Raw genomic sequence first — 943,703 nt, 5'->3', positions numbered from 1 at the left:
CTCCCTCCCTCTCTTTCCCCCCTCCCCTCCCTCTCTTCCCCCCCTCCCCTCCCTCTCTTTCCCCCCCTCCCCTCCCTCTCTTTCCCCCCCTCCCTCCCTCTCTTTCCCCCCTCCCCTCCCTCTCTTTCCCCCCTCCCCTCCCTCTCTTTCCCCCCCTCCCCTCCCTCTCTTTCCCCCCTCCCCTCCCTCTCTTTCCCCCCTCCCCTCCCTCTCTTTCCCCCCCTCCCCTCCCTCTCTTTCCCCCCTCCCCTCCCTCTCTTTCCCCCCCTCCCCTCCCTCTCTTTCCCCCCTCCCCTCCCTCTCTTTCCCCCCTCCCCTCCCTCTCTTTCCCCCCCTCCCCTCCCTCTCTTTTCCCCCCCTCCCCTCCCTCTCTTTTCCCCCCCTCCCCTCCCTCTCTTTTCCCCCCTCCCCTCCCTCTCTTTTCCCCCCCTCCCCTCCCTCTCTTTTCCCCCCTCCCCTCCCTCTCTTTTCCCCCCCTCCCCTCCCTCTCTTTCCCCCCTCCCCTCCCTCTCTTTCCCCCCCTCCCCTCCCTCTCTTTCCCCCCCTCCCCTCCCTCTCTTTCCCCCCTCCCCTCCCTCTCTTTCCCCCCCTCCCCTCCCTCTCTTTCCCCCCCTCCCCTCCTCTCTTTCCCCCCCTCCCCTCCCTCTCTTTCCCCCCCTCCCCTCCCTCGCTTTCCCCCCCTCCCCTCCCTCGCTTTCCCCCCCTCCCCTCCCCTCCCTCTTCTTCCCCCCCCCCCCTCGCTGTCAGAAACACATAGACACTGACACTGACACTGACAGACAGAGAGAGAGATACTGACACTGACCCAGACAGAGAGAGAGAGAGAGGAGAGACACTGACAGACAGAGAGAGAGTGACACACTGGGGGGGCCTCGTCCCAGCACGCTGTTGGAGGGCTCCCGGTCGGTGCTGCAGTCGGTGAGTAGAAACATAATTTTTTATTTATTGATTTTTTTTTAATTTTTTTTTTTGATTGATTTATTGATTTATTTATCATTTATTATTGATGGTTCTTTATTTGTAAAAGTGATGTTTCATGTTTGTAAACTTTCCCCCCTCCCTCCCCCCTCCCCCCCCACCCCCCCAATTCCCTACGTCTGATTTGTAACCTACGCCTGATTTCTAAGTGTAGGCAAGGTTTTTCTGAGCGTACAAAAATCTACACTTACTCCATTCTAAGTTAGTTTGGAGTAAGTTTGCACTGCCTAAACTTTGAAAACAGGCGTAAGTGGCCGGACACGCCCCCTTTTGAAATAAAAATCTGTTCCAAAATGAAACTGTTCTAACTGACGAGAACTGGAGTAAACTAAATGCCGAGAATTGCAATTTCTAAGATACTCCATTCTAAACCAGTTGCTCCAAAAAAATAGGAGCAACTCAGGCCGAAACTTGACCCCTTTGTTTCCAATCTACCTGAGTTAAATTCCTTTTTAACTCATTGAAATTAGCCCTTGAGTATTTTCACCATTGATTGTTCCTAGTCCCTTTCCATAACGCCTCTAAACCCAATGATATATGGATCATTGCTTCACAAATGCTTTGCCACTGAAACATACTCTACTTGCCCCACTTCATTCCCCAGAACTAGATCCAGCACTGCTTCCTTCCTGATTGGACTGCAAACATGCTGATCAAGAAAGTTCTCCTGTACATCTAGAAAAAGAGGAGAGAAGAGGAAGAGATGTTACATTGTTGTCCTTATGAGGACTTTTCAAAAACAGAATCCAATGGAAGGAGTGAAGTGGTAACGTGCTTCAGCACATAGGTTGTCACTTGGGAGTGAATGAGAAAATAGGATGAAAAGAAAGCAGGAGATGGTGGTTCACACAAATCCTGAGCCAGTTCTTCCGATTTCTCTATTTCTATCCCCTCTATGATCTCCACCCCCACTTCCCCCCCTCCAAGATTTTCAGGGCTTCATTCTCATACAGGGATAGTATGCAACGATTCGGGGTCCTCCTCCCACATGAATTCTCTGTCTCTTTTGCTATCAGCTATCTTCTGCAAGCAAAGTAGTAAAAGTGAGTAATTGCAATATTCTTGAAATACAGTAATACGCAAGTGTTAGCATGTAGCTCACAGTGCCAAGTAATGGCATGCATATGTATCATGCAATAAAACAGAAAATGCTGTAATAATGTATTAGAGGGAGATCATTATAAGTATCATAGGCAGCAGCCAAGTTCATGGCACCATGGCTGGCTCTGCTGCACAGGAGAGCAGGAAAGAGAGTGGGAGAGCTATAGTGATAGGGGATTCTATTGTAAGGGAAATAGATAGGCGTTTCTGCAGCCGCAACCGAGACTCCAAAATGGTATGTTGCCTCCCTGGTGCAAGGGTCAAGGATGTCTCGGAGCGGGTGCAGGACATTCTGAAAAGGGAGGGTGAACAGCCAGTTGTCGTGCATATAGGTACCAACGATATAGGTAAAAAACGGGATGAGGTCCTACGAGACAAATTTAGGGAGCTCGGAGCTAAATTAAAAAGTAGGACCTCAAAGGTAGTAATCTCAGGATTGCTACCAGTGCCATGTGCTAGTCAGAGTAGGGATTGTAGGATAGCTCAGATGAATACGTGGCTTGAGGAGGGGTTCAAATTCCTGGGACACTGGAACCGGTTCTGGGGGAGGTGGGACCAGTACAAACCAGACGGTCTGCACCTGGGCAGGACTGGAACCAATGTCCGAGGGGGAGTGTTTGCCTGTGCTGTTGGGGAGGAGTTAAACTAACATGGCAGGGGGATAAGAACCTATGCAGGGAGACACAGGGAAATAAAATGGAGGCAGAAGCAAAAGGTAGAAAGGAGAATAGTAAAAGTGAAGGGCAGAGAAACCCAAGGCAAAAAACAAAAAGGGCCACATTACAGAAAAATTCTAAAGGGGCAAAGTGTGTTAGAAAGACAAGCCTGAAGGCTCTGTGCCTCAATGTGAGGAGTATTAGGAATAAGGTGGACGAATTAACTGCGCAGACAGCAGTTAACGGATATGATGTAATTGACTTCACGGAGACATAGCTCCAAAGTGACCAAGGCTGGCAACTCAACATCCAGGGGTATTCAACATTTAGGAAGGGTAGGCAGAGAGGAAAAGGAGGCGGGGTGACGTTGCTGGTTAAAGAGGAAATTAATGCAATAGTAAGGAGGGACATTAGCCTGGATGATGTGAAATTGGTATGGGTGGAGCTGCGGAATTCCAAAGGGCAGAAAACGTTAGTGCGAGTTGTGTACAGACCACCAAACAGTAGTAGTGAGGTTGGGGACAGCATCAAACAAGAAATAAGGGATGTGTGCAATAAAGTTACAGCAGTTATCATGGGTGACTTTAATCTACATATTGATTGGGCTAACCAAACTAGTAGCAATGCGGTGGAGGAGGGTTTCCTAGAGCGTATTCGGGATGGTTTTCTAGACCAATATGTCGAGGAACCAACTAGAGAGCTGGCCATCCTAGACTGGGTGATGTGTAATGAGAAGGGACTAATTAGCAATCTTGTTGTGCGAGGCCCCTTGGGGAAGATTGACCATAATATGGTAGAATTCTTTATTAAGATGGAGAGTGACACAGTTAATTCAGAAACTAGGATCCTGAACTTAAGGAAAGGTAACTTCGACGATATGAGGCGTGAATTGGCTAGAATAGACTGGCAAATGATACTTAAGGGTTGACGGTGGATAGGAAATGGCAAACATTTAAAGATCACATGGATGAACTTCAACAATTGTACATCCCTGTCTGGAGTAAAAATAAAATGGGGAAGGTGGCTCAACCATGGTTAACAAGAGAAATTAAGGATAGTGTTAAAGCCAAGGAAGAGGCATATAAATTGGCAAGAAAAAGCAACAAACCTGAGGACTGGGAGAAATTTAGAATTCAACAGAGGTGGACTAAGGATTTAATTAAGAGGAGGAAAATAGAGTACGAGAGGAAGCTTGCAGGGAACATAAAAACTGACTGCAAAAGCTTTTATAAATATGTGAAGAGAAAAAGATTAGTGAAGACAAATGTAGATCCCTTGCAGTCGGATTCAGGTGAATTTATAATGGGGAACAAAGAAATGGCAGACCAATTGAACAAGTCCTTCGGTTCTGTCTTCACGTAGGAAGACACAAATAACCTTCCGAATGTACTAGGGGACAGTGGGTCTAGTGAGAAGGAGGAACTGAAGGATATCCTTATTGGGTGGAAAATTGTGTTTGGGAAATTGACGGGATTGAAGGCCGATAAATCCCTGGGGCCTGATAGTCTGCATTCCAGAGTACTTAAGGAAGTGGCACTAGAAATAGTGGATGCATTGGTGAACATTTTCCAACAGTCTATCGACTCTGGCTCAGTTCCTATGGGCTGGAGAGTAGCTAATGTAACACCACTTTTTAAGAAAGGAGGGAGAGAGAAAACAGGTAATTATAGACCGGTTAGCCTAACATCAGTAGTGGGGAAAATGTTGGAATCAATCATTAAGGATGAAATAGCAGCGCGTTTGGAAAGCACTGACAGGATCGGATCAAGTCAGTATGGATTTATGAAGGGGAAATCATGCTTGACAAATCTTCTGGAATTTTTTGAGGATATAACTAGCAGAGTGGCCAAGGGAGAACCAGTGGATGTGGTGTATTTGGACTTTCAAAAGGCTTTTGACAAGGTCCCGCACAAGAGATTGGTGTGCAAAATCAAAGCGTGTGGTATTGGGGGTAATGTACTGACGTGGATACAGAACTGGTTGGCAGACAGGAAGCAGAGAGTCGGGATAAACGGGTCCTTTTCAGAATGGCAGGCAGTGACTAGTAGAGTGCCGCAGGGCTCAGTGCTGGGACCCCAGCTCTTTACAATATACATTAACGATTTAGATGAAGGAATTGAGTGTAATATCTCCAAGTTTGCTGATGACACTAAACTGGGTGGCGGTGTGAGCTGTGAGGAGGATGCTAAGAGGCTGCAGGGTGACTTGGACAGGTTAGGTGAGTGGGCAAATGCATGGCAGATGCAGTATAATGTGGATAAATGTGAGGTTATCCATTTTGGGGGCAAAAACACGAAGGCAGAATATTATCTGAATGGCGGCAGATTAGGAAAAGGGGAGGTGCAACGAGACCTGGGTGTCATGTTTCATCAGTCACTGAAAGTGGGCATGCAGGTACAGCAGGCGGTGAAGAAGGCAAATGGTATGTTGGCCTTCATAGCTAGGGGATTTGAGTATAGGAGCAGGGAGGTCTTACTGCAGTTGTACAGGGCCTTGGTGAGGCCTCACCTGGAATATTGTGTTCAGTTTTGGTCTCCTAATCTGAGGAAGGACATTCTTGCTATTGAGGGAGTGCAGCGAAGGTTCACCAGACTGATTCCAGGGATGGCTGGACTGTCATATGAGGAGAGACTGGATCAACTGGGCCTTTATTCACTGGAGCTTAGAAGGATGAGAGGAGATCTCATAAAAACGTATAAGATTCTGACGGGACTGGACAGGTTCGATGTGGGAAGAATGTTCCTGATGTTGGGGAAGTGCAGAACCAGGGGACATAGTCTTAGGATAAGGGGCAGTCCATTTAGGACTGAGATGAGGAGAAACTTCTTTACTCAGAGAATTGTTAACCTATGGAATTCCCTGCCGCAGAGTTGTTGATGCCAGTTCATTGAATATATTCAAGAGGGAGTTAGATATGGCCCTTACGGCTAAGGGGATCAAGGGGTATGGAGAGAAAGCAGGAAAGGGGTACTGAGGGAATGATCAGCCATGATCTTATTGAATGGCGGTGCAGGCTGAATGGCCTACTCCTGCACCTATTTTCTATATTTCTTCATTCAAATTAATGGAAGGTAACAGTGGGTTCTTTCACCTTGTCTGACCCGATAAGGTAATTAAACTTCTTCCTACATTGCCTCCAGATATGTGGTATGTTGCTCATGGCATCAATGATAGTTACAACCTGCTGCTATCCTTTTTGGGCAGTTTGTTGGATGGGCTCCATCCCAAAGAGAGCTCCATCCCAAAGAGAGCCCTCTTCAGTCCTTCACTTTCTCCCAGAACTTCTATCTTCCTATCACAAAAATTAGGCATTGTGTGCCCTGCTGAACTGCTTTCAGACATGTTTCCAAACACATTGGCTCTGCCTTACAAACCACAACCCATTAAGCTTGCTGTAGACCTTTTAAATCTTGCAGCAGAGTGCAATTTCCTCTCCAACAGTGGGCAAGTTTTAAATCACAGGCATTACCAAAGCTGGGAGCACCTCAAGACTATGCTAATGATGTGACTCCAGACAGACATGTGGGATAAGCTTCGGGTAGGGCTCTTCCAGTGCCTAAGTTCTGGTTGGGCTTACACCCAATGAGAACGTCTAGGCCAGTGTATTTCAATATTGCCAATTCCAGACCTAGAAATCAGAAAATATTTTATGCCCCTAGATGTGTCCAGGCATCATAATTGTTTTCGGTCCTCGCTACAAACTCCATCCCCTAGCCACTGACCCCATTCCTCTCCCCAACTTCTGTCTGAGGCTGAACCAGGCTGTTCACAGCCTTGGTGTCATATTTGAACCTGAAATTAGCTTTCGATCACATCCGCAGCATATCTAAGACCGCCTCTTTCCACCTCTGTAACATCGTCCGTCTCCGCTCTTGCCTCAGCTCATCCATTGCTGAAGTCCTCATCCATGCCTTTGCTACCCCTAGACTTGGTTATTTCAATGCACTTTGGCTGGCCTCCCACATTCTACCCTACGTAAATTAGAGGTGATCCAAAACTCAGCTGCCCGTGTCCTAACTCGCACCCAGTCCCGTTCACCCATTACCCCTGTGCTCGCTGACCGATATTGGCTTCCGGTTAAGCAACACCTCAATTTCAAAACTCTCATCTTTATTTTCAAATCCCTCCATGGCCTCAGTCCTCCTGATCACTGTAATCTCCTTCAGCCCCACAACTCCCCGAGATGTCTGCGCTCCTCTAATTCTGCCCCCTTGTGCATCCCTGATTATAATCGCTCAACCATTGGTGGCCGTGCCTTCTGTTGCCTAGGCCCCAAGTTCTGGAATTTCCTGCCTAAACCTCTTCTCTCTACCTCTCTTTCCTCCTTCAAGACGCTCCTTAAAACCTACCTCTTTGATCAAGCTTTTGGTCACCTGCGCTAATTTCTACTTGTGCAGCTCAGTGTCAAATTTTTTAGCTCATAATACTCCTGTGAAACGCCTTGGAATGTTCACTGCATTAAAGGTGCTCTATAAATACAAGTTGTTGTAGTTGTTGTAAATTGCTGCTTTAGAATTCCTATGATATACTTGATGGATCAGGTGAAGGTATGCACCTCATTGTACCTGTGCTTTGCTGATGTATAGGCATGCCACAGAAAGGTCAAACCAAGGCAGTCGAGCATTTCTGCGGTCTCTTTAGGATCCAACCCTTGACTTTCTGAATACCAGCAAATGCTGGTGGCTGGGTGCATGGTGGACTGCCATAAATTGAATGCATCATGAATGAATGCTGCTGGGGAATCTAGAATTTACCTGCAGTATCCGGTGAAGATGGTTGCACACAAGCTGAATATTGATGGAATAACATTTCTTTCAATTTGCTTATGGTGCACTTCTGTGACATCAATGACACCCGCCATTTGAAAAAGCTTAAGAGATCAGTCCTGTTACTTATTGACGTCCTCTGGGAAAGACATGTATTTGCTTGCTCTGGCAAACAATAAATTGTTCATCTATTTATGCAGCACAGATTGAGTGGTGTTACTAATAACTCAATTGTCCCCCTGGAAAGAGCCTGAGGCAAAATAATTGAAGGCAACGGTTACCTTCACTGTCACTTGCAGCACCATGTCTGGTCTTGTGTTGGGTTGCAGGTTATCCTCCAGCATGTTGCATAACCTTTTTGCTGTCTCACTGGTGAATCAGAGCCTCTGAAGGCATTACTACTCCGACAGGTCCGGATAATCCCGTTAGGGTTGATGTATTTGGTTGGCAGAATAATGAAGGTTAGGATCCCTCTCCCTGCAATTAATTTGCACTTCCCTGGCATTCAAAAGCTCTTCCTTGTCCTCCTCCCACAACTAACACATATACAATGGAGTCCAAATGGTATACCCATTGTCTAAGGACTATGGGATCCAAAAAATGCATGTAACTCACCAACTCTCCTTAAAAGTTCTTGGGCATGTTGCTGGCTAACTGCAACAGAAAACAGCATTTTTGTCTCCTCACTCACCAAAAGTTGATTTGCCACTCCAAATGCAAGTTGCTCCCTGTCCTTTCAAAGTACAGTAGATTTCAGACCCAGCCCAGCAACTGAGAACACAGTTTGTATGTGCCATATTATCACATGAGTTACGACCAGTGTTCGGGAAAGAAACTGATGCGGAGGCCAGATTGAAGTCACTTCCACTTGTTTTAAATACAATTTAAAATCTTAGTGCTTCTTTCCAGTGCAATATTTCTGGCTAAGCCTGACCTACTGGGAATGCTTGTCAAGCGTAAATGGGGCGGAGACCTGATGCGATGGATTTCCACCTCTTTTTCTTATTTCTGGGAAATAAGTGTAAATGGGGCATTGGACAGAGAAAAATTAGCCCCACCGAGATGGGTTATATGTCTGGCAAACCAAAGTATCCTTTTCAGATGTAGCAGATGAATAATAAAACCTCATTAATTTATATCATTTTATTTGTGATTCACAGAAATACATTTTTAATCAATCATTTTCAAATTTGACAGCAAGTTACTATAGGTAACGTACAATCCCTAATGTTTTCCTTTTTGTCATGTTAGAGTCTAAATGGGTGATCCAGAGAAAGGAAAGAAGATCTTCATGCAGAAGTGTACTGTGTGCCACACTATTGAAAAAGGTGGAAAAAACATGGTTGGCCCAAATCTCTCGGGTCTTTTTGGGCGTAAATCCGGGACAGTTCCAGGATATGCCTACACTGATGCAAACAAGAATAAAGGTAGTGCAATTTAAACTGCAATTTTGATGTTTGCATTTCAGTATTATTTGTCCCTGAACTAAAATATGCATTTATATGTAGGTGTCACATGGGGAGAGAGCACTCTAATGGAATATTTGGAGAACCCCAAAAAATATATTCCTGGAACAAAAATGCTGTTTGCTGGTATCAAGAAGAAAAGTGAACGTGCCGATCTCATTGCTTATTTAAAGAAACCATCATAATAATAAAGGCTTTAATTAAATGCTGGATTTAATTTTGAAATGTATTTTTTTTTGTAAATCACTCCAGCATTTCATCTGCTTATCTATGTTCAATGCTAACTTGTTAGTTTTTAACTACTGTAATGGAACTGTATTTATTGTATAACAAACTTTCAACTTTTAAAATAAAATTAAGTACCTTTTCAAACTGCCTTTAATATGAAAATAATTTGTTGCATTACCATAAGTAATCTTGGTTCCAGGCCATATGTTACCTTGAGTTTGCAAGAACTGGACAAGTGATTCTGTCTTCTTGGTGAAGTGTAAGCAGCATGCCTAAGTAACTTTTCCAGGGTCTATTAACTAGCCTTGAATGAGCGTGTCAGCGCAGATTACATCTAATAAGACATACCTGCCTTTGTGCATTCTTGTGGAACTACTCCTCAGCCTCTAATTCCCTGAGGGCAAGAGGGATTCCTAAAATTCTCTTCAATGATAAAAGGTAAAAAAAAATATACAAAACAAAAGCAACCCAAAAGCCAAAATAGTAGTAGTTCACACTCATTTCCAAACCAGTTAAACATACCTTCAAGGAATTCAGATTCAAAGGCCAAGAAATGAGTTTCAAAATGTGTTTAAGTATGGAAGAACTCCACAGGACTGAGTACTGTGAGCTAAAACTGATGTGGCCTTAGTCACTTTAATACAACTCCAGAGTGCCTAAGCAGCATGGCAGACAATCTTTTATACTCCCTTGCATGAGGTGTGCAGGTGATCCTTGGGCCTCCAACAGTTGCACCCTCTGGTGGCAAGTCTTACACAGTTACAATGTGTACATACATAAAATCACCCCCCGCCCCCCCAAAATCTTTGATACAAATTATTTACAAGTTGAGATGACCGGGGCCCTACGCTCCCTGGTTGATCGTCTGAGTTCAAACTCTGGCATGGGTGAGTTGGTCGGACCATTGCTGCACTGCAGCGCAGCTGGTCTGACAGGACTGTTGGGAATGGTGGGTTCATCCTCTGGATTGACAGCGAGGTCGATTGCTGGTTGGGTGTGTGTTGGTGGATCGATGATGGTGATGGCCTCTTCAGGTTGTTGCTGGTTGTCTGTGAACTGCAGTTTGGTTTGATCCAAATGTTTACTGCACGTTTTTCCATTCAATAGTTTGACTATAAACATTCTATTCTCCTTGACCAAGACAGTGCCAGTGACCCATTTCGGACCATGACCATAATTCAGGACAAACACAGGGTCGTTAACATCAATGTCACGTGATACAGCCGCGCGGTTGTGGTACATGTTTTGCTGGTGACACCGGGTTTCCACATGATCATTTAGATCCGGGTGAACTAGGGAGAGCCTGCTTTTGAGTGCTCTCTTCATTAACAATTCTGCAGGGGGAACTCCAGTGAGTGAGTGGAGTCGCGTCTGGTAGCTGAGCAGAATCCGAGATAAGCGAGTCTGCAAGGAGCCTTCCGTCACGCGTTTCAAGCTCTGCTTGATAGTTTAGACTGCCCATTCCACTTGACCGCTGGATGCGGGCTTAAACGGGGCAGACCTGACATGCTTGATGCCATTGCGGGCCATAAACTCGTTGAATTCTGAGCTGGTGAAACATGGTCCATTGTCACTGACAAGGACGTCGGGCAAGCCATGGATGGCGAACATAGCCCGGAGGCTTTCAATGGTGGCAGTGGATGTGCTAGATGAAATGATTACGCATTCAATCCATTTAGAGTAAGCGTCCACTACAACTAAAAACATCTTTCCGAGAAAGGGGCTAGCAAGATCTACGTGGATCCTGGACAACGGTTTGGAGGGCCATGACAACAGACTCAGTGGAGCCTCCCTTGGTGCATTGCTCAATTGTGAGCATATGTTGCACTGGTGCATGCATGATTCTAAGTCCGAGTCAATGCTGGGCCACCAAGCATGTGATCTGGCTATAGTCTTCATCATGACTATGCCTGGGTGGGTATTGTGTAGGTCGTGTATAAACGTTTCCCTGCCTTTTTTTGGCAAAATCACGCGATTACCCCATTAGAGACAATCCAACTGGATGAACATTTCATCAAACTGCTTAATTTCATCTTGCATTTCCCCGGGAACGGCTGACCAGCTCCCATTGAGGACGTAACTTTTTACAAGTGATAGCACAGGATCCTGGCTGGTCCAGGTCCTGATCTGGCGAGCAGGTGCCCCTTCGCTCTCAAAAGCATCCATGACCAGAAGCATATCTGCGGGCTGCGCCATTTCCACCCCGGTAGTGGGCAATGGTAGCCAACTGAGGGCATCAGCACAGTTCTCCGTGCCTGGTCTGTGGCGGATAACATAGTCATAGGCGGACAATGTTAGTGCCCATCTTTGGATGTAAGACGAAGCATTGGTGTTTATACCTTTGCTTTCTGAAAACAGTGAAATGAGTGGTTTGTGGTCGTTTTCGAGCTCAAACCGAAGTCCAAATAGGTATTGGTGCATTTTCTTAGCCCCATATACACATGCTAATGCCCCCTTTCTCGACCATACTGTAGGCTCTTTCAGCCTTAGACAGACTTCTAGACGTGCATGCAAACGGTTGAAGTTTGCCCGATACATTGGTTTGCTGTAACACACAGCCGACCCCGTACGAAGATGCATCACAAGCTAGCACTAATCATTTACACGGGTCATACAGTACAAGTAACTTATAGAACAAAGTAGGTTTCTGGCCTTCTCATAGGCTGTCTGAGATTTACCCCAAACCCAGTCGTCACCCTTACATAGCAACATGTGCAACGGCTCCAGCAATGTGCTTAACCCGGGTAGAAAGTTACCAAAATAGTTGAGTCTCAGGAACGAACGCAGCTCTGTCACATTCTGCGGTCTGGGTGCATTCTTGATGGCCCCTGTCTTTGAGTCCGTGGGTCTGATGCCGTCTGCCGCAATCTTTCTCCCCAAAAATTCGACCTCTGGTGCCAGGAAAACACACTTGGAGCGTTTCAGCCCGAGTCCCACTCTGTCTAGTCAACTTAGAACCTCTTCCAGGTTGTGCAGGTGTTCGGTGGTGTCACGACCGGTGATCAGGATGTCGTCTTGAAACACAACGGTGCGCGGAACCGATTTCAGCAGACTCTCCATGTTCCTCTGGAAGATGGCAGCAGCCGAGCGAATCCCAAAAGGGCACCTGTGGTATACAAACAGTCTTTTGTGCGTGTTGATGCACGTCAATCTTTTCGAAGATTCAGCCAGCTCCTGAGTCATGTAGGCGGAGGTTAGGTCCAACTTGGTGAACGACTTCCCCCTGCTAACGTTGCGAACAGGTCATCTGCCTTGGATAGCGGATACTGGTCCTGTAACGAGACTTTGTTGATCGTTACCTTGTAGTCTCCACAGATTCTGACCGTGCCATCGCTTTTCAACACCGGAACAATCGGACTGGCCCACTCGTTGAACTCGACTGGCGATATGATTCCCTCTCGTTGAAGTCTGTCCAGTTTGATCTTGACTTTCTCCCTCATCATATATGGAACTATATGGAACCGCTCGAGCCTTGTGATGAACGGGCCTTGCATTGGGGACGAGATAGACCTGCACCTTGGCGCCTGTGAAGTTGTCGATGCCTGGTTCAAATAGCGACGGAAACTTGCTCAGCACTTGGGCGCATGAGGCATCATCCACTGAAGATAGTGCTTTGATGTCGTCCCAATTCCATCGAATATTTCCCAGCCAGCTTCTGCCGAATAGCGTTGGGCCATCACCTGGTACAATCCTCAGGATAAATCATAAACAACTCCATCGTACGATACCTTAACTGCCGCATTGCCAATGATTGGTATAAGTTCTTTGGCGTAGGTGCGCAGCTTTGTTTGAATCGGGCTTAGTTTGGGCCTTTGTGCCTTGTTGCCCCACAGTTTCTCAAAAGCCTTCTAGCTCATAATTGACTGACTCGCCCCGTATCCAACTCCATTGATACCGGAATACTGTTCAATTTGACTTTCAGCATGATAGGAGGGCACTTGGTGGTGAAGGTGTGTACCCCATACACTTCTTGCTCGGGTTGAGTTGCCTCTCTTGTTTGTTCTGTGTGATCCGCGCCGGATCAATCATCCTCTGCCGACTGCCACGTGGTGAGTTGTAGCACTCTTGCACATTCGCTGGAGGTGCCCCATTGTTTCGCAGCCTTTGCACTTGTAGTGCTTGAATCAACATTGATGGGCTCGATGATTACCCCCGCAGCGCCAATATGGTGCTAGTGGGTTTGCATTCACGTCCTATGGCGGCCTCTGAGTCATCCTAGATCTTGCAGCTGCAGACGTGTAGGCCCTGCTATATGCAGTTCTGCCTGCTAGCGACGTTATTTTATGCACAGTACTTGCCGGTGAGCTTCGATGCTGGGAAGATATCTGTCTGGTATTATCGCTCATGGATATGAATGCCTGGGCTATCGTGATGGCCTTGCTCACGTCTAGGGATTCGGTGGACAGCAGCTTGCGAAGAACGACTTTGTGGCCGATGCCAAGCACAAAAATGTCCTGCAACATTTCCCCAAAAATCCAGCAAATTAGCAAGTTCCAGCAAGGCTTCTCAGGTAGGCGACATAACTCGCCACGACCTGGCCCTCGGAGCGGTGGTGCGTGTAGAAGCGATACCTGGCCATTAAGACGCTTTCCTTCGGCTTGAGGTGGTTCCGAACCAGCGTACACAATTCTGTATATATCTTCTCCGCTGGTTTCTTCGGTGTTAGCAGGTTCTTGATGAGGCTGTATATTGTGGACCCACACACGGTGAGGAGAATCGCCCTGCGCTTTATCGTCCCCATCCAGTTCGTTGGCCACGAAGTACTGGTCGAGACGCTCAACGAAGGCTTCCCAATCATCACCCTCTACAAACCTCTCTAAAATAGCAAAGGCAGCCATGACTGCGTGAAAGTTCGTAATCTGTTACTCGCCACCAATTGTTAAGTATGGGAGAACTCCACAAGACTGAGTACTGTGAGCTAAAACTGTTGTGACCTTAGTCTCTTTAATACAACTCCAGCGTGCATAAGCAGCATAGCAGACAACCTTTTATACTCCCTTGCACAAGGTGTGCAGGTGACCCTCGGGCCTCCAACAGTTACGCCCTCTGGTGGCAAGTCTTACACAGTTACAATGTTTACATACATAACGTCGTTGATGATGACATTGTGTTTTGGAGGCCAACCATGAAAAATGCAGGGTAGGGACACCTTAGCCTTGGCCTGACAGCACGTCACTGATGTCAGCAGAGTGGTAGGAGTGAAGTGCGGCTGGCCCATGAGAGGGATGATGGCGAACGGGAACGTGGAACGGGACTTCACTCAAAGCGCTCCCACTACTTACACGTCGCTATCCCCCCGCCCCCAGCCAGTACCCGACATGCTGCCTCTTCTCCCGATGGTCATTTCTGCCATTGCACAGATGCAGGTGGAGCAGTCTTTGGCAGGGCCCTCACAGGCTCCAATACTCAGGTCATCAACCAAGAGCATCTCAATAGTCAGAGCAGAGATCTGAGTAGCCTGCCTCAACCTCTGCTGAAGCCACAGGGGTTGCAACACGTAGGAGTGGTAGGAAAAGCTTTGTAGTTCACCAAGGATATGCATTTGAGGAAGTGTTATGTTGTAAAGATTATGTTTAGTACAATCACATAAATGTATTACTTTGCACCACTTTCCTGTGTTGCCCATTCTTGGTTGCCGGCTGCTAACTCGCCTTTTCAGTTGCTTGTCGATGAATGGGAAGACTTGAATTGACAGGGATCAATGGGGTATGTGCAACCAGATGGTTGGTTACAGGACTGCTTTGTGTCATTGGGATTGGGGGTGGGAGGATGGAGGGAGAGTGACTGTTAGATGTGATTGCTATATTGGGCCTGTGGTAGTGACTAACTGAAAATTACAACTATAAGGGAATCCTGGGCAGTGATGTGAGCAGCTGGTGCTGTGTTGGGGTCATAAGAGCATAAAAATTAGAAGCACTAGCTAGTATGCTTTATGGCCCCTTGAGCCTTCTCCGCCATTCAGTAAAATCATGGCCGATCTTCAACCTCAACTCCACTTTCGTTTCCGATTCCCTTAGACTCCAAAAATCTATCTACCTCAGCCTTGAATATACTCAACGATTCAGCATCCACAGCCCTTTGGGGTAATGAATCCCAAAGATTCACAACCCTCTGAGTGAAAAAATTCCTCCTCATCTCAGTCTTAAATTGCCGACCCCTTATTCTGAGACTATGTGCCTTAGTTCTAGACTCTCCAGCCAGGGGAAGCAACCTCTCAGCACCTGCCCTTCAATCCCCCTCAGAATCGTACATATTTCAATGAGATCACCTCTCATTCTTCTATGGCAGGGGGATGGGAACCTATGCAGAGAGACAGAGAGAAATAAAAAGGGGGCAGAAGCAAAAGATAGAAAGGAGAATAGTAAAAGTGGAGGGCAGAGAAACCGAAGGCAAAAATCAAAAAGGGCCATATTACAGCAAAATTCTAAAGAGACAAAGAGTGCTAAAAAGACAAGCCTGATGGCTCTGTGCCTCAATGCGAGGAGTATTCGAAATAAGGTGAATGAATTAACTGCGCAAGCAGCTATTAACGATTATGATATAATTGGGATTACGGAGACAGGGCTCCAGGGTGACCAAGGCTGAGAACTCAACATCCAGGGGTATTCAACATTGAGGAAGGATAGACAGAAAGGAAAAAGAGGTGGGGTAGCGTTGCTGGTTAAAGAGGAAATTAACGCAATAGTAAGGAAGGACATTAGCTTGGATGATGTGGAATCTGTATGGGTAGAGCTGCGGCATACCAAAGAGCAGGAAATGCTAGTGGGAGTTGTGTACGGACCACCAAACAGTAGTAGTGAGGTTGGGGATGGCATCAAACAGGAAATTAAGGATGCGTGCAATAAAGGTACAGCAGTTATCATGGGCGACTTTAATCTACATATAGATTGGGCTAACCAAGCTGGTAGCAATGTGGTGGAGGAGGATTTCCTGGGGTGTATCAGGGATGGCTTTCTAGACCAATATGTCGAGGAACCAACTAGAGAGCTGGCAATCCTAGACTGGGTGTAGTGTAATGAGAGAGGACTAATTAGCAATCTTGTTGTGCGAGGCCCCCTGGGGAAGAGTGACCATAATATGGTAGAATTCTTTATTAAGATGAAGAGTGACAGTGTTAATTCAGAGACTAGGGTCCTGAACTTAAGAAAAGGTAACTTCGATGGTAGACATGAATTGGCTAGAATAGACTGGCAAATGATACTTAAAGGGTTGACAGTAGATAGGCAATGGCGGACATTTATAGATTACATGGATGAACTTCAACATTTGTACATCCCTGTCTGGAGTAAAAATAAAACGGGGAATGTGGCTCAACCATGGCTAACAAGGGAAATTAGGGATAGTGTTCAATCCAAGGAAGAGGCATATAAATTGGCTAGAAAAAGCAGCAAACCTGAGGACTGGGAGAAATTTAGAATTCAGCAGAGGAGGACAAAGGGTTTAATTAGGAGGGGAAATAGAGTATGAGAGGAAGCTTGCGGGAACGTAAAAACTGACTGCAAAAGCTTCTATAGATATCTGAAGAGAAAAAGATTAGTGAAGACAAACATAGGTCCCTTGCAGTCAGAATCAGGTGAATTTATAACGGGGAACAAAGAAATGGCAGACCAATTGAAGAAATACTTTGGATCTGTCTTCACTAAGGAAGACACAAATAACCTTCCGGAAATACTAGGGGTTCGAGGGTCTAGTGAAAAGGAGGAACTGAAGGAAATCTTTGTTAATCAGGAAATTGTGTTGGGGAAATTGATGGGATTGAAGGCTGATAAATCCCCAGGGCCTGATAGGCTGCATCCCAGAGTACTCAAGGAAGTAGCCCTAGAAATAGAGGATGCATTGGTGATCATTTTCCAACATTCTATTGACTTTGGATATATTCCTATGGACTGGAGGGAACTAATGTAACTTTTTAAGAAAGGAGGGAGAGAGAAAACAGGGAATTATAGACCGGTTAGTCTGACATCGATGGTGGGGAAAATGTTGGAATCAGTTATTAAAGATAAAATAGCAGTGCATTTGGAAAACAGTGACAGGATCGGTCCAAGTCAGCATGGATTTATGAAAGAGAAATCATGCTTGACAAATCTCCTAGAATATTTTGAGGATGTAACTAGTAGAGTGGACAAGGGAGAACCAGTGGATGTGGTATATTTGGACTTTCAAAAGGCTTTTGACAAGGTCCCACACAAGAGATTAGTGTGCAAAATGAAAGCACATGGTATTGGGGGTAATGTACTGACGTGGATAGAGAACTGGTTGGCAGACAGGAAGCAGAGAATGGGAATAAACGGGTCCTTTTCAGAATGGCAGGCAGTGACGAGTGGGGTGCTGCAGGGCCCAGTGCTGGAGCCCCAGCTATTTACAATATACATCAATGATTTAGATGAAGCAATTGAATGTAATATCTCCAAGTTTGCAGATGACACTAAGCTGGGTGGCGGTGTGAGCTGTGAGGAGGATGCTAAGAGGCTGCAGGGTGACTTGGACAGGTTAGGTGAGTGGACAAATGCATGGCAGATGCAGTATAATGTGGATAAATGTAAGGTTATCCACTTTGGTGGCAAAAACAGGAAGACAGAATATTATCTGAATGGTGACATTAGGAAAAGGGGAGGTACAACGAGACCTGGGTGTCATGGTACATCAGTCATTGAAGTTTGGCATGCAGATACAGCAGGTGGTGAAGAAGGCAAATGGCATGCTGGCCTTCATAGCTAGAGGATTTGAGTATAGGAGCAGGGAGGTCTTACTACAGTTGTACAGAGCCTTGGTGAGACCACACCTGGAATATTGTATTCAGTTTTGGTCTCCTCATCTGAGGAAGGACGTTCTTGCTATTGAGAGAGTACAGCGAAGGTTCACCAGATTGATACCTGGGATGGCAGGACTGACGTATGAGGAGAGACTGGATCAACTAGGCTTGTATCCATTGGAGTTTAGAAGAATGAGAGGGGATCTCATAGAAACATATAAAATTCTGACGGGATTGGACAGGTTAGAGGCAGGAAGAATGTTCCCGTTGCTGAGGAGTTCCAGAACCAGGGATCACAGTCTTAAGAATAAGGGGTAAGCCATTTAGGACCGAGATGAGGAGAAACTTCTTCACTCAGAGAGTGGTTAACCTGTGGAATTCTCTACCACAGAAAGTTGTTGAGGCCAATTTGTTAGATATATTCAAAAGGGAGTTAGATATGGCCCTTAAGGCCAAAGGTATTAAGGGGTATGGAGAGAAAGCAGGAAAGGGGTACTGAGGTTGAATGATCAGCCATGATCTTATTGAATGGCGATGCAGGCTTGTAGGGCCGAATGGCCTGCTCCTGCACCTAATTTCTATGTTTCTATGTAAACTCCAGAGGGTATAGGCCTAATCTACTCAATTTCTCCTCATATGACTACCTTCTCTTCCCAGGAATCAAACTAGTGAATCTTTGTTGCACCACCTCTAAGGCAAGTATATCCTTCCTCAGATAGGAGACCAAAACTGTGCACAGTACTCCAGGTGTGGTCTCACCAAAGTCTTGTACAATTGTAGCATGACTTCATTACCCTTGTACTCCAACCCTCTTGCAATAAAGGCCAACATGCCACTTGCCTTCCTTATTTCTTGCTGTACCTGCATGCTAACTCTCTGTGTTTCCTGTGTGAGTACACCTAAATCTCTGAACAACATTTCATAATTTCTCACCATTTAAAAAATATTCTGCTTTTCTATTCTTCCTACCAAAGTGAATAACCTCACACTTCCCATATTATACTCCATCTGCCACCTTATTTTCCAATCACTTAACCTGTCTATATCCCTTTGCAGGCTCACAGCTTATTTTCCTACCTAGCTTTGTATCATCAGCAAACTTGGAGTCATTACACTCAGTCCCTTCATCTAAGTCATTAATATAGATTGTTATATAGCTGAGGCCCAAGCACTGATCCTTGTGGCACTCCACAAGTTACAGCCTACTGTAAATGCCCCATTTATCCCCACTCTCTGTTTTCTGTCTGTTAACCAATCCTCTATGATCCCTATGGCACCCTACAAGTTATAGTTTGCCAACCTGAAAATAACCCATTTATCCCGACTCTCTGTTTTCTGTTAATTAGTTAATCCTCTATGCATGCTAATATATTACCTCCAACCCTATGATCCCTTATCTTGCGTAACAACATTTTATGTGGCACTGTATCAAATGCCGTTTGGAAATCCAAATATACTCCATCCACTGGCTCCCCTTTATCCTGCCAATTACATCCTCAAAAAACTCTAATAAATTTGTTTACATTAATTCCCTTTCATAAAACCATGTTGACTCTGCCTAAGCATATTATTTTCTAAGTGCCCTGTTAGCACATCCTTAATAATGGATTCTAACATTTACCTGACAACTGATGTCAGGCTAACTGGCCTGTAATTCCCTGTTTTCTCTCTCCTTTCTTGAATAGCGGGGTTACATTTGCTACCTTCCAATCCGCTGTAGAATCTAAGGAATTTTGGAAGATCACAACCAATGCATCCACTATCTCTGCAGCCACTTCTTTTAGAACCCTGGGATGTAGGCATCAGGCCAAGGGGATTTGTCAGACTTTTAGCCCCATTAGTTTCTCATGTACTTTTTCTCTACAGATATTAATCATTTTAAGTTCCTCACTCTCATTAGCCCCTTGGTTTCCCACTATTTTGGGTAAGCCTTTCTTATATTGTGAAGGTAGGTACAAAATATTTGTTTAAAGTCTCTGCCACTTCCCTATTTCCCATTATAATTTCTCCTGTCTCAGCCTCAAAGGGACCAATGTTTACTTTTGCAACTCTCTTCCTTTTTACATACTTGTAGAAGCTCTTACAATCTATGTTTATATTTCTTGCTTGTACATGTACACTCTCATATTCTATTTTCTCCATTTTTATCAATTTTTGGTCATCCTTTGCTGGTTTCTAAAGTTCTCCCAATCTTCAGGCTTATTACTTTTCTTCACAACTTTATAAGCCTCTTTTAATTTAATGCTATCCTTAACTTCTTTAGTTAGCCATAGATAGATCACTTTTCCCGTGGCGTATTTATTTCTCGATAGAATATATGTTCGTTGAGAATTTTTGAATATTTCTTCAAAAGGTTTTCTACTGTTTATCTACCATCATATTTCCCAATCTACAGTAGTCAACTCACCCCTCATACCTATGGAATTGGCTTTATTTAAGTTTAGGACTCAAGTTTCGGATTTAAGTATTTCACTCTCAAACTCAATGTGAAATTTTATCATATTATGATCACTCTTCCCCAGAGCATCCTTTGCTATGAGATTACTAATTAACTCTGTCTCATTACACAATACAAGATCTAAAATAGTATGTTCTCTAGTTGGTTCCACAATATATTGTTCCAGGAAACTTTTTCAAATGCATTCCATGAATTGGTCCTCCAGACTACCTTTACCAATTTGATTTGTCCAGTCCATATGAAGATTAAAGTCCCCACGATTATTGCATTACCTTTGTTACAAGGTCCTATTATTTCTTGATTAATTCTCTGTCCAATGGTATAGCTACTATTAGGGGGCCTATAAACTACTCCCACCAATGTTTTCTGCTCCTCATTATTTCTTATCCCTATCCATACTGATTTAACTTCTTAATCTTCTGAAACAAGATCCTTTCTCGCTTCTGTCCTTATGTCATCCTTTGTTACAGGGCTACCCGATCCTCCTTTTCCATTCTGCCTGTCTTTTCAAAACGTCACCATATTCCTCCTCTTCATTGGATTTGTGTGCAGATAATGTTCCTCCTGCAGCTCCAAACCTGACTGCTGTGCAATGTTGTGCAGAGTGCAACACACCATGATCATTCTGAAGACCCTGGCTGGCAAGTACTGAAGGGCACCTCAAGATCTGTCCAGGCAGTTAAAGTGCATCTTGAGCCTGCTGATCACTTGCTCAATGACACATCTGGTGGTCAGATGGCTTTCACTGTACCGCTTTTGGGCTTTATTGGTTGGGTTTCTCACGGGTGCCATCAGCCAATTTTGAAGGAGATATCCTTTGTCTCCTAGCAGCCGCCCCTTAAGTGCTTGCAGGTTCAAAGAGGTCGCTTAGCTTGGACTGCTGCAGGATGAAAGCCTTCATGGCAGCTCCCCAGGAATCTGGCGCATACCTGCATAAACCTTTTCTTGTGGTTGCACATCAGCTGTTCATTGATAGAATGGAACCCCTTGCAGTTTATGAATACTGGTTGATCTAGGGGTGCAAAGATTGACATGCGTGTACATTTGATGACACCCTGCACCTGTGGGAAACCAGCCGGAGACTCAGACCCGAATGTCTGCTCATTCTGACTGGTGTTATCACGTGCAAAGTTGACATGATTGCAAGCTCTGGCAAACACTCCACCAGAGTCCTGTCTTATGCAATTGTGTGCAGCTGACTGGGAGATCCTGGTTAAGTCTCTGGTAGTGCCTGGAAGGATCCTGAGACAACAAGTTGAAGGTGGTGGTTATTTTCACAGCCACTAGTAATACGTGGCCACTAAGTTCATCAAGGAGCAATTCTTCCTGTAGGAGGCTGCAGATGTCTGCCATCACCCGATGCTACAACCTTAGCCTCTGGAAATCTGCTTGTACAACCTGTTATGCAGGTAGTGCCCCCTCCAAGCTCGAGCCTCTCTGCTGACTACTTGCAGGTCTCTGCACAGCAAGCCGTTGCTGCTGGTCATCTTGCTCCTCATCCGAGGACCAATCTAAGGCAGCCATGGCGCCACCATCTTGAGTTTCAATACATGCAAGATGCACAAATTATCCTCTCACCACAAGTACTCTGAACAAACCCTTTCCCAGTGGGAGGCAAGAAGCAGCTGTGAGCACTGACGATGTTTTGTTGACATATGCCTGCTTTTTAATGAGCCTCATTAATTGTTCTTTTCTCGCCTTGGTTTCAATGCTGATTTTCAGGAAGCCAGGGAAACCCATGCATGTGCCGTTAAATTTAAATGGCGGTTAAAATATTGTTGCAACAAACTGATTTAAATATTCAAATTGCTAATCTGCCTCTCTCGGGTGGGTTCCGCACGTGTAGCCGAATGTGCCCGGGTTAAACCCAGAATTCGGCGCGTTGAAGCCGACTTCCGGATGCGCTGACGTTTTTGATGAATTTAACTCCCCCCCCCCCCCACCCACACCTAAACCCACACGCTCCGTAAAATTAACATTTCACTCTGTATCTCAACACTCTATTTATCGTTTAAAATAGTTTCCCTTTCTAATGGGATCAATTTTATGGCAGAAAACTCCTCAATTTGCTGTTCAGGAAATGGAATTGCCTTGATTTAACAATGGAGAACTGCCAAAACCAGGACATTAGCCTTTAGTCCATTTAACCTACTTAATGGCCCTGAAATTCCGGCCATGCAGTGGCAAGGCCTCACAAAGCCGTTTTTTGGCGCGCAATGCGCATGCGCCAAAAACCGGCTTTTCCGATCTCATGACAGATCTTCCGCATCCCCGGGAGAAGGACATCTGGAGAGATTGGGCTATTTGCCCACCTCTTGCCCAGCGAATGTCCTTCAAACTCTTACACCTGGTAAAAGCAGAAGAATAGCCTACTTTTACCAGCATAAGAGTTTTAAAACATATAAAAATAACATTTAAATATACATTTTTATAGTAAAAACCCTGTCCACTAAGGTAAGTTTATTTTAAACCCTATTAAAACACTTAAAAAAAAATCCCCCAAATATTTTTTTTTCTTAAACATTTAATTAACTTTAATTTCAATTAATTTTAAATATGTGTGGTGTTTAAAAAAATATATTATGTTGTGTTTGGGTGTTTTAGGGGGTTATTCTCATTAATAGTAATGGGAACTCGTAAAATCGGCGTTCCCATTACTAGCAATGAGAATACTGCACCATGATTGGTTGTCCAGGCCCATGTGACTCCAGCTTCTCCATCCGTATCTAAAAGACGTGTACGCGCTGCGAACCGCGTGGAAAGAAGGCTTCTGATCGGAATCCAAGGCGCCTTCCGGACCACCAGGAACATTCGTAGAGAAATTTTGGGTTGGAGGCGTTCGTCCGAAGGCAGCCTCCGACCGGAATTTTAGGGCCAATATCTCTTCAATACTGATTGCAAAATCCTTTAGGATATTTGTTGCACTACAATAATCAGATAACAAACCAGCCAATACTCTTAGAAAATAATCATTATGTAATTCTATTATTTTCCCTTCTTCAATTACTCCGCCAGTTTTTTTCTTTTAAAGTTCTAACTTCTTTCCTAACTCCCCTTTTGCTGCTATATTGAAAAGTGTTTTATTATTGTGATTGACAATCTTTGCCACGTTTATCTCTGGTGACTTTTTTGTAGCCCATGACATTATTTTTAGCCTGTTTTAATAGTTTCCAATAGTCCAAATGTTTTCCCCTCCCTTTTATTTGTAGGTTTTGTATAGTGTATTTTCATCATATAATCATAGAAATTTACAGCACGGAAGGAGGCCATTTCGGCCCATCGTGTCTGTGTCAGCCAACAAAAGGCTACCCAGCCTAATCCCACTTTCCAGCTCTTGGTCTGTAGCCCTGCAGGTTACAGCACTTTAAGTGCACATCCAAGTACTTTTTAAATGTGGTGAGGGTTTCTGCCTCTGCCACCCTTTCAGGCAGTGAGTTTCAGACCCCTACAACCCTCTGGGTGTGAAGAAATTTCTCTTCAAATCCCCTCTAAACCTTCTACCAATTACTTTCAATTTATGCCCCCTGGTTGTTGACCCCTCTGCCATGGGAAATAGGCCCTTTATATCCACTATATCTAGGCCCCTCATAATTTTATACAATTCATGAGGTCTCCCTTCAGCCTCCTCTGTTCCAAGGAAAACAAACCCTGCCTTTCCAATCTGCCCTCATAGCTAAGATTCTCCACTCCCGGCAACATCCTCGTAAATCTCTGTACCCTCTCCAGTGCAATCAGACCAGAACTGCACACAGTACTCTAGCTGTGGCCTAACTAGTTTTTATACAGTCTATGCCTCAGCTAATAAAGGCAAGCATTCCGTACACCTTCTTAACCACCTTATCTACCTGGCCTGCTACCTTCAGGGATCTATGGACATGCACTCCAAGATCTCTTTGTTCCTCTACACTTCTCAGTGTCCTACCATTTAATGTGTATTGTTAGCCCTCCCCAAATGCATTACTTCACACTTCTCCGGATTGAATTCCATTTACCACTGTTCTGCCCACCTGATCAGTTGATTGATATCTTCCTGCAGTCTACAGCTTTCTTCTTCATTATCAACCACAGAGCCTATTTTAGTATCACCTGCAAATTTCTTAATCATACCCACTATATTCAAGTCTAGATCATTGATATATACCACAAACAGCAAGGGACCTAGTACTGAGCCCTGCGGAACCCATCTCTGTCCTTATTCTCATTGGCATTGGTTGCCAGGTGATTTTGTATTTGATCATATTGTGGTGACCTGTTCTTCAAGGTTCCATAGACTCATAGAATCATCGAATTTAATTATTTTTTTTTTTTTAATGTTTTATTCGTTGCCAATCTTTCCAATTCTTTGTCAGATCAACTTGTCAGATCATAAACGCCAAAGGTCACCCTGCGCACATCAAGGATCACTTTGCGCCAATGATTTTGCTCTTAGCCAAAAGGCCTAGAGCCAAAGCACCGTTCCTGGAAGTACTGCAATACCAGGTTCGTGCCATGGAGGTGGATGGGTCAAGCCCCCCACCCACCTCCATGGAGGTGGATGGGTCAAACCACCCCACCCACCTCATAGAATCATCGAATGGTTACAGCACGGAACAAGTCCATTCAGCTATCAAGCCCGTGTCGACTCTCAGCTAGTCCTACTCCCATTACCCTTTCCCCTGCACTTCTATATTATTACTGCCGTTTGGTAACTTGCAAGAACCAAATCTAGATGCACATTCCTCCTAATGGGAAATATGACACAATGTAATATGTAGCTTTGTACCACATTTACGAGTTTTTATTCTGTCACATACTTCCAGAAGGTCATGCCCAGTGTATATTAGTTTAGTTGAAGTTACCCGTGATTATATTTGTACATACCTTTCTTATTTCCTCATGAGGTGCTGTCATTTTAATGTATCTGCAATGGGAGACTGTAGAAGACCCCCATCCCTACTAATTAACTCTAGCCTAGTTGATAAGGGGTAAGTCATTTCGGACCGAGATGAGGAGAAACTTCTTCACCCAGAGAGTGGTGAACCTGTGGAATTCTCTACCACAGAAAGTTGTTGAGGCCAATTCACTAAATATATTCAAAAAGGAGTTAGATGTAGTCCTTACTACTAGGGAGATCAAGGGGTATGGCGAGAAAGCAGGAATGGGGTACTGAAGTTGCATGTTCAGCCATGAACTCATTGAATGGCGGTGCAGACTCGAAGGGCCGAATGGCCTACTCCTGCACCTATTTTCTATGTTTCTATGTTTCATTTTTGCCTAACCATAAGATACTGGGCCTGATTTTCATCTACTTATGGTAAGGTGCTAATAGCACTCAAATTTCCTGGGTCATTCTGTTTGTATAATTATTCACAGATTGGGATACAGATTTGGAGTGTAAAAGTTGGAAATTTGGTGAGGGTGGAACTCTCTGGTAAGTAATGGCTGAGTAGGTCTCAGACTGAAATTTAGTTTTACATTTAGAATTTAACTTTGAACTTTAAAAATTGTAAAAGAGACTGCAAGTAATCAACAGTAGACAGAAACGGCCTGTCGGTGGCAATTAACAGCGAATCAGCTGTAAGTGATTGCCTGAATAAGGGGTAATTACTGTGAGCAGGAAACTGAGTGTGCACTTGTAACTTGGAGGACTGTGCCTGGGTGCTTCCAGCTGTCCCAGGTGAAGACATCTCCCCCACTAGAAGAACAGTCATTGTTAATACCATCAGAGAGTGCAGCTCTGCAAACACCCTTCTGAAGGCTGGACTAAAAATTAATCCAAAGAAGGCATGATTGTTACAATCAGAAATGATACTTTTAGGCGTTACTGTGGGACTGAAGGGGCTTAGTCTGGACCAGCATAAGATTGTTGTGATTCAGTGTTTACCATTGCCTGCATCCATAACCACACTTCGTTCCTTCTTGGGTCTGGTGGGATACCAGCGCTTGTTTATTCCCAGATTTGCAGAGCTGGCTAAATCCCTATATGAACTATTAAAGGGCGAAGAGGATTCTGTAGTTCGTGATTGGACAGCCGAACATATCATGGCTATGTTCTTCCTTAAAACTGCTGTTATGCAAGCCACATGCCTGACAAGTTCTGACCGAGACAAGCCTTTCCACCTGGAGGTGGGAATCCACAGATCAGAGTCTTGCTGCCGTTCTGTGCCAAGAGGTACGTGATAAACTTACTCCAATTGCGTACGCCTCTCGCATTTTGACTGGCGTGGAGACGAATTACACTGTGTGTGAGTGACATCTGCTAGCACTTTTTGGGCGGTTAAACACTTCACATTCATTATCGGGTTGAACAAAATAATTATCCACTGTCCCCACACTCTTTTGAATCTTCTACTTAAACCAGGAGACTTTGGTCTCCCCCGCTCCACTCAGTCATTGGACTCTTCTATTAACTCAGAGCAATTTGGAAATAATGCCAAAGCAGACAACTCTACTACCTCAGCTCCTATTGTGGGAAGGGGGAAGTCATGAATGCCCACTTCCACCACTGAAATTTGACCATCACCCCATCTCTCTTATACTGTTAAATGACACCCAGGATGTCTACATTGATGGATCATCCTATCACAGGGATGGAAAGCATGGATTTGCAGTCGTTATGCATTCCCCACTCCGCTCAATATGCTGAACTTGCAGTCTGGTGACAGTGATCCAAATTACCCATGACATACCTGTTAATCTTTGGTCAGATAGTACCTATGTGATTAACACTTTGCAATCTTTACCACTGTATGCTTGGAATAATATTTGCACTGTTTATAGTAAGATCCTACTCCATGCAGACCTCTTTGCTTCCCTTTGGGACTCATTAAATTCACCTTCAGCCCCTGTTTATGTTGGTAAGATGAAGTCCCACTCACGTTCTTCTAATGTACACACCCAAGGTAACTCACAGGCAGATCATGCTGCTAATGATGCCGCTGTTAACTGTGACCTCTGGCAAGCCCCTACCCCTCCCTTAAGGTCAGTCTCGAGTATCCCAGGCGGGGACATCGACCTCCCTTCACTCCTGTCCAGTTATTCTCCCTATTGCATGGCATCAAAATGGATGTCTGTTACCTCGGCCCACTCCATGGGCTGCAGACACGCACTTGGCTCCGGATCAGTCTGGGAAAGCTGCCTCCTTGTTAATGTACAACCCCCCGCTTGTGTTGGCTATCGTCCGATCTCCCAGTTGTCTGTATTCCCCCATCCATGGCATCCAAAATGTTTGATCTCCTCCATCACACCCGGTAGGAGGGCACTATTCAGCTGATGTAACCGCGCAGAAGCTACGGAAATTTGCATGGTATCCCGATTGTGTGACGGATGTTACTCATAGGGTGAATCATTGCCTGTTTGCAGCACTTTCCAAGTGCCCACACTAATCAGACACTGTTGCATAGTTCCCCTCCTCTTGATGGGCCGTGGACTTGCCTTCAAATTGATTTAATAGGGCCCTTACCTACAGGACCTTCTGGTTTGCGGTATTATCTGGTTATAGTTGATAAATTTACTAAATGGATGGAGGTCTATCCATGTAAAACAAACACTGCATTGACAGCAGCTCGACTTTTATTGGATGAGGTGATTTGCAGCTGGGGAGTGTCGATTCAAGTTGATGGCAATCAAGGATCACACTTTACCACCCAAATTTTTAAATGAACTATAATGGGTATTTTGCATAAACTTCACATCGCCCATCACCCACAATCATCTGGAGTGGTGGAAAGAGGAAATCAAACTCTGAAAACTATGTTAAAACAAATTTTGTGCAGATCACCCTACCAAATGGTCCAGTATGTTGCCAATGTGTCTAATGGCTATTAGATCCACCCCGCATAGCACAACGGGTATCTCTCCCTACCAGGCTATGTCCGGGTGACTAATGCAAATGCCAGCCTATCTGTTAACCCTTTTAGTCACACCCTTAGTACAGGGAATTGTCAACCAAAAATGGCTTGGAACGGTGGTATAGAACATAAAACAAACTAACATGTTTGTAGCTACACAAAGAGGCAAATCAAAAAGCCAGGCAAAAAAATACTTCGACAAGAAAGTTTGACCATTTGAGTATCAAGAGGGAGGTGTTGTAATGGTGCTAATCTATGGGAAGAGGCAACATTGCTTTGAACCAAAGTGGAATGGCCCCTTTTTGATTATTGACAGGGCCAGTCCTTTGGTTTATCTGGTGCAATTCCCTGGGAAAAAGGGGAGGACCAAGGTGGCTAAATTATACCATATCAATCAGTTAAAAACTGTGAAAGAATAAATATTGCATATTTTACCTTATAGAACCAGTTAAGAATAATAATGAAACATGTAACACACTATCAGTTATCGAACCCTCCTGCTGGGGGTCATCATGTATATAAGACACTCGAACGCCTCTTCAATCTCTACAAACTGGGTGAAATACTACGATCAAACCAACGGCAAGGGTATATCATGTCGAATTTTGAAGGAAATATGTGAAGTAAAATTTATATGCGAAGGATGTGTGGTATTTCCACCGATGGTTACTAATTGGAAGTACCACCTATTGGTTCCTGAAAGTAATGGAGTTCGGGTAAAACTACACTGCAGCACAGAGGGATAAAACCCAGAGGCCCCGGAAGGCAAAGCCCCGGGATGGTACTGGAAGGTATCCACAGCATTGGTTAAAACTGGACTAATGGGAATACCCTATGAATTAAAAGCAAAAAATGGGACATTAAGAAATATGATTTGAATTGGCCGTCTTTTTTGCTAAAACATATGGAAAGCCAAGTGACAAGAAAATAATACGAGAAATAACACTAAATGCTGTGTGGGATGGTGTGTTAGTAGTGGAGGTGTAGTTGTAATAACACAAAGGAGAGCACAGTAAATAAAACCAGTAATAAGAAAGGAAACTGTCCCGAAATAATTGAAGGTCCCAATAATGGTTTAGTAGTAACTCGCACCCATGAGAGCCTATATAATGATGTTAGATATGAGATTGTCCCAGTAATATTTAATCTTTCAGCAGTCCAAATGCAAAGAGCCTGTGCAACCACGCACATGAGCTATTTTACAGTTATCTGGTGAGGCAAATATTTAAGGATTTTGTTCAAAGAAATGCGGGCAAAGAAAGTGATGAATGTTGGCCCCCGATTGATGGACAATGGTACAAGCCAGTGGTAGGGGGAGGAAATGGTACGAGTAAGGCGAGAAATAGGTGAGGGTTGGGAGAATGGATAGGAATAGGAACCACAGCAGGGACTGCAGTGTGGAATAGAATAGACATAGAATCTATATGGGAACATGATGAGGCTATGAGGGGGACAATTGAAGGGTATTTTAACCAAAAGAAGTAAGGTTCAGAGCAAATGAAAGAATTGTAAGAAGGACTAAAAACAACTTTAGACATGGTACACAATTTTCGAGAGATTCGGGATAAGGTTAATGAAATAATTAAAACATCTGAAGGAAGTAAGGATCAGTCTTCTTAGGGTATCACCTGTGCTATGTGTGTGAGTATCCTATTGGATCAGGTACAGAGGGTCTGATGGACATCGAAAATAATCAGATACCTAACATTTAGAGAAATGGTTTAACAAGACTGAAACATGGTGTACTGCTAGGAAACATGGGTTAGCTTACTATACAAAATTACCATGCCCGGGGAGGGGGGGGGGGGGGGGAGGGGAAATAATGATGGTCTAGACTCCAAAAGCATTCACATACCAGTAGTCCTATGGTTGCCTCAATTAAACAAGACAAATAGGTGGGAAGTGTTCAAGGTAGAATCAATAGGATCTATGGAAGGGAAGGTACACAAACAATATGTAGAATAGCCACACTACTTGATTAAGCAAGGCGTGACCTGGAAGGCCCCTAATTTGGATTGTTGTACTAAAAATAAAGAATCATGGATGTGTAGATGTGACAGTCTTGAATCAGGGATACCAGCATGCGGGTTCACTGTAGATGAAGAGTCACCTACTTGCACCATCCAAGTACAAACATGGGGCAATAATCACACTCGGATTAGTTATCTAAACCAGGGACGCTATTGTGTGACCATCTCTGCTACCCAATATACCCATGGGCTAGACACTTGTCAGGTCAGATGGCCAACCTTCTGCTTAAGACCGACTGATTTGATTCCTGTAAGAATTCACGATAATACCCAATACAAGTAAATATTACTATACAGCAGGAGACCCTGAAGGCAGTAATAAAATTCGGACATCCAATTCCACCACTATCTCTCAGTTTAAATTCTATTATTGAAAGAAGTAGTACCTCCCAGAAACACTTGATTAAAATGCAGCAAGACATTGCTCAAATTGAGAAAGCAGTGAGCAAGTTAGGGGACCACAAGTGGTGGGAAGTAGCCTATAATGCTAGTCAGCATCCTTGGGCATGAATGATATCAGCAGCCCAAGTAATTGCTCAATAGTTCTAATTATAATGTTACTTGAGATGCTTGACATGCCGATTGAACCGTTGAAAAAATAATCTAGAGTTGGCAAAGGTTGATAGAGGTTCGTAAATGAGAAGTCGAAATAGAGTGGGGGACTTAGAAAATAAAAATGTATATGGTTCTGCGATTAAAACTGTGATGCGAAAATGCTGTGTTTAAATGATTATATTCGAATTGAAGAAGGAACCTCTCCTTGGAACAGATAGCTGCTTAGAAATGCTAATGTTTTGGTTTCCTACGGAGGGTATAGCTCTACGACCATGCCAACATCCCCAGCGTTGAAGCACTGACCACACTTGTAGCTGGGCAGGCTACATCGTTCATATGCCAGACACGAGACTCCCAAAGCAAGCGCTCTACTCGGAACTCCTTCACGGCAAACGAGCCAAAGGTGGGCAGAGGAAACGTTACAAGGACACTCTCAAAGCCTCCCTGAAAAAGTGCAACATCCCCACTGACATCTGGGAGTCCCTGGCCAAAGACCGCCCTAAGTGGAGGAAGTGCATCCAGGAGGACGCTGAGCACCTCGAGTCTCATCGTCGAGAGCATGCAGAAATCAAGCGCAGGCAGCGGAAAGAGCGTGCGGCAAATCTGTCCCACCCTCCCTTACCCTCAACGATCGTCTGTCCCACCTGTGATAGGGACTGTGGCTCTCGTATTGGACTGTTCAGCCACCTAAGGACTCATTTTAAGAATGGAAGCAAGTCTTCCTCAATTCCGAGGGACTGCCTATGATGATGATAGTACTATGTACTATATATAATCTCCCTGTTGCTAAGCGATTATCTGTTGTTTTTATGTTTGAACCGTGTTTATGTATTTTATGTAAAATGCTAAGGTAAGACTTGAAGTTAGCTTAACAGACTGCTAGCGAAAATAATGGGAGGAAGTTGGTAGGAGTTAGCATAAACACAAGGCAGTTTGCTATGTCATAAAGAAGGTAACGACCAGTTGGAGTCAAAAAGGTCTGGTTTGGCCTCATTAGATCAAAGGCAGGATAGGGACGAAAGAGATAAGATACAAATTTCAAAGGAAGAAATCCTGGGAAAGCATAAAAAATAAGACATGAGGCCAAAATCTTCAGGGCGGGCTTTGTTTCGAGAATCAAAACAAAGAAAAAGTCTCATTGGATATTGATATTTCAGGGAAACTTCCAGAGGTCAAAAGGTCTTTTCAATGTCCCGGTTCAGGCCCACCCCTAAAAATAGAATAAAAGTGACCTCCTGAAAGCTTGTACTCACAGACGGAAGAGAGAGAGCGAGAGAGGAGGCTCACAGAGGGAACAGAGAGAGAGAGAAAGAGAGGAGGCTCACAGATGGAAGAGTGAGAGAGAGAGAGAGAGGAGGCTCACAGAGGGAGCAGAGAGAGAGAGAGGAGGCTCACAGAGGGAACAGTGAGAGAGAGAGAGGAGGCTCACAGAGGGAACAGTGAGAGAGAGAGGAGGCTCACAGAGGGAACAGTGAGAGAGAGAGAGGAGGCTCACAGATGGAACAGTGAGAGAGAGAGAGGAGGCTCACAGAGGGAACAGTGAGAGAGAGAGAGAGGAGGCTCACAGAGGGAACAGAGAGAGAGAGAGAGAGGAGGCTCACAGAGGGAACAGTGAGAGAGAGAGGAGGCTCACAGATGGAACAATGAGAGAGAGAGAGAGAGAGGAGGCTCACAGATGTAACAGTGAGAGAGAGAGAGAGAGGAGGCTCACAGAGGGAACAGAGAGAGAGAGAGAGAGAGGAGGCTCACAGATGGAACAGTGAGAGAGAGAGAGAGAGCGAGAGAGAGGAGGCTCACAGAGGGAACAGAGAGAGAGAGAGAGGAGGCTCACAGATGGAACAGTGAGAGAGAGAGAGAGAGGAGGCTCACAGAGGGAACAATGAGAGAGAGAGGAGGCTCACAGAGGGAACAGAGAGAGAGAGAGAGAGAGAGAGGAGGCTCACAGATGGAACAGTGAGAGAGAGAGAGGAGGCTCACAGATGGAATAGTGAGAGAGAGCGAGATAGAGAGAGAGGAGGCTCACAGAGGGAGAGAGAGAGAGAGAGAGAGGAGGCTCACAGAACCGTGAGAGAGAGAGGAGGCTCACAGATGGAACAGTGAGAGAGAGAGAGGAGGCTCACGGAGGGAACAGTGAGAGAGAGAGAGGAGGCTCACAGAGAGAACAGAGAGAGAGAAAGAGAGAGAGGAGGCTCACAGAGTTAACAGAGAGAGAGAGAGAGAGAGGAGGCTCACATAGAACAGTGAGAGAGAGAGAGAGAGGAGGCTCACAGAGGGAACAGAGAGAGAGAGAGAGAGGAGGCTCACAGATGGAACAGTGAGAGAGAGAGAGAGAGAGAGAGAGGAGGCTCACAGATGGAACAGTGAGAGAGCGAGAGAGAGGAGGCTCACAGAGGGAGCAGAGAGAGAGAGAGGAGGCTCACAGAGGGAACAGTAAGAGAGAGAGAGGAGGCAGATGGAACAGTGAGAGAGAGAGAGAGAGAGGAGGCTCACAGAGGGAACAGAGAGAGAGAGAGGAGGCTCACAGAGGGAACAGTGAGAGAGAGAGAGAGGAGGCTCACAGATGGAAGAGTGAGAGAGAGAGAGAGAGGAGGCTCACAGAGGGAACAGTGAGAGAGAGAGAGGAGGCTCACAGAGGGAACAGTGAGAGAGAGAGAGAGGAGGCTCACAGATGGAACAGTGAGAGAGAGAGAGGAGGCTCACAGATGGAACAGTGAGAGAGAGAGAGGAGGCTCACAGAGGGAACAGTGAGAGAGAGAGAGAGGAGGCTCACAGAGGGAACAGAGAGAGAGAGAGAGAGAGAGGAGGCTCACAGATGGAACCGTAAGAGAGAGAGAGAAGGCTCACAGAGGGAACAGTGAGAGAGAGAGGAGGCTCACAGATGGAACAATGAGAGAGAGAGAGAGAGGAGGCTCACAGAGGGAACAGAGAGAGAGAGAGAGAGAGGAGGCTCACAGATGGAACAGTGAGAGAGAGAGAGAGAGAGAGGAGGCTCACAGAGGGAACAGAGAGAGAGAGAGAGAGAGGAGGCTCACAGATGGAACAGTGAGAGAGAGAGAGAGGAGGCTCACAGAGGGAACAATGAGAGAGAGAGAGAGGAGGCTCACAGAGGGAACAGAGAGAGAGAGAGAGGAGGCTCACAGATGGAACAGTGAGAGAGAGAGAGAGGAGGCTCACAGAGGGAACAATGAGAGAGAGAGAGAGGAGGCTCACAGATGGAACAGTAAGAGAGAGAGAGGAGGCTCACAGATGGAACAGTGAGAGAGAGCGAGATAGAGAGAGAGGAGGCTCATAGAGGGAGAGAGAGAGAGAGAGAGAGGAGGCTCACAGAACCGTGAGAGAGAGAGGAGGCTCACAGATGGAACAGTGAGAGAGAGAGAGGAGGCTCACGGAGGGAACAGTGAGAGAGAGAGAGGAGGCTCACAGAGAGAACAGAGAGAGAGAAAGAGAGAGAGGAGGCTCACAGAGGGAACAGAGAGAGAGAGAGAGAGAGGAGGCTCACATAGAACAGTTAGAGAGAGAGAGAGAGGAGGCTCACAGAGGGAACAGAGAGAGAGAGAGAGAGAGAGGAGGCTCACAGATGGAACAGTGAGAGAGAGAGAGAGAGAGAGAGGAGGCTCACAGATGGAACAGTGAGAGAGCGAGAGAGAGGAGGCTCACAGAGGGAGCAGAGAGAGAGAGAGGAGGCTCACAGAGGGAACAGTAAGAGAGAGAGAGGAGGCTCACAGATGGAACAGTGAGAGAGAGAGAGAGAGAGGAGGCTCACAGAGGGAACAGAGAGAGAGAGAGGAGGCTCACAGAGGGAACAGTGAGAGAGAGAGAGAGAGGAGGCTCACAGAGGGAGCAGAGAGAGAGAGAGAGAGAGGAGGTTCACAGAGGGAACAGTGAGAGAGAGAGAGAGAGGAGGTTCACAGAGGGAACAGTGAGAGAGAGAGAGAGGAGGCTCACAGAGGGAACAGTGAGAGAGAGAGAGGAGGCTCACGGAGGGAACAGTGAGAGAGAGAGGAGGCTCACAGAGGGAACAGTGAGAGAGAGAGAGAGAGGAGGCTCACAGAGGGAGCAGAGAGAGAGAGAGGAGGCTCACAGAGGGAGCAGAGAGAGAGAGAGGAGGCTCACAGAGGGAGCAGAGAGAGAGAGAGAGAGAGGAAGTTCACAGAGGGAACAGTGAGAGAGAGAGAGAGAGAGGAGGTTCACAGAGGGAACAGTGAGAGAGAGAGAGAGGAGGTTCACAGAGGGAACAATGAGAGAGAGAGAGAGGAGGCTCACAGAGGGAACAGTGAGAGAGAGAGAGGAGGCTCACGGAGGGAACAGTGAGAGAGAGAGGAGGCTCACAGAGGGAACAGTGAGAGAGAGAGAGAGAGGAGGCTCACAGAGGGAGCAGAGAGAGAGAGAGAGGAGGCTCACAGAGGGAACAGTGAGAGAGAGAGAGAGGAGGCTCACAGAGGGAACAGTGAGAGAGAGAGAGAGAGAGGAGGCTCACAGAGGGAACAGTGAGAGAGAGAGAGAGAGGAGGCTCGCAGAGAGAGAGATAGGAGGCTCACAGAGGGAGCAGAGAGAGAGAGAGGAGGCTCACAGAGGGAGCAGAGAGAGAGAAAGAGAGAGAGGAGGCTCACAGAGGGAACAGAGAGAGAGAGAGAGAGAGGAGGCTCACATAGAACAGTGAGAGAGAGAGAGAGAGGAGGCTCACAGAGGGAACAGAGAGAGAGAGGAGGCTCACAGATGGAACAGTGAGAGAGAGAGAGAGAGAGAGAGGAGGCTCACAGATGGAACAGTGAGAGAGCGAGAGAGAGGAGGCTCACAGAGGGAGCAGAGAGAGCGAGAGGAGGCTCACAGAGGGAACAGTAAGAGAGAGAGAGGAGGCTCACAGATGGAACAGTGAGAGAGAGAGAGAGAGAGGAGGCTCACAGAGGGAACAGAGAGAGAGAGAGGAGGCTCACAGAGGGAACAGTGAGAGAGAGAGAGAGAGGAGGCTCACAGAGGGAGCAGAGAGAGAGAGAGAGAGAGGAGGTTCACAGAGGGAACAGTGAGAGAGAGAGAGAGAGGAGGTTCACAGAGGGAACAGTGAGAGAGAGAGAGAGGAGGTTCACAGAGGGAACAATGAGAGAGAGAGAGAGGAGGCTCACAGAGGAAACAGTGAGAGAGAGAGAGGAGGCTCACGGAGGGAACAGTGAGAGAGAGAGGAGGCTCACAGAGGGAACAGTGAGAGAGAGAGAGAGAGGAGGCTCACAGAGGGAGCAGAGAGAGAGAGAGGAGGCTCACAGAGGGAGCAGAGAGAGAGAGAGGAGGCTCACAGAGGGAGCAGAGAGAGAGAGAGGAGGCTCACAGAGGGAACAGTGAGAGAGAGAGAGAGGAGGCTCACAGAGGGAACAGTGAGAGAGAGAGAGAGAGAGAGGAGGCTCACAGAGGGAACAGTGAGAGAGAGAGAGAGAGGAGGCTCGCAGAGAGAGAGAGAGGAGGCTCACAGAGGGAGCAGAGAGAGAGAGAGGAGGCTCACAGAGGGAGCAGAGAGAGAGAAAGAGAGAGAGGAGGCTCACAGAGGGAACAGAGAGAGAGAGAGAGAGAGGAGGCTCACATAGAACAGTGAGAGAGAGAGAGAGAGGAGGCTCACAGAGGGAACAGAGAGAGAGAGAGAGAGAGAGGAGGCTCACAGATGGAACAGTGAGAGAGAGAGAGAGAGAGAGAGGAGGCTCACAGATGGAACAGTGAGAGAGCGAGCGAGAGGAGGCTCACAGAGGGAGCAGAGAGAGAGAGAGGAGGCTCACAGAGGGAACAATGAGAGAGAGAGAGAGGAGGCTCACAGAGGGAACAGAGAGAGAGAGAGAGAGAGGAGGCTCACAGATGGAACAGTAAGAGAGAGAGAGGAGGCTCACAGATGGAACAGTGAGAGAGAGCGAGATAGAGAGAGAGGAGGCTCACAGAGGGAGAGAGAGAGAGAGAGAGAGGAGGCTCACAGAACCGTGAGAGAGAGAGGAGGCTCACAGATGGAACAGTGAGAGAGAGAGAGGAGGCTCACGGAGGGAACAGTGAGAGAGAGAGAGGAGGCTCACAGAGAGAACAGAGAGAGAGAAAGAGAGAGAGGAGGCTCACAGAGGGAACAGAGAGAGAGAGAGAGAGAGAGAGGAGGCTCACATAGAACAGTTAGAGAGAGAGAGAGAGGAGGCTCACAGAGGGAACAGAGAGAGAGAGAGAGAGAGAGGAGGCTCGCAGATGGAACAGTGAGAGAGAGAGAGAGAGAGAGAGGAGGCTCACAGATGGAACAGTGAGAGAGCGAGAGAGAGGAGGCTCACAGAGGGAGCAAAGAGAGAGAGAGGAGGCTCACAGAGGGAACAGTAAGAGAGAGAGAGGAGGCTCACAGATGGAACAGTGAGAGAGAGAGAGAGTAGGCTCACAGAGGGAACAGAGAGAGAGAGAGGAGGCTCACAGAGGGAACAGTGAGAGAGAGAGAGAGAGGAGGCTCACAGAGGGAGCAGAGAGAGAGAGAGAGAGAGGAGGTTCACAGAGGGAACAGTGAGAGAGAGAGAGAGAGAGGAGGTTCACAGAGGGAACAGTGAGAGTGAGAGAGAGGAGGTTCACAGAGGGAACAATGAGAGAGAGAGAGAGGAGGCTCACAGAGGGAACAGTGAGAGAGAGAGAGGAGGCTCACGGAGGGAACAGTGAGAGAGAGAGGAGGCTCACAGAGGGAACAGTGAGAGAGAGAGAGAGAGGAGGCTCACAGAGGGAGCAGAGAGAGAGAGAGGAGGCTCACAGAGGGAACAGTGAGAGAGAGAGAGAGGAGGCTCACAGAGGGAACAGTGAAAGAGAGAGAGAGAGAGGAGGCTCACAGAGGGAACAGTGAGAGAGAGAGAGAGAGGAGGCTCGCAGAGAGAGAGAGAGGAGGCTCACAGAGGGAGCAGAGAGAGAGAGAGGAGGCTCACAGAGGGAGCAGAGAGAGAGAAAGAGAGAGAGGAGGCTCACAGAGGGAACAGAGAGAGAGAGAGAGAGAGGAGGCTCACATAGAACAGTGAGAGAGAGAGAGAGAGGAGGCTCACAGAGGGAACAGAGAGAGAGAGGAGGCTCACAGATGGAACAGTGAGAGAGAGAGAGAGAGAGAGAGGAGGCTCACAGATGGAACAGTGAGAGAGCGAGAGAGAGGAGGCTCACAGAGGGAGCAGAGAGAGAGAGAGGAGGCTCACAGAGGGAACAGTAAGAGAGAGAGAGGAGGCTCACAGATGGAACAGTGAGAGAGAGAGAGAGAGAGGAGGCTCACAGAGGGAACAGAGAGAGAGAGAGGAGGCTCACAGAGGGAACAGTGAGAGAGAGAGAGAGAGGAGGCTCACAGAGGGAGCAGAGAGAGAGAGAGAGAGAGGAGGTTCACAGAGGGAACAGTGAGAGAGAGAGAGAGAGGAGGTTCACAGAGGGAACAGTGAGAGAGAGAGAGAGGAGGTTCACAGAGGGAACAATGAGAGAGAGAGAGAGGAGGCTCACAGAGGGAACAGTGAGAGAGAGAGAGGAGGCTCACGGAGGGAACAGTGAGAGAGAGAGGAGGCTCACAGAGGGAACAGTGAGAGAGAGAGAGAGAGGAGGCTCACAGAGGGAGCAGAGAGAGAGAGAGGAGGCTCACAGAGGGAGCAGAGAGAGAGAGAGGAGGCTCACAGAGGGAGCAGAGAGAGAGAGAGAGGAGGCTCACAGAGGGAACAGTGAGAGAGAGAGAGAGGAGGCTCACAGAGGGAACAGTGAGAGAGAGAGAGAGAGAGAGGAGGCTCACAGAGGGAACAGTGAGAGAGAGAGAGAGAGGAGGCTCGCAGAGAGAGAGAGAGGAGGCTCACAGAGGGAGCAGAGAGAGAGAGAGGAGGCTCACAGAGGGAGCAGAGAGAGAGAAAGAGAGAGAGGAGGCTCACAGAGGGAACAGAGAGAGAGAGAGAGAGAGGAGGCTCACATAGAACAGTGAGAGAGAGAGAGAGAGGAGGCTCACAGAGGGAACAGAGAGAGAGAGAGAGAGAGAGGAGGCTCACAGATGGAACAGTGAGAGAGAGAGAGAGAGAGAGAGGAGGCTCACAGATGGAACAGTGAGAGAGCGAGCGAGAGGAGGCTCACAGAGGGAGCAGAGAGAGAGAGAGGAGGCTCACAGAGGGAACAATGAGAGAGAGAGAGAGGAGGCTCACAGAGGGAACAGAGAGAGAGAGAGAGAGAGAGGAGGCTCACAGATGGAACAGTAAGAGAGAGAGAGGAGGCTCACAGATGGAACAGTGAGAGAGAGCGAGATAGAGAGAGAGGAGGCTCACAGAGGGAGAGAGAGAGAGAGAGAGAGGAGGCTCACAGAACCGTGAGAGAGAGAGGAGGCTCACAGATGGAACAGTGAGAGAGAGAGAGGAGGCTCACGGAGGGAACAGTGAGAGAGAGAGAGGAGGCTCACAGAGAGAACAGAGAGAGAGAAAGAGAGAGAGGAGGCTCACAGAGGGAACAGAGAGAGAGAGAGAGAGAGAGGAGGCTCACATAGAACAGTTAGAGAGAGAGAGAGAGGAGGCTCACAGAGGGAACAGAGAGAGAGAGAGAGAGAGAGGAGGCTCGCAGATGGAACAGTGAGAGAGAGAGAGAGAGAGAGAGGAGGCTCACAGATGGAACAGTGAGAGAGCGAGAGAGAGGAGGCTCACAGAGGGAGCAAAGAGAGAGAGAGGAGGCTCACAGAGGGAACAGTAAGAGAGAGAGAGGAGGCTCACAGATGGAACAGTGAGAGAGAGAGAGAGTAGGCTCACAGAGGGAACAGAGAGAGAGAGAGGAGGCTCACAGAGGGAACAGTGAGAGAGAGAGAGAGAGGAGGCTCACAGAGGGAGCAGAGAGAGAGAGAGAGAGAGGAGGTTCACAGAGGGAACAGTGAGAGAGAGAGAGAGGAGGTTCACAGAGGGAACAGTGAGAGAGAGAGAGAGGAGGTTCACAGAGGGAACAATGAGAGAGAGAGAGAGGAGGCTCACAGAGGGAACAGTGAGAGAGAGAGAGGAGGCTCACGGAGGGAACAGTGAGAGAGAGAGGAGGCTCACAGAGGGAACAGTGAGAGAGAGAGAGAGAGGAGGCTCACAGAGGGAGCAGAGAGAGAGAGAGAGAGGAGGCTCACAGAGGGAACAGTGAGAGAGAGAGAGAGGAGGCTCACAGAGGGAACAGTGAGAGAGAGAGAGAGAGAGGAGGCTCACAGAGGGAACAGTGAGAGAGAGAGAGAGAGGAGGCTCGCAGAGAGAGAGAGAGGAGGCTCACAGAGGGAGCAGAGAGAGAGAGAGGAGGCTCACAGAGGGAGCAGAGAGAGAGAAAGAGAGAGAGGAGGCTCACAGAGGGAACAGAGAGAGAGAGAGAGAGAGGAGGCTCACATAGAACAGTGAGAGAGAGAGAGAGAGGAGGCTCACAGAGGGAACAGAGAGAGAGAGGAGGCTCACAGATGGAACAGTGAGAGAGAGAGAGAGAGAGAGAGGAGGCTCACAGATGGAACAGTGAGAGAGCGAGAGAGAGGAGGCTCACAGAGGGAGCAGAGAGAGAGAGAGGAGGCTCACAGAGGGAACAGTAAGAGAGAGAGAGGAGGCTCACAGATGGAACAGTGAGAGAGAGAGAGAGAGAGGAGGCTCACAGAGGGAACAGAGAGAGAGAGAGGAGGCTCACAGAGGGAACAGTGAGAGAGAGAGAGAGAGGAGGCTCACAGAGGGAGCAGAGAGAGAGAGAGAGAGAGGAGGTTCACAGAGGGAACAGTGAGAGAGAGAGAGAGAGGAGGTTCACAGAGGGAACAGTGAGAGAGAGAGAGAGGAGGTTCACAGAGGGAACAGTGAGAGAGAGAGAGGAGGCTCACGGAGGGAACAGTGAGAGAGAGAGGAGGCTCACAGAGGGAACAGTGAGAGAGAGAGAGAGAGGAGGCTCACAGAGGGAGCAGAGAGAGAGAGAGGAGGCTCACAGAGGGAGCAGAGAGAGAGAGAGGAGGCTCACAGAGGGAGCAGAGAGAGAGAGAGAGGAGGCTCACAGAGGGAACAGTGAGAGAGAGAGAGAGGAGGCTCACAGAGGGAACAGTGAGAGAGAGAGAGAGAGAGAGGAGGCTCACAGAGGGAACAGTGAGAGAGAGAGAGAGAGGAGGCTCGCAGAGAGAGAGAGAGGAGGCTCACAGAGGGAGCAGAGAGAGAGAGAGGAGGCTCACAGAGGGAGCAGAGAGAGAGAAAGAGAGAGAGGAGGCTCACAGAGGGAACAGAGAGAGAGAGAGAGAGAGGAGGCTCACATAGAACAGTGAGAGAGAGAGAGAGAGGAGGCTCACAGAGGGAACAGAGAGAGAGAGAGAGAGAGAGGAGGCTCACAGATGGAACAGTGAGAGAGAGAGAGAGAGAGAGAGGAGGCTCACAGATGGAACAGTGAGAGAGCGAGCGAGAGGAGGCTCACAGAGGGAGCAGAGAGAGAGAGAGGAGGCTCACAGAGGGAACAATGAGAGAGAGAGAGAGGAGGCTCACAGAGGGAACAGAGAGAGAGAGAGAGAGAGAGGAGGCTCACAGATGGAACAGTAAGAGAGAGAGAGGAGGCTCACAGATGGAACAGTGAGAGAGAGCGAGATAGAGAGAGAGGAGGCTCACAGAGGGAGAGAGAGAGAGAGAGAGAGGAGGCTCACAGAACCGTGAGAGAGAGAGGAGGCTCACAGATGGAACAGTGAGAGAGAGAGAGGAGGCTCACGGAGGGAACAGTGAGAGAGAGAGAGGAGGCTCACAGAGAGAACAGAGAGAGAGAAAGAGAGAGAGGAGGCTCACAGAGGGAACAGAGAGAGAGAGAGAGAGAGGAGGCTCACATAGAACAGTTAGAGAGAGAGAGAGAGGAGGCTCACAGAGGGAACAGAGAGAGAGAGAGAGAGAGAGGAGGCTCGCAGATGGAACAGTGAGAGAGAGAGAGAGAGAGAGAGGAGGCTCACAGATGGAACAGTGAGAGAGCGAGAGAGAGGAGGCTCACAGAGGGAGCAAAGAGAGAGAGAGGAGGCTCACAGAGGGAACAGTGAGAGAGAGAGAGAGAGGAGGCTCACAGAGGGAGCAGAGAGAGAGAGAGAGAGAGGAGGTTCACAGAGGGAACAGTGAGAGAGAGAGAGAGGAGGTTCACAGAGGGAACAGTGAGAGAGAGAGAGAGGAGGTTCACGGAGGGAACAGTGAGAGAGAGAGGAGGCTCACAGAGGGAACAGTGAGAGAGAGAGAGAGAGGAGGCTCACAGAGGGAACAGAGAGAGAGAGAGAGAGAGAGGAGGCTCGCAGATGGAACAGTGAGAGAGAGAGAGAGAGAGAGAGGAGGCTCACAGATGGAACAGTGAGAGAGCGAGAGAGAGGAGGCTCACAGAGGGAGCAAAGAGAGAGAGAGGAGGCTCACAGAGGGAACAGTGAGAGAGAGAGAGAGAGGAGGCTCACAGAGGGAGCAGAGAGAGAGAGAGAGAGAGGAGGTTCACAGAGGGAACAGTGAGAGAGAGAGAGAGGAGGTTCACAGAGGGAACAGTGAGAGAGAGAGAGAGGAGGTTCACAGAGGGAACAATGAGAGAGAGAGAGAGGAGGCTCACAGAGGGAACAGTGAGAGAGAGAGAGGAGGCTCACGGAGGGAACAGTGAGAGAGAGAGGAGGCTCACAGAGGGAACAGTGAGAGAGAGAGAGAGAGGAGGCTCACAGAGGGAGCAGAGAGAGAGAGAGAGAGGAGGCTCACAGAGGGAACAGTGAGAGAGAGAGAGAGGAGGCTCACAGAGGGAACAGTGAGAGAGAGAGAGAGAGAGGAGGCTCACAGAGGGAACAGTGAGAGAGAGAGAGAGAGGAGGCTCGCAGAGAGAGAGAGAGGAGGCTCACAGAGGGAGCAGAGAGAGAGAGAGGAGGCTCACAGAGGGAGCAGAGAGAGAGAAAGAGAGAGAGGAGGCTCACAGAGGGAACAGAGAGAGAGAGAGAGAGAGGAGGCTCACATAGAACAGTGAGAGAGAGAGAGAGAGGAGGCTCACAGAGGGAACAGAGAGAGAGAGGAGGCTCACAGATGGAACAGTGAGAGAGAGAGAGAGAGAGAGAGGAGGCTCACAGATGGAACAGTGAGAGAGCGAGAGAGAGGAGGCTCACAGAGGGAGCAGAGAGAGAGAGAGGAGGCTCACAGAGGGAACAGTAAGAGAGAGAGAGGAGGCTCACAGATGGAACAGTGAGAGAGAGAGAGAGAGAGGAGGCTCACAGAGGGAACAGAGAGAGAGAGAGGAGGCTCACAGAGGGAACAGTGAGAGAGAGAGAGAGAGGAGGCTCACAGAGGGAGCAGAGAGAGAGAGAGAGAGAGGAGGTTCACAGAGGGAACAGTGAGAGAGAGAGAGAGAGGAGGTTCACAGAGGGAACAGTGAGAGAGAGAGAGAGGAGGTTCACAGAGGGAACAGTGAGAGAGAGAGAGGAGGCTCACGGAGGGAACAGTGAGAGAGAGAGGAGGCTCACAGAGGGAACAGTGAGAGAGAGAGAGAGAGGAGGCTCACAGAGGGAGCAGAGAGAGAGAGAGGAGGCTCACAGAGGGAGCAGAGAGAGAGAGAGGAGGCTCACAGAGGGAGCAGAGAGAGAGAGAGAGGAGGCTCACAGAGGGAACAGTGAGAGAGAGAGAGAGGAGGCTCACAGAGGGAACAGTGAGAGAGAGAGAGAGAGAGAGGAGGCTCACAGAGGGAACAGTGAGAGAGAGAGAGAGAGGAGGCTCGCAGAGAGAGAGAGAGGAGGCTCACAGAGGGAGCAGAGAGAGAGAGAGGAGGCTCACAGAGGGAGCAGAGAGAGAGAAAGAGAGAGAGGAGGCTCACAGAGGGAACAGAGAGAGAGAGAGAGAGAGGAGGCTCACATAGAACAGTGAGAGAGAGAGAGAGAGGAGGCTCACAGAGGGAACAGAGAGAGAGAGAGAGAGAGAGGAGGCTCACAGATGGAACAGTGAGAGAGAGAGAGAGAGAGAGAGGAGGCTCACAGATGGAACAGTGAGAGAGCGAGCGAGAGGAGGCTCACAGAGGGAGCAGAGAGAGAGAGAGGAGGCTCACAGAGGGAACAATGAGAGAGAGAGAGAGGAGGCTCACAGAGGGAACAGAGAGAGAGAGAGAGAGAGAGAGGAGGCTCACAGATGGAACAGTAAGAGAGAGAGAGGAGGCTCACAGATGGAACAGTGAGAGAGAGCGAGATAGAGAGAGAGGAGGCTCACAGAGGGAGAGAGAGAGAGAGAGAGAGGAGGCTCACAGAACCGTGAGAGAGAGAGGAGGCTCACAGATGGAACAGTGAGAGAGAGAGAGGAGGCTCACGGAGGGAACAGTGAGAGAGAGAGAGGAGGCTCACAGAGAGAACAGAGAGAGAGAAAGAGAGAGAGGAGGCTCACAGAGGGAACAGAGAGAGAGAGAGAGAGAGGAGGCTCACATAGAACAGTTAGAGAGAGAGAGAGAGGAGGCTCACAGAGGGAACAGAGAGAGAGAGAGAGAGAGAGGAGGCTCGCAGATGGAACAGTGAGAGAGAGAGAGAGAGAGAGAGGAGGCTCACAGATGGAACAGTGAGAGAGCGAGAGAGAGGAGGCTCACAGAGGGAGCAAAGAGAGAGAGAGGAGGCTCACAGAGGGAACAGTAAGAGAGAGAGAGGAGGCTCACAGATGGAACAGTGAGAGAGAGAGAGAGGAGGCTCACAGAGGGAACAGAGAGAGAGAGAGGAGGCTCACAGAGGGAACAGTGAGAGAGAGAGAGAGAGGAGGCTCACAGAGGGAGCAGAAAGAGAGAGAGAGAGAGGAGGTTCACAGAGGGAACAGTGAGAGAGAGAGAGAGAGGAGGTTCACAGAGGGAACAGTGAGAGAGAGAGAGAGGAGGTTCACAGAGGGAACAATGAGAGAGAGAGAGAGGAGGCTCACAGAGGGAACAGTGAGAGAGAGAGAGGAGGCTCACGGAGGGAACAGTGAGAGAGAGAGGAGGCTCACAGAGGGAACAGTGAGAGAGAGAGAGAGAGGAGGCTCACAGAGGGAGCAGAGAGAGAGAGAGGAGGCTCACAGAGGGAGCAGAGAGAGAGAGAGGAGGCTCACAGAGGGAGCAGAGAGAGAGAGAGAGGAGGCTCACAGAGGGAACAGTGAGAGAGAGAGAGAGGAGGCTCACAGAGGGAACAGTGAGAGAGAGAGAGAGAGAGGAGGCTCACAGAGGGAACAGTGAGAGAGAGAGAGAGAGGAGGCTCGCAGAGAGAGAGAGAGGAGGCTCACAGAGGGAGCAGAGAGAGAGAGAGGAGGCTCACAGAGGGAGCAGAGAGAGAGAAAGAGAGAGAGGAGGCTCACAGAGGGAACAGAGAGAGAGAGAGAGAGAGGAGGCTCACATAGAACAGTGAGAGAGAGAGAGAGAGGAGGCTCACAGAGGGAACAGAGAGAGAGAGAGAGAGAGAGAGGAGGCTCACAGATGGAACAGTGAGAGAGAGAGAGAGAGAGAGAGGAGGCTCACAGATGGAACAGTGAGAGAGCGAGAGAGAGGAGGCTCACAGAGGGAGCAGAGAGAGAGAGAGGAGGCTCACAGAGGGAACAGTAAGAGAGAGAGAGGAGGCTCACAGATGGAACAGTGAGAGAGAGAGAGAGAGAGGAGGCTCACAGAGGGAACAGAGAGAGATAGAGGAGGCTCACAGAGGGAACAGTGAGAGAGAGAGAGAGAGGAGGCTCACAGAGGGAGCAGAGAGAGAGAGAGAGAGAGGAGGTTCACAGAGGGAACAGTGAGAGAGAGAGAGAGGAGGTTCACAGAGGGAACAATGAGAGAGAGAGAGAGGAGGCTCACAGAGGTAACAGTGAGAGAGAGAGAGGAGGCTCACGGAGGGAACAGTGAGAGAGAGAGGAGGCTCACAGAGGGAACAGTGAGAGAGAGAGAGAGAGGAGGCTCACAAAGGGAGCAGAGAGAGAGAGAGGAGGCTCACAGAGGGAGCAGAGAGAGAGAGAGGAGGCTCACAGAGGGAGCAGAGAGAGAAAGAGAGAGGAGGCTCACAGAGGGAACAGTGAGAGAGAGAGAGAGGAGGCTCACAGAGGGAACAGTGAGAGAGAGAGAGAGGAGGCTCACAGAGGGAACAGTGAGAGAGAGAGAGAGAGGAGGCTCGCAGAGAGAGAGAGAGGAGGCTCACAGAGGGAGCAGAGAGAGAGAGAGGAGGCTCACAGAGGGAGCAGAGAGAGAGAGAGGAGGCTCACAGAGGGAACAGTGAGAGAGAGAGAGGAGGCTCACAGAGGGAACAGTGAGAGAGAGATAGGAGGTTCACAGATGGAACAGTGAGAGAGAGAGAGAGAGAGAGAGGAGGCTCACAGAGGGAACAGTGAGAGAGAGAGAGTGAGAGAGAGAGGAGGCTCACAGAGGGAACAGTGAGAGAGAGAGAGTGAGAGAGAGAGGAGGCTCACAGATGGAACAGTGAGAGAGATAGAGGAGGCTCACAGATGGAACAGTGAGAGAGAGAGAGAGAGGAGGTTCACATGGGGAACAGTGAGAGAGAGAGGAGGCTCACAGAACAGTGAGAGAGAGAGGAGGCTCACAGATGGAACAGTGAGAGAGAGAGAGAGAGAGAGAGAGGAGGCTCACAGAGGGAACAGAGAGAGAGAGAGAGAGGCTCACCGAGGGAACAGTGAGAGTGAGAGTGTCATGTATTCACCCAGCATTGTAACTCATGTATCAACTGACCTAAGTTGTACACCGTGAGAACACTGACCACTAGGTGGGAGACATTCCTAACCTGGACCTTCAGGTATAAAAGGGGAAGCTCCACCCACCTTCATCACTTGAGTGCTAAGGAATAAAGGACAGGTCACAGACTGACCTTCTCTCAGGCATGGGCCTCGTGTGCATTTATACTGTGTAGTAAGGACATATCAATGGCGACAAGAAACTGGGATTTAAACCACGCGAGCATGGCCACTAGCAGAACAGACGAGAGGTACTGTGTTAAGGAATGGTTGGGACAGAGATTCAACATTGTTAAAGCAGCACACAGTTCTCCAGGCAGACAAGAGCAGTCAGGCATGCCCCAACATGTAGTCGAACCCAGAGGGGGAGTTTGACAGAGACAATGGCAAGCTGAACAGCGCTTCACGCCATTGCAAGGGACAATGCGGCCAGTAATGGGGCCATCAACACCTGTTAATGGTGCACTCAAGGACAATAACAGGGGCAGTCAGGGACGATCGACTGTCAAGGGACCTTTTGTTTCAAACCGCAACTCATGATGGAGGCATGGAGGCATACATTCAGCCGGAGTTTGCAGAGATGAGCAAAATACCTGCAGAAATTGCAGAAATGGACACTGGGGGAAATCGCTGGAAGCTGAAGTTCAGCGAGTTCACGTCGAGCACATATACAGTTCATACACCAGGACGCCACCGATAATGATGAAAGTGCTCCTCAATGGCATCCCAGTATCAATGGAGTTAGACACGGGGGCTAGCCAGTCCCTGATGGGTATCAAACAGTTTGAAAAGTTGTGGGCATCCAAGGCCAAGAGGCCAAAATTATCGGCGATTGACGCACAGCTACGGACTTACACAAAGCAGATCATTCCGGTGCTAGGCAACGCCACGGTAGTCGTGACCCACAAAGATTCGGAGAACAGGTTGCCACTCTGGATTGTCCCAGGGGACGGTCCCGCACTACTGGGTAGGAGTTGGCTTGCTGTCATGAACTGGAAATGGGGCGATGTCAATGCAATTTCCTCTGTGGAACGAGTATCATGCTCACAGGTCCTGGACAAATTTGACTCATTATTTCAACCCGGCATTGGCACTTTCATGGGGGCCAAGGTAGTGATTCACATAAACCCGGACGCCAGACCAGTACACCACAAGACCAGAGCGGTGCCGTACGTGATGTGGGAAAAGATAGAAGGCGAATTGGACCGCCTGTTGAGGGAAGGCATCATCTCGCCAGTCGAATTCAGTGACTGGGCGAGCCCGATTGTGCCGGTGCTCAAGGCGGATGGGTCGGTCAGGATATGTGGCGATTACAAGGCCACCATCAATTGGGTGTCACTCCAAGACCAGTACCCGCTACCGAGAGCGGAGGACCTTTTTGCGACGCTATCCGGTAGCAAACCTTTTTCAAAATTGGACCTGACCTCAGCTTACATGACCCAGAAGCTGACGAGTGAGTCGAAGAAGCTGACCACCATCACGACACACAAGGGGTTGTTTGAGTACAACAGATGTCCGTTCGGGATTCGCTCGGCCGCCGCGATCTTCCAACGAAATATGGAAAGCCTCCTCAAGTCGATTAGAGGGACGGTGGTTTTTCAGGACGACATCCTCATTACGGGTTACGATACTGAAGAACACCTCCACAACCTGGAGGAGGTGCTACACAGACTGGACCGGGTAGGTCTGCAACTGAAAAAGGCGAAGTGCGTCTTCCTAGCTCCAGAGGTAGAATTCCTGGGGATGAGGATAGCAGCAGATGGGATCAGCTCTACTGCATCCAAGACGGAAGCGATCCAGAGAGCACCCAGACCCCGTAACATGATGGAGCTGCGTTCGTTCCTGGGGCTCCTGAACTATTTTGGTAACTTTCTTCCCAAATTGAGCACGCTGCTAGAGCCGCTACACGTGCTCCTACGCAAAGGTCGCGAATGGGTCTGGGGGGACAGCCAGGAAAGGGCTTTTAATAGAGCACGCAATTTGTTATGTTCCAACATTCTGTTAATGCTATATGACCCATGTAAGAAACTTGTGTTAACGTGCGATGCGTCGTCCTATGGTATCGGGTGTGTGTTGCAGCATGTCAATGCCAAGGGTCAGTTACAGCCGGTAGCTTATGCCTCCAGGAGTCTGTCCCAGGCAGAATGGGGCTACGGGATGGTAGAAAAGGAGGCGCTCGCATGTGTATATGCGGTAAAGAAAATGCACCAGTACCTGTTTGGCAGGAAATTTGAACTGGAGACAGATCACAAACCCCTAACATCCCTCTTGGCCGACAACAAGGCCATAAATGCAAACACATTGGTCCGCATACAGAGGTGGGCACTCACGTTAGCTGCCTATGACTACACAATTCGGCACAGACCGGGCACCGAAAACTGCGCCGATGCACTCAGCAGGCTCCCACTAGCCACCACTGAGGGGGCTACTGAGCATGCTGCTGAGATGGTCATGGCTGTTGAAGCTTTCGGAAGCGAAGGCTCACCCGTGACAGCCCGTCAGATTAAAGTCTGGACAAATAGAGACCCGCTATTGTCTCTAGTCAAGAAATGTGTCCTGAATGGGGACTGGGCAGCCATGTACAGGGCATGCCCTGAGAAATTTAAACCATTTCACAGGCGCAGGGATGAACTCTCGATTCAGGCCGATTGTCTACTGTGGGGAAACCGCGTAGTCATGCCCCAGATGGGCAGAGAGGTGTTCATCAGAGAACTCCACAATGGGCACCCGGGCATTGTCACGATGAAGGCAATTGCCAGATCACACGTTTGGTGGCCAGGGATAGACGCAGATCTGGAACTTTGTGTTCGCAGGTGCAACACGTGTGCCCAGCTGGGCCATGCGCCCAGGGAAGCCCCCCTTAGCCCCTGGCCATGGCCCGCCAAGCCTTGGTCACGCATCCATGTGGACTACGCAGGTCCTTTCATGGGGAAAATGTTTTTGGTTGTAGTAGACGCCTACTCCAAATGGATTGAGTGTGACATTTTAAATTCAAGCACATCCTCTGCCACGGTAGAAAGTCTACGGGCAATGTTCGCCGCCCACGGTCTACCGGACATCTTGGTCAGCGACAATGGCCCGTGCTTCACAAGCACTGAATTCCAGGACTTCATGGCAGGCAATGGAATTAACCATGTTAGAACGGCACCGTTCAAGCCGGCCTCAAACGGCCAGGCAGAACGAGCAGTGCAGATAATCAAACAGAGGATGCTCAGATTCCAAGGGGGTTCCCTACAAACCCGCTTATCACACCTCCTGTTGGCCTATAGATCCCGACCACACTCGCTCACAGGGGTTCCACCCGCAGAGCTACTAATGAAAAGGACGCTCAAAACCCGATTATCCCTTATACACCCCACCATGAAAGAAATTGTCGAGAGCAGGCGCCAGTCACAATATCACTACCATGACAGAAATGCGAGGGTGCGATGTAGTGATGTAAATGATCCTGTTTATGTCCTCAACTACGCTGCAGGGCCCAAATGGCTCGCAGGCACTGTGGTTGCCAAAGAGGGAAATAGGATTCTGGTAGTTAAACTTACCAATGGACAAATCTGCAGCAAACATGTGGATCAAACAAAAAGGAGGTTGCGCAACCCCATAGAAGAAGCAGAGGAAGAACACGATATAGAGTTCACTCCACCACAGGTGACCGAACACCGGAACCAAAGGGAGGAGAGCCCAGTCACTGTGGGCAGTCCGGACAGGCCTGAGGCACTGCAAACAGCAGACACTCAGGCCAGCGCCCAACAACCGGAGCCCCAACTCAGGCGCTCTACAAGGGAGCTTAAACCACCAGAGAGACTCAACCTGTGATCCCAATAAGACTTTGGGGGTGGAGGTGATGTCATGTATTCAACCAGCATTGTAACTCATGTATAAACTGACCTAAGTTGTACACCGTGAGAACACTGACCACTAGGTGGGAGACACTCCTAACCTGGACCTTCAGGTATAAAAGGGGAAGCTCCATCCACCTTCATCACTTGAGTGCTAAGGAATAAAGGACAGGTCACGGACTGACCTTCTCTCAGGCATGGGCCTCGTGTGCATTTATACTGTGTAGTAAGGATGTATCAGAGAGAGAGAGAGAGGAGGCTCACAGAGGGAACAGTGAGAGAGAGAGAGAGGAGGCTCACAGAGGGAACAGTGAGAGAGAGAGAGAGGAGGCTCACAGAGGGAACAGAGAGAGAGACAGAGAGAGAGAGGAGGCTCACAGAGGGAACAGTGAGAGAGAGAGAGAGAGGAGGCTCACAGATGGAACAGTGAGAGAGAGAGAGGAGGCTCACAGATGGAACAGTGAGAGAGAGAGAGGAGGCTCACAGAGGGAACAGTGAGAGAGAGAGAGAGAGAGAGAGAGGAGGCTCACAGAGGGAACAGTGAGAGAGAGAGAGAGAGAGAGGAGGCTCACAGAGGGAACAGTGAGAGAGAGAGAGAGAGAGAGGAGGCTCACAGAGGGAACAGAGAGAGAGAGAGAAGAGGCTCACAGAGGGAACAGTGAGAGAGAGAGAGAGAGGAGGCTCACAGAGGGAACAGAGAGAGAGAGAGAGAGAGAGGAGGCTCACAGAGGGAACAGTGAGAGAGAGAGAGAGAGGAGGCTCACATAGAACAGTGAGAGAGAGAGAGAGAGGAGGCTCACAGATGGAACAGTGAGAGAGAGAGAGAGAGAGGAGGCTCACAGAGGGAACAGAGAGAGGGAGAGAGAGGAGGCTCACAGAGGGAACAGTGAGATAGAGAGCGAGAGAGAGGAGGCTCACAGAGGGATCCTAGTAAAAGATCCTCTCGGAATGAGTGATCACAGTATGGTTGAATTTGTAATACAGATTGAGGGTGAGGAAGTTGTGTCAGAAACGAGCGTACTATGCTTAATCAAAGGGGACTACAGTGGGATGAGGGCAGAGTTGGCGAAAGTAGACTGGAAACACAGACTAAACGGTGGCACAATTGAGGAACAGTGGAGGACTTTTAAGGAGCTCTTTTATAGTGCTCAACAAAAATATATTCCAGTGAAAAAGAAGGGCGGTAAGAGAAGGGATAACCAGACATGGATAACCAAGGAAATAAAGGAGAATATCAAATCAAAGACCAATGCGTATAAGGTGGCCAATGTTAGTGGGAAACTAGAGGATTGGGAAAATTTTAAACAACAGCAAAGAATGACTAAAAAAGTAATAAAGAAAGAAAAGATAGATTTTGAAGGTAAACTTGCACAAAACATAAAAACAGATAGTAAAAGCTTTTACAGATATATAAAACGGAAAAGAGTGACTAAAGTAAATGTTGGTCGCTTAGAAGATGAGAAGGGGGATTTAATAATGGGAAATGTGGAAATGGCTGAGACCTTAAACAATTATTTTGCTTCAGTCTTCACAGTGGAGGACACAAAAACCATGCCAAAAATTGCTGGTCACGGGAATGTGGGAAGGGAGGACCTTGAGACAATCACTATCACTAGGGGGGTAGTGCTGGACAGGCTAATGGGACTCAAGGTAGACAAGTCCCCTTGTCCTGATGAAATGCATCCCAGGTTATTAAAAGTGATGGCGGAAGTTATAACAGATGCATTCGTTATAATCTTCCAAAATTCTCTGGACTCTGGGGAGGTACCAGCGGATTGGAAAGCAGCTAATGTAACGCCGCTGTTTAAAAAAGGGGGCAGACAAAAGGCAGGTAAATATAGGCCGGTTAGTTTAACATCTGTAGTGGGGAAAATGCTTAAAACTATCATTAAGGAAGAAATAGCGGGACATCTAGATAGGAATGGTGCAATCAAGCAGACGCAGCATGGATTCATGAAGGGGAAATCATGTTTAACTAATTTACTAGAATTCTTTGAGGATATAACGAGCATGGTGGATAGAGGTGTACCGATGGATGTGGTGTATTTAGATTTCCAAAAGGCATTCGATAAGGTGCCACACAAAAGGTTACTGCAGAAGATAGAGGTACGCGAAGTCAGAGAAAATGTATTAGCATGGATAGAAAATTGGCTGGCGAACAGAAAGCAGAGAGTCGGGATAAATGGGTCCTTTTTGGGTTGGAAATCGGTGGTTAGTGGTGTGCCACAGGGATCAGTGCTGGGACCACAACTGTTTACAATATACATAGATGACCTGGAAGAGGGGACAGAGTGTAGTGTAACAAAATTTGCAGATGACACAAAGATTAGTGGAAAGCGGGTTGTGTAGAGGACACAGAGAGGCTGCAAAGAGATTTGGTTAGGTTAAGCGAATGGGCGAAGGTTTGACAGATGGAATACAATGTCGGAAAGTGTGAGGTCATCCACCTTGGGAAAAAAAAACAGTAAAAGGGAATATTATTTGAATGAGGAGAAATTACAACATGCTGAGATGCAGAGGGACCTGGGGGTCCTTGTGCATGAATCCCAAAAAGTTAGTTTGCAGGTGCAGCAGGTAATCAGGAAGGCGAATGTAATGTTGGCCTTCATTGCGAGAGGGATGGAGTACAAAAGCAGGGAGGTCCTGCTGCAACTGTATAGGGTATTGGTAAGGCCGCACCTGGAGTACTGTGTGCAGTTTTGGTCACCTTATTTAAGGAAGGATATACTGGCTTTGGAGGGGTTACAGAGACGATTCACTCGGCTGATTCCGGAGATGAGGGGGTTACCTTATGATGATAGATTGAGTAGACTGGGTCTTTACTCGTTGGAGTTCAGAAGGATGAGGGGTGATCTTATAGAAACATTTAAAATCATGAAAGGGATAGACAAGATAGAGGCAGAGAAGTTGTTTCCACTGGTAGGGGAGACTAGAACTAGGGGGCACAGCCTCAAAATACGGGGGAGCCAATTTAAAACCGAGTTGAGAAGGAATTTCTTCTCCCAGAGGGTTGTGAATCTGTGGAATTCTCTGCCCAAGGAAGCAGTTGAGGCTAGCTCATTGAATATATTCAAGTCACAGATAGATAGATTTTTAACTAATAAGGGAATTAAGGGTTACGGGGAGAGGGTGGGTAAGGGGAGCTGAGTCCACGGCCAGATCAGCCATGATCTTATTGAATGGCGGAGCAGGCCCGAGGGGCTAGATGGCCTACTCCTGTTCCTAATTCTTATGTTCTTATGTTCTTATGTAGAGAGAGAGAGAGAGAGGAGGCTCACAGAGGGAACAGTGTGAGAGAGAGAGAGAGAGAGAGGAGGCTCACAGAGGGAACAGTGAGAGAGAGAGGAGGCTCACAGAGGGAACAGTGAGAGAGAGAGGAGGCTCACAGAGGGAACAGTGAGAGAGAGAGAGAGAGAGGAGGCTCACAGAGGGAACAGTGAGAGCGAGAGAGGAGGCTCACAGATGGAAGAGAGAGAGAGAGGAGGCTTACAGATGGAACAGTGAGAGAGAGAGTGAGAGAGGAGGCTCACAGATGAACGAGAGAGAGAGAGAGAAGGAGGCTCCCAGAGGGAACAGTGAGAGAGAGAGAGAATAAGGCTCACTGATGGAACAGAGAGCGAGCGAGAGAGAGAGAGAGAAGGAGGCTCACAGACGGAACAGAGAGAGGAGGCTCACAGATGGAAGAGAGAGAGAGAAAGAAGCTCACAGATGGAACAGTGAGAGTGAGAGAGAGAGAGAAGGAGGCTCTAGACGGAAGGAAGAGAATTGCTCATACGCGCCAGCCGTTTGTCCGATTAGATCAGTATCAACTACTTGTCACGGTCATATATTTTTGCTGTATAACTAATGTGTTATATATTCCGTCTTAAACTCTGATTAAACACAATATACCCACCATATTGATTTACATGTGAATCTGATTATTTAAAGTGACGAGCGATAGTCTTAAAGTGGTTATTTCTAACAGTAGCCATTACTGATATATGGCTGCAAGATGGTCAGGCCTGGGAACTATGCCAGGTTATAAGGTCTCCAGGAAGGATAGGGAAAATAGTAGAGGGGGAGGAGTAGCCTGAGAGGTTAAGGATGAAATCATTTAAAGAGAGGATATAACGAGAGAGAAGCAGGCAGTGGAGACTTTATGGGTAGAATTAAGAAATAGGAAAGGATTTAAGACTGTAGTGGGAGTTGTGTATAGGCCCACTGGTCGCAGCTGTGAAGTGGTAGAATGTATAACTGCAGAGATTAGAGAAGCATGTAGCAAAGACAGAGTGGTTTTAATGTGAGATTTTAACTTTCATGTAGACTGGGGTAAGCAGACTAGTTCATGTCAGAAAGGTAATGAATTTCTTGAGTGTGCTCAGGATAGTTTTCTACAACAATATGTCCTAGAACCAACAAGGGTGCAGGCCATATTATAGAATCATAGAATGGTTACAGCACAGAAGGAGGCCATTCTGCCCATCGAGCCCATGCTGGCTCTCTGCAAGAGCACTTGAGCTAGTCCCACGCCCCCGCCCTATCCCTATAGCCTGCAATTTTTTTTCCTTCGGGTACTTATTCAATTCCCTTTTGAAAGCCACAGTTGAATCTGCCACCACCACCTTCTCAGGTAATGCATTCCAGATCCTAACCACTCGCTGCGTAAAAAATATTTGCCTCGTGTCGTCTTTGGTTCTGCTGTCAATCTGTGGTCTCTGGTTCTCGATCCATCCGCCAATGGGAACAGTTTCTCTCTACTCTGTCTAGACCGCTCATGATTTTTAACACCTCTATCAAATCTCCTTTCAACCTTCCAATGTCTTCTTGAAGTCTATCACTATCCTCCTCACTGTTCACTATATTTCCAAGTTTTGTGTCATCGAAACATTTTGAAATTGTGTCCTGTACACCTAAGTCTAAGTCACGAATATATATCAAGAAAAGCAGTGGTCCTAGTACTGACCCCTGGGGAACCCCACTATATTACTTCCCCCAGTCCGAAAAACAATGTTCACCAATACTCTCTGTTTCCTATCACTTAGCCAATTTCATATCAGATGTCTTTTGGAAGTCCATGTGCACCACATCAACCACATTGCCCTCATCAACCCTCTCTGTTACCTCATCAAAAAACTCGATCACATTCATTAAATATGATTTGTCTTTAGCAAGTCGACGCTGGCTTTGCTTAATTAATCCATACTTGTCCAACTTTTCTAAAAGCATTCCCATTACCGAGGTTAAACTAACTGGCCTGTTATTGCTGGGTTTATCCTTGCATCCTTTTTTTTGAACAAAGGTGTAACATTTGCAATTCTCCAGTCCTCTGGCACCAGCCCCTTATCCAAGAAGGATTGGAAAATTATGGCCAGCACCTCCGCAATTTCCACCCTTACTTCACTCAGCATCCTAGGATGCATCCCATCCGGTTCTGGTGACTTATCTGCTTTAAGTACAGCCAGCCTTTCTAGTACCTTCTCTTTATCAATTTTTAACCCATCCAGTATCTCAATTGCCTCCTCTTTCACTATATTAGATTTAGTAATGAGTAATGAGATAGATTTAGTTAACAGCCTAATGGTGTGTGAACATTTGTCTAATAGCATTCATAATGGCCTGGATTTTGCGGTGGCAATGGCGGCGAAACTGTCAGTGTTCGCCGTCATTACCCCTCTGAAACCGACAGCAACTTCAGGATTTTGTGCATGCACAGATAAACATGGAAATCCAGAAGTTGTGGTCAGTTATTCACTGCTCTGCTACAAGTTGTACTGTGGAACTCCCCAGAGCCAGCAGCGTAGTGGGAACATTGCTCTCAAGGTGAGTGGTCCTGAATTTTTGTGCTACTGGAGCCTTCCAGAGCTAACATCTTCTGTCCATCATTGCATCTGGGAGGTCAGAGAGGCTCTGTTCTCCAGGATAAGGAATTTAATTGTCAGGAGGAGCGCGCATGGGGCTTTGCCAGGATATCGGATTTCCGTAGGATGCAGTGTGCCATCGACTGTAAACATGAGGCTTTGCGGGTGCCAGAAATCAATTCTGAAATATACCACAACCACAAAGGCACTCACTTAATGTGCAGTAGGTGTGCGACCATGCCCGGCAAATCATGATAGTGAATGCCCGATATCCTGGTAGCAGTCATGATGCCTTCATCCTGCGCCAGTCCGGTGTGCCAGCAATCTTCCAGCCACCAAGTCAAACCCGAGGATAGCTGCTCAGAGACAAGGGATGAAGAATCCCCTCTGCAATCCCAGCACGCATGGCCAGCAGTCATCCAATGATACTCATGATGTCACGAGGAACCTCAGTGAACAGACCATTGGGTTCCTGAAGCAACGGTTACACTGCCTTGACCGCTCGGGAGGAGCCCTCCAGTACTCGCCAAAGCGCGTGCCCTGTTTCATGGTGGTCTGCTGCATCCTTCATGACTATCATGAGGTCATAGGGTGAGTGGCCTTTATTGCAAAGGGGATGGAGTATAAAAGCAGGGAAGTCTTGCTACAACTGTACAGGGTATTGGTGAGGCCACACCTGGAATACTGTGTGCAATTTTGGTTTCCATATTTACGAAAGGATATACGTGCTTTGGAGGCAGTTCAGAGAAGATTCACTAGGTTGATTCTGGAGATGAGGGGGTTGACTTATGAGGCAAGGCTGAGTAGGTTGGGCCTCTACTCATTGGAATTCAGAAGAATGAGAGGTGATCTTATCGAAATGTATAAGATTATGAAGGGGCTTGACAAGGTGGATGCAGAGAGGATGGTTCTGCTGATGGGGGAGACTAGAACTAGAGGGCATGATCTTAGAATAAAGGGCCGCCCATTTAAAACTGAGATGAGGAGAAATTTCTTCTCCCAGAGGGTTGTAAATCTGTGGAATTCGCTGCCTCAGAGAGCTGTGGAAGCTGGGACATTGAATAAATTTAAGACAGAAATAGTTTCTTAAATGATAAGGGGATAAGGGGTTATGGGGAGCGGGCGGGGAAGTGAAGCTGAGTCCATGATCAGATCAGCCATGATCTTATTGAATGGCGGAGCAGGCTCAAGGGGCCGTATGGCCTACTCCTGTTCCTATTTCTTATGTTCTTATGTTCTTATAGCCCTTGCCACCACGTGTTCCATGACCACTTCAGGAGGAAGTGGTGGAGGAGGCAAAGAAGGAAGAGGAAAGGAGGAGGGTAGCAGCTAATTCCCATTCTGGATGGGCTGTCTGTGAGCGCCTCAGTAGACTCCGGTTCCCTTGAATGAAACCCCAGATCCCTGTTGCTCAACACTTCCCCACCTTACCATCCCTCTGTCATGGAACATCACAACGTCCCCTTGGGCACAAAGCTGAAATGAAAGCCACCACAAAGCAAACATTCCAAATATAACTTATAAATGCTTCAATCCAATACTAAATAACAAATTCAACTAATCATCCTTGTGCACTCTCTTAATGTCTGTCTTTCGTGTGCCTTTGCCTATTCTAATGCTCCTGCGCAGTGCTACCCCAGAAGCTGTAGTATGGTCGGTGGAAGGCTGCTGACTTTCCATAGGGAACACTGCAGATGGCCTTGCAGGACAACCTCATTGCAGTTCTGGGCCTAGAAGACCTGGCTGTAGACTGCATCACCTCGGAATGGGGGGCAGCAGTCCAGATTGGCTAGCTGACAGGCAGCAGCAAGGGTACTGGTGGAGTGACACTGGTGGGAGTACAAATGCTGTCAACTTGAGAGGACAGCAGGTTCTGACTCCACGGAGCTATTGCCACTCCCCCAGGGCAGCACCTCGGTATTCCTAGTGGTCTGTTGGAGGGCAGATCGTTGGACTGCTGCGAGACCCTGCTAGCCCCTTTCCACACTAGTAAACCCAGCCACGATGGCAGCAGTCTAATCTTGCGTGGCAGCAACTGAAGCCTGCATGAGAGAAGTCTGAGCCTACACTGCAGCACTCAGACATTGGGTCACTTCCATTTGTGCTGCAATGGAAGCTGCGACATCGGCCATCATTCCCAGTATCATGGTTGGGTCCACAAGTGCTCACTTCCATCCTGGAAAGCATGGTCTCTAAGCTCAGCGCAAAAGCCCCTGCAATGTTGCAGCTGAACTCTTCCATGCTCCTTGACACGGACAAGAGGCTATCTGGCCATTGCCAAATATTTCTGTGTGCATGCCCATCACCCTTCTTCTGAAGTCTGCCCCATCGAAACCCTCATCTGAGTCCTATGCAACAGAGTTCATGTATGAACTCGTGCTCTGGAGAGCTGGCACCTGAACTGCTCTTTCCCCTTAACCTAGCTGCAGCCCACTGGTACCTGTTGACTCACCATGTGTAAATCCCCTCTAAAGTACACGCAGTGCCTGAGCTGGTGCCTGGGAGTGTCAATTCGAATGACGGTGCCTCTTTTCTCCTCCTCTAGTTGGTCATAGATTGGCTAGGCTGCTGGCAGTTCTTGGGTATCTGAAAGGAGAAAGGCGCAAGGGTCGTGATGTAGAGGCAAGGGGGAGAAAACAAGATGTGCATGCTTACACCATCAGCAGCTTGTAAGTGAGAAGATATTGTGCGATGAGGAGGAATTAGGATGTGAGAAGAAGGATTAGGTCTGAGCATATCGTCATCAGCAATGCTTTCAGCTGTGCTGCTCACCATGGGCTCAGTGAAGGCCCCTCCAATTACCTCCAGCACAGTCTCCTCCAGCGCAGTAATGTTCTGCAGACATGCTTCATCCCCACCTGTATGCTGCTGCTGACACTGGTTGTGAGCCACCTTGGCTTGCAAGAGAAAGGGAAGTGTGTCAGTGAGTGTGGTGCAATGTGTTTGGGTGATGTGTTGAATAGCTGACATTGTATACAAGGTGTGAGACACAAGTGTAAGGTTTCCACAGTGGTAAGTGTATGAGGGTGGGGTGAAACTATGATTGTGAGGTATGAGTGGTTATTGCTAGAGATTGTTGATAGCTGAGTGATGGGGATGTGGTGCAGTGTGTGAGGCTCGTGATGCAATTGATGGGATGCGGCATTTGAAGATGCATTCATTCACCCTGACCACTCGTGTGAGGTAATTAAACTTCTTGCGACACTGGATCCAAGTCCTGGTGGCACTGATGACTTGGGCTATCTCATAAGAACATATGAAATAGGAGTAGGTGTAGGCCATATGGTCTCTCGAGCCTGCTCAATAAGATCATGGCTGATCATCGACCTCAATTCCACTTTCCCGCCTGATCTCCATATCCCTTGATTCCCCTAGACTCCAAAAATCCATCTAGCTCAACCTACAATATATTCAGAGACTCAGCATCCACAGCCCTCTGGGGCAGAGAATTCCAAAGATTCACAACCGTCCGAGTGAAGAAATTCCTCCTCATCTCTGTCTTAAATGACCTACGCCTTATCCTGAGACTGTGCCCCCTAGTTCTAGACATTCCAGCCAGGGGAAACAACCTCTCAGCATCTACCCTGTCAATCCCCTTCAGAATCTTGTATGTTTCAATGAGATCACCTCTCATTCTTCTAAACTCCAGAGCATATCGGCCCATTCTACATAAATCTCTCATCATAAGACAACCCTCTTATCCCAGGAATCAATCCAGTGAACCTTCATTGCACCGTCTCCAAGATAAGTATATCCTTCCTTAGATAAGGAGACCAAAACTGTTCACGTTGCTCCAGTTGAGGTCTCACCAAGGTCCCGTACAATTGTAGCAAGACTTCCTTACTCTGATACTCTAAACCACTTGCAATAATATGCCATTTGCCTTCCTTATTGTTTGCTATATCTGCATGCTAGCTTTGTGTGTTTCTTGCACAAGGACACCCAAATCTCTCTGAACACCAACATTTAAAAGTTTCTCACCATTTAAAAAATATTCTGTTTTTCTATTCTTCCGACCAAAGTGAATAACCTCACATTTCCTACATTATACTCCATCTGCCACCTTACTGCCCACTCACTTAGTCTATCTATATTCCTTTGCAGGCGCTTTGTGTTCTCCTCACAGCTTACTGTTCCACCTAGCTTTGTATCGTCAGCAAACTTAGATACATTGCACTTGGTCCCTTCATCTAGGTCATGAATATAGATTATAAATAGCTGAGGCCCCAGCACTGATCCTTGCGGCACCCTGTCAACCAGAAAAAGACCCATTTATCCCTACTCTCTGTTTTCTCTCTGTTAACCAATCCTCTATCCACGCTAATACATTACCCCTTATCTTGTGTAATAATCTTTTATGTGGCACCTTATCGAATGCCTTTTGGAAATCCAAATATACTACATCCACTGGTTCCCTTTTATCTACCCTGCTAATTAATCCTCAAAAAACTCTTAATAAATTTGTCAAACATGATTTATCTTTCATAAAACCATGCTGACTCAGCCTAATCATGTTATGATTTTCTAAGTGCCCTGATACCACTTCCTTAACAATGGAGTGCAGCATTTTCCTGATGACTGATGTCAGGCTAACTAGCCTGTAGTTCCCTGTTTTCTCTCTCCCTCCTTTCTTGAATAGCAGGGTTACATTTGCTACCTTCCAATCTGCTGAGACCATTCTAGAATCTAGGGAATTTTGAAAGATCAAATCCAATGCACCCACTATCTCTGCAGCCACCTCTTTTAGAACCCGAGGATGTAGGCCGTCAGGTCCAGGGAGTTTCTCTAGTAACTTTTCTCTACTTGTATTAATGACATTAAGTTCCTCACTCTCATTAGACCCTTGGTTCTCCATCATTTTAGGTAAGCTTTTTGTGTCTTCTGCTGTGAAGACAGATACAAAATATTTGTTTAAAGTTTCTGCCATTTTCTTATTCCCCATAATAATTTCTCCTGAATCAGCCTCTAAGGGACCAATGTTTACTTTTGCTACTCTCTTCCTTTTTACATACATGTAGAAGCTCTTGCAATCTTTTTGTATTTCTTGCTAGTTTTCTCTCAGAGTCTACTTTTTCCCTTTTCATCACTTTTTGGACATCCTTTGCTGGTTTCTGAAACTCTCCCAATCCTCAGGCTTACTACTATTCTTCGCAACATTATAAGCTTCTTCTTTCAATCTAATGCTATCCTTAACTTCTTTAGTTAGCCATGGATAGATCGCTTTTCCTGTGTAATTTTTGTTTGTTTCTCAATGGAATGTAGTTTTGTTGAGAATTATGAAATATTTCTTTAAATGCTAGCCAATGCTTACCTACTGCCATACATTTTAATCTATTTTTCCAATCTACCTTAGCCAACTTGTCCTTCATACCTATGTAATTGGCTTTATTTAAGGTTAAGACTCCCACTGCCTCCCTCTGCGTCTGGCATTCCATCTCGGAGGCCTCCTGCCCCGCTGTGGGTAGAGGACCTGTTTTCTCCTGTATATACCCTGGACCAAAGCCTCCAGTGCTGCATCTGAGAAACAAAGTGGCCTTTCTCTTCCCTGTTGTGACATTGCTCTGCCACAGTGACAATGAAGTGCTTCTGCAACAGAGCATCTCCCCTTTAAAAAGTGCAGAGAGCCCTGGCAAAATTCTAATGGACAGCAGACTGCACCCGAGAGGCTCAAAGCCCTCCCTGTTGCTCTTCCTCCACTTTGGGCGGTCTTGGGCCAGGGATCCCCAGGTGCAGGTGGGGATGTTGCACTTTATCAAGGAGGCTTTGAGGGTGTCCTTGAAATGTTTCTTCTGCCCACCTGGGGCTCGCTTACCATGTAGGAGTTCCAAGTAGAGCGCTTGATTAAAGAGTCTCGTGTTGGGCATGCGGACGATGTGGCCCGCCCAATGGACAACGTGGACCATTTTCAAGGAACATAAAAACCAACTGCAAAAGTTTCTACAAGTATGTAAAAAGAAAAAGATTAGTGAAGACAAATGTAAGTCCTTTACAGTCAGAAACGGGAGAATTTATAATGGGGAACAAAGAAATGGCAGAACAATTTAATAAATACTTCAGTTCTGTCTTCACGGAAGACTGTTATATATGCAAACTTGTATTTACTCTGTACAGCCACCAGAGGGTTCATCCACTGGAGTCCCAAGGGATACCATAATCCCTTGGGAGCACAGATATTGAAGGAGACCTCACAGGTTGGAGAGGCACTCTGGAGACCTGAAATAAAAGACTAAGGTCACACTTTACTTTGAGCTCACAGTGTTCAGTCTGACACTTTCTCCATACATAACAACTGTGACAAGATACAGATAGCGAACCCAAAGATGCAGAGAACAGTGGGCATCCTGGAAAAATTTTCGGAGGGAGATGATTGGGAAACTTTTGTGGAGCGACTCAGCCAATACTTCGTGGCCAACGAGCTAGATGGGGAAGAGAAAGCTGCCAAACGAAATGCGATCCTCCTCACCGTCTGTGGAGCACCAATGTATGGCCTCATGAAGAATCTGCTCACTCCAGCGAAACCCACGGAGAAATCGTATGATTATTTGTGCACACTGGTCTGAGAACATTTGAAACCGAAGGAAAGCGTTCTGATGGCGAGGTACCGGTTCTACACCTACAAAAGGTCTGAAGGCGAGGAAGTGGTGAGTTATGTCGCCGAGCTAAGATGCCTTGCAGGACATTGCGAATTTGAAGGACATTTGGAGCACATGCTCAGAGACTTTTTCGTACTTGGCATTGGCCACGAAACAATACTTCGCAAACTTTTGACTGTAGAGACCCCAACCTTGAGTAAGGCTATAGCGATAGCCCAGGTGTTCATTGCCACCAGTGACAATACTAAGCAAATCTCTCAGCGCACAAGCGCTGCTACAAGTACTGTGAACAAAGTGATGTTGTTTTCGAATCGCAATGTACAGTGCAGGTCACACATACCTGCAGCTACACGTTCGCAGATGTCTCAGAGTCCACCATCAAGGGTGATGAATGCAAGGCCATTAACATCTTGTTGGCGCTGCGGAGGTGATCATCGTTTCCATTCATGCCGATTCAAAGGGTATGTTTGCAAGGGCTATGGAACAATGGGACACCTCCAACGTATGTGCAGGTGAGTTGCTAATCCTGCTAAACCTGCAAACCACCATGTTGCAGAGGAGGACAGATCCACGGAGGATCACGACGATCCAGAGCCTCAGGCCGAGGAGGCAGAGTTGCATGGGCTGCATACATTCACCACGAATTGTCCCCTGATAATGCTGAATGTTGAACTCCCGATGTTGATGGAACTGGACACGGACGCGAGCCAGTCCATCATGGGCAAAAAGACTTCCGAAAGACTGTGGTGCAACAAGGCCTCAAGGCCAGTCTTAACTCCAATTCGTATGAAACTAAGAACTTACACGGAAGAACTGATTCCCGTAATTGGCAGTGCTACTGTAAAGGTCTCTTATGATGGAGCAGTGCACAAGCTACCACTCTGGGTGGTACTGGGCAATGGTTCCACGCTGCTCGGCAGGAGCTGGCTGGGAAAGATACATTGAAATTGGGACGACGTCCGAGCGCTCTCGTCCACTGACGACACTTCGTGTGCCCAGGTCTTAAACAAGTTCCCTTCGCTGTTCGAACCAGGCATTGGGAAATTCCAAGGAGCAAAAGTGAAGATCCACCTAATTCCGGGGGCGCGACCCATCCATCACAAGGCGAGAGCAGTACCGTACCTTTTTCAGCCGCTTTTAGAGTGAGAATAATGTGTAATTAGCCTAAGTTCATGCCATGACAGTGATCTCTGTGCAGATTCCATTGGTGAAGACTGCAACAGCGCAGCTTGTGGAGGAGCAGGGTATCACTGACAGCAACTACCGAATTTCCGTGTTTAACTGCGCATATGCGGATGCCAGAAGTTTCTGTCAGTTTTACCCAGTAAGAACGGCAAGTGCTGACATATTAGTACAGCAAAATCCGGGCCAGAATGTTGACAAGAATGGCAGAATTCGCTCCTGGCTCCAGAGGGAGAGTGAAGACATAGACATCTCAAGAGGATCATTGTCAGATATATCTGGCTTGCAAGCCCAAAATTCTTCCTTCTACAAACAAAAATGACAGTTTTAATTTTTCAATTAAAAAAATTAAGTAGTAATTGAGTTGGGTGATCTGATCAAAGTTTTCAGGATATTAAGGGGAACAGATAGGGTAGATAGCGAGAGACTATTTCCGCTGGGAAGTCTAGGACTAGGGGGCATAGGCTAAAAATTAGAGCCAAACCTTTCAGGAGTGAAGTTAGGAAACACTTCTACACACAAAGAGTGCTAGAAGTTTGGAATTCTCTTCCACAAACGGCAATTGATGCTCGATCAATTGATTATTTTAAATCAAAAATTGATAGCTTTTTGTTGACCAAAGGTATTAAGAAATATGGGCCAAACGGGTATATAGAGTTAGGTCACAGATCAGCCATGATCTAACTGAATGGCAGAACATGCTTGAGGGGCTGAATGGCCTACTCCTGCTCCTATGTTCCTAATTAGTGTCAAATTAAATACAGAAAGAGAAATAGTGAGGGAAAGAAAGATTAGATTAAGAGCGAGAGAAAAAAAAAGGAAAGAAGAAAGAAAAGAAGTATAACGATTTGGTCTGAAGGAGCCAGTACATTAATGTTTTACATAGAACACCCCCTTATATGGCACCATAAAGTTCTGGTCCAGTGGCATTGTGACTGGAGCACTCACAATCCACTGATTCTATTCATGATGTTACGAAGGTAGAACTTGCATGGAATTATATGAGTGAGTATAAGCAAAATGTTTGCTTCCAGACTCTCTTTAATCAACACAAAGTATTAACCGGGGGGTGACTGAAAGATAATGGTAAGAATTAATATAACATTTAATGACTATGAAACAATTTGGTGTATTAGGCTCTTCCTTTCATGTTTTATTAGCATCAGTGCAAACTAGTGCAGTAGATATAATTTGTTCAACTGCCTCAATGCCAGTTATGACATTACAGAGGAAATGACAAGATAGCTCCTTCAGTTACCCAGTGGTAAAGGCAATACCTAGTGTAGCACGAAACAATATAGCCCATTGGGTCCAAGACTTGATTTCTGGTCTACGTTTAGTGAGTTAATTCCATCCAAGGCAAAAAAAAACAAACAAAAACTTGCTCTTCATTGCTGCCTCGTGACTCCTGCTGGAAAATTTTATGTGGACATCAGATGTGGGAGAGTCAGGCTCAGCTGTGATGCCCTCCACACTTACATGACCTTCTGATGTTGGGTTTATATTGGATATTATCATATATCCCAATTGCCCTTGTGTGGAGGTATTATCAGATATTGTCAGCTCATCCGCTGCAGAAACCCTCATCCATGCCTTTGTTACCTCTAGACTCAACTATTTCAATGCACTCCTGGCCGGCCTCCCATCTTTCATGCTCCATAAACTTAAGGTCACCCAAAAATCTGCTGCCCATATGCTAACTTGCACCAAGTCCCACTCACCCATCACCCCTGTGCTCGCTGACCTACAGTTAAACAACGCCTCGATTTTAAAATCTTCATCCTTGTTTTCAAATCCCTCTATTCCTCGCTCCCTCCCTATCTCTGTATCCTCCTCCAGTCCTAAAACCCACCGAGATATCTGCGTTCCTCCAATTCTGGCCTCTTCCTCATCCCCAATTTTAATTGCTCCACCAATGGCAGCCGTGCCATCAGCTGCCAAGGCCATAAGCACTGGAATTTCTTCCCTAAACCTCTCCGCCTCTCTTTCCGCCTTTACGACGCTTCTTAAAACCTAGCTCATCTGCGGCCAATAAATGCTTATGTGACTCAGTGTCAAATTTTGTTTGATAATGTTCCTGTGAAGTGCCTTGGGATGTTTTGCTGCATTAAAGGCGCTATACAAATGCAAGTTGCTGTTATATTCTTTACTTCAATACAGATTTGAGGACTAGGAAACACTAAAATGTCTGGTTAATACTTTTTGTTAAATCAAATCAATGATTTAATGAAACACATACAGTGCATATGAGATCGGTATTAATTATAACTCAAGTGCAAAGGACTCTTCATTCAGAGGTCACAAGTGTGTCATCTTGACTGCTTACATTAACCTCAGCAAGACTAAATTAAAGTTCTCTCCCCCCTCCCCCCAACCCCCAGGAGCTCCAGTGTGTTATATCCTAATAAATTTAATTACGTAGTCAAATGTAGGTACCATAGGCCATCATGTTCTGTGTATATACTGTTGGCATGCAAGCTCATTTAGTGGTAAGAGTAGCTGCTACCATGCATATGATGTCTTAGGTTGTTTATTACACTCCGTAGATTTCACATGAGTGCTCAGTAGTTCTCTGTAGCATTCCAAGTCTCATATAACCATTGCAGAATGAGTATTAATATATGTATATACATTTTAAAAGCTTACTCTATTTAATCTGGTACACCTATACGTACAGCTGACGTTCACACTTGAAGAATTATCACTTTAGGTAAGAAGGTTGATGGTGTCCATGGAATTGCACATCAATAAATGTCAATGCTTTGAGGAAAGGAGGAAAAATTGACAAAATAAATAATGGATCTACTGGTTGTAAACAAGAGACATGATTCTATCTCTCGCCCAAAAAAGGATCTGGTGACAGCAAAAAATGTGAAAAAAATCCATTAATAATACAACCATATTGTTAATAATTTATAGAAGCTGAGTGTTGTCAATATCTACCAAGACAGTAAATAAACTGGGCGCCACTTCTGGCCTAATCACATGGGATAGTAGCTTCATTATGTAATACACAAGTAGGTGTTTCTGTCCATCACTATGGACCTTGATGTCGCTGCCAGCAAAGAGTGAGAAGCAGCAAACAGAAAAATGTAAGACACTGCTATATATCATAACAAGGAACTGACTCTGGAATATATCTAACACACTTCAGATTTTATGTTATCTTATATTGACCATGCCACCTTCCTTTTTACATTTCCTTAGTTTCTGCACAAATCCAATATGCTATATATGCATTGACTGACATCTTTTTGTTAAAACAGATACAGTGCAAATTATTTAGGTTTTGTGCACGATTAGAAATTAGGGTTACCTGAAAATGATACGTGTGTTTGTTGATTGTATGTTTCTGCTAAAGACAAGTAAAGGGTTAATGTATAAGCTGCGTTTTACCCGAGGATGCTTAAGTTTCACTTTCTTGAGACAGTGTTTTTAATGAGTTAGATTAGAGAATGCATAATATTTTGACTTAGGGGCCGAAATTGATGAACTTATCGAGCACTGACGCCGACTGCTGCCCACTGCCACCGACATTCCTCTGCTCGAACCGCCCAGTGCCACTTTTGTCATGGCCTGGAACAGGCAGGAGGGGAGAGCCACCACGAGACGCCCACCAACGTCAGCGGACGGCCTATGCGCGTAAGTAGACTTCCGCCCACTGAGATGCCATATTCATGCGGGCGGGCGTCGGCTGGAGTTGGCGGCAGTACGTCGGTGGACTGCTGAGTGCAGGTACCTCTGTCCTCAACAGTAAGTGTGAAGATGGCGGAAAACAGGTTAGGGACATTTTTTTAATTTATTTTTTTATAGGGACTTACCTGTATAGGGTCCCCTGAAGGTCGTCAGATATTTTTTTAATGCTTTTTATTTTTAGGTGTTCGACCCTCCGTGGGCCCAACCCCATCCTCGGCAGCACTTGGGCGAAAAGCGCATTTGCCGCCGAGAATGAGAGCTCCTGCCCAGATTGGCAGCGTACGTCGCTGCTTTGCCGTACGTCAACCTTCAAGGGACCTTGCTGATGAAAACCCCGCCCAAAGAACCATCAGGGACCTCGCCGGCCATCGGCGGTCCTTTGGGTGGCACTTGAGTGGGCGCAGGCCTTCATCAAATTCGGGCCCTTAGTCTTTAATTTGGCCAAAGAAGGCCCAACCTAATGTTTCTTCCATTATTACTAATAACCAATTATAATGCTCAAGTAGAAGTTGGAGTTTGTTAAACAGAACTGCTGGTTAATTGGTATAAAAGACATAGGGCTTAATTTTCCCCAGTGATTTGTGCCATTTCTATGGAGCGTCGCTTTTTTTGGCCTAAAATTAAAAATCCAAGTTTCCCCAAAGATCGTGCGCCAGCGTAACTCAGTTAGTTACGATTTTTTTAGGTTCCTTTTCTTTTTGCATCCCAGCGGGCGTCATAGTCAGTCATAGGCCGTCCCCCGGAATCGAGAAAGACTTGCTTCCACTCCCAAAGTGAATTCTTTGATGGCTGAACAGACCGATACGAGAGCCACAGAGCCTGTCACAGGTGGGACAGACATTCGTCGGGGGAAGGGGTGAGTGGAACTGGTTTGCCGCGTGCTCCTTCCTCTGCCTGCGCTTGACCTCTACATGCTCTTTGCGCTGAGACTTGAAGAGCTTAATGCCCTCCCGGATGCATTTCTCCACCTAGGGTGGTCTTCGGCCAGGGTCTCCCAGGTGTCAGTGGTGATGTCGCACTTTACCAGGGAGGTTTTGAGGATGTCCTTATAACGTTTCCGCTGCCCACTTTTGGCTCGTTTACCATGAAGGAGCTCCGCATAAAGCATTTGCTTAGGGAGTCTCGTATCTGGCATGCGAACTATGTGGCCTGCCCAGCGAAGCTGACTGAGTGTGGTCAGTGCTTCAATGCTGGGGATGTTAGCCTGGATGAGGACACTGATGTTGGTGTGCCTGTCCTCCCAGGGGATTTGCAGGATCTTGCGGAGACATCGTTGGTGATATATCTCCAACGACTTGAGGTGCCTTCTATACATCGTCCATGCCTCGGATCCATAATGGAGCCCTGTAGACCATGAGCTTGGTGGTAGATTTGAGGGCCTGGTCTTCAAACACTCTTTTCCTCAGACGGCCGAAGGCTGCACTGACGCACTGGAGGTGATGTTGAATCTCCGCATCAATGTCTGCCTTTGTTGATAAGAGGCTCCCGAGAAATGGGAAATGGTCCACGTTGTCGAGGGCCGCGCCATGAATCTTGATGATTGGAGGGCAGTGCTGTGCGGCGGTGACAGGCTGGTGGAGGACCTTTGTCTTACGGATGTTAAGTGTAAGGCCCATGCTTTCATATGCCTCAGTGAATTGACTATATCTTGGAGTTCAGCCTCAGAATGTGCGCAGATGTGGGCGTCGTCCACATACTGCAGCTCAACGACAGAGGTTGGGGTGATCTTGGACCTGGCCTGGAGATGGCGTAGGTTAAAAGCTTCCCACTGGTTCTGTAGTTTAGTTCCACTCCAGCGGGGAGCTTGTTGATTGTGAGGTGGAGCATTGCGGCGAGGAAGATTGAGAAGAGGGTTGGAGCGATGACGCAGCCCTGTTTGACCCTCGTCCAGATGTGAATTGGGTCTGTAATGGATCCATTGGTAAGGATCACGGATAACGGATAATGGATCCATTGGTAAGAATAGCGGGCGTAACCTAATGTCTGCGCCAGTTTTTCACAATTATGCAAGTTTGGCCAACTTACATTTCTCCTAGGACGGCATATGTGACCACTCCCGAAAAAGCTTCTGGGCACTTAAGAAAAACCAGTGCTCATCAAAAAATTGGCGTAGAAAGACGCCATTGTTTTGAGGCAGTTTTGGAGGGAGTTAAGAACACATAAATATGCATCATCAAGCTTAAATTTTTCAAACATAAAACACAGAAAATGGAAGCTTCATGGAAATCTTTCAGTTTTGATTTTTTTTTAAGTGCCACGCCACCACCGAACATCTCCAAAGGTTCACTGGGCTGATTCCAGGGATGAGGGGGTTGACTTATGAGGAAAGTTTGAGTAGGTTGAGCCTCTACTCATTGGAATTCAGAAGAATGAGAGGTGATCTTATTGAAACATATGTGATTATGAGGGGGCTTGACAAGATGGATGCAGAGAGAATGTTTCCACTGATGGGGGAGACTAGAACTAGAGGGCATAATCTTAGAATAAGGGACCGCCCATTTAAAACTGAGATGAGGAGAAATTGCTTCTCTCAGAGGGTTGTGGATCTATGGAATTCGCTACCTCAGAGAGCTGTGGAAGCTGGGACATTGAATAAATTTAAGACAGAAATAGACAGTTTCTTAAACGATAAGGAAATAAGGGGTTATGGAGGGCGGGCAGCGAAGTGGACCTGAGTCCATGATTGGATCAGCCAAGATCGTATTAAATGGCGGAGCAGGCTCGAGGGGCCGTATGGCCTACTCCTATTCTTATTTTTTATGTTCTTATGTTCTTATTCCCTCCCTCAGGTGCACCGACATTGTATCCGCTGCCTGAGACATTTCCTCCCTCATGTTCCGGGAGAGTGTTCCCATTTCTCATGAGGATGTTGTTACTTCTCCCGACAGTCCCGATACCTCATCATTCATCCCACTGATGGTGTCCAGGAGCGGTCAGGTAAGGTCAATGCTCTCCGTACTCATTGCCATCATCTGAACCACATCTGATAGATCCTGCACCTCAGGAGAATGCTGTCGACCTCTCCTTCCCCTCCTCACCTCGGGTCTGCCTCGCTGCATCCCACTGGGACCTACAGCCTCGGATGGTGGGGCCCTGGGTGTTCCTTGTTGCATCCCACTGGGACCCGCAGCCTCGGACGGTGGGGCCCTGGGTGTGCCTCACTGCACCCAACTGGGACCCGCAGCCTCGGACAATGGGGCCCCAGGTGTGCCTCGCTGCACCCCACTGGGACCCGCAGCCTTGGACGGTGGGGCCCTGGGTATGCCTCACTGCACCCCACTGGAATCCCCAGCCTCAGACTGTGGGAAACCATGGAATGTCCCAGCAAGTACAGGTGCAGCGTCCAGAATCCGGAGTTCCGGAATCTGGAATATTCCAGACTCCGGACCCCCGACCGATCGGTGGCAGTGTCGTCCGGAATATGTAAAATGTTACGGAATCCGGACACGACAACCCTGCTGACCTCGGGGCCCCACTGCTGCCCGACCTCGGGCCTCGCCTCGCCGCCGCTCGCCTCACTCCACCGCAGCTGTCCTTACCTCGAGGCCTGTTCGCCAACCCACCCGAACACCTCCTCGGCAGGGCCCTTGCCCGAACACCTCCTCGGCAGGGTCTGCCCAACAATCTCCTCAGTGGGGTCGGCCCGACAATCTCCTCAGCGAGGCCAGTCCGCCCGTGTCAGGGCCGGGCCGATGACGACCTCCTGAGTGGGGCTGGCCCGCCCGACGACCTCCTCGGCGGGGCTGGCTGGCACCTGCCCGACAAATCCTTGGCGAGGCCGGCCCACCCAATGAACTCCTCAGTGGGGACCTGCCCGACAACCTCCTCGGCGGGCCCCAGACGGCCCGAACAGCTCCTCGGCAGGTACCCCCCACCTTCTGACGTTCCGAAATCTGGAAATACCCAAACCTGGGCTCGGGTGTATCCGGATTCGTGATGTCAGAAAGACGTTTCAAAGTCTAGAAAAAGGGTAGAGATTGAGCTACAACAGCTGCAATGAGAGGGCATCATTTCACCGATCGAGTTCAACGAGTGGGTCAGCCCGATCGTTCCTGTCGTCAAAGGAGACGGCACCAGAATCTGTGCCGATTACAAAGTAACTATCAATCGTTTCTCCCTGCAGGACCAATATCCACTACAAAAGGCCGACGACCTCTTTGCAACACTGGCGGGAAGAAAGACGTTCACGAAGCTAGATCTGACTTCAGCCTACATGACGCAGGAACTGGAGGAATCATCGAAAGGCCTCACCTGCATCAACACGCACAGAGATCTTTTTATTTATAACAGATGCCTGTTTGGAATCCGATTAGCGGCGGTGATATTCCAGAGAAATATGGAAAGTTTACTGAAGTCGGTCCCGCACACCGTGGTCTTCCAGGATGACATCTTGGTCACAGGTCGGAACATAGTCGAGCACCTGCAGAACCTGGAGGAGGTTCTTAGTCGACTCAACCGTGTGGGGCTCAGGTTAAAATGCTTGAAGTGCGTTTTCCTGGCGCCTGAAGTGGAGTTCCTGGGAAGGAGGATTGCGGCGGACGGCATCAGGCCCACCAACGCGAAGACGGGGGCAATCGAGAACACATCGAGGCCACAGAACGTGACGGAGCGGCAGCCGTTTCTGGGACTCCTGAACTACTTTGGTAACTTCTTACCGGGTCTCAGCACACTGTTAGAACCACTGCATGTCTTACTACGAAAAGGGGGTGAATGGGTTTGGGGCAAAAGCCAAGAAAATGCCTTTGTAAAAGTGAAAAAATTGTTATGCTCAAACAAATTGCTTGTGTTGTATGATCCATTTAAGCGTTTGGTATTAGCATGTGATGCGTCGTCATATGGCGTCGGGTGTGTATTGCAACAAGCTAATGATTTCGGGAAACTGCAACTGGTTGCTTATGCATCCAGGAGTCTGTCTAAGGCTGAGACAGCCTACAGCATGATTGAAAAAGAAGCGTTAGCATGTATCTATGGGGTAAAGAAAATGCATCAATACCTGTTTGGGCTAAATTTCGAATTAGAAACTGACCATAAGCCACTTATATCCCTTTTTTCCGAGAGTAAAGGGATAAATACCAACGCATTGGCCTGCATCCATAGATGGGCGCTCACATTGTCCGCATACAACTACGCCATCCGCCACAGGCTAGGCACAGAAAACTGCGCCGATGCTCTTAGTAGGCTGCCATTGTCTACCACGAGGGTGGAAAGGTGCAGCCCCACAGATCAAGCCATAGTTATGGAAGCATTTGAGAGTGAGCAATCACCCATCACTGCCCGGCAGATCAAAACCTGGACAAGCCAGGACCCCTTATTATCACTAGTCAAAAGCTGTGTGCTTCACGGGAGCTGGTCCAGTGTCCCAGTGGAAATGCAGGAAGAGATAAAGCCCTTCCAGCGGCGCAAAGATTAAATGTCTATACAGGCAGACTGCCTTCTGTGGAGCAATCGAGTAGTGGTCCCCAAGAGGGGCAGAGACACCTTCATCAATGACCTCCACAGTACCCACTCAGGCATCTTAATGATGAAAGCGATAGTCAGATCCCACGTGTGGTGGCCCAGTATCGATGCGGACTTAGAGTCCTGCGTTCACAGATGTAATACATGCTCGCAGTTAAGCAATGTACCCAGGGAGGCGCCGCTAAGTTTATGGCCTTGGCCCTCCAAACCGTGGTCTAGGGTACACGTCGACTATGCAGGCCCGTTCTTGGGTAAAATGTTCCTTGTGGTTGTAGACGCCTGCTCCAAGTGGATTGAATGTGAGATAATGTCGGCTAGCACGTCTGCTGCCACTACTGAAAGCCTGCGGGTCATGTTTGCCACACACGGCTTACCCGATGTCCTGATGAGCGACAATGGGCCATGTTTTACCAGTGCTGAGTTCAAAGAATTCATGACCCATAACGAGATCAAACATGTCACATCTGCCCCGTTTAAACCAACGTCCAATGGTCAGGCAGAGAGAGCAGTGCAAACCATCAAGCAAGGCTTGAAGAAGGTAACTGAAGGCTCACTGCAGACTCGCCTATCCCGAGTCCTGCTTAGCTACCGGACGAGACCCCACTCACTCACTGGGATCCCACCTGCTGAACTGTTCATGAAAAGAGCACTTAAGACAAGGCTCTCGTTAATTCACCCTGATCTACATGAACAGGTAGACAGCAGGTGGCTTCAACAAAGTGCATACCATGATAGCGCAAATGTGTCACGTGAGATTGAAATCAATGATCCTGTATTTATTTTAAATTATGGACAAGGTCCTAAGTGGCTTCCCGGCACTGTCATGGCCAAAGAGGGAAGCAGGGTGTTTCGGATCAAACTTTCAAATGGACTCATTCACTAGAAACACTTGGACCAAATCCAACTCAGATTCACGGACTATCCTGAGCAACCCACCTTGGACCCTACCTTTTTTGAGCCCCCCAACATACACACCAGTGGCAACCGACACCACGTTGACCATGAAGCAGAACCCATCATCCACAGCAGCCCTGCAGGGCCCAACACTCCAGACAGCCCAGCAAGGCCAGCTGCACAGCAGCCCAGCGAGGGCCCAACAAATGATTCAACAACACCAGCTTTCACACCAAGATGATCAACCAGGGCAAAACGGTCCCCAGATCGACTCACATTGTAAATAGTTACACTATTGACTTTGGGGGGGAGTGTTGTTATATATGTGGACTTGTATTTACTCTGTACAGCCACCAGAGAGTTCATCCCCTGGAGTCCCAAAGGATCCCATAAGGAAGCTTCACAGTTTGGAGAGGCACTCTGGAGACCTGCAATAAAAGACTAAGGTCACACTTTACTTTGAGCTCACAGTATTCAGTCTGACTCTTTCTCCATACACTACATGAGGTATATCTTAGCCACCACATATGATTCTACTGTAAATGGGTCCTGCTATCAGGCCATGTCAACATGACGAGTAAGGTTCACTAATGCAGGAAGGCTTCCATTCAATGAGAGTCAGTTGAACTACTTGCAGGGCGCATTAAGGCTTGCAGTTCACCCCATTGTTTCTGTCGCCAAACATTGCGGAGTGCCACCCCTGAGATGACATGTTCATCAGTGACATTGCAGTCCATTATATGTATTTTTCCATCTTCCATACCTCATGTCATGCTGCTCTCACTATTACATGCAGTGAACTGCCAGAGCTTTACATCTTCTAACTTTCGCTTATTTACTCTGACATAAGCCCATTCCATCTGCGCAGTCACAATCCGTCACTAAATATGTTCCACCTGAAATGGTGTCAAAGCTCTTGTAGGGCATCTCCATTGAGCAGTTATCATCTTTCGCTACTCATTGCCGCTTCCTCTACCACTCATTCCCTTCAACGGAGTAATCTGGATATACATATCACAACTCTTTCTGTGCAGGTTAAGGTCCATCACATTACTATTTCTGTGCCACTGTTAATGCTGCTGCATGTGTACGCTACCCAGGATGTGAAGTGCTGCAGTACTCTGAGCGATTCTCCCTGCCGCCCGAATCACAACCAGCTCGGACCAGCTCTTTGCCAGCGGTCATTCTGGTGGGCGGGAGGGCGATCTTAGTCGATGGTGCCTGAGGAAAATCCCGGATTTCCAGCCTCCGGCATGGGCAGACAGCAGCAAGTAGCATCAGTGGAACCTCCGCGAGGAATCTCCCTACTGGGCGGCAGATGGGTGGTACCGGAGGAATCGCAAAAAAAACCCTATTTCAGGCGCAACCTCGGCGGCTGTGGGTAGAACTTCGACCAAGTTCGGGCCCATAGACATTGAGGTATCAGTGCCTTAGTAACAGAAATGTGCTATCATAACATTGTGAGCTCAGTAGCCATTCGGGCCTCTCCATTGATAACACACAATTTTCCATGGGCAACTCAACTTGTTAGTTTATTTGCAAAATATTTTTCATGAAAATATGTCTGATTTTATACATTTTTGAAGTACAGTATTTAGTATTAAGAATGTACTGAAAATGATTTTTCAAACATTCCACAAGAATATACTTTGCCTATATGTCTTCTACTTGGCAGCAGTGGCATGCAAAAAGGGTGTGGGGGGGGGGGGGGGAAGAGGTCCATGATTGTGAGTCTCTACTTGGTGAGATCCCAATGAGCTTTACAAAAAAACAAATCACTTTTGCATTGCTGAGAGAAATATCAGAGATGAGTCTACACAGATAAACATGTGCACCTCCTCCTGGCTGATAAAGAGAAGGATTTATCATCCACAGTCCTGGAATACCAAATTTACAAACATCAGTATTCATATATATATCTGGTAATGTCATATAAGTAGCCTGACAGAAGGTAATAGATATTTACAAATTCACTTATGGGGTAATTCAATTAGGGGCTTAGAAAACAAACATGAATCACTCAGGCTTCAAGTTTCATGGCATCATCATCTCATTTAATTACATGTATCCCTTCCAATTCACTTACAGGTTTCTAGTATCTTCCAAAAGGCTATCCACATGGCATTGCTAGACATTAATGGAAGCACTAATGTATTTGAAAATGTAGTATTTGAGGATTATCTGTCCTTGCTACTCACTCATATCTGTTGAACATTTTATTGAAATATCTACACACTTTTGAATTCTTTCTAAGTCGTCCAGTATAAGAGACCAGGCGAAACTTGGATTGAATGGTAATTGATGGGGTTTAAAGAAACTCAAATGGAAGTGATCAAAGCAAACTACTGCAGGAAATCTGAAATAAAAACAGAAAATGTTGGAAACAACTCATCAGGTCAGGCAGCGCCTGTGGTGAGACAAACAGAGATAACAGCCCCGATTGTAAGTGGAGAATGGGAACGGAGGCCGTGATTTCGCTTACCGAGGTGAGCTAAGTGTCTCCGAGGTATGTAGCAGACAGAGACCTCTCTCCAGGTTCCATCGTGCTCTGTTGAAGTGATTTTGCACTGATTGGGCTTGATAAGCCCGCCCTGCCAGGTTCCCAGTTAATTAAAAAGGAAGCAGGTCTGGTGACGTCATTTGATGATGCATCAGCAGCCGGTTTCCTTAAAGGGACCATGCCCACATTCATTTTGACAGTTGTGCTGTCAATGTTCTGCAGCATTGAGTTGCTGCAAACACTGACAAGTACTGCAAAAAGGTGCATGGCTGCACCCAGGCTCTCCCATGACTCTCTCCATAACCATATGGAGGGAATCACAGCACACAGGGAGGTACCCTTCCATTCCAATGGGCGGAAGAGACCTCCTTAGGACACCAATGCAGCCTGGTTGCACATTGCACAGGAGGGCACAAGCAGGGATGTCGTCAGGAAGACCTGGCAGCAGTGGCACAAACCTTTTAATGATCTCAGTAGATCACGAAATGTTACTGCAAAGCCACATTCAACCTCATCCTGCTGTGCCACTCATCACATCCCCATCACTCTGCCTTCCCTATCCTATAGAAACATATAAAATTCTGACGGGACTGCACAGGTTAGATGCAGGAAGAATGTTCTCGATGTTGGGAAAGTCCAGAACCAGGGGACACAGTCTAAGGATAAGGGGTAAGCCATTTAGGACCAAGATGAGGAGAAACTTCTTCACTCAGAGAGTTGTTAACCTGTGGAATTCCCTACCGCAGAGAGTTGTTGATGCCAGTTCGTTGCATATATTCAAGAGGGAGTTAGATATGGCCCTTACGGCTAAAGGAATCAAGGGGTATGGAGAGAAAGCAGGAAAGGGGTACTGAGGTGAATGATCAACCATGATCTTATTGAATGGTGGTGCAGGCTCGAAAATCCGAATGGCCTACTCCTGCACCTATTTTCTATGTTTCTATGTTACTCCTGCACATCCTTATTCACACCAACTTACCTTCATCTAGCCCTCTCTCTCTCTCTATCTACATTATCTCATCCCCATCTCTTCCACTCATCCTCATCCTTGTCCAATCATACCAACTAACAACACACAAGGGTAGGCACTTGAGTCTTTTAGCCAATGCTCATGTCAAGTTTCTGTTAAAATGTTGTCAAACATTGAAATCTTTATTTTCAACACTTTGCCTTCTTGGACAGATTTATGTGCTCTTTTGGAAGTTGTTTAGTGAGTTGCAGTGAATGTTCAGACATAATGGTAGCCCCCCCCCGCCCCAATGGTGCTGAGTGTGAAAGGAATGGCTTGGGCATTGTAGGGCTGCTTTATGGTGTTGGAGTGGACTGGTGCCAACGTGGCGCATCGTGTGGCAGTCAGGGTGTACAGCGTCAAGTGAAGTATATGTGGCGATGGTGAGGCCATTCCTGGCGTCCTGGGCAGCAATGTGCTCAGGTGCCGATGCCCTGTGGTCTGTGCAGCATCAGGTGATTGCAGGGAAAGTTGGTGTTGTTGTTGGTGCTGCTGATGTGCCTGGTGATGTTGGTGTTGGGGCTGATCAGAGTGGGATTCTGAGGACTGAGGTGAGATTTTTTTCAAGTGCACCGATGCTGATGGAATCGATGGTAGCTGAAGTTGAGAGGATAAAAGCAATCTGTCAATGGTGAGAGAGGTTGCTCCAAGGAGGTGACACTGGATATACTTCAAAATTCCATAAAGCTGAAAAGTGTATTCCAAATCCTGAAGGCTCCAGCTTTTAAAATTGGAAATTGAAAAGCTGTGAAATGGTAGCTTTTATACCACTTTTGAACCGTCAACTATTCACAGCAATGGAGAGTCACTGAGAACCCGACACATTTACCTGATGTGATCTCCGAGCGCCGGGAACCTCTTGAAAAAGCTGGAAAAATGTTAAGTACCTGGTAAAATGCTTTTTAAATACCTTTAAACAAACTGTTAACGATTCCAATTGGTTTCCCCGCTGCTTGGTGTCGGGTCATTGAAGCAAAGGCACACCCCGCACTTTGGAAACTGACATGGAGGTGGGTTGAAAGCAGACTTCCGCCCCACTGTCAATCACTGCCATTTTGACAACTGACACGCCTCCAAATTTGTACTCGCAGCGCCGGTAAAATTCTGACTGGTGTGTGCAATAATGAAAGCGGGCGTCGAGTCCGCAACATTGGAAGATGTGGAGGCCAGGCTGAGTTTAAGACTATGTAAAACTGAAAGGAAAAAGACCAAAGGTGCAGACATGAGACTGCAGGTAAGGGAGGGAGCAGATTCACACACTTGTTTAAAGGCTGCTGAAATAGAAATGATGTTACATCAACTGTTTGTAAGGAGGGTTGATCTCTGCATCATGCCATAATAGGTCAGCACTGAACATGCCTGGCTGGAGGTGGAACCAAACTTCTGCCCACAGCGATTGTTAGTGGATGTGCCAGTGTTATCTGCAATGGTAGCTGCCGGTGTGCTTGCAGCAGATGGAACAGCTCAGTATCTGTTTCTCTGTTGACCTAATCCCTTAGAAGATACTTCGCCATAGTTATTGCCAGGTAGTTGTGCTCGGGCCTGAAAAAATGTTTGGTGGCATTTGCCAGGTCCAGCCAATTAGGGTACACTGGTTGTTGATCACCCTTCATGCCATCTTTCATGCAGTTGGACTGAAAGTTTGACATACTCGATTAAGGTTCTTCTTAGCAAGCAATTAACATTTCAGCTAGTTGGATCTTCACATATCTTAGTGATATTATCTGGGACTGCTGTACCAACTTCCTTCAGGAACAGGAGCCGCCATGTGCACTAATGTGTTTTTATTTTTTTATTTGTTCACAGGATAAGGGTGTTGCTGGCAAATCCAGCATTTATTGCCCATCCCTAATTGCCCTTGAGAAGATGGTGGTGAGCCGCCTTCTTGAACCGCTGCAGTCTGTGTGGTGAAGTTACACCCACAATGCTGTTAGGGAGAGAGTTCCATGATTTTGATCCAGCGACAATGAATGAACGGCGATATACTTCCAAGTCAGGATGGTATGTGACTTGGAGGGGAACGTGGAGATGGTGGTGTTCCCATGCACCTGCTGCCTTTGTCCTTCTAGGTGGTAGAGATCATGAGTTTGGGAGGTGCTGCTGCAGAAGCCATGGTGAGTTTCTGCAGTGCATCTTGTAGATAGTACACACTGCAATTACAGTATATCAATGATGGAGGGAGTGAATGTTTAAGGTGGTGGGTGGGGTGTCAATCAGCGGGCTGCTTTGTCCTGGATGGTGTCGAGCTTCTTGAGTGCTGTTGGAGCTGCACTCTTGCAGGCAAATGGAGGGTATTCCATCACACTCCTGACTTGTGCCTTGTAGATGGTGGAAAGGCTTTGGGGAGTCAGGAGGTAAGATATTTACCACAGAATACCCAGTCTCTGACCTGCTGTTATTGCCACAGTGTTTATGTGGCTGTTCCAGTTAAGTTTCTGGTCAATGATGACCCTCAGGATGTTGATGGTGGGGGATTTGGCGATGGTAATGGCTTTGAATGTCAAAGGGAAGTGGCTAGACTCTCTCTTGTTGGAGATTGTCATTGTTTGGCATTTGAACGTTACCTGCCACTTATCAGCCCAAGCCTGAAAGTCGTCCAGGTCTTGCTGCATGCGGGCATGGACTGCTTCATTATCTTAGGAGTTGTGAATGGCACTGAACACTGTGCAGTCATCAGCGAACGTCCCTACTTCTGACCTTAGGATGGAGGGAAGATCATTGATGAAGTAGCTGAAGATGGTTGGACCTAGGACACTGCCCTGAGGAACTTCTGCAGTAATGTCATGGGACTGTGATGATTGACCTCCAATTACCACAATCATCTTAATAACATAAATAAGAACATAAGAAATAGGAACAGGAGTATGCCATACGGCCCCTCGAGCCTGCTCCGCCATTCAATAAGATCATGGCTGATCTGATCATGGACTCAGCTCCGCTTCCCCGTCCGCTCCCCATAACCCCTTATCCCCTTATCATTTAAGAAACTGTCTCTTTCTGTCTTAAATTTATTCAATGTCCCAGCTTCCACAGCTCTCTGAGGCAGCAAATTCCACAGATTTACAACCCTCTGAGAGAAGAAATTTCTCCTCATCTCTGTTTTAAATGGGCAGCCTCTTATTCTAAGATCATGTCCTCTCGTCCTGGTCTCCCCCATCAGTGGAAACATCCTCTCTGCATCCACCTTGTCAAGCCCACTCATAATTGTTATGTATGAATAAAGAGTCTGCCTGGAAACTGTGAGCTCAAAGTAAAATGTGACCATACTTTTATTGCAGGTCTCCAGAGTGTCTCTCCAGCATGTGAGGCCTCATTAAGTACCTGTGTCCCCCAGGGGATTGTGGGATCCCTTGGGACTCCAGGGATGAGCCCTCTGGCGGCTACACAAGGTAAATACAGGTTTACATATATAACAACTCTGCCTCCCCAAAGTCAACATTGTAACTATTCACAAGGTGAGTCGATCTGGGGCTTTTCGTTCCCTGGTTGATCGTCTCGGTGCAAATGCGGGTTTTGGTGAATCGTTCGTTGGGCCCTCGCTGGGCATCTGTGCAGCTGGCCTTGCTGGGCTGCCTGGTGCGGTGAGTTCTGCTGGGCTGCTGCGGGTGATGGGTTCTGCTTCGTGGCCAACCGCGGTGTCGGTTCCCACTGGTGTCTGTGTTGGGGGGTCAAAGAAGGTAGGGTCCAAAGTGGGTTGCTCTGGATAATCCGTGAATCTGAGTTTGATTTGGTCCAAGTGTTTCCGGTGAATGAGTCCATTTGAAAGTTTAACCTGAAACACCCTACTCCCCTTTTTGGCTACAACAGTGCCGGGAAGTCACTTGGGACCTTGTCCATAGTTCAACAGAAATACAGGATCACTGATTTCAATTTCGAGTGACACATTTGCGCTATCATGATATGTACTTTGTTGAAGCCGCCTGCTCTCCACCTGTTCATGTAGATCAGGGTGACCTAACGAGAGCCTTGTCTTAAGTTCCCTTTTCAGTAGGTGGAATCCCAGTGAGCGAGTGGGGTCTCGTACGGTAGCTAAGCAGGACTCGGGATGGGCGAGTCTGCAGTGAGCCTTCAGTTACCCTCTTCAAGCCCTGCTTGATGGTTTGCACTGCTCTCTCTGCCTGACCATTGGACGCTGGTTTGAACGGGGCAGATGTAGCATGTTTGATCCCATTACGGGTCATCAACTCTTGGAACTGGGCACTGGTGAAACATGGCCCGTTGTCGCTCACAAGGACATCAGGCAGTCTGTGCGTGGCAAATATGGCCCGCAGCCTTTCAGTGGTGGCAGCGGATGTGCTTGCCGACATTATCTCACATTCAGTCCATTTGGAGTACGCATCTACAACCACAAGGAACATTTTACCCAAGAGCGGGCCTACATAGTCGACATGGACCCTGGACCATGGTTTCGAGGGCCAAGACCATAAACTTAGTGGCGCTTCCCTGGGTGCATTGCTTAACTGCGAGCCTGTGTTACATTTGTGCATGCAGTACTCTAAGTCCGCATTGATACCGGGCCACCACACATGGGGTCTGGCTATCGCTTTCATCATTACAATGCCTGGGTGAGTATTGTGGAGGTCACTGGTGAAAGTGTCCCTGCCCTTCTTGGGGACCACTACCCGATTGCCCCACAGAAGGCAGTCTGCCTGTATAGGCATTTCATCTTTGCACCGCTGGTACAGCTTTATCGCTTCCTGCATTTCCACTAGGACACTGGACCAGCTCCTGTGAAGCACACAATTTTTTATTAGGGAGAGTAAGGGGTCCTGGCTTGTCCAGGTTCTAATCTGTCAGGCTGTGACGGGTGGTTGCTCACTCTCGAATGCTCCCATAACCATGACTAAATTTGTGGGCCGCGCCATTTCCGCCCCAGTGGTGGGCAACGGCAGCCTACTGAGAGCATCGGCACAGTTTTCTGTGCCTGGCCTGTGGCGGATGGCGTAGTTTTATGCGGACAACGTGAGCGCCCATCGCTGGATGTGGGCCGATGCATTTGTATTTATCCCCTTTCGGAAAAAAGGGATATCAGTGGCTTATGGTCAGTTTCCAATTCAAATTTGAGCCCAAACAGATATTGATGCATTTTCTTTACTGCATAAACACACGCTAACGCTTCTTTTTCAATCATGCTGTAGGCTCTCTCAGCCTTAGACAGACTTCTAGATGCATAAGCAACCGGTTGCAATTTCCTGAAATCATAAGCTTGTTGCAATACACACCCGACGCCATATGACGACGCATCACATGCTAGTATCAAACACTTACATGGATCATACAACACAAGCAATTTGTTTGAGAATAACAATTTTCTAGCTTTTACAAAGGCATTTTCTTGGCTTTTGCCACATACTCATTTGTCTCCTTTATGCAGTAAGGCATGCAATGGTTCTATCAGTGTGCTGAGACCCGGTAGGAAGTTACCAAAGTAATTCAGGAGTCCTAGAAACGACCGCAGCTCCATCATGTTCGGTGGCCTTGGTGCGTTCTCAATTGCCTCAGTCTTCGAATCGGTCGGCCTGATGCCATCCGCCGCGATTCTTCTCCCCAGGAACTCCATTTCAGGTGCCAGCAAAACGCACTTCGAGCATTTTAATCTGAGTCCCACGCAGTTGAGTCAACTAAGAACCTCCTCCAGGTTCTGCAGATGCTCGACTGTGTCCCGACCTGTAACCAAGATGTCGTCCTGGAAGACCACCGTGTGCAGGACCGACTTCAGTAAGCTTTCCATGTTTCTCTGGAATATCGCCGTGGCTGATCGAATTCCAAACGGGCATCTGTTGTAAATGAAGAGACCTTTGTGCGTGTTGATGCAGGTGAGGCCCTTCGATGAGTCCTCCAGCCCCTGCGTCATGTAGGCCGAGGTCAAGTCCAACTTTGTGAACGTCTTTCCTCCCGCCAGCGTCGCAAAAAGGTTGTCAGCCTTTGGTAGTGGGTATTGATCCTGCAGGAGAAACGATTGATAGTTGCTTTGTAATCACCACAGATTCTGACGGTGCCATTTCCCTTGAGGATTGGAACAATCGGACTGGCCCACTCATTGAATTCAATCGGCGAAATGATGCCTTCTCATTGCAGCCAGTCTAGCTTGATCTACCCTTTCTCTCATCATGTACAGTACTGCTCTCGCCTTGTGATGGATGGGTCGCGTCCCCGGAATTAGGTGGATCTGCACTTTTGCTCCTTGGAACTTCCCGATGCCTGGTTCAAACAGCGAAGGGAACTTGTTTAAGACCTGGGCACACGAAGTATCATCAGCGGACGAGAGCGCTCGGACGTCATCCAAGTTCCAGCATATCTTTCCCAGCCAGCTCCTGCCGAGCAGCGTGGGAGGTTCACCCAGTACCACCCAAAGTGATAGCTTGTGCACTGCTCCATTGTAGGAGACCTTTACAGTAGCACTGCCGAAAATGGGAATCAGTTCCTTTGTGTAAGTTCTCAGTTTCGTGCGAATGGGAGTCAAGACTGGCCTTGAGACCTTGCTGCACTACAACTTATCGAAAGTCTTTTTGCTCATAATGGACTGGTTCGCACCCGTGTCCAGCTCCATTGACACCGGGAGTCCATTTAATTCAACCCTCAGCATTATCGGGGGACACTTTGTGGTAAATGTATGCACCCCATATACCTCTGCCTCCTCGGTCTGAGGCTCTGGTTCATCGTGATTCACCGTGGATGTGTCCTCCTCTGCAACATGGTGGTTTGCAGGATTAACAGGGTTTGCAGCTCGCCTGCACATACGCTGGAGGTGTCCCATTGTTCCACAGCCCTTGCAAACGTACCCTTTGAAGCGGCATGAATGGAAACAATGATCACCCCGCAGGGCCAACAAGGTGTTAATAGCTTTGCATTCATCATCCTTGATGGTGGACGCTGAGACATCTGCGGGCAGCTGCAGGCATGTGGGGCCTGCCCTGTATGTTGAGATTTGAAAACAACATCACTTTGTTCACAGTACTTGTAGCAGCACTCGCGTGCTGAGAGATTTGCTTAGTATTGTCACTGATGGCAATGAACGCCTGGGCTATCGCTATGGCTTTACTCAAGGTTGGGGTCTCTACAGTCAAATGCTTGCGATGTATCACTTCATGGCCAATGCCAGGTACGAAGAAGTCTCTAAGCATGTGCTCCAAATGTCCTTCAAATTCGCAATGTCCTGCAAGGTGCCTTAGCTCAGCTACATAACTCGCCACTTCTTGGCCTTCAGACCTTTTGTAGGTGTAGAACCGATACCTCGCCATCCGAACGCTTTCCTTCGGATTCAGATGCTCCCAGAGCAGTGTGCACAAATCATCATACAATTTCTCTGTGGGTTTCGCTGGAGCAAGCAGATTGTTCATGAGGCCATATGTTGGTGCCCCACAGATGGTGAGGAGAATCGCCCTTCGTTTGGCAGCGTTCGCTTCGCCTTCCAGCTTGTTGGCCACAAAGTATTGGTCGAGTCGCTCGATGAAGGTTTCCCAATCCTCTCCCTCCGAGAATTTCTCCAGGATTCCCACTGTTCTCTGCATCATTGGGTTCTTCATCTGTGTCTCGTCGCCAGTTGTTATGTATGAATAAAGAGTCTGACCGGGTACTGTGAGCTCAAAGTAAAGTGTGACCGTAGTCTTTTATTGCAGGTCTCCAGAGTGCCTCTCCAGCCTGTGAGGCCTCGTTAAGTACCTGTGCCCCCCAGGGGATTATGGGATCCCTTGGGACTCCAGGGGATGAGCCCTCTAGTGGCTACACAAGGTATACACAGGTTTACAAATGTAACAATAATCTTATACGTTTTGATAAGATCACCTCTCATTCTTCTGAATTCCAATGAGTAGAGGCCCAACCTACTCAACCTTTCCTCATAAGTCAATCCCCTCAACCCCAGAATCAACCTAATGAACCTTCTCTGAACTGCCTCCAAAGCAAGTATATCCTTTCGTAAATATGGAAACCAAAACTGCGCACAGTATCCCAGGTGTGGCCTCACCAATACCTTATATAGCTGTAGCAAGACTTCCCTGCTTTTATACTCCATCCTCTTTGCAATAACGGCCAAGATAACATTGGCCTTCCTGATCACTTGCTGTACCTGCATACTATCCTTTTGCGTTTCATGCACAAGTACCCCCAGGTCCCGCTGTACTGCGGCACTTCTGCCAAATTTTTGCCCACTCACTTAGCCTATCTATGTCCTTTTGCAGATTTTTTGTGTCCTCCTCACACATTGCTTTTTCTTCATCTTTGTATCCTCAGAAAACTTGACTACGCTACAGTCAGTCCCTTCTTCCAAGTCGTTAATATAGATTGTAAATAGTTGGGGTCCCAGCACTGATCCCTACGGCACCCCACTAGTTACTGGTTGCCAACCAGAGAATGAACCATTTATCCCGATTCTCTGTTTTCTGTTAGTTAGCCAATCCTCTATCCATGCTAATATATTACCCCCAATCCCGTGAACTTTTATCTTGTGCAGTAACCTTTTATGTGGCAGCTTGTCAAATGCCTTCTGGAAGTCCAAATACACCACATCCGCTGGTTCCCCTTTATCCATCCTGTTCGTTACATCTTCAAAGAACTCTAGCAAATTTGTCAAACATGACTTCCCTTTCATAAATACATGCTGACTCTGCCTGACCGAATTTTGCTTTTCCAAATGTCCTGCTACTGCTTCTTTAATAATGGATTCCAACATTTTCCCAACCACAGATGTTAGGCTGACTGGTCTATAGTTTTCTGCTCTTTGTTTGCCTCCTTTTTTAAATAGGGGCATTACATTTGCAGTTTTCCAATCTGCTGGGACCTCCCCAGAATCCAGGGAATTTTGGTAAATTACAACCAATGCATCCACAATCCCTGCCGCTACTTCTCTTAAGACCCTAGGATGCAAGCCATCAGGTCCAGGAGATTTATCTGCCTTTAGTCCCATTATCTTACTGAGTACCACCTTCTTAGTGATTGTGATTGTGTTAAGTTGCTCCCCCCTCTATAGCCCCTTGGCTATCCACTGTTGGAATATTGTTAGTGTCCTCTACCGTAAAGACCGATACAAAATATTTGTTCAGAGTTTCTGCCATCTCCATGTTCCCATTACTAATTCCCCGGTCTCATCCTCTAAGGGACCAACATTTACTTTAGCCACTCTTTTCCTTTTTATATACCTATAGAAACTCTTGCTATCTGTTTTTATATTTAGTGCTAGTTTACTTTCATAGTCTATCTTCTATTGTGTTAGGTATGACTTCAGCTAGTGGAGAGTTTTCCCCCTGATTCCCATTGACTTCAGTTTTACTCGGGCTCCATGATGCCACTCTTGGTCAAATGCTGCCTTGATGTCAAGGACAATCACTCTTACCTCACCTCTGGAATTTAGCTCTTTGTCCATTTTTGGACCAAGGCTGTAATGAGGTCTGGAGTCTAGTGGTCCGGGCAGAACCCAAACTGGGTATCGGTGAGCAGGTTGTTGGTGAGTAAGTGCTACTTGAAAGCACTATTAACAACACCTTCCATCTCTTTGCTGATGATTGAGAGTAGACTGATGGGCCGGTAATTGGCTGGATTGGATTTGTCCTGCTTTTTGTGGACAGGACATACCTGGGCAGTTTTGCACATTGTCAGGTAGATGGCAGTGTTGTAGCTGTACTGGAACAGCTTGGCTAGAGGCGCGGCTAGTTCTGGAGCACAAGTCTTCAGCACAACAGTTGGGATGTTGTCGGGGCCCGCAATCCTTGCTGTATCCAGTGCGCTGAGCTGTTTCTTGATATCACGTGGAGTGAATCGAATTGGCTGAAGACTGGCTTCTGTGATGGTGGTGACCTCAGGAGAAGGCTAATATGGATCATCCATTCGGCACATCTGGCTGAAGATAGTTGTAAACGCTTCAGCCTTGTCTTTTGTACTCACGTGCTGGGTTCCACCATCATTGAGAATGGGGCTATTCAGGAAATCTCCTCCTTCTATTAGTTGTTTAATGGTCCACCACAATTCACAACTGAATGTGGAACGATTACAGAGCTTTGATTTGATCTGTTGAATGTCTGCCAAAGAAAGGTACAGGCACTTCTAGCTGCAGATGCAATTGTGCGTGTACCAGTGGCAGAGGCAGAACATTTTTCTATCACATGGACATTATTAACATTTGATGCCCTGACTGCCAGAATACATTCCCAACTTAACATTTAAATGAAGCACTCGTCTGTCTGTGGCAGTGCTTCCTCCAATGCTGACCCCATCCACAGGAAACTGTCAGGAAACAAAGTGGGTAGAATTTCGGAGATGCAAGATTTCTTCCCATTTTCCTTTCCTGGCCACATTATTACTGTCCCAACATTTTGTGGAACACAGTGGAAAATCTAGGCTATGGTGCCTGTCTATCTGTGGCAGCTACACTGATGCTAAAAGTTTTGCTATGATGGTGTTGATATCGATCAAAAAATTGCCTGTTGAGATTCAGGAGTTTAAAATAACTGTCCTGTTCTGGGTAACTTTGATATCTCTTCAAACTAATTGCATTTTCCCTCACATAAATGTGTTGATCAAAGTACCAGCAGAAAATACCAACATATTAGTAAATTATTCGCCCAGTACCTGAAATGATGATAAGTCACTAATACGATATAAAAATGTTACAGATACCTTGACACACATACTGACAGCAGACACGATAAATTGACAATTTCAATTAGATTTTACAGGGTTGAATTTTCACCAGAGTGAATTTGGCAACATTCATGTGGCTTTGATTTTGTGGCTGGCCATTTTATATGATTTCATAATAAGTGTAACAGGAGTAGAGATTTATTTTTTGTGACAAAAAAGGCTGATGAAAAACTTTCAAACATAAGATCATAGAAACATAGAAACATAGAAAATAGGTGCAGGAGTAGGCCATTTGGCCCTTCGAGCCTACACCACCATTCAATAAGATCATGGCTGATCATTCACCTCAATACCCCTTTCCTGCTTTCTCTCCATACCCTTTGATCCCTGTAGCCATAAGGGCCATATCTAACTCCCTCTTGAATATATGCAACGAACTGGCATCAACAGCTCTCTGCGGTGGGGAATTCCACAGGTTAACAACTCTCTGAGTGAAGAAGTTTCTCCTCATCTCAGTCCTAAATGGCTTACCCCTTATCCTTAGACGGTGTCCCCTGGTTTTGGACTTCCCCAACATCGGGAACATTCTTCCTGCATCTAACCTGTCCAGTCCCGTCAGAATTTCATATGTTTCTATGAGATCCCCTCTCATCCTTCTAAACTCCAGTGAATACAGGCCCAGTCGATCCAGTATCTCCTCATATGTCATCCCGGGAATCAGTCCGGTAAACCTTCGCTGCACTCCCTTAATAGCAAGAAAGTCCTTCCTCAGATTCGGAGACCAAAACTGAACACAATATTTCAGGTGAGGCCTCACCAAGGCCCTGTACAACTGCAGTAAGACCTCCCTGCTCCTATATTCAAATCCCCTAGCTATGAAGGCCAACATACCATTTGCCTTCTTCACCGCCTGCTGTACCTGCATGCCAACTTTCAATGACTGATGTACCATGACACCCAGGTCTTGTTGCACTTTCCCTTTTCCTAATCTGCCGCCATTCAAATAATATTCTGCCTGCGTGTTTTTGCCACCAAAATGGATAACCTCACATTTATCCACATTATACTGCATCTGCCATGCATTTGCCCACTCACCTAACCTGTCCAAGTCACCCTCCAGTCCATATGAACTGATCCAGAGTCGATAGACTGTTGGAAAATGATCACCAATGCATCCACTATTTCTAGGGCCACTTCCTTAAGTACTCTGTGATGCAGACTATCAGGCTCCGGGGATTTATCGGCCTTCAATCCCATCAATTTCCCTAACACAATTTCCCGACTAATAAGGATTTCCTTCAGTTCTTCCTTCTCATTAGACCCTCGGTCCCCTTGTATTTCCAGAAGGTTATTTGTGCCTTCCTTCAAGGGGTATGGCAAGAAAGCAGGAAAGGGGTACTGAAGTTGCATGTTCAGCCATGAACTCATTGAATGGCGGTGCAGGCTAGAAGGGCTGAATGGCCTACTCCTGCACCTATTTTCTATGTTTCTATGTTTCTATGTTTCGCGAAGACAGAAGCAAAGTATTTGTTCAACTGATCTGCCATTTCTTTGTTCCCCATTATAAATTCACCTGATTCTGACTGCAAGGGACCTATGTTTGTCTTCACTAATCTTTTTCTCTTCACATATCTATAGAAGCTTTTACAGTCAGTTTTTATGTTCCCAGCAAGCTTCCTCTCATACTCTATATTACCCCTCCTAATTAAACCCTTTGTCCTCCTCTGCTGAATTCTACATTTCTCCCAGTTCTCAGGTTTGCTGCTTTTTCTGGCCAATTTATATGCCCCTTCCTTGGATTTAACACTATCCTTAATTTCCCTTGTTAGCCACGGTTGAGCCACCTTCCCTGTTTTATTTTTACTCCAGACAGGATGTACAATTGTTGAAGTTCATCCATGTGATCTTTAAATGTTTGCCATTGCCTATCCACTGTCAACCCTTTAAGTATCATTCTTCAGTCTACCCTAGCCAATTCACATCTCATACCATCGAAGTTACCTTTCCTTAAGTTCAGGACCCTAGTCTCTGAATTAACTGTGTCACTCTACAGCTTAATAAAAAATTCTACCATATTATGGTCACTCTTCCCCAAGGGGCCTCGCACAACAAGATTGCTAATTAGTCCTTTCTCATTACACATCACCCAGTCTAGGATGGCCAGCCCTCTAGTTGGTTCCTCAACATATTGGTCTAGAAAACCATCCCTTATACACTCCAGGAAATCATCCTCCACTGTATTGCTACCAGTTTGGTTAGCCCAATCTATATGTAGATTAAAGTCGCTCATGATAACTGCTGTACATTTATTGCATGCATTCCTAATTTCTTGTTTGATGCTGTCCCCAACCTCACTACTACTGTTTGGTGGTCTGTACACAACTCCCACTAGCATTCCGCAGCTCCACCCATACAGATTCCACATCCTCCAAGCTAATGTCCTTCCTTACTATTGCGTTAATCTCCATTTTAACCAGCAACGCTACCCCACCTCCTTTTCCTTTCTATCTGTCATTCCTGAATGTTGAATACCCCTGGATGTTGCGTTCCCAGCCTTGGTCACCCTGGAGCCAAGTCTCCGTGATGCCAATTATATCATATTCGTTAATTGCTGCCTGTGCAGCTAATTCGTCCACCTTATTATGAATACTCCTCGCATTGAGACACAGAGCCTTCAGGCTTTTCTTTTTACCACACTTTGCCCCTTTAGAATTTTGCTGTAATGTGGCCCTTTTTGATTTTTGCCATGGGTTTCTCTGCCCTCCACTTTTACTTTTCTTCTTTCTATCTTTTGCTTCCCTCTGTTTACTTCCCTCTGTCTCCCTGCACAGGTTCTCGTCCCCCTGCCATATTAGTTTAACCCCTCCCCAACAGCACTAGCAACCACTCCCCCTAGGACATTGGTTTCAGTCTTGCCCAGGTGCAGACTGTCTGCTTTGTACTGGTCCCACCTCCCCCAGAACCGGTTCCAATGTCCCAGGAATTTAAATCCCTCCCTTCTGCACCACTCCTCAAGCCACGTATTCATTCTAGCTATCTTGCAATTCCTACTCTGACTAGTAACATGGCACTGGTAGCAATCCTGAGATTACTACCTTTGAGGACCAATTATTAATTTAACTCCTAGCTCCCTAAATTCAGCTTGTAAGACCTCATCCTTTTTCACATTTCGTTGGTACCGATATGCACCACGACAACTAGCTGTTCACCCTCCCCCTCCACAATGTCCTGCAGCCGCTCTGAGACATCCTTGACCCTTGCACCAGGGAGGCAACATACCATCCTGGAGTCTCGATTGCGGCCACAGAAACGTCTATCTATTACCCTTACTATAGAATCCCCTACCACTATAGCTCTTCAACTCTTTTTCCTGCCCTCCTGTGCAGCAGAGCCACCCACGGTGCCATGAACTTGGCTGCTGCTGCCCTCCCCTAATGAGTCATCCCCCCCAACAGTACCCAAAATGGTGTATCTGTTTTATAGGGGGATGACCGCAGGGGACCCCTGCACTACCTTCCTTCCACTGCTCTTCCTGCTGGTCACCAATTCCCTATCTGCCTGTGTAACCTTTAGCTGCGGTATGACCAACTCACTAAATGTGCTCTTCACGACATCCTCAGCATCGCGGATGCTCCAGAGTGAATCCATGCACAGCTCCAGTGCCGCAATGCGGTCTGTCAGCTGCTGCAGCAGGTTACACTTCCTGCATATGTCATTGTCAGGGACACTGGAAGCGTACCTGAGTTCCCACATAGTACAGGAGGAACATGTCACATTTCTGAGCTCTCCTGCCATCACTTAACTCTTAGATTATCTTAATTTGGCAACAATGATAAAGGTTACCTGCTGATAAAGGAAAAGAAAAAGAAGAAAAACTACTCACTAATCACCAGCCAATCACTTACCCCCTTGGCTGTGACATCACTATTCGATTTCTTTCTACTTCTTTTTTGATTTGTCTCCTCGACGCTGCCACTCCCCGACTGTCAAAATGACCCAACATGTGACCAGGTGAATTGTATGTAGATTACTAATAATGTCACCTTTCTTCCTTCTCTGAGTAGAATTGTAATATGCACCTGGAAGTTGTACAGTGATTCAATAATGAACATAGAGAAAGAAGAGATAAGGGGAAAAAAAACAACAGTTGATCCTAAAATAAAGGATGAAGACTACTTTTTCATTATATTTACACAGATATTAATCTTCATGTAACATTAATATAAATGTATCACAAAAGTTGTATAAAAAGCAAGGGAAAAAAAGATGAAACATTCCTCTCCATAACAATGATAAACTGAGTGCTGATAGTTTTGAACTAGAGTGTATGTATAGACTAATATTTTGTTCAGCTCTCAGATCTGATCCAGGAATAACAGTGCATTGAAGAACAATGCTTTTAGTATAGAAAAGATAGAGAGGGAAAAAGGGGAGGTGGAGTAGCTGTACTTATTAGGGATATCATACGGGCAGGAGAAAAAAGTGACGCAGTTATCAACAAGACATAAATAGAACCCATATGGATAGAGATAAAAGATAATAAAGGATCAATCACACTATTAGGTGTAGTCTAACAGTGGAAGGGAGGTGGAGGAAGAAATATGCAGACAAATTAGGAAAATGAGTAAAAAACATAGAATAATAATCATGAGGGATTTCAACTACCCCAATAACAATTGGATAGAAGAGGTAGGTAAAGGGGATAAGGGAATGGAGTTCCTACAATGTGTACAGGACTCCTTTCTAACCCAATATGTAAAAAACCTAACAAGGGAGGGTTCGCTATTGGATCTAGTAATGGCGAATAAACCAGAGCAGATAAGAGAAGTAAAAGTAGGGGAACATCGAGGTAATAGTGAACATAATATAACACGCTTTAAGATGATAATTGATGAAAACCATGGTAATAGATTGGAGAAAAACCGATTTTGACGGGCTGAGAATAGAACTTGGGAAAATAAAATGGGCAACGATATTGGCAAAAAACGATGTAGAACAAAAATGGGAAACATTTAAAATGGTGTTCAACAGAGTACAGGAACAATATATTCTGCTAAAAGGAAAGAACAAACTAAACACTAATGAGACTCCATGGATGAATAAAGCCATAAGGGAACAATCGAGGGTAAGGAAAGAGGCATACACTAAGTATATAGACAGCAGGGGAGTGCATGATAATGGAGAATACGAAAAGATTAGAGGCTAGAACCTCCATTTTTTTCCATGCTTAACGCCACTTAATGCCCATTTTACCGCTGAAATGAGGTATAATGCCCAGATATCGGCCATTTAGCCACAAAATGGAAACTAACGGGCATTTTTCGGAAATGTATCAGCAAGCGTTACTTTTCCCATGTGCAAAACGCCGGAAAAAAATACCGCCCACCCACTTTTTTGGGGCGGTATCATCAGAATGGGCAAAATCAATGCCCATAATATCGCCCAGCGTTAATTTCCGCATTGATTTAACGCTGAGATTCAATAATACCGCCTGCACACTTTTTTTTGTCGTAAAGAGCATATTTACCGAAACTAGTGGCCATGAGATCTCCCAGCATCACTTTCACCACTTCACACACATATCGCCTAAAATATTGCTCGCCCAAATAATTGCCCAGAAAAAGTGGAACTAACCGGAACTAATCACAGCGTTATGGACGCCATGTTCTAGATTACATGTCACATCCTTTAAAGGGCTGCTGTGCTTCAACCTCAGGGGAGTTTGGATGTACTCTGGAGGTCATTGGAGTTGATGTGAGCATCTCTACAAACATCTTGACCATACTGTGACCGATTGGAATTGAATAGGTGTCTTCATCCGGACATTCCTTGTTTGTGACCAATCGGTGGAAAACAGGGAGCTACTGCAATGGGGCCTGACCTTTCTTACCCTCTCTTGGTGACCAATTATATGCAGCAGACCCGAGATCACTGAAGGTACGCTCCACAGCATTATGTGCCCAATGTAAGTCATCCCAAACTGATGAGGTGGATCAAACGTTACACCCCCCGCAAGTACAGGGAGAAGCATTCTTACCTCGACTTGCCCGACACCACCTGCCTTCGGAGACTGCGCTTCCACAAAGAGGTTATCACTGAGGTATGCCAGCTGATTAGGGGAGATCTGCAACCTGCCAGCACCATCAGGACTACACTGTCCGTCGAGGTCAAAGTCACCGCGGCACTGTCGTTCTATACCTCGGGTTCTTTTCAGGGCACAGCTGCCGACATTTGCGGACTTTCTCAGCATGCCGCACATTGCTGCATTAGACAGGTCACTGAAGCCCTGTATGCACACAGGAGGGACTTGATCAGCTTCCCTATGACCAGGGAGGCACACAGTGAGAGGGCTCTAAGATTCTCCAGAATTGCAAACTTCCCCAAGGTGCAGGGAGTAATAGACTGTACGCACAATGCGACCCCAGCGAGTGTCGGCGGGCCGAGTGTCGGCATGACCCCAAACTCGGGGTGGAGGTCGGCCGCGTTCTGCGCATGCGCCCCGGCCACCAGAATCATGCCGGACGAGGGGTGGTGCCAGATAAAGGAGTCCCAGATAAGGGAGGTCCAAGTTGTATTATAATTCCTACATCTGCATTTATAAACTTTTTACACAGCAATTACACAACCTGCCCTCTGAGTTGCAATCCCCCTTCCCCCACCAATGCAAGAGCAAAGTTGTACCCTTGGGGACTGATGGAGGGAAGAGAAGTTCATTTCCCCGCCCTCTCTCTCACACACACATAGAAGAAATCAGCCTGTTGACTGTTAGGACAGTGCACTAACTGCAACTCAGATAAAAAATCAGGGCTTTTGCTCTCCCTTGTCCCCATCATCTCCATTACCGCCTCACCTCCATGTGTCCAACTCCTTTTCTCCCTCCCTTTGTCCCTCTTACAATGCCCTCTGTCTGCATTCAATTATCACCACCCTCTTGCCCTACTTGAGCTGAACACTGTACTTAGTCTTGACTTCCATCTGCAGTACACTGTACTACTATATTTGCTGCCATCTCAGTTTTAACAAATAATTATATAATTGTAAAACCAGAGACTTGGGATAGCTATTTAGCTTTGATCAATCTCTAAAAGCAAAAGAAAATTAACAGATCACATTTTTTTTTGAATGAAAAGTGCAAAACACTTATTTTCAGTACTATTTGTACTCACAGCTTCAGATTTACTTTGATGGCAATATGAGTAATTGCATTTTCTAAATGGTGATACAGTAAATATTCCAATCGGTCTTTTTTGGCGGGGGTGGGGTGGAGGGAGGGCAGGGTATAGAGAACATAAAAAGCTTCACTTTATAAAACAATTTTTTTTGAATTTTCACTTCAATGCACAGGTTAATTATTTCAATCATAGAAACATAGAAAATAGGTGCAGGAGTAGGCCATTCGGCCCTTCTAGCCTGCATCACCATTCAATGAGTTCATGGCTGAACATGCAACTTCAGTACCCCATTCCTGCTTTCTCACCATACCCCTTGATCCCCTTAGTAGTAAGGACTACATCTAACTCCTTTTTGAATATATTTAGTGAATTGGCCTCAACAACTTTCTGTGGTAGAGAATTCCACAGGTTCACCACTCTCTGGGTGAAGAAGTTTCTCCTCATCTCGGTCCTAAATGGCTTTCCCCTTATCCTTAGGCTGTGACCCCTGGTTCTGGACTTCCCCAACATTGGGAACATTCTTCCTGCATCTAACCTGTCTAACCCCATCAGAATTTTAAACGTTTCTATGAGGTCCCCTCTCATTCCTCTGAACTCCAGTGAATACAAGCCCAGTTGATCCAGTCTTTCTTGATAGGTCAGTCCCGCCATCCCGGGAATCAGTCTGGTGAACCTTCGCTGCACTCCCTCAATAGCAAGAATGTCCTTCCTCAGGTTAGGAGACCAAAACTGTACATAATACTCCAGGTGTGGCCTCACCAATGCCCTGTACAACTGTAGCAACACCTCCCTGCCCCTGTACTCAAATCCCCTCGCTATGAAGGTCAACATGCCATTTGCTTTCTTAACCGCCTGCTGTACTTGCATGCCAACCTTCAATGATTGATGTACCATGACACCCAGGTCTCGTTGCACCTCCCCTTTTCCTAATCTGTCACCATTCAGATAATAGTCTGTCTCTCTGTTTTTACCACCAAAGTGGATAACCTCACCTTTATCCACATTATACTTCATCTGCCATGCATTTGCCCACTCACCTAACCTATCCAAGTCGCTCTGCAGCCTCATAGCATCCTCCTCGCAGCTCACACTGCCACCTAACTTAGTGTCATCCGCAAATTTGGAGATACCACATTTAATCCCCTCGTCTAAATCATTAATGTATGGTGTAAACATCTGGGGCCCCAGCACAGAACCTTGCGGTACCCCACTAGTCACCGCCTGCCATTCTGAAAAGTACCTATTTACTCCTACTCTTTGCTTCCTGTCTGCCAACCAGTTCTCAATCCATGTCAGCACACTACCCCCAATCCCATGTGCTTTAACTTTGCACATTAATCTCTTGTGTGGGACCTTGTCGAAAGCCTTCTGAAAGTCCAAATATACCACATCAACTGGTTCTCCCTTGTCCATTCTACTGGAAACATCCTCAAAAAATTCTAGAAGATTTGTCAAGCATGATTTCCCTTTCACAAATCCATGCTGACTTGGACCTATCATGTCACCTCTTTCCAAATGCGCTGCTATGACATCCTTAATAATTGATTCCATCATCTTACTCACTACCGATGTCAGGCTGACCGGTCTATAATTCCCTGTTATCTCTCTCCCTCCTTTTTTAAAAAGTGGGGTTACATTGGCTACCCTCCACTCGATAGGAACTGATCCAGAGTCAATGGAATGTTGGAAAATGACTGTCAATGCATCCGCTATTTCCAAGGCCACCTCCTTAAGTACTCTGGGATGCAGTCCATTAGTCCCTGGGGATTTATCGGCCTTCAATCCCATTAATTTCCCCAACACAATTTCCCGACTAATAAGGATTTCCCTCAGTTCCTCCCCCTTACTAGACCCTCTGATCCCCCTTATATCCGGAAGGTTGTTAGTGTCCTCCTTAATGAATACCGAACCAAAGTACTTGTTCAATTGGTCCGCCATTTCTTTGTTCCCCGTTATCACTTCCCCTGATTCTGACTGCAGGGGACCTACATTTGTCTTACTAACCTTTTTCTCTTTACATATCTATGGAAGCTTTTGCAATCCATCTTAATGTTCCCTGCAAGCTTCTTCTCGTACTCCATTTTCCCTGTCCTAATCAAACCCTTTGTCCTCCTCTGCTGAGTTCTAAATTTCTCCCAGTCTCCGGGTTCACTGCTATTTCTGGCCAATTTGTATGCCACTTCCTTGGCTTTAATACTATCCCTGATTTCCCTTGATAGCCACGGTTGAGCCACCTTACCTTTTTTATTTTTACGACAGACAGGAATGTACAATTGTTGTTGTTCATCCATGCGGTCTCTAAATGTCTGCCATTGCCCATCCACAGTCAACCTGTTAAGTATCATTCGCCAATCAATCCTAGCCAATTCACGCCTCATACCTTCAAAGTTACCCTTCTTTAAGTTCTGGACCATAGTCTCTGAATTAACTGTTTCATTCTCCATCCTGATGCAGAATTACACCATATTATGGTCACTCTTCCCCAAGGGGCCTCGCACAACGGGATTGCTAATTAATCCTCTCTCATTACACAACGCCCAGTCTAAGATGGCCTCCCCCCTGGTTGGTTCCTCGACATATTGGTCGAGAAAACCATCCCTTATGCACTCCAAGAAATCCTCCTCCACCGTATTGCTTCCAGTTTGGTTAGCCCAATCTATGTGCATATTAAAGTCACCCATTATAACTGCTGCACCCTTTTTGCATGCACCCCTAATTTCCTGTTTGATGCCCTCCCCAACATCACTACTACTATTTGGAGGTCTGTACACAACTCCAACCAACATTTTTTGCCGTTTTGTGTTCTGCAGCTCTACCATATAGATTCCACATCATCCAAGCTAATGTCCATTCTAACTATTGCATTTATCTCCTCTTTAACCAGCAATGCTACCCCACCTCCTTTTCCTTTTATTCTATCCTTCCTGAATGTTGAATACCCCTGGATGTTGAGTTCCCAGCCCTGATCATCCTGGAGCCACGACTCCGTAATCCCAATCACATCATGTTTGTTAACATCTATTTGCACAGTTAATTCATCCACCTTATTACGGATACTCCTTGTATTAAGACACAAAGCCTTCAGGCTTGTTTTTTTAACACCCTTTGTCCTTTTAGAATTTTGCTGTACAGTGGCCCTTTTTGTTTTTTGTCTTGGGTTTCTCTGTCCTCCACTTTTCCTCATCTCCTTTCTGTCTTTTGCTTTTGTCTCCTTTTTGTTTCCCTCTGTCTCCCTGCATTGGTTCCCATCCCCCTGCTATATTAGTTTAACTCCTCCCCAACAGCACTAGCAAACACTCCCCCTAGGACATTGGTTCCGGTCCTGCCCAGGTGCAGACCATCCGCTTTGTACTGGTCCCACCTCCCCCAGAACCGGTTCCAATGCCCCAGGAATTTGAATCCCTCCCTGCTGCACCACTGCTCAAGCCACGTATTCATCTGCGCTATCCTGCAATTCCTACTCTGACTAGCACGTGGCACTGGTAGCAATCCCGAGATTACTACTTTTGAGGTCCTACTTTTTAAATTTAGCTCCTAGCTCCTTAAATTCGTTTCGTAGGACCTCATCCCTTTTTTTACCTATGTCATTGGTACCAATGTGCACCACGACAACTGGCTGCTTTCCCTCCCTTTTTCGAATGTCTTGCACCCGCTCAGAGACATCCTTGACCCTTGCACCAGGGAGGCAACATACCATCCTGGAGTCTCGGTTGCGGCCGCAGAAACGCCTATCTATTCCCCTTACAATTGAATCCCCTATCACTATCGCTCTCCCACTCTTTTTCCTGCCCTCCTGTGCAACAGAGCCAGCCACGGTGCCATGAACTTGGCTGCTGCTGCCCTCCCCTGATGAGTCATGCCCCTCAACAGTACTCAAAGCAGTGTATCTGTTTTGCAGGGGGATGACCACAGGGTACCCCTGCACTACCTTCCTTGCACTGCTCTTTCTGATGGTCTTCCATTCCCTATCTGGCTGTGGACCCTTCACCTGCGGTAAGACCAACTCGCTACACGTGATACTCACGTCATTCTCAGCATCGTGGATGCTCCAGAGTGAATCCACCCTCAGCTCCAACTCCGCAATGCGGTCCGTCAGAAGCTGGAGGCGGATACACTTCCCGCACACGTAGTCGTCAGGGACTCTGGAGTCTTTCATATGAATGCACACTCTTTATTCAGCATGATCTCCTGGACAGAAAAAATGGCCAAATTATTGGAATATTTTACTAGGTTTTTTCCTCCAATGAAACGCAGGAAACCATTCATTCTCACTCTCATTATGCAGCAGTAAATGAAATGCTGCACATACATTTTTAGAACCCAATTATATGCAGTAATATTTCCAATCTAGTGCCTTATGTTCACTCCCTATAATTGCTGACAACTTTGTATTCGGTTGGAGTGAAAATTCCTCCCACAACAGGAATGTGCAGCACAACCACTTGAATGAATCAAAGTACACACACCGCATGTAGCATCTTGTCCATTTACTCGGCATAACCCAGTCATTCTATAGGGTTTGATGGTTCCAATAGAATGCAATCATGTGACATTCAGTTTCCGTAAAGGTTGGGATGACAACTAGTGCAGTAAGAGCCCGATAGCATTTAGCTGAATTTATGTTTACTTTATTGTGTTGTTGTCATAGTAACAGGAGTAGGCCATTCGGCTTCTCAAGCCTGATCCACCATTCAATTAGATCATGGCTGATCTTTTTCTTAACTCTATCTACCCCCACCTTGGTTCCATAACCCTTACTACCTTTGCCTATCAAATATCTATCAATCAACTCAACAGCTTTCTGGGGGAGAGAGTTCTAGATTTTCACTACCCTTTGTGTGAAGATGTGCTTTCTGACATCACCTTTGAATGGCCTAGCACTAATTTTAAGGTTTATGCCCCCTTGTTCTAGATTCTCCAACCTGAGGAAATAGTTTCTCTTTATCTACCTTGTCAAATCCTTTAAACCCCCTATAATCTTCTATATTCAAGGGAATACAAGCAACCTATCCTCATGGTCCTGCACTCTGTGCTCACATCAGGCTTCAGTTTTACTTTAGTCTTTCCCCAATCTCTCCCACCATCTTGAAGTAGTGCAGCATTTCCCAGCTAAGGTGGAAAAGCTACCTGTCAAGTCTTTAACTGCTAATCTAGCTGCAGTGTGCTAATCTAGCATGCCTGTGTAGCCTATCCTGAATTTTACGTCCTTGTTATCTGCTGTGCACCGTCCCCTGAAGAGAGATGGTACCTTAAAGATGCTTCTGGTGCTGATCCATTTCACAGCACAATGCACTTGACACTGATGCACTATATTGCCTTGCACACGAGACGTTAGCCTACTGCCTGTGAACAGCCTATTATGTGGCTGTCACCTATTCCAGAGCTTGAATGATGCAGTCTCTGCAAGTCTCTGGAGATTCATTTGAGTTCCCATTCCCAAACAGACTCCTGAGGTAAATTTAGCTATTGCTGTACCTACACAACAGATAGGCTGGAGCTGCAGTTGAGCTGCAATTGAGACTTTCTCAGCATGCCGCACATTGCTGGTCACAGGTCACTGAAGCCCTGTATGCACACAGGAGGGACTTGATCAGCTTCCCTATGACCAGGGAGGCACAGAGTGAGAAGGCTCTAAGATTCTCCAGAATTGCAAACTTCCCCAAGGTGCAGGGAGCAATAGACTGTACGCACATCGCGAGGCGGGCAACTTTTCAGGATGCTGAAGTTTTCAGGAACCACAAGGGATTCCACTCCATGAATGTCCAACAAGTTGTCGACCACCAGCAAATTATACTGGCAGTGAATGCTCAATTTTGAGGCAGCATCCTTGAGAGCACTGTATCTGACTTGTTTAACAATCAGCCACAAGGCCAATGCTTGGTGACAAAGGATATAGCCTCGCCACCTGGCTGATGCCCCCCCCTGCGTGACACCCACACCGAAGCCGAGAGGCGATACAAGAGCCACAGAACAATTTGCAATATCGTGGAGAAAACAATTGGAGTGCTGAAGCAGCACTTTAGATGCCTGGACCACTCAGGAGGCGAGCTCCAATACCACCCTGAGCAGGTAGCTCAATTTGTGGTGGTGTGCTCCATGCTGCACAACTTGGCTAGCAGGAGGGGACAAGAATTGCCTGATGAGTCTGACAGTCCGCCTCACCAGAGAGAGAAAGAGGAGGATGAGGACGCGGATGCTGACATCGGCCCAGACAATCAGACTGATGCTGAAGCCATGCCCCCAGCCCCCTGTAGACCACATGAAAGGGCCCGTGGTGGCATGATAGTTGCAAGAGCCTTGCGTCAGGAGCTCATCAATGATCGCTTTGCCTGAAAGAACGTTGGTGTTATTTACAAGGCTGTCACACTGCTGGGTGTGCCATCATCATCGGCAGTCCCTCGGAATCGAGGAAGACTTGCTTCCACTCCTGAAGTGAGTTCTTTGGTGGCTGAACAGTCCAATACGAGAGCCACAACTCTGTCATAGGTGGGACAGATAGTCGTTGAGGGAAGGAAGGTGGGTGGGACTGGTTTGCCACACGCTCTTTCCGCTGCCTGAGCTTGATTTCTGCATGCACTCGGCGATGAGATTCGAGGTGCTCAGTGCCCTCCCGGATGCACTTCCTCCACTTAGGGCGGTCTTTGGCCAGGGGCTCCCAGGTGTCAGTGGGGATGTCGCACTTTATCAGGGAGGCTTTAAGGATGCCCTAGCAATGTTTCTGCTGCCCACCTTTGGCTCGTTTGCCGTGAAGGAGCTCAGAGTAGAGCACATGCTTTGGGAATCTCGTGCCTGGCATAAGGACTATGTGGCCTGCCCAGCGGAGCTGATCAAGTGGTGCAGGTGATACATCAATGGTGGGCATCACTTTGGTGACAGTTAAAGTTTAAGGTGACTGAAGTTAAGTGTCATTATATCCTTTGATGTTAAGGAATCACCAGCGTGTAACGGTGCAGCTATCTGAGCCAATGCGCAACAAAGTTTTGTTAAATAAAAAACATTTAAACCAAATATTTGTCTGAAATCATCAGTATTTCTGTAAAAAACAACCCTTCCCCCTCCCTCCTCCCTCCTCCCTCCGCCCCCCGCTTCTCCTCCCCACCTCTACCCCTTCCCCACCTGACTCCAAGCCGCCTGGCCGAGGAGCTCCTCAGGCAATGCTTCATTGGTGGGGGGTTGGCGATGACGGCCGAACCGCTGCTTGGACGGATACGGGAGAGGAGGTCCCGAGGTGGGAACGTGCTCCGAGCCAGAAGCAAGACCACTGAACCACTGGGAGCCCTCTGCCACCAGTGTTCCTGGCTACCAGCTCCAGGGCCTCCATCATCCCTTCAATGTTATATCTTATTTGTTGGACAAAAACTTGGTGCCAACTATGTTCTTGGTGCTTAGTAGGCTTTTTGCTGCTGGTGAATCTCCCTCGTGCCTCCCACAACAGCCAAACAAGCATACACCACAGCCACACACGCTTCAGTCCCTCTCAGCTCCCTCTCTGTCTCCTCTTCTGCGCTTGTCATGATGACCCTTGACCTCCCGAATTGCTGGAATTGAGGGTTGCCATGCTGTTGCTAAGGATGGCAACACTTTACGGCAGAAGGTCAAAAAAATTTAACGCTACCACCCATTTTATATCGCTCGCGGTAACGCCCATTTTCAAAAATGGAGGCTATGTGCTTTGAGAATGGGCGCGAAGCTGACGATCTGAAAAGCCGTTTTACCGCCCACGCCGGAAATAACACCCATTTTTGGGCGATAAGCCCAAAAGTGGAAAATCTAGCCCTAGGAAAGGAGTCAAAAAACAATTCGGAAGGCAAAGAGGAACTATGAGCTGAGAGGAGCGGACAGTTTAAATAGAACGCAACCCGGAGACGAGTGAACAGTTTAAAAAGAGCACACCAAAAAAAAAATCAAAGTGTGACGTCACAGGAGAGCAGGTAGGTGATTAGTTGGTGAGTATTGCAGCTTTTCTTTGCTATCTAAGTTAGGGAAGGGGTTTAAATTAAGAGCTAATAAACTGTAACTTGTTAACTTGATAACTTAGAACAGATAAAATAATTAAACAATAAAACTAAAATATCGATTGAATAAAAGCTTTAATTAATTAATAAATAAACCAAGGTTAGAGATGACAGGGCATGTGAGTAACTGCAGCATATGAGAGTTGGCGGAGAGCATCATGATCCCGAGCAACCACATCTGCAGTAAGTGTCTGCAACTCAAGGAACTTCGGCTGAGAATTGTTGAGCTGGAGCCCGAGCTGCAGACATTGCGATGCATCAGGGAGGGGCAGAGTTACCTGGACACTTTCACCCAGAAGTCAGTCACACCCCTTAGGTTAGGTAGTGGTACTGGTCTGGTTAGTGGTCAGGGACAGAAGGGTGTGACTGCAATTCAGGCAGCTAAGGGGACCCCTGGTGCAGTGCTGAAGGAGCCTCGGCCTTTGCCCTTATCCAACAGGTATGAGGTTTTTGCTGCCTGCGTGGATGAGGGAAAAGCCTGCGGAATGGATGAGCAGGCCATTCAAGTGTGGGGCATGAAAGGGAATGTAGTTGTGGTAGGGGACAGTATAGTTAGTGGAATAGATACTGTTGTCTGCAGCCTCGACCAGGAGTTCCGAAGGTTGTGTTGCCTGCCCCGTGGCATGGTTAAAGACATCTCCTCGTGGCTGGAGAAGAACTTGGAGTGGGAAGGGGAGGATCCAGTTGTCATGGTCCACGTAGGAACCAACGATATAGATAGAACTAGGAATGAGATTCTGCTGAAAGAGTTTGAGGAGTTGGGTCCAAATTAAAAAGCAGAACCTCAAAGGTAATAATCTCTGGATTGTGACCTGAGCCATGCGCCAATTGGTATAGGGACAAGCAGATTAGAAAGGTAAATGAGTGGCTCAAAGAGTGGTTTTGGGAAGCAGAGGATTTGCTTCATGGGGCACTGGCACCAGTACTGGGGAAAGAGGGAGCTGTTTAATTGGGACGGACTCCACTTGAACTGGGCTGGAATCAGTGTCCTGGCGAATCGAATAACTAGGGCAGTAGACAGGGCTTTAAACTAATGAAGAGCGGGAGGGTGGGAGGATTCAGGAAAGAGTAAATTTAAAAGCAGCAAGAAATGTCAAGGCTCTAGAGCAGAGCTGAGTTTTGAGTAAAAATAAGCAGAATGGGTCAGGAAGGAACAGAGAGAGTAACAAAGATAATAGGGCATCAGTGACAAAGGTGGTATCAGGGAAAAATAGAAAAAAATCAAAGTGAAAGGCACTATATGTGAATGCAGGAAGCATTCGCAACAAAATAGATGAATTAATAGCGCAGATAGAAATGAATAGGTTTGATCTAATAGCCATTATGGAGACATGATTGCAAAGTGACCAATGTTGGGAACATAGGGCCCGAATTTGATGAAGGCCCCCGCGTGCCCAAGTGCCGCCCAAAGGAGCGCCGATGGCTGCCGAGATACCTGACGGTACTTTGGGTGGGGTTTTCATCAACAAGGTCCCACGAAGGTTGGCGGGCGGCAAATGAGGGACTTACGTTGCCAATCTGGGTGGCAGCCGGCAGGAGCTCTCATTCTCGACGGCAAAGGCAGTGCTGCCGAGGATGGAGTTGGGCCCATGGAGGGTCAAAGATCTGCAAAGAAAAAGCATTAAAAAAAACATCTACAGGTAAATCCCTGTAAAGAAAAAAAATGTAAAAACGTTGAATCACCTATTTTATCAGCTCTTCAGACCTACCGTTGGGGACAGACCAGCCTCCTCACAGCAGTACACCCCCGTTCGGATGCCAACTCCCGCCCACATGAATATGGCATCTCGGTGGCAGGTGATTCCTGGTGGTTCTCCCCTCCCGCCCGCTTCAGCCCAAATGTAAAGCGGAACCCGAAGAGGAATGTCAGCGGCAGTGGGCGGCAGTTGGTGGCAGTGGGCGGTGAGTCCATCAATTTCGGGCCGTAAATATTCAGGATACTTAACTTTTAGAACAGATAGACAACATGGAAAAGGAGGCGGGGTAGCCCTGATAATAAAAGATGGGATAAAAACAGTAGAGAGAAAGGATCTTAGCTCCGAAAATCAAGAAGTAGAATCAGTTTGGGTGGAGCTAATAAATAGCAAGGGGAAGAAAACATTGGTGGGAGTTGTTTATAGGCCCCCAAACAGTAGTGGTAATGTAGGGCAGAGTATAAATCAGGAAATTAGAGGCACATGTAACAAGGATAATCATGGGGGACTTTAATCTACATATAGTCTGGGCAAACCAAATATGCAGTGATAGTGTAGAGGTTTTCATGGAATGTATACAAGATGGTTTTCTAGATCAGTATGTTGAGAAACCAACTAGGGAGCAGGCTATTTTAGATCTCGTATTGTGCAATGAGAAAGGGTTAATTAATAACCTTGTAGAAAAGGGGCCTTTAGGGAAAAGTGACCATAATATGATAGAATTTTATATTGTTTAAAAGTGATTTAGTTAAATCTGACACAAGGGTCTTAGATCTAAACAAAGCAAACTCCGTAGGTATGAGCTGTTGGCTAAGCTGGATTGGGAAACTGCATTAAAAGGTATGACGGTAGACAAGCAATGGTTGGCATTTAAAGAATTAATACATAATTTACAACAAATATACATTCCTTTAAGGCGCAAAAACCCCGCAGGAAAGGTGGTCCAACCGCAGCTAACAAGAGAAGTTAAAGATAATATTAGATTAAAGGAAGAGGCTTATGATGTTGCCAAAAAGAGCAGTAAGCCTGAGGATTGGGAGGATTATAGGATTCAGCAAAGTAGGACCAAGAAATTGATACAGACAGGGAAAATAGAATATGAGAATAAACTAGTGAGAGATAGAAAACCAGACTGTAAAAGCATCTATAGGTATGTAAAAAGGAAAAGATTAGCGAACATAAATGTGGGTCCCTTATAGGCTGAAATAGGAGAAATTATAATGAGGAATAAGAAAATGGCAGAGGAATTAAACAAATACTTTGTGTCTGTCTTCACGGAAGATGCAAGAAACCTTCCAGAAATAATGGAGAACCAAGGATCTAGCGAGAATGAGGAACTGAAAGAAATTAGTATTAGTAAAATAGTACTGGAAAAATTAATGGAACTGAAAGGCGATAAATCCCCTGGGCCTGATGGCCTACGTCCAAGGGTTTTGAAAGAGGTGGCTATAGAAATAGTAGATGCATTGGTTGTCATCTTCCAAAGTTCCATAGATTCTAGAACGGTTCCCGCTGATTGGAAGGTAACTAATGTAACACCGCTACTTAAGAAAGGAGGGAGTCAGAAAAAGGGGAATTACAGACCAGTTAGCCTGATATCAGTCACAGGAAAAATGCTAGAATATATTATTAAGGATGTGGTAACAGGGCACTTAGAAAATAATAATAGGATTGGGCAGAGTCAACACAGATTTATGAAAAGGGAATCGTATTCGGCAAATCTGTTAGAGTATCTAGCAGAATAGATAAGGAGGGATGAGTGGATATGGTGTATTTGGATTTTCAGAAGGCATTCAATAAGGTGCCACACAAGATGTTATTAAACAAAATTAGGGCTCATGGGATTGAAGGTAATATACTAGCATGGATTGAAGATTGATTAACGGACAGAAAACAGAGAGTAGGAATAAACGGGTCATTTTTGGTTTGTCAGGCTGGAGCTAATGGGGTACCGCAAGGATCGGTGCTCGGCCCCCAGCTATTCACAATCTATATCAATGATTTGGATGAGGTGACCAAATGTAATATATCCAAGGTTGCTGGTGATACCAAGCTTGGTGGGTGTGTAATCTGTGAGGAGGATGCAAAGAGGCTTCAAGGGGATATAGACAGGCTAAGTGAATGGGCAAGAACATGGCAAGTTGAATATAATGTGGAGAAATGTGAAGTTATCCACTTTGGTAGGAAAAATAGAAAAGCAGAGTATATTTTAAGTGGTTAGAGTTTGGGAAATGTTGGTGTTCAGAGGGACCTGGGTGTCCTTGTACATGAATCACTAAAAGTTAATATGCAGTAAGCAATTAAGAAAGCAAATGGTATGTTGGCCTTTATTACAAGAGGATTTGAGTATAAGAGTAAAGACATCTTATTACAATTATATAGGGCCCTGGTGAGACCTGGAGTATTGTGTACAGTTTTGATCTCATTACCTAGGGAAGTATATACTTGTCAAACCAGACTGATTCCTGGGATAGGGGGATTGTCCTCTGAGGAGAGATTGAGTACACTAGGCCTATATTCTCTAGAGGTTAGAAAAATGAGAGGAGGTCTCATTGAAACATATTAAATTCTTACAGGGCTTGACAGGGTAGTTGCAGGGAGGATGTTTCCTCTTACTGGGGAATCTAGAACCCGGGATAGGCCATTTAGGTCTGAGATGAGGAGAAACTTCTTCACTCAGAGGGTGGTGAATCTTTGGAATTCCCTACTCCAGAAGGCTATGGAGGCTCAGTCTTTGAGTATATTCAAGACAGAGATTGATAGATTTTTGAATATTATGGGAATCAAGGGATATGGGCACAGTGCAGGAAAGTGGAATTCAGATAGAAGATTAGCCATGATCTTTTTGAGTGACGGAGCAGGCTTGAGGGGATGAATGGCCTACTCCTGCTCCTAATTTTTTTGTTCTTATGTTCTTATGAAATAAAATTATCAAGGGACATAAAACAAAATGGTAAAGTATTTTACAGGCACATCAATAAAAACGGAGGGTTTTGATGGGAATAAGGGCATTAAGGGATAGACAGGATAATACCACAGGTAACGATAGAGAGATGGCAGAAATATTAAATAATTATTTTGCTTCAGTATTTACTAGGGAGATAGAACAGGTGAACATGACATTGGATGATGAGATTAGAAATTAGATAGGTGCATTTAAAATAAGAAGGAGGGGATATATTAAATAAACTAATCAAACTCAAAGAAGATAAAACCCCTGATCTGGATGGATTGCATCAACGCATTTTAAAAGATTCTAGGGAAGGGATAGCAGAGGCATTACTACACATAGTTAATAATTTGTTAGAAAAAGGTGTGATGCCAGAGGATTGGCAGATAGCTAACGTAATACCTATATTTAAGAAGGGGGATAGAACATGTCTGGGGAATTACAGTCAGCTTAACATCGGTGGTAGGAAAAATAATGGAATTCCTACTAAAGGAGAAAATAGAAGAACATCGAGATACCAAAAATATAATAATGAATAGTCAGCATGGATTTCAAAAGGGAAAGTCTTGCTTGACCAAGCTCAATTGAATTTTTTGAAGAGGTAATAGAGAGAGTAGACAATGGTAATGCAGTAGATATAATTTATCTAGATTTTCAAAAGGCCTTCGATAAGGTACCCCATAATAGACTGATGAACAAGGTCAGAGAATGCGGAGTCAGGGGGACAAGTAGCAGAATGGATAGTTAGCTGACCTCAAGGCAGAAAGCAGAGAGTAGAGGTAAACGGTAGCACAGTAGCAGAAGTTGGGTAGCGGTGTTCCACAAGGATCAGTGCTGGGACCACTGTTGTTCACAATTTATGTTAACGATTTAGACTTTGGAATCAAAAACACAATTTCTAAATTTGCGGATGACACCAAATGTGGCAGGAGGGAGGGGGGGATAGTCAATATTGAGGAGGACGGCAACAAATTACAGCAGGACATTAATAAACTTGCAGAATGGGCATATAATTGGCAAATGAAGTTCAACACAGATAAATGTGAGGTATTAAATTTTGGTAGGAAGAATAGGGAGGTCACTTATTACTTGGAGGGTGCGAGTCTAGGTGGGGTAGAGGAACAAAAGGATCTCGGAGTACAAATACACAAATCACTAAAAGTTGCGACACAGGTAGCAAGGCCATAAAAAAGCAAACCAAGCACTCGGTTGTATTTCTAGAGCTATAGAATTGAAAAGTAGGGAAGTTATGCTAAACCCGTATGGAAGCTTGGTTAGACCAAACTTAGGGCTGGATTTTCGGCTTTGCAGTTTTCGGGGCGAAACTGGAGGCGGGGCGGGAAATTTACCACCCGATTTACATTTGTGCTTTGTGGGGCAACTTTTGTCATTTGGCCCCTGTACCAGGGGAGCAGTGCAAAGGGAGGCATTGTACTACTTTTGCGGCACAAAAACGGGAATCTCGCCAACTTTAATACGAGGCCGGAACGCTCCGAGAGAGGTCTTGAGAGGGGGAGTAAACCCGCCCAAAAAATTCACAAAAACATTCAAAAAATATTGCCAACACCCTTACCACATAAATCGCTGCAAAAATATAAAAAAAATTAAAACTGGAACTTATCTTTTTTTGCAGTTTATCCAACTGACCACCATCGGCAGGACTGCACTGCTGTGTTTCCCCTGGTGGTCATCGCAGGGTGCGTTTCGGGACGTACGGGTTGGGTGATTGCCGAAACTTCTGCCGGTGTCACAATGCGAGCCGTTGCACACCCAGCGCAGCCCTCTCCGGCGGTGCCGCAAAAACTGACCCGAGAAGCAACACAAAACAGCTCACTGCCCCATTTTTCCGCCACTGAAGGTTAAAACCCGGCGAAAACAAACGCCCCTAAAAAGTACTGTGGTCGCCATATCACAAAAAGTATATAGAATCATTGGAAAGGTGCAGAGAAGATTTACAAAGATGGTACCAGAAATGTTGAGGATATACATATTCGGAAAGGTGAACAGGCTGGGTCTCTTTCCTCTAGAAAAAAGGCGGCTGAGGGGTGACCTTATGGAGGGCCTTTGAAATTATGAAAGGTTTTGATAGAGTGGATACAGAGAGAATGTTTCTGTTTGTAGGGAAGAACATAACTACAGGCCATCAATATAATATAGTCATCAAGAAATCCAATAGGGAATTCAGAAGAAACTTCTTTACCCAAAGAGTGGTGAGAATGTGGAACTTGCTACCACAGAGAGTGGTTGAAGGGAATAGTATAGATGCATTTAAGGGGAGGCTACACAAGCATATGAGGGAGAATGGAAAAGAGGGTTATGCTGACAGATTTAGATGAGGAAAGATGGGAGGAGGCTCGAGTGGAGCATAAATGCCGGCATGGACTGGTTGGGCCAAATGGCCTGTTTCTGTGTCATATATCCTATGTAACATGTAATGCTATGTAATAGTAGAATGGGATGACTTTGGAAATTAGAGATGCGACTTCAATGGTAAGGCAGTGTAGAATGAATCCAGTATCATCAATGATTTACACCGTTCCTGGACCAACAATGCCACTGCTGGAAAATGTAAAAAACACATCTATTCTCAGGCAGTTTGAACAACACTAAACCATAGAGTGTGTTGCCATAATACAGTAGAATGCATTTCTCTATTCCTGATGTGGAATAGATAGAATGGAATCAGATAAAAGGCTGCTCCAAAATTGTTACTATCTCTGAATCTCATGTCAGTGGTCAAATTGAATAATGACACCAGAGGGCAGCAGTTCGATAAAGGAAGCCTGCCTATATTACAAATGCTACAAAGTTGGCACTGAACTCATCTCAAAACTGACCGCACTGTGACCTTTTGAATAGGTGGTCTGACACTAGAAGAGCACTGCGATGTCTCCTAGTCTAACAAATGCCCCAAAATCCAATTTGTGACACCATGTCACAGTGTTAATGCACTAAGTTGTTGTTTCCAATGACGGGAAAAGCTTATAATAGGATATCGAGTTTGGTTATCCACTCGATGACCTCCTCAGATGATAAGTAGAGAAATGATGTTCCTCCCTCATCAGGTTGGCAGGTTGATGTGATGTGTTCCATGGTCTGGGATTCATGGACGCAGTCACACTTCTGTTCATCCCTCGTCTTCCACTTGTGGAGTGGGTGGCCACAATATCCATGTCCTGCGTGGATTCGGTTGAGCACTGTCCACTCTCGTCGAGGGAGGTTGAAGACAGATACCTCTGCTGTTGGGTCAGTGATAAGGTGTTGGTTCTTTATGTTGCATGCGTTCCACAATTCCGTCCATCTGGATAGTGGGTCGATACCAGCTGTATGAATATTGGCTGCTGTTTCCCAGAATGGCTGGCGTGATTTTAAGCGCTTTTGTGGTGGGTTTTTCAAGTCTTCGTGAATAGGAAGATCAAAGCACTAAGTTAAAGTGGCTTATCTACTTAACACCAAGGGGGCTAAATTAGGCTGTGTAGCATCCATGTTTTTAGGCACTATGTGGCCACCTAATGCTCAAAAATGAAGACCGAGATACCCGCACACATGGGAAGTGCGCAGGACGACATCTTGGTAAAGGGGTTTGCGTGCATGTATGCAACGACCACCGGCAACATGCAGAGTAGACAGATCATGATGCGAATCAGTGTTCAATGCTGATTTGACACCAGCACTGACATTTTTGAACTGCTTTCTCCAGCCAATGACCTGTCTTAATCTCACACAGTTGAACACAATGTTAAACAAAATGAAGGATCCCCACCAGCAATGTTCCCTGTAATATTTTTGGGTGGGACTGCACGGTTCATTCAGAGGTTTTTGCATGCGTGAACTTTAACATAGGAAAAGCCGGCAGAGAGGTGCGTGATTGCACAGCTTATGTGGACTGTCTTCCACCAGCACTATTGAAAGGGATCATGAACTACTTGAAGATTATAGAATCATAGGCCCCAAATTTCCGCAGCTGCTTAGAGTGGCGTATCTCGATGTGGTGCGCCGACTTCCTGGAGGAAAAAAAGCGCCAAAAATCTGAATTTGATCGCTCCCTCGTTGTCCGGATCCATCGGCATCGCGCAACAGAGTTGGGGGGTGGGGCGGAGTTTCGGCAGGGGGGGCGGGGCTTGGGCCCAGTGTGTCGTGCAGTGCCGGCAGGGGCATGCATGACCGTTTGAGTATGCGCGCATATGCAATGGGCGGTTCAGTCTGCGTGCATGCGCAGTGTAACAGGAAGCTTGGCAAGCGGCCAATTAAAGAAAGAGCGTCCTCAGAATAAGTGGCTATGGAGCATATATAAAGGTGAGGTCTGAATATTGATTTTTGTGTGGCTGAGGGAGTGGAAAGAAGTGCTGGATAGGTGTACGAGAGGTGTAAGTGTGATCTTTGAACATTACCTGCGTTTGAGTCCAATAGATGAATGGCGCAAGAACATGCAAGAAGAACCAAGAATTTCCTCCATGAGGAAGTGGAGAAATTAGTGACTGTTATTGAGGAGAAATGGCTGGAGCTGGATATCAGTAAGAGTGGTCCGTCAAAGGTCTCCCCAAGGAAATGAGAAAAAGATTTACCCTTGTTGCCGAAGAATTCTCCGCTGGGGTCAACACCGCAAGATCTGGAAGCCAGTGCAAGAAGAAATGGCAGGATGTTGGTCAAGTAATATCTTCATCTTTAAATTGAATTGCAGTGGAAAATGTGAGCACCTGTATGTGTCCCACCCATCAGAAGCACACCATGTCTGACAATTAATATTTTCATCTTTGCAGAAGAAATTGGCCCACAACAAGAGGGAGAGTACTAGAACAGGAGGAGGGCCGCAAAATCTGCACCAACTGACACCCCTGGAATAGAGGGTCGCTGCCTTGCTGACTCGCACCGACAGAAAAAAAATAAGCTCTGCACAAGATGGATCCTCACACGAGGATGAGGATCCATCTTGCCACCCATCCTGCCCCCTCCTGTGTTGCTAACTATTTGACTGTTGTGTTGTCTTTTGCAGAAGAAGATGACACTCCTCAAGATCCTGAGGATCCAGATACATGCGCTCCAGACCAAGGCGGGTGGGGGGAGGAGGGGTCCATGGAAATGTGTGCTCAGGAGAATGCTGACCGCGATATCGATCAGGACATATCACAGGGCATCACACTGCCAGAACCCTCCATTAGCTCCTCGGCAACCTTCCATGGGTTCACACCTTCAGAGGTCGCGAGTCCGAGTGGCGGTCAGGAAATGCATCTTGGACACCCAGTCCCCCACCGTCCCAGCCTGCGCCTCGCACTGGAGGGGTGCCACTAGGTAGACCCACGGCGAGGGGAAGGAGAAGCCGACCAGTCTCTCCTGAGAGGCAGCCTTCAGCAGAAGTTAATCAGGTTTTTTCATTGGGTGAGGAGACCAATGCCCTCACAAGATCACTCGTGGCGGCCATCAGTGAGGTGCATGATGAGGTCGCCAAGCTATCGGGTGAAATCTCTGCACTAAGACAGGAAGTCAGGGCGGGCATTTCAGAGGGTGTGCAGATGATGGCAGATGCCATGAGGGAGCTGGCTTCTGCAATAAGGGCACAAAGACCGGAGACTCAAATGCCACTCCCACTTCAATCCACACACCAGCCACCGCTCAGACTCAAGCCGGGCCCCCAATCCCCCCCCCCCACCACCATCACCGACCCTATGAGGAAGTGCACTTTCCCCGAGATGTGGGTGAGGGATGGGTGCAGACTTTCTTTCCTGTTGTTGCTGTTGTTGTTGTTGTTGGTATTGTTGAAGTGCACTGTAAAATTCACAATAAAAGATATTTTGCATCAAAACTGAATCATCCTCCATTAGGACTACGCAACATTTCGGGACAACTGTAAAAAGTAAAAATTCCTCACCCCTACCGTCATGCGTGCCTGCCACCCCTAGTCCTGGCGGGAGGGCTAGCCGGTGCATTCTGCAGTCGGCAAGGTAGGACTTCTCTATTTTCTGTAGATGATTTATCTTTCCTTTATTTTTGATGATGTTGTGCTGCTGTTGTGCTGAAGATGTTCTGATTTTGTGCTGATATTGTGAAGGTCTTTAGAGCTTTGTAATCCTCTAACTCACCTCCCCCCCCCCTCCCCCATCTCTGGCTGCCTGCGCTGATTTCTTAAATGTAGGTAAGATTTTTCTCTGCCTACAAAAGTGGCCACATACACTGGATTAAGTTAGTTTGGAGTAACTTTCAGCTGGCCAAATTTGCTTCTATGGTCAGAAGAGGTGTAAATGGCTTGTCACGCCCCCTTTTGGAGCGAACAAACTAAACTAAAAAAAAACTAACTAACTGACTTACATTGGAGCAAGTTAAATGAGGAAATTTGCGATTTTTAAGTTACTCCAAAATAAACTACTTACTCCAAAAAAAACGGGGCAACTCTTGGGGAAATTTGGGCCCATAGAATCATAGAAATTTACAGCACGGAAGGAGACCTTTTTGGCATATCGTGTCTGTGCCGGCCGACAAAGAGCTACTCAGCCTAATCCCACTGTCCAGCTCTTGGTCCGTAGCCTTGTAGGTTACGGCACTTCAAGTGCACGTCCAAGTACTTTATAAATGTGGTGAGGGTTTCTGCCTCTACCACCATTTCAGGCAGTGAGTTCCAGGCCCCCACCACCCTCTGGGTGAAAATATTTCCCCTCAAATCCCCTCTAAACCTCCTACCAATTGCTTTAAATCTATGTCCCCTGGTTGTTGACCTCTCTGCTAAGGGCAATAGGTCCTTCCTATCCACTCTATCTAGACCCCTCATAATTTTATACACCTTTATGAGGTCTCCCCTCAGCCTCTTCTGTTCCAAAGAAAACAAACCCAGCCTATCCAATCTTTCCTCATAGCTAAAATTCTCCAGTCCATGCAACATCCTCGTAAATCTCCTCTGTGCCCTCTCTAGAACAATCACACCTTTCCTGTAATGTGGTGACTAGAACTGCACACAGTGCTCTAGCTGTGGCCCAACTAGTGTTTTATACAGTTCAAGCATAACCTCCCTGCTTTTGTATTCTATGCCTCGGCTAATAAAAGCAAGTATTCCGTATGCCTTCTTAACCACCTTATCTACCTGGTCTGCTACCTTCAGGGATCTGTGGATATGCACTCCAAGGTCCCTTTGTTCCTCTACACTTCCCAGTGTCCTACCATTTAATGTATATTCCCTTGCCTTGTTAGCCCTCCCCAAATGCATTACCTCACACTTCTCCGGATTGAATTCCATTTGCCACTGTTCTGCCCACTTGACCAGTTCATTGATATCTTCCTGCAGTCTACAGTTTTCTTCTTCATTATCAACCACACAGCCTATTTTTATATCATCTGAAAACATCTTAATCATACACCCTACATTCAAGTCTAAATCATTGATATATAAAAAGCGGGGTATCTAGTACTGAGCCCTGTGGAACAACTCTGGAAATGCCCATCAACCACTATTCTTTGCTTCTTGCCCCTGAGTCAATTTTGGATCCAACTTGCCACTTTGCCTTGGATCCCATGGGCTTTTACTTTCATGACCAGTCTGTTGCTAAATTAGTTGCTGGATTATTTCTTCTGGCTGCTGGTGCAATTGTATATGTTTTTGGAGCTTTTCTACATTTGGCTAAAGTTTGAATACTCTATAGGAAGTGGTCTGGCTGGTGCTGAAGTACTTTTTTGGTCATTTAAAAGCTTGTGCTGAAACAAATTGCTTCCAAACATGGGTGGCCTGGTAAGGCTTTCTCTGGGAACTGAACATGACTGGGAGACTGAAGAGAAGCCATACAGAGCAGGACAAGCTACTAGATAGAGGAGGAGGAGGGAGAGAGGGAATCTCAGCAAGAGGTCATATCCACTGAGGATCTTCAGCAAGCGATTATCTTACCTTCACTTCAACAAGGACCAGTGCATGAGATGTCTTTGCTTCACAAAGAAGGTCATGCTTGAAATTTGCCAACTGCTGCAGCCACAACTGTAACCTCAAAGCAGGACAAGGATAGCATTACCTGTTGCTGCCATGGTGACTGTGGCTCTTAACCTTTTTGTGTTTGGCTCCTTCTAGGCTGGTGCTGGTGATATAAGCAACATCTTGTAGTTTGTAGTACACTGCTGCATAAGGGAAGTCACTGAGGCTCTCTTGCTAGAGACAAGCAGGCGAAGCGAACACGATTGCATAGATTGCAGGCTTCCTCATGGTGCAAAAACAGCACACACATTACCTTGCGTGCACCTCATGTAAACTCAGCCAAATTCATGAACTGAAAGGGATTTCACTCCCTCAATGTGAAGCTGGTGTGTGACCACAGGCAGCACATTACTCAGGTGAATGCCCGTTATCCTGGCAGCAGTCATAATTCCTTCATTCTGCAGCAGTCCTCTGTGCCACCTGTATTTGAACCACTATGGCAAGTCAAAGGCTAGCTACAGGGTTATCCACTCATGAAATGGCTGATGAATCTGGTCCAGAACCCATGTACATTTGCACAGCACTCCTACAATAAGAGCCATGCTGCCACAAGGAACGTTATAGAGCATGCCATCGGCATCCTCGAGCAATGCTTCTGCTGTCTGGATCACTCTGGAGGAGCCCTGCAATACTCAGCTGAGTGGGTATCAAGATTTGTGGTAGTATGCTGCATGCTGCACAACCTTGCCATTATGAGAGCAGCCCAAAAGTAGGTTATCAGTATTACCTAAACCTAAGGTTTGTTGCATCCTCAAAACACTGCAACTTGTTTATTATATTGATATATTTGGCATTTGTGGAGGAGGCTTAATTCCATTTTCAAGAAGATTTTCCTTTGCCAACATCAGGTGTCTTGGAGGTTTTGGGATGGAAGGAGGGAGCAATAAATAACGAATTGTGTCTTCAGCAAATACACCTGATGTGCCAGTATAACACAAAATATTTTATATCCCAAATCATTTGGAATAAAAGAGGATTGGGGAGGGAACAACAAAGCTACTTGATTCTTCAGTTTTATAAATTTGTCGGTAAAGACTATTACAAATATTAGATATGGGGGTGGGGGGGGCTGTATTGTTCAGCATCAGCACGGTGTGTAATGTGAAATAATGGATCAGAATTTGCTAGCAAAATAATGGCAAGTTTAATGTGCATGCTGTAATTAATGTGTAAATCACCCATCAATTTGTGGCGAGGAAGAGCTACCCCGTGAGTTGCATATCAGCATAAGGTGCTAGACGATTTGTGCCATTCTGCCATTAGCCTCGTGAAAATAGCAGCTCGTTGTCAACCTCCCCATGAATTCCAAGAAATTGCTGCATTTGTGTATTAATTAAACTCATTGCAGAAAGTTAGGGCTGATACTTAACAGCGTGAGGACACTTTTAATGACGAGATTTATGTTCCTGCAATGCCATTCAAACTCTCTAGCCCAGAAAGGGGACAATTAAAACTGTGGAGTCTCATTCCTGCAGGTAACAAATTGTTCTTAGAGATTTTCACATTTTTAAATTTAGTTTCTTTTCTTACCTTTCCTTTTATGTCTCTTTATTATCTCTCTTTTAATCCAACCTTTCTATCTCTCTCTTTATTTCTTTTTCTATATCTGATTTGATTCTAATTCACCCAATTTCCTTTTCTGTCATTACCCCATTTCTTTCTCAATCCTTAAATTTCATTGGTTAAGGAGATAGACTGTTAATCCCGTTGTTCACCAAGATCCCAGATGCCCTGTTGCCCTCGCTGCGCCATTATCAGCTCGCACTTCCAGCAATTTGTGGTGCAAAACCTTTGAGCTGAAGGGCGAGGGTGAATATCTAACTAATGGGGCACACTGCAGGATGCCCTGCTGCAGCAAATTCTGGGCCAAGGTTTCAATAAATTTGCTGTATTACTTTGGGTTTCAGCATGACCACAATATTAAAAGAACACAGGTCCTAGATTACCTCTGCACAACACATTGGGATATTAATTAATAGTTTTTCAAATTTGCAGTTTTCTATTATTTGCATAATTCACCTATATTTTGTGAGAAAATCTGAATGGAAACCTCTTGCAGACCAAAGTGAGTAATAGGTGAAAAATGGGAGACAGTTGAGCTGTAAAGATGTCTTCGTTTCATCGACCCCGATATTTACGGGGAGGTGGAAGGGAGTGGAAGGGGGTCATTGTGGAAGGGAAACCCAGAAGTACGGGTATCCTGGAGGTCCAGCCAAATTTAACGTATTCTTTGACTCCATTTCCGAGCCAGCAGCCAGTCAGATAGAGAGGCTAGCTAGCTTGTGGGCAGGAAGACCTGCAGGACTAGGCCACAGCCAGAGTGCAGAGAGGAGTCGGGGAGAGACCGGGGGGTGGGAACACATCATGTTGGGTTGGAGAAGACATTGGGGGGGCCCTGAGTAGATTGCGAGCATCTGATCATAGGGAGGGCAACAATAAGCTTGGTGGGCTATGGGAAGCATTCCCATTCCAGCTGGCCCACAAGCAGTGCTGTAAAGACACTTACCTGATGGACCCGCCCACCCCGCCTTCCTTCAGCTGCCAGGTTTTCTGAATCTTTGGAAACCCTGCCCGCAGGCATTAAAAGTAAAACTTTGATTAAATTTGAGGCAAGCAGCTTCATTAAAATATTTTAATAATGGAGCCACTTCTGGAGAACAGGTTAGTCGTCCACCTTCCCCCCCCCCCCCCCCCCCCCCAGCCCCCCTCACCCCCGGCCCTCCGTTAAAACCAGAAGTACGCGCGTTGGAGGTGGGTTGGGGTCAGGTTTCAAATGTTTGAATTTTTAATCCCCTTCAGTCCTGAGGGGGTTATAATTATCCCCATAGAATCATACAGTACAGAATGAGGCCATTCGACCCATTGTGCCTGTGTCAGATTTTGAAAGAGCTATCCAATTAGACCCACTCACCTACTCTTTCCCCATAGCCCTGCAATTTTTTTTAGTTTCTGTAATCAGATGCTTTTTTATTGCCTTTTAAATGCTTTTCTATTTATTGTTTTAAATTTACTTTGCATTTTATTCTGCAGTCACTCTCCCCATGTTTGCTGTGATTGGGAATGCTAAATTTCAATAAGATATCATTCCATCATTATTGATGGTAATATGCAACAGTATTTATTAGCAACTACTTTTTCATTTTAAAGTTCCAAACAGAAAACCCATAATACACCAAAAATAGCTACTTACAACACACTATCCATACATTCACCAGATTCAATTAATATCAGGTTTATGTATTTTTCTTGTTTATAATGGTGACATTGCAGGAGTGTGTTAGATCAGATTTATTGCATATCACCTCTGATTTTCAAACAGCCAAGATGCTAATATGCTCCTATTTGCAGTTATCAGCACTGCTTACCCCAACAAAATCCTTCAAAATATACCTTGGTAAAGCAGGCATGGAGGCCATCGCTGTGGAAGGTGATATGTGGTCACATACTCAGAGAAGTTCAGTACACCAGACCGTAGCACCTTCCCCAGTGTGCCACATTGTGGGACCTTCTACTGCAATGCTGACGGACTTCCCACATTTATCCCAGACCCGATTGTGCTGCCACATCCAGTGACTCCTCTCCAAAATGCTGCCCTGGAAACACTTCCCACTATTACCAAAACTCACCAAGTAAACCAAATACCGCATTTCACCCTCATTGTAACCAAATGAAAGGTTCCCTTCCACAGTGCACTGTACCCCAGAACTATTCCCAGTGCAACCAAAGCCCAGCACATGCTTCTCAACTGCTGTTAAATCCCACAACTTCCTACCACTGCTGCTAAACCCCACATATCGATATCTAATCTCTTACATTTTGCCTACCATCTTCAGATGTATCCTGTGCTAAAAGAAGTTGAACATGTAAAAATTAGATACATAGGTCAAGTCAGTCTGTGACCTCTGGGTGACCTTACAAATCATACTTAAAAAGGAAAAGAAAGCTAGGTTTCTAGCAGAGCTATTAAATTCTGACTTCTTCCAATGTTTACTTCATAGCTACTGGTGTTTGTGGCCTAAAAGGAACAAAACTCTACCTTAGCAGAAGAACAATACATTGTACATTATGACCTATGTCTCTGTCCTTATAAAACAACATATCATGCAACTTACCACAATCAATGCCACACTATATCCACTAGCAATGTATTAAAGATGGTATATCAGCATGCACATACGTCATGCTCCACATGTTACGTTTTGTTACAAATGCAAAGCAATCTTAAAATGCTGGTTGCTGCTGATCTAAAATTTGAAACTAACAAGCACACTCCAATCTTCAAAATTCCCTGACCAGTTTAAGTTTTCAGGCTGTATTCACTTATAGGGCCCAAAATTCATTGACAAACCACCTACAACCACCCGCTTACTGCCCATAAATGCAATTTTGGTGAAAAAACACCTACATACTGCCAACATAGCGCTCTGCGGAAGGTACATCATTGACCTACCGCCGAGCAGCATGCACACCGTCCGCTATGCAGAAACCGTCCGCATACTGCCCAAAAAGTCCAATTTTCATGGTATACCGCCAATATACCACCGGAGCTGCATACCGTCCTGGAAAAGGTAGTTTTACGCGATGTTATGTGGGCGGGAATGGCCGGTCGTTCTCGGAGCTGCCATTTTTAAATCGGGAACTGTCAGCTAAAGCAGCACTTCTGTATTTCTGAGGTGAACAGTGACTTTACAGTGCAATTTACAGTGGAAAAGGTATTTTTATTGGTACTGAGTAAATTATTAAGATCAAAGGCATTTTAGTTATAATTTTTTCATTGAAAAATATTCTGGAGATTTAAAAAGCATGGGCCTGTACTATCTCAGCCTGAATTGCTGACTACTTGTCTAATGCAGAATCCAGATGTGAGAAGGTTTATTGAGCAGAGTTATCAGGGTAATGGAGGACTTCGCAGACTGATGAGGAGGAGGAGGCCTTACCCGCAAGGGATTTTCAGGGAGAAGCGCTCATACTTGGACCTGACCGATCGACAGTGCATTCGAAGGATGCACTTCAGAAAAGAGCTGATCAATGAGATTTTCCAGCTTATTAAAGCAGACCTGCAGCCCAGTACCACCAACATTACTGCACTCTCTGTCGAGATGAAGGTGACTGTGGCACTTTCCTTTTATGCATGTGGCTTTTTTCAGGCTTCAGCTGGGGACATATGCTGCATTTCTCAGCACACTGCTCATCGCTGCATTCGACAGGTAACCGAAGCACTGTATGCACGCCGGATGGAATTTATAAACTTCCCAATGACCAGGGAGTGAGAGGGCTTTGGGATTTGCATGCATTGCCGGCTTCCCCAAAGTGCAGGGTGCTGTTGACTGTACCCTGTAAAGTCCTATCCCCTCAGTACAGATTCACATGAGGCATGTAGTGAAGTCAAGGTCACTCTGGATCTGCACCTTTATTTCACAGCTCTGGAATGCCGCACTAGCCTGAGACCTGTCCTTATATACCTGTCTCTTACAAGTGCACCCCTGGTGGTAAGGTATGCTGGTAGTTACAGGTCATATCTTATTACAGTCATGTAAAGCATGTTAGGATACAGTTATATATAATAATGTAAGATACATGACATCACCCTCCCCCAAGGTCTTATTGTCTTTATAGGTTCAGTCTCTCAGGTGGCCTACGCTCTCGCGTGGAGCGTCTGAGTTGTGGTTCAGTTGTTTGCCTTGGTGTCTGTTTTTCTTTGGGTGTGGTTGCTGGTATCTCGCCTGGGCTGTCTGTTTCGATTGGTGTGACTCGCGTTGTTCCCTCTGTCTGTCCACCAGGTGTGGTGCGAGTTCCACATTGTAGTCTGCCTCTGGTTCCGCAGTGTTGTTGGTAAATCTGCTTTTGACTTGGTCTACATGCCTCCGGCAGGTTTTGCCATTGTCCATTTGTACTACCAGTAGCCTGTTTCCTTCCTTGCCCGCTACTGTCCCTGCAAGCCATTTGGGGCCCCTGCCATAGTTTAGTACAAACACTTTGTCCCTATCTCATTCCATCTCCCCCTTGAATTTCTGTCATGGTACTCAGTCAGCTTACGGCGCTTTGCCTCAACGATTTCATGCATGTCTGGGAGGATTAATGAGAGCCTTGTTTTTAAAGTCCTTTTCATCAACAGTTGCGCGGGGGGGATCCCAGTCAGTGAGTGCGGACGAGATCTGTAAGCCAGCAGCAGTCACGACAGGCGACCCTGCAGCGTGGGACCTTGAATTTTAAGCATGCCTTGTTTAATGATTTGCACTGCTCTCTCCACCTGGCCATTGGAGGCCGGCTTGAATGGTGCCGTCTTGACGTGATTTATGCCGTGGTCAATTATAAAGTCTTGGAATCTGCGCTGGAGAAGCACAGACCATTGTCACTGACCAATGTGTCAGGGATTCCGTGCATTGCAAACATGGTTGCGAGGCTCTCCACAGTGGTGGAGGTTGTGCTCGAATTTAAAATGGTGCATTCGATCCACTTTGAAAATGCATCTACAACTACAAGGAACATTTTGCCCATGAATGAGCCCGCATAGTCTATGTGCACCCGCGACCACGGTTTGGTAGGCCAGGGCCAGGGGCTAAGTGGAGTCTCCCTGGGGGCATTGCTGAGTTGGGCACAAATGGTGCACCTTCGGATGCAGAGCTCCAAGTCCGCATCAATACCAGGCCACCAGACGTGGGATCTGGCTATGGCCTTCATGAGAACGATCCCCGGGTGCTCGCGGTGAAGCTCCCGGACAAATGCCTCTCTGCCTCGCAGAGGCATTACTACTCAGCTGCCCCACATCAGGCAGTCTGCTTGTAGTGATAGCTCATGCATGCGACTGTGAAAGTGTTTTAATTCCTCGGGGCAGGCATCGCGAGCCTCTGCCCAGTCACCGGTTAGGACACATCTTTTTACTAAGGATAACGTGGGGTCGCTGGCCGTCCAAGCTCTGATTTGGCGAGCCGTCATGGGTGAACCTGTGGACTCAAAGGCATTGATTGCCATGACTATTTCACAGTCCTGTTCGTCAGACCCTTCCGTGGTCACCAGGGATAGCCTGCTGAGCACGTTGGCACAGTTGTCTATGCCAGGTCTGTGCCTTATTGTGTAGTCGTAGGACGCCAGCATGAGTGCCCACTGTTGAATTCGCGCTGAGGCGTTGCCGTTTATTGCCTTGCTCTCGGATAGGAGGGACATGAGGGGCTTGTGGTCGGTTTTTAATGCGAACTTAGCCCCGAAAAGGTATTGGTGCATCTTTTTGACATCGTACACGCACGCGAGCGCCTCCTTCTCTCCCATTCCGTACCCGCGCTCCGCCCGCGAAAGTGATCTGGAGGCATAAACTATGGGTTGTAATTTGCCCGCACTGTTGACATGTTGCAAAACGCACTCGACCCCATACGTTGACGCATCGCATGTGAGAACTAGCTTTTTACCTGGGTCAAAGAAAGTCAAAACACTGTTGGAACACAGAAGGTTGCGTGCCTTATTGAAGGCGCGTTCCTCGGCATCCCCCCAAAACCAATCGCACCCCTTCCTGAGTAGCACATGGAGAGGCTCCAGCAGCATGCTTAAGTTCTGCATAAAGTTCCCAAAGTAAATGAGTAGCCCGAGAAAGGCGCGCAGTTCTGAGACATTCCGGGGCCTGGATGCCAGGCGAATTGCTTCTGTTTTGGACTCTGTTGGGCGGATTCCATCAGCGGCAATCCTTCTGCCCAAAAATTAAACCTCATGTGCGAGAAACAGGCACTTGGATTTCTTGACTTGTAGGCCTACCCGATCCAACCGCTTTAGTACTTCCTCCAAATTACGGAGATGGGAGTCGGTGTCCCTGCCCGTGATAAGTATGTCGTCTTGAAATACAACCATCCCCGGGATGGACTTGAGCAGACTCTCCATGTTACGCTGGAATATGGCAGCTGCCGACCTGATGCCAGAAGGGCATCGATTGTACATGAAAAGGCCTCGATGTGTATTGATGGTGGTGAGTAGCTTGGATTCCTCGGTCAATTCTTGCGTCATATACGCAGATGTGAGGTCTAATTTTGAGAAAAGTTTACCTCCAGCCAATGTGACAAATAAGTCCTCCGCTCTGGGCAGCGGGTACTGGTCCTGTAGGGAGACTTTGCTTATGGTAGATTTGTAGTCTCCACAGATTCGTACGGATCCATCAGGCTTCATGACTAGGATGGGACTTGCCCAGTCGCTAAATTACACAGGTGATATAATGCCTTCCCGCAGAAGCCTGTCTAGTTCGTGTTCTATCTTTTCCCTCATCACATAGGGTACAGCTCTGGCCTTGTGATGGACCGGTCTAGCATCCTGTGTGATGTAGATTTTGACTTTGGCCCGTTTGAAAGTGCTCACACCTGGCTGAAAGAGATGTTCAAATCACTTTATAACTGTTGAGCAGGAGGTCCATTCCTCTAATGACATGGCATGGACATCATCCCATTTCCAGTTTAGTTTTGCCAGCCAGCTTCTCCCCAGCAGTGCTGGGGGGTCTCCGGGGACAATCCACAGGGAAAGTCGGTTCACTGTCCCTTTGTGTGTGACAGAGAGCATGGCACTGCTGAGGACTGGTGCGATTTTTTTGGTATAGGTCCTTAGAGTTGTGTCGACCCTTGTGAGTTTTGGTCTGTCTCTTTTATGCGGCCACAGTTCAAATTGTTGAGTGCCCATGAGAGATTGACTCGCTCCCGTATCCAGCTCCATGTTGACAGATATCCCGTTCAGTAGGACCCTCATCATTATAGGAGGCGTCCTGTTGTAGGAGCAGCGGCCATTGATCGTGTTGACCCGCTGTACACCGGTGTCCCGGGTACTGTCCCCACCATCTTCTGGTCCGCTTTCCGACCCATCCGATTCGTATACCAGCTGAGCTGCCGTTTTTTTGCACATGCGGGCCAAATGCCCTGTATATTCACAATCTCTGCAAACAGCCTGCTGAAATCGACATCCCCTTGATGAGTGCCCACCCCCACACCTCCAGCACAGACCTGTTCCATTGTTCAAAAAGTTCCCAAAGAATGAGCTGCGTCTGGCTGATCTCTCTTGAGCTTCTCTCATTGTAGTTGATTGCTCGCATAATGGGTTGATGAGGTGTGAACGGTCGCTCCTGTGGCCCTTGATGGCTTCTGCCTGCTATCGAGAGCCTGTTCTCCCGGTTTTGTCTGTGTGTGGGGGTAGCAGCTTGTTTAGTGCTGTGAACTTCTTCTTCCGATATTTCGTTAGTTGTCGTATTTGCATTGTAAATCAACCTCGTTTCTTCTTCCCCTACCAAGAATGTCTGTGCAACCAGTGCTGCTGCCTCTAAGGTCAGGTTCTTGGTCTCTATGAGCTTTCGGAATATGCTTGCATGGCCTATTCCTTCAATGAAAAAGTCTCTCAGCATTTCTCTCCTCAGTTTATCGGAGAACTCACATAAACTAGCCAACCTCCGAAGTTCCGCCACGAAGTCGGGTATGCTCTGGCCCACACAGCGTCTGTAGTTGTAGAACCTGTGTCTAGCCATGTGTAGGCTGCTTGCTGGCTTCAGGTGGTCTCTTACCAGTGTGCTCAATTCTTCAAACGACTTGCTTGCTGGTTTCTCGGGTGCCAACAGATCCTTCATTAAAGCGTATGTTTTCGAGCCACAGTTGGTCAAGAGATGGGCTCTTCTCTTGTCTGCCTTATCGTCGCCTAACCAGTCTTTGGTTACAAAGCTTTGCTGGAGCCTTTCTATAAAGTCCTCCCAATTGTCTCCCGCATTGTACTTTTCATCTGATCCGTTGTTCGCCATTCTGTGGATTCTGTAATCCCATCCTCGTTGCCACTATAAAGTCCTATCCCCTCAGTACAGATTCACACGAGGCATGTAGTGAAGTCAAGGGCACTCTGGACCTGCACCTTTATTTCACAGCTCTGGAATGCCACACTAGCCTGAGACCTGTCCTTATATACCTGTCTCTTGCAAGTGCACCCCTGGTGGTAAGGTATGCTGGTGGTTATATGTCATATCTTATTACAGTCATGTAAAGCATGTTAGGATACAGTTATATATAATAATGTAAGATACATCACATACCCGTATTGCCCTGTGAGCACCATTACAGGAGGCGGAAGGGTACTGAAACCGTAAGGGATTCCACTCCCTCAACATGCAGCTCGTCTGTGACCATAATGATAGTGAATGTCAACTTTCCAAGGAGCATCCATGATGCGCACATCTTGCGTGAGAGCATTGTGTCTGACCGGTTGAAGTCTGAGCCACAAGGTAAATGTTGGATGCTGGGGGACAAAGGGTATGGCCTCGCCACCTGGCTCTTGACTCCCCTGTGGAACCCTCAGACAGAAGCCGAGCAACGATATAATAAGAGCCATATAGCCACACGTAATATTATCGAAAAGACAATTGGAGTTCTAAGCAGCACTTTCAATGCCTGGACCACTCGGGAGGCAGGCTGAAATACCAACCTGAGCAGGTCGCTCAGTTCACAGTGGTGTGCTGCATGTTGCATAATTTAGCCATCATGCGGGGACAGGAATTGCCACAGGGGACTGCGGGACCACCTGAGGAGAGATGGAGGAGACAGAGGAGGAAGAAGAGGACAATAAGGAGCAGGAGGATGACGAGGAGCTTGCAGATGAACCCATGGCACCACCCCCCCTCCAACACCACAGTGGAGGGCACGTGGAGCATATGCCACTGCAAAATTGTTACGTCAGCAGCTGATAAATGAACGCTTTGCTTGAATGTGGAGAGCTGCGTTTTGGGACCATGATGACTGTTACCCGAAACGTTTATGTAAAAATGTCAAAAATGTACAACAATTTTAAAACTTGGCAAAACTTATAACTATAAAACAACTTTAACAACTTTAATAACAACTTTAACAAAACTTTAACAACTTGAATAAACTTTAAAAAATCAAATTTGAATTATTAAATGAACAAGTACAACAAAAGACCCATTCCTGTCCTCAACCATGACCTCGACCGTGTGCTACACCACACTTGGGACTATTCCCCCCTTTCTTACTCCCGCCCTTCCTTTTCCCACTGCCCCTGAGCCCGGACCTCCCCGTGGTGGTACCAAGCCAGCGTGCAGCACCGCACCCAGAGTGCTGTTGCTGTCGATGGGGGTCAGACATTGCAGGCGCAATAAATGGGTGTTCAGGAGAAGCTTGTGATGTGGAAGGCATGGCTTCAGGGCTGGAATCTGCTGGCAGCTCCCCACCCTCAGGTGCTGTTGACCTGACTACTATGGCATGGGGGGATTCCGCTCCATGTCCTGATCCCGTCGATTGCCGCATGGCATCGACCGAGTCGGTAGTTGGCTCCATTACGGTGATCAGACGCGACATATCCTCCGACTGCCGTTCTGATAGAGCCGCGATGTTTGTGGCTATCGTAGCCATGGCCTTGAGCAGCTCTCGAAATGTGTCGACGCTGGCCTGTGACAGACGCACCATGTCCTGGTACATGCCTACCGCAACCGACCTTTTCTGTACAAACCTCCATTGCTGCAGCAAAGGCGCTGCCACACTGGGGGTGTGTTGCTGCACCGCTTGGTCCCACAGAATCAGAGGAGCCATGGGGGAATCTCCTGAATATAGACTCGGTGGTGGAGGATGTTCCAGCTGGCCCACATGGAACTCATATATCCTCCTCCGTCTCCACCACACCTCCACATCCACTGGCTCCAGGATCAGCAGCTCTTCCTCTTCCTCATCATCTTCATCATCTCTGCCAGAAGTGAAGTCGGGAGAGGGCTGGGTGATGCCAGAGGTGGAGGCTGTGGGTCTGTCGTCTGGTCTCTCTGTGTCGGTGTGGTCTGAATCCGCCAAGTCTGGAAGTACAAAACAACATTTAAAAATGCTTGGCACCAGGGGAGGGGTCATGGTTACATGAGTACATAGTACAGTGACTTAGCGCAGTCTTACTTAAATGTCCACCACTGCTGCATTACTGCATTACATATCGCAGACAGACAATACATATTTGCATTGAGTTACATGCCCCCAACATTGCAGTACATCACGAGACTAACAGTGCAATAAACTTACGGGGCTGAAATTCATCAGCCCACTGCCCGCTGCCGCCGACTGCTGCCCATTCCTGCTGACATTCCTCCTGAAGATCTGCCCAGTGCCACTTTCAGGGAGGCCTGGAGCGGGCGGGAGGGGAGAGCCCCCGGGAACCGCCCGCTGACGTCAGCGGACGGCCAAGTGGCGCAACTGAGCTCCCGCCCGCCGAGCTCCCAGATTCCTGTGGGCGGGAGTCGGCGGGACTCGGCGGCAGAACGGGGGTGGACCGCTGGCTGGAGGCTGGTCTGTTCCCGACGGTGAGTATGAAGACCCTGAAAAAAAGGTAAGTGTTCATTTTAAAAAATTTTTTCAACAGCAACTTACCTGCATGGTGTCCCCTGGAGATCTTCCAGTGGTTGTTTTAATTTTTATTGGTGATTTCTTTTTTCAGGTCTTCGACCCTCCGTGGGTCCGACTGCATCCTTGGAGGCATTTGGGTAACAAGCGCCTCTGCCGCCGCGAGTGAGACCTCTTGCCCGCTGCCGCCCAGATTGGCAGCGTACATCATCCATTTGCCGCCCGCCATGAACCTCGGCCATGGAGGGGCGAAGACCTGAAAAAGAAATCACCAATAAAAAATAAAACAACCACTGGAAGATCTCCAGGGGACACCATGCAGGTAAGTTGCTGTTGAAAAAATGTTTTTAAATGAACACTTACCTTTTTTTCAGGGTCTTCATACTCACCGTCGGGGACAGACCAGCCTCCAGCCAGCGGTCCACCCCCGTTCTGCCGCCGAGTCCTGCCGACTCCCGCCCACAGGAATCTGGGAGCTCGGCGGGCGGGAGCTCAGTTGCGCCACTTGGCCGTCCGCTGACGTCAGCGGGCGGTTCCCGGGGGCTCTTCCCTCCCGCCCGCTCCAGGCCTCCCTGAAAGTGGCACTTTGGGCGGCACTTGGGCGGGTGGAGGCCTTGATCAAAATCGGTTTCTACATTACATTACATGAGACCAACATTACAGTTACATTACATAACATGGCAGGACCGCAACACAGACTGGATTGTATTCAACTTACCATCCTGTGTGAGTGGCTCAACTCCAATGCTGGTGGTGGCATGGTTGCTATTCCTGTCCAGGGACAGGGCACGGATCTCTATTTCTGTCAATGGCTCTTGGGTTGTGGGTCCTCCCCCTGTACGCCGCTGACTGGCTGCTATCGCGGATGTCTTCTTCTGCAGAAAGTGAAGTAAATGAAAGTAGAAATCTTCAATCCATTTAACATGTCAGACACACAGGGTCACACACACACACATCAAAACACTGCGTTAATCCTCTTGTCATTGCCTGAAAGTACGACTACATCGCTGTAATGTTAAGATAAATAACATCATCCGTGTGACACTGAACCTACATTTACATGGTACATGGCACATGGGGGGTGCATAAATAAAATCATTACTTACTCTTGCCACCCTCACCAGATCGTTCCACCTCTTATGGCACCTTTCCCCGGTGCGTACCATGGTACTTGTGGAGGACACAGCCTCCCCGATCTCGTTCCATATTCTGTTGTACTCCTTTGGGGTCGGGGGACGCTTTCCACGACCACCCTTTATTAGCTCGGAGTACCTCTCTGTATTCTCCAGAAGGGCAGGTAACTCTGTTTCGTCGAAAGCAGGCACCCTCAACCTCATGTCCTTCTCGATGTTCCTGCGCTTCGACTTTTTTCGCAAAAAAGATCGACCAAAATTGTACATTTCGGTCTTGGCGGATTGAAACGACACACCACCATCATACTGCTGAGAAATGGGTGGACCTTATGCAACCACCAATTTTGGGCCCATATTATTTCGACTTGCTGTACTGGATTTTAGGCTTTTATGTTTTGGGGGCAATAATGGTGGCGGGGCGGGAAAGTTAGCGGCCGGGAACAGTTTGCGCTTTAGTAGTTAAGTTTGAGCATCTGGGCCCTGCGTCAGGGGATGCAGCGCTAAGGGAGGCGTTTCACACCTCTCTTGACACAAGGATGGGAAACTCCCGAGCTAAAGTGGCGGGCCGGGAGCGCTCTGAGAGACGCCTGGGGGAGTGGGGGGAGGGGGGGGGGGGAATAAACAACGCACAAAAACATTCCCAAAACATTGCCCATGCCACCACAACACAAGTCGCTAAATAAGTTAAAGAAAAAGCAATCACACTTACCTTAGGAGTCCATTACCTACCTCTCTGCCGACGGACGGGATGGTTGGACCGCCCTGATTTCCCAGGCGGTCATTGCTGGCGCACTTCCGGGCAGGTTGGGCAGGAGCTCAAACTTGTGTCAGTGTCGAAACCAGGCGCGTTGCACACCGGGCGCAGCTCTTCCGGGTGGTGCTGCTTCGTGTTGCCGCAAAACCGGACCCGAGGATCGCTGCAGGGCGCTGGAGGCTGACCGCCCACCCAGAAGCCCACACCGCCGCCATTTCCACCACTACAGGATGAAACCCGGAGCGCAGAAGACTGGAAAATCCAGCCCCAAGGCTTCTCGAAATAGGCAACCTTAAATACAACCCCATCTTAACAGCAGTGTAATACTTTGTGCATTACATAGTAGAATACTCTTGTAACTAAAAAAGTGTTATCATTCAATTTACTGTGAGCAATGTCATAGGAGATCCACCACTAAAATCAAAATGGTACATTTCGTGCTCATTTCCTGTCCATTACACTTCAAGTGGCACATTGCAAATTTCTTGCACATTTTTACAAAGCGTGACAAAACAAAGACAGTCACTTGCAACATACAAAGTCCACAGCCATTGGAAATTTTCTGAATTGACAGAGAAACCAAGTTAGATTTTCAAAATGCAAACAACTCGACTTGTCTGTCACTGACCCCAGCAAATGTTTGGAAGTCAGCCTCATGGTGGCGCAGGCTCGAAGGGCCGAATGGCCTACTCCTGCACCTATTTTCTATGTTTCTATTAACATGATTATGGCCTCCAGTAGATTACCCATTACCAATGTTGGGCTAACTGGTTTATAGTTACATTGGCAAACTTCTCGATCTCTTTCACAACTTCCATATCTAAGGATGTTTGAAAGATTGTGTTCATATCCTGTTATTTCCTCTTCTATTAGTATAACTTTTTTTTAAATACTACTTCCTTATTTATAGTTACCCTATCTAATTACTCCACTTCAACACGTTCATTCCCATAGTCGCTATTTTTGTGAAAAATGAAGCAAGGACCATGGGGCCGATTTACAGCAAAGTCTCCGCCCGCTCAAGTGCCGCCCAAAGTGCCGCCGATGGCCACCAAGGTACCAGACGGTACTTTATGCGGGATATTCAGGAAGAAGGTCCCTCGAAGGTCGGAGGGCGACAAATGGAAGACGTGCGCTGCCAATCTGGGCGGCAGCGGGTGGGAGATCACATTCTCGGCGGCAGAGGCGCTTGCCGCCCAAGTGCCACCGAGGATGGAGTCGGGCCCTTGGAGGGTCGAAGACCTGAAAAAAAACAACAGTAAAAATTTAAAAAGTATCTGAAGACCTTCAGGGGACCACATACAGGTAAGTCACTGTTGAAAAAAAGTATTGAAATGTTCACTTACTTTCTTTCAGGCTCTTCATACTCACCGTCGGGGACAGACCAGCCTCCAACCAGCAGTCCACCCTTGTTCTGCCGCTGAGTCCCGCCGACTCCCGCCCACAGGAATCTGGGAGCTCGGCGGGTGGGAGCTCAGTTTCCCGGAGGCTCTCCCCTCCCGCCCGCTCCAGGCCTCCCCGAAAGTGGCACTGGGCAGATCTTCAGGACGAATGTCGGCGGCAGCGGGCAATGAGGTGCTGAAAATCGGCCCTCATATTTCATTTTCCTTCAGATTTCCTTTTTCATTTCTGATAAGCTCTATCCTTTCTTTAACTATTCTTTTCAGTTCATGAGTTTATAAAATCCTTTACTATTTCTCTTTATGTTTCTTTTATGTTCTTATACTTTCCAAACTTTTATGCTCCCCTTCTATATTTATTTTCTATACCCTGCTTGATGTTTGTATTATTTGCCTTAGATTTGTCATAATCTATTTTTAAGTAACATTTTAATTTTACTGCATCTGAACATCTAAGGAACTCTAGCTTTTGTTGCACTCCCTTTCCTTCTTATGGGAATGTAACTAATTTATACCCTAATCATCTCTTGCTTGAAAGTTCCCCATTGACTCATCTAACAATATTTCTTCACAATATATCTGAAACACTTCTTTTTTATTCCATTGAGATTTGCTTTCCTCCATTCAAGTATTTTTTACCTGTGATTGCTCCCTTTATTTTAATTTTCATATTGAATCTAATTATGCTTTGGTCACTGTTTCCTCAGTGTTCCCCCACTATTACATTATCTGCTTGTCCCACATTATTTCTTCGAATTGGATCCAGAACTACCTCCTTTCTTGTTGCAGTAAGAACATACTGATCTAGAAAACAGTCCTGGACACAATGTAAAAACTCCTCCATTTCTTTACTACAAACATTATTTTTACTGCAGCATATCTTTGGTCAACTAAAGTCACTCAGTTTTATGGCCCTGATAATTCTGCATTTTGCGACATATCTTTTCTTCTATCTCCTTTCCACTCTTCAGTGTTCTATATTGAATACCCAATAAAGTCATTGTTCCTCCTTTATTCCTTAATTCTAATCAAATAGGTTTTTCACTATCCCCTATATTATCCTTATATTCAAATACTGCAATGTAATTTATATACAGTAAAAGACACAAAAAGCATACCAAAAATAACAGGGATCCAAAGGGCCAATGAGAGCAAGGAACTTAAAGTAATTAATATCAGTAGAGAAAAAGTACTTGGGAAACAAATGGGACGAAAAGCCGACAAATACCCTGGACCCGATGGTCTGCATCCTAGGGTTCTAAAAGTGGTGGCTGCAGAGATAGTGGATGCATTGGCATTTGTCCTTATTCAACAGGTATGAGGTTCTTGCTGCCTGTTTGGATGAGGGAAAAGCCTGCAGGATGGATGAGCAAGCTGACCATGGTGCAGTAGGCAATTCAAGTGGGGGGAGTGAAAGGGAATGTAATTGTAATAGGGGACAGTATAGTTAGAAGGATAGATTCTCTGCAGCTGCGACCGGGAGTCCTGAAGGCTGGAGAAGAACTTGGAGTGGGATGGGGAGGATCCAGTTGTTGTGGTACACGTAGGAAGCAACAACATAGGTAGAATTAGGATTGAGGTTCTGCTGAAAAAATTTGAGGAGTTGGGGTCAAAATTAAAAAGCAGAACCTTAAAGATAATAATCTCTGGATTGTTACCTGAGCCACGTGCCAATTGGTGTAGGGATAAGCAGATTAGAAGTTTAAATGTGTGGCTCAAAGAGTGGTGTGGGAGGCAGGGGTTTTGCTTCATGGGGCACTTGCACCAGTACTGGGGAAAGAGGGAGCTGTTCCACTGGAACCGGGCTGGGACCAGTGTCCTGGCGAACCGAATAACTAGGGCAGTAGACAGGGCTTTAAACTAATGAAGAAGGGGAGGGTGAGAGGATTCAGGAAAGAGTAAATTTAAAAGCAGCAAGAGAAATGTCAAGGCTCTAGAGCACAGCAGAGTTTTGGGTAAAAATAAGCAGAATGGGTCAGGAAGGGACAGAGAGAGTAACAAAGGTAATAGGGCATCAGTGACAAAGGTGACATCAGGGAAAAATAGAAAAAAGTCAATGTTAAAGGCACGATATCTGAATACGCGAAGCATTCGCAACAAAATAGATGAATTAATAGCGCAGATAGAAATTAACAGGTTTGATCTAATAGCCATTACGGAGACGTGGTCGCAAAGTGACCAAGGTTGAGAACTATATATTCCAGGACACTTAACTTTTTGAAGGGATAGGCAAATTGTAAAAGGAGGAGGGTTAGCCCTGATAATAAAGGATGAGATAAAGACAGTAGAGAGAAAAGATCTTCGCTCCGAAAATCAAGAAGTAGAATCAGTTTGGGTGGAGCTAATAAATAGCAAGGGGCAGAAAACATTGGTGGGAGTTGTTTATAGGCCCCCAAACAGTAGTTGTAATGTAGGGCACAGTATAAATCAGGAAATTAGAGGTGCATGTAACAAGGGTAATATGGTAATTATGGGGGACTTTAATCTACATATAGATTGGACAAACCAAATTTGCAGGAATAATGTGGAGGATGAATTCATGGAATGTATACAAGATAGTGTTGTAGATCAGTATGTTGAGGAACCAACTAGGGAGCAGGCTATTTTAGATCTAGTACTGTCCAATGTGAAAAGATTAATTAATAACCTTGGAGTAAAGGTGCCCTTAGCGAAGAGTGACCATAAGATGATAGAATTTTATATTGAGTTTGAAAGTGATTTAGTTAAATCCGAAACTAAGGTCTTAAATCTAAACAAAGCAAACTCCGTAGGTATGAGGGACGAGTTGGCTAAGATAGATTGGATATCTACATTAAAAGGTATGATGCGAGATGAGCATTTAAAGAATGAATACATAATTTACAACAAATATACGTTTCTTTAAGGCACAAAAACCCCACAGGAAAAGTGGTCCAACTGTGGCTAAGAGAAGTTAAAAATAGTATTAGATCAAAGGAGGAGGCTTATAATGTTGCCAAAAAGAGTAGTAAGCCTGAGGATTGGGGTGATTTTAGAATTCAGCAAAGGAGGACCAAGAAAATGACAAATAAAGGGAAGAAAGAATATGAGAGTAAACTAGCGAGAGACATAAAAACAGACTGTAAAAGTTTCTGTAAGTATGTAAAAAGGAAAAGATTAGCAAAAGTAAATGTGGGTCCATTACAGGCTGAAACAGGAGAAATTATAATGGGAATATGGAAATGGCAGAGAAATTGAACAAATACTTTGGAGCCGAAATTCAGGGTCCCTATAAGGCCCGTTTCCGGTGTTTTGCGGCGACCATGTGGCAGAATCGAGTGACCGTCGCGTTGCAGTCCAATGGCCGCCCCAACCCAAATTCAGGTCAGGTATTTTTTGGCCTGTCCCCACTTCTGCCCCGCTGCTGCCAACCACCACAAGCGCACTGTCCCTTTCCTACATCTCCAGAATACTCCGACCGAAAATTAGTTTAAAAAAGGGTTGTCCCGCCATACAGCTTTCTTTGTCAGTGCACCTTCTGCTGACTGTGTGTGGCCTGGCAGCATGGCGGCCCTTCAAGGGGAGGGCGCACTGTGGCAGCCGCCATGTTTTTATTTTTGCCGGCCGACTTCCCAATCGGCCGGCAAAATATTGCCCATGGGTTGGCAGCCTGGCATCCCATCTTGGGTGCCATGCCGCTGGTCTAGCCGAAACCCTTCTTGGTGGCCGATTGGCCAAAGCTAAAAAATGCCCGATTCTCTCCCCTTGTGCTGTGACGTCACCACTGCTCCGCTGCTGTGTGACAGTGGCAGAGACTTGATCTTGCCGCAACTTCTGCCCCTCAGCAGGACTTACCACTGCACTATGACCGACTTCCGTTCCGACGGGAAAAAAATAATACTAAGTGCCTAAAATCGATCCAGAGTCCGTCTTATCGCTCCCGGCGGAAAAACATGTAGGAAATCTTTGGTGCACTAGCTTTCTGGCATGCCTGAATTTCGGCCCCTTTGTATCTGTCTTCATGGAAGACGCAAAAAACCTTCTGGAAATAGTGGCGAACCAAGGGTCTAGTGAGAATGAGGAACTGAAAAAAATTAGTTTTAGTAAAAAAATTATACTGGAGAAACTATTGTGAAAGCCAATAAATCCCCTGCACCTGATGGCCTACATTTGAGGGTTTTGAAAGAGGTAGCAATAGAGATAGTGGATGCATTGGTTGTCATCTTCCAAAATTCCAGAGATTCAAGAAAGGTTCCCGCAGATTGGAAGGTAGCAAGTGTAACCCCACTATTTAAGAAAGGAGGACGAGAAAAAATGGGGAATGATAGACCACTTAGCCTGACATCAGTAGTGGGGAAAATGCTAGAATCTATTATTAAGGACATGGTAACGGCACTTAGAAAATAATAATAGGAGTGGGAAGAGTCAGCACGGATTTATGAAAGGGAAATCATGTTTGACTACTCTGTTAGAGTTTTTTGAGATTGTAACAAGCAGGATAAGGGGGGAACCAGTGAATGTGGTTTATTTGTATTTTCAGAAGGCATTTGATAAGGTGGCACACAAGAGGTTATTAAACAAAATTAGGGCTCATGGGATTGGGGGTTATGGGATACTACACGATCAGTGCTGGGGTATTAGTTATTCACAATCTATATCAATGATTTGGATGAAGGAACCAAATGTAATATATCCAAGTTTGCTGATGATATAAAGCTAGGTGGGAATGTAAGTTGTGAGGATAATGCAAAGAGGCTTCAAGGGGATATTTTCAGGCTAAGTGAGTGGGCAAGAACATGGCAAATTGAATATAAAATGATGAAATGTGAAATGTGTAGGAAAAATAGTAAAGCAGAATATTTTTTAAATGGGAAATGTTGGTGTTCAGAGGGACCTGGATGACCTTGTTCACAAATCACTGAAAGTTAACATGCAGGTACAACAAGCAATTGAGAAAGCAAATGGTATGTTGGCCTTTATTACAAGAGGATTTGAGTAGAAGAGTAAAGATGTCTTACTGCAATTATATAGGACCCTAGTGAGATCACACCTGGAGTATTGTTTACAGTTTTGGTCTCCTTACCTAAAGAAGGATATACTTGCCAAAGAGGGTGTACAACAAAGGGTCAGCAGACTGATTCCTGAAATGGGGGGATTGTCCTATGAGGAGAGATTGAGTAGACTAGGCCTGTATTTTCTAGAGTTTAGAAGAACGAGAGGTGATCTCAGTGAAACATACAAAATTCTTACAGGGCTCGACAGGGTAAATGCTGGGAGGATATCTCCCTGGCTGGAGAGTCTAGAACCAGGGGTGACAGACTCAGAATAAGGGGTTGGCCATTTAAGGCTGAGATGAGGAGAAATTTCTTCACTCAGAGGATGGTGAATCTTTGGAATTCTCTACCGTAGAGGGCTGTGGAAGCTCAGTCGTTTATATTCAAGACAGAGATCGATAGATTTTTGGATATTAAGGGGATCAAGGGATATGTGGATAGTGCAGGAAAGTGGAGTTGAGGTAGAAGATCAGCCATGATCTTATTGAATGGCAGAGCAAGTTCGTGGAACTGAATGGCCTACTGATCTTATTTCTTATGTTCTTATTTGTGATCTTGTAAAATTCCCTAGATTCTGGAACAATCCTAGTGGATTGGAATGTTGCAAAATGTAACCCTGCTATTCAAGAAAGGAGGGAAAATGCTGGAATCCATTATTAAGGAAGTGGTAACTGGGCACTTAGAAAATCATAATATGATTAGGCAGACTCAGCATGGTTTTATGAAAGGGAAATCGTGATTGACAATGTAATAGAGGTTTTTGAGGATGTAACTAGTTGGGTAGATAATGGGGAACCGGCAGTCGGGAGCAGCATCGAGGAGGTGCGTGGAGAGGCCTATAAAAGGCACAGCAGGGAGTCCGGGGCCCAGCGTCGGCGTCAGTCGGGAGCAGCATCGAGGAGGTGCGTGGAGCGGCCTATAAAAGGCGTACTTGTGCAGCTACAGGGAGAAGGCAAAAAAGAAGTAGAAAGAAATCAAAAGGTGACGTCACAGCCAAGAGGGTAAGTGATTGGCTGGTGATTGGTGAGTAGTTTTTCTTTTTTCTTTTTTATATCAGTGAGTAACTTTTAACATTGTTGTTGCCAATTTAAGTGTATATAAGGGATAAGTCATGGCAGGAGAGCTCGGTCGGGTGTTATGCTCCTCCTGTACCATGTGGGAACTCAGGGACACTTCCGGTGTCCCTGACGATTACGTGTGCGGGAAGTGTATCCGCCTCCAGCTCCTGACAGACCGCGTTGCGGAGTTGGAGCTGAGGGTGGATTCACTCTGGAGCATCCACGATGCTGAGAATGACGTGAGTATCACGTGTAGCGAGTTGGTCGTACCACAGGGAAAGGGTCCACAGCCAGATAGGGAATGGAAGATCAACAGGAAGAGCAGTGCAAGGAAGGTAGTGCAGGAGTCCCTTGTGGTCATCCCCCTGCAAAACAGATACACTGCTTTGGGTACTGTTGAGGGGGATGACTCATCAGGGGAGGGCAGCAGCAGCCAAGTTCATGGCACCGTGGCTGGCTCTGCTGCACAGGAGGGCAGGAAAAAGAGTGGGAGAGCAATAGTGATTGGGGATTCAATGATGAGGGGAATAGATAGGCGTTTCTGCGGCCGCAACCGAGACTCCAGGATGGTATGTTGCCTCCCTGGTGCAAGGGTCAAGGATGTCTCGGAGTGGGTGCAGGACATTCTAAAAAGGGAGGGAGAACAGCCAGTTGTCGTGGTGCACATTGGTACCAACGACATAGGTAAAAAGAGGGATGAGGTCCTACGAAACGAATTTAAGGAGCTAAATTAAAAAGTAGGACCTCAAAAGTAGTAATCTCGGGATTGCTACCACTGCCACGTGATAGTCAGAGTAGGAATCGCAGGATAGCGCAGATGAATACGTGGCTTGAGCAGTGGTGCAACAGGGAGCGATTCAAATTCCTGGGGCATTGGAACCGGTTCTGGGGGAGGTGGGACCAGTACAAACCGGACGGTCTGCACCTGGGCAGACCGGAACCAATGTCCTAGGGGGAGTGTTTGCTAGTGCTGTTGGGGAGGATTTAAACTGATATGGCAGGGGGATGGGAACCAATGCAGGGAGACAGAGGAAAACAAAAAGGAGGCAAAAGCAAAAGACAGAAAGGAGATGAGGAAAAGTGGAGGGCAGAGAAACCCAAGGCAAAGAACAAAAAGGGCCATTGTACAGCAAAATTCTAAAAGGACAAAGGGTGTTAAAAGAACAAGCCTGAAGGCTTTGTGTCTTAATGCAAGGAGTATCCGCAATAAAGTGGATGAATTAACTCTGCAAATAGATGTTAACAAATATGATGTGATTGGGATTACGGAGACGTGGCTCCAGGATGATCAGGGCTGGGAACTCAACATCCAGGGGTATTCAACATTCAGGAAAGATAGAATAAAAGGAAAAGGAGGTGGGGTAGCATTGCTGGTTAAGGAGCAAATTAAGGCAATAGTTCGGAAGGACATTAGCTTGGATGATGTGGAATCTATATGGGTAGAGCTGCAGAATACCAAAGGACAAAAAACGTTAGTGGGAGTTGTGTACAGACCTCCAAACAGTAGTAGTGATGTTGGGGAGGGCATCAAACATGAAATTAGGGGTGCGTGCAATAAAGGTGCAGCAGTTATAATGGGTGACTTTAATATGCACATAGATTGGGTTAACCAAACTGGAAGCAATACGGTAGAGGAGGATTTCCTGGAGTGCATAAGGGATGGTTTTTTAGACCAATATGTCGAGGAACCAACTAGGGGGGAGGCCATCTTAGACTGGGTGTTGTGTAATGAGAGAGGATTAATTAGCAATCTCGTTGTGCGAGGCCCCTTGGGGAAGAGTGACCATAATATGGTGGAATTCTGCATTAGGATGGAGAATGAAACAGTTAATTCAGAGACCATGGTCCAGAACTTAAAGAAGGGTAACTTTGAAGGTATGAGGCGTGAATTGGCTAGGATAGATTGGCGAATGATACTGAAGGGGTTGACTGTGGATGGGCAATGGCAGACATTTAGAGACCGCATGGATGAACGACAACAATTGTACATTCCTGTCTGTCGTAAAAATAAAAAAGGGAAGGTGGCTCAACCGTGGCTATCAAGGGAAATCAGGGATAGCATTAAAGCCAAGGAAGTGGCATACAAATTGGCCAGAAATAGCAGAGAACCCGGGGACTGGGAGAAATTTAGAACTCAGCAGAGGAGGACAAAGGGTTTGATTAGGGCAGGGAAAATGGAGTACGAGAAGAAGCTTGCAGGGAACATTAAGACGGATTGCAAAAGTTTCTATAGATATGTAAAGAGAAAAAGGTTAGTAAAGACAAACGTAGGTCCCCTGCAGTCAGAATCAGGGGAAGTCATAACGGGGAACAAAGAAATGGTGGACCAATTGAACAAGTACTTTGGTTCGGTATTCACTGAGGAGGACACAAACAACCTTCCGGATATAAAAGGGGTCGGAGGGTCTAGTAAGGAGGAGGAACTGAGGGAAATCCTTATTAGTCGGGAAATTGTGTTGGGGAAATTGATGGGATTGAAGGCCGATAAATCCCCAGGGCCTGATGGACTGCATCCCAGAGTACTTAAGGAGGTGGCCTTGGAAATAGTGGATGCATTGACAGTCATTTTCCAACATTCCATTGACTCTGGATCAGTTCCTATGGAGTGGAGGGTAGCCAATGTAACCCCACTTTTTAAAAAAGGAGGGAGAGAGAAAACAGGGAATTACAGACCGGTCAGCCTGACATCGGTAGTGGGTAAAATGATGGAATCAATTATTAAGGATGTCATCGCAGTGCATTTGGAAAGAGATAATATGATAGGTCCAAGTCAGCATGGATTTGTGAAAGGGAAATCATGCTTGACAAATCTTCTGGAATTTTTTGAGGATGTTTCCAGTAGAGTGGACAAGGGAGAACCAGTCGATGTGGTATATTTGGACTTTCAGAAGGCTTTCGACAAGGTCCCACACAAGAGATTAATGTGCAAAGTTAAAGCACATGGGATTGGGGGTAGTGTGCTGACATGGATTGAGAACTGGTTGTCAGACAGGAAGCAAAGAGTAGGAGTAAATGGGGACTTTTCAGAATGGCAGGCAGTGACTAGTGGGGTACCGCAAGGTTCTGTGCTGGGGCCCCAGCTGTTTACACTGTACATTAATGATTTAGACGAGGGGATTAAATGTAGTATCTCCAAATTTGCGGATGACACTAAGTTGGGTGGCAGTGTGAGCTGCAAGGAGGATTCTATGAGGCTGCAGAGCGACTTGGATAGGTTAGGTGAGTGGGCAAATGCATGGCAGATGAAGTATAATGTGGATAAATGTGAGGTTATCCACTTTGGTGGTAAAAACAGAGAGACAGACTATTATCTGAATGGTGACAGATTAGGAAAAGGAGAGGTGCAACGAGACCTGGGTGTCATGGTACATCAGTCATTGAAGGTTGGCATGCAGGTACAGCAGGCGGTTAAGAAAGCAAATGGCATGTTGGCCTTCATAGCGAGGGGATTTGAGTACAAGGGCAGGGAGGTGTTGCTACAATTGTACAGGGCCTTGGTGAGGCCACACCTGGAGTATTGTGTACAGTTTTGGTCTCCTAACCTGAGGAAGGACATTCTTGCTATTGAGGGAGTGCAGCGAAGGTTCACCAGACTGATTCCCGGGATGGCAGGACTGACCTATCAAGAAAGACTGGATCAACTGGGCTTGTATTCACTGGAGTTCAGAAGAATGAGAGGGGACCTCATAGAAACGTTTAAAATTCTGACGGGGTTAGACAGGTTAGATGCAGGAAGAATGTTCCCAATGTTGGGGAAGTCCAGAACCAGGGGACACAGTCTAAGGATAAGGGGGAAGCCATTTAGGACTGAGATGAGGAGGAATTTCTTCACCCAGAGAGTGGTGAACCTGTGGAATTCTCTACCACAGAAAGTTGTTGAGGCCAATTCACTAAATATATTCAAAAAGGAGTTAGATGAAGTCCTTACTACTAGGGGAATCAAGGGGTATGGTGAGAAAGCAGGAATGGGGTACTGAAGTTGCATGTTCAGCCATGAACTCATTGAATGGCGGTGCAGGCTAGAAGGGCCGAATGGCCTACTCCTGCACCTATTTTCTATGTTTCTATGTTTCTATGATATAGTATATTTGGATTTCGAAAAGGCATTTGATAAGATATCCCATAAAAGGTTGTTATGCAAGCTAAAGGCTCATGGGGTTGGGGTAATAAGAACATAAGAAATAGGAGCAGGAGCAGGCCATTTGGCCGCTCAAGCCTACTCTGCCATTCAATAAGATCATGGCTGATCTTCTACGAACAAAAAACAAAAGGTAGGGATAAACAGGTCATTTTCACGTTGGCAGGCTGCATCTGGTAGCGTGCCGCAAGGATCAGTGCTTCGGCCTCAGCTATTTACAATCTATATTAATGACTTAGATGAAAGGACCGAGTGTAACATATCCAGGTTTGTCGACGATATAAAACTAGGTGGGAAAGTAAGCTGTGAGGAGGACACTTGGGGCTAAAAATTTGTGGCAGCCATGAGAGTTGTCGGTGTCACCACCACCTCGGGTTAACAGCCACTGAAAATGGACAAAGCAGTATATGAGAAAAATTTGCACTGGGGGCTAAATATTTTTAGTCCAGCTCTAACTTACTATGTAACGCCCTCCTGGTGGCATTAGTGCGGGCATCGGAGGCAAAGTTGTTGTCCAGAAGCCGCGTTCCATCTTCCAACAGCCTCTGGGAGTGAGGCAATGGAGTTTGCTAGGCATTGTGGGAAATTAAAGGGGCAATGCATTAAAAGGGCTATGCCTTCTGAAGTAATAAAAATTAAAATGAAATTTAAAAAATGCACGTTAAAAAGTCCCAAATGGGAGTCTTCGTCTCTTAAAGCTGAATTCCCTTCCGCACGTCAAAAAATGGGAAACGTGCTTCAGCACTAACACAAATGGCTCAGCAAACCAGAGAAGAGACACGCAAGGTCTCGCTTGCAGCACTCCAGCTTTGTGCAGGGGGCCAACACTGTAAGAGGGATCCTCTACCCACAGGGGCCAGAAGGCCCTCCAGAAAGAACGGTGTGGGTCCACATCACCGAGGCCGTCACTTCCGTCATTATCGCCCCATCACCTGGCTCCAGTACCTAAAGAAGCTTCATGACCTCAGACCACTGGTCAAGGTCAGTGAATGCATCTTCAAAATCCATCTCCTACCAACTGCATCACTATCCTCACACACTTCTCAGTGCACGACTCACTCCACCAAATCATTCACCTACCAGCAATCTGTACCAATCATGAAACACACCTCACATTCTTAGTCTCACCTCGCCACCTTGGAGGAGACGATGCATGCCATTCTTGGCAGAGGCATGGCTGAGCCCTTGGCCAGTGGTGGGGCATAAAGGATACAAGATGTTGGTATCCTCATACGTTATCCTCCTTTTTTCACTCACCTCTGAGTCAGAAGGTTGTGGGTTCAAGTCCCACTCCAGGAACTTGAGCACATAAATCTAGGCTGATGCTCCAGTGCAGTGCTGAGTGCTGCACTATCGGAGGTGCTGTCTTTTGATGAGACGTTAAACCAAGACCCCGTTGCCCTCTCTGGTGGATGTAAAAGATCCCATGCCACTATTTTGAAGAAGAGCAGGGGAGTTATTCCCGGTGTCCTGGCCAATAATTATGGACGTGTTTGTTTGTACAAACTGAAATGCAGCCATTTCTCTGATTGGCTCTCCAGACCTATTGCTGATTAGCTCCCTTGGAGGATAAGCCACACCCTGAAGTTCCTCTGGAATGTATAATTGGAACCGCCCAGCCCAAGTTGAGTGACTTTCCAATGTGTAATCGATCCATTTTGACTTCAGAACCCACAGAGGGTAGATCTCCCCAAAAGCCACCAAGTTCCAGCCGAAGTCCCTTATCCCAGCGTAAGTGCATCCCTCCCCCAGCTGAAGACCCTTACCCCAGCATCCTCCACCAGTTAAAGACCCTTACCCAAACGCAAGACCTGACCCCCCCCCCCCCCCATAGATGGGGCATTGTATACGGATTGTTAACAGGTTTATTGGGTATGAAGTGAATAGTGATAGTGTCATGATTTCTAGATTTCACCCACCCAACGATGTCCCTTGTAACACATGCACCGAGCCTGCACGCATCGGGGGTTTGGAGGAACGTGATCCGTCTTCTCTAAGTTCTCTCTCTCCCCTCCGCCACCACCTCCCCCACCCCCCGCCTGTAGGTCCCTCTCTTCCCCACCCCCAGGCGCTCTCTCTCTCTCTCTCCCCCCCAACCCCCACAAGCTTCTCCCTCCCCCAAACCCGCTCTCTCTCCCCGCCCCCCCCCAGCTCTCTCTCTTTGCACACCACCCCGGTCTCTCTCCCCTTCCCCAAGCTCTCTCTCTCTCCCCCAAGCTTTCTCTCTCTGCACCCCCAGTCTCTCTCCCCCACAAAGCTCTCTCCCTCCCACCCCAGCTCTCTCTCCCCGCCCCAGTCTCCCTCTCTCACCCCAGTTCTCTCTCCACCTCGCGCTCTCTCTCTCTTCCCCCCCAAGCTCTCTCTCGCTCTCTGCAACCCCCCCCCCAGTCTCTCTCTCCCTCCTGCCCCCCCAGTCTCTTTCTCCCACCCCCCCAGTCTCTTTCTCCCACCCCCCACCCCCCCAGTCTCTTTCTCCCACTCCAAGCTCTCTCTCTTCCCCCCCAGCTCTATCTCCCCCCCAGTTTCTCCCCTCTAGCTCTCTCCTCTGCCCCACCTCTCTCTCCCCCCCCCACCCCCCAAGCTCTCTCTCTCTCTGCACCCCCCCAAGCCCGCCCCACCAGCCGCTCTCCCCGCCAAGCCTGCTCTTTGGTCCGCTCTCCCGCCAAGACTGCTCTTCGGCCCGTTTTCCCCGCCAAATCCACATTCTCTACCAAGCCTGCTCTCCCCACTGACCACTCTCCCCGCTTCTTGCTCTCCCCGAATTGGTCCTGTCCGCCCACTGCCTGATCGGAGGCTCGAGGGTGCTGATGGATCGGAGGCAACGTGTGGGGCCGGTTCCGGACGGTTTTGGATGGGGGTGGTGGTGTGGGAAGGCAGGCGGAATCGGTGATATTTGTCCTAACTCTCACTCAGAAGGGAGACTTAGTACAAAAAGTTACTCTGAATATTTATCCCTGAATCAACATGCAAAAAAACAGATTATCTGGTCATTATCAACATTGCTGTTTGTGGAAGTTTGCTGTATGCAAATTGGCTGCTGCATTTCCCACATTACAACAGTGACTACACTCCAAAAGTATTTTTTCATTGACTGTAAAGCTCTTTGAGTCGTCCGGTGGTCGTGAAAGGTGTTATATAAATGCAAGTCTTTCTTTTTTCTTTTTTTCTTACAGGTCAGGCAACATCTGTGGCGAGAGAAACAGAGTTCACGTTTCAGGTCTGTAGTTGCCGGGTTTATCCCTCTTCCCTTTTTTGAACAGGAATCTAACATTTGTAATCCTGCAGTCCTCTGGCATTCTCCCATATCTAGGGAGGATTGGAAGATTGTGGTCAGAGCTTCCACAAGTTCCATCCTTACTTTCCTCAGTAACCTAGGATGCATCCCATCTTTTCTAGTTTCAGCTTTGCCAACCTTTTAAGTATCTCCTCTTTACCTATTTTTCTCTACTACCTCCTCCTGTACCGTGACATTGGCAGCATCCTCTTCTCTAGTGAAGACAGATGCAAAGTATTCATTTAGTACCTTCTGCCTCCACAAGCATATCTCCTTTTTGGTCCCTAATGGGCACCACCCTTCCTTTGACTACCTTTCTACTATGTATATGTTTATAGAAGACTAGAGAAGACTTTTGAATTCCCTTTTATGTTACCCACTAATCTAATCTCATACACTCTTTTTGCCCCTCTTTCCTTTTTCAGTTTGCCTCTGTACTTTCTGTATTCTGCTTTGGTCTCTATTGCCTGAAATTCAGGCCTCCCCGTGTCTGTACTGAGTGTGTACGGACCCGGGAAGGCATCGTAAAAGCCAGTTTTCGGCACGCAATGCGCAGTGTGCTGAAAACCAGCTTTTCCAATCTGTCAAGTTCTGGCTTGACAGATTGCACGCATCTCGGCAGCAAGGACATTCACATGGGTAAGATTGCGCTATTTGCACATCTCTTGCCCAGCGAATGTCCTTAAAACTCTTGCGCCTGATAAAAACAGGCACATAGCTTACTTTTACCAGCGTAAGAGTTTTAAAATATATAAAAAACATATAAAAATAAAATTTAAAAACACAATTTTATGTTAAAACCTCTGCCCACTAAGATAAGTTTATTTTAAACCCTAATTAAAAAACTTTAAAAAAATTGGAAAAGTATATTTTTTTCCCCAACACATTTATTGACTTTAATTTCAATTAATTTTAACTATGTGAGGTGTGTTTTTTATTTTTTATGTTGTGTTTAGTGTGTTTGAGATTTTTTTCTCATTAATAACAATGAGGACTTGTAGATATGGAGTTTTCAGTGCTATTAATGAGAATACTGTACCTGATTAGATGTGCAGTCACACGTGACTGCACCCTCTGCGTTCGAACCTCGAGGATGGACGCACGCTTCGAAGCACAGGAAGAGAAGGCCTCCCCACCGCAATCGCACGTGCCTCCGGGACCACCAGGCAATTTCGTAAAAATTCCCAGGTCGGAGGCGTTCGTCCGAAAGAAGCCTCCGACCGGAATTTCAGGCCCACTAGTGAATTATGTATCTAACATTTATCATAAGCCTCCTTTTGCTCTTTCATATTAGTCTTTATGTCTTTCGTCATTCAGGAAGCTCTAGCTTTGGATATCCTTCCTTTCTCCCAAGAATGTGTCTGGTCTGTACCCAAACAATGTCCTTTTTAAACACTAGGGTTCCCACTCTTGATTGCTATTGAGTGGCTCTGGCTGGTACACTTATCAGGTGGGGAAAGTATCAGGCTCAGCTCTGATGCCCCACAAACCAAATAGGCTAATGACACTCACTATCTGGGATATTACATGAAGAATGGCAGCTTGGGCAAAGTATCAGAGGGTACTCAGTACCTATGGATCCACTCCCTAGCATGGACCTTCAGGAGAGAAAGAAGCAAGAGGAGAAAAATGGTGAGGATAGGAGATGAAAAGAGCAAAACACCACACATTCACAGTAACCAGGTCACTCAGGCGGCAATAACAGTCTTTAATACATTAACAAAAAATGAACGTTGGTTCAGCGAGAATTTATGAAAAATTAATCTCCAGAAATTCTCGATTGATGAAAGAGTAAGTTACTTCATCACTGGGAAAATAGAAAGAATTAAGCTTCTACACATGGAAAAAGACTTGTTTTTTTAGCTGACATTGAGTGGCTTCTGATTACCTGTTTACCTAGAGCATACTAATGTACAGTATATGGAATTTGAAAGAACTGGATATACACAGGCAAGCTATTAAGTTGACCTCAAGTAACTACTATTTCAAATAAAATGAAAGTAACCTTTGGTTCACAATGCTGGTGCACTTCCTTATCTTAAAAGCAATCACTTGAATGCAACATGTGACTGCACAACCAATCAGGTACAGTATTCTCATTAATAGCAATGAGAACTCTGTATTTACAATTTCTCATTGCTATTAATGAGAAAAAAAACCCAAACACATTAAAGACACCATAAAAAATATACTCTCATATATTTTGAGTTTTGGCTTTAAACATGACAGCAGTTGTGTTTGAGACTCAGTGATTTGACCTATGGAAGTTCCTTCAATCGTGAAGTCTACAATCGTGACAAGTATAATGTGATTTGTATAATCCTGCTATTTATATCTCTGCAGCTTCCTTTCATGTGCATATATGTCTCATGCTGATATTTATAGTAATATTGTTACCTTACCTTTGCACTTCTCTTTAATTAATACGTTGTTCTGGACATCATGCCTGATCCATTGAGTGCCAGAGGCTGTAGATGGCATATTTGTGAGAGAAATTGATTTATTTTTAGGGTTGGTGTCTGTCCACCGCAACTAGCTCTTGCAAAGCATTCTAGTTTGCTTTCCTGCTGATGTCACCAAAGCATTTTCCACCACTATTTCACAGTTCATAGATTCTCAGCCTTTCAAAAATTTACAAGTTAATTGGTTAATTAATTACTTCAGAAGTGTGAAAAGATTATTGCAAGTGAGTTGCAATTTTTTTATTATGACTTATTTCTTACAGTTGGCTCATAGAAATATGACATGCTAGACTAATTTTGTTACTGGATCTATAAAAAAGCTAATGAACTGAAGGATGCTAAGCCTCAGATTTTCAAGTGAGATAAAAACATACCTGAGATAGGATTTATTTAAACTCCATCATTCTTATTCTTTCAAACACATTCAAATTTGTTTCTTTTACAAGTCTAGTTTTACAAATATTCTGCAAATCGAAAGCCTGTAAACCCTTTATTGTTTGATAAACATAGAAGTTACACACAGTACCACGAGTCCATATTGACATTTATCCTCCATGTGAGAAAATAGTCCTAATCACATTTACTCATCCTGTTCCTGTATTCCTTCAATCTCTTTTCCTTCATCCACCTATCCAATCTAACCTTGAATGTTGAAACAGTTTCTGCCTCAACCACATACCCTGGAAATGAATTTTCCATCCTCGTAACTCACGGTGTAAAGAATTGTCTGTGTTAAAGAGGCAGAGGGGCAGTTACAAAAACAATGGTACATTTTTGAAACTTAAATTTCCTGACAGCAGGAATGCAGGAAATCATTTATTAAATCTCAGTGTTTATATTCCCCTTTTGAAGTAATGCAATATAATGCATGCTGTAAAATATACGGTGTTGCTTGAGCACATGTATTGTAGATATGCACCAATGACAAAAAAATAAAAATGGCTATAATAATACTCTTTCCAGCTTCTAAAACAAACACTGGCCCCGATTTTAACTCCAGATGTTAATTTCCCTGGTCAGGCATGAGTTAAAATTACAGTCAAGTCTCAATTATGTAATCGGGCCAAAGCATGCATATGTTAAGAAGGACCTTGTTGACTCCAGGCGCATGTCCTTGCTGCCTGCTCAGGAAAGCAGGTTAAAATTGCAGATGTTGTGATCATGGCAACTTTCAGGCAGGTAAGAGGCAGGGTGATTTTAACTGCAGACCAGTCAGGTTTCTGATGAGCGAGTAGGGTTAGAAATGTCCTCTTTCTGCAACCACTCACAAGATCAATTTGAATGAAGAAGGCCAGTGAGGCCATTTTAACCAATTCATTTAGAAAAATCTAGTTTCCTTATCACGGCAATTTATGTTTTAAAAATGTGCTTTTGCTTTTGTAGCTGCCTCTCTGCTTCTTCAACACAAGGGTGTCCAAACTGTTAACTATGGACCACATTCAGTAATATTGACCTACAAACCAGTCCCATTTGGACACTGTTAGATCTCTTAATTTCCAATGAAATACGAACTCCGATGGTAGTTTTAACTTCTTTATTTTTGGCAGAGAGCGACAAACTGCTGGCTGATTGCCAGTTCCTTTGTCTTACTGGGACCACATGGTCAAAATGGCTGTATTTATACCGGGTTCAATTTACAGAAAAGAACTCGCCTTCTTTGACCTTATTGGCTCAATTAATAGTCGTTTAACCTTTTAATTGGCTCGCTACCCAAAGTCCTAAAATGTCAAGTTGATTGATGAGTTAATGCAACATGCTAACACTCACGTAGCATCTCTGACTTGTTGTCTGTGAATTTCACAGCCTGTCTAAATGCAGCCTGTTTGAATTCTCTATCAATCCCCCCTTTGATTCTTTCACAAACTGAATCATAAAACATCAGGTATCACTGGTTAAACATTCTACAAAATAATTTCATACATGTTAATAGAGTTTCCTTCTAAAATTTGTTGATGTGTTTCGTCACATGTCCGGACTAGTAGCTTCCACACAAATTTACACCAACCCGAGTTCCATCGTGGCCACAATGGAAGTCTGGTTTTAGCAGGTTAATTAACCTTATTCCAATTTAATCCAAATCAATATCTTAGTTCAACCAGTAAACAACCTTCCCTTAAGCATAACATACTCCTGTGCCACATACAGACGGTCTGCTGGGACCTGCAAGGTGTCTCACCTGCGGGACAGCAGCTACAGCCGCCTGGTCGCAACAACATTTAATCAACATAAACAAACAATATAAAAGTAAAACAATTACAACAAATAGAATCAAACCTTCCACCAATGAAGTTCCTATTGAACCTAGCCATTCAGTGGCTCCACTCCACAAAGTGAATGATGGGGGTTGCTTAAGTTTTTCTACCTCCTTTTGGATATGCTCCGCTAAGTGGATAATTTCTTCGGAGCTATCTGGGATATATGTGCAACACTCAGTTCCGAGTAGGGTGCAAGTACCTCCCTTTTCAGCCAGGATGTAATTAAGGGCCAGTCTATTCTGTAGGGTTACTATGCGGATTGCTACCATTTCTGCATTGATTTTAACTAGGGCCTCTGAGGTATCATTGGCTACCCGTTCCACAACGGATGCCATGTTAATGGATTCCCTTGCCAGTCTGGTGGTCCCATACCTGGGGATCAGAATGGCAAAAAACCTCTCTGTTTCTGTGATAACTCTCTTAGGACGGTGTAAATGTTCCGACAGTGACTTTATATGATACATATAAGGCACAATGTAGGCTAAATAGCAGGATCCCATCCAATTCTGCAGCAGCCAAGGGTAGGCCTTGTGGCCACACACCCAATAGGTGCCATTATAGGCAATGAATGTTAGCTGTTTCTTTGTCAGCAACACTCCAGGGCCTGTCCAGGCTTTTCCATCTGTTTTATTCAGAATCCCCGTTACGTTAAAAATTCCCACATCGGCCCAGTTTGGACGGTTCCGTGGCTTGATTATATTATAATTCCGGGAGCAGTTACTATACCCCATATTTTGGCCTCCTTTGATGTTTCTAATCAGACAGACCGATTCCCCCGGTCTTCCTATTCCCGTTGTATTAGTGATAACAAAAAATGGGGGCCGTTTGGAATTATTGTAGCACGGTTGTATCCCCCTTCAAAGGCAGTCAGATTGTAACCTCTGACTTCCATTTACGTGCCCAGTTTTCCGTATCCCGAAACGCATTGCCTGTTTTGTTTTGATTAATTATCCACTCAGCCATTTCCGAGATATTCAAGGGAACTGGCCTCAAGGGAATCCCTCCCTTTGAGTGAATAGGAATAATACAGTAAATTTATACATTTTCGCAAAAAATAATTGTCCTTATTAGATTTCAGCTTCAGTTACGGGTGCTCGTTTAACGTGTGAAGCATGGATCCAGGCTTTCTTTCCTTGGACTATAACAGCTGCCTGGGCGGTCAATAACACTTGATAAGGACCCTCCCATTTGGCACCCAAAGGTTCTTTATGCAACTTTTTCACATACACCCAGACTCCCGGGATGATGTCGTGTCCTCCTTCGGGTGGATTACCCCAAGCTGCCGATACCTGTCGGGAAACAGAACTAATAGCATTGGTTAAGTTCTGACAGTATGATAACAAAGTGTCACTCATTAAGTGAACATCAGCTTTCCGTAAATCGATAGTTCCTGGCAGCGACATGGGTCTTCCTGTTATTTCAAATGGGCTGAGACCTGTAGTTCTGTTCAAGGTTGCCCTAATGCTACATAGCACTATTGGTAGTGCCTGGGGCCATGGTATTCCTTCTTGGTGATATTTGGCAAGCCGTTGTTTCAGAGTTCGATACATTCACTCTACTTGTCCTGATGATTGTGGATGATAAGGACAGTGTAAATCCCACGTAATGTTCAGTAACCTACAGACTTCTTGGCAGACAGCACCTGTGAAGTGTGTTCCCTGATCTGAGTCAATGCTACTCGGGACTCCCCATCGGGGAATGTAATCCTTACACAAGACCTTTGCAGTGTGATTGGCTGTGGCTCTTTTAGTTGGGACAGCTTCTACCCATCTAGAGAATCTGTCGACCATGACAAGAATGTTAGTGTATCCTTGGCATGAAGGATGAGATATATAATCAACCTGCAGATGCTGGAATGGTCCGACAGGGGCAGGGGGCCTCAGTTAGGGCATTACCGTGATGGGTCCAGAATTATTTTTCTGGCAGATCACACAGCGGTCTGTTACCAGCTGAGCATGCTTTTTAAGTCCCCGACCCCACCAGCTTTTCTGGAACCGTGCCGTCATCTGTTGTGAGGCCAAGTGTCCCCACGAGTGGATCTGTTGGGCTAAAAAAGGCATAAGCGCTTGTGGCGCGACTGGCTTGTCGGTAACTCTTTGTCTCCAGACACCATCTTCGCATAGCTTAATTCCTGCCTCAATCCATGTCCATTTTTCCTCTCGGGAGCACTCACCTTGCATTGTTTGAAGGTCTCGTGTCAGAGTCCTGAGTGCTTTCAATCTGCACATCTGTGTTGGTTCTTCTGGAGCTGCCTGGTCGGCTAGGGCATTTCCCTGTGCTTTTGTGGTATTTTCCTTGGTATGGGCCTTACACTTCAGGATGGACACTTCCTGAGGTAATTGTATGGCCTCCAGTAAGTCTCTGACTTCTTTTCCATTTCGAATAGGTGTACCAGCAGCAGTGAGGAATCCTCTTTTCCGCCATCACTTACCAAAGTCGTGAGCGACTCCAAAAGCATAATGCGAATCTGTGTAGACATTAGCTGTCTGTCCTTCTGCTATTCAACATGCTTCTGACAGGGCCCATAACTCGGCCTGTTGTGCTGACGTTCCTGAGGGTAAACATCCTTTTGCCACTAGCTCATATAAGGTTGTAACTGCCCATCCTGCTTTTCTGGTACCATTGTCAACAAAGGAAGAACCATCTGTAAACAGGATGAGGTCTGGGTTGTGCAGAGGCTCCCCTGCTGCTAAGGCTGCTTCTTCTGTTTCTTTTAAAATCTCCACGCAGTCATGCTCTTCACATTCTCCCCCCTCTCGCTCCCTCGATTCTGACATCGGGAGCATAGTTGCGGGATTAACCGGGCTGGCCCGGACGATATGGAGATTAGGAGCTTCCAAAACTGCTGTCCAGTGGGTCCATCTAGCTGCTGTCACCTGAAACATTCTATTCATAGACAGTAAAGCGTGTACGGTGTGGGGACACTTGACAATCAGCTTTTGGTCGAGGACTCGACATGTAGCTTCCATGGCCCATAGGCAACTTCCCCATCCGAGGGCTACCGCATCCAGTTTTGCCGAATAATAGCCAATAGGTCTTTGCCGATCCCCATGTTCTTGTGTCAGTATAGCTGTCATATATCCTTCTTTCTCATGGACAAACAGGATAAATGGCTTATCACTGTCGGGGATTCCCAGAGCCGGTGCCGAACACAAAGCCTTTTTCAAACTCAGGAAGGCCTCTTGCTGTTCTTTAGTGAGGGTGATGGCTTCTTTAGAGGCACGTTTCCCCTTTAAAATATTATTCAGTGGCTGAGCAAGCTGTGTGAAGGAGTCAATCCAATTTCTGTTAAAGTTACACAATCCCAAAAAAGACCTTAGTTCCTGAATAGTGGTGGGTTTTTTAGCAGCCCGAATGGCTGCAGTTCTATCCTGGGTAAGTTCTCTCTTTCCTTGTGAAATCTTTTGTCCCAGGTATACAACCTCTTCTTGGGTTATTTGTGCTTTGTCGATGCTGGCTTTATGTCCTTTCAGCCGAAGGTGGTCCAGCAAAGCTCGTAAATCTTGTTCATGCTGTTCCTCCATGTTTGAAGCTAGCAGGATATCGTCTACATATTGGATGACTGTGGATGACAGGGGAGGTAATTCTCGCAAATGGCTTTGTAAAGCCATGTGGAATACCGTAGGGCTGTTGTGGAAACCCTGCGGTAACGGGTCCAAGTATATTGTTGTCCTTGGACCGTGAAAGCAAACCACTGTCGAACCTCCGGTGCCAGAGGCACCGACCAAAATCCGTTGGCCATATCTATAACCGAGAAATATTTATGTTCCGGTTTGAGGGCATTAAAAATGGTGGAGGGATCTGCGACCAAAGGAGCTTTTTGATCAATACACTGGTTAGCTTTCCTATAATCGACAGTCAAACGCCAAGTCTCATTAGATTTCTGTACCGGCCACACGGGGCTATTGGAGGAGCTATACGTTTTAATAAGCACCCTTTGTTTCTCCAATTGCTGAATAACCGGTAAGATTCCCGCGATGGCAGTTGGACTGATGGGATACTGTTTAGTACATGGAGGCTTGGTCCCTGTAAATGACGCAGGCTCCATCTGGAGCAGGCCACAATCGTTCTTATCTTTAGCCCATATCAGGTGTTCCTTCAATTCTTCTTTCTTCAAAGTTCTAATTGACCATGTCACCCAACCATCCTCAAAATGCAACAATGAATCTACTTGGATTAGAACGTCCATTCCCAAAAGGGGTTGATCTACTGGGCCTATCCAGACCGGCGTGGTTAGTTCATGTGGACCCAGCCCTATAAGTACCAGTGTTGTCCTTTTAATTTCCATTTTATGGCCCCCAACTCCATAGGCTGTACATGCCCTACCATCCAACGGCAAAAAGTCTCCATATTGTAGGGGTAAGCATGTTAATTCCGCCCCTGTGTCTAAAAGACAGTCCACATCCTTATCGCCCACCCTCACAGTTATATATAGCCCATCTCCCCTTTGTTGTATTAGTGCGAGGAGGGGGGCCAGGGTGGGCTCTAATCATTTTTTGCTATCCCAAGTAACTCCTTCTGTTGTTATATTGTCAGTCGCTTAAATGCTTCTATGAGGTCGTTATCTTGTGACAAGCCTGGTTTGTTGGCTGAATTGTATCCCTGGCTGCGTCCTCTTCCCCAGCCACGACCTTTCTGTTTTGCCCTGCACGTCTTGGCCCAGTGACCTTCTTTCCCACAATAATTACATTTTCCGGGTAATTTTCCTAATAACTGTTTATCGGAATCCTGGGATTTCCATCCCATAGCCTGTACAGCTCGGACTTTAGCTCCCATATCCCGATCTAATTGTTACATCGATCCACCAATGCTGCAAAGGTAGTTCCTCTACCTTCCCAGTCCGGTAACACTACCTTAAGCATTTTGGACAGTTCTGGCTTTAGATCTGCCACGAAAGCTGCTTTCAGGGGTCCAAACACTTGTTCATCCATTTCCTCATCCGTATTATTCATACCCGAATGTTCTAGCCACGTGCATCTAAACCGCTCGTCATACTCCAGGACCTCCTCTGTTCCTTTCTGTTGGCAGGCTGCAATTTTTCCCCAGTCTGTCTTAGCTGGACTGAAGACTTGCAGCCAGTGTTTAATCGCCTCCCATCCTGCATCTAAATCTTGCTCATTCTGCCCCAAAGCTTCATATACCTTGTCGTGCAATTTTCTTCCCTGTGTTTTTGGCACCATTATGGTCAAAATTTGCACTCCGTCCCAGGGATGAAGTTGATATATATTTCTTAAGCGGTCCAATTGGTCCCACGTTTTTACTCCTCCTTTCTTTGGATTGGGCAATTCCTTGGACCATTTATCAATTTTCTCTAGGTCTGCCGGAGCATGAACTAAGTATTCTTCGTACACCCTTTTCTTTGTTTTTTTGGTTCCGCCCTCATCCGCAGTCTCTTCTGATTTGACTACAACTCGTCTTTTTTTAAACGGGGCAAAGCGCACCCCTAATTCGTCATCATCCTCCGATACTGTATCATCAGAGGATTCAGAAACCGTACCTATTCCTCGGTCGTGTCTTCGGGTTTGTGCTTTTAATTTATCCAAACATGGGTACCCTGGGAATTGATCAATACATTTTCCTTTTCCTATTACTGTCTCTTGACCTAATGATTTTTTCCATTCTTTAATTTCACCTTGAAGATCTTTAACTTCCGCCTCCAGCTTTTCAAATTCAAACTTTTTCTGTCGCAGTAGTGCACAAACTGCTTGCAATTGATCCTTTGTACTGGTCAGTTCTCGATCATGTTGGGAACGCATTATAATTTCATTCCGGTTTTGGATCTTTCCCATAACCGCTAGGGACCATCTAGTTCGCTCTTTATTTTTCATACGGGTCGTTTTTCCCCAGACCCTTTTAATCTCATCCAAGGAACATTGTCCTTTGGAGGTTCCGTACTTTTGTTCGATCTTAATACAGGTTTTAGATAAGTTGAATTGTTGCTCGATGTATTCTTTCAACTGTTCGAGAATTAAATCTAGCGAAATTTCAGGTGGTGCTTGCCCACCTTTAACAGTTGTAGGCAATTCTTTGCTCTTATCTCCTGCTGCCATAATTTCTTTACTGGGGTCTCGAGTCGTAGGCTTTCTAGCCGATCAATAGGTCGGTGATTAATTAACTAACACACCGCTGAAGTTTAGACATCTATGGGACCTCGAGCTGACTACCAACCGGAGGGTTCGCAAACCGGAGGCTTTCGGAATCGCGTAGAAGGAGAGGAGAATTTAGACTTTTGACCGAGGACTTTTTAAAAAGAGGTGTCCTTACCTCAATATGTAGGTCCGATGTCCAAAATTCAGTTTCTTTCCTCAGCGATCGTGTTCGTGACGCCAAAATTGTTAGATCTCTTAATTTCCAATGAAATACGAACTCCGATGGTAGTTTTAACTTCTTTATTTTTGGCAGAGAGCAACAAGCTGCTGGCTGATTACCAGTTCCTTTGTCTTACTGGGACCACATGGTCAAAATGGCTGTATTTATACCGGGTTCAATTTTCAGAAAAGAACTTACCTTCTTTGACCTTATTGGCTCAATTAATAGTCTTTTAACCTTTTAATTGGCTCGCTACCCAAGGTCCTAAAATGTCAAGTTGATTGATGAGTTAATGCAACATGCTAACACTCACATAGCATCTCTGACTTGTTGTCTGTGAATTTTCACAGCCTGTCTAAATGCAGCCTTTTTGAATTCTCTATCAGACACAGATTTCGTATTTGCCTTAACTTTTCACGGAATCAGAAGGTCATGGATTCAAGTACCTCACCAGGACATGAACACATCATCTGGCCTGACATTTCAGTGCAATACATAGTTGATGCTTCATTGTCAGATATCAAAGGTGCCATCTTTCAGCTGAGAAACTGAACTGAAGTATCTTTCTATTCCGGTAGATGTAAAAGTTGCTGGTCCGTGCCGTACCTTCCCTGGGTCCCAACCTCATTGCTGGTCCATGCTGCATCTTCTCTGGGTCCCAACCTTGCTGCTGGTTCATGCTGTACCTTCCCTGGGTCCCAACCTCATTGCTGGTTCCTGCTGTATCTTCCCTGGGTCCCATCCTTGCTGCTGGTCCATGCTGTACCTTCCCTGGGTCCCAACCTTGCTGCTGGTCCATGCTGTCCCTTCCCTGGGTCCCAACCTTGCTGCTGGTCCATGCTGTCCCTTCCCTGGGTCCCAACCTTGCTGCTGGTCCATGCTGTCCCTTCCCTGAGTCCCAACCTCGCTGCTGGTCCATGCTGTCCCTTCCCTGGGACACGCTCTTGTTGCTGACCCGTGCTGTCCCTTCCCTGGGTTCCGCCCTCGTTGCTGGAATCACCTTTCTTGAAAATGGTCACGGTTATGGCATCTCTGAAATCCCCTGGAATTCTCTCCTCCTTCCAGATAAGAGAGATGAGATCATGGATTCACGCCAAGAGTGCTTCTCCGCCATGCTTTAATACTTTGGCGGGATTCCAGCTGCTCCCGCGGCCTTGTTTTCCAGTTGTCAGATGGCCTTTTCAAGCTCATGCCTGGGATTGGGATTGTGCCGAGGCGGTAGCAGGTAGCTGTGGGATGGTGTGACATATACTTCAAAATGAATTGCCTGTGAAGTATTTTGCGATGTCCTGATGTCTTGAAAACAATTTATAAATATAAGGCCTTCTTTATTGATATGTCATGTTTGAATTTTGCCAGCCTGGAGTTTGGAAAAGATTGTTTTAGAATGTTGTTTTCATTTGTGGATAAATCTTAAATTTGAATATTTAGATCTGTTGGTATCAGCAATTTGAAATATGTGCAAATTAACGGGGACATCAACTGAAATGTCCTCTTCCACTATTGCTTCCCCCTTCCCCCGCTCCGTGGTAACGCTATGGGACCCACAAAAGCGAGAAGCTTGGCCATCTCTGTATTGAATGCCTCTAACTCGAATTATTTAAAGCGGTTATGTGAAGCATTACGCGAAGAAAATTAAACACAAATCTGTGTTTTTGAAAAAATGTACCCGATTAACAATTAAAAAAAAAGCAGCATAAATAATTAACTGGAGCATTTCATTGCTAAAAAAAACTTCAAAAGAAACGAGTGAGGAAAAACGCCTACGATGAAAGGAAAGTCGTCTCAAGTTCCGGATTACTATTAAAAAAAACATAGCATGGTTTAATTTAAAATCCCCTTCATGTGGCACATAGGATTATATAGAAATAATATTGGGGGCGGCGGTGTATTTGTTTCCTCCAGATCACATGAGTCAGCTTGATAGAACTGAATATTAAATGATAACAGTTGGTGAAAGGTACGACTGAAAGAGTCGCCACTTTTGCTTGCAATTGACGATGCTGTGACGAAGCGTTCTGGGGATTGTGTCACTTCTACTTGAGCTGGAATGACAACCCAGCGGGGAGTGGCTGGCCGCTGGTCTACACACTCGGAAACTGAAAACAAGTGGATCATTTCCTCTAAAACTAGCTCTTTGGCCGTAGAATTATATCTAACTCAGGATTCAAAGGCCTTCGATGGGTTTCAGCACAAGATAAAACCAAATGGTAGCACATACTTGGTGTTTTCAAGTGCCCCAACTGTCCGCCCCCGATTGCTATGTAGATGTGATGATATTCGTTGATGTCAAATATAAATTCAATGTTTTCAAAGTTCGACTATTAACACCACATCATAGTAATACACAAGATATCCTCATGCGGAAGAAGACACAATAACCACGGACTAAAAAATATTTCCAGACTAGACACTTTACTGTTCTCTCTCATTCAATATACGAACAGCATTAGTAATAAGGCAAATATTACAGACATATGTATAAAACTGATTTATGAGACACTCAGGCTGTCGAGCCACCGATGCCGTTTCCTGACAGAACAAAAGCGCCTTCTCACTTGCCATCGCTAACCACGGCCGCTGTTGGTTACTAGTTCACCCCAGAGCAATACCAACAACTGTGGATTCGAGCTCAGAAAATGTCCCAGTGTGCGAGACATACATTGTGCGAGTGACTTCCCAGCCGCGCGATCGCACCGACTGGATCGCCAAACAGATTGCTGGTTTTTGATTTGACGGGAAGGGGCGCGAGGCTGAGAGCGGCTCTCACCGCGCGCATGCGTGTCACTGAACCTGGGCAATAGGCTTCGTCATCAGCCTGATGTAATTGCTTGCCGTCAGTATACATCGATTTAAATCGGTTTGCAATACAAGGGATCCTGCATATTATGAGCTCTGCCGCCTTTTACTCCAGGCTCGACTGCACTGACGTCTGACTACAAAAGACACACATCTCAACAAACAGATTAACAAATGATACTTTGATTGCCTCATGTGGGATCAAGACAACAATTACTAACGTTGTAGTTATTCCGTTCAGTTAACTCTGTGAGAATCAGTTTTAAAAAATGTGCTCGTTGTGTTTAATGCGGATAATGCATTTCTCCATGAACACAAGCACGGAGGAGCCTCCCTCATTCAATCCTGGGCGCCGTCTCAGTAGTGGTGTATAGAAATGAATTGTGAAAACACACACAGCTAATGGTGCTGAACCACTTCATGATATAATTTAAGGAAAAGTGCCAGCTTTAACCCGGGAGGACCTTCACAAGAGGTTCTACAGCACACGGTGTATATCAGTCCTTTAGGTGTAGGACGTGTTTAAGGGCGGGCACAAGAAATCTCAGGCGCCTTGCGTAAATTGCATTGAGCATTCCTCCTTGCTGAAGTCGCTGCCAGTTAGAGGCAATTATAATCCATTGATTTGACGATATTCGCGGAATTGGGCTGTGAACTGTGTCTCACGTATCCCATCTGTTTAAGTCTGTGCTTACTCCTTTAATAGAATATTGATTGGTTGGCGAGAACAATAGAATGAGCGTTGTGCTATTTGCTGGAAACACAATAAAAATAATTGTATTCGTCAGAAGTGTCTGGTTTACATTTGCCTATAGATGATATATTTATTCCCTTATCCACGTGTACTAAAAGATCGGAGAGTTATTAATAGTCCCTCACATAAGTACCTTTTGTGTTCTCTGACGATAGAAATGTACATTAGAGAACCTATTCTTCGGAGTTTCTCCTTCAACTATAAATTCTCCATGAATACCAGTTTGCTATAAAAATACGTTCTAATCTTCTTTAAAGATTTACAAAAAAAGGTACTGATTCTTTAACCTGGCAAGGACAGGCACTGCTCGACGCAGCAAAATAAAAAGCCCGTTTTACTGCACCAGTTAAGCAATTGCTTTTATAATGATCAGAGTAGACTTCGCCACTAGCGAGCTCCTACGTCAGTAGATCAGGAGGATCCACGCTTTCTCTGTCATTGCTGGCCGTGCCTTGTTACGCAGTATCAGCACTTCCAGCATGGGAAGATAGCAGACCGGACTTGACTGTCATCTGCTTCACAGGAAGCCACCAGAAGACATTAAACAGCAGTGTGCTCACATCAATCGTGAGTGATCAATCGTCCCACCCAAAAGTTAGTATGGTTCTATCTACCTTTAAAATATGCAGCATAGCGTTCAAATGGATTATCCATTTCTAACGTGCGTGAATTTTAACCTGTAACCTATGTAGTCTCATGCCGTTATGATACTTTTGTGGGAAATGAGTCGTTACATTGACTAAGATTTCCCTAGTTGTAGCTATGTCGAGTTCAACAAAGCTAGACTTCTCCGAAGTGGAAACTTTTCTGGATGATCACCCGGATCTTTTCGAAGACTACCTGCTCAGGAAGGGCAAGTACAGCTCGGTGGAGAAATGGCTCAAACAGCATCATCTCAGCAAAAACCCCTCCACTTCCAGTTCAGAGAAGAGCCTTCCTGCCAAGGAATGCTGGGCGACCAAAGGAGACGGGCTGCACAGGAGACCCTCGCAGAGAGAGCTCAGGAAAAGTTTTGCCAGATCGAAGGCGACGACCGCCAACAGGACTTATGACGAGCATGTAAACTCCAGAGACAAGGAGCCACTCTCCAGCGTGAGGAGGCGAGCTCTCCTCAGGAAAGCCAGTTCGCTGCCTCCCACCACAGCTCACATCTTGAGCGCCTTACTAGAATCTCGGGTCAACATCCCCCAGTATGCGTCGACGGCGATCGACTATAAATATGAACTCAGGGATACCAACCAGCGAGAATTCTTCCTGGAACTCGTTAAAGACATTTCCAATGACCTGGACCCAACCAGCCTGAGCTACAAGATCCTCATATTTGTCTGTATCCTCGTCGATGCCGACCGCTGCTCCTTGTTCCTGGTGGAAGGAACTTCCAACAAAAAGACTCTAGTATCCAAATTCTTTGATGTGCACGCAGGGACCACGATGCTGCCTTCGTGCAGTACGGAAAACTCCAACGAAGTGCAGGTGCCATGGGGAAAGGGGATCATTGGGTATGTGGCCGAGCATGGCGAGACGGTCAACATCCCCGATGCCTATCAGGTAAGATTTTCTTGCGCAAAAAAAAATCCCATTTGTTTCAGTTTATAATCCGAGGATATAAGGCATCACTAAGAATATATCGTTTCTGTACCGAAGATGTCAAAAGAAGATAAAAATGCTATAACATTACAAAAACAAATGAAAGGAAACTTTCTCTCCCCCTCCCGCCGCCGTTGTTTTGGCGGTCATTAAGAATCAGTTAGTCAAGTATTTCACAGTGTAATCAAATGGTGAACATTTTATTTAAATGGATGCAACTGAAATAAAGTTGTTCCGTTTTACAGTGTGTGTAACAAAATGTTTTCATTGTGTAAAAGGATTTACATACACTTTCTTTGCTATCACAGTATTTAATTCGCCATCCAACTATTCTTCATGTATATGGTGAGGAAATCAGTTGTACAGAGTCCCCTTGCAAAAGCATCAACATTCCCACCGCTTTCATCTTATTTGATCAAACCGTTATAACAGACATGTCTGGATTTCTGAAATCTGAACTCTTTCATACCTATAGATGAAATAATATATTATTAAACCATGTTCGTGCTGAATAAAATAAAATATCAAAATAACCCCTCGGTATTTTAAAGTAAGAAATGCAACACGCAATCTGTGGGTTGATCCTTTGAATGATAATATGATTCATATTGTTTCTGGAAAGTGGTTATCAGAGTGGGAATATGAATAATAAACAGATCCATAACAGGTCTAACAATGATTTGTATAGACATCCAGCAGATGGTCTGTGCACAGCATTGCTACCCGTAATAAATGCAATCGCTTGAAATAAAAGAAAAACATGTGTTGGTAACAGTAGTAATTTATTTGAGGATTATTAATAAAGGGGGCAATTAAAATGCTATTGCGAAGAAGAGAAAGAGGAAATATGTCCAGAAATGTCATTAGCAGATTCAGCTGGAGAAATGAGGCAGAATTTCCCCTTGTTTCATTACTTAGGAAAAAAAAGTTAAAAAGAATACAAATTGCAAATAATTTGCATAACGCACCTTAAACAGGGTCTTTAGCGAAATTGTATGACATAGTTCGTTCGACACAGCAAATCTTTTGTGATGTTTGACATGGTTTCCTATTCCTGATCCAGATTGTAATCCTGGAGCAGCAAAACAAAACATCTAGAACGTTTCCAAACACGTTAATCCATAAAATCACTCGTTTATTTCTCTCAATGATAACAACGACTATATTCAAATCTCCATTAAGCTTGTTTAGATGACCGGCTACACAATATATGTACGGGTCGTAGACCCGAAACGTGAACTCTGTTTTTCTCTCCACAGATACTGCCTGACCCGCTGAGATTTCCAGCATTTTCTGTTTTTATTACAATATATGTAATGTCGTGCACATTAGCAATGCACAACTTGGCACGAGATTTTCTGACAATTATGATATAAAGCAAAATGTAATGTTTTTTTTTGCAAAAGAAAAGATTTAACTAGACCATTACACACAATGTATAATAATCTTGAACAGTAAGCAGTCATGCTAAATAATGCAGAACATTGGTATCCATGCTGTGTGTTGGACGGAATGTTTCGAATTTTGTCAACTCTTGTTCTAGGCTTTGATTCATCATCATGGGATCTATTCCCATCATTATCGAGACACGGAATGGAAAATATAATCATATGATCTAATAACAAAATAATAACGCGAGAGGAACCCAAAAAACGCAGAGTTTGTATCTTATACTATCGCAGAAGTTTACAGAAGCCACTGACACAATGACAACGGAGGAAGCTCACGGTGCCTTTAAATGCATAATTTGGAAATAATTCTAAGAACACAGCAGACTGTAAAATAAAAAGTGTTTACAGCAATTGAGGTGATGTATGGCGCCAAACTGATGATAGATCATCAGCCATGCATCCCAGAGTACTTAAGGAAGTGGCCCCAGAAATAGTGGATGCATTAGTGATCATTTTCCAACAGTCTATCGACTCTGGATCAGTCCCTATGGACTGGAGGGTAGCTAATGTAACACCACTTTTTAAAAAAGAGGGAGAGAAAACAGGTAATTATAGACCGGTTAGCCTGACATTAGTAGTGGGGAAAATGTTGGAATCAATCATTAAGGATGAAATAGCAGCACATTTGGAAAGCACTGTCAGGATCAGACCAAGTCAGCATGGATTTATGAAAGAGAAATCATGCTTGATGAATCTTCTGGAATTTTTTGAGGATGTAACTAGCAGAGTGGACAAGGGAGAACCAGTGGATGTGGTGTATTTGGACTTTCAAAAGGCTTTTGACAAGGTCCCGGACAAGAGATTGGTGTGCAAAATCAAAGCGCATGGTATTGGGGGTAATGTACTGACGTGGATAGAGAACTGGTTGGCAGACAGGAAGCAGAGAGTCGGGATAAACGGGTCCTTTTGAGAATGGCAGGCAGTGACTAGTGGAGTGCCGCAGGGTTCAGTGCTGGGACCCCAGCTCTTTACAATATACATTAACGATTTAGATGAAGGAATTGAGTGTAATATCTTCAAGTTTGCGGATGACACTAAACTGGGTGGCAGTGTCAGCTGTGAGGAGGACACTAAGAGGCTGCAGGGTGACTTGGACAGGCATGGCAGATGCAGTATAATGTGGATAAATGTGAGGTTATCCATTTTGGGGCCAAAAACATGAAGGCAGAATATTATCTGGATGGCGGCAGATTAGGAAAAGGGGAGGTGCAACGAGACCTGGGTGTCATGGTTCATCAGTCACTGAAAGTGGGCATGCATGTACAGCATGTGGTGAAGAAGGCAAATGGTATGTTGGCCTTCATAGCTAGGGGATTTGAGTATAGGAGCAGGGAGGTCTTACTGCAGTTGTACAGGGCCTTGGTGAGGCCCCACCTGGAATATTGTGTTCAGTTTTGGTCTCCTAATTTGAGGAAGGACGTTCTTGCTATTGAGGGAGTGCAGCGAAGGTTCACCAGACTGATTCCAGGGATGGCTGGACTGTCATATAGAAACATAGAAAATAGGTGCAGGAGTAGGCCATTTGGCCCTTCGAGCCTGCACCGCCATTCAATGAGTTCATGGCTGAACATGCAACTTCAGTACCACATTCCTGCTTTCTCGCCATACCCCTTGATCCCCCTAGTAGTAAGGACTACATCTAACTCCTTTTTGAATATATTTAGTGAATTGGCCTCAGCAACTTTCTGTGGTAGAGAATTCCACAGGTTCATCACTCTCTGGGTGAAGAAGTTTCTCCTCTTCTCAGTCCTAAATGGCTTACCCCTTATCCTTAGACTGTGACCCATGGTTCTGGACTTCCCCAACATTGGGAACATTCTTCCTGCATCTAACCTGTCTAAACCCATCAGAATTTTAAATGTTTCTATGAGATCCTCTCTCATTCTTCTGAACTCCAGTGAATACAAGCCCAGTTGATCCAGTCTTTCTTGATATGAGGAGAGACTGGATCAATTGGGCCTCTATTCACTGGAGTTTAGAAGGATGAGAGAGGATCTCATAGAAACGTATAAGATTCTGACGGGACTAGACAGGTTAGATGTGGGAAGAATGTTCCCGATGTTGGGGAAATCCAGAACCAGGGGACACAATCTTAGGATAAGGTGTAGGCCATTTAGGACTGAGATGAGGAGAAACTTCTTCACTCAGAGAGTTGTTAACCTATGGAATTCCCTGCCGCAGAGAGTTGTTGATGCCAGATCATTGGATATATTCAAGAGGGAGTTAGATATGGCCCTTATGGCTAAGGGGATCAAGGGGTATGGAGAGAAATCAGGAAAGGGGTACTGAGGGAATGATCAGCCATGATCTTATTGAATGGCGGTGCAGGCTCAAAGGGCCGAATGGCCCACTCATGCACCTATTTTCTATGTTTCTATGCCATTCCTCCCGATAATCATCTCTCCAAGCGCACATGACAGCAGGGGGTGCTATAAAGTTACATAAGAAATAGGAGCAGGCGTAGGCCATTTGGCTCCTCTCTGCTCTGGAGCCTGCTCTGCTCCTAGGATCATGGCTGATCTGATCATGGACTCAGTTCCACTTCCCTGCCCACTCCCCATAATCCTTTATTCCCTTATCGCTCAGAAATCTGTCCATCTCCGCCTTAAATGTATTCAAAGACCCAGCCTCCCCAGCTCTCTGGGGCAGCAAATTCCACAGATTTACAACCCTCTGAGAGAAGAAATTGCTCCTTATCTCAGTTTTAAATAGGCGGCCCCTTATTCTGAGACGATCCCCCTATTTTTGTTTCCCCCATGAATGGAGATATACTCTCTACATCCATCTTGTCCAGCCATCTCATTATCTTATATGTTTCGATAAGATCACCTCTCATTCTTCTGAACTCCAATGTGTATAGACCCAACCTACTCAACCTCTCTTCATAAGTCAACCCCGTCATCTCCGGAATCAACCTGGTGAACCTTCTCTGAACTGCCTCCAATGCAAGTATATCCTTCCTTAAATACGGAGACCAAAACTGCACGCAGTATTCCAGGTGTGGTCTCACCAATACCCTGTACAGTTGTAGCTGGACTGCTCTGCTTTTATACTCCATCCCCCTTGCAATAAAGGCCAACATTCCATTTGCCTTCCTGATTACTTGCTGTACCTGCATACTAACTTTTTGTGTTTCATGCACAAGGACACCCAGGTCCCTCTGTACTGAAGCACTTTACAATTTTTCTCCATTTAAATTATAGTCTGCTTTTCTTTTTTTTCTGCCAAAGTGGATAACCTCACATTTTCCTACATTATACTCCATCTGCCAAATTTTTGCCCACTCACTTAGCCTGTCTATATCTCTTTGCAGATTTTTTGTGTCCTCCTCACAATTTGCTCTCCCACCCATCTTTGTGTCATCAGTAAACTTGATTACATTACACTCGGTCCCTTCATCCAAGTCATTAATATAGATTGTAAATAGTTGAGGCCCCATCACCAATCCCTGCAGCACCCCACTAGTTACTCTTTGCCAACCAGAAAATGACCCATTTATCCCGACTCTCTGTTTTCTGTTAGTTAGTCAATCCTCAATCCATGCTAATATATTACCCCCAACCTGTGAACTTTGATCTTGCGCAGTAACCTTTTATGTGGCACCTTATCGAATGCCTTCTGGAAATCCAAATACACCACATCCATTGGTTCCCCCTTATCCACCCTGCTCGTTACATCCTCGAAGAACTCCAACAAATTTGTCAAAGATGATTTCCCTTTCATAAAACCATGCTGACTCTGCTTGATTGAATCATGCTTTTTCAAATGTCCTGCTACTGCTTCCTTAATAATGGACTCCAGCATTTTCCCAATGACAGATGTTAAGCTAACCGGTCTATAGTTTCCTGCTTTCTCTCTGCCTCCTTTTATAAACAGGGGTGTTACATTTGCGGTTTTCCAATCCGCTGGGACATCCCCAGAATCCAGGAAATTTTGGTCGATTACAACCAATGCATCCACTATCTCTGCAGCTCTTCCTTAAGGACCCTATGATGCAAGCCATCAGGTCCAGCGAACTTGTCCGCTTTTAATCCCATTGTTTTACTGTGTACTACTTTAGTGATAGTGATTGTATTAAGTTCCTCCCTCCCAAAGCCCCTTGATTATCCACTATTGGGATGTTTTTAGTGTCTTCTGCCGTGAAGATCGATACAAAATATTTGTTCAAAGTCTCTGCCATTTCCCTGTTCCGCATTATCAATTCCCCAGTCTCATCCTCTAGGGGACCAACATTTACTTTAGCCACTCTTTTCCTTTTTATGTCCCTGTAGAAATGCTTACTATCTGTTTTTATATTTTGTGCTAGTTTACTTTCATAATCTATCGTCCCTCTCTTTATTATTTTTTTACTTGTTCTTTGCTGGCTTTTAAAAGTTTCCCAATCCTCTGGCCTCCCACTAGTCTTGGCCACATTGTATGCCCTTGTTTTCAATTTGATACCATCCATTATTGATTAGTTAGCCACGGATGGTTATCCCTTCTCTTTCAGCCTTTCCTTCTCATTGGGATATATTTTTGTTGAGAGTTATGAAATATCTCCTTAAATGTCTGCCACTGCTCATCAACTGTCCCACTCTATAATCTATTTTCCCAGTCCACTTTAGCCAACTCTGCCATCATACCTTACATCTTCCTGTTGCATCAACATCAATTTTACTGCAGAGAAAAGTACATATTTTGAACATGACTTGCCTTAGCGTTTGCTTAAGTCAGTGCTGCACATGGCCATGTGCCATTCATGCTTGTCATTTAAAGGCAGGAATCGTGTGGCTTGCGCTTTAGGTCAACGTGATAAAGTCCTTTACAATCACAATTTCGACACCTCTTAATATGGTCAATTCTAAGATCTATTTCTATTTTATTCATAAATTGGAGATTGGGAACTGCCCCATAAATAGCTTCATGTTGTTTCTCGTTCAGTTAGACCATGGAAGCTAGCACTGCACCTCATGCTCCAATATATTGAATAGCCCAATGAACCACTAAAACTGTTCTAATATTTGCCTAGTTTTATATTTTTGTTTTATAACATCTGTATCCTTTTGCTGAATTTGATCTTTAGACAGGATAACACTTAAAATGAACCTCTTTTGATTACTTTTTGAAGAGTATCTAGTTCTCTCCTTGCATCACTCAATCTCCTATGTGGATGCTGGTGCTCTCAGTCAGCAGGTGTATGTATTTATTCCATAGAAAATAGTTTTTACGTTCCTATAGCAAATGTTATAAATAGGTCCAAGCATTATGTTGAGGAAGCAAAGATCAAGTAAAAAGTACCAGGCTTTGTTGGGTCAGTTCATAAAATTCCACGGGCTAGATTTTTCACTTTTTTTGCATGCTTAGCCTCCACTTAACGTCCATTTTACCGCTGAAATGACGTATAACACCCAGATATCGTCCATTTAGCCACAAAATGGAAACTGACAGGCATTTTTCAGAAACTTATCGCCGAGCGTTACTTTCCCCATGTGCATAATGCCGGGAAAAAATAATACTGACCGCCCACTTTTTTTTGTCGTAAAGATCACATTTGCCGAAACTAACGCCCATGAGATCGCCCACCATCATTTTCACCACCTCACACACACATCGCCCACAATATCGCTCGCCCAAAAAAACGCCCGGAAAAATTGGAACTGTTCTGAACTAAAGCCAGGGGTGTGGTGACCATTTTTAAAATCGCAGGTTGTTTCATTCAAAAGGCTGCTTCAACTTCGGGGGAGTTTGGATTGACTCTGGAGTTCTTCTCAGGTGAAGTGACCATCTCAACAGACATATTTTCAGACTCTGGACTATTGGGGGTTTACTCTAGGTGTATTTTAGTGAGGAAATTATTGCTTCTGATCAATCGCTATTATACTTTCATTGCAATGAAGCCAGCCATTTCTCAGCCTGCATCGATTAATACGCAGATGCTGCAGAGTGCAGAAGGCTCAATGTGTGATGCGCATCATTATGTCCCCAATTTAAGACGTGCAAGAATGAGGAGGAGGGCCAGACCATACACACCCCGCATGTACAGGGAAAAGAGGTCTTACCTCGACGTGTCCGAGCACACCTGCCTTTGGAGACTGTGCTTCCACAAGGTGGTGATCAATAAAATATGTGAGCTCATCAGGCCACATATGCAGCCGGACATCAGTGTCGGTCGAGGTCAAGGTTACTGTGGCACTTTCTACGCATCCGGTTCCTTTCGGGCCTCTGCAGTCGAGATTTCCCCTCTGTCTCACCATGCCACCCATCGCTGCATTAGACAGGTCACGGAGGCCCTGTACATGCGAAGGATGGACTTTATCAGCTTCCCCATGACCATGGAGGCTCAGACTGACAGGGCTGGAGCATTCTACTGCATTGCTAAGTTTCCCAGGGTGCAGGGAGCAATACAGTGTACTCACATCACCATGCGGCCATTTTCTCAGGACCCGGAGCTTTTTCGTAACAGAAAAGGATTTCACTCCCTGATGGTCCAACTAGTTGTCGACCACAACCAGATCAGAATGGCAGTGAATGCCAAATGTCCGGGCACCTTCGATGAGGCTCACATCCTGCGTGAGAGCGCCGTCTATGACATGTTTAAGAGTCAGCCACAAGGACAATGCTGGATGCTTGGTGATAACCGATATGGCCTAGCCACCGGGTTGATGATCCCTCTGCTTGACACCCACACCGAGGCCGAGAAGTGATACAACCAGAGCCACAGAGACACATGCAGTGTGGTCCAGAAAACAATAACTGTGCTTAAGCACCGCTTCAAATGTCTGGACCACTCAGGAGGGGAGCTACAATACAATCCTGAGCAAGTAGGTAAATACATGGTCATGTGCTCCATGCTGCATAATCTGGCTATCAGGAGGGGCCAAGAATTGCCAGAAGGGACTGATGCTTCAACTCAGGAGAGAGAGGAAGAGGACGACGAGGGGCTGGATGCTAACCTAGGGCCAGACAATCAGGCTGGCTATGCAACCATGCTCACGACCCCTTCCAGACCGCAGAAAAGGGCCCGTGGTGGCTATATAATTGCAAGACTCTTAGGTGGGGAGCTGATATCTGAACGATTTGCCTAAAAGAAGGTTGATGTGAGAATGCTGATGCACTGCTGTGTGTGTGCAGCTCAGACATCAACGGTGCCCATCACCTTGGTGCCAGTTAAAGTTTACGTTGATTGACATTAAGGAATCACCATTGTGTAACGGTCCAGCTACCTGAGACAATGCACAACAAGGTTATGTTCAATAAAAAAAATTATACCAACATTTGTCTGAAATCTTAAGTATCACGGGCAAAAACACCCAATCCTCGCCCACACCCCACTTTTTCCACCATTGACATCAATCAAATGTTCAACATGTCCAGCAACACAGAATACAAATGCAAAGCAGGAGAGTGGTCCCCTCCCCCCATACATTACAACAAATTGCATACACCCAGATGGAGATATAACATCGCCATCAACTGCGGACATGCACCTCACTTTCCTTGACTCCTCTCCTCCCCACCTCTACCCCTTCCTCTCCTTGCTCCACGGCGCCTGGCTGAAGAGCTCCTCAATTGGGGAGGATGAAGGTAGAGGTGGTGGTTGCACGGGTACGGGAGCGGAGGGGGGGTGCCGAGGGGGGAACATTCTCTGATGCAGAAGCAGGATCTTGGTCCTGCCTCTTATCTGCCATTCGCAGTGGTGGTGCGGAACCTAGGCGAGGAGTGCCGTGCTCTGGAACCACTGGGAGGCCTGTGCCAGCAGCATTCCTGGCTATCGCCTCCACCATCCGTGGAACGTACTCAGTTATGGTGGCCAGCTGTCGGGATATGCCCCCCAATGCTTCGAGGAGCTGGTCACCAATGTCTACAGTCCTCCTGGACAACTGTACCAACTCTCCGCGCAAATGTGGCGCTCGTGGACCAGACCTGCCGTGTCCATGAAACCTCCATGGGGTCGGCTCCGTCCTGGGGACAAATGGGGTACCCTGTGATAAGGTGTTTGGGGCCGGCACCTCCAGAGTGGAGGCGGGAATGACCAGAGGAGCACTCGATGGCCTTGGGGTGGAATGGCTTCTGGAGTGTGGCAATGCAGGTTCCTCGAAGTTGGCACTCTCATCCGTAGAGAACAGACCGAGCGCATTGACGGGCGAGAATCGTAGCTCCTCAGCACCAGATGTAGGATCGTCCGGAGAGTCTGGCCCCGCGCCCCCACCTTCTGACCTCTCTGGTCTTGCCTGGGGCCACGCTGCTGGCTGAGCTGTAAAACACAAATGAGGTTATTAGAGGAGAAGGGGGTGCTAGGGTCACAAGGTGATTCCAGCGCTACATACAGCATATGCACGACAAAAGCACCACCGCTATCAAAATCATTACAGACATCACATTTCATGACCATCAACACATATGCATTGCAATGATTTTCATTAAGCCAGCATTATTTCTAGGACAATTTTAGAAATCATCTATCATATATGATTGTCCAGATATGAGTGGGTGTGGCATCTATTGACTTTACATCACGCAATGGCGTCAACTTTACTCACGTCGCTTCACTTCAGGGTCCGCAGATGCGTCTGTGGCTGTCTGGGAGTGCTTCCCCATGAGTGCTAGCACTTGCTCCTCCATGTCAGTGATGTCGCTGGTGACTGGTGTCCCCCACCCGTTCGCCTCTGCACGGACCTCATCGTCGATAGCTTCTTCTGTAAAAGGTGACAGGACGACATGGCATGAGATCATTGCATGATATCATTGCTGGATACTGTCACAAAGACTGATAACACATAACCAACAATGTAATCATGATTATTATGATAATTATCAGTCTTTACCTAAAGACGTACACTGTGACCGCAGGCTTTGACGACAACATTCCCGGTAAAAGTGAAAGACCTCACATCTGCTGATGGTCACTCATGACTGTTACAAATCAAATTATATAAGTACATGTAAATAAATGTAATACTTACTGTTGCTGATCCCACAAGGTTGCTCCATCGTTTGCGGCATTAATTGCCCTCACGCACCTCGTTGGTCACCGACGAGACCACCTCTGCTTTCTCAGTCCCATCTTCTGGTAGGCCTTTGGGGTGGGCTTCCCACGCCTTCCTTGTATCAAATCACTCCAGTATAGCTCAACCTCCTGCAGGAGGGAGGCATTTGCCTCATCCGAGAACCTCTTCGCCCTTTTGCGCCCTCCAATGTGCTCCTCTCCCAGCTCACTGCTCTCTCCAGCGTCAGTCTCCACAGCGTGCTGTGTCGCCCCCTCCTCTCCCTCCATTATAGGCCAAATTCGGGCAAATATGTGGTTGGTAACAGCTAATTTTTGTTTCCCTATTTGCTCTAAAGCTCTAAACTCTCCCTCCTTCCTCCAAAAGCAGCCACACCACACCCACACACTCCTTCAGTCCCTCTCAGCTCCTTCTCTCTCTGCCTCCTCATCTGCGCATGTCATGATGACCCTTGACCTCCCAAATCGCGGGAATCGAGCGTTGCCTTGCCGTTGCTAAGGACGGCAACACTTTACGACAGAAGGTCAGAGAGATTTAACGCTACCGCCCATTTCATATCGCTCGCACTAAAGCCCAATTTCAAAAATGGAGGCTAGGTGCTTTGAGAATGGGCGAGAAGCCGGCGATCTGAAAAACCATTTTTACCGCCCACGCCGGAAATAACGCCCATTTTGGGGCGATCTACACAAAAGTGTAAAATCTAGCCCCATATGTTCCTCCATGGTGCTGTTGATGCTGCTGCTTTCTGGACAGATTTCGGTCCTTCCCTCTAATCAACACAGCTAAAAATAAGAATAACATATGCTTGCCAATACTGGAATTTGAACTCAGCTACTCAAGTCTAAGCCTCTAGAGTTGCAGCTACTGGGCCACCAAGATTCACAACCTTTCCTTACCATCACGTCTACCGAAACGTCAACTGTCCATTAAGACTACTTTGCAGGGTTCCAAATTACATAGCATTGAATTTAAGGTAACATTTCCCCATAAACTGTTCACCAGTATACTCCACATTATGGTCACTTCATTTTTTCCTTAGAACCACCCATGAATATTTAGATCAGGACCTAAATAATTGAGTGGAGCTCAAGTAGAGCTGGAGCCCAGGGGGACACTGAAAGAAACAAATGACTCACGCTCTTGCTCTCAGACCTAAGTTGATGCATTTAGGCATAATCATGAATGCTAAATACTTTTAGGACAGTAATACAACTTGTAAACCTTTCCCAGCTGAAGGTATCAACATTGATCAGCCTACACAGAGTTCACAGCTGCTTGGTTCTGCATGTCTTCCACCAGACATACAATCAATCAGTTGAGTACAGTGGCCTGAGGGTGTGCTGCATTAACATGCTGAGGTACAGCACCTTCATCTGTGTTAACTCCAGCCATGTTCCTACTACTGGACATGCCTACTGATCATGCTTACTGATCAGTGTAACTTAATGGCACTGAGTAAGGCTTCTCCAAATGTAATCAAGCATATGGAAAACGGAAGAGGGAGCTTGTTCTATACTAGAGAGCAAGGCCTGTAAAGTAGCAGTCCTCACATTCATGAGACATGCTACAACTGGCATTAGGGCCCCTGCCCATACAGCTCTGCAGCACATGTCCATGGAACTACCTCATGCTTCATGATGGCATGCAGTTCTGCAAATCCATACATCAGCACTGTACAGATACAGGCAGCTGACAAGTCCACACTAGATGGCAGATGCAGCAAGTTTTGCAGCAAAGGCTCCAGTGAGTGGCGTTCAGCTCTTTGTTCTTTTAAAAGTAGGTCCCATCAGGACATACATAAACTGGCTCTTTGGACAGGAGGTTCCTACTCTTTCTCTGCTACCACCTTCTGCTCCTTGCTTCTGTCAAGTTGTGTCCTGTGCATCACCAAATGTAACCTCCTCCAGTTCACTATCTAAATCCGCTGGCATGGTTGTGTCTGTGCTGGTGCGGGTAGGAGAGAGTGACACTGGATGTTTGAAGGTCCTGTACAGGTCTGGACCACTGGTCACTGCACAGATTCCTGGAGAAAGAGAAGTGGAACATAGATCACACTGCTGTTTTTGTGACAATCCTTGAAATGTAACTTACAGCAAAATGAATCACATGGTATTGCACTTCACTATGCTTTGATGCCAGTGAGTAAGAACATAAGAATTAGAAGCAGGAGTAGGCCATATTGCCCTTTGGGCCTGCTCTGCCATTGAATAACATCATGGCTGATCTTCGACCTCAACTCCATTTTCCCGCTCGAACCGCATATACCTTGATTCCCCTGGAGTCCAAAATAAGAACATAAGTCAGAATTGGGTGAATTTATAATGGGGAACAAAGAAATGGCAGAACAATTGAACAAATACTTTGGTTCTGTCTTCACGAAGGACCTTCTGGAAATACTAGGGGACCGAGGGTCTAGCGAGAAGGAGGAACTGAAGGAAATCCTTATTAGTCAGGAAATTGTGTTAGGGAAATTGATGGGATTGAAGGCCAATAAATCCCCAGGACCTGATAGTCTGCATCCCAGAGTACTTAAGGAAGTGGCCCTAGAAATAGTGGATGCATTGGTGATCATTTTCCAACAGTCTATCGACTCTGGATCAGTTCCTATGGACTGGAGGGTAGCTAATGTAACCTCATTTTAAAAAAAGGGAGGGAGAGAGAAAATGGGTAATTATAGACCGGTTAGCCTGACATCAGTAGTGGGGAAAATATTGGAATCAATTATTTATGATGAAATAGCAGTGCATTTGGAAAGCAGTGACAGGATCAGTCCAAGTCAGCATGGATTTATGAAGGGGAAATCATGCTTGTCAAATCTTCAAGAATTTTTTGAGGATGTAACTAGTAGAGTGGACAAGGGAGAACCAGTGGATGTGGTGTATTTGGACTTTCAAAAGGCTTTTGACAAGGTTCCACACAAGAGATTGGTGTGCAAAATTAAAGCACGTGGTATTGGGGGTAATGTATTGACGTGGATAGAGAATGGGTTGGCAGACAGGAAGCAGAGAGTCAGGATAAACGGAGCCTTTTCAGAATGGCAGGCAGTGACTAGTGGAGTGCTGCAGGGCTCAGTGCTGGGACCACAGCTATTTACAATATACATCAATGATTTAGATGAAGGAATTGAGAGTAATAGTTCCAAGTTTGCAGATGACACTAAGCTGGGTGGCGGTGTGAGCTGTGAGGAGGATGCTAAGAGGCTGCAGGGTGACTTGGACAGGTTAGATGAGTGGGCAAATGCATGGCAGATGCAGTATAATGTGGATAAATGTGAGGTTATCCACTTTGGTGGCAAAAACACGAAGGCAGAATATTATCTGAATGGCGGCAGATTAGGAAAAGGAGAGGTGCAACGAGACCTGGGTATCCTGGTACATCAGTCATTGAAGGTTGGCATGCAGGTGCAGCAGGTGGTGAAGAAGGCAAATAGCATGTTGGCCTTCATAGCTAGGGGATTTGCGTATACGAGCAGGGAGGTTTTGCTGCAGCTGTACAGGGCCTTGGTGAGGCCTCCCCTGGAATATTGTGTTCAGTTTTGGTCTCCTAATCTGAGGAAGGATGTTCTTGCTATTGAGGGGGCGCAGCGAAGGTTCACCAGACTGATTCCCGGGATGGCAGGACTGACATATGAGGAGAGACTGGATCGACTGGGCCTGTATTCACTGGAGTTTAGAAGAATGACAGGGGATCTCATAGAAACATATAAGATTCTGATGGGACTGGACAGGTTAGATGCAGGAAGAATGTTCCCGATGTTGGGGGAGTCCAGAACCAGGGGTCACAGTCTAAGGATAAGGGGCAAGCCATTTAGGACCGAGATGAGGAGAAAATTCTTCACTCAGAGAGTTGTTAACCCGTGGAGTTCTCTTCCGCAGAGAGTTGTTGATGACAGTTCGTTAGATATATTCAAGAGGGAGTTAGATATGGCCCTTACAGCTAAAGGGATCAAGGGGTATGGAGACAAAGCAGGAAAGGGGTACTGAGGTGAATGATCAGCCATGATCTTATTGAATGGTGGTGCAAGCTCGAAGGGCCGAATGGCCTACTCCTGCACTTATTTTTCTATGTTTCTATAAGAATAGGAGCAGGAGTAGGCCATACAGCCCTTCAAGCCTGCTCCTGCATTCTATAAGATCATGGCTGATCTTCGACCTCAACTCCACTTTCCTGCCCTATCCCCATATCCATATCATTCCACTGGAGTTCAAAAATCTATCTATCTCAGCCTTGAATATACTCAACGACTGAGCATCTACAGCACTTTGGGGCAGAGAATTCTAAAGATTTACAACCATGTGAGTGAAGAAATTCCTCCTCATCTCAGTATTAAAAGGGTCCTTATCTTGAGACTATGCCCCCGAGTTCTAAACTCTCCAGCAAGGGGAAACAATCACTCAGCATTTACTGAGGCATACGAAAGCATGGGCCTTACGCTAAACATCCATACAACAAAGGTCCTCCACCAGCCTGTCCTCACCGCACAGCACTGCCCCCCCAGTCATCAAGATCTATGGAGTGGCCCTGGATAACGTGGACCATTTCCCATACCTTGGGAGCCTCTTATCAACAAGAGCAGACATCAACAAGATTCAACACCGCCTCCAGTGCGCCAGTACAGCCTACAACTGCCTGAGGAAAAGAGTGTTTGAAGACCAGACCCTCAAAGCTGCCACCAAGCTCATGATCTACAGGGCTGTAGTAATACCCGTGCTCCTGTATGACTCAGAGACATGGACCATGTACAGTAAACACCTCAAGTCGCTGGAGAAATACCACTCACGATGTTTCCGCCAGATCCTACAAATCTCCTGGGAGGACAGACGCATCAACATTAGCGTCCTCGACCAGGCCAACATCCCTAGCATTGAAGCACTAACCACACTTGATCAGCTCCGCTAGGCAGGCCACATTGTTCGCATGCCAGACACAAGATTCCCAAAGCAAACACTCTACTCGGAACTCCTTCACGGCAAGCGAGCCAAAGGTGGGCAGAGGAAACGTTACAAGGACATCCTCAAAGCCTCCCTGATAAAGTGCAACATCCCCACTGACACCTGGGAGTCCCTGGCCAAAGACCGCCCTAAGTGGAGGAAGTGCATCCGGGAGGGCGCTGAGCACCTCGCATCTCATCGCCAAGAGCATGCAGAAATCAAGCGCAGGCATCTGAAAGAACATGCGGCAAGCCTGTCCCACCCACTCTTTCCCTCAACGACTATCTGTCCCACGTGTGACAGAGTCTGTGGTTCTCGTATTGGACTGTTCAGCCACCTAAGGACTCATTTTAAGAGTGGAAGCAGGTCTTCCTCGATTCCAAGAGTCTGCCTATGATTTATCCTGCCAATCCCTCTCATGTGTTTCAATGAGATCACCTCTCATTTTTCTAAACTCCAGAGAGTAGAGGCCAAATCTACGCAATCTCTTCTCATAGCACAATCTTCTCATCCCAGGAATCAATCTAGTGAACCTTTGTTGCATCACTTCTGAGGCAAGTAGATCCTTCATTAAATAAGGAGAACAAAACTGTGCATAGTACTCCAGGTGTGGTCTTACCAGAACCCTGTACAACTGTAGCAACACTTCCTTACTCTTGTACTCCAACCCACTTGCAATAAAGGTCAACATGCCTTTTGCCTTCGTAATTGCTTGTTGTACCTGCATGCTAACTGTTGTGTATGGAGAAAGAGTCAGACTGAACACTGTGAGCTCAAAGTAAAGTGTGACCTTAGTCTTTTATTGTAGGTCTTCAGAGTGCCTCTCCAAACTGTGAAGCCTTCTTAAATACCTGTGATTCAGAGGGATAATGGGATCCCTTGGGACTCCGGGGAATGAGCCCTCTGGTGGCTGTACAGAGTAAATACAAGTCCACATATATAACACTAACTCTGTGTTTCTTGTACTAGGACACCCAAATCTGTCTGAACACCAACAGTTAATAGTTTCTCACCATTTAAGAAATATTGTTTTCCTATTCTTCCTACCAAAGTGAATAACCTCACATTTCCCCACATTATACTCCATCTGCCACCTTATTGTCCATCCACATAACCTGTCTATATCATTTTGCAGGTTCTTTGTGTCTTCATATCTTACTTTTTCATCTGGCTTTTTATTGTCAGCAAACTTGGATACATTGCACTCGGTCCCTTCATCTAAGTCATTAATATAGTTCGTAAATAGCTTAGGCTCAAGCACTGATTCTAGCCAGCCAATCTGAAAATGAACCATTAACCCTACTCTCTGTTTTCTGTCTGTTAACTAATCCTTTATCCATGCTAATACAATACCCCCAACTCCATGTGCCTTTATTTTGTTTAACAACCTTTTATGTGGTATCGAATGCCTTTTGGAAATCCAAATATACAAATATACTACATCCACTGGTTCCCCTTTATCTACACTGATAGTTATATCCTCAAAAAACTCGAATACATTTTTCAAACACGATAGTTACAGCACAGAAGGAGGCTATTTGGCCCGTTGAGCCCATGCTGGCTCTCTGCAAGAGCACTTCAGCTAGTCACACTCCTCCGCTCTTTCCCTGTTGTCCTGCAAATCTTTTTCCTTCAGGTACTTACCCAATTGTATTTTGAAAGCCACGATTGAATCTGCTTCCACCACCCTTTCAGGCAATGCATTCCAGATCCTAACCACTCACAGCATAAAAAGGTTTCCACTCATGTCGTCTTTGGTTCTTTTGCCAATCACCTTAAAATGTGTTCTCTGGTTCTCGAACCTTCTGCCAATGGGAACAGTTTCTCTCTATCTACTCTGTCTAGACTCCTCATGGTTTTGAACACCTCTATCAAATCTCCTCTCAACCTTCTCTGCTCTAAGGAGAACAACCCCAGCTTCTCCAGTCTATCCATGTAACTGAAGTCCCTCATCCCTGGAATCATTCTCGTAAATCTTTTCTGCACCCTCTCTAAGGCCTTCACATCATTCCTAAAGTGCTGTGCCCAGAATTGGACACAATACTCCAGTTGAGGCCAAACCAGTTTTTTTTGAATAAAGGTTCATCATAACTTCCTTGCTTTTGTACTCTATGCCTCTATTTATGAAACCCAGGATCCCATGTGCTTTTTTTAATCGCTTTCTCAACCTGCCTTGCCACCTTCAATGAACTGTGCATATATACCCCTAGGTCTCTCTTTTCCTGCACACCCTTTAGGATTGTACCCTTTAGTTTATATTGCCTCTCCTCGATCTTCCTACCAAAATGTATCACTTCGCACTTTTCTGCGTTAAATTTCATCTGCCATGTGTTCGCCCATTCCAGCAGCCTGCCTATGTCTTCTTGAAGTCTATCACTCTCCTCCTCACTGTTCACTATAGTTCCAAGTGTTGTGCGCTAACTGCAAATTTTGAAATTGTGCCCTGTATGCCCAAATCCAAGTCATTAATATATATCAAGAAAAGCAGTGGTCCTAGTACTGACCCCTGGGGAACACCACTTCCTACAGTCTGAAAAACAACGGTTCACCACTACTCTCTGTTTCCTGTTACTTAGCCAATTTTGTATTCATGCTGCCACTGTCCCTTTTATTCCATGGGCTTCAACTTTGCTGGCAAGCCTATTATGTGGCATTTTATCAAACGCCTTTTGGAAGTCCATGTACACCACATCAACCACATTGCCCTCATCAACCCTCTCTGTTTGTTACCTCTTCAAAAAGCTCAATCAGGTTAGTTAAACATGATTTGCCTTTAACAAATCTGTGCTGGCTTTCCTTAATTAATTCACACTTGTCCAAATGACTGTTAACTTTGTCTCTGATTATCATTTCTAAAAGCTTCCCCACTACTGAGGTTAAAGTGACTGGCCTGTAATTGCTGGGTTTATCCTTACATCCTTTTTTGAACAAGGGTGTAACATTTGCAATTCTTCAGCCTCTGACACCACCCCCATATCTAAGGAGGATTGGAAGATTATGACCAGTACCACCACAATTTCCTCCTTAATTTTCCTCAGCATCCTAGCATGCTTCCCATCTGGTCCTGGTGACTTATCAACTTTAATTACAGACAGCCATTCTAGTACCTCCTCTTGATCAATTTTTATCTCATCCAGTATCACCACTGACACCTCTTTCACTGTGACTTTGGCAGCATCTTCTTCCTTGGTAAAGATAGATGCAAAGTACTCATTTAGTACTCTGCCTCTATGCGTAGGTCTCCTTTTGGTCCCTAATCAGCCCACCCCTCCTCTTACTACCTGTTTATTATTTATATGCCTATAGAAGACTTTTGAATTCCATTTCATATTAGCTGTCAATCTATTCTCATCCTCTCTCTTATTTTCTTTTTCACTTCCTCTCTTAACTTTCTATATTCAGCTTGTTTCTCACTTATATTCTCAACCTGAACTCTGTCATACGTGCTCTTTTTCTGCTTCATCTTACTCTCTATATCTTTCGTTATCCTGGGAGCTCTGGCTTTACTTGCCATACCGTTCCCCCTCTTGGGAATGTTCCTCAACTGTACCCAAGTCACCTCCTCTTTAAAGGCAGCCCATTGTTCTAAAAGCAAAGTGAAGGGGTATAGGCATGCTATGTGAGATAGATTGTGTCCATCTAGCATTTCAAATATTTGTTTGTTCGCACTTAGTTGTAATTATAAAATCTAAAGCACGAGTCATGCAGTTGGATAGCTTTTGTTTATTTACTGTAGTATCTGTGCCTTCTTTCCTCCCATTATGTGGCAATGACTCAATTCAATTTGCTTCAGAATGTTAAGTACAGATATTTTTCATGATATTGTCCCTAAAGCACATATTCATTAAAACTGGGTCATATCACTAATTGATATGTTACAATTAAATTGTGTATTTGCACATTTATCTTTTACTTATTTAGAACTGTTTTGTTCTGAATTTTTGAGGTCTGCAATACTGTTTATGAATCAAAATAAAAATAAATAATAGTTTTAAAGTATCCAAAGAATATAATTAATTGTGTCATTCTGTAGATTTCTATATTTGTACTTAAAAGATTCACCATTATTGGCATGAAAGTTGTTTTGACAGATGTTACATGTTCAGCATCTTGAACAGAAACACTTTGAATAGAAACATAGAAACATAGAAATTTACATCGCAGAAGGAGGCCATTTTGGCCCATCGTGTCCGCGCCGGCCGACAAAGAGCCACACGGTCCTTGGTCAGCAGCCCTAAAGTTTATATATAAACCTATGAACAATGACGGAAAGGCAAAGAACACCCAGCCCAACCAGTTCGCTTCACTACAATTGCGACACCCCTTATACTAAAACATTCTACACTCCACCCCAACTGGAGCCATGTGATCTCCTGGGAGAGGCAAAAACCAGATCAAAACCCAGGCCAATTTAGGGAGAAAAAATCTGGGAAAATTCCTCTCTAACCCATCCATGCGATTGAAGCTAGTCCAGGAGATCACCCTGGCCATATTCTGTTCCCTGCAGTACTTACCATTATATCTGCTCCGTCCAACAAAAGGTCATCCAGTCTAATCCCAATTACCAGCTCTAGGTCCGTAACCCTGCAGATTACTGCACTTTAAGTATCCATCCAACCTTCTCTTAAAAATGGTGAGGGTTTCTGCATCCACCACTCTTCCAGGCAACAAGTTCCAGATCCCCACAACCCTCTGCGTAAAGAAGCCCCCCCTCAAATCCCCTCTAAACCTTCCACCACCCACCTTAAAACTATGCGTCCTCGTAATAGACCCTGCGTAATAGACCAATGGAAATAGCCCCTTACTATGCACTATGTCCAGGCCCCTCAATATTTTGTACACCTCAATGAGGTCTCCTCTCAACCTCCTCTGTTCCAATGAGAACAAACCCAGCCTATCCAATCTGTCCTCATAACTAAGATTCTCCATTCCAGGCCAGCATCCTAGTAAATCTCCTCTGCGCCCTCTCTAGTGCAATCACGTCCTTCCGATAATCCGGCGGCCAGAACTGCACGCAGTACTCCAGCTGTGGCTTAACCAAAGTATTATACAATTTAAGCATAACCTCCCTACTCTTATATTCTTTGCCTTGGAAAATAAAGGCAAGCATTCCATATACCTTCTTAACCACCTTATCCACCTGGCCTGCTCCTTTCAGGGATCTGTGGACAAGCACTCCAAGGTCCCTTTGTTCATCTATACTATTAAGTGGCCTACCGCTTAATGTGTATACCCTTTCCTTATTAGCCCTCCCAAAATGCATCACCTCATACTTCTCTGAATTAAATTCCATTTGCCACTGCGCTGCCCACCTGACCATAGACCGTAGATTGATATGCCCCTGCAGCCCATGACTTTCCTCTTCATTATCAACCACACAGCCAATTTTAGTGTTATCTGCAAACTTCTTAATCATACACCCGATATTCAAATCTAAATCATTGATATATACCACAAAAAGCAAGGGTCCCAGTACTGGGCCCTGCGGAAACCCACTGGAAACAACCTTCCAGTCACAAAAACATCCATCAATCATTACCCTTTGCTTCCTACCTCCAAGCCAATTTTGGATCCAACTTGCCACTTTACCCTGTATCCCATGGGCTTTAACCTTCATAACCAGTCTACCATGTGGGACCTTAGCAAAAGCTTTGCTAAAGTCCATATATACTACATCGTACGCACTAACCTCATCGACCCTCCTGGTTACCGTTTTGTACGTAAACCTGTAAATACCATGTCTAACCACTAGAGGGCTTATCCTCTGGAGAACTAAGAGATCCCACAATCCCTTGGGAGCACCTGTATATAAGGAGGCCTCACAGGCTGGAGAGGCACTCTGAGATCTGTAGTAAAGGACTACGGTCACACCTTACTTTGAGCTTGCAGTATCTAGTCTGACTCTTTATTCAAGACTTAACAACTGGCGACGAGATACAAATGACGAACATCACCGCAACAATGCAGAGAACCGTGGGCATCCTGGAGAAATTTTCGGAGGGAGATGATTGGGAAACCTTCGTGGAGTGACTCAACCAATACTTTGTGGCCAACGAGCTGGAAGGAGAAGCGAACACTGCCAAACGAAAGCCGATCTTCCTCACCGTTTGCGGGACATCAACGTATGGCCTCATGAAAAATCTGCTCGCTCCAGCGAAACCCACAGACAAGTCATACGATGAGTTGTGCACACTGGTCCATGAGCATCTAAACCCAAAGGAAAGTGTTCTGATGGCGAGGTATCGGTTCTACACATACAAGAGGTCTGAAGGCCAGGAAGTGGCGAGCTATGTCGCCGAGCTAAGGTGCCTTGCAGGACATTGCGAATTTGAAGGACACTTAGAGCATATACTCAGGGACTTATTTGTACTTGGCATTGGCCAAGAAGTAATACTTCACAAACTTTTGACTGTAGAGATCCAACCTTGAGTAAAGCCACAGTCATCAGTGACAATATCAAACAACTTTCTCAGCACATGAGTGCTGCTGCAAGTACTGTGAACAAAGTAATGTTGTTTTCGAATTGAAATGTACAGGGCAGGACTTACACGCCTGTAGCTGCACGTCTGCAGATGACTCAGAATCCACCATCAAGGGTAGTAAATGCAAGGCCATTAACACGTTGTTGGCGCTGCGGGGGTGATCATCGTTTCCATTCATGCCGCTTCAAAGGATACGTTTGCAAGGGCTGTGGAACAATGGGACACCACCAACGCATGTGCAGGCGAGCTGCAAACCCTGAAAACCATGCAAACCACCATGTTGCAGAGGAGGGCAGATCCACGGTGGATCACGATGAACCAGAGCCTCAGACCGAGGAGGCAGAGGTATATGGGGTGCACACATTTACCACAAAGTGTCCCCGATAATGCTGAAGGTTGAATTAAATGGACTCTCAATGTCCATGTAGCTGGACACGGGCGCAAGCCAGTCCATAATGAGCAAAAAGTCTTTCGATAAATTGTGGTGCAGCAAGGCCTCAAGACCAGCCCTGACTCCCATTCGTATTAAATTGAGAACATGCACAACGGAACTGATTCCCAAAATCGGCAGTGCTACCGTAAAGGTCTCCTATGATGGAGCGGTGCACAAGTTACCACTCTGGGTGGTACCGGGCGATGGCCCCACGCTGTTCGGCAGGAGCTGGCTGGGAAAGATACGCTGGAACTGGGATGATGTCCGAATGCTTTCGTCCGTCGATGACACCTCATGTGCCCAGGTCCTAAACAAGTTCCCTTCGCTGTTTGAACCGGGCACCAGGAAGTTCCAAGGAGCAAAAGTGCAGATCCATTTGATTCTGGGGACGGGACCCATCCATCACAAGGCGAGAGCGGTACCTTACATGATGAAAGAGAGCGTGGAGATCGAACTGGACAGACTGCAACGAGGGGGCATCATTTCGCTGATTGAATTCAACAAGTGGGCCAGTCTGATTGTTCCAGTCCTCAAGGGAGACGGCACCATCAGAATCTGTGGTGATTACAAATTAACTATCAATCGTTTCTCATTGCAGGATCAATACCCGCTGCCGAAGGCAGATGACCTATTTACGATGCTGGCGGGAGGGAAAACATTCACGAAGCTGGACTTGACCTCGGCCTACATGACGCAGGAGCTGGAGGAATCATCGAAAGGCCTCACCTGCATCAACACGCACAAAGATCTCTTCATTTACAACAGATGCCTGTTTGGGATTCGATCGGCCGCGGCGATATTCCAGAGGAACATGGAAATCTTACTGAAGTCGGTCCCGCGCACCGTGGTCTTCCAGGGCGACATCTTGGTTACAGGTCAGGACACCGTCGAGCACCTGCAGAACCTGGAGGAGTTTCTTAGTCGGCTTAATCGTGTGGGCTCAGGCTAAAACGCTCGAAGTGCATTTTCCTGGCGCATGAAGTGGAGTTCCTGAGTAGAAGAATCTCGGCGGTCGGCATCAGGCCCACTGATTCGAAGACGGAGGCAATCAAGAACGCACTGAATGTGACGGAGCTGCGGTCGTTTCTAGGACTCCTGAACGATTTTGGTAACTACTTACCGGGTCTTAGCACATTGTTAGAACCCCTGCACTCTTTACTGCGTAAAGGAGATGAATGGGTATCGGGTAAAAGCCAAGAAAATGTCTTTGAGAAAACTAGGAAGCTGTTATGTTCAAACAAATTGCTTGTGTTGTACGATCCATGTAAACGTTTGGTACTAGCATGTGATACATCGTCGTACGGGGTCGGGTGTGTATTGCAACAAGCTAATGAATTTGGGAAATTGCAACCGGTTGCTTATGCATCCAGAAGTCTGTTTAAGGCCGAGAGGGCCTACAGCATGATCGAAAAAGAAGCATTAGCGTGTGTTTACGGAGTAAAGAAAATGCATCAATATCTGTTCAGGCTCAAATTTCAATTGGAAACCGACCATAAACCGCTTATATCCCTCTTTTCTGAAAGCAAGGGGATAAATACGAATGCATTGGCCCACATCCAGAGATTGGTGCTCACGTTGTCCACATACAACTATGCCATCCACCGCAGGCCAGGCACACAAAACTGTGCCAATGCTCTCAGTAGGCTGCCATTGCCCACCACATGGGTGGAGATGGCACAGCCTGCAGATTTAGTCATGGTAATGGAAGCATTCAAGAGTGAGCAATCACCTGTTACCGACCGACAGATTAGAACCTGGACAAGCCAGGACCCCTTACTGTCTTTAGTAAAAAAAACAGTGTGCTCCACGGGAGTTGGTCTAGTGTCCGATTAGAGATGCAGGAAGAAATAAAGCCATGCCAGCGGTGCAAAGATGAAATGTGCATACAGGCAGACTGCCTCCTATGGGGTAATCGGGTAATGGTGGCAAAAAAGGGCAGGGACACTTTCATCAGTGATCCTCACAGCACCCACCCAGGCATCGTAATGATGAAAGCGATAGCCAGATCCCACATGTGGTGGCCCAGTATCGATGCAGATTTAGAGTCCTGCGTGCACAAATGTAACGGGTCCTTTTCAGAATGGCAGGCAGTGACTAGTGGGGTGCCGCATGGCTCAGTGCTGGGACCCCAGCTATTTACAATATACATTAATGATTTTTAGATGAAGGAATTGAGTGTAATATCTCCAAGTTTGCAGATGATACTAAACTGGATGGCGGTGTGAGCTGTGAGGTGGACGCTAAGAGGCTGCAGAGTGACTTGGACAGGTTAGGTGAGTGGGCAAATGCATGGCAGATGCAGTATAATGTGGATAAATGTGAGGTTATCCACTTTGGTGGCAAAAACACGAAGGCAGAATATTATCTAAATGGCGGCAGATTAGGAAAAGGGGAAATGCAACGAGACCTGGGTGTCAAGGTTCATCAGTCATTGAAAGTTGGCATGCAGGTACAGCAGGCGGTGAAGGCGGCAAATGGTATGTTAGCCTTCATAGCTAGGGGTTTTGAGTATAGGAGCAGGGAGGTCTTACTGCAGTTGTACAGGGCCTTGGTGAGGCCCCACCTGGAATATTGTGTTCAGTTTTGGTCTCCTAATCTGAGGAAAGACGTTCTTGCTATTGAGGGAGTGCAGCGAAGGTTCATCAGACTGATTCCCGGGATGGCAGGACTGACATATAAGGAGAGACTGGATCGACTGGGCCTTTATTCACTGTAGTTTAGAAGGATGAGAGGGGATCTCATAGAAACATATAAAATTCTGACGGGACTGGACAGGTTAGATGCAGGAAGAATGTTCCCGATGTTGGGGAAGTCCAAAACCAGGGGACACAGTCTAAGGATAAGGGGTAAGCCATTTAAGACTGAGATGAGGAGACACTGCTTCACTCAGAGAGTTGTTAACCTGTGGAATTCTCTACCGCAGAGAGTTGTTGATGCCAGTTCATTGGATATATTCAAGAGGGAGTTAGATATGGCCCTTACGGCTAAAGGGATCAAGGGGTATGGAGAAAAAGCAGGAAAGGGGTACTGAGGTGAATGATCAGCCATGATCTTATTGAATGGTGGTGCAGGCTCGAAGGGTCGAATGGCCTGCTCCTGCACCTATTTACCATGTTTCTATGTTTCTAATACATGTTCACAGTTAAACAATGCACCCAGGGAGGTGCCACTAAGTTTATGGTCCTGGCCCTCCAAACCGTGGTCCAGGGTCCATGTCGACAATGCAGGCCCATTCTTGGGAAAAATGTTCTTAGTGGTTGTAGATGTATACTCCAAATGGATTGAATATGTGATAATGTCGGCAAGTACGTCCGCTGCTACCATTGAAAGCCTATGGGCCATGTTTGCCACGCACGGCCTGCCTGATGTCCTTGTAAGTGACAACGGTCCGTGCTTTACTAGTGCTGAGTTCAAGGAGTTCATGACCCGTAATGGGATCAAACATGTCACATCTGTCCCATTTAAACCAGCGTCCAATGGTCAGGCAAAACGAGCAGTTCAAACAATCAAGCAGAGCTTCAAAAGGGTAACTGAAGGCTCACTGCAGTCTCGCTTATCCTGAGTCCTGTGTAGTTACCGCACAAGACCCCACTCGCTCACTGGGGTCCCCCCTGCTGAACTGCTCATGAAAAAGGCACTTAAGACAAGGCTCTCGTTAGTACACCCTGATCTACATGAACAGGTAGAGCGCAGGCGGCTTCAACAGAATACATATCATGATCGTGCAAATGTGTCATGCGAAATTCAGATAAACGATCCAGTATTCGTGTTGAACTAGGGACAAGTTCCCAAGTGGCTTTCTGGCATTGTTTTGGCCAAAGAGGGGAGTAGGGTGTTTGTGGTCAAACTCTCAAATGGACTCACCTGCAGGAAACACTTGGACCAAACCAAACTCAGATTTACAGATTATCCAGAACAACCCACAATAGACTCCACCTTTTTCGACCCTGCAACACACACAAAATTGGCAACCGAACCAGCAGTTGACCATGAAGCAGAACCCAGCACCCGCAGCATCCCAGCAGGACTCACCACCCCCATCAGCCCAGCAAGGCCAGCTGCACAGCAGCCCAGCGAGGGCCCAACAAACGACTCACCAAAACCAGCATTTGCACCGAGACGATCAACCAGAGAAATTAAGGCCCCAGATCGACTCACATTGTAAAAAGTTACACTATTGACCTTGGGGTTGGGGGTGGGGGTGGGGGGGGGGGGGAAGGGGGAGTGTTGTTATGTATTTAAGCCTGTAAATACCATGTCTAACCACCAGAGAGTGTATACCCTGGAGTTCCAAGGGATCCCACAATCCCTTGGGAGCATCTATATACAAGGAGGCCTCACAGGCTGGAGAGGCACTCTGAGATCTGTAATAAAGGACTACTGTCACACCTTACTTTGAGCTTGCAGTATCTAGTCTGACTCTTCATTCAAGACATAACAGTTACCTCCTCAAAAAATTCAATCAGATTAGTCAGGCACGATCTTCCCTTAACAAATCCGTGCTGACTGTCCCTAATTAATCCTTGCCTTTCCAAATGCAGATTTATCCCGTCTTTCAGGATTTTTTTCCAATAATTTTCCCACCACTGAGGTTAGGCTGACAAGCCTGCAATTACTCGGCCTATCCCTTTCTCCCTTCTTAAACAAGGGTACTACATTAGCAGTCCTCCAAACCTCCGGCACCATGCCCAGATCCAAAGAGGACTGGAAAATGATGGTCAAGGCCTCTGCTATTTCCTCTTTTACTTCGCTGAACAGCCTGGGATGCATTTCATCTGGGCCTGGGGACTTATCTACTTTCAAAGCTGCTAAACCCCTTAATACTTCCTCTCTCAATATATTTATTTCATCCAGAATATCATACTCCTCCTCGATAGCAGTATCTGCATTACTCCTTTCCTTTGTGAAAACAGATGCAAAATATTCATTAAAAACCCTCCCAACATCTTCTGTCTCCACACAAATATTACCCTCAAGGTCCCTAATAGGCCCTACCCTTTCTTTAGTTACCCTCTTACTCTTAATATTTATAGAACATCTTAGGGTTTTCTTTAATTTTACTGGCCAAGAATTTCTCGTGCTCTCTCTTAGCATTCCTAATATCCTTTTTAATTTTCCCTCTTAACTTTCTATATTCCTCTAAAGATTCTATAGTATTTAGCTGTTGATACATGACATAAGCATCCCTTTTTTTCTTAATCCTCCCCTGTAAGTCCCTAGACATTCAGGGGGCTCTAGAATTATTTTTCCCAGACTTTTTCTTTAGGACACATGATTGGCTTGTTCTAAAAGATAGCTGACTGCTTTAAAAATTATTTTAATTTCCTTTTCGGGTACATTTTCATTGAGAAAGTGTTCACTGAGCCACCATTTAATATGTTCACTCCACAAAGCTGTGACTCATACATTCCACACATTTAAAATATTAAATGATTTATTTCAACTTCACCAAATTGCACCTTTTCAATAAATATTTACAATTATTTAAAAAAAATCACATTCATACTCATCCTATCTTGCATATTTGGAATGGTAAGATAGTTCAGCCCATCAGTATCTTCATGGGACATTGGCAATTCATAAGAACATAAGAAGTAGGAGCAGAAGTAGGCCATTTGGCCCCTCATGCCTGCTCCGCCATTCAATGATTATGGCTGATCTGATCATGGACTCAGCTCCACTTCCCTGCCTGCTCCCCATAACCCTTTATTCCCTTATCACTCAAAAATCTGTCTATCTCCACCATAAATATATTCAATGACCCAGCCTCCACAGCTCTCTGGAGCAGAGAATTCCACAGATTTACAACCCTCTGAGAGAAGAAATTCCTCCTCATCTTAGTTTTAAATGGCCGGCCCCTTATTCTGAAACTATGCCCCCTAGTTCTAGATTCCCCCATGAGTGAAAATATCCTCTCTGCATCTACTTTGTCGAGTCCCCTCATTATTTTATATGTTTCAACCCCTTTGCCAAAATACCACATGGTTGTACTTGACAGCATGGGCAAATATCTCCTTGATAACTAGATTTTCAACCTTCCCTCATGATCCAGCTAAGATGGTCAATGTAACTCCCAATGGAAGCCTGAGTGTGGAACATAGGAACAGGAATAGACCATTCAGCCCTTCTAGCCTAGAAAGGAAGAAGAAAATGGTCCGCAATTTGCGGTTGTAATGACAGCTGTGAATCTGATAGCAACTTCTGGAGTATGCACATATGTAGTTAAATGCAGAAATCCAGAAATTACTGGCAGTCATTCCCTACTCTTCCATAGGGTATGCTAAGGTGGAATAATCACTGTTAAAAACCCTTGAAAAAGTCAGGTCCGGTTGAATGAGGTGTAACTGGATTTTTAACGGCATAATGAGTCATAATTACTGCTGAACAACCATTCTGGCCCTGAAAAATTAACTTTACATTTGTAGAATGTCAACTTTAAAAATTTTTTAAATACAATAATTTTTTGAACGTGTGTTTATTGATATTTCAGTTTCTACCTTAATCCCATGTGTGTCCCCCAATCTTTATTTTGCTCTCTGTAACATTATTAAAAAGGGAAGGACAATCAGTGCATTTTACTTCCTGCTTTGCTATCTGTGAGAATTCTTCAATGTGATTGGCTGCTTAGACAGCTTGATCAGATCACTGTTGCTGGACACTGGAGATCCCCGAGACTTGGTATCAGATTCAAATTACCATCAGGAGAGGTGAAGTCGATGCCACAAAAATTGCTAGATCTTTATGGGTGGCTTTCTTCGAGGTGAGCGGCGAGCACCATCTCTTCGCCGCTGACTGCAAATTCTGGGCCAATGTAAAATAATTCAATCGATTAGGCATATACTTGAGGACCACATATACAATAACAATCTAGTAAACAGTTGTCAACATGGATTTAGAAGTGGCAGATCCTGCCTGATCAACCTGCTTGACTTGTTTGAGGAAGTGACAACCCAAATGGACCGTGAAAAACCTATGACTTAGTGTATCTTAACATCCAAAAGACATTCGAAAGAGTTCCACACAAAAAGCTATTAATTAAATTCAATGTTGTGGGAATTCAGGGTAAATCCTCAGAATGGATGAGAAACTGGTTGAAGGATAGGCAAAAGTACTCAATAGAGGAGTTATTGAGTGGGGCAATTTAGGGTTTGGTGTTGGGACCAATGTTCCTGTCTAGCTGCACGGTTTCATGCAAGGGGCCACGCACCCAAAAAAAAGGGTGGGAATATTGGTTGGGATTACTAATTGCCAATTTACATAAATGACCTAGATGCAGAAACTCAATGCAAAGTGGTCAGATTTGCAGTTTATACCAAACTAGGAGGATAAGTGGAATTGGAAGACACAGCTCAGAAATGACAGAATGAGTTGGATAAGATATGAAAGTGAGCAGAATAATGGCAGATGAAATATGATGCAGACAAATGTAAAGTTCATAGGAAGGAAAAATAGATGACATGCATATTCCATGAATGGTGCTGAAATAGTTAAGGATGAAGCTGAAAGAGAACAAGATTTTTAGTAGACTCGAGGCTATATAAGTCCAACTAATGCAGAGCAGCAATCAACAAAGTCAATAGGATGTTGAGTACACAGCCAACAGAGTAGAATATAAAATCAGAGGAGTTGTGATCAAATTTTTATAGTGCTCTGGTTAAACCACACCTTGAGTACTACATTCAGTTCTAGTTGCTAGAGACAGTCAGGTGCTGGAGGCATTGCTGATATCAGGAAGCCAAAATTCAGGGTCTCAAAGAGACCCGTTAGTGCCCGTTTCCTAAAAATCAAATGGCCGCTGCTTTGGGGTCAACAGGCCGATCCGACCTAAATTCAGGTCAGGGATTTTTCAGCCTGGACGCCATATTGCTCAATAAAATCAATAAATCAATAAAATCACTGCCAATAAAATCAATAAAAAAACAATAAAAATACTTACCCAGCAATTTTCATCTCACTCCGTGGATCCCCCGCCGCGCGGTGTCCCCGACAAGTATCTCTGTCGGTGCACCTCTGCAGAGTGACTGTGGGCAGGCAGCGCTGCTGCCCTTAAAGGGGAGGGCCCACTGCTTTGGCCGCGGTGCAAGAACTTTTGTCGGCCGACTTGCCTCTTGGGTGCCGAAACCCTCCGTGGTGGCCCAGCGGCCAAAGTTAAAAAATGATCGCATCTCTCCCCTTTAATGGAGGGGAGAGAGCATGGTGACGCACACATGCTGTGATGTCACCACACTGATTGACAACGGTGGGCGGGCCTTCCGACCCATTTTCAGCCAGTCAGTCTAGCTTTGAGTCTAAGGCCTGCCCCCATTATGACCCATTTCATGTAGGACTTTGAAAAAAATTCTGAAAATGGATCTACTCACCGCACCAGAGTTCCAGGGGTGAGTAACAGCGAAAAACTCATAGATGTGCCAGCTTTCTGATGCACCTGAATTTCAGCCCCCTAGTCTCAGAGGTCTGAGTTTCGAAGAAAGATTAAAAAAACTTAGGGCTGGATTTTCCGCTATTTTACATCTCGTTTTGCGCCTGGTAAAGGTGTTTCTGGCTGTCAAATGGGGTGTTCAGGATTTAGCGCCTGGCCGGAAGTTTCGCCAATGTTTTTGTGGCGGTGCAAAAACTTACCGCCCCTTCGTCCGTTTTAACTGTTATGATGATGTAAATTGTCGTGCAAGGCTGTGCTAGCACCCTGGGTGGAACTTTCAACCCCAATGCCTGATTTAGCGACCGTCCCAGGAACCGACCGAAAAAACCAGGTGGTCCCAGGGTGCAGCAGGTGCAATTGGTGGCATATTTAAAGGGAGGCTGAAGATTCTTATATCGCAGTTGTCAGTGACTGCCACAGTTGTGCGCTGAAGGCTGCATGATTCTACAGTTTAAAGCGGCACTTTTATATGACTTAACCCTTTGTTTTCAAGGTCGGCAAGAGATTTCAATGGGGGCAATGCTAGTTCACCAGCAAATCACGCTGGTTGCTATTGGCAGGCAGCTTCAAGCTGGAAGAAGGGTTCTTGTCCATGGTGGGCAACGGAATTAAAGAGGTCATAGATGTTTGAGGAGGAGGCCTTACCCCCCACGGGTTCACAGGGTACATCGCTCATACCTCCACATTTCTGATGCACAGTGCATTCAAAGGCTGCACTTCAGAAAAGAAGTGCTGACAGAAATATGCCAGCCCCTACAGGCAGACCTACAGCCTACCATCGCCAACAGGACTGCACTGGCTGTCGAGGTGAGGGTTACAGTGGTGATATTAGCATGGTTAGAGGATTGGCTAACTGACAGAGAACAGAGAGTCAGGATAAATGGTTCATTCTCTGGTTGGTAACCAGTAACTAGTGGGGTGCCGCAGAGACCAGTGCTGGGACCCCAACTATTTACAATCTATACTAACGACTTGGAAGAAGGGACTGAGTGTAACATAGCCAAGTTTGCTGATGATACAAAGATGGGAGGAAAAGCAATGTGTGAGGAGGACACAAAAAATCTGCAAAAGGACACAACAGGCTAAGTGAGTGGGCAAAAATTTGGCAGATGGAGTATAATGTTGGAAAGTATGAGGTCATGCACTTTGGCAGAAAAAGTCAAAGAGCACATTATTATTTAAATGGAGAAAGATTGCAAAGTGCCGCAGTACAGCAGGACCTGGGAGCACTTGTACATGAAACACAAAAGGATACAGCAAGTGATCAGAAAGGCCAATGATATCTTGACCTTTATTGCAAAGGGGATGGAGTACAAAAGCAGGGAAGTCTTGCTACAGCTATATAAGGTATTGGTAAAGCCACACCTGGAATACTGCGTGCAGTTTTGGTTTTCATATTTACTTGCTTTGGAGGCAGTTCAGAGAAGGTTAACTAGGTTGATTCCGGGGATGAGAGGATTGACTTATGAGGAAAGGTTGAGTAGGTTGAGCCTCTACTCATTGGAATTCAGAAGAATGAGAGGTGGTCTTATCGAAAAGTATGAGATTATGAGGGGGCTTGACAAGGTGGATGCAGAGAGGATGTTTCCACTGATGGGGGAGACTAGAACTAGAGGGCATGATCTTAGAATAAGGGGCCACCCATTTAAAGCAGAGATGAGGAGAAATTTCTTCTCTCAGAGGGTTGGGTAAATCTGTAGAATTCGCTGCCTCAGAGAGCTGTGGAAGATGGGACATTGAATAAATTTAAGACAGAAATTGACAGTTTCTCAAACGATAAGGGGATAAGGAGTTATGGGGGTTGGGCGGGGAAGTGGAGCTGAATCCATGATCAGATCAGCCATGAACTTATTGAATGGCGGAGCAGGCTTGAGAGGCCGTATGGCCTACTCCTGTTCCTATTTCTTATGTTCTTATGTTCTTATGTCTCCGGCTCCTTCCAGGCAGCAAGGGACATATGCAGCATCTCGCAGTACGCTGCACATTGTTGCATTCGCCAGGTGACAAGAGCACTCTATGCACGCAGAATGGACTTCTTAAAGTTCCCAATGAGCAGGGACTGCCAGAATGAGAGGGCTCGAGGGTTTGAACAATTTGCAGACATCCCCAAGGTTCAAAGTGCCATCACACAATGCAGAGGTCTTCCGAAACCGAAAGGGATACCACTCTCTAAATGTTCAGCTGGTCTGCGACCACACTCAGCACATCCTCACAGTTAATGCCTGCTATCCAGGGAACACACATGATGCTTTCATCGTGTGTGAGAGCAATGTCTTACGAATGCTTCAGCGACAAAGACAAGGACAGAGCTGGCTGACTGGGGACAAAGGATACGGCCTGACCACCATGCTCATGACCCCCCCCTCCGGAACCCTGCCACAGAAGCTGAGCAAGGCAATAATGACAGCCATGCAGCCATCATTGAACAGACAATTGGTTTGCTGAAGCAGTGCTTCCGATGTCTAGACCACTCTGGAAGCAGCCTTCAGTACTCCCCTCAGCAGGTCTCCAAGTTCATTGTTGTGAGCTGCATGCTACACAACTTAACCATCATCAGGGGACAGGCATTGTCAGTATGGATTGCTGGGCCACCTCAGGAGGAGGAGGACGAGGAAGACGAGGAAGAGGAGCCTGCTGAGGAACCCATACCACGCCCACCACAACCACAGGGGAGGAAGCATGGAGATGTGGCCGCAGCAAGAGCCTTACATCGGCAGTTCATCATTGACCGGTTTGCATGAACAGGAAAGGGGAGGTTGGAGCGTTGCCTTGCTACTCTATGCCACCAGGCTGGCTATTCTACACCTGATTCTGCAAATGAGATACAAGACACGAATGTTAAAGATCAAACAATTTTTATCAAAATGCAACAGTTTCTATTCTCTCCCCCCCCAAAAAAAACAAGCTATACAATGATTAACGACTTATGAACACTGAACTGATCCCTGCAGCCAGCAACATGTAAATTAACATAAATCTGCTCCCTGCACTCAACATCATCTAAAGTAACACAAAACTGCTTCATGCAGTGAACAAAATGTGAAAGAACATAAGACTGCTTCATGTGATGAACAAAATGTAAAGTTACACTACACTACTTCATGCAGCAACACCATTGAACAGGAGTGCATTATCACACAACTATGTACAATGTGGACAATGGTAGAGATATTCCTGGCAATTAATTGTTGCCAGCCCTTAATGGGTTTTTGCGAGACTTTTCCCCCCTTCCCTTCAACCCCCTCCTATACATGCTGCTCCTCCTCAATGAGGTCTCAGGGCATACAGCAAGGCTGCTAGAAGGCTGTTGTGTTGGGGGGGCCAGACAATGCAGACTGCGTTTGATAACGCACTGGACCAACTCCTGGCCTGGAAGGCCCAGCTTTCTACTGGGGCGCCTCTTCCTCGGCGTTACCAGTCACAGGTGGCTGGGGTATCAACTGTGCATGGTGCATGGTTGGCGAGTGAGTGATGGGAGTCGGAATGGTGTCAGCCTGAGGAATGAGACCATCTGCCATTTCCCTGGAGCCACAGACTCTCCGACGGGGCCTGGGCCTTAGCAACCAGAACACTATGTCTACACACAACTTGCTGGCCTACTTTGGCACCGTCACTTCCCCGTTGGACAGTGGGGAATGCAGAGAGTATGGAATCAGACATGGACTGCAGCACTTGCCCAAGCTGAAGCAAAGCTTGTGCCTGCGTTGCACTCGAGTTTGCGGCTTGATCAAAGGCATGTGCCACACTCTCTGGAACTCCACTGTCACTGCTCAAGGTCACCAACCTCTGTGTGTGAGCAATGATGGCCTCGCTGGAGTCATGACTCGCAACGACAATCTGCGACGCTGCCTCCACAACAGTAGCAGGGAGCATGTCGATGCTCGCTGGGATTCCTCCCTGTAAAGTCCTTACTCTACAGCATGAAACCACACGGGGCACATTCTGGGGACAAGGTCACTCTGTGACCTCACTTCTTTATTCACAGCACTCCACAAGTGATGACCCTGCGTAGGACCTCCCTTTATATACCTGGGAGATCAAGTAAGGAGTGTCTCCCACAAGTTCACCCCTTGTGGTCAAGGTGTGCACCTAGGTTGTGTGTATACAGCAATACAGTGGTGTTACATTGTGGTTGCATACATGACATTCCCAATGCATCAATTAGATCACGGTTCATCATGTGGTTTCCCTGGACATTCCCACCAGGTCCAGTTCCACGTCTGCCAGTCTTTGAGCAGACCGACTTTGCTGACTCACCCTCTGGAGAGCTGGGCTGCGAGATTCCACCCCGTCATTGTGTTGCTGTACACCACTGGGACCAGGAGCCTCCAAATCCTCAGACCCTGGGAAGTCAGTGTCGTCCCCAGATGAACTGAGTGGCGACGGGACAACTGGTGGGCTATGATGCTCCACAGGAGCAGTCTCCTCCAGTTACTCGTCATCTGCTGCTAGGCCTGAAGTGGAGGCCTCCCTCGAGAGATGCTGCACCTCTAGTTGGTCATCTGGAAGTAGAAAACAACAGACGAGTGGTTAGTAGCAGGGGAGGGGGCAGGGGCAGGATGACATGAGGAAGGAGACATTGCACAGGTTCATTTGAAGGGTCACCGCAACTCCATAATATTTCTCAATGCAGTGTCGCCCCCGGCAACTGTCCGACCTGGGACTCCAATGAGGGCAGAGACCATCTCCTCCACATCCATCAGTGGGATTGTTTGAGGTGGACCCCCCCTGTCCGCAGCTGCTCCCTTCGATTATAGGAGTGCTTGGACTGCAAAGAGAAAAATAGGAAGGGTTCAAAAAGGATTTCTCTGCTGTTGCGCCACATATGCCTATCACAGTGGAATAGCTGACTGCGTGTGAATATTCTAGTGGCCTCCATTCAATATGTTTGGATCTAGCATGTGCTTCGCCAGTATGTATTCGCAAGTTAGAGGCATCTAACATGGGGACCGTAAGAGATCTTTTAGAAAGCAATAGGAACAGTTGGAGTGGTTTGCAAGGGATGATGTTAATGACACAAATTATGCGCTTAGATCATTAAAAGCCAATGTGTGCTGAAGTACGCCTTCATCTTTGTTATGCATTGTGAAAGCCACCCCACAGAGTTTTGAGAGGGACCAGATGCATGACAAACTTCACATAGTGTGTGAGATTAATGGTAGAAGTCATATAGGCATGCATAGATGCTAATGGTACTCACCCTGATGACACTCATAAGGTCATTGAACTTTTTTCTGCACTGTGAGCCAGTCTTGGGTACAGTGTCTTCAGCAGACGCCTCCTGTACAATATCTCTCCAAATGCGTTTAAACACAGGAGGGAGTGGTCTGGCCCACCTCCTCTCCACCGCATTGGTAACATTTCACTAGCTGCTTGGCTGAAGCACTTGGCATGCTGCCTTCCTTCCTGCTTCTCCATCTCAGTAGAAGTGGCTGAATTGGGGCGGTTTAAATGTGCATGTGTGCAGGAAGCTGGCACGCCCTGCATTTGCATTTGTGACCAGAAAAGAAACTAAGAAGAAAAAAATCTAGAATTTTCAATGCACATGCGCAAAATGGCTGCCTCCTTGAACACCTCGGGTTTTGGCTCGGGTGCACAAAGTCAGTTGTGCAACGCCTGACTTAACGTCAACGCTCCTCTAGATCTCTTTTTTGCTGAAAATTCCTGACGAGGGCACAAACTATTTCCTGGTGGCGCTGACCTTTGTGCACCACCACGAATAGTGCCCCGAAATACAAAAAGCTGAAAATCTAGCCCTTAGAAGTTTTCAGCCTGGTAAGGGGACAACTGAGAGATGATCTTTTAGAGGTATACAAGATTGTTAAGGATATAGAAAATGATAACAATAACCTGCATTTATATAGTGCGTCTAACATAGTAAACGTCCCAAAGTCATTCACAGGAGCGTTATAAAACAAAATTTGACACCAAGCCACATACGGAGGTATTCAGGCAGATGACCAAAAGTTTGGTCAAAGAGGTAGGTTTTAATGAGTCTCTTAAAGGAGGATAGAGAGGTAGAGAGGCAGAGAGGTTTAGGGAGGGAGTTCCAGAGCTTAGGACCTTGGCAGCTGAAGACACGGCCACCAATGGTTGAGCGATTAAAATCAGGGATGCTCAAGAGGGCAGAATTAGAGGAGCATAGATATCGCAGAGGGTTGTGGTGCTGGAGAAATTACAGAGATAGGGAGTGGTGAGGCCATGGAAGGATTTGAAAACAAGGATGAGAATTTTAAAATTGTAGCATTGCTTAACTGGGAGCCAATGTAGGTCAATGAGCACAGGGGTGATGGGTTAATGGGAATTTTTGTGAGTTAGGACACATGTAGCAGAGTTTTGGATGACCTCAAGTAGAATTTTAAAGGCTGGCCAGGAGTGCACTGGAATAGTTACGTCCAGAGGTACCAAAGGCATGGATGAGGGTTTCAGCAGCAGATGAACTGAGGTAGGACGAAGTGGTGGGACAGAGTTGAGCATTGTTACGGAGGTGGAAATACACGGTCTTAGTGATAGCGTGGATATGTGTTCGGAAGCTTATCTGTGGGTCAAATATGGCACCAAGATTGCGAACAGTCTGGTTCAGCCTCATACAGTTGTCAGGAAAATGGATGGAAATGGAGGGAAATGGATGGCTAGGGAACGGAGTTTGTGGCAGGGACCAAAGACAATGGCTTCGGTCTTCCCAATATTTAGTTGGAGTAAATTCCTGCTGATCCAGAACTGGATGTCAGACTAGTAGTCTGACTTTAGAGACCGCGGAGGGGTCGAGAGAGGTGGTGGGGAGTTAGAGCTGGGAGTTGTTAGCATACTTGTGGAAACTGACGCTGTTGTTTTCAGATGATATAGATGAGAAACAGGAGGGGGCCAAGTATAGATCCTTGGGGGACATCAGAGGTAACGATGCGGGGGCAGGAGGAGAAGCCATTGCAGGTGATTCTCTGGCTACAATTAGATAGATAAGAATGGAACCAGGAGAGTGCAGTCCCACCCAGCTGGGCGAACGTGGAGAAGCGTTGGAGGAGTATGGTGTGGTCAACTATGCCAAAGGCTGCAGACGGGTTGAGAAAGTCAAGAAACTCAGAATATTGCATGAAATTAAACTGTGGGAATAGAACAAGGGGACACGGTTTCAAACTAATAAAAAACAATTTTAGGACTGGTAACAGGAAGTCTTTTTTCACACTAAGAGTGATCAACATGTGGAATAAACATAATAGAGCAGTTGAGGCAGAAACTCAGAATCATTTAAGAAACAATAGGATGCTACACTGGGAGGATGTTAGGATCTCTCTGGATGGATATGTAAAGAGAAAAAAGTTAGTAATGACAAACGTAGGCCCCCTGCAGTCAGAATCAGGGGAAGTCATAACGGGGAACAAAGAAATGGCAGACCAATTGAACAAGTACTTTGGTTCGGTATTCACTAAGGAGGACACAAACAACCTTCCGGATATAAAAGGGGTCAGAGGGTCTAGTAAGAAGGAGGAACTGAGGGAAATCCTTATTAGTCGGGAAATTGTGTTGGGGAAATTGATGGGACTGAAGGCCGATAAATCCCCAGGGCCTGATGGTAAGCATCCCAGAGTACTTAAGGAGGTGGCCTTGGAAATAGCGGATGCATTGACAGTCATTTTCCAACATTCCATAGACTCTGGATCAGTTCCTATGGAGTGGAGGGTAGCCAATGTAACCCCACTTTTTAAAAAAGGAAAGAGAGAGAAAACAGGGAATTATAGACCTGTCAGCCTGACATCGGTAGTGGGTAAAATGATGGAATCAATTATTAAGGATGTCATAGCAGCGCATTTGGAATGAGGTGACATGATAGGTCCAAGTCAGCATGGATTTGTGAAAGGGAAATCATGCTTGAAAAATCTTCTGGAATTTTTTGAGGATGTTTCCAATAGAGTGGACAAGGGAGAACCAGTTGATGTGGTGTATTTGGACTTTCAGAAGGCTTTCAACAAGGTCCCACACAAGAGATTAATGTGGAAAGTTAAAGCACATGGGATTGGGGGTAGTGTGCTGACGTGGATTGAGAACTGGTTGGCAGACAGGAAGCAAAGAGTAGGAGTAAATGGATACTTTTCAGAATGGCAGGCAGTGACTAGTGGGGTACAGCAAGGTTCTGTGCTGGGGCCCCAGCTGTTTACATTGTACATTAATGATTTAGACGAGGGGATTAAATGTAGTATCTCCAAATTTGTGGATGACACTAAGTTGGGTGGCAGTGTGAGCTGTGAGGAGTATGCTATGAGGCTGCAGAGTGACTTGGATAGGTTAGGTGAGTGGGCAAATGCATGGTAGATGAAGTATAATGTGGATAAATGTGAGGTTATCCACTTTGGTGGTAAAAACAGAGAGACAGACTATTATCTGAATGGTGACAGATTAGGAAAAGGGGAGGTGCAACGAGACCTGGGTATCATGGTACATCAGTCATTGAAGGTTGGCATGCAGGTACAGCAGGCGGTTAAAAAAGCAAATGGCATGTTGGCCTTCATAGTGAGGGGATTTGCGTACAGGGGCAGGGAGGTGTTACGACAGTTGTACAGGGCCTTGGTGAGGCCACACCTGGAGTATTGTGTACAGTTTGGTCTCCTAACTTGAGGAAGGACATTCTTGCTATTGAGGGAGTGCAGCGAAGGTTCACCAGACTGATTCCCGGGATGGCGGGACTGACCTATCAAGAAAGACTGGATCAACTGGGCTTGTATTCACTGGAGTTCAGAAGAATGAGAGGGGATCTCATAGAAACGTTTAAAATTCTGACGGGTTTAGACAGGTTAGATGCAGGAAGAATGTTCCCAATGTTGGGGAAGTCCAGAACCAGGGGTCACAGTCTAAGGATAAGGGGTAAGCCATTTAGGACCGAGATGAGGAGAAACTTCTTCACCCAGAGAGTGGTGAACCTGTGGAATTCTCTACCACAGGAAGTTGTTGAGGCCAGTTCACTAAATATATTCAAAAAGGAGTTAGATGTAGTCCTTACTACTAGGGGGATCAAGGTGTATGGCAAGAAAGCAGGAATGGGGTACTGAAGTTGCATGTTCAGCCATGAACTCATTGAATGGCGGTGCAGGCTTGAAGGGCCGATTGGCCTATTCCTGCACCTATTTTCTATGTTTCAATGTTTCTAGAAATTAAAATGGGCCAAATGGCCTTTCTCGTCTGTAATTATTTTGTGATCATGTGATACCTTAACTATGGAATCATATTTCTCTGTTTTATATCCAGATATCTCTATACATGGTGTAATTGTTTGTATACTGCAGATTTTTATGATTGCTGAGTTTTCAAACAAGGAAATGCTCAAAATATATATTATACACAAATGCACACTCTAAGTTGATTGATTTATAGCAGCTATGAGCCCATCATGAATTTAAAGTTATATAATCCATATATATTAGATTGAGAGAAACAATTGAACAAAATATAAAAATGTGTCTGTTTTGTAACATACTGTACAGCCTCCTATGCCTCCAATAGAGTGGGCCAAAAATTCCGGCCTCGTGGGATCCGTATAAAGTGTGCACCGACCCGGCGAGGCCTCGTAAAAGCCAGTTTTTGGCGCGCAATGCGCATGCGCAAAACAATAGCTTTTCCGATCTGTCAAGATTCTTGACAGATCCGCCACATCCCCGGGAGAAGGACATTTGCACGGGAGAGATTGGGCTATTTGCCCAACTCATGCCCAGCGAATGTCCTTCAAACTTTTACGCCTGGTAAAAGCAGGTGCGTAGCTTACTTTTACCAGAGTAAGAGTTTTAAAACATAGAAAAATTACATTTAAACACAGATTTTTATATTAAAAATCCTGTCCATTAAGGTAAGTTTATTTTTAACACTAATAAAACACATTAAAAAAAATTCCAAAAAATATATATTTTTTTCTAAAACATTTAGTTTCAATTAATTTTAAATAGAAACATAGAAATCTATGGTGCAGTAGGAGGCCACCTCAGCCCTTCGTGTCTGCGCCTGCCGACAAAGAGCCACACGGCCCTCGGTCAGCAGCCCTGCAGATTATATATAAACCTATAAACAATTAACAATGGCGGAAAGGTAAAAAGCACCTGGCCCAAACAGTCCACCCCACACAACTGCGATACCCCACGCATCGCAACATTTTACACTCCACCCCAACTGGAGCCATGCGATCTCCTGGGAGAGGCAAAAAAACAGATAAAAACTCAGGGCAATTGGGGAAGAAAATCTGGGAAAATTCCTCTCTGACATCCAAGTGATCGAAACTAGTCCAGGAGATCGCTCTGTCCGTATTTGATTCCTTAAAGTACTTACCATTATATCTGCGCCAGCCAACAAGAGGTTAGCAAGTCTAATCTCACTTGCCAGCTCTTAAGTCCGCAACCCTGCAGGTTACGGCACTTCAAGTACCCATCCAAGCACCTTTTAAATATGGTGAGGGTTTCTGCCTCTACCACCCTTCCAGGCAATGAGTTCCAGACCCCCACAACCCTCTGCATGAAGAAGCTTCCCCTCAAATCACCTCTAAACTTTCCACCAACCACTTTAAAACAATGCCCCCTCATAATTGACCACTCCACCAAGGGAAATAGACCCTTGCTATCCACTATCTCCAGGTCCCTCAAAATTTTATACACCTCAATGAGGTCTCCTCTCAGCTTCCTCTGTTCCAATGAGAACAAATCCAGTCTATCCAATCTGTCCTCATAGCTAAGATTCTTCATTCCAGGCAGCATCCTCATAAATCTCCTCTGTACCCTCTCCAATGCAATCATGTCCTTCCTATAATACGGCGACCAGAATTGCATGCAGTATTCCAGCTGTGGCCTAACCAGAGTATTATACAATTTAAGCATAACCTCCTTGCTCTTGTATTCCAGACCTTGGCCAATAAAGGCAAGCATTCCGTATGCCTTCTTAACCATCTTATCCACCTGGCCTGCTCCTTTCAGGGATCTGTGGACAAGCACTCCAAGGTCATCTACACTTCTAAGTTGCAAGGGGTTCTGGGGGGTGTTGTGCCTTGGGTGTCTCTCTCTGGGCTTCTGCCCTCACAGCTTATGCCTGGCCTGTGAGGTACCCTGAGTGCTGCAAGAGCACTCCTGGAGAGACTGTGTCCACAGCTTATGAAGGGGGTTTTGAGACTCGTACGTCCCCACAGCTTATGACTAGCCTGTGAGGCACCTGTGAGTGTCAAACACTCCTAACCCCTTTCTTCCCTAGCCTGTGGCACACAGTTGAGCGTTTTTGAGGCGCTCCTGGCTTCCCTTACACTGTTCTGACTCACGATCAGGAGATGTAATACAACAGAACTGAGACGAGGCAATTCCAAGAGGAACTTTACGCTTCCAATTTATTTGACAAGGTGTATCTCAACAAACAGCAATACACCAACAAAACAATCCCCCTAAATCCCGCTAAACGGACACAACAAAAATTTTTACACAAGTTTAACAGTAGTGCAATACTCAACCTCCCACCTTCCTGACCTAACTAAGTTGGGAGTTCTGCGACCAGAGATTATACTCACCACAGCCTTTACAGTCTTTCCAGGTCAAAACGTGGTTTCGGGGTTCTCCTTTTGCTATCTTCAGGATCTTGAAGTTACTTTTTCGGTTGTGATTTTCTTGGAAAATTGGTTGTTATTGCGTCTTGTTGTTGCTGTGGATCTACCTGAGTCCACCTCTCAGGGGACGATCCTTGTGGGAAAAAAAAAGAAAGGGTTCAGTCTCCAGTAGCGAAAGGAAGCTGAACTGATGCCGTCTCGGGGTGGTGGTTTGCTTCTTCTGTCTTCGGTGTCTTCGGACACTGGTCTTCCTTCTGTGTTGAAAGGGCTGACTGCTTGCTGGAACACGAGAATGGAACAACTTGTCGGGGCAGAAACCCCTTATATCCAGTTATCCAGCCAGACTTTCGTGCTGAAATAAATCCTTCCCATTGGTGGGCTTGTGATTTTGGAAAAATGCAGCAGTGTTGGGTTTCGCGGGGTTTTCCACTGGCCATCCCTGATGTTAACCTAATCAAGGGTTGAGTAGGTGTTAATTGGGTTGGCAGGGTGTGGGCCTCCTGTAGCCATTGTGTAGGCCCTCGGTTTGTTTTGGGTTCCCTAGTTTTCTTAAGGTCTGCATAATATCCCTCCATAGTGTAAACGTGGGGGAGACAATAGCCCGGTATCGGTGATGAGTCAGTCTAGAGCTTTCGAGCAAGGGCACTCCCATTGGCTTGGAGTCCCTTGCTTCGGGCTAACTCTGGCCCTCCGGTGTCCTCCCCTGTCCAATCACTGCCCTGCCAATGCCACACCATCTCGGTTTCAATCCACATCTGGTTCTGGGTTCCCTGTTCCTTCCAGGACACTGGCCTGCTACAGCACAGACAGATCCCACAGCTCTTTTCCTTCTGGGTAAAATGAGGGGTTTTCGTCCTCCCCTACAAAGTGGCCTACCGTTTAATCTGTATTCACTTTCCTTATTAGTCCTCCCCAAGTGCACTACCTCACACTTCTCCGAATTAAATTCCATTTGCCACTGTTCAGCCCACCTGACCAGTAGATTAAAATATCCTCCTGCAGTCCATGACTTTCCTCTTCATTATCAACCACACAGCCAATTTTAGTGTCATCTGCAAATTTCTTAATCATACCCCCTATATTCAAATCTAGATGATATATCCCCCAAAAAGCAAGGGACCCAGTACTGTGCCCCACTGGAAACATCCTTTCCGTCATGAAAACATCTATCAACCATTACCCTTTGCTTCCTACCTCTAAGCCAATTTTGGATCCAACTTACCACTTTGCCCTGGATCCCATGGGCTTTTACCTTCATGACCAATGTGCCATGTGGGACCTTATCAAAAGCTTTGCTAAAGTCCATATACACTACATTGTACACACTACCCTTATCGACCCTCCTGGTTACCTCCTCAAAAAATTCAATCAGGTTAGTCAAACACGATCTTCCCTTAACAAATCCGTGATGAATGCCCCTGATTAATCCTTGCCTTTCTAAATGTAGATTTATCCTGTCCCTCAGGATTTTTTTCCAATAATTTTTCCACCACTGAGGTTAGGCTGACAGGCCTGTATTATTCGGCCTATTCCTTTCTCCCTTCTTAAACAAGGATACCACATTAGCAGTCCTCCAGTCCTCTGGCACTATGCCTAAATCCAAAGAGGACTGGAAAATGATGGTCAAGGCCTCTGTTATTTCCTCTTTTGCTTCGTTCAATAGCCTGGGATACATTTGATCTGGGCCTGGGGACTTATCCACATTCAAAGCTGCTAAATCCCTTACTACCTCCTCTCTCACTATGTTTATTTCATCCAGAATTTCACATTCCTCCTTGATAGCAGTATCTGCATTGTCCCTTTCCTTTGTGAAAACAGACGCAAAGTATTTATTAAGAACCATACAAATATGTGAGGTGTTTTATTTATTTATTACGCTTTGTGTTTCGATGTTTTAGGAGTTTTTAGTAATGGGAGTCTATACAAACGGAGTTGCCATTTTTATCAATGCGAATACAGGTTGAACTTCCCTTATCCAGAACTCCCTTATCCGGAACCACCCTTCGTCCAGAACCATTCCCGGCCACCGGGTGGCGCATGCGCAGAACTCCGACATGAACAAATTGAAATTCTTCCTCGCTGCCACCTCCCACAAGCGCTGGCCTAACCCCGCGATCTACCAACTCCCGCCATGATCTCTCTGCCGCACTTCCAGCCCCAAGCTAGCCAGCCCCGATATCCCCTTGCTCAGTACCTGTACTATCCAATTTAACGTGGCCACCCCTCGCCCAGAAAAATCCCTTATTCAGAACAGGCCAGGTCCCGAGGGTTCTGGATAAGGGAGGTTCAACCTGTACTACATTGTGATTTGTAGTTTAGGCACACGTGACTCCAACTTGTACGTACATATATCAAAATCATCTCCCCATGTGCTGCGCAGCGCATCTAGGCCTCCGACCAGGATCTTGCATTCCTTCGGGACCACCTGGCACTTTCATTGATTTTTTTCGGGTCGGAGGCGTTCGTACGAAGGAAGCCTCTGATCGCAAATTTCCCCCCCCCATTAAAAACAATTTGAAAAAAATTTTTTTTTTTCTGAAACATTTAATTACATTCAATTTCAATTAATTTTAAATATGTGAGGTGTTTTTTTATTTATTGTGTTGTGCTTCTTGTTTTTGGGGGTTATTCTCATTGATAGAAATGGGACCTCGTAGAAACGAAGCTCCCATTATTATCAATGAGAATACTACATAGTGATTGGTGGTCCAGGCCCACATGATTCCAGGATACACATACGTACTTGGAAGACTTGTTCCCGTACACTACACAACGAATGGAGGCCACGACCGGAATCCTATGTTCCTCTGGGACCACCAGGTATTTTCTTTAAAAAAATTTGGGTCGGAGGTGTTCATCCGAAGGAAGCCTCCGACCGCAATTTTCCCCCCAATATAAGCACGTCACCCGCCATATTTATAAACGCCAACAAATTGTCACGCTGTGCCCATGCCTGAAACAGGCCCTTTGTATTTGCAAATAGGGCCTAATGCCTATTTGAGGCACCTGCTGCAAGATTGATTTGGCCTGAGGCAGCCGGCACCAGCATGTAGGCCTGTATGCTGGTGCCTGTGTGCCTTAAAAAAGCAAAGAAGTTACGTTAAACCTTCATAAATCACTTGTTAGGCCTCATCTGGAGTAGTGTCCAATTCTAGGCACCTCACTTTAGGAAGGATGTCAAGCCTTGGATAGGGTTCAGAGGAGATTTACCAGAATGATACTAGAGATAAATGATTTCAGTTATGTGGAGAAATTGGGATTATCCTCCTTAGAGAAGAAAAGGTAAGGAGATTTAATAGAGGAGTTCACAATTATGAAGGGATTTGATAGAGTAAATAAGGAGAAACTGTTTCCACTGGCAATAACCAGAGGACACAGATTTGAGGTATTTGGCAAAAGAACCAGAGCGGAGATGAGACTTTTTTTCACATAGCGAATTGTTATGATCTGGAATGTACTGCCTGAAAGGGTGGTAGAAGCAGCCTCAATAGTAAATTTAACACGGGAATTGGATATATACTTGAAAAGGAAACATTTGTTTGCCTGTGGGGAAAGAGCATAGGAGTGGGACTAATTGGATATTCTTTTAAACAGCTGGCACAGACACGATGGTGCAAATGGCCTCCTTCTGTGCTCTATGGGCTAGACTTTCCACTTTCAGGCTATGGACGAAAAAAATGGGCCTTGTTCCAGCGATGCGGGACCTATCACCCGTGCTGATCACCGGCTCAAGGCCCCTTTTTTTTTGCGATTTTCCACTCGGCCTTAGCCCAACAATGTCAAATGGGCGATGTCATTTCTGGGTGATCTCCTGATTACCCAAAGAAAACGGAAGTGAATGAAAAAAAAAGCTTCCCTAGCAACACATTATTGCGCATGTGCAGATTGATTTTTTTTTTCAGGTTGATGCCTCTTCCTGCGTTTTGAGAGGTCAAGGGTCTTCACACATGCTCAGAAGCTCTGGGTGGGTCTGGGAGAGAGAGAGAGAAAGGAGAAAGGAAGCAGGTCAGAAAGTCTTATCCAAATTACAGATAAATTTAAAGAATGGAGAGAGGTGCAGGAAAGAGAAGGGCCAAACCCTTCAGCGAAGAGACAAATGAGGCCCTCGTAAATGCTGTAAGCTCCAGGTGGGAGGATCTGACACAGGGTGGGCAGGGGAAACCTCCACCCCGTGTATATCACAGGAATTGGTCCGAAATAGCCAACGTAGTCACATCGGCCTCCAATGAAACGCACACACCGGACCAGTGCCGCAAACGGTGGAACAGCCTACTGGCAGTTGCGAGAGTAGTTGAAATTTATATTTATGTATTATTTAATGATCTAAATAGTAACTAGAATCTGCAATGTTATTGGGTTACATTTAAACATAACTAAATTTTACGCAACCCAGCATATAGTTAAATGTTCACTTGTTCACTTGTTATCATTACTTAACTGTTCCTTTTCCATTCTTTCTGAAATGGTCACTTGTTGTTATGACTGAAATGGTCACTTGTTATCGTTACTGAAATGGTCATTTGTTGTTATGTCTGAAATGGTCACTTGTTGTTATGACTGAAATGGTCACTTGTTATCAGCACTGAAATGGTCACTTGTTATCGTTACTGAAATGGTCACTTGTTGTTATGACTGAAATAGTCACTTGTTGTTATGACTGAAATGGTCACTTGTTGGCATGACTGAAATGGTCACTTGTTATCATTACTTAAATGGCCACTTGTTCTGTAAAATGTTCATTTCTTCTTCTTGTAACGTTTTGGGGATTTTGAGGGAAGGGTGGGTTGGTGCGGGGGGTGGGGGGTTGGAGGGAGGGTATTGTTCATTAGTTCATTGTTTGTTAATTAAAAAAAAATTTCTACAACTTTTGAACCTTCTCTCATACTTACATAAGTTTTACAATATACAGTTCTTCATGCAGATTTGTTTGTTTATTCTTTTTCCCCACGGAATATCATTAAATAACTTCACTATGTAAAAACTATTTAATAAATAATTCCAATATATGCATAAATAAGGTGATAATACCTATTTATATTCCCTGTCCCAAATTTCTGAGTACAATTTGTATCAATTTTACTCTCTAAATAACTCAGAACAATTCTCCACCCTTCCTCAGAGGCTAAAAATGGCGTCCGTAGTGCCCATTTCCCTCTCTAAGGCCCTGAAAAAGCAACTATTTTTGAGCACTCTTTTGGGCCTTGCATCGGCCCAGCGAAGTGCATGCTAAGTGCAGAAACTTGGGATGGGCCTTGTGTGGGCAATCATTTGCACGATCATCTCAGCGATCAAAGTGGAAACTTGAGGGCCTATTTTTCCGCCGCTATTTTGGGCCTAGTTTCCACTTTTTGCTCAAAATGGGTGATAGAGGTCCATTTTGGGCCATAGCTGGGCCTTAGATGGACGATGTGAAGTGGTAAGTCTAGCCCTATGAATTCTGATACATCTTGCATTTTAAAATCTTACTTTACCTTTCTAAATTTGCATAATCACTAACTTGAATAATAGACAGGGCTTCAGTTCATTTATCTACACTCTCTGTAGGATACTGGCAGAGGAAATATTTATTATTCCTGCTTTTTCTATTCATTGGTTTGCAGTAAACACCCCAGTATTATATACAATATATATCTGGTGAGGCATAACGTTCCTGTACTTATTATTGTTGCCCCAACTCCAAGTTAATGAAACATGATGTAGGCCTGTATATCTCAATTTATTGTTCTAGAACACATTGACAAATCATTGTGCTTCCTTTTAAGATACAAAGGGGTAGAAATTGCCCTCCGCTGGAAATGGGGTGCACCTATCCTTTTTGAAGTGGTGGATGCGGCCCTATCCGGCAAAATTCAGCTCCTCGGGGTTTTTATTGCAGCGGGGCAGAATTGGATCATCATGGGGGCAGAAGTGGCAATGGAGCGCAGTGACCGTCACTAACGGGGCGGAAGCGGGGGCGGGACGGAATGTCCACAGCTGTCAGTCATCAGCACCTCGCTGATGATGTCATCGCGCTGTTGCATCACAACATCGCTCCCCTTCGGTTAAAGGGGAGAGCTGCTGTGAACTGTGCAGCCTCTTTAGTTAGGTCCACTGGCCCACTAGGGAGGTTTCGGCCAGGCCAGTGGCCTGGCACCCAAGAAGGGATGCCAGGCTGCCTGTTGGTGGCCCGGCCGAATCCGGGAGCATAATTGTCGAGCTGACCTGGCAGTCGGTCGATAAAAAATAATAACATGGTGGCCGTGGCAGTGCGTCCTCCCCTTTAAGGGCAGCCATGCCGCCATTGCGCACAGAGAGTGTACCAACTGAAGCTGTAGGAGGCACCGGCTAGCGGTGGGGCTGCTCCGGTGGGGCAAATTCGGGTAAGGGGCAATTTCATAAGGGCAATTTTGCGAGGGGGTCCCCGCCAGATGGTAAGGGGAAGGCGCGTTCATGCCATGGCGGGACAACGGGCAGAGCGGTCCCGGACACTGCTCCACTCCTGAAGAAAGGCAATTTCTAAAATCCCGTGGCCGTTGCTTTCCGGCGGTCAGAGGCCTTATCGAATGGGGCAATTCCAGCCCCAATGTGTCATCAACCGAAGTGCGACCAAATTTATTCCAATTGCTAGGAAATGCTAGACGCAAGAATGCAAGCTTATCCCTAATCTTCAACAGAGTTTATGAATCAGTAGTTGTGACAAGTTCCTTACAGGGATGGTTTTGGTTAATGCTAGGTCTGGCCCATGAGAAGAAAATTGATTCGATTCCTGTGACTGCAGCAAGTTTTGCCTCATGCTTTTTGAACATAGAGTAGCATTACTCGCAAGTCTGGAGGAAGATCACTGCTCACTGGTACTCTTCAAGCTGAAGGGGACTGTATAAATGAAGAAATGAGGAAGGCATGTTAACGAAATTAGAGACTAAAATTCAACATGCTGATGTTAATATACTTTCTCAGAATTGTGATCAGAAGTCTGTTGTCTGCATAATTCCAGAAGGGTTAATTATCTCTGTTAAAGTATCTGAAATTATGTACAAGGTGAGGCTCAGCACAATGGGATAACATCAGTTGAATTGTGGTTACCAGCACTGCTGATCAATAAAATAGAGAAAACTGTTTAAATGCCTCCAGAAGGGATAACCTTTATTAAAACCATTCATCTTTTTAAGAACCGCTGTCAAGAAAGAACCTCTTCTACATTACCCTTTTGCTAGTGGTTTCGTCTATTCTATCAGTCCAGTAAAATTCTTTGGTAAAGCTATTCATGGTTCTAGTACAGGCTCGAAATACAAAACATAACAAAACTCAAAGGATAAACTTGTCTCTTAAAATAAAACATAATGATATGTCAATGTGTTGGATAACAATAATATTTTGTGCTATAGAGAATCATGGTTCATTAATTTCAAGTTGAAGCAGCAATACCATTGTCGTGTATGTATGCGTGGTGTTACTAGCCACCAGGTGGCGCTACTGTCGGAGGTCAATGAGCTGTACGCACGTGTGTACGGCCCAGGTATAAAAGGCAAGCCATCATGTAATGTAATCACTTTTTGGCCCGAAAAAAGCAGAGCCAGGTTTATAACTGTGTTAGTTTACAATATTCAGTCCATCGAGTTATTACATATATAACATTTAGCGACGAGGTAACTTAAGAACCTTCGCATGCAAGAATGAGCACAATTGGAATTCTGGAGAGATTTGTGGAGGGAGAGGACTGGGCAGATTTTGTAGCTCGCCTGGGCCAGTACTTCGTGGCCAACAAAATGAAGGAACCCACTGATGCAGTCCGAAAATCTATGGACTCAGAAAGAATCTTCTCTCGTCTGCAAGTCAAATCGACAAGGACTATGAGGAATTGTGTGCTCTGGTACCTGACCATCTCAAACCAGAAGAAGGCATCATCATCTCACGATATCGATTCTACATGCACATTCGTTCTGAGGGCCAGGATGTGTCGGAATTTGTTGCCGACCTAAGACGTCTAGCTGGACCGTGTAAGTTCGAAAATGTGTTGGGAGACATGCTGTGGGACATCTTTGTAATCGGCATCAACCACGAGGTGATCCTGCGTAAGCTACTGGCGGTGGAGACGCTGGATTTGAGCAAGGCCATCACGATTGCACAGGCATACATGACGACGGACAAAAACTTAAAGCAGATATCATCAAAAATCAGAACTCGGCAAGTACTGTAAACAAGATTGTATCGTCGTTTGGCAGAGCTGCATATGGCAGGGCCTACTCAACTACATATGCGAAACTTGTGGCTGCCCAAAGTCCGCCAATGGGAATGAATCCGATTTCACTGTGTTGGAGTTGTGGGGGCAATCATTGGCCTCATCACCGTCGGTTTAAAGAGTACATTTGTAAAGGCTGTTCGAGACTGGGGCATCTCCAGCGCATGTGTCCGCAACTGAGCAAGCGTGCTGCGACAAACCATGTGGAGGATGATGACCAGTATAGCACGGATCTGGATATGCAAATCGAGATACCAGAGGAGGAAGTGTATGGAATGTATTCGTTCCTAACAAAGAGCCAACCGATAATGATTAATATGAAACTTAACGGTGTGCCGTTACCAATGGAATTGGACACGGGTGCGAGTCGATCAATAATGAGCCAAAGGACATTTGACAAGCTGTGAGATACTAAGACTGTGACGCCTAAGCTGAGTCCAGTCAATGCCAAGTTGCGTACGTGCACTAAAGAACTTATAACGGTGATTGGCAGTGCAGTAGTCAAGGTGTCTTTGATGGTGCGGTTCATGATTTACCATTATGGATTGTTCCAGGCAATGGTCCAACGCTGTTCGGCAGGAATTGGCTAGAAAAAATCAAATGGAATTGGAACGATATCAAAGCGTTGTCATCGGAGGATGATACTCCATGAGCTCAAGTGCTGAGCAAGTTCCCCTCGCTGTTTGAACCAGGCATCGGCAATTTCACGGGAGCCAAGGTACAGATCCACGTCGACTCGGATGCAAGACCCGTCCATCATAAAGCTCAGGTGGTTCCGTACAAAATGAGAGGCACAAGGTCGAAATTGAACTGGACACACTCCAGCGGGAAGGGGTCATATCACCAATCGAATTTAACGAATGGGGCAGCCCCATTGTTCCTGTGTTGAAGAGTGGTGGCACTTTCAGGATATGTGGAGACTACAAGGTTATGATCAACCGAATTTCGAAAGAGGATCAATACCCGTTACCGAAGGCTGATGACCTGTTTGCAACGCTAGCCAGGGGGAAGTCGTTCATGAAACTGGATCTGATGTCGGCCTACATGATACAAGAGCTGGTTGATACATCGAAGAAACTTACGTGCATCAACAATCATGAAGGACTGTTTATCTACAACAGGTGTCCTTTCGGAATTCGCTTGGCTGTAGCCATATTTCAGAGGAACATGGAGAGTCAACTGAAGTTGTCCCTAGAACCGTCGTGTTCCAGGATGACATCCTGGTCATAGGTCGTGACACCGCCGATCATCTGAACAACCTAGAAGAGGTTCTACATCGTCTAGACAAAGTGGGACTCAGGCTGAAATGTTCAAAGTGCGTCTTCATGGCACCGGAAGTCGAATTCCTGGGGAGGAAAATTGCTGCTGACGGCATCAGGCCTACGGACTCGAAAACCAAGGCCATCAAAAATGCACCCAAGCCTCAGAATGTGACAGAGCTGTGTTCGTTCCTTGGTCTACTCAACTACTTCAGTAATTTCCTACCTAGATCGAGCACATCATTAGAGCATTGCACAAGCTGCTAAGAAAAGGTGACAACTGGGTTTGGGGTGCGTTTCAAGATAGAGCTTTTGAGAAAGCTACTAATCTGCTTTGCTCTAACAAACTGCTGGTACATGATGATCCATGTAAGCATCTAGTATTGGCCTGTGATGCTTCGTCATATAGAGTTGGTTGCGTGCTCCAACAAGCTAATGAGTCGGGTAAACTACAACCTGTTGCGTATGCTTCTAAAAGTTTGTCAAAGGTGGAAAGAGCTTACAGCATAGTACAAAAAGAAGCATTAGCCTGTGTGTATGGGGTTAAAAAGATGCATCAGTACCTGTTTGGTCTTCGGTTTGAACTGGAAACAGATCACAAGCCACTCATTTCATTGTTTTCGGAAAACAAACATATCAATACCAATGCATCGTCCCGCATCCAGAGGTGGGCGCTGACATTATCTGCCTATGATTATGTCATTCGTCACAGACCTGGCACCGAGAATTGTGCCAATGCATTGAGCCATCTGTCGTTGCCCACACCGGAGGTGGAGATGCCACAACCTGCAGATCTACTGTTAGTTATGGATGCATTTGAAAGTGAAGGAACCCCTGTCATGGCTCGACAAGTTAAGACCTGGACCAGCCAGGACCCGATATTATCGGTTGTGAAACGTTGTGTCCTTAGTGATGATTGGTCTACCATACCCAAGCAAATGGGTGATGAGACCAATCCTTACAAACGTCGCAAAGACAAATGATCCATTTAGTCAGATTGTTCACTGTGGGGTAATCGTGTTGTTATGCCTAAGAAAGGCAGAGAGAAATTTGTACATGATCTAAATAGCACTCATCCCGGTATTGTCATGATGAAAGCCATTGCCAGGTCTCATGTATGGTGGCCTGGAATTGACTCTGATCTGGAATCATGTGTGCATCAGTGCAACACTTGCATGCAGTCAAATAAAGCACCAGTGGAATCGCTGCTGAGTTTGTGGTTGTGGCCATCTAAACCACGGTCCAGGATCCACATCGACTTTGCAGGTCCCTTCCTGGGAAAGATTATTTTAGCTGTGGTGGATGCATATTCCTAGTGGATAGAGTGTATAATCATGCCATCCAGTACATCCACAGCTACCATTGAGAGCCTTCGTGTCATGTTTGCCACTCATGGTCTGCCCGACATCGTTGTAAACGACAACGGACCTTGCTTCACTGGTCTGGAGTTTCAAGAGTTCATGAAATTCAATGGTATCAAACATGTGAGGTCAGCACCATTCAAACCCGCATCTAATGGTCAAGCTGTCCAAACCATCAAGCAGAGTATGAAACGTGTAACTTGTCATGCATATTGCTTAGTTACAGGACAAGACCCCACATGCTTACCAGAGTCCCCGCTGCTGAACTATTGATGAAGAGAGCTCTCAAGACCAAGGTCTCTCTTGTCCACCATGACTTGAATGATCATGTTGAATACAGATGTCAAAGTCAGCAGTGGTATCATGATCACGCTGCTGTGTCACGCAACATTTCTGTTAACGATCCTGTGTATGTACTAAATTATGGTCAAGGTCCCAAGTGGATCGCCGGTGCTGTTACGGCCACAGAGTGTTTATTGTCAAGCTCAAGAATGGGCAAACATGCAGGAAATAGGTTGATCAGATAAAGCTGCGGCACACGGATGAACTGGAACAGTCTGAGGAAGACACAATCAGTGACCAACCAACCTACCCTCAGTCATCAGAGGACTCCGCTGTCATCAATGAATCTGGACTTTCAATCCCTGACATGGTCAGTGCCACTCCCAGTCATAACAGACTCTGAACGTTTGCCCAAGGCTGGAGTTGAACTGAGACGATCAACTCAGGAGTGGAAAGCCCCCGACCATCTCAATTTGTAAAAGACTGTTACTAATATCTTAAAGGGGGATATTGTCATGTATGTATGCTTGGGGTTACTTGCCATCAGGTGGCGCCACTGTTGGAGGTCATTGGGCTGTACGCATGTGTGTGCGGCCCAGGTATAAAAGGCAAGCCATCATGTAATGTAATCACCTTTGGGCCCTAATAAAGCAGAGCCAGGTTTGTACCTGTGTTAGTTTACAGTATTCAGTTTATCGAGTTATTACATACATAACAACTTTTAGTGCAATTAAATGTAAAAGCAGACTGCAAATATTCACAATAACTGATTTCTTCACTACAGGAACTCACCCCTCATCAGATTGAGACAATATTTAACACTAATAGTACAGTTATTCCAGTAATGTTTCCAAAGCTTAAGTTTAAGGTGGTTAACCAAAGCAACAGCGAACCTTTTACTGAATATGAACAGCAAAATATAATGGTACATTTCAAAAGAAATGATTGATAAAATACCTTTTCCTTACATTAGGAACTATTAAGCTCTACTACTTTGACTTCAGCAAAACATGCCATTGTAAAGTTCTTCAATACAGTTATTGTTAGTAAGATTAGTTATCAAATTTATCGTTGAATAAGACTGTAGCTATGCTGTTGCTTTTGCTTAATTGTAAAGTGGTTTCCACTTCATAGTGATGAGAAAATGACAACATATCTCCAGAATCAGATCCAGATCTGATCCAGATCTGACTCCGGAATGGTGTGGTGTGAGACCATCTTACAGAGTTGGTTTTGATAGAAACATAGAAACATAGAAAATAGGTGCAGGAGCAGGCCATTCAGCCCTTCTAGCCTGCACCGCCATTCAACGAGTTCATGGCTGAACATGAAACTTCAGTACCCACTTCCTGCTTTCACGCCATACCCCTTGATCCCCCGAGTAGTAAGGACTTCATCTAACTCCCTTTTGAATATATTTAATGAATTGGCCTCAACTACTTCCCGTGGTAGAGAATTCCACAGGTTCACCACTCTCTGGGTGAAGAAGTTTCTCCTTATCTCGGTCCTAAATGGCTTACCCCTTATCCTTAGACTGTGACCCCTGGTTCTGGACTTCCCCAACATTGGGAACATTCTTCCTGCATCCAACCTGTCCAAACCCGTCAGAATTTTAAACGTTTCTATGAGGTCCCCTCTCACTCTTCTGAACTCCAGTGAATACAAGCCCAGTTGATTCAGTCTTTCTTGATAGGTCAGTCCCACCATCCCGGGAATCAGTCTGGTGAATCTTCGCTGCACTCCCTCAACAGCAAGTATGTCCTTCCTCAAGTTAGGAGACCAAAACTGTACACAATACTCCAGGTGTGGCCTCACCAAGGCCCTGTACAACTGTAGCAACACCTCCCTGCCCCTGTACTCAAATCCCCTCGCTATGAAGGCCAACATGCCATTTGCTTTCTTAACCGCCTGCTGTACCTGCATGCCAACCTTCAATGACTGATGTACCATGACACCCAGGTCTCGTTGCACCTTCCCTTTTCCTAATCTGTCACCATTCAGATAATAGTCTGTCTCTCTGTTTTTACCACCAAAGTGGATAACCTCACATTTATCCACATTATACTTCATCTGCCACGCATTTGCCCACTCACCTAACCTATCCAAGTCACTCTGTAGCCTCATAGCATCCTCCTCGCAGCTCACACTGCCACCCAACTTAGTGTCATCCGCAAATTTGGAGATACTACATTTAATCCCTTCGTCTAAATCATTAATGTATAATGTAAACAGCTGGGGCCCCAGCACAGAACCCTGCGGTACCCCACTAGTCACTGCCTGCCATTCCGAAAAGTACCCATTTACTCCTACTCTTTGCTTCCTGTCTGACAACCAGTTCTCAATCCACGTCAGCACACTACCCCCAATCCCATGTGCTTTAACTTTGCACATTAATCTCCTGTGTGGGACCTTGTCGAAAGCCTTCTGAAAGTCCAAATATACCACATCAACTGGTACTCCTTTGTCCACTTTATTGGAAACATCCTCAAAAAATTCCAGAAGATTTGTCAAGCATGATCTCCCTTTTACAAATCCATGCTGACTTGGACCTATCATGTCACCATTTTCCAAATGCTCTGCTATGACATCCTTAATAATTGATTCCATCATTTTACCCACTACTGAGGTCAGGCTGACCGGTCTATAATTCCCTGCTTTCTCTCTCCCTCCTTTTTTAAAAAGTGGGGTTACATTGGCTACCCTCCACTCGATAGGAACTGATCCAGAGTCAATGGAATGTTGGAAAATGACTGTCAATGCATCCGCTATTTCCAAGGCCACCTCCTTAAGTACTCTGGGATGCAGTCCATCAGGCCCTGGGGATTTATCGGCCTTCAATCCCATCAATTTCCCCAACACAATTTCCCGACTAATAAAGATTTCCCTCAGTTCCTCCTCCTTAATAGACCCTCTGACCACTTTTATATCCGGAAGGTTGTTTGTGTCCTCCTTAGTGAATACTGAACCAAAGTACTTGTTCAATTGGTCTGCCATTTCTTTGTTCCCCGTTATGACTTCCCCTGATTCTGACTGCAGGGGACCTACGTTTGTCTTTACTAACCTCTTTCTCTTTACATACCTATAGAAACTTTTGCTATCCGCCTTAATGTTCCCTGCAAGCTTCTTCTCGTACTCCATTTTCCCTACCCTAAACAAACCCTTTGTCCTCCTCTGCTGAGTTCTAAATTTCTCCCAGTCCCCAGGTTCGCTGCTATTTCTGGCATTAGTATAATTTCAAAATGGGTTAAAGAGTGCTCATGGGGTCAATTGAAAACATTTCAGCCTAGAAATTGGAGGTGTTACCACTGGCCGTTAAGGCCCGTTTTGGTAAAAATAAGGCGGCCATCTCATTTACGCCGCTGCTGGTGGGTCCCGTGATGGCCGCCATTTTCGGCTGGGTGGCAACACTGCTAATTTCTGTACTTGATGGGGATTATATAGATTTTGCAGATCATGACGTCAGTGAGTGTGCAATGCTCAGCTGACGCCAAATCTGCCATTTTGGAGTGCGCTGCTCCACTTACCGGCCTGTGTTAATTACGACCAGCTGACCAAGTGTTCACAAGTAGGAAGGAGCCTTCAGCAGCAATATTTAAAGGGATCATCAGCATCAACTTGCAGCTGACATATTTTTGCAGTTTGACTGGCTCTGTGGAACCTTCTCAGCTCTAGCAGCTTTATAAACTTCTTTCAAGGTCCTACGATGACAGGGAGCGTTGGTGCAAGTGGAGAATGCCTTCATTCTTATTTAAAGGTTTTTGCTCACAACACTTCCTCACAGTCATGGGGGCTCTATTTGCAGGCCCCCTCGCGCTCGAGTATGTTCGGGAGAGGGAGTGGAGGTATCGAAGAAGAGAAGAAGCACACAGAAAGAGGAAGAGGAGTGCTCTCAACTGGAGGCCTTACCCACCTAGGGTGTTCCGAGAGCACTTCTCTTGCATCCACTTAAGCGAGGAGCAGTGTACACTGAGGCTCTGCTTCACCAAGGAGGTGATCACAGAAATCTGCCACCTCCTACAACCAGACCTTAAGCCTCAGAGCAGGGTGACCACGGCTCACCCAGCAGCCCTCAAGTTCGCCATTGCCCTCAATTTCTTTGTCAGCAAATCCTTCCAGTCTGCAGCAGGGGACATAGCTAACACCTCACAGCAGAAGGAGCACGTATGTGGCTTTGCCAGGATAGCTGACTTCCCCCTGCTGCAGGATGCCATCGACCATACCCACGTGGCTTTGAGGGCAGCATATACCAATCCTGAGATCTTCTGTAACCGCAAAGGCTACCAACAACTTAATGTGCAGTTGTTGTGTGACAACACACAGCGCATCTTGATGGTCAGTGCCCGCTATCCTGGCAGCATCCTGCATCAGTCCGGAATGCCAGCAATCTTTCAACCACCACAGCAAACTCGAGGGTGGCTGCTCGGAGACAAGGGCTATCTGCTCTCCGCCTGGCAACCTCACCACTCCTGCCCAGCACTCATATGAGAGCCATGCTGCCACCAGGAACATCATTGAGCAGACCACTGGGCTGCGGGAGCCCTCCAGTGCTCGCTGGAGCGGGTGTCCCATTTTGTGATGGTCTGCTGCATGCTTCACAACTTGGCCATCATGAGGGCGCAGGCTTGTCAACAGGGATTACGGGACTGCCTCAGGTGGAGGGTGAGGGAGAGGAGGAGGAGGAGAAGGAGGAGGGGGAGAGAAGCAAGAGTAAGAGGAAAAGGAGGAGGACGAGGAGGAAGGGAGGAGGCAGGTAGAAAATCCCTCTTCCAGACAGGCTGTCTGTCAACTCCTCATCAGACTGCGATTCTAATAAATGCAACCCCAGATCCCTGTTGCTCACCACATCCCTATCAATCACATCCCCATCATACCGTCCCTCTCTCACAGAACATCACAGTGTCCTCCTGGGCACAAAACTGAAATGAAAGCCATCACAAAATAAACATTCGAAGCATAATTAATACATTTATTCGTAGTCAGTTAACAGTACAATATCAACTAACCACCCTTGTGCAATTCCTTAATGCCTGTTGTTTGTACGCCCTCTCCTTCTAGTGCTCCTGGAGCGTGCTCCCCCACTGGCTGCAGCACAGCTGGTGGAAGACTGCTGAGTTTATATCGGAGAGACGACAGATGGCTGTAATGTCTGTGAGCTTGTAAAGTTTGTAGCTCCACACTGTGGATGTGGACGTATTGTGTACTGTAACTACAGAGTTAATAATTAAACAGAACCAGGTATGTTCTGGAGGCTTCTGACAGAGCTGCCTGCCATATTAGAAAGCTATGTGTGCTGTACTCTGTGAATATATCACATTTGGCGGCGAGATGGGATTTTTCAGATGATTTAAAGCTGAAATTTTGTTGATGAAGGATTCAGCCACCAACAGAGAGACTTTGGGAGCTTCTCTGTCTTTGGAAAAAGCTACAAAATCCAAGGTAAAATACAGCGCATTGTGTGAACAGCTAGAAATTAAAATGGAACATTTGGGTGAATATAGACATGACCGGGAACATTTTAAAGCCTATGTGGATCGGCTAGAAATGTATTTCATTGCAAATAACATAATCGAAGTTCCAGACAATGCAGTCCAGAATCAGGCAATATTGGAACGTAAGAGAGCAATTTTCCTATCGGAAGCTAGACCGGCATTGTATGAAACACTGATAAATCTGCTTGTGCCTGACGAGTCAAATGACACAATGCTTAAAGAGATTTTAATGAAGCTGGAGCAGCACTACAACCCCAAACCATTAGAAATTGCTGAAAGCTATCGTTTCGGTATACGAAATCAAAAGGCTGATGAAAGTATCAGTGATTACATTGTAGCATTAAAAAAGCTATCTATTCATTTGTAATTTTGGAAACTTTCAAAACCGAGCATTGCGGGATCGTTTTGTTTGTGGGGTGAAAAATGATGCGCTCAGAAGAAAGTTATTGACAATGGATGACTTGACTTTTGAGATTGCTTGTCAGCCAGGGAGGTCGATGGGCATGGCTGAACAATATTCCCGAGAATTAAATAATAATTACGGTCGTCAGTCAACCGAGGTGAATCGCCTGCAGGTTCAAAGTAAAAGGCAGTGGGGGCCCAAAGTGTCAGAAACTGGAAATTCTAATAGAGTGTCGAAGTCGTGCTATAAGTGCCTGGGACAACACATTGCTCAAAGTTGTCCATACGTGAAGGCAGAGTGTTTCTTCTGCAGAAAGACTGGGCATCTTGCGAAGGCATGCCGACTGAAGGGTAAATCAGCTTTCAAAGCTATGAGTCCAGCGTTCAAAGCTATGAGTAGAAATCCCCAGAGACTACATAGCATGGAAGAACAACAACAGGACGTGGAGATGTTAGAGTTGCACGTCATCAGGAGCACGAGGTTAACTAACAGTGATTCGAAAAGTATGAAAATCCACATAGAGTTTGCGGGATTCAAGATACTAATGGAAATCGACACGGGTGCATCCATGAGTGTAGTACCGGAGTCACTAAACCTCGACAAATTGCGTGATTTCCCACTGGAGAAAGCCAAGCTACTCGGGAGAGAAAATTCCTGTGGTAGGTCGTATCACCATACCGGTGAAATACAAGGATCAATTTCAGAACTTGCCTCTAATAGTAGTGAAAGCAGACAAGCCTGCCATACTAGGAAGAAATTGGTTGAGCTCACTGAAGCTGGATTGGAGTGAGATTTTCCGTATGGAAGCGAGATTTGCATCAACGGATGATATCAAGAAGTATCCAAAGGTGTTCTGCGAAAAGGGCAGTCCGACCCAAGGCTTCAAAGCGAGTGTCAGGGTACAGAAAGACGCTAGATCGGTTTACTACAAGCCACGTTCTGTACCATATGCACTCAAGGAGAAAGTTGAATGAGAACTCAAAAGACTAGAGACTGAGAACATTATTTGTAAGATAGATCGATGTAATTGGGCTACACCCATTATTGCTGTACCTAAGTCCGATGGTAAGGTAGGATTGTGTTGTGATTATAAGGTAACCGTAAACCAGGTTGTAGAGGGTAATGTCCCCAATACATTGCCATATATAGAAGGTTTGTTCACAACACTGACAGGTGGTCAGATCTTCTCAAAACTGGATCTTACGCATGTCTACTTACAGCTTGAATGAGGAGTCCAAGTCATGCTTGACTATAAATACTCATCTAGACCTATATAAATTTAATAGTCTACCATTTGGAGTGTCTTCCGCCCCTGCCATATTCCAAGGGGTGATGAATCAGATTTTGCAAGGTATTGAAGGGGTCGTATGTTATTTGGATGACATATTAATTTCAGCACCAAATAGGCAAATAGCATATTGAATGAAGTCCTCAAATGGCTAGAGAAGCACAGAGTACGAGTGTCTATTCGTAAGTGTGAGTTATTTCAAAACTCAGTGGAGTACTTAGGGTACAGAGTAGACAAAGATGGTTTACATCCAACCATGGGAAAGCTGGATGCACTCAGAAATGCACCCACTCCCAGGAATGTCACTGAACTTCGTTCATTCTTGGGTCTTTTGAACTATTATGGGAAGTTCCTACCAAATTTGGCTACAGTATTATATCTACTGAATGAACTATTGAAAAAACAGGTCCATTGGAAGTGGTCAAAAGAATGCGATACAGCATTCAAGGAGTGTAAAAGCAAATTGGTAGGGAGCACCATGTTAGTTCACTATGACATATCTAAAGAGATTAAACTAGCATGTGATGCCTCTCCGTATAGAGTTGGGGCAGTGATCTCTCATGTATCATGTAGTGGGGAGGAGAGACCAATTGCTTTTGCTTCACGCACTCAGTGCCAGTGAGAGTAGTTATGCGCAAATTGAAAGGGAAGCTTTGGCATTAATTTTTGGGGTCAAGAAGTTTCACAAATACTTGTATGGTCATAAATTTACCATCGTTACAGACCATAAGCCCCTAACAGCAATCTTCCATCCAAAGTCCCCAGTTCCAACATTAGCTGCAGCCCGAATGCAGAGATGGGCTTTGATTTTGTCAGCATATACATATGATATTGAATACAGACGATCAGCTGATCACAGTAATGCTGATGCAATGTCTAGATTGCCTGCCCCATCACAAGTTACACCTGATAGGGAAGAAGTGTTTTATTTTTCATACATTGATGAACTGCCAGTTACAGCTGAAGAGATTGATAGAGCAACCAAACATGACCCAGTGATGTCAAAGGTGTATGATTATATTGCAAATGGATGGCCAAATCAACTAACAAAGATATTCATCCATTCTTCATTCGTAGGAATGAATTATCAGTCGATAAAGATTGTATCATGTGGGGTGCAAGAGTGGTTATACCAAATAAATTCAGGTCCAAATTATTAGGAGACCTCCATGACCAGCACCTGGGAATGTGCTTGACCAAGAGTTTTGCACACAGTTATTTATGGTGGCCAGGTCTTGATAAAGATATAGAGTACATCGTGAGTCAGTGTACGACATGTCAATCGGTAAGCAAGCAACCACCATCAGTACTATTACAGCCATGGAAATGGCCTCCCAGGGTGTGGCAAAGGCTACATATTGATTTTGCTGAGTTAGAAGGACAACAATTATTCATTGTGATTGATAGCCATTCGAAGTGGGTCAAGGTGTTTTCAATAAGTAAAACACTGGACATTTTGCAAAGTTTATTTTCTTCATTTGACCTCCCTGAAGAAATTGTTTCGGATAATGGACTACAATTTCATTCAGAGGAATTTGCACAGTTCACGAGCAAAAATGGTGTGAAACATCCCAAGGTTCCACCGTACCATCCTGCCTCGAATGGTGCAGCAGAGCGCACTGTACAAATTGTAAAACGTGCCCTCATAAAACAAACATTAGATCCAAATCCAAAGAAACGACAGTTGTCATTGGATCACAAATGGGCTAATTTTCTGATTACGTATCGTAATACTCCTCATACAACTACTGGTGGAACACCAGCAGAGTTATTTCTCAAACGACAGCCACAAACCAGATTCTCGTTGTTGGAACCAAATTTGGCACAGTCCATAGAAGAGACACAATTAAGACAGAAAGAGAATCATGATAGAGGGAGAGTAAAAGAGAGAAGTGTGAAATTAAACCAGAAGGTGAGAGTGAAGAACCATCACCATAAGTGGGTAAAGTAGTTACTAGGTAGAGTGGTGAAGATATGTGGTCCTCGCACATATTTGGTCAAGATGTTTGATAATAGACAGGTTAGGTTTGTTCATATTGATCATATTTTACCTACAGACATGGAAGGAGTTGAAGGTGAGAATGATTCAATTATTTCTGACTCATCAGATAGTTTTAATACACCAGTAGCATATCCTACATCTAGAGTACTGGAAACAAATCCAAGAGAAAATCAGAATGTAAGTCTGAGTCCGAGTCAGGAAAACAAACAGTCTGAAGTTAGAGTGAGTTCAAATGAAAATCAAGGAAATTCCATGGAGGAAAACATTCCTCAAGATGAGCTCGAAGGAGTTTAGATTCGACACCATGTTTTGAAGGTTCTGTTCGAGAGTGAAGGTATCCTTTTCGAAACAGAAAACAAGTGGTTAAGTTAAATTTGTAAATAGAAAAAAAAATAAGTCTATATCCTGGGTTATGTATAAACATACAAGTTATGTATGATGTTGTTATAACAACTTCTTCATTAAGGAGGGAGAAGTGTAATGTCTGTGAGCTTGTAATGTTTGTTGCTCCACACTGTGGATGTGGATGTATTGTGTACTGCAACTACAGAGTTAATAATTAAACAGAACCTGGCATGTTCTGAAGGCTTCCGACAGAGCTGCTTGCCATGTTAGAAAGCTGTGTGTGCTGTGCTCTGTGAATATATCACAATGGCCTTGAAGATTAACCTCGACCAGCTGCAGATCTTTAAGGTCTGGCTGTAGACTGCATCACCTCAACATGGGCAGCAGCAGTCTCGGCTGGCTTGCTGACAGGCAGCGGAGAGGCGATGGCAGAGTGGCAATGGGAATGCTGTCATCCTGAGAGAGGACAGCAGGTTCCTGTTCCATAGACCCACTGGCACTCACTTGGGGCGGCACCTCGGCATCCCTAACAATCTGTTGGAGGATAGCTTACTGGCCTGCTGCGATACCCTACAAGCCCCTTTCAAGACTCATAAACCCTGCCATGATGGCAAAAGTTTGTGCTTCCACTGCAGCACTGAGATGTTGAATCGCTTCCGCCTGTGCTGCGATGGAAGCCGCGATATCACCCGTAACACGCAGCGTCATGGCTGGATTCACAAGGTCTCTCCTGTCTATCATTTCCAGCCTGGTAATCATGGGCTCCAAGCTTTGCGCAAAGCTCTGTCCAATGCTGGAGTCTATCTGGCATTCTGCACATCACCCTTCTTTTGGTGCCGCCCTATCGAGGTCATCATCAGAGTCATGTGCAGCAGAACTCATGTGTGAACTCTCCCTCCAAGGAGCTGGCCCCCGATCTATCCTATCCCCCTGGCCTTGCAGCAGCCCACTCGTACCCGGTGCCTCACCATGTGCAGATCGCGCATCTGTACTATCCTCTATATTCCGCGCACTGTCAGTTTCTGAGCTGGTGTCTGCGAGTGTCAGATGCAGTGACGGTGTGTCTTCTTCATCGTCACTTGTTTCAATTAATTCAAGGACAGGCTGTGTTAGTGGCACTTCTTGGGTATCTGAAAGCAGAAAGGCACAAGAGTCGGGTTGTGGTTAAGGGAAGGGGAAGGGTGGAAAGCTAGATATCCATACCACATCAGCAGCTTGTAAGTGGGAAGAGATTTTGGGATGAGCGGGATGTGGGATGAGAGAAGAAAGATTAGGTATGACCATACGGTCATTATCTGCAAGGGCTTCGACTTCGCCTGCTGCCATGGCCTCGGTGATTTCCCCTCCAAAGCTGTCGAGCACCGTCTCCTCCAGTTGGCTCAAAGCCTGTAAAGCGGCTGGGGTGCCCCCTGTCTGCTGCTGCGCATGGCATTTCTGAGCATCTTGGCCTGATGCAATGTGTTTGGGTGATGTGCCTGCCATAGTTGAATAACTGTCAGTGTGTGCAAGGTTTGAGATGTGGGTGTGAGTGTTGCAGCAGTGATAAGGTTGTGAGAGTGAAGTGAAGCTATGATTGTGAAGTATGAGTGATAGGTAGAGATTGTTGGTAGGTGATTGATGGGGGTGTGGTGTATTGAGCAGTATTGTGGTGCAGATGGTGGGATATGGCATTTGCTGAAGCCTTCGCTTACCATGACCTGTCATATGAGGCCATTAAATCTCTTGTGGCACTGCATCCATGTCTGCGGTCATCATCATCATCATAGATAGTCCCTCGAAATGAGAATGACTTGCTTCCACACCAAAAAAGGATAAGTTCACAGGTGTTCATAGAGTATGAGAAGAAGCTTGCCGGGAACATAAAAACTGACTGCACAAGCTTCTATAGATATGTGAAGAGAAAAAGATTAGTGAAGACAAATGTAGGTCCCTTGCAGTCAGATTTAGGTGAATTTGTAATGGGGAACAAAGAAATGGCAGACCAGTTGAACAAATACTTTGGTTCTGTCTTCACGAAGGAAGATACAAATAATCTTCCATAAATACTAGGGGACCAAGGGTCTAGTGAGAAGGAAGAACTGAAGGACATCTTATTAGATGGGTAATTGTATTAGGGAAATTGATGGGATTGAAGGCCGATACATCCCCGGAGCCTGATAGTTTGCATCCCAGAGTACTTAAGGATGTGGCCCTAGAAATAGTGGATGCATTGGTGATCATTTTCCAACAGTCTATCGACTTTGGATCAGTTGCTATGGACTGGAGGGTAGCTAATGTAACACCACTTTTTAAAAAAGGAGGGAGAGAGAAAACGTGGAATTATAGACCAGTTAGTGGGGAAAATGTTGGAATCAATTATTAAAGATAAAATAGCAGCGCATTTGGAAAGCAGTGACAGGATCGGTCCAAGTCAACATGGATTTATGAAAGGGAAATCATGCTTGACAAATCTTCTGGAAATTTTTGATGATGTAACTAGTAGAGTGGACAAGGGAGAACCAGTGGATGTGGTGTATTTGGACTTTAAAAAGGCTTTTAACAAGGTCTCACACAAGAGATTGGTGTGCAAAATCAAAGTGCATGGTATTGGGGGTAATATACTGACATGGATAGAGAACTGGTTGGCAGACAGGAAGCAGAGAGTTGGGATAAACAGGTCTTTTTCAGAATGGCAGGCAGTGACTAGTGGAGTGCCGCAGGGCTCAGTGCTGGGACCACAGCTATTTACAATATATCTTAATGATTTAGATGAAGGAATTGTGTATAATAAACCAAGTTTGCAGATGACACTAAGCTGGGTGGCGGTGTGAGCTGTGAGGAGAACGCTAACAGGCTGCAGGGTGACTTGGACAGGTTAGGTGAGTGGGCAAATGCATGGCAGATGTGGTAAAATGCGGATAAATGTGAGGTTATCCACTTTGGGGGCAAAAACACAAAGGCAGAATATTATCTGAATGGCAACAGATTAGGAAAAAGGGAGGTGCAACGAGACCTGGGTGTCATGGAACATCAGTCATTGAAAGTTGGCATGCAAGTACAGCAGGCGGTGAAGAAGAGAAATGGTATGTTGGCCTTCATAGCTAGGGGATTTGAGTATAGGAGCAGGGAGGTCTTACTGCAGTTGTATAGGACCTTGGTGAGGCCTCACCTGGAATATTGTGTTCAGTTTTGGTCTCCTAATCTGAGGAAAGACATTCTTACTATTGAGGGAGTGCAGCGAAGGTTCACCAGACTGATTCCTGGGATGGCAGGACTGACATATGAGGAGAGACTGGATCGACTGGGCCTGTATTCACTGGAGTTTAGAAGGATGAGAGGGGATCTCATAGAAACATATAAAATTCTGACGGGACTGCACAGGTTAAATGCAGGAAGAATGTTCCCGATGTTGGGGAAGTCCAGAACCAGAGGACATAGTCTAAGGATAAGGGATAAGCAATTTAGGACTGAGATGAGGAAAAACTTCTTCACTCAGAGAGTTAATCTGTGGAATTCCCTACCGCAGAGAGTCGTTGATGGCAGTTCATTGGATATATTCAAGAGGGAGTTAGATATGGACCTTACGGCTAAAGAGATCAAGGGGCATGGAGAGAAAGCAGGAAAGAGGTACTGAGGTGAATGATCAGCCATGATCTTATTGAATGGTGTTGCAGGCTCGAAGGGCCAAATGGCCTACTCCTGCACCTATTTTCTATGTTTCTATGTTTCCAATGAAGGACCTAAAATTCCAGGTCCCGAACTACATCCTGAAGGGTGGAAGATACCTGTTCATGGATTTTTTTAAACGATGAACACCAGCCACCACACGGGCTTGACCGAGCTTGATCTTAGTCCGGTGGCAAGGATTAACCAAGACCACTGGAGACCTGCTCTGCTGCACGGACCTAGTGCGCACACATATCACAGTGTGGACTGGCCCGTGCTGCTCCTGGGTCCTTGGCCCAGAACTCGCGCCTCTCCTGAGCCCTGATCACATTCCTCTACAGTCTCTCGCCGCTCCTGCTGTGTCTGCCCACGCTCCAATCACCGACCTGGACCTTGATGACGTCACTCTTCGCTGCCGTCCACGTTACGACACTTGGCACAGCCTTCTTTGATGGCTTCCTGCCAGCCTGCAGGAACAGGACACCCCATCTTCTCTCCACTGCCACTACCAATGCCTCGAGAGCTGCCTCCAGGTACCTTCTGGCTCGTTCTCTGTGTTGCTGCTGTGTCATGTCTTCCAATTCCAATGACTATGAAGTGCTGCGGCATCAAAGCACCTCCCTTTTAAGTAGTGGAGTGAAACTAGGCCAAACATTACTGGCCACTGGAATCAGGAGGAAAACTCTCCACTGGCTGGAGTCATACCTAGCCCAAAGGAAGATGGTTGGAGGTCAATCATCACAGCCCCAATACATCGCTGCAGGAGTTCCTCAGGGCAATGTCCTCAGTCCAACCATCTTCAGCTGACCTTCCCTCCATCATAAGGTCAGAAGCGGGGATGTTTGCTGAAGACTGCACAGTACTCAATGCCATTCGCAACTCCTCAGATAATGGAGCAGTTCATGCCTGCATGCTCAAGACCTGGACGTCATTCAGGCTTGGGCTGATAAGTGGCAAGTAACATTCGTTGCCAGAAAATGACTATCTCCAACAAGTGAGAGTCTAACCACCGCCCCTTGACATTCAACGGCATTATCATCGCCGAATCCCAAGCCATCAACATCTTGGGGGTCACCATTGACCAGATAAATACTGTGGCAACAACAGCAGGTCAGAGGCTGGGTATTCTGGGTAGTCTCACCTCCTGATTCCTCAAAGCCTTTCCACCATCTACAAAGCATAAGTCAGAAGTGTGCTGGAAAATCTCCACTTGCCTGGATGAGCGCAGCTCCAACAACACTCAAGAAGCTGGACACATTCCAGCACAAAGCAGCCTGCTTGATTGGCACCCCATTCACCACCTTAAACATTCACTCCCTCCACCACTGGTATACCGTGGTTGCAGTGTGTACCATCTACAAGATGCACTGTAACTCGCCAAGGCTTCTTCAGCAGCACCTCCCAAAACCCGCGAGCTCTACCACCTAGAAGGACAAAGGCAGCAGGCGCATGTGAACATCATCTCCTCCAAGTTCCCCTCTAAGTCACAGACCATCCTTACTTAGAAGTAGATCACCGTTCCTTCATCGTCGCTGAATCAAAATCATGGAACTCTCTGTCCAACAGCACTGTGGGAGTACCTTCACCACATGGACTGCAGCGGTTTAAGAAGGCGGCTCACCACCTTCTCAAGGGTAATTAGGGATGGGCAATAAATGCTGGCCTTGCTAGTGCCGCCCACATCCCATGAATGAATAAAAAAAAATTAGACTGCACCTGATATTGGCCCAGCTGTTGAGCGGTAAATCATGTAAATGAGTAGGCAGCACAAATTTTGCGTGCTGCCTGCACCACTTTGAACGGGTGCAGCCAAATACCGCTGGCCCTTGAGACCGCCGCTTTTGGGCCATATCCAATTTCTAGGCCATACTGGTTGGGAGCAGAGCTCTGCACAAGTGAGTTAGCATACATGTGCAGAGTTCTCTCATAGTTGTGGGAATGCAATTCGCAGTATGATCTAGATGCAGCAAGCTGCCAACCTATTCTCTGCAACTATTTATCTCAGTAGCACAATACAGTTGCTGCCTAAGTTGTAAAGCAGAATGATTAACTGTCAGTCTGCAAAATGTGACCTCACCAGTCAGGGGTTGTCTTGTAAACAAATATCTACCAAAGCTTTTGTTAATCAGGCTGCATGCACTTTTGCCTACTCAGAAATAAAGAATAATTAATTATTTTTCAACACAACTGAAAAACATAAATGGTCAGCAGTTTTGCTTTAGTTTACAAGCCCAGCCCTGAGAGCTCAACGCAAAGGACAATGGGGCCAAAGTTGGGCTCGGTAGCTCATATGAGACCCCTTGGGTTCCAAAATTATGTCTATGGTGCACATGCGCACACTTCTGGCGCAAAGTACGCCAGACCCCATAGAAAATAGGAGCAGTAGTAGGCCATACAGCCCTTCGAGTCTGCACCGCTAGTCAATATGATCATGGCCGATACTCTATCTCAACACCATATTCCCGCTTTTCCATATTGTAAAGGGAGATCGTGCACATCTCATGTCCGCTGGCAGCATGCAGAGCTGGCAGATCATGATGCCAGTCACCATGCAATGCTGATTTAAATGCTGCCATTTTGGACCTGCATATGCCAGCCTATGCCCTCTCTTAATCTCGCTCAGCTGAACACGACATTCAGCATGAAAGATCCCCCTCCCTCACCAGCACTATTTAAAGGGATCATCAACTACTTACAGGTTAGATGCTGGTTTATTGCTTCCTGCTGTTGCTGCAATTGGGTGCTTTCTATAGTTGTTTAAAGTTTCAATAGTCTACAGGGGGTGGGGTGACAGGTGCTGAAGTACTTTTCTGCTGACTTCAATACTTCTGTAGAAACCAGCTGCTCCCAGACATGAGTTGTCTAGTTAGCCTTCCTCTTAGCATTGAGCATGACTGGGAGGATGAACAATGGCCACATAGAGCAGAACAAGCTGGTAGAGGAGTGAGGAGGGATGAGGAGGAGAAGGGCTCTTGGCAGTAGGCGCTATCTACAGAGGGTGTTTTAGTGGCAAATTCTCCGACCTGAACTTCAGCGACGACCAATGTTTGGTACATCTGCGCTTCACTAAGGATATGTCATCTCTGAAATCTGCCACCTGTTGCAGCCACAATTCCAACCTCAGAGCAGGGATCGCATTGTCTGTGGCTGTCAAGGTGACCATTGTAAAGTCCTGACCCTGCAGTACAGACTTACACGAGGCACATGCTGAAGTCAAGGTCACTCAGGACCTGCACCTTTATTTCACAGCTCTTGAGTGCCACACTTGCCTGAGACATGCCTTTATATACCTGTGTGGAACAGGTATACAGTGTCTCCTGCAAGTGCACCCCTGGTGGTAAAGTATGCTTGTGGTTACAGGTCATATCTAGTTACAGTCATGTATAGCATGGTAAGATACAGTTATGTACAGTAGTGTGAGATACATGACATCACCCTCCCCCAAGGTTTTATTGTCTTTATAGATTCAGTCTCTCAAGTGGTCTACGCTCTCGCGTGGAGCGTCTTAGTTGTGGTTCAGTTGTTTGCCTTGGTGCCTGTTTTTCTTTCGGTGTGATTGCTGGTATCTCGCCTGGGCTGTCTGTTGAGACTGCGCTTTCCTCAGGTTGTTCCCTCTGTCTGTCCACCAGGTGTGGTGTGAGTTCCACATTGTAGTCTGCCTCTGGTTCTGCAGTGTTGTTGGTGAATCTACTCTCTACTTGGTCTACATGCCTCCGGTAGGTTTGGCCATTGTCCATTTGTACAACCAGTAGCCTGTTTCCTTCCTTGCCTGTTACTGTCCCTGCAAGCCATTTGGGACCCCTGCCATAGTTTAGCACAAACACTTTGTCCCCTATCTCATTCCACCTCCCCCTCGAATTTCAGTCATGGTACTCAGTTAACTTCCGGCGTTTTGCCTCAACAATTTCATGCAAGTGTGGGAGGATTAACGAGAGCCTAGTCGTTAAGGTCCGTTTCATCAATAGTTGCGCAGGGGGAATTCCAGTCAATGAATGCGGACGAGATCTATATGCCAGCAGCAGTCGCGACAGGCAGCTCTGCAGCGTGGGACCTTGGATTTTTAGCATGCCTTGTTTAACGATTTGCACTGCTTGCTCCACCTGGCCATTGGAGGCCGGCTTGAACGGTGCCATCTTAAACGTGATTTATGCCGTGGTCAACTATAAAATCTTGAAATTCTACGCTGGTGAAACACGGACCATTATCACTGACCAATATGTCAGGAATTCCGTGCGTTGCAAACATGGTTCTAAGGCTCTCCACAATGGTGGAGATGGTGCTCGAGTTTAAAATGGTGCACTCGATCCACTTTGAAAATGCATCGGCGACTACGAGGAACATTTTGCCCATGAATGGGCCCGCATAGTCTACATGCACCCGCGACCATGGTTTGGTGGGCCAGGGCCAGGGGCTTAGGGGGGCCTCCCTGGGGGATTTACTGATTTGGGCACAAATGGTGCACCACCGGTAATAGAGCTCCAAGTCCGCGTCAATGTCAGGCCACCAGACGTGGGATCTGGCTATGGCCTTCATAAGGACGATCCCCGGGTGCTCGCGGTGGAGCTCCCGGACAAACGCCTCTCTGCCTCGCAAGGGCATAACTACTCGGCTGCCCCACATCAGGCAGTCTGCCTGTAGTGATAGTTCATGCATGCGCCTATGGAAAGGTTTACATAGAAACATAGAAACATAGAAAATAGGTGCAGGAGTAGGCCATTCGGCCCTTCTAGCCTGCACCGCCATTCAATGAGTTCATGGCTGAACATGCAACTTCAGTACCCCATTCCTGCTTTCTCACCATACCCCTTGATTCCCCTAGTAGTAAGGACTTCATCTAACTCCTTTTTGAATATATTTAGTGAATTGGCCTCAACAACTTTCTGTGGGTGAAGAAATTCCTCCTCATCTCGGTCCTAAATGGCTTACCCCTTATCCTTAGACTGTGTCCCCTGGTTCTGGACTTCCCCAACATTGGGAACATTCTTCCTGCATCTAACCTGTCTAACCCCGTCAGAATTTTAAACGTTTCTATGAGGTCCCCTCTCATTCTTCTGAACTCCAGTGAATACAAGCCCAGTTGATCCAGTCTTTCTTGATAGGTCAGTCCCGCCATCCCGGGAATCAGTCTGGTGAACCTTCGCTGCACTCCCTCAATAGCAAGAATGTCCTTCCTCAGGTTAGGAGATCAAAACTGTACACAATACTCCAGGTGTGGCCTCACCAAGGCCCTGTACAATTGTAGCAACACCTCCCTACCCCTGTACTCAAATCCCCTCGCTATGAAGGCCAACATGCCATTTGCTTTCTTAACCGCCTGCTGTACCTGCATGCCAACCTTCAATGACTGATGTACCATGACACCCAGGTCTCTTTGCACCTCCGCTTTTCCTAATCTGTCACCATTCAGATAATAGTCTGTCTCTCTGTTTTTACCACCAAAGTGGATAACCTCACATTTATCCACATTATACTTCATCTGCCATGCATTTGCCCACTCACCTAACCTATCCAAGTCGCTCTGCAGCCTCATAGCATTCTCCTCGCAGCTCACACTACCACCCAACTTAGTGTCATCCGCAAATTTGGACATACTACATTTAATCCCCTCGTCTAAATCATTAATGTACAGTGTAAACAGCTGGGGCCCCAGCACAGAACCTTGCGGTACCCCACTAGTCACTGCCTGCCATTCTGAAAAGTCCCCATTTACTTCCTGTCTGACAACCAGTTCTCAATCCATGTCAGCACACTACCCCCAATCCCATGTGCTTTAACTTTGCACATTAATCTCTTGTGTGGGACCTTGTCGAAAGCCTTCTGAAAGTCCAAATATACCACATCAACTGTTTCTCCCTTGTCCACTCTACTGGAAACATCCTCAAAAAATTCCAGAAGATTTGTCAAGCATGATTTCCCTTTCACAAATCCATGCTGACTTGGACCTATCATATTACCTCTTTCCAAATGCACTGCTATGACATCCTTAATAATTGATTCCATCATTTTACCCACTACTGATGTCAGGCTGACCGGTCTATAATTCCCTGTTTTCTCTCTCCCTCCTTTTTTAAAAAGTGGGGTTACATTGGCTACCCTCCACTCCATAGGAACTGATCCAGAGTCAATGGAATGTTGGAAAATGACTGTCAATGCATCCACTATTTCCAAGGCCACCTCGGGGCAGACATCGCGAGCCTCTGCCCAGTCACCAGTTAAAACACATCTTTTGACGAAGGATAACGTGGGGTCGCTGATCGTCCAGGCTCTGATTTGACGAGCCATCATGGGCAAACCTGTGGATTCAAAGGCATTGATTGCCATGACCATCTCACAGTCTTGTTCGTCGGGCCCTTCCGTGGTCGCCAGGGGTGGCCTGCTAAGCGCGTCGGTACAGTTGTCTGTGCCTGGTCTGTGCCTTATTGTGTAGTCGTAAGACGCCAGCATGAGTGCCCACTGCTGAATGCGCACCGAGGCGTTGGCGTTTATTGCCTTGCACTCGGATAGCAGGGACATGAGGGGTTTATGGTCGGTTTCTAATGCGAACTTGGCCCCGAAAAGGTATTGGTGCATCTTTTTGACACCGTACACGCACGCGAGCGCCTCCTTCTCAACCATACCGTACCCGCGCTCCGCCCGCGAAAGTGACCTGGAGGCATAAGCAATGGGTTGTAATTTACCCGCATCATTGACATGCTGTAAAATGCACCCGACCCCATACGCTGATGCATCACATGTGAGAAGTAGTTTTTTACCTGGGTCAAAAAAGGCTAAAACACTGTTGGAACATAGAAGGTTGCGTGCCTTATTGAAGGCGCGTTCTTGGGCGTCCCCCCAAAACCAATCGTACCCCTTTCTCAATAGCACGTGGAGAGGCTCCAGCAACATGCTTAAGTTCTACATAAAGTTCCCAAAGTAATTGAGTAGCCCGAGAAAGGCGCGCAGTTCCGAGACATTCCGGGGCCTGGGTGCCAGGCGAATTGCTTCGTTTTTGGATTCTGCTGGGCGGATTCCATCAGCGGCAATCCTTCTGCCCAAAAATTCAACCTCGGGCGCGAGAAGCAGACACTTGGATTTCTTAACTCTTAGGCCTACCCTATCCAACCGCTTTAGTACTTCCTCCAAATTGCGGAGATGGGAGTCGGTGTCCCTGCCCATGATGAGTATGTCATCTTGAAACACAACCGTCCCTGGGATGGACTTGAGCAGACTCTCCATGTTGCGCTGGAATATAGCAACTGCCGACCTGATGCCGAATGGGCATCGATTGTACATAAAAAGGCCTCGATGTGTGTTGATGGTGGTGAGTAGCTTAGACTCTTCGGTCAGTTCTTACGTCATATACGCAGATGTGAGATCTAGTTTTGAGAAAAGTTTTCCTCCAGCCAATGTGGCAAATAGGTCCTCCGCTCTGGGCAGCGGGTATTGGTCCTGTAGGGAGACTCTGTTTATGGTAGACTTGTAATCCCCACAGATTCGTATGGATCCATCAGGCTTCATGACGGGGACGATGGGACTTGCCCAGTCGCTAAATTCCACGGGTGAGATAATGCCTTCCCGCAGAAGCCAGTCCAGTTCATGTTCAATCTTTTCCCTCATCACATAAGGCACAGCTCTAGTCTTGTGATGGACCGGTCTGGCATCCTGTGTGATGTAGATTTTAACTTTAGTCCCTTTGAAGCTGCCCACACCTGGCTGAAAGAGATGTTCAAAATGACTTAAAACTGTTGAGCAGGAGGTCCGTTCCTCTGACGATATGGCGTGAACATCATCCCATTTCCAATTTAGTTTTGCCAGCCAGCTTCTCCCCAACAGTGCTGGGAGATCTCCGGGGACAATCCACAGGGGAAGTCGGTTCACCATCCCTTTGTGTGTGACTGAGAGCATGGCGCTGCCAAGGACTGGGACGATTTCTTTGGTATAGGTCCTTAGTTTGGTGTCGAACCTTGTGAGTTTTGGTCTGTTGCTTTTGTGCGGCCACAGCTGTTCAAATTGTTGGACGCTCATGAGAGATTGATTAGCCCCCATGTCCAGCTCTATGTTGACGGGTATCCCGTTGAGTAGGACCCTCATCATTATTGGAGGCATCTTGTTGTAAGAACAGTGGACATTGATCGTGTTGACCCGCTGTACCCCGGCGTCCCGGGACTGTCCCCACCATCTTCTGGTCCGCTTTCCGACCCTTCCAATTCGTACACCAGCCGAGCTGCTGTTTATCTGCACATGCGAGCCAGATGCCCTGTATAGTTGCAGTTTCTGCAAACGGCCTGCTGAAATCAACACCCCCTTGTTGAGTGCCTTCCCCCACATCTCCAGCACAGACCGCTTCCATTGTTTCCGAAGGATGAGCTGTGTCTGGCTGATCTCTCTTGAGCTTCTCTCAGTTTGTAGTTGATTGCTCGCATTGTGGATTGATCAGGTGTGAACGGCCGTTCCTGTGGCTCTTGATGGCTTCTGGCCCCACCGCCTGCTGTTGAAGGCCTGCTCTCCTGCCTTTGTCTGTGTGTGGGGGTAGCGGCTCGTTTCACACTGTAAACCCCTTGTTCCGATGTTTCGTTCGTTGTCGTACTCGCAGTATAGATCAACCTCGTTTCTTCTTCTCCTGCGAAGAATGTGTGTGTGACCAGTGCTGCTGCCTCTAGGGTCAAGTTCTTGGTCTCTATAAGCTTTCGGAATATGCCTGCGTGGCCTATTCCTTCAATAAAAAAGTCTCTCAGTACTTCTCTCCTTAGTTCATGGGAGAACTCACATAAACTAGCCAGCCTCCGAAGTTCCGCCACAAAGTCGGGTATGATCTGGCCCACACAGCATCTATAGTTGTAGAACCTGTGTCTGGCCATGTGTAGGCTGCTCGCTGGCTTCAGGTGGTCTCTCACCAGTGTGCTCAATTCCTCAAACGACTTGCTTGCTGGTTTCTCGGGTGCCAGCAGCTCTTTCATTAAGGCGTATGTTTTCGAGCCACAGCTGGTCAAGAGATGGGCTCTTCTCTTGTCTGCCTTATCGTCGCCAAATCTTTGGTTACAAAGCTTTGCTGGAGCCTTTCTATAAAGTCCTCCCAATTGTCTCCAGCATTGTATTTTTCATCTGAGCCGTTGGTAGCCATTCTGTGGATTCTGTGATCCCGTAACTCGTCGCCACTGTAAAGTCCTGACCCTGCAGTACAGACTTACACGAGGCACATGCTGAAGTCAAGGTCACTCTGGACCTGCACCTTTATTTCACAGCTCTCGAGTGCCACACTTGCCTGAGACCTGCCTTTATATACCTGTGTGGAACAGTTATGCAGTGTCTCCTGCAAGTGCACCCCTGGTGGTAAAGTATGCTTGTGGTTACAGGTCATATCTCGTTACAGTCATGTATAGCATGGTAAGATACAGTTATGTACAGTAGTGTGAGATACATGACAACCATGGCTATCAACTTTTATGTGTCTGGCTCCTTCTGATAGCTGTTGGAACTATCAGCAACATCTTACAATTTGCAGTGCACTGCTGCTTATGGGAGATCACTGAGACTCTCTATGCAAAGAGAGACAGCTTCAACTCCTTCAGTCTTGCCAGAGATAAGCAGGTGGAGTGTGCATGAGGGTTTGCAAGAATTACTGACTTCCCCATGGTACAGGGTGCTATTATCTGCACGCACATTGCTTTGCGTGCACCTCATGTCAATTCTGCCATGTAACGGAACTGAAAGGGATTCCACTCCTTCAACCTGAGACGGTGTGTGACTATAGGCAGCACATGTCCAGTCTCCTGGCAGCATTCATGATGCATTCATTCTGTGACAGTCCTCGGAGCCTGCTGTATTTCAACCACAATGGCAAACCAAAGTGTGGCTACTGGGCAACAAGGACTCGCGACTGTGGTCCGCAATTCATGCGCACGTGCACAGCAGGCATATAATGAGAACTATGCTGCCACAAGAAATCTGATAGAGCAGATCATTGGTGTCCAGAAGCAACAATTCCATTGCCTGGACCGCTCTAGAAGAGGCATGCAGTACTCGGCTGAGCCAGTCTCACAACTTGTCGAGGAATGTTGCAAGCTGCACAACCTCGCCATCATGAGGGAACACCCCTTGCCACCACTTATCAGGCGTGAAGCCGATAGGAATACGAGGAGGAGGATGCGGAGGAGGAGGTGAAAGAGTAAGTGAGGCTTTAACCTAGACAGCTCCTTTCTGCCTGGGCTCGACATGAACAAATAATTCAAGAGCGATACCGGTAACCTCAACCCCAATTCCCCATTCACCAACATTCCCACACTCCTTACTTTCCCTCCATCACTGATTATCACATTGTCCTCTTGGTCACAATGCAAAAGTAAAAGCCAGCACAAAAGACACATTGCAATCCAAATTCATAACTTAAATAATGCCATATTGTAGACAAAAATAAACAAATCACCCTTATGCATTCTCTTAGTGCCTCTTTTGTGTGCCCTTGCCTGTCCTAGCACTCTTATGAGGTGCTACCCCAATAGCTGATGGAAGGCTGCTGACTTTCAATGGAGGAGACTTGGAGGATGACCTCTAGCAGCAGTGAACTGACCGACAATCTCAGGGGAGTATTGCAAGTCGCCTCCAGAATGATCCAGGCATCGGAAACGCTGCTTCAAGATGCCAATGGTCCTCTCTGTTATGCTGCGCGTCGCAATATACGACATGTATTCCTGGTCAGTTTCCGTCCGGGTTACGCATAGGGGTGTCATGAGCCAGCTGGCGAGGCTGTACCTTCTGTCTCCCAGTAGCCAGCTCTGCCCTTCTAGCCACTGCTGAAACATGGCAGATATAGCGCTCTTGCATAGGATTAATGCATCATGGGTGCTCTCAGGGTATCTCGCATCAACTGACAGGATGCGATGCATGTCGTCACACACGAGCTGCACATTAATGGAGTGGAAGCCTTTTCTGTTCCTGTACATCTTGGAATCCTTCAAAGTTGCTCGCAAGGTGATGGTTGGTTGTCAGATTTTACATATCAAAGTGTCATAAGAATTTTAAGAAGAAGCGTAACCCAAGAAAGGTCATGTGGACAAAGGCCTTCCGCAAATCATCTGGCAAAGAATTGAAGGTGAATAACGCATTTGAATTTTCTAAGTAAAAAAGGCTTAAAATTGGATTTCTGCCCATTTTTACCAATAATGCAGACTTGTACCTTTGGGAAGCCAGAAATCCTGGAGAAGCTCACAGCCCTTTCACGCATTGCCTGGGCAGTCATGGGGAACTTTATGTAGTCATTCCTCCGGGCATATAGTGCAGCAGTCACCTGCTGAATGCAGGTATGTGTTGCATGTTGAGAAATGGCGCACACATCCCCAGTTGTGGCCTGGAATGATCCAGATGCATAGAATGAAAGTGCAGCTGTAACCTTCACCAACTGACAAAGCAGTCCTCTTGACGCTTCTAGGTTGCAGGCCTGTTTTTACTAACCCACAGATCTCGGTTACAACTTCTTTGTGGATCGCAGCCTTCTCACACAGTCTGCATCACTCGGGTGCAGGTATGGAAGCCTGTCTCAATATACCCGATGTGGGTAAGGCCTCCTGCCCATCATCCTACATGCTCTGAGGTTCCTCATGCGATGACATCGAATCAATCGTCTCCTCCGCAGCACCATGATGCAGAAGGCTTGCACAAGGTATGGCATTGTCAGTATTGCCCCCATGATTAAATTGTACCTTTTTCAAGGAGCTCCAAACAGCAGAACAAGCTTCTTTGTTCTCTCTCTTCCCAAGGTCGATGTCGTAGTATGGACCACACCCAGATCTGCGCATGCGCAATAGGCTTGCTTAGAACGGGAAACTAGACATTCAAATGAAGACATTTGGGGCAACAAAGTCTATGCAATTCTTTAATTTTAGATTTTTTTCAAAGTACCACCCCACCACCGACAGAACATCTCCTCACCGGGCTCGAGGATCAGCCGGCAGAATCGCTCCCTCGCCCGGACACAGGTGCTCGGCAAACACCCCCCCCGCCACAACCCTCCCCCACCCGGCCTTCTTTTGATGCTGCTGCATAGTGTAAGGGTTCTCATCCCCTCAGTTTGGCTTCCACCCCCCCCGCCACCCCGCAGTCTTCTTTTGAAGCCAAGCACCGAGCCCCTGTGTCTGGGCGAGGGACCAATTGTGCCGGCCGATGCTCCGATCCTTGAGCTCAGTTTGGAGATGTTCGGTGGTGGCGTGGCACTTTGAAAAAAATCCAGAATTAAAGAATTGCATTAGACTTACATTTTCTGCATTTTAAGTTTGAAAAAATTAAGCTTCATGATGCGTATTTAATGTGTTCTTGACTCCCTCCAAAACTTCGCCTAAAAACAATGACCGTCTCTCTGCCAATTTTTTAATGTGCACTGGTTTTTCTTAAGTGCCCAGAAGGTTTTTTGGGAGTGTTCACATACGCCGTCCTAGGAAAAATGTAAGTTGGCCAAACTTGCATAAATGTGAAAAACTGGCGCAGGCATCAGGTTATGCAAAAAAAACTGAAACGAAAATAATCATAACTAACTGAGTTACGCTGGCGCACAATCTTTGGAGAAACTTGGATATTTTAATTTAGGCAAAAAAACCGGCGCAGATAACTGGGGAAAATTGAGCCCAAGGAGAGCAGTTTAAAAAAGCAATTAGGAAGGCAAAGAGGAACTACAAAATTAAATTATCTAGAAATATAAAACAAAATAGTAAAATATCGTACAGGAACATAAATAAAAAATGGAAAGTCGAGATGGTTATAGGGCCACTAAGGGATGGACAAGATAATGCCACGGCCAGTGAGAGAGAGAGATAGCAGAAATATCGAATAATTATTTTGCTTCAGTATTTATCAGGGAAACGGATCAGGTGGACATGACATTGGAAGATAATATTAGAAATGATATAATTGCATTTAAAATAAAAAGAGGAGAAATATTTAATAAACGAATCAAACTCAAAGAGAATAAAACACCTGGACCAGACGGATTACATCCGCACATTTTAAAAGAAGGTAAGGAAGAGATAGCAGAGGCACTATTACACATATTTAATAATTCTTTGGAAAAAGGTGTAGTTCCAGGGGACCGGCAGATAGCTAACATTATACCTATATTTAAAAAGATAAAACATGTCCAGGGAACTATAGACCAGTCAGCTTAACATCGGTAGTCGGAAGTGGAATCCCTACTAAAGGAAAAAAATAGAAAAACATCTAGAAACCAAAAATATAATAATGAATAGTCAACATCAATTTCAAAAGGGAAAGTCTTGCTTGACCAATCTCATTGAATTATTTGAAGAGGTAACAGAGAGCGGAGACAAGGGTAATGTAATAGATGTAATATATCTAGATTTCCAAAAGGCCTTCAATAAGGTATCACATAATAGATTAATAAATAATATTAGAACATACGGAGTCAGGAGACAAGTAGCATAATGGATAGCTAGCTGGCTTCAAGACAGAAAGCAGAGAGTAGGGGTAAAAGGTAGCTATTCACAGTGGCAGAAGTTGGGAAGTGGGGTCTCAAGGATCAGTACTGGGAATTCCATTTATATTAACAATTTCAACTTTGGAATCAACAACACAATTTCTAAATTTGTGGATGACACCAATTTGGGAGGGATAGTCAACACTGAGGAAGACTGCAACAAATTACAAGGAGACATTAACAAACTTGCAGAATAGGCATATCATTGGCAAATACAGATTTTGGTAAGAAAAATAAGGAGGTCACATATTACTTCAAAAATAAGAATCTGAATGGAGTAGAGGAGCAAAGGGATTTGGGAGTACTACTATACAAATCACTAAAAGTTGTGACGCAGGTCGATAAGGCCATAACAAAAATAAACCAAACACGAGGGTTTATTGCTAGAGGGATAGAACTGAAAAGTGGAGAAGTTATGCTAAACCCATATTGAACCTCGACCAAAACCACACTTGGAATACTGTGTACAGTTCTGGTCGCCATATTATAAAAAGGATATAGAAGCACTGGAGAGGGTGCAAAGAATATTTACAAGGATGATACCAGAAATGTGAGAATATACCTATCAGGAAAGGATGAATAGGCTGGGTCTCTTTTGTCTTGAAAAGAGATGGCTGAAGGATGGCCTAATATAGGTCTTTAAAATTATGAAAGGTTTTGATAGAGTAGACCACGGATTTTCCACTTGTAGGGAAGAGCAAACTAGATGCCATCAATATAAGATAGTCACCAAGAAATCAAATAGGGAATTCAGAAGAAACTTCTTTACCCAGAGAGTGGTGAGAATGTGGAACCTGCTACCAAAGGAAGTAGTTAAGGCGAATAGTATAGATGCATTTAAAGAGAAGCTAGATAAGCATATGAGGTAGAAGGGAATAGAGGGTTATGCTGATAGAGTTAGATGAGGAAGGATGAGAAGAGGCTCGAGTGGAGCATGGACTGGTTGGGCCGAATGGCCTGTTTCTGTGTTGTATATTCTGTGTAATGGAAGCTGAGACATCAGCCATCAGAGTCTGCATTATGGTTGGTTCCACAAGTGTGTTGATGGAGTTGGCCACCTGTTCCATACTGGAAAGGATGGACTCCAAGCTCTGCGCAAAGCCCTGTGCCAAGTTGGTGCTGGATTTCTCCATGCTCTATTAAACGCAGGCTTCCCAATGCACCAAGCATTTTGGTGAGTACACCCATCAGCCTTTTTCTGTAGCTTGGCCCATCAAAGTCATCATCTGAGTCCTTTGCAACAGAACTAGTGTGTGACCTCGACCTCCGATGAGCTGGCAACTGCGCTATCCTTTCCACCTGGCCTGGCTGCAGTGCACTTGTGACCAGTGTCTCAGCAATCCCTGCTCTATGCTATCCTTTAAATTACATGCAGCGTCAATATCTGAGCTGGTGGCTGCAACTGTGAAATCAAATGATGTTGTGTCTTCATCTTCACTGTTATCCAGTTCTTCCTCCGCCACCTGGTAGGTTGCAGTTCTTTGGTATCTGAAATGAAAAAGGGACAGGAATTGGATTGTGGTGAGGGGAAAGGAGAAGTTAAGAAGTGCATGCTTGCACCATCTGCAGCTGGTAAGTCAGAACCGATTGAGGGATGTGGAAAAGATTAGGTATGAGGATACCATCATTTTCAAAGGCTTCTGTTATTGTGTGAGGGTGAGGTAAATCATATGAATGGTAGGGATGAGTCCTGACTGATAGAGATTGTTGGTAGGTGAGTGATGGGGGTGCAGTGAATTGAGCAGTGGATGAGGAGAGAGGCGCAGTTGGTAGTATATGGCATTTGAAGATGCATTCACTGACGTTGACCACTTGTGTGAAATCATTAAACTTCTTCTGGCACTGCATCTAGGTCCCCTTGAGGCTATATCTCCTGAGTATATGTCTGGAGGGCCCCCTGACCCTTTGAGGATACAGGTCTTCTCTCCTCATTTCCACCTACTCCACCAAGACCTCTAGTGCAGCGTCTGAAAACCTGGGTGCCCGCTCTTTCCCATGGTAAGACATTCTTCACTCTTTCCCAGGTCAAATTCACTTGTAGAATGATTGCCAGGATCTGCTCCAGCCAGAATGCAGCTTCTCTTTAAGAAGTGCAGGCTATCTTTAAATCATGCAGGCTAGACAGGCAATAGCAATATTGGACTGCTGTTGATGCATGCAGCCAATGAACAGTGTGGGGAATGTGGCTGCATGCAGAAATATTATAATGAGCTAGCAGCACGAAGTTGGTGTGCTGCCTGCATTCCAATCAAAGTGCAGGGGTTAATCATGTATCGCAATCCCTGCACCCGTTTTTGGGGACTAAGAAATTTAACCCCCAATGTATCTGTCTTTATCCAGACAATCCAATCTAGATGGACTTAGCTTGATTTAACATTTAGTTTTTAATATATTTTCTAATAACACATAAGTTTCATAACAGTTCATATTCATTAGCAAAGCTGAAGCTTCATCATCAGAAAACTGAAGAGGACGCACTACAATAGGCAATGATTTGGTCATGTACTTCAGTATAGCTAGAAATGAAATTGTTACGAGTGACGAGTGTATGTGCCAGTGTGTATCTTGGGTCCTATCAAGTAAACACTGTTGGAAAAGGCAATGAAAAACAGCAAATGAACATACCTAAATAATGCACATTGCAGAAGGAATAAAATAAATTAAGATTCGCCCATGAGGAGCATTTAAGTGCAGTTGATTTGTACAGAAGGCTAATTATTTTATTAATTCTTGATAATGCTGGACCTACTTTTGCAAAAGGACATAAAGACATTTTTTATAAAGCAAGGTATTTTAAAAGAAGTCGCAAATTCTATTTTTTTTCTAATATGGTTCAAAATATGCAGAATGTGGTACACAGTATTGTAATTTGCCCCAATTTAAATTTCTAAATGAATATTTCATTTGGATGAATTCCTGTCGACAAATAGAGTAACAGTTTTTTTAGAACCACATATGTACTCTTTACATTCAAAGTATTTGTGAATAGTTTTAACCCTCCTGTGAAATGCTTTGGGACATTTTACTACATTAACGACACTATGGGGGAGAAATTCGGTGGTGCCCCATTTGGGGCGGTAACTTTTGAAAGCTGGAAAAATTAGAGCTAATGATTCTCAATTTTCTCTAAATTTGGTGTTAGCACTCCAGGAAGATAGTGCAGTGCTAAATCAAGCGCGACCACTTCTGTTGGAGCGCTAAAGGACGCAGGCGGGGCGGCAGGTGTGCAACGGTGCACAATGTCCCGTGCAGTGCTGCCGGGCTCCGAGGTTCTCTCCATCCCTTAAAGGGATAGGCCTTCATTACAGGCTCTGCATTGGGATGAGTTAGCTGGTCTCCAACGGCAGCCATGATCCAGCCTGATCAGCCTCATGCACTCCAGCAGAGTGTTGGGCCGACCGATCGCGGGAGAAGAAAAATCGAAAAAATTGACATTATGCATTGGAATAATTTTTCTACTTACCGCACCAACATCCCCGTTAACTTGAAAGTCCAAGACACCTGGCCTCCTGAACATCGCCTCCTGCAGCTGTCGGTGTTGTCGCCTGACAATGCTGCAGGGGGCGGAACCGAAGTTCGGGTCCGGGGCATTACCGGGTGATGTACAGGACGTCACGATCTCTGGGTGCAGGAAATCGTGGCACAAGGTGTTACCGCTGCCGCAAACCTCTCAGCCAATTTAGCGGGAGTCATTTCTTTCGCAGTCAGTAAGCCATTATCACCCCGGAGGAGGCCAATTTCTAAGCTCCTTAGTTTCTGCTCCTGACTTTTCATTTATATGCCTGTTACCATTAGTATTCATTCCACCTCCCCCCTTATAGTAATTACTCAAGGCATTGGAAGTATTGCAGAATCAGCTCTTGTTTACCAACTTGTACACTTCTTTCATCTTCATCTATCAGTGTGGATTCAGAAGGTTAGTCATCCTGTAGGGATGAAGGTCAGAATATAAAGAAACATGTGACTGTTTATATTTATCATTTCTTATGAATCCCCAGACAATTTATCGGGACTAAGAATGTATATCCACTTATCTGGCTCTCCAGACCTTTGTTCTTCTGTGTCCCACCTTCAGTATTTGCTTTTCTTTCTTTTCAATCCTCTGCACTGTATTTGTATGTGTATGTTGCAAGATTCAATGAGTAGATAAGGCTCAGGAGAACCTTCATGCTTTCTTTAACTATCATTCTCAGAATAATTGGGCTGCATCTTGCTGGAACAATAATGCGTGTTAACCACGCACGCTGTTATTAATGCACAAATTGGCCAGCAAGTTGAGGGGATGAAGAGATACGCTGTGAGTTGCAAATCTCCAGAACTTGCTGGTCGATTTACGCTGCTCCGCTGTTTGCTTTGCATCTCACCCTCAACCTCTCTGTTATTTTTAAGAATTTGCTACATTGGCACATTAAGTGTTCGGCCAGGGCTGGAAATCGTTTACCCAGCAGAAAGCTCACTAAAGCACGCAGCAGCATATCTTCGGCCGTTCGGCCAGGGGCTGGGGCGGGAAATCGATCACCCAGCAGCTCACTAAAGGACGCAGCAGCATATTTTCGGCTGTTCGGCCAGGGGCTAGGGGCGGGAAAGCACTCACCCAGCCAATGTTTCCGTGCCATTGCGCATGCGCGCACGCTCCAACGCGAATGCGCAATGCTGTCGGCATTCACAGACATGCTGGGCCCTAGTCCCGCCCCCATGCCGGCTATGTAGACGATAGCTCTGTCCCCCGCAGTTCAAGCTGCACTGCGCTGACTGGAATGGAGACCTGCAGACACTTCAGAATAGCGAGGTACTTTTTAGGTGCACTTTTAACTCTAAATAATAGGCACAAGGCTCGGAGGTGCGCCATTCTAATGACCAGTTCAAACTTGGGCCTAAAATTCTTAATGCAATGTCAATCAATCTCTTTGGCCTAGAAAGGAAACAATTTCCCATTCAATCTCAGTCCAGCGTGAGGTCAATTGTTGTTAGAGATTTTAAAAACTTTAAACTGTTTTTATTACTTTTCCATTCTGTCTCTTTTTTTATCTCTTAATCTAATCTATCTTTCCCTGTCTTTATTTCTCTTTCTATATGTGTTTTGACTCCAATTCATCCTCGTTCTCTGTTGTCCCTCTGTTTCTTTCTCAATTCTTAAATCCCATTGGTTAAGACGATTGGTCGCACCATTCACAAAGATCCCAGATGCTCCATTGCTCTCAATGTGCCACTATCCAGCAAGTTACAGCTCAATGTTTTTCGAGCTGAATGGTGCAGAATAAAGTCTAACTAATGGCATATGTCGTGAGGCCCCACTCCAGCAAGATCGGACATATTATTTTTTGTTTAGTTCCTCTGGTTGCTCAGATTATACAAGCTGCCAAAGCTATGTATCGTTAGGAGTGATTTTAACTGGGGTGGGAATCGTGGGTGTGGGGGCCAAAGCGGCGATCAATCACTCCAGCCCCTGAGAACATGAGCCCTGGGAAATTTTAACTTCCAGTCTTCATTTACATGCCCACCTCTGACTTCTGTCCATAGCTGGCAGGGATTATGTTAAAATTGGTGCTATTCAATTACCAAAGTTTTAATTACTTGGAAATGAAAATGTTATATGTTCGGACCCAGTAAGGCTATTGAAGTTGTGTTATTACCCTTTTATGTCATAAGTGTCTGTGTAAACAGAATGATTGTTCTCATCAATGGATAAACTATATTTTTACAATTTCCATACTAATTGTGATGTTACACATTTTCCCTCACCACCATTTGAAAAATTCCCTTAGAGGGTGAAGAATATAATTTATAGAATGATCTCAGTAAATAAATGTACTGTAGCAATGAGGCATAAATTTAGTTTTCAGAATCAATGTAAAGGCAAACTTTTTCTTCTAGAAGTTAATTTATTGTGTAGAATTAAAGTAACAGTTGCACTGTTTATTATGAGGAGTAGTTGAGACCTGAATTCTATTTTTTTTTACTATTTTTGCCTTTTTAATAAGTCACAAAGCTAAATTCTCAACTTGAGTTGTGATTTTTTCTGCCGAAATGTTAAATTGGAGGAGGGTCGGGAGTGGGGGTGGAGATGGGGGTGGGGAGCGGGCACTGGAATGTGGTTGAGAAATCCAGGAGAACGGGTTTCTGCAATGCCGAATTTAACAGCAAGGACTGATTAACATTTTGCTTCTCTGTTTTCCACCTGCAGCCAGCCAGATGGAAAGGCACCAGGCTGCAGAGGGGAGGAAGAAGGGATCGGGGGAGACGGGTATTAGAAGGCCACAATCGAGGTGGTTGGGGGGGTCGGAAGGCCAGGGATAGTTGGAGGGGTTAGAAGGCTGCAGTTCACTGGAAGGGTCGGAAGGATGGGAGTTGGAGGCGGTCAAAAGGCTGAAGATCGTCGGCGGGGTCACCAATATAGTGGTTGAAGGTGGTCAGAAAACTCAAAGTTGGAGGGGATCCAGGGGCCGGGGATTGGAGGCCAGAAGGGGGAATGGAGACCAGGGGAGAGGAGTGGGGGCAGTCTGGAAGGGGGCGCCAGGGGTCTTGAGGCCACATGGCCGGGGGGTTGGCGGGGGGGGTTTAGAGAGCAGAGGCTTCGTGGGGGGGAGGTCGGTTGGAGATCGAAATTCAAGCTCATGGTCTACAGGGCTGTAGTAATACCTGCCCTCCTGTATGGCTCATAGACATGGACCATGTACAGTAGACACCTCAAGTTGCTGGAGAAATATCACCGCAAGATCCTACAAATCTCCTGGGAGGACAGGCGCACCAACATCAGCATCCTCATTCAGGCTAATATCCCCAGCATTGAAGCACTGACCACATTCGATCAACTCCGCTGGGCAGGCCACATAATCCGCATGCCAGGCACGAGACTCCCAAAGCAAGTGCTCTACTCGGAGCTCTTTCATGGCAAATGAGCCAAAGGTGAGTAGCGGAAATGCTACAAGGACACCCTCAAAGCCCCCCTGATAAAGTGCGACATCCCTACTGATAAATGGGAGTCCCTGGCCCAAGACTGCCCTAAGTGGAGGAAGTGCATCCGAGAGGGTGCTGAGCACCTCGAGTCTCAATGCTGAGAGCATGCAGAAATGAAGCGCAGGCAGCGGAAAGAGCGTGCGGTAAACCAGTCCCACCCACCCTTTCCCTAACGACTATCTGTCCCACCTGTGACAGAGTCTGTGGCTCTCGTATTGGACTGTTCATCCACCAAAGAACTCACTTCAGGAGTGGAAGCATGTCTTCCTCGATCCCGAGGGACTGCCTATGCTGATGATGATTGGTTAAATCAGGATCGCTGGATGCAGCAGGTAAATGGAAAGGCACATACCTCCAAATCCAGCAGTCCTCGCCGTCCTTTAGCTGGCAGGTTCCCCGAGGCCCAGGAAGCACAGCCAGCCAGAGTTACATTTAAAAATAAGCTTCAAAAAAAGGCACGCAGCCTCATTATAATAGTTAAAGTGCTGACTTGCCTTCTGTGAGTGGGTTGGCCATGCTCACTTCCCCCTCACCGTCCCGCCTTGGTTAAAACTGGAATTGGGCGCATTGGAGGCTGGTTGGGGTCGGGCATCTGGTTTTTAACAATTTAACCTCCCACTCGACCCAAACCCTCCTGTTTTTGGAGTTAAAATCCCCCCCCCCCCGCCCCCCACCAGTGTCTTCTATTGTTGCTCAATGTGAATTTCTCCTTTCCTATTAGGGGGATTTTCAAGATGTTGACCATTCAGTACTAAAATGTCCTCTATATTTGCAATATTCCTCATTATAGATAGATGAAAAATTACACTTATGAGGAGGACCTTAATAATGTAAAACAAAAACTATTGGGTCATGGAACTTGTATTCCATTGTTCTCCAATGATCAGCCTTTGAGTCATTCACATTCAAAATTAAATTTGCTCGGTTTAGTTTGCATTTAGAATCAAAGAATTATAAAATGGTTACAGCACAGAGGAGGCCATTCGGCCTGTCGAGCCCAGGCTGGCTCTCTACAAGACTGTTTCAGCTAGTCCCACTTCCCTGCCCTTTCCCTGTTGCCCTGCAATTTTTTTTTCCTTCAAGTACTTATCCTATTCCCTTTTGAAAGCCAGGATTCAGTCTGCCTCCACACCTTTACAGGCAGTGCATTTCAGATCTCAACCACACATTGCTTAAAAAAGTTTTTCCTCATGTCGCCTTTGGTTCTTCTGTCAATTACCTTAAATCTGTGTCTTCTGGTTCTTGACCCTTCCACCAATAGCAATAGTTTCTCTCTATCTACTCTGACTTGAACCCTCATGATTTTGAACACATCTATCAAATCTTCTCTCAACTTTCTCTGCTCCAAGGAGAACAACCCCAGCTTCTCCAGTCTTTCCATGTAACTGAAGTCCCTCATCCCTGGAATCATTAGCATAAATCTTTTCTGCATCCTCTCTAAGGCCTTCACATCCTTCCTAAAGTGCGGTATCCAGAATTGGACCCAATACTCCAGTTGAGGCCGGACCAGTGTTTTCTAAAGGTTCATCATAACTTTTTTGCTTTTGTACTCTATGCCTCTATTTATAAAGCCCAGGATCCTGTATAGTTTTTTAACCACTTTCTCAACCTACCCTGCCACCTTCAACGATTTGTACGCATATACCCCCAGGTCTCTCTGTCCCTGAACCACCTTTAGGATTGTACCCATAGTTTATATTGCCTTTCCTTTTTCTTCCTACCAAAATTCATCAGTTTGCACTTTTCTGCATTAAATTTCATCTACCATGTGTCTGTCTATTCCACCAGCCTGTCCATGTCTTCTTGAAGTCTATCATTATCCTCCTCACTGTTCATTATACTTCCAAGTTTTGTGCAATCTACAAATTTTGAATATATATCAAGAATAGCAGTGGTCCTCGTACCGAGCCCTGGGGAACACCACTGTATACCTTCCTCCAATTCGAAAAACAATCATTCACCACTACTCTCTGTTTCCTGTCACTTAGCCAATTTCGCATCCATGCTGCCATAGTTCCTTTTATTCCAAGGGCTTCAACTTTGCTGGCAAGCGTATTATGTGACACTTTATGAAATGCCTCTTGGAAGTCTATGTACAACACATCAACCACATGGCCCTCATCAACCCTCTCTGTTAGCTCATCAAAAATCACGATCAAGTTAGTTAAACACGATTTGCCTTTAACAAATCCATGCTGGCTTTCCTTAATTAATCCACACTTGTCCAAGTGACTGTTAACTTTGTCCCTGATTATAATTTCTAAAAGCTTCCCCACTACCGAGGTTGACTGGCCTGTAGTTGCTGGGTTTATTCTTATACCCTTTTTTGAACAAGGGTGTAATATTTGCAATTCTGATGATGTCAGCGCGTCACTGATGATGTCAGTGCGACGCGGACGTGCCACGTCGCGCTGACGTGTCACATTGTTTCCCCCCCCCCCTTCAGTTAAAGGGGAGAGTCGCTGCGAACTCTGTAGCCACTTTAGGGGCAAACACTGGGCCACCAATGAGGGTTTCGGTCGGGCCAGTGGGCAGGCAGCCAAGAGGGTGTGCCAGGCTGCCTGTTGCCGGCCCGGCCGAACCTGCGGGTATAATTGTTGGTCCGACCTGGCAGTCGGCCGACAATAAAAAATAAAATGGAGTCGCCAACAGTGTGATCTCCCCTTTAAGGGCAGTTGTACTGCCCAGCCCCAAAAAGGGTACTGACAGAAAAAGCTGTTAGGGGCACTGATCGGCGGCGGTGCTGCTACCGCGGGGCAATTTCCCACGGGGCAATTTCTGAACGGGGGTCATTGCCAGTCGGTAAGGGGTCGGCGCATGCATGACACGGCAGGAAAACAGGGGGCGGTCCCATACATCGCTCTAAAGCTAAAGGAGGGAATATATACAAATGGCCGCCCCTCCATGCCGACCGAGCGGTGATTCCTTACTGACCCGTGGCCATCACGGCCCTTATAGAAAGGGCAATTTCGGCACCAGGGACTCTTATCCTGTCCTCGTATATGCCAATAATAGGTGTCAATGTGTATGAAATCTATTAGTTATTCAACCTTTTATTTCTATTCTGAAATTTTGAAAAGGTGAATAATTTCACATAGGAAATATTATTTTTTCATCTCCAATGCTATAACTTCTATTGGTTTATTCATTGGATTTTAATTCAAATAGCACTATAGAATTGGTTTGTGAAATGGCTTGTTTTAACTTCATGACATATTTATTCAAATTCCAATGCATCAACTACTGCTAATTGTGAACTCTTGATTTAGGAATTGTGCCGTTCGACTGGAAAATTGCTAATGTCACTCCATTATTTAAGAAGGGTGGGCAAGAGGATCCAAGTAACTGCATGCCTGTCAATTTATCGCCAGTTGTAGGGAAGCTACTTGAATCTGTCACTGAGGATAGAGTGACTCAGTACTTGAGAAAATATAAGCTGCTCAGAGAGCCAGCAGGACCTTGTTAAAGATAATTCATGTTTGAATAGCTAATTGAATTTTTTGAAGGTAGACAAGGGAATGTCTGTGGATGTTATTTATATGAACTTTAAGAAGGCAATTGAGGTTACATTATGAGGACAGGTTGCATACATTTGGCTTGTAATCCCTTGAGTATAGAAGATTGAGGGAGTGATCTGATTGAGGTGTTTAAAAGGTTAAAAGCATTCAACAGGGTAGATACAGAGAAAATCTTTCCTCTGATGGGGAATCAAGAATGAGCGGATATAATCCCAAAATTAGAGCTAGGCCATTTTGGAGGGAATTCTGGAAGCATTTTTTCCACACAAAGCATAGTAGATATCTGGAATTCTCTCCCATAAAGGCTATAGATGCTGGAACAATCGGACTTTTCATGACTAAGATTGCTATATTTTTGTTCGGTAAGGGTGTCAAGAGATATGGAGTGAAGGTGGGTAAATGTTGAGGGACAGATTAGCCATGATCTAATTGAATGGTGGAGCAGGTTCGAGGGGCTGAATGGCCTATTTCTGCTCCTATCTTCTTAACTTAAACCTGCTGAAAAACATTATGGAGCCAAAATTCCTCTGGAGCTTCCACTAGTCTCCTGCTGTACTTCCATTTCCAGGAGTTCTCGATTTATTATGTAAGGGCAGAACATCTGCCTTTGCGTTAGGAGACAAGTAGCATTATGAGGAGTGGAGTCAGGGGTACGGATATCCTATGCCAGACTTCCCACTCCAGTTATTCAGGTGTGACTTGGCTTGTCCATAGAAGCCAGTATGCTCAGTAAGGTGAAGTGTACCAGAATCCAGATGCGCAGATAGCAGAAACATTCTAGACTCCCTTCAGAAAAGTATCCCCAGATCAGCCACCTGATACAGAGGGCTGAGGGGAACATGACCCACGTCAAGGGAAGGTGGCTGGGCAACTCCACTGTAAATACTGGCCGGGTCAGTGCTAAAAGATATTAACGGCTGAAACCTTGGTGTAATTGCCAGGATCGCATGCCAAGGAATTTTGGCCCATATACAACTATCTATTTGCATGTACATTTTCAACAATCACATTTTCTTCTTTAATGTAACAAAAATGAAATAGAGCCATTTCATATAAACTAGTTTAGTTAATGACAAACTGTAATCATGTGTTTTCACTTCATTCTTTAATAGAAATGTAAGGCAGCATAATGAAAGTCCAAAATACAATGTTGTTAAAGCACAGTAACAAAACAGATAATATTTCAAACTATATCATATGGCCTGTGCTTAGTTCGGCTGTCTAATTAACTATGTACTTTAAAGTTCAATTCATAACCTTGGAAGAGCAACCATCCTGCACCATGATACAGAGGGCTGTAGGCAGGAAGTTATTAATTGCACACATTCCCTCCAAATGCTGCCACCCCCCAAATCACTGAACATGCATTTCTTGGGGGTGGGGGTGGGGAGGGAAGGTAGTTGTATTTTGGTTAATTTTGAACACATTTTTTTTTCATTTATAGAAAAAAGTAAGTGACTTTTGGGTTAATCCACATTCAACAGACCATCAGATTATCACCTAACAGCAGTGGCATAGCTAGGAATGGAAATTTGGATTGGCCCCAATTTATGCTGAATGGGCAATAACTAAAGGTCTGGTGTCACAGCAAATCATTTAGATTGCAAGTGATTTAAAACAGTTAAAACCCCATATACATTAAATAGCATCCCCGTAGATCCAATTAACAAGTTTGAAGTCGACAAAAATAGATTCTACATGAATCTGCAGTAAATGTATTTAAAGAAGCCAAGCAAGCAGTGTCACCAAACCAGCAAGAACATAGTAATTTAAAATGTTAACAATTAGTAAATTAAATGAAAGTCAGTAAATTACTTGTAGTGCCTTATAGGTGGACAATCTGTCGATAATCCATTACAATCACTTGTTTGATCCATTTAAGCTTTGGTGCAAATCAAGATCAAAGCGCCACAGTGAGATCTCAGTGAATCAATCCAAATGACCAATTGATGGAGCTGGGATGAGACTAATGCATGTAGAGAGTTGCATTGTGATGCTCTCGAGGACGAGGTTGTAAAAGACGGTGCGGAAGAATTCTCGGGTTCATTCTAACTCGGAGAGAGCATATGGAGGTTTCGAATTATGCGTTTCTGAGGACTATCAAAACTCAAAATATGTACGTACAAATTCTCAGAAAGTCTGTGGATCTCTAGTTCAACAAAAGACAGGATTTAATTAACACACTGCAGCACGAGTCCCGAGATGTCCCAGATTGTTACTAATCCCACCACTGGCAAATGTTACTGCAAAGGCATTGGTGTAAAAAGTAAATAATGACTAAATTTGGAGGGAAAACTACACATAGGCACACTTAAACTTGGCATTTAAACAGTCTCATATTTGGGTGGGGCTGAGTGCTAGACCTACCCAGGCTCACTCATGGCTTAGTCTCTGCCTATCACTTCCCATAAAGCTTCCGGTACATAGAGGCACTCTACATCCTCTACCCTCACCTAATTCACAAAGGCATCTTTCAGCCTTCCTCCAGGTCACAGAAGCATTCTCCATTTCCAATTCCACTCTTCCCCCTCCAATTCTAAGTTCACAAAAGCACTCCATCCAGGCAGCTCCCCCTCCGCCTAGTTCATAAGTGTATTCTATCCCCTTGACGATATTCTCATTGCTGGTCCCAGCTGCAGCTCATAATTGTTGTGCTCTGGGATTGCACTCTGTCCTCCAGGTGGGAATTCTTGATCTGTTATGGGACTAGGAATTCCCACTTGCAACCTGCAACAGATTTCCTTCCCAGAGAGAAGCAACAGAGACTGATACGAGCTACAGTAAGAGCTGGTTGTGAGAACATGAAGCAATGGAGTAGTGGTCATTTCTTGGTCAAATCTGGGGGGGCAGGAAATCAGCTGCTATATGATGAACTTGCTGACTTGCCATAACTAGGGAGACAAATTATACAGGTGTGTACATTGCGTGCACCTGGATATACCCCTGCTACCACATTTACAGTGTACACTGAAAATCTAAGGGACCCTAAAGCCAAATTGAGTATCATTTCCAACGTGGTTTTAAATCAGGCGCAAATGTCTGCTGTGGATTAGTGTGTGACTGTTACAGATGTTAACAATCAGAGGTAAAGGTTAGTATCTGAGACCACAGTGTGGAATTTTGACATAGAATAATGTGGTGGAGTTGATATTTATGCAAAAAGCACCAAATAAAATCCTTCCCAATTAGGTCACAGCCAATTAAGAGTAATACTGAACTTTCTGCATCATCATCTATTCATCTTCCACAAAAATTCTTCTCACTAGTATTATTCACTATATATATGGTATTTTAGAGGAGCCATATTTTTAATGGCCCAGAATTTGCAGTGGGTAATAACAGTGAACTAACAGCGTTCGCCGTTATTACCCCTTTGAAACTGATCGCAACTTCAGGATGTAGTTCATGCGCAACTAAATGCCGAAATCCTACTCCAACACTGGCTGTGCTGTGGCACTCTCCATGGGCGCTAACGGGAGATGCAAACGATGTGAATTTCTCCCCCCTTATCTCCATGTTGTTAAAAATATGCCAGGTTAAGGCTATCTCTGTTCACTTTAATAACCAGGATCGACAGTAAACCAATCTGGTGGATATATTATGTTTAATCAGGGTTTAAGACGGAATGTAACACATTAGCTATATAGCAAAAACATGCAACTGTGACAGGTAGTTGATACCGATTCCGATCGGACAAATGGCTGGCGCATGTAAGCAGTTCTCTGGTTTAGTAACTCTCTATCTAGAGCTTCCTTCGGTAAAGCATGGGATCACTCTCAAAGTATTTGATCAACTCGACTTTGATGCCGCCCCTTCACACCATCTATAACTACAATCTTCTGGGAGGTCGCTTTTAACCTATTTTTAGGGGTGGGCCTGAACTTGGATATTGACAAGACCTTTTGATCTATAGAGGTTCCCTATAAACCTTAATATCCAATAAGACTTCTAATTCTTTGTCTCGATCCTTGTTTCAAGAACCTGCCTTAAATATGTCTTACGATTCTGGCCATATGTCATTGTTTATATCTTATCGAAGTCGCTTTTCTGTAGAATTCCTTTGATATCTCTCTGTTTATACTAACCCAGGGTTTCTTCCTGTGGAAATCTCTCATCCCTAACCTCTCTTCGATCTCATGAGGCCAAACCAGAAAACTACTTGTTTTCTCTTTTATGACATAGCAACATGTTTATGTTAACTTACAATTTCCATCAATTCTAAGCCTTTCCGATACAAATTGTCTTCAAGATACATAAACAAACTGAAACTTTAACTTGAAAACTACAGATAATGGTTGCCATAGTGCAATATTCTATAACATCTCAGCAGGGTGCCAAGACATTAGCATTTCTGAGCATCTTCAATCGGCAATTCGTCTCTAGTTCAAAACAATGATATAAACACACCATTCCGATCTGTATTATATATTCGTAATAGTTTTATACATTTTTAGGCATCCCTGATTTCTAACAATGTGAGAGCCCCAATCTTTGCTTTGCTCTCTGTAACATTTTTTAAAAGTCGGGATAAAAGCAGATTCTCATTTCCTGCTTTCTTGTCTGAGAGTTCTGCATTGTAATTGGCTGCTTAAGCAGTTTGTTGATGTCACAGCAGATTGAGTTAGGGATTCCCCACTATATTGCACTGAAATCACTTGTGCGTCAGAAATTGCAAAAGTCTCGACACAGAGATCGCGAGATCTGTGGGCAGCTTTCTTTGGGATCAGTGGCGAGCACCTTTGGTTTGCCGCTGACTGCAAATTCTGGGCCAATGTGTCAACACTGTTGAGATTATTCTATGACTAATACAGCTCAAGTTGCTGTTCACTGAGTCAAAGGTCAATGGCAGGAGTCTCCTGCATAGCATCATGCGCCATCTTAACCTGGACCAGAGTGGGTGATGTAATGGAGCTGTTATGAAGATTTGCAGCATTCTGTATCTGACACTCGGTGACTCACACATCCATGTAGCACAAAAGACAGTAGGAAGTCAAATGATACATATCTAAAGTCCCAGAAAAGATTAGATACTGAAAGGCCAGAAAATGATGAAAGCTGTAGAAAGGGAGGAGAAGGCAAGCCTGAGGTTGTTCACGAAATAGCTTGATCGGTACCCAATCTACCACCTTCAACATTTACTCCCTCTGCCACCTTGGCTGCAGTGTGTACCATCTCCATGACGCACTGCAGCAACTCACCAAGGCTTCTTCAGCAGCAACTCCCAAACCCGCGACCTCTACCACCTAGAAAGACAAGAGCAGCAGGCGCATGGGAACACCACCATCTGCAACTTCACCTCCAAGTCTCATACCATCCTGACTTGGAAATATATCGCCGTTCCTTCATCATTGCTGGGTCAATATCCTGGAACTCCCGAATAGCACTGTGGCAGTACCTTCACCTCACAGACTGCAGTGGTTCAAGAAGGGGGCTCAGCACCTTCTCAAGGGCAATAAGTGTTGACCTTGCCAGTGATGCCCATATCCTATGAATGAATAAAAAAAAGGATGCTGAAAGGATTTGGTCAAAAATGTGCAGAGAAAGTGAAGTAAGTGTTCATAAAGTCTTACAGTACAGAAGGAATCCATTCAGCCCATCATGCCTGTGCCGGCTCTTTGGTAGTGTTGAATTGTTTTCTGGAGCTGAGCATAAAAGTGCGACAGATTCTTTTGTGCTCGCCACGCAACTAAGTTGTGACACACACTATTGGTGATTTTATTCCTACCATACCGGTGGAAACTGGGCAGGTGGGCAAATAAAATTGCCCAGGTTATCCATGTGCTGGATAGCCACCAGGATCTCAATGTTCCAGATTTTAACCAGCTTTACTGAGCAGGCGGCAAGGATACTCGCATGTAACCAGTGGGGTCCTTCTTACTATATGCGTATGCATAGGCATGATCCAGATGACTTCATCGGGACCTGACTGCAATTTTAACTGAGGTCAGAGCGGAGAATGTAATGTAGGACCTGCTGGGAAGAAAAACATGCCAAAAAAGGTAAGGTTTTTTTCTCTTTCCTTCGGGGGTAAGGAGGAGCAGGAATGTTCCTCTGGCTTCCACAAGGAAAGCTTAGTCCTCCCCTGCCCCAGACTCCCCCTGCCTCTTTCCTGAACATGAGACGACCTCAGACGTCGATCACACCACCTCCCTTATGTTGCCGGGCGGCCTTTGGGCTGCAGATTTTCCGCCACTTCCTGCCTGCCTTTCGTTTGGAATGGGCAGGTTTAAACAAGGTAGTTAAAATAACCCGGGCTTAATTTATGGAGCAGCAGTTGAGGTTTGTTATCCACCTGCCCAAAGCCAGCCTCGAGTTAAAATTAGGGCCTATATTACTGGTCAATCTCCTGTGGTGTTGCACATTGGGAGTGGAACCAAGTGTAGTGTTTTGGAGAAGTGGGGTTTGAGGGCAGTGGATTAATGGATAAAGTATAACAGACTTAATAATGTCCTCATTTAAAGTTATACATTGTATCCTTATTTTTATATAATATATTGATTTTATATTATCTATAGTTAAAAAGAAAATCAAAGTTATATTCCAGGAACAGCTAAATTCTGAAGAATAGACCTTCTGGATCATTCTCGCAAAAACACATTTTTAGTGTTCATTCTATTTTACAAGTATAACTTTCTACATAAGTTTTCTGAAGGAAAATGCATTTGTTTCGTTTTGGAAGAAAAATCTGAGTAAATGCCAACTCCAACTTATCCATTTTTCTATCATGATTCTAGCTGCACTGCAGGCAGAACATTTCTATATTTAGATACAAATAAAAAGAATTGTTTAAGTTTTTTCCCTAAGAAATAAGTAATTAAACTAAAAAAAAATAAACAAACTGCACAATTTATACATTAGTGACCAGGCAACAAAATCACACAAAGACACCATCACACCTTCACAATGGAGCAGATTAAGAAACAAGGCCATTCACTTCCTTTTTAACACAACTGGTAGCAATATCTTTAGATTTTCATCTCAGAGACATATCAGCATCAATAAATATTATAAAACACAACATTTAAAATAATGATAATGAGTCTTAATGCACAATATTTTCTCTTTGTTGCTGCTGATTTAAAATGTATGTATGTATGTATTTAAATACTGAATATAAATAAGATCAAGGGAATTGGCTGAAAAATCAAAAGGGTTCCTTCCATCTTGGGTCCCATTTCAGCTTCCAACCAGCAATACTGATGAAAATGTAAACCTTTCCCAGGTCACCAGTCTGTCCACTAAGCTAGGGTCTATTTAAATGGGATGAATATTGATATACATGAAATAAATGTTTGGCTCACCATTTATAGCCAAACAATGTTCCTTATTTGATAGAGCAATAAAAAGAAATGTGCATTTTGGAAGTAATAATAATTAATAATTCATAAAAACCACTCTGTTTAAAATTAATGTGGATAGTTTGGGTGTTATAGGAGTTATTCTGAATCAATGAAGTTGTTTATTGGAGACCACATTCAGATTGTTCTGAATTAAGTCCTCATGATATTAAATCTACTACCAATCTTACCTTAATTATTTTTATTTCCTCTTTTGATAAAGAATTTTAAACACGTTTACCAAATGCCTTTTCTAATTCTTGGTGTGTTAATATCCATAATTTCAATGCTTTTTTACACTAAAGCCCTGATTTGAACCCCCTCCCCCTATGTCCAATGAGACAGGACGTGCGTGGAGTTAAAATAGGTGCAGAGTACTTACTTCCTCATTTACGGCACACTCCCGGCAGGTATCTTAACGTCCAGGTTTTGGGAGGCATGTGAGGCCCTTTGTTGCAGGCAGGCGAGGGCCTCATAAATACTCAAAAGTCACAGTCCGGTGATGTCATTTGGACCTCATTGTGAATTTATACCTTGGCAGTGGTAGTCGGACTCAGTGCCAACAGCACCAGGGGAAACTGGTGTCAGATGGATCCAGGGCCAGAAGAGGTAAATATTTTTTGACGATTTACTGGTTTCCTTGTGGACTAGGAGGAGCACCAGAGATGTGCCCTTCAAGGCCCTACAAAGCAACCTTGGCCCTCTCCTGCCCCGGGCTTCCTCCCTCTCCCAACTGTGATTGCCTCCTGACCCCCGCCCCTTCTCTTACCAACTTACCTTAGTGCCAGGGACATTTCCATCAAATCCCCAACCTCCACCTCCTGCTGCATGAAATCCCACCCCTGCCCACTGGCATTCTCAATATCCACCTGGTTCGGGCAGGGGTCCATTATGTGATCTGATAATGAGGCCTGGGGGTTGAAATAACCCGAGTCTCTCACGAGCACGGCTGTGCGAGCTTGTCATTCCCCCCATCCCATTACCTCCCACCCTCAAAGTCACACTCGTGCCCTGAGTTAAAATCAGGGCTCAACTTTCTTCCATGTTATATCCATCCTTTTCTGTTGGTAGCAATCTTTAACCACTTTAGTGATCGTGTAACATTAGAAAGTAGGCCAATTCCAATTTACTGCTGGTAATGCTATTTGGCTTTCCTCGGGTAGCTTCACTGCTGCACCTGGTGATATTAAGCTGGTGGTTTAATATCATCAGGTCTTAACCTATTTAACATCTGGTGTTATTAAAGCAGCTACAGAGAGCACAATTTCGGTCTAGTGTGTCTCAGCAGCCCACACGAGAAAGCTTGCAGGTCTCTGCCCGAACTTGTAGCTACCATCCTGGAGAGAAGAGAGGTGCTTTTCAGCTCAATGGTTCCTGGCACTACCAAGAACAATATGCCTGGCAGGAAGTTGCCGACAAGGTGAACATGGTGTCCCTGACTCCACAGACCATGGATGAGACAGGAACAAGTTCCAGCAATTAGCACAATATTACGAAGGTAAGCCAACATTAATACATAAACAAAGGATTTGGGGACAGCCATGGATTCTGAGGCCATCTATGGCAAGCTGCTTGTACTGGAAATATATTTTTGCTGTTAGAATATGATGTAAAAATGATGTGACAGTTACAATTAATGTGTTATTGCCTAGAATTAGTGCAGATCCCCAAATATGGGTAAACTTAACCTGGGTGTTACTGTAAATTCATCTTTGTAAGGAAAGCATGAAAATTAACTCTCTGAAAATGGAGAGGAAAGTAAAATAAGGGTGAGATGTATGTACACTAACCATCATTCACCTTCTGTGTTTGAAATAGTATGAATTAATTGATATGCATGAATTGGTAAGGCAAGGCATGAATGGCATATGCTATATTTAGATTCAAATGTCCTATCCTTGACTCATCCACGCAGATAAAATTGCTACATCTGTTCACTATATCAGTGCCATTTGTTAAAGGAACATTTTGCTTCTTCTAGGTCAAGCTGAATTATAATACAAGAACAGTGGAGAGGACAGTTCAAGGAGAATATCCTAATATCCCAGGGTCTTGCCTAGTTGAGATCCTTGGTAAACCCCTTCTAGAAATGAATATCTCAACTAAATGGGCGACCCACAACCCTACAAAGGTATGTGAATGCCTATCTACATAACATGTAGTGAGCTCAGTATATGTGTGTCAACCATCACAGCATTCAGGCAGTAAAGAAAGACAGTCATTTACAATATACTTCCATGATTGCATAGTAATACTAACATGTTCTCTGCTTTCCCGTGTATTCTTTCCACAGGTGAAGGATGCACAAGTCTCGTCATTGGCAATTCTCAAGAGCAAGAGGAACAGCAAGAGGAGGAATGTTCCCCTTCTCTACATTTTAGCAGCATGGAATGACCTAATTCTCAGGCTAGACAGGATTGATTTGGTGAAGGTAACAGAATGTCTGTCAAAAGGGGTGTCTTCATAGAGGATTGAAGGAGTTGAGCGAAGGCCCCAGCCACTCCAAATCCTCTCCAAACAAGTAGGTCTTCAACAGATCCCTTTGAGCAGAAGGTGTTGGACCATGTGCATGGTGCACCCACTTCACTTGACTCTATCTGTGCAGCAAAGTGCTGATGCTCTGAGTGAATCTGAGGTCTATGTGCAGCATGTGCCAGGTACTGTGGCACATGCTGTAACAGCCTTATTAAGTGCAGCTGTGAAAGCCTTGAGTGGGAAAATGCAATTTTAACTAATTAGGGCCAAACCTGCAACCACCCTCTAGGAAGGAATGCAGCAGCTCCAACAGCTGCATTGTTCCAATAGATTCATGCCTTCATGAGGAAATGCATCCTACAGTGTGAGGAGAGGTAGGACTCAGAGTTTGCTGGTTGGCTATCAGGTTGGCGGAAGTCCTGTGTAAACTGAAGGGAGATTGTCAGTGAAACATATCTCTGACCCCTTGGATTGTAAGGCAACAACATCTTCGGAAGCTCAGGGTTGGTGATGGCTAGAGCAGAGGGCCTTCTGCTTTCCCAGACATTTCATAATCATCAACCCTTGGTACATCCTGAGGAACAGAGCAGGTAGTGTTAAGTTAAGAACCAAAGTTTTGAGAAGCCATAGATGCATGACCACACACAAACACAAGCTCATTACATTAATCTCTTCAATTCACTTGTTGCATGTAAATCTTTTCACATAAATATAACTTTTCAGATATCACAGTTCTGTGCAGAGATACTTAGGGCACACATGATGACCTCATAGCAATGCATGTTACTGTGCCACAAATTAAAACAACATACTGGCTATGTTTAGTTTGTAAATTCCAAAGGATATCAGCATGTGCTCATGTTGATGACTGACTGATGAGATGTAGGACAACAGTGGGCAAGTAGATAGGAAGCGATTCATTGCGCTGCCACAAGAAAAATGTACCAGTGCATCAGCTCAGACGAAGAAGTTGTCCACCAGTTGCTGCCAATGTTCTTCTCCTACCAGTACTTTTTCTTCCTGAAGGGACAGATGTTGTTGTTCTGGTGCTTGCTGATCATGGCTGAACTTCATGCTCTATCAATGCCAAAGTTATTCAGCATGCAGCACACTTTCACTATTGTGGCCAGCTTTTCTGGGCCATACATGAAGTAGCTGCCATAATGGTCCAGGCACCTTAAATGCTGTGCCCGAACAGCAATATGGACACAATCAATTATTCCCTGAAGACTTAGGAACTGTGCAGGTAAGTAAATGTCTTGCTGCCTTTGGGTTGCAGATACGTTCTGTAACAATGTTGAAAGACTGGTGGACATGACCAAACAGTGCATTCATTCTCTGCAGAGGAAATAGTGGCTGATGCAAGTGATATACCTTTTTGAGGGACTGGTGCTACCAGTAGCATCGGAACTGAGAGCTGCTGCTCCTGTTCTTCCCTCTGTCTCTTATGGCAATGCAAGACAGCAGCTGCAATATTCACCATCATGTTTACTTAATCCAGAAATACAATAAAGTAGATTCTCAGTTTGGGCCTCCGATCAGGCAATAGTCAAGCAGGGCACATTTCGCACCAGTCTGACCTTTACTGTGTGGATGCCAGCTCATTTTGTGGAGTCAGCTTTATTGAGGTGAGGTGAGAGTGACTGCCCTTGGCATCAAGGCAACATTTGACCGAGTGTGACGTCAAGGTGCCCTAGTAAAATTGAAGTCGATGAGAATCAGCTAAAACTCTCCACTGGCTGGAGTCATACTTAGTAAAAAGGAAGATGACTGTGGTTGTTGGAGGTCAATCATCTCAGCCCCAGGACATCTCTGCAGGAGTTCCTCAGGGCAGTGTCCTAGGCCCAATCATCTTCAGCTGCTTCATCAATGACCTTCCCTCCACCATGAGGTCAGAAATGGGGATGTTCACTGATGATTGCACAGTGTTCAGTTCCATTCGCAACTCCTCAGATAATGAAGCAGTCCATGCCCGCATGCAGCAAGACATGGACAACATTCAGCCTTGGGCTGATAAGTGGCAAGCAACATTCGCACCACACAAGTGTCAGACAATGACTATCTTCAACAAGAGAGTGTCCATCCTTGGTACTTCTTCCATTGACATTCTTGACTGTACTATTTCATCTGATCTCAAATGGAGCTGCCATATCTCCTGGTGTTACTATAGTAGTCTCTAAGAAGATTGGAGATTCTTTTGTGCCTAACATTCCCTTTGCTTTCAACAATTATTATATCTTTATAAAGTTCAATTTCCATTTAAGAGCTGAAAACTACTTGTGTGTCTGGGGAGACTCTTCAAACATCTCTCACACTCATGGGCAGGAAGCAAAGAAAAAGCTAATTGCTGAATCAGCAATCTCTCTCACTTCTAACCTCCAAATTCAGTCTTTCCATCCGAACATTCCTGGTTTCTCTCTATTTTATTAATACAACAAATGTGCGTGATCTTCTGAATGTTCTGTTCTAATTCCTTGTAAGTTGCAAATGTGCCAACCTATACATCCCTCGTTGCATTCTTTCTGTGTTAGTATCAAGAGTTAGTACATAATTTCTTATTCTAACTCATTATTTCACAGAACCTGTAAACTATAGTACTTTGTAGCGTCTGTAGAGATTCCTTTTTAGTTCTTGAAAGCTGTTAACTTTGTAAAGGGAATTGACACTGATGTGGTTTTAATTCCGTTTCCAGTGAATGTGAGGTAAAATAAAGAATGTTTCTAATTTTTATGTTACCTAAATATTGTTCAGTGCAGCATTAATGAAGTAATAGTTGGAAAGATTAAAATAATATATAATAACTTGTATAATAAGGTCCTGAGGGATGTTATTATCTTAAACACTACCATATCAAATCTAAGAATGGTTGACGATGCAGTTAGTTTTTAAAATTACATTCTGAACTCTGGGGCTACAACCTCCACTTTTTTTGCCTGCTTAACGGCCACTTAACGCCCATTTAACCGCTGAAATGACATATAACGCCCAGATAGTGCCCATTTTGGCACAAAATGCAAAGTGATAGGCTTTTTTAGGAGACTTATTGCTGAGCGTTACTTTCCCCATGAGCTTAACGCTGAGAAAAAGTATTATGGCTGTCCACTTTTTTTGGGCGGAATCAGCAGAATGGGTGATTTCAACGCCCATATTATCGCCCAGCATTACTTTCCGCATGGACTTAACGCCGAGATTCAATAATAACCACTGTTTTTTGTCGTAAAGAGCATATTTACCCAAACTAGCAGCCATCGAGATCGGCCATCGTCAATTTCACCACCTCGCGCACATATCACCCAGAATATTGCCCGCTCAAAAAACCGCCCACAAAAAGTGGAACTAACCGGGACGGACACCAGCGGTGTGGCTGGCATTTGTTAAATCCCACTCTTAACGTGAGGAGCTGATATCGGAAAGATTCGCCTGAAAGAGCGCTGATGTGAGTGACAACGCAGACATACTGCTGTGTGTGTGCAGCTCAGACATCAATGTTGCCCATTACCTTGGTGCCAGTTAAAGTTTACGTTGATTGATGTTAAGTTGTATTTAACCCTTTCACGGTAAGGAATCACCAGTGTGTAACTGTCCAGCTATCTGAGACAATGCGCAACAAGGTTATGTTCAATAACAAAAGTTTAATACCAACATTGGTCTGAAATCATAAGCATCACAGCCAATAACACCCAACCCCCGCCCACATCCCACTTTTTTCACCATTGACATAAATCACATGGTCAACATGTCCAGCAACGCAGAATACAAAGGCAAAGCAGGAACATGGTCCCCAGCCCCCATACATTGCAACAAATTGCATACACCCAGATGGAGATATAACACAGCCATCACCTGCTCACATGCACCTCATTTTCCTTCGCCCCTCTCTTTCTTCTCCCCACCTCTAGCCCTTCCCCTCCTCGCTCCACGATGCCTGGACGAGGAGCTCCTCAGGCGGTGCCTCACTGTGGGGGGGGGATAAAGGCAGATGCATTGGTTGCACTGGTACGGGAGCGGGGGCTGCCGAGGGGGCAACATTCTCTGATGCAGAAGCAGGATCTTGGTCCTTGCTCGCATCTGTCATTCGCAGTGGTGGTGTGGAACCTAGGGGTGGAGTGCCGTGCTCTGGGACCACTGGGAGGGCTGTGGCAGCAGTGTTCCTGGCTATTGCATCCAGGGCTTCCGCCATGCATGGAATGTACTCGGACATGGTGGCCAGATAGCGGGATATGCTCCCCAAAACTTCGATGAGCTGGTCACCAATGTCCACAGTCCTCCTGGACAACTGAACGATCTCTCTGCTGTCATGTCGTGCTCGTGGAACAGACCTGCTGCACCTATGAGGCCTCCGCGGGGTCGGCACCATCCTGGAGCCAAATGGGATGCCTTGTGGAGAGGTGCTTGGGGCCAGCACTTCCAGAGTGGAGGCGGGAATGACCGGAGGACCAATAGGTGGCCTTGGGGTGGAATGGGCTCTGGAGCGTGCGATGCAGGTTCTTCGAAGCCTGCGCTCTCATCCGTCGAGAACATACCGAACGGATTGACGGGCGACAATTGGAGCTCCTCAGCACCAGATATATTAGGATCGTCCGCCGACTCCTGTCCCACGTCCCCACCTTCTGGCTTCTGAGGTCTTGCCTGGGCTGCGCTGCTGGCTGAGCTGCAAGACACAAATGAGGTTGTTAGAGGAGAAGGGGGCACTAGGGTGACAAGGTGAGTTCAGCGCTACACACAGCATATGCACGACAAAAGCACTACCGCTCTCAAAATCATCGCAGACATCACATTTCATGACCTTCAACACATTGTGGATTGCAATGATTTTTATTAGGCCTGCATTATTTATGTAAAGTCCTTACACAATACCACAAATCCACACGAGGCACATTCTATGGACAAGGTCACTCTGTGACCTGCACCTTTATTTACAGGACCAAGAAGTGATGACCCTGCGTGGGACCTCCCTTTATATACCTGGATGACCAGGTGAGGAGTGTCTCCCACAAGTTCACCCCCTGTGGTCAAGGTGTGCATTTCTCAAGTATATACAGTATTGCAGTGTTGTTACATGAAGGTTACATACATGACAATTTCTATGACACTTTTAGAAATCACCTATCGTATATGATTGTTCGGATATGAGTTGTGGCATCTATTGTCTTTACATCATGCAATGGTGTAAGCTTTACTCACGTGGCATCACTTCAGGGTCTGCAGATGCATCCATGGCTGTCCGGGGGTGCTTCCCCATGAGTGCTAGCACTTGCTCCTCCATGTAAGTGATGTCGCTGGGGACTGGTGGTCCCCCACCCGTTCGCCTCTGCATGGACCTCATCGTCGATAGCTTCTTCTGTAAAAGGTGACAGGACGACATGTCATGAGATCATTGCGTGATATCATTGCTAGGTACTGTCAAAGACACTGATATAACACATAACCGACAGATGTAATCATGATTATTATCATTTTTTACCTAAAGACGTACACAGTGACCGTAGACTTTGAGTAAAACATTCCCGGTAAAAGTGCAAGACCTCACATCTGCTGATAGTCACTCATGACTATTATAAATCAAATTATATAAATACATAAGTACATGTAAATCAATGTAATAGTTACTCTTGCTGATCGTTCCATCGTTTGCAGCATTGGTTGCTCTCACGCACCTTGTTGGTCGCCGACGAGACCACCTCTGCATATCCTCTGGTAGGCCTTTCAGGTGGGCTTCCCACGCCCTCTCTGTGTTAAATCACCCCAGCGTGACTCGACCTCCTGCAGGAGGGAGGCATTTGCCTCGTCCGAGAACCTCCTGGCTCTTTTGCGGCCTCCAATGTGCTCTTCTCCCTCCTCACTGCTCTCTCCAGCGTCAGTTTCCACAGCGTGCTGTGATGCCTCCTCCTCTCCCTCCATTATAGGGCAAATTCGATCAAATATCTGGCTGTTAACAGCTACTTTTTGTTTGCCTACTTGCTGTGAAGCTCCTACCTCCCAAAGCAGCCAACCACACCCAGCCACACCTTCAGTCTCTCGCGGCTCCCTCTCTGTCTCCTCTTCTGCGCATGTCATGGTGACCCTTGACCTCCTGAATCGTGGGAATCGAGCATTGCCATGCCGTTGCTAAGGATGGCCACAATTTACGGCAGAAGGTCAGAAAAATTTAACGCTACCGCCCATTTGATATTGCTCACGGTAACGCCAATTTTCAAAAATGTAAACTAGGTGTTTTGAGAATGGGCGAGAAGCGCCGATCTGAAAATTTTTTGCCGCCCACGCTGGAAATAACGCTCATTTTTGGGCGATAAGCTCAAAAGTGGAGGCTCTAGCCCAAGGTCTTTAATTGCCTTGAAGCTAAGTGCATAAAAAAGTGGTTCTTTAACTCTTATGTTAAGATTATAACAGAAAATTAAAGGTGTTTTTTTTTATAAACAACTATTGACTGTTCCAAAATGAGTAATTAAGTTTAATATTACATTGTGATTTGACATAGTGAACTGATTTCCACACCTTCCAAACCCATTCCACCATCTCCTGAATTGCTGATATAAATCCAGCACTGCTACATGGGCTGACCTTAACATTGGGCAGGCATTTTACTGTCTTATAATGTAGACAATGTATGCAAAGAGCTTTTTTGGGACTAAGATAAAGTACTCGAGTCTTAACTATGAATATAGGTTTCAATGTTGTAGAATTGGAAATGAAACCAGTTGTGATGCTGGCCAAGCTAGAAACCTAGCTGAATCAAATGAGAGTCAATTTTAGGAGGCCCCATGCCATCCTCGAGGCCTTGTAAAGTCACATGCATGTTTCTGTCCATTGAAATCAATGGGTGGAAAATTGCAGCAGACACACCTGCGATTTTGCAAACCCTGTCACATGTGTGCATGGTCGCTCCAGTGGCACAGGGTTTTGCAAAGCTTATCCTAAGATTGTCTTTCCCAACCTGACTGAGTGAGGCAGGTTCAAAGAAAATGTTACCAACTCCACACACTGCATGGTCCTGATTTATGACATATTTGCCAATAAGCAGATTCATTCTATTGTTTATTATTTCAAATTATTGACTATTGTTACTTTTTTTAAGTTTCTTTCAGCTAACTCTTCGAAGAAGGTCTCCAGAGGGTCTCCAGAGGTTGTATTCAACAAATTATTTATAAATTGAATTCCTACCCTCATGGAAATTCCAGTTGTTTTCACTGAAATGGTTTTTACTGGCCAACAGTTGCAATTGTATTTTAAGACATGGTTAGCTGGCCAACTGGAATATCAGTTGGCAATTGAATAGACACTTAGAGAAGAACTTAAGTTCCTTTCTATTTACTCAATTTGAAGAGACTCAAATGCATGAGGTGTTCACCCAAAAATTCACAACTCAGCCTTTTAGATGATTGTGATTTTCATATCTCATTGTTTAAAGTTCCTTCTTAACGTGGAGAAATATTCTGGGTGCTACAGTGTCTGATGGAAATTAAAGAGTATAAATCTTATATGTAAGAATTTATTCTTATAAATACAATGCTGAAGTAGTAGAAAATTCTATTGAACATTCCAATTGCTGGTGAACCATGGAGCTCCCAGTTTGAAACCAATAAGAAACGTGTACTTCCAGTTTGTGTCCAGCAGATATGATTACTGTATGAATGAGTAAAAACCAAGATTCTGTTGACAAGCCACCCGCTAAGTGATGTTAAGGATTGGTATGTATGAGGAGCAAATTCAGAATTATTAAAACAGACTTTCACCCACCCCCTCAACACTTAGCATTGAAACTGTCTATGAACATTTAGAATGAAATCCTGTATGTAAACAGTTACCTGCAACAGTTTAGTTTCAGGCTCTAACCAGTAGATGGCACTGTAGAAAAAGTTTCTGAAGTCTCCTAACTCTATTACCAACTTGTACATAAAAACATATTCATAACTCATTTTGGGCAACACTATGGTTCATTTACTAGTATTAAAAAAGCAGTTATTTGTTAACTGGTGGCTATTGGAATTTCTACAAGGGTACAGCATGTTTTTCAAATGTTCTAAAATGTTCTGTATAGCATCTGTCTAACTCTGAGTTTGTATATTACTGCATAATGCATGTATTTTAACTTTAAACCACGTACTGTACTGAACATTTTCTATCATATCCTAGTTAAAAAAATTAAAACTAAAATCTTACAAACTCCTTTATATTTTTTTTCAAATAGCTCACCCCCAAAATCTGAACAATTTTATTCAGTGAGTAGCTGAGCAATAATGACCAGAAAGGTCCTAGGTGTAATCTTGGGTCTGTGCTGAATTAACTCGTCTCAGCTGGGCCAATGAAAGGAGTAACACTGGGTTAGAGAAGGAAAAGTGGACAGAGTTCCTGCAACTCATTGCTTTCCAGTAACTCCTGCTGGAAGTGCATGTGCATGGACTTGGGGTGAAGACAGGATCAGGTTTGGCTAAAATGCTCCCATGGTAATAGCCAGATAGCACTCACTGTCAAGGCTTACACATTAATAATATTTGGTCATTGTTATATTTTCAGTAACTCGCAGAAACACACAGCCTTAAGATGGCAGAACTCACCAGTCAGTCAGTCTGTCAGGTGACCTGTTCCCTTTATTATAAATAGCACTGGCTGCAGTGCTACAGGAGTCCACAGGTGGAGCTATATATATTACACTTCTCCCTCCTTAATGAAGAAGTAATTATAACAAAATAATCATCATACATAACTTGCATGGTTATACATAACAAAAGATATCGACTTATTTTGCCATATTTACAAATCAAGCTTAACCACTTGTATTCTGTTTCAAAGAGAATATCTTCGCTCTCAAACAGAACCTTCCAAACAAGGTGTTGAATTTAAACTCATTCGAGGCTGATCCTGAGGAAAGTTTTCCTCCAAGGAATGCCCTTGATTTCCATTTGAACTCTATCTAACTTCAGACTGTTTGTCTGCCTGACTCGGACTCAGACTTAAATTGTGACTTCCTCTTGGATTTGTTTCCAGTACATTGGATGTAGGATATGCTACTAGCACTCCAATTATATCAAACCCATCTGATGAGTCAGAAATAATCCAATCATTCCCATCTTGGACTACTTTCATGTCTGTAGGTAAAATATGATCAATGTGACCAAACTTAACCTGTCCATGATCAAACATCTTGCCCAAATATGTGCAAGGACCACATATCTTCACCACTCTTCCTAGTAACCATTTATGGTGATGGCTCTTAACTCTCACCTTCTGATTTAATTTAACACTTCTCTTTTACTCTACCGTTATCATGATTCTCTTTCTGTCTCAATTGTGTCTCTTCTATGGACTGTGCCAAATTTGGTTTTAACAACGAGAATCTGGTTTGTGGCTGTTGTTTGAGAAACAACTCTGCTGGTGTTCTACCAGTAGTTGTGTGAGGAGTATTATGATACGTAATTAGAAAATTAGCCAATTTGTGGTCCAATGACAACTGTTTCTTTGGATTTGGATCCAACATCTGTTTGATGAGGGTACGTTTTACAATTTGTGCAGTGTGCTCTGCTGCACCATTTGAAGCAGGGCGGTACGGTGCAACCTTGGTATGTTTCACCCCATTTTTGCTCGTGAACTGTGCAAATTCTTCTGAACGAAATTGTGGTCCATTATCAGAAACAATTTCCTCTGGGAGGCCAAATGAAGAAAATAATCTTCGTAAAATGTCTAATGTTTTACTTGTTGTTATTTTCCCCATTGGAAACACCTCGACTCACTTTGAATGGCCATCAGTCACAATGAACAATTGTTGTCCTTCTAACTCAGCAAAATCGATATGTAGTCTTTGCCACAACCTGGGAGGCCATTTTCATGGCTGTAATGGTACTGGTGGTGGTTGCTTGCTTACCGACTGACATGTTGTACACTGACTGATGATGTACTCTATATCTTTATCAAGACCTGGCCACCATAAATAACTGCATGCAAAACTCTTGGTCAAGCACATTCCCAGGTGCTGGTCATGGAGGTCTCCTAATAATTTGGACCTGAATTTATTTGGTATAACCACTCTTGCACTCCACATGATAAAATCTTTATTGACTGATAATTCATTCCTACGAATCATCATCATCATAGGCGGTCCCTCGAACAAGGATGACTTGCTTTCATGAGTTCACAGGTGTTTCGCTGAAGGACCCAATGTTCCAGTCCTGAACTCCAGGGGTGGAAGATACCTGTTTGTGAATCTTTTTAACGTGTGGTGACCATTGCACACCAGCCACCACACGGGCTTGGCCGATCTAGGTCTTGGTCCAGTGGCAAGGATTAACCATATAAGCTAAGGTGACTGAGGCCTGGTTCAAGAGGAATACATGGAGACCTGTCCTGTTGCACGGACCTAGCGTGCACATAATCGCAGTGTGGGTTGGCCCATGCTGCCCCTGGGCCCTTGGCCCCGTACCCTGATCTGTCGTACCTCTGCCACGATCTCTCGCCGCTCCTCCGCCATAAACATCCACCGCATCTCGCCATAAACACTAGCCGCTCATCCGCCCCGACCTTCCCACTGCTCTGAACCTGGGTCCTGCCGATGTTTGTGCCCACATTCCAAAACGGCGACCAGGGTTTTGATGACTTCACCCAGTCGCCCACCTCAAAATCGACGCACACTTGGAGCAGCTCGCACTGGAGGTTGAAGTGGTACGCTGCTCCAACTCTTTTATCTTCCAGCCTGCGGCGCTGTTCTCTCGCAGGTCGGGGGGCCATAATGTTCCAGGGCCCGCCGCTCCAGCTCTTATACTTCCCGACCTGTGGAGCTGTTCTCTCCTCCACTCCACCATTAATGGCAGAGCCTTTAGTAATCACATGCTTGCACTCTGCAATTCTCTCCTTAAAACCGTCTGCCTAACTACCTTTCTCACCACCTGCCATGTATTCCTCTTGAACCAGGCCTCAGTCACCTTAGCTTATATGGTCAGTGTTACTTCCCCCCTCTCCATTTTGAAGCAAAATGCGCTGTTGAACTATGTAGAAAGTGCTATTTATTGTGTCTGTAAGCACTCTAGTAATGAATCCACAAGGCAAAATATTGTACTTAAACTGTGGTGACCTTAGTCCATTTATTGCAGCTCCTGAGTGAGGCTACAGCATAGTGAGCTCCCTTTTATACCTGGTTACCTGTCGTGTACAGGTGACCCCTAGGTCTCCTCCAGTTGCACCCTCTGGTGGTACAAGCATAGTGTATACAGTGTGAAGGTCCATCCAGTCGTCTTATGTACCATGACACCCAGGTCTCTTTGCACCTCCCCTTTTCCTAATCTGCCACCATTCAGATAATATTCTGCCCTCGTGTTTTTGCCCCCTATGTGGATAACCTCACATTTATCCACATTATACTGTATCTGCCATGCATTTGCCCACTTATCTAACCTGTCCAAGTCACCCTGCAGCCTCTTAGTATCCTCCTCGCAGCTCACACCGCCACCCAGTTTAGTGGAGATATAACACTCAATTCCTTCATCTAAATCATTGATGTATATTGTAAATAGCTGGGGTCCCAGCACTGAGCCCTGCGGCACCCCACTAGTCACTGCCTGCCTTTCTGAAAAGAACCCATTTATCCCGACTCTCTGCTTCCTGTCTGCCAACCAGTTCTCTATCCACGTCAATACATTACCCCCAATACCATGTGCTTTAATTTTGCACACCAATCTCTTGTGTGAGACCTTGTCAAAAGCCTTTACAAAGTCCAAATACACCACATCCACTAATTCGCCCCTGTCCACTCTATTAGTTACACCCTCAAAATATTCTAGAAGATTTGTCAAGCATGATTTCCCTTTCATAAATCCATGCTGACTTCGACCGATCCTGTCACTGCTTTCCAAATGCACTGCTATTTCATCTTTAATTATTGATTCCAACATTTTTCCCACTACTGATGTCAGGCTAACCGGTCTATAATTCTGCATTTTCTCTCTCTCTCCTTTTTTAAAAAGTGGTGTTACATTAGCTACCTTCAGTCCATAGGAACTGATCCAGAGTTGATAGACTGTTGGAAAATGATCATCAATGCATCCACTATTTCTAGGGCCACTTCCTATGTACTCTGTGATGCAGACTATCAGCCCTGGGGATTTATCGACCTTCAATCCCATCAATTTCCCTAACATAATTTCCTGACTAATAAGGATTTCCTTCAGTTCTTCCTTCTCACTAGACCCTCTGTCCCCTAGTATTACCGGAAGGTTATTTGTGGCTTCCTTCGTGAAGACAGAAACAAAGTATTTGTTCAATTGGTCTGCCATTTCTTTGTTCCCCATTATAAATTCACCTGATTCTGACTGCAATGGACCAAAATTTGTCTTCACAAATCTTTTTCTCTTCACATATCTATAGAAGCTTTTGCAGTCAGTTTTATGTTCCCAGCAAGCTTCCTCTCATACTCTATTTCCCCCCTCCTAATTAAACCATTTGTCCTCCTCTGCTGAATTCTAAATTTCTCCCAGTCCTCAGGTTTGCTGCTTTTTCTGGCCATTTTTTCTGCTTCTTCTTTGGATTTAACACTATCCTTAATTTTCCTTTTTAGCCACGGTTGAGCCACCTTCCCCATTTTATTTTTACTCCAGATCGGGATGTACAATTGTTGAAGTTCATCCATGTGATCTTTAAATGTTTTCCATTGCCTATCCACCGTCAACCCTTTCAGTATCATTTGCCAGTCTATCCTTGCAAGTTCACGTCTCATACCATCGAAGTTACCTTTCCCTAAGTTCACGACCCTCGTCTCTGAATTAACTGTGTCACTCTCCATCTTAATAAAGAATTCTACCATATTATGGTCACTCTTCCGCAAGGGGCCTCGCACAACAAGATTGCTAATTATTCCTTTCTCATTACACATCACCCAGTCAAGGATGGCCAGCCATCTAGTTGGTTCCTCGACATATTGGTCTAAAAATCCATCCCTAATACACTCCAGGAAATCCTCCTCCACCGTATTGCTACCAGTTTGGTTAGCCCAATCTATAAGTAGATTAAAGTCGCCCATAATAACTGCTGTACCCTTATTGCATGCATCCCTAATTTCTTGTTTGATGCTGTCCCCAACCTCACTACTACTGTTTTGTGGTCTGTACACAACTCCCACTTGCGTTTTCTGCCCTTTGGTATTCCGCAGCTCTACCCATACAGATTCCACATCATCCAAGCTAATGTCCTTCCTTACTATTGCGTTAATTTCCTCTTTAACCAGCAGCGCTACCCCACCTCCTTTTCCTTTCTATCTATCCTTCCTGAATATTGAATACCCCTGGATGTTGAGTTCCCAGCCTTGGGAACCATGTCTCCGTGATGCTCCCTCTGTGTGTGTGTGTGGCCACGCTCCCTGGGGCATCACATTGGTCCCGGAGGCGCAGGCAACATGATCGGGTAACCCGCTGGACTTGGGTGCTTCCGACAGGAGGTTGCCCTTGGTTTTTGTCGGCGTACATGTAGAACCTGGCATCGCACATCATTACTTCATTTAATGTCATAATAGATTGGTTCCGACTTAACATGGTTAGTTATATTTACATACTTGCATTTGTCAATTACATCGTTTATATGTGTATCACCAGCATTGCTGTATAAAGAGTGGAACTGTCCCTTTAATTGCGATGGGTTGACGGTCTCCTTTAAGAGGGCCTTGCAATTTTTACCCCAATCTGGTTCGCTGCTCAGCATCACGTGTTGCTCTCTCAACGCTGCCCCTCGTGGTCTGGATGCCACCCTCTTTACTTCAGTCGCTCCACCTCGTGGTGTGGGCACCATTTTCTTTCTCTCCACGAGGTAGGCTGCGGTAATCCTTTTTTCCCCAGGTTCTGCCATGGAAGCAGGGAAGTTGCCTTCTGCGCCAATTTTCTTCCTCCGGAGTCCTACCACTGGAGCCTGGAAGGTGAGGTCGGGTCATTTGGGCTGGATCATCTCGATGTTGGGTTGAGCGGTCTGTGTTGCTTCCTTGCAGTCGAGTTGGGCGGCTGGTTTCTCAGGTGTTGTGTTGGATCCAAATTCGGGACCACGTAGGACGTCGATCGCCGGAGGCTGGAGGTTTTCCCAGCTCCAGTGGATTTGTTTCATCCATCTTCTTCCTAGCAGCATTGGACTATCACCAGCAACGATCCACAAAGATAACTTGTGCATCGCGCCGCCATGGGACACCTGGACATCCATGCTGCCAATGACTGGTATAGTGTCGTTTTTGTATGTAAGCAGCTTTACTTGGATCGGGATCAATTTTAGGTCGTTCGATTGGATTGTCCCAGAGTTTCTCAAAGGCCGCCTGATTCATCCCCTGTGCCCACCTCCACCTTGACTGGAACATCGTTGATTTTGACTTCCAATTTCAACGGAGAGCTCTTGGTGGTGCAGGTAAACACTCCGTACACATCATCGTGGGGCTGAGATGCCTCATGGACGAAGAATGCCTGAATATATTTGTCTGTTACCGGTTTGGCCAGCCATTTGCAATATACTCATACACCTTTGACATAACTGGGTCACGGTTGGTCGCTCTACCAATCTCTTCAGCTGTTACTGGCAGTTCATCAATGTATGAAAAATAGAACACTTCTTCCCTATCGGGTGTAACTTGTGATGGGGAAGGCAATCTAGACGTAGCAGCAGCATTACTGTGATCAGCTGATTGTCTGTATTCAATATCATATGTTTATGCTGACAAAATCAGGGCTGCAGCTAATGTTGGAACTGGGGACTTTGGATGGAGGATTGCTGTCAGGGGCTAATGGTCCGTAATGATGATAAACTCACAACCATACAAGTAAATGTAGAACTTCTTGATCCCAAAAATTAATGCCAAAGCTTCCCTTTTGATTTGCGCATAATTACTCTTACTGGCACTGAGAGTGCGTGAAGCAAAAGCAATTGGTCTCTCCTCCCCGCTACGTAATACATGAGAGATCACTGCACCAACTCCATACGGCGTTTGATCTCTTTAGATACGTCATGGTGCTCTCCACCAATTTGCTTTTACACTTCTTGAATACTGTATCGCATTCTTCTGACCACTTCCAATGGACCTGTTTTTTCAATAGTTCATTCAGTAGATGTAATACTGTAGCCAAATTTGGTAGGAACTTCCCATAATAGTTCAAAAGACCCAAAAATGATTGAAGTTCAGTGACATTCTTGGGAGTGGGTGCATTTCTGATTGCATCCAGCTTTCCCTTGGTTGGATGTAACCCACCTTTGTCTACTCTGTACTCTAAGTACTCCACTGAGTTTTTAAATAACTCACACTTACGAGCAGACACTCGTACTCTGTGCTTCTCTAGCCGTTTGAGGTCTTCATTCAATATGTTATTATGAATTTGCCTATTTGGTGCTGAAATTAATATGTCATCTAAATAACATACTACCTCTTCAATACCTTGCAAAATCTGGTTCATCACCTCTTGGAATATGGCAGGGGCGGAAGACACTCCAAATGGTAGCCTATTAAATTGATATAGGCCTGGATGAGTATTTATAGTCAAACATGACTTGGACTCCTCATCTAGTTTAAGCTGTAAGTAGGCATTCATAAGATCCAACTTTGAGAAGATCTGACCACCTGTCAGTGTTGTGAACAAATCTTCTACATTTGGCAGTGTATTGGGGACATTACCCTCTATAACCTGGTTTTGCGGTTACTTTATAATCACCACACAATCTTACCATCGGATGTAGGTAAAACAACAATGGGTGTAGCCCAATTACATAGATCTATCTTAGAAATAATGTTCTCAATCTCTAGTCTTTTGAGTTCTTGCTCAACTTTCTCGAGTGCATATGGTACGGAACGTGGCTTGCAGTAAACCAATCTAGCGCCCTTCTGTACCCTGACACTCGCCTTGAAGCCTTGGATCGGACTGCCTGTTTCACAGAACACCTTCGGATAATTCTTGATGACATCATCCATGGATGCAAATCTCGTTTCAACATGAAAAATCTCACTCCAATCCAGCTTCAGTGAGCTCAACCAATTTCTTCCAAGTAAGGCAGGCTTGTCTCCTGCCACTACTAATGGAGGCAAGCTCTGAAATTGATCCTTGTATTTCATCGATACGGTGATACAACCTACCACAGGAATGTTTTGTCCCGAGTAGCCTCGCAGCTCTATCTTGGATTTCTCCAATGGGAAATCATGCAATTTGTCACGGTATAGCGACTCCGCTACTACATTCATGGATGCACCAGTGTCGATTTCCATGGGTGTCTTGGTTCCGACAACATCTATGTGGATTATGATACTTTTCAAATCGCTGTTAGTTAACCTCGTGCTCCTGATGATGTTTAGCTCTAAAATTTCCTTGTCCTGTTGTTTTTCTTCCATGCTATGTAGTCTCTGGGGATTTCTACTCATAGCTTTGAAAGCTGATTTACCTTTCAGTCGGCATGCCTTCGCAAGATGCCCAATTTTCCTGTGGATGAAGCACTCTGCCTTCACATATGGACAACTTTGAGCAATGTGTTGTCCCAGATACCGATAGCAGGAGTTCAATGCTCTGTTATCATTGCCAGTTTCTGAGACTTTGTGGCCCAACTGCCTTTTACTTTTAACCTGCAGGCGATTCACCTCAGTTGTCTGATGACTGGAAATAGTATGAAATTTTCAGGAATATTGGTCGGCCATGTTCATTGACATAGCTGTCTGACACGCTAAATCAAAAGTCAAGTTAGGCGTTGTCAATAACTTTCTTCTGATCGCATCATTTTTCATCCCACAAACAAAGCGGTCTCGCAATACTCGGCCCTGAAAGTTTCCGAAATTACAGTGAATAGATAGCTTTTTTAATGCTACAATGTACTCACTGATATTTTCTTCAGTTAACTGATCTCGTATTCCGAAATGATAACTTTCAGCAATTTCCAGGGACTCAGAGCTGTAGTGCTTAATCTGCTTAAGAGTTGTGTCCTTTGGCTTGACAGGTACAAGCAAATTTTTCAAGGTTTCATACACCTTGGGTGCTGCTTCAGTTAAGAAAATAGCCCTTTGTCGTTCCAACACCACTTGGTTATGGTTTTCATCATTGGGGACTTCGATGATATTATTTGCGGTGACAAACATTTCTAGCCACTCCACATACTCTCTGAAACTTTCATGGTCATGTTGAAACTCCCCCAAATGCCCTATTATTCCTATCGGTGCAGCCATCTGGACGCTGGCAGTTCAAACAAGTGTGCTTGTAATTTATCTTGGATTTGTAGCTGTTAATCAAAACAGAGAAGCTCTCAAAGTCTCTTTGGCAGCTGGCTGAATCATCCACCAACAAAAATTTCAGCTTTTTATTTCCGATAAACCCATCTTCGTCGCCATTGTTATATTTTCAGTAACTCACAGAAACACACACAGCCTTAAGATGGCAGAACATACCGGAACTCACCAGTCAGTCAGGTGACCTGTGATGATGATCCCTTTATTATAAACAGCACTGGCTGCAGTGACACAGGAGTCTACAGCTGGAGCTATATATATATTACAGTCATATTTGGAGGGTGTCCAATGCATCTAGAACTGTAGTCCTGCAAGGAGTCAATAGCTTCAGAAAATGACGGGATAAAACAAATTTTGTAAAGAAAATAAAACACCTTCAATAACAATCCTTCCAAAAAGAAATGTAATGGTACCTTACTCTATGCTTTCAAGATTTTTACAGTTAATTTTGGTTGGGGAAGTACAGTGGTTACCTCAGATCATCAACGTAGCAACTGTGACCAGCCCAACAACTTTTTTACAGAAGCAGTTGAGTAATTCTATTTTGACAGAGGTACTGTTCCTTGCATCCTTTCCGCTTTCCCATATAAACACCTAGTAATTGGCAGATACAGAGAAATAGAGGCTAAAGAGGTTGGTTTTAATACCCAGTAGATTTCGGTTGGGCGGGAGTCGAGACAATTGCTGGCCTACGTTTGAGGCCCGGGGTATTTTAACTGCAGTCAGCTGCCCACCTGAAACTGCGGAATACGGCAGCTGGTCGATAGGCAGGAGAGGAAGTTTGGGCAGCACCAACCAGCACCAAAGAAACACTTGCTGGTAAGCAAGGCTCTTGTGGGAGGGAAAGGAGTCTGGGTCATGGGAGACTGCGACTATCAATTGTGGGGCTTGGAGGTGCAATTCAGCTCCTCCAGAGCCCCAGAAAGGAAAGGTTTTTTTCAACTTAACTTGGAGGGTCTCTCTGTTTGCAGACCTGTTTCAGACCTGACCTGCCTGGGCAGCAGCTTCTCCACTTAGGCCCCAGTTAAATTGCAATTGGGGTCCTTTTGGCATATTAGGATCTTGATTTGCATAAATTCATGAGGTCCCAGGCAGGCGTCTCATCTGCCTACAGAATTTTACAGGTTAAAATTTGCAATGTTGGGAATAGGTCAAGTTACGACGGGAAAGTAACCCTTTAATTTTCAACTGCCAACAATTTCCACTGGGTGGCTAGGGCTACAATCGACCCCTAACCTTTCATAGGAGACATTCAATAGAAGGTCCTGTGCACAAGAGGTTCCAAATTACAGGAAATGCAAACCTTATCTATTGCAATGGTGCCAGAATCACAAATATGACAACAAACTGCTAAATTTAAATATATATATTTTTAAGTAACAATTGCTGTAAGAGATTAAATTACACGTGACATGAAACCAGTGGAAATTGTTGGCAGTTGAAAATGAAAGGGTTATTTACCCGTCGTAATTTGACCTTTTCCCGACATTGCAAATTTTACCTTGCAAAGTTCTGCAGGCAGATGAGACGCCTGCCTGGGGCCTCATGAATTTATGCAAATCAAGGTCATAAGAGCAGAAGAAATAGGAACATGCGTAAGCCATACGGCCCCTCGAGCCTGCTCCGCCATTCAACAAGATCATGGCTGATCTGATCATGGACTCCGCTCCACTTCCCTGCCTGCTCCCCATAACCCCTTATCGTTTAAGAAACTGTCTATTTCTGTCTTAAATTTATTCAATGTCACAATTTCCACAGCTCTCTGAGGCAACGAATTCCACGGATTTACAACCCTCTGAGAGAAGAAATTTCTCCGCAGTTTTAAATGGACGGCCCCTTATTCTAAGATCATGCCCTCTAGTTCTAGTCACCCCCATCAGTGGAAACATCTTCTCTGCATCCATCTTGTCAAGCCCCCTCATAATCTTATACACTTCAATAAGATCACCTCTCATTCTTCTGAATTCCAAACCACTCAACCTTTCCTCATAAGTCAACCCCCTCATCTCTGATATCAACCTAGTGAACCTTCTCTAAACTGCCTCCAAAGCAAGTGTATCCTTTCGTAAATATGGAAACCAAAACTGCACACAGTATTCCAGGTGTGGCCTCACTAATACTCTGTATAGCTGTCGCAAGACTTCTCTGCTTTTATACTCCATTCTCTTTGCAATATAAGCCAAGATTCCATTGGCCTTCCTGATCACTTGCTGTACCTGCATACTATCCTTTTGTGTTTCATGCACAAGTACCCTCAGGTCCCGTTGTACTGCAGCACTTTGCAATCTTTCTCCATTTAAATAACTTGCTTTTTGATTTTTTTCTGCCAAAGTGCATGACCTCGCACTTTCCAACATTATACCCCATCTGCCAAATTTTTGCCCACTCACTTAGCCTGTCTATGTCCTTTTGCAGATTTTTTGTGCTCTCCCCACACATTGCTTTTCCTCCCATCTTTGTATCGTCAGCAAACTTGGCTACGTTACACTCAGTCCCTTCTTCCAAATCGTTAATATAGATTGTAAATAGTTGGGGTCCCAGCACTGATCCCTGCGGCACCCCACTAGTTACTGGTTTCCAACCAGAGAAGGAACCATTTATCCCGACTCTCTGTTTTCTGTTAGATAGCCATTCCTCTAACCATGCTAATATATTACCCCCAACCCCGTGAACTTTTGTCTTGTGCAGTAACCTTTTATGTGGCAGCTTGTCAAATGCCTTCTGGAAGTCCAAATACACCACATCCACTGGTTTCCCCTTTATTCACCCTGTTCGTTACCTCCTCAAAGAATTCCAGCAAATTTGTCAAACATGACTTCCCCATCATAAATCCATACTGACTCTGCCTGACTGAATTTTGCTTTTCTAAATGTCCTGCTACTGCTTCTTTAATAATGGATTCCAAAATTTTCCCAACCACAGATGTTAGGCTAACTGGTCTATAGTTCCCTGCTTTTTGTCTGCCTCCTATTTTAAATAGGGGCGTTACATTTGCAGTTTTCCAATCTGCTGGGATGTCCCCAGAATCCAAAGAATTTTGGTAAATTACATCCAATGCATCCACAATCCCTGCTGCATATTCTCATAAGACACTAGGATGCAAGCCATCAGGTCCAGGGGATTTATCTGCCTTTAGTCCCATTATCTTACTGAGTACCACCTCCTTAGTGATTGTGATTGTGTTAAGTTCCTCCCCCTCATAGCCCCTTGACTATCCACTGTTGGAATATTGTTAGTGTCCTCTACCGTAAAGACTGATACAAAATATTTGTTCAGAGTTTCTGCCATCTCCATGTTCCCCATTATTAATTCCCTGGTCTTGTCCTCTAAGGGACCAACATTTACTTTAGCCACTCTTTTCCTTTTTATATACCTATAGAAACTCTTGCTATCTGTTTTTATATTTTGTGCTAGTTTACTTTCATAGTCTATCTTCCCTTTCTTAATCATTTTTTTATTCATTCTTTGCTGGCTTTTAAAAGCTTCCCAGTCTTCTGTCCTCCCACTAGTTTTGTCCACTTTGTATGCCCTTGTTTTTAATTGGATACCGTCCTTTATTTCTTTAGCTAGCCACGAATGGCTCTCTTTTCTCTTACTCCCTTTCCTCCTCACTGGAATATATTTTTCTTAAGAGTTGTGAAATACCTCCTTAAATGTACACCACTGTACATTAGGGTTATAATTTTATAAATGCACAGTCTAACCAACTGCAACTGTATTTGCCTTATCACCAGTAACTTAGCTCCATTATCACCTAATAATGTAGCAGTGGCAGCCATAATAGCGTATAATAAAACAGAAAATGCGGGAAATCTCAGCAGGTCAGGTAGCATCTGTGGAGAGGAAGCAGCCATAATAGTCTCACTGTTGTATCTGTCATTCCAGCTGACACAGGCAGGGAGGAAGCAGGCAAGGCTGGTAGAATTGAGCCAATAATTCCCTTATCATTTAAGCATAAAACAAAAATACCCTGTAAACATTTTAAACCAGTACCTTCATGTCAGAATGATTAGACAAAGCTATAAATTCCCCAATAAGGTGTATTAGAATGTGGGTGAGATTTAGCTTAAGTTGGATATCACAGCGAGGGGGTCCCACCGCTCCACTCCCTGCTCCACGACCATATTGAAATCAAATGTTGGAGAGATAGTGCTTACATATCAGTTCTGGGTAGCCTTATTGTCAATGGAATGTCAATGTACTCCAAGATGGAATTCTCCCTCTTTAAGTAGAGTTCTGGCAGGATGGGACTTTCACCTATCCCTCCATGTTTGCCCTAACTCCAACCTATCTTGCAGTGTCGGAGCTCATTCTATATCCATGATGGGGTCCTGGCGATATTCCCACCATCAAGAGGCAGCAACTGAGGAAAATCCGGTGGTGCTGCAGTGGGGATACTGCTGCAGCACCAGAAAGAGCAGCAAAAGACCTTAAAGGGGTAGAATTGCTCCAAAGATTGAAACCGAGGCTCACATTGAAGGCCTTAGCTGGGACCGAGGCCTACAGCATGTTGGGCCTGACTTTGAGGGTCAGAAGGCTGCTGCAATGCTTTCTCTTTCCACCAAGAGGGGGAGCTGGAACTTGGGATCTACTGTTGTTTCACTGTCCTGCAGCACCCCTCCTCCCCTCCTTGCACATGGAGATGGGGAAGGAATGACCAGTAGTGATCTTAGTGGGAGCAAGGATACTGAAATCTCAGTCACGGCGGTGATTTGGGGTTTGGCCCAACTGCCTGAAATTTTCCTCATTCTCCATTGTACTCCCACCTACGTTTGGGCAGGATCATGGAGGAGAATTCCCTCCCCGGTTTCTCCAATTCAGTATAGAGAGATCTGATGCAAATTATCTCAAACCAGGTAACAAATTTTCTTCCTGAAGCAGGACCTTTGAGTTTGATATCCTGTGCTATCTTTACTATGTTCACCTCAGAATTTAGGTGTAATTATCTTAATTTCCAAAGTCTATATAGTCCTAATATCTGTCTTTTGGGACCTTGGGGAAAAAATCTGGGAAATTCCTCACCACCCCGCCCCGGCCCCCATGGCAGTCAAAACTAGTCCAGGAGATCACTCTAGCTGTGATAATCCTGTGCAGTGCCTACCTTTTGTACGAGGTGATCTCCGTCCTAGCCAGAAATGGGTCCTGAAACTATGAGTGTGGGTAGAAAAAGGCCAACAGCATTTTGCATTTTATAAATACGGGCATATAATACAAAAATAATGACATTGGGGATGCTCCCAGATAGCCGCCAAAACCACAACAGAAGATCAGCGGAACCCCCATTTATGTGTTTATCTAAGGTTTCCTCCAATCTTCTACCAAATTACAGCGGTCAAACAGCAGAACCCCCGAGGATATTTCAGTGGCAATGTTAACTTTGTACAAAGCATTGGTTAGGCCACAGTTAGAGTACTATGTGCAGTTTTTGGGCAACCCATTATAAAAAGGACAATAAAGTCAGACAAAGCGTACAGTACAGTTTCACCAGGTTGATGCCAGGGATGGGAAACTATAGTTATGAGGAGAGACTTGAGATACATGGGGGCCAAAATTGCCATTTCGCTGATGGAGATTTTTTTGCACTGGTGTGGGATGCGCTAGCCCTGGCGTGGATTTGGGCACTTGGTGCAAAAAAAATGTTGACTGCGCTAACCTGGCATCCCGCCCGCCATTTGCGTGGCGATCGCGGGGCGCGACGCTCAGCACCGGGATGATGACGTTAGCGCAGCGCATTACATCCCTCCCCTTCTCTTAAAGGGGAGGGCCGCTGCAATCTGAGCAGCACATTCAGTGCCGCCCACTGTGCCACGAGGGAGGGTGTCGGCCGGGCCAGTGGCCCGGCACGCAAGAGGGGGTGCCAGCCTGTCTGTTGGCGGCCCGGCCAAACCCACGGCCGCCATTGTCGGGCTGACTGAAAAGTTGACCAACACAAAAAAGATGGCGGCTGCTGCAGCGGCACCGCGCCTTTAAGGGCGGCCGGGGCACCACAACCACCATAGTTTCTCGCACCGAGAAGTTGTTGGTGGCATCGCCCCACGCAGACCTCACTTCCGTGGGGCAATTTCACCCGCGGGACGCAAAGGGGTCGGCGTGCACGGTGATGATGTCATTGCCGTGTATACGCCGCACTGGTGCGCTAATTGCAGGGCACGACACAAACCACTTTGCGCCACGTGGAGAACCGGGGGAAAATCTGCATGGGTCGATGTGGCCGCTGCATCCGCACACTAACGCATTAGCGCTCCGATAGCGCCAGCCGACAGCGCCAACTGGCCCTACGCAAAGTAGCAATTTCAGCCCCTAGGAGTTATTTCAATGAAGCAGGGAAGGCCAAGAGGAGATTTAATAAAGATTTTTAAAGTTATGAGGGTGAGTAGGCAAAAACTATTTTGTCTGATTGAGGAGTCAGTAACAAGAGCTCACTAACTTAAAATGATCACCAAAAGAGTTAGAAATGAGATTAGCAGAAATGTCTTTATGTTGGAACACTTTGCCACAGGGAGTGGTTGTGGCAGAGATCACTGTATTGCATCAGGCAAAAGTTAATATTTGAAGGAGAAGAAGATAAAGGGCTATAGTGAGAGTGGGGCTGCATGGTTTAGTTTTGGATTGCTCTAGCAAAGAGGCAACACAAATACCAAATGGGCTCCTTCTATGTTATAATCGTCTATGGTTCTACACCAATCAGGATTAGGAACTGCTTTTTAGCCCAGGATCACTGAAGGGAATTATAGTACCCCTACTGTACCCCAGCTAAATTAAGCTACCTCAACACAGACCAGGAGTCAAAGCTGCTATCTTCTTAGTCTGGTTCAGTTCTGTACTTTGTCACACAATGCATTTACCTACTGGTCCATCAGGGGCACTCTCTCCCCTTCCACAGAATGTACAAGAATTCAAATCATTTGTTTGCAATATCTGAGCATAAATGACATTTCTGATACTTAAATATTTTAATCAGTTGGATTTGTTTGACTGATAATCCAAAATTATTCTAGAATTTATGATGTTCAATGAATAGAGATTAATCCTTCTTAGACTGGCAAGAAACTTATTATCTGTTCAGTGCCTTTATGTGATTCTTATCTAATCTGTTTAGATGTTTTTCAACTAAATAAATATTGGCAAATCTGTATACCACTAAAACTGGAACTTGGTAACCAATCTATTGTGTTTTCTTGCATAGGATCGTCGCTTCAGAGATGAAATTGATAAGCTGACAGGATACAAGACAAAATCACTGTTGTGTATGCCAATTCGAAACAGTGACGATGAGATTATTGGTGTCGTCCAAGCTATAAACAAAAATCCAGGAGGCGCTCCCTTCACTGAGGATGATGAAAAGGTGATTTTATTTCTTGTTCATTTATGATTATCTTTTAATAGCTATATTTGTAATAAAACTAATCTTATAGCACAAAGCACAGTAGTTGTCCTTAATATTTTTGATGATTTCAATAAAGCACTTTATTAAAGTACATTATATACCAAACCCAGTGTGCTTAGAGGAGAGTCATTGCATAAAATGGATCCCGATGCTATTGAAATAACTTGAGAATGGCAATGTAAATATGCATTCAATGTAGAACAAGCTCTGAAAACTTTCAGATTGCCTGGAACAGTGTGTCATTGCTGAGGTACAATTTGATACTTTGCTTACTATTAAATTAAATATGTGCATTGTATTTTCTTTAGATGTTAACAATTAAAAAATGACATTCAGAATAGAAAAGTGAATTTTTGGTATGGGTAAATATTGCACCAATATTATGTGGTCTACACAAGATTCTATAATGTTTTGCTTTTACAAGACTTAATGGAAAAACACTATTCAGCAGTGTTGTAAATTGCCTGAAGGACAATTTTACATGGTAGTTTCAGCAATCTAAAAGTACAAATTTTATACATTTTAAAACTGTTATTTATAAGCAACACTGAAATGGTTGAGCTCTGCTCCACTTGTGAAATGTCTTGAATAGAATGAACTCTTCATTTGTTTCATTACTTTAATTAGCAGGGCATCTTGAAAATATCATACTTATTAAAAAAAATTACAGCACTGTAATGATATATAAGAATTTGCTCAATCCATCATTAAGGGAACAGATGTTCCTGTAAAACCTTTGTTATTTTCAAACAAGTACACACACAAAAGAGCAACTGTGAGTAATCTCGGGCTAACAGTGAAAGACACAGAGGTAGCAATTTGTCTTCGGTGGTAGCACAGAATGGACAAAAGCAAATTGGCAGCCCATTTTGCACCCTGACAGTTTGTTTCCCACACACTATTGTTTTACAATCAGCTTTATATACTTGATGGGAATAATACCTTTGAAGTAATGTTTTACATACTAGACAGTCTGTGGAAAACAAACTAGCATTAACTAAATTTAAAGTGCTCACCACATCTCGTAGGTATTAAAATAAATTGCCTTTTGATTTGAATTGTGTTGGATCCCCCTATGTGTTCCAGTGGGGTCCCACTGTGTTTATTAGTGTGGTATAAGCTGGATTTCTGCATGCTCTTGGCGTGCGGCAAACCAGGCTCCCTGCCACCCTTTCTCTCAACGACTATCTGTCCCACCTGTGATAGAGACTGTGGTTCTCGTATTGGACTGTGTAGCCACGTAAGAACTCATGCTAAGAGTGGAAGCAAGTCTTCCTCGATTCCGAGGGACTGCCTATGATATGATGATAAGCTGGATAAACAATCCACAAACAGTGGATTGCTGAAAAATAAATCAAGAAACATCCTCAAATGAAGGACTTCAATGTTCAGGGTCACTCAGGGACTTACTTTTCAGAAAGCAAGTATTTGTCTTCATGAATCATCCATGTAAATGTGACACAAAACAAAATGAATATACAACTTCTGTTTAGCCAAATTGCTCTGTAATCACTGTTGCTCATGATGATCCAATGGATATGGAAACTGTTAGGTTGTACCTTTTTACCCAGGAGGAGGAATAACGGAAAGGTTCCAGATATAAAGAAGGACATTTTCTGATTGGTTCCTGGTAAACTGGAGATTATCAGAAAAGCGTGACAGTTTTTCTGTGCTTACATTTTAAATATTTCTATAACGTTATATACACACATTAATATATTAGTGATTTTTAACAATTTCATTGTTTTTCTTTTAAAACGATAATTGGGTCATACTCAAAAAGATTCCATCATGATGTCCTTCAAAGCAAGGAAATCCTTTGTGAACCCATACAACATAACAAAGATTTCATAGATATTTGAGATCTATGAAACTTGAATAAAATAATTTTAGAGCATATCATGACTTGTGTCACAATGCTGATAATGGCAGTAATAAGGATCTATTTAATTTGCGGTTTCATCAACGGTGATTGATTTTTGACTCAGTAAAATGAGCTTTAATGCTGGTAAATAATGTATTAAGTGCTTATATTTTCATTTTCTGATGACACAAGAAGTATGAGTTTCACTACCATTTCGGGGCAAGTCTGTGGGTCAATCGATCAATGTGTTTAAAAAAATGTATTAAAAAGTCGTAAACTGATTTGCATAGTGTTGTAGTTGTACTTTTTCTATTAAATAGAGCAGTTACAGCAGGAAACATCTGATATAATTTCAGCATAATTGATATAGTAGTTTTACCTGCTTTCAGATCAGTGTGGTCATTGGGGAGGGGGGGTGATTGAAATGTGGAGGCATTGACACAAATTATTATTCTTGTGTTGTTGAGAGCACCACAACTATCTTTGGGGTTAGTTGTTGCTGGAATTTGTGGAGTGCTAGCAGAACATAAAGGAAATGCGCATTTTGGAGATACCTGAACAGGCTCTGCTGGGTGAGGTGGCATTTATCCATTAATTGCTTGGAGAATAGGATTGGCTGTTTGCGGGGGGAACTAGCCTCTTTTTGTAGGTTCAAATCCACTTATTTTGGATTGGTTTGGTGGCTACAGGTTCAATACCCATCATGGCTTCATCACAAAGACTGGTTCCAAGCCACAATTCTATTAAACCTGGTCAACCAGCAATACTGTCTCAGATTTGGGAGGTCAATTACACTCGAGCTTAGGGAAATGCAGGCACTTGAAGTGAATTTACGGCCATTTGCCTGCCATGGGGAACTTTGCTATGTGCCTATCAGGATCACGGAAGTGTTGAGCTTGGAGCATAATATTTCACATTTTGAATGGGCAAAGGAGTCGGGGCAGTGTATTCATCTTTATTGTGGATTAGGTGCGATATGGGCAGGCTGTCCCATCTAACTGGGTAAGCGTCCATTTTTCTTGTGAGTGGTGGTGATGGCAGTGGAGGGAGGAGGATGATTCTTTTCATACAAAGTTGAAAATGTAGCGGCTGCTGTTATTCCAAAGGTATCAGATGCCTTTATAAAGGTATCAGATTCCTGTTCCTGTGTAACAGGCTTGAGCGGCTGAATGGTCTCCTCCTGTTCCTGTGTAACAGGCTCGAGGGGCTGAATGGTCTCCTCCTGTTCTTGTGTAATGGGTTCGAGGAGCTGAATGGCCTCCTCCTGTTCCTGTGTAACAGGCTCGAGGGGCTGAATGGCCTCCTCCTGTTCCTGTGTAACAGGCTCGAGGGGCTGAATGGCCTCCTCCTATTTCCATGACAAGACAATAATAGAGATAAATGAAAATGTGTGACAATGGGTTGTGAGAAAACGAGACTCCAATCCGTTGCTGTGTGATTACTGCACCGCAGTTCCCACAGGGAACGGAGAGTGTGAATATTAGCAGTTGGATGGGTGGGACCGACCATGTGTGGAGCCGCGTGCTCCCATCTCTATGTCGGGTGGGCTTCGGGAAATTGCCCCTTTGCGGAATTGCCCCGCAGGACTGGCGCCGTCACTGGTCAGTGCCACTGACAACTTTTGCTGTGGATGCCCTTTCTGTGGCTTGGTGGTGCGGCCACCCTTAAAGGGAAGGTGGCACTGCCGGCGATGCCATGCTATTTTTGTTTGTCGGCTGACTGCCAGATCGGGCCAACAATTATCACGACGGGTTCGGCCGAGCCACCAACAGGCAGCCTGGCACCCTCTCTTGGGTACCAGGCCACAGGCCCGGTCGAAACCCTCCCGGGTGGCCCAGTGTTTGCCACTAAAGTGGCTGCTGAGTTCGCAGCAGCGGCCCTCCCCTTTAACTGATGGGGAGGGACGTTGTGATGTGCCAGCGCGATGACGTCATCAATGCGGTGCTGATGACTTGCAGCGTCGGTAACTCCGATCCGCCCTCACTTCCACCCCGATAATGAGGCCACTTCCGTTCTGCTCCAAAAGAAACCACGAAGTACTGAATTTCTCCGGAGCGGTAGGTACGACTCGTTTCGGGCGATGGGCAATTTCGGGCCCCTAGTCTCTAAAATACAGGAAGAAGGAAGCCACCCTCTAACCTGTCAGATCCCTTCGCTGCATCAAGGGACAGCATTAAGGCAGATGCTTTGGCCCTGTGCAATTAATTAAATGGCTGCCTGGTTGGTGTCCTGGACCTAGCCCATTTAATCTGAGGTAATTTGGCGAGCTACAGTTCCCTGCTAGAATGTTATTTAATGTTTGAAAAATCATCATAAAATGGTATCTATACCAACTTCATCGGTTCAAGAGGTTGGACTCATAGATCTGCTACTTGACCATCATTCTACAATTTTTATAAGAAAATTTATCAAAAAACTAATTTATCTGTGAGATAAAATCTCTCTGTTGTTTAAAAAAATGCTTAGTGAAAGAGAAGTGTTAGAGGACGGGATAAGGAAAAGTTATTGTCAGCGTTAAGTTATTCATTTTTAGGACTGGACAGGAAATGTGACCAGGTATCACATTTTAATATTTGTATGCACATGTTCTGTATTGTGCCAATGCTGTATCGGATATTTTTGCAGCTGTTTGTGAAGTCGCAACATGAACAGTATCGAGATTAAATTTGTCGATAAGGTTATTGTATAACATAACATTATTTTGTTCCAGCTTTGTGTGAGGTCCAAAATATGAATTAACAGAAATTTTCACAAGACATGGATGGATAGTCCTAAATTTGTATTACTTTGTCAGTGAAGTAGTTTCAACTTCCATTTGAGAATCGAAGAGAAGTGGCAAAAAGCTATCCCCTACACTCATTGGTTATGGCCTTCAGTGATTTATTGTTTGCCAACCACTGTGCCAAAGCATAGCTGCAAAAGTAATAGTCAAATTTGCTATTTGTGACTAGATAAGGCCTCTCTGAAAAGACTGTCATGTGGCTTTATACACAGGACACATATAAAGCATTAGACATTTTTACACAAGGCACCTATCAATCATTAGAAGCATTTCTCAATGACTTTTATACTAAACTCAAAGATGGAGATCCAAAAACCATAGGTTAACATTAATCAAGTTAATTAACCAATAATGTATTCTACAATAGGAAGCTATTAATTACTGATATGATTAAGTAATTAATCATTTTTTTCCTTTTTTTAAAAATCATACCATTTGCTCTATAAATCCCAGACAATTATATATTTGCGGATCATACAAATCAATTTCATATTTTAAAAATTCTGATGAGGTAACAGAATTTATTGAGATAAAAACACTGTTTGAGAATAAATCTAGCAGTTGTAGGATGAAATAAAATTTATACAAGTGATTTATTAAATACTTTCATTTCATCTAAAAAAAAATCTGAATAATTATTAGAGAGTGCTGAGCCTGTACAACTGCAGCCTGAGCCTTTGCTCCATATGATTCACTGCATAAGTGCTGGCTGCCAGATGTTAGGGCTTAAATGAGGAGAGAGCCATTTCTAAAATGCTTACTACATTCCCTGGTGTTATCACTGGAGCTGACCACAGCTCGGTGTCTACCAAGATGCACTGCTAGCAAAATCACTAATATATTACAATAAAAAATAACTGCATTCCAATGTATTGCATAATGGAAATTTTTCAGAGGTAGCAATATACAGGACAGTTGAACTTGATGAGAGCTTTGTTTTTGCAGTTTATGATATCCTCAGAACTTGCAATGTTTTGCTGCCTTAACTCAATCCAGACTGTGTTAACATAACACACAAAGCACCCAAAATGTTTTCCAATTTCATATGTTGTAAAATTATGCAAGTACACCATTGCATACAGATTTGTTTTTGCTTGTGTGGGTGTAGTGGCTTCTCGGGCTGTCCTTTAGATTTATCCCACAGTGCCAGGGCAACAGAAACCATGGTTTCTGTTGCCCATAAAGGCAACACATGAAATAAATTGGAGTCATTTCAAACCAGCTTCTTATGGGTGAAGATTTATAACATAAAACAGTCTATAAAATCAAATTGTTGGGAACAAGTTAACACTAAGCTCACAAATGCAATTATAGACCATAAGAATGCTAATGTGGGAAAGACAAGGAATTGGGAAGGCTCTTCTGAGTTTGAAGTTAAAACAGAAAAGAGGAAACTCACTCTGTACCTGACCAGTATTAACTTGACCAGGGAATGTGAGCACTGGGTGATAAAAATGCTGCATCAAACAAAACTCACTTGCCTCAGTTTAAAGAGCACAAAAAGTCACTTTGAAACCAGAGGCACTATATGCCATATTTTATTTATCCTACATTCCTAAAAAAATTATTTTCAGTACCTGAAAGATGAATGCCACTATTGAAAACTTAATTATAAAGATGTGAATTTTGTAATTAAGTATGTGCAGAAGGACTGCTTCCACTTCATATGGTAGTAATACCTGGAGAGGGAGTACTTTCAATAAAAAAATAACTTGCGTTTATATAGCGCCTCTAACATAAGAACACCCCAGTACACAGTATTGACAAGCATCCTTCTATGGGTAATCTGTCTTACATTTTTAAAACTAATAAATTGTCTTAATTCTTTACTGTTCATTGCCCATCATCACTGCTTTCTGGCAACCACTTCTGAAGAATCCTCAATTTCAGGTTGGATGCAAGTGTTACCAAGTCCTTCCCCTTGAGAGCTTCAAACTATGGTTTCTTCACCTCTGGTGGCTTGTTCCCAACAAACTTCGCATTCCATAGGTTTAATCAATATGATCCTTAATGACAACTCAATCTCAGGATCCTATCAGGGACTGCCCCCTTCAGGATGACAAGTTTCTTTTTGATAAGTTTGACCTCTTGGGTGCACCGAATAATACCGTAGTGTTGTTCATTCGGCAAATGTTGACCCCCTCATCTAATGCCCAGTACTCTCTCTGGAAAATTTGGAACACATGCTCATTCCAGATATTTTAAATTCCAGCCACCAATAACTTGGCGCAACACTCTTCACCTACAAATGATAGATTCAGATAAATTTAGGATTTGATTTTTGAAAATATATTAGACAGTAACTTCAAATTTACATAAGCTTTTAACTTTAAGATCATGTAGAACCTCAGTGTCACTCTACCAGAGGTTCCCAATATAGGTTCCATCAAAACCATTCCGCTCCAGACCTCATCACAGTCCTGAGCCTGACATGGACACTGGACATCATGGCAGCATTCAACCAAGTATAGCACCAAAAATCCCGAGCAAAACTGAAGCCAATGGCAGTCACAGCGAAAATGCTCCAGTGGCTGGTGTCATACCTGACACAAAAAAAGATCGTCATGGTTGTTGGAAACCACTCATGGCTACCTCAGGAGTTCCTCACAGCAGTCTCCTCGGCTCAACTATCTTCAGCTACTTCATTAATAACATTTTCTCCATCTGGTGTGGGTGTGTTTGCCGATGATGTCACAGTATTCAGTTCCATTCACAACTCCTCTGATAATGACATAGAAACATAGAAAATAGGTGCAGGAGTAGGCCATTCGGCCCTTCGAGCCTGCACCACCATTCAATAAGATCATGTCTGATCATTCACCCCAGTACCCCTTTCCTGCTTTCTCTCCATACCCCTTGATCCCTTTAGCCGTAAGGGCCACATCTAACTCCCTTTTGAATATATCCAATTAACTGGCATCAACAACTCTCTGCGGTAGGGAATTCCACAGGTTAACAACTCTCTGAGTGAAGAAGTTTCTTCTCATCTCAGTCCTAAATGGCTTACCCCTTATCCTTAGACTGCGTCCCCTGGTTCTGGACTTCCCCAACATCGGGAACATTTTTCCTGTATCTAACCTGTCCAGTCCCGTCAGAATTTTATATGTTTCTATGAGATCCCCTCTCATCCTTCTAAACTCCAGTGAATAAAGGCCCAGTCGATCCAGTCTCTCCTCATATGTCAGTCCAGCCATCCCGGGAATCAGACTGGTGAACCTTCACTGCACTCCCTCAATAGCAAGAATGTCCTTCCTCAGATTAGGAGACCAAAAATTAACACAATATTCCAGGTGAGGCCTCACCAAGGCCCTGTACAACTGCAGTAAGACCTCCCTGCTCCTATACTCAAAACCCCTAGCTATGAAGGCCAACATACCATTTGCCTTCTCCACCGCCTGCTGTACCTGCATGCCAACTTTCAATGACTGATATACCATGACACCCAGGTCTCACTCCACCTCCCCTTTTCTTAATCTGCCGCCATTCAGATAATATTCTGCCTTTGTGTTTTTGCCCAAAGTGGATAACCTCATATTTATCCACATTATACTGCATCTGCCATGCACTTGTCCACTCACCTAACCTGTCTAACCTGCAGCCTCTTAACATCCTCCTCACAGCTCACACCGCCACCCAGTTTAGTGTCATCTGCAAACTTGGAGATATTACATTCAATTCCTTCATCTAAATCATTAATATATATTGTAAATAGCTGGGGTCCCAGCACAGAGCCCTGTGGCACCCCACTAGTCACTGTCTGCCATTCTGAAAAGGACCCGTTTATCCCGACTCTCTGCTTCCTGTCTGCCAACCAGTTCTCTATCCAGGTCAGTATGTTACCCACAATACCATGTGCTTTAATTTTGCACACCAATCTCTTGTGTGGGACCTTGTCAAAAGCCTTTTGAAAGTCCAAATACACCACATCCACTGGTTCTCCCTTGTGCACTCTACTAGTTACATCTTGCTATTAAGGCCAACAGGGATGTACAATGACAATAGCAAAATACTGCGGATGCTGGAATCCAAAACAAAAACAGTAAATGCTGGAAACACTCAGCCAGGCAGCATCCGTGGTGAGAGAAACAGAGTCAACGTTTCAGGTCTGAGATCCTTCGACAGACCTAAAACATTAACTGTGTTTCTCTCACCACGGATGCTGCCTGGCCTGCTGAGTGTGGCTGCAGCATTTTCTGGTTTTAGAAACATAGAAACATAGAAAATAGGTGCAGGAGCAGGCCCTTCGGCCCTTCGAGCCTGCACCACCATTCAATATGATCATGGCTGATCATGCAACATCAGTACCCTACTCCTGCCTTCTCTCCATACCCCTTGATCCCTTTAGCCATAAGGGCCACATCTAATTCCCTTTTGAAGATATCGAATGAACTGGACTCAACAACTTTCTGTGGCAGAGAATTCCACAGGTTCACAACTCTCTGGGTGAAAAAGTTTCTCCTCATCTCGGTCCTATATGACTTACCCTTTATCCTTAGACTGTGATCCCTGGTTCTGGACTTCCACAACATCGGGAACATTCTTCCTGCATCTAACCTGTCCAATCCCATCAGAATTGTATATGTTTCTATGAGATCCCCTCTCGTTCTTCCAAATTCCAGTGAATATCAGCCTAGTCGATCCAGTCTTTCTTCATATGTCAGTCCTGCCATCCCGGGAATCAGTCTGGTGAACCTTCGCTGCACTCCCTCAATAGCAAGAATGTCCTTCCTCAGGTTAGGAGACCAAAATTGCACACAATACTCAAAGTGTGGTCTCACCAAGGCCCTGTACAACTGCAGCAAGACCTCCCTGCTCCTATACTCAAATCCTCTCGCTATTAAGGCAACATGCCATTTGCTTTCTTTACTGCCTGCTGTACCTGCATGCCTACTTTCAATGACTGATGTACCATGACACCCAGCTCTCGTTGCACCTCCCCTTGTCCTCTGATAATGAAGCAGCCCAAACCAGCTTGCAGCAGGATCTTAGCAGCATCAAGGCTTGGGCTGATAAATGGCAGGTAACATCCACACCACATGAGTACCTGGCAATGACTATCTCCAACAAGAAAAATTCCAATTACCTCCGACGAATCTTCAAGTCCAAATACCTTGGCTGAATCTTCAACTACACTACTATTGCCGAGTCCCAAAATCACCATCTTGGAGGTCAACAATGACCAGAAGCTTAATATTATGTTCATATGTTTGTTCTTAATGAGTACAGCCACATCAACACCATGGATATAAGAGCAGGGCAGACGCTGGGTACTCTGAGATGAGTTGTTCTCCTCCTGACCCCTTAAAGTCTCTACCATCTACAAGGCTCAAGTCAGGAGTGGGATGGATTAATTACCACTTGTCTAGATGGATGCATCCACAACAACATCCAGGACACTGCAGTTTGCTTGATCTGCTTCCCTGCCATTGTATTCAATATGCATCCCCTCCACCACCAGCATACTGTGGCTGCAAAATTTACTATCTATGGGATGCACTGCAGCACCTTGCTAAGCCTACTTTGAGAGCAGTTCCTTCTTCACAATCTGAAAAAGATAAAGGGGAACCAGTGAATGGAGTATATTTGATTTTCCAAAAGGCATTCAATAAGGTGAAAGGTTGCTACACAAGATAAGGGCTCATGGGCTTGGGGCTTGGGGCATGGATAGTGGATTGGTTAATGGACAGAAAACAGAGAGTAGGGATAAACTGGTCATTTTGCAGTTGGCAGGCTGTAACTGGTGGGATGCCTCAAGGATCAGTGCTTGGGCCTCAGCTATTTACAATCTATATCAATGACTTGGATGAAGGGACCGAGTGAAATGTATCTAAGTTTGCTGATGATACAAAGCTAGGTGGGAAAGCAAGCTGTGAGGAGGAGCTCAAGCTGTGGTACATCAGTGAGGCTGAGAGCTACGTGGATAGCATGTTTTAAGAGGCAGTCACCCTGCAGCTTAAGAGTGTACAGGCAGAGAGCGAATGGGTGACCACCAGACAGAAAAGGCAAACTAGGCAGGTAGTGCAGGAGTCCCCTGATTTCATCTCACTCTCTAACCGGTTTTCAATGATGAGGGTGATGGTTCCTCTGGGAAGTACAGCCAGAGTCAAGTCCATGGCACCACGGGTGGCTCAGCTGTCAGGGGGGCGGAGGAAGACCGGGAAAGCAATAGTGATAGGGGATTCGATAGTTAGCGGAACACAGGCATTTCTGTGGCCGCAGACGTGACTCCAGGATGGTATGTTGCTTCCCTGGTGCCGGGGTCAAGGATGTCACTGAGCGGCTGCAGGACATTCTGAGGGGGGAGGGTGAACAGCCAGAGGTTGTGGTCCACATCGGTATCAACGAGGTCCTGCAGGCAGATTTCAGAGAGCTAGGAAAGAAATTAAAAATCAGGACCTCAAAAGGATTACCCCTGGTGCTACGAACTAGTGAGTATAGAAATAGGAGGATAGAGCAGATGAATGCACGGCTGGAGAGATGGTGCAGGTGGGAGGGCTTTAGATTCCAGGGACATTGGTACCGGTTCTGGGGGAGATGGGACCGATACAGGCCGGACAGGTTGCACCTCAAAAGAGCCGGGACCAATGTCCTCGTGGCTGGGTTTGCTAGTGCTGTTTGGGAGGGTTTAAACTAATTTGACCGAGGGACAGGCACCAGGATGAAGCATTAGAAAGGAGAAACAAGGTGAACAAAAGATTGGGAGAGACAGAAAGCACTAGAGTAAGAAATAGTACGGTATTAGGTGGGGTCAGACTAAGAGAGAATACAAGAAGGTCTAAGATAGGTTTGCAATGCATGTGTGTAAATGCACGAAGCATGCTAAATATGGTTGGTGAGCTGCAGGGGTAAATAGCCACATGGGAATATGATGAAGTGGCGATAATGGAGACCTGGCTCAAAAAAGGGCAGCTTTGGGTACTAAATATTCCTGGATATAAGGTGTTGAGGAAGGATAAGGAAGGAAAGAAAGGAGGTGGGGTGGCAATGCTGAATAAGGAGAATATTACAGTGCTGGAGAGAGTGAATGTCCTCGAGGAGTCAAGGACAGAATCTATTTGGTTAGAGTTAAGAAACAATCGAGGTTTGATTACACTACTGGATTTATTCTATAGACCATCAAGTAGTGGCAAGGATATAGAGGCAAATTACAGAGAGGTGCAAGAACTATAGAGTAGTGATAATGGGGGACTTCAACTATCCTAATATACACTGAGATAGTAATAGTGTAAGGGGCAGAAAGTGGGAAACATTTCTGAAGTGTGTTCAGGAGAACTTTCTTGATCAATACGTTTCTGACCCAACGAGGAAAGAGGCATTGCTGGATCTGGTTCTGGGGAATGAGGTGGGTCAAGTGGAGCAAGTGTCAGTAGGGGAACATTTAGGGAACATTGTTCACAATATCATAAGGTTTAGATTAGCTGTGGAAAAGGACAGGGAGAAATTTCGACTAAAAATATTAATTGGAGGAAGGCCAATTTCAGTGGGTCGAGAATGGATCTGGCCCAGGTAAATTGGAATCAAAGATTGGCAGGCAAAACTGTAATTGAACAATGGGCTGCTTTTAAAGAGGCGATTGATAGGGTACATTCGAGGTACATTACTTCAAGGGGGAAAGGTAGGGCAAACAAAGTCAAAGCTACTTGGACGACGAAAGAGATAGCGAGTAATATGAAGCAGAAAAAGGGGGCATATGACAGATGTCAGGTCGACAATATAAGTGAGAACCAGGCTGAATATAGAAAGTTCAGAGGAGGAGTGAAAATGAGAATAAGAGGGTTAAAGAGAGAATATGAGAATAGATTGGCAGCTAACATAAAAGGGAATCCAAAAGTCTTCTATAGGCATATAAATAGTAAACAGGTAGTGTTGTGTATCTGTAAAGCATGCACTCCCATGTTCCGCCACCAGGGAGCTCATCCCCTGAAGTCCCAAGGGTTCCCAGCATCCCTTGGGAGCACTGTATATAAGCCAGACCCTAAGGCCTATCCCTCACTCTGGAATGTCTTGTTAAAGACTGAGGTCAATGTTACTTTAACCTCCCTGTGTGCAGCCTCATCTGTGTTAGGAACACAATAACTGGCGACGAGAATACGAATCCAACGCAAAGATGCAGCAAACCGTGGGCATCCTGGTGAAGTTCTCGGAGGGTGAGGACTGGGAAGCCTATGTCGAATGGCTAGACCAGTACTTTGTAGCCAACGAGCTGGACGGAGAAGGAAGCGCTGCAAAAAGGAGAGCGGTCCTCCTCACAGTCTGCGGGGTACCGACCTACAGCCTCATGAAGAATCTTCTGGCTCCAGTGAAACCCACAGATAAGTCGGAAGAGGAGCTGTGTACACTGGTTCGGGAGCATCTTAACCCGAGGGAGACCGTGCTGATGGCGAGGTATTGGTTCTACACGTGCCAGCGAACTGAAGGTCAGGAAGTGGCGAGCTACGTTGCCGAGTTAAGGCGACTTGCAGGACAATGTGAGTTTGATGGCTACCTGGAGCAAATGCTCAGAGACTTTTTTGTACTGGGCATTGGCCACGAGACCATCCGATGAAAACTTTTGACTGTAGAGACACCGACCCTCAGTAAGGCCATTGCGATAGCATAGGTGTTTATGTCCACCAGTGATAACACCAAACAAATCTCTCAGCACACAAGTGCTAGCAATGTTCATAAATTAACTGGAACTGTGTTTGCGAGCAGAAATGTACAGGGTAGAACCCACGAGTCTGCAACTGCCAGAAGGCCTCAGGTGACCCAGATGACTCAGAGTCCCCAACAAAGGATGAATGCAAGGCAAGTCACACCTTGTTGGCATTGTGGAGGCTTCCATTCAGCCTATTCATGCCACTTCAAAGAGTATGTTTGCAAGAACTGTGGAACAATGGGGCACCTCCAACGAGCTTGCAAATGAGCTGCAAGCTCTGCAAAACCCGCTAACCACCACGTGGCAGAAGACAATCAGCCCATGGTGGATCAAAGCAATTTTGAGCCTCAGAGAGAGGCGGCAGATGCTGAAGTACATGGGGTGCACACATTTTCAACGAAATGTCCACCTATAATGCTAAACGTAAAATTGAATGGCTTACTCGTAACCATGGAACTGGACACTGGCGCTAGCCAATCCATCATGAGTAAAAAGATGTTTGAGAGACTGTGGTACAACAAGGCATTCAGACCAGCCCTGAGCCCCATCCACACGAAACTGAGAACGTACACCAAAGAGCTTATCACTGTCCTGGGCAGTGCCAAGGTCAAGGTCACCTACGAGGGCACGGTGCATGAACTGCCACTCTGGATTATACTGGGCGATGGCCCCACACTGCTTGGAAGGAGCTGGCTGGGCAAAATCCGCTGGAACTGGGATGACATCCGAGCGCTATCACATGTCGATGAGGCCTCATGTACCCAGGTTCTTAACAAATTTCCTTCCCTTTTTGAGCCAGGCATTGGAAACATTTCCGGGGCGAAGGTGTGGATCCACTTGGTCCCAGAGGCATGACCCATTCACCACAAGGCGCGAGCGGTACCTCACATGATGAAGGAGAGAGTGGAAATCGAGCTGGACAGGCTGCAATGCGAGGGCATCATCTCCCCAGTGGAATTCGGCGAGTGGGCCAGACCGATTGTTCCAGTACTCAAAAGTGATGGCACGGTCAGGATATGCGGCGATTATAAAGTAACTATTAATCATTTCTCACGACAGGACCAATACCCGCTACCTAAGTCAGACGACCTATTTGCGACACCAGCAGGAGGCAAGACGTTCACCAAGCTCGACCTGACTTCGGCCTACATGACGCAGGAGCTGGAGGAGTCTTCGAAGGGCCTCACCTGCATCAACACGCACAAGGGACCGTTCATCTACAACAGATGCCCGTTTGGAATTCGGTCGGCTGTAGCGATCTTCCAGAGAAACATGGAGAGCCTACTCAAGTCGGTACCACACATGGTGGTTTTTCAGGACGACATTTTGGTCACGGGTCGGGACACCACCGAGCACCTACAAAACCTGGAGGAGGTCCTCCAGCGACTGGATCGTGTAGGGTTGCGGCTGAAGAGGTCAAAATACGTCTTCAAGGCAACAGAAGTGGAGTTTTTGGGGAGAAAGATCACGGCGGACGGCATTCGGCCCACAGACGCCAAAACAGAGGCTATCAGGAACGCGCCCAGGCCACAGAATGTCATGGAGCTGCGGTCGTTCCTGGGACTCCTCAACTATTTTGGTAACTTCCTACCGGGGTTAAGCACCCTCTTAGAGACCCTACATGTGTTATTGCGCAAAGGTGAGAACTGGGTATGGCGAAAAAAAACAAGTTTGAGAAAGCCAGAAACATTTTATGCTCCAACAAGCTGCTTATATTTTATAACCCAAGTAAAAGACTTGTGCTAGCATGTGACGCGTCGTTGTACGGAGTCGGGTGTGTATTACAACAAGCTAACGCTGCGGGGAACTTGCAACCTGTCGCCTATGCTTCCAGAAGCTTGTCTAAGGCCGAGAGGGCCTACAGCATGATTGAGAAAGAGGCATTAGCATGTGTGTTCGGGGTAAAGAAAATGTATCAGTACCTGTTTGGCCTCAAATTTGAGCTGGAAACCGATCACAAGCCCCTCACATCCCTGTTCGCTGAAAACAAGGGGACAAATAATAATGTTTCAGCCCGCATACAAAGGTGGGCACTCGCGCTATCAGCGTATAACAATACCATCCGCCACAGGCTAGGCAACGAGAACTGTGTGGATGCTCTCAGTTAGCTACCATTGCCCACAACAGGGGTGGAAATGGCGCAGCCTGCAAACTTGTTGATGGTGGCGCAGCCCGCAGACTTGTTGATGGTCATGGAAGTGTTTGAAAATGATAAATCACCTGTCACTGCCCGCCAGATTAGGACTTGGGCCAGCCAAGATCCTCTGCTGTCCCTAGTAAAAAACTGTGTACTGCATGGGAGCTGAGCCAGCATCCCCGTTGAAATGCAAGAGCCAATCAAGCCGTTCCAGCGGCGAAAGGACGAGCTGTCCATTCAGGCAGAATGTGGGGTTACCGCGTAGTGCTACCAAAAAAGGGCAGGGAGGCGTTCATCTTGGATCTCCACAGCACACACCCGGGTATAGTAATGATGAAAGCGATAGCCAGATCCCACGTATGGTGACCCGGTATCGACTCTGACTTAGAGTCCTGTGTACGGCAATGCAGCGTATGTGCTCAGTTGAGCAACACACCCAGAGAGGCACCACTAAGTTTGTGGTCCTGGCCCTCCAGACCATGGTCGAGAATCCATGTCGACTATGCGGGCCCGTTTCTCGGTAAAATGTTCCTGGTGGTGGTGGATGCTTTTTCAAAATGGATTGAATGTGAAATAATGTCGGTAAGCACCGCCACCGCCACCATTGAAAGCCTGAGGGCCATGTTTGCCACCCATGGCCTGCCTGACATACTGGTCAGTGACAACGGGCCATGTTTCACCAGTGCCGAATTTAAAGAATTCATGACCCGCAATGGGATCAAACATATCACCTCGGCCCCGTTTAAACCAGCCTCCAATGGGCACGCAGAGCGGGCAGTACAAACCATCAAACAGAGCCTTAAACGAGTCAAAGAAGGCTCACTCCAAACCCGCCTGTCCCGAGTACTGCTCAGCTACTGCACGAGACCCCACTCGTTCCCCGGCTGAGCTACTCATGAAAAGGACACTTAAAACCAGACTCTCGCTGGTTCACCCCAACCTGCATGATCATGTAGATAGCAGGCGGCAGCAACAAAATGTAAATGATGGTCGTACCACTGTGTCACAGGAAATTGATCTGAATGACCCTGTGTATGTGCTAAACTGTGGACATAGTCCCAAGTAGATCTCGGGCACGGGTGATAGCTAAAGAAGGGAGTAGGGTGTTTGTAGTCAAACTAGACAATGGACAAATTTGCAGAAAGTACCTAGACCAAACGAGACTGCGGTTCAGAGACTGCCCTGAACAACCCACAGCAGACATCATCGTTTTCGAGCCCACAACACACACCCAAAGAATCAACGACACCACCCCGGACCAGGAAATCAAACCCATCACACCCAACAGCCCAGCAAGGCCAGGCTCACCTAGCAGCCCTGCAGGGCCAACAACACGCCAGCCTAGCGAGGGCACAGCCAACACACCAGAACAGACATTTGTACCGAGGCGGTCCACCAGGGAAAGAAAGGCTCCCGACCGCCTCACCTTGTAAATAGTTTTCACTTTGACTTTGCGGGGGGAATGATGTGTATCTGTAAAGCATGCACTCCCATGTTCCGCTACCAGGGAGCTCATCCCCTGAAGTCCCAAGGGATCCCAGCATCCCTTGGGAGCACTGTATATAAGCCGGCCCCTAAGGCCTGTTCCTCACTCTGGAGTGTCTTAATAAAGACTGAGATCACTGTTACTTTAACTTCCCTGTGTGCAGCCTCATCTGTGTTAGGAACACAATAGGTAGTAAGAGGAGGGGCGGGCCGATTAGGTACCAAAAAGGAGACCTAAGCATGGAGGCAGAGGGCATGGCTGAGGTACTAAATGAGTACTTTGACTCTATCTTCACCAAGGAAGATGCTGCCAAAGTCATAGTGAAAGAGGAGGTAGTTGAGATATAGAATGGGATAAAAATTGATAAAGAATAAATACTAGAAAGGCTGGCTGTATGTAAAGTAGATAAATCACCAAGACCGGAAGGGATGCATCCTAGGATGCTAAGGGAAGTAAAGATGAAGATTGCGGAGTTACTGGCCATAATCTTCCAATCCTCCTTAAACACGGGGGTGGTGACAGAGGACTGGAGAATTGCAAATGTTACACCCTTGTTCAAAAGAGGGTGTAAGGATAAACCCAACAACTACAGGCCAGTCACTTTAACCTCGGTAGTGGGGAAGGTTTTAATAAGGATAATCTGGGACAAGTTAACAGTCGCTTGGGCAATCGTAGATTAATTAAGGAAAGCCAGCATGGATTTGTTTAAGGCAAATCATGTTTAATTAACTTGATTGCGATTTTTGATGAGGTAACAGAGAGGATTGATGAGGACAATGCAGTTGATGTGATGTACATGGACTTCCAAAAGGCGTTTGATAAAGTGCCACATAATAGGTTTGCCAGCAAAGTTGAAGCACATGGAATAAAAGAGACAGTGGCAGCATGGATACAAAATTGGCTAAGTGACAGGAAACAGACAGTAGTGGTGAATGGTTGTTTTTCGGACTGGAGGAAGGTACACAGTGGTGTTCTCCAGGGAGCAGTACGAGGACCACTGCTGTTCTTGGTGTATATTAATGACTTAGATTTGGATGTGCAAAGCACAATTTCAAAATTTGCAGATGATACAAAACTTGGAAGTATAGTGAACAGTGAGGAGGATAGTGATAGACTTCAAGAGGACATAGTCAGGCTGGTGGAATGGGCAGACACGTGGCAGATGCAATTTAACGCAGAAAAATGTGAAGTGATACATTTTGGTAGAAAGAACGAGGAGAGGCAATATAAACTAATGGTTGCAATTCTAAATGGGGTGCATTAACAGCGAGCGAGATCTGAGGGTATATGTGCACAAATTGTTGAAGGTGGTAGGGCACATTGAGAATGCGGTTAAAAAAGCATATGGGATCCTGGGCTTCATAAATAGAGGCATAGAGTACAAAAACATGGAAGTTATGATGAACCTTTATAAAACACTGGTTCGGCCTCAACTGAAGTATTGTGTCCAATTCTGGGCACTGCAGTTTAGGAAGGATGTGAAAGCCTCAGAGAGGTGCAGAAAAGATTTACAAGAATGGTTTCAGGGCTGAGGGACTTCAGTTACATGGATAGACTGGAGAAGCTGAAGTTGTTCTCCTCAGAGCAGAAAAGGGTGAGAGGAGATTTGATATAAATATTCAAAATTATGAGGGGTCTAGACAGAGTAGATAGAGAGAAACTGTTCCCAGTGGCAGAAGAACCAGGGGACACAGATTTAAGCTGATTGGCAGAAGAACCACAGGAGACATGAAGAAAAACTTTTTTATGCAGCGAGTGGTTAGGATCTGGAATGCATTGCCTGAGAGGATGGTGGTGGCTTTCAAAACGGAGTTGGATAAGTACCTGAAGGAAAAAGATTTACTGGACTACAGCAAAAGGGCGGGTGAGTAGGACTAGCTGAAATGCTCTTGCAGAGATCGGGCATGGGCTCAACGGGCTGAATGGCCTCCATCTGTGCTGTAACCATTCTATGATTCTGTGATTTTATGCAGCTTTATCCACATCCCACGAACAAACAAAAATGAAAACTTTCTTGTAAATCTCCCACAAACCCCAAAGTATATTGTTGCCAATTCTCCTGCAGGATATCAGTGCCATTGGGAAGGTGTTGGGAAACTGTCAAATTCAATGCCCCAAGTAGATTCAGGATATTGGCTATTTGGTGTCCCAGCTGAATAATTATGAAACATCCAAAGTGGATTCCACAGTGATTCTAACTCTTGAATTATTTTTTGCATACCTCCTGTTTGGTGGGGGGGGGGGGGAGGGGTTTGGGTGGTAAACAAAGGAAAATGCTTTCTTAAAGGCTACTGCCTCAAATCTGCCATGAAAAAATGCACCTGAATTCTCTTCCCATAAACCTTTAAGGCATACCACAAGCCAGTTCTGCCACATTTAAATAAGGTCATCATCATCATCATCATCATCATAGGCAGTCCCTCGAAATCGAGGAAGACTAATGAGGTCAAGGGGGTGTGGCTAACCCCTCCGCCCTATTCCCCTCCATTTCAATCCCAAATAATTACCACCACTATTTCAGTTGAAGTAAGAGTATCCCTGAGTGGATACCACACTGAGGAGGCCATTTGGTTTGCTGCTACTAAAGGTGGCTGTTTCTCTGCCTGCAATCTTTTGAGTAATTTGAGGCTTAAGTCAGGTCTTTTACTGTTACTTTTACTTAACTCTAGTCAAAGTACCGTTTTGATCTGTAAACATTGATTTCTCAATCTTTACTATCTTTAATTTGATGTTATGAAGACGAGGAGGATGAATACATGGAAAAGCCTAGGTTAGAGACAGAGAAGTGAACTCAGAAGTCTAAAACGACCGAGCTATCTTCACTTGAAACAACATTCACCAGAAAGTGCCAAGAGAATATATTGCTTCTGGCTCAGAGCATGTTCCCACCTTGGGACCGTTCTCTCCCGTATCCGTCCAAGCAGCGGTTCGGTCGTCATCCCCCTCCCCCCCCCCCCCAATGAAGCATCGCCTGAGGAGCTCCTTGGCCAGGCGGCTTGGAGTCAGGAGGGGAAGGGGTAGAGGTGGGGAAGAGAAGTGGGGGGTAGGGGGAAGGGTTGGTTTTTACAGAAATACTGATGATTTCAGACAAATGTTCGGTTTAAATGTTTTTTATTTAACAAAACCTTGTTGCGCATTGGCTCAGATAGCTGCACCTTAATAATTTGCTGGTGGTCGACAACAAATTGAACATTCAGGGAGTGGAATCCCTTGCGGTTCCTGAAAATCTCTGCATCCTGAAAAGGTGCCCGCATCGTGATGTGCATACAGCCTATTGCTCCCTGCACCTTGGGGAAGTTTGCAATTCTGGAGAATCCTAGAGCCCTCAGTCTGTGCCTCCCTGGTCATAGGGAAACTGATCAAGTCCCTCCTGCGTGCATACAGGGCTTCAGGGTGGTATTGCAGCAATGTGTGGCATGCTGAGACAGACCGTAAATGTCGCCAGCTGAGGCCTGAAAAGAACCCGATGCGTAGAACGACAGTGCCGCGGTGACTTTGACCTCGACGGACAGTGCAGTACTAATGGTGCTGGCAGGCTGCAGATCTCCCTTTATGATCTGGCATACCTCAGTGATAACCTCTTGTGGAAGCGCAGTCTCTGAAGGCAGGTGGTGTCGGGCAAGTCAAGGTAAGACCGCTTGTCTCTGTACTTGCAGGGGGTGTAACGTCTGGTCCTCTTCATCAGTCTGGCACGTCTTACATTAGGCACATAATGCTGTGGAGCATACCTTCAGCCATCTCGAGTCTGCAGCATGTAATTGGTCATCAAGAGAGGGTGAGAAAGGACAGGCCCCATTGCAAAACTCTCTGTTTTCCACCGATTGGTCACAAAGAATGAATGTCCCGATGAAGACACCTAGTCAATTCCAATCGTTCACAGTATGGTAAAGATGTTTGAACAGATGTTTACATCACCTCCAAAGACCTCCCGAATACATCCGAACTCCCCCGCGGTTGAAGCAGAGCAGCCTTTTAAAGGATGCGACATGTGATGTGGAACATGGCGTCCATAACGCTGTGATTAGTTCCGGTTAGTTCCACTTTTTCTGGGCGTTTTTTTGGGCGAGCGATATTGTGGGCAATATGTGTTCGAGGTGGTGATCTCATGGCCATTAGTTTCGGCAAATGTGATCTTGATGACAAAAAAAAGTGGGCGGGCGGTATTCTTGAATCTCGGCGTTAATTCCATGTGGAAAGTAACGCTGGGCGATATTATGGGCGTTGATTTTGCCCATTCTGATGATTCCACCCCCAAAAAATGGCCGGGCGGTATTATTTTTTCCTGGCGTTACGCGCATGGGGTAAGTAACGCTCGGCGATAACTTTCCAAAAAATGCCCATCAGTTTCCATTTTTTGGCTAAATGGGCGATATATGGGTGTTATATGTAATTTCAGTGGTAAAATGGACATTAAGTGGGCGTTAAGCATGCAAAAAAAGTGGAAAATCTAGACCATAGACTGTTTTACTTCAGACTGAATATCTGAAGTGTCAAGTTTTTTTAATTCTCTTATTCATTCACTGATGAAGCCTTCTTCTTCTCGAGGGCAACTAGGGATGGGGTGAGCCTTATTCTTCAACTGCTGCCGTCCATGTGGTGAAGGTTCTCCCATAATGCTATTGGATAGAGAATTCCAGAATTTGGACCCAGCGACAATGATGGATTGTGTGTGTCTTGCAGGGCAACTTCTAGCTGGTGGAAGTCATGGTTTGAGAGAGGCTACTAAAGAAGCCTTGGCTGCAATGCATCGTGTCAATAGTACACATTGCAGTCACGGTATGCCGGAGGTGGAGAGGAGTGGATGTTTAAGCTGGTGGATGGGATGCCGATCAAGCAGACTGCTTTGTCCTGGATTGTGATGAGCTTCTTGAGCTTCACCCATCCAGGCAAGTGGAAAGTATTCCATCACACTCCTGACTTGTCCTTTGTAGGTGGTCAGGAGGTGAACCACTCACCGCAGAGAACCCAACCTCTGACCTGCTCTAGTAGCCATGACATATAGGCGGTTGATCCATTTGAGTTTCTGGTCAATCGTTTAGTGATAGTAATTGTAATTATAAAGTTCCACCAAGTAGACTACTGCTCCACCTAGTGGACTACTGTGGTAATGCAGCCATTAGTTGAAGCCATCTTGTATGTGCAGTGTGCTTATGATGTCGTAAAGAATATACTACAGTAATGCTACTGAATGTCAAGGGAAGGTGGTTAGGTTCTCTCTTGTTTGAAATGGTCATAGCCTAGCACTTGTGTGGTGATAATATTGACAGTCCATGCTAGGATGATGTCCAGGTCTTGCTGCATGCAGGCATGGAATACTGAGGAACTGTGAATGGAACTAAACACTATGCAATCTTCACTGTGCTTATCGTTGAGTTTCTGACCTTATGATGGAGGGATGGTCATTGGTGAAATAGCTGAAGATAGTTGGGCCTAAAACGCTGCCCTGAGGATTTCCTGCAGCGATGCTCTGTGAGTGAGATGACTACAGCTATCTTCATTGTGCCAGGTATGGCTCTAGACAGCGGAGACTTTCCCCACCCTGATTCCCACTGACTTCAGTTTTACTAGGTGCCATACTCAGTTGAATACTGCCTTAATGCCAAGTGCAGTCACTCTCACCTTACTTCTGGAATTCAGCTCCATGTTTGAACCGATTAGTTCTGGAGCCGAGTGGTCCTGGTGGAACCCAAACTGAGCATCGGTGAGCACATTATTGGTGAGTAAATGTCGCTTGATAGCACTGTGACTCCTTCCATCACTGCTGATGATTGAGAGTAGGCTAATTCTGAAGTGTTCTTTAGACTTGGCTCATCTCTTTCTTGTTACTTCAATTTAATTGACTCATTTTACAGTCATTTGAAAAGTTATTGCAGCACCAGAGTGTTGATTAATGTTGTATTTTAATTAAATTTTGTTCCATATATTCTAATTTAAGCTCAGTGTAATAACTTTAGCATTTTACATCCTAGAGAGCATATTACTTCATAATTAATTTGATGGACCAAGATATTCATTCATTTCAATAAGAAAATTGCAATTCACATTAAAAAATTATTATTTTGTCCAGAAGCAAAATAAGCACTGTAAGTTCTTAAACTTTAAAACAACTCATTTTTATTTTATAAATTAGGAAAAAAATCTATAATTCCCTTCCGTGCCATATATAAAGCCCAAAATATTTAAAATTAATATTTACAGTAATAGTTCCCACATTTAAAAAAGGAGACAAATTAGACCTGAGTAACTATAGACCTATTAGTTTGTCATCAGTAATAGGAAAGGCGCTTGCGGGAATCATTAGGGATGCAATATATGATTACTTGGATGGAGAGGGACATATAGGGACACCCAAAATGGCTTTCAAATTTGATTATTTTTTTGAAGAAGTAACCAAGGTGGTGAATGTGGGAAGCCCAGTAGACATTTGACTAGGTACTGCACAAAAGGCTTCTCTACAATCAAAGCCTCTGGTATTACTGGTAATATACTGAGCTGGATTGAGAACTGGCTGGAACGGCATTGGCAGAAAGTAGTTATAGATTGATTTGGATCTGTTTGGAGACCTGTGGTGTCCCACAAGGATGGTGTTAGGACTGTTGCTCTTTACTATTTTTATTAATGATCCAGATGTAGGAGTTGGGGACATAATCTGCAAATTTGCAGATGATACTAAGATCTGTTAGGACTGTAGACGATGCTCGACTGCTCCAGGTGGATCTGATGTGTTGGAGGATTGAGCCTGTGACTGGCAAATTTGATCTAATTTGGAAAATTGCAGAGTTGTGCATATGGACAGGGCGAATGTTCAAGATACATATACCCTTCAAGGAAAAGCATTCAAGCAGGTGGAGAAAGAAAGAGAGCTGGGGTTATTTGAGAATAGGTCATAAAGGTTCATGAGCAATGCTGTGAAGCGATAGCTAGAGCGAATAGGGTATTGGGTGGATATAGAGGACAATTGACTATAAGAAAAACATACTATTGTGTCCTTGTACAAGACCTTGATCAGGTCTCTGTTAGAATATAATGTCCAGTTTTTATCTTCTCACATGGTGGGTGATATTGAGGTTTTGGAAAGGGAGCTGAGGAAGGCTACTAGGCTAATTCCCAGTTTAAAGCATCTTAGTTATCAAGATGGGCTAAAAGAACTGGGACTCTACACTTTAGAGAAGCATCATATTGAGGATTATAAAATGATGAAGAGAACAGAAACAGAAAATGCTGGAAACACTCAGCAGGTCAGGCAGCATCTGTGGAGAGAGAAACATTTCAGGTTGATGACCTTCTATCTCTGATGAAATTCACTTTTTTTATGTGAATTGCATTTGATGAAAGTTCATCGACCTGTAACATTAACTCTGTTTCTCTTTCCAGAGATGCTGCCTGACCTGCTGAGTATTTCCAGCATTTTCTGTTTTATTTCAGATTTCCAGCATCTGCAGTATTTTGCTTTTGATGAAAGGAATAGATTGTGTTTGAGTTGACAGATTGTTCTAATTAAATAGGTTAAGTTGTTTAGGGCCAGATCTAGGTTATATGTCAGGAGGTGGTTCCTTTCCCAGAGATTAGTGGAGCTTTGGAACAAGCTGCTAGTTCGTGTGGTGGACACCGATTCAGTGAATTCCTTCAAGCGAGAACTGGAACTGTTTCTAGCTGGGACAGAAATCACCTCTTACAAAAGGTATAGAATTATCAGGGCCACAGTGATCTCCTGGACTACTTTCAATCACCTAAGGGGTTGGAGAGGAATTCATATAGAATTACAGAAATTTAGAACACACAACGAGGCCATTTGGCCCATTGTGCCGACTGAAAAAGAGCTATCCAGCATAATCCCACTTTCCAGCTCTTGGTCCATTGCCTTGTAGGTACAGCACTTAAAATACATATCCAAGTACTTTTTAAATGTGATGAGGGTTTCTGTGTCTACCATCCTTTCAGCCAGTGAGCTGCAGACCCCCAACACCCACTGGGTGAAAAATGTTCTCCTCAACTCCCCTCTAATCCTTCTACCAATTACTTTAAATCCATGCCCCCCTGGTTATTCACCTCTCTGTTAAGGGAAATAAGTCTTTACTATCCACTCTATCTAGGCCACTCATAATTTGTACATCACAATTCAGTCTCCCCTCAGCCACCTCTGTTCCAAAGAAAACAACCCCAACCGATCCAATCTTTCCTCATAGCTAAAATTCTCCAATTCTGGCAATGTCCTCGTAAATCTCCTCTGTACCCTCTCTAGTGCAATTACATATTTTCTGTAATGTGGTGACCAGAACTGTATGCAGTACTCTAGCTATGGCCCAACTAGTATTTTATACAGTTCAAGCATAACCTCTCTGCTCTTATATTCTATGCCTCAGCTAATAAAGGAATGTATCCCATATGCCTTGTATTTTTCTGTCCTGCTACTTTCAGGGATCTGTGGACATGTACCCCAAGGTCCCTTTCTTCCTCTACACTTCTCCTACATTACAACAGTGATTACACTTGAAAAGTACTTCACTGGCTGTAAAGCGCTTTGGGATAGAAACATAGAAAACAGAGAAAATAGGTGCAGGAGTAGGCCATTTGGCCCTTCGAGCCTGCACCACCATTCAATAAGATCATGGCTGATCATTCCCTCAGTACCCCTTTCCTGCTTTCTCTCCATACCCCTTGATCCCTTTACCCTTAAGGGCCATATCTAACTTCCTCGTGAATATATCCAATGAACTGGCATCAACAACTCTCTGCAGCAGGGAATTCCACAGGTTAACAACTCTCTGAGTGAAGAAGTTTCTCTTCATCTCAGTCCTAAATGGCCTGCCCTTTATTCTAAGACTGTGTCCCCTGGTTCTGGACTTCCCCAACATCGGGAACATTCTTCCCGCATCTAACCTTTCCAGTCCTGTCAGAATCTTATATGTTTCGATGAGATCCCCTCTCATCCTTCTAAACTCCAGTGTATAAAGGCCCAGTTGATCCAGTCTCTCCTCATATGTCAGTCCAGCCATCCATGGAATCAGTCTGGTGAACCTTCGCCTCACTCCCTCAATAGCAAGAACGTCCTTCCTCAGATTAGGAGACCAAAATTGAACACAATACTCCAGGTGGGACCTCACCAAGGCCCTGTACAACTGCAGTAAGACTTCCCTGCTCCTATAATCAAATCCCCTTGCTATGAAGGCCAACATACCATTTGCCTTCTTCACCGCCTGCTGTGCCTGCATTCCAACTTTCAAGGACTGATGAACCATGACACCCAGGTCTCGCTGCACCTCCCCTTTTCCTAATCTGCCACTATTCAGATAATATTCTGTCTTTATGTTTTTGCCCCCAAAGTGGATAACCTCACATTTATCCACATTATACTGCATCTGCCATGTATTTGTCCATTCGCCTAACCTGTCCAAGTCACCCTACAGGCTCTTAGCATCCTCCTCACAGCTCACACCGCCACCCAGTTTAGTGTCATCTGCAAACTTGGAGATATTACACTCAATTCCATCATCTAAGTCATTAATATATATTGTGTAAAGAGCTGGGGTCCCAGTACCGAGCCCTGTGGCACTCCACTAGTCACTGCCTGCTATTCTGAAAAGGACCCGTTTATCCCTACTCTCTGCTTCCTGTCTGCCAACCAGTTCTCTAGCCACGTCAGTACATTACCCCCAATACCATGTGCTTTGATTTTGCACACCAATCTCTTGTGTGGGACCTTTTGAAAGTCCAAATACACCATATCTACCGGTTCTCCCTTGTCCACTCTATTAGTTACATCCTCAAAAAATTCCAGAAGATTTGTCAAGCATGATTTCCCTTTCATAAATCCATGCTGACTTGGACCAATCCTATCACTGCTTTCCAAATGCGCTGCTATTTCATCCTTAATGATTGATTCCAACATTTTCCCCACTACTGATGTCAGGCTAACCGGTCTATAATTACCACGTTTTCTCTCCCTCCTTTTTCAAAAAGTGATGTTACCTTAGCAACCCTCCAGTCCATAGGAACTGATCCAGAGTTGATAGACTGCTGGAAAATTATCACCAATGCATCCACTATTTCTAGGGCCACTTCCTTAAGTACTCTGGGATGTAGACTATCAGGCCCTGGGGATTTATCGGCCTTCAATCCCGTCAATTTCCCTAACACAATTTCCCGCCTAATAAGGATTTCCTTCAGTTCCTCCTTCTCACTAGACCCTCGGTCCCCTAGTACATCCGGAAGGTTATTTGTGTCTTCCTTTGTGAAGACAGAACCAAAGTACTTGTTCAATTGGTCAGCTATTTCTTTGTTCCCCATTATAAATTCACCCGAATCCGACTGCAAGGGACCTACATTTGAGTTCACTAATCTTTTTTTTTCACATATCTACTGAAGCTTTTGCAGTCAATTTTTATGTTTGCGGCAAGCTTCCTCTTATACTCTATTTTCCCCTTCTTAATTAAACCTTTTGTCCTCCTCTGCTGAATTCTAAATTTCTCCCAGTCCTCCGGTTTGTTGCTTTTTCTGGATAATTTGTATGCCTCTTCCTTGGATTTAACACTATCCTTAATTTCCCTTGTTAGCCACGGTTGAGCCACCTTCCCCGTTTTATTTTTACTCCAGACAGGGATGTACAATTGTTGAAGTTTGTCCATATGATCTTTAAAGGTTTGCCATTGCCTATCCACCGTCAACCCTTTAAGTATCATTTGCCAGTCTAATCTAGCCAATTCGCGCCTCATACCATCAAAGTTACCTTTCCTTAAGTTCAGGACCCTAGTTTCTGAATTAACTTTGTCACTCTCCAACTTAATAAAGAATTCTACCATATTATGGTCACTCTTCCCCAAGGAGCCTCGCACAACAAGATTGTTAATTAGTCCTTTCTCATTACACATCACCCAGTCTAGGATGGCCAGCTCTCTGGTTGGTTCCTCAACATATTGGTCGAGAAAACCAACCCTAATACACTCTAGGAAATCCTCCTCCACCGCATTGCTACCAGTTAGGTTAGCCCAATCAATATGTAGGTTGAAGTCGCCCATGATTACTGCTATACCTCTATTGCACACATCCTTTATTTCTTGTTTGAAGCTGTCCCCAACCTCACTACTACGGTTTGGTGTCCTGTACACAACTCCCACTAGCGTTTTCTGCCCTTTAATATTCCATAGCTCCACCCATACCGGTTCCACATCATCCAAGCTAATGTCCTTTCTTACAATTGCATTAATTTCTTCTTTAACCAGCAACGCCACCTCGCCTCCTTTTCCTTTCTGTCTATCCTTCCTAAATGCTGAATACTTTTGGATGTTGAGTTCCCAGCTTTGATCACCCTGGAGCCATGTCTCCGTGATGCCAATCACATCGTATCCATTAACTGCTATCTGTGCAGTTAATTCGTCCACCTTATTCCGAATACTCCTCGCATTGAGGCACAGAGCCTTCAGGCTTGTCTTTTTAACACTCTTTGCCCCTTTAGAATTTTGCTGTAAAGTGGCCCTTTTTGTTTTTTGCCTTGGGTTTCTCTGCCCTCCACTTTTACTTTTCTCCTTTCTATCTTTTGCTTCTGTCTCCATTTTGTTTCCCTCTGTCTCCCTGCATAGGTTCCCATCTCCCTGCCATATTAGTTTAACTCCTCCCCAACAGCACTAGCAAACACACCCCTTAGGACATTGGTTCCGGTCCTGCCCAGATGCAGACCGTCTGGTTTGTACTGGTCCCATCTCCCCCAGAACCGGTTCCAATGCCCCAGGAATTTGAATCCCTCCCTGCTGCACCACTGCTTAAGCCACGTATTCATCTGAGCTATCCTGCGATTCCTGCTCTGACTAGCATGTGGCACTGGTAGAAATCCTGAGATTACTACTTTTGAGATCCTACTTTTTAATTTAACTCCTAGCTCCCTAAATTCGTCTCGTAGGACCTCACCCCGTTTTTTACTTATATCGTTGGTACGTATATGTACCACGGCAACTGGCTGTTCACCCTCCCTTTTTAGAATGTCCTGCACCCGCTCCGAGACATCCTTGACCCTTGTACCAGGGAGGCAACATACCATCCTGGAGTCTTGGTTGTGGCTGCAAAAACGCCTATCTATTCCCCTTACAATTGAATCCCCTATCACTATAGCTCTCCCACTCTTTTTTCCTGCCCTCCTGTGTAGCCACCCATGATGCCATGAACTTGGCTGCTGCTGCTCTCCCCTGATGAGTCATCCCCCTCAACAGTAACCAAAGCGGTGTATCTGTTTTGCAGGGGGATGACCATAGGGGACCCCTGCACTACCTTCCTTGCACTGCTCTTCCTGTTGGTCTTCCATTCCCTATCTGGCTGTGTACCCTTTTCCCGTGGTAAGACCAACTCGCTAAAAGTGCTATTCACGTCATTCTCAGCATCGTGGATGCTCCAGAGTGAATCCACCTGCAGCTCCAGTGCCGCAGTGCGGTCTGTTAGGATCTGCAGGTGGATACACTTCCCGCACACGTAGTCGTCAGGGACACCGGAAGCATCCCTGACTTCCCACACAGTACAGGAGGAGCATAACATGTGTCCGAGCTGTCCTTCCATTGACTTAACCCTCAGATAAATGTAACTTGGTAACAACAGTGCTAAATGTTACTTACTGATAAAGAAAAGAAAAAAAAAAACTACTCACCAATCACCAGCCAATCACTTAGCCCCTTGGCTGTGACGTCACCTTTCGATTTCTTTCTACTTCTTTTTTGCCTCCCTGCTGCAGCTGCACAAGCCACGCCTTTATGGGCCTCTCGACTCTCTGCCGCCAGAACTCCCGCCTCTCCGACTCCCCGAGCTCTTGGTCTCACTGGCCTTTATAGGCCTCTCGACTCTCTGCCGCCGGAACTCCCGCCTCTCCAACTCCCCGAGCTCTTGGTCTCACTGGCCTTTATGGGCCTCTCGACTCTCTGCCGCCGGAACTCCCGCCTCTCCAACTCCCCGAGCTCCTGATCTCACTGGCCTTTATAGGCCTTTCGACTCTCTGCCGCCAGAACTCCCGCCTCTCCGACTCCCCGAGCTCTTGGTCTCACTGGCCTTTATAGGCCTCTCGACTCTCTGCCGCCTGAACTCCTGCCTCTCCGACTCCCCGAGCTCCTGCTCTCACTGGCCTTTATAGGCCTCTCGATTCTCTGCCGCCGGAACTCCCGCCTCTCCGGATGGCCGATGGCGGTGAAAGGCGCTATATAAATGCAAGTCTTTATTTCTTTCTCAGTATCCTACCATTTATTGTGTATTCCCTTGCCTTGTTAGAACTCTCCAAATGCATTACTTCACACTTTTCCAGATTAAATTCCATTTGCCATTTTTCTGTCCACCTGACCAGTTGATTGATATCTTCCTGCAGTCTACAGCTTTCTTCCTCACAATCAACCACACGGCCAATGTTTGTATCATCTGCAAACTTCTTAATAATGCCCCCTACATTGAAGTCTAAATGATTGATAGATACCACAAAAAACAAGAGACTGAGCCCTGTGGAACCCCACTGGAAACGGTCTTCCAGTCACAAACACACCCATTGACCATTACTTTTTGCTTCCTGCCACCGAGCCAATTTTGGATCCAACTTGACACTTTGCCTTTGAATCCCGTGGAGTTTTACTTTTCTGGCCAGCCTGCCATGTGGGACCTTGTCAAAAGCCTTGCTAAAATCAATGTCGACTACATCAAATGCACTACCCTGATCGACCCTCCTTGTTACCTCCTCAAACAATTCAATCATGACCCTTTCTTAACAAATCCATGATGACTGTCCTTGATTAATCTGTGCCTTTCTAAATGATGATTAATACTGCCCCTCAGAATCTTTTTCAATAATTTGGCCCACCACCAAGGTTAGGCTGACTGTCCTGTAATTACGCGGTCTATCCCTTTTTCCCTTTTTAAACAATGGTACAACGTTATCAGCCCTCCAGTCCTCCAGCACCACACCTGTAGCCAGAGAGGATTGGAAAATGATTGGTCAGAGCCTCTGCTACTTCCTACCTTAGTTCTCTTAACAGCCTGGGATACATTTCATCCAGGCGATTTATCTACTTTCAAAGATACTAAACCCCTTAATATTTACTCTCTTACTATGTTTATCTCATCTAATATTTCACACTCCTCCTCCTTAACTATAATAGAAACATAGAAACATAGAAAATAGGTGCAAGAGTAGGCCATTTGGCCCTTTGAGCCTGCACCACCATTCAGTAAGATCATGGCTGATCATTCACCTCAGTACCCCTTTCCTGCTTTCTCTCCATACCCCTTTATCCCTTTAGCCGTAAGGTCCATATCTAACTCCCTCTTGAATATATCCAACGAAATGGCATCAACAACTCTCTGCGGTAGGGAATTCCACAGGTTAACAATTCTCTGAGTGAAGCAGTTTCTCCTCATCTCAGTCCTAAATGGCTTACCCCTTATCCTTAGATTGTGTCCCCTGGTTCTGGACTTCCCCAACATCAGGAACATTCTTCCTGCATCTAACCTGTCCAGTCCTGTCCGAATTTTATATGTTTCTATGAGACCCCCTCTCATCCTACTAAACTCCAGTGGATAAGGGCCCAGTCGATCCAGTCTCTCCTCATATGTCAGTCCAGTCATCCCGGGAATCAGTCTGGTGAACCTTCGCTGCACTTCCTCAATAGCAAGAATGTCCTTCCTCAGATTAGGAGACCAAAACTGAACACAATATTCTAGGTAAAGCCTCACCAAGGCCCTGTACAACTGCAGTAAGACTTCTCTGCTTCTATACACAAAACCCCTAGCTATGAATGCCAACATACCATTTGTCTTCTTTACCGCCTGCTGAACCTGCATGCCAACTTTCAATGACTGATGTACCATGACACCCAGGTGTTGTTGCACCTCCCCTTTTCCTAAGCTGCCGCCATTCAGATAATATTCTGCCTTCGTGTTTTTGCCCCCAGAATGGACAACCTCACATTTATCCACATTATACCGCATCTGCCATGCATTTGTCCACTCACCTAATCTGTCTAAGTCACCCTGCAGCCTCTTAACGTCCTCCTCACAACGCCACCCAGTTTAGTGTCATCTGCAAACTTGAAGATATCACACTCAATTCCTTCATCCAAATCATTAATGTATATTGTAAATAGCTGGAGTCCCAGCACTGAGCCCTGCAGCACCCCACTAGTCACTGCCTGCCATTCGGAAAATAACCCGTTTAGCCCGACTCTCTGCTTCCTGTTTGCCAACCAGTTCTCTATCCACATCAGTACATTACCCCCAATACCATGTGCTTTAATTTTGCACACCAATCTCTTGTGTGGGACCTTGTCAAAAGCTCTTTGAAACTCCAAATACACCACATCCACTGGTTTTCCCTTGTCCACTCTACTAGTTACATCCTCATAAAATTCCAGAAGATTTGTCAAGCATGATTTCCCTTTCATAAATCCATGTTGACTTGGACTGATCCTGTCACTGCTTTCCATCTTTATTTCATCTTTAATAATTGATTCCAACATTTTCCCCACTACTGATGTCAGGCTAACCGGTCTATAATTACCCATTTTCTCTCTCCCTCCTTTTTTAAAAAGTGGTGTTACATTAGCTACCCCCCAATCCAAAGGAACTGATCCAGAGTCGATAGACTGTTGGAAAATGATCACCAATGCATCTACTATTTCTAGGGCCGCTTCCTTAAGTACTCTGGGATGTAGATTGTCAGGCCCCGGGGATTTATCAGCTTTCAATCCCATGAATTTCCCTAACACAATTTCCCGACTAATAAGGATATCCTTCAGTTCCTCCTTCTCACTAGAACCTCGGTGCCCTAGTACTTCCAGAAGGTTATTTGTGTCTAATGATTTCAAAATAAACAAGCTAGAGGTTCTGGAAAAAGGCTGTCAAGCGCATGGCCTGCGGAGCAAATCCAGCAAAACTGTTTCATGCTACCCACAGTCAGGGGCCACAAGCGGGGCTGCGAGGATTCATTCTGAGGCCTGGAGCATTGAGGAAAAAATCAACTAATGGTAAAGCGGTGGTGCTGACATCGTCTGACTAGTTGTCAATCAACAGGGTGAGAGAGAAACCCGCAACAAGCTAGGCTCAAACGGAGCCACTCACGCTGGCCCTCTAGCCCGGACACAGACGCTCAGTAAGGCTGCCACTTCAGAAAGAACCATAGATTCCCTCGGCTCATTTTGGATGCACAGACATGGGCAGCAGAGGAACCCAGGGCCTACACCTTGTGGCAATCGGAGCAGCAACAAATCTCGGATCAATAGCCCTTTCAGGCCAAACACAGGATCTGACCCAAAAACATGGGAAAGTGCAGCCAAGTTGCGAAACACTAACAATTACATATATTAGTACCTCCGGCTATTCATCATCAGCCCACGGAGATCTCAGAAACCGGCCAATGATCTGTCACGACAGACTGGACAGATGTTTCTATTCTTATCTAGTAGGATGTAGGGGCCCGAAACCAAACCTTTGCACGCTGCCTCAGCAAGGCAAACACTGCTCCTGTTTCACTGAAGCTCATGTCATAAAAGTTCAACTACAACTTATATAAGCACTCAAGTATCCAATATATCGGCAGAACTTTTTTTTTCTAGTTTAAGCATAATACTTGATGGAATTGTCTGGCAGCAGAGCAAACTGAAGATTAGATTCCAATACGTGTGAATGTGTGAATAAAACAGAGCAACTAATTGTTTACCAAAGTATCAGAACATAAGCAGATTTACACTTTGCAAGTAGCCGTGTTCATCAACTTAAGCTGTTTGTACTAACCATGGGTATGAATTGAATCTATTATGATGTTGGCCTCAATTCGGAATTATCAGCAGAATAAGCAAATTTAAGTTTCAGAAAGCCATTAAAAAACCTATTGGTGTTATGGAAATGTTTCTAAAAATAAAATCTAAATGTACGTAAGTGGCAATATTGTTTTTTTATCTATTTCTTTTTAAATAACTTTTGCTGAATGTGACACACACCAAGTGCCAGGATATTGGACCAGCCCCACTAAAATGAGTTTGACACCCCCTGTTCTAGAAAGACTAAAAAAGCTTGAAGCAAATAAAACACATAGGGGAATTCTAGAGTACTAAGAGAGGCATAGACTGAGATTCCTGAAGACATTAGGGAGAGTTGGTGAACATTGGTGAGATCCCACTAAATTGGAAGCAGGCTAATGTGGTACCCATTTTTGAAAAAGTGACAAAGCAGACCCAGCAACAACAAACCAGCAATTTTACATTACAGACTAAAATAATGGAATCAATTCTTAGAGCAAACCTGAGGATTACCTGTGGGAATTTTCAAGATAAAACTTGGATGTGGATGTTGGAGTAAGAGGGAGTACTAAGTGGAGTACTCCATTGGTTGGGCTACAAGTTTCCTACTTTACATTGATTTCAAGTTCTTCAGTTGTTCAATTGTTGTTGTTGCATGAAAAACTTGGGCCAGAGTTTAGCAGGGGGTCAGCGGGTGCGATCAATGGCAGGGCAGGTGGAAAAGTGTTTTTTTTTCACAACAGGTCGGGACCCCGCTGTGAACCCGCTGTCACGTACCTTTCCTTAGCAGACCTGACACGCGGGGGACCCAATTTAGGTAAGTAGTGGCTTGTTTAGAGCCATTTAGGAATTATTTTCTGCTTACCTTTTGAATTTGGTAGCTCGTCCACGGAGTCCTCGCTGGTTGTGGACCACATCTGTCAAGCTGAGGCGGGAGTTCAGTGGCCACTATATCAACTGATGAGTTGACAGCTTCAAATGTAAACTAGAAGCTTCATAGAAACATAGAAAATAGGTGCAGGAGTAGGCCATTCGGCCCCTCGGGCCTGCACCACCATTTAATAAGATCATGGCTGATCATTCACCTTTGTACCCATTTCCTGCTTTCTCTCCATACCCCTTGATCCCGTTAGCCGTAAGGGCCATATCTAACTCCCTCTTGAATATATCCAACAAACTGGCATCAACAACTCTCTGCAGTAGAGAATACCACAGGTTAACAATTCTGAGTGAAGAAGCTTCTTCTCATCTCAGTCCTAAATGGCTTACCCCTTATCCTTAGAGTGTATCCCCATGGTTCTGGACGTCCCCAACATTGGGAACATTCTTCCTGTCCAGTCCAGTCAGAATTTGATATGTTTCTATGAGATCCCCTCTCATCTTTCTAAACTCCAGTGAATACAGGCCCAGTCAATCCAGTCTCTCCTCATATGTCAGTCCTGCCATCCCGGGAATAAGTCTGGTGAACCTTCGCTGCACTCCCTCAATAGCAAGAATGTCCTTCCTCAGGTTAGGAGACCAAAACTGAACACAATATTCCAGGTGAGGCCTTACCAAGGCCCTGTACAACTGCAGTAAGTCCTCCCTGCTCCTATACTCAAATCCCCTAGCTATGAAGGCCAACATACCATTTGCCTTCTTTGCTGCCTGCTGTACCTGCATGCCAACTTTCAATGGCTGATGTACCATGACACCCAGGTCTCGTTGCACCTCCTCTTCTCCTAATCTGCAGCCATTCAGATAATATTCTGCCTTCATGCTTTTGCCACCAAAGTGGATAACCTCACATTTATCCACATTATACTGCATCTGCCATGCATTTGCCCACTCACCTAACCTGTCCAAGTCACCCTGCAGCTCGTAGCATCCTCCTCACAGCTCACACCACCACCCAGCTTAGTGTCATCTACAAACTTGGAGATATTACAATCAATTCCTTCATCTAAATCATTGATGTATATTGTAAATAGCTGGGGTCCCAGCACTGAGCCCTGTGGCACCCCACTAGTCACTGCCTGCCATTCTGAAAAGGACCTGTTTATCCCGACTCTCTGCTTCCTGTCTGCCAACCAGTTCTCTATCCATGTTATTACCCCCAATACCATGTGCTTTAATTTTTGCACACCAATCTCTTGTGTGGAACCTTGTCAAAAGTCTTTTGAAAGTCCAAATACACCACATCCACTAGTTCTCCCTTGTCCACTCTACGAGCTACTTCCTCAAAAAATTCTAGAAGATTTGTCAAGCATGATTTCCCTTTCATAAATCCATGCTGACTTGGACCGATCCTGTCACTGCTTTCCAAATGCGCTGCTATTTCATCTTCAATAATTGATTCCAACATTTTCCCCACTACTGATGTCAGGCTAACCGGTCTATAATTCCCCGTTTTCTCTCTCCCTCCTTTTTTAAAAAGTGTTACATTAGCTACCCTCCAATCCATAGGAACGGATCCAGAGTCGATAGACTGTTGGAAAATGATCACCAATGCATCCACTATTTCTAGGGCCACTTCCTTAAGTACTCTGTGATGCAGACTATCAGGCCCTGGGAATTTATCAACCTTCAATCCCATCAATTTCCCAACACAATTTCCCGACTAATAAGGATATCCTTCAGTTTCTCTTTCTCGCTAAACCCTTGGTCCCCTAGTATGTCCGGAAGGTTATTTGTGTCTTCCTTCGTGAAGACAGAACCAAAGTATTTGTTCAACTGGTCTGCCATTTCTTTGTTCCCCATTATAAATTCACCTGATTCTGACTGCAAGGGATCTACGTTTGTCTTCACTAATCTTTATCTCTTCACATATCTATAGAAGCTTTTGCAGTCAGTTTTTATGTTCCCGGCAAGCTTCCTCTCATACTCTATTTTCCCTCTCCTAATTAAACCCTTTGTCCTCCTCTGCTGAATTCTAAATTTCTCCCAGTCCTCAGGTTTGCTGCTTTTTCTGGCCAATTTATATGTCTCTTCTTTGGATTTAACACTATCCTTAATTTCCCTTGTTAACCACGGTTGAGCAATCTTCCCCGTTTTATTTTTACTCCAGACAGGGATGTACAATTGTTGAAGTTCATCCATGTGATCTTTAAATATTTGCCATTGCCTATCCACCGTCAACCCTTTAAGTATCATTCGCCAGTCTATTCCAGCCAATTCATGTCTCATACCATCGAAGTTACCTTTCCTTAAGTTCAGGACCCTAGTCTCTGAATTAACTGTGTCACTCTCCATCTTAATAAAGAATTCTACTATATTATGGTCACTCTTCCCCAAGGGGTCTCGCACAACAAGATTGCTAATTAGTCCTTTCTCATTACACATCACCCAGTCCTCGAGTTGGTTCCTCGACATATTGGTCTAAAAAACCATCCTTAAACACTCCAGGAAATCCTCCTCCACCATATTGCTACCAGTTTGGTTAGCCCAATCTATATGTAGATTAAAGTCGCCCATGATAACTGCTGTACCTTTATTGCACGCATCCCTAATTTCCTGTTTGATGCCATTCCCAACCTCACTACTATTGTTTGGTGGTCTGTACACAACTCCCACTAGCATTTTCTGCTCTTTGGTATTTCGCAGCTCTACCCATACAGATTCCATCCTCCAAGCTAATGTCCTTCCTTACTATTGCGTTAATTTCCTCTTTAACCAGCAAGACTACCCCACCTCCTTTTCCTTTCTGTCTATCCTTCCTGAATGTTGAATACCTCTGGATGTTGAGTTCCCAGCCTTGGTCACCTTGCAGCCATGTCTCCGTGATGCCAATTATATCATATTCGTTAATAGCTGCCTGCGCAATTAATTCGTCCACGTTATTACGAATATTCCTTGCATTGAGGCACAGAGCCTTCAGGCTTGTCTTTTTAACACACTTTGACCCTTTAGAATTTTGCTGTAATGTGGCCCTTTTTGATTTTTGCCTTGGGTTTCTCTGCCTCCATTTTTACTTTTCTTCTTTCTATCTTGTACTTCTGTCCCCATTCTACTTCCCTCTGTCTCCCTGCATAGGCTCCCATTCCCACTGCCGTACTAATTTTACCCCTCCCCAGCAGCACTAGCAAACACTCCATCTAGGACATTGGTTCCGGTTCTGCCCAGGTGCAGGCCATCCGGTTTGTACTGGTCCCACCTCCCCCAGAAACGGTTCCAATGGTCCCAGAAATTTGAAACCCTCCCTTCTGCACCACTCCTTAAGCCACGTATTCATCTCAGCTATCCTGCAATTCCTACTATGACTAGCATATGGCACTGGCAGCAATCCTGAGATTACTACCTTTGAGGTCCTACTTTTTAATTTAACTCCTAGCTCCCTAAATTCAGCTTGTAGTACCTCATCCCGTTTTTTACCTATATCGTTGGTATCTATATGCACATGACAACTGACTGTTCCCCCTCCCCCTCCAAAATGTCCTGCAGCCACTCCAAGACATCCTTGACCCTTGCACCAGGGAGGCAACATACCATCCTGGAGTCTCAATTGCGGCCACAGAAATGTCTATGTATTCCCCTTACAATAGAATCCCCTACCACTACAGCTCTCCCACTCTTTTTCCTGCCCTCCTGTGCAGCAGAGCCACCCACGGTGCCATGAACTTGGCTGCTGCTGCCCTCCCCTAATGAGTCATCCCCCCCAACAGTATCCAAAACAGTGTATCTGTTTTGGAGGGGGATGACTGCAGGGGACCTCTGCACTTCCTTCCTTCCACTGCTCTGCCTGCTGGTCACCTATTCCCTATCTGCCTGTGTAACCTTTAGCTACGGTGTGTCCATCTCACTAAATGTGCTATTCATGACATCGTCAGCATCGGAGATGCTCCAGAGTGAATCTATGCACAGCTCCAATGCCGCAATGCAGTCTGCCAGGTGCTGCAGCAGGATACACTTCCTGCACAGAGATATCTTCCCTCAGCCACAAACTCTTCCTCACTGCATTTCCACAACAGATTCCCAATGCTGTAGTCTTCACATGTCTCCATCCAGTCTAACCTCATTACCTCTCTCACCATTGACCGATCGCTTCTGTCAGCTCTACTTCTCCTGCTATCTATTCCATCAACATGGGTACCCTTTATACTCACTCACCTTGGTCCTCACAATCCCATCACGATCAGCACTAGGCACACCAGCAGCACCAACACCACCAAGCTTCTCTGCAATCAACTGATGCTGCACAGGACAGAGGTGACATCAGCACCCGACCACATTGCTGCCCGGGATGCCAGGGTGGCCTTACCATGGCCAGATTTACTTCACTTGATGCTGTACACCCTGGCTGATGCATGATGTGCCAGGTTGGCACCACCCCACACCAATACCATAAAGCATCCCTAGAATGCCCAAGCCATTCCTTTCACACTCATCATTGTGGGGGGTACCGTTATGTCTCACCATTCACTGCAGCTCACTATGCTACTTCCAAAGGTGCACACAGATCTGTCCAAGAACGCAAAGTGTTGCCAAAAAAGTTTCAATGCTTGACACCACATTAACAGAAACTTTACATGTATATTACATAAAGCACCCAAGTGCCTAGCCTTGTGCGTTGTTACTTGGTCTGATTGGCCTAGGATGAGGGTGAGTGTGAGGGGTGACTAGTGAGATGTGGATGTGATAATATAGATAGGGAGGAATGGGTGGAGGTGCAAGATAAGTTGGTGTGAATAAGGATGTGCAGGAGTAGGGTAGGGAAGGCAGAGTGATGATGATGTGATGAGAAGCATAGCAGGATCAAGTTGAGTGTGGCTGTGTACTAATGTTTCATGATCTACTGATATCATTAAAAGGTTTGCACCACTGCAGCCTGATCCTTCTGACCACATCCCTGTTTGTGCCCTCCTCTGCAATGTGCAACCAGGCTGTATTGATCTCCTAGGGAGGTCACTTCTGCCCATGGGAAGGGAGGAGGACTGCCCTGCGTGCTGTGACTCCTTTCATAAGCATATGGAGGGAGTCATGGGAGAGCCTGGATGCAGCCCTGTGCCTCTGTGCTGTCATTGTCAGTGTTTCCAGCACCACAATGCTGTAGAACACTGATAGCACAAATGTCAAGATAAATTTGGCCATAGAAGCTTTAAAGAAACCGGCTGATGATGCATCAATAAATGAGACCCGCTTCTTCTAATTGGCCGGGAAACACGTTGGGCAGGCTTAACAAGTCCCATCAATGGAAATTCATTTCACAGAGCGGGATGCAGCCAGCAGCGGGATCGGGATTCGCCGCTGACGTCGCTCACCATGGATCCACCAAGGTCAGCAAAATCATGGCCTTGGATTCTGAAATGCAATGCAAATTGGCTAAATTCATAAATGGAGTGGCCAGTTCAATTAGAGAAAGAAGCCAGGGACCTACAAATGTAAAAGGCTAAAATCTGTAAAGGGGCACAATAGTGGCAGATGTCATTTAATATTGACACATGCAAGGTACTGCACATGGAAGGAAAAATGGACACCATGCACAAATTATCAGAAATAATGAAACATGTAGCTAAAAGGAATCTGGGGAGATGGTAGACTCAGCACTTCACATCAAATCTTTCTACAGCAGCAGTAAACAAATGTGGAATAAATGGCAAATTTCATTACTAAGTCAGCACAGTATGAGTCAGCTGGAGGATGTCATGCTAAAATTGTACAATACTCTGGTCGGACCACATCTTGAATATTATATTCAATTTTGGTCACTGAGACATAAAAGGAAACATTCAGACCATGGAGGTGATGTATAAAAGAGCCACAGTGCTGATCGCCACAACATCAACAAATATTTATATAGCACCTTTAACGTAGTGAAATGTCCCAAAGCGCTCCACAGGAGTATTATGAGATTAAAAAATTGACACCAAGCCGCATCAGTAGAAATTAGGGCAGGTGACCGAAAGCTTGATCAAAGATGTGGGTTTTAAGGAGTGTCTTGAAGGAGAAAAGAGAGGTAGAAAGGCAGAGGGGCGGAGTGGTTTAGGCAGGGAGTTCCAGAGCTTGGGGCCTAAGCAACAGAAGGCACGGCCACCAATGGTTGAGCGATTATAATCAGAGATGCTCAATAGGGCAGAATTAGAGGAGCGCAGACATCGCGGGGGTTTGTGGGGACTGGAGGAGATTACAGAGAGAGAGAGGGGCGAGGCCATGGAGGATTTGAAAATAAGAATGAGAGCTTTGAAATCGAGGGATTGCCTAACCGGAAGCCAATGTAGGTCAGCGAGCACAGGGCTGATGGGTGAGCGTGATGAAGTGGGTGCAAAATTCACAAGAACCCCCCCAGTGTTTGGGCTCATTCGAAAGGAAATTTAATTTGGGACTAACTACCGAAAAGTTTGGAACCATAAAGTGCTTATGGAAGAAACTACAAACTTTAATAGAATTGTGAACTTTTACAAGACAAATTCAAGGCTGTGGGCGGGCCTAAATGAATTAACAGGAGACAACCTGATTCATGACACTACCTGAGTGTGAGGACTAAAGTAACCTGTCTGGAGAAAAGGGTATTCGAGAACCTTTTTCCACAAGAGACATTAACATTACAACATGACCCAGAGATAGCTAACCATTAACTTGAAACTGGAAAACCATTTCAGCATATGCATCACAAAGAGGCCCAATCCAGCCTGTATGCGAAAAACTAAGCACAAACGGACATTGCAATTACCAAACTAATATTTCCATCAGGAAACAGTTTTCGAATATCAACCCACCCAAAACATATCAACTTTTACCGAGCCCGCCAAAATATTACAAAGAGTCAAGCCCACCAAATTTAAACAAAGGATTTTAACTGATTTGGCGCCAAGATTAGAACCACTGAAATCGTATAACTGGCCCCTGTTTTCAACAAAGGCTTGGTTGCTAGGTAGCTACAAGGTTGCTACTACCTCAGATGACAGACTAGTATCACACTATGCTGGTGTCATCAAGACAAGGAGAGAAACCAACGCAACAGTTGTAAACTAACTTCTCCAACCTCGAAGTCCTGAAGTCCTGAAGGAAGGAAGAACACCACCATCGCGGCAGCAACCGAGCACAACCAAAGTGGTATCAACGAAAAACCACCGCGATCGACCAAACTCGAAACAAAACTCCAACGGGGAAAAACCGAAGAATCGAAAAGTTTCCATTCTACAATCAACCCTGACCTACCAACGGGTAAAACATTACCTAAAAGACTGTAGAAACCTATTTCTAACAAAAAAAAATGGGTACTTACCCCATAGATCCAAAACGCTCCTTACCGCATCAGCGGACTCAACCCAACTGAAGATTGCACAGCAAGAATTCTTCTCCGATATTCGGGGTGTGGCAAGCAGACCCTACCACATCCAGCGAACCCTGAAACCGTGAACTACTGCTAACTGTCAAAAGGATTGGTAAGCATAGTCCCTGCCTGCCCTGGAGTCCAACCTAGCTAGAATTAGGTATTGGGAGGTGGGAGGTGTAATTCTACTGGAACCCCCTTTGAATGTAATGTGTTGTTCTCTATTAGATGCATTATAAGCTATTGTAACCCCCTCTGAGTGTGGAAGGTATTGTTCTTTAATAAGTTTGAATAAGTTCTGACATTGTACTTTCTTATTAGAGTAATTATAAGTTTGTCATTTCTTGACTGCAATAAAATCAAAGTTCTTTTGCAGCAAACCAATGTCCTTTGCACGTTGTCACATCCCCCAAATAAATCCAGAGTCTAGAACCCAAGGGAGAGGGAGCGTTTCGAACCGCTCAAGTTGGTCAGAAGGGAACCTGACCCCCTCATAGAGACCACCCCCTTACAGTGACTTGGTGCGAGTTAAGACACGGGCAGCCGAGTTTTGGAGCACCTCTCATTTACATAGGGTAGAATGTGGGAAGCCAGCCAGGAGTGCATTGGAATAGTTAAGTCTAGAGGTAACAAAGACATGGATGAGGGCTTCAGCAGCGAATGAGCTGAGGCAAGGGCGGAGATGGGCGATGTTACGGAGGTGGAACTAGGCGGTCTTAGTAATGCTGCAGATATGTGACCGAAAGCTCATTTCAGCGTCAAATATGGAACCAAGGTTGCGAACAGCCTGGTTCGGCCTCAGACAGAAGTTTGGGAGAGGGATGGAGTCCGTGACTAGAGAACAGAGTTTGTGGCAAAAACAATGGCTTCGATCTTCCCAATATTCAATTGGAGAAAATATCTGATCACCCAGAAATGGATGTCAGACTAGCAGTCTGACTTTAGAGACCGCGGAGGGGTCGAGAGAGATGGTGGGGAGGTAGAGCTGGGAGTCGTTAGCGTACTTGTGGAAACTGACGCTGTTGTTTTCAGATGATGTAGATGAGAAACAGGAGGGAGCCAAGTATAGATCCTTGGGGGACATCAGAGGTAACGATGCGGGGGCAGGAGGAGAAGCCATTGCAGGTGATTCTCTGGCTACAATTAGATAGATAAGAATGGAACCAGGAGAGTGCAGTCCCACCGAGCTGGCGAACGTGGAGAAGCGTTGGAGGAGTATGGTATGGTCAACTATGCCAAAGGCTGCAGATGGGTTGGGAAGGTCAAGAAACTCAGAATATTGAATGAAATTAAACTGTGGGAATAGAACAAGGGGACACGGGTTCAAACTAATAAAAAACAATTTTAGGACTGGTAACAGGAAGTCTTTTTTCACACTAAGAGTGATCAACATGTGGAATAAACATAATAGAGCAGTTGAGACAGAAACTCAGAATCATTTAAGAAACAATAGGATGCTACACTGGGAGGATGTTAGGATTTCTCTGGATGGATAAATTAAAATGGGCCAAATGGTCTTTCTCATCTGTAAGTATTTTGTGATCATGTGATACCTTAACTATGGAATCATATTTCAATGTTTTAAAACCAGATATCTCTATACATGGTGTAATTGTTTGTATACTGCAGATTTTCATGATTGCTGAGTTTTCAAACCAGGAAATGTTCAATATATATATTATACACAAATGCACACTCTAAGTTGATTGATTTATAGCAGCTATGAGCCCATCATGGAAGTTATGTAATCCATATATATTAGATTGAAAGAAACAAATGAACAAAATATAAAAATGTGCCTGTTTCGTAAAATACTGTACAGCCTCCTGTGCCTCCAATATAGTGCTCATGAAGCGCAAACTCATTGAGCCGAAAATTGCGGCCTCACTGGTTATGTACGATGTGCGCACGGACCTGGAGAGATCTCGCAAAAGCTGGTTTTCGGGGCGCGATGTGCATGTGCCAAGAACCGGTTTTTGCGATCTAACAAAATTTCTTTTGACAGTCCATGCATCCCCGCGGGAAGGACATCCGCAGGGCAGTGATTGGGCAATTTGCCCAACTCATGCCCAGCGACTGTCCTTCAAATTATAGCCTTCTTTTACCAGCGTTAGAGTTTTGAAACATAGAAAAATTAATTTTAATCACTCATTTTTATATTCAAAACCCTGTCCATTATGGTAAGTTTATTTTTAACCCTCTTAAAACACAATAGCCCTGAAATTCCGGCCTCCCCGGGTCCTTACAAAGTTTCTACGAACACGGGAAGGCATCGTAAAAGCCGGTTTTCAGCGTACAATGCGCATGTGCCAAAAACCGGCTTTTCCGATCTGTCAAGCTGGAGCTTGACAGATCCTCCGCATTTCAGGAACAAGGATATTTGCATGGGCAAGATTGTGGTATTTACCCATACCTTGCCCAGCAAATGTCCTCAGAATTCTTCTGCCTGATAAAAGCACGTGCATAGCATACTTTTACAGGCGTAAGAGTTTAAAAACATACAAAAATATAATTTAATTAAATTTTAAAAATGCACATTATTTTTTAAAACCCTGCCCACTACATTACATTTATTTTTAACCATAATTAAAAAAACTTTAAAAAACTCAAAAAAAAATTTCTCTCAGATATTTATTAACTTTAATTTCAATTAATTTTAATTAGATGAGGTGTGTTTTTTATTTTTTATTACATGTGTTTAGTGTCTTTGTTTTTTTTTCTCATTAATAGCAATGAGAACTCGTAGATACGGAGTTCTCATTGCTATTAATGAGAAAGCTGTGGAATACAGTACCTGATTGACTGAGCAGTCACACATGACTGCACCTTCTGTGTGGGAACCTGGAGGACAGGAGCGCACTTCACAGCACGGGAAGAGAAGGCCTCCCCACCGGAATTGTAGGCTCATCCCGGACCACCAAGTACTTTCGTAGAAATGTTTCAGGTCAGAGGCAATTGTCCGCAGGAAGCCTCCGACCGGAATTTCAGAGATTAAAAACAATTTCAAAAAATATGTTTTTCTTAAAACATTTAATTATATTCAATTTCAATTAATTTTAAATATGTGAGGTGTTTTCTTTATTTATTGTTTTGTGCTTCTTGTTGTTTGTGGGTATTCTCACTGATAGAAATGGGAGCTTGTAGAAACGGAGCTCCTATTATTATCAATGAGAATACTACATAGTGATTGGTGGTCCAGGCCCACATGATTCCAGGATACACATACGTACTTGGAAGACTTGTTCCCGTACACTACACAACGAATGGAGGCCTCCGACCAGAATCCTACATTCCTCCAGGACCACCAGGTATTTTCTTTAAAAAAATTTGGGTCAGAGGTGTTCGTCCAAAGGAAGCCGCAATTTTCCCCCCAATATAAGCTGGAAGCACGTCACCCGCCATATTCATAAACGCCAACAAATTGTCACGCTGTGCCCACGCCTGAAACAGGCCCTTTGTATTTGCAAATAGGGGCCTAATGCCTATTTGAGGCACCTGCTGCAAGATTGGTTTGGCCTGAGGCAGCCAGTGCCAGCATGTAGGCCTGTATGCCGGTGTCTGTGTGCCTTAAAAAAGCAAAGAAATTACGTTAAACCTTCTTAAATCACTTGTTAGGCTTCATCTGGAGTAGTGTCCAATTCTGGGCACCTCACTTTAGGAAGGATGTCAAGGCCTTGGAGAGGGTTCAGAGGAGATTTACCAGAATGATACAAGAGATAAATGATTTCAGTTGTGTGGAGAAACTAGAGAAACTGGGATTATCCTTAGAGAAGAAAAGTTAAAGAGATTTAATAGAGGTGTTCACAATTATGAAGGGATTTGATAGAGTAAATAAGGAGAAACTGTTTCCACTGGCAATAACCAGAGGACACAGATTTGAGGTATTTGGCAAAAGAACCAGAGCGGAGATTAGACTTTTTTTAGTGAATTGTTATGATCTGGAATGTACTGCCTGAAAGGGTGGTAGAAGCAGCCTCAATAGTAAATTTAACACGGAAATTGGATATATACTTGAAAAGGTAACATTTGCATGCCTGTGGGGAAAGAGCAGAGGAATGGGACTAATTGGATAGTTCTTTCAAACAGCTGGCACAGATACGATGGTGCAAATGGCCTCCTTCTGTGCTCTATGATTCTATGAATTCTGATACGTCTTGCATTTTAAAATCTTATTTTACCTTTCTAAATTTGCATAATCACTAACTTGAATAATGAACAGGGCTTCAGTCCATTTATCTACACTCTCTGTAGGATACTGGCAGAGGAAATATTTATTATTCCTGCTTTTTCTATTCATTGGTTTGCAGTAAACACCCCAGTATTATATACAATATCTATCTGGTGAGGCATAAAGACACCAGAGGTAACTATTCTCGGGTGGGAAGAGAAGCCATTGCAGGTCATTCTCTGGCTACAGTTAGATAGGTAAGAATAGAACCAGCCGAGTGCAGTCCCACCAGATGACGGTGGAGAGGCGTTGGAGAAGGATGGATTGGTCAACTGTTTCAAAGGCTGCAGACAAGTTAAGAAGGTCAAGGAGGGATAGTTTGCCTTTGTCACAGGCACAAAGGATGTCATTTGTGAAGCATTATGTTATAAGGAAAGGCTGGATCTTTTCATTTTTGTAAAGTTGCCAACTGAACCGATCCTCATGTTTAAATCCCTCCATGGCCTCACGCCTCCCTATCCCTGTAACCAACTCCAGCCCTACAATCTTTCCCACAAACTCTTTTTGCCCCACCTTTGGCAACTGTTACTTCACCACCTAAGCCGCATGCTCTGAAATGTTCTCCCTAAACCCTTCACTCTCTCCATCTCTCTCTCCCCTTAAGACTCTCCTTAAAACCCAAGGGCCCAAATGTGATGGATTCACCGCCCACTGCCGCCGACTGCCGCCCACTGCTGCCGACATTCCTCTTCAGTTTCCACCCAGTGCCACTTTCCATTTGGCCTGGAGCGGGCGGGAGGGGAGAACCGCTGGGAACCGCCTGCTGACATCAGTGGACAGCCGAGTGGCGTAAATGAACTCTCGCCCGCCAAGATGCCGTATTCATGCGGGCAGGAGTCGGCGCCAGAACGATGGTGGACCGGTGCGAGGAGGCTGGTCTGTCCCCGACAGTAGGTATGAAGATCCTGAAAAAAAGGTTAGTAAACTTTAAAAAAAAAATTTTCACAGAGACTTGCCTCAATGGTGTCCCCTGAAGGTCTTTCGATGAATTTTTTTTTCTGATCCTTTTAATTACAGCTCTTCGACCCTCTGTGGACCCGACTCTATCCTCGGCGGCACTTGAGTGGCAAGCGCCTCTGCCACCGAGAATGAGACCCAGATTGGCGGCATACATCACAGGTTTGCCGCCCGCCAACCTTCGAGGGACCTGGGTGATGAAAACCCCGCCCAAAGAACCGTCAGGGACCTCGGTGGCCATCGACGGGTCTTTGGGCGGCACGTTGGCGGGTGGGGGCCTGCATCAAATTCGGGCCCCATGTCTTTGACCAAGCTTTTGATTCATCCCTCCTACTATTTCCTTCTTTGGCTTGGCATCCATTTTTATTTGGATTATGCCTCTGTGAAGTGACTTGGCTCGATTTTCCACATTAAAGATGCTATATAGATGAAATTGTTGTTGTTGAGAGGGAGCTTTACAGATGTATACAAGATATTAAATGGCACAAATAAGATAAATATGGAGCAATACTTCAATGTAAACCAAGAATTGGGATAAGGCGCATAGGTTAAATGTTGTGAAAGACCAACTCAGGAAGAACATAGTCACACAAAGAATGATTAACACTTGAAATGGTCGACTCTTGTAGGTAGTAGAGGTGAACATTTTTAATTCTTTCAAGGTGCAGGCAGTTAGATGACATAACGGGGGATTGAAAGTTTTCCTTTGTGGGTGGAAGAGCGAAGCTGGTCTGAATGATCATCTTCATTTGTACTTAATTTGTAAATGACCAAGTAAATAAAGAGGGGAAACATCCTTCCTGACTAATTGGCCCCCAAAAATTTTAAGAGCAGTGACATCCCAAAGTCCTACAACGTTGATGCAACTAGATTTCCAAAAAGCTGTTAATAAAGTTCCACTTGAAAGGCTGCTACTTAAGCAATTCAAAGTTAAGCCTGAGAATAGATATAAAATTGGCCGAAGAGCAGGAAAGTGGCAACTTGTGTGTTGAGGGATATCGAAGTTGGTGGGGAGTGCTGAGTGAAATGCTCCAGGGATCAATGTTGGGTCCTGCACAGTTTCTAATTTACATTAGTGACTTAGATTGAGAAACTCACAGACAATACCACCTTTGGGGAGGGAAACACACTTGAATCCGAGGAGACTGCCTGCCAGCTACAAAATTAGTTTGCTAAAATAAATTGGTGGCATGGACAGTAGTAGAAATGCAACATAGATGTACATAATGTATAAAGGATTGCACATGGGGCGAAAACATTTTGATATAGGTACTCTGTGAATAGGAAAGAAAGAGAGAGAAAGAAAAGAGCGAGTGTGAAAAAGAGAGTAAAAGATGGAAACAGAGAACAAGAGATAGAATGAAAGAAAGAAAGAAAGAAAGAACAAGACTTGTAAAAATGTTTAACTACACTCTGCTTAGAGTGCTGGTTTTTGCCTGAAAATGAAAGAAAAAGTGGACATTAAAATTTGAGCATTTAATTTGGTTTGAAGCACTAAACAGTTCTGTCCATCTGTTCAATGACAACAGAGAATCCAGCACAAAATGTGTAAAACTAATTTGTGTTCCGTACAACTGATGGAAAATCCAGAGAGTTACTAAAATGTATTTTCGGTAAGTTTGATTTAACTACTATATTTGTATGATTACTAGAAAGCAATATTCACTAAAATGATTCCACTATATTAATTTATCATACTTTAAGACATAAATACAGCTTTTGATTCTTGCACGTTTGTTATCAGTGGTTTTCAATTACCTAATTATTCACTGTTAAAAAGGGTGATTCAGAGCCAATAAAATACATTCCCTGAACAGTTTGAGCCTGGAAAAGATAGATCTTCAGAGGCAATGGTTAATTGGTTTGTTAAATCCCCCCAAACTGTCTAATCACTGCAGAGCAGCAACCAACAAAGCAAATGGAACACTTAATTATATAGCTTGAACAGTCAGAGGAAGTCAAGCTTAAACTGCATAATCCTCTGGTTAGACTGTACTTTGAATAGCGTGTCCTGTTCTGGTCATGGAGACATAAGGAAAACATTCATGGAGATGATGCAGAGAAGAGTCACAAGACTAATCCCTACATCAGGGAACTGCATTGTGAGGAAAAACTGAGAATATTTTAGATCTTCAGCCTTAATATAAGGTGCTTTACAAAGGAGGTTATATAAGATGACAAATGGTATAGACGAGGTAAATCTGGAACACTACTTCAAATTAAATTGTGACAGCAGATCAATGGAGCACAGGTTCAAAGAAATGAAAAGTAAATCCAGAATTGATATCGGGAAGTTCTACAAACAAAGAGTGATCAAAACATGAAATGGACTTCTGAGTAAGATAGTGAAGGCAAAAACCCAGCAATTGTTTATGAAACATTTAGATGTATTGATGGAGTGACTGTATTGACCTGGATTTTCTGGGTCCACATGCGTACGCCGTCATAAGTGCCCCACAAGTTCCGGGTTTCTGCATGCGATCCTCATCCGCGAAAACCTTGGAACTTGCGATCTGTCAAGTTTCAGCTTGACGCATTGTATGAATCCAAAGGAAATGGACATTCGCTGGTGCAGGGTTAGGCTACTGACCCGCGAATGCCCACGGAACTCTTACGCCCGGTAAAAGCAGGCGTAAGGCCTTCTTTTATCAGCAAAGGGTTTAAATAAATATATATATTTTTAAATCAATTAAACATTCAAAGACCTTTAAAATTAGTTTAGGTTATTTTTGGCTCCTTTAAAAATGTTTAGATTTATTTTTCAAAAAATTACATTTTTGTTTCAAATGTTTAAATTAATTGTTTTTAATTCATTTCTAACATGTGATTTATTTTTATTTAAGTGGGGTGAAACTATTTTTTATGTGATTTCTATTATGCTTATGGGGATTCCGTATGTAAATGGAATTCCCATAAGCATAATGGAACCCCCTTTCTGATTGGTTGGGCTGGCCCATGTGATCCCAGGGACGCTTGTGAACCACATACGCCCCTGGGATATGTGGGTCTTTATGGAGGTGTACGCCTGCAGGCCCAGGACCGCAAGAGTCCGAAGATATGGACACACCAGGTAGGTGCATACTTTTCTTGGGGATTGGAGACATTCGCCCGCGGGAAGCCTCCGACCGCAATTTCCAGTCCAATGTCTTTCTGGATAGATGAGCTAAAGTGGGCAAACTCGCCTTCCTCATCTGCATCTATCTTGAGTCGAAACAGATTCTTTATCAACAATAAAATCGGCTAAGTGAAAACTTGTGCTCATTAATGAAAGGACAATACTTGTAATACAGGCGTTTTACTTCTTAAACCTATGCTTGTCAGCTATCACTGTTCACTTAGATTTCTGTTGTGCTGTTCTGACCTGCTCTATCCTTACAGTCATAGATGTTTCTGTTTCAACTACGTGACTTTTGTATATCAAACATTTAATACATTGTTGTATAAGGAACATATCTAATTCCTTTTTATGATTAGTAAAATCCTTTATGTGAAGAAGAATGCCTGTTACCTTCTCAACAACTACAAGGGATCAGCGATAAATGCTGCATTGCCAATATCTCACAAATTAAAAAAAATTGAACTGTGGTATATCAGTCCGATTTACTGAGGGAATAACAGGGCAGTTAAAAAAAGTCTGCATTGCTTCCTTCCAGTCCCAGTCAACTCCAAGGTCAGATAGTGAGGTTTTACTCTGAAATCCAATCAAAGCAAATAACTTTGTGCTGTATATAATAACCAGTTGCATGCTTCTGCTGCAAATATGCACAAATATGAAATTGTAATACAAGCATAAATGGAAGTACGAAGGACTAAAAGACAAATAAGTTCTAATAAAGCGAATCAGTGAAGAAATAGAAAAATGTGGCCCTGAAGGCATTTCTATTACACTCTAGACGAGCCGATGATGATGACATAATGGGCGCTAATGACAATGAATCAAACTGCAGCCATGTACTTGTGATCACTGAAACTGGAGTAATAGTTCTGGAAATATTCAAAGATTTCTCTTTAAAATTTAATGTCATTAGCATTATCCTTCGCAGGACCCACTTCTTCTGCCAATGGAGCAAATAACAGCTGTCAAAAAGCAAATCCTCTCATTGCCAGCTAATTGTTGGAGAAGATTACAGCACTTGACTTCCCACAATGCCCTACTGCTAAACATTTACAACCCAGATTTGCTGTTTATTCCAGATTTTAGTGGCCATGGACACTTGTTAGAATTATCATCTGAGTTGTGAATTAAGTAATGGTTGGTTTTCTTTAAAACAAACAGAAAGAATAGAGATATCTGGTCTGGCTGTGCAGCAAATGCATATCTGCTCTTGATGTCATGCTGGGCAATCATGGCAGGGCATGAAAATAAGGCAAAAATGATTTAGCATGAATGACTCAGTAAGTGGCAATTCTGTGCTTGACCACTCCAGTGAACATAGGCAAGGACAAGCTATTAATGTTTAATCACATCCCTTTTACAGGAGATGAGCTTACCTTTGGCAAGTTGGAAAAGCATGACAGAACAATGAATCAGGCAAGAGCAGAATGTAGAAAACGAGAAAGATATCAAAATAGCACCGAGAAATGGGTGTATATCAGATAGATATAATTAAACCATCAAGAATAGCAAGGTACACAGGAAACATTTGACTTTGCCTTTGACACAAGTGTCCCCGACTCTATCCCGCAGCATGCTACCCGCCACCATCTCAGCAAAACCCCAGCCCTGCACGAGGTAGAAAAGGCCATCCGTCAGCTCAAGAACAACAAGGTATCAGGAGTGGATGGAATCCCTGCCGAGGCACTAAAGTATGGCAGAAAAGCACTATTGGCATGAATACATGGCCTCATCTCTCTTATCTGGAAGGAGTAGAGCATGCCAGGAGATCTCAGAGATGCCGTAATCGTGACAATCTTCAAAAAAGGGGACGTCCAACTGCGGCAACTACAGAGGAATCTCCCTGCTGTCGGCCGCTGGGAAAGTCATCACTAGAATCCTTCTCAACCGTCTTCTCCCTATGGCTGAAGAGCTCCTCCCAGAGTCACGACGCATATTCTATCCACTAAGGGGTACAACAGACATGACCTTCGCTAAAGTATGGCGGAGAGCACTTGACCGCGCGACAACTACAAGAGAAATACAGGGAACCGCACCAACCCTTGTACATGGCCTTCTTTGAACTTACAAAGACATTTGACACTGTCAACTGCGAGGCTCTATGGAGTGTCCTCCTCCATCTCGGCTGCCCCCAAAAGTTTGTCACCATCCTCCGCCTGTTCCACGACGACATGCCAGCCGTGATCCTGATGAACAGATCCACCACAGACCCAATCCACATCCGGACCAGGGTCAAGCAAGGCTGCATCATCATGCCAACGCTCTTCTCGATCTTCCTCGCTGCAATGCTCCCATCTCACGCTCAACAAGCTCCCCGCTGGAGTGGAACTAAACTATAGAACCAGTGGGAACCTGCTCAACCTTCATCGCCTCCAGGCCAGATCCAAGACCATCCCAACCTCTGTCGTCGAACTACAGTACGTGGATGACGCTTGTGTCTGCGCACAATCAAAGGCTGAACTCCAAGCCATCGTCAACATCTTCACCATGAGCCTTACACTAAACATCCATAAGACAAACGTCCTTCACCAATCTGACCCCGCCACACAGCACTGCCCCCCGGTCATCAAAATACATGGTGCGGCTTTGGACAACGTGGACCATTTTCCATATCTCGGGAGCCTACTATCAGCAAGGGCAGACATCGACGATGAGGTCCAACACCGCCTCCAGTGCGCCAGCGCAGCCTTCGGTTGCCTGAGGAAAAGAGTGTTTGAAGACCAGGATCTCAAATCCGGCATCAAGCTTATGGTCTACAGGGCAGTAATGATACCTGCCCTTCTATATGGCTCAGAGACGTGGGCCATATACAGTAGACACCTCAAAGTGCTGGAGAAATACTACCAGCAATGCCTCGGCAAGATCCTGCAAATCCACTGGGTGTATAGATGCACCAACATCAGTGTTCTTGATCAGGCCAACATCCCCAGCATCGAAGCACTGACCACACTTGACCAGCTCCATTAGGCAGACCACATCGCCTACATGCTCAACACGAGACTCCCAAAGCAAGCGCTCTACTCGGAACTCCTACATGGCAAGCTAACCCCAGGTGGGCAGAGAAAACGTTTCAAGGACACCCTCAAAGCCTCTCTGATAAAGTGCAAAACCCCACCGGCACCTGGGAATCCCTGGGCCAAGACCACCCTAAGTGGAGGAAGAGCATCCAGGAGGGCACTGAGCACCTCGAGTCTCGTCGCCGAGAGTATGTGGAAACCAAGCGCAGACAGCGGAAGGAGCGTGCGGCAAACCAGACTCCTCACCCAGCCTTTCCTTCAACCACTGTCTGTCCCAGCTGTGACAGGCTGTAATTCCCATATTTGACTGTACAGTTATCTGAGAACTCACTTTTAGAGTGGAAGCAAGTCTTCCTCGATTTCGAGGGATTGCCTATAATGATGATGAAGACAGGTACTTATTCTCCAATAAATATTTTCTTACCTTCTATTTCTGCTCCATTATAATATAATACATAGAAATCTTGTCTATACTCAAGGTAGTCCTGATTCAAATCCTATTAAGTTATTCATTTTAAAATAAGCAGTTATAAGTTAGTGTTTATTTTCATTCGTTCATAGGCTGTGAGTGTCGTTGGCACGGTCAGCATTTATTGCCCATCCCTAATTGCCCTTGAGAAGGTGGTGGTGAGCCATCTTCTTGAACGACTGCAGTCCATGTGGTGAAGGTACTCCCACAGTGCTGTTAGGGAGGGATTGCCAATATTTTGACCCAGTGGCTATGAAGGAGCGGATAAATATTTCCAAGTCAGGATGGTGTGTGACTTGCAGGGGAACTTAGAGGTGAGCGTGTTAGAGGTGGCAGGTTTGGGAGGTGCTGTCGAAGTTGTTGCGGTGCATCTTGTAAATGGTACACACTGCAGCCACGGTGGACCGGTGGTGGAGGGAGTGAATGTTTAAGGTGGTGGATGGGGTGCCAATCAAGAGCCTTGTCCTAGATGGTGTCGAGCTTTTTGAGTGTTGTTGGAGCTGCAATCATCCAGGCAAGTGGAGAGTATGGAGCGTATTCCATCACACTCCTGTCTTGTGCCTTGTAGATGGTGGAAAGGCTTTGGGGAGTCAGGAGGTGGGACACTCACCACAGAATAGCCAGCCTGTGACTTGCTCTTGTTGCCACAGTATTTAGGTGGCTGTTTTAGTTAAGTTTCTGGTCAATGGTGACCCCCAGGATGTTGATGGTGGGGGTTTTGGCGATGGTAATGCCGTTGAATGTCAAGGGGTGGTGATTAGACTCTCGCTTGTTGGAGACAGTTATTGCCTGCCACTTGTGTGTCGCGAATGTTACTTGCTACTTATCAGCCCAAGCATGAATTTCATCCACGTCTTGATGCATGTGGGCATGGACGGTGTTATGTTCAGAATACATCCACAGGACTTTCTCGCAAGCTCAAACTGTTGTGACCTTGGTCTCTTTATTTTTATTGAAGCACTGACCATACTTGATCAGCTCCGCTGGGCAGGCCACATAGTCCGCATGCCAGACCCGAGACTCCCAAAGCAAGCGCTCTACTCAGAACTCGTCCACTGCAAATGAGCCAAAGGAGGGCAGAGGAAACGTTACAAGGACACCCTCAAAGCCTCCCTGATAAAGTGCAACAACCCCACTGACACCTGGGAGTCCTTGGCCATAGACCGCCCTAAGTGGAGGAAGTGCATTCGGGAGGGTGCTGAGCTCCTCGAGTATCGTCGCCGAGAGCATGCAGAAATCAAGCGCAGGCAGCGGAAGGAGCGTGCGGCAAACCAGGCTCCCTGCCCACCCTTTCCCTCAATGACTCTCTGTCCGACTTGTGACAGAGACTGTGGTTCTAGTATTGGACTGTACAGCCACCTAAGAACTCATGCTAAGAGTGGAAGCAAGTCTTCCTCGATTCCGAGGGACTGCCTATGATGATGATGTTATTTCAGACTCTAGAGTGAGGAAGCAGCATGGTGAGTCACCTTTTATACCTGCTTGCCCCAGGGTGCACATGTGACCTTTAGGTCTCCCACAGGTGTACCCCCTGGTGGCAAGTCTTACATTTGGGTAAGGTCAACATACATATGTAACAGACTGCTCCATTATCTGAGGAGTTGCGAATGGCACTGAACACTGTGCAGTCATCATCGAACATCCCCACTTCTGACTTTATCCTTTGTGACTGTGACAAAGGCAATATATCCCTCATTCTTCTTGACTAGTCTGCAGCCTAGTTGACTACTCTATCCTTCTCCAACGCCTCTCCACCGTCGTCCAGCTGGGTGGGATTGCACTCGTCTGGTTCCATTCTTATCTATCTAATCGTAGCCAGAGAATCACCTGCAATTAATTCTCTTCCCACCCCCACATCGTTACCTCTGATGTCCCCCAAGGGTCTCTCCTTGGCACACTCCTATTTCTCATGTACATCTTGCTCTTGCTCCTTGCTGATATCATCTGAGAACATGGAGTCAGTTGCCACATGTACGTTGGTGACACCCAGCTCTATCTCATTACCACTTCTCTCGACCCCTCCACGGTCTAAATTGTCAGACTGCTTGTCCGACACCCAGTTCTGAATAAGCAGAAATTTTCTCCAATTAAATATCGGAAAGACCGAAGCCATTGTTTTTGGTCCCCGCTACAAACTCTGATCCCGAGCCACTGACTCAATCCCTCTCCCCAACTTCTGTCTGAGGCTGAACCACACTGTTCGCAACCTTGGTGTCATAGTTGACCCTGAAACTAGCTTTTGACCACATATCCGTAGCATAACTAAGACCGCTTATTTCCACCTTCATAACATCACCCGTCTCCGCCCTTGCCTCAGCTCATCTGCTGCCGAAGCCCTCATCCATGCCTTTTTTACCTCTAGATTTGACTATTCCAACACACTCCTGGCTGGCCTCCCACATTTTACCCTACGTAAACTAGAGGTAATACAAAACTTGGCGGCCGTGTCCTAACTTGCACCAAGTCCTGCTCACCCATCACTCCTTTGCTTGCTGAACTACATTGGCTCCCGGTTAAGGAGTGCTTCGATTTCAAAATTCTCATCTTTGTTTTCAAATCCCTCCATGGCTTCGCCCCTCCCTCTCTGTAATCTCCTCCAGCCTCACAACACCGCCGCCCCCCCCACCCCCCCCCGCCGCCAAGATGTCTGCGCTCCTCTAATTCTGCCCTCTTGAGCATCTCTGATTATAATCGCTCAACCATTGGTGGATGTGCCTTTTGTTGTCTTGGCCCTAAGCTTTGGAATTCCACGCCTGAACCTTTCCCGCCTCTCTACCTCTTTTAACTCCTTCAAGATGCCTCGATCTCTTTGACAAACCTGCCCCAATTTCTCTTTTGCAGCTTGTATCTCATAATACTTCTGTGAAGTGCCTTGGGATGTTTCACTATGTTAAAGACACTATATAAATACAAGTTGTTGTTGTTATGACGGAAGGAAGGTCATTGATAAAGCAGCTGAAGATGGTTGGGCCTAGGACACTGCCCTGAGTAATTCCTGCAGGGATGTTCTGGGGCTGAGATGATTGACCTCCAACCATCACAACCATCTTCTTTTGTGCTAGGTATGACTCCAGCCAGTGGAGAATTTTACCCCTGATTCCCATTTCAGTTTTACTAGGGTTCCTTGATGCCGCTCGGTCAAATACTGCCTTGATTTCAAGGGCAGTTACTCTCGCTTCACCTCTTTGGAGGGGGAGGGTGAACAGCTAGTTGTTGTGGTGCATATAGGTACCAATGACATAGGTAAAAAACGGATGAGGTCCTACAAGCTGAATTTAGGGAGCTAGGAGTTAAATTAAAAAGCAGGACCGCAAAGGTAGTAATCTCAGGATTGCTACCAGTGCCACGTGCTAGTCAGAGTAGGAATTGCAGGATAGCTAAGATGAATACGTGGCTTGAGGAGTGGAGCAGGAGGGAGGGATTCAAATTCCTGGGACATTTGAACCGGTTCTGGGGGAGGTGGGACCAGTACAAACCAGATGTTCTGCACCTGGGCAGGACCGGAACCAATGTCCCAGGAGAGTGTTTGCTAGTGCTGTTGGGAAGAGGTTAAACTTATATGGCAGGGGGATAGGACCCTATTGCAGGGAGACAGAGGGAAGTAAAATGGGGGCAGAAGCAAAAGATAGAAAGAGGAAAAGTAAAAGTGGAGGACAAAGAAACCCAAAGCAACAATCAAAAAGGGCCACATACAGCAAAATTTTAAAGGGACAAAATGTGTTAAAAAGACAAGCCTGAAGGCTCTGTGCCTCAATGCGAGGAGTATTCGTAATAAGCTGGACAACTATTAACGAATATGATATAATTGGCATCACGGAGACATGGCTTCAAGGTGACCAAGGTTGGGAACTCAACATCCAGGGGTATTCAACATTCAGGAAGGATAGACAGAAAGGAAAAGGAGGTGGGGTAGCATTACTGGTTAAAGAGGAAATTAACGCAATAGTAAGGAAGGACATTAGCTTGGAGAATGTGGAATCTGTATGGGTAGAGCTGCGGAATACCAAAGGACAGAAAACGCTAGTGGGAGTTGTGTACAGACCACCAAACAGTAATAGTGAGGTTGGGGACAGCATCAAACAAGAAATGAGGGCTGCGTGCAATAAAACTACAGCAGTTATCATGGGCGACTTTAATCTATATATAGATTGGGCTAACCAAACTGGTAGCAATACGGTGGAGGAGGATTTCCTGCAGTGTATTGGCGATGGTTTTCTTGACCAATATGTCAAGGAACCAACTAGAGGGCTGGCCATCCTAGACTGGGTGATGTGTATTGAGAAAGGACTAATTAACAATCTTGTTGTGCGAGGCCCTTAGGGAAGAGTGACCATAATATGGTAGAATTCTTTATTAAGATGGAGAGTGAAACAGTTAATTCAGAGACTAGGGTCCTGAACTTAAGGAAAGGTAACTTCGATAGTATGAGACGTGAATTGGCAAGAATAGACAGGTGAATGATACTTAAAGGGTTGATGGTAGATAGGCAATGGCAAACATTTAAAGATCACATGGATGAACTTCAACAATTGTACATCCCTGTCTGGAATAAAAATAAAACGGGGAAGGTGGCTCAACCGGGGCTAACAAGGAAAATTAAGGATAGTGTTAAATCCAAGGAAGAGACATATAAATTGGCCAGAAAAAGCAGCAAACCTGAGGATTGGGAGATATTTAGAATTCAACAGAAGAGGGCAAAGGGTTTAATTAGGAGGGGGAAAATAGAGTATGAGAGGACCTTGCTGGGAACATAAAAACTGACTGCAAAAGCTTCTATAGATATGTGAAGAGAAAAAGATTAGTGAAGACTAACATAGGTCCCTTACAGTCAGAATCAGGTGAATTTATAATGGGGAACAAAGAAATGGCAGACCAATTGAACAAATACTTTGGTTCTGTCCTCACGCAGGAAGACACAAATAACCTTCCGGAAATACTAGGGGACCGAGGGTCTAGCGATAAGGAGGAACTGAAGGAAATCCTTATTAGTCAGGAAATTGTGTTAGGGAAATTGATGGGATTGAATGCCAATAAATCCCCGGGGCCTGATAGTCTGCATCCCAGAGTACTTAAGGAAGTGGCCCTAGAAATAGTGGATGCATTGGTGATCATTTTCCAACAGTCTATCAACTCTAGATCAGTTGCTATGGACTGGAGGGTAGCTAATGTAACACCATTTTTAAAAAAGGAGGGAGAGAGAAAACGAGGAATTATAGACCGGTTAGCCTGACATCAGTAGTGGGGAAAATGTTGGAATCAATTATTAAAGATGAAATAGCAGCACATTTGGAAAGCAGTGACAGGATCGCTCCAAGTTGGCATGGATTTATGAAAGGGAAAACATGCTTGACAAATCTTCTAGAATTTTTTGAGGATGTAACTAGTAGAGTGGACAAATGAGAACCAGTGGATGTGGTGTATTTGGACTTTAAAAAGGCTTTTGACAAGGTCCCACACAAGAGATTTGTGTGCAAAATTAAATTATTGGGGGTAATGTATTGATGTGGATAGAAAACTGGTTGACAGACAGGAAGCAGAGAGTCGGGATAAATGGGTCCTTTTCAGAATGGCAGGCAGTGACTAGTGGGGTGCCGCAGGGCTCAGTGCTGGGACCCCAGCTATTTACAATATACATCAAAGATTTAGATGAAGGAATTGAGTGTAATATCGCCAAGTTTGCAGATAACACTAAGCTGGTTGGCGGTGTGAGCTGTGAGGAGGATGCTAAGAGGCTGCAGGGTGACTTGGACAGGTTAGGTGAATGGGCAAATGCATGGCAGATGCAGTATAATGTGGATAAATGTGAGGTTATCCACTTTGGGGGCAAAAATATGAAGGCAGAATATTATCTGAATGGCGGCAGATTAGGAAAAGGGGAGGTGCAATATGACCTGGGTGTCATGGTACATCAGTCATTGAAAGTTGGCATGCAGGTACAGCAGATGGTGAAGAAGGCAAATGACATGTTGGCCTTCATAGCTAGGGGATTTATCTATAGGAGCAGGCAGGTCTTACTGCAGTTGTACAGGACCTTGGTGAGGCTTCACCTGAAATATTGTATTCAGTTTTGGTTTCCTAATCTGAGGAAGGACATGCTTGCTATTGAGAGAGTGCAGCGAAGGTTCACCAGACTGATTCGCGGGATGGCAGGACTGACATCTGAGGAGAGACTGGATCGACAGGGCCTGTATTTACTGGAGTTTAGAAGAATGAGAGGGGATCTCATAGAAACATATAAAATTCTGACGGGATTGGACAGGTTAGATGCAGGAAGAATGTTCTCGATGTTGGGGAAGTCCAGAACCAGGGGTCACAGTCTAAGGATAAGGAGTAAGCCATTTAGGACCGAGATGAGGAGAAACTTCTTCACCCAGAGAGTTGTTAACCTGTGGCATTCTCTACTGCAGAGAGTTGCTGATGCCAGTTCATTGGATATATTCAAGAGAGTTAGATATGGCCCTTGCGGCTAAAGGGATCAAGGGGTATGGTGAGAAAGCAGGAAAGGGATACTGAGGTAAATAATCAACCATGATCTTATTGAATGGTTGTGCAGGCTTGAAGGGCCGAATGTCCTACTCCTGCACCTATTTTCTATGTTTCTGTTCAGCTCTTTTATCCATTTCTGGACCAAGGCTGCAATGAGGTCTGGAGCCGAGTGGTCCTGGCGGAACACAAACTGGGCATCAGTGAGCAGATTATTGGTGAGTAAGTGCCGCTTGGTAGCACTGTTTGACGACTCCTTCCATCACTTTGCTGATGATTGACAGTAGACTGATGGGACGGTAATTGGCCGAATTGGATTCATCCTACTTTTTGTGGACAGGACATATCTGGGTAGTTTTCCACATTGTTGGGGAGATGCCAGTGTTGTAGCTGTACTGGAACAGCTTGGCTAGAGGCACGGCTTTTCCTGGAGTACAAGTGTTCAGCATGACAGCCAGGATGTTGTTTGGGCCCATAACCTTTGCTGTATCCAATGCGCTCAGCTGTTTCTTGATATTACGTGGAGTGAATCAAACTGGCTGAAGACTAGCTTCTGTGATGGTGGGGCCTCAGGAGGAATGAAAGTTTTAGAGGAAAGTCATCCCCTTTGGCTTAATTAGCAGAGGAAAGAAAAGATGGGGAAGAATAAAGAACCTGTAAAGTCCTGTCCCCTCAGTACAGATTCACACGAGGCACATAGTGAAGTCAAGGTCACTCAGGACCTGCACCTTTATTACACAGCTCTCGAATGCCACACTTGACTGAGACCTGTCCTTCTATATCTGTCTGGGACAGGTATCCAGTGTCTCCTACAAGTGCACCCCTGGTGGTAAGGTATGCTGGTGGTTGCAGGTCATATCTTATTACAGTCATTTATAGCATGGTAAGATACACTTGTGTACAGTAGTGTGAGATACATGACAGAACCATTCAGTGAAATTGTTTTATAATCGTTTTTCACATTTAAATGAATATAATTGAAATCATTTAAGTCTCATTTATTAGTTTGATGAATGTAACTCGACCAGTGTTCCCTCTAATTGCGATCTAAGTGCGCGGTCCCTTTAAATGTGCTGCGCAGTATCTTCCAGTGGCAGGAGCTGGTGAGCAACCTGCGCTCCCGATTGGTGCATGACCTTAGGGGGAACATTGATCTCGACTAGCGAGGATAGAGTAATGTTAGTATATTGTCACTTGTGATGGCAAAAACCTGATTTCGGAACTACGGGTAAGCCATTGAGTTTATTTCTAATCTGTTCTTAAATGGGACTCTGAAAACTTCCACAGCTCTAAAAAATGCTCTCCAGCTGCTCATTTCTCCAAATATTTATCCTTAGTTACCCCCATTCGAGAACATAGTAGCAATAAACCTACTGTCTTTTCAGTTATCATCCCTCAACCCTGTACTTCTTGGCATGCGAAGCGCACCCTTCCAGCAGAAATAATTGGATATCAACTAGGAATGAGAACTCTAGCTCATTCCTCCCTTTTTAAAATTCATTCATGAGATGTGGGCGTCGCCGGAAAGGCCAGCATTTATTGCCCATCCCTAATTGCCCTTGAGAAAGTGGTGGTGAGTCGCCTTCTTGATTACAACTGAGTGACTTACTAGGCCATTTCAGAGAGGAGTTAGGAGTCAACACATTGCTGTGGGTCTCCAGTCACACCAGGTAAGGATGGCAGATTTCCTTCCCTGAAGGACATTCGTGAATCAGATGGCTTTTTATGACAATCCGGTAGTTTCATGATCACCATTATTGATGCCAGCTTTTTATTCGAGATTTAATTAATTGTTTGAATTGAACTTCCCAGCTGCTGTAGTGGGATTTAAACTTGTGTCTCTGGGACTTGAACTTATTTTTCTGGATCATTAGTCCAGGCCTCTGAATTACTAGTCCAGTAACATAACCACCATGGTACCTCTCCATCTTGCCCCCTCCCCCACAACTAGCAAACACTGAGGTCAATTATGTGCCTCTACTGCCATTGAGATTGGTTAATTCACCATAAAACAGGTATTAACTTCCTGGTTTGTATTGCTAAGTTCCACATTAGGTAATACATTTATCCACTAAGCCATCAGGAGGGAGGAGGAAGGTAATGTAATTCAGTAATAATCTCTCATTATATAAAGCTTTTATTAGATATCCATTACACTTTTAAAATACATTAATTAAGCTCTACACAGGGTATTTTAGTTACAGGGAAAGAGTAACTGTGTGAGCTATGTATTCTGACCAATGGCCTGAAATTGTGGTGGGCGGCATAGCTACGGAGTATGCCACAGACCTCTGAAAGCAATTTGCATTTACCTGGAGCGAGGCCCCACATGTAAACTTGCTGTCAGACGTGCAGCATAGTGCATGACAGAGCCCAGAACTGCAGCATAAAGCTCTGAGGTACCTGATGCATCCAACATGCTGAGAATAGTAAAGGATTTGACTCCTTCAGAGTTTAAAGGAAACATCTCTGTTTCACTGCACTGTAGGCCTAGAGGCTAGCAGTTCATTTGCATATTTATTCATGCTGAACTGGTAATATTGGCACTGAATTGAATATTTAGATATATTTACAAACTTTTGCAGGAAGAAGGCAATTGCACTTTTTAGGGACATGAAATGACATGACTTTTATAGCCGATCTGCAAGAAAATCGCTAATTATCTAAACTTTTATACTCTGGTATAACATTTTTTATATTGCAATCAGTCCAACAAAGTTCCCCTCTACCTTATCCCTCTACATAAAATGATATTGTTTCATTTCTTTAGAGAAAATAATCAATGATTCAAATTATGTCTTGAAACAAAAATATAATTCCCAAAGTTTTTTTTAAATCAAGAGATTCTATTAATTCCTCAACTTTTCTGCTTTTTGAGGGGGTTTGGTGGGAGGTGGAGACATGAATGGATAGGGAGCAGGTTACTTTCAGAAATGTGGACCCTCCCTAAAGCTGAAAGGACAAAGAGAGTTATAATTAAAGGTGTTACACCGTGCGAACAGGCTGCAGCACCAGTTTGCACCAGCCATAACATTTTCCTGCGTAATTGCTGGGCAGTTGGTGAGCAATTAGTCCAACTCTACACCAGCAATAAGGATAATACAGTCGGAGCAGATGAGCTGTCAAGTCGCAACTTGACAGATCGCAAGTTTGGGATTTAGTGCATGTGCTGTCCATTTCAAAGACGGTATGACAGCGTACTCTGAGAGTACGCCGTCATACCGACCACAAATTCTGCCCCAATATATTTATCTTCAGGGTTTCAAAACCAAAAACGGAGCTGCATCGTGTCTTTGTAAAGAAAAGCATCAGTGTTACTAAAACAAGGACTGTGGCAAAATATTCATGATTGCTTTCGAACCATTCAATTTTCTGCAATTTAGTCCAGTAACAGATTTAAAGTTCTCTCGGTAGATGACGTTAGGTGATCAGTCCAATTCCAGCATCCCACCACTGCTCAGCTGAGATCAGCGAACTCAACACAGACCAGAAGTCAAAGGTCAGAAATTCCTGGGCTCAGTGGGAAGTTATTACACCAGGTAGAGCGGTCATATAACTTCTACAGACTCTTTTCAATATGCAGCTATTTAGAATGAAATGATTTTATCACTTTTACGCAATCATTTTTCATTTAGTACTGATATTTTTCTATATTTCAATGATTAACAACAACTGAGTCAAATATTCTGATGAGTTTACCTAAATTGGTTTAATTTGTAAAGGTATGTTAAATGCACACAAATGTATGCAGCGCTGTGGAAATTGTAGCAGAATTACAAAACTTAGAAAGCAAGAAAGCTCCTGGTACATTTGCCTACTACCTGACTCTGTATCCTGGGCTTTAAAAAGAGGCAAAATCTCATTGGTGTACGTTCTCAGTTTTGTGTGGATGGGGTTTGGGGCTGGTCTGAGTGCCTTGTTGCTCTCAAACATCTTTTTACTCATGATGGATTGGCTGGCGCCAGTGTCCAGTTCCATGGCTACGGGTAAGCCATTCAATTTTACGTTTAGAATTATAGGTGGACATTTCGTCGAAAATGTGTGCACCCCATGTACTTCAGCATCTGCCTCCTCTCTCTGAGGCTCGAAATTGCTTTGATCCATCATGGACCGATCTTCCTCTGCCACGTGGTGGTTAGCAGGTTTTGCAGAGCTTGCAGCTCATTTGCAAGCTCGTTGGAGGTGCCCCATTGTTCCACAGCTCTTGCAAACATACCCTTTTGAAGCGGCATGAATAGGCTGAATGGAAGCCTCCACAATGCCAACAAGGTGTGGATTGCCTTGCATTCATCCTTTGTTGCGGACTCTGAGTCGTCTGAGTCACCTGAGGCCTTCTGGCAGTTGCAGACTCGTGGGTTCTGCCCTGTACACTTCTGCTCGCAAACACAGTTCCAGTTAATTTATGAACATTGCTAGCACTTGTGTGCTGAGAGAGTTGTTTGGTGTTATCACTGGTGGACATAAACGCCTGTGCTATTGCAATGGCCTTACTGAGGGTCGGTGTCTCTACAGTCAAAAGTTTTCGTAGAATGGTCTCGTGGCCAATGCCCAGTACAAAAAAGTCTCTGAGCATTTGCTCCAGGTAGCCATCAAACTCACATTGTCCTGCAAGTCGCCTTAGCTCGGCGATGTAGCTCGTCACTTCCTGACCTTCAGATCGCTGGCACGTAGAGAACCGATATCTCGCCATCAGCACGCTCTCCCTCAGCTTAAGATGCTCCTGAACCAGTGTACACAGCTCCTTTTACGACTTCTGTGGGTTTCACCAAAGCCAGAAGATTCTTCATGAGGTTGTAGGTCAGTGCCCCGCATACTGTGAGGAGGACCGCTCTCCTTTTTGCAGCACTTCCTTCTCCGTCCAGCTCGTTGGCTACAAAGTACTGGTCTAGCCATTCGACATAGGCTTCCCAGTCCTCACCCTCTGAGAACTTCTCCAGGATGCCCACAGTTTGCTGCATCTTTGCGTTGGAATCCCATCCTCGTCGCCAGTTATTGTGTTCCTAACACAGATGAGACTGCACACAGGGAGGTTGAAGTAACAGTGACCTCAGCCTTTAATAAGACACTCCAGAGTGAGGAACAGGCCTTAGGCTTATATACAGTGCTCCCAAGGGATGCTGGGATCCCTTGGGACTTCAGGGGATGAGCTCCCTGGTGGTGGAACATGAGAGTGCATGCTTTACAGATACACAACATTAATCAAGGTCACTGATTTACAATTTGTACAGATAAGTGGACAGAACCTGCTTCCAAGCCTTCCTGCCCATAGATTCCCAAGCTACTTCCCATATCACGGCCTCTGCACCTGCTAGTTCCCTCTCCCTCAAACTCCCATTGCTTAATCTTAACTGGCTTCCGCCACAGATTCCTTCTGCAACGCTGTATTATTGTTTCCGACTCTTGCTCCTTAATCAGGTTTTCAGAGATTATGCAGCAGGAGTCAGAGGCATGGGGCTGGATTTTTGGCTTTGCCGTTTTCGGGGCGAAAATGGAGGTGGGGCAGGAAAATTACTGCCCAGGTAACTTTTGCGCTGTGTGGAGAAAATGTTGCCATCTGGGCCCAGCGCAAAGGGAGGCATTGTACGACTTTTGCGGCGCAAAAACAGGATCCTCGCCAACTAAAGTGCGGGGCCGGGAGAGCTTCAAGAGAGGCCTTGGGAGGGGAAACCACCCCCACAAAAATTCACAAAAACATTCAAAAAACATTGCCCACACCACCACAACATAAAACGCTAAAAAAAAATTATCGAATAAACACTGGAACTTATCTTTTTTTCACTTCATCCACCTCACAGCTGCCGGCAGGGTTGGACCAGTGCTTTCCCTGACGGTCATCGCGAGGCACGTTTCTGGGCATATGGGTCGGGTGCGAGTCGAAACTTCTGCCGGTGTCACAAGGAGCGGCGTTGCACACCCGGCGCAGCTCTCCCCGACCGTGCTTCTAAGTGCCGCCACAAAACCCGACCGGAGGATCGCGACCGGACGCAAAATACCTCACTGTCCCATTTTTTGCCACGGAGGGTCGAAACCCGAGCGAAAACAACCCGAAAATCCCGCCCTTGGCCTGGCAGTTCAAAAGTAAAATGCAGCTACGGTCACAATCATTCGGCAAAGTGGGTGCAACAGGCAGGGGTCTTGGGCAACAACCTTCCACCATGATCCTGTTCCTGCTGAGCTTTGAGTGAAGATAGGGGTTTAGCTGCAAGTGTCAGGAGTGAAGACAGATTGCAGAAGCTCAGACGGTTAGGTGGCATGCGTTCTCCAAAGTTCCCCCCACCCCCCCAGTACTGTCAGACTCCCCAGCCTCTCGAGATGCTCCCAAACCCCAGATTCCCTGTGAACTAATGCTGCCTCCCCCAGCAAGTTCTCTCTCTTTCCCCCTTTAACATTGGCCAGGAATTTCTTCAGAGTCTCTCCGCTCCTGCTCCGCCGCCGTAACTTCACCAGAAGTGTGACAAAAACCCCGTTTACACACATAAACAGGGTTTCCACTACACTTCTGGCAAAATAACAGACGTGGAGCAGAAGGCATCCAAGGAAATTCCTGCTCCAGTGTCTGTCTCTCTGATTACCCTCCAAATAATCCTATGTCCCCTTACCTCAGTCTCCCGGTTCTCCCAGGCCCCATTTCACTTTTGAGTATTATGTCCAATTCTGGGCACCACACTTTAGGAAGGACAAGAAAGTTTTGGAGAGGGTACAGATTAGATTTAAGAACATAAGAAATAGGAGCAGGAGTAGGCCATTTGGCTCCTCGAGCCTGCTCCGCCATTCAATAAGATCATGGCTGATCAGATCATGAACTCAGCTCCACTTCCCTCCCTGCTTCCCATAACCCTTTTCCCCCCTTATCGCTCAAAAAACTGTCTATTTCTGTCTTAAATATATTCAATGACCCAACCTCCACAGCTCTCTGGGGCAGGGAATTCCACAGATTTACAACCCTCCAAGAGAAGAAATTTCTCCTCATCTCAGTTTTAAATGGGTGGCCCCTTATTCTGAGACTATGTCCCCTAGTTTTAGTTGCCCCTATTTACCTGAATAGTTCCAGGGATGAAGGAATTACAGTTACGTGGATAGACTGGAGAAGCTGGGGTTGTTCCCCTTCAAGCAGAGAAGGCTAAGAGAAGATTTGATCGAGGGGTTTAAAATTATGAAGGGTTTAGATAGACTAAATAAAGAGAAACTGTTTCCAATGGCTGAAGGGTCGATAACCAGAGGGCACAGATGTAAGATGATTGGCAAAAGAACCAGAGGCATCATGAGGAAAAACCTTTTTATGCAATGAGTGGTTAGGATTTGGAATGCACTGCCTGATAGGATAGTGGATACAGATTCAATAGTAGTCTTCAAAAGATTGGATAGATATTTGAAGGAGAAAAAATTACAGGAATATGGGGAAATGGCAGGGGAGTGGGACTAACTAGATTGCTCTTCGAAATAGGTGGTGCAGACTCGATGAGCCGAGTGGCCGCCTCCTGTGCTGTACTACTCTATGATTCTGTATAAATACTCCTGTAAATCAACCAAGTGCCTGCCTCATCATGAGTAGCAGCATGGGAGATCTGCTGGTATATTAAAAAAAACTCTTGCATCCAGCATGCATCAAAAGTATTTTAAAAAAGAGGAAGTCCTGCAGTTGGGAGGAGAAAATCTACAGAAACTTCTCTCAATTGACCTCAGCATGTGTACAATTAGACCACTTCTGCACAGGCAATATCTGAGAAGTGGGCTTAAAGAGACAGGCCAGGTTAAATACAGCTCCAACTTGTTAGCTCCAAATCGCAGACTTTCTGTGAGCAATTGATAGTTGTTTGCATCAATTACTGAATATCAGCTTACTTATGCAAATATAAGATTAGAATTGAAGACCTGATTTTATTAATTCACTCACCTTGTTTTGAACTTGTAAAGGACTCAAGCTACAGTGAATTCACATTGTGGTGACCAATTTGCTAAATGCCACGTTCTATATGCATTGGTCCATCGTCAAAGAATTATGCAGTAATTATACCACCACGGAAATACTTCTCCTTACTACATATTTATTATTTGTCAGTTATTAGATAGTAGTTTCCTTGTCAAATAAAGTAGAGCAATAATAAAATCAATCTGACAAGCTATAATTACATTTGTATTCTCCATGCATATTAGAATAATTTACAGTGTTACATTGGTGGTTATACTACATAAAACATAACAGAATGCTTGTAAATTATTGACATTTAAAACATGCATAACTTTTATATTGGGGTGTGGGCATTGTCCATCCTTTGTTGTCCTGAAAAAGTGGTGTAGGACCTTCTTCTTGCATGGTTACAGTCTGTGTAATGAAGATGCTCCCACAATGCTGTCATTCTTTATATTGGTTTGATATTGGTGTGGCTTGTGAAGCCATCTCGGAGGGCAGTTTATAAGTCAACCGTGTTGAAGTGGGACTGGAGTCACATGTAGACCAGATCTGCTAAGGACAGCAGGTTTCCTTCCCAAATGGACATGAGTGAATCAGTTGGGTTTTTACAACAGTCCGACAGTTCGTGGTCACTTTTATTTGTTAGATCTCTTAATTTCCAATGAAATACGAACTCCGATGGTAGTTTTAACTTTTTAATCTTGACAGAGAGCAATAAACTTCTTGGCTTCAAGCCAGGTCTTTGTTCTTACTGAGACACATGTCAAAATGGCTGTATTTTATACCTGGATCAATTTACAGAAAAGAACTCGCCTTCTTTGATCTTATTGGCTCACTACCCAAGGTCCGAAAATGTCAAGTTGATTGATGAGTTAATGCAACATGCCGAACTGCATGGAGCAGCCTTGACTTGGGGGTCTGTGAATTTTCACAGTCTGTCTAAATGAGCCTGTTTGAATACTCTATCAATCCCCCCTTTGATTCTTTCACAAACTGAATCATAAAACTTCAGGTATCACTGGTTAAACATTCTACAAAATAATTTCATACATGTTAATAGAGTTTCCTTCTAAATTTTGTTGATGTGATTCGCCACATATCCGGACTAGTAGCTTCCACACAAATTTACACCAACCCGAGTTCCATCGTGGCCACAATGGAAGTCTGGTTTTAGTAGGTTAATTAACCTTATTCCAATTTAATCCAAATCAATATCTTAATTCAACCAGTAAACAACCTTCCCTTAAGCATAACATACTCCTGTGCCACGTACAGACGGTCTGCTGGGACCTGCAAGGTGTCTCACCTGCGGGACAGCAGCTACAGCTGCCTGGTCGCAACAACATTTAATCAACATTAACAAACAATATAAAAGTAAAACAATTACAACAAATAGAATTAAACCTTCCACCAATGAAGTTCCTATTGAACCTAGCCATTCAGTGGCTCCACTCCACAAAGTGAATGATGGGGGTTGCTTAAGTTTTTCTACCTCATTTTGGATATGCTCCGCTAAGTGGGTAATTTCTTCGGAGCTATCTGGGATATATGTGCAACACTCAGTTCCGAGTAAGGTGCAAGTACCTCCCTTTTCAGCCAGGATGTAATCAAGGGCCAGTCTATTCTGTAGGGCTACTGTGCGGATTGCTACCATCTCTGCATTGATTTTAACTAGGGCCTCTGAGGTATCATTGGCTACCCGTTCCACAACGGATGCCATGTTAATGGATTCCCTTGCCAGTTTGGCGGTCCCATACCCAGGGATCAGGATGGCAAAGAACCTCTCTGTTTCTGTGATAGCTCTCTTAGGACAGTGAAAATGTTCCGACAGTGACTTTATACGATACATATAAGGCACAATGTAGGCTAAATAGCAGGATCCCATCCAATTCTGGGGCAGCCAAGGGTAGGCCTTGTGGCCACACACCCAATAGGTGCCATTATATGCAATGAATGTTAGCTGTTTCTTTGTCAGCGGGGCCTGTCCAGGCTTTTCCATCTGTTTTATTCAGAATCCCCATTACGTTAAAAATTCCCACATTGGCCCAGTTTGGACGGTTCCGTGGCTTGATTATATTATAATTCCGGGAGCAGTTACTATACCCCATATTTTGGCCTCCTTTGATGTTTCTAATCAGACAGACCGATTCCCCCGGTCTTCCTATTCCCATTGTATTAGTGATAACAAACAATGGGGGCCGTTTGGAATTATTGTAGCACGGTTGGTATCCCCCTTCAAAGGTAGTCAAATTGTAACCTGCTGACTTCCATTTACGTGCCCAGTTTTCCGTATCCCGAAACGCATTGCCTGTTTTATTTTGATTAATTATCCACTCAGCCATTTCCGAGATATTCAAGGGAACTGGCCTCAAGGGAATCCCTCCCTTTGAGTGAATAGGACTATGCGCACACACCCAACAACTAGAAATGTTACCTTGTTTGGCATAAATGTATGACATATATAAAAAGGTATTTACATGTAATTCCCTTGCTACCCTACTATTTCCCTTTGGTGCAGAGGGTCGGTTAGTAAGAAGTAGGCATATGCCTATAATATCTACAATCAATAATACAGTAAATTTATACATTTTCGCAAAAAGTAATTGTCCTTATTAGATTTCAGCTTCAGTTACGGGTGCTCGTTTAAGGTGTGAAGCGTGGATCCAGGCTTTCTTTCCTTGTACTTTAACAGCTGCCTGGGTGGTCAATAACACTTGATAAGGTCCCTCCCACTTGGCACCCAAAGGTTCTTTATGCAACTTTTTCACATACACCCAGACTCCCGGGATGATGTCGTGTCCTCCTTCGGGTGGATTACCCCAAGCTGCCGATACCTGTCGGGAAACAGAACTAATAGCATTGGTTAAGTTCTGACAGTATGATAACAAAGTGTCACTCATTAAGTGAACATCAGTTTTCCGTAAATTGATAGTTCCTGGCAGCGACATGGGTCTTCCTGTTATAATTTCAAATGGGCTTAGACCTGTAGTTCTGTTCGGGGTTGCCCTAATGCTACATAGCACTATTGGTAGTGCCTGGGGCCTTCAATTCTTCTTTCTTCAAAGTTCTAATTGACCATGTCACCCAACCATCCTCGAAATGCAACGATGAATCTACTTGCATTAGAACGTCCATTCCCAAAAGGGGTTGATCTACTGGGCCTATCCAGACCGGCGTGGTTAGTTCATGTGGACCCAGCCCTATAAGTACCGGTGTTGTCCTTTTAATTTCCATTTTATGGCCCCCAACTCCATAGGCTGTACGTGCCCTACCATCCAACGGCAAAAAGTTTCCATATTGTAGGGGTAAGCATGTTAATTCCGCTCCTGTGTCTAAAAGAAAGTCCACATCCTTATCGCCCACCCTCACAGTTATATATAGCCCATCTCCCCTTTGTTGTATTAGTGCGAGGAGGGGGGCCAGGGTGGGCTCTAATCGTTTTTTGCTATCCCAAGTAACTCCTTCTGTTGTTGTATTGTCAGTCGCTTAAATGCTTCTATGAGGTCGTTATCTTGTGACAAGCCTGGTTTGTTGGCTGAATTGTATCCCTGGCTGTGTCCTCTTCCCCAGCCACGACCTTGCTGTTTTGCCCTGCACGTCTTGGCCCAGTGACCTTCTTTCCCACAATAATGACATTTTCCGGGTAATTTTCCTAATAACTGTTTATCGGAATCCTGGGATTTCCATGCCATAGCCTGTACAGCTCGGACTTTAGCTCCCATATCCCGGTCTAATTGGTTACATCGATCCACCAATGCTGCAAAGGTAGTTCCTCTACCTTCCCAGTCCGGTAACACTACCTTAAGCATTTTGGACAGTTCTGGCTTTAGACCTGCCATGAAAGCTGCTTTCAGGGGTCCAAACACTTGTTCATCCATTTCCTCATCCATATTATTCATACCCGAATGTTCTAGCCACGTGCATCTAAACCGCTCATCATACTCCAGGACCTCCTCTGTTCCTTTCTGTTGGCAAGCTGCAATTTTTCCCCAGTCTGTCTTAGCTGGACTGAAGGCTTGCAGCCAGTGTTTAATCGCCTCCCATCCTGCGTCTAATTCTTGCTCATTCTGCCCCAAAGCTTCATCTACCTTGTCGTGCAATTTTCTTCCCTGTGTTTTTGGCACCATTATGGTCAAAATTTGCACTCCGTCCCAGGGATGAAGTTGATATATATTTCTTAAGCGGTCCAATTGGTCCCACGTTTTTACTCTCCCTTTCTTTGGATTGGACAATTCCTTGGACCATTTATCAATTTTCTCTGGGTCTGCCGGATCATGAACTAAGTATTCTTCGTACACCCTTTTCTTTGTTTTTTTGGTTCCACCCTCATCTGCAGTCTCTTCTGATTTGACTACAACTCGTCTTTTTTTAAACGGGGCAAAGCGCACCCTAATTCTTCATCATCCTCCGATACTGTATTGTCGGAGGATTCAGAAACCGTATCTATTCCTCGGTCGTGTCTTCGGGTTTGCGCTTTTAATTTATCCAAACATGGGTACCCTGGGAATTGATCAATACATTTTCCTTTTCCTATTACTGTCTCTTGACCTAATGATTTTTTCCATTCTTTAATTTCACCTTTAAGATCTTTAACTTCCGCTTCCAGCTTTTCAAGTTCAAGCTTTTTCTGTCGCAGCTGTGCACAAACAGCTTGCAATTGATCCTTTGTACTGGTCAGTTCTCAATCATGTTGGGAACGCATTATAATTTCATTCCGGTTTCGGATCTGGCCCATAACCGCTAGGGACCATCTAGTTCACTCTTTATTTTTCATACGGGTCGTTTTTCCCCAGACCCTTTTAATCTCGTCCAAGGAACATTGTCCTTTGGAGGTTCCGTACTTTTGTTCGATCTTAATACAGGTTTTAGATAAGTTGAATTGTTTCTCTATGTATTCTTTCAACTGTTCGAGAATTAAATCTAAAGAAACTTCAGGTGGTGCCTGCCCACCTTTAACAGTTGTAGGCAATTCTTTGTTCTTATTTCCTGCTGCCATTTCTTTACTGGGGTCTCGAGTCGTAGGCTTTTAGCCGATCAATAGGTCGGTGATTAATTAACTAACACACCGCCGAAGTTTAGACGTCTATGGGACCTCGAGCCAACTACCAACCGGAGTGTTCGCAAACCGGAGGCTTTCGGAATCGCGTAGAAGGAAAGGCGAATTTAGACTTTTGACCGAGGACTTTTTTTAAAAAGGAGGAGTCCTTACCTCAATATGTAGGTCCGATGTCCAAAATTCAGTTTCTTTCCTCAGCGACCCTGCTCGCAGTGCCAACATTGTTAGAGCTCTTAATTTCCAATGAAATATGAACTCCGATGGTAGTTTTAACTTTTTAATCTTGGCAGAGAGCAACAAACTTCTTGGCTTCAAGCCAGGTCTTTGTTCTTACTGAGACACATGGTCAAAATGGCTGTATTTTATACCTGGATCAATTTACAGAAAAGAACTCGCCTTCTTTGACCTTATTGGCTCACTACCCATGGTCCGAAAATGTCAAGTTGATTGATGAGTTAATGCAACATGCCGAACTGCATGTAGCAGCCTTGACTTGGGGTCTGTGAATTTTCACAGTCTGTCTAAATGAGCCTGTTTGAATACTCTATCATATTGATACCAGATTCTTATTTCCAGATTTTGTTTGAAACTGTATCCAAATTCTCAAACTACCATAAGATTTGAACCAATGTTCCCTGGATTAATAGTCCAGTAACAAAACCATGACACAGCCATAAAATTTATATATAAACACACATAAGAACAAGAAAAATCACACTATTCTGGTTGTTCAAAGTTTTGAGATGTTATTAAAGAATTTGGTGAATATAATAGTTGAATAGTAAGTCTTCAACGGAAAAGGCCTTTTATTGTAGGACTCATTTGTTTTATGTGTAGCAATGTCTCTTGAGCTCCTGGCTGAGTCCATGATTTTGTTTAGCAATTAAAGTAATTGGCCTCCACGGCTGACGGTTAATTATGGGGAAATCTGCCAGCGGCTGTGGAACGGAGTCTGAGTATTATGAAGTGACAAGTTATTAGTGAAGCAGCCTGCAGTGCGAAGTGTAACATGTCAGCTTCACTCTGACACCTAGTCAACAAGACAAGCTGCTGTGCTTCCAAGAAGCAGACACCAAAGCACAACAAGGTTCGCATGGGGTCTTTCTTCCAAAGAATTTACTGCAGCCAATTGTTATTTCTTTCCATTATCCTTCTGTTTACCAATTGGAACATTTGTTATTTATGTGTCTTTTAAAATCTCTGAGGCTCAATTTGGTGACATATTTAAAAAATATTTTTAACTCACTGCTGGTTTTTCTGACCCATAGCAAGCAAATGAAAAATTCAAAGTAACACCTGTTAGAATTAATCAAAAGCCTGTGTTTCATAATCACGAGGTTCCTTCCCAATGTTCACAGAAGAAAGCTGGAAGCTGTGGGTATAAAACAACGCCACTGCTATTAAGTGTCAGATTTTCACCCTTGTAACTGGCTCCCATTCTAATGGATTCTGTAGCTTTATTTAAAAAGGAGGGAAACAACTGACATCGAAACTTAATTGCAGACATTAATATAAATCACACTAATCCTAGTAAAAAAGCAATTGTATTTGCCTCTGTCTTTTAATAACAGAAATGCAAGATCTCAACAATAATTTCTCAATTTCAAAATATGTATCTTTACAAGAACATAAGAAATAGGAGCAGGAATAGGCCATTTGGCCCCTCGGGCCTGCTCCGCCATTTAATAAGATCATGGCTGATCTGATCATGGACTCAGTTTCACTTCCCTGCCCGCTCCCCATAACTATTCCCTTATCACTCAAAAATCTGTCTATCTCCGCCTTAAGTATGTTCAAAGACCCAGGCTCCAGAGCTCTCTGGGGCAATAAATTCCACAGATTTACAACCCACTGAGAGAAGAAATTCCTCCTCATCTCAGTTTTAAATGGACGGCCCCTTATTCTGAGACTATGCCACCGAGTTTTAGTTTCCCCCATGAGTGGAAATATACTCTCTGCATCCATCTTGTCCAGCCCTCTCATTGGGCTCAATTTTCCCAAAAGCTTTTTTTTGGCGTAGTTGAAGAGTTACACCTATTATTTTGGGGCCCAAGTACGTAAAAAAAATTTTTTCTAAGTTTCCCCGTTGGATTTCATCATTTTGGCATGGCCTAACCTTAGTTCTGGGAGTGGAGCCTTGATCTACGCCAAAAAGATCAGGTTGCCATGGTAACCAGGGACACAATGCGAGCTGAGGCTGCAAAGTGAAACATACAGCCAGCTCTCAACACATTAAAACATAATGCATCAACTTCACGGGAGCCAAGGTGCAGATCCACGTGGACTCAGATGCAAGACCAGTCCATCATAAAGCTCGGGCAGTGCCCTATATGATGAGGGAGAAGGTTGAAATTGAACTGGACAGGCTCCAGCGTGAAGGGATCATATCACCGGACGAATTTAATGAATGGGCTAGCCCCATTGTTCCTGTGCTGAAAAGTGATGGCACAGTCAGAATCTGTGGAGACTACAAGGCTATGATCAACAGGGTTTCAAAACAAGATCAGTACCCGTTACCTGATGACTTGTTTGCGACGCTAGCCGGAGGGAAGTCATTCACAAAACTGGACTTCACGCAGGAGATGGTCGAGACGTCGATGAGACTTACGTGCATTAACACGCATAAAGGACTGTTTATTTACCACAGGTGCCCATTTGGAATTTCCTTGGCTGCAGCAATATTCCAGAGGAATATGGGAAGTCTACTGAAGTCCGTTCCCAGAACCGTTGTGTTCCAAGATGACATCCTGATCACAGGTCGTGACTCCAAGGAACATCTGAACAACCTGGAAGAGGTTCTACTGCATTTGGACAGAGTGGGACTCAGACTTAAACGCTTGAAGTGCGTATTCATGGCACCGGAGGTCGAATTCCTCGGGAGGAAAATCGCTGCTGATGGCATCAGACCTACTGACGTGAAAACCAAAGCCATCAAGAATGCCCCCAAGCTGCAGAACGTGACAGAGCTGCATTCATTGCTGGGTCTACTCAACTACTTTGGTAACTTCCTACCTAAATTGACCATCTTTCTTGAACCACTGCACATGCTATTGAGAAAAGGCAAGAACTGGGTGTGGGGCATTGCAAGACAGAGCTTTTGAGAAAGCCACCAATCTGCTTTGCTCGAACAAGCTGCTGGTACATTATGACCCATGTAAACATTTAGTTTTGGCCTGTGACGCATCGTCATATGGAATTGGTTGCGTGTTACAACAAGCCAATGAGTCAGGGAAACTTCAACCTGTCGCATATGCATCCAAATGTTTGTCCAAAGCAGAAAGAGCCTACAGTTTGGTAGAAAAAGAAGCTTTAGCGTGTGTGTATGGTGTTAAAAAGATGCATCAATACCTGTTCGGTCTGAGGTTCGAATTAGAGACCGATCACAAGCCCCTCATTTCGTTGTTTTCCGAGTGCAAAGGTATCAATACCAATGCTTCATCCCGCATCCAAAGGTGGGCGCTGACATTATCTGCCTATGATTGTCATTCGCCACAGACCTGGCACAGAGAATTGTGCCAATGCTTTGAGCCAGTTACCGTTGCCCACACCGGAGGTGGAAACACCACAACCTTCAGATTTAATGTTAATCATGGATGCTTTTGAGAGTGAAGGTGCCCCTGTCACAGTTCAACAAGTTAAGACCTGGACCAGCCAGGACCCGATATTAGCGGTGGTAAAAGGTTGCATCCTCAAAGGGGATTGGGCTGCCATACCTAAGCAAATGTGCAAGGAGGCCAAGCCGTACATTCGTCGCAAGGACAAACAGTCTATTCAAGCAGATTGTATATTGTGGGGTATTCGAGTTGTAATGCCTAAGAAAGGGAGAGAGAAGTTTGTGCGTGAGTTACACAGCACACATCCTGGTATAGTGATGATGAAGGCCATCGCCAGGTCCCATGTATGGTATCCAGGAATTGATTCTGAGCTGGAAGCATGTGTGCATCAGTGCAACATCTGCATGTGGCTCAGCAAAGCACCAGCGGAATCGCCGCTGAGTCTGTGATCATGGCCATTCAAACCTTGGTCCAGAATCCATGTAGATTTTGCAGGTCCCTTCCTGGGCAAGATGTTTTTAGTGGTGGTGGATGCTTATTCAAAGTGGATAGAATGCATAATCATGTCATCCAGTACGTCCACAGCAACCATAGAGAATCTTAATGTCATGTTCGCGACACATGGTCTGCCTGACATAGTGGTGAGCGACAATGGCTTGTGCTTCACCAGTCAGGAGTTTCAGGAATTTGTAAAACTTAACGGCATAAAACATGTAAGGTCAGCACCGTTCAAGCCTGCGTCCAACGCGCAAGCAGAACGTGCAGTACAAATTATCAAGCAAAGCATGAGGAGAGTAACCCAAGGGTCACTGCAGACCCGCTTGTCTTGCATACTGGTGAGTTACAGGACAAGACCCCACACATTCACAGGGGTCTCGCCTGCTGAACTCATGATGAAAAGTGGTCTTAAGACCAAGTTATCTCTTGTATACCCGGAGTTAAGTAATCATGTTGAATACAGAAGACAGAGTCAACAAGGGTACCACGATCGCACAACTGTGTCATGCGAGATTTCTGTTAATGATCCTGTATATGTGTTGAATTATGGTCAGGGTCCCAAATGGATCACTGGTACAGTCATGGCCAAGGAGGACATCAGAGTATTTGTTATTAAGCTCAAGAATGGGCAAACTTGCAGAAAACACATGGATCAAACAAAGCTGAGGCACACCGAAGAGCTAGAGCAGTCAGACTAAGAAACCATTGACAATCAACCAACCTACCAGCAGCCTTCAGTGGACTCAAGTGTCATCAGTGAACTTGGAATTTCCATCACGGACTTGTTCAATAAAAATGGACTTTCAATTCCTGACATGGCCACTGCCAGCCCAACAAGTCAGCCATCCAGCCACCAGCCACAACAGACTCCGTACATTCAACCAAGGCCGGAATCGATCTGAAATGGTCAACTCGGGAACACAAAGCACTGGACTGTCTCAACCTGTGAAAGACTGTGATAAGAGCTCAGAGAAGGGTATTGTCGTGTATATACATGCTGTTTGTAGCCACCAGATGGTGTCATTGTTGGAGGCCACTGAGCAACACACACATGGTGCTGCTCTGGTATAAAAGGCCAGCCATTTTGTGAGTCAGGCACTTTGGGCCGTAACAAAGCAGAGCCAAGGTTGTACCTTGTTCAGTTAAACAGTACTCAGTTTGTACCTTTATTGCATACATATCACTTACCTCCAATTATTAAAGCCAGTCCCGCTCCTCCGCCCCTAGCCCTGGCCGAAGGGCTTGCCGGTCCGTTCCCCTGCCCCTAGCCGGTCCGCTCCTCTGCCCCTAACCCTGGCCCCGAGTGTCTTGCTGGTCCGCTCCCTAGCCCTGGCTGAAGTAACTGCCGGTCTGCTCCCCCGACCCTAGCCCTGACCCCGAGTGCCTTGCCAGTCCGCTCCTCCGCCCCTAGTCCTGGCCGAAGGGCTTGCCGGTCCGATCCCTGCCCCTAACCCTGAGTGCCTTGTCGGTCCGCTCTGCTGCCCCTATCCCACCCCCTCTCTTCTCCATCCACACCCTCTATCTTCCCCCCCACACCCCGTTTCTTCTCTCCCACCTTTCTCTTTCTCCCCACCTCTCTCTTCACCCACCCCCCACCTCTCTCTTCACCCATCCCCCACCTCTCTCTTCCTCGCCCTCCACCTCTCTCTTCGCCCTCCACCTCTCTCTTTGCCCTCCACCTCTCTCTTTCTCCCCCCACCTCTCTCTCTCCCTCTCTCTTACCTTTCCTGCTGCTGCTGTCCAGGCATCTGCTGCACTTACCTGTGCCAATTTCCTGACCTGCACCGATTTGTTTATCTCTACAGATGGTTTTTCTGCGAGGCCACATACGCTGGCCTAAGGAGAACTCAAGTAACTCTCAGCTTGCTTAAATGGCCAGAATTGGCGCGGGTGGCTGGTTACGCCCCCTTTGGCTAAAAAAAAAACTTACCTAAAAAAAAATCGTAACTAACTGAGTTATGCTGGTGCAAGTTGGTTGGGGAATCTGTTGTTTTTTAACTTAGGTCACAAAAAGCAGCCTGCTCCAAAAAAATGGCGCAAATCACGGGGAAAATTGAGCCCATTATCTTATGTTTCAATAAGATCACCTCTCATTCTTCTGAACGCCAATGCATATAGACCCAACCTACTCAACCTATCTTCATAAGTCAACCCCGTCATCTCCAGAATCAACCTAGTGAACCTTCTCTGAACAGCCTCTAATGCAAATATATCCTTTCTTAAATACGGAGACCAAAATTGCATGCAGTACTCCAGGGGTACCCTCATCAATATCCTGTACAGTTGTAGCAGGACTTCTCTGCTTTTATACTCCATCCCCCTTGCAATAAAGGCCAACATTCAATTTGCCTTCCTGATTACTTGCTGTACCTGCATACTAACTTTTTGTGTTTCATGCACAAGGACCCCCAGGTCTCTCTGTACTGCAGCACTTTACAATTTTTCTCCATTTAAATTATAATCTGCTTCTCTTTTTTTTATTTCTGCCAGAGTGGATAACCTCACATTTTCCTACATTATTCTACATCTGCCAAATTTTTGCCCACTCACTTAGCCGGTCTATATCCATTTGCAGATTTTTTGTGTCCTCCTCACAATTTGTCTTCCCACCCATCTTTGTATCATCGGCAAACTTGGTTACATTATACTCGGTCCCTTCATCCAAGTCATTAATATAGATTGTAAATAGTTGAGGCCCCAGCACTGAACCCTGTGGCACCCCACTAGTCACTGTTTGCCAACCGGAAAATGACCCGTTTATCGCGACTCTTTGTTTTCTGTTAGTTAGCCAATTCTCTATCCATGCCAATATATTACCCCCAACCCCGTGAATTTTTATCTTGTGCAGTAACCTTTTATGTGGCACCTTATCAAATGCATTCTAGAAATCCAAATACACCACAGCCACTGGTTCCCCGTATCCACCCTGCTCATTACATCCTCAAAGAACTCCAGCAAATTTGTCAAACATGATTTCCCTTTTCTAAAACTATGCTGACTCTGCTTGATTGAATTATACTTTTCCAAATGTCCTGCTATTGCTTCCTTAATAATGGACTCCAGCATTTTCCCAAAGACCGATGTTAGGCTAACCGGTCTATAGTTTCCTGCTTTCTGTTTGCCTCCTTTTTTAAACAGGGGCGTTAAATTTGCGGTTTTCCAATCCGCTCGGACCTCCCCAGAATCCAAGGAATTTTGGTAGATTACAACCAATGAGTCCACCATCTCTGCAGCCACTTCTTTAAGGACCTTAGGATGCAAGCCATCATGTCTAGGGGACTTGTCTGCTTTTAATCCCATTATTTTACCGAGTACTACTTTTTTAGTGATAGTGATTGTATTAAGTTCCTCCGTCCCTATAGCTCCTTGATTATACACTATTGGGATGTTCTTAGTGTCTTCTACTGTGAAGACCGATGCAAAATATTTGTTCAACGTCTCTGCCATTTCCCTGTTCCCCATTATTAATTCCCCAGTCTCATCCTCTAGGGGACCAACATTTACTTTAGCCACTCTTTTCCTTTTTATGTACCTATAGAAACTCTTACTATCTGTTTTTATATTTTGTGCTAGTTTACTTTCAGAATCTATCTTCCCTCTCTTTATTATTACCATCAGAAGAACTGGTGAAATTACTTTGGTTATATTTGTAATTCTAAATATTATAATTTTAGAATGAAGGCAGTGTTAAAAAGCAACACGTTTTCTGATGAGATTTATAGGATTGTTTGAATAGACTAACATTGCTCAATGAACATCGTTATTTCTAGTCTATGAAAGTAATATTTCATGAATGGAAAATGATGATGTAATGTATGCAAATAACATCCAGTTCTTTGGAAGATTTATATACACAATATCCACTGCATTTTCTTTATCAATACACTCTAATTTCCTCAAACAACTCTATTAAGTTTGGGTCCCTTGGGTTCATGTGGTTTACAGCATTAGTCCAAACATGGACATGAGCTGAGTTACACAGGTGAGGAAAGAGTAACTGTCAACCGAATGTGGTACCAAGGAGCCCTAGTAAAATTGAAATTAATGGGGATCAGAGGGGAATCTCTCCAGGTGCCGGAGTCATTCCTGCCACAAAGGAAGAAGGAGTGGTTGCTGTGTTCTTCAAAGCAGCGTCCTCAGGCCAACTATCTTCAGCTGCTTCAGCAATGACCTTCCCTCCATTATAAGGTCAGAAATTAGACTGTTAATAATTTCACATTATAAGGACAGGTCAGAGGCTGCGTATTCTGCGTCAAGTGGCTCACTTCCCAACTCCCCAAAACCTCTCTACCATCTTCAAGGCACAAGTCAAGAGTGTGATGGAATACTCTCTACTTGTCTGGATGAGTATAAGATCTCAGAGGGACCATGGTTCCAAATGATTCATGACCCGTATTAGGGACAGTGATTTAACTTTATTTAGCACAAGCAATACATTGCAGTATTCAAGTAGCAGTTTTCAGAGTATAATTGAGACTTATATTACCATCATCATCATCATCATCATAGGCAGTCCCTCGGAATCAACGAAGACGTGCTTCCACTCTTAAAATGAGTCCATAGGTGGCTGAACAGTCCAATACAAGAGCCACAATCCCTGTCACAGGTGGGACAGATAGTTGTTGAGGGTAAGGGAGGGTGGAACAGATTTGCTGCACACTCTTTCCGCTGCCTGCGCTTGATTTCTGCATGCTCTCGGCATTGAGCCTCGAGGTGCTCAGCACCCTCCCGGATGCACTTCTTCCACTTAGGGCGGTTTTGGCCAGGGACTCCCAGGTGTCAGTGGGGATGTTGCACTTTATCAGGGAGGCTTTGAGAGTGTCCTTGTAACGTTTCCTCTGCCCACCTTTGGCTCGTTTGCCATGAAGGAGTTCTGAGTAGAACGCTTGCTTTGGGAGTCTCATGTCTGGCATGTGGACAATGCAGCCTGCTGAGTGGAGCTGATCAAGTGTGGTCAGTGCTCCAATGCTGGTGATGTTGGACTGGTCGAGGACGCTAATGTTGGTGCATCTGTCCTCCCAGAGGATTTGTAGGATCTTGCAGAAATATCGTTGGTATTTCTCCAGCGTCTTAATAGAAACATAGAAAATAGGCAGGAGTAGGCCATTCGGCCCTTCGAGCCTGCACTGTCATTCAATGAGTTCATGGCTGAACATGCAACTTCAGTACCCCATTCCTGCTTTCTCGCCATAACCCTTGATCCCCAATGCTCTCTCTTTGCTTTCTTAATTTCCTTTTTAATTTCACTTAATTGCATTTAATTTTCACTTAATTTCAATTGCACTTCCTGCAGTATTAAGCATCTCATCACTACAATAATTCTTGTAAATCTAATCTCAATATGTTTGACTCTTTCCAATAAAATCAATCATTCTTATTTTCCATTGGTTATATCTAGGGAGGAAGATCTCTATAATTGGCACTCTAAATTAACATAGTACCAAATCCACATAGTATTCAGCTGACAGTGCTTGAACAAAGTGTTGGGTAAATTGCTCACAACATAAAGCAAAACCTGTGGAGATGCCAGGGATTGAACCCAGGGCCTCATACATGCGAAGCATGCGCTCTACCACTGAGCTACATCCCCACTGTCTTGAGGTGTCTACTGTAGTAATGATTCCACGAGGGTATGGTACTTAAACTGTGCAGACCTGCAGTCCTTTTTTAGCAGCTCCTGAGTGACAACAACAAGCTGTGTGTTCCTTTTTATACTGGGTTACCTGCCATGTGCAGGCAACCCCTGGGTCTCCAGCAACAGCACCCTCTAGTGTACTGGTACGATGTGTACAGTACAAGGGGACATTCAATGTTGCATACAGTGAACAGGCATGCCTACACAACAATACTGCCCCTGAGCATTTTTCTTATCCTAGTTGTCATGACCAGGGAAGGTGATCAGTGGTGGGCTATGGGAGGTTGTGGTGAGGGTTGTGTGGTTCCCTGTGCTTGAGGCTGGCCTTGTCCGTTTCCTCTCCCTCACACACAATCCAAGTGGGTGTCACTGTTGTGGGATCCCTCGGGGAGGTAGCCACAGCAGCAGTGGGTGGTGCGTATATACTGTGATGTGGGTAGTTATGGGGTGGTGGGCAGGGCCACAAGACTGGGTGGGCTCCTTGCCCACCAATGGGGATGAGGGTCAGGTCATCTCGGGGTTTGCCAGGGAAGCTGGAGGATATTGGCCTCATGCTTCTGGTGTTGGCCCTGGTGGCCAGGGGTTGTAGGGCTGGTCTGGTGCAGGTTGCCATTGGTGGTGGCTGGGCTGCCCATTGACCACTGTCCCTGTAGTGGGTCTGCTCCCACTGCCTGTGTGTGTGTCCTGCAAGGGGCATCACATTCGTTCCAAAGGTCCAGGCTGCATGGTCAGGTAGCCTGCTGGACCTGGGAGTCTCCCACAGGGGGATTCCATTGGCATCGGCATGGTCCCTGTAGGACCCAATGTCCTTTGGCAGTGTCCTACCAGTATACATGACACCTTGGCTCTGATCACACATAGTCGAGCCTGCATTATACATTCTAGCACTTGCATCACTTTTGGGTGTTCTGGTTTCAACAGACATGGTTACATTGGGCATTTCACAATCTCTATCATTATTGTTACGCATAATAAACTTATTCTTAACCTTACTGACACCTGCATTCATCTCATTAGTCACATTAGTTAAACCAGCATCACAATTCATGGTTACATTGCATACATTTTCATATTTGCACCCTTTAATTGCATCTTTAGCTTTAAGGTCCGTGTACTCAAATAGTTGAAACTTCCCCTTTAAATTTTTTTGGTTACCGGTCTCCTTTAAGGGAGCCTTCAAATCCGATTGGCCGCTCGATGTCACCTGATGCTCCTCCATGTTGACTCGTGGCATGGAGGGGGCCATTTTGAATGCAGGTCTGCTGCTTGTGGTGCTGTAGCCATTTTGTGGTGCTCTTTTCTTCCACATGCTTGTGGTGCTGCAGCCATTTTGTGGTCTTGTTGCAGGCAGGCTGTGGTGTTCTTTTCTTCCAAAGCACCACTTCGCCTGATGTGGACCCGGTTCATCCAATTCCTGCCCAGCAGCGTGGGACCGTCGCCGGCTACAATCCACAGGGGGAGTTTGTGCAACACGCCGCCCTGGGAAACCTGGATGTCCACACTGCCAACAATTTGGATTTTACCTTTGGTATAGGTGCGCAGCTTTGCCTGGACAGGAGACAGTTTTGGTCGAGTGGCAGGATTCCTCCAAATTTTTTCAAAGGTCTTTCGGCTCATCACAGACTGGCTCACCCCTGTGTCGATCTCCACGGAGACTGGGACCCCATCGATGTCCACTTCCATCATCCACAGAGAACTTCCAGTGGAGCAGGTAAAGATTCCATACTCTTCTTCCAGGTTTTGAGCAACTTCATCTTCATCTGTGTCGGAGCCCCGGTGATTAGCCAACTCATCTGAAACACAGTGAGTACAGCCTTTTCTGCACATTCTCTGAAGGTGTCCTTTTTCTTTGCAGCCTTTGCATGCATAGTCTTTATAGCGGCACTGGTGGACCCTGTGGTTTCCTCCACACCGCCAGCATGGGGCCATCGGTTTGCCCCATGTGGCTGACTCAGGGTTGCGGGACTCAGGGCAGCATTTCTGCCTTTAGAAGTATCCATGCGGGGCACTGCGCTCGCCGGTTTAGAGTCCTGGGTCAGTATTCGCCTGGAGTCGTTAACCAAAACCATGTAGACCTGACTCACTTGAATTGCTTTTGCAGGGTGACCATGATGTCAGCCGAGAGCTATTTGTATAGGAGGCCTTCGTGGCCGATTCCGATGACAAATATGTCCCTTCGTGCTTTATTAAGGTGGTCGCCAAACTCTCATGGTGCAGCAAGTCTTCTTAAGTGTGCAGCATACTTGGCAATTTCTTGACCCTCAGGTCGCCGGTAAGTGTAGAACCGGTGCCTGGCTGTGAGGATGCTTTCTTTCAGTTTTACTTGTTCCTGTATGATTGTTACAAGTTCCTCATAGCTCTTGGCGGTTGTCTTCTCTGGGGCTAGTAAGTCCCTGACGAGACCATAGATGTGGGCCCACAACTGCTAAGCAGGATGGCCCTGCGTTTGTTCGGCAGTGTGGCCGGTGTGTCCCCATCCAGGTCGTTGGCTATAAAGAAGTGTTCCAATCTTTCCACAAAAGCGTCCCAACCTTCCCCCTCTGTAAATTGCTGAAAGTTGCTGAGGTTAGACATGTTGAGCATGTAGTTCGTGATCCCGTATTCCCGTCGCCAGTTGTGGTGTATGTAGGAACCTTTAGTAATGACTCCACGAGGCAGGGTATGGTACTTAAACTGTGCAGACCTGTAGTCCTTTATTAGCAGCTCCTGAGTGACGACAACAAGCTGTGTGTTCCTTTTTATACTGGGTTACCTGCCGTGTGCAGGCAACCCCTGGGTCTCCAGCAACAGCACCCTCTAGTGTACCGGTAAGGTGTGTACAAGGGTACATTCAATGTTGCATACAGTGTTACAGACATCACACAGTGAACAGGCATGCCTACACAACATCTACTGTACAAGGTCCAAGTCTCTGAGCTCTGCAGGATGGCGGGTATTACTACAGCCCTGTAGACCATGAGTTTGGTGGCAGATTTGAGGGCCTGGTCTTCAAACACTCTCTTCCTCAGGCGGCCGAAGGCTGCACTGACCACTGATACTCTGGGTAGAAGCCGTAACCATGAGTAGGCTGCACCGTGTGTCTCTTGTCTCTCATCCCTCCACGTCTCCCGGGTGTCTCCTTGATATATCCAGTAATTTTCTACTCCTGAAATCTTCACCAATTTGTGGCTGTTAAGACTGTCTTTTATACTCTAATCTCATTCATTCAAAACCTCCACCGAGTTTGGTCAGACCTAAGTTCTGCCCATGTACCGTCGAAAGGACCACTAAGATCCTGACGGTACTTTGGACGGATGTTTGGTGGAAAAATGGGGGAAAAAAATGCCCGGTGGAAAAAATGGGCGTTACACGGCAATTCTGGGCCGCAGCGGGTGGTAGGTTGGATTCTGAGCAGCAGCAAGCGATAGTTCGGATTCTGGGTGGCAAATGCGATGCTCGGCAAAGTAACGCTGAGGATAGAGGCAGGCCCAGGGAGGGGGAACGGGAAAAAAAAAATGTCAACAAATGAAAAGATAGCTATTACAAATCCTTCAGAGGACCGTATCCATCAAAATCGATGCAAAAGAAATGAAGAAAACAAGTGCACTAACCTTTACTTGCAGGCTTTCATATTTACCGTTCAGGTAAGACCTGCCTCCACGCGGTGGTCTTTTCTGCTGCTGGAGCGGAGGACCACCCGGACCAATCTCGGGAGGGAGTGGGCGGGAGGACTTTTGTCAGCGTTGCACATCAGCGGACGCTCCCCAGCGGTTTTCTCTCCTCGCCCGCGTGAGGGCTTCACCAAACTCGTTCGGAGGGTAGAGCATCCAAAAAACAGGGAGACTACCGAGAAAGCTCGACCGCAGCCGGCGGTAAGTCCACCAAATTCTGGCCCCATCACTAGCTGACCACCAAACCCAAAATCCAATCATAAAGATGCCATATTCATAGCACCCTCGTTTACACAGGTTTTAGCCTTCTGACACTCTTACATCATCTGTTTTTGACCATCAAGACTCTCATCTTGATGGTCAGTACAAAAGGTACACATCTCCATAGGTTGTGATCCAGCCCCTGCTGTTGACCTTTGTTTTTATAATTCATTGCGGCTGTTATAACATTCCAGCACAATGGAAACTGCAGCTAACCTTGGTTCCCAGGCTAGTTGTACTCTACGTCTCATCCTTACTGTTGGCTAATATCCAACTTCACCCACAGCCTCACTATTCAACTATAGCAATTCTCTTTCTCACTCCAGACTGGTTACAGCTTACTCACAAACTTTTAATTATAAGCAAAAGGGTTATGTTGTACATAATTCAGGTTATCATTGCATATAGTTGATGATTACAGACTTTTATATTTAATCCTTACACATGATTATAGATTTATTACTGATAAGATATTAATGATAAGATAATAAAGCAAGTATTCTAAAAAAATAACTAATTCATCATAATCTTATATGAGTCATCATCATTATCATCATCATAGGCAGTCCCTCAAAACCGAGGAAGACTTCCTTCCACTCTAAAAGTGAGTTTTCAGGTGACTGTACAGTCCAATATGGGAATTACAATCTCTGTCACAGGTGGGACAGATAGTGGTTGAAGGTGTTATGTATGCAACCCTATGTAACCAGCATTCTACCGCCACCAAAGGGCATATATGTTGGAGCCCCAAGGGATCCCAGCATTCCTTGGTAGCACTGTATATAAGCAGGCCTTCCATGCTCTACCAGCACTCTGGAGTTAGAATAAAGAGACTAAGGTCACATTTACTCACGTCCACAGTACTCAGTCACATTACTCTATTCGGGACATAACAACTGGCGATGAGATAGCGAACCATCACACGAAAATGCAGAAAACTGTTGAAATGTGGAGAAATTCTCAGAAGGGGATGATTGGGAGGCCTTCATGGAGCAACTCGATCAATACTTCGTGGCCAATGAGCTGGAAGGGAGTATGAATGCTGCCAAACGAAGGGCGATCCTCCTCTCCGTCTGCGGGGCAACAACCTATGGCCTCATGAAGAATCTTCTTGCTCCGGTGAAACCAACGACCAAATCGTATGAAGAACTGTGTACGCTGGCCGGGAGCACCTAAATCCGAAGGAGAGCGTTCGGATGGCAAGGTATCGATTTTACATATGTCAACGGTCTGAAGGCCAGGAAGTGGCGAGTTACGTCGCCGAACTAAGGCGCCTTGCAGGACATTGCAAATTTAATGGATTCCTGGAGCAAATGCTAAGAGACTTTTTTATGCTTGGCATTGGCCATGAGGTTATCCTTCGCAAACTATTGACTGTTGAAACACCGAACCTGAGCAAAGCCATAACGATAGCCCAGGCATTTATGTCCACCAGCGATAACACCAAACACATTTCGCCGCATAAAGATGTTTCAGCAAGTACTGTACACAAAGTAACATCGTTTTCAGGCAGGAATGCACATGGTAGAACATACACGCCTGCAGCTGCACGACCTCAGATGACTGAGTCCACCATCAAGCGTTAATGCGAGGCAGTTAACACCTTGGCGCTGCAGAGGTGATCATCGAGCCCATCAATGCCGCTTCAAACATTCTGCGTGCAAAGGCTGTTGAACAATGGGACACCTCCAGCGAATGTGCAGACGAGCTGCAAACCCTGCAAACCACCACGTTGCAGAGGAAGACCGATCCATGGCGGATCAAACTGAACTGGAGACTCAAACCGAGGAGGCAGAAGTGTACGGGGTACACACCTTCACCAGGAAATGTCCACCAATCATGTTAAAAGTTGAACTGAACGGAATTCCAGTATCCATGGAATTGGACACGGGTGCGAGTCAGTCCATCATGAGCAAAAAGGCCTATGACAGGCTGTGGTGCAGCAAGGCACACAGGCCCAAGCTGAGCCCCATTTCACAGCAAGCTGAGAACTTACACTAAAGAGCTTATCCCTGTAATTGGCAGCGCAGCAGTAAAAATCTCCTATGATGGAACAGTGCACGAACTACCACTATGGATAGTACCAGGAGATGGCACTACATTGTTCGGCAGAAGCTGGCTGGGAAAAATCCGCTGGAACTGGGACAACATCTGAGTGCTTTCGTCCATCGACAATGCCTCATGTGCCAGGTTCTGAGCAAGTTTCTTTCGTTGTTTGAGCCAGGCATCGGAAGTTTCTCAGGTGCGAAGGTGCAGATCCACTTGATTCCCGGTACACGACCCATCCACCACAAAGCACGGGCGGTGCCATATATGATGAGAGAGAAAGTGGAGATCGAGCTGGACAGGCTGCAACGAGAGGGCATCATCGCACCGGTTGAGTTCCATGAGTGGGCCAGTCCGATTGTTCCAGTTCTCAAGGGCGATGGCATGGTCAGAATTTGTGGGGACTATAAAGTAATGATTAATCGTTTTTTGCTGCAGGACCAGTACCCGCTACCCAAGGCAGACGACCTATTTGCAACGCTGGCAGGAAGAAAGACGTTCACCAACTTGGACCTGACCTCGGCCTACATGACGCAGGAGCTGCCGGAATCTTCGAAAGGCCTCACCTGCATCAACACGCACAAAGATCTGTTCATCTACAATGGATGCCCATTTGGGATTCGTTCGGCCGCAGCTATTTTTCAAAGGAACGGAGAGTCTGCTAAAGTCATTTCCGCACACCGTGGTTTTCCAGGACGACGTACTGGTCACGGGTCGGGACACCATCGAATACTTGCAGAACCTGGAAGAGGTTCTAAGTCGGCTAGATCGTGTGGGACTCAGGTTGAAACGCTCGAAGTGTGTTTTCCTGGCGTCAGAGGTCGAGTTCTTAGGGAGAAGAATCGTGGCAGATGGCATCAGACCCACCGACGTCAAGACAGAGGCCATCAAGAACGCGCTGAGACCACAAAATGTGATGGAGCTGCGGTCGTTCCTGGGACGACTCAATTATTTTGGTGATTTCCTACCCGGGTTAAGCACCCTGCTAAAACCTCTACACGTGTTGCTGCGCAAGGGAGAAGACTGGGTATGGGGGAAATCACGAGACAGCTTTTGAGAGCCCGAAATCTGTTATGTTCCAACAAACTGCTTGTCCTGTATGATCCTTGTAAACGTTTAGTGCTAATTTTTGATTGCGATGCGTCTTCGTACGAGGTCGGTGTGTGTTACAACAAGCAAACGAATCGGGAACATTGCAACCGGTCGCTTATGCGTCCAGGAGCTTGTCCAAGGCCGAAAGGGCCTACAGCATGATCGAAAAAGAAGCTCTGGCATGCTTTTACGGGGTAAAAAAAATGCATCATTATCTGTTTGGGCTTCAGTTCAAATTAGAAACTGACCATAAGCCGCTCATGTCGCTATTCTCAGAGAGCAAAGGTATCAATACCAATGCCTCTGCTCGCATCCAAAGATGGGCGCTCATGCTGTCTGCATATAACTATGTAATTTGCAACAGGCCAGGCACAGAGAACTGCGCTGACACCCTCAGTCAGCTACCATTGCCCACCACTAGGGTGGAAATGGCACAGCCTGCAGACTTGCTCTTGGTGATGGATGCATTTGAAAATGAAAAGCCACCCATTACGGCACGTCCATTGCCACCATCGAAAACCTACAAGCCACGTTTGCCACGCACGGGCCTGCCTGACGTCCTTGTCAGCGACAACGGGCCGTGCTTCACTAGTGCTGAATTCAAGGAATTCATGACCCGCAATGGGATCAAGCTCTGTTCAAGCCTGCATCCAAAGACCAGGCAGAACGGGAAGTCCAAACCATCAAGCAAAGCTTGAAACGTGTGTCAGAAGGCTCCCTGCAGATCTGCCTGTCCCGAGTCCTGCTCAGCTACCACACCAGACACCACTCACTCACCGGGGTTCCCCCAGCCAAACTGCTCATGAAAAGGGCGCTCAAAACAAGGCTCTCTCTCGTCCACCCTGATCTTCATGATCACGTCGAGGGCAGACGGCATCAACAAGGCATGTACCATGATCGCGCAAATTTATCACGCGATATTGAAGTCAATGACTCTATGTTTGTACTCAACTATGGATACAGTCCCAAATGGCTTGCTGGCAATGCCATAGCCAAAGACGGGAGTAGGGTGTTTCAAGTCAAACTCGCAAATGGACTAACTTGCAGAAAGCATTTGGACCAAACCAAACTACGATTCACAGACAGCCACGAGCAACCTGAAGAGGACACCACCAACTTCGACCCTCTAACACACACACAAGTGGCAACCGATATCACGGTTGACCACGAAGCTGAACTCATCATCCCCAGCAGCCCAGCAAGGCCAGCTGTGCAGCAGCCCAGCGAAGAACCAACCAACTCGCCTGCACCTGCATTTGTACCGAGACGATTAACTAGGGAGCGAAAAGCCCCAGATCGTCTCGCCCTATAAATAAGTGTACTATTGACTTTGGGAGGGAGTGATATTATGTATGTAACCCTATGTAACCAGCATTCCACCGCCACCAGAGGGTGCATCTGTTAGAGTCCCAAGGGATCCCAGCATCCCTTGGGAGCACTGTATATAAGCAGGCCTCCCATGCTGTACCAGTACTCTGGAGTTAGAATAAAGAGACTAAGGTCACACTTACTCACGTCTACAGTACTCAATCACATTACTCTATTCGGGACATAACAGAAGGAAAGGATGGGTGGGGAGTCTGGCTTGCTGTACGCTCGTTCCGCTGCCTGCGCTTGTTTTCTGCATGCTCTCAGCTACGAGACTCGAGGTGCTCAGCGCTCTCCCGGATACTTTTCCTCCACTTAGGGCGCTATTTGGCCAGGGATTCCCAGGTGTTGGTGGGGATGTTGCACTTTATCAATGAGGCTTTGAGAGTTTCCTTGAAACGTTTCCTCTGCCCACCTGGGGATCACCTGCCGTGTAGGAGTTCCGAGTAGAGCGCTTGCTTTGGGAGTCTTGTGTCGGGCATGCGGACAATATGGCCTGCCCAAAGGAGCTAGTTGAGTGTGGTCAGTGCTTTAATGCGGGGGATGTTGGTTTGATTGAGAACACTGGCGTTGGTACGTCTATCCTCCCAGGGAATTTGCAGGATCTTGCGGAGACATTATTAGTGGTATTTCTCTAGCGATTGGAGGTGTCTGCTGTATATAGTCCACGACTCTGTGCCATACAAGAGGGCGGGTATCACTACAGCCCTGTAGACCATAAGCTTGGTGCCAGATTTGAGGACCAGATCTTCGAACTCTCTCTTCCTCAGGCGACCGAAGGCTGCACTGGCGCACTGGAGGTGGTGTTGGACCTCATCGTCAATGACTGCCCTTGCTGATAATAGGCTTCTGAGGTATGGAAAATGGTTCACGTTGTCCAAGGCCGTACCGTAGATTTTGATGACTGGGGAGGCAGTGCTGTGTGGCGGGGTCATGTTGGTGGAGGACCTTTGTCTTACGGATGTTTAGTGTAAGGCCCATGCTTTCATATGCCTTGTTGAAGATGTTGACAATGAGTTGGAGTTCAGCCTCTGAATGTGTGCAGAATCTAGCATCGTCCGCGTACTGTAGTTCGACGACAGAGGATGGGACGGTCTTGGATCTAGCCTGGAGGCGATGAAGGTTGAACAGGTTCCCACTGGTTCTATAGTTTAATTCCACTCCAGCGGGCAGCTTGTTGAACGTGAGATGGAGCATTGCAGCGAGGAAGATCGAAAAGAGGGTTGGCGCGATGACTCAGCCTTGCTTGACCCCGGTGGACCCCTGGACGTGGTGGATCATTGGTCAGGATCACGGCTTGCATGTCATTGTGGACCAGGCGGAGGATGACAAGAAACTTTTGGGGGCAGCCGAAACGGAGGAGGCTGCTCCATAGTCCCTCGCGGTTAACAGTGTCAAAGGCCTATATGAGGTCAAAGAAGACCATGTACAAGGGTTGGTGCTGTTCCCTGCATTTCTCTTGCAGTTGTCACGCCATGAAGATCATGTCCGATGTACCTCTTAGTGGACGGAATCCGCACTGTGGCTCCAGGAGGAACTCCTCAGCCACAGGGGGAGGACAGTTGAGGAGGAATCTAGCGATGACTTTCCCAGTGCCCGCAGCAGGGAGATTCCTGTGTAGTTGCCGCATTCAGACTTGTCCCCTTTTTTTAAAGTTGGTCACGATTACGGCTCATACATCTGTTGCCCTTGTCCTTCTAGGTGGTGGAGGTCAAGGGTTTTGGAGGCACTGCCAAAGATGGCTTGGCGAGTGCATCCTATAGATAGTACACATTAAAGTCATAGTACGCCGGTGTTGGAGGTGTTAGATGCTTAGGCTACTGGATGAGGTGCTGATCAAGCAAACTGATTTGTCCTTGGATGGTGTCAAACTTCTTGAGTGTTGTTGTAGCTGCACTCATGCTCCATCGCGCAGCATGCTACATGCCACCATCTCAGCAAAGCCCCAGCCCTGCACGAGGTAGAAAAGACCATCCATCAGCTCAAGAACAACAAGGTATCAGGAGTGGATGGAATCCCCGCTGAGATGGTGGCATGTAGCATGCTGCGCGATGGAGCATGAGTGCAGCTACAACAACACTCAAGAAGTTTGACACCATCCAAGGACAAATCAGTTTGCTTGATCAGCACCTCATCCAGTAGCCTAAGCATCTAACACCTCCAACACCGGCGTACTATGACTTTAATGTGTACTATCTATAGGATGCACTCGCCAAGCCATCTTTGGCAGTGCCTCCAAAACCCTTGACCTCCACCACCTAGAAGACAAGGGCAACAGATGTATGAGCCGTAATCGTGACCAACTTTAAAAAAAGGGACAAGTCTGAATGCGGCAACTACACAGGAATCTCCCTGCTGCGGGCACTGGGAAAGTCATCGCTAGATTCCTCCTCAACTGTCCTCCCCCTGTGGCTGAGGAGTTCCTCCTGGAGCCACAGTGCGGATTCCGTCCACTAAGAGGTACATCGGACATGATCTTCATGGCGTGACAACTGCAAGAGAAATGCAGGGAACAGCACCAACCCTTGTACATGGCCTTCTTTGACCTCATATAGGCCTTTGACACTGTTAACCGCGAGGGACTATGGAGCAGCCTCCTCCGTTTCGGCTGCCCCCAAAAGTTTCTTGTCATCACCTCCACATTCCTCTCCAATCACACACCATCCTGAGTTACGATTATAGCCATTCCTTCATCGTCGTTGGGTCAAAATCCTGAAACTCTCTAACTCTCTATCACACAGACTGCTGCTGTTCAAGAAGGCAGTCCATCAACACCTTCTTAGGGCAATTAGGGATGGGTAATAAATGTCGACCTTGCCATGAAACCCACATTCAGAGAATGAATAAATAAATCGACAACTTACGTTTCCCTAATTAATGCAAATGTTTCTAAGTGATTATTAATTTTAATTTTATCTCGTATATTGTAGTATCCAGAAGTTTATCCACTTCTGATGTTAGGCTAATTGGCCAATAGGTAACAAATGTTACCAATAGATACCCTCCAGATGAGTTCCATAAGCAGTTTGGACACATTACTGTGAGTTAAAACATAATGCTCGATATCTGCCACACGGAAGGCTTAGTTGTATAACTGTTACTTTGAGGGTGAAGAGCGTGCTGGTGCAGAAGGAATAAAAGGGAGAGTGGCCAATGTATAACCTTGCCTACTCTCATCAGGTCATTAAACTTTTTGCAGTACTGGTCTGCAGTCCTGGGGAGTGAGACAGTTGGTATCTCTCTGCACATGGCATGAGTGACCTTTTTGGCTAGTTCCCTGCCATGGATATCCAGCACTTTATCTCTCCTTGTCTATTTAATTTAACCTGGTTACACTGCTCTGATAAAGAAGACCCTGATTTCTTTTTCTTTTCGACATTCTTGTATAGTGGCATTAAAAACAGTCATGAGACACCAGCTCAAGCTAACTGACAGTTACTGACATTGAACCAACCACTGTTTCTCATTACTTGCTCCTCTCCCAGACTTCTACTGCAATCATCAGCCAGAATTGCCCTTTTTATAGGCTGTGCTCCAATTTCAATGCATCCCAGCACAATACTCTGGTTTTACACCAATCATTACTTTAAGCAAATGAGCTGACCCATGACATTCTGGTGTAAACATCTCTTCAGACCATCAGGACAAGTTAGTTTTCCATTGGCATGAAAGTGGTGCAACTTACAATGTGGACTTTTGCTGTTTAATGTGCGGAATGATAGTTCTGTGGTGAAGGTTCTTTAAAGGGGCATTCCACGTTTCAGGATTTTCTAACCATTATTCCACACAAAGCATTTGGAACAAGAGTTACTTTTCAATGTTAGGTCCTCAAAGCAAAATGATTTCATGCAAGTTTAAAAAAAAAGAAATAGAGAGACAGACGATTGTTAAAATGCTAATAAGCTAAGCTTTGGTGGTACTTCCCTAGAGATTGTAAATAACCAGCAATTTCTTAGCCTGACTTGGTAATCGGCTATGCCTACAACATCATAAAACCAGAGATATAGCTAATCAGTCAGATTTTTAAACAAAATCTGCAAGGACAAGCTCTGGTCATATTCGGAAGGACAATGCAGGAGCACAGTTAGAAGTTATTTAGCTGAAGTTAAACAAGATGACCTGTGGGAATGCACAGTCTGTTTCTTACTTTTGTATTATTATGCAAACACAAGTTATACTGATTGAATTAAGTGAGTTAGATTATAACTGTTGCTCTGTATGTTCACATGCTGTGAAATAAAGCAGCTAAATGATTTGCATTTGACTTTGTTTTACCATGTGTTTTCTTGGTTCAGCTTTAAGATTGAAGAAGCACACGATGACATACAGTCTATAATGCAAGGGGGACACATTATACATTTTCAAAGTTACACTATCAAATCAGTAGATATTGGGCAGTGAGAGTCCATTCTGGAATTGTAGAGGCATGGGATCTGCTTACAGGAGTGACTGACGCCACTAAACCCAAGAAGGTATTTGTGGCAGATCCCCAACTTGTAACAGATTATAACTGGGTCTCATGATTCAAGCAGCAATTGACATAAATGGATCAGTCGCCTTTGTGAAAATCTCAACTTCGGTCCAAACTGGCCCATGATAACGTCATAACAATGACCCCACATGATGGCCATAGGGAGCAGTCCAACTGCTCCTTTTCATTCAAACAATTTTGCTTGAAGCTAGTATGGCAAGGGAATATACATTAAATGGTAGGACACTGAGAAGTGTAGAGGAACAAAGGGACTTGGAGTGCAGGTCCACAGATCCCTGAAGGTAGCAGGCTAGGTAGATAAGGTGGATAAGAAGGCATACGGAATACTTGCCTTTATTAGCCGAGGCATAGAATACAAGAGCAGGAGGGTTATGCTTGAACTGTATAAAACACTAGTTAGGCCGCAGCTAGAGTACTGCGTGCAGTTCTGGTCACCATATTATAGGAAGTACGTGATTGCACTAGAGAGGGTACAGAGGAGATTTACAAGAATGTATTTCTTATGTTCTTATGTTGACTGGACTGAAGAATTTTAGCTATGAGGAAAGACTGGATCGACTGTTTTTTTTTTCTTTGGATGAGATGAGGCTGAGGCGAAACCTTATTGAGGTGTATAAAATTATTAGGGGCCCGGATAGAGTGGATAGGAAGGACTTGTTTCCCTTAGCAGAGGGGTCAACAGCTAGGGGACATAGATTTAAAGTAATTGAAAGGGGGGTTTAAAGGAGATATGAGGGGAAATTTCTTCACCCTTAGGGTGATGGGGTTTTGGAACTCACTGCTTGAAAGGATGGTAGAGGCAGAAACCCTCACCACATTTAAAAAGTACTTAGTTGTGCACTTGAAGTGCCGTAACCAGCAGGGCTATGGATCAAGAGCTGGAAAATGGGATTAGGCTGGATAGCTCTTTATCTGCCGGCGCAGACACGATGGGCCAAAATGGCCTCCTTCCGTGCTGTAAATTTCTATGATTCTATGATATATAGCTACAACTATACAAAGCCCTGGTTAGACCACATCTGGAGTACTGTGTACAGTTCTGGCCACCGCACCTTAGAAAGGATATACTGGCTTTGGAAAGATTGCAGCACAGATTCACAGAACATTACCAGGGCTCCAAGGGTTAAATTATGAGGAAAGATTACATAAATTAGGCCTCTATTCTCTGGAATATAGAAGTTTAAGGGGTAATTTAATTGAAGTTTTTAGGATTTTGAGAAGAACTGATCGGGAGAATCGTTTTCCAAGGGAGTATAGGACAAGGGGACATAATAAATCAGAGCCAGGCCATTCAAGAGAGAAATTAGGAAACATTCCTTCACACAAAGGGTGATAGAAGTATGGAACTTACTCCCACAAAAAGCAGTAGATGCTAGTTCAATTAGTAACTTTAAATTTGAGATCGATGGATTTTTGCTAGGAGCCAAGGGAGTGGATGTAGTTAGGATACAGATCAGCCATGATCTCATTGAATGGCGAACAGGTTCAAGGGCCTACTCTTGATCCTATGTTCCTATGGATTAGATATATTTATACTGATTCCCCCCCCCCTTTCATTATGTTAATTTGATTCTTTGATCACTAATGAAAAAAATCTTCTATTGTGAACCCTCAATCATGTGGTACAGCAGTTAACACAAAAATATGAAATAGTCTAATTGAAATGACACAAGTGATATTACAACAGTTCAGAGGTGGTAATGAACAGATACTTCCTCCTCCATGCAAATTTAATTTTTATTACATGAGATTTTGAATTTTGGGGATTGCATTTCATTAATCAGATTAATTTATAATTACTGGTGGGGAATGGAACACTTTCCATTTCAGACACCCAAAGGGAAATTTTAACCCAGGTGAGTGGGCGGGTGCACATTTAAAATAGCCTGAGAGTACTTGCCATCCAGTTCCCACTTAATTCCCACCAGCTGCCATTTTAATGTGCTATATGTTTAAGGAGGCCGAGGTGCCCACAAGAAGCAGGCCTAATGAATACATTCAAATCAGGTTCCAATTATGTCATTAAGACCCCGATGGCAGCCTACATCTCTGGGTCCCAATAGTAAAGTCTGGACCTTTGCTGCCCCGGGCATCATTCCCACCAACGGCTCATCTTTGTGCTGGTGGGCGGCCTCCAGACCCTGTGATTTTGACCTGCCTGAAGTCGGTCACCTGCCTCTTTCCACCCATTTTAGGTGGGCAGCTGGTTGTGGGACGTAAGTGAGGGCCAACCATTCAAAATCAGCCTAAGTATCCCACAGAGACTCCTGGACCGGAAGACTAGCCGCACTCTGCAGCCTCCCACCAGGAAATTCAAATCCACCCTTCAGTGTTATGCACTGAGCATTCCCTGGTCAGATATAGAATAAAGCTCCCTCTACTCTTCTCCAACAATAAACCTCATCCTCAACTTTAGAAGACCACCCCTACTGCACCAGTGTTCCATTTCCCACAGCAGCCATCCTTTGCTGTCTCTGAGGGACATTGCCAATTAGTATCAAATTGGGGACTATTTTGTGCTGTAGGCCCATGCACATTAGGGCCTTGAAATTGGCCTCCTTGGAGCCTACTGTTATCGCCTCTGAGGGACGATAATGGGATGATAACATCAACTCCCGCAATATTTGGTGGGAGGTTTGTAGCAGCAGCACGGCATTGTGCCCTGATCTCCTTCGCCCGGATATTGCGACATCATCACCGTGTGCATTACCCTGGACCCGGACTTGGGTTCCGACCCCTGCAGCATCGCAGGTGAAAACACCAGCAGCTGCAGGAGGTGTCTATCGGAAGATCGGGAGCTTAGAGGGCGATGATTAAAGGCCAAGGTGGCCAAGGTAAGTTTAAAAGAAAACGTAACTGCTCTCTTTCACGTTTGCTGCCGTTCTTCTTTGCCCTGATTGATCAGCCTGGTACTCTGTTTCAGTGCATCGGGCTGATCGGGCTGGGTCGCGACTGCCATCGCGGAAAAGGTAAGTTTTTATTTTGCAGAGCCTGCAGCGATGGCCCTTCCCTTTAAGTGAGGGAAGAAGTCTTTTAATGCGGCAGTGTGGCCCAGCGTGCAGTGCTGCTCAACTTACCATCCCATCTGCTGCCTCGTGCTCTTCAGGAAGGAAGAGGAATTCCTGATTTAGCACTGCACTCCCTTCCTGGAGCACTACCCCCGAATTTTTTTAAGTAGAAAAAGATTAGCACCTGGCGCTAATTTTTTCTACTTTTTTAAAAGTTAACACCCCAAACAGGGTACTCCTGAATTTCTCCCCATAGGTATTAGATTGAGATTGCCCAAATGAATTTCACATAGTACCCTCGCAGCCAGTGGACAGAAAAGAGTTTCATCCCATCAGTCTGGCTGAATTTGAATACAGGTCGAATAGGTGAAAGGCCTATGTAATCCCAACTTTTAAAGTAGTGATTTATATAATGTTTCCTCAATTTGGAAATTGATTTTCAAAAAATCTTTTAAGATATAAATTCTGATGCTGTTAATGTACTTCCACATCAATCATGAGGCAATATTCAGGCATAAAATCTTCTGAAGATTAAAGATTTTACATTTTTAAAAGAACGAAGCACAGTGTTGATGAGTTAGGAAGCATTCGCAGATATTGTTTACATGCTTAGACTTCATTGATTTATAGATTGGGATTTTAAACAAAATTAACATTGAATTAGATCCAGTCCTTCATTTAAATACTCCACAGATGAAACAGCAGCTAATATTTCTGTGACTTTCTAATGAAAACAATAAACCGAGTTGAAGATAATGGTGTAAGGCAGACCTGAAAAAAACACAAAGGACACATACAGGTTACAGGGTAGAGTGAAAATTTCAGGGTACATGATGATGATAGTACAGAAAGCTACACTAAAAGGCCGTTAATGAACACTAAGGGATAGATAGAAGACAGATCTTTGAAATCACAAATTATAGAGAGAGCGGGGGAGGTGGTATTTTTTATGTATGTAATAACTCGATAGACTGAATGATGTAAACTAACACAGGTACAAACCTGGCTTTGCTTTATTAGGGCCCAAAGTGATTACATTACACGATGGCTTGCCTTTTATACCTGGGCCGCGCACACATGCGTACAGCCCAATGACCTCCAGCAGTGGCTAGTAACCCCAAGCATACATACATGACAATATCCTCCTTTAAGATATTAGTAACAGTCCTTTTACAAATTGAGATGGTCGGGGGCTTTCCGCTCCTGAGTTGAACGTCTCAGTTCAACTCCAGCCTTGGGCGAGCGTTCAGAGTCTATGACTGGGGGCTGGGTAGCCGATCTGATGGGAGTGGCTATGACCATGTCAGGGATTGAAAGTCCAGATTCATTGATGACAGCGGAGTCCTCTGATGACTGAGGGTAGGTTGGTTGGTCACTGATTGTGTCTTCCTCAGACTGTTCCGGTTCATCCGTGTGCCGCAGCTTTATCTGATCAACATGTTTCCTGCATGTTTGTCCATTCTTGAGCTTGATGATAAACACTCTGTTACCCTCCTTGGCCATAACAGTACCGGCGATCCACTTAGGACCTTGACCATAATTTAGTACATACACAGGATCGTTAACAGAAATGTCGTGTGACACAGCAGCGCGATCATGATACCACTGCTGACTTTGACGTCTGTATTCAACATGATCGTTCAAGTCAGGGTGGACAAGAGGGAGCTTGGTCTTGAGACCTCTCATCATCAATAGTTCAGCAAGGGTGACCCCGGTAAGCGTGTGGGGTCTTGTCCTGTAACTAAGCAATATGCATGACAAGCGAGTCTGCAGTGAACCTTGCGTTACACGTTTCATACTCTGCTTGATGATTTGGACCGCACGCTCTGCTTGACCATTAGATACGGGTTTGAGTGGTGCTGACGTCACATGTTTGATACCATTGAGTTTCATGAACTCTTGAAACTCCAGACCAGTGAAACAAGGTCCGTTGTCGCTTACAACGATGTCGAGCAGACCATGAGTGGCAAACATGACACAACGGCTCTCAATGGTAGCTGTGGATGTACTGGATGACATGATTATACACTCTATCCACTTGGAATATGCATCCACCACAACTAAAAATATCTTTCCCAGGAAGGGACCTGCAAAGTCGATGTGGATCCTGGACCATGGTTTAGATGGCCACAACCACAGACTCAGCGGCGATTCCGCTGGTGCTTTACTTGGCTGCATGCAAGTTTTGCACTGATGCACACATGATTCCAGATCAGAGTCAATTCCAGGCCACCATATATGAGACCTGGCAATGGCTTTCATCATGACAATACCGGGATGAGTGCTATTTAGATCATGTACACATTTCTCTCTGCCTTTCTTAGGCATAACAACACGATTACCCCACAGTAAACAATCTGACTGAATGGATAGTTCATCTTTGCAATGGTTGTAAGGTTTGGTCTTGTTATGTCTGTAATGCACTTATGAATGACTCCACGAGGCAATGTGTTGCACTCAAACTGTAGTGACGTTGGTTCTTTAGTCGTAACTCCAGAGTGAGGCACAAGCATTGTGGGCAGCCTTTTATTCTGGGCCCTGCACTCCTATGCAGGTGACCCTCAGGTCTCCCACCGCAGTGCCTTCTGGTGGACAGCCTCTGCCACAGGGGCAGGAAACCCCCGTCTCCACCAGTTACACCCTCTATTGGTGCCAGCATAGTATGTACAAAGTGTAAACCTTATTGAGAGTACATCAGGTAACAGTTCTCCATCTTATGCGACGATACAGTGACTACACAGAGAGTATATCTATAGTGAAAGTGCACAATTCAAACGAAATCCCCCCTGTGTTTGGGCTCATTCGAAAGGAAATTTAATTTTGGACTATCTACCAAAAGGTTTGGAACCCTGAAGTGCTTATGGAAGAAACTACGAACTTTAATAGAATTTTGTATTTTTAAAAGACAAACTCAAGGCTGTGGGTGGGTCTAAGGAACTAGCAGTAGACAGTCTGATTAAGTGAAGCTACCTGGGTGTGAGAACTAAGTTAACCTATCTGGAGGGATGAGTATTTGATAATTTTTCCCCCACAAGAAACATTTACATCACAAAATCACCCAGTGATAGCCACCCATCAACATGGGTCTGGAAACCTATTTCAGCATATCCATCACAAAGAGGCCCAATCCAGCCTGTATGCGAAAGACTAAGCACAAAAGGACCTTGCAATTACCAAACTAATATTTCCATCAGGAAACAGTTCTCGAACATCAACTCACCAAAAAAATATCAACTTTTAACGAGCCCGCCAAAATATTACAACGAAGAACCAAGCCCGCCAAAATCATACAAAGGATTTTGAACTGATTTGGTGCCAAGATTAGAACCACTGAAATCGTATAACTGGGCCCCTGTTGTCAACAGAGGGTATGCCATACTACACCAGGTTGCTAAGCAGCTAAAAGATTGCTACTACCTCATCAAGACATGGAGACAAACCAACGCGACAGTTGTAAACTAACTTCTCCAGCCTCGAAGTCCTGAAGTCCTGAAGGAAGGAAGAACATCGCCATCGCAGCAGCAACCGACCACAGCCAACGGTATCAACGGAAAAACCACCGCGATCGACCAAACTCGAACAAAGCTCCAACGGGGAAAAAAACGAAGAATCGAAAAATTTCCACTCTACAATCTAATCCAGACCTACTAACAGGTAAAACATTACCTAAAAGACTGTAGAAACCTATTTCTAACCAAAGAAAATGGGTACTTACCCCACAGATCCAAAACGCACCTTACCACATCAGCGGACTCAACCCAACTGAAGATTGCGCAGCTAGAAGTCCTCTCCGACGTTTGGGGTATGGCAAGCAGACCCTACCACATCCAGCGAACCCCGAAACTGTGATCTACTGTTAACTGTCAAAAGGATTGGTAAGCATAGTCCCTGCCTGCCCTGGAGTCCAACCTAGCTAGAATTAGGTATTGGGAGGTGGGAGGTGTAATTCTACTGTAACCCCCTTTGAATATGTAGTGTATGGTTCTTTATTAGAGTGATTGTAAGTTTGATCTTGTACCTTTCCTTGTATTGTCCCTTATCAGAACAATTGTAAGTTTGGCCTTGTATTTTCTTACCAGAGTAATAAGCTTGTACTTCCTTGACTGTAATAAAAACAAGGTTCTCTTGCATCAAACCAGTGTCCTTTGCACTGTGTCACATCACTTAAATAAATCCAGAGTCTAGAACCCAAGGGAGTGGGAGCGATTCAAGCCGCTCAAGTTGGTCAGAAGGGAACCTGACCCTCTCATAGAGACCACCCCCCCTTACAATAGTCTGCATATATAACAGGTCTCATCATCCATTTGCTTGGGTATGGCAGACCAATCACCACTACGGTCACATTTCACAACCGATAATATCGGGTCCTGGCAGGTCCAGGTCTTAACTTGTTGAGCCGTGACAGGGATTTCTTCACTTTCAAAAGCATCCATAACTAACAGTAGATCTGCAGGTTGTGGCGTCTCTACCTCCGGTGTGGGCAACGGCAGATGGCTCAGTGTATCGGCACAATTCTCAGTGCCAGGTCGATAGCGAATGACATTATCATAGGCAGATAATATCAGCGCTCACCTCTGGATGCGGGACGATGCATTGGTGTTGATACCTTTGTTTTCTGAAAACAATGAAATGAATGGCTTGTGATCTGTTTCCAGTTCAAACCGAAGACCAAAAAGGTATTGATGCATCATTTTAACCCCATACACACAGGCTAATGCTTTTTTTTCTACCATGTTGTAGGCTCTTTCCACCTTTGACAAAGTTTTAGAAGCATACACAACAGGTTGTAGTTTACCCAACTCATTAGCTTATTGGAGCATGCAACCAACTCCATATGACGAAGCATCACAGGCCAATACTAGATGCTTACACAGATCATAATATACCAGCAGCTTGTTAGAGCAAAGCAGATTAGTAGCTTTCTCAAAAGCTCTATCTTGAGATGCACCTCAAACCCAGTTGTCGCCTTTTCTTAGCAGCACGTGCAGTGGCCCTAATGACGTGCTCAATCTAGGTAAGAAATTACTGAAGTAGTTGAGTAGACCAAGGAACGAACAGCACCGTCACATTCTGAGGCTTTGGTGCATTTTTGATGGCCTTGGTTTTTGAGTCCGTAGGCCTGATACTGTCAGCAGTAATTTTCCTCCCCAGGAATTTGACTTCTGGTGCCATGAAGACGCACTTCGAACGTTTCCGTCTGAGTCCCACTTTGTCCAGATGATGTAGAACCTTTTCCAGGTTGCTCAGATCTTTGGTGGTGTCACGACCTGTGACCAGGATGTCATCTTGGAACATGACGGTTCTAGGGACGGACTTCAGTAGACTCCATGTTCCTCTGAAATATGGCTGCAGCCGAGCGAATTCCGAAAGGACACCTGTTGTAGATAAACAGTCCTTTATGAGTGTTGATGCATGTAAGTTTGTTCGACGTCTCGACCAGCTCCTGTGTCATGTAGGCCAATGTCAGATCCAGTTTAGTGAATGACTTCCCCCCCAGCTAGCGATGCAAACAGGTCATCAGCCTTCGGTAATGGATATTGATCTTGTTTTGAAACTCGGTTGATCGTAACTTTGTAGTCTGCACAAATCCTGACAGTGCCATCACTTTTCAACAACGGGACTGGCCCGTTCATTAAATTGGACTGGTAATATGACCCCCTTCATGCTGGAGTCTGTCAAGTTCAATTTCGACCTTCTCCCTCATCATGTACGGAACTGCCCGAGCTTTATGATGGACGGATCTTGCATTCGAGTCCATGTGGATCTGCACCATGGCTCCTGATGCCTGTTTCAAACAGCAAGGGGAACTTGCTCAGCTTTGATATCATTCCAATTCCATTTGATTTTTTCTAGCCAATTACTGCCAAACAGCGTTGGACCATTGCCTGGAACAATCCATAACGGTAAATCATGAACCGCACCATCATACAACACCTTGACTACTGCACTGCCAATCACCGTTCTATGAGTTCTTTGTTGTATGTACGCAACTTGACATTGACTGGACTCAGCTTAGGCCTCACAGCCTTAATACGCCACAGCTTGTCAAATGTCCTCTGGCTCATTATTGATTGACTAGTGGGAGTTGTGTACAGACCACCAAACAGTAGTAGTGAGGTTTGGGACAGCATCAAACAAGAAATTAAGGATGCGTGCAATAAAGGTACAGCTGTTATCATGGGCGACTTTAATCTACATATAGATTGGGCTAACCAAATTGGAAGCAATACGATGGAGGAGGATTTCCTGGAGTGTATTAGGGATGGTTTTCTAGACCAATATGTCGAGGAACCAACTAGAGAGCTGGCCATCCTAGACTGGGTGATGTGTAATGAGAAAGGACTAATTAGCAATCTTGTTGTGCGAGGCCCCTTGGGGAAGAGTGACCATAATATGGTAGAATTCCTTATTACGATGAAGACTGACACAGTTAATTCAGAGACTAGGGTCCTGAACTTAAGGAAAAGTAACTTCGATGGTATGAGACGTGAATTGGCTAGAATAGACTGGCGAGTGATACTTAAAGGGTTGACGGTGGATAGGCAATGGCAAACATTTAAAGATCACATGGATGAACTTCAACAATTGTACATCCCTGTCTGGAGTAAAAATAAAACGGAGAAGGTGGCTCAACCGTGACTAACAAGGGAAATTAAGGATAGTGTTAAATCCAAGGAAGAGGCATAGAAATTTGCCAGAAAAAGCAGCAAACTTGAGGACTGGGAGAAATTTAGAATTCAGCAGAGGAGGACAAAGGGTTTAATTAGGAGGGGGAAATTAGAGTATGAGAGGAAGCTTGCAGGGAACATAAAAACTGACTGCAAAAGCTTCTATAGATATGTGAAGAGAAAAAGATTAGTGAAGACAAACATAGGTCAAGTGAATTTATAATGGGGAACAAAGAAATGGCAGACCAGTTGAACAAATACTTTGTTTCTGTCTTCATGAAGGAAGACACAAATAACCTTCCAGAAGTAGTAGGGGACCGAAGGTCTAGTGAGAAGGAGGAACTGAAGGATATCCTTATTAGGCAGAAAATTTTGTTAGGGAAATTGATGGGATTGAAGGCCGATAAATCCCCAATGCCTGATAGTCTGCATCTTACAGTACTTAAGGAAGTGGACCTAGAAATAGTGGATGCATTGGTGATCATTTTCCAATAGTCTATCGACTCTGGATCAATTCCTATGGACTAGCTAATGTAACACCACTTTTTAAAAAAGGGAGAGAGAAAACAGGTAATTATTGAGTGATTAGCCTGACATCAGTAGTGTGGAAAATGTTGGAATCAATTATTAAAAATGAAATAACAGCGCATTTGGAAAGCAGTGACAGGATCGGTCCAAGTCAACATGGATTTATGAAAGGGAAATCATGCTTGACACATCTGGAATTTTTTGAGGATGTAACTAGTAGAGTGGACAAGGGAGAACCAGTGGATGTGATGTATTTGGACTTTCAAAAGGCTTTTGAGAAGGTCCCACACAAGAGATTGGTGTGTAAAATTAAAGCACATGGTATTGGGGTAATGTACTGATGTGGATAGAGAACTGGTTGGCAGACAGGAAGCAGAGAGTCGGGATAAACGGGTCCTTTTCAGAATGGCAGCCAGTGACTAGTGGGGTGCCGCAGGGCTCAGTGCTGGGACATTAATGATTTCGATGAAGGAATTTAGTGTAATATCTCCAAGTTTGCAGATGACACTAAACTGGGTGGCGGTATGAGCTGTGAGGAGGATGCTAAGAGGCTGCAGGGTGACTTGGACAGGTTAGGTGAGTGGGCAAATGCATGGTAGATGCAGTATAATGTGGATAAATGTGAGGTTATCCACTTTGGGGGCAAAAACACGAAGGCAGCATATTATGTGAATGGCGTAGATTAGGAAAAGGGGAGGTGCAACGAGACCTGGGTGTCATGGTACATCAGTCATTGAAAGTTGGCATGCAGGTACAGCAGGCGGTGAAGAAGGCAAATGGTATGTTGGCCTTCATAGCTAGGAGTTTTGAGTATAGGAGTACGGAGGTCTTACTGCAGTTGTACAGAGCCTTGGTGAGGCCTCACCTGGAATATTGTGTTCAGTTTTGGTCTCCTAATCTGAGAAAGGACGTTCTTGCTATTGAGGGAGTGCAGCAAAGGTTCACCAGGCTGATTCCCAGGATGGCTGGACTGACATATGAGGAGAGACTGGATCGACTGGGCCTTTATTCATTTGAGTTTAGAAGGATGAGAGGGGATCTCATAGAAACATATAAAATTCTGACAGGACTGGACAGCTTAGATGCAGGAAGAATGTTCCTGATGTTGGGGAAGTCCAGAACCAGGGGACATAGTCTAAGGATAAAGGGTAAGCCATTTAGTACTGAGATGATGAGAAACTTCTTCAGTCAAAGAGTTGTTAACCTGTGGAATTCCCGACCACAGAGAGTTGTTGATGCCAGTCCATTGGATATATTCATGCGAAGATTCTTAATTTATCTCGTCGCCAAATGTCATATATGTAATAATTCCATAGACTGAATATTGTAAACTAACTCAGGTACAAACCTGGCTCTGCTTTATTAGGGCCCAAAATGATTATATTACATGATGGCTTTGCTTTTATACCTGGGCCACACACACGTGCGTATAGCCCAATGACCTCCGACCGTGGTGCTATCTGGTGGCTAGTAACACCAAGCATACATACACGACAGTATTTATTGTAAAACTTTGGTGGACTGTGATTACCTTATCCACTTGGTCTCTGATATATTTCATAATTAAGACATTTTGTTCATGATACAATTAAGGTTTCCTGGAATTTCTTTCCGGCAGTCAAGTGTGATATCTATAGCTCTGTCTGACTGCTTGTGGCTTTTTTTCTGTCGGCTTGTGACCAACTGATTTGTGTTGATACTTCATTCTAAATCTTTGCCAATTTGTATTACATTTGCTGTGAAGCAGTTGTAAATGCCAAGTGTGCGCCAGCTTCCCAATCAGGCGAAAAGCTTGGTATACAATAACTCTGGTATCAAGATAGCTTGCAGACAGAAAAAATATGCCTTTTGTGAATTGGGCTAGAAATTTGTTATAGCCAAGTCATGGGCAGTGTTGGGACAAAAGATGGTGAATTAGCGGCAGGCGAAAATGCTGTAGGCTGCTCGCAAAATTCGTCCTCACTGCTCAATAAAATGATTGGGTTTTTAGACTTGATTTAAGACTCCAAACGCATTGGCGTTACACTTAAACGCTGGACCAATATTGGGTGCAGTCTAATTGCAACTCATGATTGTCACAGGCTTTTTTCACCAATTAAAGGGGAGGTTCATTGATGTTGCAGCACCTCATTCTCAGCATTGTTGGCTGTGCAGCAACCTCAACAACTATAAGAAGAAGGTCAAGGAGAAGGAGCACTTATTTACAAATCCTCATGGCCCCAGGGAGAGAGTCCGCAAGTTTCCCCATGTAGTTTTGGAGGCATTGGTTTTAGTGCTGGAGAAAAGTCGGGCAGCCCTGTACCCAGCAACTGGCAGGAGGCACTATGTGGAGGGAGGTGGCACACCACATCACCGTCCGGAAGCCCGATTGTCTGGCTGGCCCCTCTCTCTCCTATTCCTTCTCTTCTTCCTTCTCGTCTCCTTCCTCCTCATCCGCCTCCCTCTCCACACATGTTTCCGTCTTTCTCGCTGCCTACGTTCCTTCCACCATAGATCCTGGAGGGCGAGGTGGCATGCCAGTACAACCCCCATTACATTTTTCCATGTGTTGCAGTTTGGATCTTTGAAGAACAAATGCAGCTACTTTGTACTTGCCACAAGACTCCTGATACAAAAGAACTTTGAAATGACTCAATGAAACTATTGCAGTAGCTGAAAATAACAAAACGCCGCTGAAACTGCACTAATTTGACAACTCCGAGTGAATACTGATAATCCCTTTAAATAACATCCCAGCAGCCGGCTTCCTTTTAAAAAATTGCTTCATGGGATGTGGACGTTGCTGGCAGGCCAGCATTTATTGCCCATCCCTAATTGCCCTTGAGAAGATGGTGGTGAGCCGCCGCCTTGAACTGCTGCAGTCTGTGTGGTGAAGGTACTCCCACAGTGCTGTTAGGGAGGGAATTCCAGGATTTTGACCCAATGATAATGAAGGAACAGCGATATATTTCCAAGTCAGGATGGTGTGTGACTTGGAGGGGAACATGGACGTGGTGGTGTTCCCATGTGCCTACTGTCTGGTCCTTCTAGGTGTTAGTGGTCGCGGGTTTGGGAGGTGTTGCCGAAGAAGCCTTGGTGAGTTGCTGCAGTGCATCTCGTAGATGGTACACACTGCAGCCACCATACGTCGGTGATGGAGGGAGTGAATGTTTAAGATGGTGGCTGGGGTGCCAATCAAGCGGGCTGCTTTGTCCTGGATCATGTTGGGCTTCTTGAGTGTTGCTGGAGCTGTACTAATCCAGGCAAGTGGAGAGTATTCCATCACTCTCCTGTCGTGTGCCTTGTAGATGGTGGAAAGACTTTGAGTCAGGAGATGAGACACTTGCTGCAGAATACCCAGCCTCTGACCTGCTCTTGTAGCCACAGTATTTATGTGGCAGGTCCAGTTAAGTTTCTGGTCAATGGTCACCCCCAGGATGTTTATGGTAGGAGATTTGGTGATAGTAATGCTGTTGAATGTTAAGGGGCGGTGGTTTGACTCTCGCTTGTTGGAGATAGTCATTGCCTGCCACTTGGGTGGTGCGAATGTTATTTGCCACTTATCAGCCCAAGCCTGAATGTCATCCAGGTCTTGCTGCATGTGGACCATAGACTGCTCCATTATCTGAGGAGTTGCAATTGGCACTGAACACTGTGCAGTCATCAGCGAACATCCCCACTTCTGACCTTATGATGGAGGGAAGGTTATTAATGATGGTTGAGCATAGGGTACTGCCCTGAGGGATGGTGATGGAGGAGTCTGGGACATTGGCTGAAAGGTATGATTATGTCAGGCTGTTGTTTGACTACTCTGTGGGATAGCTCTCCAAATTTTGGTACAAGTCCCCAGATGTTGGTGAGAAGGACTTTGAAGGATTGGATGTGCTATTGTCGTGTCCATAGCAGTTATGTACAACTGAGTAGCTTACTAGGCCATTAAAGAGGGCAGTTAAGAATCAACCACATTGCTGTGGGCTGGAGATATATATATGCCAGACTGGGTAAGGACATTAGTGAACCAGATGGGTTTCTACAACAATCCAGTAGTTTCATGGTCACCATTACTGATGCTAGCTTTTTATTCCAGATTTATTTAATTAACTGAATTTAAATTCCCCAGCTGCCATAGTGGGATTTGAACTCATGTCTCATGGATCATTAGGCCAGGCTTCTGGATTACTAGTCCAGTGATGTTACCACTATGCTACATTCCTGGTACTGCATGTCAGCTCTTCCTGTCAGTGTTTACTCCAGGCGGTGAGGTAAGTGACTAAAAGCAATTTGGGAAATCGGGTGTTCACTAAGCATTGCACAATCTTCCTGGTGTTGAGGTCCTCGGCGATAGCTGTTATCAGCATCGCTGGGGAGGGCGGGGGGCGATTTGGCATGTGGCACTGGTTTTGCCTGTTGGTACTGGTCTCAACACTGCATTAGCGCCATCTACTGGCACTAACAGGCTGCGCTAAGGGGATGAATTTTTCCCCCAAGGACTTGAGACTCGCCATTTTATGCGAATACAAAATAAGATATGATTGCATCGGACTTGCATTTATATGCAAAAATTCCATTTGTGAGTCCAGTGGAGTGAAAAATAATTCTTTTAATAGATTCACGAGTGTGAGATTCCTGTGCCATTATTTTTTGCAGTTGAAAATTTGCATTGTGGGCAGAGATACTCTGTAACTGACTCTGGCCACACTTGCAATGTGTAATTCCCCTATTGTACACATTTAGGAGGCATTTCAGTGATGAAAATCAGTCCCATTATTTTAAGGATTCAACTTTCTTAATTGAGCAATGAATTTCAGCTGCCATATCTTAAATAATAAATGACATTTAGCTCCACTGAAAACCATCCTATAACATTTGGTGATATTTGCCAGTATTGGTGTATTACATTTTGTCCTGATCTGTGTTCTACTTTTGAAGAAATTTGCTTCAGTTGAACTTTCTTTGTCCAAAGTACACTAATGTGATTATATGGAGAACATTGATCACCTAACTACATCTGCAGCAGACTTATTGAGTTGTCTTGGAGTTTTACTCTATATTCAGCAAGTGAAGTGTACGTTAACATTATAGTTCTTGATAGTAAACAAGTCATACCGAATCATAAGCTACATCTTGCCATTTAAAGGTATTGGTTTGGAAAAGTCATATTGCAATTTTAAAATAATGCACCCCAAAAGTCTGCACTATATCACAAATATGAAACACCAATCAGCTGCTGTTTGATTCACAGATTGTTGCACCATAATTTGTCAATTGGACACTCAGTGCTTGACTGCACGAAAACGTTTAATTCTACATAATGCTGATGATGTAACATAATCACTCAATTATAGTCATTTCATGCAATCCAAGTAACAATAGGGGCTGGAGAGATTCAATACAATCTTATGTCTTTTTTATCTTGTTTGATTGCACTCCTGTGAAGCACCTTGGGATGTTTTACTACATTAAAGGTGCTATATAAATACATGTTGTTATAAAGTTAGAACACAGGGACTCCAAATATTAGTGAATCTCTGATAAATGCATAACTATTTCATCGATATTCTGGTACGGTGGCGACACATTTATTAGGACGCGAGCATAACACTCCTAAATATTATGTCTAAATCAAACCCTTCATGTAATGTGCAGGACTGGGAATGGTTTATGACATTGGATCAAATGTTCTTTTCCACACTCAAAGGCGTGCTTTTTCTTGCAGTATAGTAGCTCTTTATTGTGCATTTAAGATGGAATTTAAATAGAAAAGAAACTGATAATACTCATAGAAGTTTGATTTGTGAGAAGCATCATATGTCCAATATGGTTTGTTGTGAATTACAGTGGGGAAGTGAGTGTTTGTTTTGAAAAGGTATATAGTAATAGTGGCACTTTGTTGGGATAATGAACATATGGTTAGTGTAATCTATGCATCTGTGAGTATGCTCACAGGGTTGTAGAGTTGTGAGAGCGGGCAGTCGAGGGGATCATTCAGCCCGACTGCCTGCCTCTCTTCCGTGGTTACATCCGAGCCACGGTGTTCCTGGAGATGGAGCATGCGATGTCCACCGATACGCTCGCGGCCTTCCGCGAGAGATGGGTGCCAGAGGTACTGGAGTGCTTCATCACCCCCGGGAACAGAATTATAATTTGATTTAAGTTTCTTTAAAGTTTTATTTGGCAATTTGTGGGTTCTAGTGCCCATACCAAAAGGAGGCACTTGATTTAAGGTTATGCTTAAAATAGTTGTAGAGTTGTGAGTGACTTACAGCTATTTTTATAAAGCATAAAATCAAGTGCCCCCTTATTAAAAGGGCACTAGAACCAACAAATTAACAAATTAAACTTTGGAACATTAAACCAATCAAATTAAAATTTGGTTGCCGGGGGTGATGATGCACTCCAGTCCCTCCAGCACCCACCTCTCACGGAAGTCCGCGAGCGTACCGATGGACACCGCGTGCTCCATCTCCAGGGATACCTGGCTTGGATGTAACTGCGGAAGAGAGGCAGGCTGAACCACCCCCTCGATCGCTCGCTGCCTGGACCTGTTGATGGCCAACTTGGCCAGGCCCAGAAGCAGTCCTAACAGGAGGTCCCTCAACAGCTCTACAACTATTTTGTTGTAAACAATCAAATCAAGTGCCCCCTGGTTAAAGGGTGGGGGGGGGGGGGACACACCAAACACTTTCAAACAACTCCCCCCTTGTTTTTTTGAGGGCACTAAAAACACAAGTTATACAAGTGCCCCCTGGCTAAAAGGGGGGGGAGCACTAAAACCAGCACAATAAACAAATTAAACTTTAGACAAAAACATCAAATTAAAAAATGGTTGCCGGGGGTGATGATGCACTCCAGTCCCTCCGGCGCCCACTTCTCACGGAAGGCCACGAGCGTATCGGTGGACATCGCGTGCTCCATCTCCAGGGACACTCTGGCTCAGATGTAACCGCGGAAGAGAGGCAGGCAGTCGAGCGTAACCACTCCCTCGACCGCCTGCTGCCTGGACCTGTTGATGGCCACCTTGGCCAGGCCCAGAATCAGTCCCAACAGGAGGCCTCCTCAACAGCTCTACAACTCGTTTGGAGTAAAACATAAATAAACAGTAAATCAAGTGCTCCCCGATCTGGGGGCCACTCCAGACACTTTTCAACTGCCCTTTTTTTAAATTTTTATTTTTTTTATTTTTTTGTGTTTTTTTGGGGTGTTTTTTTTGGGCAGTAAAGCCATAAAATTTACAAGTGCCCCCTATAAAAGGGGAGGGAGACACTAAAACCCAGCAATTAAAACAAATTAAACTTTAAAACATATAAAATCAAATTAAAATTTGGTTGCCGGGGGTAATGATGCACTCCAGTCCCTCCGGCGCCCACCTCTCGCGGAAGGTCGCGAGTGTACCGGTAGACACCGCGTGCTCCATCTCCAAGGACACCCTGGCCCGGATGTAGGCGCGGAAGAGAGGCAGGCAGTCGGGCTGAACGACCCCCTCGACTGCCCGCTGCCTGGACCGGCTGATGGCCACCTTGGCCAGGCCCAGAATCAATCCTAACAGGAGGGCCCCTCAACAGCTCTACAACCTTGTGAGCATACTCACAGGTGCATACATTACAGTTATCAAGTATATTGCATTTCCAGGCCAACATGTAAGAAATACGATTGTGGTAACAGCTAAGACATTGCATCTTACATTTCATTCCACATAGTACTAAAATTTTAGTTGAATTAAAACACTTGGGCCTGTTGTTTACGTTAGGTTGCCCTATTTTTTCCAATTCAAGTTGCTCAAAATCGGTCAGACCAGCATAAAGATTGTGGAATTTCAAGTGCAAATTACATCCTACACAAAGAAAGTTTCTCTGATCTTTTGCACTAGGTTAAAAAACATCGTGCAAGCAGTTGGCCCCGCCCACAAAGCTGCTCATGCCCCCAGATTGAATTCATCAACATTGCGAATTTCCGCTAATTGTGCCTGTTTGCAGGCCTTCGAGGAAGTTCTTCAAATTAAGCTGGTTCTTTTGCATGCAAGGACACTAATAGGCAAACTATAAAAGCTTTTGAGTATCATTTCTTAAAATTTACTAATAAACTGTACACCAATGAAACTAGTAAATGGTTCTGTATAGTTTTTAAGTTATTTCAGTTATTTAAAATTGGGTAAGTCACAGGTAGTGGACTAGACACTCTGATTAAAAATGCTTATTTTTGTGATAAACTCTATTTTTGGCTGTATTAATCAAACTGCACCATGTTACCACTCTTAAATATATCAAGGAATATTTTTTAAATTGCGTTCTAAAACGCTTCTCAATTGTGCCAGTTCTTGGCAGATTTAGCGTTCGGCGATATGCAAATGAGTTTGAGCGGAAACTTGAGAAAAACAAAACACTTCTCAAAACTAGTACAATTTTGGGCACAATTTGCACCCGGATTGCTGATTGCGCCTAAAGTGGAAACTCTAACCCTTGGTCTTATAATAAGAAAACATGGCAACATAACTGAAAGCTTAACTAATGTTCGCTTAAAATAGAAAAATTCTACTATTGCATTCGTACAATTCATATTCCTTGAAATTGCATTTTTAAAGTGATGCATTCACCATTTACTAAGTTTTCTTTCTTTAATGATGTGATTTCATGATGGATATAAACATCTTTGTATGCTCAACAAAAATTGTTGTTATAGCTACACTCCACAAACCATCGTGACATGTTGAAAAATTACTAGTACCCTTCAAATCACGATTCAAACTCACAATTCTGTTTTTTTTTAAATTCATGTGCTCACTCACTTCATACTCAGGATTATGCTTGAAGTGATCAGACCCATCTATCTCAGGTTTCAGAACTCAATTTTATCAGATCGCTGAATCCCAAATCCAATTTCTCAGTGTCTTTCTAAAGGAGATGTTTTTGAACCACTGAGCCTGCAAATAAAATGAAAAAAACATGATGCCGCACTTACCTCAATTAACCACCTGTGTCATCTAAGTCCATATAGGATAAACACAGTGGGGACAAATTGGGCTCGATAAGGCCCCTCAAGGTTCCAAAATAGCATCCACACTTTGAGATGAAGTCAGCTGGATGCCATATTGGTAAAGCGGTTAGCAGGCTCGCACTAAATGTCCGTCGGAATAATGCAGATCATGACGTCAATCAGCGTGTAAAACTGACTTGATGTCAGCGCTGCCATTTTGAACCTCCACACTCCAGCCTATGTCCTCTCTTAACCTCCCACCACTGAACACTCATTCAACGGCATGACGGACTCCCCCACCAGCACTATTTAAAGGGATCATCAACTACTTACTAGTTAGTTGCTGGATTATTTCTTCTGGCTGTTGTTGAAATTCTACGCATGTTGGCTGCTGTTCCATACTTGTTATAAGTTTCAGTAATCTACAGGGAGTGGTCTGGCTGGTGCTGAAGTACGTTTTAGTGACTTAGAGGAACTCGTCCACGGCTAAAGAGCCAAAGGTGGGCAGAGGAAACGTTACAAGGACACCCTCAAAGCCTCCCTGATAAAGTGCGACATCCCCACTGACACCTGGGATTCCTTGGCCATAGGCCGCCCTAAGTGGAGGAAGTGCATTCGGGAGGGTGCTGAGCTCCTCCAGTATCGTCGCCGAGAGCATGCAGAAATCAAACGCAGACAACGGAAGGAGTATGCGGCAAACCAGACTCCCCACCCACCCTCTCCCTCAACGACTATCTGTCCGACCTGTGACAGAGACTGTGGTTCTTGTATTGGACTGTACAGCCACCTAAGAACTCATGCTAAGAGTGGAAGCAAGTCTTCCTCGATTCCGAGGGACTACCTATGATGATGATGCACAAACCAGTTGCTTCCAGGCATGGGTGGGCTATTAGGGCTTTCTCTTGGAATCGAGCATGACTGGGAGAATGAGCAGGAGCCATGCAGAGCAGGACAAGCTAACAGAAGAGGGAGAAACATAGAAACATAGAAAATAGGTGCAGGAGCAGGCCATTCGGCCCATCGAGCCTGCACCGCCATTCAATATGATCATGGCTGATCATGCAACTTTAGAACCCCTTTCCTGCTTTCTCTCCATAACTCTTGATCCCTTTAGCCGTAAGGGCCACATCTAACTCCCTTTTGAACATATCCAACGAACTGGATTCAACAACTTTCTGTGGCAGTGAATTCCACAGGTTCACAACTCTCTGGGTGAAAAAGTTTCTCCTCAACTCGATCGTATATGGCTTACCCCTTATCTTTAGACTGTGACCCCTGGTTCTAGACTTCCCTAATATCGGGAACATTCTTCCTGCATCTAACCTGTCCAGTCCTGTCAGAATTTTATAAGTTTCTATGAGATCCCCTCTCATTCTTCTAAATTTCAGTGAGTATAAGCCTAGCCGATCAAGTCTTTCCTCATATGTCAGTCCTGCCATCTGGGAATCAGTCTGGTGAACCTTTGCCGCACTCCCTCAATAGTAAGCACATCCTTCCTCAGATTAGGAGACTAAAACTGCACACAATACTCAAGGTGTGGTCTCACCAAGGCCCTGTACAACTGCAGAGAGACCTCCCTGCTCCTATACTCAAATCCCCTCGCTATGAAGGCCAGCATGCCATTTGCTTTCTTTACTGCCTGCTGTACTTGCATGCCTACCTTCAATGACTGATGTACCATGACACCCAGGTCTCGTTGCACCACCCCTTTTACTAATCGGTCACCATTCAGATAATAATCTGCCTTCCTGTTTTTGCCACCAAAGTGGATAACCTCACATTTATCCATATTATACTGCATCTGCCATGCAGTTGCCCATTCACCTAGCCTGTCCAAGTCCCCCTGCAACCTCTTAGCATCCTCTTCGCAGCTCGCACTGCAATCCAGCTTAGTGTCATCTGCAAACTTGGAGATATTACATTCAATTCCTTCGTCTAAATCATTAATGTATATTGTAAATAGTTGGGGTCCCAGCACTGAACCCTGCGGCACCCCACTAGTCACTGCCTGCCATTCTGAAAAGGATGCGTTTATTCCCACTCTTTGCTTCCTGTCTGCCAACCAGTTCTCTATCCACATCAATACATTATCCCCAATATCATGTGCCTTAATTTTGCACACTAATCTCTTGTGTGGGACCTTGTCAAAAGCCTTTTGAAAGTCCAAATACACCACATCCACTGGTTCTCCCTTATCCACTCTACTAGTTACATCCTCAAAAAACTCTAGAAGATTTGTCAAGCATGATTTCCCTTTCATAAATCCATGCTGACTTGGACCGATGTTATCACTGCTTTCCATCTTTAATAATTGATTCCAACATTTTCCCCACCACCAATGTCAGGCTAACCAGTCTATAATTCCCTGTTTTCTCTCTCCCTCCTTGTTTAAAAAGTGGGGTTACATTAGCTATCCTCCAATCCATAGGAACTGAACCAGAGTCCATGGAATGTTGGAAAATGACCATCAATGCATCTACTATTTCTCGGGCCACATTCTTAAGTACTCTGGGATGCAGACTAGCAGGCCCTGGGGATTTATCGGCCTTCAATCCCTTCACTTTCCCTAACACCATTTCCTGACTAATAAGGATTTCCCTCAGTTCCCCCTTCTCGCTAGACCGTCAGTCCCCTAGTATTTTCGGGAGGTTATTCATGTCTTTCTTAGTGAAGACAGAACCAAAGTATTTGTTCAAATAGTCTGCCATTTCCTAGTTCCCCATTATGAATTCACCTGATTCTGACTGCAAGGGACCTACGTTTGTCTTCACTAATCTTTTTCTCTTCACCTACCTATAGAAGCTTTTGCAGTCAGTTTTTATGTTCCCTGCAGGCTTACTCTCATACTCTATTTTCCCCCGCCTAATTTAACCTTAGTCCTCCTCTGCTGAATTCTATATTTCTCCCCAGTCCTCAGGTTTGCTGCTTTTTCTGGCCAATTTATATGCCTCTTCTTTGGATTTAACATTTTCCCTAATTTCCCTTGTTAGCCACAGTTGAGCCACCTTCCCTTTTTTATTCTTATGCCACACAGGGATGTACAATTGTTGTAGTTCATCCATGTGATATTTAAATGTCTGCCATTGCCTATCCACCGTCAACTCTTTAAGTATCATTCTCCAATCTATACTAGCCAATTCACGTCTCATACCATCGAAGTTACCTTTCTTTAAGTTCAGGACCCTAGTCTCTGAATTAACTGTTTCACTCTCCATCTTAATGAAAAATTCTACCATCTTATGGTCACTCTTCCCCAAGGAGCCCCGCACGACCAGATTGCTAATTAATCCTCTCTCGTTACACAAGACCCAGTCTATGATGGCCTGCTCTCTAGTTGATTCCTCGACATCTTGGTCTAGAAAACCATCCCTTATACACTCCAGGAAATCTTCCTGCACAGTATTGCTACCAGTTTGGTTAGCCCAATCAATATGTAGATTAAAGTCACCCATGATAACTGCTGTACCCTTATTGCACGCATCCCTAATTTCCTGTTTGATGCCATGCCCAACCTCCTTACTTCTGTTTGGTGGTGAAGGAGGAGAAGAGCTCAGCAGGAGGCCATTTCCACAGCGGGTCTTTAGGGAGCAGATCTATTGGCGAACAAATAGCAGGAGTGCTGTAACACTGTGGTATCCAGAGCCATGATGACAGCAGTCTTGGCTTCCATGGAAGCAAGCTCAGATTGCATGACAGCAGTCTGAGATTCCATTGCAGCACACAGACGTTGGATGGATGCTGCTTGTGCTGCAATGGAATCTGAGACATCGGCTATCAGATACTGCATCATGGTTGGTTCCACAGCTGTGCTGCTGGGAGCTAGCCATCCATTCCATGTTGGAAAGGATGGGCTGCAAGCTCTGCGCAAATGACTTTATGCTGTCAATGCTCTCCTGGCTGGTCTCCCATTTTCCACTCTCTATAAACTTGAGCTAATCCAAAACTCGGCTGCCCCTATCCTACCTCACATAAAGTCCCATTCACCTATTACCCCTGTGTTCGCTGACCTACATTCGCATCAATTTTAAAATTCTAATCTTTGTTTTCAAATCGCTCCATGGCCCCACCCCACCCTATCTCCGTAATCTTCTCCAGCCCTACTACACTCCGAGATCACCATGCTCCTCCGATTCTGGCCTCTTGCGCATCCCCAATTTTAATTGCTCCACTATTGGTGACAGTGCCTTTAACTGCCTAGGCGCTAAACTCTGGCATTCCCTCCCTAAGCCTCTCCGCCTCACTATCTCTCTTTCCTCCTTTAAGATGCTCCTTAAAACCTACCTCTTTGACCAAGCTCTTGGTAATATCTCCTTACATGGCTTGCTGTCAAATTTATTTTGATAAAGGTCTTGTGAAGTGCCTTGGGACATTTTACTATTTTAAGACGCTATACAAATGCAAGTTGATGTTGTTACAATAGTAGAGTAAATGCATTATTAGAGAACTACAGAAAGAGAGGGATCATCCAATCAACGAGGATGATGCCTCATAGCAATGGAAAGGTTATAGAGAATCCTGGTCTTTCCTGCTAAAAATGTTTTAAAGAAACAAGGGGAAAATGTACGGAAATAAAGATTACATAAAATGAATGTGATGTATTTTATTATAAATATTAACTGTAGAAGGCATTGTTTGTTGTTGGGTGGCTAGTTGCTTCTAAAAGACAGCTATTGTTCACCATTAGTCTTGATGATGCTTTTTACTTTCCATACATTTACCTTCCGGTGGTAAGAAAAGTGTTAACAAATGAAAGAGCTGGCTCTCTGTTCACATATTATTAATAATGCAGCACATTATCACTGACGTGTGGTCAGACTAAAAGAGCTTTTGATGCACTACTATTGTACCTGTGAGAGAAAACAGCTGTCAGCAATGCTCCAGACTATAAAAAATAGTATCAATATCAGCATTAACGATTTATCGCTCTAGGGCACTGCCATTTCTTTACTATAAAGTCTGACAATTGAATACTACCTTTAATTCTCGTACATTCATGCTAATCATCAAACGTGATCATAATGCAACAGAAAACACAGTGTATAATGACAGATGAGTTGTTTACTGACAATGTAATACTCATTTGTTGACATTGTTATGCAATTAACACTGATTGGCTCAACGCAAGTGAAATTAACTTGGACATTCTTTATCCCTGACCGATCATTTCATGCATCATTCTAAATTTAAAATTATGTATTTCTGTTTAAGATTTAAGTAAAATGTAAAAATGTCCATGGAAAGCAATTTTATCCACAGGAACTATTACATTCATTTGCACTAAGGTACTCATAAATAAGTAAGCCTCAAACAAAATATTCAGATTATTGATGTGCAACCCTTCAGAGCACTAAAAGGCCAATTTCCCAATTGTAACAGCCACATGCACTTTTTTTTTTTTTATGTACCATGACACCCAGGTCCACATGCACTTTTTGGTGATAGAGTGGGTTGCATCCAGTGAGCAATTATTTAACTAATTTTCCTTGTGCACAGGAGGCATTATACCAGCAGGTGGATGATGAATAATAAATGAAGCAGCTCTTAAAGGGCTGCTGCTATTAAATTGCTGCTGTTCATTTTTCCTGCAGGTTTGCTGTTCTGGCATAATTTTATGAAACAATCTCTGTGTGATATGGAACAATTGGTAGAACTGTCCCCTTCATCAATGATTTTTGAGATGCTACCAGAGCAAATGCAACAAAGGAAGTTGGCAATGTTTGGGGTTGCGGGATCCCTCACACTGAAAACAATGTGCTTAGGTATGACAGGAGTGGCCACCCGAGTAAATGCATGTTATCACAAGTTAGAAACATAGAAACATAGAAAATAGGTGCAGGAGCAGGCCATTCAGCCCTTCTAGCCTGCACCGCCATTCAATGAGTTCATGGCTGAACATGAAACTTCAGTACCCCCTTCCTGCTTTCTCGCCATAACCCTTGATCCCCCGAGTAGTAAGGACTTCATCTAACTCCCTTTTGAATATATTTAGTGAATTGGCCTCAACTACTTTCTGTGGTAGAGAATTCCACAGGTTCACCACTCTCTGGGTGAAGAAGTTTCTCCTCATCTCGGTCCTAAATGGCTTACCCCTTATCCTCAGACTGTGACCCCTGGTTCTGGACTTCCCCAACATTGGGAACATTCTTTCTGCATCCAACCTGTCTAAACCCGTCAGAATTTTAAACGTTTCTATGAGGTCCCCTCTCATTCTTCTGAACTCCAATGAATACAAGCCCAGTTGATCCAATCTTTCTTGATAGGTCAGTCCCGCCATCCCGGGAATCAGTCTGGTGAACCTTCGCTGCACTCCCTCAATAGCAAGAATGTCCTTCCTCAAGTTAGGAGACCAAAACTGTACACAATACTCCAGGTGTGGCCTCACCAAGGCCCTGTACAACTGTAGCAACACCTCCCTGCCCCTGTATTCAAATCCCCTCGCTATGAAGGCCAACATGCCATTTGCTTTCTTAACCGCCTGCTGTACCTGCATGCTAACCTTCAATGACTGATGTACCATGACACCCAGGTCTCGTTGCACCTTCCCTTTTCCTAATCTGTCACCATTCAGATAATAGTCTGTCTCTCTTTTTACCACCAAAGTGGATAACCTCACATTTATCCACATTATACTTCATCTGCCATGCATTTGCCCACTCACCTAACCTATCCAAGTCACTCTGCAGCCTAATAGCATCCTCCTCGCAGCTCACACTGCCACCCAACTTAGTATCATCCGCAAATTTGGAGATACTGCATTTAATCCCCTCGTCTAAATCATTAATGTACAATGTAAACAGCTGGGGCCCCAGCACAGAACCTTGCGGCACTCCACTAGTCACTGCCTGCCATTCTGAAAAGTACCCGTTTACTCCTACTCTTTTCTTCCTGTCTGACAACCAGTTCTCAATCCACGTCAGCACACTACCCCCAATCGCATGTGCTTTAACTTTGCACATTAATCTCTTGTGTGGGACCTTGTCGAAAGCCTTCTGAAAGTCCAAATATACCACATCAACTGGTTCTCCTTTGTCCACTTTACTGGAAACATCCTCAAAAAATTCCAGAAGATTTGTCAAGCATGATTTCCCTTTCACAAATCCATGCTGACTTGGACCTATCATGTCACCATTTTCCAGATGCACTGCTATGACATCCTTAATAATTGATTCCATCATTTTACCCACTACTGAGGTCAGGCTGACCGGTCTATAATTCCCTGTTTTCTCTCCCTCCTTTTTTAAAAAGTGGGGTTACATTGGCTACCCTCCACTCCATAGGAACTGATCCAGAGTCAATGGAATGTTGGAAAATGACTGTCAATGCATCCGCTATTTCCAAGGCCACCTCCTTAAGTACTCTAGGATGCAGTCCATCAGGCCCTGGGGATTTATCGGCCTTCAATCCCATCAATTTCCCCAACACAATTTCCCGACTAATAAAGATTTCCCTCAGTTCCCCCTCCTTACTAGACCCTCTGACCCCTTTTATATCCGGAATGTTGTTTGTATCCTCCTTAGTGAATACCGAACCAAAGTACTTGTTCAATTGGTCTGCCATTTCTTTGTTCCCCGTTATGACTTCCCCTGATTCTGACTGCAGGGGACCTACGTTTGTCTTCACCAACCTTTTTCTCTTTACATACCTATAGAAACTTTTGCAATCCGCCTTAATGTTCCCTGCAAGCTTCTTCTCGTACTCCATTTTCCCTGCCCTAATCAAACCCTTTGTCCTCCTCTGCTGAGTTCTAAATTTCTCCCAGTCCCCAGGTTCGCTGCTATTTCTGGCCAATTTGTATGCCACTTCCTTGGCTTTAATACTATCCCTGATTTCCCTAGATAGCCACGGTTGAGCCACCTTCCCTTTTCTATTTTTACGCCAGACAGGAATGTACAATTGTTGTAATTCATCCATGCGGTCTCTAAATGTCTGCCATTGCCCATCCACAGTCAACCCCCTAAGTATCATTCGCCAATCTATCCTAGCCAATTCACGCCTCATACCTTCAAAGTTACCCTTCTTTAAGTTCTGGACCATGGTCTCTGAATTAACTGTTTCATTCTCCATCCTAATGCAGAATTCCACCATATTATGGTCACTCTTCCCCAAGGGGCCTCGCACAATGAGATTGCTAATTAATCCTCTCTCATTACACAACACCCAGTCTAAGATGGCCTCCCCCCTAGTTGGTTCCTCAACATATTGGTCTAGAAAACCATCCCTTATGCACTCCAGGAAATCCTCCTCCACCGTATTGCTTCCAGTTTGGCTAGCCCAATCTATGTGCATATTAAAGTCACCCATTATAACTGCTACACCTTTATTGCATGCACCCCTAATTTCCTGTTTGATGCCCTCCCCAACATCCCTATTACTGTTTGGAGGTCTGTACACAACTCCTACTAACGTTTTTTGCCCTTTGGTGTTCTGCAGCTCTACCCATATAGATTCCACATCATCCAAGCTAATGTCTTTCCTAACTATTGCATTAATCTCCTCTTTAACCAGCAATGCTACCCCACCTCCCTTTCCTTTTATTCTATCCTTCCTGAATGTTGAATACCCCTGAATGTTGAGTTCCCAGCCCTGATCATCCTGGAGCCACGTCTCCGTAATCCCAATCACATCATATTTGTTAACATCTATTTGCACAATTAATTCATCCACCTTATTGCGGATACTCCTTGCATTAAGACACAAAGCCTTCAGGCTTGTTTTATTAACACCCTTTGTCCTTTTAGAATTTTGCTGTACAGTGGCCCTTTTTGTTCTTTGCCTTGGGTTTCTCTGCCCTCCACTTTTCCTCATCTCCTTTCTGTCTTTTGCTTTTGTCTCCTTTTTGTTTCCCTCTGTCTCCCTGCATTGGTTCCCATCCCCCTGCCATATTAGTTTAAATCCTCCCCAACAGCACTAGCAAACACTCCCCCTAGGACATTGGTTCCGGTCCTGCCCAGGTGCAGACCGTCCGGTTTGTACTGGTCCCACCTCCCCCAGAACCGGTCCCAATGCCCCAGGAATTTGAATCCCTCCCTGCTGCACCACTGCTCAAGCCACGTATTCATCTGCGCTATCCTGCGATTCCTACTCTGACTATCACGTGGCACTGGTAGCAATCCCGAGATTACTACTTTTGAGGTCCTACTTTTTAATTTAGCTCCTAGCTCCTTAAATTCGTTTCGTAGGACCTCATCCCTTTTTTTACCTATGTCGTTGGTACCAATGTGCACCACGACAACTGGCTGTTCTCCCTCCCATTTCAGAATGTCCTGCACCCATTCCGAGACATCCTTGACCCTTGCACCAGGGAGGCAACATACCATCCTGGAGTCTCGGTTGCGGCCGCAGAAACGCCTATCTATTCCCCTCACAATTGAATCCCCTATCACTATCGCTCTCCCACTCTTTTTCTTGCCCTCCTGTGCAGCAGAGCCAGCCACGGTGCCATGAACTTGGCTGCTGCTGCCCTCCCCTGATGAGTCATCCCCCTCAACAGTACCCAAAGCGGTGTATCTGTTTTGCAGGGGGATGACCACAGGGGACCCCTGCACTACCTTCCTTGCACTACTCTTCCTGCTGGTCTTCCATTCCCTATCTGGCTGTGGACCCTTTCCCTGCAGTAAGACCAACTCACTACACGTGATACTCACGTCATTCTCAGCATCGTGGATGCTCCAGAGTAAATCCACCCTCAGCTCCAATTCCGCAACGCGGTCTGTCAGGAGCTGGAGGTGGATACACTTCCCGCACACGTAGTCGTCAGGGACACCGGAAGTGTCCCTGAGTTCCCACATGGTACAGGAGGAGCATAACACCCGACCGAGCTCTCCTGCCATGTCTTAACCCTTAGATACACTTAAACTGGTAATAACAATGTTAAAAGTTACTGACCAATATAAGAAGAAAAAGAAAAGCTACTCACCAATCACCAGCCAATCACTTACCCCCTAGGCTGTGACGTCACCTTTGTATCTTTGCCTTCTCCCTGTAGCTGCACCGGTACGCCTCTCACCGACCCTGGACTCGCGCTGCTCCGAGCTCCCGCCTCCTCGACTGACTGCTCGAACTGCTCGACTCCCGCTGGCCTTTATAGGCCTCTCGCCGACCCCGGACTCGCGCTGCTCCGAGCTCCCGCCTCCTCGACTGACTGCTCGAACTGCTCGACTCCCGCTGGCCTTTATAGGCCTCTCGCCGACCCCGGACTCGCGCTGCTCCGAGCTCCCGCCTCCTCGACTGACTGCTCGAACTGCTCGACTCCCGCTGGCCTTTATAGGCCTCTCGCCGACCCCGGACTCGCGCTGCTCCGAGCTCCCGCCTCCTCGACTGACTGCTCGAACTGCTCGACTCCCGCTGGCCTTTATAGGCCTCTCGCCGACCCCGGACTCGCGCTGCTCCGAGCTCCCGCCTCCTCGACTGACTGCTCGAACTCAGTTGCAGGAGCAAGTGAGAAATAAATTCTCTGGACTGAGCAATGAGGGAGGGCTGACTAACGTGTTCCCACTCAAAGGAAAGCAATGCCTATACTATGCATGCACCAAGCACTGGCCACACAGCATGGTGCCACATCAACAATGTGGCCTGGAAGCACCACACTTGCTTCTGCCATTGACATAGCTCTTAGAATGAGCAGGAGACTAGGTATGAGATGACATACATCCTACATATTCACCAAGGGTAAGCATTGAGAAAGGAAACAGTAGAGCAGAGACACAGCTTGAGTAAAGTAATAGATTGCTTGCATCTTCTTTAAACGTACTTGGTAAATTTATTGTTAGGAGAGGTATATGAATGTTTCAGGTGTTGGACTACAGGTGGGGATTATAGGAAAGGCAGTAATGATTCTGGAGTATGTTGTGAATGGGATGAGCATAATACAGGGAGGCCTTTCTTCCCTCTAAATGAACTCCTCATCCTCCTCTAAATTCATGACAACCATTGACAAGATCCAATGAAACGGAATAATGTGAGTAGAGCTGAGATTTTTAGCTGATTGTAGCAATAATGCTCTGACTCGAGGTCTGTGTAAATGGAATCTTGTCTGGAAAACAACAAATAAAACTACTGCAAAAGCTATATGCAGAAACAGCAGTAAAGCAAGTCAAGCACAGTAGCAAGAACAAACCTTTCAAAAAAATAGTGGGAGCAAAAAAACTGTAGGGGTGGGCACCCCAACACAAATACCAGGATGTTCTCACTCAGGACCTCGCCAAAGTTTTCAGGGGAAGGTCCTTTTTATTTCCATGTCAATGGCAGGTACCAAGGAGTACACATAGGGTGCCTGCCCACCAAACGAGCTTCTGACCCTTACAAGAGCCCTGTGAAATTTCCAATATCAGGCACTTAGAGACCTTTTCATAACAATATGCCAGAACAGTCATACTGCATGGTTCTCGCCTAATTTCCAGCATATTCCTGTCACGGTAATGATAAGAGTGCACCAAAGGGGGGTGAATTTTTGGCTCCAGTCAGCTAACAGTCACAGCTCTGGACCAAAGTATTAAATCCAAGGCTTGGCTTTTGGGAGAGGCTGAGGCCTTCAAGTAAAAATGTTAATACAGGTTTTAAAGGACACAAAAGACAAGTCAATGAAAAATGTAATCATGTTATTGTAAAGTATATAATTTTTTTTTGTTTAAACCCTTATTTTATATATTAGAAATTGTATTGAGAAAAATGTTGGCTCGAAGGAATTTCAGATAGCATTTTGAGCAATTTATGGGAACCCTATGGCCAGACTGCATAATCTCAGGATAATATACTCTAACCACAAAATAGCAGCCTTTGTGTATTTAGTATTGAAAATGCCTATCACAGCACCACCTATAAGAGAAACCTCATGGATTTGTGATCAGCTACTGGAGGGCTGCTGCAAATTATATTTTTTGCTGATTTATTACATTCTGAAGTTGTAATTACAAAGAATGCAGGCATAGTGCAATTCAGAAAATGTGTCATTTTTCAAACATTTTCTCCCTGAAGATACTGACTGCTAGTGATGCAAGGTCCATGGTTGCAGCAGGCCTTCATTACCTGATGTCTTCATGCATGAGTCTGCACAATAGTGCCAAGCCAACAGTTTATTTGACCAACCATCACATCCATATGCTTAATTTCCTGCAACAGTCATTGGATAGTGAGCAGAAGCAGAAACGCGGCTGTTTTTCCATCCTGCTCAGCCTAAGAGCACTGAAGTCAATTGTACCATCCTTATTGTCATCCCAGCTGGGATACAATACACTTTTAAGTAATGAATTTAAATAAGCTTAAATAAAAAATGCAATTCTTCCACATACTTTGACTTTATGTTGTCAACGCTCTCCTTCCCGGCCTCCCATCTTCCACCCTCCATTCCATAAACTTGAGTACATCCAAAACTCTTCTGCCTGTATCCCAACTCGTACCAAGTCCCGTTGACCCATCACCTCTGCTCGCTGACCTACGTTGGCTACAGGTTCAGCAACGCCTCAATTTTAAAATACTCATCCTTGTTTTCTAATCCCTCCATGGCCTCGCCCCTCCCTATCTCTGTATCTGCCTCCAGCCCTACAACCCTCCGAGATCTCTATGTTTTTCCAATTCTGGTCTGTTGCGCATTCCCAATTTTAATCGCTCCAGGTGGCCATACCTTCAGCTGCCTAGGCCCTAAGCTCTGGAATTTCCTCCCTAAACCTCTCCACCTCTCTACCCCTCTTTCCTCCTTTTAAAACGCTCCTTTAAATCTTCACTTTGACCAAGTTTTTGGAAATCTGTCCTAATAGCTCCTAATGTGGCTCAGTGTCAACATATGAAATCATCAAATTAATTGTCTCGTATAATTGCAAGTTTTATATTGCTTTCAGATATAGTACTATCACTTTTAGAAATCCAATGGACTTTAACTTCTGATTTTCTCAGCTTGAGTTTAATACTGTACTATGGGCAATATGCAAAGATATAAACTTGACTAGAGCACCTAAAATACTTGGCTCTCGGAAACCAAGATTAGAAGGGAAGATTTACAACAATAGGAAACAACATGTTCACATGACATTCCTTTGTATGTTACTTTAACAAAGCCATGAACCCATTTAAAGCAATACCTACATTAAAATAGATTTCAGAATGCATTTTGAGCAACTTGCGGGAACTCTAACCAGATTACATAATCTCGGGATAATATACTGTAACTATAAAATAGCAGCTATTGCGTGTCACTAATACCAATACTGTCATGGACAGTTGCATCTGCAACAAGTAGATTAGTGAGGACATGCCTCTGTTACCTCTAGACTTGACTATTCCAATGCACTCCTGGCTGGCCTCCCACATTCTACCCTAAGTAAACTAGAGGTGATCCAAAACTCGGCTGTCCCTGTCCTAACTTGCACCAAGTCCTGCTCACCCATCACCCCCGTGCTCGCTGACCTTTGTTGCTTCCCGGTTAAGCAACACCTCGATTTCAAAATTCAAATCCCTCCGTGGCCTCGCCCCTCCCTATCTCTGTAATCTCCTTCAGCCCCACATCCTCGATTCTGAGGGACTGCCTATCATGATGAGTCTGTGGGACAGCTCTCCCAAATTTGGCACAAGTCCCCAGATATTAGCAAGGAGGACTTTGCAGGGTCATTTGGGCTGGAAGTGCTTTTATCGTGTCCGAAGCCGGTGCCAAGTGGTCCATCCAGTTTTATTATTATTTTCGTAGCAGTTTTGATACAACTGAGTGGCTTGCTAGGCCATTTCAGTGGGCAGTTAAAAGTCTACCACATTGCTGTGGGTCACATATAGGTCAGACTGGGACAGGAGGGCAGGTTTCCTTCCCGAAAGGACATGAGTGAACCATGGATAACAATTTCAGTGCTGGAGAGCTGAGGTAGATATCGAAGCATGCAATATTGCAGAGGTGAAAGTGAGTGGTCTTGGTGATGGATAAGTTGTGATGATTGAAGTGCAGCTTGGTCATACTATGCTGAAATTATGGATGGACTGGTTCAGCCAGGAGTGGGCAAGGGGTTGGAGTCAGAGGCAAATTATTGGAGCAGGGATCAAAGTAGCAGGGCTCAAGCTTAGAAAATGAAAGGTGGAAAGACAGTTTAGATTTTCCGACTTTACAATAAGGGTGGTGAATATTTGGAAAAATGGGATAATTTAATAGATGTTTAAGGAGTGGGATATCGAGGGGTATTAATTTTTGGGACCGATCAGTTGGACTCAACATCATTTTCAGTGATGTGCATTCCTATGTAAAATGTAATGTTTTTGTTCACACAAGCATCGTGTAGAAACTCACCATTATGGTTTTTTTTGTTTTAAAATGTCCAGCTGATTGCGCTATAAGTTAAGAGGGAATTTTTTCTTGGAAGTTTCAAATGTAACATTTCCAATGGGAACAATATTCTATCTTGTATGCTTCAGGAAAACACTCCCACAGCAGCAGGAGATTTGTAATATTTTTTAAGTACTGTATCTTGGAAATCAAAGAGAAATTTGATTGGAAAATGAAGTGTTGGTCTTAACAATCTGTGGATAGTAATACTTGAAATCTTACTGAACAGAAAGATACAAACTTTGTACAGTTAGCAAGCTGTCTTAATAGTTTGATTTGTTAGGAAGGGATCAACAGAAGAGGTGATCATGTCATCTGTAACCTCAATTATGGTTAGACAAAATAATTGCAGATAGTCAGTAGGTGAAAATGTACTGAAATCCTCTTGTACAAATGCTTCATAACAGCAATTGCCGGTGGGACAGAGCATACCCAGGGATGGTGATGGAAGAGTTTGGGACATTGGTTGAAAGGTAATATTCTGTGAGTGTGACTATGTCAGATTGTTGCTTGACTAGTCTGTGGGACAGATTTGCCGCAAATCTGTCCCACCCTCCCTTACCCTCAACGACTATCTGTCCCAACAGGGACTGTGGCTCTCGTATTGGACTGTTCAGCCACCTCAGGACTGATTTTAAGAGTGCAAGCAAGTTTTCCTCGATTCTGAGGGACTGCCTATGATGATTAAAAAAGGGGATGAGGTCCTACAAGACGAATTTAGGGAGCTAGGAGTTAAATTAAAAAGTAGGACCTCAAAAGTAGTAATCTCAGGATTGCTACCAGTGCCACATGCTTGTCAGAGTAGGAATCGCAGGATAGCTCAGATGAATGCGTGGCTTGAGGAGTAGTGCAGCAGGGAGGGATTCAAATTCCTGGGACATTGGAACCGGTTCTGGGGGAGGTGGGACCAGTACAAACCGGACAGCCTGCACCTGGGCAGGACCGGAACCAATGTCCTAGGGGGAGTGTTTGCTAGTGCCATTGGGGAGGAGTTAAACTAATATGGCAGGGGATGGGAACCTATGCAGGGAGACAGAGGGAAGTAGAATGGGGGCAGAAGCAAAAGATAGAAAGAAGAAAAGTAAAAGTGGAGGGCAGAGAAAACTAAGGCAAAAAGCAAAAAGGGCCACATTGCAGCAAAATTCTAAAGGGGCAAAGTGTGTTCGAAAGTCAAGCCTGAAGGCTCTGTGCGTCAATGCGAGGAGTATTCGGAATAAGGTGGATGAATTAACTGCGCAGATAGCAGTTAACGGGTATGATGTAATTGGCATCACGGAGATATGGCTCCAGGGTGACCAAGGCTGGGAACTCAACATCCAGGGGTATTCAACATTTAGGAAGGATAGACAGAAAGGAAAAGGAGGCGGGGTGGCATTACTGGTTAAGGAGGAAATTAATACAATAGCAAGAAAGAACATTAGCTTGGATGATGTGGAATCGGTATGGGTGGAGCTGTGGAATACCAAGGGGCAGAAAATGCTAGTGGGAGTTGTGTACAGACCACCAAACAGTAGAAGTAATGTTGGGGATCGAATCAAACAAGAAATTAGGGATTTATGCAATAAAGGTACAGCAGTTAACATGGGTGACTTTAATCTACATATTGATTGGGCAAACCAAACTGGTAGCAATGCAGTGGAGGAGGATTTCCTGGAGTGTATTAGGGATGGTTTTCTGGACCAATATGTCAAGGAACCAACCTGGGAGCTGGCCATCCTAGACTGGGTGATGTGTAATGAGAAAGGATTAATTAGCAATCTTGTTGTGCGAGATACCTTGGGGAAGAGTGACCATAATATGGTAGAATTCTTTATTAGGATGGAGAGTGACACAGTTAATTCAGAAACTATGGTCCTGAACGTAAGGAAAGGTAACTTCGATGGTTGAGGCGTGAATTGGCTAGAATAGACTAGCAAATTATACTTAAAGGGTTGACGGTGTATTGGCAATAGCAAACATTTAAAGATTACATGGATGAAATCCAGCAATTGTACATCCCTGTCTGGAGTAAAAATAAAATGTGGAAGGTGGCTCAACCGTGGTTAACAAGGGAAATTAAGGATAGTGTTAAATCCAAGGAAGAGGCATATACATTGGCCAAAAAATGCAGCAGACCTGAGGACTGGGAGAAATTTAGAATTCAACAGAGGAGGAAAAGGGATTTACTTAAGAGGGGGAAAATAGAGTATGAGAAGAAGTTTGCAGAGAACATAAAAACTGACTGCAAAAGCTTCTATAGATATGTGAAGAGAAAAAGATTAGTGAAGACAAACGTAGGTCCCTTGCAGTCAGATTCAGGTGAATTTATAATGGGGAACAAAGAAATGCCATACCAATTGAACAAATACTTTGGTTCTGTCTTCATGAAGGAAGACACAAATAACCATCCGGAAGTACTAGGGGAGCGAGGATCTAGTGAGAAGGAGGAACAGAAGGATATCCTTATTCGGCGGGAAATTGATGGGATTGAAGGCCAATAAATCCCCGGGGCCTGAAAGTCTGCATCCCAGAGTACTTAAGGAAGTGGCCCTAGAAATAGTGGATGATCATTTTCCAACAGTCTATCGACTCGGGATCAGTTCCTATGGACTGGAGGGTAGCTAATGTAACACCACTTTTTAAAAAGGGAGGGAGAGAGAAAGCGAGTAATTATAGACCGGTTAACCTGACATCAGTAGTGGGGAAAATGTTGGAATCAATGATTAAGGATGAAATAGCAGCGCATTTGGAAAACAGTGACAGGATCAGTCCAAGTCAGCATGGATTTATGAAGGGGAAATCATGCTTGACAAGTCTTCTGGAATTTTTTGAGGATGTAACTCATAGGGCCCAAGTTTCCACATTATTTGCGCCTGATTTTTAGGAGCAACTGGTGGAGAACGGACTATCTTAGAAATCGCAATTCTCCACATTTTTCTTTCTGCAGTTCTAGTCAGGTAGAACAGTTCTACTTTGGAACAGAATTTTTTCTTCAAAAGGGGGCGTGTCCTGCCACTGACGCCTGATTTGAAAGTTTCCACAGTGAAAACGTACACCAAACTAAAGTAGAATGGAGCAAGTGAAGATTTTTGTAGAAATGAAAAAACCTGTTCTACACATTAAAAAAATCAAGCGCAGGTTACAAATTAGGCGTCCAGAACGAGGTGGGGGGGGGGAAGGGAAGTCATTAAATTCTATAATAAATCCTTATTTATACTTATACAAATATTATACAAATAAATCCAACCTGAATAAACATTTATAAGCAAAAAAATGATTAAATAAACCATCTTCCTACCTACGTGAAAGTGCTTCAGGCAGGCCTTTCGGGACCGAAGGTTGAACGGGCCGGGCCCGAGATTTCGGGCAGGGCCCGTCCCCAGCACCAGATTTACAGGTAGGTGGCGTTGGGTTGGGTCGGGACGGGGAGGTTCGGTTCGGTTCGGGTCGGGGGGGAGAGAGAGAGAGGGGGGGAGGGAGAGGGGGGGAGGGAGAGGGGGGGAGGGGGAGGGGGAGAGAGGGAGAGGGAGAGGGAGGGGGAGAGAGGGAGAGGGAGGGGGAGAGAGAGAGAGGGAGAGGGAGAGGGAGGGGGAGAGAGGGAGAGGGAGGGGGAGAGGGGGAGGGAGGGGGAGGGAGGGAGGGAGAGAGAGGGAGGGGGAGAGAGGGAGGGGGAGGTCAGGTCGGATCCAGTCCGGGAGCGGGAGTCGGGTCGGGGTGCGGGAGCGGGAGTCGGGTCGGGGGGCGGGAGTCGGGTCGGGGGGCGGGAGCGCGGGTCGGGTTGGGTCCAGTCGGGGGTCGGGGAGCGGGAACAGGAGCGCGGGTCGGGTCGGGGAGGCGGGGAGCGGGAACAGGAGCGCGGGTCGGGTCCAATCGGGGAGGCGGGGAGCGGGAACAGGAGCGCGGGTAGGGTCGGGTCGGGTCCAGTCGGAGAGCGGGAACAGGAGCGCGGGTAGGGTCGGGTCCAGTCGGGGAGCGGGAACAGGAGCGCGGGTCGGGTCGGGGGGGCGGGGAGCAGGAACAGGAGCGCGGGTCGGGTCGGGTCAGTCGGGGGGGGGGGCGCAGGTGTCGGGTCTGGTCCGGAGGCGGGGGGGGGGGGTGGGGAGTGGGTGTCGGGTCTGGTCTGGAGGCAGGGGGGGGGGGAGCGGGTGTCGGGTCTGGTCCGGAGGCGGGGGGGGGGGCGGGGAGCGAGTGTCGGGTCTGGTCGGGGTGGGGGGGAGCAGGAGCTGGCCGTAGGAGGAGCCTTATTCACGCAGCCCCAGTGAGGCCATTGGGCCAGGGCTAGGGGCTGCGTGCTTCAGGCCCCTCCCACACAGTTCGGCGCCTGGAGCTACTGCACTTGCGTGCCCACTGTAGTGCGCATGTGCAGAGGTCCCGGCTCTGTTTTCAGTGCAGGGACCTGGCTCTGCCCCCCCACAGTTCGTGCTGGCTGCGCCGAGGGCCAGAGGACCTGCAGGTAGGTGGAGAATACCGAGGATTTTTTTAGGTGCACTTTGTGGCGCGTAAAACGGGCTTCCAGGTCGGGACTGCGCCGTTCTAGGCGCATGTGGAAACTTGGGCCCATAGAGTGGACAAGTGAGAACCAGTGGATGTGGTGTATTTGGACTTTCAAAAGGCTTTTGACAAGGTCCCACAGAAGAGATTAGTGTGCAAAATCAACGCACATGGTATTGGGGGTAATGTACTGACGTGGATAGAGAACTGGTTGGCAGACAGGAAGCAGAGAGTCAGGATAAACGGGTCCTTTTCAGCATGGCAGTCAGTGACTAGTGGAGTGCCACAGGGCTCAGTGCTGGGACCCCAGCTCTTTACAATATACATTAATGATTTGGATGAAGGAATTGAGTGTAATATCTCCAAGTTTGCAGATGACACTAAACTAGGTGGCGATGTGAGCTGTGAGGGGGACGCTAAGAGGCTGCAGGCTGAATTAGACAGGTTAGGTGAGTGGGCAAATGCATGGCAGATGCAGTATAATGTGGATAAATGTGAGGTTATCCACTTTGGGGGCAAAAATGCAAAGACAGAATATTATCTGAATGGTGGCAAATTAGGAACGAGACCTGGGTGTCATGGTTCATCAGTCATTGAAAGTTGGCATACGGGTACAGTAGGTGGTAAAGAAGGCAAATGGTATGTTGGCCTTCATAGCTAGGGGATTTGAGTATAGGAGCAGCGAGGTCTTACTGCAGTTGTACACAGCCTTGGTGAGGCCTCATCTGGAATATTGTGTTCAGTTTTGGTCTCCTAATCTGAGGAAGGACATCCTTGCTATTGAGGGAGTGCAGCGAAGGTTCACCAGACTGATTCCCGGGATGGCTGGACTGAGATCTGAGGGGAGACTAGATCAACTGGGCCTTTATACATTGGAGTTTAGAAGAATGAGAGGGGATCTCATAGAAACATACAAGATTCTGACGGGACGGGACAGGCTAGATGCAGGTAGGTTGTTACTGATGTTAGGGAAGTCCAGAACCAGGGGACACAGTCTTAGGATAAGTGGTAGGCCATTTAGGACTGAGATGAGGAGACACTTCTTCACTCAGAGAGTTGTTAACCTGTGGAATTCTCTACCGCAGAGAGTTGTTGATGCCAGTTCATTGGATATATTCAAGAGGGAGTTAGATATGGCCCTTACGGCTAAAGGGATCAAGGGATATGGAGAGAAAGCAGGAAAAGGGTACTGAGGGAATGATCAGCCATTATCTTATTGAATGGTGATGCAGGCTCGAAGGGCCGAATGGTCTACTCCTGCACCTATTTTCTATGTTTCTATGAATCTGTGGGACAGTTCTCCCAATTTTGGCACAAGTCCCCAGATGTTAGAGAGAAGGACTTTGCAGGGTCAACTGGGCTGGGTCTACTGTTTGTCGTGTCCGAAGCCGGTGCCAAGGTCGATGCCGGGTGGTCCGTCCATTTTTTTCTTATATTTTATCGTAGCTGTTTGATATAACTGAGTGGCTTTTGGACATTTCAGAGAGCAGTTAAGAGTCAACCATATTGCTGTGGGTCTGGAGTCACATATCGGTCAAGTCATGTAAGGACGGCAGGTTTCCTTCCGTTTTTACAACAATCCAATAGCTGGAGTTACAGATATTAGGTTTTTTATTCCAGGTTTATGGAAATAACTGAATTTAAATTGCCCAACTGCTATGATGGGATCATGTTGCCGGATCATTAGTATAGGCCTCTGGTTTACTCGTCCAGTAACATTAGGCCCAAGTTTCGGGCCGCGCATAAAACGGCGCAGCCCGGACGTGGACGTCCGTTTTTCGCGCCACAAAGTGCGCCTAAAAAAACCCTCACCTATTCTCCGGCTCCCTGCAGGCCCTCTGCAGCTGGGCGCGGTGCAGCACGAGCTGTGGGGGGGCGGAGCCAGGTCCCTGCATTGAAAACAGTGCCGGGACCTCTGCACATGCGCGCTACAGTGGGCACGCATGTGCAGTAGCTCCAGGCGCCGAAAACTGTGGGAGGGGCCAAAAGCACGCAGCCCCTAGCCCTAGCCGAATGGCCTCACTGGGGCTGCATGGATGAGGCTTACCTCCCACCCGACCGGATCCGACCCGACTTGACTCCCACTCTCCGGAGCGGACTGGACCCGAACCCCGCTCTCCCCCCCCCCCCCACACCGCCCCGGCGGCCCAACCTCCGCCGGTCCCACTACCCCCCCGGCGACCCGACCTCCGCTCCCCCCCTGGCGACCTGACCTCTGCTCCGCCCCCCGGCAACCCAACCTCCACTCCCCACCCCGACCTGACCCGACCTCCGCTCTCTCCCCCCCCCGATCTCCGCTCCCCCACGCCCGGCGACCCAACCTCCACTCCCCGCCCGCCCCCCCCCGACGACCCGACCTCCGCGACCCCCGCCCCCCGGCGACCCGACCTCCGCGACTCTCTCCCCCCCGACCTCCGCGACTCTCTTCCCCCCCGCCGACCTCCGCGACTCTCCCCACCCCCCCCCCGTCCTCTGCGAATCTCCCCTCCCCCGACCTCCGTGACTCTCTTTCCCCTCCCCCGCCCTCCGCGACTCTCCACTCCCCCGACCTCCGCGACTCTCCCCTCCCCCGACCTCCGCGACTCTCCCCTCCCCCGACCTCCGTGACTCTCTTTCCCCTCCCCCGCCCTCCGCGACTCTCCACTCCCCCGACCTCCACAACTCTCCCCTCCCCCGACCTCCGCGTCTCTCCCCTCCCCCGACCTCCGCGACTCTCCCCTCCCCCGACCTCCGCGACTCTCCTCCTCCGACCTCCGCGACTCTCTTCCCCCCCCCCGACCTCCGCGACTCTCCTCCTCCGACCTCCGCGACTCTCTTCCCCCTCCCCGACCTCCGCGACTCTCCCCGCCGACCTCCGCGACTCTCCTCTCCCCCGACCTCCGCGTCTCTCCCCTCCCCCGACCTCCGCGACTCTCCCCTCCCCCGACCTCCGCGACTTTCCCCCCCGACCTCCGCGACTCTCTTCCCCCCCCCGACCTCCGCGACTCTCCTCCTCCGACCTCCGCGACTCTCTTCCCCCTCCCCGACCTCCGCGACTCTCCCCGCCGACCTCCGCAACTCTCCTCTCCCCCGACCTCCGCGTCTCTCCCCTCCCCCGACCTCCGCGACTTTCCCCCCCGACCTCCGCGACTCTCTTCCCCCCCCGACCTCCGCGACTCTCCTCCTCCGACCTCCGCGACTCTCTTCCCCCTCCCCGACCTCCGCGTCTCTCCCCTCCCCCGACCTCCGCGACTCTCCCCTCCCCCGACCTCCGCGACTCTCCTCCTCCGACCTCCGCGACTCTCTTCCCCCCCCCGACCTCCGCGACTCTCCTCCTCCGACCTCCGCGACTCTCTTCCCCCCCCGACCTCCGCGACTCTCCTCCTCCGACCTCCGCGACTCTCTTCCCCCTCCCCGACCTCCGCGTCTCTCCCCTCCCCCGACCTCCGCGACTCTCCCCTCCCCCGACCTCCGCGACTCTCCTCCTCCGACCTCCGCGACTCTCCCCTCCCCCGACCTCCGCGACTCTCCTCCTCCGACCTCCGCGACTCTCTTCCCCCTCCCCGACCTCCGCGACTCTCCCCGCCGACCTCCGCGACTCTCCTCTCCCCCGACCTCCGCGTCTCTCCCCTCCCCCGACCTCCGCGACTCTCCGCTCCCCCGACCTCCGCGACTTTCCCCCCCGACCTCCGCGACTCTCTTCCCCCCCCGACCTCCGCGACTCTCCTCCTCCGACCTCCGCGACTCTCTTCCCCCTCCCCGACCTCCGCGACTCTCCCCGCCGACCTCCGCAACTCTCCTCTCCCCCGACCTCCGCGTCTCTCCCCTCCCCCGACCTCCGCGACTTTCCCCCCGACCTCCGCGACTCTCTTCCCCCCCCGACCTCCGCGACTCTCCTCCTCCGACCTCCGCGACTCTCTTCCCCCTCCCCGACCTCCGCGACTCTCCCCGCCGACCTCCGCAACTCTCCTCTCCCCCGACCTCCGCGTCTCTCCCCTCCCCCGACCTCAGCGACTCTCCCCTCCCCCGACCTCCGCGACTTTCCCCCCCGACCTCCGCGACTCTCTTCCCCCCCCCGACCTCCGCGACTCTCCCCCGCCGACCTCCGCGACTCTCCTCTACCCCGACCTCCGCGACTCTCCCCCCCTCGACCTCCGCGACTCTCCCCCCTCGACCTCCGCGACTCTTCCCCCCCCGACCTCCGCGACTCTCCCCCCTCGACCTCCGCGACTCTCCCCCCCTTCCCCGTCCTCCGCGGCTCTCCCCTCCCCTGTCCTCCACGGCTCTCCCCTCCCCCGACCTCCACGACTCTCCCCCCCGACCTCAGCGACTCTCCCCCACCGACCTCCGTGACTCTCTTTCCCCCCGACCTCCGTGACTCTCTTTCGCCCCCTCCGACCTCCACGACTCTCCCCCCCCGACCTCCGCGACCCCCCCGATCTCCGCGAACCCCCCGAACTCCGCAACTCTTCCCCCCCCGATCTCCGCAACTCTTCCCCCCCGATCTCCGCGACCCCCCCCCCCGATCTCTGCGACCCCCCCCCCCCGATATCCGCGACCGTCCCCCACCTCCGGACCTACCTGTAAATCCAGCCTGAAGTCTTGGGCCCAGCCATTCAGCCTCCTTCACTCCCTCCCTCCCCTCTCCCTCTCCCTCCCTCCCCTCCCGTCCGCCTCCCTCCCCTCTCCTTCCCTCCCTCCCCTCTCCTTCCCTCCCTCCCTCCTCTCCTCCTCACTCTCCTTCCCCTCTCCTTCCCTCCCTCCCCTCTCCTCTCCCTCTCCTCTCCTCTCCTCTCCTCTCCTCTCCTCCTACCCCCCTCCCACTCCTCCCACCCCTTCCACCCCCTTTCTAGGGGGCAGGTTTCGGCCTGAGTTGCTCCTGTTTTTTTGGAGCAACTGGTTTAGAATGGAATATCTTAGAAATTGCAATTCTCGGCATTTAGTTTGCTCCAGTTCTAGTCAGTTAGAACAGTTTCAGTTTGGAACAGATTTTATTTTCCAAAAGGGGGCGTGTCCAGCCACTTATACCCGTTTTGAAAGTTTCGTCAGTGAAAACATACTCCAAACTAACTTAGAATGGAGTAAGTGTAAATTTTTGTATGCTCAGAAAAACCTTGCCTACACTTAGAAAATCAGGCGTAGGTTACAAATCAGGCATAAGGAATGGGGGGGAGCGGTTTAAAGGGAAGTTTACAAACATTAAACACTTCAGTTTTACAAATAAAGAGCCATCACCAATAATAAATGATAAATACATCAATAAATCAACCAATAAATCAATCAAAAAAAATTAATAAAAAATAAAAAAATTTTAAAAATCAATAAATAAAACATTTTCTACTTACCGACTGCAGCACCGGGAGTCCTCCAACAGCGTGCTGGGATGGCCCCCACAGTGTGTCTCTGTCAGTGTGTCTATCTCTCTGTCTGTCAGTGTCTGTGTTTCTGACAGCGAGGGGAGGGGGGTGGGAGAGGGGGAGGAAGGAGGAGGGAGGTAGAGGGGGGTGGGGGGTGGAAGGAGGGGGAGAGGGGGGAAGAGGGGGAGAGGGGAGGGAGGGGGAGGAGTAGGAGGAGAGGAGAGGGAGAGGGAAGGAGAGGAGAGGGAGGGAGAGGGAAGGAGAGGAGAGGGGAGGAGAGGGAAGGAGAAGGGAGGGAGGGAGAGGAGAGATAAGGGAGGGAGAGAAGGAGGCTGAACGGCCGGGCCCGAGACTTCGGGCTGGATTTACAGGTAGGTGGCGTCGGGTCCGGGGGGTGGGGTTCGCGGAGGTCGTGGGGCAGGGGGGGAAGAGAGTCGCTGGGGGGGTGGGGGGGAAGAGAGTCGCGGAGGTTGTGGGGCAGGGAAGGAGAGAATCGCAGAGGTCGGGGGGGGTGGGGGGGAGGAGAGTCGTGGAGGTCATGGGGCGGGGGGGGGAGAGAGTCACGGAGGTTGTGGGGAAGAGTCGCGGAGGTCGGGGGGGTGGGGGGGAGGAGAGTCGCGGAGGTTGTGGGGCAGGGGGGGAGAGAGTCGCGGAGGTCGGGGGGGGTCATGGAGGTTGGCGGGGTGGGGAGGGGGAGAGAGAGTCGCGGCGGGGGGAGGGGAGAGAGTTGTGGATGTCTGGGGGGGGGGAGGTCGGGTCGCCAAGACAGGGGCGGTGGGGGGGAAGGTCGGGTCGCCGAGGCAGGGGGGAACGGAGGTCGGGTCGGGGGGGATGGGGGGGGAGCGGAGTTCGGGTCGCCGGTGGGGTGGGGGGGGGGCAGCGGAGGTCGGGTCGCCCGGGGGGGTGGCAGGGTGGGGGAGCGGAGATCGGGTCGCGGGGGCGGGGGGGGAGAGCGGGGGTCGGGTCCGGTCCGGGGAGCGGGAGTCATGTCGGGTCGGGTCCAGTTGGGTGGGAGGTGAGCCTTATTCACGCAGCCCCAGTGAGACCATTCGGCCAGGGCTAGGGGCTGCGTGCTTCTGCCCCCTCCTACACAGTTTTGGACGCCTGAAGCTACTGCACAGGCGCGCCCACTGTAGCGCACATGCGCAGAGGCCTCGGCATTGTTTTCAGCACAGGGACCTGGCTCCGCCCCCTACAGCTCGTGCTGCGCCGCGCCGAGGGCCAGAGGACCTGCAGGGAGCCGGAGAATAGGTGAATTTTTTTTAGGCGCACTTTGTGGCGCGAGAAACGGGCGTTCAGGTCCGGCGCGGCCCGAAACTTGGGCCCTAAGATACTCGATTCTAAACCAGTTGCTCCAAAAAAACAGGAGCAACTCAGGCCGAAACTTGACCCCATAAACACTATGCTCCTGTTCCCAGAATTATTAGAAGTCAGGTATCTGAAGAGTGCATGGCTACTCTTGGCAGTGGTTTCAGGGGAGAAAGCTTAAAGGGTACAGGTATTAATATAGTCACTACAAAGAGAGGGATCTCGAGGGTAAACAGTGAAACTGAAGCTTTAATGTGAAATGAAATACTTGAGATCCCTACCATGATGGCCCTGAATTTGTGGTCGGAAGCCTCTCATAGGGAAATGCCTCCGATCCACAAATAAAATAACCACGTACCTGGTGGTCCGGGAGGTACGGAAATTCGTGGTCCTGGGGCTCTCCAGTTACACGCAGGAAGAGACCCACATATCTTAGGCTTGCAAGCAGTTCACAACTGCCCCTGGGATCATGTGGGCCAGCCCAACGAATGACCGAAGGGGATCCCCGTTCATACTTATGGGGAATCAGTATATATGGAAATTTTCTTGACAGATCGCAAGTTCTGGGTTTCAGCGCATGCGCAGCGCATGCCTAAACCTGGAACTTGTGTGGCTCATACGGGCACGTGTGCACCTCGTACACACCCGCAGGGGCTGCAAATTACGGCCCATTATATTTTATTTTATAATATGTACTTTAAAGTGCATGACATGGTCTATTTGACTTTTGTTCCATATTTTTCTGGCTGCAAGTCACTTATTGATGAGTGATATGTGCTTCATATTTTGGTGATGGTGTTTGCACTGAAGAATTAAAAATTCTTATAATTACTGGCAAAATTATAATAACTGGCAAATTACTGGCAAAACAACAGACACAAAAGCGGCATATCTGTACTCATCAATATAGCAGCATTCAACAAAAAAAAGTCACCGGACGTTCTATAATGTCCTCTCCCTGTTGTTACTAATCTAACAGTTGACCTGGTTTAACAATCACTGGTACAACAACCTCTGCGGTTTAATAAGTAAATTACAGATTAAATCCAGTCTGGTTATTAACTATACTTAAAAGCAGTCTGTCGAGTACAAGTGCAGTGCTTCACCAGATTGATCCATGACTACCCTCACTATGACAACGAATTACTTACTGACAAAGAACCTAACAACAACCGAGTATACATCTGGTTGCAGGTCCAACAAGTTGCATTATTGTAATTCAGAGGTGAAATAAATAGCCACTGTAAATATAGTTTAAAACTTTTCAGTATGGACCTTAGCCCTACTGTCATACATAATCTCTTATTCGGTGAGTGTTGTGATATTTTCATACTTCAGATCATGCTATTTAATGTTACATGCAATCTGACTGTAAAATCAGATCTTTATCTAATCGCACAACTTTAGGTTTTCTGAACCTAATTTTCATAGAAACATAGAAAATAGATACAGGAGTAGGCCATTTGATCCTTCCAGCCTGCACCACCATTCAATAAGTGATAGAGAATTCAAACAGGCTGCATTTAGACAGACTGTGAAAATTCACAGACCCCCAAGTCAAGGCTGCTACATGCAGTTCAGCATGTTGCATTAAGGCATCAATCAACTTGACATTTTAGGACCCTTGGGTAGCGAGCCAATTAAAAGGTTAAAAGACTATTAATTGAGCCAATAAGGTCAAAGAAGGCGAGTTCTTTTCTGTAAATTGATCCAGGTATAAGTACAGCTATTTTGACCATGTGGTCCCAGAAGGACAAAGACCTGGCTTAAAGCCAAGAACTTTTTACTGCTGTCTGCCAAAAATAAAGCAGTTAAAACTATAATCGGGGTTCGTATTTCATTGGAAATTAAGAGATCTAACAATAAGATCATGGCTGATCATTCACCTCAGTACCCCTTTCCCTCCATACCACTTGATCCCTTTAGCCGTAAGGGCCATATCTAACTCCCTCTTGAATATATCCAATGAACTGGCATCAACGATTCTCTGCAGCAGGGAATTCCACAGGTTAACAACTCTCTGAGTGAAGAAGTTTCTCCTCATCTCAGTCCTAAATGGCTTACTCCTTATCCTTAGACTGGGTCCTCTGATTCTGGACTTCACCAACATCAGGAACATTCTTCCTGCATCTAACCTGTCCAGTCCTGTCAGAATTTTATATGTTTCTATGAGATCCCCTCTCATCCTTCTAAACTCCAGTGAATACAGTCCCAGTCGATCCAGTCTCTCATCATTTCTCAGTCCTGCTATCCCAGGAATCAGTCTGGTGAACCTTCACTGCACTCCCTCAACAGCAAGAACGTCCTTCCTCAGATTAGGAGACCAAAACTGAACACAATATTCCAGGTGAGGCCTCACTAAGGCCCTGTACAACTGCAGTAAGACCTCCCTGCTGCTGTACTCAAATCCCCTAGCTATGAAGGCCAACATACCATTTGCCTTCTTCACGGCCTGCTGTACCTGCATGCCAACTTTCAATGACTGATGTACCATGACACCCAGGTCTCGTTGCACCTCTCCTTTTCCTAATCTGCTGCCTTTCAGATAATATTCTGCCTCCGTGTTTTTGCACCCAAAGTGGATAACCTCACATTTATCCACATTATACTGCATCTGCCATGCATTTTCCCACTCACCTAACCTGTCCAAGTCACCCTGCAGCCTCTTAGCGTCCTCCTCACAGCTCACACCGCCACCCAGCTTAGTGTCATCTGCAAACTTGGAGATATTACACTCAATTCCTTATCCGAATCATTAATGTATATTGTAACTAGCTGGGGTCCCAGCACTGAGCCCTGCGGCACCCCACTAGTCGCTGCCTGAAATTATGGAAAAGGACCCGTTTATCCCGACTCTCTGCTTCCTGTCTGCCAACCAGTTCTCTATCCACGGATATTGCCCCCAATTCCATGTGCTTTGATTTTACACACCAATCTCTTGTGTGGGACCTTGTCAAAAGCCTTTTGAAAGTCCAAATACACCACATCCACTGGTTCTCCCTTGTCCACTCTACTAGTTACATCCTCAAAAAATTCCAGAAGATTAGTCAAGCATAAATCCATGCTGACTTAGACCGATCCTGTCACTGCTTTCCAAATGCGCTGCTATTTCATCTTTAATAATTGATTCCAACATTTTCCCCACTAGTGATGTCAGGCTAACTGGTCTATAATTACCCATTTTCTCTCTTTCTTTTTTAAAAAAGTGGTGTTACATTAGGAACTGATCCAGAGTGATTGGAAAATGATCATCAATACATCCACTATTTCTAGGGCCACTTCCTTAAGTACTCTGGGATGCAGACTATCAGGCCCCATGGATTTATCGCCCTTCCATCCCATCAATTTCCCTAACACAATTTCCCGCCCAATAAGGATATCCTTCAGTTCCTCCTTCTCGCTGGATCCTCGGTCCCCTAGTATTTCCAGAAGGTTATTTGTGTCTTCCTTCGTGAAGACAGAAACAAAGTATTTGTTCAACTGGTCTGCCATTTCTTTGTTCCCCAGTATAAATTCACCTGAATCTGACTGCAAGGGACCTACGTTTGTCTTCACTAATGTTTTTCTCTTCACATATCTATAGAAGCTTTTGCAGTCAGTTTTTATGTTCGCAGTAAGATTCCTTTCATATTCTATTTTCCCCCTCCTAATTAAACCCTTTGTCTTCCTCTGCTGAATTCTAAATTTCTCCCAGTCCTCAGATTTGCTGCTTTTTCTGGCCAATTTATATGCCTCTTCCTTCGATTTTACACGATCGTTAATTTCCCTTGTTAGCCACGGTTGAGCCACCTTCCCCGTTTTATTTTTACTCCAGACAGGGATGTACAATTGTTACATAGAAACATAGAAAATAGGTGCAGGAGTAGGCCATTTGGCCCTTTGAGCCTGCACCGTCATTCAATGAGTTCATGGCTGAACATGCAACTTCAGTACCCCATTCCTGCTTTCTCGCCATACCCCTTGATTCCCCCTTGTAATAAGGACTACATCTAACTCCTTTTTGAATATATTTAGTGAATTGGCCTCAACAACTTTCTGTGGTAGAGAATTCCACAGGTTCACCACTCTCTGGGTGAAGAAGTTTCTCCTCATCTCGGTCCTAAATGGCTTACCCCTTATCCTTAGACTGTGACCCCTGATTCTGGACTTCCCCAACATTGGGAACATTCTTCCTGCATCTAACCTGTCTAAACCCGTCAGAATTTTAAATGCTTCTATGAGATCCCCTCTCATTCTTCTGAACTCCAGTGAATACAAGCCCAGTTGATCCAGTCTTTCTTGATATGTCAATCCCGCCATCCCGGGAATCAGTCTGGTGAACCTTCGCTGCACTCCCTCAATAGCAAGAATTCCTCAAGTTAGGAGACCAAAACTGTACACAATACTCCAGGTGTGGCCTCACCAAGGCCCTGTACAACTGTAGCAACACCTCCCTGCCCCTGCACTCAAATCCCCTCGCTATGAAGGCCAATATGCCATTTGCTTTCTTAATCGCCTGCTGTACCTGCATGTCAACCTTCAGTGACTGATGTACCATGACACATAGGTCTCGTTGCACCTCCCCTTTTCCTAATCTGTCACCATTCCGTCTCTCTTTTTACCACCAAAATGTATCGATAACCTCACATTTATCCACATTATACTTCATCTGCCATGCATTTGCCCACTCACCTAACCTATCCAAGTCACTCTGCAGCCTCATAGCATCCTCCGCGCAGCTCACACTGCCACCCAACTTAGTGTCATCCGCAAATTTGGAGATACTACATTTAATCCCCTCATCTAAATCATTAATATACAATGTAAACAGCTGGGGCCCCAGCACAGAACCTTGCGGTACCCCACTAGTCACTGCCTGCCATTCTGAAAAGTACCCATTTACTCCTACTCTTTGCTTCCTGTCTGACAACCAGTTCTCAATCCACGTCAGCACACTACCCCCAATCCCATGTGCTTTAACTTTGCACATTAATCTCTTGTGTGGGACCTTGTCGAAAGCCTTCTGAAAGTCCAAATATACCACATCAACTGGTTCTCCTTCGTCCACTTTACTGGAAACATCCTCAAAAAAATTCCAGAAGATTTGTCAAGCATGATTTCCCTTTCACAAATCCATGCTGACTTGGACCTATCATGTCACCACTTTCCAAATGAGCTGCTATGACATCCTTAATAATTGATTCTATCATTTTGCCCACTACCGATGTCAGGCTGACTGGTTTATAATTTCCTATTTTCTCTCCCTCCTTTTTTAAAAAGTGGGGTTATATTGGTTACCCTCCACTCCATAGGAACTGATCCAGAGTCTATGGAATGTTGGAAAATGACTGTCAATGCATCCGCTATTTCCAAGGCCACCTCCTTAAGTACTCTGGGATGCAGACCATCAGGCCCTGGGGATTTATCGGCCTTCAGTCCCATCAATTTCCCCAACACAATTTCCCGACGAATAAGGATTTCCCTCAGTTCCTCCTTCTTACTAGACCCTCTGACCCCTTTTATATCCGAAGGTTGTTTGTGTCCTCCTTGGTGAATACCGAACCAAAGTACTTGTTCAATTGGTCTGCCATTTCTTTGTTCCCAGTTATGACTTCCCCCGATTCTCACTGCAGGGGACCTACGTTTTTCTTTACTAACCTTTTTTCTCTTTACATATCTATAGAAGCTTTTGCAGTCCATTTTAATGTTCCCTGCAAGCTTCCTCTCGTAATCTATGTTCCCTGCCCTAATCAAACCCTTTGTCCTCCTCTGCTGAGTTCTAAATTTCTCCCAGTCCCTGGGTTCGCTGCTATTTCTGGCCAATTTGTATGCCACTTCCTTGGCTTTAATACTATCTCTGATTTCCCTTGATAGCCACGGTTGAGCCACCTTCCCTTTTTTATATTTATGCCAGACAGGGATATACAATTGTTTTAGTTCATCCATGCAGTCTCTAAATGTCTGCCATTGCCCATTCACTGTCAACCCCTTAAGTATCATTCGCCAATCTATCCTAGCCAATTCACGCCTCATACCTTCAAAGTTACCCTTCCTTAAGTTCTGGACCATGGTCTCTGAATTAACTGTTTCATTCTCCATCCTAATGTAGAATTCCACCATATTATGGTCACTCTTCCCCAAGGGGACTCGCACAACGAGATTGCTAATTAATCCTCTCTCATTACAAAACACCCAGTCTAAGATGGCCTCCCCCCTAGTTGGTTCCTCGACATATTGGTCTAGAAAACCATCCCTTATGCACTCCAGGAAATCCTCCTCCACCATATTGTTTCCACCGTATTTGGTTAGCCCAATCTATGTGCATATTAAAGTCACCCATGACTTCATCCATGTGATCTTTAAATGTTTCCTATTGCCTATCCACCGTTAACCCTTCAGTATCATTTGCCAGTCTATACTATCCAATTCACGTCTCATACCATCGAAATTACCTTTCCTTAAGTTCAGACCTTAGTCTCTGAATTAACTGTATCACTCTCCATCTATGGTCACTCTTTCGCAAGGGGCCTCACACAACAAGATTGCTAATTAGTCCTTTCTCATTACACTTCACCCAGTCTAGGATGGCCTCCCCCCTAGTTGGTTCCTCGACATATTGGTCTAGAAAACCATCCCTAATACATTCCAGGAAATCCTCCTCCACCGTATTGCTCCCAGTTTGGTTTGCCCAATCTATATGTAGATTAAAGTCACCCATGATAACTGCTGTACCGTTATTGCACGCATCCCTAATTTCTTGTTTGATGCTTGATGCTCGGGTTGCCACTGGTATTAAAATAATGTTCCATTTGGAAAATTTAAGCTATGGTGTATTTCTTCAAGGAGGAAGGGGGATACATTTTGTTCAAAGTACTTCTCTATTTCATATTGAAAAGATATCGATGTAAAAATATTGATTGATTTTCTAACCATAAGAATCAAATTTCTCCTTCTGGTCTCCTTGTTGGAATATTCTGGCGACATGATTCGATGGAACTGTTCTAGAGTGGCTCCATTGAATGCTATAGGAGTCACACTTCAAATCATCCTTGGAACCTATTTGAAGCACATGACCTTGGGAAAACATAAATCTAGATGCATTTTTTCAGTTATAGAGCTAATATAAAATGGGAGTACTTTTAACAAAGAGTAGTGCTTCCTCACTAAACAGTAATGGACACTTATGTGGACTGTCTTGGTAAATTGCAGCTAGACTAGACAATTGATTGATGAGACTATAGCCCCAGTTTTTCATGAATGAGAAATTTCGGATTGGACTGGCCCAGTGTGCAGGCATGCTTGTGACAGCAGCACAACCAGCTTATTCTGCCCAATTTTCTGATGAGAAAACCACCTCCTAGTTTGAATAGGGCACAGGCACTTCAAATCTTATATGGAGACTGCAGAATCAAGTATGGCAGTATATTTTAAAGGACTGCAGCTAGCTGTTAAAGAGGAAGTTGTGAAAGGACAGAAAAGTGAAGTAATTGATTACAATGGCATAGTGGAGGCTTGTAGGCAACAGTGCTCCCTTTAATGCTGAAGAGTTGCAGGTATTGCTGCAGGAAGTGCTCCAAAAGAGACATGGGGCTGAAGACCTGTTATGTATGCAATAAAGGTACAAACTGAGTCCTGTTTAACTGAACAAGGTACAACCTTGTTCCAGCTTTATTACGGCCCAAAGTGCTTGATTCACAAAATGGCTGGCCTTTGATACCAGAGCAGCACCATGTGCGTGCTGCTCAGTGGCCTCCAACAATGACACCATCTAGTGACTACAAACAGCATGTACATACATGATAAGACCACTCACCAGCAATAATAGCAGTCGAATTAGTAATGAAGGGAGATTACTACTCAAGCCCATGTCGGTAATCAAGCTTGACCATTGCCTGGAAAATACCAATCAGGAAAATTGTGCAGTTAAAACATCTTAAGATTTATTTCTTTAAATGTGTTGATTGGAGAAAAAAATAAATATAATCTTGAAAATAGTTTAAAAGATTAATGCTCTGCCTTATTAATAGTCTGCCTTTTGGAAGTGCATTGTCTCAAGCTGTGTGTTTTTTAGTGTACAATTGGGTAAGCAAAACTGAAATTATTAGGCTGTACAAGCCTTGAGAAAGGTTAAAGATGTGAAGAAATGTCCCCACCCCCTCCACACCCGATACACAGGATAGAGGATATGTGGAATAAACTCACAGAGAAGTCAATCGCTTCTGGGTCAATTGGTACCTTTTACAAGAATTGATAGCTATTGAGAAATATCGAGATACTGAACAATACAGCATGATTTTGTTTTCAGAGGTCAAGGAAGGAAATTGCTGTTCTCTAAAGTAAAGGGGTCAACAATTAAGGGAGTAAAGCCCATATATGTACCCTTGATGGAGTGAACTTGATGAACTGACGGCCTTTTATCACCCTGGATTTTTAATTTTGCAGCTTTTGACTGGATTGTCCTAACTACTTCTACAGCAGCAGTTTTACTCTATCAATTCTACAATAATAATTTTGAGTGGTTGGATCACCATAAGAATCATTCAAATTCCAATATTAATTTTCAATATAGAGACTGTTATCAATACCAGGCCTATCCACCCTCATCTCACACCCTCCTGTACCCAACGATCATAATCCCACATCGCCACTGTCAGTTCTTTTCAGTGAAAACAAAAGTAAAATGTTATAATGGTAATTGTGCCTCAGCCAGGCAGATTGTGAAGACAACATGAATAAAAACAAAGGAAAAGAAAAAAGTAAAGATACGGAACAGAGAAAGAGAGGAAAATAACAGAGACACACAAGTATATTACAGTACTAATATATATAATATTTATACCACATGCAAGCAGGAGTCATGTTTCCATTCTCTGTACACAATTCTGTAGAATTGGGGAAAGCAGCTACTAAACCACATACAAAGAGCAGTGTTCACTGCCCTCCCACCACAAGTAAGATTTTCTAGTGATTGAAATTAGCTAAGCAGATAGTCAGGTCTTTCCTGTCATTAAAATGTGGTGGCACAACAAACTATTGGAATTGTTTTTGACGTTAAAGGCTTACTCTTTTCAGCGAGGTTTTGTGCTAGCTGCTTTCATATTACAGCCATTTCCATCCTTCCTGTGTGTGTGGCCACTTTTTCCAGATGATTTCCATATGATGTTCACAGCTTGCCACTTGGACACAACAAAATAACCTCCATACAAAAGCAACATACTGCGGATGCTGGAATCTGAAATAAAAACAGAAAATGCTGGAAATTTCAGCGGGTCAGGCAGCATCTGTGGTGGGAAAAGCAGAGTTAACGTTTTGGGTCAACACCACTTCGTCAGAAATATCTCCCATAAAAGGCTGGCTGTAAATCTCACTGTGAGGATTTTCCCATTGTTGTTGGAATTGTTCTTTCTATGACATGACTGCTATTAATAAATAGGCAGTTGTATTACGTAGCTAAAAAACTTACACTCAAGAATTTTGCCTGCTTTGAAATAGGACTTTTGATAAACAGACTTTCAAAAAAAATAGAACATTTAGGTACAATGTTTTTTGTCCAGGTGCTGGGGATGTACCTCCCATTCTGTGGAATTGCGATCTCAAATGCTCAACTGTTTGCTGCTTCCAGAAAGGAGTACGATAGGAGCAGGGTAAGTAGAGAGTGTGTCACAGAGGCTGCATGCACGTATTTCTGACCATTCTTTCTACACAGCCTTCCCCATATCCAGTGTGGTGCTGACTGCAAGTTCAAAATCAACAACTGTCTTAACTATAGCAGATCAGTTAAGTCAGACTAATCTTTGCTTTAAATTATTTTATTTAAAAGAAGGGTATGAAGTCCCTCTCTCTTTTTTTTGTTTCTCTTTTCTGCCTTATGCAGTTCTCACCAAATCCCATAACTCTTATAGTCAAGAGAGAGGATAAGTGATGTTCCCCCAAGTCTCCACCAATACCTACCTTCACCTGGCCACAACATTGACCTGGCAATAACTCTCCCTCTGGAGAGGTGATTGTCCTTTGCAGATTACATCCACATGACAGGAAGGGGGGATTGAAGCTGTGCCTTCTACTTAGCAATGCTGGGCAGTGGTGCTTCACCATACTGCACCTCCAGACTACCCTTTCAATCTGGGTTTGAAAATTTTACATGATGCCATTGGTTCACTTAGGAATGGTAGGACACAAAGATAATCTTTGGGATTCAAAAGCTATTAGCTTGGTATCTTTGGGAAAATTCGAGAGTATTTTATAAAGAATTTAAGAGAATCTCGTAAGAGAGTGGCAATGAAAAAAAAAAATCGGTTATACAAAGGCAAAGTCTCATCATTTATTGCAGTTCTTTGTTGATTTAACAAAATAAGTAGTTGAGATTAAGGTGGTGACTATCATACATCTTGGGCTTCCTAAAAGCATTTAATAAAGTTTCCAATAGGGAATTTATGGCTAGAGAGAAACCTGTTGGGATCTAATATAAAATTATGGACTTGGTAATGAATTAACTAAATAATAGGAAATCTTTCTAGAAAGAAAGACTTGCATTTATATAGCACCTTTCACGACCACCAGACATCCCTAAGTGCTTTACAGCTAATGAAGATTTTTTTTTAAGTGTAATCACTGTGGTAATGTAGGACATGCAACAGCCAATTTGTGCACAGCAAGCTCCCACAAACAGCAATGTGATAATGACCAGATAATCTGGTTTTTTTTAATTGATGTTGATTGAGGGATATGTATTGGCTAGGACACTAGGGATAACTCCTCTGCTCTTCTTTGAAATAGTGCCATAGGATCTTTTACGCCCACCTGAGAGAGCAGACGGGGTCTCAGTAACATCTCATCTGAAACACCTCCAACAGTGTGGCACTCTCTCAGTACTACACTGGAGTGTCAACCGAGATTTTTGTGCTCAAGTCTCTGGAGTGAGATTATGAATCCAGAATCTTCTGGCTCGAAGGCGAGGGTGCTACCAATTTGAGCCACAGCTGACACTTATTACGAACTTCAACCAGTGGAATCTCCCAATCAAATTGAGCTTATCTCAAAACTATTCTTCTTGGCCTGAGCTTGTCTGCACAGGACTCTACTTTTGCCCTTTCACTATCAAAGTCCTGTGATCTGTAAGTCCCATCTAACATAAGCACCCTACTTGTCGACAACTAGTTTTAGTCAGGAAAGCAGCTAGTTACATCTATGCCAGTTACTTTTAGGTCTGCTTTTTTCATGTATTCTTGCTCAAGCAAACAGCTCTGTATATTCAGCAGAATTCAGCTAGTCCCTCCTGCTAGCCTGCACACACTGGGGCCAAAATTCAGGGTCCGGATAAGGCCCGTTACCATCGTTTTGTGGTGGCCAATCGGCGGAAGCGAGTAACTGCTGCGTTGCAGTCGCTTGGCTGCCACGACCCAAATTCACCTCGGGGATTTTTCGGCCTGTTCCCACTTCCGCCCCACTGCTGCCGACTGCCGCAAGCATGTCATCAAAGCGCGCACCGCCGCTCTCCTGCACTTACACCGCAATCCGCCCGAAATTTATCTCCAAAAATCGACGATCGGCCGTGCAGTGCCACAAGACTCCCAAAGTAAGCGCTCTATTCAGAACACCTATGTGGCAAGCAATCCCCAGTTGGGCAGAGGAAACGTTTCAAGGACACCTTCAAACCCTCCTTGATAAAGTGCAATATCCCCACCGACACCTGGGAATCCCTGGCCAAAGACCGCGCTAAGTGGAGGAAGAGCATCCGGGAGGGTGCTGAGCACCTCGAGTCTCGTCGCCGAGAGCATGCAGAAAACAACACAGACAACAGAAGGAGCGTGCGGCAAACCAGACTCCCCACCTACCCTTTCCTTCAATGACTGTCTGTCCTACCTGTGACAGAGACTGTAATTCCCGTATTGAACTGTACAGTCATCTGAGAACTCACTTTTAGAGTGGAAGCAAGTCTTCCTCGATTTCGAGGGACTGTCTATGATGATGATAATGCCCCTGACAGCTTTTTCTGTCGGGGCACCTTGTTTTGTGTATTTGCGGCATGGCAGCGCGGCAGCCCTTCAAGGGGAGGGCACACTGCTGTGGCCGCCATGTTTTATTTGGCTGGCCGACTTCCCGATCGGCCAGACAATTATTGCCCCGGGTTCGACTAGGCCACCAACAGGCAGCCCCTTGGTCGAAACCCTCCCTGGTGGCCCAGTGGCCGAACCTACCAATTCGCTGCTTTTCTCCCCTTCAAGTGAGGGGAGAGACGTGGTGACACACACACACAATGATGTCACCACTGCTCCGCCACTGAGTGACAGTGGAGGAGACTCGGCCCCGCCCCAACTTCCACCCCTCTCCAGCACTTGCCGCCGCACTATCGCCCTCATTATGATCGACTTCCGGTCCGATGCAAAAAAAAACTTCAAAGTGGAGAAAATCGATCGGAAGCCCGTTTCATTGCACCCGGCGGTAAAAACAGGTAAAAAACCGTAGATGCACCAGGTTTCTGGCGGGCCTGAATTTCAGTCCACTCTGTTTCTCTATACTTTCACTGTAGCTCCCTACACTACCTAACCCATGATGCTCTTGACTTATACCGAGCTGTTAACCTATTATATTACACACTATTCTACACCGAACATAACTAATAGAATAACTATTTCATATCGAGTCGAAATTCGGTACCGCCGTTTTTTGAGGCGGTATCACCGCCTAAGTGCTGATTTTACTGCCAGACAACTGCCAAATTCACAGCTAAAGATGAGAAAGCAGCGCTAAAAAGTGGCGTGGCACACTTATCCTCGGGCGGGAGCTCAGGAGGCTGACTGAATTTCACATCGGGAGGCTGCCACCATGCCAGCTGGAAAACGGGAAGAGAAGAGAAGAAAGAAAAACCCCTCAAACTTCTCCGACCCACACACAAACTTCCCCATTGTTCGAACTAATGAAAAAATGAAGAAATAAAGAAAGAAAAAAACTTAACTTGCTCTCTGGCCAATTCCGCCCGAGTTCCGCTGTTTAACCACCACTTTTTTCAGGCTGTACGGCCACCTGCCGGTACGGCTGCCGTACGAACTAAATATCACAATAGGGATGCCAAGGAGGCATTGCACGCGTACTGATGTCATGATTTCCATGGCGTTAGCCAGCGGGACGCAATGCTTTAACACTCTTAAAAAAAAAATGACCACCGAATTTTGCGTCAGATGTAACAGCACCCAACGCCACTCCCAACCGCTTAACTCCCAGTTAACACCTAACACTGGCGTTGTCAGCAGATTTTAACAACCAAATTTCAACCCCTATATTTTTCTCTGTGGGTAAAAATTACCAAAAAGGTAAGCGTGGAAAAACAAGTGAGCAAGCCCAGCCGAAAATACAAATGTCATTTTATTTCATTATTTTCGCTGCAGTCCCACACTAAAATGTGTGTAAAAATTAGTCCACCAAAGTGAAAAAAAATGCTTGTTACAGAGTGTAATTTTTAATTACAGTTTTTGCTCAGGGTGGGTTATTACAAACATTTGAGTTCATTACTGTCATACCTGTAGATTAGTTTTGTGAAGAAAGGACAAGGTATATACAGAGCACTGACAGAAAAAATTGTGAATTTAGGGTGGATGTGAGCGTATCCATCTTATTAACCCAACTTACACTGAATCCTGATAGCAGTTCACACACATTCAAATTCAATCAATTTATAGCTGTACGTTCCCCGCTCTTAAGCTGTGAGTATTTATTTATTTCAAGCTTATCTTAAAAGTACTGACATTTATAATTTACCCACTGTATATATCCATTCTTTCTATATTAAAACTGAGGCAATTTATCATCTGCAAGTTCATTCATTTGATGGCATGAGCTGCCAAGCAGGAGCCAGGTGATAAATTATGTTAAGTCAGGGATTCACAAAATCTTCTTTGGGATATTTCAGCTACAATTTGTGGATGCTGTAGCTCGATTTAAGAAATTTGTCAGTTTTCGTTATTTTTGGTAACGGAGAGTTTTAACATTGTTACAAAATAAATGTGAGTAACCTTTTGGAAAGAGAACAAAATATACCGCTTAGATTTAATCATTTGTGCATTGGATTATCAGCAAGCAACTGAGTGGAGGCTCCTTTCAAGCATTTCAAATATTCAAAACAGAAAGACAGGTGCCTGCTTTAATAGGGAGAAGACAAATATGGACATACAGACATGGCAGAAGGGAAATGAATTTGGTCTGTGTGGATCTTAAACATTGATCTAAACAGGGCAAACCAGTAACTGTATATTTTCTAACCTCTATTTTAGTTTAAAGTGGGAAAATAAACAAAAATTTAAATTTAAATAATGAAGTAACAGTCACTATTGTCAGATGTATACATGTTTTTTCCTGTCATTTTTCAGTTACTAGCACTTTTCACTTCTTGTGTATTCACTGAGTCAGATATGCCAATATTAAAGTGTTGTGCTATCCCTATTGTCTTAACCAGGCTCTGCTGGAAGTAGTCAATGACTTGTTTGAAGAGCAGACAGATTTGGAAAAAATTGTGAGGAAAATAATGCACCGAGCACAGACACTGCTCAAGTGTGAATGCTGTTCTGTACTGCTCCTTGAAGACATCGAGTCACCGGTAAGTCAGCTCCAAAAGGCACAGAAGAAAATCCAATACAAATTTGAACAGAAAAACAAAACACATTAAATTGCCAGAAAGCTTTTTTGAAACCAAAATTTACTTAAGAAATTGAAGAAACTGAATCGAAGGAGTTATAATCGCCCACTCCTTCGTATTGTAAAAGAGTAATATCTTACAATTCTAAATTTCAAAAAGATTTTTCATTCCTTTCCACATTATTTTTTCTAATATTTTAGACTAAAAACTAATGTTACAGTTGTTTCTAGTTTGAAAGATCACAGTTCGCAACTGAGCCCAGTAAAAATAACTTTATGTCTTGGGTAAGCTTTATTAGTCCAAACATGTACGAGCACCAGTTAATCTTTTGATTTTCTTTCCTCTGCTGCAGCATTTCTACAAACCTCTCACCTTCATTTACCTCCTAGCTCGTTTTTTTTTTTACTTTACTTTCAATTGGAAAAATCTACTTAATAGAATAACCCTGACTGTCAGACCTAGCTCGATTTATCTGAATAGAATAAAGACATTTTTGCACTGCACATTATAACTCACATCTTCTCTCAATATTTTTTGATAGGTGGTAAAGTTTACAAAATCTTTTGAGCTCTTGTCTCCTAAATGCAGCGCAGATGCTGAAAGCAGGTAAGGAGCACATTATAGTTAACAAGACCTTGCCGTTCCCTCGCCCCGACATCGCCACTCCTGCTGTACCTGCCCACGCTCCAATCACCAACCTGGATCTTGGTGACGTCCAATCAAGTCACCACCTTCACTGCCGTCTCCCTCTTGCAACAGCTCGCACTGCTCCCTGAAGTGGTATGCAGCCATGCTGCTCCAGGGGCCGCTCACCACACGCCTTTTAGGGCTCCAACCTGCCGCTGGTGTTTCCTTGCGAGGGCGAGGGAGCGGCGAAGTCGGGGCGAAGGAGCGGCATGTGATCATGGAGCGATGTGATCGGGGCCCAGGAGAGGCGTGAGTTCAGGGCCCAGCAGAGGCGAAGGCCCAGCGGACAGCACGGGCCAGTTCACACTGCGATATGTGTGCACACTAGTACGTGCAACAGAGCTGATCTCCAGTTGTTTTGGTTAATCCTTGCCACTGGACCAAGACCTAGCTCTGTGAAGCCCGTATGGTGGCTGGTGTGCAACGGCCACCACAGGTTAAAAAAATCCACACACATGCATCTTCCACCCTTTAACATGTAGTTCGGGACCGGGAATAGAAACATAGAAACATAGAAAATAGGTGCAGGAGTAGGCCATTCTGCCCTTCTAGCCTGCACCGCCATTCAATGAGTTCATGGCTGAACATGCAACTTCAGTACCCCATTCCTGCTTTTTCGCCATACCCCTTGATCCCCCTAGTAGTAAGGACTTCATCTAACTCCTTTTTGAATATATTTAGTGAATTGGTCTCAACAACTTTCTGTGGTAGAGAATTCCACAGGTTCACCACTCTCTGGGTGAAGAAGTTCCTCCTCATCTCGGTCCTAAATGGCTTACCCCTTATCCTTAGACTGTCCCCTGGTTCTGGACTTCCCCAACATTGGGAACATTCTTCCTGCATCTAACCTGTCTAACCCCGTCAGAATTTTAAACGTTTCTATGAGGTTCCCTCTCATTCTTCTGAACTCCAGTGAATACAAGCCCAGTTGATCCAGTCTTTCTTGATAGGTCAGTCCCGCCATCCCGGGAATCAGTCCTTCAGCGCAACACCTCTGAACTCATCCCCTTTTGGTGTGGAAGCAAATCATCCTCGATACGAGGGACCGCCTAAGGGAGAAGAGATATTTAATAAGAGTGCAGCAGGGCCTAGAATTCCCAATTTTGAGCAAATGGCAAGGATCCTTGTCTGCCATCTGCACATATTGGAAAATCGTGGGCCCTGCTGATGTGTGCTTGGAAAATTTAGGTTTGGGGTATAGAGAATGAAAGGTATATAGATACTCATTACAAAACTAAAATTTAAACAGGGGTTCATAGTTACATTATAAACTTCAGAGCAAAGTTGAACACAAATATGCTCTAAATTACAAGATTATATTTAAGTTATTAAGCCACTTGTTGTTCATATATATTCTAGGTTTTAATAGATTTTCTGTTCTATTGTATTTTAAGAGTTCACTTTCAGACATACAAGGCCTGATTTTAACCGGTGGGAATCGGACAGGAGGGAGGCTGGGGCGAGCAGAAAAAAAACCCTGACATTATCAGCACAAGGCTTGGATGATTTTAACTCCCAGGCCTCATTTTAATGGGGCAGAAATTCCTCTGGATGACTTCCTGCGGGCAAAGCACTAAATAATGGACATAAAATGCGCACTTACCTGAAGCTGCTGCGCCCGCTCGAGATCCCGGTCCGGAGGCCTCTCGTGACTGCGCGTCACAGGGCGTTCATGTTGGGACGTCCGCAAGAGTTACGTGGGCCTGGACACCCAATCACAGGTAAATATTTTCTCATTCATAGTAATAGGAGATTCGTAAGTTACGAATCTCCTATTACTATGAATGAGAAAAACCCCAAAACGCACAAACACTACATAAAGCATCTAAAAAACACCTCACACAATACACTAATAGAAATTAAAGTTGTTATACATGTTTTTTAAAGAAAATAAATTTGCTGATTTTTAAAAAAACTTAGGGTTAGGGTTTAAAATAACATTACCTGAGTGGGCAGGGTTTTAACATAAATATGTTTTTTAAAATGTTATTTTAATCATGTTTTTTATAGGTTTTTAAACTCTTACGCCTGTAAAAGTAGGCTATGCGCCTGCTTTTTCAGGCGCAAGAGTTTTGAGGACATTTGCCGGGCAAGATATGCGTAAATCCCGCAATCTTGCCCGTACAAATGTCCTCGCACCGGAGATGTCGTGACAGATCGGAAAAGCCGGTTTTCAGCGCATGTGCATTGCGCGCTGAAAACCGGCTTTTCCGATGCCTTCCCGGGTCCGTAGAAACTTCGTACGGGCCCGGGACGTTGGAATTTCTACCCCAATATGTTTGCCAGACTGCCCCCCAATCACATTGGGAAAAAGGTAGCCCGCCCAAGCAAGGTTGCATTCCCTTCTGCCTGATTTAGTTGGAACAATGTGGACAAAATTGTTGTCACAATGATGAGTTGAAGGGCTGCTCTTCACCATCAGCTCCTTCCTTCCTGAGGAAAGGGGAGGAAAGGAACTTACTCTGTCATGGTTTCAAAGCAGTGCAACACGCCAGGGAATACACTGTTCCAGCCTGAAGAGCTCTATACTTTAACATTAAGAACTTGCCTTTATGTACCACCTGTCACAACCTCAGGAGGTCCCAAGTACTGAATACACAATAAAACATAGTTAGTGTTTTTTTTAGGCAAATGCCACAGCCAATTTACAGATAGCAATGAGATGAAGAACCCATTGGTGATGTTGGTTGAGGGACATCTCCCTCTTCTTCGAAAAAGTGCAATGGGATCGTTTATGCACAGCTGAACAGGCACACAGTGCCTTGGTTTAATGTCCGAGTAGGATGGTACATCCAACATCGCAGTACTTCTATAAGCATTGCAATGAGACCTAGATTATATGCTCAGGTGTTGGAGTGGGAGTTGAACCCACAACCCTCTGACTCAGAAGTGAGAATACTACTTCTGGACAGGCTGACATGTAATGTAGATTTTAGAGTGTATTAAGCCCTTATACCACTAAACTGTAAACATGAACATTCTAAACTCAGTAAGAAAAACTAAATATGCATTAATAAAGGAAGGGGCATTAAAGCTTCTTGCATTTTCACTATTGGTGACTTACACAGACCTTCTCTTGACAGCGGGGAGCGATCAACCTAGAATAACATAGTAGTAAATGTGACTTTGTAGGAACTATGCATGCAGAAGATTTTAAATACAATCATGATTTCTGAGCAACTGCATATGCACAAAACACTGCACACAATTATTCCATCATTGTCAATCCACCTCATCATATAAAATGGATAGCAGTAAGTGAATCAGCACATAAATCTGTTATATAAATGAGATGTAGGTCACACATCCCTCAGAATTTTGGAAACCACTATTATTCATTGCTTTTTGACTCTATACCCTACAATGTTTGTTTTGAATCTGAATACAATTATAAAAGTATCAATTATAAATTGATTGAAATAAATGCGAAAAACCTTGAACAAGGTACATTCCCGTGCTACTTTACCTCTTTATGTACAATGTACAAAAGCCATAATTTTCAGATTTGTCACAAATGGATTTGAGTTTGCTCACAGCACAGGAAAACCCGTATTTACAGCCCAGAAGGTGCTTACGTGTTGGAGGGCCTGCTGCAGGAGGTGCACTAAAGGAGGTTAGTTACCTTCCAGTAAATTTACAGATGTAAGCTGCCTGGAGGGAGGCCTCCAACTGAATAAATGCAATCACCTGGGTCCCTTGTATCTAACTTCAAATTAGGAAGAAATTTTCTGGTATCAACAGGAGGGTGAAGGTAATTATGTCCCTCATTTTGCTCACATTTCTTCTGCACCCTATCAAACAGGTTACAGACCTAAACTGAGAACTGCCATACTCTCAGATGTACTAGTTGAAGCATTATGCACAACCATTTCCCTTTTGTGCATTTAAATGTTTCATTTAAATGTGAAAGCTGCACAACACACCTTTCTTGAAGATGGAGGTTGCAGCTGAGGAACAGCAAAAAGATGCTGAGGCATCCAGGCTGAGGCGCGTTTCCTGTTTGGCGATTTCTCAGTAGGATCCGCAGCCATGGATGCAGAGAATCGCCCTGTTCTCCTAAGAATTTCTCTTCTTTCAAATACTGCAGGCAATCTGACCTGCCCTAAAATGAAAACAACATGATTGCTTTCTGGAGAACAGGAATTTATGTGCACAATGATCAAATACCGACTACAGTAATTGAGTGAAACCCTTCTTAATTTCTTTATTCAGTCACAAGATGTGGACATCGCTGACAAGGCCAGCTTTATTGCCCATTCCTAATTGCCCTTGAGAAGGTGGTGGTGAGCCATCTACATTAGGTGAAGGTGTTCCCACAGTGCTGTTAGGGAGGAAGTTCCAGGATTCTGACCCACCAACGATGAAGAAACGCCGATATATTTCCAAGTCAGTATGGTGTGTGGCTTGGAGGGGAACTTGCAGGTGATAGTGTTCCCATGCGTCTGCTGCACTTGTCCTTTTAGGTTTCAGAGGTCATGGATTTTGTCATGTATGTATGCTTAGCTTTACTAGCCACCAGATAGCACCACTGTCGGAGGTCATTGGGTTGTGCGCACGTGTGTGCGGCCCAGGTATAAAAGGCCAACCATCTTGTAATGTAATCACTTTAAATAAAGTAGAGCCAGGTTTGTACCTGTTCGGAGTTTACAGTATTCAGTCTATTGAGTTATTGCATACACAATAGATTTAGAAGGTGCTGCTGAAGGAGCCTTGGCGAGTTGCTACAGTGCATCTTGTAGATGGGACACACTGCAGCTACGGTGTGCTGGTGGTGGAGCGAATGAATGTTTAAGGTGGTGGATGGGGTGCCAATCAAGCAGGCTGATTTTTCCTGGATGGTGTCGAGCTAGGCAAGTGCAAGTGGACAGTATTCCATCACACTCCTGGTTTGAGTCTTATAGATGGTGGAAAGGCTTCAGGGAGTCATGAGGGGAGTCACTTGATGCGGAATACACAGCCTTTGATCTGCTCTTGTAGCCACAATATTTATATGGCTGGTCCAGTTAAGTTTCTGGTCAATGGTGACCCCCCCCCCAGGATGTTGATGATGGCGGGTTCAGCGATGGTAATTCTGTTGAATGTCAAGGGTAGGTGGTTAGACTTTCTCTTGTTGGAGATAGTCATTGCCTGGCACTTGTGTGGTGTGAATGTTACTAGCCACTCATCAGCCCAAGCCTGAATGTTGTCCAGGTCTTGCTGCATGTGGTAATGGACTGCTTCATTATCTGAGGAGTTTTGTGACTTGAACTGAACACTGCAATCATCAGCGAACATCCCCACTTCTGACATGATGGAGGAAAGGTCATTAATAAAGCAACTGAAGATTGGTTCGGTTCACCTCACCTCTAGAATTCAGCTCTTTCGTCCATGTTTGGACCAAGGTTTTAATGTCTGGAACCAAGTGGTCCTGGTGGAACCCAAATTGAGCATCGGTGAGCAGTTTATTGGTGAGTAAGTGCCGTTTGATAGCACTGTTGATGATTCCCTCTATCACTTTGCTGATGATTGAGAGTAAACTGATCGGCTGGTAATTGGCCGGATTGGATTTGTCCTGCTTCTTGTGGACGGAACATACCTGGATAATTTTCCACTTTGTTGGTGTAATACCAATGGACTACTGTGGTAATGCAGCCATTGCTGTTTACAAAATAAAGAGGGAACAGGTCACCTGACAGGGTCCAGAAGTTATCAGCCAACTTAGAGCCTATGTGTTTGTGAGCTCGTACAGAAAATATCACATTGACAACGAGGATGGGATTTCTGGATAACCTAGCTGAAATTTTTGTTGGTGGATGATATAGCCAATCGACAGAGAAATGTTGAGAGCTTCTTTGTTTTGATTAACAGCTAAAAATCCAAGGAAAGTTACAAGCACACTTGACTGAACTGCCAGAGTCCAGATGGCCGCGCCTATGGGAATAATAGTGTGCTTGGTTCAGTTTCAGCACGACTGTGAGACTTATGGAGACTATGTGGAGCGGCTAGAAATGTTTTTCACAGCAAATATTATAATCGAAGTCCCCAATGATGAAAACCGTAACTGGATGGTGTTGGAAAGAAAACGGGCTTTTTTTTTTAACTGAAGCAGGCCCCAAGGTGTATGAAACTCTGAAAAAATTGCTTGTGCCTGTCAAGCCAAAGGACACATCACATAAGCAGATTCTAATGAAGTTAGAACAGCACTGCAGTCTTGAGCCCTTGGAAATTGCTGAAAGTTATCATTTCAGAATATGAGATCAATTTATTGACAAAAGTATCATTGAGTACATTGTAGTATGAAAGAAACTATCTATTCACTGTCATTTCAGAAACTTTTAGGACCAAGCATTGCGTGACCACCTTGTTTGTGGGGTGAAAAATTATGCGATCAGAAGAAAGTTATTGACAACTCCTAACTTGACCTTTGATTTAGCATATCAGACAGCTATGTCAACGGACATGGCCGACCAATATTCCTAAGAATTTCGTACCATTTCCAGTCATCAGACAACTGAGGTAAATCACCTGCAGGCTAAAAATAAAAGGCAGTTGAGCCCCAAGGTCTCAGCAACTGGCAATGGTAACAGAGCATTGAACTCCTGCTATCGGTGCCTGGGACAACACGTTGCTCAAAGTTGTCCATATATGAAGGCAGAGTGTTTCTTCTGCATGAAAACTGGACATCTTGCGAAGGCATGCCGACTGAACAGTAAACAAACTTTCAAGGCTATAAGTAGAAATCCCCAGAGACTACATAGCATGGAAGAAAAGCAACAGGATGAAGAGATGCACATCATTAGGAGCACGAGGGTATCTAACAGTGATTCAAAAAGTATCATCATCCACGTAGATGTTGCAGGAACCAAGATACCCATGGAAATCGACACTGGTGCATCCGTGAGCATAGTCCCGGAATCGCTATATCTCGGTAAATTGCGTGATTTCCCATTGGAGAAATCCAAGATAGAGCTGCGAGACTAGTCAGGAGAGCAAATTTCTGTGGTAGGTCGTATTACCGTACTGGTGAAATACAAGGATCAATTTCAGAGCTTGCCTTTCTTAGTAGTGGAAGGAGACAAGCTTGCCTTACTAGGAAGAAATTGGTTGGCATCACTGAAGCTGGATTGGAGTGAGATTATTTGTATTGAATCGAGATTTGTATTGAAGGATGATGTCATCAAGAAGTATCTGAAGGTGTTCTGTGAAACAGGCAGTCTGATCCAAGGCTTCAAGGTGAGTGTCAGGGTACAGAAGGACGCTAGACCAGTTTACTGCAAGCCACGTTCTGTACCATATGCACTCAAGGAGAAAGTTGAGCAAGAACTCAAAAGACTAGAGATTGAGAACATTATCTCTAAGATAGATCTATATAATTGGGCTACACCCATTGTTGTTGTATCTACGTTCGATGGTAAGATAAGGTTGTGTGGTGATTATAAAGTAACCGTAAACCAGGATCTAGCGGGTAATCTCCCCAATACATTGCCAAATGTAAATTTGTTCACAACACTGACAGGTGGTCAGAGCTTCTCAAAGTTAAATCTCACAAATGCCTACTTACAACTTGAACTAGATGAGGAGTCCAAGTCATGCTTGACTATAAATACTCATCTAGGCCTATATCAATTTAATAGGTTACCATTTGGAGTGTCTTCCGCCCCCGGCATATTCCAAAGGGTGATGAACCAGATTTTGCAAGGTATTGAAGGGGTAATATATTATTTAGATGACATACTAATTTCAGCAACAAACAGGCAAATCCATAATAACATATTGGGCCCAAGTTTCCACATGATTTGCGCCTGATTTTTAGGAGCAACTGGTGGAGAACGGATTATCTTAGAAATCGCAATTCTCCACATTTTTTTTTCTGCAGCTCTAGTCAGTTAGAACAGTTCCACTTTGGAACAGAATTTTTTCTTCAAAACGGGGCGTGTCCGGCCACTGACGCCTGATTTCAAAGTTTACACAGTGAAAACGTACTCCAAACTAACTTAGAATGGAGCAAGTGAAGATTTTTGTAGAACTGAAAAAACCTGTTCTACACATTAAAAAATCAGGCGCAGGTTACAAATTAGGCGTGGGGAGGGAGGGGGGAAGGGAAGTCATTAAATTCTACAATAAATCCTCAGTTATACTTATACAAATATTATACAAATAAATCCAATCTGAATAAAAATTTATAAGCAAAGAAAAGATTAAATAAACCATGTTCCTACCTGTGTGAAAGTTCTTCAGGCATGCCTTTAGGAAGCGGTTTGCCATCGGGACCGAAGGCTGAACGGGCCGGGCCCGAGATTTCGGGCAGGGCCCGTCCCCAGCACCAGAGGTAGGTGGCGTTGGGTCGGGTCGGGGAGAGAGGTTCAGTTCGGGTCGGCGGGTGGAGGAGAGGGGGGGAGGGAGGGAGGTCAGGTCGGGGAGAGGGAGGTCAGGTCGGGAGGGGGAGGTCAGGTCGGATCCAGTCCGGGGGCGGGGGCGGGAGTAGAGTTGGTTCGAGTCGGGTGGGAGCGGGAGCGGCAGCGACAGGCGGGTTGGGTCGGGTCGGGTCCGGGGGGGCGGGGGGGTGGGGAGCAGGAACGGCAGCGACAGACAGGTCGGGTCGTGTCCGGCCCGAGTGGAAAGCAGGAGCGGGAGTCGGGAGGAAGCAGGAGCTGGGCGTGGGAGGAGCCTTATTCACACAGCCCCAGTGAGGCCATTCGGCTAGGGCTAGGGGCTGCGTGCTTCGGGCCCCTCCCACACAGTTTCGGGCGCCTGGAGCTACTGCACTTGCGTGCCCACTGTAGCGCGCATGTGCAGAGGTCCTGGCACTGTTTTCAGCGCAGGGACCTGGCTCCGCCCCCCTACAGCTCCTGCTGTGCCGCGCCAAGGGCCAGAGGACCTGCAGGGAGGTGGAGAATACGGAGGGTTTTTTTAGGCGCACTTTGTGGCGCGAAAAACGGGCGTCCAGGTCGGGACTGCGCCGTTCTAGGCGTGGCTCGAAACTTGGGCCCATTGAATGAAGTGCTCAAATGGCTAGAGAAGCACAGAGCATGAGTGACTGCTCACAAATGTGAATTATTTCAAAACTCAGTACTTAGGGCACAGAGTAGACAAAGAAGGTTTAGATCCAACCAAGGGAAAGCTGGATGCAATCAGAAATGCACCCACACCCAAGAATGGGTCTTTTGAACTATTGTTGGAAGTTCATACTAAATTTGGCTGCAGTATTACATCCACAGAATGAACTATTGAAAAAACAGATCCATTGGAAGTGGTCAGAAGAATGCGACACAGCATTCAAAGAGTGTAAAAGCCAATTGGTAGAGAGCACCATGTTAGTTCAATATGATGTATCAAAGGAGATCAAGCTAGTATGTGACACCTCTCCATATGGAGTTGGGGCAGTGATCTCACATGTATTACATAATGGGGAGAAGAGACCAATTGCTTTTGCTTCACGCACTCTCCGTGTCAGTGAGCGTAATTATGCGCAAATCGAAAAGGAAGCTTTGGCATTCATTTTTAGGGTCAAGAAGTTCCGCAAATATTTGTACGGTCGTATGTTTACCATTATTATGGACCATAACCCCCTGACAACAATCCTCCATCCAAAGTCCCCAGTTCCAACATTAGCTGCAGCCCAAATGCAGAGATGGGCTTTCATTTTGTCAGCATATACATATGATATTGAATACAGACAATCATCTGATCATAGTAATGCTGATGCTATGTCTAGATTGCTTTCCCTATCACGTTACACCCAATAGGGAAGAAGTGTTCTATTTTTTTTTTGATGTACCAGTCACAGTTGAAGAGATTGGTGGAGCAACCAAACATGACCCAGTTATGTCAAAGGTGTATGATTACATCATAATTGGCTGGCCAAACCAGGTATCAAAGAAAGATATTCATCCATTCTTCATTCATAATAATGAATTATCAGTTGATAATGATTGTATCATGTGGGGTGCAAGAGTGGTTATACCAAATAAATTCAGGTCCAAATTATTAGGAGATCTTCATGACTAGCAAGCACCTGGGAATGTGCTTGACCAAGAGTTTTGCATGCAGTTAATTATGGTGTCCAGGTTTAGATAAAGATATAGATTACCTTGTTAGTCAGTGTATAACATGTCAATCGGTAAACAAGAAATCACCATCAGTACCATTTCAGCCATGGAAATGGCCTCCCAGGGTGTGGAAAACATAGAAACATATAAAATAGGTGCAGGAGTAGGCCATTTGGCCCTTCGAGCCTGCACCACCATTCAATATGATCATGGCTGATCATGCAACTTCAGTACCCCATTCCTGCTTTCTCTCCATACCCCTTGATCCCTTTAGCCGTAAGAGCCACATCTAACTTCCTTTTGAATATATCTAACGAACTGGCCTCAACAACTTTCTGTGGTAGAGAATTCCACAGGTTCACAATTCTCTGAGTGAAGAAGTTTCTCCTCATCTCAGTCCTAAATGGCTTACCCCTTATCCTTAGACTATGACCCCCTAGTTCTGAACTTTCCCAACATCGGGAACATTCTTCCTGCATCTAACCTGTCCAATCCCGTCAGAATTTTATATGTTTCTATGAGATGGCAAAGGTTACATATCAATTTTGCTGAGCTAGAAGGACAGCAATTGTTCATTGTGATCGATAGCCATTTGAAGTGGGTAAAGGTGTTTCCAATGCAGAAAATAACAACAAGTAAAACATTTGGCGAAGATTATTTTCTTCATTTGGCCTACCAGAAGAAATTGTTTCTGATAATGGACCACAATTTTGTTCAGAAGAATTTGCATAGTTCACGAGCAAAAATGGTGTGAAACATATCAAGGTTCCTCCGTACCACCCTGCTTCAAATGGTGCAGCAGAGTGCACAGTACAAATTGTAGAACGTGCCCTCATCAAACTGTTGGCGTGAATGTACCCGTCCAAGAATCACTCGTCACTCAGGGTCGGTCCATACATCAAAATGGTTTATTACACTGGCGGGGAGATGAAGCAACTGGTGGGTCCAAGTACCTCTTTCCACCGAACAAAGGGTTTCATGGATTTTTATATGTTTTACAACAGTTTACTACAGTTACATCAGCCCATTTCGGCCGGACACTATCCAATCATTTTGATTAGAGATTACATATAGATTCAATTAGACCAATAGATAGAGTTAGTCTCTAAACGTAAAGTGGCTCATGTGTTGCTAAGGGATGTGTTGCGAGGAATTACTCATGTATCTTGTGACATGGTCTAGGACCCCTTATCTTACTGTCCTTGGGTGCTGTCTTTGGGTAGCCTCCTTATCTTAGTCCTGTTACAGAGTCGTATTGTCCTAACATGTTCTAACCAGAACATCTTGTCTGAGGCCTGGCTGATTAGAGACATCTGCAAAGCCTGCTTGTTGGTCCTGTGTGTGGGAAACAACAGTTATCAGTTTCCAGGAATGCAGTCTCCTTCAGCTAACAGAAAATCCCTTGAGGCTTTGCTAAATCACAGGCAGCCATCTTTATACATTTCACACACACATTTAACATTACAGTTACATATTTAGTTCTAACATTATGCTACAGGTGCCGTTGCCCGAGGGGAAAATCTTTCCGCTATAACAACACAGATGTTGGATCCAAATACAAAGAAATGACAGTTGTCATTGGACCACAAATTGGTTAATTTTCTAATCACGTATCGTAATACTCCTCATACAACTACTGGTAGAACACCAGCAGAATTGTTTCTCAAACGACAGCTGCGAGCCACATTCTCGTTGTTAAAGCCAAACTTGGCACAGTCAGTAGAGAAACAATGAAGACAGAAAGAGAATCATGATAGAGGTAGAGTAAGAGAGAGAAGTGTGAAATTAAATCAGAAGGTGAGAGTGAAGAACCATCACCATAAATGGTTAAAATGGTTACCAGGAAGAGTGGTGAAGATATGTGGTCATCGCACATATTTGGTCAAGATGTTTGATCATGGACAGGTTAGATTTGTTTACATTGATCATATTTTACCTACAGATGTGGAAGGAGTTGAAAGTTGGAATGATTTGATTATTTCTGACTCATCAGATAGTCTTATTACAAGTAGGGTGCCAGTAGCAAATCCTGCATCAAATGTACTAGAAGCAAGTCCAAGAGAAAGTCAGAATTTAAGTCTGAGTCCGAGTCAGGCAGACAAACAGTCTGAAGTTGGTAGAGAGTTCAAATGTACATCAAGGGCATCCCTTGGAGGAAAACTTTCCTCAGGATCAGCCTAAGCTGAGTCTAAGTTCATGTTTGGGAAGTTCTGTTCGAGAGCAAAGTTATCCTCTTCGAAACAGAAAACAAGTGGTTCAGCTTGATTTATAAATATGGCAAAATAAGTTCATATCCTTTGTTATGTATAACCATGCAATTTATGTATGATGATTGTTTGTTATAATTACTTCTTCATTAAGGAGGGAGAAGTATAATATATATAGCTCCACCCTGTGGACTACTTTGGTAATGCAGCCATTGCTATTTACAATAAAGAGGGAACAGGTCACCTGACCGATCCTGAAGTTATCAGCCATTTTAGAGCCTGTGTGTTTGTGAAGTCGTGCAGAAGATATCACAGTCGGTTAGATGCTAATGTTGTGGCTGTACTGAAACAGCTTGGCTAGAAGCACAGCTAGTTCTGGAGCACAAGTCTTAAGCACTACAGCCTGGATTTTGTCGGAGTCCATAGCCTTTGCTGTATCCAGTGCATTCAGCCATTTCTTGATATCACGTGGAATGAATCAAAGTGGCTGAAGACTGGCTTCTATGATGGTGGGGACCTCGGGAGGAAGCATGATGGATCATCCACTCGGCACGTCTGGCTGAAGATGGTTGCCTTCATATTCACTTAGGCTATGGAGTTGATTAAGCGAGACCTCGTACTCACATGGGCACCATCTTAGACAGCTTACACTCAAGGGAATCCTACCACTTGGTGATATATCTGTGTCATGTCCAGCCACTGCCTCCTAGCCAGGGAAACAGTTGATATGTAAAACAGAATCTGACATGTCAAGGGTTTTTTAAATATAGGCCCCAGGATAGTGATGGTTGTGGCCTAAACCTTTTGGGTGTTGTTGCACCTACACTTGTTTGCCCATCATGCATTCCTCTTCCTCCTCTCAGTTATCCAGAATTATGTTCAGAACCCTCAAAGGAATGCCCATTCTCACCTCTCTTTATGGTGAGATTTCAAAGCCAGCAGCAACCATGAAGTATGAAGCAAAGTATTGACTGTGGGGTAAAAAGCACAAATTGAGAGCTCTTTGGCAAAGCCAATTGATGCATGGAGCAAAATGCAGCAACAGCTAATTGAAAACACAAAAAATGAAAAAAAAATATTGCTGACATCAAAAACCTGCAAGAAGCTTGAGCAGGTTTGCTCCTGGGATCTCCAAGTGCCCAGTTTTTATAGGTAAGCCGCAAGTTGTAGCTTCACCTGCAGTCAGGAGATTCAGCATGGGTTCTAGGATTGACTGGAAGAGGAAGTGTTACATTATTAGAAGTGCTATCTTTTCAATGAGATGTCGGGGCCGAAATTAAGGGTCCCAATAAGGACCGTTACCGTGGGGGCCGCCGCGTTTCAGTCCACTAGCCCTCGCGACCCATATTCAGCGTGGGAGATTTTGGGGCGGTGTCCACTTCCGCCTCAAACCGCTGACTTCCACTGCGGAATGGGGCTTGCCGTGATGATGTCATTAGAGTGCGCACCGCTACCACGTGGCCACGCCACCTATGTTCAGCATAAAAAAGCTTGCTTTTTCTTGACAGTGCCCCCGCCAGCTTTTTGGGTTGGTGCACTTTGCCGAGACCGCCAGAGGAGGAGACTGGAGTTTTTGTGCGATCGGGTATTTTTGGTCCAAACGTTTTTGGATTTCCCTGTGGAGATTTGCTAAACCTACAATGGATTTTTCAGAACTTTTTGTGGGTTTAGAAAACTTTTTCACTCTGACTGATTAGTTGAGGCCTGCGGGCCTCATTCTCTGCTACACACAGGCCTGCTTGTGAGGGTCCAGCCTTCAGACAGAATGGGCTCAGTGTTGGCAGTGCAACGCCTTGTGCACCTTGTGAGAGGCAAGACGACACGCAGGAGAAGGCGGCACCATCAGCAATGGGTACACAGGCAGCGGACAAGGGAGCCAGCAGCCATGGCTCCCCAACTTGGAGACAGGCTTGCAGAAGGCCGCAGACCTTCACATAGAGAGGGTGACCAGGAGGGAGATGGCGCGATGAGGAGGGTCAGGTACGCTGACTCCCCGCATCATATACTGGGCCAGGAGCCTTACCAGCAGCAGCCTGCAGAGGCTCCAGACCATCAGCAGGAACAGGGAGAAGGCGATCAGCCAAGTGCCATCGGAGGTGCCCAGCACAGACCTGGGGGAAGGAGGCCCTACTGTAAAAAGGTCTACCGACGTCAGTTTTCCTTCCTGGAGCTCAGTGATGAGCAATGTTTGTGAAGGCTGCGATTTAGAAAGGACATACTGAGAGAGCTGTGCAATGTCCTGCAGGCAGATCTGCAACCTCAGACAAGGCTCAGGACCAAGGTCACCATAGCTCTCAACTTTTACCCGACGGGGTCTTTCCATCCTGCAACAGCACACATATCGAGCATCTCCCAATTCTCTGCCCATCATGCCATCCGGCAGTTGACAGAGGCTCTGTATAGGACAAGAGTCGAATATATCTCCTTCCCCATGACCAGAGAGAAGCAGTTGGAGTGGCAGGCCAGATTTGTCTGGATTGCAGGGTTCCCCAGGGTGCAGGGTGCCATCGACTGCACAAACGATGACCCGAGGGTGCCATAACACCACCCTGAACTCTTTATCAACAAAAAGGGATTCCACTCCCTGAACGTTCAGCTGGCAGTTGATGTGAGATATACAGGCAGCAGCCACGATTCCTTCATCCTGCATCAGAGTAGTGTACCTGCCATCTTCACTGGTGGATAAGGGACAAGGAATATCCCCTGTCCACTTGGCTGCTGACTCCACTTCAGAATCCCAGGACTGCGGCCGAGCATGCATATAACGACGCTTATTCTTGCACCAGGTGCTTCATCGAGCACTGCATCAGGATCCTCAAACAGATTCCATTGCCTGGACCAGTCTGGTGGCACTTTGCAGTACTCTCCTAAACGGGTCTCCATATTCTTGGTGGTCTGCTGCATGCTGCACAACTTGGCTCTCATGAGGGGCCAGCCGCTGGAGGTTGAGCCAGCAGTACCACCTGAGGAGGAGGAGGACGATGGCGAGCAGGATCCCCGTTGCCACCCACCCAGGAGGCACCATCGCCATCCCAACCCTGCAAGGGAGGTGCTGACACGTCTGATTGCTGCTCGATTCACATAATCTCATCCCCACGTAACCCTTCAGCCCCTATGTTCTATGGCCATCCCAATGAGTGCCTTCACACATCATTGCCCACTCTCAAATGATACACCTGCCCAGATATGGGTGCAAAATAAAGATTATTGGCATCATCCAATCAGTGCAAAAAAGCCAACAAGACAAAAAACGGTCCAAAAAACTTACATAAAAATATCATTTCTCACCCTTGTGCATCTCCTTATGTAATGTCTGTAAGCTTATAATGTTTGTAGCTCCACACTGTGGATGTGGACGTATTGTGTATTGCAATTGCAGAGTTAATCATTAACTCGAACCAGGCAGATTTCCGGAGGCTTCCGAGAGAGCTGCCTGCCATGTAGGAAGCTGTGTGTGCTTGTGCTCTGTCAATATATCACATTTGGCAGCGAGATGGGATTTTTCGGATGATTTAAAGCTTAAATTGTGTTGGTGAAGGATTTAGCCAGCTGACAGAGAGACTTTGGAAGTTTCTGTCTTTGGAAAAAAGCTAAAAAATCCGAGGTAAAATACAGCACACAGTGTGAACAGCTAGAGATTAAAATGGCAGGTATAATCGGACATTTGGGGGACTATAGACACGACCGGGAACATTTTGAAGCGTATGTGGATCGGCTAGAAATGTATTTCACTGCAAATAACATAATCGAAGTTCCAGACAATGCAGTCCAGAACCGGGCTGTGTTGGAACGTAAGAGAGTGATCTTCTTATCAGAGGCAGGTCTGGCATTGTATGACATCCTTGTAAATCTGCTTGTGCCTGACGAGCCAAAGGACACAACGCTTAAAGAGATTTTAACGAAGCTGGAGCAGCACTATAACCCCAAACCGATAGAAATTGCCGAAAGCTATCGTTTCGGGATTCGGAATCAAAAGGCCGATGAAATTATCTGTGATTACAAAGCTATCGATGCACTGTAATGTTGGAAACTTTCAAAACCGCGCATTACGGGATCGTTTTGTTTGTGGGGTGAAAAATTATGCAACCAGAAGGAAGTTATTGACAATGGATGACTTGACTTTTGAGATTGCTTGTCAGACAGCGAGGTCGATGGGCATGGCCGAACAATATTCTCGAGAATGAAATAATGATTATGGTCGTCAGTCAGCCGAGGTAAATCACCTGCAGGTTCAAAGTAAAAGACGGTGGGGGCCCAAAGTCTCAGAAACTGGAAATTCTAACAGAGCGTTGAAGTCGTGCTATAGGTGCCTGGGACAACACATTGCTCAAAGTTGTCCATACGTGAAGGCAGAGTGTTTGTTCTGCAGAAAGATTGGGCATCTTGCAAAGGCATGCCGACTGAAGGGTAAACCAGTTTTCAAAGCTATGAGTCCAGCGTTCAAAGCTATGAGTAGAAATCCCAAGAGACTACATAGCATGGAAGATCAACAACAGGAAGAGGAAATGTTAGAGTTACACGTCATCAGGAGCACGAGGTTAATGGACAGCGATTCGGAAAGCATCAAAATCCACATTGATGTTGCGGGATTCAAGATACCAATGGAAATTGACATGGGTGCATCCATGAGTGTAGTACCAGAGTCACTGTACCGTGACAAATTGCGTGATTTTCAACTGGAGAAATCCAAGATAGAGCTGCGAGGCTACTCGGGAGAGAAAATTCCTGTGGTAGGTCGTATCACCGTACCAGTGAAATATAAAGATGAATATCAGAACTTGCCTCCAATAGTAGTGAAAGGAGACAAGTCTGCCTTTCTAGAAAGAAATTGGTTGAGCTCACTGAAGCTGGATTGGAGTAAGATTTTCTGTGTGGAAGCGAGATTTTCATCAACGGATGAAGTTATCAAGAAGTATCCGAAGATGTTCTGTGAAACGGGCAGTCCGATCCAAGGCTTCAGGGCGAGTGTCAGGGTACAGAAGGACACTAGATCAGTTTACTACAAGCCACATTCCGTACCATATGCACTCAAGGAGAAAGTTGAGCAAGAACTCAAAAGACTAGAGACTGAGAACATTATTTGTAAGATAGATCGATGTAATTGGGCTGCCTAAGTTCGATGGTAAGGTAAGATTGTGTGGTGATTATAAAGTAATCGTAAACCAGGTTCTCAAGGGTAATGTCCCCAATACGTTGCTGAATATAGAAGATTTGTTCACAACACTGACAGGTGGTCAGATCTTCTCAAAACTGGATCTTACGAATGCCTACTTACAACTTGAACTAGATGAGGAGTCCAAGTCATGTTTGACTGTAAATACTCATCTAAGCCTATATCAATTTAATAGGCTACCGTTTGGAGTATCTTCCGCCCCTGTCATATTCCAAGGGGTGATGAACCAGATTTTGCAAGGAATTGAAGGGGTAGTATGTCATTTGGATGACATACTAATTTCAGCAACAAATAGGCAAATTCATAATAACATATTGAATGAAGTCCTCAAATGGCTAGAGAAGCACAGAGTACGAGTGTCTGCTTGTAAGTGTGAATTATTTAAAAACTCAGTGGAGTACTTAGGGTACAGACTAGACAAAGATGGTTTACATCCAACCATGGGAAAATTGGATGCGATCGGAAATGCACCCAGGAATGTCACTGAACTTCGTTCATTCTTGGGTCTTTTGAACTATTATGGGAAATTCCTACCAAATTTGGCTACAGTGTTACATCCACTGAATGAACTATTGAAAAAACAGGTCCATTGGAAGTAGTCAAAAGAATGTGATACAGCATTTAAGGAGTGTAAAAGCAAATTGGTAGAGAGCACCATGTTAGTTCACTATGACATATCTAAGGAGATTAAGCTAGCATGTGATGCCTCTCCATATGGAGTTGGGGCAGTAATCTCTCATGTATTAAGTAGTGGGGAGGAGAGACCAATTGCTTTTGCTTCACGCACTCTCAGTGCCAGTGAGAGTAATTATACGCAAATTGAAAGGGAATCTTTGACATTAATTTTTGGGCTCAAGAAGTTTTGCAAATACTTGTATGGTCGTAAGTTTACCATTGTTACGGACCATAAGCCCCTAACAGCAATCCTCCATCCAAAGTCCCCAGTTCCAACATTAGCTGCAGCCCGAATGCAGAGATGGGCTTTGATTTTGTCAGCATATACATATGATATTGAATACAGACGATCAGCTGATCACAGTAATGCTGATGCAATGTCTAGATTGCCTTCCATATCACAAGTTACACCCGATAGGGAAGAAGTGTTTTATTTTTCATACATTGATGAACTGCCAGTCACAACTGAAGGGATTGGTGGAGCAACCAAACGTGACCCAGTGATGTCAAAGGTGTATGAGTATATTGCAACTGGATGGCCAAACCAGGTAACAGACAAAGATATTCATCCATTCTTCATTCATAGGAATGAATTATCAGTCGATAAATATTGTATCATGTGGGGTGCAAAAGTGGTTTTACCAAATAAATTCAGGTCTTAATTATAAGGAGACCTCCATGACCAGCACCTGGGAATGTACTTGACCAAGAGTTTTGCACGTAGTTATGGCCAGGTCTTGATAAAGATATAGAGTACATTGTGAGTCAGTGTACGACATGTCAATCGGTAAGCAAGCAACCACCACCAGTACCATTACAGCCATGGAAATGACCTCCGAGGTTGTGGCAAAGGCTACATATTGATTTTGCTGAATTAAAAGGACAACAATTGTTCATTGTGATTGATAGCCATTCGAAGTGGGTTGAGGTGTTTCCAATGTGGAAAATAACAACAAGTAAAACATTGGACATTTTGCAAAAATTATTTTCTTCATTTGGCCTCCCTGAAGAAATTGTTTTGGATAATGGACCACAATTTCATTCGGAAGAATTTGCACAATTCACGAGCAGAAATGGTGTGAAACATACCAAGGTTCCACCATACCATCCTGCTTCGAATGTTGCAGCAGAGCGCACTGTACAAATTATAACAAGTGCCCTCATAAAACAAATGTTAGATCCAAATCCAAGGAAACGACAGTTGTCATTGGATCACAAATTGGCTAATTTTTTGATTGCATATCGTAATACTCCTCAGACAACTACTGGTAGAACACCAGCAGAGTTGTTTCTCAAATGACAGCCACGAACCAGATTCTCGTTGTTAAAACCAAATTTGGCACAGTCCGTAGAAGAGAAACAATTAAGACAGAAAGAGAATCAGGATACAGGTAGAGTAAAATAGAGAAGTGTGAAATTAAACCAGAAGGTGAGAGTGAAGAACCATCACCATAAATGGTTAAAGTGGTTCCTAGAAAGAGGGGTGAAGATATGTGGTCCTCGTACATATTTGGTAAAGATGTTTGATAATGGACAGGTTAGGTTTGTTCATATTGATCATATTTTACCTACAGACATGGAAGGAGTTGAAGGTGGGAATGATTCAATTATTTCTGACTCATCAGATAGTTTTGATACACCAGTAGCAAATCCTAAATCCATGTACTGGAAACAAATCCAGGAGAGAATCAGAATGAAAGTCTGAGTCCGAGTCAGGAAAACAAAGAGCCTGAAGTTAGAGTGAGTTCAAATAAAAATCAAGGAAATTCCTTGGAGGAAAACGTTCCTCAGGATAAGCCTCGAATGAGTTTAGATTCGACACCATGTTTGGAAGGTTCTGTTCGAGAGCAAAGGTATCCTCTTCGAAACAGAAAACAAGTGGTAAAGTTAAATTTGTAAATATGGAAAAAAAATTAAGTTTATATCCTGTGTTATATATGAACATGAAAGTTATGTATGATGTTTGTTATGATGGCTTCTTCATCAAGGAGGGAGAAGTGTAATGTCTGTAAGCTTGTAATGTTTGTAGCTCCACACTGTGGATGTGGACATATTGTGTATTGCAATTGCAGAGTTAATCATTAAACAGAACCAGGCAGATTTCCGGAGGTTTCCGAGAGAGCTGCCTGCCATGTAGGAAGCTGTGTGTGCTTGTGTTCTATGAATATATCACACCTTATAACCCTTCTTACACGTGCCTATCCGACTACTCAGCCTCAGTGTCTCCCCTGTGGCTGCATCATGGGTCTGGGAAGGCTGCTGTGTTTCTTGTGTAGAAGCTGCAGATGTTCATCTAGGATGCCCTCGACCAGCTTTGGGCCTGGAAGGGCCGGCTGCAGACTGGTCATCACCCTCCTGGGAGGGTTCAGTCTGGCTTGGCTTGGGCGAGACCATGGTTGGATGCAATGGTGATGGTTATAAGGTCAGGAATGGTGTGATCCTGAGAGAGCACGTCATCAGGATCCTGGTCCGAAGAGCCTGCGTCACTCACTGGGGGCGACATATTACCATCACCACCAATCTGCGGGAGGTCAGGTCGATGCTGTGGTGCAACACCGGAAGGTCCCCCATGGCCCGTGGTGGGCCCAGCCACGAAGCCAACACTGAGGTGTCGGGTGGCATTGAGCTGAGACTGCATGAGAGCAGCCAGAGTCTCAATGCCACCAGACATGGCAGCAGTTTGACGCTCCGTGTCCGTTGCCCAGAGTGCATAAGAGCATTCTGAGCTTCCAGGGCTGCGGCCATCCTCTCCAAAGCAGCACCAATACACTTGTTCCCAAACGCCTGTGCTGCAATGGCAGTTGCAGCATCACAGATGGATCTGCACGGTCTCTCTGGGAGTCCGCCATCGCCTGCACACTGGCAATGGAATGTACAGCGCTGTTCACAATGCGGGAGGCGGACTCCTCCACACTCCTGATCACTTGCGACAGCCTCTCAGACACCCTTGCCACTGCCCCCAACATCTGGGAATACACGGCGTCCACCCTTCTCTTGTAAGCCCCAACATCGATGGGCTTGTCTGCGTTCTCCTCGGCAGAACTCCAGTGCGGACTCACCCAGCGGAGAGATAGCACCTGAGGTTGCTTAGCCTCGTCATCATGCTGCAGCCCGCTAGGCCCTAGTGCAACATCCAGTGCAGACCCCTGTACTATCTGAACTAGATCAGACTGCGCACTCCCAGTATCTGAGCTAGCGCGTGTGGGTGGAAGCAGTGATGCAGTGCTGCCGGCAATGTTCTCTTCCTCTTCCTCATCACTGAGGTCCCCAAAAGATAGAGTGCACTCCACGGTATCAGCAAGGTGGACCCCTCAATGTCCTCACTACTCTCATTAAACAACTCTGTGCTGATGTCGTCAAGGGTCTCATCGAGGCCTGCATCTGATGTGCCAGGTGTTGCCTCTCTCTCTCTCCTGTGCTGCCACTCAGTCCCTCATCTGCAAGCATAAACAGGCTTCCGTGAAGGGGTGGTGGGAGATTGACCTTCCAGAAGGAAAGCCACAGTAGGCACTGGCACATTCAGGGAGAGAGAGCATTAAAGGAGGGTCTCACTTACCCATGCTGCCTACATCGGCATCGCCAGTACCGGAGGCCACAGGGGGCATCTCAACTGCAAGCATAAATGGGAGAATGGCTGCTGTGAGAGGGAGGTGGGGGATTGACCCATGGAGGCTGCAATAGCACACTTCCAGAAGGAAAGGCACAGTAGGCGCTGGCACATTCAGGGAGAGAGGGAATTAAAGGAGGACCTTCACTTACCCACATCAGTATCAGCAGTACCGCAGGCCACAGGGAAGGCACCATGTCTGCCCATGAGCGCCTCGACCCTCTCCTCCAAGGGTGTGAGGATCTGTATATCTGCCTCGCCACCACCAGTTCCCCCTTTGCTGCATTCTATAATGAGCCAGTTTGGTCTGCAAAACACTGAATGGTTGGTGAATACCACTGTGGTGACGCATCAGAAATGAATGCACAAATGTGTGTCCCTGACATGCAGCTGTAAGTGTGAGATGAAAGGGAGCTTCCATTGCGAGAACAGACACATATATATAGCGTAAGGCCCATGCTTTCGTACGCCTCAGTAAATACGTCAACTATGTTCAGGAGTTCAGCCTCTGTATGTGCGCAGACACAGGCGTCGCCCGTGTGCTGTAGCTCGACGACAGAGGTTGACACTAAACATTCATAAGACAAGGGTCCTCCATCAGCCTGTCCTCACCGCATTGCACTGCCCCCCAGTCATCAAGATCCACGGCACGGCCCTGGACAACGTGGACCATTTCCCATCTCTCGGGAGCCTCTTATCAACAAGCACAGACATTGACGACAAGATTCAACACCATCTCCAGTGCACCAGTGCAGCCTTCGGCCACCTGAGGAAAAGAGTGTTTGAAGACCAGGCCCTCAAAACTGCCACCAAGCTCATGATCTACAGGGCTGTAGTAGTACCTGCTCTCCTGTACAGTAGACACCTCAAGTCGCTGGAGAAATACCACCAATGATGCCTCCGCAAGATCCTACAAATCCCCTAGGAGGACAGACGTACCAACATTAGCGTCCTCGACCAGGCCAACATCCCCAGCATTGAAGCACTGACCACACTTGATCAGCTCCACTGGACAGGCCACATCGTTCACATGCCAGACACAAGACTCTCAAAGCAAGTGCTTTACTTGAAACTCCTTCACGCCAAATGAGCCAAAGGTGGGCAGAGGAAACGTTACAGGGACATCCACAAAGCCCTGGCCTAAGATCACTCTAAGTGGAGGAAGTGCATCCGGGAGGGCGCTGAGCACCTCGAGTCTCATCGCCAAGAGCATGCAGAAATCAAGTGCAGGCAGCGGAAAGAGCATGCAGCAAACCTGTCCCACTGACCTCTTCCCTCAATGACTATCTGTTCCACCTGTGACAGAGACTGTGGTTCTCGTATTGGACTGTTCATCCACCTAAGGATTCATTTTAAGAGTGGAAGCAAGTCTTCCTTGATTCTGTGGCACTGCCTATGATGATGATGTTAGAGGCGTCAACAATGAAATACTGCTTGAGTGATTAAACAGTGAAGATGGGAAATAAGAGAAGGATGCAGGAGAGGCACGCAGATACAAGGTCATCAGTTGGTGGAACAGGTACTCACTTTCATCAGACGGATGATGTCAGTCTCACGTTTTCTCCAGTACGTCGTGGTCCGGTTGTGAATGGAGGTTCTGGAGACCTCGACACCAATCTCCCTCCATGTATTCGTGAACATCTCACGAGTGGGTCTCCCCACTGTGGGATATTTTAAATGCCCTTATTTACTTAGATTCGACTGGCATAAATGGTGATGACAAGGTTACTTGCTTTAGTAAACCAGAACAGTTTATTAAACACACGCACACATGCATTATACAAACTTGGATAGTGAAGACTTGATTAAAATACAGGCTTTACTTCCCATACAACCAAGGACGATGGAACACATTGACATGGGAAGCTTCGCTGGACACCCTCTCTTCCTTCCTTTAAGTCACCTCCTTTGTGTGACAAAGGATTTGGAAGTTAACGTTCTTATACCCTTTCAATATACAATCGTCACATTCTTAATTGGTGGGCGTCTTAGCTTTGCCTCTGTTGATGATTGAATTATCGTGTTCCAATATTATGATCTGTTCCCATCTCCTGTCTTTTGTGACTGTCTTCCAGTCAAGTAGCATTAACCAATAAGCATAATTACAATAGCCATTTTCATAAGTTGGTTAACATATCTGACATGAAAGACAAAGTTTCACTTTAAAGCCGTTACAGAAACTAGTATTTGTGTTTTACAGGAAAGAAGCCATTAACTATTACAATGGTCGACTCCATGAAACTTGACTAGTCTGGCTTCAAAGGCAGGTTACATAAACTGGTGTTTGTATTTTACAGGAAAGAAGCTGTAAAGAAGCCTTTAACAGAGGTGGTGTCTGTGATTATTCGTTTCTGTGAAAATATTAACCCCTTACATCACATCTGGACAAAGCACTATCCTCCTGCCCTTGACAGCCTGCATCAAGGTTTCCAGCTCTGCATCGGAAAATTGGCTTGCCTTTCTTGGTCCAGCAGCACTAGCCATTCGTCAACCCAACTCCTTCGCTCCTCAGGCCCTAGCTGCAAACCCTGGCCTTTAAGAAGGCCAGGGAGCAGCTAGCTTGTTATCTGCATATGAGCACAATGTTGAATTTCTCTGTGACTATCCCATTCCAATCAAGCCACTCACACCGCTGCAGACTCCCGATTCCCACCGCTCATTACCGCAGGAAGCCATTTAACATTTTTTTTTATGAACATGGATCGAGTGGCTGCCGCAAACATAGCGGTGGTAATGACGCGAAGAAGGTGGTAGGTGCACCAGGTTTCTGGTGGGCCTGATTTCAGCCCCGTTAACTCTTCAATTGTAAACATTCAGGGGCTGAAATTGCCCCCCTTCATAAGCTCCATTACCGCCTCTAAGAAGCGGGAATGGAGTGGAGAGTCCTTACTGACTGGGGACAGATGGATGAGCTGACCCGACCAAAATTGCTCCAGGGCCGGAAGCAGTGGGAACGGTTTACCGAACCACCCATTTTCTTGCCATGTCGGGCACACGCCGACCCCTTACCAACCGGCGGCAACCCCCTTTCCGACCCCCGCGTGGAATTGCCCCGTGGGAGCGGCAGCGCCGCCGGTCAGTGTCACTGACCGCTTTCCCCAGCGGGGAGCTGTCTGTAGCTGGGTGGCACGTCCGCCTTTAAAGGGGAGGTCGCACTGCCGACGATTCCATCTTATTTTTTATTGTCGGCCGACTGCCAGGTCGGGTTGACAATTATGCCCACGATTTCGGCTCGGCCACCAATAGACAGCCTGGCACCCCCTCTTGGGTGCCAGGCCGCTGGTATGGCCGAAATGCTCCCTGGTGACCCAGTGTTTTCCACTAAAGTGGCTGCAAAGTTCGCAGAGGCCCTCCCCTTTAACTGAAGGGGAGGGACGTTGTGACACATCAGCACGACGCGCTGATGACTTGGAGCGACGGCTGTTCCGACTCGCCTGCACTTCTACCCCACTGACGACTGCAACACCACTCCGACTAGAAAAAAAATATAAAGTCCTGAATTCCGCCGGATTATCTGCCCTATGCGTTAGGGTGGACAGAACACTTACAAAACGGTAAGTGCAGCCCATTTGGGGAGGAGGGCAATTTCGGCCCCTCAGTTCCTTGGATAAGAACATCTAATCTGTACTGAAGGAAACAACTGATGAAGATGCCTAAAACATAGATGGGAATGTTTTTTTAAAAAAAGCTTACCCTTACTGATCACCCAGCAGCTTCAATGCACTATTAAGCCAGTATCTGATCAGTATAATGATCAGTGGCATTATAGCCTTTGACAGGTGGAGGAAAAAAATATTGCCTTTTGATACAATCCAGTCCAAAGCCATGCAACGATATGATGATACAACATCTGCACGCAATTAGAGCTACTAGCCAGGCTGTCAGCCCTCCACAAGATCCTGATTTGAACAACATAACTGGGGCTGCCAGCACAGACTATACCTTTTTTAAAAATCAAGAACTTAAAAATCAAGCTGTAGCTCTATTCCGAAATTCCGTATCAATCCAAAATATCTAGAGAATCCAAGGAGTTCAGCATCATTCCCTCACATCTGCCTGTGGAGCTCCATACTAACAGCATCATTGCCTAGAATTCTGTCTTTGTATACAAAAGTTCAAATGCACGGTTAGCCATTGCTTGTTTAACCTGTATTGCTGGAGCACACATGAGGACAATCGCTATCTTGCAAATTGGTACCTCGGTACAATATTTCCAAGTTTTCCACTACCAAGGGTAAAATCCATAAGATATCTGTCCTTGTTACCACCACCATCAGCTCTTCTTACAGCAGGATGTATAATTATGCGGAGTGATTATTTGCAAGTTTTCTTCTTGTCCTTCTGCGCATGCGCATCCTGGACTCCGCCTACCCCCCTTTTGCATGCGAGCTCGATTCAGTCCCGCATGCGCAGTGCGTCAGACGCGGAAGCCAGAATTGCAGCTGAACCACCAACTGCGTGGAGCTCATTGCGGCTGCAGTTGCTTCTCGGGCTTTTGGGTTATCTCCAGCAATTTTGCCTAAAATATCACTGTGATTATCAACACCAACAATTTTGCGGCCTCCTGAGGGGGAGAAAAAAATCGGAGGTGGTGTGAGAGAGAGACGGGGGAGAGAGAGGGAGGGAGAGGGGGGAGAGAGAGTGGGGAGGAGAGAGAGGGTGAGTGGGGGGAGGCGAGAGAGAGTGGGGAGGGGAGAGGGAGTGGGGAGAGAGTGGGGAGGAGAGAGAGAGAGAGAAAATGGGGAGAGAGAGAGATAGTGAGAGAGACTGGGGAGAGAGAATGTGTTGTGTATGCAATAACAGACTGAGTACTGTATAACTCCAAGAGGTATGACCTTGGCTCTGCTTTATTAAGGCCTAAAGTGACTAATAAACAAAATGGCTGGCCTTTTATACTTGGGCTGCACACACGTGCATGCAGCCCAATGGCCTCCAACAGTGACGCCATCTAGTGGCTAGTGATCCCAAAAGTACATACATGACAATACCCCCCTCTGAGATATTAACACAGTCTTTTACAAATTGAGACGGCCCAGTGTTTTACGCTCCCGGGTTGACCGTCTCAGTTCAACTCCAGCCTTGGTGAGTGTTCAGAGTCTGTTGTGACTGGTGGCTGGGTGGCTGACCTGGTGGGAATGGCAATGGCCATGTCAGGGATTGAAAGTATATTTTCATTGAACATGTCAGTGATTAAAAGTCCCGATTCACTGATGACCACTGAGTCCTCTGATGACTGGGGGTAGGTTGGTTGGTCGTCGATTGTCTCTTCCTCCGACTGTTCCGGTTCGCCTGTGTGCCGCAGCTTTGTCTGATCCATATGTTTCCTGCATGTTTGCCCATTTTTGAGCTTGATAATAAATACTCTGTTGCCCTCCTTGGCCATGACAGTACCAGCGATCCATTTGGGACCCTGACCATAATTCATAACATTCACAGGATCATTTACAGAAATATCGCGTGACACATCTGCACGATCGTGATACCCTTGCTGACTTTCTCTTCAAAATTCAACATAATTATTTAAGTCAGGGTGTACAAGAGATAGCTTGGTCTTAAGACCTCTCTCCATCATTAGTTCTGCAGGCAAGACCCCGGTAAGCGTGTGTGGTCTTGTCCTGTAACTAAGCAGTATGCATGACAGTCAGGTCTGCAGTGACCCTTGGGTTACTCGCTTCATACTCTGCTTTATGATTTGAACAGCACATTCTGCTTGCCCATTGGATGCAGGTTTGAACGATGCTGACCTTACATGTTTGATACCTTTGAGTTTCATGAACTCTTGAAACTCCTGACTGGTGAAGCACGATCCGTTGTCGCTAACAACGATGTCAGGCAGGCTATGTGTCGCGAATATGACACTGAGATTCTCAATGGTAGCTGTGGAGGTGCTGGATGACATAATTATACACTCTATCCACTTTGAATATGCATCCACCACAATTAAAAACATCTTCTCCAGGAAGGGACCTGCAACGTCTATGTGGATCCTGGACCATGGTTGGATGGCCATGACCACAGCCTCAGCGGCGATTCCGCTGGTGTTTTGCTGAGCTGCATGCAAGTGTTGCACTAATGCACACATGATTCCAGCTCAGAGTCAATTCCCAGCCACCATATATGAGATCTGGCGATGGCTTTCATCATTATAATGCCGGGATGTGTGCTATGTAGCTCACATACAAATTTCTCTCTCCCTTTCTTGGCCATAACAACACGATTGCCCCACAGTATACAATCCGACTGAATAGACAGTTCGTCTTTGTGACGACAGTAAGGTTTGGTATCCTCGCACGTTTGCTTGGGTATGGCAGACCAATCACCTTTGAGGATGCATCTCTTCACCACCGATAAAATCGGGTCCTGGCTGGTCCCGTGACAGAGGTTCCTTCACTCTCAAAAGCATCCATAACTAACAATAGGTCCACCGGTTGTGGCATTTCTACTTCCGATGTGGGCAGTGGCAGACGGCTCAAAGCATCAGCGCAATTCTCGGTGCCAGGTCTATAGCGAATGACATAATCATAAACGGATAATGTCAGCGCCCACCTCTGGATGTGGAATGAAGCATTGGTATTGATACCTTTGTTTTTAGAGAACAGTGAAATGAGCGGCTTGTGATCTGTCTTCAGTTCAAACTGAAGACCAAACAGGTACTGATGCATCTTTTTAACCCCATACATACAGGCTAGTGCTTCTTTCTCTACCATGCTGTAGGCTCTTTCCGCTTTAGACAAACTTTTTGAAGCATACGCGACTGGTTGAAGTTTACCCGACTCATTAGCTTGTTGGAGTACGCAACCAATTTCATATGACGAAGCATCACAGGCCAATACTAAACGTTTACATGGGTCATAATGTACCAGCAGCTTGTTAGAGCAAAGCAGATTAGTGACTTTCTCAAAAGCTCTGTCTTAAGACGCACCCCACACCCAGTTGTCGCCTTTTTTTAGCAGCATGTGCAGTGGTTCTAATAAGTTGCTCAATTTAGGTCGAAGTAGTTGAGTAGACCCAGGAATGAACACAGCTCCGTCACATTCTATGGCTTGGGTGCATTTTTGATGGTCTTGGTTTTCGTGTCCGTGGGCCTGATGCCGTCAGCAGCAATTTTCCTCCCCAGGAATTCGACCTCTGGTGCCATGAAGATCCAATTTGAATGCTTCAGTCTGAGTCACACTTTGTCCAGGCGATGTAGAACCTCTTCCAGGTTGTTCAGATGTTCCTCGGAGTCACGACCTGTGATCAGGATGTCATCTTGGAACACGTTCTGGGAACGGGCTTCAGTAGACTCTCCATCTTCCTCTGAAATATTGCTGCAGCCGAGCGAATTCCAAAAGGGCACCTGTGATAAATAAACAGTCCTTTATGCGTGTTAATGCACGTAAGTCTCTTAGACATCTCGACCAGCTCCTGTGTCATGTAGGTCGACATCAAGTCCAGTAGGTCGACATCAAGTCCAGTTTGGTGAACGACTTCCCCCCCGGCTAGCGTTGCAAACAAGTCATCAGCCTTCGGTAACGGGTACTGATCCTGTTTCGAAACCCTGTTGATTGTAGTCTCCACAGATTCTGACTGAGCCATCACTTTTCAGCACAGGAACAATGGGGCTGGCCCATTCATTAAATTCAACCAGTGATATGATCCCTTCACACTGGAGTCTGTCCAGTTCGATTTTGACCTTCTCCCTCATCATATATGGAACTGCCTGAGCTTTATGATGGACGGATCTTGCATCCGAGTCCACGTGGATCTGCACCTTGGCTCCTGTGAAGTTGCCGATGCCTGGTTCGATCAGCGAGGGGAACTTGCTCAGTACTTGGGCACATGTATCTTTCTCCGACAACAATGCCTTGATGTTGTTCCAATCGCATCTGATTTTTTTTCAAGCCAGTTTGTGACGAACAGCGTGGGCCATTGCCTGGGACAATCTATAGCTGTGACTCGTGAACTGCACCGTCATACGACACTTTAATTGTGGCACTGCCAATCACCGTTATGAGTTCTTTGGTGAACGTGCGCAACTTGGCATTGACTGAACTCAGCCTGGGCCTCACAGCCTTAGTATCCCACAGCTTGTCGAATGCCCTCTGGCTCATTATTGATTGACTCGCTCCCGTGTCCAGTTCCATCAATACCGGCACCCCATTAAATTTCACGTTGATCATTATCAGTTTGCTCTTAGTTAGGAATGAGTACAGTCCATACACTTCCTCCTCTGGTATCTCGGATTGCGTATCAATATCCGCGCTAGTCTGACCATCATCCTCCACGTGGTGTGTCGCAGCACGCTTGCTCATCTGCGGACACTTGCGCTGGAGATGCCCCAGTCTCAGACAGCCTTTGCAACTATATTGCTTAAATCAGCATTGTTGGTGCCGGTGATTTCCCCCACAATGCCAACACGGAGAAATCGAATGCATTCCTGCTGGTGGACTTTGGGCAGGTACTGATGCAGGTTTCGTGTACGCAGTTGGGTAGGCCCTGCCATGTGCCACTCTGCCGAATGCCGAATCAATCATAATTTACAGTACTTGCCGAGTTTCAATTTTTCGCTGCTATCTACTTTAGACTTCTATCCATCGTCATGCATGACTGAGTGATTGTGATGGCCCTGTTCAAGTCTAATGTCTCCACCGCCAGTAGTTTATGTAGGATCACCTCGTGGTTGATGCCGATTACAAAGAAGTCCCGCAGCATGTCTGCTAACACAGCCCCGAACTTACACAGTCCCGCTAGATGTCTCGGCAACAGATTCCGCCACATTCTGGCCCTCTGAGCGAACATGCATGTAAAATCTGTATCTCAAGATGATGATATCTTCGTCTGGCTTAAGGTGGTCCTGTACCAGTGTATTCAATTCTTCATACGTCTTCTCTGTTGGACTCACAGGCAGAAGTAGATTCTTTCTGAAGGCTTTCGACAAGGTCCCACACAAGAGATTAATGTGCAAAGTTAAAGCACATGGGATTGGGGGTAGTGTGCTGACGTGGATTGAGAACTGGTTGTCAGACAGGAAGCAAAGAGTAGGAGTAAACGGGTACTTTTCAGAATGGCAGGCAGTGACTAGTGGAGTGCCGCAAGGTTCTGTGCTGGGGCCCCAGCTGTTTACATTGTACATTAATGATTTAGACGAGGGGATTAAATGCAGTATCTCCAAATTTGCGGATGATACTAAGTTGGGTGGCAGTGTGAGCTGCGAGGAGGATGCTATTAGGCTGCAGAGTGACTTGGATAGGTTAGGTGAGTGGGCAAATGCATGGCAGATGAAGTATAATGTGGATAAATGTGAGGTTATCCACTTTGGTGGTAAAAACAGAGACACAGACTATTATCTGAATGGTGACAGATTAGGAAAAGGGAAGGTGCAACGAGACCTGGGTGTCATGGTACATCAGTCATTGAAGGTTAGCATGCAGGTACAGCAGGCGGTTAAGAAAGCAAATGGCATGTTGGCCTTCATAGCGAGGGGATTTGAATACAGGGGCAGGGAGGTGTTGCTACAGTTGTACAGGGCCTTGGTGAGGCCACACCTGGAGTATTGTGTACAGTTTTGGTCTCCTAACTTGAGGAAGGACATTCTTGCTATTGAGGGAGTGCAGCGAAGGTTCACCAGACTGATTCCCGGGATGGCGGGACTGACCTATCAAGAAAGATTGGATCAACTGGGCTTGTATTCACTGGAGTTCAGAAGAATGAGAGGGGACCTCATAGAAACGTTTAAAATTCTGACGGGTTTAGACAGGTTAGATGCAGAAAGAATGTTCCCAATGTTGGGGAAGTCCAGAACCAGGGGTCACAGTCTGAGGATAAGGGGTAAGCCATTTAGGACTGAGATGAGGAGAAACTTCTTCACCCAGAGAGTGGTGAACCTGTGGAATTCTCTACCACAGAAAGTAGTTGAGGCCAATTCACTAAATATATTCAAAAGGGAGTTAGATGAAGTCCTTACTACTAGGGGGATCAAGGGTATGGCGAGAAAGCAGGAAGGGGGTACTGAAGTTTCATGTTCAGCCATGAACTCATTGAATGGCAGTGCAGGCTAGAAGGGCTGAATGGCCTGCTCCTGCACCTATTTTCTATGTTTCTATGTTTCTATGTTTATCAGACCATAACTTTTTGGACCTCAAACCGTGAGGAACATCGCCCGGTGCCGATCTGCGTCGCCGACCTCCTCCATTTTGTTGATCACGAAGAACTGGCTCACAAAGTCTGCCCAATCTTCTCCTTCCACAAATTGCTCCAATAATCCAATTGTGTTCATTTTTGCATGCACAGGTTCTTGTTGCCTCGTCGCCAAATGTTGTGTATGCAATAACTGTTAGACTGAGTACTGGTTAACGCCAAGAGGTATGACCTTGGCTCTGCTTTATTAAGCCCCAAAGTGATTACTATACAAAATGGCTGGCCTTTTATACTTAAGCTACACACACGTGCGTGCAGCCCAATGGCCTCCAACAGTGATGCCATCTAGTGGCTAGTGATTCCAAAAGTACATACATGATAGAGAGACTGGGGGAGAGAGAGAGAGAGACTGGGGAGATAGAGTGTGGGGAGAGATAGAGAGTGTGGGGAGAGAGAGTGAGGGAGGGGGAGAGAAAGAGAGAGAAAGAGCGGGGAAGAGAGAGAGAGAGTGGGGGAGAGAGAGAGAGAGTGGGGGAGAGAGGGAGAGAGAGTGGGGGGGAGAGAGGGAGAGAGAGTGGGGGTGAGAGAGAGAGAGAGGAGAGGGTGAGAGAGAGATTGGAGGGAGGGTGAGAGAGATTGGGGGAGGGTGAGAGAGAGTGGAGGGGGGCAGAGAGAGAGAGAGACTGAGGAGAGAGAGAGAGACTGGAGAGAAAGAGAGAGAGAGTGGGGAGGGGGATTGAGAGAGAGAATGGGGGGAAAGAGAGAGAGAGAGAGAGAGGGGAGGGGGAGAGAGAGAGAGAGAAAAAGTGGGGAGAGTGAGAGAGTGGGGAAGAGAGAGAGAGAGAGAGAGTGGGGGAGAGAGAGAGAGAGAGAGAGTGTGGGGGAGAGAGAGTTGCGGTGAGAGAGAGAGAGAGTGGGGGAGAGAAGGAGGGAGAGAGAGTGGGGGTGAGAGAGAGAGAGAGTGGAGAGAGAGAGACTGGGACAGAGAGAGAGGATGGGGAAGAGGTGATCGGAGGGGGGAGGAGAGAGAGAAGGAACTGAGGGAAGACAGATCATGTTCTTCCAACCCCACCCCCTTTACACCTGCACCACATTCCCCTTCTCCTGCCCTCGACCTGGTTGATTTCTCGGAAAGCTCGGTGCATGTGTGACAAGTGACATCACTGGAATTCACAAAACTGTCATAATTTACTTCATAACCAATAAACCTGTTAACAATCCGTGATCCACACACAATGCCACATCTATGGTATGGCGGGGGGTGAGGTCATGAACTTGGGCTGGGGGTGTCAGGAACTTGGGATGGGGCAGGAACTTGGGTTTGGGGCAGGAACTTGGGTTTGGGGTGTCAGGAATCTGGGATGGGGCAGGAACTTGGGTTTGGGATGGCAGGAATCTGGGAAGGGACAGGAACTTGGGTGGAGGTGGTGGCGTGAGGTGAGCTCTCTCCTCTCTGGAGTCGGCAGTCAGAATGGCTCGAATTACACTTTGCAAAGTTACTGATTACCGCAGGGTGGTTCTAATTACAGGTTCCAGAGAAACTGTTGGGTGTGTCTTATCCTCCAAGGGGACCAATCAGCAATCAGTCATGTGATCACGGGGACCCAATCAGAGCATTTTTTAGTTGCAAATAGACGCGTCCATAATTTTGATGCCTCTCATGAAGTATAATATGACTCATTCTCCACATATGGTCTCTGACTAGTATGTAAAAAAGCAACAGAATCATTACAATAGCCTCTTTGGCCATGATTTCACCTACCATGGCAGGCAATGTCCATGGAGCATTCCCAGCCCACTTTGCACAAGTGATTTTCCTCCGATTGGGCTTGTTAAGCCCGCCCAGCAAGGTTCCCGGCCAATTAAAAGGAAGTGGGTCATTTGATGACGTGTCTTCAGCTGGCTTCCTTAAAGGGACTGTTATATGTGTAAACCTGTGTATACCTTGTGTAGCTACCAGAGGGCTCATTCCCTGAAATCCCAAGGGATCCCACAATCCCTTGTGAGGATCTGTACAAGGAGGCCTCACAGGCTGGAGAGGCACTTGGGAGACCTGCAACAAAAAACTAAGGTCACACTTTACTTTGAGCTCACAATATCTAGTCAGACTCTTTATTCATACATAATAACTGGCGACGAGTTACAGATGACAAACCCAATGATGCAGAGAACAGTGGGCATCCTGGAGAAATTTTCAGAGGGAGATGATTGGGAAACCTTTGTGGAGCGACTCAACCAATAATTCATGGCCAATGAGCTGGAAGGAGAAGCGAACGCATGTTAAATGAAGAGTGATTCTCCTCACCATCTGCAGGGCACCAACGTATGGCCTCATGAAAAATCTGCTCGTTCCAGCGAAACCCACAGAGAAATCATACGGTGATTTGTGCACACTGGTCTGGGAGCATCTGAACCTGAAGGAAAGCATTCTGATGGCGAGGTACCAGTTCTATATCTACAAAAGGTCTGAAGGCCAGGAAGTGGCGAGCTATGTCGCCGAGCTAAGACGCCTTGCAGGACATTGCGAATTTGAAAGACATTTGGAGCACATGCTCAGAGACTTCTTCATACTTGGCATTGACCATGAAGTGTTACTTCGCAAACTTTTGACTGTAGAGACCCCAACCTTGAGTAAAGCCATAGCAATAGCCCAGGCATTCATTGCCACCAGTGACAATACTAAGCAAATCTCTCAGCACACGAGTGCTGCTACAAGTACTGTGAACAAAGTGATGTTGTTTTCAAATCGCAACGTACAGAGCAGGCCCCACATGCCTGCAGCTGCACATCCGCAGATGTCTCAGAGTTCACCATCAAGGGTGATGAATGCAAGGCCATTAACACCTTGTTGGCGCTGCGGGGGTGATCATCATTTCCATTCATGCCGCTTCAAAGGGTACGTTTGCAAGGGCTGTGGAACAATGGGACACCTCCAACGTATGTGCAGCCAAGCTGCAAACCCTGCTAATCCTGCAAACCACCATGTTACAGAGGAGGACAGGTCCACGGCCAATCACGACGAACCAGAGCCTCAGACCGAGGAGGCAGAGGTATATGGGGTGCACACATTTACCACAAAGTGTCCCCCGATAATGCTGAAGGTTGAATTAAATGGACTCCCGGTGGATATGGGGCGAACCAGTCCGTTATGAGCAAAAAGACTTTCAATAAATTACGGTGCAGCAAGGCTTCAAGGCCAGTCCTGACTCCCATTCGCACTAAACTGAGAACTTACACAAAGGAACTGATTCCCGTGATCGGCAGTGCTACCATAACAGTCTCCTACGATGGAGCGGTGCACAAGCTACCACTCTGGGTGGTACCGGACGATGGTCCCACGCTGCTCGACAGGAGCTGGCTGGGAAAGATACGTTGGAACTGGGACGACATCCGAGCACTCTCGTCCATTGACGACACTTCGTGCGCCCAGGTCTTAAACAAGTTCCCCTCGCTGTTCGAACCAGGCATCGGGAAGTTCCAAGGAGCAAAAGTACAGATCCATCTAATTCTGGGAGCGCGACCCATCCATCACAAGGCGAGAGCAGTACCATACATGATGAGAGGGTGGAGATCAAGCTGGACCGGCTGCAATGAGAGGGCATCATTTTGCCGATCAAACTCAACAAGTGGGCCAGTCTGATTGTTCCAGTCCTCAAGGGAGATGGCACCGTCAGAATCTGTGGCGATTACAAAGTAACTATCAATTGTTTCTGCCTGCAGAGTCAATACCCACTACCAAAGGCAGATGACCTGTTTGCGACGCTGGCGGGAGGAAAGACGTTCACGAAGCTGGACTTGACCTCGGCCTGCATGATGCAGGAGCTGGAGGAATCATCTGTAAGGTGGGGGGGGGTGTGATGGTCTCTATGAGGGGGTCAGGTTCCCTTCTGACCAAATTGAGCGGTTCGAATCGCTCCCCCTCCCTTGGGTTCTGTACTCTGGATTTATTTGGGGGGTGTGACAAAAGTGCAGAGGGTACTGGTTTGATGCAAAGAACTTTGGTTTTATTACAGTCAAAATACAAGGCTAAACTTTCAATCACTCTCACAAAGAACAATACAAGGAAAGGTACAAGGTTAAACTTAAAATCACTCTAATAAAGTACCATACACTACACATTCAAAGGGGGTTGCAGTAAAATTATACCTCCCACCTCCCAGTACCTAATTCTAGCTAGGTTAGACTCCAGGGCAGGCAGGGACTTATGCTTACCAATCCTTTTGATAGTTAATGATAGATAGTGATGTTCTTCCTTCCTTCAGGACCTCAAGACTTCAAGGCTGGAGAGTCTCTGCCCTCTCACTCCTCTCTCTCTCCTCTCTCTCTCTCTTCTCTCTCTTCTCTCTCCTCTGTTGAAAACAGTGGTCAGTTATATGATTTCAGTGTTCTAATCTAGCCGCCCAATCTGTTAACAATCCTTTGTATAATTTTGGCGGGCTTGGTTCTTCTTTGTAATATTTTGTCAGGCTCGTTAAAGTTGATATGTCTTGGGTGGGTTGATGTTCGAAAACTGTTTCCTGATGGAAATATTAGTTTGGTAATTGCAATGTCCTTTTGTGCTTAGTCTTTCTCATACAGACTGGATTGGGCCTCTTTGTGATGTATATGCTGAAATGTTTTGTCCAAACCCATGTTAATGGGGAGCTATCTCTGGGTGATACTCATTCTTCCAGACAGGTTAATTTAGTCCTCACACCCATATAGTTCCAATAATCAAGTGGGCTTCTTTTGTTCCCTCGGTCCGCCCACAGGCTTGAATTTGTCTTGTAAAAGTTCATAATCCTATTAAAGTCTGTAGTTTCTTCCATAAGCACTTTAGAGTTCCAAACCTTTCAATAGATAGTCCCAAATTAAATTTCCTTTTGAATGAGCCCAAACACATGGGGGGCTTCTGGTGAATTTTGCTCTCTGCAGTGGCGCGAGGAAAAACATTCACGAAGCTGGACATGACCTCAGCCTACATGATGCAGGAGCTGGAGAAATCATCGAAGGGCCTCACCTGCATCAACACGCACAAAGATCTCTTCAATTACAACAGATGCCCGTTTGGAATTCGATCAGCCGTAGCGATATTCCAGAGAAACATGGAAAGCTTACTGAAGTTGGTCCCGCGCATGGTGGTCTTCCAGGACGACATCTTGGTTACAGGTAGGAACACAGTCGAGCATCTGCAGAACCTGGAGGAGGTTCTTAGTCGATTCAACCATGTGGGGCTCAGATTAAAATGCTCGGTGTGTTTTCCTGACGCCTGAAGTGGAGTTCCTGTGGAGAAGAATCGCGGCGGATGGCATCAGGCCCACCAATTCGAAGAAGGAGGCAATCGTGAACACACCAAGGCCACAGAATGTGACGGAGCTGCGGTTGTTTCTAGGTCTTCTGAACTACTTTGGTAACTTCTTACCGGGACTCAGCACACTGTTAAGAACCACTGCACGCCTTACTGCGTAAAGGAGACGATGGGTATGGGGTAAAAGCCAAGAAAATGCCTTTGTATAAGCTAGAAAATTGTTATGCTCAAACAAATTGCTTGTGTTGTATGATCCATGTAAGTGTTTGGTACTAGCATGTGATGCATCGTTGTACGAGGTCGGGTGTCTATTGCAACAAGCTGATGAATCTGGGAAATTGCAACTGGTTGCTTATGCATCCAGAAGTCTGTCTAAGGCTGAGAAAGCCTACAGCATGATTGAAAAAGAAGCATTAACGTGCGTTTATGGGATAAAGAAAATGCATCAATATCTGTTTGGGCTCAAGTTCGAATTGGAAACTGACCACAAGCCACTGCTATCCCTTTTTTCCGCAAGTAAGGGGATAAATACGAATGCATCGGCCCACATCCAGAGATGGGCGTTCACGTTGTCCGCATACAACCACGCCATCCTCCATAGGTCAGGCACAGAAAATTGTGCCAATGCTCTCAGTAGGCTGCCATTGCCCACCACGGGAGTGGAAATAGCACAGCCTGCAGATTTAGTCATAGTAATGGAAGCATTCGAGAGTGAGCAATCACCCGTTACTGCCCAACAGATTAGGACCTGGACGAGCCAGAGATAAAGCCGTACCAGCGGCGTAAAGATGAAATGTCCATACAGACAGACTGCCTTCTGTGGGGTAATCGGGTAGTGGTCCCCAAGAAGGGCAGGGACACTTTCATCAGTGATCGTCACAGTACTCACCCAGGCTTTGCAATGATGAAAACGATAGCCAGATCCCACGTGTGGCGGCCAGGTATCGATGCGGACTTAAGAGTCCTGCATGCACAAATGTAACACATGCTTGCAGTTAAGCAATGCACCCAGGGAGGTGTCATTAAGTTTATGGTCTTGGCCCTCCAAACCGTGATCCAGGGTCCATGTCGACTATGCAGGCCCATTTTTGGGTAAGATGTTCCTAGTGGTTGTAGATGCGTACTCCAAATGGATTGAATGTGAGATAATGTTGGCTAGCATGTCCGCTGCCACCACTGAAAGCCTGCGAGCCATGTTTGCCACACACGGCCTGCCTGATGTCCTTGTGAGCGATAACGGGCCATGTTTCACCAGTGCTGAGTTCAAAGAGTTCATGACCCGCAATGGGATCAAACATGTTACATCTTCCCCGTTCAAACCAGCATCCAATGGTCAGGCAGAGAGAGCAGTGCAAACCATCAAGCAGAGCCTGAAGAGGGTAACTGAAGGCTCACTGCAGACTCGCCTATCCCAGTCCTGCTTAGCTACTGCACGAGACCCCACTTGCTCACTGGGATTCCTGTTGAACTACTCATGAAAGGGGCACTTAAGACAAGGCTCTCGCTAGTCTATCCTGATCTACATGAACATATAGAGAGCAGGCGACTTCAACAAAATACATAGCATGATAGCGCAAATGTGTCACACGAAATTGAAATCAATGATCCTGTATTTGTGTTGAACTATGGACAAGGTCCCAAGTGGCTTCCCGGCACTGTTCTGGCCAAAGAGGGGAGTAGGGTGTTTCGGGTCAAACTTTCAAATGGACTTATCCACCAGAAACACTTGGACAAAATCAAACTCAGATTCATGGACTATCCAGAGCAACCCACATTGGACCCTACCTTCTTTGACTCTCCCAACATAGACACCAGTGGCAACTGACACCGCGGTTGACCACAAAGCAGAACCCATCACCCGCAGCAGCCCAGCAGGACTCACCATACCAGGCAGCCCAGCAAGGCCAGCTGCACAGCAGTCCAGCGAGGGCCCAACAAACGATTCACCAAAACTAGCATTTGCACCGAGACGTTCAACCAGGGAAAGAAAGGCCTCAGATCGACTCACCTTGTAAATAGTTACACTGTTGATTTTGTGGGGAGGGAGTGTTGTTATACATGTAAACCTGTACATACCTTGTGTAGCCACAAGAGGGCTCATCCCCTGAAGTCCCAAGAGATCCCACAATCCCTTGGGAGCACCTGTACTTAAGGAGGCCTCACAGGCTGCAGAGGCACTTGGGAGACCTGCAATAAAAGACTAAGGTCACACTTTACTTTGAGCTCACAGTATCTAGTCAGACTCTTTATTCATACATAACAGGGACCATGCGCAAATTGATTTTGACAGTTATGCTGTCAGTGTTCCACAGCATTGAGGTGCTGTAAACACTGACAAGCAGAGGTGCACGGCTGCACCCAGGCTCTCCCATGACTCCTTCCATAAGTCACAGCATGCAGGGAGGTTCTCTTCCCTTCCAATGGGCAGAAGGGACCTCCCCAGGAGACTAATGCAGCCGGGTTGCACATTGCACACAAGCAGGGATGTCGTCAGGAGGACCTGGGTGCAGTGGTGCAAACCTTTAAATTATATTAGTAGATCATGAAATGTTACTGCACAGCCACATTCAACCTCATCCTGCTGTGTCACTCATCACAGCCCCATCACACTGCCTTCCCTACCCTACTCCTACACATCCTCACTCACAACAACTTATTTTGCACCTCCACCCATCCCTTTCTGTCTATCTACATTATCACTTCCCCATCTCACTAGCCAACCCTCACACTCACCCTCATCCTGTCCAATCATACCAACTAACACACAAGGCACCTGTGTCTTCCACATGCAGTAAGCAACAGCTTCTAGCACTGGAAAGTGAACATCTATGAAATAGGAGCTTTTATCGACCATTTGCAGCTGTCAAGTTAGTAAATCATTCTATGCTAACACAACATCCAGCCTCCTTACCTGACATGATCCCCGAGCAGCGGGGAACCCGTTGGTGAGCTCTAAAAATCTAAAGGTGAGCTTAAAGTGTTGTTTAATCGCCTTTTAACAACTTAATTTAAATTGCCCCCCCCGCTGCTTGTTGTTGTCCCCCGCGCTGACAGACCTGATCCCTGGGAGATGAGCATGGAGGCGGGTTGACAGCGGGCTCCCGACACGCTGTCAATCATTTCAATTTTGACAGCTGACCTGTCTCTGATCCCGTCCTCTCAGCTCTGGTAAAATTCTGTCCTTTGATTCTCCCTATTTTCCCCAGATATACAAATATAAGCTATCCAATTGGAGAACCACATTTTCACACGCCTACAGCCAGGCTGAATTGTCGAGATTATTTAGTGAAACGCAACGGAGTCAATTCTAACCTGCTGAGCTTGGCCCTGACAGAGTGGTAACAGCCTCAAAATTGGGTCAGTAGACTTATGCTGGAGGGCTGGAGTACCTGCCTGTCTCAGGTGGTACGCCTTTTTAATATACAAATTGGGACCTATAGAACCTTAATGACCATTTTAAAATTGAGCTGTCCAGGCCGACCAGTTTCACTGACGATAGAACCAAAGAGAGCATGGAAAGGTAAGTTTTTAATTATTTTGGTGGCTCTACCAGGCCTAGAATCCACAGCTCGCCAGTTGCATTCAAATAAGGCCTGGGCTTCCAAATCGTGGCAGCCTCTTCGCTGCTGGAACTGTGGCTGCCTGCGCGTCCGCTGGTCTGCCGCCTAAAGCTAAAATCTATCCCAACGTTTTCCTAAGCAGGCACTATAATGGCACAAACTCACTGCATAACAGGTAGTGTTTGCCCACAGGAGGTATGGTATATAATGCTCAATATGTGTACGCACTAATGAATGAAAAAAAACAGTGCAGACTCAGTGATGTATTTGTGATATGAAGTAGTCAGTACAATTTCAATAATATTCCTTTAATGAGTATTATTCTTCCTAACATTTTTGGCATGGGTTAAATGTTAATATTAAATGGTAATGAGGTTGGTTGATTTGTATAGTAGATACTATAGCAGGACTACTGGAGAAAGCAGTAAATAATTCCAAGAAGTGAAGCTGATGGTCTCATATTGCATTAATCTTCACACTAATAATTACGTCCATAAATCTGAACTTGGCAGCTAATCTTTAGGAGTGTCCTTGTGCTGTATTTAAGCTAAAAGTTATTAGCATTGAGAGGAGTTAGGCCAGTGTCAGAAATATATGCTTGTTTAGTGTGACTATTACCAAAACAGCTGGACTAGAAGTCTTGACCTTGATGAGATTATCTGTTTGTGATTCTTAAAAGTACTGCTCACTTAATAAATTAAATTTTGGAAAATAAGTCTTGCTTTAATCCTGTGTTAAGAAAATCATACATAAAGTGCAGATTTTAGACTCAGCAAATTTATAAAGTACTGAAAGGCCAATTTTAACCCCTAAGCCCCCAAATCAGGAACAGTGCGGGCTGGGGTAAACGGAACGCGCACCTATTTTAACTCCTGCTGCTAGCAGTGGCATCATTCCTGCCAGCTTTGGATGAGAGTAAGTGTTGGGCACATAAATGAGGCCTAGGAGTCAACATTTTGCAGGTCGCACACACCGGGGGAGGGGGGGGCGGATGGTTTGTTGCCAGTTTTGGCCCCCATAGCCCCAATTCCTGCCCCAAGTTAAAATCGGCCCTTAAATTGCTACTTTTCTATTTCCATAATAGAAGAATAGAATGATCTAATCACCCTTTTAGAAAGAAAGACTTGCATTTACATAGTGCCTTTCAGGACGTCCCAAAACGCTTTATAACCAATGAATTACTTTTGAAGTATAGTCACTGTTGTAATATAGGAAATTAGTTGATAAAGTGTACTGTAAATCCCTTACCATTTAATTGGAAGAGTAAAATGTCTGTCTAATTTGACCAATTTAGCTGTACAACAGTTTAAATGAAGTAATGTGTAAATATGTCAAATACACTGTATTGTGAATTTAGAATAATTGCGTCTTTTATGTTCCTCAAAAGCTTAAAAGACAGCGTCGAAAAATCATCATATTCAGATTGGCTAATTAACAACAGCATTGCTGAGCTTGTAGCTTCAACAGGTCTCCCAGTGAACATCAGTGATGCATATCAAGATCCACGGTTCGATGCTGAAGTGAGTAACCCTTCAAACTAGGTCTCAAATAACATGACTATACAAATTCTCATGTCTTAAGAGAGTGACTTCCGTGTGGTGCTGTTCACTTTTACTGATCCTGTGTTTAAGGAATATAGGCTAGACTTTCCATCGGGATCGCCCAGTTACCACCCAGTTACCACCCATTCAACCTCTGAGATTGAGTTTAATGCCCATATTTGATTAAAAATGGAAACTAACACCCAATTATCGCCCACTTATCACCTGCATAACTTTTGGCATACAATTAACGCCGGGAATGAGCTGAACCGCTTGGCCATATTTTTAAAATAAAATCTGCCGTATTCACTCGTGCACCGCCCAGAAGACTATTTATAATGGAAACTAATGCCCAGATTATCACCGAGCGCTACTTTCGGTATCTCGCCCATATACCGCCCAAATGATTGCTCGCCCAAAAAGACGCTCAAGTAAAGCTGCACTCACCTGACTTTAACCCAGCGGTATGGACGCCACTTTGTAATTTGGAGGACTTTTCATAAAAGGCTGCTTCAAGTTCATGGGAGCATTGAAGTACTTTTTGAGTGCTTTTAAGGTGGTTTTAAAATCTCTTGACAACAATCTAATCACATTGTGGTGAATTTTTAGTTTCTATTGCGTTTTTAGAGGACAATTTAATAATTTTGAGACATAATAGGGCATTTATAGTAATGGGGCCTGTAATTTCTCAGCCAGTATTGATGACTACTTACATGCTAAAGATGGGAAAAGGTTTATTGAAGAGCATCATGTGCCCAAAGAGGTGACAGACTGCTGAAGAGGAGGATACCTTACACCCAACGCATTTACAGGGATAAGCGATCATACCTGGACTTGTCCGATAACACATGCCTTAGGAGGCTGCGCTTCCTAGTGAGATATGCCAGCCTACCAGCACCATCAGGACTGCACTGCCAGTTGAGGTCAAGGTTACTGCGGCACTTTCCTTGTATGCATCGGGCTCCTTTCAGGCCTCAGCTGGCGACATTTGCAGTATCTTCCAGCACGCCACACACTGCTGCATTCGACGGGTGACTGAAGCCCTTTACGCTCGCAGGATGGACTTTATTAACTTCCCTATGACCAGAGAAACCTAGGGCTTTAGGTTTCTCGAGAATAACAAACTTCCCCAAGGTGCAGGGAGCAATAGACTGTACGCACATCACTCTGCGAGCACCTTTACAGGATGCAGAGGTGTTTCAGAACCAAAAGGATTCCACTCCCTGAATGTATAACTTGCTGTCGACCACAAGCAAATAATCATGGCAGTAAATGCAAAATTTCCAGGGAGCATCCATGATGCGCACATCTTGCATGAGAGCATAGTCTCTGACCTGTTTAAGAATCAGCCACAAGGCCACGGTTGGATGCTGGGAGATAAACGATATGGCCTTGCCAGCTGGCTCATGACCCCCCTGCGTAAGCCCCAAACGGAAGCCGAGAAGTGCTACAATGAAAGCCATATAGCCACACGCAGTATCGTTGAAAAGACAATTAGAGTGCTTAAGCAGTGCTTCAGATGCCTCAACCACTCAGGAGGCGACTTACAATACCACCCTGAGCAGGTCACTGAGTTCATTGTGGTGTGCTGCATGTTGCATAACTTAGCTATCAGGAGTGGACAAGAATTGCCAGATGGGACCGCTGGTCCACCTCAGGAGAGAGGAGGGGGGGGCGGAAGAAGAGGACGAGTAGGTGGACGAGGACCTCGGGGAGGACAATGCTGGAGCCATGTTGAAGCAATGCTCCCACTGCACCTTAGACCGCAGGAAAAGCCCTTTGGTAGTTATGCAGCTGCAAGACTGTTGCGTCAGCAGCTCATAAATGAACATTTTGCGTGAAGTTACGTTGGTGACAGTTGCAGTTGTGTTATGTTACATTTAATCCATGCCTGGCCTGGCCTCGCCATTGTTTGCAAACTTTGTATTGATGTTTAACGTTTCTGTTATTGGAAGACACTGCACAATAATGTTAAGTTAAATAAAAATATTTAATGATTACAAAATTTTTAAAGACTTTTTTTAACAGAAATATATCTATCCCCACCCTCACCCCAACAGTGAAAATGTTTTAATTAACAGTAACAGCATAATATATAACAGTATAACAACAATGACAAACTTTCAAAAATAATTATAAATATAACAGCCACCCACCCACCCACCCAATAGTCCACAAATGTATTAATAACAATAATACAAATACAAAAAAGTACAGTCCACACCCCCCACCCCCTTCTTGCGGCCATGCGCCTTGCCTTTACCCCCCCGGTCTAAACCTCACCCCCTCCCACTTACACCCCCCCTTCTACCCACACCAAGTCGCCTTGTAGCAGGGCACCTCGAGCATGCTGTTGTGTGGGAGCTGACAGTGGCAGAGTCAAAGATGAGGTTGGAGAATCTGGAGAGGACGTTTCCAAAGAAACGTCCTCCTTGTCAGAAGCAGCTGCTTCCTTCTGACTCGCATCCATCGGCAATGGCGGTACGGCACCTTGGGGTGCAGTGCCATATCCTGAGACCACAGCCTGCCATCTAGCATCCATGGAATCGGCTATTCTCTGCATTGCCGCAACCATTCGCGACATCTCCTCCGAGATTAACGTGGTCAAAGCGGCAAGGTGCCCAGTTAACCCACCCATTGCCTGGAGGACCTCTCGACCAATGGTGACTCTCGGCCGAGACAGTTGTATCATGTCCAGGTTGACATCTGCCGGTCTGGGAGGAATCCGACCTCGCCGAACCAATCTCCACAGGGATGGAGCAGGCATTGAACCACTCGGGGTGCCCTGCTGCAAGGAGCTTGGCCCCGCTGCTTCTTCGGTGGCGTGCCCCAAGAACATGAGAAGAACCTGCTACAGACAATCTTCTACCTTCTCTGTCCTCGGTGGACAGAAGCAAAGGAGAGGCTCTTGCTTCATCGCCTCCAGATACAGCCTGGGGAGCCTGGGGACCCTGGGGAGCCTGGGGAGCCTGGGGACCCTGGGGAGTCTGGGGAGTCCGGGGAGTCCGGGCACCCTGGGGAACCTGGGGAGTCTGGGGACCCTAGGGAGCTTGGGGACCCTGGGGAGTCTGGGGACCCTGGGGAACCTGGGGAACCTGGGGAGTCTGGGGATCCTGGGGACCCTGGGGTACCTGGGGAGTCTGGGGAACCTGGGGAGTCTGGGTATCCTGGGGACCCTGGGGTACCTGGGGAGTCTGGGGACCCTGGGGAACCTGGGGAGTCTGGGGATCCTGGGGACCCTGGGGTACCTGGGGAGTCTGGGGACCCTGGAGAGCCTGGGGAACCTGGGGAGTCCGGGGATCCTGGGGAACCTGGGGAGCCTGGGGACCCTGGGGAACCTGGGGAGTCTGGGGATCCTGGGGAGCCTGGGGACCCTGGAGAGCCTGGGGAGTCTGGGGAGCCTGGGGAGCCTGGGGACCCTGGATAGCCTGGGGAGTCTGGGGACCCTGGAGAGCCTGGGAAGTCTGGGGACCCTGGAGAGCCTGGGGAGCCTGGGGACCCTGGAGAGTCTGGGGAGTCTGGGCACCTAGAAAACATAAATGAGGTGAGTAGAAGAGAAGGGGATGCCAGGGTGACATGAGAATGCTTACGCTATGCAAGCATATGTATGAGGAGCAACACTACTGCTATAACTATCACTGACAGACGTCACATATAATTAACATCATGATAGTACAGAATCTGCATTGCATTACAATGATATTTCATGATCCCATCATTAATTACATAACAGCACATCAATCATATATTACACTGAAATGGCATTAAATTACTTTAAATCACCAATGGTTTACTCACGTGGTGCAAGAACAGGTTCAGCAGCACCAAGGGTGGCCGAGCGATTGTGGACCCCCACTAATGCCAACACCCGCACTTCGAGATCGGTGAGCTGGCAGAGATCTGCCGGTCCTCCTCCAGTCCACCTCTGCTCGGCCTGGTTTTTTGACAGTTTCCTCTGCAAAGGCGACAAGAGCATGGCATAAGCTCATTACCAAGGTACTATTATAGATATTACAGATATTAATAGATACTATTGCACAACACACAGAACACAACACACAGAACACATAGATAGTCCACAATTAGTCACCGCCCTTGCCATTCATCGTTCACGTTATATGCTAATATGCTTTGTATGAAATTGAATGCATGGTTATATCTACGGTTTGAGAATAAATTTCATAAGATCATGGTTAGGAACTAAAGCATGACACCAAGATTTTAATCTGCATATAGATTGGGCTAACCAAGCTGGTAGTAATGCAGTGGAGGAGGATTTCCTGGCGTGTATTAGAGATGGCTTTCTAGACCAATATGTCGAGGAACCAACTAGAGAGCTGGCTATCCTAGACTGGGTGTTGTGTAATGAGAAAGGACTAATTAGCAATCTTGTTGTGCGAGGCCCCCTGGGGAAGATTGGCCAAAATATGGTAGAATTCTTTATTAAGGTGGAGAGTGAAAGTGTTAAGTCAGAGACTAGGGTCTGGGGAGGTACCATCGGATTGGAAAGCAGCTAATGTAACGCCTCTGTTTAAAAAAGGGGGCAGACAAAAGACAGGTAACTATAGACCGGCTAGTTTAACATCTGTAGTGGGAAAAATGCTTGAAACTATCATTAAGGAAGAAATAGCGGGACATCTAGATAGGAATAGTGCAATCAAGCAGACGCAACATGGATTCATGAAGGGGAAATCATGTTTAACTAACTTACTGGAATTCTTTGAGGATATAACGAGCATGGTGGATAGAGGTGTGCCGATGGATGTGATGTATTTAGATTTCCAAAAGTCTTCGATAAGGTGTCACACAAAAGGTTACTGCAGAAGATAAAGGTACGCGGAGTCAGAGGAAATGTATTAGCATGGATTGAGAATTGGCTGGCTAACAGAAAGCAGAGAGTCGGGATAACTGGATCCTTTTTGGGTATGAAATCGGTGGTTAGTGGTGTGCCACAGGGATCGGTGCTGGGACCACAACTGTTTACAATATACATAGATGACCTGGAAGAGGGGACAGAGTGTAGTATAACAAAATTTGCAGGTGACACAAAGATTAGTGGGAAAGCGGGTTGTGTAGAGGACACAGAGAGGCTGCAAAGAGATTTAGATAGGTTAAGCGAATGGGCTAAGGTTTGGCAGATGGAATACAATGTCAGAAAATGTGAGATCATCCACCTTGGAAAAAAAAACAGTAAAAGGGAATATTATTTGAATGGGGAGAAATTACAACATGCTGCGGTGCAGAGGGACCTGGGGGTCCTTGTGCATGAAACTCTTTTGAGTTTACCTGAAAAAAAAACATAAACATTAAACCGTGCCACCCGCCTGGGTGACACAGCAGACATTTTCAAGGCCCCTTTTTTTTCCCCTTTTTTTGTGTTTTTTTTTTGTTTTTCTTTTTTTTTTGGTTTTTTTTTGGGCGCTAAAATCACATTTTTCCAAGTGCCCCCTATAAAAGGGGAGGGGGACACTAAAAGCACCGGCAATTAAAACAAATTAAACTTTAAAACGTAAAATCAAATTAAAATTTGGTTGCCGGGCGTGATGATGCACTCCAGTCCCTCCGGTGCCCACCTCTCGCGGAAGGACACCGCGTGCTCCATCTCCAAGGACACCCTGGACCGGATGTAAGAGCGGAAGAGAGGCAGGCAGTCAGGTTGAACGACCCCCTCGACCGCCCGCTGCCTGGACCGGCTGATAGCACCCTTGGCCGTGCCCAGGAGCAGTCCTACGAGGAGGCCTTCGGACCTACCCGCTCCCCTCCGCACAGGGTGCCCAAAGATCAGGAGAGTGGGACTGAAGTGCAGCCAGAATTTCAGGAGCAGCTCCTTCAAATAATAAAACAGGGGCTGCAACCTTGTGCATTCCATAAAAACATGGAACACGGACTCTTCCAGACCGCAGAAATTGCAGGCGGCCTGGGAGTCCGTGAACCGGCTTAAAAATTTGTTGCACGGCACTGCTCCGTGCACCACCCTCCAGGCCAAGTCCCCGATGAATAGTGGGAGGACCCCTGCGTAGAGTGCCCTCCATCGGGGACCCCCGCCTCCTCCGGACGGCAAGATGGTACGCCATGGCGTGTCCTTGTGCATGAATCCCAAAAAGTTAGTTTGCAGGTGCAGCAGGTAATCAGGAAGGCGAATGGAATGTTGGCCTTCATTGCGAGAGGGATGGAGTACAAAAGCAGGGAGGTCCTGCTGCAACTGTATAGGGTGAGGCCGCACCTGGAGTACTGCATGCAGTTTTGGTCATCTTACTTAAGGAAGGATATACTAGCTTTGGAGGGGGTACAGAGATGATTCACTGGGCTGATTCCGGAGATGAGGGGGTTACCTTATGATGATAGATTGAGTAGACTGGGTCTTTACTCGTTGGAGTTCAGAAGCTGAGGGGTGATCTTATAGAAACATTTAAAATAATGAAAGGGATAGACAACATAGAGGCAGAGAAGTTGTTTCCACTGGTTGGGGAGACTAGAACTAGGGGGCACAGCCTCAAAATATGGGGGAGCCAATTTAAAACTGAGTTGAGAAGGAATTTCTTCTCCCAGAGGGTTGTGAATCTGTGGAATTCGCTGCCCAGGGAAGCAGTTGAGGCTAGCTCACAGATAGATAGATTTTTAACCAATAAGGAAATTAAGGGTTATGGGGAGCGGGCGGGTAAGTAGAGCTGAGTCCACGGCCAGATCAGCCATGGTCTTGTTGAGTGGCGGAGCAGGCTCGAGGAGCTAGATGGCCTACTCCTGTTCCTAATTCTTATGTTCTTATGTCCTGAACTTAAGGAAAGGTAACTCCGATGGTATGAGACGTTAATTGACTAGGGCAGACTGGCAAATGATACTTAAAGGGTTGACAGTAGATAAGCAACGGCAGACATTTATCGATCACATGGATGAACTTCAACAATTGTACATCCCTGTCTGGAGTAAACATAAAATGGGGAAGATAGCTCAACCGTGGCCAATAAGGGAAATTAGGGATAGTGTTAAATCCAAGGAAGAGGCATACAAATTGGCCAGAAGAAGCAGCAAACCTGAGGGCTGGGAGAAATTTAGAATTCAGCAGAGGAGGACAAAGGATCTAATTAGGGGGGGGAAAATAGAGAATGAGTTCAAGCTTGCAGGGAACATAAAAACTGACTGCAAAGCTTCTATAGATATGTGAAGTGAAAACAATTAGTGAAGATAAATGTAGGTCCTTTGCAGTCAGAATCAGGTGAATTTATAAAGGGATCAAAGAAATGGCAGACCAATTGAACAAATACTTTGGAACTGTCTTCACTAAGGAAGACGCAAATAACCTTCCGGAAATATTAGGGGTTCGAGGGTCTAGCGAAAAGGAGAAACAGAAGGAAATCATTATTAGACAGGAAACTGTGTTAGGGAAATTGATGGGATTGAAGGCCGATAAATCCCCAGGGCCTGATAGTCTGCATCCCAGAGTACTTAAGGAAGTGGCCCTGGAAATAGTGGATGCATTGGTCACCATTTTCCAACATTCTATTGACTCTGGATCAGTTCCTATCGACTGGAGGGTAGCTAATGTAACACCACTTTTAAAAAAGGAGGGAGAGAGAAAACAGGGTAGACCGGTTAGCCTGACATCGGTGGTGGGGAAAATGTTGGAATCAATTATTAAAGATGAAATAACAGCGCATTTGGAAAGCAATGACAGGATTGGTCCAAGGCAGCATGGATTTATGAAAGGGAAATTACGCTCGACAAATCTTCTAGAGTTTTCTGAGGATGTAACTAATAGAGTGGACAAGGGAGAACCAGTGGATGTGGACTTTCAAAAGGCTTTTGACAAGGTCCCACACGAGAGATTGGTGTGCAAAATTAAAGCACATGGTATTGGGGGTGATATATTGACGTGGATAGAAAACTGGTTGGCAGACAAGAAGCAGAGAGTCGGAATAAACGGGTCCTTTTCAGAATGGCAGGCAGTGACTAGTGGGGTGCCACAGGGTTCAGTGCTGGGACCCCAGCTATTTACAATATACATCAATGATTTAGATGAAGGAATTGAATGTAATATCTCTAAGTTTGCAGATGATACTAAGCTAGGTGGCGGTGTGAGCTCTGAGGAGGATGCTAAGAGGCTGCAGGGTGACTTGGACAGGTTAGGTGAGTGGGCAAATGCGTGGCAGATGCAGTATAATGTGGATAAATGTGAGGTTATCCACTTTGGTGGCAAAAACAGGAAGACAGAATATTATCTGAATGGTGGCAGATTAGGAAAAGGGGAGGTGCAACAAGACCTGGGTATCATGGTGCATCAGTCATTGAAGGTTGGCATGCAGGTACAGCAGGCGGTGAAGAAGGCAAATGGCATGTTGGCCTTCATAGCTAGAGGATTTGAGTATAGGAGCAGGGAGGTCTTACTGCAGTTGTACAGGGCCTTGGTGAGGCCTCACGTCGAATATTTTGTTCAGTTTGGTCTCCTAATCTGAGGAAGGATGCTCTTTCTATTGAGGGAGTACAGCGAAGGTTCACCAGACTGATTCCCGGGATGGCAGGACTGACATATGAGGAGAGACTGGATCAAATGGGCTGGTATCCACTGGAGTTTAGAAGAATGAGAGGGGATCTCATAGAAACATGTAAAATTCTGACGGGATTAAACAGGTTAGAGCCAGGAAGAATATTCCCATTGCTGGGGAGTTCCAGAACCAGGGGTCACAGTCTAAAATAAGAGGTAAGCCATTTAGAACCGAGATAAGGAGAAACTTCTTCACTCAGAGAATGGTTAACCTGTGGAATTCTCTACCGCAGAAAGTTGTTGAGGCCAGTTCGTTAGTTATATTCAAAAGGAAATTAGATATGGCCCTTACGGCCAAAGGGATGATCAAGGAGTATGGAGAGAAAGCAAGAAAGGGGTACTGAGGTTGAATGATCAGCCATGATCGTATTGAATGGCGGTGCAGGCTCGAAGGGCCGAATGGACTACTCCTGCACCTAATTTCTATGTTTCTATGTTTCGATGTTTATATTACCAGCTTAATTACAATCCAGAAGAGGTATATTCGAATTAATGAGTCATTGCATCATTACAATTATAATTATAAATTTAATACATTTAATACTTACTCTTTCGGAACCAACAAGGTCACTCCAGCACTTGCGGCATTAGTTCCGCTCATGGACATCATGTGCCGCTGATGAAATGACTTCGGCGATCGCCATCCAAATTCTCTGATACATCCTGGGGGTGGTTTCACCTCGTGGACTTGGGCAGATTTGCCTCTTCCGAAAAACGCTTGGCACGCCTTCTGCCACCCATCTCTGCCACCTCATCAAGATCACTCCCTTCACCCACCTCCTCCACCTCTCCAACATCACTTAACACAGCCTCCTCAGCGTGTTCCATTATTTATTTTTAATTATTTTTAATTAATCCCCTCAAAAAACAAGTCCTCAATCACCAATCACCAAAACAATAGCTTTCCAACAACACTCGACTCTCTCTCTCTCTCTCTCTCTCTCTCTGTTCTGTGCATGTGCAGATGACCTCCTGAATTGCGGGAAAAGTTAATCACCTAAAAAAAAACATGCATGCGCTGAACTGCCATTGCTATGGATGCCGGCCTTGCACGACGGAATAAATCGCGAACGCCCATTTCACATCGCTACGGCTAACATCCAAATTAAAAATGCGAAACTAGCGGTTTTTAAAATGGTTGATATTCCGTCAATCCTGAAAAATAATAATACTACCAATGCCGGAAGAGAGATAGATGTGAATGGAAAGTCTAACCCATAAACACTTCACCCGATGGCAGATTTACTAGACCTATATTTTCATGGAACGCTTGCCTGAACATCAGCTTGTTTAAACTTAGGAGTGCAATTGACCAATGGGAGAACTTGTCATCTATACTCCTGTAATATAAAAGTATCTTAAGTTGTAACAGTGGTGATGTCAGCTTAGTACTACACAATCAATACATGATTATTCCATATAACTCCATACAACGATTTTTAAAATATAATTTATTACATTAACTATTTTGAAAACTTTCTAAAATGCAACTTAATTAAGATTCCTTTAAAATGCTTCAAAATAAGCATTATTGTAAAGATCATGGTGGGTTTGACGACTTTAATCGCAAGCTCAATGGCAAAGACTACTCACATAATCAAGCTCTCACTCCTTACCAAACGCACAATAGTTGTAATATTCACATTACAGGGTTAAACAGAACATTCTTGTCACTGAAATAAAGCAGCCCACTGATATATTCCTAGTGTTTCAATGACAGAAGAATAATTACTTTATTAGGCCATGTGACTTAAGCTACCATCTATGAATCAGGTTTATTAAAAACTAAAATTAAACAGCAACAGACCAAGACAGAACATTCTACTAAATTACAACTACATCCGCCCCCCAATGCCTCCCCCCCAAAAAAAGTTGTGCTCATCAAGATGAGCAACGTTTATGCTGAGGAAAGGAACTCTTCCTATTTCAGCCATGCAGTGTTACCTCGAAGCACTCCTAGGTCAGGTATAGAAGAGCACACTCCTGAGTAAACCTTCCTCTATTATCCTAACAACATGCTGTAGCCTCAAGCTGAGAAGAGCACTATCTCCCGCACCAGTGTGACATTTTTTCCATTTCTCACATCAACTGTCTGTGGCATCTGAGTGAGACTGCCAATTAATTCCAGTTTGGTGTTGTAGCCCATCCCCACAAGCAGCTGGATTAAAATTGCCCAAGCTAATTCCGTAGAGGACCTTTATAGCTATCAGACAGAGGAAACCCATCCATCAAACTGGGCTGCATTTGAGTCCGAAAAAAGAAAGAACTTGCATTTTTATAGCATCATTCATGACCTCGGGACATTCCAAAGTGATTTACAATCAAGTAATTACTTATTAAAGTGTAGTCACTGCTGTAATGTAGCGAAACATGGTAGCCAGTTTGCAAACTGCAATGGCCCGCAAACAGTAATGAAATAATGACCATATCTTCTGTTTCAATGATGTTGGTTGAGGGTTAAATATTGGCCAGGACACCAGAGAGAACTCCCGCTTCTTCGAGTAGTGCCATGGGATCTTTTACGCCCATCTGAGGGGGTAGAGAGGGTCTAACGCAGATAGGCCAGTGTCTAGACCGCCGTACCATTCCATTTACAACATGTAACTTACCCATCCTTGGTTCACAAACTAACAAAATGCACAATATTTCACAAACTCACCTAATAATTCCAAACCTGCACCAGTACTTCTTAAAAAAAACTTGTATGTGAATTGAGATTATCCCATGGAGCCGTCACATGCTCACTTCTACAACGACTGAGCAAGAAGAACTGGCAGAAAGCTGCCAAACATATTTCTATGACTGAATATGGAGCTGTCAATGCATTCTTCATCGTGAAAATCATGTTACTTAAGTTTAGTTTTCGCAGGTATTTGTTGCTCATCAACCAAAAGGTACAGTGATACCTGGCTGCCTTTAGTTTGACAGCGTGATAAGAGATGCTAGCTCAGCCAACATCACCAGCATCGAAGCACTGACCGACCACACTCGATCAGCTCCGCTGGGTGGGCCACATTGTCTGCATGCCCGATACAAGACTCCCAAAGCAAGCACTCTACACGGCAAGCGAGCCTCAGGTGGGCAGCGGAAACAATTCACGAACACCATCAAAGCCTCCTTGATAAAGTGCAACATCCCCACCGGCACCTGAGAATCCCTGGCCCAAGATCGCTCTAAGTGGGGGAAGAGCATCCGGGAGGACGTTGAGTACCTCGAGTCTCGTCACTGAGAGCATACAGAAACCAAGCGCAGACAGCGGAAGGAGCGTGCGGCAAACTAGACTCCCCACCCACCCTTTCCTTCAACCACTGTCTCTCCCACCTGCGACAGACTGTGGGCCCGTAATTCAGTGCTGCTGGAAAGCTGGTGTTTCTCCCACCCTGTTGTGGCCATTTGCGCCAAAATTTTTTCGTGACTGGGCCACGCCATATTCAGCTCCAAAAGTGAACAACTGGGTTCCAGCGCTAATGAATCCTTCCAAAGTGGATTTTTCAGCAGTATAGCTGTCTTAATTTGAGCATTATCACCACTGAGAAATTCAGCATGCAGGTAAGTGTGTCAAATGAGCCAGCTGCTCTCTGGCCAGGGTTTGAAGCAAGGTCCTGAGTTGGGAAACATAGAAACATAGAAAGTAGCTGCAGCAGTAGGCCATTAGGCCCTTCGAGCCTGCACCACCATTCAATATGATCATGGCTGATCATGCAACTTCAGTACCCCATTCCTGCTTTCTCTCCATACCCCTTGATCCCTTTAGCCATAAGGGCCACATCTAACTCCCTTTGGAATATATCTAACGAACTGGCCTCAACAACTTCCTGTGGTAGAGCATTCCACAGGTTCACAACTCTCTGAGTGAAGAAGTTTCTCCTCATCTCGGTCCTAAATGGCTTACCCCTTATCCTTAGACTATGACCCCTAGTTCTGGACTTCCCCAACATCGGGAACATTCTTCTTGCATCCAACCTGTCCAATCCCGTCAGAATTTTATATGTTTCTATGAGATCCTCTCTCATACTTCTGAATTCCAGTAAATATAAGTCTAGTCGATCCAGTCTTTCTTCACATGTCAGTCCTGCCATCCCACTGAACATTCGCTGCACTCCCTCAATAGCAACAATGTCCTTCCTCAGATTAGGAGAAAAAAACTGCACACAATACTCAAGGTGTGGTCTCACCAAGGCCCTGTTCAACTGCAGTAAGATCTCCCTGCTCCTATATTCAAATCCCCTCGCTATGAAGGCCAGCATGCCATTTGCCTTCTTTACTGCCTGTTGTACCTGCATGCCTACCTTAAATGACTAATGTACCATGGCACCCGGGTCTCGTTGCACCTCCCCTTTTACTAATCTGTCACCATTCAGATAATAACCTGCCTTCCTGTTTTTGCAGCCAAAGTGGATAACCTCAAACTTATCCACATTATACTGCATCTGCCATGCATTTGCCCATTCACCTAACCAACCGCCTAGCATCCTCCTCGCAGCTCGCACTGCTACCCAGCTTAGTGTCATCTGCAAACTTGGTGATATTACACTCAATTCCTTCATCTAAATCATTAATGTATATTGTAAATAGCTGTGGTCCCAGCACTGAACCCTGCGGCTCCCCACTAGTCACTGCCTGCCATTCTGAAATGGATCCGTTTAGTCCCACCCTTTGCTTCCTGTCTGCCAACCAGTTCTCTATCCATGTCAATACATTACCCCCAATACCATAGGCCTTAATTTTGCACACTAATCTCATGTGTGGGACCTTGTCAAAAGCCTTTTGAAAGTCCAAATATACCACATCCACTGGTTCTCCCTTATCTACTCTAATAGTTACATTCTCAAAAAACTCTAGAAGATTTGTCAAGCATGATTTCCCTTTCATAAATCCATGCTGACTTGGATCAATCCTGTCACTGCTTTCCAAATGCGCTGTTATTACATCTTTAATAATTGATTCCAACATTTTCCCCACTGTCAATGTCAGGCTAACCGGTCTATAATTCTGTTTTCTCTCTCCCTCCTTTTTTAAAAAGTGGGGTTACATTAGTTACCCTCCAATCCATAGGAACTGAACCCGAGTCTATAGAATGTGGGAAAATGACTACCAATGCATCCACTATTTCTAGGGCCACTTCCTGAAGTACTCTGGGATGCAGACTATCAGGCCCTGGGGATTTATCGGCCTTCAGCCCCTTCAATTTCCCTAACACTATTTCCTGACTAATAAGGATTTCCCTCAGTTCGCCCTTCTCGCTAGACCCTCGGTTCCCTAGTATTTTCGGGAGGTTATTCGTGTCTTCCTTAGTGAAGACAGAACCAAAGTATTTGTTCAATTGGTCTGCCATTTCCTTGTTCCCCATTACGGATTCCTTTCTTTCTAACTGCAAGGGACCAACATTAGTCTTCACTAATCTTTTTCTCTTCACATATCTATACAAGCTTTAGCAGTCAGTTTTTATGTTCCCTGCAAGCTTACTCTCATACTCTATTTTCCCCCTCCTAATTAAACCTTTAGTCTGCCTCTGCTGAATTCTAAATTTCTCCCAGTCCTCAGGTTTGCTGATTTTTTTGGCCAATTTATATGCCTCTTCCTTGGATTTAACACTTTCCCAAATTTCCCTTGTTAGCCACGGTTGAACCACATTTCCTTTTTTATTCTTACGCCACACAGGGATGTTATAGTTCATCCATGCGATATTTAAATGTCTGCCATTGCCCATTCACCGTCAACCCTTTAAGTATCATTCTCCAGTCTATCAAATTGGTAGCAATACAGTGGAGGAGGAGTTCATGGAGTGTATTAGGGATGGCTTTCACGACCAATATGTTGAGGAACCAACTAGAAAGCTGGCCATCCTAGACTGGGTGTTGTGTAATGACGGAGGACTAATTAGCAATCTTGTTGTGCGAGGCCCCCTGGGGAAGATCGACCATAATATGGTAGAATTCTTTATTAAGATGGAGAGTGACAGTGTTAATTCAGGGACGAGGGTCCTGAACTTAAGGAAAGGTATCTTCGATGGTATGAGAAATGAATTGGCTAGGATAGACTGGCAAATGATACTTAAAGGGTTGACAGTGGATAGGCAATGGCAGACATTTATAGATTACATGGATGAACTTCAACAATTGTACATCCCTGTCTGGAGCAAAAATAAAACGGGGAAGGTAACTCAACCATGGCTAACAAGGGAAATTAGGGATACTGTTAAATCCAAGGAAGAGGCATATAAATTGGCCAGAAAAAGCAGCAAACCTGAGGACTGGGAGAAATTTAGAATTTAGCAGAGGAGGAAAAAGGGTTTAATTAGGAGGGGGAAAATAGAGTATGAGAGGAAGCTTGCAGGGAACACAAAAACTGACTGCAAAAGCTTCTATGGATATGTGAAGAGAAAAAGATTAGTGAAGACTAACATAGCTCCTTTGCAGTCAGAATCAGGTGAATTTATAATGGGGAACAAAGAAATGGCAGACCAATTCAACAAATACTTTGGATCTGTTTTCACTAAGGAAGACACAAATAACCTTCCGGAAATACTAGGGGTTCGAGGGTCTAGTGAAAAGGAGGAACTGAAGGAAATCCTTATTAGTCAGGAAATTGTGTAAGGGAAATTGATGGGATTGAAGGCCAATAAATCCACAGGGCCTGATCATCTGCATCTCAGAGTACTTAAGGAAGTGGCCCCAGAAATAGTGGATGCATTGATGATCATTTTCCAACATTCTATTGACTCTGGATCAGTTCCTATGGTCTGGAGGGTAGCTAATGTAACACCACTTTTTTAAAAAGGAGGGAGAGAGAAAACAGGGAATTATAGACCGGTTAGCCTGACATCGGTGGTGGGGAAAATGTTGGAATCAATTATTAAATATGAAATAGCAGCACATTTGGAAAGCAGTGACAGGATTGGTCCAAGTCAGCATGGATTTAGGAAAGGGAAATCATGCTTGACAAATCTCCTAGAATTTTTTGAGGATATCACTAGTAGAGTGGACAAGGGAGAACCAGTGGATGTGGTGTATTTGGACTTTCATAAGGCTTTTGACAAGGTCTCACACAAGCGATTAGTGTGCAAAATTAAAGCACATGGTATTGGGGAGGGAAAAGTACGAGGCGGCCGATGAATGTTTTCGAACGACCGCCCAAACTCCGCGGTAGCCGTCCCTTCGAGGACGGTGAATTTCAAGCCCTGTAATTCCCGTATTAGACTGTACAGTCACCTGAGAACTCACTTTTAGAGTGGAAGCAAGTCTTCCTCGATTTCGAGGGACTGCCTATGGTGATGATGATGATGCTAGCCTAAATCCATTCACACCTGATTCCAAGTACCTTGATGTTAAATTAACTAATTTCAGAAACCTATCTCCACCCAATCTACAGGAAGGCTTCCAGTAATGTGCTTTGCTCCTTCAAAGGATTAGCTTGGCTACATTGCCAAAAGGGTTTAAAGTCCATTCTATTTGCAAGAAACATATCAAAACATTCATTTATTTGTATATGTGTCTGTTCAGTCACAATTGATTTCTACTCAAATCACTGACTCCACACGGTCTGGTGTTGTAGTAACTGCTGTGACCTTGGTCTTTTATTGTGTAACTCCAGAGTGTCCTTTAGGTGTGATGGGCAGCCTTTTATACTCTGTCTCGCAAGTACTTTTGGGTCTCCCACCTCAGTGCCTCTTGTGGCGCATCATTGTAACTATACATTTAATGTACATGGACAATACATAACATCTCACTCCCCCCCACCCAGTTCAAAAAGCAAATTGCCGGTAACCTCGGCCTTGTTCATCCTGGTTGATTTGTGAGTGTGAGTCCATGACCATCCACTTCCCTCTTCCCCCCCATGTAGAGATTATGCTTGCGATCCAGTGCAAGCATGTGGCATTTGCAATCCTTACCTGGGTGATACAAGTACACAAACATAATCTCCAGTAGAAAGCAGGTACACATAGACAGTACATTTGTTGAAGAGTTATATCAAAAGGTTGCAGGTACACCGAACAGTTATTAAATCCCAGCTCCACTGGGTGAGGTATGGTGGCGACATACTGCCCCTTTTTGCCCGAGGTAATGGGCTGCGCTGAGACAGGGTATGGCAACTGGTGCGTTGCCTCTGTTCTCATAAAATAGTTGCCTTTGCGGCTTGTCTGCAGCCACTGAACAATTGTATAAATCACATAAAATCAGAAACCGCATAAATTCATTAATCATGTTAGTCACAAATCCATTAACCCTTTTAACTGTGCATTGTGATATTAACTCTTTTCACCAATCATCTCAATCATTTTAATCACAGTAATCATTTTAGCATCAAAATATTAACGCTTGTCATAAATCACGTCATCATACAAATCACAGTAATCATTTTGACTCACTCTTGCCCTTACAAAAGTCTCTTTGTGGTGACCGCCAACGGTGTAAGGCCCCTTTAAGACCCCCGGGTACATTTCCCTTTTAAGACGCCATTTTGTTTTTCCCACGAGGTTTCTACTGGGCGCCACCATTTTAGGTGCTCTGCAGGTGCCTGCCTGCCTCTTTCTGCAGAACTCTGCTGCCACGGGGCTCACGGCCATCTCTGAACACACCCGGGAGCCGCAACGCACCGGCCCCCGCACCGCCGCATCCTCTGGAGCACCCTATGCAGCTGACCTTTTTGCCCGGGAGTCGCCAGACACACACACATCCTCCGGAGCCGACCTCCTCACTGCCGCAGCCGATCCTCCTGCTGCAAGCCCCGCGAACGGCCGCCTCTGCCTGCGGGCCGACGGTGCCTGCTGGAGCAGCCCGTCGAAGCCCTTCTCTTTTCTCCAGTTCAGTCGGCACTGCTGCTGGTTCCAGCGCCTCTTTCTCACTCTCAGGCTTTGCAGGGGAGAGTCACCGGCTGCCACTGCTCTGCCCAACCCCACACACGCTTCCTTCACTGCCATCCGATCCGAAGGTGGAGGCCTGCTCTGCCTGTGAACACGGGGGACAGCGGTCTGTGGAGGAATGAAGTCTTCCCAGCTCCCACGGACTTCCCCATCCATCTCCTGCTGAGTAGCGTCGGCCCATCGCCTGCAATGATCCACAAAGGTAAACCGTGCGTCTCGCCACCGTGAGATACCTGCACAGCCGCTTTGCCAAGAACAGGTATCAGTTCCTTGGTGTAGGTGTGCAGCTTCACTGTGACCAGGACCAGCTTGGGTTGATCCATAGTTTATCAAAAGTTTCCTGACTCATCAGCGACTGACCCGACCCCGTGTCCACTTCCATACTCACTGGGACTCCGTTAATCTTGACTTCCATAATCACTGGACCCGAATCGTCGGTACAAGTATACAGTTCAAACGCATCATCTTCTTCTACCTGGGGCTGGGATGCCTGTCGAACCAAACCGCAATGCTCCTCGCTGGACAGCAGATCATCTACCATCTCCTCAGCCACTCGGTGAGTCTTGTTTCTTTTGCACATACGCTGAAGGTGGCCTTTCGTGTGGCAGGTATTGCACGTATACTGCGCAAACCTGCACTGGTGAGCCCCATGGTTTCCTCTGCAGCACCAGCATGGTGCTACTCGATTAGCCCCCCTCGGCGGACTCTGAGTGCCAAGACCCTGAGGTCCGTGCTCTCTGCCCTGAGCAGAGCCACATTCTGCAGTTTTGTCCGTGACGGGCGCTATCCTGTGAATAGTACTGGCCGGGTTCGAGACTGTATGGATCATCTGCCTGCTGCTGCAAGTCGAGGTCATAAATGACCAGCTGATGGTGATGGCTTGCTGCAGGCTGACTGTAGGTTCAGTAGATAGCAGCTTGTGAAGGAGGCCCTCATGGCCAATCCCCATAACAAAGATGTCTCACGATGCCTCATCAAGGTGCGTGCCAAAATCGCACGGCGCCGCAGGTCTCCTGATGTCTGCAGCATATTTTGTGAAATCCTGGCCCTCAGGTCTGCAGTGGTGGTAGAATTTGTGCCTGGCCGTGAGAATGCTCTCCTTCGGTTTCAGTTGGTTATGAATGAGTTCAATCAGCTCCTCATATGACTTGTCCTTAGCTTTCGAGGGTGCCAGCAAATCCCTGACGAGACGGTAAACCTCATCACCACAACTGGACAGCAATATCGCCTTACGCTTCTTTATCAGTGCGTTCGTGTCCCCTGTCAGGTCGTTTGCTATAAAATAGTACTCGAGCCTTTCCGTAAAGGCATCCCAGTCATTACCCTCTGTGAAATCCTTTAGCGTGCCCAAAGTAGCCATGGTTGTGTGAAGAGCTCGTCTGTGTTCTCGTCACCAATTTGTGATGTATGTAGCACTCAAATCACTGACTCCGCACGGTCTGGTATTGTAGTAACTGCTGTGATCTTGGTCCTTTATTGTATAACTCCAGAGTGCCCTTCAGGTGTGGTGGGCAGCCTTTTATACTCTGTCTCGCAAGTACTTTCGGGTCTCCCACCACAGTGCCCCTTGTGGCGCACCATTGTAACTATGCATTTAATGTACATGGACAATACAGAACATACTCTGCCATCTTAAATTCCTCTGTGGGAATTTCTGGCTTGCAAGCTGGAAAGTTCATCTGGCATTGTTTTAAAGCAATCATGTGCAACTACAAAACGAAATCTTCTTTCACATTCAGAATGGAAGGAAAGCTACATTTGTTAATTTGAAACACACACCTATTAAATCACAACCACCTCCCCCACCATTATTTTCTCTTGGTCTCTGCAGAGTATGCATGACTGCAGCTGGAATACGCATGATGACTTGCTCCCAGATCCTATTAATGCTGCTCCCAACCAGAACTACTAAAATGGCATGATGTTACTGCAATAAGGGACTCGGCAGAGTGTGTAAATAAAAGTCTCATAGCCAAACATTGGTGCAAAAAGTTCCGACAGCACCATATTGCTTATCCTAGACAACAATGACTTATTACTGTCTAGTACTTCTTCAGAGAAAATTACAGAACTAGTTAATTGTAGAGATTTGTCCTGTTTTTTTCCAACCCCTTAAAGCACCATATAATGAAATAATCTCAACTCATTTACTTCAACTTTACTTTTATAATGCTTATGATTGGTTTCAGTTTTTACCCCCATAATTACAAAATAGTTTTAGTTTCCCAAACATAGAAATAACACAAATCTAGGAACTACCAATGGCTGAGGGTTCAGATGTTCAGCTACTATAGTACCTTTTATCGACAGCTTCATATTGTCCACAATGTAAGAACATTGTTTTTGTACTTGTAATCTCGTCATCCCACCCACAGCAGCAGAAATACTCACATTGAAATTAGAAGAAAAGTAGCCACAAAGTTTAAAAAATTAAATTGCTTTTATTCACAGAACTGTGGAAAGATATTAGAATGTAGAAATAATGCTCAACAAAAAGACCATATCAACTTAATTTTTTAAAACATCTTTTAAAAAAATTATAAGCCCTCCAATTTTCTCCATTCCCATCCTGAAAGCTGTGCCTCATGCTGGGGTACTGTTCAATGGGTGCTGATGCTATCGAATACCTCACCAAAATAGTCATTCTGCATGTGTGAAACCAGACAGTGAGCATCAGCAGTGTAATGTATGCACCTGTGAGTGTGCTCACAGGTTTGTAGAACTGTTGAATTGTGAGTGTCTTAGCCAGTCACGTGATGTTCCCAAGACTCAATAAAATCCCAGCCAGTTGGGTTTTGGGGATCCACGATGAAGCAGGTGGTTGTGAGCCTGGTGGATGAACTGGTAATGTGTAGTGTGATTTGCTACACATTACCTTTGCTAATAAACTAACTAATTCTTAATAGTAATGTGTTGCTAGGCATTCTTGAACAAAGAACCTGTCATGTATTTTACATTATTATATATAACTGTATCCTAACATGCTATACATGACTGTAATAAGATATGGCCTGTAACCACCAGCATACTTTACCACCAGGGATGCACTTGTAAGAGACAGTTATATAAGGACAGGTCTCAGGCAAGTGCAGCATTCCAGAGCTGTGAAATAAAGGTGCAGGTCCAGAGTGACCTTGACTTCACTACATGCCTCATGTGAGTCTGTACTGAGGGGACAGGACTTTACAGAACCCATGAAGCAAATACGTTACAAGCAGGTTATTCAATTATGCGTGGAGGAGGGGGGCGATATCAGAGCTGAGCCTCGTCTACATGTACACTGGATAGTGAAGAGGAGCACAGAACCTGTCTGATTTATCTTTAGTCCAGGACACTGAGGTCAATGAGATTAGCTAACACCCCACAGGCTGAGAATTGAACATGGGACCTTCTGTCCTGTATGGTTCAGTCATACACTGACCTTACCAACTCCACCATCAAACAATCTTTCCACTAACAGTTTTTTAACTAAATACTTTTGACCTCCTTTATATATTATATGGCTCTCAAGAAGACACACATCTGGAGATTTAGTTTGAAATATCCTTGCGCAAAAACCTAGTCATAAATTCCACTAATTGACAACTTTATATGCAAAAGGCTTCAATAAATGCAAACCCTGTTTTAGGATTCTCTGTTAAAATAAATGAGATTGTTGAACTGTATTGCACATTGTCTGGACAACATTATAGTTTCCATAATAATCCCCCACCCTACCCATAGACTTTTACATATGATGTTAGCAAAAAAAAGGTCACATATTGGGATCACAAATATTGTACGTCACTGAGTGACTTGACATATTTGTTGCTTAAAGCCATAATGGTCTTTTATTCTCCAGGTACCTTGCAGCTTAATAACCTTGAAAAATAGAACATGCAACAGACTGATGCAGCATTAATGTCACATTTATCAGTGCTAGACCAAATACAGACGTAGCACATCCCCAAATGCAGGGAGTACATTTAATTACATAGGTGCTGGGGTCATTTTATATTTGCTGCAATCTAACATGAAAACAGTTAATTATTATTACATCTATTTTCCTTTGGCTGGATTTGTACATGGGTCACTTTTTCTGATTTAGTCAGTAATGGTGGATGCCCACTAAACCAATCTACTGGAAGGTTTATTGTCTGATTAACTTCTACTGTGTAGTAATGCCATCTGTACTCAATCAAGATTAAAGTCTGACTTTTGATATCAAATATACCATTTAAAGAAACTGCTTTGCTTTTGCATTTAGGCTGATCAGATTTCTGGTTTCCATACCCGTTCAGTCCTTTGTGTACCAATATGGAACAGTGGCCACCAGATAATTGGTACGTGTTTAGTGATTCCTTAAATGTGATTTTATTTCAACATTCAATTTGATAGGTTTTCAAAGCCAATATGTTCTGGAGCAGCCAAGTAGCAAAAGAGAAAAGTCTCTAGATGGGATATGTATAGACGTGCATTCCAGGACTGCCTGTTGTACTGATTTCCCCTTCCTCATGTGGGTGATTTTCAGCAATTCTTGGCAAGGCTGTATGGGTGGCAGGATGGAACAATATACTAAAATTAGATGTCCCTCCATGGAGAGGGAAAGGAAAGAGAAAGGAAAGGCCAGCACTCTTTTGGTTCCTTCTCTCTTCTTTGTATCACTCTTTGTACTGGTTGATCGTAGAGCCATACTGTCTGTGTTCCCGAATGCTCTATCCTGTGACGAAAGCATACATGATGTCAGCTTATCAGGAGAAATGATTAATCTAAAACTAGACAGGGTAAGACAACAATGTGTTGGAGCATCAATGATGCATGCCCTAGCGTGGCGGTATGGGAATTTACAATTTCTCCTGGAGATGCAGTCATGTCATAATGGGATCATACCAAGCAATATCCAGGCACTTTCCACAGATTAAGCAAGAAACATCACCTTGGCCACCCACATACATGATCAGTGGATGGTTTCAGGACATATTGGTGAAGGCCTGTCAGCAGGTCACCAGTGCACCCTCTCCGCAATGGATGGTGCCTGATGCAAGGAAACCATAGAAAATGGAAGAGCAGAAAATATATATTCCTTGAAAGAGCAAGTATTAGCCTTAAAAAATCTGAAAATAAAATAGAGTCTGCAAAAATATGAAAATATTCAAATCAGTTGCCTTAATCACCATGTTAAGACAATTTATTTTACAATTCAGTAACTCACTATTAGGATTTCAACTTGTCATGTCTATTACTAACATTCATCTGACTTTCAGGTGTGGCACAGGTCCTCAATAGGCTTGATGGGAAATCATTTGATGATGATGACCAGCGACTCTTTGAGGTAAAGAAACCAATTAGCATTTTCTTATTGCCAGACCAAACATTTTGTAGCACAGTAACTATTCAGCCACCATTTAGTACTTCATTGAGACTACAACTGTTAATAATTTAAAAACCTGCAATTATATATGCCCACAGCAAAATTAAGTTCATAAGATTTATACAGATGTGGCAGGCCAGATAGCTCATCCAGATTTTTAAAATTATATTCACCCCATACCATGCCACCCATCTCTTGAATGAGTCTAAGCTTTTCACCTCCTTCATTTTATACAGCAGATCATTCCAAATGTTAATCACTTTTTGGGTGAACATGTTTTTCCTTGCATCTGTGCTAAATTGTTCCTGCAGCAGTTTTAATCTAAATCCCTTTGTTCGAGTGCTTTGCAGTAGTGGTCCGAACTTGTCTTACCTATCTTGTATATCTCGATAAGGTTTCATCCTTGCAAGGCAAAAGAGCACTGCTTTCATTGCTATAATTATCCTTTAAAATAGGAACATAGAAACATAGAAAATAAATGCAGGAGTAGGCCATTTGGCCCTTCGATCCTGCACCACGATTCAATATGATCATGGCTGATCATGCAACTTCATTCCTGCTTTCTCTCCATATCCCTTGATCTCTTTAGCCGTAAGGGCCACATCTAACTCCCTTTTGAAGATATCTAATGAACTGGCCTCAACAACTTTCTGTGGATTCACAATTCTCTGAGTGAAGAAGTTTCTCCTCATCTCAGTCCTAAATGGCCTAACCCTTATCCTAAGACTGTGTCCACTGGTTCTGGACTTCTCCAACATCGGGAACATTCTTCCCACATCTAACTTGTCCAGTCCCGTCAGAACCTTATATGTTTCTATGAGATCCCCTCTCATCCTTCTAAACTCCAATGTATAAAGGCCCAGTTGATCCAGTCTCTCCTCATATGTCAGTCCTGCCATCCTGGGAATCAGTCTGGTGAACCTTCGCTGCACTCCCTCAATAGCAAGAACTTTCTCAGATTAGGAGACCAAAATTGAACACAATATTCCAGATGAGGCCTCACCAAGGCCCTATACAACTGCAGTAAGACCCCCCTGCTCCTATACTCAAATCCCCCAGCTATGAAGGCCAACATACCATTTCCCTTCTTCACCGCCTACTGTACCTGCATGCCAACTTTCAATGACCCAGGTCTCGTTGCACCTCCCTTTTTCCTAATCTGCCGCCATTCAGATAATATTCTGCCTTCGTGTTTTTGCCCCCAAAGTGGATAACCTCACATTTATCCACATTATACTGCATCTGTCATGCATTTGCCCACTCACCTAACCTGTCCAAGTCACCCTGAGCATCCTCCTCATAGTTTGCACCGTCACCCAGTTTAGTGTCATCTGCAAACTTGGAGATATTACACTCAATTCATTCATCCAAATCAGTAATGTATATTGTAAAGAGCTGGGGTCCCAGCACTGAACCCTGCGGCACTTCACTAGTCACTGTCTGCCATTCGGAAAAGGACCCGTTTATCCCGACTCTCTGCTTCCTGTCTGCCAACCAGTTCTCTACCTACGTCAGTACATTACCCCCAATACCATGTTCTTTGATTTTGCACAGCAATCTCTTGTGTGGGACCTTGTCAAAAGCCTTTTGAAAGTCCAAATACACCACATCCACTGCTTCTCCCTTGTCCACTCTACTAGTTACATCCTCAAAAAATTTCAGAAGATTTGTCAAGCAAGATTTCCCTTTCATATATCCATGCTGATTTGAACCGATCCTGTCGCTGCTTTCCAAATGCGCTGCTATTTCATCCTTAATAATTGATTCCAACATTTTCCCCACTACTGATGTTAGGCTAACTGGTCTATAATTACCTGTTTTCTCTCTCCCTCCCTTTTTAAAAAGTGGTGTTACATTAGCTACCCTCCAGTCCATAGGAACTGATCCAGAGTTGATAGACTGTTGGAAAATGATCACCAATGCATCCACTATTTCGAAGGCCACTTCCTTAAGTACTCTGTGATGCAGACTATCAGGCCCCGGGGATTTATCGGCTATCAATTCCATCAATTTCCCGAACACAATTTCTTGCCTAATAAGGATATCCTTCAGTTTCTCCTTCTCACTAGACCTTCGGTCCCCTAGTATTTCCGGAAGGTTATTTGTGTCTTCCTTCTTGAAGACAGAACCAAAGTATTTGTTCAATTCGTCTGCCATTTCTTTGTTCCCCATTATAAATTCATCTGAATCCAACTGCAAGGGACCTATGATTGTCTTCACTAATCTTTTTTTCGAAACATATCTATAAAAGCTTTTACAATCAGTTTTTATGTTCCCGGCAAGCTTCCTGTCGTATTCTATTTTCTCCCTCTTAATTAAACCCTTTGTCCTCCTCTGCTGAATTCTAAATTTTTCCCAGTCCTCAGGTTTGCTCCTTAATTTCCCTTGTTAACCACGGTTGAGCCACCTTCCCTGTTTTATTTTTACTCCAGACAGGGATGTACACTTGTTGAAGTTCATCCATGTGATCTATAAATGTCTGCCATTGCCTATCCACTGTCAACCCTTTAAGTATAATTTGCCAGTCAATTCTAGCCAATTCATACCTCATACCATCGAAGTTACCTTTCCTTAAGTTCAGGACCCTAGTCTCTGAATTAACTGTGTCACTCTCCATCTTAATAAAGAATTCAACCATATTATGGTCACTCTTCCCCAAGGGGCCTTGCACAACAAGATTGCTAATTAGTCCTTTCTCATTACATATCACCCAGTCTACGATGGCCAGCTCTCTAGTTGGTTCCTCGACATATTGGTCTAGAAAACCACCCCTAATACATTCCAGACAATCCTCCTCCACTGCATTGCTACCAGTTTTGTTAGCCCAATCAATATGTAGATTAAAGTCACCCATGATAACTGCTGTACCCTTATTGCATGCATCCATATTTCTTGTTTGATGCTGTCCCCAACCTCACTGCTACTGTTTGGTGGTCTGTACACAGCTCCCACTAGCGTTTTCTGCCCTTTGGTATTCTGTAGCTCCACCCATACCGATTCCACATCATCCAAGCTAATGTCCTTCCTTACTATTGCATTAATTCATTAATTTCCTCTTTAACCAGCAATGCCACTGTCATGTATGTGACCACAATGTAACACCACTGTATTACTGTATACACTCAACCAAGATGCACAAGGGGTGAACTTGTGGGAGACACTCCTTACCTGATCACACAGGTATAAAAAGGGAGGTCCCATTCAGGGTCATCATCTTTGGAGTCCTGTGAATAAAGAGTTAAGGTCACAGAATGACCTTGTCCCCAGAATGTGCCTTGTGTGCTTTCATACTGTAGAGTAAGGACTTTACATTGGCGACGAGAAACGGGAATTCACAACCCACGAGAATGGCCACCGGTAGCACAGAGGAACGGTGCTGTGTTGGGGAAGACTGGGACAATTTTGTTGAGAAGCTTCAGCAAAGCTTCATTATGAAAGAATGGCTGGGGGATGCAATGGCCGACAAGCGAAGGGCTCATCTTTTGACCAGCTGCGGACCAAAGACTTACGCGCTCATGAAGGACTCACTAGCATCCGACAAGCCGGCAAACAAAACCTTTGAAGAACTTAGCAAATTGATCGGGGAGCACCTCAAACCGGTGAGTAGCATACATATGGCCTGACACAGATTCTACGTCGTGAAGGACAGAGCATACCGGACTTCGTAGCGGACCTCCGGTGTTTGGCCAGCCTCTGTAAGTTCATAGATGCCTGCAGGGGGGAGATGCTAAGGGACTGCTTTATCGAGGGCATCGGTCATGTGGGAATTTTACGCAAATTAATTGAGACCAAGGATTTGACCTTGGAAGCGGCGACGTTGATAGCTCAAACTTTCCTGGCGGGGGAGGAAGAGACGAAAATAATATACGCGCGCAATTCTGCCTCTAACGTGCCGATGGATCAGGAAGTCAACATCATCAATGCGACTCAGAGCAGGCAGGCAGGGGCAGTCCGACACTCCTCAGGCAGCAATAGACCCCAGAGTAGGACTTCAACAGAGACAAAGGCAGGCTGAACGGACATTCACGCCATCACAGTGGGCAATGCGGCCTGGATGGGGCCATTGACACCACTAATAGGGTACTTAAGAACAGTCAAATGGACAGTCAGCGCAGAATGCCTGGCCATAGTCCCTTTGTTCCCAACAATGGAAACTTTAACTCATGCTGGAGGTGTGGGGGAAAACACTCAGCTAGATCTTGCAGATTTCAACAGTTTGTCTGCAGGAACTGCAATCTCAGTGGCCACTTAGTTCAGAAGTGCAGGAAGTCTGCAACCAGACTAATATTTGAGGTGAATGGACCAGAAGAGGGTTCTTTGAGGCAGGATGACTTTTGGGGCAAATCGATGGATGCCGAGGTTCAGCGGGTCCATGTTCATACACCAAAATGCCACCAATGATGATGAGGGTTTTATTAAACGGTATCCCTGTATGCATGGAGCTGGACACTGGGGCCAGCCAATCACTCATGGGCATTCAGCAATTTGAGAAGCTATGGCCACTTAAAGCCAGTAGATTCAAATTAGCACGTATTGAGACACAATTACGGAATTACACTGAAGAAATCATTCCGGTGCTAGGCAGTGCAATGTTGGCTGTCACACACAATGGGTTAATGGATTGGCTGCCGCTCTGGTTTGTCCCAGGCAATGGTCCCGCACTGTTGGGGAGGAGCTGGTTAGCCGAGATGAACTGGAAATGGGGGGATGTTCACGTAATGTCATCTGTGGAATGAAGTTCGTGCTCACAAGTCCTACAACAATTCGATTCACTATTCCAACCTGGCGTCGGGACTTTCAAAGACACTAAAGTAGTGATACACATCGCCCCGGACGCCAGGCCATTGCACCAGAAAGACAGAGCGGTGCTGTATGTGATGCGGGAAAAGATCGAGAGCAAATTGGACCGGCTGTTGGGAGAGGGCATCATCTCGCCTGTTGAATTCAGCGACTGGGCGAGCACCATCGATCACGTCCTAAAAGCGGATGGCTCTATCAGGATCTGTGGCGACTACAAGGCCACCATCAATCGGGTGTCCCGACAAGATCAGCACCCGCTCCCGAGAGCGGAGGACCTCTTCGCCACACTGGCAGGCGGCAAGCTGTTCACCAAGTTGGACCTCACTTCAGCCTATATGACCCAGCAACTGGCCGACGAATCTAAACTACTGACCACCATCACCACGCACAAGGGACTGTTCGTTTATAACAGGTGCCCGTTTGGCATTCGATTAACAGCCACGATTTTTCAACAAAATATGGAAAGCCTGCTTAAATCCATTCCTGGAACGATCGTATTCCAGGACGACATCCTCATCACGGGTCGAGACACCGAGGAAAACCTCCACAACCTGGAGGAGGTGCTATGCCGACTGGACCGGGTAGGCCTGCGACTCAAGATGTCTAAATGTGTGTTCTTAGCTCCTGAGGTTGAGTTTCTGGGCAGGAGGGTTGCTGCAGATGGGATTCGGCCCACCAAATCCAAAACAGAGGCGATTCGATAGGCAACCAGGCCCTGTAACACATCGGAGTTGCGTTAATTCCTGGAACTGTTGAACTATTTCGGGAAATTTCTGCCGAACTTGAGCACGTTGTTGGAGCCACTACATGTGCTCCTGCGTAAGGGTTGCAATTGGTTTTCGGGGGACTGTCAGGAACGGGCTTTTGATCGGGCGCGAAACCTACTTTGTTCAAACAAGTTGTTGACTCTAACCGACCCCTGTAAAAAATTGGTTCTGACATGTGATGCATCGTCCTATGGAGTTGGGTGCGTGTTGCAGCAGGGCAATGCTGAGGGTTAACTACAACCTGTGGCTTATGCCTCCAGGTCGCTCTCTCAAGCAAAACAGGGATATGGCATGGTCGAGAAGGAAGCGCTTGCATGTGTCTATGGTGTAAAAAAAATGCATCAGTACCTCTTTGTTAGGAAGTTTGAATTAGAGACGGACCACAAGCCATTAACATCCCTGTTGTCAGACAGCAAGGCTAACAATGCCAATGCATCAGCTTGCATACAGCGATGGGCTCTCATGCTGGCTGCTTAAGACTACTCCATCCGGCACCGGCCCGGCACCGAAAATTGCGCTGACGCGCTCAGCAGGCTTCCACTGGCCACCACCGAAGGGGCAGCCCAGCAAAGCGCCGAGATGGTCATGGCTGTCGATGCCTTTGACAGCGAAGGCTCCCCCATCACAGCCCACCAGATCAAAATCTGGACAAATAGAGATCCCCTCCTATCCCTGATTAAGAAATATGTCCTGACTGGGGATTGGCACGGAGCATGCCCTGTGGAGGTCAGACCGTTCCACAGACAGATGGATGAACTCTCCATCCAAGCCGACTGCCTACTATGGGGCAGCCGGGTAGTTGTGCTCCAGAAGGGCAGGGAGGTATTCATCAGGGAACTCCACAGCGAGCACCCAGGCATTGTACTGATGAAGGCTATTGCCCGGTCACACGTTTGGTGGCCTGGAATTGATTCAGACCTGGAACACTGTGCTCACAGGTGCACAACGTGTGCCCAGCTGGGTAATGCCCCCAGGGAGGCCCCGCTCAACCCGTGGCCCTGGTCCACCAGGCCATGGTCACGCATTCATGTTGACTATGTGGGCCCATTCATGGGTAAGATGTTCCTTATTGTGGTAGATGCGTACTCGAAATGGATCGAGTGCATCATTCTGAATTCATGCACATCATCCACCACCGTGGAAAGCCTACGTGCAATCTTTGCAACCCATGGCTTGCCGGACATCCTGGTTAGTGATAACGGCCCATGTTTCACAAGCTACAAATTCCACGAATTTATGTCAGGCAATGGCATCAACCACGTCAGGACTGCGCCGTACAAGCCGGCCTCCAATGGCCAGGCGGAATGTGCGGTCCAAATCATTGAGCAAGGGATGTTCAGGATTCAAGGACCCTCCCTACAATGCCGCCTGTCGTGTCTCCTGCTGGCCTATAGATCCCGACTGCACTCGCTCATGGGGGTCCCACCCGCAGAGCTACTAATGAAACGGACACTCCAAACTCGGTTGTCCCTCATTCACCCAATCCTGACCGACATAGTTGAGGGCAAGTGCAAGTCACAAAACGAGTACCATGATCGTAATTCGAGGGGGAGATGTTTAGAAATAAATGATCCTGCATTCGTCCTCAATCACGCCATGGGGCCCAAATGGCTTGAGGGCACTGTAATTGACAAAGAGGGGAATAGGGTCATTGTGGTAAAACTCAACAATGGTCAGATATGCCGTAAGCATCTGGACCAAGTAAAAAAAGGTTCAGCATCGATACAGAGGAATCTGAAGAAGACCATGAGATGGAGCTCACAACACCGCCAGTGAACGAGCAACAAGAGCAATCAGAAGAATGCATAGTCCCTGTGGTCAACCTGGACAGGCCGGAATCACCACAGGTGACAGACACTCACGTCAGTGTCCAACAACCAGAGCCCCAACTGCGGCGCTCCACGAGGGAGCGTAGACCACCTGAAAGACTAAACCTATGATCCCAATAAGACTTTGGAGGGGGAGGTGATATCATGTATGTAACCACAATGTAGCACCACTGTATTACTGGATACACTCAACCTAGATGCACACCTTGACCATAAGGGGTGAACTTGTGGAAGACACTCCTTACCTGATTACACAGGTAGAAAAAGGGAGGTCACATGCAGGGTCATCGTCTTTGGAGTCCTGTGAATAAAGAGTTAAGGTCACAGAGTGACCTTGTCCCCAGAATGTGCCTCGTGTGCTTTCATACTGTAGAGTAAGGACTTTACCGCCACCCTGCCTCCTTTTCCTTTCTGTCTATCCTTTCTAAATGTTGACTATCCCTGGATGTTGAGTTCCCAGCTTTGGTCACCCTGGAGCCATGTCTCCGTGATGCCAATTACATCATAACCGTTAACTGCTATTGGCGCAGTTAATTTGTCCACCTTATTCTGAATACTCCTCGCATTGAGGCACAGAGCCTTCAGGCTTGTCTTTCTAACACACTTTGCCCCTTTAGAATTTTGCTGTAACGTGGCCCTTTTTGCATTTTGCCTTAGGTTTCTCTGCCCTCCACTTTATTTTTCTTCTTTCTATCTTTTGCTTCTGCCCCCATTCTACTTCCCTCTGTCTCCCTGCATAGGTTCCCATCCCCCTGCTATATTAATTTAACTCCTCCCCAACAGCATTAGCAAACACTCCCCCTGGGACATTGGTTCCAGTCCTGCCCAGGTGCAGACCATCCGGTTTGTACTGGTCCCACCTTCCCCAGAACCGATTCCAATGTCCCAGGAATTTGAATACCTCCCTTCTGCACCACTCCTCAAGCCACGTAATCATCTGAGCTATCCTGCGATTCCTACTCTGACTAGCACGTGGCACTGGTAGCAATCCTGAGATTACTACTTTTGAGGCCCTACTTTTTAATTTAGCTCCTAGCTCCCTAAATTTGTCTCGTAGGACCTCATCCCGTTTTTTACCTATATCGTTGGTACCTATATGCACCACAACTGGCTGTTCACACTCCCTTTTCAAAATTTCCTGCACCCACTCCGAGACATCCTTGACCCTTGCACAGGGAGTCTTGGTTGTGGCCGCAGAAACGTCTATCTATTCCCCTTACAATAGAATCCCCTACCACTATAGCTCTCCCACTCTTTTTCCTGTCCTCCTGTGCAGCAGAGCCACCCACGGTGCCATGAACTTGGCTGCTGCTGCTCTCCCCTGATGAGTCATCCCCCTCAACAGTACCCAAAGCGATGTATCTGTTTTGCAGGGGGATGACCACAGGGGACCCCTGCACTACCTTCCTTGCACTGCTCTTCTTGTTGGTCACCCATTCCTTATCTGGCTGTGTATCCTTTACCTGCGGTAAGACCAACGACCAACTCTCTAAATGTGCTATTCACGTCATTCTCAGCGTCGTGGATGCTCCAGAGTAAATCCACCCGCAGCTCCAGTGCCGCAATAGCAAAAATGTCCTTCCTCAGATTAGACCAAAACTGTACACAATATTCAAGGTGTGACCTCACCAAGACCCTGTACAACTGCAGTAAAACCTCCCTGCTCCTATACTCAATTCCTCTTGCTATGAAGACCAACATGCCATTTGCGTTCTTCACCGCCTGCTGTACCTGCATGCCAACTTTCAATGACTGATGTACCATGACACCCAGGTCTCGTTGCACCTCCCTTTTTCCTAATCTGTCACCATTCAGATAATATTCTGCCTTCCTGTTTTTGCCACCAAAGTGGATAACCTCACATTTATCTACAATATACTGCATCTGCCATGCATTTGCCCACTCACCTAACCTGCCCAAGTCACCCTGCAGCCTCTTAGCATCTTCCTCACAGCTCACACCGCCACCCAGCTTAGTGTCATTTGCAAATCTGAAGATTTATCATTCAATTCCTTCATCTAAATCATTAATGTATATTGTAAATAGCTGGGGTCCCAGCACTGAACTTTGCACTACCCCACTAGTCCCTAATTGACCTCTTACTGTTGCAGATAATTTCTTGCTGTTGTGTTTCGTGTCTGTAGCTATACTCACTCCAGTCCCCTCTAATCATCGCTTTGTCATGTTTCTGAAGTTTCCAATGGGCTTTTTAGTCTCAGCCCCTTTTCTCTCTTCATGCTTGTGAAGCTCATTTTTCTTTCTCATTTCATTTCTGATTGTTCTGTAAGGTTTTACGATTGTATTGAAAGCATTGCTCACATGAAACAAATTTTGGCTCCAGTATTTGCTTTTATAAAGAATAGTTTATTCGCTATCCAGACTTCTAACCTTTTTGAGCAACACAAGGAGCTTGCTCTTTAAGCCGAAATGTTAATTTACATTTCGGGGTAAATTTCACAAAGGTTCATCAGTGATTTCACTAGATGGGAAATTGCAGGCAGAGCATGCCTGTTGTTAGTGTGAGGCCTTACAAAATTCATCTTTAGTGCATACAGGAATTCAGTTGGCAAGTAGTAGGATTTTAGCAGGGGAAAAACTGATATCCTGTATGCACTAAAGATAAAAAATGCACTAAAGAAACATTTTATGGGGGAAGTGGTGAGGAAGGAAGAGAAACAAGCAACACTCCATTTTAAATGTCTTCATTAAACTAGTGTTTAATGAAGCTGCACCATCCCAAATATAAAAATTAATATTAATAAGTAATGCACTTCTATAATTAAATATTTGTTCCTACCAATGTAAAAAATAAGTAATAAAAGTGTAATGTTATTTATTTTAATAGGTGCTATCATATTTGAAACTTTACAATATTGTGTTCATTTTATTATTGTATCTTACTAAAGTATTTATTATAATTTAATTATACACAGCAGAGTATTTAGCATTTAAAAGTGAAGTGTAATTTTGCAATGGCTTGAAAGCATGGGTAAGTGCAACAAAGCATTTTCAGGTTATTTGATAAAGCTTCCCAATTCTGAACAATCAACATGAAGTTCAGAATGACAAGGTCAGTTTCAATTTTTGGAATCAAATGGGGCAGAAACATTTTCAATGTTTTACAACTTAATTTTATTCAAGATTATAGGGCCAAAATTGCCCTCAATGAGAATTTGGGGTGGGCACTTCGATTTAAGCGGAAATTCACCGCCCGGCAGGAGTCGGAGGGACGAGCTGGAAAATTCGGCTCTTTAACTCCGACACCACCTCCCAGCGCTTTGAGGCGCTGTTTGAGGTGGTGTCATGTTGGGAGCTTGGCGGTGTCCATCACCGTCACACTGATGCATCGCAACTTCCCTCCCCTTCACTTAAAGGGGAGTGACGCTGTGAGTCCTACGTGGAGCCCACTGGGTCACCAGGGAGGGGTTCGGCCGGGCCAGCAGCCTGGCACCCAAGAGGGGGTGTCAGGCTGCCTATTGAACCAGCGGCCGCCATTGTCGGACTGACTTAGGAGTTGGACGAGAATTAATATCAAATGGCGGCCGCATCACCCAGCCACCGGCAGCTTCCCACTGTGTGAAGCGATGGCCATGCTCCCGCAGGGAAATTCCCCCCGCAGGCAGAAAAGGGGTCACCGGCAGGCGGTAAGGTGTCGGCACAAGACCAACAACGCGTCGGAGCGCCGGGCGGGTCGGAAATACTGGGGGCGGCGGGAACGGGTTTCCGCTGTGCCCGGCCCGCTGTCTGTACCCGGTCGGAAAGGCCTTACCGCCCCATTACCTCCGTCCGGGCCTTAAAGAAAGGAGCAATTTCCCCCTTATATGTTTAACATTTAAAAACTGATCACATTTCTGTAAGTAATTTAATTTCACTCTGTCTGGATTTAGTTGCAGGTTATTGAAAACTCTAAAGAATTATTATGGTTGTTGAGCAACATTGTATGAAGACACATTTATTTATATAGCTATTTAATAGCTATAGAATTGCACGTGTTAACTAATAAACATTACAGCAGGTATTTAAAACTGCAGGCCACTCTGCTTTCTAGAATCTGATTTTCTTTTCACCAGATCATTTTTTTAAAGACCAAGAAAAAAAATCTAAACCTTCAAAATCTGCATTACAATTTCAAAAATTATAATGGTCTGTGAATGGCCAGATGGCTGAAAAATAAGTGAAATATATTTTAAGCACAATGGTCAATATACAGAGAAATACTATAAAATGGTGCATGTTATAAGCTGCAGGTTCATTCCCAACTATGAAATATGCTGCAATCTTGCACCACAGTGTCTTCCCTTTTGCCCCCAAAACACCTAAACATGGAAGTGAAAAAGTCAAAAGTACTTGTGGCCAGCATTAATTTTAAAATTTACAACCATTATTATTAATGTTGGGACTTTAACTCTGGAGAAGGAATATACATGTAGAATTTAGATATTTAACATTGTGATTTTGTTAATATTCATTTCAGGCATTTGTTATTTTCTGCGGCCTTGGCATCAACAACACTATAATGTATGATCAAGTGAAAAAATCCTGGGCAAAGCAATCTGTAGCTCTTGATGTGAGTATCTTTATATACTGTATTAAAACAGAATTCTTGCTTCCATATATAACATCATCATGACTTGCTTCCGCACTAAAAATGAGTTCTCAGGTGACCGAAGAGTCCAATGTGGGACTGACAGTCTCTGTCACAGGTGGGGCAGATGGTGGTTGAAGGAGCGGATAGATGGGGTGCCTGGGCTGCCACGCGCTCCTTCCGTTGTCGACGCTTGGCTTCAGCTTGCTCTCGGCAAAGAGACTCGAGGTATTCAGCACCTTCCCGGATGCTTCTGCTTCACGTTGGACTATCTTGGACCAGGGATTCCGAGGTGTCAGTGGGGATGTTACATTTTTTTAAGGAGGCTTTGAGGGTGTCCTTCCTTGAAGCATTTCTTCTGCCTGCTTGCCGTGTCGGAGCACCGAGTAAAGCGCTTGTTTTGGGAGTCTCATGTCAGGCATGCAGTTGATGTGGCCCGTCCAGCGGGAGCTGATCGAGCGTGGACAATGCTTCAATGCTGGGGATATTGGCCTTAGCGAGGACACTGACGTTGGTGTGCCTATCCTGCCAATGGATTTGCAGGATCTTGCAGAGGCAGTGTTGGTGGTACTTCTCCAGTGTTTTGAGGTACCTGTTGTACATAGTCCGCATCTCTGAGCCATATAGGAGGATGGGTATCACCACTGCTCTGTAGACCATGAGCTTGTTGCCGGGTTTGAGGTCCTGCTCTTCAAACACTCTCTTCCTCAGGCAACTGAAAGCTGCACTGGCACACTGAAGGCAGTGTAGGACCTCGTCGTCGATGTCTGCCCTTGTTGACAGTAAACTCCCGAGGTATGGAAAATGGTCCACGTTGTCCAAGGCCTTATCATGGATTTTGATGACCGGGGGGCAGTGCTGTATGGCGGGGTCAGGTTGGTCGAGGACCTTTGTCTTATGGATGTTTAGTATAAGGCCCATGCTCTCGTATGCCTCGGTGAAGGTGTTGATGATGGCTTGGAGTTCGGCCTCCGAGTGTGCGCAGACACAGGTGTCGTCTGCATACTGTAGTTTGATGACAGAGGATGGGATGACCTTGGATCTGGCCTGGAGGAGGCGGAGGTTGACCAGATTCCCATTTTTCCAGTAATTTAACAGCGGGGAACTTACCAAGGGTGAGATGGTGCATTGCAGCAAGGAAGATCGAGAAGAGCGGTGGTGCGATGACACAGCCTTACGTGACCCCGGTCCGAACGTGGAATGGGTCTGTGGTGGATCCATTGGTCAGGATCACATAGAAACATAGAAACATAGAAAATAGGTGCAGGAGTAGGTCATTCGGCCCTTCGAGCCTGCACTACCATTCAATAAGATCATGGCTGATCATTCACCTCAGTACCCCTTTCCTGCTTTCTCTCCATACCCCTTGATCCCTTTAGCCGTAAGGTCCATATCTAACTCCCTCTTGAATATATCCAATGAACTGGCTTGCATGTCATCGTGCAGCAGGCGGAGAATAGTGATTGTTTCGTCTGTAATGCACTTATGAATGACACCACGAGGCACTGTGTTGTACTCAAACTGTAGTGACCTTGGTCCTTTATTTGTAATTCCAGAGTAAGGCACAAGCATGGTGGGCAGCCTTTTATACTGGGCCCTGCACAGTGACAAACCTTTCAGGGCAGCCGAATCTGAAGAGGACGCTCCATAATCCCTCATGGTTGACAGGATCGAAGGCTTTTGTGAGGTCGAAGAAGGGTTGGTGCTGTTCCCTGCATTTCTCTTGAATCTGCAGTGCGGTGAAGATCATGTCCATTGTACCCCTTAGTGGGCGGAATCCGCATTGTGACTCTGGGAGGAGTTCTTCAGCCACAGGAAGCAGCAACACAACTCGAGGGGAAGAAAGCAGCTCTACAGGCATCTAAAGGCAGAGGTCCAACAGGAAATCCATGACCTAAAGAACAGAGGGTGGGTGGCCAAATCTCAAGAAATCCAGCAGCTAGCCGACAACCACGATGTGCGAGGATTCTTCAGCGCAATCAAGACGACCTACGGCCCAAGCACCCAAGGCCCGACCCCACTGCTGGCCAAGAATGGAGAGGTGCTCATCAAGGACAGAGAGGCAGTCAGTGCCCGCTGGAAGGGGCACTTCGAGGATCTCCTCAGCTGAGACTCTGTCTTCGACGTGAGTATCCTTGACTCCATCTCACAGCATACCATCCGCCACCATCTCAGCACAACCACAGCCTGTGTGAGGTTGAAAAGGCCATCCAACAACTGAAGAACAACATGTCATCAGGAACAGATGGAATCCCCGCCGAAGCACTAAAACGTGGCGGAGAAGCACTACTGGCGCGGATCCATGACCCCATCTCTCTTATCTGGAAGGAGGAGATCATGCCAGGAGATCTGAGAGTAACGACAGAGGAATTTTCCTGCTGTCGACCACCAGGAAAATCATTGCAAGAATCCTCTTAAATCGCCATATATAACATGGTCATAGTAAACTACAATCACATCTGGAAGCCCTTGTGATTAATGAAGGTCGTGGGGTTGTGTAAAGGAGACTGCAAGGTGACATGAGTGCAGTCAATAGCATGCTGGACTTGGGAGAATCCTGAAATATATGTGAACGCCAGAGACCTATCCTGCGGCTTCCAGATGTCCAATGGGAAAATGATGAAAGTGAAGGCATTAGTCATCTGCTTAATGCAAGAATGGTCTGCAGACTGAGTGATGTTACTGATATCCTGTGTGGCAGCCAGTAAGGAGCCAGAGGCAAAGAACCTCAGGGACCTTGACTGCAACCACCGGGAGGGCGTTGAGTTCTTCTTATCTCAACGCCAAGAGCGTGAAGAGGTCAAGCGCAGGCAGCGGAAGGAACATGTGCCAAACCAGTCCCAAGCAACCCTTCCCTTGGCGAATGTCTGTCCCACCTGTGACAGAATCTGTGGCTCTCGTATTGGATTGTTCAGCCACCAAAGAACTCACTTCAGGAGTGGAAGCAAGTCTTCCTTGATTCCAAGGGACTGCCTATGATGATGATGATGATGTATGAAAATAGTGTTGGGAGGCAGAAGTACATCACTTAATGCCAGTAAACATATTGTTGAGGCTCTTGCCTGTTTTCCATGGGAGCTCTGGTCGCCTGGATTGAGGCCCCCCTGAAAACCAGCGAAGGTGGAAATGCAGCACGGAAGCCAGCACTTCTATTTCACGTGTTATTTTGGTCCTGCTACTGCCCTGTTTTTCAGCACAAACAAGGTGGTAGGGACTCAAATATCATTCTTATTGTCCAGTTTTGAATGCTCTACTTTAGCATGGATATGAGGGTATGGAAGAGACTTACCTTTAAATTTTTCAGGTTTAAATTTAAGATCATCACCAAAAGAATGAAGGGAGTAAAAGCCCATGGAATCCAAGGGAAAGTGGCAAGTTGGATCCAAAAGAGGCAGGAAGCAAAGGGTAATGGTTGCTAGGTATTTTTGTGACTGGAAGGCTGTTTTCAGTGGCGTTCCACAGGTATTACATCCCTTGCTTTTTGTGGTATATATCAATGATTTAGACTTCAATATCGGGGGCATGATTAAGAAGTTTGCAGATGGGACTAAAAAGTGGCCTTGTGGTTGATAGTGAGGAAGGAAGCTGTAGACTACAGGAAGATATCAATGGACTGGTCAGGTGGGCAGAATATTGGCAAATAGAATTCATTCTGGAGAAGTGTGAGGTAATACATTTGGGGAGGCCTAACAAGGCAAGAGAATACTCAGTAGATGGTAGGATATTGACAAGAGTAGAGGAACAGAGGGACCTTGGAGTGCATCTCCACAGATCCCTGAAGATAGGACAGGTAGATAAGGTGGCTAAGAAGGCATATGGGATACATTCCTTTAATAGCCAAGGCATAGAATAGGGAGATTATGCTTGAACTGTATAAAACACTAGTTAGGCCACAGCTAGAGTACTGCATCCAGTTCTGGTCACCATATTACAGGAAAGATGTGATTGCACTAGAGAGGGTTCAAAGGAGATTTACGAGGATGTTGCCAGGACTGGGGAATTTTAGCTATGAGGAAAGATAAGATAGGCTGGGGTTGTTTTCTTTGGAACAGAGGAGGCTGAGGGGAGACTTAATTGAGGTGCATCAAATTATGAGGGGTCTAGATAGAGTGGCTATGAAGGACCTATTTTCCTTAGCAGAGAGGTCAATAACCAGGGGGCCTCGATATAACTAATTGGTATAACGTTTAGAGGGGAGTTGAGGAGACATTTTTTTACCCAGAGGGTGGTGGGGGTCTAGAACTCACTGCCTGAAATGGGGGAGAGGCAGAGACCCTCATTGCATTTAAAAAGTGCTTGGATATACACTTTAAGTGTCGTGGCCTACAAGACTATGGACCAATAGCTGGAAAGTGTGATTAGACTGGATAGCTCTTTTTTGGCCACCACAGACATGATGGACCGAATGGCCTCCTTCTGTGCCATGAATTTCTATGATTCAATGATGAGCAGAAGTAGGCCATACGACCCCTCGAGCCTGCTCTACCATTCAATCAGATCATGGCTGATCTTTGACCTCAACTCCACTTTCCTGCCCGATTCCCATATCCCTTGATTCCCCTAGAGCCTAAAAATCTATCTATCTCAGCCTTGAATATACTCAACGACTCAGCATCCACAGTCCTTTGGGGTAGATAATTCCAAAGATTCACAAACTTCTGAATAAAGAAATTCATCCTCATCTCGGTCTTAAATGGCCCACCCCTTATCCTGAGATGTCCCCTAGTTCTAGACTCTCCAGCCAGGGGAAACAACCTCTCAGAATTTACTCTGTCAATCTCGCTCAGAATCGTATATGTATCAATGCGATCACCTCTCATTCTTCTAAACTCCAGAGAGTATAGACCCAATCTACTCAATCTTTCCTCATAGGACAAGCTTCTCATCCTAGGGATCAATCTAGTAAACCTTCGTTGCACTGCCTTTAAGGCAAGTATATCCTTCCTCAGATAAGGAGACCAATACTGTGCATAATACTCAACAAAGCCCTGTAAAATTGTAGCAAGAATTCTTTACTCTTATACTCCAACCCCCTTGCAATAAAGGCCAACATTCCATTTGCCATCCTTATTTCTTGCTGTATCTGCATACTAACTTTCTGTGTTTCCTGTATGAAGACACCTAAATCTCTCTGAACAACAATATTTAATAGTTTCTCACCATTTAAAAAATATTCTGTTTTTCTATTTTCCTACCAAAGTGAATAACCACATTGTACTCCATCTGCCACCTAATTGCCCACTCATGTAAGCTATCTAGAAAGGTTGAGCAGGTTGGGCTTATACTCATTGGAGTTGAGAAGAATGAGAGGTGATCTTATTGAAACATATAAGGTACTGAGGGGGCTCGACAAGGCAGAGAGAATGTTTCCACTCGTGGGGGAATCTAGAATTAGGGGTCATAGTTTAAGAATAAGGGTTTGCCCATTTAGAACGGAGATGAGGAGGAATTTCTTCTCTCAGAGGGTCGTAAATCTGTGGAATTCTCTGCCCCAGAGAGCTGTGGAGGCTGGATCATTGAATATATTTAAGGTGGGGATAGACACATTTTTGAGCGATAAGGGAGTGAAGGGTTATGGGGAGCGGGCAGAGAAGTGGAAGGGAAGCCCAAGATCAGATCAGCCATAATCTTATTACCGGTAAATGATGGAGCAGGCTCGAGGGACCAAATGGCCTACTCCTGCTCCTATTTCTCATATTCTTATGTTCTTATCTCTATCCCTTTGCAGGCTCTTTGTGTCCTCCTCACAGCTTATTTTTCCATCTAGCTTTGTATCATCAGCATACTTGGTTACATTGCACTCGGTCCCTTTATTTAAGTCATTAATATAGATTGTAAATAGCTGAGGCCCCAGCACTGATCCTTCCGGCACCCCACTAGTTATATCCTGCCAACCGGAAAATAACCTGTTTATCCCTACTCTCTGTTTTCTGTCCGTTAACTAATCCTCTATCCATGCTAATATATTACCCTCAATCCCATGAGCCCTTATCTTGCGTAGAAACCTTTTATGTGGCACCTTATGCCATTTGGATATACGTTTATGAGGGGGCTTGACAAGGATGCATAGAGGATGTTTCCACTGATAGGGGAGACTCGAACTAGGGAACATAATCTTTGAATAAGGGGCTGCCCATTTTAAACTGAGATGAGGAGGAATTTCTTCTCTCAGAACGTTGCAAATATGTGGAATTCGCTGTCTCAGAAAGCTGTGGAAGCGGGACATTGAGTAAATTTAAGACAGAGATAGACAGTTTCTTAAACAATAAGGGGATAAGGGGTTATGAGGAGCAGGCAGGGAAATGGACCTAAGTCCATGATCGGATCAGCCACGATCGTATTAATGGCGGAGCAGGCTCGAGGGGCCATATGGCCTACTCCTGCTCCTATTTCTTAAGTTCTTATGTTCACAACATTATAAGCCTCTTCTTTTAATCTAATACAATCGTTAACTTCTTTAATTAGTCACTGATGGATCACTTTTCCTGTGGAGTGTTTATTTCTCAATTGAATGTATATTCATTTAGAATTTTAGAATATCTCTTTAAATGTTTGCCACTGCTTATCTACCATCTACCTTTTAATCTAATTTCCCAACCTACTTTAGCCAACTCGCCCCATATGTAATTGGTTTTATTGTTCTCATTTCGGACTTAAATATTTCACCCTCAAACTCAACGTGAAATTCAATCATATTATGATTACTCTTCCCCAGAGAATCCTTGACTATGATATTACTAATTAACCCTGTCTCATTACACAATGCAAGATCTAAAATAGCCTGTTCCATGGACTATATGTCGTTGGTTCCTATGTGGATCACAACAACTGGATCCTCCCCCTCCCACTCCAAAATCTTCACCAGCCTTGAGGAAATGCCCTGAACCCTGGCACCTGGGCAGGCAACACACCCTTCAGGACTCCCTTTCATGGCTACAGAGGACAGTATCTATCCCCCTGACTATATTGTCCCCTACCACTACAACATTCCTTTTTACTCCCCGACCCCCTTCCCCACCCCCCTCAACTTGAATGGCCTCCTGTATCACGGTGCCATGGTCAGTTTGCTCATCCTCCCTGCAGTTCTTGTTTTCATCCATACAGGCAGCAAGTACATTATACCTGATGGACAAGGTCAAGGCCTGAAGCTCCTCCATCATTACATCCTGGGTCCTCATTCCTTCCTGACTCACAATCACACCCTCCTGTCTCTGACAATTTACTAACTCTAAAGAACTGCTTAACCAAAGGTTGTGACTGCCATCTGGAACAAAGTGTTCAGGTAACTCTCCCCCTCCCTGATGCACCGCAATGTCTGCAGCTCGGACTCTAGCTCAACAATTCTGAGCAGAGGTTGCTTGAGCTGCAGGCACTTAGTTAATTTTTTCAATTAATTATTTTTAGTTTTAATTAGTTAATCTAGTTTAAATTAATTTAATAAATTAATTGCAGTTATTAGAGAGCAAAATTCCCTGGATTCTGGAGAGGTCCCAGCAGATTGGAAAACCACAAATGTAATGCCCTATTTAAGAAAGGAGGGAGACAGAAAGCTGGCAACAATAGACCAGTTAGCCTAACATCTGTCATTTGGAAAATGCTGGAGTTCATTATTAAAGAAGCAGTAGTAGGACATTTAGAAAATCATAATGCAGAGTCAACATGATTTTATGGAAAGGAAATCATGTTTGACAAATTTGCTGTAGTTCTTTGAGGATGTAACGAGCAGGGTGGCTCAAGGGAAACCAGTAGATGTCATGTATTTGGATTTCCAGAAAGCATTCGATAAGGTGCCACATAAAAGGTTACTGCACAAGATAAGAGCTCACGGGGTTGGGGTAATATATTAGCATGAATAGAGGATTAACTAACCACCAAAAAACAGAAAGTCGGGATAAGTGGGTCATTTTCAGGCTGGCAAACTGTAACTAGTGGGGTGCCACAGGGATTAGTACTGGCGCCTCAACTATTTACAATCTATATTAATGACTTGAATGAGGGGACCGAGTGTAATGTAACCAAATTTGCTAGATAAAAAAATAAGTGGGAAAGCAAGTTGTGCGGCGGACACAAAGAATCTGCTAAGAGATACAGACATGCTAAATGAGTGGCCAAAAATTTGGCAGATGGAGTATAATGTGGGAAAATGTGAGGTTATCCACTTTGGCAGGAAAAATAAAAAAGCACATTATTATTTAAATGGGGAGAGATTACAAAATGCTGAGGTACAGAGGGATCTGGGTGTCCTCGTACATGAAACACAAAAAGTTAGTATTGTGTTCCTAACACAGATGAGACTGCACACAGGGGAGTTAAAGTAACAGTGACCTCAGTCTTTATTAAGACACTCCAGAGTGAGGAACAGGCCTTCGGGGCCGGCTTATAAACAGTGCTCCCAAGGGATGCTGGGATCCCTTGGGACTTCAGGGGATGCACTCCCTGGTGGCGGAACATGGGAGTGCATGCTTTATCACTCACTCACTCACCCCCAAAGTCAAAGTGAAAACTATTTACAAGGTGAGGCGGTCGGGAACCTTTCTTTCCCTGGTGGGCCGCCTTGGTACAAATGTCTGTTCTGGTGTGTTGGCTGTGCCCTCGCTGGGCTGGCGTGTTGTTTGCCCTGCAGGGCTGCTAGGTGAGCCTGGCCTTGCTGGGCTGTTGCGCGTGATGGGTTTGATTTCCTGGTCCGACGTGGTGTCGTTGATCGTTTGGGTGTGTGTTATGGGCTCGAGAAAGGTGGTGTCTGCTGTGGGTTGTTCAGGGCAGTCTGTGAACCGCAGCCTCGTTTGGTCCAGGTGCTTTCTGCAAATTTGTCCATTGTCTAGTTTGACTACAAACACCCTACTCCCTTGTTTAGCTATCACTGTGCCCGCGATCCACTTGGGACCATGTCCATAGTTTAGCACATACACAGGGTCATTCAGATCATTTCCCGTGACACAGTGGCGCGACCATCGTTTAAACTTTGTTGCTGCCGCCTGCTCTCTACCTGATCATGCAGCTTGGGGTGAACCAGCGAGAGTCTAGTTTTAAGTGTCCTTTTCATGAGCAGCTCAGCCGGGGGCACCCCTGTGAGCGAGTGGGGTCTCGTGCAGTAGCTGAGCAGTACTCGGGACAGGCAGGTTTGGAGTAAGCCTTCTGTGACTCGTTTAAGGCTCTGTTTGATGGTTTGTACTGCCCGCTCTGCCTGCCCATTGGAGGCTGGTTTAAACGGGGCCGAGGTGACATGTTTGATCCCATTGCGGGTCATGAATTCTTTAAATTCGGCACTGGTGAAACATGGCCCGTTGTCACTGACCAGTATGTCAGGCAGGCCGTGGGTGGCAAACATGGGCCTCAGGCTTTCAATGGTGGCGGTGGCAGTGCTTCCCGACATTATTTCACATTCAATCCATTTTGAAAAAGCATCCACCACCACCAGAAGCGGGCCCGCATAGTCGACATGGATCCTTGACCATGATCTGGAGGGCATGGACCACAAACACAGTGGTGCCTCTCTGGGCGCGTTGCTCAACTGAGCACACAGGCTGCATTGCCGTACACGGGACTCTAAGTCAGAGTCGATACCGGGCCACCATACGTGGGATCTGGCTATCGCTTTCATCATTACTATACCCGGGTGTGTGCTGTGGAGATCCGAGATGAACGTCTCCCTGCCCTTTTTTGGGTAGCACTACGTGGTTACACCACAACAGGCAGTCTGCCTGAATGGACAGCTCGTCCTTTCGCTGCTGAATGGCTTGATTGGCTCTTGCATTTCAACGGGAATGCTGGCCCAGCTCCCATGCAGTACACAGTTTTTTACTAGGGACAGCAGAGGATCTTGGCTGGTCCAAGTCCTAATCTGGCGGGCCGTGACAGGTGATTTATAATTTTCAAATGCTTCCATGACCATCAACAAGTCTGTGGGCTGCGCCACCATCAACAAGTTTGCAGGCTGCGCCATTTCCAACCCCGTGGTGGGCAATGGTAGCCGACTGAGAGCATCCGCACAGTTCTCGGTGCCTGGCCTGTGGCAGATAGTATAGTTATACGCTGATAGCGCAAGTGCCCACCTTTGTATGCGGGCTGAGGCATTCGTATTTATCCTCTTGTTTTCAGCGAACAGGGATATGAGGGGCTTGTGATCAGTTTCCAGCTAAAATTTGAGGCCAAACAGGTACTGATGCATTTTCTTTACCCCGAACACACATGCTAATGCCTCTTTCTCAAACATGCTGTCGGCCCTCTCAGCCTTAGACAAGCTCCTGGAGGCATAGGCGACAGGTTGCAACTTCCCAGCAATGTTAGCTTGTTGTAATACACACCCGACTCCGTATGACGACGCATCACATCCTAGCACAAGTCTTTTACATGGGTTATACAATACAAACAGCTTGTTGGAGTATAAAATGGTTCTGGTTTTCTCAAAAGCAATTACTTGATTTTTTCCCCATAACCAGTTCTCACCTTTACGCAATAACACATGTAGGGGCTCTAAGAGGGTGCTTAACACCGCTAGGAAGTTATCAAAATAGTTGAGGAATCCCAGGAACGACCGCAGCTCCATGACGTTCTGTGGCCTGGGTGCATTCCTGATAGTGTCTGTGGGCCGAATGCTGTCCGCTGCGATCTTTCTCCCCAAAACTCCACTTCTGTTGCCATGAAGATGCATTTTGACCTTTTCAGCTGCAACCTTACGCGATCCAGTCACTGGAGGACCTCCTCCAGGTTTTGTAGGTGCCCAACAGTGTCCCGACCCGTGACCAATATGTCGTCCTGAAAAACCACCGACTTGAGTAGGCTCTCCATGTTTCGCTGGAAGATTGCTGCAGCCGACCGAATTCCAAACGGGCATCCGTTGTAGATGAATAGTCCTTTGTGCGTGTTGATGCAGGTGAGGCCCTTCGAAGACTCCTCCAGCTCCTGCGTCATGTATGTCGAAGTCAGGTCAAGCTTGGTGAACGTCTTGCCTCCTGCCAGTGTCGCAAATACGTCGTCTGCCTTAGGTAGCAGGTATTGGTCCTGTAGCGAGAAACAATTAATAGTTACTTTACTGTAGTGTCTCTGCACATGCCTGTAGTGTCAAGGCATGGATATTTCAGACATGGATATATCAGACAAGGTCACTCTGTGACCGTTACTTTATTCCCAGGACTAAAGAGTGTTGATCCTTGGTGGGACCTTCCTTTTTATACCTGGAAGCTCAGGTGAGGAGCTCACTCCCTGTGGTCAGGGTGTGCATTGCAAGGGTATAGGTACAGTATGCATGAGTTATAGTTACATACTTATCGTCATTGCAAGGTGGTGAAATACATGACATCACCTTCCCCCCTTAGGTCTTTTAGTTTCAGAGATTAAGTCTATCGGGTGGTCGGCGCTCTCTCGTGGAGCGCCGCAGTTGTGACTCTGGTGGCTGAGCCTCGGCACGCGTCTCTGTCACTTGAGGTGATTCCGGCCTGTCCGGGCTGGCTGCAGGGACTGTGCATGCTGAGGGCTGTCTTTGTTGCTCGTGCACTGGCAGTGGTGTGGGTGCTATCTCATCATGCTCTTCTTCCGGTTCCTCCGTGTCTGCACTAAACCTTGTCGTTACTTGGTCCAAGTGTTCGCGGCATATCTGCCCATTGTTTAGTCTGACCACCATGATCCTGTTTCCTTCTTTGCCAATTACGGCGCCCTCAAGCCATTTGGGTCTCACAGCATGGTTAAGAACAAATACCGGGTCATCGATTTCTATACATCTCCCCCTTGAGCCTTGATCATGGAGCTCGGTTTAGGACTGGCGCTTGCCCTCAACAATGTCTGCCAGGTCTGGGTGAATGAGGGACAGCCGCATCTTGAGCGTGCTTTTCATGAGGAGTTCCGCTGGCGGGACTCCCGTGAGCGAGTGTGGCCGGGACCTATAGGCCAGCAGGCGGCGCGATAGGCGATACTGAAGGGAGGGTCCTTGAATGCGTAGCATGCCCTGCTTTATGACTTGGACCGCCCGTTCTGCCTGGCCATTGGAGGCCGGCTTGAACAGCGCTGTCCGGACATGCTTGATCCCATTGCCTGACATAAACTCCTGGAACTCATGGCTGGTAAAACACGGGCCATTATCGCTGACCAGGATGTCCGGCAAGCTGTGGGTCGCAAAACCGTACACAGACTCTCCACAGTGATGGATGTCATGCACGAGTTCAATATGATGCACTCGATCCACTTCGAGTATGCATCGACAACGATCAGGAACATTTTTCCCACATGAATACGTGACCATGGCCTGGTGGGCCAGGGCCACGGGCTAAGTGGGGCCTCCCTGGGGGCATTGCCCAGCTGGGCACACGTCGTGCACCTGCGAACCCAGTGTTCCAGGTCTGAGTCAATCCCCGGCCACCACACGTGTGACCGGGCAATAGCCTTCATTAACGCGATGCCAGGGTGCTCGCTGTGGAGTTCCCTGATGAACACTTCCCTTCCTTTCTGGGGCATGACTACCAGGCTGCCCCACAATAGGCAGTCGGCTTGGACGGAGAGTTCATCCATCCGTCTCTGAAACGGCCTGACTTCCTCGGGGCACGCCCTGTGTGCGGGCGCCCAGTCCCCAGTCAGGACATATTTCTTTATCATGGATAGGAGGGTGTCCCTGTTGGTCCAGAGTTTGATCAGTTGGGCTGTAATGGGGGAGCCCGCAGTGTCAAAAGCTTCAACGGCCATGACTATCTCGGCGCTCTGCTCCGACGCCCCCTCGGTGGTGGCCAGTGGGAGCCTGCTGAGTGCATCAGCGCAATTTTCGGTGCCTGGCCGGTGCCGTATGGTGTAGTCATATGCAGCCAGCATGAGAGCCCATCGCTGTATGCGAGCTGACGCATTAGCATTGACAGCCTTGCTGTCGGACAACAGGGATGTTAATGGCTTGTGGTCCGTCTCTAGCTCGAACCGTCTACTGAAAATGTACTGGTGCACACACGCGAGTGCCTCCTTCTCGACCATGCCATATCCACTCTCTGCCTTGGAGAGCGACCTGGAGGCATAAGCCACTGGTTGGAGTCGGCCGTCATCGTTACCTTGCTGCAAAACACACCCAACCCCGTAGGATGACGCATCGCACGTTAAAAACAGTTTTTTACAGGGGTCATACAAAGTCAACAGTTTGTTGGAACACAGCAGGTTCCTCGCCTTATTGAAAGCCCGTTCTTGACAATCCCCCCCAAGACCATTCACAAACTTTATGGAGGAGCATGTGTAACAGATCCAACAATGTGCTTAAGTTCAGCAGGAAGTTCCCAAAATAATTCAAGAGTCCCAGGAATGATCGCAACTCCGACGTATTGCCGGGCCTGGGCACCCGGCGAATCGCCTCAGTTTTTGATTCAGTGGGCCGGATCCCATCTGCGGCAACCCTCCTGCCCAGGAACTCAACCTCTGGGGCCAAAAACACGCACTTGGCCTTTTTTAGCCGCAGGCCTACCCGTTCCAATCGGCGTAGCACCTCCTCCAGGTTGTGAAGGTGTTCCTCAGTGTATCGACCTGTTATAAGGATGTCATCTTGGAACACGATTGTTCCAGGGATGGACTTGAGCAAGCTTTCCCTGTTTCGCTGAAAGATAGCCGCTGCCGAACGAATGCCAAATGGGCACCTGTTGTAGACAAATAATCCTTTGTGTGTCGTGATGGTGGTCAGAAGCTTGGAATCTTCAGCCAGTTCCTGAGTCATGTAGGCCGAAGTGAGGCCCAGTTTCGTGAACAGCTTACCACCTGTCAGTGTGGCAGAAAGGTCCTCCGCTCTCGGGAGTGGGTATTGGTCTTGCAGCGACACTCGGTTGATGGTGGCTTTGTAGTCGCCACAAATCCTAACCGAACCATCTGCTTTGAGGACGGGAACAATGGGACTTGCCCAGTCGCTGAATTCAATGGCCGAAATTATGCCCTCTCTGAGTAACCTGTCCTGTTCACTTTCAATTTTCTCACGCATCACGTACGGCACCGCTCTGGCTTTGTGGTGCACTGGTCTGGCGTCCAGAGTGATGCGTATCACTACTTTGGTGCCCTTGAACGTTCTGACACCAGGTTGAAAGAGTGACTCGAATTTTTGCAATACCTGCAAGCATGAACTTCGCTCCACGGATGAAATGGCGTGCACATCCCCCCCCATTTCCAATTCATCTCAGCTAGCCAACTCCTCCCCAAGAGCGCGGGGCCATTTCTCGGAACAATCCATAGTGGCAGCCGGTTCTGTGACCCATTATGTGTTACCACCAAGTTTGCACTGCCCAGCACTGGGATGATCTCTTTGGTGTACGTACGTAGCTGCGTCTCAATGCGTCCCAATTTGGGCCTGCTAGCTCTGTGTGGCCAGAGTCTCTCAAATTGTTGGGCGCTCATGAGGGACTGGCTAGCTCCGGTATCCAGCTCCATGTGCACCGGAATGCCATTCAGTAAGACTTTCATCATCATGGGCGGCATTTTGGTGTATGAGCTGTGGACGTCGGCCACATGAACTCTCTGAACTTCAGCCTCCATGGTAGTTCCCCAGGCCTCATCCTACATTTCAGACCCCTCGTCTGGTTCGTCTGTCTCACAGACTAGCCTCGCTACTGCCTTTTTGCACATCCTGGCCAGGTGTCCCTTGACATTACAAATCCTACAGGTGTAATGTTGGAAACTGCAGATTTTTGCAGTGTGTTTGCTCCCACATCTCCAACATGAGCTGAGATTGCTGTGAACAAAAGGACTATTCCCAGGCATTCCTCTCTGATGGCCCTTTTGGCTGTTTCTAAGCACTCTGATAGGAGGTGTTAATTGTTCCATCGCAGGATGTATTGTTCCTAGTGATGGCGTGAATTGCCGAGCCCCTTTCCGTTGTCCCTGTTGCAGGCCCACTGGAACTAGTTGCTGCCTGGACGGTGTCGAATTGCCCTTGCCTGCCTGCCTGGATGGTGTCGAATTGCCCTTGCCTGCCTATGGGGTTCTGTGCCATTTTTATAACATTGATTCCCTGGTTCAACGCAACTTTAAAACCAGGGCTGTGTGCGTAGATTAGCTTGGTCTCTTCTTCCCCTGCCATAAAGGTCTGAGCTATCAATGCCGCCCCTTCTAATGTCAAATCCTTCATCTTTATTGAGCTTCCTGAAAATGCCGGCATGATTAATGCCCTCGGTGAAAAAGTCGTTTAACATCTCCCCCCTGCGGGCATTGGAGAACTTACAGAGACTGGCCAAACGCCGCAGTTCCGCCACGAAGTCCGAGATGTGAGAGTAGAACTGGTGCCGGGCCATGTGTACGCTACTTGCTGGCTTGAGATGCTCACTGATCAGCTGGCTGAGCTCTTCGAAGGACTTGTCCGCTGGCTTTTGGGGTGCGAGCAGGTCTTTCATTAGTGCATACGTCTGTGGACCACAGCTGGTCAGTAGATGCGCCCTCCGCTTGTCAGCCGCTGCCTCTTCTAGCCAGTCCTTTGTGACAAAGCTCTGCTGGAGTCTTTCCACAAAGTCGTCCCAGTCCTCACACACACAATAGCATTCCTCTGTGCCACCGGTGGCAATCTTCGTGGTTCGGTGATTCCCGATTCTCGTCGCCAGATGTAGTCTCTCAGCACCTTGTTCCAAACTCACACAAGGTATGGATATATCAGACATGGTCACTCTGTTTATTCTCAGGACTAAAGAGTGTTGATCCTAGGTGGAACCTCCCCTTTTATACCGGGAAGCCCAAGTGAGGAGCTCACTCCCTGTGGTCAGGGTGTGCATTACAAGGGTACAGGTACAGTATGCATGAGTTACAGTTACATACTTATAGTCATTGCAAGATGGTGAAATACATGACATTTACAATCGCCGCAAATCTTGACCGTGCCATCACTTTTGAGTACTGGAACAATCGGGCTGGCCCACTCGCTGAATTCCACTTGGGAGATGATGCCCTCGCATTGCAGCCTGTCCAGCTTGATTTCCACTCTCTCCCTCATCATGTGAGGTACCGCTCGCGCCTTGTGGTGAATGGGTCATGCCTCTGGGACCAAGTGGATCCGCACCTTCACCCTGGAAAAGTTTCCAATGCCTGGCTCAAAAAGGGAAAGAAATTTGTTAAGAAGCTGGGTACATGAGGCCTCATCGACATGTGATAGCGCTCGGATGTCCAGTTCCAGCAGATTTTGCCCAGCCAGCTCCTTCCAAGCAGTGTGGGGCCATCACCCGGGACAATCCAGAGTGACCTTGACCATGGCGCTACCCAGGACAATGATAAGCTCTTTGGTGTACGTTCTTAGTTTTGTGTGGATGGGGCTCAGGGCTGGTCTAATTGCCTTGTTCACCTCAGTCTCTCAAACATCTTTTTACTCATGATGGATTGGCTAGCGCCAGTGTCTAGTTCCATGGCTACGGGTAAGCCATTCAATTTTATATTTAGCATTATAGGTGGACATTTCGTTGAAAATGTGTGCACCATGTGTACTTCAGCATCTGCCTCCTCTCTCTGAGGCTCGAAATTGCTTTGATCCACCATGGACCGATCTTCCTCTGCCATGTGGTGGTTAACAGGTTTTGCAGAGCTTGCAGCTCATCTGCAAGCTCATTGGACGTGCCCCATTGTTCCACAGCTCTTGCAAACATACCCTTTGAAGCGGCATGAATAGGCTGAATGGAAGCCTCCACAATGCCAACAAGGTGTGAATTGCCTTGCATTCATCCTTTGTTGCGGACTCTGAGTCATCTGGGTCACCTGAGGCCTGCTGGCAGTTGCAGACTCGTGGGTTCTGCCCTGTACATTTCTGCTCGCAAACACAGTTCCAGTTAATTTATGAACATTGCTAGCACTTGTGTGCTGAGAGATTTGTTTGGTGTTATCACTGGTGGACATAAATGCCTGTGCTATAGCAATGGCCTTACTAAGGGTCGGCGTCTCTACAGTCAAAAGTTTTTGTAGGATGGTCTCGTGGGCAATGCCCAGTACAAAAAAGTCTCTGAGCATTTGCTCCAGGTAGCCATCAAACTCACATTGTCCCGCAAGTCGCCTTAGCTCGGCGACGTAGCTCGCCACTTCCTGACCTTCAGATTGCTGGCATGTGTAGAACCGATACCTCGCCATCAGCACACTCATGAGGCTGTAGGTCGGTGCCCCGCAGACCGTGAGGAGAACCGCTCTCCTTTGTGCAGCGCTTCCTTCTCCGTCCAGCTCGTTGGCTACAAAGTACTGGCCTAGCCGTTCGACATAGGCTTCCCAGTCCTCACCCTCTGAGAACGTCTCCAGGATGCCCACAGTTTGCTGCATCTTTGCGTTGGATTCATATACTCCTCGCCAGTTATTGTGTTCCTAACACAGATGAGACTGCACACAGGGAGGTTAAAGTAACAGTGACCTCAGTCTTTAATAAGACACTCCAGAGTGAGGAACAGGCCTTAGGGGCCGGCTTATATACAGTGCTCCCAAGGGATGAAGGGATCCCTTGGGACTTCAGGGGATGCACTCCCTGGTGGCGGAACATGAAGTGCATGCTTTACAGATACACAACAGTTAGTATGCAGGTACAGCAGGTAAGTAGGAAGGCAAATGGAATGTTGGCCTTTATTGCAAGGGGGATAGAGTATAAAAGTAGTGAAGTCATGCTACAACTGTACAGGGTATTGGTGAGACCACACCTGGAGTACTGCGTACAGTTTTGGTCTCCTTATTTAAGGAAAGATATATTTGCAATGGAGGCAGTTCAGAGAAGGTTCACAGGATTGATTCCTGAGATGAAGGGGTTGTCTTATGAAGAAACGTTGGGCAGGCTGACGACAAAAGCTTCAAACTGACTGCAAAAGCTTCCATAAATATGTGAAGAGAAAAAGATTAGTGAAGTCAATCGTAGATCCCTTGCAGTCGGATTCAGGTGAATTTATAATGGGGAACAAAGAAATGGCAGACCAATTGAACAAATACTTCAGTTCTGCCTTCACAAAGGAAGACACAAATAACCTTCCGGATGTACTAGGGGACAGGGCTCGAGTGAGAAGGAGGAACTGAAGGATATCCTTATTAGGCGAGAAATTGTGATAGGTAAATTGATAGGATTGAAGGCTGATAAATCCCCGGGGCCTGATGGTCTGCATCCCAGAGTAACATAGAAACATAGAAAATAGGTGCAGGAGTAGGCCATTCGGCCCTTCGAGTCTGCACCGCCATTCAATATGATAATGGCTGATCATGCAACTTCAGGACCCCATTCTTGCTTTCTCTCCATACCCCTTGATCCCTTTAGCCATAAGGGCCACATCTAACTCCCCTTTGAATATATCCAACAACTTTCTGTGGTAGAGAATTCCACAGGTTCACAATTCATGGCTGAACATGTAACTTCAGTACCTCATTCCTGCTTTCTCGCCATACCCCTTGATCCCCTAGTTGTAAGGACTACATCTAACTCCTTCTTGAATATATTTAGTGAATTGGCCTCATCAACTTTCTGTGGTAGGGAATTCCACAGGTTCACCACTCTCTGGCTGAAGAAGTTTCTCCTCATCTCGGTCCTAAATGGCTTACCACTTATCCTTAGACTGTGACCCCTGGTTTTGGACTTCCCCAACATTGGGAATATTCTTCCTGCATCTACCCTGTCTAAACCCGTCAGAATTTTAAACATTTCTATGAGATCCCCTCTCATTCATCTGAACTCCAGTGAATACAAGCCCAGTTGATCCAGTCTTTCTTGATATGTCAGTCCCGCCGTCCCGGGAATCAGTCTGGTGAACCTTCGCTGCACTCCCTTAATAGCAAGAACGTCCTTCCTCAAGTTAGGAGACCAAAACTGTACACAATACTCCAGGTGTGGCCTCACCAAGGCCCTATACAATTGTAGTAACACATCCCTGCCCCTGTACTCAAATCCCTTCACTATGAAGGCCAACATGCCATTTGCTTTCTTAACTGCCTGCTGTACCTGCATGCCAACCTTCAATGACTGATGTACCATGACACCCAGGTCTCGTTGCACCTCCCCTTTTCCTTATCTGTCACCATTCAGATAATAGTCTGTCTCTCTGTTTTTACCACCAAGGTGGATAACCGCACATTTATCCACATTATACTTCATCTGCCATGCATTTGCCCACTCACCTAGCCTATCCAAGTCACTCTGCAGCCCCATAGCATCCTCCTCTTAAGGCAGTACTTAAGGAAGTGGCCCTAGAAATAGTGGATGCATTGGTGATCATTTTCCAACAGTCTATCGACTCTGGATCAGTTCCTATGGACTGGAGGGTAGCTAATGTATCACCACTTTTTAAAAGAGGAGGAAGAGAGAAAACGGATAATTATCGACCGGTTAGCCTAACATCAGTAGTGGGGACAATGTTGGAATCAATCATTAAGGATGAAATAGCAGCGCATTTGGAAAGCAGTGACAGAATCGGTCCAAGTCAGCATGGATTTATGAAAGAGAAATCATGCTTGACAAATCTTCTGGAATTTTTTGAGGATGTAACTAGCAGAGTGGACAAGGGAGAACCAGTGGATGTGGTGTATTTGGACTTTCAAAAGGCTTTTTGACAAGGTCCAGCCCAAGAGCTTGCTGTGCAAAATCAAAGCACATGGTATTGGGGGTAATGTACTGATGTAGACAGAGAACTGGTTGGCAAACAGGAAGCAGAGAGTCGGGATAAATGGGTCCTTTTCAGAATGGCAGGCAGTGACTAGTGGAGTGCCACAGGGCTCAGTGCTGGGACCCCAGCTCTTTACAATATACATTAATGATTTAGATGAAGGAATTGAGTGTAATATCTCCAAGTTTGCAGATCACACTAAACTGGGTGGCAGTGTGAGCTGTGAGGAGGATGCTAAGAGGCTGCAGGGTGACTTGGACAGGTTAGGTGAGTGGGAAAATGCATGGCAGATGCAGTATGATGTGGATAAATGTGAGGTTATCCATTTTGGGAGCAAAAACACGAAGGCAGAATATTATCTGAATGGCGGCAGATTAGGAAAAGGGGAGTTGCAACGAGACCTGGGTGTCATGGTTCATCAGTCATTGAAAGTTGGCATGCAGATACAGCAGGCGGTGAAGAAGGCAAATGGTATGTTGGCCTTCATAGCTAGGGAATTTGAATATAGGAGCAGGGAGGTCTTACTGCAGTTGTACAGGGCCTTGGTGAGGCCTCACCTGGAATATTGTGTTCAGTTTTGGTCTCCCAATCTGAGGAAGGACATAGAAACATAGAAAATAGGTGCAGGAGTAGGCCATTCGGCCCTTCTAGCCTGCACCGCCATTCAATGAGTTCATGGCTGAACATTCAACTTCAGTACCCCATTCCTGCTTTCTCGCCATACCCCTTGATCCCCCTAGTAGTAAGGACCTCATCTAACTCCTTTTTGACGTTCTTGCTATTGAGGGAGTGCAGCGAAGGTTCACCAGACTGATTCCTGGGATGGCTGGACTTACATATGAAGAGAGACTGGATCAACTGGGCCTTTATTCACTGGAGTTTAGAAGGATGAGAGGGGATCTCATAGAAACGTATAAGATTCTGACGGGACTGGACAGATTAGATGTGGGAAGAATGTTCCCGATGTTGGGAAAGTCCAGAACCAGGGGACATAGTCTAAGGATAAGGGTTAGGCCATTTAGGACTGAGATGAGGAGAAACTTCTTCACTCAGAGAGTTGTTAACCTGTGGAATTCCCTGCCGCAGAGAGTTGTTGATGCCACTTCATTGGATATATTCAAGAGGGAGTTACGGCTAAAGAGATCAAGGGGTATGGAGAGAAAGCAGGAAAGAGGTACTGAGGAAATAATCAGTCATGATCTTGTTGAATGGTGGTGCAGGCTTGAGGGGCTGAATGGCCTACTCCTGCACCTATTTTCTGTGTTTCTATACTCATTGGAGTTTAGAAGAATGAGAGGTGATCTTATTGAAACGTATGAGATTCTGAGGGGGCTTGACAGGGTAGATGCAGAGAGGATGTTTCCCCTCGTGGGGGAATCTAGAACTAGGGGGCATAGTTTCAGAATAAGGGGTCGCCCACTTAAAACAGAAATGAGGAGGAACTTCTTCTCTCAGAGGGTCGTGAATCTTTGGAATTCTCTACCCCAGAGAGCTGTGGAGACTGGGTCATTGAATGTATTTAAGGTGGAGACAGACAGATTTTTGAAAGCTAAGAGAGTCCAGGGTTATGGGGAGCGGGCAGGGAAGTGGAGTTGAGGCCAAGATCAGATCAGCCATGATCTTATTGAATGGCGACGCAGGCTCGAGGGGCCAAATGGCCTTCTCCTGCTCCTATTTTTTTATGTTTTTAGGAAAAGCTGCTATACTCAGCAACCAATCACCTTCCTGCTGTCCTGCATTATCACTTGTTGATTTTTTGATTTCCCAGAATATACTGTGAACTTAGTGAGTTTGGGCCTCTGTTCCCACCACGTTCTTTATTTATTTGCCTCCGCTCTGGTCCCCGATCAGGTGCGCGCTGCTTCTGCTGCTCTCAGTGAGGTTGCACATGTCTCCTTCTAAACATTTCCATGGCACTTTTATTTTGGGTGCTGGCATCCGACATCATGGCCCCGAACTTGGTGAAAGCTAAGTTCTGCCCAAGGGCCGCCCAAAGGACTGCTGAGATCCTTATGGTACTTTGGGTAGAAGTTTCATGAAAAGATCTTGGAAAGACCGCCCAGCGGCAAAAATGCGATTTAGGTCTTGAATCTAGGCAGCAGCGGGCAGTAGCTCCCATTCTCGGCAGCAAATGCAATCCTCAGCAAAATACCGCCAAGGACTGAGTCGGGCCCAGGGAGGGGGGAACTGATTAAACAAAACCTTTTCAAAAAATAAAAAATAAATAAAAATAAAGAAAAGAAGTGTACTAACCTTTTTTTGCAGGTCTTTATACTTACCGTTGAGGTTAGACCTGCCTCCATGCAACGGTCTTTTCCCCTGCTGGAGCGGAGGACCGCCCAGACCAAACTGGCAGCTTGTCAGGTGGGAGGACACTTGCGCGCGTTGCACACCAGCGGATGTCAGTGGCCGATCCCCAGCAGTCTTTCCTCCCTGCCGGCGGGAGGCCTCCACCAAACTCACTCGGAGGGGAGACCGCCCAGAAAACTCGGCGGCAGGGGATGGTAAGCCCACTAATTTCGGCCCCCATGTGTGCATCGCCGTCCTGGACAACGATTGAGGGGGGACGGCGGGATGGCGATCGGAAGCCTCGTGGTGGGAGGTGGGGTGGGGGGGGGGGGGCGGTCTCCTATCCCGGGAGGTGGATTAGGCAAGAATGCTGGATCCAGGTGGTAAGTGGAAAGACACTTACCTCCTGGATCCAGCAGTCTTCACCTTCCGTTAACTGTCGGGTTTCCCGAGGCCTGCGAAAACCGACCAGCCACAGTTACATTTGAAATGCTGATTAAATATGAGGTATGGCAGCCTCATTATATTATTTAAATGAGAACCCACCTCCTTGGATTGGGTTGGCAGCCAGCCCCCTGTCCTGCCTCCGTTAAGGCAGGTTCTGGTCAGGGTTCAGATTTTTAACATACTAACCTCCCAGCCGACCCCAACCCACCCATTTTTGGGGGGTTAAAATCCCCCCCCATCCAAAGAACTGGTTAGGGCATTCATTGTGCTATTGCATTAGTGATGTTCAATGTCTATTGTTGTTCAATTTCAAGGGACAGCCTCCTCAAGGGACATTTTTATGGTAATCTGTACTTCATATGACTTTTTTGTAGAGGATTTTGGAACTGATTTCAATGCCACATCTAATTTTGTTAAATGTTCTTACAGGTCCTTTCATATCATGCTACATGCCTAAAGACTGAAGTGGACAAATTTAAGGTAGGATGCACCAAAGTAAATAAAGCTGAAAATATATCCTACACATCTTGCTTATTAAACTTCCATTTCTCCAGATTCTGTATTACACATCTATGAAGCAGTCATGAGAGAATAATTCATTTCATGTTTGACTCCCAGGGACCAAGCTATAATGAGGGAGGATAACATCTGTGGTGCATCTGGTGATTTTTTAAACAAGTTAAAATTGCAGTAATAATACCTCACATCAATGGCATTTCAAACAAAAGTCTTAAGTATTTCTGGCTATTTCTAAAATGATTGGATTCCTGTTGTATAAATTATGCAGTCAGTAGCATACAAAAGGGCTAACTGTACCATTAGTATTTCAGTAGAAAAACAGGGCCTTGGATTTAAGGGCCTTGTGACAATTTTTATATGTCAGTCCACTGAAAAGAACACCCATATATGATTTACATCAGCAACACATAATCAGAAATACAGCAAATCATAGGCTAGGAATGTGAATACGGTGTCAGCATGACTTAGAATTGCTGGCAGATAAGTCAACCACCTTATTTTTCATAGCAAATGTTTCAACAATCCATTACTGGATTTTTTTTCAACCACCAAAAAAACCAACCTACAAGCGAAGACCAGTGGCAGCCAGAAAACAAAAGGTCCATTGTCAGGATACGATCCTAGCAGAATTGGACAATTCCTGTTTCCGAATGGAACATTTCCTCTGGGTATCATTTTTGAACAGCTCCAGCTCACCTCAAGCTGAAAAATATTATAGATAGCACATTTATCAGTACCTAACAGGTACCTCACTACTGTTGTGCAAGCGTATTCAGCAATTAAATAGATGTGGAGTAGCTCCTGATATTATAACCGGATGAGTATATCTCTTTGGAATTCTTCCATTTGCATTTGTCTATTGACGGAATGTAAAATGATTCTATTGATGTGTGAACTGTGAGTAAATTACTTATTAATTTCAAAGAGATGACCTAAATGTGCAACCCTGAGAAGTGAGAGCTAGATTAATATTTGATGACCAGAATTAATAATTTATACTGTTGTGAATATTTTTCCTTTCATTTTGCAAGTTCACCTAAAAGCTTGATAACAAAAGAGCAATGAGTTAAAAGCAAGTTCATTGTTCTGTTCAATTTTGTCCTTTGTTACTAAAATGCCTTATTACTAATAGTAGTTTATGGTTAAGATTATATTCATACTGATAGCAGAGTTCACACTAATTCAAGTCTTTGAATATTGATCAGACGTCTTCATTAAGGATACTGGAATCGGAGTGAGTAGTGAGTACTTTTTTGTGAGCAATCATAGTTATTTTATTTGCAAATATTCCTTAGACATTTTGGTTGGAAATGTCTGCTTTGCATCTGAGTTTCTGTGCATTGGTCTAGCATTGTGTTGAAACAGTATAGCTTCAGCAACTCATTCCCACGCACTTACACGTTTACGCTGTATCCTGCATTGTTAATCTGTGGGGTCAATAATAAAATCCGTGACACTTGTAGCATTGCTGTGCTTTAGCTACCCAAGGCCTGTTTGATCAGATGCAAAGGCCAGAGACTTACTCTGCACCTAATGCACACCTTAATGTAACCTGGAAGAAGTTTGGGTGCTTGGAGCCTATGCATCCACTGTTCATAAGGCTCGTTAAGGCCTCAATTTTTAAGTTATTTCAGGAAATATGTCTGGAGCAACCAAAAATAGGTACTTCAAGGGAGGCCAGTACTCAACGATTTCGGAAGCTGGTGTTTTTAATATACCTTCCTGCCATTTCCTACATTATTTTTTCTTTGCCTATAATGTTTTCTTGCGACAGAGCTGGGAAGTTACTGGTGATCCTTTTACTGTTGCTGCGATGGCTCAGAGGGTTTTGCATTTGTGCAATCAGCTTCTGAAGCTTGTACACTATATACAACCTCAGGTCTTTCCTTTGGGATATTCAAAGCCACATGGTATTTTCTCCATGTTTGCAGGCTTTGGCAGAGGAGTAGGTAAAGAGGCAAGCCAGCCAGCCAGCCATGTTGGTACCTACTACGCTTATTTAAAATCTGCCCTATGTTGTCATCTGGGGAGACACTCATAGCAGAAAATTCATGGCACCTACATGCAGGAGCAATATCCCATGGATGCTGTAACAATATTGGGCACAGTTCTTCAGCCAGACCAGCAAGCTATGTTACATATGCAATGGGCCCAACTGCAGTTTCAGTGGCACATCCTGGATGCCTACTGTGCAGCTCTGATCATTGTGCTGGGCAGCGGACTTCCTGCGCGAAATAAACGCAGGCATCACCCGCCATATTGGACCGTTATCCTGCGAGCATTATATTAAAAATAAATAAACCTCGAAATCCCTCAGGTCGTGATCCCAATAGTTGTGCCAGGATTGCACCCAATGGTATCCTCCAGTGTCGACTTCACTGGAGTTTGCAGCTTCAGCTGGATGGAGCCTTATTAACAAGGGTCACGCAGGCACAAACACTACTTGATGCACATATCCTGCCCAAGCCTGTAGGATGCTCTAGTGTCTGCCCATCCATAGTGAGAACAGGGCAGTTGCCCAAGGCCAACTTTAGGACACTGAGAAGTGTAGAGGAACAGAGGAACCTTGGGGTGCATGTCCACAGATCCCTGAAGGTAGCAGGCCAGGTAGATAAGGTGGTTAAGAAGGCATAGAGAATACTTGCCTTTATTAGCCGAGGCACAGAATACAAGAGCAGGGAGGTTATGCTGGAACTGTATAAAACACTAGTTAGGACGCAGCTAGAGTACTGCGTGCAGTTCTGGTCACCACATTACAGCAAAAATGTGATTGCGCTGGAGAGGTTACAGAGAAGATTTACGAGGATGTTGCCTGGACTGGAGAATTTTAGCCATGAGGAAAGATTGGAGAGGCTGGGTTTGTTTTCTTTCGAACAGAGGAGGCTGAAGGGAGACCTTATTGAGGTGTATAAAATGATGAGGGGCCTAGATAGAATGGATAGGAAGGACCTATTTCCCTTAGCAGAGGGGTCAACAACCAGGGGGCATAGATTTAAAGTAATTGGTAGGAGGTTTAGAGGGGATTTGAGGGGAAATGTTTTCATCCAGAGGGTGGTGGGGGTTTGGAACTCACTGCCTGAAAGGGTGGTCGAGGCAGAAAGCCTCGCCACATTTAAAAAGTACTTGAATGAGCACTTGAAGTGCCGTAACCTACAAGGCTGCGGATCAAGAGCTGTTAAGTGGGATTAGGCTGGATAACTCTTTGTCGGCTGGCACAGACATGGTGGGCCGAAATGGCCTCCTTCCATGCTGCAAATTTGTATGATTCTATGATTCTTTACCAATGGCCCTACTGTCCCTCTGAGCAAGGGGCTGATCTTCCAAAATTAAAATAAAACATAAAATTCTTCAGGGCCGTAGGCTGCATGCCTGTTCTGGGTCTCATCGCTGAGGCCTTGAATTGGCCTGCATGTCACCACTCACTTGGCGCATTGGCTGCTACTCCTACCCTTAAAACCCAGCAGCAGGAATTCTCAGTATAGGGAATCCCCGCCACAAGCTCAATCCCATGGCCGTTCATTTGCTTTGTAAGGAGCGGGCAGATTTCCCGCTCTGTACAAGGCAAAGAGGATGTTCCCAGGATCAGCTGAGATCTACACACAATCTTGGCCCCCATATATTGCTAAGTCAAATAGGGGAGAAGATGTTTGCCATCAAGTGCTAGGATACTAGGCACCTTGTGTCACTGTTCAACATGTTGAGCATTAAGGAACCTTGTGTAGGTGTCATACTTAATACTCTTAAACTTGCTACACTTGCTGGGGAAGCTTTAGAAACGATAATCTGGGACAAAATTAACAGTCACTTGGACAAGTATGGATTAATTAAGGAAAGCCAGCATTGATTTGGTAAAGACTAATCATGTTTAACTCACTTGATCGAGTTTTTTGATGAGGTAACAGAGAAGGTTGATGAGGTAACAGAGAGGGTTGATGTGGTGCACATGGACTTCCAAAAGGCGTCTGGTAAAGTGTTACATAATAGGCTTATGAGCCCATGGAATAAAAAGGGCAGTGGCAGCATGGATGCGAAATTGGCTAAGTGACAGGAAACAGAGAATAGTGGTGAACGGTTGTTTTTTGGACTGGAGGAAGGTATAGAGTGGTGTTCCCCAGCGATCAATACTAGGACCACTGCTTTTCTTTATATATATATAAATGACTTAGACTTGGGTGTACAGGGCGTAATTTCAAAATTTGCAGATGACACAAAACTTGGAACTATAGTGAACAGTGAGGAGGAGAATGATAGACTTCAAGAGGACATAGACAGGCTGGTGGAATGGGTGGACACACGACAGATGAAATTTAACGCAGAAAAGTGCGAAGTGATACATTTTGGTAGGAAGAATGAGGAGAAGCAATATAAACTAAAGGGTACAATCCTAAATAGGGTGCAGGAACATCAAGATCTGGAGGTATATGTGCACAAATCATTGAGGGTGGCAGAGCAATTTAAGAAAGCGGTTAAAAATAGCATACAGGATCCTGGGCTTCATAAATAGAGGCATAGAGAACACAAGAATATAAGAACATAAGAAATAGGAACAGGAGTAGGTCATTTGGTCCCTCACGCCTGCTCTGCCATTCAATAAGAACATGGCTGATCTTTTACCTCAATCTTCTTTCCTGCACTATTCCCATATCCCTTGATTTCCTAAATATCCAAAAACCTAGCGATCTTGTCTTGAATATACTCAACAACTAAGCCTCCACAGCCCTCTGGGGTAGAGAATTCCAAAGATTCACAACCCTGAGTGAAGAAATTTCTCCTCATCTCAATCTTAAATGGCCAACCCCTTATTTTGAGACTGTGACTCCTGGTTCTAGACTCCTCAGCCAGAGGAAACATCCTCCCTGCATCTACTCTGTCAAGTCCTGTAAGAATTTTGTATGTTTCAATGAGATAACCTCTCATTCTTCTAAACTCTAGAGAACATAGTACAAAAGCAAGAAAGTTATGATGAACCTTTATAAAACACTGGTTCGGCTTCAACTGGAGTATTGTGTCCAGTTCTGGATACCACACTTCAGGAAAGATGTGAAGGCCTTAGACAGGGTGCAAAAAAGATTTACAAGAATAGTTCCAGGGATGAGGGACTTCAGTTACGTGGATCGACTGGAGAAGTTGTGATTGTTTTCCTCAGACCAGAGAAGGTTGAGAGGAGATTTGATAGAGGTGTTCAAAATCATGAGGGGTCTGGACAGAGTAGATAGCGAGAAACCGTTCCCATTGGCAGTAGGGTAGAGAACCAGAGGACACAGATTTAAGGTAATTGGCAGAAGAACTAAAGGCAACATGAAGAAAAACCTTTTTACACAGTGAGTGGTTAGTTTCTGTAATTCACTGCCTTAAAGGGTGATGGAGGCAGATTCAATCGTGGCTTTCAAAAGGGAATTGGATAAGTACCTGAAGGAAAACAAATTGCAGGGCTATGGGGAAAGGGCGGGGTGGGGGGGTGGGGATGGGTTGGGGGGTGGGACTAGCAGAAGTGCTCTTGCAGAGAGCCGGCACAGGCTCAATGGATCGAATGACTTCCTTCTGTGCTGTAATCATTATGATTCTGTTTAATGGTCAACATTTTAATATGGCGAAATTACAATGTCCCAGGGTGGAATATAATCATGTTTATGCATTCAGAAAGATGAACAATTAGCAAAGTGCACTGCATTCTCTCTCTCTGATGGCAGGAGTAATAAAGATCTTTTGCAGGACATCATATTAAGCTACATGTTTGCATGTTTGAAATCCCGCTGATTTCTTTAAGTGCAAGTTGGGCTAATCAAAGTTTCCTCTGTGCATGTACTTGGTTACTATGCACCAGAAACAGCTGATGGGCGTACAGCTTCCACCTTTTAGAAGATCAGCATGAATGTGCTGAGATTGATTTATGCGAGGCTGCATTGGTGTATACCTTTTTCTTGGAATTTAAACTTAATTTTGCTCAGTGTTTTTTTAATTTAAAGAAATTCAGACTTTTGATTAATAGTCTGACCGTGTAAAGCAGGGAGGAAGGCTGAGGCTACATTAGTGGCAGCTGCAAGCACCCACTAGGTAAGCAGTGTCTTTTCACAATATTAGAGTTTGCTACCAATCCAGATTCTCCTTGACTGAATTGATCTGCACTGATCTGCCATTTCAAATTGAAGTATTCTGAACTCCCTGGCGCCACCTAGCTCCCACGTTCTATATAACTGACATGTCTGTGATGCTTGCTGTTCGATAATTGTGAAGGAATGGAGCATTTGTGAAGCATAAAGTTGAGGATGCTGATCCCATAAAAGGAACAATAGAGCCGGCCAAAATAAAAATAGGAAATACCTACCCTCAAAAGATAAACCAAGAGATAACTTTTCGACAAGAATCTGTAAACTTAGGGAGGAGTGTTGCATATTTTTGATCAACTCTGAATCATCACTTCACTATAAATTCCCGATTTTGTTAGGCTATTTGACTGACATAAGTAACAGGCTCAATAAACATTTATTTTCAATGCAAGAACTGTCATGAAAAGTACAGAGCTTTGCAAAAGCAAAACTGTTTGCTATGGAGTAGCTGTGTGCTGCAAGATAAATGTAACTATGTTCCCAATCTTGTCTTTTGTTATTATGGACTGCGGAAGGTCAATCCTAAATATTCAAGATGTGATTCTGGAGCATTGGTCTCCGCTTTACTCAAAATTTAGCAAATATTTTTCTGAAAGAATTGCAGGATTTCACCTGGGTTCAAAATCTCTTTTTCAGAGGATTTCATAAAGGCCTAGATTGCTGCAAGTCTAAAATTGAATTTGATAGTGCTGGTCAATTTTAAAGTCATGCCTCTGACCAGTTCTGAATCTCAATTCCCCAAGTTGTTTCAAAGAGCTGTTGAAATACTTGTCCACTTTGCCTTACTACATGTGGGTAAAGTGGGATTTTCTTCACTTATTTACATCAAAAAGAAATAGGGAATGATCTGTTGTTGAAACTCTCCAAAATCAAACAGATATTCCATAAATTGTGCGCTAGCAAACAGGCTCATTCTACTCAGAGATAAGGATAAATCATCCCTGTCCTCTTATGTTCAATTTTATTCAGTTGTACACTACTGGTCCCTACAATTTATGCTGCCTTCCGTCTAAAGCATTGGGTCAGATTTTTCAGTAAAATTAAGGGTAAAGCGAACAGTGCTCACCGTTATTTATGTGCAAATCGGATAGCAACTTCCGATGACCGCACACACACTTAAACGCAGATTTCCAGAAGTTGCTGCCTGAGATGCCCTGCTCCTCCATCTCGCCATTTAAATGAGTGGAACAATGTAAAGTTGCTGTACTTTCCTCATCGATATAGAGGGTGAAATTAACCGAGGCGAGGAGGGGCTTCCTGCGCCAGGCGCAGAAGTCCTGCCCCCGCAGCAAAATTGGGGTTACTGCCCCCAAGAGGAAGTGGAACACAAAGTCTCATGCTTGACTTCCTCTTGGGGGCAGGACTGGGGCGCTAACTGTGGGAATTTTCCAGTGCTACGTGGTGAGCTGCCTGGCACTGGTGGGAGCACAGGGCCCTCCCCATCTGTTAAAGGGGAGGGAACGCTGCCGACTCTGCAGCGGGGAGAAGGGGCCACCACTACACCACTGGGGAGTGGGGTGCCGTGGCAGTAGCCTGGCACAGAAGCGGAGTGCCGGGCTGCAACATCGCGCCACGGAACCCAGGATTTCAGAAGGGCAAGGCTGTGACTGGTCTGCCGGCCACTTTTCAAAATGTCGGTGCCACATCTTCAAGCAGACTGAAGCCCGGTTCGCGATCAGAGAGGCTGGTGCCGGCATTGCCCGTGGCAGTTTCAGGGTGAAAATGGCTTGCTGCACATGGTGATGACATTGTCATTGCCATGCAAGGGCCTGGGCTGCTACTGGCAAGAGCGGGGCTCTGCCATTTAGCACCTCCGCTAACTCCCGCAGAATTTTGTGGGAGTCAGTAGCGGCTCCGGGCGAGAGTCGTTTGCACCCCGTGAACAGGAGGCGCAAACGACGCAAATTTCTCCCCCCAAGTCTAAACTCACCAAAAAATGTTAGGGCTTGTCTATTCCGGTCTAAGTACCCTTTAAATGGTATGGTAAGGCTTAATTACTGCCAAACACCTCTCTAGCACTGAAAATTTATGTTTACATGTGTAGGGTACATTCCTTTAGCATTCAATTATTGTTGGAGATTTAAAAAAAAAATTAAAATCTAATTTGTTTTTATTTTTTCTTTCAGTCTCTTATCTCTCGCTCTTAATCTAATCTTTCTTTTCCTCTCTTTACTTCACTTTATGTACCTGATTTTGCATTGAATTCTCAGACACTTTCTGATTCAGACCCTGCGCTACTTATTAACGATTCTCAATATGATTGGTTAACACAGTTGTTTACCCTGTTCATGCAGGTCGCAGATGCCCTGTAGAGGGCGCTGTGCTTTTTCGGTAGTTGGTTGACTTGCCATGCAAAAGCCCATAGATAGTCTAATGAATGCTGCTCAGGGCAAAATATGGCCCAAAATACTATGTTAGTCGAGAAAAGAACATAATTTTTTCCTCTGCAAAAAGACAGGGTGGGTGAAATTGGTCTTTACCAGTAATGCGAAAGAGGCTCATAGCGAGTTGGCAATTCATTTTGCACCACAGCCAATTTATTTTCCATCGACCGCCGCCCCCCCCCACCCCCAACCCTCTCCCCGCCCCTCCAGCCTCAGCCATTTACCGAAGTTCCGGGGACAGTTCCTTTGGGTCCCTGGTGGCTGTCTCCTCCCACCCGAAATCGCACTCTTGCTTGCCGGCCAGCATTTCCTGCCAGGTTCAGACTGGCGACTGATGGGGCCTAGGCCTATGTGGTTTGCCATCTGCCTCAGCCCCCAGCTGCACAACCCCCAACTTGGAATTAAATTCAGCCCTTCAACTCGTTTTGAACTCCACATCCTCTCCATACCACCTGCGGGATCCTTTTAATTTGTAGTGTAGTCCAGAGGGAGTATGGTAAGTACACATATTCATTACATCAAGGAAGATGTCGATTCTTGTACAGAACTGTACTACAATGGGTGACAAAAAATGTTTAATAAGACAATAAATAAGTTGATAAGGCAATACGTGGTGCAGGAGTAACCAAAACAAAATGACAGAGAAAGATGCACAGATAGAAAGATAGGAATTTACAACATACAAAATACAATTCTACACAGCAATATTTAAGAGTTTCTGCAGGGTGAATGCCAGCCAAGCAAAGAGAGCAGTTTTTATAAAACATTTGATCAGTATTCTCATCTGTCAAGAATACAAATACAAAGCAGCGATGCTATAAGTTCAGTATTAGGACACTAGAGATTCATGTATTGATCAGCCAGATACCAGTGCAACTGGAATTCATGTGTGCTTCTTTTTTGGCATTGCATTATTAATTTGCTCCAACTGACAACACATCCCAGGATTCATAAAAGGAATGCCAATTATTTCAATTTTTCTTGGTAGCACTTCTTAAAATTTCCTTTGACTCTTCAATTCTGACAGCTGGATGCTCATGCATTTCGAACCAATTTAGTTTGCAGCATCAGAGCTTGGAATGTTTGACCCAGCACAAGCCGACCAGTTGTACTAGTTGAATACCTCTAAGCACTACAGTAATGTCCAACAATAAATTAAGACACTTAGAATATTTATTTAAAATGTCTTTCTCACCCAGCTGGGTAAGCAGGGAGCTTTATACTGGTAGAGCAAGAGTTCCAAATATTAAACTCTATGAACATTTGCAGTTCAGCTTTTCCCCAGGAGGAAAATTATGTTCTCGGCTATATTACTGATTGGGGGAGGGGTACAGAGGGAACAAGATCCTTCTTTTTCATTCCTGTTGGATTAAACAAGGCTCATAATTGACAATGGGGCTAATAATGTGATCTGAGTACAGTGGTTTCGGGATAGGATAGGCTTGATGGTCCAGCTAGTCTGTACCTGTCCTTTTTCATATATTTGTATGACCACTACTTTTCAGGGTGCAACGTGTCTCTTTGCTGCACTAAGATGATTTCACTCATTTCAATAAATTTTCCACACTCCCAGCAGTTAGTGAATGACATGCTGGGTTCATGGGACATATAGATGTACCAGCAGCTCTTAAGGGAGATGCCACTGCAAAAGTAAAAAATGGCAAAATGCAAGACGCAAAAGCAGTCCAGCAAGATGCAGCATCAGAGGTGTTTCTGCAGGAGGTACCGCAGAGAACGATGGATCTTTTCGAGCATCCTGGGTGGAGGTGGGACCAGTACAACCCGGACAGTCTGCACCTGCACAGGACCAGAACCAATGTCCTAGAGTGAATGTTTGCTAGTGCTGTTTGGGAGGGTTTAAACTAATATGGCAGGGGGATGGGAATCTATGCAGGGAGACAGATGGAAGTAAAATGGGGGCAGAAGCAAAAGTTGGAAAGGAGATAAAGAAAAGTGGAGGGCAGAGAAATCAAAAGCAAAAATAAAAAAGGGCCACATTACAACATAATTCTAAAAGGACAAAGAGTGTTAAAAAAACAAGCCTGAAGGCTGTGTGTCTCAATGCGAGGAGCAATAATAAGGTGGAGGAATTAACTGAGCAGATAGCTGTTAACGGATATGATGTAATTGGGATTACGGAGACATGGCTCCAGTGTGACCAAGGCTGGCATTCAATATTCAGGAAGGATAGACAGAAAGGAGAAGGAGATGGGGTAGCGTTGCTGGTTAAAGAGGAGATTAACGCAATAGGAAGGAAGGACATTACCTTGGATGATGTGGAATCTGTATGGATAGAGCTGCGGAACACCAAAGGGCAGAAATCGCTAGTGGGTGTTGTGTACAGACCACCAAACAGTAGTAGTGAGGTTGAGGACAGCATCAAACAAGAAATTAGGGATGTGTGCAATAAAGGTACAGCAGTTATCATGGGTGGCTTTAATCTACATATAGATTGTAGCTATACTGGTCGCAGTACAGTGGAGGAGGATTTCCTGGAGTGTATGAGGGATGGTTTTCTAGACCAATATGTCGAGGAACCAACTAGAGAACAGGCCATCCTAGAATGAATCTTATGTAATGAGAGAGGATTAACTGGCAATCTTGTTGTGCAAGGCCCCTTGGGGAAGAGTGACCATAATATGGTAGAATTCTTCATTAGATGAAGTATGACACAGTTAAGCAGAGAGTCGGAATAAACAGGTCCTTTTCAGAATGGCAGGTAGTGACTAATGGGGTGCTGCAGGGCTCAGTGCTGGGACCCCAGCTATTTACAATATACATTAATGATTTAGATGAAGGAATTGAGTGTAATATCTCTAAGTTTGCAGATGACACTAAGCTGGGTGGCGGTGTGAGCTGTGAGGATGCTAAGAGGCTGCAGGATGACTTGGACACGTTACGTGAGTGGGCAAATGCATGGCAGATGCAGTATAATGTGGATAAATGTGTGGTTATCCACTTTGGTGGCAAAAACACGATGGTAGAATATTATCTGAATGGTGGAAGATTAGGAAAAGGGGAGGTGCAACGAGAACAGTGTGTCATGGTATCAGTCATTGAAAGTTGGCATGCAGGTACAGCAGGCAAATGGTATGATGGCCTTCATAGCTAGGGGATTTGAGTATAGGAGCAGGGAGGTCTTATTGCAGTTGTACAAGGTCTTGGTGAGGCCTCACTTGAAATATTGTGTTCAGTTTTGGTCTCCTAATCTGAGGGAGGACATTCTTGCTATTGAGGGAGTGCAGTGAAGGTTCATCAGACTGATTCCTGGGATAGCAGGACTGACATATGAGGAGAGACTGGATCGACTGGGCCTGTGTTCGCTGGAGTTTAGAAGGATGAGTGGGGATCTCATAAAAACATATAAAATTCTGACGGGACTGGACAGGTTAGATGCAGGAAGAATGTTCCCAATGTTCGGGAAGTCCAGAACCAGGGGACACAGTCTAACGATAAGGGGTAAGCCATTTTGGACCGAGATGAGGAGAAACTTCTTCACTCAGAGAGTTGTTAACCTGTGGAATTCCCTACAGGAGAGAGTTGTTGATGCCAGTTAATTGGATATATTCAAGAGGGAGTTAGATTTGGCCCTTGTGCCTAAAGGGATCAAGGGGTATGGAGAGAAAGCAGGAAAGGGGTACTGAGGTGAATGATCAGCCATGATCTTATTGAATGGTGGTGCAGGCTCGAAGTGCCGAATGGCCTACTCCTGCACCTATTTTCTATGTTTCTATGTTAATTCAGAGACGAGGGTCCAGAACGTAAAGAAAGGTAACTTCGATGGTATGAGATGTGAATTGGCTAGGATAGACTGGCGAATGATACTTAAAAGGTTGATGGTGGATAGGCAATGGCAGACACTTAAAGATCACATGGATGAACTTCAACAATTGTACATCCATTTCTGGCATAAAAATAAAACGGGGAAGATGGCTCAACCGTGGCTAACAAGGGAAATTAGGGACAGTGTTAAATCCAAGGAAGAGGCATATAAATTGGCCAGAAAAAGCAGCAAACCTGAGGACTGGGAGAAATTTAGAAATTCAGCAGAGGAGGATAAAGGGTTTAGGAGGGGGAAAATTGAGTATGAGATGAAGCTTGCAGGGAACATAAAAACTGACTGCAAAAGCTTTTATAGATATGTGAAGAGAAAACGATTAGTGAAGATTAATGTAGGTCCCTTGCAATCAGAATCAGGTGAATTTATAATGGGGAACAAAGAAATTGCAGACCAATTGAACAAATACTTTGGTTCTGTCTTCACTAAGGAAGATACAAATAACCTTCCGGAAATACTAGGGGACCGAGGGTCTAGCGAGAAGGAGGAACTGAAGGAAATCCTTATTAGTCAGGAAATTGTGTTAGGAAAAGTGATGGGACTGAAGGCCAATAAATCCCCAGGGCCTGATAGTCTGCATCCCAGAGTACTTAAGGAAGTGGCCCTAGAAATAGTGGACACATTGGTGGTCATTTTCCAACATCCTATAGACTCTGGATCAGTTCCCATGGTTTGGAGGGTAGCTAATTTAACCCCACTTTTTAAAAAAAGGAGGGAGAGAGAAAATAGGGAATTATAGACCGGTTAGCCTGACATCGGTAGTGGGGAAAATGTTGGAATCAATTATTAAAGATGTAATAGCAACGCAGTTGGAAAGCAGTGACAGGATCATTCCAAGTCAGCATGGATTTATGAAAGGGAAATCATGCTTGACAAATCTTCTAGAATTTTTTGACGATGTAACTAGTAGAGTGGACAAGGGAGAACCAGTGGATGTGGTGTATTTGGACTTTCAAAAGGCTTTTGACAAGGTCCCACACAAGAGATTGGTGTGCAAAATAAAGCACATGGTATTGGGGTAATGTATTGATGTGGATAGAGAACTGGTTGGCAGACAGGAAGCAAAGAGTAGGAATAAGCAGGTCCTTTTCAGAATGGCAGGCAGTGACTAATATGGTACCGCAAGGTTCAATACTGGGCCCCCAGCTGTTTACAATATACATTAATGATTTGGACAAAGGAATTGAATGTAATATCTCCAAGTTTGCAGATGACACTAAGCTGGGTGGAGTGTGGGCTGTGAGGAGGATGCTAAGAGGCTGCAGGGTGACTTGGACAGGTTAGGTGAGTGGGCAAATGCATGCCAGATGCAGGATAATGTAGATAAATGTGTGGTTATCCACTTTAGTGGTAAAAACAGTGAGGCAGAATATTATGGCAGATTGGGAAAAGGGGAGGTTCAACGAGACCTGGGTGTCGTGGTACATCAGTCATTGAAAGTTGGCATGCAGGTGCAGCAGGCGATGAAGAAGGCAAATGGCATGTTGGCCTTCATAGCGAGAGGATTTGAGTATAGGAGCAGTTAGGTCTTACTGCAGTTGTGCAGGGCCTTGGTGAGGCCACACCTTGAAGACTGTGTACAGTTTTGGTCTCCTAATCTGAGGAAGCACATTCTTGCTATTGAGAGAAGGTTCACCAGACTGATTCCCGGATGGCAGGACTGACATATGAAGAAAGATTGAATCGACTAGGCTTATATTCACTGGAATTTAGAAGAATGAGACATATAAAAACATATAAAATTCTGACGGGATTGGACAGGTTAGATGCAGGAAGAATGTTCCCGATGTTGGAGAAGTCCAGAACCAGGGGTCATAGTCTAAGGATAAGGGGTACGCCATTTAGGACCGAGAGGAGGAGAAACTTCTTCACTCAGAGAATTGTGAACCTGTGGAATTCTCTACCACAGAAGGTTGTTGAGGCCAGTTCGTTAGATATATTCAAAGGGGAGTTAGATGTGGCCCTTATGGCTAAAGGGATCAAGGGGTATGGAGAGAAAGCAAAAATGGGGTACTGAAGTTGCATGATCAGCCATGATCATATTGAATGGTGGTGCAGGCTCGAAGGGCTGAATGGCCTACTCCTGCACCTATTTTCTATGTTTCTATGTTTCTATTCATCGCTTGGGCAAACCAACAGGACACAATTTTCATCCTTTCTAGAAACTTCCCAAATTTAATTTTCCTTGATTTTAATTTGGCATTGGAGGTAGGAGAGCACATATCGTCCCAATCAGTCAATAATACTAACACTCTGGGGAAGCCTGCCACACATTTGAACTGGAGGCTCTTTCATGCTGCTGGCTGATTTCTCAAAGGAAAGTTACTGGCTCTGGCAAACAATGTGATGCAAATGTGCACTGAAAGTTGGAAAATGTGTTAAATCCAGTCAAGACAGGCTCCGCAGATTTGTTCTCCATGTTTGCACGGAATGTACCTACCATATAAAAATTCAACACAACCCTTCACAGCTAGTAACAAAACCATTCCTGCCTTGGAAGTGGTTCCCAGGTCTGGCTGCAAGAGTGTGTATAATTCATAAGATCATAAGAAATAGGAGGAGTAGGCCATGTGGCCCCCTCGAGCCTGCTCCGCCATTCAATAAGATCATGGCTGATCTGATCTTGGCATCAACTCCACTTCCCTGCCCTCTCCCCATAACGCTTGACTCCCTTCAAAAATCTGTCTCTTTCTGATGCACTCTTACGTGTATACACTCTGTCCCTTCCTGCCACACTCTGGTTGTCATTACTGCTATCGCTACCATGCACTTTTTGCCTTCTCCTTTCTCTTTGATTTTTTAAATTTCTGCTCACCGAATCCCTCCCCCCCTACTATTTAGTTTAAAGCCCTATCTACAGTCCTAGTTATTCGATTCGCCAGGACACTGGTCCCAGCCTGGTTCAAGTGAAGCCCATCTCGACGGAACAGCTCCGTCTTATCCCAGTACTGGTGGCAGTGCCCCATGAATCGAAACCCATTTCTCCCACACCAATCATTGAGCCACATGTTTATCCCTCTGATCCTATTTACCCTATACAAATTTGCTCGTGGCACAGGTTGTAATCCAAAGATTATCACCTTTGTGGTTCTGCTTTTCAATTTAGCCCCTAGCTTCTCAGACTACCTCAGCAGAACCTCTTTCTTTGTCCTACCTGTGCCGTTGGTACCCCTATGGACCACGACAACTGGATCTTTCCCCTCTCCAGCCCAGAGGAGATGTTCTTAACCCTGGCATCGAGCAGGCAACATAGCCTTCGGGACTTATGCTCTTGGCTGCAGAGAACAGTATCTATCCCCCTAACTATACTGTCCCCTACTACGTTTCCTTTTACTCCCCCAAATTGAATGATCTCCTGTACCATGGTGCTGTGGTCAGTTTGCTCATCCTCCCTGCAGTCCCTGCTCTCGTCCACACAGGGAGTAAGAACCTCATACCAGTTGGACAAGTGCAAGGGCTGAGACTCCTCCAACACTATATCCTGGGTCCCATTACCGCATAGTCACACCCTTATGTCCCTGACCACGGACCAAATATGAATTATTTAAACTAAGGGGTGTGACTTTCTGCTGGAACACATCGTCCAGGTAACTCTCCCCCTTCCTGATATGGCACAGTATCCGAAGTTCGGAATCCAGCTCATTAACACGTAGCCGAAGTTTCTCGAGCAACCAACACTTACTGCAGATCACACTGGCATCCACTAGCTCAGACATACTGCAGCAGTAACACATCGCCTGCCCTGTTATCCCTAATGTATTTATTAATTAATTAAGTTTTCAAGTTTTGAACATTTAGTTTTTAATCCCGTCTCTTAATTTAAACCAATGCCGAAGAAAAAGAGAGAAATACTGACAACCAATCACTTCCCTGCTTTTCTGTGATGTCACACTTTGATTTCCATTTACTTCTCACCCTCCCAAGTCGGTTGGTGCTGCTCCGGGTCTGGCTCCTTTATCTCCCACTCCAGTCTGGTCTCGCGTGTTTCCGGGCCTGGCTCCTTTATCTCCCACTCTGGTCTGGTCTCTAGTGTTTCTGGGCCTGGCTCCTTTATCTACCACTCCGGTCTGGTCTCTCGTGTTTCTGGGCCTGGCTCCTTTATCTCCCACTCCGGTCTGGTCTCTTGTGTTTCTGGGCCTGGCTCCTTTATCTACCACTCCGGTCTGGTCTCTCGTGTTTCTGGGCCTGGCTCCTTTATCTACCACTCCGGTCTGGTCTCTCGGGTTTCTGGGCCTGGCTCCTTTATCTACCACTCCAGTCTGATCTCTCGTGTTTCCGGGCCTGGCTCCTTTATCTACCACTCCGGTCTGGTCTCTTGTGTTTTTGGGCCTGGCTCCTTTATCTCCCACTCTGGTCTGGTCCGTTCTGTAGTAGCCTCCTTCAGTAATCATAATTGTTGGACATATCCTGCTATGATCTTGGCTCTCTACAGATGGGTGGCAGCATAGAATGGAATCTCATTTGCATCCAAGGTGCATGGTACATTAATGATAAAGGATGATACTGAGTACTGTGTACAATGAGCAAGTATGACCTTAGCTCCTTTAATAAGACTCCAGAGTGCAGGTACCTCGTGGGTGGCCTGCTTATATACTGTTCTCCCAAGGGATGCTGGGATCCATTGGGATTCCAACAGGTGGGCCCTCTGGTGGTCAGGTTACACAGGGTTAAATACATTACATCACTCCCCGTGAAGTCAACAGTACACTTATTTACAAGGTGAGATGATCTGGGGCTTTACGCTCCCTTGTCGATCGTCTCGGTACAAATGCGGGTGTGGGTGGGTTGGTCAGTTTTTCACTGGGCTGTTGGGCAGCCGGCCTTGCTGGGCTGCTGGGGATGATGAGTTCGGCTTCGTGGTCAACCATGATGTCAGTTGCCACTTGTGTTTGTGTTGGAGGGTCAAAGTTGGTGGTGTCCTCTTCGAGTTTCTCGTAGCTGTTGGTGAACCGCAATTTGATTTGGTTCAAATGTTTTCTGTGAGTTTGTCCATCGGCCAATTTGACCTGAAACACCCTACTCCCCTCTTTGGCTGTGACTATGCCAGCGAGCCATTTGGGACCATGTCCATAATTGAGTACAAACACGGGATCATTGATCTCAATATCGCGTGACAAATTTGTGCGGTCATGGTACACACTTTGTTGATGCCGCTTGCCCTCCACGTGATAATGGAGATCAGGGTGGACAAGAGAGAGCCTTGTTTTTAGCACCCTTTTCATGAGCAGCTCGGCTGGGGGAACCCCGGTGAGTGAGTGGGGTCTGGTGCGGTAGCTGAGCAGCACTCGGGATAACCAGGTCTGCAGGGAGCCTTCTGACACACGTTTCAAGCTTTGTTTGATGGTCTGAACTGCCCATTCTGCCTGGCCGTTGTATGCGGGCTTGAACGCAGCACATGTGACGTGTTTGATCCCATTGCGAGTCATGAATTCCTTGAATTCAGCACTGGTGAAGCATGGCCCATTGTCGCTGACTAGAACATCAGGCAAGCCGTGCGTGGTAAACATGGTTCGTAGGCTTTCAATGGTGGCCGTGGATGTGCCTACTAACATTATTGCACATTCACTCCATTTTGAGCAAGTGTCCATGACAACCAAAAATATTTTGCCGAGAAATGGGCCTGCATAGTCTACGTGGATCCTCGACCATGGTTTGGAGGGCGATGACCACAAACTCAGCGGTGCCTCTCTGGGCGCGTTGCTCAGCTGAGAGCAAGTGTTGCACTGACACACGAATGACTCTAAATCTGAGTCGATGCTGGGCCACCACACATGGGATCTGGCTATGACTTTCATCATTACGATGCCTGGGTGGGTGCTGTGCAGTTCACATATGAACGTATCTCTGCCTTTCTTGGGCAAGACCACGCGATTGCCCCACAATAGGCAGTCTGCCTGCAGGGACAACTTGTCTTTGCGTCTGTGGAACGGCTTAATCGCCTCCTGTATCCCCGCTGGGACATCGTTTTTTACCAAAGACAGTAAAGGATCCTGGCTGGTCCAGGTCCTGATCTGGCGGGCTGTAACGGGGGACTTCTCGTTCTCGAATGCCTCCATGACCATGAGCAAGTCCGCTGGCTGTGCCATTTCCACCCTGGTGATGGGCAATGGCAGCCGACTGAGAGCATCTACACAGTTCTCTGTGCCCAGTCTATGGTGGATTACATAGTTGTATGCCGACAGTGTGAGCGCCCATCTTTGGATGCGGGCAGAGGCATAGGTATTAATCCCTTTGCTCTCAGAGAACAGCGATATGAGCGACTTGTGGTCAGTTTCAAGCTCAAACTTGAGGCCAAATAAGTACTTGTGCATTTTTTTTAACCCCATAGATGCACGCCAGAGCCTTTTTTTGAATCATGCTGTAGGCCCTATCGGCCTTGGATAAACTCCTGGACTCATAGCGACCGGTTGCAAAATCCCCGATTCATTAGTCTGTTGTAACACACACCCGACCCCGTATGATGACGCATCGCAAGCTAGCACTAATCGTTTACAAGGGTTATACAGGACAAGCAGTTTGTTTGAACACAACAAATTTCTAGCTTTCTTAATGGCAGCCTCTTGTGAATTCCCCCATACCCAGTTGTCTCCCTTGTGCAGTAGCGCATGTAGGGGTTCTAGCAGGGTGCTTAACCCAGGTAGGAAACTACCGAAATAGTTAAGGAGTCCCAGGAACGACCGCAGTTCCGTCACGTTCTGTGGTCGCAGTGCGTTCTTGATGGCCTCCGTCTTGGCGTTGGTGGGTCTGACGCCGTCCGCTGTGATTCCTCTTCCTAAGAACGCGACGTCCTGTGCCAGGAAAACACACTTCGAGCGTTTCAACCTGAGTCCCACACGATCCAACCGACTAAGAACCTCTTCCAGATTCTTCGAGTGCTCCATGGTGTCCCGACCTGTAATCAATATATCATCCTGGAAAACCACTGTACAAGGAACCGACTTTAGCAGGCTCTCCATATTCCGCTGGAAGATTGCCGCAGTCGACCAAATCCCGAACGAGCACCGGTTGTAGATAAACAGACCTTTGTGTGTGTTGATGCAGGTGAGGCCTTTCGAAGACTCCTCCAGCTCCTGCGTCATGGAGGCCGAGGTCAGGTCCAGCTTGGTAAATATCTTCCCTCCAGTCAGGGTTGCAAATAGGTTGTCTGCCTTGGGTAGCGGATACTGGTCCTGCAGCGAAAAACGGTTAATCGTTACTTTATAGTCCTGGCAAATTCTAACCGTGCCGCCCTCCTTAAGTACCGGGACAATCGGATTAGCCCAGTCGTTGAATTCCACCGGCACAACGATGCCTTCACGTTGCAGCTTGTCCAGCTCAATTTCCACTTTTTCACGCATCATGTATGGTACCGCCTGTGCCTTGTGGTGGAACCAAATGGATCTGCACTTTCACCCCCTGGAAGCTTCCAATGCCTGGTTCGAACAACGATGGGAACTTGCTCAGTACCTGGGCACATGAGGTGTCGTCGACGGACGAAAGTGCTCGGATGTCATCCCAGTTCCAGCGGATTTTTCCAAGCCAGCTTCTGCCAAACAACGTGGGGCCATCCCCTGGCACAATCCACAGTGGGAGTTCATGTACTGCTCCGTCATAGGAGACTTTGACTTCAGCACTGCCAATTACAGGGATTAGTTCCTTGGTGTAAGTCCTTAGTTTGGTGTGAATGGGGCTGAGCTTGGGCCTGTGTGCCTTTTTGCCCCACAGCCTGTCGAAGGCCTTTTTAGAAACATAGAAACATAGAAAATAGGTGCAGGAGCAGGCCATTCAGCCCTTCTAGCCTGCACCGCCATTCAATGAGTTCATGGCTGAACATGAAACTTCAGTACCCCCTTCCTGCTTTCTCGCCATAACCCTTGATCCCCCGAGTAGTAAGGACTTCATCTAACTCCCTTTTGAATATATTTAGTGAATTGGCCTCAACTACTTTCTGTGGTAGAGAATTCCACAGGTTCACCACTCTCTGGGTGAAGAAGTTTCTCCTCATCTCGGTCCTAAATGGCTTACCCCTTATCCTCAGACTGTGACCCCTGGTTCTGGACTTCCCCAACATTGGGAACATTCTTTCTGCATCTAACCTGTCTAAACCCGTCAGAATTTTAAACGTTTCTATGAGGTCCCCTCTCATTCTTCTGAACTCCAGTGAATACAAGCCCAGTTGATCCAATCTTTCTTGATAGGTCAATCCCGCCATCCCGGGAATCAGTCTGGTGAACCTTCGCTGCACTCCCTCAATAGCAAGAATGTCCTTCCTCAAGTTAGGAGACCAAAACTGTACACAATACTCCAGGTGTGGCCTCACCAAGGCCCTGTACAACTGTAGCAACACCTCCCTGCCCCTGTATTCAAATCCCCTCGCTATGAAGGCCAACATGCCATTTGCTTTCTTAACCGCCTGCTGTACCTGCATGCTAACCTTCAATGACTGATGTACCATGACATCCAGGTCTCGTTGCACCTTCCCTTTTCCTAATCTGTCACCATTCAGATAATAGTCTGTCTCTCTATTTTTACCACCAAAGTGGATAACCTCACATTTATCCACATTATACTTCATCTGCCATGCATTTGCCCACTCACCTAACCTATCCAAGTCACTCTGCAGCCTAATAGCATCCTCCTCGCAGCTCACACTGCTACCCAACTTAGTATCATCCGCAAATTTGGAGATACTGCATTTAATCCCCTCGTCTAAATCATTAATGTACAATGTAAACAGCTGGGGCCCCAGCACAGAACCTTGCGGCACTCCACTAGTCACTGCCTGCCATTCTGAAAAGTACCTGTTTACTCCTACTCTTTGCTTCCTGTCTGACAACCAGTTCTCAATCCACGTCAGCACACTACCCCCAATCCCATGTGCTTTAACTTTGCACATTAATCTCTTGTGTGGGACCTTGTCGAAAGCCTTCTGAAAGTCCAAATATACCACATCAACTGGTTCTCCTTTGTCCACTTTACTGGAAACATCCTCAAAAAATTCCAGAAGATTTGTCAAGCATGATTTCCCTTTCACAAATCCATGCTGACTTGGACCTATCATGTCACCATTTTCCAGATGCACTGCTATGACATCCTTAATAATTGATTCCATCATTTTACCCACTACTGAGGTCAGGCTGACCGGTCTATAATTCCCTGTTTTCTCTCTCCCTCCTTTTTTAAAAAGTGGGGTTACATTGGCTACCCTCCACTCCATAGGAACTGATCCAGAGTCAATGGAATGTTGGAAAATGACTGTCAATGCATCCGCTATTTCCAAGGCCACCTCCTTAAGTACTCTAGGATGCAGTCCATCAGGCCCTGGGGATTTATTGGCCTTCAATCCCATCAATTTCCCCAACACAATTTCCCGACTAATAAAGATTTCCCTCAGTTCCCCCTCCTTACTAGACCCTCTGACCCCTTTTATATCCGGAAGGTTGTTTGTATCCTCCTTAGTGAATACCGAACCAAAGTACTTGTTCAATTTTTACTCATTATGGACTGACTTGCCCCCATGTCCAGTTCCATAGATACTGGAATACCATTCAGTTCAACTTTTAACATTATTGGTGGACATTTCGTAGTGAATGTGTGTAGCTGGTATACTTCTGCCTCCTCTGTACGAGTCTCCAATTCTGCTTGACCACAGTGGATCGAGCTTCCTCTGCAACGTGATGGTTTGCAGTTCGCCTGCACATTCGTTGGAGGTGTCCCATTGTTCTGCAACCATTGCACGCATAGCGCTTAAAGCAGCATTGATGGGGCTCTGGCGATTACCTCCACAGCGCCAACAAGGTGTTAACTGCCTCGCATTAACGATTGATGACGGACTCTGGGTCAGTTGAGGTCGGGTCACAGCAGCCGGCGTGTACGTTCTGCCCTGTACATTTCTGCTCGAGACCGACGTTACTTTATGCACAGTACTGGCCGAAGCTTCTTTACTCTGCGAAATCTGTTTGGTGTTGTTGCTGGTGGATATAAATGCCTGGGCTATCATTATGGCTTTACTTAGATTCAGAGTTTCTACAGTCAACAGTTTGCGAAGGATTATCTCATGTCCAATGTCCAGTACAAAAAAGTCTCTGGAGCATTTGTTCAAGGAAACCCTCAAACTCAATGTCCTGCGAGGCATCTTAGTTCGGCGACATAGCTCGCCACTTCCTGGCCCTCCGATCGTTGACACATGTTGAACCGATACCTCACCATCAAAATGCTTTCCTTAGGATTTAGGTGCTCCTGGACCCCCGTACACAATTCTTCGTAGGATTTCTCTGTCAGTTTTGCCGAGGCCAGGAGATTCTTCATGAGGCCATAGGTTGTTGCCCACAGACAGTTAGGAAGATCGCCCTTCGTTTGGTAGCATTCCCATCCCCTTCCAGCTCGTTGGCCACGAAGTATTGGTCGAGTCTCTCCACGAAGTCCTCCCAGTCGTCTCCTTCTGAGAACTTCTCCAGAATACCGACTGTTTTTGCCTTTTCACGCTTGTTCGTTACCTCATCGCCAATTGGTACACTCATGATAAAGGATGAAACTGAGGACTGTGTACAATGAGCAAGTGTGACCTTAGCTCCTTTAATAAGACTCCAGAATGCGGGTACCTCGTAGGATCCCTTGGGACTCCAACAGGTGGGCCCTCTGGTGGTCAGGTGTCATGCAGGTTAAACAGGGTTAAATATATTGCAGTGCAAATGCACTGGTCATGGCACCTCTTCCATAGTACAAAGAGATGCTGGGAGAGATATCCACATAGGCAGCACACAATGCAATATGCAGAGCTGTCAGAGGGAATAAGTTTTAAGACAATTGATGTAAATTTGTTCCTGACAAAACAGCAAAGTAACCAAACATCTACATGACAAAGATGCACCAAAATAGTTTGAAAAATATACACCACCTCCTTGCAATGAGTCATTTTAAGCAATAAGACTAAACATGAGGGAAGGAGGCTTCATTCTTGTGCCCATTGGACCAACAATTTCCCATGTGGGACTGTCAAGGGAGGTGGATTCTGGGGAGATTAGATTGTTAAACAGACACTGTCCACACAATATAAAATAGTTTGTTTTAGGAACAAGTATTTCTGTAGAGGCTTTTCATCCATTTTACATATACAGATTTGTTTTTATTGGAATTGCTCATCATCCACATCAGAACCTGATTGGAACCTTAAACTCTGGAAACCTTGAAGGATTGGGCTCAATTTTTGCCCTTCAGTTCAGGCACTCTAGCTGCAAAATGGAGCTCTGCCCCAATTACTGTATTTATTGGCTCTTTAATAAGCTTAGTACAAAACTCCTGCGCTGGTTCTCAGTGCCAAAAGTGCTTGCACATGGATTATAACCTGTCCAGTGTAATGGGCATGGAGCTGTCCTCAATTCCCGAATTATACAGTCGCAGCAGTACAGATCCTGAGAAAGCCCAGTGTTTACAGAATAAAGATTGAAGGAAATAACACAGAGGAGCAAGAAAACTTTAAGAATCTATTTGATGAATGTCAAATTGCTTTATAACATCAGTTGAAGTGGAGAATTTTTTTAAATGGGCAAACTTTACTGGAGTTCAGTCTGCCATATACTTCAGCTACATTTAATAATATATTTTTGCTATGTATAGGTCTGGCAAAAAAAGAGAAGCTCCCCCAGTGAAAAAAAGTCAATGGAGAATGACTTCTGTTGACAAATCATAGAATAGTCATACTACACTGTTGGAAGCTATCAATGCAAATTAAATTAAATTGTAATTTATCCAGTTATTTTAATTTACAAATTCTTCCTTAAGTACTGGATATGGAATGCAAACTAATGCCAAAAGGCCCATGATGCTAGGAAATGTGTTTATGTTACAATAGGTCACGGGCAGTATAAGTATAGATGTACCAGTAGAATAGCCACAATAACCTTCCGTTAATATAAAGTAAGTGATTCTGCAGTGGTGGTAATGGCGATACAAGGTCAGGCGTGAATGCTACAGAGAACTAATGAATACTTGTGTGAAATGTCCAAAGTCTAATAAACAACCTAAGACATCAAAGGCATGCACAACAGTAATCCTTACCACTAAACGAACTTACGTGTCAACCGCATATTCAGAGCATGAAATATGGTACCCTCATATTAAACCTATGAAAGATACAACACACTGAAGGTCCTTGGGGACTTTTAAGTTAGTCTTGCTGAGGCTAGTGAAAGCAGCCAGGACGACATACTTATGACCTCCTGAAGGAGTCCTTGTTATGTGAGTACTGGTACCGATATCTATTAAATGCTGAATGTCGGGGATTGTAGAATCATAGAATGGTTACAGCACAGAAGGAGTCCATTTGGCCCATCGAGCCCGCTTTAGCTAGTCCCACTCCCCTGCCCTTTCCCCAGCCTTGGAAATTTTTTTCCTTCAAGCACGTATCCAATTCCCTTTTGAAAGCCATAATTGAGTCTGCCTCCACCATCCTTTCAAGCAGTGCATTCGAGATCCTAACCACTTACCTCTCCTCATGTTGCCTTTGGTTCTTTTGCCAATCACCTTAAATCTGTGCCATCTGGTTCTCGACCCTTCCGCCAATGGGAACAGTTTCTCGCCATCTACTCTATCCAGACCCCTCATGATTTTCAATACTTCTATCAAATCCGCTCTCATCCTTCTGTGCTCCACGGAGAACAAACCGGCTTCTCTAGTCTATCCATGTAACTGGACTCCCTCATCCCTGGAACCATTCTCATAAATCTTTTCTGCATGCTCTTTAAGGCCTTCACATCCTTCCTAAAGTGTGGTGGCCAGAAGTGGACACAATACTCCAGTTGAGACCGAACCAGTGTTTTATAAAGGTTCATCATAACTTCCTTCCCTCTATTTATAAAGTCCAGGAACACGTGAGCTTTTTTAACCGCTTTCTCAACCTGCCCTCACCTTCAATGATTTGTGCACATATACCCCCAGGTCTCTGTTCATTCACCCATTTTAGGATTATACCCTTCAGTTTATGTTGTCTATCCTCATTCTTCCTATCAAAATGTATCACTTTTCACTTTTCTGCATTAAATTTCATCTGTTGCATGTCCGCCCATTTCAGTAGCCTATCTATGTCTTCTTGAAGTCTATCACTATTCTCCTCACTGTTCATTATACTTTCAAGTTTTGTGTGATCTGTAAATTTTGAAATTGTGCCCTGTGCACCCAAGTCCAAGTCATTAATATATATCAAGAAAAGCAGTGGTCCGAGTACCGACCCTTGGGGAACACCACTTGGGGATCTTCCTCCAGTCTGAAAAGCAATCGTTCACCACTAATCTCTGTTTCCTGTCACTTAGCCAATTTTGTATCCATGCTGCCACTGTCCCTTTATGTCGCCGAGAGCATGCAGAAAACAAGCGGAGGGAGCGTGTCGCAAACCAGTCCCACCTTCCCTTTCCTCCCACCTGTGACAGAGACTGTAATTCCCGTATTGGACTGTTCAGTCACCTAAGAACTCACTTTTAGAGTGGAAGCAAGTCTTCCTTGGTTTTGAGGGACTGCCTATGATGATATTCCATAGGCTTCAACTTTGCTGGCAAGCCTATTATGTGGCACTTTAGCAAATGCCTTTTGGAAGTCCATGTGCACCACATCAACTCATCAACCCTCATCAACCTTCTCTGTTACCTCATCAAAAAACTCAATCAAGTGAGTTAAACATGATTTGCATTTAACAAATCCTTGTTGACTGTCCTTAATTAATCCACACTTGTCCAAGTGATTGTTAATTTTGTCCCTAATTATCGTTTCTAAAAGCTTCCCCACTAAAAAGCTTAAACTGACTGGCCTGTAGTTGCTTGTTTATCCTTACACCTTTTTTTGAACAAGAGTGTGATATTTGCAATTCTCCAGTCCTCTAGCACCATTCCTGTATCCAAGGAGGATTGGAAGATTATGGCCAGTACCACTGTAAATTCCACTTCAACTTTCCTCAGCATTCTAGGATGTATTCCATCTGGTCCTGGTGGCTAATCTACTTTAAGTACAGCCAACCTTTCTATTATCTCCTCTTTATCAAGTCTTATCCCATCTAGTATCACCACTACCTTCTCTTTCAATGACTTTGGCAGCATCTTCTTCCTTGGTGAAGACAGATGCAAAGTACTCATTTAGTACTTCAGGCATGCCCTCTGCCTCCATGCGTAGGTCTCCTTTTTAGTACCTAATCAGCCCCACCCCTCCGCTTACTACCTGTTTACTATTTATATGCCTATAAAAGACTTTTGAATTTCCTTTTATATTAGCTGCCAATCTATTCTCATACTCTCTCTTTGACTTTCTTATTTTCTTTTACACTTCCCCTCTGAACTTTCTAAATTCAGCCTGATTCTCTCTTGTATTTTCAACCTGATATCTAACATCTATCACCAGGCGTAAAAGTTTGAAGGACATTCACTGGACATGAGTTGGGCGAATAGCCCAATCTCTGCCGCATGGATGTCCTTCTCCCAGGGATGCGGAGGATCTGTAAAGAGAAGTATTTGACAGATTGGAAAAGCCAGTTTTCGGCGCATGCGCATTGCGCCCCAAAAACCGGCTTTTGTGAGGCCTCACTGGGTCAGTGCGCACTTCGTACGGACCCGGCAAGGCCGGAATTTTAGACCCAACATCTCATTGACTTGATTTAATAAAGAATATTAAACAGATGTTTCAGTGTTTCCTAGTTCTCAAACTTGTATTAGAGGTAAAGGATGTATGCCAATATTCTATAATAACCCCATAAGGTAACCTGTAATAGGAATTTATGACAATATCCTATACAAACCTAGCAGTTGATTTTATCTCTCAGTGCAACAATTTATAAATAAATCCTTTGGCTGTTGCATTTGTAGAATCATTTCCCAGTGAACATATGACAAGACTACTGTGATAGTTTGAAATAATTTCCACTGATCTTTCAAAGTCTCAGGACTCGAGATTTAAACTGTGCAGTAAAATCTTTAGAAAGGATTGGATAGTATACATATTTTGCTCCATTTAGGTCTATTCAATTACAGAATCTAAAAGCAGTTGGGCTAAAAATTCAGTTGCATAGCATCCATTGTTTGAGTGCTATGGGTGCCGTTTTGGGTTGAAAATGGCATCCGAGTAGCGCGCGCACAATTCTGGTGCGGGCCACGCCAGACCCACATTTTGGTGAGGGCATTAGCGTCGGCGCTGGGAGCGTGCACTGGAAGTATGCAGAGTTCACAGATCGTGACGTCAATCAGCTGATTTGATACCAGCACTGCCATTTTTGAACTCCCCGCTGGAATCAACGCCATTTCTTAACCTTCCACAGCTGGAAGGACCTCCCTCCGGCTTCCACCCCACCAGAGAGGTGGGCACCGGAGGGACTGGAGTGCATCATCACGCCCGGCAACCAAATTTTAATTTGATTTCACGTTTTAAAGTTTAATTTGTTTTAATTGCCAGTGCTTTTAGTGTCCCCCTTCCCTTTTATAGGGGGCACTGGGGAAAAAATGTGATTTTAGTGCCCAAAAAAAAAACCAAAAAAAGAAAAAACACAAAAAACAAAACAAAAAAGGGGCCTTGTAAATGTCTGATGTGTCATCCAGGCCAGGTGGCACGGTTTAATGTTTTGTTTTACAGATAAACTCTAAAAGAGTTTCCACCCCACCAGTGCTATTTAAAGGAATCATCAGCTACTTAAGAGGTTAGTTGCTGATTGATTTCTACTAGCTGTTGCCTAATTTGTAGAAGTATTTCGTGATTTCTAGACTTCTTTAGTTTCCTAAAGTCTGCAAGGAATGGTGTGGCATGTGTTCAAGACTTGGGTGCTGACTTGCAATGGGTTTGCTCAGACCAGTTGCTCCCAGATGTGGATGCAGTAGTTTGTATCCCCCTTGGCCTGCACCGTGACAGGGAGAATGAGCAGAGGCGACACAGAGCAGGACAAGCTGCTAGAAGAGGCAGGAGGGGGAGAAGGGCTCTCAGCAGGAGGCCATATCCACCCAGGGTCTTAAGGGAGCAATTCTCCTACCTCAACCTCAGTGAGGAACAGTGTGTGCGACATCTCCATTTTACTAAGGAGGTGCTCACTGAAATCTGCCACCTGCTGCAGGCAGATCTGCAGCCTCAGTCCAGGGAGAGGACAGCATTGCCAGTGGCTGTAAAGGTGAATTATTTTCTTCATGACTTAAGTCTTACCAGTTGTCACCTGTAGAATTCAAGTACCCAGGCGATACACTTACTGGTCACCCTGCAGCATACCATCTTCGTTAGTTTTGGGTGTTTGATCAGGACAAGTTATGCATTTAACGTGATGAGCATACATGCTAATTTTCAGTTGCAATGGTGGTAGTTTCAAGTTCTTTTGTTGATGTATTTCACAAGTGTAAGCTGATGTATTATTTGATTACTAATTCTGTGGACATCTTAGATTCAGTTATTTCTCCGTTCTTTATCTCACATGTCACTTGTCCACAAAAACAAATGCACCAATTTTGTCATAAAAATCTATTTTTGTCTGGTTCACAGATTAGGTGGTAGACAATATATTGAATGTCATGGTTTTGACAAACTATAGCCCAAGGCCCAAGTCAGTGTCAACAACTAAAGGGCCAATTCAGAAACACAATTCAAGCCTTCTGTTAAAATGTTAATATATAGCCAATAATACATAGCTAATAATATATAGACATAGCCAATAATACACAGCTAATAATGAAACACCATAGATGAATAAAGAGATAAGAGTAAAACTCAAACCAAAGAAAAAGGCTTACAAAAAGTACATAGACAATAAAAGGAGAGGATGACTAAAAAGGGCTATGAGGGGTGCACGAGAGAAGTCAAAAGATAATTAGGATAGCAAAGAGGAACTACGAAATTAAATTATCATGGATTATAAAAAGAAATTGTATTCTACTGACTCAAATAAAAAATAAGAATCAGGATAGGGATAGACCATTAAGGGATGCACAAGGCAAACTCACAGGTGAAATGATAGAAATCTTGAATAGTAACCTTACCTCAGTATTTACCAGGGAGACTAACAAAGGTGGGTATAAATTATGGGCTGAATTTTAATATGCAAGAGTTTGGGTGCGGGTGGGAGGTTAAAACCAACTAAACTGACAGTGTGTCGAGAAACCGGCTCCAACCCGCTGACTTCCGGCTTTCACTGCAGTGCATGAGGCAGATTGCCACTTAGCATATGTTATCGTTCAATTAGAGCGAAATTGACATCGATTCTTCATCTTAACTTTGGATCCATGGGTTTCCTGGAACTCGCCAGGAAAAGCAAGATGAGCACACAGCAACAATTGTGAGGGCTGAAGCAATCTCAGGGGAATATACCAATAAGCTCTCAGTAGTCACAGCTTCTTTCTTACCTGCTTGTGGGAAAGGGTCTGCTGACAGTACCTTGTGCTGAGAGGTTAATTTAAACCTTTTTCCCCTGACTCCTCCGTCACCTCCAACAACAAGTATGAGGAGCTCATGGACTTCTTCATCCCTAAGATTGAGACCAGCTGCCTCTACCACTTCCCTTCCTTCCCCTAGCCCACCGGGCCAAACTTCCTCTGAGGTCCTCCTTGCCCTAGCCCTGAACTCACATCTTGCTCCAGTTTCTCTCTGATCTCACCTCATGTCCTCTCATCGCTCATCTTGTCCATAAGACCCACTTCCTACTCCCTCGACCCTATTCCCACTAAATTGCTGACCACACAACTTCCTTTTCTAGCTCCCATGTTAGCTGATATTATTAATGGTTCTCTCTCCTCCAGTGCTGTCCCCCTCTCTTTTAGATCTGCCATCATCACTCCTCTCCTCAAAATACCAACCCTTGACCCCTCCATCCTTGCAGTCCCATCTCCAACCTCCCTTTCCTCTCCAAATTCCTTGAATGTGTTGCCGCCTCCCAAATCCATGGCCATCTTTCCCAGAATTCCAAGTTTGAATCTCTCCAACCAGGTTTCCGCCTCTGCCACAGTACCGAAACAACTCTTATCATGACAGAGTCACAATGACTGTGACAAAGGTAAACTATCCCTCCTCGTCCTTCTCAACCTGTCCGCAGCCTTTGACACGGTTGACCACTCTATCCTCTCAAACGCCTCTCCACCGTTCAGCTGGGTGGGACTGCAATCGCCTGGTTCCATTCTTATCTATCTAATTGTAGCCAGAGAATCACCTGCAATGGCTTCTCTTCCTGCTCCCGCATCGTTACCTCTGGTGTCCCCCAAAGATCTATCCTTGGCCCCCTCCTATTTCTCATCTATATGCTGCCCCTCAATGACATCACCATAAACACAGAGTCAGTTTCCACATTTACGCTGATGACACCCAGCTCTAACTCACCACCACTTCCTTCGACCCCCTCAACGGTCTCTAAACTGTCAGACTGTTTGACTGACATCCAGTACCGGATGAGCAGAAATTTCCTCCAACTAAATATTGGGAAAACTGAACTACTGTTTTCAGTTCCCGCTACAAACTCCATTCCCTAGCCACTGATTCCATCCCTCTCCCTAGCATTTGTCTGAGGCTGAACCAGCCTGTTCACAACCTTGCTGTCATATTTGACCCTGAAATTATCTTCCCACCACATATCCGTGCCTTAACCAGGACCAACTATTTCCATCTCCACAACATTACCCATCTCCACTGCTGGCTCAGCTCTTCTGCTGCTAAAACCCTCTTCCTTGCCTTTGTTACCTCTAGACTAGACAATTCCAATGCACTCCTGGCCGGCCTCCCAGGTCCTACCCTACGTAAACTTGAGCTCATCCAAAACTCGGTTGCCCGTGTCCTAACTTGCACCAAGTCCCAATCACCCATCACCCCTATGCTCGCTGACCGACATTGGCTCCCAGTTAAGCAACGCCTCAATTTCAAAATTCTCATCCTTGTTTTCAAATTTCTCCATGCCCTCACCCCTCCCTATCTTTGATCTCCTCTGGCCCCACAACTCCACCCCAAAAATATCTGGGCTCCTCTAATTCTGCCCTCTTGAGCATCCCTGATTTTAATCACTCAACCATTGGTGGCTGTGCCTTCAGCTGGCAAGGTTCTAAGCTCTGGAATTCCCTCCCTAAACTTCTCCACCTCTCTATTGTGTTCCTAACACAGATGAGGCTGCACACAGGGAGGTTAAAGTAACAGTGACCTCAGTCTTTAATAAGACACTCCAGAGTGAGGAACAGGCCTTAGGGGCCGGCTTATATACAGTGCTCCCAAGGGATGCTGGGATCTCTTGGGACTTCAGGGGATGAGCTCCCTGGTGGCGGAACATGGGAGTGCATGCTTCACAGATACACAACATCACTCCCCCCGCAAAGTCAAAGTGAAAACTATTTACAAGGTGAGGCGGTCGGGAGCCTTTCTTTCCCTGGTGGACTGCCTCGGTACAAATGTCTGTTCTGGTGTCTTGGCTGTGCCCTCGCTGGGCTGGCGTGTTGTTGGCCCTGCAGGGCTGCTGGGTGAGCCTGGCCTTGTTGGGCTGTTGGGTGTGATGGGTTCGGTTTCCTGGTCTGACATGGTGTCGTTGGTCCTTTGGGTGTGTGTTGTGGGCTCGAAAAAGGTGGTGTCTGCTGTGGGTTGTTCAGGACAGTCTGTGAACCATAGCCTCATTTGGTCCATGTGCTTTCTGCAAATTTGTCCATTGTCTAGTTTGACTACAAACACCCTACTCCCTTCTTTAGCTATCACCGTGCCCGCGATCCACTTGGGACCATGTCCATAGTTTAGCACATACACAGGGTCATTCAGATCAATTTCCCGTGACACAGTGATGCGACCATCATTTACATTTTGTTGCTGCCGCCTGCTCTCCACCTGATCATGCAGGTTGGGGTGAACCAGCGAGAGTCTAGTTTTAAGTGTCCTTTTCATGAGTAGCTCAGCCGGGGGCACCCCTGTGAGCGAGTGGGGTCTCGTGCGGTAGCTGAGCAGTACTCAGGACAGGCGGATTTGGAGTGAACCTTCTGTGACTCGTTTAAGGCTCTGTTTGATTGTTTGTACTGCCTGCTCTGCCTGCCCATTGGAGGCTGGTTTAAACGGGGCCGAGGTGACATGTTTGATCCCATTGCGGGTCATGAATTCTTTAAATTCGGCACTAGTGAAACATGGCCCGTTGTCATTGACCAGTATGTCAGGCAGGCCGTGGGTGGCAAACATGGGTCTCAGGCTTTCAATGGTGGCGGTGGCAGTGCTTCCCGACATTATTTCACATTCAATCCATTTTGAAAAAGCATCCACCACCATCTTTAATAAGACACTCCAGAGTGAGGAACAGGCCTTCAGGGCCAGCTTATATACAGTGCTCCCAAGGGATGCTGGGATCCCTTTGGACTTCAAGGGATGAGCTCCCTGGTGGGGAAACATGGGAGTGCATGCTTTACAGATACACAACACTCTCTACCTCTCTTTCCTCCTTTAAGACGTTCCTTAAAACCTACCTCTTTAACTAACCTTTTGGTCATCTGCCCTAATTTCTCCTTATGTGGCTCGGTGTCAAATTTTGTTTGAAATAAATCCTGTGAAGTGCCTGGAGATGTTTTACTACATTAATGCAATTTGTTGTTGTCACACTTTGGAGTTATCAGCTACACTTTGAGGTTTGGAGGTCTGGTCTGCACTTTTTATTTATTAATTTATGGGATGTGGGCATCGCTGGCAAGGCCAGCATTTATTGCCCATCCCTAATTGCCCTTGAGAGGGTGGTGGTAAACCACCTTATACAATTGAGTGGCTTGTTAGGCCATTTCAGAAGGCAGTTAAGAATCAACCACATTGCTGTGGGTCTGGATTCACATATAGTACGGACCGCGTAATGCCACTCATGCTTGAGGCGGACTCCTCCTATCTCTGTGCAATCATGGGCAGTGTGCTTGGAACGCCTGTCAGCAATGTTCCCTGTGAGGCTCCAGGGATCCCATGCAGCCAGTATTCAGAAAGGCTCACGCAGTGCCAAACAAAGTGACTGGGATCATTGCCTGTCTGTACATCTCACAATCTCTGCTGCTGCTGCTCAATGATTATCCTCTTCATTGACGGGCCCCAGGTTATAGCATCTGCGTCCAGCTGACCAGAGCTTGGAGAGGCCTGTGCCCTCCGATCCAGACTCTCCACTGCTGTCCCTGACTCCATCATCTGCTCTTGCTCACTTGTGAAGCGCAAGTCACAGGCTGAAAACCCAACTATCTCACTGGTCCCACTGAAATACGAGCAAGTCCTGTGATGGTGCACCCTCAGAGGGATTGAACTCCTCTATGGAGTCGACAGTGGTGGCAACCTTGACCAACTATAGCTGGATGCATCAAGGCCCTGTGGGAGATAAAACAGTTAAATGAGTACTGTCAAGGTAAGAACATTTGAAGTTATCATTATGAAATTTGATCATATTTCACTCGCTGTTGACATCAAGCCAACATGACTGAGTGCTGTATGCCTTGTGGCTGTCTGATATGTAATTCTGTCACTAGGTAGCTGGGACACCCCCATCTCTGATGGCCAGGCACATCAAGACTTTGCTGATCTCCAGTGCCTGCTCCCCTGCAGCTGTTAACTGTGAGATCGCTGGACAGCCACCTCCAGTTCTCTGCTCTCTTGTCCTGCAAGGGGGGAAAGAAGAGACATTTGAGTGAGCATAATAGCATGTGATGGAGAGCATTTATTGAGGGTGTCTATGAGGGAGAGACATGACATTACATAAGAATGAGGGTGAGCGTCAGTGGTGGATGGATAGATGAGGCAGTTAGTATGTGCATAGACAGAGAGGGATGGGTTCACCTGCAAGGTAAGTTGGTGTGAGGAGTAATGTGCTGGAGTAGGCACATCAGAATGTAGGTGAATGTGCCACTACTCCCACCTTTCCTGGCCTGGTTAGGTCATTAAACTGCTTCCTGCATTGGGTCCAGGAGCATGGCACTAAACTCCTGCTGCTGACTTCTTCTGTTACCCTAACCACAGCTTCTTGGTTTCCCCAGCAGGCTTCTTCCTCCCATTGGTAGGGAGAGTATATCTCTCTCCGGGTCGTCACAGCCCCCAGCAACACATTCAGGGAGGTGTCAGTGAAGCGAGGTGCAGAGTTTGACCATCTTGCTTCCATTTCTGACCTATCTCCTCTCTTCTTCCAAACTCCAACTGCTTCAATTTGCATGTTTGGAGTGTCCCTTTAAACTTCAAATACTGGAGTTGAAATTGTGTCTTACAGATCATCATCACATCCGCTGATTGGACAGGAACGCCGGAAATAAAATGCTAATGAAGTGGCTGTGTTAAAATGCCACTAAAAGACGCGCTTAACATATTTCCGGGTTTCTCATGCGCTATCGCCCCACCACCATTCCCTGCCTCCAGCCCGTTTTTATATTAAAATCCAGCTTTATCTTTTTAATCTCTACTTCTAAGAATATTTAACACAGAAAGGGGGAGATATATAGGATTACATTGAAACAGACCATTCAGACCAACCAGTCCAGTTCTGACGAAGGGTCATTGACCCAAAACGTTAACACTGCTTTCTCTCCACAGATGCTGCCTGACCTGCTGAGATTTCCAGCATTTTCTGTTTTTAAATCAAAACTTGGTTTATTGCAAACATAAATCATGTTTGCTGAAAACAAGCACAAGACAACAACTTCATCCCCAACACACCAACATACCCACAAAATCCCTTCAAACATTCTCAGAGACATCCAAGTGCAACTATTGACATCAATTCATTTTCTAACGAGGTAGCCATCTCTGGTACCGACCAAATAATTGTTTCATCATTCATCCAAGTGCAACAATTTACATGAGCTCACATTGTAACAAGCTACCCATTTCTGTTGACTATCAAGCAAGTGTTTGGTGGGTCGTACAAGTGCAACTAGTTAAAAAAGCTCATATCTTAACAAGGTCAGCATAGGTAGCCACCTTCCCACAGATTTTTACTTTGTCTTGAAGAGTGCTTTACCACCCCTTTCCTTCTCCCCCCTCCCACGCCTACTGCTCCTCCTCAATGGGGTCTCAGGGCCTTCAGCAAGGCTGGTAGTCGGTTGCTGACTTGGAGCTGCAACCACACATGATAGCCTAGCAGGATGTCCCTGACCAGCTCAGACCCTGGAAGACCCGACTGTGGACTGCATAAACTCAGGATGGGTGGAAGCACTCTGTTGTGGATGAGTTGCAGAGAGCGGCAGTTGCAAAGGCAGAATGATGTCATCCTGAGAAACGACATCACATTCCAACAGGCCCAACAGGCTGCTACTTCCCCGGGGCAGAGCATCATCATCTGCAGAAATGTGGGTGAGGTCAGATTGCTGCCCCGGTTCAGCAAGGTTAGGTCCCCGTTGAACTGATGGGGCCCCAGACCGGATAGCAGCAGTCAGTGCGCCCATTGGATCTATTTGCCTCTGCATCAAGAGTGTCTGTGACTGTAGTACACCAGAGAGCTAACTCAGGACTCCACGCACTGACGACATTTTAGTATGGAGGCCTACAATAGCATCGGCCAGGTGCTCAATGGCCACTGCAACATCAGCCATAGCCTGTGCCACCATGTCTGGGACCCCATGGTCATTGTTTGCATCCAGCATCCGTTGGTATCTACCAAGGATGGGCTCAATGGGCTGCTGAGATGCATGAGCAACAGTAAGGTGGACTCCTCCATCCTCACAGCTAGAGCATCAAGACTCTGTGGCATCCCTGTTAGTGCACCCAGCACATCGCTGTGCAACTGCAGGGATTGTCTTGCGACAACCTCTAGGTCGGGTTCATCATCAGAATGCTGCTGAACATCACTCTGGTGCGCATTCACCCTCTGGGGAGCTGGCACCTCCCGTGGTGTTGCTGGAGGGCACTGGGTCCTGGAACATCACCCCTTGGTCAAGCGTTGCTGGCCACACTCTCAGATGGCGCAGCCTCCTGCGTGAGGTCGAAGGTGTTGTTGTCTTCCTGCCCCTCCTCGTTCCCTTGGTCCCCGCCACCATCTGCACCCGTGGAAGGTGCCCGAGAATGCCCCGGTGGATTGTGCTGGTCATCTGAAAGCACAAACATAGAACAGTGGTTACCAGCAGCGGAGGAAGCGAGGCGCAGGAAAGGCATTTGTGAATGCCAGTCTCGTGGAAATAGCCACACATTGATGGTGCAAGGGCCAAGTGTCCTGCAGGTCGATGCAAAGGAACTCAACATACTGTCACTGTCCCGAGGGGGGTCGGCCACACCCACCGCCCATCAGAGTAGCTATCCGTTCCTCTATGAGAGTCTTCACAGCTCGATGATTAGCACATTTTACTCTATGACAGTCTTCACAGCTCGATGTAACTACCAATTGCAGCGTCGACTTGCTGTGGCAATGCTTGAATTACAGTAACAGGACCTAACGGAGGATATAGTCTTCAACACACATATGAAGACTGAGGAGTCAACATGAGGGGTGGGTCAGCAGAGCCGAGTAACAAGATTAACGGCCACTTAGAGCATGGATTCGGAAACACTACATTGGGCAGAGAGTGCACATTGAGGTCAGAGCATAGCAAGTTGAAGTTTGAAATTAAAGATACTCACCCTCACCAGCCACGTCAAGTAATTCCACTTTTTTCTGCATTGTATTGCTGTTCTCGGCACTGTGACATTTGCTCTGCTATTTCCCTCCATAACCTTCGGAATGTTTGGGGTTTCCTCCCAGCCTCTGTCCTCAGCACCTGCCGACGCCTCTCTAGGGCATCAAGGAGTGCATCCAGTGTGCCATCTGTGAACCAGTGGGCACTCTGACAAGCTGCTGCTGCTAGGTCTGCCATGCTCACCATTTGAGTGAGTGCATTGGAAGCGAATATACCCACGAGGCATTGAGATGCCCAATCCACACCTCAATTCAATCCAGGTGACGTCACTATGTCTGTGCGCAGCTCCAAATGTTGCCTAAGTCCCAGATGTTGAGACTACGCTTAACGGCCCACTTAGCGCAGCGTAGCGCCTCCAGGTAAGTGTGCAATGCCATGATTTTACGCTGCTATCAATTCTTTAGGCATCAACACTGAATTTCGCATTTGGGGAGCACGCCGGAAGTGAGACGTTAAAAATTTCTCTCAAGCGGTGACAATTCCTCAAAAATAGTGGTACTGAATTTCGATCCCATTATATTATGCTCATTGATAATTGATAAACTAATCACACATGGAGAGGATAAAACCCCTCGATTGCATCCGTGCATATTAATAGAAGTTAGGGAAGAGATAGCAGAGGCATTATTACATATATAGAAAAATTAGAACATTAATTAGAAAAGGGAATAGTGTCAGAGGACTGGCGGACAGCTAATGTGATTCCTATATTTAAAAAGGGAGATTGAACAAGTCCAGGGAACTATAAACCAATTAGCCTAATAACGTTGGTAGTAAAGATAATGGAATGTTAACTGAAAGATGTTATAGAAAAGCATCTAGAATGTGAAAATATAATAAAGAATAGTCAGCCCAGATTTCAAAAGGGAAGGTCATGCTTGACCAACAGATGACCAACCTGTAACCTGATGGCCTGGTTGGAACAAAGGTGGCATAGGAGGAATGGCGAAAGATGATTAAGTCATGACTGTTGCCAAGAATTTGGACACAAACCTGTGTGACATAAGCATATAGAGGGATAAGGAACAATCCCAATACCTTAAGCTTTTGAGCAGTTATACATGAGAGTTAAATCCAGGTATTATGTGTCACCAAATTAATTTGGGTGAGATTTGTTTATTAGATAAAGCATCACAGAAAAAAAATGTTTGTCCTCCCCCATTTAAATTGTGCCATCTGTCAGCCAATGGCAGAGCACTACTGATGATAGCATTGCAAATGCTCTACTCATTGGAATTTAGAAGATTGAGGTGTGATCATATCGAAACAAAGAGTAGGAGTAAATGGGTACTTTTCAGAATGGCAGGCAGTGACTAGTGGGGTACCGCAAGGTTCTGTGCTGGGGCCCCAGCTGTTTACACTGTACATTAATGATTTAGATGAGGGGATTAAATGTAGTATCTCCAAATTTGCGGATGACACTAAGTTGGGTGGCAGTGTGAGCTGCGAGGAGGATGCTGTGAGGCTGCAGAGCGACTTGGATAGGTTAGGTGAGTGGGCAAATGCATGGCAGATGAAGTATAATGTGGATAAATGTGAGGTTATCCACTTTGGTGGTAAAAACAGAGAGACAGACTATTATCTGAATGGTGACAGATTAGGAAAAGGGGAGGTGCAAAGAGACCTGGGTGTCATGGTACATCAGTCATTGAAGGTTGGCATGCAGGTGCAGCAGGCGGTTAAGAAAGCAAATGGCATGTTGGCCTTCATAGCAAGGGGATTTGAGTACAGGGGCAGGGAGGTGTTGCTACAGTTGTACAGGGCATTGGTGAGGCCACACCTGGAGTATTGTGTACAGTTTTGGTCTCCTAACCTGAGGAAGGACATTCTTGCTATTGAGGGAGTGCAGCGAAGGTTCACCAGACTGATTCCCGGGATGGCGGGACTGACCTATCAAGAAAGACTGGATCAACTGGGCTTGTATTCACTGGAGTTCAGAAGAATGAGAGGGGACCTCATAGAAACATATAAAATTCTGACGGGGTTAGACAGGTTAGATGCAGGAAGAATGTTCCCAATGTTGGGGAAGTCCAGAACCAGGGGTCACAGTCTAAGGATAAGGGGTAAGCCATTTAGGACCGAGATGCGGAGGAACTTCTTCACCCAGAGAGTGGTGAACCTGTGGAATTCTCTACCACAGAAAGTTGTTGAGGCCAATTCACTAAATATATTCAAAAAGGAGTTAGATGAGGTCCTTACTGCTAGGGGGATCAAGGGGTATGGCGAGAAAGCAGGAATGGGGTACTGAAGTTGAATGTTCAGCCATGAACTCATTGAATGGCGGTGCAGGCTAGAAGGGCCGAATGGCCTACTCCTGCACCTATTTTCTATGTTTCTATGAAACGTCTAAGATTATGAGGGGGCTTGACAAGGTGGATGCAGGGAGGATGTTTCCACCGATGGGGGAGACTAGAACTAGAAGGCATGATCTTAGAATAAGGGGCCGCCCATTTAAAACTGAGATGAGGAGAAATTTCTTCTCTCTGAGGGTTGTAAATCTGTGGAATTCGCTGCCTCAGAGCTGTGAAAGCTGGGATATTGAATTAATTTACGACAGAAATAGACAGTTTCTTAAACGATAAGGGGTTATGGGGAGCGGGCGGGGAAGTGGAGCTAAGTCCATGATCAGATCAGCCATGATCTTATTGAATGGCGGAGCAGGCTCGAGGGGCCATATGGCCTACTCCTGTTCCTATTTCTTATGTTCTTCATGCAGGTGTTCCTGGATGGAGGCAAGTCAGTAATAATGAGCAGCCCCTGTAGAGACAAACAAAATGTTGGGGTTGAATTTTGTTTTGGGCAGTTGTGAATGTTTTACTACGTTAAAGATGCTTTATAAATGCAAGTTGTTGTTGCAAAGCAGACAATAACAAATTGTCAGCCTGTTTTACATTCTACCCCATTTTCTTTTCCACTGAAGTTAATCAGTGGAAATCAACAGAGTGTAAAACGGGCTATTGCCCACAAGGAATTTTAACCCTGCTGAGTAAAACTGAAGGATGATTAAAGAGCCAGCAGTGGAAGCAAATGTGTAAAATGCCGATAGTTTGTACTGAATATCTTGATGAAATAATCACTTTTAGCTCAAAAAGCAATCTCTGACTTTGCTTACAGATAATTATTTTTACAAAATTAAGTAAATAAAGTGTTCTCCTCAAATTACTTCAGATAAATGAAACAAATGTGTGCCCCTCACGTGCTACAACTATACAAATAAATCCATGGACAATTGCATATGGACAATAGGCTCAATGTACACAACTGACAATTATTAAGACATATGAAAAATAGAGGAGGAAAAAAAATAAAATGTTTCTACTCTGAAAAGTGTTAAAAAAATTAGAACTATCCATTGGCAGTGCATCAGAATGGTACATATTCGACAATAGATTATTTTTTCATGAAACAGTCAAAACAGTGAATAAAACTATTGCTTTAACAATGTTAAAGCTATTCAAGAAAGGAAGGAGAGAGAAAACAGGGAACTACAGGTCAGTTAGCCTGACATCAGTCGTCTGGGAAAATGCCGGAATCTATTATTAAGAAAGTGGTAACAGGGCACTTAGAAAATCATAATATGATTAGGCAGATTCAACAGAGTTTTAAGAAAGGGAAATCGTGTTTCACAAAATTATTTGTTTTTTTGAGATTGTAACTTGCAGGTAGATAAAGGGGAACCAATGGATGTAGTATATTTGGATTTCCAAAAGGCATTCAACAAGGAGCCACATAAAAGGCTGTTATGCAAGATAAGGACTCATAGGGTTGGGAGAAATATATTAGCATGGATAGAAGATTGGTTAACGGGCAGAAAAGAGAGTAGGGATAAACGGGTCATTTTCATATTGGCAGGCTGTAACCAGTGGGGTGCTACAAGGATCAGGGCTTGGGTCTCAGCTATTTACAATCTATATTAATGACTTAGATGAAGGGACCGAGTGTAATGTAGCCAAGCTTTCTGATGATCCAAATCTAGGTGGGAAAGGTTACTGTGAGAATGACACAATCAGACTGCAAAGGATAATAGGCAGGTTAATTGAGCGGGCAATAAGATGGAGTATAATGTGGGGAAATGTGAGGTTATTCACTTTGGCAGGAAGAATAGAAAAACATAATTTTTTTAAATGGTGCGAAACGATTAAATGTTGTTGTTCAGAGAGAGTTAGGTGAGCTCGTACAGGAAACACAGAGTTAGCATGTAGGTACATATAAAATTCTGAGAAACATATAAAATTCTGACGGGGTTAGACAGGTTAGATGCAGGAAGAATGTTCCCAATGTTGGGGAAGTCCAGAACCAGGGGTCACAGTCTAAGGATAAGGGGTAAGCCATTTAGGACCGAGATGCGGAGGAACTTCTTCACCCAGAGAGTGGTGAACCTGTGGAATTCTCTACCACAGAAAGTTGTTGAGGCCAATTCACTAAATATATTCAAAAAGGAGTTAGATGAGGTCCTTACTGCTAGGGGGATCAAGGGGTATGGCGAGAAAGCAGGAATGGGGTACTGAAGTTGAATGTTCAGCCATGAACTCATTGAATGGCGGTGCAGGCTAGAAGGGCCGAATGGCCTACTCCTGCACCTATTTTCTATGTTTCTATGTTTCTATGTTTACAGCAAGCAATTAGGAAGGCAAATGGCATGTTGACCTTTATTGCAAGAGGGTTGGTGTACAAGAGTAAGGAAATCTTGCTGTAATTATACAGGACTTTGGAGAGACCACAGCTGGAGAACTATGCAGTGTTTTTGGTCTTCTTATAAGAACATAAGAATATCAGAACATTTAAAGATCACATCGATGAACTTCAACATTTGTACATCCCTGTTTGGCATAAAAATAAAACGGGGAAGGTGGCTCAACCATGGCTAACAAGGGAAATTAGGGATAGTGCTAAATCCAAGGAAGAGACATATAAATTGGCCAGAAAAAGCAGCAAACCTGAGGACTGGGAGAAATTTAGAATTCAGCAGAGGAGGACAAAGGGTTTAATTAGGAGGGGGAAATAGAGTATGAGACTAAGCTTGCAGGGAACATAAAAACTGACTGCAAAAGCTTCTATAGATATGTGAAGAGAAAAAGATTAGTGAAGACAAATGTAGGTCCCTTGCAGTCAGAATCAGGTGAATTTATAATGGGGAACAAAGAAATGGCAGACCAATTGAACAAATACTTTGGTTCTGTCTTCACGAAGGAAGACACAAATAACCTTCCGGAAATATGAGGGCACCGAGGGTCTAGCGAGAAGGAGGAACTGAAGGAAATCCTTATTAGTCAGGAAATGGTGTTAGGGAAAGTGATGGGACTGAAGGCTGATAAAACCTCAGGGCCTGATAGTCTGCATCCCAGAGTACTTAAGGAAGTGACCCTAGAAATAGTGGATGCATTGGTGCTCATTTTCCAACATTCTATAAACTCTGAATCAGTTCCTATGGATTGGAGGGTAGCTAATGTAACCCCACTTTTTAAAAAAAGGAGGGAGAGAGAGAACAGGGAATTATAGATTGGTTAGCCTTACATCGGTAGTGGGGAAAATGTTGGAATCAATTATTAAGGATGTAATAGAAACACATTTGGAAAGCAGTGACAGGATCGGTCCATGTCAGTATGGATTTATGAAAGGGAAATTATGCTTGACAAATCTTCTAGAATTTTTTGAGGATGTAACTAGTGGAGTGGACAAGGGAGAACCAGTGGATGTGGTGTATTTAGATTTTCAAAAGGCTTTTGACAAGGTCCCACACAAGAGATTGGTGTGCAAAATTAAGGCACATGGGATTGGGGTAATGTATTGACGTGGATAGAGAACTGGTTGGCAGACAGGAAGCAAAGAGTAGGAATAAACAGGTCCTTTTCAGAATGACAGGCAGTGACTAGTGGGGTACCGCAAGGTTCAGTGCTGGGACCCCAGCTATTTACAATATACATTAATGATTTAGACGAAGGAATTGAATGTAATATCTCCAAGTTAGAAGATGACACTAAACTGGGTGGCAGTGTGAGGTGTGAGGAGGATGCTAAGAGGCTGCAGAGCGACTTGGACAGGTTAGGTGAGTGGGCAAATGCATGGCAGATGCAGTATAATGTAGATAAATGTGAGGTTATCCACTTTGGTGGCAAAAACAGGAAGGCAGAATATTATCTGAATGGTGACAGATTAGGAAAAGGGGAGGTGCAACGAGACCTGGGTGTCATGGTACATCAGTTATTGAAAATTGGCATGCAGGTACAGCAGGCGGTGAAGGCGGCAAATGGCATGTTGGCCTTCATAGTGAGAGGAATTGAGTATAGGAGCAAGGAGGTCTTACTGCAGTTGTACAGTGTCTTGGTGAGGCCACACCTTGAATATTGTGTACAGTTTTGGTCTCCTAATCTGAGGAAGGACATTCTTGCTATTGAGGGAGTGCAGCGAAGGTTCACCAGACTGATTGCCAGGATGGCAGGACTGACATATGAGGAGAGACTGGATCAACTGGGCCTTTATACATTGGAGTTTAGAAGGATGAGAGGGGATCTCATAGAAACATATAAGGTTCTGACGGGACTGGACAAGTTAGATGTGGGTAGTTGTTCCCGATGTTGGGGAAGTCCAGAACCAAGAGTCACAGTCTAAGGATAAGGGGTAAGCCATTCAGGACCGAGATGAGGAAAAACTTCTTCACTCAGAGAATTGTGAACCTGTGGAATTCTCTACCACAGAAAGTTGTTGAGGCCAGTTCGTTAGATATATTGAAAAGGGAGTTAGATGTGGCCCTTACGGCTAAAGGGATCAAGGGGTATGGAGAGAAAGCAGGAATGGGGTACTGAAGTTGCATGATCAGCTATGATCATATTGAATGGTGGTGCAGGCTCGAAGGGCCGAATGGCCTACTCCTGCACCTATTTTCTATGTTTCAATGTTTCTAGAACATAAGAAATAGGAACAGGAGTAGGCCATACGGCCCCTCGAGCCTGCTCCGCCATTCAATAAGATCATGGCTGATCTGATCATGGACTCAGCTCCACCTCCCTGCCCACTCCCTATACCCCCTTATCACTTTATAGTTCAAGAATCTGTTTATTTCTGTCTTAATTTTATTCACTGTCCCAGCTGCCACAGCTTTCTGAGGCAGCGGATTCCACAGATTTACAACCCTCAGAGAGAAGAAATTTCTCCTCATCTCAGTTTTAAATGGGCGGCCCCTTATTCTAAGATCATGCCCTCTAGTTCTAGTTTCCCCCATCAGTGGAAACATCCTCTCTGCATCCATCTTGTCAAGCTCCCTCATAATCTTATACGTTTCAATAAGATCACCTCTCATTCTTCTGAATTCGAATGAGTAGAGGCCCAACCTACTCAACTTTTCCTCATAAGTCAACCCCCTCATCTCCAGAATCAACCTAGTGAACCTTGTCTGAACTGCCTCCAAAGCAAGTATCTCCTTTCGTAAATATGGAAAGCAAAACTGCACGCAGTATTCCAGGTGTGGCCTCACCAATACCCTGTATAGCTGTAGCAAGCCATCCCTGCTTTTATACTCCATCCCCTTTGCAATAAAGGCCAAGATACCATTGGCCTTCCTGATCACTTGCTGTACCTGCATACTATCCTTTTTTGTTTCATGCACAAGTACCCCCAGGTCCCGCTGTACTGCAGCACTTTGCAATCTTTCTCCATTTAAATAATAACTTGCTGTTGTATTTTTTCTGCCAAAGTGCATGACCTCACACTTTCCAACATTATACTCCATCTGCCAAATTTTTGCCCACTCACTTAGCCTGTCTATGTCCTTTTGCAGATTTTGTGTCCTCCTCACACTTTGCTTTTCCTCCCATCTTTGTATCATCTGCAAACTTGGCTACGTTACACTCAGTCCCTTCTTCCAAGTCGTTAATATAGATTGTAAATAGTTGGGGTCCCAGCATTGATCCCTGCGGCACCCCACTAGTTACTGGTAGCCAACCAGAGAATGAACCATTTATCCTGACTCTCCGTTTTCTGTCTGTTAGCTAATCCTCTATCCATGCTAATATATTACCCCCAACCCCGTGAACTTTTATCTTGTGCAGTAACCTTTTTTGTGGCACCTTATCAAATGCCTTCTGGAAATCCAAATACACTACATCCACTGGTTCCCCTTTATCCACTCTGTTCATTACATCCTCAAAGAATTCCAGCAAATATGTCAAACATGAGTGGTGCCGGGAATGACCGGAGGACCACTAGATGGCCTTGGGGTGGAATAGCTTCTGGAGCGTGGCGATGCAGGTTCTTCAAAGTCCGTGCTCTCATCCATGGAGAACAGACCCAGCGGATTGACGGGCGAGAATCAGAGCTCCTCAGCACCAGATGTAGGATCGTCCACCGACTCCTGCCCCGCGCCCCCAACTTCTGGCCTCTGTGGTCTTGCCTGGGACCGCGCTGCTGGCTGAGCTGCAAAAAATAAATTAGGTTATTAGAGGAGAAGGGGGTGCTAGGGTGACAAGGTGAGTCAAGCGCTACACACAGCATATGCATGACAAAAGCACCACCACTATCAAAATCATCGCAGACATCACATTTCATGACCATCAACACATTGTGCATTGCAATGATTTTCATTAGGGCAGCATTTTTTCTATTACACTTTTAGAAATCATCGATCATATATGATTGTTTGGATATGAGTGGGTGTGGCATCTATAGACTTTATATGACGCAATGGTGTAAGCTTTACTCACGTGGCATCACTTCAGGGTCTGCAGATGCGTCCGTAGCTTTCCGGGGGTGCTTCGCCACGAGTGTGAGCAACTGCTCCTCCATGTCAGTGATGTCATTGGGGACTGGTGGCTTCCCACTCGTTTGCCTCTGCACGGACCTCATCGTCGATAGCTTCTTCTGTAAAAGGTGACAGGATGACATGGTATGACATCATTGCGTGATATCATTGCTAGGTACTGTCACAGAGACTGATACAACACATAACCGACAGATGTAATCATGATTATTATGATAATTATCATTCTTTACTGTCATGTATGTGTGCTTGGGGTTACTATCCACTAGGGGGCACCATTGTCAGAGATCACTGGGCTGTATGCATGTGTGTGTGTGCCAGAGGTATATAAAGCAAGACGCCATGTAATGTGGGCACTTTGGGCCCGAATAAAGTTGAGCCAGGTTTGCACCTGAGTGAGTTTACATTACTCAGTCTATCGAGTTATTGCATACATAACATTTAGCGACGAGGTAACTCAACAACTTTCGCATGCAAAATTACCATTGGAATTCTGGAGAGATTCATGGAGAGAGAGGATTTGTGGAGACTACAAGGTTACAATCAACCGAGTTTTGAAACAGGATCAATACCTGTTTACAACGTTAGCCAGGGGGGGAAGTCGTTCACAAAGTTGGATCTGACGTAAGCCTACATGACACAGGAGCTGGTTGACACGTCGAAGAAACTGGACAAAGTGGGACTCGAAGTGCATCTTCATGGCACCGGAAGTTGAATTCCTGGGGAGGAAAATTGCTGCTGACAGTATCAGGCCTACGGACTCGAAAACTAAGACCATCAAAAATGCACCTAAGCCTCAGAATGTGACGGAGCTGCATTCGTTCCTTGGTCTACTCAAATACTTTGGTAATTTCTTACCTAGATTGAGCACCTTATTAGAGCCACTGCTCATGCTGCTAAGAAAAGGCGACAACTGGGTTTGGGGTGCGTCTCAAGATAGGGCTTTTGAGAAAGCTACTAATCTGCTTTGCTCTAACAAGCTGCTGGTATATTATGATTCGTGTAAGCGTCTAGTATTGGCCTATGATGCTTTATCATATGGAGTTGGTTGCATGCTCTGACAAGCTAATGAGTTGGGCAAATTACAACCTGTAGCATATGTTTCAAAAAGTTTGTCAATGGCGGAAAGAACCTACAGCATGGTAGAAAAAGAAGCTTTCGCCTGCGTGTACAGGGTTAAAAAGATGACTCAGTACCTGTTTGGTCTTTGTTTTGAATTCAAAATGGATCACAAACCACTCATTTCATTGTTTTCGGAAAACAAAAGGTATCAATACCAATGTATCGTCCCGCATCCAGAGGTGGGCGCTGACATTATCTGCCTATGATTATGTCATTTGCCATAGACCTGTTACCGAGAATTGTGCCGATGCACTGAGCTGTCTGCCTTTGCCCACATGGGAGGTGGAGATGCCACAACCTGCAGATCTACTGTTAGTTATGGATGCTTTTAAGAGTGAAGGAACCCGTGTCACTGCTCAACAAGTTAGGACCTGGACGAGACAGGACCCGATTTTACCAGTTGTAAAACATTGTGTCATTAGTGGTGATTGGTCTGCTATACCTATAGAAATGTGTGATGAGACCAAACCTTACAACCGTCGCAAAGACGAACTATCCATTCAGTCAGATTGTTTACTGTGGGATAATCGTGTTGTTATGCCTAAGAAAGGCAGAGAGAAATTTGTACGTGATCGACACAGCATTCATCCCGGTATTGTCATGATGAAAGCCATCGCCAGGTCTCACGTTTGGTGGCCTGGAATTGACTCTGATCTGGAACCATGTGTGTATCAGTGCAACACTTGCATGCAGCTAAGCAAAGTACCAGCGGAATCTCTGCTGTGTCTGTGGTCGTGGCCATCCAAACCATGGTCGAGGATCCACATCGACTTTGTGGGTCCTTTCCTGGATAAGATTTTTTTTGTTGTGGTGGATGCATATTCCAAGAGGATAGAGTGTATAATCATGTCATCCAGTACATCCACAGCTACCATAGAGAGCCTTCGTGTCATGTTTGCTACTCATGGTCTGCCTGACATCGTTGTGAGCGACAACGGATCTTGCCTCACAAGTCTGGAGTTTCATGAGTTCATGAAACTCAATGGCATTAAACATGTGAGGTCAGCACCATTCAAACCTGCTTCTAATGGTCAAGCAGAGCGTGCTGTCCAAACAATCAAGCAGAGTATGAAACGTGTAACTCAGGGTTCACTGCAGACTCGCTCGTCATGCATATTGCTTAGTTACAGGACAAGTCCCCACACGCTTACTGGGGTCTCACCTGCTGAAGTATTGATGGAGAGGTCTCAAGACCTAGCTCTCTTTCGTCCATCCTGACTTGAACGATCGTGTTGAAAACAGACGTCAAAATCAGCAGTGGCATTATGGTCGTGCTGCTGTGTCACGCGACATCTCTGTTAACGATCCTGTGTATGTGCTAAATTATGGTCAAGGTCCCAAGTGGATCTCTGGTACTGTTACGGCCAAGGAGGGTAATAGAGTGTTTATTGTCAAGCTCAAGAATGGGCAAACATGCAGGAAACATGTTGATCAGATAAAGCTGCAGCCCACATATGACTGGAACAAGTTGAGGAAGATACGATCAGTGACCAACCTACCTATATTCATTTACCAGAGGACTCTGCCGTCATCAATGAATCTAGACTTTCAATCTTTGACGTGATCATTGCCACTCCCATCAGATCGACTACCCAGCCTCCAGTCATAACAGATTCAGAACGTTCGCCCAGGTCTGGAGTTGAACTGAAACAATCAATTCGTGAGCGGAAAGCCCCGGACCGTCTTAACTTGTAAAAACACTGATACTAAGATCTTGAAGGGGGATGTTGTCAATTATGTATGTTTGGGGTTACTAACCACCAGGGGGCGCCACTGTCGGAGGTCATTGGGCTGTACGCATATGTGTGCAGGCCAGAGGTATATAAAGCAAGCCACCATGTAGTGTGGGCACTTTGGGCCCGAATAAAGTTGTGCCAGGTTTGCACCTGAGTGAGTTTACAGTACTCAGTCTATCGAGTTATTACATACATAACATTCCTAAAGACCATGACCGCAGGCTTTGAGTAAAACATTCCCGGTAAAAGTGGAAGACCTCACATCTGCTGATAGTCACTCATGACTGTTACAAATCAAATTATATAAATACATAAGTACATGTAAATTAATGTAATACTTACTCTTGCGGATCCCACAAGGTCATTCCATTGTTTGCAGCATTGGTTGCCCTCATGCACCTTGTTGGTCGCTGACGAGACCACCTCTGCTAGCTCGGTCCATATCTTCTAGTATGCCTTTGGGGTGGGCTTCCCACATCCTCCCTGTGTCAAATCACTCCAGCTTAACTCGACCTCCTGCAGGAGGGAGGCATTTGCCTCGTCCGAGAACCTCTTGGCTCTTTTGCGCCCTCCAACGTGCTCCTCTCCCACCTCACATAAGAACATAAGAATTAGGAACAGGAGTAGGCCATCTAGCCCCTCGAGCCTGCTCCGCCATTCAACAAGATCATGGCTGATCTGGCTGTGGACTCAGTTCCACTTACCTGCCCGCTCCCCGTAACCCTTAATTCCCTTATTGGTTAAAAATCTATCTATCTGTGATTTGAATACATTCAATGAGCTAGCCTCAACTGCTTCCTTGGGCAGAGAATTCCACAGATTCACAACCCTCTGAGAGAAGAAATTCCTTCTCAACTCGGTTTTAAATTGGCTCCCCCATATTTTGAGGCTGTGCCCCCTAGTTCGAGTCTCCCCGACCAGTGGAAACAACCTCTCTGCCTCTATCTTGTCTATCCCTTTCATTATTTTAAATGTTTCTATAAGATCACCCCTCATCCTTCTGAACTCCAACGAGTAAAGACCCAGTCTACTCAATCTATCATCATAAGGTAACCCCCTCATCTCCGGAATCAGCCTAGTGAATCGTCTCTGTACCCCCCTCCAAATCTAGTATATCCTTCATTAAGTAAGGTGACCAAAACTGCACGCAGTACTCCAGGTGCGGCCTCACCAATATTCTTTACAGTTGCAGCAGGACCTCCCTGCTTTTGTACGCCATCCACTGCTCTTTCCAGCGTCAGTCTCCAAAGCATGCTGTGATGCCTCCTCCTCTCTCTCCATTATAGGCCAAATTCGGTCAACTATGTGGTTGGTAACAACCACCTTTGTTTGCCTACTTGCTGTGAAGCTCTAAAGTCTCCCTCCTTCCTCCCAAAGCAGCCACATCACACCAAGCCACGCCTTCACTCCCTCTCTCTCGGTCTCCCCTTCTGCACATGTCATGGTGATCCTTGACCTCCAGAATCACGGGAATCGAGCATTGCCATGCCGTTGCTAAGGACGGCCACACTTTACGCAGAAGGTCAAAAAAATTTTACCCTACCACCCATTTTATATCGCTCACGGTAATGCCAATTTTCAAAAATGGAAACTAGGCGTTTTGAGAATGGGCGAGAAGCCGGCAATCTTAAAACCTTATTTTACCGCCCCCGCTGAAAATATCGTCCATTTTGGGGCGATAACCGCAAAAGTGGAGGTTCTAGCCCATGGTCTCAGGATAAGGGATCAGCCATTTAAAATTGAGAGGAGGAATTTATTCACTCAGGATAGTTGTGAATTTTTAGAATTCTGTACCCCAAAGGTCTGTGGATGATGAATCATTGAGTATATTCAAGGCTGAGATGGATTTTTGGACTCTAGTGGAATCAAGGGATATGGGGATCAGACAGGAAAGTAGAGTTGAGGTCGAAGATCAGCCAGGATCTTACTGAAAGGTGGAGCTGACTCGAGGGACCATATGGCCTACTCCTGCTCCTAATTCTTATGTTGTTAATATCTTTGTACAGGACCATACAGGACTGGGATGCTGCAAATATCAAGTATGAATAAGCTTAGATTTAATTTGGCCGAATGTTAGGTTGACCCCACTACATAATTTTTTTGAAAAAGTCTGATTTTTCATTTACTATACCACCATCACTGCAGGCTGCTTTTCAAACAACTCCCAAGATGAAGTAATAGTCCAAAGGTTGGATCTTTTACCTTTGGGGAGTTTAAGAAGGACTTTCTCTCTCTCGATGTAGTATTTGCTATGAAGTGCAGATGAAAAGTCAAAGTGAAACCTTAGTTTTGAATTATTAAAATCCTGAGAATTCTCTCCATTTGCAGGCAGCAAACATCCCACTTGCGACTGAACTCAGTATTGATGAATTCCATTTCAATGACTTCTCTCTTGACAACGATGCTATGATCACTGCTGCCCTCAGAATGTTTATGGAGCTGGGAATGGTGCAGAAATTCAAAATTGATTATGAGGTAATTTATCCAAATACAAGTAGAATAATTTATAAACTAAGTTTTGTGTAATATAGGATATATTTGTTTAGAATATACAAGGCATTTGTTTATATTTATGTAAATGTGTAAGACCTGATCCTGGATGAGTCGATTGATATTTTGGACCTAACAGAAACCTGGCTTATGGGCAGTGACTCCTTCTGCTCTCATTGAAGTTCCCCCACCTGGCTATACATCCCACCACGGTGATCATCAAAATTGGATTGGCAGAAGCGTAGCCATCATCAGCAGGTCCCATTTGGACCTCTCCCTTTACTCCCGACACCTTTCGCTCATATTACTCTATTCCAATCTTCGCAAAGCCTCGACTCCTTTGCTCTGTCCAACTATCATCACTGATCTAACATACCTTTCCTTTGCACAATTGTTGAATATGTTGTTGGCACCTAGCTCGATGTTCATCTCTTCTGTGATTCCCTGCTCAGATCCCTTCAATCCAGCTTCAACTCTAACTAGAGTATGAAGACTGCTGGGGCAAAAAGTCACCAACAACATGCTCTTTTACTGTGACCATGGCCTTTGATCTCTCTGCCGTAGTCAACTCTGACATCCTCCTTTACTGTCTCTCGTCGATGGTGCACATGCATGGGACTATCATTGCTTGGTTCCACCTACCTATCTCAACATAGACAACACATCGCCAGTATTGACTTCTCCACCCACTCCCATACAGTCACCTCCAGACTACTCCAAAATTCCACCCCGGATCCTTCCTGTTCTTCATTTATGTGCTTCACTTTGGAAACAATAATCACAAATTTTGGTTCAGTTTCAATATGTGTGCTTCTGATATCCAACTTTACTTCTACACCAACACCATCAACTGCACAACCTGTGTCGTCAGGTGGCTTATCCAACACAAATTCATCAATTAGCCAAAACTTTCCCTGTTTAACATTGAGACAATTGAAGTAATCTTACTTCCCACCAAAACCTTGTACCTTTGTGCGACTCCATACTCCCAAAGCAAGCGCTCTACTCGGAACCGTCCATGGCAAACGAGCCAAAGGTGGGCAGAGGAAACATTACAAGGATACCCTCAAAGCCTCTCTGATAAAGCGCGACATCCCCACTGACATCTGGGAGTCCCTGGCCAAAGACCGCCCTAAGTGGAGGAAGTGCATCCGGGTGGGCGCTGAGCTCCTCGAGTATCGTGGCCGAGTGCATGCAGAAATCAAGCGCAGGCAGCGGAAGGAGCGTGCAGCAAAACAGGCTCCCCGCCTACCCTTCCCTTCAACCACTGTCTGTCCCACCTGTGACAGAGACTGTGGTTCTCGTATTGGACTGTACAGCCACCTAAGAGCTCATGCTAAGAGTGGAAGCAAGTCTTCCTCGATTCCGAGGGACTGCTTATGATGATGATGACCCCACTGCATGTATTTGCTCAGGCTGACCCAGATAGTTCACAATCTTGGTATCCTGTTTGACCCTGACAGGTGCTTCAAACTCCATATCCTAGCCATCATTTCCACCTGCTTACTTCCATTTCTGAAACATTTTGTGATAACCTCACTCCCACCGAAACTACTATCCATGCTTTCATTTGCTCAAGGCTCAATTTACCCAATGCCCTTCTCACTGGTCTCCCTTTCCACTCTATACTAGTCTTGTCCATTAAAATCATTAACTAGCCACAAGTTTGGCTATGGTGCCACTGCTGTAGCCACATGCACTGATTTGAGTAGAAAATGCCATACACATATTATAGGTAAATGTACTTAAGTCTATATTTACTTAACAAACATCTACCTCTATTCAGTGTGGAACTCTGCAGTCTTTCTCTTTCAAAGTTTGAACTTATGCGATGAATTAATCAGAAACAGCACATCTAAGATTTTGTACAGCAGTTGCAGACGGTACTTTGACTTCATCAGACTGATTGGTGAGAATTTTGGCTTGCACAAGATGCACCATACCCCCCCCCCCTCTGCAGACAATTCATGCTGCTGGATGCTGCTTGCTCTTCGGCATGATGTGCCCTGTTGGAACTGCTCGTTTATAGGTTGGGTTTACTTTCTTCTGCTCATCTGGAACAATTGATCAAGCTGATCATGATGACAGCTCCCCTCTCCATAAAATGTTGCTGGTGTTTCCATGCTGCTGAATTCTGGCTCGTTCACCCGAATGAAAGTGTGGATAGTTGTTTCGGTGGGAGTGACACAATTTTAGCAGATAACCAATAAGCAATAACCAAGGAAATAAATCAATCACACACAACAATCCAAAAACACTTGCACACTCTGCTTTTCATTTTATCATTTTACCAATCAACATACAAAAAAGTTAAAGTACACATTATGTATACTGCATGCAAATACGAGCATCGAGATCACATTCCCAATGATCATGTCTCTTCCTCATTTTTTATTTACAAATCAAAAGTGCAATTAGGCACATGTGGCTAGTAGCTAATGTATTGGACAATATCACTTTATATAAACTCCAACTAACCCAAAACCCTGCTGCTCACATCCTGTCCCATACCAAGGCCCTCTCACCCTTGTCCTCACTGACCTCCACTGGCCAACGCATTCTATTCAAAATCCTTATTCTGGTTTACAAATCCTTGCATGGGCTCACCCCTCACAACCTCCCTAAGCTCCCCTGGCTATATGTCACAGGCTATGCCTCCTTATCCTTTGACCCATCCACTCCCAGTGCTCCTCTTTTGGTGATAGAAGCCTCAGTCAGCTCAGTCCTACTCTCTGAAACTCTCTCTCTCTCTCTCTCTAAACTTCTTTACCTTTCTACTTCCTTCCATGCCTTTAAAAGCCTCCTCAAAACCTAACCTTTCAACCATACATTCAATCATCTTTCCTAATCCTTCCATGACTGCTTATAATCCACTGCTCTTCTGTGAAGTACCTTGAACGTTTTATTATATTAAAGCTGTTATATAAATGTGAGTTGTTATTCTGTACATTGGATTTACAAGCTATGTCTTACAGACTTTGTGCAGGTGGTTACTGACTGTTCGGAAGAACTACAGGATGGTTCTGTACCACAATTGGCGGCATGCATTTAATGTGTCTCAGTGCATGTTTGCAATGTTGACAGTGAGTATTCTAAGTAACATATGACACACAGTATCAAAACAAATTATTCAGTTTTATTGAAAATGTATGTTTGTTTTAGATTGGATTTTATCTATGTTCATCTAGTTAAATTTAATTTACTTGCAAAGGTGTAAATTTAATACCAAAACCTCTAGAACTATGAATGGGATTTCACCATCTCAATGCAGCGACACAATAGAGCTTGGATATTCAGAATCGAGGTGAATAAATGTGTGAGTAAGCTGTGAGGAGGACGCAAAGAGGCTGCAGAGAGATATATAGACAGGTTGACTAAGTGGGCAAGAGTATGGCAAATGGAATACAATGTGGGGAAGTGTGAAGTTATCCACTTTAGTAGGAAAAACAAAAATGCATAATATTTTTTGAATGGTGAGAGCCTGGGAAATGTTTGCACTCAGTTGGACCTGTGTGTTTTTGTACATGCATCACAGAAAGTTAACATGCAGGTACAGCGAGCAATTAGGAAAGCAAATGGTATGTTAGCTTTTGTTACAAAGGGATTAGAGTATAAGAGTAAAGACGTCTTGCTGCGATTATACAGGGCTTTGGTGAGGCCATACCTGGAGTACGGTGTACAGTTCTGGTCTCCTTACCTGAAGAAAGACATACTTGCCTTCGAGAGAGTGCAACAAAGGTTCACTAGACTGGTTCCTGGGATGAAGGGATTGCCCTATGAGGAGAAATGGAGTAGACAAGGCCTATTTCTCAAGAGTTTAGAATAATGAGAGGCGATCTAATTGAAACTTATAAAACATTCTTAAGGGGCTTGACAGAGTTAGCGCTGACAAGATGTTTCCCCTGGCTGAGGAATCTTGAACATGGGATCACATTCCTGCCTTTTAGGACTGAGATTAGAAAACATTTCTTCACTCAAAGTGTTGTGAATCCTTGGAATTCTCTAACCCAGAGAGCTGTGGGTGCACAGTCGTTGAGTATATTCAAGACAAAAGTCGATACATTTTTGGGAACATAGGGAATTAAGGCATATGGGGATTGTGCAGGAAGGTGGAGTTGAGGTAGATCAGCCATAATCTTATTGAATGGCGGAGCTGGCTCAAAGACTGAATGGCCTACTCCAGCTCCTATTTCTTATGTAATATGTAGATGCTAGAATTAAAATTTTTTTAAAATCTTTGTTCCTTCCAAAATCTATCAATAAACAAAATACTTCAAAGTCATAACACGAAAAAAAATCATGATATTAAAGGCCAAGCAACATATATTTAAATCACAAAAGCAAAATACTGCGGATGCTGGATTCTGAAATAAAAACAGAGAATGCTGGAAATCTCAGCGGGTCAGGCAGCATCTGTGGAGAGAAAAACAGAGTTAACGTTTCTGTTGAGTCCTTAACTCTTAAACATAATCACACGAGGCACGTACTGCAGACACAGTCACTCTGTGACCTTCACCTTTAGTACCTGGACCAAGGAGTGCTGGCCCTGTGAGGGACCTCCCCTTATATACCTGAATCTCCAGGTAAGGAGTGTCTCCCACAAGTACACCCACTGTGGTCAAGGTGTGCATTTCTAGTAAGTATGTACAGTATGTAGTGGTTACATGAGGGTTACAATTGTATAAGGGTTACAGTAGTATGCTGGTTACATACATGACATCACCTCCCCCTTCACGCCTTTTTGACTCAAAGGTTAAGTCTATCAGGTGGTTAATGCTCTCTCATGGAGCGCCGCAGTTGAGGCTCTGGTGGCTGAGCCTTGGCATGCATTTCTGTCACCTGAGGTGATTCCGGCCTGTCCGGGCTGGCCGCAGGGACTCTGCATGCTGGTGATTGTCCTTGTTGCTCGTCCACTGGCAGTGGTGTGGTTGACATCTCATGCTCTACTTCATGTTCATCGGTGTCTATGCTGAACCTTTTCTTTACTTACTCCAAGTGTTTGCGGCATATCTGCCCATTATTGAGTCTGACCACTATGACCCTGTTTCCCTCTTTACCAATTACGGTGCCCTCCAGCCACTTGGGTCCCAATGCATGGTTAAGTACAAATACCGGATCATCCATTTCTATACACCTCACCCTTGAGTTATGATCGTGGCACTTGGTTTTGGACTGACGCTTGCCCTCAACAATGGCGGAACTCCCGTGAGCGAGTGCGGCCGGGACCTATAGGCCAGCAGGAGGCGCGATAGGCGGTACTGCAGAGAGGGTCCTTGGATGCGGAGCATGCCTTGCTTTATGACTTGGACCGCACGTTCCGCCTGGCCATTGGAAGCCAGCTTGAATGGCGCCGTCCATACATGTTTGATGCCATTACCCGACATAAACTCCTGGAATTCATGGCTGGTGAAACACGGGCCATGGTCGCTGACCAGAATGTCCGGTAAGCCGTGGGTCGCGAAAACCGTGCGCAGACTCTCCACGGTGATGGATGTCATGCACGAGTTTAATATGATGCACTCGATCCATTTCGAGTGTGCATCGACAATTATCAAGAACATTTTTCCCATGAACGGGCCCGCATAGTCCACGTGAATGTGTGACCAAGGCTTGGTGGGTCAGGGCCACGGGCTGAACAGGGCCTCCCTGGGGGCATTGCCCAGCTGGGCACATGTCGTGCACCTGCGAACACAGTGCTCCAGGACTGAGTCAATCCCCGGCCACCATACATGTGACCGGGCAATGGCCTTCATTAACACGATGCCAGGTTGCTCGCTGTGGAGTTCCCTGATGAGCGCTTCCCTTCCTTTCTGGGGCATGACTACCCGGCTGCCCCATAGAGGCAGTCGGCTTGGATGGAGAGCTCATTCATCCGTCTCTGAAATGGTCTGACCTCCTCGGGGCACGCCCTGTGCGTAGGCATCCAATCCCCCGTCAAGACACATTTCTTTATCATGGATAGGAGGGGGTCCCTGTTGGTCCAGAGTTTGATCTGGCGGGCTGTGACGGGGAAGCCTGCGATGTCAAAAGCCTCAACGGCCATGACCATCTCAGCGCTTTGCTCCGACGCCCCCTCGGTGGTTGCAAGGGGAAGCCTGCTGAGCGCATCAGCGCAGTTTTGGGTGCCTGGCCGGTGCCGTATGGTGTAGTCATATGCAGCCAGTGTGAGAGCCCATCGCTGTATGCGAGCTGACGCATTTGCATTGACCGCCTTGCTGTCAGACAACAGAGAAGTTAACGGCTTGTGGTCCGTTTCTAACTCGAACGGTCTGCCGAAAAGGTATTGATGCATTTTGTTCACACCGTAAACGCAAGCGAGTGCTTCCTTTTTGACCATGCCGTACCCATGCTCTGCCTGGGAGAGCGACCTGGAGGCATAAGCCACCGGTTGGAGTTGTCCGTCTCCATTACCTTGCTGCAACACACACACCCAATCCCGTATGATGATGCATCGCATGTTAAAACTAATTTTTTTTAAACAGGGGTCTTACAACGTTAACAGTTTGTTAGAACAAAGCAGGTTCCGCGTCCTGTTGAAAGCCCGTTCTTGACAGTCCCCCCAAAACCATTCGCAACCCTTACACAGGAGAATGTGTAACGGCTCCAACAATGTGCTTAAGTTCGGCAGGAAGTTCCCGAAATAGTTCAAAAGTCCCAGGAACGATCGCAACGCCGATGTGTTGCCGGGCTGGGGCGCATGACAGATCGCCTCCGTTTTGGATTCGGTAGGCCGGATCCCATCTGCGGCAACCCTCCTGCCCAAAAACTCGACCTCTGGGGCCCAAAACACACACTTGGCCTTCTTCAGCCGCAGGCCTACCCGGTTCAGTCGGCGTAGCACCTCCTCCAGGTTGTGGAGGTGTTACTTGGTGACTCGACCAGTTATTAGGATGTCGTCCTGGAATACGATTGTGCCGGGAATGGATTTCAGCAAGCTTTCCATGTTTCTCTGAAAGATGGCGGCCGCCGAACTGATGCCAAAAGGTCACCTGTTGTAGATGAATAAACCCTTGTGCGTCGTGATGGTGGTCAGAAGCTTGGATTCTTCAGCCAGTTCCTGAGTCATGTAGGTCAAAGTGAGGTCCAATTTAGTGAACAGCTTGCCACCTGCCAACTTGGCAAAAAGGTCCTCCGCCCTCGGGAGCGGGTATTGGTCCTGCAGGGACACCCAGTTGATGGTGGCTTTGTAGTCACCGCAGATCCTAACCGAGCCGTCCGCTTTAAGGACAGGAACAATGGGACTTGCCCAGTCACTGAATTCAACGGGCGAAATTATGCCCTCTCTGGGCTGCCTGTCCAGTTCACTCTCTATCTTCTCGCGCATCACGTACGGCACCACTCTGGCTTTGTGGTGCACTGGCCTGGCGTCCGGGGTGATGCCTTTAACTACTTTTGTGCCCTTGAACGTTCCGACACCAGGTTGAAACAGTGACCCGAATTTTTGTAATACCTGTGAGCATGAGCTTCGCTCCACAGATGAAATGGCGTGCACATCCCCCCCATTTCCAGTTCATCTCAGCTAGCCAGCTCCTTCCCAAAAGCACGGGGCCATTTCCCGGAGCAATCCAGAGTGGCAGCCGGTTCTGTGACCCATTGTGTGTTACCACCACGTTTGCATTGTCTAGCACTGGAATGATCTCTTGGGTGTACATTCGTAGCTGCGTATTAATTCGTTCCAGTTTGGGCCTGCTAGCTCTGTGTGGCCATAGTTTCTCAAATTGTTGTGCACTCATGAGGGACTGGCTAGCTCCCGTGTCCAGCTCCATGCGCACCGGGATGCCATTCAATAAAACTTTCATCATCATGGGTGGCGTTTTGGTGTATGAGCTGTGGACGCCAGCCACATGAACCCGCTGAACTTCAGCATCCATGGCTTTACCCCAGGTATTGTCCTACACTGCAAGCCCCTCACCTGATTCCTCTGTTTCATAGATTAGCCTCGCTACCGGCTGTTTGCAAACCCTAGCCAAATGTCCTCTGGCATTACAATTCCTACAGACGAACTGCTGAAATTTGCAGCTTTTCGCATAATGTCTGCCCCCGCATCTCCAGCATTGGCTGAGATCGTTGTTCACAAAAGGACTGTTAGCAGGCATTCCTCTCTGATTGTTCCCTTGGTTGTTTCTAAACACTCTGATGGTGGGTGTTAATGGTCCTCTTGATGGCGTGAATTGCCGCTCCCCTCTCCATTGTCCCTGTCGGGGGCCCAACTTAGAGTCGGTTTCTGCTTGGGAAGTTACAAAATGCCTTTGGACCCAGGACTATTCGCGTAAATTAGCTTTGTCTCTTCTTCCCCGGCTATGAAAGTTTGAGCTATCAATGCTGCCCCTTCTAGAGTTAAGTCCTTGGTCTCTAGGAGTTTCCTGAAGATCCCGGCATGGCTAATGCCCTCAATGAAAAAATCCCTTAACATCTCCCCCCTGCAGGCATCTGAGAACTTAGAGGCTGGCCAAGCGCCGCAAGTCTGCCACGAAGCCCAAGATGTTTTGCCCGTCCCGATGTCGGTGTGTGTAGAACCGGTGCCGGGCCATGCGTATGCTGCTCGCCGGTTTTAAGTGTTCGCTGATCAGCTGGCTGAGCTCTTCAAAAGACTCGAGCAGGTCCTTCATCAGCGCGTACATTTTTGTCCTGCAACTTGTTAGTAGATGCGCCCTCCACTTGTCAGCCGCATCCTCTCCCAGCCAATCCTTCGTGACAAAGGTCTGCTGGAGTCTCTCCACAAAATCGTCCCAGTCTTCATCCTCTGAGCTACCGGTGGCCATCCTCTGGGTTCAGTGATTCCCGTTTCCCGTCGCCAGGTGTTGAGTCCTTAACTCTTAAACATAATCACACGAGGCACGTACTGCAGACACAGTCACTCTGTGACTTTCACCTTTATTACCTGGACCAAGGAGTGCTGGCCCTGCGAGGGACCTCCCCTTATATACCTGAATCTCCAGGTAAGGAGTGTCTCCCACAAGTACACCCCCTGTGGTCAAGGTGTGCATTTCTAGTAAGTATGTACAGTATGTAGTGGTTACATGAGGGTTACAATTGTATAAGGGTTACAGTAGTATGCTGGTTACATACATGACAGTTTCGGGTCAATGACCCTTCGTCAGAACTGCCGAATATTCAAAAAGAGCACATTCCTAAGCACTGAAAGGGGAAGGGGAAGAAAGAACAAAAGCGAAGGTCTGTAATAGGGTGGAAGGCAGAAGAGATTAGAGAGACAAAAGGGATGATGGGCCGAATTGAAATGGTAATGACAGAAGTTAGAAAAAAGTTAATCAGGATAGGGTGTGAATGGTGTAGTAATGACCAACTGTCATTATAGACAAAGAGAAAAAAAGGAAGAAAAAAAAACATAAGATGGAGGAGGAGGGAAAGGGAGCCAAAGATGGCCAGAGGTTATGCTCTGAAATTGTTGAACTCAATGTTGAATCCAAAAAGCTGTAAAGTGCCTAAACGAAAGATGAGTTGCTGTTCCTCGAGCTTGCATTGAGCATCAATGGAAAAGTGGAGGAGTCCGAGGATGGAGATATCCGAGTGAGAGTAGAGTGGAGAGTTAAAGTGACAGGCGATCGGAAGCTGAGGGTCACACTTAAAGACTGAATGGAGGTGTTCAGCAAAGCAGTCACCTAATCTACGCTTGGTCTCCCCAATGTAGAGGAGACCATATCGTGAGCAGCGAATACAGCATACTAAATTGAAAAAAGTACAAGTAAATCGCTGTTTCACCTGAAAGGAGTATTTGGGGCCCTGGACAGTGGGAAGGGAGGAGTTAAAAGGGCAGGTATTGCATCTCCTGCACTTGCATGGAAGGTGCCATGGGAAGGGGAGGGGTTGCTGGGATGACTGTAGAATGGACCAGGGTGTTGCGGCGGGAGCGGTCCCTTCGGAACGCTGAGAGGGTAGGGGAGGGGAAGATGTGATTGGTGGTGGAATCACAATCGAGGTGGTGGAAATGGCAAAGGATGATCTGTTGAATGTGGAGGCTGGTGGAATGAAAGGTGAGGACAAGGAGAACCCTGTCGTGATTCTGAGATTAAGGGGAAGGGGTGAGAGCAGAGGTGCAGGAAATAGAACGGACACGGTCGAGGACCATGTTAACCATAGTGGAGGGGAATCCTCGGTTGAGGAAAAAGGAAGACATGTCAGAGGCACTAGTGTGAAAGGTGGCGTCGTCAGAGCAGATGCAATGGAGATGGAGAAACTGGGAGAATGGAATGGAGTCCTTATAGGATATGGGATGGGAGGAAGTGTAGTCCAGGTAGCTGTTGGAGTCAGTGGGCTTTTAGTGGATACTGGTCGAAAGCCTATTCCCAGAAATGGAGACAGAAAAGTCGAGGAAGGGAAGGGAAGATTCAGAGATGGACCATGACATATTAATATCTTATAGCAAGTGATGAATTTTAAGTTAACTGTTATGCCTCAAATAAAGTAATGTAACAGAGTACTGTAGACATGAGTAAGTGTGACCTTAGTTTCTTTATTCTAACTCCAGAGTGTTGGTACAGCATGAGAGGCCGGCTTATATACAATGCTCCCAAAGGATGCTGGGATCTCTTGGGACTCCAACAGATACACCCTCTGGTGGCGGTAGGATACTGGTTACATCGGGTTGCATACATAACATTAACTATATTAAAAAAAACTCTCCTTCAAATGCAGATGATTCTTGTAGAACAGCTCAAGACCCTAGAATCCCCAATGAAAAACCTGTAACAAATACTTAAGGCCTTTCTCATCCCAAGTATTGAATTTCTGACCATCCAAAGAAGATGGGGAGGGATGTAGACAGGATATTAACAATCCTAAAGTGGTGGACAGGAGTAGATACCCTGTTGTTTTTTTTTAAAGCAGCAAACAGATCATCAAATCCATACTGGGAGCCAAATTAATTGATAAGACCAGAACATACCTATGTTTCCAGTTGACTGAGAAAAGGCAAGTTGCCAACTAGTAACTATCTACAATATTGTTGTTGTTGTTGTCTCTAGAATAGTAGTAGAAAGCACAAGAGTCACTCATGGATACATCTGATTCTTACCTGCTGCTAAGTCACATGCATTTACGCAAACAAAACAAACTACACACCCACTGTGGGAAGTTGGAAGACCAAGAAGAGACCACTTAGAGTTCCATAAAAAGTGAGCAATATGCAGATCTAATTCCTTAAAGATAGTAAATGGTATAGAAGCTGCAAACATCTCGAAAATATATAGCAGCCTAGGGAAAAGGTTCATGTTCAGTACTGCTTTTGGACTAATTATTTTGGTAGAATTATATAAATGCAGATCTCAAATAATCTGCAATCCTAAATATTGAGAGTTTGTACAGGTTAACTTGAAAGGAAAAGAATCATGTTTTGCCTGGAAGAGTAGGGGGCCAAAGACAAAGAGCTGAATTTTCCAGGATGGTAGTGGGCAAGATCGTTGGCGGGTCGGGTGTGAAGGTTGTTCTTTTTGACAGTGGGACAGGAACCCGCTGTCATCTTGCTCCCACGCGCCTTTCCCATCTGTCATCGTGGAGCCAACCTAACTTGCAGCAGTGGGGGACCCAATTGAAATCATTATGAGTTACTTTACAGACACTTAAGAGCCTTTCCCCCCCTCACCTTTTTTTTATTTCACTGCATGGCCACGGGATTCGCGCCGATTGGGAACCACGTCTATCAACCCGAGGCAAGAGTTCAGTGGCCATTGATCCAGCTGATTACTTGACAGCATGAAAAACAAACCAAAATAAAAATATGTTGATTACATCAGCTAACTGATTGATGGAGATTCATTTCTACTTGAAAAGCTACTGGTAAATGTTAATTCAGAAATTACTGATGGGACGTAAGCCCTTCTCTGGATTTCCTCAACCCCCCAATCCTGCGGCTTCCTTGGCTGCTGATCATCAGGATCTCTTCCCCCCACCCCGCCCTCCCCATCCACCGATCCTTGGGATCACCCCACTCCCCCCTCCCCCGCCCACATCCGTGCTCCTCTGGCCACTCCTTGGCCTGCACGCAATGCCTCCCTTCCTCCCTGTGCAGCCCAGTGCCGCAGGCCTAACCGCCCAGAGTAAGCCAGCCTCTCAATCTGGCTGGCTGCGGGTGGGAAACAGAGGCTTCCCATTCAAATTAGGCCCTGCCGTTAAATTCAACAGGGCCTGCGGGAAATCTGTTTTTCCGGGTTTCCTGACCGACATGGAGCCACCAAACTTCCAATCTGCCTTCCCCATTAAAATCAGCCCTTTGGCTCGGTAGAATTGTTTCCAAACAGAGATGGGCTGGGTTAACACACATGGCAAACCTACAACAGGATTGAGGATGTAAAACCACATTGGCACGGAGTGATACTTTATGCACCAATTTAATCTGCAGTGATGGCATGTATAACTGAATGTGAGTATATCTGTAGCCCAATTAGGAGAGTAAATAGTGGGGGTGCGGCAGGGAGGTAGGGGGGAGTGGGGGGAGCAGAGTGGGTTGGGGGCGGTTAGGAAGAGTAAGGGGTTATTCAAGTCCTGGAGAAAGCGAAGTAATGTGTCGCTGCCTTCGATAATCACAGCAGTTTTGGTCTTGGAGCACAGAGTGGACTTTCAATCTGATTCTTCATCATATTGAATGGTGGTGCAGGCTCGAAAGGCTGAATGACCTACTCCTGCACCTATTTTCTATATTTCTATTTCCAGCACAGCTCTGAGGAACTCTCATGCAACCCACTAAAATACCTTATCATCTTGGAAAAGGACCAAATAACTTGTTTTTGTGCTGTTACACCATGTGAATAGTGTTGAGAAACAGGCAGTGTTAGACTGCCTCCCAAAAATAACAGTAGTTTAATCAATACTGTAGTGTCCCTGCACCTTACTACAAACTCACACGAGGCATGGATATATCAGACACGGTCACTCTGTGATCTTCACTTTTATTGTCAGGACCAAGGAGTCTTGACCCTGGGTGGGACCTCCCCTATTATAACTGGAAACCCAGGTGAGGAGTGTCTCCCGCAAGTTCACCCCCTGTGGTCAGGGTGTGCATTTCTAGGGTATAGGTACAGTGTACATGAGTTACAGTTACATGACTATGTCATTGCAAGATGGTTAAATACATGACAAATACAAATAAGACTGGAGATGACCCAGAAATCCCTGTTTCTTCTTCCCGTAGACGTTCGACTAAAAGTAAGAGAAAATATGCGTACTTACCTTTTGGTGGAATGCCCGCCCGAGATCCCGGACTCAAGGCCTCCTCTTCTCTCACAATGGAACGCGTTCACGTTGGGACGTCCACAGGAGTCACGTGGGCCTGGACACCCAATCACGGTGAAGTATTTTCTCATTCATAGTAATAGGAGTTTCGTAAATCCAAAACTCCTATTACTATGAATGAGAAACACTCCCAAACACCCAAACACTACATAAAACATAAAACAAACTCACATAAATACACTAAAGAAATTAAAGTTGCTAGAAATGTTTTTTTTAAAGAAAAAAACATGTTCTTTAGCCGATTTAAAAAAAAAGTTTTAATTATGGTTAAAATAAATGTAACGTATTGGGCAGGGTTTTGAAAGATAATGTGTTTTTTTACTTTAATTTATTTATATTTTTTTAAACTCTTACCCCTGTAAAAGTAGGCCATGCGCCTGCTTTTATCAGCTGCAAGAGTTTTGAGGACATTTTCTGGGCAAGATATGCATAAATACCGCAATCTTGCCCTGGCAAATGTCCTTGCTCCCGATATGCGAAACTTGACAGATCGGAAAAGCCGGTTTTCAGCGCATTTGCATTGTGTGCTGAAAACCGGCTTTTCCGATGCCTTCCCGGGTCCATAGACACACTTTACGGACCCGGGAGGCAGGAATTTCTGGGCCGATTTTGCTTAAGCACATAGCCAAGACTTAAACTAGGATTTTGCAGTCACAATTTAACAAATTGCCCTAAAGGATGTAGATTAGATTGAATCTCTAGCCTAAATTATGAATTTGAAGTCATTGCTTATTGTCATGTGCCAAGAGTAGACTTTCCAGTCATTTGGCTTAAAATATGGAGAAATTCAGCAATAATATTTTATATAAGGTGTGTAGGATAATTATGAAGGCCAGGAACTTCACCCACCTGCCTAGAACCAATCCTCCAAAGAAATTATGTTGAGAGGGTCCAACAAGCCTTTTCTTAGTGTACAAGGCAAACAAAGACCTCATTTTTGTTATCTTGTTACTGATTGTACTTCGGGTCATTTAAAAATGTACAACCAAGAAGTTACTGGTTAGCAGAGTTGGAAATTATGAAATAGGCAAATGGATTATTATGGGAGGAATCTTGTAGCAATAATAGAATACATCATGAAGGAAGCATAGTTGAATCAAACAGACGAGGTGAGCTCAACGACTTGGACCTTTCATTCCACTTGGATGAAAGAGAAAAACAAAGGCAGAGTGTCATAACCAATCACAGTTAATGAACGGATACAGTTAAGCATATCTCTGCAGAAACAGCAGCAAGTAAACAGTTATGAACACATTAGCTGCCAGGGAGAAAGACAAGTAAATATTTCAGGTGAAGCCTTTTCTTACAACTGTTTGAAGCCAGGAATGTGTTAGTGCAAGATGCCATCTGAAATATTTCTTTCAGAATCTGACTAACAGCCAGTACTTTCTGTTTTTATTTCAACTCAATTCCTACCAAGCAAACAAGTCCAAGGCGCAAAATTATTCTTTAATACACTAGTTCATTTCCAGGTGCATGCACATGGGAGTCAAGAGCAAGGAAGAAGGCAATGAGGAAGGGGAGAAGAGGAAATAAGATGGGAGAAGTTGGATGGGGACAGAAACAGGGAAGAGAGGGATGGAGGGAAGAGAAAGGGCACACAGGGAAGTGACACAGACTATCGCATTGTTTATATTTCATAACCTTTGCATAAGATTTGTGTATACCTCTGCTGTCTAATATTTGCTGTTGAGTGGAAAATACCAAAACTTATGTATGGAATTTGTTTCTGTATGTTAACCTGATAACTTATTGTTCTTAGGTTTTTATACAAAAAAAAAATACTTTGGACTATTTATGCCAGCTATGAAAGTATTTGCTTGACAGGAAGACTGGTAATGTACAAAAGGATGTTGGTTGCAAGCCTACCCCCTCCTATTCCCTTTCCAAGAAATGCAAACATTGGTGACTTATCCTGCTGATTGAAAATAAAAATAAAATGTAATTAAAGTAGTAGTATAGTTAATTATCATTCCAGAAAGGCAAAGACACAGTGGAATCTGTATGTTTATATTTGCGATGTATTATTTATCTGAGGAAAATGGTCACTGGGTATTTCCTTGAGAGTTCTCCCACTCAACTGCCGTAACTTTGGCGGAAGATCAGCAGCGTCCCCAGATAAACTGGGTAAGCAGGCTTTCTGCCCACCTTATGCTGAAGTTACAGCGGTCGATTGGAAGAACCTCTGAGGAAATTCTTGTCGGTATTTTTTCAGGAATCAAATCACAAAACAATTAATGCAACGTTTTCAGATATTTATCAGCAAAATATAAACCAATGCTAACAGACTCAGGACCCTACTTTCTCAATGCTATCAGACACTTTCCCTTCTCATTGCTGACAGATTCCTGGGGCCTGAAATTCATCGACATACCACCCATTATCGCCCAAAAATACAAGTTTCATCAAAAAACAGGTAAATAGCGCCGACATACCGCTCGGCGGAAGATTCATCATTGACATACCGCCGCATACCGCCCAAAAAGTGCAAGTTTCATGACATACCGCCAACATATCACCAGAGCTGCATACCGTCCTGGAAAAGGTGGTTTTACTCGATCATAAGGGGGCGGGAATGGGCGGTAGTGCTTGGTAGCAAAAGCAGCACCTCAGTACTTCAGAGGTGAACAGTGACTTTACAGTGCGATTTACAGTGGGAAAGGTATTTTTATTGGTATTGAGTACATTATTAAGATAGAAGGCATATTTTTCATTGAAAAATCATTTGAGTTATCTCAGGATCTTAGAGGAGTTCTGGAGATTTAAAAAGAATGGGTCTGTACTATCTCAGCCTATGTTGCTGACTACTTGTCTAATGCAGGATCCAGATGGGAGAAGATTTATTGAGCAGAGTTATCAGGGTAATGGAGGAGGTCACAGACTGATGAGGAGGAGGCCTTACCCCCAAAGGATTTCAGGGAGAAGCGCTCATACTTGGACCTGACCGATCGACAGTGCGTTCGAAGGCTGCACTTCCAAAAAGAGCTGATCAATGAGATTTGCCAGCTCATTAAGGCAGACCTGCAGCCCAGTACCACCACCATTACCACACTCTCTGTCGAGATGAAAATGACTGTGGCACTTTCCTTTTATGCATGCAGCTCTTTTCAGGCATCAGCTGGGGACATATGCTGCATTTCTCAGCACACTACTCATCGCTGCATTCGACAGGTAACCGAAGCACTGTATGCACGCCGGATGGAATTTATAAACTTCCCAATGACCAGGCAGGCACAGAGTGAGAGGGCTTTGGGATTTGCACACATTGCCGACTTCCCCAAGTGCAGGGTGCTGTTGACTGTACCCATATTGCCCACGAGCACCATTACAGGAGGCGGAGGTGTACCGAAACCATAAGGGATTCCACTCCCTTAACATGCAACTCATCTGTGACCATACACAGTGCATAATGGCAGTGAATGCCTACTTTCCAGGGAGCATCCATAATGCGCACATCTTGCATGAGAGCACCGTGTCTGACCTGTTGAAGTCTCAGCCACAAAGTAAATGGTTGGATGCTGGGGGACAAAGGGTATGGCCTTGCCACCTGGCTCTTGACCCCCCTGCAGAACCCTCAGACAGAAGCCGAGCAACGATATAATAAGAGCCATATAGCCACACGTAATATTATCGAAAAGACAATTGGAGTGCTGAAGCAGCGCTTTCGATTCTTGGACCACTCAGGAGGCAGGCTGCAATACCACCCTGAGCAGGTCGTCCAGTTCACAGTGGTGTGCTGCATGTTACATCATTTAGCCATCATGCGGGGACAGGAATTGCCACAGGGGACTGCAGGATCACCTGAGGAGAGATGGAGGAGGAAGAGGAGGAAAATGAGGGGAAGGAGGATGAGGAGGAGCTTCCGGATGATCCCATGGCACCACCCACCCAACACCACAGCGGCGGACATGTGGTGCATATGCCACCGCAAAATTGTTACGTCAGCAGCTGATAAATGAACGCTTTGCTTGAATGTGGAGAGCTGCATTTTGGGACCCTGATGACCATTACCTCAAGAGTGCTTAAATTCAATTCAAACGTTCATGTAAAAATATACAACAATTGTAAAACTTTGTAAAACTTATAACTATAACTTTAAACAACTGTAACAACTTGAAATAAGCTTTAAAAATATCAAACTTCAACTATTTTAAATGAACAATGAAAACTTGACTACAACAAAACACCCTTTACTGTGCTTGACCTCGACTGAGTACTCCCTACCCTCAGACTCACCCCCCTTTCTTACTCCCACCCTTCCCTTTCTCACTGCCCCTGAGCTCGGGCCTCCCCGTGGTGGTACCAAGCCGGTGTGCAGCAGTGTACCCTGAGTGCTGTTGCTTTCGTTGGGGGTCAGACATTGCAGGCACAATGAATGGGGCCTCAGGAGACGCTTGTGATGTGGAAAGCACGGCTTCAGGGCTGAAAGATGTTGGCAGCTCCCCACCCTTAGGTTCTGTTGACCCGGCTATTATGCACGGGGAGATTCCGCGCCATATCCCGATCCCGTTGATTGCCGCATAGCATCGACGGAGTTGGCAATTCACTCCACTGCGGTGATCATACGCGACATGTCCTCTGATTGTCATTCTAATAGTGCCGCGATGTTTCCGGTTATCATGGCCATGGCCTTCAACAGCTCTCGACCTATCTCGACGCTGGCCTGTAACAGATGCACCATGTCCTGGTACGCGCCTATCTGTCTTGCAGCAACCAACCTTTTCTGCACCAACCTCCATCGCTGTGGCAAAGGCACCGCTTGGTTCCACAGAATCAGAGGAGGCATGGGGGAATCCCCTGAATGTAGTCGGTGGTGGAGGATGTTCCAGTTGGCCCAGATGGAACTGTTATATCCTCCTCCGTCTCCACCCCCACCTCCACTGGCTCCGGGATCAGCTGCTGTTCCTCTTCATCTCTGGCAGAGGTGAAGTCGGAAGAGGGCTGGGTGACGCCAGAGGTGGAGGCAGTGGGTCTGTCGTCGGTGATATTCGCCAGCAGGGCAGGTAGCTCCGTTTCGTCGAAGGCAGGCGCCCTCAACCTCCTGTCCTTCTTGATGTTCCTGCGCTTCGACTTCTTTTTCAGCATTTCCATTATATTTATATTTATTATATGATTTTATATATAAAATATGTATTATTATTGATATTGTATAATTATTTGTTATTTGACTGGAATCTCTGATGAAAACAACTGACCCTCGAATACTTTGCTGCTCCTTCTCACTCTCCCTCGATTTCAACTCCCTGTACATGCGCGGGTGACCCCTGACCCCCGAAATTACGGGGAAAATGCATCTGTGAAAAAAAAGCAAAAAAAAATTTCCGCATGCACAGTGCAGTGCCACACTGTCCATTGACAGAAAGTCGATCTTGATCGACTATAATGCTGCATACTACCTGCTACATACCGCTTGCATACCGCTGAAAACATTTTCACCAAACTAATGCTGTTTCGGTCTCGGCGGTATTCCGGCGGTTTTAAATGATGCACCGCCAGAATACCGCCGAGAAATGGACAGACCTTATGTCCTGATGAATTTTGGGCCCCAGTCAACTAGTGAACTAAACGCCGCATTACCCTGTCCAGTTTTGCCAAATCCAAAGTCTCCCCTCCACAGTGCTGCATTAATCATATGACACACTTTTCCCCCCATTCTGCCAGTATCACCACTTCACTGCTGCTGGCAAGTCCCCAAATCTGACTCTTGTGCTACCAAATCCTGGGGCCATCCTCCCAATACTACACAAGCCCAGCATCACACAGTCCCCTTCTCATTGCTGCTAAGCCCCCTACCATCCTATAATTTTATTTCTGGTTAATATAGTTTACTAGTAAGTAGTTTTATTAAGATTCCATGTAGCATATCCAAATTAGGGACCAATTGGTACATTCTATTAAAAAGAAAATCAATTTTTAAAATAGAACACAAATTAGCATCGTAAGGGAAATTCATCTCAGATTATTGCAGAAATGTGCTGTATGAATCCAACAGAGGCTGGTATATACACATAAGGAGGCTCTTTATTAGAGTGACCACAGATTTTTTTTATACAACTTGGATATTTGTTCATGCTATTAATAAACTGCATTGTTCCCTGTTTCAATTTAATTACTACATTTAATGTTTCATTATTAGTTTTACTGCAAAAGCTGAGGTGAAATGGGATTTCTTTGCAGGATAAGCTACTGAATGCTTGGCATAGAGTTCAAAGGCTTTATTTCAACTGAGGAGTTTTGTTGATGTGGTTTATGATCAGAAGAATGATCACTTCCCCCACAATTTCTGTACCCTGTGCCAACACTTTGTACTTATTGTTGCTCTGTAGTGGTCCAAAGCTTTGCAGCTGTTTGCTTATTGCACTAACGGTAAAGTTAAAACAGTGATTGACAATTTTAGAGCGATATAATGAGGTATCATAACTGAAAAATAATCCAGTGAGCCCCCATCATTCAAGGCCAGCTGCTCTACCAAGAAAAAAATGGTCTCTCAAAATAGGTGATCCCTCATTGGAGAAAAATTCTGTAATCTTAAACTGGAGCAAAAATCTACAAAATATTCACTTTTACATTTAATGGATTTTATTCAAAATTTAATCCTGCACTGAAATGAGAATTGTTTTTAAGAAAATTAAGGCCAATGTTTGCATCATGAATTATTTGCTTGATTACCTCCATGCTGCATGTCAGCTCTATCATTTCCTGCAATTTTGCAGAGTAATATCACTTTCTCAGAGTGCCATCACTTTGCCGCTGACTGCAAAATCCAGATCATTGGCCCAGAATATACTGGCAAAACAGTAAGGCTAACCCTGTCACTGTTATTTGTAGGCAAATTGTGCAGCAACTTCAAACGAGGGTAGAAAATCCAGAAGTTGCAGTCTGAGATCAGCCAAGATCTTATTGAATGGTGGTGCAGGCTCGAAGGGCCGAATGACCTACTCCTGCACCTATTTTCTACGTTTCTTTGTTTTTATGAGATGCGCCGCTCTGACGTTAGCTTTGCAAAAATGTCATCTCGCTGTCTGGCTCTCCATTCAAATGTATTGAACAGTGTGAAGTTCTTGTTCTTATGTGATAACTTTCAACTAAACGTGTAACAGAAAGTTAGGGCTTGTCCATTGTTTTTACCAGCATGATAAGTTTTAATTACTGACAAACAACATCTCTGCCACTGCAACATAACTATTACAAGTATGAAGTCTCATTCCTTCAGTTTTTAATTGCTGTTGGAGATTTTTTTTTAAAATTAACTTTGTCTTTCTGTCCCTTTTTCTCTCTCAATCCAATCTTTCTTTCCTTCTCTTTATTTCTCTTTCTGTACCTGATTTGACATTGAATTCACTATTCTAACTTACATTGCCTGCTTCTGACTCTTCGCTGTTCATTTCACAATTCTTTAATCTGATTGGTTAAGGAGATACACAGTTACTTGCTCTGTTTAGAGGTCCCAGAAGCCCTGTAAACCCACTCCCACACACTGCAACTTGCTGTGCAAAATCTTATGGAAATTAAATAGGCAAGTCTAACAAACAGCAGGCAATGTTCATTCACCAGCAACAGTAAATTCTGGTCAATTGGCTTTTGGCTAATATACAGCTAGATGTGGTCTTTAATTACAATTGGACAGCTCTGGTTGCTGGCCACGTTCAGCGGGTTGTTTTTCATTAGAGGTCAATTACAATAGGGAACCTTTTCTGCCAAACATTTATGGTTGCATATGAGAGGTGATCTCCCATTAGAAGAGTGTTGAACAACAATTTCCACTCTTTACATCTGGAAATGATTGTCAACAGTGTTATTGTAGAAAATGTAATGCACTGTATCAAATTCTTCTCTATTATTCTGACAGAGGCATTAATCCATTTAAAATAAATGCTTCTCTTAAATAGCAAAGAAAGGATTTTGATATAAATGTGCTAGAAAGTCCTACAATCAGATTGTTTATAGTACTTTTCAGGCTATAATCACAAGATTCATCAGAAGATATGTTCAGGTTTTTATTAATGGTAGGTTACCAGATAATTCATTATATATTATATGGGGATGTAATATCTTTCATCTTGTTTTTGGGATGGACCGAAATCAAATTACTGCAGCTTCACCTCAACATTCTGTATCAAACTAATAGTTTGCATAGAATGCCAACATCAAGTCTTCATACACCATTCCTCCTCTTGTGGAGCTCTTTCACCTAATGTCATTGCTCAAAACTTTCCCTTAAGCACAGAGGTTTAAATGCAGAGTTAATCACTTTTTGTTAAACCAAGGTGACTGAGTATGTAAAATATGTGACTTACCTGTTGGTAATCTAGTGTTATTTCTTCAAGTCTTTCCTTGCTACCAGCTCTCCATATTAGAATTCTTTGGAGCTACACCCTGTTGTTATAGCACCCGGTATACAAATCAAATAGAGAAAGGTAAAAAGCCACCTAAAGATGGAGCTGTGAGACAGATGGTCTGTATAATTAAGCTTATTGGATACAGGTTTTCTTCCTGTGATTGAGCTCACTTGCTGTGAATATTTTTATCTTGCTCTCGGTCAACCCTGTTGATAAAAGCTATGGACCTAATGAACCTTGCCTTATATATATTTCTTGTTTTGCTAGACTGCAGATTTTCAGGAACTTTTAACAGACACGGAAGTTCTTGGTCTAATGGTAGGCTGCCTGTGTCATGACTTGGACCACAGAGGCACTAATAATGCTTTCCAAGCAAAGTAAGTTCTGATACTTAGTATCTCTTTTGGCAATAATCATTTTTAAACAGTATAGTTGTTGACATCTGTCTATATCCAATAATTTAAAAGCAACTTTGCTCCCTCTTTTATTCAGTTTTGTTTTTAACCCTCTAAATTGACATTAATTTTATTTAACAAAGATTTATAGCTTCAGTTAGGCAGAAACTAATATTAGATCAGTGATTCTTTCCCAATGCAATTAAAACACGCACTATAAGGGGAGCAGACTTTGTAAACGCAAAGTTATTTTCAGGTAACCCACCAGGCACTGCAGTATACAACTGTTTAATTAATTTCCATTCTTTCCTCACTGTTAAAACTGCTTATTAATTTATTATGGGGATTATCACATTTTATTTATAGAAACCATGTCCATCTCTCCAATGTAATGTGCATCATCCAGCAAAGTGCATTATAGCTGAAACTACCCCATTAGCAGTGCTAGATAAATTCCAATTATATTAAAGTAAAAATTTGATCTAAAACCACACAAAAGCTTTATCCAAATCAACATTTAGGAAGATTAAACATTCTTCATTTTGGTGAAACTTTTCTTATTGCATCTGTTTGCTGTCCAAATCAGATTCAATAGGCTTGTTAATGAGTTGATCTTAGCATCTTTAAAATGTTATCAATTAGTTTGGAAATGTAGCCAGGTCATTGTGCTCAATTAACAGCAATAGGTTATACTTAGTACCTTTTTCAGCCAACAAACATTTTCAGAACCAGTCTGTAAACCGAACAGTAAAGGAATACCATAGGATTCATTCTGGAAGGGAGGAAGTTTTAATTTAGAAAATGAGGAAATGCTATAATTCAATCTGATTTTTAAAATCTTTTTCTTCCTCTAGGAGCGGGTCTGCCTTGGCACAGCTGTATGGCACCTCAGCTACTCTAGAGCTTCATCATTTCAATCATGCAGTTATGATTCTTCAGAGTGAGGTACTGCAGTCTGGCAATTTCCTCTAAATCAGAAATCCCAATATAATGTTTAATGTGTAAATAAAGTGCATCCTTGTCAGTAACACTCTACCATGCTAATGGGACCAAAAGCATGCTCAAAGCTACTTTCAATAATCTGTCTCATCATCACTGAGATGATGTTTCTTCCAGCCTGAGTAAATTCTCTTGTAGAGTAGCATGCAAGGTGAAGATAGAGAAATGTTAACAAATCATGTTGCATTCAGTCACCAAAGACTGGACTTGAATGGTTTTAATTTCAAATACACCCAACAGAATTTCACAATAAGAATTCTTTGTCTGTCCTTGGTACATGTCGATCAATACCTATGAATGCAGGACATTTCACTGGAAATCATAAATACAGAAAAGAAAAACAAATACTACACTGCTGTGACCATGAAGGACTGAACAAAAGTATACTGTCCATCACTCAGTATCTTTCCTACTCATTCTGAATATATAGAAAATTATATTTTAAAGCCATTGCGCCTCACAATGTGTCCTGATATCCATAGTACTCACTAATAAGCTGCTTCACGGAGGCACAATCAAATAAAAATGGACATCAAGCCAAAGAAGGAGATATTAGGAGGGGTGACCAGAGGTGGGTTTTAAATAGGGTCTTAAAGGAAGAGAGGGAGGTGGAGGGAATCCCAGAGCACGGGACCTAGGTGGCTGAAGGGACAACTACTAATGGAGGGAAAAGGTTGTGGAATGTACAAGATACCAGAATCAGAGAACAGAAAGTTCTGAGGAGGCTATAGGCCAGAAGAGGTTACAGAGAATGGGAGACGCAAGACCTTGGGAGGATTTAAACATGGCAATGAAAATTTTAACTGGCAGTGGTGTCCTTGCTTTGGTGGAAGGCTTGAGTTGTGGTTGTAGCAGGTGACATATTTTGATGACAGATTCTTTTGTGAGATGAATGAGACATTGCTCCTGATTAAAGTTAATATAGGATAAGTGCTCCCTAAATACCAGTTGTAGATAGGGCCTCCTGCACAGTACTCTCCTTTTCTGGCAGATACTCCTGCTTTATGCTATCCTCCAGCCCCAATGGCATCCCAATTGGATCAGTCATGACTGTAGCCAAACTATCTGTGAGATAGACCAACATGTGCAACACCAGCAAAATCCAGAGAGATAAAACACACTTGATAACGTCCATAATTAAGTCAGCAGACTGACATAAGAAACCAGCAATTGACCTGAATTACTTTTAAATATTGCTGGTAAGGAGGCGTTCCTGCTGGTTAATGCCATGTTGTGCTGTTCATGTTGCGAATTGAAGCACTGGGAAATTCTAAAATTGAAAATGGGTCCTACGACACTCTAATTTAAATAAAATATTCTGCCCCTTTAAATAATCCTACTGCTGACACCAGCACATCCACCTTAACCAATATGGTGGGTGCAGGATTTCCTGCCTACCATATCAGGACCTTAGTAGGCTGGTTAGCACCTGCAAGGCCAAATTTCTGGGCCCATGTCTTCACATGACATCACCATGGGGGCAGCATGCAAATAAGGAAGGGGTGGGGGCGAAGGATAGATCCTTGAGGGATTCTGAAGGCAGCAGTGCAGGGGTGGGGAAAAACGTCATTGCTGGAGATGCTCTGACTAAGATTAGATTGACAAAAGTGGAACCAAGCGAGGGTATTCCCACTGAGCTAAACAACGGAGGAGATAAGGGTCTTCCCTGCTGGCTGTAAGAGTTGAATGTGAAATGATCTTCGGCAGTCTCAATTCAGGCCGCATTGGACTTGGGCCTAATGCAACGTGAATTTTGCACTAAATGGCAAAATGAAATTGGTAATTTCACCCAGAAAAGTCAAATGCTGGCTGTTGGGAAAATTCACACTGGAACAGCAGGGTATATTCTTGTAAGGTTGGGGTGAGGCACATTGCTGTGTCAGAGTAGAAAGAGCTTTCTCTGTATGTAACTGGGATAGCTTGATGCTAACACTGGGTGCCTGAATTTGCATTCCATTCACCAGTAACTTGATGAACATGAAAAAGGAAAAAAATTACTAAATTAAGTTTAAAGTTATATTATTTTCTTATTGTTCGATGAGTACCCTTCAAATTGGCATGTCAGGGTTCCCACAGTGGTTCATGGATTAAGCTCAATGTAGCACTAAGCTATACACATCAGAAGATTCCAGCATCAATTCCTGGTCTGTGCTGAGTTATTTCATCTCAGCTGGAGCAGTGGTTGGGGCACTGCAAGGTGACTTTAACATTTCTGAGATTAGAAAGGGAATAATCAGGCAGGGACCCCACTCCTGATCATGATGCAGTACCCGTGTGTGGACATCTGGTGAGAACCAGGGTTGGGCTCCAAGATTGAATAGTCTGCGGACATTCCCTGTCTGGGATCACAAATGAATAATGGTCTCTTGAATGAGGTGCTAGAGGGCTAGAACTGTACGCAGCAAGAGTCAGCACATTCAGGAAAGGGGGGGGGGAGGAAACTATCAAAAATAAATTAATTGGAATGCAACAACCTTAATATATACAGTTACACACATCACTGAGTACACATTCTATCTTTTTTATCTCTATCTCTATAGTCAAAGCTAAAGAGCTAGGAATAGGGAGAAAGGTTGGAGTGTAATTTTTTTTAAAAAATACGACTGTAAAAGATCTTTTGAAAAAGGCTTTCCGGCTTTTTAAAAACTATACTGTATTATAATTAACATCTTTTCAGTGTTTAAATTGTAATGTTAACAAATTGGTGTACTAGTAAGTTGCAAGGGAGTGCCTCGGGTTGTTAATGCAGCATAGCAGAACTTCTACTCATTTAGAAGTAGGTTCCACTGGGATAATTTGCTAGAAGAAACCTGAAAATTCACTGAATAAGTTGATTGAAGTCAGTGCAAGCCCAGAAATCAGTCAGCCAAGTACGTGATGAACATCCTTAAATGTCAGATGACTTAATGGCTCAGACTTGTTATCATGCAATACCATTCCTTTTCACACTATGGATCTGCTTCCTGGACCACCTGTATCTCCCAATTAGATTAAAAATCTATTTTGTCCTGTATTTATCATATAGATGTAAAATGTATGCCAGAACCCTAACATTACAAAATACTACATTCCAATAGGTTTACTTTGTTAAATATTGATGTAAAAATCCACATTGATGCTGAAAGACATATCAGACATTCTCATTCCAGTCAATTGACTCCAAGAAACCATACTGGAACCAGAAAGAGTTTTGTGATGTTATGATACAGAATATTTATGTCTTCAAGCTTCAGTGTAACACAGTTCCCATAGCAATTTTAGCATTACCCTTCCTTTGGTATTTGTACAACAAAGTCTGCCAAAGAACATTTTGAAATTCTCTACCATTTCAGACGTATTCAGAATGAAAATGAATTTTTCTTCACATCAGAAAAACACGATGTTATGGTCTGCATTTTGATATTAGTTCTTTACAAACAACTATTGAGATTATTTTTAATTAAACCTTTTCAGTAACAATTAATAATTAAATAAATAATTGTTTTGGTTACAGTTAGTTGTGATAAAATCTAATTTGACAGTAAAATATTTTTATAATTAATCCTGCAAGGTACAAAAGCCGTAGATTAAAGAAATAATGAGCTTGAAACATTGACTGAATGTTCTGATGATGTGGGCTGTGAATCAGCATTTTTCTTTATGTATTTATTGGTAACTAATTTAACTCCAAGAATATCAATGGTAAACAATAATGGCCCAAAAATTGCTATCAAAATAATGGCGAGGCACTCCCCAGTATTTAAGTACAAATGCCACAGCAACTTCAGGCAAGGGCAGATATGCGACTAAACATGGAAATCGAGAAGTTGCTCTTGGAGATGCTCTGCTGTTAGCTTTGCGAAAAACGACATCTCGCTATCTAGCTGCCCATTCAAATGCATTCAGCAGCATGAAGTTCATGTACTTGCACTGTAGATACAAAATAAACTCACCGCGGTAAGTCAAGTCATTTCAAGGTTAAGTACCCTTTTAGCAATGTGATAAGTGTAAATTACTGCCAGTCAACTTCTCTGGCACTGAAAATGAACTATTACAAGTATAGAGTCTCATTCCTTCAGGTTTTAATTGTTTTTAACAAGAGATTTAAAAAAAGTAAATTTAAAAATTTGGAAACATCTTTCTGCCTTTTTTTCTCTCTCTCTCTTAATCCAATCTTTGTTTCTCTTTCTCACCTGATTTGACACTGAATTCGCCATTCAAAATTACACTTAAACTTATCTCATTGAAACATATAAAATTCTTATAGGACTTGACAAAGTAGATGCTGGGAGGATGTTTTCCCTGGCTGGAGTGCACAGAACTGGGGGGTCACAGTCTCAGAATAAGGGGACGGCCATTGAGGACTGAGATGAGGAGAAATTTCTTTACTCAAAGGGTTGAGAATCTTTGGAATTCACTTCTAAAGAGGGCTGTGCAGGAGAGGCTCAGTTGTTGAGTATATTCAAGACAGAAATCGTTAGATTTTTGGATATCCAGGGATATGGGGATAGTGCAGGAAGGTAGAGTTGACGTACAAGATCAGCCATGATCTTATTGAATGGCGGAGCATGCTCAAAGGGACAAATGGCCTACTCCTGCTCTTAATTCTTATGCTAACTTCTTTGTTCAGACCTTGCGCTGTTGACTTCACAATACTTCACTATGATTGGTTAAGGAGATACATAGTTGCATCCAGATGCCCTGTAAGATCTGCACTGTTTCCATCTCGCACTTCCAGCAACTTCTCAGGCAAAATAACATTGACAGTAAATGGGCAAAGACAAAGCCAACCAACGGTGGACACCGTTCATTGACTGGTTACAGAAATATTTGGGCCAATAAAAATCAGCTCAGCTGGCCAGTAAAGTGGCTGCATTGTAGTCGAGGCATTTGCAATGAATTTTGGATTATTTTGTTGCACCTAGTGAATTCCATTTCAACCAGTTTAAATTATGTTACATCCAATATTATGAATTTGGTAACAAAAACAAAGAAAATCGCTTGAACCAAGTAGCAGGAAATATCTAAAATCAATTTTCTCGTTATATTTGTTTCTACTATAATATATTTTACTAATTTTTAAACTCCCAATGTTTTCTTTCTCTCGTTACAGGGACACAATATTTTTGCAAGCTTGTCCTCCAGAGTATACAGTGACATCATGCAGCTTTTGAAACAGTCAATACTGGCAACAGATCTGACACTCTACTTTGAGTAGGTTTCAATCTATTTTTGTTTTTCAATACAACAGTCATGTCTTTGTTTATCTACAAAAAAACCTAGCAATATATAGGATAGCAGCAGTTATAATATTTATTGATTTCATGGGGTGTTGGATGTTGCTTAGAGTTGGTGGAAAATGGACCAGGTTGTTGCCCCAGCTTGTTCTTGTAGCTCATAATGAGATTCTTGATTCCAACTGACAAATTAAAATTAGTCTTTGAACGAACACGGCATAAATTTAACCCCATTTATTTGGATCAGACTACAACTTTGAACAGGATCTGTGCTTCCATACATTTCTGAAAACATGTTACATTTTTCAACATTCGAAATGCAAGCAACATTTTGAAATTATAAAATAACATAATAAAATAACGTTTAGATTTTGAAATGCAAATAATTGAGAAGCTGTAAGTGCCTATATTGGGGATGATTTACAATATTTAAAGTAATATAAATTTAAAATTTACTTTTCAACTTAGAAATAAAACAAGTCAAGTCAAACACCGGGCTTTTCATAGCAATGTTGTTTCATTCTGCCTCCTAATGTACAGGGACACATGGGGTTAAATTTTGACTTTGTATTATAGTGTAAAACCAGTGATAGCGAGTCAGCAGTCTGTTTTACATCGCTCCCAATTTTTTATTTGCAATAAATCACTAGAAATAAAAATCAGCAGAAATGTAAAATGGGCTGCCGACTCATTATCGCCCATTTTACATTTTCACACAAATTCAAGATCTATCCCCTGGATCTGTACACCGACTATTAATAGTTACAGCAACTGCATTGCAGTGTAAGAGTTTCAGATGTTTAGAATACTTTCTAAATAGTGAAAAGTTGAAAAAGTAGAGGTCAAAAGAGACTTGGAGGTCTATGTACATAGATCATTAAAATGTCGTGGACAGGTACAACATTTTTTTTTTAAAGCTATTGGAAGGCTGGGCTGGTATACAAGGAGGTAGAAGTTAAGTTGCAGCTATAAAAAGCCCTAGTTAGACCAGACCTGGAGTATTGTGAGCAGTTCTGGGCACCACACCTTAGGAAGGATATATTGGCCTTATAGGAAGTACAGCGTAGGTTTACCAGAATAATGCCTGGACTCCAAGGATTAAATTACGAGGAGTGTACACAAACTAGGGTTGTATTCTCTGGAATTTAGAAGGTTAAGGGGTGATTTTGATCAAAGTTTTCAAGATATTAAGGGGAACTATAGTCTAGATAGAGATAAACTATTTCCATTGGGCGGGGAGTCTAGGACTAGGGGGCATAGTCTAAAAATTAGTGCCAGGCCTTTCAGGGGTGAAGTTAGGAAACATTTCTACACACAAAGGATGGTAAAACTCTCCTCCACAGGCAGCAATTGGTGCTAGGTCAATTGTTAATTTTAAACCTGAGATTGATAGATTTTTGTTAACTAAAGGTATTAAGGGATATGAGGCAAAGGTGGGTATATGGAGTTAGGTCAGAGAACAGCCCTGATCTCATGGAATCGCGGAACAGGCTTGAGGGCTAAATGGCCTACTCCTGTACCTATGTAGACCTCAAAATCTTCCGACTGAAAAAGGAGAGAGGTTACGTGAAATTTCTTTACACAAAGGCTTGTTGGAGCCTGGAATGATTTGCCCACTGGGAGTAGCTGAGGCAGAGACCATTGCATCCTTTAAGGGAAGAATAGAGGAAAACAATTGAAGCTAAGAGACACAGGGCTGTGGGGAGAAAGCAAGGCAGCAGTATTGGCCAAGAAATCCCGGCCTCCCCAGGTCCGTACTGAGTGTGTACGGACCCGGGAAAGCATTGCAAAAGCCGGTGGTCAGTGCATAATGTGGTTGCGTTGAAAACTGGCTTTTCCGATCTGTCAAGCTCCAGCTTGACAGATCCTCCGTATCTCGGGAGCGAGGACATTTGCAAGGGCAGATTGCGGTATTCACCCATATTACTCCTGTTACGTATGAATAAAGATTCTGACTGGATACTGTGAGCTCAAAGTATCCCTTGGGACTCCAAGGGATGAGCCTTCTGGTGGCGACACAAAGTATGTATAGGTTTACATATATAACAACACTCCCCCGCCCCCCCCACAAAGTCAATAGTGTAACTATTTACAAGGTGAGTCGACGTTTCCCTTGTTGATCGTCTCGGTGCAAATGTTGGTTTTGGTGAATTGTTTGTTCGGACCTCGCTGGCTGCTGGGCTGCTGTGCAGCTGGCTTTGCTGGACTGCCTGATGTGATGAGTCCTGCTGGGCTGCTGCGGGTGATGGGTTCTGCTTCGTGGCCAACTGTGGTGTTGGTTGCCATGGGTGTGTATGTTGGGGGGGTTAAAGTAGGTAGGGTCCAAAGTGGGTTGCTAAGGATAGTCCGTGAATCTGAGTTTGATTTGGTCCAAGTGTTTCCGGTGAATGAGTCCATTTGAAAGTTTGACCCGAAACACCCTGCTCCCCTCTTTGGCCACAATGGTGCTGGGAAGCCACTTGGGACCTTGTCCATAATTCAATACAAATACAGGATTTCAATTTCGCAAGACAGATTTGCACTATCATGATATGCACTTTGTTGAAGCCGCCTGCTCTCATCCTGTTCATGTAGATCAGGGTGAACTAACAAGAGCCTTGTCTTAAGTGCCCTTTTCATGAACAGTTCAGCAGGTGGAATCTCAGTGAGCGAGTGGGGTCTCGTGCCATAGCTAAGCAGGACTCGGGATAGGCGAGTCTGCAGTGAGCCTTCAATTACCCTCTTCAAACCCTGCTTAATGGTTTGTGCTGCTCTCACTGCCTGACCATTGGATGCCGGTTTGAGTGGGGCAGATGTAACATGTTTAATCCCGTTGCAGATCATGAACTCTTTGAACTCGGCACTGGTGAAACATGGCTCGTTGTCGCTCACAAGGACATCAGGTAGTCTGTGCATGGCAAACATGGCCCGCAGGTTTTCAGTGGTGGCAGCGGACGTGCTTGCCGACATTATCTCACATTCAATCCATTTGGAGTACGCATCTACAACTACAAGGAACATTTTACCCAAAAACAGGCCTGCATAGTCGACATGGACCCTGGACCACGGTTTGGAGGGCCAAGACCATAAACTTAGTGGCGCCTCGCTTAACTGCGAGCATATGTTACATCTGTGCATGCAGGACTCTAAGTCCGCATTGATACCGGGCCACCACACGTGGGATCTGGCTATCGCTTTCATCATTACGATGCCTGGGTGAGTACTGTGGAGGTCACTGATGAAAGTATCCCTGCCCTTCTTGGGGACCACTACCCGATTGCCCCACAGAAGGCAGTCTGCCTGTACAGACATTTCATCTTTGCGCCGCTGGTACGGCTTTATCTCTTCCTGCGTTTCCACTGGGACACTGGACCAGCTCCCGTGAAGTACACAATTTTTTGCTCGGGACATTAAGGGGTCCTGGCTCATCCAGGTTCCAATCTGACGGGCTGTGACGGGTGATTGCTCACTCTCGAATGCTTCCATAACCATGACTAAATCTGTGGGCTGTGCCATTTCCACCCACGTGGTGGGCAATGGCAGCCTACTGAGAGCATCAGCAAAGTTTTCTGTGTCTGGCCTGTGGCGGATGGCGTAGTTGTATGCGGACAACGTGAGCTCCCATCTCTGGATGCAGGCCGATGCATTCGTATTTATCTTCTTGCTTTCGGAAAAAAGGGATATCAGTGGCTTATGGTCAGTTTCCAATTCAAATTTGAGCCCCAACAGATATTGATGCATTTTCTTTACCCCATACACACACACTAATGCTTCTTTTTCAATCATGCTGTAGGCTCTCTCAGCCTTAGGCAGACTCCTGGATGCATAAGCAACCGGTTGCAATTTCCCAGATTCATTAGCTTGTTGCAAATATACACCCGACGCCGTACCACATGCTGGTACCAAATGCTTACATGGGTCATACAACACAAGCAATTTGTTTGAGCATAACAATTTTCTAGCTTTTACAAAGGCATTTTCTTGGCTTTTGCCACATATCCATTCATCTCCTTTATGCAGTAAGGTGTGCAGTGGTTCTAACAGTGTGCTCAGACCCGGTAGAAAGTTACCAAAATAGTTCAGGAGTCCTAGAAATGACCGCAGCTCCGTCACGTTCTGTGGCCTTGGTGCGTTCTCGATTACCTCCATCTTCAAATCGGTGGGTCTGATGCCATCCACCGCGATTCTTTTCCCCAGGAACTCCACTTCAGGCACCAGGAAATTGCACTTCGAGCATTTCAACCTGAGCCCCACGCGGTTGAGTCGATTAAGAACCTCCTCCAGGTTCTGCAGATGCTCGACTGTGTCCCGACCTGTAACCAAGATGTTGTCCTGGAAGACCACCGTGCGTGGGACCAACTTAGAAACATAGAAATTAGGTACAGGAGCAGGCCATTCGGTTCTTCGAGCCTGCACCGCCATTTAATAAGATCATGGCTGATCATTCAACCTGAATATCCCTTTCCTGCTTTCTCTCCATACCCCTTGATCCCTTTGTCCGTAAGGGCCATATCTAACTCCCTTTTGAATATTTCGAACGAACTGGCCTCAACAACTTTCTGCAGTAGAGAATTCTACAGGTTAACCACTCTTGAGTGAAGAAGTTTCTCCTCATCTCGCTTACCCCTTATGCTTAGACTGTGACCCCTGGTTCTGGAACTCCCCAGCAACGGGAACATTCTTCCTGCCTCTAACCTGTCCAATCCTGTCAAAATTTTACATGTTTCTATGAGATCCCCTCTCATTCTTCTAAACTCCAGTGGTTACAAGCCCAGTTGATCCAGTCTCTCCTCATATGTCAGTCCTGCCATCCCGGGAATCAGTCTGGTGAACCTTCGCTGCACTCCCTCAATAGCAAGAACATCCTTCCTCAGATTAGGAGACCAAAACTAAATACAATATTCTAGGTGTGGCCTCACCAAGGCTCTGTACAACTGCAGTAAGACCTCCCTGCGCCTATACTCAAATCCCCTAGCTATGAAGGCTTCTTCACCGCCTGCTGTATCTGCATGCCAACCTTCAATGACTGATGTACCATGACACCCAGGTCTCATTACACCTCCCCTTTTCCTAATCTGTCACCATTCAGATAATATTCTGTTTTCCTGTTTTTGCCACCAAAGTGGATAACCTCACATTTATCTACATTATACTGCATCTGCCATGCATTTGCCCACTCACCTAACCTGTCCAAGTCACCCGGCAGCCTCTTAGCATTCTCCTCACAGCTCACAACGTCACCCATATTCGAGTCATATGCAAACTTGGAGATATTACATTCAATTCCTTCATCTAAATCATTGATGTATATTGTAAATAGCTGGTGTCCCAGCACTGAACCCTGCGGCACACCACAGTCACTGCCTGCCATTCTGAAAAGGACCTGTTTATTCTGACTCTCTGCTTCCTGTCTGCCAACTAGTTTTCTATCCACGTCAATAAATTACCCCCAAAAGCATGTGCCTTAATTTTGCACACCAATCTCTTTGTGGGACCTTGTTAAAAACCTTTTGAAAGTCCAAATGCACCACATCCACTGGCTCTCCCTTGTCCACTCTACTAGTTACATCCTCAAAAAATTCTAGATTTGTCAAGTATGATTTCCCTTTCATAAATCCATGCTGACTTTGACCGATCCGGTCACTGCTTTCCAAATGCGCTGCTATTTCATCTTTAATAATTGATTCCAACATTTACCCCACTACCGATGTCAGGCTAACCGATCTATAATTCCGTTTTATCTCCCTTCTTTTTTAAAAAGTGGTGTTACATTAGCTACCCTCCAGTCCATAGGAACTGATCCAGAGTCAATAGAATGTTGGAAAATGATGACCATTGCATCCACTATTTCTAGGGCCACTTCCTTAAATACTCTGGGATGCAGACTATCGGGCCCTGGGGATTTATCAGCCTTCAATCCCATCAATTTCCCTAACACAATTTCCTGACTAATAAGGATTTCCTTCAGTTCCTCTTTTTCGCTAGAACCTCAAACCCCGAGTATTTCCGTAAGGTTATTTGTTTCTTCCTTAGTGAAGACAGATCCAAAGTATTTGTTCAATTGGTCTGCCATTTCTTTGTTTCCCATTATAAATTCACCTGATTCTGACTGCAAAGGACCTACATTGGTCTTCACTAATCTTTTTCTCTTCACATATCTGTAGAAGCTTTTGCAGTCAGTTTTTATGTTCTCTGCAAGCTTACTCTCATATTCTATTTCCCCCCTCCTAATTAGACCCTTTCTCCTCCTCTGCTGAATTCTAAATTTCTCCCAGTCCTCAGGTTTGCTGCATTTTTGGTCAATTTATATTCCTCTTCCTTGGATTTAACACTATCCCTAATTTCCCTTGTTAGCCACGGTTTAGCCATTTTAATTTTACTCCAGACAGGGATGTACAACTGTTGAAGTTCATCCATGTGATCTATAAATGCCTGACATTGCCTATCTACTGTCAACACTTGAAGTATCATTTGCCAGTCTATTCTAGCCAATTCACGTCTCATACCATCAAAGTTACCTTTCCTTAAGTTAAGGACCCTAGTCTCTGAATTAACTGTGTCACTCTCCATCTTAATAAAGAATTCTACTATATTATGGTCACTCTTCCCCAGGGGGCTTCGCACAACAAGATTGCTAATTAGTCCTCTCTCATTACACAACACCCAGTCTAGGATGGCCAGCTCTCTAGTTGGTTCCTCAACATATTGGTCTCGAAAGCCATCCCTAATACACTCCAGGAAATCCTCCTCCACCGCATTGCTACCAGCTTGGTTAGCCCAATCTATATGTAGATCAAAGTCGCCCATGATAACTGTTATACCTTTATTGCACGCATCTCTAATTTCTTGTTTGATGCCATCCCCAACCTCACTACTACTGTTTGGTGGTCTGTACACAACTCCCACTAGCCTTTTCTGCCCTTTGGTATTCCGCAGCTCTACGCATACAGATTCCACATCATCCAAGCTAATGTCCTTTCTTACTATTGCGTTAATTTCCTCTTGAACCAGCAACACTACCCCACCTCCTTTTCCTTTCTGTTTATTCTTCCTGAATGTTGAATACCCCTGGATGTCGAGTTCCCAGCCTTGGTCACCCTAGAGCCATGTCTCCGTAATTCCAATGGTATCATATTTGTTAATAGCTGCCTGCGCAGTTAATTCGTCCACCTTATTACGAATACTCCTCGCATTGAGGCACAGAGCCTTCAGGCTTGTCTTATTAACACTCTTTGTCCCTTTAAAATTTTGCTGTAAGGTGGCCCTTTTTGATTTTTGCCTTAGATTTCTCTGCCCTCCACTTTTACTATTTTCCTTTCTATCTTTTGTTTCTGCCTCCATTTTATTGCCCTCTGTCTCCCTGCATAGGTTCCCATCCCCGTGCCATATTAGTTTAACTCCTCCCCAACAGCACTAGCAAACACTCCCCCTAGGTCATTGGTTATGGTCCTGCCCAGGTGCAGACCATCCGATTTGTACAGGTCCCACCTCCCCCAGAACCGGTTCCAATGTCTCAGGAATTTGAATCCCTCCTTCTTGCACCACTCCTCAAGCCACGTATTCATCTTAGCTATCCTGCTATTTCTACTCTGACTAGCACATGGCACTGGTAGCAAGCCTGAGATTACTACCTTTGAGGTCCTACTTTTTAATTTAACTCCTAGCTCCTTAAATTCAGCTTGTAGAACCTCATCCCGCTTTTTACCTATACCGTTGGTACCTATATGCACCACGACAACTGGCTGTTCACCCTCCCCGTCCAGAATGCTCTGCAGCCACTCCAAGACATCCTTGAACCTTGCACCAGGGAGACAATATACCATCCTGGAGTCTCAGTTGCGACCGCAGAAACGTCTATCTATTCCCCTTACAATAGAATCCCCATACGATTATAGCTCTCCCACTCTTTTTCCTGCCCTCCTGTGCAGCAGAGCCACCCACGGTGCCATGAACTTGGCTGCTGCTGCCTTCCTCTGGTGAGCCATCTCCCCCAACAATATCCAAAGCTTTCCATGTTTCTCTGGAATATCGCCGCGGCTGATCGAATTCCAAACGGGCATCTGTTGTAAATGAAGAGACCTTTGTGCATGTTGATGCAGGTGAGGCCCTTTGATGATTCCTCCAGCTCCTGCGTCACGTAGGCTGAGGTCAAGTCCAGCTTTGTGAACGTCCTTCTCCTGCCAGCATAGCAAAAAGGTCGTCAGCCTTTGGTAGTGGATATTGATCCTGCAGGGAGAAACAATTGATAGTTACTTTGTAATCACCACAGATTCTGACGGTGCCATTTCCCTTGAGGACTGGAACAATCAGACTGGCCCAGTAGTTGAATTCGATCGGCAAAATGATGCCCTCTCGTTGCAGCCAGTCTAGCTCGATCTCTACCCTTTCTCTCATGTGATGGATGGGTCACGCCCCCGGAATTAAGTGGATCTGCACTTTTGCTCCTTGGAACTTCCTGATGCCTGGTTCGAACAGCAAAGGGAACTTGTTTAAGACCTGGGCACACAAAGTGTCGTCAGCGGACGAGAGCGCTCTGACGTCATCCCAGTTCCAGCGTATCTTCCCCAGCCAGTTCCTGTCGAGCAGTGTGGGACCATCGCCCAGTACCACCCAGAGTGGTAGCTTGTGCACCTCGTAGGAGACCTTTACAGAAGCACTGCTGATTACGGGAATCAGTTCCTTTGTGTAAGTTCTCAGTTTCGTGCGAATGGGAGTCAAGTCTGGCCTTGAGGCCTTGCTGCACCACAATTTATCGAAAGTCTTTTTGCTCATAATTGACTGGCGCGCACCCATATCCAACTCCATTACAACGGAAGTCCATTTAATTCAAGCTTCAGCATTATCGGGGGACATTTTGTGGTAAATGTGTGCACCCCATATACCTCTGCCTCCTCAGTCTGAGGCTCTGGTTCGTCGTGATCCTCCATGGATCTGTCCTCCTCTGTAACATGGTGGTTTGCAGGATTAATAGGGTTTGCAGCTCGCCTGCACATAGAGGTGTCCCATTGTTCCACAGCCCTTGCAAACGTACCCTTTGAAGCAGCATGAATGCAAATGATGATCACCCCCGCAGCGCCAACAAGGTGTTAATGGCCTTGCTGGTGGACTCTGAGACATTTGCGGAAGTGCAGCTGCAGGCATGTGGGGCCTGCCCTGTACGTTGCGATTTGAAAACAACATCACTTTGTTCACAGTACTTGTAGCAGCACTCGTGTGCTGAGAGTTTTGCTTAGTATTGTCACTGGTGGCAATGAACGCCTGGGTTGTCGCTATGGCTTTGCTCAAGGTTGGGGTCTCTACATTCAAAAGTTTGTGAAGTATCACTTCGTGGCCAATGCCAAGTATGAAAAAGTCTCTGAGCATGTGCTCCAAATGTCCTTCAAATTCGCAATGTCCTGCAAGGCGTCTTAGCTCGGTGACATAACTCGTCACTTCCTGGCCTTCAGACCTTTTGTAGGTGTAGAACCGGTACCTCGCCATCAGAACGCTTTCCTTCGGGTTCAGATGCTCCCGGACCAGTGTGCACAAATCATCATACGGTTTCTCTGTGGTTTCGCTGGAGCAAGCAGATTTTTCATGAGGCCATACATTGGTGCCCCACAGACGGTGAGGAGAATCGCCCTTCGTTTGGCAGCGTTCGCTTCTCCTTCCAGCTCGTTGGCCACAAAGTATTGGTCGAGTCGCTCCACGAAGGTTTCCCAATCATCTCCCTCCGAGAATTTCTCCAGGATGCCCACTGTTCTCTGCATCGTTGGATTCGTCATCTGTATCTCGTCGCCAGTTGTTATGTATGAATAAAGAGTCTGACTGGATACTGTGAGCTCAAAGTGTGACCTTAGTCTTTTATTGCAGGTCTCCAGAGTGCCTCTCCAGCCTGTGAGGCCTCCTTATGTACCTGTGCTCCCAAAAGATTGTGGGATCCCTTGGGACTCCAGGGGATGAGCCCTCTGGTGGCCACACAAAGTATATACAGGTTTACATATGTAACTCCAACTTATAGAGTTCCCGTTATTATAAATGTGAAAATACTTTACCTGGATTGGCTGCCCGGATCCAAGTGACTGCAGCTCCAGCTCTGCGGACGTCCTGATGTGCACGCGCTCCGACACGCAGTGAGTGAAGGCCTCAGGACCGGGATCTCCCGTGGGCGCAGCAGATTCTGGTAAGTGCGCATCTCTTTTCCCTTTTTTAGCCAATCGCCCGCGGGAAGCAGCCGACCTTGATTTCTCGGCCATTATCTTTTTTAACAAAGAGGCAACACAGAGATGATGGATCAAATGTCTTTTGTGATGTAAATCACTATGGTTTTATGAGTATGAATAGTCTGATAGTTATGTGCTACACAAAACTATTAGGTGGTGGATATTAAGTTGGGTGAAGAGTGAGGGACAAAAGTGGAGAAGCTTTCACATCACTTTATCCATGGTATTACTCTAGAATTTTCACCAATTAGCACTAATCATAGAATGATGTAGCACAGAAGGAGGCCATTCGGCCCATCATGTCTGTGTCAGCTATTTGGTAGAGCTATCCATTCAATCTCACTCTCCTACTCTTTCTCCATAGTCCTGTATTTTTTTTCCCCTTCAAGTATTCATCCAATTTCCTTTTTAATGTGATAATTGAATCTGCTTCCACCATCCTTTCAGGCAGTGCATTCAGATCACAACTCGCTGTTTCTTTTTAAAAGTTTCCTCATGTCACCTCTGGTTCTTTTGCCAATTACCTTAAATCTGTCCCCTCTTAATAATCCCCTTCTGCCACAGGAAACAGTTCTCCTTATTTATCTATCAAAACAATTCATGATGTTGAACACCTCTATAAAATCTCCTCTTAACTGTCTCTGCTCCAAGGAGAACAACTCCAGCTTCTCCAGTCTCTCCTTATAACTGACGTCTCTCATCCCTGGAACCATTCTCGTAAATCTCCACTGCACCCTCTCTAAGGCCTTGATGTCCTTCCTAAAGTGTGGTTCCCAGAATTGAACACAATACTCCAGCTGAGGCCTAACTAGTGTTTCATAAAGGTTTAACATAACTTCCTTGCTTTTGTACTCTATTCCTCTTTTAATAAAGCCCAAGCCCAATAATATGCTTTTTAACAGCATATGAGACATTGTTTAACAGCGAATCTCCTTCATAAGACTTTTAAAGTACAGAAAAATACATTTTTTTAAATAATTTAAACATTTAAAATCCTGCTAAATAAGGTCGTTTAAAATATGTAAATTTACTTTTCAAAAAATTATATTTTTGTTTTAAATATTTAATTAAATTCCATTTTTAAAATTTGAAATATGTGATTTTTTTTTTAAAGTTATTTGGCTTTTTGCTTTTACCTGTAAGGTACAACAAGCTCCTAAAAACAGATGACTAAATTAGATCTTTGAGATTTTGAACAGTGCAGCCTAAAATCCTGAATTTAGAACAACGCTTGGAGCTAAAATTATAGACATTAACTCAGCAGTAGATATGCCGATAAAGAGCAAGATTTTGTGGCAATGGACAATTCCCACTGACTGATTTCACAGGATAGTTATTGGTTCCGGCTTTTTGATTGCTTTTCCAGACATAGTCTATTGATGCTCACCTGCAGCAGTTTTTCTAAAGTAGTCACATAATTAATTCTAAAACTAATCAAATCTAAGGAATCAATTCATGTTTAATCTGAGGAGAAAAAAAAACAATTTTCATTTGCCAAAGTTATAAATTCAACCAGATTCCTCGGAGAAATGATATAAACTGCAACTTTAGCTTCAAAGACTTTTACTTTTTATGGATGGATTATAAATATTAAGCCTCCAAGTATTCTCATTATTTTAATGCTTATAAAGCTTAAAATAAGCCTAACGAAAGGACATCACAGAAGTAATGAGGAATCATTGCTATTTGGTCTGCCAATGTCGATAAAATTAATTTACATGGTTTATATTATTAAAAAGTAGTGTTTGTTCTTGAAGTACTTTGGCTACAGATGGCTGTTGATACAGTACTACATAAGATTCTTACTAAGAGCAATGACTATCGCGGTTGTCATGGTTGTTAATTAGTAACTGGCAGAAAATAGTTGTAAGGGGTGGTAGGTCAAAATGGGACAAGAATTGAGTGTGGTAGCCCCCTCCCCCCCCCAGTCTGTACTGGAAGCTCTCCTGTTCCTGGTAGACACTGGGTTTGCTGTGTCAATGATAAGTAATTACATTTACAAATGACACCAAGGTAGGTGGGGATGGAGTAGACTCTGGGCTCAGAGAAGGCAGCTTAGATCTTGAAAAAATAATCACAGGATTTGCACTTGGGCTGATCAGTGCCGATGAAGTTCAACATGAACAAATTGCAAGTATTGGAAGTAAAATTGGTGGATCCCTCATTGGAGGGGCAGCACTTGTTGGGGGTGAAAGACGTCAATGGAAAAGAAAATTGGGCATGGTGTAAAACAGGCTGCTGACTTGCTATCAGCCCATTTTGCGCTCCTCGCGTTGACCAATTTCATCTAGGTTGAGAGAGAAACTGAAAGAAACCCAATGGTATTAATTGAATTATCTCTCACCATGCCTAAACCGTATCAAGCAGCAGGAAACAAAAACCAGAATGCTGGATTCTGTTGCCAAATCAGTGGAATTCAAATTCCTCAGAGGATATGCTGAAGCAGCTCAGTGTTTTCGTCAGACTTCATTAGTACAGCATTCACTTCTGGTTACAGTGACATAAAAACACCATCCAAGCCCCAGAGACAGTACAAAGGAGAGCAACATGATTGATCCTTGGTGTTAGAGGGATGAGACGCAAGATACAATTTTATAAGCCAGAGCCTTTCAGTCTTGAGAAGAGACAGTTCTGAGGGACCTGATAGAGGAATCAAATAGAGAAAATGAAGATTAAACAATACTTTCAGATTCTCCAGGGCAACAAGATAAGACAGTACAAGTTCCAACTTGTGAAGGACAAATATAGGACAGATGTCAGAAAGTATTTTTTTATACAGAGGGTGATCAGTATATTGAGCTAGAAATTGCGTTCTGAGGCATACCTCCAGAGTGTGCCACCAACCCGCGAAACATTTCTGCACCAAATTCAAGGCATCCAGGCTGCGGAGAGTTCCGCTCTTGGGCCTCCAGACGTACATCTGCGTAAAAGCCCACGGATCCCAGGGACCTACAGCATTCCAGTGCCAACAGGACTGTGCTGACCGTGGCAGTGAAGGTTACTGTGGTGCTGGCCTTCTATGGCTCCGGCTTCCTTAAAGCAACAGCAGGGGACATATGCAGCTGCACGTCAGCACTTCATGATGGACTGGTTTGCTTGAATGGAGGAAGCTGAGGAATGCATCTAATACTGGCCACGCATTGTGCCACAATAAAGAAGGCACATCTACGCTGAGCTTTGCAATGATGCACAGAACACCAACAGCAAACGGTCAAAGTGAAATATTTATGGGAAAAATTTACAAACATTCCCCCCTCAACAAGATCAAACAATATTATAAAGCTACAAAAACAAACAAAAGGAGAAACAGCGTTCTGCTGCAAGAAACATTATAACAACTTAATTCCTAACCAAAAATTATTTACAGGAGTACTTGCTACATCTCAGGGCATGTGTTAAAGGTTTTCCCAACCCTTAATATATCTTCACCAGACATTCAACCCCCCCCCCCCCACTTCCTTTCATCCCCCCTCCCCCACGCCTGGTGCTCCTCCTCAATGAGGTCTCAGTGCCTACAACAAGGCTGCTGTGTGAGGAGAGTAGACAGTGCAGACGGCTAGGAGGACACCCTGGACCAGCTCTGGGCCTGGAAGGCCCGGCTACAGACTGCTGCATCTCAGTATCGACGGAAGTAGTCTCTGATGGGTTGGGTATGGACCGCGTAAGGTGGGTGCATGGTCTGAGAATCATTGGAGGGATCCGGAATGAGATCACCCTGAGGAATGATAACAGCTTCCATCTCCCGGGAACCACTGACACTCAGACGGAGCTGGGCCTCAGCATCTAGAGCACGACAGTCACCACAGCTTGCTGGCCTGCTTCGGCACTGTCACTTCCCCGTTGGACAGTGGGGAAGAGAGAGAGGATGGCAGCAGTCATCAACCGCATCACTTCACCAAGCTGCATTGATTCTGCAACGTGATCAAGGGCACGCGCCACACATTCTGGCATGCTGCTGGAGGCCACATGCCTCCGTGAGTGGTGAAGGATGGCCCCGCTGGAGAACGGAGATGCAGGGACAATGCGTGAGACAGCCTCCGAGCACTCACAGCAAGTTTATCAATGCTCTCGGGGATCCTAAGCAATGCACCCATGAGCTCGCAGTGTATCTGTGTGATTTCACTGGACATTGCCACCAAGTCCAGGTCCTCATTTGCCTGTTCTTCAGCAGGATTTCTGTGCCGTCTCACCCTACGGAGAGCAGGCCTCCAAGCTTCCCCGCCCGCTTGGCATTGCTATAGGCCACTGGGGTCAGGAGCCTCAGAGGCATTCAACCCCTGGAAATCTGCCTCTTCCCCAGATGTTGTCTCCGATTGAGTGGTGACTGCTGTGCTCTGCGGTTCAGGCTGCAGACCTTCATCACCTCCCTCATCGTCTCCACCCTGCCCAGATATAGAAGGCTCCCGAGAAGGCATTGCAGGTTGTGGCTGGTCATCTGCAAGCAGAAAAGAACAGATGTGCGGTTAGTAGAAGGGGAGGGGACAGAGTGATAGCAGGAAGGTGGCATTGCAGATGTGGATGCAAAGGGACTAGGTGACTTCATATTAGGTGACAATTAAGTTACGTCAGTCGGATGTTCCATTCACATACCCTCACTACCTGATGCGGGCTCGGCATCGCCCCCCACAACTTCTGTTAGATCAAGGAGCTCAGGCTCTCCACCTCCTGCCCGGAGTTGCTCCCGTCTGTTGCGGGAGAGTTTCGTCTGCAAAAAGAACAAGAAATGTTTCAGTAAGGGTTTACCTCCTGCTGTGCCACATATGCCTTCCGTAGTTCAATAGCTGCGACTGTGTGCACGTGCTGTGTCTTTACTTCAATGTGTGTGGCTGTTGAGTAAGACTTTACAAACACTGGGAGGAGCTGAGAAGCAGATAGAATAGTGGCTCAAGGTAATGCCAATGAAATGCATATCATCAGTGTCAGTGTAGTTCAAGGAGGCTTTAAAATGAGTAGGGTACAAGAGGATATGTGCATCCTGATTGCAGAGGTAATGGCTGCGGAAGATAGAGTTCAGCTTTCTGCTGCATTCTACAACCCACACCATGGCCTGCAATACATTGAGAAGGGGCAGTTCCATCAAAAACTTAACATTGTGTGAGACATTGATCTTGGCAACATGAAAGGTCTACATAAATGTTAAGGATACACACCCTGACAACTCTCGTGAGGTTGTTGAATTTTTTCCTGCATTGAGTGCCAGTCCTAGTCATCGTGTCAGCTGCTGAGAGCTCCTGTGCTATCTCACACCAGATGTGTTTATATCTGGTGTGAGATGTGCCTGGCATCCCAGAGTACTTAAGGAAGTGGCCTTGGAAATAACGGATGCATTGACAGTCATTTTCCAACATTCCATAGACTCTGGATCAGTTCCTATGGAGTGGAGGGTAACCAATGTAACCCCTTTTTAAAAAAGTAGGGAGAGAGAAAACAGGAAATTATAGAACGGTCAGCCTGACATCGGTAGTGGGTAAAATTATGGAATCAATGATTAAGGATGTCATAGCAGCGCATTTGGAAAGAGGTGACATGATAGGTCCGAGTCAGCATGGATTTGTGAAAGGGAAATCATGCTAGATAAATCTTCTGGAATTTTTTGAGGATGTTTCCAGTAGAGTGGACAAGGGAGAACCAGTTGATGTGGTGTATTTGGACTTTCAGAAGGCTTTCGACAAGATCGCACCCAAGAGATTAATGTGCAAAGTTAAAGTACATGGGATTGGGGGTAGTGTGCTGATGTGGATTGAGAACTGGTTGGCAGACAGGAAACAAAGAGTAGGAGTAAATGGGGACTTTTCAGAATGGCAGGCAGTGACTAGTGGGGTACTGCAAGGTTCTGTGCAGGGGCCCCAGCTGTTTACATTGTACATTAATGATTTAGACGAGGGGATTAAATGTAGTATCTCCAAATTTGCGGATGACACTAAGTGTGAGCTGTGAGGAGGATGCTATGAGGCCGCAGAATGACTTGGATAGGTTAGGTGAGTGGGCAAATGCATGGCAGATGAAGTATAATGTGGATAAATGTGAGGTTATCCACTTTGGTGGTAAAAACAGAGAGACAGACTATTATCTGAATGGTGACAGATTAGGAAAAGGGGAGGTGCAACGACACCTGGGTTTCATGGTACATCAGTCATTGAAGATTGGCATGCAGGTACAGCAGGCGGTTAAGAAAGCAAATGGCGGCATGTTGGCCTTCATAGCGAGGGAATTTGAGTACAGGGGCAGGGAGGTGTTACTACAGTTGTACAGGGCCTTGGTGAGGCCACACCTGGAGTATTGTGTACAGTTTTGGTCTCCTAACTTGAGGAAGGACATTCTTGCTATTGAGGGAGTGCAGCGAAGGTTCACCATACTGATTCCTGGGATGGCGGGACTGACATATCAAGAAAGACTGGATCAACTGGGCTTGTATTCACAGGAGTTCAGAAGAATGAGAGTGGATCTCATAGAAACGTTTAAAATTCTGACGGGATTGGACAGGTTAGATGCAGGAAGAATGTTCCCAATGTTGGGGAAGTCCAGAACCAGGGGTCACAATCTAAGGGTAAGGGGTAAGCTATTTAGGACCGAGATGAGGAGAAACCTCTTCACCCAGAGAGTGGTGAACCTGTGGAATTCTCTACCACAGAAAGTTGTTGAGGCCAATTCACTAAATATATTCAAAAAGGAGTTAGATGTAGTCCTTACTACTAGGGGGATCAAGGGGTACGACGAGAAAGCAGGAATGGGGTACTGAAGTTGCATGTTCAGCCATGAACTCATTGAATGGCGGTGCAGGCTCGAAGGGCCGAATGGCCTACTCCAGCACCTATTTTCTATGTTTCTGTATGCTAGGCAGTGGTCTACCTCCCCCAACAAGATGCAATGATCTCCACCTCCTTTCCACTGCTGTAACGAAGGCCTCAGAAGCCTTTTGGGAAAACCTCCTGGTACACTGCCTGCCCTTTTGCTGCTCCATCTCTGCGGAATTGCAACTACTTGGCCGGGTCCTCTGTGCATGCACGCAAGAAGTCTCCACACCCTGAAAATACCGATAGCGCCTGGGAAACTCGAAACGCATCTGCGGATGCGCAAAATGTCAACCTTCTTTACCGCTGCGGTTTTCAGCTCGGACGTTAAAAGTTCCTGGTGCAACGCCTGTTTTTGCGCCCCCAATCATCGCACCTCTTTTTTGCCCGAATTTTTCAGACTAGGGTGCAAACTGTTCCCAGGTGGTATCAGAACCGCCCCGCCACCATTACTGTCCCGATATCAACAAAGCCGAAAATCTATCTCAAACTGGTTGTGCATCAAATGTTTTTTTTTAAATGTTTAATTTAAGATTTATAATAACCCTTACACTGATGAAATCAGGCCCTATGGCTGCTTTTACAAGCCATAGAGATTCATCAGAAATTGTTGTTGTTGGGCAAATCTCTCAAGGCATACCATGACAGATTGCAAGTTCCAGGTTTCGCTTATGTGGAAACCGCGGGGCCTTTCAAATGGATTACTACGCCATTGAATACACCACAATTTCAAAGCCATTGAATGGGTTGCTAGGTCGAGTAGTTGAGGTCAATTCCCAGAACTCATTTAACCAATCATCATCAACATAGGCAGCCCCTTGGAATCAAGGAAAACTTGCTTCCACTCCTGAAGTGAGTTCTTTGGTGGCTGAACATTCCAATACGAGAGCCACAGACTCTGTCACAGGTGGGACAGATAGTCGTTGAGGGAAGGGGTGGGTGGGACTGGTTTGCCACACGCTCTTTCCGCTGCCTGCGCTTGATTTCTACACGCTCTCGCTGTCGAGGTGCTCAGCACCCTCTGGGACTCACTTTCTCCACTTAGGGTGGTCTTTGGCCAGGGACTCTCAGGTGTCAGTGGGGATGGATGCTGTAATGGAAAATTTATGCAGCTGGCAATGTGGAAAATTGAGAGAAAGGGGATGAAGGGCCTCTTTCAACTGAATCAAAATAGGTTTAGTTGGTGGTTGAAGCCTAATCACTGGCTTTTTCTTGATCAAAATCTTGTCTGTGAAAAACCAAACTAATTAGGAAAATTGAAAATTTGGATAGTTCTATCTTGGACCATTCAACCTGTTTCTAAAAGCTAAGGTTTAAATGTTGAAGTCTAATACTGGTTTACTGTTTTAAAAACAAATGGCTGGTATTGAAGTTCTAATCTGTACTGAGAATTACAAACTTCTCATGCACAGCTTTCTGCTATAGTAATGTTCTTCCAACTGGAAATAATTGCAACAGTGTCAGTTCTGGCAGTGTATTCCTACAAGGATTCCTTCTAAAATCCATCTCAGTTCAAGTGATCTCTGCAAAAAAGCTCCAACATGCCCCATTACTATGACCAGTCATTCATTGGCATGAACAAACAATTTACCTATTAGCATGCCTTCCCTCCAAAGCAAAGAGAGAATACATTTGAAATTATTGGTAGGTATTTGCTACAGAATGATCAAGAAAAAAAAACATGCTTTAATGTGATTCTCAACATTCTATTTAAATATCTGTTTATGCTGGATTTACTCTACATTCACAGTTTGTTTTCTGGTTCAAAATACACTTTCAAAAGGCACCAATTAACTTCCATCAATGTCAACTGGTAACAAATATTCCCACCTCCCCAAATTGCATTAGAAACAGCCACAGTATAACAGAATTTGAATCAGACGGAACTAAATTTGTTCTTTTCCTGCTTTGTAATGCACACAGTGGAATTTTAATCTGCAAGTTATCATTGAACATCTGCTCTGGGTTGAGTAATTGGCACAGTTTTGTTTTGGATCAATTTAACAATGTTGAATTTGGTACTGTTAGCAGAGTATGAAGCAGTTACATTCACTACCTATAGTTATATTATTTATACGTACTTCCACAGGTAACCACAAACTATCCAACATTACCATAGGTAGAAAGAGGGATGAGGTCCTGCAGGCAGAGTTTAGGGAGCTAGGAGAGAGGTTAAAAAGTAGGACCTCAAAGGTAGTAATCTCCGGGTTACTGTCGGTGCCACATGCTAGTGAGTACAGAAATAGGAGGATAGAGACGATGAATGTGTGGCTGGAGAGATAGAGGGAGGGCTTTAGATTCCTGAGGCATTGGGACTGTTTCTGGGGGCAGTGGGATCTGTACAAGCCGGACGGGTTGCACTTCAACAGAGCCTGGACTAGTATCCTCATGGGAGGGTTTGCTAGTGCTGTTGGGGAGGGTTTAAACGAACTTGGCAGGGGGATGGGAACTGGAGAATAGATTCAGTGGTGAGAGAAGCAAAACTAGAATTGGGCAACAGAAAAGTAGAGAGTGAATTTGGAAGACAGAGGAACAAGGGCTGGAAAATAGACAACAGGGGAGTTTGGGAATACTAAATGATATATACTTCAATGCAAGGAATATAGGAAATAAGGCAGATGAGCTGAGAGCACAGATTGACATTTCGGAGTACGATACAGCTATTACTGAGACATGGCTGAAAGAAGGACAGGTATGGCAGCTCAACATTCCTAGTTATAGAGTTTTCAGACGGGATAGAGGGGGGGGGGGAAGGAGAGGGGGCTGCAGTATTAATTAAAGAAACAATTACAACTGTGAGAAGGGATGATATGTTCGAGGGGTCATCAAACGAGGCCATACGGGTTGAATTGAAGAACAAAAAAGGGTCTATCACACTACTGGGAGTGTACTATAGACCCCAAACAATCAGAGGGAGATAGAAAAACAAATATGTGGGCAAATTGCTGCAAGTGGAAAAACTATAGAGCTGTAATAGTGGGGGATTTCAACTACCCTAATATTAACTGGGAAAAAGATAGTGTGAATGGTACAGAGGGTGCGGAATTCCTAAAATGCATTCAGGAGAACTTCTTTAGCTAGTATGTAACAAGCCCAACAAGGGAGGGAACGGTTCTGGACTTAGTTTTGGGGAATGAAGAGGGGCAGCTGGAAGGGGTATCAGTGGGAGAGCATTTTGGTGCTAGTGATCATAATTCAGTAAGATTTAGGGTAGTTATTGAAAAGGACAAAGGAGGACCAGGAATAAAAGTTCTCAATTGGGGTAAAGCCAATTTTCCTGAGCTTAGATGGGATTTGGCCAAAGTGGACTGGAAACGGCTACTTAATGGTAAATCACTGTCAGAGCAGTGGGAGGCATTCAAGGAGGAGGTCCCAATGGTACAGAGCAAGTATGTTCCCTTAAAAAACAAGGGCGGGACTAACAAATCTCGAGCCCCCTGGATGTCAAGGGTCATGGGTAGCAGAGAAGTAGAATTAGAAAGTAAATTTGGAAGACAGAGGAAACAAGGACTGGAAAATAGACAACAAGGGAGTTTGGCAATACTAGTTGGTATATACTTCATTGTTCCCTTAAAAAAAAAGGTGGGGCTAACAAATCTAGAGCCCCCTGGATGTCAAGGGGCATACAGGGTAAGATAAAGAAAAAAAGGGAAGCTTATGACAGATACCAGGAACTCAAAACTGCAAAGACTCTAGAGGAGTATAAGAAGTGCAGGGTGCAATTAGAAAAGATATCAGGAAAGCAAAGAGAGTGCATCAAAGAATGTTGGCAAGAAAACTCAGGGGAAACCCAAAAATGTTTTTTAAATACATTAAGAGCAAGAGCATAACTAGAGAAAGAGTGGGACCTATTAGAGACCATAAAAGAAATCTGTGTGTGGAGGCAGAAGATGTGGGTATGATTCATAATGAATACTTTGCATCTGTTTTCACAAAAGAGAAGGGTGATGCAGACTTTTCAATGAGGGAGGAGGAGTGTGAAATATTACACGAGATAAACATAGTGAGAGAAGAACTATTAAGGGGATTAGCAGCTTTGAAAGTGGATAAATCCCCAGGCCCGGATGAAATGTATCCCAGGCTGCTAAGTAGAAACATAGAAACATAGAAAATAGGTGCAGGAGTAGGCCATCCGGCCCTTCTAGCCTGCACCGCCATTCAATGAGTTCATGGCTGAACATGCAACTTCAGTACCCCATTCCTGCTTTCTCACCATACCCCTTGATCCCCCTAGTAGTAAGGACTTCATCTAACTCCTTTTTGAATATATTTAGTGAATTGGCCTCAACAACTTTCTGTGGTAGAGAATTCCACAGGTTCACCACTCTCTGGGTGAAGAAATTCCTCATCTCGGTCCTAAATGGCTTCCCCCTTATCCTTAGACTGTGTCCCCTGGTTCTGGACTTCCCCAACATTGGGAACATTCTTCCTGCATCTAACCTGTCTAACCCCGTCAGAATTTTAAACGTTTCTATGAGATCCCCTCTCATTCTTCTGAACTCCAGTGAATACAAGCCCAGTTGATCCAGTCTTTCTTGATAGGTCAGTCCCGCCATCCCGGGAATCAGTCTGGTGAACCTTCGCTGCACTCCCTCAATAGCAAGAATGTCCTTCCTCAGGTTAGGAGACCAAAACGGTTCACAATACTCCAGGTGTGGCCTCACCAAGGCCCTGTACAATTGTAGCAACACCTCCCTGCCCCTGTACTCAAATCCCCTCGCTATGAAGGCCAACATGCCATTTGCTTTCTTAACCGCCTGCTGTACCTGCATGCCAACCTTCAATGACTGATGTACCATGACACCCAGGTCTCTTTGCACCTCCCCTTTTCCTAATCTGTCACCATTCAGATAATAGTCTGTCTCTGTTTTTACCACCAAAGTGGATAACCTCACATTTATCCACATTATACTTCATCTGCCATGCATTTGCCCACTCACCTAACCTATCCAAGTCGCTCTGCAGCCTCATAGCATCCTCCTTGCAGCTCACACTGCCACCCAACTTGGTGTCATCCGCAAATTTGGAGATACTACATTTAATCCCCTCGTCTAAATCATTAATGTACAGTGTAAACAGCTGGGGCCCCAGCACAGAACCTTGCGGTACCCCACTAGTCACTGCCTGCCATTCTGAAAAGTCCCCATTTACTCCTACTCTTTGCTTCCTGTCTGACAACCAGTTCTCAATCCATGTCAGCACACTACCCCCAATCCCATGTGCTTTAACTTTGCACATTAATCTCTTGTGTGGGACCTTGTCGAAAGCCTTCTGAAAGTCCAAATATACCACATCAACTGGTTCTCCCTTGTCCACTCTACTGGAAACATCCTCAAAAAATTCCAGAAGATTTGTCAAGCATGATTTCCCTTTCACAAATCCATGCTGACTTGGACCTATCATATTACCTCTTTCCAAATGCACTGCTATGACATCCTTAATAATTGATTCCATCATTTTACCCACTACCGATGTCAGGCTGACCGGTCTATAATTCCCTGTTTTCTCTCTCCCTCCTTTTTTAAAAAGTGGGGTTACATTGGCTACCCTCCACTCCATAGGAACTGATCCAGAGTCAATGGAATGTTGGAAAATGACTGTCAATGCATCCACTATTTCCAAGGCCACCTCCTTAAGTACTCTGGGATGCAGTCCATCAGGCCCTGGGGATTTATCGTCCTTCAATCCCATCAATTTCCCCAACACAGTTTCCCGACTAATAAGGATTTCCCTCAGTTCCTCCTCCTTACTGGACCCTCTGACCCCTTTTATATCCGGAAGGTTGTTTGTGTCCTCCTCAGTGAATACCGAACCAAAGTACTTGTTCAATTGGTCCGCCATTTCTTTGTTCCCCGTTATGACTTCCCCTGATTCTGACTGCAGGGGACCTACGTTTGTCTTTACTAACCTTTTTCTCTTTACATATCTATAGAAACTTTTGCAATCCGTCTTAATGTTCCCTGCAAGCTTCTTCTCGTACTCCATTTTCCCTGCCCTAATCAAACCCTTTGTCCTCCTCTGCTGAATTCTAAATTTCTCCCAGTCCCCGGGTTCGCTGCTATTTCTGGCCAATTTGTATGCCACTTCCTTGGCTTTAATGCTATCCCTGATTTCCCTTGACAGCCACGGTTGAGCCACCTTCCCTTTTTTATTTTTACGACAGACAGGAATGTACAATTGTTGTAGTTCATCCATGCGGTCTCTAAATGCCTGCCATTGCCCATCCACAGTCAACCCCTTCAGTATCATTCGCCAATCTATCCTAGCCAATTCACGCCTCATACCTTGAAAGTTACCCTTCTTTAAGTTCTGGACCATGGTCTCTAAATTAATTGTTTCATTCTCCATCCTAATGCAGAATTCCACCATATTATGGTCACTCTTCCCCAAGGGGCCTCGCACAACGAGATTGCTAATTAATCCTCTCTCATTACACAACACCCAGTCTAAGATGGCCTCCCCCCTAGTTGGTTCCTCGACATATTGGTCTAAAAAACCATCCCTTATGCACTCCAGGAAATCCTCCTCTACCGTATTGCTTCCAGTTTAGTTAACCCAATCTATGTGCATATTAAAGTCACCTTTATTGCACGCACCCCTAATTTCATGTTTGATGCCCTCCCCAACATCACTACTACTGTTTGGAGCAAAAGAGGAAATAGCAGAGGCTCTGACCATCATTTTCCAATTCTCTCTGGTATGGTGCCAGAAGACTGGAGGACTGCTAATGTACCTTTGTTTTAAAAAGGAGAAAGGGATAGACTGAGTAACTATTGGCCAGTCAGTCTAACTTCGGTGGTGGGAAAATTATTGGAAAAAATACTGAGGGACAGGATAAATCTTCATTTGGAAAGACATGGATTAATCAAGGACAGTCAGCATGTAGCTATGAGGAAAGATTGAATAGGCTGGCTTCATTTTCCTTGGAACAGAGGAGGCTCAGAGATGACCTTACTGAGGTGTATAAAATTATGAGGGGCATGGATAGACTGGATAGGAAGGACCTATTTCCCTTGGCAAAGGGGTTAACAACCAGGGGACATTGATTTAAAGTAATTGGTAAGAGGTTTCAAGGAGACATGAGGGGAAATTTCTTCACCCAGAGGGTGGTGGGGATCCGGAATTCATTTCCTGAAAGGGTAGTAGAGGCAGAAACCCTCACCACATTTCAGGGACCCTTGGATATGCACTTGAAGTGTTGTAACCTGCAGGGCTACGAACCAAGAGCTGGAAAGTGGGAGTAGACTGGATAGCTGTTTGTCGGCTGACACAGACATGATAGGCCAAAATGGCCTCCTTGCGTGCCGTAAATTTGTGTGATTCTATGATTCTATGATTCAATGTCTAAAAAATAATCTAAAATTTACACAATACTAATTTTTTCTTTTCTAGGCGAAGAATGAAGTTTTTTAAACTTGTGAATTCAGGAGAGTACAACTGGAACGTAAAGGAGCAACGAGAAATGCTCAGGTCAAGAGATCTATATTAAATACCTGGTAACACGTGTCAAACAAGATGTTGAAATAGTCACAGAACACAGGGACTCTATGGGGGAGAAATTGGGCTGTGCAGTACACATTCTTTAGGTGGTACAGGGCCTCCTAACACTCAAATGTGATCCAAGATGGGTACGCACACTTCTGACAAGAAGCATACGCAATGCCGTCTTGATAAAGGGGTTTGCGACGCGCACCTAATGACAGACAGCAGCATGCAGGCCAGGCAGATTATGATGTCAATCAGCGTGCAATACTGATTTGATGCCAGCACTGCCATTTTTGAAAAGCATCTCTGACCTACAGTCTTAAGCTTGCACAACTGAACATGTCTTAAATAAAAAGGACCCCCATCAGCACTATTTAAAGGGATGATGAACTATTACAGGTTAGTTGCTAGATTGTTTCTTCTGACTGCTGGTGCAATTGTACATATTTTTGGAGCTTTCCTATACCTGCCTAAGTTTGAATACTCTACAGGGAATGGTCTAGCTGGTGCTGAAGCTGAAGTACTTTTTTGTTGATTTAAAAGCTTGTGCTGAAACAAGTTGCTTCCAGACACGGGTGGCCTGGCAAGGCTTCCTCTTGGAACTGAACATGACTGAAAGAATGAAGAGAGGCCATGCAGTGCAGGACAAGCTGCAAGAAGAGAGGAGGAGGAGGAGGAGGAGGGGAGGAGAAGAAGTGCTCTCAGCAGGAGGACATATCCACAGAGGGTCTTTAGGGAACACCTCTCTTACTTCAGTTTAGTCAGGACCAATATTTGAGACATTTTCGCTTCACAAAAGAGGTCGGGCCTGAAATCTGCCAACTGCTGTTGCCACAACTGCAACATCAAAGTACAGCAAGGACAGCATTGACTGTGGCTGTAAAGGTGAACGTGGCTCTTAGTTTTTATGAGTCTGGCTCCTTCCAGGCTGGTACTGAAAATATAAGTCACATCTCGCTGCTCTTAGGACACTACTGCATTTGGGAGGTCACTGACGCTCTCTATACTCAGAAAGATAGCTTCCTCTCATTCCCTCTTGCCCAAGACAAGCAGGTGGAGTCAGCACATGCTTTTGCACAGATTGCAGGCTTTGACATGATACAGGGTGCCATTGACTGGTCGCACATTGCCTTGCGTGCGCCTCGTGAATGCAGCCATTTTCCATGAACCGAAATGTGCAGCTGGTGGTGCGACCACAGGAAGCGCATCATGCAGGTGAATTCCCGTTATCCTGGCAATAGTCAAAATTCCTTCATTCTGCGGCAATCTTCTGTGCCACCTGTATTTGAACCACCACAGCAAGTCAAAGGCTGGCTACTGGGTGACAGGCTCATCTATTCGCGAAATGGCTCATAACTCACGCGCACAGCAGGCCTACAGTGGCACAAGATAAAAATGTATGGGGTTGGGGGTAATATATTAGCATGGATAGGGGATTGGCTAACTAACAGAGCAGAGAGTCGGGATAAATGGTTCATTCTCTGGTTAACAATCAGTAACTAGTGGCGTGCCACAGGGATCAGTGCTGGGACCCCAACTATTTACAATCTATATTCACGACTTGGAAGAAGGGACTGAGTGTAACATAGCCAAGTTTGCTGATGATACAAAGATGAGAGGAAAAGCAATGTGTGAGGAGGACACAAAAAATCTGCAAAAGGATATAGACAGGCTACGTGAGTGGGCAAAAGTTTGGCAGATGGAGTATAATGTTGGAAAATGTGAGGTCATGCACTTTGGCAGAAGGAATCAAAAAGCAAGTTATTATTTAAATGGAGAAAGATTGCAAAGTGCCACAGTACAGCGGGACCTGGGGGTACTTGTGCATGAAACACAAAAGGATAGTATGGTGGTACAGCAGGCGATCAGGAAGGCCAATAGTATCTTCGCCTGTATTGCAAAGGGGATGGAGTATAAAAGCAGGGATCTTGCTACAGCTATATACAGGGTATTGGTGAGGCCACACCTGGAATACTACGTGCAGTTTTGGTTTCCATATTTACGAAAAGATATACTTGCTTTGGAGGCAGTTCAGAGAAGGTTCACGAGGTTGATTCTGGGGATGAAGGGGTTGACTTATGAGGAAAGGTTGAGTAGGTTGGGCCTCTACTCATTGGAATTCAGAAGAATGAGAAGTAATCTTATGGAAACGTATAAGATTATGAGGGGGCTTGACAAGGTGGATGCAGAGAGGATGTTTCCACTGATGGGGGAGACTAGAACTAGAGGGCATGATCTTAGAATAAGGGGCCGCCCATTTAGAACTGAGATGAGGAGAAATTTCTTCTCTCAGAGTAGAGCTGTGGAAGCTGTGACATTGAATAAATTTAAGACAGAAATAGACAGTTTCTTAAACAATAAGGAGATAAGGAGTTATGGGGAGCAGGCGGGGAAGTGGAGCTGAGTCCATGATCAGATCAGCCATGATCTTATTGAATGGCGGAGCAGGCTCGAGGGGCCGTATGGCCTACTCCTGCTCCAATTTCTTATGTTCTTATAAGAGCCATGCTGCCACAAGGAATATTATAGAGCACGCCCTTGGCATCTTCAAGCAACGCTTCCACTGCCTGGACCGCTCTGGAGCAGCCTTGCAGAACTCAGCTGAGTGGGTATCGAAATTTGTGGTAGTATGCTGCATGTTGTGCAACCTGGCCATTATGAGGGAACAGCCCTTGCCCCACCTATCAAGCAAGAAGCTGAGGATGAGGAAGTGGAGGAGGAGGAAGTGTAGAAACACAAAGAGGAAGGGAGGCTACAACGTAGACAGCCACTTTCTCCCCGGGCTCTACACGGTTAACTAATTCAAGAACGATACAAGTAACCTCAACCACACTTCCCTATTCACCAACAGTCCCACACTCCTTACCTTTCCTCTATCACTGATCATCACATTGTCCTCTTTCCGACAGTATAAAAGTAAAAACCAGTAGAAAATGCACATTCTAATCCAATTTTATGAATTCAATCATGACATATTGCATACAAAAATAAACTAATAATCCTTGTTCATTCCCTTAGTCTTTGCTTCTATAAGGTACTTTCCCAATGGCTGCAGCATGGGTGGTTGGAAGGCTGCTGGCCTTCAATTGAGGAGAGCACAGATGGCCTTGGAGGGTGACATCGAGAAGCTTTGGGCCTAGAATGCCAGGCTTCAGACTGCACCATCTCAGCCTGGGCTGGCTGGCTGACAGGCAACTGCAAGGTAACTGGCAGAGTGGCAGGAGTGGGAGCAGGAATGCTGTTATACTGAGAGAGAACAGCAAGTTCATACTCCATGGATCCACTACCAATCTCTCGGGGTGGCACCACTGCAATCCTACTGCTCTGTAGGAGAACAGATTGATGGACTGCAATGATGCGCTGGAAGCCCCTTTGAACAGAGATATTCAGAGCCACGGTGGCAGCAGTCGGAGCTTTCATTGAAGCATTCGGATCTTTAATAGAAGCTGCTTGTGCTACAATGGACGCTGTGACATCAGCCATCAAATGCTGCATCACGGTGGATTTTACAGGTATGCTGATAAAGGTGACCACCTGTTCCATGAAGGAAAGGATGGGTTCCAAGGTCTGAGCAAAGCTCTGTGCCAAGTTGGTGCAAGATTTCTCCATGCTCCTTGACATTGAGCACAGGCTTTCTGGTAGGCTTTCCAGTGCGCCAAGCATTTGGCTATGTACGTCCATCAGCCATCTTCTGTAGCCTGGCCCATCAAAATTCTCATCTGACTCCTCTGAGCAGAACTAGTGTGCACCCTCACCCTCCGGTGAGCTGGCACCTGCACTATCCTTTGCCCCCACCCTGACTCCAATGCACTTGTAACTGGTGTCTCTCCACATGCAGATCCCTCCTCTATACTAGCCTCTAAAACACATGCAGTGTCAATCTCTGAGCTGATGGGTGCAAGTGTAAGATCAAGTAATGGTGTCTCTTCATCCTCACCGTCTTCCTCCTTGTCCACTGACTGGGAAGGTTCGAGTTCTTGAGTATCTGAAATGAAAAAGGGACAAGAGTTGGGTTGTAGTGAAGGAAGAGGATAAAGTAAGTAGTGCATGCTTACGCCATCTTCAGCTTGTGAGCTAAAAGCGATTGTGGGATGAAGGAGAAGTGGAATGGGAGGAGGAGGATTAGGTTTGCCATGACAACCACGCACAGGCATCTTCCACCCTTTTGGTCTCCTAACCTGAGGAAGGACATTCTTGCTATTGAGGGAGTGCAGCGAAGGTTCACCAGACTGATTCCCGGGATGGCAGGACTGACATATGAGGAGAGACTGGATCGACTGGGCCTGTATTCACTGGAATTTAGAAGAATGAGAGGGGATCTCATCGAAACAAATAATATTCTGACGGGACTGGACTGGTTAGATGCAGGAAGAATGTTCCCGATGTTGGGGAAGTCCAGAACAGGGAACATAGTCTAAGAATAAGGGGTAAGCCATTTAGGACTGAGATGAGGAGAAACTTCTTCACTCAGAGAGTTGTTAACCTGTGGAATTCCCTACCGCAAAGAGTTGTTGATGCCAGTTCATTGGATATATTCAAGAGGGAGTTAGATGTGGCCCTTACGGCTAAAGGGATCAAGGGGTATGGAGAGAAAGCAGGAAAGGGGTACTGAGGTGAATGATCAGCCATGATCTTATGGCTCGAAGGGCTGAATGGTCTGCTCCTGCACTATTTTCTATGTTTCCATGTTTCAAGATTTAGTTCGGAATATTGGGTCCTTCATTGAAACACCTGTGAACTTTTTGGCCTGGAAGCAAGTCATCCTCGACTCGAGGGACTGCCTATGATGATGATGATGATCGGTCCCTCCAGCCCCGCCAGTGGCCATAGCCACAGTGATTCCCCTTCCCATTATATCAAGCACTGTCTCCTCCATGGGGAGTGAAAAGTGCAGATGCACTTGTCCTCCTCCAGTTCCTTCCTGTTGCCCACCTTTATGTGCCACCTTCTCCTGCAAGAAAGAAAGAAGTGCATCGGTGAGTATCCTGCATTATGTTTGCATGATGTGGCTGCCATGGTTGAATACCTGCCAGCGTGTGTGAGCTGTGAGATGTGAGTGCGAAGCTTGCAACTGTGCCAAGGATGAGGTAAAGCACATAAACTAAACAATTGAGTACAGATTAATAGAGATTATTTGTAGGTGGGTGGTGGGGGCTGTATCGAATTGAACGGTTGGTAAGGCTCGTGGTGCAGTTTGTAAAAAGTGCCAATTGAAGATGAACCCACTCACCTTAACAACTCATGTCAGATCGTTAAACATCTTCCTGCAGTGCATCCATGTTCTTAGAGCAACACTCCTGGCATTGACCACTGCTACTTAAGAACATAAGAATATAAGAAATAGGAACAGGAGTAGGTCACTCAGCCCTTCGAGCCTGTTCTGCCATTCAATAAGATCATGACTGATCTTCTATCTCAACTCCACCTTCCAGCACTATCCCGATATCCCTTGATTCCTTTAATATCCAAAAATCTATCGATCTCTGCCTTGAATATACTCAACAACTGAGCATCCACAGCTCTCTAGGGTAGAGAATTCCAAAGATTCACAACCCTTTGAGTGAAGAAATTTCTCCTCATCTCAGTCCTAAATGGCCGACCCCTTTTTCTGAGACTGTGACCCCTAGTTCTAGACTCCCCAGCCAGGGGAAACATCCTCCAAGCATCTATCCTGTCAAACCACTTAAGAAGTGTTCCACTGAGATCACCTCCCGTTTTTATAAATTCTGGGGAATATAGCCCTAGTCTCCTCAATCTCTCCTCATAAGACAATTCCCTATTTTAGTTTTTGTTTATATTATTTGTTATATATTACTTTTTTCCACTGTTTCTCGAACCAGTGTCTGTAGGGCCTGCTGCCCCCACGGATAAAGGACATTTCTCCTTCTTTGCACCTCTTCCACCAAGACCTCCAGTGCCGTATCTGAAAAGCTTGGTGTTCACTCTCTCACATGTTCAGCCATTGCTCAAAGTATCAGAGCCCAGATTGATTTTGGAAAAAAACTCTCACCACTTCTTGGAGCCACAATTCACCTTCCTTTTACGAGGTGCAGGCTGCCTTTAAGTCGTGATAGCCACTTGTGATATCAGGGCCCTTGCTGGTGCGTACAGCCAATGAACAGCGCGGAGAGCGCTGGCCGTACACAGCAATCATTTAAAAGAGAAGGTTGCACCAACTTAACATGCTGCCTGCAAAACAATGAACAGGTACGGGTTAATCGTGCACCGCGATCCCCAAGCCTGATTTCGTGGTTTAGTCTCCCCCCTTAAATTATTACAAAAACATATAAAAAAATATACATACAGATTATCTACTTCGGTACATAGGCAAAGTCATTGCAGATCATTTAAAAAATACTTCAGAATGCATTACTTTTTTAGATAAAGTTCTACAGATGTGTAATGACAGAGATGCCTGGTAATGGAAATGTGTATTGTCAATGTAGGTCGATGCTGATGACTGCCTGTGATCTGGGGGCTGTAACTAAACCATGGGAGACATCGAGACAGGTCAGCAAGTTTCATGTGCATGGCCTTTTAAACTGACGTGACTTTTTACTGTTAACCAAATAATCTGGTTATATTTGTAATTTAAAGCTTAAAAATTGAAATTATGTAGAATTATGTTAATATTGACAGCGCGTGACAATCGGGTATCCGCCCTTCAGTTAAGGCCATCTATTCCCGTAAAATAAATACAGGGACCCAATAAATTAGTGAAGCATCTCACTGAAATGGAATATAATGAGGAGAGCAAGGCCAAATGTTTGCTCAACCTAGACAGGAACATTTTTAAAGGTAAGTGTAGAGGCACCTTTACAAACCTAATATAGCAAGATTTAGAATGTTTAGTTTTTCTTTTAAAGATGAACCTCTATTTGTATTCGACTAATAGTCAACGCGATGCTTACAGAATGTATGGGCCCGAACTTGGTGAAAGCCAAGGCCTGCCCAAGTGCCGCCCAAAGGATCGCCGAGAGACCTGGCGGTACTTTGCCAGGAAGATTCCTCTAAAAGATCTGCCAGTACTGCCTGACGGCAAAAAAACAACTTACGCCGTGAATCTGGGCGGCAGCTGGCAGGAGCTCCCAATCTCGCCAGCAAATGCAATCCTCGCCAAAAGTGCTACCGAGGATTGAGTCGGGCCCAGGGAGGGGGGGGGGGGGGAACAGCTAAAAATATAAACTCACACACAAAAAAAACCCATTGGAACACCTTCAGGGGACCCCATCCACATAAATTGCTCAAAAAAAATAAATAAAAGTTCACCAACCTTGTTTTGCAGGTCTTCTTATTTACCGTTAGGGTTAGACCTGCCTTCATGCAGCGGTTCTACTCCCTGCTGCCGCCGACTCCCGCCCAGACCAAAATGGCAGTTCGGCGGGCGGGAGGTCACTTGCACACCTTGCATGCTAGCTGCGGTCAGCGGGCGGTTCCCAGCAGTCTTCCCCACCCACCGGCGGGAGGCCTCGAAGAAATTGTCACCGAGGGGGAGGCTGCCCAAAAAACTCAGCGGCAGCCAGTGGCAGTGGGCGGTAAGGCCACCAATTTTGGGTCCTATATTTTTAGCAGCTTAGTTACTAGTATAACGCAAATATAACAGGGCTGAAATTGCCCACTGGTGGAAACGGGGCGCACCTATCCTGCTTCTCTTGTTTTTACCGACGCAGTGGATGCGGTGGCCTCTTGAGCGAAATTCCACTCTTTGGCTTTTTTTTTTCCGGTCATAATCGGAGCGGATATGTGGTGGTGAGCAGAAGTTCGGGCTCTAGAGGGGCGGAGGTTGGGGGTGGTCGGAGTGGCCGCCACTGTTATCTTTAGCACTGATGACGTCATCACGGCGCCGCATCACCTCGGCTCTCCCCTTCACTTAAAGGGGAGAGCCTGTGCAATTGTTTAAGTTTGGTCCACCAGGGAGGGTTTCGGGCCTGGCGAGCGGGCTGTCACCCAAGAGGGGGTGCCAGTCTGCCTGCTGGCAGCCTGGCCAAACCAGGGGGCATAATTGTCGGCCCAACATGGCAGTCGGCCGACAAAAAAAAAACATGGCAGCAGCGGCAGTAAGTCCTACCCTTTGATGGGGCCACACCACCATTTTACAAGGACTACAGCCTCACTGCACCGGCAGAAAAAAGCAGCTTTTGGCGCCGTGCGACGGGAACAAGATGTTTTCGACGGATTTTCGCCATTGGGGGGATGATGCACTTAGGATGGATTGGCAGCAGTAGAGCAGTAGTGGGGGGAGCACGTCACCGCTGGGATACCACTGGAGCGGAATTTTCAAAATGGCAGCCATTACACGAAAAATCGGCGGCTATTGCACTCCGCAGCGAGGCCGCCGATTTCCGGTGGTAATAGGCCTTAAGGAGGGGGCAATTTCGGCCCCAACAACTCTTACAAATTCTCCAGCAAGCCCTGTTCAAATTCTAGTAGGGGTCACATGGAAGGTAAACTCCAACGTGGACTGATTGGGCCGAATGGCTTTTCTCCATGTTGTTATTTCTATGCAATTCTTGCCTTTTATCCCCCTGCTCAATATCAATTTACCATCCGCTGCTCTGTAAAGCACTCTGAGACATCTCTTTTTATGTCGGGTATACGTTTCACAAAATTCAAACTTAAATTTTGTCATCTAAAACATTTGGGGACCGAAATTCACCCCCGTCGGAAATGGGTCGCGCCTACTGTTTTTCTTGTGTTTTTTGCGGCCCATCTTGCGAAATTCAGCTCTTTGTCGTTTTTTTTCGAGTGAGGCGAAAGTCGGTCATAATGGGGCAGAAGTGGGGGCGGGAGCGGAGAGTCCGTCGTAATGGAGGCGGGATGGAATCTTCGCCACTGTCAGTGATCAGCACCAGGCTGGTGAGGTCACCACGCTGGCACGTCAACACGTCTCTCCCCTTCAGTTGAAGGGGAGAGCGGCTGCAAGCTCTGCAGCTTTTTAAATTAGATCCACTGGGCCTCCAGGGAGGGTTTCGGCTGGGCCAGCAGCCTGGCACCCAAGAGGGGGTGCCAAGCTGCCTGTTGGTGGCCCGGCCGAACCCGGGGGCATAATTGCTGGGCTGACCTGGCAGTCGGCCAACAAAAAAAAAAGATGGTGGCCGCGACAGTGCACCCTCCCGTTTAATGGAGGCCGCACCGCCATTTTACACACACTGCAAACACAGAGCACCGGAAAAAAAAACTGTCGGGGGCACCAAGGGGGTCAGAAGATTTTCTACGGTGAATTTTGCTTGTGGGGCGGGAAATCGGAGGTGTGCGCTTTAATGACACACCTAGGAGGGTTTGGCAGCAGCAGGGGAAGTGGGGACTGACGGGAAAACCGCCGGGGAGAATTTCGCGGGTGGCGACTTACATATCGCCGGCCATTTGACACCGCTACACAGCCACTGCTTTCCGGCGGTAACAGGCTTTAGCGGGGGGCTGAATTTCAGTCCCTTGATGAACTGTCGGCTGCCTGTGTGATAGTGGAGCACCTTGCCAGTTCTCTCTCTATTGGGAATAGGAGTGGCAAGTCAAACTTCCAGGTCTTTTTGTATATATAGAGATAAGCTTCCAAGTTCCACCATGTCCACATTTAGGTAGAAATTCTACTCCCATGGTTTAATTTTCAGAATTTTGAAAAGCATTTGACTCTAACAGCAATATATCAGTTGTGTTGAAATTTTGGCCCAAATACTGGACATTCATAGTGATTAGCTGAGATATTGATAAAAGGGAGGGGCAGAATCCAAGAATGGAGAATCAAAAGTAACAAGGAAAACTGATGAGAAAGTATTCACAGAAAGAACATGTTCTCCCCTTACAGAAAACTGTGATCCTATTGCAGGTGGCTGAACTGGTTACCAGTGAATTCTTTGAACAAGGAGACAGGGAAAGATCAGAGCTGAAACTCACCCCTTCAGTAAGTGAAAGCCCATTTCTTGCACAAGTCCATTCAGTTACACAGCTAATGTTCAAATCAGATAGTACTATCAATCTTGTGTTAATCACTTGAAATTTAGAGCTCTTTTCTAACCAATTAAAAATACAGAGATGTTTTCAATTATAGGAATGTTCTGTGGCATTTTCAATTTCTCCAACTTGCTTCATATATTTCTATTATCTTGCAGCTTATGTATGAAGAGCTAAGCTACACGCTTCAGATAAAGTAAATGCTAATAAATTGTACTTCATTTTTAACAAAGCTGTGATATAATAATTATAAACCTTGGTCTAGAAATTGGATCATGCCTGAGTCAGGGCATAATCCCAGTGCTGCACACACCGAGATGGCAGGACCACGGCCTACTTTGTTTATTATCGGCGAGCTGGAGGAGCCAGTTGCAGTCCCAGCCTTGGAAGGGAGGTCAAGGGGAGAAGAGAAGCGTTGGAGGGGTCCGATCGCGGGCGGTGGCTGAGGCAGAGACGCTGGATCCAGCAGGTAAGCAGAAAGGCACTTACCTCCTGGATCCAGCAGTCCTTGCCTTCCTTTAACTGGCAGGTTCCCCAAGGCCAGGGAAACACACCTGCCCACAGCTAAATTTGTAATGGCCGATCACCATGAGGCACGCCAGCCTCATTATAGTATTTAAATGGGCAACCCGTCTCCTGGGAGCAGGTTGGTTGCTGCCCTTCCCACAACCCCCTCCTTCCACCGCGCCCTCACCCGTCCCACCTCCATTGAAAGCGTAAGTGGGCGGGTTGGGGTCAGGATTCCGTTTTTTTAACTCTTTAATTTCCCACCCAACCCTAACCCACCTGTTTTTGTGGGTTAAAATTCCACCCAACATGTCAGCCTTGGATCAGTTGTAGTACTTCATTGGCTGTAAAGCTTTAGAGACGTCCTGTGGTCATGAAAGGCGCTATATAAATGCAAGTCTTTCTTTCTTTAAGTCTCAATGTTAATTAGAAACCATAAGGCTGGAAATTCCTTTGCGCCCCATTTGAGGCGATAAATTTTGAGAAGTGAGAAACATATCGCCAGGCAATAATCCTTTTTTTTCATCCAGGGATCTTCAGCTTTAGCGCTTCAAGAGGGAAGTGGAGTGGTAAATCAAGCACTTCACCTCTTACAGCACTAAAGTGTGTGAGCGAGGCGGTAGCGGCTGAGCGCTGAAGAATGTTCAGTGCAGTGCTGCCGACATCACAGGCTCCTTTCTTCACTTAAAGGGAGGGGCCAATGTTGGGTTGCAAGATTCTTTCTCGTATTTCTGAGGGACCATGGAACTTCCATTACATCCTCAAGCACTCTGAGAGAGGAGGGCTGAGGAATCACGCAGCAATGTGCCACCAAAGAACAATCAGCGGGCATCAGACTGGTGCGAAGAAGAAAGTTTGCCCTAACTGACCAACATTGCCTTTACATATCACTCCCCAAACGACAAGCTGAGGCGACAACGCCCCCTGTTGCAGCTGTAATATATATATATATAGCTCCACCCAATGGACCACTGTGGTAATGCAGCCATTGCTGTTTACAACAATAAAGAGGGAACAGGTCATCTGACAGGGTCCTGACGTTATCAGCCATCTTAAAGCCTGTATGTTTGTGAGGTCATACAGAAGATATCATAGCTGTTATTGTTGATGCCCGGCGATGCAGCAGGGGGCGGGAGTGAATATCACATCCAGGGCGGTAACGCCAACGTTCCTTCCATAAGAACATAAGAACATAAGAAATAGGAACAGGAGTAGGCCATATGGCCCCTCGAGCCTGCTCCGCTATTCAATAAGATCATGGCTGACATGATCATGGACTCAGCTCCACCTTCCCGCCCACTCCCCATAACCCCTTATCGTTTAAGAAACTGTCCATTTCTGTCTTAAATATATTCAATGTCCCAGCTTCCATAGCTCTCTGAGGCAGCAAATTCCACAGATTTACAACCCTCTGAGAAGAAATTTCTCCTCATCTCTGTTTTTATTGTAAAATCATGCCCTCTAGTTCTAGTCACCCCCATCAGTGGAAACATCCTCTCTGCATCCACCTTGTCAAGCCCCCTCATAATCTTATATGTTTCGATAAGATCACCTCTCATTCTTCTGAATTCTAATGAGTAGAGGCCCAACCTACTCAACCTTTTCTCATAAGTCAACCTCTCATCCCCAGAATCAACCTAGTGAACCTTCTCTGAACTGCCTCCAAAGCAAGTATATATTTTCCTAAATATGGAAACCAAAACTGCACACAGTACTCCAGGTGTGGCCTCACCAATACTCTGTATAGCTGTAGCAAGATTTCCCTGCTTTTATCCTCCATCCCCTTTGCAATAAAGGCCAAGATTCCATTGGCCTTCCTGATCACTTGCTGTACCTGCATACAATCCTTTTGTGTTTCATGCACCACTACCCCTAGGTCCCGCTGTACTGCAGCACTTTGCAATCTTTCTCCATTTAAATAATAACTTGCTCTTAGATTTTTTCTGCCAAAGTGCATGACCTCACACTTTCCAACATTATACTCCATCTGTCAAATTTTTGCCCACTCACTTAGCCTGTCTATGTCCTTTAGTATGTCCCTGATAGTTATCTCCTGTTCTCTAGCTATGAGCCAAATTCTGATCTAAATCATCTTAATTCCCGACCATTTCCAATTTAAGTGGCAGCCCTTCATGCAGAACTTTCTCAAAGTTTTTTTGGAACTCTAGATGCATTATGTTTAAAGGTTTGTCACTGTCCACTTACAACAACAACTTGCCTTTGACATAGTAAAAAATCCCAAGGATGTATCTTCCTCAAAACAGCAAGGAGTTTGTTCAGACAGAGTATTTCCATTTTGAATCATTTATTTACTAAGTTATCATCATACAAGTTTACTCTTGATAATTGATTACATTATTTAATCCCATATTGAATTGGAACTGATGTCTGTAACTATCTACATCTGTTTTATCACCCTTTTGAACCACATTATCCTGTTTTCCTATATATAGAGAAATCTCTTGTATCCATCAACTACTTCTTAATGATCATCAGCACCTCACAAATCTCATCCCTGTCTTAGTAGCCACGGATAAATGCCACCCATTCCTGAGGGTTTATTTGTTTTGAGTCCTAATTAGCCTGTCACAATTTTCTTATCATTTATGGTAAAATCATTAAATTTACTTGGATTATCACTGATTATGCAGGGATTATGTCCTCCCTAATGAATATTGGAGAACGTAATCATTGAGTTTATTAACTATTTTATGTTGCTGCTTGTTTCAGTCCTGTTAGCATCTTGTGTTGTGTCACTGTTATGTTTGCATTTGCAGCTGTGCTCATTTTCAGGTTCCTCTTTTAAAGTGTTTCTGAATATAGTTGTGTTAATCCCAGTGGCCACTCACCCTTCTCCCATTTTAAATGTGTTTTTCTTCCTATTGACTTTTGATTGTTTTGTAGATCTATTTAGGTTAAATGCTTATTTTAATGTACACTTATTAAGTAGATGTTCATCCTGCATCCTGCAAGTATTCCTTTTGTCATCGCCTGCTAATACCAAAGTGCCACCAGCCTTTACATCTTCAGACTCCCACTACCATCTAAGGCTAAGTTCAAAGGTGGGGAACTTCAGCATCCTGTTCATCCCTAGCTCCATTCCCTGCTCCACATTCGATCCATCACCCAATATGCTATCTTTCACCTCCAAAACATGATTCCTGTCTTCTTTCCACTGCTGTTGAAACCCTTATCCACACTTTATCATTTTGAGACTTGACTTCTTCAATGCTCTTCCTTCCAGCCAAAACCCTCCACAAACTACAACTCATCCACAATGACACAGCCATTATCCACAACCATATTAAATTACCCCATCCTTGCCAAGAAATATGCCTCAGTGGAGTGAGTCAAAGATCTTTCTCATCCATTTCAGATTTTTCTGTTCCTTCACCTCACCCTCTCATTAATCTTCTCCAGCTGTACACTCCCATACATACTATCTGCTCCTGCAAACCTATTTTACTCCTGACTTCCTGCACTCTCTTTTGCACCATCAATGAGCTCTGCTCCAGCCACTAGACCCCTGGCCTCATAGATTCCCTCCTTAAACCGTTATATTCTGCCACTTCCTCCTTATGTTCCAAGAGCCTCCCAGAAATTCTTCCCTTCCTACTTTGGACCCACAACCTTGCCCATCTGTTTACCTGATGTATTTCTGTGTGTGAAGAGTGCTTTAGAGTATAAGCTGTTTATATCCTCTATTGAAGTATTGTTACACAATCCCACAATTAAATTGCTTAAACTAAGCCGAAGGGGGTAGAGTTTCTGCTCGTTTACGGCAGCACAATCCGGGTGGAGTCGGCTGAACCAGCACAAAAGATTGGGACATTTTAAACATGTGAGTTACACCACAAACCATTTTCGTTGATGTTTTCTGTGATCTTTTATGTTGTTTTAAGATTCAATTCACCAGATTGAAATTGCTAGATTCTGCAGTTTTCATAAGAACATAAGAATTAGGAGCAGGAGTAGGCTATATGGCCCTTTGAGCCTGCTCTGCCATTCAATAAGGTCATGGCTGATCTTTGGCCTCAACTCCACTTTCCCACCCTTTATTCCCCATGAGTCCAAATATCTATCTATCTCAGCCTTGAATATACTCAATGACTCAGCATCCACAGCCCTCTGAGAATTCTAAAGATTCACAACCATCTGAGTGAAGAAATTCCTCCTCAGCTCAGTGTTAAATGGCCGACCATTTATCCTGAGACTTTGCCCCCTAGTTCCAGACACTCCAGCCAGGGAAAACAACCTCTCAGCATCTACCCTGTCAATCCCCCTCAGAATCATTTTTGTTTCAATGAGATCACCTCTCATTCTTCTAAACACCAGAGAGTTTCGGCCCAATCTACGCAATTGCGCCTCATAGGACAACCCTCTCATCCCAGGGACCAATCTCGTGAACCTTTGTTGCACTGTCTCCAAGGCATGTATGTCCTTTCTCAGATAAGGAGAACAAAACTGTGCACGGTACTCCAGGTGTAGTCGCATCAAAGCCCTGTACAATTGTAGTAAGACTTCCTTACTCTTGTACTCCAACCCCCTAGCAATAAAGGCCAACATGCCATTTGCCTTCCTAATTCCTTGCTGTACCTGCATGCTAACGTTCTGTGTCTCATGTACAAGGGCACCTAATTCTCTCTGAACACCAATATTTAATAATTTCTCACCATTTAAAATATTCTGCCTTTCTATTCTTCCTACCAAAGTGAATAATCTCACATTTCCTCATATTATACTCCATCTGCCCGCTGTATTGCCCATTCACTTAACCTGTCTATATACACTAGCAGGCTTTTTGTGTCATCCTCATAGCTTACTTTCCCACCTAGCTTTGTATCGTCAGCAAACATGGATACATTGCACTCGGTCCCTTCATCTAAGTCATGAATATAGATTGTAAATAGCAGAGGCCCAAGCACTGATCCTTGCAGCGCCCGACTAATTACAGCCTGCCAACCGGAAAATGACCCATTTATTCTGTTTTCTATCCGTTAACCAATTCTCTATCCATGCTAATGTATTACCCCAACTCCATGAGCACTTATCTTGCATAGCAATCTTTTATATGGCACCTTATCGAATGCCTTTTGGAAATCCAAATATACTACATCCACTGGTTCCCCTTTATTTACCCTTCCAGTTACATCCTTTAAAAACTCTAATAAAATTGGTAAACACAATTTCCCTTTCATAAAATGATATTGATTCTGTCTAATCACGTTATGATTTTCTAAGCAGAATGAATATTTGCGCTAGCTTTTTTTGTGTCCTTCTGTCCATGTTCGCATTGAACTCCGCCTCCTTTTTGAGAATGGGCCCTCGATTCAGTCGCACATGCGCAATGCGACATACGAGCAAGCCAGAAGTCGGAAGTCAGGTCATACAACGAGCCACGTGGAGCTGGAGCTGCTTCTAGCTTTTGGATTATATGGAACATTTTTGCGGCCTTTTGTGGAAGAGAAAACATCGGAGGCAGAAACACAGAAAATAGGTGCAGGAGTAGGCCATTCGGCCCTTCTAGCCTGCACCGCCATTCAATGAGTTCATGGCTGAACATGCAACTTCAGTACCCCATTCCTGCTTTCTCACCATACCCCTTGATTTCCCTAGTAGTAAGGACTTCATCTAACTCCTTTTTGAATATATTTAGTGAATTGGCCTCAACAACTTTCTGTGGTAGAGAATTCCACAGGTTCACCACTCTCTGGGTGAAGAAATTCCTCCTCATCTCGGTCCTAAATGGCTTACCCCTTATCCTTAGACTGTGTCCCCTGGTTCTGGACTTCCCCAACATTGGGAACATTCTTCCTGCATCTAACCTGTCTAACCCAGTCAGAATTTTAAACGTTTTTATGAGGTCCCCTCTCATTCTTCTGAACTCCAGTGAATACAAGCCCAGTTGATCCAGTCTTTCTTAATAGGTCAGTCCCGCCATCCCGGGAATCAGTCTGGTGAACCTTCGCTGCACTCCCTCAATAGCAAGAATGTCCTTCGTCAGGTTAGGAGACCAAAACTGTACACAATATTCCAGATGTGGCCTCACCAAGGCCCTGTACAATTGTAGCAACACCTCCCTGCCCCTGTACTCAAATCCCCTCGCTATGAAGGCCAACATGCCATTTGCTTTCTTAACTGCCTGCTGTACCTGCATGCCAACCTTCAATGACTGATGTACCATGACACCCAGGTCTCTTTGCACCTCCCCTTTTCCTAATCTGTCACCATTCAGATAATAGTCTGTCTCTCTGTTTTTACCACCAAAGTGGATAACCTCACATTTATCCACATTATACTTCATCTGCCATGCATTTGCCCACTCACCTAACCTATCCAAGTCACTCTGCAGCCTCATAGCATCCTCCTCGCAGCTCACACTGCCACCCAACTTAGTGTCATCCGCAAATTTGGAGATACTACATTTAATCCCCTCGTCTAAATCATTAATATACAGTGTAAACAGCTGGGGCCGCAGCACAGAACCTTGCGGTACCCCACTAGTCACTGCCTGCCATTCTGAAAAATCCCCATTTACTCCTACTCTTTGCTTCCTGTCTGACAACCAGTTCTCAATCCATGTCAGCACACTACCCCCAATCCCATGTGCTTTAACTTTGCACATTAATCTCTTGTGTGGGACCTTGTCGAAAGCCTTCTGAAAGTCCAAATATATCACATCAACTGGTTCTCCCTTGTCCACTCTACTGGAAACATCCTCAAAAAATTCCAGAAGATTTGTCAAGCATGATTTCCCTTTCACAAATCCATGCTGACTTGGACCTATCATATTACCTCTTTCCAAATGCACTGCTATGACATCCTTAATAATTGATTCCATCATTTTACCCACTACCAATGTCAGGCTGACCGTCTATAATTCCCTGTTTTCTCTCTCCCTCCTTTTTTAAAAAGTGGGGTTACATTGGCTACCCTCCACTCCATAGGAACTGATCCAGAGTCAATGGAATGTTGGAAAATGACTGTCAATGCATCCACTATTTCCAAGGCCACCTCCTTAAGTACTCTGGGATGCAGTCCATCAGGCCCTGGGGATTTATCGGCCTTCAATCCCATCAATTTCCCCAACACAATTTCCCGACTAATAAGGATTTCCCTCAGTTCCTCCGCCTTACTATACCCTCCGACCCCTTTTATATCCGGAAGGTTGTTTGTGTCCTCCTCAGTGAATACCGAACCAAAGTACTTGTTCAATTGGTCCACCATTTCTTTGTTCCCCGTTATGACTTCCCCTGATTCGGACTGCAGGGGACCTACGTTTGTCTTTACTAACCTTTTTCTCTTTACATATCTATAGAAACTTTTGCAATCCGTCTTAATGTTCCCTGCAAGCTTCTTCTCGTACTCCATTTTCCCTGCCCTAATCAAACCCTTTGTCCTCCTCTGCTGAGTTCTAAATTTCTCCCAGTCCCCGGGTTCGCTGCTATTTCTGGCCAATTTGTATGCCACTTCCTTGGCTTTAATGCTATCCCTGATTTCCCTTGATAGCCACGGTTGAGCCACCTTCCCTTTTTTATTTTTACGCCAGACAGGAATGTACAATTGTTGTAGTTCATCCATGCGGTCTCTAAATGTCTGCCATTGCCCATCCACAGTCAACCCCTTCAGTATCATTCGCCAATCTATCCTAGCCAATTCACGCCTCATACCTTCAAAGTTACCCTTCTTTAAGTTCTGGACCATGGTCTCTGAATTAACTGTTTCATTCTCCATCCTAATGCAGAATTCCACCATATTATGGTCACTCTTCCCCAAGGGGCCTCGCACAACGAGATTGCTAATTAATCCTCTCTCATTACACAACACCCAGTCTAAGATGGCCTCCCCCCTAGTGGGAGAGAGAGAGAGAGAGAGAGAGAGAGACTGGGGGGGAGAGAGAGAGAGACGGGGTAGAGACTGGGAGAGAGAGAGAGAGAGAGAGAGAGAGAGAGAGAGAGAGAGAGAGACACTGGGAAGGGAGAAAGAGGCTGGGAAGGGAGAGAGAGAGACTGGGGAGAGAGAGTATGGGGGGAGGGCGAGAGAGAGATTGGGGGGGGGAAAGAGAGAGAGAGAGAGAGACTGGGGGAGGAGAGAGAGAGAGAGAGAGAGACTGGGGGAGGAGAGAGAGAGAGAGAGAGACTGGGGGAGGAGAGAGAGAGAGAGACTGGGGGAGGAGAGAGAGAGCGAGAGAGACTGGGGGAGGAGAGAGAGAGAGAGAGAGACTGGGGGGGAGAGAGAGAGACTGGGGGGTGGGGGGGAGAGAGAGAGACTGGGGGGGAGAGAGAGAGAGCGAGGCTGGGGGGGAGAGAGAGAGAGCGAGGCTGGGGGGCAGAGAGAGAGAGCGAGGCTGGGGGGGGAGAGAGAGAGAGAGAGAGAGTGAGGCTGAGGGGAAAAGAGAGAGACTGGGGAGGGAGAGAGAGAGATTTGGAGGGGAGAAACGGGGGAGCGGTAGCGGGAGAGACTGGGGGAGAGAGTGTCTGGGGGGAAGAGATTATCAGAGAGACTGGGGGGTGGCGGTGGGGGAAGCGAGCGAGAGAGAGCGCCTGGGGAGGGAGAGAGAGACTGGGGAGGGAGGGAGAGACTGGGGAGGGAGGGAGGGAGGGAGGGAGGGAGAGAGATAGAGACGGGAAGAGTAAGGGGAAATAGGAGAGGGGATGGGAGGGGAGAGATGGAACTAAGAAGACGGATCACATTCATCTAACTCCTTTTACACCCATACCCGATTTCTTGGAAAGCTCAGTGCATGTGTGACAAGGAACATAATTGGAGTCGAAGAAATCCGGAAGTCACGATGCTGTCGCTATTCACTTCATACCCAATGAACCTGTTAACAATCCGTGACCTACACACAATGCCCCATCTATGGCGCAACGGGGCGGGGGGTGGGTTAAGGTCAGGAACTTGAGCTGGGATGGAGTCAGGAACTTGGGTTGGGATGGGGCATGAACTTGAGTTGGGTGCGATAAGGAACTTGGGCTAGGGGGACGTGAAGTTGGGCTTGGGAAGTCAGGAACTTGAGCTGGGGGTTGCATGAACTTGGGCTGGGGGACGGTACGGAGCTTCAGCTGTGGGGGGGGGGGGGTGGGGGCATGAACTTGAGCTGGAGGGAGTCAGGAACTTGTGCTGAGATGGGGGAGTTCTATCCTATCTGGGGTTTGAAGTCAGAATGGCTTGAATTACACTTTGCAAAGTCACTCAGAACTTGCACTGGGCGGTTCTAATTACTCATTTCAGAGAAACTTCTGGGTGTGGCTTATCCTTCAAGGGGACCAATCAGAGCTTTTTACTCGTGCAAATAGCTGCGTCCTTTTCTAAGCACCCCGTTATCACTTAATAATGGATTCCAGCATTTTCCCATCGACTGATGTCAGGCCAACTGACCTGTAGTTCCCTATTTTCTCTCTCCCACCTTTCTTGAATAGTGGGGTTACATTTGCTACTTTCCAATCTGCAGCCACCTCTTTTACAACCCTAGGATGTCAGCCATCAGGTCCAGGGGATTTGTCGGCTTTTAGTCCTATTAATTTCTTAAGTATTTTTTCACTACTGATATTAATTACTTTAAGTTCCTTACTCTTATTAGCCCCTTGGTTTAGCAATATTTTTAGTATGCTTTTTGTGTCTTCTACTGTGAAGACAGATACAAAATACTTGTTTAAAGTCTCTGCGATTTCCATTGTCCACATTATAATGTCACCTGCCTCAGCCTCTAACGGATCAATACATTTCCATTTTACATACTTGTACAAGCACTTGCATTATGTTTATAAATCTCTTGCTAGTTTACTCTCATTTTCCATTTCCTCCCTTGTTATCAATTTTTTGGTCGTCCTTTGCTGGTTTCTAAAACTCTCTCAACCTTCAGCCTTACTACTATTCTTCACAACATTATAAGCCTCTTCATTTAATCTAATATTATCCTTACTTTCTTTAGGTAGCCGCGGATAGATCACTTTTCCGGTGATGCTTTTATTTCTCATGGAATGTATATTCATTGACCATTTTGAAATATTTCTTTAAATGTTTGCCACTGCTTTTCTATTGTCATAACTTTTAATCTTAATTTCCCAATCTACCTTAGCTAATTCGCCCCTCATACCTATGTAATTGGCTTTATTTAACTTTGGGGCACTCATTTCTGACTGAAGTATTTCACTCTCAAACTCAATGTAAAATTTTATCATATTATGATCACTCTTCCCAAGAGGATCCTTTGTTATGAAATTATTAATTAACTCTCTCTCATTAAACAATACAAGATCTAAAATAGCCCGTTCCCTGGTTGGTTCCATGACCTATAGTTCTAGGAAACTGTCTGAAATGCATTCCATGAACTCGTCCTCCAGACTACCATTGCTAATTTGATTTGCCCAGTCTATATGAAGACTAAAGTCCCCCCACGATTATTGCATTTACTTGTTACAAGCTCCCACTTTTTCTTGATTAATATTCTGTCCAACAGTATAGCTACTATTAGGGGGCCTAGATACTACTTCCACCAGTGTTTTCTGCCCTTTGCTATTCTACCCCTTGTTATTCCTTATCTTCACCCATACTGATTCTGCTTCCTGATCTTCCGAGCCAAGATCCTTTCTCACTACTCTCCTTATGTCATCCTTTATTATCAGGGCTATCTCTCCACCCTCTTTTTCCATTCTGCCTGTCTTTTCTAAATGTCAAGTACACTGGAACATTTAGCTCCCAACCTTGATCACCTTGCAATGACGTCTCTGTAATGGCTAATAAAAGCCATTTATCACTATTTGTGCTACTAATTCAACTATTTTGTTACAAATGCTTCGTGCATTCAGATCAAGATCCTTTAATTTTAACCTTTTACCATTATTCCCTACTTTCATCTTATTCGCTGATGCACTTTTACCATTAAACTCTCCGTTCCTTCCTGACACACGCTACTTATCTTTACCCAAAATGCTACACTGCTCCATTGCCTTGACTTTTCTCTTTAGATTTCTAAATTTCCCTTCACCTGACCCCTCCTACCCATTTTTAGTTTAAAGCCCTATCTACAGCCCTAGTTATTCGATTCGCCAGGACACTGGTCCCAACCCGGTTTAAGTGGAGACAGTCCAAACAGAACAGCTCCCTCATTCTCCAGCACTGGTAACATCTTTGAGCCATGCATTTGACTCTTTGATCTGTTTAACCCTATGCCAATTTGCGCGTGGCATGGGTAACAATCCAGAGATGATTACCTTTCAAGTTCTGCTTTTTAATTTTGACCTTAGCTCCTCAAACTCTCTCAGCAGCACCTCATTCCTATTTAAGAACATAAGAACATAAGAATTAGGAACAGGAGTAGGCCATCTAGCCCCTCAAGACTGCTCCGCCATTCAACAAGATCATGGCTGATCTGGTCGTGGACTCAGCACCACTTACTCGCCCGCTCCCCATAACCCTTAATTCCCTTATTGGTTAAAAATCTATCTATCTGTGATTTGAATACATTCAATGAGCTAGCCTCAACTGCTTCCTTGGGCAGAGAATGCCACAGATTCTCTGGAAGAAGAAATTCCTTCTCAACTTGGTTTTAAATTGGCTCCCCCGTATTTTGAGGCTGTGCCCCCTAGTTCTAGTCTCCCCGACCAGTGGAAACAACCTCTCTCTCTGCCTCTATCTTGTCTATCCCTTTCATTATTTTAAATGTTTCTATAAGATCACCCCTCATCCTTCTGAACTCCAGCGAGTAAAGACCCAGTCTACTCAACCTATCATCATAAGGTAGCCCCCTCATCTCCGGAATCAGCCTAGTGAATCGTCTCTGTACCCCCTGTGTCATTGGTTCCTACGTGGACCATGACAACTGGATCCTCCCCCTCCCGCTCCAAATTCTTCTCCAGCCATGAGGAGATATCCTGGCACCATGCAGGCAACACAGCCTTTGGAACTCCTGGTTGTGGCTGCAGAGAACAGTATCTATCCCTTTGACTATACTGTACCCTACCACAACAACATTCCTTTTTACTCCCCCCGTTTGAATGGCCACCTGTACCACGGTGCCATGGTCAATTTGCTCATCCACCCTGCAGACTTTGCCCTCATCCACACAGGCAGCAAGAACCTTATACCTGTTGAACAAGGGTAAAGGCCGAGGCTCCTCCAGCACTGCACCTGGGGTCCCCTTACCTGCCTGAGTTGTGCTGTTTCAGAAAGGCGCTTCAAATTGTGCTCATTTTTTTAGGCACACAGGTACTAGTAGGTACATTTTAATTGTCTTTTCATTGCCAAAAAAATGAATTTACAAATAAATTGACAATGTACACCAATGAAACTATTAAATGGTTCAGAATAGTTTTTTTAAAGTCGTTTTCAGTCATTTTAAACTGCGTTATTCAAAGATGGAGCACCGGACACTCATTAAAAATTCTTATTTTTGCAATTAAACCTATATTCAGCTGAATTAATAAAACTGCACCAGGTTGCCACTCTTAGTACATCAAGGAATACATTTTAATGGAAAGAAAAAAAATGAAACAAATACATTCTGTTACACTGCCTGATTGCATTGGTTCAGTGAAGATTTTACATTTGTGATTAAATGATTTTTATCAGAAACCTGAACTGTAACTTAACCAGCGCAATTTCGAGCACATTTTAGGTGCAATTTCCCAGAAACTCTACCCCAAGATCTCTATTATTATCAGCATCTGATATAGAGAAAACCAGTCCAAAACCTTTTGCCGCTATACTATAGCTGGCAGTACTAGAATCAATAATCAGATTTAGAATTTACCAATTTTCACAGAAAACAGTTTAGCAAATATTAAGACTGACTTCAGCAAGAAGTAATTCCTAATTATTATTGTTTCCAGGCCATTTTTGATCGTAATAGAAAAGATGAACTTCCAAGACTGCAATTGGAATGGATCGATGGGATATGTGTGCCCCTCTATGAGGTAATGTCTTTAAGCAGTTGAGATCAAATTTCTATCAAACTTTGAGGCATGTAATCTATTGCCTCTTGGCCCTATAGAATAAATATTCGGCCAGAGTTATACAACAATTAAAGACTGTTTAATCTTCAAAGCTTCCTAGGTAAACAAATGGTGCTTTCATCTTATTGACTGTTTAGACATCGTGGTGGAACCTCAGCTTTAAAATAAAATCATTTTTAGATTGATAAGACAGGGTAACTAATAGTATTACAAAATTGGATATTTTTTGCAGTATTCTGAAAACATTTACGAAAAATTGCATTAAAAAGCAAAGGCCACAGGACAGTATTTATGGTTAGTTTTTAGAGAATAAATAAAACATTTATCTTGTCAAAAGCATGAAATAATTTATTAAGCCAGCAGTTGTATCTCAGTCAGGAGCTTGTCAAATACTGCAGCTCTCAACCGCACAATTCAGTATCTTACAAGCACAAATGATCTCCCCACATAATGTGTTTGGCCTGTAGCTAACAAAGTAAATTAGTTCCATGTACACTCTAATAGGTTTGTGAATCTCAGTTAATAAATATTGGGGCCTTAAGAGCAGTCTGCTCTTTGGCCATTTCTGTATAGTACTGTCAATTCTAAACGTGATGGTGCAATTAATTGAGCAAGCCAAAAAACATAGAATCGGTCAACTAAAGCAATCGGCAAGTTGACAAACTTAGCTATTACTGAACAGAAATTTGTTTCTGCTTTGGGCAAACGGTAATGGAATTGACCTTCCATTGCTGGCCATAAAGTATTCATTTCATATCCCTCAAGATGTATGATATTGTCATCAGATCCAATTTCAAGTGGTCCTTAACACATACAATTAAACAAATATATCCTTTCAAAAAAAGTATGTACTTTTAGTACTTTCAGTGAACATAGGAATCTTTTCATTAGAACTTTTTGTTAGCAATGTTGGCTTTTTTGTCCGGCTATAACATGACAACCAGTAGTTGTCTGCAGGGGATCAAATCCAGATTGTGTAACAGACATATTACATTCAGATGATTGCAAAAAGCCTTCTCTCCCCAACTTATGATGTAGAGACTGTGGATCTGCTCTCTACTCTCGTGCTATTGGACAGCTACATCATTATCATCATAGGCAGTCCCTCGGAATTGAGGAAGACTTGCTTCCACTCCTAAAGTGAGTCCTTTGGTGGCTGAACAGTCCAATACGAGAGCCACAGACCCTGTCACAGGTGGGACAGACATTTGTCGGGGGAAGGGAGGGTGGGACTGATTTGCCGCATGCTCCTTCCGATGCACGCCTGACCTCTTCACACTCACGCCGTTGAGATTCGAAGAGCTTAACGCCCTCCACTTTCTCCACCTACAGCAGTCTTCGGCCAAGGACTCCCAGGTGTCAGTGGTGATGTCGCACTTTACCAGGAAGGCTTTAAGGGTGTCCTTATAATGTTCCCGCTGCCCACCTTTGGCTCATTTGCCGTGAAGGAGCTCCGCATAGAGCAATTGCTTAGGGAGTCTCTTGTCTGGCATGCGAACTATGTGGCCTGCCCAGCGAAGCTGATCGAGTGTGGTCAGTGCTTTAATGCTGGGGATGTTAGCCTGGGCGAGGACACTGGTGTTGGTACGCCTGTCCTCCCAGGGGATTTGCAGGATCTGCAGAGACATCGTTGATGATATATCTCCAGCGACTTGAGGTGTCTTCTATACATCGTCCATGCCTCTGATCCATACAGGAGGGCGGGTATTACTACAGCCCTGTAGACCATGAGCTTGGTGGTAGATTTGAGGGCCTGGTCTTCAAACACTCTTTTCCTCAGACGGCCGAAGGCTGCACTGGTGTACTGGAGGCAATGTTGAATCTCCGCATCAATGTCTGCCGTTGTTGATAAAAGGGTCCCGAGGTATGGGAAATGGTCTACATTGTCGAGGGCTGCGCCGTGAATCTTGATGGGGGGGGGGGGGGGCAGTGCTGTGCGGCGAGGACAGGCTGGTGAAGGACCTTTGTCTTATGGATGTTAAGCATAAGGCCCATGCTTTCATATGCCTCAGTGAATACATCGACTATATCCTGGAGTTCAGCCTCAGAATGTGCGCAGACGTAGGTGTCGTCCACATACTGCAGCTCAATGACAGAGGTTGGGGTGATCTTGGACCTGGCCTGGAGGCGGCGTAGGTGAAACAGCTTCCCACTGGTTCTGTAGTTTAGTTTCACTCCAGCAGGGAGCTTGTTGACTGTGAGGTGGAGCTTGGCAGCGAGGAAGATTGAGAATAGGATTGGAGTGATGACGCAGCTCTGTTTGAACCCGGTCTGTACGTGGATTGGGTCTGTAATGGAACTGCTGGTAAGATCACGGCCTGCATGTCGTCGTGGAGCAGGAGAAGTATGTTGACAAACTTTTGGGGTATCCAAAATGGAAGAGGACACTCCATAAGCCCTCACGGTTGTCAAAGGCCTTTGTAAGATCGAAAAAGGCCATGTATAAGGGCTGGCGCTGCTCCCTGCATTTTTCCTGCAGCTGTCACGCTACAAAGATCATGTCCGTTGTGCCCCGTAGGCGACAAAATTCATACTTTGATTCCGGGAGGAGCTTCTCGGCCACGGGGAGAAGACGGTTGAAGAGAACTCTAGCTACAACCTTCCCAATGGCTGATAGGGAGATTCCTCTGTAGTTGCCGCAGTCGGACTTGTCCCCCTTTTTAAAGATGGTCCCGATCACTGCATCTCTGCGATCTCCCGGCATGCTCTCCTCCCTCCAGATGAGAGCGATGAGGTCATGTATCCACGCCAACAGCGCCTCTCCGCCAAACTTTAGCGCCTCAGCAGAAATTCCATCTGCACCCGTAGCCTTGTTATTCTTGAGCTGTTTTATGGCTTTGCCTACTTCGTGCAGCATTGGGGTTTCACTGAGGTGGTGGCGAGTCGCTTGCTGTGGGATGGAGTTGAGAACACTTGAGTTAAAGGCAGAGTCTCGATTGAGGAGATCTTCAAAGTGCTCCTTCCAGCGGGCCCTGACAGCCTCGGTGTCCTTGATGAGTGTTTCCCCGTTCTTGGCCAGGAGTGGGGTGGGGCCTTGGGAGTTTGGACCGTGGGTGGCCTTGACTGCAATGAAGAATCCTCGCGTGTCGTGGCTGTCAGCCAGTTGTTGTATCTCCTGTGCTTTCTCCATCCACCACCTGTTCTTTAGGTCCCGGGTTTTTTGTTGCACCTCAGCCTTGAGCTGTCTGTAACGTTGCTTTGCAGCTCCCAAATTGGGTTGTTGCTTGAGACTCAGAAATGCTCTGCGCTTACGATCTATTAGTTCTTGGATCTCCTGATCGTTTTCATCAAACCAGTCCTGGTGTTTTCTGATTGAGTGACCAAGTGTCTATTCACAGGCACTGGTTATGGAGGCCTGGAGGGCAGACCAAACACTGTGGGCATTCAGCATCTCAGAGTCATCAAGGTACGGCAGATTAGCTGTGAGGCACTGGCTGTACAGGGCACTCTTAGCTGGGTCTTTTAAGTGCCCCGGCATTAACTTTTTTGTGGCACTGCTTCTGCTGTCCCCTCCGCTTGGGGGCTATGTTAATGTCGATGATGGATCGGATTAGACGGTGGTCCATCCAGCAGTCGTCAGCTCCTGTCATGGCGCAGGTGATGTGCACATCCTTGCGATCCCTGGCTCAGACGATGACATAGTCGAGCAGGTGCCAGTGTTTGGAGCGAGGGTGTTGCCACAATGCCTTATATTTGTCCCTCTGGCGGAACAAGGTGTTGGTGATGAGAAGTTCATGTTCTAGACATTTTGTCAGGAGTAGGGTACCACTGGAGTTGGCTTTCCCTACCCTCTCTCTGCCAATCATGCCTCCCCAGAGGGCTGTGTCTTTACCAACCCTGGCATTGAAGTCACCTAAGAGGATCAATTTGTCGCCCGTGGGGACATGGGTCAGGGATGTCTCGAGGTTGGAATAAAAACCCTTTTTAGCCTCATCCGTTGCATCGAGTGTTGGGGCGTATGACTGATGACTGTGGCGCATTGGTTCTGGGATAGGGTAAGGCAAAGAGTCATGAGGCATTCGTTAACCACACCGGGGGAGTCTTGGAGGCGGTTGACCAGCTCATTTTTGATGGCGAAGCCGACTCCATGAAGGCGGCATTCTTCCTCTGGTTTTCCTTTCCAGAAAAAGGTATAACCTCCACCATGTTCCTTGAGCTGGCCTTCCTCTGCCTGCCGGGTCTCGCTTAGGGCGGCGATGTCAATATCAAAACGTCTAAGTTCCCGGGCAACTGTGGCGGCGCGGTGCGATGCTGTTGGAATTGTCCATGAAGGTCCTGACGTTCCAGGTCCCGAACTTCATATTAGCGAAGTGGAAGATGCCTGTGTGTGAGTTCTTTTAACGTGGGGTGGCTGCGGCAGACCAGCCACCCCACACGGACTTAGCCGAGCAAGGTCTTGGTCCAATGGCAAGGGGGTCCAAGACAACTGGAGACCAGGCACTGCTGTATAAGCCTAATTGCCTACAGTGAGGTGTTGGCCGCAAGCTGGGAGCTGAGAAGTGTCATTGATGGTAGATGGCCCGAGGCTTGGTTGGGAGGCAGGCATTAGAAAGGTCAGCTGTCCGCTGGGGTTCTGAGGGATGTATTGGAAAGTTTCTTCCAAGGTTAAAAATTTCCCCAAAGTTTCCAAGTTGTTTTAAAAGTTTAAGAGTTTAAAAGTATTTCCAAATTCTTTTTTTTTAAAGTTACACAGGTAGATTGAAGGTTTAATAAATAGATTAAGAGTTGGGTAAAAGTTGATATAAAAAAAGTCTAAAATGTAAATCAAGTTGTTTAAAAGTTAGTGTTCACCGCTAGCGACCTAGGGCAGGTACAGCCCGTCGTTGGGCCGGGCCGGCTGGTTGAGGTGACCCGGACTGCAAGGCTGGGGCGGGCCCTTGGGCCATAGGGACCTGGAGTGTGAGGTTGGGTCAGGCCGGCTGGTTGAAGGGACCCGGAGTGTGTCGTTGGACCCGGAGTGCGTCGTTGGGCCGGGCCGGCTGGCCGAAGGGACCCGGAATGCTGAATGTACTCCCACAACGTACAAAGCCCTGGCTAGACCACACCTGGAGCACTGCGGGGAAGTAGAGGCTCAGTCGTCTCCGAAGGGGGCCCGAAAGCCTGGATGCCGCTGGGGAGAGGTCTGGATGCCGCCGGGGGCCCGAACATCTTGGCGTGCCTCAATCCTGGGCCGAATGGTCTCCCCGCTTCCAGCCCGCTGCAGTCCCGGGCCGATCCACACCCAGTCTAATCCCACTCTCCCACTCACTTCCCATGCACTTCAATATCTCACCCAGTCTAATCCTGGACAGCTACAATTGGAAGATGGTTCAAGGTTATCATTGACCACGACTCACTTTGTTGGTTATTTGTATTTCCTTGGAACGTCTGCTTCTGTGGTTAAAGTGCAATTTCCTATGAAGGGATACTGATGCCAGCGCCTGCCGCTACTTGTATACCTTTGACTGTCCATATAACCTTCTTAAACCAGTGAGCAGCAACAGCATAGCTAGAAGCAAGAAAGGCCAGCTGCAATAATAAGGCCATTTTCATGTTTAATACATTGGCCTGCATATAGATCCCAACTTGCTCGGACATATCTTCCCACTTGTTACAACCAGTTCCCATGTTTTATTGTATTTAAACCATAACAACGACAACAATTTGCATTTATATAGCGCCTTTAACATAGTAAAACATCCCAAGGCACTTCACAGGAGCATTAAGAGAATTTGACATGGAGCCACATAAAGAGATATTAGGACATATGACCAAAAGCTTGGTCAAAGAGGTAGGTTTTAAGAAGCATCTTAAAGGAGGAAAGAGAAGTTGAGAGATGGAGAGAATTAAGGAGGGAATGTCAGAGCTTAGGGCCTAGGCAGCTGAAGGCATGGCCACCAAAGGTGGAGTGATTAAAATAGGGAAATGCGCAAAAGGTCAGAATTGGAGGAGTGTAGAGATCTCAGAGGGTTGTAGGGCCGGAGGAGGTGACAGAGATAGGGAGGGGTGAGGTCATGGAGGGATTAGAAAACAAGGATGAGAATTTTAAAATTGATGCATTGCCGAAACGGGAGCCAATATAGGCCAGTGACCACAGGGTGATGGGTGAATGGAACTTGGTGCACATTAGGATACAAGCAGCAAAGTTTTGGATGAGCTCAAGTTTATGGAGGGTGGAAGATGGGAGGCTGGCTAGGTGAGCATTGGAATAGTAGAGTAGAGGTAACAAATAAACACCTCCCATCACTGAAATAAAATTAACCCTAATCTTATGCCCATCCCTAATCCTAAATCTAAAGCCACTTTAACTCTAACCTTAAATATAGCTTCCAGCTCAAACCAGAGCTGAAGTTTCCCAACCTTTACCTGGGAAGATTATTTGGCAACAAGGCTGCTGGGATTAACATTAAAATGGGAGGAAGCAGCAAGAAGGTTGACTGAAGAAAAGCAGAAACCTGATGAAAATTTAAGCTGTAAACAAAACCTGCAGTAGTAATGGCCTTTTTGAGAGCATATGTCAGTAAATCTGATGAACTAACAATGAAGCAGGTGCAAAAAAAAATGTTCTAAATCTCAAATTCCTAATCTCAAGTTCTAACAGCAAATGAAAAACAAATCAAAATTTTGAAGTCTCATGAAGATCGAGAACAAGCGCGATAGCTTGACAGTGGGACACTATCCCTTGGTTTGCTCGATCTTTGATTGTTGCCAGGCAGCGTATTCTAGTCTTGTTGCAACAGATAGGCCCCAAGTTTCGGCCCGCACCGAAAATGGCGCACCTCCGAGCTGGACGCCTGTTCTTCGCGCCTAAAAGTGCGCTAGAAAAAAACTTCGATATTCTCCGACTCCTCGGAGCTTGATCTCAGCTTGGCGCGGCGCGCTCTTCATAGCGGGGGGCGGAGCCAAACACTCGTGCCGATTCTGTAAGTAGTGGGGGGCGGGCAACCCTGCGCGTGCACGTTGGAGCGTGCGCGCATGCGCAGTGTCAAACAAACATTGGCAGTCGGCCATTTTTAAAAGGACTCGGCTGCCGTCGAGCCACTGACGCCGCCCCTTAAGCGTGGCCGAATGGCCTCAACCCCCTTGAAAAGCTGCGTGCGTCTGGTGTTGATCCTTCGGCTGCTGTCGAGCCACTGACGCCGCTCTTATCCCATGGCCGAATGGCCTCAGCCCCCTTGAAAAGCTGTGTGCCTCCGGTGTTGATCCTTCGGCTGCCGGCCAGCCACTAACAGAATGAAGGCCTGCCTGCAGCACCACAGCTCAGCTCGAAGGCTGCTTGCTGCCGCTGTTGGGGCTGCTGTCGAGACACTGACGCCACACCCCTGCCTGTCTCCAACATGAAAGGCCTGCCTGAAGCACAGGTAGGAACATGGTTTATTTAATCTTTTCTTTGGTTATAAATTTTTATTCAGGTTGGATTTATTTGTATAATATTTGTATGAGTATAACTAAGGATTGATTGTAGAATTTAATGGCTTCCCTTCACCCGCCTCCCCCCCACCTCGTTCCCTACGCCTAATTTGTAACCTACGCCTGATTTTCTAAAGTGTAGACAAGGTTTTTTCGAGTGTACAAAAATCTTCACTTACTCCATTCTAAGTTCGTTTGGAGTAAGTTTTCACTGCCGAAACTTTGAAAACAGGCGTAAGTGGCCAGACACGCCCCCTTTTGAAAAGAAAATTCTGTTCCAAAGTGAAACTGTTCTAACTAAATGCCAAGAATTTGAATTTCTAAGATACTCCGTTCTACACCAGTTGCTCCAAAAAATCAGGAGCAACTGAGGCCGAAACTTGGGCCCTTAGTTACCATCACATTTGTCCTATATCTTGATGCAGTCAGACATAATGTATATTCTGTATCCAGACCAGGATATCCTTTATTGGCAGGTCCACCTTTTCTGGAGTGCTCCTCATACTGCACTGATGCAAGATCCGCATAGCAGGGTCATGTTCAGCAGATGTACAAGTTTCAAGACTGGATTTTGGGATTTCTATATCTTTTCTTCCACCTTTTTACGGTTTTTGCAATCAACAACAGTTTGTTTCAGTGACTACTCCTTCTGCAATCACTTCTCCCTCCCATACCTTTCTCCCACCTCTTCTATAATGTATAAATATTAATTGATATTTAAATAAACGGTTTGGACTGTGGAATCGGAAGTACAATTTCAAAATTTGCGGACAACACCAAATTGGGGGGAGGGTGTATTAAATACAGAGGACCACAGCGACAAACACAGGAAGACATTAATAAACTTGCAGAATGGGGATGTAATTGGCAAATGAATTTCAATATAGGTAAGTATGATGTGGTATTTTTGTAGGAAGAAGAAGGAAGCACATACTCCTTGAACAGTAAGAGTCTAAATGGGGTAGAGGAATAAAGAAATCTAGGGGTACAGATACACAAATCACTAAAAGTAGTGACGCAGGTTACTATTAAAAAAAGCAAACAAAGCATTGGGGTTCACTTCAGTTAGAATTGACAAGCAGAGAAGTTATGTTAAACTTGTATAGCACCTTGGTTAAAACACACTTGGAATACTGTGAACATTTGGTCACCATATTATAAAAAGGATATAGAGGCACTGGAGAAGGTGCAAACATTTTTTTATTGGAATGATACCCAGAACTGAGAGATTATACTTATCAGGAAAGATTGAACAGGCTGGGGTTCTTGTCTCTGGAAAAGAGAAGACAAGGGTGATCTGATAGATGAAGGGATTTGACAGGGTAGACATAGAGAAGATATTTCCACTTGTGGGGGAGACTAGAACTACAGGCCATAAATATAAGATAGTCACTAATAAATCTAACAGGGAATTCAGGAGAAACTTCTTTACCCAGAGAGTGGTTAGAATGTGGAACATTACCACAAGGAGTAGTTGAGGTAATTAGCATAGATGTATTTAAGGATAGGCTAGATAAACACATGAAGGAGAAAGGAATAGAAGGATATGTTGATGGAGTTAGATGAAGAAGCGTGGGAGGAGGCTCGAGTGGAATATAAACACCGGCATGGACCTTTTGGGCCAAATGACCTGTTTGGGAGAAATTCAGATTGTAACACTAATTCTTGACTGGAGGCACTCTATTCCTCTTTTTAAAAATTAAAAACAAGGCTTACGCCTGTTTTAATATCTTCGTTTTGTGGGCTATTTAAATTTTCTTTTCTCTGCTACATACTTTGTATTTCTCCTTCTGTCTAATTAATGGCTTCTGTCATCATTGGTGAACTTTTTGGATTTACTTTCTTTATCCCTATTGAACTGGTAACCATCACAGGGGAAATCATTCTGTTGCATTAATGTAGGTATAAACTGTTAGTAAAAAATCTTTTCTGACAAATTGCAGATCTCTGATGAACTAATGAGCCAGAATAATGTCATCAGCAAGGTAGTTTGGCTATTTTTTTCGCATCTGTAATCTTTTGAAATAACGAGTTTCAGCCTTATCTGAAATCTGATGATGTAGTGAATTATTTATTACTAAGCACAATCAGCTGTGTGAAGAAAACCAGCTTTTTGGTATGTAACTTTTCACACAATTTTGACATATAAAGAAAACAATTTTACAAATAAAGCTAAAATTGAGTCAACACCGATGATCAAAACTGCAAAAAAAAATTAATGTAGAAAATTAAGCTTTACACTTTAAGATCTATTCACTTTTTGTCTAATTCTAGGCAGTTTCGGTCTTCCTGTGGTTTATTTCTATTTTTTCTAAGGGGGAGAAATTTGGTAGTTTCCCATTTGGGGCGTTAACTTTTTAAATTTTGAAAATTAAGCGCCAGGCACAAAGGATTCTGAAGTTCTTCTAAATTGGGCTTTAACGCCCCAGGAAGGAAGGGGGCAGTAAATCAAGCGCTAATGACCTCAGTGGGGTGTAACAGGAGCACTACCACCAGAGTGCTACTGAATTTCAGGTGACTTGCATTCAGCAATCATCCTTCAATCCTTCACACTGGCTCATTCCAGTTCCTAAAGGGAAGGTTCTATCAAGCTGCAGCTGCTCATTTTCAGCATTCCTGCAACTGAAGTCGACCTGAGACCAACAGAAATACCTCATGGCTATGGCTGCTCCCAATCCAACCAGGGAGAGAAATCGTCAGTTCAGTGACACCGCATTGGAGGCATTGGTGGCAGCAGTGGAGCAAAGGAGGAAAGCGCTGTTCCAGGCCAATGGAAGGAGGCTGTGGCCCCAGGTCTTCAGGGCAATGTGGAGTAAAGTGGCACAGGAGGTCCCGGCCAGTAGTGTCATGGAACGCAGCCTGAAAAAATACTGTAAAAAATTCAATGACCTCAGTCGGGTAGTCAAGGTGAGTACATGCTTCCACACCTCCTACATACCAGCCTCTGAACCTCTGTCTGTGCACAGTGCGCAAAGCACCACTCCCCCACCAAACATCTGCAATTACTTATATTCACATCCTCATCTCACGCCTTGCCTACATTCACAGCTATTCAATGACGGCAGGCATATCTCCCAGACACATAGCTGGACTCTGACTCATATCCATTCCTTTCTTTTGCAGGCCAAGGTGTCACACAGTTGGAGGGAGCAACAGAGGACAGGTGGAGGTGAACCTCAGCTCCAGCAGCTGTCCGACCTGGAGGAGCGAGTGCTGCGGCACATTAGGCAGCAGGTGGTGGGTGCCGTGGCCGTCGGTGACATCGACCTCACTGTGGGCAACAAGGGCATCTTCATCCCCTCTCCTTTTCTCATCTCACTTCCCTCTCACACTAGAAGGCTTTATCACTTTCTAGCTCCTGATACTGTCTGCATTCCCTGCTCCATTCCTGCCCCCCTGTCTTCACCTTACCTTGAGTCTTGTGCCTTTATCCTTTCAGATAATCAGCCAGCAGATGACCAGCCTGTCCCTGAGCCCCTCAATGAGAGTGATGTAGGAGAAGAAGAGGAGGACCCCAGCACCACGTCACTGCATTTCTCACCCACAGGCAACACCTGAGACTGCCACTATGTGTTCATTAGCAAGCTTAGTAGAGGTGTCTGCACTGGGGACGAGCGGGCTGCAGTAAGGTCAAGGGGAAAGGCTAGCTCGAGGTTCCAGCTCCCCAGTGGGAGAGTTTGCTTGTGAATTCTGCTGCACAGGACTCAGATGAGGACCTCGATGGTATTCACAACAAGGGTGATAGCCATGTACTGCAAGATGATAGATGCAATGACAAGGGTGCCTGAGAGCATCTCGGCAATGATAAGGGGCGTGGAGGAGACCACCTCCAACATTGCACAGACCTCTGCGCACACCATGGAGCCCATCATTTCCAGTCTGAGATGATGGTGGACTCCCAGAGAGATCGTGGGGACCCAGACCTCATGACGCGTGTTATGGGTGATGTGGCAGCTTCCGTTGCAGCACAGGCGGAAGCAACGCAATGTCTTAGTGCTGTAGTGCAGAGAATGGTTGCTGACATAGAAGCTCAGACTGTTCTCATGCAGTCTCAGCTGGATGCCACAGGAGCTCTGACTGCTGTCATCATCGCTGGGTCCACCACAGTCGACAGAGGATCTCATGGTGACGCAGCAGGCCACCAATCTGTGCTCCAGCAGATTGGTGGGGATGCTGACGTGCTGCCCTGGGGGAGCCGAGTAGGTCAGTGGAACAGGAACCTCCTGTGCACTCTCACAGGATTACAGCATTCCAGTGAACCACTGCCACTCCACCATTGCACTTGTCACTGCCTGCCATCCAGCCTGAGGTGGTGAAGTCTACAGCCGGGTCTACCAGACTCCGAGCTGGTCGCGGGCGTCCCGCAAGGCCATCTGTAGTCTTTGGCCCTGACACTCAGCAGATTTCTACCGGCCATGTTGCAGCCACTGGGGAGACACTACACCGGAGCAGTAGGACAGGTAAAGGCATTATTAAGAGGGGATATAAGGTTTTGCACAAGGGTGAATAGTCAATTTAATTGTTGTGCAGATATATATATAGATGTGCAGACCAATCGGGAATTGGCGTGTATAAGAGGATAAAAAATGGTCAGTAGAGTGGAGACAGACCAATAGTCATGAAAGTGGATACTTAAGGTAGAGAATTGATCTGACATGTAATATGGTCCAGATTAAAGGGCTTATCAGTATTAGAAGGTTCTGAGGAATCAGGAGTTCCTCTGTCTTTTGGTAGGGATTGTGATTGACCGATTATATGTAAAACTCGCTTATGTATGTAAAGCATGCTTATACACTCGCTTACATTGGGTTAAGAAGAGGGAAGCAGCAATGCCTGATGGTTAATGAACCATCTATTGTATTAACCTTAATACAGACTCATGGAAGCGTACATATTCAGTACAGAACAAGGACAAAAATGTTTGGGAACGTAGATTATAGCAGCATGGGAACAGGATGGTATTGACTGGTAGTTTTGACTAGAGTTCTTGGGAGAGGGATAAGGAGGCACCATCCTGGAAAACAAAGTTAATCAACACGTCATGAGAAACAGGCAAAATTGACACCATTGAATAACACAATCCAGAAGGGTGACATGTGATGGGAGATGGACAGGTGGGGAAGAACCACTCAGAGCTAGTCTGATGAATCAACAAATCAATATAACTTTGCTGATAGCAGTAGACCAATCGATGGTTTTGTAGGAGAGTCGCACATCTCAGAAAATGTATAACTGTCATTGCAAACTGTTGTTCTGGGAAGTGTTCATCGGAACCTTCCCTAGCATGCTCAAATAAAACCGGTTGAACCAAAGTTTTCATCTGAGTGAGTCCGTGGTCGCTATACGAAAGGGCGGGTGTCGATTCCTTATATCAGGGAGTCCACCTCGAGGAAGAGAAGTCATCCTTTTACCCCAACAGCGTGGAATTCATTGGCACCCAAGTCTGATAAGGCGCTCACAGACCGTCCTGGCAGAAGACCGATTGAGTGCCTGCCTTCTCCATTGCTGCTGCTACTGCTCTTGTTCCTCGTCCTCCTCATCCTTGTCCTCCTCCTGAGATGGTGGACCTATGCCTGGTGGCAATGGCTGCGCCCTCATGATGGCCAAGTTGCACAACATGCAGCAGACAACGATGAAAAAGGACACCCGCTCAGCCGAGGACTGGAGGACTCCTCTTGAGCAGTCAAGGCAATGGGACCATTGCTTGAGTACTCCGATGGTCTGCTCAGTGATGTACCTGGTGGCGGCATGGCTCTCATTATATGAGTGCTGGGTAGGAGTGTTGGGATTGCGTAAAGGAATCATGAGCCAGGTGGAGAGCGGATAACATTTGTCTCTGAGCAACCAGCCGCGAGCTTGATGTGGTGGCTGGAACAGAGCTGACGCACGATGAACGCATCGTGGCTGCTGCCAGGATAGCGGGCATTGACGGTGAGGATTTAGCGTGTGTGGTCGCACACCAACTGCATGTTAAGTGAATGGTAGCCTTTGCAGTTACAGACTACCTCAGGATTGTTATGCGGTGCCCACAAAGCGATGTGGGTGCAGTCAATGGCACCCTGCACCATGGGGAAGCCTGCTATGTTGGCAAAGCCACATGCAAGCTCGTGCTGCTTCGGTCTGGTGATGGTGAAGGAAATGTAGTCTCTCCTCCTTCTGTAGATTGCGTCTGTGACCTCTCGGATGCAGCAATTCCTGTTGCACACTGGAAAGATTCACTGGCATAGAAATTGAGCGTGTTGGTGACCTTGACTGCCACTAAGATAGCTGTCCTTACCCTGGTCTGAGGCTGAAGTCTGGCTGCAGGAGGTGGCAGAGCTCTGTGACCACGTTCTTGCTGAAGCGCAGCCTTCGAAAACACTATTCTTTAGTGAAATTGATGTAGGAGAACTGCCCTGGGAGGGTAATGCCTCCTGTTGAGAGCTCTCTTGGGCTTCCTCACTCAGGTCACATTTTGCTGTCTTTCTCTGTGCTCAGTTGCCTTCGACAATAATGCTGGAGCGCAAGGTCCAGTGCCAGTACAGCCCCCATGAAACGATATAAATGTTGGACTTTCAAATCTGTCCTCTATGAAAATCACGAATCTTTAAGAGTCAGAATATTCCTTTAGCTGCAAATTGCTCAAATCAGTCGAAACGCCTGTCTACCTTTTTGAAACCAAGCAGGAAACATTATTGGCCGACTAAAACTTCACCGGATGCTGGCACCTTTAAACAGCTCTCCTCCAGCCGACACCTGACTGAAACCCGACTACTGTCGTTGTTAGCGCCAGGCAGTAACCCGGGGGGTGAGGGCCAATTTTTGTTCCGAGACGCTGCGCACGGTGATAATGTGCAAGAACCCCCGCCGAATTTAGCGGGAAGCACTGTTCTCACCGCGCCCAGTTGCAAACTGATTTGCGCCCCATTAGCGCCCCCCGGGGATGCTAACGGAAGGCACAAAGTAGCCCAATTTCTCCCCCCTAAGTACTTAAAGGAAGCCTTTCTCTTTGATTATTGTCAACATTGGATTAATGCACTGGTAACAAGAGCACACTTAGAGCACCATAGGAGAGCAGAGGACCCAAAAGGAATTTGCAGTGAGCCTCAAGTTGTACAAAAGTCCCAGCACCAGCCAACTATAACTTCTATAAATCTGACTGACTCAACAATGCACTCCCAGGGTAAGTGGCGGGAATCCGGCCTGCTCCTCACAACTCCCCCGCCTCAAGGTCCAGCTTCACTTAAGGTGACTGAAATTCCAGAACTATGATACAGGGATGTGAGATAGTGATAACTATTCAGCTGAACAATTTTGAAAATGGTTTGAAGCGGTTCCAAAATTTAGGTAATCCAAAAGGAAATGGTAGATTCTGCTAAATATGATTTGAAAATAATCTAAGCAATATTGGCATTCTAAAATTGTATTTTATTATGTTGAAATAAGAACATAAGAAATAGGAGCAGATGTAGGCCATTTGGCCCCTCGAGCCTGCTGATGGCTGATCTCCTGCACTATCCCCATATCCCTTAATTCCTTTAATATCCAAAAATCTGTCGATCTCTCTTAATTATATCCAACGACTGAGCCTCCACAGCCCTCTGGGGTAGAGAATTTCAAAGATTCACCACTCTCTGAGTAAAGAAATTTCTTCTCATCTCAGTCCTAAATGGCCGATCCTTTATTCTGGGACTGTGACCCCTGGTTCTAGACTCCCCAGCCAGGGGAATCATCCTGCCTGCATCTATCCTGTCAAGCCCTGTAAGAATTTTATATGTTTCACCTCTCATTCTTCTAAACTGTAGAGAGTATAGGCCTAGTCTACTCAATCTCTCCTCATAGGACAATCCCCCCATCCCAGGAATCAGTCGGATGAACCTCTGTTGCACTCCCTCTAAGGCAAGTGCATCCTTCCTTAGGTAAGGAGCCTAAAACTGTACACAATACTCCAGGTGCAGTCTCACCAGCGCCCTATATGATTGCAGTAAGACATCTTGGGGCCGAAATTGCCCCTTCCCTTAAGGTCTGTTACCGTCGGAAATTGGCGGCCACGTGGCGGAGTGGAATGGCTGCCGATTTTTAGTCGAATGGTCGCCATTTTGAACATTCCGCTCCTACGGTATCCCGGTGGTGACGCACTACCCCACTACTGCTCTGCTGCTGTCAATCCATCCTAAGTGACTCATCAGAGCACGCACTGCTGACGTGCCCCCCAGAACGCAAAATTTCGCCAAGAAAATCTTGCTGCCGCCGCTCGGTGCCACCAGTAGCTTTTTCTGTCGGCGCACTATATTTGGAGAGCTTCTAAAATGGCACTGCGGCTGCCATTAAAGGGGAGGACCAATTGTTGCGGCCGCCATCTTATTTGTTTTGTCAGCCGACTGCCATGTCGGGCTGACAATTATGCCCCGGGTTTAGCCGGGTCGCCAACAGGTAGCCTCTTGGGTGCCAGGCCATTGGCCCGGCGAAACCCTCCCTGATAGCCCAGTGGACTGAATTTAAAGAATTGCAGTGGCTCTCCCCTTTAAGTGAAGGGGAGAGACTGGTGACGTGCCAGCTTGATGACGTCATCAGCGCTACGCTGATGAGTGACAGGGGCAGACAGTCCGCCTGCCCCCCCACTTCCGCCCCGCTAGTGTGTGAACTTCCGCTCTCTGCCACATCTCCGCCCCATTATGACCGACTCCCGGGCAGCTGTTTAAAAAAAAAAGCCGCCAAAGAGCAAAATTTTGCTCAAGAGGCCACCGCATCCACCGCGCTGGTAGAAACAGCTGAAACAGGGTAGGTGCATCGCATTTCTGCCCCCTTTACTCTTATACTCAAATCCTCTTGTAATAAAGGCCAACATACCATTTGCTTTCTAAATTGCTTGCTGTACCTGCATGTTAACTTTCAGTGATTCATGTACAAGGAATCTCGGGTCCCTCTGAACACCAACATTTCCCAATCTCTCACCATTTAAAAAATGCTCTTCTTTTCTATTTTTCCGACCAAAATGGATAACTTCATATTTCTCCACATTATATTCCATTTGCCATGTTCTTGCCCACTCACTTAGCCTGTCTATATCCCCTTAAAGCCTCTTTGCATCCTCCTCACAACTTACATTCCCATCTAGCTTTGTATCATCAGCAAACTTGGATATATTACATTTGGTCCCCACATCCAAATCATTGATATAGATTATAAATAGCTGAGGTCCAAACACTGTTCCTTGTGTTACCCCACTAGTTACAACCTGCCAACCCTAATATGACCCATTTATTCCTACACTCTGTTTTCTGTCCATTAACCAAACATTAATCCATGCTAATATATTCCCCCAAGCCCATGAGTCCCCATTTTGTTTAATAACCTTTTGTGTGGTACCTTATCGAAAGCCTTCTGAAAATCCAAATATACCACATTCACTGGTTCCCCCTTATCTATTCTGCCAGTTACAACCTCAAAAAACTCTAACAGATTTGTCAAACACGATTTCCCTTTCATAAATCCGTCTTGACTCTGTCTAATCATTATATTCTTTTCTAAGTGCCCTGTTACGAAGTCCTTAATAATAGATTCTAGCATTTTCCCTACTACTGATGTCAGGCTAACTGGTCTGTAGTTCCCGGTTTTCTCTCCCCCTCCTTTCTTAAATGGTGGGGTTACATTTGCTACCTTCCAATCGCGGGAACCGTTCTAGAATCTATGGAATTTGGGAAGATGACAACCAATGCATCCACTATCTCTATAGCCAGCTCTTTCAAAACTCTAGAAACATAGAAACATAAAAAATAGGTGCAGGAGTAGGCCATTCGGCCCTTCAAGCCTGCACCACCATTCAATAAGATCATGGCTGATCATTCACCTCAGTACCCTTTTCCTGCTTTCTCTCCATACCCCTTGATCCCTTTAGCCACAAGGGCCATATCTAACTCCCTCTTGAATATATCTAACGAACTGGCATCAACATGTCTCTTCGGCAGAGAATTCCACAGGTTCACAGCTCTCTGAGTGAAGAAATTTCTCCTCATCTTGGTCCTAAATGGCTTACCCCTTATCTTTAGACTGTGACCCCTGGTTCTGGACTTCCCCAATATCAGGAACATTCTTCCTGCATTTAACTTGTCCAGTCCCGTCAGAATTTTATATGTTTCTATGAGATCCCCTCTATTCTTCTAAACTCCAGTGAATACAGGCCTAGTCGACTAGTCGATCCAGTCTCTCTTCATATGTCAGTCCTGCCATCCCGGGAATCAGGCTGGTGAACCTTCGCTGCACTCTCTCAATAGCAAGAATGTCCTTCCTCAGATTAGGAACATAATATTCCAGGTGAGGCCTCACCAAGGCCCTGTACAACTGCAGTAAGATCTCCCTGCTCCTAAACTCAAATCCCCTAGCTATGAAGGCCAACATGCCATTTGCCTTCTTCACTGCCTGCATGCCAACTTTCAATGACTGACATACCATGACACCCAGGTCTTGTTGCATCTTCCCTTTTCCTAATCTGCCGCCATTCAGATAATATTCTGCCTTCACGTTTTTGCCACCAAAGTGGATAGCCTCACATTTATCCACATTATACTGCATCTGCCATGCATTTTCCCACTCACCTAACCTGTCTAAGTCACCCTGCATCCTCCTCACAGCTCACACTGCCACCCAGCTTAGCGTCATCTGCAAACTTGGAGATATTACACTCAATTCCTTCATCTAAATCATTGATGTATATTATAAATAGCTGGGGTCCCAGCACTGAGCCCTGCAGCATCCCACTAGTCACTACCTGCCAGTCTGAAAAGGACCCATCTATCCGACTCTTTGCTTCCTGTTTGTCAACCAGTTCTCTATCCACGTCAATACATTACCCCCAATACCATGTGCTTCAATTTTGCACACCAATCTCTTGTGTGGGACCTTGGATGGCCTAGGATGTAGGCCATCAGGTCCAGGGGATTTATCGGCTTTCAGTCCCCTTAATTTCTCCAGTACTATTTTTTTACTAATACTAATTTCTTTCAGTTCCTCAGTTTCGCTAGACCCTTGGTTCTCCACTATTTCCGGCAAGTTTTTTGTGTCTTCTTCCATGAAGAAAGACACAAGTATTAGTTTAATTTCTCTGCCATTTCCTTATTCCTCATTAGAATTTGTCCTGTCTCAGCCTGTAAGGGACTCACATTTACATTTGCTAATCTTTTCCTTTTTACATAACTATAGAAGCTTTTACAGTCTGTTGTTATGTCCATGTCCTCTCTGAGCTCATCTTGTCCATGAGACCCACTTCCTGCTCCCTTGACCCTATTCCCACCATACTGTTGAACTTTTCTGGCTCCCATGTTAGCTGACATTGTTAATGGTTCACTCTCCCCAGGCACTGTACCCCTCTCCCTCAAGTCTACCGTCATCATCCCTCTCCTCAAAAAACAAACCCTTGACCCCTGTGTCCATACAAACTACCGCCCCATCTCAAACCTCCATTTCCTTTCCAAAGTCCTTGAACGTGTTGTCGCCTGCCAAATCTATGCTTGAATCATTCAAATCCGGTTTTCGCGCCTGTCACTGCACCAAAACAGCTCTCATCAAAGTCACAAATGGCATGGCATCCTTTGTGACTGTGTCAAAGACAAACTATCCTTCCTCGTCCTTCTTGAAGCTTTTGACATGGTTGACCACTATATCCTTCTCCAATGCCTCTCCACCATCGTCCAGCTGGGTGGGACTGCACTCACCTGGTTCCATTCTTATCTATGTAATCATAGCCAGAGAATCACCTGCAACGACTTCTCTTTCCCTTCCCGCATTACCTCTGGTGTTCGCCAAGGATCTATCCTAGGCCCCCTCCTTTTTCCCATCTACATGTTACCCCTTGTCAACATCATCCGAAAACACAGTGTCAGTTTCCACATGTAAACTGATGACACCCAGCTCTACCTCACTATCACTTCTCTCGACCCTCCGCGGTCTCTAAATTTTAGGCTGCTTGTCCGACACCCAATTCTGGATCAGCAGAAATTTTCTTCAATTAAATCAGCGCTACCACTTCCCTTGGAGTGCTAAACAGAGCAAGAGGGGCAGTAGTGGCAGAGCACTGCACAATTCCCGTGCAGCACTGCCGGAATCACAGGCTCATTCCCTCCCTTAAAGGGAAGGGCCAATGCTGAGGTGATTTGAAGGTAAGGAGGTGTGATCCATGAAGAGCAGCCCCAAACAGTCTAAGAGAGTCCATCATCATCATCATAGGCGATCCCTTGAATGAGGATGACTTGCTTCCACACCAAAAGGGATGAGTCCGCAGATGTTTCAATGAAGGACCCGATATTCCGGTCCTGAACTCCAATTGAAGGGGTGGAAAATGCCTGTGAGTGGATTTTCTTTAACGTGTAATGACCGTTGCACATCAGCCACTACACGGGCTTGACAGAGCTAGGCCTTTATCCAGTGGCAAGGGTTAACCAGGACGTCTGGAAACCTGCTCTGCTGCACGGACCTAGTGCGCACACATATCGCAGTGTGGGCTGGCCCGTGCTATCCCTGAGCCCCCGGCTCTTCTGGGCCCAGTACTCTCAGTTGCTGCACCTCTCCCACAATCTCTCGCCACTCCTCCGCCATAAAGCATTCGCCTTCCCTCCGCCACGATCACTCACCGAATCTCAGCCATGATCTCTCACTGCTCCTCCGCCCTGATTATCCACCGCACCTCCGCCATGATCTCTTGCCACTCGTCCGCCCGGACCTTCCTGCTCCTGCTGTACCTGGGCCCCGCCGATGTTCCTGTCCACGCTCCAAACGGAGACCTGGGTTTTGATTACGATACCCAGTCGCCCACCTCCACTTGGAGCAGCATCGAGGGATATGGAGCAATGGTGGGTAAATGGAGCTGATCAGCCACGATGGAAGCAAGCAAGAAATAAAGCACGATTGCCATAGTGAACATGATTCAGTCCTAGATGTGATTAACAGCAGAATTGAACCGTTGCAGTTAGTTGTGAACGCGCTGGGCTCTGAGCAGAGAGCATGACTGAGTGAATCGTTTCCCACACACGCAGCAGTTGAATGGTCCCTCCCCAGTGTGAACGCATTGGTGTTTCAATAGGCTGAGTGACTGAGTGAGTCGCTTCCCACACGCGGAGCAGGTGAACAGTCTCTCCTCAGTGTAAGTACGTGATGCGTCAACAGATCATTTGTGCTTTTAAAGCTCTTCTGATAGTCAGAACATTGAAAGTGCAGGGCTGCTCAATCGTGGCATGGGAAAAATTGAAAAAACAGCATACAGGGGTGAGATTAAAATTTTGGCCTACCTGGCCACAAATGCTTTTAATTACCGCTCCCCAAGCGGCCGGCTGAGATCACACCGCCACCTGCAGCTGCTATTGTCGATACTCAGTGATGCTGCAGGGCGCAGAAGTGAATGTAAGATCGAGGGCGATAACGGGGCACTGCGTACTGGATGACGTCACAATCCCTGGGGTGCAGGAGATCGAGGCAGTAAGGTGTAGGACCAGCGCTAATGCACCATGCAAGTTCACGGGCGTTGGTAATTTTGCCGTGACCAGTTGGTAAGCCATTAGCGCTCCATTATCGCCCCCCCTGGTGGTGCAAAGGAGGCCAATTTCTCCCCCCTATATGTACCGGGGGCAGAGGGGCAGGCAGCAAATTTAACATTGAACACGCTTCTTTCAATTGCCCAGTTTATTCTGGTGAGCAGCGCCCTTCGGTGAGATGGAGAGAGATCCGAAGCGTTGAAAGTGGGGGTGAGAGATTTGAGGTAATGCTTCCCTCTCCCAGGTATTAGCTCCTGACTGAGGGCAGGCATTGGAATGGCCAGAGGTCCACTTCAAGGAAGGAGAAGAGATCAGAGAGGTCAGAGTGGCCGCAGCCACTGTGCGCACTACGTGCTCGCCAGGGGCTCTGTGGTTGAGTGGGGCCAGCGGCCAGGGGGAGGCCAGAACAATGCCGGAGGAAGGAAGGAAGGCTAGGACGACGCCGGAGGAAGGAAGGAAGACCAGGACGTCACCGTAGCCTTGGACAACGTGGACCATTTTCCATACCTCGACAGCCTACTATCAAGCAAGGGCAGACATCGATGATGAGGTCCAACACCGCCTCCAGTGTACCAGCACAGCCTTCGGTCACCTGAGGAAAAGCATGAGGTATATTCTTTACAACATCACAACACACTCAGACTTGACAAGATGGCTCCATTCCTATTATTCTTGCTGTAAACAGCATTAGTTGTATTACCATAGTCGTCCACTAGGTGGTGGAGTAGTCCACTAGTTGGAACTATATTATAATAACAAGCAAATAGAGAACTTACAAAGGGAAAACAAAAGAATAATAGTTAAAAGTGGAGACGTAGAGACAACAAAGTGTACAAGATGGATACAGAAATATAAAGGGGCAAGCAGAAAATAAAAGACAAAGCAAAAGGCAGAAAGGGACACTGAAAGAGTTAGAGTGCAAGACAATAAAACAGTCAGATGAAGATGGAAATAGTTTTTTCAAATTATTGTCTGTGAAAAATGCCATGGGAGAGCAAATTCTATAATAAACTACTGGATAAAACACTCCTGTATAATAATGTATAATGTCCCATAATTATAAGAAAACATTTACTCTAACTCATTAGGAGCAATGTCACTGGAGATCCACTGGATTTAAAATAAAAATGCCATTTAGTAGAAAAAAACAGAGATATTTATCTCTGCCTTGATTGTGTCTTTTCTAATCCTTTCCACATCCTAGATATGATTATTTGACAAGTCAAAATAGGTTACTTGATTCTACGTAACATAGGTATAATGATATTTATAATATTATGTACCATTTCAGCCAACCTACCTTCAAAATAGTTTGAAGAGTTCAGAAATGGATAATTTCAGGTGCTTTATGAAGAAAGATTTGAGAGGTCATGATTCAGATCATTCAAATGCTGGGATACATGGATAATGTTTTTATGAGCAGATTGTTCTATGATCATAGAATTAGAGGAGTACACAATGATCAAGCTGGAAGCATGAGCAGAGATTAGAAGAATCTTTTTAACCACAGAGTAATAGATGTTTAGAATAATCACCCATCACAGGCGGTTAATATTATGTTGAGCTGGATCAATATCTGTTTAAGAACAACACAGAGGGTAAGTAGAGACACAGATAATCAAATGTTCTATGAAATATGGTGGGACTGTGGATAAATCAGTGTGAAATGCAACTGATCAGAGCTAACTAGTGTGGAGTGGAAGAGTGAATTAACATCCCGGACTTCAGCATGACTACCCTTGTGAATTTGGTTGAATTTTGTTATCTGGGAGGTTTACTGTGGTTGGTTGGTACCATCAAGAGATTGAATAGGTTGGGTAGAGTCCATGACATGGCAAATTATATATGGAATCCTTTGAGGACGTGTGCTTGATGGAAAACAAGTCTAGAATGTCCATGTATAAGCTGCGACACTGTTACTGAGGATGGAAACAAAATTGCAGCCGTCAGTGGTCTGGAGAGGTAATTAATGAGGGTTTCCTGAGCCAGTTTATTTGTATACCCGTTCGAGTAGTCATTGACATAAATCATGTGTAAAACAGATGTAATTACCTGTAGCATATCAAAACTGGAGTGCAGCCTTTAAAAAGACAGTTCAGCCTGCACACTTCAGCATCAGATTGAGGGCAAGTTACGGAATGATTAATGCTTGGCTCACTCACTTGACTCTCAGATTCATTGCACGTCTCATCAAACATTTCATCATACTTTTCAAGAATATGTTTACACAGGAACAGCCATACCAATCAGGTAGATGTAACAGGGATGGCCCAAGCAACAGAAGAAGAACCCAGAACTTTACCGACTCCGACGTCTAAGCCCTCCTGGAGGAAACTGAAGTAAGAAAGCACAGACTCCTGTGCCAGCTAGCCTGCCAGGAATCGCACTCATGCCACATGTAGGGAGAGGCCAACACCCTCGTACTGCAACTGCAAACCAGTGCCTTGAAAAGTTCAACAACCTCACCAACACAGGCAAGGTAACACACTTCTCCTTTTCTTCCTTTCCCAGCATTTGCATACTGTTTCCCTCTCTTAAAGCAACGCTTACATAACTAACTCTTCACAATGCACCTTGATTAAAAGTGGCTCTAACTCAATGACTTGCACTACAGCTAGCACAACTAGCAGAAATTACTTGCATGCACAATCCTAAAACTCCTTCCTCCACTTTAGTAAGATGATATCCCCACATCTCTTACTTCAGCTCTGCCACCCCACTTGGCACACACTCCTTAACTGTTAGGATCTCCCTCATTTACTCAATCTTCTTGCAGGAGAAAATGCCGCACAATGCCGGCCAGATGTAAGTCACTGGAGGAGCTTCCCTAACCTTAAACCCTCAAGCCCTACGAAAAGGCAATAGAGCTTGTGGGGAGATGCTCTACTTTTGCTGTGGGAGATGGCAAGGTTGGTGGCATATTGCCAGCGGCAGGTTAATGACGGAGCTCCTAAACTATTGTCCTGGCATCCTTGTGAAGCACCACATAGACACCTCTCACCCGCTTCTCTGTCCCCTTAATCCTCAGGGGACAATGCTCAACCATTCTGAGCTTTGACCTTCCTTTCCTGCAGATCCATCACAACAGAGATGGAGAAAGATGATAATGACAAAAGCAAATACTGCGGATGCTGGAATCTGAAATAAAAACAGAGAATGCTGGAAATCTCAGCGGGTCAGGCAGCATCTGTGGAGATTAAAACTGTTATGTCTTTAATACTCTTATGAATGACTCCATGAGGTCTGGTATTGTACTTGAGCTGTTGTGACCTTGGTCCCATTTATTGTAACTCCAGAGTGAGGCACAAGCATGGTGGGCAGCCTTTTATACTGGGCCCTGCACACCTATGCAGGTGACCCGCAGGTCTCCCACCGCAGTGCCCTCTGGTGGCACACCTTATGTGACTATACAGTTAGTATACATGGTCTACATACATGACATCACTTCCCCCAAGTCTTGAATGCAAATTGACTCATACATTGACAGTGATCTGGGCTTTGCTCTTCCTGGTTGACCATTGGAGGGTCACTTCTAGTTTGGGTGGGTTGATAGTAAAATTTGTTGCCAGTGAAGGTCCCAGTGGTTTCTGGTTTCTGGTTGTAAGTCCATGACTACTCCATTCTCCCCCCCACCCCCCACACAGAGATCATGCTAATGGCCCGTTACATGTAAGTTGCATTCAAGTTCATCACATGAGTTTTACATTTACATCTTGGCACATTGGTTCGGTGGATTACAGTAGCGTTTCTTTTTGTGTGGTACATTTACATGATCAGTACAGGTATATCAGTACAGGTACACAAGGACAGTCTAGTTCCAGCACGGCCAGATGAGATCCGGGTCGCCTGGTGGCGGCGCAGCCTCCCATGCTAGTGGGTCTGTGGGCGAGGTGAGCTCATTTTACTTGAGTTGCCGAAGCGAAGGGCTCTTGCCGTTACTCCTAGTGTCGGGCAGGCCCAAAGACAGCTGATGTGTCTATGATCTCCCTGTCCTTTTCGTTTGCACAGTGTTGCTGCTGCTCCCTGGGAAGCGGTCTGAGCAAGTGAGCGTTTCGTCTAAGCGACGGTGGGGCTGCCTCGTCTTGTCTAGCAGTCACTTTCCTTGAGGGCGCCGTTGTGAGCACTCTCTAGTTTGGGATCCTGGCTGGTCCAGGTCCCGTTCAGAGGAGCCATTGCGGGCGACCCTTTGCTCTTGTGCATTGCCGTGGTGGCGAGTGGGTTTGTGGGCTGTGCCTTTTCCACCCAGGTGGTGGGCGACGGTAGCTGACTGCGAGCATAGGCGCAGTTTACTGTTTCCGGCCCGTGGCGGTTCATGCCATCGGGTGCCTGCAATGTTAAACTGATCTGAGGCAGGGTATCGCTACCGGTGCCTCTGCTCTCCGGGGATCATTTACTCTGCCGCTTGTCTACTTCTGTCAGCTGTGGGAACACTTTATGACACATAGTTCTGGTCCCGGGGATGCAGGCTACAGCATTGGGTAGCCGCTGGACCTGTATACGACCGTTAGGTGTTCGCCCGCTACATTGGCTGATTGCAATTTGCACCTGACATCGCTCAACAACATTTTGCTCGTTACAGCTAGACTTTTACATTGGTACCAATTTCAAGCAGTTCATTTAAAAATGGCGGGTTGCTGGCCTCCTTTAATATGGCCTTACTACTTTTACCCCAATCGTCTTCCTTGTGTGGAACCATGTGTCGTTGCTCCATTAGCGTTGCACCTCGTGGTTTGGACGCCATCTTTTCCCTGTCCATGATGTTGACTGCCGCGATCTTCTTTCCCATGGATTCTGCCACTGAAGCTGGGAAGGCGCCCTCGGATCCAATCTTCCTGCCCAGAAGTCCTGCCACTGAAATCGGGAAGGAGCGTTCGGGTCGTCTCGGCCGGATCATCGCCACACAATCATGATGAACGGTCTGTGCCTCGGGGGCTACGCGGATCTGCTCTCCGGTGCCTGGTCAACCGAAGGTGGGAGCTTGCTCTGCCTCAGAGCACGGGGGGACGTCGACCGCTGGTGGGATGAAGTCTTCCCAGTTCCAATGAATCTTCCCCATCCATCTTCTTCCAAATAGCGTTCGTCCATCACCTGAAACAATCGACAATGGTAAATTGTGCATCGCGCCATTATGGGATACGCTTACATCCGCACTACCAACAACTGATATCAGTTCCTTGGTGTAGGTGCGCAGCTTTGCCTGAATCGGGACCAGCTTGGGTCGTTCAGCTTGATTGTTCCATAGCCTTTCAAAGGCTTCCTGGCTCATTACTGACTGACTCGCCCTTGTGTCCACTTCCAGGAAGACTGGAACGCCATTTATCTCAGACTTCCATTATCACTGGAGGACAATCTGTGGTGCAGGTATATACTCCATACACTTCGTCCTGGGACTGAGCTGCCTCTCTAGCCATCTCCTCGTAATCCACGCTGGATTCACAGCCATCTGCTTACTCCTCTTCCACGTGGTGAGTCACAGCTCTTTTGCACATTCGCTGGAGGTGGCCCTTTGTGCTGCAGCCTTTGAACCGACACTGATGAGCCCTGTAATTACCTCCGCAATGCCAGCATGCTGCTACTCGACTTACGTTTACACCTCTTGGCGGACTCTGAGTTAAAGGATTCGGGGGCCTGTATGCTCTGCCCTAGGCGGATTCATGTTCGACAGTTCTGCCTGTGAAAGGCGCCATTCTATTTACAGTACTTGCCGGGTTTGAGTCCTGAGAGTGAGTCAACATCTGCTTGGAGCTGCTGCTTGAGGTCATGAACGCCTGGCTGATGCTGATGGCCTTCTGCAGAGTGATGGTGGTTTTGGCAGACAGTAGCCTGTAAAGAAGGGTCTCATGACCGATGCCAATTACGAAGTCGTCCTGCAAAGCATCGGCGAGGAATGCGCCGAATTCTCACAGTCCTGCCAGCCTCCTGATGTCGGCAGCGTACTTCGCGATTTCCTGGCCCTCGGGGTGGCGGTGTGTATAAAATCGATGCCTGGCTGTGAGGATGTTCTCCTTCGGTTTGAGTTGGTCCCGAATTAGCACTTTCAGCTCCTCGTATGACTTGGTCATTGTTTTCTCTGTGCAAGCAAGTCCCTGACGAGGCCTAGGCCATGGGCCCACAACTGGTCAACAAGATAGCTCTGCGCTTTTCTGCCAGTGTGGCCGGAACATCGTCTACCAGGTCGTTTGCTACGAAATACTGGTCGAACCGCTCCATAAAGGCTTCCCAATCTTCACCCTCTGATGCACCAAGGTTCGTCATTTTTGCGTGAAAGTTCGTAATCTCGTCACCCGTTGTTATGTCTGTGATGACTCCACGAGGTCTGGTATTGTACTTGAGCTGTTGTGACCTTAGTTCCATTTATTGTAACTCCAGAGTGAAGCACAAGCATGTTGGGTAGCCTTTTATATTGGGCCCTGCACACCTATACAGGTGACCCTCAGGTCTCCCACTGCAGTGTCCTCTGGTGGCACTTCTTATGTGACTATACAGTTAGTATGTTTCGATGATAATGATGTTGATGCAGAGGGAGGTGATCGCAGTCTGCAGCCCACCCATGAGTTTCTACACAGAACTGCTGCCCTGTGCTCCTTAACCCTCCAATTTACCTCCTGTATCACTTATTTCCTTTCCCCCAAGCCCCAGCTCAGATACTTTCACCTGGAGGCAATTAGACAGTGTTACTTAGGATATGGCACTGGGTGATTTATAGAGCATCAGGGAGTTGAAAGAGTAGGAAGTAGGTAAGGATATGCCATCTTCCTAGCGGAGGCTAAGGAGAAAGCTGCCTATGACTTCGGGCTCATGCAACCAGAACTCATGACACCACATGAGTCTGCAGGTCTCAACATTTGTCTTTGTTGCAGGAACCAATAGAGTGAGATGCAGCTTTATTAGAATCTTCAGTAGATCCCAAGTCAAGAAGCAGCCAGGGATCTCCATGAATGCACAGACTGCAGCTTTGGTCGCAGTTGGGAAGTAACAAGACAGCATAGTAGCTTCCAAACCATGGTTGCTGCGATGCATGCTGCTATCTCTCAGGGCTTGCAGGAGATGATTGCTGCCAGTAAAACAGCCATCTCATTGATCACAAATCCAAGGTCCGTTGGAATGGTGATGGCTGGAGTCATCTAGGAAACATAAGAACATAAGAAATAGGAACAGGAGTAAGCCATATGGCCCCTCGAGCCTGCTCCGCCATTCAATAAGATCATGGCTGATCTGATCATGGACTCAGTTCCATTTCCCCGCCTGCTCCCCATAACCCCTTATCGTTTAAGAAACTGTCTATTTCTGTCTTAATTTCTTCCACAGCTCTCTCAGGCAGCGAATTCCACAAATTTACAACCCTCTGAGAGAAGAAATTTCTCCTCATCTCAGTTCTAAATGGACGGCCCCTTATTCTAAGGTCATGCTCTCTAGTTCTAGTCTCTCCCATCAGTGGAAACATCCTCTCTGCATCCACCTTGTCAAGCTCCCTCATAATCTTATACGTTGCCATAAGATCATCTCTCATTCTTCTGAATTTCAATGAGTAGAGGCCCAACCTATTCAACCTTTCCTCATAAGTCAACCCCCTCATCCCTGGAATCAACCTAGTGAACCTTCTCTGAACTGCCTCCATAGCAAGTATATCCTTTCATAAATATGGAAACCAAAACTGCACACAGTATTCCAGGTGTGGTCTCACCAATACCTTATATAGCTGTAGTAAGACTGCCCTGCTTTTATACTCCATCCCCTTTGCAATAAAGGCCAAATACTATTGGTCTTCCTGTTGCTGTACCTGCATATTATCCTTTTGTGTTTCATGCACAAGTACCCCCAGGACCCGCTGTACTGCAATCTTTTTCCATTTAAATAATAACTTGTTCTTTGAATTTTTTCTGCCAAAGTGATAAAAAATCACACTTTCTGACATTATGCTCCATCTGCCAAATTTTTGCCCACTCACTTAGCCTGTCTACGTCCTTTTCAGATTTTTTGTGTCCTCCTCACACATTGCTTTTCCTCCCATCTTTGTATCGTCAGCAAACTTAGCTATGTTACACTCAGTCCCTTCTTCCAAGTCATTAATATAGATTGTAAATAGTTGGGGTCCCAGCACTGACCCCATGCAGCACCCCACTAGGTACTGGTTGCCAACCAGAGAATGAACCATTTATCCTGACTCTCTGTTCTCTGCTAATTAGCCAATCCTCTATCCATGCTAATATATTACCCCCAACCCCATGAACTTTTATCTTGTGCATACACATCAGCAGCACGTCAGGCCTCTGGCCTGTCTCCTCACAGCACCACACCAGGCTGAGCAGGTGCAAACTCAGATGCCAGCCAGAAGCAACTCCCTACCAGGAGCAAGTTGCCATTGGACAAGGGCCACCTCAGTCCTAGGACCTTTTGGAGAGGGTAAGCAGCTAACCACCACCCATGATCCTGGCCTTCAAATTGCACCTAGGCGAACCAGTAGAATAGGTGAAAGGGTGCATGTAGGCACCCAAGGGTAGCAGTGTTGAGAAAGGTTGGCTTATATAGTTTGCAATTCATTGTATTAAAATAGAATGTGCACTGACATAGTGCAAAGTTATTCATAGGAACAGTAGTAGGCCATTTAGCCCCTCGAGCCAGTTGTGCCATTCAATGAGATCATGCCTGATCTGTGATCTAACTCTGTTTACCCGCCATTGTCCCTTTAATACCTTTGGTTAACAAAAATCTATCAATCTCAGATTTAAAATTAACAGTTGAACTAGGAGCAATTGCTATTTGCAGAAGAAAGTTCCAAACTTCTACCACCTTTTGCATGTAGAAATGTTTCCTAACTTCACTCCTGAAAGATCTGGCTCTAATTTTTAGACTATGCCCCCTAGTCCTAAACTTCCCAACCAGCAGAAACAGTTTCTATATATCTACCTTATATGTTCCTCTTATATATGGGCCCAAATTTCCCCAACCCCTTGTTTCGGCGCACACTCCCGAGATACGGCAACTTTGTGCACTGGAAACGGCGCCGAAAAATTTACTCACGATTCTGGCCGCTCTGCTGTGTGTCCCGGGTCCTGGGGTGGCACTCCTCGTGGAATGGGGGGCGGAGCTACAGCCCCGCGCCAAAAACAGTGCCTGCAGTTGCGCGCATGCCCAGTAGAGCGGTCGCGCATGCGCAGTAGCTCCGTCCCACGATTGTGATGATGATGCCTGCAGAACGCGTCCTGCCCCGCCGCACAGGTCGGCGGCTGAGGGTTGCAAGAAACAGGTTGGTGCGACTGAGTGTTGGCGGCGGCGGCGGGAAGGGAAGGGAGAGGAAGAGGAAGAGAGGTTGGGCGTCTTTGGCTGCAGTCTAGTGGTTTGGACCGAGGATAGCTTGTCGTGTAGCAACGTCGTTTGCCATGCTGAGCTGGCTTTGCATTCGTTTGGTTGGGTGGTGGTTTGCCAAAGAGTCTCTGCTGTGCCGTGTGTTGCGCTGGACCTCGGTGTCCTTCTACACGTGGTCCGCCTGGCTCTTGCACACTTGCCAACCGCTGAGCATGCGCCCAAGTCAGTCCCCGTACGTCTCGCCGCCATCGCTGCTGCCAGGCTTTTATCCTCCGACACTCCATGCATGCCCAGCCACTGCTTCTGGCCTTTCTATCTCTCTCTCTCTCTCGTCCGATGTCGCCTGTCCCTCTGGCGCTCTCTCTCTCTCTGAATCAGGACTCCAGAATGATGTAAGCCGAGCCCGGGCTCTAGCGCACTTGTGCACCCACCCACCCCCTCCGTCCGTCCGCCTGTACTAGCCCACCCGGGTTGGTCTTGAGGACAGCGGTGTGCATGTTGTTGTTTTGGAGAGGCCAGCCGGCGCCGACAAAACACTCTTCTGCCTACGACCTACGACCACAGGGCTGAACACTGGGGTGTCGGCCGATCTCCGAACTCCTTTCGGGGCTAAATGGAGTCGTCTGCGGTCCGTCACACAAGGGAGCCGAAGCCCCATACCTCTGCCATGTTTCAGACTGCCGTTTTTAAATCGACCAAAAACCCGAAAAATGGGCAAAAAGGGAAAAAATTCCCACCCGAAAAGCGTTGAAAGTCAGTGGGGCGACAGCCACGTTCTCCCTCTTCTATCCCAGGCCGAAGGGACTCCCGCACGGCCAGCCATTGCTGAGTTTAGTTGAAGGTAGGATTTGCTTCAGCTCTTTATTTGTTAATTTAATTATTTACTTCAGTTCTTTATTTTTTATTGAATGGTTATTACTGCTTGTGCTTTGTTTGGTGGTGCTTGAAATGTTACTTGCGTCGATTCCTTAATTGTAAGTAAGGTCTTTCTGTGCAGACAAAAGTGGACACACACGCTGCCCTAAGTTAGTTTAGTACAATTTTTTTCTGGCCAAATTGGCATAAATGGTGTTAGTGGCTGGGAACGCCCCTTTTTGAAAAAAAAACTGACCTAACCAAAAACCTAACTAACTCACTTACACTGGCGCAAATTAAATGGTCATATTTGCAACTAAAAAGATACACCAGAAAAATCAAGTTACACCAAAAACTCATGGGGAAATTTGGGCCCAATATCTTGAAATCAAATCATCCCTTAACCTTCTAAATTCCAGGGAATACAACCCTAGTTTGTGTAATCTCTCTTTGTAATTTAACGCTTGGAGTCCAGGTATCATTCTGGTAAATCTATGCTGTACTCCCTCCAAGACTACCCCAGATGTGGTCTAACCAGGGCTTTGTACAGCTGCAGCATAACTTCTACCCCCTTGTATTCTAGTCCTGTAGATATAAAGGCCAGCATCCCATTAGCCTTTTTGATTATTTTCTGTACCTGATCATTGCATTTTAAAGATCTATGTACATAGATCCCCCCCAAAACTCTTTGGACCACCATTGTTTATATCTTTTCACCATATAGAAAGTACTAAATTCTACCCTTTTTAGGTCCAAAGTGGATGAACTCACATTTGCCTACATTGAAATTCACATTCGTTTAATCTGTTAATATCTTTGTAATTTTATGCTTCCATCTACACTGTTTACAATTCCAAATATCTTTTTGTCATTGGCAAACTGAGATATATGGCGTTCTATCATATCAACTTAATTGTTAGTAAATATGGTGAATAGTTGAGGCCCCAACACAGATGCTTGTGGGACACCACTCGTCACTTCCTGCCCATTATACCTACTCGCTGTCTCCTGCCGCTCGGCCAATTCCCGAACCAGGTCAATAATTTGCCTTCAATTCCATGAGCTTTAACTTTACCTAAAAGTCTCTTATGAGAGACTTTATCAATGCCTTCTGGAAGTCCATATAAATAACAACCTTAGACATTCCCCTATCCACTACTTCAGTCACTGCTTCAAAAAATTCAATCAGGTTCATCAGGCGTCTCCTACCCTTTACAAATCCATTCTGGCTCTCTCTGATCAACTGAATATTTTCAAGGTGTTCAGTCACTCTATATTTAATTATAGACTCAAGTTATTTCCTGACAACAGATGTTAGGCTATCTGGTCTATAATTCCTTGGTTTCTCTCTCTCACCTTCCTCATAAAGATTAGGGGTAGATACAAAAGGGTCCACTATTTTGGTGCTGACTAATTCATCCAGGTAATGATTATTGGCATGCTCATAGTGGGACAACCAAGGCTGATGTGTTATCATGTTGTAGTGGATTGAGGAATTATCTCTGTATTGGAAAGTGGGGAAGAAGAGCAGGTAAGGCTGCAATGTTAAAGGTAGACTGCATTTTACAGATATGAAGACTTCAGTGATGAGATGTGCTCTGATGCCCCTTGCAGGGCACATGATCTGGAACATTCTGCAGAGCCCCTACCTATTCAGGCAGCAACAATATGCCTTTAAGACCTCAATGGTCCTCTCAATGACCATTCTTGTAGATGCACGTGCTTTGTTGTAGCACTGTACTGCTGCTGTTAGAGCCAATCTCAGTGGGGTCATTATTCATGAGAACAGAGGTAGACTTTGTCGCCCACCATCTGTTGATGTAATTCTCTTCCCTGAAGAAGTCGGGGAGAGCTGAATTTCGAAGGATGAAGGCATAGTGACAACTTCCAGTATATCAGGTGTTGATGCTTAGGATCCTCTGCATGATGTCACACACAATCTATATAAGGAGGGAGTGGAAGTCCTCCCTGTTAAAGTAATTAGTGGATTTTCTATGGGAGCTGCAAAGCAGTGTGGTTACCCTGGACCATAGGGAAGCCAGCAACCTCGTTAAAGTGAATAGCTCTATCTTGCTGCCTTGCTGTGATGCCAAGTGTGATGAATTTGCCAACAGTTCTGATAATGGTGCGAGTGACCTGATTAAAGCATGTCTTTGCTGCTATGTGGTTGGTATTGCAAAGGTTACCTGTAGCTGTCTGGAATGAGCCTGTGCCGTAAACATTGAGTGTGGCTGTCGCCTTCATAACCAGAGAGAAAGAAGTGTGTACAAATGAACGTGGCTCAAGATCATCATAGAATAGGTGACAGTAATGTTTTATTACATCTTTAGTAGAGTTCTTCTTGTACACAACTCATCAGTAAGGTTCTCCTATTACCTGTGCTGCCTGTATATTCTGCTATTGGTGGTGGGGGGGGGAGGGAGGAGATGGAAAGTATCTGACAGACTGCATCATCCTTAATTGCTGCCTGACCCTCCTTTTCACCAACCTGTGCTGCTGGTCCTCCTCCATCATAGTGACAAACTAGGGTATGCCCATAGGGAATGGCATTTCTGAGAAGCCCTCCCTGCAGGTGGGGGTGGGGGCAAAATCTGGCAGTGGTCTGACCCTGTAAAAAGTATTTTGAATTAAGTGCGGGAGGGTTTGGGGGGGGGAGGCAGGGGGGGTTCCGGTAGCGCAGGAAACACGAAAATCTGGGTCTCCCCGGACACTGTGGAGATTTAACTCCACAGCATGCATCTTGCATCATTGACATGTTCTCTGCCCAGAAGTCAGCCTGATTGACAAGTTTGGCTTCCAATCGGGCGGGGAACACTCTGGCATCTGGCCCCCAAGGAGTACCCCCAAGGCTGTTCTGATCTCCCTGGGAAACCCGGCCAGCCTGAATAAAACCTGTAAATCCAGCAAAACAATAAATCCATAGATTCCAGCCGACTTAACATAATTAAAATGCCAACCAGCCTCCTGTGAGCCAGGCTGGCTGGCTGTCTCTCTTATCCCGCCTCGGGTAAAACCTGGAAATTGGTGGGTTAGAGCCAGCTTCCTGACACACCTCGAATCTTTGGCCATTTAAACCCCACCTGCGCTCACTCCCGCTTGGTCATCCATGTTAAAATCTCTCCCCACAAACCTTCTCTCTCCTCCCCCCCCCCCCCCCCCCCCTGCCAAAGTGTCTGTTGGCAAAATGGCAAAAAAAAAATTTGCAAAAAGAATGTCCTAGCTGCAGAAATGACTAATGATACTCTAGAGATTCTATTGTCTCACACTCTGCCCTATCAGCTCTTCTTTGTAGCTACTGTACCTTATAAATCAGTCTAATTACACAGTGCATTTCCAATTTAAAAGCAGAAAACTCAGAGCTGCAGTGCCACGAGCTCTCATTACAACACATTTTAATAAATCAGAGTGATTATGTGCATGAACATTTCTGTGTCCTTCTGCGCCTGCGTGCGGTGGACCCTGCCCCTTTTTGCACCTGCGTGCTCGATCCGGTCGCGCATGCGCAGTACAATATGAGGACGGCCAAACCACGTTGCTGCTCGAGCCTGAGCCTGCTACTGGCGCTTTTGGACTTTTGCCTAGAATATCGCTGTGATTATCTACACAAACATTTTTGCAGTCTTCTAAGAGAGAGAGGAAATCAGAGGTGGGTGAGAGAGACAGGGGAGAGTGAGAGAGACAGGGGAGAGTGAGAGAGACAGGGGAGAGTGAGAGAGACAGGGGGAAGGAGAGAGAGAATGATTGGGCAGAGAAAGATTGGGGGAGAGAGTGAGTGGGGAGAAGAGGGAGAGAATGATTGGGCAGAGAAAGATTGGGGGAGAGAGTGAGTGGGGAGAAGAGGGGAGAGAGAAAGAAAGAGCGTGGGGAAAGTAAGAATGGGGAAGACAGAGAGACTGGGGGCGAGAGGGGCAGAGAGAGAGACTGGGAGGAGGCAGAGAGAGAGAGAGGGGATGGGGAGAGTGGATTGGAGGGGAGAGAGAGGGAACTCGGAAGGTGGTCAGGAACTCGGTGGGGAGGGGTGGTAAAGAGCACAGTGGGGATGGGGAAAGGATGTGATCCAGATCTAACCATGGTGTTGAGGGCGAGAACGTGATCCAGATGGTAAGACTGATCATGTTCTTTCAACCTCGCCTCCTTTACACCCGAACCATGTTCTCCCTCCTCCCCCCACACCTGAATGATTTCTCGGAAACCTCGGTGCGTCTGTGACAAGTGACATCATTGGACTGGACAAAATCTGGAATTCACGACACTGTCACTATTCACTTCATACCCAATAAACCGGTTAACAATCTGTGACCCACACACAATGCCCCATCTATGGCCGGCCGGAGAGGGTGGGATAAGGTCAGGAACTTGTTGGGGGGGGGGGGGAGGCGGCCATGAATCCGTGGGGAAGAACTTGGGCAGAGGATGATGGTCAGGAACCCAGGGTGGGGCGTGGTGGTGGGTGGGGGCAGGAACTAATTTTGGGGGAGAGAGAAGGTTTTAACCCATGAGAGTATGCCCTGTCTTGTGAGCTCTGTTCTGTCTGGAGTCAGCATTGAGAATTGCTCAAATTAAACTTTGCAAAGTCACTGATTACCTCGGCAGGGCTGTTCTGATTACACATTCCAGAGTAACTACTGGGTGTGTCTTAACCTCAAAAGTGACAGCAATCAGGTCTTGTGATCAAGGAGACCCAATCAGAGCTTTAAGTGTTGCAAACTAACGCATCCTTAATAAATGCAGTCAGAATCTGTGTGCCGATCATGGGAAGGGAAACAAAACATGAGGAAACTCAGGGAAGTGCTTCAATGGCAGAAATATTTCCAAAATATTCACTGACTTTTTCATATTCCATGATGTTTGGCCAACAAATTTCTTTTCCAGAACAGGAAAAAGTGTTTCAACAAATGTCACGTTACACTCCTGTCATAGAGAACATTCTCCAAACCCTACTGGAACAATCCATAGAATGTTAACACTAGGGCCGAAGCGATCATGTCTTTTTCCTTCATGGACCACTTAATCAATATCGTACCTTTACAGTAGGGTTCCCAACCATCCCACTTTGGGCGGGAGTCCATCGGAATGGGCGATTGGTCTCCCAAGCATTGCTGCTGGTGTGGGAGAAATGGTCCTTGTGTGCCCCAGTATCCAGCTGTCGTGGTTTATAACCAAACCCTGTTGTCTGAGCTCTACTGGTCTTCCCGCTATTCCAAAACACCACTTCATTGCCAGTTGTGAGAATGATGGCATCGGGGCCAACAAAAGTCACCTGGAAACTCAGTGAGTCCTGAGAGAGCAACTTGGAGAGAGAGAAATACAAACTGGGGAGGGAGGCAGGGAGAAACAAACTGGGGAGCGAGGGAGGAAGAGAGAGCATGAGCAAAACAAAATCAGGAGAGAAAGCAACACAAACTGGGGAGGGGGAGAGAGAGGGGGAAACACGAAGCAGGAAGGGGGGGGAAGAGCAACATAAACTCAGGAGGAAGGCTGAGAGAATCATAAACACAAATTGGGGAGAGCGGGGGAGAGAGAGAAACACAAATTGGGGAGGGAGGCGAGAGAGAGAGAGAGACAAATTGGGAAAGGTGGGAGAGAGAGAGAAAGACAAACTCCAGGAGGATGGGAGAGAAACCCAAAGTGGAGGAAGCGAGAGCTTGTGTCAGCCTGTGATATACCATATATACTCGCGTATCCTACGATCTCACGTATCATGCGACCCCTAAATTTTCGTCCCCAAAACATGATTTTATCATATATCTCATGTATCATGCGAGTCACTTTTTTGAGATACCAGATGCCACTAGGCTAGGCTTTCAAACAAGTTTAACAAGTACCCAACACGTAACAAGTACCCTAACACATAACAACGATCGAATACAGACCTTAACAACCGAATCATGAAACATCGAGTGGATTCTGTTGTGAAAACTGTTCGCGAATCGAACACCGATATAGCAATCATTCCAGCTGGCTTGACTAGCGTCGTTCAGCCACAGCCTCTACTGTGTTTGCGGGTAAAAGAAGCATGGGCTGAGATAGATGGAGCCTCTAATAATGCAGCAAACTTCAGAGGGAGTTGTGGGTGGCGATCTCTAGACCACAGCAAAGATACAGTACAAGTGACAATAGAGGCTGCAATCCAGCCCAGGAGATACCTGCCGAGATTCAGCGTGGATACGGTCTGCCTAACAGCCTAATCTTGGCCAGCACTTCACACCCGCAAATTTTGTATCTCGCGTATCATGCGACCCCCTAAAATTAGGTTACAATTTAGGTCTTCAAAAGTCGCATGATACGCGAGTATATACGGTATGTTGTATTACTGTGTTTTGTTACGGGAGTCAGGCAGCATTTGGTGCTTCTCATTGAGGGCTGAGCCTCAACTTCCAGAAGCTGGGCTTCAGGGGTGGGGTGTCGGAGTCAGTAAATTGAATTAGAATTGGTTTTGGTTTTATTTATTGTTTTTATAACTTGCCAGGAATTGTAAAAAGTCAAAAAATTGTACGAAAATTTTAGTTGGAGGTTACCTATAGCAACGATGTTCTTGTTGAATCAGTGGTATTTACATGGCGTTTCTCATTGCAGTCAATACTGTAGTGAAGTAGCTTTTATTTAAACATTACTATTATATGTGTAAACCTGTATATACCTTGTACAGCCACCAGAGGGCTCATCCCCTGAAGTCCCAAGGGATCCCACAATCCGTTGGGAGCACAGGTGCTGGAGAGGCACTCTGGAGACCTGCAATAAAAGACTCGGGTCACACTTCACTTTGAGCTCACAGTATCCAGTCAGACTCTTTATTCATACATAACAACTGGCGATGAAATACAGATGACTAAGCTAACGATGCAGAGATCAGTGGGCATCCTGGAGAAATTCACGGAGGGAGATGATTGGGAAACCTTTGTGGAGCAACTCGACCAATACTTCATGGCCGACGAGTTGGAAGGAGAAGCGAACGCTGCCAAACGAAGGGTGATTCTCCTCACCGTCTGCGGGGCACCAACGTATGGCCTCATGAAAAATCTTGCTCCAGCGAAACCCACAGAGAAATCATACGATGATTTGTGCACACTGGTCCGGGAGCATCTGAATCCGAAGGAAAGCGTTCTGATGGCGAGGTAACGGTTCTACACCTACAAAAGGTCTGAAGGCCAGGAAGTGGCAAGTTATATCGTCGAGCTAAGACGCCTTGTAGGATATTGTGAATTTGAATTTGAAGGACATTTGGAGCACATGCTCAGAGACTTTTTCGTACTTGGGCTTGGCCATGAAGTGATACTTCGCAAACGTTTGACTGTAGAGACCCCAACTTTGAGTAAGGCCATGGCGATAGCCCACGCATTCATTGCCACCAGTGACAATACTAAGCAAATCTCTCAGCACACAAGTGCTGTGAACAAAGTGATGTTTTCAAATCGCAACGTACAGAGCAGGCCCCACATGCCTGCAGCTGCATGTTCGCAGATGTCTCAGAGACCACCATCAAGGGTGATGAATGCAAGGCCATTAACACCTTGTTGGCGCTGTGGGGGTGATCATCGTTTGCATTCATGCCGTTTCAAAGGGTACGTTTGCAAGGGCTGTGGATCAATGGGACACTCCAACGTATGTGCAGGCGAGCTGCAAACCCTGTTAATCCTGCAAACCACCATGCTGCAGAAGAGGACAGATCCACAGCGGATCATGACAAACCAGAGCCTCAGACCGAGGAGGCAGAGGTATATGGGGTGCACACATTTACCACAAAGTATCCCCCGATATTGCTGAAGGTTGAATTAAATGGACTCCCAGTGTCAATGGAGCTGGTCATGGGCACGAGCCTGTCCATTATGAGCAAAAAGACTTTCGAAAAATTGTGGTGCAGCAAGGCCTCAAGGCCAGTCTTGACTCCCATTCGCACGAAACTGAGAACTTACACAAAGCAATTGATTCCCGTAATCGGCAGTGCTACTGTAAAGGTCTCCTACGATGGAGCAGTGCACAAGCTATCACTCTGGGCGGTACCCGGCGATGGTCCCACGCTGCTCGGCAGGAGCTGGCTGGGAAAGATACGCTGGAACTGGGATGGCGTCTGAGCACTATCGCCTGCTGATGAAGCTTCGTGTGCCCAGGTCTTAAACAAGTTCCCTTCGTTGTTCGAATCAGGCATCGGGAAGTTCCAAGGAGCAAAAGTGCAGATCCACCTAATTCCGGGGCGCGACCCATCCATAAAAGGCGAGAGCAGTACCATACATGATGAGAGAAAGGGTAGAGATTGAGCTGGACCGGCTGCAAAGAGAGGGCATCATTTCACCGATCGAATTCAACGAGTGGGCCAGTTCCAGTCCTCAAGGGAGATGGCACCGTCAGAATCTGTGGTGATTACAAAGTAACTATCAATTGTTTCTCACTGCAGGATCAATACCCACTACCAAAGGCTGACAACCTTTTTGCTATGCTGGCGGGAGGAAAGACGTTCACGAAGCTGGAATTGACCTCGGCCTACATGACGCAGGAACTGGAGGAATCATCGAAGGGCCTCACCTGCTTCAACACGCACAAAGGTCTCTTCATTTATAACAGATGCCCGTTTGGAATTCAGTCAGCTGCGGTGATATTCCAGAGAAACATGGAAAGCTTACTGAAGTCCGTCTTGTGCACGGTGGTCTTCCAGGACAACATCTTGGTTACAGGTCGGGACACAGTTGAACATAAGAACAGAAGAATTAGGAACAGGAGTAGGCCATCTAGCCCCTCGAGCCTGCTCCGCCATTCAACAAGATCATGGTTGATCTGGCCGTGGACTAAGCTCCACTTACCCGCCCGCTCCCCGTAACCCTTAATTCCCTTATTGGTTAAAAATCTATCTATCTGTGACTTGAATACATTCAATGAGCTAGCCTTAACTGCTTCCTTGCGCAGAGAATTCCACAGATTCACAACCCTCTGAGAGAAGAAATTCCTTCTCAACTCGGTTTTAAATTGGCTCCCCCGTATTTTGAGGCTGTGCCCCCTAGTTCTAGTCTCCCCGACCAGTGGAAGCAACCTCTCTGCCTCTATCTTGTCTATCCCTTTCATTATTTTAAATGTTTCGAGAAGATCACCCCTCATCCTTCTGAACTCCAACCACTAAAGACCCAGTCTACTCAATCTATCATCATAAGGTAACCCCCTCATCTCTGGAATCAGCCTAGTGAATCGTCTCTGTACCCCCTCCAAAGCTAGTATATCCTTAAGTAAGGTGACCAAAACTGCACGCAGTACTCCAGATGCGGCCTCACCAATACCCTATACAGTTGCAGTAGGACCTCCCTGCTTTTGTACTCCATCCCTCTCGCAATGAAGGCCAACATTCCATTCACCTTCCTGATTACCTGCTGCACCTGCAAACTAACTTTTTGGGATTCATGCACAAGGACCCCCAGGTCCCTCTGCGCACCGCAACATGTTGTAATTTCTCCCCATTCCAATAATATTCCCTTTTACTGTTTTTTTCCCAAGGTGGATGACCTCACATTTTCCGACATTGTATTCTAGCTGCCAAACCTTAGCCCATTCGCTTAATCTATCTAAATCTCTTTGCAGCCTCTGTGTCCTCGACACAACCTGTTTTCCCACTAATCTTTGTGTCATCTGCAAATTTTGTTACACTACACTCTGTCCCTTCTTCCAGGTCATCTATGTGTATTGTAAACAGTTGTGATCCCAGCACCGATCCCTGTGGCACACCACTAACCACCGATTTCCAACCCGAAAAGGACCCATTTATCCCGACTCTGCCTTCTGTTCGTCAGCCAATTCTCTATCCATGCTAATACATTTCTTCTGACTCCACGAACCTTTATCTTCTGCAGTAACCTTTTGTGTGGCACCTTATCGAATGCCTTTTGGAAATCTAAATACACCACATCCATCGGTACACCTCTAAAATTGTTATGCTCAAACAAATTGCTTGTGTTGTATGATCCATGTAAGCGTTTGGTACTAGCATGTGATCCGTCGTCATATAGCGTCGGGTGTGTATTGCAACAAGCTAATGATCCGGTTGCTTATGCATCCAGGAGTCTGTCCAAGGCTGAGATAGCATACAGCATGATTGAAAAAGAAGCGCTAGCGTGTGTCTATGGGGTAAAGAAAATGCATCAATATCTGTTTGGGCTAAAATTTGAATTGGAAACTGACCATAAGCCACTAATATCTCTGTTTTCCGCGAGTAAGGGGATAAACAGAAATATAGAAACATAGAAAATAGGTGCAGAAGTAGGCCATTCGGCACTTCGAGCCTGCACCGCCATTCAATGACTTCATGGCTGAACATACAACTTCAGTACCCCATTCCTGCTTTCTTGCCATACCCCTTGATCCCCCTAGTAGTAAGGACTACATCTAAATCCTTTTTGAATATATTTAGCGAATTGGCCTCAACAACTTTCTGTGGTAGAGAATTCCACAAGTTCATCACTCTCTGGGTGAAAAAGTTTCTCCTCATCTCGGTCCTAAATGGCTTACCCCTTATCCTTAGACTGTGACCCCTGGTTCTGGACTTCCCCAACATTGGGAACATTCTTCCTGCATCTAACCTGTCTAAACCCATCAGAATTTTAAATGTTTCGATGAGATCTCCTCTCATTCTTCTGAACTCCAGTGAATAAAAGCCCAGTTGATAGTCTTTCTTGATATGTCAGTCCCGCCATCCCGGGAATCAGTCTGGTGAACCTTCGCTGCACTCCCTCAACAGCAAGAATATCCTTCCTCAAGTTAGGAGACCAAAACTGTACACAATACTCCAGGTGTGGCCTCACCAAGGCCCTGTACAACTGCAGTAACACCTCCCTGCCCCTGTACTCAAATCCCCTCGCTATGAAGGCCAACATGCCATTTGCTTTCTTAACCGCCTGCTGTATCTGCATGCCAACCTTCAATGACTGATGTACTATGACACCCAGGTCTCGTTGCACCTCCCCTTTTCCTAATCTGTCACCATTCAGATAATATAGTCTGTCTCTCTGTTTTTACCACCAAAGTGGATAACTTCACATTTATCCACATTATACTTCATCTGCCATGCATTTGCCCACTCACCTAACCTATCCAAGTCACTCTGCAACCTCAGCATCCTCCTCGCAGCTCACACTGCCACCCAACTTATTGTCATCCGCAAATTTGGAGATACTACATTTAATCCCCTCGTCTAAATCATTAATGTACAATGTAAACAGCTGGGGCCCCAGCACAGAACCTTGCTGTACCCCACTAGTCACTGCCTGCCATTCTGAAAAGTACACATTTACTCCTACTCTTTGCTTCCTGTCTGCCAACCAGTTCTCAATCCACGTCAGCACACTACCCCTAATCCCATGTGCTTTAACTTTGCACATTAATCTCTTGTGTGGGACCTTATCGAAAGCCTTCTGAAAGTCCAAATACACCACATCAACTGATTCTCCCTTGTCCACTCTACTAGAAACATCCTCAAAAAATTCCAGAAGATTTGTCAAACATGATTTCCCTTTCACAAATCCATGCTGACTTGGACCTATTATGTCACCTCTTTCCAAATGCGCTGATATGACATCTTTAATAATTGATTCCATCATTTTTCCCACTACTGATGTCAGGCTGACCGGTTTATAATTCCCTGTTTTCTCTCCCTCCTTTTTTAAAAAGTGGGATTACATTGGCTACCCTCCACTCGATAGGAACTGATCCAGAGTCAATGGAATGTTGGAAAATGACTGTCAATGCATCCGCTATTTCCAAGGCCACCTCCTTAAGTACTCTGGGATGCAGTCCATCAGGCCCTGGGGATTTATCGGCCTTCAATCCCATCAATTTCCCCAACACAATTTCCCGACTAATAAGGATTTCCCTCAGTTCCTCCTTCTTACTAGACCCTCCGACCCCTTTTATATCCGGAAGGTTGTTTGTGTCCTCCTTGGTGAATACCGAACCAAAGTACTTGTTCAATTGGTCTGCTATTTCTTTGTTCCCCGTTATGACTTCCCCTGATTCTGACTGCAGGGGACCTACGTTTGTCTTTATTAACCTTTTTCTCTTTACATATCTATAGAAACTTTTGAAGTCCGTCTTAATGTTCCCTGCAAGCTTCCTCTCGTATTCTATTTTCCCTGCCCTAATCAAACCCTTGGTCCTCCTCTGCTGAATTCTAAATTTCTCCCAGTCCCCGGTTTCACTGCTATTTCTGGCCAATTTGTATGCCACTTCCTTGCCTTTAATATATCCTTGATTTCCCTTGATAGCCACGGTTGAGCCGCCTTCCCTTTTTTATTTTTACGCCAGACAGGGATGTATAATTGTTGTAGTTCAAACATGCGGTCTCTAAATGTCTGCCATTGCCCATCCACAGTCAACCCCTTAAGTATCATTCGCCAATCTATCCTAGCTAATTCATGCCTCATACCTTCAAAGTTACCCTTCTTTAAGTTCTGGACCATGGTCTCTGAATTAACTGTTTCATTCTCCATCCTAATGTAGAATTCCACCATATTATGGTCACTCTTACCCAAGGGGCCTCGCACAACGAGATTGCTAATTAACCCCCTCTCATTACACAACACCCAATCTAAGATGGCCTTCCCCCTAGTTGGCTCCTCGACATATTGGTCTAGAAAACCATCCCTTATGCACTCCAGGAAATCCTCCTCCACCATATTGCTTCCAGTTTGGTTAGCCTAATCTATATGCATCTTAAAGTCACCCACAATAACTGCTGCACCTTTATTGCATGCACCCCTAATTTCCTGTTTGATGCCCTCCCCAACATCACTACTATTGTTTGGAGTTCTGTACACAACTCCCAGAACGTTTTTTTCCCTTTGTTGTTCTGCAGCTCTACCCATATAGATTCCACATCATCCAAGCTAATGTCCTTCCTAACTATTGCATTAATCTTCTCTTTAACCAGCAATGCTACCCCACCTCCTTTTCCTTTTATTCTATCCTTCCTGAACGTTGAATACCCATGGGTGTTGAGTTCCCAGTCCTGATCATCCTGGAGCCACGTCTCTGTAATCCCAATCACATCATATCTGTTAACATCTATTTGCACAGTTAATTTATCCACCTTATTACGGATATTCCTTGCATTAAGACACAAAGTCTTCAGGCTTGTTTTTTTAACACCCTTTGTCCTTTTAGAATGATGATGTAGTGTGGCCCTTTTTGTTTCTTGCCTTTGTTTACTCGGCCTTCCACTATTGCTTTTTACCTTTCTACCATCTGTTTCTGACTCCATATTAATTCACCCTATCTCGCTGCATAGGTTCCCATCCCCCCCTGCCATATTAGTTTAAACACTCCCGAACTGCATTAGCAAATGTTACCCCTAGGACATCAGTTCCAGTTCTGCCCAAGTGCAGACCGTCCCTTTTGTACAGGTCCCACTTCCCCCAGAACTGGTTCCAATGTCCCAGAAATTTGAATCCCTCCCTCTTGCACCACTGCTCAAGCCACGTATTTATTCTAACTATCCTGCTCCCTCTACTCTGATTAGCACGTGGCACTGGTAGCAATCCAGAGATTACTACCTTTGAGGTCCTACTTTTTAAATTTAACTCCTAGCTCCCTAAATTCAGCTTGTAGGACCTCTTCCCGCTTCTTACCTATATCGTTGGTACCTACATGTAGCACGACAACTGGCTGTTCACCCTCCCTCTCCAGAATGCTTTGCAGCCACTCCGAGACATCCTTGACTCTTGCACCAGGGAGGCAACATACCATCCTGGAGTCTCGGTTGCGGCCGCAGAAACTCCTATCTAGTCCCCTTACAATAGAGTCCCCTATCACTATAGCTCTCCCACTCTTTTTCCCACCCTTCTGTGCAGCAGAGCCACCCACGGTGCCATGAACCTGGCTGCTGGTGCCTTCCCCTGGTAAGTCATCTTCCCTAACAGTATCCAAAACGGTATATCTGTTTTGGAGGGAGATGACCGCAGGGGACTCGTGCACTACCTTCCTGCTCTTGCCTTGTCTCTTGGTCACCCATTCACTATCTGTCCTAACCCTTACCTGCAGTGTGACCAACTCACTAAATGTGCTATCCACAACATTCTCAGCATCGCGCATGCTCCAGAGTGAGTCCATCCGCAGCTCCAGTGGCATCATGCGGTCTGTCAGGAGCTGCAGCTGGACACATTCCCGCACACATAGTAGTCAGGGACACTGGAAGCGTCCCTAGGAGGAATATGACACAGGTCAGAGCTCTCCTGCCATGACTTAACCCTTAAATTAATTTACTTACTAAAATTTACTTAAACACCAAACAGCTACTTATTGGTTGGCTGCCAATTAAACCAATCTAAAAGTCAGTCGAAATAGAGTTATACTTACCAGTCGAACAGCCAACCACTTACCAGCTTGGCTGTGACGTCACCTCTCGATTTTGCACCCCTCTATCTTTGTCTGCAACTGGTTGGGCTGGTCTCTGGGCCTCCGTCTCCTACTCTCGCACTTCTTATCAGCTGCTCTAGTGTCAGCACTGGTAGGAAAAACAAGACAAAACAGCACCTGCCACCCCCACTTGCCATTCAAACTCACCCACTTACCAAACTCACAAATGCCACTCTATGCTGTTGCACTCCGTGCTCTGCACGAGCTGCCTCTTTTTAAACTGTATCTCAGTCAGATGACTCACTACTGGTCAGTCGTTTATAGAACTGGTTTTAACTAGCTGCTAATTGCTTCCTACTGGAGAGTTACCTTGTTTTTCTCTGCCTAAACCTGAACGATTCCCAACTATTTAATTTTTCCCCTTTAAATTAAACTGCTACTTACTTAGAAGCTACTGGCAATTGCCACTAACAATTTACTCCAGCCTCCAAATGGTTTAAAGAGAATAACCCTTAATACTCACCCACTTACCAAACTCACAAATGCCACTCTATGCTGTTGCACGAATGCATCGGCCTGCATCCAGAGATGGGCGCTCACGTTGTCCGCATACAACTAAGCCATCCGCCACAGGCCAGACACAGAAAACTGTGCTGATGCTCGCAGTAGGCTGCTGTTGCCCACCACGGGGGTGGAAATGGCTCAGCCCACAGATTTAGTCATGGTTATGGAAGTATTCAAGAGTGAGCAATCACCCGTCACAGCCCAACAGATTAGAACCTGGACGAGCCAGGATCCCTTACTGTTCCTAGTAAAAAATTGTGTGCTTCACGGGACTGGTCCAGTGTCCCTGTGGAAATGCAGGAAGAGATAAAGCCGTACCAGAGGCGCAAAGATGAAATGTCTATACAGGCAGACTGCCTTCTGTGGGGCAATCGAGTAGTGGTCCCCAAGAAGGGCAGAAACACTTTCATCGGTGACCTCCACAGTACTCCCCCAGGCATCGTAATGATGAAAGCGATAGCCAGATCCCACCTGTGGTGGCCCGGTTCCGATGCGGACTTAGAGTCCTGCGTACACACATGTAACACACGCTCGCAGTTAAGCAATGCACCCAGGGAGGAGCCACTAAGTTTATGGTCTTGGCCCTCCAAACCGTGGTCCAGGTTCCATGTCGACTATGCAGGCCCGTTTTTGGGTAAAATGTTCCTTGTGGTTGTAGATGCGTACTCCAAATGGATTGAATGTGAGAAAATGTCGGCAAGCACGTACGCTGCCACCACTGAAAGCCTGCAGGCCATGTTTGCCATTCATGGACTACCTGATGTCCTTGTGAGCGACAACGGGCCATGTTTCACCAGTGCTGAGTTCAAAGAGTTCATGATCTGCAAAGGGATTACACATGTTACATCTGCCCCATTCAAACCAGCATCCAATGGTCAGGCAGTGAGAGCAGTACAAACCATCAAGCAGGGTTTGAAGAGGGTAATTGAAGGCTCACTGCAGACTCTCCTATCCCGAGTCCTGCTTAGCTACGGCACGATACCCCACTCGCTCACTGGGATTCCACCTGCTGAACTCATGAAAAGGGCACTTAAGCAAGGCTCTTGTTAGTTCACCCTGATCTACATGAACAGGTAGAGAGCAGGCAGCTTCAACAAAGTCCATATCATGATAGCGCAAATGTGTCATGCGAAATTGAAATCAATGATCCTGTATTTGTATTGAATTATGGACAAGGTCCCAAGTGGCTTCCCGGCACCATTGTGGCCAAAGAGGGGAGCAGGGTGTTTCGGGTCAAACTTTCAAATGGACTCATTCACCGGAAACACTTGGACCAAATCAAACTCAGATTCACGGACTATCCTGAGCAACCCACTTTGGAACCTACCTTCTTTGACTCCCAACATACACACCAGTGGCAACTGACACCGCGGTTGGCCACGAAGCAGAATCCATCACCTGCAGCAACCCAGCAGGACTCACCATACCAGGCAGCGCAGCAAGGCCAGCTGCAGAGCAGCCCAGCGAGGGTCCAACAAACAATTCACAAAAACCAGCATTTGCACCGAGACGATCAACCAGGGAAAGAAAGGCCCCAGATCGACTCACCTTGTAAATAGTTACACTCTTGACTTTGGGGGGGAGGGGGAGGTGTTATATATGTAAACTTGTATATATCTTGTACAGCCACCAGAGGGCTCATCCCCTGGAGTCTCAAGGGATCCCACAATCCCTTGGGAGCACAGGTACTTAAGGAGGCCTCACAGGCTGGAGAAGCACTCTGGAGACATGCAATAAAAGACGACGGTCACACTTCACTTTGAGCTCACAGTATCCAGTCAGACTCTTTATTCATACATAACAATTGCTATATATTTTTTGCGTTCTTCTTTGACTTATAAATTATGTTATTCGTCTCACTATAAAACAAAAAGACATATTTTATTTGGGGCTTGATGATCGAGACATTCAAACAATGGGCAAATATGACTTGATCAAATGTCACATGATCATATCTCCAGGAATACATCAAAGCAGAGTTGGCAACACTACTCTACAGACCATGCACAGTTTAAATCAATGTTCTTGTTAATTTGCATAAACTTCAAGCTGCAGATACCGTGGCATTCTTATTTAGGATTTATATATGAATAAGGCAACAGTAATAAGAAAGCCCTTTCCAGTCCCCAAAAATTAAAACAGAATAAACCACAAAATAAGAAAACTAGTTCAAATACAATCGAGTTATCTGAACTGCATTAGTTGCATTTTTAGGGCTCAAAGCCAGAATCGCCCACCGGCCATTGTTTGGCACTGATCTCGAATCTCTTAAATCTGAAGTAAATAGCTTTTACTAAACGAGCCATTGATGCTTACAACAGTGAATCTAAACACAACATAACAGATGTAACACTGAATATAGCATGCTGATAGATTTACTATGAGTTTAAATTTTCACAAATGGTGTTAGCTACAGCTCACACATTAACCATAATACTAATGGCTACTGAGTACAATCTAGACATTTCTCTGCAAAAATATCTTCATTCATATAAATTGTTGTATATCTGGCTTGAATAAAAGTGTACAGAATACCATTCACTGATGGCACACTTTAAATGGCAGTACCTGGATTCTTTGTCCAGATGCAGTTTAGCAGGTTTATAAATCGACACATTTAAAAATTATACTTTATACATATAGGATACATTAGCAAGTACAGGTGCAATGTCGAGAATCCGGAACCCTTGGGACTGAGGCCGTTCCGGGTTCCGGGCTTTTCCGAACATTCGATCTTCATTCTGACATCACGAATCCGGAAACACCTGAGCCCAGGTTCGGGTATTTCTGGATTTCGGAACGTCAGGAGTAGGGGGTGGGGGGGGCGCGTCCCCGCCGAGGAGAGAGGGTCCGGTCCCCCGCCGAGGAGAGAGGGTCCGATCCCACACCGAGGACAGAGGGTCCAGGCCCCGCCAATGCAAGGAGTATTCGGAATAAGGTGGAAGAATTAACTGTGCAGATAGCAGTTAACGGATATGATGTAACTGGCATCAGAGACATGGCTCCAGGGTACCAAGGCTGGGAACTCAACATCCAGGGTTATTCAACATTTCGGAGGGATAGACAGAGAGTAAAAGGAGGTTGGGGTAGCGTTGCTGGTTAAAGAGGAAATTAATGCAATAGTAAGGAGGGACATTAGCCTGGATGATGTGGAATCTGTATGGGTGGAGCTGCGGAATACCAAAGGGCAGAAAACGTTAATGGGAGTTGTGTACAGACCACCAAACAGTAGTAGTGAGGTTGGTGACGGCATCAAACAAGAAATAAGGGATGTGTGCAATAAAGGTACAGCAGTTATCATGGGCGACTTTAATCTACCAAACTGGGCTAACCAAATACAGTGGAGGAGGATTTCCTGGAATGTATTAAGGATGGTTTTCGAGACCAATATGTTGAGGAACCAACTAGAGAGCTGGCCATCCTAGACTGGGTGATGTGTAATGAGAAGGAACTAATTAGCAATCTTGCGAGGCCCCTTGGGGAAGAGTGACCATAATATGGTAGCATTCTTTATTAAGATGGAGAGTGACACAGTTAATTTGGAAACTAGGGTCCTGAACTCAAGGAACGGTAACTTCGATGGTATGAGGCATGAATTGGCTAGAATAGATTGGCAAAGGACATTTAAAGGGTTGACGGTGGATAAGCAATGGTAAACATTTAAGGATCACATGGATGTGAACTTCAGCAATTGTACATCCCTGTCTGGAGTAAAAATAAAACGTGGAAGGTGACTCAACCGTGGCTAACCAGGGAAATTAAGGATAGTGTTAAAACCAAGGAAGAGGCATATAAATTGGCTAGAAAAAGCAACAAACTTGAGGACTGGGAGAAATTTAGAATTCAACAGAGGACGACTAAGGGTTTAATTAAAAGGGGGAAAATAGAATACAAGAGGAAGTTTGCAGGGAACATAAAAACTGACTGCAAAAATTTCTATAAATATGTGAAGAGAAAAAGATTAGTGAAGACAAGCGTAGGTTCCTTGCAGTCAGATTGAGGTGAATTTATAATGGGGAACAAAGAAATGGCAGACCAATTGAACAAATACTTCAGTTCTGTCTTCACGAAGGAAGACACAAATAACCTTCCGAATGTACTAGGGGGTAGTGGATTTAATGAGAAGGAGGAACTGAAGGATATCCTTATTAGGCGGGAAATTGATGGGATTGAAGGCCGATAAATCCCCGGGACCTGATAGTCTGCATCCCAGAGTACTTAAGGAAGTGGCCCTAGAAATAGTGCATTGGTGATCATTTTCCAACAGTCTGTCAATTCTGGATCAGTTCCTATGGACTGGAGGGTAGCTAATGTAACACCACTTTTAAAAAAAAAAAAGAGGGACAGAGAAAACAGGGAATTATAGACCGGTTATAGCCTGACATCAGTAGTGGGGAAAATGTTGGAATCAATCATTAAGGATGAAATAGCAGCGCATTTCGAAAGCAGTGACAAGATCGGTCCAAGTCAGCATGGATTTATGAAAGGGAAATCATGCTTGACGAATCTTCTGGAATTTTTTGAGGATGTAACTAGCAGAGTGGACAAGGGAGAACCAGTGGATGTGGTGTATTTGGACTTTCAGAAGGCTTTTGACAAAGTCCCACACAAGAGATTGGTGTGCAAAATCAAAGCACATGGTATTGGGGGTAATGTACTGACTTGGATAGAGAACTGGTTGGCAGACAGGAAGCAGAGAGTCGGGATAAACAGTTCCTTTTCAGCATGGCAGGCAGTAACTAGTGGAGTGCCGCAGGGCTCAGTGCTGGGACTCCGGCTCTTTACAATATACATTAACGATTTAGATGAAGGAATTGAGTGTAATATCTCCAAGTTTGCAGATCACACTAAACTGGGTGGCGGTGTGAGCTGTGAGGAGGATGCTAAGAGGCTGCAGGGTGACTTGGACAGGTTAGGTGACTGGGCAAATGTATGGCAGATGCAGTATAATGTGGATAAATGTGAGGTTATCCATTTTGGGGGCAAAAACACGAAGGCAGAATATTATGTGAATGGCGGCAGATTAGGAAAAGGGGAGGTGCAACGAGACCTGGGTGTCATGGTTCATCAGTCATTGAAAGTTGACATGCAGGTACAGCAGGCGGTGAAGAAGGCAAATGGTATGTTGGCCTTCATAGCTAGGGGATTTAAGCATAGGATCAGGGAGGTCTTACTGCAGTTGTACAGGGCCTTGGTGAGGCCACACCTAGAATATTGTGTTCAGTTTTGGTCTCCTAATCTGAGGAAGGACGTTCTTGCTATTGAGGGAGTGCAGCGAAGGTTCACCAGACTGATTCCAGGGATGGCTGGACTGACATATGAAGAGAGACTGGATCAACTGTGCCTTTATTCACTGGAGTTTAGAAGGATGAGAGGGGATCTCATAGAAACGTATAAGATTCTGACGGGATGATGCGGGAAGAATGTTCCCGATGTTGGGGAAGTCCAGAACCAGGGTTCATAGTCTTAGGATAAGAGATAGGCCATTTAGGACTGAGATGAGGAGAAACTTCTTCACTCAGAGTTGTTAACCTGTGGAATTCCCTGTCGCAGAGAGTTGTTGATGCCAGTTCATTGGATATATTCAAGAGGGAGTTAGATCTGGCCCTTACGGCTAAAGGGATCAAGGGGTATGGAGAGAAAGCAGGAAAGGGGTACTGAGGGAATGATCAGCCATGATCTTATTGAATGGCGGTGCAGGCTTGAAGGGCCGAATGGCCTACTCCTGCACCTATTTTCTATGTTTCGAGGACAGAGGGTCCGATCCCTCGCCGAGGACAGAGGGTCCGATCCCTCGCCGAGGACAGAGGGTCCGATCCCTCGCCGAGGACAGAGGGTCCGATCCCTCGCCGAGGACAGAGGGTCCGATCCCTCGCCGAGGACATGTTCGGGCAGACCGGTGAGGATGCCCTGAGGTAAGGGCAGCGACTGGGCCCCGAGGTCGGCAGGGCGGCGTGTCCGGATTCCGGAACATTTTACGGATTCCGGACGACCCATTCACCAATCGTACCGGAGTCCGGAACTCCTGATTTTCGACGCTGCGCCTGTATATTTATATTTTTGTTATTTTTTAAAATTCTTAAATCTAAAGATGACACCAGAAAGATCAGTAAAAGAGCCGAAATTCACTTGCACAAGAAAGTTGGCGGACCTCGTGATTTTTTGGGGCATTACCGCCGAAAAATGGCCCGATCGATTTTCAGCTCAAAAAGTAAAAAAATGGGGTTCAGCGCTAAGGAGCCCTTCCAGCGGTGTGGTTGTGTTAATTGCAGCTGAATTCCCACGGAGAAATTCAGCTTGCTGGTCGTGTGTTGCTCATGAGCCAACTGTTCCCTGGCCTTCTTGAAGGCAAGGGTTTGCAGCTAAGCCCTGAGAGGTGAAGGAGTTAAGTTTGACCATGGCTGCTCTGAGACGAGCTCGGAGGGCAAGCCGCTTTACGGATGCAGAGCTGGTCACCCTGATGCAAGGTGTGGAAGACAGGAGAAGACTCCAGTATCTGGACGTGGGGAGACCAACAGGGGAGGTGCTCAATAATGCAGGGGAGGTCTCAAGCACCTCCATCCTCAGAAGACTGCCGTGCAGTGCAGGAAAAGTTTCCATGACATCATCCGTCTTATGAAAGTGAGTACCTGTTCTACCAACTGCTGACCTTGTATATGCGTGCCTCTCCTTCAACATTCTCTTATTTCCCATCTTCACTGTTTAGTCATTCAAGCAGCATTTTATTGTTCAATCTCTATATATCTATATGCGTCTGTTCTCGCAATGGAGGCTCCCTTTCATCTCACACTTACAGCTGCATGTCAGGGACACACAGTTGTGCATTCATTTCTGATGTGTCACCACAGTGTTATTCGCCAACCATTCTTTGTTTTGCAGGTCAAACTGGCTCATTATAGAATGCAGCAAAGGGGGACTGGTGGTGGCGAGGCAGATATACAGATCCTCACACCCTTGAAGGAGAGGGTTGAGGTGCTCGTGGGCAGACATGGTGCCTTCCCTGTGGGCCAGGGTGCTGCTGAGGCCGATGTGGGTAAGTGAGGGTCCGCCTTTAATGCCCTCTCTCCTTGAATGCACCAGCGCCTACTGTTCCTTTCCTCCATGGAAGTCTGCTAGTTGCATCCTCCATGCCTTCATCCCCCACCTCACCCACAAGGCAGCCCTTCCCCCATTTATGCTCCAGTACTGGCAATGCCAATGCCGATGTGGGCAGCAAGGGTAAGTGAGGCTGTCCTTGAATGTGCTCTCTACTTGAATGCGCCAGTGCCTACTGTACCTTTCCGTATGGAAGTCTGCTATTTGAGGACTCCATGCATCAATCCCCTACCTCCTCCTTACAGCAGCCCTTCTCCCATTCATGGCTTGCAGATGACAGACCGAGTGGCAGCACAGTCGCCAGTCATGACAGACATCACAGAGCAGCTGGAGGCCTGCATCACAACCATGTCGACAGAAGCCCTCCAATTTTAAATCGTAGCAATGAGGAAATTGTGGTTCAAGCTCTGCTGTGAATATCCACAGCACTCTGACGTTTGGGGGTTCCACTGAAGAGGAAGAGGAAGAGGAGGGCATTGCTGACACCAACGCGTCACTGCTTCCACCCACATGCGCCAGCTCAGATACTGGGAGTGCGCAGTCTGCTGTCGTTGAGATGGTACAGGGGTCTGCACTGGGTTGCACCGGGGACTAGCAGGCTACAGCATGGTGACGGGGCTAGGCAACCTCATGTGCCATCTTTCCGAGGGGCGAGTCCACACCGGAGTTTCTGACGATGAGGACTCAGATGATGCCATCGATGTAGCGCCATCCGAAAGAAGGGTGGAGGCTATGCATTCCCTGATGTTGGGGGCAGTGGCAAGGATGCCAGAGAGGCTGTCGGAAGTGGTCAGGAGTGTGAAGAAGTCTGCCATCCACATAGTGGACAGCTCTGTGCACACCGTGGAGCCCATCATTGCCAGTGTGCAGGTGATGGTGGACTCCCAGAGAGACCGTGCAGATCCAGCTGTGATGCAGTAACCTGCAGGTGATATGGCAGCTGCCAGTTCAGCACAGGCACGAGGGAACGAGCGCATCGGTGCTGGATTGGAGAGGATGGCCACGGCCCTGGAAGCTCAGAATGCTCTTACGCATTCTGGGCAACAGGCCACGGAGCGTCTTACTGCTGCCATGTCTGCTGGCTTTGAGACTCTGGCTGCTCTCATGCAGTCTCAGCTCGATGCCACCCACCACCTTAGTGTTGCATTTACGGCTTGGTCCATCATGGGCCATGGGGGACCTCCCTCAGCTTGGTGGTGGTGGTAGTGTGCGGCCCCCGTGGAGTGACTCAGGCTCCTCGGACCAGGATCCTGATGATGTGCTCTCTCAGGATCACAACATTCTTGGCCCCAGACCTGACACTCCACCAGTGCGTCCACACATGGCCTCACCCAAGCCACGCCAGACTGCACCCTCCCAGGCCCTCTTGGACACCCTCTGTATGTGCAGGTCTGCGCACGTCTGCGGGCCCTTGTGGATGTTGGGCAGCCATGGCTGCTGCCTCCCTTGACCGCTGTCTCTCTGCACGTTGCTGATGGCGATGCCTTCTCCTGTGTGCCACCCTGCATCTTACTAGATGTACCAGGCGTTCCCCTGACGACACTAATCCCATTCTGTTTGAGGCTGCACCCTGACAAACATGCCTCTGGAGCACAGAATGAGGCTTACAGGCCTCCATTAATGTGTGAGAGCTGAAAGTCCTCAAAACTCTCAAAAACTACAAACAACACTCAATCCGTTATATGAACGGAAAAAAACTTCAACAAAACTTTTCTGCAAAAATACGCTGATCGCAGGATTACAGCGTTGACCTCCTCCAGCGGTGTTGCATATCACGGCAGGGGCACTGCTCAAAAAAAAATCTGCCTTTTTATTGCTGAAAATGAGTGGCATGGCCGCGTAGCAGCGGTGCACACCTTGATGACGTCACTGCGGCCTCAATACCTTTACCACTGCTTCAGACGTCCGATTCCGGCAGAAGTCCTCACCGCTGGAAACTCCCTCGAGCTGAATATGCGTCGGGGAGGAGGCCAATAGAACACAATGCATCAGCCAATTGATTTTTCAGATTGGCCGCTGAAAACCCACTGTCACAGTTCCTCCCGGGATACTGAATTTCGGCCCCCCCAGTCTCTTCTCTGTTCTGTGACATCATAAAATGTTATGGCCATCAGAAATTCTAAATGTTCATCGCTAAATAGATGAAAAATTAGAGTCTCGAACGTCCACAAGCCAAAATAACTTGTGAAAGTTCGCAAATGTGAAGGAAAGAAAGAGAGAGTTGGATTTATATAGTACCTTTCACAACCACCGGACGTCTCAAAGCACTTTACAGCCAATGAATGTACAATGTAGTCACTGTTGTAATGTAGGAAACGCGGCAGCAAATTTGCACACAAGCATTTCCCACAAACAGCAATGTGACAATGACCAGATAAATTGTTTTTGTTAGATTGATTGAAGGATAAATATTGGCCAGGACACCGAGGATAACTCTCCTGCTCTCCTTTGAAATAGTGCCATGGGATCATTTACGTCCACCTGAGAGAGCAGACAGGGCCTTGGTTTAACATCTCATCCGAAAGACGGCACCTCTGACAGTGCAGCACTCCCTCAGCACTGCACTGGAGTGTCAGCCTAGATTTATGTGCTCAAGTCCCTGTAGTGGACTTGAAGGAAGGAAGAAGCCACTTGATTGTAAAGGATGAGACAAAATAGCCTTTTCTTTATTACTGTTCTTAACTAAAGCATTGTTTTTTTTCTGAAATGCATATTGCAACCCTTTTTGGGAGATGTATGTGATAACCAAATTTATTTTAATCTAATTTGGATGCCATGGGCGTGATTTTATGCCCGGGCAGAACTTTCACCAATGGTTTTGCGGCAACACTACAACTTACCACCCGGCTACTGTTTTGACCGTTGGAATGACGTAAATTGTCATGCATCACTGCGCAGCGCCCCGGATGGAATTTTCAAGCATTTCGCCCAATTTAGCATCCGCCCGAGAACTCGCCCAGAAAAACCAGACGGACCCAGGGCACACCAGGCACTAATGGCGCCATGTTGAAAGCGAAGGACAAAGTCGCAGTTGGGAGAAGAAGGCTGCATTACTGCATACTTTTGATTGTGAAGTTTATGTGAGTTGCTAATTTGTTTTATAAAGGATATTTTAAAAGATGGGGGCTGATATGTCCTTACTCTTCAGTATAAATGCACATGAGGCCCATACTTGAGAGAAGGTCACTCTGTGACCAGTTACCTTTATTACCAAGACCTCAAGTGATGAAGGTGGGTGGAGCTTCCCCTTTTATACCTGAAAGTCCAGGTTAGGAGTGTCTCCCACAAGTTCACCCCCTTGTGGTCAATGTTCTCAAGGTGTACAACTTAGGTCAGCTTATACATGGGTTACAATGATAGGTGAATACATGACATCACTTCCCCCCCCCCCCCCCCCCCCCAAAGTCTTATTGTGATCACAGGTTAAGTCTCTCTGGTGGTTTGCGCTCCCTTGTAGAGCGCCTGAGTTGGGGCTCCGGTTGTTGGGCGCTGGCCTGAGTGTCTGCTGTTTGCGGTGCCTCAGGCCTGTCCGGACTGCCCACAGTGACTGGGCTCTCCTCCACTTGGTTCCGATGTTCGGTCACCTGTGGTGGAGTAAACTCTACATCGTGTTCTTCCTCTGCTTCTTCTACGGGGTTGCTGAACCTCCTTTTAGTTTGATCCACGTGTTTGCGGCAGATTTGTCCATTGGTAAGTTTAACTACCAAAACCCTATTCCCCTCTTTAGTAATCACAGTGCCTGCAAGCCATTTGGGTCCTGCAGCGTAATTAAGGACAAAAACCGGGTCATTGACATCAATACATCGCGCTCTCGCATTCCTGTCATGGTAGTCACATTGTGACTGACGCCTGCTCTCAATAATTTCTTTCATAGGGTGAATAAGAGATAACCTGGTTTTGAGCATCCTTTTCATTAGCAGCTCTGCAGATGGAACCCCTGTGAGTGAGTGTGGTCGGGATCTATTGGCCAACAGGAGGCGTGATAAGCGGATTTGTAGGGAACCCCCTTGGATTCTGAGCATCCCCTGTTTGATTATCTGCACTACTCGTTCCGCCTGGCCGTTTGAGGCCGGCTTGAACGGTGCTGTTCTGACATGGTTGATTCCATTACCTGCCATGAAGTCCTGGAATTCAGTGCTTGTGAAGCACGGGCCATTGTCGCTGACCAAGACATCTGGTAGGCCATGGGTGGCGAACATTGCCCGTAGACTTTCTACCGTGGCAGAGGATGTGCTTGAATTTAAAATGGAGCACTCAATCCATTTGGAGTAGGCGTCTACTACAACCAAAAACATTTTTCCCATGAAAGGACCTGCGTAGTCCACATGGATGCGTGACCATGGCTTGGCGGGCCAGAACCAGGGGCTATGGGGGGGCTTCTCTGGGTGCATTGCCCAGCTGAGCACACGTGTTGCACCTGCGAACACAAAGTTCCAGGTCTGCATCTATCCCTGGCCACCAAACATGTGACCTGGCAATTGCCTTCATCATGACAATGCCCAGGTGCTCGTTGTGAAGTTCTCTGATAAACACCTCTCTGCCCCTCTGAGGTATGACTTACTCGGTTTCCCCACAGTAGGCAATCGGCCTGAATCAAGAGTTCATCCTTGCGCCTATGAAATGGTTTAAATTCCTCGGAATGCCCTGTACGTGGCTGCCCAGTCCCCATTCAGGATACATTTCTTAACTAAAGACAGTAGCGGGTCCTTATTTGTCCAGACTTTAATCTGACGGGCTGTCACAGGTGAGCCTTTGCTTTCAAAAGCTTCAACAGCCATGACCATCTCAGCATCATGCTCAGTTGCCCCTCAGTGGTAGCTAGTGGGAGCCTGCTGAGTGCATCGGCGCAGTTTTCAGTGCCCGGTCTGTGCCGAATTGTGTAGTCATAGGCGGCTAACGTGAGTGCCCACCTCTGTATGCGGGCCGATGCATTCGCATTTATGGCCTTGTTGACCAAAAGGGACGTTAGGGGTTTGTGAGCTGTTTCCTGCCAAACAGTTACTGGTGCATTTTTTTTTTACAGCATATACACATGCTAGCGCTTCCTTTTCTACCATCTCGTAGCCCCTTTCTGCAAGGGCAGACTTCTGGAGGCATAAAAGCTACCGGCTGTAACTGACCATTGGCATTCACATGTTGCAACACACACCCGACCCCATAGGACGACGCATCACACGTTAGAACAAGTTTCTTACACGGGTCATATAATGTTAACAGTTTGTTAGAGCATGCAACTTGTTATGCTCCATCAAAAGCCCTTTCCTGGCTGTCCCCCCAGACCCAATCGCGACCTTTGCGGAGGAGCACATGTAGCGGCTCTAACAGTGTGCTCAATTTGGGAAGACAGTTACCAAAATAGGTAAGGAGCCCCAGGAACGAACGCAGCTCCGTCGTGTTACGGGGTCTGGGTGTTCTCTGGATCGCTTCCGTTTTGGACCCAGTGGGTCTGATCCCGTCTGCTGCTACCCTCCTCCCCAGGAATTCTACCTCTGGAGCTAAGAAGACGCACTTCGCCTTTTTCAGTCGTAGCCCTACCCGGTCTAGTCTGTGTAGCACCTCCTCCAGGTTGTGGAGGTGTTCTTCAGTATCACGACCCGTGATGAGGATGTCGTCTTGAAAAACCACCGTCCTTGGAATCGACTTGAGGAGGCTTTCCATATTTCGCTGAAAGATCGCGGCGGCCGAACGAATCCCGAACGGATTATACTCAAACAACCCCTTGTGTGTCATGATGGTGGTCAGCTTCTTCGACTCACTCGCCAACTCCTGGGTCATGTAAGCTGAGGTCAGGCCCAATTTTGAAAAAAGTTTGCCACCGGATAGCGTCGCAAAGAGGTCCTCCGCTCTTGGTAGCGGGTACGGTCTTGGAGTAACACCCAGTTGATGATGGCCTTGTAATCGCCACATATCCAGACCGACCCATCCGCCTTGAGCACCGTCATGATCGGGCTCGCCCAGTCACTGAATTCGACTGGCGAGATGATGCCTTCCCTCAGCAGGTGGTCCAATTCGCCTTCTATCTTTTCCTGCATCACGTACGGCACCGCTTGGCCTTGTGGTGTACTGTCCTGGCGTCCGGGTTTATGTGAATCACTACCTTGGTCCCCATGAAAGTGCCGATGCCGGGTTGAAATAATGAGTCAAATTTGTCCAGGACCTGTGAGCATGATACTCGCTCCACAGAAGAAATTGCATTGACATCGCCCCAATTCCAGTTCATGACAGCCAGCCAACTCCTCCCCAGTAGTGCGGGACCGTCCCCTGTGACAATCCAGAGTGGCAACCTGTTCTCCGAATCTTTGTGGGTCACGACTACCGTGGCGCTGCCTAGCACCGGAATGATCTCCTTTGTATATGGCCGTAGCTGTGTGTCAATCGGCAATAATTTTGGCCTCCTGGCCTTGGACACCAACAACCTTTCGAACTGTTTGATACTCATCAGGGACTGGCTGGCCCCTGTGTCTAGCTCCATTAATACTGGGATGCCATTGAGGAGCACTTTCATCATTATCGGTGGCGTCCTGGTCTATGAACTGTATATGTGCTCCACATGAACTCGCTGAACTTCAGCTTCCAGCTTTTTCCCTCAGGATTCATTTGGCCTCGTAGGGCTTACATCGGGGCCGTCCTCCTCGTACATCAACCTGGCTGCAGGCTTCCTGCACATACGCGCCAAGTGACCGCTGACGTTGCAGTTTCTGCAGGTATATTGCTGATAACTGCAAGCTCTGGCTGGGTGTTTGTCTCCACACCTCCAACATGAGCTGGAGGCCCCGTTGTTGGAAACAAAAGGTCCATTACCAGTCGATCGTCTCTGACTCTCTCTGTAACTGTCCTTAAGCGCATCATTAACAGGTGTTGATGGCCCCATTACTGGCCGCATTGTCCATTGCGATGGCATGAATCGCCGTTCAGCTAGCCATTGTCTCTGTTGAATTCCCCCTTTGGGTTCGACTACATGCTGGGGCATGTCCGATTGCCCTTGTCTGCCTAGAGAACTGTGTGCCGCGTTAACAATGTTGACTCCCTGGTCGTTTGCCGCATTTGAGCCAAGATTTGAGTCATACATCATTCTGGTCTCTTCCTCCCCTGAGATAAATGTCTGGGCTATCAGAGCCGCCGCTTCCAAGGTCAAGTCTTTGGTCTCAATCAGTTTTTTGAAAATCCCAGCGTGCCCGATGCCCTCAATAAAAAAAAGTCTTGCAGCATCTCGGCTCTGTATGCATCTGTGAACTTACATAGGCTCGCCAGTCGCCGGAGATCTGCCACGAAGTCAGGAACGCTTTGCCCTTCTCGCCGCCGGTGCGTGTAAAACCGGTGTCTCGCCATGTGCATGCTGCTCGCCGGTTTAAGGTGTTCCCCGATCAACTTACTGAGCTCTTCGAACGTCTTGTCCACCGGCTTCTCTGGCGCTAGAAGGTCCTTCATCAGAGAGTACGTTCTGGATCCACAAACCGTCAGGAGATGAGCCCTGCGTTTAACAGCCACATCCTGTTCCAACCATTCCTTAGTGACAAAACTCTGCTGTAGTCTCTCAATAAAGTCGTTCCAATCATCACCAACACAGTACCCCTCTCCTGTGCTGCTAGTGGTCATGCTCGCGTGATTTAAATCCCAGTTTCTCGTCGCCATTGATATGTCCTTACTATACAGTATAAATGCACACGAGGCCCATACTTAAGAAAAGGTCACTCTGTCACCAGTTACCTTTATTACCAAGACCTCAAGTGATGAAGGTGGGTGGAGCTTTCCCTTTTACACCTGCAAGTCCAGGTTAGGAGTGTCTCCCACAAGTTCACCCCCATGTGGTCAATGTTCTCAAGGTGTACAACTTAGGTCAGCTTATACATGGGTTACAATGATAGTTGAATACATGACAGGGGCCATGCTAGGTCGGGAGCCAGTAATCCTGGCTGCCATTGCCATACGGCTTCAAGCTGGAAGAAGGCTTATTGTTGATCATTTGCAACGTAATCGAAGAGGTCGCAGACATATGGGGAGGAGACCTTCCGCCCCGCGAGTTTACAGGGAACATCACTCATACCTCCAGCTCTCTGAGGCACAGTGCGTTAGAAGGCTGCACTTCCAAAAAGAGGTAGTCACAGAGATTTGCCAGTTCATACAGGCAGACCTACATTCTACCAGCGGCAACAGGACTGCACTGCCCGCCGAGGTGAAGGTGACTATGCCACTTGCCTTCTATGCCTCTGGCTCCTTTCAGGCATCAGCGGGGGGCACATGCTCCATCTCACAGCACACTGCACATTGCTTCATTCGCCAGGTGACTAATGCACTGTAGGTACACAGAATGGACTTCATAAACTTCCCAATGACCAGGGAGATGCAAAATTAGAGGGCTGTAGGTTTTGGACGATTTGCTGGCTTACCCAAGATTCAGGGTGCTCTTGACTGTACGCACATCACCCTGTGAGCACCTTTACAGAATGTAGATATTTTCTGAAAGGGAGTCCACTTTATCAACGTACAGATTATCTGTGACCATACTCAGCGCATTATGGCAGTCAATGCCCAATATTCAGGGAGCATCCATGATGCTTTCATCTTGCGTGAGAGCAGTGTCTCACATGTTCCAGCGTCAACCACAAGGCCAGAGCTGGATGCTCGGGGAGAAAGGTTACGGCCTTGCCACCTGGCTCATGACCCCCCCCCTCTGGAACCCTTAGACAGAAGCCGAGCATCGCTATAATGAGATCCATGCAGCTGCACGCAACATCGTCGAACAGACAATTGGAATGCTCAAGCAATGTTTCCGATGCCTGGACCACTCTGGAGGCTGCCAGCAATACTGCCCTCAGCAGGTCACTGAGTTCATTGTGGTGTATGCTACACACTGGAATTGCCAATGGTAATTGCAGGACTACCTCAGGAGAAAGGGGAGGAGGAGGAAGACTAAGAAGAGAAACCTGGCAAGGAACCCATGCCACAGGGAAGGCATCGTGGAGATTCTGCCGCTGCAGTTGATAATTGAACGCTTTGCTTGAAGAATGAATGGCATGTTCGAGCGTTGCCTGGCCACACTATCCCACCAAGTTGACTATCTCCACTCTTATTTTGCAAATGAGACACTACACAGGAACATTTACAGTGAATCAAAAATGTATTAAACGTTGTAACATTGAAAACTTTGTAACCTTCATTGTGAAACTTTAATAAAATAAATTAAAATAATTGCTGCATCCAGCAGTGTGATCATTCAACAACATTATCTGCACATCTGTAACATCATAATACTGTAACATAAAACATACGATGCATCCAGCTTCAACAACATAATGGAGCAACAGAATATCCTGCCCCACTACTTTTTCCCACCATCTTTTGCCCCCCTTCCCTTTTCACCCTCCCATGCCTGCTGCTCATACTCAAAGTGGCACCAAGATGTCATGCAGTAAGGCTGCCAGAGCGCTGCTGTGTTGAGGAGAGAGACAATGGAGATGCTATCTGGGGATGCACTGGACCAGCTCGTGGTGTGGAAGGTCTGGCTTCTGACTGGCTAGCCTCTTCATCGGCATCGCCAGTCACAGGTGTTTTGGTGACAACTGTCGCTGATGCTTGGTTGGCGACTGAGTGGGGGGGGGGAGACGGAATGCTGTTATCCGGAGGAATTACACCACCTCCTATATTCCTGGAGCCACTCAGTCGCCGACGGGGCTGGTCCCTAGCACCTTGCTGGCCTGCTTCGGAACAGTCACTTCCCCGTGTGACAGTGAGGAATGCAGAGAGTATGGCAGCAGGCATGGACTGCATCACCTGCCTAAGCTGAAGCAGAGCTTGTGTCTGTGATGCGCCATATTCTGCAAGGGCTCACGCCACACTCTCCGGGACTCCACTGTCACTGCTGGAGGCCACCAGCCTCATTGACATTGATGGCCTCGCTGGTATCATGGCTCACACTGACAATCTGCGACCCTACCTCCATAATGGTGGCTTTCAAATTGTCAATGCTCGCGGGGATCAAAGAGCTGACGTCTGATCTGGATGCTCTCCCTGGACATTCCCACCATGTCCAGTTCCACGTCTGTCTGTCAGCAGACCGACTTTGCTGACTCACCCTCCAGAGAGATGGCATGTGGGATTCAACCCCAGCACTGTGTTGCTGCATGCCACTGGTCCCAGCAGCCTTGGAGTTATCGAACCCCCAAAACATCACATCGTCCTCAGAGGAGCTGAGTGCCAGTGCTAGAATAAGGGTGGAATAAAGCTGCGCCGGAGTCGGCTGATCAGTACCCTCCTCCTCTTCCTACTCCTCCAGATGATGGCCTGACATGGAGTGGTCCCTTGAGATTTGCTGCGCCTGTGGCTGGTCATCTGAAAGTACAAAGCAACAGACGAGTGGTTAGCAGGGTGACATGAGGAAGGTTGCATAGCACAGGCTCATTTGAAGGACCGCAGCTACTCCATTATATCTAGTCCAGAGGTACTACATGACATTGCCCAAACCCAGCGCAGGGAGTGTGCAGGACATTGACCCAACCCTAGTCCAGAGGCACTGCAGGACATTGCCCCAACCCAGCCCAGGGAGTGTGCAGGGTCTGAGGCGGACCACCGCCTGTCCGCACCTACTTGTGCCGATTATGAGACTTCTTTGCCTACAAAGATGAAAATGGGAATGGTTACAAGAGGGTCTATCTACTCTTGTAGCACAGATAGCCACCAAAGCATTTATACGATACTTTCTGAATGTAATAGAGTCCTCTGTTTAATGGCTTTGGAAGTTGCACGTGGTTCATCAGGAGGACATGGAAGTGGGGAGCCATCTTATGCGATCTCAGAAAGCAATCTTAATAATGTGTAAAGATCATGGCAAATAGGGTGCTGAACTAAGCCTATCCATGTATCATGCATTTTAGGAGGCAACCCGTAGAGTGCCAAGAGGCATCAACAGCATGAGAACAAATAGTGTTTCAGATTTATCCTTGAAGTAGTGAAGGAGTGCATGAATTAAAATATTACTCACTGATGATCCTTGTCAGATCATTAAACTTCTTTCGGCACCGTGTCGAAGACAGAAACCTCCTCAGCGATTTACCTCCAAATCCTTTTAAATATGGATGGCAGTGGTCTAGAACCGAAGATGCAACTGCTGCCATTTTCTTTCCACAGCTCCCATTAGAGCTTCATTAGCCTTGTGGCTGAATCCCCTGGCACGCTGTCTGGAATCATCCTCCATCATCAAAATCCAAATGTAAAATGACTCATTCAGCCCCGGTTGTACTGCGCATGCGCGCAGCCACGCCCTGCATTAGCGTTTGCGACAGAAGAGCAGATCAGATGCGCGGAAAGAAAAAAAAAATTCCTCACGCACAGAACAGCCGATTTTTCTAGCGCCGGAACGTTCAGCTCCGGCGCAGAAACTGTGGTGCACCGCCGGAGTTAACGCTGATGCTCCTCGTGAACTTTCACTTGGCGAAAGTTCCTCGCTCTGGCGCTAACGTTAACCCGGCGCTGAATATTTCATTGCACCCAGAAACGGGCAAAAAGCCGAAAATCCAGCCCCATTGCTTCATTTTGGAAAATGATTAATTGCAAAGTACTGTGTTTACTTAACAGTTAATGGCAATTGTCCCTGACTCTTCAGCTACTTCACAAAAACATCTTTATGGTTCTTAGGTGAATGATGATACTTTTCAGAAAAAATGTTTTAGACATTTGGGTCATGCAAGGTGGAAGTCACGATTTATTTATAAGGCAGTTTCAATAAAAAAAGAGTTTAATGACATGAGATAAGGAGGGAATCATCAAAGTGAAAACTCATTTGAAACAACAAAGCCATGGTTAACTATGGCAGCATGTCTCAGTGGAGGATTCACTTACGCATGAGCCTCTTCCAAGCCTCAAGCTCTGCTGTGTAGCTTTTAACCTACAACTCAGTTCACCAAAGCTTAAAAGCAACCAGGCAAACATTCAATGCTTTACTAGCTTCAGGCAAATGAGAATTCCATTAAATGTAGTTTTTTGATTTATTTTCTACCTGTATCCTTCCCCATTATCATCATCATAGGCAGTCCCTCGGAATCGACTTGTTTCCACACTTAGGGCCCAAGTTTCCACACTATAAAAAATGGGCGCCCCTCCGAGCTGGGCGCCCGTTTTTCGTGCCTAAAATGCCACCTAAAAAAAAAACTCGCGATTCTGGAGCGTTCTGCAGCTCCTTGTCTGTTTGGCGCAGCGCCCAGGGGGGCGGAGCCTACACTCGCGACGATTTTGTAAGTGGGAGGGGGCGGGTACTATTTAAATTAGTTTTTTTTCCTGCCGGCAACGCTGCGCGTGCACGTTGAAGCGTTCGCGCATGCTCAGTGAAAAAAACATTGGCACTCGGCCATTTTTGTAGTTCTTTGTAGCTGTTTAATTTTTGAACATTTTTTAATAAAAGCACATTGCCATCAGCACTTGCAGCCTTCTCTCTGTCTCCTTCCCCCCCTCCCCCGCGGGAACGAAACGGCTGTTCCCTTTCCTCCCCCCCCCGCCCCCCCCCCCCCGCAGGAACGAACGCCTGCAATATTCTCCGTGCCTGAAGCACTTTCACACAGGTAGGAAGATGGTTTATTTAATCTTTTCTTTGCTTATAAATGTTTATTCAGGTTGGATTTATTTGTATAATATTTGTAGAAGTATAAATAAGGATTTATTGTAGAATTTAATGAGTTCCCCTCCCCCCCCCACCTCATTCTGGACGCCTAATTTGTAACCTGCGCCTGATTTTTTAATGTGTAGAACAGGTTTTTTCAGTTCTACAAAAATCTTCACATGCTCCATTCTAACTTAGTATGCAGTACGTTTTCACTGTGGAAACTTTGAAATCAGGCGTCAGTGGCCGGACACGCCCCCTTTTGAAGAAAACATTGTGTTCCAAAGTAGAACTGTTCTACCTGACTAGAACTGCAGAAAAAAAAATGTGGAGAATTGCGATTTCTAAGACAGTCCGTTCTCCACCAGTTGCTCCTAAAAATCAGGCGCAAATCATGTGGAAACTTGGGCCCTTAGAATCAGTCCTTAGGTGGCTGAACAATCCAATACGAGAGCCACAGTCCCTGCCACAGGTGGGACAGACAGTCGTTGAGGGTAAAGGAGGATGGGACAGGGAAGTCTTACTGCAGTTGTACAGGGCCTTAGTGAGGCCTCACCTGGAATAGTGTGTACACTTTTGGTCTCCTAATCTGAGGAAGGAAATTCTTGCTATTGAGGGAGTGCAGCGAAGGTTCACCAAGGCAGGTCTCAGGCAAGTGAGGCACTCGAGAGCTGTGAAATAAAGGTGCAGGTCCTGAGTGACCTTGACTTCAGCATGTGCCTCGTGTAAGTCTGTACTGCAGGGTCAGGACTTTACATATGGTATTGGGGGTAATGTACTGACGTGGATAGAGAACTGGTTGGCAGAGAGGAAGCAGAGAGTCGGGATAAACTGGTCCTTTTCAGAATGGCAGGCAGTGACTAGTGGAGTGCCGCAGGTCTCAGTGCTGGGACCCCAGCTCTTTACAATATACATTAACGATTTAGATGAAGGAATTGAGTGTAATATCTCCAAGTTTGCAGATGACACTAAACTGGGTGGCGGTGTGAGCTGTGAGGAGGATGCCAAGAGGCTGCAGGGTGACTTGGACAGGTTAGGTGAGTGGGCAAATGCATGGCAGATGCAGTATAATGTGGATAAATGTGAGGTTATCCATTTTGGGGGCAAAAACATGAAGGCAGAATATTATCTGGATGGCAGCAGATTAGGAAAAGGGGAGGTGCAATGAGACCTGGATGTCATGTTTCATCAGTCACTGAAAGTGGGCATGCAGGTACAGCAGGCGGTGAAGAAGGCAAATGGTATGTTGGTTTCATAGCTAAGTATCCTTTGCCAGTCTATTCTAGCCAATTCACGCCTCATACCATCGAAGTTACCTTTCCTTAAGTTCAGGACCCTAGTTTCCGAATTAACTGTGTCACTCTCCATCTTAATAAAGAATTCTACCATATTATGGTCACTCTTCCCCAAGTGGCCTCGCACAACAAGATTGCTAATTACTATTTTCTCATTATACATCACCCAATCTAGGATGGCCAGCTCTCTAGTTGATTCCTTGACATATTGGTATAGAAAATCATCCCTAATACACTCCAGGAAATCCTCCTCCACCGCATTGCTACCAGTTTGGTTCGCCCAATCAATATGTAGATTAAAGTCGCCCATGACAACTGCTGTACCTTTTTTGCACACATCCCCCCCCCTTATTTCTTGTTTGATGCTGTCCCCAACCTCACTACTACTGTTTGGTGGTCTGTACACAACTCCCACTAGCGTTTTCTGCCCTTTGGTATTCCGCAGCTCCACCCATACCGATTCCACATCATCCAGGCTATGTCCCTCCTTACTATTGCATTAATTTCCTCTTAAACCAGCATCGCCACCCTGCCTCCTTTTCCTTTCTGTCTATGCTTCGTAAATGCTGAATACCCTTGGATGTTGAGTTCCCAGCCTTGGTCACCCTGGAGCCCTGTCTCCGTGATGAAAATGACATCATGCCCATTAACTGCTATCTGCGCAGTTAATTCGTCCACCTTATTCCAAATACTCCTCGCATTGAGGCACAGAGCCTTCAGGCTTGTCTTTCTAACACACTTTGCCCCTTTAGAATTTTGGTGTAATGTGGCCCTTTTTGTTTTTTGACTTAGGATTCTCTGCCCTCCACTTTTACTATTCTCCTTTCTATCTTTTTCTTCTGACTCCATTTTATTTCCCACTGTCTCCCTGCAGAGGTTCCCATCCCCCTGCCATATTAGTTTAACTCCTCCCCAACAGCACTAGCACAGGACGCCTGCAGGGGGGAGATGCTAAGGGATTTCTTTATCGAGGGCATCGGTAATGCAGGGATTTTCCGCAAGTTAATTGAAACCAAGGATTTGACCTTGGAAGCGGCGGCGTTGCTAGCTCAAACTTTCATGGTGGGGGAGGAAGAGACGAAAATAATATACGCGCACAATTCTGCCTCTAACGTGGCGATGGATCAGGGAGTCAACATCATCAATGCGACTCAGAGCCAGGCAGGGGCAGTTCGACACACCCCAAGGCAACAATAGACCCCAGAGTCGGACTTCAACAGAGACAATGGCAGGCTGAACGGACATTCACGCCATCACAGCGGACAATGCGGCCCGGGATGGGGCCATCGACACCCACTAATAGGGTACATAAGAGCAGTCCAAGGGACAGTCAGCATGGAATGCCTAGCCATAGTCCCTTTGTTCCGAACAGTGGAAGTTTTAACTCATGCTGGAGGTGTGGGGGAAAACACCCAGCCAGATCCTGCAGATTTCAACAGTTTGTCTGCAGGAACTGCAATCTCAGTGGCCATTTCGCTCGAATGTGCAGGAAGCCTGCAACTAGACTAATATGAGGCGGATGGACCAGAAGAGGGTCCTCTGAGGCAGGATGACTTTTGGGGCGAATCGATGGACGCCGAGGTTCAGCGGGTCCATGTGGCGAATACTCTCAGTTCATACACCAAAACGCCACCCATGATGATGAAGGTTTTGTTCAATGGTATCCCTATACGCATTGAGCTGGACACAGGGGCCTGCCAATCACTCATGGGCGTTCAGCAATTTGAGAAGCTATGGCCATTTAAAGCCAGTTGACCAAAATTAGCACGTGTTGAGACACAATTACGGACTTACACTAAAGAAATCATTCTGGTGCTAGGCAGTGCAATGTTGGCTGTCACACACAACGGGTTAGTGAATCGGCTGCCGCTCTGGATTGTCCCGGGCAATGGTCCCGCATTGTTGGGGAGGAGCTGGTTAGCCGAGATAAACTGGAAATGGTGGGATGTTCACGCAATGTCACCTGTGGAGCGAAGTTCGTTCTCACAGGTCCTGCAACAATTCGATTCACTATTCCAACCTGGCATCGGGACTTTCAAAGGCACTAAAGTAGTGATACACATCACCCCGGACGCCAGGCCAGTACACCAGAAAGCCAGAGCGGTGCCGTATGTAATGCGGGAAAAGATCGAGAGCGAATTGGACTGGCTGTTGAGAGAGAGCATCGTCTCGCCTGTTGAATTCAGCGACTGGGCGAGCCCCATCGTTCCCGCCCTAAAAGCGGATGGCTCTGTCAGGATCTGTGGCGATTACAAGACCACCATCAATCGGGTGTCCCTACAAGATCAAAACCCGCTCCCGAGAGCAGAGGACCTCTTCGCCACGCTGGCAGACGGCAAGCTGTTCACCAAGTTGGACCTCACTTCAGCCTATATGACCCAGGAACTGGCCGACGAATCTAAACTACTGACCACCATCACCACGCACAAGGGACTGTGAGTATAACAGGTGCCCGTTTGGCATTCGATCAGCGGCCACGATTTTTCAACGAAACATGGAAAGCCTGCTTAAATCCATTCCTGGAATGATCATATTCCAGGACGACATCCTCATCATGGGTCGAGACACCGAGGAACACCTCCACAACCTGGAGGAGGTGCTACGCCGACTGGACTGGGTAGGCCTGCGACTCAAGAAGTCTAACTCTGTGTTTTTAGGCCCTGAGGTTGAGTTTCTGGGCAGGAGGGTTGCTGCAGATGGGATTCGGCCCACCGAATCCAAAACAGAGGCGATTCGACAAGCACCCAGGCCCTGCAACGCATCGGAGTTGTGTTCATTCCTGGGACTGTTGAACTATTTCGGGAACTTTCTGCCGAATTTGAGCACGTTATTGGAGCCGCTACACGTGCTCCTGCGTAAGAGTTGCGATTGGTTTTGGGGGGGCTTTTGATCGGGCGCGAAACCTACTTTGTTCAAACAAGTTGTTGACCCTGTACGACCCTTGTAAAAAAAAATTGTTCTTATATGTGATGCATCTTCCTATGGGGTTGGGTGCGTGTTGCAGCAGGGCAATGCTGAGGATCAACTACAACCTGTGGCTTATGCCTCCAGGTCGCGCGCTCAAGCAGAACGGGGATATGGGATGGTCGAGAAGGAAACGCTTGCATGTGTCTACGGTGTAAAAAAAATGCCTCAGTACCTCTTTGGTAGGAAGTTTGAGTTAGAGACGGACCACAAGCCATTAACATCCCTGTTATCTGACAGCAAGGCTATCAATGCCAACGCATCAGCTCGCATACAGCGATGGGCCCTCACGCTGGCTGCTTATGACTACTCTATCCGGCACCGGCCCGGCACTGAAAATTGCGCTGACGCGCTTAGCAGGCTTCCGCTGGCCACCACTGAGGGGGCAACGGAGCAAAGTGCCGAGATGTTCATGGCTGTTGATACCTTTGACAGCGCAGGCTCCCCCATCACAGCCCGCCAGATCAAAATCTGGACAAACAGAGATCCCCTCCTATCCCTGATTTCGTGTCCTGACTGGGGATTGGACGCCCGCACACGGAGCATGCCCTGAGGAGGTCAGAACGTTCCACAGACCGATGGATGAGCTCTCCATCCAAGCCGACTGCCTACTATGGGGCAGCCGGGTAGTTATGGCCCAGAAGGGCAGGGAGGCATTCATCAGGGAACTCCACAACGAGCACCCAGGCATTGTGCTGATGAAAGCCATTGCCCAGTCACACATTTGGTGCCCTGGAATTGATTCAGACCTGGAACACTGTGTTCGCAGGTGCACGACGTGTGCCCAGCTTAGTAATGCCTCCAGGGAGGCCCCGTACAGCCCGTGGCCCTGGCCCACCAGGTCATGGTCACACATTCATGTTGACTACGCAGGCCCGTTCATGGGTAAGATGTTCCTTATTGTGGTAGATGCGTACTCAAAATGGATCGAGTGCATCATTCTGAATTCATGCACATCATCCACCACCGTGGAAAGGCTCCGTGCGATCTTTGCAACCCATGGCTTGCCGGACATCCTGGTTAGTGATAATGACCCATGTTTCACAAGCCACGAATTCTGAGAGTTTATGCCGGGCAATGGCATCAACCATGTCAGGACTGCACCGTTCAAGCCGGCCTCCAATGGCTAGGCGGAAAATGCGGTCCAAATCATTAAGTAAGGTATGCTCAGGATTCAAGGACCCTCCCTACAATGCAGCCTATTGCGCCTCCTGCTGACCTATAGATCCCGACCGCACTTGCTCACAGGAGTCCCGCCCGCAGAGCTACTAATGAAACGGACACTCAAAACTCGGTTGTCCCTCATTCACCCAGTCCTGACCGACATGATCCTGTATCCGTCCTCAATCACGCCATGGGGCCCAAATGGCTTGAGGGTACTGTAATTGACAGAGGGGAATAGGGTCATCGTGGTAAAACTCAACAATGGTCAGATATGCCGTAAGCAGCTGGGCCAAGTTTTTAAAAAAAAAGGTTCAGCATCGACACGGAGGAACCTGAAGAAGACCATGAGATGGAGCTCACAACACCGCCAATGAACGAGCAACAAGAGCATTCAGAAGAATGCACATTCCCTGCAGTCAGCCCAGACAGGCCGGAATCACCACAGGTGACAGACACTCACGTCAGTGTCCAACAACCAAAGCCCCAACTGCGGTGCTCCACGAGGGAGCGTAGGCCACCTGAAAGACTAAACCTATGATCCCAATAAAGATTTTGGGGGGGAAGGTGATGTCATGTATGTAACCACAATGTAACACCACTGTATTACTGTATACACTCAACCTAGATGCACACCTTGACCACATAAGAACATAAGAATTAGGAACAGGAGTAGGCCATCTCGCCCCTCGAGCCTGCTCCACCATTCAACAAGATCATGGTTGATCTGGCCGTGGACTCGGCTCCACTTACCCGCCCACTCCCCGTAACCCTTAATTCCCTTATTGGTTAAAAATCTATCTATTTGTGATTTGAATACATTCAATGAGCTAGCCTCAACTGTTTCCTTGGGCAGAGAATTCCACAGATTCACAACCCTCTGGGAGAAGAAATTCCTTCTCAACTTGGTTTTAAATTGGCTCCCCCGTATTTTGAGGCTGTGCCCCCAAGTTCTAGTCTCCCCGACCAGTGGAAACAACCTCTCTGCCTCTATCTTGTCTATCTCTTTCATTATTTTAAATGTTTCTATAAGACCACCCCTCATCCTTCTGAACTCCAACGAGTAAAGACCCAGTCTACTCAATCTATCATCATAAGGTAACCCCCTCATCTCCGGTATCAGCCGAGTGAATCGTCTCTGTACCCCCTCCAAAGCTAGTATATCCTTCCTTAAGTAAGGTGACCAAAACTGCACACAGTACTCCTGGTGCAGCCTCACCAATACCCTGTACAGTTGCAGAAGGACCTCCCTGCTTTTGTACTCCATCCCTCTCGCAATGAAGGCCAACATTCCATTCGCCTTCCTGATTACCTGCTGCACCTGCAAACTAACTTTTTGGGATTCCTGCACAAGGACCCCCAGGTCCCTCTGCACCGCATCATGTTGTAATTTCTCCCCATTCAAATAATATTCCCTTTTACTGTTTTTTTTTTTCCCCAAGGTGGATGACCCCACATTTTCCGACATTGTATTCCATCTGCCAAACCTTAGCCCATTTGCTTAACCTATCTAAATCTCTCTCTGCAGCCTTTCTGTGTCCTCTACACAACCCGCTTTCCCACTAATCTCTGTGTCATCTGCAAATTTCGTTACACTACACTCTGTCCCCTCTTCCAGGTCATCTATGTATATTGTAAACCGTTGTGGTCCCAGCACCGATCCCTGTGGCACACCACTAACCACCGATTTCCAATCCGAAAAGGACCCATTTATCCCGACTCTGCTTTCTGTTAGCCAGCCAATTCTCGATCCATGGTAATGCATTTCCTCTGACTCCGTGTACCTTTATCTTCTGCAGTAACCTTTTGTGTGACACCTTATCGAATGCCTTTTGGAAATCTAAATACACCACATCCATCGGTACACCTCCATCCACCATGCTCTTTATGTCCTCAAAGAATTCCAGTAAATTAGTTAAACATGATTTCCCCTTCATGAATCCATGTTGCGTCTGCTTGATTGCACTATTCCTATCTAGATGTCCCGCTATTTCTTCCTTAATGATAGCTTCAAGCATTTTCCCCACTACAGATGTTAAACTAACTGGCCAATAGTTACCTGCCTTTTGTCTGCCCCCTTTTTTAAACAGAGGAATTACATTAGCATGCATTCCAATCCGCTGGTACCTCCCCAGAGTCCAGAGAATTTTGATAGATTATAACGAATGCATCTGCTATAACTTCCGCCATCTCTTTTAATACCCTGGGATGCATTTCATTAGGACCAAGGGACTTGTCTACCTTGAGTCCCATTAGCCTGTCCAGCACTACCCCCCCCCCCCCCCCTAGTGATAGTGATTATCTCAAGGTCCTCCCTTCCCACATTCCCGTGACCACCACAAGGGGTGAACTTGTGGGAGACGCTCCTTATCTGATCACACAGGTAGAAAAAGGGAGGTCCCACGCAGGGTCATCACTTGGAGTCCTGTGAATAAAGAGTTAAGGTCACAGAGTGACCTTGTTCCCAGAATGTGCCTCATGTGGTTTCATGCTGTAGAGTAAGGACTTTACAGGAAATGGTCCATGTTGTCCAGGGCCACGCCGTGGATCTTGATGACTGGGGGCGCAGCGAGGACAGGTTGGTGGAGGACCTTTGTCTTATGGATGTTTAGCGTAAGGTCCATGCATTCGTATGACTCAGTAAATACATTGAATATATCCTGGAGTTCAGCCTCTGAATGTGCGCAGATGCAGGTGTTGTCCGCATACTGTAGCTCGACGACAGATGTTGGGGTGTCTTGGACCTGGCCTGGAGACGACGAAGGTTGAACAAGTTCCCACTAGTTCTGTAGTTTAGTTCCACTCCAGCGGGGAGGTGGTTGACTATGAGGCGGAGCATGGCAGCGAGGAAGATTGAGAAGAGGGTTGGAGCGATGACGCAGCCCTGTTTGACCCCCGTCCAGACGTGGATTGGGTCTGTAGTGGATCCGTTGGTAAAGATCATGGCCTGCATGTCGTCGTGGAGCAGGCGAAGGATGTTGACGAACGTTTGGGGGCATCCAAAACGGAGGAGGACGCTCCTTAGACCCTCGCGGTTGACGGTGTCAAAGGCCTTTGTAAGGTCGAAGAAAGCCATGTATAACGGCTGCCGCTGCTCCCTGCATTTTTCCTGCAGTTATCGTGCTGCAAAGATCATGTCTGTTGTTCCCCATAGGGGACGAAATCCGCATTGTGATTCCAGGAGGAGCTCCTCGGCCACAGGGAGAAGACGGTTGAGGAGGACTCTAGCGACAACTTTCCCAGTGGCTGACAGCAGGGAGCTTCCTCTGTAGTTGCCACAGTCGGACTTGTCTCCTTTTTTAAAGATGGTCACGATCACTGCATCTCTGAGACCTCCCGGCATGTTCTCCTCCCTCCAGATGAGAGAGATGATGTCCACGCCAACAGCGCCTCTCCACCAAATTTTAGCACCTCAGCAGCGATTCCATCCGCTCCCATAGTCTTGTTCTTGAGCTGTCTTATGGCTTTTCCTACCTTGTGCAACGTTGGGGTTTTACTGAGGCGGTGGCGGGTCGCATGCTGCGGGATGGAGTCGAGAACACTCGAGTCAAAGGCAGAGTCTCGATTGAGGAGATTTTCGAAGTGCTCTTTCCAGCGGGCCCTGACTGCCTCGGTGTCCTTGATGAGTGTTTATCCGTTCTTGGCCAGCAGTGGGGTGGGGCCTTGGTAGTTTGGACCATAGGTGGCCTTGACTGCGATGAAGAATCCTCCCACATCATGGCTGTCGGCCAGCTGCTGTATCTCCTGTGCTTTCTCCATCCACCACCTGTTCTTTAGGTCCTGGGTTTTTTGTTGGACCTCAGCCTTGAGCCGCCTGTAATGTTGCTTTGCTGCTCCCGAGTTGGGTTGTTGCTTAAGGCTCAGAAATGCTCTGCGCTTGCGATCAATTAGTTCTTGGATCTCTTGATCATTCTCATCAAACCAGTCCTGGTGTTTTTTGCTTGAGTGATCAAGTGTCTCTTCGCAGGCACTGGTTATGGAGGCCTGGAGGGCAGACCAAGCGCTGGGGGCATTCAGCATCTCAGGGTCATCAAAGTACGGCAGGTTAGCTGTGAGGCACTGACTGTATAGGGCTCTCTTAGCTGGGTCTTTAAGTGCCCCGGCATTGACTTTTTTGCAGAACTGCTTCTGCTGTCCCCTCCGCATATGTTGATGTCGATGATGGATCGGATTAGGCGGTGGTCCGTCCAGCAGTCATCAGCTCCTGTCATGGCACGGGTGATGCGCATATCCTTGCGATCCCTGGCTCAGACGATGACATAGTCCAGCAGGTGCCAGTGTTTGGAGCGAGGGTGTTGCCACAATGCCTTGTATTTGTCCCTCTGGCGGAACAAAGTGTTGGTGATGAGCAGTTCGTGTTCTAGACATTTTGTCAGGAATAGGGTACTGCTGGAGATGACTTTCCTTACCCCCTCTCTACCAATCACGCCTCCCCAGAGGGCTGTGTCTTTGCTGACCCTGGCGTTGAAGTCACGAGGAGGATCTGTTTGTTGCTCGCGGGAACACGGGACAGGGATTTTGAGGTTCGAGTAAAAACCCTCTTTGGTCTCATACGTTGCATCGAGTGCTAAGGCTTACGCACTGATGACTGTGGCGCACTGGTTCCGGGATAGAGTGAGTCGAAGAGTCATGAGGCGTTCGTTAGCCCAGCAGGGGGAGTCTTTGAGGCGGTCAACCAGTTCGTTTTTGATGGCGAAGCTGACTCTGTGAAGGTGGCGTTCTTCCTCTGGTTTCCCTTCAACCAACAGGAATAGGGTTCCCACCCCTCCTGGAATGATCAGGACTGATTCCAGGAGCCCGGGAGATCAGCGATTTATTATTTCCCTTCACAGTGTGTCGCCCCTGCGCCCCCACTCTGTGACATCACTGGAGAGGGCTCCGGCTCAGACATGCAGCCCCCAAGGAGCCACAACCTTGTGGAGTGCAGTTAGGAGGGGCTGGAGTCTCGGCAATCAGAGAATTTCAGCATTCGGGAGAGATCGGCAATTGAGTCTTGGCAATCGGGTGTCTTGGTATTCGGGGAATCTCTGCAATTGTAAGGGCTCTTATTTGTGGGTGGGTCTCTGAACTGGAGAGAGGGGAACCTCGTTTCCCCTCTTCTTCACCACCTTCGGTTTCCTCTATTTCCCCCGCACCCCCCCCCCCCGTTTCTTCTCTTTGCCTGTTCATGGGTGGCCTCCTGATTCTTGAAATGTCTTGCACAACTGCTGATGCAAAACCACAAGCAATAATACTCAACTACAGGAGACCCCACTTTTACATGGTAGATGCAATAACATTTGTAGAAGTCATGTGATCAAATTCCACGTGATCATGTATCACGTAATCGGGCAGTATCCGGCCGGAATGTCACGTGATCAAATCTCCAGGAATGCCTCCAACCAAAGTTAGTAACTTTAAACAGGAGACTTGAATGGGTCACTTACTTATTAACTCGTGATGCCAGACATGTTTGCATCAGAACAAGATCAAGGAGAAGAAATTCCCCTCCGCCCACCCCCCCCGGAAACTTTTCGATGGTTTTTACTGCAACTGCGGTTCAGGTCACCTCTTGAGCGACATTTGGCTCTTTAGGTTTTTTATCTCTCCGTTTCGGAACTCAATCATATTAGGGGCAGTGACTGCACCTGAGGGGCGGATATGCGGCGACAGCAACTGAGGTACGGAAGTTGGGGACGGAGCGGAGTGACCACCGCGATGACGTCATCACGGCGCCACGTCACCACAGCTCTCCCCTTCATTCAAAGGAAAGAGTCTCCGCGATTGTAAAACTTCGGCCTACTGGGCCACCGGGAAGGGTTTCAGCCGGGCCAGCGGCCTGGCACCCAAGAGGGGTTGCCAGGCTGCCTGTTGGGCCGACACGGCAATCGGTCGACAAAAAAAAAAATGGCAGCCGCGGCAGTGCACCCTCCTCTTTAAGGGAACCGCCACTGCAGAAGCCCACAGCCTCACTGGACCATTGGGGAAAAGCTTGTTTTAGCACCACCGGGCAGGCCGAAGATTTTCCTAGGGGAATGTCGCCGTCAGGGGGTTAGATCAGCGGTACGCACGGTGATGACGCGCTTAAGATGGATCAATAGCAGCGGAGTGGTGGGAGGGGGATCGGGGCAACACCAGGAAAACTCGGGAGGGCAATTGTGCTAGCAGCGGCCATTCCACCAAAGGTCAGCGGCCACTCCATGCCATAGCGTGGCCGCCGATTTGCGGTGGTAACAGGCCATAAGGAGTAGGGCAATTTCGGCCCCCAAGACTCTGTCATTTTTTTACTGAGCATCCGACCCCAGGGAGAATGGTGAGTTCCTCACACTTATGGCTGCTAAATTTCAGTCATCAGACACATTTCGGACTTCTGCGCATGAGCCAAAACTGCAGTGGTAGGAAACAAGCAGCCTAACTATTGAACTATTAAATTACCTTCAACCAAGAACAGGAAATGGTAACACACATAGAAAACTCTGGCATAGAAACTCAATTTGGCTTGTAAAGTGCATTATTGGTTCTGCAACTTACTCTGTTAAAGCCAAGTTATGAAAATATCTGAAGTATTTTTCAAATATCCATTTTTCTACGCATTCACTTGCTCCATATAATCTTATCTTGTTGAAATTACAACTCATCGCACTGTCTGCTACTCAGTCATTCTTTCAAAGAAAGTGGTTGAATTCCTTTTCTCTCCCAATATTTCCTTCCACCTACAACATAGAGATTTAAATCGCAATCTTGCTATCACCTAACCAATACCTGTTGATTTAACAAACTAATTTTATTTTCAACCATGGTGGTGTCCTACTCGACAGGCCTTGGTGATTTGCCTGGGTTTCTCAAAACACAGTTATTGGCCCTGAAATTCCGTTCGAGCTCTTCAAATGACAGAAAAAGAGAAAAAACATGCGCACTTACCTGTTGCTGCTGCGCCCGTTGGAACTTCCAAGCCTGAGGCCTCCCGTGACTGTGCGTCATAGTGCATGCATGTTAAGTATGGAAGAACGCCACAAGACTGAGTACTGTGAGCTAAAACTGATGTGATCTTAGTCTCTTTAATACAACTCCAGAGTGCCTAAGCAGCACAGCATGGCAGACAACCTTTTATACTCCCTTGCATGAGGTGTGCAGGTGACCCTTGGGCCTCCAACAGTTGCGCCCTCTGGTGGCAAGTCTTACATAGTTACAATGTTTACATACGTAACATCACTCCTCCCCCAAAGTCTTTGATACAAATTATTTACAAGTTGAGATGACCGGGGCCCTTCGCTCCCTGGTTGATCGTCTGAGTTCAAACTCTGGCATGGGTGAGTTGGTCGGACCATTGCTGCACTACGGCACGGCTGGTCTGACAGGACTGTTGGGAATGGTGGGTTCATCCTCTTGATTGACAGCGAGGTCGATTGCTGGTTGGGTGTGTGTTGGTGGATCGATGATGATGATGTCCTCTTCAGGTTGTTCCTGGTTGTCGGTGAACCGCAGTTTGGTCTGATCCAAATGCTTTCTGCATGTTTGTCCATTCAATAGTTTGACCATAAACATTCTATTCCCCTCCTTGGCCAAGATAGTGCCAATGACCCATTTAGGACCATGACCGTAATTAAGGACAAACATGGGGTCGTTTACATCAATGTCACGCGATACAGCCACGCGATCGTGGTACACGTTTTGCCGGTGACGCCGGGTTTCCACATGATCATTTAGATCCGGGTGAACTAGGGAGAGCCTGCTTTTGAGTGCTATCTTCATTAAATTCTGCAGGGGCAACCCCAGTGAGCGAGTGGGATCGTGTCTGGTAGCTGAGCAGAACCCAAGATAAGCGAGTCTGCAAGGAGCCTTCTGTCACGCCTTTCAAGCTCGGCTTGATAGTTTGGACTGCTCGTTCCGCTTGATCTTTGGATGCGAGCTTAAATGGGGCAGACCTGACATGCTTGATGCCATTGCATGTCATAAACTCGTTGAATTCTGAGCTGGTGAAACACTTACAAGAACGTCAGTCAAGCCATAGGTGGCAAACATAGCCTGGAGGCTTTCAATGGTGGCAGTAGATGTACTGGATGACATGATTACGCATTCAATCCATTTGGAGTAAGCATCCACTACAACTGAAAACATCTTTACGAGAAAGGGGCCAGCAAAATCTACGTTGAGCCTGGACCACGGTTTGGAGGGCCATGACCACAGACTCAATGGAGCCTCCCTTGGTGCATTGCGCAGTTGTGAGCACGTGTTGCACTGGTGTATGCATGACTCTATGTCCGAGTCAATGCCAGGCTACCAAACATACGACCTGGCTATAGTATTCATCATGACTATGCCTGGGTGGGTATTGTGCAGGTCACGTATAAACGTTTCCCTGCCTTTTTTTGGCAAAACCACGCGATTACCCCATAAGAGACAATCCGACTGGATGGACATTTCATCTTTGCGTCAGTGAAACGGCTTAATTTCATCTTGCGTTTCCCTGGGAACGGCCGACCAGCTCCCATTGAGGACGCTACTTTTTACAAGTGATAGCACAGGATCCTGGCTGGTCCAGGTCCTGATCTGGCGAGCATTGACGGGTGACCCCTCGCTTTTAAAAGCATCCATGACCAGAAGCAAGTCTGCGGGCTGCACCATTTCCACTCCGGTAGTGGGCAATGGTAGCCGACTGAGGGAATCAGCACAGTTCTCCGTGCCTGGTCTGTGGTAGATAACATAGCTATAGGTGGACAATGTTAGTGCCCATCTTTGGATGCGGGACGAAGCATTGGTGTTTATACCTTTGCTCTCTGAAAACAGTGAAATGAGAGGTTTGTGGTCGGTTTCAAACTCAATCCGAAGTCCAAATAGGTATTGATGCATTTTCTTAACCCCATATACACATGTTAACACCCCTTTCTTGACCGTACTGGAGGCTCTTTCAGCCTTAGACAGACTTCTAGACGTACATGCAACTGGTTGAAGTTTGCCCGATACATTGGTTTGCTGTAACACCCAGCCAACCCCGTACGAAGATGCATCACAAGCTAGCATTAATCGTTTACACGGGTCATACGGTACAAGTAACTTATTAGAATAAAGTAGGTTTCTCGTCTTCTCAAAGGCTGTCTCTTGAGACTTACCCCAAACCCAGTTGTCACCCTTACATAGCAACATGTGCAACGGCTCCAGCAAAGTGCTTAACCTGGGTAGAAAGTTACCAAAATAGTTGAGTCCCAGGAACGAACGCAGTTCCGTCACATTCTGTGATCTGGGTGCATTCTTGATGGCCTCTGTCTTTAAGTCCGTGGGTCTGATGCCGTCTGCCGCAATCTTTCTCCCCAAAAATTCGACCTCTGGCGCCAGGAAAACACACTTGGAGCATTTCAGCCTGTGTCCCACTCTGTCTAGTCGACTTAGAACCTCTTCCACGTTGTGCAGGTGTTCGGTGGTGTTACGACCGATGATCAGGATGTCATCTTGAAACACAACGGTGCGCGGAACCGATTTCAGCAGACTCTCCATGTTCCTCTGGAAGATGGCAGCAGCCGAGCGAATCCCAAAAGGGCATCTGTGGTATACAAATAGTCTTTTGTGCGTGTTGATGCACGTCAGTCTTTGCGAAGATTCAGCCAGCTCCTGTGTCATGTGGGTGGAGGTTAGGTCCAACTTGGTGAACGGCTTAGCCCCCCCCGTTAAAGTTGCGAACAGGTCATCCGCCTTGGGTAGCGGGTACTGGTCTTGTAACGAGACTCGGTTGATCGTTACCTTGTAGTCTCCGCAGATTCTGACCATGCCATCGCTTTTCAACACCGGAACAATCGGACTGGCCCACTCGTTGAACTCGTCAGGCTATATGATTTCCTCTCGTTGAAATCTGTCCCGTTTGATCTCGACTTTCTCCTTCATAAATGGAACCGCTCGAGCCTTGTGATGAACGGGCCTTGCATCGGGGACTAGATGGATCTGCACCTTGGTGCCTGTGAAGTTGCCGATGCCTGGTTCAAATAGCAATGGAAACTTGCTCAGCACTTGGGCGCACAAGACATCATCCACTAAAGATAATGTTTTGATGTCGTCCCAGTTGCATCGAATCTTTCCCAGCCAGCTTCTGTCGAAAATAGCATTGGGCCATCGCCTGGTACAATCCACAGTGATAAATCATGCACAGCTCCATTGTATGATACCTTAACTGCCACACTGCCAATGACTGGTATGAGCTCTTTGGTGTAGGTGCGCAGCTTGGTGTGAATCGGGCTCAGTTTGGGCCTTTGTGCCTTGTTGCCACACAGTTTCTCAAATGCCTTCTGGCTCATAATTGACTGACTCGCCTCTGTGTCCAACTCCATTGATACCAGAATACCATTCAATTTGACTTCCAGCATGAGAGGGGGGCTCTTGGTAGTGGAGGTGTGTACCCCATACACTTCTTCCTCGGGTTGAGTTGCCTCTCGTTCTACATGATCCGCGCCGGATCGATCATCCTCTGCCGAGTCTGCCATGTGCACTCTTGCACATTCGCTGGAGGTGCCCCATTGTTTCGCAGCCTTTGCACACGTGCTTGAATCGACATTGATGGGCTCGATGATTACCCCAGCAGCGCCAACGTGGTGCTAATGGATTTGCATTCACGCCCGATGGCGAACTCTGAGTCATCCTAGGTCTTGCAGCTGCAGACGTTTGGGCCCTGCCATATGCAGTTCTGCCTGCGAGCAATGTTATTTTATGCACAGTACTTGCTGGTGTGCTTCGATGCTGGGAAGATTTCTGTCTGGTATTATCGCTCATGGATATGAATGCCTGGGCTTTTGTGTTGGCCTTGCTCAGGTCTAGGGATTCATCGAACAGCAGCTTGTGAAGAATGACCTCGTAGTCGAAGCCAATCACAAAAAAGTCCCGCAGCATTTCCCCCAAAAATCCAGCAAATTTGCAAGTTCCCGCAAGGCGTCTCAGGTCAGGGACATAACTCGCCACGTCCTGGCCCTTGGAACGGTGGTGCGTATAGAAGCGATACCTGGCCATTAAGACGCTCTCCTTCGGCTTGAGGTAATTCTGAACCAGCGTACACAACTCTGCATATGTCTTCTCCGCTAATTTCTCCGGTGCAACAGATTCTTGATGAGGCCGTATATTGTGGACCCACACACGGTGAGGAAAATCGCCCTGCACTTGATCACTTTATCGTCCCCATCCAGCTCGTTGGCCATGAAGTACTGGTCAAGGCGCTCAACGAAGGCTTCCCAATCATCACCCTCTACAAATCTCTCTAAAATACCAATGGCAGCCATGACCACATGAAAGTTCGTAATCTGTTACTCGTCGCCAATTATTAAGTATGGAAGAACTCCACAAGACTGAGTACTGTGAGCTAAAATTGATGTGACCTTAGTCTCTTTAATACAACTCCAGAGTGCCTAAGCAGCATAGCAGACAACCTTTTATACGCCCTTGCACGAGGTGTGCAGGTGACCCTTGGTCCTCGAACAGTTACGTACTCTGGTGGCAAGTCTTGCATAGTTGCAATGTTTACATAATAACAGTGCACGTGTGGATATGCGCAGGCTGGGATCTGGAGACAGCAGTCAATCAGGTGAAGTATAGATTCTCATTCATAGTAATAGGAGTTCCATAAGTCCGGACCTCCTATTACTATGAATGAGAACCCCTCCCCCCCCCCCAAACACACACACAACACAATAAAACATAGAAAATAAACTACATATTTAACATTCATTTAAATTAAAGTTCTTTTTTAAAAAAAAAGTCAGGAAAATATATATTTTTTAAAGTTTTTTTAATTAAGCCTTAAAATAAACTTACCATAGTGGGGAGGGTTTTTAAAAATAAAATGTGTTCTTATAACTTTATTTTAAAATGTTTCTGTGTATTTTTAAACACTTGTGTATTTAGATTTTCAAAAGACATTCGATAAGGTGCCACACAAAAGGTTACTGCAGAAGATAAAGGTACGCAGAGTCAGAGGAAATGTATTAGCATGGATAGAGAATTGGCTGGCTAACAGAAAGCAGAGAGTCGGGATAAATGGGTCCTTTTCGGGTTGGAAATCGGTGGTTAGTGGTGTGCCACAGGAATTGGTGCTGGGACCACAACTGTTTACAATATACATAGATGACCTGGAAGAGGGGACAGAGTGTATTTGCAGATGACACAAAGATTAGTGGGAAAGCGGGTTGTGTAGAGGACACAGAGAGGCTGCAAAGAGATTTAGATAGATTAAGCGAATGGGCTAAGGTTTGGCAGATGGAATACAATGTCGGAAAGTGTGAGGCCATCCACCTTGGGGGGGAAAAAAAACAGTAAAAGGGAATATTATTTGAATGGGGAGAAATTACAACATGTTATGGTGCAGAGGGACCTGGGGGTCCTTGTGTATGAAACTCTTTTTGGAGTTCACCTGCAAAACAAAAAAACATTAAACCGTGCCACCCGACCTGGGTGACACACCAGACATTTACAAGGCCCTTTTTTCGGTTTTTTTTTGTGTTTTTCATTTTTTTTGGGGTTTTTTTTGGGCGCTAAAATCAAATTTTTCCAGTGCCCCCTATAAAAGGGAAGGGGACACTAAAATCACCGGCAATTAAAACAAATTAAACTTTAAAACGTAAAATCAAATTAAAATTTGGTTGCCGGGCGTGATGATGCACTCCAGTCCCTCCGGTGCCCACCTCTCGCGGAAGGCCGCGAGCGTACCGGTGGACACCGCGTGCTCCATCTCCAAGGACACCCTGGACCGGATGTAAGAGCGGAAGAGAGGCAGGCAGTCAGGTTGAACGACCCCCTCGACCGCCCGCTGCCTGGACCGGCTGATGGCACCCTTGGCCGTGCCCAGGAGCAGTCCTACGAGGAGGCCTTCGGACCTACCCGCTCCCCTCCGCACAGGGTGCCCAAAGATCAGGAGAGTGGGACTGAAGTGCAGCCAGAATTTCAGGAGCAGCCCCTTCAAATAATAAAACAGGGGCTGCAACCTTGTGCATTCCATAAAAACATGGAACACGGACTCTTCCAGACCGCAGAAATTGCAGGCGGCCTGGGAGTCCGTGAACCGGCTTAAAAGTTTGTTGCACGGCACTGCTCCGTGCACCACCCTCCAGGCCAAGTCCCCGATGAATAGTGGGAGGACCCCTGCGTAGAGTGCCCTCCATCGGGGACCCCCGCCTCCTCCGGACGGCAAGATGGTACGCCATGGCGTGTCCGGACGGCCGGCGAGGATGGCAAAGTTGAGGGTGTGCAGGAGCAGCCCGTACAGGAAACCCCTCCGCGCGGAACTGAAAGGCACGGAGGGGATTTCCCCGAGGCGGCTCAAGTTGTGAGGCGCCGGCTCCTTGTGTATGAATCCCAAAAAGTTAGTTTGCAGGTGCAAGAGGTAATCAGGAAGGCGAATGGAATGTTGGCCTTCATTGTGAGAGGGATGGCGTACAAAAGCAGGGAGGTCCTTCTGCAACTGTATAGGGTATTGGTGAGGCCGCACCTGGAGTACTGCATGCAGTTTTGGTCACCTTGCTTAAGGAAGGATATACTAGCTTTGGAGGGGGTACAGAGACAATTCACGAGGCTGATTCCGGAGATGAGGGGGTTACCTTATGATGATAGATTGAGTAGACTGGGTCTTTACTCGTTGGAGTTCAGAAGGATGAGGGGTGATCTTATAGAAACATTTAAAATAATGAAGGATAGACAAGATAGAGGCAGAGAGGTTGTTTCCACTGGTCGGGGAGACTAGAACTAGGGGGCACAGCCTCAAAATACGGGGGAGCCAATTTAAAACCGAATTGAGAAGGAATTTCTTCTCCCAGAGGGTTGTGAATCTGTGGAATTCTCTGCCCAAGGAAGCAGTTGAGGCTAGCTCATTGAATGTATTCAAGTCACAGATAGATAGATTTTTAACCAATAAGGGAATTAAGGGTTATGGGTAAGTGGAGCTGAGTCCACAGCCAGACCAGCCATGATCTTGTTGAATGGCGGAGCAGGCTCGAGGGGCTAGATGGCCTACTCCTGTTCCTAATTCTTATGTTCTTATGCGCCTGTAAAAGTAGGCTATACGCCTGCCTTTTCAGGCGCAAGATTTTAAAGGACATTTGCAGGGCAAGATATTCGTAAATATTGGAAATCGTGCCCTGCAAGTATCCTCGCTCCCGATATGCGCTAGATCTGTCGAGCCAGAAATTTGACCGATTGGAAAAGCTGATTTTCAGTGCAAGTGCATTGCCTGCTGAAACCCGGCTTTTCCGGTGCCTTCCCGGGTCAGTAGAAACTTCGTATGGACCCGGGACATCGGAATTTCAGGGCCAATAAGTATGCACATTTTATCGGTATGATAAGGCATTAATAGTATTAATTGTTCCTGATCAACGCAGTCTTTTTATATATATGTTGACTGTAGACAAATGCTAAAAAAACTGAACAATATAAATTCTTGGGAGAATCCAAATTTAAGAGTAATCCTAGTTATAACAGCAGAAATTACATTCCTGGGATTGCTGACCAATGCAAATTAGAATTCATATTTTATAAACTGAAAAAAATACTTTTAAAATAATCTTAGGGCAGGAATTAATACAACTACTCTTATGAAGGTGCATTCTGAGACTGTGGTTTCCATATGAATGAGATGAAGTGTCTGGAAAATGTAAACATCATTCTGGAAGGAGTGTGTGTTGCATAAAATAATTTCTCTGTAGCTTTATAAAGAAGCATTAAATGAACTTAATGACAATAAAAGAGTCAGGGATTTAATGTTTACATTAGTTTTTAATTGTATACAGAGAAAATATTAGCATAATTTTAGTGAAAAACAAGAGAAATTATTTAAGTTAGGAGAACAAACTGAAACCCAAGTTGACACAAATAGTCAGAAGAGGCCCATCAGAGAAATCACACCATTGAGGGATCCAAAGAAAATGACGTTTATATAACTTGACTTATTTTGCAAATTGAAACCAATTACTTGGAAAAAAGAACATTTCTCTGCAGCAAATCTATTGAAGTAGACTGTTTGAACATTGCGGTAGTAATACATAAAAGAAACAGATGGGGTTTTCAGTAAGAAATATTTAGCAAAATTGGCTCATTGTTCCAAGTAACAGCAGTAAGGAAATAGGAGACCTGTAACACTGTCAGGGTGAAGGAAATATTGTCAGGCAATAATGTAATTAAATTACTTTGATGAAACTTACTGTACTCTGGATAGCAGAAGCAACTCATGAAAAGTTTGCTCATAATGATCTTTAAAACATCTGAGGAGAATAAAGTCACCACTTTGGATCTGATCTGCTATTTAAAAGGAAATGCTATCAAATTTTAATGTTGGAAATTTTGTTTGTGTAATCATCCACTCAGTTCCTGCCAAGTGCTCTGCACCATGTCCTGCTCTGTTGTCGAGAGCTCCAATGGACAACATTGCATCTGCTCCAACTCGTCTCATAGACATAGAAACATAGAAAATAGGTGCAGGAGCAGGCCATTCAGCCCTTCTAGCCTGCACCGCCATTCAGTGAGTTCATGGCTGAACATGAAACTTCAGTACCCCCTTCCTGCTTTCTCGCCATAACCCTTGATCCCCCGAGTAGTAAGGACTTCATCTAACTCCCTTTTGAATATATTTAGTGAATTGGCCTCAACTACTTTCTGTGGTAGAGAATTCCACAGGTTCACCACTCTCTGGGTGAAGAAGTTTCTCCTCATCTCGGTCCTAAATGGCTTACCCCTTATCCTCAGACTGTGACCCCTGGTTCTGGACTTCCCCAACATTGGGATCATTCTTCCTGCATCTAACCTGTCTAAACCCGTCAGAATTTTGAACGTTTCTGAGGTCCCCTCTCATTCTTCTGAACTCCAGTGAATACAAGCCCAGTTGATCCAGTCTTTCTTGATAGGTCAGTCCCGCCATCCCGGGAATCAGTCTGGTGAATCTTCGCTGCACTCCCTCAATAGCAAGAATGTCCTTCCTCAAGTTAGGAGACCAAAACTGTACACAATACTCCAGGTGTGGCCCTGTACAACTGTAGCAACACCTCCCTGCCCCTGTATTCAAATCCCCTCGCTATGAAGGCCAACATGCCATTTGCTTTCTTAACCGCCTGCTGTACCTGCATGCTAACCTTCAATGACTGATGTACCATGACACCCAGGTCTCGTTGCACCTTCCCTTTTCCTAATCTGTCACCATTCAGATAATAGTCTGTCTCTCTGTTTTTACCACCAAAGTGGATAACCTCACATTTATCCACATTATACTTCATCTGCCATGCATTTGCCCACTCACCTAACCTATCCAAGTCACTCTGCAGCCTAATAGCATCCTCCTCGCAGCTCACACTGCCACCCAACTTAGTGTCATCCGCAAATTTGGAATTACTGCATTTAATCCCCTCGTCTAAATCATTAATGTACAATGTAAACAGCTGGGGCCCCAGCACAGAACCTTGCGGCACCCCACTAGTCACTGCCTGCCATTCTGAAAAGTACCCGTTTACTCCTACTCTTTGCTTCCTGTCTGACAACCAGTTCTCAATCCACGTCAGCACACTACCCCCAATCCCATGTGCTTTAACTTTGCACATTAATCTCTTGTGTGGGACCTTGTCGAAAGCCTTCTGAAAGTCCAAATATACCACATCAACTGGTTCTCCTTTGTCCACTTTACTGGAAACATCCTCAAAAAATTCCAGAAGATTTGTCAAGCATGATTTCCCTTTCACAAATCCATGCTGACTTGGACCTATCATGTCACCATTTTCCAGATGCACTGCTATGACATCCTTAACAATTGATTCCATCATTTTACCCACTACTGAGGTCAGACTGACCGGTCTATAATTCCCTGTTTTCTCTCTCCTTCCTTTTTTAAAAAGTGGGGTTACATTGGCTACCCTCCACTCCATAGGAACTGATCCAGAGTCAATGGAATGTTGGAAAATGACTGTCAATGCATCCACTATTTCCAAGGCCACCTCCTTAAGTATTCTGGGATGCAGTCCATCAGGCCCTGGGGATTTATCGGCCTTCAATCCCATCAATTTCCCCAACACAATTTCCCGACTAATAAAGATTTCCCTCAGTTCCCCCTCCTTACTAGACCCTCTGACCACTTTTATATCCGGAAGGTTGTTTGTATCCTCCTTAGTGAATACCGAACCAAAGTACTTGTTCAATTGGTCTGCCATTTCTTTGTTCCCTGTTATGACTTTCCCTGATTCTGACTGCAGGGGACCTACGTTTGTCTTTACTAACCTTTTTCTCTTTACATACCTATAGAAACTTTTGCAATCCACCTTAATGTTCCCTGCAAGCTTCTTCTCGTACTCCATTTTCCCTGCCCTAATCAAACCCTTTGTCCTCCTCTGCTGAGTTCTAAATTTCTCCCAGTCCCCAGGTTCGCTGCTATTTCTGGCCAATTTGTATGCCACTTCCTTGGCTTTAATACTATCCCTGATTTCCCTAGATAGCCACGGTTGAGCCACCTTCCCTTTTTTATTTTTACGCCAGACAGGAATGTACAATTGTTGTAATTCATCCATGCGGTCTCTAAATGTCTCCTTCCAAAACTGCACTTCAGACAAATTGCTGGCTGCTTACACGCTGGAGATATGCTATGTAACTCTCCCTCATAAATTAGCCTTATTGGGTGCCACTATGCAACTCATTTTGCATTGATGCCAAAAGGTTTCAGCTTTTGAGTCGATGTAAAAATTCTGGTATAACTTAAGCTTCAAATGGCTAACTTGAATCCCAAGTACATTAAAGTCAAAGTAGACTTAATAATGGGCTTTGCACTGACTGCAATGTAACTGCTTGGGAGCCTTTTAAAACTTAAATTTAGATGTTTTTAGTGTTAAGAGAAAGTTGTTGCCTTCCCACATTCTTCCAACATTAAAATGTAATCAGCCAGTAAGCGTATTTCTGCCCATGTATACATTTTTGTTGTAGTATAGATGTACCAACTGCATACAGTACTTTACATGCACTGATCTGAGATCACTTCCAATAGTGTAACATAACCCTAAAATAGACTGTGCAATTTAACAACACACTGGGGTAGCACCATATCTTTAAATCATTATCCCAAGGTAGCTGCAATTGGATGACTCATACATCTGCTGGCTCTCCAGATACCTGTTTTTGTATGACAGATCTGCGATAGTATTGGTTAGTAGTAGCGGCGTGGAGGCGGCCTGGCATCCAGCGCAGCCCTGATCTACGAGGAACATCTCATGCGACAGGTCGGGGCATTAAAAGGAGCACACCACTCCAGGGAGCAGCGTGAGCTGGTGCAGGAGGGTAACAGCAGTGAAGAAGGCGATTGAATTGGACATCACCATAATCCTGGTCGGTGATTGGAGTGTGGGCAGGTACATCAGGAGAGGTGGCAAGCAGCAGAGGAGCAGTGAGCGATTGCAGAGCGTTGTGATCGAGGCCCAGGAGAGGCGTGAGTTCGGGGCCCAGAAGATGCGAGGACTCAGGGGCAGCACTGGTCAGCCCACACTGCGATATGTGTGCGCACAAGGGGCCGAAATTCACCGTCTCCAAAGGGATGGCTTTCGCGGAGTTTGGGCGGAAACTCGAAAAAAATCGATCGCCCGCCGCGGTGGGGTACTTTTCCATCCCCAAGCCATATTCAGCTCGGGGAGGAGTTGAGCAGTGTTCACATCTGCCGGAGACGGCATGGCGAAGCCGCTGTAAAGGAGAGTTTCCAGTGGTGAGCTCTGCAGCTTGCGGGCCACGGGAAAGGGACTACCACAGTGAAACTCACCGAGGAAAAGATAGGATTTTTCCCAGCAGAGCCCCAGCGAGGTTTTCGATGCGGTGCTTGAACGCGACACCGCTGGGACCCTTTGGTAGGTAAATAGTTTTATTACTTATTATTGATTTTATTTCATTTTTCAGCATGCATCTGCAGTATTTATCTCTCAATATAGTTTTATTAATTATTAGTGTTTTTATTTCATTTTCTATGGTCTTGCAGTATTTATCTCTTGATATAGTTTTATTAATTGTTTTGGCTCCATTAAACCTGCTGAGTGCTGCTCAGAGGTTTGCACATACCCCTGTACTTTTGTACAACTTTCAGGTCTGACTCTTTAGTGGAGTCCTGTGGGCTGCAGAGCCCTGCTTGGCAGGGTTCACCCTGAGGATGGGAGGAGTGTTGGGAGGGCGACACCTGGTCAGAAGCAGGGTGGCACACAGGAGAAGGTGTCGCCGTCAGCACCATGCAGACAGGCAGCAGGCAAGGGAGGCAGCAATTCGTTCATTCTGTGCCAGACCAGTGTGCCTGTCGTCTTCACTGGCCCGAATTAGGATTGCGGTTGGCTGCTTGTGGACAAGGGATATCTCCTGTGGCTGTTCACTCCTCGGTGGAACCCCAGGGCAGTGCGAGAGCATGTATACAATGATGCTCATTGTGTCACCGGTTACATCACCGAGCAGTGCATAGGCATCCTTAAGCAGAGATTCCGGTGCCTGGATACGAGGGATCGCCTAAGAGAGAAGAAGAATACTGGTTGGCAGGAAAGTGGAGTATGTCATCTTAAATAAGGGACTAACTTTTTTCATTTCATTAAAAAGTGAAGAAATCCTCTGTATAGAAATACAATAATTAAATTAGGTGTTAAATTAATTTTAGTCACCGCTGAATGGCCTGAGAATGCAAGAGAACTGCTGGAGTAGTCAGTTCCACAAAGCCAATGACTCTAGAAATTGAGTAATTCACTAAAACAAACACTTCTGTCAAAAAAACATATTTGATGTCTTCCTACAGATTTTTTACATTGAGATCACAGCATTTGTGCAGTTGGTGGATATAGCAGAATTGTACTTTCTGCTCTCATTCCTTCAGCTTACATATTACATTTATATAGAGCCTATAATATAGGAAATATATTAGGCCTCTACTCATTGGAATTCAGAAGAATGAGAGGTGATCTTATCGAGACGTATAAGATTATGAGGGGGCTTGACAAGGTTGATGCAGAGAGGATGTTTCCACTGATGGGGGAGACTAGAACTAGAGGGCATGATCTTAGAATAAGGGGCCGCCCATTTAGAACTGAGATGAGGAGAAATTTCTTCTGAGGGTTCTGGATCTGTGGAATTTGCTGCCTCTTAGAGAGCTGTGGAAGCTGGGACATTGAATAAATTTAAGACAGAAATAGAGTTTTTTAAACGATAAGGTAATAAGGGGTTATGAAGAGCAGGCAGGGAAGTGGACCTGAATCCATGATCAGATCAGCCATGATCGTATTAAATGGCGGAGCAGGCTCGAGGGGCCGTATGGCCTACTCCTGCTCCTATTTCTTATGTTCTTAAGAAAAGGTGCCAAGATGCTTCACCTACGAAAGAATAAACCAAGAACTATTAGGACAATTAGTAGCGTTGACTGAAAGAATGATCAAATGGTAGCTTTTGAGGAGGCTTTTAAAGTAATGAAGGGAAGTAATAAAGTGAAGAGTTTTAACAAGGAGGTTGCAAGGATTGGACCTAGACAGCTGAAAGCTCTGCCACCAAGAAAGGAATTCCAGGAGATAGCTGGTTGACTGTATGGTACAGGCTGGAATGTAGGGCTGGAGAAGGTTGCAGAGGGAGGGTGGAGAAAAGCTCGGCAGCCTTCCATCTCCTAAACTGTACCCAGTGGGGAAACACATCATGGGACCACTAGGATAGGGAAAAGAGCATGCAAGGCAGGCACTAAGGACTGGTACAAATGTGATTCTTAATTATTTCTGTTAACTATTAGATCGAGATGCAATTGAGTTGATGTGTTTCTTCTTCTGGCTAGAAATGTGCCTGCGCTTCCTGCCCACCATTTTGAGACCTTAGTAGACCAGTTAGCGCCCCAAAAATGGATGTTACACAGTCTTGTTTGTAGGCCAAGGACTGCAACAAAGAATCCTTATTTGTGCACCAGATACAGGAATGTACCACATGATTCTCCTGCCTTCTAAAACAGAGTGAATATGTTATCCTTGATTGAAGTGGACCCAGGAATGGCGATGGAGAAGTTTGGGACATTGGCTGAATGGTATGATTCTGGGAGTATGTCTATTGTGTTGCTATCTCCTGGAATTCCTCTCTTGGTGGCAGAGCTTTCAGCTGTCTAGGTCCAATCCTTGGAACCTCCTTGTTAAAACTCTTCACTTTATTACTTCCCTTCATTACTTTAAAAGCCTCCACAAAAGCTACCATTTGATCATTCTTTCAGTCTGGTTGGCAGAAAGGAAGCAAAGAGTAGGAGTAAATGGGTACTTTTCAGAACGGCAGGCAGTGACTAGTGGGGTACTGCAAGGTTCTGTGCTAGGGCCCCAGCTGTTTACATTGTACATTAATTATTTAGATGAGGGGACTAAATGTAGTATCTTCAAATTTGCGGATACTAAGTTGGGTGGCAGTGTGTGCTGCGAGGAGGATGCTATGAGGCTGCAGAGTGACTTGGGTAGGTTAGGTGAGTGGGCAAATGCATGGCAGATGAAGTATAATGTGGATAAATGTGAGGTTATCCACTTTGGTGGTAAAAACAGAGACAGACTATTATCTGAATGGTGACAGATTAGGAAAAGGGGAGGTGCAACGAGACCTGGGTGTCCTGGTACATCAGTCATTGAAGGTTGACATGCAGGTACAGCAGGCGGTTAAGAAAGCAAATGGCATGTTGGCCTTCATAGCGAGGGGATTTGAGTACAGGGGCAAGGAGGTGTTACTACAGTTGTACAGGGCCTTGGTGAGGCCACACCTGGAGCATTATGTACAGTTTTGGTCTCCTAACATGAGGAAGGACATTCTTGCTATTGAGGGAGTGCAGCGAAGGTTCACCAGACTGATTCCCGAGATGGTGGGGCTGACATATCAAGAAAGACTGGATCAACTGGGCTTGTATTCACTGGAGTTCAGAAGAATGAGAGGGGATCTCATAGAAACGTTCAAAATTCTGACGGGTTTAGACAGGTTAGATGCAGGAAGAATGTTGCCAATGTTGGGGAAGTCCAGAACCAGGGGTCACAGTCTAAGGATAAGGGGTAAGTCATTTAGGACCGAGATGAGGAGAAACTTCTTCACCCAGAGAGTGGTGAACCTGTGGAATTCTCTACCACAGAAAGTTATTGAGGCCAATTCACTAAATATATTCAAAAAGGAGGTGGATGTAGTCCTTACTACTCGGGGGATCAAGGGGTATGGCGAGAAAGCAGGAATGGGGTAGTGAAGTTGCATGTTCAGCCATGAACTCATTGAATGGCAGTACAGGCTCGAAGGGCCGAATGGCCTACTCCTGCACCTATTTTCTATGTTTCTATGAATCCAGTTTATTCTGGGGAAACTAGCCATGGGGAAATGAGGTCAGTCTTGGCCAGTGTTTCATAATTACATTTGAGGAGTTATATGGGTCTATATGATACACAGGCATTTGGGTTCTTGCACTTTTCATGTATGACTGTGATTGCAGCCAATTTGAATGATTCTGGGAGAGTGTGCACCACTGATGTATGCTGGAATTGTTCTGTCACCATTGAGGTCAGGTTAGAGAGTTGGGCATTGTAGAATACACCAAGGAATCCATCTGGCCTTGGGCTTTGTACAACACACCTGTGAAAGCTTTTTGAACTTCAGGTGAAAAACACACTATGTGCTGGAATCCTATTTGTTATGTATGTATGTAAACCTCACCAATATGTAAGACTTGTCACTAGGGGGCACACCTGTGGGAGGCCTAAGGGTCACCTGTGCACCCTGGGCAAGCAGGTATAAAAGGCAATCCACCATGCTGCTTCCTCACTCTGGATTCCAAATAAAGAGACCAAGGTCACAACAGTTTGAGCTTACAGTACAGTCTTGTGGAGTTATTCTGAACGTAACACTACTCATGAGCCTCAGAAGGGTAACTACAAGGCAACTTGGTGGTTCCTGGCACTGTCCACTCCCAATCTTTCCCTCCATCGCCTAGAGTAGTTTATAGAAATTCTGTGCGAATATTAACCTACCCTAGTTGAAGGATGAAGTACAGAGTCCCCACCTCGCATCAAGTTGGTTCATGTAGAACTTCTACTTGCGCAGAATACGCCACCAATATTTCCAATCTCCATGCAATGTCTGTTGGATCAGCTTGCCAACTCAGTATAGTACTCTATTCAGACTCCAAGGATGCTTTCACAGATGTTTTGATGGGACTTATCAGTAATTGGCACTATCCTTGAGAACCCTTTTTGATCATCACCGACAACACATTTTAGGGTAGTTTTTGTGCAATTGCATGTACTTTTGTTGCCTTACATAAGAACATAAGAAATAGGAACAGGAGTAGGCCATATGGCCCCTCGAGCCTGCTCCACCATTCAATAAGATCATGGCTGATCTGATCATGGACTCAGTTCCACTTCTCTGCCTGCTCCCCATAACCCCTTATCGTTTAAGAAACTGTCCATTTCTGTCTTAAATTTATTCAAAGTCCCAGCTTCCACAGCTCTCTGAGGCAGCGAATTCCACAGATTAACAACCCTCAAGAGAAAAAATTTCTCCTCATCTCAGTTTTAAATGGGCGGCCCCTTATTCTAAGATTGTGCCCTCTAGTTCTAGTCTCCCCATTAGTGGAAACATACTCTACATCCACCTTGTCAAGCCCCCTCATAATCTTATACATTTCAATAAGATCACCTCTCATTCTTCTGAATTCCAATGAGTAGAGGCCCAACCTACTCAACCTTTCCTCATAAGTCAACCCCCTCAACCCCAGAATCAGCCTAGTGAACCTTCTCTGAACTGCCTCCAAAGCAAGTATATCCTGTCGTAAATATGGAAACCAAAACTGCATGCAGTATTCCAGTTGTGGCCTCACCAATACCCTGTATAACTGTAGCAAGACTTCCTTGCTTTTATACTCCATCCCCTTTGCAATAAAGGGCAAGATACCATTGGCCTTCCTGATCACTTGCCTTAACAAGGTGCTGCTTAATGGATGAGTGACGAGCAGGTTTGAACTTCAGATCGTTTATGATTTCAGCAGCAGAGGCAAGGGAATAATTGGCCACCTCATCTTCCATTGAGTTCCTGTTATTGGCAGTCTCGCAGACCTAGTTCCAGGATTTGTGGTCAGTGATATATATCCCTCTTGTGGCTGAGTGCTTTTGTATAATCCTTTGGAGCCATCAGCCACTCTCCCATGGCAATCACACTTTGTCATGAGTATCCATCTTAACAAAGGTAGTCCAGAGCAAAAGTTACAATTCAAAACCACATGATTGATTGCTATACCTCTCAACCCCATACTGGTGCCATGTAATTAGTGAACCTCTGAAATGAAGCAGAGAATGCTACTGCTGGTGTTAAACATTACTGTTGAAGTTCCAGGATTGACCTATTCCGATACGGATCAGCCAGCATACTCCAGCATCCACCTGATAGGAAGCCTGGTCAATAATCAAAGTCACACCCAAGACTCATTTGTGACTCAGTCCATGTGCCCATGTTACTATATTGTAACCACAGAATCTTAAGGTAATGGTCACTGATCCTTCCACATGTATCCTGGATGACAAGGGCACAAATTTGTTCCTGAGCAAGAAAAAGTCCAGTATCAGGCTTCTTACTGCCAAACTGTTGGGGGCCGAATTTGTCCCACGCTGGGTTTTCAGCGCAGAATTCTAATTAGCTTTTTTTAAAAAATTGCCGCGCAGGAAGCACCGGCACCAGTGCAGATTTGGGCTCTTTGTGAAAAAAAGTTGTTATAGCGCTAACAGAGCGCTCGCGGGCCACGCTCAGCACTATAGCGGCCTGCAAATGATCACCCCCGCTATGAATAATTGATTTACTGTAATGTTTATTTTCTGTTACATAGTCAAACAAAAATGGAAATAAATGACTGTAAACCAAAAGAATAAGTGATGCTGTGTGCTGTGAAATGTTGACTTGGGGGAGAGGTAATACTGAGTGCCATCGGCGAGTGTGGAATTGACCCAATTTCTGAACATGATGTCGCAAGGGCATGCAGATGAGGAAGAGGAGGAGGCCAAGGATAGATCCTGGGGGGACTCCAGAGATGATGGTGCTGTAGTGGATAGATAAGGCATTGTTAGAGATGCTTTGGCTGTAATTAGATGCAGCGGATAAGTAAATTATGGGCAGTTTTCCCTTGCAAGAACAGTAAAAGAAGTGAGGAATTCCAGTCATCAAGTCAAGGTGCAATAATATCCAATTTTTGTGATAACTTGCTCACTGAACATTAATTTCAGTTGCATTATATTGGAAGATTCTTTTGAACTGAATGTATGTATGGGTTTGAGTGAAGGAATACTTCCAGGTGAAGGCTGGGGACCATGTGATCTTGTGGGCACACATTGTAAAATGTATACTTTCTTTAAGATTGTGTGAGGGGCAGGTAATCGTAACTAAACTTACTCAGTATTCAGCATTAATGGAAGGTGATGGTGGGTTCTCATTCCTTAATTGGTCTGGTAAGGTCTTTGAAGGTCTCTCTGCACTACTTCCAAGTGCATGGTGTGGTTGAGTGGTCACTAACACTGGCAGCAATTTATTCCCATTACTCTAAGATGACTTTCTTGGGAGCCTCTGGTGAGCAGTGAAGACGCCTCACTCCGATGGGTCACTTCCTCTAGAAAAAGCTCAACCCCCTAGAGAATTGGGTAGCTCTGTGGCTAACTGCATTCCTTACAATCTTGATTCCAACTTTTCAACAAAATGGAAGACTGCTTCGTAAAGCTGGGAAAATTTCGGCTAATGAGTTTAACATGAATGTGTATTATATCATCTGTAGAGGGAGACAATCAGTCTCCCTGCAGTCAGTCCCAGAAGGGGTCATTGCAGAAAACCTTTCTTTCAATTGCTGAGTACAGGTGCAGCGCCTAAAGTCTGAGGCCGTTCCGGATTCTGGGCTTTTCCAGACATTTACGATTTGCTTTCTGACGTCATGAATCTGGAAACATCCAAGCCCAGGTTCAGGTATTTATGGATTTCGTGACATCAGAAAGGGGGGGGGGGTTTCCCGCCGAAGAGCTGTTCGGGCCGTTCGGTCCCGCCAAGGAGGTTGTTATCGGGTGGGCGGGGACCCTGCTGAGGAGTTGTTAGCTTCGGGCGGGGCCCCCATCAATGATGTTGTCGGGCAGGCCAGCCCCGCCGAGGAAGTTGCGGGGTGGGCCGGCTTTGCCGAGGAGGTCGTTGGGTGGGCCGACTGGGAGGCCCCGAGGCAAGGCCGGGCGAGGTGAGCGGTGGTGAGGCGAGGCCCGAGGTCGGCTGGGTTGTTGAGTCCGGATTCAGGAACATTTTACGGATTCCAGACGACCTTGCCACCAATTGGTCCAGATTCCGGATTCCAGAACTCCAGATTCTCGACGCTGCACCTGTATTATTTATATTTTAAGCAAAGCACCTTCTCTAATACTTTAATTAATTGACATTGGGGATTACTTCTATCAATATTTAGTCAACAGCAAGAATTTCCAGTGTTTTCAGGGCACTCATTTTGACATTAGCAGAACAAATTTAAGAATAGCGTAGCTGGTTTGATTAGATTGCCAGCTCGAATGATTTCACGGTGACCAGTAAAGTTGGATTGAATGTTTAATGAAAGTGTATTGCAGACCTATTTTGAACTGTATTGCAATCCGCATTTCACGGATAGAATAATAGATATCGTGAAAGGATTTGCTGGAGCTGGAGCTGGTTTCTGATTGCATCACAAACTGTGAAAGTGCATTTTGAGTGATTATGCGTGCCAATGACATGCGAACGTTGAACTGTACCATAATGAATTATTTTCTATCAACTAGAATTTTTCTTGTATCCCAAATCATTCGTCACATTCTTGAATTAGTACATGTATAACAATTTCTTGCGATGCATAGGGTATTCTAATGAGTGTTAAACTGGTCTATTATGTAGTTAGGAGATATTATACCATAATCATGCATCTGATTGTTACAACTTTAAACAGACTAAATTATTAAAACTACTTGTACCTCAAATGTTATAAATATTCTACCCATTTATCTTGCAAATTCAAAAAAAGGAGGAACTGCAAAACATTTTATTGAGGAAAATTAGTCATGCTGATTCTCAATGTGGTGGAGTTCTTAAGGATAATTTATTTTCTTAAATAATTCCCAGGCTCTGGTGAAGGTCAATCCAAAGCTGAAGCCAATGCTAAATGGGATTACAAGGAACAGGTGCAAATGGGAGGAGAAGCACCGAAAAAGACAAGGGAGCAGAGACAGCTGCAGCACGTCCATGCAAGACATCAGTTAAAAGCCCAAGCATCATCTGCCAGGATGGGCGATCAGCTTGACGTGGCTATAATTCAGCTGGATAAATACATTTTTCAGTTGTGCTTTGCAAGGGTGATTGGCGGTGCTGAAATCCCCAGTGAGTTACTGCACAATGCAGAATCCTTCTACTCACAATTGAGAGAGTAAACAACAAAATAAGGAGTACACGACAACTATCCTGTTGTATGCTTGTGTCTAAAAAGCTGCCAAGAAGCACATAGAGTTCCTTTAGCAGTGCACAGGTAATGCAGCTTGATCTGGTGCTACCAATTGCTAAGGGCTTGCTGTCTTCGGCAGAAAATGTATGAACATTATAAGCAAGTTTAATGAACTATTATTTAAACATCAGGATAGAGAACTGGAGTATTCTGTGTATCCTTTGTTACTCTGCGTCTGCCAAATCTATGTTATGAGCCAGTTATTGCCTGCTTCTATGCTCTCCCTCTAATGCTGGAATGTTCTTGTAGTTTGTTTAGTTTCTATTTTTCAGGTACTTAAACACTTTTCTACTTAACTCTTCTCTGTGTAAGAATGCCTGGGAATCAGTTCTCTGTATTGAAGAAAATGTGATTGATAGATGTATAGAGACAAAAGCCTTTTAGAAGCAGCCATTGACAGGTGGGACTGTGGTGGTCAGGACATAGAAACATAGAAAATAGGTGCAGGAGTAGGCCATTCGGCCCTTTGAGCCTGCACTGCCATTCAATAAGATCATAGCTGATCATTCCCTCAGTACCCCTTTCCTGCTTTCTCTCCATACCCCTTGATCCCCTTAGCCGTAAGGGCCATATCTATAGAACTGAAGCAATGTTTATTATAGAGAAGGCAAGAGCAGAGCTTTGCTTTTTGCAGTAAGCAAGATCATTTTTAAGTCAGAGGTGGTTGAAGTTGTTAAACAGAATGCATGATGAAGCAAATCAAATCAAGGCCGTACAATTAACATGGCTCAGGGTGGCATGGGATTTTTGTCAGCATGAAAAATTCTAACTAAAGAAAAAAGAATCTTCAGCTCTGTATGACTTTCCTCACAGTTGAAAGGTCAGAGAGGACACCACCAGTCCTAGAAACTGAACTGGCTGCTTACCACTGAAGGTCTCTGCTTGATTTTAAGAATTCTGCATGCATTTCACCTCTGCCTCTGTAAACTGTGGAAAAACATTTGGAGGAAGATTGTTAAACCCTATTTTTTATGTGGAGGCCAATCATTGATAATTTCTTTGGAGTATGAACACATAACCCTCCCATCTCAGCACTACCTATTTGTTTTGTTGCGAATATATTTTTGAAGTTGCAACCTTTCACTCTTCCCATCATAGGAAGTGATAGATGACAATCAGATTCCTTTTACAAGTACTTGAATTGTCTACTACTCTTCTTGAACATAATCCAATTTTCATCAGCTAACATCTATAATGGCATTCTATGCAGTGACCCTCAATTTGTTCCCATAGTCTGCTTATTGTAGAAGTTTGAAACAGGAAGTCATCCTTTATAGAATTCATCCATTACTCGACACCTCACCTAGCCCAACATATCTGAATTCAATGTGCAAATGTATTTTAACCCTTTCCCACCATAGCTCTCCTTTCCACATTTCTGTCTTCAACCAGTTTTAACCTTTGAGGCATTATTTTAATCTCATCTGATTTCATTTTAACTCTGTTTCTAACCCTGTTTATTTGTTCTGATTGATTCCTTTCCTGATGATATTTATCACTGGTGTAATAAGAGGGCAGCGATGAAAATACAAAGAACAGCACAACTCGAGAAGTTACGTCGCCAGATCTTTAGAATCCACGAGAATTTACAAGTATATCATGGTACAAATTAGGACATTTGCAGAACTCTTATAGTCAGTGATCAAATGATTAATGTCACCATTCCCCAATTCTGTCTTTTATAAAAAATAATAAAAGGTTGTATTGAAATCTAAACCAAATTAAAGTGTTTTTTTCTCCATTATTTTACTCCAGTCACATTTATTTGTAAATTAATTCCCATTTTATTGAATTTTCTGCCTGTTATGAGCCACTCAGTCTCTGGTTGGAAGATTTTGAAATAATGATTCAGCTTCAAGGCAAACACAGCACCAGGAAAACAATCCTAAGCAAAGTAATGGCTTTAACCAATTCATCATCCAAAAGTCTGCACTGTTATGCGATAGGGAACACAATAGATTAGTGATTTATTGTTATTTTACTGCTTATTTGGGCTCCATGCTCTTTTCAGCAGCAAAGCTGTAGAAACTGTTACAATACTGGCTCCTGCTGGAGAGAGTGTCACAAAGAGCAGCATTCACACTTCGCACCTGCAATTTTTTCAGTATGGGGAAGAGGAAAGATTTTGATCTTTTGGTCCGTCTAGGGATAAACACTGACATTTGAATTATTGAAACATGGCATAAAAGTTCCTATAATATTTGAGTGTGTTGTTGCATGAAGGAATGTATCCTCTTTTACTGAGGAAACATAATTATCCATACTTTTTCCTTCAGGCTGTCACATTACAAATCTTACTTGTATTCCAATTGGAACAGTTGGTCCTAAAAAATGTTTTTAAACAAAGACGATAATCTAAGCTACAACAGAAACATTTATTTCACTCACTTTAATTTTTTTTAAAGCTTTATTTCTCACTCCAAAAGAGGGCCAGGCCTCTACCTTTTGCTACTCTATAAGCAGCTGCTATAGGTAGATTAGAATGGCCAGAGTCAATTGCACTGAGGTTTCCCAATCAACACCCACCTCCACCTTAAGCAGAAACATCTATCTTCCCAGACAGTCCACCACCATCGGGTATTAAGAGTATCAGAGTATTAAGCAGACCCTTTTTGAATCCTAATTTATAAAAGGGACTAAGATTATAAAGAAACCTCAAATGTACACACATGTTCTGGTTGCTGTGTAACAGTGCTTGAATATTCCTGGTGTTCACTTCAATTTAACAATTTTTAAAAGCTTTTCAACAAAACCTATTGTGTCATTATTCATTCAGTTACATCCACTGGTAGCACAAACCTTAGAATTCAACAAATGAAATGTTGGCTCTCGCTGTGTCTGATTCAGTCTTAAATGTAGCCATGGTCTTGCAGCATTGCTTTGTAGTCACTTTCAAAAGTTTCAATTAACTACATGAAAAATCTATTTGACTCTTACAAACTAATTGAATGGAAGCCTGATAGAACTATGGCATCCAAAGAACAATTCTCTCCAGCGCAGCAATTAAATTACCACTAATTGGGAGCAGAAGTCCTCATGTTTTCTTCTTACTTGAATACAATTTCTCATGCTTTAGCAGACCTTTTATTCACCCATAGAATCATAGAAACCTGCGACACTGGAGGAGGCCATTCGATCCGTCATACCTGTGCTGGCTCTTGGACCCACACCCCTGCTTTTTGTTCTTAACCCTGTAAGTTCCTCATCCTCAAGTACCTGTCCAACTTCTTTTGGAAATTATTTATAGAATCAGTTTCTACCAACTCTTTAGGTAGAGTGTTTGAGATCCTGGCAACTCAGTGAAAAATTCTCATCTCCTTTCTAGATCCACCCCTGGAAAAAATTCTCTCCAAACTCTCTTACAACTGCACATCAACTCCAAACTGTCCAACCTTTGGCCCTCTTTTAACAATGACATTTCTGCAGCCACCGACCTACTCAACCACACCCTCACCACCATCTCCGATGCCCTAGTCCCGATTAAAAAGATTACTCTTTCCCACGCTGGCCGTTCCCCCTGATACAGCCCTCACCTTTGCTCCCTCAAGACTTGAACAGATGTGGCAGACAACTGGTTTAGCCAGTCACCGCCAGATCGGGCACAAACACATAAAACATCATCAGTTCCGCTCACAAAAACTGCTCACTATTCCAAGATCATTCTGGATTGCAAAAATAACCCCCGGCTACTATTCTCTACTGCTAACCATCTCCTTAAACCACTCTCCCCTGTCGCCACCCCACTCACCAACAACAAGTGGAAGGAGCTCATGGAATTCTTTGTCTTAAAGATTGAGACCATCCGATCAGCTGCCTCTGCAAGTTCCCTTCCTTCACCTAGCCCTCAGGGCCATACTTCCTTTCTCTAGTTTCTCTCTGATCTCCCCTCTTGATCTCTCCACGCTCATCTTGTCCATGAGAGCCACTTCCTGCTCCCTTGACCCTATTCCCATTAAACTGCTGACCACCCAACTCTTTTTTTGGATCCCATGTTGGCCGACATTGTTAACGGTTCTCTCTCCTCGGGTACTATTCCCCACTCCTTCAAATCTGCTGTCATCACCCCACTTCTCAAAAAACCAACCCTTGACCCACTTTGTTTGCCAGCTATCGCCCCATCTCCAACCTCCCTTTCCCGTCCAAAGTACTTGCGTATATTGTCGCCTCTCCAATCCGTGACCATCTTTCCATGAATTCAATGTTTGAATCCCTTCAATCTGGTTTTCGCCCCTGCCACAGTACCGAAAAGGCTTTAATCAAAGTCACAAATGACATCCTTTGTGAGTGTGACAAAGGTAAACTATCCCTCCTCGTCCTGTTGGATCTGTCTGCAACCTTTGACACAGTTGACCACTCCATCCTCCTCCAACGTCTCTCCATCGTCGTCCAGTTAGGTGGGAATGCACTCACCTGGTTCCATTCTTATCTATCTAATCATAGCCAGAAAATCTCCTGCAATGGCTTCTCTTCCCATTCCCGCATCGTTACCTCTGGTGTCCCCCAAGGATTTGCCCTTGGCCCCCTCCTATTTCTCATCTATATGCTGCCCCTTGGTGATATCATCCGAAAACACTGAGTCAGTTTCCACATGTATGCTGATGACACCCAGCTCACCTCTCCACCTCTCATTGAATTCACAGTAGTTCCAGGAAGTGAACCTTGCCCTCTACAATCCAATAGCGGTATCAGTAATTTGCCTTTAGCAGAATTGTGGGAGCAAGGATTAGAAATCACCATCACCCTATCTGCAATAATATGCCTACTGGATCATTCATTGACTCATGATCAATCCCTTCAGAATGGCAGAAATTAAACTCATCAGTTTTAATAGGTTAAGGCAACTATTATATTTGGATACAAACAGAAATATGAAGTGCTTAACATTATTACACAAGCTTTGAGAAAACTCTATAATGGGTGGATTACTCTTTATTAAATACTTCATCTAAGTACATATAACAGACTTTTCTCTCAATCATTCTTGGCCATTTGAACTATACTGGATAATTTAGGATAGGCCTGCAATCCTTAGTTTCAGTAAATAGACCCATATACTATTGTTATTTTTGCTACCAGTTTGGTCACTATTTTGTTTTTCTGGTCATTTTTCCTTTGGTGCTAAAGCACATAGTTATCCATTGCCACTGGTACATTGAAGCAGTGATCAACTGACACTCAGCTGTATATCAGTCAAGCCTAAGCACACTCACTCGTGTCAGCACACAGTATTCAATCAATCAGTGTTTTCAGACACCACAATTGTATAAAGTTTATATCAAGATTACAATCCACAAGTATAAGAACATAAGAAATAGGAACAGGAGTAGGCCATATGGCCCCTCGAGCCTGCTCCGCCATTCAATAAGATCATGGCTAATCTGATCATGGACTCAGCTCCACTTCCCTGCCCGCTCCCCATAACCCCTTATCGTTTAAGAAACTGTCTATTTCTGCCTTATATTTATTTAATGTCCCAGCTTCCACAGCTCTCTGAGGCAGCAAATTCCACAGATTCACAACCCTCAGAAGAAATTTCTCCTCATCTCAGTTCTAAATGGGCGGCCCCTTATTCTAAGATCATGCCCTCTAGTTCTAGTCTCCCCCATCAGTGGAAACATCCTCTCTGCATCCACCTTGGAAGCTCCCTCATAATCTTATACGTTTCAATAAGCTCACCTCTCATTCTTCTGAATTCCAATAAGTAGAGGCACAACCTACTCAACCTTTCCTCATAAGTTAAACCCCTCATCTCCAGAATCAACCTAGTGAACCTTCTCTGAACTGCCTCCAAAGCAAGTATATCCCTTCATAAATATGGAAACCAAAACTGCACGCAGTATTCCAGGTGTGGCCTCACCAATACCCTGTACAGTTGTAACAAGACTTCCTTTTATACTCCATCCCCTTTGCAATAAAAGCCAAGGTTCCATTGGCCTTCCTGATCACTTGCTGTACCTGCATACTATCCTTTTGTGTTTCATGCACAAGTACCCCCAGGTCCTGCTGTACTGCAGCACTTTTCAATCTTTCTCCATTTAAATAATAACTTGCTCTTTGATTTTTTTTTCTGCCAAAGTGCAGGATCTAACACTTTCCGACATTCTGCTCCATCTGCCAAATTTTTGCTCACTCACTTAGCCTTTCTATGTCCTTTTGCAGCTTTTTGTGTCCTCCTCACACATTGCTTTTCCTCCCATCTTTGTAACGTCAGCAAACTTGGCTATGTTACACTCAGTCCCTTCTTCCAAGTTGTTAATATAGATTGTAAATAGTTGGGGTCCCAGCACTGATCCCTGCAGCACCCCACTCATTACTGATTGCCAACCAGAGAATGAAGCATTTATCCTGACTCTGTTTTCTGTTTGTTAGCTAATCTTCTACCCATGCTAATATATTACCCCCAACCCTATGAACTTTTATTTTGTGCAGTAACCTTTTGTGTGGCACCTTGTCAAATGCCTTCTGGAAGTCCAAAAACAACACCTCCACTGGTTCCCCTTTATCCACTCTGTTCGTTACATCTTCAAAGAATTCCAGCAAAGTTGTCAAACATGACTTCCCCTTCATAAATCCATGCTGACTCTGCCTGACCAATTTTGCTTTTCCAAATGTCCTGTTACTGCTTCTTTAATAATGGACTCCAACATTTTCCCAACCACAGATGTTAGGCTAACTGGTCTATAGTTTCCTGCTTTTTGACTGCCTCCTTTTTTGAATAGGGGCGTTACATTTGCAGTTTTCCAATCTGCTGGGACCTCCCTAGAATCCAGGAAATGTTGGTAAATTACAACCAATGCATCCACAATCTCTTAAGTATGTGGGTTACTAACAAATATTTGTGAAATGTTTCACTGACACAGGACCATAAGAAATAAGAGCAGAAGTAGGCCACCTGGGCCGTCGAGCCTGCTCTGCCATTTAATAAGATCATGGCTGATCTGATCATGAACTCAGTTCCATTTCCCTGCCCGCTCCCCATAACTATTTATTCCCTTATCGCTCAAAAATCTGTCTATCTCCACCTTAAATATATTCAATGACCCAGCCTCCAGAGCTCTCTGGGGCAGAGAATTCCATAGATTTACAACCCTCAGAAGAAATTTCTCCTCATTTCAGTTTTAAATGGGCGGCCCCTTATTCTGAGACTATGTCCCCTAGTTTTAGTTTCCCCTATGAGTGGAAATATTATCTCTGTATCCACCTTGTCGAGCATCCATGACTAACAGTAGGTCTGCAGGTTGTAGTGTCTCCACCTCCGGTATGGGCAATGGCAGATGGCTCAGTGCATCTCAATAAGATCACCTCTCATTCTTCTGGACTGCAATGTGGATCGGCCCAACCTACACAACCTATGTTTATAAGTCAACCCCCTCATCTCCAGAATCAATCTAGTGAACTTTCTCTGAACAGCCTTCAATGCAAGTATATCCTTCCTTAAATCATCATCATCATCATCATAGGCGGTCCCTTGTATCGAAAATGACTTGCTTCCACGCCAAAAAGGGATGAGTTCACAGGTGTTTCAATGAATGACCTAATATTCCAAGTCCTGAATTATATCCTGAAGGGTGGAAGATGCCTGTGCATGGATTTTTTTAACATGTGATGGCCATTGCACAGCATTCACCACATGGGCTTGACAGAGCTAGGTCTTGGTCCAATGACAAGGATTAACCAAGATGACTAGAGACCAGCTCTGCTGCACGGGCCTAATGCGCACACAATTGCAGTGTGGGCTGGCTCGTGTTGCCCCTGGGCCCATGCCTCTTCTGGTACCATACTCGCGCCTCTCCTGGGCCCTGATTGCGTTGCTCTTGTGCCCTAACCTTGCCACTCCTGCTGTACCTACCCACGCTCCAATCACCAACCTGGACCTTGATGACGTCCAATCCAGTTGCCCTCTTCGCTGCGGTCGCCCTCCTGCAACAACTCGCATTGTACCTTGCAGTGGTATGCCACCACGCTGCTCCAGGTCGCCGCTCCTTTTATGGCCCCGACCTGCCGCTGATGGTCTCTCGGAGACCAAAACTGTACGCAGTACTCTAGGTGTGACCTCACCAATACCCTGTACAGTTGTAGCAGGACTTCTCTGCCTTTATGCTCTATCCCCCTTGCAATAAAGGCCAACATTCCATTTGCCTTTCTGATTATCTGCTGTACCTGCATACTAACTTTTTGTGTTTCATGCACAAGGACCTCCAGGTCCCTCTGTACTGCAGCACTTTGCAATTTTTCTCCATTTAAATTATAATTTGCTTTTCTATTATCTCTGCCAAAGTGGATAACCTCACATTTTTCCACATTATACTCCATCTGCCAATTTTTTGGAGATTTGTGTCCTCCTCACAATTTACTTTCCCACCCATCTTTCTATCATCAGCAAACTTGGCTACATTACACTCGGTCCCTTCACCCAAGTCATTAATATAGATTGTAAATAGTTGAGGCCCCAGCACTAATCCCTGTGGCACCCCACTAGTTACGGTTTGCCAACCTGAAAAAGACCCATTTATCCTGACTCTCTGTTTTCTGTTAGTTAGCCAATCCTTTATCCATACTAATATATTACCCCCAACCCTGTGAGCTCTTATCTTGTGCAGTAACCTTTTATGTGGCATCTTATCAATTAATGACACTAGTCTGAAAATTAAAGAGATGGGAAGGGGAATGGTTGTAATCTCAAATATTTCATTACACACTTGTCTTTGAGATGGCTGCTGGTTCAGTTTTTTTGAACTATTTTCCTACACTTAGTCGATCCAAAAAGAACCGAGCTTCCATCAACAGCATTTTCCCCTTCTCGACCTTTTTCCCTCCTCAAATGTGCTAACTTATGCTGAGGTACAGTTTCACAGAAACCAGCAACCCTCTGGTACCTCACCTCAACTAGGCTCACACATGAGGACCAGCTCTTGAGTGCCAGCAGGCTTTCTGATCACAGTTTGGTGCACCACGGTGGATTACAAACCTCGATCTCCACAACACATATACTTTCCTGCAGGATTTATTTGGTGAATTTTTATTTTCCCTTCCCTAACCCATGGATGTAAAATCCAATCGTATCACAACCACCATCTTCCCAGCAGAAATTAGCTAATTTAACACAGACTAGGAGTAAAGACTGGGACCTCCTGATGTGTTCAGTGCTACATTGGCTGTGTATTTAACAACTGAGTCATTGGAGGATCTCAGCAGTTCACGTAATGGCCACAAAAGCCAATTACTGTGCAAAGGATTTTGTTGCAAAGTTCTCTAATTTAGGACATTAACGCAGAGGAAAGTACAGCACAAATTAATGAATGCCAAGTGGGCCACAAATGAATGATTAATTGCTTTCATCTCCCGAAAAGAGAAGCATTTTCTCATTTATTTTGAAATGAATTAACTGAAATTTCCCTGGGGAATCCTATCTCTATTTTTCACATTTGTACTTTTCAGCTAAATGATTCTTCCTTACTGTGTGTAAGCTTTAATGCTACAAATAATTATACCCAAAAGGTGTATTCATGATCCTCTGCCTGGAGTGCATAGCACAAATGACTTGTTTGTCCAATATGTTACAGCGCAGCATAAAATTTCACTGGAATATTTATTAATTCCAAATCTGTAATATTTTAAAATTGTCTATTGCTATCAATTTTAAAACCAATAATACTTCTCAATGACCATCATAGGAAGATCATCACTGTAATACAACACCCATCTGATTTCTAATTTCATTCATCTAAGCTGTTGATTAACCAAACAAAATATCCTTGTTATATGTTGAATACATTTCTTCATCTCGAAGATGGAGACCATCAATGCAGCTATCACTTCCCTTTCTTCCTTCACACGGGAACCGACCACCTTCCAATAAACAACTCATCCTTACTTCAACCTTCTGTCATTTTTGCAGCTCATCTCCCATCTATCTTCCCACTCCCACCCCCCACTAGAAGTTCAAGAGGAGTGAAATTACAATGGTAAAGATGGGACATTTACATGCACTTCCAAAATTTCAGCTCCCAGCTAGGGACCTCAGACTCTCCCAAATGCTTGAGCTTGGACTTGATATTTTTGCCCACCATTATGACTTTGTCAGCTGAAAGTACATCTTGGAGTGTGTGCAAATTGTTTCAGGATACATCATTAGGTGCATAGGAACAGGATTAGGGCATTCAGCCCCTCGAGCCTGTTCTGCCATTCAATGAGGTTGATCTGTGATCTAACTCCATATACACCCATCTTTGGCCCATATCCCGTAATACTTTTGGTTAATGAAAAGTTGTTAATCTCCGATTTTAAATTAACAATTGATCTTGCATCAATTGCCGTTTGCGAAAGAGAGTTCCAAACTTCTATCACCCTTTGTGTGTAGAAATGTTTCCTAAGTTAACCCAATGATACAATGCTTCTCTTCAGTCTCTAATAATATTTGTTAGATTGTTTTTGCACAATTATTTAAAGGAAAGCTAGAGGACAAATTTCAAAAACTTTATTCAGCTAATGTTTTGAGGTTTTTAAAAAGAAAGCCTGAAACAATGCGTTTGTGCGCATGGGAGAGAGAAGAAATCCATTTAAAATATGACAGAATGCACTGATTATACACCTGTAAGCTGTGTTTCTATTGGAATATTTATTTAAAATAGTTTCTTTTTCTTTCAAATATGAAAATGAATTTTGGAAGCTTCTCAGGCAATCAAAGGCTCTGATTATCATCATCTGATTTTGTTAATACAGTGAGAAAATGTAAACATTCAAATAACATCAGTTGTCAGTGAGGGAGCAAGAGAGAGAGAGAAACAAAGAGAGATACCTACACAGAACCAATTACAAAGCACTGAATTCAATGTTTTCAGCAATGTCTTAGAAATATGTAAATCAGTACGATCAGACCAGGACTTCACCCCATGCAATGACACTTTTATTTTCCCCTATCCCCCATTGCTGATAAACACTAGAAATTCAATGAGCCAAATCTCACATTCCACCAAACCCCATTTGCCCCTCCATGGTGATGCCGCATCAAAGGACTGCCAAACCCCAACTTTCCCACCACAGTACTGCCAAGTTCCCCGGACCCCCAATCCAGTCCATCAAATCCCAGAACTACTTCCCAATAAATAGCACATCTCTCAATACTACCAAAAACCAGGTACCTATTTGCAGCTGGTACACCTTGCATACCATTTTGGTGTGCACCCTCACTCAGTTACAGAACAAAGGACAGAATAATGGAATTCAATCCCTAAAGCAACAATACATCCCAGAATACTATGTACTAAAAACAGAATGTGACTTAATCAGTTACTGTAAATCAGTGGCATTAACACACCACTAGGTATAAGCAATGCCATAGGATATTGGCTATTTTCAATCCATTTTGGCTACCACAGCTGTTGCCCATCTTTCCTCAGTTCATCCTGTACTGTCCAGCCTCGATTCCCTCCCAAATCTTTCCCCAGCCGCCGAGGACCCCCAACTTTTCCATGAGTGCTCCACATCTGCTCCTTCCCACTGAGGCCTTCTGCCAGAGCTCCAATCTATCCGATCCTCAGAAATAGCATGAACTTTGCTGATGGTTTACTGCAGGGCAAGACGTTCTTTGCCTCGAGGTTTCCACCTTTTTATGCTTTAAACAAACACAGTTGCAATGTGAGGTTCCAGTTCAAAGTCTGAGAGAAATTACAAGAGTCTAATGATGACTGATTTGTTGAAGCCCATCAGGTAGAAAGGCCTCAAGTAGTATAAGATTTATATACCTGTAGGAGACCAAATTCTCTATTAGCTCTTCCTCCTGAGCTTAAATTTCAAATGTTGTAATTTCTTCGCATAATACAGTATTTGATCTGATAATCAACAGTGAAATACTGCAGCACAATTTTGAGATGAAGAGAACTGAAAAGAATAATTTACAAAGACGTGCATGACTTGTCTTCAAAAAAAAATCAGTAATGCTCAATTATTTAATGAGCCAAGCTACTAGTTGAATATAATTTTACATTATTTGATACAATTATATAACTTGATCTTATAAAATTGCACACATTATACCATTACGTATTTCTAATGAATATCAGAGCCATAAGAAAGGATACAATGAAGATTCATTAGGTTGAAATTAGGAATGGGAAATTAGAGTTATGAAGAAAAGCTTGAAATTTTGGAACTTTTTCATGTAACAAAAAGAGCAAAGGTAGGGTTTCAATAAAAGTTTTCAAAATGATGAAAGATTTTGAGGATAAATAGTGAAAGATTGTTAGCACGAGTTGGTGAATTGGACATAGACTCAGGCTTATTTCTAGTAAAATGAAGAGGAAAGGTAGAAGACATTTTTCACGCAGAGGGTTATTAGAACATGAAAGCTTTGCCACAAATGTTTATTAAGACAAAGGTTATATCATGATTTAAAATGGAATTGGATAAGTATTTAGAATCTAACAAGATAGTGTGGGCAAGGAAATGGGATTAAATTCGTTACATCTAGTTGATTAGCTAATTTATGGAGTGTTTTTGTTTACTCCAGCTTCTGCAGAAAGTTATGCAACCAAAAAGATACGGCAACAACCATTAGGAGTTCTATTTATTGTTTGAATGTAGGTATATCTTTAGCCAGCTCAGTTGGCGGTTGGGGGTGGTGGGGGGAGTGTGAAATCAGATACCTGTCATTTTAACAGACTTCAGACCAGTGGGGGTCAAAATATGGCATCCAGCCCGCTAAGGCCTGACTTTGAGGCGAACATCTGCCGCATCTGACCCCACCCCATGTAACATTACGAGGCGAGTCATTGTCTCCGAGGTAGCAGGGGAGTCATAACCTAAAACAGAGGCGGGCAAATCAAACCTGCCCTTTGCTGCATCAATGTGTCGTTATCATACCCAAAACCTCTGTTTCTGCTCCGTCACTGCAATGTGAAAGGTGAGTTACTCACTGTTTGTGGGTTGTGTCCGTACTTCTGTGCAAACTTTCCATTTAAATGCATGATAACATAAATACTTTAAATATATAAAATAACGCCATTGGCAGCATGACTAGAAATTGACAGCATCGAATCGATGGAAAGATTGTTTACTTAGAATTTTTTAAAAACTTGCAGCAAGTTTTTAGTCTCAACTAGTGGTTGAAGAAATTTTAGTGATTAATTAAAAATTAGCCCTGGGCTTGATTTCATTCAGTAAGTTATAAAATGCTATTTTTGTTTATTGGTGCAATTGGGTGAAAGGTGTTGTCTGAATTCCAAGAGGGTACCGCCAGTCTCCCAGCATAACTTTGGCACAGACCCAGTCATGTCAGGTCCCTGCCGTTTCTGGGAGTTTCCTCAGTAAAGAACAGGGGAGCTTCTAGCCCAGTGCTGGACAAAATGCGGCCTACATCAGGCCTGCCAGTCCATCCTATCCGGCTCGCTGGATGGGACAGAAATAGAGAGTGAGCCGGAGCTCGAGCTGCACATTAGTCTGAACGGAGTCATGGCTGTTCATCTTGATGACTCCTTTATGGAAGAAAGAGACGGGCGCTGTGTCTTTCCTCTCCCAGTACTCAAGAGTACAACAGCAGGGGGGGGGTTCCTCATCGCCACATTAGACACAGGAGAGGATCCTGGAGCACAAGGACTCCAGGTAATGACATGTGATTGTAGCTCAGGCCTTGCGAAGCCTCGGGCTACTGTACTCAGTGCACTAAAAGAAGAACACCTCTCGCATCGGAGGCCCCACAGTCCCGAGCCGCTCTGCCAAACAGCCATAAAGAGTTACAGTATAACATATAATCGATCAATCAATCATTTCATTCATTTAGTATCGGAAGATTTTACTATTTTACACTACATTTTGTATATTTAAGATAGTATCTGACTGCTATCTGAATTCATGTTTATAAATTATTGGGAGGGTAGAAGTGGGAGTGTTACCAATTTAACACTTTGCTCTCACCAATGTGCACAATCCCTTTAAATTTGCTGTACGGTATCTCTTCCAGCAGCAGGAACTGGTGAGCTGCCTACGCGGGACTTCACAATTGGTGCGCGACCGCTTAGGGGTGAACATTTATGAGCGGCACTCAACAGCTCACCAAAACTTGTTAACTGGCCCTCCAGCCCAAATAATTGCTGACCTCTGCTTTAGTTAAATTAAAGATTCACTCCATAAACAACAGAAGGCAGTTTTCTGATATTTATCTAGTTCTTTTCACCTAGAGGCATGAGCATTTGGTTAGTAAGTAATCCACAAAAAATCCTCATATCTTCATCAAATTAATGTGAAAAATTAGTTTAAATCTAATGTAATAAAGCAAAAGGACTTTCCTTGTAACTATATAATAAACAGGTGGCAATTTTCAAAAGTTGTAAAGTATCCAGCTTCTAAAATTATTACATAGATTCTACAGCACAGAAACAAGCCATTTGGCCCAACTGGTCTGTCGTTGTTTATACTCCACAAGAGCCTCCTCCCAATAATTGTATCTTCCGCCTTGACTCCCTATCCCTTTACCTATAACCAGAACAGCCTCTGGGGTTTGCTAAGGCTTTACAGTGTACTAATAATGCACTCGTGTACTACAGGTATGTTCAATTCTGGACTTCACCAAAACTGCTACATGCACTGCAGAAGGTGCAGATTAGAGCAACAAGTGTAAAACTATGAGCTATGAGAGAATATTAGAGAAGCTGAAGCTCCATAAACTGGAGGAACAAAAAAAGCAGTTGGGGTGGGGGGTGATGGATCCAATTGAAATATATAAAACACTGAATGATAATAATTTAGATGAATTAAATCGAGAATATAACTTCATGTTAAGCCGGGAAAATAGGATATAAATTTAAATTGGTCAGAAGTATTTAAAACTTGTTAGGAAGAACTTACTGAAGAGTGTTAAATATATAGAATAATGTGTCAGATAGGATAGTTGAGAAAAAAAAAACATTAGCAGTATTCAAAATGCATCTGGATGTTATAATGGAAACTAGGGCACTAGAGGGAAGAGCTTTGATGGGACACATGGCCTTATCTCATTCTTGACCTTTTTTATATACTTATTTCAGAGAGATATCAGGCTGAGGTGACAATGATGTCTGTAATAAGGAACAACATGTAAATGATTTCACAAATACAAAATACTCAGGAAACTGGATTTGGGAGGTGTACATTTACAAAAAATAATCTGCAGGTTCTGCAGTTCATTATAGAAACATAGAAAATAGGTGCAGGAGCAGGCCATTCAGCTCTTCTAGCCTGCACCGCCATTCAATGAGTTCATGGCTGAACATGAAACTTCAGTACCCCCTTCCTGCTTTCTCGCCATACCCCTTGATCCCCCGAGTAGTAAGGACTTCATCTAACTCCCTTTTGAATATATTTAGTGAATTGGCCTCAACAACTTTCTGTGGTAGAGAATTCCACAGGTTCACCACTCTCTGGGTGAAGAAGTTTCTCCTCATCTGGGTCCTAAATGGCTTACCCCTTATCCTTAGACTGTGACCCCTGGTTCTGGACTTCCCCAACATTGGGAACATTCTTCCTGCATCCAACCTGTCCAAACCCGTCAGAATTTTAAACGTTTCTATGAGGTCCCCTCTCACTCTTCTGAACTCCAGTGAATACAAGCCCAGTTGATCCAGTCTTTCTTGATAGGTCAGTCCCACCATCCCGGGAATCAGTCTGGTGAATCTTCGCTGCACTCCCTCAATAGCAAGAACGTCCTTCCTCAACTTAGGAGACCAAAACTGTACACAATACTCCAGGTGTGGCCTCACCAAGGCCCTGCACAACTGTAGCAACACCTCCCTGCCCCTGTACTCAAATCCCCTCGCTATGAAGGCCAACATGCCATTTGCTTTCTTAACCGCCTGCTGTACCTGCATGCCAACCTTCAATGACTGATGTACCATGACACCCAGGTCTCGCTGCACCTTCCCCCTTCCTAATCTGTCACCATTCAGATAATAGTCTTGTCTCTCTGTTTTTACGACCAAAGTGGATAACCTCACATTTATCCACATTATACTTCATCTGCCACGCATTTGCCCACTCACCTAACCTATCCAAGTCACTCTGCAGCCTCATAGCATCCTCCTCGCAGCTCACACTGCCACCCAACTTAGTGTCATCCGCAAATTTGGAGATACTACATTTAATCCCCTCGTCTAAATCATTAATGTACAATGTAAACAGTTGGGGCCCCAGCACAGAACCTTGCAGTACCCCACTAGTCACTGCCTGCCATTCTGAAAAGTCCCCATTTACTCCTACTCTTTGCTTCCTGTCTGACAACCAGTTCTCAATCCACATCAGCACACTACCCCCAATCCCATGTGCTTTAACTTTGCACATTAATCTCCTGTGTGGGACCTTGTCAAAAGCCTTCTGAAAGTCCAAATATACCACATCAACTGGTTCTCCTTTGTCCACCTTACTGGAAACATCCTCAAAAAATTCCAGAAGATTTGTCAAGCATGATCTCCCTTTCACAAATCCATGCTGACTTGGACCTATCATGTCACCATTTTCCAAATGCGCTGCTATGACATCCTTAATAATTGATTCCATCATTTTACACACTACTGAGGTCAGGCTGATCGGTCTATAATTCCCTGCTTTCTCTCTCCCTCCTTTTTTAAAAAGTGGGGTTACATTGGCTACCCTCCACTCCATAGGAACTGATCCAGAGTCAATGGAATGTTGGAAAATGACTGTCAATGCATCCGCTATTTCCAAGGCAACCTCCTTAAGTACTCTGGGATGCAGTCCATCAGGCCCTGGGGATTTATCGGCCTTCAATCCCATCAATTTTCCCAACACAATTTCCCAACTAATAAAGATTTCTCTCAGTTCCTCCTCCTTACTGGACCCTCTGACCCCTTTTATATCCGGAAGGTTGTTTGTGACCTCCTTAGTGAATACCGAACCAAAGTACTTGTTCAATTGGTCCGCCATTTCTTTGTTCCCCGTTACGACTTCCCCTGATTCTGACTGCAGGGGACCTACGTTTGTCTTTACTAACCTTTTTCTCTTTACATACCTATAGAAACTTTTGCAATCCGCCTTAATGTTCCCTGCAAGCTTCTTCTCGTACTCCATTTTCCCTGCCCTAATCAAACCCTTTGTCCTCCTCTGCTGAGTTCTAAATTTCTCCCAGTCCCCGGGTTCGCTGCTATTTCTGGCCAATTTGTATGCCACTTCCTTGGCTTTAATACTATCCCTGATTTCCCTTGATAGCCATGGTTGAGCCACCTTCCCTTTTTTATTTTTACGCCAGACAGGAATGTACAATTGTTGTAATTCATCCATGCGGTCTCTAAATGTCTGCCATTGCCCATCCACAGTCAACCCCTTAAGTATCATTCGCCAATCTATCTTAGCCAGTTCACGCCTCATACCTTCAAAGTTACCCTTCTTTAAGTTCTGGACCATGGTCTCTGAATTAACTGTTTCATTCTCCATCCTAATGCAGAATTCCACCATATTATGGTCACTCTTCCCCAAGGGGCCTTGCACAATGAGATTGTTAATTAATCCTCTCTCATTACACAACACCCAGTCTAAGATGGCCTCCCCCCTAGTTGTTTCCTCGACATATTGGTCTAGAAAACCATCCCTTATGCACTCCAGGAAATCCTCCTCCACCGTATTGCTTCCAGTTTGGCTAGCCCAATCTATGTGCATATTAAAGTCACCCATTATAACTGCTGCACCTTTATTGCATGCACTCCTAATTTCCTGTTTGATGCCCTCCCCAACATCACTACTACTGTTTGGAGGTCTGTACACAACTCCCACTAACGTTTTTTGCCCTTTAGTGTTCTGCAGCTCTACCCATATAGATTCCACATCATCCAAGCTAATGTCTTTCCTAACTATTGCATTAATCTCCTCTTTAACCAGCAATGCTACCCCACCTCCTTTTCCTTTTTTTCTATCCTTCCTGAATGTTGAATACCCCTGGATGTTGAGTTCCCAGCCCTGATCATCCTGGAGCCACGTCTCCGTAATCCCAATCACATCATATTTGTTAACATCTATTTGCACACTTAATTCATCCACCTTATTGCGGATACTCCTTGCATTAAGACACAAAGCCTTCAGGCTTGCTTTTTTAACACCCTTTGTCCTTTTAGAATTTTGCTGTACAGTGGCCCTTTTTGTTCTTTGCCTTGGGTTTCTCTGCCCTCCACTTTTCCTCATCTCCTTTCTGTCTTTTGTTTTTGCCTCATTTTTGTCTCCCTGCATTGGTTCCCATCACCCTGCAATATTAGTTTAACTCCTCCCCAAGGCATCATCATCACAGGCAGTCCCTCAGAATCGAGGAGGACTTGCTTCCACTCCCAAAGTGAGTTCTTTGATGACTGAACAGTCCGATACGAAAGCCACAGACCCTGTTACAGATGGGACAGACATTCGTCGAGGGAAGCTGTCGGTGGGGCTGGTTTGCCGCGCGCTCCTTCCGCTGCCTGCGCTTGGCCTCATGCTCTTTGCGTAGAGACTCGAAGCTCAACGCCCTCCCGGATGTACTTTCTCCACCTCGGGCGGTCTGCGGCCAGGGTCTCCCAGGTGTCAGTGGTGATGTCGCACTTTACCAGGGAGGCTTTGAGGGTATCCTTGTAACGTTTCCGCTATCCTCCTTTGGCTCGTTTATCATGAAGGAGCTCCGCATAAAGCATTTGCTTAGGGAGTCTCGTATCTGGCATGCGAACTATGTGGCCTGCCCAGTGAAGCTGATCAAGTGTGGTCAGTGCTTCAATACTGGGGATGTTAGCCTGGTTGAGGACACGGATGTTGGTGCGCCTGTCCTCCCAGGGGATTTGCAGGATCTTGCGGAGACATCGTTGGTGCTATATCTCCAGCAACTTGTGGTGCCTTCTATACATCGTCCATGCCTCAGATCCATACAGGAGGGCGGGTATTACTACAGCCCTATAGACCATGAGCTTGGTGGTAGATTTGAGGGCCTGGTCTTCAAACACTCTTTTCCTCAGATTGCCGAAGGCTGCGCTGGCGCACTGGAGGCGATGCTGAATCTCCGCATCAAAGGAAGCAAAGAGTAGGAGTAAATGGGTACTTTTCAGAATGGCAGGTAGTGACTAGTGGGGTGCCGCAAGGTTCTGTGCTGGGGCCCCAGCTGTTTACACTGTACATTAATGATTTAGACGAGGGGATTAAATGTAGTATCTCCAAATTTGCGGATGACACTAAGTTGGGTGGCAGTGTGAGCTGCGAGGAGGATGCTATGAGGCTGCAGAGTGACTTGGATAGGTTAGGTGAGTGGGCAAATGCATGGCAGATGAAGTATGATGTGGATAAATGTGAGGTTATCCACTTAGGTAGTAAAAACAGAGAGACAGACTATTATCTGAATGGTGACAGATTAGGAAAAGGGGAGGTGCAACAAGACCTGGGTATCATGGTACATCAGTCATTGAAGGTTGGCATGCAGGTACAGCAAGCGGTTAAGAAAGCAAATGGCATGTTGTCCTTCATAGCGAGGAGATTTGAGTACAGGGGCAGGGAGGTGTTACTACAGTTGTACAGGGCCTTGGTGAGGCCACACCTGGAGTATTGTGTACAGTTTTGGTCTCCTAACTTGAGGAAGGACATTCTTGCTATTGAGGGAGTGCAGCGAAGGTTCACCAGACGGATTCCCGGGATGGCGGGACTGACATATCAAGAAAGACTGGATCAACTGGGCTTGTATTCACTGGAGTTCAGAAGAATGAGAGGGGATCTCATAGAAACGTTTAAAATTCTGATGGGTTTAGACATGTTAGATGCAGGAAGAATGTTCCCAATGTTGGGGAAGTCCAGAACCAGGGGTCGCAGTCTAAGGATAAGGGGTAAGCCATTTAGGACCGAGATGAGGAGAAACTTCTTCACCCAGAGAGTGGTGAACCTGTGGAATTCTCTACCACAGAAAGTTGTTGAGGCCAATTCACTAAATATATTCAAAAAGGAGTTAGATGAGGTCCTTACTACTAGGGGGATCAAGGGGTATGGCGAGAAAGCAGGAATGAGGTACTGAAGTTGCATGTTCAGCCATGAACTCATTGAATGGCGGTGCAGGCTCGAAGGGCCGAATGGCCTACTCCTGCACCTATTTTCTATGTTAATGTCTGCCTTTGTTGATAAGAGGCTCCCGAGATATGGAAAATGGTCCACGTTGTCCAGGACCGCGCCGTGGATCTTGATGACTGGGGGGCAGTGCTGTGCGGCGGTGACAGGCTGGTGGAGGACCTTTGTTTTACGGATGTTAAGCTTAAGACCGATGCTTTCATATGCCTCAGTGAATACATTGACCAGGTCCACGATCACCCTAACCTCTGTCGGTGAGCTGCAGTATGCGGACGACGCCTGCATCTGTGCACATTCAGAGGATGAACTCCAGGATATTAAGGCATAGAAACTCAAAGAAGAGATAAAGTACTCAGGATAAAGTCCATTTGACCCTGCAAGTCTACACTATATTAGTAACAATGACGTTCATCTTGATGACACTTATAAATGTATTAACATAACTATTCAGGACTAAAGCTTTCAGAAGGTGCCAGTTTGAGCATTCTTGTGCAGTAGCATCCTCGATACCCATTTAAAAAAATGCACAAGGCTCACGCAAAAATATTTAACAGGTCTGTAAAGGAGGAAATATGGCATGTGGATTCCACCTCAATTTTAGTGAAAAGCATTACACCCAATGCTGAATAATTTAACACAAAAGCAAAATACTGCAAATGCTGGAATCTGAAATAAAAACAGAAAATGCTGGAAATACTCAGCAGGTCAGGAAGCTTCTGTGGAGAAAGAAACAGAGTCAACGTTTCAGGTTGATGACCCCCCGCCCCACCCCACCCCCTGTCAGAACTGGAAAAAGTTAGAGATGTAACAGGTTTTTAAACAAGTGTAGGAGCAGGGAAAGGAATGAGGGGAGGAAAGAACAAAAGGATAGGTCTGTGATAGGGCAGAAGATAAAGGAGATTAAGAGACAAAAGGAATGATGGTGCAAGGCAAAAGGAGATGGTAATGGGGCAAGTTAAGAAACAAAAGGCGAGTCTAGATAGGGTGTAAATGGAAATGGCAGAATCATCAACAGCTGCTGTGGAAAAGGGAGAAAAAAAACACAAGAAAAAAAATAAGGGCAGAGGTTATGCTCTGAAATTGTTGAGTCCAGAAGGCTGCAAAGTGCCTAAATGAAAGATGAGGTGCTGTTCGTCGAGCTTATATTGAGCTTCATTGGAACAGTGTAAGAGGCTGAGGATGGAGAGATCAGATTGGGAGTGGAGTGGAGAATTAAATTGCCAGGCGACCAGAAGCTCGGGGTCACACTTACAGACTGAACAGAAGTGTTCTGCAAAGTGGTCACCCAATCTGCGTTTGGTCGCCCCAATGTGGAGACGACCGCATCGTGAGCAGCGAATACAGCATACTAAATTGAAAGAAGTACAAGTAAATCGCTGTTTCACCTGGAAGGAGTGTTTGGGCCCTGGACAGTGGGAAGGGAGGAGGTAACAGGGCAGGTGTTGCATCTCCTGCCATGGGAAGGAGAAGGGGTGTCGTGGAGGGAGCAGTCCCCTTGGAATGTTGAAAGGGGAGGGGAGGGGCAGATGTGATGGTGGTGGTGAGATCACGCTGGAAGTGGCAGAAATGGCAGAGGATGATCCAACTAATGAGGTGGCAGGCGGGGTGAAAGATGAGGACAAGGAGAACCCTATTGTGGTTCTGGGAGGGAGGAGAATCGGTGAGAGCAGAAGTGTGGGAAATAGAATGGGCACGGTTGACGGCCATTTCAACCACGGTAGAGTGGAATCCTCGGGTTGAGGAAAAAGGAAGACATATCGGAAGCACTAGTCTGTAAGGTGGCATCATCAGAACAGATGCAACGGACACTGAGAAACTGGGAGAAATGTAATGGAGTCCTTACAGGAAGTGGGGTGGGAGAAAGTGTAGTCCAGGTAGCTGTAGGAATCAGTGGACTTATAGTGAATGTTTGTCAATAACCTATCCCCAGAAATGCTTATGCTCTATGTATCAAAGTAATCTACACCAAAGCAATGCTTCTGGGAGATGGAATAGGAAAAGATTGCTCTGCAACAGTAACTGAGCAAACTACCACCCTGCAAAATTGCATGCCTTTCTCAGCAGACTGGACAAGCAAGTTGTGTTTGGTGAAAGCCATTATACTATGTGGCTAATCTACAGATTTTCTAGGGAGTCAGCGGATTCTCAGTTTATATCACCTCAACCCTTGATTCTGTTATTGCATTACAATATATTCCAGACTCTTGTGTGTAATATTTGTAGTCAAATTCCGTGAGTTCACATATAACTTTAAATTAATAGTTGGCCATTGCCCTGAAGAAAGGGGACCAGAACCAAATCAAGAGGAAAAATTCTGACTGTAGTACCAAACAGCAAATTAGTTCCAGGGGTTCATGAAGCATCTGAGTAATAGATATACACAGATATAAAGGTTTGTAGAATACATAGGGCCTAACATTATAGCCCTCCAGCTATCAGCCTGCCATATTTAAATGGTAACTACAGGTTGGTTCAAGTACTTTCCATAGGCAGAAATTGACCACAGTTGACTGGGCAGAACTGTTGAGGGTTAAAAATACAGATGAACTGTGGGAGGAGTTCAAAGAGTTTAATACAAGACGTGTACATACCCCGAAAGGGCAAGAGCTCTACATGTGTAATTAAACAAGCCTAGTCAATAAAAATGAGAGAGATAGTATAAAACTAAGGAAACGGCTTACACAAATACAATGAACAGAGGAAATTCCACAGATTGGGAGATATATGAAGAACAGCAAAGGGATACAAAGTAATTAAAGCTGCAAAAAGGAAATAAAAGAAAAAACTTGAGGAATATCAATGACAACATTAAAGGTTTTTACAAGTATATGAAAAGAAGGTGGTTAAGAGTAATGTGGGCCCCTTAAAGACAGACGCAGCTGATATTGTAATTGAAATTCAAGAAATGGCAGACTTGCTAAATATGTACTTTGTATCGGTCTTCACAGCGTAGGAAGAGTATAAAGTACCAGAGATGTGAGGAGAAAAAAACTGAAACTAAATCAAAGGGAGGAACTTACTAGATTTAATTAAAAAAAATAAAAATGGCAAGTGAGAAAATAATGAGACAAAAGATAAATAAATCTCTAGGGCATGTTGGTTTCCATTCCCGGGTATTAAAAGTAGATGTGGAAATTATAGATGCTTTAGTCATGATCTTCCAAATCTCTTGATTTAAGAAATGTTCCATTGGATTGGAAAATTACCAATCTCATTCCATTATTTGAGTAATAAACTAGCCTTGGAAGATTGTGGCCACTACTTCACAATTTCTACCTTAATTCCCTCAGCAAACTAGGATACATCCCATCCTGACCAGGTGACTTTTCTACTTTCAGTGCTGCCAACCTCCTCTTTTATCTATTTTTAGCTTATCCAATTTCTCTACTGCCACCTCCTTTATAATGACATTGGTAGTATCCCCATCTCTAGTACTAATTCAGTACCTCAGCTATGCCCACTGCCGCCAGAAGATCTCCATTTTGGTCCCCAATCACACCCACCCTTCCTTTGATTACCTTTTTATTATTTAGATGTTTATAAAAGACTTTTGGGTTTCCTTTTGTTATCTGCTAATCTATTCTCATACCCTCTCTTTGTCCCTCTTATTTCTTTTTTAAGTTCTCCCCTGTACTTTTTTGGTTCTCCACTGAATTTTGAACCCGACATTTATCGTAAGTCTTTTTCTGTTTCATCTATATGGGGGAGACTTTCGCCTTCATTTTCGGCGGTTTTCTCAGCGGTACAGCTGGCTTTCTGAGAGAAATCCACCCCCGGTGAAAGTTTCCCCCTTATCTTTTGAATGGGACCGCCCACATCGTGAAATGACCGCCGGGAGCAAAACCGCCGACGCGCTCCTGTGTGCACCGCCGAGAGAAGCGCCAGGGTGTAAGTTTAGCCTCAACGGAAGCCCGTTCAGATCGCCGAGGGAACCGCCCACAGGAAGCAGCCTAAAACAGGACAGTAGGTGAGTACTCTGCAAAGAAAGGTAAGTTAAAGGTTCTTTTTTTTAATTGTAAAACGCCGATTAGCTTTAAAACTGTCTTGGGAATGAATGCGTTAACTTTTTGTTTTAGTTAAAAAATATATTTTTTAAGTTTGCCCCCTCCCTAGGCCCAACTGCAAAAGAAATTTTAAGAACTGCCTGTTCACTAGTTTCAGCTGTAACCGCTCAAACATCGCCAAGAATCTTGGTGTAAGAACCATTTTCTCGCCGGGCGGTTTTACTTCTCATTAATGGAAAGTTTCGCCTGCATTACTTGATGAAGCTTAGCGGTCTTTTATGGGCAGCAAGGGCTTTGGGGAAAGTCTATCTTTAATCATCCAGGGAACTCTAGCTTTGGATGCCATTTCTTTCCCTTTCATAGGAATGTGTTTAGTCTATACCTGAACTATCTCCTCTTTGAAGGCTTCCGATTGCTCAGTTACTGTTTTAGCTGCCAATCTTTGATTACAATCCACCTGGGGCAGATCCCTTTTCAACTTACTGAAATTAGCCCTCCTCCAGTTGAGTATTTTCACGTTTGATTTTTCCTTGTCCTTTTCCATAGCTACTCTAAATCTAATGATAGTGATCACTGTTTCCCAAATGCTCTTTCACTGAAACATGCTCCACTTAATTCCCCAGAATTAGATCAAGCACTTTCCTTCCTCGTTGAGCTGGAAACAGACTGATCAAGAAAGTTCTCTTGTACACATTTCAGGAATTCCTCCATCAATTTGCCCATTATACTGTTATTTTCCCAGTATATTAGGGTAACTGAAGTCCCTTATTATAACTACTTTGTAGTTCTTGCACCTTTCTGCAATTTGCTGCTTTATCTCCTTCCCATTATTTGGTGGTCTATATTAAGATACCGAGCAGCATAATAGCTCCTCTTTTATTCCTTAGTGTTAACCAAATAGATTTGTAAAGGGCAAGTCATGTCTAATGAATCTAGTAGAATTTTTTGAAGTGGTAACTAAAGTGTTAGAAACATAGAAACATAGAAAATAGGTGCAGGAGTAGGCCATTTGGCCCTTCTAGCCTGCACCGCCATTCAATGAGTTCATGGCTGAACATTCAACTTCAGTACCCCATTCCTGCTTTCTCGCCATACCCCTTGATCCCCCTAGTAGTAAGGACCTCATCTAACTCCTTTTTGAATATATTTAGTGAATTGGCCTCAACAACTTTCTGTGGTAGAGAATTCCACAGGTTCACCACTCTCTGGGTGAAGAAGTTCCTCCGCATCTCGGTCCTAAATGGCTTACCCCTTATCCTTAGACTGTGACCTCTGGTTCTGGACTTCCCCAACATTGGGAACATTCTTCCTGCATCTAACCTGTCTAACCCCGTCAGAATTTTAAATGTTTCTATGAGGTCCCCTCTCATTCTTCTGAACTCCAGTGAATACAAGCCCAGTTGATCCAGTCTTTCTTGATAGGTCAGTCCCGCCATCCCGGGAATCAGTCTGGTGAACCTTCGCTGCACTCCCTCAATAGATAAGGGTGTGTTTTTGGTTATTATTTATATGTACTTTCAGAAGGCATTCGAGAAGACATGTGAGACTGTTAACAAAAATAAGAGTGCAGGGAACTGGAGGTAATCGATTGACATGGGTAGGGAATTAGTTAGCAGGTAGAAGACAAAGTAAGGATAATGGTATGTACTTAAATTAGCAGGACAAGACTAGATATCTGTATTGTGGTCTCAGCTTTTCACTATTTATAAATGACTTAAGACAAAGGAAGAGAGCCATAAAGCCAAGTTTGTTGATGGCACTAAGTTAGGTGACTATACACAGCAGACACCTCAAAACACTGGAGAAGTACCATCAGCGCTGCCTCCGCAAGATCCTGCAAATCCATTTGCAGGACACACCAATGTCAGTGTTCTCACTCAGGCCAACATCCCCAGCATCAAAGCATTAACCACACTCGATCAGTTCCGATGGGCAAGCCACATTGCCCGACACGAGACGCCCAAAGCAAGCGCTCTATGCAGAGCTTCGACACGGCAAGTGAGCCCCAGTTGGGCAGAGGAAACGCTTCAAGGACACCCTCAAAGCCTCCTTGATAAAGTGCAACATCCTCACCGACTCCTGGGAATCCCTGGCCCATGACCGTCCAAAGTGGAGGAAGAGCATCCAGGAGGGCGCTGAGCACCTCGAGACGCATCGCCGCAATCAAGCAGAAACCAAGCTTAAACAAGGGAAGGAGCGTGCGTCAATCTAGGCTCCTCACCAACCCTTTCCTTCAACCATTGTCTATCCCACCTGTGACAGAGACTGTAGGAGCTGCATTGGACTCCTCGGTCACCTGAGAACTCACTTTTAGAGTGAAAGCAAGTCATCCTCAACTCAGAGGGATTGCCTATGATGATGATGAGGTGAAAGAGTAAATAGTGTTGATGGAAGCACAAAGGTGCAAACTGAGTGGAGAAAACTGTGCCAGATAGGAGCTCAATGCAGGAAAGTGTGAAGTCAACCACTTTGGACCCAAGAAAGATAAATCAGAGTATTTTCTAAATGGTGAAAAGCTCAGAACTATGAAGCAGAGATATTTAGAAGTCCATGTACAGAAATCACAAAACAAGTGGACAGATATAAAAACATGAAGACTAATAAAAGAGGGCTGGAAGTCATGTTTATAGTTATATAAAGCTCTGGCTAGACACCATCTGGAGTACTGTGTTCAGTTCTGGGCACTGCACCTTGGTTTAATTACGAGGACAGGTTAGACATAGACATAGACATAGAAAATAGGTGCAGAAATAGGCCATTCGGCCCTTCGAGCCTGCACCACCATTCATAGAAACATAGAAAATAGGTGCAGGAGTAGGCCATTCGGCCCTTCTAGCCTGCACCGCCATTCAATGAGTTCATGGCTGAACATGCAACTTCAGTACCCCATTCCTGCTTTCTCGCCATATCCCTTGATCCCCCTAGTAGTGAGGACTACATCTAACTCCTTTTTGAATAAATTTAGTGAATTGGCTTCAACAATTTTCTGTGGTAGAGAATTCCACAGGTTCACCACTCTCTGGGTGAAGAAGTTTCTCCTCATCTCGGTCCTAAATGGCTTACCCCTTAACCTTAGACTGTGACCCCTGGTTCTGGACTTCCCCAACATTGGGAACATTCTTCCTGCATCTAACCTGTCTAAACCCATCAGAATTTTAAACGTTTCTATGAGGTCCCCTCTCATTCTTCTGAACTCCAGTGAATACAAGCCCAGTTGATCCAGTCTTTCTTGATAGGTCAGTCCCACCATCCCGGGAATCAGTCTGGTGTACCTTCGCTGCACTCCCTCAATAGCAAGAATGTCCTTCCTCATTCAATAAGATCATGGCTGATCATTCCCTCAGTACCCCTTTCCTACTTTCTCCCCATACCCCTTGAGCCGTAAGGGCCATATTTAACTCCCTCTTGAATATATCCAATGAACTAGCATCGACAACTCTCTGCGGTAGGGAATTCCACAGGTTAACAACTCTGAGTGAAGAAGTTTCTCCTCATCTCAGTCCTAAATGGCCTATCCCTTATCCTAAGACTGCGTCCCCTGGTTCTGGACTTCCCCATCATCAGGAACATTCTTCCCACATCTAACCTGTCCAGTCCCGTCAGAATCTTAGAAGTTTCTATGAGATCCCCTCTCATCCTTCTAAACTCCAGTGTATAAAGGCCCAGTTGATCCAGTCTCTCCTCATATGTCAGTCCCGCCATCCTGGGAATCAGTCTGGTGAACCTTCGTTGCACTCCCTCAATAGCAAGAATGTCCTTCCTCAGATTAGGAGGCCAAAACTGAACACAATATTCCAGGTGAGGTCTCACGAAGGCCCTGTACAACTGCAGTAAGACCTCCCTGCTCCTATACTCAAATCCCCTAGCTATGAAGGCTAACATACCGTTTGCCTTCTTCACCGCCTGCTGTACCTGCATGCCAACTTTCAATGACTGATGAACCATGACACCCAGGTCTCGTTGCACCTCCCCCTTTCCTAATCTGCCGCCATTCAGATAATATTCTGCCTTCGTGTTTTTGACCCCAAAGTGGATAACCTCACATTTATCCACATTATACTGCATCTGCCATGCATTTGCCCACTCACCTAACCTGTCCAAGTCACCCTGCTGCCTTTTAGCGACCTCCACACAGCTCACACCGCCACCCAGTTTAGCGTCATCTGCAAACTTTGAGATATTACACTCAATTCCTTCATCTAAATCATTAATGTATATTGTAAATAGCTGGGGTCCCAGCACTGAGCCCTGCAGTACTCCACTAATCACTGCCTGCCATTCTGAAAAGGACCCGTTTATCCCGACTCTCTGCTTCCTGTCTGCCAACCAGTTCTCTATCCATAGACTTGACTTGCATTCCCTTGAGTATAGTAGATTAAGGGGTAATGCAATTGAGGGGTTTAAGATGATTAAAGGATTTGATAGAGTAGATAGAGGGAAACTATTTCCTCTGGTGCAAAAGTCCAGAACAAGGAAGCATAACATAGAAACATAGACACAGAAAATAGGTGGAGTAGTAGGCCATTTAGCCCTTCGAGCCTGCACCGCCATTCAATGAGTTCATGGCTGAACATGCAACTTCAGTACCCCATTCCTGCTTTCTCGTCATACCCCTTGATCCCCCTAGTAGTAAGGACTACATCTAACTCCTTTTTAAATATATTTAGTGAATTGGCCTCAACAACTTTCTGTGGTAAAGAATTCCACAAGTTCACCACTCTCTGGGTGAAGAAGTTTCTCCTCATTTCGGTCCTAAATGGCTTACCCCTTATCCTTAGACTGCGACCCCTGGTTCTGGACTTCCCCAACATTGGGAACATTCTTCCTGCATCTAACCTGTCTAAACTCATCAGAATTTTAAACGTTTCTATGAGATCCCCTCTCATTCTTCTGAATTCCAGTGAATTCAAGCCTAGTTGATCCAGTCTTTCTTGATATGTCAGTCCCGCCATCCCGGGAATCAGTCTGGTGAACCTTCGCTGCACTCCCTCAATAGCAAGAATGTCCTTCCTCAAGTTAGGAGACCAAAACTGTACACAATACTCCAGGTGTGGCCTCACCAAGGCCCTGTACAACTGTAGTAACACATACCTGCCCCTGTACTCAAATCCCTTCCTTATGAAGACCAACATGCCATTTGCTTTCTTAACCGCCTGCTGTACCTGCATGCCAACCTTCAATGACTGATGTACTGTGACACCCAGGTCTCGTTGCACCTCCCCTTTTCCTAATCTGTCACCATTCAGATAATAGTCTGTCTCTCTGTTTTTACCACCAAAGTGGATAATCTCACATTTATCTACATTATACTTCATCTGTCATGCATTTGCCCACTCACCTAACCTATCCAAATCACTCTGCAGTCTCATAGCATCCTCCTTGCAGCTCACACTGCCACCCAACTTAGTGTCATCCGCAAATTTGGAGATACTACATTTAATCCCCTCGTCTAAATCATTAATGTACAGTGTAAACAGCTGGGGCCCCAGCACCGAACCTTGCAGTACACCACTAGTCACTGCCTGCCATTCTGAAAAGTACCCATTTACTCCTACTCTTTGCTTCCTGCCTGCCAACCAGTTCTCAATCCACGTCACCACACTACCCACAATCCCATGTGCTTTAACTTTGCACATTAATCTCCTGTGTGGGGCCTTGTCGAAAGCCTTCTGAAAGTCCAAATATACCACATCAACTGGTTCTCCCTTGTCCACTCTACTGGAAACATCCTCAAAAAATTCCAGAAGATTTGTCAAGCATGATTTCCCTTTCACAAATCCATGCTGACTTGGACCTATCATGTCACCTCTTTCCAAATGCGCTGCTATGACATCCTTAATAATTGATTCCATCATTTTACCCAGTACCGATGTCAGGCTGACTGGTCTATAATTCCCTGTTTTCTCTCTCCCTCCTTTTTTAAAAGTTAGAGCTAGGCCATTCAGAGGTAATGTCAGGAAGCATTTCACACAAAGGGTAGTGGAAATCTGGAGCGCTCTCTCCCCCAAAAAGTTGTTGAGGCTTGGCCAATTGAAAATTTCAAAACCAAGATTTTGGTTAGGCAAGGGTATTGAGAGTTAGGAACCAAGGCAGGCAAATGGAAAAGTTACCCTGCATACAACCTGCGGCGAGTACAAATAAGGCTCATTAAGCAAAGGCACTACATGAAGATAATTAATCTGGTTTCCTCAGTGCACACTCCAAGCATCCACTGACATGTATGCTTTATGGGGTGCATTACACATACACTGTGTAAGCAAATTTCAGAGGAAACCGGAGAACTCAATGTGCTTCATTGTACAGCAACCTTTGTGGCATACATTGTTTGAATGTTGCTGAATCCACTCTACAGTATAAAAAAGGTTAATTTATCACCGAGGGAACCAGCACATATTAAAGGGCCAATTCCTACATTACAAAAGTGACTACACTTCAAAAAGAATTTCATTGGCTGTAAAGCGTTTGGGACGACGGTGATCGTGAAAGGCGTTATATTAATGCAAGTCATTCTTTATTTTTATTCCATTGGAAGCAGTTTTGCAATTAATCAGGACATAAATCAATCTATCGCCATGAATTTACCACCTTGAGCAGTAATGCAAACCTCACACCAGTAAGTAGATAGAGCATTCTATTTACAACAGGGATTAGCATGAGTCAGTATTTCTAATTGAGGCGGTGAGGAGCAGGAGGAAAATACACAGCCATACAAAGTGTGCAAATACACAATTAGTCAGCATCAGTAGAACAAAGACAGTTTGTTAACATATTGGGTACACATCTGTTTTTCTACAAATGTTAAGAAAAGAAAAAAAACTTATTTATATAGTGCCTTTCATGATCACCGGACATCTCTCCGTGCTTTACAGCCAATGAAGTGTAGTCACTGTTGTAATGTAGGAAACGCAGCAGCCAATTTGCAAACTACCACTAACAGCAATGTGATAATGACCAGATGGTCTGTTTTTATTATGTTGATTGAGGGATAAATATTGGTCGGGACACCAGGGATAACTCCCCTGCTCTTCTTCAAAATAGTGCCATAGGATCTTTTACGTCCACTTGAGAGTGGATGGGGCCTCGGTTTAATGTCTCATCTGAAAGACAGCACCTCTCAGTGCAGCATTCCCTCAGCACTGCACTGGAATGCAGACAAACCAGTGAATTGTTGCTTATTCGGGTCTTGATATCAGAGGCAATTTGAGAGTTTGTAAACAACCGGAGTCAGTAGACGATGTAAAATTAATGTAGAAGCTGACCCCATACTTCCAGATGTCACCGAGGGGTAACAGTGAAGGGAATGGGAGGGTAGTCAAGGACAGACTCTTTGATAAGTCAGATATCACTGCATTAGTAGAGGACGATTAGTACAATAGACACCTCAAATCGCTGGAGAAATATCAACGATGTCTCCGCAAGATCCTGCTAACCCCCAGGAGGACAAACGCATCAACGCTAGCGTCCTCGATCAGGCCAATATCCCCAGCATCGAAGCACTGACCACACTCGACCAGCTCCGTTGGGCAGGCCACATTGTTCGCATGCCTGACACAAGACTCCCAAAGCAAGCGCTCTACTCGGAACTCCTACAGTGCAAGCGAGTCCAAGGAGGGCAGAGGAAACATTTCAAGGACACCCTCAAAGCCTCCTTGATAAAATGCAACATCCCCACCAATACCTGGGAGTCCCTGGCCAAAGACTGCCATATGTGAAGGAAGAGCATCCGGGAGAGTGCTGAGCACCTCGAGTCTAGTCGCCGAGAGCATGCAGAAAACAAGCGCAGGTAGCGGAAGCAGCATGCGGCAAACCAGACTTCCCACCCACCCTTTCCTTCAATGACTGTCTGTCCCATAGAAAATAGGTGCAGGAGATGATCATTCGGCCCTTCGAGCCTGCACCACCATTCAATAAGATCATGGCTGATTATTCATTCAGTACCCCTTTCCTGCTTTCTCTCCATACCCCTTGATCCCCTTAAGGGCCATATCTAACTCCCTCTTGAATATATCCAGTGAACTGGCATCAACAACTCTCTGCGACAGGGAATTCCACAGGTTAACAACTCTGAGTGAAGAAATTTCTCCTCATCTCAGTCCTAAGTGGCCTACCCCTTTTCCTTAGACTGTGTCCCCTGGTTCTGGACTTCCCAACATCGGGAACATTCTTCCCGCATCTATCCTGTCCAGTCCCGTCAGAATCTTATACGTTTCTGAGAGATCCCCTCATCCTTCTAAACTCCAGTGAATAAAGGCCCAGTTGATCCAGTCTCTCTTCATATGACAGCCCAGCCATCCCTGGAATCAGTCTGGTGAACCTTCGCTGCACTCCCTCAATAGCAAGAACGTCCTTCCTCAGACTAGGAGACCAAAACTGAACACAATATTCCAGGTGAGGCCTTACTAAGGCCCTGTACAGCTGCATTAAGACCTCCCTGCTTCTATATTCAAATCCCCTAGCTATGAAGGCCAACATACCATTTTCCTTCTTTACCGCCTGCTGTACCTGCGTACTCACTTTCTGTGACTGATGAACCATGACACCCAGGTCTTGTTGCACCTCCCCTTTTCCTAGTCTGCCGCCATTCAGATAATATTCTGCCTTCGTATTTTTGCCCCCAAAATGGATGACCTCACATTTATCCACAGTATACTGCATCTGCCATGTATTTGCCCACTCACCCTGCAGCCTCTTAGCGTCCTCCTCACAGCTCACACCGCCACCCAGTTTAGTGTCATCCGCAAACTTGGAGATATTACACTCTATTCCTTCATCTAAATCATTAATGTACACTGTAAAGAGCTGGAGTCCCAGCACTGAGCCCTGTGGCACTCCACTAGTCACTGCCTGCCATTCTGAAAAGGACCCGTTTATCCCCACTCTCTGCTTCCTGTCTGCCAACCAGTTCTCTATCCACGTCAGTGTATTACCCCCAATACCATGTGCTTTGATTTTGCACACCAATCTCTTGTCCGAGACCTTGTCTAAAGCCTTTTGAAAGTCCAAATACACCACATCCACTGGTTCTCCCTTGTCCACTCTGCTAGTTACATCCTCAAAAAATTCCAGAAGATTCGTCAAGCATGATTTCCCTTTCAGAAATCCATGCTGACTTGGTCCGATCATGTCACTGCTTTCCAAATGCGTTGCTATTTCATCCTTATTAATTGATTCCAACATTTTCCCCACTACTGATGTCAGGCTAACCGGTTTATAATTACCCGTTTTCTCTCTCCCTCCTTTTTTTAAAAAGTGGTGTTACATTAGCTACCCTCCGGTCCATAGGAACTAATCCAGAGTCGATAGACTGTTGGAAAATGATCACCTGTGACAGAGACTGTGGTTCACATATTGGACTGTTCAGTCACCTAAGAACTCACTTTTAGAGTGGAAGCAAGTCTTCCTCGGTTTTGAGGGACTGTCTATGATGATGATGATGATTAGAGGAAGAGAAGCCATTGACAAATGTAGTGCCTGCATTGAGTCAGACAAGCCTGGATCAAGGAGAAAGTAATGCTTCTGAAGTGGGTTGCAGAGGAGATAGTGAAGATGGGTGGGGTGGTCAACAGTATTGAAGGCAAGAGAGAGAGAATGAGAGAGGAGCGAGCCACAAAGGATGTAATTTGTGAATTTGAACAATGAGAATTTGGTACTGTGAAGGGGTGGGACTGAAGCCAGATTGGAGAGATTTGAATAAGAGCTGTCAGGTTTAGAAGCCAGCTGAGAGGCATCCAAGATTTGAAGAAAAGGTTTGAGCTAGAGCAATAGAGGTTGAATTGAGGTTGGTTTTCTTAAAGTGACAACAGTGATTTTGGAGGTGGTGTGAACAATGCTGGACCAGAGACAGTGACAGTTTGATGTTGACAAACAAGTGAATGTGGAGAAAAAAAATGGGTGGTTTAGGAGCTGGGATGAGAGTAGGCTGCAGAAGTGATGGGCTTCATGGAAAAAATGAATGAGCTAAACAACTTGCCTTTATAGAGTGCCTTTAATATAGTAAAATGTTTCATTAAGCTGCAAAGAAGGATGCTGGCAGTGTAATATGGAGTGTAGATGGGGGCAGTGTAATATGGAGTGTAGATGGGGGCAGTGTAATATGGAGTGTAGATGGGGGCAGTGTTATATGGAGTGTAGATGGGGGCAGTGTAATATGGAGTGTAGATGGGGGCAGTGTTATATGGAGTGTAGATAGGGGCAGTGTTATATGGAGTGTAGATAGGGGCAGTGTAATATGGAGTGTAGATGGGGGCAGTGTAATATAGAGTGTAGATGGGGGCAGTGTAATATGGAGTGTAGATAGGGGCAGTGTAATATGGAGTGTAGATAGGGGCAGTGTTATATGGAGTGTAGATAGGGGCAGTGTTATATGGAGTGTAGATAGGGGCAGTGTTATATGGAGTGTAGATAGGGGCAGTGTAATATGGAGTGTAGATGGGGGCAGTGTAATATGGAGTGTAGATGGGGGCAGTGTAATATGGAGTGTAGATGGGGGCAGTGTAATATGGAGTGTAGATAGGGGCAGTGTTATATGGAGTGTAGATAGGGGCAGTGTTATATGGAGTGTAGATAGGGGCAGTGTAATATGGAGTGTAGATAGGGGCAGTGTAATATGGAGTGTAGATAGGGGCAGTGTTATATGGAGTGTAGATAGGGGCAGTGTTATATGGAGTGTAGATAGGGGCAGTGTAATATGGAGTGTAGATAGGGGCAGTGTTATATGGAGTGTAGATAGGGGCAGTGTTATATGGAGTGTAGATAGGGGCAGTGTTATATGGAGTGTAGATAGGGGCAGTGTAATATGGAGTGTAGATAGGGGCAGTGTAATATGGAGTGTAGATAGGGGCAGTGTTATATGGAGTGTAGATATGGGCAGTGTTATATGGAGTGTAGATATGGGCAGTGTTATATGGAGTGTAGATAGGGGCAGTGTTATATGGAGTGTAGATAGGGGCAGAGTAATATGGAGTGTAGATAGGGGCAGTGTTATATGGAGTGTAGATATGGGCAGTGTTATATGGAGTGTAGATAGGGGCAGTGTTATATGGAGTGTAGATAGGGGCAGTGTAATATGGAGTGTAGATAGGGGCAGTGTTGATAGGGGCAGTGTTATATGGAGTGTAGATAGGGGCAGTGTTATATGGAGTGTAGATAGGGGCAGTGTTATATGGAGTGTAGATAGGGGCAGTGTTATATGGAGTGTAGATAGGGGCAGTGTTATATGGAGTGTAGATAGGGGCAGTGTTATATGGAGTGTAGATAGGGGCAGTGTAATATGGAGTGTAGATGGGGGCAGTGTAATATGGAGTGTAGATGGGGGCAGTGTAATATGGAGTGTAGATGGGGGCAGTGTAATATGGAGTGTAGATGGGGGCAGTGTAATATGGAGTGTAGATGGGGGCAGTGTAATATGGAGTGTAGATAGGGGCAGTGTAATATGGAGTGTAGATAGGGCAGTGTTATATGGAGTGTAGATAGGGGCAGTGTTATATGGAGTGTAGATGGGGGCAGTGTAATATGGAGTGTAGATGGGGGCAGTGTAATATGGAGTGTAGATAGGGGCAGTGTTATATGGAGTGTAGATAGGGCAGTGTTATATGGAGTGTAGATAGGGGCAGTGTAATATGGAGTGTAGATGGGGGCAGTGTAATATGGAGTGTAGATAGGGGCAGTGTTATATGGAGTGTAGATAGGGGCAGTGTAATATGGAGTGTAGATAGGGGCAGTGTTATATGGAGTGTATATAGGGGCAGTGTTATATGGAGTGTAGATAGGGGCAGTGTTATATAGTGTTGGTGGGAAGCCAAGTGCAAAAGAAGGCAGCAGTTGCTGTGTGGATAACCACAATTTAAGGCATAAATTAAGTCAATATCCTTGCATTTTAAGTCTGAGGGAAGGTGGAGTGAGGTATGCGGAGATAGTTAGCAATGAAAAAAAAGGAGTTTGCCAATATTTGGAGAAGTTATGCTAAACATTTTATAAAACACTAATTCTGTCCCAGCTGGAGCATTTTGTCCAATTCTGAGCACCACACTTTCGGGAAGGACATGAAAGCTTTGGAGACGGTACAGAAAAGATGTACGAGACTGCTTCCCGGGCTAAAGGATTACAGTTACATGGATAGACTGGAGAAGCTGGGGTTGTTCTCCTTAGAGCAGAAGATTAAGAGATTTACTAGAGATGTTTAAAATCATGAAGGATTTAGACAGAGTAGATAAAGAAACTGTGTCCAAGGGCTGAAGGATCGATAAGCAGAGGGCACAGATTTAAGGTGATTGGCAAAAGAACCAGAGGTGACATGAGGAAAAACCTTTTTACGCAACAAGTGATTAGGTTTTGGAACGCACTGCCTGATAGGGTGGAGGATATACATTCAACAGTAGCCTTCAAAAGGGAATTGGACAAATACTTAGAGAAAAATTGCAGGAATATGGGGAAAGAGCAGGCGAGTGGGACTAACTGGATTGCTCTTTGAAAGAGCCGGTGCAGATGGGCTGAATGGTCTCCTTCTGTGCTGTACTATTCCAGGATAATCTTGAGTAGGTAGTTTTGGCTAGAAAGGGGGAGCAACAGTATAACTTGGTGATCCAACCAGAGCTACTTGTAGATGGCCAGGCCAGATTAATAAAGTGTGCTCAAGCTTCCTTGCTGTTAATTTAAGGTTGTGGAGATGGCAGTTATACCAGGAAGACTGAGAGGATTTCAAAGAGACTAAAGGGAAGAAAGGCATTGATGGTGGATGTGAGAAATTTATGGAGAGGATTGATGGAGACATCAATGTCATTGCAGGTGACAGACCGGAGGTGGAGAGAATCAGTTACAGAGAGTGATGGAGAAAGTTGGGTGTAGTTTTTAACCAGGGGTGGGGTGAAAAATTACAAGAGGGCCTAGAAGCAAGCAGGGGAATGTATAGAAGAATGAGGATGTGATCAAGAGTGCCACAATAATTATATTTTGGGGTGAGGCCATATTAGCCATAATCTAATTGAATGGCCTACTCCTGTTCCTATGTGTAATGACACAATCAAGTAGATGGCCATGAGTGTGGTGGGGGAGTTATTGTGGAGGGAAAGGTTGAAAGGAAAAAATAAACCGTGGCAGCAGGTGAAGGCAAGTTCAAATGAACACCGCTGCCACTGAGGAGATGATGATGTCTGTGCCACAGCAGAGGTTAGATAGGAAGGAAGAGATTTTGGTGAGTAATGCGTCTGGAGGCCAGGGGGAGCAATTGGCAAGGAGAAACTTAAAAGGTATCCTTGGAACAAATGTTTTAGTATTTCTTGGCAAGTTATTTTCATGCACATATGAATTTTTAATTTTAAACATTTAGCGCTAAATGCAAGTTTTTGGCATCCTACAAACGCTTAGTGTTTGATGCAGAGTTACAAATGAAGTTCCACCATTGAAATGGTTTAAAGAAATTCAATGTCTGATGAGCAATTCCTTATAAGTTTATTTAAAATGAAGTCCAAATTAAATCACATCAGTGCTTTACCAACAGCAATGTGGGAGTCAAGAGACTTAAGGACAGGAAACTGCTCATTAAGTTGAAAATATGAAAACTTTGTCAACTAGGTTCACAAAACAGTGTTCAGTTACAGAATGTTTACAAACGAGTCAAAACAATGAGTTTCTGGCATACTGATTTTATAAATCACCTCCAGAAATAAAAACCACTTGGCAAATTGGTGAAGATTCAAAAATGTGCATTTATTTCTACAATTATTACAAATGAAAGGAGACACTTAGCCCCAAAATTTGAGCCAATTTTTGGCCAAGTGTCTCCTTTTATTTGTAATTTATCATCGCCTTCATCTCTCTAGCCTCATAACTGCAGCCAAAATGTTGCGCATACACCCACTTTCTGGGCTGCCTCTTTATAAAGCTGTAGAAAAGCAGCAGTAACTCACCCTTCCAATTTCCTCTCCACTCCACTCCCCCAACAAACTGGGAGAATGCCCAGGCTCAGTTCATCACCTCCTAACTATCAACGGCTCAAACTGGCACTTCAACCAGTGTTTGTTCCTTCTCCATTTCTCGGAGTACGAGCACATTATCTGTAATTTTCATGTTACAGATGGGATCACTTCTTATAGATGTGTAAACTGGACATATAAATTGCTCACAATGTATTGTATCTAAATAAATTCTATGCCTGAGAAATGGGCATCTCTGCTGTAGTCAGGTGAAGAGGGAAGGGAGAGGGTGAACTTAATATTCAACTTTACAAGCATTACCACTGGTAAAAGGAACACCATATACACAACCACTTGAGGGAGCTAAAAGAATTGATTACACAGTCAATGGTTCACCAATATCCAAGTTATGCTAGTTCTTTCACAAGTGAAATGCCAGAAACTCAAGTTAACAGTGGTGTGTTTAGCAAAATGGACAGAGCTTCTGGAAGAACTGTAAACATATTTTCAAATGCAATCTAGAACACTGCTGATCATTAAATGTTTTCGCACGCCAATCCTGTTTTTCATCCAAGCAAAATATTGATGCCTTGAAAAGCAAAATGAGTAATTGCACACCGCGGTAATGTTATATACTAAATGTAACAATTTCCCGTACACCATGCAAGTAAAAAAAACTGTCTTGTGACTGTAATTTCATATTTTGATTTGCAGAAATATTCAATATAACCTGTTTAATGCTCGGCATAACTTGGAATAGAACACACTTATACAAAGACAACCAAAAAAGTATGTAATATTGAAAGAATCCAAAAAATACTTTAATTAGTATGGATGATGTAAGTAACATTATCCATGTATCTCTATTTTGTAAATATTAATGTCATCCTTTAGTCCCCAGGGCACTATCAAGAATATTTCTCCTTCCTAGAACAATTTAAATTTGCAACATTTTAATTTAATCAGAAACCCATAATTCACAAAGGAGATGCGATACAGTATGCATTCTGTACAATGATATTTTTCCCCTTAGGAGGAAGCATACAGAAAAGAAAAGTAATTGAATTAAAGAGAACATTATACAAATTGGATAGTTTAACATTTAGTAACATTTGCTTATAGAATCGAATTAACATGCAAAAAAGTTACCAGTAACAAGCGGGTATGGCTATGTGATTGGTGCAAAAGTTTTGAAGGACTTAAGTAGGCAGAAATTACAATCAGAGCTGACCACCTATGCCTTTTTAAAAAGAATTACAAGATTATAAGTAACCTCGAAGCATCCTGTTTTTTTTAAACTGACAATTGCATGTCCTGTTTGCTGCTGAATATACTTGTCAAAAACATTCTCAGCTTTATTGGAACAGGGCATAGCACGCAACACAGTAAGTTTCACATCTTTTCCGCAAACATGTGCTCTGTATCCCATATTAAAGAAATTATTAGCCAACAAATTCTACTGCAGATGCTTTGTTTACAAAGTGTAAGTTGTTAATTTTTTTGATAGTCTGGTGATTTCATCTTTAAGATGGTGGGATTTGCTTACTTTCCAAGAATCCAAGCTTAGCTGCTGAGTACATCTTTGATTTACAGAAGATTTTGGTTTCCAAAGATGTTGTTTGGATCCACATACTCCTTAACAGATTTCAGCATTCCCACACCGACATCAGAGATACTCTCCTTCAACCATCGTTTTCGTAACTTACCCACTGGAAAGAAGACACAAAATGCTTGAGTACACTCTCTATGGTGAGAGATTAATCTTTTAAACATGGCAAATAAATACTGTGTGATAAATGTTTTTATTTAGAAGAGGAGAGATGTAGTGTGTCATATGATTTATTGAGCTTTACAGACGATCAAGCTCATTAAGCTCAGTGCTCCCCAAAGGAGTAGCATGCTGCACAGTCCACAAGTTCAGTGCAAACTGGAGAATTTGCATGTAGAAAATGCAAAGACCCAAAGGTTTTAAACATTTATTAAAGCAATGTCTTCAACCTATTTTTGAGGAAGGTGCATTCTTTGGTCACAGGGCCTTGAGGTCCAACCAGATGTAGCTTTTAAATTATGAAAAATCGGTGTTTATTTCTGTATACTACCTTACTGAATTTGTAACCAGTAAAGCTGATTGCCAATCTATTCTGTACCCTTCAGCTAAGTAATTTAGTTCAATTCTCTTGACCTCCCAAAAACCTGCATAATTTTACAATTAAATGTAGTAGGAATGCGTAGTGAAATTGGTGACATGCAACAAGCTGTCATTTTTATCAGATAAATGTTATTTTGTAGAGTTCACTGTATTCATGCAACCCAATAATTCATAAAGGACTTTTTTAAAGCGAGTCACCTTAAAACATCACTGCACAAACCTGTCAATGAGGCAGCTTTACACATGCAGGAGAGGGGAAGGAAGAGTATTATGTCACTTTCAACTGTGCACACACAAATATCACCAAATAGCTTCTATAGTTACAAATGTAATTGTCCAGAAAAGGACTCAAGCAGCAGTTGACTGGGTGTAACACATTATTGCCACTACAGGGTGTACAAACTAACATGCATGCTTGACTGCACACCTCCGACCTAACTGTAACTCCATGTGGAATTGCACTGACGTTTGAACAGCCAGAAAACAAACATCCCTGCATACGAAATGAAGCTGCTCACAGCTCCAAAAGCAGAAGGTACTTGGAGTGCATCATTAGCTTTGTCAGAATGTTAATTTGCACATCCATCTTGTCATATTTCCTCAGTTTATATTTTTATCATAGTAAATCGAATATTCATTTGACTAGTGAGCTGAAAACCTGCAGGTCACGTGGCTGCCATATTTGCAAACTTGCTTAAAATTTCTTTAATATATCATCTCTGATAAGACAGAGTTATATCCAATTTTCACCCTATATTGAAGACAATGGAAAAGCAACTTTTCAACCTGGAAAATGTTTTGGGTGTGGTGGGTTGGAGAGGAGGCTAAATAATAAAGTGAAACTGATGCTTTGACTGTATTGTCACAAGAATGAATTCCATCTTAATATGACCAAGCCTAGTTAAGCACAAGTTTTATGAATGTATCCTAATATAAATTAGAAGTGACTCCATTGGCTAAAAACTAATAAAATGATTGAGCACTTGAAAGCACATAAACCCCACGTTAACTGTAACATGACAAGTTACTAGAACAACTAATGACTTTCTACATTATATGCCAAAGCATACAATTTTTTTGCTTCAACACTTCAAACCCAAAAGGGTGATGAACACGGTTAAAAGGTTAAAACCCCTTCATTATATAGCCATGAAAATTTTATTGCCCCAGGAATAACTATGCAAGGGAAACCCCAGCATCTTGTGCTATGAAATAAAACCCTACCGAATAGAGAACTTTAAATAGTCAGCTTTCCAGCATTGATTTAGTCTTCCACCCATTGCTGTGGCCATCACAGCACAAGTAATTAAATTCCTAGCATTCTTTTAGCTGTGAGGCTCTAACTTGCTGATATGAATGTCATGGCTTTGTGAAACACCAGCAACAACGACCACTGAAAGACCCATTTAATTCACAAAAGTTAGATCATGTCATCTTGAAAGCAGGCATGATTTTCACAATTTCAAGTTAGCAGCCTCTAATCAAAACTAAGAGAGAGTAAGTTGCTTCCCGTGTTCAGTTTCTTATGAGCAAGGGTTTCACCTACCTTTCCTGGTTAATAAACTCCACTCACTAGTGAGCCAAACACATGAGCAATGTACAAAATATCCCACAATCTATTTCCACTTCGATTTTCAGGTTGATAATGGATATAATTTTACCCACAATTATTAGGAATGCCGTCAGAAATTAAATACTTGCTGATCAGGTCCATGTTATTCCAAGCTACATTTAGGGCTAAGATTTAGCATTCCAAAATGATTGCTACCCAATGCCAGTCGGACAGCAATTGATACCACTCTTGCTTTGGTTCAAACCCAATAAGATAGTAGCACAGAATCTAGGGTGATGCATCAGAACTGAGGAAGTCCTGCATTACTGCAGGTGCTATCATTCAGATGAGACAATAAAAACCAAGGCCCCACCTGTTAATTCACTACGAAAAGATAGATTAGGCATTCACCTCTTTGTGATCTGCCAGAACTAGCTATATGTAAAATGGCTGCTGTGTTTGCCTACGTAATTTCAAACAAATTCTTTGTATGTAAAATGCTTTGAGATGTGGTATGGTGCTTATATAAATTCAATTTTCCTTCTTTCAACAATTTGCTCTTTAATTTAACAGACATCTTATGAGAATGAGTGAAGTTTGTATTTCTTCCCGTCTTCAACTCTAGATTACATCAGTTTTCTTCAATACAAGTAAAAGAACTCAATTTATCACAAAGTAATTGCAAGCAGACAAACCAGTCTGCCTCTTCCCAGCTAACCATTATTAATCACAATTACAGCTGAGACAGTGTAAGAGAAACAATCAATTTTTTAGATGACATTAAATTCTCAACAGAGAATATGAGGGCAAGACCTCAAGGTCAGTAACTGAAATGGATAACAATAAGAAAACTCAGCACAGTACATCTTCCAGAATAATTTATTACCACATCTGATACAATTGTACAGTGATCATTTGTCATATTGAGTTCTCAAAATAAGCCCTCAAGTTCAACAACCATTTAGTTTCATGGCTGCAATGCATTTCATTTAGCTGCGGCTGAATAGTCTATGGTATGCGAGAACTGGATGAGAACGGAGCTGGGATAAAGAGCGCAGCAGGCCCGAGAGCAGAGGCAGTGAGAGCTGAACTAGGCCGGAACTGGGAGCAATTCAAAACAGGCAGAATTTGAAAGCGTGACGTCAGAGTAAAAATCCTAAAGTGACATCAGCACAAGGGAAGGAGCTGATTGGTGAGTAGATGGTGAGTTTTTTTAAGTTGTAAGTTTATTTCTTCTAAGTTAATTCTTAGCCTATTAAATAAAAGGTATGGTAGGACAGCTGAGTGTGCATCCTCTGCCATGTGGGAACTCCAGGTAACTTCCGGTGTCCTGGTAAACCAAACGTGCAGGAAGTGTCATCAGCTGAAGGAGCTCAAGCTGCAGGTTTCGAAACTAAGGAGTGCGCAAGCAGATAGGGAATGGGTGACTGCCACACAGAAGAGGACGACCAGGCAGGTAGTGCAAGAGTCCCCGGAGTACATCTCGCTCTCCAACCGGTATTCCGTTCGGAGTACTGGTGAGAGCGATGGTTCCTCTGGGGAGTGCAGCCAGAGCCAACTCCATGGCACCATGGGTGGCTTAGCTGCAAAGTGTGGCTGGGGGGGGGGGGGGGGGGGGAAAGAGAGGAGGAAGTCAGGGAAAGCAATAGTTGTAGGGGATTCGATTGTCAGGGGAGTAGACAGGTGCTTCTGCGGCACAGATGTGACTCCAGGATAGTATGTTGCCTCTCTAGTGCCAGGGTTAAGGATGTTGAGGGGGGGGGAAGGATCAACAGCCAGAGGTCATGATCCATATTGGTACCAGTGACATAGGTAGAAAGAGGGATGAGGTCCTGCAGGCACATTTTGGGGAGCTAGAAAAGAGATTAAAAAGCAGGACCTCAAAGCTAGTAATCTCTGGATTAGTCCCAGTGCCATGCGCGAGTGAATATAGAAATAGGAGGCTAGAGCAGATGAATGCATGGCTAGAGAGATGGTGCAAAAGGGAGCGCTTCCAATTCCCGGGGCACTGGGGCCAGTTCTGGGGGAGGTGGGACCTGTACAAGCCGAACGGGTTACACCTCAACAGAGTCAGTGCCAATATCCTAGCAGGGAGGTTTGCTAGTGCTGTTGGGGAGGGTTTAAACTAAGTTGGCAAGGAGATGGGCATCAGGATGTAGCTTTAGAAAGGAGAAAAAAAGGCACAAAGAATTGGGAGAGACAGATATCACTAAACCAAGAAATAGTAAGGTATTAGATGGGGTGCAGCTAAGAGAGAACACAGAATGGTCTAAAATAGTGGGGTATGTATGTGAACGCACAAAGCAAAGTCAACAAGGTTGGTGAGCTGCAGGCGCAAATAGCCACATGGGAATATGATATTGTGGCAATAAGGTAGACCTGGCTCAAAAAAGGGCAGGACTGGGTATTAAATATTCCTAGATATAGGGTGGAGAACTGGAGAATTGCAAATGTTACACCCTTGTTCAAAAAAGGGTGTAAATATAAGCCCAGCAACTCTAAGCCAGTCAGTTTAACCTCGGTAGTGAGGAAGCTTTTAGAAACAATAATTAGGGACAAAACTAACAGTCACTTGGACAAGTGTGGATTAATTAAGGAAAGCCAGCACGGATTTGTTAAAGGCAAATCGTGTTTAACTAACTTGATTGAGTTTTTTTGATGAGTAACAGAGGGTTGATGAGGGCAATGTGGTTGACGTGATGTACATGGAGTTCCAAAAGGTATTCGACAAAGTGCCACATAATAGCAAGCAAAGTTGAAGCTCATGGAATAAAAGGGGACAGTAGCAGCATGGATAAGAAATTGGCTGAATGACAGGAAACAGAGAGTAGCGGTGAACAGTTGTTTTTTGGACTGGAGGAAGGTTTACAGTGGTGTTCCCCAGGGATCAGTTCTGGGATCACTGCTTTTCTTGATATATATTAATCATTTGGATGTGGGTGTACAGGGCACTATTTCAAAATTTGCAGATGACACAAAACTTGAAAGTATAGTGAACAGTGAGGAGGATAGTGATAGACTTCAAGAGGCTGGTGGAATGGGTAAATACGTGGCAGATGAAACTTAATGCAGAAAAGTACGAAGTGATACATTCTGGTAGAAAGAATGAGGAAATATAAACTAAAGGGTACAATCCTAAAGGGGGTGCATGAACAGAGACCTTGGGGTATATGTGCATAAATCATTGAAGGTGGCAGGACAGTTACTGAAACAGCATGAATAGAGGTATAGAGTACAAAAGTGTGGAAATTATGAACCACCTGTATAAAACACTGGTTCAGCCTCAACTGGAGTATTGTACCAAAATCTGGGCACCTCACTTTAGGAAGGATGAAGGCCTTAGAGCGGATGCAGAAAAGATTGACAAGAATGATTCCGGGGAAGAGGGACTTCAGTTACATGGATAAACTGGAGAAGCTGGGGTTGTTCTCCTTAGAGCAGAGAAGATTTCATAGAGGTGTTCGAAATCATGAGGGATCTGGACAGAGAAACGGTTCTCATTGGCAGAAGGTCGAGAACCAGAGGGCACAGATTTAAGGTCATTAGCAAAAGAGCCAAAGGTGATGTAAAAAAAAAAATCTATGATTCTATGCATGTTTTTCCAATTAACTGCATTCTTTTTAATACAGAAGGATGCTATTTGAAAACACTGCACATTTCAGTTGGCCAAAATGTTTTAAAGGGGTGGAAAGCCATATATATCAGTATACAGGTTGTGACTAAAATGGGAAATACAAACCTCTGGCATAAGTAGTGGGGTGTTTGGGGAAGGGGGGGGGGGGGAGGGGCGAGAAAGAGGGCGAAGAAATTTGCAAAAGGCAAGACAGAGATCTGAAGGATGTGGGAGGAGATAAGGCTGGGGTGGTTGCAGAGGCAGATTGTAGCAAGGCCACGAAAGGATTTAAAGATTAGGTTTTAAAATGTAATGTTGGGAGGCAGGAAACTAATACAAATTGATGAAGATGGAAGTGATGGCTTAATGGGACTTAGTGAGAGATATGGTATAGGAGGCTGAGTTTTGGACAAGTTGAAATTTATGGATGAAGAGGATAGGAAACTAGCAGAGGACATTGCCATTTGAGTGACAATGCATGGATAAGTTTCAGTAGCGGAAGGAAGCAGAGGTGAAAATAAACAGTCTTCGTGATGGACAGGATATGGATTGAAGCTCAGTTCTGCATCAAACAGAACAGTAAGGTTTTGGATGTTCTGGTTAAGCCTTAGCAAATGATGAAATGAAATTCCGCAGCAAGGGAGTGGGAATTAAGGCAGGGGTCAAAAACTATGATTTTTTTTATTCATTCATGGGATGTGGGCATCGCTGGCAAGGCTAGCATTTATTGCCCATCACTATTTGTCCTCGAGAAGGTGATGGTGAGCCGCCGCCTTCCGTGAGGTGAAGGTACTCCGAACAGTGCTGTTAGGGAGGGAGTTCCAGGATTTTGTTCCAGCCATGAAGGAACGATGATATATTTGTAAGTCAGCATGGTATGTGACTTGGAGGGGAACTTGCAGGTGGTGGTGTTCCCATGCGTCTGCTGCCCTTGTCCTTCTAGGTGTTAGAAGTCATGGGTTTGGAAGGTGCTGTCAAAGAAGTCTTAGCGAGCTGCTGCAGTGCATCTTGTAGATGGTGCACATTACAGCCACGGTGCGCCGGTGGTGTAGGGAGGGAATGTTTAAGTGGTGGATGAGGTGCCAATCAAGCGGGCTGCTTTGTCCTGGATGGTGTGGAGCTTCTTGAATGTTATTGGAGCTCCACTGATCCAGGCAAGTGGAGAGTATTCCATCACACTCCGAAGTTGTGCCTTGTAGATGGTGGAAAGGCTTTGGGGAAACAAGAGGTGAGTCACTCATCGCAGAATAGCTTCTGACCTGTTCTTGTAGCCACAATATTTAAGTTTCTAGCTAATAGTGAACCCCCCAAGATGTTGATGGTGGAGGATTCGGTGATGGTAATCCCTTTGAATTCATGGGGAGGTGGATAAATTCTCTCTTGTTGTAGTCATTGTCTGGCACTTGTGTGGCACAAATGTTACTTGCCACTTATCAGCCCAAGCCTGAATGTTGTCCAGATCTTGCTGCATGCGGGCACAAACTTCTTCATTATCTGAGGACTTGGAAATGGAACTGAACACGGTGCAATCATCAGCGAACGTTCCCGTTTCTGACCTTATGATGGATGGAAGATTATTGATGAAGCAGCTGAAGATGGTTGTGCCGAGAACATTACCCCTGAGGAACTCCTGCAGTGATGATCTGGGGCTAAGATGATTGGCCTCCAACAACCATAATCATCTTCCTTTGTGTTAGGTGTTGCGTATGTATAATACCATGTACACTCAATATACAGTTACATAAGACCAATGAATGTATCTTCACACTGTATACAATATACCTGTAACCACCAGAGGGTGCAACAGGTAGAGACCTAGAGGCCACCTGCACACTGCAGGTAACCAGGTATAAAAGGGAGCCCACCTTAACTTAACCTCATTCAGGAGCTGCAATAAATGGACTAAGGTCACAACAGTTCAAGTGCAATACCTTACCACATGGAGTCATTACTAGAGTGCCTGCAAACACATTAGTTATGACTCCAGCCAGTGGAGAGTTTTCCCCGATTCCCACTGACTTCAATTTAACTAGGGCTCCTTAACGCCACAATCGGTCAAATGCTGCCTTGATGTCAAGGGCAGTCACTCTCACCTCACCTTCAGAATTCAGCTCTTTTGTCCATGTTTGGACCAAGGCTTTATGAGGTCTGGAGCCGAGTGGTCCTGGCAGAATCTAAACTGAGTATCAGTAAGCAGTTTATTGGTGAGTCATCATCATAGGCAGTCCCTCGAAATTGAGGAAGACTTGCTTCCACTCTAAAAGTGAGTTCTTAGGTGACTGAACAGTCCAATATGGGAATTACAGTCTCTGTCACAGGTGGGACACACAGTCGATGAAGGAAAAGGTGGGTGGGGAAGACTGGTTTGCCGCACGCTCCTTCCGCTGCCTGCGCTTTTTTTCTGCATGCTCTCAGCGACGAGACTCGAGGTGCTCAGCGCCCTCCCGGATGCTCTTCCTCCATTTAGGGCGGTCTTTGGCCAGGGACTCCCAGGTGTCGGTGGGGATGTTGCACTTTATCAAGGAGGCTTTGAGGGTGTCCTTGAAATGTTTCCTCTGCCCACCTGGGGCTCGCTTGCCGTGTAGGAGTTCCGAGTAGAGCGCTTGGTTTGGGAGTCTTGTGTCAGGCATGCGAACACTATGGCCTGCCCAACGGAGCTGGTCAGTGCTTCAATGCTGGGGATGGTGGCCTGATTGAGGATTCCAACGTTGGTGCGTCTGTCCTTCCAGGGGATTTGCAGGATCTTGCGAAGACATCGTTGGTGATATTTCTCCAGCCATACAGGAGAGTGGGTATCAGTCCTGTAGACCATGAGCTTGGTGCCAGATTTAAGGACCTGATCTTCGAACACACTCCTCCTCAGGCAGCCGAAGGCTGTGCTGGCGCACTGGAGGTGGTGTTGAACCTCGTCGTTGACGTCTGCCCTTACTGATAATAGGCTCCCAGGGTATGGAAAGTGTTCCATGTTGTCCATTGCCGCGCCATGGATCTTAATGATTGTGGGGGGGGGGGGCGGGCAGAGCTGTGTGATGGGGTCATTGGTGAATAAGTGCTGCTTAACTGCACTGCTAACAACACCTTCCATCACATCGCTGATGGTTTGAGAGAGAGTAGGCTGGTGGGACGATAATTGGCCGGATTGGATTTGTCCTGCTTTTTGTGGGCAGGACATACCTGAGTAATGGTCTTCCTGATGATCAGTTAGAAGTTGTGACTCATCCAAGATATCAGACGAGTATGGAGGTTGTCACAAGGTTAAGAATGGTGGGGGAAGAGATTGAACTGGGTGCCTTGATCATACATATGGGAGCTGACACACACTGCAGATGATGTTACTGAGGAGCAGCATTTAGATGAGGAAGAAGAGGCCAAGAATAGATTATTCACCAACTCCAGAGCTGACAGGGTGTGGTGGGAATGAAAGTTACGGCTGGAGATGCGCTAACTGCATTCAGATAGTTAGGAGTAGAACCACGCAAGGACACTTCCATAAGGTTGGGCAACAGAGAAAGATGGCATAGTCCCCTGTATCAAATGCTACAGAGATATCAAGGAAGGATAACACACAGTATTTACCAACACAAAGGATGTAATTTGAGACTTTGGCTAGGGCTATCTTAGTTCTTTGGGAAGGGTGGTAGCCAGAGTGGAGGTACTTAAACAGGGAGTTTTGAGAGAGGCAAGTGCAAAGTTGGGAGATGACAATACGTTTAACGGCCTGTAAAGCTAGATATAGTGTGCTGCCTGGAGTGGACAGATGGACTGAGGGCAGGGTTTTTGAAAAGGGCAATTCTTTATTTGAAAGGGAGCATGACAGTGTACAAGGAAGGAAGCCATGATGCACAATGAATTCTACTGAACCCAATCTAGAGGGTTGCTTGGTGGCAAAATCTCCAAGATAAAGTCCTATGAAGTAACACAAAAAACTTGTATCGGTGCAGCATAACAACCCACACCTTTCCACTCTGAGCAGACAAAATCAATAGTTTCAATAGCACAGGAACCATCTTCCTAATCATATAGGGCTGAAATTTGCAGTGGGTATTAACGGTGAATTAACAGCGTTCGCTGTTATTATCCCATTGAAACGGACAGCAACTTCAGGATTTAGCACATGCACATTTAAACGTGAAAATCCTGAAGTTGCGGTCATTCACTGCTCAGACACTGGTTGCACTGTGGTGACCCTCCCGCCCACATAGCTGGCCATCAGTGAAACCGACGAAAACTTGGGCTTTTCCGCAGTAATATCGCTGTTAAATACCCTATTGAATGTTAAGTCTTGTTGGATTAGGTGTAACTGGGGATTTATCTGCTAAACAAATGTTATGGCCCTGAAAAACAAATTTTAATTTTGTGGAGTGTCAAATTTTTTCATTATGATAAAAATTATAAGTTTAAAGAAACTTAAAAAAAAGTTTTTTTTAAAGTTTGTTTATATTTCAGGTTCTACCTTATCTCCATGCGAAAGCCCCAATCTTTGTTTTATTCTAACATTTTTTTAAATGCCGTATAAAAGCAGCTTCTCAGTTCCTGGTTCCCTGTCGGTGAGAATTCTGCAATGTGATTGGCTGCTTAGACAGCTTGTTGACATCACAGCAGCACTGCATTAAGGAATCCCCTATTCACAGCACTGTAATCACTTGAACGGTGAAAAAGGCAAACTTCTCGCCACAGAGATTGAGAGATCTCTATAGACAGTTTTCTTCGGGGATAGCAGTGAACACCTTTGTTTCGTCACTGACCGCAAATTCCGGGCCATTATATCTAATCTAGTTACCTAGCTTTGAAGGTACTGACAAAACTAGCTGCTTTTGCTCAGAGCATGGTCTCGGTATCCAATATTCTACGGTGAGGGAGATAGAGACGCTCGAATTTCTTCCAATCTATAGTCTTGGTGAAGACTGATTAATTTTGGACTTCTCTGGTTTTGTGATTCACTGCAAGTTAAATAACTTGTGTACATCTCCATTACCTATGTTGATCATTTTGAAGGTCTGGAAAATGCCGTCAACCATTTTTTTTAACAAAGGGAAAATGAATACTGCGTTGGCCTCGCTTCTAAAATTGAAGCACTACATTCATTCTACCATGAAACATGTATCGATTATATATTAAAATCGCTGAATGGATCGCAACATTTTATCAAAATCCAGAGAAAGCTCCTATGTCAGGCAAAATCCAAAGTGTCAACATTTGGATGCAGTATCTATTACACCTGAAGATGCTGTGATAGGGCTGTACAATATTACAAAGCTGTCACACGGCTTTAGTTTTAAGGTCAAACCTGCTACTATAAAATTTGCATTTAACTCTCCATAACTTTCCAGTCCCTAGGAGGCTCTTTAATTAAAACAAAATGTTTGATTATCAAGCTTTTTGTTTTAGTTCCTCAGTTATTATTTTGTAGTGGAGGTCAGTTCCCCAAGCACACCTGCAATGCAGCAGAAATGCAAGATCCGGTACTGACCCCACGTTCGTTCTTTGCTGGTCTTCTGAAACCCCGCCAGTCCGACGGAAACTGCACTAGAATCACACTTTTAGCAACTGACCGTGAACTCACTTGCAACCACCACTCATATCAAACAAGCAGGAAAGTGATCGAAAAGGTACCGACTGCATTTCTTGAAGCAACCATTCCCATCAAGACAGCGGATATTCAGGCTAGATGTGACCCACCTATATTTTTCTTCCTGCTGACATAACTTCAATACTTGCTTGTCCCCCAGAGTAGGATTCCTGGCCTGCAAAGAGATTTTAATGGTCTTACGCCCACTCCCCACCAAGACAGTTTACCAGCTTCTAACTCTGCTGATTCCAACTACTGCCTGCTGCATCCCCTTCTCTTCCCCACCGCCCCGCCCCCCTACCCTCCATCTACCTCCTTCCCACTCTCCCTCCCCATTATCCAATTATCCCCCACCATCTCTTTGACCTGAATACTGTATTTGGTCATAACTTCCTATGTGCAATGATGTAGGAGATCAATGTGTATTACATAGCTATTACAACACTGAAATAGGTTGTTGGTGTTTATCCTCCACATGAGCAGTAATTCTAGTCCCATGTGTTATCCTGTTATCATATCCCTTCATTTCTCCTTTCTTCGGCCACCTATCTAACTTATTCTTAAATAATGACATGGTCTCTGCTTAAATCTCTCTTCCTAAATCTCTTCCATTTCATAGAAATAATTCTAGATCCCTCATTCATTGGTAACAGACTCTTTCTATCTACTTTGCGCCCCCCTCCACCATAATTTAAAAATAAAACACTACCAAATCACTCTCTAACTTCCTCTGTTTCAATGAAAACAGCCCCAATTATTCAAGTTTTCTGTGTGTTTTTATTTCATCATAACAAGCAGCATCCTCGTGCATCTGCAACATACCCTCTCTATTGTCTCAACACCCTTCATACAGTGTGGAATCCATAATTATGCACGGTACTTCAAATGTGGTCTTAGTAAGGTTTTATAGAGTCACAATTACGTCTTGTATTCCAAGCCTCTTGCCATAAAGCCCAGTATTGCATTAGCTTTATTCTGGCCTTATGAGGTTGAGGTGCTGCGTTTAATGTCTCGTGAATCTGGAACCCCAAATCCCACATAACAGTTTTCCTCCAAAGTAGAATTCAATTTTATTTATTACCCAAAATGCACCACCTTACACTTACTGACACTGAATTCCACTGGCCAATTTTTTCACATTCCACCATCAATAGCACCTTGCAGCTTCTTTTGGTCCCTAGAATTACGATTCCTGTTTTAGTATTGCCTGTAGATTTAGAGACCACTCCCTTTAGCCCTATATCCAAATCATTAATGTACACAAATGCAGTCCCAGAACAGAAACTTTTGGGACACCACTACCTATTTCCAACCATTCTGAGAAACTGCCCTTAACTCTTATTTTTACCCATTTCCCTTAAAATCCTTGGATGTATCAAGTCAGGTCCTTTAAGCTTAACTAACTTCTCAAATACCATCCTTTTATTTTGATATCCATCATCTTGTTTTCGTTCAGAATTTACCACATGCACAATATTCTTCTTTAAATGAATGTTAAATTCCAAAATAGCAATGCCATTGTGAAAGCGTATAACTAGAGATTCAATGTATTAAATAAATTAAGACATGACGTGGTAGCACTGCATGCAGTACATCAACACGCAGTAAGGATTAGTTGCACGCCCCAGATGCCCTAAGTAAATCAGCTCAAATATTCAGGGCTGATTTAGCATTCAGTTTTAAGGACATTAAAATATATTCAACTTATAATTTACATACATTTGTAAAACAATTCCTTTCATTATTCAATCCATTTAATTCAAACCCTCAAGTAAACAATAGTACACAGTTACTGCAAAATGCCTACTTAAGTGCAAATTAAATGATATTAGTGAACTGTAAATTAATCTGAATTGCTTTTAATGCCATGTAATGGCATTCTTAATTGGATTTCAATGATGCACATAAAAAAATCATATGTTAAATGATCAGAAACTGATCATTTAACAATCACAGTTCATCAATTTAATACCTGCTGCCTTCAAGTAAGGTTACACTGTCATCTGTCTCAATGTTAATTTGAACACAAGTAATATTGCAGTTGTGAAACACTTGTACAAGAGGATTTCAGTACATTTTCATATACTGACTATCTGCAATTATTTTGTCCAACCATAATTGAGATTACAGATGACACTATCACCTCTCCTGTTGATCCCTTCCTAACAAATCAAACTATTAAGCCAGCTTGCTAACTGTACAAAGTTTGCATCTTTCTGTTCAGTAAGATTTCAAGTATTACTATCCCTAGATTGTTAAGCCCATTACTTTTCTTTTTCCAATCATATTTCTCTTTGATTCCCAAGATACCATACTTAAAAACATTACAAATCTCCTGCTGCTGTGGGAGTGTTTCCCTGAAGCATACAAGATAGAATATTGTTTCCATTGGAAATATGACATTTGAAGCTTCCAAGAAAAAATTCCCTCTCAACTGTTATAGAGCACTCAGCTGGACATTTTAAAACAAAAAAAACCATAATGACGAGTTTCTACAAGATGCGTACGAGAACAAAAACATTACATTTTACATAGGAATGCACATCACAAAGTGATGTCGAGTCCAACTGATCGGTCTCAAAAATTAACACCCCTCAATCGCCCACTCCTTAAACATCTATTAAATTCTGCCATTTTTCCAAATATTAAGCACCCTCAATGTAAAGTAGGAAAATCTAAACCTTTCTTTTTCTAAGCTTGAGCCCACGATCTTTGATACCTGCTACGAACTCCAATAACTTGTCACTATCTCCTGCCCCTTCCTTGCCCGCTACTTGCTGAACCAGTGCGTCCATAATTTCAACACTGTTTGACTGAGCTGCACTTTAAGTGCCACAACCTATCCATCACCAAGACCACTTACTTCACCTCTGCAACATTGCCCACCTCTATATCTACCTCAGCTCTTCAGCACTGAAATTCTTATCCATGACTTAGTCACCGCCAGACTTAACCAGTCCAACACATTCCTTGCTGGCCTCCCTTTTTCCACCCTCCATAAACTCAAAATTGTCCAAAGCTCTGCTGCACGTATCCTGTCCCCCACACACAATGCAGATGACACTAAACTGGGTGGCGGTGTGAGCTGTGAGGAGGATGCTAAGAGGCTGCAGGGTGACTTGGACAGGTTAGGTGACTGGGCAAATGCATGGTAGCTGCAGTATAGTGTGGATAAATGTGAGGTTATCCACTTTGGTGGCAAAAACACAAAGGCAGATTATTATCTGAATGGCGGCAGATTAGGAAAAGGGGAGATGCAACGAGAACTGGGTGTCATGGTACATCAGTCATTGGAAGTTGGCATGCAGGTAAAGCAGACGGTGAAGGCGGCAAATGGTATGTTGGCCTTCATAGCTAGGGGATTTGAGTATAGGAGCAGGGAGGTCTTACTGCAGTTGTACAGGGCCTTGGTGAGGCCTCACCTGGAATATTGTGTTTAGTTTTGGTCTCCTAATCTGAGGAAGGATGTTCTTGCTATTGAGGGAGTGCAGCGAAGGTTCACCAGACTGGTTCCCGGATGGCAGGACTGACATATGAGGAGAGACTGGATCGACTGGGCCTGTATTCACTGGAATTTAGAAGAATGAGAGGGGATCTCATAGAAACAAATAAAATTCTGACGGGACTGGACAGGTTAGATGCAGGAAGAATATTCCCGATGTTGGGGAAGTCCAGAACGAGGGGACGCAGCCTAAGGATAAGGGGTAAGCCATTTAGGACTGAGATGAGGAGAAATGTTTTCACTCAGAGTTGTTAACCTGTAGAATTCCCTACCGCAGAGAGTTGTTGATACCTATACATTGGATATATTCAAGAGGGAGTTAGATATGGCCCTCATGGCTAAAGGGATCAAGGGGTATGGAGAGAAAGCAGGAAAGGGGTACTGAGGTGAATGATCAGCCATGATCTTATTGAATGGTGGTGCAGGCTCGAAGGGCCGAATGGCCTACTCCTGCACCTATTTTCTATGTTTCTATGTTCACACATCACCCCTGATCTCGCTGTCCTGCACTGGATGTACATCGCCCATACATATTATTGACTTGGGATACAGGGCACAATTTTGAAATTTACAGATGACATGAAATTTGTAAGTGTAGTAAATAGTGAGGAAGATAGCAATAGACTTCAAGAGGACATAGACAGGTTGGTGGAATGGGTGGACACATGGCAGATGATATTTAACAGAGAAATGTGAGATGATACATTTTGGTCGGAAGAATGAGGAGAAACCATACGCACTAAATGGTACAATTTTAAAGGGGGTGCAAGAACCTTTGAAGGTGGCAAGATAGGTTAATTAAGCAGTTAATAAAGCACATGAGATCCTGGGATTTACAAATATTGGCATAGAGTACAAAAACCAGGAAGTTATACGAAAATGATATAAAATACTAATTTGGCCCCAGCTAGAGTATGGTGTCCAATTCTGGGCACCCCGCTTTAGGAAGGACATGAAGGCTTTGGAGAGGGTACAGAAGAGATTTACTAGAATGATTCTAGGGATGAGGGAATACAGTTAACGTGGATAGACTAAAGAAGCTGAGGTCGTTTTCCTCACAGCAGAGAAGGCCAAGAGGAGATTTGATATAGGTGTTTAAAATCATGAAGGTTTAGATAGAGTAACAGTTTCCAATGGCTCCAATAACCAGAAGGACATGAGGAAAAACTTTTTTTACGCAACGAGTGGCTAGGATTTGGAACGCACTGCCGGATTGGGTGTTGGGTACAGATTAAATTGTAGCCTTCAAAAAAGTAATTGGATAAATACTTGAAGGAGAAAAAATTGCAGGGATATGGGGAAAGAATAGGGGAGTGGGACTAACTGGACTGCTCTTCGAAAGAGCCCGCACAGACTTGATGGGCTGAATGGCCTCCTTCTGTTCTGCACTATTCTATGATTCTACGATTACATTTAAAATCCATTATTGACCTTAGCCTACCCTGTTTCTGCAATCTACTACAGCCCTATACCCATCTCGAATGCTTCATTCCCCAAACTATGGCATTGTGGTCATGCCCCTTGCTCCATCATTGGTGGCAGCCACTTCTGGAACTCTCTGGCCTAGAAATCCCGGCCTTCCCGGGTCCGTACGGAATATGTACGGACCCAGGAAGGCAACGCAAAAGCCGGTTTTTAGCGCGCAATGCGCTGAAAACAGTTTTTTCTGATTTGTCAAGCTCTGGCTTGACAGATCATCCATATCCCCACAGCCAGGACATTCGCATGGGCAAGATTGTGGTAATTACACATCTCTTGCCCAGTGGATGTCCTGAAAACTCTTGCGCCTAGTAAAAGCAGGTGCATAGCCTACTTTTACAGGCGTTAAAGAGTTGTAAAACATACAAAAACATAGTAAAGTAAAATTTAAAAAACACATTTTAATGTTTAAAAACCCTGCCCACTTAAGGCAAGTTTATTTTAAACCATAATTAAAAAACTTTAAAAAAATCAGAAATATGTTTTTAATAAGACATTTATTAACTTTAATTTAAATTAATCTTAAATATGTAATGTATTTGTTAAAAATGTGTGTTGGGGGGTGGGTTTCTCAATAATAGTAATGGGAACTCCTACTTATGGAGTTCCATTATTCTGAATGAGAAAATACCGTACCTGGATTGGCTGCCCAGGCCCATGTGACTGCAGCTCCAGCATACAGACGTCCTGATGTGCATGCGCTCCGATGCGCAGGGAGAGGAGACCTCAGGACGAGGATCGTTGGTGGACGCAGCAGGATAAGGTACTTGCGCATTTTTTTTAACCTTTTTCTGTCGAGTGCCCACAAGAACTAGAAGACTGGGATTTCTAGGCCTGTATTTAATGTCTCCAATCTCCCTCTCTCCACCTTTAAAATCCTCAAAATCTGTGTCCCCTAGATCTGATTGCATTAATATATAGTCACAGTCTAATTGATCTATCCCCTTGAGTATCTTTAATACTTGAATAATATCTCCCCATCTCTTCCCCAGGGTAAACAATCCCAGCCTCTTCAACTAATGGATCAGATGCCTTAAGCTAAGAAGCAGCAGGTCTAGGTCATGGAGATCCTTACTCTAGTACAGCAACCAGAATTGTACATTGCAACAATATACCAGTGCTTTATACAGACCGATCATTTCATGGGATTACTGCTCTATCCCACAGGCTTCACATCCCAAGATTGAGTTAGCTTTTCTCACTGCACTGCTGGATTCAGTGAGCCATTTACCAATATCCCCAGATTCTGTTCCCGATGGTTTTTTGTAATCTACAGCTATTCAGTTCAAACTCCATTTATTTTGCTTCCTCAATAAATTGAAGTTGCCTACATTGGGCTCAATTTTCCCGTGATTTGGGCTGTTTTTTTGGCCTAAGTTAAAGAAAACAGTTTTCACAATCCATTTGCACCAGCTCAGTTAGTTAAGATTTTTTTAGGTTAGTTTTTTTTTCAGCCAAAGGGGGCGGAGAGAGAGAAAGAGAGAAAGAGAGAGAAGAGAAAAAGAAAAAGAGAGAGAGCGCGAGCGAGAGCGATTGGGACCGGGAGGAGGCCGTTCGGCCTGGGATGTCAGGCGGGGGAGCAGACCGGCAAGCCCTTCGGCCTGGGCTGGGGTAGCAGGACCAGCTTTAATAATTGGAGGTAAATTGCTGCAATATATTTAATGTGTTTTTAACTTGATGCAATGTGTTTTAATGTGTTGGGAGCTGGCTGTATGCTTCACTTTGCAGCCTCAGCTTGCATTGTGTCCCTGGTTACCAAGGCAGCCCGATCTTTTTGGTGCAGATCAAGGTTCCACCCACAAAGCTAAAGGACAGGTTAAGCCACACCAAAATGTAGAAATCCAATGGGGAAACTTAGAACATTTTTTTTGGCGTCCTTGGGCCCCCAAAAAACGTGCGTAACATTTCAAGTACGCCAAAAAAAGCTTTGGGGAAAATGGAGCCCATAAAATGTAATTTACCATCCATTAGTCCACCTTTCCAGTCAACCCAAATCCCTTTGTATTTAGTTTGTGGCAGCCTGTGGCTCAGTTGGTAGCAACTTCGCTTCAGGGTTCAAATCCCACTCCAGAGACTTGAGCACAAAGCTTTAGGCTGATACTCCAGTGCCGAACTGAGAGACTGCTGTAATGTTAGAGGTGCCATCTTTCAGATGAGACGTTAAATTGAGGCTCAGTCTGCTCTCTCAAGTGGACGTAAAAGATCCCATGGCATTATTTCCAAGAGGAGTTGGGGGGTTATCCCCGGTGCCCTGGCCAATATTTATCCCTCAATCAACATAATAAAAAACAGATCATAGAAACATAGAAAATAGGTGCAGGAGCAGGCCATTCGGCCTTTCAAGCCTGCACCCCCATTCAATATGATCATGCAACTCCTGCCTTCTCTCCATATTCCCTGATCTCTTTAGCCGTAAGGGCCACATCGAACTCCCTTTTGAATATATCCAATGAACTGGACTCAACAACTTTCTGGGGTAGAGAATTTCATAGGTTCACAATTCTCTGGATGAAAAAGTTTCTCCTCATCTCGATCCAATATGCCTTACCCCTTATCCTTAGGCTGTGATCTCTGGTTCTGGACTTCCCCAACATCGGGAACATTCTTCCTGCATCTAACCTTCCAATCCTGTCAGAATTTGACATGTTTCTATGAGATCCCCCTCATTCTTCTAAATTGCAGTGAATATAAGCCTAGTCGATCCAGTCTGTCTTCATAGGTCAGTCCTGCCATCCCAGGAAACAGTCTGGTGAACCTTCGCTGCACTCCCTCAATAGCAAGAATGCCCTTCCTCAGATTAAGAGACCAAAACTGCACACAATACTCCCACCAACGCCCTGTACAACTGCAGCAAGACCTCCCTGCTCTTATACTCAAATCCTCTCGCTATGAAGGTCAACATGCCATTTGCTTTCTTAACCCTGCTTGCTGTACCTGCATGCCCACTTTCAATGACTGATGTACCATGACACTCAGGTCTCGTTGCACCTCCCCTTTTCATAATCTGTCACCATTCAGATAATAATCTGCCTTCCTGGTTTTGCCACCAAAGTTAATAACCTCACATTTATCCACATTATACTGCATCTGCTATGCATTTGCCCACTCGCCTAACCTGTCCAAGTCACCCTGCAGCCTCTTAGCATCCTCCTCACAGCTCACACTGCTACCCAGTTTAGTGTCATCTGTCTTGGAGATATTACATTCAATTCCTTCGTCTAAATCATTAATATATATTGTAAATAGCTGGGGTCCCAGCACTAAACCTTGCGGTACACCACTAATCACTGTCTGTCATTCTGAAATGGACCCGTTTATTTCCACTCTTTGCTTCCTGTCTGCCAATCAGTTCTCTATCCATGTTACCCCCAATCCCATGTGCCTTAATTTTGCACACCAATCTCTTGTGTGGGACCTTGTCAAAAGCCTTTTGAAAGTCCAAATACATCACATCCACTGGTTCTCCCTTATCGACTCTACCAGTTACATCCTCAAAAAATTCTGGAAGATTTGTCGAGCATAATTTCCCTTTCATAAATCCATGCTGACTTGGACCGATCCTGTCACTGCTTTCCAAATGCGCTGCTATTACATCTTTAATAATTGATTCCAGCATTTTCCCCAATCGATGCCAGGCTAACCTGTCTATAATTCTCTGTTTTCTCTCTCCCTCCTTTTGTAAAAAGTGGGGTTACATTAGCTATCCTCCAATCCATAGGAACTGATCCAGAGTCCATGGAATGTTGGAAAATGACCACCAATGCATCTATTTCTAGGGCCACTTCCTTAAGTACTCTGGGATGCAGACTATTAGGCCCTGGGGATTTATCGGCCTTCAATCCCATCAATTTCCCTAACACCATTTCCTGACTAATAAGGATTTCCCTCAGTTCCCCCTTCTCACTAGCCCCTTGATCCCCTAGTATTTTCGGGACGTTATTTGTGTCTTCCTTAGTGAAGACAGAACCAAAGTATTTGTTCAATTGGTCTGCCATTTCCTTGTTCCCCATTATAAATTCACCTGATTCTGACTGCAAGGGACCTACATTAGTCTTCACTAATCTTTTTCTTTTCACATATCTATAGAAGCTTTTGCAAGCTTACTCTCATACTCTATTTTCCCCTCCTAATTAAACCATTTGTCCTCCTCTGCTGAATTTTAAATTTCTCCCAGTCCTCAGGTTTGCTGCTTTTTCAGGCCAATTTATATGCCTCTTCCTTGGATTTAACACTATCCCTAATTTCCCTCGTTAGCCACAGTGGAGCCACCGCCCTCATTTTATTTTTTCCGCCAGTAGGGATGTACAATTGTTGTCGTTCATCCATGTGATCTTTAAATGTCTGCCATTGCCTATCCACCGTCAACCCTTGAAGTATCATTCGCTAGTCTATCCTAGCCAATTCACGTCTCATACCATCAAAGTTACCTTTCTTTAAGTTCAGGACCCTAGTCTCTGAATTAACTGTGTCACTCTCCGTCTTAATGAAGAATTCTACCATATTATGGTCACTCTGCCCCAAGGGGCCTCGCACGACAAGATTGCTAATTAGTCCTTTCTCATTACACAAGACCCAGTCGAGGATGGCCTGCTCTCTAGTTGGTTCCTCAACATATTGGTCTTGAAAACCATCTCTTATACACTCCATGAAATCCTCCTCCACAGTATTGCTACCAGTCTGGTTTGCCCAATCAATATGTAGATGATGATCAATATGTAGACATGATAACTGCTGTACCTTTATTGCACGCCACCCTAATTTCCTGTTTGATGCCATCCCCAACTTCGCCCTACTGTTTGGTGGTCTGTACACAACTCCCACGAACGTTTTCTGCCCTTTGGTGTTTCGCAGCTCTACCCATGTAGATTCCACATCATCCAAGCTAATGTCCTTCTTTCCGATTGCGTTAATCTCCTCTTTAACCAGTAACACTAGCCCACCTCCTTTTCCTTTTGGTCTACCATTCCTGAATGTTGAATACCCCTGGATGTTGAGTTCCCAGCCTGGGTCACCCTGGAGCCATGTCTCCGTAATCCCAATTACACCATATCCATTAACAGCTATCTGACAGTTAATTCATCCACCTTATTAAGAATGCTCCTCGCATTGAGACACAGAGCCTTCAGGCTTGTTTTTTTTAAGCACCTTTGTCCTTTTAGAATTATGTTGTAATGTGGATCTTTGTGATTTTTGCCCTTAATTTCTCTGCCCTCCACTCTTACTTTTCTCCTTCCTACCTTTTGCTTCTGCCCCCTTTTTACTTCACTCTGCCTCCCTGCATAGATTCCCTTCCCCCTTCCATATTAATGTAAACCGTCCCCAACTGCACTAGCAAACACTCCGCCAAGGACATCGGTTCCAGTCCTGCCCAGGTGCAGGCCGTCCGGTTTGTACTGATCCCACCTCCCCCCAAAACTGGTTCTAATGTCCCAGGAATTTGAATCCCTCCCCCTTGCACCATTCTGTTCTGATCATCACAGTTCTGTTTGTGGGAGCTTGCTGTGCGCAAATTAGCTGACGTGTTTCCTACATTACAACAGTGACAACATTTCAAAAAGTACTTCATTGGCTATAAAGTATTTTGGGACGTCCGGTGGTTATGAAAGGCGCTATATAAATGCAAGTCTTTCTTTCTTTCCCTTTACTCAAACGCTATCCCCCACAATTTGGTATAATCTGCAAAATTATACAGGCTCCTTTTAATCATCAGCTCCAAGTCATTTATATACACTACAAATAGCAATACCCCAGCACTGATCAATAGTAATCCATTACCATGTCGATGCAGCTCCATCCACAAACTAATTTAGCGGATATTCTTTGATTTAGCCGATTTTCAATCCAGCCCAGAAGCCCGTCTCTTATTTTGTACCTTCCTACCTTGTGGACTAATTGCTTGTGTGGCACAGTATCAAAAGCCACGCTAAAACCTAAACATATTACATCCACTGTCAATAAGGTGTGTCATTTCTGAAGATCGCAAACAAACTTGTTAGGCAAGACATTCCTCCCATAAATCCATGCTGGCCTCTTCATACTATACTCATTTAGGTTTCATTAACCCCTCTTTCAGGGTGCAGGGTGCATTTTACTTCCTTATGCACAATGGAGGTTAGATTCACTGGCCTATGGGCAAGAAACGTAGAAGAGTACAGCACAGAAGGAGGCCATTCACCCCTTAAAGTCTGCGCCGCCACTTTTGAAGAGCAATCCAGTTAGTCCCAGTCCCCTGCTCTATCCTCATATCTCAGCAAGTTATTCTGCTTCAAGTATTTAACCAATTCCTTTTTGAAGGCTGCTACTGAATCTGTATCCACCGCCCTAACAAGCATTGCATTCCAAATCCTAATCACTCATTGCTTAAAAAAGGTTTTTCCTCATGTCACCACTGATTCTTCTGCCATTCATCTTGAATCTGTCCTCTCAGGTTATTGACCCTTCAGCCATTGGAAACAGTTTCTTTTTATTTACTCTACCTAAACTTTTCATGATTTTAAATACCTCAAATCAACTCTCCTCTTAGCTTTCTCTGCTCTAGTAACAACCATCCAAGATTCTCCAAACTATCCATATAACTGTAATCCATATCTTAAAATATTCGGAATAAGATGGATGAATTAACTGCGCAGATAGCAGTTAACGGATACGATGTGATTGGCATCACAAAGACATGGCTCCAGGGGGACCAAGGCTGGGAACTCAACATCCAGGGGTATTCAGCATTTAGGAAGGATAGACAGAAAAGAAAAGGAGGCGGGGTGGCATTGCTGATTAAAGAGGAAATTAATGCAATAGTAAGGAAAGACATTGGCTTGGATGATATGGAATTGGTATGGTTGGAGCAACGGAATACCAAAGGGCAGAAAACGCGGGTGGGAGTTGTGTACAGACCACCAAACAGTAGTAGTGAGCTTGGGGACAGCATCAAACAAGAAATTAGGGATGTGTGCAATAAAGGCACAGCAGTTATCATGGGCGACTTTAATTTACATATAGATTGGGCTAACCAAACTGGTAGCAATGCGGTGGAGGAGGATTTCCTGGAGTGTATTAGGGATGGTTTTCTTGACCAATATGTCGAGGAACCAACTAGAGAGCTGGCCATCCTAGACTGGGTGATGTGTAATGAGAAAGGACTAATTAGCAATCTTGTTGTGCGAGGCCCCTTGGGGAAGAGTGACCATAATATGGTAGAATTCTTTATTAAGATGGAGAGTGACACAGTTAATTCGGAAACTAGGGTCCTGAACTTAAAGAAAGGTAACTTCAACGGCATGAGGCGTGAATTGGCTAGAATAGACTGGCAAATGATATTTAAGGGTTGACAAGTGGATAGGCAATGGCAATCATTTATAGATCACATGGATGAACTTCAACAAGTGTACATCCCTGTCTGGAGTAAAAATAAAACAGGGAAGGTGGCTCAACCGTGGTTAACAAGGGAAATTAAGGATAGTGTTAGATCCAAGGAAGAGGCATATAAATTGGCCAGAAAAAGCAGCAAACCTGAGGACTGGGAGAAATTTAGAATTCAGCAGAGGAGGACAAAGGGTTTAATTAGGAGGGGAAAATAGGAGTACGAGAGGAAGCTTGCAGGGAACATAAAAACTGACTGCAAAAGCTTCTATAGATATGTGAAGAGACAAAGATTAGTGAAGACAAACGTAGGTCCCTTGCAGTCAGATTCAGGTAAATTTATAATGGGGAACAAAGAAATGGCAGACCAATTGAACAAATACTTTGGTTCTGTCTTCACGGAGGTACTAGGGTCTAGTGAGAAGGAGAAACTGATGGATATCCTTATTAGGCAGGAAATTGTGTTGGGGAAATTGATGGGATTGAAGGCTGATAAATCCCCGGGTCCTGATTGTCTGCATCCCAGAGTACTTAAGGACGTGGCCCTAGAAATAGTGGATGCATTGGTGATCATTTTCCAACAGTCTATCGACTCTGGATCAGTTCCTATGGACTAGAGGGTAGCTAATGTAACACCACTTTTTAAAAAAGGAGGGAGAGAAAACGGGTAATTATCGACCGGTTAGCCTGACATCAGTAGTGGGGAAAATGTTGGAATCAATTATTAAGAATGAAATAGCAGCGCATTTGGAAAGCAGTGACAGGATCAGTCCAAGTCAGCATGGATTTATGAAAGGGAAATCATGCTTGACAAATCTTCTGGAATTTTTTTTGAGGATGTAACTAGTAGAGTGGACAAGGGAGAACCAGTGGATGTGGTGCATTTGGACTTACAAAAGGCCTTTGACAAGGTCCCACATAAGAGATTGGTGGGCAAAATCAAAGCACATGGTATTGGGGGTAATGTACTGGCGTGGATAGAGAATTGGTTGGCACACAGGAAGCAGAGAGTCGGGATAAACGGATCCTTTTCGGAATGGGAGGCAGTGACTAGTGGAGTGCCGCAGGGCTCAGTGCTGGGACCCCAGCTCTTTACAATATACATTAATGATTTGCATGAAGGAATTGAGTGTAATATCTCCAAGTTTGCAGAGGACACTAAACTGGGTGGCAGTGTGAGCTGTGAGGAGGATGCCAAGAGGCTGCAGGGTGATTTGGACAGGTTAGGTGAGTGGGCAAATGCATGGCGGATGCAGTATAATGTGGATAAATGTGAGGTTATCCACTTTGGTGGCAAAAACACGAAGGCAGAATATTATCTGAATGGTGGCAGATTAGGAAAAGGGGAGGTGCAACAAGACCTGGGTATCATGGTTCATCAGTCACTGAAAGTTGGAATGCAGGTACAGCAAGCGGTGAAGGCGGCAAATGGCATGTTGGCCTTCATAGCTAGGGGATTTGAGTACAGGAGCAGGGAGGTCTTACTGCAATTGTACAGGGCCTTGGTGAGGCCTCACCTGGAATATTGTGTTCAGTTGTGGTCTTCTAATCTGAGGAAGAATGTTCTTGCTATTGAGGGAGTGCAGCGAAGGTTCACCAGACTGATTCCAGGGATGGCAGGACTGACATATGATGAGAGACTGAATCAACTGGGCCTTTATACACTGGAGTTTAGAAGGATCAGAGGGGATCTCTCAGAAACGTATAAGATTCTGACGGGACAGGACAGGTTAGATGCGGGAAGAATGTTCCTGATGTTGGGTAAGTCCAGAACCAGGGGATACAGTCTTAAGATAAGGGGTAGGCCATTTAGGACTGAGATGAGGAGAAATTTCTTCACTCAGAGAGTTGTTAACCTGTGGAATTCCCTGTCGCAAAGAGTTGTTGATGCCAGTTCATTGGATATATTCAAGAGGGAGTTAGATATGGCTTTTACGGCTAAAAGGGATCAAGGGGTATGGAGAGAAAGCAGGAAAGGGGTACTGAGGTGAATGATCAGCCATGATCTTATTGAATGGCGGTGCAGGCTCGAAGGGCCAAATGGCCTACCACTGCACCTATTTTCTATGTTTCTATGTAAAAGAAGTGGTTTCATTGGTTGTAATCTACCAAAATTCCTTAGATTCTGGGGAGGTCCCAGCGGATTGGAAAACCGCAAATCTAACGCCCCTATTTAAAAAAGGAGGCAGACAGAAAGCAAGAAACTGTAGACCAGGTAGCCCAACATCTGTCGTTGGGAAAATGCTGGAGTCCATAATTAAGGAAGCAGTAGCAGGACATTGGGAAAAGCATAATTCAATCAAGCAGAGTCAGTATGGTTTTATGAAAGGGAAATCATGTTTGACAAATTTGCTGGAGCTCTTTGAGGATGTAACGAGCAGGGTGGATAAGGGGGAACCAGTGGATGTGGTGTATTTGGATTTCCAGAAGGCATTCGATAAGGTGCCACATAAAAGGTTACTGCACAAGATATAAGTTCACGGGGTTGGGGGTAATATATTAGCATGGATAGAGGATTGGCTAACTAACAGAAAACAGAGAGTTGGGATAAATGGGTCATTTTCTGGTTGGCAAACAGCAACCAGTGGGGTGCTGCAGAGATCGGTTCTGGGGCCTCAACTATTTACAATCTATATTAATGACATGGATGAAGGGACCGAATGTAATGTAGCCATGTTTGCTGATGATACAAAGATGGGTGGGAAAGCAAATTGTGAGGAGGACACAAAAAATCTGCAAAGGGATAGACAGGCTAAGTGAGTGGGCAAAAATTTAGCAGATGGAGCATAATGTGGGAAAATGTGAGGATATCCACTTTGGCAGAAAAAATAGAAAAGCAAATTATAATTTAAATGGAGAAAAATTGCAAAGTGCTGTAGTACAGAGGGACCTGCGGGTCTTTGTCCATGAAACACAAAAAGTTGGTATGCAGGTCCAGCAAGTAATCAGGAAGGGAAATGGAATGTTTGCCTTTATTGTAAGGGGGACAGAGTATAAAAGCAGATAAGTCCTTCTACAACTGTACAGGGTATTGGTGAGGCCACACCTAGAGTACTACATACAGTTTTGGTTTCTTTATTTAAGGAAGGATATACTTGCATTGGAGGCAATTCAGAAAAGGTTCACTCGGTGGATTCCGGAGGAGGGGGTTGACTTATGAAGATAGGTTGAGTAGGCTATGCCTGTACTCATTGGAGTTCAGAAGGATGATATTATCTTATGTTTCGATAAGATCACCTGAGAGGGCTGGACAAGGTGGATACAGGTAGGATATTTCCACTCATAGGGGAAACTAGAATTAGGGGGGGCATAGTCTCAGAATAAGGGGTCGCCCATTTAAAACTGAAATGAGGAGGAATTTCTTCTCTCAGAGGGCTGTAAATCTGTGGAATTCTCTGCCCCAGAGAACTATGGAGGCTGAGTCATTGAATATATTTAAGGTGGAGATGGACAGATTTTTGAACGATAAGGAAATAAAGGGTTATGGGGAGCGGGCAGGGAAGGGGAGCCAAGTCCATGATCAGATCAGCCATGATCTTATTGAATGGCAGAGCAGGCTCGAAGGGCCAAATGGCCTACTCCTGCTCCTATTTCTTATGTTCTTACATCCCTGGACCTATTCTAGTAAATCTCTTCTGTACTCTGTCCAAAGCCTTCAGGTCCTTCCTAAAATTTTTTGATCATCCCCATTGTTGTGCTCTGCGTCTTGAGTGCCAAAAAGTAATAATTGTCAAAATAGTACATTTCAAAAAGGCTGTGCATTTGCAGTGTGAAAATGTATGGTATGGTGTGGTATTGAGCAATGCACACCAGGAACTTTGCAAGTTTGATCCCTGATCTTTGCCAAGTTAGCTGGCCTCAGCTAGTAGGGTGCTACAATTGGCTACAGCTAAGTGGAGAGGGTGAATACATTTATCAAGGCGCTGCTTCATAATAAAATAGACTCCTGGCATCACTGTCTACGCTCACATTGGGAGAATAGCCACTTGAGTGAAGCATCAGAAGCTGGTATTGTAGTACAAGTCTCGGGAGGAAAGAAGAGAAAAAAAATGACACACGATGAGAAAATGTACTCACCTCCATGATGGTGAGAAAGGCTTCCTCCATTCTCAAGTATTTCTTCTCTGGCTGAAGCCTAATTTAATACAAAGAATTAAAACCATTAGTTAAATACATTCATTAACACATACCCCACAAGCCATGTACGATTGTGTAGAATCAAGCCAATTATACTACTACCCTGCAAGTTTTTTCTGCACATTTTATTATTAGTTATGTGAAATCCAGTTTACTATTAGCTTAGGTATTCTTGAAAGTTTCAAACATATTTTAATTCCCAAAAATAGAAAATATTGACAATAATATGACTCCCATTGGGTTGAGCAGTAATTTTTCTCCTGGGATGGGAATTGGCAAGGAAAATGTCTAGAAACCATTTTGATCCAAGATTATATAATGCTTAGAGAGATTTGTGGAACTGGCCTTGTATCTGCTCAATTTCAAGACACAGCAAGTTACACATCACAACAAATATAATTTTAATCTATTGTACAATTGTTAAGTGTGATGGAGCAATTTTATTGCCAGCTTTATGATTGTGTACAATATCAAATGGGTTTGTTTTCAACACGCATCAAGAGTTTGAAAGTTAGCCACAGCAAAGTACAGAGAAGGTGGAGTGGAAGGGAACAGAATGATATATAACTTGCCATTCTTATCTGAAAGTGAACTTGAAATCAACTCAATTGAAAGCCAATTATTTCCCAATTTTTGAGGGACGAACAGTCACATTCGACCAAAATACTCCATTCCTTTCAATGGGTTAAATTTTACAAAACTGAAGCAAATGGCATAGAATAGAACAAAGGAAGAGTTTAAAAGTTCATATGAAGCAAGCACACTGGAGTTTGTTTCCAGAGCTCATCTGGACTAGGAGAGCAGAACATTTTAATAGCTCAATACTAGCTTCATTTAGCATATGCCAAGATGGTTTTCTGGACCCACAAGTTTGTCGCAACAATTAGGTTGTAGAACAACAAAACTTCAACTTTGTATAAGTCATAAGAACATAAGAAATAGGAGCAGGAGTAGGCCATACGGTCTCAAGCCTGCTCCGCCATTTAATACGATCATGCCAGATCTGATCATGGACTCAGGTCCACTTCCCTGCCTGCTCGCCATAACCCCTTATTAGTTAAGAAACTGTCTATTTCTGTCTTAAATTTATTCAATGACCCAGCTTCCACAGCTCTCCGAGGCAGCGAATTCCACAGATTTATAGTCATCAGAGAAGAAATTCTTCCTCATTTCAGTTTTAAATGGGCGGTCCCTTATTCTAAGATTATGCCCCCTAGTCCTAGTCTCCTCCATCAAACATCCTCTCTGCATCCACCTCGTCAAGTCCCCTCATAATCTGAGACGTTTCAATAAGATCACCCCTCATTCTTCTGAATTCCAATGAGTAGAGGGCCCAACCTACTCAACCTTTCCTCATAAGTCAACCCCCTCATCTCCAGAATCAACCTAGTGAACCTTCTCTGAACTGCCTCCAAAGTATATCCTTTCTTAAATATGGAAACCAAAACTGTACTCAGTAGTCCACATGTGGCCTCACCAATACCCTGTATAACTGTAGCAAGACTTTCCTGCTTTTATACTCCATCCCCTTTGCAATAAAGGCCATGATTCCATTGGCCTTCTTGATCACTTGCTGTACCTGCATACTAACCTTTTGTGTTTCATGCACCAGGACCCCCAGGTCACTATATTACCGTTATCATTCCGCAAACTAATAAAATTTTACAATTAACTCAAACTATGTTCAAACAAAAAAGTTGATTTTTTTTTACATTACACTTAACAGTCCAGAAATGAGAAAAGGGGCAGAGTGCAAGAGTACTTAGACAACGTTACCTCAATTTGCTCAAACACAGTAATTGGGTCACTTATACCCCTGTAATTAAAAGCAAAGTAGAAATAGACACAAGCTCCGGCATCATAAGTTTGGGTAACTCTGGAACAGAACACAAAGTAGTTATTTTGGACAATCACACAAATAATTTACTCAATACTCTTGTTATACCGTTCTTACATTTAATACATTTTAATAGAAATGCATTGATTGAAATCTATGCCTCTAGCCAATACATCTAGAAGGTCCCTTTACAACATACATATCACCTTTAACAGAGAATTAGGAAAATGAGTTCCAGATTATAAGGCCATGGTGGATGATGGCTCTGTGACCAATGGTGGAATGGAGGGGTAGTATGTTAAAATCTCTAAATACACATCGTCCACACACTATTGCCAAATCAAGCTGGAAAAATTGCAAGATGAGCAATTATGTGACTTCTCTGCCTACGCCTTATAAATTGCACTATAATGCATCAGTTTTTGGATCAGAGACGGCTAGACATCACACAGAAATGGATTCAGATTGCAAGGGGCTAAGTGAGTGGGCAAAAATTTGGTAGATGGAGTATAATGTTGGAAAGTGTGAGGTCATGCATTTTGGCAGAAAAAAAATCAAAGAGCAAGTTATTATTTAAATGGAGAAAGATTGCAAAGTGCTGCAGTACAGCGGGACCCTGGGGGTACTTGTGCATGAAACAAAAAATGATAGTATGCAGGTACAGCAAGTGATCAGGAAGGCCAATGGAATCTTGGCCTTTATTGCAAAGGGGATGGAGTATAAAAGCAGGGAAGTCTTGCTACAGCTATACAGGGTATTGGTGAGGCCACACCTAGAATACTGCGTGCAGTTTTGGTTTCCATTATTTATGAAAGGATATACTTGCTTTGGAGGCAATTCAGAGAAGGTTCACTGGGTTGATTCCAGAGATGAGTGGGTTGTCTTATGAGGAAAGGTCGAGTAGGTTGGGCCTCTACTCATTGGAATTCAGAAGAATGAGAGGTGATCTTATTGAAACGTATAAGATTATGAGGGAGCTTGACAAGGTGACTGCAGAGAGGATGTTTCCACTGATAGGGGAGACTAGAACCAGAGGGCATGATCTTAGAATAAAGGACCGCCCATTTAAAACTGAGATGAGGAGAAATTTCTTCAATAGCACCATTGATAGTAATGGTGAGTTCCGTTTGTGGAAACTGGGACATTGAATAAATTTAAGACAGAAATAGAAAGTTTCTTAAACGATAAGGGGATAAGGGGTTATGTGGAGTGGGCAAGGAATTGGAGATGAGTCCATGATCAGATTAGCCATGATCTTATTGAATGGCGGAGCAGGCTCGAGGAGCCGTATGGCCTACTCCTGCTCCTATTTCTTATGTTCTTTCCTACGAACTCAACTGAGTTCTTAAACTCGGTCATGATTCTTTTGGGAGCTGCCTTTTGGGGGTGTGGAACAGAGAGGGAAAAAAGCAGAGGGGGTTGTGTCCCTGGGCCACAGCAGGTAGTCAAGGGAGAAACCAGGAAGTAACTAAAAGAATTAAATGAAAACAAAAAGTGCTGGAAATGAACAGGTTAGCCACCATCTGTAAAGAGAAAAGACAATTTATGACCCGAAAAGTCATAACTTGTATATTCTTTTTTTTTTTTTACAGATTCTAACTGACCAATGTATTTCCAACATTTTCCTTTTTTTAAAAAAAAAAGAGGGGGATTTCATAGTGTATCCTCAAAAAGAAACAATAGAGGGAAGCTAGTTGACTTAAGTAGCTTGGGAAGCAGAGCTCAATTAACTTAATGGCCCTGAAATTGCAGTCAGAAGCTTCCCATGGGCGGATGCCTCTGACCACAAAAAAAAAAATTACGAAAATATCTGGTGGTCCCAGAGGAATGAACACTTCGGCTCCAAGGCGTAGATGTGCAGCCCATCGCAGAGGCCCATGCATCCCAGGAGTGTATGTGCATCCTGGGATCATGTGGGCCTGGAGCAATGAAAATGTAATAGCACCATTGATAGTAATGGTGAGTTCCGTTTGTACGGAGCTCCCATTACTATGAATGTGAATACCCCCAAAAGCACAAACACATACATAAATTTTAAAAAACACCTCACTTATTTTAAAATTAATAGAAATTGAATTTAAATGTTTGAGAAAAAAATGTAAACATTTTTTTTTAATGTTTTAATAGTGTTAAAAATAAACGTGCCTTAATGCACAGGGTTTTTAAACATAAAAAGAAGTCATAACATTTTTTTTTCAATCTTTTAAAACTCTTTACACTTGTAAAAGCAGGCCTTATGTCGGCTTTTACCAGGCGTAAAATTTGAAGGACATTAGCTGGGCAAATAGCCCAACTCTCTGCCCGCAAAAGCCCTTCTCCCGGAGATGCGTGCCATCTGTCAAGAGATTTTGATAGATTGCAAGTGCCGGGTTAGGCGCATGTGCAGTGCATGTCTCAACCCGGAACTTGCGGGCCTCTTTGGGTGTGCACGCACAATGATTTTAAAAGAACTTGTACCATCATAATGTACAATATCATGTACGAAATGATTAATGACATGTATAATTTAGAAATCCAAATTGAATAACTTGGCAAAGAAAGATCTAGAAAGTGGGAAAATGACTTGCAAGCTGACTCGGTGTCATTGCTCGAGTTATTCTGGATTTTGTCAACTGTTATTAAAACCTTTTCAACCTAACCCTGGAATGTGGCTCTCACAACACAAAGGAGGTTTATGTTGTGAATGACTGGAGGACTGGCCTTGCTGGAGCTGATCAATTTAGAGCTAAATCAACAAAGTTTAGTAAAACTGAGTTGGCACCAAAAACAATATCCAACAGGCCAGAAAATAAGACAGTGGTGAAACTGATCAATTTTCGTCTGATGGCAGCAGATTCTTTGTCAGCATATACCCAAATGAGAAAGATAATTTAAAAGATTTCACACAGATATGGGCAACACTCGCAAAGCTGCATTTATGGCCCATCTCTCCTGGTCCTGAAGTAATAATAGACATTCTTAAACCGTTGGAACCCATGTGATGATGGTGCTCCTATGATTTCCTTAGGTAGGACATTTCAGGATTTTGCCCCAGTGACAATGAAGGAATGTCAAAGTCAGGATGGTGTGCAACTTGGAAGGGATGGCGATGCCATGATATCACTGCTCTTGTCCTTCTGTGGTAGAGGTTGCGGCGCTGGAAGGGGTGGTCACTGCAAACTTGAATTGCTGCCGTACATCCTTTCATCAATACAAACTGCAGCTGCAGTGTGCCAGTAATGGAAGGGGTGGATATTGGGGAAATAATAAAAGGGCAGCTTTGGAATATTCTTGGCCACGTTCTTTTCCTCATCAATATATATTCCTCGATGAAGGCATCGGTCAGCTCTCACCCTTATGTCGATAACAAACTCTACCTCTACATTACCATTCCTGACTTCACTACCATGATCGTGCTTGTCAGACTGTTTTTCTCACATCATGAATAAACAAGAACTTTCATCAATGCAAGTCAACAAGACTGAAGCCACTCGGTTTGGCTCCTGACAAAAACTGCACCAGAGATTCCAATTTCATCTCCCTCCCTGGCTGCTTGTTCAGACTGAAACTGATGGTTTGACTAAGCTGAGCTTCAACACTCCACATTCTAGCCACCAACACCATCTACTTGCCCTTACTCGCATTGCCAATGAAACACTTAGTCATCTCCAAACTTGATTACTCCAATTCTCGACTCTCAGGCCTCTGAATTTCCACCCTTCAAAAACTGCAACTCATCCATAACTCCACTGCCCACATTCTACCCAACACTAATTCCTGATCTTCCATCACCCTTGTCCTAGCGAAGCTCAATTGGGTCCCTCATTCCCTCATCTACAAGTCCCTCTGTGGCCTTGCCCCTTATTACCTTTGCAACCTCTTCTAGCGCCATGTGCTAGCATGTCTTCCATTCTTCTAGCTCTGGCTTCCTTTGTATCACCCCTCACTTCACTCCACTTACAGTCTCAGAACTTTCACTCACACTCCAATGCTTTCCCCAAATTACTTCACTTCTCTCTCAAAGTCTCTCAAAATCAACTGTTTTCTTTTTTCACCTCCTGCAATCTTCCTCCCATCACTGCTCGGTTTTTGGTTGTCACCTCTGAAATTTGTTGCTATGATCGAAATTGATACGATAATTTACACCTTATGACAGACTCCTCTTACAATATTGTAAAGTTTACTGCTGTTACTATGTTAATTTTTTTTTTTAAGTTGCAGTAGGGCTGTATTTATCTTGCAGCACTGTTTCACAGCAACAGTACTATAAAGGTAAAGAGCAGCATTACTGCCTTCACCTCAAGATGTGGTTCTCCCCAGTCATCCCTGGGGGCAGTGGGAGTAAAGGAAAATTAACAACCACCCTGGAGGTGCAGGTAGCCATTTTATTCTGTCCAAATGTAGGCAAAGCACTCAACACTTTTATTCAGGCCAACAATGCTGTTTTTCACTTGGTACGGAACTTCCAGACATCAGGGAAGGTCTGATGGCTGATTATATTTTGTAACTGAATTTAATGTATTTATGGAGTACCCCAGTTATTATGGTAGTTAAAAAAGCATACGGACTGCCATCCTTTATTAGCTGAGGCATAGAATACAAAAGCAGGGAAGTTATGCAGGAACTGTATACACTAGTTAGGCCACAGCTTCAGTACTGCATGCATTTCTGGTCACCACATTACAGGAAGGATGTGATTGCACTAGAGGGTACAGCGGAAATTTACGAGGATGTTGCCTGGACTGGAAAACTTTAGCTATGAGGAAAGATTGGATAGGCTGGTGGTGTTTTCCTTGGAACAGAGAAGGCTGAGGGGAGATTTAATTGAGGTGCATAAAATTATGAGGGGCTTAGATAGAGTGGATAGGAAGGACCTATTTCCCTTAGCTGGGGTCAATAACCAGAGGGTATAAATTTAAAGTAGATGTGGAAGGATTAGAGGGGAGATGAGGAAACATTTCTCCACCCAGAGGGTGATGGGAGTTTGGAACTCATTGCCTGAAAGAGTGGTAGAGGCAGAAACCCTCACCATATTTAAACGGTACTTGGGTATGCACTTGAAGTGCAGTAACTTACAGGGCTATTGAACTAGTGCTGGAAAGTGGGAATAGGCTTTTTCGACCAGCACGGACATGATGGGCCAAATAACCTCCTTCTGTGTCGTAATTTTCTATGATTGTAAAGCTTAACAAAAATAAATGCATCCAAATAAATTTCTGCTGATTCCAAAAACAGCTTCTCAATGCAAGGAAAAAATAAAACATAACAATTACTATTACAAATATCTGTTCAGAATTAAGTTTGACTAACAACACTGAAAACCCTCTCTCTCAGTGCTAAAGTTAGTTGCTGCTGTCAACATTTGCAGAGCCTTAAATGATCAAATCTATCTTGCCTAGTTGGCTGCCCAATAGCTGCTTGGGAAATATATTATAAAGGATGCATTTCAATGTGCTTTGTTTGGCAAGGTCAAATGGGAAAGCGTCGGCCTTACTGGTTAGTCCCAGGAAAAGATGGGATAGCCGATTATACATTCACATGGGTAGGGGATAAATGTAAAACAATTGTAAATTGTAGACCTGGATATCCTAGAGGTTGCAAATCACAAGAACTGAACATTGAGAGTCAAAGTTAAAAAAATTAACTTACCTGCATGTAGCAAGAGGGGGAAACTGAACACCTCTTTCTTTACATTCTCTTACTAGTTTCTCCTTCACATTCCTGCAGAGATCAAGCACCCTAAAAATACATATTTAGAGTAAAATGTTGGGCCTATTTACAGGTGGAAATAGTTTGTCTGCTGAACATATGCTGGTAAAAAGGCCCTTTATAAATTGCCTTTCAGAACCAATACCAGCAATGAGTGATTTTTAAGTAACAGACTTTAAAATAGTCATAGTTAATAGCAAAACACACTGCAATTTTGGAAGCAGAGTTAGTTGGAGCACAGGAGTTTGTACAGTTCCAGCCGAGGAGCTAGGAGATGCAAACTGAATCACTTTTGGACCACTACTGGCAAATGGGTAGATTACAGTACATGAAGTTTACTACAGTAGTTTCCATTATAAATGTGGACATTAGAATTTATAATGGAAAGTCTGACAAAGAAGTTTTACCAAAAATTGACAACAGAAGGTATGATTTTGTAGACAGGAAGTGCACGCAGGTGTAAGATCTTAAATATATTATAGGTGATAGTGCTTTTATACCACATACAATTTCACTTCTTTCCCCAATGCAATTTTCAAAATTTATTATAAAGAAGTAATTGTAAAAATGTGAATGTAATTGTGAGATAAAAACTGAATAACTTTTAGAGCTACTGATAGAGGTGGACAATTCAGTTTCAAGGACCGGATTTCTATTATTAAAATTAAGACATTCTCCAGTCTTGACAAAGAGAAAGTTTGTCAAATTATAATTGGCATGTGTCTTTGTGAGACCATGTGCCTCAAGTCCTACATATAGTACCATAACCAATATGTTTTGACTACAAGAGGCCAAGTGACAAATGTTAGTGCTGTGGGAAAAACATTCCTAATTAAAAAAAAATGAATTAAATTTAATAGATTAGGTTAAGTGTGTTTTCTTAGAGAAAGATGAAGTTGCATTTATATAGCACTGTACCACATTCTCAGGATGTCCCAACCTGTAGTCACTGTTATGTAGGCATACCAGTGTAGCTAATTTGCACACTGCAAGGGTCCACAAACGGCAATGTGATGCTTTTAAAAAAATATAATCATTGTTAGTTCAGTGAAAAATGTTGGTCAGGAACGAGAGGACCTGCTCTCCTTAGTGTCACAGGATCTTATGTCCACTTGAGTGATAATATCTCATTTGGAAGACTTCATCTCCAATAATGCAACAATGCCTCAGTATTGCACTGAAGTGTCAACCCACATTTGTGTGTAAGTCCATAGTAAGGTTTGAACCCAAACCCTTCTGTCTCCAAGGCAAGAATGCAAGCAACTGAACCAGACTGAAACTTATAATATTTCTATAAATATAGGTCTAAAGAAAATCAAAAGCTACAGTAAATGCAAAAATAACAAAAAAAAAGTGTCTTCTGGTGGCACCAGCTAAAACTAGAACATCGAGAAAGAGGTGAAAAATTTTGTACAAATTGAACCTCTCTGGTCAGGACCTGATCGGTGCCGAAATAGATAATTTTCCGAACCATGGGAACTCACGCCTAGCCTAGTTTTACTGGTACCTGTAGACAGCACCCAGGCTCTTGAACGCCTCCGCTACGCTCCAAGCTCAGGTTGCGAAACTCGGGCCTCGCTCTCTCTCCCTCCCCTCAAGCCACATTTATTAATTAATGCGCTGGTTTGGCGCTTTTAAAAAATTAAATAAACCCTCCTCTCCCTCAGGCCCAGCTTCGGCCTCTCAGTCAGCCATCTGTCCGTCCGTTTCTTTGCCCAGCCCGGCCACTTCACTGAACACAGAGCCAGGACTGCCGGCCGGACATAAACAAACTTTGCGGAAGCGCGGGACGCCATCCAAGTAAAACGGCAGTTCCGCAGCACAGAACACGGAGAGCCAGGAACCGCGGGAAACCAGGACTAATAATGCCGAACCGCAGAGAGGTCCAACCTGTACATGAAAGTTAAACATTTTTCAAATGCATATTTTTGGTAAAACAAAGTGCACTAGCATACTAAAAAGATAGTATGTGGATGATTTGCATTTAGCATCTATACTTTTGTCTAAATTTACCAACCTTCGACAATTGAATTTGATAAATGGGTTTCTGAATTTGGTCTTATAATTGGTACTTGGGGAACTAGGCCATTTACAATTTATTGCTTAAAATACTGTTGGCACTGGCAACTCAGAAATGCTCACCTTCTGCCAGTTGTAGCATACTCCACTCTGGGATGTGGGGCAGGGCATAAGTCATGAACAGTTAATTTTGAAAAATTAGCTACCTTTAAAATTGTGATGGCATAATATCTACCAATGGGTTGAATCCTAACTGCATCACTTTAAGATTTGGTGTTTTACTTAACCCTTATGCTGACTGATGACCCAAATTCCTCCTCTAACTCAGAGCTTGCCACACCTAAAGTAGCTGAAGTAGAGTGAATGTCATATTATTGAATATCCTGCATGGAATGGATCTTATGATAGTGATAGGCACATAGGGGACCTATAATCTTCTTAATTACTCCCACTGAAATTCTACATTAAGTTTGGGTTATATGCTGTTAGCAATAAGAGTGCACAACTGTAGATATTGTTCCTAATGTGTATATGCATAGAGAGGGACTGCCCACTATCAGAATGTCATGATAATTCTAAATTAGGATTGGGCCTACTCCAGTGACTGTCATCATAGCCAATGCAGAAATGCTCATTTGGACCTCCTCGAACAGTATGCATCATGAAAATATGTCTGTGCTGCTGCAAGTTTTAAAAATGAACAATGCTTTTCTTTAGGCAGAACTGCATAAGCTAGAAATTACAATTATAATGAACATTAACTGCTTCATCAAGATATAAATGCTATAGAGCAGAATAAAAATGCCTTTAACGAAGAACTGTTTACAAGAATTCTTTACCGGTCCCAAGGAACAGAGGTTTCAAATGATTCTCCTATGATGTAATAGTCCATGCCCAAGTCCTAAGGAACATACAGTATAATGTTAGAAATAGTGTTTCTTATACCACTAAACAGTAACATTTCTCTAAAATATCAGTAAGAAATGTTTCCCATTCAGAATACGAGCCTTGCCCTATGAAATGGCCTAGCAAGCCACTCAGTTGTAACAAACCGCTAAAAAAAACAATGATAAAAGCTGACGGCCCACCCGGCATCAACTTCGGCACCAGCTTTGGATAGGACAACGGCACACCCAGCCCAGTTGACCCTGCGAAATCCTCCTCACTAACATCTGGGGACTTGTGCCAAAATTGGGAGAGCTGTCCCACAGACTAGTCAAGCAACAGCCTGACATAGCCACACTCACAAAATCATACCTTTCAGCCAATGTCCCAGATTAAACATTCACTCCCTCCTCCACCGGCACACCATGGCTGCAGCATGTACCATCTACAAGATGCACTGCAGCAACTTGTCAAGGCTTCTTCGGCCGCAGCTCCCAAACCCGCAACCTCTACAACCTAGAAGGACAAGGGCAGCAGGCACATGGAAGAACCATCACCTGCAAGATCCCCTTCCAAGTTGCACACTATCCCGACTTGAAAATATATTGCCGTTCCTTCATTGTGTCTGGATCAAAATCCTGGAACTCCCTACCGAATAGCACTGTGGGAGTCATCATCATCATAGGCAGTCCCTCGAAGCGAGGATGACTTGCTTACATGCCAAAAAGGGTACCTTCACCACAACAACTGTAGTGGTTCAAGGCAGCAGCTCACACCACCTTCTCAAGGGCAATTAGCAATGGCCAATAAATGCTAGCCTTGCCAGCGACGCTCACATCCCAGGAATGAATATAAAAACAAGCTACCAATCTGTTCACACAAATAGAATTTACCACCCTCCCATCCCAGAATAAAGATGAATAATTAGCTTCAAGTCTCAACAGGAGCTTAAACTTCCTCATTGTGTTGAATATGGATGGTGGTTAAAGAGCTGTGAAAGGAATTTGAATAAAATCAAAAGAGAATAAGTAGTTTTAAACGTAATGTAAAAATGTTAGTAATGGTAGTGTTGAATATCTCCAACCAGTTTAGAACTTTCTTCAATTTTCCCCCAAATTCACCTTTAAATGTTTTGCTGTGCAAGAGGAAAATACACCAAAATTATTATATTAAAATGAGAAAGGAAACATAATATATCTATAAGCAACGTACCCGAATGTAAGCAATAACAAATGTTAGCATATAGCCCCTTTGTCCATTATCTTCTCCAGCTGCCAGACCCCTGTAATCAAAACATTCATCTTAATAGAGACAAGGTACAGTTTACAGAAATCAACAATTTTATTCATTGATGTATTTGCCAATTACGTTTTAGCTTAATTGGGGGCCAGTAATCAGCACTCTTTTTGTATTTCAACAAATGCACGGGCTCTGTTTTTCTACACTTGACATTTGTGAGCTGGCAATACAACCACTGCAAGACTTTGGAAAAAACAGAAACTCGGTTTTGGTTGATGCCCAATCGCTGGGGGAAAGATCACACAACATTACACAAAATACTGAACAGAATGAGGATTAAATTTTTTCTTTCCTTTACATACACCCACCCACTTCTCCTTCTCATTTATGAACTTACAAATATTCTGCAGAAACTCTCATCTCCATCTACCCAGAATAAATTGAAGGGTAGCAACCTTGCCCATTGTCCAGCAAAAATTAAATCATGCAGGATCAAGATGATTAAAAAAGCCATTGCACAATTTCCTAAAGTGGTTATCAATGGCTTTAATAGCTATGGATTTTATTCTCCATCTATAGCTCATATACAATGATTTCCACCTTACATTATAAGCTAATGATTATACAATTAATTATAGAATCAATGGGCTAGAAATTCAGCAGATTTGTGCCCATTTATCGCCCTGGTTAAGCTGAAAGTGTTACTTTTTTGGTACTAAACGAATCGCACACAATTTAGCGCCCGGGTGGAAAATTCGACAGCGGTTTTGCGATGGCGCTAAAAATGATCGCCCACCCGATTTTTAGCCATTTTTATGACGTCAATCGGCGTGCAATGCTGCGCTATCGCCGGGGGCGGAAAATTCGCCGATAGTGCCATTTTTACCGCCCACCCAAAAAAATCAAGTCTTACCAGGTCAGATCCAGGGAGCACTCGTCACCAATGGTGCCATCTTGAAAAACGGAGCGGAAGTTCAGTGCATAAAACAATTTGGAGGGAAGGCTGCGTTTTACACAGTGAGCTTCATGGGAATTCATAGTTTGTTTTTAAGGATATTTACGGACATTTAAAAGAATGGGGGCTATAATATCTCTGCCATTATTCCTGACTGCTTTTTCTATGCAACATCGAGCTGGAAGAAGGCTTATTCAAGAGCCCGCAGACGTATGGGGAGGAGGCCTTATCCCCAAGAGTTTACAGGGAACAGTGCTCATACCTGCAGCTAACGCACAGTGCGTTCGAAGGCTGCGCTTCCGAAGAGAGGTGGTCACCGTGATATGCCAGCTAATAAAGGCAGACCTACAGCCTACCAGCGGGAACAGGACTGCACTGCCTGTCGAGGTGAAGGTGACAACGGCACTTGCCTTCTGGCTCCTTTCAGACATCAGCAGGAGACATATGCTCCATTTCGCAGTTCACTACATTCGCCAGATGACTACTGCACTGTACGCACGCAGGATGAACTTTATAAACTTCCCAATGACCAAGGAGGCACAGAATAAGAGGGCTGGGGATTTTGCACAAATTGCTGGCTTCCCCAAGGTTCAGGCTGCCATTGACTACGTACATCGCCCTGCGAGCACCTTTAGAGGATCCAGAGGTTTACCGAAACCGAAAGGGATTCCACTCCCTGAACGTACAGATCGTCTGCGACCATACTCAGCGCATCATGGCAGTAAATGCCCAATTTCCAGTGAGTATCCATGATGCTTTCATCTTGCGCGAGAGCAGTGTCGCATTCCTGTTCGAGCGTCAGCCATAAGGCCAGAGCTGGATGCTATGAAACAAAGATTATGGCCTCGCCATCTGGCTCATACCCCAACTCCCTCCGGAACACTCAGACACAAGCCGAGCACCGCTATAATGACTGCAATATAGCCATCGAAAAGACAATTGGAGTGCTCTAGCAGCGCTTCCGGTGCCTGGACCACTCTGGAGGCTCCCTGCAATACTCCCCTCAGCAGGTCTCAAGAGTTCATTGTGGTGTGATGCATGCTACACAATTTAGCCATCATGAAGGGACAGGATTTTTCACAGGGGACTGCAGGATCACCTCAGGAAAGAGGGGAGGAGGACTAGGAGGACGAGGATGAGGAGCCTGGCGATGAACCCATGCCACCACTCCCACCACCAGGGAGGTCTTGTGGAACCTTCGCCACTGCAAAAACCTTACGTCAGCAGCTCATAATTTGCCTGAACAATGAACGGCACTTTTCACCATTGCTTGCCCATTCCATCCAACCGTTGACTCTTCCCCCTCTTATTCTGCAAATGAGACACTACACAGGAATGGTTATGGGGAACAAAATAATATATTAACAAACAGTAACTTGAATTAGATTTATTAAACAATGTAAATGTCATTTGGAAATTGGAAAAAAATTTATCAAACATTATTTTTAACTTTTATAACAGAATTGGGAAACTTTTATAAAATCACAAAACCGCAACAAAACAACCCCTGCACCAAACGGCTTTTACCTGCGGCCCCTCCTCCCCCAATCCCCCTCCCTCGCATCATGACCGTACCCAAGGTGGTACCAAGGCGTCGTGCAGCAACGCGGACAGAGTCCTGCAGTAAAAGGGGGATAGACAATGGTGATGCCATGTGTGGATCCCCTGGAGAAGCTCGGGGTATGGAAGGCCCGATTTCTGAGTGACAAGGCTCTTGCTCGGCCTCACCATTCACCGGTGATGTGGGTCTTGGTGCTGTGACACTGGGAACTGCAGTGCCAAAGGTCGAGACGATCAATTGCGCGAGGCCATCGACAGCCTCGGTGTTCTTGTGGGTCGCAGCGAAAATCTACGACATGCCCTCCCTCATGTCCGCAGATAGTGCCGCAATGCAGGTGGGAAAAGCACCCAAGATCTCCAGGAGTTGTCGGCTGAGCTGGATGCTCTCCCTGAACAGTCCCACCATGTTCAGGTGTGCGTCTGCCTGTCTGTCGGCAGACCGACTTTGCCGACTCACAGCATACAGGATTCAACCCTGGGAGTGCGTTGCTGCATGCCACCTGCACCCGGGGCCTCGGATTAGCCAAAGCCCAAGAATGTTTCTTCCTCGTCAGAGCTACCGGCCTCAGCTAAAAGAGGTATCGATTGCATCAGTTTCCTCTTCCCGTGGAGGTTCCTCGCCCTCAGTGTCTTTGTTGTCCCCCTTCTCCACACCCACGTGATGGGCTGAGGTGGAGGCTTCCATTGGCGGATTTAGCGCCTCCTCCTCTGGAAATAGAAAACAACAGACAAGTGGTTAGCAGGAGGGGAGGGGACAGGGTGACATGAGGACGGTCACATAGTAGGCTCATTTGAAGGACCGGCGCTACTGCATTACATGTAGCCCACAGACACTACATGACATTGCCCCAATCCAGCCCGGGAATTTTGCAGGACCTACCCTCAGTTTCGAACAGGGGATCAGCACCCCCCACAGGTAGTTGACCTCCAGGAGGCACCGATCATGGCTGCCACTCTCTCCTCCAGGTCCGTTAATGGCAGTGTCTGAGGTGGACTGCCATCTGTGCGCTGCTGCTCCTGGCGGATGGGCGACAACTTTCCCTGCAAAGATGACAATTGGAATGGTTACCAGCAGGCCCTTCTGCTCTTGTGGCATGCACAGATAGCCATCAAATAACTTATACCATACTGTGTGCATTTAATACAATCCTCTGTTTAATGGCCCTGGAAGTTGCACATGGTTCATGAGGAAGACACTGAAGTGCAGAAACATCTTTTAAGATGTCAAAAAGCAGTGTTACTAATGTGTAATGATCATTCATGGCAAATAAGGTGCAACACTAAGGCTACCTATACCAACATGTGTCAGATTTACAACTCAAGTAATGAACGAGAGTATGAATAAAAATATGACTTACTCGGACGACCATGCAATGGTCATTGAACCTTTCCCGACACTGCTTTTGGTCCCTCTTGATATCATCCACTGAGGAAACCTTCTCGGCCACGCTGGTCCACAGCTGCCTTCGCACAGCTGGGAGGGCCTCGTTTGCCTCATAACTGAACTGCCTGCTGAAGTCCCCTTCCATTGTGGCTGCTCTGTGAAAAATAACTGATTCAGCCTTGGATGTACTGCACATGTACATCCAGGGCTGACAACTGACCAGAATCGTGGAAAGAAGAAAAAAAAATCTGGGGGAAAAAAATGGTTAAAAAAAAAAATTCGAGCATGTGCAATTTTTTTCTTTTTTTTCTCGATTGCAAATTTTGGCTCCAGCGCACAAATTCACTTATGCAAGGCCGGATTTACCACTATTGCTGGTCACCGTTTGCCGAATTTTGCAAAGTCCAGCGATAGCGGTACCCCGGTGGTAAAAATAAATTCCACCGTGATTATCGCCGAAAAACTGGCGCAATCGTTAAAACCCAATATGTCTTACTAGTTGGGATATGTAACTGTATTGTATGTAATTGGAACCAGGGACAAAACATATTGGAAACTCACTACATGGTCTAAGTTTTATTTGTTTTTGAAGTCTTACCCAACTTTAGCAGCAATATCATAGACATGCTTTTCCTGCTGAAGAACCTTTTCTCTGCTACCCTCAAAAAGTAGGGTAGCTACGCATAACTCATTGGGGTCAAATCCCTTGAACTGTGGAAATAAAAAAGTGAGAATTTGAGATAGAATTTGAAGGTGTGAAAATGTTGTATATAAAATCAGATATCTCTTAAACATTTACATTTGAATAGTGTAATTAAATGTATTTTAGAATAACCACCAGGTTCCGACAATTCATTTAGGAAATGGAAATATCCCCAATTTCCCAAAAATGTCTGAAATCAAATCTGCTGGGTGCAAAGTAAAGTTCTTCCTTCACAATTTCAACCGTGTGCCTTAAAATCAATTTCAAGAGAGCACCATTTACTGGATTTAAATCCATAACCCAGCAGAAGGCAGCTTTCCACATCATTACACCATCCACTCCCTTGGAATCAAATTCTTCAACAAAAAAACACTTGAATCACTAGATACCTTCACTAACATCTTGGCAAAAGGTGGAAATAATCGAAACAAAATAGTTTTGACCTTGTAGACATGCGAGAGTTACTGTAAACGAGGAAAGCCCAATTTGCCAAAATATTGGACTATTTTGTATATAAATATAAATAAATATATCATTTTTAAAAGTTAGTATAGTTTGGGGCAATTTTGGCACAATTTAATTTAAGCTAATGATGTCCATCTAGCTGAACAAAATGTAGCAGTGACAGAAACCCAAAGTATTGATTAACAATCAAATTCTAACTTAGAGGCTCTGTGTCAGTTATTTTAACAAATAGATGAAGACAATAAGTCAGTTCCAACCAGCTGCCATGCTCCACCTCACAGTCGACAAGCTCCCCACTGGAATGGAATTAAAGTACAGAACCAGTGGGAACCTGTTCAACCTTCACCGTCTCCAGGCCAGGTCCAAGACCACCCCAACCTCTGTCGTCGAGCTATAGTACGCAGACAACATCTGCGTCTGCGCAGATACAGAGGCTGAACTCCAGGACATAGTCGACGTATTTACTGAACGTACGAAAGCATGGGCCTTACGCGAAACATCAGTAAGACAACGGTCCTCCACCAACCAGCCTGTCCTCACCGTACAGCACTGCCCCCCAGTTATTAAGATCCACGGCATGGCCCTGGACAACGTGGACCACTTCCCATATCTCGGGAGCCTCCTATCAACAAGAGCAGGCATGGACGAGATCCAACACCGCCTCCAGTGCACAAGTGCAGCCTTCGGCCGCCTGAGGAAGAGAGTGTTTTGGAAGACCAGCCCCTAAAAACTGCCACCAAGCTCATGGTCTACAGGGCTGTAGTAATACCCGCCCTCCTGTATGGCTCAGAAACATGGACGATGTACAGTAGACACCTCAAGTCGCTGGAGAAATACCACCAACGATGTCTCCGCAAGATCCTACAAATACCCTGGGAGGACAGATGCACCAACGTTAGCATCCTCAACCAGGCCAACATCCCCAGCATTGAAGCACTGACCACACTTGATCAGCTCCGCTGGGCAGGCCACATAGTTCGCATGCCAGACACGAGCCTCCCAAAGCAAGCGCTCTACTCAGAACTCCTTCATGCCAAACGAGCCAAAGGTGGGCAGCGGAAACGTTACAAGGACACCGTCAAAGCCTCCCTGATAAAGTGCAACATCCCCACTGACACCTGGGAGTCCCTGGCCAAAGACTGCCCTACGTGGAGGAAGTGCATCCGGGAGGGCGCTGAGCACAGAGTCTCGTCGCCGAGAGCATGCAGAAATCAAGCGCAGCGGAAGGAGCGTGTGGCAAACCAGTCCCACCCACCCCTTCTCTCAACGACTATTTATCCCACCTGTGACAGAGACTGTGGTTCTCGTATTTCACTGTACAGCCATGTTAAGAGTGGAAGCAAGTCTTCCTCGATTCTGAGGGACTGCTATGATGATGATGATTTCATGAAAGAGAAATGCCATATCAAGTTTGGCAAAATAGATGGTCAAACCAGATGGTCAAAAGAGAGTTTTGTATTGGTGGTTTCTCAATGTGGATCACATGCATCCACTAGGGTTAAGTGAGGAGTAAAGAATGGAAATAAAATAAGTCCAGAGGGAGAGCAAAAAGGCACTACACCTGTGCAACATACTAAGGGCTCAATTTTGGCCAGGAGTTGCTCCGTTTTTTGGGGAGTAACTTGGTTTTTCAGACGTAGTGTAAAAATCCCCATTTTGCACCAGTGTAAGTGGGTTAGTTACGATTTTTTTTAAGTTTCGTTTTTTTTCTCAAAAGGGGACGTTACCAGCCACCTACGCCAGTTCTGCCCATTTAGGCAACTTTGGCCAGCTAATAGTTACTCCAAATCTACTTAGGCCAGCATATGTGACCACTTCAAAAAACCCTTGCGGAGAGTTAAGGAATCGGCGCAGATAGTGCATCGGAGGCCATTCGGCCTGGGATAGGGACGGGAGGCCAGCTGAACTGATAGAAATCATCCAGGCAGGAGCACCATTAGTTTTCCTGCCCGCCCGCCCCTAGCCCTGGCTGAGTGAGTTTCAAAAGACTAAAATTTAATTTGGTCACTAAAAGAAACTTAATGACTAAAGAATGTGAATTGGATCAAACAGCTATACAGGTCATCATATGGCAAACTTCGCAAAGTTAATTTACTATACAACAGAAGCATTCATGGAAGCTTAAACTACAAAAGTAAGAGTAAAAGATAGTTGAATTAAATTGCCCTAATCTCAACTAATTTAAACAACTATTTGTTTGCAATGATTACACTGGATCGATTGCATCGGGAGGCCACTCGGCCAGGGCTAGGGGCAGACAGGAGAACTGATAGAAATCATCCCAGCAGGAGCACTATCAGTTCTCCTGTCTGCCCCTAGCCCTGGCCAAATGGCCTCCCGGTGCAATTTCTAGATGATTAAGGCTTCAAATCAACTACCCCTGCTCACAACAACATTTGGCCGGCATCGGGTCCCACACACAGTGGCTGCAGCAAGACACAGAGAGAACATAAGAACATAAGAATTAGGAACAGGAGTAGGCCATCTAGCCCCTCGAGCCTGCTCCGCCATTCAATAAGATCATGGCTGATCTGGTCGTGGACTCAGCTCCACTTACCCGTCCTCTCCCCGTAACCCTTAATTCCCTTATTGCTTAAAAATCTATCTATCTTTGACTTGAAAACATTCAATGAGCCAGCCTCAACTGCTTCCTTGGGCAGAGAATTCCAGATTCACAACCCTCTGGGAGAAGAAATTCTTTCTCAACTCGGTTTTAAATTGGCTCCTCCGTATTTTGAGGCTGTGCCCCCTAGTTCTAGTCTCCCCCACCAATGGAAACAACCTCTCTGCCTCGATCATGATTTTAAATGTTTCTATAAAATCACCCCTCATCCTTCTGAACTCCAAGGAGTAAAGACCCAGTCTACTCAATCTATCATCATAAGGTAACCCCCTCATTTCTCGAATCAGCCTAGTGAATCGTCTCTGTACCCCTTCCAAAGCTAGTATATCCTTCCTTAAGTAAGGTGACCAAAACTGCACGCAGTACTCCAGGTGCGGCCTTACCAATACCTTATACAGTTGCAGCAACACCTCCCTGCTTTTGTACTCCATCCCTTTCGCAATGAAGGCCAACATTCCATTTGTCTTCCTGATTACCTGCTGCACCTGCAAACTAACCTTTTGGGATTCAAAAAGAGTTTCATGCACAAAGACCCCCAGGTCCCTCTGCACCACAGCATGTTGTAATTTCTCCCCATTCAAATAATATTCCCTTTTACTGTTTTTTTTCCCCAAGGTGGATGACCTCACACTTTCCGATATTGTATTCCATCTGCCAAACCTTAGCCCATTCGCTTAACCTATCCAAATCTCCTTGCAGCCTCTGAGTCCTCTACACAACCCGCTTTCCCACTAATCTTAGTGTCATCTGCAAATTTTGTTGCACTACACTCTGTCCCCTCTTCCAGGTCATCTATGTATATTGTAAACAGTTGTGGTCCCAGTACTAATCCCTATGGCACACCATTAACCACTGATTTCCAACCGGAAAAGGACCCATTTATCCCGACTCTCTGCTTTCTGTTCGCCAGCCAATTCTCTATCCATGCTAATACATTTCCTCTGACTCCGTGTACCTTTATCTTCTGCAGTAACCTTTTGTGTGGCACCTTATTGAATGCCTTTTGGAAATCTAAATACACCACATCCATCGGTACACCTCTATCCACCATGCTCGTTATATCCTCAAAGAATTCCAGTAAATTAGTTAAACATGGTTTCCCTTTCATGAATCCATGCTGCGTCTGCTTGATTGCACTATTCCTATCCAGATGTCCCGCTATTTCTTCCTTAATGATAGTTTCAAACATTTTCCCCACTACAGATGTTAAACTAATCGGCCTATAGTTACCTGCCTTTTGCCTGCCCCCTTTTTTAAACAGAGGCGTTACATTAGCTGCTCTCCAATCCGCTGGTACCTCCACAGAGTCCAGAGAATTTTGGTAGATTATAACAAATGCATCTGCTATAGCTTCCGCCATCTCTTTTAATACCCTGGGATGCATTTCATCAGGACCAGGGGACTTGTCTACCTTCAGTCCCATTAGTCTGTCCAGCACTACCTCCCTAGTGATAGTGATCATCTCAAGGTCCTCCCTTCCCACATTCCTCTGACCAGCAATTTTTGGCATGGTTTTTGTGTCTTCCACTGTGAAGATGGAAGCAAAATAATTGTTTAAGGTCTCAGCCATTTCCACATTTCCCATTATTAAATCCCCCTTTTCATCTTCTAAGGGACCAACATTTACTTTAGTCACTCTTTTCCGTTTTATATATCTGTAAAAGCTTTTACTATCTGTTTTTATGTTTTGCGCAAGTTTACCTTCGTAATCTATCTTCCCTTTCTTTATTGCTTTTTTAGTCATTCTTTGCTGTTGCTTAAAATTTTCCCAATCCTCTAGTTTCCCACTAACCTTGGCCACCTTATACGCATTGGTCTTTGATTTGATACTTTCCTTTATTTCCTTGGTTATCCACGGCTAGTTATCTCTTCTCTTGCCGCCCTTCTTTTTCACTGGAATATATTTTTGTTGCGCATTATGAAAGAGCTCCTTAAAAGTCCTCCACTGTTCCTCAATTGTGCCACCGTTTAGTCCTTGTTTCCAGATTTGCTCCCTTGTAGGCTCTGTTACATACTGTTCTAAGAAACAATCCCGTATGCATTCTATGAATTCCTCCTCCAGGCTACCCCCTGCGATTTGATTTGACCAATCGATATGTAGGTTAAAATCCCCCATAACTACTGCCGTTCCTTTTTCACATGCCTTCATTATTCCCTTGATTATTGCCCGCCCCACCATGAAGTTATTATTTGGGGGCCTATAAACTACACCGACTGGCTGGGGGTGAAGAGCTACTGCGCATGCGCGGACATTCCACTGCGCATGTGCAGACGTCCCGGCACTGTTTTCGGCGCAGGTCGCTGGCTCCACCCCCGACTCGACTGGCCACGCTGCGCGACCACAGGGAGGAGGCCCCACAGCGGCCAAACTGGGGAGGAATTTTCTCAGCGCACTTCTGAACGGAGAAAAGCGGTGCATCTCTGGTAAGTGCGCCGAAAAAAGGGGTGGGGCAAAATTGAACCCTGAATCTTTAACAAGTATTGGAAAAAGTTTTAAATACCCAAGAAATCCAGGAAAGCAAAAGTTTTAGTAAAATAATGGCCCTGAAATTCCGTTCGACCTATTCCCGCGGGGAAACAACCTAAAAAAAGCAAAAAGATACGCACTTACCTGCTGCTGCTGCTGCGACTGTCCGAACTTCCGAGCCTGAGGCTCAGAGGTGATTATGCGCGCAGCTCGTGCACATGGGGATGTGCGCAGGCCGGGATCTAGTACAGCAGCCAATCAGGTACAGGATAGTTTCTTATTCATAGCAATAGGAGTTCCGTAAGTATGGAACTCCTATTGCTATGAATGAGAAACCCCCCCCAAAACACTTGAAAACCAATAAAAAATAGAAAATAAAGTACACAATTAACATGCATTTAAATTATAAAAAAAGTTTTCCGACTTAAAAAAATGTTTTTTTTATTAACACAAAATAAACTTACCATAGTGAAGAGGGTTTTTAAACATAAAAATTGCTTTTATAACTTTATTTTTTATTTGTATGTGTATTTTTAACCACTTGCGCCTGTAAAAGTATGCTATACGCCTGCTTTTTAGGTGCAGGATTTTAAAGGACATTTGCAAGGCAAGATATTTGTAAGTATCAGAAATCTTACTCTGCAAGTGTTCTAGTTCCCGAGATGCAACCATCTGTCAAGACCAAAAGTTTGACAGATCGGAAATGTCGGTTTCCAGCGCATGCGCATTGCGCGCTGGAAACCGGCTTTTCCGAAGCTTTCCCAGGTCTGTAGGAACTTCTTACAGACCCGGGACATCGGAGTTTCAGGGCCATTATTCACAGTAATCTTGTATATTGCTTAGAAACCTGCAAAGCTTTAAGTCTGGAGTAAGGTTGCCTTACCAATCTTAGAAAGAGGAAACTCATTCACCGAATAGTTGACAAATGACTATGAATCAACAGCTCGTGTATCTATTGTAAAGAAGCTAAACTGAAGCTGCAAAGACTGTACATAAAATTCTCTCAAATTAACAGAAATATTAGTTTCACTCCAAATTCAACCTGCCAGAAAATAATCTTTTCGGATTCAAAGTATAATTGAGCAGTTTGGTAAATTTAACTCAATAGTTTAAAATTGAATACTCGGATTGCTGATCTCCATACATACTACCAGGTCAAATTATTAGCATGTAGAATTGAGGCACCAAAATCATTAACTGCTTTGAATATCCAGAAACTTGAATGATCAAGGAGAAATTATGAAAACTCCAATGCAGCAAAAAATGTTGAGTGCAAACCCTGCATGATCACAGTTGGAATTTAGGGACTCCCATGCTATCTTCGAGTTGTGTTTACCACAAAAGTCAACCTCATTAGGCAAGCATCGGTTTCCAGTGAACTAAAATTTGACCCTGTGCAACAAGCATCTGGGATAACAGACTGAACCCTTGAGGTACGAGGTTGAAATAGTATGGAAATCTTTAGCAAAAGGCTAAAGATTTCCACAATCTGAAGAAAAACCAGAGGATCACTGCATACAGTACACTCCTGCTCTCTGTTTGACAAACACCATGCTGACAGACCATATCATTTAGGCTGAAAAACTGGATCAAATTCATCACTGAACAGAAGAGCAGTAACAGATTTAGCTAGATTACAATACTTCACAAGAATATATGAGTTACAAATTTTTTTTTTTTTTAAAAAAGGGCTAGAATTTCCTATGGCTTACCGCCCGGTTTCTTGGCAGTGCTGGCCACTGTGGGCGGTAATCAGGTGAGCAAAAATTGTGTTACCCGAGTTAGGCCAGCGGTTTCAAGGTACCGCTGGGGAGCAGACCGCCGGAGTCCACCATCCTGAGATCGCCCTGGCGCTATATTTGGCTGAGTGGTGACCCGTAGGTAAGTTTAAAAAACGCCCAGGAAGATCAGCAGAGCTGGGCGGTAGATGAGTAGCTCTTCAAGAAAAAGGTTAGTAATTGGTTGTTTACTAATTGTTTTAAAAATGTGTTGTGGTGCTTTAGTTTTAAAGTGTCTTGGGAATTTTTTTTGATTTTTTAGTTGGTTTTTTGAAAAATTATTTTTATTGTTTTTCTGGCGTTAGGCCCAACCCGCAGCCTTGGGGTAAATTTTTTTATTGATTTTTTTTAATTTTTCGCCCATTTTGTTTACGAACTGCCCATTCAACCCTAAATTGCACTTTTTGCCCAGAATGGGGGTGCAAGCCCCATGTTTTTCGCTTGGCGGAATTTTTGATTTTTTGGGGGGGAAGTTTGCGCCGGCAATAATCTTACCAGTCTTATGGGCAGTGATTGGGCTGATAGAAAATTCTAGCCGAAAGAGTTCTGTTCAGTATATTGAACCATACGACAGATGAAAATCTTAGTCGTACTGACCTCAGAGCATCCCTTCAGCTCCCGACATGTCCTACCAGTTCCCTACATGTGTAGCAGAACATCAAGGTAGGACAACACTCAATAAGTAGGTGAACAAGTTATTAATCACATTTCTCCCCGATGGAACAGCCACTACAGCTGCAGTATGAGAGAAAAAACTACCATCTGGCCTGACAAGGAACTATGAGGAATCCCGATAATCCCTTATTCTTAGACTGTGACCCCTGGTTCTAGACTTCCCCAACATCGGGAACATTCTTCCTGCATCTAACCTGTCCAGTCCCGTCAGAATTTTATATGTTTATATGAGATCCCCTCTCATTCTTCTAAACTCCAGTGAATACAGGCCCAGTTGATCCAGTCTCTCCTCATATGTCAGTCCAGCCATCCCTGGAATCAGTCTGGTGAACCTTCGCTGCACTCCCTCAATAGCAAGAACATCCTTCCTCAGATTAGGAGACCAAAACTGAACACAATATTCTAGGTGAGGCCTCACCAAGGCCCTGTACAACTGCAGTAAGACCTCCCTGCTCCTATACTCAAATCCCCGAGCTATGAAGGGCAACATGCCATTTGCCTTCTTCATCGCCTGCTATACCTGCATGCCAACTTTCAATGACTGATGTACCATGACACCCAGGTCTCGTTGCACCTCCCCTTTTCCTAATCTGCCACCATTCAGATAATATTCTGCCTTCATGTTTTTGCCCCCAAAGTGGATAACCTTACATTTATCCACATTATACTGCATCTGCCATGCATTTTCCCACTCACCTAACCTGTCCAAGTCACCCTGCAGCCTCTTAGCATCCTCCTCACAGCTCACACCGCCACCCAGCTTAGTGTCATCTGAAAACTTGGAGATATTACACTCAATTCCTTCATCAAAATCATTGATGTATATTGTAAAGAGCTGGGGTCCCAGCACTGAGCCCAGCGGCATCGCATTAGTCACTGCCTGCCATTCTGAAAAGGACCAGTTTATCCCGACTCTCTGCCAACCAGTTCTCTATCTACGTCAATACATTACCCTCAATACCATGTGCTTTAATTTTGCACAATAATCTCTTGTGCTATTCTATTGCTCTCATCATGCACACATCAGTCTCTCCTTTTCATTCACAAAAATGTATAGACTTGTGTACAATAAACTTCAGACAGACCTAGTCAGTGTACAGAAATGTACTTGTGGCCTTCATAGATCTTCTATTCACCTACCACACACTAGCCTGAATACACAGATGAAATCCAGTAGCTCGACAGGAGTTGCACATCTTCTGAACAGGTTCATATTCCAAACCTATTGGGAGCAGACCTATAGGTCAATGTTGAGTAGATGCCACTGGCCCACCAATGGACAGGTTATTGAACCTCTTGGTTGGAGTCCAGCTACTCTCTATTTTAGTGTTATGGCATCAGGCTTTGTTGTACAGAAGAACAGATTTGCATACCCTTCTCCATGGCCCAGTTTGAAATGTTCATACATTCTCTTTAATTGCAGCAGCAAGAAGTTGGTGGATGGCAGGAATAGTTTCATTCAAAAGGAAAATCCAACTTTAACTTTGTAAATTCAAGTCGAAGACAAAAAAGTAGTTCCTTCTCACACTGTAAATATCCTAGAATTTGAGTTTAGAATTTATTAACCTGGACAAATGTGTAATATTGGTGTATGCTGTCATCTACAGATTAATATCCAATTATAATGAATTACGCTTATTTCTCAGTTATACAAAAAGGTCAATGGTAGCCAAGATCTTTGGAGTCTTCCCTGTGTTCAACTGACCTCACTTTTTTCCATTTGAAAATAGAAGCATAGAAAAATATTTACCTATTCTTAAAAGTATTAATGCTTTATTATTTTTAAAACCTTATGCGTACTTGCCTATTTTTGCCATGCAAAGACTTTAACAAAAACTGAATTACCCCTGTGGGCACAACTATTAAATAAGATTGGCATAATAAAGATTGCCGACAAGTATTTCAAATTGATTGCATTAAGATGCTCATTGATTAGGACTGTGAGAGATTGGAATTTAATTGCAGTCGGGATGATTATTTTTCACTGTACCAAAGAACAGGGCATAATTATGAACTTGCATAAGTAAAAACTAATGTACAGATTTTTGTTTTTTAGGGGGTGGGTGGGGGGGGGGGGAGGGAAGAGGGAAAGAAGGGGGACTGAGGGAAGAACAGGGACCATGTTTAATGTCTTGCTACTTATGAACTGTCCTAAATTTATCTGCTGACAGATCAAATCTGGAATCCATAGTTATATTACTCACTCCTCAATATTTTCAAATTTGGACCACTTGCAACCATAATTTATTTCCTTTACCTAAATATATCTACATAATAGGTTACACACATTATACACTTCTGTGTTTCGGTCATCTTGCTCTTAATTGCGTATTTCTCTTAAATCATTACTTGGAATAGTTGCACAGTTCCCACCACCACCGCGCCTCCCCCCCCCCTTCTCCTCCCTCCCTTGTATCCACTTTCCTTTTTGGTCACCTTTCATTTTTCTGCTCTGCTGTCCAAAGCAAGAGTTCTAGCACCTTTCGACTTCACTCAACTATCTATACTTCACACGCAAGACTTAGCAGTAAGAGCTGACGTGTCATTGGGGGCACTGCAGTTAAGCCCAATGTATCCTCATCAATGTGCAGAGCCATTGAGGATATCAGTAGGGAGTAGGAACCCAGTAACACAATCCAATTTTAGCACCCACCAATTATTCACTCAACTAAGATTAGAAAATAGGATGTATATTTCAGGATGCTGCACTATGTTTAAGACTACAGTGAATGAAAAAGGGAGTAAAAATGTTTTGAATTTTTAAACTGAGGTCATAAAACCTCAACAAATTAGGCTGCATGAATTATAGTATTAATTGTAAGTTGCAGTTCTAATACATGAGTCGTTTCCCTTTTTCTAAACATATTTCTGCATAATCATAGAGGCTATGCATATTACACGTTTGTATATGCAAATAATTTTGTTCTTGTTTTCTTAAACTTTTAGGGCCCAAAATTCCACATTGCCTTTTTTTGGCGCTATTTAAGATTAACGGGCGATTTTTTTTTTAAGGCAAAGTAGCGCCAAAAGAAATCCAAAGTTTTGCCATTTTTCCTCTTTGAATTTGGCGCCGCATCGAAAGACCTTAGCTTCTGTGGGTAGAGCTAATTGATAGTGCCGAAAAATTGAGGCCCCGTTCTGCGCGTGCCCAAGCATTTAGGTTTCCAGGGTAACATGTAATTGTGCAGCTTTACTCTGTAACTAACCCGTGCTGATTTTTCCCGCGCTGAGATTTCCAACATTTTCTGCCTCTATCCCCGGCCGAAAGGAACCCCCGCTGCTGCCGCCCCCATCACCGGCCGAAAGTTCCCCGCTGCTTACCCCCCCGAGCCCCGGCCAAATGGCCCCGCTGCTGCCGCCCCTATCCCCGGCCGAAAGATCCCCGCTGTCACCCCTATCCCTGGCTGGAAGGTCCCCGCTGCTGCCCCTCTCTCCGGCTGAATGGCCCCACTGTTGCCCCTATCCCCGGCCGAAAGGTTCCCGCTGCCGCCTCTATCCCCGGCTGAATGGCCTTGCTGTCACCCCTATCCCCGGCCGAAAGGGCCCGCTGTCACTCCTATCCCCGGCCGAAAGGTCCCTGCTGCTGCCGCCCCTCACCCTGGCTTGGCTTCCACCTCCCCCCGCCCCACCCCCTGGGCTTCTTTGGAAGCCCAGCGCTGAGCTCCTGTGTCCGGCTGAGGGAGATAACCTGACTCTGATTTGGTACGGTAAGGTTTTTCAAGGTGGTCCCCAGTGCCGTTTTTGAAAAAATCTTTATTGGCGATACTCGCAAAAACAGGCAAAAATGGCATTATGGGTGGGTTTGACCCCAAGTGACATCATAAAAACCTTAACTAATAAAATCAGCCGGTATTTGTTAAGGACAGCATAATACCCTTGCCGAAACTTGCAAAATTAAGTCAGTTCCAAAAAACACTGATACCTCCAAAAATTTGGAGCTAAATGGTGGCGAATTTTGGGCCCTTAGTGTGGCCAACTTTGTAAAGTTTTCACCCGTTGCACCACCATTAAGGCAAGTATATCCATCCTTAAATAAGACTAAAAATGTGTGCAGTACTTCAGGTGTGGTCTCACCAAAGCCCTGTACAATTGTAGCAAGATTTCCTTACTCTTATACTCCAACCCCGTTGCAATAAAGGCCAACATGCCATTTGTCTTCCCAATTACTTGCTGTACCTACATACTAACTGTATCTATGAGGACACCTAACTCTCTCTGAACACCAATATTTAATAGTTTCCCACCCTTTAAAAAATATACCATTTCAGGTTCTTCGTCTCTTTCTGCAGTTGTAATTTCAATCATAATAGTAACAAGTTAATAATTCAATAGGTAGGGAATGTACAAATCAAAAGCAAAGTGTTGAAATTTACCAAAGAGAAATTATTAAGATATTTTGCAAACAACCAATCTTTGAATGAGCAGTCAGGAGGATCAGTAAAAGAAATGCAGTGAGCCAAAGTACTCAAAACATTTTTGAAAATGTTGCTGACCATTCTTTTCAGCTATCTAGTCACCTGCTAAGAACTATACAATATATAAAAGTAAAATAAATGCAAAGAATAATACAACATACCCACAAAATTCACCAACTCCAAGCAGAAATTAGTCAAATTTGTTTTGCCAACTGAAGCTGAACTTCTATCACACCACCCAACCTGCTCCGAACTGTCAAAGCATCTCCTCCTCACTAGAAACTTGGCCTCAAGCTCACTAAAATTAAGCCTGTCGTGTGATAGTTCCCACTCTCGCGGTTTCACTCCACTGCCCTCAGCGTGAACTTCCTTACCAGCAGAACAATACATTGTGGTACATACTATAACTGTCCTGTTTACATTTTTCTGTTGGAATTACCCTGCTAAACTGGATTCCATTCATTTTTAAAAGTTAAATAGCTGCTTGGAAACCATTTATTTCACTTGTAGCGCTCAAATTGGATAAAGGCTCTCTCTGATTGAGACATTGTGCTTATAATAATGACAGTAGTCAGTCACCAGCAGCTCTCGAGGCAGGAATATGGCTGACAACTGACTCAACAAGTCAATCTGGCACCTCTCGTGTGTTATTTAATTAGATTTGATACAACCATATATCAATTTGTTCATCTACTAATTTGTCAATTGTGTACAATATGTAAAATCAAAGTTGGCTGCCAAGGACAATTTTTAAGGAAATTACATTTACATCAATGGAAGTAAAATATTTGCGCTCAGCAGTTCTAGCAGTGACCAATAAAAGTTTGGATAAACTTCGTAAACATATTTTATATATTACAAGAGACCATTATTTGAGAAGTTTTCCAGAAGCTGAGAAAACAATTTTCTTTAAAAAGTCATTGTAACTACACATTTATTGTAAAATAATACTTGCGCTGTACAGTAGCTGTCCATGTCTTTATTCCTATAAATCATTTAATTGCAAATAAATTTAATCAGCAGTTTTAGCCTGCATCAATTATGTTTAGTGTTTGATGACAGAAAACAGTGTCTGATGACTGGAATCCTACATTAAGTTTCACTATGCAGTACCATTGTTCAATAGGGAATTGTTAGGTCCCAACTACATTAACTCAGTGAAGCAGAGTAAAGGATACACATTTCAGATTGCAAGGGACAAAGTCTATTTACAGAAACAATCAGCCAGTTTGCACAAAAAAACACTGGACCCTAATGATCACATTATGAAACCAAAGCAATATCAGAGGTTGAATAAAAGAGTAAAGCTAAAAATCTCAAGATTATTTACCTCCCATTAGCAAACAGGAAATAGCATTCAAGGCAGTGTATACTTTGAATAAACTATGCAAAACTCAGCAAAAAATTATGATTTCCAACACTTTAGACACAAAACTACCAATGCTGCATTTGGGGAAAATGTCTATTCACACTTTTTAATCTGACATACAAAAACGATTGGGAAACTTTTAAAAACCAGCAAAGAACGACTAAAAAAATAACAAGAGGAAAGATAGATTATGATAGCAAACTAGCAAGAAATATAAAAACAAATAGTAAGAGTTTCTACAGGTATATAAAAAGAGAGAGAGTGACTAAAGTAAATGTTGGTCCCTTAGAGGATGAGACTGGGGAATTAATAATGGGGGACAGGGAAATAGCAGAGACTTTAAAGAAATATTTTGTATCGGTCTTCACGGTAGAAGACACTAAAAACATCCCAATAATGGATAATCAAGGGGCTACAGGGAGGGAGGGACATAAAACAATCACCATCACTAAAGAAGTAGTACTTGGTAAAATAATGGGACCAAAGGTGGACAAGTCCCATGGACCTGATGGCTTGCATCCTAGGGTCTTAAAAGAAGTGACTGCAGAGATGGCGGACGCATTGGTTGCAATCTAACCAAAATTCCCTGGATTCTGGGGAGGTCTCAGCGGATTGGAAAACCGCAAATTTAATGCCTCTATTTAAAAAAGTAGGCAAACAGAAAGCAGGAAACTTTAGACCTGTTAGTCTAACATCTGTCGTTGGGAAAATGCTGGAGTCCATTATTAAGGAAGCAGTAGCAGGACATTTGGAAAAGCAAAATTCAGTCAATTAGAGTCAGCATGGTTTTATGAAAGGGAAATCACATTTGACAAATTTGCTGGAGTTCTTTGAGGATGTAACGAGCAGGGTGGATAAGGGGGAACCAATGGATGTGGTGTACTTGGATTTCCAGAACGCATTCGATAAGGTTCCACATAAAAGGTTACTGCACAAGATAAAAGTTCATGGGGTTGGGGATAATATAGTAGCATGGATAGAGAATTGGCTAACTAACAGAAAATAAAGAGTCGGGATAAATGGGTCATTTTCCGGTTGGAAACAGTGACTAGTGGGGTGCCACAGGGATCGGTGCTGGGGCCTCAACTATTTACAATCTATATTAATGATTTGGATGAAGGGACCGAATGTAATGTAGCCAAGTTTGCTGATGATACAAAGATGGGTGGGAAAGCAAGTTGTGAGGAGGACACAAAAAATCTGCAGAGAGATCAGCCATGATCTTATTGAATGGCGGAGCAGGTTCGATGGGCCAAATGGCCTACTCCTGCTCCTATTTCTTATGTTCTTATATAGACAGGCTAAGTGAGTGAGCAAAAATTTGGCAAAAAGTATAATGTGGGAAAATTTGAGGTTATCCACTTTGGGAGAAAAAATAAAAACGCAGAGTGACTTGGATAGGTTAGGTGAGTGGGCAAATGCATGGCAGATGAAGTATAATGTGGATAAATGTGAGGTTATCCACTTTGGTAGTAAAAACAGAGAGACAGACTATTATTTGAATGGTGACAGATTAGGAAAAGGGGAGGTGCAACAAGACCTGGGTGTCATGGTACATCAGTCATTGAAGGTTGGCATGCAGGTACAGCAGGTGGTTAAGAAAGCAAATGGCATGTTGGCCTTCATAGCGAGGGAATTTGAGTACAGGGGCAGGGAGGTGTTACTACAGTTGTACAGGGCCTTGGGTGAGGCCACACCTGGAGTATTGTGTACAGTTTTGGTCTCCTAACTTGAGGAAGGATGTTCTTGCTATTGAGGGAGTGCAGCAAAGGTTCACCAGACTGATTCCCGGGATGGCGGGACTGACATATCAAGAAAGACTGGATCAACTGGGCTTGTATTCACTGGAGTTCAGAAGAATGAGAGGGGATCGCATAGAAACGTTTAAAATTCTGACGGGTTTAGACAGCTTAGATGCAGGAAGAGTGTTCCCAATGTTGGGGAAGTCCAGAACCAGGGGTCACAGTCTAAGGATAAAGGGTAAGCCATTTAGAACCGAGATGAGGAGAAACTTCTTCACCCAGAGAGTGGTGAACCTGTGGAATTCTCTACCACAGGAAGTTGTTGAGGTCAATTCACTAAATATATTCAAAAAGGAGTTAGATGTAGTCCTCACTACTAGGGGGATCAAGGGGTATGGCGAGAAAGCAGGAATGGGGTACCGAGGTTGCATGTTCAGCCATGAACTCATTGAATGGCGGTGCAGGCTCGAAGGGCTGAATGGCCTACTCCTGCACCTATTTTCTATGTTTCTATTTAAATGGAAAAAAATTACAAAATGCTACAGTACAGAGGGACCTGGGAGTCCTTGTGCATGAAACACAAAAGGTTAGTATGCAGGTACAGCAAGTAATCAGGAAGGCAAACGGAATGTTGGCCTTTATTGCAAGGGGGATAGAGTATAAAAGCAAAGAAGCCCTGCTACAACTGTACAGGGTATTGATGAGGCCACTGCGCACAATTTTGGTCTCCTTATTGAAGGAGGGATATATTTGCGTTGGAAGCAATTCAGAGAAGGTTCACTCGGTTGATTCCTGAGATGAAGGGTTTGACTTATGAAGAAAGGTTGAGCAGGTTGGGCCTGTACTCATTGGAGTTCAGAAGAATGAGAGGTGATCTTATTGAAACATATAAGATAATGAGGGGGCTAAACAAGGTAGATGCAGAGAGGATGTTTCCACTCATAAGGGAATCTAGAACTAGGGGGCATAATTTCAGAATAAAGGGTCACCCATTTAAAACTAAGATGAGGAGGAATTTCATCTCTCAGAGGGTTGTAAATCTATGGAATTCTCTGCCCCAGTGAGCTGTGGAGGCTGGGTCATTGAATATATTTAAGGCGGAGACAGATTTCTGAGCGATAAGGGAGTAAAGGGTTATAGGGAGCGAGCAGGGAAGTGAGCTGAGCCCATGATCGGATCAGCCATGATCTTATTGAATGACGGAATGACAAATGGCCTACTCCTGCTCCTATTTCTTGTTACGTTCTTATGTTCTGCTCTCTACTGATATTAAGGAAGCCACTTGACTTTTATGGAAGAAACCCCAAGTTTTTTTTATCCATTTAGAACAACAATAAAGTTAGTATGTTTGCTAAAATGTAGTCACAAGCTTCCACCCAAAGGCCACTCGTTCCACAAACCTGGGGTGGATGTATACATACACAAAAGAGGGAATATTTTTGACCAACTCAACCTACTCCAACTCACTCCTGGCTGGCCTCCCACATTCTACACTACCTAAGCTTGAGGTCGTCCAAAACTCAGCAGCACGTGTCCTAACTCACACCAAGTCACAATCACCCATCACCCCTGTGCTTTCTGACCTACATTGGCTCCCGGTTAAACAAAGCCCTCAATTTCAAAATTCTCATCCTTGTTTACAAATCACTCCATGGCCTTGGCCCTCCCTAGCTCTGTAATCTTTTTCAGCCTCACAATCCCACAAGATATCTGCGCTCCCCAAATTCTGCCCTCTTGAACATACCTCATTATAACTGCTCAACCATCGGTGACCTTGTCTTCAACTATTTGGGCCCTAACTCTGGAACTCTCCCTAAACCTCTCCGCCTCTCTATCCTCCTTTAAGACACTCCTTAAAACCTACCTCTTTAACCAAGCTTTTGGTCATCTGCTTTAATTTTTTCTTTTGTGGCTCAGTGTCAAATGTATCTGTTTTGTCTGCTAACACTATTGTGAAGCACCTTGGGACATTTTATTACATTAAAGGCGCTATATAAATAAAAGTTATTATTAGATACACTATATGGAATGAAAGCAAACTATTCCATTTTAGGAAGGTGAGCTGTGGGAAAAGCCGGGACTGTCTAACTCGCCTTAAATTGTTCTCTCGAACACAATTTACAAATATCCAAACAATTTTGACAGCAAACTGCATGGTATTTACGCTGAAATTTTAGCTTGCATTACCAAGTTATTCATACCTTTGAACATCCGTCAACTTTTTGCAATGTTTAAAAAAAAACTATGAACAATTGAACCTACCTTGGTAATGTAGAATTTTTTCAGTCCATCCAAAAATGAAGTAAAAATGGAGGCCACTTGTGGTTTCAGTGCATGTCCTATTTTGAAAAAGCATATTTTAAAAGCTAGTTTCTTTGGAAACACAACATTTCTTGAAATTTTAAATAATAAACCAATCTATATAGGCTGATGATTTGTCCAATGTATTCAGTGTTGATAATGGATTTTGTCAATCACACCTCATCACTATTAAATTGAGGATATTTAACTAATCACAAGATGCATGAGTAGAACACAAGAGTGCTCAAAACAATGTCATGAAAGCAAATGTTACAAACTTTCAAGAAAGCACAGAAAATGACGAATTAGATAAAGCTCCACTTTCCCAATTCGTATTTGGTTTGGACATTAATCATTACTGGTCTCCAAGTTCACCTTACATAACACATCACACTTTAGCCAGTATTAACCATATTCTGGCAATGCCCAAAGCATGCAAATATAATATTTAAAAGGATAATCATACATGGGCACAAAAGGTACCGTAAAGTTTAAAATACATTCTTATTGTCTGACTAGTTACTACAGTACAGAAAAGCTTAAAGAAAAATAAAACAGCATATGTTCATTAACAGGGCCATGTCAAATATTTACATTTTGAATATATTGCTGTACCAATGATTGAAAAGGTTAATCCAATATTCAGAGCTGGTCTCAGTTTACCTCAACTTTAAACACATTGTAGTGCAGTGCTGAACAGTTAGACAATTGTTAGGGAAAATGAGTCCCAGCTCCTTTGGATTCCATTTTCAGCCAACAAATGAGTCAGCTATCCAAGTAACAAAACAAAGATCATTCTATTGGTTTTGGTTTTTTATTGCAGTCAAGTTATGTGGACCTCTTCTACAGAAAAGGCCCAAACATTCTAATTAAATATACTTTTCAATAGGCTTAAATGCTTTGGTCTGGAGTTTCTGCTCAATTGCACTGGATTTTTCGGCGCGATTCCCCCGATAACTGAACAAAAGATTGCAGGACTTTAAGCGCAAATTACATTCAGCGCAACTTGAGTTTCCGCAATCTTTTGCACTAGTTTTAAAACATCGCACAAGAAGCAGGATCCACTCACAAAGCTGACCACCATTGGGTGTTTCTGCTTATTTCACTTGTTTGCAGGCCTTTGAGGAGGCTCCAAAAATTAAGCTGGAACTTTTGGGTGCAAGGACACCAATAGGTATGTTTTAAAATTACAAGAACTCACTACTGTACCCCAATCTAAAGTCATTTTCAGTCATTTAAAATCTGGTTACTCACAGGTGGTGGATTGTCACTGATATAAAATGCTTATTTTTTGTGATAAACCCATTTTCAGCTGTATTAATCATACTTTAACAAGATACCACTCTTAAATACATCAAGGAATATTTTTAGAGCAATTTTTTTTAAATTAAGTTTTAAAACACTGCCCGATTGCACTGGTTCATGCAGATTTTGCATTGTGAAATGCAAATGATTTTGAGCGGAAATCCGGGGAGGGGAACACTTCTCACTGTTGGCACAATTTGCGCTGCAATCATTGATTGTGCCCAAAGCGGAAACTCTACCTCTTTAAATTGGTTATATTACTTAGTACAGCATCATCTCGAGAGAAAGGTTAGTGGGTTCTCCCAGTCATTAAAAATGGCATGTGCAACTTGCAGATTCTGATAATCCCTTTTAGTCACAGGCAGAAACTGAATAAAAATGCATTAGAAACAGTAGACAAACTTGTAGTTCATTAGTTTAGTGGACATTTCCATCCTAAATATACAATACCATCCATGACTGGAATAAAGTTTTCATCCTTTACATTTTAAACATATTATTCTGTAGAGACAGAACATTTAGCCACAACACATTTCCCAATTGATGTGAAGTTGAACTAAACTGGTAGTAAACCATCATTGTCTGTAATAGGCTTGTTTTTCACTTTAAGCTAAATTCTATACGGTTCATGCCAATTTGTAGATATTAAGCATTAAACTGTACTGCAAATTGACGAGTTATATAATTAGTGAATGCACTTTCAAATACAAGAAGTATTTAGAATGCGAGCTATAATTTGGCTTGCTCTTTAATTGTGAACCCTCTTTAGTGTGAACCCTCGATATAATTTATTTCTTCTGTTCAGCTCCATGACGTGCAAACACAAAAAAAAATCAAATTGTGAAAGCTATTCAAAGTAATGAGGTCTCTTAGGAACTGCACACTTTTCAAGCCCTGCTACATCAATTCTTTCTAATATTCAGTAAACAATGCCTCATTAAAAGTGATGTGCTGCTTTGTAAAAACAACAACGGAAGATTAAGTCTCTATCATTACATTTATAAAGACACAAGAGTAACAAAATACCAATTATCTTGTAATAATATTGATTGTTCAGTATCACAGACTGAAGGTGAAACAATACAGTAGAGCACTGATATTGTGGTGCAGACTCAGTAACTGTTGTACAGTATTTGATAATTAATGAATGGCTTGATTTGTTCACTTATGATTTGCCATTTCATATCCCACCTGCAAAGACTTTACTCAAGACACAAAAAGCTATTCAGTTAGTAACAGTCTATTTACAATCCTTCAAATATTTTGAAGTTTTGTGGTAACTCCAGGAGTAGCATTACTAATAATTGGAGAGTGTAGTGAACAAGGTTGCAACTTCAAATGGATAAAGTGAGCAATGATTGCCTGATGGTCTTTTCTCGCTCTTCCTTTATGCATGTTGCTAACATTTTACAAACTTTCATAGACACATTTTATTCTTTTGTAATGAAGAGAAATAGTTCAAACTTTGCAGAGATCAATCATAGTGTTCTAGAATAATGAAAGATAGAAAGACTTGCATTTATATAACGCCTTTCACGACCACCGGATGTCTCAAAGTGCTTTACAGCCAATGATGTTTTTTTTTGAAGTGTAGTCACTGTTGTAATGTAGGAAACGCGGCAGCCAATTTGCGCACAGCAAGCTTCCACAAACAGCACTGTGATAATGACCAGATAATCGGTTTTAGTGATGTTGATTGAGTGATAAATATTGGGCAGGACACCAGGGATAACTCCCCTGCACTTCTTTGAAATAGTGCCATAGGATCTTTTACATCCACCTGAGGGAGCAGATGGGGCCTCTGACAGTGCAGCTCTCCCTCAGTACTGCACTGGATGCACCGATCTGGAGCCATAAATCTATATACCAGAGAATACTTTAAACTACAAAGCTTTTGACTAATTTGACAAATGGTCAGGACTTTGACATATTTAATAATCCTGAATTTCTGAGCAATTCCTGAGACTATTATATATTTAAAAACAGCGAAACCTGTCTACAACCAGCATTGGCTTCAGGTAGTCTCAATGTGAATTCAAATACTTCAAATAAGTCAAAAATACAAAGTTGAGATCGTCATTGGCCACTCGGGAGTCAAGATAGGTTTCAGTGGAGTAATATCTACGCAAGGAAGTTATTTGTTGTAAATTAATGTTTCAGATTGGCCTCAAGTCCAGAGACAAGAGCAAAAGCTATTTTTTTTAAAAAATCATTACGTCCCTAGCAGGATCTCTGAAGACAGGCTTGTGTTCCTTTTCCTTCCAATATAATTAATTGGATATTCAGTCACAATTTTAGCCCATGGCTGCAATGAAAAGGAGAAAAAAAATAAAGACTGCTGATAATCATCTGTCTACTTAGATTGCGTTGTTTGAAAGTATTAACTTTGATCCAGTATCAGGCATGGATCCTATGTCAATTCATGTAGTACTGGATTATTGATGTATTGCATCCTTATCACTTATAGGTCATAAATAAACTAAAATCTAAACTTAGAAATTAATATGTATTCTATTATTAATAAAAATCTCTTGCAAAAATTAGTATTTGCTTACCAAACTGGAACTGTGTATTGTCCATTAGCCGGATTGATGCAGGTGCACATCTCTGCAGGGTTAAAACATAAAATAAATTCTAACTATGATACCAAAAACAAAGTAAACTCGATAGTAATTTGGAGGAGGAAGGGAACTCCTGCCAAATTCGCAACATTTCAATTTTTGTTACAACAAAAAGACTTGCATTTATATGGTGCCTTTCGCAACCACTGGATGTCTCAAAGCACATTACAGCTAATGAAGTACTTTTTGGACTGTAGTCTGTTCTAATGTGGCAGCCAATTTGCAAGCTCCCACAAACAGCAATCTGTTTTAGCATGTTGATTGAGGGATAAATATTGGCCTCCCCTATTATTCTTCAAAATAGTGCCATAGGATCTTTTACGTCCACCTGAGAGAGCAGACAAAGATGGCACCCTCCGACAGTGCAGTACTCTCAGCACTGCACTGGAGTGTCAGCCTAGATTTGTGTGTTGAAGTCTCTGGAGTGGGACTTGAGCCCACAGCCTTCTGACTCAGAAGCGAGTGTGCTACCCACTGAGCCACAGCTGACAATAGTTCATAATTGGATTTAGTATCACACCAGTTCCTAAAAACACTACAAACTTCTCCTTGAACTGTATGTGACCAAAATGCATACCCGAAACAAAAACAGAAATGCTGGAAATGCACAGTAAGTCAATCATACCTGTGAAAAGATAAGTTATGATCTGAAATTACATAATCAATCTTATCTCTTTACAGATGTTAACGGACGTATGCATTTCCAGAATTCTCGGTTTATATTCCAACTCACAATTTGGTTTATTTGTGAAGAACTTCTTAAAAGCCTTCCATCCTTCCTGCCATCCAGCTTAGTCAGATATGGGAAACAGAGTTTTGGATGAGCTGAAGTTGATGGAGGGTGGAGAATGGGAGGCTGGGCAGGAGACCATTGTAGTAATCAAGTTTGGAGGTGACATAGGTTTCAGCAGCAGATGGACTAGGCAGGAGCAAGGCACTGGCTGCTTAAAAGACCTTTTACATGTTAACCACACCATCCTCCTTTTTTTGTCCAGCTCAGTGGGATTGCCCTCACTTGGTTTCAATCTTACCTATCCAGCCATGGCAACTCCAGGAATGGCTTCTCTTCCTGCCAGTTATCTCCAGAGTGCCCCAAGGAGCTACTTCCTCTACCTCATCTACATGCTGCCCTTCGGCGACCTCACCTGCAGACATAGGGTCAGCTTCCACATGTACGCCGACGACACACAACTCAACCTGTCCCGACCCCTCCACTACTTTTATGCTGTCTATCTGCTTGCCCAATACTTAGTCGTGGATGAATCACAATTTTCTCCAGTTAAATAATTGGAAGATTGAAGTTGTCCCCCATGGCACCTGCCACAAACTTTGTCGCCTGTATCCTATTCCACAACAGGTGCCACTCACCTAAAACCCGCCCTTGCTGACCCACATGTCCCCTACACCTCCAATTTAAAATTGTCAACTTCGTCTTTAAATCTCTTCATGTCTTTACTCCGCCTTTTGTCTAACCTCCTAACACCTTACAATGTGCCTGCCACACCCACCCCCACCCCCCCCCACCCCCCACCATTCCCCATTCCTCTGATTCTGGCCTTTAAGTCAACTGAAAATTTCAAAACCGAGATTGATAAATTTTTGTTAGGTAAGAGTATGAAGGGATATGAAACCAATGCGGTGAATAGAGTCAAGATACATCAACCATGATCTAACTGAATGGCAGAACAGGCTCCAGACGCTAAATGGCCTACTCCTTTTCCTATGTTCTATAAAATGGTTTGGGACATTGTTTGGTTAAAGGGACTATATAAAGGCAAGTTATTAAGCAAAGGAATGCAACACAAAATTCCCTTTTCAACCTTGGCATGATAAGAAATGTGATAATATTGTAATAAATATTTTCACAGATAGAGCAAAAAAGGAAATACAATGATACATGATTAACATTGTAAGTATTGCACAAAGAAATAAAATAGTTGAAGCAGAATTTATTGGTGACCAGAGCACCATCTTAAGTCAGATTTCAGCGCCACCTCCATTTGGTAATTTGAATGTAGCTGGTTCATGGTACAGGATTCTCAACGGAGACCAGCTTCAGCGCAAGTTACAATTTTATACAGCTGCACAAGACCAAAGCCAAATCATGACAAGTTGTCACATAGTACAGAATCATTGAGAGTGATTGCCCACATGGTTACTGTGTATGTGTTAAATTACTGAAGAATTTCTGCTCAAGGTTTTTCCACAGTATTGCTGTCATTTAAATCCCTCAAACAAATTTCTATTCCCTCAAACAGAAACGACAAAATCCTCTCTATAAATATCGGAGTATCAATTGTTCTGTACTGGGTACAAATACAGCATTTTTGACAGAGGGAATGTTCAGGTTTTTTATGCACAAGAATGAAGAGATTACAATTACCTGTCGTGCTACCTCTCGTAAACAGGCCACACCTTGTTCAAAATCTGGAAAGACAATAGAGCCATATTTCTGATACTCAGGCAAAGACCTGATCTTTATTGTGACCTCTGTAACTACACCAAGTGTTCCTAAAATAAGAGAGAAAAACACAGGAGTACAATGTTTTTAGCAGTTAGAGAACCCTTACAGCATCATGTACTAATATAGTTAGTTCTAAATTAAATGGACTGTTCCTATAATATCCATTCTGGTCTAAGTCATGCGGTATATATAGTTTAGAAACATAGAAAAAATAGGTGCAGGAGTAGGCCATTCGGCCCTTCGAGCCTGCACCGCCATTCAGTAAGATCATGGCCGATCATTCCTTCAGTACCCCTTTCCTGCTTTCTCTCCATACCCCTTGATCCCATTAACCAGAAGAGCCATATCTAACTCCTTCTTGAATATATCCAGTGAACTGGCATCAACAACACTCTGCGGCAGGGAATTCCACAGGTTAACAACTCTCTGAGTGAAGAAGTTTCTCCTCATCTCAGTCCTAAATGGCCTATCCTTTATCCGAAGACTACGTCCCCTGGTTCTGGACTTCCCCAACATCGGGAATATTCTTACCGCATTTAACCTGTCCAGTCCCATCAGAATCTTATGTTTCTATGAGATCCCCTCTCATCCTTCTAAACTCCAGTGAATAAAGACCCAGTTGATCCAGTCTCTCCTCATATGACAGCCCAGCCATCCCTGGAATCAGTCTGGTGAACCTTCGCTGCACTCCCTCAAGAGCAAGAACGTCCTTCCTCAGACTAGGAAACCAAAACTGAACACAATATTCCAGGTGAGGCCTCACTAAAGCCCTGTACAACTGCAGTAAGACCTCCCTGCTTCTATATTCAAATCCCCTAGCTATGAAGGCCAACATACCATTTGCCTTCTTTACCGCTTGCTGTACCTGCGTGCCCACTTTCAGTGACTGATGAACCATGACACCCAGGTCTCGTTGCACCTCCCCCCTTTTCCTAGTCTGCCGCCATTCAGATAATATTCTGCCTTCGTGTTTTTGCCCCCAAAATGGGTAACCTCACATTTATCCACATTATACTGCATCTGCCATGCATTTGCCCACTCACCTAACCTGTCCAAGTCACCCTGCAGCCTTTTAGCGTCCTCCTCACAGCTCACACCGCCACCCAGTTTAGTGTCATCTGCAAACTTGGAAATAGTACACTCTATTCCTTCATCCAAATCGTTAATGTATATTGTAAAGAGCTGGGGTCCCAGCACTGAGCCCTGCAGCACTCCACTAGTCACCGCCTGCCATTCTGAAAAGGACCAGTTTATCCCGACTCTCTGCTTCCTGTCTGCCAACCAGTTCCCTATCCACGTCAGTATATTATCCCCAATACCATGTGCTTTGATTTTGCACAACAATCTCTTGTGCGGGACCTTGTCAAAAGCCTTCTGAATGTCCAAATACACCACATCCTCTGGTTCTCCCTTGTCCACTCTGCTAGTTACATGCTCAAAAAATTCCAGAAGATTCGTCAAGCATGATTTCCCTTTCATAAATCCATGCTGATTGGTCCGATCCGGTCACCACTTTCCAAATGCGCTGCTATTTCGTCCTTCATGATCGATTCCAACATTTTCCCTACTACTGATGTCAAGCTAACAGATCTATAATTACCCATTTTCTCTCTCTCTCCTTTTTTAAACAGTGGTGTTACATTCGCTACCCTCCAGTCCATGGCAACTGATCCAGAGTCGATAGATTGTTGGAAAATGATCACCAATGCATCCACTATTTCTAGGGCCACTTCCTTCAGCACTCTGGGATGCAGACTATCAGGCCCCGGGGATTTATCGGCCTTCAATCCCATCAATTTCCCGAACACAATTTCCCGCCTAATAAGGATATCCTTCAGTTCCTCCTTCTCACTAGACCCACTGTCCCCTAGTACCTTCGGAAGGTTATTTGTATCTTCCTTCGTGAAGACAGAACCGAAGAATTGGTTCAATTGGTCTGCCATTTCTTTGTTCCCCATTATAATTTCACCTGAATCCGACTGCAAGGGACCTACGTTTGTCTTTACTAATCTTTTTCTCTTCGCATATTTGTGGAAGCTTTTGCAGTCAGTTTGCATATTCCCTGCAAGCTTCCTCTCGTACTCTATTTTCCCCCTCTTTATTAAACCCTTAGTCCTTCTCTGTTGAATTCTAAATTTCTCCCAGTCCTCAGATTTGTTGCTTTTTCTAGCCAATTTATATGCCTCTTCCTTGGCTTTAACACTATCCTTAATTTCTCTTGTTAGCCATGGTTGAGCCACCTTCACAGTTTTATTTTTACTCCAGACAGGGATGCACATTTGTTGAAGTTCATCCATGTGATCTTTAAATGTTTGCCAGTGCTTATCCACCGTCAACCCTTAGAGTATCGTTTGCCAGTCTATTCTAGCCAATTCACGCCTCATACCGTCGAAGTTACCTTTCCTTAAGTTCAGGAGCCTAGTTTCCGAATTAACTTTGTCACTCTCCATCTTAATAAGGAATTCTACCATATTATGGTCACTTTTCCCCAAGGGGCCTCACACAACAAGATTGCTAATTAGTCTCTTCTCATTACACATCACCCAGTCTAGGATGGCCAGCTCCCTGGTTGGTTCCTCGACATATTGGTCTAGAAAACCATCCCTAATCTCCAGGAAATCCTCCTCCACCGCATTGCTATCAGTTAGGCTAGCGCAATCAATGTGTAGATTAAAGTCGCCCATGATTACTGCTGTACCTTTATTGCACACATCCCTTATTTCTTGTTTGATGCTGTCCCCAACCTCACTACTACTATTTGGTGGTCTATACACAACACCCACTTGCGTTTTCTGCCTTTTGGAATTCCGCAGTTCCACCCATACCGATTTCACATCATCCAGGCTAATGTCCCTCCTTACAATTGCATTGATTTCATCTTTAACCAGCAATGCCACCTCGCTTCCTTTTCCTTTCTGTCTATCCTTCCTAAGTGCTGAATACCCTTGGATGTTGAGTTCCCAGCCTTGGTCCCCCTGGAGCCATGTCTCCGTGATGCTAATCACATCGTATCCGTTAACTGCTATCTGCGCAGTTAATTCATCCATCTTATTCCGAATTCTCCTCGCATTGAGGCAGAGAGCCTTCAGGCATGTTTTTTTTAAACACACTTTGCCCCTTTAGAATTTTGCTGTAATGTGGCCCATTTTGTTTTTTGCCTTGGGTTTCTCTGCCCTCCACTTTTACTATTCTCCTTTCTATATTTTGCTTCTGCCTCCTTTTTATTTCCCTCTGTCTCCCTGCATAGGTTCCCATCCCCCTGCCATATCAGTTTAACTCCTCCCCAGCAGCACTGGCAAACACTCCCCCTATGACATTGGTTCCGGTCCTACCTAGGTGCAGACCGTCCGGTTTGTACTGGTCCCACCTCTCCCAGAACCGGTTCCAATGTCCCAGGAATTTGAATCCCTCCCTTCTGCACCACTCCTCAAGCCACGTATTCATCTAAGCTATCCTGCGATTCCTACTCTGACTAGCACGTGGCACTGGTAGCAATCCTGAGATTACTACTTTTGAGGTCCTACTTTTTAATTTAGCTCCTCGCTCCCTAAATTCGCCTCGTAGGACCTCATCCCGTTTTTTACCTGTCATTGGTACCTATATGCACCACGACAACTGGCTGTTCACCCTCCCTTTTCAGAATGTCCTGTAATCTATATACAGTAAATTAACTGCCTTACTCAGAATACTTGAACGTCGGGTCTATTAAGATAGCTATACATTACAATCATTCTAAAATTCAGTGTAACAATAAAAGTAATAGAACTAGTCAAAATTGCCTGCATATCTGAACTAGTCATTTGGGTCACTGCACAGATAACTGCCTAAGAAAGAAATTTATCTTCAATAGTGTTAGAACTTCCAAACATGACCACTTCAATGACTTTTTGATATACAGTTTGTGAAATAAATTCATTTATTTAAGTTAAAGATATTACGGTGTAACACCATTTCAAGAATGTTGCCTTGTGCTGCAAAATGGCATGCAAGAACTCCAAATGGCAAAGTATAGTTTCAAAAAAGAGAAAATAAACATCCTGGGTTATATAAAAAAAAAACTAACAGTAAATAGAATAAACTTGTTAGCATTACTTTGTTGTTTCCCTGTGTAAAGCTTCCAAGCTTAGTTATGCTACCAGGGCAGATGCCAAGCAGAGGAGAGACTAGGTTTTTTCAAAACAGCCAATGATTTTCAAAGATTGACATCTTTTAAAATGCATCCTATTTAGAGTATATAGTTTGTCAGTCTCTCTCTCATGAATAATTCAAAATGAACCATTCCATTGTATTCAGGACTTAATGATGTGCAGTTTCTGGAAAATTACATTTTCTTCATGCATTGGAAGAAACCTGAAGGGGTGGGTAGCAAATAAATGTAGCAAATTTCCTACTGGAATAACTCTTATGCTGTGTCTTAAATAAAACATTTCCATTCCTGAACAGGATATCCTTTGAGAAATGTTCAGAAATAAACCTGCAGCATTAGGCTCACATTAAATATAGAATTCTGTTACCTTAAAATCTAACTCAATGTTGTAATTTATAGTTAAGTACGCAAATGAAGGGTTCCCAAAAATTCCCATGAGTCCCTCTTCCTGAAAATTAAAGAAAAGCTCCTCTTGGACTGTTAAAAATGAGCTTTGGATTTTTCAAGTGGAGATCTAAGTTTTAAAAGGCAAAAGGGGGCCAATCTCATGGAACCCCCCAGTGTTTGGACTTTTTGAAAAGAGAATTCAAAATGGACCTAAATTACAGAAGCCTGAGATCCCCTAAACATCTATGGGAAGGAGCATATCAATTTTAAGATTCTACAACATTTTGGTTGCGAAAGAGAGTAACCGAATACTGGAGGTGGGGCTAACCTCTGTGAAGCAAATTCGTGTATTAAGGATCCCAGACTGTCTGGGGGAACTATGCAGCACCAATTCACCCCCTAAGAGATAATCAGATTACCAGCCATTATCTAAACTACAGAACTCATCCAAAATATGCAAGAAGCCAATTATCCAATCAACCACTATGGAAATCATGGGCTCAACTAGATGGCCAGGAAACTGGACAATCCTAAAACAATGCAAAACCAGTGATAGCACATTATCACACCCTAATCGAGTTACTGCTGACTAGCCCACCAAAAACAGACAATGGAGACATTTGAAAATCAATGGACAGAACAGTTTAAACAAAGCCCAAGAACTGATTTGGCGCGAAGATAAGGAAGCCTGTTTTAGTATAATTGACGGCCGGTTCTGGCTTTTAAGGGTGCTTCTAGAGACACTATTAAGGTGTCTCTAGAAGCACCAGCCTCGAAAAGTGGGACTCCGAAACATCGGCGAAAGGAATCTCTAAAACCAGAAGGACACAAAACCGGAGAAAAAACGAAGATTTTTCCACTCTACAAGCTGGTCCTACGCTACCAAGGGGTAAAACATTACCTGAACTTGAACATTACCTGAACCTGAATATTAACGGAACTTTTAAGACAACCGTGACCAAGGAAAAGCGAATGCTCACCCCACAAGTCCAATACGCACCTTACCGCATCAGCGGACTCAGCCCAACTGAAGAAGTGATGCAGGTTGAAGTCCCCAACGAGGTCCGGGGTACAGACTACAGAACCCGGACAACTAAAGCGAACCCCCAGAGTTGGAACTGTCAAAAGGGAATTGGTGAGGATGGTCCCTAAAACCCCAGAGTTCTAACCTATCTAGATAGTGGGTCTGGGAGGTTGTTTTTTTTTTCTTACTGTTCCTACCTGTTGACGTTCTTGTGTGTTTTCCCCTTCCAGGTTTAGTGCATAAATATTTTGGGAGGTGGGAGGACTGTGTTCTTTTAATCTGTTATATGTGTTGTGTGTTTTTCCCAAATATAGAGCATTTGATTTGCCAATTCTCCCTATTTGTACCTGATTACTGTGATCATTAAAAACGTGCCTTTTTTATTCTGTTTGAACACAATAAAACCAGTTTTGCATCCTACCCAACTGACTCTGTCTCAGTTTCTCACAACCCCCAAATCAGTCCACAGTCTAGAATCCAGTGTGTGGGGTGCCACCAAGGAGTCAGAGAAACCTGACCAAAACACCACCCCCTACATAATGGCGACCACGAAGGGACTGTGGCAAAAGTGATGTGAGGAGACAGAGTTTGGTTGTGAGGAAAGAAGTAAAATGGAAGAAAGGATTGCCTCCTATGTGGTCAAAAGAGTGACTGTAACAAAGAAGTGGGTACGCGATCTGTTGTGTGCTGAGTGTCATGGGGATGCTGCAGCCCAGTGGACAGAGGGTAAAACTCACAAAAAGGCAGTGGAAAAGGCAACTTGTTTAGTATGTCTGCATAAACAGGTCCAACTCTTAGATTCGATAGTAGAGAAACTAAGGGCTGAACTGAAAGAGGCAGAGGAAGTCTAGTGCACAATCATAGGGGAAAGGTTAATGAGAGAGTTACATGAGCACAACGAGGAAAGGCTTTACACAGGGAAGTTGTTCAGGAATAGGTTGGATTATATGCAGTGTCAGGTCACCGAGACTAAGAAAAATGAATTGGTACTGCAAGAAGAGAACGCTCGCCTTAATAGACAAATTAAAGAGCAGGAGGAGAGGGTCAAAGACATCCAGGCAGCCGACAGAGTAACCAGCACTAAGGGGTTTGAGTCGGGAGATCACGGCCCCTGCCAGCAGCAAATTGAAAGTTTAAACCGCACTCTGTCCAGGGCAAGAGGCATGGTGTGCTTCATAAGTCTGGGTACGACCCAGACAGACCTGGAAGAGCAGGAGAAAATTGTTCAGTCACCCACTCTGACGCCAGGGAACAACCAGGTTGGGCAGCAGGAGGGAGGGACAATTGCTCAGGCAGGCAGGGAGTACAGACCACCACCACCTGTGGTGCCAGGGTTTAACTCTCTTTAGCAGCAGAGAGAGAAGGGTGAGCCAGAACTGAAAGGGTTGGAGCCGGGACCAATGTGTCCAGTCCGACAGCAAAAGTTCAGCGCGCCTGTGAATGGAGCACTGGGGGTTCTTGAGAGCCAATTCGTGGTTCCCCACACTACCCAACAGTTGAGGGCTATGGTAAGCTACCTGAGTAAGCTTACACATAAGGGAGACCCCACCGTCCACGTCATGGAAGTGGAACAGGCAGCCGAGATTAGCGGATGTGATGACTCAGAGCAGGTAAAACTGCTCCTTTTCTCCCTTTCACCAGTCCCTTTCGGCGGAGTGCAGAAAGGGCAGGGGTACATCTAATGATATCCGGGATGAAGTGCTGGAGGCCATGGGTCTAAATGAGGGAAGTCCCTTCTCCCGAGTGAAGAGGACAGTGCAGCTCGTGGGAGAAACCCCTCAGGCTTTCGCTGACAGGCTGCGGCCTGTGTATCAGCGAGCCTGCAGTATGGCTCTTGACCGGGCAAACCTTACACCGGGTGAACGGGCACAATGGCTCCGGAGCATAGTGGCGAACAGCATGCCCCGGATCAAAGCCAGAGCAGAGCTTTGGTTTGACCCGAGGGACCCCCAAGCCACCGAGGAAACAGTGATCAGGCAACTGACCATGGCATATCGGAACTGCAGGGGGGAAGAGCACCCACCCAAGGGAAAGGTACATGAGTTAAAACCCAGTCAGGGAAAGAAAGAGTGGCACCAGGAAGGGGGTAACCCTTCTGAAACCAAGCGTAACTGCTTTGGGTGCGGGAAGAATGGGCATTGGAGGAAGGACTGTAGGAATCCCTGGAAGGACAGGGTAGGAAAGAATCCCACAGTCCCAGCCCAAAAGACCGAGCCGTCGGTCTCTCCCCAAACATTTGAGACCGTGGTGGCTGCACTCCGAACCGCACTAATGGGTCCGGGGAAGGTAGCCACGGCCACCGGTACAGTGATACCATCTGCCCATCTCACCCAGATTTATGACTAAAACCAGCCTACCTGTCTACCTGTGTCCCCTAATGTAAGATGCCTGGAAGCGACTGTATGTCGAGATGGAGGTGGAGAGAGTAAAGGGGATTTATTTGATGGACACTGGAACATCATACACCATAGTCTATGCAGATGACCCCACAGCCTCACCTCTATCAAACGGAACCCCATACAACCTAGTGGGATTTACGGGCAATGAACAGGCTGGCTCATTCTCCATCCCGCTGTCCATTCAATTAGGAACACTGCACACTAAGTGGACGTGTGTCCTGATGAAATGGGAGCAGGAGGGAAAAGGAATCCTGGGAGCCGACTTTATTATAGGTCACCGGATTCTAGTGGATTTAAGAAACCATTGCCTGTGGGGGGCAGCCTGTACCGGTAAAGAAAGTGAGGTAGTAGTCATCCCAGAGAAGCAGGAAATGGGGACCCTGTGTACAATGAAGCCAAAGGAGAGTTACAACCTTGAACTACTGGTCAGTAACACACCAGTGGAGTACCAGGCTGTTATGCGAGCACACCTCGCCTCATTTGTCACTCACAAACATGATTGTGGGAGAGTAAACGGGATCGAGGTCAGTGTGAGTGGGGTTCCCATGACCCGACCACAAAAGCAGTACAATTTCCCCAGGGAAGCAGAGGCAGACATGGAAACGGCCATGAGTTCTTTGGTTAAACAGGGGATATCGAGACCGATAGCCACCCATGTGAACTCTCCACTGTGGCCGGTTAGGAAACCGGACAATTCCTGGAGAGCCTCGGTGGACTACCGGGTACTTAACCGTAACATCCCCGCCTGTGCACCCACGGTCGAAACTGTCTCCGACCTCATTGGAAGTATCCCAGCATCCGCAACCACCTTCACGGTGCTGGATATTTCCAACGGGTTTTGGTCCATTCCCTTGTGAAGGGAGGACCAGTACAAGTTCGCTTTTACATTTAAAGGCCAACAGTACACTTGGAACTGCCTGCCCCAGGGTTTTCACAACAGCTCCAGCATTTTTCATCAATGCATGGCTAACTGCTTGAAGGGTTTTAACAGACCCCGGCAGCTGGTCCAGTATGTGGACGACCTGCTCCTATTCACCGATGAGGGTGAGGAACATGGCCCACTGCTGGCCGAGCTGCTGGAGCTACTTAGGGAGGAAGATTTTAAAGTTAACCCCAAGAAGGCGCAGATCGGCCAAAAAGGAAGTAAAGTTCCTGGGACTGACGGTGCGCGCTGGGGAAAGAGCCATTGACAAGGCTAGAAGGGAGGCAGTACAGGAATTACCAGCCCCCAACACAGTTACGGGAGTGAGATCTTTTCTGGGGCTAACCGGGTACTGCAGAGACTTCATTGAGGATTATGTTGCCACAGCAGCCCCTCTGCTGTAGCTCCTACACAAGGGAGTGGAGTGGGATTGGGACGAGGGTTGCGAGGTAGCATTTAAACAACTCAAGGAAAGGCTGCAGACCGCACCGGCCCTAGGAGTGATTGATCAGGGGAGAGTTTTTCCTGGAGGTGGCAGCCAGCAGAGACAGTCTGAGCGCAGTGCTGTTGCAGGAACGGCACGGCCAGCTGAGACCGGTGGGATACTCACCGATGTGGAAAAGGGGTACTCCAACTGAGAGAGGCACTTACTGGCCACTCACTGGGCTGTGAAGAAATCTTTAATCTTCACAGGAGGGTCCCCTATCGCACTCCTCACCTACCATACGCCTACCCAAATGCTCCTGGATGGGAGGATTAAGGATGGGACAGTGAGCAGTGCTCGCATCGCTCGCTGGACCCTACTCCTCTCCCAGATGGATCTACGGGTAAAAGGCCTCTGCGAGCCAAGGCTCGCAGCTAACATGATCTATCCGGGGACAGCCCACCGGTGCTCTGTCGAAGGGGTATGGGAAATCAACGTAGGTTTTCGGGCCGGGATACACCCCACGGGCTGCGAAATCTATGTGGACGGTTCGAGCACAGTAACTGCTGGTGAACAACTCACAGGGTGCGGAGTCTATGACGCTGAGGCGAACATTGCCCTGGCTATTAAACTCCCCAGCACCATGAGCGCCCAGCATGCCGAACTGTTCGCGGTGGTATATGTGGTCACACACCCTGAGAAATTCCCTACCCCGTACACGATTTGCTTGGACAGTATGTTTACATGCAACTCGTGTACGGAGTACCTGGCCATCTGGTCCCGTCGGGGGTATACCTCAGCTGACAGGTGACCTTTGGCAATCAAGCCTCTGCTGGAAAAGATCATGACGGCCGTAGGGGAGGAAAGGGAGATTTACATTCACAAGGTGAAAGCCCACTCGACCACTGAACCTCGGGGTCAGGGAAACCAGCAGGCAGACGTACTGGCTCAGGAGGGTGCTCTCACAGGGAAGTTTTGGAATCCATACGCCCTAGACCCCATAGCAGCAGTTAGGAGCAGGGTAGGAACGGCAGGCAGGGCAGGGGTAGTATTAGGCCCGGACCTGAAAACAGTTCAAACCCAGGATCCAGTCCTAAGAACTGTTTTAAACGCACTAACCAAGGGAGAAAAGGTAGAAGGACCATACTGCGCAGCAGCCATGACCATTAAAGGCAGCATGCTGTTCAGGGAAGAGCAATGGGTCATGCCACAGCAACACAGGAGGGAATTCCTCCAACTGGCCCATGAGGGTCCAGGAACGGGGCACTCTGGACCAGAGACCACCTGGCAACGGGTGGAACAGGCAGGGTAGTGGCCGAGACTCGGAGAGGATGTCCGCGAGTTCTGCGCCAATTGCCTAGTGTATGCTGCTAACAACCCTGACCTTCAGAAAAGGAAGGTGTCTATGAGACACATCAGGAGGGTTGAGGGACCATGGCAGTCGATTCAGATCGACTACATCAGGCCCCGAGCCACCGCCCAGGGAGTCTATAAATACTGCCTAGTCCTGGAGGAGGTGTTCTCCAAATGGGTTGAAGCCTTCCCATGCCACCGCTTTAGGAAAGGCTCGGATCCTTGTGAAAGAGGTATTCTCCCGGTGGAGTCTGACCAGGGGAGCCACTTCACAGGTCAGGTAATGCAGGCAACCCTTAATGTGCTCGGCATTCAAGGGAAATGGCATGTTGCCCACAACCCACAGTCAGCAGGTATTGTGGAGCGTTTAAACTGCACCATTAAAGAAAGACTGCGGAAGGAGACGGGAGACTCACCCCAAAAATGGGTAGAGGTCTTACCGCTGGTCCTAATGGGGATCCGGGGGAGCCAGTCAAAGAGCACGGGGTATTCCCCACACATGCTCATGACTGGTAGGGCCATGCAAACCCCCACCCATGTCCTAGCCCCGGTGCTCACGAAAGGTCAGCTCAGAGAGGTGAACCGGGACCGTTTTGTCAAGAATCTGTTTGAACACCTCAAGCAGATTCACTGGCAAGCTGCTGATAACATGGGGAACCAGCATCGGAGCAACCGATTGCTGCTAGAACCCCGCAAGCACCACGAATGGGAGATAGGGGATCAGGTGATGATTAGGAATTTTTCCCGGGTAGGAACATTTGAAGCCCTATATATGGGACCATAAACACATTGTGGACAAGGCAAGCCCCATGGTCTGTGCCATAAAGATGCCCCGTCGCACAAAGTGGTTCCATATCAATCAGTATAAGCTGTTTAAACCAGGGGAGCCCGAAAAACGTAAGCAGCAGCCAGCAGCCGCTGGCTGTGAAAGTCCCAAAGGGGGCGGGGCAGCCAGACAAACAGGACAGGTAGGAGTGGTGAACTGCGTTACTGGAGGGACGATCCCACCAATTGCTTGGGACTCGGATGCACCCCCAGTAACAGTAGCCCCAAGAAGGACTACCCGCACACCACAGCCAAAAGCCCCGAGGTCACCAGCGCCCCAGTTCCAGTGGTTCGGTCCAGGTAAGGCCGCCACCAGAAAGGGGACACCCAAAGCCAGGAAGCGTTCTAAAGATAAGTCTCAGGCTGTGCAAAACCTACAGAGCAGGACTCTGCGGCCACACCAAAAGGGGCAGTGTGCTGCATCATCGAAGGAAACAGTCCCCCGATCGCCTGGGACACAGGGGAAACCCCAGTAACATTATGGAGAGCCCTCCGGATGTTGCGGCTCAGGCCGCCTTACCTTCAGCCTTACAAGCTGCCCAGAAGCCGTCCCAAGCGAAGGCTAAACAGGAATTAGCCTGGCCACCCGGAGACGGGTGGCAGATGTACATACAGCAAGTTCTTAAATGGTATGGGAATTTAAGTGTGGGGAAGGGAAGTTTAGATAGCCACTTATAACCAAAACTAAACTATGTGAGGACTCGTTCACCTGTGTCAACCCGGAGAATTGTCTCAGGGCATGGCTGTTTTTTGTGTATTCCTACAGGAACTGGGAAGGAATTTAAAATGGAAAAGGTGCTGCTCCTGCTCACCCTAATGGGGGTGAGCACCGGTGACCGAGGCGACGTGGAGGAATCCTGCATTTATGGGTGCTCAGGAGCGAGGGCACCAACGGTGACTACCGGGGGTAGCACACCGGGTGTAGAGGAGATCACGATCTACTTCCACGAGGGGAGGTGGCCAGGGTCTAACTCTAATCAGTACTACAGCCAGGACGGATTCACCTACGGGGAAGTCTCCATCCCATACCCCAGGGTACAAATGGTTGTGGCGCGGGTCAGTGTTACCGAAGGAAAACGTGTGTGCCTTACCTGTAAGGGACAGATTCCTCTGGATAGGTGGTGGTGGCTCAGGAAGCTGAGCAAGGACGCGGTAGACCACAGAACCGACTGGGAACGACACCTACCGGATGATCACGGGGACCGAGGGGGGAGTGAGTGCGTGTTGAGATAAGTGGTGAGAGTCTGAACAGGGGATTTATGTCTGCATGTGGGGATCAGAGAAGGTCTGTCCCGCAAGCATGTCAATTGCCTTTGCCAGACAATGGCAAGACATCGGAGAGGGGATGGTGTGGGACTCTAGCCTGCTGGCGTGTGAGGTCCCATATTCTCCGGTCCCAATTAAAGCCACTGAACTGGTAGCGCCCCAAAAGGCCCCTGCCTACTACCCCGACAGTACGGACAGTAATACAAAGGTGTCATACCACCACCAAGGGACCAGGGAATGGATTAGTTCTAGTACCGACCGAAAAGGTACTCTACCAGGGGATACACTATGCAGTAGCCTCAGTTATCTTAAATCTTACCGAAGTACACTGATCTGCATGGTGCCCCAAAGAAACAGAACAACTATACCAGGCACTACTTAAAGAAATGTTTAGAAAATTTTACGAGTTTGACTTAGGCAATGTAGACAAAACAGAACTATACAATTTAGACGCCAGAAACACTATGGGTGCCGGGAGACAGAAGAGGGGAACCTGGAACGATGTCTTTACAGCATATAGCACAGGATCCCCTGTTATAAATAGCCTAGATGACATGGAAGTGCAAACACAAATAAATGGTCTAAAGAATCAACTATGCAATTTGTAGGGTCCAGGAGAGGGCACCTCATGAGTATGGGGCAGGTGGGTGCAAGAGCCACTCTCGATTTTTCTGTGTCACCTGCCTGCCTCATGCACACCGAAAATTGGTGATTCATCCGCCTGAGTGGGTGAGGTTTGCCCAGGCCCGAACGGACCCTGCTAATGCTCGTATTGGTCCCCAATTGAGCATGGGGGGGTGCTAATCTAATTATTTTTAAATAATGCTGAATCTGCTTGCTTGGTCTGGACCTGGCTAGTGGGGCCCGCATCCACCTTTGGGGAGACCAGTATGTTCCCACTTACTCGGCATACTGGGCATCACTGTGACGCTGAATCCCCTTCAAGTGTGAGGAGCAAGTACTCCAAATTTATGGAGGCCCCAGCCCCTGGCTGTAACTTGCCTTGTAATGGATAGATACGGCGGGACTCACGAAGAATTTCATGGCCCTATTGTCTGCATTATGCCATTAGCCACTGGTGTCTGTGCAAGGCAGCATCAGTGGAACTTGTCATTGAGCGGTATGCTGTTAGCAGGGGCTTTGGCTGTGGTCAGTCCTATCCACATCGTAAATACATTTTGTTTGCCTGTCTGTTCACCATTCAGTATGGGGCTAATCCAAAAAGCCGATGCCTTTTGGTAACTTTTGCTCAGAATTCATGACATCATATCCGTTAACAGCTATCTGCGCAGTTAATTCATCCACCTTATTACGAATGCTCCTCGCATTGAGACACAGAGCCTTCAGGCTTGTTTTGTTAACACCCGTCTTTTTAGAATTATTTTGTAATGTGGCCCTTTTTGATTTTTGCCCTTGATTTCTCTGCCCTCCACTTTTCCTTATCTCATTTCTACCTTTTGCTTCTGCCCCCAATTTACTTCCCTGTCTCCCTGCATAGATTCCCATCCCCCTGCCATATTAGTTTAAACCCTCCCCAACAGCGTCGTAATCTCATGGCCCGGCATATCCCTCACTCCACCATCACCATCAAGCCAGGGGACCAACCCTGGTTCAATGAGGAGTGCAGCAGCATGTCAGGAGCAGCACCAGGCGTACCTAAAAAAATGAGGTGCCAACCTGGTGAAGCTACAACACAAGACTACATGCATGCTAAACAGCAGAAGCAGCATGCAATAGACAGAACTAAATAATTCCACAACCAATGAACCAATTGAAAGCTCTGCAGTCCTGCCACATTGGTGGTTGAGAATTCAACAAATAACTCGAGGAGACTCCATGAACAACCCCGTCCTCAATGATGGCAGAGCCCAGCTCAAGTGCAAAAGACAAGGCTTAAGCATTTGCAACCGTCTTTAGCCAGAAATGTTGAGTGGTTGATCCATCACTGCCTCCTACTGAGCCAGTCTTCAGCCTATTTGATTCGCTCCACGTGATAAAGAAAAGGCTGAGCACACTGGATACAGCAAAGATTCTGGGGCCCGACAACATCCCAGCTGCAGTGCTGAAGGCTTGTGCTCCAGAACTCGCCACACCTCTAGCCAAGTTGTTTCGGTACAGCTACAACACTGGCATCTACCCGACAAAGTGAAAAATTGCCCAGGAATGTCCTGTCCACAAAAGAGACAAATCCATCTGGCCAATTGCAATCCCATCAGCCTACTCTCAATCAGCAGCAATGTGATGGAAGGTGTCGTTAACAGTGCTATGAAGCAGCAGTTACTCACCAATAACCTGCTCAGCAATATTCAGCTTGGGTTCTGCCAGGGCCACTTGGTTGCAGACTCATTACAGCCTTGGTCCAAACATGGACAAAAGAACTGAATTCTAGAGGTGAGGTGCGAGTGACTGCCCTTGACATCAAGGCAGCATTTGGCCAAGTGTGGCATCAAGGAGCCCTAGTAAAATTGAAGTCAATGGGAATTAGTGGGGAAACTCTCCATTGGCTGGAGTCATGGCTAGCACAAAGGATGGTTGTTGGAGGCTAATCAGCTCAGCCCCAAGACATCGCTGCAAGAGTTCTTCAGGGCACGGTCTTATACCCAACTATCTTCAGCTGCTTCATCAATGACCTTCCTTCCATCATAAGGTCAGAAGTGAGGATGTTCGCTGATGATTGCACAGTGTCCAGTTCCATTTGCAATTCCTCAGATAATGAAGCAGTCCGTGCCCGCATGCAGCAAGACCTGGACAACATTCAGGCTTGGGCTGATAAGTGGCAAGAAACATTCGCGCCACACAAGTGTCAGTTTAATCTGCAATATGCAAGTCCTTCTGTAAGAACAATGCCAACTAAATGAAAATAGATCAGTTATCAAGCTAAGCAATATGGAATGTTAAATGATGTACTGTTTGCAGTATTGTAAGTCTTGTGCTACTGACAACATTGGTGCAGATAAAAGTGATGGGAATTTAGTTTTATTAGCTCAGTAGTAGCTAAGAAATAGACGAGCTGAAAGTGTCTTCTGACTAGGATCAGAAGATTCATAAGAGTTTTCTTTGGTGAGGTGCTGTGCTCCAAGGTGAGGAATGTATGTGTTGGGAAAGTCTTTTGGACTTTTGGCACTTCATGTCAACATTAAGCATACCAACATTAAAACAACACAGGTCAAGTGCTGAGTATAACCAAACTATGTACCTCATCATAACACAAGAACACCCAGCTACTGTACTCGTGAGAGTTTCTCTACTTCCTACACCAACCATCATTTGGCTGGCGGATCACCAATTTAGTTAGCATATTTGATTGTTTAAACAGATTTAGATGCTGCAGCCCAATCAGCTTCAGCTAAACACATTTTATAAATATTTTCAGAGTGTGCAAAATAAGATATTTATTAAAAAATAATTGGTCACCAAATTGCAGAAAACATATTACACAATTGCTCAAACATAGAAACATAGACATTTACAGCACAGGAGGAGGAGATTTCGGCCCATTGTGTCCACGCCGGCCGACAAAGTGCCGCACAGCCCTCGGTCAGCAGCCCTGAAGGTTACATATAAACGTATGAATAATGATGGAAAGGCAAAGAGCACCCAGCCCAACCAGTCCGCCTCACACAACTGAAACACCCCTTATACTGAAACATTCTACATTCCACTCCAACCGGAGCCATGTGATCTCCTGGGAGAGGCAAAAACCAGATAAAAACCCAGGCCAATTTAGGGAGAAAAGAAATCTGGGAAAATTCCTCTCTGACCTATCCAGGCGATCGAAACTAGTCCAGGAGATCACCCTGGCCGTATTTGATTACCTGCAGTACTTACCATCATATCCGCCCCGGCCAATAAAAGGTCAACCAGTCTAATCTCAATTATCAGCTCTTGGGTTACGGCACTTTAAGTACCCATCCAACCATCTCTTAAAAGTGGTGAGGGTTTCTGCATTCACTACTCTTCCAGGCAGCGAGTTCCAGATCCCCACAACCCTCTGCATAAAGAAGCCCACGCTCAAAACCCCTCTAAATCTTCCACCAACCACCTTAAAACTATGCCCCCTCTTAATTGACCCCTCCATCAATGGAAATAGGCCCTTTACTATCCACTAGGTCCAGGCCCCTCAATATTTTGTATACCTCAATAAGGTCTCCTCTCAACCTCCTCTGTTCCAATGAGAACAAACCCAGTCTAAATAATCTATCCTCATAACTAAGATTCTCTATTCCAGGCAGCATCCTAGTAAATCTCCTCTGCACCCGCTCTAGTGCAATCAAGTCCTTCCTATAATATGGCGACCAGAACTGCACGCAGTACTCCAGCTGTATCCTAACCAAAGTATTATACAATTTAAGCATAACCTCCCTGCTCTTATATTCAATGCCTTGGTCAATAAAGGCAAGCATTCCATATGCCTTCTTAACTACCTGGCCTGCTACTTTCAGGGATCTGTGGACAAGCACTCCAAGGTCCCTTTGTTCATCTACACTATTAAGTGGCCCACCGCTTAATGTGTATACTCTTTCCTTATTAGCCCTGCCAAAGTGCATCACCTCACACTTCTCTGAATTAAATTCCATTTGCCACTTCTCTGCCCATCTGACCAGTAGATTGATATCTTCCTGCAGCCCATGACTTTCCTCTTCATTATCAACCACACAGCCAATTTTAGTGTTGTCTGCAAGCTTCTTAATCATACTCCCTATATTCAAATCTAAATCGTTGATATATACCACAAATAGCAAGGAACCCAGTACTGAGCCCTGCGGAACCCCACTGGAAACATCCTTCCAGTCATAAAAACATCCATCAACCATTACCCTTTGCCTCCTACCTCCAAGCCAATTTTGGATCCAACTTGACACTTTGCCCTGGATCCCATGGGCTTTAACCTTCGTGACTAGTCTACCATGGGCTAAATTTTCCAGTTTGTGCCGCCACTGCCCCTATCTCAGCGGTAATTGGTGTTTATAAAAAAATGATTCAACAATACCGCCCGATCTGTACCGATATTTAAATAATTAATTTTCACCTGATGGTATCTCGGCGCTGGCAGGGACAGCAGTCTGCAGCAACGGGCGGTCTTAGTCATTGTGTAAGGCTGGCTCGATCCAGACTGGCCTTACTGCGCATGACCCCCAAAAAAATTCTTCTCTTTGTGCGCATGTTCAATGGTTGGTGGGGTTTTTTTTGCGCATGCACAATGGATTTTTTTTTAAACCCGCGTTTCGGGGGTCAAAGGTCATCCCACACATGCACATTTGAGTAAGGGAGGGTTGTGGGGAGAGAGTAAACTTCAATACATTTGACGACTTATCTAATTATAACTAAAATGGACCGCAAATGAACTGTCACGATGGAGGTGGAGCCCGAGGCAAACGGAGGGAGGAAAAGGGCTAAGCACTTTTCAATGGAAGTGGAAGTGCGCTGGGACCGATTGACCCGGGGTGGTCGTGGCAAACCCAGCTCGCAAGTATACCAGCATATATGGGTAGAAATTACCGAGGCGGTGTCCTCGGTCGCCCAGATCCATTGGGGGCCAGTCCAGTGCAGAAAGCACTGGAACGACATTGTTTCGGTCGCAAGAGCAAAAACTTTAATAAATGTAATAATTCAATTAATTAGTTTAAATTTGAAAGTGCCATACTATGCATTTCTTAATATCGCCAAATTTGGAGTTACAATAAACGATGTTATTATATTGTTATGCTTTAATTAATAAGATGCGTTTATCATGCATAACTTGGAAGGTGATGGTGCCTTACTGGGACAGTGTTGAAAAGCACTGGGGGTGCTTACTAGTACTTGAGCAATTATATTAAACCATGCTTTTGTTGTATTTTCAGAAAAAAAAATCGCTTTCAACCATGATGAGCATCGCCGCACTGAGGGAGGGCCAGCAGAGCTGCAGGAACTGAGCGACCTGAAGGAGCGAGTCCTCACTGGGGCGCATGATCGCTTGGCCACTCGTGGTGGTGCTGATCCGGTGCTGGCACGACCTAAGTAACGCATGACCCCCGGGATGTGCATAATGCAATTATATTGCACTCTAAAGCTAGTTGTGCCTCCTTATATTCATGGACACTAAGTTATAAAATATAACCTTCACCCTCCCTTCCTCCTTCCCCCACTCCCTTGCCCTTGCCCTTCTGCTTACCTATTCTGTCTTGTTTTATAGCTGAAGCGGAGCACATAGTAGTATTCTTAGAGGAGCAGGAACAGGAGGATGACCTTACTCAAGTGCACCTAATGCTCGACCCACCGCAGGAAGTAGACATCGAGTAGGTGCTACCGTCCATTAAAGGGTCCCTCATGCCTGCGACCACCTCTTCCTCAGTCGAATCAATTTTTCACGGATTTGCCTCCAAGGAAGTGGCCGGACCAAGCATTGTGCAGCAGTGCAGAGTGCTGTACCCCCCGCCGTGCGTAATCCGAGGAGGCTGCTTTGGAATGACATCCGTGCAACAAGACAGGCAGATGCACAGATGGACATGATTAAGCTGACTAGGGCGAGTGTCGACATAGGTCAACAGCTCCTCGAAGCAATTGGTGCACTCGCACAAGAGGTAGCTTCGTAATCAACGCGCCATTCGGAGGAGGCGGCGGCGTGGATTGCAGTAATGCAGCAAATCGCTGATTCCGTGGGCGCCTTGAGGCGGCTAGTGGAATTGGGGGACGACACTGAACCCCAAGGTGTCGTACCAATTTTGCCAGCAGCACATGGGAATCAGGAGAATGCAAATTCTTCTGACTCCGAGGGCGGATCATCAGACCTTACCACCTCTCCACATTTTGCGTTGCCACGGTCACCCAGCCTTCTGCAGCTGCGCTCAGGGCGCACTGCTGCACAACGCCCTGACATTGATGCAGGCAGGGGGAAGGGTACGCAATCCAACTAAACATTTGGGTGTCAGGTGGGGGGGGGGGGGGGGGGTGGAGAAAGAGAGAGAAAAGGTGGTCGCAAATTATGTAAAAATGTTTCCTGTCTTGTTCAATGATTGTGTGGGGGGTGGGTTGGTGTATGTTGATGGCTAATGTTAATATAAAAATCTTTTATGTTGTGTTAACAGTTAGTGGGTGGGTGGGTGGTTGGTTGGTTGGTTGGGTGTTAGTTTATAATGAAAAATTGTTTGCTGCTTGGGATGTTGTGTTGTGTGTTAAAAGTGCATTATTGACTTATTCAAATCTTGTTCATTTTTTTTAAAGTATTTATCATTAGTTAATAATTATTTATTAAATATTTATTTTTTTCTTAACTTACTTCTCACACAGCCTTTTTTTTTAAATTCAAAATAACTTTTATTGAACTTAATTTTTTGTGATGTGTCTCTCACTTTTGATAAATGATAATCAATACAATCAATGTAAGGATTACAAAACAATGTACATTTTGACTGAACTCGTAACCTTTCAAGGAAAGCGTTCATTTATGAGCTGCTGACATAACAGTCTGGCTACTGCGTAAGTGCCGCAGTTCTTCTCCAGCGGTGCTGGGGTGGCTGGTATCATGGTTTCAACGCCAGACTCCTCATTGACCTCCTGTTCCTCACCTTCCTCTTTTCTAACTGGCTTGTCCACTCTGTCCTGAGGTGACTTGCAGTCCCCTGTGGCAGTTCCTTCTGATTGCCAAGTTATGCAACATGCAACACACCACAATGAACTCTGCGACCTGCTCCAGATGATATTGTAAGTTGCCTCCGGAGTGGTCCAAGCATCTGAAGCGTTGCTTCAGCACTCCAATTGTCTTTTCGACTATATTGCTTGTGGCTACATGGCTTGGATTGTAGCGATGCTAGACTCCTGTCTGGGGCTTACACGGGGCGGGGGGGGGGGGCGCAAGAGCCAGGTGGCGAGGCCATATCCTTTATCACCAAGCACCCAGCATTGACCTTGTGGCTGACTTTTAAAGAGGTCGGAGACAGTGCTCTCACACAAGATGTATGCATCACGAATGCTCCCTGGAAAATTGGTATTTACTGCCATGATTATTTGATTGTAGTCGACAACAAGCTGCACGTTCAGGGAGTGGAATCCCTTCAGTTATGAAAAACTTCTGCATCCTCAAAGGGTGATGTGTGTACAGTCTATTGCACCCTGTACCTTAGGGAAGTTTGCTATTCTTGAGAATCCCAACGCCCTTTCACTCTGTGCCTCCCTGATCATTGGGAAGTTTATAAAGTCAAACACCTTTGTGCATAAAGCGCTTGTGTCACCTGCCGAATGCAGCAATGTGTGGCGTGCTGAGAGATGCAGCATATGTCGCCAGCTGATATCTGATGAAAGGAGCCCAATGCATTGAATAAAAATGCCGCAGTCGTCTTAACCTCAACGGACAGAGCAGTTCTGAAGGTGCTGGTAGGCTGCCGGTCTCCCTTAGTGAGCTGGCATATCTCACGGACGACCTCTTTTCAGAAGCGCAACCTTCTAACGCACTCCAGCACCGCTGGAAAAGTCCAGGTATGATCGCTTATCTCTGTAAATGTATTGTGGATAAGGTCTCCTCCTCCTCAGCAGTCTACCACCTCTTTGAATGGGCACATAATGCTCTCCAATAAACCTTCTTCCAGATTCACTCTGCAGCATGAAATTATTAGCCAGCATTGGTGCAGAAATTACAGGCCCCATTTTTTTTATTTTTTTTAAAGAGGTGAATTAAAGGTGAATTTACTGAAAATTGTTATAAAATTAGTCAAATTTCATTAATCTCTCAAATCTCTCCTCAAATTAATATATTTTATAAACCCCTAAAATTATAAATATTCCTCAAAAACAACAATAAAATGTTGCAAAAAACGATTGAAGTTAAAACTGCAATGTAGTAAAGCTGCTGCTCCGATTTCAAAATGGAATCCACATCGCTGGGTCAGGGGCACAAATTGCACCCTTTACACAGCAATGTTGATAGCGGGCGGTATTCTGGACGATTTATTAAAAAAATTTGGAAAATAACGCTGGGCGATCTTGCAGGTGGTAAACAGGCGGTGCGCGACATTGTTGATGGAAAATTGATACCATGTACTGGGCGGGCGGCTGGAAATACCGCCGGCGGTGATTTGAAGCCGAAAATACCACCGGTGGTAATCGGGCGATATATGGGCGAGAATTTACATATGAACCTCAAAGCGGGCGATAAGTCCTTAAAAACTCTAAATCGGTTGCTAAATCGGGCAATAATTGAACTATAAATACCCGAAAGTTTAGCCCATTTAATGAAACTGTCTATAACCATATTGTTGAGTTAATCAATACACAAGTCTGCTGTTACCTAAATTGATGTTGGGGTTAAAGATCCTAAATGTATTTGAATATTTGAAGCAATGCCAAATTTGATTAGCAAGATAACCATTTAGCATAATCACATTTATACACATGTCACTGTAACATTTAGAAATACGATAGATAACAATTCACTCCCAATTGTTACATCATCCTAAGTGTAAAAGCGTAGATTAGACTGTTGTGCTTGAGAACACTGGAAAGAATGATCATTCTTACAAGTATTTCAATTCAAGCCTATTAAATATTTTTATACTAGAACACAACCAATTTAATTCATAGGTACATTTAAAATTACCTGCCTGCAAAATTTATCTTAAATGCACTTGATACTTTTCAAACCCTCTTATTATCTAAATCCTAATATTTAATATCCTAATATCTAAAAATTTGACGATATGACAAGTTACTCTCGATAAAGTTTTTTGTGAATGCAATTATTTCAGATAAACTGTACTAAACTAAATGGAGTGCAGTAGTGTAAATCTTTCAATTTTGAAATACAACCAATTTAGAAAATTAAGCTTTCAAAAATGTAAACTTAGTTTTTTTGTTGCTTGCCAGTAAACTAATAGGATTACATAACTTGAAAATGCAAAGCATACACAATTAAAATGCTACATTGTTAACATATTTAGTGTTCAATTTTACTGCATAGGAATATGTATACAGGTTGAACCTCCTTTATCCAGAACCACCCTTCGTCCAGAACCATTCCTGGCCACCGGGTGGCACATGCTCAGAACTCCGACGTGAACAAATTGAAGTCCTTCCTTGCTGCCACCTCTCGCAAATCACCGCCCTCCCCCATGATCTCTCTGCTGCACTCCCAGTCCCAAGCCATCCAGCCAGCCCAGATATCCCCTTCCTCAGTAACTGTACCATCCAATTTAGCGTGACCATCCCTCGTCCGGAAAAATCCCTTATCCAGAACAGGCCAGGTCCCGAGGGTTCCGATAAGGGAGGTTCGATCTGTACAAGCAACTACCAGCATTTCTTTTCCGAATTTGGAGCCAAGTAATCATGCATAAACTAAGCAATGTAGTCAGCACTGTACACCTTGAATTTTTAAAGATGCAACTGAAATAAGATTCATGCAAGTGTTTGCATAGTATATGAACTTCCAAACAGACCTAGGAAGTCGGGTGCGTTTAACCACAATTTTGAGGGGTACAGGCGCATTTGGCTTTTCTCTAATGCGAGTATCTGGTGGTTTTGTTTTTAATGTACTTTTGGTACAGAAGAGGGGTTACAAAAAAGATCAATCCATTGTTTTGACATTTGTTTTACTTGTTAAATAACAATACAAATTATTCCTAGGCGCTTGGAGGGTGAGAAGAGTTAGAAATTAAAGAGCATTATTTGTTCTGGAGATTTTCTCCATCATTTTGAAGTTATAATGTGCTGTGGTTAAAACCATTTAAGATACTTAATTGCCATCTATATTATTCCTACATTTTACAACTGGAATACATATATACTCTCCATTGGCAATGTAATCCCTTTGAGTACTAAAAGTTGTAGGTCATTTATTTTTGATGCATTTGCCCTGGTCATAAACCACTAACCATGCAGGAAGAACACATGTATGGACAGAATCAGGATCAACTAAATATAAAATAGCACATTTCACACATGAATAATGATCACAGGTACAAGGTATCAGAGAGCACCGCTGCTAATGGAATCATACACAGTATGATCCTCCCAATGCCTGCCCCCAACCAAGCCTTGGATCACCTACCATCAAGGGCGCTACTCAGCACCGAGCCTGCAGCCAACATCTCGCCATACGCAGTTAGGCCCATATAGCAGTGCCTGGTCTCCAATCGGCTTGGACCCCCTTACCACTGGATGAAGACCTTGCTCAGCTAAGCCCGTGTGGTAGCCAGTCTGCAACAGCCACCCCACGTTAAAAGAACACACGCATAGGTATCTTCCACTCCTCCAACATGAAGTTCGGGACCTGGAAAGTCAGGACCCTCATGGACAACCCCAACAGCGACAGGCCGGAACGCCGCACCGCCATAGTTGCCTGGGAACTTAGATGCTTTGATATTGACATCGCCACCCTAAGCGAGACGCGGCAGGCAAGGGAAGACCAGCTCAAGGAACAAGGTGGAGGTGACACCTTCTTCTGGAAAGGAAAGAACGCCGCCTCCACGGAGTCGGCTTCGCCATCAAAAACGAGCTGGTCGACCGCCTCAAAGATTCCCCTTACGGGGTTAACAAGCGCCTCATAACTCTTCAACTCACCCCATCTCGAAATCAATGTGTCACAGTCATCAGTGCGTACACCCCAACACACAATGCAACAGATGAGACCAAAGAGGGTTTCTACTCCAACCTCGAAAAATCCCTGTCCCGCGTCTCCGCGGACGACAAACTGATCCCCCTCGGTGACTTCAACGCCAGGGTCGGCAAGGACACAGCCCTCTGGGGAGGCGCGATTGGCAGAGAGGGGGTAGGGAAAGCCAACTCCAGCGGGACCCAACTTCTGACAAAATGTCTAGAACATGAACATATCATCACCAACACTTTGTTCCACCAGAGGGACAAATAGAAGGCATTGTCGCAACACTCTCGCTCCAAACACTGGGACCTGCTCATGTCATCGTCCAAGCCAGGGATTGCAAGGATATGCGCATCACCCACACCATGATAGGAGCTGACGACTGCTGGACAGACCACCACCTAATCCGATTCGTCATTGACATCAACATAGCCCCAGAGCGGAGGGCAACAGAAGCAGTGCCGCAAAAAAGTCAATGCCGGGGCACTGAAAGACCAAGTTAAGAGAGCCCGATACAGTCAGCGCCTCACAGCTAACCTGGCATGCCTTGATGACCCCGAGATGCAGAATGCCTACAGCGTTTGGTCTGCCCTGCAGGTCTCCATAACCAATGCCTGCAAAGAGACGCTCGGTCACTCGACCGGGAAACACCAGGATTGGTTTGATGAGAATGATCAGGAGATCCAATAGATCGCAAACGCAGGGCATTTCTGAGCCTTAAGCAACAACCCAACTCCAAAGCAGCATTACAGACACCTCAAGGCTGAGGTCCAACAAAAAACCCGGGACCAAAAGAACAGGTGCTGGATGGAGAAAGCACAGGATTATACAGCAGTTGGCCGACAGCCATGATGTGCAAGGATTCTTCACCGCAGTCAAGGCCACCTACGGTCCAAACACCCAAGGCCCCACACCACTGCTGGCTAAGAACAGGGAAACACTCATCAAGGACACCGAGGCAGTCAGGGCCCACTGGAAGGAGCACTTCGAAGATCTCCTCAACCTAGACTCTGCTTTTGACTCGAGTGTTCTTGACTCCATCCCGCAGCATGCTACTCGCCGCCACCTCAGTAAAACCCCAACACTGCACGAGGTAGAAAAAGCCATAAAACAGCTCAAGAACAACAAGGCTTCGGGAGCGGATGGAATCCCTGCCGAGGCACTGAAGTACGGCGGAGAGGCACTACTGGCGCGAATACATGACCTCATCTCTCTCAACTGGAGAGAGGAGAGCATGCCGGGAGATCTCAGAGATCCAGTTATTGTGACCACCTTTAAAAAAGGGGACAAGTCCAACTGCGGTAACTACAGAGGAATCTCCCTGTAATCAGCCACTGGGAAAGTCGTCGCTAGAGACCTTCTCAACCGTCTTCTCCCTGTGGCCGAGGAGCTCCTCCTGGAGTCTCAGTGCGGGTTTCGTCCCCTTCGGGGCAGAACGGACATGATTTTTGCAGCCTGACAGCCGCAGGAAAAATCCAGAGAACAGCACCAGCTTATACGTGGCCTTCTTCAACCTTACAAAGGCCTTTGACACAGTCAACAGCGAGGGCCTATGTAGCGTCCTCCTCTCGGATACCCCCAGAAGTTCATCACCTTCCTCCACCTCCTGAACGACGACATGCAGGCTGTGATCCATACCAACGGATCCATTACAGACCCAATCCACATCCGGTCCGGGGTCAAACAGGGCTGCGTAATCGCCCCAACTCTCTTCTTAATCTTCCTCGCTGCCATGCTCCAACTCACAGCCGACAAGCTCCCCGCTGGAGTGTAACTAAATTCATCATCATCATCATAGGCAGTCGCTCGGAATCGAGGAAGACTTGCTTCCACTCCTGAAGTAAGTTCTTTGGTGGCTGAACAGTCCAATATGATAGCCACAGACTCTGTCACAGGTGGTACAGATAGTCATTGAGGGAAGGGGTGGGTGAGACTGGTTTACTGCACGCTCTTTCCGCTGCCTGCACTTGATTTCTGCATACTCTCGACGTTGAGACTCGAGATGCTCAGCGCCGTCTCGGATGCACTTCCTTCACTTAGGGCGGTCTTGGGCCAGGGACTCCCAGGTGTCAGTGGGGATGTTGCACTTCATCAGAGAGGCTTTGAGGGTGTCCTTACAGAGTTTCCGCTGCCTACCTTTGGCTCGATTGCCATGAAGGAGTTCAGAGTAGAGCACTTGCTTTGGGAGTCTCGTGTCTGGCATGCGGACAATGTGGCCTACCCAGCGGAGCTGATCGAGTGTGGTCAATGCTTCAATGCTGGGTATGTTAGCCTGAATGAGGACGCTGATGTTGGTGCACCTGTCCTCCCAGGGGATTTGTAGGATCTTGCGGAGACATCGTTGGTGATATTTCTCCAGCAACTTGTGCCGTCTCCAAGCCAGATCCAAGACCACCCCAACCTCTGTCGTCGAGCTACAGTACGCAGACGACACCTGCGTCTGCGCACATACAGAGGCTGCACGACAGGACATAGTCGATGTATTTACTGAAGCGTACGAAAGCATGGGCCTTACGTTAAACATCCATAAGACAAAGGTCCTCCACCAGCCTGTCCTCACCTCACAGCACCGCCCCCACCTCACAGCATTGCCCCCCAGTCATCAAGATCCACGGCACAGTCCTGGCCAGTGGACCACTTCCCATATCTCGGGAGCCTCCTATCGACAAGAGCAGGCATCGACGATGAGATCCAACACCGCCTCCAGTGCAGCCTTCGGTGGCCTGAGGAAAAGAGTGTTTAAAGACCAGGCCCTCAAAACTGCACCTAAGCTCATGGTCTACAGAGCTGTACTAATACCTGCCCACCTGTATGGCTCAGAGACATGGACAATGGAACTAAACTGCAGAACCAGTGGGAAGCTGTTCAATCTTCACCGTCTCCAGACCAGGTCCAAGACCAACCCAACCTCTGTCATCGAGCTACAGTCCGTGGATGATGCCTTCGTCCGCGCGCATACAGAGCCTGAACTCCAGGACATAGTTGACGTTTTTACTGAGGCATACAAAAGCATGGGCCTTACGCTAAACATCAGCAAGACAAAGGTCCTCCTTACCAGACAGCACTGTCCCCCAGTGATCAAGATCCACGGCACGGCCGTGGACAACGTGGACCACCTCCCATATCTCGGGAGCTTCCTATTAACAAGAGCAGGCATGGATGACGAGATTGAACACCGCGCCAGTGCAGCCTTCGGAAAAGTGTGTTTGAAGACCAATCCCTCAAAACTGTGCCTGCTCAACACCCTCCCGGATGGACTTTCTCCACCTCGGGCAGTCTGCGGTCAGGGTTTCCCAGGTGTCAGTGATGATGTCGCACTTTACCAGCGAGGCTTTGAGGGTGTCCTTATAACGTTTCCGCTGTCCTCCTTTGGCTCGTTTACAATGAAGGAGCTCCGCATAAAGCATTTGCTTAGGGAGTCTCGTATCTGGCATGCGTACTATGTGGCCTGCCCTGCGAAGCTGATCGAGTGTGGTCAGTGCTTCAATACTGGGGATGTTAGCCTGGTCGAGGACACTGATGTTGGTGCACCTGTCCTCCCAGGACATCGTTGGTGATATATCTCCAGCGACTTGAGGTGCCTTCTGTACATCGTCCATGCCTCAGACCCATACAGGAGGGCGGGTATTACTACAGCCCTGTAGACCATGAGTTTGGTGGTAGATTTGAGGGCCTGGTCTTCAATCATTCTTTTCCGCAGGCGGCCGAAGGCTGCGCTGGTACACTGGAGGCAATGTTGAATCTCCGCATCAATGTCTGCCTTTGTTGATAAGAGGCTCCCGAGATATGGGAAATGGTCCACGTTGTCCAGAGCCGCGTCGTGGATTTTGATGATTGGAGGGCAGTGCTGTGTGGCGGGGACAGGCTGGTGAAGGACCTTTGTCGTCCGGATGTTAAGCGTAAGACCCATATTTTCATATGCCTCAGTGAATACATTGATATATCCTGGAGTTCAGCCTCTGAAAGTGCACAGACGCAGGCATCGTCCGCATACTGCAGCTCAGTGACAGAGGTTGGAATGATCTTGGCCTGGAGGCGGAGTAGGTAAACAGCTTCCCACTGGTTCTGTAGTTTAATTCCACTCCAGCGGGGAGCTTGTTGATTGGGAGGTGGAGCATGGCGGCGAGGAAGATTGAGAAGAGGTTTGGGGTGATGACACAGCCCTGTTTGACCCCGGTCTGGACATGGATTGGGTCTGTAATGGATCCGTTGGTAAGGTTCACGGTCTGCATGTCATCATGGAGCAGGCGAAGGACGTTGACAAACTTTTGGGGGCAGCTGAAACAGAGGAGGACGCTCCATAGACCCTCACGGTTGACAAGATCGAAAAAGGCCATGTATAAGGGCTGGTGCTGCTCCCTGCATTTTTCCTGCAACTGGCGCGCTGCAAAGATCATGTCTGTTGTGCCCCATCGGGGACGAAATCCGCATTCTGATTTCGGGAGGAGCTCCTCGGCCACAGGAAGACGACGATTGAGGAAAACTCGAGCGACAACTTTCCCAGTGGCTGAAAGCAGGGAGATTCCCCTGTAGTTGCCGCAGTCGGACTTGTCCCGCTTTTTAAAAATGATCACAATTACTGCAAGACTATATATATGCACAGCTTTACTGTTTCTGAATACAATTAACGTAGTGAAGGTCAACAGATACAAAGCTTATACTTGGTTAACACTTAATCATTTATATTGCAGGACAAATTCTAGGACTTAAAAAAACACCATCTGCATTACAGAAAACTTTTTTTCCAGTCCAAAAGAAGTAACATGCACTGGGTTCCTTGGAACCCAATATTATAGCAACCAATCGAAGAGGAGGAAAAGAGGGTTCAGGATAAGGTTGAGGGCAGATGATGCCTTGTGGGACAGGCACTCAGGGCAGCACTTGAGGGGGGATTTGGGAAGCCAAGAATGGAATCAATTTGGGGGAAGTCACCACTAACAGTTTTCAAAATGTCACACAAGCCGACAGAAACAGTATGAGCAGCGACCATTGAAAAGAAGCTTCGCGTTTAATAGTGCCAAAATGACCAGGACAAATGAGGAGAAACTTGGTGGTCACAAACTTCCCATAAACCAGATCACACAAAAAGGACAAACATAGGACAGACAAATGTTTTTAACATATTGGTGGATCTGCCACAAAAGCATTTCCCCTTGATGATGGCAACCATTCTCCTGGACCTCAATGATGCAGTGAGAGCAATGGACTAAGTACACACTCTCCCAGATCAAATCCAGTCCCATACCACTCAGATGAGTAAACAAATGAGGTGCTCACATAACCAAAGACTTTTGGAGCAGAAAGCATCTAGACGAGGGAAGCCCTGGGCGAGAGAAGCGGGCGATTAAAACAATTCAACAGTGGAAGAAAAGTACAAACACAGTTAAAGGAAGATGTTGTTTTTGCCCATGTAAAATGTAACTGGAGATCTGCTATTTTTATATTTTATACACACACACACACACACACACACAATGCACATGACATAGTGTAATGCTCCAGTCATTATAAAACAGTGAGGTGAAATTAAAAACTGCTATCTCCATAGTTCGGCTATTTTTTTTCATTAAAGATCTTTGTTCACTTAAACACGCCACTGGTCTGTTCATCTGGTGAAGCTTATGTGTTCAATGGCTGTGCTTAATGGAGGGCACATTGAGTAATCATACAACTTGATGTTGGTGTAGAACTGGAAAAGAGAAGTCCACTAATGGATTTAAGTATTTTTTCTAAATCAGATAGAAGCTTTAGCCAGTTTATCCAGTATGCTCAAAATAACACTAGGTGACAACAGAACATTAAGCACAAACACAAAATGTCATAGAAACATAGAAAATAGGTGCAGGAGTAGGCCATTCAGCCCTTCGAGCCTGCACCGCCATTCAATGAGTACATGGCTGAACATGCAACTTCAGTATCCCATTCCTGCTTTCTCGCCATACCCCTTGATCCCCCTAGTAGTAAGGACTACATCTAACTCCTTTTTGAAGATATTTAGTGAATTGGCCTCAACAACTTTCTGTGGTAGAGAATTCCACAGGTTCACCACTCTCTGGGTGAAGAAGTTTCTCCTCATCTCAGTCCTAAATGGCTTACCCCTTATCCTTAGACTGCGACCCCTGGTTCTGGACTTCCCCAACATTGGGAACATTCTTCCTGCATCTAACCTGTCTAAACTCATCAGAATTTTAAACGTTTCTATGAGATCCCCTCTCATTCTTCTGAACTCCAGTGAATACAAGCCCAGTTGATCCAGTCTTTCTTGATATGTCAGTCCCACCATCCCGGGAATCAGTCTGGTGAACCTTCGCTGCACTCCTTCAATAGCAAGAATGTCCTTCCTCAAGTTAGGAGACCAAAGCTGTACACAATACTCCAGGTGTGGCCTCACCAAGGCCCTGTACAACTGTAGTAACACCTCCCTGTCCCTGTACTCAAATCCCCTCACTATGAAGGCCAACATGCCATTTGCTTTCTTAACCGCCTGCTGTACCTGCATGCCAACCTTCAATGACTGATGTACCATGACACCCAGGTCTCGTTGCACCTCCCCTTTTCCTAATCTGTCACCATTCAAATAGTCTGCCTCTCTGTTTTTAACCACCAAAAAGTGGATAACTTCACAATTATCCACATTATACTTCATCTGCCATGCATTTGCCCATTCACCTAACCTATCCAAGTCACTATGCAGCCTCATAGCATCCGCCTCGCAGCTCATACTGCCACCCAACTTAGTGTCATCCGCAAATTTGGAGATACTACATTTAATCCCCTCATCTAAATCATTAATGTACAATGTAAACAGCTGGGGCCCCAGCACAGAACCTTGCGGTACCCCACGAGTCACTGCCTGCCATTCTGAAAAGTACCCATTTACTCCTACTCTTTGCTTCCTGTCTGCCAACCAGTTCTCAATCCACGTCAGCACACTACCCCCAATCCCATGTGCTTTAACTTTGCACATTAATCTCTTGTGTGGGACCTTGTCGAAAGCCTTCTGAAAGTCCAAATATACCACATCAACTGGTTCTCCCTTGTCCACTCTACTGGAAACATCCTCAAAAAATTCCAGAAGATTTGTCAAGCATGATTTCCCTTTCACAAATCCATGCTGACTTAGACCTATCATGTCACCTCTTTCCAAATGCGCTGCTATGACATCCTTAATAATTGATTCCATCATTTTACCCACTACCGATGTCAGGCTGACCGGTCTATAATTCCCTGCTTTCTCTCTCCCTCCTTTTTTAAAAAGTGGGGTTACATTGGCTACCCTCCACTTCATAGGAGCTGATCCACAGTCTATGGAATGTTGGAAAATGACTGTCAATGCATCCGCTATTTCCAAGGCCACCTCCTTAAGTACTCTGGGATGCAGTCCATCAGGCCCTGGGGATTTATCGGCCTTCAATGCCATCAATTTCCCCAACACAATTTCCCGACTAATAAGGATTTCTCTCAGTTCCTCCTTCTTACTAGACCCTCTGACCCCTTTTATATCCGGAAGGTTGTTTGTGTCCTCCTTAATGAATACCGAACCAAAGTACTTGTTCAATTGGTCTGCCATTTCTTTGTTCCCCGTTATGACTTCCCCTGATTCTGACTGCCAGCTCACCCCATCAATATATCCATCTATTCCTTTCTCCCTCGTGCACTTATCTAGTTTCCCCTTACTGCATTACAACTGCAAAGCTGGACAAGACCTGAAAAAAAATACTGAAATGGTACCTTCCGAACTCAATGATGAAGTGGTAAATATCAGGGCCTGTGGACATTATATATTGGACACTGTTCTGGGACTGCTACTCGCTTACAGCAAACAACCAAAAAAACAAAGATTGACACTTACCCATATCCAAATGCAGATTGAATTTAAATTTTAGCTGACGGCTGAATGAGAGAGCTATCTACTACTAGTCAGTATGAAGCTTTAGTGTGTGAGACTACATTCTCAAAAAACTGAATGACACTAACACCTCATTAGCTTCATATTGATATAAATGTTACTGAATAACTTGTATAAAACTTCAGAAATTAGGTCAGCATTCTTCAGCATTGCTAATTTGTACTGAAGTCTACTTAATGTTATCACTCTAGGTTTACTGCAGCAAGTGATCAGTAGTTGCTGTACAATTTGAAAATGCAAATCTTCAGCAACAACAGATCTCAAGCTACTTCAACTATCAGCAACAATGTGCAACAGCAATACTAAATTTAAAAAACTGCTCATTATGCAGCAAGAATTCCCTCAATTCCAATTACATAGAATTTTTAAACATAGAAACAGGCCATTCGACCCAACAGGCCTATGCTGGTGGTTATGCTCCACACAGGCCTCCTGCCAGCTCACCCCATCAATATATCCATCTATTCCTTTCTCCCTCGTGCACTTATCTCAGTTCCCCTTACTGCATTACAACTGCAAAGCTGGACAAGACCTTGAAAAAAAATACTGAAATGGTACCTTCCGATCCCATAATGAAGTGGTAAATATCAGGGCCTGTGGACATTCTTGGACCTTGACAGCTTTTCTCTATTATGCCTCTTGGTGTAACCATTTTTATATACACAATCTGTTAACACAGTAAAAGCCACAAATTATTTACTTTGTCAAATCTATGAAAACAATGTGAAGTTAAATGTATTATTCAATGATTATTCAGAATGTTTCTTTTTAATTTATTGACAAAAAACATTTTAAAAAAAATATAAGTATCGATATCCAATTGGTATTTTATTGTTCCCTGACAGTTTGAAATTTAAGATAGAACAAAGAGCTATCAAGTCAGTTTTAGATTTGTTTCAGAACTACAACTTTGTCAGCATATCCCTCCCTAATTGCACGGTGGGAGTACCTTCACCACAGGTGCAGCAGTTCAAGGCGACGGCTCACCACCAGCTTCTCAGGGGCAATTGGGGATGGGCAATAAATGCTGGCCTTGCCAGCGACATCCACAACCCAGGAACAAGTAAAAGAAAATCTTACACATCCAGAGAACAAATGAAAATAATCTTGGGAGTTCTGGTTGATTATACTGAAGCCCACTTAAATGCAAGCTAAATAAGTATTTTAAAATACTCACCAGATCTTCAATGTTACCATAGATATTCTTTTTCATGCCTGAAGCCCTTGTAGCTACCCAACCTCCCAGGCTGCTGAACTCCATCGAATCTGGTTCATGCCCGGTGCAGTAACCATGTTCACTAAGCTTCAACAAGAAAAGAAAGCAGCTTAGGGAAAACAAAGTTACTCCATAGGCCTTTTATGTACTGGAATTGTAAAAATAAGACCAATGGAATATTCTGACATTTTATTTTGTTATGCCCCCTTGAAGCAGTTTTCTATATACTCAGTAGTAAGCATGATTTACTTCACTGTCTTGTACAAAAGAATGTGAGTCCAGCAATACAAACCTGCTGCATATAAACTGGTCAATTACAATTATAAAAAAAAAAATAGCTTTTCCATTTATTCCTTTAACTGAAATTCAGTTTTCCAATTGAAAAAAAATTTCAATTCAGAATTTTGTTATTAGATATTACATAGAATTTTAGCACTAAGAAAATGGCTGCTATTTCAAGCAAAATGTCAGACCCAATTCAAACATGAAAATTTCAGAAAGCTGCTGCTTTCACAAGACAACAGGCAGCTTTGGGAATTATTTAACTTTGGAATTATTTGTAAAAAAAACCATTTCAATGTTGGGATGCTTGATGTACTTAAAATCAAAACTCAAGAACAAAATGTAACCATTACCACTGCATAATCACCATGAAGTTACTGTCAATTAAAGAAGTAGTTTACCCAAAAGGATGGGAAAAAGTACTTTCAACAAGGTGGTTACAATGGCCCCAAGTTTCCACATGATTTGCTCCTGATTTTTAGGAGCAACTGGTGTAGAACGGAGTATCTTAGAAATCGGAATTCTCGTTATTTAGTTTGCTCCAGTTCTAGTCAGTTAGAACAGTTTTCACTTTGGAACAGAATTTTTTTTTCCAAAAGGGGGCGTGTCCGGCCACTTACGCCTGATTTCAAAGTTTCGTGAGTGAAAACTTACTCCAAACTAACTTAGAATGCAGTAAGTGAAGATTTTTGTACGCTCGAAAAAACCTTGTCTACACTTTAGAAAATCAGGCGTAGGTTACAAATCAGGCGTAGGGAATGGTGGGGGGGGTGTTTAAAGGGAAGTTTACAAACATTAAACACTTCAGTTTTACAAATAAAGAGCCATCATCAATAATAAATGATAAATACATCAATAAATCAACCAATAAATCAATCAAAAAAAATTAATAAGAAATATTTTTTTTTTAAATCAATAAATAAAACATTTTCTACTTACCGACTGCAGCACTGGGAGCCCTCCAACAGCGTGCTGGGATGCCCCCCTCAGTGTGTCTCAGTTCAGTGTCTCTATCTCTCTGTGTGTCTCTCATTGTCTGTGTTTCTGACAGCGAGGGGAGGGGGAGGAGGGGGGTGGAGGGGGAGGAGGGGGGTGGAGGGGGAGGAGGGGGGTGGAGGGGGAGGAGGGGGGTGGAGGGAGAGGGGGGAAGCAGGGGGAGGGAAGGGGGAGAAGGGAGAGGGATGGGGGAAGAAGGGGAGATGGGGGAAGAAGGGGAGATGGGGGAAGAAGGGGAGAAGGGGGAAGAAGGGGATAAAGGGGAGAAGGGGGAAGAAGGGGGAAGAAGGGGATAAAGGGGAGGAAGGAGATTGGGGGGGGAAGGAGATTGGGGGGGGAGGAGATTGGGGGGGAGGAGATTGGGGGGGGAGGAGATTGGGGGGGGAGGAGATTGGGGGGGAGGAGATTGGGGGGGGAGGAGATTGGGGGGGGAGGAGATTGGGGGGGGAGGAGATTGGGGGGGGAGGAGATTGGGGGGGGAGGAGATTGGGGGGGGAGGAGATTGGGGGGGGAGGAGATTGGGGGGGGAGGAGATTGGGGGGGAGGAGATTGGGGGGGGAGGAGATTGGGGGGGGAGGAGATTGGGGGGGGAGGAGATTGGGGGGGGGAGGAGATTGGGGGGGGAGGAGATTGGGGGGGGAGGAGATTGGGGGGGAGGAGATTGGGGGGGGAGGAGATTGGGGGGGGAGGAGATTGGGGGGGGGAGGAGATTGGGGGGGGAGGAGATTGGGGGGGGAGGAGATTGGGGGGGGGAGGAGATTGGGGGGGGAGGAGATTGGGGGGGGAGGAGATTGGGGGGGAGGAGATTGGGGGGGGAGGAGATTGGGGGGGGAGGAGATTGGGGGGGGAGGAGACTGGGGGGGGAGGAGATTGGGGGGGAGGAGACTGGGGGGGGAGGAGATTGGGGGGGAGGAGATTGGGGGGGGGGGGGGGGGAGATTGGGGGGGGGGAAGAGATTGGGGGGGGGGGGAAGGAAGGAGATTGGGGGGGGGAGGAAGGAGATTGGGGGGGAAGGAAGGAGATTGGGGGGGAGGGAAGGAGATTGGGGGGGGAGGAAGTGGAGATTGGGGGGGAAAGGAAGGAGATTGGGGGGGGAAGGAAGGAGATTGGGGGGGGAAGGAAGGAGATTGGGGGGGGAAGGAAGGAGATTGGGGGGGGGAAGGAAGGAGATTGGGGGGGGAAGGAAGGAGATTGGGGGGGAAGGAAGGAGATTGGGGGGGGGAAGGAAGGAGTTGGGGGGGGAAGGAAGGAGATTGGGGGGGGAAGGAAGGAGATTGGGGGGGGAAGGAAGGAGATTGGGGGGGGAAGGAAGGAGATTGGGGGGGAAGGAAGGAGATTGGGGGGGGGGGGGGAAGAAAGGAGATTGGGGGGGAAGAAAGGAGATTGGGGGGGAAGAAAGGAGATTGGGGGGAAGAAAGGAGATTGGGGGGGAAGAAAGGAGATTGGGGGGGAAGAAAGGAGATTGGGGGGGAAGAAAGGAGATTGGGGGGGAAGAAAGGAGATTGGGGGGGAAGAAAGGAGATTGGGGGGAAGAAAGGAGATTGGGGGGGGAAGAAAGGAGATTGGGGGGGGAAGAAAGGAGATTGGGGGGGAAGAAAGGAGATTGGGGGGAAGAAAGGAGATTGGGGGGAAGAAAGGAGATTGGGGGGGAAGAAAGGAGATTGGGGGGGAAAGAAAGGAGATTGGGGGGGAAGAAAGGAGATTGGGGGGGAAGAAAGGAGATTGGGGGGGAAGAAAGGAGATTGGGGGGGAAGAAAGGAGATTGGGGGGGAAGAAAGGAGATTGGGGGGGAAGAAAGGAGATTGGGGGGAAGAAAGGAGATTGGGGGGAAGAAAGGAGATTGGGGGGGAAGAAAGGAGATTGGGGGGGGAAGAAAGGAGATTGGGGGGGGAAGAAAGGAGATTGGGGGGGAAGAAAGGAGATTGGGGGGGGAAGAAAGGAGATTGGGGGGGGAAGAAAGGAGATTGGGGGGGGAAGAAAGGAGATTGGGGGGGGAAGAAAGGAGATGGGGGGGGGAAGGAGATTGGGGGGGGGGGAAGGAGATTGGGGAGGGGAGAGGAGATTGGGGGGGGGGGGGAGGAAAGAAGGAGAAGGGGGAGGGAGGCTGAACGGGCTGGGCCCGAGACTTCGGGCAGGGCCCGTCCCCAGCACCAGATTTACAGGTAGGTGGCGTTGGGTCGGGTCGGGGGGATGGTGGGAGGGAGGTCGGTTCGGTTCGGGTCAGGGGGAGGGAGGGAGATGGAGGTCAGGTCGGGTGTCGGTTCCGGTCCGGAGGCAAGGGTGGGGGGGGGGGGGGGGGGAGGAGCAGGTGTCGGGGGCGGGTGTCGGGTCCGGTGCGGGGTGGGGGGAGCGGGTGTCGGGTCCGGTCCGGAGGCGGGAATCGAGTCGGGTCGGGAGGAAGCAGGAGCTGGGCGTGGGAGGAGCCTTATTCACGCAGCCCCAGTGAGGCCATTGGGCCAGGGCTAGGGGCTGCGTGCTTCGGGCCCCTCCCACACAGTTTCGGGCGCCGGGAGCTACTGCACTTGCGTGCCGACTGTAGCGCGCATGTGCAGAGGTCCCGGCACTGTTTTCGGCGCAGGGACCTGGCTCCGCCCCCTACAGCTCCTCTGCGCTGCGCCGAGGGCCAGAGGACCTGCAGGGAGGTGGAGAATCTGGAATTTTTTTTTAGGCGCACTTTGTGGTGCGAAAAACGTGCGTCCAAGTCGGGACTGCGCCGTTCTAGGCGCGGCTCGAAACTTGGGCCCATAAGAACTAGGAACAGGAGTAGGCCATCTAGCCCCTCGAGCCTGCTCCGCCATTCAACAAGATCATGGCTGATCTGGCCGTGGACTCAGCTCCACTTACCCGCTCGCTCCCCGTAACCCTTAATTCACTTATTGGTTAAAAATCTATCGATCTGTGATTTGAATATAGTCAATGAGATAGCCTCAACTGCTTCCTTGGGCAGAGAATTCCACAGATACACAACCCTCTGGGAGAAGAAATTCCTTCTCAACTCGGTTTTAAATTGGCTCCCCCGTATTTTGCGGCTGTGCCCCCTAGTTCTAGTCTCCCCGACCAGTGGAAACAACCTCTCTGCCTCTATCTTGTCTATCCCTTTCATTATTTTAAATGGTTCTATAAGATCACCCCTCATCCTTCTGAACTCCAACGAGTAAAGATCCAGTCTACTCAATCTATCATCATAAGGTAACCCTCTCATCTCCGAAATCAGCCTGGTGAATCGTCTCTGTACCCCCTCCAAAGCTAGTATATCCTTCCTTAAGTAAGGTGACCAAAACTGCATGCAGTACTCCAGGTGCGGCCTCACCAATACCCTTACAGTTGCAGCAGGACCTCCCTGCTTTTGTACTCCATCCCTCTCGCAATGAAGGCCAACATTACATTCGCCTTCCTGATTACCTGCTGCACCTGCAAACTAACTTTTTGGGGTTCATGCACAAGAACCCCCAGGTCCCTCTGCACCGCAGCATGTTGTAATTTCTCCCTATTCAAATAATATTCCCTTTTACTGTTTTTTTTTTCCAAGGTAGATGACCTCACATTTTCTGACATTGTATTCCATTTGCCAAACCTTAGCCCATTCGCTTAACCTATCCAAATCTCTTTGCAGCCTCTGTGTGCCCTCTACACAGCCCGCTTTCTCACTAATCTTTGTGCCATCTGCAAATTTTGTTACATTACATTCTGTCCCCTCTTCCAGGTCATCTATGTATATTGTAAACAGTTGTGGTCCCAGCACCAATCCCTGTGGCACACCACTAACCACCGATTTCCAACCTGAAAAGGACCCATTTATCCCGACTCTCTGCTTTCTGTTAGCTAGCCAATTCTCTATCCATGCTAATACATTTCCTCTGACTCCGCGTACCTTTATCTTCTGCAGTAACCTTTTGTGTGGCACTTTATCGAATGCCTTTTGGAAATCTAAATACACCACATCCATCGGTACACCTCTATCCACCATGCTCGTTATATCCTCAAAGAATTCCAGTAAATTAGTTAAACATGATTTCCCCTTCATGAATCCATGCTGAGTCTGCTTGATTGCACTATTCCTATCTAGATGTTCCGCTATTTCTTCCTTAATGATAGCTTCAAGCATTTTCCCCACTACAGATGTTAAACTAACCGGCCTATAGTTACCTGCCTTTTGTCTGCTCCTTTTTTAAACAGAGGCAGTACAATAGCTGCTTTTCCCATATAATTTAGTTTCTTCCTCGTTACTGACCCTCAATTAAACACATTTCCAGTTTGCATACCATTTAAATACAATACCAAAAGTCACATACCTGTAGTATGTATCTTTTTGTGAAACAAAATCAAATAAGGCCTGCACTCGAACAGTTTTCAGTAGGTATGGTACCACTATCATGTTTGATCAGTCTAGGCCAAGAGCACATGAACTTGCACTTATTTATGAGCTCATCCAGCAACTCACTACCATCAACCTTCAGTGGTAATCATACTTGCAACATGTCTAAAACCAGGCTTTCCCATAGCCAATATATTTGAGCAAGAGCCATAAACAAAGAAAAAGGATAATTCCACACGAGTCTGATCAGATTAAAGTTCTGAATAAGTTATTCCATATTGTCACTCAAAACTGAACCATTTCACGGCTGTCCAAGTCTTTGTCATGACTAAGGTTAATAGAAACTACATTTTAACAGATTGAAAGTGCATTTTAATATGCTCCACGTCGAGTGAGCTGCTCCTAACTGTTGAAGTTCATCAATTTTACAAAAAATCTGCTTACATATGGATTTACAGTAGCAATATTACCCCCGCTGCACGATTTATTGTTGACAGTAACCAATGGTGAATTTCAAAACTGGTTTCCTTCTGTGCGTTAATTGAGTCACATAGCTTAAAAATGAATTACACTAGCTTTATTATTCATTGCTGAAACAAAAGGCATTTGAGCCAAGACAGCCCAGCTATTATAGATGCTGTTAAGATCAGGGGTTTGGGTAGCGTGCCTTTTGTTGCAAAGACTGAGGAACTAGTAGAAAAATAGTCTCCGCTTCTGCAGCTGAAAATGTATGGCTTCACAAGTCAAAAATTCTTGAATTACTGTTCTTGGATACATGCATACTACATTCCCTGAATGGGGTGTCTGGGGGAAAAAAAAGTCACTAGCACAAGACATTAATATTGATTTTGTGGGAGGGGGACAATGTACTAAATGTTCTCCATAAGACCGGAAAAATTCCAGGATTCTAATTTAAAATTCATAATTCCAAGCTCCTGGATTATTTTGTTGTCTCACTCCTAATGAGACCAATTCATGAAAAAAATGAAATTTAAATTATGATGGGTTTACATAGTAGAACCATGGCTTAATCAGCATTGTAGCAGATTACCATCGACAAATATCTATTTATCAATTCTCAAATGCACATATTATACATATTACCATTAGCTATAACTACTAGAAATCACTGAAGAGCAAAACACAAAAGCAGCTATGCCTACAAAAAAAACAGTATGGTTAAGTCAAATGTATATGGCAGCCACTTTTAACCAGATCACATCAGTAATATATGAAAATAATTTAGTAATTCTGTAAAATGTCACAAATTACTTCCGGATTAATTTTTTCAAAGAAAGTAGCACTTGGAATTACTTTCTATGTTATGTTTTGCAAGCAGAATACAGATTTATTTTATGGCAATTGGCAGAAAATATTTGTAAACTGCCTGCAGTAAAACCTCTTAACAAGTGATGTATCTTGGAACCATCTGGCAGGAAAAACACTGATCCCTTGTAGAACACATCAACAGCTACTTAAGATGCAGCACATGTATTCTGGCACATCACAGGAATACTAATTCCTAGTTTTCAGAATTTATTTTGTTATTCCATCTGCTCAACACCTGAGTTTAATCACCAAAAAAATAAACAAACATTTGGACATTTCCTCAAAGGCGGCTAAAAATCGCGTGGTCTTGCCTATGTTTACATTCTGGAAATTGTGCACCACACAAAAATACTGTGATGTACTAAACTGCGATATATAGCAGTATTATTTCCCATCAATTGATATCTTTAGAAATAGCATTCTGTATTGTTCAAATCTTCTTGGCAATGGACAATCAACTGGAATTAACAGCATATTTTATATTGTCACAACAATAAATGGGACACTAGTTAAAAACTAAGTTCAAAATGCTGTATGGCTTAAATATTATTCCAAATATGCTGTTCCTTTTATTCAGCAGAATAAAAATTGCTAACAGCCCAACTGAGAATCAACCCATAACAATAAAATTGTCATAGTACAGTGCAGAGGTTCTCTTTACGCAATGGAACTACAGGTTTAATAGAAGTTTTATTACTAGTCTGAAGTTTAGAAGTTACAATTTGCGATTCAGTTTGAGGGCTAACTTCAGAATCATTATCATTCAATCTTGTGTTTTCCAGATTTAAATAGCATAACTCAATGTTTTTAAACATTTTTAAATACAGCATGACTATGATTTGCAAATTTATCATGCATTAAAAACGACGAGCTGTCTCAAAATTTAATGGTATTGCACCGTTAGATGATGCGGTGAGTCCAACGTTATGACACTTAAACATCTGAACTCAAACCTTTGTCAATTCCAACTGTCTTACTTACACTTTACCAGAGAGTGGCACTATAGCAGTGCATTTCCCCAAGAATGGTGGAGTCTTGCTAAAGGACAGTCCAATGTACTGATCTAGATTCCCAAAGGAATCTGTTTTCATGTACCCCCCATGTTTTTGTTAAGTATGGCTTCCCAGCCTGTTCAGTTTAACAATATTGCTGCTTCTGCTGTGCCTCTTTTCTCTCCAGTTTTTCTTAAATGTCTTCCCTAGATACTGGGTCATTCTGCCTGCCACTGCTGGCTGGTTAGCAGCCCTTGCTTGATCGCTTATTGCCTGCCCGGCTCACTGGCTCTGTAGAAATGCTACCCTGTTTCACACCATTCTGTACAAGGCTGCTTTAAATTCATAAATTGTCCACCTTAAGTTAATTCACTTTTCTGAGTTCCATTTTGATTCGACTACCCTGTCCTCTTCCCCAATTTCTCTGCCGATCCTATTCCTCCTCACTCAATCTCGCTCCCCAGAGACCCATCCCGTAGACTGCACCTCTCCATCTCCTCCCTGCCATCCACCCATTTCTCCCAATCTTCCTTCCCTCCATAAAGTAATGATTCCAATAGTGCAGCCGCTTCCTTGAGCCTTCAACATTACTTCAACTATGTCTGTTTACCTTTGCTTCTTTTAAGAACATAATAGGAGCAGGAGTAGGCCATTTGGCCCCTTGAGCCTGCTCCGCCATTCAATAAGATCATGGCTGATCTGATCATGGGCTCAGCTCCACTTCCATGCATGCTCCCCATAACCTTTTATTCCCTCATCGCTCAAAAATCTGTCTATCTCCACCTTAAATATATTCAATAACCCAGCCTCCACAGTTCTCTGGGGCAGAGAATTCCAGAGTTACAAACCTCTGGAGAAGAAATTCCTCCTACATAAGAAATAGGAGTAGGCCATACGGCCCCTCGAGCCTGCTCCGCCATTTAATACGATCATGGCTGATCCGATCATGGACTCAGGTCCACTTTCCTGCCTGCTCCCCATAACCCCTTATTCCCTTATCGGTTAAGAATTCCCTCATCTCAGTTTTAAATGGGTGACCCTTATTCTGAAACTATGCCCCTAGTTCGAGATTCCCCATGAGTGTAAACATCCTCTCTGCATCTACCTTGTCGAGCCCCCTCATTATCTTATATGTTTCAATAATACCTCTCATTCTTCTGAACTCCAATGAGTACAGGCCCAACCTTTTTTCATAAGTCAACCCTTTCATCACAGGAATCAGCCGAGTGAACCTTCTCTGAACTGCCTGCAATGCAAGTATATCCCTCCTTAAATAAGGAGACCAAAACTGTACGCAGTACTCTAGGTGTGGCCTCACCAATACCCTGTACAGTTATAGCAGTACTTCTCTGCTTTTATAGAAACATAGAAAATAGGTGCAGGAGCAGGCTATTCCACCCTTCGAGCCTGCACCACCATTCAATATGATCTTGACTGATCATGTAATTTCAGTACCCCACTCCTGCTTTCTCTCCATAACCCCTGATCCCTTTAGCAGTACGGGCCACATCTAACTCCCTTTTGAATATATCCAACGAACTGGACAACAACTTTCTGTGGTACAGAATTCCAAAGGTTCACAATTCTTTGTGAAAAAGTTTCTCCTCATCTTGGTTCTATCCCCCTTGCAATAAAGGCCAATATTCCATTTGCCTTCCTGATTACTTGCTGTACCTGCATACTAACTTTTTGTGTTTCATGCACAAGGACCCCCAGATCCGTCTGTACTGCGGCATTTTGTAACTTTTCTCTATTTAAATAATAATTTGCTTTTTTATTTTTTTCTGCCAGAATGGATAACCTCACACTTTCCCACATTATATTACATCTGCCAAATTTTTGGCCACTCACTTAGCCTGTCTATATCCCTTTGCAGATTTTTTGTGTCCTCCTCACTACTTGTTTTTCCACCCATCTTTGTATCATCAGCAAACTTGGATAAAGGGACCGTGTGTAATGTAGCCAAGTCATTAACATAGATTGTAAATAGTTGAGGCCCCAGCACTGACCCCTGTGGCCCCCCACTAGTTACTGTTTGCCAAACGGAAAATGACCCATTTATCCCGACCCTCTTTTCTGTTCGTTAAGCAATCCTCTATCCATGCTAATATATTACCCCCAACCCCGTGAACTTGTGCAGTAACCTTTAATGTGGCACCTTATTGAATGCCTTCTGAAAATCCAAATACACCACATCCACTGGTTGCCCCTTATCCACCCTGCTCATTACATCCTCAAAGAGCTCCAGCAAATTTGTCAAACAGGATTTCCCTTTCATAAAACCATGCTGACTCTGCTTGACTAAATTATGCTTTTCCAAATGTCCTGCTACTACTTCCTTAATAATGGACTCCAGCATTTTCCCAAAAAGAGAGGTTCGGCTAACTGGTCTATAGTTTCCTGCTTTCTGTCTGCTTCCCTTTTTAAATAGGGGCATTACATTTCCAATCCGCTGGGACCTCCCCAGAATCCAGGGAATTTTGGTAGATTACAACCAATATCTCTGTTGACACTTCTTTTAAGACCCCAGGATGCAAGCCATCAGGTCCAGGGGACTTGTCCACCTTTCGTCCCATTATTTTACAGAGTACTACTTCTTTAGTGATGGTGATTGTTTTAAGTTCCTCCATTCATATAGCCCCTTGATTATCCATTATAGGAATATTTTTAGTGTCTTCCAAGTCTCTGCCATTTCCCTGTTCCCCATTATTAATTCCCCAGTCTCATCCTCTAAGGGACCAACAGTTACTTCAGCCACTCTCTTCCTTTTTATATAGCTGTAGAAACTCTTACTACAGGTTGAGCATTCAAGATCCGGAACCCTCAGGACTGAGGCCATTCCGGGTTTTTCCGCTTTTCGATTTGTTTTCTGACATCATGAATCCGGAAACACCCGAGCCCAGGTCGCTGCGGGGGGGGGGGGGCCCCGCCGGGGAGGTCGCTGCGGGGGGGGGGGGGGGGGGCCCCGCCGGGGAGGTCGCTGCGGGGGGGGAGGCCTGCCTGGGAGGTCGCTGCGGGGGGGGGGGCCCCCCGCCTGGGAGGTCTCTGGGGGGGGGGGCCGCCGGGGAGGTCGCTGCGGGGGGGGGGGGGGGGGCCCCCGCCTGGGAGGTCTCTGGGGGGGGGGGCCGCCGGGGAGGTCGCTGCGGGGGGGGGGCCCCCGCCGGGGAGGTCGCTGCGGGGGGGGGGGGCCCCCCGCCTGGGAGGTCTCTGGGGGGGGGGGGGGCCCCCCGCCTGGGAGGTCTCTGCGGGGGGGGGGGGCCCCGCCGGGGAGGTCGCTGCGGGGGGGGGGGGCCCCCCGCCTGGGAGGTCTCTGGGGGGGGGCCCGCCGGGGAGGTAGCTGCGGGGGGGGGGGGCCCCGCCGGGGAGGTCGCTGCGGGGGGGGGGGGGGGGGGCCCCCCGCCTGGGAGGTCTCTGGGGGGGGGCCCGCCGGGGAGGTCGCTGCGGGGGGGGGGGGGGGGGGGGGCCCCGCCGGGGAGGTCGCTGCGGGGGGGGGGGGGGGGGGGGCCCGCCGGGGAGGTCGCTGCGGGGGGGGGGGGGGGGGGGGGGCCCCGCCGGGGAGGTCGCTGCGGGGGGGGGGGGCCGCCGGGGAGGTCGCTGCGGGGGGGGGGGGGGCCGCCGGGGAGGTCGCTGCGGGGGGGGGGCCCCCCCGCCTGGGAGGTCTCTGGGGGGGGGGCCCGCCGGGGAGGTCGCTGCGGGGGGGGGGGGGGGGGGGGGGCCCCCCCGCCGGGGAGGTCGCTGCGGGGGGGGGGGCCCCGCCGGGGAGGTCGCTGCGGGGGGGGGGGGGCCCCCCGCCTGGGAGGTCTCTGGGGGGGGCCCGCCGGGGAGGTCGCTGCGGGGGGGGGGCCGCTCTATTATTTTTTTTGTTGTCCTTTGCTGGTTTTTGGAAAGCTTCCCAATCCTCTGGCCTCCCACTAACCTTGGCCACTTTGTATGCCATTGTTTTCAATTTGATACCATCCTTTATTTCCTTAGTTAGCCACGGATGGATTTCCTTCTCATTGGAATATATATATTTTGAGAGTTATGAAATATCTCCTTAAATGTCTGCCACTGCTCATCAACCGTCTTACACTTTAATCTAATGTTCCCAGTCCACTTTGGATTCCCCCACCACATTTTCTCTGCTGGCCTCTCATTACTCTCAACTCTCCCTCACCTGCTAATGCTTCCTCTTTCTTACCTCATCAGCCTTTACCCTGCCTCAACACATTCTATCTTCTCCTCCTGTTCCTTCCTCCTCTTGTTTTCTCGCTCTTTGCATTCCTGGCCCAAATATTTTCCACCATATAACCATCCTTGATTTCAAAGGCTGCACTTAGTTTTGATTCTCCATGTGCAGCACCATGGAAGATCAATAATCAATGATTGAGTTGCAACATTACATTTCAAAATCTAGCATTTACTTGGGAGTACCTAGATCACCTGTAAATGTCATTGTGATTGGTCTTTACAATATTAAAAGTCCTGTCATGTGACATTAGTTTCAAAGCCTGTTATTATGCAGTTCAACAGCCTAAAGAGTCAGCATGCAGTTCTAGTACAAAGACACTAGGCGGCAGTGCTCACCACAGGATCACAAAGGACAAGTGTTTTGTTAAAGTGAATGATTTTTAAGCAACAAAACCGAAATGTAATTATGTTTTACTAAAATTAGTGCTCCCTTTGGCTTGAATGTAAAAATCACCCATCTGTAAATTCAGCTTTGCTAAATTTCACTTGTTTCATAAGACCCATCAAACACTGAACAAATTTAATCTTACCTGTCTTTCAAGATCTTGCCCAGTAATGCCAGCCTCCACGTGAGCTGTCAAGTTCTTTTCATCAACCCATAATATTCGATTCTATTTTTTTGGGGAAAAAATTGAAATAAAATAAATGCACCTATTTTAGTCCATTACAACCTTTAAAATCTAAAATGCTTAAGTGCAACACAAGTTTCTCCTTTATTTGCATTAGCAACATTTCTCACTTTTCTTGCTGAGGTATGGTTCCATGAGTGCATGGCACCCTCCATGTTCATTAATCATTATTCATGAATAAGCTTCTGCAGAGAGATTAGCAGGATTTTCGATTTCTTGGTGGGGGGGGGGTGGCACATCACAGCAAAGTTCAATCCTTTCCTCACCCAACATCCAAACAAGCGCACTTCCAGCTGGGACCAGTAGATAAATGTAGGAACCACTCATTAACCCAGAGGCATGGAGGCCTCTGCAGCATGCCTGACGTCACCCTTGGCTGAGATCAGTTGACGCAGTGTGGACCACAAATCAAACCAGAGGGCTTTCCTTTTGTCAATGATTAAGATACTCACCGTCTTTACCAGTTTAGCCATGGTAAGCCTTACATGGTACATAGCATATTACATGCATTCAACTGTAGACATCCAAAAGTTTAGAACACTTGTTCAATATTTTTTATACATTATAAAACAGTTTGATTCGAGGCAACAGTAGAATCAGCAGTTGATCAGCATTGACTGGCATTCAACAGCAATGAGAGAATACTGCCATTAACATCTTCAATGTTATTCCAAGAATGACCCCTGAAGTGAGCATGTACCAAATTACCTCCCTTTAAGAAGTTTTGTGACATCATGATGTCATAATACCACAACTGCCCTTGTAAGAGTCTTCGCAGTCACACACAGTCGAAGATCTAGACCCACAAGGCTTGATCCTGCTCCATATGCCCCAGATTGTTTTTTTCTCACTCCATACAGTCTGCAGAGGGGACCGTTGTGGGGGGAGGGGGGGGGGGGAAGGGGAGGAGGGAATAGTGCATTATGTGTAGGATGCTTTTCAGAAGACCAAGACTCTATAAAGATAGGTAGGTAATCTCTCTTCTACAGAATGCTTCCTCCATACTGAAGATTACCAAAGTAGTACAAGACTAGACGGAGAGAAGGAATTTACAAGGAAATAAAGATGTCGGTCACCTCAAGGCCACAAGATTCTCGGAATGTTGGCATCGCCAGAAAAGTTGACAAGTATTGCGCATGCAAATGCTTTGTGAATGTTTCAGATCACATGCTCAATGACTGTCTATTACTTATTTTTTTTATATACTAATATGTGGCTAGTTGTGAGAAACTTGCTGCTGCAGGAGAGAGATTGGCATAACACTCGATATCCAAAAGAAAATTTATTGGGCTGAAATGAGTAACCTCCTGTTCAATCTTTTGCAATACATTCTGGATCAGGGGAAAATGATGAAAAGGCATAAAGAAATCTGTGACTCCATAAAACAAGATTGTTCAGCCTCCAAGCTGCTTTATCCATATTCCTTGAGCAGAAGCATAGAGCGGATGAGGGGGGGGCACAAAGGACTTGAGCACAAGATCTAGATTGACATTCCAGTGCAGTACTAATGGAGTGTTGTCTTTCGGATGAGACTTTGAACCAAGGCCCTGTCGGCCCTATTAGAATGCAAGTCTGGAAAATGCTTTGGATTGCCCATTGCGAATCTTTCACTCATGCGAGTGGAACACTAAATGACTCAGAGGTTGCATTTACATTGTTCACTACAGCTGGATATTGAGTTGACTGCATTGCCCTGTGGTTAAAGTACAAGTGGTCAAGCAGCACTGTATCCTAACTGAACAGTGAAGATCTGGTCATTCGCCATTTCACATACCACAGCAAGAGCAACTGTAGTTAAATCTTTGGAACAATAAAGATAATTGTCACAATCAAGCAGAGTACATGAAGCTAATGATTTTAGACTTGGATTGACCCACATCAATGCTGCTCTGGGGGCCCAAGTAGAGACTTTTCTTTCGTATGGTAACACCATAAATAATCAATATTAAGGCATTACCTGAAAGTTGTAGGTCAAGAACTAATCTAAACCAGTTTTCTCGGCAAAATTTTCAAATAAAGCTTACAATTTTCTTTTTAGAGGGAGGGCACAGTTTGCACACAGCAAGGTCCCACAAAGAGCACTGTGACAATGACCAGATATTCGGTTTTAGTGATGTTGGTTGAGAGATAAATATAGGCCAGGACAATGGAGAGAACTCTTCTTCGAAACAGTGCCATGTGATTGTTTATGTCTACCTGAGGAGGCAGACATTGTTCAACATTTTATCCAAAAGACAGCACCTCCAACAGTGCAGCACTCCATCAGTACTGCATTGGAGTTTCAGTCTAGATCTTGTGCTCAAGTCCCTGCAGTGAGGCTTGAACCTACATCCTTCTGACTCGGAGGAGAGAGTGCTACCACTGAGTCATGGCATCAATTGAATGTTTCTGAACTGGGCAGAGGGGTTTGAAGCAGCAAAATGGCTACTGAGATAAATTTTGGGCAAGTGATGGTCCAGTTGGTCTACTGAAAATCCAAATGCTCCTTTTTTTGCTTTTTTGAGGAAAAAGATTTTTCCCCAAAAAAGGGCTCAATTTTCCCCAGTGACTTGCTCCACTTTTTTGGAGCAGCTGCTTTTTTTGGCCTGTTAAAAAACCATAGTTTTGCCAATCAATTTGCACCAGTGTAACTCAGTTAGTTACAATTTTTTTAGGTTAGTTTTTTTTTCAGCCAAAGGGGGCGTAACCTGACGCAAGAGAGATCCCGAGAGCGAGACCGAGAGGAGGCCATTCGGGTGGGGGAGCGGACCGGACCGGCAAGCCCTTCAGCCAGAGCTAGGGGCGGTAGCGGGACCAGTTTTACTAATTGGAGGTAAGTTGCTGCAATATATTTTTTAATGTGTTTTTAAATTGATGCAATGTGTTTTAATGTATTGGGAGCTGGCTGTATGTTTCACTTTGCAGTCTCAGCTCACATTGTGTCCCTGATCTTTTTGGCGTAGATCAAGGCTCCACCCCCAAAACTAAAGGACAGGTTAGGCCATGACAAAATGAAGAAATCCAACGGGGAAACTTAGAACATTTTTGGGGGGCATACTTGGGGCCCCCAAAAAACAGGCGTAACTCTTCAAGTACGCCAAAAAAAAGCTTTGGGGAAAACTGAGCCCATTAAAATCTATTAAGTAAAAAGAAAGTGCTTAAAATTAAGCAGAAAGCGTAATTTTTTTAATGTAGCATAAGAACATAAGAAATAGGAGCAGAAGTAAGAAATTTGGCTCCTCGAACCTGCTCTGCCATTTAATAAGATCATGGCTGATCTGATCATGGACTCCACTCCACTTCCCTGCCCGTAACCCTTTATTCCTTTATTGTTCAAAAATCTGTCAATCTTCGCCTTAAATATATGACCCAGCCTCCACAGCTTTCTGGGGCAGAGAATTCCACAAATTTACAACCCTCAGAAGAAATTCCTCCTCATCTCAGTTTTAAATGGGCAGCCCTTTATTCTGAGACTATGCCCTATGAGTGGAAATATCCTCTCTGCATCCACCTCATTATCATATATGTTTCGATAGGATCACTTCTCATTCTTCTGAACTCCAATGAGTGTAGGCCCAACCTATCTACATAGTCAGCCTCCTCATCTCCAGAATCAACCGAGTGAACCTTCTCTCAACAGCCTCCAATGCAAGTATATCCTTCCTTAAATACGGAAACCAAAACTGTACGCAGTACTCTGTGTGGCCTCACCAATACCCCGTACAGTTGGTGCAGGACTTCTCTGCTTTTATACTTCATCTCCCTTGCAATAAAAGCCAACATTCCATTTGCATTTCTGATTACTTGCTGTACCTGCATACTAACTTTTTATGTTTCATACACATGGACCCCAGGTCTCTCTGTACTGCAGCACTTTGCAATTTTTCTCCATTTAAATTATAATATGCTTATCTATTTTTTCTGCCCAAGTGGATAACCTCACATTAACCCATATTATACTCCATCTGCCAAATTTTTGCCGACTCACTAAGCCTGTGTATATCGCTTTGCAGATTTCTTGTGTCCTCCTCATAATTTACTCTCCCACCCATCTTTATATCATCAATAAACTTGGCTACATTACACTCGATCCCTTTATCCAAGTCATTAAAATAGATTGTAAACAGTTGAGGCCCCAGCACTGATCCCTGCGGCATCCCACTAATCACTGTTTGCCAATCGGAAAATGACCCATTTATCCTGACACTCTGTTTTCTGTTAGTTAGCCAACCCTCTATCCATGCTAATATATTACCCGCAACCCCGTGAACTTTTATCTTGTGCAGTAACTTTTTATGTGGCACCTTATCGAATGCCTTCTGGAAATCCAAATACACCACATCCACTGGTTCCCCCTTATCCACCCTGCTCATTACATCCTCAAAGAACTCCACAAATTTGTCAAAGATGATTTCCCTTTCATAAAATCATGTTGACTCTGCTGGATTGAATCATGCTTTTCCAAATATCCTGCTACTGCTTCATAAATAATGAACTCCAGCATTTTTCCAACAAGTGTTAGGATAACTGGTCTATAGTTTCCTGCTTTCTGCCTCCTTTTTTTAAATAGGGGCGTTACATTTGCTGTTTTCCAATCCGCTGGGACCTCCTCAGAATTCAGGAAATTTTGGTAGATTACAACAACTATCTCTGCAGCCACTTCTTTTAAGACCCTAACGTTTAAAAGAATTTCACACAAGCATGCACCTTCCAGATTCTGCATATATGCCACCAATTTTCCCTTCCGTCTTTCCTGTACTGTAATTTAATTTCTCCCCGCTGCAAGTGAAGGAATGCTAGGCACATTTACAGCTCAAGTTACAAAGTCTATGCATCAATTTGTCCTCACATGTCACAGGCTTGTAATCAGAGCTGTTCAATTTGTCGTCTATTTAGGGGCTGTTTAATTTATTTTTAAGTTGTTGGTCAGATTTTGCTAGTTTTCAAGGTTGCCATGTATGGGCCAGTACCATCTGCATAGGGGAATGTAAACTGGCTGTGTCAGGAATGGTTGGTGGAGCAGGTTGGGCCTTCAACCAAATCACACTCACCTCTGTTTATTTAAAATAAAAATGAACAGATTAACTTTTTGAAGTTCCAATCTTTTCTGAGGTAATCAGCAGAACCAAAGTACTGACCAAAAGCTCAGTTAATTTGAGTTGGACCCAGGCCCCAAGCAATGTCAAACTGCGAATTAAACAAGGTACACAGATCAGTACCAAAGCACTAATCGGTGCTTCCTTTGGATAGGGCAAGATATCAATAAAGCTGCCTGGAATTGTCATGACAGGTTAGGTGAGTGGGCAAATGCGTGGCAGATGCAGTATAATGTGGATAAATGTGAGGTTATCCACTTTGGTGGCAAAAACGCGAAGGCAGAATATTATCTGAATGGCGGCCGATTAGGAAAAGGGGAGGTGCAACGAGACCTGGGTGTCCTGGTACATCAGTCATTGAAAGCTGGCATGCAGGTACAGCAGGCAGTGAAGGCGGCAAATGGTATGTTGGTCTCCATAACTAGGGGATTTGAGTATAGGAGCGAGGTCTTACTGCAGTTGTACAGGGCCTTAATGTGGCCTCACCTGGAATAGTGTGTTCAGTTTTGGTCTCCTAATCTGAGGAAGGACATTCTTGCTATTGAGGGAGTGCAGCGAAACATAGAAACATAGAAACATAGAAAATAGGTGCAGGAGCAGGCCATTCAGCCCTTCTAGCCTGCACCGCCATTCAATGAGTTCATGGCTGAACATGAAACTTCAGTACCCCCTTCCTGCTTTCTCGCCATAACCCTTGATCCCCCGAGTAGTAAGGACTTCATCTAACTCCCTTTTGAATATATTTAGTGAATTGGCCTCAACTACTTTCTGTGGTAGAGAATTCCACAGGTTCACCACTCTCTGGGTGAAGAAGTTTCTCCTCATCTCGGTCCTAAATGGCTTACCCCTTATCCTCAGACTGTGACCCCTGGTTCTGGACCTCCCCAACATTGGGAACATTCTTTCTGCATCTAACCTGTCTAAACCCGTCAGAATTTTAAACGTTTCTATGAGGTCCCCTCTCATTCTTCTGAACTCCAGTGAATACAAGCCCAATTGATCCAATCTTTCTGGATAGGTCAGTCCCGCCATCCCGGGAATCAGTCTGGTGAACCTTCGCTGCACTCCCTCAATAGCAAGAATGTCCTTCCTCAAGTTAGGAGACCAAAACTGTACACAATACTCCAGGTGTGGCCTCACCAAGGCCCTGTACAACTGTAGCAACACCTCCCTGCCCCTGTATTCAAATCCCCTCGCTATGAAGGCCAACATGCCATTTGCTTTCTTAACCGCCTGCTGTACCTGCATGCCAACCTTCAATGACTGATGTACCATGACACCCAGGTCTCGTTGCACCTTCCCTTTTCCTAATCTGTCACCATTCAGATAATAGTCTGTCTCTCTGTTTTTACCACCAAAGTGGATAACCTCACATTTATCCACATTATACTTCATCTGCCATGCATTTGCCCACTCACCTAACCTATCCAAGTCACTCTGCAGCCTAATAGCATCCTCCTCGCAGCTCACACTGCCACCCAACTTAGTATCATCCGCAAATTTGGAGATACTGCATTTAATCCCCTCGTCTAAATCATTAATGTACAATGTAAACAGCTGGGGCCCCAGCACAGAACCTTGCGGCACTCCACTAGTCACTGCCTGCCATTCTGAAAAGTACCCGTTTACTCCTACTCTTTGCTTCCTGTCTGACAACCAGTTCTCAATCCACGTCAGCACACTACCCCCAATCCCATGTGCTTTAACTTTGCACATTAATCTCTTGTGTGGGACCTTGTCGAAAGCCTTCTGAAAGTCCAAATATACCACATCAACTGGTTCTCCTTTGTCCACTTTACTGGAAACATCCTCAAAAAATTCCAGAAGATTTGTCAAGCATGATTTCCCTTTCACAAATCCATGCTGACTTCGACCTATCATGTCACCATTTTCCAGATGCACTGCTATGACATCCTTAATAATTGATTCCATCATTTTACCCACTACTGAGGTCAGGCTGACCGGTCTATAATTCCCTGTTTTCTCTCTCCCTCCTTTTTTAAAAAGTGGGGTTACATTGGCTACCCTCCACTCCATAGGAACTGATCCAGAGTCAATGGAATGTTGGAAGGTTCACCAGACTGATTCCCAGGATGGCAAGACTGACATATGAGGAGAGACTGGATCGACTGGGCCTGTATTCACTGGAGTTCAGAAGGATGAGAGGAAATCTCATAGAAACATATAAAATTCTGACGGGACTGGACAAGTTAGATGCAGGAAGAATGTTCCCAATGTTGGGGAAGTCTGGAACCAGGGGACATAGTCTAAGAATAAGGGGGAAGCCATTTAGGACTGAGATAAGGAGAAACTGTGTCACTCAGAGTTGTTAACATGTGGAATTCCCTACTGCAGAGTGTTGTTGATGCCAGTTCATTGGATATATTCAAGAGGGAGTTAGATATGGCCCTTACGGCTAAAGGGATCAAGGGGTATGGAGAGAAAGCAGGAAAGGAGTACTGAGGTGAATGATCAGCCATGATCTTATTGAATGGTGGTGCAGGCTCGAAGGGCCGAATGGCCTACTCCTGCACCTATTTTCTAGGTTTCTATGACTGGGGCAGAGATCAATGTTACAGTCACTAAACATTAACAGAGCCAGGAGTGCTAATTATAATTTTCATGTGGCAGAGGCAGATATTATCCAATGGCATTCTCCACCTTTCTGGTCACCACCATTCGGCAAGTAAATAACTGATGCAAGTTTAATGAACTCTTGAATTTTCATGCTGTGAAAACAGTCACGCAAGGACACCTCTGGCATTATGACACATTGGGCCTGAATTTGCTAGCAAAATAATGACTAATTTAATGTGTACACTGTTATTAATGTGTAAATTGTCCAGCTATTTGTGGTGATGGAGATACCTAGTGAGTTGCGAATCTCCACAAATTGTTGGATGATTTGCACTGCTCTGGCAATGCCACTCAGCCTCTCCAGCCTAGAAAAGGAACAATTGAAACTGGGGAGTCTTGTTCCTGCAGGTCGTAAAGAGAAATTTGATTTTTTATTACTTTGTTTTTGTTGTTTTTTCCTCTTTACCCAATCTTTCTTTCCCTCTCTATATCTCTTTCTGAACCTGATTTGACACCAATTTGGCCATTTCCTTTTCTGACGTTGCTCTATTTCTTTCACAGTCCTTAAATCTCATTGGTTAAGGAAATAGACTATTGATCCCGTCGTTCACCAGGTCCCAGATCTCGCCATACTGTGATCAGCTTGCACTTTTAGCAATTTGCAGTGGAATAAAATTGAGCTTATGGATGAGGGGAAATGTCGAACTAACAGGACAAGCTGTAAGATGCCCCGCTCCAGAAAATTCTGTGCCAATGACGTCATAAGAACTCTTAAAGGGAGGCTTCCCTTTTTATTTTCTTCCTTCCCGAAAGACATAAACTGCTGCAGGCTCACTGTAGTGGTGGAGAATGCATCCTGCAGTATAAACAGCCAATTAATCAGTTGCTCACTGCATGACTTTGATTCTCTTCCCTGATCACCTAAGAATTTGGTGCTTTAAACATAACCAATTTTATCTTTCCAGTACTTCTGACCTTAGCAGAGCACTGCTCTACACTCAGGCACTTTCAACCACTCAATTCTTACTATCTCATTAGAAAATGCGATGTGCTTTCTATTGACACACCAAATTAAAACTAGAATACCTTATGTAAATATAGAAGATGTTTTTGCCTAGGTTTTGAGAAAAACTATATGGACATGCAGAAGATTGAGTTTCTGTTTATTTTCATTTAATGGGTCCACTGGAGAGCAAAACCAAAGGACACCAAAGATTAGAATTTTCTTCTAAAAAATGAATCTATTTTCATAATCAGAGGTGTTTAGTCAAAAGAATTAGGAGCAGGAGTAGGCCATATGGCCCCTCGAGCCTGCTCCGCCATTTTGTAAGATCATGGCTGATCTTCGACCTGAACTCCACTTTCCCACCCAATCCCCATATCCCTTGATTTCCCTAGAGTTGAAAAATGTATCTATCTCAGCCTTCAATATACTCTGTAAACACAGCCCTTTGGGATAGAGAATTCCAAAGATTCACAACCCTCAGAGTAAAGCACTTCACACTTTAATTGTGGATTATGTTCATTCTTTATATGTCTTCATTCTGATTGTCTTTAATAACATGCTGACGTATTTAAATAACTATCACTACATTGGTAGTGTTAACTTTTCCACCCTATCTAAATCAGAAACTAGCAGTCTCTGTGCTCCCAGATCCCATAACGCTTTCTGTTGCTGCTGCCAGATGCTATAACTCCAGTGCTACCATATCCCAGACCTCATCCAGTACTGACAGACCTCATGACTCCACCATGCTGTCTGATTGCAGCATTTTCACCCACCAGACCAAAGACCTCTAATGCCCTCCGGTTAGGAGCTGACACAAGCAATCACAAGGATCAAACATCTTTTTAGTACACTTTCAGATGTGTCAATGTAACAAAACCTAAAAGCAATCAGTGGGTGATTGATATATGGATGAACAGAATGGAGTCAAGCTGCTGATTTATCCATATTCTTGAAAGACATCATCCTTTGCTCAAGTTGCAATTGAAGCACCACCAAAAATGTATCACTGGTTAAGAGAATGTGATCTAAAAAAAAGGTTTTGTACTTTCTCCTGTCCAAGTACAGAAGATTAGTTTTATAAAGAGATCAGTCATGTCAGAATAAATGAATGGAAACTTTGTGAAACTGAACACAAAATTGTGTACAGTTTTGATCTCCTTACCCAAGGAAGGATATACTTGCCATAGAGGGAGTGCAACAAAGGTTCACCAGACTGATTCCTGGGATGGGGGGATTGTCCTATGAGGAGAGATTGAGTAGACGAGGCCTATATTCTCTTAGTTTAGAAGAATGCAAAGTGATCTCATTGAAGCATACAAAATTCTTATAGGGCTTGACAGGGTAGATGCAGGGAGGATGTTTTCCCTGGCTGGGGAATCTAGAACCAGGGGTCACAGTATTAGAATAAGGGGTCGGCCATTTATGACTGAGATGAGGAGAAATTACTTCACTAAGAGGGTGGTGAATCTTTGGAATTCTCTACACCAGAGGGATGTGGAGGCTCAGTCTTTGAGTATATTTAGGAGGATGAGCAATAGATTTTTCAATATTAAGGGAATCAAGAGATAAGGGGAAAGTGGAGTTGAGGTAGATCAGCCATGATCTTATTGAATGGCGGAGCAGGCTCAAGGGGCCGATTGACCTACTCCTGCTCCGAATTCTTATGTTCTTATGAAATCTCATGGAATATTTAATGAAAGTAACTACCTCCAAAAGTGCAAAGCACAAGAAGCTGAACACAAAAGCTAACTTAGACCTTTTCTGGAAGGTCACCAAGAATTCAGACAATGAGGGAATGAGCCAATGGTTGTTCTCAAGTAACCAGAAAAGGTTATTTTACAGATAACAGATCTAGAAAGCAAGTCCTTAAACACAGCAAAAGACAGAAGAAAGAAACAAGATTCAAAATAGTCATAATGTACCACAGTCAAAACTCACGTGTGCTACACTTGAGGGAAAAATAGTTTCCCTCAACATTTAAGCATTGAACAGTTGCAGATATTGCGGAACTAGACAGAAATCGAAGCTGGAACTGAAAGAGCACACTGTGAAAGGGGAATATCTTCTATTGGAATGACATGTTATCTTTTTAAAATAGATAAAATATGAAGCGATTTGAATATTTTGATGATACACTGAACTTCTGGAGTGACATCTTTCAGAATTGATATCAAGTCAAGTCAAGGGGATGTCATATTTGACAAATTTGCTGGAGTTTTTTGAGGATGTAACGAACAGGGTGGATAAAGGGGAACCAGTGGATGTGGTGTATTTGGACTTCCAGAAGGCATTTGACAAGGTGTTACATAAAAGGTTACTGCACAAGATAAAAGTTCACAGGGTTGGGGGTAATACATTAGCATGGATAGAGGTATGGCTAACTAACAGAGAACAGAGTCGGGATAAATGGTTCATTCTCTGGTTGACAACCAGTAACTAGTGGGGTGCTGCAGGGACCCCAACTATTTCCAATCTACTTGGACTTGGAAGAAGGGACTGAGTGTAACGTAGCCAAGTTTGCTGACGATACAAAGATGGGAAGAAAAGCAATGTGTGAGGAGGACACAAAAAATCTGCAAAAGGACATAGAAAGGCTAAATGAGCGGGCACAAATTTGGCAGATGGAGCATAATGTCGGAAAGTGTGAGGTCATGCACTTTGGCAGAAAAAAAATCAAAGAGCAAGTTATTATTTAAATGGAGAAAGATTGCAAAGTGCTGCAGTACAGCAGAATCTGGGGGTATTTGTGCATGAACACAAAAGGATAGTATTCAGGTACAGCAAGTGATCAGGAAGACCAATGGTATCTTGGCCTTTATTGCAAAGGGAATGGAGTATAAAAGCAGGGAAGTCTTGCTACAGCTATACAGGGTATTTTTGGTGCAGTTTTGGTTTCCATATTTACGAAAGGATATACTTGTTTTGGAGGCAGTTCAGAGAAGGTTCACTAGGTTGATTCCAGGGATGAAAGGGTTGACTTATGAGAAAAGGTTGAGTAGGTTGGGCCTTTACTCATTGGAATTCAGAAGAATGAGAGGTGATCTTATCGAAGCGTCTAAGATTATGAGGGGGCTTGACAAGGTGGATGCAGAGAGGATGTTTCCACTGATGGGGGGAGACTAGAACTCGAGGGCATGATCTTAGAATAAGGGGTCGCCCATTTAAAACTGAGATGAAGAGAAAGTTCTTCCCTGAAGGTTGTAAATCTGTGGAATTCGCTGCCTCAGAGAGCTGTGGAAACTGGGATTGAATAAATTTAAGACAGAAATAGACAGTTTCTTAAATGATAAGGGAATAAGGGGTTATAGGAAGCGGACGGGGAAGTGGAGCTGAGTCCATGATCAGATCAGCCATGATCTTACTGAATGGCGGAGCAGGCTCGAGGGGGCCTTATGGCCTATTCCTGTTCCTATTTCTTATGTTCTTCTATGTTCTTATGTCTCTGCCAGTCCTGGTCGACAATAAAATTAACTAATTGTGCAAGTTGGTAAACGATGATATCCCTGGTGTTTGACAAGTATTTTGAAGAAAAATTATCTTATTGGGCAAGGGTAACCAAGTAAACAGAATGCTGAACTAACTTGATTTTCCTTAGGGCATGCCAACCAGTATACTGCTTCACATCCAAAAGGACAGACCACTCACTTGTTCCCATGCATCTCAACTAACTGTCAATCATTAGAGGTGCAGACCAATAGATATGTCAATTGAAATGACATGTCTTCCGATATCCTCTTCATAATTGTGGAGAATTCTCAGCTCTCCATTAAGTACCTCGAACAACACTGCTGATGGTGACAATTCACATATAGAATTATACAGCCAAAGTTCCCTCCAAGTTTTCTTTGTACTGAACGGGCTACAAATTCCTGAGCACGACCTTTTTGTCCATGGGCAGTTTAAATTTTAAAACAGTTATCAACTGATAAAGTTGTGAGTAGCCTGTTCATTTCAATGCGCGGTACATTGCAGGTTGCTGCGCAGCCGCACACATCATACCTCAGAGGGAACATTGGCCACAGCCCCATATCCTACCAGTCCACAGCAGTGGCAATATGCACAATGTGCTGGCCGATTCTAATTAAGGTATTATAATTAAGAATAGTCAATAAAAAAATGTTCCAGAGCTACAACCTAACAGCGTTGCTTTCTAAGTTTGAGACATGAAAACTTTTGATAGTTAATCTAATACTTCTAGTCTCAAAAATCACAAAATACAATATTTTGGTTTATTCTAAAACTTGACAAAAAGAAGTACATTTCTCTATTTTATATTTTAAGATTGTAAATTAACGAGTTAAATCCAAATGGCTTCAACCAGCTGTATCACTGAGGGAATCTGGTAGCTTTAGTGGCAGTGATGCCCAATACTCCTAACTGGCCAACCAGCGTATTCAATGATAAAATTGCATCAGGATAGATATTCTTTATTTGTGTCTGTATATTTGTTCAGAAATTAAGTTGAAAGAAAGTGGTTTCTGGCTAGGACTGTGAAATGTTAACATACGCAGCTTGACAGACCGTGTAATTGCGGAATTTAATCTGATTGCTGAACCAGTAAGTAAAATGTTTGGAGGAAGATGGTAATATCCAGATATTGGACACCTCACATCACAGGTTGTAGGATCTGTTTCATTTCATGTTGAACATAAAAGAATTCCAATGGCATGAATCACAACTCGAATTACTCAGCTTTAGTTCTGCTGGAGACCCGAACTCTGGGCATATTGGAAATTCGCATTGGAAGACTTTCATTGAAAGACTCAGTCACTTCGGAAGAAATAGGTTCTGAAAAGAAACTTTCACAAAAGGATGATATTTTTGTTTTTAAAGTATTGTCCTCTCGGTATTTTGCAGTGTCTTACTGTTTCTATGTATTATTCATCCAATAAAACTTTGTGTTTTAGTTTTATGCAGTGGCCCAGTTTCCACTTTTTGAAAGAGTTTGAGAAATATGGTGGGTATTCCACTTGATCTCTAGCAGTCAATACAATAATTAAGGGCAATTCTTTAACCCAGGCAAATATGAGACACCGCAAGAAAAGGGATATAAAGATTTGGCCTGTTTATGGAAACTGCCTTTTCAGTATCAATACTAAACAAGTTCTACTACTCCATTTCAACTTTACATCAGAAATCAATGGAAGTATTTTTGTCGAGAATGAGAGATTTAGCGTAATTTTCTCAATTTTAAAATCATATAATTTATCACTCAAAATGTTTGCTGTTTGAAGAGAATATCTGTTTAAGTAGATTACATTTTGCTAAAATTCAAGTTTAAAAATTCAAGCATACATTTTTAAAAGATTATACAGAATTTTGTGAATGTTAGTTATCTTTTGTATAATCTGCCACTTCGGCAATAGTAAGTGTGACCCTGCAGTACATTTTAGGTTGTTTAATTAACTTTGGAAACTGTTCACCAAACCGCATCGCAACCTGGATTTTTTTCAAGTAAGATTTATGGGCTGGAATGTGAAAGTGACAGCATTCACATAGCTGAGTTCTGGGAGCAGTTTAAGCATTTCTGAAAGACAATTATTTAAGAAAAGCATGTTCAACTACCATAACCCTTTTATGATCTCTCATCAATCTAGTCAAGGAGGTTTTTCCATCTTAAGTGATGAAGCAGATAAAATTTTGATTTAAAAAAAAAAATTAAACAAATATTCTTGTCCAAACTGATTCAAGCCAAGTTTATACTGTACACGTAAGCAAGGTAGATCTATTGGAAAGTTGTAACAAATTAAAATTCACTAATGTAAAACAATAGATGACATTAATTTAATGTATGCATGCAAGTTTGCAAAACCTCAAATGCTGGAAGCAAGGTTAGTTTAATGGAATAACTTTGTATTACCGTTGTTCAGGGCCAGTATGCTTACTGCAGCTATAACGTGTTTGTTAATTTATTAGTCCCCATTCAAAGACTTAAAAAAAAACAAAGATTCATCCAATAAACCTCCCTGTGCTCAATTTAGTTTCAGCACATAAATCAATTCTGACTAAAATCACTTCAAAATGTAATATGCTAGAATTATGGGATGAATCCTGCAAACACCACAAGAGGAACACCACACAGCTCAACTTTTTGATCAATATACAAGGATAATTTAAGGTGAATAATAAACTTAACATTTTACTAGTATTCAATTTCTTGCGCCATAAAAAGCAGATTGATGCTGAGAATAAAAGAAAAGCCGACACACACCAATGTTTTCACAAAAGGTATATGTTTTGTTAAAAATGGTGTAGATGGAAGGATACTCTTTTCTAAAACAGTATAAACATGACAAGACAGATCAGTTAGCATACTTCAAAAAAACCTCACCATCATTAACAACCAGCATAATTCAATATAAAAGTCAAGCTTACTAATCAATTTAGAGTACCTGTAATCACTTCAAATAGAACACAAGATATGATCTTAGCTGCATGTGGAAGGTACAAAGCTCCTTGTGGATGCTTTGGTTTAAAATAAGCATGACAGAGGGTTGGACTCGGAAAGGTTTAAATTAAATTTTTACTTTTATTGCCATCAGGAGTCTTTTCCCAGAAACTTTATTACATACCATCTGTGAAGTATCCAAAGAAACTATGGTTCGTTTTTCATCTGTGGGACACTCCAGAGCATCGGAAACACTTGTCCCTCCTGCAAGTAAAGGAAATTAAATGACTGATTTTATAGTGGTTTTGCTTTTCTTTGTTTTACAAACACTTAACACTGATGGTCTCCAGACAACTCAACACAGATGTGCTCAGCAGGACATAGACTGCCATTTACACTGTGATAATATTAGGAAAGTGTTGACAGAACTGCAAGTTTGAATTACTTCTGATAAGCGCAAAGTATTGGTGCTATTCAACATTTAATAAAATACCTCACTACAAAAACAGATGTCATGTGAAGTATGCAAACATTGAATTTTCAATTTATATCAAACAATTTGTAACACTCGATCTGAGAACAATATTTCAACGACAATAATAAACTCAGACTATTTGTACACAGAAATAGTTTGTAGCAAGCAACATAGAAGTGCCTAACATTAGAGCTATTAGTCACAGTCAATCAGCACTCTCAAGTTGCTCATCTCTGTGGAGTCGCACTGAACAAAAACCAACAGATTTCCCAAAGGAGGAAAGAAGTCGAAAGAAGTCTCAGGAACTCAACATGCAGCTCTATAGGGGAATACAGCTTTGCTATTTCTCTCTCCTGCACCCCCACCCCATTTTACTTTAAAGAGGTGGTGCAACAAAAAAAGAGTGGTAGAATCCCCAGGAGACTAATCTGCCTTCCCCACCAGAGAAGAATTGACCCCAGGAGAAATAGAGACTTCATACTAAAAAGGGGTCTGGTTTCATTATAAAGGGGGATTCTTTTCAGTCTGCCCCAGTGAACTCTGCAAGCCAATGTCCAAAATACAGGGTATCTATTTACAATGCTGGGTAGTTTGCGAGTGCCCTGCCATGTTAAACTGCATAATTTTGGCTGGTTATGTCAGCAGGACCCCATGAATTTATTTGGGCGTTCCTAAGCATTGACTCTTCTCAACCTCACTCAGTTGCATCACTACTGGAAGAGTGTGTGCTAGGGAATGGAAGACCAGCAGGAAGAGCAGTGCAAGGAAGGTAGTGCAGGGGTCCCCTGCGGTCATCCCCCTGCAAAACAGATACACCGTTTTGAGTACTGTTGAGGGGGATGACTCATCAGGAGAGGACAGCAGCAGCCAAGTTCATGGCACGAGTGGGAGAGCGATAGTGATAGGGGATTCGACTGTGAGGGGAATAGATAGGCGTTTCTGCGCCCGCAACCGAAACTCCAGGATGGTATGTTGCCTCCGTGGTGCAAGGGTCAAGGATGTCTCGGAGCGGGTGCAGGACATTCTGAAAAGGGAGGGTGAACAGCCAGTTGTCGTGGTGCACATTGGTACCAACGATATAGGTAAAAAAAAAGGGATGAGGTCCTACGAGACGAATTTAAGGAGCGAGGAGCTAAATTAAAATGTAGGACCTCAAAAGTAGTAATCTCGGGATTGCTACCAGTGCCACGTGCTAGTCAGAGTAGGAATCGCAGGATAGCTCAGATGAATACGTGGCTTGAGCAGTGGTGCAGCAGGGAGGGATTCAAATTCCTGGGGCATTGGAACCGGTTCTGGGGGAGGTGGGACCAGTACAAACCGGACACCTAGGCAGGACCGGAACCAATGTCCTAGGGAGGAGTGTTTGCTAGTGCTGTTGGGGAGGAGTTAAACTAATATGACAGGGGGATGGGAACCAATGCAGGGAGACAGAGAGAAACAAAAAGGAGACAAAAGCAAAAGACAGAAAGGAGATGAGTAAAAGTGGAGGGCAGAGAAACCCAAGGCAAAAAACAAAAAGGGCCACTGTACAGCAAAATTCTAAAGGGTCAAAATGTAATAAAAAGGCAAGCATGAAAGCTCGATGCCTCAATGCAAGGAGTATTCGGAACACAGGAGAGGGCTCAGAGCTAGTTAGAATGGGTGAGAGCTCAGATGAACAGGATCCCAAGAAAGAATGCAAAAGGTAGGAGGCAACAGAGCAGAGTAGCACTGGGGTAAGTGTAAACCACAAGGTGATAGGAAGGGACAATATGTATGAATATAAAGGGGCTGCAGGAGGGGTCAAGCTAAAAATCATGGTTTAAAAACTAGTATTAAAACACTATCTAAATGCACGCAGCATTCGAAATAAAGTAAATGAGTTGACGGCACAAATCATTACAAATGGGTATGATTTGGTGGCCATTACAGAAACGTGGTTGCAGGGTGGCCAAGACTGGGAATTAAACATACAGGGGTATCTGACAATTCGGAAAGATAGACAAGAAGGGAAAGGAGGTAGGGTAGCTCTGTTAATAAAGGAAGATATCAGGGCAGTTGTGAGGGATGATATTGGCTCTAATGAACAAAATGTTGAATCATTGTGGGTGGAGATTAGAGTTAGTAAGGGGAAAGTCACTGGTGGGCATAGTTTATAGGCCCCCAAATAATAACTTCATGGTGGGGTGGGCAATAATCAAGGAAATAATGGAGGCATGTGAAAAAGGAACGGCAGTAATCATGGGGGATTTTAACCAACATATCGACTGGTCAAATCAAATCGCATGGGGTAGCCTTGAGGAGGAATTCATAGAATGCATACGGGATTGTTTCTTAGAACAGTATGTTACAGAACCTACAAGGGAGCAAGCGATCTTAGGTCTGGTACTGTGTAATGAGACAGGAAAAATAAACGATCTCCTAGTAAAAGATCCTCTCGGAATGAGTGATCACAGTATGGTTGAATTTGTAATACAGATTGAGGGTGAGGAAGTAGTGTCTCAAACGAGCGTACTATGCTGAAACAAAGGGGACTACAGTGGGATGAGGGCAGAGTTGGCGAAAGTAGACTGGAAACACAGACTAAACGATGGCACAATTGAGGAACAGTGGAGGACTTTTAAGGAGCTCTTTCATAGTGCTCAACAAAAATATATTCCAGTGAAAAAGGGCGGTAAGAGAAGGGATAACCAGCCGTGGATAAGTCAAGGAAATAAAGGAGAGTATCAAATTAAAAACCAATGCGTATAAGGTGGCCAAGGTTAGTGGGAAACTAGAAGATAGGGAAAATTTTAAACGACACCAAAGAATGACTAAGAAAGCAATAAAGAAAGGAAAGATAGATTACGAAAGTAAACTTGCGCAAAACATAAAAACAGATAGTAAATCTTTTACAGATATATAAAACGGAAAAGAGTGACGAAAGTAAATGTTGGTCCCTTAGAAGATGAGAAGGGGGATTTAATAATGGGAAATGTGGAAATGGCTGAGACCTTGAACAATTATTTTGCTTCGGTCTTCACAGTAGAAGACACAAAAACCATGCCAAAAATTGCTGGTCACAGGAATGTGGGAAGGGAGGACCTCGAGACAATCAATATCACTAGGGGGGTAGTGCTGGACAGGCTAATGGGACTCAAGGTAGACAAGTCCCCTGGTCCTGATGAAATGCATCCCAGGGTATTAAAAGAGATGGCGGAAGTTATAGCAGATGCATTCGTTATAATCTACCAAAATTCTCTGGACTCTGGGAGGTACCAGCGGATTGGAAAGCAGCTAATGTAACACCTCTGTTTAAAAAAGGGAACAGACAAAAGGCAGGTAACTATAGGGCAGTTAGTGGGGAAAATGCTTGAAGCTATCATTAAGGAAGAAATAACAGGACATCTACATAGGAATAGTGCAATCAAGCAGACGCAAGATGGATTCATGAAGGGGAAATCATGTTTAACTAATTTACTGGAATTCTTTGAGGATATAACGAGCATGGTGGATAGAGGTGTACCGATGGATGTGGTGTATTTAGATTTCCAAAAGGCATTCGATAAGGTGCCACACAAAAGGTTACTGCAGAAGATAAAGGTACGTGGAGTCAGAGGAAATGTATTCGCATGGATAGAGAATTAGTTGGCTTACAGAAAGCAGAGAGTCGGGATAAATGGGTCCTTTTATGGTTGGAAATCGGTGGTTAGTGATGTGCCACAGGGATCGGTGCTGGGACCACAACTGTTTACAATATACAGAGATGACCTGGAATAGGGGACAGAGTGTAGTGCAACAAAATTTGCAGATGACACAAAGATTAGTGGGAAAGCTGGTTGGGTAGAGGACACAGAGAGGCTGCAAGGAGATTTAGATAGGTTAAGCGAATGGGCTAAGGTTTGGCAGATGGAATACAATGTCGGAAAGTGTGAGGTCATCCACCTTGGGAAGAAAAAAAAACAGTAAAAGGGAATATTATTTGAATGGGGAGAAATTACAACATGCTGCGGTGCAGAGGGACCTGGGGGTCCTTGTGCATGAATCCCAAAAAGTTAGTTTGCAGGTGCAGCAGGTAATCAGGAAGGCGAATGCAATGTTGGCCTTCATTGCGAGAGGGATGGAGTACAAAAGCAGGGAGGGTCCTGCTGCAACTGTATAGGGTATTGGTGAGGCCACACCTGGAGTACTGCGTGCAGTTTTGGTCACCTTACTTAAGGAAGGATATACTAGCTTTGGAGGGGGTACAGAGACGATTCACTAGGCTGATTCCGGAGATGAGGGGGTTACCTTATGATGATAGATTGAGTAGACTGGGTCTTTACTCGTTGGAGTTCAGAAGGATGAGGGGTGATCTTATAGAAACATTTAAAATAATGAAAGGGATAGACAAGATAGAGGCAGAGAGGTTGTTTCCACTGGTCGGGGAGACTAGAAATAGGGGGGCACAGCCTCAAAATACGGGGGAGCCAATTTAAAACCGAGTTGAGAAGGAATTTCTTCTCCCAGAGGGTTGTGAATCTGTGGAATTCTCTGCCCAAGGAAGCATTGAATGTAGTCAAATCACAAATAGATAGATTTTTAACGAATAAGGGAATTAAGGGTTTCGGGGAGCGGGTGGGTAAGTGGAGCCGAGTCCACGGCCAGATCAGCCATGATCTTGTTGAATGGCGGAGGAGGCTCGAGAAGCTAGATGGCCTACTCCTGTTCCTAATTCTTATATTCCATATCAGGCAAAGAGAAACTGCGTGTGAATTTCTCCATATGCTGGTTCGGAGCTTCTTGAGCACAGTGATGGGTTTCCATACATGTCAGACACCCAGCTGACCAAAAAAAGTGTTGATTGGCTGCGGAATGGTTTCATGGGCCCCTCTGGTATCTTACCCAAACAGCCTGTAAGCGAGCGAGAGAGAGAGAGAAGGGGGGGCGCGGCGCGCGCGAGAGAGGGGGGCGCGCGCGCGCGAGAGAGGGGGGGGCGCGCGCGAGAGAGGGGGGGGCGCGCGCGAGAGAGGGGCCCCTAGAGAGGGCGCGCGAGAGAGGGGAGAGGGGGGGCGCGCGCGAGAGAGGGGGGGCGCGCGCGAGAGAGGGGGGGGCGCGCGCGAGAGAGGGGGGGGCGCGCGCGAGAGAGGGGGGGCGCGCGCGAGAGAGGGGGGGCGCGCGCGAGAGAGGGGGGGGCGCGCGCGAGAGAGGGGGGGCGCGCGCGAGAGAGGGGGGGCGCGCGCGAGAGAGGGGGGGGCGCGCGCGAGAGAGGGGGGGCGCGCGCGAGAGAGGGGGGGCGCGCGCGAGAGAGGGGGGGGCGCGCGCGAGAGAGGGGGGGCGCGCGCGAGAGAGGGGGGGCGCGCGCGAGAGAGGGGGGGCGCGCGCGGAGGGAGAGAGGGGGGGCGCGCGCGAGAGAGGGGGGGCGCGCGCGAGGCGCGCGAGAGAGGGGGGGCGCGCGCGAGAGAGGGGGGGCGCGCGCGAGAGAGGGGGGGCGCGCGCGAGAGAGGGGGGGCGCGCGCGAGAGAGGGGGGGGCGCGCGCGAGAGAGGGGGGGCGCGCGCGAGAGAGGGGGGGCGCGCGCGAGAGAGGGGGGGCGCGCGCGAGAGAGGGGGGGCGCGCGCGAGAGAGGGGGGCGCGCGCGAGAGAGGGGGGGCGCGCGAGAGAGGGGGGGCGCGCGCGAGAGAGGGGGGGCGCGCGCGAGAGAGGGGGGGCGCGCGCGAGAGAGGGGGGCGCGCGCGAGAGAGGGGGGGCGCGCGCGAGAGAGGGGGGGCGCGCGCGAGAGAGGGGGGGCGCGCGCGAGAGAGGGGGGCGCGCGCGCGAGAGAGGGGGGGCGCGCGAGAGAGGGGGGGCGCGCGCGAGAGAGGGGGGGCGCGCGCGAGAGAGGGGGGCGCGCGCGAGAGAGGGGGGCGCGCGCGAGAGAGGGGGGGCGCGCGCGAGAGAGGGGGGGCGCGCGCGAGAGAGGGGGGGCGCGCGCGAGAGAGGGGGGCGCGCGCGAGAGAGGGGGGGCGCGCGCGAGAGAGGGGGGGCGCGCGCGAGAGAGGGGGGGCGCGCGCGAGAGAGGGGGGGCGCGCGCGAGAGAGGGGGGGCGCCGCGAGAGAGGGGGGGCGCGCGCGAGAGAGGGGGGGCGCGCGCGAGAGAGGGGGGGCGCGCGCGAGAGAGGGGGGCGCGCGCGAGAGAGGGGGGGGCGCGCGCGAGAGAGGGGGGGCGCGCGCGAGAGAGGGGGGGCGCGCGCGAGAGAGGGGGGCGCGCGCGAGAGAGGGGGGGCGCGCGCGAGAGAGGGGGGGCGCGCGCGAGAGAGGGGGGGCGCGCGCGAGAGAGGGGGGGCGCGCGCGAGAGAGGGGCGCGCGCGAGAGAGGGGGGGCGCGCGCGAGAGAGGGGGGGCGCGCGCGAGAGAGGGGGGGCGCGCGCGAGAGAGGGGGGGCGCGCGCGAGAGAGGGGGGGCGCGCGCGAGAGAGGGGGGGCGCGCGCGAGAGAGGGGGGGCGCGCGCGAGAGAGGGGGGGCGCGCGCGAGAGAGGGGGGGCGCGCGCGAGAGAGGGGGGGGCCGCGCGAGAGAGGGGGGGCGCGCGCGAGAGAGGGGGGGCGCGCGCGAGAGAGGGGGGGGCGCGCGCGAGAGAGGGGGGGCGCGCGCGAGAGAGGGGGGGCGCGCGCGAGAGAGGGGGGGCGCGCGCGAGAGAGGGGGGGCGCGCGCGAGAGAGGGGGGGCGCGCGCGAGAGAGGGGGGGCGCGCGCGAGAGAGGGGGGGCGCGCGCGAGAGAGGGGGGGCGCGCGCGAGAGAGGGGGGGCGCGCGCGAGAGAGGGGGGGCGCGCGCGAGAGAGGGGGGGCGCGCGCAGAGAGGGGGGGGCGCGCGCGAGAGAGGGGGGGCGCGCGCGAGAGAGGGGGGGCGCGCGCGAGAGAGGGGGGGCGCGCGCGAGAGAGGGGGGGCGCGCGCGAGAGAGGGGGGGCGCGCGCGAGAGAGGGGGGGCGCGCGCGAGAGAGGGGGGGCGCGCGCGAGAGAGGGGGGGCGCGCGCGAGAGAGGGGGGGCGCGCGCGAGAGAGGGGGGGCGCGCGCGAGAGAGGGGGGCGCGCGCGAGAGAGGGGGGCGCGCGCGAGAGAGGGGGGGCGCGCGCGAGAGAGGGGGGGCGCGCGCGAGAGAGGGGGGGCGCGCGCGAGAGAGGGGGGGCGCGCGCGAGAGAGGGGGGCGCGCGCGAGAGAGGGGGGGCGCGCGCGAGAGAGGGGGGGGCGCGCGCGAGAGAGGGGGGGCGCGCGCGAGAGAGGGGGGGCGCGCGCGAGAGAGGGGGGGCGCGCGCGAGAGAGGGGGGGCGCGCGCGAGAGAGGGGGGGGCGCGCGCGAGAGAGGGGGGGCGCGCGCGAGAGAGGGGGGGGCGCGCGCGAGAGAGGGGGGGCGCGCGAGAGAGAGGGGGGGCGCGCGAGAGAGAGGGGGGGCGCGCGAGAGAGAGGGGGGCGCGCGCG

The 943,703-nt window shown here is 45.3% G+C and overlaps 3 protein-coding genes and 1 non-coding gene across 6 annotated transcripts in view; 2 read left to right on the top strand and 2 right to left on the bottom strand.

Annotated features, from left to right (window-relative positions):
• The window catches only part of LOC139258465 (cytochrome c-like), an 18,756-nt gene extending 9,602 nt beyond the window's left edge, over nucleotides 1–9,154 (top strand). The window contains exons 2-3 of the mRNA XM_070874793.1: nucleotides 8,753–8,928; nucleotides 9,010–9,154. Of these exons, the coding sequence (XP_070730894.1) occupies nucleotides 8,760–8,928; nucleotides 9,010–9,152 (312 nt within the window). The 5' untranslated portion in view covers nucleotides 8,753–8,759 and the 3' untranslated portion in view covers nucleotides 9,153–9,154. The remainder of the gene's footprint in view (nucleotides 1–8,752; nucleotides 8,929–9,009) is intronic.
• Nucleotides 9,155–160,230: 151,076 nt separating this feature from the next.
• pde11a (phosphodiesterase 11a) lies at nucleotides 160,231–769,425 on the top strand. 3 transcript variants are annotated; one of them, XM_070875769.1, is made up of 21 exons: nucleotides 160,231–161,016; nucleotides 268,426–268,473; nucleotides 285,743–285,901; nucleotides 435,776–435,865; nucleotides 440,671–440,811; nucleotides 441,392–441,456; nucleotides 483,581–483,713; nucleotides 505,383–505,458; nucleotides 506,380–506,447; nucleotides 518,357–518,449; nucleotides 541,165–541,215; nucleotides 592,067–592,213; nucleotides 595,204–595,311; nucleotides 614,080–614,189; nucleotides 615,062–615,152; nucleotides 620,299–620,399; nucleotides 644,787–644,864; nucleotides 651,326–651,389; nucleotides 654,703–654,777; nucleotides 668,168–668,251; nucleotides 766,402–769,425. In XM_070875769.1, exons 1-21 carry the CDS (start codon nucleotides 160,231–160,233, stop codon nucleotides 766,537–766,539), a joined length of 2,706 nt encoding a protein of 901 aa, XP_070731870.1. In that variant the 3' UTR covers nucleotides 766,540–769,425. The 3 variants fall into 3 exon arrangements, 2 of the variants coding, with proteins under 2 accessions (XP_070731870.1, XP_070731871.1); XM_070875770.1 differs by lacking the exon at nucleotides 268,426–268,473; XR_011592670.1 differs by lacking the exons at nucleotides 160,231–161,016; nucleotides 268,426–268,473; nucleotides 285,743–285,901; ... (15 more) ...; nucleotides 654,703–654,777; nucleotides 668,168–668,251 and adding an exon at nucleotides 698,348–698,428 and having other exon boundaries at nucleotides 766,402–766,485.
• Nucleotides 368,654–368,725, bottom strand: trnaa-cgc (transfer RNA alanine (anticodon CGC)). Its single transcript has one exon. It is a non-coding gene; the product is annotated as a tRNA-Ala (tRNA).
• Nucleotides 769,426–804,245: 34,820 nt separating the features above from the next.
• agps (alkylglycerone phosphate synthase) overlaps nucleotides 804,246–943,703 on the bottom strand; it is a 236,199-nt gene continuing 96,741 nt past the window's right edge. The window contains exons 7-20 of the mRNA XM_070875767.1: nucleotides 936,028–936,107; nucleotides 920,696–920,776; nucleotides 907,983–908,108; nucleotides 907,364–907,472; nucleotides 874,503–874,630; nucleotides 872,054–872,105; nucleotides 868,155–868,231; nucleotides 850,254–850,366; nucleotides 845,730–845,799; nucleotides 844,472–844,533; nucleotides 841,554–841,643; nucleotides 835,865–835,964; nucleotides 834,029–834,086; nucleotides 804,246–806,440 (exon numbers count right to left, since the gene is read on the bottom strand). Coding sequence (XP_070731868.1) covers nucleotides 806,319–806,440; nucleotides 834,029–834,086; nucleotides 835,865–835,964; nucleotides 841,554–841,643; nucleotides 844,472–844,533; nucleotides 845,730–845,799; nucleotides 850,254–850,366; nucleotides 868,155–868,231; nucleotides 872,054–872,105; nucleotides 874,503–874,630; nucleotides 907,364–907,472; nucleotides 907,983–908,108; nucleotides 920,696–920,776; nucleotides 936,028–936,107 — 1,268 coding nt within the window. The 3' untranslated portion in view covers nucleotides 804,246–806,318. The remainder of the gene's footprint in view (nucleotides 806,441–834,028; nucleotides 834,087–835,864; nucleotides 835,965–841,553; nucleotides 841,644–844,471; nucleotides 844,534–845,729; nucleotides 845,800–850,253; nucleotides 850,367–868,154; nucleotides 868,232–872,053; nucleotides 872,106–874,502; nucleotides 874,631–907,363; nucleotides 907,473–907,982; nucleotides 908,109–920,695; nucleotides 920,777–936,027; nucleotides 936,108–943,703) is intronic.

The sequence above is a fragment of the Pristiophorus japonicus genome, chromosome 3 (assembly GCF_044704955.1).
Source record: "Pristiophorus japonicus isolate sPriJap1 chromosome 3, sPriJap1.hap1, whole genome shotgun sequence".
Lineage (NCBI taxonomy): Eukaryota > Metazoa > Chordata > Chondrichthyes > Pristiophoridae > Pristiophorus > Pristiophorus japonicus.
Note: the sequence above shows the minus strand (reverse complement) of the source record. Positions and strands in the feature narration are given on the sequence as shown.

Coding starts and splice junctions, on each gene's coding strand:
- pde11a (XM_070875769.1), top strand. CDS start 160,231: ATGTCGAGTTCAACAAAGCTAGACTTCTCCGAAGTGGAAACTTTTCTG. Junction 483,714..505,382: donor ATCCACGGTTCGATGCTGAA/GTGAGTAACCCT, acceptor TTTTGCATTTAG/GCTGATCAGATTTCTGGTTT. Junction 644,865..651,325: donor GAGCAACGAGAAATGCTCAG/GTCAAGAGATCT, acceptor TTGTCAATGTAG/GTCGATGCTGATGACTGCCT.